Here is a 1095398-nt window from a genome sequence, read left to right as displayed (position 1 = left end):
GTGTGAAACTTCAGTGCAGCTATTGCTCTGTTTTTACAGCTGTTGATCTTTCACACCTCTCAAGCAGACCATGCTGTGCAGGAATTAGTACATAGAAAATAACGGGGCACAGTGATCGGGTATCACTAGCCTCGTAATTCTCCTGCAGGTTTTCAGGGTAGTGTTTACATTTTCTTTCTGCTTATTGTAAATTAGATACAAAAGGAAAGAAATTGGTTGGATTATTTCAGTTGAAAAGGGGTCTGAATGCCGGCTTTATATACAGTTTGGTGGTGTTTGGTTGTTTTTTTTTTTTCTTTCACATTTCACTTGTTATAATTCCAGTTGCGTAACTTTTATTTTAAGATGATGAAATTGCAGCAATGATCTGAGAATATTTTACTTCAAATCTTGATGAGGACACTTGAAAATTTCAGAAAAGACACCTCTCTGAAATAATTAATTCCCAATCTTTACATAGCCCTCATGAATAATGTGACAGTGCTAAGAATGAGATATTGGCAGCTCGGTTGTCTGATGGGTAGAGACTTTTCTGATTAAAATAGTTAATTACATGGTTTAGCAGTGGCATTAAGGCCAAATATAGAGTCTTCAAGACACCAAAGGACATTTTCAGCAGAAATAATAATGTCTGGTAAGTTAGAAGGGACTAGAAAGAACCAAGTGTGGCACTAGATCATTTTTATGTATGCTATTGCGTAGAAGGAAGCAATAGTGAGGAGCAGGGTTTCAGACCAGGCGGAAAGTGCAACTGAAGGAAACGGGGGATGGCACGGACGTGGTCGTGAATGTTACAGGTACTGTCATGTGTGATCTTCTGGGGAGAGCAGATCCAAGGCCACCCCAGACCCTGCGCGGCAGCTTCCATCACATGGTGCAGGAGCTGAGCTGAATCTGAGTCTGGGATTTAAAGCTGAAACTCCATTCTACTGGGTCTAGGCATACAAAAGTCATTGCAGAAATGAGGGAAAGTGTTTTTCGGTAATATATCGCTAATAATAAGCTACAGTTCATAAGAAAGCATAGTAACATCTCTGGTGTAAATGATTATCAGGCAACTGGGTGCATTCTAAAATTAGACCCTAACGCTGCCAGATCTGATCTCTCTCTCCAGTTTTGGGATGTTATAAACATAATTCATCGATGTTGTAATTTTCACAGAGGGAAATAGTATGCAGATGTGCATTATGACTCTGAACTATCCAGAAAATTTAAGCATCTAGATCCAGTTAAAAATACAGTTTTCAGTGAATCAGAAGGAAATTGTTCCCTGTATCTATCTTTCTCTTACAAAACTGAATCAAGTGAATAATTTATGTAATTCAATTTTTATGTTATTCCTTGTCTGTTTTATTTTAATACAAGAATTATTTTTTTCTTAGGATATACTTACACAAAAAAAAAAAAACAAAAACAACCCAAACAATTAACACAGAATGGATGGAATTTACCTACCATTTCCAGCAAAGAAAGAACTGGTTTTGATGCTTTTACTGTTATTCATGCCATAATAATGTATGTGGCTTTCTAAACTGTGCAGTCTTGCATACAGCAGCATCTTTACCCTAGAACTGGTGGGCTGGTAGCTGAGATTGAAGTAAAATTTAAATCTTTTTCTCTTTCCATAATGCACACTATTCATGCTTTATAGAACTGTGCTGTTTGACGCTTCTCCAGATAGATACAGCCTCCTGATGATGTGTCATGCTTCATTATGTTAGCAAGTTCTGTTCCTTAGGGTTAATCAAATGTCCGGTGGAGTTTTCTCACATCTTTTTTCATGTGTGCCTTACACAAGTTTCTTTGCTGAAGGAAGGCATTTTATATCCCTCTGAAATTGCTTTTAAAAGCAGTTCTATAAATGATGAAGAGCGTGTTAAGGTCAAAAGTGGGGGACGCACTAAGAAGGTGGCCTGGTCCTCCAGTTGTTTACACAGGTGCTCTGCTAGTGCAATTCTGTTGTCCTTGGGGAACTTGTGTCTGCCTTGGGACCAGGCTGATTTTCAGCTACACCACCAAACCAGAACTCCCCAACTAATCTCTGCAACTGTGGCCTATGTAGAATGATTTGTATGAACACAGTTCCAGAGCAGAAGTAGTAACATACTAGAAAAAAGGACAGAGAATAGGTAGAATTATGCATATATTGGTAAAGGAATTATATTTTATAGCTCTAGGGCTGCAGCAATGTAGTCAAACACTAACATGCATGTTATTTTGGTGCTTTAGAACATCACAAGTTCCCAATGAGAAAGTTAGGGTTATATGTGTCTCTGATGTTTGTGCATTACTTTCCTTATTCCACTCTGTACTTACAATGCTTGTTTTTCCTTGTGTTGATGCTGGAATCAAACCCTGGCTTTAATCAGACCTAAAATATCTACTAATGTATTTTTAGGTCCAGAAACTTAGCTTCTGTACTTCTGAAGGTTAGGGGGTTCTCCATTCAGAATAAGTCAAAGCCAAGTCATCTCAGAAGTCCCCATCTCTCTTCATTTTTTACTGAAAGGTGAATGTGACAACTTTTTCAGGAGTATTGAGATCACCCAGTACTCTGGCATCACTCCTTCCACCTTCCTCTTCCTGCAGGAACTGCTAGCAGAAGTGCCATTGCCAGGTGAAAGGAACCATCCCTCTATGTAGCACCTGTGGGTGCTCTGTAGGGCAGGAAAAACTTTGTTTGCACCAAAGCATGCCAGAATATCAACCTAAGTCAAACTCATTTGTGTTTTCCTGTAAACCAAATTAGTACAAATTTCCTTTCGTGAACACACTAGTTTATTTATGTTAAATCTCATTTCTTTCAAAAAAAAAAGAATATTAGGAATTATTTTGTATTTACATTCTCTGAGCATATGAGTTAAATCCTCAGTTCTACTTGGCAAATAAGCATAGCTGAGGTCTGATCAACTATTAGCTCATACTGAGACTGAAATTCATAATAGCAACAAGCACTTGGAGAGCTTTTGGCAGTTCCTGTGCAAGGCACTCGGTCTCACAGCCTCGCCCAGGAGGTGATGGTTGCAAGGTGCCTTGAGGTTCAGAAAACATTATAAACTATTTTTCCGTCATTCGCAAAAGGATAAATGGACTTTTCTTCTAAAAGGGAGCCGAACAGCTACATACAAAACCACACTGAAGGTCGAAGCTTGTTTCTGCTTCATCACCACTGACTGAGGTTAAACAGCAGAGCTTTGAGTTTGCCAGCTCCCCGCTGCTCCAGCACCAGCAGAGGGAGCACGGAACATTGTTTGTTTGTTTTCTTGTAATTTCTCGGTGATGGGGTGGATGACTTAAAAATGACAATCCCAAATCCCCGAGGTTGTTAGAACCCATAGGACATCATCAAGTTACATATTTTTCTAGCTGTCTGCTTGGAACTGTTACTGATCATATCCCTCATCTCCCCCCGAAACAGCACACACAACTTCCAGGTATGGCTTATTTTCTTCAGAAAAGCTGTCTAATCTGTTTGATGGGTTTGACTTTAAATTAAGTTTTCAGCTGAACTTCAGATGCCACACCTTTTGGTCACCTAAAGGTCCAAATAAGCGGTAAAATAGTTGGGAATATGTAAGATTTTCTACTTCAAAATAGAGTACCTTGGCTGATGTAATTCTGGAGCACGTTAGCATCATGATCTTGTCAATTCAGTTTTCATATCTTTTCAATGTTACACAGCTATGTGTGTGTTCTGCAGTTCTTGAAATATCTTCTTCCAGCTTCACTGCCTGAGGCCACAAGTGTGCAATGCAGTTTTGTCTCCTGAAGAATGTCAAACATAATGAAAAAATGAACTTGCAAAAGAGCTGAATTTTGTATGCCTTCCTGCTTGATTCTACTGCCTGCTCTTTTTGCTTTCTCCAGTTCTCCTAGGGTTTATTTTCTGCTTTTGGAACTGTATCCAAAGCTTCCTCAGAATGAATTGCTTTTAAAAAGCTTCCTCATAATGAGGCTTGTCACACAAATTAATGGAGCTTTGCTGAACTCTCACAATGTGGCACAGGCTGAGTCAACCTTTCGATGCTTGCGCTCAGAATTAACATTCTTGTCTGACAATAGGTTTTGCCCCTTCTCTTTCTGCTGCTGAAGCTTGTGACCCGATATATTCAAGAAACTGCACTCACAAAACCGAGTGAAAAGTATGAGGATTAAAGTGAAGGTTAACCTCACAGAATAGGAAAACTTTAGAGTTGGGTTGTCTTCCTTATCCGTCGGACCTAGGTATTGTAGTAGAAGCAGAAGAGCGAGTGATCTTGCATTCAGTGCCGAAGGTGAAGGCAGCTTTCTTCACAAGGGCAGAGCCTGCGTGCTTTAAGAGTAACTTCCATGAAACTGCTCTCAGGTCTGAGGCAAACAGGGTTGGGCCACAGACGCGTACTCTTCTGCTTTACCAAGAAGGACAGAAGTGCTCAACATCTTTTGAACACTTTGTTCTCCTTTAGACCTCTGAACAGCCTAAGCGTGAAGGAGAAAAGATGCAAGATACTTGTTTTGAACTGGTGGATGCTGGAAAAGTATAGGCTAGAAAGCCTTCCTGCCAAATTGTTGAAGACAGCAGCAGTAAATAGAAGAAGAGAGGGCAGCCCTGCTGCCTGGAGTCCTGAGAACTGAACAGCTCTCATCGGGATCAGTGGTGCTGAGCAGCCCTGGGGGCTGTGTCTGTCCCAGACCGCAGCTAACCTTACAAGTTCTAGAGAGTTACTGAGGACAGCCTTCTTCCCAAAGGGGATGTGGAGCAGAAGACAAAAGAGTGAGAGTTTCTTTGAAATCCTGAACTTCCATTCTGCATGTGATCTTAACCTTGTAAAGGAAGGAAAGAGAGACAAAGATAAGACAGAAGGGAGGAGAAAGGAAAAAAGCAAAAATACCAAGTCTCCAGCTCAGCATTTACTACTGAAACGTCCAGTGGAATGGAAACTCAATTTGTATTTTTTTTTTTAAAATAATCACAATAACTTCCTATTTCAACCTTTAGAAATGACGTGTTACTCCCGGTGCTGATCTGACAAACTTGCATTTAGGCTATCAGCCAGCTATTGTGAGTGCTGGGAAAGCCTGGTAGTCCCCAGCTCAACCCAAGAGTGTCTCTGATGTGCTATATGGTATGCATGGTACCCTCTACAATCAGGGTGTAAAAATCTGATGACTACAGAAGTTCTTTTCATGTCTTGGCTTTTTCTGCTTAATATTTTTTGCAAAAGAAAGCAGTTTGGAAGCATTGTGTAAAGTGGACAACATCACATTTCTTCCATGCAGTTTTAACCCCAGTTTGCACTGGTGACCTTGCACAATCTTTGAAAACCTCCATTGCTTCACTGATTAAGCTGATGGGCTGACAGTTTTCTGCTTTCTATGCAAAAGATGCATAACACCTTGCTTGATTACAGATACAATTGCACAGAATTATTAACATTATGCAGTAGAAATGATGAAAGTGCAATTTATGATCACCTGGCTCCCAGCCTACTGTACTTTATTAAAGCAAAAGTATATTTTGGGGAAAAGAGGAAGCCTGAGCAGGGTAGCTGATCATAACATATTCAATTCCACTTTAGGCAGAAAGGAAGCATGAAAAATTTAGGCCAGAATGATTAACGTACCTGGGGTTATAAACTATACTGAAAACCGAAAGCTATAAAGGAAATTATTAGACAACCTTAATTAAAACACTACCAGCTCTCTGCATAATAAACACTCAATTTGAGTGAAAGAAAATGCAGTTAATGGTGAATAAACATTTGAAATAAAAGGAAATTTTTACAACTTAGTTCTGGGGCGGGGGTGGGGGCATGGGCAGGGTCTTCTCCCTGCCATGGTCCCCGCAGCCCCACTTCAGCCAGTGGTGATGGATAACCATGAAGCTGCTGAATCTGGGGACGATGTACATACTCACCCCGTCACACAGAGGAAAGAGGAAAGCAGAACACCCATTACCTCTAAGTTAGTGCTAGATGAGGAAAGAGGGAGAGTGGCAGAGAGGCTGAAGGAGGCAGCTGAGAGGTCACGCAGGGAGGGGAGCTGACCTGACACCCCTCTTTGGGAGGGAGCCAAGGCTGGCTGCAGAGGTGAGCAGGACCCCAACAGGGAGCACCCGACAGGTACAGCCTTAGACAGGTCCAGGCTCACTAAAGCAGAGGTCAGGCTGAGCAAACCTGATTAACTTCTCCTTAGGAAGTGACAATGACAGCTGACAGGAGCGCTGCAGCAGACATAATCTCCTTGGACTTCAAGAAACCTTTTGCTGTAGTAGGGCTTTGAAGGCTGGTTTTTAAAACTGGTGTTGCTGGCAAGATTTTCTTAGTTAAATCAGCATCAGAGTGAAGGAGGCAGGTTAAAAGGTCGTTTGAGTTTGGTGCTAATCACCTTGGTGGTGACCCTTTAAAATAAAAAGCATTTTAAAAATAGACTATACTGCTTGCAGCTGTAAGCGCCGCCTATACTCACCCAAGCAGAGAAGGCTGACTTCAGTCAGAAAGATGAGCTTGATAGCTTTCTTTAATTAATTCTTAATAATAGAAAAATAAAGCAGATGAAAGAAGCCAGTTCAAGTACTTAGAAGAAGTAAGCCAAGAACTTCATACTTAAGGTCTGGATCTCGTAAGTACAAGCATCAGAGTAAATTTATTGCTATGTGTGAAAATCAATGGTGTTTGTCATTGTAATTAAAACCGTACTTAAAACGTATAACTATTTTCATTAGGAGATGTTTTGCCTGCTTGTTTCATTAAGAGTTATACTACTACTGGCAGACGGGGAAAGTCTCAGGCTGCACGTAAGTTATAAAGGCACAGCACCATTACTTCTTTCCTTGTTGAGGTATAAGCTGCCCGAGCACATCCTGCATCATGACACCATCCTGCAGCTCTTTTCGTAGAATCGTCAAACCACTGAAACGTAGGTGGGAAGTGACCACCGAAGGTCTTTTAGTCAAAACCCCAGCTCAAAGCAGAACTGTAGCTGCTGCTAGATCAGGTCAGCTCTGGCTTGGCCTAGCTGGGTAGTGAAAAACTGATCTGCAGGTTTGGCAGCCTCCCTGGGCAGCGAGTTCCACTGCTGCACTGCCCATCCAGCTTGCTGTTGTTGCTTTGTTTTGGGAGCTTTTTAAGTGCTTTACCTATAAGTGATTGATGAACAGGGATCCCTAAAGGCTAATTCGAAAGGGGACAACCTTTCTGAATAAACACACCCATCTTCTATTGTTTCCTACCTCAGGAATGTGATAAGGCACTGAGTACAGTTTGTTGACTTTTGTTGATTTTATCTAGTTTACTAATGTTTAAATATTTTTTTTATTTAATTATTGCAGTGCATTGTCTTGGGGCTGTTTGAGGCTGAAAACCAAGACTTTAATGATAAAATACAGAAACAAAGACAGCCTGCTCTTGTCAGTTTCAGCAAGTAAACAGCATTAATCTGTCTTCATTACTGCCTTGCAAGGTGTAACACAAGAGTCCACCAGGTGGGAAGAGGTGTAATGTCTTTTAACCCCTCTACGAATGCAAAGAATTAAGCTGAAACTTAAACTGAAAAATTTTCTTTGATCAGCGAAGAGTAGCGACAGCCATTTTGTCTTCAGAAGCTTTTTGACATCTTTCTGTTAGGATGCTGGGAGAGTGCAGAGTTGCCTGACCTGATCTGTCATCGCCAGTTCTCAATGGGAGGTGCCTCACTGCCATTTCGCCTTTGGAAACTGTCTTATCTGTGTGCTCTTGCGCGATGCTTATTCCAGCTGGAGTTGTATCTCTTTCCTGCTTTGTTATTTAAAAGTATGAAGTTTTAATTAGCATGTAGTTATGTTTTAGAGTGCTTTAGAATATGTCATATCCTTAAAGGCTTTCAGCAAACGCATGTTCGGTTCCCACCCCCCCACCCCCCTTCCCCATCTCGAAAATAAGTTATCCGAGCAATCTGTGCTAAACGTTTTTGAGAATGAGGGTTGGACACACACAACTAGATTATGTGGAGTGTAAATCAGAACTGCGCAATTCACCTCAGTGATTTACATTACCTGAAGACCTGGACTATTAATTATAGGAAGCCCACCTTCTAAAAAGCAAATTTTTAGTCACTTTGACCTCTAACCATCTGGCTTCAGTTTCCCTGGGTATGCACTTCCAGGCATGAACACTAGTAAGCTTTGTTTAAATATGCAGATTACCTAGGCAGCAGGCAGGAGCTGGTGAAAGATACAGCTTTGATTGCACAGTTTTATTTCTTTGCTGAGTTGTCTTGGTTAACCTTCTCATACCAGTCAGTAATGGATTTGATTTGCTGGTCTCTTTACTATGGCTTTGTACTGCTCTTCAAGAATTTAACTGATGGGATAAGAAAAAAAAAAAGAAAAAAAGCCCTGGATCATGTGAGCATCTGCCATCAGTAACCAGTCCCCCTCTGGTGAAAACCGGAGAGGTTTAGGGAGTGCCTGTGAGCCTGGCCACTTTCGGCAGTCTGTTCCTCTGGCACGTGTCTGTAAAACTTAAGTGTGATGTACTTTGGGAAGAATAGTGGCTACTGCAACATTATCCACACAAGTTTTATGTCGTGGCCTATTTGCAACTCTTTTGTTGGAGAGGCTTTTGTACTCATTTTTCATAGGTGTCTATGCCTTCCTACATGTGCATGTGCTGGGGTTGCCTCTCTCACCCTGACTGTGCTCACAGATCGCAGTGAATTCTCTTAGGAAGAGAACAGAATTTTTTTTTTTAACTTTTAATTTTTATGGGTTTGTGCTCTTTTTGTTGATGTGCATTTGTATTTGAATAATTTGCTACATTTGTAAAATGTAAGAGGTATATATAATATATGTATATTTCTAATGTAAAAAAAAACTGTATTTTTTTTTCAAGATTTTTTCTTAAAAAGAGGAGAGAAAAATATTTTTTCAGGAAAAATATGACCTCACACTGCTGGGTGTCTCATTGCCAGCCCAGAGGCTTAGCCCTCTTTGGCTGCCACTGCTCCATCTGACAAGGAGGCTGAGTGAGCATCCTCACCCTGCAGAGTTGATAGCCCGGACTATTATCATCAAGTCAAATGGGCAGAAGCTGCAGGCTGGGCTGTGAACCCACAGAGATTTAGGCTATCTCTAACAAAATGCTCGCCAGGAACTGCAGAGCTCCTCAGTCCCAGCTTGAGACTCATAGCACGCTCTTTCATATAGCTCCTACACATGGACTGTAATTTTCTTTACCGCCAGAGAACAGTCTCATCTATAAAGTAAGATCAAGTGTTTGAACACAGAGTTCTGTTCCCCCGAGGAATATGATTTTACCCAGCACAATATTTCTGGAGGCAGTAGAGTTATTGACTGCAATACTTTTATGTTGCTGCAGAATGGAAGCCTCTGTAAAATAGCCTTTAATTGTCAACCTGTTTTGTCATTTGTTTTATGTTCAGGTGTGGATTTAGAGGTGGGTGCAGGATACAGAAGAAACTCAAAGAGCTTTGGACCAGTTCACTACTTTTTCCTCCAGTTCTGCTGAGATTTTTCCGTTAATCAGATGTGGAGACAACCTGTGGTCCTGAGCAGGTGTATGTGCTCCTCCACCTTCACAGTCCCAAGCCAATGCCTCCTCCAGCCTCCCCCACCCCTGAAGCAGGAGAGGACTCTTGTCATCTGATATCCCTGTAAGAGAAAACGTTCTAATGTTTCTGTGCTATCCCAGCTGTGAGGATGCCACCACTCTTGTTGATAAAGTCTGAAAGTAACTTATTTAACTTGTTTAGAAGTTGGGGGGTGATTTGTATGTGCTGCTAACAGAAAAAAAAGTGTCTGCGAAGTTTTTTCAGTAACCTCAGTTTTGCAGCATTTTTGACATCTTGGTTATACTTAGCTGTTTAATCAAAGGTAATAGTATGTAAATGGTTAATTTTAAGTTCCATAAGACCTTTCTTAGCAAATGCATTTCCTATTGCCACTGTAATTTTTAGCTCGCTGCAGTTTAAAACAGCTGTTGGTTCTGGTTCAGCTAAGACTCTTACATATATGTTATTAATGCAGCAAGAAAGATACATGTTTGCATGAAGAAAAATAGCTTAGATGCCATTAAGACCCTCTTCACCCCAAAACATGTGACAGTGTTGAGAATCCTCTGGTCTTCACATGTGCAGCTGAATTTCCCAGCTTGATGTGTGGATCTAACAAAACCCATCATCAGCCAATTGGAAGTCTGATTTTCGAGGACCATTGAACACTGAACATTCCCAGTGAGCTGCAATTACAGAAACAATTGTGCTAAATAACTTTGGACTGATGGTGTGTGAACATCAGCCCTCCCAACTTCCCCTTGCTTTTTTCCAGTTGGAGTCTGACAGTGCACAGGGTTACAGTAGGAATATTTTAGGGAGTGACGATGTGCCTCAGAAATTCTGGCGTGGCGTTTCTTCACCTGCCAGTGAATTATGCCTGTGTTTTATGCCTCCATAGGCTGAATAGCCTCATATTTACAGTTGTGTTTGATGTTGAGAAGAAAAAGGGCAGGATATGCTTTACTGAAGATGAAGCATCTCAACTCCCCTCACATAATTCCAATTCCACTTCCAGTCATAGCAGCGTAAGTCAGGAGGCGCAGCATGTTTCACATGTTTCCATAGTGCTGGACATATGTCAAATGAATGAGACAGTACACCTAAGACAAATAATAGACTTTATCAGAAAATCTACCTTTGTTTAATAACCTTGTGATTTTTCTCATTTTGCATTTTTATTTGGCACAGCAGAAAGTGTTAATATACATATTACAGTCAGAGTGAAGGGTTCAGCCCCCCCTTAGGAGTCCTAAGGATGTGAAAAACATTAACTTTTTGGTCTGCGACCGGTAAATTGATAGCTGATGCCAATGCATGCATCATGCACTCATGCTTCATGCTGACCACCACCGTCAGCAGAGTGCTTGAGGTCACTGCGCCCCGTTGTTGGTGATCAATGGCTTGCCTCTATGGATTTTATACAGGTCTGGGTTTTTTCTCTGCTAGCTCTCTGGATCAAATGCCACACACTGATCATGACGTAAGTTTTCCATGTATGATGAGACTTTTCAAGTGCATGTGATATGTTCTAGTGGTTGCACTTAAATTCTTAATAACTTAATACTTAAATAACTTAAAAATAGGATGAGCCTATACACAGTATAGCCTGACTGTCGTTGCTGGCTGCACCTAAGTGAGACCAAAAAGCTGTGTAACTGGGCTAGGTGCTTGGCTGTCTTGCCACATGTACAACTAACCCATCTCAGGTTTGCTACCTGAGTGAAAATACGATGCAAACATCCCCTAACCTCTGCAGGCAGCCAAACGACCTGTTTTAGGACTGCAAACTTGTTACCTGCGGTGAGCACAGAACAGACTTAATATAATTGCTATGTAATATGAATATTAAATGTAATAAATAAAACCAGCTGCATAAACATGAGGTAATCCAGTAGCTTTAACAGGTACTTCTCCAATCCTACTCAAGCACAGGTGGAAATGCAGGCTAAATGGTGTAAATCAAACCTCCATGAAGCAACAGATAATTGGGGATGTATTGTGACAAGGTAGTTAACAAAGTGGAAGGAGGAACATCTGTCGCCTGCATATGGATTGGCAGGTACAGTTAGGACTTGAAGTACATGAGGACTTACAGAGAAACTTGTGGAATACTGCCTATGTAAAACCTCTCCCCAGTGCTGTTTCTAAACCTGGGCTTTTTCCACTTACTCTAAAAGGATGAACTGATTGAGGAGAAAAGGTAGTTTCTTTATACGCCTGTCTGGCAGTACAGGGTATTTATATTCCGATCACAGAATGGAAATAAGTATGATTTAAAGTTAAAATGTCTAGAAGTAAGGATTAGACAGCCCATAGGGAAAAGAGTGAAGGAATGTAAAAAGGGAAGCTGTCATTCTAGTAAGAAATATTTAGTTAATAAATAAATATATTACATTTGAATGTGTTGTACTGTCAATTATTAGAAGACTTAAAACTAATACGTGATAAAGAGGTGTTCTATGTTATTTGTTTTGCTTTGGTTTTCCACCTCTGATAATACAGAAACAAATGCTTATTTTTAAAAAGAAAGAGAGCGAGATTAAGAAATTGCTTTCAAATTAGTCTGGAATGATAACCAGACATTTCAGTAAAAAACAAAAAAAGAACATCTTCCTGCCTTTTAAACATTAATGTTAATATTAATTCTGCCTTTCATATGTGTGTACAGTAGGAGCAAGCTGCTGGCAAGTCAAGGATTACATTTACAATGAAGAGTAACATTTGTGAGGCCTCTGAGGGAAGAGACGGTAAATATAATAAAATGGTAATTTACTATGTTGGGCTGAATTTCTGTTCTCATGCTTTAATGTTATTGCATCCTTTGGAAAACTGACACAAAGTTTTGCAATTAGAGATCTAAACTCAGAACAAATAATTGAAGTAGTGTCCACAAGTACAATATGTTTCTCATTAGATAATAACTTTGCATCATTATTATAACTTATGCCACCCCTTTCTCTTAAGTTCTCAGGCACAACATGAGAGGTGAGGAGACATTCTTAGAAACATGAACACAGGAAAACTCTCTTTGGAAATAAGCTGCTCAGCACTTCTGCTTTGGTGCATCTTCAGTTCATGCCAGAACAACAGTAAGGTGAGCCTGGGGAAAAACTTTCTACTTCTGCTCACTATAAATAAGGTTTTAAAAGTTAATTGTTCATAAAGAGATGGGATGAGAGTATCTGAGTGACTATGGGACAAAAAAATCTAAAACTTTTCTAAATATGAGTAGCTTAGGCTATGAAATGGAACAGCCATTTAAAACCTTCCTTTCCTTTCCCTGTATATAGAATTAGAGCCACACATGGCCAAACAGAGCTGCATATGGCTGTGCGCAGGATTTCCACTGCTATGCTATAGGTCAAGCCATGGAGGATGGATATTGCTGTTTGGTAAAACCACTGGAATATTTCCAGAGTGGGGTTATCCCAGCAGCCTGATTCTGAGCCATAGCAGAATCTGCAAAGAACAATGGCTGTTTAAGCAGTGCAAACTTATTTGTTTTCAAGTGGGTCATAGATTTTTTTCTTCCTTTTTTTTTTCTTTTTTTTTTTTTTTTTATGGTAGAAGAACGCAGGAATATGGACCATCTAGGTACTAGTTGCTACGGTAACGATAAAATCACATCCTCCAAAACCTTTCTATTTAATTATATACATCACTGACTATTGAGTGGGGGAAATTTTATTTTTTCTTTGAAACTCCACATTGCAAAGGAAAAAAGGCATATCATTGCTGTTTTAATCTTTCCTTTGTCACTGATATTCTTAGGAAGAGCATTTTTTCCTTTTTACAGGCGAGTTTTGCTGATGTTCCACCCAGTTTTATTGACATAGTAAATTATTGTATTGGGCTGTAGTGGTACACAGTTAAGGGTTAGAGGTTTGTCATTGTTTCTGTGTATTTATAGCCTAATTCTCCAGACTTCTTGATATACATGATTTGTTCCCAACCTGCATGCTACCAGGGTTGTATTTCACCTTTGAAAATACCTGCATTGTGCTAAAATCCATGTCTACTTGAAAACTACATGAAAACACCACTTCTAGACAGAAGATTTTATACATTGAAAACAAAACAAAGATACTAAAATCAAAACTAAGATTGTGAAATGGCTCAGATGTACTTTCTGAACTGCTTTTGTGCACCAGGGTGATTTAGGTGAATGGGGACTAATAGCTGGACCAGTCTGTACCCAGATAATTCAAATAACTCTTCTGTTCCTAAGCTACCTTCTTTGTAAAATGGCATTAATTATAGCTAACTTTGATATCTAGGGAAAAAAATGCAAATTATTATTATAATTTATTTCCTTACTTTGATCGCTTTAATGACACATCATTTTTATTTTAGTAGAAGAGATACATATGTGACTGGCTTGGATACAAAAGTCTTAATTTTCTCACTTTTTTACAATATATGTTTTATGTAAACTTAATTTTTTCTTTGCCCTCTTTAAATATTTTTCTTTAAAATATGTTGATTTAAAAAAAAAAAGTAGTGAGAAGTCATCTCCATGTAGATATTATACATTCATGTTCAATTCATATAATTTTCTTCATTATTCTAATACTGCATTGTCACACCTTACCAAAATTAGTATTTTCATATAAAAAATAAACCTTTCATATTAAAAATAAAAATAAAAACCAGTTTGCACACAAAATTATTGTATGAAGTCGAACTGTAAATACTGTTGGAGGTTTTCCAAGCAAGAGTTCACATGCTAATAATTATGTTTATTAGCTACAGAGGTATTACCATTGCAATCAAAATTGCACATTGCAAATCGTTATTACTGTTTTGGAAAGTAAATAACAGAATTGAGAGATGTGTTAAGACAGTTCATAAAGTCAAGCTCGCTGAAATCAATATACAGAATCCCAAAACAGTAGGTACCTTTAGCCAGGTAATAAATACAGTGTTCAAGTTTTACAGAGTGACTTATACCTAACCTGAATAATATTTTTAAGCCTAATTCATAATAGCCTTTGTATTGGACAAAATAATTCAGTATAAATACAATGAAAATAAAAAGTCAGGTCAGGAAATTTAAAGCTATAGTGTTAGTAATGTTACAAGACAACTTTATCAAAATTAGAGCCAATGAGTTTCTTTTCACCAGAAATTAGTCTGTTGCTGTGATTTTGCTTCTAATGCAAAAGTAAGTTATATTAAAAAATAATGAGTCCTCTGAAATGTATGTTTGTACTATTTGGTAAGCATTTTAGATCCTAATAGTACTGAAAACCTAAAATTACTGTCATTGCTTTGAGTGTTAAGTACCAATCCTTTTCCTGTTAAAAAAGGAATTCCTCCAAGAGAGGGAAAACTCCTAGAAAAGCCCTACTGTCCGCCTGAGCAAACAGCCTCGCTGTCCTGAAGAAAACCAAAGTCCTGGCACACTGCCTAGAAGGGTGAATCTCGATCTGTGGTTCAGGTTGAATCAGTGACGGACAGACAGAGAGTTCTGAACAGTCCTCAGTCCAGCATCAAGCTTTGAGCTACAGACGCCGATGCTGGTAACTGTGAATTGTGAAAAACTGTGAAAAAAATGAGAAAAAAAATCTATGAAATTGGGGCGATTCTCAATTTTAATTTTCTTTAATATCTTATTTCTAGGCAAGGAGTTTCTTGGGTAATTTTGAAAGATGCTTCTCTGCATGTATAGACTCTATGTCATTGTTATCTCCTAAAACAGATCAACATGGTGGAGATGTATCTTCTTGCATTTTTGAAACACCAGAGAAATTCACTGGGGTATCATGCATCCTGCAAGTGTTGCCAGTTTGTTGCTGGATCCAGGTTGCAGAGCAAGTTGCATTTATTCCCACTTATTTGTTACACTCAACATCTTGTTACAGGGGAAATAAGTACATATCATACACAAACAGGAATTGTATTGTTACCTGAATTTAAGTCTTAACAGGTTGATCAAAGAATAGCTATTAGTCAACTTACAATTGTATGAACACTTACTATTCAAATTATATACAGTTAAGATTAGTAGAGACCAACAGTCTAGTATTTCCATGTTTCTCTGGTATTGCTGTCATCCTTCCGCTGTTTTTCTGTGTTGCAAGGTTCAGGCTTTGGTTCAGGGCAGAGAGAAGGATTACAGGCAGCCGTCAGCATCATGGGAGAACTGTGGTGTTGATGTACATTTCCTTCCTCCTCAATTTTGGGTCTGTCTGGAGTAATTTTATGTGGTTTATATTATCATCTCTGCCCTATTGCTTCTTCATTGCTTCACATTTCCACATTACTGTATACAGTACATTTAACTTACGTTAGATACCTGTCCATTGTTCTCTTTTTCATCCTTAAAGCTACTTCTACCCTGCTCACATGGTTGCATTCCTTTAATGTCCATTAACTGACCATTGTAACGTATTTATAGCCCTGGGGTCCCTGGGGTCATCCTGTGCCCATAGTTTCAACTCCCCTGCTATGACCCCATGCCAGTACTCCTCTTACTTTTCATTTTATTCAAAAGTCATAAATAGTTCATTCTGCACTGAAGAACTGCTTGCTATTGCTCCACACGGTTGTTCACAAGCTAAAACAAAGTAAAAGTCACCAGGTGATTAGGTAATTGTTGTTACAGCTAAACAAGACTAAATATGGCTCCAGCTAGGCCAAACCAAGTCCTGGCAGAACCTGATAGGTGTTGAGCTCTGTGCGACTAGCTTAATGCAAAGCCGGTTACAGAACAACGCTGTGCTTAGTGGGCGACAAGGCTACAAGCAAGGAGAATCTCAAAGCCCTCTTTGTAAGGATCCGTGCAAGTTTGAATGAAATACCTACTTGTTGGTTTGCAGCGAAACATCTGTAACACAGGATACAGAAACAAATACCCTGTTCACTTATAGTTTTGCAAGGGTGCAATATGGTTACAAACAGAATAACGAAAGATACTGCTATGACCATACTTAACAAGCATCATCCTAAGTACTTCCGTTTTTCATGCTGCTTCGTTAGTTTCTGAGAGCCATCCCCAGGCTGGCACACTAGAGAGAGCTCTTAGATCTGAATGTTTTCTACTTGAACTGTTAATGCTGGTTAGAGAAGCCATTTGGAACAGTTTCTTCTTTGGCCCACAATCAAAGGACCTGTTTTTTCTCTCTCTCACTTGTTTACCTACTCATCATTTTCCTATGTGAGAACACCGAGACACTGCACAGTGCCAAGAGGATTATGTAATCGCTTTCCCCCATCCTCCCTAAGTTTACTTGATTAACATTTTTATTGCATATCTTAATTAGTAGATTCCTAGCTTTAGGCTTCAGGCCACTTTCTCTTTCTTACAGCTTTCGTAGAAAACATTGGTTTCATTTTCAAAAATCTGTAACATGGGAAATTTTAATGGTTTAAAATATTTGCTTTGTTACAACTTTATATACAAAGTACCATAATAACACAGTAAAAATTACTTGAGAATTTTCTTCTGAGAAGGAACAGCTTCTTTCTTTACACTCCATTAAAGTTCAAGAAACTCATTTGTATTGGCAAAAATTTAAAAAAAAAAAATGGATGTCCTTAACGTGAAGAATTTAGAAACAGCTTTTGTCATTGGAAGAATATGGTGACGTATTCTTGCAAATATAAAAGAAAACAGAGGGCAGTATTGATCCTTTTCTAGTTCAACAGTTGGAAATGTATGTATTTCTTTGTGTGGGTCACCTGAGGAATTGATCCAGAAAGCAGTATCAAGCCAATTCCAAATCTGCAGAAAGCACAGCTGAAGAGAGTGTGCTGTATTCTTTTTTCTCTAATAGTTCAATGATTATAGAACTCGTCTGTAAAATTATATCTCTGTTACTTGAGAATGTTTCCTACACTGGATGGAGTTTGTTGGTCACCACATTGCAGCATATTCTGGTTTGGGGCTCTTGTGATGTGTCTTGCTGAATCCTTTGTGCTTTTTATAAAAAACTTACCTGTCATGGAGCAGAGACTTGAATCCTGACAACAGTGCTATCAGTATGTTAGTTGTCGTTCTTGCATCGTCTGTTTCTACTTCCCCGTATATTTCATGATCTGGAGGATAGGGGAACAGCTTCAAAATGATGCTTCTGGATACCTGAGGTGACTGGATTAGGTTGGCCCCTGGCACTTGGTGACCCCTGGATCCTCTGTCCTCGGTGAGATTCCTTGTGGTGGGGAGAGACCCTTCACGTGTAATATGTGGTTGCAAATGCCATCAAGTAGCAGAATGACTACAAAGATGTCCAGTACAATCCAGTTCACATGGATCAAGCCTAATGCTACCAGCAGCTTGTTAATGCAATGAACAGCTGTATTTCCTGGTTTGAGGGTGGGGGGCTGGTGCTTTTTTTCAATGTATGAAAAAACCACAAGACAGTTTGCACCTGTACTGTGTGGTATATCGAAAAGGTCTTTCCCATGCATTTTCCCTTTCTAGGTATAATTTATGATGCGTCATTTGCTTGCTATGGAGTTATGCAGCAAAATAATGTGCTGGGATCTGTAGGTGTACGTGAGAGAAACCCCTTGTGTCTCTTGTTTCTTTCTACACTACAAATCAGGCAGTAGCAAATATAACTTATTCCCAAATCACATTAAGAGTAACTTCTCATATCGTTATGCCTTTAAAGGAATTCTGGGGTTGGCACATATCTAGGGTTCTGCCTATCTCTTATCCTAGGAACAATTTCTCTTTTGCTAAACTTTCTGGCTTGTTTCACATTAAAATCATCTCATAGGATGGAATGAGGCCAAATATTGCATTGGCCAAAATACAAGGTGATGAGTATAATTGCATTTTTATTTATAATGTGGCTTGGCATTATGATATCTGAATTATCTACGCAGGCCTACACAAGCTATATAAGAAAATGAGCCTGCTAGCTGCATTTTGTGCCTGGGATTAATCATTCATATGTTGCTTCCTTTCTTCCTCCTCGTCTCTCCCTCTCCCTCTCCCGCTCTTTCCTGCAGGATCCCATTTGTGTGCTCTGTGCCAGGCCAGCTGAAGTAGCCAGGTACGTACGGATGTTTGTAGTTGAGTGGAGGGTAAAGCACGTGGGGCTGGAGGCATTATCCAGTCCATCCACTCCTTATCTTCTGTGCAAGGGAGCTTGTAACATGAGGTTATCTTTCCAGAGCCTAATTCCTATGTTATGCAGCAGAATTACACTGATATCCTTACCAAAAGAACACCTCCATTTTGCAGGCAAGGAATGGGCTTGCAATTCCCTGGAGGTTCCAATTTTTAATTTAATTTCTGCATCTATTTTAGCTAACTGTTAGCAGTCCTATTTTCCCCTTTGGGATATGCTAGTGGCAAGCCCAGTTGCCGACCAGATCAGTTAGTCTGTGTTTTTATTGTACTAGGATGTCAGAATTGGGATTTTGGTCCCACAGATCACACTGAATTGTACTCTTCCCATTTCTTTGAATTTATCCCTGCTGGCCTGTCTAGATACCTTCAATATGTGGCATAGGAAGTACCTTTAGATGCAAAACCAAGGGGAAGAATATAATGCTTACGAATCATTACAAAAGAAGTATTTCCATAAGTTACAAATTACTTTGTCAGCTAATTCCACAGATCATGAAAGTTTCAGGAGAGGAATTATTTCAAGTCTCTTGTCCATGGAAGCCTAGGAATCAAACACTTTGTAGTTAATGTTAAATTTAAATCATAAAAAGTGCAAAAATCCTTTGTGTATGTAGTTTTTTGCATGAATATAGAAACATTCAATAAATTCTGTAGAAATGTTATGGTGGGGAATAATATATTCACAGGATTAATAACACCAAATATTAGTTCTATATAAAAAACCTATGATATTTAATTATTCAATGAAACCTCTTTTTTTGGCATATAGTTTGTGAGAACACTCTGACTTGCAAAAACCATTTGGTTATTCAGAGTAAATCTGGCTCTTCAAAGTGCTTAAATATTCAGTATTCACAGTGTATCTGCTGCTTTTTCTGAATTCCACAATTTAACAGACATCATTTGTGAAACTGCTTTGTAAATAATAATATTGTACACGCCACAACTGACATACTGGGAAAAGTAGTGACACAGCTATAGTCCTATGAAAATGTATTGTACTAACAGGATTAATTCCTTTCTCTTGAGAGGAATATATTGCTGATCAACTAAGTATCAACTCAGTTGTAAGTGTAAAACACTTCTCTGTTTACATGACCTTACTGTCAGTACTCTGATGTGAATATCTGGGGTTTTTAAATGGTTCCAAATTCAAGAAATATAACTGCTCAATACAGTATGTAGCTGTTCTGAACTAGGAAATGGGAAAAGTGTTTCAATTAATATCCTTGCTCATGGTTTCCAGAGATGTTATTCCCAGAAAATGTGTTCATCACATCTTCTTATAAAGTAAGTACAAATGAGTGCAACCAAAATAAAGTAGCTTAGCATGTATTTCTTTTTTTTCTACCCTGATTTTTGTGTTGCTTTTAGCTGAGTCTTCTCAACTCCATTGGAAACATATGGCATTACTTAGAAGCCGGTGTGTTTCCCATTTTTTTTTTTTTTAACAATTTTTTCAGTGATTTAATGTAATTACAGAATTGTGCAATGAATAACCAGTGACTAAGACATTTTCCTAATAAGTAATGAAAATAGGAATGAAACAAGGAAAGAAAATTAAACTACTTTTAAAAGGTGTTAGTAAGGCTGTGGTCATAGTAATTACTGACTATGCAGCAATCTAGTACATTCCATGAAAATTTCCCACCTCTCTAAAAGAAATCTGTCATTCTTACAGTAACAGGGAAAGCAATATTATTTGTATTTATCAAACTTTCTGCTACTGAATGTCCTATCATCACTAGGTAATTGCTTTCCACTTAATAATGGTGTTGCCTTTAGGCTTTTGGCCTCACGTGGTTGTATTCAACAGTTATGGAACTGGAAGAAACAAATATGGGCTCTGACAATTGAACTAACAGTGAGGGCACACATATAGAGATATTTGTGCATTTGTAGATACATACACAAACATATATATTTTTATAACTTTTTTGCACATGGCTCATGAAGCTCCATTAAATGACCATTGGCTATATGGTATTTAGGTGGCTTCAGTATAAAATAACAGCTATCTGCAATGAAAACAAAGAATTCAGCACCATTCACCTGTTCTGTAGCATTTTATAGTGGGGCAGGGAGGGAAAACCAGGTTCTGTCGACATTATGCGCACTGAGAAACTTCTTCTCGTGGAGTCCCAGGGTTTCGTTACTGTTTCTCACAGTACAAGGCCATACTCAGTGGGAGTAAGTGTGGCAAAATTTGCCTTGAGGTAAACCAGAAACAGATGTCTAGTTGTTCCGTAGAGTTCCTCGTTGGCTTGAATGGGGAGCTCTAAAAAGGCCACCTATGGCCCTGCGCTATTTCTCATGGGCAGCGCAACTCACGGAACTTACAGAGCTCTGGATCTTTGCAAATATCCAGTCATCTGAAATGATTAAAGTCCAGCGTGGACATGTGTGCCTTATTACTAATCCGAGCAAGCTTTTTCTATTAATTCATGAAGTCCATATTAAATGTAATGGATCTCTAGGTTTATCAAATTAGAAAGGAAACCACTGGGAATCTAGCCCATAATGGCTTAAACACAGATTATACTGCAGCCTCTGCAGACACCCACAGCACTTCAGGCTGAGAGAAGTTTTCTGATGCACTGCATAATTTTAGTCCCAACAGACAGGCTAAAAATAGAACTGTTGAAATATCTTACTGCCTCCCACAGAGTGCTGCAGACATTTCAGTGATAGGGCTCGGGGTAGAGGCTCTCAGGCCTGATCCCTAACCCAGTGATGGCGATGAGATTTTGCATGCTACTTTGATTCTACTTCATGCTGAAAAGTATGTGGAAATACCAGTACAGTTCATCAGCATTTTTGATGGAAAAGGACAAGGAAGACAAAGAAGGAAGGGTAATAGGGAGGGAGAAGAATGACTGACTTTGAACAAAGAATTCTGAAGCTCTCTGTAAAAATCTTTACTGGAAGACCGAGTAAAATTAGGATTTTTAAAAGCAGAGGAAACAATGGCTGAATATCTTTTCTCTTATTTCAGAAAAAATAGAACACAAACAAGTCTATTTAAAGTCATGTGAAATTGAACCAACTGTGCCATTGTGCATTTTTTATTATTAAAAATACATGGAAATATCTACTGGTCAACAGTATCATGAACTCCAAGAAATAGGGATAAAGGATTTTGGGGAAAAGATCAGAGGGAAGATAGAGTGACTGAAAATTCATTTATCCTACAACAATGTATAGTACAATTATCTAGTAAAAGAACTCAGGATGGTTTGTACCTTGGTGGACAAAAAAGGGAGTGAAGGAGAAAAAGCTGAAGTCAATAGATCTTCCAGACTAATAAGATAATTATTTAGTGCACAAATTCATAAGGTGTACTGAGACTGAGGTCTGATCAGCTCATTGTTATTTGGTGAGAAAGAGATCCAAGAAAGAGCGTATGTACCTCAAAGTTTCTTCAGAAAGGGAGGAAGAATATTTCCTCATCTTTCTTTTAAATTTGTTCTTGCATAAGTGAAAAATGCTTTGGTTAAGAACCAGAGGAACCTTGTCTATTTAAATTAATAGCATTCATCAGGAAGAAGGGGGACGTTTTTCAGTTTTTATTTGTCTTTGATCCCCAGTGCCACCACAAGTCTATCTAAGAACACTTTGATGAACACATTCAGGCAGGTCTGGAAAATAAAATAAATAAGTACCTGGATTACAAATGCTGATAATTCTTGGCATTTTGAGAGGTACCTTTAAAGTAAATTGTCTTAACTATTATTTGGTAATAACAGTAGATTATTAGATGCTACTACATTTGACAAAAAACATCACAATATGTCTCCAGTCCTTAGTGAGGTCTATTAGAAAAATAGGCTTAGTAGTAACTTCAGAAATTAGGACATGTCTGTCCCTGCAGACATAATTTTCCTTAGGGCAGACTGGCAAACTTCTCTGAATTCATTGATCTTACCAGTTAAAAAATAATAGCAATAAGCTGAATGTCTGAATCTCACTTTTAAAACTTATTACTTAACTAAAACTTTTCCAAGCATTTTGCTCAGGTAACCCACTACTTTTTCCACTTTCAAACTTTAACCAAAAGAGAAAGCTCTCCACATAAATTACATCATCTGAAGATGTCTTCTACTATTCAGCCTTTGCTGCAATTCTTCCCTGAAAAGGGTTGTCACCTACACTGTAAATCCTTTTTACTCCAAATCATGAAGTTCACTGAATGCACATAACTCCAATTAACTGCAGTCTGCTGGCTCAAAAGCAATTTGGTCTTTCATTAATTACTCAGGTAAACATAGGAAAAGCTCTTTTAGTTTCCCTGAATTCACAGAACAAACAAACTCCCCTGTCTTTGATGATCCAAGACAATCTTGTCTTTTGATGCTTATCACTTAGTTGTTCAATAAAACGTAATTAAAACCAAAACCAACATCCCCCTATCACCAACCCTGAGTTACAACAGTTAATTGTCAGGCTTTCAAACTTACTCTCACAGTGCAAAGCTTATTGCACTTTAGGTCACAGGACTATTTGTTTAATCTCTTTCCTTGTGGATTGACTCTCCTGAGTCTCACAATGGGATTTCTGGAGGTGAAATTCACTTACAGCTGCTTGGAGGTTTTTCTCACACGTTTTTTATTGAATATATGCAAAATCAAAAAGATTATATGCATGTTTTTATTCAAAGGCATAAATCAGCTCTTCTAGAAATCCAGAACTATTTATGATGCTTGGCAAGCCATTTGATCAACTCATTCTGCCTTTCAACATGGGGGAAAAAAAAAAGAAAGCTGTTACTATTTATCTTAATTTAAGGTTAATTCAAATTTCACGTAGAATAAGAAGAGAGGTGGAGGCCATTAGAAAGTGTATAAATATAAAAATCCAAGTAAATCCAATCTTGTAAATGCAAACCCCGTCAACGGTAACTGAAGTATCCGGTATGATCATGCCAAGGAGCCAATGCGCAGCTACCAAGGGCTTCAGAAACTAAATTGAGCAGTGATATGGGCATGCAAGAAGTAATTATAAAAATTAATGGACTGTTATTCATCTAGTTTTTTCAGTGTTAATGAACAAATTAGTCTTGCATGTGAGTGTACCACATCTGTTTGTGCCTACATACACAGAGAAACACATCCACATGTCACGCAAGCTGGCTTGATTGCACTTTGCAGGACATATTTGTATACATTTTATCACCGTTTCTGTAAACAGCAGTTTCTTTCAGTATGTTCCATGCTCTCTGCCTGGGTCTTAATGGAAGTGTTAATTAGAAGCGCAGTAGGAAAACAATTTATGCTTCTAAACATGTCTTGTGTATGGAGTTTGAGTAATGAGAAAAAACAGGCCAGAACATTTATATGAACAGATACTAATTACTGTTTCTGAGTCTAATGTGCTCAGTGTTATTGCCAAGAGTACAGCACAGAACTATGAAAAAGACAGATGACACGAGATTTCAAGCGATCGGAACAAAAAGGGCTAAAGTCCCCAATTTCCATAAAGGTAATTTTACATGTTAAGCTGCAGGTAGAATTATGGTTTGCTTTCAAAAAACTTCATTCTGCAGTGTCTTTAATTTGCTTCATGTTCAGTGTCTGTTGAAGTCTCTGTACACTTAACATGATGAAATACTTACAGATCTGCGGAAGGATTTTACCTGATCCTAAGTATTCTGCCTTAAATATAGTTTGCATGTATCCCCATACGTGTATTCTTCCAGTGTCAAAATCAGGTTCATAAGCACTCGGGAAAAAATTCTGCTTTCTCCTATATTCCTGAAATTAACTGAGACTTTATCGGGAAAGAGAGTGTGATAACAATATAAACTTTTGTACGATTAGCTAGAGAACTTACATTGACATGCTTATAGTGATGGCTAATTAACTTTATAAACAAAAATGTGTTTAAATCTGATAGTAAATAAATGTCACTCATCATGGCAATATCAGAATCCCAGAAGGAGGAGGAAAAAAGGAACAATAAGGAAAATGTAAAAGGGAAATACTGAGAATACAAATGGCAAAAAATAAAGACCATTAGGAAATAAAAGGCCTAACACTGCATGGGGCTTCTTATTACTTGCAAAATGGTAGAATAAATACCACGGCTAATGAAGAGTATAGTTTAATCATTTACCACCTGGTTTCATTTTTTTTTACTTGGGTTCATTATACTTCATATATCACACACAGTTGGAGTGAAACAGTAAGTATATAATTTTCTGCTGCTTAAGTACAGTGCTCACTATAAATCGAAAACTTTCAGCTTGCTTTAACTTTCAGTGCATCCAGCCAAAGAGATCAGCAGCTCAGTTCAACCAGGAGTACAGTGGGTTCCTTTGAAACTGTATTTTCTAGTTGCCTGGTGCCTGTAAACTGCTCCTATGGAGTGGCTTGATACAGCTGTTGCTCTCTTTCCTCAGAAGTGTATGCCAATGCATGATTTTTTACAGCTAGGAGTGATACAGATTGCCCTTAATTTTTGTTGTGATCCTTACTGTATTTTTGTAGTGCATAGAAGGCATCATCAGAAAGCTCTAGCTAAAAATGAAATAAAATTTAAGAGATGGATGCAGTGTTTGTATATATATATATATGTGTGTGTGTAGGTATACATATGTAATGAAGAATGCATACTAAAGTATTGTTAATAACTCTACACATAACTCTTTTCTGCTTCAGTATAGGGCTTATATTTTTCAGATTTGCTCACTGTCCTGTTAACATGGAAATCAACAGTGAAACCACTGACCAGATTTGGACCAACTGAAATATGTTCTAAGGCCCCACTAAGGACTTTATTGTCCTGCTTGCAAGAAAATTGGATGAATATAAAACTCTGAATATTGCGTATGGAATTCATAGTAGTTCTTTGAAAGGTGAGACCAAAAAAACTGAGGTTAGGGTTCCTGGAATACTTGACTTCATAACAAAACGTCAAAAAGGAGGTCTAAATATAGACAAATACATTGAAAAATGGAGGGTAATGAAGGTGGCATTTCAGGGTTAAAGTTCTGAAAAAACAGAGCAATCGTCTCTTGGAGCCACATCTAATGTCATTTCCTGATGACAACGGTACAGTTTGCCAGTTTGGGAGAATTCCCATACTTTACTATGTGTAAGTGTTCATGGTTTTTGAAGTGTCCTCTTTTGTTTTCCAGTGGTGATGAAAGAGAGAAAGCAGATGACAGAAGCAGGTGGACACTGTCAACAGTAGCTTCTGAAAAAGAATTACCAAGCTGTGTAGTTTGAAGAAAGACAGAAGACAGGTGAAAAAAAAGAAGATGAGAGGGTTAAATGGAAAAAAAGGTGAGAAAAATGGTAACCAGAAGAATAACTAGGATGTGAAACACTGAATGCCAGAGTCACCAGCAAGAATTTATGTCCTGTCCATTGACCAGTCCTTCCAGTTTCTGGCCCCATGTTTTGGGTATTTCACATAAAACTGGTTTGCTGGGTTTGGTTTTGTTTTTGTTTTTGTTTTGGTTTTTTTAATTATTAAAATGGAGAAATCTATCTCACCCCACTGTTGATGTTGATAAGGTAGAATGCTACACCAGCACTAGTCACCTGTGTTTCCCCCAGTGAAGAGAAACGAGTATTTTTATGGCATGATTCATCTAACCTATTTTAGGCATCTACATTAGCACGATACAGATTGTGCCATGGAAGTGCTTGTTTTCCTCCATTGCCTGGACCTTTCTCACATTACTGTTTCACGTACAAGCAGCTACAATAGATCAGATTACTTAGCTCTTTTGTACCTTTGCATTTAAACAGCCTGGTGGCTTGTAATAGTTGACTGTGAGTAGCTGAGGGTTTTGGCTCACTGTCAACATTTTTTAAAATTGGTAGAGTCCCAAGCTATTTTTTTGTTCTTCCATTTTCTAGGCAAAATTAAGCACTGAAAATAAAGATATTTTTCAGGTTCATCAAAATATTTTACATATTCTAAAGCATATATTTTGGTTTTAACTTCGATCAACTCTTAAATATATTTTTATGGCACCTCTAAAATACAGAAAAAAATTAAATCTTTTAAAAATTGAAGTGACAGTCCATTGCCTTTTGAAATGTTATCTTTGTTCTTTGAAACTTTTTGCCAAATCTGACTTAATTTTGGCTGCAGTTAAAAAACATTTTTGGCTAGTAAAAGATTTTTTTTTAAAAAAAAAAAAAAAGAAAATCTTTGACCAGCTCTAATGGCCTGATTAGATGTGCTTTTTTTTCCAAGCTTGATCTTTTTTTGAAAAACTCTCAGTTGTATGTCTGTGAAATGATTGCTTGCCCTTGCTATGAGTCACGGCCAAGCGCTGTACACCAATTTGCCTGTTCAATAGCTGGCAGCCAGGCAGGCGGCTGCAGAATGTGCCTGTGTTCTGTATGAAGTCCAGAGGCCTGCTAGGCGGCTTGCTAATTGCACGTTGGCAGCCGTGGCAGAGGACAGGAGAACTGTGGAATGGGGTGTTGGATGTTTGGGAGAAGCTGTAAGATTCAGTGAGTTAAGCTGAAGTAGCCATGAACCTCTCCGGTCAACTGCCTTCTGTACCTTGAAGTATGGTTTGGATTGTTGCTGGGGTATGTGACACCTGGAGGTGATGCTAAGGAAGAGAGACAGCTGTTATAAATCCTTCCCTTAAACGAGAGCAAATGCTGTGTAAGCCGGGGCAGAAGTAGCGGGGCACTGGCAGCGGACTGGGGAGCAGGCAGGAGCCGTGGGGCTGCAGTGGGGACCCCCGGTTATGGTGCGAGTACACAGCCAGGAGGAAACATGTTCGATGCTAAACCAGGCAGAAAGAGGCACTAGTAAATAGCCATATGATGTAGTTTAGACAAAGATAAATACATACAGGTGACTTGTCCTCACTAGCAACTACCTCCTCCGAAAAAATAAGTGTCTCCATTTTCCACAAGCCAGTGTGCCAACATGTTTTTGTTAATTTTTTTTTCCCTAATCCTTATGTCCTTTCAAGAATCACTTCTGTTTCTACTCATACCTTTGGAAACAGGACTAGGAAGTCATATTTTTGCCTATAACTGTATCTACTAGGTAAACACCATAATGACTCATTCTTTGTGTTAAGACTTGGGCTTTCCCAGTGTTGCTGGCACTCAAGTGTTATTAGCATAATGTATTTTTAGTGAACTCTGTCAGCAGAGCACTGTATGGCTAATCAAGCACTCATTGGGGATAAATAGTAGACTTAATATTCTTATCAGGCTACTGGAGCTTAGAAGTTACCGACCCTTGTTCCACTTATATCAAAGCCACTTACAATGCTACTAGGTTGTAGCAAATTCATTTTCTGTTCATGTCTGATTGCCTGTGATGGTGCCTAGAAACAGAAAACAGAAAATGGGAAATGGGAAGGAACGAGGGCCCCTGTTGCCCGAGGCCTTAATGCGATTGCAAGATATTGATCACACTGGATGCTTCAACCTAATCCTCACAGTTTCACAGCTTTGCAAAAAATGTTTCTCATAAGCACATTTTCAATTATATCTGAACCTTAGTGATTCAGAAAAACCATTCTTTAAGAGGATCTATTTAATATCTTCTGGCAGCAGAAGTAGCTGCCAATTAAACTGGGGAATCTATTCATTTCCTCCAGTATTTAATCTTTTCTGCCATCCCTGTGAAATCTGGTCAGCCTAGGTCAAGGTAATGCCATGGGTCAAACCCAGGAGCTGCTTCCCTCTAGCACTCCACCTTTTCCCAAGGAAAGACCAGGACTGATTGTAGGGGCAGTGACATCTGCCCAAGCACCAAAACTCCTCCTGCAGTGTGCTACCACATTTTCCCATTGCTGCCAAAGTTTCCCCATTCTGGCCCAGCAGCGTGGAAGCAGGGCTCCTTCAGCCCCTCCATATCAGTGTCGCTGGCAGCATCACTTCACATTTATTGATTTATTTGTTGGACAGTAGATTTGACATGAGATTCAGTTTTCCACTGAGAGGAGAAGCCACAGCCAAAGGCAAAGCAAATAATTTTTTATGTTTTGGGGTTTTTTTATACTAAAAGGAAGAATGCTATAGGAAGGAATTGTGCAGGCTGATGCATACGCAGAGATCCTTAAAAACAATCTTTTGCGACAGCCATCAGTAACAGTATAGAAATGAGAAGAAAAGTGTCTCACTTGCTCTATAATTTTGATTTTGTATTTCTTGGGACAAAAGGAACCATAGTTTTCTGCTGTTCTGAGATTTTAGGCCAACTGGATGTTGTTCAGGATTCTTCTGTGGCAGGTCCAGAAAGTCTGCTGCCCTCCTGGACTGGATCTATGCATGAGAGTCTGCAGTTTTGGTCGTGCACATGTGTGCATGTGTGGACACGTGTGTGTGCCTACATACATGCCTATGTGCATTTATGGCTGTGTATGTCTGCACATGTATGTGCGTACATCTGTGTGTGTTTTTCAAAGCTTGGGCTCTGTCCCTGCAGCTGCACATGCTGGGTAACAGCCGCTTACTTTGAATTACTGATAACCTCTGCTAATGCCTTGTCACCAACCCTCCACACTATGATTTGTCTGTGTTTCAAAGTAATTCTCACAGTTTCTCTATGCTTCAGTGAGATTTAAGCATATACATTTTTTAGAGGAGAAGGTTTCAAATAGTTTCAAAATTTACCATGAAAAAGATTTTTTCATGAGACATTTCTGTCATCAGTTAATTGGTCACCAGGTGACTTAAGGTAGTTAACATGCTTCTCAAAGGCTAGAGGACACTACACACATTTCTGCTGCAGACTTCTGATGTTTCTGCTTTGCCCTAAGCAAATCTAATATTAAAAGACTGGCAAATTTTCAAATATTGATTGTGTTGCTACTGAATGTATGTTTCACTCTTCTACAGTAAAGTCATTGCCTTGAAAGATGGAACAAGCACAAGGGTTATTGTCCTTCTACCTTTTATCCAGCATTATTGGCTGCCGCTAGTAATTCAGTAATCAAATAATTGTTCTAGTGCTCTGTAGGTAAACCTGCTTTAGGAGAAGCCTTAAAGGTTTTTGAGATTAAATAAGAATTAAAAGGTAAGTCTTGGAGACAAAATGATCTAGTTGTAAAGTGTTTTGTCTCAGTTGTTAGTCCATCTGGTATTTGTCTCAGTTTAGGTAAGTGAAAGAATTTCTGCATAGTGTTAAACTTGGCCTTACCTTGGAAGTGAACTAAACTGAATGAAGCTCAGTCTAGCTTTAAATTAATTGTTAAAGTTTTCAATGAATACTTCAAGTTTAATGTGATTTAACAAAGCCACAATAAACGTATTTAATTTCTTTAGGTCAACCTTGTTGAGTGACCTTGACCAGACAAACTAGCAAATCTGTTCCAAAATAAACTACATTACAGGCATTGCCGCATGAACAAGTCACCGCAGGATAAGCAAGCTACACGTTGTTACTTTGAAATAACTGTGTGCATGCTACTATCCAAAGCAAGTAAGTAAGATAATTTGCTCCTCACATTTGCTGTAAGGTAAACACTTGCAAACTGAAAACTGGAGAAATTTCAATGCAGTAACTAACACACCAGTCTAACATTCTAGCTTAATGCACAGAAATTTTAATTTGCACTTTAAAAAGTAACTTTACACTGAGTCTGACACTTTAAGCGCCACTTAGGAGTCAATGAAGGTCATAAACCTCTCACTTCCCAGAAAACGTCTTTTTTTTTTTTTTTTCACCCTAATTGTTTTCCAAGTACTGAAGTCAGTGGAAAATGATGTTCTGATACAAGGAACAAATGAATCCTCTGTTCTGCTCTGCTTTTCTCTTCCCTTTGAATCTGTACAGCTGAGATATATCAGAAAAGTATATTCATAGTATAGGTTCAAAAATAATTGTCTCAAGAAGTTAAAAAATATTTAGGTAGGATGTTGTTTAGCTACTTTTTTTCATCAGCATTAATCTTTTAGTACCAGTAATATTTCTCACAGAAATATTTTTTCCTCTCATTGATTATGTGACATTAGATAATAATTTCTTACAGTTGTATCATGCCTTCCATCCAAATTATTCCCTAGCTTTTGACCAGTTATATACTGCACAGTGGTACGAACATCTACAAAAACAGTTGCCTAAGGTAAAGGGCAGAAATAAAATTGGAGATTTATGCCTCCTTTTCAAAAGACTGCAGTGTTGTATGTGTTGTGTAAGCATCTGTGGTCTTGTTGACTGAGATGGGAACAGCTGCCATCTTTGGCAAAGGAGTGGCGGCTTACATACATGTAAAAAAAAAAAAAATTACTCTCCAGTCCTGACTAAAATCCTTTGGCTGCTTGTAAGAGCCACAAAAGACTTGTTAAACATATTGAAAGAAAGAAGCTTAGTATGCTGGATTTTATAGTGCATTTGCCTAGAAGTGAGCATTGGCTGTGAGTCGCCCTTGCAGGAGTGGTACTGGTCTGTGCCTGTGGATGGAGGGGAATTCCTCCCCGGAGCCTGGTACCAGCAGGACCAGCCTCCACGCTCTCTGCACACTTTGGCAGGAGACACTATTCCCCCTCCACATCCTGGGCTGCAAGTCCCCCCCAGGGATGAACTGTACCTACAGCTATGTTGGGATTTCTTATCTTCAAAGCACTGCAACATCCTAAATTTATTTCCAGAGTCAAACCTGTTCACTCAGTCACATCTTCCCAAGCACATTTGCCAGAGGTATATTGTTCCATTTTATGGCAGCCGAAGCATTCAGAACTTAGCTGGAAGTAATTATCTTTCATCTTTAAAGCATCCATTATAAGTCTGTTTCTAAAGCTTTCTTACCTTTCTTCCTAAAAGTGTGTTGCATTACATTTTTTACCAAGTCTTTGCTTTCCCAGATGGTTAAAAACCAATCAAAAATAATTCTTGATATTTCAAATTTAACATACATAAAACAAAGTGACTGGCTTTAGTTTATAATTTTTTTGGTATGTCACAGCTTTTCTGTAAAGACTGCATATGGTGATTTAACAATTCAGTTGGCAGATTTGGTAACCAGCTGCTTGGGCTAAGGAGCCTTCCTTCATTTTCAAGAACTTCCATTTGTTTCTCATTAGCAGTACCACTGCTGTACAAATATTTAGGGGAAGATATCCTGTAACTCCCATGCAAGGAGAAATATGTTATTTCATCGTCAGTGTGTGAAACAGGACAACAAAGCCACCTGATCAGTCAAGTTTTTTCCCTGTTATCCTCTAACCAGAAGTTTTCTCCTCAGCAAAATGGTGTTGTTTTGTAGATCGTATACAGAGAAATATCTTTCAAAATGGTTGTCGCCTTCCATTGTCAACAGTGCAACTGAAGTTACCAACTTGCTGTCAGGAGGTTTAGGACATCCACTTCTGCTATTTTCCTTACATCACTGGGAGGTAGCCTTTGTGATTCTTTCCCGGAGGAGAGGTTATGCAGCCGCTTCTACTGTTTTGTGAATGGCTAGCTATTAAAAATGATGGCAAACCCCATTATTTCAATAAGGGTCACGCTTCAGGAAGATAAAAGAATTTGGACTGGAATAGTTTTGAGTGAGGTAACACAGGTACAGAAAGCAGAAGGAAGTTGTTTGGGCATATGTATGCTCATATATGCACATTTGTGCAGAGTGGAACATGGACAAAGCAACGGGAAGGTCAAAGCAAGTGTATGACCCAAGAATACAAGGCAAGATTTGGGAATGTACATTTGTCCATGCCCTCCATGGAAAAAAGGGATTTTTCATTTACCATTTTTATTAGGACCCCTTTAAGAAACTTAGCATATTATGCTTCTAATGCTAAATTTTATGCATAATAAAACAACATAAGCATTGCAAGCTCACTGTAATTTGACCTATGCCAAATCTTTGGTGTAGAGTATGTGATAATTTTTGTTTAAAGACTAGATTATAATTAACTCATTTACCTGTAAATCCTCAGAAAAATCATTCTTTGTTCCAAAGGAGTGGAAATTTGTTCGGAGAGAGTCTGAATATCTCGTGTGTGGTAAAGGGATTAAATTCCAACTTCAGCTTTTATATAAAGCTTCGACTGGCACTTCCACAATGCTTACCCTAAATTCTGTTTGATGTGTATATCGATGTCCTTCAAATAACACAAGCTAATAAAGCCACTGTAAACTGACAGTTTTTCAAATTATCTGATGCTGGCTCTCTGATTAAAGCAAACTTGTCTATATGCTGCTGTCTTTTATGGTATTTAAAACTTAGCCCCTTTTTCCCTCTCTACTTTCAATGCCATTATCCACCTACCCTGTTTGACTGGGAAAGGATCAGCATGAGAAATTCCTTTAATGGCAGATGGGTGGGTTTGTTTGGTTTTTTTTTTTTTTCAAATATTGCTATGAATATTGAGAAGATCTGGCAGTGGATTTTATTTGTGCTTCTAAGGATAATGGATATGGCTCTTTTGATACATTCAGTATATGTTAATTCTTGCTGTTTGTCAGACTTTATGTTCTGTAAATAGAACATTTCAATACCAACAAGGCATTTAAACAGAAAGCAAAGAATTGTAAAGAAGTGAGTTATCATCAGGTGGAATATTAGGCAGAATTTAAGACCACCATAACAGAATTCTTGCTTTGTGTCTCACCAAAAAGATAAAGCCTCCACCAGCATAATGTGTGGCTCCCAAACACCAGTCTGGTACATTATTTTAAGGGGTCAGTTAATGAAAATAATTCTACCTTCTGAATCTCAACAGTAGGGCTGGTCTAAGCTGGGAAGCTTTGATATGAGGTGGAAAATGTTCTTTTACATATTGAAAGAAAGGGTGTTAAATAAGCATTTAAATATTTATTTTCTATGCAGAAAAAAGGGTGATATTGCATAGGAACCTTTCTATTTATTAGGAAATTAGAGGTTTGGGCACTTTTCAGAATGTGGGAGGTTGAAATGTTTGCTTGTTGCAAATATTGCCCCCTTCTCAGATATCAGACTAGGCTTCAACTGCTGCCATGTCTTACATCTTCTAGACGCCATCCCTCCAAGTACAACCTCATTAAGTGAGTAAAATATGACACAAAGGCAGCCTGGTTAATACATTTGAAATATCATCACAGAGCAAAAGCTCAGTGGAAGTCTGTGGTCATGGTCTTTAAGGGTGAACCTCAGCAGACCAAGGGAGTTGTTCATTTTAGGTTTTAACAGCTGGTAGTTCTGGTTAAGATACTAAATACTCTTGTTTATCAAGTAACCAAAGTGAAAATATTCTTACACAAAATATCTGTTAGAGGTAAAGGGCAGGAGGTCCAATTCTTTAACAGCTGTTTAATCGTATTTGGAATATTTTGGTGAGCTCAAGTAACTGAATTCCTCAAGATTCAAGATTCACGTCTGGTATTTTACTGGTATTTTTAGACAAGAAAGAATTTACCCAGTATGTATTTACAGCTCCAATGTCTTGCAGCACCCATTACAAACAAGGTTGTACATACTTCCTCTTACCACAGATATATATATTTTTTTTAATTTCCTGAAGTCTTCATGAATAAGTCATTATTACATTATATTATATATTGACTCTTCATGAGCCAACCATACACCCTAGATATTTGGCTTTTAGAATAAATATGTCTTTTCTACCTTAATAACATAAAGAGTACTTGGACAAAGCTACACATCAAAACAAATTATGAAGATCGTTATGAAATAACAGTGGGCCTCCAAAGACTCATTGCTGTATGAAATTAATTACAACCTCCACAACAGCCCTTCACTGAAGAAGTTCATTTTAATCTTACCTTCTGTGAACTTTTTATGTACTCAAACAGATGACCTTCTGAAGGAAAAGGCGTGAGATGAGGTTAACAAGAAAGGGAATGAAAGTGGTCAGTGAATGGGTCTGTATGTTAGAAGGTTAGCCACAATACAGAAAATGTTAAAAAGCTGTCTGAAGTCCAAAGAAGTGTTTCTTTTGCTCTGTGCAACTGGTGAAAACCACACTAAAGCTGCAAACTTGATATGCAGCAACAGCAGAATGCATCTCTAAACATATGAAAGGCACTGGGCTGAAACTGGACAAAGCCTTTCACAAGTCTCACCTTTCAGTTTATTCTCAAGGGGATTGCTGTTTCAGAAACTGAAAGATACTTTTCCATACTAAAAAGGCCTTTTTTAACTAGTGCTTAGTTTATTGTTGACTCATTCAAGTGGCACCCAATAGAGCAACTGAATTTTATTTGGAAACCCACTTAGGGCTTAACCGTTTTGGCAGTATAACTTTCCCCTGGCTTTTGCAGATTTTCCTACAGCTTTTTACCATGTAAATGTGCCCACTGAGTGATTCAGTTAGAAATTTCCATGAGAATACACCCTGACAGCAAGAACCATAGCTATGCCCCAGCATACACTTTCACACAGGATGGGCTGAAAAGCTTTCTGGGAATCACTAAGCATGCAAACTGATTACTTAAATCCTTTCCTTTCTGCATTAAATTTCCGAGGTGAGCATGTGTTTCTAAGTATACCTTGCTGTTTTAGCTACCGGTGGTTTGAAGCCATTTTCCCACTGATATTATCTTGATTGATACACACTTAGAGCTTTTTCCACATAGAACTTTAATGACATTTTCTCTGCTGCTCATGCTTGTCATGCTTTGTTCTTAAACAGTAGGAAGTCTGTGGTTTTATCTCCTCCAAGATACCAACCTTTTTTAACATTTTGGTGTAGGACTGAAAATTTCTATTACACTGTGGTATTTTAATAGAGACCTATTTCTTCTAGTTGATTAACTGCCATGCTTTCAAGATGCTAAATTCTGTTCAGATCCCATGTAGATTGATGGAATATATATTTTTAAAGGTGGTTGCAGTTTCACTTGCTCCCTGGCATCTGATATCCTATCTTTATCTTCCTGTATAGAACTAAGATGAGTACAGTTTTCATAGATGAGAATTTTGGAGACTGGCTCCTTTGAGAACTGGCAGCTGTGAATATCGTTACGTGAGGAGGGATGGGGACTGGAAGAACTGCCCAAACATTTCAGTTGGGGTTGGAATGGATTGCCTGGAAAGGGTAGAGAAATTTTGTTTTGAAACCAACTGATGAAGAAAAGGAGAAGCAGTTTTGTTAAGGATACTTTGATTAGTAAATTTTGGGTTTGGGCAAGCAGAAGTTTTTGTGGGGGATAATGACAGCTTTAGCGTTTCATAATTCGGAGGAAATAAGTGACATTGACTGGGCAGCATTTTTTTGGCTATGGTATATAAACTTACAGAGAAACAAATTGTTTTTGGTTTTGCATGGGGATGATATGCTAACTGAAAGGAATCAGCATAAACTTGAGAGCCTGGTATTTCAGGTAGTCTTCAGGCAACTCTAATTAAGGCAAGTAAATATATCGGGTTTGCTGACTGCAAATTAGTTTGTTTTAGTATTTCTTTTTCTGGAAAGCTGTACTTTGTCTGCTACTTCTAACGGTTTTCCTGCTGTTTTATTTCCTGCCAACACTACTTAGCCAGTCTGTGTTAAGGAGTGGCCTTTATTGGAAGTAACTTGGCTACTTATGTAAATCTGTGCATTTATATGTCCTTAAAAATATATAAAAAGCTGCTGTCTAATAACTTAGGTGAGGCTGAGAGCTCATGGTAACAGCCCAGAATACCAAAGAACGCTCTGCAATATGAGAAGGAGCGGACCTGCTACAGTATATCCCTTCCAGTATCATTCTGTCTGTCTATTCTCAGATCAGCAATTGGTTAAGTCTGGTGTAAGTGTTTCTCTTCTCAACCATTTTTGCACATCATTGGTGGAGATCTTAAAATGTTTCCAGAAATGCATGTATATTCGATTTGTTACTGTTGCTGAAATTGCTGCAGCAATGTTCAACGAAGTAATGCTTTTCTGAACGTAACTTGAAGTATTTTGATTTAACCTTGTAGGACCCCTATTTTAAATCCTATATGCATGAATTTCAAATTTTAACTCCAAGGTCTGAGTATATTCAGTCTGAATTCTTCTTCAGTCCTTTACAGAAGTGAGATTAGTGTTTGGATCCAATTAAAGAAATTAAACTCCGTCTGCAGTTCAAATGTGTTCGCATCCTCTTTGGGGTTTTTTTGGTTAATGTCCACTTCTCACCACACTGAGTTCCAATTCCCATTTACTACCTAACTTGTCTTCAATAAATTGTTTCCACAGACATAATTAGTAGACAAGTGACACATTTATACTGATCAAGGTATTTGTTGATATGTGTTGTCATGGTGACAGTAAGGCCATGTGTGAGAAGGTTAGACATTGTATAGAGTTTTTGAGTGGCCACAGATGCATCCCATGGCATTGTATATTTGCTTTACTTTATTATATTTTTTTATGAGGGGGGAAAAAAACCCCCTGTACTTCCAGGCATAAACCATAGAACATAGATTGGAGGAAGTTTTGCCTAAGGCAAGTCATACTGTTGCTGAGCTCTTAGCCTCAGGAACTTGCCAATGCTGGAGAGGGGTTCCCTGGGACCCAATTCAAGAGAGACCACTGGTATGATGGTTAATTTGCTATTTTGAACATTAGTTGTACAGCTAAGGAGAAAGACCCTCATTTATATTTCCTTCTAAAACTAAAAAAATAAGAAAATATGTGACACTTTCTTTTGGAGAACTATTTTACAAAAGTTGCTGCCAAAACACACAACTAATAAATATGGAAACAAAACATCTTGCTAATGAAAAGCTAATATACAAAATGTCATCAAAATTCTACTTCAGCAATGATTAATTTTGTAGTTATATGTCCAAAGACATAAATTGTGCTTTCAACATCTACACATTATTTGGAAATTCTCATTTCCATTGTGAGCTTAGTATTCTGACTGCTGTCATCTCCATTTGATTGTTGTTGTTTTGTAAACAAACATAAAAAGTCTTTAAAGTGGGCTTTACTACTAAGTCTTCAAGAAAAGTATCAGCTAACTTGTGAAACATTCTTCTCTAATAAGCATACTGACAATGAGCTATTTTTTACTTTTTTAAATAACAGAAGCTAGATGTCTGTGCATTGATTCCAGTAGGATGTTGACAATATGGCTATGACAGAATAGATTCAAAAGAAATGAAAGAAAGTTTAAATGGAAAAGAATTTTACCATTTGACTTTGAAGTTTGGTGCTCCTACCCTTCATGGATTTTCCAGTTATTTTCTTTACAATACTTTTTTGTTTCATACTGTCCATAGTTAGTTAATCAGTTCTTCCCTCTACATTCCCTTCTAGTGAACATTTGGCTTCAAACCAAGCCTCATCTCCAGTAGTAAATAACCTAACTCTATGTAATTGCCTAGGGGTGCCCTATGGTTTCTCTCCTTTCTTTTCTGTCCAAAGTACCCTGAAGAAAACAGTTTAGTCCATCTTCTCAGTGATGCCTGTGGCAGCACATTCCTACCCCTATGATTTTCAATTCATGAAAAGAAGCCTGGTTTCATGCCAGTCTTCAGAACACCAAACTGTTTCATAGAAACTGATACTTTTGATTTTCTGTTGCTCCAAGCAGAGGTAGTTTGCATAATCACAATTTACTTTAAGTAGATCTTATATTAGAAGAACAAATTTAAAATGTCTTTTTTTCTACTTTCTAGTGGACCGTAATTTTTGAATATCACAGGTAAGTTTAAAAAGGAATAATGAACACTGAAAGAGATAATTTTGCTAATTACAATTAGATTCATAGTTACTTAGTAGTTTCTGAAAAAATATAGAACCATAGTAAATTCATCAAGCAGACCTACTAGGTTAATATCAGAAGCGTAGTGTCATTCTTAGCTATATATTTTAGTGTGCTGTTACAGTTATTCTCTATGAAAAATAAAATACTACAATTAAATAACACCTCTGTTGAGAATATGGTGTAAAACTGTTGTATGCTAAAGATTATTGTTTATTTTGCAGTTTGAGTACCATTTCCTGCATATGGTGGATCTGCCATGGGAAACACGAGAGGACTGTGGACGAGAAGGTACAGGTAGCTTGATATGTGCATGAAAGGAGGTGATTGCAAGATTGAGGTCAAAGACAGATTTATAATGGGAAAGAAAGGAAAGAGAACGTCTGGAAGAGAACAAAGTCGTATTCAGATCCCTCAGACCATATCCCTCTTTGGGGAGGTAGCAGGTGGACCTGCTTTTTGTATGCCTTTTCCAACCTTGATGTCATTTCTACTTCAGTAGTGTCTGGAAACCTTCCGATTAAACTGCAGCCTCATTTGGCTAGCTCCAGATGAGCTGCTGAACAGCTCTCCCTTTTAAATCCTGACCCTGCAAAGCAGAGTGTTTGCCCAGGCTGCTTAGGGACACAAACCCTGGTGATTTTAGTGGAGATGCTAGCCTAGTGAAACAGGTCTCAGGCACTGTACATGTGATCTAAAAAGGGGAGAGAAAGGACTGGGGATGAAGAACAGCAAAAGGGAGGCAAAATAGCTTGCATATATCATGCAGGCTATGTCTTCATTGCTATTTAAAAATAACAGTACAAGTAAATGCAAAAGTAAATACAACTCATACAGACATACCTGAACTATTTTCAAGCTACCAAGCTTGAACAGTGAAAACTTTGCCTCTGTTTCCCTCATATTCCTTTAAAATAAGAACAAGGCAACTCCTCCTGACTTTTCATGATAAGAAGTCTGGTACAATCTGATGACTATTACATGATTCAAATAATATTTATTTGACTGGGACAGCAATTATAAGAGATCATCATATCTTTGAGTATAACTTTATCTGACCTCAAGCAGCTTTCAGCAAAAACAGCAGAACCTGTAAAGACAGATTCCACACCAGAAAGAGTAAACAGGACAGTACCAAAACACAGCGGTTCATATAACCATGACATTTTACTGTATTTCCATCAAAACTAGAAAAGCTAAAAATGAAAAAAAGCCAAGAAAAGACAATTCTTATGGAAAATAATAGGAACAGTAAGAAAGCAGGCTGATAAGGTGAAGCATTCTTTAAAATAAACTACAACAGACATATATACAGAGGGCAGAAGAGACGTGACACACAGGCTTTTAAGAAACAGACAAGGAATTACAAATGTGCAGTGTTTTGCCCTGAACAAATTAATTTGTCAGGAGTTTGAAGAGTTCTTGGGTTTGGTGGTTGTGTGTTGAGTTTTGGGGTTTTTTTTTTTGGAAAGAAGGTTTTCACAGAATACACTATGTGTGCATAACAAGTCATCTAAATCAATGTTGTACATTGTCTTTAGGCAATTATTTTCTCTGCTATTTGTCAAAGGTAAGAAGTTTTGAACTGTTATTTCATTGTAATTATCCTTCCCTTTTAAAAAGATACTGTGATTTATGATGCAAAATGAGTGCTTCAGGGTTACTTTCTGGCATTCATTATGTCAAAGAGAGAAACAATTAAAAACCAGGTACATAAGAGACTGGTAGATGCAAGAGTGTGCAGTGCAGCCTGAAATTAATTTGAGCACTGAAGATTTATAAATGCATTTTGTGTACTTGATGGTGGTGTTAAATCTATTCACTGCCATCTGTGTACAATGTACGCCTATGCTAAAACCTAATTTTAACCTTTGCCAGTATTGTAAGAACAATCTTGTAACAGCTTGTGCCTGCCCATGTGTCTGTGTGTACATGCACACGCGTGTCTGCCCTGCACTCCGCCAGGGAGGAAGGGACCAAACGCGCAGGATATAAGAAGGTTAATGGTGTACTACAAAGTATGGCTCAGGGGCAACAACATCAATATCTTTGTCCAGGGATGTGAAAAAAATGCACAGCAATAAGAGATAGTTTAAAAATAGTAATTGAATCTGTTCTTAGGGTTGTGTTTTCTGAGTTTCTCTGGAAGGAACTAGCTGTGTGATTTCCATTAGTATCCTTCAAGTATTTTTACAGCTTCTGGATTACAGCTACCATAAATCCCACTGGAAATGCTGTAACCATTCCTGTCATCAAAATCCTAGCCTATAATATCCATACCAGCTTGCTTCTCCCACTTGACACACCTTCCCTGTCATTCCCGGTACATGTCACCACTGTTCAGGTGCAGTCTTACAAAAATGAGGGAGGCCATCGACTTCCTTTCATTGTCTTGACTTGAATGTTAGAAAATTCTCCGATTTGGAGTCTAGGGGCATGAAATTAACCATATGACAGTAATCTTTATAAAACCTTCATGCTTTGTTTCAGAAAGAGGAAAGCAAAACTATTTTATACAGAGGTAAGAACAATGATTAGTTTGGAAACTTTTTTTTTTTTTTTTTCCTGAAGTACTTGACAGGTTATGAATATAAGGGCATGTTCACAAAGATTAGTGACAGTCATTAAGAGGTTAAACTCTAATTTGCAAAAGACCTTCCAGGGTAAGGTCAGAATAAATAAAACCAAGCCCTACTTTGACTTAAAGGAGGATCCTCTCTCTCTTGCACTTTCACTCTCTTTTTCTTGGCATTGAATACAGAGCTATCTTAGGGTGTTCTTTTCTCTGAACCTGTAATTAATTAGTTGTTGAAGATGACCTTGCTTTAAGTGGTGGACTAGGACCCAGTGAATTCTGAATCTGAACCTGGCAACCTGAGCTATTCAATTATTCTGTTTGGATCTAACTTCACTGAGAGTATGGATTGTGATGTTCTTATTGGTGATACTCTCCCTTCTCTTAATAGGTACATTTTTGCATTATAGCTTAATACTTCTGCAATTTAGGAGATAAAAGTATTGTTTAAATATGCCAGTCAGAAATACAAATGTTTTCTGCTGGCAAGTATACTGAAGATATTTTGGATAAGCTAGAAAGCAGTCAAAAGAAACTACACGTGTATTTCAAACATCATCATGATTTCCTTCTTCATACAAGTCACGTCACTGAAATAATTTTGCACAGTTCCGTACACCTTATCATTAATTATTGATTTGCACAGTTGGTAGCCTGCACATTTCTGTACACTTAAATCCATTGCTAATTGGTTTACGTTCACTGATTATACAAGCTGGATTTTCATAAGCTTCAGGATAGCTTTGGGAGCTGATAACCCAGTAGTCCCTAAATGTTTTAAGTCATTTTGATGTCAGCTGTCCCACTTGTTTGATCAGAGTATTCTCTGCTGGTCTAAAGTGGACTCCTTTTTGCCCAAGTTTTAGTATTCTCTGATTTTCCTTATTTAGAAATGTATCAACAGTACAGTGATCCCAGAAGTCATACTGGTCCATAGCATGCTCTATGCTTCTAGCACAAAGAAGGATATTATTTTACTAATGTTAATAACATTTGGGCAGATTTTTATCTAGGCTTTCTAGCATGTTGGACACAAAAAAAGCCTGCTGAACCCAATTATATCAGTCTTGCACAATGATCAAACAGCATCTGCTGTTTAAAGAACGGAGGGCAGGCAAAATAGCTCACATTCTTCTCCTCACTTAATATTTGATTGATTGATTTCCTTAGTATGATCTTTGGTTAAGAGATCCTTTGGTTCATGTAGATGGACTTGCACTGTAAAGAGATTACTTGTTTTATAATTCAGGTCTGTAATGTGTTGGATTTTTTTTCTTCATATTGTGACCAAGAATTTGATGAAACTAGACTGCCATTCCTAAGGTAGCACAGCTTTTCTTTCTGTTGTTGGAACCTATCACATACAATTTATGTGTTTTGAATTAATGATTGTGCTAGACCTCAACTAGAAGGTATAGGCAGTATACAATAAAAGACAGTAACTCTTGACATTACATCAGTTCTAAAACCTTCTCTCTTCCTGTGTTATTTAATCATAAATGACCAGGCTCACTTTACAAATATTTTGTTGAGCACATTCCATATGGGATTATCAGCCATACAGCTAGATGACATACAGATGGCTAGTGAGCCCTATTACACTGAAACAGAACAAGGCCTTAAAATAAAAAGATTAGTCAGGATGAGTTTGGTGCAATGCTCTGGCTGATGCTCTGTTTCTGCTGAGAAAGGAATGCACTCTGAATAATTAGAAAACGTTCCACTGACTGTACTCTGAATAGTTAGAAAAGATAAGGTGGGCACCTGAAGGAGATAAGGAGACCATCAAGTCAGGAAATCATTGAACAAAGAAAATTGAAAGGTCTACTCCACCTAGATCCCACCTATTGTGAATGGAATGATTAGGTGTCAAAATCAAATGAATATGTATGTAAAGATGTTGTGTAACGTCTCATGGAAACTGTATAAAATACCTAACTTTTCACTGAAAACTTTGGAGCTGGTTTGTCCGGTGGGAATCCGCTAGCTCCCCAACGTTGCACAGAATAAATACCTTTGCTGCTTAAAGACAAAATTGGTCTCTGAGCAGTTACTCTGTGCCGCTTTAGCATCAATACTCATCATTGTCTCCTGTCCATCGAAACTGTAATTTTAAATATTTTTTTTTTGTTCTTTAAATGATCTTCCGATATTGTCAGTCCCTATGGAATGTGGCCGGATGGCTGTGTTAATTCTGTTTTTGTTCATATTCCTCTCTTGTGCAATGCCTTGCTTTGAGCAGCAGTTAATGGGTTTACAAATAAAGTCTTCATTCCAGGTACAATGTCTTGGTGTCTATTTTCTTTTCTGCACGACTTCATCCTTGTGCGTATCTGTTTGCAGCTCAGCCAACACTTCAGAAATCCTTTCTATTTCCATATTTTTTTCTTACTGAAGATAGGTTTTGCTTTATGCTGCTCCACCTTGCTCTTTTCATAGATGATTTCACTTAGACTTCAACTTGAGGCTTTGTCTTTCTCCTGAGATCTTGTCTTGTGCCATGGATCATAAATATCCATCTTGATGCGGACACTAGCTCCTGACTAAGAATGGCTTCCTACAGATTTTTATCTCTTTATCTAATGTACAGTTCAAGAAAACAAATTATAAAGAATTCTAAGAAGTAATCTTAATTTCATTTTCTTTGGTAAGAAAAGTATCTCTTCTTTCATGCACATAATTGAATTCCAAACTATACCATCTCACACCACTAGAAGAATTCTAAGGAAGGTAGTCCCTGGAGTCCCCTCCTAATAAAAATTTCTTTCAACTAAAGACCGATTAATCAAAGCTCAGAGTGTATGAAAATATGGAAGCCCCTAGCACTGAAAGACAGAGGTTGGCTTTAATTATTTGGAAATAATTTTATTTTTTTTCATGGGTGGAGATATAGATGATAATTCAAGTAGAAAATGAAAGCTGAAATTCAACCTTGTTTATGCAACAGTGAAAACTGACCTTGGGTGCTATTTTCTGAACCAGGAGTATATATATGTGCATGCTTGTCTACACAAATAGGATTTCCTTCCCAGTTTGTGTGTGCGTAAGTCCTGTATGCACATCTTTCCCTCAATTTTCTTAGCAGATAAGCCGTTCCAGTTTGGTCTGGTAATGTTTTATTGCATATCATAAATGAAAGCAAAAAAAAAAAAAAAAAAAGTGAATGTGCCATTCACTGAAATAATATTTATTTTGTCAGTTTGAATAACATCTGCACTCGCTGCTTCAATCTTTCTACCACTGTTTGACCTCCATTTTCTCTCCTATCTCTACTGATTATGACTTATTAAGCTTTAAACACAAAAGTCTATTATGGTTTTTGACCTTGGTCATTCATGTATCTTTTATATCAAGGTCTCACACTTACCTGTTCTCTCATAAATTAAACTGGATTTCATATTTATCAGAGAGTCAGAAATATAGCTACAGCACAACTGGCTCTTGACTTTTGGCATTAAATGTTAAATAAGCCACAAGGAAAAAGGCAAACTATTTACACAAAGGACAGTATAAAATATGGTTTTATTACAGAAGGTCTCCATTTTTCTGCCTTTACCTTTCAGATACCTTCCTACGATTCTGATGCAGATTCTCTTGTACCAAGAAAATGTGGCACTTCTACAGAAGCAACACGCTAGTAAAAAACATGCAACAGCTTGTGTAGGGGCCCTTTCTGAGAAAAGGCTTTGTTCACTGTCTGGGTGCCAGGTTGCAGGGTGAGTGCCTGAAAATGTAGTGAGGAAACAACTAACACTAAATCTGGCTCTCTGAGCTCACCTGCAAATCCATTCTGTGCACACCTGTCTGCAATGAGGGGCTGCCCAAAGCCTCCCACAGCTTAAGTATGGGTGGGGGAAGAAGGGACCTCCTGAGATGGGCATGGAGGGAGTAAACAGCTTGGTGGAGTGTGGACTGGCTGCAAAGGTAATTTGCTGCGCATAAACACATTCTGGGGCAGAACTTGCGTGGATAAGTGATTGTATATAAATGTTACTTATGTATACAGTAAAGGTTCTCACTTGGTGTCTGTGCCTTCATACACAACAAGCTAGGTAATCCTCAAAATTCAGGATAAGGCCTATGCTATTTGAAGTAAGTTTTCCTGCTGTTATTATTTCTAGACTTGGAAGTACATTTCTGAAGAGTAGACATCAACCTTGGAGTTATGTCAAAAATTGTAGCTGTTGTACCAACTGGAATAGTCTAGATTGTCATGAAGCTCTATGGCAGGAAGGCAAATGAAAAGACAGAAAAGGCCTGGGAAGTTTTCTAAAATTCTCTTTGAGGCTGAAATATATGGACACTTAGAAAGGGCTATACACTTCATCCATCAAAAAGAGGATGAAGTGGTCTTGAGAAAGATGGGGGAGATGGCTGCTTCTGTGCGAGGCCTTAGAAGAAAGACCAGGTCTACAGGGGAAACTTGGGGTGCATAAATCCAGAAATTTTGAAACAGGTCTGTACTGAATGTGTCTGCACGCTTCCCTCCAGTATCCAGTGGTTTGGATGTTAGGATACCAGCCTGGTCAGTGCTTTGAGCTTGCCCAGGCAGAGGACGTCAAGAGCCCAAGTCCTTTCCCATTCTGTCACAGGGTATGTGAGGGCCCCATGAACAAAACTCCTTCACCCCTCTCTCCTCCCTGCCTTCCAGCCCCTGAAGTGGGAGAGAAACGTCTAATTAATATTAAGTAATGAGATCTAGAAATTTGTTTTAGTTCCAAATAAATTATTTGTATCAGATTTATAGAAGTAGTTTCACTCGGTATATGAAGGGAGTTTGGGCAGTTGATGGTTTCTCAGGATAGCAGATAGCTGTTCTGCTCTAATTGCAATGTGCCAGTAATCTACTCATAAAGATTTATTTCTGAAAAATCAACCATCCTCTTTTTGAAGTTCCATAGAACAGGGTTGTAATGTTCATGTGAATGATTGAAAGCCATCTTTTGAGCATGCTAATGTGATTTCATACATTAAATTGTCTCTTAATAGCAGTAAAATTGTGTTTTCTGTCATCCAGGGTTTATACATTTGCTTTAATAATTATAAGAGCAGGCCATTTTCTAGATAATTGCAAACATTGGCAATTCACATTTAAGTTTATGCATAAGGATATTATAGGTACTGTAAATTTTATGCTTTATGAAAGATGCAGGATTAGTCTGATACATATCTTTTATGCACAACCATTGATTGATGTGCCAAAGTCTAATAAATTTTGTCAGAAGAGTTTCGCTGCAATCTGATTCCCATTCATTTGCATATGACTTCATTTTTCTGAGCAGTGTAAGGGTGTAACTATTTCTCTGGAGCATTAAACTGACCTAAATCTGATGTGGGGACATTAATTCTGGGAGGTGACAGACCAGAGATGCATAAATACCAGTGATGGTACTGAAAAGACTCAGGCATATCTGTGTGTGGTACAACTGATTTTGTAGATAATACAACACCCTCCAAAGAATAAGTCATAATTTGGGGATTTTAAAATTGGGGAATATTTTTAATCATCATCTTTGAATATCCATGGTTTTTTCCAGCTGTAAAGAGGTGTTACGGTATGGTTTATGACGTACTCAGATGGTATGGTAATGATCAAATCAGAAAAATCCACAGGGCAATCGATATATCTGATTTCAGAGGAGGATTGACCAGAGTGATGTAAATAAATCCTAGAGACACGTATTGGGCAATAATGATAAAAGAGATCTTGAATAGCTGCTCATTATGCAAGCACTATAGCAAACAACTCACAGGGAAAAAAGAAAAATGTGATCATGGAATTTAGACTATTACACATTTTTAGCCCAAAATACCTGAAATTTTCACCGAAGTTTTAATATTATTAAATATTAATTAATATTTAACCTTAATAATGGTTTTACATGTTTCTTATTGCAACTTTTCCATGGTTTATGGAAAAAAAACCCAGACATCTAGTTTTAGGTCAGTTTGACTAGGCTGTCTCCTGCGGTTAACAGAGGGAGAGAGGTAACAAATGAGAGAATCCTCCAGAAGACAATTCAGAGCACTTATACTAGGCCTAGGGTAATTTAGCAGATATGATCTTGTGCATCTCTACTGAGTGTGTTCAAACCATACATTTGGAAGGTTTATTCATTTTAGTAGGTTTTCTTTTAACTGGAAACAGGTCAGCAGTATCTGCTGTGGTCCAAAATATTTATTAATACACAGAATCTCCAGAGAGGATAGTAATAATAACAATATAATAACACATTATGTATTAACACAATAACATGTAGATTATTATCTGAATAATGAGAAAGAATGTTAAAAGTTGGTATAAAAGCAATGGAAACTAAACCACTTTAAAAACAAGAAAGTCTTTATAATTTACTAATAGCTCATGCTGCAAGTACTGCCTTTAATAAGAGTGACGTATTAATAAATTGTTATTTGAATACCAATATCCCTTAACGTAGGTCCATATGTTTTCAGAGAAGGTACTAAAACTAAAATCTGCTTTGTGAGAAGCCTTTGTAATGCTGTGTCTGGAGCGTCAGTGATTAACAGGCATACGAACCATGGTTATAAAGTCCACGTACAAAGCTATGGTGTACAGATTTTACATTAAAGAGTGTTCATTTAACTGAATGAAATGGCTGTATATCCTAAACCTCCAAATCTGGATCACATTTTCCAAGGTGAATATCCCGTCACACATTTCTGATGGTCACTATTGCAAAGGGGAATACAAGCTAACCCCATCCCCTTATTTCACTGCTGTGACTTTTCAAGCCATCTCGTTTAACCACTTTGGGTGGTTAAATGCACTTTGGGCCAGAGCCGCCTTTCTAACTTCTTAAATGTATTCCCTATTCCCCTACTTTCATTTGTTGAGGTTTTCTTTTTTTTTTCTTTCTTCGTATTCCCAACCTTTACATATAACATTCTTAAGACTGGATAATTCAGTTGTCAAATTTAAGTATGCAAGTCTAAAAATAAGGCCTCTGTTCATGCTTATTGAATGTTATCGGGCTACGTACGACTGGGCAGAGTTTGGGCAACTACTGTAATTTCAGCTCAAGGGTCAATTCACCTTTGTCCATTGTCATAATGACCAGGAAATCAGTTAATCTTAATGCAGTAGTTTTATGTAATGAAACTATCTTAAACCATCTGAAATAACTGTTCATGCTCACCCCACTGCAGTTTCATTTGTAACATCATTTGATTCTGTTCAGACAACTGCTGAATGTGTAGCTTATTCTCTTGGCTATTTTACACTGGCCATAACAAACAGTGACCCCTCACCCTGCTAGGCTGTGCACTGATTTACATATGTTCATGACTCTCCAATTCTGAATAAGAGATAACAGTGTTTACTAGCAAATACCATTTTCCCTGCTTTGTCCTTCCTAAAAACATTGTGGACAGTGATTTTTTTTTTTTTTTTCCACATTTTAACCAAACAACCCTTCTCACTGGCTTTCAGCATTGCAAGTTAGACCAGATTACCTCTTTATGAGGAGAATTTCCAGTTCTTCATGCTTGTTGCCTGGAAGTTTAGCACCAATGAATAAGCAGTTAATTTGCTTGTTCCTTTTCCACCTCTATACAAAGCAAATGTATCACCTTGCGTATGACACATATTTGTCTTCCCACCCACTGGCATTGTTCGCAGGTGATGTTTAAGAAGGAAAACAAGAACTGTAAGAGAGAAACCATCAAGTACAACTTGTACTTACAAAGCATAAATTATGGCAAGAATGGACCGTGTGATTACTGTAACAAATCTGAAGAACAAACCTATAAGAATAAATCCTGTTGCTGTGCTTTTTTCCAGGCCCCCATTCTCCTTGCAAGCTGAAGAACAGCAAAGAGATACGGTGGTTGTCTGTTTACCGGGTTCATGAGAGGAGCTATTACAGCCCAAGTTCCTTAGGTTCACAGTTGCCCTGAGTATCAGTGCTACATGGTTAGGGATCCTGTGGCCACTATAAATGTACTACACAGAGCCACTCATATAGTAAAATTTGGCCCTACGTTCAGGAACTACTGAATCCCTTTTTTTCTTGTTGTGGGAATATGTTACAGGCAGGATTGCATGCAATTTGTTTAGGCTCTGTCCCTGCTTGTTGCTCATAGTTTCCCTGCACCAGAAAGCAATCATGACTGCAGCAGAGGAATGGGCAAGGAGGCAGCACCTCCTCTAGTGCCAGGTGAGAAAGGACCTGAAGATGCAAGGAAATATCAGGAATATGGAAGAACTCAGAAAGCAAAAAACCCCAAAACAAAACAAAGAGTTGGTAAAATTTTCCAGACCCAAAAAATCTTCATTTAACATACTGCTTATAAACAGGACATTGCTTTATTACAGAAATACACGCTTGAAAGATGAGTAGGAAAGTGTTGTCTCCAATTTACGCCTAGGGCAGAGAAAGGTGACAACAGTTGTCCGAGATCACACAGTGTATGTGACAGAGGAGTCTTGCTTTTCCTTGATAGACTATCCTAAGCTATTAAGAAAAGTGAATCCCAGGAATTCAGTCTTTTGGTGGAAAAGTGTACCAGAAATCTTTACTTTAAGCTAGATAACACAACTCAAATGTCACACAACGCAGGCTCACAGTGAAGTGCTCTGAAATGAGATGCAGACCAGAAATGTTAATAGGAATTATTTAGCAAGTGTATTTATGAGAATCATAAATAACTCACAAACAGGGAGGAGGGAGTGAAATTAACCAAATCAGTAATTCATTATGAATTATTTGCTTGCTCTTAAAGGAGAATAACGAGGATCAGGGTCTCCTCCTGTCTCAACAGTAAGGTGAAGTGAGGTCAATCAGCACAGCCTGCCTGGGGGACAGGAGCTGGAACAAGAGGAGACCCCTGTCACAGAGCTATTCCAGCTATTCCAGCCTGGCTTCCTTGTGTGGGACATACAGAAATGCCCAGAAAAGTTGGGGAGGAGGGAAGCAAAATGGGAAAGGTGAAAACAAGCAAAAACCCCAAACAAACAACACTCAAACTCGGACTAAAACCCCTGGAATTATTTTCAAAGATTAAGGAGTTTGTTTTTAAGTATTTTTTTTCCCTGACTTTTAGCTCAGCGTTCTTTCACTTCATGAACTACAGAAGGAAATGCTCAGTCTGAATACCAAAAAGGCTCTTACTTTTTAGACAGCTGGAGTCAAATTCCTTAAAAATAAATGTTGGGAAAGGAGGTGATATTTGCTGTGTATCTTCTGGCAAGTCCTACAAATGTGATAGCAAACTTTTTCTACTATCCAACCTATGTCCATTATCTTTGCCTAACAGTTCTCAGCCTATCTGTACAAACCATTGTCTCTTACCCACTTTTTTCTGCAGAGCTAAGTTCACATGTCTAGCCAGTTGTATACCCTTTGCGTTATTCCCCTCACTGGAGACCTGTGATCATGAGGCTCCAGCAAGCTATTAGGTAACACAACAGTCTGTTATCTATGCCGTGCTGATTAAAAAAAATAAAAAAAAAATAAATTGGAAGTTGATGGGGACCACATTTTTTTCTCATTTTCCCCTTATATTAATATAATTAAAAATATTTTCTTCAGTTGCAGCCAGCTTCTGAAAAAACTCCAGTCTTGATCTGAAGTCAGCAAGAGGTAGAGAGTCCACCATTTCCCCTGATAATTTTCAACAATTTTTACCTTTCCAGGTAAAAACGTGTACTGTATTTTTAATTTTCAGTTTCAGCTTTTAGTCATCAATTCTTTCTATACTTTCTATACTTTCTTTTCCCCCCCTGTAGATTAAAGAATCCTTTGTTCCCTGGTGTTTTTTCCCTATGCACGTGGTTACAAACCATTATCAAATCACCTTTCAATCTTCCTTTTTATAAGCTTAACAAAATGAGTGTTTTAAATTTCTCACTGTAAGTCATTAAGTCACCAGCCATTAAATAATTTTTATGGCTCTTTTTAGCACCCTCACCAACATCCTTTAAAAATATGGAGACCAGAAGAGCACAAAGTATTGCAATAACAGTCTCACAGAGGTAAGCTTACCTCCCTCTCCTCCTGTGTTTATGTACCCATGGATGGCATTAACCCTTTTCCTGCAACACCACATCAAGGCTTTTTGAGTCGTATATCTACTGTGACCCCAAAATTCCTTTCAGAGTCACTGATTTCTGAGACAAACTACTCCATTCTTTAGGTTTAACTTGTATTTCTCAGTCTGTTGTGTGGCATTTGGTGAGACAGAATGAAACATGTTTTGATTGAAGGGTACCCATTTGCCAAGCAGGGTAGCCCCTGCAGTCATCTTTTTTTTTTTTTTTTCCATGGCATCTTTTTTTTTTTTTCTCCCCTCTTTTTTGCCTCTTCTGCAAGCTTATCAGAAGTAATTTTATATTCACTTCCATGTCATTGATGGAAATGTTTTCAAAGTTTGCTGCTAAGAGCTTTCTCAGATCCCAGGCAATACAAGCAGAGAGAAGCTGGCACCACAGGCTGGGAGTGGGCTTTGTTTCAGTCATATGCAAGGTACCTCCAAACACCACCACCACCCAAATATGTCTCTGCTTTCCACACAGCTAAATGGAGAAAGTCAAAACAATACTGCTGGAGGAAAAGAGGCACAGAGAAATCAGTGGGCTTGCTCACAGTTATGCTCAAAAGTGAGGAATGGAATTTCCATTTCTATATCTTATGGTTTGTACTCCTTGCCTAACAAGCTGTGGCCTGTCTAGATTTTTTTCCCTTTCTTCATGTATTTTCCCTTCTCCTCAGACACACACACACACACACAAAAAAAAAAAGGGTGGGGGTGTGGGGTGTGGAAATTCCATTATTTTGTTCATCTGGCTATCTTTCTAAAGGGTATATGCTACCTAAGTCAGAACTTACAGTCAGTAGGAATTTTCTGCTGAAATTCTGGAAGCTGCTTTAAGTAGACTATCTAAGTAACTGTAGTCTCCTTTTGCCTTTAAAATAATTTTATTTTTTTTTTTTTTGTGGTGTTGCCTTTAAGAAGAGTTTGGATGCATTTGCTAGTAGTCACTTGCTGATAGCTGTGGAGTTTTTCATGCACTCGAGTTCTATGTTTGACAGCAAAATGGATGGGTTTAAATATAAGGCTGTCAGGAGGTGGGTTCAAGTGTTGCCTGCACCAGTGTTAGTGGTGTCTTCACAAAGAGTACAAGGTTGTGAGATGAAAGAAATATCTGACTTGGAGCCAGATCTGCTGGGAGATTTATGGACAAAAAAGAGAAAAATTTGTGGGAAGGATGAATCATTCAAGGCCAGGAAAGAGGTAGGCTAACCTCTGAAGGGAGGTCCTTGGGAAAGAAAGGTGGATCTGTCTAAATGATGAGGCTGATATCCCAATAGGATTAGAGTGCCAGGCTCAGAAACAAAGGGGCTAAGATTAGAATCGCTGCTTATGGCTTCCTCCTCCAGTCTAGACTTCATTAAACTGCAGGAGCTGATTCAGTGTATGGAAGTTACGTGACCTTGAGGTCACACAATAAGCTTGTTTCATAAGACATATGTAGCTGCCATCTCTGCTTTTTCATTCTGTTTCTCTCTTGCTCTGCCTTCCCACACACACTTTATAGCCTCTAGTCCTAGACTTTTCCTTCAAGACCTTTATTACATCTCACTGTCCTCATCACTCAGATACTTGTCCCACCATCACTAACCTTACAGGTCCACGCTTTTCTACCATTACATTCTAAGAACGACAGTCCTTTCCACCTAAGGCTGTCTCTGTTTCTCCATGATTTACCCTGGGATCTTTCCTCGTCTACTGCTAGACTTTATCTCCAGTGTATTTACACCTGGGAAGTTTCTTTCTGGATCCCCCTCGAGTCCTTTCTAGGATGTGACTGAAAGCCTGAGAGTGAGATTCCCAGTTTCGGTGCAGTTGCTGCACCAGGCATAGCCTGAAGCATCTTAGAAGACAGTTGCAGGGAAATTCCTTCTCAGCCCTGGCTGGAGCATTGCCAGTGCAGATGATATCCTTTAGGAATATATTAGTGTTAAAAAATCTAACAAATTGCTACCAAGCACGTACAAATTGTGATTTCCCAAAGACGCCACAAGTTTGAGTAGAATTTTACAGGGATGGCAAAAAGCAGATAAATAGGGTGGGCTTTGTCAGAGTACTAACTTCAAATACTGGTTACAAATCATGAGAATGCTAGGGTTTTCCAAATAATATATTTTCTTTTATTAAAAAAAAAATATGGCTTTTGAAAATCTTTGCTTTGCCTTATGCAGAAAAGGTGAGAAAAAGTTTCTTAACAGAATGATGAAATCAACTTACCTAACTTGATCTGACTTTGCAGTAACAATTTTGAAACAAAGCAGAAAAAGCTATCATTTCAGGATAGAGTCACATGAATTTAAAAGTAAGTCACATAAATTTGAAGTAAATGAGTCACATCATTTGCTCTATATAGCCTTCAATATAACTAGCTATTTGAAATTATCCATGGAACCAGTATTAACACACTTGGCTGCTGAGGAAAAAAAAAACAAAAAAAAACACAAAACCAAAACACAAATGCACAAATGCATGATGTTTTCTATAAAGTCTCTGAATGCAGACAAATCATGGCTCCATGGCATCGTCCCTAATTCAGTGGTGCAAAGTTGTGTCAGTGCTAACTCAGAGGGTCCCTGTTTCAAACAGCTTCCTGCAGCAAACAGGCTTTTCTTAGAGCAGTTCTACTCTGGCATTGACAACTCCAGGGTCTGTTGAGTTTTTAAAACATGAATTTAAGTTCCAAGTATTTATTTATGTCATATAGCACTTCCCCATTTAATGGAGACTGGGTTTCATTCTCCTGGATTGACCATTGTTCTGTAACTATATTTTAACTGCATTTCTAATCCATTACTATATTGATCTAGAACTCAATTCCTCTTAGTTTGTGTTCTGATAGCATTGTATGAAAACTTTAACACATGCAGTTTAACATGTATTACTAAAAAAGGTGTGAGCTATCACTATCAAGACTGGTATTTATTTTGTTGAATAAGTAACTATTTTCTTCTCTTAAATTATCCTAACTGTAAAGAAAACCTGCATTGCAGTGTTAAAAAATTAGTTGTGGATACTATTCTTTCTGCAGTTAAGCCATTGTTTCCCTCTCAACCTATTCTGGTACAGTATTTACTGATAGCTTTCTTTTTAAATATTTGGAGGGTTGATTTACCTATTCTGATTTTTGCTCTTATGATGTGATGCCTAAATTTCATTGTATGGCAATGATACAATACATAAACTGTAAGAAACCCAAAACCTAGATCTTTGCATCAGGCTAGCCATGGAAAAAAAACCACAAAAAAACAAAAAACAACCAGTAAATCCAGAATAAATACATTGATTTCAAAGGGTGTATTCTGAACTGTTAGACTTACGTGAGAAAACAGTGTTTGGCCTATTGATTTGTACCAAGTATTTGTATTTGCCTGTGTGATCATTACACTTGTATGTTTGTAATGCTTGAAGTTTGAAATAAAGTTTCTCAAGGTTGACTCTACAGCAAATTCTAAATCATTAGAGTTTAGGAAGTCCCCCCAAGTACCACCATTTAAGAAATGCTAGACAGAGGAATGGGAGAAATCAGATGCATTTTCTAATTTAAAGTCCAGTTACATAACCAAACAGCCTGAGAGCAAGTGGAAAAATCAAGTGTAGCTTGGTCTATGGATCAAGTTCTCAGTATTCAGTTACAATTTGATTTTCCTTGGACTGTGGTATACATGCAATGTAAACCCCCATCATTTTATTTTGATGGGCACAAACCCAGTGATCATTTATATGGCCAGGAACATGTTTTGTGAATTGAAGTTTGGAAAGTAATAAAAAAGGACACTAAAAAAGGAATAACAGTGACTGTATCTTCTAATCGGACTCCATGCATCAGATTTTCGGAGGTTTATTCCAGTAAACCTGGAGCTTGCAGCAAGAGTTTCTAAAGATTGTTTCTCCTGAGATTTAGCTGCATCACATTTCCTCTATGGCAAGCGAAGGCTACTCTCCGAGTGCCTGAAGGCCAGCTGATTTTTCTTCACTGTTGCAATTTCCAGAAACTGAGGCCAACAAAGGTTGTGATTCAACACCTTCTATCAGTATTTCATGACATGTTCCAAGATGCACCTGGCTGCCCTTGGCTCAGGGGATCATTTCAGCTTTTAGGGATTATTGGAACAACAGAATTCCTTGGGCTCATACCATTTTCCTGGGTTTTTTCTTTTAAATATTAAGGGCCAGGGCTTTCACGATCTCTATGGTAAATAAGGATCCCCTATAGCAAAAATTGTCCCAGGTTTCCTGTCAAATTTGACTTCCCAGCAACTCTGTGCAGCTGGGGTGGTGAGAAATTGCCAGATTGCAGGAAATAATTACGGTAAAATTTCACAAAAATGCAAATATGCAAACCAAAGCTAATTAAAAAAAGAAAATGATCATAGTAATTGACCTTTACAGAACTCTTACAGTTATGGACTTCAAATGGCAAAATAAGTACAACCAGCTGAAGGTGATGAGACAGTATGTATAACTCCATGGCAATCCTCCCTTTTTATGCACGTCATTTTAATTCTGTTCAGACAAAGGGCGAATTTGTGCTTCAGGAGTCCCTATACAGAATTAAAGCCCAAGAACTTCATTCTAAATGTCCTAGGTTTTTTGTCATACTGGGTTTTTCTTGAGCAGATTGAGGAGAAAATAATACCTCGATTCTTTTGCAAACAGTTGTGAAAGATCCTGAGCCAATCTGAATTTTGTTTAGTGAGTTAAAGTGGCCCACAATGGTCCACAAGTGGCAGAAGTTAACTGGCAGGACTCCACAGCCTCCGGGGGTGGGGTGGGAAAGGACCTCTACCTTTTGGTGGCAGCAGACTATGAGATCACATCTGCTCAATCATGTGGGTTTGTCCAAAGAACACAGAGCCTTTTTGACAAACCGAGCGTAGAAAGAGCTCCACAGTGAGCACCTTAAAACTGTGTGTTTTTTTTAGCAAAAATACAACAGTGCTCCAGAAACATCTTCAGCCTAGCAATTAACTAACCAATTTTTGACCTCTGAAGATGACTATCTTTTATCTTTAACTGGGTCAGCTAAGAATCTGTAAGGCCTAACATCACATGAAGTGATCCTGCTTATCCTATACACAAGGACAGAAACCCAGTGTAACTAGTTAACAGCAAAATGTGAGTTACAAGATGCGACACTTCAACTCTAGCTTATTGTTTCCTCACATTTCTACATCTTAACGCATGACGATAGTGCAAACAGTATCCTATGAAGAAATTAATACTTCAGTAAAGAAGTGAAAGGTTTCAGTGAGATAAAATGCTGTCCTGAAAGAGCAATGCTTTAAACACCATACTAATGAGAGATGAAAATCACAGATTACATAATACAAACTTTAGCTAACAGTGTTATTTAATCGGGATTAAAAAGAAAATCTCAGAAGAGCAAAACCAAAGAAAAAATGTTATGATTTGACTGAAACAAATGTACTGAATGACATTTTTTCATTAGTTCATCTGTCTTTCAATATTATATTTGGTAGTTAAGTGAATAGTGAAAGAGCCAAGGTCTATGATGAAAGAGTTAGAAAATAATGAGAGGAGGGAAAAAGCTGCTAAAATTATGTGTAGCTGGTTACAGATAAAGATTTGTTTGCAGCAGCAGGGGTCTGCCCTGAGAAAAGCTTCCAAAATACGGCCAGAAAGTATGAAACCTTAAATGATCCAACAAGGGAGGAAGCAATATACCTTTCATTATTACATCAGTGTGTAGGAAATAAGTACATATATTTAAATGTTAGCATTGCATAGCTGAGTCCTTGCCAGAGATTTTGGAGCGACATGTATTGTAAAGATTGTGTGGATTAACACAATTCAGTAATCTTAAGGATCCTTTCTAAGATGCTGGCTGGATTTGCAGGTCTTTATTAAAAGTCATTTTCACATAATTTTCTTCTAAACAATCCTTTTACACATACAGTCTATGGTCTCCTGGCTTTTGTAGAAAAAAAAACCACCCCAGCATTTTTTAGAAGACACTCTTTTTTCCCCTTGATTAGACAATTAGACTTATAGAAAATTTATCTGATTTAAATCAACAGACTTCTGTGAACTATTTTTTTCTGAAGTCAGCAAGGCACTACAATAAGTTTGTGTGTCATGCAAATATGGGGGATTAATTTTTATTTAATTGCAGAAAAAAGAATGTTTTGGTATTTTTCTCTAGGAAAGCAAGCACCAATACAGAAATGCAACAGACTCTTAATTTGAGATGTCCAGTACAGCAGTTTTTTTATTTATTCTCATGGGACTGAGCTTTCCCAGATCTACCTTGTACCACAGAACTGCCTAATGTTCTTCATCAGCTTTTAAAAAAACAGAATTGTTACAAATGAGAACTTACAGTGGCAGCCCTGGTTTATTTTATGCAATGCTGCCACATAATAATTGTATAACAAAAGTTTGGCAGCATTTCACAGCTGCACTAAGTCATGCTAATGGGTGGTATCCAGTTGCTAATGTTGAAAACTGCTTCTACACAGAAGCTGATTGAATAGGTTTGCTCACTAGCAAAGGCTCATTTGTTTCTTTCATTTTTTAAAGAGAGGTCTCACATTATCCAATTTGTATGTCTGATGAAAAGTTTCAAAAAAAGGTGGATAAAATGGTATGGAATAAGATCTGAGTGCTCACAAAAAACCCCCAAATGAAATCCTCCATATATATCTATTTTTTCTAACCAAGAGACCAGAAAGAAGACATTCTTAAGTTACAAATTTAAAGTATTTTCAGGTTTTTTTGATACCTCTAAGACTGTACAAAATTTTCTTAACCTTACAAGTCTGTCTCCCATGCAGTTATGTAAAGCTTAGCTGAAGCCAGAGTGGTTAAACAGAGATTTAATAAAGAGTTCTGGCATATTGGGAAATAGAGATCACATAGTATGGTAACCAAGTAATAGGATCCAAGGTGAACCAACTTACAGATAGTACCAAGTAAGTTTGTGGAAGTCCTTCCTCCTGCTGACTCCAGAGCAGCTGCTGCCTCACATCCCCGTAGGTGCTTCTCCCCTCCATTCCTACAAGGACACCCCATGCACAGAAACAGAAGACACTTACCTGGCTGCACGGTGCAAACAGCTGCTCTTGGACACTTGCACACCTTCAGACATCTATCCAGGCAGGCAATCCACCTCCCTGCTCAGTGGCAGCAACCTGCTTCACACCTTTTTTCATCAGCAGCTACCTGTTTTGTTTGCCCTTGTGCCAGCAGATGCCTATGCTTCCCCGCTGCATGCAGCATGGAGTTTATCTGCATGTGGGGGGGGTGAGTGCAGGGGGAGCTCTGCACCTATTCCTGCCTCCAAGAAGGCAGTGGCCTGGTGGAGCAACTTGTGGACCACTTTTGACCTATGGGTGCCCCTCACTAACAGGTAAGTGGGTGACACCACCAGTTTCAAACTGTGTCTTAGTTGTAGCATGCTGAGCAGGCTCCAGATGTGAGCCCAGCATTGACTCCCTAGGAACCACGAATGGTAGTGCTCGATTCTGTCTCTGAAAGGAGATCTAGGCTCATCAGATAGTTCAAGTGAGTCAAAGCATTCTGCATTGGTGCATGAAGATGATAAAATCTCATACACTGAGGGAGTTTAAAGCTTATAACCACCACCATCTATGCATTTGGATGGCTCTGGAAGAAAGGAGCAGACAGAATTAAGCACTTGGATAAACATACTGTGTGTAAGTCTCATTGTAACGGTTCAGCTTGGTTTATGGGACCAGATTACTTGGTATTAATACAAGAAAAAATAACAGACCTGAGAAAATCTGAAATATTTTAAAATAATAATAATAAAATCACATCCAAGGTTATTAATCTATGATAAACCTAATAATGTAAGTGCTTGCTTTCTGTTTTCGTTTTTCCAAAGCTGTCCCATTTTTATGCTCAAAGTCAGGAAGCCTCTGTTGCCTTTCTGTTTCTGGAACAGACATGGCCGATACTTTTCAGAGCATCCTTCATGGCAGGCTACAGGCAAGTCTGACAGGGCCTAACTTGTCACACAGAAGCTATTCTGCCTTTCCTATCCAAGTACAGTAAGTGTTAAATGAAGCAGACAACACCTTACAGCTACACAGGAAAATGAAAAGGCAATATATATGACTATGATCAAAATATCATTCACTTGTAATTAGAAAGCAAAAAGAGTCAACAGTACTTCTTAGGCTATGGTCTACAGATCAGGACCAGGCTGAGAAGGTAAAGGTTATATGTCTAAGACTTTTAGCTAAATAATAAAGACTACACAAAATAGGAACTTTTTTAACACAACAGAATATTCTCAAGGCTGAATTAAAATATAGTTCACCTTTCAGCCTTGTACAAAAGACACTGTTAAAATAAATGGTGCTAATTTAGCATGAGGGTAAAATGGCCTGATTGACAGCTGTGGGAAATTTTATTCAGAAAACAGTGCTAGAGAGGCAAATTTCCCTACGTTGTCATCACCAATTTGCCTTACCTAGAAAGAGCTATCGTAGGGGTAATTACTGCATCAAACCTACTTGTATTTTTTATCTTTTTTTGGTCACGTGGCTTCTGTCTCACTAGGTTTTTGATTGATACTGTTGGGCTTACTCCATGTAGTCCAGCAAGCAGATACCATACCGCATAGGTGACAATACTTTGAGGCATGTGAGGGATCCTGGACCAAATATCAGCATTTGTCACTCTGCAAGTGCATCTGGGCACTAGTGAGACGTGGAGCACAGCAGGCAGAGGATCGGCTGGCGTTGACAGATGTGCTCATGCCCATGTATGCTGGTTCTCAGACCAGCTCAGCCCTACTCCAGAGCTGTGCCGGGGTTGGTGTGGGCTCAGGGTACCCTGGAGCATCCCTTGCAGGTGAGGCACCAGGGCAAAGAACCTCATTTGTGTACTCTGAGGTTGTGCCACTGTGTGAACCACGGCATGGTGAACTAGGGTGATCACTAAATTTGCTTCCAAAAAAGTGCACTCCTGTTTCAAGTTAGAAGGCCGACAGTAGCAGCTCCTCCAACCCACTTCAGTTACAGATTTTATTGGCTGAAAGTAATTCTATGTGCAAAAAAACCCAGAAGCCAATTTTTTTAAGAACTAGCCCAGAGGTAAACTTTAAGTATTTTGTTTGAATTTGTATTGACTGTAGCTGTCAAGGAGCGGCCCCTGTGGGGAGCGGCTGGGGCTGCCCTGTGCTGGGCACAGCCGGTTCCAACGGCCCCAGCGCAGGGCACAGCTGGGCCCCGCAGCCGCCATGGCCGTGCCATGGAGTAAATGTATATAAGAAGGGGCAGAAAGTGCCAGACTGAGACAGGACAAGGAGTGAAAAACAGTAACGGCAACGTCAGAGGAGGAGCAGAAGGTACTACCTGGCACCAGACCAGGCATCCACCACAGCCCGTGGCTATTCCCGAGGAGCTGCCACCATGGAGAGCCCACACAGGAGCAGGGAAGAGATGTGAGAAGGAGGGAGCAGCAGAGAGGAACTGCTGCGTGTTGCCTTGACCTTCACTGCTCAGGTGGTGGGGTCTGGGGAGAAGGGGTGAAGTCGACCCTGGGAACGGACACAAAGAGTTGTTTCAATGTTTATCTTTTTGTTTACCAGTACGTGCATCATGAGTTAAGTATTTATTTTAATTGGCAATAAAATAATTTAATTTTCCCCAGTTTGAATCTGTTTTCCCCACAAAGGAACTTGGTAAGCGATCTCCCTGTCCTTACCTCAGCGTGGGAGCTCTCTCTTTCTTCCCAGTTGCTCCCCTCATCCCACTGACAGAGTCGATTAAGAGAACAGCTGGGTGGGGTTTTGGCTATTATCCAAGGCTAACCCACCACAGTTTGGTTTTTTTTTTTTATACATGAAAATTATTTTTAAGTACCTATTTTTCTTTTTTGTTGCTGTTTTTGCTTTTGGGCATTTGTAAAAATTCAAGTAATTCCAGTTGCAAGAAGAGTACTCTTAGTTTGGGATATATTGCATTTGAATAAAAGTATTTCCCAAAAATTGAACCTGAAGGATAAAAGAGACGGTTCTTCAGAGACATCAAGTGAAATTAAGTCACTGAGAATGTTTCGCTAAGCTTTGGATGAGCCCCTTGGGGAAATATCTAAGCAGAGCCTGGGTTCCCTCCGTGTTGTCTACAGGTTAAAAGAAAATTTAGAATTGAAGTTAATACTCTTTGAACCTAAAATCAATACAAACTAGGAATAGCACAGCAGTGAAAAAGTGATTTTAATTCAAAACAGAAAGCAGAATGCATCCCTGGTCATTTTAGATTTAGAAAAAATAATTAACTTTGACACAACTACAAGTGAGCTGGCTCATTGCATGTCTTTCGAAGTCCAAGACAATCATCTTAGCTATCATGCTTAGTATAATTGGAGTAAATGAAGAAATAAATTTTAAAATGTCAGAATCACAATCGATATAATTGACCAGAAAGGGAGGGGAACAGCTTTGTTACTCCCTTATGCAACCAATGAAAGGCTCTATTTTCATGAGACTATCCCAGAGAGGTTTAAATTTAAAATTATAAAGAATATGTTCAGCAGGCTGCAGAAAATGAGATGGAATACCATTCAAATTCTAGAGTTCTCACTGCAGATAGAAGTTTTGATGATAAAATTTGAAAAAAAAATTGGGTTCTTGTCCCAGTGAGACATTAACTTTAAGGTAATTGAGATCAGTTAATCAGTGTTAAGGATGCTGAAAGTTAATAGTTTCTGATGGAGTACCATGGCTTACTTAGACTTCCCCACTACTTGAAAAAAGTGCTTTTTTAAGTTCTTTATCCTGAAGATTAATTTTATAAAAATTCATGCTAGGCTGAGGAATAGAAGTACAGGATGAAAATAAATGAAGAGCTTTGACAGTCATGTAATAAGTTTGAAGCTAGATTAGAAGAAAACTTTCAAAATTAAAATAAAACCCCATTTTTTTTCCTCAGCCCATCACTGAGCTTGTTTGGAGATCTTACTTGTTAACTTTTAAAAAAAATGATGGAAGTGTGATTTATATAGATCAGTTTTTGCTTTCATTTTGAATAGCTCACATTATTCACTTCTGTTTTAGGGACAATCCTTGTGCTCAAATTAAAATTACTGATGTTAACTCTTGAGCTGGACTCCATAATGTCGTTTTTGTTATCAAATGTATTGGTTTCTTTGACAAAATAAAAAAATCTATTTCTTTGACACTGAATGAGTCAAAAAACTCAAAATGAAAATCAAAAGTGGCCAGCAGCACAGAAACAAAAATTCTGTAATATGAACATCCTTTGGTTCTTTTCATATGAGCTCTTCACCAGTGTTTGGTGTCTTTCTACTTGCTGCTTCTGTTAGAAGGCAACATAAATTATTATAACCATGTTTCTTTGAAAGAAATCTCATTTTACAATAATGTACTCAAAAACAGTCTTTCTTGAACAAATCAGAAACCTCACAACAGTGGACTTGTTTTTTGGAGATTTTTTTTTTTTTTTTTTTTTTTTTTTTTAATAGAGGTAGGTTTTCACCAGCACAATATCCAGAAAGATCTGTTTTCCTGGGTTTATTTTGCAGGTGATCCTCTTGACTGTTTGCAGCTGTCTGCATTTGCCATGCTTCTGCTGTGTCTGTGCACACACAGATACCCATTGCCAAGAGAATTGCTTCTTACGTTTATAATGACTGAAGGGCAGCCCGTATGTCCACAAGCTCAATGAGATTTTATCTGTCAGACTAACAGAGAAAAGGGAGAACTGGAACAAAATTCAGTGCAGTTTAAAAATACACTGGGGTGGATGGACAGTGAATGCAGGCACGTGGTTACCCTGGGGAAGAGAGAAACCTGGTATTCTGTATATTGCTTTCTAGTGCATCCCAAAGGAAAACATGGGAAAGCCACACTTTGTCCATGGATTTCAGTGGGTATTTTGTCTCTGTGGAGAATATGAATGGGCACAAGCATAATTTTCCCAAAAAGCCTGGGCATTAATGAAATGAGGACAAAGTTTATGAACAAAGCCATTGAAATAGATATACTGATCAAAAGCCAAGGCATTTGAATCTTTTCTGTTGGTAATGGATATGGGGACAAACACTGAAGGCTTTATTCCATGCTTAACTGAACCAATGAAAGTCGAGAACTACTAGTACGGAAAGGAAGCAAAGCAAAAGCCTCTATAGAGGGATGTCACCTCCCACGAGTTTGCAGAGCTGTTAACCTTAGGTGCTCAGGTGTGCACAGATGCAAGAAGATGGGTTAGGTATAGAACAGCTTTGTGGGGAGCTTTACATGTTACCCTGACATTTCTTAGAGCTGAAAATCAAAAAACCTTAATTTGCTTTCCCCACACCCCCACCTCCCTGCCCCCTCTCATTAGGCCTCCACAGTTTTCTTCACGCCGAAAGATAACAGTGGAGAGGGGCCCATTACCCCCTTCCCTTTCTTTCCTCTCCCTTCCCTTTTTAAACCTTTCCAGAACTGTAAAATACTTTTAATTTCAACGTCATCTAGAACAGAATAAAATTCTTTGATCCCCAAGATCACTCTCGCTGTTTAATCCTTCTGCCCAAGCATGCAGCACTATCATAGACTTTCCTGAACTTCATACAAATTCAGAAACTCCTAAAAGACTAGGAAAAACTATAAAGGTATGGCTACAAAGAGCTAAAGCTCAAAATAAAATATCTGAAGTGGAGGTCTGTTAAATTAGTGGTCTTTCCCGAGTTATTAACCTGAGTCCAGGAAGAAAATTCATAAGGATTTGAAATACTGACTACAAAAGATGAATGCCTCAAATCTACACAGCTGCTGAAACTTTTCAAAGTATAATCCGCAGAGTAATTCAGTACACACCCAATGTCCCTAATGGTAGTGATGACATTTTAATCTTTGGCAAAATTCATGTAGTACACAGACAAACTCTTGTGGTATTTGACTGCCTGACAGCTATTAATCTAACATTTCACAATGTCAACTGAAATTGAATGAAGTAATGCTATAACTTTTTTTCCCCAGCAGAAGTTATAGAGACAGACCTTAAAAATAACAGCAAATGAAGCTTAATGTTTATATTGCAGAATCTTTACATACCGGCTGACATTCTGTAGAAAAGGTACCTTAACATCACTTCCCATCTGGTGAGTTTAGGTGGAGCCTCTTCATTGTAAGCCAGGAAGATCACTAAGGTGTGATTTCCTTCTTTAAATCTGTCCCCTTCACTGACCTTACCCCACAGCTGAACCTGCTAGAGGTTTCCATTCATGATCACTTACACTTTTTACCAGACTTTTTCCCACTGACTACAGGATATAAATCACTGTCTGCCTCCTGGTGCAGTCCAAGTATAATATCATGTGTGAACAGCGATGGTTAATGATGACCAGATGTCTGGTTCTCAAACTATGACATCTTTCTTAAGACAATGTTTGAATACCAACTGCCTCTAATATCATCCCTCTCTTTAACTTTGGGCTAGTCATTTGTTACAAAAAGAAAAAAAGGACCTCCCCCCCCCAAAAAAAAAAAAAAAAAACCAACCAAAAAAACCACAAAACCCACACCAAAAAACCAAACACAAAACACAAACCATGCATTAATTTTGTCTGTCCAGCTTAGGTTATCTAGAGTTTGAATTTTCAAAACTTAAGTCCTTGCAGAAGCTAAAGGGAAAAGTAAATCTTCAGTATGTTTTATAATCAGTTATAAATATTCAAAGTTGGTGGTGCACCATCTAGGGTTGTGGCATACGAAGGCACAGACCCCAAACGAGATCCTTCATTACATACATAAGTGCTGGTTATATACAACCACTTATCCATGCAAGTTCTGTGTTTATGCGCAGCAAATTACCTTTGCAGCCAGTCCACACTCCACCAAGCTGTTTACTCCCTCCATGCCCATCTCAGGAGGTCCCTTCTTCCCCCACCCATACTTAAGCTGTGGGAGGCTTTGGGCAGCCCCTCATTGCAGACAGGTGTGCACAGAATGGATTTGCAGGTGAGCTCAGAGAGCCAGATTTAGTGTTAGTTGTTTCCTCACTACATTTTCAGGCACTCACCCTGCAACCTGGCACCCAGACAGTGAACAAAGACTTTTCTCAGAAAGGGCCTTTACATTAGGTGTAAAAATGAATTGTTGAAGAGCAACACGGGAAGAAAGCCAGGTTATACACAAAGCATCTTCTGCTCAGGTGCCTAAACCTGATTCCAAGAAATAAGTGGCATCATTATGCATTCCATTTTATTAAGAAAGAGTAACCAAATCTAATACTGTCACTGGTAATAACTTTTGAGAACACTATTAACTGAAAACAATAGTTTGCCATTTATGCATAGTGAAGGACCACCAGTATTTCCTGCTGGTTTTGTTTTGATTTACACATATAAAATGTTTCTGTACCCCTTAATAAAAGTAATTATATCCTATTCAGGTATTTCTAATCATAGAACCAAAAGGTTGCCAGTTCAATTCCTGCTTAATGATTATATTAGATGCCATTTCGTAACTGGTCTGAGGTTTTTCTTTTGTTGTGAAATACTAATTTGAGTTTTCCTCAACATGTGTGTTGACAATATTATTTATAGTTAAATTAAAATTCCTAATAGTAGAAAGCCAGTGAGCATAGCAAAGCTTTCTGTTAATAGATACACAGCCTGCTAGAATGATGGTCTGCTATGTATGTTCATCATGCAATGGAAAAATGGCATCATTGGGAAGCTCTTTCCCAGAGAATCAATCAATTAATTAATTAATTAAGTACTATCAGATCATTGGTGAACACCTTTTATAGTGGCATGTGTAACAGGAACAGGCTATTATTAATATAATTTAAGTAAAAAGTAACTCTCACACTAAAACTAATTGTTTAAGAAGACTTAGTAAATAAAAGGTAATCCAGAAAGAATAAAAGTCCATTGAGAGTTACTCAGGTTTGGCTATTTTCCCCAACCACTGAGTTTCATTGAGAAGGACTTACGTATTTCTCTCCAGCCAGTGAAATCTAAAATAAAGAATGACAAATCAACAAGAATGCAAATGCTTACAAATAGATCATCCCATTTCCAGTCATAACAAGACTCAGAAAGCTGAGTTGTTGTCCTCTCAAGGGGCTGCAACATGGTGAGTATTTTTTACAAGGTGTTAAATGTCCTCTGTATTGAAAGCCAAAGGTTATAAAAGATGTTCATAACTGCAAGGAAGGGTACTTAGACCACCATTAGGAAAAAAGTTTTAGTTTGAAGGACAGGCAATTCCAGAATAACATCCATGGTTTCCTCTGCTGAAAGAAGCAATTTCTATTTGAAGAAAACCATAAATTTGTCATTCAGTTAAAGCAGTGTAGAAAGTACCAAAACCTATGATCAAACCGCTAAGAAGGGAGGTGGTCAGAATACGACCAACTCTGCCAGCTTCCAGTCTTGCACTTTTGTACCGCTTTTGATCCCACAAATATTACATATGCTTTGCAAATGACCATATCCTAACAGAAAGAGCATGACTTGCAGGTTACCATGGGCTTGAGGTCAGCCTGGCGGACAAGCTGTGCAACCAGCACTGGTGGCTGGGCTGACAGCGAACTCCTTGGCTTGGACATTCTGGTCAATAACAGGATAATAGATTTCTGTCCTGCCAGCGAGTTACTTTCAGATTATATGAACTTTCCATATGATTCTGATGTAATTTTTCTTCCATCTGATTTATGAGGTACTTCTGGATGAGACAAAGGTAAAACTGTGCTCTGTGGAGAAGGAATAAAGAACTGAATCATTGCTCACTATGACTTTTGCTATGCCGGTGGTTTTTCTTAAGCAGAAGGAGCTAACAGTAAGGTTATTCATACTGAGGTCCTATGCCTCCCATTTGAAATCTGTCTTGAAACAGGCCTTATAATAATAACTTACGGACAAAATAATCCCAATTTCATGGGAAACAACAATTGTAATCACTTAGGTTTTATAAAGAGCTTTTACTAATCAGCTGAGTGAAAAACATTTCAACAAATATTTGTATTTGTTGAAATATAAAGTATTTGTTGAAATAAAAGTATTTGCAAATGCATTTTCTCTTACAGATTAGGCAAATAATTTTTAGCTTATCAGCTATGTAGGAACTCTGCATAAAGCCACTGTTTTGTAAATGGCTCTATGCACAGAAATATACATGCAGCTGATCAGTTGTCACATGCACAAATTAATTTATTTGAACTACAGAACCGATGGAAAAAAGCTCTTAATTCTTATATCCTCACAGATGCTTCTTCTTTCACTATTTTTAAAGAGAAGTTGATATAGTTGTAAGAACTGTCTCCATGAAGCCAAATAAAAAGCTGCTCAGGAGTTCATCCAGTGTGGAGACTTCATGAACCCAAACACATTTAAAAAAGCACCAGTGGTTTTAAACATGTCAAGGAATTACTTGTTTTAGTTAAATTTTTACAGACTTTCTAAAAGATTTAGACTTGCTCTAGTGCCTGCTTTTTATTCCAGAGAAGAAATTTCCAACTAATTTCTTAATATAAAAACTATCTAGAAATTGCTTCATATCAGTTATGTTCCCCTTGTCTGTTAAGTGCAAACAAATACCCAGATCTGTTAGTCTCCTGTGATTTCAGTTGTGTTCTTTGAAATGATGTGCCAAAACTGTGAGTGACATATGCACCCTGTGGTAATTTGTCATTGATAGATTATTCTTTAATTAAAGTTTCAAGATGGATTTTCTTGTAGTCAGGAAACGCTGCCTTTACAATTTTTAGCTGGAGGCATAAGGTAACAGTGCAGATCTCTAAGTAGGTGTCATTTGTCATAAAGATAAATAAATATATATTTTTATATATTGCATTTATATAAACATTTGTAATATATTTATGTTATACACAGAGAGACATTTTAACCCCCAAATTTAAACACCTTTCTAGACTACAAATACTGATGTGAATCGATACACATTTCAGTAGACTTGTGTTGATGCATGTCTGTTCAACATACTGCTGTCTGATCCCATGGCTAGTAATGTTAATAACAAAATCAATCAAGTGCCACAAAAGTAAGTGGAAAGACTGCTATGGCCAAATATGAAAATAGAATTAAGAACCACAAAACTGATTAACACTGCATAACCTTGAGACCACTTGAACTCCACAATGGCTGTAGTTTTTTATTTAGCGAGAGAAGCATGGAAGTATTTTTGGAGTATGACAGGGTCAAGCTCATCACAAAATGAGATGGCAGGCACACTTGCTTAAAAGGTGGATGCAGTAGGAGATGGAAGACCATTATTTACATCTACCTAGCATACAGAAATTCAAACTCAACTGTCTCAAAATACTGCACTTACCACCAGGTATCAGCTATTTATATTTTCATTCGTGTATTTTCCAATCCTGCTACTGTGCAGGAAAGGATTCAAGACAAAGCCGTTCAGAAAGCAAACAAGAACAAGATATCACAAGTCTGTAGCTGCCAGTTTACCTCACTGAAAGGCCACACTGTAAATACATGCAGGGCTCTGTGCACAAGCCATGAAGTCTTTGAGTGCCTCTCCTAAGCTTAGCAAGTTCTACGTTAAAGGTCTTTAGGATCAATGGGAGCAAAAATCCTATAATTTTGATGGGATTAAGAAGCCTTTTGCTAGTCCCAGTGACTTCTGATTGTTCATGGAATACTGAGACACCATCCCCCTTTACTGAACCTAGCACTTCTTAATTCCAGCTGTGAGCAGGTCTGTCTCAAAAATAACCTCTTGGCTGGGGCACTTTCTGTTGTTGCTGACATGTGTTGCAATAAAGCCTTAGTCAATGTAAGACATCCAAACTGTATATACAATATTTTGTTACTGGATATAGAATTTGAATATACGACACTACTGATCTGATTGATGTACCTTTTTTTCCCCTATAAAACTAATCTTCAGCGAATGATTTCTAAAAGCAAACAAACCAAGCCCTCAATAAAATACCCCTCCCAAGCAAATAAACAAACAAAAATAAAACAAAGAGAAGTGAGACAGAATTTTTCCAAATCAGAGGCTAGGTGACTTAAAAACCAAGAAGATGTTGACTCTTCCAAGTTCTGTAGTTGCCTAGCCATCCCAGCCAAGCACTTCTTAACAAAGGAACATTTTTCCAGTGAATTCATTTCCAAGTAGCAGCCAGCTTGCTTTCTAGTTTTTATTTTTTTCCTTGCCTGTCGCAAGGTGAGGAGTTGGGAGGGAAAGAGCTGACAGATTTTCTCTTCACAGACAGGTGTGATTTAGGGGTATTATTTCTGCTTTTAGGATACTGTGAATCACAGATTTAAAGTGCAAGGACTGCACAACATGTAATGAGCCAAATCCTTAATAAATATTTACACCACTAGTGCAAACCCAAATAAACTATAGGTCCGGAGTACTGTAACCTGTCATAAAAAAAATGCAAACTAGCCCCCACAGGACATGTCAGCTTCTCATACATCATGTGAAATCCAACACAAACATTCAGGAGCAGTAGCATGCTTTGCAGCATTTATTAAACTTGCTCCTTTATCCTCCCTCCTTATGATTCTTCTAATAATGTATTATGTGGCAAAAGATTATTGGGTTTGTGTTGGCTTTTTTAATGAAAAAGTCACAAAATATGTGCTGTGGAGACATGAGAAAATTACAGTTATTAGGAGAGGGTTTGGAACCTATACTGCAACACAGCATAATTATTGTGCAAGTTACCTTCCCTTACTGATTTCTGTCAAAATCCTAAATCATATCTTGTTTCTTTCCAACTTCCTTCTGCAATTTTATATTGCATAGAAAAGGTTCCATTTGTTTATGGTTAATAAATAACTAGAGGCTAATAAATAACTGTAGCATGCTTGTAGTTATTAATAAGTGATTATTAACAGCTTATTGATGTTTAGATTACATAATAATGAACTATTTATTAAAACATATATTCATCTTTCCTTGACCTTTAAATTAAAGTGTGATTAATAAATGATCCCCAAGAAATGACCTATTCCCATTTATGAGGTAGTCTTAACTCTCTAAGGTATTTATGATTTCTAGAATGCTGCAACCACACTCACTCTATTTTGAATATCAGAAATACATTAAACCCATATTCTTTTGTATTTACTGCCTGGCTTCCTCTGGCTGCTCACACTTCTGTTTTTCACCATCCTTTTCTGAACATTCATTGTGCTTCACTTCAGCCAAGGACCCTGCTTTAATTTATACTGGTCACCTCATCCAGAAGTCATTCCATTCTGGTGAGACAATATGTCTTTGCTGGAGACTAAAAAAAGGAAAAAGAAAAAAAAAAAAAGAGAAAAGAAAAGAAGAAAATTTAAAATGTGGTTTAGATTATTGGGCTGTTGCCAGAAGCACAAAATAGCTTGTAACCTGGTCTGATAGCAGTCTGAAAACAGTAGGCTTCAAGCATAATTTTAACATAAGAAATCTGCATGAACACAAATTTATATTCATAAAACATACAGGATTGTGCTCAAGATGTTTTAAATCTTTTGCTTTAACCAGTGAACAGCAATGCCTAAGTTATCCTTTTCTTCATGAAATGTATAATGGTGCTCTTTTAAGGCATGCTGCATTGTAATTACTGCTTTGCTACTGCAGTGTACTTCAGGGAATTGTAACTCACTGAACAAAGGTATCTTGCTTTTAGTTGCTGAACAGGCAATTAGCTTGCCCCAAAATGGCATGTTCATATCCCAGCAGCCCCATGAAACAAGAAAAGAAGTCTATACATCATATCCTGAGCTCTCTCCTGTTTCATAGAGTCTGAAGTTCCTTTCACACATACTGCTGAACTGCGTTTGTCAGTGAAAAATCAGAATAACAAAGCAACATTCCAGTTCCTCTTGTCACTTGTCATATCTTTTCCACCAAAGGAAATTTGCATGGATCAGCTGTAGCAGTTTGGGAATATTCAACATAGAGACTGTGTCCTCTTTCCTGGCTTTTGCAAGGAAGGTACTGGGGTTGTGCATACCTGGGGAGAATTTATCCTGAGTCCTGGCATTTTGATCCTGTAGGTCCCCCAACATTCACATTTTCTGTGAGCAGTGCTCTTGTAAGGTTTTCCTGCAAAACATCACTTCAGTTGAATGTTATCCCCATGAAAAAAAAAAAAAAAAAAAAAAAAAAAAAGAAGAACATTGTAGATTTTTCACCCATGAATAAAATTGAAACTTAGTAATTAAAAAAAAGGGTTTTTTTATGGCAAAGGAAATGGTTAAATTTAGGGGGGAAATGTTGCAAAAATAAAATATAGTCCAAACCAACCCAGCCACCCCCCACCCAAACCCAGGCATCAATCACCTTTCCTTGCTGTCTCCTAAGATTTCTTGACAGTGTGTCTTAGGAGGGAAAAGAGTCCTCCATGCCTGACTCCTACCTTTTAAAACTGACTTCTAAAACTAATGTTGGAAGCTGGCAGCATAGCCGCCTTCACCCTGTCTGCATTGCCTCAGGGAGCATCTACATGTTCTTTTTCCTTTTGCCTATAGTAAAACTTCCCCTCCTATCTTCCTTTTCACCTCATCCTTTTTTTCACTTTTTCACTAATGCAGGTTTTAGTTTTACAGTTACTAATCATCCTTCCTCGTTCTTTCAGATTGGTATCCAAGACACATAATGCAGTTGCAGCGAATGGGATCCTTCATCTTTGTTTAGGGTTTACAGTCCCATAGAATTCCTCATTTTCACATTCTTTATAGTGTTTAAATGACCTTGTTACTGAGTTGAGTGTTTTCAGAACTCTTACTATGGAAGGAACAGGATAGTCCTTTATTTAAGAGGCCCTAGGATTGCCCTGACTTGCCCACACTGTGGACAAAGATTCCCATAAATTAGAGTCAACTTTTGCTTAAATAAGTATTCATCTTGATATAAGAAATAATTTTTTTACAGTGAGAATGATCAATCACTGAAACAACCTCCCCAAGCATGTGCTGGAGTACCCATCACTGGAGGTTTTAAAGATGCAATTGGACAAGGTGCTAGATAATCTCTTGTAGGCTCCCTTTCCCGTGAAAGGCTGGACCAGAGGATCTTTCAAGGTCTCTTCCAACCTGGGCTGTTCTGTGATTCTATGATTTGCAGGTGTCTGTGAGGCTGCAAAGAGCGGGGAGTTAATGGTTTTGTTTTGCCGTTTGAAACATCTACAGCTGTGCACTAGGAGATGACATATATAACAGCTATTACACACATTGGCCAAACAGAATATTAAAGTACTCATTCTCACAGAATAGTCATCTTGACCACATTTATTTTTTTAAAACAAATTGTTTAGTCCCCTCAGCTAACCTTTTTTCTTTCAAAAGGATAACAGTTATTCCCCTTTTATTGTGCTAATGCCATTTAACTATTTCATTTTTATTTCTTCCTCCTTTTGGTATTTAATATTCTCTCTGGGAAATTCTTGCACACATGCTTGCATTTTAAGTCCAGTTTTATCCATTGTGCCTCATATTTACTCAATTAGTCTAAAACACACTACATCAGAATACCTGTTATTCTCACTCCCCACAAAGCCAGGTGTGTATCATACATCATTCCCCATCAGTGACACGCGCCTAACTAAAGCAGTTTCCAGAATTGCCCTACATATTCAAAATGGCATAATTACTCAAAACAAACCAAACCAAAATGAAGGTTTTGAACTCAGCTTCCTGAATTAACAGAAGAGAAGGAGCTATTTTCTATCAGTAATTCAAGGGAATTTTTCAGGGGAAAATTGTGGTTCTTTCTAACAAAAATAATTGTGTCACATTGGCAGAAATTGACCATGTGTGGCTATTTCAGTGTTGCCACAGATTTCTAGGAGGCTGACATGGTAGCAGACAATTGCAACTGCCATCGAGAAAGCAGCAACTCCTTTTAGACTCTCTGCAAAGTGCTGATGTGTCCACCGATTCAGTGAACAAACAACTTGCTTTCTGTACAGCTGAAGCAAGCTGTGCCAACAAGGCAGAATTTGAATTATTACATGCTGCTGTTACATCTATAGAAGCAGAAGAAGGGAGTGCATGATTATGGCCTAGAGCTTGTGGTTAGGAAGGGAGTAATAGTAGCTCTACAGCGTTAGTTGTTGATGGAAAACATCTGCTTCCTTTCCCATCCCCATGAAACAGGCACTTGGGAAATGTCCCCTGATGGTATCTCTCTGAACTGGGTCATTCCTCTCCTTGGAATTCTTATGCAACATTTGGACCCACTGGGAAATCATTAAAAAATCAGAATGGAAAGCAGATAAGAAATCTGGGAAGCCTGCATTTCTGCATCACGTCTGAAATGTGGCATATGGCCTCTAAGTGTATGAAAAGTGATGCCAGCCCCTGTTGCTATAGCGGGGAGCACAACAGTCCGTTATTCTTCCCCGGGGCAGGAGAGGGGGAAATGCAGATTCCTGCACTCCTTACATCAGAACCCACCACAGCCCAAGTTGATCCTATTCATCTTCAGTTGCTGCACACAAAGCTCAGAGGTTAACCAACCCCACAGAACGAGTGGGAGGTGAACACTACACATGTCGGGGGGGAAATATATTTCCTACTGATTATAAATATCCTTTTTTTCCCCCCAGGCACATGCCTTCTTTTCAGGCCTAAAGTTCATTCATGCTTCTCAAGGTAAACCACAGATGTATCACTATGCAAAAAATGTACGGAATGTGATGCAAAGGAATGATGGTTTTGCTTAGCCACCATGTTTTCAAACTTTGTTACCAGCACATTTAATCTACCGTACAAAAAAATGATTCAGGTTGTGAAATGACGATTGAAAGAGAATAAGGGTATTAGAAGAGAGGCAATTTTATATTTTGAATCCAAATTTAGCCAAAAGGGTGTCAGGATTGATTTCATGGGCTTGTGAAGCAGCACTCATGACGGAAGAAATGTGGGTCTTCCATTTAAAGAATGTCTGATTTCAGAAAGCTTCAATACAGGAATGGTTTCCCAGCCTGTCTTCTAATCCTTCAGAGTCTGAAGGGAGATATATTTGTATATATAAACTATATATGAACATGTACGTAGAGAGAGAGTATATATTCTTACAAATAGGAGCATTACTGAGTCTTGCAGATAAGCATGCAGAAAGATAACAAGCCTTTCTTTTATGTTCCTTAATTATATACATACAGGAATCTTTTTTTTTTATTGTGTGAGTTTATGTGTAATTAGTAGATAAGTGAGGTGAGGGAGATAAGAGTTTTATTTCAAGGTGCCTTTATTTTATGTGTGTAGAATGTATCAGTGTTAAAATACCTGTATATAACAGCATTTCATTCACATTGTGTGTATGTCAGATTGGTTACTGTTAATTGTGTTCAAGTCTCAAAGCAACCTGGTTTAAAACCTTTAAGGACTGTAGTAAAATAAGGCAGGAAAGCAAGTCTTAAAGTTCCCCCACATAATGGTGGACAATGTGATAAAGCATCTCTTCACAGCTAGAGCATCCAGCCATTATGCTTCATAAATCCAAATCTGTATTACTTACATTTATTTACAATATTTTGGGAGAAATCTGGCAGCCGACCAGAAATACAGTTTAAAAAGCAATAAATGTCAGAGAAAAAAAATCCCTTCTGTCATCAAGTGATAAAAGAAGGAGTTTGCTAAATATGTGGTGATGAATTAAAATATTACAACTAAGACAGAGCCTATACATAATCCTGGAAGAGAAATTCTGGAGATTAAGAGATACTGGAGTACAAGCTAGCTATTTTGTAAATAACAAAATAACACACTACAATGAGCCATCTGCTTGCTCTTAACATAGATAATTGGAAATTCTCATACTGCAAGTATTTATTTACTTTAAAAATATGTGATTTCTTTCATTTATCTTTAAGCTTTTAGGAATATTAATTAAAATGTCTAAGGAAGGTACAAAAGGGGAATGGGTTTGAAGTAGCAGATTCTGATTCTTATTCTGTTCCTTGGCCTGTGACAAATCAATTTAAAGATACTATTCTTCCCTGTTACACAGAACGTGATAGCAAAGCCAAGAAATTATTCTCCTAAATGCAGACTCATCTCTCTTGATTCAGGGGGACTATTCTTCACTACTATTGTTCACTAAAGTCTAAATCCACAGTGGTGTTTTCCTGGGCAAAACCCCACAAAAACTGACCAAGATCAAAGCTGGCTTTCCAAAATTTCCTAATGCCTATTCCTGATGTATTCGTAGTCCAAAAGCGACTAAGTGCAAAACTACACAGGCTGGTCTTGTCCCAGCATAATGAGGTTTGGTGATGTGTGGTAGTGAATGCTGGAGCTGCCTTTCAGACTCACTTTCAAATGGGCTGCCACATACTGTCATCTCCTCTTAAGGTATTCTGTGTACCTATAAACTTTGGCTTAAGTAATCACCCAAATTTTAAAGCATTTGTCAGTGAAGGCCTTCCAGGATCCATAAATATGGAATTTCTCTGCCTGTGTTGCCTACGGGGACCAATTCAGTAAAACAATTCCTGCCTTCAAGATCAGACACCATACCAAAACTAGTTGTCCATCAGCATAACAACAGAACATTTATCCATTATCTAGGGGATTTGGATTAAGTTTTCTCCATCCAGCTATTCAAACACCTTTCTATCATTTGAATACATTTTCTACTCTTCCAGTCTAGAAAATAGAGGGAAGAGAATAGGAAAAAGCAGGAACTGATGGGTCTTCCAGTTGGGCTGAAAAAAAATCAGTTTGGTTTCTGTTCCTCATTGCCACAGATTCTAATTAAGGTTGGGGGTCTCTACTTAAGGTTGTGGCACAAAAGTGTCAGCACACCATTACTAGTTATTCCAACCAGGGCACACCAAACTATCCTTGCCATGGACCTGCTGGGGCAAGCATCTCTCCTGCCTGTGTTGCAAGAGGCGATGAGGATCCAAGCAATCACTGCTGCTTTTCAGTTATGTTCTTGGTAACCTACATATTACCACCCCACTCAAGTACTTACCCCTCCCTGCTTGGAGTTTGTGAGTTATATTCTTTACTGTGATTACGTTGACTGCATCCATAGGAACAGATGGTCTCTCATCCTTGGATAGATGAAGCTGAGGTAACATGACTAAATGATAGCGGAGCTTCCCTGGCTTGCTACAAGCATAGTATACTAACCCACCATGTCAGCCTACAGAAAACCCAGATGACGTGCCTTGTCTTTGCAAGCTAAGGGGAAAAAAACCAGAAAAATGTGGATAATATACACTCAGTAGCTGGTCTCAGGACTTCTTTCTGAACATGCTGGCAACCTCAAGCAATATGGCTATCAGGTTTTACAACTCCTGTTTTCTGATGCGGACTGGTTCAGGAGATTGCACGTGTGGCAGTTCCCCTAGCTGAAATTGCTTTAGTGTGCATGAAATAATGGAATCTTCACAGGACACAATAAGAGATCATTAGGAAAGTGTAGTGTAATGGTGAAGAAGTAGCCAAGATTGATATTCCAACGTGTACTAAAACAGTAGCAAACACCTAAAGGAATGCTTTATGGCCACATAGGTTAGAGACACATTTGAAGATGGTAAAACACGTCGTCCCATAATTTCTGCATTCAGAATTAATGCTTTTATTGTTAGACTGACAGGGAAAAAAGCATTCCTTCCCTCTGTATTTTATCAGGAATGGCTGGATTTAGACATCGTAGATGGATGACAAAGCAGAGTCCTGATCCTGAGATGAAGCTCCAAAAGAAAAGGAGTAAGTATAGAACATAACCTTCTCTGCTGCGCTTCCCATTTGCAAACTTATTAGAATGTCTGAGGCCAGTCACATGCTTTGATGCCTGATTTGCCACATGCATGTTTCAGGACTGCACAGGCAGCCTGGGACCAGAAGTCACAGCTGTGAATTCCCCTATATTAACAAAACGACTCAATACTGAAGCTGAATTGCTGAACATTTCAGTGCCTAAGCTTTTGTGTGGCTTCAGCTCTGTGCCACATACAAGGCAAATGACAGAACTATGCAGGACAAAAAAAAAATAATATTATATCGCTATGCTGTTATAAGATGGCAAGTGTACAAATACTTACAGGTGTATGCCTAATATTGTTGCATCCTACAAATAAGAGGACTTACCGCCCAAAGTATCTACAAAATCATGAATATTTTCTGATTGTTTTCTTATGTAAACAGTTTCTGCTGCTGTCACAAGGATATTATTGGTGGAAAAAGGGGAAAAAGTCTGTGTGGTAATGAAGGGAGACCTGGCATTCCTAAGCTCTCACACTCCATTAAGATGAAGGCTACACTGAAAAAAATACGCTTCCCCCCCCCCCCAATATAATATAAATGCCCATAGCCAACAGGATCAAAAATCTGACAGCTTTTACACTGCCATTTCTGATACCATAGACAATGCTGCTTTGACAGGCATTGTCAAAGCCCTGTCCCACAGTAAGGGCAATAGGACAAGGAACTGGTACTTTGAATGCTCAGCCATGAAAAAGCCATTTCATTTCCCTGGAGGTATTGCAGAAAGTCATTAAAGAACATTGGTTACTTGAGCACAATGGAGGCCTGGATGATACTCCAAAAAGCAGACATGGGTTTGGAAAAATAACCTAGCTCACATAATTCCTGCAAGGTACCAGTCAGAGAGTTACTTGAAAAGTCAAAATGGAAAATTATGGCTTTTACCTTATGAAGTGATTTAACATCTCTAGTGTTGATGGGAATAGGACTAGGTGGACAGAAAAAACTACAAAAGTCAAGACTAAAATATACATGTAAATCTTTACATAAGAAAAGATTATGCAAAAATGTGGGTGTAAAAATATTACTGTTATAGAATTGTTTCCAGTGCCTAAATGCCAAAAGAATGTAGCTTTAAAAAAAAAAATAAAGAAAGAAGTAACATTCAAATAGTAGAAAAAGATCTTTGGATTTATGACTGTCAGTGTTTATTCTTCTTTTCTTTTAACAGATCATTAACTTATAATACAACACATTTCTGAGTCTACCTTGGTCTGCACAGATATGAAGCCCATGGGAATATATGAAAACAGTTCTTTCAAACTGTGGCAGGCAAGTGTCTTTTCTTTCTTAATTTCCTTAAATCTACCAAAAACCTGTGGCAGATGCCATTATTCCCCCTCTTTTCCAACAAGTGTAATAGAAAGTCCATCCACAAGTGAACATGAGGGAAATGGCTAGTGGTACCAAGTTCGGTGAGTTGCTACACCTTCAAATGAAAGCATCACGCAGTTGGATATCAAAGCACACTAAATATTAAACTAGCACCACTGAAAGACAATTATGCGTTGCTAGGGATGCCTTTAAAGAGAAAAACTCTTTTCTGATCCTTCTTTATTCACCTGTATAGCAAAAGTTTCTTCCATCAGGAAAAAATCTATCATTCTATCAAATTAACCATGTAATATTCAAATATAAAGAGTTTTGATGGGGTTGTCAAGAATCTTCAGGATCTATTCAAAAGAAAAAGAGAAAAACCACTACGTATCTGTAAAAGTACATAAATATATATATACATATGGATACTTGTGTATACTGAAGGCTTTACAGTTACAGAAGTGTAGCCGAGATGATAATTTTTTTTAACTCCATTTATTTGGTATGTTATGTGTACTTTCAATGCTGTCTTAACAGAGGAAGATTTGGGTTTGTTTGCTGCTTTAAATTGAAAAATCCATTTCTATTTTCCTCCTGGGAAAGATGGCTGGAAAGCATTAATCTTTGAGCAGAGACAAATTATAGGAGAAGTAATAAAAACAAACAAAATAGTAAATAGTATAGAGTGCACATCAAATGCTTCTTTTCACCTTTTCTTCTTAGATGGAGAGAAGGGACAGCTAGTGAAAATGAAATTGAATGGAAAATAGTGAAATTATTGGCATGATTAGAAGAGACGACTGGACCTTTTCTAGACAGCTTCTTCTTGCAGGATTTCTTGCCTCGTTCCCTGAAGCAATTGGTTCTAGACACTGTTCCATACAGGACATCAGGCTCTGGATGATCTACACCACTTGCTTTTCTGTTGGTCTGCTCTAAACAAGTTAATGCAAGGTTTGTTTCTATGAAATTACACATTCAAAGTTTTCTCCTAAATATATCTTACTATTTCCTCTGCTTCCCTAAGTAGACCTACATTCTTTGAGGCGACTCCTATGGCACAGTTAATGTAATACATTAGTCTCAATACATTTTGTCATCTCTTTGGCAGAACTTGAAAAAAATATTAAATTACTATAAGAAAGCTTTTGCTTTATGTGGTCTGAAGATCGATGGCAAATAAAAAAAGACATAGAATATGCCTGTGCTGGAGTTGTAATTTAATGTATTGCTAACATCTGCTTGCTTTGTATGACTAGGCACACTCGCACTTTTGTTTGTTCTTTATTACCAAAATTTTCAGTCCTTTATATGAACTATGTGTTGCTGTCACATCTAATACAGAAATCCTGCATAAAACTGCTCTCACACATGTAAGTTTAATGCTCCCAGCTTCAATTCCTTTCTCTAAAGGGCTATGAACCCACTTCTCTCACCTTCCAGGTGAAGGTTTGAATTAGTGTACTACAGGCTTATGTGAGAGCAGATGCTCTCATGCCCTCCTATTGTGATTGTTCCACTTTAATATTAAATATAATATTTTCATTCCATGTTAAGTAGACCAGAAGGAGAGGGTGAACAAACAGAAAGATGACCATATAAGTTAGCCATAAGGGTACTTACCTAGAAAAAAAACTACTTTTGGTTACTCTCTCTGCTACAATGCATACTTAGATTTAGAATGCTTACATTTTTCTTGGCATTTGAAGAAGAATCTAGGCTTCTTAGGCAAACATCTTTAAGATAATGGGAAGTAAGCTTGCAGGCCACCTTCTCTGGTGCACACCATATGGAACTGTTTCAACAGGATGGATGAAGACTGAAGAGTATCATAAAGATCAGAGCTTAAAGTATTAAGTGGAGGAATTAATTAAAAATATCTGCAAGACCACCAAGAAGAAGGGAGAGATTCAAACCTCTTAATAGTGGAAGTGTATGCTAATAGCTAATCCACAGAGGAAGTGACAGTAAGAAAAGGAGAGTTTTTTTCTCCTGTTTTGCACAAACACAGTCCAGAGGCATCTTCTAAGGATGAGTCTCATCTCAACAGGTGAGAAAAGTGAGGACTGCTTAGTGTCTCAGTTTCAGCAGACTTTAAAGTAAGCTAAGCATGGTCTTACAAGAGTCAGGTAGTTGCAACTCTCAGGGTCTTTATTAGTAGAAATCCAAAACACTTGGTGATGATTAGAGGTTAAGGATTGCAGCTGAGGTTATTTGACTATCTAAACTCTACATTAGGGATAGCTAATGAAAGGTCTGAGCATTTAAGATGAGCAAGGGCATGCTGACAAAGACATATCATGCCATACCTTTGTCCCTATGTTTCAAGCTGGGCCAGCACGATGCTCCGGACCCCTAGATGCAGCACTGTCCCAGGCTCCCAGACCCACTGCCCAGAGGATGTGTTCATGCTCTCAGCTGGTATCAGCTCAAGCTCCATCACAGTGGACACCAAAAGGCGTGGAGAGGTTTTATGGATCTAGGCTAAGTGACAAGAACATAGATATTTCATTCTGAAACCGCAGGTGGGATAAAAAGCAACTCTGGTCACCTCTGCCATCCCAAAAGCTTAAAAGCAGCTGGAAATCTGAATAGAAACTTGAACTATGAGTTCAGATCACAAGAAATGACTGCATAAAATGAAGAAACCTTATGCTGTTTTCCAGTTACCTATTTGCTTCTCCACAAAGAGCCTTGTATTATTTCAGTCAACTTGTGACTAAGCTCTCCAGCATCAACCAAATGCAGGCTGTTTCTTTGATTTGAGTCAGTTAATGTGGAGGTAAAGATTAAGTCAACCATCACCTTTTCAAAAGCTTCTTCACTAACCTCCTTAGACTGTCTACAGCCTTAACTTCTGTACAAAATGAGTGATCAGCATAGCAACAAATTCCTAAAGTAATGAAGAAGTAGCACCTTACATTTAATACAGGTCTAGACAATAGCAACAGTGTTAGTTTCTCAATTACAGCATAACAAACAGGGGCATACACAGGTTAATTAGTAATAAAGTTGAACTATTAAAGTGGATCTCAGTTAATTCATAGGTTTTCAAAGTGTTTTAGGCTAGATGGATTCTAGCCAAGGCTCCAAGCTTATGAAACAGTGAATCATGGTTAATAAGGGCAAATGCCCTAGAGATATGAATATTTGTTGCCCCAACATGCTGACCTTTCCCCAAAGAGTCAGAAATTTAATTATCTCCTTTGAAAAGCACAGTTATAGAAAAAGTCAAAATCTGATTTATACTCAGTTCTGCATTTTTCACAGATAAATAAGTAGGGAGAAAGAGAAACTAAACGAAGGTTTCCAATAGACAAAACCAAAATTAGTATACGTGTGTGTGTATTTGGGGCGGCTGGAGAAGATCTCTTCTCCTGCTACTCATTTAAATTTTGCCAGCTCTTTCAGTTTTGGCTCACTGTAGCTCATAAGCCATATGAGCTTACACAACGCTTGCTTTACAGTGAAGTCAAAACTCAGAAAGCCACCTCATCTCTTTCTCACTCTTTGTTTCTCAGCACTGGTTGGCATTACTCTTTTCACTGGTAAGTAACTGGACAGAAGGGTCAGTGACATATCCCAAGTGACAGAGCCAAGCACGTAGCTGCCAGTCCTAGATTCAGCACATTGCCACACTGGCAGGTCTTGCAGGAGCTGTTGCTTTAAGTCTGAATGCAAATGGCAAACAATAAGTGATTGTGGTCAGGGATCAAAAAATTAATTTTTTTAAACTTTATTCAAAGGTATATTTTTCATCTGTTTATCTATGTGTGGAATTATCTGCATTAATTTTGTTTCTTATAGTAAGACTCCTCCAGCGGCTAAAATTATGACACTGTGTAAATGTGCTGATTAAGTCAGTAATTGTCCATGGTTAAAGAATCTGCATTAAAAACCTAATAAAAACCCCCTTCTTAATTATAAATGGAAAACAAGTTGAACGCAAATTAGCTGACACTTTCATCAAGTATACTTCTTTAAGAGGGATCTGAGCTCTGATCTGCTGTACTCACACAGGATCTCTTGGGAATGCATCTCCTGTAAGATCATATCTTAATTTGCTCGGGTAGTATTTTTAGCGATTTGATGTCTTCCTCCCCCCTTTCCCACCAATGAAACAAATCATATTGTGGTCATTAAGTAAACCCATTCATCCAGTTCCATTTGCTATAATTCTGCCTGCTACTGTGTAGCCTAGGGCTATTGATCAAGTATAGCGTTCCCATCCAAGAGTGTGTATGTGAGCATGTGTTTAATTAGAAACTTAATTTATCGTAATGACAGCATGGAAACTTTTAAACACAGGAATTTTTAGCCCCGTTTCCAGCTCTTAAAAACATAGATGCTTTCTTTGATTGCAGACATCTTATTTCATTTATTTAAAAATATTTCCATAATTAAAATTAATTATGAGAATTTTATATGAAAATTTTCATTTAGCTATTTTTCATAGATTTCCTCTAAGAGCTTATGAGTTTCCCAAAGGTAGGAACAAAAGTTATTTGAACCAGTGCAATGTCTCTGCAATCTTACAGAATCATAGGGTTTTTTTACTGGAATACTGAAATTACTGGAAGTCACCTTCAACCCCCTGCTCAGAGCAGGGTCACCTGCAAAAGGTTGCTCAGGACCGTGTCCAGTTGGCTTCTTATTATCTCCAATGATGGAGAGTCCACAGCCCCTATGGACAACCTGTGACAGAGCTTAACCACCCTCACAATAATAAAGTGTTTTCTTCGGGTTAAAAGGGATTTAACTGAGCACCACTGAGAAAAGTCTGACTGTCTTCTTTACTTCCCCAATCAGGTGTTTATATACATTGATAAATGTCAAAAGCCTTCCTGAAGTAAAGATAAACAACATCCACCGCTCCCCCTCGTTCACTGAGCCTATAATTTCATCATAAAAGGCTTTGAGGTCAGTCAGGCATGATTTCCCCTTTATAAATCGTTGCTGACTACTCCAAATCACCTTCTTCTACTCCATGTTTGGAAATGATTTTGCAGAGACCAATGTGAGGCTGAGTGGCTTGTAGTTCCCTGGATCCTCCTTGAAGATGGAGGTGACGTGACATTTGCTTTCTTCCAGTCCTCAGAAGCCTCCTTTGACCACCACAAGCTTTCACAAATAACGGAGAGAGGACTCACAGTGCCATGGGTCACTGTATCCTGACAGGTCCCAGGGACTTGTACATGTCCAGATGATTTAAATCTTTCCTCACCAGGTCCTCCTCCACCGAGGGTCAGTTTAGCTTGCTCAAGACTTCCCCTTGGGTCTCAGAGGCCTGGGACTCCCAAGGGCAAATCCTACCAGCAAAGGTGGAGGTGAAGAAAGCACTAAGTACCTCAGTGTTTTCTATGCCTCCTGTCAGCGGGTCCCCTGCTTCATTTTAGCAGCAGGTCTGCATTTTCCCTGGTCTTTCATTAGCTGTTGAAATGTCTGCAGACATCCTTTGTTTTGCCCTTCACATCCCTTGCCAGGTCCAGCTCCTGGTGGGCTTTGGCTTTCCTAACCTTGTCTCTCCACAGCTGGACAGTGTCTCTATATTCGTTGCAGGTTGCCTGCCCCTGCTTCTATGCCTTGTGCGCTTTTTTTTTATTTGAGTTTAATCAGGAGCTACTTGTTCACCCGTCCAGGACTCCTGCCACCTGCACAACCCATGAGGGGTCCAAAGGGATGGTGTGCCTAGCTGGTGTCATGATTTCAGAGCAGGAGCATGTTGCCATTTTCTACCTGAAGCACTGGAGGCTGTCACAATCATTTATTTTGGGCACTCCAAGCCATGTAACTATTGTTTTTCCCCACGGGAAACCACCTCCTAGAGACTGTGAAGCCCAACACTCAGCATGCCTCTTGCAGGGACCTCTCCTCTGAGAATACACGGCAGCAGGCTCCAGGGTTCTGATGGAGGTCACTGTCCCTCCCTCGCAGCCACGGCCTTGCTGGCCACAGGCTGAGCTGCAGGGAACAGCTGCTCTAGTGAGGGGTCCCCACCTCGCCTGCCTGCGTGGGAAGGAGATGGATCCAGGGCACGGCCTCGGGTCACTGCCTGCTGATCAGGTGCAGTGCAGATATGAGCTGAATGACAGTGAGCAAAAGCATCTGTGAAGCAAACAAATGCGATAAAAGATGCTGCAAGGGTGGCTTGAATAATTCTGTAACGAGCGCTGGTTTATCATTGGGGTACTAAAACCTTATAAAATTCACATTCACATAATGTGGAATTTTCCTCATTTCTTGGTCGTAACACAGCAATCCCAAGATGTATTGCACAGCTAAACCTTAAATTGCAAAAGACAAATTGAGTTGCCATAATTTTCATCTGGATTATCAGAATTAAACTGCATAATAAACGACCTTCCTTGCTCTCCTTCAGATAAGACCTTTCTCTGCCTCTGCCTCATTCACTTCAAATCATGCAGACATTACTTATTGGCTTTATTTCCTAGTTCTTTCCTCCTAAAACTACCATTTTTTTCCTGATAGTTGTGTACCGAGCATGACCATGCTAACTGCCAGAACAGAAACAACTCACTACTCTCTTAGAAGGCTTCAGCTGATGTGCTGCTTCTAAGGTTAAGGGAAAAACCACGGTAGGTATGCTTTGATCTGAGCATTATCGAGACGTATCTGTTAAGATGCTAGCACAACTATCCAATACAGTACACACTCCTCTAATTTATTATTCTATTTATTTATTTATTTATTTAATAATTTCCAATATAGACAGTATTGTTTTATCTAACACTTCATTTCCAGTAACCATAAGGTGCTGTCCAAGAAGTTGGCAAAGAAAAAAAGCACAGGTAACCTCAAGATTCATCCTCTTCCCAAGCAATACACCCCTGGCCACAGTAGCTAGAGAAGAGGGAGGAAGAGCTCGTGCTCCTGTCAGGAATATCCTTCAGCTTAATGGTTTTCCCTATATTGGAAATAATTAGGAATTGCACCGGTTCATCCACATCCTAAGCTTTGTCTCTGGACACTATCTTACACTGTGTGGTACTTCAAACAAGGAAAAAGAGAAGGCAGAAAGGAGATGGAGTTTTAAAAATTTTCTGCTGTGTGTCACTTTATGTCCAACATTAATAAACCAACTTAGATGTAGCCAAGAAATGAGAAGTACCTGTGTCCTCTACAATAATTTGACAACACCATCTATTGTCTCAGAACCCTGGAAAATCCACGTTACATAAGTGTTTAATTATCTTTTTTTTTTTTTTTTTTTGTCATCATAGGGCAAAAACCACTCATGCAAAACTTTGCCACCCAATGAAATGCGAAGATATCTTTCTTCAGACACAGAAAGACAGTTTTCTACTACTGAACAGTTTGTGACTGATATCCTGCCAGTAGTTTGATGTTCAATATTTCCCTAAATATATTGCAACTGCTGACTTGTTTGGTTTTTTTGGTTTTTTTTAAGAACATATTGGAAAATACATATACCTCTAATGTTTTTTCTCTTGTGCTTGTTACTGCCAACAACTGGATCAACTGCTCTTCCCTTTTTGGAGGAGAAAGCTATCTTTATCATATGAACCATTTTTTTGTGGTTTTCATCTCCATCTGTCTAAGAACCTCTGTTTAGTCGTGCATATTCCCTCACTGGGATAGACACAGCAGAGAGCCCAGGGTAGTTACACTTTTAAGAATCAGTCGTTCCATATGGTAGTTTGTGGTATTATAAGGAAGTGAAAAGCAATGTTGTAACAAAGGGGTTACCAGGAACAGGACTTTAGGTTCTTGAAAAGGAAAAGGTTAAATTTCTCTTGCGTTTGCTATTTTCTTACTCATTTTACTTATTTTTCTCGCCTCATCCTCCACTCACAGAGGGCAGCTCCATCACAGGGATATTTCCCCCTGAGTTGTCCCTCCAGGGCAGGCAACAGCCACTCATTTTTCCTATTTTATTCTTCAGATGCTCTTTTCTACATTTCCTCTGTTTCATCCAATGACATTGTATCTGTGCCAAAGTTTTCGACTCCATGCGTTTTTGGCTTCTCTGTTGTTACTTGCAATTAACTTAACAACTTATCACTCACCCACAGAGGCTTTAAATAATTTATATTTCATGTTTTACTTTGCAGTATATCCCCACAATCTTTTTGCAAATTATTCTTTTTTTTTGTCCTCAGAGTTCTTTGCTCATAAACACTGCCAATCTATTTTACTTCACACACTTCTGATTGTATTAAATTGGACCATTTACATGTTAATACACCTGTATTTGTATCCAAAATCCATCCCTAATGATCGTGGTACTTACCATATCCATTTTACTTAATAAAATTCAGTCTGAAGTTTTTCCTTGCTGAGTTGCCTGTAACACATACTGATATAAAAATGAGTTCTACATAAAGCTCAAGTTCTCCTTATTAATGACTGAATAAATTATACAAATTAAAATTCCCTAGATACCACTGCAGTCACTAATCTAATGCTCTCAGCTATCTCTGAGTGTGCTTCCCTACCCTGAACCACAGGTGGTAAACACTTTTTTTTCCCCCCTAAGCACTTCAATTTAAACTGCGTCCATATTTCCACATTCTCCTTCATTTTTAATAATTCTCATCACAAGTTCAAAAGAGTTATTAACTCTCAGTGCCACCTTCCCCTACTTCCCCTTACCAAATATTCTGATGCAGAGTGCCCTCAAGATTGCTAATCTAATCACAGACACCAAACACTATGTAGATAATAATTGACCCGGGTTTACCCAAAGTTTTGTAAATAATATTAAAAAAAAAAGAAAAAAGAAATTCTTATAACTGTCAACAGAAAGACTATTGAGACCTTGCGTTAACTTTATGTGCCAGTACGCTGTTATTTGCAGAGCCTAGGAGCCTCAGGAATCAACCTGCAGCCAACAGTATTAAGCACTTCAGAGGACATTTAACAAGCTCACCCAGCAACTCTGCAAGACTGCTGCAACAGCATTATTAACACTGTATTTCAAGATCTACTTTTTGTTTTCTGTGAAAAGCCATATATCTGCCTCACACCGTTCAACTGCCAGCCTAGATAAATGTTTAAATTAGAACTTTCATGAAAAAATGTGTTTACTCTGATTTCTATATAAAGGAAAAAGTATCCCCCCTATATCTATGAACTGATTTAAGATCAGCATTTAAAAGTTGTTGCTGTTTTAATAATAATATTAATTGTCAATAATTATCAATAACAGAATTACCAGCCTTGTCTTTCTCACAGAATATCATCAAACAGCCTTTTCAGAACCAACAGGGCAAAGATTTTGGGCTTCAGAAGGGGACTTTTCTTTCTTCTAGGATGCTATTTAAAAACCCCAGTTTGTGTAGCTAATTCATTGGTATATGCATAATAAAGGGAATATAAAACTGAATAAAAATATCAGCAAGCTGCAGCAGTGTTGGAGACTGATTTCCTTTAGTTTTGCATTCTGTCATCAAAATTATATTTGCTGCTTCCCCTCTGCCACATAGTGCATTGCCTCACAGCTTTTCCTTGTATCCTTGTCAGGATGGACCGGGTGAATGTGGTACAACCTGCTGCTGGGTACTTGTTCATATGTAGCTATGGAGGCACGGGCAAGTTATTCTGGCTTTTCATGAGCTAGAGTTACTGATTTGAGTATGTCTCCTTCAACAGTTGTCAGCTGTCATGAAACTTATACAATTGAAAAGATCTTGGAAAACCTCTGTCTTTCCATTCTGTTTAGTTAAAACTGATCCATGGATTCAAATGTTAATAGAAAACAGAAAGAGAGCAGACATGAGCGGCAGCATGCAAACACAAACTTCCTTTTTTAGGAGACCAGGTTAAAAAGTAGGAAAGTGATTATCCCTGTCCCATGGACACTGCATCGTGTGCCTCAGAGAGAACACCATGCCCATGAAGTCAACCTTTTACATTCCTTCTCTAAATGTATTAGTGTCAAAGGAAATCGTGGGTATGTTCTGATTACCTGCCTGCCAGTGAAAGTTTCCTTACTGCTTCCTGATATGCAATAGGCCAGAAATCTCTATTTTGTGGTACTAAAGGCTTAACTACATGACCAATACTCATGCACCTGACCAATGCTAATGCACTGTAAACTATGCATAATGAAAAATAATATAAAAATCCGGCCTTTCTTCTCCTCATTCACAGAAAATATGTTTCTTTCTGCCAAATACCAGAACAGTATTCTGGACCATGAACTTCAAAAAGAAACTAGATTTCTGCCTATCTGAGGATGACTTGAAACTTCAGGATGCACAAATAAAAAATGAGCACCTGGCAAAGAACACTTCTTAGGCTTATATCTGTACATGGTCTAGTTTGAAGTAACACAACCTGCCAGTTACACTACAGGACAATGCTAGAAGTACAGATGGCTATCCTGAAAATAATTATACAGATAAAAGCAAGTATAGAATAGCCCATAGTCTGTTATTGAGGTTGCTCCTGACCTCGACCTCGAGCTGTAATATAATATACTATAGTATACTATTTACAATCTATACATCAATGAAGTTTATCCAGTAGGTAAATGTGTCCAGCTATGCAACTCAGCAGCAGGCAATGAATCAAGAACACCAGATAAATTAATGTTAGAAAATGGTTTTTCTCATCTAATTTGCCAATCGTGTAGTATTCAGCAAGTCAGACGTTTGGACAGCTACAAAATAGTGTTTGCCTGAAAGTCAAGACTCCTTCTTCACACAGATTTCTCAGTCACCTCAACAGCTGCCCTTCCACACTATCCACTGAGCCACGTGAATGGTTTGCAGAGCAAGTGGTCTCATGGCATAGCTTGTTTGCCTTGATTTATCAGTGGGAGGCAGAAGAGCTGTGTAGCTTGCTTTAGGTGAATACGTTTCATATCAGTAAGACAGACATTTGAAAGCTGTTAAAGAAACCCAAGAAATTTGCCTCAGTCTAACATTGCACTGACTGGCATAAGAATGTGATTCTTCCTCTGAGCCTATCCTCTCATAAACTATTAAAGGGGAAAATGCACAGAGTAAAGATACCTTGCATTTCTTCCAGAACAATTTAAAAACATTTTTTTTTCCCTTTTTTTCTGTGGCAGAGTACATACTTGACAAAAAGCCTCTCAATTATAATTTCTTCCTTTCCCTCATACTGCTTCACCATTTCTTTCAAGGCTGTTTAGGAAGTTAGTAAATCTTTTTTTCTCTTTCTTTCTTTTTTTCTTAATGATAGTTAAGTCTAGAAATCTGATCAAAGTAATGGACCGGTACAAGAATACAAAAACACTTTCTGCACCCTATATTCATTATCAGTCCCTGGCTGCCACTAATTTTTTCTGTATCCTCACTTCTTTTTTAGAATTTGTTCTGATTTTTTTTCTTCTGGCTCTTCTTCTCCTCTTTCTACAGGCTTAAAATACACCAATGTTTTAAAATGATGAATCAAATCCCCTTTTATTCTCTTTTCCCCTCTAAAATTCATCCGACTGATGTACACTCATGACTTTATAATAATTTCTGAACTACATTTTCTTTATTCTGATCCATTTCAAAGCCAGAATGATCTTTTCTGAAGTGCTTTCTGCAGCCACAAGTCTTAAAATTTTTTTCTTCCTAAAATAAATGCTGAAATTTTATCACAGTCATAGGCCTTACACTCATTAGAACTTTAAGAGAAACAAAAGTGTTGCAAAACTCATGGTAAAATGGAGTGAGTAGCACAACTGTTTCCCCTCTCTGTCTTCAATGTGCTAAAAGGGACACAAGAAGGAAAAGGGAAACAACCACAACAGAAAAGCACAGCTTGAAGAAATGGGCCAAATAAATCTCATTCTCTTGTACTGATGTGTTAGAAGCATCCCTCCTGTGAAACAACTGTCTAACATGCAGATGGTCCTTGGCCGACAGCACATCTCCCTTCTAGAAGGCAATTGATTTGGATTAATATACTCATATATTTTGTGTTGGTGCTCAGAACAAATGTACACCCACATATTTATGTACTATCATTGTTTCACTGTGTGAAAAACATATTGTTTGAACTTGCTGGAACTACCAGTGTTAATAAATCATATAATGAAATACATTTGATACATCACTTCTGTCAGTAAGCCATGGGGGGAAAGGAAAAAAAAAAGTTCCTTCATGCGTATGTTTTAGGGACATTTTGTACTTGCCTCTCATTGTCTCACTTTTCCTGACTCCAGTCAGAAGCTCAGCAAATGAGGGCTGACTTGTTTAGCACCCTCCAAATGTGCTGAAATTAGTTTAGTCACAGCCCACACAGACTGCTATTTCTATTTACTGCAGTCCAAATCTGCTTTACAAGTGAGGATCACGGATCAAAGATCAGCCAGCAGGCAGCAGATATTTTATTTCCAAATCTTGCTTGTGGAAGAGGACAAAAAATTTGTCACTTAGCAGGCTTTACGTGAAATACATATAAGCATCATGCAAGTGGGTTTTACATGAAAAACATATAAGGGTCATAAAATGGGTTCAATCAAACAGCAAGATATATTAATCATAAAAGTTTGACAACAAATTTTGACAGCAGCGTGATTGTCCAGCTGTTACAAGCCTTTACTTTGTAGAACATTGTTTCAAGTCCACATTAACTGTTTGCTTTTAGATTATACTATTAAAAATACTATTTGCCTTAAACAGGCCATCCAAAATGCTTTTAAGACATGTTTATGGCATACCTGATGATATAATAAAGTTCTTCTAGTTCTTATAAATATTCTTAAAGGGGTGTTTTATGCAGGTTTTCCTTTTTCCACACCAGGTCACATACTGATATATGATGCCATTAGTAGGCCATCTTTAGCCCAGTTTCTTCACCAGATCCATATATTTTTAATGATTCTTTCCTTGTCAGAGTGAGTGAGATTTTACTGGTTGCTATACTGAAAGTGGCAGGTAGTTGATAAAATGCTCTATGGATCTCTCCTTCCATTCATCAATTTCTTGCAGGTGTACAGTTTTGTTTTTAAACACTATAATTCTATGTCAGATGAGATGTATATAGGCTTATGGGGCCTATTCAATAAACCACAAATTCTGCGGGTGGCTCTTGATATTACTATTGGGGTGCCTTTGCTCTTTTCAGCTCAGAACCCTGCTTTACTTTCTCCACATTCATCTAGAAGCTCATGGTCATAATTAGAAAAAAAAAGACAGAAGCAGAAAGGCAAGCTTTTTTTCTCTGCAAAAAAATGTGTATTCTTCTCTCCAATCCTACATATACACAGCGTGCAGCCCCTACTTGAGGTTGCAGCCATTGTGCCCCACTTGCTTTCTGTCTCTTTATCCTAATTGGGTCAGAGTAAATGTTATATTCCCCTGTGACTGCCAGGGAGGAAAGCATTTTTGAGGAAAGAAAAAAGGGAGACGGAAAGGGGAAATGCAGAAGGAGTAGAGACCAGATGGAGTTTTCCTGGATCCTAGGGAACCTGCCCGATTTGAGAACAGTCAGTTTAGCAACAACCTTAAAATTCTTAAAATAAGGTGCAAGCTCAACATCAAGTACTAGTTAAGATCTTCATGTAGTAGCCCCTATACTTATTCTTCTGTGTATCTCATTTTACAAAGATGTGATTAGCTGAAAGGTGCTATGGATTTTTATTTTGGAACAGCAAAAATTTACACACCCATTTAAATCTCAGCTCCCTGTCTTGACAGATGGCTTTATACATTTGCTCATCTCTTCTGTTTTCAGGCTCAAACATACGAATATGGCTCACAACTAATTGCATTAACAGGTTGGATCCATTTCTATACTGCCTAATATGCTTGTGAAACAAGCTGTCACAGAAGTACTATAGCTATGCTAATGCAGAGCTCTGCTAAGGTGGGTGTCTTTAAGCCAAATAGTTATTTTATTAGGGACTAACATGAAGACATCAGAAATGGAAAATTTGTCACTTATGCATGTGGTTTATTGTATTTGTTAATCGTCTTTGATTCAAAACTCTGTTCTTGTGTGAATTCATACAGCTATAGTTTGCACTTACTGGCTCTGTTTTTTCTCTATTATATCACAGAGCAGTTAGTACCTAGACATTTTTCCACTGGCAGAGATTATCAATATAATCAAAGTAATCTCTCAACCTGCTTTTCCACAAATTAAACAAGGTGTGCTCTATATGTCTCTCTTGAAATGCATGGCATTTTTTACTCAGTGCTTAGCTTTCTTTTCTCTCCTTTTCTGTATCTTCACTACCTTTTTAATATCTTGTTCTTGTTGGACCAAAGCTGTGATAGATAGCGTCAAGCTAATATCCTTCAGCTCTGGAGATGAAAACTCAGTCCTTTCCCACGCTTGTAGTTCTTTCCTTGTGCAGCAGATACCACCTTAACCACTTCTTGCCACTGCATAGCTCCACTGGAAACCCTGCCTTTTCTGAACTGCTGGCCACTGGTTCTGAAATACTTGCACACTCCAAGCCAGTATTTAAGCACCATCAAGCACCTCTCAAAGTTCTTTTAATTGAAATAAAAATCTCTTTTTGTTTGTTCTAACCCTCTGATTTATCTTATGCAAACAACCTATGTCAGTAAAACACATTCATACAAGTAATGGACATTTAAAGCAGCAAGACAATTTTTTTAAAAAAGAGAATGGACCAGATGCTCTGTACAGACTGAGTGACTTATACATCCAGATATTTTTTTTAGTAATTTCACTGCTAAAATGTTTTGAGGTTAAAATCGAATTATATTGTGTAAAACATTAATTTAATGAAAATTTCGTGTAGGACCTGGATTTTACACTAGGCCAGACTCAGGAAACTTATCTTCCAGTACCAGACTACAGTGCCTCAGCTAGGGGTGCCTTTGTTCTGTTCATGGAGAAACAGACTGCTCAGAAATTCACTCCACCTAAAATCTCCTGTGGTTAAATTTATATCACTGAAAGCATCTACTCCACTGCAGAAGTCTTGGTCCCCATGTGTAGAGACAGACCCATGCCTACCCCACGATGGACCATGTCTCTCTCAGGTAAAAGGTCCATGCCCACAGTGAATAGGATTATTATTCCTTGTAGGGTTTAAGCAAAAAGCTTTGGGTGCAGCATGAGGATACAGAGGAGTAGGTAAGAATGCAGACTGCAGGAATTGCGTTGGAGGTGTGCGGAGAGCTGAGGGAGTCCAACCTGCTGTAGTTGCGTCCATATGGTACAGGGGTGGTTCTAGGACCATTTCCCAGAGTTGCATCATGGTTTCCTCTCAAAAGGAATTAGCCGATTTGCTGTGAAAGACAGCTCAGGAGTGAACTGCCTTATATCATATATAATAAGGAGACAGGAGTCACGACCAAATCAGGTTCCAAGTTATCTGATGGTGTAGATTTAAAGGATTAATATTCTAGCCATTCTAGGCAACATCTACTATGCTTAAAAAAAAATTAAAAATACCAAAAAAGTATTAAAGCGCAAATCTGAACACTGGTCCCCTGATCTCTGAAGGAGATTAAATTCTTGAGGAATTTAAACTTTCATGTCTCTTGCTTTCAAAGGGATTGGTCTCTGGTCCTTTTAAAATTTAGTAAGGTAGTTATATCTCATTTAGTCAGGGTGAATTCAAGCCTATGGATTTTATAGTGATAATAAAATTGCTTCAGTTTTACAGTGATATTTACTATAGACCATTAGTACATGAAAAACCTTCTGTTTGCTTCTGTTGTACAGATTTTTGCAGTGAAGTAGCAATTAATGAAAAATCAATAATCTTGTTCTCTTAAATTATTTGATAAAGCAAATTATTGCATTTACAGTCACAGTATACAACTATATTATTTGTAAACTTTCCCTGTGGAGGTAATGTTTCAGAAGAAAGTGAAACTTTATGTTACAAGCCCATCATTAGATCATCACATGGGTAAAAGTATAAATACAATTTTTCTTTGGCATAATGAGTTAAAAAGGTCATCTTATTGTCAGCAAAGACCAGTTTATTGCAACATGTGGGTAAACATATTTTAATCAATTTTTTTCAGTAAAGATCCTGCTTTCTCTTAGCTAAGTCCTGATATGTCAGATGTCATACTGGAACACACAAACAAAATATAACCTGTGCATTTTTTATTATCTCCGCTTTCTTCTTCCCTTGGAAAAATTAGATAACCACAACTGGGTATGACAGAAATGTGACATCTGCATAGACTGGTCTTGCCATTATCTTTCAATAATCAATTAAATTAGAATAGTATGTAGTTAAACATAACTAAATGATTTTTTTAGACAGACAACTAAGTTCCAATGAAAGCCATTGAGGTTCAGGGTCTTAAGAGCCTAACTCACTTCCGAAAAATTACCTTAAGTTCTTAAAAATCCTCTAGGTGCTTTTGGAAATTCCAGCCAAAATAAGTATTTTCATGTTCTAGAATGACTCTTCATAAACTGCAGCAGAAAAAGTAGCATATTTTTGTATGTGTGTATATATATATATTTCAAAATAGGAATAGTTAGCAAAATAAAGAAACAAGCTATAGCCATATCTGTTGCAATGCACATAAAATATGAAACATGTATATAATATAGTGAGATGCTTGGACTATTTGCTTAGTTGTTTAACACAGAGATACATTACACCCATTAAATACAGAAATTGTGTAATAATAATCCAGTAGGGAGAGCTAGAGCGTAATACTTTTGCCAAGCACTTAATGGCAAAAATTCAGACTGCATAATCAATTAGAGAAGACATTGCTATTACGATATGCATTTCTGAAGGACCTCTCCAAAATGCCTAAGCCCTCCTATTTACATTTTGGCTTGCATTGGCTGCCTCAAGGAAAGAAAGCAATTGTTTCTCCCTTCAGTATGAATCTGCTAACTTGCAAGCCACTTACTTTGCAGCTGCCTTCAGAGACGCACACCCATGCCCTTTCACAGCTGCTCGTCCACCCTGAGCTGAAATCATCCTGCAGCACAATCCAAAGACTATGACACTCTAGAGTCAATACGGTCTCCAGAACAGTGACATCAAGCTGTCAGCTAAGTCAGTACCCCTTGGTACGTAGCACTGGTCCCATTTTTCTAACTTTGAACTTTGCAATAAGATTTGAATGTGGTCCAATCGCTGTGCACCCACTCCTTGGATGCAGCTGTAAATCAGTCTTAATCGTAATGTTCCTATAGGGTTTCATGTCAGCAGAGAGTATAGATTGGCAACTTCCAATAAATAGAATGTTATCTGAAATTTGATGAAACCAAGATACATTGTATAAAAATATTCTAGTTCATTATGGCCCTTATTTGGGTGGATTTTATGTCTTTCTGCATTTTACACAGCTATAACAATTACAACTCTACACAAGATAGATAGATGGAAAGATAGATACCTGTAGAATGGACAAGACTGTACAGGCCAGGATTCTCCAACCCAGGGAAGTGCCTGCAGGGGCTTGACACCGGTATTCCCCTTTCTGTTTTCCTCCCTCTCCATATGATTAAAAATCGTATGTCTGTAATGTGTTAACGGATCTTCCAAATCTTTTCAGCTCTGTTTGTATAGCCATCTAATAAATACAGTTCAGTCATAGCTATAAGACTTGCTTCATGAAAAAAATACACTTCCCTCGAGCTCTTGCAAGTGCCAGTTGGAAGCAGTTATGGTGTGGAGCAGAAATTCACGTGCAGAACTGTGTTACGGAGCACTGAGGGGCAGAACACAAACACTACACAAAGGAAATCTCTAACAAACGCCTTGGCTCCAAGTGATTGCTGAGCAGCCCACGCTAATAACAGCAGGGAAATTACTGAGTAGAGAATGAAGCAATTAAAAGCTGTACTGGGTTTGGCACATTCCTGAGACACAGAGGGCAACAGAATAAATTTAATAATGCTGCACTCTACATTTGTCAACACTAAAAATATCCACTCACAAAATTTATTTCTGTCTAATATTACCCAGTTCTAAGGCACCCAGATATTATCAAATTTTTGTGGATAAAATTGTAGCATAGACATATGGGCAGTAATGAATATCACATAATAGTTATCCAGAAGGTAGAGTAATGTTTGTCTAGAAAGTGTGTTTATCTAGGGAGTTGTCCAGAAGGTGAAGACAGAATACAGTGGTCTACTAACACTTGGAAAAAATGATCAGTGTTCAGAGATTCAATCTTGCAACACTGAGTTGTGTTTGAAAAGTGTTGTAATGTGATAGAGTAAAAATATTGAAATCTGAAAACTAAGGTTCTAATTAAACATACCTTCTACCTGAGATGTTTTGACAGTAATAGAAACTGCACTGTCCATGGGTACCACCGGTATTTCTACCACATTATTGTCTTCCTAGAAAAAAAATAGCCAAATCCTCTGCCAATAGATAATAATATTAAAAAAATGTTGTACACACCAAATAAAAACACAATTTCAAATAACATTTGCATTAAAGACGCCATTTTTTCAGGCAGAAATATATGCAATGTGCAGTGACATACAGATGTATCTGATCACTATTACTCCTGATGGGAGGGTGGGAATTGTGTTCAAGTAACAAAGCACTTGCTGAACAGGAACAAGAAAGTGGATACCAGTTCATATTTTTCACTATAAAATTACAAAATAGAACCAGTATAACAGGCGCTGTCCCCGGCAACCTTTCGTTCAGGAGAAAATGGAAAAAAACCCACGTCTGCACCATTAGAAACTGATGTCAGAGTCATTTGGGGCTAAATAACAACACAAGAGATGAAACACTCGCTGTAATTTGTGATTCCAAGAGCTGCTATTACTTTGGGAAGGCTGTGCTATCGTGTGTGCGATGGGGAGAGATGGCAACTGCAGCTGTGCTGTCATAACAAGGTTAACCCCGCAGTCACGGGAAGTTGTCAATCTAAATGGAGACGTATTGTGGAGGACCAGGCTTGGCTTTCCCTGCCTCCCTGGGGAGGGGAACCGAGGGAGCCAAGTCACGCCGATGGCCCAAGGAGGTCCCAGCAAGACGATTGCCATCACAGGCTGAGCCAGGCTGCGGAGCTTGTGGCCATTTAGTTTGATAAAATTGCAACTAATGGATTTGTTCTTTCACAGCAGCAGCACTGCTGAACTTTTAGAGGATAGCAACAGATTAACAGAAGAGGATTAAGCTTGTTAATTGATATTACTGGTACATTTCACGGAAAATGAAGGTGTCAGGATCTGGGTGTTGAGCTGGCTCTGTACAGAGACGGCTGGGACTAAGTGCTCGTTCTATAGCACAGCAGCTCATGGGTGAGAAGTTCCTCAGCACTGTGTAAACCAGACTACTTGGGACTGAAGAGCACCTAAACAGCCGAGGCTCCTTGTTTCATGAGCGACTGTGGCTCTGATGGGGCTTGGCAGGCCCCCTTCTGCCTTCTGCCCCTTCCTCCACACCTCCGGTCCTGTTGGTAACATCCACATGCAAGTGAAGGTGATGAACATTCTCTCTCTCCCTGGTATTTGCCTCAGCACCTTTCATCAAAAATAAAAGCTGTACCTTTGCTGATGTTTATTTGAAAATTAGCAGCTTCAAGAGATCGCATAGGAAATCAGACCGGCTTTAACTTGCAATGAAAACTGGTTAACATTTATGCTGTTCTTCATTTTTATTATTTATTACAGTCCCTGCCTGAGTATATTGATTTTGTGCCAACCTCTGTTCTTGTTACAGTTTTTGTCACACAAATGAGGTTCCAGAAATGTAATGCCTATATTTTATGAAATACAGTCCTATGGCATTTCAGGATGACCTTTTCAGTATTCTGTATTCTGATGGGTTGGCTGTTTCTGAGGTAGGGGCCTATTTCCATCGACACCTTGTCCCCTCAACAGTTATGTTTTAAAAGTAATTTAAACAGAGGTTGATATATCAATTTCTTCTGTTTATATTGGCATACAGAGTTTATAATCTCTGGAAAATCGGTGAACTCTGGACAGCTCACTCTTCACCGTACGTGCCTCCATGCAGCCTCTATGTAGGAATGAAGTTTTAATTACAGTATTAATTTCAGTATTAGAATGTGTTAAACTGAAGGGATTGTTTTGCTTTTGTTTCCAAGCAATTCCAAATGTAGGTTTAAAATAGCACTATGACACACACTGACGAAACAACAGTTTACTCAAATCCGTAGCCTCGGCTATAGGACTTTGAAGAGGAGTCTGCTCCGAGGCCACAATAACAGACGTACACGTACAGAGCCATCATAGTATCACCATAGGGTGGCTGAACATACGCAAGATGCAGAGAAGAACCTAGCTAACTAGGTCCTACTGTGGCTGGGTAAGTCTTTACAGTGTCTGCAAGTCAGGCATCTTCTGCAAGCAGTATCACAATTGCAGAATATGAATACCATAAATAGCAATTTCTGATAATTCCTTATTAACTTTTCCAGCAGTAGCATAAGAAAACTATGCAGCAGAACTTTCTTTAAAAAGCACACCTGATTCTCTGATTTTTTCCCTTTATGCTCAGCATGGTAAGAGTCCCTTGCAGGCTTTGTGAAGGCATCTGTTCCAGTTAATCACCCCCTATCACACCGAGCACAGGAGCTGCTGACTCTTGATTTCTTTTGTGATAACTTTAGTATGTGGCATTTCCCCCAGTACAGATTAATTTATTTTTTAACCAAATATTTTAGAATATACAACAAAAGACTGTGAAATTCTGTATCCTCATAAAATAATCCAATAGGTAGGATATTTAACCAGAATTCAGGAAGCTGATAATTTTGTAGGTCCCTGCTATGGCTTTGAAATCCTCTGAGCCCCTGAGCCCATGCTCTGTGCCTCTGCTCCCCTGGCAGCACTTTCTATCCATCTATTTAGACCAGTGGTTCCCAGAAGCTCCCCAGAGGGAGCTGACAGCTATCCAGATCTCAACACCACAGTGCATGTGTAGTGACTATGACTCATCTGTGACAGATCATCCATTTTTTGCGTGCACTGTGGAGATAATCTGTATATGCACAGTGAATCCGGTACACCCAGAATATATCTGACTTGCTACACATGCTTTTGTCACCTGTGTAGCTTGTCCAGAAGTTCTGACACATCACAACCACATCAGATTCATAGTGCATGCACACTTTTTGCGTGCATTTCTTTCTGCCTAGAAAATACATCATCTGTGAGAGACTCAAGGATGTGCAATGGAAAAGCAATCCTGACAGATTTTTAACAGCTGAAGTCCATCCAGCAAGCCCCTGCTATGTGTACACAGGGTAGGCAACTTAGACATAGTATTTATTGTTGTAAAACATAGGGACCCCTGAACTTATCAAAAGAAATATTTTACCAGGGGGCAAGGGCAGGGGAGAACAAAGCACTGGATTTTTCCTAGCCTCCTTCAGAAGGAAAGCTGAGCCGTGCAAACTAATAAAGAGCAAGTGGGGAGCTGCGTCATCCACCAGCCGCCCTCTGTGCGGCAACATGCCATGCATGCCACCACTGCTTTGTTATGAACATCAGCATCCTGCTGCTCCTTCTGGGGAGCCTCTGCCTCACACTCAGGTAGCATCAAGGCAAGCAGGAACCTCCCCCAGGAATCTTCCAGGCACTGCAAAGCAGGCCAGCGTGAGCTGATCTACACTATCCTGCTGGAACTGGAAGTTTCTGCTGAACCTAAAATCATCCCACTGTACCTTCCTTCTACAGCACAGGGTGTTACAGAATAGCCTATTCAATATTCACAGAAAATTTACTTTGGATAACATATTTTGGCGATAAAGTAGCAGACAGAACACACAAACCAAGGGGGCATTTACACCACACACATTCTCATGCTGAACTGCAGTTCAGCCAGCAAAAAGGCCTTCCTGCCCTACCTGAGCTGCTTCTTGGAAGAATTAATTAAGTCAGAGGGAAAAAAAAAGCACTCTCCTCCAGCAAACAAGCAAACTTTTAAATAACATGTACTTTAGTCCCTGAGTATGTAGTTAGACCTCTGAGCAGTTAGTTATCTTCACACATTTCGAAGCTATTACTGTCAAAAATGCAAGAAAACACGAGCAAAAAATGAAAGCGTAAATGCGTGTGAGGCAAAACCTTTCCTGCAGAGGAAAGGAACTCAGAAAAGCCACTAGATCAAACAGTTTAAGAAAATAACATTTCCATTTTGGATTCATAAGGTTTTCCTTAGGAGGATTAAACATCATCTTCTTTAGAAAGAGTTCATCTTAAAGGCTGTCACTTGTCATCCACAATGCCCTGGAGGTTTAGCAGAGGTCTAGACAACATTGCAAGTCAGAATTTTATTCAACATTTCCAAGTCAGTCTCATAAAATTCAGGCAAACCTAAATGAACGTTTGGGAAAGACAGATTTGTTGAAAAACATTACTGAGCTGTATAAACAACTACAGCCAAACAGCAGGAGTAGGGTGTGGGATGAGGAAAGGCTATAATAAATGCAAGCAAGAAACTTCGTGAGTAACAATGCAGGGTTATCCTGTTAGCACTAACATGGGTACTAGCAATAGCAAACATTTTCAGAATGGGATACGTTGTAGCTATGGTAAAGCTGTGACACTTCTGATGTAAAAAACAATGCTTTCCTGTCCCAGCTGAGTACCTGGCTCTCGAGCTCTCTTCAGATCTGCCACTGCACGGAAAATAACAACCAGACAGCGCTGGACATCGTACCAGTCAAAACCAAACAGTAATTACTATCTGTAAACTGCACAACATGTGCTAACTACACGAGCCAATATGAATACTTACACTTTCCCTGGAAGGACATCATGGGCTTGCAAGCCTAGAAATGCATGGCCTGAGCTCAGCTGCTAACAGCGTAGGGTCCCAGGGACACCGGCCAACACAGCCGAGTCCTGGTGACCTCTTCAGCCGTTACCATCCAGAGGGTGAGAGGGGCCAGGCCAGGTTGAGCTCACCAAAGCTATGAGGTGGGCGTGAAACAAAAGGTAGCACACAGCCAAGATTCCCAAACCCTGGCATGCAGTGAATTGGCTGATGGCACATTGTCTGATTTGTTGTTCTTATGCCCGGCTGCCAAATCACATTAAAAAGAACTAAAACATTAAACATCTCCTAATATGAAGCTGCCTTGAAACAATGGCTGGAGTTGTCCCAGAGATGCTATATGAGTATGGGAATTGTTCCATGTGATCCTGATGCCTCCACAAAACAATTTCCCTTTTAAACTGTTCCAGTCAGCTGTGTGAAAGGCAAAATAAGCAGATGCTTAGGCCAGTAAAACTAATCTTGAGAAGTGTAATGGGTGCTGCCCTACCACCTAGAGCCAGGCAGGCAGTGGCAGCTGAAGGACAGAGAATCCATGCTTGCAGGGAGGCAAGCCATGGAAGCATCTGGATCGCTGCCTCCAGGGTTCCTCCTTAGTCCCACACCAGTGATAGCAGTGGCAAGGCTCCGTCTCTGAGACCCCATCTTTCCTACATATTCCTCCCTTCATCCCAGATCAGCTTTTCTGTACTCTTCTCCAGCAGCCCACTGCCTATCTTTGACCTGTAAGAAAAATCAGTTTCTGTTCATTCTTGAGAATTGTTTTTGAACTTTAAACTAGTGCTGAAGTTGTGCTCTATATATTGAAGACACTTGCTGGGTGGAAAGAGGCAAAGACATGTCCCTGGTACCATGTTCTTAATTTGTTCTGTTTGTATTTAAGCTAAAATAATCTAAGCTGGGATTCTTCCCTCCAGGCAGTTCTTTTTTGTTCCTGGGAATCAAGGATATTAAAATCAAACCTCAGCTTCCCATATTTAAAATGGGAAAATAAGTGCCTTCCTTGCTGGGGGAAGAAGTGAAATGGAGCCATTTGAAGATGGAAGCATTAAAGATTATGAGGCACCAGGAGCTATATCAGTGGGGTTCCTGTAAATAGCAGAGATCAAAAGAAAGATTTGCATGCTCTATACACACCTATACATTTTTGCAGAAAAAATGGCGTAAAAAAATTTATTGTTATATTCTCCCTGTCTAGACATTAAATACAACAGAGAAGTACAATTTGACAAGACATTTACCTAAACACTTCCTCATAAAAAGTCCCACTCACTCACTTCTTCTAGCTGAACATTATCAGAGGGTGCTTTCCTACTCTGTATGGCTTTAAATGTTGATTTTATAGCTTAGATTCTTCAGAAAAGGGATGCAAACAAAAAGTTTCAGTCAATATGTAAACGCTTCTGTTACAAAGGAGCCTTGTCAGAATTTCATGTAAGTAAAATACGCAATTTTGAAACAGTGGCAGATTTAAAATAGAAACATAGAATGTTTTACACACTTTAAAAGATTTAGAGATATAAAGTGTTCCTCTTTTTTTATTTTCTTTTTTTTTTCACTCATTGGCAATATTGCCCCTTTACCTGGCATCCTGTTGGCCTAGATTTCAGACAAAAGATGTGAAGACAGCATAGAGTTACTCACGCTGTAAAAATCTCTTTTTAGATGTGAATAAAAACCCCTTATTTTCCTGAATGCTTCAGGAACTTCCAGCTGAGACAATAGAAATCCATGCAAAAGGGTCCCTCAAGTTCCTCGGTCCTCCTCTGTGCTTATACCCACACCCGTGATCAGAAGTGGCATAATAACCTGTTTGTTGCTGCTGGTGACAACTTCTACGGTTCAGCCGTTCATGGTGGAAAGAGACATGCAGCAGAAATGCCATATCTTAAAAAATTTAAGATATTTATAGCATTACATAGAAAGAGAATAAATATTAAACAGGTTTGAAGGGCTATTGAGCCAGAAACTAATCACCCCAAATTGTGGTTTGGGTTTAAAATCATCTTTTAAAAACTGAAAATGTTGAGTTCTAGCATTGGGAGCATAAAACTTCACAATTTTAAAGCTTTTTAGAACAACCCGGGAGAGCTGTAAAGGTGCTAAAAAAAGAAAAACAAGGGCTTTGGAGTGTTTCACACAATAACCTGACTCCAGGAGCTGAGATTTTAAGGGGAAAATGAGCATCACAGGGCAACTCATGATAAAGAACACAAGAACACAGAGAACAGAAATCAAGTCCAGAAAGAGCAATAAATATAAACAAGTATTGGGTATGGAACCAGAACATTGAGGTGACAATGATTAAAAGTGAGCGTGAAAACAAAGTAAAGTTAAATATCTCTTGTTTCTTCCAATCCTTTTGTTCTCCCAAGCAAAGGGATTTCCAGAATAAAAAGACTAACTGTGATGAAATTCCCTCTGTTTTGAAAGAGATTATCCTATAGGGATCAGTGTTTTACTCTTCCTTATATTTTTAAAACTTTTTCCTTCTGTACATGGGTTTCAAATGAAGCACATTAGAATTGCTAACGACATGCCTTACTTAGCTAAGAATATGTCAGGTCAGCTCAGCAACAGAACGAGCCCAAGAACAGCAGAGCTGGAACAGAAATAGATGTAATTATTCCATTTTCAGTACAAAGTATATTTGCAAGATACTGCAAAGAAATGAATATTCAAAACAAACACATTTTCAGGAAAAAACCCACAACACTCTTATTAGGCAAAGAAAGGAAATAGAGAGCCATAATCTCTGTAAAACAACAAACAATTTCTGACATCAAGGAACAGGGTGAGGAAATGGAAATATCTACCTTTGACAGCTGAAAGGGAAATGTGATGACTAGTGAATCCAATGAATGACATAAACTGTGTTTTATGGCAGCTTACATCACCCAAACCCAGTCCAGAAGAGCAGTAAAAAAAAAAAAAGTTCAGTGGGGTGTGTGAAATGGCTTTAGGGATTTCTGTTTGGAACTTACACCCATGAATTCATGTTTCCAAAAATAAGTTCTAAATAATTCAGTTGAGAGTAAATATTTTTGGCTCAAAGTCTTCTGATATAAATGAACTGATGGCTTATAGTTTGATCTATCATTTGCAGATGTATAATAAACACACATTGATGGCCACTGTGTGAAAGTCTTGGTCGTTTTACATTAGAATCCCACATGCACTTGCCATCTCTCTGACCACAGGCACCACACTGCATCTAGACTAGCACTTACACAAAGGGTGCCTCTCCTGTCTCATTTTACTAGCTTTTCTTTCATTAATAAGTAACAGACATAACATTCATCACAAAAGTTGATGTGCTTAGTTTTGTTAAATAAAACAACACTCTATTGTTACATACAGCTTTGGAGCGGTAAGTGTTAAGGCGGCACAAGGTCTTATTCTGTGAGTCTGAATATACCTATAGCATTCATCGGCTGGAGCAAATATGTCTGTGTCTCTCTATGATCTATCAACCAGAGTGAATTTGAGGAAAGGTGTAATATATCACAGCTGGTAAAAAGGGATTTACCCACCTAAAGGTTCTAGTCTCACAGTGGAATTTAAAAAAAAAAATTACACTGTACATGTAATTTTTACTCATACTCTAGGAAAAAAAGAAATGAATGTCAATTTCATGGTCCTGGTGCTTTGGTAAGCTGTAAGGACCCCCAGAGAACAACACATCCTTTGAGAAAGAAGAAAGTAAATGTTCAGGTAAATATGCTGGCACTTAGCAATTAGTGTTAACAAGATGCACAGGTGATCCCTTGCACCTTAAGCCAAAGCTTCAGTATGGAGGTGTGGTTGTCTTACTCATCCCACCAGGGCCCAGTTCCTCAGCTTCACCCCACAACAAAACAGACTTTAAGGATCAGAGGAGGTGATTTTTGGTCAAGCCTTTGCCAGGTGGATCTAGCTTAAATTAATTCTGATGGCAGGGCACCTCCTTGTAGTGACTCTCCCAAAAGGGGCAGCTGAAAGTTGATGATCTTACAATACGGTGCTGTGAGTGTATTTTGAAATTGATATTCCAAGTAAGTTTACCAAATGGAGAGCAAATTCATTCTACTTTGAAACACTAGAAAGGATATTTCATTGTTCTCTGATTCAATGGTGGCATTAAAACTTGTCAGTTAATTATCAAAGACATTATATGAGCATCTTTGTTTCGCTAACTATAAGGAAAAGGCTTGTTCAAATTTATTTTTACACACAATTTCCATGACAAGACTATGAAAAACAAGGCACTTCTGTCATTAAACTGCAGTTTTATTATTCCTTTGTTCAGCCATTTTGGATATGCCCTGAACATCAAGAGGCAATCTGAAGCATGACTTGGATATCAAGCCTGGTGTAACCTGCCTAGAAGTAAAAGTCTCCCTACCTTCATACCCAAATCTTTTCCCTCTTTGTAGTTTAGCTCTTGGATCCTCATAAGCAAGTTAATGACTGGAAAACAATATAATTGGAAAAATGCCTTTAAGGCCTTGAAAAATTTGGAAGGCTAAAAAGTATTTTTTAGGTCTACCATTGGAGGGATGCAAGGTGGGAAGGGGGCTGTGAAGCCTGGGAAGGTAGCACGAGGTGATGCTGTAGCTTAAGCCCTTATCTCAGCCTGCAGAATTAAATCAGGTTATGGGTTTGGCAGAAGACAGGAATATATTTAAGTACTTGATCTGCTCATTAAGCTGTTTGGGGTCAGCCTCAGGTAAAATGCTACTTGTAGCCCTTCCATACCCTACAAAAGGTGGCCAGAAGTTTAAAGTGAAAGACCAGAGACATCAGAAGACTCCAGAAGGAAGAGATGCTCAGCAGTACCAAGGAGTGAAAATTAGGTCTAATCATCTCCTTTGTTTTCAGTCATCCTAGTTGGACAGGATACACTGCTGAGATTTTGGGCTCTGCTTTAGTTTATAAGTTAGATTTAAGACTTGATTTTAGGTGCCAAGATATGACTTAGTTTGAGGGCAAAGTTTCAGGTTGTAATAATTTGTAGTGTTTAAAATTAAAAACAGAAGCCTCACTTGGATCTTATTTTATCTGAATAGGAAGAGGAGCTTGCCTGTAACAGTAAGTTGGACTCAGCACCTATACAGCATTATTTTATGATTTACTGGACATTTATTTTAGTGAAGTCTGCATCTGCATTAAATTTGAAAGGAAAGACACAAATGAAACTCAAATTCAGATCCAAGCAACAGTCGAATCAGCTATGGAGTTGCTAACTACATTTGTATTGATTAAATTTACATTCTGGAAATAATGAAACTACTTCTGCTGCATTTACCTTATCATGATCCTAAGAAAGTCAAAAATATTATGTGAAAGAAAACAGTAATGTAAGATAGCAGGTTGAGGGAGAGAGAAAACAAAACAAAACAACGCCAAAACATAACCTAAACACAAAAACCTCTCACTTTTTTCCTCTCCCGCCCCCCAAAGCTACGTAATTTACTCCCAGTCCATAAGGTCCTTAGTTCCAGTGATTGGGATGATGGATGGCTCTACTTCAGCTGCAGCAAGAGAAGATACAGCAATGTATCACTCTGCAGGAAAAAACAATAGAGCGAACGAAGCAGCAGGACAACGTGGAGGGCAGAAAAGCCAGGGGAATTCTCTGCTGGTGGAAAAATAGACAGTTCTTACTCTGGAGTTGTGTAAGATGCATCATGTTAGTTTTGCACTCATTGTGGCCATGCTTATGTGAAACCTGATAAACAGGAGGTGCCCAACAGAAGGGGAAAGATCTTTTCGGTTTGAGTACTGGTGGTTTTACCAGAGTAGAGTCTACAGTAGATGTGCCAAAGCCTTATTTCTGATGACACACCTAATTGTAAACATTTGGAAAGGGAGTTGGGTCAGTTCACAGTTAATGTCTGTGAAAGCCTGGTGACTCGGCCCTTTACCTGTGAAAACTACTATTGCTTAAATCATTCTACAGCAATCAATTAAAACATTTGTTTTATTGTAAGTCACTGTTCAAACTGAAATCCAATAAATCAACAATCGCTCTGCTAAAACTACACAGTTCCTCTCACAAAACTCAGCAACAAATGTAGTAAAAAAGGGAATACTAGTTGAATATGACACTCTCTTCCACAAGAAGCCAAAGCACTGTTCCTTGGCAAAGACAAGTGATGGCCTGAGGAAATTCTTAAGGCTTAGGTGAAATGCTTAAAACTAACAAGACACACCCAAATTATGTTAACTGTGTATGCTTTCAGCACATAATGTAGTAATAGTTTATTAATTACAGCCTGTAATTTAGATGATTTAGACAGACACAAGGAGAGAAATACAACCACAAACAAATAAATTTACATCATTCACATCAAAAAAGTTCAAGGACACTTTCTAATGCCTACAAGAAACAGAAAATTTTCAAGCTCTTTGTTTTAGATTAGATGCTGCAATAGGGCAGGTTTTCCACATTTTACAGGAAAATGGGTTTATCAGCCAGAAAAAATCATATGAATCTCTAATGATTTGTCATTGTTAAGCATGTTAATACTGCTTACTAGTCAAACTTTCCCTCACTTTCCATTGTAAAACCTATGTGAGTAGCATGTAATTTGCTGAACTTTAAACAATGAAGTTGAGAAGGTTTTTTCCATTTTAGTTCAATTCTTTTAGAAAACACCTCTACCATTTCTACAAGACCAAGGAAATAAACAGGTTATCTTTTACTCACCTGTAAAACTCAGTGACTGTTCTTTGAACAGCAATGACGCCTGCATTTTTTTAGAGCAGTTTTATGAAATCTGGAAGGAGAGGCCACTAAATATTGGATCTCTCTTTTGCTTTTCTTCTACAATTCAACAACAATTTACACAAATCCAAAACTTCTGTAAATGCAAACGTGATTACAGTTAATAAAATATCTGGAAAGTCGAGCCTTGCAGAGCAGGCTGTCTAGTCTGAGAGCCTCACCTGGTCTCACAATGCATCTAAAGTCTTTCTGTAAACCCTTTGCAGGGGAGACAACGGGAATCTTGCATTCAGGGTGGAGAGGAACACCATGTCCAGGATGTGGATGTCCTGCCTGTGCATGCCTCCCAGTTCCTGTGTGTGCTAGGCAAAGAGCTGACCGGGATTAGCAGGACGTTTCTTCCTGGAGGTGGGGCCGATTGACAAAATGGTTGAGCCCTACTGTTGCAACTGAGTTAATGTTTTTCTTGCTTTAACATCTGAAATAACAGTAAGTTCTCTGAAAAGCCAGCTGTAAATATTAAGTTAAGCCCCAAAGTGAGTGTACCCTTTAAACCCCTATCTCTGTGACCCAGGTCCCAACATTCCTCAGTCACTGCACGGGGAAGATACATTCATTAACGTCTCTAAAGCACTGAAGTAGTAAAATGGTGATATGAGAAAATGATAGAATCATTTAGGTTGGAAAAGACCTTTGAGATCATCAAGTCCAACTGTTTACCCAGGACTGCCAAGCCTATCACTAAACCATGTCACCAAGCACCATACATAACAATGTGCATACATTGAACTACCTCCAGGGATGGCAACTCAACCACTTCCATGGGCAGCCTCTTCTAATGCTTGACCACCTTTTCAGTGAAGATTTTCCTAATATCCAATCTAAACCTCCTCTGGGGCAGTTTCAGGCTGTTTCGTCTTGTCCTGTCACTTGTTATTTGAGAGTAGAGACCAACCCCCTCCTGCCTACAGCCCCTGTCAGGCAGTTGTAGAGAGCAATAAGGTCCCCCCTGAGCCTCCTCCTCTCCAGGCTGAACCACCCCAATTTTGTCAGCGGCTCCTCATAAGACTTGTGTTCTGGACCCTTCACCAACTTCATTGCCCATCTCTGGACACACTCCAGCACCTCAATGTCCCTCTTGTAGTGAGGGACCCACAACTGAACACAGTATTCAAGATGCAGCCCCAACAGTGCCAAGCAGGGGGGGACAATCACTGCCCTAGTCCTGCTGGCCACACAGTTTCTGGTAGAGGCCACAATGCTCTTGGCCTTCTTGGCCCCCTGGGCACACTGCTAGCTCATGCCCAGCTGACCGTCAACCAGCACCCCCAGGTCCTTTTCCTCCAGGCAGCTCTCCAGCCACTCTGCCCCAGCCTGTAGCACTGGTGGGATTGGTATGATCCAAGTGCAGGACCCGGCACTGAGCCTTGTTGAACCTCATACAATTGGCCTTGACCCATCAGTGCAGCCTGTCCAGATCCCTCTGCAAAGCCTCCTGCCCTCCAGCAGATCTACACTCTCACCCAACTTGGTGTCTGAGGATGCACTTGATCCCCTCGTCCAGATCATTATTAAAGATATTAAACAGAACTGGTCCAGCACTGAGCCCTGGGGAACACCACTTGTGACCGGCCACCAGCTGGATATCACTCCATTCACCACCACTCTTTGGATTAGCCAGCCAGCCAGCTTTTTACCCAGCACAGAGTACACCCATCCAAGCCATCAGCAGCCAGTTTCTCCAGGAGAATGCTGTGGGTAACTGTGTCAAAGGCTTTGCTAAGGTCCAGGCAGACAACATCCACAGCCTTTCCCTCATCCACTAGGCGGGTCATCTTGTCATAGAAGGAGACCAGGTTTGTCAAGCAGGACCTGCCTTTCATAAACCCATGCTGGCTGGGCCTGATCCCCCGATTGTCCTGCACATGCTGTGTGATGGTACTGAGGATGATCTGCTCCATAACTTTCCCTGGCACCGAGGTCAGGCTGACAGGCCTGTGGTTCCCTGGATCCTCCTTCCTGCCCTTCTTGTAGATGGGCATTACATTGGCTAACCTCTGATCTTCTGGGACCTCCCCAGCTAGCCAGGACTGTTGGTAAATTATTGGAGAGCAGTTTGGTGAGCTCCCTTGCCAGTTCCCTCTGTACCCTCGGGTGGATCCCATCCAGCACCATAGACCTGGGCATGTCCAAGTGGAGCAGCAGGTCACTGACTGTTTCCTCCTGGACTGTGGGGACTTCATTCTGCTCCTCATCCCTGTCTTCCAGCTCAGGGGGCTGAGTACCCAGGGGAAAACTGGTCTTTCTATTAGACTGAGGCAAAGAAAGCATTAAGTGCCTCAATCGTTTCCTCAGCCTTTGTGACAATGTTCCCCACTGCATCCAATAAAGGATGAAGATTATTCTTGGCCCTCTTTTTGTTTCTAATGTATTTGTAGAAACATTTTTTGTTATGCTTTATGGCAGTGGCCATCCTGAGCTCTAGCTGGGCTTTTGTCTTTCTAAACTTCACCATGCATAACTCTGTGACATCCTTACAGTCCTCCAGAGCTGCCTGCCCCTTCTTCCAAAGGTGGTAAATTCTTCGCATCCCTCCACCCCCCTTCCCGAGCTCCATCCAAAACTCTCAGCAAACCCATTTCTGAAAAGCCCATCAGGAATTTTGAACAGATTGCAGTTAAGTGAAGCCTATAACCTTGTATTGACCATAGAAGATGCAACAAAATATTACATCGGTAAAGGAGTACTATTAATTCTGTACACTGAATAAAGAAAGATTCCTATGGACATACTCTAGATGTTCTTGCAATTAAAGATTAGTGTATTACTAAATGCATAGCAGAGTGAACAAGACATAATCTTCATTTTTGTGTTTCCTGAATTCCAAATACTGGATTTTACAAGTTTAATAATATTCTTCTTTCTTATTCTTCTGTACGTGTTCAAGAGAAATGCTCATATTCAACATGAATATTCAGAATTACAGAGAAATTGATCTTCTGCAGAACTGAAATCTCTCTTCCAGTTGGAACCTACTCATCTCCCTTTTTTTTTTTTTTAACCCCCAAATCTGAATATTTGCTTTTGTTGAATTGGTATGAAATAGCACTTTTAAAATCTCATTATAAAACCTTTTATTATATGTCTCTTCTAGTGAATTGGCATGTTTCTTACAAAAAAGTAATGATCACGCCAGGTAAGTAATAAAATATATGTTATAAAAATATTAGTAAGGCTGTAAAATCAAGCGTTCAAAACAAAAATTTGAAGGATTTACCTTCAAATGATGCCTCATCCCCTCCCCCTACCGTTTATTTGCTGTACTCTAATTAGGAAAGCACTCTGAAAATTCATTCTCTGCAATGGATTGGACTCCCTGTAAGACTGCCTATCTTCCAGCAGAAACTATACCCATGTTTTGACTGCCATGTGCAATCCTGGTCATGCCATTTCAAAGTTTACATTTTAGTATGAGACAAGGTACAGGGAAGAGGCAGAAAGGATGATTATCATGCTTTCTTTTCTATGGGGAATTGAAACCAACTATAACTCCAAAGTTTAGAAATGAGGGAAATGTAAGAACATGCCTTATATAATAAAATTTAACGTGAACTAAAGTAAATAAAATACAATAATAAAATATAATCAAGTAATGGCTACAAAATCATGAATAGCATAGAGAAAGTAAAGAATAAAATGTTCACTGTTCATAATAGGAGACTGAGAGGGCACTCAGTAAAAGAAAGCAACTTGCACTGTAACTAAACAGCGGAACTCGTTGCAGTATTTTTTTACTCTGCTCAACGTATGAATGAGTAAGGAAGAGATGAGATAAAACCATGAAGGAAAGGTCTGTGGATATCTATGAACCATAGATATGTAATTGAAACTTCTGGTTCATCAGATCACAAACGACAGTTTACTTGCTGACTGATGATAGATTGCAGAATTTGGAGACTATATTGGAGAAAGATTACCCTACATCTGCCTGTTTCTTAAGCTCTTTCCAAAGCACTTGTAATTTGCCCCTGTCAGAGGCCAGGTACTGGGTTGGAGGTACCTTTGGTCTGCTCCTAACTGCTATGCTTATTATGTCATAATCCTGGAAAAAAGCTTTAATTTTAATATGCTATCGGCTGGGCTGGCTTCTGAATGAGACAAAGGATATATTCATTTGAAGGTTAAAAAAACATTTCTCCTAACTGAGAAAAAAATAACTGCTATATTCATGAACACATCGGGTTGGGGTGTTGGGGTTTTTTTTGCAATATGCAGTGTTTTCATTTCATACACAAAAGACTATAGATTTTTCTACCCTGCCAAAGATCTCACTTTCCATGTGATACTGAAAGGGTTAGCAACTACAGGGTTAAGGACTAAAACTTTTTGAACACAAGGCATGTATATTTTACTAGGTGATTGGAGAAGGTCATCTTGGCTCCAGCCTGTCTTCCTTTTATTTTCCAACTTATTTATGAGTTTTCATGAAACTGTTTTGATCAAATGTGTTGTGAAGCCAAGTGGGATCAGAGTCCTCTGAAGTGTCCTCAGAGTCAGAAGCCCTGACTCCTGCTCACATTGCTGTCAGGCACCTGCTGTACCTGCTGGCTGCATGCAGACACCTAGGTGGTAAAGCCCTTGGGAAGAAACTGGTTCTCACTCTCTTTTTTTCAGTAGGGTTTGGGTTTTTTTTAATTCCACCAAACAGTGAATGTAAGAGTTTAATTCAAAAAACTCCTAAAGAGCTTTGACATTGGGCAGTGCTCTACACGCGCTCGATCCCACATTAGGCTTAATGTGCTGTGAGAGGTCGCGTGCATCTGACATGACTCCAGAAGAAGAGAGGGGAAGAAAAGAGCTGATTGAAATCATTAGTGGGATTCTGAATCTAGCAGAAATGAAAGCCACACATTCCAACTGTTCTCTGCTGTCACCATGATTATTAATTTCATGATAACAATAAGGTTATAAGCAAATTTGTATCTCAGCTGGGGAAAAGATTGGAACAGGCTACAATTTTTTCTCTCTCAATAAACATTTCAAATACAACTGAGAGGAATTTTAATATTTAAAAAGAGAGGTCCAAAAGCTATTTACTTCTGAGCAGCTTATTCTAACACCACTTCAACTTATTTTTACTCTCATGCATATCTCGTAGGTAAATATATGCTCATGGTTAACACTAGAAATCTTTGCCATTTAATGACTATGGAATTAACTTAGGTCTTTAAACCATTTCCCCTTAAAGCTTCTCTCCTCTCCTCCACTCTGGCCTCCTTTTTCTTCTCCTTCCAGCATTGATAGGATAGACAGACAAGGTTCTTTACTGATATTCATTATTAAAATATAGGATTACCCCCGTTTTGGAAGACACATCACTACTTATTTGGCTGAAAACCATCACCAGGTGTCAGGCTATTCAACTCAAAAGAAACCTATTGTGGCTGAAGGTCACGCTGTTGTTTTACTATATGCCACCGTTGCTTAAGCTGTACCGCAGAAATCCTCCATTTTTCCAGCATGAGCAGGCAGTTTTATGAGCTGACAGAGGATAAGATGGTAACAAGCAGCGCTTCGAGAAGGGACCCGTTCCCTGGTCAGTGAAAGCATACTGGATGACTGATACCAGTGAGACTAAAAGCCTGATGCAAGCAAGAAGGAAGCTCAGAAGACCAGGGTGTGGAGACTTGTTAGGGCTAACAAAGCCACTCATTGTCTTGAGCCAACATATGTAGTGAAGTGGTGAAAAGAAATAAATATGTAACAACCACAAAATTATTAGTTCTAAATCTGTTGCTAATTTTCAACTGAACGGCTTTGTTTAACTAAGGAAATTATTTTATTTATTAAGGATAAAAGCACCTCCAGTAAAGCTCTCATTGAACTTACTAAGCATAATAAGAATAGTTTCTTTTATTTAGCTTCTTTCAAAAAAAATAACAAGTGAGGGAAGAGAAGAAATATTCCCGCTGCCTTTAGTAAGGCCAAGATTATATACAGAATAGTCCTTTAACCATCCTTAGATAATATGGTCACTGTTTCAAAATCCCATTCAATAGTTCAGAAAGAAATCTCTTTACAAGTACTAACTGAATGCTAGTAGTGGTTAAGGGTTACTAGAAGAGTATAACATCATTTTCAAACATATTTCTTCTTTGTATATCATACATATTTTCTCCAACATTTGGCTAGGCAGGTGGCCAGCAGGCACTGTCAAGATAATTTATGTCTCATGTTTATTTGAATAATTAAAACAACAACAACACTGGAACCCTGCAATTTTTGCACACCCCCAGCTTATACAACACTTTCCTGTTCCTTCTACTCTTGGACTCTTCTCCCACAGAAGAAATCTCATGCCTAAGGAGGAGGCTCCTTACGAATCACTAAGGGCCAAGGAAGCAGATCTTTGTAAAAGCAACAAATTTCTGTTCTTTTAACAAAAGAGAGAAGAAAATCCCTGTAGCAGCTTATGAACCTGCCTCCTGCCCTGTTTATCACGAGTGCTCACACTCACCTCGGCATTGCCTCCTTCTCCAGGGAGCTCAGCAGGCACCCAGCTTCACCCAGCTCTGCTATACACGTGCCGCCGGCAGCATTTGGAGACCCACTGCGACCGCACATGCAGCATGTGTAAACAGCTCCGATTCTCCTATTTCTGAAGGACATAAGGACTCAGCCCAAACCCTGTAATTCCAAATTTTAACCAAGGAAAGGAAAGCAATGAGATCTGAATCTCACTTCAACTCTCATCCTATCACAGCTTCTCTGTGGCTGCATTCACCCACATGTGATGCCTCTGATGTCTGTAAGATCCCACCTGAAAGAGAAGGGGCTAAACCATAGCAATTAAATTGTAGCAGCTGATTGTGATTCAGATTGATTCCTCTGACCAGTTAAATCCAAAGCATTCTATTTATTTTGGGCAAAATACTGTTGAGCTAAGCCACATAACATCGCTGACCATAGGACAGCCAGAGTAATTTACAACAGGCCTAGAGTCTTGACTTGCCTCTATGTATTTTCTTTGTCATTACCTTTCTTTTCTAGACAACCCCTATTTTCCCCACATTTCAGGAGATTTTTCTGAAATGCATGTGGTACATGGACATCTCCCTGCACTATAGCAATGCTGCTGGTCTTGAGACACAACACAGCTGCATTTTATGGGTGGTGGGTTGTTTTTTTTTTATATCTCTCCTGCACCTTTTAAAAAACTGTCAAGTGATTTTAAAAGATGAGAAAATAAAGTGATCTAACCTGAGGCTTTTTTTTTTTTTTTTTTTAAATGTCTGTAAAATAATTAGCAGCCCCAACTCCTGCGCTCACAAGACAGGGGCAAAGACTGAAGCTATATAAATTGCCTCGCTGATGAGCGCATTAGGTAAAAGAGGTCTGTTTTCCTGCTAGGCAGAATTACTTTGTGCCAGTATGGGGCAACCAAACCATTACCGTATTAATCCTTAACACTGGTGGGTGGCATATTAATCCTGGTATTATTGTCTATGTTCTCAGCTGAGTAATGTCCAAGACTCTGAGTTGTAAGGTAGCAAGTTACTTTAGTTAATAAAAGATTTTAAATTATCACATTCACAAAGTTTCTTCTGGTATGTCTTTTCCTCAGTATGCATATGTTACTATGAATCAATAGGTAGTAGTTAATGTGATACTTGTAACGTGCCAGCTTGTTCCCTTCCTCCCGCAGAAAATAAAGGATATCTAGAGTAGGGTAACAATTTATGGAGTATTACCAGCCACTCAATTTCAAGAGTCAGAATATTCTGCCTATGTTATCGGCTACTTCATCACATAACTGAATGTTTTCCTCTTATAAAAAGGCAATATTTTCAAACCATACATATATTTCTTTGCAAAAGTCCAGAGCAAAATCAGATGTCAGACATAAACAAATGAGATGCTAAAATATGGTAAGCATATCTGACAGTTCAAAATACATTATTTCTTTGTTGTCTGTCTTCGTGGACTTCTGAAAGAGAAAATAATATTACCTGCTTTATTGTAAATTGTGCTGTGAAACAGAAGGGTTTTGTTCTATAGCCCTAGTAATCTTCTTGTATTTCTACTACTAGAAACATTGTCTTTAGTCTGGGACATTTCTTGACTTGAATTCTACTTCTTTCAACATACCAATTCAGCAACAAAAAGCTTTTATTTTGGAGGCTTCTCTGTTTTCAGAATAGTGTGTGCCTTCATCCTGGAAACCCTGACATTATCTAAGTTTATAACTGAATATAACAGTCTTGATGCTAAACTGACCCTTGCTTCAAGAGTACATATTTATTAACTTCTTAGCTAGGTTTGTCTTCTGAAACAAAACAAAACAAACAACAACAAAAATAAAATAAAAAAAAACAAGGAAAGGAGGACTGAGAAGCACTCAGTTCAGACAACTGGAATGACATTTCTGTATGTATTTCTATTTTGGTATTCTGCCTATAGCTCTACAAAACCTATCCTTTTCAAAGCGCTGTTCATAATTAACTATTGCCACTGTTATTTTAAAACAATTACAAGCCCACTTATTCCCTTATAAAGCTGCTACAATTCAAAGTTATTGACATATATATGAATGTATGCATTCATATCTACTGATAAATATATATAAATTCCTGATGGGAAAATGCCTCCAGTTTCAGTAAAAATACACCTTAAGATGTGTAAAAGGAATTTACATACAATTACAAAAAAAAAAACAACAACCCACCTTAAAAATTAACATTTCAAGGAAATCAATGATTTTAAAACTGAGATGTTGCCACAGTAATCTCGTTGATTCAAATAAAGAATTTGTCACGTATTCAAGCAATCTGATAGTTTTGCTAGAAGCAGCATAGCCAGTCTTTGTCAGTCAGGATCCCATTTGGTTATTTCCTTTTATTAAGGCAACAATTACAAGGATTAGAGGCCAAGGCTCAGCTCACTCATTGGAGATGATAGGTATTCAGCCGGTTGGGTTCCCTGGCATTGCTTTAGGGCACGCAGACAGGTTCCCACAGGCCCCGAGCCACCGGCAGGCACCCAAGCAGGTACGTTTTGCTGATGCTGCAACTCCAGATGGGGCATACCACAGGTGATGCTCATTATGGAAGCTATATGGATATAAAGGAGAGCATGGGTTATTGCTGATGGTGCAGTGCCAAAGGTTAGTAAAAAGCTGGATTGTCTGCTGGACCAGGGTAGATAAGAACACAAAAGGGCACAGAAATGGATTTGAATACAACCACTTATCAGTGTGCCTTTTAAACTACATTATGCTGTGTATAATGGTGTGCTGTTAGCACTAACATGGGGAGTCTCCTTTTATGAGTGTACTAATTTATTAACATCAATTTGTGTCACCATTTTAGCAGCTCTGCTACTTGCCTGAGCCAAGGAGTAAGACACAACGTCAGCTAAATTCAGACTGAATCTGAGCGGCTCTAGTTCCTTTCAAACAACTACTGTAATCTGCTCGTGTATCTCTGTTGGCCACTGTATTGTTCTCTCCACAATAAAAGCAAAGAAGCACATATAAAACAAAGATGTTTATGATTTGGAATAAATTGTAGCTTTACTATTCTTTATTACTGGAAACCAGCCAATTACTATGCAAAAGAATAAAAAAGGATCATTTATATACCATACTGTTAAATTTTATATCAAGTGATATGATAAAATAGCCAACTGGGACAGTGGGTGGGGAATGGGAGGAATGCTAGATTTTATTTATGTCATGTTTATATTTAGCTATGTTTATCCCTTTTTGTCAGTTAAAGGAACATTAAATAGAATTATCTTGGATTTATGGGAAGTAATAAAGCAGATTTTTTTTTCCATGAATGCTCAATTAGATTAAAGTATACAGTCACAAGTGCAAACTATGCACCTATTTATGATTTCTTTCCTGAGGCCATCTTCATGTTCCTCTCCTGAGACTGCAAGAATTTGGAAGACTTTGGACAAAACAGTGCATGTGTTTACTGTAACACACGTGTGAGCATAATGCAAGACTGGGAGGACTGAAATATGGAGTTGGGGGATTGTTAAAGAGAATAGAAAGGTACAAAAAATGTTAACACCTAAAAAACCCCACAACACCCAGTGGGGATTTTTGACAAGAACTAATGTAAATAGATATTGCTTCGAAAGGGCACTAGTGCTGCATGGTATTTGTGGAGGAAGACTCAAACAGTCTTTGTTTAACCTTTGTGCTGCTGTGATTCACTTGTGCCTAAAAGAATGAGAAGCCTAAAAATCCTTGGTAGAATGCACCCAGTGTCTGGCTGTGTATCACTCTGGCACAGAGTGACATTTTACTCAGACAGGGATCTGTCATCTAAAGCCAGGAGACAAATGTATATGTTTTTCTTGGCATGAAATATACTTTAAAATTCTTTTAAGACGTGAAGATACCATTTCAAACCATATCTAGGGTCCTTTTTTCTTATTTTATGTTTGTGTCCTTTTTTAAGAGAACACCCTTGTGAAACAAGGAAAAGGTAAGCAGGATTAAGTTTTACGTTTTTCAACAAGGTTACACCTGCAGTTCAAGGTTTGGAAATGTAGTCCTTGCTATTGTGTGTGTTCATATACAAGATACAGGAAAAAAAACCCAAGCAATTTGAATAAAATTATCTCAAAGCATTCTGTAAGGCTTACACCCAAATACTGGCTCAGTCTGTTGGATGCCGTTTTTGGATTAGCTGACAAAATCTCTAGCCAGTGCTGTCACGAAAAAAGCAAAGACCCAGATTCATTGACATCATTTTGTGCTGCCTCTCATGCCGCCTTCAACATCATTTTAGACCGGGCTTGTTGCATGAGGACTTCCCCACACAGCAGGTTCCTTAGGTAGTACAGTGATTCTTCTCAGGTCCAGCACAGAGATGCTGCCTAAAAGGAGTTATAGCTGGGAAACTGCCAGACCTCCCAGGACATAAGCAAGACAGGTAATTGATGGTGCCAAGGCTGGGAATTCTGAAAACCTGCTGTTTCTCCTCATTTCTCTTTAATCCACAGATGAACATCATTCATGCTAAACTAATAGCAAGGATTATGTTATTACAAGCCATACTTCCAAACAGACTCTTCTTACTAACTAACAAGCGCAGACTTTGAGGCTTCTGCTTCGGTTTTATCCAGCAAATTGTAAAGACATGAACTTCTCTGCACTTTATTCCTGAATTTTCCATGCCTCTTTTGTCCTTCGTGTGTATCTTACAGGTAGATGCAATCAAGTAGCTATTGTTCAAAATTTTATCATTCATATCCTAAATAACTGAAACAGTAGGACAAGTTTTAAAAACCATCTTGCTTCACTTTGGGGAAACTTCTCTGAAAATCCCCATTGCTGCAGATTTTCTTAGTTAATATTTATTACAGAGAGTGAAACCTGTTCTTTTATTATGGCCTAGGATGTAAGTCATTGCAAAAAAATCATTACAGGTCGATTTTATTTACCTAGTAGAGAAAGGTAATATTTATCACGTACACAAGTGCTACACATTTGTATTATTGTTTAGCTATGAATTACTCACTGGCCTAACCCTATGTGCTTTGATTTTTTACCAGGGCAGAAATACCTTTGAAGCTTGTGAGGCAAGGAGAGTTTTGGTCTTCAAATATCCTTCAAAGCCGAGGAGACTGACAGAAGTCTGCATATGTACCAGCCAAGTACAAACTGCTCAGACACATCAGAAACCGCTCGGCATGTTACACAACAACTTGTTCCAACAGCTTTTGCAGCATCTTTCTCCAACTGGACATAAAACCTACGGAAAAATAAACAGAGACTCCCAGAGAAAATTAAAGCTATAACTGACTCATACCCACTTGTATCTGAAGTACCTACCTCTGCTCTGGGTGTTCTGGGAGCAAACAGCAGCAGGGCTGCCGGCACAGGCAGGTGCTTTAGTTCCGTCTCCCTCCCTGCCAGGATGCAGAGCAGTGCCGGTCAGGGGCAGAGAGGCTGATGCTGAAGCAGCCAGCTTTGTTACAGACCTTGTGCACGGTACAGTGCGTGCCTATTCAGTGTTTGCACGGTCCTTTGCTCTTCTCTGCTGCTCCTCAATACCAGCAGGTATGATGCTGGGGGATGATACTGGGGGTTACACCAGTGTCTTTTAGGCATCTGTATCATTTGGCTGAGACAAACACCTCTATATCAACTGTAAAGAAAACAGAGGAAATACATTAGAAACCTAGTTTCCTGACACTGGAGATTCCTGTGAATTGTATAAAGAGTGTGCCTCAGGTGGCTTAATACTCTTTGTGCAAAATGCACCCCTTTCCCAGAGCGGTAGTGCCTGCTGGCTTGCCAGGAGGTCTCAGTGGTTCTGCCATTGAAAGAAGAAAAACGTAGACTGTGGAAAAAAGGTGGGAAAGTTAGTCAGCCAGTGGCATAACGGCCAGTCAATAAACAAGCCCTCTCCTTCAGCAGTGATTAGACTGTCTGTTAGCAAAGACTTGCAGTAACGATGCATTTCCCAAAGAACAATAACCTGCAGTAAACTTACTTTTAGTAGCTCAGGCAGTTTAACTAGAAATCTAAGCCATCGGCAAATCCTCTTTTAAGTTTTAATTTAATTTAATCTTTTCCTCAGGGCATGGAGTATGCACAGGAAGAAATTGTTATTATATTTTTCACGAGAGAGAGAAAAAAAAAAGAAAACTTTTTGGTGAGACTGATGGGGACGTGGAGCAGTACAGAGGCGGGGGCTAGCAGGGAGCTCACTACTGCAGATGCCTTCAGGTGAACCCTTGAGAGAAAATGACTTTTCGGCTGATGACACCAGAGATTGTGGATGGATGAAGACAGATTATGAAAGCCAGATATCAAAAGAGAGATCACAGCAAGCTATTAAAATGTACATTTATATTGCTAAATATTTTTAGGGTTGCTGAATTGAGACAGCTAGCAAACAGCACATCATGAAGAACATTGATTGAAAAGCTCACTGGGTTGGGAAAGAATTTTTCATTTCATAAGTCATTTGCTGTAACCATTCCAAAAAGTCAGCAGATTTTTAAAATTAATGAGAGTCGTTCTGTGATGAAGTCTGGCTTGATGGCCACTTCCTTTCCTGGGTTTTCTCTGGAGAACTGAATCACATCTTTTTTGTACCGTTAGAATTCTTTCAGTCAGTAATGCTAATTCATTTGGCATGTTTACAGCATAAGAAATTATCTTATCCTGTTTATAAAATTCCGTACAGTTATAATGTTTTACAGAGATTCTAAGTCCAACTCCAAAGAGCTCTTTCTAAGGAGCTGATACTACATATTAAATAAACAGTAGAGCAGAAAGTTTGTCATTAGAAGAGGCTACAAACAGCAACAGCTTTATTTTTTCCACTTGTGGAGATCTAGATGTCTACTGTTGTGTGTGGTTTTTTTTTCTTATTAATAAAGTGTTATTTTTATTTATTTATTTATTTGCTGCTATCTATTTAAGTCTGCAAACAAAGGACAGGATTTCCTTGTCCATATTCCGTTTCTGGAGAGGAGAACAGGCACTGGACAAAAAAAAAAGTCAACATGTCTGTTACTCAAAATGGGCATTTTCATTGTTTTCCATTGGTCCTTTTCCAGTACCAGTTTCAATCTCACAGTAAGATACCTCAATCTATGTACAAGTCAAGCCAAAGGTACTTCAATAAAGACCTACCATGTCTTTGAACTAGTGCAGATATAAAACAAAATCTTCTTTTGTTGGTATACTGCCAAACATTAATTGATTTTAGCAAATTTTAGGAATCTAGACATGCTTTTTTATATACATAGGACGAACATTTGTTTCAAAGTGACACCTAACAGGACTTAATCTCAGCAGTGATTTATTCATTGCAGATAAGAAATGTTGCATAAGCATAGGCCTCCTGCTTGTTAAAAGTTTTTCTCGTAGTAAGATCCTGAAAACACTGCAGGACATAATATATGAAGGTGTGAAAGTCTAACAAATAATAATTAACACCTAATATTTGTCAGGTTGTTAGAAATCATATAGCTACTAATATTCTACTGAGAATAAGCAAGGGTTGTAAGATCCAACCTGCCATCTGCAACCTGAATTGTTGTCCTGCAAGAGCTATTTTCTCTCTGTTGTCTGCAAGAGAAGTCCAGATGACAACACAGTAGATAATGTAAGTCAGATGGAATAAATGTCGTCCCTATTCCCTTGTGCATCAGATGCAATCTCAGTTATGCTGCATTGTCACTGAAATTACTGTTGTCCATAGCCTCATGAGCGCTGAAAATTTCTTTTTCCTTGTGCTTAGTATTACATTACATTAACAATAATAATGTATATTCTGACATCCTGCTACTGTTGGTCTTGCCTTTTCCTTCTTAATGCACCAGGAAAAACAGTGTAGTGATTTGATCAACTAATTTGCATAGGCATTTTGCTTTGCAAATTATCTCACTATTCCAGAGCTTTAACCAGTCTGGACCACAATCCTATAACAGTCACAGCAACTGTTGTGTTTTGTCAAATGGATGAGCTTTTTTCAGTTTCTATTTTTGCTTCTTTTACCAAAACAAATGTAATTATGAAGAAACTGAATTTCCATGACAATCATTCAGAGTTGTAGTTAAATTCCTAATGGTTTAATATAAGTTTTAATTTCTAAAATTTATTTTGAATGAAATTTACATGTAAACAGAAATAGAAGTCTTAAAATAAGACAATTTAATTCACAAATGTTCCATTCACAAAAAATAATTCTTTCCAATCCTCTTTGTCGACAGTTTCTTTCACATTTAGACACTGCACAATCAGGAACTGAAATCTAAAAGGTTTTCTTTAGACAGAAAACTTACACGAGGATATACCTAAAGGCAAATGACCTTGGCCAAAATCAGCAAGCCTTCTCTGTGTATTTCTATGTTTCTATTTACTTCCACCTCATACGGTTGTCTTCTTGAAGAACCAGAAAAGAATGAATGCTGAGGAGAACCAGCAAAATATGATTATAGAAATCCAAGGTGAGAAAGATGACAGAAGGAGGATGGGATGGGGTACGGCTATCAGAAGAAAGCTGGTAAGCACAGAAATATAGACAGAACTTGCAGACCTTAGCCAAACAGGATCCTTAGGAGCTGTGCACAGAAACCAGTTGTATATGGCCTTTTGTAGGTTTCCTGGCCGCTGTACTTTTCTGGTTCATCTCATTGCAGTGTAGGTACTCTTCCTACCTTACTTCAGACTCCTCATTTATACTTTGTGTGCTGCCTGAGTGCCCAGGCTACTCTTATTACTTGGCAGTAAAAGAGATGGAGGACAGGCAATGCTGTAGGGAACAAAAACAACAGGGAAAAAAAAAAAAAAAAAAGAAAAAGAGGAGGATCGGAAAGGAATGTAGAACTCGAGGGCTGAGATAAGAACCATTTAATAGGTAAAGCAAAAGCCGCGCATGCAAGCACAGCAGAACAAGGGAACAAGGGATTCATTCCCCACTTCCCACGGGCAGGCAGGTGTCCAGCCATCCCCAGGAGAGCAGGAATCCAGCACGTGTAATGGCTACTTGGGAAGACAAATGCCACAAAGCTATATATCACCCCCCCTTCCTTCTTCTTCCCCCAGTTTATATACCCAGCATGATGTCCTATGGTATGGAATTTCCCTTTGGCCGGTTCAGGTCACTTGTCCTGGTTGTGTCCCCTCCCAATTCCCCGTGCCCCCCAGCCCTCTGGCTGGCATGGCCCGAGAACCAAAAAGTCCTTGATTTACTATAAACGTCACCCAGTAACAACTAAAAACATCAGTGTCCACTCAACATTGTTCTCACACCAAATCCAAAACAGAGCACTGCACCAGCTGCTAAGAAGAAAATTAACTCTGTCCCAGCTGAAACCAGGACACTCACTTTCGGTTGTTGTACCTTCCACTGATGTTCCAACACTTTGTGACTTTTACAGCCATCCTTAAATTTAAGGGGGAAATTTCCCCCTCCCCAGTGCTCACGCAAGTTCTGATTGCCACACATCCCACAACAAAATGGCTTGGGTGGGAACACATCATATTTCTGTAGGATTGCAAACACATGAGCTGTTCTGACCAAGATCTAGCTCCTCCTCATGTCAGGGGCCACCCCCAGTTTCCTCTTCCTCGTCTATCACACACGGTACCCTGAGTGCATACAACCTTCTTCTGATGCTTTCACACCAGGTGCTCTGGGAGTGACTGCTGTCTCTTCAGGCAGTGGGAACACACTCACCACGAACACCACCTCATGCTGAAACGTGCAGCACAAGGTACATCCATGCCGGTGCCCTGGCATTCCTCAGTCTTTCTCCTCGCCACCCTGTGCCAGCCTCTCCTCCCAGGCCGGGTACCCCTCCATCCCCTCCCAGGTGCAGGTCTCTGTGCCAGGCACCCTCCCCCTAGACCCCCCCATCCCCTCTCCTGGCTGTCTTTTATATGTAAAGCAGCTTTCCAGGCCGTGCCCTAAGTTACTGCTCTCATTCTTCCCCCCCTAACAGGCTGTCTCCACCCAGTCTCTCAGACAAAGTCTAATCCCTTACGCTTTGTCTGGGTATAGACTGTAAACTCTTCATATACCATGCTGTTGCTGTCACGTATTTGCTCAGTTCTATATGTCATTGCTTTATAAAGGACCAAAATCATTGCTTTGCCTTCAGAACTATTAGTCTATTCAGGTACCAATTCAGACGCTATTTAAATGACAATTGGGTTCACAGAATATGGCTTCCAAGTATTTTAATTTGATTAGGAATCAATCCTTCCTAATTACTTTACAAATAATTCCTATTTTCCAGCTGGAAATAGAGATAAGGTTGTGTGTATATATATTTTGCTCTGAGACTGAAAAAAAAGGTTTAATAATTGTGCATCTGATAAATCAGACAAGAGAAGACAACTTTTAAAGAATTTAAAAGCAGATCTGATTCTGGTAATAATCCCTATATAAAAGCCCTAATCACATTAGCAGAAAATAATCTATAACAAGTAAAGTGAATCAAGGGCATGTCAGAGCAAGGGAGAAGTTTTATGATTTGGGGGATAGATAAGTGATTCACCCAGTGAGATGACTGGGTTTAAAAAATCAGAAAAAGCTCTAAATTCACAGCAGGTGTCAAAACCCAAAGATGATCTTTTTTACTACTTCATAATAAAGATATACACATGGTTAGTTTAAAGGTATTGGTGAGATAGTCAATAATATGCTAAAACCAGGAAACTGAAATAAATTTTACTTTAAAATCTTTATGTCTATACTATTTAAAGCCAGTCATTTGAAAAATTACAAGAAACGTGAAAGTATTATAATGCATGTTCAAGTTCTTTTATGCTAGACACTCTCAAATGTGATATTAAATAACTCTGTGAAGGACCTATATAAAGAGTAACAGATACAAATGTATTATTACATTTTAACCACCTACAAAAGCTAAGCCAACTATTGCTGTTTTTTTCCAGGCCCGTGGTGGAAATTGTGGGAGCAGCCATGGTGTCACAGAGAACAGCTGTGGTGCATTGTAGCAGAAGAAGGAATGAGACAGGGCATGGCTGCAACCGTACGTATCACAGAAAAATGCTCTCTCTGGGTCCTACTGACTAAAAAAATGATTCTTTAAAGGAATAATAAGCTATCATCAATCTATATAAGACAGGTTTCTTTCGGGTTTTTTTCATTTTGAAATATAAACATAAAATCTTCTAGATGTGTGTAGGCACACGTAGAGAAACAAAAGCAACTTGTGCTCATTTCTTGCTTTTGATGAAAAAAATAATTGAAATTACTCCTGGAGTTACAGGAAAAAGGTTCCTGTGCATCACATACACCAATCTGCTATAGCCTGGAACAGAGATGATGCCCAGTGCTCGCCTGTCGCTGAGGTGGAGGTCCTTTTCCACAGCTGACAAAGCACACGAGTACATCACCTGCTTACAAAGCGATGTCCCTGTTGCAAGTCTGCTCAAATGCAGCATAAATACAGTTCCAAAAGGAGTCCCAGGCTATGGGCATGACCAGACTGCAGCAACAGTAAGGAGGAATGGCACATGCTCCATGGCTGTTTCAACACCTTCTACTCTCTACAAATCACTGCATTGCCAGTCTCTTCTCTGGTCCCCCAAAGGCAGTCTAATACAGTCCCAGTGCTTCACTGGCTAATATGGGGACAGAATTAAGTAAGCCATGTTTGTGGAGAAGAGAGAAGCAAGATGCCATTCCTATATTTGCACTGTGAGATGATCAAGCAAGTGGAGAGAATGCCACCACAAAGCTGCTCTGAACTGCAGATCCCTTCCAAAGTCAAGCTTTTGAGACCTTTTATGCTTCTCCTTTGCTTCTGCTGGGACTAGAAATTGACTCAGAGTAACTTTTACTACGATTTAAATTAAATGCATCTATTTCAAATTCAATGTCAAATGGGGCAGCTAAAATAAGTAAAATCAGAATAAATAGAAGTTAACATTTGTACTGCCAATGCAAATACACATTTTCTTTTTAACAGTTCAACCATACAAGCTATTCAGCAAAACACTCACTTCCTAAACCTTGTTGAAATGAACAGTATTTAAGTACATATGCCTAAAGTTAGGTATTTGTTGGCTAATATTTACCTAGGTTCAGGTAAGTATTGGGTTTTGCCCAATAGCTCAGCACGTAACATACACATGACATGAAATGAAACTTTAGTTCTCTAATAATTAAGCATCTAGTCCAGGTTATTTCATTTTGTAAAGCTGTGGGATCTTTCCAGATGCATACAGCAGCCATTTTCAGAGGCAGTCAGAACGAGATCCAGGTGCACATCAATACCCCTCTGCATACTAGTTTTGACTGGAGGTTAGTTATGCCCCCCGCAGAGAGCAGAAGACAATTTCTGCAGTCAGTACAGCAAAACGACAAGGCCCACCTCACAGCCCAGCACACCCAGCATCTGCCCCTCCAATTAGATTTGGCTGGAGACACCTATCGTACCTGCGTGCCCCTGTCTCTCTCCATTGTGGACAGATAACAACTCCAATCACAATGGTTATGTACGATGCTTCTCATTCACCGTGTGGGAGAACAGGATTTTAGTGCTGGTTTAAGGAATAAAAGATTTAGAAACCTTCTTCTACAGTTCAGAAAAAAGCTTATTTTAAAACAGGAAGCTATGTGTCGAACTACATCAACTGTGTTGTTGCTGTTTAGATGAAGGGACGCAGGAGCCAAATTTAGACTGGGTTTGGTGGTTTTTTGCTGAACAAGTCCTGACACTGTACAAAAATTGAAGTTAAGACAGATAACCACATATATACACTTACATTTACAACATGTTTGTATTTCATATATAAAGATATATCCAGACAGATTTGGATTTCAGTTTTGCTATATGATATGTTTACAGGTTCGGCACTATTCAGTACAGCAACAAAAGCAAAAATTAGAGTTCATCAAGTCAGTCACTGAATGAAAGTGTGAGCATATAATTTCATTTCTTCTCTTTTCTCTGGCTGGTTTCAGTACACTGAGACAGTTTCACATGTTCTTTGGCCTCCTAAAATGGCTTCGATATAACCTGACACAGACAATTTCAATCTAACAATAAAGAAAATCAAAATCCATAATATGCAGAATCATTCAGAGCTGCTGGGATTTAAAAATCCCATGCCCTTTAAGGAACTTTCAAAATAAATGAAATGCTTTATTAATTCTAACAGCTTAATGTACAGAGCTAATAGAGGTGTAGTCCATTCATCGTAAAAATCTTTGTCTTCCCCTATAATACATTAATTTCTTTATACAGACAGATCGTGTGGCTATGTTTGTATGACACTTTTTTTCCCCACTCAGATCAATCCTAAGACCTCTGAACTAAAGAAAATCATCTTTCTAAATGGAATACTAATTTTAGCTAAGCTGCTTTTGAAGACTATGCTCTTTCAAAAAAAGCCAAAGCTCCGTACAAAAGGTAGGGAGAAGAGGAAGAGTGTAGCTGATGAAATGCAAATGAGGCTTTTCTCAGACAGCTGGCTGCTTTGGGATGACATGTGTGATGAATGGCTCTTAAAACATGAGCAGGCATCAAGCTCCAATTCAGTGTCAGACTGGCAAAAACAGCAGCATTACTGGATGCTTCCTTTAATTAATGCAACACTTCTGCATTAGTCCGGACACTGCCGATAAATGGGAAAGAACTGATATCAGTGGTAATATCAGAAATCTTTCAACCTTGAAGCTGGGATGCATTAGCCAAAAGCTGCGGTATCGTAAAAGGTTTAATTGTATTTGTAATGTACCAGTGCACCATGACAAAAATAGGAGATAGTGTAGGCAGGACAGAGTAAGCCAGTGATAAATGAGTGTGAGTGAGTGATTATAAAGCAAGAAGGAGTGTGAAAACAGACAATAGACAGTGAAGGGGAAGGGGGCAGGGAATGGGGGGTTATGATAGCAACAGCTACTCTAACGTGAGAAGTAGGTAATGAGAGAAACCTGGTTATAGTTTTGAGCAGGGCTACAAGCACAAAGCAGTTTAACATAAATCTCTCCTCCTAAATAGGTTTCATTGACAAAAGTGAGATTTACCACTGCGTCTACTCATAGCAGGACTTCATGGGGAAGGCTTTTCTACCCAGTTATCTACTACAAAGCCTTACAACTCACTAAATCAAAGACACAGCACAAGGTTTTCTATTAATTGCATACCAAAGTAATAGGATACACACAGTGGTCGTCCATTGTGCTTAAAATTATGTTTTCTGCCACAACATACCATAAAACTCCCATGCAATTTTTATGCTGTCACATAGGCACCAAGTATCAGTATGTGGTAGTAATAACAGCTTTCTTGAGATTATTTGAAAATAAAGACTAACCTTTCACTGGAAGTATAAGGGCCTATCACACAGAAAGGCTATAAAGAATTCAGGTACAAAGTATTCATGTTTTGTGATTGCCATCAGTTGCAAACATTTCTAAAGAGTCCCTCTTCTTAGCATGTAGGCTAAGGCACATAATTAAGATTAACAAGTTCTGGTGAGGTTCTTGAAAATGGCCTGTGCTTAGTGTTTCTGAGAAAGGTGAAGTATTCCCGTAATGTACTCAAAGTGATTTGCTGTTCCTTGATGACACCTTTATTCATGTGGTGGCCTTTTGAAACCATTCCAGTTGTTCTCTCCCTTTCTCATGCACACACAAAACGTATTTACTGTGCACTGAGTATTGACTGTGTGGTTTCATAACTGGGTTTTTTTTCTCTTTTTAATTAAACTTTGTTCTATGAAGCTCCCCCAAAAATAAATCTGTTGCTTTTTAAGATGAACACCAAGATGAATTATTGTCAATGCATATCTACATACTTGCAGAAAGAGCAGGGGAAGAGAGAGGTATTGGAGAAGGCTAAAACATTTTCAGACATCAAAGTCAGATTCTGGAAATACATACTACAATATACAGAGGATTTTATTGACCACAGCACAGGAAAAAAATGTTATTTTTTAGTATTTGTGTGTATGCTTTTCTTATTGTATTAGAACACAGGTGACAGACAGTTTATTAGTTAGGAAAGTACCTGCAGTTAAGAGCAGATATATCTACATATATGTATCTGCTTCCCTGAACTGAGGCTAAAGACATTAGAAAATCCTTTCAAACTTTTTTTCCAACTGTAGCATGCTTTCTTAAACATAAAAGACTCTAGAAAAAAAAAATCAAAATATGGATACTTAAGTGATTCTTCTACTGCTTTCCTGAATCGTTTTCCTTGTTAAAATATTTCTGCATTAAAATTATTATGCACATACATATTTTGATACTAATGCAAATGTCTGAATAGAAGGAAAGCTGGCCAGGGTTACGGCCTAAAAGGTTTGCCCAGAAGAGAAGGGGGATAAGAAGTTAACATTTTTGTTTCTTGCTTGATACATCAGTTGTGCTAAATCTCTTAGGTCTGTTTTTAAATTCTGTGTCTTGTGGGTAAAAGAACAACTACCATGGTTCCAAAATACCAATGTATCTTCAGAAACTAAATTGGAAACCAGCTTGATATTGATTAGTAAAGCAGTCGAACAGGGAATAGGATCAAAAGGGTTGGGACCAAATCATTTTTTTGCTAAGACATCTCCAAATAAATAAATAAAAAAACAAAAAACCCCCACAAACACACAACCCCCCCCCCCAAAAAACCACAAAGCAAAATGACCAAAATGAACCAAACAAAAAAAACCCAAACCCACAGACTTCATAAATTAACAGATTTTACACAGATGCTCCTTAGTAGCTATATTTTCAGACTAATAACTTGACATAGAACTGACAACAGTGATGTTAATGTTTACCTCGTGCCTTTTTATTTCTAAGGCCCAGTAGCTGTCCCAGCAAAGTGTCTTTATCACATCAGAAACTTTCCCAGTGAGGTAGGCAAGGCATCAGTCTACTTAGCTTCACAATTTTGCAGGAGAAAACTCCATTATAATAGATTGAATTAATTCCAGTGTTTCTGGAATTTTGACAGTAGTGATGAAACAGGGGAAATATAAAGACAGTCTTGACCAAGCTTGTCTCAAAGTTAGCAAGCAGTACTTACTGTAATGCACACCTATTCAGATGGTCTGTTTTCATTCTTAACTCCCCATGCTCCTGTAATTTAGTTTATCTCCTATATTATTTACAAAGTGCTTTACCACAGGGTAAAGAGGCTATGATCCAACCATTCTCTTCAGCCTACAGTCAGGAAGACCATTTACTGCTCCTTTCTCTCCCTCACTTGTCTAATATTTACCGTTCAGGACAAAGCATTCATTTCCACTAAATGAGAGATGCCATCAGATGCGAAAGCTTCATGCTCAACCAGGATCAGATAATGATATGCTTACTCATGCTTACTACATTAAGAAGTTTTAATAGGACTACGTGAGGATCAGGTGCTAATGGCTGGAACAGTATCAGATTGCAGTCCATAATCTGGCTCACTCCCTCTGCAGAGCAGCTATTCAGTGCTGATGACAGAATCCTATCCATCTCTGAAAATTCAGGAAGGCAAAATAGCATAGGAACAGAATTTTACAGGTCCCTGACTGTATGGCTGCACAGCCAGGGGAAAGCTATCAGGTAATTGTCATCGCACTCTGTGGTGGCTGGGGCACTGGCTGTGCAGATAGCTCCTAACAGTCCCCCATTGTGCTCCGCCCTCATGGGATTTCACTTGGACAGCATTTTCCACTAATGGATGCTGGTCATGAACAAAGAGCTATAAATCACTTTGGCCAAGGTAACCCAAAGACATGTGCCAAATTCTAGTGTCAAACTGTCTAACACGCATTTCCTAATAAATAGAAATGGTTTTTAGCGGAAAACAACCAGCAACATCGGTTAGGATGAAATCATCCAACCGCAAAGACAAACCCAGATGGCTCTGGATTTTCTGGTAGAGTCCAGAGCTCCAGTGATCTGCTGCAGTAAGCCCAGATCCAAGGAGCACGGAGGGATACATGCCGTTCTGCTAGAAAAGCCACAGGAGTGTGATCAAGTACAAAAAACTCTGATGAAAGTGAAACATCCTAAAGATGAAGTGTTTATAGCAAAGATTTTGATGTAACAATTCCATGCAGAAACCATATATATATATATATATATATAATATATGTTTTAAGTAATAAGTAACTTTTAGACTTTGCTTTCATCATTGACCAATGTCCCTAGTTCCCTGAGATCTCATTGTAAGATGTAAAGATGATCTTTATAACCCAGGTATACGACCTATAATACTCAATACTGGCAAGAGGCCACGAGTCCAACTTAAGTAAGTTTCTAAGAATGTAGAATCTGATAATTGTGAGCTGAAATAATTTTGGGGCAGAAGTTTTGAAGAAAAGCTTCAGAGATTATTATGAAAGCAGATGCTTGAAAACAGACATTTTCCTGTCTTCCTAAGAATTATAAGCCAGGCACCGAATCAAGGAGCTGGCCCTGTTTTCCTTGTACCACTGACTAACACAAGATAAAAAGCAAAAGCAATGTGGTAGTTTTTTTAGTTCACAACAGTTTTGGGGTTTTGTATATTTTATATTTCAGACACAATCGATTTTGGAATCATTGCAAATGGAGCCTGCATTTGGATAGCTGATGACACAGCAAGCTACACTTCAGCTGGAGCTTTGTTATGAACATTTTTCATGGAGTAATGGACACACTAGAAACCTTTTTAGCAAAAAGGAGGCAGAGGGAAGTATAACTGAATGCCTAAAACTCCTTTAGCAGGAATATAGTAATTGATAAATCCTCTGGAGCAGATGGTCTTCTAGCTGATTTAAGAGATATGAGGTCCCTGGGAGCAATTGCTCCTGAAACATCAACAACTAATTCCCATTCTTCACATGTTCCAAACTCTGTATTCTCTGGAATGCTGCTAATTGTTTTACTTTGGCTCTGTCCTCAAGAGAAACCTAAATAATTTTATTTCACAACCAGTTTATTCATAATCACTGGAACAACTGAATTTTGTATCAGAAACTACATTTTCTATGTTCTACTTATTGACCATTTTACATGCTTGGGTAATCACATCGAAATTATTTTGAAGGAAATCAGAGAAATACGCCACGGTTGAATCACTTGTGTAATGCACAGATGATTTCACGCTCCCAGAAGAAATTAGTCAGGGCAGATATGAGGTGTGTACTGCAGAAGGTGATGTGAGTCAGAGGACAGAAATGGAAACCAGAAAGCCTGGTGCTTGGCCTATGGCTACTCAATTCACTTCTTTATAGACATTTTTATTTAGATCGTAAGCTCTATTTTGGACAATGTCTATTTCCTGCCATGTGTTCACTCAATGCTTTCCACAGTGCTGTCCTTAAATCAGATCTCTGGATCCCATTGAAATACAAATAAAAAAGATCATAAAACACAACATCGGTGACAATGTTACCACAATTTATTGTAATTTTCCCTTTCTGCGTGGCTTGAAAATGTCCTATATTAAGATTTGGGCATAAAACCTCCCCACACTTTTGTGAGAGGACAGCATGAAAGAATCAACCTTTTTTACTACAGTTATAGTTTAATCAAACCCAAAAAACTATGGAAATCAACATTCAATTAGATGGGGGTTTTTTTGTTATTTTTTTTTTAGCCATTACCCTAGTCCCTCCTGAGCAAATAAGAGACACAAACCAACAGGCAATCAAATACGATATGGGTAGTTTACTTGGTTTAGTTAACAAAATACCTTTAGCCTTCTAAGAGAATTCTTATCATCAAGATTGCTGCTGTTGTTATTTTTCTTTTACAAACTTATTTTGACATGACATTACCTAACAGGCAGCACTTGCAAAAAAAATTAAAAAAAAATATAAATCATCTTTAACATGATAGTTTCACACCCTGCTTAGCATAAAACCCACTGCGTTATCATAATACTACTCCATCCATTTTAGGACTAATCCATCTGCATTGTACATCACTGCATTATATGCATCATTACACTGTAACTGTAAAGGTGTGATAAGACCTAAACATCTTCATAACAATTTCAAGTTTCTGGATATGTAAGATGTAAGTGTCAATAACACCACATATTCAGTTTAAATAAAAGCCTGGTTTAGGAAAACAACAAACATTGATTGTGCCTACTTTCCAGTTTTTCTTTTGTTTTTGCCTCAGGTCTTGGCTAAGTCCTTATTCCAGTCACAGTTAATTGGAACTAAGTGGAAAAAAATCAGCATTTTTCTGCATTTTTTTCTCCCAGGATTTTTGGGATCCCAAAATTTAAAGGTCAAAGAAATGCGAAAGCTCAGAAGAGAAAATCATTGCTCAGTTGAGATGATCTGCCAATGCACAACGACTTATCTAAGAACAGAATATTTAAAAATTTGTCAGCTTTTAGCAAATGCCTTATTCATTGCAAGACTGAATTACATGGGGTTTTTTATCAATTAAGAGAGAAGCAGTACTCCAAAGAGAAATCCCATTTCCTTTGATTCGTTATCCAAATAATTAAAAATTCAGAAAGTCTGGCCTCTGATTATTTTCTATGGCATATCTGACAGCTGGCTTAGACTGAGAAAATCCTGGGGATGAAGCTTACTCAGTCTTGAGGAAATCTCTAAAGGCTCCAAAACATTCAGCAGCCCTCAACTGTTCTCTCCTTTCCCTTTGCTCAGGGGTGAAGCTGCAGTGGTTGGAGTAGATGCACTGCTGGGGTACATCTACCTCAATTAACTCCTTAGCTGTTATTCTGACCATCTAGCAAGATGGATGAACGTTATACATCACCTCACCACCATCAGTTGTTCACCCCATTAGAGCAGAGCAGACGAATATAGACAAATGATTTATTCATCAAAAAAGAACAGGTTCAGCTGACCCGAAAAATACTCGCAAAACTGGGTCAAATCCATCAAAGGTTTCTACTGGATTTCTCAGACACACACACACAAATTGCCTGTAAAAACTATAAGGCCTGGGACTCACCTTTTGTAAGTACTGCGGTTGGGGCAATCACGGAGGAAATGGGAGCCTTCAAAGGTCATTTTTTTCATCTGCTTGGACCCATATCTGCTGATCCTGGCAGGCCCAAGCCACCATGTTTCATGGTCTCTCACAACAATCCCCTTGCTACAGCTGTCCTACATGGCGTGAGGTAATAACATGTTTATTTGGGACAAGAGAAATGAAAATAACTCTCTCAGCAATGATGAGTGACCCCAGAGACAGACGTGCTGAAATGTCAGTGCCCCAAGACTGAAGTCAATGAACTGGTGTCTCCTACTTCTGAACTACCTCAGCTTCAGGCTGCAAAGCTTCCTACAGCTTTGTCAGAGCACCTACATACATGTCTTTACCACTGCTGGTTAGCATTAATTAAGGATTCCCTGTATAGGATCGAAATATTTGCTCTGAGTCAACAGAAAGGGTTTGATTGATCCAGGAAATGTTAAGGAAGAGAGCTGGAAGAGGAAAAGTTCACATCAGTGAGAAAAAAACCAACAACGTCTCTCTTCAAAATGTCCACATGGCAGGTCAGCGGGCAAAACAGTACATCATTAGTTCTCTCCTGTCCCTTACTGACTTGCTCTGGTGAAGGGCAGGTGCCCCCCTTGCACAACAACACCGAGAACACTTCCCATGCACCCTTATTCCCTTGAATGCCAGGTAGATTGGATTCTGATTCAAACTAATTTGTTCACTGGTAATGAGCTGTGATACCATCACCTAAATATAGAAATAAGTGTTCAGTGAAGATTTTAATAAATGCAGGAGTGGAAAAAAGTATCTCTTACCTAGCCATAGCCCTTGTGAAAAACTAGAGATCTAATAATGGAAGTTGTTTCTTCTAATGCTTCTAATGAGATCATATTAATAGCTTTCAATCAAATTAACTGCCTGATGCTGAATAGCCACTGACTCAGATCCCACGGTCATTTTTATTCTTTTTTATTCTTTTTCCAGTAGGACATCTGGTGCATTGACACTTTAAGGACTGCCTTCCTGAAATAAGGCTAGGCTAACAAATCCTATTTAGATTGCCATCACTAAAAAGCAGTAAATTCTCAAACGTTTTTCACAGGACAAGGACAACTTCAGTTCTTTTGACAAAGTGTTAGAAGTCTACAAAATGCTGTCCTATAGGAAGATCATAACAGGTTCTGCCAGTCATTCCCAAAAGTATGGAAATTGTTCTCTGTGCTATAAAAATAACTGAAAATGTTCACTGTCTTTCTGTGCCTATGAACTTTTTTGCAAAATGTTTCTAAGCTCCACAGTATCATTTGGAAGTAGTCACAAGTTTGGGCAAGTCCGCCTGCATAGGCCATAAAAGACTGGAAGTGAGACATGAAAAATTATGCCGGTGGTGCTAGACTGTCAATGATGAATGACAAAAATAAAGATAAATGATTCATGGTTCATAGCTTGTCTTTTTTCTTCAGCTGAGTCCCAAGTCGTACGTTCATCTGAAATCTGCATATCACTAAAGGCCAGTATTTGAAGTATACGGTGTTCACAGCATTATGAACATGACAAAAAAATTACCAGGTATTTATGTGCTTTTCTGAGTAAGAATGGGCACAAGCATGCAACCTACTGTTCACAAATACTTTGTGAACTTGTATAAAACTTTAAACTGACTTGTCATTCTGCTTCTTGCAGTTCTACAACTTAATATACAGACAAAACAGCTCATTTGTTTTCTTCATCCATCCAAAGAAGTCTGCCCTGTAATACCTTCTAACATTTTTTATTCACGCTTCCTCCCTTTCATTTTGATGTTGGTTAGGAACTTAACAAGAACCGTAAATCAAGTCATTTCTTACGTGTTTTTACTAGGAAGTTTTAAATCAAGATCAGTGTCTTATTATGATAGACAGTTGCAAAAGGAACTGTACGCCCAAAATGTCACTGATTTATGATACGTTTAAGAGAAATCAAGGAAAACAAAAGGAGTGCTGTAATAGCAATGTTAATTATGCAGTTGCCTCAGCCAGTCAGTTCCAATTTAGCCAGTTTGTTTTTCCCGCCTTGTTTTTCACCAGTTCCTATTCCCTCTCTCTCCAAATATTTCACCACATTTCCTTCTTGATCCCTGTTTTACAGAACAACAAACAAACAAACAAATAAACAAACAAAACCTCACCAAACACCTCTATAGTCTTCTGTAGAGATTTAAAAATTTAGGTAATTTCTAATTCCCTAATAAACCTGGGGAAACCATACTCAGGAGAATAATGGTTTCTTTAATCAAAACGAAAAGGTGGTAATAAAAAAGAAATATTATACACTGAAGTCCAGAATGTATAAATTTGAAAAGCAATAGTATTCTTTTTTGCATAAACCCCTCATATTTATAATCTCAAGATTATATTCTTTATAATTTTTATAGCCTTAATTTTGTAAGTCAGATTCTGACAGAATCGAGCTGATTTTGAGAAGAGAAAATTCCTCAGCAAGACTTCTTCTGTAACTTTTAGCTCACAAGATGACTTTTCTCTGGCTGAGGAGACTATATTGGAACAAAATCAAGCTTTTCAGAGTCTTCAAGGCGTATTCACAAAGACACCTAGACAGTGGCAGCTCCGTTCTGTTCCTGCACTCCCTGTTTATCAACAGACCCTGTTGTGTAATATTGTACAAGTTTGTATTTCCATATATATAGGCCCTGATTCTGCAATCAGATCCATTTGGACAAAAGCTCTTTGTCTGTGGAGAATACTCATGATTTCGAAGTATGGCCATCTGTTCTGAGACTTTAAAACTAAGGCTGCATGACAATAACTGGTTTTTTCTGACAACAGAAACGCTGCACAATGCTTATTACTTATTGTACATTGCTATTGTAGAAGTTGCGGCTGAGTTGCATTTTTATTTTGTACAAGAAGTACAGGGTGAGAGACTTGACAAAAAATGTTGCAGGTAGTTGAAGAGTGCAAATGCTCTATACCTAGAAACTACTGATCGCATCTGGTCGTATTGTAGTTACTATGCAGCAGAAGCAGACATAGATGTCAACAGGTTTATGTTATTTCTAGTTCAAACAGTATTCATTACTGCCCTCCTCCCTTCCATATACATATCCATATGCGCTGTTTCTGAGTTTGTGTTTCTTTTTTCTTTTTTTTTTTTTTTTTTTTTGGACAGCTGCATGGTGAATTAACACACATCTAGTGTATGGACATCATGCAGCTCTACTGTTGCATAATCTCCTTCTCCCAGGTGGTATTAATAATCATTAGTGTGTTGTATTGAATAACAAAAGAAAATCCATAAAGAAAATCTGAGAAATTAAGTTTGGGGTTGATTTCCAAGTAAATCATAATCTATACTGAAAATGCTTCATCCAAAAATAATTGGTAATTATTTTTTTTTTAAATTAAGGGAGAAACTGAATGACCACGAACAATAAAAATATTCTCAAGCTTCATCACAAATGGTTAATTTCTGGTCAAGATGAAGGCCTTTATCAGTCAAGCTCTCTGAAGCTCCTGTTTGCATCTGTGTAGCACTAAAAGGAAAGAAGCAGCTTGCACTTTTAAGTGTATTTCTCATTACCCTCCCAAGAGTGTTTTAGCTTTATTTTGTAGCTGTGCTAAATAAGCAAGGGCTGCAAAAGAAATGTAACTTATTGCTTAAAGCAAAAATATGACCAATTTTGCTTCTGCAAGCAACTCCTTTTTTATAACTAACCAAAATAAGGATGTAGCTCATCATTTGTAGAATCTACCACTATGGTCAGAGATTCAGACTTACTGTAAGCAAAAGAATGAGGTTTTTTCCACATTACTTTCAACTGACTGAGCAGCAGAGTCTCTTGGTTCAGCCATGTAGAGAGAAATCATTTTGAAACATAGCGTGGGAGTTTTCACAAATAATGTAAGTCACAGAGGCAAAAGTAAGAAGAATTATTTTGTTTCATTTTTCAAGTGTTGCCATTCAGCAGAAAAGATCTGAGCAAATTATTACCAAAATGATGGGATAACTGATGAATTATTTTTTTCAGATTTCAAAACCTATGTTGGAGAAGCAGGCTCTGATTCACAAGGTTGTGTCAGTAGCTTCAGGTTTTATCATCTGATTTGTTACACTCTCATCAGCAAAGCGCTTTAGCATATGGCTGATTTGAAGGCTTTGTTCAACTCGGCTAGAATCAACAGAACATACCTCATGCGTAAGGATATTAGTGAGGGGAGATGGACTTAAGCATGCACTTAAATGGCCTTACTGAATCAGGGTGTAGACAATTTAATCTGCGCAGGCAGGCCTCAGTAAGCATGAAACCTCCCTGATGTCAATAAGGTTTGCTATGAGCAGACCACAAAATGAGAGCTCCATTTAGCAGGTGGACAAAAGCTTTCAGATTTATGCAGCTTTTAGCTAACAAAGGAAAAAACAACAAAGCACAACAGACATAAAAAACTGTATCCTTTATGCAGTTATATATATATATTTAAATACTGTATATAAATGCAAGGAGTGTTACATCTGCTGGCAGAGATGTGACTATTAAAGCCACCCACTAAGAGAACTTAAGCAAAGTTAGGTGATGAATTGCAAGCAGCTGCATCTTTACTGCACAGTCAGGATTTTATAATAAACCTCTAGGTAATGTTTCTTTGCCTAATATTCTTAATCAGCTAAAAAAAAAAAAAAAAAAAAAAAGGTCTTCTTGGGAGAACCTCAAGAATATACACTAAAGACTAAGTCCTACAGGGAATTAAAGAAGATTTAGGCCTACTTTAGATCCTCTAAACCCATACCTAGCCCTAATAGCACTGCAAACCCATGCAACCCAAACTGTCCAATAGAAGAATCCCCTACGTGCCTTAATATGAGACGGCAGTCTGCCATCTTAACCAGTTGGCCTGATGGTCAGGACATGTACGCACGCTTAAACATAAATTCCGTAAACATAAAATCTGACAGACATCAGAGTAGCTCCAACAAAAGGTAATGGGCGTGTGAAGCCTCAGCCTAGGCTGGCTAGCCTGCAGAGTGCTAATTAGGGCACTCTCCTGGGAAGCCTGGGTTCAGATCCTCTCAGATAAAGGATGCTGAACAGTGTCCTGAGCCTCCTTATCAGCCAGTGCCTGTACAAAAAGCGCACCCATGCTTTTTGTCTTCCACAAAATAGTCTTAAACCCTTATTGGTTTTAAAAAGATGAGACTTTCACTATGGAAGGGATTTTTGAAGGGTATGAAGGAGAAGAAAAGGCTGTGTATTAATTATGTCCTATCCAAGAGCGGTATTTCCTATTAACTTCTGTAGGTGACTCACTCGCTGTCCTGCATTTTACAGCATCCAAAGCTTCTCATGAACAACTTATGAGGCCTATGCACTGTTTTCATATTCTGCAAGACTCTTCCATATTTAACTACCATAACACTCTAATCTTCTTTGTATAGCTGAATTTTTCCCAAAATATTTCTAAATTGTTCCTTTGGCCATATTTCAGGCAAACTGAATAAGTCCAGAGAGTCATCAAAGTATCACAGTCTTTCAGCCTGTTTAAATATTTTAAAATGTACATTACAAAATAACTGTTCAGGGCCATATTAGCACCTCAAATTATTGTATATATAGAGAGAGCTTTTATTTTCTAAGTGGTATTTATGTGAAAAATTTAAGTGGCAGAGAGAAAATAAAAAGCAGATAGACTCAAAAAGTGAAACATATTAAGATATTGCACTGTCCCAGGCACTCTTTTGGCAGGTCTATTTGTACAGCTCCAGGATAGGCACAAATATTCTCTGTCCACACTGTGCAGTAGGTGTTGCTCCATCTTAAACCCTGCAGTCCTCGTTCCTGGGTAAGGATCACCAGATCCTGGTTGCATGTCAGAAAGAAACCTGAAAGTGCAGCTTCCCCCTTCATGTCTGGATTTGTTTCAGAATGAAAGATTTGTTTGTTCCAATAGCTACATTGCCCATTTATCAGAGTGCCAGGATAAAGGCACAGATCAGATCTGTTCTTCTGGACATACAGCACCACTGAGTATCCTTTCATCATTCAGTTACTAATTTCATCGAGATTACATATCTATTTGGACATGTAGCTGTGCAGTCTCACCAAAATGGAGACTAGTTACAGAAAGACATTTTCTCCTGTAGCTATAGGGGAAAGTGTTGCTATGCAAGCAGCATCCAGAGTAGTCCATTTGTCTTCAAGGTACCTAAAACGCAATTAAGGGTACAATGGGAACAGGTAGTTAAGAAAGTGTTCCAGGAGGTTTCTACTTTATTACAATTGCTCTATATGTTGATGACAAAGTTTGCTTGCCTATGAATCCTAAATGCTATGACTATTCTTAAAATACTTGGAAAGGAACTGTTAGGTGGTTTTAAACTGGGCCTTGCTCACATGGTAAAGGATGCTGCTTTTGGGTTTGGACTTAAACTCTTTGGCTGGTAAAATAAAGAAGATAGGCAAGTATCACAGAAATAGATAGGAAAATTCATTACTGAGTTAATTGCTAAGTAGTCACAGAAACCTGACAGTATTTGAGCTCCTCTTTCTGAAAGTGACTCTGAAAAGAAAGTCTTTTAATCCATTTATCACTGTTTCAGACAGGTGCTGCATCCCACCACGCATCAGCAGAAGGGCTGGCTCTGCCCACCTCTCTGCACTGCTCCTGGCCAGGACTTTCCAGCAAGCCTGGAGGGGTTCATGCCCTCACAGGCATGAGACATTCTATGGGTGTTCTGCCCCAGCTGCCACTAGGCAACTCCTGCCTATTTCTTAAATATGAACCTCCCATGAAAATATCTTTGGGTCCCAGGAAGGACACTGCCCTTTTAAACTACTTCTGCAGCCAAATCTCTCTTGCCCAGTGACTGAAATCACTGCACCCCTTCCAGAAGGGACAGCAAGCACCGCAGAAGCTTCACACGTGCCTAGCCTGGAGGGACACCTCCTCCAGGCAGCCAGGCAGGCCTGCTTTGCTGCTGTGATGCTGAAGAAGGTGCCCAAGGAAACGTACCAGACCGTCTAGCAACAGCGTGTACTTGGTCTGACAATCAGCAATAGGTTTTCTCAGGAGGAATATCCTTTCGGCAGATACTGAGGTCCAAGTTTAATACCAGAAATAACTCACTCAAACTTCTGTTTTCCTAGAGTTGTTTGTTGATGTGAATAACACCAATCCCATCTCCCTTCTGCTACACTACTGCATTTTACCCTTGTGTGAACGGAGCTAAATATCATGTCCCTGACGCGGTAGGCACACCAGTTGCTACCAGCTTCATGTTTCAGTCCCTCCTCTCGCATATAGAAGCACAAGAACTCCACAGTGCAGCTACTATGAAGGAACATATGATGTATGCTACACCGTGAGTGTGGCTGGACTCTTGCATAGCTATTCACTGCACATATTAATCAAGCTGCATAAGGGGAAACTCTAGTTGCCAGTAAGTCAACAAAAGTTAGATCAGATTAAAAGGCCAGAAGAAATAAATTGCATATTTTCAGACTTTTAGGATAGTTGCATATTCTATTTTTTTTCACTTTTGTGTCATTCCTTATTTCTGCAGTCAAAGTAGAGAAGAGTATTTTGTTGACTAAATGATTTCAAAGTCTGTGCTAATAGCCTAAGCTCTTCTTTCCTTCTCTTCCAGGTGGTTGCTTTGGTTTCATGTGGTGCAGTGTGCTGCTGTTGTATTTGTCTAACAGGGCAGCTTCAAATGCCTAATGCTTCCAGTGTGTTAGTCAATTCTTTCTTTGTTTCACTATAACCACAGATACATTGCCAGGGAAATGGAAATTCAAACAAGTCACAGATTTTCTGAAATATAGATGACATAAAAGCAACTTGCTAAAGTAAATCATACCCTGGCAACTTAATGTCTTGCAGTAATGAGAAAATTCAAAGTTATTTCTAGTGACAATTGATCATTCTACTACAGTCTTTATAAGAAACACTAGACAAAATGGAGAAGTGTGTCACGTCCATCAGTAGAGAAAATACCTCTGAAATCAAATATAGCAGAAGATAGCCTAAATAAATTGACTTAACCTTTCAATGGTATAAACCGAGGTCAGATTTGATCCTAGAATTAGGTTATTTATGATACTTGGGGCTTCTGAAAACTTTTAGCTTAAACCCCAAAACATCCAATCTATTCCTCTCCTTTGTTTGCAGACTTGTTCTGCTTGGATATGCCAACATGAAAGAAAAATGGTGTAGAAGGCAGCCACAAACAAAAGAAAAACTTCATACTCTGCAGCATTCTCACTGCTGAAGACAAAAGAAAGGTGCCATGGATAAAGAAAGGAATCAGCAGCTGAATTATTTGCTGCATATAATTTTCAGGCAGCGTATGCTTTCACCTGAAAGCTCTATGGTGTCTTTAACAGTGGTGCTAACTTCATTCTTTTAAATAAGATTTTCAGACTCTCACTGCTCTTTCCTGAAGTGCAGCAACTGAGGAAGAAGAGCAGCACAAAAGGAAGCAAAACTGAACTGCTTTGGGTTTCCACTAATTCCTGCTACTGAAGAGAAACGAATGTAGAGACATAATGCCTGTTTGATGTCAAACAAGCTACCCTCTCCCTTGCTGAATGAGGTTGCTTACGGTTGGATCAAGTTTGCATCTAACTCCGCTGTACTGGCTGGATGTCAGAGCACCAAAGCAAGCAGGAACAGATTTGATCATGGTAATAGAGTAAGTGCACATAGTGAATGTAAACAGATTGTTCCGGTCCACCCTTCAAGTCCATGTCATGTAACCTACATCACATGTAGAGAACATTATTTAATGTTTACATCACTTTAAGGATAGGATAGGACAGGACAGGACACAAAAGTAAGTAGACAAAGCAATGGGCAGATATTTAAAAAACCCTCTCATCTATAGCTAAATCCCACCCTGACTATTTTGTGGAAATCAATGAATATTGTACTTGGTGTTGCAGGACAGGAGGAAGAAGACAAAACCCTGTGGGTCAGACAGTGTCTCAGAAATAGGTCTCCGGTCAGGAGTAACTGCAAGGAGGAGTAACTCAGCAGCAACCACACCCCACGGAGAGAGCACCACTGCCAACCACTTGTACCACTTCTCCCAGCTACATCCCACTGCCACTGCACTTCTCTGGCTATTGCAAAAATTAGTTTCTACTCCTCCTAGCAGCTCTAGCTTTTGCATTCCCATTGCAGTGCTACAGCAGGGATAAAGACTAACAAAAGGTTTCACAGGGGATCAAATGCATAAATGACAATTATTATTGTTATCATATTTTCGTATGGCAGTCACCAGTCAGGCTTTGGGGCCACTGTAGTATAATATGAATAGACGTAAAGGAAAAGTTGGCCAGGGGCCTTCTGTTGAAAATACAGTTTTGATTAAGACTATTTAATACTTAAAACTTATTTAGAGGCAGGAGAATTGAGTCTAAACCAGAAAGTCTTGCACATGCTCAAGTGAAGTTAAAAACAGAGTTCCCACTGCAAAACCAAAATCTCATGTGACATGTCACACCATGAGACAGCAGAGCAGGAAAACAGACATTTAAAATAATTTTGGGAAAATACATGTCTTTTCATGGAATAGATTATATAAAGAGCGAACCTGAAGACCTGTAATGATTTGTTTTATTTATAGGACTCTCAATGCGGAATCTTAGACCCCTTGATTCAGTAAATCATATCTATAAATTGAAAATCTTTCAGTGTTTTCCTGAATTTTGTTTACATTCACTACATATACGTGTTTTGTTCTTCATAATCTATAATCTCTCTTTTACTGAGATTACAGGAAAATGAAAATACAATCTTGTGCTTTGTGGCACTCACTCTGTTAAGTATAAAAATGTCTGTACTATAAGAAATGTATCTTCATTATGATTTCATCACGAGAGAAAGCATTATAGTGGGAAAGTCTTTCATCTAGAGCTGCCCTGAAACTGTGAAGTTTGTCTTACAATTTCAAACTGAAACCTAATTTCTGTACCTATTATGACTCACTAGATCAGACATCATTTCTAACATGTTATGATCTGGAAACAGTTCATGAGATGCAATAGTGGCAACCACGGACCACTCTTCGTGTGTGTGTGCGGTATGTACGTTGTGTGGTTTTGTGTGTAGTATTTGTGTGTAGGTCTGTGCAGTTGTGTGTATTTGCTGAATCACGGCAAGCCTCCTCTTTACTGAGCCGTGGTGTGTGCGTCACTCTGCAGGGTGACGTACCACACCGGGCAGGGCGATTATGCTTTTAGAGCAAAAGAAGCCAGGCTGCTCCTGTGGGCCTCAGCATGCAGTGTAAACATTCAGCAGGGTCATTTGGTCATGCTTGGATGGTTAGCCCATGCTGAAGGCCATCCTGTTGTTTTCATCTCCATTATAGCTGGCATGCCTGCCCTTCTGATTACAGACCTTACAGTAACTCTTCCATCTGGTAAGCCACGAAAATAGAATACGGTTTACCAAGCCCTTTCTCACTGGAGCAATTTGCACTCTTGCAGGTCTTCCCGCTGAAGCCGTCAGATCTACTTTCATGACTTAAGGTCACACTGAAAGACTGAGGCAACTGGAGTCTTAATATCTGGTGTTTTAGAAAGCACTCAGAACACTGCTTGATCACTGCTAAAATAATGTTTGCAAGGGAGCTGCAAGTAGCAGGGAGTAACAAAACCAGCGAAGGAGATAAACACACAGAAGGGAAGACAAAAGTACGTGCCTCCTAAGGCACAATTAGCACTACACAAAGGCAGACAGCAGTGCCTTGAACTTGCGTCCTTGCTAATCAAATGCATTCTATGTGATACAATTGGCTGGCTGCAAATCAGAACACAGTAGATGGTCGCTGCCAAGGTTTGTTGTTTTAATGGAAAAACATTGTAAAGAGATTTCAAATGGTGGCACACTGTACCGTCTCCTCTTGCTTCGTGAACATCTTGCAAAAGATAGCAACACATTTCAGCTTTGAGTCAGAACACTGGGAGAAATGCCAGGCTAGCCCAAACCAAGTTGGTTACCTACATCACTTCCAGCAGATGTCCTAAGAGTGTAGGTCCTGGTAAGATGTATATAAAGAATGGAACATGGTTAGAATACACCTTCGGGAACAGGAAAATGGCCCGTTCCATACATATACATACAAAACTACATTAAAAGAATTGTTCAATGGGCATTACTAGGATTGCTAACCGTATCACTAAACTGACAGCTCTCCTCTTTAAATGGAGTTCGGTGTTCCCTTTGAACATCTCTAGTTTTGTCTGGTCTATCTGCTTTGCCTCCCCCCTCTCCACTGTGGCTTCCAAAACCTAGAGCTGATTCCAGCATTCACTACCCACCACAGCTTCTGTAAGTCTTTTCTTCTGGTGCTTGCCCTGCTCTCCGCCTTCCTCCTCCCACCGCTCTGACAACTCATGGACATCTCAGCCCCAGGTTTCTTTCTTCTGCCCCAGTTCTCCACTGGTTCTTTTGGAAAGTACAGCACTCTACCCCTTCAGAAATCTGTTTAGCTTGTTCACCCTGGCAGTAGCTGAGGCAGCCAGCACACCTCATCGTCCAAGGAAGAGCAAGTGGGTCAGGCTGGTCCTTCTGCCCCTGCCAGCCACTGTGACAGGCAGTATCTAACCAGGTACAGCCTTTGTGATGTTCTCTTGAGGGGCCTAAGAGAAGATCAGGTGTGTCTACTGTGGGCAGTATTTTCAAATTTTTTATAAGACATATGCAGACAAACCTCTCAAGGGGAAATCTGGATGTTTTTTGAGCAGGCTGAAAAAAGAAGCATTGATGACAAAAATGTCACCCTCAGTGTCAAATAGATGAGGGCCCTCACACTGTTGCAGGCATAGGTGGCCAGATTTCATTTTTTGTAGTGGAGAGCAACCCTTTTTTCTACGCCCTCTTCTTTTTGAAATAGCATAACAATTTTGCGATACTCCCCATCGTCTATATCACTTGCATTGTACTATGAACTCACAGCACATATTAATATCACCTGCACTACAGGATCAAGTGCCTTAGCTGGCAAAGCAGCTGTTGTTCTGGCCCATAACAAAGGCATACATAAACGGTTAAGAGTAACTGTGAGGACCCAGATACAGTTAAATTCACCTGTAATTATTCCTCACCTCCAAAAGACTGTGGCACTTCTTTTGAGGAGGCTGTGGCAAAGGGCTGTGGGGAAGCTCTGCAGTGGGAAAGATGCTCTCTTTTCCCACTGCCCTTACGGTGACTTTGGTACCTCCCAGGGGTAAGTAAGGCTGCTGCAGGTCTCCTGGTGAGGGAGTGGGACTGGCTCTGTAGATGGCTTCTTCTCAGTTATTTGACAGGTTGCCAAAATTACCCTAAGGAATCCAAGCAAAATAAGTTGCAATGAAGTACTATAAATGTATAATGGCATAGAGTTTTATCAGGTAAAGACAGGCCATTTTGTATAGCCAAGGGGCTTTCTTCCTCCCAGATTTCAAAGGTCTCCTGTGAACAAAAGCAGTAGCAAGCTGCTTAAAGAAATGTTATACACATGTAAAATGTAAGCTTAGGAAACTTTGCTATAGGAGTCATTCCTGGCTGCCACTAAGATTCTAAATATACTATTCTTTGTGTGTGAATTTTACATACGTTTTAGTTAAAAGAAAGGTCACACTGTGAGTTTGCTGAATTTTTACATTTCTGGATGTAGTGGATTCCAGAGATGTAAATTCTTCTTTCAAAATACTGCCAACTATCACTTTTTTTTTTTTTTTTTGCCTGAAGGATCAGCATCCATGGCTGTTTCCAGCTGATAGCTACAGATCACTGCTGTTCGAACATCACTTGATCTACTGAAATGGTACTAAGTGAACACAGTTGATGGTTTTGTGGAGTTCTACTTGTCTGCTCCGGTTGAAAGCTAGTTGTCTGCTTCACTGGAGATATAAGCTGAAACAGCTGATCAAAAATGAGATCTTATTTGAATAGTTAAACACTGTCTTCATCTGAGCATTAACTAATTTGCATGGCAAAATTCCAATTTACCATCTATCACTTAAATGACAGCTTGTGAAACAGTAGTTCAGCATTCTTCATTTGCGGTGTTAGGTTTCTATTCAAATCAGGAGAGGAAACATATGTGGAGTGTGTGTGTTGGGGGCAGGCACTGTAAAACACACAGAATGCATACTTAGCACCAAAAGCATTAGATATAAAATACAGACTATAAACACAGAAATTATTCTGTTCCATTAAAAAATCCCAACCACCACCAAAACCCAACTGTTTGAACTGAACAAAAACAATAAGCACTGTGTTAAAATCTTATCTGAATCCATAGGATCTGAGGAAAATCCAAATTCGCTTCCTTGAGTGTAATGGCAGCATCCCACAGAGTTGTTCCTTAGAAACTACAAGTGTGCCACAGAGAAGAGATCTACCCATTTTCCTCGAATGCAAAAAGAATTTTGCTTGTTCCTTGGTTTGGGGTAGTTTAAGCACCAAGGAAGCTGCTCCTGGGTAAAACCCAGATTAAGAGCTAATCCATAATCTGTCATTATGCATTGGCCCATTGATGCTACCAGGTCTGTAGGGCCCAGACACTTGATGAGCTCTCCTATCTGAAAACGCTATCTTTGGGGAGTACGTGTATCCATTACAAAGTCAGCGAGTTTTAAATCTGTAAATTGATGGCTTAAAATAGGAGCAATTTCAGGAAGCGGGAGCACCAGTGGCTGAAGCACTGTTGCATTCAGGCTATTACGGCAGAGCTGCTGGACACCCCTTGGAGGGCTGCTCACAGCCAGGAGGTTAATGCAGCTTTCTGTCTGTCAACACAGGTTTAGAAAAAGACATATTTTGACTTCAGGGAGGTTTTAAATTGTTATTTTTGCTGTAGGGATAATCTAAATATATTGCTACTATGTTCCATTTCAAGGTTAAGCAATACAAACAAAACTCCCTCTGAAACATACCCTCATCACTGTTCCAAGCACTTCTGTTCCCTCCTACATCCCATGGCTCCCATGACGTACCTCAGTTTCACGCTAGAAAGACATTCATGGTATCTCACCGTTCTCATTTTATTTCAGACATTTTAAACTCAAGAAGAAACTTGCAGAAAATATTAAGGTTTCAGCACTGTGGGGATGCCATGGGAAGCCAAGCAGCTCTACAGGAGGCTGGTGCAGAGTGGCACAGACATAACTGCTCTGCATCACTTGATCCCAAGGACAGGGAATCACTGGTCTGCGATGCAGTTACCAGTGCCAATGGACCTAATCCAGATCCCTAGCACAAGCCACTTTGTACACCAAGGCAGCATATCCCCGCTTCTGTATGCAAGTCACAAGCAGAAGCCTCCCAAGAGCCTCTTTTTCCTTGTAGAAATAAATGCAGCCTTTCCCCAAACCAGATCCTAACCATTAAAGCCAGACCTCTTTGGTTACTCTTGTGGGTGATTCTTCAGCGCTAGCAGGTGCTCAGCATCCTGCGGGAGGTGGAAACAAAACCACTTTTTTTTTTTTTTTTTTTTTGGAAAAACCAAACAGTTTTGAAAACTTTGACTCGCATTTCCACATAAGAAACCAGACACGCCACTTCTGTATCCCAGCTCCTGCTCTGAGCAGAATGACAGATTTCCACCAATGTGCCCTGTGTGGCAGCCCATCATGTGCTGCTGTGGTTGGGGGGGTCCTTCCCCCAAGGACTCACTGCTGGCCTGAGCACAGCAACCCAGCAGTCCCTGCCCCCAGGGTGATGGTTTAGCCATGCAATGCTAAGCCAGCTTCTCCTGCCTTCCAGCCCTCAGAGACGATAAAGCAATCTCCTCCTGCTGCTGCTCCTAGCTCGGTCTGGCCCAATGGTCTAGCACGGCACGTTGCCCATGGCCACCAACAGTGTGTGTGCAGTGGGCTCCCTTGGGGCTTGTGGCCTGGGGTGGGCAATGGGAGCTACAGGGCCAGGTGGCTCCTTCCTCCGGTCTCCAGCTCCTGGAGGGAGTCTGGACTTGGTCTTTAAACTCTTAAATGTGTGTTTCTTTTAAACAACACCAGGTATAAATAGCAGAGGATGGGTGCAACCAATGTCTTTAATCACACAGGTTTTAAATGCCAGTGACACGTACTGGTGAAACTGGGCTGCCATATGGGAGCACTCCAGAAACTCGTTGCCATGTTCACACATGCTATGGTGTCACTGGTCTTTTAGAAGTGGGGATAAAATGGCCTTTTAGGCATTTTCATAACTAATTAAAGACATGATTTTACAAAACCCACCTCTGCACAAAAAACTAACTTAGAACTGGATGCAAATCACAATCCCAAGTTGAATTTTGTTGAACAACACAGGATGATCAACGTTTACCTATTTTGTACGTAAAATACTGAATTTGGCATTGTATTTATTTTGATGTGTCAACCTTCCCTACCTCATCCACACCAGCAGATCATTATGAGGAACATGCAAGTATCTTGTGCCAGCACTACTGCAGTAGGAAAATTCTGCTGCGTGTGCGTGCGTGCTGGAATGTGTCTGCTTCCAGTAAGACATATTAAAAAAATTAAAAACATGTGTGAGAAAAAAAATCAGTTCTTTAAGTCTGTGGTCACATTTTGGTCTTTTCGTTCTTGCGAGACACATTTGGAAAGGAAATTAAAAAAGCAAAGTCACATACACACAGATGAGGGAAAAATTAGTTTAGATGTAAACATATGACCCTCAAAGAGCAGATGGAAAAAAACATACTATCCTTGCATTCGCCTCTGTAAATTTAACCATTACTTACAATTAAACAAGTAATCACAAAAATACACAAAAAGCATGCTATGTTGAGACGCTCTTAATGCATCAGGAAGACACTTGTGTTCTGTAGGCTGTTTGCTTACAAAGAGAAACTGCCGGCTCTTCGGGCTTTTCCCAGAGGAGATGGGCATTTTGCCAGTGTTTCATTTTCAAGTGCCATTGTTCACCTAGGGCTTTAGCAAAAAAGCTTTTGCTTATTTATTACTAATCCTAGCCTAAGTAATGATAATTTTTAATCCTTTTACATTTTAAAACAAATTTATCAGACAATGACACCAAACACAATGTCCCCCAAAGCTCTGGCATTTATTTTTTCATTTAATAGGTAATTCTATAATTCACACATCCATGAATTGCTTTATTGGTTAACGAAACCTGCTTCTATGAACATTCCTTTGATAAATTATAAGTCTTAGTCAGGTTGTGAGGACTCTTTTCAACATGCTTTTGTTAGTTATAGTCTTGAGAACACAGTAACAAGAGAGGAAGAGTGTTTATTGCATACTTTACCCATCTGTCTGTGGATCTTTGTAAAATGCTGGTGTATTCATATATTATTCAGACTTGGTATGTATTAGACAGAATGAATATTTTTTAATAAGTAATACAACCATTTTAATAATGTAGAGTAATGCCACATTTTCCAGCTTGAGACCCAGTATAATCCTTGTTCTCAACACCAATGTCATTGGTCTAATTGTCTGTGCTTGGTCACAAAATGCTCAAAACCAAACAAGTATGGATGCCAGATGTCATTTTACACATTATAAAAACTCCTGATCCCTCCATTTTGATGATTAATGTTCTATTATCAGTAAGTGATGCTGTGAATATCAGCTGCCTACTTGTGTAACTTTGCTAGCCTTGCATACAAAGCTGCCAGTCTGTAATCTAGGCTATGAGACAAGTTACAAGCCATTTCACTAGTTTGTTGTCAATAGAAAACACTTGCCAAGCAATTTGGAATATACACGCATGAAGAGTTGTTTGGACTTCTCAGAAGGGTTAGAATGAGAGAATTGGTGTAACAACTAATACCAGCAACAAATTAATCTATTCTTCAACTTCAGCTAGTGCAACTCCCTAGAAAACAAACAGGAACAAAAATCCCTCTACCTACTTACATATAATATTTTGGCAGATTATTTAGACACTTCATAGAAATAGAGATTTCCTTGTGAAACCTCTAAATTCCTAGCTAGCGGTGTCAGAGAATAAGAGCACCCCAGAAACTGTCTGTGCAATTTTGTGGTTCCAGTCTATACAGAAACCATAAGCTTATGCTTGAAGATGGAAAATGAGAACATGGCAAGTCTATACCAAAACGTATTTTGTTATCTTTGCACCAGGAAGTAGGCTTACTTTTCAGCATCACAAGCAATGAAAATCAAAAGGTGAAACTTTTCCATAACTCACAGAAATTGAGACAAAAAAACCCATGGAATTAAGAAAAGGTGTCACTGGGGGTAAAAAAAATAATCTGGCATATGGGACAAAGAGAAGGAGATCCAAAGTTTCCTTTTTTCCAAGCCCCTGACAGCCTCTCGGACCCCCAAAAGCCAGTATCTTCTTCCCCTCCTTGTTCCACAGGCTTACCTTGGCTGCCTCTCTGCGAGCAACATGAAGGAAGGGAGAAGTTGCTTTGAGGTATTTCCACCATATCCAGCTTTACAGATACAGGCAAAACACACCAGAGACATTGATGGGGACCTGCAGAAGCTGCTTTTTTCCAGGCAAACCACAGCAGGGTGTAGAATTTAAACAAAACAAACCCAAACCCTAGCATTTACTGTCTCAGTGTCACACAGAACACAGGGAAGTTTGCATTCACTTCCCCCCTCCCCAAGAGGGGCAATCAAGCAGTCAATGTATAGGAGCACACCCAACATCCTGTAGGTTGTCCCCGTAACACCTCCACTCCCTGCATGGCCCTGCTCATAGTCATGGTGCTCTCAGAGACCCAGCTGTCATGTGGTCACCAGCCGAAATAAAAGCAGTGCCCCAAAATGGGGATAATTGGCCTGCTGATTCCGTCAGGAGATGAGAACAACACTTGCAGCTGCACTTGAAATCACCTGGATTAAAAAATGATCCTAATCTTCTCTCCTTTACAGTTAAACCAGTAGACTAAACCATACTGGTAAGGTATATTGTCTTTGCAAAAATTCACTTCCTTTCAATTACATTTAATTTCCACTTCATCCTTCCCTTATATTTATTCCACAAACAAGCCACTCTGTTATTAATGATTCCGAGTTCCCCAAATCCATAAGCTTTATGGATTTTATGTCAAAGTGGACTCATAATACTTTAATGTGGAAAAAGAACACTATTTTACTGTACTCACTTCTTACACTACCCAGCCAATAACACTGTAAGCAGTTCAAAATCTTTCTGTAACAGCACCATGGAGATTACAAAAAAGAAAGAGGCATTGCCAGCTTCCTCTGCCCCCCACCTCTCCAAAGGGTTGATGCTTTCCTGCAAGAACTTCTTAAGGAGCTAGCACGTTAGTAGCAAATTGCTAATTCCTCTCTGATGGTTATACACCTACATACAGGTGTAGAAAATCCTTTAACATTTTGTAACAAGCAGAAATCAGGTAGATGATAAAACAGGGCTATCAATCACTTTAGCAGTCAAGTGAATTTGATTCTCTTCATTTTCCTGTAGACACCTAGTTTGCCATGTGCATGCTCAGAGATTTAGCTATTCACGTATTAGAATGACATATTTAAAGTAGTGAAGTTGGCATTAGCAATGCAGATGGAGGAACAAATGATCTTGGAAAATTAGACAGTGGAAAGGCTGGTATTGGAGAGTAGCAGGAGAGTTGGGAATCCTAGACAAAGCAAAGAAAAAGGGTATTAGAGAGGAGGCAGAATGGGGAAAGCAGAAAGACATAAGTTAGAAAAAGAAGGAAAAACTGTGACAGAAAAGACTGGAAGATGGAGTAAAGAATCTAAGGAAAAGCTAAAGTGAAAAGACTAAGATTAGCAGCTAATAGAAACATTAAAATGTTCAGATAGCAGCATTTCATTGACGCTGATTCATAAGGAATGTGTTATTATGTACAAAGTTGATGCCGTTTTTTCACAGAATAACTTACTGGGGCCATTGTCCCCCCACTTCTCCAGCTGTGCCAGTCACTTGCTGGTAGATTAAGATACCTAAATGCCTGCTCATACCAATCAGTTTAAGCTCTATTATACCCACACAGGCACATGCACAGCAAAGTGCTTCAGTGACTGCCTATGAGATAAGGAAATTTTGTAAAGGAAAGAGTAAGACTGAGGAGGGGGAGAGGAGGGATACGGGGGAAATCTCTGAGAAAAAAGGAGACATATTCAAGAGACATCAGTCTCAAAATTAGAAGCTCATTAATTTTCAGCTTATTTTCAGTCTCTGTGGAGATTTACCATATGTGACAGCTACTCAGCCTTGGAGTCCGATTAGAACCGTTTTCCCGCTACTAGTCTACATTACTACTAGAAAGCCTCATCATTTTCAGCAAAGTTTGATGAACTGGTTACCCTTTAACAGTGATGTTTTGTGCACTAAATTGCAATTGGCCTGCTATTTTTCTCATATCACTGCTGACAGATGAGCCCGATTATCATCCCAGATCCACCTTGCTCATGCTCATTTGGACAACAAAGATAGCAACTGAACTGAAAGAAAATTCCAGGGAAAAGTAATTGAAGACAGATTAAAAATTTCAATAGATTTTCCTGGAAATTTGCCCACAAAGCATATTGTTTACATATCCACCTCTATCCAGAAGTTTGAAAGCATATCCCAGGATGCCTGCTGTTAATGGTTTAGCCCTACCCTGGCCAGGATTCTCACAGAACTCCCAGATGCTCTAGGCCAAGACCAATTTGTCAATGCCAGGTAGTATGATGATTTACGACTACAGCCGTGTGAGGATGCCGGCTCTGTTCTGTCTCTCCCTAACTAGCTGTGTTGAACCGAAGCCATTCCAAATCACTAGCTGGCTACGCAGAGACACATTCAGAGAGGGCTGAAGTTGTTTATGGAATTCCCAGGTACAACCAACATCAATGACTTTGTAGTTAAAGGACAATTTTGGAAGAGAAAATATGAAATTTTTAAAGCTGCATCACACTTCGGTGAATATAACACATCAACGAGGGAGCTAGGCTTGCCTAGGAGAAGTGAAAAAGCTTCTCAAAATTAAAATTTATTTGGTCAGGATTTTTCATGTCACACAAGGTACCAAAGGAAAGAACATCTGAACAGGACAAGATACACCTGTAAAAGAGGCAACAGCCATCTTAACGTGTACATAAAAGTGGGCAACTTATAAGTGATTCTGCTCGTTGCTCATGCAGGGTGAACATTCAGGCTCTGATTTCCTTTATCCAAAAAGCAAAGAAGTCATGTGCAAGCTGTAGGAGGGGCTGAGAGCATAAAATCATACCTTTAAGAAAAAAAAGAAGGAAAAAAAAAAAACCACCTGAGGCTGAAAATGTTAGGAATAATGAATCTAGTACTAAAATAGGGATACATTGCAAATGTTAAAAGGAAGGTCCAAGTAGTTTGTGTGAGCAGCACGGATAGATGTGCTCTGAGTAATACCACTTGTTTGGGACTGCTGTAGGTAAGATCGTGCTTAATGTATATGAAAGGATAAGGATCAGGTCCTGTCTGGCAGTGACTTAATGCCTGTATCAATCTGTTTCTCTGAAGGAAAGTTTAATTTGTTTTTCTGAATACAAAATTTCTTTTTGGAGAGCTGTGAAGATTGGCAAAAGTTCTATAAAAAGAAAAAGGAAATATAGCTTCTTTTAGCAGCATTGGCCAATTGTTTTTGTTGTTTTGTTTTGCTTCCCCCCGCCCCCAGTGCAGCCGTCCAGGAGTGCTTTATCAGCAGGGTTATGCTGATAATTGGCTACACCTCAAGTTAGATGAACCTAAGTCTATTGCAATGTGGGCTAGAAAGCAAAAAAAAAAAAAAAAAAAAAAAAAGAAGAGGGACGGGGACAAAAAATATGTTATTAGCATTTCTTCAATATCACAGAATCCACTAACAGGTCAAAGTTGTAATAATTGCATTTCAAAATAATAAAATCAATGCTGAAGAATGATGAAACAACAGCTACCACGGCTGCTTCAGGTGTTATGATACCATTATAGCACAATAGCCTTATTATTCACTGTAGTTCTTTCCTAGCATGTCTTGACCACCTGTGACAAGTATTTCTGAATCTGTGCACAGTCAAAACCTCAAATTAAACCTGACAAACACAGAAAGTGTTTTAAGCTAACTTGTCCTCCCTTTGCAGCTGCTCATTATAAAGCGACCTACTCTTTCCGTGTCCTACACGACTCACATCCCTGTAGATTGTGTTTATTGAAAGCTGATAGTTACAAGTGCTGACATTTGCCAGGTTTTATATACCAGGGAATAAAAATAAGAAGTATCTGACAAACAAAGACATTGTAAATAACATGAGAGACCCTTACTAAACCTGCACACTGTATGAATACAGAGAAAATTAAGTTACCTTACTTTCAGGCTCTTTGTGGTGCTCAGTTCCCATTGTATGAGTGCTATTAGAAGTGCAAGCACATAACTGCACATATAATGTCAAAGCCATCCACATTATAACAAGGTTTCATATGTTCCATAATGAAGACTTCATCAGAGAGTGAAAATTATTGGCTCCCCTGTTGATGACTTTTACAAAAATCTTAAAAGTAGAAGGTTTGCCAGCTGGATTAATCTTCCTGTGCACAGTCATTTATGAAGCTTTGAAATTTTAACCATTGGCAACAATGCTACAGTTGAAAAAACTCCAAGAATATCAGTTCAATGACAAACAATGGTCTGCTAAATAGAGACATGCTGTCCTGACAGCTCTGCTTCAGCTATATGGTATGATATGTGCCAGCAAAAGCAGAGAAGACATTTTGTAGCATCATAAAACTGCTTCCAAAAATGAGCACCCTGCAGCTATTAGAAACTGCGTGAGAATCACCAAATGTCAGCCTCATGCTCAACAACATTCAATTTAATAAATGGATTTAAGAAAGTGAACAGCATAAGATGCTTCAGAACACCCTTAAGACTACCATGATAATATTGAGTGTTTCAGAAAAAAAAGCAACTGTTCACTGAAAAAAAAACACCACCCCCCCCCAAAAAAAAAAAAAAAAAAGATGGCGAATTTTGTGTCTCATTTTTGTTCCCTGGGACCAATTAAAAGTATTCTCTCATTATTATTGAGAGCACTAGGAACAGTATACAATTGATAATCAATTGACTGACACATCCTAGTATTGATGGTCAAAGGCTTGCACTGAGGACAGTCCCACATCATTCTGGCAGTTAACATCAGTTTTTTCCTGAAATTTTATTTTCTGAGGCAGGTACTTACATTTATCCAAATCTAAAAAGATGGACCGTGGGCACAAGGAGTATTTCCGTATGCCAGATCCACAATGTGCTACAGAACTGGGTGGGAAAAAAAGTATTCTTTTTTGTCCTGAAAACTGTTGTTGAAACACTGTATGTCTTCTTATTCTCCCCTCCGTTTCCTTTTCTTCTCCTTGCCCTCCATTCCTGTGGCTGCTCCACCTCTGAGCGTGACCAGTGAGGCGAGATGAGCCGAGGACGTCAGCGGGCCCAGACATCCCTCCACCAAACATCTCCTGGCTTATGCCAAACAGAGACCAAAGCAGAGGAAGCCTCAAGTACTCACTGAGTTTACTTAGCTTTTACTAACTTTTTTCTTTTTCCAACACTGCTGCTACTGCTAGAAAGGCATGTAAGATTTACTTGTCCTACAAAAGTCCACATATTGGTCCAAGCAGGAGTTTCTGATCAGAGCAATTGAGTTTCAAAGAGAAGTTTCTTCGCTCAGACAGCTCTACCAGGAGTATTACAAAATGCTGTAATTCTACAATCCAATTAATTAAAGTAGCTGCAGAGGTACTGAAAGCTTTTGCCTTCACCTAAAGTACAAGGGTACTCACTGGATCTCAGAGGTCTAGTACTTCTATCGTTGGTTTCCAATGAAGTAATTGACATCAGTTTCTATGAAAATTAGGCCTCCTAAATCCCTCAATAACATCAGAAGTGTAACATGTGAGCAACCCAAAGCTGAAATGGGTACCTGTTCTCTTTCATGGGCCCGCATGAAAGCGTCAAGAATATGAAAATACGGGAAGGGTTGTTTTCTGAATATTCTTAGTCAGCAACAAGTGCTTGTGAAAACACTTGGGATCTGGGTAACTCCCAAAAGATCCCAAAGCTCATATGGACTATGATAGAAGGGGACTCAAAACCCCATGTTTGGAAACAGTTTTTTACACACACAAACATTCATGTACAGAAAATCAGAGTATGCTGGATGTCCTAGGGCTGTAAGGTACACAGAACAGAAAGGCAGTCCCTTTGATGGGCAAAAATCTGCTCCTACGCTAGACATTACCCTGGAAACTAATAGTTCATCTTGATTAAAGAAAAAGCTAAAATTTTACTGCAGATTTCACCAGACCCAAGATTTACTCACTGGTTGTCACTCTTCAGAGTTACTATTTCAGACGTTTTAAGATACAATCCTGTGCTGCTATTATTAATATGTGCACATTGACGCAGAGAATCACTTATGGCACAGCAGACATGGGTTGTGACCCACAACCCAAATCCTTCTGCAACTGTGATCCTTCACCCTGGGTTTCTCAGGCTCTGCATACAGGGCTGAAACACTGAAATCAAGGCTCATCCATGGCTCTCCCTTAATTTACAAATGCTCTAAAGGCACCCAATGACCTAGTTTAAACTTAAACCTCATAGTCCACATAGATCAAACATAAAAGTGAACTTGTATAAATCTCTAAGTGTGACATGTCTAAGACAGCTTTCTGGGCAAAGAAGGACAAAAATAGAAAAGCCTCATTATATGCCTAACAACAAGGTAGAAAATATGTAGATGAAGTTTATGCCTGATGGGGAAAAAAGAAGAGAAGGCAGAAGGGGGTGGGTAGGCTAAAGCTGGTTGAATCCTGCGACACGAGTAAATGGAAAAGGTTTGTTTATCAGAATCTGCCGTTCACTGGGAGATTTGGGGGACTGGGGAGGAAACAGCAGGGTGAGATTTATTTTAAGCACAAACCGGATTGGGTGCCTGTCATTTTAAGATTGGGAGGGAGGGACACAGGTCTGCAGTAGCTCAGGAGAAGAAAGTGTTTCAGGCAAGTGGTGATTAATTGTGCTCTGCTATGCCACATCTCTTTCTATTAAACCTTAGATAGCCAAATCTGTTTCCTAATTGTTTCTGTGTTTCAGAGTCTTCCTTTTGTCTGGCATTGGAGTAGGCAATTTCTATGCCATCAATACCTCATTAAGGGGCCTGGGATGTGAAATGACTTGTTTTGTTTTTAATTTTGTTTTCCAGGCCTTTTGCTACATTTTATGACATGGCATTTTTTGTTTGCTTGTTGCGCTCCATTTATTCTCTGGCATTCCCTTTCCCCAGGTTATAGCTTTATTTGTTTCTTTGCCCGTTGGCACTTGAGGTGTATGTAAATTATTGTTATATGCTTCACCATCACCACCTATTGCTCTTCATTTCCTCTAATGACATTCTCATCTGAATGCTGGTTGCCTGCTCAGGTTGTACATGTGTAGAAAACAACTTCAACTCATCCGTGTGGTCTTCTTTTTTTTTTTTTTTCCTCCCCCTCCCCCCCTTTCCCTATTGCAGTTTGCCTCAGACTTGCATTCCTGAGGCAAGGAATACAGCTGCGTACTTCCTGCCTAGGGCAAAATGCTGCTGCCACTAGTGCAAGTAGCAGCTTAGAGGAAAAAGGAAGGGCATTCACACAAATAGCTAATCAAAGGGGTTTTAATGACACTCATTAGGAAAGAAATTCATTAACAAGCCAGCACATGAACATTCCCTGAAGGGAGAGTGATGTTATTGGTCACATCAAAGTCCCCACCTGACTAACACCTTTATTGCTGTTCATAGTAAGGCCAAGTTAGCAGCAAAATCAGTCGCATTCAGTTCCTGCAAGGAAAAAGTCAGCAAACATGGTCATTGAAACTGGATCAATTCTGTTTTACCAGTAAGAATGGCTTTTCAGCTTTTCACAGGGATGTGTAGTTTAGCACCCACCACTGATGCTTTCGAATTTGTGCAATTTTACATTTCACAACTTTCATTCTCTCCCCTGCTCTTTCTCCTTTTATCTGGATACCTCTGTCCAAACTGGTACCCAAGGTAGTGCTGTAGTCCCACGAGACTGCAAACCTCAGATGGCTGGATGCCAGTCCCCCTTTTTGAAACAGAAGTCTGCAAGAGGCAACCTCATTACGAGGTGCAGTGGGGAGCCATGCTAAACTGTAGGCGGATCACTCACCCAGACAAGGCATCAACCCAGGCACACCAGGGCTTACACCCACTACTCGGGATAGACACAGCCTCTGAGCATCAGAGCCATTTCCAACTTGCAGGCATGTAACTGCCTTTTTCTTTTTCTTTCCTTTTTTTTTTTTTTTTATGCTCACACCATTACTTACCTACAAAAGGGACTCTGTATTTTTCTGCCAACTCATTCCTAGAGATTAGTATTGGTATCTTGGGATGCCCATTTGCTCTGTAAAAATTAGGTTTTTAAATAGACTCAACCAGAAATCTCACTTTTATTGCACTGCCCTGATACAGCAGAGCTCAGTTATTAGAACAAATTGGAGCAAGCCGCTTCCTGGTTGTTATACCCACATAATTACTACAGGCTGGTACCGAAAGCATGCTTCACTCTTATGCTTAGAGGCGACATCTCCATTCTGCAAGGACAGAGCAAGTTCTATTATGCATTTTACTGCCAAAGGAGGTCAATTAAGTTTAATTGGTTCTAATTAGCACTTGCTCAAGCTGTTATATTCTTTACCTGCATCCGAGTGGCTCTCCAAGTGCTGCACAATGGATTCCTGCTTTTGAACACAAAGGAGAATTACTAATGGCATCCTTGAAGGCAAAAGATGCACTGATCAGCATAAATGGGGAACAAATATCAGCACCAATAGTAGCAGGCCTTTGTAGAAAAGAAACAGAAACATTTCATCCCCACCTGGCTTTGATCAATTGAACTGAATGCAACTGTGCACCTTGTTGTTTAAAGTTATAACATGGGAAGTACACATGTAATTATTCTTTACCATAACTTCTTTACAGCTGAAAGATAAGTGCTGGAGAACAGTGCGGGGGGAGCATGGAGGGACAGTGTAGCAGCTCTGAAAAAATAAATTGATAATTTCAATGGTAGCTAACACAAAATACCAAGAAAAAGAAAAAAAAATCCTCAAACGTGCATCTGAAATGTTTTGTTTTCTATGATTGTGGCGGATTGTTATAAAAAGGTTTGTGTTTAAGTGACAAGTTTGCTTTTTTGGTGTTTTTTTGTTTGTTTGTTTTGGGGTTTTTTTTTTTTTCCATTCTGCTGCAGAGAGGAACAACCTCACTTGCCTAAATGTCAGCACAAGCCGTTTCAGTCCTCAGGATGTGGTGAAAAGCTGTCATCGAATTCAGGATGGTCTATGAGAGACTGAATGAGGATCACATACCAGAAGAGATGCAGTGCTGAGATGCGCTCTAGGAACTTGTTTTCTGCTGGGGTCTTCCTGGATGTAGCTACACAAATAAAGGCAGGCTAGAGAGCAACCTAGTCCTCACGCCAATGCTAGAGCTCAGAGCTAGCTCTCCCCAGATCCCGAAGTCCACATTCACAGCACGTAGGCATGGCCCTACATCTCCTCTTGGTCCCATGAGATGTCTTGAAGTCATACCTGTTATTTTGGGTAGAGGAGCAGCTGGCAGGGCAACAAGTCAGTCTGAAACAGGAGCAGGGAATGGACTAGAAACAGCAGAGCAGATGTTAGGGACCACTGCTCTGCTGTGTCCCCTGGTCTCCTCTTAACTGATAGGGCATGTATTCAGCCACTCAATGCATGCAGACCATTACGTGCCCCCCAACACCACTGCACCTCTTCTTTTCTCGCACCCTGCCATGCCAGGCACCCCAAATCCAGGGGACAGTAGCAGCACTGAGTGCACAGACCACAGCAGGACAGCACCGAGACAAGGACTGGGGAGGGTGGTCCCAAAATGTGACCTCTGCCTGCCTAAGTGGTCCCAATGTGAACCACCACAATGCCTAACTCATCAGAGACCTTTCCTGCCATGAAAAACTCCATCCTCAGTGAAGCACCCTGCTTCTACACATGCGATGCCCGACAAGGTGCCTAGCAGAGGGATCCACTGAAACCTGCTAAGCCTGACACCGCGTGAGCTTCCCAGCTGGAGACTGCCAGGGTGCGAGCAGCCAGGGCTGGGGGCTTGTGCACCCTGAGCACACTCTACTCTCACCAACTTGGATTAACCACACATTTAAAATAAACTACCAGATTTAGCATCCTGAGGATCTAAGCCTTCTGTGGGCTTTGGATAATTTGTTTTGGTCTGGAAACCAAAGCAATGAAGCTTACATGCATTATCAACCGTTCAGAATTACATGTGAAACTGTAGTGGACTTGGCTGATTCTAAGCAGTGGATGTGTTCCTTGTTTTAGTATTACTCTTTGCCATCTTTCCTGCTATCTGAATGTACCTCCTAAATGAATTGTCTGTTGCCCACATGACTTTCAAAAATAATTTATTGTTAGCTAATGTGTTCCAGACAGGTGGAACACAAAATGTGTTAAAAAAATAAAAACAAAATTAAAAAAGCCTCCCCTCAGAAAAAAAATGTCCCCCCCAGTCCTTACAAAAGAAGGCCAGATTTTTCCTTCTAGTGCCCCTGCTAAATTTCCACATGGCCATTAATCATAAAAACCCCAAACTGCATAAATCGTAGAAAAGCCAAAGGAGCTGCCTCTATTTTTATTGGGTTTTTTAAGTTCCTGCCAGAATCTCCTCAAACCCAATTACCTTTCCTCTGCCAGTTGTGAGGACTCTTTCTCAGCCTTAGTACACACCTCTTCTCCTGGCTGGCAACGTACAGGCTGAGGCAAGCAGAAACCAGTATATCATTATTTCAAACAGTCATGTCTTCCTTTCACACTGGTGCATAGTTACATCACTATACTTAAAACGCTCCTTGTTCCTTTTCTTTTGTACTTTTCCCAAGGAATGGTGTTTCTGTTGTATTTCAGGTGACAATCGAAAGTTATTCAAAAGGTTTACTGACTTGAATAAGGACTTGAGAAATAATAATTAACAAAAAAGAAATGGCTTTTGTTTGCATCACTGAAATGGCTGCCCATACAGCAATACACCACTGAAGCACATGTAACAATTTATTATTCGGTCCTTCAGCCCTCCCATATTTAAGATTGAGCTGATATTCAAGGCAAAGATTGAGGAAAACTGACCTAGCATCTACCTATCCATTTTCAGGATATTCTGTACTGGGTCGGCAGTAGCTCCACCAGTACAAAACCCCAAGTCCAAGGGTTCAGACCCAGTGAACACAGGTTTTACATGTCCAGTACTTTATGGGCTTGAAGCAAAAGTCAGCTGTGCACTTGCAGTTGTTACTGCACCTTGAGATAGCATGTCTACCAATGGAGGATGCATCACTAGAATAGCTGTAGCAGTGTAATTGCATTGGTACAACTATTCCCAGTAGAGGCAGGACCTTAAACTGAAATCCCTATGGACAGGCAATGTTTACCACTGGCCTATGTATAAGAGAACTCTTAGCTTACTTAAAAAAACAGCGTACAAAATGTTTCTTGTTACCTGTAAGTGGACAGTGATGATTATAGCGCAGTCTATGTTATTATTGCCTGATTTTCCCAGTCTGGGTTTTCACATATTGACTCCTTACTCAAGGTCTTTTAACATAGATTTGAAATGTGAATATGTTTTATTTTTTCCCCAGTAAATATACAATACACACTTCAACAGTACTATTAACCAACTTTTTATGCCAATTAAACTTTGCTGCACTAACAATACCAATGAAACACATTAAGAGGTCATACTTTTTCGTGAACAAACTGTAGCCAATAAACAGGTTTTTTTTAAAAAAACAAATTAAAAAACAATTCTAAGTGCTGCCACAACATCCCTTTTCTTTAAACACATTATTCACAATAAATGTTTCCATTTTTTTTAAAAAAAAGAAGAATACTTCTCTTAAAATAGTAAATTAAATGGCATTTTAAAAAATATGTACTGTGGTTCATTGGAAGTACACTGTATAGAAAAGAGAGAGAGAAAAAAAAAAAGAAGAGACATCACCTGTAAGATAATGGAGACACTTTGCGATACACAACAACACCTTATGTAATATTGTAAGCAAATTATTAATGAACAAAAATGTACAGAAGCAGATGGACAAGTTAGTGGCTATCATGGTACTGCACAGCTTTAATACTGACACACATTTACTTTCCAGTGGAAGAGATAAAACACATATTTGAAAGTAATTGAGATGGCTTTATCAATGTCTAATGATACTGAATTTTGAATAGAATATAGTGAGTAAGGTGTTCCACCAAAGCTCAGCACAAGCTTTCAAATTCAAAAGGGAAAAAAAAAAAATCTACCAGTGACTGAGTTAAACACTTTCCAGAGAATTAAATTTGAATTGTACACTGAATAGTCTTCTCTTCATATGATAATACCAAAATCAGAAACATATGTATGTAAATATGATGTCTTCTTTATCTTGCTTGAACATTTTTGCACATTTTTAAGTAATGGATTTAACTATAATAGTTTAACAAGCAGGAAAACTACATATATTTATTGGTCACATATAGAAATAAATGCACACATTTTTTTCCTCAACTTTTTTGGTTTGCAACCTGCTAAATAACAGTCTTGACCTTAAGGAAGTTAACTAGCATGTTTTTAATATTCAATAGTGCTGAGTTATAGTTGATGGGTGTAGTGTTTTATCTTATCATGGAACAGGTTAATGAAATGAAAAGCAACACATATTTAGCATTGTAATTTACTTTTCTGAAATTCTGCCGTTACTAAAAGTGTTCTTAAAACTGGTGAGCTCCAAGGCAATATATAAAACAACATAGACTGGTTATATGAAAAGGGTATTCAAATGGAAATTTGTGTTCATGGTCAGACAGCTAACAGAAATAAGCTGTAGGATGCAATATTTAAATTAAGCATCAAATGAGTGGGCTATCCACATACAATATTCTAGGAAAAGTTTGACAATTTACTCACTGAAATTTGAGAGGTACAGAAGATTTGGACAAAGTCATGAAAATTAATGAAGAGACAGGATGCTGTCATTAATGTCCACTTACAGAGTCTGGTTTATTCAAAAAGTGTATAAACATGCGTTATTTCCTCATCATATAGGGTTTGAAGCCACTCACTAAAACACAGGTCAAAGATTTTCTTTGCTTATATCCAACTTCTCGGATGTATTCTATTGCGAGAAATGTACTGAATGCAAGCCGAAAATAATTTGACCATTGCTTTCCTTCCAAACACTAAACATTTCACTACAAATTTAGTGGTTCCAACTTCAGCTCTCGTAGACTTCAGGTAACAGAACACAAAGGTTTGTTTAGACTGCATCAAAACAATTAATGTCATGAATTTCAGTGGTGCAGCTTTATCCTCTATTGTACTGTACATGTATTGGAAAGATGAAATAAAATACTCTGACATTTCAATTTTTTGGAAGCAGCCTGAATAGTTCTTAATAATAAATTGCATCCTTAACTAGTTACTAGATATTCCTTGAGTTTATATTGTTTGTTTCTCCTGGGAAATCTCTGTCTTATATTTTGGGTTGGAGAAATTAATGGTAATAAATCTTCTAAAACCGCAATACAAAAACAGCTTTAGTGAAACACCTTAAGTTCTTTTGTTTGTAGCAAGGTTTGTTTTTCTTCCTCTTTACTTAATGGCATGGGATGGCTAAAAACAGATACTAAGGGCATCATTCTAGTGAAAGGGTCTAGGCCATCTCATGCTACCTTTAATTTTCATATTCACTCTTAATCTCACACTTCTGACCCCTTCTTAAATAGGAAGAGCAACTCTGTTGCTTGCTTTTAAAAGATTTAACTCTGTCTCTAATGTCTTTACTGACATCAGTTTTGCCTGTCACTTTCTCATTTCTACACCCCAATGGAAAACCACCTAACATACTCCTTTACATCCAGCATTATCCAAAGTAGCTTACAGTATGTAAACCTTCTTCACACATTCGGTCTCTTTTTTCTTCATGTCATGAGGAGTAGAGTTTTGTGCTTATCACCAAATAAAATTGCAGTGCAAACTTTAAACATAAAAGTTACACAATTAAAAGTTAATATATGGCACCACAGCCTATTAATTCACATATAGTACAACAGACCAGTAAAAACAGACATGAATATGAACATAGCTAAAAAGAAGGTGAGCTTGCATAGCAATGCAACAAAAGAAATTATATACAGAAGGAAATCCTTTTCATCCTGGAGGGTGATTATTTTTTTTTCTTTCTTTTTTATATACTCCTGACAAGGAATAGTTTAAGGTGGATGGTGTATTAAAGAGAAGAACACAAGTAAAGTATCTGTGGGACATGTGTGGCTGTGTGTCTTTACATTGCATTTACAGTTCTTTTAATAGTACATAAATAAAGAAAATGTTCATTGCACTGTTTAGTGTCATCACTTCCATGAGTTCAGACCTGATGGTCCATCAGAGCAGCTTGCAATGTGTCTTCTCAACTACTCTATAGAGAGAAACAGAGAGAAAGAGGTTGTAATAAGGAGAAAAAAACCCACAAAACAAAGCCTATGGCAATATCACTGCATCACAGGATGAATATTCAATAGGTCGGGAGAAAAGAGTTAATTGCTTCTAAGATGAAAAGCAACGGATGCTAAAATTCAGCACTTACCAACACCATATCTAAGACAGCACATTTCCGGGTTAGGGGATCACCATTAGCTCTCTTACAAGCTACTGGGCAATAAGTGTCAGGAGGTACTGAGGCTTTGACTGCAGCAAACAGGAGGCAGACGTGCCAACAGCTACGTCGCTTTTACTAGTAAACATAGCAGCATGCCTAAGTTGGTTGGGATGTTGGTGTACTACATCAAACAATAGTCAAACCTTTGGCATCTGGTACCACCATCACGTACACAGCATTGAGATGGTTTTATACAAGGTTTAACAGATATTGAGTGATAGTAGAAAACAGTTTGGAAACCAATTCCCCTGGCCTGGAAAGCTGAGGAAAGAGTTGGGGTATACAACTGAAAAACTGGGCTACACAGTCAAAAACAGGAGCTTCAACTAAGGTCAAAAAGAACAGAATACTACTCATCAACAACAGAAACTTAAGGAGAAGGCATCACAACCTTGCCACCATGCCCAACAAATTCAGCACCTTTTTTATTCACTCCTCTGAGAAAACTGCCACTGGCATTTCCAAGACAAGCACACTACACTTTGCCAAGAAAATTCTAAATCACTAGAATTTCTTTTCAATTTTCCCAGTGTTTCACTAGCATTACAGACTGGAAGATGTACTATGCAGATAATGTTGGTATGGCTTACGCAGATTTGAACTGGTCCAAATCAAAGAACAGAAGAACTACATTTGTTTGTCGCCACAGGCAAAATACCTCAGAAGGCAAAAAAGATCTGGGTAAAATTTATTCTGACTATCACACTCAACTTTCTCCTCTCTTCACAACAGATTTATAATTTATCTCTTTTTGTCTACTTGAGAGTTTGAACTGTAGCTAGAGATAAACTTACATAATTCACCAGTAAACTGTCCTTGACTGTTTGATCCCACATAGCCTACATCAAGAAGGTCACTGGCATTGCGTTGGTGACCTACTCTCAAGACTTCACCTTTTCTAGGTCCGGTCGATCCTTTAGAAGAAGCTGTTCCTGAAGAGCTGTGGCCGCCAGGGGATGGGAAGTTGGGTTTACTATATGGTACGAGTGCCTCTTCTAGAAAAGCAAAACAAAACAAAATAAATACCAAATATATTCCTATAAATACAAATAAACAAGCTAAACTTATACGGACATCATATTCATTCCTGCCCTCAGATATCTGTCTTTTGTCTTGCTTTATAGCAAGGCAATTTTACTAAGAAAATACACAAGTCAGTGTATTTTGAGTTTAATCTTGCTTTCATGTAAACTCATAAATTAGTTTGTATTAATTATAAAAAGTCTAGATTCATTATGAATAGATCATGAATCATAGATACTTTAATAAGAATAGATGCACACACAATTTGCAAAACAATGCAGCTATGATTAGATTTTTGCTTCAAGCCTACATGAATGTGCTTTTTCCCTTTCTGTAACTTAAATTATGGTAACGTTACCTCAATCAATTTAGATAAAGAACTACAATATCAGCTAATTTAATTAGCTTCCAGCTGCTCAGTAATTTCTAACAATGCAAAGTACTCTGAAGATTCTTTTAACTTGTGAATTACATTGGAAAATATATTATACATAGTATTAGTAGTTGTAATATTTGGGGTGAGTAAATCTTCCTGCAGCTTATTTCATATTCCATTATGAGCAAAAGGCTTGCTTTTTTCTCACTTGGCTTCTTCCTCTGTGAAGACCTGTATTAATGAACTGCTTGCGAGAGCAGGATTAATACCAATAAAGCATAGGACCGTATGTCTTCATATAGCATGAAGTAAAACAAGATATCACATTTGATTAGAGTTGCCAGGAGATACTGTTGTAATAATCCTGACCTAAGAAGCAAAACAGCACCACTGATTTAACACTGAAATAGACGCACTATTTTATTTCTTTGCTGTGTATGATCCATTTTTTGTTGTCTCAGAAGCTGAAGAAAGAGACCTTGCTAAATATATTTTGAGTGAAGAAAGAATATGAGTATATATGCTCAACCTCAAACAGAGGAATTGCCCCTTCTGGAATCGGTGGGATATCTCCTGCTTGAATCTTACATTTTTTTTTTCTTTTTTTAAGTGAATCTGGGCTGAAAGGTGTTTCTTTATTTCGCTTTTCTCATTGTCTTCACTCTTAAATAACCTGATATGGAGAAGCAGACTTTGACAGAGGGCAGGAACACAGAAGGAAAAGTAGGTGGGGACGGTTGGAAAGAAGGAAGAGATAAAAATGCTTTAATTCTCAATATTGAAGCCTTTGCAAAGGCTGCTGCAGAGGCACAATTAACTTAGGAAGATGCTAAATGAGAACAACTTTGTGGAAGAAACCCAGGATTTCATTCTTTGTGCCTGCTGCCACAAGTGAGTAGGACGGGAATTCCTCGTGTGATCTGTTATGGAACAGAACCCGTTTGTAAGGTAAATCTGTTGCAGAAGGCGGTAGGCAGCTGACTTCTTTCTCTGCCAAAGTATCTCCCTCTGGCCCTGCCCAAGGGACCAGAATATTTGCGCTGCAGGACATAAGGGCATTATCAGTGTTTTGTGCTATGACCGTGTGTTGTCCTTGCTGAAATATAAAGAAATGCTTAAAAGACATGGTGAAACAGCATTTAACAGCCATAGCCTCCTAAATTATGTTACGTGTTCTTTATATATCAAGCCCTAACAACAGAATCAGATGCAAACCTGATTTCCAAAGGCTGGCTAAAATATGGAACAGCTTGCATTAAGGCAGCAATAAAGCAAGCAGCATAAATCAGTTTAGCAGAAAGCTGGATACATTTTTCAAGGATGGAAAGAAAAGTCACTAGCATTGCAAAAGAGTTTGAAGATGACATATATGGTCAATTGATTTGTTTTTCTTGTTTGTGGGCTCAGGATAAGGCCTCCTTCGGGTTCCATGAAATATTGAGAAAAAAAGACCATGAATAAATATAAAGTGCATTATCATTATAGAGCATATGGTGTATTAAATTATCTGTTGTGCCCTCAGAAATAAATACAATACATAAAATAAGCAATTGTGACATAAAATAAAGGCTAAGTTTTTCACAACATTCTAGCACATGAAAGGCAGTTTTCTCAAGTCCTTATAATGGGCTCACATACATTAAATACTCAAAAAAGCACCCCATGGCCCAGGCCTGCAAAGAATATGAGGAGGCTTTGCTGACACCTTTCTCTTTGAAATGCTGAGCCTTTAATTTGAAGATATAATTCTAGCCCCTCTGAAATCAGGATAAGTGTGTGTAATGATGTTTCTATACCCCATAAGATAACCGAACGGCTTTTCATATTTTCAAAACTATTGTAACTTGATCTAGAAATCATGCTTTTTAAAGAGGTAGCTGAGAATGTCATCTTTGATGCTCTGCAATTGTTGTTCCACAATTAAGCCATTGGCAGAAACTTGGTGATCGTGTTTATACTGAAAGCCACCAGTGGAAACAGAGTTCCAAGAATTAGGTATTTTTATTGTATTCAACTTCAAACCAAAGGTCTTGCTTTCAAAATTTCACTCACAGCTTGCTAATGTCTGAATGAAGCCATGTAAACTGCAAAATAGCTATTTTCTGGAAGCTGATAGCTAATAACTCCTTTTAGAAATCAATTGAAAACTGGGACAGGATAGATTTACAGATATCTTTGTCATTAATAAAGGAAAAGGGAAGAAGTTCAATTAATATTATTAACCCCCCAAAATTTAGTAACACAAAAAAGCATCGCACGCAAGAGTAGCTTTTTTTCAATACGCCAGAGAAAAGAATAGCAAGAAAAGCAAGAAAGCTGTAATGCAAGAAGCTGTAGTGCAAGAAAACAGACAGATACGAAGATGTGGCCCACCCTGTGCACAAACTTTATGAATCCCTCCCAGATTACCCACCAGGGTAAAACCATAATATCTCCTAGAAGAACCTTTTGTCATTCATAAAGGATATGCAATTGCTCTGGTCATCCTGAATTTGACAAGAAAGAGATAGCTGCAGTCACTTCAGCCCTAAACTCAATGCTTACGTAGGGCACTGGAAGTGTGAAGAACGAGTTCTTTTTATTTAAGGGCAGATAAATGCAAGTCCTGCAGGACAGGAGTTTTACTACTGCATACCCTCTCTATCACTGGGTGACTGACAACTTCTATTTGTACACTTACGAAGCAGAGGAAAAGGAAGGGAATTCTTGCTAACCAGGTCAGAGAAGCATCCTTAATAATAATAATAATAATAATCTTGAAAGAAATGAGATGTATAAAATATATTCAGGCTACTTTCTGTGTGTTTGTACATCTTGCACATTGTAATTAAAATTGCCATTTCACCAAGTGGCATGAATTTCACACACTATTTTTAAACTGCAACTTGACATCATCATTTCACAACACGAACAACCACTCACTTGTTTATACAGCTGAAAGATTTGTGGGGGGTAACAGTACTGTTATTGTTATATTTCAAAATATGGATTGTATTTAAAATACTTACATGTTAAATATGGGTACCAATATTTCCTAGGAGGACTTTATTCAGTAAATCCTGCCCCCATGATAGGCTTGCCTGCATACTACTACTTTCTTTTTTTAGAGTGCCATTGGTATTAGTGCTAGATTAACAAGGAGCATTAATAGTAGAACAGAATCAAGAAAGAGATGGATAATATGAATATCTAAGTGTTACTGTGGGAGCTACATACATACTTGAAGAAACAGTGTAGCCCTACAAAAAGCTCCACGTACCAAGTAATTTTTTTTTTTTTTTTAAATCTTCTTAATTGTCTTCCTGTATCACTCCAATCAGCACTGGGATAACGTGATTAGTGGGTTAAAGAAAATACCCTAGTATAAGGGTAAAAGCTGAAGCAGTAGCTTTTACTTCAGGTCAGGCTGAGAGAAGGAATCTCTGAATATTGTAGAACTACAGCTCCAGCTCTGCATCGCCTCCTGCACACATTTTTACAGACTTGAAATTCATTTAGGAGATAAAGTCAGCACTCAGCAGTGAACAGGTCCTATACAGAGGTGAAAACCTGTGCTGTCATGTTGCTGGGCCTCAGAGCTGAATGTTACTTTGTCATAGCCTTGAATAAGAAGAAGACAGTGTTTTTAAATACGCTGGAAGGAACATCAGTAACTCAGAAGGATCAGCCCTGTTGCAGGCATGCAAAAACAACCACTGCCAATTTAGAAGCAAGTTGAAAGAACTAGAAAATATGTCCCTATATGTATAAATAATTAAATCAAACTGAAAATACTCTAAAATCTTGTTTCTCCTCCCCTGTCTGCCTGAAACTGTTCGTTTTTTTTCCACCGCTATGCTTGACAACAATATTAATTGCCAAAACACTGTAATGAATGCACCGAGTCAGGTGCTAATGAGATTTCATTGTTGCAGGAGGGAAAACAGTTCGATCACAAGCTCTCGTTTCACTTTGCCTTTTCTTATTTTCCAGCCTGAGCCTCACCAGTGCCGGCACAGAGGGGCGTGAGGTGATCCTAGACTCTTGCCAGGTACAGAAACCCCTAGCTGAGAAGCGTCAAGAAGCCGTCTGCATTGCCTCGGCTGGTGCAGCGCACACACACCTGATCCGAAGGCTTGTTTGTGTTGGGCTTTCCTGAAATCCTCTTGGCGATCTGTAGAGCTTATCCACTCCTGGGTTTGCCGCTGCCACTCTAGTGATGTCCTAGCTTGCCGGTCCAGGGAACTCTTTGTTTCATCTACGTTCGGTGCATGCTGCCTCTCAAGAGAGCTTCCTTTCCTCTCTGCTGAGCCTCCGCGCTGGCCGGGGACTATTTGCTGCCTTAAACCCTGACCAGGGGGCGGGTCGGGTGGTGGTGGAAGATCTAAAAAACGTGAATAAGATTTAGATGAACTAATTTTTTAATTGAAACAGAAGGTCTATTTGATGCTGAAAAGAAAAGTCCCTTGCACATGGCATGAATCACTTCATTTGCTGATTTCAAAAGGAGGAAATTTGATGTTAATCAGAAATGTGTTTCTACCTTCGGCTAGTTTTTTATTCAGGTTATCGTGTTGCTAGCTCTTTTCAGCTGCCATAAAAATCAATAGACTCTGAGCCCTGACTTACATTTCAAAGCATGGGATTTATTTTCTGTGGGGTATACTACAGCTGGCTTGTTCAGTAAGGGCAAGCAATTAAGAAAGGCAATGAAAAACTGATCTGTGCTAGTTGACAGTTTCACCCCGTCATATTTGGCCTTGCTTCATCCTCCCCATTTTTTTGGCTTCACTTTTAGCTTGAGGTTTAAATTCAAATTCTAAATATTCAACTTATCAAAATGAATAAAATACCACAAAAAAGTTTGGGAAAAATTGTTCAGAAAACCTACTGTCATCGAAAAAGCATCAACACATCTGCGAAAAATGCATGTGTAAATGGAACCGCCAAACTATGGGTGAGCATTTTATTCAAATACTATTTGAAAGCTCAGCCAAGAGCTAGAGTCTTCGCAGACAAGAGGATGGCCACTCTTAAGTTTAGCAGTCTTGCAAATACAACCAACCAAAATACAATTTCAGCTGAATACTGAAAGATGCTTGCCTGGTCTCTAACAACTCCGTCCTTAACAAGCTTATCATGTCGATTACTAAGATGTTTGTAGAAGTCAAGATCAAGCTTCTAGTCACATTTGTGGAGACAAAAGTACATTTTGTTTATTAGCCCTTGACCCAAGGTATTTAGAAAATCTGGATAGCTATAATTCTAAATTTAAGATTTTAATGTAAACTATATGATGGACTTACAATAGTTCAGAAAAAAACTCAGATTATTAGAAAAAAACAACCACCAAACTTCAGGAAAGGGAAAAATCTTTACTATTTTAATGAAAACTTCCCCACATCGTATATGCACTTTATAGGTAGAACACCTGCTAGTATCTCTGGTTTTGGGCAATGCATAGCCCAAATAAACCTGTGCAGCCCAACCAACTTCACTAAACCTATGCTAGTTTACACTAAGTATGGGTCTGTCCTGCCTGTGTTTTGTATCTTACAGTGTTGTGAAGGTTTATCAAGGAACTGAACTTGGCTCAGTAACAGGCATGGAAAACCTCTGCTTTGCCTGCAGGGAAGTGTGATGTTTATAACTCTAGTGAAACTGAAATTCATTTTATAAATCAGTGAGGAGGCCTTTGGAGGGAATTTATTTTGAAGTCTGTAATTTGGCTTTATATATTGCTACACAGACTTTTTTTGTGTCCTTGCTGTTGGAGGTGATACTTACACCTCATATATAGGGCAGAAATGCTTCCAAAGTTGCTGCGATGTCATTCCAGTCAACATTACCTCTTACATATAAATGAGGATGTGTGGGTAATTTGTGTCTACAAGGGAAAGAAGTTACATCTGATGTTGCTGTTGTACCTTTGTTCACAGCTGAAGTGCCATACCCCAGATTAAGATATCTACCTTCTGGCTAGAACAGCCTTATAATAATCTGTCAGTGAGCCTGGTGCATGCTTTATGTTCAGCACTAATTTATTTGAGAAATTTTTAGTTATGAATATAGATGTGACCTTTCATGACAATGACTATACTTGAGTTACTGTAGGTGGAAGCGGGAGGGTATAGAGCTTGCCAGTGTTAAAATTGCTTTATAGTGTTGGCTTCCAAAATGGCATTTCTTATAATTGATTTTATTGCGATCATAACCAGTTAATGTACAGAACCACAACACTGGCATCTGCTTATGCAATCTGAAATAGAGATTACTGAAGCTGTGATTTATAAGCACTTGCTGGAGGTGCACTGAATCTAATAAACAGTCATAACATGACATCTGACAACACAATTTTGCAAGATAAAATATTTACCATTCAATATAAACAAAAAATTTAAGTAGTCGTGTAGAAAAAAAAAGTTTAAATTATTGCAGTATTAAACTTCTTAACATACAGTACCCTTCTTCAGCAATTGCCATCTAGTAGTTGTTATTAATAAGATACTGAGAAGGAAACAAAGTCTGTACTTAAATCATACTGTATGTTCTAGATTAGCTGCAACTCCTGGAACCACTGTAGACTTATGCTACTGATCTACTATTAACCTGATTCTTGCTCTTATCCATCTGCAAAATGGGTATAATGATTGCCTTATGCATAGTAGTGAAATGAAAAACCATGTTTGTAAAGTTCTTTGGGTGTTTTAGACCTGTGGATGAGCTGAAATGGATTAGGGCTCAGAATTGCTTGATCAGTCCCAGGTTCTCCTACTTGCTTTTTCTAACCACAGCGTAAGCATAATGGTATTGCCTCTCTTCATAAAGTTCATTGCAATATTTCACACCAAACATCCAGCTACCATTTTTAATTTCTGTATACCAGAGATTCCTAAATTCAGTTAGTTTACATACACACAGGTGACAGCAGCAATCTTTACCTTCCTTTATTGACAAATGTTGTTTTGCAAATTTAGCTATGGCTCAGACTTGCTGTTACACTTTAATGACTCACATTCAGTAAGCGTTGAAGTGGAAGAACTGTACAATTTGTGTTTGTTTGTCCCTGTGGTAAGACAGGATGGGAAAGGATCCTCTATTACTCCAGGACACTGTAGATTTTTGGAACATATAGTAAGCCCTTAAATTAGGTTTATAAGAGACAAATGTTAAGCTAACAGTGTCCAAAAGCTGTTGCAGTTACTGCCTGTGTCTGAGAGGTGGACTGTTGAAGGAAATTGTATATCACTGGTATTCTGACTCAAATATATGAAACCCCAATAAGGCTGGTATTTTATAAAGAATAAATAAAAGACAATAGGATATTCCTCTTTTTAAATAAATCTTAAAATCCGATCTCTTTCACTAATTTGAAACATCACCAGATTTTTACAGTGGAGTCACTCCCCAAGGAGTCACAATTCCCTCTGCCTCATGACCTGAACTGGATTGATATTAATTTTCTGGTACCCATATTATTGTTAAACATTTATATAGCAATAGTACTCAAAAGCAGAAGGATTAAGGTCCCACCATACTAGTGCACTATAAACTCCCATGTACACAGAATTTGTGGCCCACGAGGCTCATAGTTCAGGGTGACAGTATATGTCATGCAAAAGGGTTAAATTAACGTATGCACAGAAAGAGTATTGCCAGCACCGCAAGTGATACCCACAATTTCCAGTTACTATTTGCAAAGACACATCTATTTAATGGATCTGTGTAGCAGGGAGGCCTCCAGAAGAGGAGGGCATTAATGTTTAAACCTACTCAGATCTGTACGAGTAGAGTCTAACAAGTGGAGTCTAAGCTAATTTTAGCTGTTTCCCCAAATAGGGTAGTGAGGATGAGCCATAGAGTGTGAGATGTAACAACAACCCCTTTGGTGAAGACTTTCACTTCTGGAATCTGTTCTCAACCTTTGTGGTGTGACAAACATGTCAGAGCATACTGCAAAATTGTATCTGTACACATGATAACATGACTGAGAGGAGGCTCTGGTGGTTTTAGTGGCCACTGACCACCTTGCAAGCTCTAAATATATCTTACATACGTACAAAGAGTAATAAATAGCACATTATAAATAAATCAAACTAAATATACTAGCAAATCTATTATGTTACCTGTCCAAAGAAGATAATGAAGGGAGTTGGACTTGATGATCCTTATGGGTCCATTCCAACTCAGGATATTCTACAATTCTCAAGTAATTTTTACTGGAATAAGGAGGATATTTATACTAAAATCTTAAGGTTGTTTGGTTTTTTTTTTTTTTTCATTTTTACACTTTCCCCATATACTGGAAGATTTGTCAAGGTGTACTTAAGATGAGGAGATGACTCGCTAGCATCACACCCAGTCCCATGGCCCAGATAGTGTTAGAAGAGCCACTGAGAGAGGTGGGACAGTCTAGATCTCAGAATTGACCCGCATTGAACACTGAAAGAGAGTTCAGCATGGGGAAAGTGATCACATCTCCATCTGCATTTTATTATGGATATCCTTAGTGGTGTTTTTCCATGTAATTTCCACTATAATACTGTTTTTCCATTTGCCTGCTTCTCCCCTCTGATTATTTCAACACCTACAGGTGCCAGGGAGGAGATCAGAAGAAATGAGAGGGAGGTAGCCAGCCAGTCACCTTCCTACCCAGTCCTCCTCAAAAAGTAACAGGTAGCAATTGTGTGTTTTGCCAAACTCAAGAGGAGGCAGACAAAGATAATGGAAGACTGAGCTGATCTTAGGCGTCAGAAGAGCAGAACAGACATGCTTCAAATTTCCAGATGGGAAGCAGCGGCCAGAGAGAAGCAGAGATGTCAAAGAGGAAACAAAGTCACTGAGGTCAGTGGATGTCAGGAATGAAGCAGCACGGACAAGACGTGAGGCAGAATCATGAGAAAAGCGTGGCATGTGTTGCTGTAGCTGTTGGGTGGCTGTCAAAACCAGCACAAACCAAACAGAGCATTGTGAGACTGGCTCTACGCTTCTCCTTAGGAATCCATGCCACACTGCTACCGCTGGCAGCAGCCACTTTCATTAAACGTAAAATTACCCAGAGGCCATTTTTTTTTAATGTCAGCTCATGTGCAATGCAGTCATTTTTGGGTAAGATTTACACTGAGGTCTGAGGAAACCTGAGAGATACTAATACGTTTGGAGCTGAAACAAAGAAAGGGTCCTTGCAGGTTCACTTAGCTAAGCTCCACTGCTAGCATTGCAATACTGCTCACGTGGGGACCTGGGGACCTCACTTCACCAAACAAAGGATTCACCATAACGTGTGTTCTCCCACTCTGCACACCTGCTGGTTGCAGGTTACCACCAGGGAATTCACCACAACACTTACCATCTGTTATTCCCTCCCTACGATGAGGCAAGGAGGGTTGGTCCAACCGTCCTCCCTTGTGTTTTTTAGTGGGCCTCGGCCTCTGACTCTGATTGACAGCGGCACTGGTGTTGCTGTCAGTAGAAAAAGGACTGCTCGGCCGAGGTCTCTGAGAGGAAGGATACGCTTTGCCTAAAAAAAAGAAAGAGAAACCAGATGAAAAAATGTTATTGCCTTGAAATGGGCTGTTCTATCAATGTCTGTTCCAAAACATTAAATCTGGACTAATTCTCTGAGGCAAGCAAGTGTCCCCTTGAGGTACCCACTGATGACAACTGCTTTAAGACACGCCACAACAAGCGAAGTGGGAAACTTGGCATTCTTTTGCCTTTAACTTTTATAGTTAAAAACATTCCATCTGTTGTGATAAAACTACTGTATGCCATGTAACTCCTACCTGCTCTATGTGCTGAACAGATGTGTCATAACAACTCCTCAGCCTTGAGCAGGGAAGGAAAACAGTTCTGCAATCATATCAAATTTATCTCCTCCTGCCTTCCACCTTCATGTTTGCCAAGCCAGATTCTCATTTTAGGGGCTCCCATATGCACTTTATACCTGGAATAACTCCAGTGAGATAAACATAACTGATTTTGCAAGCTATGCAGCAGTATAGTTTTGTATACTTAAGGGCTCTTTTCTCAAGAAATAAAAATGGGGGTATATTTGAATGCTAAAGTTTTCCTGTTAATTTTCAGTATTTTTATATGTTAAAAAAGATGTATTCTGACTGAATTTATTCCTCAGATTATATACACACACACACACACTAATCAAGCTACACAATTACTCTTAAAAAAATGTCTTTGATGCTGTTCTGTGGAGCAAATCATTAAGAGCATCATGCAGGAACTGCAGGAGCACAGTCCATTTACTACATTCACTTCCTCTTATTTTGATATTTTTATTCAGTTAGCTTAACTAGGCTTAGTGTTTAATAAAAATGGATGAAAATTAAAGATCATGTTTTACGTTCTTTTTTTTCACCTGTATGTCATTCTTGCCAAGTATCTCGGGGATGTTAACATTTTAATTCATTTAGAACTGGTACTTAAAATTCTTACATGTTTTAATCCTATCTGCAGTAGAAAATGCATTAGCCAGTCAAAACTCCTGCTCTTTCAGTGCTGCTGTTGGCCCAGGTGGCGTAAGTGGATGGAGAGTGGCAAAATGGCTGCTTTTTATTTTTCTCAACTGACACCAAGCTGGTAAGAAGTTTTTCATCATCTGGTTAACTTAGACCAGGGTCTGCCCTGCTGTGAGTTATGTTTTCAAGTAAAACTTTTCAAAAGATGTGCTTAATTCCAGGATGCTGTCACATACGGCCCGATCTAGATAAACCTAAACATGAGTAATATGCTACCCACTGTATTATTTGAAATAGTCTCGGTTCAAAGAAGGCAAAGTGAAAAAAGTAGCCATAATCTCTCTAACAGGGTGTTTCACATTAATATATACATTTTAGAATAATGTCTCGGTATTTGACTTCAGAGATTTGCTGACTGTCTCAGGCCTGATCTTCTACCTTCTGACATGACGCTTAGGGACATCATTTAGTGGTAGACTTGGTAGAGTTAGGTTAACAGTTGAACAGGGTGACCTTAAGGGTCTTTTCCAACTCAAATGACTCTGATTCTATGACTGATGTGCACCCTGAGGAGGACACCACTGTAAGGCAGGCTTGTCTCCCAGCTGCATGTCACTGCCAGCTATTGGAGGTTACTGCATTTGAGCCTCTCATGGGGACATTCCCTAACTCTCCTCTATCAGTATAAACCTAATTGAACTTAAACAGTATGAAAAGTATGCCTTTGCTAGCCTGGCTCATTTTAACTGAAATGGGTTACAGAACGTGCACCCAAGCAGTTAATTCTGGAGCTGGGAGAAAGCAGTAATAAGCATTTGGGGGAAGGCTGGAAACATTAACCTCTATAGCTGGCACAGCTGCAGCCAAGGACAAGTGATCAAGCTCTTTTTTCATAGATAAGGATGAGACAGGAGATGAACACAAAAAAAAAAAATTAATTAAAATTTCATTTAGAAATCAGAAAGAAGACCAATAATGCAAAGAAATTCAGATATGAGCCTGAAATTCCATCCTAGCTCACAGCACATTGCACGGATGTTTTGCAAAAACAAACACAGAACATGCAAGTGCAAACAGCGGGTGCTGGATGAAGATTCTTCACACTTAATTCTCTTGACTAAAGAAATGTGATTATTCATTCAGAATGTTGGTTTGAAAAAGAAATAGACGCCAAACATTCTCTTTTAGCCCTCCATGAAAATGAGGGAAAATAAATAGCACTGACCTAAATCAGACATGGGGCAAGCACAAAAGATGTGCAGGCTCCGAAAACACATTTTTCTATGCACCTAATAACCGATTACAGCATCTTGTATTTGTATGCAGCCCTTCCAGTAAGAGCTGCTGAGCAGTGTCAGACTCTGTAGTAGATTTAGTGTGAGTAAACGGAGACAAGGATGAATCCACTAATTCTTGATTTAATTTCCCAAGGGTGTTAAAAAGGAAAACTGTCTGAACTTCATGGCAAATCACACGATGGTTTCTCAAAACTAGAATCAAAGTGTCTGGCAGGGGAGATTCCTTGCATCTGGCTTTACCAGCGCCTCTTATGCCTGGTAATCAAACATACCCACATGAGGCTATCAAGTTGGACTTTATATCGATGAGAATATTGAACGGGTGAAAATAACTGTCCAGACTGCAAAGGAGTAAAGAGTCAGGACCTTCAAACTCCCTCCAGAGGAATGAACAGAAATAATACTGCTGTTTCTCCACTACAAGACACCATTTTGCAGGATGCGAGGTTTGCTGCGGTGTAGCAGGTCCATGATAGGCATGTGTGACTGATCCACGCTACCCTGGGAGGTACCATAGCGTAATGAAACTGCAGTAAGCAATGGGGAGTTATTTACATTAACTGAGGTTTTTGTGGGGAAAAGAGGGGAGGGCTGTTTGCTGACATGTTGGGTTTATTTTCTTTCCATTTTGCCTGCTGGATCAAATAAGAGAGTAAGAAGGTAATAATAAAAAAAATGTCTACCACAACTGTTGGATACTTTGTTGTACCCCAAACTCTAATAGTCTGAGGAATTACATGCAAGTACTCAGTTTAAAAGCATTCGTGACCTAATTAAGCTAGGAAAATGTAACTGACGAGAAGGCTCTCATTCTTTCCTTCTACTTTCAGTTTACGTAGCTACACTGAGATTAAAAGTGTTGATGTGTTTGTGTGTCCATTTACTTTTGTATTGTGTGTGTTTGTGGGAAACTGTACTTCTCAACGGCTGATCTGCTGACATTAAGTCTGGGTGAATCTTCGCATTAGCTTGTACTGAGGTCAAGAACGACACCAAAAAAAAGTTGGGAAGGATTTGCACTCTTCATTCAAGACTGCTTAGAAGATTCTTCAAGCAAAACAGCAGATTTTAAATTACATTTTGACCAAATGCACCCATAGCAGTGAAGGTCGACATCAGGTTTTGGTTTGTTTTGCTTTGTTTTTTTCAAATGATGAGACAGATTTACTTAGCCAACTTTCCACTAGTGTAAGAAGAAAGTGAGGGTTATAACTACTTTTAATGGTGAAATAACTGTCTTTTAAGGATGATTATGTCTGACCAAAATCAATGGCAAAAGTCCCAGTGATATGAAAAAAGCTGTATCAGTTCACCCTGTAGTTTTTTGGCAACACAGGACTTTGCCATTGATTCTTTTCTTCATTCCTAACATTCCTAAAATGCAGTGTTTGCCATGAAGTCATTGCATGCAGAAAGCCTGAGGTTTTCAGCCCTAACATGTGGAGACATCTCTCATAAATGCACACATTTTACTGAAGGATAGACTTCATACCAGACTAACAGTAAAAAAACTGAAATTATAGGAACATTATGGGACCTGTGGGCAGGAATCAGCTGAAATACTATAACAAAAATATGACCCAAGGTCATACTTTGCTATTAGATTTGTGGATTTAAATAATTAATTATTTTTGCTATTTTAATAAGACTAAGCAAATGCAAATACTTTTAGTTTCCCCCCAGAATATTTAAAAATAATTTTTGCTTGTATTTTTGCTAGAAATAAAACATACGGAGCTTTAAAAAGTATGTTTACTAACTTGTATTTACTTTTCTGTTATTTAATTATGTTTACTTTTCATTAATTCATTTTAGTAGATTGGCTGTTTTCAAAAGCAAATAGTCATTTTACCTTTGTTAGATTTAACTTGGCACATTCAGCTGGCATAATTAAAATTAAATTTTACCAAAATATATTAACTTATTGGATTAAACATTTTTGTAAATCAGCTATTAATAAGGACTTTAAACAGTTTGTATTATTAACAATAAAAGCACACCAATTCACCCCATGCTTAGAAAACCTTCACAGAAAAATACACTTTTGCAAGAAGAGATGCAACAGAAGAGCAGGGATGGAGATAATAGTTCAAACATGATGTTCATCACTGCAAATGTGAAAGATTGTGAGGAGATTTTGCAAAAAATGAAATCATCAAAGACTGCATGGCAGAATTAGTGATCTCTTCACCGAAATATTAAACATAGCATATATAAATAAATCTATAGCAGAGCCAGCACAGAAGGAAACTGCAGCAGATTGAAGGTGCAGATTAAAAGCTTGTGCTATTCACTACTTCAAATCACTAAAAATGGAATGTAATCAAGGTTTCATTAAAATATATTGATAAAAATATCTCCATCCACCTTATTCCATGCATGTTAGACAAGTGTGAGACGCAGGTTCACTGAAAAGAAGAGAACAGGCAGAGACACCCTTCATGCAGAAAGCATCAACTTTGAGTCTACAAACCTGTTCTTGTCAGGCTGGTTCCATCCAGCCTAAAACCAGCTTTATCTGCTGCTGCAACCAGTGCTTGTGCAAAACTGCCGCTGGTAAAGATCGAGTCATCTGAGGAGCTACCTACACTAGATCTATGACTAGAAAAGTTACGGTCCTCATCAGACGCAGAACCCCATCCATTTACCATTGAACCTAAAAACAAATGTAGGGGTCTAGTGAGTTGTGCACATTTGATATTTTTTGATCATCTAAAGCTTAAAGACCCACTTAATACGTCCTTTCTCAACAGGAACCCCAAAATTCATTTGACAGAGCTTGGTACAAATGAGCAGTGTTAATCTAAAGCTTAAAGACCAATTTAACATGTCCTTTCACAACAGGAAACCCAAAGTTTATCTGACAAGCCTTGGTAGAAAAGAGCACTATCACAGCTAAGTGGGATCTCATTCATAGCTTACTCCATGTTGCTTTGATCCTGTAAACAAAATTATACATATTTGCTACAAATGTGAAGGTTCCATAATAGGTTCTTTTGAAAGTTAATAGATTTTCCTTGGGGTTGAAGTGGACGTGGTATTTTTTTTTTTTATTTGACTTCTAAATCAGTATCTAGTATGATATTTGCATAATGAAGTCTTAATTTAGCACAGCACAAGTGTAAGTCTCAGTAGATATGGCTGAAATCAGACATGGGCTTCAAGAGCTATCCTGAACAAGATTGGCATTATGTAATTTTCTCAATCAAAACCTTAAAACACATGAGCAATTTAAACAGCTGGAAGAAAGGTGACCTAAAGTAGTTCATTCTAGTGGATTAAAGTTACTTTCTTAAAGGTTAGAAATAATTAACATTCAAGAGCTGAGCAAATACATACTGAAATTCAATACTGAGTCAGTCACTAAGCCAATGCTGGCCTCATGGTACCTTCTAGCTATAGATTACCACCACTACAGCAGAGGAAAGTGATAATAACATCATAAAAATGCAGTCAGAAAACCAGATGCCAGAAAGAGCACATGAAAGAAATATAGAAATCTTGACATAACTAAAATGTAAAGAGCAAATTAGTGATGGAAGGGTTCATTTTATTTGCTTTTCATTTATATTTTATTTTTTTCCAATGCATGAAGCATCAACCAGCTACCCAGCCTGGCAAGTACAATATATTTTCAAAAGCTATAGCTCAGTTCAGATTTTTTTCAAAGTACTGAAGTTCTGTTTCTTTTGTGGCTTCAAATGGAATTGAAGGTGTTCTGTACTCCTAAAAATCATGGGTAAATGTCACAGGGTAATTCTAAACTCTGCAGTGGAGCCAGAAGCAAAGGAAACTTAGCTGGCACCAAGCACCTAGTTTTGCTCCAGGAACTTAGTAGCCATGCTAATTAGTTATCAAGTCCAGCTGAGGTGGAGAACTACCAGACTGCTTTTGGGAGCTACCCTGCTGCATGTGTTTGAGTAGTGTTGTGTAGACATAGTGTATTGTTCTGAAATAGCACAGGCACCTATCTTGAAATACTTGAAATCTTCTTTTAAAAAACAGTGGCATGCGTATGTTGAAAAAAAAGTCCAGCAAATGCATGAGAATCTGCAGAGAACTGGTTTTCAAAGACATGAAGACGTGGAGAAATACATCATGGCCCTGACATAACTATTCAGTTAGCACAGCTGAATTTATGTAAATGTACATACAATGTGTAGCAGTGTAAGTCAACTTCTTCAAAGCCTTTTTATAATCCATGTCCAAGAAAGTATTATTGTGTTAAAAATTGTTAACTAGTAAATCGATAATGGCCTGCATATAAGTCCATACTGATAGACTAATTACTAACAATGGTGTCAAATGTTAAATATATGCTGCAAAAAATAAGTCATGTGTACTATAAATGTATACTGGAATTTAGTCAGTAGCACACTGCACCACAAAGCCCAAGAACAATGGATTATTTTGTGATGCTGCAGTGACAAAACCTTTCAATGTCAGCAAACTGGCACACTATAATAACAAAAGTCCAAGCACTCCTAAGATACAAGAAAAGAAAATGAAGTGGTCTATGGAGGTCTGACAGGCAGAAAGTGTGTTAAGTGCAACAGAGAGTAACAGAGTTTGATTCTGCTTGCCAAGAGGACACATAAAATTGTTATTTTCCAAACAGACTCTCGACCTGATGCAGACAGATGTAAGGAAGCCTAGATAACAGCAAGGAAAGGCTAAAACTGAATTTCCTCTGAGAAGACAGTTTCTGAACTAACAATCAAAGTGCGATAGGACATCATAGAGAATGGAGAGTAAAAAGGCTTAGCAACAGTTATTGATGATGTATGAGAAGAGATACTACAGATAAAACACTTCATAAAGATGTGAGACAGTGAAATGATATAGCTGAGGACATTTTCAAACAATCACTTATCGACATATTCTGCAAAATATGTAAGCACAAGCTGAAACATAAAAATACAGCTAGACCCATGGATATCAAAGGACGATACTCAGGTGCTAAAAACTTAACTATGTATCTCGTTAGTTTCAGGGGCAGAGGGTTTTGTATGATACATTCTACTGTCTACATAGAGAAATAGAAACATATCCTGTCCAGAACAGGTATGGCTTCCAGTACCATACGCACAAGACTATGGATGTTTTAAAGGAACTTAGGTTTGAATTTCCATTTGTTCATATTGCTCTGTCCATTTGCTACCCAGTCACTCAGCTGTTACACAACATACAATACACGTGATTATTTTAATGGGACACTTTTAGGGTTTGTCTAGGAACAGCTGCAATTTTTCACCTATTCTTTGGTGGGCTGGACTGAAGTTCATCCAGTCCAAAAAAACCCACCATGTTTTAAGCATGAAATATAACCTACAAAAGCCTGTAATGCACTCTCCAGGATGTGTGTGCACATGTATCACTCTACACACCCATAGACATGCCAGGCTTTCCTAAAAATAGCTAAATTTTAATTATCAGTAGACTGCTGTTATCAGAATGCCAATTTTTCAGGCTAACCCTATAGGAGAGCCCTGCCTGTCTCTGAACCCCTCTGCATTCCCATGAACAGCAAGCACTAGCAAGGCTAGGAACCGTGCACTCTGCCCCTGGATTGCTTCCCTTTCCCCTCTCCTCCAGCAGCGGCGAGGAGGCACCGCCTGTCAGGCCTAAGGCGTAGCTCAGTTCTCGCAGGGACGTGAGCTTTACGGGGACATCCACACAGTTGACAACTAAAGCAAGTGATGACCCCACCTGCAGTACCGCATCCAGTTCTGGGGTGCTCAGCACAGGGCAGACATGGGCCTGTTAGAGTGGGCGCAGAGGAGGGCCATGAAAATGGTCAGAGGGATGGAACACTTCTGTGAAGAAGGGTTGGGACACTTGGGGTTGTTGAGGCTGGAGAAGGCTCCAGGGAGACCTAACTGCGGCCTTTCAATATATAAAGGGGCTTCTAAGAAAGATGGAGAAAGACTTTTTATCAAGGCCTGTAGAGACAGGACAAGGGGCAATGGTTTTAAACCGAAAGAGGATAGGTTTAGATTGGATACAAGGAAGAAATTTGAGGGTGATGGTGGTGAGGCACTGGAACAGGTTGCCCAGAGAAGTTGTGCATGCTCCATCATTGGAAATGTTCAAAGTGAGATTGGACAGGACTTTGAGCAACCTGGTCTCATGAAAAATGTCCCTGCCCACTGCAGGGGTGTTGGATTAGATGACCTTTAAAGGTCCTTTCCAACTCAAACCATTCTATGATTCAAGGATTCTATGATACTTCTGGTTGCTTGAAGCAGAGGCAAAACTTTTTTCTTACTGTTGAAGTCAGCAAGTGACCATGAGACACATACAGCACCCACCAGCGTATGTGACCAGATAACTAAAGGTGAAATCTCTACGTTATCTCTCCTGGTTCCTGAGGTATTCAGTTTTCCTGTCTAAACAATTTTTCCCCAGAAAAACTTGCAGCAGTAAAACCCTGGCTAGATTTGCTGCCCAGAGGTGCGGACACCACCCAGAAGGCATGAGAGTGCTGGAGCCCAGCCCGGGCACCTCAGGCCACCACACAGCTGCGTTAATGCAGCACACATGGTGTCTGCTTGTTTAAAGGCATCCACTGGCCTCTTGCTTTCCAAATCAGATGCACATTTGTTTTTCTCTGAATAAAAGCAGAATGAGAGATACTGACATCCCTTTCAGATCAGCTGAGTATTTTGAAATGGAATGAAACAGGCTTTTAGTGTCTCCTTTACATGCAGCTCACTATGTGTTTTCCAAAAGCACATTTGAGTTTTCACGCTTTCTGGCAACTGTAAATTTTACTCTTGCTGACAGCAGCAGTAAATGCTTTATGCAGAACAAAATCAACTCTGTGAAAAGTTGAACTCTGTTTTCTTGCTCCATAAAATATCTCTTGGTGTTAATGCAAACAGAAAGCTTTTTTGCTCTCAGGGAAAGGTGAGGGGAATAGAGGTGCTAGCTTCTTGCAGACAGCATTCTACTGCTTTTAGTGGCATTTTGCAGGCAATAAAAATAATATTTTTCTTTGTGAAGTGTACTCTTGATTTACTTTAAAAAAAATCTAATGCATTTGTGAAGTAAAAGCTGCTCACAACAAACCTAACGCTTTTGAAAAATTCCATTAGATACTTTCCTGTACATACCAAACTCTATGTGCTTGCCTAAAGTTAACAAATTATGTCTCTGGGACTTGTATGTGTGTGCTTATGTGCTTTCCTTCACAAGGCCATTAAGTACATGCTAATATTAAACCCCTGCTCCTCTGCAGGTTTTTTGGTGGAAAAGGGCTAGGCTGCTTAGGTTTTTTTTTAGGTGAAGTATGGATTAAGTCCTTGGGGACTGATGCTACTTCAGCTGAAAACATAGAATCATATAGCAGTTTGGTTGGGACGGGATCTTAAAGATCATCCTGTCCAACCCCCCTGCAATGAGCAGGGCCATCTTCAATTAGATCAAGCTGCCTAGAGCCCCATCCAACCTGACCTTGAATTGCTCCAGGAATGGGGCACCTTCCACCTCTCTGGGCAACCTGTTCCAGTGTTTCACCACCCTCATTGTAAAAAATGTCTTCCTTATATCTAGTCTAAATCCACCTCCCTTTACTTTAAAACCATTACCCCTTGTTCTATCACAATAGGCCATGCTAAAAAGTTTGTCCCCATCTTTCTTGTAGGCCCCCTGAAAGTACTGAAAGGCTGCAATAAGGTCTCCCCAGAGCCTTCTCTTCTCCAGGCTGAACAACCCCAACTCTCTCAGCCTTTCCACATAGCAGAGGTGCTCCACCTCTCTGATCAATTTTGTGGCCCTCCTCTGGACCCACTCCAACAGGCCCCTGTCTTTCCTGTGGTGAGGGCTCCAGAGCTGGAATCAGTTACAGAATTCCTTTAGCCTTTGTGCAGGAGAAAGACATTATCCTCTTTTGGATATGTTTGACTACTGTCATAATTACAAGGAAAGAATGTCCACTGAATTTGGTGGAAGTGATGGAACAAAAGGGGAAATAGTCATTGCACCATTAAAATAAGAAAGAGTAATAGAAGGGGCTGAATGCAGAATATAAATATGCTCACACTTCAAAAATTAGATCTGGTCTTCTACTTTATGTTATGCTTTGCCATAAAAGCCCAAATATTTAAATGTATACACCTGAAATAACCCCTTCAGTTTTAAAATTTGTATTATGGGGCAGGAAACACTAAACAAAAGGAGGTAAAAGTCATATACATACATATATGGCGCTTCTCAGGTCCAACCATAATTAATGTCCTTCAGAAAAATTTAATGAAAAATGAATCTATGTCACTTAGCCAAATTTATTTGTTTGCATTTTCAATCTTTCTAGATTTTTTGGTTTCCATATTGCTGAAAGGCACAAAAAATTCTCAAATTTATTCAAGCTGTTAGAAAAGAAATGCACACAGAACACTAAGGAGTTGCTCAAATGTTGCTGAGCAGTAAAATACTATGATAAAGTGGCATCTTGCTGTGTCTCTATTACTTCTTCAGCACTAAAATTAATTTATGATCAGTCATCAATTCATTTACATGTCGTTTTATGCTAAATCTATCGTTGCTGATGAATGCATATCCCTAGATCCATTAAGCTAGAGTAAAGTCTGTGCTTTATAATATGACCCTGCTAATTGTTGCATTACCATTTTTATGAGATACAAAAAGTAGCAGTTTCCTATTTTCTGAGCACACATTTAATCCATGAAACACATTCTTCCTATTAAATGCAATCTGTCTAACTGCTTATAAAATAGAATTTTTTGCAATAGGTATCCCTAAGCAAATCAATATAAATACTGAACTCTGCCACAGTAAATTACGGCTTGTGAAAATGATTTTGTGTAATTTCCAAGAATTATTCCGTTTGTGCTCAGACACAATGAATGAACAACTTTTACCATACAGACAGTGATCAGTGATTCTTTTAATCAAGACCAAAACATGCCAAATAAGGAATTTTCTTCCTCGCTGGGCTATACAGCCTAGGGAGATGTTTATAATTTCAGATCTATATAATTCTACTGGGGAAAAAAACCCTGTTATCCATTTGCAGTAGTACTGTTTACAAGAATACTTCTTTGCTTATATCAGTTTGTATCAGTTAGGTAGAAAAGGGCTTGTTCCAATTTACATCCTAGTTAATGGGTGTATCTCTTCCCTCAGTCAAAATGCACCAGGATGGAAGATGTACCAACTCTCACTGCTAGCTTCACTGGTGGTGCTGGGGGAGGGGAAGGTAAGGAGAGAGCAAAAAAAACCCCCAGACCATAATACTTTGATCTGACAAAGCCTAGTGTTGTTGCTAGTGATTTCAGTGAGAAGCAAATTAATTTCTTATATAGTCATCATATGCAATTAATTAAGTCTATTAAAGTAGAATAACATAACAGATTCTTTGTGACCATTCATGCCATAACTGCACAGCAATTCATTATACAGGCAAATATTGAACATAAGCAAAAAAAAAATCCCACCATATTTAAATGTGTGTCTGAAAGCAAAAATAACCCTAAATGTGAAATAAAAGTCACGTGAGAAGAATTTTTACAGTTGCTTTTCAGTTCTTACACCCACCCCCCCCCCCCCCAATCAGACTCAGTAACAAACCATGCTGCGAACAAATCAAAACTTTGGTTTTAATTTCATATTCTATCCCACAATCATTCAAATATAAAGCTCCCTCCTTGAGTTTTCTTTGCAATATCTGGAAAATGTTAAGAAATAGTTACTGTGCATTCCTCCTTTCTTTTCACTTTATTATACATGTCAACATTATGTCTCTGCCACCTGCAAAGAGAAAAGCTTAATAGCACAGATAAAATCCTTGTCTGAATCTTCAGTTAGCTGTAACTAAAAGTCGAGGGCCTGGAAGACAACCTGACTTTTAAAGGAGAAACACTGTAGTTTCACAGGAATTTAACGGTCTAAGCTCGGTTTGCACAGCACCAGTGTTTCCCCTCAGAGAATCCCGTATTTGGCATCAGATGAAAACCTTGGTCTCAGCTCAGCCAGAAAGGACAAAGTACCATTTCACTCCGAGAGTGGGTATCTTCAAGCCATCACTGAGGCACGCTAACAGCACAGGGTGAGGAAACTCGCCATGCTCACAGTACAGCAACTCTGAAGGAAGTCTGAACCCAGATTCCTCACAATTTAGATTTCTCACAAACACTGAATTCACAGGATGCACTTCAAAATGAACAGAAATATTGCTTTATCTGGGTTAGCTGTTCTCATTTGTCTCCATTTTTTAATAAAATGTTTAAAGAAGTGAAAGCATGGTATACAAATTCCTAGGGAAATGCTGGTTTAAGTCACCAAAAGCCCTATGAAAAGAAGTAGCCTGTATATTCAAAGTGCAAGAAAGGACAATTTAATTGTTCTACAGTATTCTAAAGACACTCGAATTAGAGAATGAGAAACATCTTAGAAACAATGAATGCAATTTGTTATACGCCCTCCTTAACACCAGTAAATGCAGCTTGGAAGAGTTAACAGAAACAGATACACAAAAATTAAAATTCTCTTTTGAAACAATTTGCACAAGCATAATAAGAAATTTCCTTTCACCTCTTGAAAAAAACAAACACAAAAGAAGTCCTCAGAAAATCGAGGTTTTACCCACATAGTAACTGAGGAAAACAGTAGTTTTGTTATTCAGATAGTTTGTCATTTCACAGACCAGTTAGACTAACATTCTGGATGTATTTTTGTAAGGCTCCACTGCTGTAATTGTTTTAAGTTAATCTAAGTGTTGGCTATACACAGTATAGGGTCAGTCTATCACTTTGCTTCCCTTCCAGCTGCACATTCCCTTCCTGCAGTGCCAGCAAACACCTTGCCATGCGGTGGACCAGAACAAGGAACAGATCCAACTAGTAATTAAACAAGACAAAGAAAAAGCAAAAGAAAACCCTAAATTTCCAGCTGGATGAGGACACATCAAGACAGTGGTGGTGATGAGTGGGAGTGCATTTGGATCACCTTAAGTACATTCCCAGTCTACCAGGTTCTGCCTAACTACTTCCAAGAAAATTTTAACACTAAAATAACTGAACATTTAATGCTCCAATACTTAAACAAGATTTAGAACTATTATAACAAACTTGAATGTTATGCATAAAAGGACAAATTGTAGTAAGCACAGAAGTCTGCAATTTGGAACGGAAATTCAGCTATTCCTTACTTTGCGCTAGGTACGGCAGTCCAAAATATTAGGTGAAGATGCAAATGTGAAAAATATTCATTTTCTGATTTACAGATATATCAACATTGGCATATTAATACATACCAAATGGAAAATATATAGCAACCTGATTCTTTCTTAATTTATTGCTGTATTACCAGTGCAAAACCCTTACTGCATTCCTAATGGAAAGGCTTCTGAGCCATTAGTGAGATATGTAAAAATATGCAGAATTATAGCCTGAAGGAGATTACACTAGAAATTCAAGCGAAGTGACTTAACATACTCATGCACTAATAAGTTAACCTTCTCAATTCAGGGATTTAAACTTTAACTCTACGGTCTTCAGTTGAATCTGGATTTCAAATCACAGCAGCAGAGATACAATTCTTAAATCTTAATTAGATTGGCAAGCAGTCTGGCCCTGGGGTGAAGGAAAACCTGGAAAGTGGGATTAAGCTACACACTATTTAATTCAACAAGGGAAAAGGAAGAAAATTATAGGTATTGATGTTCTACCACTGTCATATTCCTGCAGTGGTTTCAGAATAGCAATGTTTAAGTAAGGGTGGAAAATCCTTGGAATTTCAAAGGTCCAGAACAATGAGATGAAATTCAGAGGCACTATGGTAGTAAATTGTACTGAGCAAGTCTCCCTTAAGGTACAACCAACAATCAGCGTTCTTCAACTGAGGTCAAACACTGAAGAAGCACCTACTAGCTTTTATGAGCTACAGACACTATGTACATTTGGGTCTCCAGTACAGTTGTATGTTATGGATACAGTACGTTATACAGAGGCTCAACTTCAACCTAAAGGGACATATACTGATGCTTACAAAAAATACATTATGTCCATATAAAATCTGTATTTTTCAGAAAAATGTATTTCACTGCCTATGTTTTATCAACAGCAATTTTTTTCATTCTGATTCTGTGCATTAGTTTAGCGTGCCTTTCTAGGTCCCCTTCGATGATCCCTTGTTGTACCTTTCCAAGGCATGCAAAGTGTGAGGAGCAGTGAAGGAAAGAATGTCAGAATAATTAAGTATCTTCACTGAAAGGGAACAATTACTAAATTAAGCAATACAAAGTAGATTCAAAATACACATTTTCCTACATAAATGTTGTATTTACTCTACAAATAAATGCTGTACTGATATAACTACACTTATTCTGAAGTCTTTTAACTTCCCTGTGGTCATATGTGAAAGCATTTACCCAGCAAAATATCTAAAAGTGCTTTAAGATAACATTTTTATGCTGCTCCTGATTTATGAAATATATATTTCTAAGCCAAGGTCTTCCCCCTCCTTTTCATGTAACTGGCTTGCTTCTCCAGTAGAGTGAACTTCTCATGAAAGCTAGGATATAATTGAGTTTTCTTTCAAGTCTTTAAAGCTTTTTAAAATTCATGAATTTTCTTATCATTTTGCACCAAAGCAAAGTATTTTCAAATCCTTCTTTAACTTTAGCGTTTAATATTAACACATTTTAAATGTTACAGAAATAGAGTGGAATAAATTTTCACTTAGAAAGTGTTTGACTGATGATGTATTTTACTGTTAGGAACAAGTCAGCGTTACTGTTAACTGTGTTTGGTTACCTGTCACAGAGCTGTCTAGATTGTCCATACTGGAGCCTGGAGTATGCTCTAGACCTCTTAGTGGCCTACTGATTTCTACAGTTTCTTCTTCAATATCATCCTCATCATCGTCATCATCTGGAACATCTGTTTCCAAATCTGAAATAAGGTTTCCAGATACATATCCTAGGGGCGGAACTGGAGCCTGAGGAGGTTGTGTATTGGTTTGGATGTGCCTACACAAACAAACAGGAAAACATCATCAGAATTGTTGAGACATGGTACCCCATGGTCAACAGAAGATAGGCCTTTCAATAAGTCCTGAAGTAGATTTACAAAACGTGTTTGTTAGGTTAAACTCCAGAAAAGCCAGTTTAGTTATTCACCATAGCTTCAAATACCAGAGTACCTGCACACTTTTCAATTTTAAATATACTTCTCCTTCTGTAAGATAAGGAAGGTCAAAATTGTCCTTGTACAGATTAGGAATGATGTACACAGAGGCTACATAAATCAGGTAGGAAGTCCATGGAAAACCACAATTCAGAATCCCAACCTAGTATATAGGTGTCTCACCCAATGTTCCACCTTGCAAATCACAAGTTGAGCCAAAATAAAATTTCATTTGTGCTTAAACAGACTCAGTGCCCTTAAGCAGAAGTCACCCTAAAGATGAGGAAATGGCCAATAGGACAGAAGAAATCTTCAAGTCCAATGAACCCATCAGTGAAGCCTTTTTATTTTGCTTTATTCCAAGTAGTTTAATTGATTTAATTGCAGCAGTATTAGGCCATGCATGTGTGAAATTACTGTATGCAGCGATCACAATTAAAAGAAGAAAAACAAAGATAAAAAAAAAAAAAACACCCACAGGATAGCTAAATGGCCAAAGGCAAGCACGGAACTTGGAGTTTAATTTGTGTAGTCTCTGAGAGGATAGAGACAAAAGGAACAACCATCACCTTTTGATGCAGCATTCTCCACACCACTACAGGTACACAGCAAGCTGTGCCAGGAGACCCAGGCATGACTGGCCTTGGCATAAGAGCATGTACCATGCTTGAAATTGCTAACTTCAGCACGTGGGAATCCTTGGGTGGCTGTACAGGAGGTGCTGTGACCTGATTCAAATCGGCAGCACTCTGGACAGAAGCCAGGATTCTGCTGGTCTCTTGGTTGGACATCAGCATAATAGAAAAAATTATAACTGTCAGCTGTTTTTGTTTGGTTTCCTAGCTCTAACATATTTTCAATGACAACTTGGTGCTGTATTATTGCCTGAACTTGGTAAGTGCAGTAATTATTTTTATTCGAAGAGCTTTCTTTCTTCCCCCCCCCCCCCCCCCCCCAATATCAATCTATTGGATCTGAGAATAATTGGATTTGAGAATGTCAAGGTAAATGTTATGTACCACTGGAATCTCTCTCCATCTTGGTGTAGGTTTTAACTTCTTCCTTATTCTGAAGCTTATTTGCAGAGCAAATGCTTCCTTTCTGATACACGACCTCCTCCTGATAAGCAGTTCTTGAATACTTTTCTGTCTGGACACCAGGTTCTCAGCTATGCAGTGTTCAAAATACTGCGCTAAAGGGCACTACCCTCAATAACCCTCAATAACCAGTGTGATTAGCTCCCAATCAAGCAAAATACTTAAGTATACGCTTAATGTTAAGCATGTGGTAGAAGAATTGAAGTCAATTTTTCATGTACTTGTAGTTAAGCATATATTTAAGCGATTTGCTGGATCAAGGCCATAATGATTATGTTCTTTTCCAGTAATATCTAATGTGCTCTTTCTTAAATTTCTAGTTGGCTGGTCTCTGTATCTCACTTCTGTTACTCCTACAGTAACCTATCTGACAGGTGTCGTCTGGTTTTGTTTCCCCCCTCCACACTGGACAGGTAAACTTTGTGAAAAGAAAACTAAGTCTTCCTTCCCACTTAAGACAATGGAGGACTGACTGAACAGCATGATACATGTCCAGCCAAACAATATCAAAGTGTTAAATAACTCCATGTCACAGCTACTACAAAAATCACTTGTATTTGCAGCCGTCAGGTTTTACCCCAATATCTGTCATAAGATCCTATTATGAAAAAAAAAAATGTTCTCCCCTCAATATTTTTTTCAGAGTTTCAGGCTCAATTACTGTGACCTTGCATAAGAGCGACATTAAAATCTGTACAGGCTTAAACACATTAAGACAGTTCCCATTTTTCATTACTCTGAAAACAGAGCCAGACCTTTCCTGTCAGCTTCAAGAGGCTCTGCTGTAGACTCCCACTCCCAGACTGGCACCCATGGTTTGCAGGGCATAGAAAGGGAAACAGCTGCAAAATGCAGCAGCGATTGACTGCACAGACAGGGTATGCATCTGTGTGCTGGCTCAAAATTCAGCTGCCTTCTACCATCCAGGTCTAGCTGCTGCCTGGGATTTGGGTCTGTCCCACAGGCAGGCCGGGGCCTGCGCTTGGCAGCGTGGGGCACTGCAGTGGGACGCAAGTACCCTGTTGATTGAGTGCAGATTGCAGACAAGCCTCCAGGCTTTGACGGTGTCCAGGGAAAACAGCTGGCTTTGATTTGGCACCGCCTGCCTACCTGCCTGATTTATTTATGGTAGCTCAAGCTGAATAACTTTGTGGCTTTATTTAAAAGCGAAGAAAGGCTGCTCCTCTGCTGGCAGCGTGCCATTCGGTAACTAGCTCTGCTCCTCTCCTCCGAGATTCACGGGCTTTGTCTGGATAGAAAAGTTGTAAAAGGACAACTGCCGCTTAGGGAACATCCAGAAAGCAACTGACCTTCACCGTATCCCCAGCCTGGTACAGTTGACAAGTTCTTTTTCAGTCCCTGAAGAGTTTACTTCTGTTTGTTTTGCAGGGGAAATGTTACTGTGGTATTTGCTTGCTCTTCCTTTAAACAGGCATAAAGCACTCTAAAGCACTAGATTCATTTTGTAAATACTAACAACTTCCTTCCTGCTATTTCTGGGTGTTTCCATATGAATCAGAAATTTTCATGGTATTTCAAACTACAGCCAGAGATGCAAATGCTTCATTCTCATGTGACACAGAGTATAATCTGCTACACTGCTATTTCAAGTGACTGGCATTATTTTTAAATGAGAATTTAGCACCTCAATATTTTTGAAAATCCTTACAAATTCATATATTCCACTATACTGAAAAGAGAGTACTCTGAACTGTTTAAAAGTTGTCAGTAGGTGGGTGTCAACTACTTAGTTGAATATATAGAAAACCTCCAGAGGAATATTATTTTTACATGTTTTTATCCAAATTTTAATGTATTACCAAGCATTATTGTTTAAAAAGCACCTAGTAATATTTAAGGCCTCCACACTATAGGTACAGTTTCGCTATTTCTTCTTCTATTTCACTGCTTTGGAAATATTACTGAAACATTATTGAACACAGTTGATATCTATGCCATAAAGGAATAAATTATTATCATTATGCTTTCATTTCCCAGACTGCAGGTGCCCCTTCCAAACATTTACCATGTCTGCTTTGCTATATCAAACTGGTAAGCCCTAGTTAATTCATCAAGGTGGGCTTGAAGCATTGGCTGCATCTCCTCTCGTGGAGAAGGCGTGAGGGTTGCAGTTGACTGTTGCCCAAAGGAGATTGCAGGTGACGAAGCTACTCCTCGGACAGGAGGCGTGGGAACCCGATCATCGTCTTCTTCAAGCTCATCCTCCATGCCCTGATGTAGGTAGGTCTGAACTGGCAAAGGCGGACACCAACCATCACTGTCATATCTAAAATAAAAATCAAGTAAACTTAGCATATATCAAATCTCATCTCTGCTGTGCAGTAGAGGGTGTGTGTACAGGATTTTTGCTACAGTTTGAATGCTTACACACAGCTTGAGCTTTAAAATTTATTGAAAATAGGGTCATAATTGCTTAAATTCTCCTTACTGAGCCTGTTTAATTTCTCACACAACAGCTAAGCAACTTGAATAAGATGTGCCACAACAAAAAATACTGATCCATTATCACATTTGTTAATGGTGATTAGATAATGTTACCCCACAACCATCAACAAAAACTTACTTCCTGGATCATTAACCTTGGAAAATGCATGAAGATTGACCTAGAGATGAAAATAGCAGCATTTTTAAAAGGCAGAGCGAGCTTTACATAGTTGCACTTATGCACTTCCTGACTCCCATCCTCCCCTTTATTTGTCCATAAATCTACTATTTTATTTTGCAGCTTAAACAAAAAGCTACACTTCCCATATAAATTCTGGTCTTTTCATACTGCACATAGGTATCTGCTATGATGTGTAATACATTCCTGTCGCAGCAGCACTGACCCTAAGCATATGCTATGTCACAGCACCAGCTGATAAGATACATTAGCACACACGCTGACAGCTCTGCCAGCACCCCACCTCCTAACTAGTCTTTACTGGGACTTACTTAGACTGCTAAATTTCTAAGCACTTTGAAAAACACCTGCCCAAAGTAAATTAAAATATTAACAACTACCAATATTCTTCAATAGCAAGTTCATCAATCTTCACATATAAGAGGTGTTCTGATAGCTTTCTGTGGTCCAATTTTTAGTTTCATACCAAAGGTGTAAGAGGTGATGCTACATCTAATTGCAGCTAGAAACAGAAGCTTTATATTCTATTACTACTTCTTAAGCAAGTTTTGCCAGCAATTCAGTCCTTTTCTGTCTATGTCTTCATCACAGGACCCTTCAATTGTGTTGTATTACAGTATCATCCCAGGACCCTGTCCTTTAGAGACACCAGCATCACTCAAGACACATAGGCCATAGTTTATGTAGTCATCCCTTTGCATTATCTCCCCAGAGTAACTCCCTAATATGAACACAACGTCAATTGTGCCAACTTTGCTGATGATCACACCACTCAAATCTCAATACTGTCTACTCTTCCCTTCTTCAAAACATCCAGTCAGTCTGCAGTCCCTTGAGTATCTGCACATATTTCTTAACTCCCACTGTATTCCAAAATACCTGAGGATAGATAGCTCTCTTCAAAAGTCAACCAGACAACTAAAAGCTCTCACAGCTCCTTCACTGTCAAACCATCTCACACTTTAAAAGCCATTCCCCAAGCATCATCTAAGTCACTGTATCTTCTTTCCACCTTCAAGAACTGCTGACAAGGTAAAATCTTTTTTTCTGCAATGCAGGCAGGCAATGCATTGCATTATACAGTTAATTTCTCAAACCAGTTTAAAAATATTCCTTTAAAGCTTCTGATTTGGAAGGAAGGAATTACCAATTTCCCAGCGAAAAATGAATCACTGCCAATTTTCTGAAGTGTGAAGCTGGGTTACAAAAAGGCTGGGAACACTGAAACAGAGCAATCACAAAACCTGTATTATGAACAGAACATTTACATTAAGCAAAATCCAAAATTTTCTAAAATTAACTAAGCTACTTTTTTCTTATTCAAAAGTCTGTAGTCTGTACTTGCAACTACAGATTCAGGATGACTAAAACAACCTGACTTAATCATCCAAAAGTCTGTGGAAGACATACCTTGTAATTAAGACTGATATCACTTTAAATCCATACCTAGATATAACCATATATAGATACACAATCGTACGTACATGTACAGAGGTGCAAATAAATGCAGCATCTTAACACTTGGCATTTAGGAGCTTTTGAATGATTTATCATTACCATTTTCATAACACAGAGAACGAAGAAAATGTTATATGATATATATTCAATTCCTTAGGAGACAGATTAAGCTATGTCTAGCTCTAATTTGTCTTTCCTTGCAATACTCACACATGACATTGCCACCCAAGGTTGAAGAGACCATCCTAACTCATGCAGCTAAAAACGTACAGTGCAACAGCTCTGTCACTTGTACTCTTTCAAACTCATGCTTTGGTCTAATGGCTGCTTCTTTAAAAGGGACAAGGCAGAAAGATACTCCCTAGTGACTTTTCAATAATGCATAAATGTGCTTTGGATGTACTCGCCTTTTGACCCTACTTGCTTCAAATCCCCAAATGTTCAGCTTGATAGTAAAAAGATTTCTTAGTAAAAAGATCCTGCACAAGTACCATATCTTTACCCAGATTTTGTTTGAAATGGAAAGGACCCTAAGCCTGAAGTTCAGGCCATTGAGATTCAAGATTTCAGGTACAAGATACAAGAACCATTGTCTTCATAATGTAAGATGTCCAAAATAGCCACCTGTTCTAAACTGCATTAAAAAAAGAAAAAAAAAAACCCCAACAACCAAACAAAAAAACCCACAAAACCAAAAACCCTGCAAGAAAAAGCTAGCAAATCTAACAGGCTACATAGTAACTACACTTCATATAAAAGACACAGTTATTAAAACTTCTGGAAGGAGCATAGTGAATATTGGTCACATCCATGTTCTTTTTTAGTTTTCCAAGTAAATACAACTTGGTGAAAATGCAACCTTCCTCAAGTACTTCTTATTAACTTCTAAGCACCTTAACTTCACTAGGGACATCTGCTTATAATTTCATGATAATTAAGTCCCTAATAAGCTCTGGCTAACAAGCATGACTCTCTATGTTTCTAATAACTTTTATTCTATTCTCAGCACTTCTATTCTAAAGTATCTTTTGCTATGAAAGAGCTTGATTCATTACATTGGTAGATTATTTTTCTTCAAAATAAAAAAAGGGGCACATTCTGCAATTGTGTTTCATTACACACATTGTTGCAACTAAGAAAGCTTCCCTCTCTAGGCCTTGCCAGAAAGGATTTTTTGATGTAAAAGGTATTATCTTCTTTACTTTTACTGAAGACAGAAAATTACTATCAAATATATTGACATCCAGCAGCTAATATTCCATTTTAAGGTATATTCACTAGTATGAAATAAAGAAAATCCATGACAATATGGAGACTGCCTTTACCAGGTTTACCTCAAGATCATGCATATTATCTGTGAAAAGAGCATAAGTAAACGGTAATGAATAAGTAATAAGCGTTTCCTTACTGTCAAATTTACTAGATAAAACCAAGCCAAAGCAGCTTCTCTAAAAGGGGTGGGAAAGGGAACACACTTAATTGGGAGCTACTACAGGAAAAGAGAAACTTCAAAGAGTCTGCAGTATGTACAAGAGAAAATTAAGGAAGACAACAAGGAACAAGCACAGAATTTGTAGAAGACCACAAAAAAGGGGAAAGTTTCACAGGTAATACTTTGCCAGAAAAAAAACAGTATAAACAGACTTTCTGCACAGGATATATAGGAATTTAAGACATCCTAAAAGCTAGCACATGATATAAAATGGCTGCTTGGATTAGCATGTTCACCTCTCCTTATATGTGTTGCAGTTCGTGGAAAAATGAAGGTGAATGAAAACCTCAGTTCTTCTGGGTAGAAAATGGTAGAGAGAACTAAGAGTGTATTTTTTTTCCTTCCTTACCTATGACTGAGTTAGGCGACTTTTTTTTTTCCACTTGCTGCTATTGTGGATTCTCTTTTACATTTTATAAGCCAATAGGATACTAGTGTTCATTTCCAGTAAGCAAAATAAGGTGTCAAAATCTTTGGGACACTCATGCCAATGAAACTCACACTTGAATTCAAGATTTATAGGAAGACATGCACAGAAAAATAAGTTTCTCTTTGGATGCCAGCTTCCTGTTTTATTGCTTTAGATGTTCACCTATAACACATTGTGAGAACTTTAATAAAATCTTCAGATTTTCTTACTGGAAGTTCATTTTTCAATTGTAATTAATAATATAATTACATCTGCATGTAATTAATTCTAAAATTAAAGCACCTTAAACTTGTTACACATAGTACACATCAAAGCAAATTAAAGAAAACTAAACCAGTTTAAAAAAAAGTTTGCTCTTTTTTTTTTTTTTTTTTTACCCAATATATCAATATTAAAGGCAACATAAGGAATGCAGCCTATGAAATCAATCCATTTTAGCATGTTGAAAACCACAGAAACAAGATCAGCCCCTGAGTACAGAACACGCATTAGCATCAGATATGTCCTCAGGAAGTATGGGCATTGCAGATTCACTGGCTTCAGCAAAGTTGGTTGCAAATTACTGTAGCTCAAGACTGATATTTAAGTCTAATCTTCAAATTTTTTGTGTGCTTGGTAAAATGCACATGAGAAGGTCTTGTTATAACCACTATTCATAAGATATTACAAAATACAGAGAAGGATAATTCAAAAGATAATCAGAGGAAAAACTGAAGTCTGAATTGTTGGGACCTGGAAGGCCGATGATTATATATCCTTAAATAACGTTACAGTGTCGTCTCAGTGATCAACATCATTCCTTCCAGCTAAATAACAGATACTTTATGAAACTAAGGAGTCAAGGTCCATGTCACAAGGGATTTTCTAGAAGGTGTTTTCATCTACCTTTTATGCTATGTCATTGTCCTGAAAGAAAATCCCAGTTGTTTGTCTTCTATAGCGTAATTATTTTAGTGAAATGGCTGCACATATGTTGTAAGGATATAAAATGATAAAGACAAATATTATATGGTGAAACAATCTTAAATTTATTTTAGCTTTTTATAACAAAATACAGAACAAAATGATTATATGGACTTTTTGCCTTGAGATTTAAACACTTACAATCAGTAAGGTTACTAATTTTCCCTTATACTTTCTTTGAAATTCTAACTCTAATACAGCCTGAATGGACCTTCATTGTAAGATGAACTCTGCTGACTTACTGTTAGTTATTACTCATTTTAAGAGTTGAAGGACTTGGTATAAACTCAAATATTAATATTTAATTATTGTAATTGTCATTCAAAAATTAGTGATGGTCAATTCATGCTTGCAAAAGAGAAAACACTTGAAGTATTTTTTATTCAGTAAAGCTATTACAATTATTTTTAAAACGTATGTTAAATCCTTAGGAAATATTGATTAATCCACGTATTTAAACAGGCAGAAATTTGCTCCTGACAGAACAATAGTTCTCAAAGGCTCTAACAGAGCTGATCACAGTAAACTGTTTTTCCATATACTCTAATTTTCCTCTAGAGTTTGATAACCTGGTATTTCATATAATTTAACTTCATAAAAAGCATTCCATAATTGTTCTCTGTGCAGGAAATGTCTCTTTCCTCTCATTTAGTGCTTTATGTGTGATTTTGTGTCCTTGAGATAAAAGTTAAAGCTATCAAAAAATAAGTGCAAGTTTCCAGAAACTCAAGAGTTGTTTAATTCATTTTAAAAAGGCCTAAAAATAGCATGCCTGCCTCAGTTGTGATTTTTTTTTCTAAAAGATGATGAGAAGATTATAATTTACTGGTTGATCTTGTAAAATTAATCCAATTGTGTGTGGGGTTTTTTGTTCTGCTGGCTCTAATATTTTTAAATATCAAAGCAGTGAAAAAATACAAGCAGCCAGATTATGTCATCCTTACACACTCTGAGTCCCATCATCTGCAAGCAGTCCCAACAGAATTCAATTAAGCTACATGTGAAGCAAGATTCTTCTCAGCATGAGTAAGCAGAGAAGCCCTACATGATCATGAAGCAAGGTCACTTTTATTTCCATCTTCAGTCACTATCAAGAGAAGCTATTTAAACGTTCCTTGTTCACAACCTTGAATAAGTCTATTGGATAAGGCACTCCTCTTTTTGTTTGTTATTAAAACAAAACAGAATATTGCCACTTAGCAATATATATACACACATACATACATATATATATTAAAAAAAAGCCTCATCTCTGCAAACTACAGATTTTCCTTATAAAGAAAAAGAAAAACAGATTACCCTGCTTCTTGCTGATCCACTCCATAGTGCTCCAGCTCTGTGCCTGGAAGCGGCTGCACAGGAGGGGGTGGGAGGGGAACACTGGCCCAGTTAGAACCATTATTTTTCTGGGGCTTGGCAGTATTTTTGGTTTTCTTCTTTTTCCCTCCTTTTCCACCTGCAAATCCAAGAAGAAAAATAAAACGTTAGAGATACAATACGGGAATAAAAGCTAGCTATTTACATTTCTTTGAAAGAATTCTGATTCCAGATGGCATGCCCAAAAAAAGGAGATGTATTTATATCTCAGCAGAATCAGCATCAACGTGATAATGTTGTTACAAGGTTATAAATAATAGTAGAATGGAATGGAAAAATATTCTGAATAATATCTGAAAATTACTTCTTTTCAAAACTCCATACATTTGCACCACAGTAGTACACAACCAAGGAAAGACATGTTTTGTTGTATCAGAAATATATGTACTGATTTATTCATGTCTCCTTCTTGAATTCACTGTTAGATAAAAATATAATAGACCATAGCAAATTATTTTAACTGTCAGAATCCAACGTGCTTATAACACTGTTTTGCATAATCTCTTCCTGTGGAAAACACAGAGGTTAAGGACACAATCTAAAAAAATTGTCATTTGACTAAATATCTTTCAGCCAGAATGACAGGTGTAAGTTGTCAAAACAAAAAGAAACAGGGTTTTTCTGATAGGAATCTACTAATTTCCATTTAAAAAAAAACATCAGGAAGCCATCTGCAAGGTTTTAGGACTGCCTGTTTCACAGGATTCAAGTATCTTGTGCCACTACGGAGAAAAGTTTCTATTTCTGATGTACAACTCTAATGGAGGCAGCTAGTAGAATTGAAGCGAGCAATGCATTTTCCTTATGCCGCCTTCTCTTACCATGGTCATACCCACTTCTGCAGGTGAGACCCTTCCATTTGTGGGAAAGTGATCTTACAGAGAAAGCTCTCATCCCACTTGTTTCACTCCTTTTATTTTGCCCCGACTACTTTTTCTTGTCAGAAATTCATTAAGAGAAAGAATGACACAAGATGTTGAATCCCTTGAGTGCTTGGAGACCCATCCATTTATTACCATATTGTTGTGGCTTTCAAACTCTAGATGGTTGGGTGGAAGAATGGTTTGTCTTATGCTTTTTCCGTGGGCACCCAGCTGGCAGTCACTCATCCCTTGCCTGTTGCAGGAAGCACAGTCTAATCCATTTTACCCGGTGACATCTCTTGCTGATTTATAAGAATCAGCCAAAAAAATCTATGTAAAAAGCTCTCAACAGCAATGAATCAAAAAAGCCACAACTGACTTGTCAGGCAGGGCAGCACAGTGTGCACAGGCAGGCACCATGCTCTTGCCATGGCTGTAGCTTTAGGCACAGAGACATGCAGAAGGAGGTGCAATTGTAGCAACAGAGACAAGCGTCATGGGACTTTTCATCTGAGAGACAGTGACTTTCTTCTGTTAGCTCCAAATGCCAGCTGGGCCAAACCAGGAAAGAATAGAAAGGGGGAAAAAAAAAAAAAAAAAAGGTGATTCTGTGTTTCGGAAGTAGCCAAGACCTCTTTTCACCTCTTTGTTGTGGCTGCTAGAGACAAGCAACAAGTCTGGCAAGGTTTCTAATTAGCCTGGCTGGCAGCACATGGCAAACGAGACTTTGTTTCTGCTACTCAATTCCAGACCAGAGTTATTCCTTCCTTGTCTTGGAGTATTTATAGTAAGTCCAGCCAAGATCCTGCCATTCACTATGTGCGAACTGAGCTGATACTGCATCTATTAGGATGCAAGACAGGCTCTTCCCTCCTTTTGTAGCCTGGCAGAGAGGGAAGCTTTCTTGAAAAGGGAAAGAACATTTTGATCAACAGAAAAGAAGCCCCAGTGATGGTGACAATGGAGGAATAAATACATTAACCTTTTGGAGGCAAAAAAAAGGTTTCAAAGCACAGGTATCGTGGAAAGTGGAGCTAGAAATAGGACCACAGAACAGTAAAACGTACATACATTAATTTTGATTTGTGGAACATGGGGGAATTTTTTGAAAGTCAGCAGGAGTAGGAACCAACAAAAGCTAAGGCAGGAGGATCTGCTTTGGGAAGAAAGCACATGCACAGAAGTGAGCGTGTGTGTGTGTGTGTGTATGTTGCAGGGGGATTTACACTAGGAATACTCAGAGAAGAGAAAAGCAGAGAACTTTGTCAGCTTAGAAATTAGTTGAGGTGGAGAGGAAGATTTTAGAAGTGTAGCATCTTGGTAATCTTAGGAGACTTGTAAAATGGAGTTGGATGTGTGGGGTGCTAGTATGGAGTCACTTGGATCTGGGAGGTTTTGGAGCAAAAGGGCAAAGATAATGGAGCTATTAGAAAGAGTAAAGCAGAGAGCTGAGGAACTGTTTAAATGAAGAAATAAAAGAAAGGAACTCCAAGGTCATTACTGGTAGAGAAAGCATCCTACACTGTATCGCTGGGCAAGAAATTTCTCTTCTGTCCCCATGGGCATGGTTACTCCACTGTCAGACTAGTGGAACAGATAGCTAATACATAATGTCTGACGTGTGTTTGAAAACTGTTGCACTGAAGCCTTGTTTCCCCATAGCAATGATACTTGATGTTTCAGTGTCTCCTCAAACTGAAATTCAATTATATTGTTTAAATCTCTAGATGAATCAGGTCCTGGAAAAAGAATTTGCTAGTTGGTCTGATGATCATAGCACTGACATAAGCTGGGATCTGTGCAAAGTATAGCCACAGAGTTTCCTTGCCTCACAAAGCAGTTGAGTTTTTTAGCTATTTTCCATTCCACAGTGGGATAGGTTTTCTCATGATATTCATTTGAGAGAGACAGAAAGTTAGTCTGAATAATAAGTAGTACTTAAAATACTAACCAAGGAAGTGTGAGAACAGGTCCCTGCTCACCCTGATGGGGAGGACGTAATCAAAGCTGGTCTCTGACTCCAGTGATGCTCTAATTATCAGACTACTTGAAGGTCTCCCCCAGTTTCTCATGTATTACAGACATAATTAGCATGTATTAAAGACATAATTAGTGGCCAAGGCAGAGCAAAATACTGACTCTGCAGTCCAAAAGTCTGACACTCATCTGATCATTGGGGCATCCAGGTGTGAGCTGCTTTGATCATAACAGGAGTGTCCTGGCCATAGAAAGACCGTCAACCTGAAGTTTCCGTACATCATAAGAAAATTTACTTCAGAGAAACACTACACAAAATAGGTTTCACTTGAAATATTTGTTCAAAGTCCAGCTTTTGATCAACTGGCATTTTCCAACGAGACTTTGTATTTTCTGAGAAAATTCTTAGGCAGTTGTATCTGTCAACACATCTGAAGTGTGATACTGCCCTCTGATAACTGGCACACACGAACCGCAGCATATCAATTTCTGCATTTTCATGCAGCCAGAGGATCAAGCCGATTTCCCAAGCTACTTGCCAAAACATTTCACATACAAGGAACAAGAACCCTTCTTGAAGTATCGCATGAACTTAGCTCCCAGACACCTCTCTGTCAATGCCATAAGCCTATTTTTCAATCTCACTCAAACCAGCTAATACTCCCCAGGAGAACACAAGGCTTGCAAACACAGTTGGTTATTTGAGTTATGGGCCAATGATTATAGGCTTCTAATCTCAAAATTCAATTTGAATAGGTGTTTAAAATGACAGAAAGAAGCCATTTCTTGGGTTGATCTGTTTCTGTTACAATTGTTCCAACTTACAGTGGAAATTCAAAAGGCTACAGATAAAGTATGAATTTGACATTTGAATCCTTTCAGCTCTCTCATATTTTAGTTAAGTGAACTAGCAGACTTCCATTTTAATTGCCAGCTTTTTAATTTTTGTTTAAAAAAAAAATGTTATACATAAGCAACAAGTAAGCAAAATTAAAGAAATCAAGAAAAAGGTGTATTTAAATATAATACACAACCACATGTATTACAGTTATTTTCATCCAGTGAAAATGTGTCATGTTTCCAACAGAACATGCAGCGCACACATAAACTTTACATTCTGTTTGTACGTAGACTTGGCACCAATGTTGAAACCCCAGTCATCCTGCAGGGCCCTACGTTTGTTTCTGAGCTGCTTCACGAAAAACAGCATTTAGAAAGAGCTCGTGGGAGTGGGGAATCTGTTAACGACTCAACAAAAATATTAATCTCCTCATGAAGTTCATTGCAGGGAGACCTATAAACCGAGGATTGATGCAGAAATACATTTGCTCGGTGAATTGTGCTGTCAGGCAGAGGTTGCGACAAGGCAAGGTTTGCAGTTGCACTGACAAGCACTGATTAGGAGGATTCTCTAATTACCTCCGAAGGTTTTGCACAAGGTTTTTTTTTTTATTTATTTCTTTTTTTTCTCTCTCTTTTTTTTGTTTTTTGTTTAGCAGAGGCCAAGGTGACGCTGTTCACTAACATCCCAGTGGGCAGGCACCTATACACCAACCCGCAAAATGGACCTGGGAGTTTTTCCACCTCCTCAGCCAGCTGCTGACCAACACCCCTCCGTCCCTCACCCACCCACAGCGGTGGAACCAACCTGAGAGGCTGCCACTCCTTTCAGAGCTGTTGTGGGAGCTGGTGGTGCTGAAATCCTGTGACTGGTTGTGTGGCAATCTATTAGCCAGTCCCTCAGCCACGCGGTAGTCAGGGATGTAAAGCAAGGCTAAGGGTTAAAGGGCAAAGGTCACAGTGGCATCGTGTGATTAGTTGACAGCACAAGCACATGCAACGCATGCAGTTAGCAAGTCAGCGGCAGATGTGGTGGGGCAGCAAGTTTTAATTTATTAATTTATTTTTTAATGTATGCCTAGCCTAGCCTAAGGGAAGGCAGCGGGCTTGGTGAGTAGCACAGGACAAGGAGGATTAAAAGCACGGAACAGTATGTTTTGAGATTGTGTGAGGTTCAGCACACATGCAAGGTATGTAAGCATTAGTTACCGTAAATATGAACAGTGTCTCATGTACTAAAAGGATTTTTCTAATTCATGCATAGATGATATAGTACGAAGCCAAGGGCTCTGGAAAATAAGAGCCGTCATTACCATTGTTGCCTTTGCCTTGGTCTGGGAGAGAGTAACCAAATCCCATCAGGTCATTCTTTTGCTGAATTGAGCTTTTCCACTGAGGATCAGGTAGGTCGACGGCCAACTCATGGATGCTATTGGAATGCAGTATCTGGGTGGTGGCATATGGTGTAGCTTGCGTTATTTGGCTGGAACTGTTGTAACTAGTTTTTGTGGTGAAGTCAATGCTGCTGTAAATGGCTCCATCAGAAAGCATAGTAGCAGTTTTATCTCCTTGCCCTGGCACTGGTGGCAGCACATCTGTGGTGAACATAGGGGAATGAAACAAATCATTGATGCACAGGAAGCCTGAAAGTATCAAGATTTAAGATGAAAAATAAATGTGTCATTTTGCACGTTTGCATTTCAGCTGAGAGGTCCATGAGCCAATGAAGGGAAGATGATGTACAACCACGGCCAAGCTATCAGCATCTGTGACAGGCCTACCACTTGTCCTTCACGTCTCACTGCCTAAAACTATCTTTTTTTTTTTTTTTTTTTTTTGTATACCTTCAACTGTGAAAGTGAAGTTTGGAATATTTCTCTACTGAAGAATGTTTTCAATTGTTCACTCTATGTCAGAACCAATGAAACTGTCTGGGCTTCAGGGAAATGATGAAAGGAGTGAATCTACAAATTGCAGAGGAAACTTTCCTAGCAAATATGTAGCAAAACTCATAAATGGATGCCAAAGCTCTCAAAGTAATTTTTTTCAAGGGCATCACCTTGACTTCCTTGAAGTTTTATGCATTACCTTACCTAATTTCTTTTTGACATTAGCTAGTACATTTCTCCTTCTATACAAAAGAAAAACCTGACAAAACCAAGTTGTTCCTGATATGTAAAAGAAAATCTGTTATTCTGAAGGGATTAAAGTGATCAGTCTCTTAAGATGGCAAAACAGTGTCGATAATGGAGAACAACTTGTTCATATACTCCAGTACATTTGCCTGAAAAACAGTACAGCATATTTAACTAAATATCTGTTGACTTTTCTACATCTTTTGAATCCTATCACATACTACAATTTGTACCTTTAATCAGTTAGATTGGCAATCTCTCTCCTTACTAAACATTGTAGTGACCTTTGCTGGTGGAATACTAGATTTAGAAGCTGAGACTACTGAAGTGTAAAGAATCTAATGATGACTGGCATGATGTCCCAAGGAGAACTACAGCTCAGCAGATAACCCTCTTCCTGCTGTCTCAAAGGTCAATATATCAAATGGTACTATTTTTACAATTTATTTAGAATCTGAAAAGTTGAATCCATTTGGAATTTACTTGTTAGAAAAATGCATCATTTATATACCATTTGCTTTATATAGCCAGATGGCAGATATAGATTCCAACTGTTAGATGATGTTAGATGTACGTGAGATAATACATATTCCTATGGTGAGGATGTTCAGATCCCGTTCTAGGTATCAGACATTTTTATGTACATTAAACCACAGAGAGAAAAGATGATTTGTGCACCTAGACAATGGTTTAAGCTCAGTTCCAGGCTCAGATGTCAGATGTGGGTTTTGTGGAACCTCGGGGAATACAGTTGTTCTCTCACTGTCTCAAGACTTTCCCAGCAAGGAGATATGATACCATAGCCTCCTCCCACTGTTTGTTTGCTCATTTGTTTGTTTGATCGGTTTGGCTTTTTTCCCCCTGGGATGAACATTAAGACCAGAGAACTATATTCTACTGCATTCATGTGTGTAAAAGTGAACATTTTAATATGGACCCTAATAACATCTGCAGTCTCAGGGTAACAACGTAATACTAACAATAAGTATGGCAATAACAAGTGCTCAGTAGACAGACTGCAGAAACTGATTAAATTTGGGTCTATCAGAGCATGATCTGTTTTTGCAGACAACAACAACAGGGAAATGGACACAATCAAGTATTTAAAATGCCTTAATTGTATTAACTTATATCTGCAGATAAATGGTAAGTGCAAAAAAATTACAATTAATGCAAACTACAGGTCATATTTCAAAATCAGGTTATTACTATCTTTCTGCACACATCCAATGCGCTTTCTAGGGGAAATACGCAATCACAAAAGCATCTATGTGCAAATACAGGATGAGATTTGAGAGCCAAGTGCAGTCCTATCTTTCCTGTTTCATCCACAATATGCAGATTTTTCCTTTCAACAGTTGGTTTCATCAAAGTATAATGGATTGGAGTTTAGTAAATAAATTCTGTTGTTAATATATAAAATGAAGTAAGTCCAGCTCAACCTGTCTGCATTGGATTTGCAGACTCATAGAAGTAAAAGCTAGCAAAATGTTCATCTCTCAAGTACTCAGACATGCATCTATTAGAGCACGCTTCTGGTAACTGAAGAGGTATCATCGCTATACAGTCATTTTAAAATACAAACCCACATTTGCACTGGCCTGAAAGGGAAGTTGCATAGCTTCCCACTAGCCAAGAATTTTCAGTCATTCTTACTAATAAGCTGTGGTTCTCCAAACATTCTGGGAATTCTCAGTACAACCACAGACTACTTTTTTTACCTCAAAGAGCTATTAAAGTGCTATTTGACAAAGTGCCATAATCACCTAGTAAAAATCAAGTGCGATTTTCCCACCAAGTTGTTCTAGCAAAAAACCCACATTGTACATTTCAGACCAAAGATGAACACACATTTCCTACTGGATGCTTTCCCAAAAACTCTCCAAGATCTACATTGCTCTGTAACTCTTGAGATAAATGAAATGGTGCTGAAATACTTTCTTATGGAAGCTCTGCCTTGCTGCCTTGGGAGATGCAGTACCACTTTGTGGCCTTACAGGACTCACAACCTCACCTGTGCTTCCCACTCATAGCCTTGCTCCCAAATGCCCATCTAGGACACAATGTGGATTTCACTCTTAAAGACAATGTTAGACCTGCCTGCCTCAGCTTCTGAATTTCCAGAGTGATTGATTGCCACCTTACTGTTTTCAAAATTTTTACAAAGGTCTTATCACAGACCTTTTAACCAGTAAAAGAGGCTCAAGCTCTATCTATACAGTTAATTCATGTTAAAAGACATCTGACTTGTAATCCATCTTTAATGTAGAAGCATCCAAACTCAACTGCTGAAACAGAAAGGGATAAGTGGTCCCAAAACAGCCAGAAAAAAACGGTCAGCACAACTGTAAAGATCATGGGTGGAACCAAGCTGTTGAATTTCAAAATATAACTGTTGCATCTCTTGGACAAATTTGAACCTGTGCCTCATCCACATTGAAGCCAAAAGCTTTAAAACATGCTTCCAGTTTCAGTCATATAGAGCCAAATGCTAAAAGCAAATGGTAATTTTTCTGTATCATGTGAGCTTCTGAAAAGATGGAAAAGTACTGAAGGGTTTTGTTTTCAAGATATTAATGACAAAGCAGCTGGTATATATCCAGTTGCCTTCTAAATATTACCAAAAGTTTTGCTTATTTTATAATATTTTTGTAAAAAAAGACCTTTAGAATATTTTTATATGGAAAATAAATCTAGAGCGTTTTGTTATAATTTTAAGTCACAGTAGTAAAACTACAGGCAAGAAGTTCTGCATGGGAACATATAACCAGTGTACGGGGATGGTCTTCAGAAGCAGATTCTGCTATAGTTCACAACTGAATTCTTTCCACATTTATCAGTTTGATGGGTTTCTAGATGTTTTGCATTTTCATATATTTTTAATATATACAGTTGTCTTGATTTTTATTGGCTTATTTATGTTTTAAAAATATTTTTATACACATTTATATTAGGAAGTTTTGTTCTGAACACCACTATGCAGAACTGTTATAAAATCATAGAAACCAAGAAGTAACAGACAGATGTCAGTATTACTACGACTTCTAAAAATCCCAACCATGTATCTTGAAAGTCCCATTTGAGTAGAATGTTTGAAAGAAAATAACCCCTCTAGAGATTCATCACCATAATTATAAATCATTACCTCATATCCCCAAAGGGGCCCCCTCAACTCAAAATGGAAATAAAACCCTAAAAAACCTAAATAGTTTCCTTTTATGTATTCATTCTGCCAATAAGCACGAAAGTTGCGAGGCCTTCTTCGTGGATTGTGGCTGAGACCAAGAGCAGTCCCTCAGCAGGAAGGGGATGGGCAAGATGACAGCAACAGTATTCTTCCGTCCTTCTCCTGCTGAAGGAACATCCTTCCTGCATGCCCCGAGGAGTCCTCTGCTCTTATGACATCCTCTATCCCTGGCTACATTGCCCTGCACAGCAGATTGCTCATCGTCATACAAAAGGGAATAAGCCTGAGCAACAAATACATTTCTCTCGAGATGATAAGCAGATCCTGTCTCACCACTGTGGGGTACGTTACAAACTAGACCTACGTTTTGAAGAAGTAAAAAGAGACAAAGCAAAATGAACATTTTAAAGTCAATTTTAAACCAAAACTTAAGTCAAACATATAAAGAACTATAATGATAAAAATATTACAGTGTTTATCATAGATGTTAACTAACAGAAGCCTATTATATTTTATACACTGACTGAATAAAACGAAACCTACCTCCACGACCAAAATTGCCAAGATCATTGGGTCCACTAGTGCTGTTGTTTACTGGCAGACTTGTGGCAGGCCAAGAGTCTGCAAGCCAAGGATAACTGGGGTCACTTGCATTCAACAGACCTGGTCGGCTGAAGCAGAATAAGAAAAAAAGATATGCACACAAATACATATATATTTACAAAATTAAAATATCTTAGAGAACTAGTGATTGACCCTGTATCGCTGTTCTCCTAACACCATAGGTAACAAATATTTAGGAGACTTCAATTTATTTCAAATTAAAATTGTGTAGCCTTTGATGATTTAAAGACCTTGAGCAGTTAATTAAGGTTATATACAAATCAACTTTGTCAGTAGAACTGGGACTAGGCATCCGTCGTGATTCTGCCAGAATCCAAATGAACTCCGTTGTCTGTGTGAAACAGGGGTTAGGCAGCACCATCATGGGATCCTACACCAGGGCTGCATGATAAATTACCACCTCAAGGGAGCCATCACTCAAACTGATTGCTCCATATCAGCCATTTCCAGGACTTTGGGCTACTATTTCTTCCTTGCCTTGCATCCTAAATGCACGCCTGTCATCTACAGGCTGGTAACTCTTTCTCTGAGCGCTCTTGGATGGTTTAGAGGCAAACAGGTCTGAGTAGGATTAATGGAAAGTCCACAGCTATCTTTATCTGCCACTGCTGCGTGGCTTTTACGTCCCTGTAACTCCCAGCTTTGAGTGCGGTATTAAACAGCGAGTATGTTGAAAGAAGGTACACTCAGGCCAGAAGGCACCGCGTCTCTCTCACCCCAGCATACACAGCCAGAAATTTAGCAAGGCAGGTGGGTTGTTTGTGTTTGTATTTAACAGGAAAAACAAATCATTTCCTAAAGACACCCTTTTCCCCCAAACGAAAACTAAAACCTATCCACCGTTCTGCGGCTTTTCTAGGTTATTAATGTACTCATGAAGTTGGAGCAACATCTCCAATCATTGTATGTTATAGACCCCCGCCTGGTACAATCCCTAAGAGAAACATCGGTTTCTATGGAAACGACAATAAGAAGACCCAGCCGCTTTCTTGCCACATCTACTCGCTCTCATTAGGCTTAATCTCTTTTTGCTAAAATATTGATTAAATGGGAGATTGGAAGTTATTACCAGGGCCTAATTACAATCTCCATATTGGCAAAGAGAAAATAGATGAGGATATATGGGCCCGTTATCAGCTTTTATCAATTTCAATTGAGTAGCCAAAGTTGTGGAATCCAGTCCTATCAATCTACAGCCTATTCATCATCCATGAATCATTTATTTTGTGATCGATTAAGTGTAATTGTTCACTCACAGCAATTTAGGGGGAGCCAATAAGGAGTCTTAAACAACAGCAACTTCATTTGCTAATGTCTAATTAATGCAATAAACATCCTGGTAACAAATGAACACATTCCTTGTGATATTTACTACTCATTTCTTCCAGGGCATCTGGGAGATATGAAACATCTGGGCTTGATTCCTCCAAAGTGCACAACAGATAGGTCATTAAACCTTGTGGTAAGCTACTTAACTCCTCCTAGTGTTGTCAGTCTTCCCAATGATCAGTTATCACCCAAGTGCATTTTTCAGATCCCTAATTTTAGAAATAAATATGATGGAAAGACCTTTATGCAAAGAAACATACCTTCCATTGCTCATTAGTCCTCCATCTCCTCTTTGGAAAGTGACTGTGTTTTGGTTGGAAAAACAAAACAAACAAACATACACACACACACATATATGCACACACATATAAGACAGGGAAAAATCCATTAGTAATAATTAAAAGTAAAATTCAAACTGCTCAGTGTCTGACATTGGAGGCCCCTTGGCATCATCACATAATAAAGTACAGAAATTATAAGAAAAGGATAAAACACATTAGGGTTACAATTTGTTGAGGATTTCACTGCATGTTACTGATTAACATCAATTTGCTCTGTAGCTTGCAAGGCAAACCGGCTGGCCGCCTGGGCAAAAGGCCTGAATTTAGCACAGCCTTCTTCATATGACTTTGCGTTGCAAGCCTGAGCCATGTGATGAAATTGTTTTCTTGGCATGCTTTTGCTTCAGCACATAATGACATTGCACCAGTGAGTTAATAACATCATGTCGTAATGCAGTAATATAATGTCACCACACAAATATGCCATTTCCCAGGACAAATACAAAGAGGTGGCAGCTCTATTAAAGCTGAAGGGGTGAAAAAAAAAGCATACAGCTGTACCATTTCCATTAGAAGTACAGTATAAGAACGAGCACCCACACATAAATGCATACACGCCAGTATCACTGGGAAGAAAAAGCGTTTCCAGTCTTGCCATGGGGGATGCCAAGGACATATTCAGAGGCACACAATTGTTTTTATGGCTCTGTTCATGGGTGTTTGACAAAAACCAGCCTGTTTCTTATCTATCTTAATAACAGGATTACATTTCAGGGCAATATAGGTAAACCCACATTACTGGTGAGATGCTAATTGACAACATTTGATGCTCCTTTTTTAAGCACTGGCAAATATTTTGAATCAAGGCCAACAGACTACTCTGGTTCTCAGTGGCAATATCTCATTATTTATTGCCAGGCATAGATAAGGCAGACTATTAAATTGTATCAATGTCCTGGACACCTGCATCCTCACAGGCCCCTGACAAGATGAAGGTTTGGATTTCAGGGAGAAATGGAAGAGTCTGTGGCCAGTTTAATTTAAAATAGTCCTTGTTTTGGAAATAGTATTTACCTTTGTAAGACAGATATTCCCATCGTTAAATTATAGCTCCCAGAGTATCTGCATGATTTTCCAAATATTGGTCCAAACTACACTAATTCAAGATTAGGCTTCCTATTATACACCATTCTAATGAGACAAAATTACTACAAGCAATAGAAATGCTGTGATCATTAAAAAAAAAAAAAAAAAAAAAAAAAAAGCAATGACGTAAACTCACTGGGAAAATACTTCTGACAACTTATAGTATCCTTGTCACTTTATTAACTCCTAGGTAATTTCACAGTCTGCATTCAGCAAAGGGGAAAAACTGGCCCCTCTGGAAGCCCTGCTGGAAGAGTGCTTGGGTAGGGTGATTAATTATCCTTCACTGCAGAACAGACTAATATCAATATCAGAAAATCACTGCAGTCATATGTCAAATCAAAATGGTTAATAGCTGAATTTTGAAAGCATGTGATCAAAACAATTAATGAAAAGAAAATAAAAATGCAAGTATGGGAAGTATTAAATAAAAGTCTGTTTTGAGAAACAAGACATTGTAAAACATTGCAGCTAATTAATTTCAGAGCTGAACCTACTTTCATTCACATTGCTTCTAACAGGCTGTCAACTGACTATCACTCGTTACTTAAGAGTGAATAATCTGAAGTGCTGTGGATATCACGTGTGAATATGCAAAGAGGTGGGTACTGCCTGGCTGTGTTTCAAAGCTTGTTGGTCAAAAGTACATTAGATGCTATTTCCTTTCCCCTCCCCCCCTTCAAATTTAATACTCCATTTCTCCAACTTTCCACATGTGTCAAAGTGACAAGAAGTAAGGAAAATGGGAAACAAAGGCACATTCAGTAACAACCCTTATAAATAAAGTTTACAGATTTAAGGGAATTCCAGTAAAACATATTTTCTGAAAACTTCTTGGGATTAATGCTCTTGTTTAGACTATTGTAAAGTAATGTTGTCATCACTTGTACAGCACATACAGGTGTGTGAGATTTTAACTATGCATGTCATATGGGGAAAAAATCTATACCTGTGGTCTTCAAAATATTTATATCCCTTGTGTACCTTTATAAAACAAAGCTAAAATGGGGGAGCTAGTATGAGACTGCAGCAAGGTTTGCCAGGCACATTTTACTTGCTGTGCAGTGAGGTATGGAAGAAACTCCCAGGCATGCTGCGAGAAACATATCAAGACACGACATCAAACCCTCTTCACTAGAGCCATAATTGCTGCAGATTGGCTGTAGCATATACGCTTGTTGAGAAGAGACAGGTATCACAGCATTTACTTTTCTATCTGTGTATCCTGGTGGTAGCAACTGTTTCCTGATTTTTTTTCCCCATGTTAAATAATCTTACACCCTCCCAATACAAACATCGATTTTAGAAGAAAGGTTCAGAACTTGTCTTGCAGTGATGTTGTTTTTCCTGGGGAAGACTATGCCTGGCTTATGTGATGTGTACGCAACAGGGAAGGAATACAGGTTCTTTCATTCACCCTCCACCCTATATACCAGTGCACAGATGGTTATCATCTTCATGAGAAAACAAACAAGGAAGTATCTTAGTTACTGTTCTTGGTGGAAAAGGCTCTGGTGTAACAACTAAGCTTGCTAAAATTACTCTTGAAATGTGGACATGTCATCAGGATGTTACAGAAAAAAAAATCATATTCCTGATGGCACCCATAAATGGGCTACCTGAGGCTGGATAGAGAAGGTGCCTTTCTTTTAGCATCAATATTGTGAAAGGAAAGACAGCTAACAACAGAAGATATGGTCAGGCTGCCAACACAAGCACTATGTTTATCATTCCTGCCGTACGTTTTGTCAGCATTTTTGCCAGCAGTTTGATTTCTGCAATTACAAAACAAGTCTAAACGCCTGAATAGGAGCATACTTAATGCAATGCAGGCTTGTAGATGTCACTGTAAAAATAAAACACACAGACAGCTGGCTTTATTCATCCTGTCTCCACTTCAAAAAGAAGCAGAGCAATTTCAAGGGGTAACATAAGAGGAGGAAGGGAAGGATGTCCCTACCACTGACCCACCCATCTCCCTTGCTTTTTATCACTGAGGAAGCAAAAAAGCTCTTTCAGCACTCTTTGCATCTGATATATGTTCTTAAAAAGGCTGAAGACCTGCAGGGATGAGATTGGTTTTCAAAAGGAGATGAAAAAAATATTCTCTGCATAAAAAGCCTTTGAAGGAATCCCCACCAGCTTATACTTCAAGGACTATAAAAATGCAGAAATATAATCCAAAATGCATTTTAAATGCATAAATATTTAAGTAAATTACATTGTATATATTTGTATGAAAAACAGCATATGTTAAGGAGCTTTTCACATGCTTTTTGTTAAATATATAAGGAGGTACCCAAACCATTTACTAATATTGTCTGACAAGGTTAAACTTAATCTTCATGCCTGCTAGAACTGGAAAAATACGAATGTACAGTAAGTTGACATTCTGAGGCAAGAAAGCTTTAGAAAGCTTTCTTTATGACTATCTCTAGTAGGCCACATTTTCCTACTGCAAATGAAAACTTTAATGTTGCCAGTCAAGACTCATTCCTTTTCTGATAAGCTGTTCCTCAAATATGAATGCAGATTAATTCTCTTTTAATAAGCATTAACACAGAACAGATAATCAGAATATAAAAATTCCATCAAATCTTCTGTCTACCTTTGGATGATTCTGTCAAATAATTTATCCTCATTTAACAGTTTCAGGAGTTGCACATAAAATGTGTGGCATTCCATAATTCTCTATCTATTTTTCATTTGGTTTTGTTTACTCAGTTTCATGAAATCTTTAATCCCAAGGAGCACTAATCACTAAATAAGCTTACCTACTCATAAGTGAAAATACATATTTATTTTGATTGCATGACTGATGGTCTAGACACTTGAAAACACCTGAGTATTCAGGTGAGTGGGTACTGGCACAACAATGAGTTTGAGGGCACAGGAAAGATAAGCAGATAAATGAAGTTTCTCTTATTTCTACAAATGGGTTCCATGCCTTTGCTGTATAAGTCCTTATATCAATATATGAAAAGAGAATTGTAACTTCCAGTCCAAAATAAACAAATTCCGTTCTGTCACTGTAATATGGGAATGAAATAATTTATCTGTTATATGAGAAGTGGTCAGATATTTCTTCTGTGTGATCTATCTTTTCTTATACCATGTAGAAACTTACAGTGTGTGTTTATATCCAGGCAATCTGAGTAGAGGGTAAGCATAAAAAAAAATACCAAAACAATGCAGCAGTACTTTAGCTTTCACAGAAACTCACAGAAGTAAGACCAGTCCATCCTTTATTTCATAGAACAGATGACCGAAAAGGGGCAACATTTGTATTTAGTGCCTCTGTGCCAGATTTGCGTTTGCTGATAGTATGTCACGGTCTTGAAAAAGTATACTTCTTGTAGAGCTGCAGATGATGACACTACCACTTACCAGTAGTAATCTAACTAACATAGTTGAAAATCATATATTTCGTAGTACTGGTATTACTGCGAATCAGTGCCTGGGGAGTCATGATGGGGGAAAGGGAAATGGAGGAACAGGGGTGTACAGAATTGTGGCTCAGTAACTTCTGAAATCAGTTCAACTGATAGCAAGTAAAAAGATTTAGCTATGATTTTCAACGTCACTTTATTTGTGACCATCTGAGCAATTGATCAGTGCTTATGAAAATGTTCACAAAGACAGAAAGCTTAACGAATTTAACTCGATCAATTATTCTTCTCTGGTACAAATCTTTACCAATTGCGTGTCATTTGCTGTTTGCTCTTGTGCACAGAGTGCTACAGTAGTTTAGTCACACAGCAGAAATTATACCTCTTAGGTGCCTAATAAAAAAATACAAATAACAAATAGTTCCAGTGAATGACCCATAAGCTGAAAATTACCCAAAAAGAACATTTTTAGCAAGTAATTATATAACTGCAGAATCCAGACTTTTAGATTATTTTTAGTTTTTTAAGTTCTACACATATACAAGTACAACTGAAGAAAACCAAAACAAAACAAATTTAATCAGAAATAACTGAAAAAAATACGTTTTTGTTTTGTGTCTGAAATAGACTAAGTATATGAATGTTCCACTAATACATTCAATTCTCTTTCTACACAGTCAAATCTGCACATTCCGAAACTTTCTGAAGGAAGAATTTAAAGCAGGTATCTAAACAAAAAGTATGCACCTTCTAAAATCTGAGTATACTAGGAAAAATTCATCTTTAGTAAAACTTTATTGACAGCTGTATCTGATGGGATTCTGAAAGCTACATACCACTGTCTAAACATTTAGATCTGAAACGAAACTGTTTATGAATCACAACTTTAAAGGGAACAAACTCACATAACCGGAATGCTGCCGTGGATGGCTGTATGCTTTTTAGGAAAGACAGGCCACCAAGAAGAGGTGGTGGAGTTGTTCTTTATGCAAGGGAGCAACTGGAACGGATTGAGCTCTCCCTGGGGGTGGATGCAGAATGAGTTGAGAGCTTATGGGTAAAGATTAAGGGGCAGGCCAACATGGGGGACACTGTTGTGGGTGTCTGCTACAGGCCACCTGATCAGGGACAAGCCTTCTACAGACTTAAGGGCAAGTGTCAGGAGCATGGGGCCACGCTCTTGTCAGTGGCGCCCAGTGAAAGTACATGGGGCAATGGGTACAAGCTGCAACACAAGAAATTCCATCTGAATATGAGGAAAAATGTTTTTACTCTGAGGGTGACAAAGCCCTGGTACAGGCTGCCCAGGGAGGCTGTGGAGGGTCCTCTGGAGACATTCAGAACCTGCCTGGACGTGACTCTGTACAACCTGCTGTAGGTGACCTTGCTTCAGCAGGGGGTGGACTAGATGATCTCCAGAGGTCCCTTCCAACCCTGAATGTTCTGTGATTCTGTGAACATGTGGTTGTGAGTGTCACCAAACCTCCAAAAGCGTAGGTATGTTTGTCGAAGAGATGTTACCAATGGCAAACTCAAATATTAGAAAACTAACAATATTTCTTAGGGAACTCTGGGTATAAAGACAAAAAAGAACTTAAGAACCAAATTTTAAAAAAAACAAAACTAATTATGTATTTTTTGGATTTGACTACTGGATGCCTTAGGTTCTCAGTGCCTCCAGAAATTATTATAGGCCAGGAAACAGCAGTTATAGTTCTATAAAGTCCGTGAGGTGTCAAAACTATTTTTAAAAAAGTAAATTTTTGGCAGTGCCTCTGACATAGCCTAGTCGCCCAGCACATGTGGATCAACTGCACTGAATCATGCACAGTCACCGTGGCTCCAGCACAGCCCTGTGTCGTGCCAATGTACGCTACAAAGGCAATGGAAAAATTCACTACAGTTACAGACAGCTGACCGTGGCATAGGCATAGGAACCAAATGCAAAGACGCACTACTTCATTTTGGAAAAAAAAAAAAAAAAAAAAAAAAAAAAAAAGACCTGTTTTGCCTCAAAGAAAAGCAAGTAAAGCATTTAGGGTAGGATGTATTGTGCCACAACTGAGACAAACTGAACAAACCTGCCCAGAAGCCAGAAGAGCAATTTCTGAGCCCCCAGAGCTTCTTCATGAGGTGACTTCTCCCTCACAATGTCACAGGGCCCTGGGGCAGACACCACCTTCGCTCATCTGCTCTTTCCGGCTAAACTGAACACTCAAGCTGTGGCTGAAGGCAAGCAAGAGTGAGAAAGCACCAAGCGGAGCCTGAGGACCAGTTCAGCAGTAGGAAGACTGGCTCTATCACATGGGTGGCCAAGGGGACACGAGAAGAGCGAGCTTTGGTTAGTGCAACTGAGGGGCCAAGCTACACACAGAAAACTTCTCTGCTGGAAAATGCTGAGATTTATCAGCCTTTTACACTGTAACACTGAGGTATAATTAATTTTGAGGGTTTGAATTTCGAGCTTAGTTATGAGAGCAGAAGCTAATTATTTGTATTAATTATTACTATTAATTGTATACTCTATTTTTTTCTGGCTATCCATATGTTAACTAAGCTGTTTGCAACCTGCTGTTTCAGCCACAGTTCATTTATTCTTTACATATTTTTAATCATCCTTACGATAATGGTCTACCGTATGCTATGTTTATTAAAGATACAAAAACTAGGATACCAGCTTTGAATTGTGTAGGCAGAAAAAAAGCAAATTTTTGAACTTCAAAAACACTATAAAGGCAATGCATGCATAGGTTAATCACTGAATTGCTTGAAGATCTGAACACCTCATGGTAAGGCCAATGTATATACAACTAACAGCTAAAGTGGAAGAAAGTTGCATTTCTCCAGTTATATCTTAAAAAATGTTTGAGATACTTTTTTTGAGCTTTAAAATCAGAATTCAGTTACATAGGGACTAATGCTTGTTTATGTTAAGTTAGTTCAAGCATCTTGCCCTGCAAATTAGTTTCGTAACTGCATTATTTTGAGGAGTTAGATGAGTAAGAAGTATGCAGAATTATAATGACAGAGACATTAATGGAGATACATTTTCTGTTCCCATGGAATCACTAGGAGAATGAATGCTACGTTTTTATCGTAGATAGGCAACAGAGGTATTTCTCCTTATATTTTAATTCTGCATATCTCACATGTTCACAAACACTTATATAGCTAATGTTTGCAATGATGTGTTGGTGAGGTAAGAGACAGACTAATGGACAGTACCTGCAGGGGTGAAGGTGAAGGACTGAACTGCAAAACAAGAAAGCAAACACATTGTGAGTTACACACCCTGATAATAAGCACCGATTGCAGGGCACGAGTTTCCTCTGGAATTTACTCAGTTGTGGTTGAATATCATAAACAGGACATTAACAGTTGAGCTTAAAGCACTAACCAGCCAGCAGCCAATGAGAAATGATGGTTGGAAAGGTGAGCAGTGAATTTTGACAGTCACATTTGAAGTTTTTCTGTGTGGACATGCTGTTCTCTGATTTGTAAACAGGATGAAATCTGAAGCATGATCTGCTATCAACTTTCCTTGCTGAAAGCATACACTATTTCATAATTCTGATGATGGCAATTGTGTGTCATGATGCAATGTTCACATCACACTTAGATGCAGCAAACATCACGAGAAGGAATGAGTTGCAGGAGACACACTGTTTATAATGACTATTATAATTATTTACAGCTACGCATTTTAAAGTATAAAAGACTTTGCTCTTAATCTCTCCCTGCCCCACCCCCAACATGCAAACTCACATACAGGACTAATAATTCTGCTTCTTAAAAAAAGAGTAAACTTAGCTTGTGTCCAAAATTTTATGTATAAGACTGTTTCCTAAGAGGAATAACAGGAAAACAGCTGTCTCTTAATATGACAAATCTTGGGATCTAGACTGATATTTCATATAAACACATGTGTAGGTGTGTGTGATATATATGAGTTTCTCAATTAACACCACCCCACCCCTCAAAGAGTAGAAAGCCATTGCTGTTAAGGGAAAGAAAAAACACTTCTACAAAAAGCTTAACCTATGAATGATACAGGCCACGTGGTGATGCAAGGTGAGGTTCCACAGAAACCTGTCAGTCCAAGAGCCACTGAAAGGGTCTCTCCTCCCTCTGCTTCCACTGCTCATCTGATTTCTTCTTGGGCTGCTCAGTTTCACTAAGCCAGTGAAAAACTAATCCAGGAAGGATTGAAAAACAGCATAGAATAGTTTCCTTCTGGTTTGGTGAGCCCAGTCAGGACACTGAGGAGTCTGATGATGGCTAATGCCAAGAGAAGGGGGCACAGGACTCTTTGGCTATGAGCAGGGAATGAACGCTGAACGAATTTGGTTTTGGCAAGTTATTAGAGATGCTCAGCCACCTAGGGAACCTGTGTCCTTGGGTTCACACGTGATAACTTGTAAATAGAAGAGTGCTAAGTGTAAGTTTAGGGTGATATAATGTTTACGTTCAATATGCTGCGTCCACAACTGTGCAAATCTCACTCAAAAAAGAAATGTTTTCTCTTTTTAAATGTTAATAAGCTCTACAAGACAACCTGCCCCAATATTTGAAGAAAAGCTTTTCTATGTAAAATTAGGTTTCAGAGTGCCCCATTTTATGGTAATTCATCTGACTTCCTAAAAATCCATCAGAATCTTGAAGCACAGAATAATACACAGAACAAACAGGTTGAGGGAGGAAGAAAATATTTTCATTTGGCAACTGTATTTATTTTTGCAAATGTAGTTTTAAAAACCTAATTTGTAACTGGAGCAACACATTTAGTGAAAGAGGGATCACACTGTGAGGGAATTCCAAGGTGTTCTACCACCAAGATGGAATATTTTATGGCTTCTGCCACAGGTAAAATTTGACCACGCTTCTCTAATACATCACACGCTTCTCCAGCTGTAGATACAGATTCACTAATTAAGCACCTCTGTTCATTTCCCATGCACATGGCTTCGAAGACATGGAAATGCATGGGAATGAAGAAAATGACCAAATACTCTTTCTAACCTTCCTTGTAAGGGTCTAGACTAAATTCACATTTGAGCACATAAATGGAACTGGACCACTAACAGAGTGCCTTCTGAGCAAGGAGCAAGAGGTTATGGTTAATCCTCTTTGCACTTTTTAATGCTAGATGTGCTGGAGATGTGAAAACAAAGACTGTCTTATGATAATGATGAAATGTGGTACTGAGCAATGCATTTAAAGCTTCTCATACACCAGCATTTTCACAGCATACATTTAAAACAAGCATACAAAATTCACCCAGGCCACCTTTGCTGTTAAGTTCAACATGGGTTTTAAGTAGGTTTAACAGGACCTGTTCTCTTCATGATAGAAACTGATGAGATAGTAACAAATAGTTCCTGCTCTTACCAGCGTAATTGCTGAGTCCCTTCCTCTTCTTTCTGCGCCAGTACAGCCAGATGCTGAAACCCATCAGAATTACCCAACACGCACCACCAATGCCAGCTATAAAGGCAGGCTGTTTGACCACATCAGTGATTTGCTCAGTTATGCTGTTATTATTTTCAGTGATGACAACTTCGTTACGACCTCCTGCAGAAAAGAAATTTGAGTGAATGTTATTACAGATTCTGTAATACAAACAGGAACCAAGTACTGCAAATGAAAATAAAAAAAACCCCAAAAAACCACAAATGGTAATACACCTCAAAAGAATTATCTACAGTAGGAAAGCTGTAATGAGTACCAATGCACACCTGAAAACAAATGCTTCTAGAAAGTAAATCCATAATCCATTGTGATTTTGCAAACATATATTTGAAAAGATATCTCTTTAGCACTCTCCCAAGTAATCTAACTGATGATAGTCCAGAGCTTTTTTTTTAAACAATACACGTTTGTTGGTTTGTTTTTATATAAGTATAGACAGAACACAGTGATGAGAAAATGGATCCCAGGAAACCAATTAAGAAATAAATAAGTCAAGCAATCAATAAATAGCTTTTTCCAAATGAGAATTCCACATACAAAATATACCACAAATCAAAAGACAGTTCTTTCTCTCATTGTTGTCAGCATGCCAAAAATTCTTACTTAACTCATTTGTCTTTGGAGCATGCTAGAATTTCCAAACTTAAAGTAAAAAATAAAAATTAAAATATGTATCTTTTCAGATGTGGCAAAGATGCATTTTCCAGCTATTATTTCAAGGGGAAAACAATCCTCATTGCAACAGCTTTGACACAAAGCAGAAAATCATGTAATTAACTGTAAGTTCTAAACAATCACAGCAACAGATACTGCTTTTTTCACCTAGACTATGCATGAAAAATTCTTAACATCAACCTGTAAGCAATAATTATGAAGAGGAATACCAATTAAAGTGACATGAATCAAAAATTACTATATAGGATCTTAAATTGTATATATTACATTAGAAAATTGTAAATTTCAGTAGATGCTCCCATTGGATTTTCCCACTCTTTCTCTAAAAAGGAACTTTTCTAAAAGGAAAGCTTGATGGCTGGCTTGAAAATGAACATTCAAAAAAATGTGAATGGAAATTCAGGAAATGCTAAAGCATATAGCTCTAGGGCCAGCACTTTTCTACTTCAAACCTTCCCTTGTCAAAAATGGTTAGTTTTAAAATTAGAAAATGCCAAACTTTTTTTCTGCAAAAAAATATGAATAGTGATTATATGTACTTTTGATATAAACTGCCCACATCTGCAGTTTTGAAGTTGGTGAAGGAATTATCCATCATTTCTGGTGAAAGCATTTATGTAGCTCAATCCTGGAAATGTTTATGCAGTGTTATCAGATGCCTGTATGCATGCTGAAGAGCTGCAAGAGTAGTGAGACTCTACTGAGACAAAAAAAGATGCAAACACTCTGATTCTCAATTAGGAGAGTCTATCGCACACATATAAAGGTAGTAGAATATGGCAATAAAACACTGAAATGGTAATTCAGAGGAAATTATTAAAAATATTGTAGCATTATGCCTTGCTGTGAAAACGCACACATTCTTCTTCTAGAATTCAGCAACAGCTAAATTTACCACTGGCTTCCTTCAACAGAGCAGCCCCGGTGTCAGCACACTGGCTTCAGCCTAAAGCAAACAAACAAGGTCGTTGGCCAAAGCAGATGTGAGAAGCCTGACACCTCCGGTTCTATTTGCACGGACACCTCTTTGCAGGAGACCGAGAGTTGACACCAGTTGAGTTGCGAGTTGCGAGCGAGGATCCCTCCCAGAGGGCCCACTGGGCTGAGCGTGCCCTGCCTGCCCCAGCCTGCCCCACCACCAGTTCTGCCCCAGTTCTGCCCCAGTGCTGCCCAGTGCTGCCCCAGCCGAGACGCAGCTTCAGGCCCTCAGCTGGGCTCCGACCTGCACCGAGCTACTCAGGAAGAAATGCGATGCACTGCATCACATTGTTATCGCACTGTTAATGATCTTGGTGATTTTATTAAGCTTTCTCTCTTTCAGCACCATGTCAATATTTAGTAATGATGACTGTCTGCTTTTGCAAACAGACTTGTTGAGGCTGTGCTGGAGCTTGGCTTGCTTTCATTCGTTCTGTGCAAGATACAAAACAGGCCTCCCGCAAACAAAATAGGTCCCACAGAAGGAAGCTGACAGACTACAACTGCTAATATATAAAAAGGCAGTACACCAGTACCGGTATCATGTACCAGTCTACACTGGCCATGCTGGTAAGCTTTACTAACGTCGGAGCCTGGCAGCTGCAGCCATCCTTTCCTGTACTTTTCTATTTTGTGTTGCCACTGCCAAAGCCCAATGGTTTCCAGCCCTGATGCAGTAAGTGAGAATAAAACTCAGTGAGCACCTGTGACAAGAAAAAGAAGGGAGGCAGCGGTGGCTCTTTCATTGGATTTTCCCCTTTTTTTCTGCCCACGGAACCAATCCCAGTGCTGAAAGAGGAAGTGCTGAGAGTAAAATTAATAGAAAAAGGCACTCTATGGCATGCTTTTCCAGGAACACAATTGATTTTCCAGTAGAAATCAGCATGGGAGTTGATGTTGCTCTAATTGCCATTAACTTTCAGTTAATTTCTGTGCCCTTTGGAGGAGAGGTAAAAGCAGCGGTGTGGTGAGCAAACAGGTAACATCACTGCTGCCATGGAGAAAAGTGGGCATGGAAGTGCTTCAGAGACACCAGCTTCGGGAGCGGACACTCCTGGGCTCAAGAAAAGATCAACTGCTTCCTGCTAAGCATCCAAAAAGTCTGAAGATTGTATTTTCTTCTCTGAGGTCAGAAACCAGTCTCCAGAGAACGGAGGACGTGAGAGCAAACTGCAGAGCACCTGGGGAGAGCTTTCAGTGGATTTTATGCTCTCCCTCTGTTCTAGGGGAAGGTGCAATCTGTTTCCAAATTACCTTTTAAAGTTTGCAGCCTGGATGTTTGCCCTTACTCATCACTGCCCAACAATTACAACTGCAAAAGTAATAATTTCTTTAAATGTCAAAATAGCATATGCTTTTGAATTCGATGATTGAAAAAAAACTGGATACAGATGAATGTTAACTACTGACATTTAATAAAATTAATATAATCATTGGGGTCTGGGGAAACAAACAGCATTAGTTTTGTATTTCTTTATATAATATTTAAGCAGAAGTAATAAATATGTCATCCAAGGTACCAGTGTACTATTTCATATACTGCAGGTGTTTCTGTAACAATGCTGTCAGTTCAACTAATTAGAACATAGACAAGGGAAGCGTGCGACCTGTAACGGTCCATTGTTCCTGAAGACAAAAACATAATGAAATATAATGTCTTCCTCCCATTGGAGAGTAATGAAGAACAAAACTAATTTGTTGGACCAAAAATTAATTAGACACATCAGATTCGATTGTACCTATTACTGTGAAAGTTTGCAGCTGTTCCTCATATTATTATGCCAATGATGGAATGTAAGAGTGAACAGGCCAACTGATGAAGAGAAATAATAGCTATACCATTAACCAACATTGCTGTTATCTCCAATTTTATTTCTGGTTTTCCAGGTGAAATTTTTTAGCATATCAATAATGATCATAAAAATTTCATTCACAATTCTCTTTGAGTCTTCCATAATTTTTTTCAGTGTCCTGCCTGAAGTATGGGCACAGGATTCCTGTAACAGTGATACAATTTCTAACTGAAATCTTCCTCCTGCTCTACATTCTCCTGGTTTCACTTTCTGGATTGCCATGGGTCTGCTATCTAGAATTGGTGTGGGAAGTCAGCAGTTGATTATCCACCATGAAAATCAGTTATTTTCAGGAAAAAACCCCACCCTTCTTAACAGAAGAACACATCCTATATTTAGGAATAACAACTTTTATACTCTGGACTCTGTATTTCATGACAATGAAAGTCATACTGGTTAGCAACATGGCTTAACTCTTCTGCATCACTGATGTGCTCTCTCCACAATCCACAATTTCTGCAGTTGTTCATTCTGTTTGCAAGGTGTTAAATAGTATAGCTAAGCACCAGGCCATATAGGACTCCATTATAATAACATCACTCAATATTTTTTTCCCATTCATGACAATGTTTTGAGGTTTATTCATCAGTTCATTTTAATCCATGTAAGTACTTTTTTTAAATTTACCTAAAAATTGGTTTTCTTATGGTCTTGATTCTCAGTCAAACACCGAGTGGTACCAACTCAAATTTTCCTGAAATGGTATTAATTGAACACTGTTGCCTTTATGAAGAAAATTTATAGTCTGATAAATAACTGCCAGCAATTCATAAGCAATAGGAAAATGGGACCTAAAGAAAAGGGAGATTCAGACCATACAAGTAATAACCACATCCAGCTTTGGGCTTCCAAAAATGAAAACAGAAATGAGAACAGAAATGTAATCCAAACAGAAAAGACTCCTTCACTTTTCATGCAAAGGACTTAAATGTGCAAGGATGCCACCAGACAAACTTGTTGAAGCAGACATCCTGGGGTCATTTAAAGGAACAAATAAATATCACTGTAAGTCTAACAATGTAAAGCTAAGTCTCCAAATGCCAAATAACGTTTTTCTTTCTTTCCTACTTTATTTGCATCCTAACATCCTTCTCCTCCTTCCTGCAACAATACAGATCTTGCCACATTTAACTCTTGATTATACCAGTCACTTTTGTAAGACAAAAGTCAGGATGAAGGGCTGTACCTAGATGCAGAGCTGAGCGGTCTGGGAATCATCCAGAAAAGCACTTTGGCGCAAGTTTAACCCACAGCATGTTAAGTGACACAAGGCTACTCACGTGCTTAAAATGCAACACACTTAAGTGTTTTGCTGGAACAAGCCCAGTGGGTATACTGCCTAGCTAGATGGACTTCCTAGCAAAACAAGAAAAAGAAGTCCTGCTCAAAGCAAATACAAAGACAGACTAGTCTTACAACACCAGTTATTTATACAGAGGACCAAAATTCAGGCCTATTAGATGACAGCTTTCTTGCATCTTCAAAAATCAATTTTTTGCTTTTAGTTCTAGAAAACTTTTTTTCCCCCTCTTTGGTTTCTGTTGCTGCCTTTTTCAAAAACCAGTGCTACTTTCACCTCCACTCTTATATTTCTTTCTCCAGTGACAATATAGTCAAAGCTGACATGCCCCAATTTGTTTTGATGAATAGGGAACCTCAATATAATTAAATATTTAACCAATGTTTAGGAGATGGCCTTTTCTAAAGGTCTACACATAATAGAATGGTCTGTGTTTGGGTCATTGTGTTGACAACATTTTCTAGAAAGAAAACATTTAATAACATCAGAAGACCCACAAAAAAACAAAAGCCCATTTAAGCCATAACTAAATTAGGTCACACAGATGAATCAACAAAATTCCTGTATTACATACTCAAAAGAGCTGCTGCTCTGCACAGCTCATTTAAGTTTTGCTAAATATAGTTACTTCTCCTACTCTTACCCTTTCCATATTGTTCCAGGCTTTATAGTTTATACTTGAGAAGAATTTCAGAAGAAACATATTCTGTGTTTCCCTCAGGTCAGGAAATTAATTCAGCATGGAAACCACTACTAAGAAACAGTCATTTCAGAGACAGAGATGATAGTACTGCCTTTGCCCTCTATTTGGACTTAAGTCTTTGACAGATGAAGCTCGTTTGCTTGGGATACCTGAGAAACACTGACTTCTAATGTTCAGAAAACCAACTGTAAATAGTGCCTTAGGCACCAACGGTCTGAGTTAGGCAATATTACAGGAATCTGAACAGAAGGAAAAGGGAACTTGAGCTGTTAGTTCCATAAATCCATCAACCTCCACAAGTGGTAAATTATTTTTTTTTTTTAAATTAGTTTCACTAGCTAATCTGCATTTTCACAAATGTCTGTGGAACAGATTTCCCTCCATTGGCTGTGAGAAGTCTGCACAAAGAGAAGACCAGTCGTCAGCAGGCAGTGATATGTTAAAGGCTGACTAACGAGCTCTATTCAAACCCTGTCTTTTGCTCCATGGATTTTTATGCTTCCAGAAGTGATTTATGAAAGCATTTCTGCAAGTCAAAACAGGCAAAACAAAACAACAAAACAGACAATCACTTACCAATTATTATGGGTTGTGGCTCACTTTTTACTCCCACACCTGCACTGGTGCTTGCAGCAACTTCCACGCGGTACTGAATACCTGGATATAGGCCACCTATTACTACAGACCGAATGGCTGCATCTACTGTTTTGTTGATATGAAATCGAGTCTCATTACCTAGGCACCAGATCTGGGACAAAAGTTGATGTGTTAAAAAATATGAAATTCTTCATACACATAAACAATTGCACATAGATACGACATATCAAGGTATTGCATGACAATCACTTATTCTGGACCTCCTAACAAGGTTACTTTCCAGGAGTAGCTGGAATTGGGATGATTTAGCTCAGCAAGCTATCCCAGATCAGCACAGGACCAAGGCAGCTGCAAAAACTGCTTGCAAATACCTCTCTGGACCCTACCTCTCCACAAAGTGCAAACTCTCTGGTTACACTTCTTAGAAGCACAGAACAGAATCATCCAAGTGCTAAAGAGGTGTTACACATTAATTGAAATCTTGTTCAGTAATATGATTATCACAAAACCTTTCCTAAAAAAAACGACACTTTTTTTCCATTCTTAATTTCTCACAGAAGAGCAAAAGGACACCAAATAATATAAGCACCTCTTTAAAGTGCCAAAAAGAAACAATCTTCAAAATTATTTTCAACTTCCTTTTACTGCACAACAGGGATATGTGAAATTTCTGAAATGGAACAAGTACAAACTCACTCTTTACTGCTGCTTTTATGATTACTTACATTGTTCAGGAATCCAGATACTAGTTCCTGACTCATTTACTTTCTAATTAAACAGAAAAAACACTCTATAATATCAGTTGGCATTTTGTGATGAGAATGGTCTATAATTTCAGAGTGTTATATCTCTTGCTTGTACTCTCCCACAGGCTTTTCCCAAGAAGTTTCAAAACTAAGACCTTCAGTTAGTGTTATCTACATATACTGCTTCTGTATTATTAAAGAAAGCATTTACTACCATTCAGGAAAATCAATACGTAAAGATATCACATGTACACTACATAATCATAATAGTAGAATAAAGCACTGTTGGTGAAACCACTATCAGCAGCCAACTGACATGTCTAAGCAACAGCAATGTTCTCTTTACTCTTATTTTTGACCCTGCTCAATATTTTACCACACCTTATCTTTTTTTCTGTAAAACAATGAGAAAGACTGGGAAGACAAGAGAAACCCTTTTTCTCCTAAGCTTTAGTAGATCTTCTTTGCAGGCCAGAATCCATTAGGGTAAGAAACTATTGCATTCATTCTTTCACTCCTTGTCTGTCCTGGTCTTATGTTACAACAGCTATGAGATGCCCCTAATTAAAGTAATTTAATTCATAAACGAATTTACAGGCACTCTGATGCTTGAAGTAGAATCAATGGATCTACATTCAATTTGTTAGAAAATGTACTGTGAAACCTCAGCAGATATTTTATACTCAAGGAAGTATTAGACTTCACACTGCATTCACTGTAGCCAGCTCACTACTCAGCCAGCCACCTAATCTAACACAGAAGGGGTATAAATAGGTAGTGACTCCAGCTGTTTTTATAAACAGCCTAGAGGTCTGATCACTCACCTGGAACATGGCTTTTATCAGCCATCAGCCCACTTTATTTCTTATCTACATATTTTGTGGTTTAGGAGTGTGCTTTACTTATTTGCCTGTAAGCCCTTGATGGTTAATATTGACTTACACTGGAGTCAGTAGCAAGATTAATTAAGCCAAGAGATAATTATTAATTGATATGAAAATGAGATTAATAAAATATGGGATTAATAAATCTTGATACTGACTAAAAGCAAAACACAAGAAGTGCAATGCTAAGCATAAATATTTTGAGCATTTATGCATGCCTCTGACCAAGCGATAAGCTGGAAGAGGTTGAACCATTAGTTGATTTAAGAGTCAGGCACCTTTTCCCTTCTTGATTTGGTGTTCTCTCAAGATACAGCAAGGAAAAGAAAAGAAACTACGTCTTTGTGTGTGAAATAGGCTACATCCACCACTTCCACCTTTGGTGAGACTGTCAAGCAAGCTGCCGTGCTCTACTTCAATTAAACATTTCACGGTAGGTATGCAAGCCAGCCACTGCACAGTTATTTAACAAACAGGGTGTTCCATGGTCACAAGCCCGTGGCAACGGGGAACCTGGCCTGATCATTTCCTCCGTACTGCACTTTTTCCATGTTGTGAAAATAACTTGTGCAAAAGTGAGCTTAGAGGGCAATTATAGACAACAACAAAATTTAAGATGATATATAAAGCGTGGTTACTTTGAGTCACCATAGCAACAAAAAAGGAGAAAATACAATCGATGCAGGCGACTGTCATACAACTCTGGATACAGCAGTGGTGTTCACCCTGTTCCTTACAGCAAACAACCTAGCACTTTAAGTCGTGAATCTTGACAGAGATAGTACTCGGAAGAAGTCTTGTATTCTCCCACAGCCACAGTCCTTGACTTTGACCTTGAAGTGCTAGGATTAGCATTTTTGCGGGGGAAAGAAGAGGTATCTTTTCTGCCAAATTGAAGGCACTCTAAGACAGGGGCTTCACTGCCTGTCTTGAGAGTGCAGAAGCCCTCAACAAAAAAAAACACACCCTTTTTCTCATTCCACAGCAGGGAAAGGCAAGAAAGAGAAGCACTGTAAAGTAGCTGGCAATTACAGCACTCTTCCAGATCTTGCTCATGTTATTTTTGCTTTTAATATGAGTAGTACTGCTTTAAAAAAACCCCAAACACAGCCCCCCTCCCCCCCCCCATAAGCAGTCAGTGCTCTTTTTCCATATAATTATATGGGCAGCTATAAATGTGGTCAGAATCTAAATGCATAAACAGTGTTATTGTTCTGTAATTCAGGCAGGCTTTTCCCTCAAACACACAACCCTCCTATTAGACATCCTTTCTACCTTATACTCCTGGATGACTCCGTTTTGGTGATCTGGAGGGGGAGGATCCCAGGAGATGCTGATGCTTGTGCTGTTGTGGTTTCCAACTGTCAGGACAGTAACGGACTGAGGAGGAGCACTTGGAGCTACACCAATGAGAGGGAACAAACAGAAGCAAGATGTTAGTCCATTTGCTAGAGCACAGATTTTGCTGGAGCAGTGTGAGGGCAGGCAGACAGTGTACAAAGTTCACATTCCCTGCAGGCCCAGGTGTGCACATTTGGTTAGGCACTGACAATTTTGAAAAAGCTTTTCTCAAGAGAAGCACAGCACTGAATGACAATGTGGAGTTTGTGGCAATGGAGAATCAATACAAATCACTCCTCATATGTTCATATTTAGCATTTCTTAAGTTTGTATTGGAATTATTCTCACGTTTGCTTTTCTTTTCCATAATATGTTTGGATACCCATGGATATATCGACTAAGTCATAATGTCAGGCTGTTTCACCTGGCCTGAAAAGTGTTTTGATTCTTCTTTCCCCACATGGTCTAATAATAATGTGAGCAGCAGGCATTTAAGCATTTTGGTTTTTTCCTATTTGTTCTCCAGGAAGACATTAACTTTACAAGCTTAAATGTAAAACCTTGCAACTCCTAGGTAGAAAAGGGTTAAAGTGTTCAGGGCTTTACATCAAATGCCAGTGAACAGGGGAGGTGCTAAGTTAAGGTCTGAGATATACTTAATGTCCTCTTTTTCCTGAGGTAAATTGCTTTCTCTTCAGAAGAGTGCTGTGCAGTTCAACCATTCACAGCTGTTTGGCTGGCCACTGCGTATCAAGGCCAGATCTTTAAGCCAACTCCTTGCCAGCCCTGCTACGCAGGCTAGAAGTGTGGGGAAGGAAAAAAATAAAATAAAATTGTAGCTGCTAGTGATCAGAGCTATGCTGGCAAAGCCCCTCTTGCAGCTACGCCAGCAGCAGGGTGCTTTCCTTGGCTCAGGACATGTTTGGGAACTGGCACAGCAGCTCCACTACAGGGAAGTCCCCTCTGTGAGCATCTGCTGCATCCCCACGCGGGGGCCCTCCCACCATAGCTATCGCTGCCAGGGCACAGCACTGTGGCCTAGGGCTGCCTCAGTCACTTAAAATTTCTTGCAGCAGCCCCCTCTCCGCTCCCTTACTCCTAGGCAAGTGTTGAAACTCTACCGCAGTGGCTAGCTAAGTCACCAAAGTAGAGTGTATTATATTAAAGTGCAGTCCCTGTGGGAAAAAAAGAAAAAAAATATTGATAACAAGCTGCACTGAACTGGTCCTAGGATCCATCTAGTTCATTTATCCCAGTCCATCTATCCAGTCTTCAACAAAGCTAAGAGAAAGAGGCTCGGAAAGTGTGAACTAATAAAGTGAGCACATAGTGATACCTCTCTGTGACAATTTTCCAAATCAGCCTGTTGCTTAGACACTTTCTGTTCCAGGGTGATATCTTTGTGTTCAATAACTCATAACGGAATTTTTCTTCCACCTGTTGTCATCACCTTTGATGCAATCTTAAAACATTTAATGTGAAACATGGAAGATGATTTTGAAGACATAGAGTAGACCTTGTACCAGAACCCAAATATTTATCACTCACGTCTGCCCCAGCTTCAAATCTATACAGCCCTCTGGTTTTGGGCATCTCACGTCCTGTGTCATGGCTCTCTGACTCCTGTCCCCTGGTCTGGAGCATTCTGGTCCAGAAAGGACTCCACTGCTAAGCTCTATGGCCAAAGGACTTATCTCTAACAGATATTCCTGACTGCATAAACATCCTTGGACGATGTTTCTCTGCAAAGCGAAGAGTCACTGGCATCTTTGTATTAAAATCTGGCAGGTTTAAGACAACTAAACAGCCACAGCTATCAGGAGTAGTCAACTCCTGAGTCAATTCAGATTTCCCTTATTGTTCCCCGTGGCCTCTTTGAGACTGGCTATGTTCCCACTTCAGATGCTCCTCAGCACTTGACCTGGCACAGGCTCAAGGACCTGAGCTCAAATCCTTACCCCGATAACCCTGAGGAGTGGGAGTGGCCTGTTGCAGGATTCACACAACTTAAAACTACTTAAAACTAGGGTATCAGAGGTGGGAACAAGGGACTATACAAGGTTGCATCAGAAAAAAATATTTTAGAGGAAAAATGACACATGTATTACTGTCCTGTGAGGCTGCACAGTTTGCAACTACATTTTCAGTTCAGCTGCAAAGCAAACAGTACTTGGTAGAGTCCTTGTGACCTTGCAAGATGCAGAGAAACAGCACACGGGCAGGGAGAAATGCAGCTGTATTGTGGACAATTTGACTCTTAGCCAGCTCAAGTGAAGCACGGAAAGGTGGCCTTGGGCTACTCCTTGCAATTGTGCAAAGCATAAAATTGGGGAAGTTAATAGCTACATTGTGTATTTTATCGCAGTGAAACAATTTGCCACACAGCAAAAAAAAAACCCCAAAACCAACAAACCAACAAACCAACAAAAAAACAATGCATTTTAAGAGTCTTCAAGTTATTCAATAACAACAAAACCATGAATAAAAGTATGTGTGTGATAATAATTAGAAAAATATTTTACATGAAAATAATAATCATAAAATGGCAAAGCTTAACACTGTATAACTAATTTTTGGTTTTACGTAGAATGGAACAACTTGCTAAAATTTATTTACTTTCATCCTCAAACACAAAGAGCATTCAGAAATACAATTTCTTACATACACATACCTGAAAACAGGGAAAGAGAGAGAGAGAAAGGAGAGTAAACGCTAAAGAAATATAAAATTAATACCATTCTCTAATATTTTAATAAAAGGCATACTGTGTTCATTTGTCTTTGCATTTAAACTGCATAAATATTCTAGTTAATATTCTACCAGTGTGTGTTGGGGCAGGGGTTTAGAGGATATATGGTAAGTCTGAAGTAAAATTAAAATTGCAGCTGATGAACGCAGCTGAAAGTATCATTTTAAGAGCTGCACTAAGGCAAGAAGCAATTGACAGATCAGGGCTGATAAAAACTTACGAGACTTCCATTACCGACCCGTATTTTTTGGTGACAAACAATATAAGGAACAAATATTACTCCACAAAAGATTTAAAACAGTGGATGTAATTGAAAAAAAGATCATCTATCTTTCGAGCAAGTGTGAAAGAAATAGTGAAAATTATAAAATAAACTATTTTATTTGGCTCCTTTTTGTATGTGTATACACACACATGTGTATAACAGTTCTGCCTCCTCTTTCTGATAGAATCACACTGTAACCTGGCACCATGATATAAATTAAGCCACTAGTCTGACACTGCTGCAGTTATTAAATAGACTACACTGAAAAATAACATTTTTTAAACCATTTTCTCATTTCCCTTGCTGCTGGCTTATGGAGAACACCTTGCCTGCTTCTTGACAGGTCAATTATTCCAATGCTCAGCTTCTTACAGATATGAAAGAACCCAAATCGCTGCTCATCTTTTCCAGACACAGCCAAACAGAATTCCATTTGTTACCTTCACAAGGCCAAAGAGGCAGGAGATGGATGGATACTGAACTGTGACAAATGTCTGATCTAGAGGAAAAGTCTAACTGCAGCGAAATTGATTTTTGGAGGTAGACCTCAGCAGTAACATTGCATGTAAAATTCGATCCAGCAGAAAGCTGCCACTGACTTTTGGTTGTAGTTTGCCTTTATCAGGGTTATTTGTTTTGAAGTCACGAAAAACTCTCAACGTGCATATCACTCTTCTGAATTATCTTCTAGAAATAGTATAGCTGACATTTTCTAAAAGTCAAGTCTAAAAAAGATAATTTTCAAATTGGAATCACGAGTGACAAGGCAAGTGGGATACCTTTAAACAGACTGCCATCTTTCCTCACTGGGTGAAAAGCAAACCACTGTCATTAGACGTTTAGTTGATGTTACTTTTGAAATATATGAACACCAATATAATTACAAAGATAACGCGAGGAATTCAAGGGAATATTTCTAGAACTGCATCTACTGAGTGTCTTAATTTTCTCACGGAAGTACTTAACTATCAGCCAAGCAGTAGGAAGAATTATTTACAGGGGCTGATGTTTGCCTGCTGATACTACTACATGTTATAGGCTGATGGTTTTTTGAGAAATACTTGTAAACAGACTCTCTGAAGGTTATATTAACCTACAAAGCAGATCCTAGGCTGAGAGTTATACATATCTGTAGGAAAAATAAGGGGTTTTTTAAATCTTCACTATATGGAAAGTTATTCCACATGAATAAAGTGGCCTTTAAAGCAGGAAATTACCTGACAGGCTCTTCTGGGAGATGAGGTTTATAAAAGAAAATGTCATTCCTCAAGTATTTTATAGAAATAGACAGGAGGTACAAAACCTCCTCTTTTTCAGTGGTACTTAATTTACCTTTAGCAAGAGATAGTTAGATGAACTAAATAAACAACAAAAATCAATAAAAATTGGAGAAGGAAATCTGCTAGTGAGGGGATAAAATACTACGTTTTAACTCTAGAAATACAACTTCACCTGTAGAAAGATTTTTTTCAATTTTTTTTTCTTTAAAGCTTTTTTTCAGACTGATGCAAAGATATTTTTCACTGACTCATTTAAGCTTTACAGTCTGAACAAAGAAATGGGTACCATAAAGTCCCGAATTCTAAATCAGATTTGAACAATGCCTTCCTACATGCTCCTCTGCATGCTGCAGGACACCACATTTCCTCATCTATAATGTACAAATGGCAAGCAAGTTTTCTTACTTACTTGTTGGGCAATAGTCATAACAAATCAAAGAGAAAAGTGAGTAATAAGTGAGTCTGTTCTAGAATTAATAAGTACTTGGCAATCAGCACTAAATTAAACCTCAGGAGACCACTGATAAATGATTAAGATGCCTCTTCAATAGGAAGGAAAGAGTGCACTCAATACCCATGGAAATCATACGAGCATTTTGAAACTTCACCAGTATTTCTCTCCCCTGCTTTGAAAGAAATCAATGAAACAAAGATAAACCCTTATTGTTATGATCATCCTTCTACTTTTACAGGAGAGATTCTCCAGACAAAGGTTGCATTAGATAGGTAGAAAGACACGTTTCTTGTACATTTCTAAGAGAAGATTAAAAATTACTTACATCTCACCTCACTCCCTTTACTTTTCAATGAAAAAGCAGTCCTGGAATGCATATGTTTTAGCAAAACTATATACTGCATTACATGCTATAGATAAAAATGCTTGTGCATTTCAGTGGTGTGAACTTTTTAGTTTGTCTGTGCAAGTTTCACAGAGGCTTGAAAGTTACTTAAGGAATCCTGCCAAGGACTAAACAGGGCAGTTTCATGAGCAGTGTGCTAACAGAAGCAATAAAGCGGCATGCCCTTGAGACTGGAATTCCTTCACACTACTTAAATATCTGCTCTTCGCTAGTCCCCATTTCCCAACCAAACCGTTCATCTACATCGGTACCCATTCAGAAAGATGTGCTTAATACCAAACATTCACCTTTAAAAGGTTTCATTTATTGGTTTTATTTTCAAAGCGCAGACCGAAGTCTTTTATTGCAGCATCACTGCTTATAAAAGAACCGCTGAGTGCATACTTTTTGGAACAGCCAAAGCCACCCGTACATTAGAAAAACATAACAGCCAGAAGAATATAGGACTAGCCCAGTGCTTTCTCATGGAATACTTACAGCACAAAACTGAATATGATATTGAATTCTAATGCCAACCTTATATCTACCAAACAGAAATCATGTAGAAGAAATAGAGCTGAACAGACACATAATAACCAAAATGGTCACTCTTGATTTCACCTCCAGTGCTTGGTATGGAAGCCTGTTGCTTTTCTGACCATTTCACTAACCTTCCTCTGTGGTACGAGCAGACTTTGATTCACTGTCCATTCCTTGGAATTCATTGAAATAAGGGCGAACCTTAATTTCATAAGTGACCCCCTTTTTCAAGCTGACAAGGACAGCACTGCGCTCAGTTGGGACTTTGACTTCCAAATTCTGCCACACAGCTGGAGAAGGTAGGCCAGATGTTTGGCGATACATTACTCGGTAGCCCTGAATAAACTGGGATTGGCGGTCAACCTAGAAATGACAGTAAATAACATGTCAATAAACATATTAAAGTAATGAAACTGTATAAAAAGAAAACAAAACATTTCCCTGGAATACTTTTGTCCTCATGAAAAAGGGAAAAATAACAGCTGTTTAAAATGAATGTAAAAATCAAACTACCTGCTTGTAAGTCACGGTTGATTAACTGTCTACAGGTAACATTTTTCTCACATTACTTGTTATAGAACATTTCAGGCTATTTTACTTTTTTAGCATGACAAATACCACCTTAAATCATAAAACAAGGCCCCACCCTGCAACAGATCATGAAAAGAGAACTTTGGCATAATGCTTACTGCATGTAAACTTATTAAGCATGTCTTGGCTACTGATGTGCTGAAATGCAAGAAGGAAAGAAAAACATTTTTTTTTCCAGAAGTCTTTGAAGATACCCTACATGCTTTCAGTTAGTCCATTACTTGGCTCACAGCTCATCTTTTCATAAGATGCTCAGAAAAGTAAAATAAACATAGGACAGATGCAGAGGAAACAACTTCCAAGGAGATGTGCTGTTTCTTGCATTCACAGTCTAAGCCGTCTCATTGCATCCTGGGGTCATGATGCTCTCAGGCCATCAGATGGAGATGGAATGTTGTTTTTGGTTTATATGTTGCTAGGCAAGCACAATTCAAGATTGGACCATACATAGAAGCTTAATGATTCTAACTTATCATAGCTATAAATAGGATTTTTATTTGAAGGAAAAACTTAAAATGTGTTTTATCTTGGAGAGTTTGCATATATTTTGTCTCTTTGGGAGAAAAAAGGCACAAAACAATGATTCAAGCTATTATGATGTTTGCACAAATTTTGCCTGAAAAACAATCAAAACAATTTGATGGATAAAACCAAACCAAACCCAGCTGCTTCCGTAGCCATCAAATAAAGAGCCAAGGAAAGAGCAGCACAAATAACAAGATTACTCAACTAGCTGTTTGGTAAATCTCAGTGTTAAAACTAGGATTCAACAAGTAGAACTTCTTATCTGTTCTTGATAATTTGCTAGCTCAAAGATATTTCAGAATTAGAGATACATTTGTTTGATTTCTCTTAAAAATAAATGAATTTAAGGTTGAAAACAGAAACCAGGGTCTATTACGCTTCTCCTATAAACTTATTACAGTTTATTGAGGCATTCAGAGGGGACACAGATTCTTAGACATTAAAAGCAGGGCAAGCAAGAAGAAAGCTTTATTTATGAGAGCAAAGCAGAAATGTCTTTCATCAAAACTGTCACTGTTAAAAACCTTGCAACATATGTTACAACAACATTAAGCTTGCATTTTATAAACTTCTCTACATTCACTTTAAGTGAATTTATGCACTGAAAGAGGGATATAACTCACAATAATAGCTTGTTAATACCGAAAGAATCAAGCTGTGTTTTTAAGAAGAACATTAAGCAGCTGTTTCCAGATGAAGGGAGTCTGTAAATCAGAGTAAATTGTTTTTATCCATGTTTGACTTTGATTAACTAAATGTTTAACGGACATAAAGACTTTATGAACCTCATGTTTACTACAAAATTCAGCAAGAATAATGCTTTTGTGCACTTTGTAATACAGATTCCCAACCTAAATTACAATATAAGGCTATGATGTTTAATAATCACTGAGTTTGATTCCTGTCTAACTTCCAAGTTAGAAGCTATGCTGAAAGATGTCATAACTTTGGTAGAACTTTCCATTCTGTCTTTGCTGTAACTTTTAAGCTCTCCTGACTACTGCCTAGTGGAGAACATCTCAAAATTCAGAACTGACTACGCTGAACAGTAACACTGTGTTGCTACAAAACGGTATGGAAACTGTTTCCTCCATTTGTTATGTGGTAATTACGTGTCATGCCAACAGCAGGCCCCTAAAAATATGCTCGGCACTAAAGAACTGAATTCATCTGTGCTAAGTATCAAACAGCTCCGTAGGTCTAGTACACGTTCACACACAGGCAGAAACATGCACTGTGAATTGATTAAAGAATGTAATAATTTCTAGGTATTCTCCTCTCTCTCTCTTTTTTTTTTTTTTTTTTTTTTAAATGGTTGCCACTTCCTCATACAACGTACTTAGCATTATTACAGAGATCGCAGGAACTCTCTGTGCTGAACACTGGGATCAGAGATTATTCATAGTCTTCCTGTGACACTTAACTACTCTTGATTTTGCACAAGCAGCAGTGACACCCGCTCAACAGAGCTGCAACAGTTGTTGATCTAAAGATACTCTTTCTCTCTCAAAAGACAGAGGGCAGAATATGCAGATGTTCCTTTAAAAGACAGAAGAGAGCAATTACTGGGTAGGTTGTGCTCAGCACTGACCTAATGTTTTAAGGCTACCTGTGAGCATAATTGGTCCTGCATGCTCCTTCTCACCCTCTCTTATGATGAATACATCATGCGGGAGGTATCTGCAACACTGATGACAGCTCTCCATTTCTGCAGAGCAGGAAACTCATTTTCCCTGCATGTTCAAATCTGCATATACCACAGTTGAACATAAGACAGGTTCAATGGCTATTAGATCATTCAGTTAGGCTATTAGGTTGTTAAAAAGTCGTCAAGAAACTCATCATGCAGCTTATGTTGCAAATATAAACTTCTTTCAGGCTAATCTGCGCCCTAAAGACATTTTGCAATATGCTTTTGTAGTATGTAGTTTTCTAGCCCAAAATATCATCAGCAATACTCTACTCCCACATCAATACCCACTGCAATTCTCCATCTGGGCAGAATACCTTGCACACTCTGCTGATCCCACTAGTACAGACTAACAGTAATCTCTGGAAATTCTAACAGCACTAGCATTTATCTATCATACAGGAACAAGACAAAGGGTGACAATACAGTGAAAGAATGTCTAAAGGACTTGGCTATTGAAACTTCCAGTGAAGTACTTGAAATCAATGTCAAATTAAAAGACAGAGGTAAATAAATTATCCTTCCACCTGGTATCCTCCTAGAAAGTGGCCAGGATTTCAAAGCAACAATCGTTTTGCCATATTGAAGAACTGATTTTTATTCCTGCTTGTGCCATGGGGCTCCTTTATAATGCTGGGAAACTTTTTATGTTTGACCACTAACGAAACTCTCAGTTTAATGCCCAGTGAGGCTAGAAGTGCTGAAAAATAGTTCAGGTCAGCTAAAAAAGTGCTTGGAATTTACCATATGATGTTGCAATACAAAATATTTTGATAAAAGTAAAAATGAATCAGGCCCAGGGTTTAAAATGAACTATTTGATAACAGTGGGTATATCTGATTCCATAAGTCTCATCAGCAATAAAATCTCTGCACTCAGCTTTTTGTTTGTAAAGTTAGGGTAATGACAGATTTTTTATTATTGTGATGTTTAATTCAGTATTATTTGTGAAGCATCCAAATGTTATGGTTGAGACCATGACAGATAAGCAAGCACAAGACAAACTAATAATTTTTTATTCAATGCAAGTTTTCAATGGTATAATAAGACCTGGCAGCACACAGTGAATACAGAAGATTAAAAGAAATCTCTAAGAAGAAGAGATCTTATATGTGACCAGATAATTACAGCTACACTTTAACACCTGTGCAAAAGAAGAGTAGGTTTAGGTGACAGTGGAAACTGAACTTTTGACATTCCTCTTCTTTTTTTTTTTAACACTGACTTCGTAAGCCTGACCTTCCTTTAAAACAGACAAAATATGTGTGTGATTGTACACGTATTTTAAAATCACCACACAGTAGTGGAGAACTATTTCTGAAATTTTAAACTCAAATTTGAAACTAAAACAATCTAAGAAAGAAGGCAGACTGGTGTTAATTTGCTGGGAGTTAGGATGCCAGAAACTTGGTAATCAAGGACATTCATTGGCATTCACTCTTTGAATTGCAGAAAGTCAACAGAGTCTTAGAACTCTCATGGCACTTCTGTCCTTTTGTATGATAGTTATACTATCTAACCATTTTATATTAATAGTGTGGACTTTATTCTCTGGATAGAATGGCTTTTTTCCTAGAGACTATGGTTAATTAATTGGTTTTGTTCTGGTTGCTGGAAAGTTTCTAATTAGCTGTTTCAAAAGTCTTTTTTTGTGTGTCTTTCTTCCCTCGGGCAATTCTGTAATGTCCCTACAGAGGCCTGTATACTTGTCAGGTGGCATGGGGTCACTGCTTTGAGGGATCTTCCAAATAAACTGATGTGCATAGCATCCCTAACAATTTACCTTTACCTTACCATGCTCTGTTCACTCATTATCTGCTCTGTAGGGGCACCAAGAGACTCCTTCAGATAGATAAGATATGCGCACACCCATAGATAGGTATATATAAACACAGAAACATAAACAAATATATATATTTCCTTCCGATATAATGACATGGATTACACTGCATAAAACTGATTCTCTTTATACTGGGGCTTCCTTTTGCAGTATATGCTAAAGCAAGGGCAAGCCTATGAAACTGTATTTCTGAGAGCTGTCACACCCAAGAAAGGACTTGAAGGAGCATCACACAGGTGTGATCCAGGTTTATAATTACTGGCTGGTAACATCTGAAGTTTCTAAACTAACTGACCCATCTGCTTGGGCAAAAGGGTTTGCTGCAAAAGTTTGTCAGCCTCTCCTAGAGTTACGTAGCTGAAACAGACGGCAATTTTAGAAAGACAGTCATCTATGGCAAAATGCAATGACACATTTCCTAAATAATCTTCTAAGAAAGAGAAATTTATGTGTTCCCCTATTTATTCTAATCTGCCCCCCACCCATTGAAATCTGTCAGAACAAGGATGGTGCATAAGCCCCCGTAAATATGGCTGAGTTGTGCAAACCCAACAGTAATCCTTATAATACACAATTTATCACCACACTTATCTCCTGTTGTATAATCCCCTGTACACATTAACCTCTTAGCAATATTACATGTAGAAGAACCCCCCCTGAATATTGTGACTACCCCTTTAGCAGAATTCATCCTATATAATACAACTCTTTCAGTGATATGCAATGCAGTACTGTTTCTCTCACTCTTCCACCCATGGCTTTCCTTCCTCTGGGGCAGATGCTCCAAACTCTCTCCTCCTACTGTTACAAATCCTTTCCTTCAAGCCTCAGGAAGGGCAACATAGCATTTTGTAAGCCAAACACTATATCAGAAATTCCACCCAGTAGTTTGAGCCCTGAAATAGAAATGTTGTTAAGTACTGCCAAAAAGATTCTGGTCTTCTATAATGAAAGGATATCCACTGATTGTGGGTAAGGCTTATGCTAGAAAACCAGATGCTACAGAGTGGGTCAGGCATCAGGACCACATGCTTCTGACTTCACTACAAGTGCCCTGTAGGAAAGCTATTTTTGCATTTTAGAGTCACCAGATAATAGGGTACTGTCAGAGGTCCCTACGCTTTGGAGTGGGAAGTTCTTTTTTCATACAGAAATGTCATGTTGATATTTAACTTTGATTTTTTTTTTTTTACACGCACCATAATGAGTCCATAGATAAATTATCCTTTAGATTATGGTATTAGCCATATTCATTTTTACGATATTTTTCTAGTCAGACAGCTAGCTTGCTCTGAGCTGAACACTGAAGACTTTGAACCTGCCTGACTTGAAAAAGAAAATAAACCAGACCATTTCATTACCACATTTATATGTCTGTATAATGTTTATCAGAGCACTCACATGGGGGTCAAGGCCGGAGCTTTTCAGGGTAGTAAAAAACTGCAGTGATAAATAGGCAAAAATAAAGTACTGTTAAAGTCATAATAACAGAAGCCTTACTGTCCAGGTGACTTGAACTGTCGTGGGTGTCAGCACAACAGGGTTATGTAGTCGTACAATGACATCTCCCAGTTCTTTCTGGACTTGCCTGTGATCCACACCTTGTGCTGGTGGGCTGATATCTGCCAGACCGGGCACACACATAAAAGCGTTATTTTAATGAGAAGAGTAATATAAGGCATCAATAAGAATTACTGAATAGCTTAACAACCTTGTTTAATACCCTTTATAGTACTGTTTCTAAAAGAATACAATATTAAAGTTTAAATATGAGCTCCAAAGCATATCAAGTAACGCAAACAAACCATTCACCTTTAGCTGCTTAGGAAATAATGAAATATAAAAATGTAAAAATGAGTAGTCAGACTCGATAGCAAAGTTTTCTCAGATCTGGTAAGTGATGAGACATATGCAATATTCACTAGTTCAAAAATACTCAGATAATAATAATGTTGCCCAAATGTCTGAAACCAAATTGTTAGTGTAATTGAAGAAAATGAACAGGTGGGTTGCTTTTTTTCTTTTTTTCTTTTTCTTACAGCATCCATGACTTTAAGTCATTATATGTTTCCAAACTTTCACTAAGCTTCCCCTCCCCACATACCATGCACACAAGAAATAAAACACTAAAAATAGCATTTTCTTCTGAAAAGCAGATTTTACCTTTACAAATATAGGTGTTAAAGTCTAGTGCAAATATGAAAAAAAGAGTTAATTTATGAAGCCAAACTGATTCTGATCTAATAAAAGACCAACAAACCACTCTACCATAAACATTTTCTCTTCAAGATTATGTTGAAGATTCCTTCAAATTGTGTTGGGAGATTACTCCTTGCAGTCAAACCTGAAGGAATCTGATCATTTAATATGCATCTATGGAAAACTATGACTCCATCTCCAGCAGCCCATGTGGATCTAGTAACCAGCCCTTAGGGACCACGTTTGGGTTATGCCATTGTGTGAAACTGAATGAAGCTCTATTACCTTTGCTAAACCAGAACTGCAAATACAAAACAGATGTCAGAAAAAGGAGAAGGAGATGTGCAATGTGTCTTTTTCATGGTAGTTCCTGGAAATGATAATCTTCTGTTCCATTGTGCCAAAAGGAGAATGCTGGACTACAGCTGTCACCTAGCTAATATATCACTATAGCACATCCCTTCCCTCCAACTTGGAAATGCAGTTACTTTCCAGGGGCCAGTAAAGTTTGGGTCACTTCAATGGATCCTTCAAAAAGATCTAAGAATGCCAGCCATTATTGGTCAACAGTTACAGATGCCCTGACTATGTCAGTTGTCTATGTGGATTGTGTAATACCTTGTCTAGAAAATTATGCCTATTCAAAGTGACCAAGAAACAGAGACACAAAATAAAAGAAATTGTACAAAAGGAACTCAGACTGGTTTACAGGATGATAATTTATGCTGCTATCCACAAAAAGTTATGAACCTTGGTACACAATACCTACAGCTACCAATGGTGACATTTTAAGTCAAGTTATCCTATGGTATACAACCAACAGAGTACCTGTGTTCACTCAGTAGAAAAGACATTTCTTCATAGTGTGTTTGTACGAACTGCATGTCATCGTTTTAATGGGACATATATCCAGAAGTAAGGGAATAATATAGGCTAATAAATGGCAAGAAATGAGTATCGCAAAGTCCATGTGGAATGGTATTTTCTGGTATGTACACTTGGAAACATATGCATATGCGATGCTCACAGTATAGTGTCTTGTAATGTCATTTTCACATTACTGGGAGACATGGTGGAAAAGTAGCTGATCTATGTATAAGGATATTGTCAAGTACTGGAATAATAAAATCACTACTCAAGCAAAACTGGCTCAAGAAGCTATATTCTGATCACAATTAAGAGGTCTCAAAATTAAATTGCTTATATATTTTCTCTAACCTCTCTTTTAAAGCTTCCAGTGAACTTAGTGTTAGTCGCTAGTAATTTACATCCCAGGGATAGGATTACATACAGTTTCTTTAAAGTGTTTTATAATATATGGTTTGTTCTGTTAATAATCCAAACAAGAAATCAACTCCTTTCTTAAAGTAATTACAGATTTCTCTGTCCTTATTTGATGTAAGGCACATAAGGTAAATCTTTTGAAAGTACCTGGTTGTCTACTTATAGTCCACTTGTGAAAATATGCATAAAATCCTAGTACTTGTATTTGCTATACTTAATACCAGGAAATTAAATGTTTGGCTATTAAAGCCACCACAGACACCTGTTGCAAATTAGTATTATATACCAGTGTTTAGCCGCTTTTTCCTTCCTCCATGGCCACTGTGAATAGGCTTTCTACTGTGTGTCAGCTTCTGTAAGCCTGAATTGAATTCAGGCATAATTAGAAATCACATCAAGACATTATGTTAATTTTCAATTGATTTTATGATTTAATTCTATTAAACTGCAGGCTTGCAAAGAAGCTATAAATCCTGTACATGTCTCAGTGTGCTTGACTGCTAAACAGCTTCTGGAAATGGAAGCTGCAACACATGCTGCAGCTAATTAAAAGACATGTTTTTACTGCAATCAAATTGCTTGTCAGTATGTCAGATACAAAGTCTATACTTGACACTCAAATGCCAAACAAAGTTGTTTTTTTTAACTAGGTCATAAGTTATGCAGACTAACAGGCTGGTGCAACGAACAGCTTGAGTCACCCTGTAATAATGGGAGAGTAAGAAAGAGAAGAAAACTTGTGATACTCTGGATAGTCAAGCCATGAAATCCCTGCCCAACTCACTCCAGTTTTTCAAAAAGCAGCTCTGTTTCTCCTTTTACAGCAATGATTATGATTTTGAGGGGATCATTATTAGGGACACATTTATTCAGGAATAGATTGGGAAGAGAGAGAGGCTGGATGTGACGGTTATGTGATAAGGAAATATCACCTTACTCTTGTTTCTCTCTTTCCATCTAGGACCAGCAAAGGACCCAAACCAATGACACATGTTAAAGGCTGACACAGTATGCACTCTCCATGCACATTTTTATAACTGCCATAGACAGAGGATCTCATTCTAAATTAACTGTGAGAGGAACTATTACTTCGAAAAATATATTGTTTTTTTAAAAAAATTATTAATTCCTGTATTCCAACCTGTTTAACACAGAACTACAATCCTGAATGAAATATTCAAGCAATGGATTGTCAAAGGCAAAAAAAAATCCATGCTGTGAAGAGAAATTTGTTTGTGGCAGTTATATGTGGTTTGAGCTTGATGTAATGTCAACAGAATCCAATAGTGAATTCAAGAGCAACGGAGGATCACAGTTATCAATTATATCACCACACTGCAAATGAGGGATTTCACTTCAGCCTTCCCTCTTGGTTTATGTACTGCATTAATAAAAAGAATTCAGAAATCTAGGTATATAAATAGAAGACCCATAGTTTTCTCAGAATAACTTTAAAATATTCTTAGCATGCAGATGCCTTAATTTACATTAATTTTCGGTCTAAATGTTGGACCAGATTAATCAATACACTACAGATATTTTGTGCAATTCTTTTGATTAAAACTAATGCTGAACACTGTCTGTCTGTCATAAGCACTTGTCATTATAGTATATCACTATTATAACAATGGAGTAGAAGTAAGGACACAGAAAAGATACCGATGAGAGCATGGTATTCAGAGCACTTTTCAGAAACTTTCTAAATATTTCTAAATTTAGAAATCTTTAGGATCTTTCTAAAAAGAAAATTATGCAGAAATGGGTAACTCACATTTACATACAATAGAACCCAGGCATCAAGGAGCGCACCAAGTGTAAGTGAACTGCAAACCTAAAGTTCTACAACATACAAAGGACTACAGAGCTAACGTATCTTTCCTAAGCTCCAGACTAATACAGCAAACATTGGACTATTTTTTATCTTTATAGGTTAAGCTGAATTCATGATTCCTTCAGTCAGAGTGTTAAAGCCAAATGGCCAGACTGACCTACTGGTCAACTCTCAGTTTCTTCTTTCTATTTTAGCTCAAGCATGTAAGCTTTAATAATTACTATTACCTTGTGTTCGGACAGGATCTGACATAGGGCTGGGATCACTCAGACCTTGTGAATTGATAGCTCTCACCATAAACAGGTAGATTGTATTGGGGCGCAGTCCCCTCACAGTGTAGAGAGTGGTCTTCACATGGTTAGCCACCGTTTGCCAGCTATTGCTCACAGATTGACTGCAGTGAGAAGAAGATTAAAGATTATAGACCAATGCAAGAGAAAAAGAAGTTAAAAACCCTCTTCTTGTAACCTTACGTCAAGTCTAAGTATAGGAAAAAGTAGTAAAAGCAAGGTAAAAATAAAAATATTTGTTTCAGTTAACTCATCAAGACAGGATAAAAAACCCAACACAGCTGTCAAAAGTATTTCTCCTTTCAACAGAAGTAAGCTTTTGTTATCTATATAAAATAAGTACCTGCAAAAGGAAAGTGTGGGAAGCTGTAAAATTGAATTATATATAGGCCAATCCTGAACATAAACCTCAGAAAAGAAAATCCTGTTAAAAAAATAATTTTCTATACTGCTAAGTAAATTATGTCAATAAATTGTCATTGGAAGGAAGTATTGTCCTTGAACTAAATTCCTACTCAAAGTTACCAAAAATCCCTCTGAAAACATGTAAATGACAGAAGGCATATGAATAGTTTTTCTGTCACTAAATTTTGCACTGGACATCATTATAATTACATTACAATCCACCATATGAAGAGATATTGAGTGATTGTTAAAACAGCTTTTAATGAAAATACCTGGCTTTTGTTACAGATATTGATGGTACGCCATTAAAGCTTATCTAGGGTGAACTATCGTAAAAGTTTAAAGAGAAAATTTTATTGTGCTTTGTTGTATAGCATTGATTTAAAAAATCTTTAAAAATATTAAAAGAAAAAAGAAAATGGAAAGCTATGAGTTTCGTGTTGTTTCAATTGTTTAATTCATGTAATGCCTAAAGCGTAAGTTTCAGACCAAAACCAACAATCTGCACATACAGTAATGTTCTTTGCATATTAACATAGCAGAATGAATCATTATCATTATAACTTCTTAAATTTGCATGCATATGATTTTGACAAATTCTTGCACGAATTTTAATTAAAAGATTAATTAAATTATTTGTCATTTGTTGAGCATCTTGATAAGAAAGATATTTAAGTATTTGTTCATTTTTAAGCCAAACTGATACACGGAAATGGTATGGCCCTTGCTGATTTGGAGCCCAGGAGTTCTTTTGTACCATGTATTAAATGCTGCTGTGCGAAAGGTAGCAGTTGGATTTCTCTTCAGCCTCAGGTTGCAGGTGAAATCTGAAATTATCAACACTAGCCTTTTCAGTTAAAAGTTCTAATCTATCTAAACCAGTAAAAAATAGAAATTCTAAGTGCTTTGACTTCTTAATAGGTGCTGCTTTAACAAAAACCAGGAAATGAACTGCAGAGAGGCTTCAGGATTACCCATTTATTTTCAGATTATTTGTACTATGATAGTCAAACTAATACTGGCCCAAAGGATTTAATCTGCAACATTCCCACAGGAGACTCTCACTGATCACCAATGCTAAGGGAAAAGTAACAAATAATGACTGCATTGTCCTGTTATATTCCTGTTGACCTGAAGAAATAGTTAGATGCTTCTCTAATTAATCACTTAGAAAAAAGTGATAAATTAAAAAAAAAAAAATCAATATTAAAAATAAGAAGCAATGCCTGCCACAGCAGCTGAGTCTTTTAATGAACTTCTAATGATACATGTAGAGTCCAAAAGAACACTGCAACACCAGGAGAACAGCTGGTACCAAGGTTTAAGCAAAATTAGAAAAGAAGGAGATTGAACTGGAATAATTCACATACCTAAAAGCCTCAATGATATATGCACTAGCTGGTAGGCTTCCAGGGGTCCCTGGTTGCCAGGACAGGGTGACACTGTTCTTGGTAACATCAGTGACCTGAGGTTTGGATGGTGGCCCAGGAAGGTCATTTATATCGTAATTTTTACTGACTGTTGCTCCACCAGATTCTGCGAGAGGCAAATACAAAACAATTACTTTTTGTAATTTTTTGATTGTATAAATTTGAGCAAAGTAGATTAAAAGGATAAAAGTGCCAAAAATCTGCAAAATCAGCATAACCAAAGTTCTTAATCTGTAAAGAATAAATTGGATTACCACATATTTTGGGATGAAGAGCTGTCATTCTTTAGGTACATACTGAAAGAAAAAAACTGAAAAACTCAAAAGATTATATAGAAATACATTTTAAAAAATAAAAAAGAAAAGAAAGAGCATCAGAAAACCCCAGCTTTGCTGGAATGTACATAAAATACTAAAAATTCAGTTACTAGAAGGTTGAGAAAATTCCTATATCCAGATCAACTGCAGTACTCAGAGAGCACGCTGGGCTTTGATAGGTCTCTGTGTAGGCATCACAGTTTTCTTGCCTAAACCAGTTACTGGATGAATCTGCAGTTTATTACTATTCCTGTTTAGCAGAGTTACGGCATACCGCTGTCACTGGAGACAAATACAGACTGTTGCAACATCAATGGGCATTTGAAGATAGTAGCAATGAAATACAAGGTGTGTGAAGGACCCTCCCACCTAAAATTTCTCCATCTCAATCCCAGAATTCCTAGAACAGATTATTTGACTCAGACTCCTCTAATATAGTCTACATTTTCATTTTGTGCCAACTGAAACAGAGTCCCTGGACATTTCTTACCTGTCACCTCTAGCACAGCACTCCAAGATGTCTCCCCACTGGAACTTGTAGCAACGCACGTGTAAGTCCCAGTATCAGACAGCTAGACATAAAAAAAAAAAAAACAAAACCAAAAAACACAAAAAAACAAAACAAAAAAAAACCAAACCCAAAGACCAGTTAAGAGCCATTTTAACAACCTTTTAGAATCAACTGACTGAGTTTACCCTAATTTTATTTTTCTAAATGTTTCTTGGTAAAAAGGACTTAGCCCACATTTTATGCCAGACTAGAGGGCACCAGATGTTTTCAATCAATCATTTAATGGTGGCTTACTTTTAGAGAAGTATAATAAGATTACCTGCTTCTAATACTATTCTAATTCTAATTTTCATATTGTTATTGGTACCAGTACAGCATATAAGTGCTACAGAATGGATGTTTTAGACAGTGCCAATCTTTGTATTGGTTACAACAAATGCAGGTGAAATCATTAACTTCTCAGAGGATAAAAGCTCACGATTCATTATCTCATGATGATCTAGAGATACAGTTCCTAGTGCCACGAAGGCTGTTACATCTTAGACCCTTATGGCAGATGAATTAATTTCATTACAGGCCACTACACATACAAATATTGTTGCTGAGACTTTAACGGTGGTTCTCTCCACACATAAATTCCTCCAAGCAATTTGCAAAGGACAAAATTAAATTGGATCCTACACCATGCTTACCTTTCTTCTGTTTCACATGGGATTTTATTTCAGGCTTGCAAGGCACTTTGGTAGCAAAAAAAATTACGCATTGGTATAAAACTACTGTGATTCACTTGTCAGTTCATATATTTCAAATTTATTTGGGGAAACCATTTTGAATTATATTGTCAATATTAATCTCACTGCTGTATAAACTGTTCTACTGGAAAATTTGCCAAGGGTTTTGGTATTCCTTCCTTAAATTTAAAGTACAGATTTCTGAGACAGGAACTAGTGAGGACTACAGAGGGTAACTTTACAAAGCACAAAGTATATTGAGGAGCCCTTCTACCACTATGTATAAAGCAAGGTAATCTGGAAATGGAAGGAGAAGAGGGAGAGTGCTGACTCGAGTGATAGAGGAGAAGAATTATATTCACCATCAGATGACTTGATGGAAATAGAACTGCATCCAAGAAGCTTTATTGGACTTTAAGGAATTGTAATGGGTTTTCTGCTAAATGCAGATCGGCACTATAGCATATGTGCTTGTACCTCACTCTTCAAGAAGAACATGAAGGCAAATAAGTGAGATGCTCTTTAGATTACTTGTTGATATATTATTTAATTGATTTTCAACTTTGTCATGTTTGAATTTTGTTGGTATTTTCTTCCGATACACTGGGACTGCAGTGTACCATTCTTAGGGGCTGGAAGCAACTGATTAAAACCCCTTCAATTGTCTGAATGACCATAATTTGCATTTCAGGGGATGGTTTTTTCCATGAAACACAAGCAATAATTAAACCTCTCTGACAGTGGCTCAGAGACTCAAAATATCAAGGTACTGCTAATGAAATGAGAAAGACTCCTGAAAGGAGACAGATTTTCCAGAGGACAGAGCTTTATAGCATTCTGAAATAGTGTTTTATTTTTTCTTCTTCTGAGCTTTTATAAAATATACAATTCTTCATTATGTGATAATGGAGAATATTTCTCAAGGCTATGGTTCTCAACTTCATTTGCGTACTACTGTGACAGATGGTGTATGGCTTACTCAATGAAGTATGTGGTATACACAACAGAGTAACTTGCAGAAGGCAAACTCAACATACAAAGCAAGCTGGAGATATGCTGCCTCTTGCAAGTTATGGTGAATTATCTAACTTCCAGACTGTGGAGGGATTAGATACAGACATAGCGTATTGATAATTCAATTATTTATACATTTTTTGTGGTATGAAAAAAGCAATAGGGGAGGTGAATGGAAAATCTTTGCTATTCAGTAAAGGAAACAGTTTTCTTCCTTAGTTAATGCAGGTGTCTAAATCTGGTGGGGTACAATTCTATGGAGCAGAAGGCGGTTTTCTGTCAGTGTTGACCTGTCTGAAAGGGTACTAAGTGATGTATGTGAGTTTTCAGTTGCCTTCCTCAGAGCAACTGGGAAGATTGGCTCCTCAGAAAAATATCTAGGTTCATGTTTACGACTGTGGCCTGCCGTTCACTGTGACTGCTGCAGACTCCTGAATAATGTGATTTACACACACAAAGAGAATTACAGAGCAGAAGAGGGTGGTCTCAAAGGTTTAAAGAGTAATGGCTTCTCTTTCGCTGCATCTTGAGATCTTTAACGATTGTAACAGTGATTATTATTTGTGAAGGGAAGAAAAGGATGAGGACATGTGGGTGGTAAATATTATTTTGCTTTGAACTTTGGTTTGTAAGTGTACTTGGACATATTTCACGGCCATTTTTTACTTAGGCAGTTGCTAGTCTTTGCTCAGGTAGACTTGAGAGAAAAGTTAAACATTCCAGATTTAAATCCTTATTTGATTGATAAAAATTGCAAGGTACAGGAGAAATCTGGGTTTTATGGTTGTGGTTTTTATTCTTAAGTCTGAGTCAAACAGTGCACATTACTGTAATCAAGGGGTTTATAAAAAATGTCTTTCTAAGCCTTTAAGGAAAATTGGTTACTAGTGAATAAGCCACTTAAGGATCAATAAAAGCTTCATGTCTTTCAAAACCACACTCACTACTAATACTGTTTTCTTCTCCCCTTGCAAGCAATTTTTTTTCTTCCGTTTACAGACCTTGTGCCTCTAACAGCGAGATTAATGCGCTGACACGATTCAGAACCAATTTCATTGTTTGCATAGCTGCATGCAGACAGGTATCCCAGGAGCTTCTGCCTCATGGACACTCCACAGAAGCCCATCATCAATGCCTGAAAGTTTGTTTGAAATCACTAAGCTTCCACCTTTAATTGCTGCTTTCTAAAACTACTGGGGAATCTTGACTATTCAAGCGCACTCTTTAATCCAGCTCTACAGGAAAAATGCATTAACCTTCATGGCCTAAACCTGCCTTCAGCCCAGGGAGGAAGGATAAATTGTTTACTCGAGGAAAGCTAGCATAAATTTTTTAATAAATTCCATTTTGTTCTAAGGAAGTTAACTATTCATCTACGATCACTGATGAGATGGTATCGGGAAACAAAGCTGCTCTTTATGTATTGTCCTCGGTAGCTATGTTTATTGACTTCTTTTGGAAGGCAAAGCTCAGTGCAGAAAATTCTGCTAATGAAATTAGAAGGTTTCTGAAGTAGTCTTTAAGATCTTGACAAATAATTACATTTGCCTTACTATTTTTCCTTATACATGCTTGTCCACTCCACATACACACAAAAAATTATGCATTTTTATCTTTGACAGGGAAAAATTAAAAGGCCAAACAAAGATTGGTGATGCAATGTTTATCAACAAAATCTGACATTATGCTGTTTGGAATATTATAAGAGTTCATTGTACTTTTCAGATCTCACATGTCAAAATGTAAATATTATGAGAGGCATTTCGTTTTGAATAGCAATCCCTCTGCATATAACTGCATGTATGTTACAGTATTAGTTGTCTTCTGCCTGCAGCCTGATGGAACATCTATGGCAAGCGTAACAGTGGAATAAATCAGACAGCTTAAGACGGCCAAGACTCATTGATGAAGAAAGCACACAGCCAAACCCTGTTGAACTCCAGAATCAATTGCTAGCACAATAGCTCCTTGGAAAATTACGACCAGGTGTTGAAAATGAACTGCTCTGAATTCTAACAGAGACAACAGGCCAATGGCTTCATGGTAAGACTGACTGAAGAGATAAGGAAGGCCTGTCCTTTGACAGGTCTATCCATCCCCAACTTATGTTTTATTGCAACATACATAAGAGTTTAAATATCAATTCTCTTTTTAGGAAAGTCAAATAAAAATATCTGATGCTAATTTGGCTCTTCTCTACCCATTCCCCCCCCCTTCCCCCTTCTCTGCACAATCTCTTCTCAAAGAATGAAATAGGAGGTGACCTGGTGAGAATTTCACAGTAAAAGAGACAAGTTAATTTTGAAGACAACAGACATCAAGACAGCAAAGCTGCCTGAGGTGCACACCAACAGCTCCAAGATTAGCCGTGTACCACTTGTAGCACTTGTATTGTTAACTGCTACTCACCCGCAGAGTTTTAATCTGAAGTGTCCCCTGATCCTGTATGGATGTTCGAGGGTCTCTGCCCAGGAAGGTGAATCCTTCTTTTAACCAGCTGATGACAGGAAGGGGGTCACCGGTTGCCTTGCACTTCAGCAAAGCTGTCCCATCCACTGCCAGAGTCTGATTGACGGGCCCCTGGAGGATGATGGGTGGAGGCCTATCTGTCAAGACTAAACAGCAACACAGACATTGGCATCCACACTTCTCACCATCCTCTGCTGCAGCTAACCCTTTCTTTGTCATAGTACCAATTTTAAAAGTCTGGTTTAAGTTAGCCTTTAAAAGGCTAAAAACGTTATTTTTGGAAGACCCATAGATACAGGTTAACGATTAATTGGTATATTTGAAAAGCATTTTTGTAGGAATTTCATTTCACCACTGTGATATAACACTTAGATATAGAAACTTCTTTTAGCAAAGATCATCAGACACATATGATTAAGATAGGATGAAATTAAGACCTTGATCCAGAATAGAATTGAGGTACATCTCTTATTTTTTCTTATTTAGGAAAGCACGTTTAATGTCACGTTTAATCAAGATGTGCTTAATTACTTACCTGATTTGGGGCCTAAAAGAGAAAATCTTTTAAAGTTCAAAGTGAAGCACTGTAGCTATTCTAGCGCGGGTACCAACCACAGTCCCCATTCATGCTCAACTTAAAAGTTTTCATCAGTAAAAGCATCTAACAATGTTTTTTTTTCAGAATCTGAGTGATCTAAATAACTGTACCACTTCTTCCAGTGGAGAAAAGTTCAAATGCAATCAAGCTATTTAACAGCATACTTATCAAATAATTTCACCGTCTTTTAAAGCCATGATCTGTCTTAATTATTCTCCCCTAATAACTTACATTTCCATGCTTGAAATACTTCTTAAAGGACCCAGTAACCAGTGAGCAAGTACATGGCTGCATATAAACCTCATTCCATGACCAACGGGATATCTTAAAGATTTGGTAAAATGCTCATGTTTGCTTTTCTTGAAATACCAACTTTTTATAAATAATTCTGCTGTTGAACCTATTCTGTGAGCCATCTGTTAAGCAGCAAAATATAACTCTTTGTTTCTAAAGAATGCATTTATACAAGTGAATGTGAAATACTTGCATATAAACACAGCTATGACTCCTGCATAAAATCAGTATAACAGAACTGAGAGTTCTTTTTTATATGCTTACCTGCCACGCTGCCGCTGTTTTAAATCTTTGAACAATGGAAGAATTACATGACTGGTATTAAATAGTGTAACAGGCAGGATCAGCTCCTAAACCAGTGTAAATTAGCCTGCCTCCACTGATGTCAATTGAATTTGAATCATTTATTCTAGCTGAGAATCTGTTTCATTATAGTCCATACACAACACCTGACTAACAATGCAGGGAAAATAAATTATTGCAAAGCAATATGGTCTCTGTTATATTTGAGCTGTTTAAGATGCAAACTTCTGGACCCTTCAACAGATCCAACATGCTTTCATTATGCTATCTAATAAATAAAAATACTAGGGAGGTGTAAATAATAAAATAATTGTTTCTGAAATTTTAATGTTGCAAATATACCAACGACCTTCTCTTGTTAACAAGATACACAAAGGATAGACTCGTTAGTATTAGTAGCACCTTGGAGTGTGAGTTCATCACATTTATTGAAATTGAAACTGAAAATAGAAAGCAAATACAGATTATTTATTAACATCAGAATGTGAAAGCTGTTTTGGAAATTCTGAAATATCACCCACTGAACTCAGAGATTGGACAGAAACCACTATATTACATGAAAAGAGAAAATTGAATGCATTTTCACCTTGCTATGAAATTTTTTATCTTATTAAGGTTCTTTGTGACTACACAGTTCAGCCATTTGGTGAAATAAAAATTGATCTCAGCTCATACGTACTATCTGCATACCTGCAGCACAAGTATAGTCAAATGAAAACTTAGCTGTGCAAGTTTTCCTTTGGAGTCAATGTAAAACAGCAAATCTCAGTTTTCTAGGTAGCTAAAAATTAAGGAGAAATCATTACTTAAGTTGCTGACCCACTGCAGTTATTTGCTGCATCTAATTGCCTTTCATATGTGTAGCAATGTAGGTATTTTCAAAACCTACTGCATTACAGATATTGTTCTTTGGCATGTAATTAGTTTTTTTACAGCCCAAATGAGAGGCTCATAATCCTTTAAATAGCTCTGATCAATAGTGTAATTGAAAGTCTCCTGGCCAGAAGGAATCTTCATTTTCAAGGGTGTTATGGGTGAAAGACCACTACAGGTTTCCATGACACTGAGGCTAAAGGTTAAATGAACACTTAGGGTTTCCACTGATCTGTGAACGACTGTATTGTCTTCACAACTATGACTTGTAAATCTTCTCTAAAACGTGTATACCTACTACAGGGTTTCCTCATTACTAAGGATCCAAAATTCGGCTAGAAGTTTAAAAAGAGATATCATAAGCATTCTTGGAGGACAGAGAGATAATGAAAAATATCCATAAAAAGGTTGGGGGTTTTGTTATTTTATCTTACAACTTTTTATTTTTTAATCTAAATTTTACATTCTTTTCTCCTAGAAGGAAACATTCCACAGAAATATTTTGTGTGGCTAAAATATATTTGCATAGTAAAAGATAAATTGATTTAAAAATTAATTTAACTTAAAAAAAATGGGTTTTAAACTATTTACCAGGGACCATACATTCACATATTCTGGTAACTGAAAAATTATCAGATCCCTTTTGTGATAAAATGCAGCTTAAATTTTGAGCTGAGTACCAGAAAAGAACAAATTACTTTTGTTAATGAGCAGTTTATTCACTACAAATGCAATTTAGATCAACTGAAACGGTGTTTAAATTTTGGGTGGAATTTGGTCAACTTACAACAGGAAATTAAAATAAGAGAAAGATAACATGAAGCCTTTACTTTGGCACTTCCAAAATCAACGTTCCAGAAGATTTCTGATGAATTAATGGGGAAAATCTGACAGAAGTCACGAAAATCTTGTGATGAACACTAGTACGAGAGGGCAGGGTACTCTTCTGAGAGCTGGAAAAGCAGAGACCAATCCTTCCCCTGCCTTCTTTGTGAAAGCTTCACAGGAGGCTGTGACGTTGTTCTGAACATCCCCTGTTTGAAACTGCCACACTGGCTATAAAACTTGTAATACATATTTGGTAAGGGATAAGAATCATGGTGGCCAGATTTGCAGGTGAGTAAACTGTGATACTAACTTCTTTCAGGAGGATTTGAGAGAGACATACCCCAGAATATTCAACAAACCTATAGCAACAAAGCTACAGAGGAGTTTGGGAAAAATACCTCAAGTGCCTATTCCAAATCAGTGGAGAGGGAGATGCTGAGGTATGCTGCCAATTTGTTATCTCTCTTGTCTTTTTTTTTTTTTTTTTAATATAATCTCTTCTAAATTATTCTTATAGGTCCAGCCTTTTGTTTTCATTCAAAAGCTCAGAAACACGGTATTTTAAATTAATTTAATATCCTAAACCAGTTCATTCTTATGTTGCCAGAAAAATCCATGGCAGGAGTTTAAGCTTGTTCCTCCATCCCAATACTCACCCTAAACAGCAACCGGTGGATAAACTGGGCAAAGTAAACTGATCCTACCATTGAACATGCAGTGGTCAAAATTTTTGTTCATAAATATTAATAATGACTAGATAAGGAGAAATTGAGATCTTCTCCATAACATTCTGTGCATGATGGATATATTTATGGAACAAATTACTAATTGTAAACTATTATTTTTATCTTGAGCACAGACACAGTTAGATGGAAGCACTTGGTTTATTTGCATTATCTGTCATTTTAAGACTGTGAGCTGCATATTCACTTTTGAGTTTGAAAGGATCACTAGGATTGTCTCAATTTAAAAAATTATTTTGCTTTTCCAGATGTGCATTAGAGTGGATTATATGATAGCCTTTCAAGAAAATACAAGATTTGAATTTCAAATATACTGAAGGCTCTCAGCACAGTCCATAATCAGCAAAATTATCACTCAACTCAGCACATTTCATCACAGCTAGTAATCTCTTCTCATGTGAACACTTGAGTTAAAAATATTTCCAGTAAAGACTTGTAAGTGCAAAAATGTAACAACTGAAACACTGCTATATATGGTATAATTAAGCACTTGTTTTTCTGTACATGACATATGTTTTCATTCTGTATTGGAACTTCAATTGGATCTAAATTACTCTGGATCAAACAAAAATGTGTTCAAAATGAAAAAGATGGCTCGCCACTATTATTAAATCATTAACCAAACAGAAAAATTCTGGGCTAGGAAGTAAAACTGAAATCACCAGCCAAAAACTAGAACACTAATGCTTAAGTCTATAGCTAGCATGCACAGTGTTTATCTTTTATTATATTTTTAAAACCATTAGATTACATTCCCCTACTGATAAAAAACATTAGCTTCCGTAACTTCTGCTCAGCATCAACCAAAACAGCTTATTCAGACATTTATGGTTAACTTCCTAACTGAAAGCAATTAAAAAAATATCTGTGATCTAATGAGACATTTATTTTTATAATCTCAGTTCCACGATGTTGTTTTGGCACTTTTCTTCTGACCTCACCTGCCCTTTGACTTAAGGATGTAATGTTATTTCTATAAAGCAACCTTGTATTATTTCATAATGATCATGCTGACAGTGGGTTCTGGAAAGCATTTGAAGAACACAGGCCTGGCATCCCTTGAGCAGCCGAGCCATCAGATAACGCTACCTCTAGCAACATGGAATGCGCACCACCTTTAATCAGAATTAATTGTAGACGAGTTTGGGTTTTAGCAGGGACACTTGACTTGTTAAATAAACTAACAAAAATTCCAAAGAGGTCGACTAGGATTTTTTATTTTTTTTACCCACACAAGAAAGAGTTAAAGATGGACCACAGGCCTTGTCTGTCAAAAGGAAGAAATTCTCATCACTGCTATCCTTGAAACTGATTTGATCCACTCAGCCCCTGTTGCAGTAAATCTGTACAGCATCAGCAGGTGCAACCATTAACAGCTCAATGTCCTCTTAGCCAATGTTTGTGTGGGCTATTTATTCCAGTCACAGTCATGGCACTGAATCAGGCAGCACTATGGACAGATATTAAAAAATACTGCCTTTCCATTAATTTTAAATGACCTTTTAATCTACATTTAAATTTGAACTGAATGAAAATGCATCATTTTGTCATAGACCATGAGAGAAAGGACTTAAAAATATTGCAGAGCGAAGGTTAGCCTTTAGTCTCCAGAAACTACTTTACAGAAAAGCAATGTGCTTGTAAAGATGCAAGGATAAGGTAGAAATTATCTCCCCTTGTCATAAAAATATAGACAGCTTTTGGAAAACAAAGAAAAGGCATCAAATTAATGCTCAAACCTCTATAACATGAGCCTGAACCTCTCTACCTGTCACTTGTGATGAATATGCTCTTGTGAAAAACTGGATTATTCAGAATTAGACATCTTTTCAAACTTTCATGGTGCAGGCAGGTCTCTAAGGGAACAGTAAAAGTAGACCTTTGCATATAACAACAGTTTTAATGGCAAAAATTCATCAAAGTCTGTCAGGAGATATTTAGTGTGTCAGTTAAGATAAGGAATAATGATGCTCGGGAATGCCACAATCTCCTAGTATAAGAGGAATTCTGTTGTTTTCTTCACTGACATTAAAGGATGTAAACTGCCTTCTATCCACAATGGGATGAAGAAGGATATCAACAGGATTCCTGACATATGAAAAAGATTCATGTTTGTAGGTAGAGTAAGGTAAACTTCAAGACAGGGTAAATTTCAACCCCAAAATCTTGAAATGGAAAACATAAAGATAGATCATGTAGTGCTCTTCCTTTCCTGAAAACTCTTCTCTACCTACATATTTCCATGGCTCTTTTAACACCAAACCATACTGAGAAATTCTTGGAACATAGCTGCGAGAGGTAGGTGCCTTATTCACAAGAGTGAGTAAAAGGCTACATGTTGTAGCTGTTCTAAACTAACAGTACTCCAGTAAGTTCAAGGCAACTGGTTTGATTCAATTAAGCTAAGGACACATCTCCTAATTAGCTGCCTATGGCAATACTGAGGACTGGTGGGAACTAAGACGCATTTTTCTGCACCCCAGTTCACTGCTTTAATCACAAACCTACACTTTCTTCACAATGTTTTTTTTTGCAGTCCTGTCTTAGCTCTAGTGAACCAAGCAGCATCCTTTCCCACCAAGCCTATTCTAAGCTGGCTTGTCCCTTGCTTGCATTGTTAAGGATCTCCAGAGAGCAAGCAAAAGGCAAACTAGACTTCGATGCCTTTTTGGTACTATAAAGAATTGCACAGAGACCCTTATTCATTGTGTTTTCTGTAGAAACTTGTCCACTTACTTGTATGAATTATGTGACCTCCTATGCCTTTATTTACACTGCTTTTAAAATACTTTTGACAGGAAAAGACAATAGGAATTTCTATAGCTCACCATCAGTAACCTCCAGCTGAGCCTTTGCTAAAATGCTTCCAGCAACCGTCAGTGCTTGACAAATGTAGTAGCCTGCATCGGACCGCTGAATGTTGGTAATAGTGAGGTCTCCGGTTGGTGACACTGAATATCTGCTGTTGGGTTGGAGAGGCTGGTTTGGGAAGAGTAGATTCTGCAAAGACAATTAATCTCACATCAATTCAAACCACAAAAGCACCGCTTTTCCCTCAGCTAGAGACACAACGATTTTTCCTAAAAAGCACTACAAACTAGAAGAAAAAGTAAGTATGGTTATGACTTTATGAACGCATCGAGCTAGCTTTCCGTGCCTTGGGCAACTTGCAGTTTAAATTAGAAACAGCCCTTCGACAGCACACAGTGGTGTGTTCTGGCTGGGGGTAGAGGCGATGAAAATTTTTCCAACAATCACACTTGAGTAATTTATATTTGTGACACATTCATCTTCATTCTGAATGCAATTGTAATAATGTACTTAGTTGCCTATTAAATCAGGAGGACACATTACTACAGTAAACATTAGGAAACTAGCAGAAAGAATTGAAACCTGGAGACTTGAGGGAGCACAGCACTATTGTTTGGCTGGGAATATGTTCTGGGCAAAAGCAAAAGTAAGAGTGCAGCACTGAAGGAAAGCTGGGAGGAAGATACAAACAGGTCATAAAGTAGGAGAAGCTGGCATAGCATGAGAGCTTAAAGGAGAGGGAAAAGGAAATGAAAACAGATATACGAAATGAGGAAAGCAGCACGGAGCCTTGAGGGTGAAAAGAAAGGGTATAAATCTGATGTGGAAATCATCAGAGAGAAAAAATAATTTCATGTAGGATAAGACATCAGTTAGCACAAAACAAGGAGATTAGCTTTTGCCTTCAGGCTGGATTGGAGAAAATAGAGATGTCAATAAGAATAACTGGAATGGATGTAGTAGTCATTGCATATGATGGAGAACTGAATCAATCAATAACACAGAAAAGGACCAAAAAGGTTTTAGTGGTGAGGGCTGTGTTTTCAAGGAAAAACTTATACCATCTTACACAGCTCTTGATCTGAATAAAAAAGGAGCAGGAAAAGGGAGGCAATGTGAACAGAAAGGTCAGGAGCATTGCCCAATGAGACAGAAAGGGGAACAGATTAAACAATAATTAAACAACAGTAATTCCAGGGAAATAGGATCTGGCTTTTATGTCAACTCAACTGTCCTCTACAAAAAAACCAGTTGTTTGCATCAGGAATATCCCAAAACACTGTTACCACGCTGTGAAAAGCTTTCAGTCATTACTGCAGCTCTGTATAACTCTGGTGTTCTTTCTAATGAGAACTCCCTACTAACTTTTAGGCTTGTCTATATGGGCTGAAAATAAAATCTAAAAGTAGAGTAAGGTATTAAATGATTTTTTTGTAGATCTGTTTCTTTAGCAGTAGTCCTGAATGGTTTACAAAAAAATTATTTGGAACTGACAAGCAACAAACTTGGATTTTAAAAAATTCTGCTTTGAAGTGAAGCTCTCACCTTTCTCTGGTTTTGGCAACGCAAGGAGAGATATGCTTTAAATGAGATCTGACACTCCAAATATCCTTATAACTGTATTAACCTACTAGGCTACTTGTCACCCTAGGGTGAGTCTTTTCCCTTACCCCCTTTCAGTGTCAATGTTCAAGAAACTTTTCACAACATATTTTTCCTCAAAAATCAATATGCACCCAGTAAACATGTCAGATCCAGTAAGAAAAGGAGTGTGAAAATTATGAAGCAATTTCAGGCTACAGGGCTAAGTGGGTCTCAAGAAATTATCCTGTTTTCTGAATTGCTTGAAAACTTGCAGAATGACCTCTGCCTGGCACAGATACCTACTGATTCAGGGTATTACAAAGACTCCACTAAATTTTATGAGAAAGAGAATGCTGATATGTCTGAGCTTGACTCCATTTATCAGTAATTATACAAAGTGTAAAAAGAAACACAACATACAATACAGTGCAAGGATAAAGCTCCTAATTCTTAAGAGGGAAAAGATCCAGAATTCTCTTTATCACTGCATTGGAAAGGGGAGGCTACCCTTCTGATCTTCAGCATGAGCTTGTTTGTTCTGGAGAGGTACCACATCCCAGTGAATATTCCAAACATCAGGAGGAGTTCATCAGTCTCATTACTCCTCCCTTCAAAGACCAGATAAGTATGAATTATAACTTATCCTAAATTACCGTACAACCCCTTTTTAAATGTTTTTACAATTTCACTGGTTTAAATTAGCTGTCAGGTTGCTCATCTGGGTACAGTGGTGGCCTGCTGGGTTGCAAACAGGGGGACCAGAGTCATCCCTGATATCATACCACTTAATTTCTCCCAAGGAAGAATTCAATCCAGAGTCTAAAGGTTACACACACCCTACCCTGGTGCATTTCATTGGTGGGCGGCTGTTAGGCTCTGGGGAAAAGGCTACCGAGTACAAAGGACCAGCTGTTTATGCACAAGCTAGCACAAAAGATGACTCAGGAGGGAACAGGTCCTCTCCCTTCCAGCTGGTTGTGCTCAGAAACACAGGATTGGGAAATGGGTTCACAATGAAAAATGCCCTACAATTACTGGAGTGGGCTAACGTGACTACATAACCTTACTCTGAACACTAACAGTGGTGCTGCAAACCGTTTCTTGAGCAAAAGCAGAAGCAAGCCTTATAAAGCCAAGCAACAACTCATAGCCAGGCATGTAAAGGTGCAAAGTCACGTAATTTGGCCAAAATACCATGCAGTATGTATGTGGAAATTCACCTATTCCATGGCATCTCATGGCAAAACCTGGCAAGTTGTATACCAAGACAGCAACACTAACCTGTGCTACTTCACTGATGCTCAGTTAAGATTAACATGAGGGTGTAGTGAATCATGTTGAGCTATGTTTCCAGGTTTGATTATAAACCATGTAGGTATCAATTTTTATGTTGCATTTATTTGCCAAAAAAGACCATTCTAACCCTCAGGGATCTGGTTCTCAATATGGCAATTAATTTTCCAGGTTTGTAATTAAACAGCTTCAACATGGTACAATCAGTAGGTAATAACATTCAATTAAAGACACAAGATGCATTTTCACCTTAAAATGTTTTTACCCTTGAAGTGATACCAATGGAAGAGGATAAAATAGAGTATTAACACTTTTCAATTACGCTAAATGACTTTAATCCTGCAAATGATGTCCTACTTTAATTAGAAGCTCTTCTCTTTATTACAGCATGATGGATGTCCACTTTATTAGATTCAAGTGTGACACTATAAGCTCACTTTACATAAACATTACCATGTTATTAAAATGCTCTACAAGGAAGGGTTTTGAAATGTTTGCTAGCACATGAGTACTTCCTACTTTAATTTCAATATGCTATTCTACTTTCCCCGTGGAACAATTTTCACCTTAGTGAGACTCACAATACTGTGCTTTTCTAGGATGTGATCCATGGAGGCTAGATCTAAAGTTCTCCAAATAATTCACTGGAAGAAACAGACCAAAGATTAAGCTTACACTCATAAAGTAATAGTGCTGTGCCTTTGTAAACCACGAATGCAGCAGAGCAGAAAATGCTGTCAGCCTTGGTCCTGTTATTCTGGACCAGTTATCTGACCTCATGAGAAAGTGAAGCAGAAGCAGGTGGGGCAGAGCGAGAGATCGGCGGTTCACTTCTTATCTCACGTTTTAACTGAGCTGGTACATACAATGCGTCCAGATTAGACAAAAGGCACATCTGTGCTGCACAGCACAGTGTGGATATTTGATTTAACTGACAGATCACTGTATGGGAGAAAGTAGCACAGGTCTCTGAAAAGACTAATTTAGCCAATGGAGAAGAGTAGACAGTGCAGATACATAAACAGACGTAGACATGACAGGTTTCATCAGGGAGCTGCAGAAGGCACTGTCCTTGGGCATCCATTCACCCCTTTTAATCTTTTCTCAGGTGCAAAAGAGAATATGGCACACAGTTTACAGTGTTCAAATTTAAAATGCTAACGTGAACTGCATGTGGAAAGTGAGAAGGCCTGACTTCTGCTGTAACGTCATGCCAGTACAGCAACAGCAGCAAAAAAATGTTACAGCATGACATTCAGATATTAACCTATAGAATTTAGTATTGGCTGATGGCAACATTGATGCTACATCAGAAGTTTTGCTTTCAAAAAATGTCAGTAAGGATCAGGGAAATATTTGCAAAATGAGATTTGGAAACTTCCTGAGACAATTTTACTGAAGAAAGCATCTGCATGTTCAAAACCTGTATCTGTATGCACTATGAGAATATGCCGATGCAAATCAGCTTGCTAGATATATATCTGCTTGATCATGTCTAGACAGGTTGTGAACTGTAATTACTGACTCTGATTAGTTAAAAATTGAGTCATACCTTTTTTATCTACTATGTTTGTCTCATCCACCTGTTTGTTGGGGGCTTCAGAATGAAAAGTCTTTAAGATATATACTGTTGTTTTCTATACATTTATACAGTACCTAGCACAAGTTTCACCAGCTTAAATGGCCTCTGAGTTTTTCACCATTTTATATTAAAAAAAAACACAAACCAGCAACAAAAATGTCAATAGAGAATAGTGACAGTTTAAAAGACAAATTCCTGTGAAAGATTAAAAGAATTTGTGAAAGGTAATATAAATAATTCTCTTTAAAAATTAACAATATAACTATTTAGAAAGGCTTGAAAGACTTACAGGATGCTTACAACTTACCTGGCTTCCTTCTTTTTGCCAGAAAACAGCTGGCTGGGGATTTCCTTTAGTTTCACAAGGAAAAGTCACTGTTCGACCCTGGGCTACAATCTGGTCTCGTGGTCTCACCACAAACTGTGGGGGAGCTACAATGTAAGAAAAATCATGGTGTAAATTTAGGATATTTTTCAAGGGGGAGATGAGGAATATTGAAGGAAAAAGACAACATTATGGAGGTTTGTTTTATGCCAGAGGACATAACACCAGAAACATTAATTAGTAGAGACAGAACTAATAGATAAACAAAAACAACAACAGCAACAAAAAGAGCCGCAATATCGGTATGTGATATCCCCAGTTGTAAAAATAATAAAAAACAACAAAGGAAAGAAACATTACAATTATACATGCTAGAGTAAATTCTGATGACAATAAATGCTAAGGAGAAGCAGTCAGGTGTTTATGATGCCGGCTCTGGATGTATCCTACCTTTCTGGGCAGATAACAGCACTCTCACACCCTTTATGCTTCACAGAGCTTGTTGTGCTCTGCGTGTTGTGCTGGAGCTATCGTGCATTGCAAGGTGTGAATTAGGGTATACAGACTGCCTTTTTCAGTCTACCCCTCTAGACTTTTACAAATGATTGAGAAAGGAGAGGAAGGTCTGGATGGCAGAAGGACAGAATTTCAAGAGCTCCCGCACTTCTCTTTGGGGTAGTGTGGTCAAGAATGGAGTGGGAAGGAGAACTTGCTGTAAAAAGAATGGTTGGTAAAACAACACAAACTTGGGAGATCCAGATTTCAGCTTGTATAAAGACAAGAAAGAAGCAAGAGTTGAAGAGGTAGTGGGCAGCGGTGAGTGGTGAGTAAGAAGAAATAGGTATTCCAGGAGATCAGGAAGAGACAAGGAAAAGAAAAAAGAAGAAAGCTGAGTTAAACAAGAAAGAACCAGGACTGGCTATGTTTTCAAGTAGATGGCATTAACAGTGTTCAGACATAGGGGATCAGGATGCACAGTCAGATGGGAAAAAATTCTAAAAGAGAGGTGTAGTTTGACTTGTCTGGGGGTATTGATGGACAATAGAGTCAATGCTTGGTGGGAACAAGAAGGGAGATTAAAGGTGTCGATGTGCAGAAGGAAAGTGAGGAAGAAGCAGTGCTGGAAGATTTCAGAGAAAAAACTCGACAACAGCAACTATGTTGAGCATGATGTTATAAAGCAAATGACTTTTCTATGCATGACATGCAAACCCTCCAGTCTTGGTTCAATATTGAAATTCACTGGAACTGGATTTATACTATTTGGCATATCTTACAAATGTAAGCAGTATCTCCAAATATTGTCATCAAAAGACTAGCTAACTTTTGGGGCAGGCTGAAGAAGGGAGAAATAGTAAAAATATACCCTGACATTCATTTTTTTCTATTCCACTATCGGTTTGGTGGTTGTGGAGAGGGATGGTTTAGGAGCACTAAGCTTTTAGGTAAACAGAATTTAAGTGTTTTAGAAAACCACATTTTCACCATTATAATTACAAACTATTTAATTAGGCATGAAGAGCAATCAAGACCCAACTTCCGATTACACCTGCTGACAGCAGAGACGCAAATCTGCTAACTGTACAGAAATGTATGCAGATCTGTTTGTTGGTTTTTTTTTTTTTAATGTCTTTCTTTTGCAAAAAGAGACAAGGAAAAGAGGCAAGAAGTAAGGCTGTAGCTCAGTCTGGATAATCTAAATGGCATGAACTGACCCTGCTGCTCTGTTCTCTCCGTGCCCCACACCAAGTCCTCTCCAGCATTTGTCACGCTAGGTGAACAGAAGATCTGTGGCCTTATAGTTGCTAGTTTCGACTTTCAAAAGACTCCAGTTAAAAATGATGTATGGTTATGCAAGGATACCTTTTCTAGCTTTTCTCCACAGCCATAATTACTAGAAATTCACTATAAAAAGAAATAAATTAATTGGAGCTTTTATTTAAATATAATCTTTTGATCTCACAACCAGCTGGTTTTATTGGTCACTATGTTAATCAAAGCACAAACCCAAGTCCTTCAGCCAGCCTATTTAATATCATAATTTTAAAGAACATGAAAAAAATCACTTTTGAAAAATAAAACCTTGCATGTGTTTTTTTAAATTTATTCAAAGACAGGGTTCTGTAATGAAGGAAACCCCCATTTTTTCCCAGTTTGTTATCAGATTCAGCTATAGCTTTGCTTATGGACAACCTCTGATAAAAATGACATTGTTTACAGCATTCAAACAATGCTTTCACCATATCATTTTATCTGTCAACTTCTTGTTGAATAATGGAAATTGAAAACTGAAAGTAACAGTTAATAATTGCAGGGGTAACTCTTGGTCAAGTGTAAGCACCAGAGCAGAGCAGTAAGGCTGCCATTATCCCCAGAGAATGCAACGTGACCCTGCTCAGGGACAGCAAAGCTTCTTTGACAAAATAAGCACTTGGGCTTTTCAAATTTCCTAAAAAGAGAGCTCATTATCTTCATTTATAGATGCTGTGTATAAAGATAGATAAATATTATCACTCCCATTTTGCAGAAAGGTTAACTGAGATCATGACTTGCTCAAAGCCCAGCTTCAGTGGAATGTTGGACAAAAGCTAATATAAGCCAATATTGCTTCTCTCCAAGCAGGTGAATTTTTTAAACATTCTGAAAAGGTACAGTTAAAGGAATAACAGAAGGCTTAATATGCTTCGCTGTTAAAGTTATGTAGTTCTTTAATGCTTAATTCAAACTAAACATTAAGGTCATTAGAAGAATCCATTGAAAAAAGCTGTTATGATGCAGCAAACCGAGTGTTGTGCCTATCAGACTATTACCCTTTACTGTTTCAGATGTAACATTAACTGGATTGGAATAAACAGAGTGGAAAAACTCTTGCTTAATTGACATTTGAAAGTCAAAGACAATGGCTCTAAAAGGAAATATATTGCTTGGATTCCAGGGAACTAGGCAAAAATATGAAAAAAGAACAATTAAGGCCATAGGCCTAGTATACTTCTATAGAAACTTATTTTCTTTTTTCTTTTTCTTTTTTTTTTTTTTTTTTTAAGAAATTTAAATAGTACACAGTAAATTAGATTTGATTTCTGGCAAATTATGCTTTGATACTGCATTCAGCAAGCGCTGGCTTCAATCAATGTCACGCTAAAGCTCTGTTATGCTAATAGCCGCTTGTGAGGCTGAGCGGGATGATATGGAAATCAGATGGTTGAACATGAATAGAAAGCATAGGCCATGTACAAGGGGGCTTTAAGATGAGGGGATGGGGGGACCCTAAGGTTAATCACATCATGTTCAGAACTGGTTTTACAGCACAGAACAGTATTCTACTGCAAGAATTAAAATGGAGATAGAAAAGCATAAGCAGCAGTGAGCATTAGTTATGTTGTTCAAAAACAGAACGCATTCTGTTGCACTCTTTCTAGATGTTGTTTTATGCATGACTGAATGGATCCTCTATTCGATTAATAAATGTATATGAAGGTAGCCTCTGCTCAAGTGCTAAAGAGCTTTTGGTTTTTTTATTAAAAAAAAAAAAGCAGCAGCAGATACCGCAAATTATTTCAAAGGGATTTCTCAAATCTTCTCCAATCTTAATAATTAACAGACTCTCTAATCTGGCTGGATTGCATTCAGTTCTTTCCCTGTAGTGTCACTGAACATTAAAGGTTATGCTGAGTCACCAGGAGCTGATAAAGATGCTGATGTGGAGAAGCTTGACTGAGAAAGTGAGTTCATCCCCTCTAGGTGAACTCTGTCACCTGATAAGAAATGTGGCAGAAGACTCAGTAGGGGAAAATTACCACAGAAAAATGTGGATTTATAGCAAAAAGTAAACTGATCCCGTATCAAATACTAGCAACATTTTCTTCCAGTGACTCAGTTCTCTAAGCTGATCTTGTGAGTTGTGGTTCACATTGAATTCCATGATCCTAAGGGAATTTTATTATCTTGTTCACAGCACCTCCCCCAGCCCAGGGGCCCTGGGGTTCATACATTATATTGTTGTGATTTTAATTAAAAGTAGGTATTGTAGCAAGTTTTAGTTCAGTATTGCTACCACAAGCAGAAATGGAACTGTAAGCACAGCAACTAATATCAGTGGGATTTTTATTGGTGTTACTTGAGGTTTTTCTAAACATCTTCAATTACCTAAGGCAGCAACTATGAGACCAAACTCATTTTACATAATTAAAACAATTTTCAGATAATGAAAATTTTACTAATCTTTTAATTACATGCACTTAGATAAAATGTCCTCCTATACCATAGCATATGAGACTTTATTTAAAGCTCACTGAAGCTGGTAGAAATTCTGCTATTGGCTTATGTGGTCTTTGGATCAAAATAATATATTACAGGGAAAGAGTGACAGCAACAAATTTTAAAGGGCTTAAATTACAGATTTGACAACCTTTAATTACACCTAATTTCAGATGATAGTGAACTGCAAATGAAATTCATTGTGTAGATTACTTAGGCAAGCTAAAGTGATAAAGATTAGTGCTTCATTTTAAACTGGAATTGTTTATTATCCATGAACATATTTTTGTGACTTGTTCAAAGAGGGCAAGGGGAAAGATGCTGATTTGCAAATGTTCTTAGAAAACTCCGATAATGTTCACTGACAGGGGAAAAAGCTTTGAGGAACAAGTAGAAACACACTGGCTGGTAAAGCACCAAGATTCTGTAAGACTCTGTTCTGCTTCTAGCACAGAAGAAACAGTAAACCAAGCTAATATTCCCTCCTACAGTCTTTTTCAGCATTGTGCATTAGCAGTAATAAATTAATTTCATAATAATCCTTTGAACAATCAAAGTTACACCTGGTACAATACTCAGTAGCTTTGCCTGGAAGCAAGAGTCAGGGTGACTTCAAAGACTTGAAACTGGGTATCTCTATGCTCCTCTCAAACCCTTACTGCAGTGACAATATTTATGTGGCCATTTCAGCCCCACCTTTGTGTGCCACTGGTTAAATCAGCCTAGAAGTCCTGGTAGATACTGGACTTTTGGATGCTTTTGTGATACAAATGTAGAAAAAACCTGTAAGGCCCTACTTACATACCTTGCTGTAGCAACATTTGCCCTTTGCATGGCATGAGCTGCCAAAAAGTGCAGACATAAAAGTCTAGGCATTTTGAAAGATGTTTTACAAGGCTACTATTGCTGATGGAGCAGATAGAGGAAAACAGAAAATATGTCCAGCTCATACACTGGAAACCTGGGCTGAGTCAACAGTTCTTTCCTCAGAAGTTCAGATCTTCTTAATGGGGAGTGAAAGTGATGTGTGGTTCTTAGGACACAAAGTTATTAGTGCACTATTAACTATGACCAATGATAAATCAAGGGTGTAGCCTCTGACACAGGAGCCATTAGAGACGTCTGAGAGGATGACAGCTTAGGCCTATTATTAATTCAGATAATTCTTATCAGGAATAAACTAATGGAAGTTACAGATGGTCATTTTCTTTAAAGTGAAGACTTCTCAGTCTTACGGTATGGTCCAGTGATTAGGTGTATTCACAGACAGGGAAGGGAGTAACCTTTTAGCACATGAGCTACAACAGAGTTGCCTGGGAAATGAGTCTCCTTTTTGACTCTGCCATGAATATCAGGTTAGCACAGGATCCTGTAACTATTCCCTAATATGTACGAATGCAGTTGGACTTTGAAGCAAGTGCATAGATCTTATTTTGTGGACATTTTGTTTTTCCTTTAACAATGTTCTCTTCTTTGTTCATTTAGAGTGTTCTCTTCCTTCCATGATTTCTTCTTTACATGGAGGGTTCCGCCAATAAAAATGAGGGTAGGTTGTGGGGATCAGTGATTTATGAAGCCCTTCACTAGACCCATGATGTTATATGAAAATGACACAGGTGGAGGTGGCGAAGTAGGTACTTGGTTTGGATTCTTCTGAAAAGCAGCTTCCCATAGCCTAGGGGAATATCAGTAATCCATAGTTTGGATACCATCTTTAACATTGACACTGCTTCAAAATTCTTATACGTCCTGCACCAATAAATCGAATACACAAAATCAGAAGCACAAGAGGCAAGCAGGGAGAACTTTTAGCAGGGTGAATGAAAGGAAGCACTGGGGGAGAGAAGCCAGGCTACAATGGGGCTGAGATAGAGAGCAGGGGGAGGTGAGGTTTCAGCAGGTTTATTAGCAAGACCAGTTCTGCTGTAAATGTCCTTCAGGCTGCTCCCATATCATGGAAAGTGAGACATTCCTTTTGTTTTGTTTTGTTTTGTTTGCTGTTTTCAGATGAGCCATGTAAAAACACAACAGTGTGTAAAGATCACACTGCAACCATTTGAGAATGCTAAGTCTTCCTTCGTACCTAGACTAATTGTTCTAATCTTCAATTTAAATTCAGGTTCTGAATGTCACATATAACAACATTTTGTTCCTTCAGTTGTTCTGAAACACTGAAGCAGATAATCTCTGAAAGCATGGAAGCATAAGCATTTTTTTTCTTTCCTTGCAAGAGGTGAAAGAAATCTAAAGAATCAATAAATAAAAAACACTAACTGTCCTTTATATTTTGACACATAAAAATCTCTCTTTTATCCCTGGATGACCTAAAAGAAAGATGTGGTATAAATCTGCATGTGGAAAAAAGAGATGTGAGGTAAACAATAATGAAAAAGCAGGTTTGACTTATGTTAAAAGTTTGCAATTTCAATTAGCATAACTGCCAAATCTGCATTTATCATTTTTATAATAAAAGTTGAAGCACAAACAGAAGAAAAAAAATACTACCAATGATTTGATCTTCCTTCTTCCCTAGGACTAATGTCAATAAACAAAATCGTGAGAATAATTATAAAAGAATCCTGCACAGCAGAAAAGAATGGCATCTCTCCCCCATCCCCATTTCCAGTGCTCTGAGTTCAGCAGCAGCACTCTTCCTGCCCCCCTCCTCCTGTTTGGTTTACAATGCATTTAAATATTAATTTTAAATATCTGGTCTGAATTTCATCTCAGCACTAGACTGTAGCCTGCTCTTGTTTAATCATACATCTCTATGTTATTGTATCTTGTTCATTCACCTGTTTTAAGCGGCTCCTGCACCTTACTGATGTTCTTGGAAAATCCCTTCCAGAAAGTCCTTCACGTAGTTTTGGTGCATCTAAGAATAGGTAGCACTGATTTTGTCTGCCCAATAACTTATATTACTCAGGACTTTCTCTAACCTAGACAAAGGTTGTTGGGTTTTTTTCTTTTCTTTTTCCTCAAGTGTCCGAGATTTAGGGTCTAAGTTTTGCTCAGGCCAGATAGAAAAGATGTGCTTTCCTGAATTCTTAACACTTTAGCTCACTTGCTAATATAAACTGTATCATTAGGGGACGGCTTATGCTACTATGCCATCTTTAAGTTTAGCAAACAAAACAAATCATGCCAACAAAAAGACATGTAACTTGCCATGATTCCTTTTGTCATGGGAGATAGCAGGAGGGTTTGCTGGTAATGTGTTTAAAAGAGAGAAGCATACCCCTGGCTGATACAGTAAGATTTCATCAAAATAATAAGTGTAATCTGGCTATCTCCTTCAAAAAACCATGAATTCACATGCTGAAGAAAAGAGCTAAGGAGATGATGAGGAAAGAGCCTGGACAGGGTAATAGGCTACATCTACAGTGAGAAAGATGACAAGTTCTTGGTTTGTTTACCCTTGAGAATAAAAAAGGCTGAGAGAAGATAATGTGCTCAGTTTGAGCCACTGTTAAGTGAAGAGAGGAAAAGGAGTGAGAAAAAAAAAATATGCTGACTGACAATGCCAGCATTTAAGGAATGGGGCAGACAATAGTTTCGCTGTTAAATAATACTGAGATCATATCCAAACTGTAATGGGGGTAGCAGTAACTGTGCAAAGAAGGTGAAGGGAAAAGTAAATGGAATAATGTACTTATTTCCACGTTCCTCTTGAAGGAAATGTGATTTCTCCTTTTAGAAAAGGCCTTTCTCATACTGCAGTTTTCAAAGACTTATGGAGAGACTCAGAATCCACTCAAGTAAGAAAAAGTTCCCACTGATTTGAGCATGCTTCAGCAAAATTAAAAAAGTTTTATACATTGCATTTCTTAAAACTTTCCCAAGCTAGAGTTCAGCAATAATAAAAAAAAATATTAAAAAAACAAAGAGGCTTGATCACTTCCTGCACTTGCTATAGCTGGGTTTTCTCTAAGAGAAGCAGTGTGAGTACTGGCACACATACTGGGTGCCATAGTGGAATGAACCAGGATGTCACAGGATGACATACTAAAACTTCAAGTACATATACTGCCATCTTTCACACTTATCATTGAAAAAGAATCCCCTATCAGGTCTTCTGTGTTTCTGTTCTGATCACTATCTGGCATACCCAAGAAGATTTGAAGCAGCTGGAAAGGAAGCCCAGTTTTGTGGACCAGCACTTAAATGCTTGGTGGTTAATGTGCTCTGCGGCCACTTGCAGAGCCATTCTTGTTGGAAATGTTATATTCCTATGATATCTGAAGTCATAGTAGGATTCAAGCTTAAGTTCAGCTAGTGGACTTTCGCCAAAGTAGAAATGGTAAGGACCTGAGGATTTTTAGACTGGTCTTTAAAATACTAAGAAATGTCAGAGCAAGTCTGCTAAATTTTTTAATCTCTTAGTGGTGTAGAAAGAAATCTGAACTTCATTCAATGGCAAGTTTTTCTCTTTAATCTGAAGAAATTACCTATTTTTAAAAAAAGAATTTGCATTACTTGTTCACTCAAAGGAAGAAACAAATCCAAAAACCCTAACGTCCACTAGTGTCCTTACACTCGTCTGAAAAGTTCTGTAGGTGGTAGCAGCAAGCACAGACGACACACCATATTTTGATATAGATTTGAGATTTCTGCCACTGAAAGATGGCACCATAGAGCCAAGCATGACCTCATCTCTTCTGTCAAACACCAATTGCCATTACTGATATTTTATAAATCCTCAGTGTCTCAAGTGAAGGTGATATAGTCATGAATACACTAAAAATAAAAGCATTCACTCTATATAGATTTTCCTTGCAAGAGTCAGAGTGGAGAAAAATAAAGAGCTCTTTCTCACTTACCAATCTGAACCATCTGAACAGTATAATTTCTAGTCATAACACCTAATACAACTTTGTTTAAAATACAGCCCTTTCTATTTTATGTTTCATGCTGCACCACTGTTAATAGACCATTAAGTCATGCCAGGCTGATTTATGTCATGAAAACTTCCCAGAGCAGAGTGAAATGCATCATACAGTCACATTGCATTTAAATGTGAATAGATAATATTTAGTTAAGATGAAATTTTGAAAATTCGTGGCAGATGTCTTATCTGTTTCTCTCTTCTCTAACATGGTAGGGAAGTGAAGTTTTTGTAACTTGGTTGTTGTCCCTTTACTTCCTTAGTTAATTTCAAATACTTAATTTCTATACAGGTGGCAAAAGTATCTGTTATTTGCTGCATGTCACTTCTTTCTGGGAAGATGAGTCATAGCATATGACAATAAATTAAGTAAACTTGACTTACTGCAAGGCAACTGATGTGCAAAGAACTGTATTTTCACTTAAATTGAAACTGAGTACTCTGTCATCTGAATGACTTTTTGGATTATTAGTAAAAAAGTAACTGAAACATCAGACAAATCTTCATGGATCTTCTATTTCAACTTTACGTCCTCCATCTCAAAGCAGTACAGCAACTGCTTTTGAAGAGGGGCAGTGTTACTTTCAGTGGGACTATATGAAACTTTTGGGCTTCTCCCAGTTTTAATGCTTATTTTAGAAGCTATTCGCCTGCCCAACTGCCATAAGAAATACAGCAGAATGCAAAAGAGAGAAAATACTAACTTGCTCATCTGGAAAATCTAATGAGTGAAATAACGATAGAAATGGTCTAAATAGGTATAAACATCTTGTTTCCTAAACCCATCTATTGTAAATCCTGTCTGAAATCTTTTCAAAAGGTTATAAATAAGAGAACATCTATTTAGAAATGGGCAACACATTTATTCCTAGCAGCAAATCCAAACACGATGAGTAATCTGGCAAAGAGCTGTTAAATTCACCAGCTGCCATCCTCCTCGAGCGGAACGATACCTCATTTCGTCTATGTAGTATATAACATACGTTAATAACTGCTTGAACCATACATGGTCATTGGTAATCCCACTTTGGAATTTTCCACTCAAGCTGAAATTTAAAGAAAATTTTCACAACTAGCAGAATATAAATATTTGAAACAGGCAAAAACTGAATAGGGAATGAAAATGCGTCCATTTGCAAAAATAACTGAAATCCTTGAACATTAAAAATGCATTCCTCTATTCTTCAGTGAGAAGCCATTGAAAGAAAATGGTTTGGTCTTGTTTAAAACACAGTAAAGACAAAACATGCCTGCTTTGAATTGGAGTGACGAAAGGTAGAGGTATTTAGATAATTCTCAGATGTCACAAAAGAATATAAATTTTTAAAGTGTTTTCCTGAAGTTTAACATATACATAAATATATAAATATTCTTCTGTTAAAACGCCACCCTCCTAGAGAGCTGTGAGCTTAATAATATTAAGTAGCATTTGCTTTAGCTTCCTTTCTGTAAGGAGAGGTATTTTTGTTCTGCATTCCAGCTAAATTCCTGAACAAAAAAATGCTACAAGATTTGACTCACTATTCTTGTCAAATAACAATTTTAACAGAAGATCACTTGGACTTCTTGGAGAGGAACTGATTGTAGGGAATGAAGTTACTTTGTTTTGCCTTACCGGGCTTTAAATTTTCAAAGAACAGGAGAGGTAGCTGCCTGCTTTGCCTACTCTTGAATGAAACAGATATGAGCTGTAGAAATCCCTTTCATTTCAGGTCCTTAAGCAAAAAACAATAAATGTATACACTACCATAAGGACAGCATTGCCTTTTCTACGGGTACAGGATCAGATAAAAGTGATCTAAAGAAACTGATCTGCTTTACACAGCAATCACTACATATACACTTGTATGGGACTTCCGTATGTTAAATATCTTTGGGGTTGGGCAGATTTACTTAACAATCTTTTCACAATTCACAAAGATAATCACTAAAATAAATAATTTGATTATGCCCATATAATAATTATTTTAAGGTCAACCATTCTAATTTATGTTTCCTGAATAAATCATGTAAAGGAAGAATTTTCTTTGCACCAAATGTTCACTTGCAACAAAATAAAATACAGTAGGCAAGGAATACACCAATTCGACCACAGTGTGGTCACACAAGGGGATCATATACCTGGATTAAAAGTAACTTGAGACCAACAGCTTCTGTAGAAGCTTGGACATAGAATTATGGATGACTGAATGGCCTGAAAAGTCTTAAAACAGAATCAAGTGTTCTGAAATGAGACACCATCAGCACTGCTGAAACCTATAATTTTCCTGTGATTCTCCAGTCATGTATTTTATGTGGCTTTCACAGAACCTCAAACAGTCTCTACTTTGTGATTTTTTTCCCTTGCTTTTCTTATAAGAGTGAGCAAAGTGAGAAAAACATCTAGAAGCAAAATTCTTTTAATCTTGTAGCATTTTCTTAGTGAATGAAGAAGCAACCATAAACCTCCACTCTTTCTAACATGAGATTTACATTAGAAGCATACTAAATTCATCATGTATTTTCTAAGCAAAGGAAAAAATTTCTTACAAGTTTACTCCAGTTTACACTGTTACAACTCCTGGGAATTAATTTTGTGAGTACTAGCTTAATGCTAAAGTATTACAGTAGTGGCTGAGGTTGAAAGCTTGCTATCAAAATCCCAAATGGAGAACAGTGAATTTCATTCTGCACAGGGAATTCTCCAGGATAAGCCATGCCATGACTGTGGAGGTACTTGGCTTGGCTCTACACATGCTAGTTTAAGCAAGTTAATAGGCATGGGATCACCTTAGTTCTGGAAACAGATGTCTAACCTGGATTTTATCTTTAAATTATTCCAACCTTTCTTCCTCCAAACTCATAACAGTGAAAAGCTGAGACGTTTAAACTCACAGACTTTAGTCAAACACATACCTAAGAAAAGTTTTGACTAAATAAAGACCAAACCCCTCACCAATCTTCATAAACACCAGTACTTTTTCACACTAATCCAAAAAAAAAATCAGAGTAACTATATTATTATTCTAAAAGATACATCTAAACAGAAACTACCAAAATCAGAGGAGCAATGCAACTGGTTAAATTATTTAGAAAAACCATACAGGCACAGAGTAAACATCCGTGAAAGAAAATGAAATAATATGTTCAGGATACTTCTGAACACCAAAAGTGAATTTCAGCTGCTGACAGTTGCAAATTTTTCATTATGCTTTTTTTATATGCATTTTTATATGTTTGTTTATAAATTTTTAGAAGTAATTTCAAAGGCATAGGAAAAAAAATCAAATTTTCAGTGTGGGAATTAAAAATCCAGAGGTCACGTTCATCTGGACTTGTTACTCAAAACAGTCTGCATCCTATACAGTGCATTCCAAAACGCACTCCATGATGACCCAAGGGCAAAAATCCATGATGAAAACTTTCTTAAGAAGCACGGAAATCTACTCCATCCCCTCTTCAATTTCAGGACTACTTCATTTCAAAACTCTTTGAAAGGTACAAGAAAGACGGGACATGCAAAGCCTGTGCTTTTACTGCTATGCAACAAAAGCATAATGAGCTGATCATTTAGGGCCTGGTAGAAGCTCACCGAAGTCAATGCAATCCTTTCTGTTGATTTCAATGGCTTTTATACCGGGCCCTTAAATAGACTGTTAAAAACATCTGAATGAGTGATTTTGGCTCAGTATCATCACACCCACCCTGTTTTGCTGATTGGTGTTTGTTGGTGATTTGGCAAATGCATTTATACATGACACAGCAGAAAATACAAAGTTCAGAAATAGCACATTGTCAGTCAAAATCACTTGCCTGGTGTTAAACAGTTAAAACTATTAAGCACTGGCTGCTAATTTCAGCCAGTTAATGCTGTTGCAAATGAAAGATGAAGCATTGCATGAAGCCATGCTAAAATGGATAGAAGGATGGTTACTTACCAACAGGGCGAGCTGTTGACATTACAATGGTGTAGTGAGAACATAAAAAGAAATTAAAAAAAGAAAAGAATATCTGTCAGAATGCATGACGTGTAATGTTACCTTCCACTATGGATACTACCATGATTGCTAACCCCTCGAATGACAGCCTAAGTCAAATGTTTACGGTTATTGTTTAGTCATGTGCCACTATTATCACATTTACTTGAGCATAGCATCTGGACAAGCTGACTGGTACCATTCTCTGAAAAACATTTTTATTATCTTCACAAGCCATCATCAAGTATCATTGTTAATGCCTGACAAAAGAAAAATTGCATTGTATTAGCACAAACTTTTAGATCCCAAAGAACACATCAATTTAAGCCACAGACCACCAAATGTCATGCCAGTAGATGCAAGGTGTTTGCTTTCCAAGTCAAATACCAATTGAATTTTAAGCATGACCAGTCAATACAGCAGTATGGGCTACAGAAAGCCCAGGACAGTTTTTCTCATTCAATAACAGGCATGAAAGCTTACAGCACACTGGTTTTTTCCTCACTGACAGTGCTGATGAAAATATAACAAATAGGCTGAAATGGCCACAGGGATTTCAATCCAGAACCTCCCAAATCACTGCTTAGATAACTTCTACATCCTACAAAAAAATTGCTAGTAAATGATTGACAGGTTAACACTGTTTCAGGTTGATATCAAGACCAAAAGACTGCTGCAGCAACTGATTTCTTGATTATCGCAACAGTCCTTCATTATGCTTGTGCTGGCAAAGAGGGCTGACAGTCCTTCTGTTAATAAAATATAGACATCTCCTTTCAGAAGAGCTGAAAAGTTGGACATAAGATTGACTTCAGGTTGCATCTGTGTAGGCGAAACTTCCTTTATTTTATCAGCAGAAGTAGTTACACATTTCTGAGCAACAGCACTTTTTTTTTTTTCCTTTCTTTTTTTCTTTTTACGAAGTTAACCAGCTCTATATGTTCATGTGCAGGCTACGGTCACATGTAAGATATGCAGATTCAGAGGTAACACAGCATGCAAGGACCTTCTTCTATGGCTTTAATCTTAGTTTGGCATACCCACTTCATTTAACTATTTCAAGCCTGCTGCCCTTTCTCACCCACCATCTATTTGAAAACTTTCTGACTTGCAGTGTTATGGTCATATTCCATCTGCAGAGAGATGCCAAATAAGATTGAAATGCATCTTTCCAAGAAAAAGGATGAAAGCTGAGCCACAGAATTCAAATTCTGTTGCTTCTGACAGTGTAATGCAAACTTCCTCAGTACATCCTCCTCCCCTTCTTTGAGAAGCTGGAGCCATGAATGAGGGGGCTAAGGACTGTGCTGCTGTTGCCAGGTTTGCAGCTGTAACTACATGACACCTGCAAAGACCAAGGCATCCTCAAAGTAAATTTTGAAATGCTGTTTTGTTTTGGTTCTCTACATGACAAGTGGTAATAGTAAAACCAGTTTCAGACAAAACTGGCAAAAGTTTAAGAATTCCACATTAAGGCTTCCTTTAATTAGAAAGATTGTTGCTCATGGTCCCCTTAAATGTCAATGGGGGTTTGTCAGCTCCTTTGGATTCAGAAAATTCAGAGTAAAAACCTTCTCCATTGAATTTCTTGCCTTTTCTCAATTTCTCTCATGTCTTGAAAATTTAATATGCTCATAATATCATGGCTTCCTTTGTGTTGAATAAACACTATGTATTTGACTATAAGTGACAAACCCAGGGGAAAAAATACCCAAGATAATGAAAACCTGCTTTTACTGTAGAAAAATCAATTAAATTATATATTTCCTCTGGTTTTTTTCACCTTAATTTCATCAGGTTCAAGCTTCAGTGATTTCAAAAGATTTTTTGCTTGGTTCTAGCTATTGCTTATATCAGAAGTCTGGGTAGCAAATCCGAAAGACTTGCTCCCGTAATGTATACAGTGGACACAGTTCTAGGAATGTTTAAAGGCTATCAAATTGGCTCCCAGTTATTTGATAATGTGATTCTGCCTGTAACAAAGGAACAGAGTGAGCGCATTTCTGGGACTTCACTGTAGTGACTATTCTCATGTTAAAAAATAGAAGAGAAATCTCTTCCACAAGCATGTACCAGGTAAACCTATTTCTTCAGCTTAAAATGGGAAGACCTGCATTATCACTTTTTGTCTAAAGTGAACACTGAGGTAATATTTTAACGGATGTATTATCACAATACTCTCTTTTCTTTGTTATATACTAACATCTCCCCCCCACACACTACAAAGCCACTTGGTGCTTTTTTTCCCTTTGAATTCAGCAAATTAAACTGAACTGTGTCCATGCATTAAATGGATGGAAATGGAAGCTGGCCTCTTGGGTCAGTTGACCCCAGTTCTAATAAAGCAATCCATTGAGACTTTGAACATTTGATTTAATGTGTATGAAAAGAGGAGAACAGATAAAGCTAAAAATGTTTTTATTAACCTTTCACAGCTCTACTGAAAACCGTCAGCATGCACCACTAAACTGTGAAATAGTGTCTGCATGATATCCATTGAGCCAAATTGCTGCTTATCTTTTGGAATGAAGTAATAACTATTATATTCTATTTACTCATATGGAAATATTAGCCTGCAAACTTTTTCTCTCCCCATAATCTTTAGTATGTCTATATCTACTGTCACAAAAGACATTTTGGCAACTCATTATTCTACCGCTCTTAAAACCTCCTTACCACATCAAACAGCAGCCCATAAACAGAGTGGATGCTAGAGACCAGGAGTATTTTAGGAGAGAATATGTTAGTCTTTGCCTCGTAATACTTACAAAATCTAATTAGGATTTTCTTTTTCCTTTGGCTAGGGTTTATCTTTCAGATAAAGAGTAATGGTAGAGAGTTTAATTATGGCAGAGCTAATCACATAATAATACTACCTGCATTATGTTTAGCATTAACAAACATAGTCACTTACTATACTCATACTTATTAAAGAAAGGAAGGTGAATAAACAGCTTAAACTGATGGCTCACATATTAAAGTCTGTGCCCATGGCTAAGTAGTGCTTGCTTATGTATACATATGCATTAGTTCTTCAATAAAAAAAAAAAAAAAAGAATTACCAAAACATTGGAACAGCTCTTTAACTGCAGGGAGATCCTATCCTATTGATGTCAATTAAAATTTTGCCTGAGATATCAGCAGGACAGGGATTTCACTTCTGTGGTAAACCAGTGTAGCACCCGCAAGTGCAAAGGGTGTGTGAAACCCAAACAATGCCAGGTAAGGATGTGGCCCATTTTGTCAGAAAGCAATTTATCCATATAGGACACAGGCCCTCCCCTCCACGGGAACACTCACCTCGCACAGTGAGGGTAGCAGAAGCTTCCACTTTTCCAACTCGATTCTCAGCAATGCATGTGTAGGTTCCTTCATCTGTGCTCATGGCTTTCTTAATGCGCAAAGTGTAGTCATCTTTGATGTCATACCTGCATTACAGAAGAAGAATGAGAACTCTTTCTGTGGAGAATAGAAGTGAATGAAAACTCTCACTTGGAATGTGCCAGTCTGAATCTATCTTGGAGCCAACTCTGGAAGATAAATTATTATCTAGCATTAGATAATTCCACCAAGCATTAATCTTCATGACATTTTTATTGCACTCTGCATTAGTTAAAAACTTTACATAAAATTAGTATTGCTATGTTCACTCAGTATTAGGGCTTTATTAATAATATCATTCACTTTGTCCTTGATCTAGAGCAATAAGAGAAAATTAAGCTATCAGACATCAGTTATGAATACATGACAGCTCAGGTTTATCATGCCTTAACTATGGGAGCTACACATTTTACCTTTTGTTGATTTGGAAATTTCCCTTTATATATAGCTTTTCTCTACAGCAGCAACCCTTTAGGGAAGCTGTGAGCATGTTGGTAGGATCTGACATGACACAATTACAAACAATAAAAAATATATTTCAGCTCTGAAAAGTGACATTTATTGAAGAGACACGTTAAAGGAGATTTATCAATTTCACAGAAATACTACAAAATGATTCATTAACAGTGGACAATAACATTGCCTCTTCTTAAAATAAATTAGAAACTTTGATTACGCTTTGTTTGTTTGTTTGATTCTACAGTTGTGATAATTCTAAAACTATGGGGATGTATAAAACTTGAAATAATACAAAGTACTTCAGCATGCAGTGAACATGCATTCTCAAGGCATTTAGAGTGCTCACACTTAGAAAAATATTTTCAGTTTAATTGTTATTATCCTGCAGAAGTCATGCTTAACAAACTACTTTAGGCTCTGATCCAAAGCTCATTAAAGTCAACAGGAGGCTTTATTTTATATGTAATTTCTTTGGCTCCCAAATCAGGAAAACCCCAGTTTTCAGTGTGGATATTTTACACTTTTTAAAAATTATTTTCAGTACCATCTCTTCTAGATATAATAAGCTCATGATACCTTAAGTCACCTTGAATCTAAAGTTAGCTTCAGATTCTCATGTATCAAATAGTGAAACTGGAACATGAAATTAAAGAAAGATCGAGACTTCAGGAGATGTCAATACTCTTTGTCACTGTATACACGCTCATGGTGTAACTTCAGAAGAACTAATTTACCTTCTCTTTTTTATACAGTAAAGACTTTGTAGACTTGTTCAGCAAACAGATGGAAATCATATGGAAGAGCACCCTTAAATGTTTTGATGAATAAGACTGTAATGCAATTAATTAAAGGAATGTTGTGAGGCTCTATAAGCATTTTAAAATGCTTTGGGAATCTGAAACATTCATTTCTGTGTACATAATATGTATTGCTAGTGGTTTCTTTCTGTAAAGAGCACACTGTACTAACAGACTTTAAAGCATCTTAACTCAAAGGATCCTCCATGTTGAAACATTTAAAGTTCTGCTGTGTCTAATTAAAGCTTACAACATTAATTAGAGCATTACTGGCAATTCCAAGAATAAAGAGAAGTAAAGACGTCTTTTCACAGTCAGCACAACAAAGTACAGCTTCATTCTGACCAAACTGAGGTTAACTATTCTGTCAGAGATAAACATAAAAGCATATAATACCCTTTTTGTTAGGACTTACACTTAATGAGATATATATACAGTACCCCAACTTTAACTAACAAATGAGAGATATGCCAAGGGGAAGAATAAGATGCCATGGAAAACTTCAGAAACTTTTTGGGACATTTTTTTTGCTAGCATAGTACCGTGAGGAGGGAGGAAAAATACTATGATTCTAGAGAACTTAACATGCAGGTCCTGGAGCAGTACAGACCTATTGTAACTATATTCAAGAGCCCTATGCAGCTGAGGAACATTTCTTCTCAACTGCTCACAAATTATGTCATTTTACATGCTGTGCTGCACTGGTCAATGGCAAAGAGAAATCACTGCTTTCATAAGAGAGAAAAGGCAAAATGTCTCCCTTAAAAACTCAAGAATATGACAACAGTATCCCACAACGATGGAGCAGTTATTTGTCTTTGGTCACCACAGAGTTGCAGACGAGAGAAAATGCCTATTTTCTTGACATGAGGCCAGCTCTAGGGAACTAAAAATATAAAGCTGTATTCAGCTCCTGTAAGATGAGAAAACTAAGATCAGTTGTAATATATATATGAGTTGGATATCGGAATCACAGTTATAAAGCTGGACAACAATTAGCCATTTATTTCATTGCTTTTTCATATTTTTTTTTTAGGACAAAAAACGTCCCTGTGGTTTACTTACCACTGCCGAGACAAAACCAGACAGGCAGCAGGACTGCATGTGATTGAGTGTTTGCCTGAACTGGCATGCAGGCAGCCTGGGACAGGGCCCTTCAGTCCACCGTGGGCTGCAGCTGAGTCGCTCTTCTTCATCTCACCGATGCGCCCGTGCCGGCATGCCAACCAGCTGCCTTGGAGGCTTTATGTTTGCACCTGCCAATCATGCAAATTGTGCAAAGGCTGCAGGGTGAAGGAGCCAGCTGCATGGCATGCCAGGGCGCAGGGTAAGGGTACAGCCATCATCTCCCCCACTTGGGTCATGAAACGGAGGGTGGCGTAAACATGTCACTATCACGGTCCAGTTATCAATTACTTCACAGAGAGGTCCAGCTCTCCCAGTGTGCTTCTCCAACAAGGCCATACTGGTTTTTTGGACCACCCTGACAGTACGTGCCATCTAGCAATTAGTTTCATAAACAGATGGACCCATGGGACATCGTAACCACCTGCTGTCCTGAAGTATTGATACGCTGCCCCGCAGTCATCTGTTCCACCCACATTGTCCCCAGAAGTCACCATGGTTCAGTGAAGAGCTTTTACAAATGAAGCGGGCAGGAAGGAGAAAGGAAAAAAACCTGGCTTTTAGCCTGATCCACAGCAGCACAAGGAACTTGTGTCAGAAAGGGACCATGAAGTATCAAGGAGGGAAGCCTGAATATTCTTTCCGTTTGTCAAGGATCTACTTGAGCAGTCTTGAACAGCGTCTTGTCTCCTCTCCATCCCAAAGCATCATGTTCCTATAGCAAGATGTTACCACCTGAGTTTCTGGAGTTCACTCTCATCTGGGTTAGTGCTACCAAACACTTGGGAATTAGGATCAGGCCCTCTCCAGCTGCTAATACCAATTACAGAGAGAGGTTACCAGACTCCTGGATTGATGATGGAATGGTGGAAAACCAAAGCATATTGGTTAAGCTGGCCCGTAACATTGCCAGTGCACCGAGGCAATGCCTTCCATGTATGTGCAGTGTCAAGAAACACCTCCTGACATATTGCCCAAATATTGCTGACTCCTAGCCAATTAATGCCAACACTCAGCTAAAAACACAGGGCGTCAGACATCAGTGTCACATGTTTATGGGCATCTAATTGATTTTAAGTACTTCTCTCTGTTAAACATTTGGAGAAGCTTAACCTTTCGGTTCAGCTTAGGCTTCAGCCATCAGACTGAGCTGGGAGAGGTCTTCTAAACAGCTAGTCAGCCACTTTGGGCACCACATTACATAATTTCTGTTCTAGAAGTAATAGAGCAGGTCTGTCTTTAATTAACTGAGAAGCAAGGGGTGGGCAGCGGACTGGAAAGGAAGAAAGAAACCGAGAAACAACAAGCAGATGAGAAAACACTGCTGGTGAGGAAATTCTAATAGAAATTGGGTGATTTTGAGTGAAATCTGGCAGTCTCTGGCACATATGAATGCATTCATTGTTGCTAGTTTTGATTAATGACAGTTGTACAATAGTGTGCTGACAGTCACTGCCATACAGACACAGTTGGGTTGGGTTTTTTTTTGGTTGTTTTTTTTTTTTTTTTTTAATATGAAACACTGCTGAAAATGCAACCCAATCAGATTTGGCCCCTGAACAACATGTGCTATCATCACTGTACCGTGAATTGAGATTGATTGGTAACCAGCTGTGACAAAGTGGGAAAAAGAGCCTTGTCTTTTCCAAGAAAAGAAGAAAAATAAAAAACTGAATTGTGTCAAAACCATTACCATCTGCTCAACCAAATAAGAAATGAAACAAAACACTTTAACTGTTTTTAAGTATCACAAATTAATATACTGAGGTTGGATTCATGCATCGGCTTAAGCATCTAAGAGCAATCTTGAACTGAACTGGTTTTGTCACAGTTATCATTTTTTCACCCCCACATTCAAATATGTATCTGTCCATACTCAGCCACCCATTTTCATGGTTATCAAATTTAAAATAAAAAAGAGAAACCAAATGTACTGAATGTAGAGAGAGTTAGCAATATGCTTTTTTTGTGTTTTATATACATTTTACTGAGTGCTTCAAAGAATCCCTGTATGTCCAGATACTCAAAAATGTGCATGCAGCTATGCGTAAAAATATATGCACTTCTTTGTCTTTCACATGTACAGGTAGCAAAACTGTATCTGCAGCTGGAGTCATTATATTCCTAGATATCCAAGTAGGCCTATATGGTAATACAAGGATGCAGATGCTTCAGCAATGTATTTTAAAGTTGTGAGAATGCATTACTGAATTCAAATCAAAAAGTCATATTTCTTGCTAGAGGGAATTTGCAAACCAAATAGTCACATCTTAACTGTTGCAAACTGATGTCACTGGCCTCAAAACATTTACATCAATTTATACCAGGCACCTATTTTCTTCTAAAACATTACCGCAAATAAAAAAGAAATAATATAATAGAATCTTGTACGTAGAATTTGTAGGCTTTCTCTTCTTTCGGAGATGGCACAAAAATTACTTTGCTCTATTTTCTTTTGCCCCTTTGCCAGGCTATTTTGCAAACCATGCACAAAGCTTCAAGATTACTCACAACATCAATGATTAGGGAGGCCAAATAGAGAGATGCTACTAGCCAAAACCGTAGTAAACAGGAGGTAGTTAAGGAGGCTTAAGCTTCTGTCTCCACTTCTCTTTTGTGGTGCTGGCACTTCAGCTCCCAGCACAGTGCCACAGCTTTTCACTGGCTCCCAGACTCTCTGTGCCAGATGGAGGGAGACACAGAGAAGCTGCAGCGAGACACGAGCATGAGCTCATTACCTGCCTCAGCCTAGTGCGATCCAGAAGCAGAATGGAGAGCTCACATGCACATCGGCAATGCAGCCACCCCTATCGCCAGCTCCCTGACAAGAAACGTTGCCTTTTTTCCCCACTTTCATCCCATACATTGATAAGTGGAAGAAGAAAGGAACACAAGATAAAACGGTCTCTGGTTTACTGTCCCTAGCAAAACCTGAATCAGCAACAGAGAGAGCATGAATGTGTATATTTGTGTGCACTGGTCTCAAATCACTCCGTTGTACCCCTGAAATCAAGGCTGCCTGTTGCTGGGTGGCTCTGACACTGCTCACAGCTATAATGAATTGAGCTGCCATGGAGCTATCCCCAGAGTGCTGACAGGACGGCTGCTGTGCACATCTACATGTCCAAATTCCCCCTTATTCTTTGGCTACACCACTCACACCAGAGAAAGGTATAAGGCAATGTGACATTACCCCGAATTTCTTTGTGAGGCATATATGTAGTGGTCATATAAAATGGTTCACTAACCTTATTCTGACAAATCAGGAAAAGAGCTAAGTGATACAGGTTACTATTCACTATTCTGGTTTTCTTAAAATATGCTGGCAGCAGGTTCTGCTTTAGTCCAAAATCTCTTATGGGTTGTGATCAGCAGATTGTTGGTAATTTCTTATAGCAGACACTCTCAATTGCAATAATATAAACCACAAAGCCACACGGCACTGTGCCTTTAAACCAAGGTGTTCAATAAAACGGCCTATATGTCATAAAAGATGTATACAACAGTTACAGTCATTGGGCCAACACTGTGAAACCCTACCTATGTCCAAAGAAATCGTGTGTTCCAACTTCTCGGGAAGTATTACACTACGCTGTACTACTCTTACTTGCAAACATGCATATGTGACTGCAAGTAACTAGTGCCTCACAAAATCAGTACCCACGCACTCAGAAGAGAACCAGGAAAGAAAAACGAGACTGCTTTCTTATTCTCTTTGAAATAATTTGGAAACAAACAGAAGTTAAGAACAAAACATATGCTTGGGAATAAGTGACTTGGTAAACTCTATCTAAACTGATGCAGGCTTCATCTTTTACTTCCACATCTCTGCACAGAGAAGTACGCACAGGGAATTACCACATGATAATTACCCAAAATGGGTTCTGATTTGATTTTAGTTCCAGACAAAGCTCCACATTTCAAAAACTGGAATGTCAGTGGAAGTATGAGCTAAGAGACCATGTAATGACTTGGCATGAAGACCTATCCTCCTATCACCAGAAGTAGTCCTTTCCCTCACAGATGAGACACGTTTGTCAGGCACTTGGGGAGATTTGTATTATTAATGCCTATGTCATAAATTTATCCACCAGAAAAGCACTCTTGATTCTCAAGGTTATCTACTCAGCACATGCCACTGAAATTAATTTTAAGGAAAGGCAAAACACTGGTTTTGTCCATTTCTGATTTAAAAATTGAAATGATACTGCAAGGACTGGAACACGATAAGAAGATCTGAGCCCAGAATGGCATCTTGCACTCACTAAATATGGCTTGATGCATTTTCTTTAACATGAGCAAACAGATTATGAGCAGTTTGAAATAAACAGAATTTGTGTCAGCCTGTCTATTATTATTTGCCTTAAGCATGATGAATGATTATGGTAAACTTGTCAGAAAACTAACTGAAATATCTTCTGATCTATATTTCAAATCAGTCACCAACCTTGAAGTGGTAAATACAGATGAAATCACGTTAATGTTTTAATGAAAGTGCCTTCAACATTACAGATGAGCCAGAATTCATATTATTAAAAAGTACATTTTGTTACTGTTAAGTAATTTTCAACACAGGACTTACCAATAGGAACTGGATAGTAGTTCTTAGGGTTAAAACTTTAACCTTGCAGTGTTTTCACTGACAGTTTTTGTTTGTTTGTTTTTAACTGAGATGACAACTTTTGAATTCCATGCAGGGATGGAATGTGTTAAAGCAAAAGAAATCCCTGCAGGCCAGCTATTCCAGCAGCATCAATGATGCTGTGACCAGAGATCTTGAATCTTACTCCCATTTGAACATAACTACCAGCTTCCCTCTCCCTATTCTCCTGAGGCGTTTACAGAAAAACTGCATAGTTAACTATCTTTACTTTTTCACTCTATAATTTTAATAGGCAATAAACTGATAATAGTGAGCTTAAACTGTTTTATAGCCTCACTCTTTTCAAGAAAGCAAGCTACCTCAATATTCTGAAACTTATAAATACAATGCATAAACTATGCGATTACTAAGCTTCTACGTAGCATACTCTGCTTTTCTGATACTAAAGAAAGATTCAAGCACCAGAATGAGTATTTTGAGTGAAATTCTACAATAAGTTTTCTTGGGTCGTCTTCATGCAAGACAATTTCATTACTGTAGTCTTCTGTGAGTGGGAAATTCAGAGATATCCATGTTTGAGGCTGCTACTACTGGCATTAAATTTTGTTTCAGAACTCTGCTAGTGACTTCATTAATTCTCTGAAATGTAACAATTTTAGGATGTTAAATAAGAGAGAATAAAAAATCACACATTATCTTGTGACAGTCCTATCTCAAGTGCACTGCCAGTGATCGCTTCATAGATCACCAATGGTTCACATAGCATAAAGAGAAAACATGCAGGCAGGACTGCTACTTGACACAATTCCTTTATGGTTTCTGTCTGTGGAGTTGTAAAGCTATTTTCCCAACCTTGACCCTTATGTAAGCAACTGGAGGCTGTTTTCATGCATCTGCAAACAGACTGCCTGAAACAATAGCTCTTCTTCAGCTCTGTGGTGAGAACTGACACTTAACATGAAGCCAATTTAAATGTCAATGTTATTAACTGTTTCTCTGCTGATCAGTCTAGAAGAGCCACACAACTAACACTTCTGCTCACAGCATTTAATATTTCATACAAACTGAATGGCAGATAACTACTGGGTTAGACTATAGACCTCTGGGGTAACCATGGGATGATGCATTTACAGGACTTTATTCAATGCCATGCCTTGATGGATTTAAAATGTCAAAAAATACTCTAATTTACGCTTTCGCTTGGCCATGTATTCCTCATAAAACTGTAAGGAATATTTTTCCACTTACAAAACAGGAAGGGATTACTGACAGGCAAAATATCAACCATAGAAGAAGGATACTCAAGCTAAAGAACAATAGGAGTGGGTACTCCACCAGCACTGGGGTACACCATCCTGACGCTACATACACATGAAAATTAAGCACTCCCTACCTCCCTTTTACCCCCCATCATCTCTCTCTCTCTAAGTGGTATCTCTGGCTTTATACAGGAGAAGTTTCCTCAAATGATTCACCATAACTGCTGAAAAGATACTTACATTGCCCTTTGCTGAAATCTGCCTGTGGTGTTAGGTTATACGGACTCTCTGCAAGTCACACTGCAGTTTGCCCTGTGCCAGTCATGTGCTGCATTAAACCCAAGATAATGTCCCCAGCAAACTGCCTCCACTCCCTCCAGATGTACATAAGAATACAAATAGCGTATTAAACCTCTTTCTTTCACTGTCTCCTTTTGACAAGCTATTAAGAACGTCCAATCTTCTCCCCTATGCTCCTCATAAAGGGACTTAATCTATCCTTGATGCTTTAGCTTAGGAAACAAAAGATGGTCATGCAAATCATACTGGATCTAACTAGAAGTGATGAATAGTACATGCAATACAGCTAATATGAAAAACATCCTTTTCCCTGACCCTTTATTTAAAACCATTAATTGTTATTAATTGCAACAGAAATTTGCTGATGTAACCAAAGATTATATCCATTACACTACTAAAACACACTCTTTACTCTAATTAATTTTCAATACACATTAGACTGCATTTTGTTACAATCTGCACAGAGATTAACTCAACCAAAGCACACAGCGCCGTAGTGTTATTAACTCGTATTTCATTGAAAGGTCATTCTCCCCTTGGTTGTATCCAGAGGAGGCTGTAGTTAAATACCTCACTATCCCATCCACAGAATATAAATAGAATTATGTAGCACCATGTCTATTCTTAAAAATTACCGTCTCTCTGGCTTACAGGGCCTTACCCTGTGTTCATGGTTGTGTTGACCCTGGCTAGATGTCAGGTGAAAGAAACAACTCTGCAGACACCAAAGTCAGTGAATAAGGAGGGGGAGGAGGTACTTCAGGCACTGAGCGAGCAGAGATTGCCCTGCAGCCCATGGTGAATACCATGGTGAGGAAAACTGTCCCCTTCAGCCCATGGAGGCACACAGTGGAGCAGATATTCACCTGCAGCCTGTGGAGGACCTCGGGGCAGATGGGAAGGGTCCATCCATCCCCAGGATGGATGCCTGAAGGAGGCTGTGACCCTGTGGGAAGCCCTCACTGAAGAAGTGTGAGAAGGACTGCAGCCTGTGGGAAGGGTTGAAGTTTGCAGAGGACTGTCTCCTGTGGGAACCCCACACTGGAGTAGGGGCAGAGTGTGAGGAGCCTCCCCATGGGGGGCAGGGGCGGCAGGGACAGCTGTGAGGGACTGACCCCAGCCCCGGCCCGGCCCGGCGCTGCTGGGGGGGCAGGAGGTAGAGACACCGGGAGTGGAGCTGAGCCGGGGGGAAGGGACGGGCGGGGGGAAGGGGGTTTCAGATGTAGGTTTTATTTCTCATTATCCTACTCTGATCTGATTGGTACTAAATTAAATTATTTTTCCCCCAAGCTGAGTCTGTTTTGCCTGTGATGGTAATTGCTGAGTGATCTCCCTGTCCTTATCTTGACCCATGAGCCTTTCGTTATATTTTATCTGAGTAGGGGGAGTGGTAGAGTGGCTTTGGTGGGCACGTAGCATCCAGCCAGGGTCAACCCACCACAATACAGATTGTGGTGAAATACAAATGCAGAACATTGCCTCTATCAGGCCCTTCATTTCTGGATCTCTTCTTAAAAAATCTAACTTTTCTGAGTTTATGGGGGTAAGGTTTGCTGTCAGTTGCATTTAAATCCATTTCAAAGATTTGCATCTGGCAGAAAGCAAGACATTTTTTAAATGTTATCATTTACCCTTAGCACTGAGCTCACAAGAAGCCATGGAGGAAAGCACAGAAATTATAGTACTTACTGAGAATGTACACCTATCAGAAACATGACAGTGTTTCTGCCCAGGCTATGCATATGCAACCACTTTTCAGGCACAAAGGTGCCTGTTTTAAAAACATAACAAGTCTAACTTCTACACAGACTTTTGTTGTTAGAGCTAACACATATCTTAAAATAAGTTAAATCTATGACTTAAGAATGCATTTTCCCAAATAATTTTTAACAAATATTCCTAACCTTTAGTAAATAAGAAAGCTTACTCTGCTGTTTATGATTGTCACTGCTGTGTGTCACTGCTTTGCTTCATTTAATAACCTACAATCTCTTAACACTTAGCAATATTCTTTGTGTAAACTACACACCATTTTCGTTCTGAAGCAACACTCTTGGTTTTTCTGCCTGCACTCCCATTGCGTGGGTGGTGCATAAAACAAATACCTCTTCCTGCTGGTGCAGTTGCCACTTTTCATCTCTAGTACAATATTCATCTAATCAGACAGTGCCTGTAAATGCAACTTAGAAGAGCAGGTTGTAATTTCATTAAAGATGTATTTACTGAGCTAAACCAGCTGTTCTGGGCTGGAATGCAAAAGAAGGCCCATGTGATTGCTACTCAGTCATTTTTAAGGCAACTGAAAAATACATTTGCTGAGCTAACCTCACTCTCCCAAAGAGCTGGCACTGGTAGCTTCTTCTATGTAAAAGGTTTAAACAGTTATTATAATGTGTCATAAATTTTAACTTGTAATTGAAAATCTCTTCACTGCCTAAAAAAAAAATACACCCCCCTCCTGTATTACTTGCTATGTAATTACAGGCTATGCAGCTGCTTTCTTCGGCTTCACTTGAAAATTTTGAAGACATGAAACACTGTACAAACCTTATTCAAATTTTATTAAATTGCTAGTCATGGATATGCCACTCTTATACTGGAGGCTCCCAAATAATATAACTTTCTTGCTGTTACCAGGTCTAAAAAGCAGACGAATTAAAAGTTGATACAGGCCATATTGAGTTTCTCACCACACAGGAGATAATCAGCTCCTTAGCAGGAAATTATAATCTCTAATTTCTGCCAAGCAGACATCAAAGGGAAGGCTACCTGAACATGTGGCTGGAAAAAGACTTCGATGTATAAATACAATTTTTATTCAATTTTCAATAGGTCCTGATCATTATGTATGGTCACAATTGTCTGAGTTGCTTTAGTAAAACTTTTGTGCCATTTCCTTGTGTCACTTATAGTGAAATGAAACTCAACCACTGAAATAGTGAAACTAGGATTTCAGTCAAAGGCACAGGACTGGTGACCCCACAATATCCTGTTCACCTGCAGTAGTCTGATATGAGTCACACCTGATTAACTATTCCCTAGCCTTTTTATACTGTGGAAGCTATACCGTGATGCTAAATTTTTAGAGCAATTAAGATAAAGTGTACACCATGCACCTCCACCCTTGATTCACAATTCATTTCGGTCTTGGGTCACCGATTCAAAAATGACAACTTCTGGAAAACGCCTTTAAATACCCCAGAGTTCACATTGAACTTTGTTTCTCCCTGCTGGTGCAATATCAACCTTTTTAATAGCAAGTTATTAATTTGCTGGGATTGGTTTCAGCTTTAAAAAGAACTTTCAAGTCTAAAGAATTTAATTAGTTCATCCTTATAGCAACGTAACAGAACTATGAAAACAGTTAGCATACGTAAGTCACAACATTCTTTCTGCCTGGTCCTTATAGCTTTCTTAATTCCTGCCCAGCCGTACCCAGGAGAGCTCCACGATGCATACCACCATCTTGTTATCTCAAGTCAGGTCTACAGGACACTGGACAAGTAACTTCCTTTGACTGCTAGTGAGAGCTATTTTTCCTAGGTATTTTGAAAACTTCCACTATAAGAACCACTTTAAAGTTTTAAAATAAAAATATAGACTATTATAGCTGGTTTAGATGATCAATTCAAAATAGCTAAAATTTGGAATAAAGCTTTACACCTTCAGAATAAACTTATGTCCCTCTGTTCTCAGTTTTGAAGCATGGTTATTCATGAAGTTCTGGGTAATTACATAGACAATTCAAGAAAATGGCCAAATTAAATTTCTTTTACTCATATTTTCAAACATAATGATTTCTTCAGAAGTTGCCTTTTTGTTCTCATTCAATGCAAATGCAACTGGAGATGCTTACAGTTCACCAGGGACCTTTATAATTAAAACTGTAACAGCCTGAGATTATTTTCCAATTATTACTGAACACACTAATCGGTGCAGCAATGCTGTTTATATTTGTCACCAGAAATTACTGGGATTACTTTTCTCTTTCCTCTCACATGTGTCGCTAAAAAAACTAAAAGGAAGTAAGATGGAAAAACAGATTTCTGAAAGACTATGGATCCAGTATCACTGATTCTGGGATTCACCAGGAGCAAATAACAGAAACACAATGGATACAAAAATCCAGTTTATCCCACTTTGCTATCACTGAACTAGACACTTTTGAAGGCTGAATTAACAATAGACACATTTAAAAATTTGCAGTAATTGGTGAAACAGGTACCTATTATAATTGTCTTGTAATCTAGGGATGAAGCCAAAAAATAAATTATTGAAAGAACAAAAACAGGCAGATGTGCAAAGAACATGGTTAGCTGTAGAAACAGGAAATTGATATTGAAAGCTATAAGACAAATAGCTGCAGAGATCTGCTCAGAACAAGGATTTACACAGGTAGGAAGAATAACAAAGGGAATTCCTTGAGGGTTTCATATTTCATTGTAGATGTTAAAATGCTTAAAATACAGGAGCTCAGAACCTGAAATGTAATTTTGGTTTTACCTCAAAAAGGAAAGAAAAAAAAAATATCTCCCACTTCATCAAGGAGGAAAAACTTGGAAATTCTCTTCTTAATGTATAAGATTGTTATATTATTGTTTTCTTACCCATCCATTCATTAAGACTACACCTGGACAAATTTCTTTCCTTGCATTAAAAAAATCCAGAAAAAAACCAACAGCTTTTTTTTTAGATGTTTAGGTGTTAGATATTTATATTCCTTGATTAAGCATCATGGTTTGAAATTTTCCTCTTTAGGACAGTAAAGACACTGTTTACATATCTTGCTATACAAATGATACATTTTAGAAAAGAAAACATAGAGTCCCAATCATCAGAAGTGTTTGCTTTTGAAGTGTAGATGTTGGACTTGATTAGATGACCAGAGTCCATGTGGCTCAGGTGGTGGTAACCCGTTACATGGGCAGCGGAAGTCCTCTATTACCTGAGGTGGACTCCAGCATGAGATTCTGCAACCTTGCCCCTTCTTTACCCACCCCTCTGACGTTCTTGGAAGCAGACATAAATGAAGACATACCCCCATTTTCTGCTTAAAGATGTTAAAACACAGTTAATGAAATGTTAAACAGCAGTGTAAAAACACTGCAAAACATTGTGAGTAGTTTCTGAGCCTGAAGTTGATTATGATCAGAATGTATCTGATGAACCTTCTCTTCTTTTCCTTAAAAGCCCAGTGAAAACTTTTCCTATGCTTTGTGTTACATTTCTTCTTCCTTAGAAATAAATCATGAATTTACAGAAAAAATTATCAAGCACATAGTACTGTGTTTCTCACAGTAAAATATGAAAGGAACATATTCTTTAAAAAAAACACCTAATAAAAGTGCAACCTAATCAAAGGCACTGTTGGTTCATCTTCTATTACTTCTGCTTACAGAATGTAGATGTGATTTAAAACAACAGAAGTAGCACAACAATAGGAATAAATCACAGAAGCACAATGTATTTACTGTGGACTACTCTACAATGCAAAATAGCAAGCAAAGAGAAAAATTCATCTCACCATCCAAAAGTCTGCTCTTCAAAATACTATTTTATGTATTACATGCATACAATATCTATCAATATAATTAGCAAAACAGCTATGTAATTTTAAAATTTGCTTTAAATTGCAAGGAAATTAATTTTAAAATATAAGTATTTCTATATATATATACACACATATGTATCTGTACTTATTATCTAGAAATATTTTTCTAGATTATGTATCATTACATTAGTATATGTCACTGAGAAATTGTAAGACATCTTACAGTGTTGTGGATGTGGGAACTAAAACAGGTATTCTCCAATTTGAGTTTTGGGATTTCTTTAAAGATTTAGAAATTGAGAAACAAAAGATAATAGCCTAAGACACAAACATGACTAAGTGCTATATGACTGAGGAATTTTGCCACTGGTTTCCATGAAATTGTATGGGACATTAAACACTATATTTAGCAAGTGGATGAAGACCGCCAGATAACAGTCTTACCACATTCTTCACCTTGTTGGATTGAAGATGTAAACCAGGCTGTGATAAAGAAAGCCGGCAGCGACGTCTAACTCGTTTCAGTTAGGCCGACTTTAGTAGTGTGCTCACGGTGCACTTAATGCACGCTGACACAAACTAGCCACAAAACATCATTGCAGCTCTTCTTTTTTTAAGATCATGACTGGAAGAGCAGAAATAACATTGGTGGCCAGCCTACGTTAAGTCCAGTGTTTAAAGCATTTGTTTAAAGAACAGAACATTTAGATATATATATTATTTTTTTCCCCTTTCAACAAATTCCATTGGCAGCATCCCAGGAATAACCAGCACTGATAGAAAAGAACAATCAACTGTGGTGGTGGGGGAAAAATGGAAAAAAAGTTCATGTCTCCTGCTGAATTTAAAAGCACTGTGCAAAAACGAATCAGGACTCACAGGGCCAGAAGGATTCGTTGGGTTGTGGAGACCTAGGTTCTAAGTCCTGTTCCTAGACTTATTTCTGTGTTAAGATCTTTTAATCTAATTATGATTCAGCATCGAAACTAGAAAAAGTTCCAGAAAGTGGGGACCAAACTCTGTTCTGTTTGTTAGCTGAAAGGAACCAAGCTAATTTAATGCCCTTGTATAGGACAGGCTCTCATCCCCTGCTCACTCTGGAATCTTCTACGTTTGATCTGGTCTAAACAAATCTCTCTTGAACACAAGGGGCCTGTTCCAGATTTCAACCTTGTTTTCCAGTTCTGCTAGTTTGATTTTTTTGTTTCCTCAGGAGAAAGGTTTCTCTCCGGGTTTTAACAGGCATGAGCCAAGGAGCCAGCAAAACCCACCACAGCGCTCTGCTTCTAATTCATCCTGCTACTGCAACGGAGCAGCTTGGCAACTCTCCAGCCATGCTTTCTCCTTTCTGGTATCAGCACATTATTATCAAGGCTACTATCACTCATACATCTTTACTTTCTTCAGCAAATTCAGTGAATACTCATGTGCTCACAGCACCTACGCATCATTCTTCGTCTTTCCATGGGAATCCATGACCTGGACAATTCAACCCACAGCTGGCCCTGGAATGGGTGTTGTGGTGCCAAAGACCAGCAATATGGGAAATAAACCTTGGCCACAATGTCAAATAACAAACTGTAAGTAGTAGGGAGGGATTCCAGCATAACTCAACGATTGAAATTTGAAAGTGTGGGGAACATGAATGTTGCTCTCACCTCCCTCTCGGTAAGTCTGCATCATCTTTCTTCCACCGGACTGTGGGTGTGGGATCCCCCTGCACCTGGCATCGGAAATCCACCGCCTCCTCCTCCAGCACCACTTGGTTGATCGGTCGCCTGAGAAACGTGGGCCGTTCTTGAAAGAGACATTAAAATTCCTTAGTGAGTCAGAGGGTTGAAATGAACACTTTTGACTTTTCAGCATCTTTTTGTTTACCGATTCATGGAATGATGAAAGGAGGCTGAGCTCCACAAATTCAGACAAGTGGAACTGATGGTGTACATAAAAAGCCCGGAAGACGACTGCCAGGCTGGAGAGGCAGGGGCAGTTGCATCCAGCCCTCATGCCAGAGCTGAGTGCCACCAGAAGGATGCCTGTGCCAGCACTGGCTGCCCAGCTGCCACGCGAGCGGAGAGAGAGGTCTCCAAGGCTGTGCAAACGTTTTGGCTCAGCACCGCTGCATACACAGAGTGTGATCTAAAAGATGCCGCCTGCTCTATATTGAGCTGCCAGTGGAAGTAGCCTGCCTCTGGCCATAATCAATACCTTGATGCTTCAGAAGAAAATGTAAACTCTGTTCTGCATCTCGGCCGTTGCGGACTATTGTACAAAGGTCAGAGCTTCCCTGATCCTCATTTCTAACTTCACCACAGAAAACTAAATTAAGGTCTGAATAATAAGTCCTGTTTACCCTTGTTATGTTAGCCTGCACAGCTACAAATATTATTAATCATCTTAATGTTGTACAGGCCTGCTTAAACTCCAGATGCAGAGCCACAATCTGATCTCAGTTATACTGGTACAAACTCAAAGTACCGGTAATTTCATTTGAAAGGATGTCATTGGGGTTAGTTTCCAAGTTGCCTTTGGACTGCATAAATTTTGTTGTCCTCTCCTAGTCATAACACACTTTTATTGTCATAAATTATTTATTCTAGAGTCAAACCATTTATAAGACTGGGTTTATATGAAGCAGTATTTCCACTTGAGACAGGAATTTAATATAAAGACATTTAAAACTGGTTACATACTACGTTTCACGTTTCATTCTCAGCAAGTTGAAGGGTATGATGTCATTAAAAAATTATTCAAAATTCACACAGATGTAAGCAATAACAGATTCTGCCTCAGGCAGTTTGTCTTCATAACTATAGAGTTGAGTTTATGGATTGGCTATCCATGTTTATTATATACAAATAATAATAATAATAAAAAAACCACTGAAAGAACATTAATAAAGTTGCAAAATCAAGCATGCAGCACCTCAGTACCAGAACTAAGGCTGTCTGTGTGCCCTTTAATCACTCCCTATCTGTTTATGGCTTATGAGACTGGTTGCAATTATATGATCACATACTTTTTTACTTCCCCAAACATCTCCAGATTGTTGGTATTCATTTAATGAGCAGGTGTTTAATATTTTGCTTTAGTTGTACCATTTAGTGGGTGGCCTCCTGATATACTACTCAAACTTCTCTTCAAAGACAGAATTATTAATTTCCCCATGACCTCAATTACACCTTTATTAATGCTTCATAAACAATTGACTTATTTTCATAGCTCCTCTCTGAGATGTAATGGAGATTAAGAAAGTAAAGTAAAAAAAAAATCTGCTACATTTTTTGATGCTCAACCTGAGATACAAAACTGCCAATTATTTTTTTTTTTGAGAACTAGCATCAATTTTGTGTGTTCAGAGCTCAGCTTCCATTGAATTGTTGTAGCTGATAAAATGTTCACCACTTCTACAAATCAGAATATTAAGTCCGAAAATAAGGAACACAAAACCACCTGTTAATAATTATGTAAATGAGTGATAGCATCACATAGGAATTCCATGATACTAGCAGGGGGACCTATTGGCAGGGGAAAACCTATTTTGTCAGCGGAAGAATAGACATGCTCAAGAATCTATACCATTTTTCCAGATGCTAGAGATAAAAATGTCTAAGGGGCAGACATTCTTCTCCCCATTTTTCCCAGGCCATTGCTTTTGTCCGATTCCTGGTCTTACCCAGGACCTGCAGGTTGCAGCAGTGTTGTGGCAAGTAAATTCAGTTCTAGTCTCTCTCCACAGCTTGAAATCTCAGTCTTTACTCCCCGTTTCAAATCTGTGTACAAGCCATATATAACATTCACTACAGCTCTTTGTCCTGAGTGTGCTTAATCAGATTTTTCCTTCCCTGTGCATGTAGCCTCCTGACCCTTCCCAATCCCCAGCTAGGTTTGATCCTACCCTCACCTGTGTGTCTTTGTCAGCTTGTGACAGTGCCTCAACTCCCTCTGTGTTCCAGCCCCTGACTGTGCCAGCTCTTTCCAGCCGCCGACTGCTTCCTTAGCCAATTTGTCTCCTCCTAGCCCAGGATATTGCTTTACACAGCTGGAACCCAGCAAGTTCACAAGTCCGATCTTCCTTCCAACTATCCATGCCTCTCACTTCTTCATACCTCACAGCAAACTGACCCTTCTCCGCTGTGTGTTTGAACTACTCTTGAATTGGAGCTTCTTTTCTCTGAGGCACCCAGACACAGCCCATCCACGCTATTAACACAAGAAAAATTGGTTGAAGTAACCAATCATCATTCCAGGAGAGTGACAGCAGCAGGAGTGCATTGAAGTAGCAGGAAAATGCTGTTCAGACCTGCATTCTACCTGGTGTCTCTAGTGTACGAATTCATATATTTATTTCATTTTTTTTAGACAGGTGTATAATTGGCTAAATTTAATGAAAATTCTTTGGACAAGCAAAAAATTACATCTCCAGCATGGTGCAGCTATTTCACATCAAATTTTAAGTCCCTGTTATTCGGTATGAGGGACCTGCATTTCTTAGGACAAAAAGTTTCCTCCATTCCTCTCCTTCAAAACCTTTCCCGTTTCCCTCCACTTACCCCTTTCACATCGCAACTGATCAAAATTCAACATTCTTAGAGATGAATGAATTATTTTGGCAATTTAAAAAAAAAACCAAACAACCAAACAGTTTTCCAATCAGTTATGGAAAAATTTGGATAAAGCCTTTTAGTTTGACAAAACAATTAAAACTGGACAAAGTAACAAAAACATAACTTGTTATGTTTACTGCTAAGCAATGCACTTGGTTTGTCTGTACTTACGTGGATCTAGAAGGAAATAACTTAATGAAACTTTCTGTAAGTTTGCAATATTATCTTATTCAAAACTTCTCTCCTAAGAAGAGCTCAGACTGACCCTGCTCTGAGCTCATGCACAATACGCTCTACATTTTGGTATTTGGTTTTCAACAGATGATCCTAAACCAAGAAATGTAGATCCAGATCAGCACCTGCATAGGCGGTTTAGAGACACTGGTTCATCCACACTGAATTTAAATAACTCTGCATGTGCCTGTATGTTGGCTTGGTCTGCATATAGAAATTGGTTTAGACCATGTTTATAAAAGCTGCCTGTAAATAGTTAAGAAATGAACTTATGCATATTTATTAAATTGCTACTTGTGGCTTTAAATGCTTCTATACAGGAGATAAGAAAATAAATTTCTATCACATTTTGAGGAGAACCCAGCTGACCAGACAGTAAATGGCCCAAAGGTCATTAGGTAAATCACTTTATTCCACATCAAGTCAATTTAGGAGTACACATACATGTTTGTTTAAGATCAGCTTCTCAAACTGTGTATTTTCCAAAACAGTTAAGAAGTTGCTAGAAAATAAATAGCTATGTAAATACAGATTCCACGTAGCAAGGATGTGCAAATAGCAGTAACTGCTATCTCCATTTTTCCATCATCCCTGCATTTTGCTCGGTGTGAATCAGGAAAGAACAAGTTCTGTCTCATGTTGTTTCCTATACTTGTATCACTCAGACAACCCCTTGAATATGTCCAATAGCTAATTATGCAGCTATAAAGTGATCAGAGTGAATGCCATTGCCAATGCAATTAACATTCTTTATGTGAGATTAACTGGATTTGAGTCACCTGCATAACTTGCTTACAATGTTAATCTCTCAGGAGACAGAGAGCTGCCTGCCCAAGCATGCTAAATAAAGAAGGTTTCGTCAGGCAGCCAGGTCAAATTTAGTTTCAGAGCTAAATTTGAGAAAGAATCTTTTCATTTTTTTCCTTTTGAAATGGTTTGCTCATAAATAAAGCCTTGTGGTATAATTAAACATTGTTACTCTGTCAACAGCATTCAGAACACAATATATTTGAGAAACAACAAGAAAGGGTAATAAATTAAAATCATAGACATATATAAAATTTTTAATATAGCTTTTTTATAAGCTTTCACTGAGTAAATAAAGTACCCACTTCCCAGGCTTTCTCTGATGAATATTAAAAATCTTTGAAGAGAACTATAAAATAGGTCATGGTTATATGTCATGTCAACCAGTCGTGCTATTAGTAGGGTGACCTTTATAACTTCAGAACAAACTTTGCTTGCAGTTATAAAAGGAGATTGTTAATGCAGTCTGAACACACACCTACAATCTGTTGCAGTGCTTGAGGTATGTGCTGCAAGAAAACCTGCAGGATTGATCCTAACCAGAAACATAGGAAAATCCTTTTCTTGCTTTGGGTGCTGACACAAGTTAACCCCAGAACTCAATTATTCCACTATTTAACAATTGGTCTAGAGTATCACAGTCTATTAGAGAGACTGAGATGACCTTGAGATGTATTATTGCCCTTTCTCTGTTCCTCAAAAAGTTGAGACAGCCATACATGGGACCTCAATCTAATTAAAATGATCCTAACTACCTTAATATATTTTCTCTGCTGAGGCAACTGCTAGAGTGAAGGATTTGATGGTCCCCATAATGCAGAGGCTCAATCTGATTTAAAACTGTTTTCTCTGTCTTTGCTGGAGAGAAGGCATATTTTTTTTTAATGTTTTCATGTTCTAGAAAGAAGTATTAAAGCATGAATTAAAAGGCTTTGGGGAGGGGTTTAATAGCAAAAAGTTTAAAAGCTTTTTTCATGTTAACATTCTGATGTAAAGAAAAAAAAAAAGAAACATTAGGTGGTTGGAATTTTCACTTCAGAATGCTGTCAATAACACAGATATTTCATTAACTGCAACATGATCTGGATAAAGTAAAGCTCTCTGCCAAAAATGAAGATGTGGAAGAAGACAGGATATTAGGATCACACTAAATTTACCTATGCGGGCCACATAAATGAAAATACTACTGCGAAAGCAAATAGTTTGATTTTTAAAGACATTCTTCTACTGCCTCTTTTTAGGCATTTTTCCATTTTTCATTTGAGAAATAAGCACTTGTGTAGATATTGCAAACTTTTACACCCCAAGCAGTACCCCAGATGCAATAAGCTTGCACAGTCAAGGCACAGAGCACTGTTAAGAGGCACAGGCAAATAAAGTAGAATGATTTTTATCAGTTGCTAGTGGCTTTTTTTTCCTTTTATATACACCTACAATCATGTTAATTTCAGTTTTTACCGAGCATTACGTAAAGACTTGGGAGACCACATCAGACCCTTTTTCACAGCATTATCATTATCCTAACACAACTTGTCAGTATGTGTGGATAACAAATACTGCAAAGCCAAACTGGCTGTTTGACAACCGCAACAAGTACACCGCAAGCACCGAATACAAGGATTTGAAGAAAAACAAGAACAGCTTTGCTCTGAAGTTTATGATACACCCTGACAACTTCTCTGCCTTGAACTATGAATGTATACCCACTGTCTTGAACTGTGAATGTATACCTGGCTTTGGTAGATCTTCCATGTGGCTGGGAAAGATTCTGGGGCTAATTCCCAGGACACAATTGGGACAAGACTCTCTGCCAAAGCCTTCCATATAGTCAGAGCTCAGCAAAGTAAAATGAGGCACAACACCTTCATTATGGGATCTTCAGATTTTTTCCCTCTAACATCATGTCATCATAGCATACTTTTTCTGGAACTATGGTATCTCTTTCAGCCTGACAATGTCTAGAGAACATCAAACACAAATACTTCTTCAAGCATCAGACAAAAATACCTCTTCTTCCCACAGGACCTTATTAGCTGAAAAAAGGTTCAGGTACCAAAGCTAAAATCAAAGATTAATCCAAAACAATCTTTAATATGTCTGAATTGACATATCCTTTAAGACATTTTTGTACTCTTCTTAGTTATGCTTTATACTCTTTTGAGGCTTTTCTAAATATAACTTTTTCCACTGCTTGATGCCAGCCTCTTGAAGTTGATATACTAAGGCTTTCATTGATTTCACTGAGCTTCAGAATCAATATACAAGATATACCTTTGTACATTCTCTTCAAACATACCATTTTAAGTCCAAAGGAAAAAAAATAAAAGGAGTCTGAAATAGTTAAAACAACTTGAAAACTTATCAGAGAACAGTGCAGTTGTATGGCAAAATAGTAAAAGGTTAATTTCAAAACTAATTCTTACTTTATTTAATTACTGCTTCTGTATTATATATTTACAAACCAAGATTTCTTACAAATTGGAATGAAACTTTTTCTGGTTTGCATCTTTCTTTAATTCTGTTCATCCAAAGGCTATGAACCCAAACACAAGCAAAGCCTAATTTATACCACTTACACTTCTGATTTTGGCCTTTAGAATAGTCTGTCCATAATAATAAAGTACCGTGCTGCCTTTTTTTAAGAATGTTAGGATTGATGGATTAGTTATCAATTTCCTTTAAAAGCCAATTTAAGACTCTGTGAACAGACCTTGTCTTCTTGCTTTACTCCAAGATTACACCTTGGAGTTTCATAAAGGCAAAAACTAGCAGTACTGCTTGGAAGAGAAGGCTAAAAAACTGTAATGCATCATTGCCACTACTCAAAACACGAGAATAATGTTGGGAAGCACTGCTTATACGACCTATTTGCTTTACAATATCTTACTGTGAAAGTTTGGCAATTTTCTGCTAGTAGAAGAATCATGACTTGGGAACAAAAGAAATGCAATCTGCACCGACACTAACAGTACACTGTTAGCAGTGCTTAAATGTTGAAAACTAGGTTTCTGATGCAGAGTTGAAAAAAAATAATTACTTGTTTTGTGAAAGTTCTACATGTATTATCCATAACTATCTCTCAGCAAAGGTTATTGAATAGGTGCCCAGCCAAGTGGATACATTCTGCACATGGAAAATGTTAATTTTCTCCTCTTCTTCCCAAGGTTCTTATTGCTTATTTTATTTTATTGTTTTTGAACTCAGGAAAGGTGTAATCTTTTAGGCTAGATTTCCATGCTATTCCTCTAGGGCCACAAGTTACCACCACATTGACTCACTTTTTCCAGAGGCAATGCCTCAAGCCAAATTTACTGTACAGGGAGCCAGAGGTCTGTCATGAGTCAGTCACACACTGAAATTAACTTCAGGTATTACAAAAAAGAATTGCAAAGCCAAAAGTAACAAGTGGCTGATTCCTGGAAAGGTTTGAGAACTAGTATGAAACAGTTCCTTTTTCTATGGAGTAGCATGTTTACTAAGGCCCCCTTCATGCTATGGAAAAGGTTTGGGAGTTTGTTATTTGGAAAAGGAATAGAGACATTAATAATCAGATAATTAATACACAGTCTTCTCCAGAGTCAGCATCAGCTGTAGGCTTGCCAGCCACTTTATTAAATTCTCTAAGTCTCTTAGCTAAGATATCTTCATTTTAATTATAAAGTCCATTTTCAAATATGTTCAAAACAGTTCAAGTTGGGCCTATTAATAACATACACATATTTTGATATATTTAGCATATTTTCCTCAACATTTGCAGTACTCCCATGTTCCTCAAACCTGTGAGTCATATTAGAGGAAGGCTGTGGACTTATATGGTTTTGCCTGTGTTCAGTAAAGTCAACCTGAACATGCACAACCAATGTGATATTTCCCAGAGTTTCTGGACTTATTTGATTTACTGTGTATGCTTAGACTGATTGGACTGTCCAGGAGATCCATTGCTTCCTGGAAACATCATGGATAATGCTCTCCAGTGCATTGTGTGTTTGTGCCCTCCTGCACATGAGCTCCTGCTTGGAGTTCAGGAATGGAACACAACTAACTATTCTGCCGGTGAAAGGGTAAGCCAAGCCATCTCCTTTTGTATGGAGCAGAGACCTGGACACATCTGTACAGTGAGCCCAGTACACCAAACACAGAGCTTCAGGGCCAGGGGGCAGCCAGGAAGTGGGCACAGGATAGTTGAATCGTATTGTCAAACAGCAGACCATAACCTGAGCACCTGCTTCTGGCGTGTTATTCTTGTACCATGAAAAGGACAATAGGAAGGGAACATGTAGATAGAAGGGGAATTTTAGACAGCAAAATACCCAGATAGGAAAATAATTTTAAATACATTTTTCTTTAGTTAGTCTAACACAATTACGAAGAATTAAAATATCTGATTTCGTCTATTGCTGATTTTGTTCAGTATTCACAACATTGACTTAGATTATATTTTATGAGTTGATTGTTATGATTAAATCCTGGAAAAAAAACCAGAATATTGTAATTGGCTATGTATTATTTTACATATCAAGACAAACCTAATACGTTTCATAGCTCTGCAGGATATGAAATTACATGCATATTTCAGTTTTTATTCCTACAGTTCAATGCTTTTTAACAAATTATTTTCTTAAGGATTTCTTAAGGCTTTGTAGTTTAGAACTGCAATCTGCTTGCTATCCACAGGGAGTATTACCAGGGATTATCAGTACTTAAACTGATGAAGAAGATATGTCATGTCTCTTTTACATCTGTATAAAGGCACAACTTCAACAGATTGGCTGCAAAGGACATAATTTAATAGAGATCCTTTCTGCCATTTTTTTGCAAGGTGTACTTGTTCTGTCTTTAAAGGTCATATGCTTCCATGAATCTGCAACAAACTAAGTGGAGTGGAAGTCTTCACAGTCTCGTAATGCTGGAAAGCAGCAAATCCTTAGTCACTCATGGATCTCGTCTAGCAGAAACTTTTCTATGCCTTTTGTAAATCCCATAATATGCTTTTTGTCAAGTGGACATACATGCAAATACAGATAGTAATATGTGTGACTGGGTTTTCCAGTGCATCATATTAGACAGAAAGTGAAAAAATTAGGAGCATTTGCTTCAGAAAGGGTGTGAGGATTTCTATGAAAAGTCTTACTGGAACTACAAGCAGTTTTGTTCGGAATTTTGGTACTGTATCAAGGACATCAAAGAGGTGTAGCAGGAGGGAACATTTAACACTCTCTTTTTATATGCATATATGTTTTTTCTTTAGCAGTGAGGGTTTTTTTCCTTATTGATTTTCTTTTGTTTGCTCAAGATGTCTCAACTAATCCCTACTAAACCATAGCTAAATGGTAAATACAAATGTCATGGCTGCAGGATGTAGCACAGCAGGATTTTGCAGTTTTGCTTCTTATTCAGTTGTTAGTAGGATGGATCCAGCTCTAGGTTCAGTATTACTCTACTCTTGCTCTAGACCCTAACCATAGGGGAAATGTTCCTAACAACTTCTTGTCTTGCCTACCAGGTCTGGAAGCTGTTTCACACAGGAAACATTCATTTTTGACCCATTCAGCAGCATCAAGAACTTAAATGATGCCCTGGCTTACAGGATGAAAGACTGTTTCATGCCCTTTAAAAAAGAAGTGAAAAAAGTATCTCTATATATTTAAGAAGTTGATCTTGGGATTTTTTCCAATGACTTTTAACTGATGAATTGAGCTCTTTCGTGCTCTCCTACAAAGGTTTGATTTCACAACCCCACAGGAATAAGGAATTATCTAAATAGGCAAAGCTGGTCCAAATCTCTGTTAGGCAGTCATTGTCAACTGTATTAGAAGTAGCTTAATTACGTTTGGCAATTTGGTGAGGGAGAGCATTATATCTTGCATTACTGTCTATGATTGTATGCATACCACTAAGGACCTCCAATTAGACTGAAACTATGCACTTAGAAGGAAAATGTTGAGCCATCACAGCTCCATAATTATAAATTGCAGCCTTTGAAACCTGGTCGTCTTCAGAAACTGTGAACTGCATCTTAAGCAGTACTACGGTGTTTTGTTAACCTTGTTTTGTCTCATATTTTGACGAGTCACCCAGGTCAATTCAGTCTATTACATCTGTAGTGAAAAGCAAAAAAAGGTTGAGTTGCTTTACCAAAAACAGTCAGCTCTGCTGGATCGCTGTCTCGCTCCCCCACCATGTTTGTTCCAACACAAGTGTACATGCCCGCATCACTTTTTCTTGTGTTGGAGATCATCAGCTTCCCACCACGTATCTGTTTCAAAACAAAGAATAAATTTTTAACTTCAGATAAAAAACGATATCAGAAAAAGCTACCCTCTTCGGCAGCAAGTTCCACAACTAAGGCATTTAAAACTTTGTAAATATATGTATAGCTTCAAAATTATAATCCTATATATTTAAATATCTTTAAGCTGTTGTAGAAACACATTTTATCATACTTACCGATTTTAACTGTATTTAAGTTTTTTCTTTGGTTTTCATTAAACGCTTTACATTTCAGAGTTGACTTTTCTTTCTGCCTCTTTGGCAACACAGAGCGCTTCTATTTCTTGCATGATGACATATAAAGCACTCTTAACATCTCTCTCAAGAAAAAGACAATTTAACTTAGTTTTATTTAGTTTATTTTATTTTACTGGTGTCTGAACAGTTTCCTTGTTTACTGATTAAGACAGATTTTCTCTTTTCCTTGATGCAAACAGGCTGAATCTAGCCCAAACTGAGAATTCACCTGACTCCCTTAAGACTTAACATTTTCTTGGCTACAAAGGGTGCTTATTAGTGTGTAAGAGCAGGGCAGTTGAGAGAAATAAAGTAACAAATTTGCAGCTCATGAAGTTACAGACAGTGTCAAAAGTTAGACAATAGCGTGCTTCAGACTAAGCTAGGAATATAGCCAAAGAAAATTGAGAGTCAGGGAATGATAACCAGTTCCCTGGCATTTTTCCTTCTACTCAAGCAGAACCTAGCAGAGACAGCCTGGCCCACAAATAGCAACTACTTATAGTTTAGCTTGAAATACTTCCTTAGGCATCCGAAGCCACAAACAAGCTTCCTGATAGTACTTCCATACTGAATGTCAGCACTGAATGAGTCACATATCGTTACATACAACATAAAACTTAATTGAAGGAATATTAATAGTGAAAAGCTAGGCATTTAAAAATTAGGAATTAAATACATGTCTGCACCCATATTTATCCCATTTACTTGCAAATACTATGACATAGTTCTAATAACTTAGGTATTTCTGCTGAACCCTTTTTCCTTCAGTACAAGGAACGAACTGTCACAGAATTCAACCAGCATTACTCATTTACTCAAAATGTATTCCTACTCAGGAACAACCACTCTTTAGAACATAACTTCAGTCTTCATGTAGAACACACATCCCAATTACTACACTAAATACAACACTACAGTATCATCCTAAGCTGTTGGGTTTTTTTCACATGGAGTATTTGTGTACCTCATAGATATGACTGTATCTTAAAACACCTCTTTGATAAAAGGTCTGATATTCTCCCTTCACTGAACTGAGATCTCATTTCTGTGAACTGAGATCTAGAAAAGGTAAGGCCAAACCGGTCAAAGACATCCACTGAGTCCCCCATCTAACAGACCACCTTACACAACCAAATCTACAGCTCTAATGGGACCTCTGTTACACTGGTTATACAAACCAAGCCTCAGGAAGTTCAAGTTGGAGACCCAAACCAGAAGGAATAATCAACCTTCCCCCCTCATTTGGGAAAGGTCAGAAGGGCAAACTGCCAAGAGTAATGATGAGTCTCTGTGGGAAAGGCTATAAAGCTGTAAAGTTCTGCTGCACGCAGCTGTGGAGCTTCGATGCAGGCCCTATGTCTATAGGCAGCCATCTCGGTTGCACTCACACTGATCCGCTCTTCCTTGTCATCAATACGGACTTTATCTTTCTTCCAGTAGATGGTAGGCTCAGGGTGTCCACGAGGTGGCTGGCACTCCAATATGGCAGGCTCTCCAGCTGCCACCACAACATCTGTAGGGTTTTGGCGGAAGTCATCCCGTAGCACTATTGCAAAAAAATGAGGGAAAGAAGAAATAAATTACTAGAAGTGATCACATTGTAGGTGCGGGGGGAAAAATTACATGCAGATACATACAGTATTAAACAATCAAACAAAAATGTCTCAACCATTATTAGGTGATGACTTTGCCTCTTATATTTACTATGAAAGAACTCATAAAAGAAGTTGCCTAAGGCGTGACCTTTTGTTCAGTGGAGGCAGATTTCACATACATGTTTTTTTTCCCCTTGTTTTTTCTCAATAAGAACATGGCTCTGCATTTAAGTTAGAAAGACCTGTAGCACCCATTACACTTTTTAACCTTGACAAGGTTGCTTCCCATCCTTGCAAAAGTAACACTGCAGGTCTGATGTTGTGTTCATAACAAAAATCAACATGCTGAACATCTGGCTTGCCTGGATCTTCAACTTCAGCATAAGCTAGGTAAAGTGACACAACTGATACCGAATTGCAGTTGCAACTTGATTAAGGGTATTGTTATTATTACTGTTATTATTGTTATTACCAAGTATATGCCAAAGTGATCACCAGTTATGAAAGGTGTCAGAGAAATCAAACTGATTGTAGTGTGGTTCCAGCATGTTTATTTCTTCCTTTTATTTTCTTAGTTTTAATATTTCTGCAACTTTGACCAGTGCTGTCCCATGACATTGAAAGAGCATTTAAATCACCAAACTGAGAACTAAATTAGGCAACACAGGCCAGCTTCATATGTAAATCAAGCTTCTGTAAAGAAGGATTAAGTCCAACTAGCTGGCTTCAGTGTGTTAAAATGACATCCACTTCATCATTATTCTTCTATGTGTGTCCTAGTCTCTAGGTTAATTGACATTCTTATAAACATAAAATTGAAAATAGCTCTAGACGAGCTACTGAAATAGAATTTAGGGCATTTCCCCTCCTTGAATTTCAGCTACGTATGGCTTTCATTACAGCTTTAAAACAGTTCTCGCCCTTAATGGAACCAAGGCCCTCTGAGAAATTAGAAAACACTGTATCCTCATGAAGGGGCAAGTCAGGAAGAGTTCAGCAGAAATTGCTCAGTCTCATTTCATAAGCAGAGATAATTTACTGCTTTCAATGTTAATAAAATGTGCCCCGTTTTAACATTTGGAACTGAATATTTTTCTCTTCTGTAATAAGCCAGAAGAAAATATGATTAATACATACAAGAATTGGTTTCTGAACGGGCTGAGGTGAGTGGGCTGTATATATGTGGCACTCAGAATGACATATGAGGGAACTTTTGGTGTTCCCCAGTTTGGGATATACAGGTAGATCCCAGAGGAAGGAGGGAGTTAATTGGAAGTTAATTCCTTTTCTAACAAAAAAAAAAAAAAAAAAAAAAAAAGAAAAGAAAAAAAAAAGACTGATTATTTAGGTCTTGCTCTTGAAGAATAAAATAAAAGTGACAGGACACAGTTGGCAACAAAAGCAGCCCTGGCAAGAACCCATAGTCTTCTTAAGTGACACACCCAATTGACAACTCTTTTCTAAAAAATAACTTAACAAAAATCTCAGCCCCGAAGTATTTCTCATTAATACAAATCTCTCATATGCTTTTGATTCACAATAATCAAATTGACAGAAATGGAATTTTTAGATCTTCAAGATCAAATGGAAGAAATAAATTATGCAAAGCACAACATAGAAACAGTAAGCTGAAGATCATGGACTGCTGACTATTTGGCATTACAACATTTTGCAAAGCCAAGAAAGCTAATACCACAGCAATTTCAGGGAAAGACCAGAAAAAAAAGTCTTACAATATTACATATTTTGGGAAGCATCTTTATGTGTCTCTGTGATCGCTATGATACATAGGAAGAAAAAATACTTTCAGGCAATGTTATACCGTCTTTCATATAACTGGCAAATGGATAAATGTCAACTTTTTCCATTATTATTACACATAAAATAAATATTATTTTTTATTGTCTTGATCCTTTGTACAATTACAGATCTTCAGTGCAAATGCATTAGTGGAAAATCCCCAGAAAATCAGCAGATCCTACAACATAATGACTTTATACTCCTGACTCCTAACTCCTGACAGCAATATTAAGGAAAGCATTTTCCTTGAACGTTTCACAAGGCTATATGAAGCTGACAAATACAGTTTCTTGGGGTGATACGCAGTAAATTACATTAACTTTCTTTGAATCATCCCAGCAACTGTGTAAGGTTCAAATCAGCCTCAGAATATGAGGCTAAGAGGTGATTTGATTTTATCACATTCCTTTACCCAAGTCTTACTGCAAATCTGGCTTGAATGGAAGACAAAATTGATGCTACAGGGTTTACTTAATCTTGCTGTATACCTCAGCACATATGTGAATCTTGAATAGATATATCTAACCATTTCCATCTAAAGCATTCTGTTTTGGAGAAAAAAAAACAACCAACCATGGTTGGAGAAAAATGAAATAGGGAAAAAATAAAGCGTGGACAAAAAAAAAAAGATAAGAGAAAAATGTGTGGAATATAAATTAAAGACAGAAAACAACCCAGAGAAGGGGAGAAGTAGCACTGTAAATTTACGGAGAGAGAAAACAAAAACCAAGTACAGGAAAGAAAATTAGTAAGAATAAAAGCAAAGAGAAAAACAAGGTTAAGAGCAGAGACTGTCATTCCTGTGATTCAGCACTTTTAATGCAATATAACAACAATGACAAAGCAGAGATATTAATCTGATAGGTACAGCCACCCCAGCACATCCAAACATCACCCCCAGAGAGAAGCTGGGAAGAGGTAGGGCGCGTGTGGAGGAGACCAGGGCAGGAGCTGGCAAGCTCGTCTGTCCCACTCCAGTGGCACAGAAAGCCACAGAAGAAAGGAATGTCAACTGGAAGTTGAGTTCACACTTATTAGCACAGTAAATGGAAAAGTCGCAGCACAGCTTAGTGCATTCACCATATCTAATGGCACAATCATCTGTGAAAAGAGAAAAATGGTCAAGAGCTGCAGAATATTCCTCAGCCAATTATCCACAATTGCTGGGTACTTCCAAATAACTAACGGTGTGCCTGAGCAGATAGCTCTGTCCACACACTGGCAAGAGGCTTTTGTCCACTTGAGAAGCCAGCCCTCCTCAGGGCCCCTCTTGGCATGGCACAAATACTAGCAAAATTTAAAATATTCATCGCAAGTGGTGAAACATCAGGCTCCTCTTCCTCATCCCATGTTCTTACTTTGCCTTAGCTGCTCCGCTCTGCCAGCCCAACAGCAGAGCAAACATCCTCATGTTTCGAGAGGCAAAGCCTTGGAAGGGCAAAATCTTCCAGATGGTTAACCTTGCTGTCGATGTAGGTACCGGGGGACCAAGGATCTGAAAAGGACGGCTAAATCCTGCACACAGCCTACAACAGTGCTGCGGACAATTAAAGTTTGATCGGTCTCTTTGTCGCTCGAACAAGCTGATGCTGCTCAAACAAGATAGATGTCTGCGAGCTGCCACATCGGTCTTTAAGGCATGCAAAGTCCTGTACGGCCATTTACAGGTACCCGCGAGCGTAATCACGGAAAGCAAGCACATCCAGCCCCGGCAGCGCCGAGATAACCGCCGGCAGGCCTCGCACCTGCTGGAGCAGGGGAGGAAGCAGAAGAAAGGAGCCCTGCTACCAAGGCAACCGCTTCCCAGCACCTGCCAGCTTAGGCCCAAATCCAGGCCTCAGTCAGACTGGTGCTCATAAACTCAGGGAATTACATGGAAACCGAATTAATTTCCTCAACTGAGGCTCCAGCAATTTGTTTAAAGGAAGCAGAGATAAAGCCACGACGTTTACGGGGTAGGAGGGAAGGTGGTGGGGTTAAAATTATTCTAGGCTAGATATCCATGCCTTAATCCTTCTTTCCACTACAACAGCTTTCAAGCCCTTAGAAAGAAAACATTTTTATAGGATTTACATTTACATGATGATTACAAATAACCATCTGTCTGCTTCCACTTTTTCAATCTGGTCCATGTCCCATGAGCCCACAGCCTATGGTCAGAGCAGCTAAGCTGGAAGGAAGAAGTGGATGCCCGTCAGGAGGCTTTGGGATAATTGCATTCTTCTCCCACCAGCGCTCAGCTCTCCACCTCCTCCCCCCAGCACACACGGTGAACATCTGAGATTACTGGGAACGGAAGGGAGGGAAAGACTATCTTTTTTGCCTTTTTCAATGCATGATAATGTCTTAAAACACAGCTACATCTGTTGTGCTGACTAGAGGGTATAAAGGGATATTGAGTAAATATTAATGTGCTTCTGTAACTTGGGTCCTGGTAGTTTATGTTCCCCCTCCTATTTTGTATTGTGTTTATCTCAGGATAATATTATTATATAAAGATTTTATGCAGCCACATCGGTGGTAGGTTGGTGACCTGCCACGTGCAGGTAGGTCTCCCCTGGTCCAAAGCACTGCCCCACAGGCATTTTCCTAAATCCTCATCTCTCCACTACTGCTTTGGTGCTTCTCTCCTCTGATACATACTGATACACTCAATAAACATGAATTATTATGTCAAATAACTGCCCAGATGTCATGCAGTGGGCAGATTAAAGGATTATTATACTTTAGACAGCGTATGGTGCAGGGGGGTGTTTTAGAACTTGGCTAATGTGTATGATCTGCTGAAATGGTCCCTGAGCAAGCCAGCACTACCTGCTGAAACGGGGTCACTGAAAAATAACAAGGGGTCACAGACAAACTTCCTCATGAATAATAATGACAATACACTTTATCTGAGGAGGATGCCACCCTACCCCTTTGTTTCAGCAACTGCCTCTTTCACATTCTGTAAGGAAATTTTTTATTAAACCACAGCCTAGGCAATAGTTCTAGGCAAGGCTCCCAGGCAGTTTCTGAGCTCCTTTGGCATGTTTATTGCCTGGGAAAAGTTGCCATCTTGTTTAAAAAGAAGATGATAAGGAACTACAACTTTTTTTACTCCCATTCTTTTTCCCATCCTTCACCTATCTCCTGATACAGATATTGCCTAGGAGAGATGAATGCTAGCTGATTTACCATGACTCAAAATGTTCTGATTTTACCTTAAAATAAGGCCCCAAACCCACAAGATGCATTTTCAGAGGCGTTAGGATATTTTCAAAGAGTCCAGCAGCTGCAACAATGTTTGATTAGTAGGGTCCCTAGAAATCAAAGTGAGGAAGTGAGCAGCAGGGAGATAACTGCATCAAGAAACAAAAGAAAGAGTATCTTCTTCTTGCAGATTCAGCAACTTTCTTTGGATTCATCCCTTTTTCTCACTCAGTATTTCATGTGTTTCTGAACTCAGTAAGCTACTCAGTACTTACAGTTAAAGGTAGCTTGCTCTTTATTATCAGGCCTCGGCAAAGACCAAAATGTGAAAAACCACTCCATTCTGACACACTTTCTAAAACTTCTAACAGCTCATGTATAAGGATATAGACATTTACAGAATTTGGACTTTGTGATGAGCATTAATGTCTAAACATGAAAGTGGAGACCCTTGCTTCTAAACAACAGAATCTATTAAACCAGGTGAACAAACAATTTCGGTCTTAGAAATCAGGTGCATGAATTGACACTGACAAGTAAGTAGATTCCAAAAAGAGTCAGTTGGAGACAGATGGATTTTTTTCACACCTCTAAATTTCAGTCTGAGGTGTACCCCAGCTAGCTGGCTCCACTAAGGTCAGGAAAGAAGATAGGCTTTCTCCTTCCTTATTTACAGCGCACACTGCAAGATCAGACCTTGAAAACTTTCTTCGACAGTTAACCCAATTAAGGGCACTGTTGACCTATTTTCCCTTTTACACAATTACACAGGTACAAAAGTGAAAGTTAGTGCACACATGAGCTTATGATTTGTTTCTGATTTTTTAAAGGCTGCTATTTGTGCTGAATTAAACATACACACTACAGCCTGAATACACTTACTGAAAAATTTTATAATGTCCTTCCTTTCTTGTGATTTATTGTGATCACTTGAATGCAATCTGACATCTCTGTAATTTTTTATGAAAGATTTTATTTCACTACTAGATAGCATGAAGATTAGAGATTTTTCTAATTTGGAACATAACATATTTATGTTTAAGCTTCCTGATTGAAAATAAAGTTCTATCACCTGTCTTCATTGCAATGAAGCCTCAATAGCCTTCTCTCTTTTTTAAACTCCCGCCTCCTTCCACCAACAAATTCTGAATGTTGCAGCTAACAGTCAGCAATCTCATTACCCATCTGCTGTAAATCTTCAAAAGCATCACTGTGTTTTGACAGTTGAGAAAGGCAAAGGGAAGCAATAAGCATAACCAAGTATTCTTTATGACTGCAAATATCCTTAGGACCACATTTAAGTAATTTCAGAAATCTAAAGCTATACAACGTAATATGTTGAAAAATTTTCTCTAGGATATAGAGTAGATTTCTTTTTTCTCATACTTTAAAACATAATCACTCTTGATGAATGCACTGCACAGATTGCTAATGCTAACAAGAGACACATTACCAAGAGTTTTATTTCATTGAAACTAAAAGCCCTATTGCTTGCTTAAAAGTTCAGAGACTTTCTAGAAGAACTGGTGCCACAATTGCATACAACAAACTTTGAAAAATATGCATGATCTGTTGTAAGTCATACAATTTAACAAGGATCAGACATTTAGCGGTTTACAAGGGCAGTTATTTAATGACCCTTTAAATTCAAGTCTGACGTTAGCTTTTACGTGGTCTTCACATTTAATGGACTACATATTCAGAAAATCATGGGCAAGTAATTTATTTTTTTTCCCAACTAATGTGAATATCAGATATGGAACCAAGGACGACTTCAAAAATCACCATATCACAACTGAACTACTGCACTTCCACTGTTGCTTGTATGTCAGCGTGTCTTCTTTGCAGCAAGAATATGGGACTAGTTTCACCAAAAGCACTAGAGAAGTCTTCAAATCACACTGACTATGTTTCTCTCCCAACAATGCAGTACGGAGGACTGTGTTTGGTTAAAAAGGCAATAATACAGAATCCCTTGAAGGCTGCTATCAGAAAAAGGATAGACCAGGCTGGATAGACCTTTGCTCTCCTGCAGTACAGACACTCTTAGGTTTTAATAAGCAAAATTACACACACACACACATCCACACACACACCCCCCCCCCACAACAAACACCCAAACCAAACAAACAAAAGCCAAAAAAACCCCCCACCAAACCACCCCAAACTTAAAGGAATTAGAAATATATAACCAATTTTCAAAAGCAATGGCATCCAAAAAAACTCAAATGTTACCGTCAGAGATATATGAATGAAATTCAGGTGGGAGCTTTTTGAGTGCTTTGGAAGAGCACACAGAAACTCCAATGCACATGCAGAGTACAGCAGAGATTCCCCAGAAAGTACAGATTTAATTACTAAGTGCAGAAACCACAGTATAATAGCATGCAGGTTTACTGTTGTGAGTACAGAAGTAGCGCTACTAGGTACTTGCAGCACTGTGCTCAACCTAACGAATGCTACCTAGAGTCTGACACAGTGTTGAGCAATTGTATTTTTTCTGTTTTCAAACTAAAGCTGGTTCTCCAGCCACCACTTTAGCTGCTTCAGTCCCCTGGGCTTCCAGGTCAAGCCCAGCCAAAACACCTAAAATGTACATGTGCCCTCAGTAAAACAAAGGAGAAAGAACAGATGAGAATCATGAAAACGAATACAAATGAATGAATATTTCTTGTATGAGAAATATAGAATGTTATATGCTTCATTTAATCAATATAATACAGACTGCAATCTCTGAGCTCCACTGAAGTGTGAATAGCCTCTAATAAACTTCTTGTGTACACATGCACAACACATACACAACAGCTGGGATGCTTTCCCATCTTGGCAGGGGGTTACTGACACATTACTGCTATACTTTAGCCACATTAGGCAAAGCATCAAACAAAATAGGCTGTTGCCCAACATAGGAATTCTCTTCCTTCCACACCCCCCCCCCGCCCTCTGTTCCTAACCCTGGTCTCTATCAAGCTTTATCTGTTAATTATAAGATAAAACTCATCTATTCAGGTTTTTGTGAGCAGGATCATTTTTTTTGTCAGGGCTTTTGTATTTCTGCCTTCAGAAGTCAGGATTGAAAACAAGATATTTCAGCAGGCATAGCAAGGCACATATTTCTTGATAAGCTTTCATAACTCTATTGCAAGGGGACTGCGCAGCCACACTTCATCAGACATGAAGCCTGAGATGCATCCACAGCTGGTATGCAGAACCAGTGGGAGCCGCCTGCTGCTTCTTGAATACCTCACTTCCCATCCTGCAAACTGTCCTCGTGTCAATAGGCCGTTTTGGGGTGCTTGCCAGATGCCATTTAAACAGGCCTGCTCTACCAGCTTGGCTGGTCTCATGTCCTCTGTCCCATGAACAGGCACATCATTGCACCCAGGCTCGGCAGCATCATATCCTCCTGGACCCTGACCTCAGTGTGCCTTCTTTAATCGTTAACCTTCTGAAGGGCTTAACTGTTTCCATTTTTAGAATTTGTCCCAATAATTTGAGATTGGAAATGCATAAAACATGTTTGCGTGACTGTCACTGAGACATGCCCAGTCATTTGAAGCTAGTGAAAAATAAATGCCACGTGAAAGAAGAACTGTGTATCTAGGTAGTGGGATGGCAGAAGGCTACAAGTCACCAGGTATGTGTACTCACCATTCCAGCTATATTTGGAACCCCTCTCCAAGAATTTAAATCAAAACCCCACCCCCTACAACTCTACAACTCCTCCACCACTTACGATTTCATATCATCTTAATTCAATATTATGTTAATACTCTACAATAAATCAAAAAAGCAAAGACAGTCCAAAGACATTGCTGTTTAAAACTCCAATTTTACCATCTCTGAGGACGGTAAGAAATTTTTTTTTCTTGCAGTGTTCAAGTGTTGGGTTCTTATGAAGTTTCATCATCGGACATTTCCTACATAAAAAGCTCCATTCAGATTTAACAGCTATTAACAATCTAACAAGTGCTAGATGACATTTTTTTCTGGATTATCTTGAACACTACAAATAATTTATCTGTCACTTATCATCACATTATTGTGCATAATTAATTTAAGTTTCCAGAGCTTTAAAGAACTAAAGGAACAACATGATATGTAGACCTTGTATTAAATCTTCAGGACAGAGTCATTTGTGTTCCGTCAACATGCTACCAGCTAGGAAAAAATCCACAAACAACTGAATAAAAGAGTAGTTTTCTATAGTCTAAATATGAGAAGAAAGCCACAGATTTGTGACTTTATGCAAAACAAAGATGAAACTAGTGTAATTTGCAGGAATTCTTTTGTAGTTTTGATCTGCTCAAATAGCATAAGGAATTACTTCCATACAATATGAAATATAACTCTCACACTCATTTTCAAAAGAGAAGAATAATATAAGAATTCACATTGCTCTCATTATTATTCACTACATTGTGCAAGAGGAAAGAAAAAAATTAAAGAAGCAGGAGCAAAGACCAACCGTAACAGCCTGAAGCAACAATTTTGAAAGAGGAGCTTCAGCACCCAGAGGGAGACTCGAACCTGGAAGTCCAGCTCCACCCTCCAGTCACACTATGCTGTGCCTGAGACTCAAAATGACCTTCAGCTGAGTGGTTACACCAGCTCCCAGACATACTGTTGAAAATACACTAGCATAACATTTTGAATTGTGGTAAAGATGAAACAAACTATTTTTTCTAATACCACTTTCCCAAAGTGCTATTTCATGTACAACAAATTTTGCGTAATAGAAAAATGAACTGTACCATAAAACTAGAATAAAATAAATCCCCCACGTCACACATCCTTCTAAACCCTCGGTGCTGAATATTCCTCTGGCAGTTCAGTACAAGAGAAAACCAGGGTGAACTACGGATCTGCTGATGGCTTTAAAATAAGAGAAAACTGTCAAACAGAACAACTCAAATACTTGCTTATTCCAGACTATAGAGAAGAAACAATCTGAGACACGCCTGTAAAACAGCCTTTAACAGTGTGTTACTTAATAGCTGGAGCAGCCTTTTGGATGAAGGGGTCACGTTCCTTTTAAGTGTCTGAAAGACCTTTGTTATTCCCACAGTTAGAATATGAAATAATTTTTACAATCTTTCATCTTCCTTTTGTTTTTTGTATATAAACTACTAGTGTAAAAAAAAGAGTCCATTCCAGCTCAGGCATATTTAATAACTAAATATTGAAATAGATTTTATTTTAAACAGGAACCTCCTGGCACACGTAAGTAATTTGTTTCACTCCTTAGCACAGAGTTTAACTAACCACATAGTACCTGTATCTCTAGCTCCCACAAAAGATCTAATTCCTGTACATTTATATAGTTACTGTCATTCTTCAATTGCATTAGAAAACAAGGGGATGTACTGACAAGATAAAGTATTCAAGCACCATATGATAGACAAAGTATAATATTGAAACAGGCAGATTAGATTATTAGACTAGACAGGATTGGATGGAGGAAATTTTTAGCCTGCCACAGTATTCACCTGGGATAGATTTTAGGCCAAGTAGTACAAACATTTTCTTCCATTCCAATTAAGGGGGGTGGGGGGGTGGGGGAAGAAAGAAAAGAAAAAAAAATATCCTGCTTGGAGGATTTTTAACCCATATCACTCTACTGACCCAGTTCACAGCGTGGATCCACAAGCAACTGAGAGAATGACAAGCTATTACAAGTGAAGGAAGTAAGTGGCCAGGAGAGAATAGTACTACTTAAACCAGATTTTCCACCAAGGAAAATGTATTGTTAAACTATGCATTATACTTCCCTATATTTAGAATAAGGAATATATAAAATACAATAGCTCATATAACCAGTGCATGCTGTGGGATTTCTCTGAGACCAGGAGAACTGGAAACATTCTGTAGTTTGCTTGTGCAGCTTCAATTAAGGCAAATTGAATTAAACTCTCCCTTGAGGAGGACCTCTGTAGCTCTGCTCCTCCTTTTCTGAACAATTCCAGATGTAGGTGAGGAACATGTTCAGTTTCTCTCTGAAGACTTCCACATGCCTGGCTGTGCTGCCACATTCATACAAAGAGGTGAGCTTCTGGGGGAGAAAGCATGGGGCACTAAACAATGCTCAGCCAACAGTTGGTTCATGTTTGATTTTTACAATTTTATTCTGTTCATTGGGGCTTTCTTTCTTACTTAGCAACAGATGGACCTGCTAGAAACAACTCAGAAGAGATGGAAAAACTTCTGCTGCTGAACAAATGGAAGTTTAGTACAATGTGGCTCATAATCACACATTCGGTAGCACTTTGCTTTCTCCCTGTCTTATCCAGAATTTATTACCTGCTTAATAGCTGCTCTTTGCACTTCCTTTGAACACCTATTCAATCCAAGGTGCTAACTGGAACTCCTTTTTAAATGCCACCAGTGCCCCTTGACTTCTGTTGTAGGAATCAGTAAGGAATGTAGGCATCATCCTTCCAGTGTAGTTCTGCAGGTTCACCTTAGCATTTTGAGGCTCAGCAATCAGAATAGCCACTCTTGGGGCACACCTTTGGGTCTGGCATATGCAGGAGTGATGGACCTCCAGCAGGTCTTACTGCTGACCACAGCTCATGATTTTCCTTTCTCAGATGTTTGCTAGAATGCTTTCCTCCACAACAGCAGGGTACAGGAGATCAACTCCATTTTACTGAAACTCATGAAAGCTTTCAACCCCCCTGAGGCTTCCCTCACCCCACTGAAAGGCTGTGATACGTATTGGTGGTTCTTTGTTTTTTGTGTTTTATTTGGTTGTTTTTTTTTTTAATAGCAGGTCACAGGGCTATACTATAAACAAGACAGCACTATACTAGTTTAGCGCAACTAATATTTTGTTAAGATTTCAAAATTTTCTTCTTGTTCTTTTCTAAGCAGATATCTTAGGCCACTGAGCTAAGATTTTTCAATACTTTTTCAAAAAATTAAACAGAAATGTCAGCACTGGCAGATGCCAAGCAGTAAATCCAGTGTGTAACTGAATTTGCTGAGCATGAGCAGTTTAATCCTGCATTGTGCAGGGCCTGAACATCAGCATCCATCCCAATGTACAGTGCAGCCAGCACAGAGCTGTTGTCTGGGAATTTACCTGGGATTTCTGGGCATCCAGGAGCCTGGGCTGCAGACATTCAACAGATCACTCTCAGTGGACGTAAGTAGAGCTGGCAGTTTGGATTCAAATCTCTACCAGTCCTTTTTAAAATAATAAATCCAATATATTTATTCATAACTCACCTTCAGGTCCTACTGGCGATGGTAAATCCATTAAACTTTGCTTTCACTGTTCATATGATGTTTATAAAAATTGTAGGTGGAATTACAACCAGTAATACAAAGCTTGGTATTTTTTCGCCTCAGATGTAATAACGAGCTGGATAAGAACAAAGTTGACCCAGGGATTTCAGTACAGAAACTTTCATTGGAAACACGAGCAGTAGTGTGCAAACCCATGTTTTTATGTCAATATAATAACGGCATTTCTACACTTATTACTAAGTATAGATCTACTGCTGGATTCTTGGTTGATGGCACATTCATAAAATGAATTATATTTCTTCTTAAACTATATAATTAACTCTTAATGAACCCTTCCCTTCTCCCAGTAAATTCAATTTTATCTAATCCTTGGGTTTATGGTAATGTTCAGCTCATTAAAATGTTACTTAAAACTCATTAAAATGCACACTGAGAGGTAACAGCTTCATTACAGTAATATGTTGTAAAAGAAAAAAGAATGCTTTATTATCATTTGTTTCCAAAACTGAATACATTTGCATAGTGATGAGGTTCACAGGATATTTTCAGTAGTACTCAATAATTAAGCAGTTCAGTAATTAAAAATGCATTTTCTAAAAATAATTTTATGTTCTTGCTTACTCCCTGTTGTTTTTTTCAATTGGGAGAAGTGTTCATGTTGATACAGTTTACAGAGTCAAGCAACAGTGATACCTGCATTGACATGAAAGATATAGCAGTCTAAGCCCTTGGCAAATTTCTGTTTCAAAATAATGAGTTCAAATTGCTACCAACATATTTTACAGGTCAGACTTTCTACCAAAGTCATAAATATCCCTCCAATCACTTTTTTAACACCAGGGACAACCAGGAGTTATGCAAGGGCCTTTCAAGTGCAAAGCCTTACTATAATTTTCATCATTTATTGTTACTATACACTAGCACATGATAGAATACCTGAGCAGAGGTCAGCTGGGACCTAGACATGGCTTTAGAGGACATCAGAGTAACTGTGAATCTGCCCTAACTCATGTCGCACGGCAGAAACCCTCAAGCTGGGGTACTGACTGTACAGCAGTGTTGTAGTTTTATTCCTGCCTTTCAGCTTTTCCTCTTGCCAGGGGCTGCCCTAGCTCTAGGGCAAAAGGACTCCCCTTGCACAGCCCTGCTAGCCGCGTGCCATCTTCTTGCGTTCCACCGACAGCACAAGGTTGACAGTACCAATAATAAAATTCTGGCCAAATATGTGCATCAGGAGTAGGATTTGTCTGCACCATAAAGGTGGATATTATTATGGTTAGGTATGTGATTAATAGAATTATACTTAACATCCAAGCCTGATCACATTTACTTTAACAACTTCTATTGGAATAAATTGCTGTGCTGGTTTAGAGAAATTCAATGCAAAAGTTAAAAGGTCCAGGCTTGTTTTCAATATCTCTCTCCTCTGAGTAGTAAGTGAAAATGTATTACCAAACAGTCAAAAGCTAGAGATGAAAGTTACATCTTCCCAGTAACCTCAGCACTAAGAGTGTGTAGTGTCCAGTATTTGCCATATGCCATTAGTGCGGAAGTTATTTTGCTAACTTTCATTTTAAGAGCCCAAGAATGGTTACTGGAAAAACTATCATACCTTGCCAGGGTGTGGAGCCTAAAATCTTAGATGGGAGAAACACATCTATGAAGCCTTGAGTCATTCAAGGAACTGTCTAATTTAATACCATTTAAGAGCCCTTGAAGTATTAATTTAATACCAATCACTGCTCTTTTCTATTGCTTTCAAATATTATTTCTACTTCTATAAAATATACTCTTTTTTTGACATACATGCATCAGAATGCACCCAGTATGGATTCTTCCAGCTTGCGAAAGTTGACTAGCATGCTGAAGAGACCAACTTAAAATATGGATGCAGCAGGTTAGACATGTCAATGTAAAGGGAACAGAGAAAAGTGGTCAGCACTCTTTCAACTTCTGTACTATTAGTAGAGAGTAACAGACTAGAACAAAATGTACTAACAGATTCAGCATTTTCAGCAGCTTTGCCTTCCCAAACAAGCGGAAAAAAAAATCACTTATATGTAATAGGATAGCATTCTTGTGGTACCAGGCTGGTACCAAATAAAATCAAGTTATCTGGTTTACCATTGTTTTCCTGGGTGAGTCTGGATGATTAACTGATCTCGGTTCCCATATGTAAACGGATGATCAGACTTTTTTCACTCACTTTTTTTATTATTTATATAAATCAGTCTCACAGATTTTTACAATCTCTTCTATGTACTTTGTGTAGTTACTCAGACAGTAGTTCAAATGACAATTCTATAACACGTATCTTAACAAAATTTATAAAAATAAATCCAAGACACTTACTTAGTGAGACATCAGTGTGTAGGCTGAAAATTGTTGTTTAATACAATAAGTCAGGTCATATTGTTGAATTTTCTTTTGATATTCCTTTAATAAACCAAACCCTTCTGATGGAGATGCACATTACTGTTTCAACTCTAATTTACATGCTATGTTTTCAGCTGTTTCAAAAGAAAGCAATGTGCCTTTTTAGCAAAGTAAACAATCTCTCATTTTATCTTTATTGCACACACTAGCAGATAAGTAATTTCTCTCAAACACTCAGCAAGATGGCTGGAAATAAATAATTCTGAAAATAAGTAACTGCCATAATAAGTATTAATGTTGAAAACCCTCTCCATTGTACTTCCATTTATTGACTAAGTAAAATTAAATGAGATAGCATAAATATGAAATAGAAGATAGATGGTACACTATCTTCTTATAAAAGATTATATATAAAATTATATATATAAAAGATGTATAAAAGATAAACTATCTTCTTATAAAAGATTACCTTTTATATTTACTAGTTCTGCCGTACATAAACACTGTGTAAATTGAACAATCAGCAACAAAGTCTGTAAAAAAAGTTTAACAATATACTAAAGTCTCAGTTTTCAATTGCTGTATATGGGAGGGATGGCCAGTGTATTAAATCAAAAGTTTAGCAGAAATATGTAAGTGTGACTAATATTATTGCCAGATTTGTGAAGTCATGGCTATGCATATCTAAACCTCAAAAGAGGAAGCTCTTCTATTGTGTTAATTTTATGACCACATAAGCAAACAAAATTGATACCGTTTTAATTCAGAACTGATATAATAACTTTAAAAAGAGAAACATGGAGAAACAGTGCTTTCTCGCTGCCCAAGTCATTCTGTTCACTGCATCCCCCTGCTGATATGAGGAGAGAGAAGCCACAGTGAGACGAGATACGCTCACCAGCAGGATAGGACTGGAGCTTTAATGCAAGTGATGTGCTGCTGTGATCTGAAAATGCCTGAAGAATTTAAACTAACCATTTCAGATTATTTTTTAACTTGTAGGAAAATAACTGCCAGATACAAGTGGTGTTTTGTACTCTCTTGTAGCATGATACGATGGTCATTTCAAAATGCATCAAATCTTTTCCCGTTAAAATACTGTATAATGCATTCTCACATAGTGCCTCCCTGCTGAGGTTATATTACATGTTGCTGTTTCCAAACGGATGATGGCTTTTAGCTTAATGAATTTATTTCTCAAAAGGACACCTGAATACCTTGTGGGTCATGTAAGGAAAAAGGAAGACCTGAATAGAGGTTTTAAGGTTTTGTTTTCATTCCTATTTCATGTCAAAACTAAAGACACTTGAGTGCTAGAACCTCCACGACAGGGAAGAACATTTGTCCAAAAATATTGGAAGTCCTTCCACTGCCTGCTTGGAATTAATCTTATCCATAACAATAGTTCCTAGAGTGGAAATATATATCCTGACTCAGTTTAAGACACAGGCTTTCAGTCTTTACTCAAAGCAAAACCCTGGAAGAGGCAAGCTGAACTGTATGCTCCTATAGCCCACTGGAAAATCTGTAAAATAATAATGAAAAAAAAAAAAAATCACATACAGCAGAAAGAAAAAAAACAAACCCAGATCAAAACAAAAACCAAAACAGCAGAAAGAATCACAAACTGGATCTCTTGCTACGAAAAACTGAATTATTTTTACATTTCTGTTTTCCTAATATTTCTGTTCAATAGCTGTAATATAGGGTTCACTGGTGAGCGACAATACTCGCCCTCAGATTTTATTTCAAAACACATGCAAAAATACGAGCTGTGTTTCAAATCACACCTTATATGAACCTTATTCTATATTTTACATTTCTTTTATGAAACACTTATACTTACACCTTAGGAGTTAACTGCCGGTGGTATTTAGCATCACCACTGAAATCACACGCTCAAGGCCACACACCAGCTTCACTGGTGCACTCCCCAGCAATATACTCTTTCACAGCTGCCAGAAGCTTATACATGAACACAGGGACAATTACATCACATTCGACTTAATTCTTTAAATATCTTTATATTCCTGAATATTCATAAACTCTCAAGTTTCCCAAGCTGCACAGGACTAAAAATTTCTATAAAAGGGAGAGTGTCCTCAGCTCAGCCCAAATTATGGCAAGAGAGACTGTCCACGATCAGAGTATGTGCTGAGCAATTACTGCCCACGACTTCCTTCCACTTAGAAAACACTAATCTGATTTCTGTTGTCTTTACCATCTGTTCCGATTTCTTTTGTTGAGATTTATAGTTATTGCCTTTTTCAGACTTAGTAAAACGGCATATCTGTTGGAGATTTGTTCCAAAAACAGGGAAGGGAAGGAAAGAGAAAGGAATGAATGCCAAACAAAGGAGAAAGCTAGTCTGGGTAATTTTGCCGTTACTTATTTAAAATACTAAAAAATCACCTGTTCATGCTCCCCATCCTCCACCCCCTAATGAGAGTTGTTAGTAAAAAGAAGCAGTCCAGCCCACCCCCTGACGTCTTTAATTGACTTCATAGGGAGTGTTATCAAGAGCTACTCAAGCAGTGCTAATGGTGCCTGCAGATTGCTCACACATGGCATGGCTGGCATTCCTTGGACCTTAAAAGGCTAATAGGAGAGTGTAATCTCCACTCAGCATGGGAGCAAAGACCACGAGTGATCTGGAAAACGACAAGTAATTAGAAAGTATTCTTCCCCAGATAGAAGGGAGGTGAAGATAAAATGAAGATAATGCTAGTACTCAACCACGGAGTCTCCAAACTTTGCTGTTATGGGACTTCTAGCACAACAGAGTGATATTTCAAAGAGTGGAAAGGAGTAAGTCTTTCACCTAGAAATGTGGGCTTCTAATTTTTATCTGTCTCTGAATACTTCACAGATAGCTATATAAGGGGAGATATATAGAGAGGCAGTTTTTCATATATATATATATATATTACTCTCAGCATTTATCCAGTAACTTCAGTATGATACCTGAATATCATCATATTTTTGACCAACTTATTAGCGATGGTAAAATGAACTTTGGAAATCTAAAATATTTTCATATTTAAGACTCTGAAACACTTCACAAACTCTGAACAAGCCTCACTGATTCCCAGGAAGAAAAAGGAAATATGTAAGAGTTCCTTCACCCCTCCCTAACACAAAATGGTTCAAATTCTGTTTAAGGCACTCAGAAATAGCACTTGATAGTCTAGAATAAGAAATGCAATAATGCTAATATATGTTGCAATGGGAAATTTGATGGTTAGTGTTAAAAACTGCATAATTTGAAGCCTCATAGGGAAATAAAGATCAAGTTGGCAGAGACCCATGCAGTTGCCATGTGGGAGTGATGCAGCCCAAAGGTGCTGCAGCGTTATGCAACACAAAACCTGCCAGTAGCCCTGAGGAGTGCTAGTGCTACAAAGCAGCTGGGCGACATGTCCCTTCTCCTTTCCTGCTCTGGTAAATTCCACCCTCCCTACCATACTGTACCTACAGCAACAATGAAATAATGAAAGTATTTTTTAAAACACTTGAAAACTATTTTCAAAAAAGATTAGGAAAAACAGAGTCAGCTGTGATTTCAACTTGATTGCCCCACTATGAAGGTAGTAATTCATGAGTGTTAAAGACAGCATCAAAATAAAAAGACAGGACAGGTGCTGTCACAGTTACCTATATATTTATCTATACATTTAGGGGGAAAAAAAAAGCAAAAGAAAAAAAGCAAAACTGTGTTAACTTTTAAGAAAAAGAAACTAAAGACATTGTGGGCATGATGTCTCCATTTAGCTGTAGAGTAGCTTATAGCATACAATTAAGATCAGAACAATGAAGCATTTATATAATACACATTGATAAAGCTGGACCTCCCAGCATGGAAAATACTTCCTCTGCTTTATTTGAATAGTTGGACATTGTTAATGAAACGGGAAGGATGGGGGGAGAGTTGGTAGATATAACTTACTTGGTTTGACAAAAGCCTGTGATAAGATCCTTGACAAGAAACTATTAAGGAAAATAAATAACCATAGGGTAAGAGGTAAATTCTTGTTGTGGATTAAAAATTAGCTAAGTGATAGGAAACAAAGAGTAGTAATTAATGGCTGCTTCTCCAAGTAGAGAGAAGTTAAGAGTTGCGTACCTCAGGGATCTGAAACAGGACAGATGTTCAATACATATATTAATGAGTTCAAAGCTGAAATACACTGAAAGTAAAGGAAAATCAGTGAACAACACAAAACTGCTTTCCAAAGAAAAAATATGGCTGAGATATGCCACAAGGATCCATTCAAACTGGGATACTGATACTGAAACAGTAGACAACATTTAAATTCATATAAGGATGAAGGTATATACATTTGGGAGGATTATTAAAGGTCATCTCTGTCCTCCAAATAGTTCTGGAATAACAATCTAACTGGTGAGAAAGGGGTGAAAAAGTCAGGAAAGCTAAATGTAATGAGGTTCCAGAAATATGGCTATATGACTTGCAGTCAATTTAGGTTGTTTCTGAACTCCAAAATAGTATTTTAAAATTGACACCCAAACTTTCATTTGTTTTTTTTTCTATTCAAATACTCGTGCATAAGCAGAACTTTTTAAAGAATTTTTTTCATTACATACAGTTCAACCAGAGCTGTGTTCACCCCTTCCCCTAGCAATGCCAAAAGTACGATACAATTATCAACATCCATTACAAGTACTTTTCAAATTTGATTCCAAAAACATCTACTTCTGCCTTCTGCCCTGAATTAAAATATAAAAAGAATAAAGCACAGCAAAAAGAATCTATCATATACCAGCTGCAATTACAAGGCACAGCTACAGAGTTGCATTAAGAACTAAGGGTAACACATCCTGATGTATTTACCTAACCTCACCTAGCCTAACCTAGCTGGCCCAGTCAACTAGGCAGTCAAGATGAATGGCATACATTTTAGTGCTCTGTAGCAACTCTGGAGTATTTGCCAGGAATCCTGGGAGAGTTTACATCATGCTGCTACCATAGACTAAAGCTTTTGTCATAGAATCATAGAATCATTCTGGTTGGAAAAGACATTTAAGATCATCAAGTCCAACTGTTAACCCAGGACTGCCAAGTCCATCACTAAACCATGTCACCAAGCACCATACATACATGTTTTTTAAATACCTCCAGGGATGGTGATTCCACCACTTCCCTGGGCAGTTCCAATGTTTGACCACCTTTTCAGTGAATATTTTTTTTCCTAATATCCAGTCTAAACCTCCCCTGGTGTAACAGCTTGAGGCCATTTCCTTTTTTCCTGTCACTTTACATATCTGGGAGAAGAGACCAACACCCACCTGCCTACAGCCCCCTGTCAGGTAGGTGTAGAGAGCGATAAGATGGTCCCTCTGAGTCTCTTCCACACTAAGCCACCCCAGTTCCCTCAGCTGCTCCTTGTAAGACTCGTGCTCTGGACCCTTCCCCAGCTTCATTGCCCTTCTCTGGACACACTCCAGCACCTCAGGGTCTTTCCTGCAGTGAGGGACCCAAAACTGAACACAGGATTCGAGATGCAGCCTCACCAGTGCTGAGTACAGGGGGACGGTCACTTTCCCAGTCCTGCTGGCCACGCTATTTCAGATACCAGCCAGGCTGCTGTTGGCCTCCTTGGCCCCCTGGGCACACTGCTGGCTCATGCCCAGCCGGCTGTCAACCAGCACCCCCAGGCCCTTTCCCACCAGGCAGCTTCCCAGCCACTCTGCCCCAGCCTGTAGCGCTGCGTGGGGTGGTTGTGACCCCAGTGCAGGACCCGGCACTGAGCCTTGATGAACCTCATACAACTGGCCTCAGCCCATCAGTGCAGCCTGTCCAGATCCCTCTGCAGAGCCTCCCGCCCTCCGGCAGATCAACACTCCCACCCAACTTGGTGTTGTCTGCAAACAGACTGAGGGTGCCCTCAATCCCCTTGTCCAGATTTTGGTAAAGGTATTAAACAGAACTGGCCCCAATACCAAGCCCAGGGAGCACCACTTGTGACCGGTCACCAGCTAGGTGTAACTCCATTTACTGCCAGTTGTTGGGCTCAGCCAGCCAGCCAGCTTTTACCCCAGCACAGAGTACATCCATCCAAGCCATGAGCAGCCAGTTTCTCCATACCCAAAGAGGGTATCTGGACTGAGGCTGATTGTTTAAAAATTAGTGTAGACAGTTAATGTAGTTACAGTACCTAACGCACACAACACATCCAGCTAGCAATGTTAATAACTTGTTTGATTAACATTTCAATTGTATGGCTACTTGGAGTGATGACCAATGCTTAAACTGATCAGATTTTTATCTACCCTTCTCCCAAAATACGTTATTGTCTCCAAATTAAATAGCAAGTAATAAAAAAAAAAAGGTACTGCTATTCTTTAAACTATAATATATGAATAATTTCTTAACTACACCTCTTTACAGTCATATAAGTGATCTTGACAATACATCTACCCATTCAGTAATCTTAAAATAAGCATTTGAGAAAACTGAGAAGGGTGTAGAGCTAGGTTGGGTGCACTGATCAGATATGGTAATGCAAGATGGAAAGAAAACTGCTTGCCTAAAGGGCCTAAAGATGTTATCTAAAAAAAGCAGAGTTCTTCCTAAAGCAAGACTGCCAATGCCTTCCAGCTGCCTCCTTCACACAGAGTGCTATTAAAAAAGACTCTGTTTAAGCTATATGCAAAAAATGATTTCTTTTTAATTCATTCCCAAATTCCCATCCAGAAATTAAACACCCAGTTGTACATGTTTCAATGAAAAGAAAAATTCTGCACTTTTCTATCCATTTACGTCACCCTGAATTCCTCTGCTGTTCCTCTAGTAGCACAGTGCTTACACATGCTCTGCCTTCCCGCTGCCCAGTTTGCAAGTATGCCTGATGACATAAATCCACGGTCCAACTGGAACTGCAGTCTAACCCTACAACTCTTCTTCCATCTATAAAATCTGTGCACCCCAAAACCCAGATGAGTGGGCCCCAGTCTCACCCTACCATCAACTTGCATCCTAGGCCAGTAGCTGCTGGCCTGTAGCAAACTCATCGGCTTTCCGCAGGAGGTTAAACCGGCTGTGCTCTTGCTCTGCCATTTGCCTATGCAGGGGTGTGGACATGCCGAAGAAGAGGCAGCCACTGGGTAGAGATTCATGTTCGGGCTTTGATTCTTGTACTGCATCCCCAGGGGCTCAGAGTGGATGCTATACTGTTCATGTAGGCACCACAAAGAAGTAGGTAAGAAAGGAAAAGGAAAACAGAGAGAGACAAGGGTGAGAGGAGAAACAAAGCAGACAAAGGTAGACTCCTCAAAAGGATATGTTCAACCTTTTTTGAAAAGACTGACTCAATGAGCAAGTCATTATGTGAAAGTAGAGAAAACCAATCCTGGTTTTGTCTAGGTTCGTGTCTAAATATAGTGAATAGAATTTGCAGCACTGGGGTGATCCCATTACACAGGAATGAAGGATCAGCATGTGTGCTTTTACAGAATATTTTTATTTAGCTAAACACATCACCTTCTTAGTATAAATGTTTTTAAAAGTATTGTAATGAAATATTTTAATACCATTTTTTTCCTGTATGATTTAGCAAATGCTGTTTTTCTGGTTACCAATGGAGCTTGAAATTAATATTTTTTCTTTCTACTATTTAACTCCTTCAATCAAAAGAATGGCTCTGTGGATATTATTTGTTAATTCTTTATTATTCCTGGTCACTTTCAGGAACCACAGAATTGAATTGTTTGTTTTCTTTCAGTAGAAAATTATGAAAGAGTAACACACTTTAACTCAGTATTTAGAGACCAATAACCTGTATCTGTCATGGAAAAATGATGAGTATTCAAGAGTAAACCCTTACCATTTTGTGTCTTATTCTTATTTCACAAGGGCATTTGACCATAGATTACAGACTATCTCTTGTACTAAGTGAGACTTAGAATTTATCCATATTTAGTATAAACATTTAAATATCATAGTATCCATGTTGCCCTTGAAGAAATCTCCTTGGAAATAAATGAAAGGATAAAAAGCTGTCATAGATTTTTGGGGTTGGAAAGAGGTATTTTGACACTTACCAAAACTTGAAACAAAAAGCACAAATCCGCATCTTTTCTTTACATCAATATTTAGATTTTTTTTTTATCTACCTGATACGACTCATTTAATTAACCACTCTGCTGGAAACAAATAGGTTTTTGTACGATAAGCCAGTATTGTGAAATTCACTGTGAGAGGCATTCAGTCTGTACTTTTGAGAAGTCACAAACAGTAGAAAGGAGTTTGTTGAAAAAAAAAATAAAATAAAACTACGAACTGATTAATTTTAGCATTTCATCTTAAGCACCTTGTCATTACTTGAATGATCTTAAGCCTGCCCAAACAGGTAGTCTCAGATGCTTTGTATTAAGCAGCCGAGTCAGCAGTTGCCATGTTCACAAAATATGACAGTACAATTGATTACTGCCTTTTTTTCCCCCTGCTTCCTAGATAACTGTTTTCCTTTGAAGTCAGAGGCCAAGAGATAAAACATCTGTTATCCTCCAAAGCACTCTTTTTAACTGGGGGTGTTTCCCCATGGCCAAGGAAACAGTGGTGTAATTACTATTTTGTTCCTGATAATTATAAAATTGTTAAATAGTTGCTGTAAGTATAGCAAAGTTTTTTGGCACGTACAGATATGAGAATGTAATTGGATTTATTCACTCTTGTGCTCATTTTGTAGTAAAGTACACAAGCATTGAGCTAAAACCTAGCTGTGTTCACCCAACCAAACATAAACCAAAGTGTTGATGCCTATCATTGGAAGGAGCCATCCAGCTAACGAGTCACAGAATCATAGAATGGTTTGGGTTGGAAGAGACCTTAAAGATTACATGGTTCCAACCCCCCCACCAATGGGTAGGGACACTTTTCACTAGACCAGATTGCTCAAAGCCCCATCTGACCTGGCCTTGAACACTTCCAGGGGTGGGGCAGCTACAACTTCTCAGTTTCTCTGGGCATCCTGTTCCAGCATCTCACCACCCTCCCAGTAAAGAATTTCATTCTAATATCTAATCTAAATCCACTCCCTTTCAGTTTAAAGCCATTACCCCTTGTCCTATCACTACATGCACTTACATACTAAAGTCCCTCTCCAGCTTTCTTGTAGGCCCCCTTTAGGTACTAGAAGGCTGCTCTAAGGTCTCCCCTGGGAGCCTTTTCTTCTCCAGACTGAACAACCCCACCTCTCCTGTCTTCATAGGAGAGGTGCTCCAGCCCTCTCCTATTATTAAAGATGATGTAAAATAGACTGACAACATTTTATTTACTGGAAAAGGGACATAATTTTCCTCTTGCTAAAATGAAATACAGTAGTACTGTACTGAAATCAGAGGAGCAACTATTTGTAAAATGGATGCAGGTGCAAAGGAGAATGGGCCGCAGGAGCTTTGCATGTGTGCTTTGTTCTGTTATGTTGTACTACAATACGATTCTGAGAGGAATATTCTGCGTATTAGGCCACATGTGATATGAAGTTCTGTTGTTCATGGAAATAATGTGTAATCTCCACTGTGTAAGAGAACCTGAAAACCTGTCTTCTCTAGTCATCGGTGCACCCAAAAAGAGAACATTAGAGACACAAAACAAATACAAAGGAAAAAAAACCAACCCATTACTGGTTGACCGAACACATCCAGAGAAAAATTAAAAATTTATTCTTTGCCAAATGCCACCCCACTGAGGGATTTGAGATGCTTAAGTTTTCTCCATCTGTATAAAAGATGCTCCCCTGCTCCCACATCCTGATACACTGAGCCTGCAGTGTGTGTGTATGTGCATTTTGTATTCACACCTGCCTGCCTCTTGAAAGGAACTTGAGAAAATTATAAATATAGATTTTCCTTTTATTTTCTTTACTTCTTTCTCCCTTTTTCTCAGTGTTCAGTTCTTCCTACAGATCCTAGGTAGGGTGGAAGCATTGTGCAAACTGCTACTGTGCTCCCTTCAATTCATCACTTCACCTTCTAACTTGGAATTTGGTTGTATCTGGGGACACATAATCGGGGTAAGAAACACTCTGCACTTTGAAAACTATTTCAATCCCTTGTGATTTAGACAATAGAAGATCAAGACAATGCAGGAACAGAAAATGATCAAAAGTGGGAGTGAGGAAGGTGAAAGCTGAAAGAAGAGTAGGTAAGTCCAGTAGCTAAGCAAGTGCATGGCCTATATGTTTGACTTTTTAAATAGCAAAGCTGTGTATGTAGAAGGGGCAAACTACATGTGAATTACTTGATGTGGGATAAAAAGCATATCAAATGTACCTCAGAACCTCTACTACTGCTAGGCCAGACACCAGCCTTCTTATCCACAAAAATTATAATACCTGTAACTAAAGGCACTATCTTGCTAAGAAGAAAGCTATACCATCATTCTTTTCTTCCTCTAAGTAGTACATTTCCTGCTATTACAGTGATTTCAGTTTATTCACAGAATCTTAAGGTTGTGCTTTTTGAGTGTACTCACTAGCATACATCAGTAGACCTAAATTTACCATGTATAGATCCATGTATAGATCTTTATCTACTCTGGAAAATTCATAAAGACTTGAAACTAAAAAAAACCCACAAAACCCAATAACACTGGAAAAAAATATTTTAAGATCCTTTCAATAGTAAAGAACTGCCTTTCATCCAGTTATGTTTTTCTAAAGCTCATCAGTCTTTTTCACTTTTCAAGCACTTAAATCTTTTGCAAGATTATTTTCCTCCATGCCTCTTCCTCCTTCCTGGTTTTTATAATATATATATATTAAAAAAAATCACTGAAACTAGTATGCAAGTCAAGGTAATTAATTTTTAATCCTGTCATTGTGATGAAAAATAATTCCTTATTTCTAATCTTAGATTTGGTTCTTTTTCCTAGCTTGTGCTCCAGGACATTATTTTGTCTTTCACCCCAAGACTATATGCATATTTTAAAAACCTACCACAAAACTCAAATAAAAAATTTCGCCCTGAAACTCAACAGTAGATTAAAGAGGCAGTACCCTCCTCAAGAGAAGTCATGATTATCTGTCATTTACACATGCTTGTTTGGACATTATATTATCTTTCAGTTACTATTTAATTTACGTTCTTAGTACTGAATAAAGGACCATTCATCTCCAAGATTGTTCCAATAACAGTATTACTGACAGTCACAGCATGTCCCATTTTGTTATAAATACAATACCGGTTGTCCTAAAATGCTGCAGAGGCCTCACAGAATGTACCCCAGATATCCCAGGGTATGGCAGCACTTCAGGGAGGTCTGCTTTCCAAGTTCTGAAGCTCAGCCCTTTTTTTAAACTCATCTCTCATCTTAATATCCCTCTTGTAGCTTGCACCTGAAATCCATTCCTGGATGTAAACTAGATGTGCTGGCACATACATATGGTGAATCATTCAGAAATTATAAATACATAATAATTAGAAAGAAGTTATCTTCTAATAACTTTAATGAAAGTCATACTAGTCAACTTCCACCTAATATTTAAGTAATATAGGTAAGAAACAGATAAGGGTTTAATCCATATCTGAATCAGTAACATATCCAACATGGCAAGCATAAAATAACCGGGTTTGCTTCACTTTCATGACTACAAGGGGGAAAAAATCTGCGTATAAAATATTTTCCACTGAAGATAATCTCTTTAAAATAAGAACTCCACTGAGACTTGCTGTTAAGCTATCTATCGCACACCCACAATGAAGAGTTGCAAAGGGGAAACGAGAATTACAGCAAACTGCTAGCTAGGCAATAGCACTTCGGCAGAGAAGCCCCTCCAGATTTTGTGTTGCTCTAAGACGTGAACAGATTTAGCAAACACTGTAGTAGCTATCATTGGAAAGCATGATGTTAAAGAAGAATATACCCAAAGGAGCAGCAGAAAGCTTAACAAAGTATTGAAAATAATGAAAAAAGGAGTGATTTTTTTCAACTGGAAATAAAAAAAAACAAACCACCAACTCTAGTAGCAAAAACATCCAAGAAAATGACATTTAACGGCTTCAAAAACACTGATCAGAAGGGAAACAAGAAGACAGCAGTTATAGCAGTCTTTATGTAAGAAGTAGGGGGGGGCAAGACTGATTTTATGAAAATCACTGCATATATAAGAAAATAAGGGATGGGAAGAATGTAGATTTTTTGTTGTTGTTGTTCTGTTACTTGCAATTTCAAAGTAAATTGCAGTTTTCTTTGTTAAAATATATGCAGTGGAAGTACAAGAAGGAAAACTCTTCCTAGTCTTCCAGCTACAATAATTTATTTCATATATGGCTGTTTAAGTTATTAGAAATGCTGCCCCTAACTTCAGCAGGTACTAAATGCCTTGGTTTTTTAGAATTAGAAGTTTACAATCTAAGCCATCCTTAACTTGACCACTGAAGGCAAAGATGCAGCTACTGTAATAGTTAATGCCAATTGTTAGTGGGTGATGATGTGCCTCCTTCGTTCTAAAGTGTGAAGAAATTCACAATATATAGGCATAGATGAAACATTTAATCAGCATCATATTCAACAACATGTTATTAATTTCATATTTAAACTATGAAGTTAATACACATGCACACATTCAGGGCTGGCAGCCAAAAGAGCGCAGCCCCACACAGGCAAGGCGAGGCAGAAGTGCTCCTTGCCCCACCACATCCCGCGCTGTGTCAGCAGGAGCGCAGCCAGCCGGTGGAAGGCACCGATCCTTCCCCTCTGGCACTGGTGAGGCTGCAACTGGAGCACCGTGTCCAGTTCTGGGCCCCCCACTGCTCGCACAGGCAGGGATGTACTGCAATGAGTCCAGCAAAGGCCACCGACCCAGTGAGAGGACAGAGCCCAGGAGACAGGAGAGGCTGAGGGAGCTGGGCTTCTTCAGCCTGGAGAAGAGAAGGCTCAGGGGAGACCTCACTGCTGTCTATAACCAGGGGATGCAGAGAAGACAGAGCCAGGCTCTTCTAGGAGGTATACGGCAATAGAACGAGAGGCAACAGTTGCAAGGTAGAACGTGAGAAAATATAAGCTCTAAGGAAAAAATTCTGCCAGTGAGGATGGTCAAGCAGAAGTTGCTCAGAGTGTGTGTGATCTCCATCCTTGGAGGACTTCAAGGTTCAGCTACACATGTCCCTGAGCAACCTGACCTGTTGTGCAGGGGGCTGGACTAGAGAGCTCTGAAGGTCCCCTCTAGCTTCAGGTATGCTGTGCTTCTCCGTTGGAAGGAATACTTGTATGAAGACCAACAAATCAGAATAACCATGTATGATGGACTTCTAGGAGAACATATGTGATAGTAATCAACAGATACTTCAAAGGAATAAGCACCCAGAGTGCTTATATTATGCATCGTCATCCCACAGAGTGTTTAAGAAGAGAACAAATGTAGGAAAGATGGGTGTAGAAGAGCAAGGCCAGCCTAAACACTTTCATTCATTAACACAGTAGTGCCCTCACTGAACGTGGAAGGAATCCATCCTTCTGCTCTTTATTTTGGAAGTCTAAGCCAAGCACTGTATTTCACTTGCCTTAGTGCACCTCATAAACACATCAGGAATTCTTTCGTTTGAAAAGTTTTGACACAGCCAACTCTACAGCAGGTAAAATGAGGAGGAGGAGGAGAGGAAGGACTGATTAAAAAAAGAAGTTTCCTGTGCTTAACTGGGAAATCCGCCTAAACGGGATGTCTCCCAGGGAACTAATTTAAACCCGATGATACTTAATAGCTATGATTGGTGCTTAGTAAGTAGGGTAATTATGTTTAATGGGGATGCCTTAAGGCAATTGAGTGGCACTTAAGTCTTTTGTATGTCTCAATCTCATGGTACTTCTCTCCATTTTCTCCTCTAACAGCTTTCTGACCCTCTGTAACAGCTATAAATGTAGAAAATGTATACATCACCACCTGTTTCTATGAGTTTGTCCCTTCTGTGCTAAATGCAGGGTCACCATACGAGGCATGTATTTGTTGCCTCCTCTGCTCCTATCACCGCATGAGCCACAGTACCTAGCCAAAATATTGGCTTCTCGTATCATTATGGGCTTATCTAATAACATGAGGCTTCATACTGCCACACTGAAGCTAATGGAAGTTTTCCAGAAGCAGAATCAGATTCAAGCTGAGTTTTGCTCAACCCCTTGCAGCAGTGCTGTGTTCTGCAGTAGGACTTCCTTCCAGTGAAATGGAACTGGAATAGTCTACATTGCTGTTAAAAATCGTTCATAAATGTAATGAGGATGTGAAGTTTGTGGACAGCTTTCTCTGGGATTTAAATTAACTACAGCTCTTGCTTTATTGTATGAGGTGGTCTTTAAGATATAATTTGGAATGATGTGTTTGTTATACTACTAAATCTATATGTGTGACTGTAAAAAAAAATAGGGTAGAAAAAGCTATTTAAACTTGGACCTATATTAGGGAGGGGAAAAAAAAAAAAGTCATTAAGTTGGCCATAAATAAGTTTATGTTGGAGATTAGAAAGCCCCTAACTATTAGACCTATCAGATCCTGAAATTACTTTCTAACAAGCATAGTGGAGGAATAAAACAGATTTTCAGATGGGTCTCGCTCAATAACTTTGTGAAAGAGATGATATAATGTCATGTCCAGAACAGCTGGAGAATAGATTTATTGATCCAGAATGTGGGTCTCAATCCTATTTTCCTAAAATCATTTTCAATACAAGAGTGAAGCCATCAGAGAAAGCAAAATAACACATCTTTAGTTCAACTTACTGTTGCCACTGTCTCAAAGAACCTAACTGCATCTTTTTAATATTAAAAGAGATGGCTACGTTACCAGAAATCTTACTTTTCTGCTCTTAGTCTAGCTAGTCAGTGGTATACAAATATTCTCCACTTTTTTCACAGCAATAACTTTATATAAATAAATTGAAACGTTGCAAGCTAAGCACATGGATGCTGAATTAAACAACTGTAATCATAAGGTATAAGCATTTGAAATTTAAAACCACAAAAAATTTGCAAAGCTGCTAGTGTTAAATGGTACTAGCAAGGTGGTTTTATGAGGCTTCTCACTTCATGTGATAGACGTGATTAAACCACAATTTTAATAAAAGACGCAGGCCTACCGTTAAAGAGAAATTAAAAAAAAATACATACATATTTTATGACTTTCAATGTATCTTTGCCAGATGGCTAAAATACCCAATTCTCCACTCCAAACCTGAATTGTAGCAAGGTCAGTTCCCAGCTGGGAGTAAAAATACCTTTTATAAATCCATTTGCAGACCATACACTGAGCCTACATAGTCAAACTCCCTAGTCAATACATTCTTTTTGTTATTATACGTATTTTAGCCATTATAACATATGCATGTTCCTTATCACACTTGTGTCTCTAAAACACATATTAGTAAGAGCCTACAGACATAATTTGTTACTGTCTTCAGTTCTCATTGATTACAACACTCCTAAGGGTTGGATTTTATAAGGATCTCTCAGTTTCCCAGTGCCCCATGCTTCAGAATCAAATGTCCTTTTGGCAAAGTTTTTGTGCTTTTAAAGAATCATTAAAACCCAATAATTATGTTTTGGAATATTTTAAACCCCACAGTTACCAACTTTTACGACATTTAATATGAACAGGACATTAAAGTGTTATATTTCATCCTGAAACTTTAAAAGACTGTTTTAGCAGTAGTCTGTTCGCACAGCTCCTATGGAAATGAGTATAGGCTTGTGCAAATCACTCAGATGATGAGACTTCTTATATTAGATTGCTAGATTTGCCCTGAAGCAATATTGCAAAGTAAACTGATTAAATCAAAATGCAGTCCATTTTTGGACAGAGACTGGTAAAATGGTTACTATTGCTGTTGGCTAATAAAATTAGTAAGTTACATTAATGTTGATATCATTATGAGCATTGTTTTCACAGTGAAGCCCCACTATTTCAACCTTTTCACATCTCTGAGTTCACTCTTAAGACTACTTTTCTATGTAACAAAAGTAGGCTCACTGAAAGATTAACTCACTTGTTGATGGTTGCACAGCACAGGAGTGGCAGATCCATCCTCAGACCCTGAACCCCACCTTCTCATTCTACCAACTCTAATGTTTTCCTCTAGTATGCTTCAAATACACCAAGCAGTCAGAATTCTTGCTTTTCATCTTCAGAAATACTTTCCTTGCAAGCAGTACATTGATTTCAATGAAAATAATGAGTAACATACCATAACATAACATATCAAGCCCTAAGTTAAAATCAAAGTTTAGAATGCTAAAGAAACTATATACTTGAACATTCCTTACTAGAGGCAACCATACGATAATTTTATCCTTTTATTGTTATAACCTTTGCTTCTATGCTTTTAACTCTTCTGGGTCACAGTTTAGATTAAAAAAAATAATTAAAATGTGAATGATGGGAGATGATTTAGCTGAGCGGAAATATAACATAAATTTTAAGCATAAGACTGTTTCTGTGCCTGTGGTTTTGTGGGTTTTTTCTTTTTTTTTTTAAAGATTTTAAGTTTGGATGCACACATACAGTTCATTAGTAATGACTCTATAAGGAAACAAAAGCTGCAGTTACTTGAAGTGCATAATGTAGAGGAAAATGGTATCAGACAGAATTGGATTTGGATGCTGTTACTTGCATCCTCTGTTGTTAAAAAAAAGCTCTCCAGAAGAAATGAAAAAGCCCATCTAGAGCTTCTCAGAAGCATCTATGCATTTAAAAAATGGTGTGCTCTCAGCAAAGTTCAAAGCATGATGAAAACATTGATGACAACTACATGTGAGTATGTGAAATCACTGATATGAAGACACTTTCCTTAAAAACATAAAGTATTAGATATAACCTCGGGGATGAGTTATGTGAATAAGTACTGGCTGTTTCCTCCCTTAATGCACTAAATCATGTGCAAATGTGTGAGTGTGAAGGGATTAGAAAAGAAACACATTCACAAAAGTCAGTGCAACTCTTTTCTTCACTTAAGTCAGAGGTAAATCACGTTATACTGATTGACCCTCAAACCAAACTCCACTCTGAGCTAGGGGTACTCAACAACAGGCTAGTCACACGTTCTGCTGAGTGACAGTTTAATTCATTTTAGGAGCAAAGCAGTTTGTAACTGTCACAATACCTGACTCATTTCCTGGCCAATGCCTTGCCCCTCCCCCCCCCCCCCCCAAACAAACAAACAAACACAACAAAAACAACAAAACAACAAACAACAACAACCAACCAACGAAAAAACTACAATATGGGCACAAATGTACCGTAAGGAGAGAAAAATAGATCTACCATTGACTAAAGCTGTTTCCCTCACATCTCCTTCAAAAAAAAGCGTGCTACCACATAAGAAATCAATACTCTAAAGAGAAAGGTAGGTCCTCAATTGAGGCAAATAGCTAGAATTTACCAAAAATATTATGTGTGTTCCTATTCAGAATTTTTCTGGCACTTTCAGCTATGCAGAAGTCGAATGGCATATGAATAAAACTTACAAAAATGTCATTACTAAGCATCTAAAGGAGTGGGGAGAGAAAAAAAAAAAAAAAAGTGATGAGCTCCTGACATCCATGCAGTGAACTGGCGTATGATAACACAGAACAACAAATATTTTTAAAGCATCCATAAAGAGGCCCACACTAATAGCCTGGTCACTAGTGACAACAGTGAAGAACTTCACATACATGTTGGTTAAATGGGTGCACTGCTTATTGCTAATCAAACACAACTGAGAGAACCAGCTCCAAAACAGACAGGATTTAAACAGCCTTGTCCTTTAAGATGGAAAATCTACGTTCAGTGCAGTAAATGTAGATTTGTGCACAAAGACTTAATACAGCCAGACCTGAAAAAAATACCAAAGTGATCCAAGAAAGCAAATGACATCTGACTGGCTTGTTTACACATCCTCATTTCCCCAAACCATTTTGCTTCATTTACTACACTTTGTCACTATGTGAGTGTTTGGGGGATTTCAAATGGACTCATTCTGTTCTAGCAGATGTCAAAGAAGAGGTACATTGAGTTTAATGCGTATTTGGGGACATATGGGAATAGTTTTTTCCCTGTGTAAAAAGTCCACAGCAGTCATCCAGCAGGTTCTGCCTCCATTCTTTCCTATATTTCTGTCCTAAATTTCCTCAAAATTATTGAGTCACTGTGTTTACTAATGCACTGCTGCTCATGTATTATTTTCTGAAAGCACTTCAATTGTTGCAATACCAGTCAGATGACAAGAGAGAATCTGCCACAACCTTACAACCCCCACAACTCTGGACAGAGCGTGCCATTTGTCAGCAGCAACCACTTCTGCTTCTGAAGTAAAACAGACAAAACCCCCAAACTAAAACGTATAAACATATGTATGACTTTCCATGTGAAATGATGTTAAGAAACGCTCAGCTACAAATGGAGGTCATTACTATAATTGACCAAAAAGTTAAGACATTTTAAAAGTTGAAACTAATAGGGCATTTTAGGGACAAATTATTAATTGCATTAGTAAATAACATACCCCACTGTTACAGAAACACATTATACTTTGTGGACATCACATATTCTTAATAGGCTGTCACTTGCATTTTTTCCAAAAAAATGTAAAATTGGTTAAATTTCTAGGCCATAAGCTAAAATTTTCTTTAAATATAAGAATAAATACCACATTAAATGACATAAGCACATAAGACTGCATGGAAGAGATGAATTTGTTTTCAGCTTAGGCTATTACTGTGAGCTAGTATATATTATACTTCCTCCCTGACAAGCCTTCACCAGAGAAAGCATAAGCCATCAAAACATGCCGTCTGCCAGTTGTATGTCACCACATAATGTTTCTTTCTTTTTTGGGCTTTAGCCGCCACTTTTTTCTTGTCTTCCCAAGAGATTCCTCAGCGCTAAATGCTACTGAGAAATAGCTAGTGGTCTACTGCCAGACACACACAGAAGCAAAAAAATCAATATAATTTTTTTCTCACAATTAGCAAATAATTCAGTGATATTTTTTGGTCTTCAGAAAGAAAGGCTATGATATCTTTCAATTCAAGCAAAGAGCCTTTAGAACCACTTTAATAAAAACTTTGCTCACCAACTTGACTACTCAAGACACACCTGCAAAGATTGTGCCTTGGGGTAACTGAGTTACAGACCTGATTACTCAAAGTCGTACTCAGTAATTCTATAACCTATGTAGACGTTATACTTTTTGGATGGCATCCTCTCTTCTTTGTTATTCCAAAAATGTCCTGATTGTGCAGATTTTATCTGTTTATTGGCAGTGTAATATCAAGCAAGAATAAAAGAGTAGTGCCCAGTTACTTCAGCTCACAAATGAGAGGGAGAAGCTCAGCCTGTGGCCTTCAGCAAACCATTAATTGGAGCAGCATCTTCTGCTGTATTCACTAGGTCTTATTTGCACTCACCAAATCTTTCTGAGATTTCAGTGGCTGCATGCAGAAACTAAAAGGGGCAAGACTGGGTGTGGGCAATCATCTTAAACTGCTTGGCACGTAAGATTACCCAAAAAGCAAGTTATGTGAGGATGAAAGTACCAATTGCTTGCCAACATCCCTTGGCAAGAAGCATGATCATTCAGTTATTTAAGGTGATTAGGAATTCAGTATCCTGTAGAAGGGTACAGGACGCTGTGTTTCCTTAAAACCTTTTTTAACCTAGTTATAAAGTTCTAAACATCATTATGGAGCTGCGGTGGGGAGGAGGAGGAAGGTCAAACTGCAGGCCATACTTCTTTCTTTGTAACGTTGTCTGAAAATTATGGCACTGGCATAAAATGCTGCATTTCCTTTGAATGCTACCATTTCATCTTCAGAATTTGTTATGCAACTCATATTTGTAGTCTACTTCTCATTTCTTTTATAACAAATTATTCTGAGCCTTTTTATGATCTTGTAGGAAGTCAAGGTTGAATCAAAGCCATTGTGACTGCCAAAGTGCATGTATAAAATTATACCACTAAGCGTTAACCTTGCTTTGTAGGTTCACTTATACTTTTCAATTAAAAGCTATCTTTAGTATTGAAGCAAAGTGCTTTATAGTTTTTCAGTTAAAAGTCACCTTTAGTATTTAGGCAAAACCACTTTCATGGTAATTCACACTTGCATTCTCAAAAAATTGTTCTGCCTAAAATGGCTGTACAGTGACCTTGTTTCATCCAAAGTTTTAAAAGAACACAGAAGAATTAGTAAGTGACATTTTACTTGTATTTACTTAATCCATTTAGTAAATGTGGGAAAAGGTAAAAATCAATACGTTAAAAAAACCTCCCACCTCCCCAAGGAAATTATATAAACATTGTACGTGTGTGCATGCATGCCTGTGTGTGAATATATACCTGGGTGCATCTGTACATTTTTAAACCCAAATTCAGGAATTACATGGCATTATTTTTTTCTCTTAATATGACAGTTAACCCATCAGAAATGCCTATATTCCACATGAAGGCTAAAACCACATGTTAATTGTTACAGCTACATTTGCAAAATAAATATTCCCTTAACTACTTTCAAAAAACTGTTGAAGTTGGACACACAAATCACTGTGCAATCACACACAAATTTGTCCAGAAGCCTCAGATAATGAGGATAAATGAGCTTCTCCTGAACTTCTACACAATAAACCTTGAAGTATTCTGTCATAAACATGGAAAACTCTAAAGACCTGTATGCCCCAAAGATTTACGCACATTTAACTATACTTACTGTCAGTACTCCCACTGGAGTCAATAGGAATACTCACAGTGCATAAAGCCACATACATACATAAGACTTCAGCTTCAGGGGCTGATTTTTCAACAGTTACTTTGCTTGAGTAATACCCTGAGGATCTGGCTTTGTAAAGGCTGCCCAGTTCTTCCACTGGTTCTCAATGGCTTCTTTAGACAATAGTTACCAGTCACAGCTCTGCTCTGGGGGTCACCCACTGGCCTACCTCTCTTTTTTGCCTGTAATACTTTCACTGATGTAACACTCGTTTCAGTTAAATTAGCACCCAGAATCACTCCTTGAAACAGTTTACCAACAAGCCTTACTACACAGAAGCAAGTGATACTAGATGATGGAGAAGAGAAACAGTGAAAATTATTAGGCAGGAAAACAAGATACTGTGTGTCTAATACAATATGGGATTTTCATTTACAGAGTAATAGGGATGGTATTAAGACTAAATCACCGCAGTGTCAGAATGTGCATAGTGATGATAAAAAATTATATGCTTTATACATGACTGATGATGACACATTTAGAAAATATCTGCAAGTGAAAAGACAAAGTGATGTCTCATGCAACTCATGAAACTGCAACATTTGCAACATGTCACCCTCAAATTAGTGTACAACAGGAAAAAAATCACCCCTTCAGTATCAATGCCCCCAGCTCTTCTGTTACAATGGACTTGACAAGAAACCCATTTATTTTCTTCAGAGAAATTGTTCTGAGGTGGTTGTTAGGCACAGTGGAGGCTTGACTCCTTAGACCTGGGCTGGATTAGACCGCCCCAATAAGATAAAGCAGGGAACAATGTGGCATGTTTGTCTTATTCACACTCAGGAAGATTATGTCTCTTCTCTGGGAGAGGCATTCCTAATTTAATTTGCATTGTAGGGATTTTGAATCCCAAGACTGTGGCAGAAGTTAGAAATTATGCCAAGACTGATAACATTTTCTTAATACTGTAGTGGGAGTCTCTCACAGGAAGGGCAACCTAATTAAAGAAGTTACAACAAAACAAACATTTTAATACAAGTCACAGCATATAGTAGTTCTCCATGCACAAATAAGTTTAGCTGCCACGTGGTTTCCAGAAAACAGACTTCACATTTATCTTGGAAACCATAATTTGGAAAAGATTCCTCTACTGCTGTTTTTAAAGATCTTTTCTTTAAATAACTAAATAGAAGCATATATATACATATAAATTTTACATCACATGGATTCATTTCACTCACAACTCAGATATTAACTTACAACAGTAGCTTTTTTACAAGATAACTTTCTGCAAAAGGAGGCTTAGATTTTTGATCCATAAAATTACATAAGCCAGGAGTTCAGAGAACAGGACTCTAAACGTAACTGAGCAAATCCACACTCACAACACAATAAATGTTTGACACTTGTATTGCTGACTAGCAGTTTTTAAACTCACCACAACTAAAGGAGATGTTCGAGCTTACTTTTAGGTAACAAGCTGTGAAAACCTTTTATGAATAATGCTGTTTTCTCTTACGCAAGATATAATATAGTCCAGGTCTGTATGCAAAGGTGTCATACTACGTTTGCAGCCTGTCTGCTGCAGATGCTTTTTATACCCTGTCTGGGAGGACACTGTACTGGCCAAACACGTATTGATTGTATTGCTCATGCTGAAGCTGCACAAATTTATTTGTACCAACAGACTTGCATTTGAGAGAGAAGGCAGCAACAGTTCTAGAGGACCTCAGTAGCAAGTGAAAAGGCCAATTTGTGTATCCATCTCCTTTCCCAAGACACCTGGGACATATGAAAGCCCTTTATCACATGTTGCCATCTAAAGGAGTCAGCTGCTTTGGGAGGCAGATAAAGGTCCTTGGCAGTTACAGTGGTAAAAACAGTCCTGTCTGCTGAAACTCTAGAAAGAAAGTTAATTGCTTGTTAATGATTTGCAATATTTGCCTAATTTGTCATTATTAAAGTAAATGGTTCGCAGCCAGCTGTAAACAGTGTAAGGTATTCTTCTTCATTTGCACATAATGGCTGTATGGGATGATGTTCCTAAATGTCTTTTTCTACCCAAACCACTTGAGAACATTCTCAGAGGGAGTAATGACAACACCCAAAGTAATGCCTTGAGAATATTGGTCTTTTTTGGTAAAAAGTATCATATGCTCTGATAAATTTCATCAAGATAATATGAGGGCTTGGGAATTTGCTCATCAGTATCTTCCCCAGTTTCAGCAAGGCACTGTTTAGGATTAACTGTTCCTGCGCTGTCTGCTTCTGCAGATTTCTTTGCAGAGACTGGGCTCCTTCTCTCCGTCTTTAGAGGAGTGTAGCTTCTCAATCTGGACATCGACTCAAAAAGGAAAATTAATACTATGAATTTTTTTCTACCTCTGTCAAATTTAACTGAAATGATGAGGATCAGAAAGCAAAAAGGTCAGTAGGCAGACACACAGAGTGACTAACATTGATCACACAAGCCTCATTTCCATCAGAAACCAAGATCAAAACACTCACCTAATATTTTTTCTTATTTTTTTGAATACAGTGGCCTGTCATGAAAAGGTACTGAATACGCAAAAGAGACCAGCTTCATTAAGAACATTACCTCATTTTAGGTATAAAGGGACACATTTAGTAATCCTGAAGAGTATCAAGATGAATACATCTGTATTGTTAATATTTATTAATAAGAAAACCCTTCCAGTAAAGACTATGGAATTATTTGCAAAGTCGCTTTGTTTCCTGAAGCCAGGAAGAGTTGGCTTTAACCCACTTGTACTTTATATATGTAAGTAAATGCTTAGGGAAATTTGGTATTTTGAATTTGGATCCTCAAAAAAATCTCAGAAACCTTTTCTGTGGCACAGAAGTCTGAGACCTACACAAACATCAGTGCAGCATGAAGCTCAAAGCTGTATAGGAACATTTATGCCACCAGACTATGTTCATCCAACATAGCTACCAGACCATGTTCACAATGCAGACCTGTTAGTACCTCCACTGCGCATTCACAGTGAAGCCAAGCCCCTGTTTCCTTACTCTGACAGTCTTGGAAAATTGCTGTGAGAAACTGCAGAATAATTGCTTTCACCTCACAGGAAGAGACAGAAATATTATTTTAAATAGATATCTGTTATTTTGCACAGATCAGATTTCTTGAGTCCTCCATCAGAAAGCATATAAAAAAATGCAGTCCTATTTTTGTGCTATTTAGTCAACTTGCTCTTGATTTCAGTGGATTAAAACGTGGAAGTTACCAAGTCTTCCTGTGAAATGAGTAAAACCACTGACTCCTAAGAAAGGCAGTGATTTTTTGGAGGGTCAGCACCTTGTAAAATGGAATTTAGTTAATATTGTCATTTATGACTGCAACAAAATGAAAGAGGAAATTGCAAATGAAAACACAGAAGTTTTGACTGTGATGTTTTAAATCAAAATCTTCTTAATGGTGATGAAAACTTCCCAGTAACTTCACACACTGAACACTTAATGTGCCATAGTTTCATTAATCATTTAACTCAGTATGTATAAATCCAAACCCCTGGGGAGACAGATTTTGAAATGATCATTTCAGACAGTGTGTACCTCTAATGAATGCATTATTTGGGATATTTCCAACATGGTTAATAAGGTAACATTCATAAAAGAGACAAATGAATGGATATTTCTGGCCTACCTTATATGCTTTGACAAATTGTGATGAACACCATGCATACAAATGACAAAGGATTAATCATACAAAAAACCTGAAATTCACTGTTTATTCCAAAGGCAAATAGATGACATCAGTAAAACAAAGAATAGACACTATGTCTGACTTTGCGTAGGCAGTGAACTTCAAAATTGACCAAGAGTCAAAGCAGGGACTTTAGCATCTTTATCTCCTTTTTTGAAAACATCTGCAGGATTTTGAAAGAATGCAAATTGATTTTCCCATTATGACTAGGTGGAAAACTGCAAAACAGAACTAACAGCTCTTTTGGAGAACTCACCTATTGTTCCCGTATTATTTCTTTAAGACAGAGGTAGGATACATTTTAGGAACTGGAATTTTTTCCATAAATGCCTGTATTTTATTAAGTAATTTTTAATTCAGCTATATCGTCACTGTTGGTATCTAGCACTGTCCCAGAAAATATTTTTCATTAAAACTTAAATTTTCCCTTTACATTGTCTTGACAGATCACATCTGACCATCTTAAAGACCTGAAGTCCCTAAGGTATTCTATTGTGAATAATTCATATTATAACTGATTTTATTCTTAAAAACAGTTGTACTAAATGCTGATGTAGCACATCTTCCATAAAAAAGTATCTTGTCCCAGAAGACAAAAAAGGGGGATTGAGATAAAAGATGCAGACTGCTTGCTGCAAAGCCACTCTGAACCAAGCCAGCTCATATGCTTTAAAGAGATACAGTGACTATGCATCTATAACTCTAAACTGTGCTAAATCTGATTCCTTAGAGAGGCTAAAGTGGCAGTGTGATGAATTGTTCCTCTGTGATTATGTTAGAAGAACATGTACCCCCAACCCTTCATCACCCAGTGTTAGACACTTAACTACAAAATATGGTAAAACCTAAGGAAATCATAGCATTGATGTAAAAATGTGGATTAGAAAGCTCTGGAAGCAATTTTTTTGAACGACACCTATTCAGCCGCTCTTAAAACAAGGCAGCAGTGCAGATTAAACATTAATTTTGGGGATTAAGACCTAAATTATAATACTTGTGTGGAGCAGACATCCCCCTCATCATAAAAGTTAAATTTGTAAACCAGAATGAGGAAGGATTTAGAAGGCATGAAAGCTGTAAGGGGTTAATCATATTATAGTAGTGTTCCTCCTTATTTAAAATATAAAGCTCTTGCTCTCAGAGGACAACAAGGACACAAGAAATACAGGAATGAATAACACACTGTTGTACAAGTACACTTCAGTGCTGTTGTTGAATTAAACCAGCGCATATCTACTTTTTCAATGTGAAAAGTTGAAACGTAATAGAACTAGAACCTCTGTGCACTGCAAAACCAGCAATTATAACCATCAACCTAAGGGGCTGAAGTTTTTAAGGGATTAAGAATTTCTGAGTATTTGAATTTTAAAATGTTCTATTATGTTGAACAAGGACTAACATCTCTCAGAAGTGTTGCTTTTTACAGATACATAGTTTTTAATAATAAATAAGCAGTTTATTATTTCAGTCTTGTAAGACTCCTCAGAGCCAGCAAGTTACTGAGCAGATATTGAATCCTCCTTAACTCTCTTAAACAAATAGCAGCTAAAGCTAATTGTAAAATAGAATATATTCTTCCAATCTTACATGATAAAACCTGTTACTGGTGGATTCCTTCACAAATACCAATCAGGTCTACTTTATGATATGTTCATTTCATTGTCTCTAATAATCTGGGACACCCTGTTCTTTTACTGACCTTTGGTGACCCTGTCTCATTCTTCTGGTCTATACCGCACATCTACATTGATCTCTGGACAAAGCACTGTCAGATGGAATCAATACATCATTCCTTCAGCAACAAGGCTGGATTTTGCTTAGTTTACTTTCATTTTTTTAACAGATCAATAGCACTAAACTGATGTATTGTAAATTGGGGTGTAATTAGTACCTGTCTGCAGGCCTGTTAGCAAGCTGCTAAAATACTGTGCAGACTTTTTTGTTAAACAGAAGATTTCAAACTTTCTTCAGCTGTGAGTAGGTGGCTATTTTATATAAATTCAGGGGACAACACACTCTCACGCCCCCAATGGTTATGTAGAAAGTTTTCACTTTGTCTTGGTAATGAAAAGACACAGTGATTAAAATGAAACATAAAATTAAATCATCAATCCTGAATGTCACCAAGGAATACAGCTAAACCCCTCCTCTCCTTCAACATAGGTTAAGATCATGATTTTGAGAAATACTTTATTTCTTGCTAAGATTTCATATATGGTTAAGACCATACAATAACTTAAGTTTCTGAAGGCATCACCACTTAGCTATCTTTAATCAGATATGTTTAATACCATCCAGTGCAAAATTTTAATTGCAATAAGGTAATTATAACTTGGTCAAAATGAAATTAAGATGACCTACCAATACAGTAATTTATAGCAAAGTAGATCTGCTAATACCTATCAGCATCACTATGTCATGGACAGAGAAGTTGCTGAGAAGCAGTATTTTTGCATTTTTAAAAAAGAACAGCAGAAAAGCAACAAAACCTATGTTTTCTTTCTGGAGTATTACTTTTTCAGATCAAGTTCCTCATTGAAACAGCAGAGAATCAGCACAACCGTAAGCCCTTCGCCACTCATCGTGCACAACAGCTCTCTGTTACGAGCATCATGTCCAAAACCTTTAGGCCTGTTGTGGGTTAATGCAGGTTATTGTTACAAAATTTTATTCAGGCAAAACCTGCTCTGAGTTCAATGAGACAGACTTCTGTTTGGGCATGGCATTATTCTCCGGTTCTTCCTCCCCCCTACCCTGGCTTTGCTTCGTTTTGTATTTCCCCCTCTCACTTGGTTGAAGCTGTTCTGCTGACTGCTTCCCTGGTGTCCTGCTCCTATATGTACCCAGGAGCAAACCTTAAATATCACCTGAAACCTCTGATTTCCTTACCCATTACTATGTCGTTCCTTCACGCTGTTCTTTCCCAGGTTCCTTTTCATAAGCCCATGGCCTGGCTCTCCAGAAACTCTTGGTTTGAGGAGCCCAGCTTGAGACAGTTTATGGAGAGAGGCCAGGCTCAGCAGCTCAAACACACATTGGGTCTCCAGAAGAAATGCACCCCATCACCGTTCACTATTGAAATTCACAAGCAAACTTATTTTCTAGTTCAGTATGAGTGCACAGCTGACCCAAGAGATGTCTTAAATGGATTGTCTTTGTCCTTTCCTACCACCCATCATTATGAACTCATCTTTTTTAGTATCGCATTAATTCAGGTCCCAAGCCCACAATGTTTACTCAAGTCTGAGAAAGGCTGCATAAGAGGCATAGGGAATATACTAAAATGCTAATCCGTGAGTCATGTAATTACATCAGACTCTCCACTCACATTGAAAGGCATAACTCTTTAATAACTGTTGAGGAAGGAACTAAAACATAAGCTTCATGTTATTAAAAAGAAGTGCCTGCTTGAGTCTGAAGACAACCTGAATAAAGAGGAGATAAAAGTCCTGGAGAAAAGGAAAAAAAAAAACCACCCACAGATAGAACAGTGATTCCACTTTTTTTTTCTTTTCTTCCCTTTTAATAAAACATTACAAGTTGAAGGGAAGACTTAAAAAAAGAAAAGTGCCTCTTTCCATCAGTTAAAGGGTATGTGTAAGAGAGGTAGTTGCACACTGATTTTTCATCTAGATTCAATCTCACAAACTCCGAGTGAATGGCATCTTACTTCATGAGTATTCCTACTAGCTTTGAGAGAAACCAGCCGTGTGGCAAGGCTGTCTGTGGTGGAACAAGGATATCCAGCTCCTGGGTAGGAAGTAACAGATGTCTGGAGGTGAGCAGTCAGCAGCGGCACGGCTGCAGGTCCCGCTGTGCTGCATGCTGCTCTGGATAGCATATGCTGCTCTCATGCAGATGGCGAGGGCCAGTAGCCTCGGGAGCAGCCGAGCTGCAAATCACCGTCCCTCCATGGGGCCTCGGGGCCTACGACGGGGTCCACACCTGGACGTTTGCAGAAGTTAGCTCCCGTACCAGAAACAGTCCAACTGCATTGGCCCTTAGAGGCAGCTGATCAGCCCAAGGAGTCAGAACATCACTCCTTACCACCACAGCTATGCCAGTTTTGAAATTTCAAGCAGCTTGTTCAAGTCTACCTATGCTTCTTTATCAAGATCGGTTCTTGCCCAGACCTCCCAATGCTCTTTCATCGAGGCCCTTGGAGACTTCATTCATTGGGGTGGGAAAACGTCCAAGCTCCATTACTCTGTAAGATTTTGGTTTGAGGCTGTTCTTTTCTGAGAGAGTTTGTGGGGGACAAGAGCATGCACACCTACTGTAATTTCAAGTAATCTTGTCTGTGCAAGCTCCAGGGGGAGACAGTGAAAGCAAGAGGATACTTAGGGAGAGTAAAAGAGAGATCAGCAGAACAAACGAAAGCACATTTTAGTTGAGTAATAAACAATCTAAAAAATGTAAGTATCCTACCAAGCCTTTTCCACTCTGGAAACTTATAAAAATGAGTTTACCTTTATAGTTTCAATGTATTTCCACGGCTTTAAAATTATTAATTAAAAAAATCTCCTCTACAGCATGATATGGATTTTACAAATCCTTAGTTTTCACAGCATTAGCCCAAAATGACAGATTTCTCAGTATTATTCTTCCCTCTCCCTTTGGTTACAGACAGTCCATGCACTGCAACAATAGATCAAATATAGACAACCTGCCTTTTATCATTCAGTGTTATGCTTTGAAAGTTCCATGCATCAGTAGAAATGACCCCATTGATTTTAGCTCTAATGTTTTTTTGGGGGGAGGGGAAAAAAACCCACCAAACCCCCAAAAAGATAAGACTCTAAAACTGTATGCAATTGTGGATCAAAAAAATGTACCTGGACCTTGAAAGATAAACTGAATTTTTTATTTTGTATCTCTGTCCAGAAGCACTCTTATCGCCTTGTACAATAATCTGAAACATATTTTGTTTTTCTACTAATAACTTCCTATCAGAAACTGCAAAGGATGATTTTATATTTTCAGTTTTACTTCAATGTAGATTTGGAAATAATAGACATGAAATATGATCCTTAAACATGCCACATGTGAAATACTCTTGGTTTCTTTTAAACCTACTTGGGTGCTACTTTTCATGCTGCCAGAGAACTTGAAAGACACCAAACTAGACACCTTTGGAAGTGGTTCATTTTTAATTCTCCCCTGAGAAAATGATAGTCTGTAGGAGCATGTACCCACACGTATGTGTGAGGTCCTATATTTAACAAAAGGCAGGCAGCACACTACAGCAATTCTTTCATTTCATTCTAAATTCAAAAAGTATGACTCTGCGAATGTAAGAATATTTATTTCCTGTATAATCCCATCTTTTCTCATCCTCTCTCTGTGTCTAATCAACATTCAGCTTCACTCATCAACATCCAGGACTGTAACATCAGCTCCAAAGCTTCTAGCTACAGAGAAAGAAAATCTGAACTGCATATGCTACTTCACGTTACATATATGCACATCTACAGCACAGTTCTCCTGTGAAGCATTCTTAACCCTAATCTAGTCAAATGCACCACGTATTTTTAGGGAAATAAAAAAAACAAGCCTCCATCAGTGCCTGCTGTTCCCTGATACTGATCGCATCCTTCTCTACCTTCAGCAGTCACCCTGCTCACTTGGGAGGGACCATGGTCTGAGGCAAGGGCAGCTCCAACCAACACCCTCCCTCACGTCAGTGTTCGGTGGCTAGTGTGCACAGCAGTACACATCTGAGCAACTAACATGCTCTTTCCACTCTCCCTCTCCTCTCTTTGCATTTCCTCCCCTGTATTTAATGCCATTTAGTCCTGAATAGTTGGGTGCAGTTGTGGCACAGAGCTGCCTAAATAATCACAAGGTGATTTTGGCCAACCACAGTCAGTAAAATGGCACAGCACAATAGTCCAGTTTGCCATATGGTGTATTTGAGGGCAGATTCTGTACCTTCTCCGTCCTCAACAGGGATGAGCATATAGGCATTGTCTTTGGTTCGGTAAAAGCAATGGGTAACGGAGTACATGTATGCATGCAATTTTGTCTTCACTAGTCCTCCTCTTATTACGTTTATTCCCCCTGGAGTGACCTCTAATATTACCAGATTCTGAAAAGATTCAAGCCTTTGCCCATTAAAAGCAAATGTAAAAACAAATTTAAAAAAAAATATCAAAAGAAAAAGCCGATAACCGTTTCCTTCTTAAACCTTTTGCATTATTTTCCTCCTTTATGTTTTAGTCTCTGTTACACAAGAAGACAATACGGATATGGATCTTCTGATGTTATGAGACTATTCAGTGCAGCTATGGATAATAATCATCCTTGAGACATATAAAGCATAAACAGCAAAGAGAATAGCTTAAGCAACTTCTTTTTTTTTCTTTTTTAATATTTAAAAAAACTACCTAAAGGAGTTAAAGGTGCTAAGACCTTCTGCCGTCTGACAAAACCGCTGATGACCAACAAATAGATAAAATCTGGATTTAACATCTTTATGTTTGTTAAATAGAGAAAGCAAAGTAATTTATTTTGCCTATTAAAACTATGGATTTGGTGCAGAACACGGATTCGGGAAAAGGATTTCACATTATGTGTTAAAACTGAAAACTTAAAACAGACACAAGCTGGCTGGTTGATTCAGGTGAAATGAGTCAAGAGAACACCAGATGCAGAGACTACAAGTGTGACAGTTGGGAAGCAAATGTTTTATGGATCCAAAAACCTGCTGTGCTTTTTTGTGTATTCTTCTTTTTGCCAGTACTTGCCATCCAGCTTTTATCTGCAGGAAATGTCCACAGTCTCAGCCTTGGGTAGCTCCTTTCCCTCACGTGCAGCCAGCCGTCAACAAGCAACATTTCCTCCAGCTGGGAGGATGCTACATGCAACATATTTCATGACTGTCAGCACTGGGGTTTCATTAATCAGCCTGTAGGAGGTGCTGAGATAGGCACAAACAGGCAGAAAGGAGAATAGCAGAAGCCTGAGTTGAACATTTAGAGTAATCCAAGGGTCTCTCACCAGAAAGTAATCTCAGTAGTTTTGGGTTAACGTATCAGCTAAAGCTGAAATACCTTGGTGTTATTTCCAGGCTTAGACTTCAAAAGAACTTTATGACAACATTGCTGACCTGTGCCGTGCTTCCAAAAATGCTTTCTCCCCTAAAATGAATTCTGGATGTTCGGAAAAGGCTATTTGGAACCAGAGGCAATCCCAAAGAAATACTCCAAAAGTATTATTATGAAATTAATAAATATGAATTACTGCCAAAAGGCTTAACTGCTTAGTTACTAAAAAGGATGTACCTACAGGTATTGCAAAAATGTTAAGTGTTCTGCAGTATGGTTGAGACATACTGGTTGAAATATTAACCTGTTTTAGTACTACTCCATGATGACTGTTACCATGCAGGATAGGCAGGATTTGAAAAGGCCGAGCTACCTCCATGTACGTATGTTAGCAGTATAGCTTAATCATTTCACTTCTACCACATTTTGCTTGGGTTGGTGCACTGAAGTCAGAGCAGAACTTTGTTCCAGCATTCAAGAACACTCTGGGCTTGTTTCAGCTACATAATCCCCAAAGCAACCTTCCTCCAGCACAGTGACACTGACAGCTTCTGCCTGTGTTACTAAATTAACCAGGCCCAAGGAATATTGCTAAGCACTGGCAACCAACAGTCTATACTGCTACGTTTTTTGAACGGTTCACAAACTTCTGCCTTCTAGTTTTCACAGTAGCTCAACTCAGATTTCTAATTCTTTAAGGCATCTTGGTTTTATTTGAATAAAATGGAACAGGCTTGCTCAAATCTAAAGTTTTCTGAGAAAACTACTGTTTAAAAATCTCTAAATTCATGCATTCATTCACTTCTCAAATTTTTGACTCTGGTGTATTCAAAGTCAATCATGCCGATTATTTTTTAAAGCACCACTGATACATCCACTTCACCAAATTAACATTCCCATCCTCACCGAAGGATTAAAAAGCAAAAATAAATATAATAAAACTACTTTCTTTTTTTCTTCTATTTTTAAAGTTAAGGAACAGGTGATTTATTCCATACATTACCAGAAATTATGAGTGACAGCAAAGTCAAAACCTTAATTAGAGATAATATAAACATAAGATTCTGTTATTAGCCACAACTCAGCACAGCTTCATTATGCTCCTTTTTTATATACATTTTTTTTCATCAGGTATTAATAAAAGCTCTGTCATAGTGCAGATACATATATGGCCCTACAAATTAAAGCTTCAGATAATCAAGATTGTAAAAGACTGAAAAAGAAACAAGAAGATAAGCTGCAGCAGATGTTACCGTTGTCTCATTTAGTTTACTAATAGACACGAAGGAAATACTACAACAGGCTGCATCTGGAAAAACAGCTTCAGAGTCCACCCAGACTCACATACTGGCACGGGCATTTTTTCAGGAGCACTGTGAGACATTTGTGCGTTAACGATGCCAAAGAACTTTGAGATCCTCCAATACCTGGTGAAGTATAAAATATTCTTCATATATTTTACCTTTTTGTACATAGCAGGAGGAAATGGGTAGGCTGTGAATGAGGAGCTGTGGACGTTAGCTTGTTTCTCACCTGCATACTGGGCACTGGAGATATTTATTTACCGGTGCTTCAGATTTCCTATTACTATAATAGAAAAAAGAGACTAACTTCTTGAAAACTGGAGTGTCACTGTTTGGAAACAATTACATTCTCATACAGCACTTTCATAATACAAATGGAAGGAATACCTTGTTAAAGAAATACACAGACTTTGGTCACAATTTAATCTGCATAGTAACCAGCTGTTACTTTTATTTTGAAAATTTAACATTCTTGTTTAAAGACAGATTAAAATACTCTCAAACAGAGTTCCTAATGTACAAGGCAGCTGGCTGGCTCGAAACAGATCACATTTTCTCTGTATAACAATTGCTAATAATGAATAATCCTCTCCTCTGCTTCCCGCAGCTCATCTTACTAGGGGGTTTGTTTTGCTGAAGGCTGGTGGTGAGAAAGAGGTGGAGCAGTCACGGCGTGGAATAATAAAGGCAACACGCTGCAAATTTCTGACTAATTAAGTGATATCTCCACAGGAGCATTCGCTATACAAGAGGAATACTTTAACAGAAGAACGAACAAGATACATTTGCCTTCAAATTCACAATAATAAAAATATCTCTTTACTATCACTTCGTTGCCAGACATAATTTCATTTTACCCATGTTCTTTGTGAAACTGTTATTTCTGAGACTAAAGGGCAACCTAAAGTGGCCATAAAAAGCAGAAAGAAAAGCTGGTTTGCCTGCAATAAGGAAGCACGTTACCTGTTCATGAAAAACCATCCACAGTAGTAATATTAACACCTACAAGTCACTCAGATAACGTGACCTCTCCAAGGATCACATGGGGGCTCTGACTTGGATAATCAATTCTAGAAAAGAGTCTATCTCCCTGTCTTTTCTTATTTATGCTACAGCACCTCCTGGGATCATCACAAAGGTGGTGACTGCATCAGTGTCTTCAGAAAAAAGTTTGGGCGTACTTGTATTCCAGTAACAAGATAGATCCTACTTGTTGAAGGCTTCGTTTTCTAATGACCTTGATGCTGAACCGAATTTAAGCAGATAACCTTAGACAGAAGTTAAAGACTACTAGAGTAACCTGTTTTCTCCTTACTTTGCTTTTGATATTCCAAATAATTTTTATTATAAATAGTACAGCCAAGCTTGGGAGCAACTCTACTTAAGAAAAAACCTGTGATTCACCTTATGTATCCCTCTCTAGCATTTGTTCTCATGGCTACTAATTTCTGTCTTACTCCATGCATATTCAGTGATAATGACGAAAAGGAATGTGAATTTAGATTCATTCTTTTATTCTGGAAGCATTGCAGGTACCTCCTATTTAAATATGTATGCTCATGGTGAGGCAAATATAGGATTTCCCACAGAAATAGATGCCCTTTTTATTTTGTTATTAGTTATGTTACAGAGTATCCATTCACACTTTTACACAGGCTTCTATAAAGCCTTTTTGTACTCAATATCTCAATTTTTAATATTAAAGTACCCCAGAGTTTTGCTCTAGTATCAGAGAACCTAGAGATTATACAAAATAGGAAACAGTATTACAGCTCTATGCCAGCAAGCTAAGTAGTTGGCACCTCTAAACACATTGTGTAAAGTACATTTGCTCTGGAGTTCCTATTTTTCGGGAATGAATAGCTACTCCAAGCAGACATAGCCTAGGCTGTACAAAATAAAATAATGTACACTGTTCTTTGTGTACCTAGAGGCCTAGCACAAACAGTAGCTTACTGGTGTCAGGCATACAGAATAAATAAATAACTGTCCCAAAATACTGTGGCATTACCAGCAAACAAAAATAACAGATATCACCCTTAGGTTAAAAAAAATAAAATAAAAAATTAATGCCATCATGCTAATATGAATGCCTCCCTGATGAACAAATCTCGCTGTAAGTGTAAAGACTCAAAGCCAGTATATTCACACATACATCACACGCACAGAGGACTCAAAGTAAAAACAGAGACACTTTTAGGCTTCACATTTTCTTAACCTGAGCATTAAAACTCAGCATTTTTTTTCATGGATTATTATTAAAAACACAACTACCGTAGTGGTGAATTCCTGCACCAAAGCATGAGCCTTACTTATGGGATGCTTCAGCTGATTAACTGACTATAATAACAGGATGTAAAGAATAAAATGTTGTAAGAACAACTTAAAGAATTAGAATATAATCAATTGGCTTTGAAGATGACCAAGAACACAAGTTAAAAATGTTTAAACCTAGAAAAGTTTTACTGGGTCTTTATGGCTTGGGTCACTGTTTTATATTTAACCAGGAAAGTACCTTCAGCTGCATCAGTGTGTCACTGTGTCAGTGAAATACTACAAAATTATTTTCAGGCTACCAGGTGGAAGTGCTACGTACTGAAGTTGAGTCTTTTTCTGCTTAAACTTGACTTGATGCAATTAATCTGAATTATGATTTATTCTTCTAACACTTTCCCACACCCCACTAATGAAATGCATCCCAAGCCTCACTTATGTAATATTAACAAAACACTAAAACATTTGGAGCTGTAAAGTGGGAAACAGCCTGGATCAATGCAAGTGCATGAACATTTTCAGATGCCACTTGAAAGTATTAACAATGCACAGTCATTTACTGACGATACGTCGATTCCTTCTCCAACGAAAATTACAGGCCATAAATCAGGCAAACATTTACAGGAATCTGCAAATGAAACAGCTAAATCCATGATGACAGGGAGCCTCATAAAAGCAGCCCATTTATTCCCTTGGAGCACTCATCCCCACCAGAGGGATCAATAGCAAACCTCATACAATATACTTCTAAATGTCATGCTGCAAATCCTCTTTGCATTTATGCAGAAGGAAAAGACCCTCCTCCAGTTTTAGAAGCTGAAAACAAGTAAAAAGCATATTAAATATCTAAAACACAATAAATCTAAGAAAGAACCTTTTATTCTTAGGCCTGTAATTTTAATATCTATTGTTCTATACTGTAAGGATTATGACAGTCAGAAAAATAAAGATTCCAACTAGAAAAACAAAATGGATGACAAGGAATTGAAGACACTTATCCATCCACTCTCTGGCACTTGTGAGAAAACAGTGGTCAGGGAAGTGACACCGAACTGAAGACTGACAGTCTCAGTTTCCACTACTTCTGAAAAGTGAGGCAGGCAGTATTAAAGAGCCAACTAACCAAGTTGTTAATACAGTGTCAAAGAGGGCAGCTCTCCAACTCATTAAAGGGACTATCAGACACTTGAAACTGTATGGCAGAGCTGAGCAATATACTACTCTTGGCAAAACTGGGATGAATGACCAAAGTGTAATCATCGCCTATGTCAGCTTTAGAAATGGGTAGACAAATACATGTCAACTGAGAGCAAAAATACCCGTCCATAACTTTTGAATGTTATGTTTTGAATAAGTCCCCCAATTTTTTCCTATTCTTCCCTTTTTGGGGGGTTTGGTTTGGTTTTTTTTTTTTTTTGGGGGGGGGAGTGGTTTGGGGGGAGGTTTGCATGGAACCAAGCTTATTGAACATGACTCCAGTACAGGAGTACAGGGACCTCAACTCTTCCCTGTTCCCAGGGAACTCAGGAACACTGGGTCAGCTTACTGCACTCAGGGCGTTCAAAAGAAACAAGGGTCATCGACTGACAGTATATCCATAATAACTTGCAGCTAATTAGAAAAGCGCCATTTTGTCTGATGTGTGACTCAAGATCATACAGCTAAGCTAAAAATTTAAAAGCCTAATAAAATGCCTTCTGGGATGAATACTTTATTATTGGTTTAAAATAAATCTGTTGTATCTTCTATTAAAAGAGTGAGCCTTTCTGTGTAGTTAGACATACCTAATGAGGAGTTAAACCCATTCTTTCAATAATAAAATAGTCTCTAGCATTTGAAATATTCCTCATGCAAATGGAATATGTATCCTGAAGGTCAGGGATCAGACATAACTCTGCAGGGCCTCTCCACTGCTTCATGAAGGCCAAACTGTTCTTAAGAAAAAACTCCCCTATGTCGTTCTGAGGCAGCTTTTCCAGGTACTATCATACATCTTTTATTTTATAACACACTGCCACATCTGTGCACAAACTCATCTTCTAGGAGTGCACATCCCTTTCCGATGTTGACAAATGTAAAGCATTACAAAAAAAAAAAAAAAAAGCTTCACATAAGCAGTTGGAAACAAGTGCAGAGTACAAATTTAATCCCCCTAATCCCTTGTCAATTACAAGCAATGTTCTAGCGTAAAGTTGTATCAACAGTGCAGTTTTCAAACCCATAGAAAAACAAATGAAGCCATCGTTTCCCTCTTTCCACTTGGAATGTATTCACTGTAGCTCCCTTAAAGGATTAGGAACACTGTCTGTAATAAACATAGGCATCAATTTTTAAAATCTGCTCTGAAAATGGCAACATTTCACAAGCTGTGAAAATGCTTTGGTTTAGGGCATGGCCTGAGAGGCAATAGGCCAGCAGGATAGCACTGGGATTAGCCCTAATTACCTCATGTTTCACCTTAATTAACTACTGATACAGAAGGTAAACTCTGCAGGATCTGTGGCGAGACCTTAGGCCAGTAGGCAAGATATCTAAGCCATCATTGTTTACACACGATAATCTCTCTTTCGAATTTGCTTTAATTGCTCAAAAAGATTAGCTGAAGGATATGCATTACATATTGATTAGCAATGCTAACTAGATACTATATAATTTTCATGTGTGCTCCACACATGCAGTCTAACAGTTTTAGAGGCACATTTTTCATTAGCCAGTTGTCAAAGGATCAACATTTAACTTTGGTTATGGCAACTTCAATCATGAAGAAGAAAAAAAAAAAAAAACAAACACAACCAACCCAAAATGCCAGCCTTTGGTAACATGAATGGAGGGGGACAAATACAAAAAAGGATCTTCACTCTATTCTAGCAGACACCATTGTGCTCCTCCATTGTGAGAGGTAATCCCCTCCTGCATGTGTCCCTGATCAGACCACAGGCAAATTGGGAGCAGCAATAAAGCAGACAGAATATAATATATATTTTAAAAATAGATCACAAGGTTGTCTTATTTCTTGTCCCATACACTCTTCATTATTCAGACTCTGTTTTCTTTTTCTTTTATCAGTTCTCATCTGCTTTTGGCAGGCCTTGAAGATTACCGGATCATCAGATATTGTACAAATGTAAGCGCAAGCTGATTACAGAATCTGTAGAAAATATAATAGTCAAACCAATGAAAAAAGTTCTTTGCCATGTGCTACTGCTCTGCTAGCAGAGAAACCAATTAAATATACACCTTTTCAGTTGTTCTGTGCTTTATTACTAAAAGCAAAACAAAATATGATCTTTCAAAGCTTCTCTGACCTGAAACACATTTGAAAAATTACGAATATATTTCCTTAGGTAGGTAACCTTGATTTAATGTAATGCATAAACTGGTGAAAACAAAAACTTAGCAACAAATTATAGTGCAGCACAAAGGATTAGCAAATATTTATGGCAAAACCCTGGAATCTTAAATCAAATGCATCCACTGAGGTCTTAACCCAGCTTTAAAGTTCAAGACCTGAGATTTTATTTGTACTGCAAGTGTCAATTAAATGTATGAAATAAAGTTGTTAGTGTAAGAGTTTTATTGTAACCTTAAGGACGGAAGGGTATATAGTAAAAAATAAAGTTTCTGTGGAACTGCTTTTGTCATGGACTTTTTTCTACACAGCATTTTACAATACTTGCATCCCTAAGTAACATCCAGGGTTGCCCTACCTTCTTGAGAGACATCCCAGAGAGTTTTCGTAATTCTTAACGCTTTTTTTAAACTTACTTATTTATTTATTTATTTGCTGCTTCATTTAAGGTTAACAATGGCAAGGAAGTGCACACTGCGTTTTGAAAAGGCTCACAGACCACTTGCTGCTCATCGGAGGTGGCTGAAGAAGTGAGAACTTTCCCTGCAATCTCACTTTTTGCACGGATGAAAAAGCTGCCATTCAGGGCAGGGCAGTGCAGCTTCACTGGTGACTGGTGCCTATTCCAGATCACTGCTTTATTTCACCTGTAGTGTCATCTTATGCTCTAAGCAAACATTTGTAACTGCTTAGTTGATTGATAAGGTTTTGGAAAGCATTTACATAAAAAAAGTGAATAAATAATGGAAGTTGGTCAAAGGCTGTTTGACAAACCCCTCCTATTTGCAGAAGGCTAATGTTGAGATAAAGGTTGCAAATGGTTGTTTTTCTGTCGTTGTTTTAAAAATATATTTAAGCTGTAATTGCTCTGAGGGACTTTCAGGACTCTGGACATATTTGTGATTGCTGGTCAGAGACAGCAGTGGAAGAAAAAAAAAGAAGTTGCATCTATTCACATAGGGTGTGCTCCTGTAATCGATTTTATAATCAAACCATGAAGTCTGAGTCTCAAAAAAATAGTATTGCAAGGCATGCAGTGAAAGGAAAACAAGTCATACTTTTTTACTGTAAATGAACACTGTGGAAGATTTTGCTTTCCTCAAATGACAACCTCAAGGAGTTTTCAATCTATATGTTAAAATTTCATGCATATCTCTATAAAATACTGCATTTTTCCTACGTTATTTGGTTTGTTTGTTCACGTGTTAAAAAATGCGAAGTATTCTGTTTATCTGAATGCAGGTATCATATTTTGTATAAAAGGGCAGAAAGGCGGTAGTTTTATTATATATATTTATGCACAGCCTAATCAGGCCTTTATGATGGACTGCTCTTTGAATATTTATTACTAGACTAATTATTGAGCTTAATTATAACTCTGCATGCTTTTAACACATTAAAATCCTGTTTGAAAATGTTAAAGCAAAGTTTCATCAGCTAGTAGGGAAAAGTAAGTGTGTTTTCAAATAAAACAACCTTCTTTTGTAAATACATCTTGACAGTGAACTGATTGCTTACATACCTATAAGGTGAAACCTTGCCTTCATTGGATTTAGAGAAGTCAGGCTTTCTTCCAGCGACCTATATAGCTGGGTTATTTATCTTCTTACAGAATATTTGGCCTGCAGTTATCTGATATCAAGCTGTGATCTCATCAGCTCTCACACACTCAGCAGGGAGGGGCTAAGAAAATACTTCAATGTGAAATCTCTCAAAGCACCCTCAGGGCACCACAGCTATGGAAAGCGGTGTTTTAGCTGCTGAATATTTTCCTTTGGCAGTGATACCGACCCAGTGCCCCACAATGATGCCCATATGCCACTGGAGGGTCATCTGTACAAATGAAAGATAAACTAATGATCTCACTATGTGGATCTGGAGAAATTAAGTATTTCCTACATTGAATGTCCTTTCATTTTTTGTGTTCTTGCAGAGATTTGAGGTAACCGCTTTGTCAGAAATCTCTGCAGTTCTAATCTTTTCTGAGACAAGCAGAGCTGTATATTTTGTGGGTCAACTACTATTTGCAAAAGGTGATATGTGTAATAAAATAAAACACTTGATAATTCAGCATATGCATATACCAAGTCAAAGGACACACCTTAGAAACAGAATTGTGTTTTCTGATAGACCACAGAGTTCGTGTATCATTATTTTTCGTTCTTTTCCCCAACACACCACTTTGCTATTTAAGTGAAAATATTTTAACAAAGGGGAAGAAAAAGACCCCAACAAAACAAAACAATCCACATATATTTAAAATGCTGCTTTACTAAAAGGTGCCTGCTGACTGTTCTGCCTAAAGCCGACTGATAAGCTGCCTGCCTAGGTTTCTCAGTCACCTGGAAACAAGTGCAACATTTATAAAATATCTAGCAGTTCTCAATGGAACATTTTTAATGAATCCAGGATCTTCACATAGCACAATGACATTTGGAAAGGATCAGCTCAGAGTTAAAAAACAAAATAAGGAAATTCACAAAGGAAAAAAGTTATTTTCATTAACCAAAGGATAGAAATTCACCTTTAAGTGTGAAACTAAGAATGCCTTTCACACAATGAATTATATTCTCTACACTGTACAGTTAGTGACACAGATGTGTACATTAGTAGGCCCCAGAAAATAACACCTGACTTTTACCAGTACACTTGTGAAGAAATGGTCAGAACCAAAAAAAACCACAAAAAAACCCAACCAAATAGCACTACCAAAATTGAATCAAGCTATTTAAAATCTAAGGCTTTTATAATCCTCTAGTGAATTCAAATTAAGGTTTTATGGTCTTTTTTACTCCTACTGAAGTCAATGGCAAAACCCTACAAGGAACCTTTATTGTGCCTTTCAGCTTTTGGTATTCTGGTCTCACTTTGAGTGATGCCACTTTGCTGTTACTGACAGAAAACTAGGGGAAAATAAACAAGAGGGATGAAATAGCAGTAAGACATAGGTTTCCTTCCAGATGCTATATTGGAGATTTTTCCTAAAATGAGCTGGTTTTGTACAAATAATGTTTTCTGGAGGACCCGCATGAAAACACTGGCAAGATGGGACAGATACTGGGTATTTTGTTACTTTCTGTTCAATCTTTGCAAGTGTTTTTCTTTGCTAGTAACTTGGCTTGTAAGGAAAGCAGAATTTGTATCTCAGTTCAAAACACAAATTAGTCCTCTATGCACAATTAGGCTTGTTCCTCCATCAGATTAAGTTTACATGGTGCACCACTGAAAATACATTTTCCTCCTGTCTAAGGCATCCAAGCACGGAGTTTTCATCACCTCATTGGCCATACGCGTGCCCACAGGGCTCTCCTCTCCTACAGCAATAGCTAGCTAAAGAAGAAGTGTAAATAGGTTCAAGGAAATATTTAGATGGTGGGAAAATACTAACCATAGAGGAATATAACCAGCCTCAATTATTTTTGCCAGTTCTTCCTTCTTGACATGAAATTAGGCTTAGGAAAGTAAAATCTTGGATTTCCGCTTGCGTGGCTAGGAGATGTAATATTTAAGTATGTCTCATCTCCACAAACAACTTCATGCTTATTGAAATTTTGCTTTGCTGGCTATTAACTGATGCAAAACCTGCAGTGCTGAGATTGTCAGCATCTTGAATGTGTATGCAGCAGTGGATATTTGGAAATAGGACAGGATTTGCAGCACGCAATATCCAGCCAATATTCAAATCTTGTTGTTATGTGCATCAGATAAGCAAAAAGAAGATGTATGACTTCAGTTTCTGGAGTAGAAATCCCCTAATATTACCAACAGGGTAATATTACTACCACTATACATATTCAAATGGATGAAGCAAGAGAAATCATGGAAATCAAGTTCTGTTGCTCAATTTCAAATCACAGTACACAAAACTTGAAGTAACAGCTAAACTCACACTGTGACTTTCTTAAGGACCAAAAAAAGAGTAAATAGGATTTCTCTTATATTGATAAATAAAAGGGCTTGCTTACTGATAACCTCAGTTTGGTGACTGGGTTAAGAATTAATACAACCACTTTGCTGTTACTTCAATTGCTGGAAATGCTTTATAAAACACACTCTTTCTAGTGCCTGCATTATTACATAAGTGATTTTAAATGCCCTTCCATTAAAAAAAATACTTAATTCAACAATAAGATTCTTAATTTTTCCCAATTCCTTTAACAGCAAAGAAAGGGAAGCACAGAAATAATAAACTCTTTGGAAGCTTGGCTTCGTCACTTAGGATAGAAGAAATAGTACCACCAATAAATATTTCCTAGAAATGCAAGAAAAAAACCCACTCAGTTTTAATATTGAACAACATACTGCAGTGGAAATAATCTAAAATAAGTAGGCATAAGGGGATGAAAAATCATCAAAACTACATGAATACAGAAAAAATAGCTGTACATTTGAAGAAATGTCCACAGGAAGTCTAATACAGTTTATGTTACACTAAGACCTGCCAAATGACAAAACTAGATTGTTACAAATCCTCTCCATACTGCTGCGTGCTGGGGCAACACTAAAAAATCTACCTTATTTTCTGAGCAATTTGTAGCAAAAAACCATACTGATAAACTTGGTAACTAAGACAAAGATTGGTTGGGGCCTGTAAACGTTTTAAAAATATTTCTTAAATCCTGATTTAGAAGCTGCAAATACAAATGAAACTCTTAAAGATACGCTATAAATAGAAAAGCTCATCTGTTCATTATAAAATGTGTTCAAATAGTAATTACCTTTATTATAACATAACCAAATGTAACAGGGAAACAAAAAGGAAGGAAAAAAAAAAAAAAAAGTCTTAAGAAGAAAGAAGACCGATCAAAATTCCTGACAGGAAGATACATTAGACCAGTCTCTCCAGGGATCCAGTAGAAACTCAGGCCCTGCAACTTTTAAGAGCAGAACAGACAAACCACTAGAAAATATACAATAGGGAACAATCCTTCACAGGTAATGAGATGGGGAGCAAACCAACGGAGGTTTTTTTCTTCTGCCCTTACTTCCTATCATTGATTCCATACCACTTAGTGTTGTCCCCAGAAATTGATCTAAATCACTGCTTAGTTAGGAATGCTGGAGAGGGTAGGGGGAGATATCAGAAAGATTACAGTTATGTGGAAGTGCTTACCTGCACAGGGATTAGATGGGGTTTGCATCTGTGGCAAGATTTTACTTGCACATCTCTCCACAGAGACAACATTTTTATCTTTGGTCAATGATCTCTTTCTAAAGATCAATACAGGTCAGATGCCTGTGAGTTTATGAGAGCGATCAGTTTCTGATGCAGATACTCATGAGCTATTGCTGACTCACGTGGGAGAGAAGGGGCAGTTTCAGCCGTGAAATAGCTTCTCCGCTCTCTACTCTGCTCTACTCTAGTCCCTCTCACAGGGCCTCTTGATACAGCATCCCAACAGACCCATCCAGGTTTAAAGGAGACAGCTAAGGGTGAGAAGAGTGCAGTTTAACAACACATTAAACTTACAGATAACAAGTCCACCTTCCTTTTTGGCAGCTCCGATATATAGAGAGTCCTCTAAATCCATAGTAAGTGGCAAATCAAAGACTTCACGCTACATAGAAATGTAACTCCAGAGTCCAGAATTGCCTCAAGAGGGTATTGGCAGACTTTACCAGTAATTAGCTAAGAAACACATGTGAATGGAACAAATTTGAAGCCCAGAAAACAGAGAACAGATGTTGTTTGATAATGGTAGCAGGAAACTTAGGCTTGCTGTAGTTTAAAATGCTATCTTCATCTGCTCTTTGCAAAGAAACTTTAGCTTTCCTTCCGTGATAGTTTAATCAACGCAAATTCAAATTTCTGTCACCTCAAATACTCTTTGCTGCAGTGCAGTCTTTTCAAAATCGCTCTTAAATTTCATTCAGAAGCTTCAGATCATGAACAAGACTGTGGACAAAAACTGCTAAAAACTGGTGAGGGCCTATTGCATCCACAGGTGAGCTGCTTTTTTTTTTGAATCTGTCTTCAAACAAGCATCTCATTTGCTTCTGGGATGGATGCCAAAATAATTATAAAACAATTTAAGGCCAGCATAATTTATAGATTTTTTCCATAGATATTTTCACTGGGGAACTAGACAACTCTTTTGTCTGAAGAGTTAAACACGATATTTTTTCCAAAACATCTAAAAAAATCAGCCTGCAGAAAGTATACACAAATGCTTTCTTAGCTACCTATGGCTAAGTATACCAACCCAGAAATGACCAAGTTCAAATCTCTATGTTGCTGAACAGGATATAATCCATGTACCAGTGAACAAAATACAATCTATGTGATTAACACCAATGTTATGAAAAAAGTAGAACACACAAACCCCAGGGAGCCTTTCTCAAACTATGCAAATAACACCGAGTTATGATTTTTCCTGTTTACCATTTCTAGAATGCATTTAGGTGAAAACGATTGACCTACAAACTTGTTTCTTGTTTTTGTCACTTTAAAGCTTGATGACTGAGATCTGCCATCATTATGCTGAACTAATTATCACTCATAGACCAGAGAAGAAAATCTACATCCTTTAGCTCCCACAGCATTCTAACATGGCTTTGACCAGAGAAGTGCTTCCATTTGCCTTGGTTGCCTCACAACATAAAATTAAGTTGGCAAGATGAAGACAAATGGCACAATAGCTTACTGCTGATTGGCTAAAGTATTTTGTATATGTTGGAAAACGCAGGACATCCATCCTAATTGGCGGCGGACAGAACACTTTAGCAACTGTGACTGTGCAAGACAGCAATCTATCCATTGTGGGGTCAAAGGGTGAGGTCAACAGGATGGGATAGTGATGTTATTATCTGACATATGGGTTATCTTCTATACACTCTGTCTATAAGACATATGACATGTGGTGAGCTCTGAGACAGATATTAAAATCCAGAACTCAACATGCTGAGTGGGTTGAACAAGCGAGCAAAGTTACTTACAGCGTAATTAAATGCCTGTGTAGTAAAATAATTGATGTGAACATAGTAATAGAGAGGGAATTAGTAACACCAGAATCAAGGTTTGATATCAAAGTATATATAGATAGCAGGCAACAGATAAAAAAAGGAAAAAAAAATATCAGAACTTTTAATGTCTATGTGAACTTCCCTTTTAATAAAAAGTCCATTAAAATCACACTACAGACACACAGACATTTTGGCATCCTTTGGAATTTCTAAATTACATTGTCTTAAACATCCTTTAAATTGCACTACACTTAAAGAATTGCTGGTATAAATCTAAAAGCAGTAATTCACACTTGTTGCTTCTAAGCTCCTCAGTTATGTACCGCTGAGAAAAGGTACAGTGATGTTAAAAATGTTTAAGGAAGGTTGAATCATTTCAGGAACCATTCAACATGGGAGCATAACTACACAGCAATGAGGAAATACATGTAATTATCTACAAACACACAGAGAGGAAAAACAAATGTATGTATAGGAACAGAATATGTTTTGTCACTTTGTGTGAAAGATTCCTTATATTAATCAAATCATTGTGCATAGCCAAGAATGATTTACAGCTATTGCAGTGAAAATTCAGTTGAAGAAGTATTACTAAAATAATTTTGAACATTCTGGTTATTTGAGTTAGGCAAGCAAGCCCTCTCTAGTAACCAGCACTTCACCGCCAACGTCAGCATTCCGAAATCATGAAACTCATGCCAAAAATCACAGAATTTGCTTGTAAACTGTGAAATTAGACGCTATATATAAAAGTGGCATACATGAAACAGATAAGAATTAATAAAGCATTGTATTTATTAAGCTTCTGAGTTCACATTTTCAAGCTTTTCTTCCCAGTTATGGGTGTTTGGAATTTTGCTTGTTTCTTTTTTTTTTTTTTTTTTTAAGACTCAGCATTAAACAATAAAAGGAGGTCATACTGCTTTAAAGGCGCTAAATTCATTACTCCAGGAGCTGTCCTAATAGACAAACAGAAAAATACGGTTTCTAGCTAGCTAGTAGAGAGACGAAAAAGGTATTTAAATAAAGGCAAAGGTTATCATAAATACCTTTTCTTCAAAGATCTGAGGAAGTAATCAGAAAAAATAATCTCTTCGTAATAGCAATACATTTCAGCGTGTTTCTGGAATGCTGTTAATAAATAGATTATAGATATTGGGCTAACTTGCCACCATGCTATTTGTGGCATTCAAAATGAGTGTGAGATATCTGCAGATGCAGAAAAATATAATTTGAAAACTTGGACAAAATTTGCTGGAACAAACCTGGAATTGCAGTAACTTTGCTCTCAGCAGACTGCTCCTGAATGTAGAAGCTATCTTTAGCTTCTCATTTTTTCCAGCTGCTGAACAGCTTCTTCACCTTTCCCTGATCTTACTTCTAACGTTTCACAGAGCAGGCAGAGGTTCATACTTGCTTCCTGTATATAAAGTGAACAGCTCTATATTTAACTAATGAAACAAAAATATTTAATTTTCCTGCCATGTTAACACCACCTCTACTATAAAAATGCTGCTCCTTTGCTTGCAAAGGTATGAAATATATAATGAACAAATTTTTAATCCTAATACTGCACGGAGCAACACACATTTTCAGTTCAAAGGCTTCGCAAGGAAGTTTTTACCATCCATCCAAAGTACCATTGTAGTTATTTCCCACAAGTCACATCTCAAATGCCAAAAGAAGATAATTGATGGCAAGAGGCCTATAGTGAATTTTCCCTTACTGGCGACAAAGGCTAAGGGTAGGGCTGTCACAGCCTGATTTCTTATTGTAAGATCTGGAGAAGGATGCCTGTTCCCCCAACCCTCCTGTCTCTGACAACTCGTCACACACAGCCGGTTCCCCCGGGGCTACGGCAGCATCTGGCACTTCTGCTCTCTGGTGGCAGCTGCAATCATTTTCAGGATAATCTCCTAAAGGCGGCGTCTTTATTCAGATACAGATGTCTTCATCTTAGGTCCTGTTGGATTCCTCAGGCCTAACGTTGCCTCTGCATTGTGGTTTTACCCCTTTGGGTTGGTTTTTCAGTCATACCCTTATCTGAAAGGTACTGACAAGCATTCAAAGGATGCTGGGGAAGAATTTTTCTTACGGACACTCATCTGTTGGTTTCCAGTTTTGTTTCAACACTACAAATAAAACCTTGAAAAATGACCTAAAGATCCAATGTTTAAGTGGATTTCTAAGCACAAAGCAATAGCAGAGTTTTTCTGTTTTAGAGAGTGCTCTCTTGTTTGTTTTCTACTTGCCACAACAATCTAATTGGTTTCTCGGGCTTCTTTCTTGATACAGTTATTACTTTGTTCTGCACAGACTCAGACAGATTATTTATGAGGAACCCCAGTGGCAGGAAAGGAGAATATTCATATTTCATGTAGTTATAAATGGCTTAACATAAATCACTTTTTCAAAAGTTACTTATTTCTGATCTCTTCCACGTGCACTGCTGTAGATCCAGTCTTGCATATTTAGAGGTGATTGGGGAGGAAATCATACATCAAAACTAGCTTTCTCAGGAACATGAATATAAGTAATTTCATAATCCAGAAAATGCTGGTACCTGCATGAAGGCCTGCTGTACTATTGAAAAAACAAACAAACAAACAAACAAAAAACCAACAACAAAAAAGGCTTTCTAGATCTTTAATATCTTAAAAGAAAACAGATACTACCCGACTGAAACTGGCTGCCTTACAATGGAGTTACCCTATTGCAAAACACCGAAAGTACTGTATTTGGCACAGGAATCCACTCATCAAGATGGAAAAATAACAGGTATTTTGTTTTGGATAAGGAACAGCATTATGGCTGAAAGTTCGGGTTTTTTTCTTTTGTCTTAGATATCAGATAAAAAGGATCTGTTAGAGGTATGTATTCTGAATTATTTTGCTGATGGTTTCCCTACCATAAAACTGCTTTTTATACCACCTTGTTCTCTGATAGCTTAAGCATACGCTCTTCATAAGCACTCCTCCTCCTCCTCCCTCCTTTGTTGGTAACAGGCAGTGGAAAACCAGTCAATTTTTTTCCAAACAATGTATATTTTATTTTCATTAAATTGATTTCCTTGTGTTAAAAGAAAATTTGGGCTTAATTTAAAAGTCTATGAGGAGTGACATTCAGTAACTAATACTTTTTGTTATTAAAAGCAAGTATTATTTCTACAAGTATTGTTTTTTTCATTAACATCATTCTGATGTTATCCTGATGCTGTCTTTGTCATAAATAGACACGCCTTTTGAAGATTTTTGTTTATCATTATTATTATTATTTTTGGCTAGGACCTCCATCCGTCACCCTTCTTTAACTGACATTTTTACCCTGTTATTATCCCTAATATATTCCACTGAGGGTTTTCTCTCGCTGCAAAGAGGGGGAGGAAATCAGCCAAAGGCATACCCCCAACAACTACTGCCTTCTAAGCCTGCTCACTACTCAGAAGTGGGTCAAATGGTCCTCACATGAAAGCATCTAACAAGGTCCCAAAGGAGGCTTCCCTTTAGTGGCAGCAGGGAAAAACACTATTTCTTTTCAGAGAAGATGGATACCATCTTCCTGCGCACAACTGAGGTACTGATACTTGCTACTTTGAACTTGTTATATTCATAGATGCTTTCTGAAATGCTTATAGCATTTGGGGAATTAAGTCACGGACACCGGGGACTCCGAGCAGTTGAAAAGGATCTCTTCAGAAACTAAAAATTCTGAAAACAATGGAGTGAAGCTCAGAAGTTTGGCACTGATTTCCAGAAAAGCATCAAGGACAGCTTCAAATTACACATATTAAAATTAATAAATCATGCAGGTTTTTAACCACATTCTGTGTTTGCTGGATTTTATATCCATCCCCATCCCCTTCTTTTAAAGCTACTTTAGTTTGGATTCAGATGTCAGAAGAGACTTTTTATAGTAATAAAACATGAGGGAGTCTGAGGTGAAGCAAAACTAAACTGATAAAAGATAAAGGAGTGAAACAAATTATTTGACTCCTGTAGGGTGGATGGATGACAGGTTTTAGTAATTAGGGTCACATGTTTTCATGGTTTAACCCCAGCCAGCAAATAAGCACAACCCACCCACACCCACCCCACCCCCCGGGTGGGATGGGGGAGCGAATTGGACCAGTGAGAAACCTCGTGGGTTGAGATAAAGACAGTTTAATAAGTAAAGCAAAAGCCACGCAAAGCAAAGCAAAACAAGGGATTCATGGCAGTACTTCCCATCGGCAGGCTGCTGTTCAGCCACCGCCAGGAAAGCAGGCCTCCAGCACGCCTAACGCTCACTTGGGAAGACAAAATGCCCTGAATCTGAATGTCCCTGCTTCCTCCTTCCTCCCAGCTTTGTATGCTGAGCATGACACTATACAGTGTGGGACATCCCTTTGGTCAGCTGGGGGCAGCTGTCCCGGCTGTGTCCCCCTCCCTTTCCTGTGCACCCCCAGCCCGGCTGGCGGGGCCGGGTGAGGGGCAGGAGCCCCTGGGGCTGTGCGAGCCCCGCTCCGCAACAGCTGAAACGTCCCCGTGTTATCAACAGCGTTTTCAGCACACATCCAAAACACAGCACCGTACTGGCTACTATGAAGAAAACTAACTTTATCCCTGAGAAAAATAGCACATATGTAAAGAACGAGGAGGATCAGATCAATTAAAGAAATAAACTGTGACAAAATTGCATCAAACCACCAATCCGCAGCTGAACCAGAGGCTTCAGTGAACAGAGCCCTTCACACAAAAGGGAAAATCTGACACTAATCATGGGATAAACTTCACACACACATGTGCGTTAACACAGCACACAAGTCCTGCATTAGCTTATGCACTTTTATTCGCTACAACACTCACAGGTTCACTTATTAGCTATACGACTTAGGCTCAGTAGTAAAGCTTTCTGCACCACAGGTCGACTTTCATCAGTGGTGCAGACAGTCACATAAATAAGGTAGACTTAAGTAAGCAATAGCCTTGCTTTTGAACAATTTTTTTCAAATTACTCTGTTTTCGTTTATTTTTGTCATCACAAAATCGTAGCATTCAAATATATGTTTGCATATAAGAAAATAGAAAAATCTGAAAGAAAAGGTCACAGGAAAAAAAAAAAAGAGAGAGATGCCTCCTCCTCCTCCACACACACACACTTTAAATCCCATGAAATGAATGTTTAGCTCAAGGATTTGCTGTTCATCTCAGTGCCCCTCAAGCCTGAGGCAGGATTAGGCCAGACTCATGTTTGAACAACTGGAGAAAATCAATGGATTGCATCTTATTAATAATTAAAAGACTAATTCTGACTTTCAAGTGATTAAAACTGTGTACAGAATGTATGAATTATTGTAACTGGAAATGCACATGTGCCAAAGGTGCTCTGAAACAAGCAACATACTAAAGGAAAAGAATAATTTTCAGGGTATACTGCAGTAGTTAGAAGAGAAATAAACCATTTAGCATAGTGCTAATTAGGTATTTACATGTAGCTAAACAAATACTTTACATGAACTTTAATGGAAACCTTAACTAATTCCTAGGTGATGTTACAACATGCAGGGTAATTGAAAGTTGAATCACATTCTCTCAACAGCCTATCTATTAATAGCCTCTTCTATCATTAAACAGACCAAAGAAAGCATAGGAGAGGAAAATTACAATTTGCTGGACTAACGAAAATCTTTTAATTGTAGTTAGCCATTGGATAAGTCTTAAGGTAACTACTGTATTCCTTCTTCTCCCCCTACGCACAGGAGCAGCAATAGCCAAAGCTTTTGCACGGTAAGAATCTTGCCTATTCAGACACTATTAGAACATAGCAGGATGCACTATGACATCTGAAAACTATGTCGAAACTTTGAGAAAGCCATTCAGTTTTTTCACTGAAATAAATAGCTGCCCTACTTGCGGTCTCAATAAGAAAGCTATGGAACTACAACTTTGAAAGTTCAAATATCCTGGTTTGATTTAATTTTTATTTCATTTATACTTTGCCAGTATCATCTTTATGTGACTATGAAAAGGACTTCTGCTATGCCATTTAGTTTGGCCTTCTTTATATTGCAGGACAAGGAAAAAAACTCCTATATGCAGAGACTTACAAATGTTACCTAAAATATTTCAGCCATTGAAGCATTTTAAGTGTGTATTACAGACAGACAGCAGAAGGATAGAGTACATGGGTACTTGAAAAGCCAGTAAACTTACTAGTTGAAATGTACCTTGACGAGCCCATGAAAGCAAGCTGATGTTCACACTGTCAGGGGAAACAGAAACTTGCCTTTTGTTGTAGGAAAAATTCCTTTCAAACTCCAAGCATGAGAACAAGACAGAAAGTCAGCACTGAGAGGTTTCATTGTACCCTTTCAGTATAAATTTTCATTGTGCATCATGCACACAACTGTAATAAAACATGTGGAAGGAACAGCAGACTGAAAGTGAGAAGTATGGGCTTCATATATATATATCTATATATACACTACAAATATATATATACAAACACACACATTTATGTAAGTAAATCTATGAACTACAAAAGCTGGAAGTGTTAACACAATTTACCGTACAAATTGTACGCTTGCTCTGCAAGATCAAATGATGCTCGCTCACAAAGTTTCCATTCGGTCAAGCTTTGTGCCATAGATCTAGCCCATATAATTCACCATGATATATGAAGTCAAACGATCCTATCAAGCAAGCTGCCAAAAGGAGGACAAACGTTTCATGGAGCAGGAAGCGCTGTTCCAAGTTTTGCACTCAAGCCCTCTGCCTGTGATAGCTGAACCGGCAGTTTGTCTGCCTGTATCTCATTAGACGAGGATGTTTGAGCAGCTGCTTGAAAAGTTTGTAGAAACATGGTTTTGGCTTGATAAAATCCAAATCTACTTCCCCTGTCAGCGTCCCACATTGCTCTGAACGGAATCTATACTCACTACATTGAGGTCAGGCTTAGCCCTTCTGCTCTTTTTCACCAGAAAGCCACGCTTGTCAGTCGTCTTTCTGGCAAGAGTTAACGAGCCACTCCTGCCATAATGAATCAGCAGGAATCAGTAAGCATCTCCACAGAGAAGTATAACACTTGCTAACAAGACAGATCTACAGAAGAAACCTTTGCCCTGCTATACAGTGGATTTTTTATTTATTATTCCAATTTAATTTGGAGTGCACAGCTGACAAGAATCTAAGAAAATGGGAAGACTTAAGAGTCTTCATATCCCTCAGGAAAAGCTAGACCTCCTTATTTTCTTCCTCTCATACACATCACTGGTGTATTTTTAGCTGTACTATATCACGTTAAAAAAACAACACATAAGGATTCACGTATTTGAATTAAAGCGAAATTAAAGGCATAGCAGCTTCCTCTCACATTTCCTCTCTCCATTTCCCTGCCAATCCCAACAGCATTTTCCAAATCCTTTCTCACTATGCATATTACCTGTTTCTCCTGCCTCCCCCAAAGTATTACCATCTAGCCCATAGTTACTCATCTGGAAGTATAAAAACAATTGTGTTGTAGGGAAAATTCTATCAGACAGCCAAGTGAAATCAAAGTCGGCAATTTACAGTATACATGTAGAAATTACATCTGAGATGCTTCAAAACTGCTCACTTGACAAAAAGAAGGAAAACTGGAAAATCAGTATGAAAGAAATGAAATGAGTCACTGAGGGGATTTGACAGTGAGAAAGCCCAAGTTAATGACAAACGCAGACGAGATCATCGGGTAGTGGACTAAATAGCGCAAGGCATAATTCTGCCAATAGCCAAAACTTCGGCAGCTTTTGAAATATGGCAGTACCAAACAACATGCAATTCTGTCATTTTAATGCTGACCTAAAACTGCTAAACCCCCCTTCCATTCAAGAATTACTTTTCATGAAGATTTTTAGTTTCCATTTGGTATACTGGGAGAGGTATTTTCTGTTTTACAGTCACTATAATGTAAAAGGCTGGCTGTAAAAAGACAGAAACTGAAGAGTTGTGATAACATCCCAGCTCAAACTGGTATTTAGCATTTATCCTCAGCACAGTAAGAAAAATGTTATCCCTAGACATGTATCTTCCACAAAACTGAAAGAAAACCAGCTTTCCTCCTGCGGTTTTGCAAAACTGCCCTAATTTTTCCTTATAAAATATAAAGCATAGGGAAAACCTGTGCGGGAGACAGTTACCTTGTTGCTTTGAATTGGTTTATCCTATTGCTGTCTTCACTGGCTGGCTACCAGAAAATAATATAATTTAGGAAATAAAATGAATCTTCAGTACATACAAAGAGCTGCAGAATGATTACACTTGATCTTCACAAGTATTAAAATATTTAAGTAGTGGAAGCTTATTTTTGTACCGAAAGGGAGTCTAAACATACCGTAGGTCATTAGAAACAGTAGAAACCTGACTCTACTGAATTACATACCTGAACTTCCACTGACTCCAGCAGAGTTGGATTTAATCCACCTTAAGTGAACAGTATTTCTTATTCCTTTAACCTTCCATGTTTAAAAGGGCTCTACCTACCTGTGAAGCCTATTGTAGCGTAAGACAATTAAACAGAAAGACATAAATATTTAACAGTGTTTTGACACTATTTAATTATGATTATACTATTCCTGTTCTGTGTCTTCCTTACTGTTTTTCAAGTTATGGTTTTACCTGAACAGCCAGCCCTGGCCTTAATTTTGCTTCGGCTTTGATTTCATTTGCTACAGTGCAAATCAGGATTGATTCTAGCGAAGAACAGGATAACTCTTTTTCATAAATGGTAGGCATGTGAAAAACAGTTACTGCTTGAACAGTATTTAGTGCAAAAGGACATCACTTAGCAGCAAAACCTCTCACCTGACAAAATCTGTGACTGCTACTCAGCACATTTCCCGAAGCACAGCAGCAAACTGTTGCATGAACTTCAGAGGCTTCCTGCCAAATATTGGGTCCTACTCAGTGCCGTGATGCCTTGTTTTTAACAGCAAGTACAGTGTTATCTCGGTGAAGTGTTAGCAGCAAGGCTCAGATGAAGAAGTTAACTAACAGTTCTTAGAAACAATGGGAATCAATTCAGGGAATATAGGGAGAACTTAACAACACAGTTGTTTTCTGTCCCAAAAACTTTCAGAAAGGGAGCTGAGCAGGGGAAAAAAAAAGTTAAAAACTTCATATATAGATACGATCAGATTTCAGATCACTTCCATACCATATGGACGCAGCATGCTACACAGGCAGCAAGAGAAGTGTCCAAAACACATCAAGAAGAAGCTGTCAGGGGCTGACGGCACAGCCGGCCCCCACCCCAGCGGCCAGGGCTGCAGGTGCCAGCCCCTGTGAGCTGCAGCAGCCCTGACCCTGCTGCCCACCAGGACCAGCCCCGGGCGCGGGCCCTGGCACAGCAGAAGGAAAGAGGCAAGCGGGTGGGAGCAGAAGATGGAAGAAGTGGGAATCTGAAGTTTTCTCTTTGCAGGTCTGTGCTCGCACATACAACCAGATCTCACGCCAAAAGGCAGTGAACAGTGAGCCTGGCAATCTGCTGCACCTGAAGCTTACAAGGATTTTGGACATACTGTAGAATACGCAATTCTAACTGCTGAAGGCCATCCTGACACCAAAGTACCAAACATCCTCATTTCAGTCTAACAGCAACAGAGCCTGTGCAACAACTGCTGCTTCCCTCTCATTCCCGCTCTCATCTTGCTACCACAGTTGTGCCAGCGCAGCAGTTTGTGGGACCACACCACGACGCAGCACAGGCAACCTAATCTGCCAAATCTCCTCTTGTGTCCTTCCTAAAAAATGTGCTGAGTGACTGCTCACTGGAACCGAACCATGGTTCACAGTGTGGGGCCATGAACACGTCTGCCAGCACACCTGAGGGAGCTGGTGTGCCATAGCCTGGCAAGAAACGATGGCTGCAGCAATATTTTCAGAGGGTACTGCTGCCAAACATGGAAACTTGCTTATAATTACAGGCTGTCTAGCATAGCTTTTCCATATTTCATGACAAACCGCCTTTGTCATAGCTCTTTCTCTAGTACCACTGACCCCAACCGTAATTTGCCTCCTCTTTCAGAAGTCAAATCTCCATTCTCTGGTTCTACAGCCAGAGAATCTAATCGTCTCTTTACTACACTGCAGTTTCCTGCATTATTTTATTTGCTATGTTTTATCCTTCTTTTAAATTTTAAACAAACATTTTAAATGAAATAAACAGAACAATTACATTAGCGCACAGAAACTATATCATGCTTCAGCACTGCATAACAATCAAGCAACTTTCTGGTTGCTCAACTTACAGCTCATGAGGGAATGCCTGAAATATATATGCTACAGAAAAGGATTCTTAAAATGAAAACCTTTCAGTGATTACATTCAAAGGTGGCAAGTAAAAAAAAAAAAAAAAAAAAAAAGGCATCAGCATTACAGTAAAGGTCTGAAGTTCGCTATATTCTCTTGGCCCAGGAGGTTTATCCTATTAAGCTGTGCTGCTTTGTTACGCCAAACTAGTCAGCCATGGTTTCTGACTTGTCTGCCCTCAGGTCTGAACCCTGGTTCCACCAAAGAAAATAGCCCAAGTGCTGCCTTAAAAATGACCATGTTCTGCCTTCATGCATGGCAAGAGAGCAGAGCTGTCAGGTGCACCCATCAGCAGTCCCATCAGCCAGTTGAGAAAAATGTTAAGACAGGTGGGCTTAAAAGAAGCTGTGTAAAACAAAAATGGGGAAATGGGACTGTCAGAAAGACAGTCTTTATGTAAAGTGGTTATACAGCTGCCTTCCTTCTGATGCTATCTCAGCACACTAACTACAAGAACACTTTCTTCAGGTTTTTTTCTTTAAAAAGACTTTGCTTTAAGTAGTGACAGGTCCAAGCTTGTGATTATCTAGCTGTGGGTGTTGTATAGGCTGTAGTACTTGCCTCAAGGGAATGACAAATGTCAGTAAGATCCATAAATAGACCCAGTGTGAAATCAAAGGAATACGGGAAGTTTAGAAGGCATCATTTAAGAGCTCCTCATGCAGAGTTGCTCAACCTAAAACAGCTATGCAATATACCTCAGAAGATCTAAGCGAGACACAAGAGACTGAAAATCTGATAATGGCTTGAAGGGCTAGCAGGGCACCCTGGGATACTTTAAACCTCCTATAGATTCCACGGAAACAGGAAATGTAAGGACACGGTCTTAAGTATTTTAAGAGTCTGATTTATGAAGAATTCAGGAGAAAACACGGGTGTCTTGTTAGGGAAAAAAATTACCCTGTGCTCTTTGAGTCGAATAGAAAAAAGGGGCATCAAAAGACCAGGGTTTATCACACTTGCCATTTGGGACTGTGCTAATCAGCAGAGGGAAACAGAAGCACATTCATCTTTGCACAGACTCGCCACTGAAATAATCTCTGCAACACCCACTGCTCTGATAAAAAGGACACTTTAGCCTAACACAGCTTTAAGGCCAAGCAGTACAAGAAAACAAAGCACGGTTATTTCTGTTACTTCTTTGGTTCCCTCAAAATCCCCATCTGCTGGTTTTCTTTATCATTTTTTTTCTTTCAACTCTTGTCTCCTTTGTGTTCCTTTATTTTTCAGTTCCTCAATTTTATGCATTACTGAAACCATTTTCCTTTGCTTTTCTCTTTACTTCTGCAGCTCTGATCACCAAAACGATACTTCTTCCTCCTCTAAAAGAATCCAAATCCAAACATCTCAGTGCAATGACATACATAATTAACTTTTTTCCTGCTAGAATGAAACAGTCAAGAAAACTTCAAGGACACAGATTCAAATCAGGACTTCGGCAGTTCATGCCCACTGGAAAACTAACCTCAGAAATTTTTTTAGGGGCATGAATATCATGATAAAATGATAACAGACCTGGAAAAGACTCCTAAAAAAAGGGAAAAAAAGTCCAAGCTTGTTAAGAAAACTTTTCATAACGGAAATGCAAAGAAAAGAATATATGTATTTTGTCTTAGTTAGACAACAAGGCCTACTATCATTTACTTTGGCATTACCAAAATGCAAACTTTCCCATACACTTCTGTCCTACCGTGACCCACTCAATTTACATCCATGTATATAATAAACCAGAACTCTTTTTTTTTTTTTATCCATTTAATTTCTGTCCACAATCCCAGAAGATAAGCACAGATATCATTATTATTTCAAACAATATCAAGAAGTTCAACATAAATGTTGATTTTTGCATATTAGTAACACAAAAGTTCAGCAAAACTTTAAAGTAAATTGGCAAAAAAAATCATTGAGAAGCTTCATGAAAAATGAAACCTCACAGTTGTTCTATCTATTAACATGGCTTTTCCAGTTTTGAAATACAAAATACTGCCTCTCAATTGCTTCAGAAAACATTTAACCACTTTCATTGCTTCAGCCTATAAGAGTAACATAAATGAAGAGATTATTTTTGCCTAAATCTTTGGGTATGGAAAAATTAGTAAGAGGCTCTTGTGCAAACTCATGACATCCTTATTTTGAATATTTTTTTTTTTTTTTTTTTGTATACAGAAAGCAAAATGGTACCCATTTTACTCAAACTGGACACCTGACTCCCATGAGTAGTGCAGTATGGCTGACAACCTAACTTCTCCACATCAATTCCCCTCCCCTAGTTTGTCACCATGCAATCCCACCTGAAATAAAACGTGAAAACTGTGTCAAACTGGTTTTCGTTATGCTTTCTGTCATATTTTCTAGACTCAAAGGTCAGCAACAACATTTTTTTGGAACCAAAGCCTCCTGCTAACCAGGAAGCTAAGGTGAACTATAAAATCCTACGTTAAATGCTGCGAAGTTTTGACGAAATGCAAAATATGCTGTTATTTCATCAGAACTGTTATATTAAGTCAAGTCAACTTTACAGTTATCCAGGAGTTTCAAATTATTCAGATTTCTTTTTTTTTTTTTTTTTTTGTGAGGGGTGGATGGGTCGGGTTGGATGGAGAGGTGTTCTAGACAAAGTACTGGAAATGGTATCACACAAACCTAAGATGACCACACAATTCAAAGTAGTAAAACTGAACGTAGCATAGCTACAAATGAACTGAAGAGACTGTACACGTTACAATTTAATATGCTCCTGTGGTCCATGGCCATGTCACTATCTATCCCTGTCCAGGACCTATTCATGTACGAGACGTACTGGCACCTACCTGCATGATTCTCTGATCACACAAAGGGATTCAAGGCAAGGGTCACAGTTATTTCTGCACGTGTACCCCGTGAGCGGGGAAAGGCCACAGAGCAGACAGAACATGTCATGCTATTACAGTCTGTCCTTTTATCCAGAGATACTTATGTTGAATTCATGTCAGCTGCCACTCCTGAAAATTAATCTGGAACTGAAAATGAAGCATACACTAAAGTTTCTTTTCACCTGAGTTTTCTTCGAGAAAAAAATAATCTCCATCCTAAAGTTAATTACCCATACACCCACTTCACTATATCTGAATGGCCTTAACAAGCATTCTCAGCTAGGATGGCTGAATCGGGAATATCTGGTTAGCATTTCTGTAGAAAACTTCATCAGGTCCTAAGGAGCTTGTTAACACCATGCAACGAACAGTTGCAGCAAGCAGAGCTGGCGGGTGGCAGCAGCCAGGTGAAGTATTAGCTCGAAGGGAGCTGACACAGATGGGAGCACATGCTGCCCTGTTTACGGCTGCAGTCAGTGGTGGTCAGTGGCACACTGACAAAACTGGGTTAAACAGGGCACTGATCTGATCTGTTCTGACAGTGACTGCAGCCTTAAGATAAAGCGTTAAAGGGACAGCCTCAAATCAAAATTGGTCCCAAATACATCTTTTGAAAAGGCAAAATCTTTGCAAAAGCAATAGGAGGAATTCTCCAAAAACACCCCTCAACTCTACACGCATCTAAATTCATCAGCACCAAAACGAGCATAACTGCCTAAAATAAAAAAAATTATTTAAAATTATTATTGCTTTGTAAACACAATTTTATTATCTTTTATTCAAAATAATTTTTTATTTGATAGTGGCAGAATTTGAACAACAGAGAATTTTTTATTTGATAGTGGCAGAATTTGAACAACAGAGAGTATCACTCTACAACTTCAAAAATGCTGCTGCAGTTTTAGGTCCTACCTAGTTTGGTTTAGTTCCTGACAGCATGCTCTGCTACCCGTCTGACTAAATAATTGAATAAATACTTGATGCTTGTATTTTTGTTGCCAAATTATGGCAATGTGAATGGGAAAAGGCTAGTGAGAGAAGCATGACGTGTTAAAAGTGAAATCTCTTTGTTTCTGTTTTGAAGAAGGATATGCAAACATGAATCATACATCTTGCTTCTGCTACAGTAACTCAATATCCTCTGCTTGGTTAAATAACAGACACTTGGCACGTACAAAATTGACATTCTTGCCAAGAACTGAAATTCGCAGCAACTCTGAGCTCTGTTGAAACCCCACTGTTGATACTTAAATTGTACACAGCACTCCACCAGGATCAGCTGTAACATGTTAAATGAGTATTCAGCATCAGAATGACTATTTAAATCTCTCTCCATCTCTGAAACAGTCATACTAAAGCTGAATGAAGGCTTTTGAAAAGATCTTCAGGAGAACAGAAGGTTCTTTATGCATTGTACTGCATTAAAAAACACCATGAAGGTATAAAGAAATACCAGAACCCATGCAAGTTCAGATAATTTGTCTAATAGTTGCATCAACACAAAATCAATCCTCACGTGGTGCTCCAGAAAAAGGTGAAAAGTCAGAGGCGCTACAAGTAAGTTTTAAAAGAAAAATAAACAAAAGGTTTGTCTTGTTTGTCTTGTACTTTTTAATCAACCTAGCTCGATGAAAGCAAAATATATGAAGAACGTCTAGACATCTAACCCTGTCTCTGTCAAGTTGTTACAGGAGTCCAGAGAGTTGGCAGCAGTTTCTTTCTGAGTGCTACCAGAATCTGATTTCCAAATTCGTATTACCCATTGAGGAGGGGGAAAACAAGCCTTCATGTCACTCATTCAGCGCTCATATACTTCCTTGTTCTTGTTTAGCTCCAACAGAGCTGACGGAAATGACTTTAAGACCCCTTTTTACCTGTCTATTCACTGTGCATAAATACATTTGTAGCCTCATTTGAACATAGTGTGAGATTAAAGCTTCATCCTCCCCGCAGAATTAAGTCCCTGCATATATAGGGCAATTCACGATGTTTCCATACATGTGCAAACATTTGCCTGATTCTTTACTGGGAGGGTGGTGAGACACTGGAAGAGGTTGCCTAGATGAGTTGTAGATGCCTCATTCCTGGCAGTGTTCAAGGCCAGGCTGGATGGGGCTTTAAGCAACCTGGTCTAGTGGAAGATGTCCCTGCCCATGCCAGGGGGTTGGAACTAGATGAGCTTTAAGGTCCCTTCCAGCCCAAACCATTAGATGCTTCTGTGATTCTATGATTTGTATTTCTTTATAGCTATGAACTGCACGTATGTACTGGCCAGGGCTGCATGTAATAGTGACATACTGACTATTGCCCGTTTTGAGGCAGAACCAGCATTGCCTCTACTTTGAAATATGGAACCATCCACATGAAGACAAAAGCAGGAGCAGCATACCGTTTGAGACAGCCACCACTTGGAGAGGGAAATCTACTATAATTTTTCCTGTTGTCCTGATTGTAACATTTTATGATTTAACCTAGGATTAGGTGTCTTTGTTTGAGATGTCTTTGTTTGAGAAAATATGATTACAACCTTCTCATTGCTGATTTAAGAATGTTGGAGGACAATCCAGGTAGCCAATGCTGCGCTGGTTTCTCAGCCGCTTGTTCTCTAACCAATTAATCTGCATTAAGATTAATAACCAATAATAAATCTGCAGATTAAGAAACGTGCCTTGGAGCACCTCGAGATAAAAGAGTTAATATTTCCTACGATATATTTTCTTTATTAATCTGGACTACTTTAGTAACAATACATTAGTGTTCCTTCAAATGCATGTACCTACAACTTAACTTATCTGTCTTATATGTATGGACGTTAGCTTTTACTCTGCTACTACTTCTTTGCAACTACTGGTAAAAGAATAAGGCTGGTGTACGATTCCCTACAATATGGGTGCCTAGCACCATTTTAAACGCCTGTGGGTATCTAAGACATCTGCATAAGGCCGGCAGATATAATTTGATGGAAACCCACTCCTGGGTAGGTGGAAGTTGTGGAAGAGGTGAATATGCAATAGGTTCTAAAATAGAACTACTAATAAATAATAGCCTATGCTAAGGCAACTGAATTCTGCTGTTAAAAGTCAGCTGATGGGATTCAGCGCAAAATGTAAGACAGCTGAAGGCTGAGCTCAGCGCCTAAGCTCCCATGACAATTAACTGAGATCTAGTCCATATAGTTAAAGCAGACCAGAAAGATTCAGTAAGCCAGCCTGAAGATGTCTGCTTTAAGATGTTTTCTTGGCTCCATTGGCTTTACTGACTGTAAAGGAAATTTAGATACGTGGCTCACCTTAGTCAGAGCTTCCCCCAACTGCCTCTCTGCACAGAGACCATGCAAGTGCATGAGAAAGCATAACCAAGCCTTTGACTTGATTAAATGTACACTTTCCCTCCTCGCTGTAAAACCCATAAGGACATTCTCATTACACAGGCAGAAGGTAATAGCAATGGCAATACCCGTGGCTGTTCTAGAGCTGCTCCCTGCCCTGGCTGCTGAGGCTCCATCTGGTACGCGCTGGCCCCTTCTGGAGACTGGCCTCGCTGGTGCCCTGAAGAATGAGTTCCCCTGGCTATAGGAGAATCAGGTCACCTGGGCTTCCTCCCTGGCTGCCAGTTTTTACCTGCAGTGACACTGCTCAAAGCTAGAATTTCCACAGCTTACAGCATCAAAATACACATCCCTCAGCTACTCCCTTCCTCCAGGTGCAGCTGAACAGGAAAGATATAATCCATTTGCTAAATACCCTTTGTAATTCCCTGCAATTTTGCTCTTAAAGCTGTCAATAAATTAACTGTCGCTGCTTAATATCTATTAAACTATAGCTCTAATCAAGAATTCTGTAACTGAATTATAAAGTTCCATAATGATGATGTCCCACACTATTATTATTTCTGTTGCAAGAGAAGCAATTTCTAGAACGGAAAAGTGTAAAATGAAGGGTTAAAAAAATAAGTCAGTAGTTTGTGAATTTAAAAAAAAACTAAAACAAACCCCAAACTGGTAAAAGACCATTGGAAAGGTCTAATTAAGAGTTTGTGTTCAGTTCTTTCTTCTTATAATTAAGAAAAACTGTGGATTATTTTTTTTCCACTGAAAAAGTTCTAGGCTTATTACACATTGCAATTTAATTATGCACTTACTGCAGTGAAATGCCACATCTGACTTACAGTTAAGAAAATGTACAATAAATATATAGAATTACTGCAGAAAAATCTCCATCAAAGCTAAAGATCATGGAGGTGTAACAAAGTCTTTCTTAATTCAGTCAGTTTCTAAATATATGTGGTATTTATTAAAGACACTAAAGTGAACTTACAGAGCTTTCACCCCTTTTGAAATAAATTTCTTTGTCAGTTGAACTATGGAAAATCTAGTGAGACACCTTGCCTTACTTTTAATCTTTGATGAAAAATACACCCAGGCCTTCCTCGCCATCATTTCTTCCCCTTCTTTTCTCAGAATACTACCACAAATTAGAAACTCCTACAAGAGGTTGGGGCTCTGTTATTTGGGTTGGGTTTTTTTTGTTTTGTTTTTTTTTTTTTGAAGGGATCTTTCCTTCATGGGACAAAAAGTACAAAAAATATTCACTTAGCTGGCTACAGGAAAAGAAAAATGTAGCTGAAGACTCCTTAAAGCAAAGTCCTCAACTCCAGGACAGAAGGAAGCAGCAAAATTACAAACTGCTTTTACATTTGGAAATTTTAAATTAATCTACAAAAAATACTCTTCTGCATTTAGGATTATTGACTAAATGTTGTGCCTTGTCTTTCTCATCTCTAAACCCCAAGGCAGGCAGGATCAGTAACAAAGGCTGGTCACATACCCTATCTGGGGTTGAAAAATCAGTAGTTAAGGAGGGCATAATTCTTTATTGCCATTGTGATGTTAACAAGCATTTTCAACTGTGAAAAGTGACTGTGAAATTGTTATAGGGTGACATTGTCTTTTTCTTATGCATTTCATGGAGGAGAATCTGAAGCAGAAGAGAATCCAAACACAAACAAAGAATTTAATTAATTTAGAGCAGTACTTCCAGCAATGGAATCAAATACCCCAAAGGAAGGAAAATTATTGCTACTGTCCTTACAATAATGAGTAAACCAGACCAGGAACTGGTTAAAGTCTTTGCTTTAAAGACTCCACTGCTACTTTTCTTTCTATCTCCCTATGTCTGCTGCAGTTTCTGTTCTTAACTTACTCATAACCAATTTAAGTAAAAAGCCTTCACTAAAGGAACAACAAAATCAGAATCACTTAACTGAGGAGACCATGATTTTGCAATTCTCACAAGTGTGTCCTTAGGTAAGATTGCCTCAAGCAACCAGCCTCAGGGAAACTGACCTACAAGCATACATTTTAGTTGAGTTTAATGAGATTTGGATGAGGCTCTAAAAATAAGGAGTGTAATTCAGATGTATTTGTAATCCTTGAGAGCTGGCAATAATACATTTCTGTAATTTCACAGCCAATACACCTTCCAAAATGTTTACAGAGGAAAGTGCTCCAATCATAAAATATTGTCCTAGTAACTTCACCTTAAAAATGCGTGATGCTAAAAACTGCAAGTTCTTTCTAACCACATTTCAGGAAAGAAAGAGAATTGGAAAGGAAACATACAGAAGTAATAGGGAAAGAGTGCAGGACACAAAGTAGCATGAGTTGAGGACATATGTAATACATTTGTCTCAAAATTAAACAATTTTTTCATATTTTAGATAAGTCACTACTGGAATATGTCCTTTGCAAGACATATCACACAAAGCAGGCAAAGCCACTAAGAAGATATGCCTAGTAAATAGATCACCGCCTTAATGCCCTTTCTATGTTCTTGATGTCACCCCTGCAGGATTCCTGCTTTTCTTTCAACATGGGAGGTTAAAATTTGTGTGTTACTATTAGAAATAGTTTGGGTAGAGAAAGAAGAATCACAGCTGGAGTATTATTATATGAAATTCATATGAACCTTTAACATGTGTACACACAAGTAGTATACTACTCATTAATGATTTAATAGTCTCTTTAACAAAATGTTGGGGAGGAGAACGATTAACACATACAAGAAGGCTTTTCTGCGTTGCAAGTTCTTCATTACATTACCATTCAACTTTACAGATATGAAGCATTTCTCCCTCTCCATACCTGCTCTCAGAAAAATCCTGCAGAGATACATATATACACAGAAATACAGAGATGATACATCACAAATAACTGTCAAGCACTGGTGAACTCTGGTACTCCGATGGTTAACTGGAACATAGCATTCCTTTGAGAGGATAAAAGGAATAAAGTTCTGGAAGCCAGAGGTAATATTTCAGCCTCAGATTTTATTAGACACAGTTTCGTTCCTAAGCATAGTATGTCCCATAGAGCTAGAGAAATTACTATCTCTGGTTCTCAAAGACTGGAATCCTTCATCTCTCTCATAATCCCTCAGTAAGAAACAGAAAATCACTTTCAACATCTCCATAACACCTTTAATTTTTCATGTTGAATGTTCTTTTTATTGCTCATCTAAGACAGGTGCCAAAGTCTCAGTTATTACTTATTAGTCCATACCAGTTTATTACTTCTTTTAACATATGGCACTTCAATTCTCCAACTATTTGCTTTACACACTGCTATATATATCAGCCCATCACTCTTTTCTTTCAAAAAAGGTTCAGAGAAGGAGCTGAAAGAGGCTTGTGCCACAGGATACCATCAATCCGAGAGCCTATATATGTACCTAATTTGGTGTGATTGAATGGAATGCAAATGTCAAGTCCCCCTTCTAAAAAAACAGTGAGATGAAAACATGCACTTAAAAGACTAATTACATTCTTAGTAACTCCCATAGATGGCAAAAGATATTATTAATATTAAAAGAAATTATTAATAGGAAAAATATTGAGGGAAAATGGAAGGAAGATGTTAATATGAGTGTTCAATTCCCACAGAGTGAGAAAAACCCCTAAAAGCTAATCATTTTACTTACAGAAAAATAACAACTATAAAATATATTATTTTATGGAATAATGTATTCCATAGAATCCCCCGGAGTGCTAGGGCTACCAGATCCCTGTATCCACATCAAGAAGTTCAGAAGCCCAGACTTCCCCACATTTTAAATGGTTCAGGGCAGGTCAAGAAAAATAACTAATTTAGCTGCAAGATGATACGTAGCAGACACAAGTAAGGCAGAACTGTTGTTCTGCCATGCTACAGCATCTATTGATGAGCACTGTTATGCCTAGAAGTATTATCTTGGTATGCTTACGCATGCTGTATGAAACCAGTGGTTCCTCTCCTTACCAACCTCCCTTTCACCAAAGAAATCAAATGGCTTATTCTTCAGCTGTCTACAAAGTGTCTATAAAAACAGTACATGCACATTTTCTACAGAGAAAAAAAAAATTCAACGCAAAGATCATCTTCTAAAGCACTTACCACCAGTACAATGTGTATGCAGTCCATGCTGCAATGGTCTCATACTGTACATTTCCAGAGCACTTCCAATGGTGTCTTTGAAAAGTATACATTTTTTATTAGGATGCAAGTACAAACTCATTTCCTGCTATTTCTGTTTTTTGGCTTTATGAAAGTCTTTGTCCTCTAAAGTTCTCTATGCCCTTCTTTGACCACAATAAAATAGTTCTCAAAAAAGTGACATGCAGATGCATTTCTCCTTCAAATTCACATTTTGAGTCAGTCAAAACTTTCCAGATTTTGTTGTCGTTGTTGTTGTTCTCTATTATTTTCTTTGAACAGAATGGAAATTTCAAACAAAGAAATGACTAAAATTAATTCTGTTTATATATTTTCATAAAAAAGAATCACAGAATTATTTAGGTCAGAAAAGACCTTTGAGATTATCAAGTCCAACCCTTAACCCAGGATTGCCAAGTCCATCACTAAACCATGTCTCTAAGCACCGCATCTACATGCTTTTGAAACACCTCCAGGAATGGTGAATCTACCACCTCCCTGGGCAGCCTGGTCCAATGCTTGACCACCCTTTCAGTGAATTTTTTCTTAATATCCAGTCTAAACCTCCCCTGGCATAACTTGAGTCCGTTTCCTCTTGTGCTGTCTCTTGTTATCTGGGAGAAGAGACCCCACGTGCCTACAGCCTCCTTTCAGGTAGCTGTAGAGAGCAATAAGGTCCCCCTTTAACCTCCTTTTCTACAAACTAAACCACCCCAGTTCCCCATAAGACTTTTGCTCCAGACCCTTCCCCAGTTACGTTGTCCTTCTCTGGACACGCTGCAGCACCTCAGCATCCTTCCTGTAGTCAGGAGACTGAACACAGGATTCCAGGTGCAGCCTCAAAAGTGCCAAGTACAGGGGGACAATCCCTTCCCCAGTCCTGCTGGCCACACTGTTTTGGATACCAGCCAGGCTGCTGTTGGCCTCCTTGGCCCCCTGGGCACACTGCTGGCTCATGCCCAGCCGGCTGTCAACCAGCACCCCCAGGCCCTTTCCCACCAGGCAGCTTCCCAGCCACTCTGCCCCAGCCTGTAGCGCTGCGTGGGGTGGTTGTGACCCCAGTGCAGGACCCGGCACTGAGCCTTGATGAACCTCATACAACTGGCCTCAGCCCATCAGTGCAGCCTGTCCAGATCCCTCTGCAGAGCCTCCTGCCCTCCGGCAGATCAACACTCCCCAACAACTTGGTGTCATCTGCAAACTGACTGAGGGTGCACTTGATCCCCTTGTCCAGATTGTCAATAAAAGATATTTAGCAGAACTGGCCCTAGCACTGAGCCCTGGGGAACACCACTTCTGACCAGCCACCAGCTGGATATCACTCCATTCCCCACCACTCTTTGGGCTCAACCATCCAGCCAGCTTTTTACCCAGCACAGAGTACACCCATCCAAGCCATCAGCAGCCAGTTTCTCCAGGAGAATGCTGTGGGAAACTGTGTCAAAGGCTTTGCTAAGGTCCAGGCAGACAACATCCACAGCCTTTCCCTCATCCACTAGGGGGGTCATCTTGTCATAGAAGGAGACCAGGTTTGTCAAGCAGGACCTGCCTTTCATAAACCCATGCTGGCTGGGCCTGATCCCCCGATTGTCCTGCACATGCTGTATGATGGCACTCAGGATGATCTGCTCCATAATCTTTCCCAGCACCGAGGTCAGGCTGACAGGCCTGTGGTTCCCTGGATCCTCCTTCCTGCCCTTCTTGTAGATGGGCATCACATTGGCTAACGTCCAATCTTCTGAGACTTCCCCAGTTAACCAGGACTGTTGATAAATGATGGGGAGTGGCTTGGTGAGCTCCTCTACCAGCTCCCTCAGTACCCTCGTGTGGATCCCATCTGGCCCCGTAGACTTGTGTGTGTCCAAGTGGAGCAGCAGGTCACTGACTGTTTCCTCCTGGACTGTGCGGACTTCATTCTGCTCCTCATCCCTGTCTTCCAGCTCAGGTGGTGGACTACCGTGAAGGTAACTGGACTTACTACTAAAGACTGTGTTAAAAAAAAGCATTAGGTACACCTCAGCCTTTCCTCATCGTTTGTGGCAATGTCTGTCCCCCCAATAAGGGATGGAGATTACCCTTGGCCCTACTTATGTTCCTTATGTATTTGTGAAAACATCTTTTGTTATCTTTTACAGCAGTGGCCAGCATGAGCTCTAGCTGGGCTTTTTTCTCTCTAATCTTCACCCTGCGTAACCTCACAACATCCTTACAGTCCTCCAGAGCTGCCTGCCCCTTCTTCCAAAGGCAGTAAATTCTCCTTTTTTCCCTGAGTTCCAGCCAAATCTCTCTGTTCAGCCAGGCCAGCCTTCTCCCCCGCTGGCTTGCCTTTGAGCACATGGGGACGGCCTGCTCCTGCACCTTTAAGACTTCCTTCTTGATGAATGCCCAGCTTTGCTTGGACCCCTTGGCCCTTCAGGACTGCCTCCCAAGGGACCCTCTCAGCCAGCTCTTGAACAGGTCAAAGTCAGCCCTCCAGAAGTCCAAGGTAGCAGTTCTGCTGACCACCCCCCCCCTCCCCCCCTCCTTGCTCCTCCAGGAAGTGAGAACTCTATCATCTTGTGATCACTCTGCCCAATACGTCCTCCGACCACCACATCACCCACCAGTCCTTCCCTGTTTGTACACAGCAGGTCCAGCAGGGCTTATTCCTTGGCTGGCTCACCGACCAGCTGTGTCAAGAACTTTTGAGACACCCTAGTTTTGCTTGTAATTTCTTATTATTTTACTGTGTAGATGCTTCAATATTTTCCTAAATTTCACCTCACCTAATACTAAGAAAATAATTTCATTTAATTTTAAAGGAAGTATTTCAGAAAAGTCAGTTTTGCATATGACAATTTTAACCAGACATTTAAGTCCAGTGTAAAAGCTTATGTTTGATAAACTCCCTGAGCTCTAATTAATTTGCTTTTAAAAATACACACTGTTCAAAAGAAACAGAATTAAGTGCAATACAAAGAGGGTAAAACAACAGCAACATCATCTGCATCTTCAATTCTATTTTAGACCAACATAAGTTAGTAGCTTAGTTTTAATGGCACTGAGCTGCTTTACATTGATGGCCTGCTGTTACTGATCCTGAAGGCATAATGAAGAGCATTAAGTGTTTAAATATAGATGTCAATAAGATGCACAACAAATAATGGCAGATAGTGAGAGTTCGCAGAGATCTACTATGCTGATATAGGTTGTAATAGACCATTAATGAGAAACAGACCAGAGAAAACCCTGATAGGAGACATTGATCAAAATAATTCATAAAGGCCCTCCATTTCTGATAAAGGTCATTTGTAAATGAAGGCTCTACAGCCCAGAAGGCTTGTCTGTGAATTTACAACACAGTAGCGACTCCACACTGATTCCATTTGCTGCACATGCTACACTCAGGCCGGTGAAAACAAGTAAGCTTCCTCAGGCCTTGTGTCATGTGTTGAGGGTCACGGGTAGATATTTCTGTGGATTAGGTGGAATGCTAGAAATGCTAGTTCAGCTAATTGAAAACCAATATCTCCTTAATTAGAAATTGAAGTCTTTACAGCACTTGTGGTAGCTTTTCCTATGATCAATAGAAATGTGCCTACAGACATGATAGGAGGGAAATGGTTGGAAAGTATCTTTATGTAGAATGCACACATATATCAAAACCTGAAGACTAATCCATTATTTACCATTTCTCCTGTTCCTCTAACTTTCCAGATAAAACTGATGTATATAAATTGCTGATCTAAGTGAAACCCCTCATATTGAACACAGTGTCAGTATCGTGACTTCTCTGGGGGCAGGAAATGTTCTTTACAGTCTTCACAAGATACAACATTGCCCAAACTTTTTCAGACCTGACGTTTATCATTCAAGTGGATTATGACATGTTCCCCACTAAATGTTCATGGTGTTAATCATGTGTGGCTCTGGAAAGAAATGGTATTTGAGACCACTGCAGGAAGCCAATGGGTTTCAATGCTCTTACTTTTAACTATTTTATAATTTATCTCATATATTATTTATTAAAACTACACTACCAAGCAGCAGGCAGAGAGTCTGCTAGGTAGTAACCTACCTAAAACACTATTTGGAAGACAAAGTAAAATGATGTGTGCAGGAAGAAAAAGAAAGAGGGGGTAAGAACGACAGGTGATTGCTCGGTATTCAATGTTACATGATTCTTAATGTTTCAGTGTCTCTCTCCAACACATCTCTGACATAAAGTATAATATATTTTGCAACTAAAGCAAACATATATATGTGCACACACACATCTATACACATATATAAATACAAGTAATGAATTACAGAAATTCCAATGTGTAAAACCGCATCCCGTAGAACTTCAAGCCACAGGAAAGCTGAGGAATAACCAGAAAGAAATGGTATCTCATCTGATGTTTAATGACCCAGGAATCCAAAAGCAGCACATGACTACCAAGTTCTGCTCCAGCTACAAAGTTGTTATGCGATTGAATTACTGGGCCTTGACACTAGCTAAAATGCACTATGAGGAGAAATACATTCTTGGACTGCTCTTACTTGTATTAGTAGTAGTAATAATAACAATAAATTGTTTAATTTGTGTTGTATACTAAATGGAAGGAAACAGGAAGAATACAGAAGTTAGAAATGTTTGCTTGAAAAGATTTGTGTCAATAAACATCAATATTTTGAACACTTCCCCAGCTTACTTCAGTAAAAGCTTCAACTGCCTCCACAAACTCTACATGAGATCAATCTTAACATCACTTCTGACTTGCTGTCTGACTGTTCAACCAATTTTCCAAAACAAATGGTCCTTTTGTGACATTCGAAAGATAAATAACCTATGAAGACCTTGACTAATTTATGAATTCTACATTTTTTCCCCAATTTTCCTGTTCTCTCCTATTCTTACTTTCTCAGAATGATGGCTCTGATCTCCACAATGAACCAATAATGGTTCTTTTTGCAAGTAACCGTTCCACTGCAAATTCCCTTTTGAGCAAATTACTTCTTTCAACACCTTTTTATGCAGTCTTCTAAAGCTAACCCTCAATTTTCTTTGCCTAACCGGTCTTCACAATCCCACATTTTCTGCAAAAAGCATCCCAGATCTTAAATATGATTCTAAAATAGATAACACTTTCCTATTCTTGCCAACAGTTTCTGTAGTTGCGTGGCTAATTTGTTCTGTTGATAGGAACTGTATACAATTTGGAAGCTACCTTATTTAACATACTCTCACTGAACATTTTGAACACTGATGGAAGTCACTGATTTCTCCTGAAATACTCACATTACCATGTACCTGTTTTCAATCTTGACATAGCAATATGTGTATCTTGCACAAAACCCACAGTTAGTCTGACTGCTTTCTACTTTGTAATGTGTAGTCTTTCAGAACTACTAGACTCAAAAGAGGATCGCATCAATTCTCTCTCTCTTTTTATTAACGCACCTACCCCAGCAAACCTCGTGGTGATGGTGGAACTGTGCAACTTGAGACCTGTAATGTGCATTGCAGTCTAGAAGATGTGAAAATGCAAAAATGCAAACCAACAAACCCAGGCACATCTCTCTTTTAGCTCCTTAGTTCAAAGCACATATTTTTTCTGATTCAATTTTTTTGTTACTATTAATTCAGTGCATAGAAGAGAAGATATTCAGATGTACATACAAAAGATTTTTTCCACAATTGCCTACTTTCCTTTTTCAGTGCCCTCCAGAAGTACAACAATACCCAAGACAATAGTACTGAACATAGTTTAAATAGAAAGATACTAGAAACTTCATGCAAAAAATCTGAAGTGCGGAAAACAGTCTGTTTTTGTTTGCTAAGTAGCCTCACACTTAGTTTTTGATACAGGTATTGTGGGAATGGAACTGACACATACTACACTTCCAAGATTTTAATGATGCCCAGAGCTTTCATTTTCTTTTACACTCTGACAATGGGAAACATGGCCTCCTTATGTACGACATAAAATCTAATAAAGAAGCCAGCTGTTCTTTCCCTGGTGAACCCTGCAACTCCAGTATGAGGTAGAGTAGTGTCAAGTTTTCCAAGTAAAAAACATGGAGTAATTGTACTGTAACTGGGGAAGTACAATACACTCAACTCTTCTTTCTTACTGAGTACATATATCAAATAAACAAAAAAGAAGTTGCACATCTGACTGGTACAAACCAGCAAAATAATCTATCTGCTTAACAGCTAACAGGTTTTACACAGTTTCTTGGTTTTCCCTGTCACAGTATTCTAAAGCATATCCTTTCCTTTCCCACATTTCTCATACAAGTCTACTGTAATAATAACATATCTGTTCTACCAAATACTGGCTGCCTAGTGAAAACAGGCGAAGCAAATACGCATTAAGTGTGCTAATTGAGAGACCCTGGCAATATCGCAGGCCAGAGTTTGCTCTTGGTAACAACAACACTGATATTGTTGAGACCACAGTCTCAACAAGACAGATCATTGCTCAGTTTTCCCACCTTTGTCCTTGCTGTAGTCTAAAAATTTCAAAAGATTGTTAAAATATCTTTATCACACAGCATTACATTGCAGCTGATTGTGTTGCTCTGCCATCAGGGGGACACATCTATGCTCCATGTCTGGAGAATATAAAATGAGGGAACCTGCAGAGCTATCGCTCCTGTATTTGAATTCCAATCCCTCATCTCACCTATGAAGTGGCAGTAACAGCAAAGAAGTGTTAAAAAAACACAATTTTAACTATTCATTTAACTCAGTTGTAACTAAACATGCACATGCTCTTCTTGCAGGTCACCCTTCCAGTGCCTGCCAGGATCCTCTCCTGATCCTTCCTGCCAGGTCACTCAGGTTCTACATGGCAAGGCTCGGACGTAGCCTGGGCCTGAGGGTGAGGATGTCAGTGCGAATTCAGGTTCAAATGCCAACTTAAATCTACAAATAGCCCCAGCACTCTTTCCCTTCATCTCTAAGAGGCAAAATAAAACTACACAAATACACAGAGAGTCCGTATTTACAAAACCAAAACAAACAAAAAAACCCCAAACAACTTTTCCAGATTGATAGGAGATATAACACTAAATAACCATAGTTTAAAATCTTTCATTGGTTGGTTGTGGTATGAAGTACAGCATTTATTATTTTTTTTTAAATATATATATTCTCATAATTCTGTTATACATGCAGGAAAGACTACTTCAGGAATTGTCTGAACATGGAGTAATCTTAGCAAGTGTCTACATCCTCAGGAAGATCATTTTTCTATTACCTATATTGTGTATTTACTACTATAAGGTAGTGCTCTGTAGACATTGTACCTATGGTATCCAACAGACACTTACCCACCAGATAGAGTGATTTCAGAAAAGAGTTTTTAACATTCATGCTAATGTTATTAGCATTGCTTTTCTGCCCTTCCTCAATTATTTTCAGTATTAAGAGCTTCCTGGCTCAATATACGTAAACACCATTGATAGCACAAAACCCCATCAGTTTAGTGGCTGAAGAGAGTTTCTTTTCTTACCCTTTTTCTTCCCATTCCTTGAGTATGGAATATACTCTCAAAGACAAAGAATTCCTTTTCCATTGTAACTCTTTCTTAAGCTTTAACCATGAAGATTAAATAAATGCTACAATGCAATAGGTGAGGAGGTGCTAAATTTATCCTGACACTGAGGCAAAAATATGGCAAGATACATTTTCCCTAGGAAAAGGAAGAATTAGGCTGATTCCACATCCACCAACCCAGTCTGCTGTTTGCTGGACTTAATATGAAACATGTCACTGCTGTTTTTCAAATTAATTTAACTTCTTTTACATTCTAAATTTCAAATAAATACGTTGCAGCAAAAGTGCTGCAGTAATTTGGTATTATTCACTTACCTATTGAAGTTATATCAAAGCCAAGACATTTGCACAGCAGTTCAGATACCCACATTAGGAATCCATCACCACGTTGAAAGGACATGAAAGAAAAGAAAGAAAAAAGAAAACAGTAAGCCATCTTGCTTGCTTCCTCAAATAAAAAGAAAGCATTAAAACAAACCTATAAATAACAATCAATGTTGTGTTCTGCCATGAACATGGCATATATTTGTTTCAGCAGGTAACTTCTAATGCTCTTTTTCTTTTTTTCCTGTTACCATTCATTATAGTGAGATGGTTGTTAAAGCAGCTGTTAAAAGAAAATGGTGAATAGTGTTTACATTACACATAAATAAAAATCGAATAATCCTGTTATGTTTGATAGTGGGCTACATTCAAACAGTTTCACAGCATTTTTGTAAATGACTTGAATGCACTCTTTATCTGAATATCAGCAGGCAGAAAGCCAAGATGGAAATTATGCAATGAGAAGGAAATTGAACAATTCAGATATGTTTATGGAAAGCTCACAAATCAGGGCATCTCATTTGGCACCAAATAAAGCTGTTATTCATGATGTGCAGCTACAAAAAGGTAAGCTGTTCTCTGCTATAAAGTGTAACCACAGTAGTATGAGCTAAAAGAAATTGTTTCTTAATGGAAGAAGTAAAGGGTGACACTGACATCAAAAGATCACTCTGTTATCATGTATACTCACACTAGGTCATGTATACTCAGATGAAATCAAAACAACAAGAACCTATACTGGCACACCTTTTCCTTTAACACCATCTCTTAGATATGGCATAATGATCCTAAGCAACAAACTTCATCTCTAAATCATCCTTTTCTATGCCTACATAAATATTTTAGTTCCACATCGAATTTGGAAATTATACAAGTTTGGAATGAGCATCTCTTCAGAAGATTTTCTCAAGTCATTTGCTGGGCTGCTAGAAAGCTATAGTGACTACACCAGTTCCCGTACCTGGATTCTGATCTGTTCCAAGATGTGGCCTGCTCTGTAGATTTGTCAAATTAGATTTTCTGTCCTAAACAAACATGCTAAAAAGCCATTTTATGTGGTAGAGCTGTTAAAAAAGAACCCAAATCTTGAATCAGCTTTGGCATTTATCAAATAGCTGACTTTGCCAGAATCATGTCAAGCCTATATACGAAAGAGAAAGCACCTGCTTTGTTGTCTTTCTGCCTATAGTAAGTGATTTTTAAAAGACGGCAAAATCACCATTAAATAAACTTTTATTATTCATTTGCACAAGTCAAAATTTATTCATAAAACTGAGGGAATATATAAATCCTCAAATACTGGAAAGTGAGATGAACACACTATCTGAGTTTATTCTGCATGTAAATACGGTCCTTAAAACAGCACCTGTGATAAGAACTTACTTCACTTCTCAAAGGTGCTTTTTGCATGACAGCATTTTAACTCCTTTGCAGCTTATGTATTTCAGACACTTGGCCTACCCAGAGGCCTTGAAAGCCTAGACGTGTGGCAATCTTTTTAGGTGTGTCACACAGATATAGGCCACTTCAATTCTTTTAATTGGGAAAATCAAGGGAGAGCACTTGTATTGATATCGTTGCACTGTTTGTGTTCAGCTCAGTCTTTACTAACATGGCCAATACAAACAGAAGGCGTTACTAAGTGAAACGTGGTTTGCACTTCCATGCCTATTAATGTGCTAAATATGAGCACACAATCTTGAAGCTGAGGGGTCAACATTATCTGGAAGGGCCAGGGAAAGAGAATTTCCTTTGCTAATCTCATAATTCAGGGATGGTACTAAAGCAGAGATGGGGAAATGCTATATTCTATTTGTTTTATCAATTGTGGGTTTTACTGTCCCGTTCTAATCTATGCATGCCATGATTCATCAATGCATATACTCAGGTCCTTTACAAAAAGTGAAGAACTGCTACGCTAACATGCTGATGCTCGAAAAATAGCTTTAATAAACTCCCTTTTTAAAAAAAGAAAATAAACAGGCCAACAAAACATGCTTTCATAACCTTCTACTTCTCCAAAAAATAGAAAAAACCTTTACTAACACCACCTCTATTTACAATGACATAAACAGGAAAGCACTATCATTACATAACAATCTCCCCCCCCCCCTCCCCCCCCCAAAAAAAAATATTAAAAAAGAATAAGAAAACCCTTACCTCCCACAAAAAGTATTAACACTTATTGTTCCCTATCTCCCATGGTTTAAGTGATATTTCTGGTTATTCTTTCTATGAAGTCCTGTGCCACTCTAAATAAGTAAATAAATGTACCTTTTCCCTAAAATCCTTTGGCAGTATTTTTTCCTCTCTCTTCCCACAATGTTCACAAGTAGCTTAAAACCCACCATATTTTGTGCACTTTTGATTTTCTTGGCAGTCACAGGCCAGTTCCTCGATTTGTGTAAAAAGATACACCTCAGCTGAAGTCAGCGGTGAGGCTTCAGCCTCCCTCGAGTCATGTACCTGATACTGGAACTGTTTTTTATGGAAGTTATTCTTCCTATCACAGCCCAGATATTCATAAAACTGTGGGTGCTTTACCGAGGACTGGAAGATATATGAAACTGCCAGCTTGCTGGCTATTGTGTGCGCATTTAAAGTACATAAAGGGCATTCACTGCCAAAGAACACTGTATTTGTACATCCATTTCTCTGATAACCTGTATTATAACTCAGTGAGGATTAGGTAGCACGGAGAGATGCGCAGAGAAACCAACGGTGCTGTCATTTTTTTTTGCAGGCAGAAATTACCTTATCTTTTTTTAATTTTTGGACAGACAATTACTGTCTTTAATATCTTTGCAAGTTTATCTGCTTTAAAGGGGGTCATTCAGAGGTCTCTGCTGTTCTCATGACAGTTGACTGAACCCTTGATCTTTGACCTGGGTAGAAATTAACCCTCCACAGTCCACCATCTAAGCTGAGACAATATTCCTAATAATGAGGAGTTATCAAAATCTTAAAAGTTCAGTGGAGCATTTCAAGGACAGTGGTATTAGACTTCAGCAAATACCTACAGATTTATTGCATAATGCAAATCATTTGATTTGTTGGGATGTACGCTCCAAGGCTAGGGCTCAGCCAGCCTTTGCTGGCAGGGAAACAGCCACTTGACTAATTTAACTTGATTTGTGCTACAAGAGAGGGAGAAATCCTTGTTTTGGTTATGGGCAGCTATAAATTAAACCTTTTACCTCTTTCCACCCTTGCCCTTAACTTTGCAGTGGAAGGAATATTATTTGTTAAACAAATTTAAAATCTTTAGAGAGAATGACAGCTTATCAATCAGTGCATCACACTGTCACTGATGTATTACACACAGGAACTGAGCTGCTACTGGGGCCAAAATTATCGAGCATGACAGTGATACAGCTGCACTGGGAACTGATAGCTGTGGTGCCCCAAGTGCTATGCCAGGTACAGGAGTATATGGAAGGAAGGAGCTAATTCACTAGATTCATCTCAAAGCCATTGCATCGCTTTTTGTGCCTTATTAATTTAAGCTTTTAGTTCTGGCCAGCATTTCTATTCCACTCAACTGTAATTCCCAGGCAGGTCAATATCTACCTATATATTTACCATGCAGTACCATACTGATTAAAGTTATTCCATTGATAGGGCAGCATCAGCACTTGAGATTTCCACCAGGAAAGGTTATCTGCTTCTGTCTGACCTCACCAGACTCAGTAAGGTTTGGGATTAAAAAGATTATTAGGAACAAAAGGAATTACAGAAAGAGAACAAGTTGGGTCCTGGGTGAAAAGGAAATGAAAGTAAACTAAAACTAAACCAAAAATTATCGTGCAGGGAGAAAAGGTAGAAAAGTGTGGAAATTGCAGGATCCTCTAGAATGTGAGGCTATGAGACCAGAGGGACTGGCAAATCTGCTTGTGGAGGGAACCAGCAAAACGTACTGCAATTATTATTTTGAGGTCCTGCAATCTTAAACAAAATCGGAGCAATAATCTATAAAAAACCACACCAAATTACCACTTCTGATTAACACTTACTGAAAAGGGGTTTGATGAAGTACCCCATCTTCCAATCAGAAAATTCATACTTTTACAGAGCTCGGAGATCTGGAAATGCAGCTGATGCAATACATGGCGTTTATGAGTGCTGCTGTTTTTATTAGCTGCTTCATTTGTGTGAAGGTGCTGGCAAAATTCATTGGCAGGTTCCCTTCAAAATATGTTAGTATCAGATAAATGATATCGCATCCCAGTGCAACATAAAGAGAAATATAAACATTTTGATTCTTTCCTTCCTTTCTTTCTTATATATTTATGGAATTCATAGGCAAATTACAATATGTACCTCTTTCTTTTAAACCTATTACTCTACATTCAGTTATGATATGAAGGCTATACTAAACCTCCTCATAACAGCTCCTCATTAATGCAGTTCTGATATCATATATTTATGATGTACTTTTACATTCTGTATCTAACTGAAACCCCAGCTCCCCACCTCACCACCATAGGCTGCTGATCTGCAACACAGCTGTTTCCAAAATATCAGACTTAATGAAAGAGAGAAACTCTCAGAATGGAAATGGGGCCAGTATATCCGCCAATAGTCTCTATAACTTTGGCAAGATTTTCTGGTTTAATGACTGCACTAAGCTGAAAGAAGAAAGTAATGCCTCCTCTGCACTGGGTGCTGCTATTTTTCTTCCAGTGGCACCAGGGCACCGTCTTGCAAAGAGCAGCTCCTGAAGAAGAGCACAAACCCCGTGGCAGCTGCCAGCTACTGAAACCCTGTTGTGACACTGAACATTACCGGGGGGTTGCAGGCACATGTGCAGAATACACAAGACAAAATATTAACAAATACTGTAGGGCTAATTAAACAAAATTTGCAATGCAACACTCAGTTTGTCCTGTCAATCCTAACTAATTCATCATCTGTTAAGTTGGAAAAACAAGGGTGGAAGTGTACCAGGATTTGTGAAACCGTTACAGAGAACATCATTCCAGCAGTCAGCTTCCTGTGTACAGCGATTGACTCAGTCAGCCACGGGCTTTGGCTAAGGTACATTAGCAAATTTCTGAAAGAAACCATTGTTACTAGTATGAGTACACTTTTTTTTCTTTAAATCACTTTATAATTTAATGGGGGATTTTATTTTTATTTTATTTAATTTTTTTCAGACCAGACATTCGTGGTTTGGGCAGCAGAATATTTACACCTGTCTGATCAATAACAACACATACCTAGGAACTGTGAAAGTTAACAGAGGTACATTTTGATATCTATTTGTAACCTTTATCAACGGAAATAGATTTTGGCCAAGTATTCAATGACTGTATTGAATGGATTCTACATTAATCTCATTTCTGGTGATTAAGCGTCACTGCTGTGACCGTGTCAGACAAAGCTGGAAAGTGTCCTTCACTAGTTGCCTATTGCCACCATCAATTCTTGATCACACCAAGACCAGAAGGACAATTTAGGTTTCATTCTCCTTTTCTACCCATCACAAAGAAAAAAATATTCTTTGGAATAGATACTGGTAAGCCTGCTGTAATAGAAGCGCAAGTGGGAGGCAGCTCTGAAGTTGTATGTAAAGTAACACAATACAAAAAAGTCTTAAATGATCAGGACTGTCCAAATAGTCTTTGAACATATCACACAATGTAGCAGGTGTGATATGACTCAAATGAGATTACAGAGCTCATTTATGCACTATCTGTCAGAATGTTTGCTGTACTTCAGTTAAAACTGTATCTACAGATAATTTAGTATAAATATATTACGCTGTGAAGATTCACGTATAGAAAATTATGTCGATTTGCGTACACACACATACTTGCACAGGTATTTCAGCTGTATTCCTGGTTCTTCTTTGCAGAGATAAAGCATTCCTTTTCAAAGACCAAGACACACAAATGACATTACTGAGAACCAAGTCCTGAGGAAACCCAGACTAGCTGAGAATACCAGAGCACCCCTCCAAAGCAGCTGGGATTCTTGCTCCTTAAATAAGCAAACAAGCCAAGTTCAAGAGCTTTGCCTGTACTCTCCAGGCATTCACTGACCTGAGGGTTGAGTGCATTTAGGATTACTTGGAGCTCCACGTTAGGACCACTGCACACGTGACACTATGATTTTCTAATACATAAGTAAAAGTACATATATATGTGTATATACAAATAATATAAAGGTAATTTAGGAACATTCATATGTCTTAAAGATCAGAAGAAATTAAGTAAGGGATATAAATAGGGATAAAATAAAATCATAAAATAAAAATTAATATCAATATTATCAATAATAAAATATTATTTTATTTATTAAAATGAACTTCTTCCATTAGGTTACTACCAGTTTGCTGTCACATAACTAACGCTATTCTCCTTAAGAAAAGCGAGGGGTTTTCTTACCTTCAGGGAGAATAATGTACAGTAGCCTGCTGAAACAGGCTTACAACTTGGAGGGCACATAAACCACATCCAGAAAAATACCCTAGTTTTATTGTTCTTTGTTCTACGAACAGTGTGTGTCCTCAAAATGTCATCTGCGATAAACTGTAAAAGGCATCACACCAAGTCATTAAAAGACACTCCCTAAGGCAAAAGACCACAAACTGAAATTGCCTACTATCTTATTTACACATTTGGCCCACCTAGGTATGGTAGCTTCACAGTCTCTTTATTAAAGATATATTTCCATACAAGTGTATTTAATTACTAGCCAGTCGAGAACAACGGGGGGAAATGATGTTTATTTAATCATTGAGTTAGTTTTCTCAGTGCTGAGCGAGCACCCTTGGCACACTGATTGGCGGGCTGCTCCTGCTGAAGCCCCCAGGGCCCTTCACCTGTCACTTCTGCCGGCAAGGGCTGCTGTGATGGCCCACGCCACTCACGTTTGACAATGAGCGACAGTGACCCAGTCTCAGAGCATACCTGACATGGTCATTGCTCCTTTCTTTCAAAGAGATGGCGTGCTATCTACTGGAACCTCTAGGCTGCGCAAAACAGTTAAGAAAGCAAAATCGTTACCTAACTACAAACCACTAGGCAAACAAAGGACAGCTTCTAAACAATAACCTAAAATCTGCTCCTGCTTTCTCTGGGGTAAATGAGAATAAGAGCCATCAGAAATAACAGAGCTACAGCAAGCTGCCAAAAAGATGTTGAGAAGGAAAAAAAATTACAATTTTTGAAAGGAAACAATGGCATCACAAGTCTTTTTTTATTTTTTTTTAAATAAAAATTCTCATTTTAGAAGTGTCTAATAGTTCCATTGGTTTTAGGGTTTTTTTTAGAATATGTTTATATCTCAAAAATAAACAGAAGCAACTGTAAATAGAAACTTCAGGTTACCTAGTGAATTGAGAAGTGATCATGGAGTAGATTTAGCTGTCAATGTTAAGCCAATTCGCTGCACCAAGTCAACAAGGTAGCCTTCTAGGTATGGGAATATCATATTGCACTGTTACCTCCTAATACAACCCTATAAATAAAAGCCAGTGCCGTCCCAGGCCTTACCACAGCCTCTGATCCAAAGCAAGTAATATCTCTGATTTTGACACTTCAAACGCACCTGTGAATGTTCCACGGGAGGATGTACTTGCCACTGGAAATGCCATCAATCTGAGATCTGATGTTACTTGATGAAGCACTGGTTGTTTTATAATTGTATATATATAACAGATCTATTACCTATATATTTATATTTTCATATAATAGATTTATATATTACATATATATTTATATTACATTTATATGACTATATTTATTTTTGTGAAGCCTTTGGACACCATCACCAAGTTATCACATGTTGTGAACTGCAATGCTGAAAATTATTTCTATGCTTCCAAAGGGAGCACATCTTAGTGTATACTACCTTTATTTCATTGCTGTTCTTTGTTAATGCACATGCTTAACTAGTCCATTTCATGTATATGTTTAACTAGTCCACTATAACTTGGCCAAAAATCCAGAAAGGTAGATTAAATATAGATCACAAGACACAAGATCAACATTTGGAAGGTGATCTTTGCAAAGATTTCAAAATCTGTGCAAAATCATCAGCCACTGTAAATTCTCTTTCCTGCAGTCAATACAAGTAAACCTGATGATGTACATCAGTTGATGTCCTAACCCAAGAAACACTACATCTTGAGTCCAATGAGGGGAGAAAAAGGAAGACTGTCTTTAACTGATTCTTTACAAAAGCAGTATCTTTCTCCTTTCTTTCTCTCTAACATCTTTTTCTCAGAAGTTCCCAAGCACAGGTTTGGGATAATGTTACCAACCTATAAATCCATCAAAACCAGAGAAATTGTCACAGAGTTCTGGTTTTGTTTAAAAATGTTCTTCAAGTCAAACAGATAAATGGAATGGGATAGACAACAACAGCACAAAGTAAAATATTCAGTAAGAAGAGCATTTCCAATTAATTCAGTCCCATTTCATTTGTGTGAGTTATCTATTAATCAAAGAACGTAGGTAGGCACCGTAACCCTAGGGCTGGGCAACTGCCTAATCCTTGTTTAGAAAACAGTTCTCTGATCTAAAAAACATGATTATTGCCATTTTACAAGGACGGCAAGATATAAAAGAAACACAACACTCACAGCTTAACGATGGATCATCCTTTCTCAACATTCCTTTCTTTGAAATTAATGTTTAGATCATGCCTGTGTGAATATGTGTAAGTTACACAGATTTTTCAAATTGACTATATCTCTGGCAGTTTTTTTCAACCTTTTTAATTCACTGCTTGTGGTATGTATTTATATATACAAGTCACACAGTATATTTTAGGGTCTCTACTTGAAGGAGTTTCAAATCCATAAGGCTTCCTATATGAATGTTTCCATTTTGAACAGCTATGCAAATATACACATGCATGTGTGTTTCCAACATTTTTTTCTTTCCATTGATATTTTGTGACTATTCTTTTTTCATCATTACATGGAAGTTAAAAGAAGAAGGGCAAAGTGTCTTTCAAGACTTCCACCTCGCAAACCACCCACAGAGCCACCTCTTATCCCGGCTACCAGCCAGAAACAGTAAGGTATCTGCAGCTTCCAGAGAAAGTTTAGGTTTAGAAATTCTGGAGAGATCTGTCAGGTCCTGTTTTGTTGGAGGATGATTATTAAGTGAAACCATCAGAGATAACCTGCTTTAGGGGATAAAATTCCCCGTTTCCTACCAGCCGCAAAAGCAAACGATAAAGATTTTGTTGACTTCAGTGGACTCGAGGTTTGAGAATATGAAGTGACTCCTGCAAGCGACTTTCAAGTCATTTCATCTAAAATGAGAGAAGGGAGGTAACAGTGCAAGGCATCCCACATCAGCTCTTCAATAATACAAAAGCCAAAGCATGGCACGCCCAGCACGAACAGGGAGCAGAACAGTGAAGTCTCCTCATGATCATCATTACAGAAATTGAAATCCAGCATGCCAATGTGACATTGCAGAAAACACTATTTATGCCTAAAGCAAAAGAAAAATTATTGAAGAACATTTTATGCAGGTGAAAATATGGTTTATGTAATCCTGCCAAGGTCACTAATGCACAGGCTGTTCTGTTGCTGAACTGCTGCCACGAAAGTTACAGCTGCCCAAGGGCTTCAGCTACTTATGCAGTTATTAAAAGATTTCAAAGAAAAGTGAAGAAAAACATCAGCACTGTATGACAGTCTGCACTGTTCACTGCTCCTCTTCTACAGATTTCTCCTTCCCCCTTTAGGATATGCACAGCATGTGGTATTGTCCCCAACACGTTTCCGTGAATGTACCCTAATATCCTGGAGGGAAATGAAAGAGCCCTATCATGCTGCTTTTTCATTTAAATTAGAGAAACTTCTGTATACTGAGTGATCAGAATATTATCCTTAATATGTAGAGCAATGAACTGGCTGCCAGTAAAGGCAAGATTCCTGATTTCATGGACCAATGGTCTAATCTACTAAGGCAAATTCTTCTTCCTACATATGACAACTGTGAGCTTTAGCCATAACATTCAAAACAAAACAATAAGATCATGAAAATTCATTTTTTGAGAGACAGATGGATGATATCCATTATTAATGGAACTCCGAACAGAACCTTTCCCTAAACAATGCACGTAAAGCCTTTATCAAGATCTGTCAGACAAGAAACTTGACACAATAAAAATTATAATCAAAAAGTTCAGGTTTACAAGGGTAGATATTACAGGTGAATGCATGTAATATTACAGTCCACTTATTAGCAAAAATTCAATGAGCAGTTGCCTAATGGTATTCAATACATTCAACTAATTAAACTCTCACAGCTATAATTCTCTTTTCATGTATCACATTAAAAAAACTGTGGTGATGGAAGAGAGGGGTCCCTTCCTTTCTGTTTCATAAATACGCCCATCAAAACAAAATGCCAACTAAGAAAACTAAGGAGATGATATAACCGCATCTCAGTACAGACATCTAAACAAAATTATTGTCTTCCAGAAGCCCTATTTCAATCAGTCTAAAAAGAGAGGCGCTGGGAGAGGCTGATTCAGAGCAGCTCCCCATCACCTGTGTTCTAAAATATTCTGGGAAAATATGTTGAAAGCCTAAAGTTGGCTAATTTCAACCTACGGTACTTCATCACAGAGCAGATGTGTGAACTCTTAAAAACAAAAGAAACCCAACCACTCTGCCTGCCCCCCTCAATCAAACTGACTTTGTTCAGGTATCCCATGGGACTAAGAACAGTACCAGATTCCTCCTCCACAGTCAAGGGCTCTTAGCTTGGAGATAGCAGTGTAAATTTCCTAGGTGCATCATGTGAAAATTAGTGACTTCTCATCTCTCTCTCATCTTCCTGTAGTCTTAAAATGATAAAAACAACTGGACAGGAAATTTATTACTTCAGTCCCCAAGCTGAGACAAATGAGAAGGATTCCATCTCTCAAGAAAAACCCACAATCAGTATTCTTGGTTTTCTAACTTTTTAGACAATCTGGATTTGCATGAAGAGAGAACATATTGGCAAGAAAAAGAAACTTTTGTAAGGTAACCTTATTTTCCCTTAGACTTTGGAAGTGTTCTTGGTTGTTGAAGATGAATGGTCCATGTGTATGGAATTAATTCCTTGCCCATTCAAACAGGCTCTGAAATCAGCATGGTTAGGCCAAGAATAGAAAATTTTTAGGCAGCCTGGCAGACTGATTACAAAAAAAAAAAAAAAAAAAAAAAAAAAAAAAGCACAAGTACATTAGTATTTTGGTATTAAAACAAGTATGACACTTTTCAAAGCCCAAGGATAGAAATGAAACTGTCATACACGGAGTTACATGTGTTACTGTTTCATGCCGAGACAAGTGCTGTCCTTCTCTTTTGTCTGTCCATTCCCTTCAGTCCCACCAGTATCTCCTCTCCTGCTCCATGCACCTATTCACCTGGCCTGTGATAATCTCGCTGTCAAATTCCAATGTGTGTTAATTTACTGTCCCTTTGAAACAGTGACCATCATCAGTCAAACTTGGAAAGTCCTGGTTAATTCCAACTGAAAAGTAATTCCATTCTGTAATGGCCCTACAATACACCAAAGACAAAGACAGGGAATTGGTACTGCTTTTTAAGTGAAAAAGATGGAAATGGTTTAAAGCAGCCATCCCCTCATTCCTTTCTCACAGCTAGTTCAGCCATTTAATGGGAATGTGGTTACATGATAAGTGCTACAGCAAAGGTACTTCTGCCTTTCAAAGGATCATTTTCCTTCCTTTATTAGTTTTTCCTCTCACTTTTTTTTTTGCAAAACCAAGAAGTACAGAAATTTGTACTGAGTCAGAGCTGACTTCAAGTTCAGAAAAAATTGGCAGGAATAACAAATGTTTCCTATGTCTGAATCTTGAAGAGCCAAGTTGGCTAAAGTGGCTACAACTGCTCTGCTGCTTCTAGCTTCCCATGTCACTGGAAGAAAAAAAAAAAAAATTTGGTCTCAGATCTGATTCTTCCGTTTCCTATTGCAAAAGGAGATTGGTATCGGTTACATCTCAACATCTCCTTCCTGCTTGGCAAAATTTCATTTTCCATAAGTGACAGCAGATTGGAGCCATCTTTGTTCTAGGGTATACTCTCCAGGAAAATAGATCCAGTAGATCAGCCCCAGTTCAAAATCGAGTGTCACTGATATATTTAGTTACAACTGCAGGTGGTATGAATTGGCAAGTTATGCTTCAGATGAACAGTGCACTTAACACATGACTGGAACCCCTTCAATTAGTATAGCAGATTGCTTTTACTCAGGCACATCAAAGTCTGTTCACTTTCAGTTAATGCAATTTTTAAAGCTAATCCCTTATTTTTCCACTGTTGGTGAGCAACAGCAAACTGTAGCAGAATTCGCCTTTCCACTAATGCGTTAGTTTTTCTTCTGTATAAAGACTGAGGTGGGTGGCACTCGGCCAAGCTATTTACAATCTCCCACATGTGCAAGTTGTCCCAGAGTCGGCAACCAGCTCTCTGCTGTAAGGCTGGGGACTGGGCTGAACTAACACAACGTATGAACACGTGCCAACTGGGCATGTGCCAAGCATCTCTTCAAACTTCAGCTTGCAATTTCTCTCCAATCCAAATTTAGCATGGCAAAGGAGTTCCTGTTACACACGATGCAGAGATCAAGATCCATTGCAAGTATTTTTGCCATAGCAAATTATTGTAAAATATATAAAAGTATTTATCACAACGGTTGTTTTTTAGTCAAAAACCTGGGTATGTTGAAAAAACGTTAATATTGTCACCTTGTTTCCCCTTTCACAGTTACATGCCCCCCTAGTCTAAGTCATGCCCCTGTTAGTAAGAACTGTAGTATTATCAGGAGTAAATCTGTAGAGTAAAAGGCTTGGCACCAAGAATGCAATATCCACACCGTAAATGATTTTGGTAGAGCCATTTTAAACTAGACCTAGTCCGCTACCATACTTTAAGTGTCCACAGGCTGCCGAAACACATTAGAGTTTTTCCTAAAACACACATTTTGACTTAATTCCTTCTGAACGGAGCATAGCTCCCGTGCCCCAACATCCCTCTGTAACAGGAGCCAAACAACAGCAACGGGGATAATCACCAGATCCACTTTTGAAGAGCAGCACACTCCTGATCTACACTGACACGCTGAAGTAGAGGGATCCTTTCATTCCTCCTCAGTTTTCGCCTCCAATGACAGACTGACTTTCTGCACCTGCCTCAGAATAAAAACCTGCCAGGTAAGATATCCAAAGACCAGCTTTCCTTGTTTCTACCAGTGTTTACATGGCAAGACTGCAATCAAATGAAAGTAAAAGCAAAGAAATCAGTGCACATGGGTCTTAAAAAAAAAAAAAAAAGGTGTGAAATCAAATAATCAAAAATAAAAATTAATCATGATCTTATAAGAAATTTTGAGAAGACCAGAAGGAAGCAACTACTTCATTGCTTTTTAGGACTGTGCTCCACTGACCACAGCATTCAGCAAAGACTGAATTTGGTTCACGTACATCGTATCTCATATTCCCAAACGTTTTAACCCTGAGCCTGTCCTCCACAGCGAACAGCAGAGGACAGCAATGGCATCACTTTCTACTGCAGCCTCATGGCTAACACGTGACCGGCATAATCAGTTGTGGATCCTGGAGAGTTGTGGCAAAAAAACCTCAACCAACCAAAACCCTTCCAATAATCGAAAGATGAAATGAAAAATTTCAGATAGCTTAATATCCACAGAGGTTATAGAATTTAAGGTTTAGGCCCCCTTATATAATGGTTAAAACACATTTGAGGAAAGGAATTTCCATATAAATAAATAACGACTTCTACAATCTCAACTGAAAATACTTTACTGGAAAAAGCTGTCAACATTACGACATTCTTAACTCCAGCTGCACTTACAAGGCCTCAGATTCAAAATCTTGGCTACCATTCTAATGTCACTTGGAAAAAGTGCGAAGTATGAAACATGAGGCCAGGCAGTGGGGCTTGGAGAGCATGCACTGTCTAACCAAACCATTCCGTTGCTGAAAGTGAAGCATAGGATTGCCCGTGCTTTGCATATCATCAACCTTCCTCCGCAGGTCATAACTCGATGCATCACTGCTTCCATCAGAAGCATCTTTGCTCTGATTTCTAACACAGAAATATTCAATTTATTGCAGAGTTTAAAGAATTCTACACTGTACAATTCTATGCTTTAAGACTGCTAAAACTTACTTAAAATTCAGTTCTTAAACAAAAAAAATTCTAATGAGATCTGGTAAACAATGTATGCGGTGTGCCTAATGCATCACATGGGAGATGCTGCAGGAATTAGCTTGTGTTGAGTTAGTTCATGTCCCCAAAGAGCTGTGTTTGAGCTTTTTGAAGCTGCTCACTCAGAGGGATTATCTCATTCAATCTGCTTTAATCACAACTAAATACTTTCAATTGGTATATACTGGGACAGAATTAGAGAATCAGAAGCTCCCTAAATCCATGTGATGGGCTTAGGGCGGCAGGATAGAAAACAAAAAAAGAAACACTGCAGAAGTAACAACAACAAAAAAAATCTCTTCATAGTCCACAAGTGAAGCTTACAAGTTTGATTCACTGTATGGTAATGGAGTTACACCAGAATAAATCTGAAAAAAATGAACGGGGACATGGGTAAAGCAAATGATACAGCTTTTGGGGCCGGAATGCAGTATGCTTCATAAATATTCAGTGAGCCTAACAGCCCACTATTATCTTCCTCCTTCAAGATCCTTTCCTCAAGACAAAATTTTCAAGAAGAGTGTTAGTGAAGACAGATGTAAATGCAATTCTATGTACAATGTAAGAGGAGAATGTTACCATTACCAAATTTTCCAAATAAAAGTTCAGTGGGAACACTATGGAAATTGCAATGGAGTATTCACCTAGAAAACCTGCTAAGCAGTAACAGCAGCACTTATAGTAGGATATTAAAAGATAGAATCATACACATGGGTTTCAGAGCGAAAACACAGGGTGGGCTACGGTTACATGTTCTACCCATGACAGGCATGTGCACGCACACCGTTCAGTTGTCAATTTTCTCCCAATTGAGGGGTTCAACAACTTGATTTCTAGCTTATTGCTGTCAATAGATTCATACTTTACTCATGATTTAGAGCTATCAAATAATTTTATGCTGACATCAGTTGCCTCCCTGACAGCTCGAAAATATGAAATAACAAGCAGTTGGTGTCAGCACTCTTAAATCAAGCCCAAGGGCCCCCATGGCGCCATACTATGGCAGCTTGTTACCGTTAAGGAAATGTCAGTCCAGTCAATGTGTGTAGGAGGTTGTCAACTCCCTGGTTGCATCTGTCCTAATAACTAGTCCCCTGTAAGGTGAAATTCATAAAGCTACCATCCTATTGCCTGAAACCTAAGGTGACAGAGGCTAGAACGGATAACATTGCTTTCCAAGTTCAAGGAATGGTTGCCAGTCTGAGAAACCAGGCTCTATAGCTCTGCCTTAGCAAGGTTATGATTCTTCTGCTGTTTTTGCTAGGAAGCACAGAGAATACACAGCTATTAATATGCAGAGATATGTTATTTTTTAATCCTAAATTTTCTGTATTCCTGTGTTAACAGCATGCTACTTTTAACAGTGCAATCTAGCCAGGGGCGTAGTTAGGAATTTGGAAAGTATACACACACATTGGCCTCCCTGTTGGTCCCCTGCTCTCACCATACCCATGGTCTCCCAAGGTAGACATACCATTATACGTATCCCCATCACTAGCACAGCAGGTGCAATTAAGGCAGGGGATCTAGCAGCATGTTCATAAAAGGCCTGGCAAAGAACAAAAAAACCATTGCCCCCCATGAAATTAAAATTGTATGCTGTGGTGTATGCAGCACATGCCTGCTTCCACTTGAATAACTTTTGAAACATCTTGCAACACAAAACAAATCAGAAAATCTATCACAGAAAAAAGGAGACAGACTTGAGTTTGGTCATGCCACAGCAAAATTTTGTTTTCCAGTCTTTCTAGTACACAAAACAAGACTTTAAGACCCTAAGAATTACAATGGATGTTTCTTTTTATTTAGTTTGAATAAAGGGGTATATCCGCAGCAGAAGGCAGGATTTTCTTTATATTTAAGTATATGAAAATAGATATCACAATCTTATTTTGCATACACTCAGTAACACTTTAAATTCCAAGGTTATACAAAGCAAGAAGATGACAGAGAGCACTGTATTTTCTGGTAGATACCTACAATTTAGTATTTGTAATTTACCTTCTATCATATAGGTTTTTTACATGAAATAATCACTATAATGAATTTGTGATTATCCACCGTAGTAGTGTATACTGATCAAAATAGTTTTGGTTCAGGATATTGCCTCCTAAAAATGAAGGAGACCGCAAAAGCAGGCTTTATTTCCCAACTTAAAAAAAGAGAACACCAAAACAGGCAGAGTGCTGACCCTGAAACCACAGAAAGATTCCCATTTTTCCAAGATCTCCTCCAGAATACAGGCAGCTCACGATTACAGTTAATCCAATAATATTCCGTGAGCAATGGAGAATGTGCAAGCTGTACCCTTTCACACAGTGAATTTCACAAATACACAGGGAAATCTAGTTTAGGCTCTCCCTTGCATGACTGCAGCGATGACAGACAGCTAAGGAGAAGGATCAAAGGCAGAATTCTTTGAAGGCAAAATGCACATGGGTTTGAAGAGGCAATTAATCTTTGCAAAGACACAGAGAAGAGGAGCAAGATGCCTGTCACCTCGACAAGACTGGAGACAATACAGTACTCTCTGCATTACATTTTTATTTTTAAAACAGAAAAGGAAATCTGGCCTTTCGTACTAGGTAGGCTAGAAAGACAGACATGTGTTTAGGTTTAAAATTATGAATGGCACAAACACTTGTGACATTGTACTGTAAGGTTTTCTGCACTATATTCCTGATATGTCCAAGTGGTTTTTCCAACATGTATTTGAATTTACATAAATATTAGCGGGTGCCATTCCCATGCTAAGTCTTGGGATTCTGTTCTCTTTACAATGTTTTGAGAGAATCTCACACATCATGACTGGCTGAAAACCTCAAGTTTTACCTTACTCATCAGGAGAAAGAAAAGGGTCATAAATAATAAACCTGAACATTTCTTCTATTTCTTACTTGCTCGCCACCATCTTGACATTTTTTTTCCTCTTTCTTCCTTTTTTCCCAGCTGAACATTTCGCTGAGTTTTGCTTTTCTTCTTCAAGGCAAAACACTATTTTTCTGCAGCTTAGATGATAGTGCCATGCCTTTCTCCCAATATGGAGAATATATTGATCATACAAATTGGGAGAATATTGCTGTAAGTAATCTTGGCTCTTTAGAGGCCAGAATTAGAACCACTTTTCTCCATCAGAGAGCGTCTAATTACAAATAACTCCAGAAAAGCAGCTGAAGAATGCCTGGGCTCAACTGTAATGTGCTTTTGTACAAAGATTGGTCTTTAGACTCCAAAACTCTCCATGCATTACCCCTTACAAGAAGAAAAAGAGAAATTCAATTGTAAAAAAAAAAAAAATAAAAACATAATTGATTTCTATTTGACAAAGAGAAGCATGAGAGTTTATTCTTACAAGTACTCTGTGAAGTGCTGCATAAGTAACTACTGCAATTTGTGTCTCTCCAGGGGCAAATGCATGGGAATCCAACATCAGCACTGAAATAAGAGGAAAGAAGGCAAGCGAGAGACAGAGACAGAGCGAGAAGCAGCATCCCAGAGCAATTCTGTTCCTCTACCATCTGTCACAATCACTGCCATTCCCAAAAGACCTAGTTTAGAAAGGCCACTACAACTAATGAGCACTGGAGAAAGGTGGAATCCTGAATCAAGCTACATATAAACATCAAAAAGCCAAATAAAATGGGCAAAGCTCTTAATAAACCCTCAATACAGCAGGACAAAGGTCCAAAACTATTGGTCCCAGTGGTAGCTTGTTGGAGCTCATACTAAATCCTTAAGAGATGCACATATAGTTAAGAAGAAAGGCCATCATACTGGGGTTTGATTAATCTTAATATTTTTTTTTTACACTTTCTTTTGGGTTTTGCTGAGTAAAGTATGTTATACCCTGTAGCACTGAAAAAAATAAGCCACAGCATAGCAACAGAAATATAATACTTTTAGTCCTGCAACATCAATTTATTTAGTTTTAGTTACTTATTTATACTTATTTAGTTACTTATTTATTTAGTTACTTAAAATATCAGTATTTTAAGATTACTTTTTTTTTTTTTAATAGAAATTTCAGCATTCCCAAGTTCGGAACATAAACTTATGGATTTCTTTTGTCCCTGCTTGTAAGAGGAAAATCAGCAAATATGAGGCAGTTGGTTTGCTCTGTTTGAGCAAAAATGAAATGCTATTTTAGGACCAGTACCAAAAGGTTATGAAAATTAGCATTATAATCAAAATAGAACATGATGCTTGAATCTTAATATAGGGAGATTTAGTTCAGCTGTAAATCTTGAAGAGGAATCTTGCCAGAGAGCTCTCTCTTATCTTTCAAGAACTGAATGACTTTCTGCAATCACGAATATCTGTAACTATGAAAACCTGATCTAAAGTTCACTAAATGTGAGAGAAAGACCCAGACTGACTTTGTCTCATCCATGGACCTTATCCTGGATTCCTAGGTTGAAAGGAACTTCAAGCGAACATGATATTTTTAATCTCAAGCACTATAACTCAGGCTCATTTTCCTAGTGTACTTGTCCATGACATTGAGATTAAATTAGTCCAGCGAACTCCTGAGAAAACTCATTAACCTCACGCAGACCTTCCTACCAAAGAGAGGCTCTCAAAAATCTGCCACAACTCGCAGCCAACAAAGCCCTAAGAAGGAAGCTGCAGCTGCCTGAAAACAAAGTGTCATCCAAGAAAAGCTCTGAATTCCAATAAGAGCAAGTCTTTGGATACAAGCAGATGCCTTGGGACTTCTCTGCTGGTATCAACTGCACATGAAAAGTCATTAAGATACTATTGTGGTGGACCGCAGTTTGAAATCAACAGACGGTCAGCAGAAAATTAAAGATTCGAAAGAAATGGCAAGGAGAAAGGAAAGCTTACATTTTAAATGCTGACAGAAGGCTCAAGCCAACTTCATTTCAGAGCTGTATCTTTCTTGCTTATAGTTCCATATGGCTGTATAACGTCTAATTAGAGTATATGGCAGTGTCTCTCCTGTAAAGAATTCGTCCCCTGAATCCTCCTCCTCCTCAAGTGGCTCCTATCTTATTCCAAGCCAGCAACTCACGCTCAGCAATGCTGTTCTGAGCAGCATAAACATAAGCTCAGGGTCAAAAAAGACACATGCTTCATGGGTCTTGGGGAAAGCGTGCAGAAATGCCACAAGTCAGCAAGCTTCTGACAGCTGAACAAGTGAGAAACTCCACAGGAACAGTGTGTATGAGCCCCAGGGACAGGGACAGGAGGAGACGGGAGGCTGGCTGTACAGCAATGGCCACCACCTCTCCCCCGTCCCATGCTTCCCAGGGTCTGTAAAACCCCGAGCGAATATATCTATGAAAGGTTGGCTTGGCAAACTGAAGTTGTAACTTCGGTAATGCACTGCTTTCCACAACAATTTTAGTTGGAAACCAGCAGAACAGTGAATACCGCACACAGCAAACAACTAGATTTATAAATACCCTATATATCACATATATGTGTATGCATATGTACATGCTTACATATATGTGTATATGTACACATAAAACCACCTCTAAACACACACATTATTATCATCATTATTGTTATTATTGATATTATTATTATTATATTTAGAATAATAATAGATACTGAAACAACTTTAAGGACCTGAAAAATTTTGTAATCTGAAAAATGGCTCCATGCACAATATATTGATTAAGAGTATTTTACTATTTTTTTTAAAAAATCACCTTTTACTCTAAGTAATCTGCACTATCTCCTTTGGTTAGATGAGCATAGGCATTTCATGAAACATGTCAGCTTAAAGCACCACTCTATTTCTATTCTTTACATTTTTCAACTTAATTTTAATGCCTGAAGGAGAAACTGAGAATTTTACCCTAACAAACATAGGGTAGGTCATGGACAGCCACAGAGCAGCTTCTCCCTTCTATCTGTCCCAGTTTTCTATCCCCAAAAAAGGTAACTGCTTCAATGTCATAACCCTAATGACTATTGTGAGATGAAATGCTCTGTATCCTCTGTCAGATTTGTATGTCTGGAGAGGCCTCAGATAAACATGTAGAGTTTAAATCAGAATTAAGTTCTGACATGGTTACAAATGAATACAGGCAGTGGGAGACAAACTCATGCCTTAACTCCTGATAAAAGACATAAACATAAGTGCCTATATCCCTTCTAATATATCTTCAAAGAGTGTTGGGTTCCAAATATGATATATAAAATAAGCATAAAAGTAGATTCAGACCTGTATGTTGTCCAATAAAAGTTCATTAAACTCACTCAAAAAAATTCCTTGGCAACATGAATGCACCCTAGGGAATACACTCAACAAACAGTCTAACCTATCATGTGACCATTCTACTGTAAAAATGTGCAATTTCTTTACATGAACACTTGTTTTTGCATTTCTGTAATGACTCAGCTCATGATGCTTGGCCTCTGCAATTTGCTTAGAAAGAGACCAATTGGTATGTCAATACGTTTTGGTACCCAAATAAAACTGGCCATCTCAGACCGCTACCACGATGCCACGTTCCAAAAGTATTTCAGCAGAAACGACACCTACCATACACTTGCATATGTCCAAAAATTTAAAATCACTTATTTGTTAAATATACTCCTTCTTAGAATTTCATTTTATGATTATTATTATTAATAATAATAATTATCTGATACTACTATTTCAGTCATAAAGATCTGTTTAAATATATTAATAATAACAAGAATTTGAACACTGATATTGCTTACAAGTAAAATTCTTTGTCCCCAAGAGACATAATACACGTGGCAATTGTGCTGTCCTTCCCTGACTTGGAAAAATCACTTTGTTGTTATCTTTAGAAGTGGCTTAACATACATAGTGGTTGCTTCCTTAACACTACATTCTTCTCTTTTGAAGTTCAGCAAGCATTTTGGCCAGCTAACACACATAAAATTCACAGTACCATTTAAGGAAACCTCATATCCTTCCACTGAAGCTCTATACATAGAAATTGCAGATGGTTATTTAAATGAAAAAGTACTTCCCAGTGGACTGAGTAAAAGATCTGCTTTTGTCCAGTAATAAGTAGTTACGGACTTCAGGTATTATGATCCTACAATAGTCACTTTTTCAAGTTAAAAAATTTTCCACCTCACTCTTCTGCTTCAGTAAATAGGATTATCATCTAAACAGAAGAAATGTTCTTTCTTTCCTTTTGGTTTGATGAGTAAAGGGTAGGATGTGCTGCTTGTGAAAAAAAAAAAAAATATTACAGCAAATCTGAGGTAGTGTCAAACCACCAGTCACAAACAAACACCGTCTTAGGGCAGTATTTTGCGTACCTTCTGATCAAGGAAAAGCATTTCCATACAGTCTGACTCCCTCCCGATCAGTCTGTTCCAACACAGACATGCTCATGCATAAACCAAGCATAGATGTTGATCTTTACAATTCTTCCTTAGTTCAATAGTCCCCTTAGTTCTCAACTGTCCACAACAAACCGTGACACACAGATCAGGGCGTCAGTTAATCCTGTCTCGCTGCTCTCCTTTGTCAACATCTATGAAAACCACACATAAAACGTGACTTATTCTATATTTGTAATAAGTCTTGCTAGGCTAGAATAGTTATGTTCAAAAGAGGAAGCCAGTGCAACACTTTCTAACAAGGGAAATAATTATTTTATGTACAACTGAGATCTGGGTATTATTCTTTGATTCCTAGTGTGGAATTAAAATTTGCAGGTCTTTCTACTTTCTCCATGATGATTTATTAACAAACAATGCTCCACTTTCTATTCCTGCTCCAGCTGCCTTAGACCCACCACTTAGCACCTTAATGACCAATTGCACTTCTTCCTTTACAACTCATCTGTCAACACCACCTCAGAGATGTCACATATATTATGACTTCCGAAATTCTGGCTTGGATGAGCTCTCCTATCAAGCCGGCCTGTGCCGCTGCTTTTTTTCTGGCAACCTGCTGAGACACGGGCAAGCACTCCATCATTATAAACAGTGAAGTATTTCACTACTGCTTTCCTATCCAGCGGGCAGAAAAGCTAGGAGGGGGACACAGAGAGGAGCCTGCAGTGCGGTGCAGACCTAGAATCTTCCTAACTGTTCTCTTTACCCTTCAGCTGACACTATTTACAACTGGTTGATGAAGTTTCACAAGCTAAAGCTTGGTTGACTTTATCTTTCACTGGATATAGTTTAAAGGCATATTTTGAAAGTTCAGCATCTAAAAGAAGCTTGTAAAATATAAAAAGGCACTTGTTTAATTTTTGTCCAAAGCTGAAATTTCATCTAAAAGAGTTTATGCAGTAAGACTGCCTAATTCTGCCCTTACAATACACACCACCTGCACATACAGTGAGAAACCATGACCATTTTCCACACAGTTTAGGTGGTCAAGTATCATAGCTCAGCTCTCTATGAATTTTATCTTCTTTGAGCTAAAGGAAACCATAGGTTTTTTACAGCTTTCCTTCACCCTGCTGTTTCTCTTTGCCAGTAAGGCCTATTTAAAAACCCCCTTGTTGCAAATAACAGAAGGAACAGAACCTGTTGTTAGGCTGTGCCAAAAGCTGGATTTTTTTTCTTCCATTTTCTTTGTCAATTCAAGCACGTACTGTACTTTATAAAAGTGTTTCCTTGGGCCCATTATGGACAAATTTGGTATTTTGCTATCTTGCCCTACTCATGACTTGAGAAAAGAGTTAAAACAAAATATTTCATAACAGTTTGAAAACTTTCAAATACACACACAAATAATCTGTAATTAGAGCATATTTATATATTTACTGGTTTAGGTACTGATGTATTAAAATATGTTTAAGATAGGTATGAATGCCATTAGGTTGCATCATGGGGCCTGATTTCTTTAGCTGGAAAACATGAGGTGATAACATCAATGCACTGACTACAAACAGAAAATGAGGTAATTACGAGAGCTTGCTGGAACTTTCCAAATGTAACTCAGCCAAGATTGCCAAAAGATTTGAAGCCCCGTGCATGTGTTCAGCAAATCTAGGGCAGAAAAAGAGACCACATGGGGAGCTATGTAAGGCGACTGAAATCTTATGGGTTTAGCAGCTGTGCAACTCAGATTCTACTGTTATTTGCTTGGTTCCAGAGATGAGTTTACTGCTATGCAGAAAAAAACTTAACCCTTCTTAGGATCTTATACTACTCTGAGTGGTGTAAAAAATTACTAAATGAACCAAACAGACCGTGTTTGTCATTCTGATTTTGGTAATTTTTGATAATTTTGGTAATTTTGGCATATTTCACACTCTCTGCCTCCTAATGCAGCACTACCACTCCTGCATTCCTCTGAATTTATTGTCTTCGTAAAGCCCTGCGTGCTGGAGTTCAGCATTTAGGGAAAAATGTTTAGTGCAGGTAACAGGTGAATCACAGCAAGTTAACAAATTACTGTTGATCTGCTGACAGTTTTAAACTGTGTCCCCTGTCATTCCGCCACATGCACAACACAAAACATGCTACCCTCTGACCTCTTCCAACCTTTCAGGCATTTTTTGTGAGCTCTAATTTGATACTGATACATAAAAAAACATCATGGAAAGAGGTACAGAGGCAGGAAAAGGAAAAAGCGACAAGTGAGGCATTGAAGTTTATAGAAGTGGAGGAACAGATAAATAAGAAGGGGTATAAAAGCTAAAGGTATCATTTTCTAAGTAACTTTGGCACCCATTCCTTCCTATTAAAAGGTCTTTACGAACTAAAGTCCAAGCGGTCAGATGTTCAAGGTCAGGATCTAGGCTAGAGATGCACAAGTACTGAATGTAAAACTGGGAAGATTGAAGTGTTTCATATTAGGGGTGACAGAAAGTCAGTGAATGTACTATAAAAGAAAGCGAACATGGGAAAATGGCAGTCATCTTTTCTGGCAGCCTGGATGTGAAAAGATGAGCTTTAAGTAGGGGAGGGGAACATTAAAGAAATCAGGACATAAGAAGCGTATGATTTAACTTGTCCATTTATTCTCTATTCTTGTAGGTATTTTACTTCCAGTTCCTCCAGGCTAATTACTCTCTCCTTTTTGGCATCATACACTGTTAATAAAGACAACTATGAGATCCCTCTTAGTTATCACTTCATCAAGCTCTGTATATTTAACACATTCTTAGCAAATTAGACCCTTTAGCCCTCTCATCTGTGCTATTCTTAGCTGAACTCTCTCTAATACGTTGGCAATGTTATGGAATTACATGGAGTTTTCCATCAATAGTCGCTGCAAAGCCAAAATATTTTCTCTGGACCATTGTGAAATATTTCCTGTACATATCTAACTGTACAAACCATCAGGCTTCCACTATAACATCAATATGCACACCCTGTAATCCTTTTATCATGTTTACAATTCCAAACAAACTCTAAAACCTAAGCTGAACTAAAGGCTGCATACAAACATGCCAGCACAAATTCCATATTAGTATTTACCTCTCTGCCTGACAGTCTCAGTTCAGAAGACAGTGCATTGACTCCTAATGAATATTTCTTCAAATTCCTGTCGAGGTCTGAAAGTCATCCTTGTAGTTTTCATTTTCTTATATCACCACTCATACAACAAACATTCAAGGTGTCCTAAAACTGTTGAGATTCCCTGGTACAGCTGTGTGATTTCCTTTCTGCCCAAAGGGATGGCAATAAAGTAATTAATGGCGTTCAGCTTCCCATTATGGACACCTAAAGATAGGCGTGGTGCTTAAATGCAGGCAGCAACATGTGAGATAGGTGCCTAAGCTCTAATTACAAGGCACTGAAGAAATGGATAATAAAATCTGTTAAATTAATTAATTTAATTTATAATTATATTAATTTTAAATCCTGATAAAAATTCATCAGGAGAATGACAGGACAGGTGTAGTAATTTCCAAGTCCATTAACCACGTTGACCAGGTCTTCATTGTTTAACATGGGCACTCAGACACCTAGCTACCCATTGCCACCTGCAGTCAGGCACCAAAACATATGGGTCCAAAACCTCGAGTTTCGCCCTAAACCAATGGTGGGACTCAGTTTCCTGGTTCTCTGAGGCATTTCTAGATGACAGGGCTGGCTGAAAAGAAGAGGATTTGCAACAGACACCGGTGCTGCTACATCAGCAACTGGAAAATATCATCTTGGGATGTCTAGTTGCCTCCATTTAGGTAACTGAACCCCACTCTATGTGTCTTTTTAGAGATGAAGAAATGCACTAAGGTATAATGTAGCCCTACAGTAGGAAGCTAGGGAAATACCCACAAAACTCATTACACGGTCATCTCCTACATAGATGCCTAATCCTATTTAAATAACAGAGACGTTAGGCATCTAAAACTCTCAAAAGTCTAACCTCTCCTCATCTGTCCTGCTGCTTACAAGGATTCTTGAAATACAACAATTGCTTTTTTGTTTTAAAGGCAACTTATAAACATTTTAATGAACTGGTTTACTGCACTGACCATTAAACAAATGCTGTGGTACTACAGAAACCAGGGACCTGGGTTCATGGGGCAAAAAGTCTCCGTAACCATCCTCACCACAGAAGCTGGCATGGTGGAGATTCATGATGAGGAGTAAAACACGAAGCTCAGCTGGAGCTGGTGGGAGTTCTGTGATTTATTTCAGTGGAATCAAGGTCTGTTCACAGGTTTTTCTTAAAAATACTCATAACAGGACACATTACTGATGTAAAAATAAATAAACAAAAACCCCAGTGAGTCAGCACAGATCAATAACTATAAGCAAACATGAAACTGGATTTATAAAAGAATATTAACTGATCGCAAGTAACTGCTGTCTTATAAGTAATAGTTCAAAGCAGCCCTGCAAGGAAGGACATTCCCCAGCTATAACTTACCACCTTCCCAGTTGCTTCCACTGACTTCACAGTCTCCTTCCCCCTAACATAAGAAAATTCCTGATGACAAACTAATTTGGAGAAACAGAGTTGTAAATGTATGGGAAGCAGTAAACAGAATATACAGATACCATAATATTTTTGTTCTTTGACTTTATACAAACAAATTGCTAGAACCAGAACACACAAACAGTAAAGTTTGGTTTTATTTGCCGAAGTGTATGCTAAAGCAAAAATGCCAAGTAATGAATGTTACTAGTCTTCCTTGAAGAATCTATCCCTTGAAGCTATTGACCATACAGAATCCCCTAACTACACCATTTCTGAAGTCTATTCCAGCTAAAAGGGGTTGACAGATCCAATTAAAAACAAAGGGAAACCTGACAAACAAATTCCTCGTTACCATTTCTGTTACAGCAGTACCCAAGGGTTTCAACAGGGATCAGACTCCAGCATCATGCAACAAACTGCTACAATCCAGTCACATTAAGCATTCATATAAAAGGACAGGCTGCAGAAAACAGAAACCAAACATTTTTCAAAAAATGTAGCAAATTAATTCTGTCTGTTGGATCCTTTTCCATATCGCAGAGCTTGTACCAGACTGTTGTCTCACTACTGCTCTACTCTCCTTTGCATTATCACCACTTCATAGAAAAATTCACAAGGTTCCTTCTTCCTCCCAAACACCAAATACATAGTAGAAACCTATCAGATAGCCGCCAATTCAGTGAAACCATCTGAAATGCGACAAGTTCCATCATGCCATATGCTTGTTCTTAATTTTGTTATTTCTCCTTTCAGAGGAATCGCACACAAAGGTTATCCCGAGAGGGCTCGGGGAGCCGCTGCACAGTCTGCATCACTACCACTGAGACAACCCTAGTGCTCACTCCCTTAGTCTGGGAGAATGATTTGGTATTTCTCCCAAGCTTCTCTGGGAATACGAAGGAAGTACAAATTAACATATAATTTTTTTTTTTTTTTGACTCAGGTTGAATAAATTATTTCATTTTTTTCTATCAACAAGCAAGTTCTCATTAAACATAGTTGCCCTGTTAAAAAATTAAAATTTTTCCTCACTTCAAACCAGTATGAACTAATTTTATAAGCCAGGTGGTTTTTTCTGTGTTCTTTTCCCAGAGAAAAATTCGCAAGAGATCTTTTGGCCATCTGAGAATATTTAAATTGTTTAATTTAGTGTTTTTGCTTGAAACAACAAGATGATAAACAACAGTGTGAGAAATACATCCACTTATAAGTTGGCAAACCTAAACAATACTAGAAGTCAATTTTTCTGAAAAATGCTTTCCTTTATGCTTAGACGTAATGCCTACCTTGGAGTCACGTAGGGGCCCTATGTTGTTAAAAGACAGTTATAACCTAAATAATTTCTAATGTTTCAGCAGGATGCTGAGGATCAGGATTCCCGGGTTCTTTCTTAGTTTCTGCCACAAAACACAATTGGCGCTTTCCTCCTTTGTCTTGCCATCGCAGTTCCTAAAGCTGAGATCTTACAAGCTGATAAAGTTCATGTGACTATGTTTACAATGTGCTTTGAAATACTTACACAAAAAAGTGATATACAAGTGCAAACCTATCATTATTATTCAACTACTTATGTCTTCCACACCTGAGCAAAATGAAGCAGGCAATTTATATATTGCAAGCAATCTTTTAAATAGGTTTCCATGTTTATGCTACTTGAATTCAATATCAATGGAGCAGGATAAAATAGAGCACTTAGCTCATTCCTGTGGTCCTAATTTATTTTCATCTAGCTGGTTGGGTTTTTTTTTTGTTTTCTTATCAAGTTCTAACAAGAATGAAGTACATGCATTTTTCCAGCTGATTGACACTATAATGTAAAACATTTTGTTGATAGAGAAAACATACTTATCTCCAGAGGTCTGAAATAATAATTTAAAAATTTCAAACAGAGTTTTTATAACTGTTGTAGGAAAATGGTGATAGGAAAGATCAATTGTTACTTTTTCTTAAGCTACTTCTATGGGTAATTTGGTGATTTTTCTTATTTCTTTCAAGATTGCTTCCTTTGTAACTTAGGCATTTTGCCTGCTGAAACATGAAGATTCTCAAACTTCCAGTGACAGATGAAGATAACAGACATACTGATTTTGGAACAATTTAGTGCTGCTTTTAATTCTGAGTTTCAACAGTAAGCTTTTTCCAACAGTTTTAATTTTAACTTGACAGATACCTACCTCTGTGAATTCAGAATATTAAATTTAATGCTTTAGGACTACGACAAAAGGAAAAGACGACCTATATTTTCTGAATATTAAAGAGTAAAACCTACTACCCCAAACTCCAGCAAATGCCATCATTCTTTACAAGCTCCAATATACTGCTGTACTTAGAATCAGCCAAAGATTAGAAGTTAGCAATATTAGATTTTACAGATTTATACAGATAAATACAAACTCCCATTCACTATGGAATGGGGGTGATTTGTACATGTGGAAAGCAAGTCTGGAAAAATCATTACAATTTTAGAGAAGCTGAAATAAGATGCCTCATAAGGAGAAAGGAGAAAACGGTTTCCTTTTAGATATCTACATGACACAAATCAGCTTTTGATCCATATTGCAATGGATTCTAGGTGGGTAAAAAATTGAAGTAAGGATGCATTGCATTGTGTAATTTAGCAACTCTGCTGGAAGCCATAGAATAACTAGGTACAAAACAGCCAGTACTTAATAAGTTTCAATTTTAATTCTGATTGGGTAGCAAAGTATGATACTAGGGTACCTAGTACTAAAGCAGCTGCTTAAAATTGATGTCTTGCTATAAAATACAATTAAACACACACCCCAACAGAGGTCTCTGTTAAGCTAGAAAAAAATAACCCAGGGGTATAAAATGAAAAAAATCTATTTCTTCCTCTCAGGTTTGTTTTAAAGATCAGTTACAATAAATTCTTCATGTAATTTACTAAACTAAAGACAAAGGTATTTAAGTTTCTGTATTTAAAGAGCCATACTGCTTTACAGTATATTGTGAAAGCAAATGTTGCTTTTAAAACTTTTAAGACTTGAAACTCTGGTTTCACAGTAATTATCGATATGGGCCCTTTTTGACATATTACAGAAATACAACCAATCTCAAAGACAAGTCTTCAAATTCTCAATACCTGACTTACATGCAATATTTATCATACTGTTATGTGATGAGAGGAGATAAATTTTCTAATATAAATAAAGTGAAAAAGGTTGGGGTTTTTTCCATCTTGAGGACCTTAAAACACTTACTAAAAATAAAAACAGGTATTTGGCTATATTGGACTTTGCAAGATGCAGTATGTGCAACAGAATGAAATAGAAATTTCAGTGATAGAAAATCATCCTCTTTCTCTGTTGATAGTATAATAACCTTTTAAATCATGTTTGACATTTGTAAGTTGAGTGAGCTGGCAGCCCTGTAAAATCTATGTGGTAATATATGTAGTAAACCCTTTCTGGAGCAGTAATCTCATTGCTTTGTCTAATGGCTCTCACTTCATGTGGCCTACTTGTCCCCAAGAGACTTATTTGACTCTGCCTTTCCTGAGCCACTGGTTGCTAAGGTTCCTTATTACCAAGAAAGCAGGAAAGTGCCCGAAGGCAATGACTACTCTGCTAGTGGTACAACCACCAGCAACCTTCTGCTGAGGCCTTTTTTCCTCCCGTTCTTCCTAAAAAAAAAAAATCACCATAAAATATGCACATGTGTTATAAAGGGATTGCTTTGTGTCTCAAGGAAAAAAAAAGGGAAAGGAAAAGGAAAACAACCCAATATGACAGTGCTCTTTACGCTGCTCCGATTGCTAATCTGACAAGCTCCATCTGGTAGGCAGACCTTTTATCTTCTCATCACCCTAAATCTCTGAAGGAAAGTGGACACTAGTGGCATATGTGCATTGTTGGTTCCTATGCTTAATGAGGTACACAATTCATAGGTCTAACTAGGGAAACATTATTTAAACTTGGATAAGGAAGGAGTATGAGTGCATAATGCAGGCACTGTATATTTTTCCCCCTCTTTCAGCAATCACTCAGCTGGACAAATACTGTATCGTAAGGAAGACCAAACTGTATTATACATACATCTATACCTGACTTAGATAAGGAGATTAAAGCAGATTTATCAAAATGTTTTCTTGGCAGTGACCCAACTATCTGCCTTAACTAGCTGACCATTTCATACATTTATTAATCGTTCTGTGCAGTGAACTATGGAGGCTTTTTTTTTTTTTTTTTAACTTTAAGCTTGAGGTCTAAAGATACAAACTATTTTAAGCTTGAGGTCTAAAGATACAAACTATTTCCCACATTGAATAACATCACAAGAAGGCTGTAAGATACACTACTGTAAACTTTGTCGTGTACTTAAGGTTAGATGTTTATATTACTACATATCAAGAGATAGCATTTAAATTCAATTCAAATAAGGTTTCCTTCATTTGGGGCAAAAGCCTATCAGGTAGGAGTTAAATACATGTGCTCCCAGTTGTCTCATATTTTGCAGATACTGTGTGACATCTTTCAGATTTGGTCTTTGATACCTAAAAGAAATTTCTTTCTGATCATCAATATTATTTTTTTTAATGTACTACTACGTATCTAACTGAAATGATAAAGTCAATTTTCTATATAAAATTGTTATCAGAACTGGTTGACCATTCCCTGTATGCTTAGTCTTATGCTTCACAGATGCTTGAGTTAAAGCACACCTGAATATTTTTGACTATCCACACTTATTCCCCCAAAATTTAATATATTTGAAGAGCTAAAATTATGTTTCTGAAGCTCCTCCTTTTTAACTGGTATAAAATTCAGTTATCAAAGCACACGGTTTCAAAACACCACACACCCTAATGTCCAGCAAGTGCAAATTATTGTTTACCTCATAACACAGAAGGATATTTCAGTTTTTAAAAAAGTGTTTGCAGCTACCCAATGCTAGGATCTTGCTCCAGTCTACTATGTCAGGTGCATGTGGCAAGGAGGAGCTGGGCACACCAGGTCTCCAAAAAACCTGGAAAGGAGACTGCCTTGCAGTTCTAATAAACTGATGAAGTTTCAACTTCAAGAATATTTCTCATTACAGTAATACTAATTGCATAGCTTCTGTCCTTCCATGACACCTCCCCTATATCCCTCCTATGATGTCTGTTACATTCATCGTCACTTTTAGCCAATGAATATCATAAAATTATTATTCTAAATTGCAAACTATTATTTAAGCATTTTCTCCACTACTAAGCAGCAATGCCCTCTGCACAAAGACCTGAGGGGAATCCAGCCGGATCCTAAGCCCTGTGAAATCAGCAGATGGATTACACTGGATTGCTCTCTAAAGATATAAAAATCATACTGCAAATCAGTTCCTACAGTTCTTGCAGCAGCAAAGTCCTCCGCAGCCTCCCAAGGCCCCCAGTGAGCCCTCTCCTCCCAGAGGTCACAGGCTTCCTGCCTCCGCATCCTGCTTCACCAAAGCCTGTGGAAATCTCCCCTCTTTGCAGTCACAGACCAAAAGAAAAAAAAAAGTAAAAAAAAAAAAGAGGCTTTAATTACTCATTAAAGACAGAAGGAATAGGCTTCTTAGTACACTTGTAATTTCCCTTAATATTCCCCCCCTTGCTTTTTTGTTTCATTTCCTCCTTCTTTATATTCTCTCCTACACTACATTTAGCTCTCTACTGCTCTTTGTTTTTTTTTCTTGCTCTCTGAGTTTCCTCTGCTTATCCTTTCCTTAACCTCTATCTTCTACCTTGCAGTCTCCTTTATGCTTACTCTCTCCTTCCTCTGCTGTCTCCCGTGCCAGAACAGCATAGGCTATTCCAGAATTCTCTGCACCATTGTAGTTTCTCATCCGTGTCATTCTTTTAAATCTTCTCTCTGCTGTCACTTGTGTTGTTTTCCTCTCAAACACTTGGTATTTTTCACTTTCTTATATTTCGTTTCCTCTGCAGATAGCCCTATGCAATTCCCAAATTATCTAATGTTGATAATTTTTCATACAAAGCACCTAATACCAGTGTCCCAGAAAAAAGGGGTTGGACAGTGATGCCAAGGCACTTCCAGGGTAGGGAAACAACTAACAGTTAGCAGCCATTGCTCACGTTCATTTCCCCCAGAAATTGTGAAGAATCTGGAAAGATCATCCAAAAGCATGAAGGATATTTCTCAAAGTGCCTCAAGGGTCACAAGAAGACCACAAAATCCAGTAACACAGCTAGCACAGCACAAACATAAAATGCAAGGCAGAGGTCATCTTCTTTCTCTAGAAGTTTTAACATTTTAATGTACTATTGGTATTAAATCAAAATATTTTGTTTTTCCAAAAGGAAGCTGGTGATGTTTCTGCTCCCAGAGACTCGGGGAACGCATTCCCATTGCTCTCTCCACCTCCAAACGTCAGCCCACCAGGTCAAGACTCCAGAAACACAGACTGCACCCAGTTCAAGCCTGGATTTTGAAAAGTGTGAGCTCTCTGCTGCAAACTGTGAGCCTCCATAGTGCCTGTCACAAGGCCCTCAAGGCTTCCAGGCCTTGTGACAGCCATAGAAGATGCTGACTTGTTGATATGCAAGCAAGCAGTGCAGCAGATACCTCGGGGCCACGGACACGGTGATTTTGGTACCCCAGCAGCCCCCAGGCAAAGAGGCACAGAACTAGGACAGACTCTCACTGAAGTAAGAGTTTCTTGAAATCAAAGAAAAACTTCTGCCAGAATATTCCCAACTAACTCTACTTCCAATTTAAGAAGTCAGAGGGAAGGTGGCAGAGGAAAAAAGTGTCGTCACATTTTACATAGTCCCTGCTTTCTGCATTACTTTGCCAGGATAGCAAATGCATTAAAGAATTCCTTCTCCTCCCTAATTACACACCCAATAAACTACTTCAGATTTCACATGCCAAAGATACTGCACTCTGGATGATCCATGACTCTTCCCACTAAAGCTGTTTCAAAGGATAACATCCTCATACTCAGGTTGTTTCTCATACGCTATTCATAATACCGTCCTTTGGCAGAGATCTGGCACTTAGCAACTGAACAAAATGTAAAATAAAGATAGGTAACTTCCACCTCAACATATTTGTCTCTAATGCAAACATGAATAATGAAGAAAGGCAATATATGAGGCAAATAAGATCCTAATATAATGGGTCTTTTGTTCTCTGTCAGAACCATTCAATACCTTTTGCCTTTGCAGGAACACAAATGAAAATGTGTTTTCAAGACCTAATGTATTCAATTTGATACTGGCTATAAAACTGCCAAACGATCTGTCATGACCAACAGGCTGTGCGTTACCCTGCCTGGGAAATGCCTCACATATCCGAGAGCTTCTGCCCCTGGCCATCAGCACAATGAGGTAATTGTCCACCATCTGACTGTATCCTGACTGAGCCATGCCACCTGTCCCTTCCTTGGTCTCTGGCCGCAGTAAACACTGCATTCCACCAAACTCCTGGAGGAAAAAACCCAAATTCAACTTGAATTTTTTTTTTTTTTTTTTTACCAAAACCCAGCCCTATTTCATTAAATGTATAAAAACGTAACACCTGAGAATAAACTATTCAAACTTTGTCCATCTACCTGCTCTGTTCGTTCATCTCGGTTTTGTCTCTGAAGCCTCGTACACTGTCTTCTTCCAGACCTTTACAAGATGCCAAAGCGTTATGTTGCCAAGGGTTTGTTAGAGAAGAGCTGAGGCACAGTCTGAGCATAGTCACAGTGCTTGTGGGACACTTAAGACTTTCAAGGTCCCCATTCTTAACTGGAAGCAACAAATCCCAAAACAGGAGGGGCAGCTGCTTTTTGGTTTATTTGAGGCCAAGCATTTAATTTAACAGCACTTTTCTTCTGGTCTGAAGAGGAAACTGGAGAGTCTGTGACTCTGCAAGCTTGCTTAGCGCACCAAGCCATAAACAACTCTGGTTTACAGCCTGATCGCTATAACTTGCCTTTGTAGGCAGAAATGCAGCAAATTTTATGGGCATGAACAAGTTCAAGATCATTCTCTTCTAGTCCTCCTACGTATTTACTATTTTTCTTTCACAGGAACTTCTATGGAAGTTCAGTCTTGCTTACACTGTCTGCAAGAAGATAGGATCACATCTGTTTGAATGCATTTTGTAGAAATTCTACCGCAGCTAGCAATTCCTCCGCTGATTATTCACAGAGGCCATCAGGCCTGTGGCTGTCACACGGTCAAACATGGAAAACAACGCAACAGAAACGTTAATTAGTATAGGATAAGCACCGTCATAATGAACTCTAATTGCTTGTCAGTGGCAGTTGCCATAAGGTGCAAGATCTACACCAGTCCTTGCACCTGTGGCTGTGGCTACAGGTATTGCCAAAGCTAAATATGGGCACCGATTAGACAGTGTTTATTAATATTATCAGTTTATCAAGCAAGCATAGCCTAAATTTGGATGTGTTATCTTTGTGGTTTAATGCTCTTACATTTCTGAGCATCACTTAAAAAAAAAAATCTTGACAGTTCTCCTAATTTTGCTGTCATTTGAACCATCTCCTGCAATGCTGAGAAACAATTTCGTGCTTGGCCAGTTTTTTAGTCACATATTTGATCTCAATATTATAAAGGGAAAAAAAATCAGCACGAGAAACAAACTAAAAGGGGTTTTATGCATTAAAACATAAATGAATTCAACAGAATGTAATGGTTTGTCACAAAATGTAGCCACCAACCCCCAAAATATTAATAGTACTTTTAATCTCATTCTGATAAACTGTTGAAATGACAATACCTTCCCCAAAAACCTAACATTCTTGCAAGAAAGACTTTGAAATAAATGCAAAATAAAAAGATCACACGTTACTTAAACAGATTCCATTACATTTATGATATCACCCAGACTCTTCTAAACAGTGAATATAAATTATGCTGATTAACATCACAGTCTGAGGTGATCTGAGGAGGAAAATGGATTATGATCTGCAAGGGATGAACAGAGACATCAAAGCACTTAGTTACCACATCTGAACTGCAGTTGTCTTTTAGAATGACACTCCAAAGTACTGACAGGATAGTGAAATCTGGGCAAGTTGCTATTTGAACGACTGCAAATCCCTCTTTCTCAAGAGGAAAATAACACACTTCCCCTGTATTTTTTCCCTTCTGACCTCTCCAATCATATCTACGTTCACAAAGGGACTGTGTCGTTGTTTAGAATCTTAAATTTCCTCCAGTTGCATAGAGGCATTTTTTAATTTGTATTGTTACTTCAGACGCTAAGAATCAGGGGAAAACAGAAGTGTTACCCTATTTAGAGATGGGTATTTCACCAAATTCTGTGTATGCCCGGCATTTAAAAGACACACACCCTCTTAGCATCTACTTTGACATACACTGGATAACACTAATGAAACCTAGCCAAATGCAAATGACAAATTTTACCCATTATAAAAACAATCAGCTACCCAGTAATTACATCTCAATCACTTTTCATATAAAGGAAGATGGAAAGGCAGTAATACTTCACTAAAGATTATTTTATCTTGTCCTTAGGCGAAGGAGGAAAAACAGAATGGGAGATTGTAGCTTATAGAAAGCTCTAAATTGTAAAATGGCAAATATTTCCCATTAAAGTAGAAACACAAACTTTTACTACAGTTAGCACTCCACCTAGTATCCTAGAAGGTACGAGTAGTTCATACAAGCAAAAAGGCATCACTTCTGAGGGTACAGTTATGTCACAGGCTGCTGTAGCCAGGGTGTGCCTAAACACCAGGTACAAGCACTGTGTTGTAAATCCATAGTGTAACCGTCCCACCAGTCTCTCAAGGACAAGGATGCCTCTGAACAGTGATGTCTTACAAACAGCGCTGTGTTTAATGAAGGGAATGGGTTTTGATCTTTCTGATTTGTATATGCCTTCATTTTCTTTTCCAGTGAAGGTGGAAATCCCTGCGTAGGTAATGTTACCCTAATGAAACTAGTGTGCTTTTTTCTGTGTTTAAAGATCTCTTTAAGCTATTAAAGTTTTCTTCCTTATTTAATTTTCCCCCTCTCCCCTTTCAAATACAGTGATAAAATGTACAACAACAAAAAAAAAACCCAAACAATTAAAAACAAAGAACATTTTATGTAACACTTCCTACACTGTTAAGTATTTCATATACACTGTCAGTATTTAGTGCACTATTTCTTCTTTTTTGGTATTCCTATTCTTTGGTATTGCAAGAAAAAAAAAAGCAGCATTGTTCAAATACTCATCATTGAAGACTTCAGTAAATATTTAGTCTATTATACTGAGAGTTCCACGTACGAAGGTCAAATGAAACCACTTGGAAGGACACAGTGAAATCATACATTTTAAACTTTGGAGCACTCAAATCTGACACAGCACAGCTGTATTTCCATTTTCCTCATCTTCTTTGAATCTTTGTCTTTCATTTTTCTCTTTTTTCCTAAAGCAAGAAAGTGACTCAGTCTGTAGACTAAATTGCTCTGCTATCCACAGACATGTCAATCCTTTCACATCTTAATGTTCTTTACCAAAGTGGAGATCTAGATGAGCATACCACTACCTGATTGCAAAAAAGAAAGACCGATTGATGTTCTTAATGCATCTCACACTAAATATTAAAAAAGATTTAAATTTCAGAGCTGGGTTTTTCATGCCCCTTCTCCACTGTTTTCTTTTGATTTCCACTTTCAAATGTTCCAAGCATTTGCACAGAAAATGTTTTAAATAAAAATGATGAGAATTAGGGTCTTGCCTAATTTCCTTTTCAATTTTTTGTTCTTTCTAGTAGATACAGATAATCTTCACTGTTTTTTTTACATTCTGATATATTTCACAATGAAGAAATAAGCGTACCTCTACTTTCTTTTAACTGAAGTTGAGATATTCATTCACTCTCCCTCTATAAGGAAAGGACTTTGTGAAGCAATCAACATCTAATCAAGCTGCAGAATTAGAAATTATTTTTTGAAAGTAAGAATGTGCATCTCAGTTCTTCTCTTAGAACTCATCTAGCAGGCACCATAACATGGTACTAAAATAGATTAAAAAATTAGCAGTTTTTCTGTTTATAATGGTTTTAGGAAATGAAGATGATGAAAGTGAAATTTACACTGAAAGTCGGTCCAGAAGTAACTTAATAGCAAGTTTCTGCTATAACCCCTGTTTAACCATGGAAGGAAGTTTTGATGAGTCAATCTGCTCTAAAGAGGGGAAACTATTTCTGTTTGTTCAACTCATCAGATTCATCAGAGACAAAAAGAGGGCTACTATTTCTCCTCTGCTACCTCCCCAATATCTGATACTTAGTTCTGAACAAAAACATCTCCCCCACCCCATAAAAATAGTAATACTTTTTATTGGAATGACTGGACTTTGGATGTCAATCATAACTCTGCAATAAGGTTACTTTAGTTCAAGACTTCAGTTTCCTGGGCCCTCCGATGAACAAGACCATACTAACCATAAAGCCACTTAATGCAGCATAGATTTTCATCCTTTCTGTTGAATAGTGAATAAAATTAAGATTTTTGTAAAATTGTCAGTGTAGATTATTATTACATTAGCTATGCTCATACAGCATCTTGCCACACTACTCAGTCTAGTCAAGAGGACTAATTCAGCACCTCCATGAGCTCCAGGCCCACAGAGTGAAATTAAAAAAACACTAACACTCCACTCCTGCCCTCGGTTATTAGACATGCATGAAACATAAGGCATTGTAAATCTTCTGATGACATGAAGATTGTTTCAAATGTACTGCAGTCACTGCTTATGAAAACGTCATCTCTGAATCCTGCTCCCAAAGACAAGGATATGTTTTTAAAAGTATGCAGGATACAAGAAAAAAAGAGCAGTGACATTTTTGTAAATTGTATGCTTTGATTGTCAATGACTTAGAAAGCAGTTTATTTTTAAAACAAACATTCTCAAAACCTTTGATGGCATATTCATCAATCCATCTGCTTCACTGTAAATTCTTTGAAATGCAGGTGGCTTGTAACGTCATGTTACAGCAATTAATGAAGTTTTTGAATCTCTCTTGCTCTTTCATTCTCTGCTGAATGGTGAAAAGGGGTTATCATCTTTAATTTTCCATCCAAACAGTATACACAATTAGATATTTTCATACATTTTCATATTTCTTTCAATAAATACATGCATTACGGATTTTAATATAAAGCTACTGAATGCAATCCAACTATATCTTGGAATGATCGGGGTGACGATTCAAAAGAAATATAAGATCAAAATGTAGATGCTGCTGTGCTCCAGAAATAAAAAAAATGACTAAACAAATAAGAAAAAACCCATGACCCTAACTATATAACAGATAAACCACAAAACTCAGTAAGTTCCTGAAATAAGCCTTATGTTTCACACTGTTCTATAATAAGCTGGCTATTGGATATGTGTTTGACTCCTCTCCCAGCTGGAATTAGACCTGCCTGACTCTTTCTCACAGGTTTTACGCAACTAATCAAGATTTTCCAACATCTCAGATAACAGTTATTTTTTGAAGAGCAGGTTCAGAGCTCTGTCTGATGCAGCGATGGTCCTAGAACACGGCATCCCCAAAAGTGTGAAACATTTGTGACTGTACATACGTTGCATGAGTAACTCTATACCTTCATCCTGACAGTATTTGATCAGCAGGTTAGGATTTTTGTAAAATATGTGCTGGGGCATCTTACCACAATCAAAATTAAATTTTATAACTCAAAGGAGAGGCCAAGAATAAGTGACAAAGTTTTAGAAAGTTCTGAATGCCTGCATTTGTGCTCTGTGCAGATTTAAGACAACTGAATGAGTAGTCCACAGTGAAACTATTGTCTTTGATTTGGTGGTGGGGAGGGGAAGGGTGAAGAGGCTGAGAAGAATAGCATCTCTGAATTCTTCTCACTGCCAATTCCATAGCAACTCCTCTTTAAAAATAACTGGAAATCCCAGGGTGGTCTAGTGGAAAGCAAGCAAATGGGAACATGCTCTTTAGTGTGACAGTTGTGCAAACCAAATTCTAGACAGATGGACTTTAAGTCTCTAATTTACAAAGAATAAACCTGCTGTTCATAGTTGCCTTGTAATGCTGGTACATTTTAAGTTTTAAAATATGATTTCACTGCTTTAGTCTCTTGGTTCTTGTGTCTTCCTTAACCTCTACTATTTTTCAGCTATGACTGGATATAGAAGACAACTTCAATGCGCAAAAGTACACTGTCTAAACACACCCTTAATCCAAACCAGTATAATATAAATGACCAATACAGGACACTAAAATGAATAAAGATATTCTTAAATGTGTTATTATTTGTTCTGTGAGAGGGCTTTGAATATTCCGCCATCCTCTGTTACACATTCACGGATGAAACTGTGAAACAGCTACTCATTTTGCTAAGTGCTAGGAAATTAAAGCTAACCTGAAAGTGGCCGTGCTCCTCCCGTCCCAGATTTAACTTCCCTACATCAGGAGAGGATGACTAGCAGTCATGCCTCAACACCCACATCACTCTACCTTGTGTGCAAGATTCCCTCAACAGAACCTGTTACTCTGCTTACACTTGCCCAGGTACGCTGGAAGCTTATTTTGTGGTTCTGGGTTTTTTTTTCCCCCCCAGTTAACTGCGGGAATACAACTGCTATACCTTCAGGCCAGTCTGTGGTAAGACACTGAAAGACGATCAGTTCTCCAGCAATGTCTGCTGCTTCACTGCCTTCATACGCTGGATTAAACCAGAACCCAGGCAAACTTAATATCTGCAGTTTACTCAGCAAATGCAGGCTCCTCACTACCTTTAAGACCTTGCCAGGAAACTCTCCTGTCTAGATGGAGACTGGAGCTACTGCATTCCCACCAGCTCTGGCAAGCTTCAGGACTCCTGCCCTCGTGGAGACCACGCAATCGACCACAATCCATACCCTCGACTCTTCCTGGATTCTCAAGGCTCCTTGGTTCATGCACTCCCTAGTGAAGAAACTAGCCAGGGCACTGACTGCCCTCACCAAATTTGGGGTTCTTTTGTGGAAGACAGCAGTCAAAAACTGAACCTTTCCTCCATTAATACAGCTCCTCTGTAATGTGCTCAGGTGCAGTCAGACTCCATAGGAAATAAGATAACAAAGCCCTCAAAGATTCCCTATTATTCTTACATCGGGAATTATATGGCCAGAAGATACATAACTATTTCCAAACAGAGGGAACTCAGGAAAGTCTCACTGGATCATAGCATATCACATGGGGTTAAAGCCATTTGCCAAAGGTGATCATGGACATCTCTTTGTAAAATCAACCTCTTTGCTCAAGGGTGGAAGGTAAGTAAATTCCACCCACATCATCAAAGGTTCAAAGTAGGACATCAATGCCAGGAGAAGATGGGAATGAGGAATACAATGAAGACTGGAAACCAGGGTTTACATGGCAATACTTCTAAACCATGTACTGATACTGATTAGTTAAATTTACAGGCATTTAAGGAGGTTTTAGGCAGTTGGGTTGAATACATACTTTTTACATTCTACAGTCTTTTCCCATAACACAACACTCACCTTTTACCAGATTCAAAGTCTACAACCAGTGAGAAAGTGGCAGGCAAAGACAATAGAATTTTGCAGCTCGGAAAACTGTATTTTTATCCAAATAGAAAATTTAATTTACAGAATTGAATCCTTGTATTAATCTCTTCCACAGTCATAACAATCTCTTCCTCATGCTTGTGGAATCTGATTTACAACTTACGCAAGAACCAAATACCAGTTTTGTCAGCATCAGAGTGTTTGAATTATTGGATTAAGAATGAGTAAAGTAATTTAATCATAGTGCATCTTGATTTACAAGAATTGTTGGCATACATGGTGTGGTTCAACCAGAGAACAGAGCCAAGTGTTACCTTTCCTATACATATATGGCTTGTAAGAATATGGTGTATTGAATATTAAATCTGGTTACATGTAGTGATTGTATGTATGAATTATCTGTTTTATAAACTTACACTTAATCATGCATATCCTGTTTGGACTCCAGTTTTCTTAAAAAGGTCATTAAAAATGGTAATGCAGAAAAAATTGAAAGTAAAGCAAAGAAAACAAGCCCCAGGAAGCCACCAGTATGATAATCCCAGGGAGAGCAAGAAGGGGGTGGGGTGGGGGGTCAGGAAACAAGAAAAAAAAACCAAAAAACACCAGAAAAGAAGCACTGTACACTGCCAACAATAATAAAATATTTTCTTTTCACAGGCAATGAATATTTTGTACACTCTTTATTTGACTTACCCAATATTTTTTTTCCAGTTTTTTTTTTTTTTCCAAAAATATTTTGTGGTTTTGTCTTGCAGTGGACTGCGTATTAACTTTCAAATAAGTTTTTGTTTGTTTGTTTGCTTTTTAAACAGAAGAAGATACTGTCTTTTGTGTACTCAGAAAATGGAAAGCTTAAGTATGTTTAGTATGGACCAGTTGGTGGATGTCATTCTTCCTGGTTGAGCATTGTCTCCTTTCCCAACCCAGTATTATTGTATATTAAACTTCCTAGTTCGTTCTTTTTGTTTTACAGTTCCAGAATAAAATCCCACTCTACCAAAACAGGTTTTTTCCCTTTCATTTCCTTCAGCTATCCTTGAGGTTACTCTCACAGCAAGATCCTTACCCCTCTGATTTCAGGCAGGCTCAGAACTATAAAGCGAGTTTTCAAATCAGGAACAGTGTATAACATACAGAGTGACATTGCTGATCAGTACTACTGCAAAAAATTACAGCATAACACATCCGGACACAGAAACCACTTCTGCTAACCCACCACACAACTCAACAGATACCATTTCTGTATATTTCCCTCAGAGCCCAAACCAAAATCAGTGTTTCTCTAAAGCCTCTTGGTAGCTCTCCAAGCAGTCTCAAAGGATCTAACTTCATTTTTATCAGCCTATATAGCTGTGTGGATGGGTCTCCTTTTTTCTATTCAATTTTATCTCCTTTTTTGCAATTGCAGGGCTTTATTGTGTGTTTTAGCTTGTTCAGCTACCCATGTTTTTCTTCACTAAGCAATTGCAAAAGATATTCTAAGACACACTATGAGAAACAAGTACACATTAAAATGGCTGCTCTAAACAAATAAAAAAATCACAAAATATCTGGAAAAGCAATTGAATTATTTTTTGCAACATTTTAACCAACATTGCAGAGTACTATTTATTTGGTTTTCAAACAATTTAAATTAAAACATGTAATTACTATGAAATCTTAGAACAATATTTGATCTGTATGTTAAAACTCAAAAGAAGAAGAGAAGCAAGCTTCCATTTCTTCAAAAAATAAGATGAAAAATATTTCCAAGATATTTATTTATTTTTATTTTTTTTTACTTTTGAAATTCCATACCTCAGAAGTTCGTCCACATACAGGTAAAATCTGTGGTTTGATACATACTCTTTAAACCGTCCAACATGAGGATAGAATTTACTAAACGTGGGCAGAACTGGCCACTTTGTTTGGCACCACCCAGCTAGAAGTTAAAATAATAATAAAAAAAAAATGTTGTTACGTCTTTTATCTTAAGAGAACAAAATACTTGACAAGATGCCAAAAGTGGATGAAAGCTAAACTTAACTTTTTTCATTCGGTGTTATGTATATTTTGGTATACTCTAAGCTCTTTGCACTACGTATGCAAGGCCTTAACTCCAAAGAAATATTTTGCAAATGAACTTGATAGCAGTTTGCACCTGATCAGTTATATTAGAAATGGAAAAAGATCTCAAGTTTTTATGTATCAAACAATAGACTTCCTAAGGCAGTCACAATCGCTTTCACACCGAACACATCAACTCTATTTCATTTAGGTGCTCTACCTACCATTAACTCTGCTCAACATCTTAAGTGAAAGAAAGCAAGAATCTCAGCCATCAGTCACGACACACATTTCTAATAGTTATAGTAAGACAGCTGACGCATCTTTCTTCTTTGGCTGATTTGTCCATGTTTCTGCACCTTCATTAACAGAAGCCTGCACTGGAAGTCAGAAGAACCAACTCTGCAGCTAACTGCTGTTAGGAGGTTGTATGAGATGTATATGACTTTGGTTTTTTGCAAAATGATGCAACAAAATGTGTTCCACATTTTAGCCATTTGTCCTGTAATCCGACTGTTTCCCTTACGTGCTGGTATGCTCAGGATTAGGAATTGATTATATGTCTGCAGCAGGAATTGTCAGACTTTCACAGGCTACAGGTCAACACAACTCTGCAACCATGAAAAGTGCCACAGTTGTGATGGCTTTGCACTAAGTAGTCCGCATACACCCCCATAAAATAATCCAAATAGACCGCAAAACAAGGTGTATTTCTTCCTAGAAGTCAATAAAAGAGCATGCTCCATCATGAACGTGCAGAAACATTTTCAGGAGCAACAGAAAGTAGGCACTGCACTCTGTGTGATCTTCTTTCCCAAAGAGGTCTATTTACTTCCAGGACTGGACTTTATTCACCAGGTCGCTCACCCTAACAGTTCATCTTTTCAGGGGCCATGAATCACACTGCCTGATTCACCCTCAACACACCGTACCCATGATCTCTCCATTGCCCTGGCTTCCTATCAGGAACTGTCACACTTACCACCAGATCTGTTAAGCCCAAAAATCTTGGTGAAGAGCACTTGGCAGCGATAAAACACATTACCTTTTATTCAGAGGGTTGCATATTCCTGTGTGTCTAGAAAAGGGAATAAGTGGACTGCTATTACATGGCTTTTGACTGATGGTTATTATTCACAAAATGAAAGCTTCACTGATTCGCTCTCCCCTGAAATCTCGCAACTTAACCAGGTAAGTTTTGCCAGTTATTCCTTACTACATTTTAGGAAGTTTAAAATATATTCTTACTCTATGGGCTTGACAACATCTTTTAAAACACAAAATTCAATCAGTTAAATCAACAAGGTAAGCAAAACAATTATGTAGCCTTACTAAGTTTACATTATCCATAAAATGGCTGTGTAGCTAAAGTTCAATAGTTTGCATAGTTTGCCTAGCTTAGCATAAAAATGTTTTTATCTCTTCATTATAAACACTTTATAGTATGCATATGCTAAAGTCTGGAAAATACAGACAGATGCTTTGAAATTAATTACTGTCTCCAAAATAAAATACCCTACTGGCAAAAGTAAAGTATTTTCAGGCTAAATAACTAAAATGTAGCTTCTCAAAGAATCCTAAGGCATACATTCATTCTGTATGAAATTGCACTTTTGCCATCTTCACTGCAGGAGCTGTTATCACACTCATACTCATGAAATAGAAGACACAATTTATTTGGAAAGAGGGAAGAGATTTTACAGTTATATGCACTGTAAAATTGGCTCACATTAAGGCATAATGTGGCTTCCATTAAAAATTTGCCATTTACAAAGTGTTATGACATAATTGATATTCATGATACCATGGTATTTCTCTTTTTTTAGGATACTGGATGAAATATTTGATATATATTTGATATAATTGGGCAGTATTGTTACTGAAGAGCAACCACTGTAAACTGCTTTACTTAGAGTAAGGAACTACTTGCCATTTTCAGAGAAGACATGACAAATTGGGTCCATAGCATTGGGAACCTGTTATTAAACAGCACATTCAGCAATAGAGTGTTGTAATCTGGAAAGAGTCATAAAGGAATATGCAGAATTGCAATGCCACAATAGGCATGTAATTTGATTTTCAATTCATGTGACTGATGAAAAATTCAGAATCAATGCTCTTCTTGGACTCAGATGCCCTCCTGCTTTCCCTAATGGTACTTTCGTCTCTCACTCCTTTCCAGGAAGCCTGCTTTAATTTAGCTCCTTTGATCCAGGCCTGCAATGGAATCTTCATGAGCCTCTTGAATGGACTGATTCTGGGATGGTTAGTGAATCAATCGCCCTTTTCTGATTCTGCTTTCTCAGCTGAACCGCCATCTGAAGCAGCTGTTTGTCACCATCTTTTTCCTCTGTTGCTGTTTTAGCTTCCTTATGAGATGCTAAAGTGTATCTCATTTCCACTGGTTCAGTACAATCTCAGACACAGTCTCACTCTTTTCTTTGTTCACCAAAGACTAGTTAGATGGCTGAGGTACAAGAATTAACAGACTTGCAAGAATGAACCATTCACATAATTTACACTTTTGGTTAATTATGAAGTATAAAGTCTTAAACATCAAGTGGCAGTGAGGTGCTTACAACATCAATGGCACATAGACAGAATTGAGGGAGCACCTCCTGGGCTACAACGGAGACAGGAGGCTGAGCTGCTCAGTTTTGAAATTATGAGGGACAACTTAGCAGGGGTTGTTTTCTGGCCAAGTACTCTGGAAAATACTTTTTTTTTTTTTTCTTTGTGAGGAAGGCCAATTTTTTGCTTTCACTATTAATCCTGTTGGTTAGTAAGACCATTTGTACTCCATTAATATCAACACAAAAATAACGTACTGTTCCCTATGGCTTATCCTAAATATAAACAATATTTTTTTGCAGCTCCACAGAAGATGAAAGAATTCCGGTTTTAGTGCCCATTTAGAAATAAATGTCTTCAGCTAAAATAAAAGCTTTAAGGCTATACTAACATGGCAATTATAAAATTCTGTTTTAACGTCTCAACAACTCCCACATAAAATCCGGTTGAGACAGGGAGAAAAGAGTGATTCTACGCAGCACGATAGTCAGCTCATTTTGAATGTAAATGAAATCAGAAATACCCACAGAGAAGTTTATTATTCTGAGATTTCCAACTTAATCTCAAAACTAAACAGTTTTGCATATGTGCTTAGGTAAGCAAACAGACTTGGAAACTGATGAATGAGTACTTTGGAACTTTTTTCATTTTGGTAAACTAAAAACGGTTGCTTTAAGTACAGCAAGTGAACAGTCACCAATGAAACAACTTCTCTGAATCACTTTACTATACACAATCTGCATGGTCAGTCTTAATATTCAGATTGATAAAGCTTTAATTTTTCATTCAATGTGGCCTATCCAATGGCTTACACAGAAAAGGCAGAGGATGAAGATTCCCCATTCCTAATTATTTTTTAAGGGTTACCCCCTGCCTTGAAAAACAAGCAGGTGAATTTCTTTGTGCATCAGTTTACCCATATGTAGAAAGGGAATTTATTAAAATCTGGAAATGTGTTCCTTTGTTATTTCAAGAGAGAGAAGACACACAAACTCAGCATCACTTCAGCACCTTAGAGCATAACTTTCATAGCTTCCTCAAGGTCACTTAAAGCATGATATCCAGAATGGACCCATCCTCTATCAGCCAAGCCATCAGGCAAACAACAGCACTGGCAAGGGAATGTTCTTTTTCATTTTATCGTGAGGTCGTATGTTGCCTCTAGCTACGACTTTCAAATGGTTTTACAGGTCACTCTTTTGAGGTGTTGAAAACACAGCAAAATAAAAATAATTGCAGAATCACAACTGAAACCTTCACATCTTTTCTCAAAGCACAGATTATCTGGATACCAACCCAAGAGAAACATTAAGCAGTTTTCCTACTTTTCCTTTCATCATTTCTACACATTAGAAGAGACAATGCACCCTGTTCTTTATCCTAACACTTTATTCCTCTGAAGAAAATTTCTCAATATTGCAGAGGAGGGGAAAAAAAGAGAAATAATCTTTCATCAACAGTTGTCCTTCCTTTCCTGCCCCCAGCCTAAAGAGTTATTTAAAAGTGTTTAGATGATAGCGTAACTTGATAGTGCAGGAAGAGTTTGCAGAAATGGAACATTTTTCACTCAGAGTGAAATCATAGTCACCTCTTCCTTCTCCTATATCGGTGTTATTATTAACCACATAAATGCTAAAAGTTAAATACTCCCTTGAGCTATCTGCAGGGAAAAGTATGAGTTTACTAAATGAGAAAAAAAAAAATCCAACAAACCGAACTAAAACACAAAACTACAGACTAAGGAAGGTCATAGAAAATAACACTGCAATGTTGCATTATGTTACCTCATAAAGGCATTCAAAAGGCAAAAAATGTCCCCCCAAACCTGGGTAGAAGATTGCATGAATATATTCATTCTATGAAGAAACAATGAGAAATTGTACTGGGAAAGTAATGGAGAAACAACATTTTTGCTATGACATTATCCTGTATTCCTGAGCTTCCACTACTTGACATAGAAACTGCCCAAGTCCATGAAACAGCTTTTGACATATAGATAATGAATTCTCGATTCTGCTTTTCAGTTGTGTTGGTTTCCACTATTTATTAAAGTCGTCCGATTTTCACATGAACACTAAAATCAGACTAACACAAAAATTACAAAGATAATGGGTAGATTTCTGTGGCAAAAAACCTGTCTAAGAATAGCACATCAAGCAGCTTTAATCATACAGCATACCTTTGTTTGCTTTACACAGCTCTGCTGTTCCCTTAATTCTTCAGCTGCTTCTTATAAATACTTTTCTGGGTAATGCCTGACACATTAATTTCTATCAAGGGATAAGGCTCTGTTTTGAAACCAGCACACAAACAAACATACGTAGGACCCTTCTTTTATATTTCACCCAAGAAAAATATACTGGGAGCTGACTTAATCAGGAAGGAAAACAATTTTCTCCTTATTTATACTGACAAGCATTGCAGTACTGATGAGTATAGCAGTAGGTGGTTTATGTGCTTTCAGTATTTAAACCAAAAAGCTAGCTGTATCACAGGTTAAAGTATATGCAGCTATAACAACTTTGCAGAATCTGCTCAGTCCCCCTGAGCTTCCCTGATTCCACTGAGACTGCTCTGACTGTTGTGAATAAAATTGCAGATTAAAATCTCTGCTCTAATCAACAATAAAGGAACTCTGAAATCAGAGAAAGAGATGATGATGGGTCTCAGTCATATTCCTCTCGAAATAACGGCAAGCAGGATCAGGCTGTGTGTACTGAATTAAAATAAAGCCTGTACACAAAAGGACTAACAACTGCCCTGCCCCCACCCCAGCTAATGCCCTCACCGTGGTCATGTTGCCGCCTCCCTGACATCCACCCCATTAAGTGCACTTAATAGCTCATGAGTCAGCAAATACAACACACAGGTGATGGCACTGGTAATTTGTCTATATATGTGAAGATGACTTTTTCAGAAAGAAATCACGTACTATCATTGCTGGAGTTAGAATAACCTCAAACAATCCTTATCATCTCTTTAGTAAATGAAGTACTAGGTTTTCTTAGCTCTCATTAGCAATACACAAGTCTTATTCTCATTACGTGTATCTCCAGTGAACTAAATTGCGTGTCCAAAATTTCCTGGAGCAAGAGAAAACACAATACGATAAAGTGCTTCAGGTTATAATGGTAAAAGACTCTGATTTATTTGGTATTACTTAGCTATTCTGCCTGTATCATAAACAAAGATTATGGTGTAATAAATTAATCTGGAAGGAAGTAGATGAAATTTACTATTTGTGTCTTTGGAGCCTTTGGTCACAGTGAAAATGCATCTGAAATATATTGAGACATAAGCTGTCCTTTTTATTATTTATGTGTGTCAACTTTCTCCTCAACACTAATTCAATTACTGTTTCTTCAGAAGAAAAGCTTGCTGTGAATAAACTATAATGGGAGATGAAGAAGAACAAAAATAAATCATAGTTCTGTAAGACAGATCTTTCTGCTATTCTGGCTGTACCACTTTTACTAAAAAACATTTTCATACAAAAATTTTCTGCTCAGACTGAAAAAGTCCATTAAACAAAAGGGCCTGGTGCAGCCTTTGATTTTATGATGTTTTCTAGAGCTCCAAAGTCTGTTCACAAGGTCCTTTTCCCTTAAAACTCATAAAATTTGATGATAGCTACTTCAGCTTTTAGAAGGCACAACTCCAAGGGCATCAATGAAATTAAAAGTAAAATGGCATAACTGAAACCTCTCTAATTTGGCAGAAAGTTTTTTTGTGTTTTTTTTTTTTTTTTAATTTCTTTTTTTTTATTGTTCAGCTGATCTGACTGTAAAAGCGGTTCAGGCTGTGGGACAGAACCGTTTGAGCTAATCTCCTTACCTTTCCCAAAGACAAAAAAACTCAAAACCTCTCAAAACTTTTAAGTTAAACTTTATCAGGTAACAAAAAAAAAATTACCTGCATCAGATTTATGATGTTTCAAGATATTCCCAGCAATAAACTCAATTTCTAGACTTACACTTTACTGTTTTGAAATTACATGGTGACTTTCTGTTCACTTCTATATCTGGTTAAGAGATGGGAGGCAGGTAACAGACTCCAATAAACTATGATATTAAAAATTTCAGACATGCCCAAGAGCAGCTAATTCTCGCAATTATATAGCATACTGTGGCACAAGTAGGAAGAGAATTCAGAATTCCCAGCACCTGATTTATCTCCCTGAGATCAGTGAGTGGCACAATTTCAGACTGTGGCTCAAACCACTGGTGTGTATCAAATCAAACGCTGCATACAACACCTCATCTGGAAAAGCTGCGCAGTAGCCATCGCAAGCTGCACTGCCTTGAACTAGAATTCATTTCAGCTTCTTCATTCTCTTAATTTCCACTCACCTGGGAAAAGCATGCAATAAAACCAGCTATCTTAAATCAAACTTCTAAATTAAAAAAAAAAAATAATAATTAGTAAACCCACAGTAATTTTCAGCCAGTATTTCTAATGCCTAACCTGAGAAACCTCAGAAAACCAAACAGCAGTTGATAGAAATGCGGCTGACACAAAAGATAATCTGCAGTTGCCTCTCAAAACCCCAAACTCATCAAGGACAGTGTATTTCGCTACATGTAGCCTGGCAGTGATAATATACTGACACCTGGAACCCAAGAGGGTAATAACTTTCAGCACTGTGCCCACTCACTCACACAGTTTCTTCCAGGCAGATTTCTACAACTTCTTTTACGATCAGTGGGAACAAATGTCCGGCTCTGCCTTCTGATATTTCACATCAGCCTGTTCCAGACTTATTGTTGACACTGGCATTTTTCAGAAATGCCACTGTGATGCGATAGAGGATCTATCTGCATGATACTGGAAAACTTCCCTCTGGTTTTTTTCCAGTTTGTTTTAGCTGGGAAACACTTAATAAGGTCCTTATATTGTTCCACCCTGCTCGCGTGTTTTGAAGGGTACTCAATGATTTCAGTGGCTAATGCTAAGGAAATAAACCCTATTCGGTCTGAACAAAGGTGGTCACTGCAGAAACATAACTAGATGCAGTGTGCAATTGCACCTGGGATACTTGAGCTGAAATGCAGGTCAAATTCTGACCAAAGATATACAACATGCACATTAAATTATAAACCAGCCCAAGTCATTCAGAACACATAGTGAAACCCATATACAGAGCTTCTATAGGAACTAATGCATGTAGGAAATCTGAAAACTGATGTTTTCAGCTGCTTCTGGTGTTCTAGACAACATTAAAGACCTCTGCCCTTGTAAATCCCACTGCCATCGATGTTTTCGATATCATCACTTTAATTGTGGAATAATAGCCTCAGAAGGGAACACTTACCAGTGGCTTCTGGTTACATGGAATACTTCAAGCCTGAAGACTTGTGATAAAATAATGGCGCAGAGTGTGCAGAAGAAGGATCCATATGAATAAAACCACCAAACCTACAGGACTTAATACAGATGACTGAAAATAAAATGTACATGATTAATGCCAATGATTTGTGCTGGAATAACCTCGCTTTCTGACTACATCACAAACTGCTAAAGAAGCAGTTTTAAGAGAGGAAGTTATGAATTTATTAATTTGCTTCAAGCTCACCATGAGCTCACTTTTTTTCATACCATAATAACTGGTTCAGATTCACTGAAGAACTCCAGATTGCTGGGGTTTTTTTTATTTATTTTCTACCTCCGAAGAATCATGCACAAAAGAAAAGCATCACCTGTACACAGACTTTACACTACAGAACGATGACTACCTAAGTGAATTAAAGTTTTCATACCTTTTCTTAGCATAAAAATATATACAAACTTAATTGAGCACTGCCATAGTGCTTATTCATACAAAATCCCATTATTAATTGCTCTTTTCCCAGAATAAACTTGGGAGAATTAGAAAAAGCTTCTCACATGAAACTACTGCACAAGGCTTCACCAGTGTAAAAAAAAGTGTCCCTTTACCTACAAATGCCTCAGCTCTCTCTAGGTAAAGTCATGACCTTGCAGTCAGTGCTAAAACTCCCACTGACTTCCACCCAGCTAAACTGTCACCTCGCACTACTTTGTGGAGGAAGAGGAATAGTCATTATCTACCTGGATATTTTTTTTCCTCCACGTTTTGAACTTCCTGAAAAATTTCAGCCTCTCTAGTTTCAAGTCAACGTCTTAAATGTTGAATCCCTGTAACAACGTTAGCTAGGTGTATGGGGTTACTCCTTAATATTTAAAAGAGCTATATCAGTACTAACCTCATATAGACTTTGCTACCATGTCTTGCTTTTTGTAGCTTGTTCGGCTTCTTACATAAAAATCGCTTAACAGCAACAAACAACTTTCTTACAGGAAGGCGTTGCCATATAGCAGCCTACAGCTCCTGCTGCAGACAGCAATGCAGAACCCCACTTACCTATCTTGCTGAGGAGCAACTTGCAGCATGGTACAGTTTAAGGACAGTACATGAAATAAATTGCAGCTGTGATGTTACTGCACATGAATACAGTAACTATTCTTAAGGAAACTGTATGAGATAAAAACATTGATACGTTTAATAGATTATAGGAAGACTGTCTACTGGGATAGCTGTCTGTCAAATCTCTATGTAACTGAAGATGTATGCCTAGGTCATGAAGAACTTAATATTAACCCTATTAGAATATAAAACGAGTAGCAGACAAAATAAGACGGTAAATCACAAACATTATGTACTCCGCTATATTTCACTAGTGTTATTTCAAAAATGCAACTGAACAGTAACGTAGAACCAAGTGTGCATGTAGGACACAGATCTCAACACCACCACATACACGTTAAAGTCTGAGAATGCTCCAAGTGAATTTGGTTTATGCAGACAATGACAAGCCTGCAGGTGGTCATATTTTACGACATCTTGGCCCTTGATAACTTGCTAGGTCATGTAATATTTATTTCAATTTGTGTGAAAAATTCAATTCAAAATTATGTGCTCTTTTGTATGTAAAGAGTTAAGTTATAGCCTTTGTGAGCTATTAGTTGGAGATTTATTGGGGGAGTTAGTAAGTCTATAGTTCAATATGTGGTGATTGAACAAGGACCATAGGTGCAGAGACAGAGAGAGGAAGAGAACTCAGTCAAATGATGCCTCTGGGGCTTTGCAACATATGGCCCATCAGTCAAGGGTCAAGCCCCCTCACAAATTGCATGCACTTTACATAGCCATCTGCATCAATAAATTACTAGTCTTCTGTAGCGCAAGCCCTAATGCATGAGCTGAAGGGACCACCCCACTTACAAAGAAACAGCTGTATTATTATTATTATTATTATTATTATTATTATTATTATTATTTTCTTCCACGCACACTGACCCAGTCCTTCCCACAATGAGATTTTGTTGCAGACAAATGTACTAACAAGCACACCTCAGCTTGTTCTGCCTGCCCTATTTCCTTCCTAAGCGAATACAATCTCCTACCAGGTACAAAGGATGAGATGTATCAAGACAGAAGTTGAAAACATGTGAATTTCAGAACTGGGCTTTAATACTCTTATTTTTCATTTCTGCATTTTTACACATGCCCAGTGCATCATCCTGTATTATCAGCTAGCAATGTTGCAACTACTGTCTGCAGAAGGTATGTTTTGCTGAAGAGCAGACTTTGACAATTTTAACTTTCACACTTCCACTTACATCACAGCCCAACTTTGTTTATGCTGGATGACAACACCTGTAGACTCTGACAACATCAGTAGACTTTTCGGTGTCACCAGCTGTCCAGAAGATCTTATGTTGAATCATCACAATTATCCCTTTTCTGCTGTTACGCCACTTTCTCAACTACCTATAGGTCAAAGACAGTTAAAAGTACCTAACAGGCATAGTGTAACCGTTACTCTTAAGCCAGACTATAGATAATGCTTAAAATAAATGTTGTGCCTCTTCAGATTTACTAATTTGCTTCAGCTTTTTTGAGCCATATTGGATCAAAATGTAGCACGTATTTGTGATTTCATATTTTTAGATAATTTGATTTCATATTAGCACAAAGAGAGATGGGTTGCAGCACTGAACATAGAGGTATTAACTTTTACATCTTTGTATCTAACTGCATTATATAAGCAAAGCTTTTAATAACTCCTGCTTGGTGAACTATATGATGTAAGTCACTATTTTAAGTCAGATTCTCAGTAAGCAGCTTTCTACAGGACAAAAGTATCCCCAAGATACCTAGTATTAATTACACACTATACCAAGAAGAATACTAAAGAATGAACGAACCCACAAAATAACCTTGGGGGCAGTTTGAGACTATACTAAACCAACACCAAGAATTAGCAAAATACTTAACTTCCCTATAGTAAAACCTTAATCAGAAAGAAAATGAAATTACTTCAACCGTTTACTAAATAAAGTAGAAATTAAAATACTTTACAATAGGCCTACTCAAAGGCTGCACTTTTAGGTCCTCTCGCTGCAAGCATTTTTTCTGTCTTTCCTTTGCTCCAGTTCCTGCCCCAAACGCAGAAGACAGTGGAAAAGTAGGTGTGCTATCCTAACACAGTGGTTTCCAGCATTCATTTATTGTCATCTAACTTTTCCCTCTGAAACAGGAAGACCCATTGCAGACTGCTCCTTAGCAAATATACACCTATCGACAACAGACTGCACCTTCTTAGTTTCCTTAAAACAGTCACGTGAACACTGTTTAAACATTGCTGCTATGCTATATACAGTCTTCAAAGAACAAGCATTATAATTTGCACCTTAACTGCAGAGGTGTGACAGTGCACCACATAATAAAAAAATGGGAAGTCACTTACTCTTCTGTAGTTAAGACAGCAAATATGTGTATGTGAATTGAAAGATGTGAGTGAAAACTGACAGATGTGAAGAAAAAAAAAAAAAAGACAATCAAGTGCTATCATCAATTCAAGTATTATTTTTTTCCTGCCAAATATTTGTCTGCTGGGATAGGCAATATTTCTAAAACAGAGATGAACTTCAGCTCCACCAGTGAAGTGACAACGAGGAGCTGGGAAGTAGACCTTTGAGCTATTACTACCTTCACCCCTCCAGGTGACAGGTTCATTTTTCTTGGTGGAAGACTCACCACGTTATACAAGTTGCTAGCATCTTGCAAGGTCCAGTCATAAACCCATACAGAACTGGGGCCAATGACTTCAAAATACCACCAGGATGAAGAAGACAAGAGAAGAGAGGTGATGAGCAGTTATATGGTACAGGCCTGGACATGAAGAAGAGCATTTTGTGGAAGCACAGTGCAGGGAACACTTGTGTATCCCAGTGAATACAAGAGGGAAGCAAATTATGCGGCAGCCAGTCACACGCCGACCATTTGAAGCATCTGGATTTGTGACTCTCTTTTTATTAGGATTAAGGATGTAAATTCCAATATCCTAATGCCCCTATCTATAGATGGAAACATATACATGCGCATAAACAGAGAATGCTTTCTGGATGTTAGTACATCCTCCACAGGATGTTCCCTTTGAGTCCTCAACACAGGTACTATGAAAGGCTGGAGCAGTCATGGAAAGGTAATCTGTTTGCTGTGACTCTTACCAGTGAAAGATTTCTTCGCATGACAGAGGTCCTGGATGCTTTACAAAAGTTAGTGAACATAACCGTAACACTTTTTCAAGATCCATACTTTTCCAGCTACAGGCAGACCGTACGAAACTGAAGCAGTGCAAAGTACTGCACCGGCAGCCTCAAGGCATTACATTTCAGAGGGGCCGAGATGAAGCCAGTCAGAGAAATGGTATTTTACCGAATAACAGTAAACTCTTTGCAAATCTTACTCATATACAAGATGAAGTCTGAAATGTGTTCTTTGGCATCAGAACAACTTAAAGGAGCAGCTACGGTTTATGGGGTTTCCCATAGATGAGGTAATATGTACTTATTACTTTTTTTCTGTGTGGTTGCCAAGTTCCAAGAAAAACTGTGTTTTCACTGTTTCTACTTAATCTACGTTGCTGTAGAGGCTAAAAGAAGTCTGATGATCCAGTTCCTTTTACTCATTATTTGAGAAAATAGGCAGCTTTGTGATGACGTACTTCTTTCTTCTGTCAAGGATCCTTTTGAAAAAAGAACACCTTCAGAATGTTTCAAAGATTTCACAAAATGTTTTGAAATCTGAAATGCAAAGATTTCAGGAAAAAAAATCTTTCTCATCAGGACTCGGGCACCTTTTTATACATCAGACTTTCCATTTCTTCGGACAGGAAATGATAAAGTAATTCCAGCTTTGAGAAGGGAGACAGTAAAGAAGCCCCTCCACAGCAGCCTCCTAAACATAAGCCAGCCAGGCTTTGTCTAAGGGCAGGAGAGTGGTTCATCTTACAGCCTTTGCCCTCTCTTCTGAGTGTGAAGATAGTTTCAGATATTTTAATTGTACTTTCGATCCGTCAGTAGGATCTGAACTGAATTAACAGGCTCAGCTCGTACTTCAAAAAATATGTTCAAAAGTTTTTAACTAAAGTGTTTCCTCATGCTTTACTGGGGCTCTTACAGGATTCCCAGTTTCTTCCTTAATCTAGCCCATTGTCACATCATCAGATAATGAGCATGCCCTGGCTAGACCAGACCTTGAGCACTATGCTGATGTACATCACATAGATATAATGCTAATAAGCAGAGAAATGTAAAGAAAAATATGTACCAACATGTGACAGGGAAAATGGAAAAAAAAATAAAACTAATCACCCAGAAAGAAAAAAAGTTGCTGCCCTCCTTTTTAATTTTTTGTTTCCATGTGGAAGGAGAGGGTTGTCTGGGTTCAGCTCCTAGCAGCCAGCTGTTCACATCCCAAACCCTACCAATACAGCTGCCACTAATTGGCACCCTCAGCAGTCACAGCACAGGAGTTGTGGACTGAATGGCTTGTTGAGTTTGCAAAATGAACTGACCTCTTTTTCACCCCAAGGAAGTGTCCTGCGGGTCAGAGTGGAAGCAGGGTGTGGAGAGGCTTGCTCAGCTGCTCTCTCTGTCAGTACAAAGCACAGTTGCCTTCATCCCCACCCCTGCAAAATGTGGCTTCTGCCTTTCTATCCCTGGGATTCAGTGCAGGGTCCGAGCAAGACCCGTGTTGCTACTCACTTCAGCTTTGGCATTTTTTTATAGTGCAGTATTAAGTTTATACGAGGGCCTTGATCTGGGTAGCTCACCGATACATAACTTTGTATTACCTTACATTATACAGGCAGTTTTCCAGTACTTTAAAACAGAGCTCTCCTCTGAGAAAAGTTCTCAATCACTTTTAATTGTCAATTTGGTCCAACACTCCCAATTACGTCTTGTCTTGACAGAGAACACTTGCACTGGTGTGGTTTTGGATATTTTACAATTCCATGTCATAGAAGCCTATTTAATTTTGAAGTGATCTATTTGCATTGCAACTACATTCGCCAACATAGTGGGGGAAAACAGAAAGCAATTAAACCCACAGAAAAACCTTATTTACCTCTGTTGGTTTTGGTGGGGGTTTTTTTGGTTTGTTTTGGTTTTGTTGTTTGGTTTTTTTTTTAAACCATATCAATGAGCAAACTGATGAGTATTTCTTTTTATTATGTTAGAAGACCATTTTTAAACGCTACTTTTCATTAACAATCCAATAGACCTTTATTTTTTTGATCAAACACTACCACCTGCTCTGGGAAAAGCTTCAGAGATACTATCAAATCATAAAGAGATAAAATAATACAATTATGTGAAGTGCTTTGAGAAAAGAGGATAGCGATTTTATTTCTGACCTATAAATGTTCTTCAGAGCAAAAAACCTACAGCTGATCATGTTTATGTAATATTTAACACACCCAGTGGCCTTCCCGAATTTCAAGACCAACTGTTCTGTTTCTTTCCAATGATGCATAAATGGAGTTTGAATCACTCTTAATTGAAAGCGATTCAATGCAAATGGCATCAAGGATGACAAGGGACTATCATAAATGGTTTGACCCAGCAAACATCCCACGGGCTGTTTCACTGTCCAGCAAAGCCGGAAGTGAAGATAGCTAAGACACAATAAATGAAAATGTACAAAGACCCAGATGGCACAGCTGTACAAACACATTCCCAACACCAGCACCTGGATTTTGCAGCCACCAGCTGCCACCCCCCATGTGGCTGTAAGTGCTGGCTCTGGAATGGTCAGAGGCAGAGGTCAAACAGGAGTCCCTTTGCCACTCAAAAGAGTGATGCGAAAGTTAAGCGCAGAGTAACAGATTTCCTGAAGACAGTGCTGTCCAATTTATTAACATTGGATATATAAATTCACCTGCTCACACACCCAAGATCATATTTTTGCAAAGTAAGTACCATTACAAAAAAAACCAACAAAAAAAAAAAAAAAAGAAAAAAAAAACCAACAAACCAACAACCAAATTACACTTAATGTTTTGCATGTGCATTCAAAGCAGAAAGTCCCATCCCCTAGCTTCTTAAAGAAATTACAGTATTTTACTGCTTTGGCCTGTCAATATCCATGCATGTACGAGCAAGTGGGCCAGTGATTCCTTCTTGATCTGAAAAATACACCTTACCCCAAGTCTTGTGGCTTTCATCTAAGTCACAGAGGAAAATGTACAGAAAGAGGGAAAGATCACACACGACACGACTGAACAGGTGACAAGCCACACCAGAGTGCTGTTCAACAGCACAACTGCGGTAGGCAAAGCCAAAGAGGAGGAAACCAAAGATTTAGTCTTTTTGGCATGAAACTTCATGGTTTTTGATATGTAAAACCACACGCACAATCCATATATCTAGGTGTACGTTTCTATTTGCTATGCATAAAGGACAGCAGCGAGTTTATCAGACAAAAGAGTTGCAAAACTTAGAAGCTGTAAATCAGGTTCCTTCTTTTTAAAGAAGGGAAATACTGGGACATCTCCAACTTTCTCTAAGTTCAGAATATTTCCAGTTTTACCTCAACATCTCCACTTTTCCTCTCAGTTACAGTCCAGAATTTACTGGCACCTGTCCTTGTGTATGAAAAGTGGAAAGGTAACAGAAAACAGAAGGAAAATACATAGATGTTTATAATTTGATAGATATAACAAATAGCTATTTCAAAATCGTTTACAGAAAAATAGAAAAAATGCTAATTCATTCATTAGATCATGTTCAGTATTTGAAATTACACTAGTACTGCAAGATTAAATGACTGTAAATTGAATTTAACTTCAATTTGACACTTTGCTTTATTATAGTGTTCCTCCAGAGTAATTCTGCCTCAAAAAATAAAACAAAAAAACCCCAAAACCCCAAAAAAATCACAGAACAGAAAGTTCAGTAGGGGCCACAGCTGCCTCTGGGGAAGTTCAGGCTCCTGGAGATTTCAGTCTACTCTCACTACAATACTACATTTGTTTGTGATTGAAGCTATGTCTACTGAAACTGCATCCCATTTAAAAATCAAACTAAAAGAAAATTTGAAGACCATGTCAACTGGAGTCAACTGATAGACTTCAAAAGGCTGGAATCATGTTGTGCAGACTGAAATATCTGCAGCTTCCAGCAGATCCTCCCATTCCAGTACAGTCACATATACAATGCTCAGGAAATTGGAGGAATGCTTTAGTGGATCTTATCTTCTCAGTCAACTACATTTACGCCTTCTGGCAATATATGCATTATTACTCTCCTGCTCTGAGAAATTATGGGATAAATTTAATCTGTTGACAATCCAGTGTGACCTTTAAGGAGAAGAAGAATAAGACACTCAAGGCAGGTATGCATCCTGAAACTGGGCAAATGAGAAAGGCAAGCAATCCTTCTCGTACAGAATAAAAGACCTCTCACTTATTACTTTAGGTAATTTATTATGCCTTTTAGTCTGAAATTCTAAGTTTAATAAAAACTCAGCTTAGGAAGCTTATTTCCTATGGGAGTCAAGACTCCCTAGTTGATTGGTATATTTATTAGTTGCTTATGAATTTTAGTAAGATCAGGATGCTATTACATAAGTGCCCTCACATTAAATATATTAAACTTTGTGAATTTTTTTAATTGATGTAGGTAAATCATTGTCATGCCAGAAAATTGCCAGTTGAAAACTGGCTTAACAATTGGAAACAGCTCCTTATTAGGAGTTGCAGAAAATCGTACTTTAAAAAGGGCAGAATATTTTTTTAATTCTACTCAGGATTGTAACAATCAATAATCATGGGGCAGGAATTCTACACAGGACAGTGTTTTCATATGGCATATAGTACAAAAGAGACAATAAAACATTTACAAGATTGTATACATTTGTGCCTTATAGTTGCTCATCCTGATGCATTTATAAGAGTATAACGTAAACCCGGCATAACTAAGGTGGTTCCTTCTTCCAATTTAATTGGTAAGGCAGCAAAAGACATTAACATTTGAGGTGTTATGAAAACCTTTGATTTTTTTTATCCCCTAACTTTAGTTCTAATGTAGAAAACACTCCCGAAAGTTGTTACATTGACACACATTCATGGCAAAAAAGGTCATGAACTCATCAGAGGTGCTGTCCCTTATATCATTCAGGTCTCTCAGTCCACAGAGTCTAACTGGGAAGGTTTCCTGTGTAGAGAAGGGAATGTTGAGGGGCCAGTGTAACTTCGGCTCCTTTGCTGCCAATGCCAAGAAGATGCTACTTATGTCAACATGTTCTCTGTTCATGCTGTTAGGAGACAGCTGTGACCTAACAACTTCTTTCATACTAAAACGCAATTGGGTTATCTTCTCAAATATTTGCCTGTTCAGACCCTTTCCCTTTATTTCCTATCCCTTTATTGAAAGGGAAAGGATGTGGTTCGATTTGTGGATCAATAAAGTTACACAACCAGAATTAAGAAGCAACAGCAGTAAATGAAACTGGGGGGGAAGGAGAAAAGGATACATGTCACTAGAATCGCTGTCCCTCAAGAATTAGAACTTTCAGCACCCAGAGAAAAGAAAACAAGCAAATTATTGGCCAGCAGCATCTGATAAGCGCAGCTGGTTAGTCCGCCTGCTTCACCTAGAGAGAAGCCTCATTTCAGCAGGGAAATTACAATTTTTTATACAGCTTTCTTAGCATCTAACCCAGTCTTTATTTATTCAGTGCACTGTTTCCAGTACTACTATAGATTTACTATGTGGCTTAGTAATTCCTGCTAGTAAACAACTATTCTTTTGCATCCTACGAGAAAGAAGGAGGGAATCAGAAAGTACTTAGTCATTGAAGTCAAACACTGTTGCTTTTTGAGTAATACACACAAGACAGTTCTTTCTACAGTGTCCATGCACGAACTATTTATATAGATGCTTCCAACTCCATATATTCTGGATGCTTTGTCCCACAAATTGTAGGAGCAACCATGGCAAGCTTTAAAGCCTGCATCATGTCCTTGCCATGCTAATAAAATCTTTATTCTTGTGCAATTCCTCTACTTCAGGCAAGTTGTTTCCACTATGAAGCAGACAGCTTCAATTCTTCTGGAACGTCCTGCTCCACAAGCATTTAAGGGCACTCTTCCCCTTCTCCTGTAATCCCTTTACAATGACATACTTAGCTTTGGAAGGAAGCAGGACATTTTTCTGCTTTGCACCCTATGTTATCGTTAGAATGGCCTAACAAGTAGAGGATACAAAACCTGAGCAGCAGAGCTAATGGTTTGTTGATTTTGTGTTGCACTAGTTTTAAGGTTCTCACAAGATTTCTTTAGAAGTTCAAGATCATAAGAGAAAGATGGTTGGAAGGGGAAGGAAGCATTCTTCACTTCAACAGCTGAAAATGCTGGAAACATAGACACGCACAAACACATAGTCCTGACCTGATGAAAATAATTCTAAAACCTCTTATTTTATTTCATATGCTTATTCTATGACTGTAACACCACTGCTTCAACAATTAAAATCGTAAAATCCTTAATTCTTGCATTAGCTTGCTGATGTCCATAGCAGACTTTCTGCAACCTCAGGTATGCTCTCTTCTGATCAAAGGGAAATGTATTTCCACTTTTATTTCTCTGGCCCTTTCTTCTCCTCAGAATCCCTGTTCTTTTGAACATCTGACCTCAGCCAGCTGCTGGTGCTGTATACTCACAGAGAAAATAAGGAGAGGAAAAAAGAGGGAATGGGGGGAGAGGAAGTGGAAGGCATCCCCTTTACACTTTTTCCCTTCAGGAAAGTAATTTTCCTCTTGCCCCTGATTCCAATTGCAGACCACTAGGGATGCACCTAATCTACCTTTCTGTTGCTACAAGTACGAAATGATTACAGAAGTGTGGCTGAAATGAACAGCAATGAATTACCATTTTGTCAAAAAGGCTTCTTAGGATGTCCAGAACCAACTACTTCTTTCACAAGGAAGGAGAATAAAAGGACAGAAATAATTCCATCAGCAGAGGTGGGGGTTTATTCCTTCCCTTTAAATGAAAGACCCAGGCAAACAAGACATATTCTGTGTCATGGTTTGTCACTCATGACCAGCAGCTGGTGATTAAAAAAACCTTATGGCTTTAAACCTGCTTCTCTGTAAAGCATGATGACATTCACCGCAATGTGCTGCAAACCTGAAACAATCAGACAGAACCTTGAGAGGTGGGCGAGTAAATGGATGTGCAATAGCTGAAAATAAACATTTGGGGAAAAAAAAGAAATCTCAGGTTTTCTTAGACTTTATACTAATATTTAAATTAAGGTCCCTGCTGTGATGGTCATCTATTGTTTTGCTGTTTTTCATGCTGCTTCTGGCAGACTCATGTTTAGGCCCCACAGATCTCTCCTTATGTGGGAAAACAAGCAAGAAACAAAAAGCAAGCAACAAAAACATTTCCACGACTCTCCAGCCACAGGGTAATTTGTGCTTAGAAGAGAAAGAGACTGTCTCCCAAGGCTGAGCAGCACAACCATCTGCTCAGGTTGTGAGTGATGAGCTAACTGAGCTCAGCAGCAGGCAGCCATACGGTTATTTAACTTTGTCTTGACCACCAGCAGGAGGTCCAGCACACTACAGAGGGTCAGAGGTGACAGGAGGACTAACACCTGGACAAGGCAGTCAGCTGGAAACACTTCCACTTGAGAAGGGCAGAAAAAGGAGGGTTTAGAAATCAGATCCCTCTGAAGGAGGAAACTGAGCGAGCCCCTTCCGCCTTTCTGCGTTTTCCCTTAGGCTGGCACTCACTTTAGAGGGAGGGGCTCATGCCACAGACGGGAGAGGGAGATCGTACAGCAGCCAGGGGCATATCAAGCGGATGCTTACCAGGGGTCCCCAGTTAGAAAAGCTGCTTGAAGACCTGACCCAGATGACCTCTGTAGGGTAGGTCAGCAGGCAGGTACACATTAAGGTGATGGACGCTCATGGTACTCGCCTGCTATGACAATGCTCCCTAAACAGACCTTTCTCAAAAGGTCACAACCTTTCTTTTTCCATGATTCCCATTAAGTGAGTATCATTTTTCCATCTCTTACTAGTGTATTACTCCCAAGCCAGGTGTAGCCTATCACCAGTTCTACAGCAAATCATTTGCTGAGTCAAATATACTTGTAAGTATTCATGTTACTAAACCAGACAATGAAGAAATATTCCTGTGTCACAGAAGGAAGGAGAAACACTGCAGAATGTCAGAGAATTAATCCACTTTCCCCTCAAAAGGTCAACAAACCTGTCTGAAAACTACTTTTAATTTTTTTGTAAAAATGCTAAGAATATTTATAGTTTGTTTTTAAATAATAATCCTCTCTGACAATGACAAAACCCAAGAGACGAGTTAAAAAAAAAAAAAAGGTCATAATACTTTAAACAGAATGTTTGTCATCCAAAATTATCTGACTAGGTGGCTAATCAAATCATCTCCAGAGACATTAACGGGTAATTCACCTGGTTTATGTTAAGCTGTTCTGAAGTGTTTTGATGATCAGCAGCTAGCACTATGCAATCTGCCCAATGTATTTTCTCAATCCACAAAAAAATGCAGTTGTTCCTTCAGCTGCCTTGTTTAGATATTATATTCCAAATTGTTTGAGGTGATATTGTCATATTCCATGATACAGTAAACCTGGCCTTAGTAGGTTTCATGCTGGAGGAAGCATCATCTTTTCTAGTTAGCTGCATAAACTTGGCACAAACCCCTTATCATGTGCTAAAATAAATTCAGTCAAATTTATACTCAGCCTTGATTCAAACCAAATAGGCACCACAAAATAATTTCGCTTACAGAGAGGAGTATCAATGAACACTGAACCATAACCCCACTGACTATGTTTTATTAAGCCTTTACTCTTTCTACCAAGACTGTCAGTGGAACTGCCACCACCTTCCAGGGTGCTCTTGTAGAGGCGTGCAAAGCTTCGGTAAGACTGCTTGTTCCTTCCAGGTCACCTGAAAGCCGTTATGGAGTGGAGAAGGATACATGCAGATCTAACATGTTGAAGAACATGAAAAGATACTAGATTAAATGCCAGACTTAATTAAGGGATGCTGCTTCTTAAGGAATTTGCATTCATTTCTTAGACAAGATTATTTTTTTTTCCCTGATGGTAAGCTAATGAGAAATAAAGTTAACCAAGATGAATGAATGTTACAACAAATACTGCAAAAGAAGACTTTTAATTTATATCAATATCAGGCATCCACAGAGTCCCCAGTTCAGGCAATGCCCAGACCTCAAAATCCCGCCTTGCTGAATAGAAATCTTTTTTCTACCATCGGACTGAAGAGGTTGACGGAATATTTGACTAGATCTCCCTTTGGGAGGTTTGGGGTTTTTTTTAATGTTTGCCTAAGCTGTAGCAGTTCCACTACTACTGTATATTACTCACTGTTCTGGTGAAAATCCAGGGAATGCCACCATCAGACTGCACTACACAAAGGCTGCTGATCCCACGGCCGTCCAACCACCGAGCCACTGAGATGAGTTTGCTTATTACTTGGAAGAGCTACTAATCATCGCATAGACATAGATCTTCAGAGATTTAAGCTAAGTGAGTCAGTGTGTTAATTGTATGCTAAGGGAGAACACACAAGAAATGGAAAGTAGTAGTTTATTGCTTTCCCAAGTTTCTCAGGTAATTAGAGCAGCTTCTGGAGATACATGGCACTGTACCAGAATCTATCATCACAATGGGCTTCACTATAAAATGCACAGAATTAATTTTTTAATGAAAACCCTCTACTGAGTGTCAGAGCCAAATTCACCTGATAAATGTCACTGAGCAACGTCATTACTGGCTCATCAACACAGGGTGTTTAAAGCAGATGGTAGAGCAATGCATCTTCAGCACTACAGCCTGTTAATATCAACCACCTCCCATAAAAAAATTAAAATTGGCCCCCTGTCAGTCAAACATGACAGTACTTTGGATTTCTCCCTCATGATATTCTTTAGCCTTGAGGCAGATATGACAGGCGCCTTATTAAATTCCAAAAATAAAATGTAGCACAAGAAGGCAGTGCATTCCAATGAGACAGCAGACTTGTTAAAATGCAACATGCATAAAACTTACTTCATTTCATTTTAGCTATCATCAGTTTCATCTTTTAAAAAACCCAAATAGCAACTTCAGAAATGTGGTGTTTGTTGTATATAAATTAAAACAATGTGTCATGCTTTATATTTCAAAGTTGTTAAAAGTCTTTATAGGGGTTGCACAGATATTTTTTGTTATTTTTATGAAAATAAAAGCTGGGGTTTCTATTAACTGTTCTATGTTCAGTGCCTGTGTTGCATCATTATTGATCTCAATCTGCACAGAAGTCACGGAAGCTAACTATCCTGTTACACAGGAGCATCACTAAGTCAGGAAGATTTTTGTTCAAGTGTGGGAACTGGTCCATACCTACAAAGTTCTCCTACTATACAAAAGGGGGGTGGGTGGGTGGGTGCGGGGACACGGACACGGGGACACGGACAGGAAGCTAATCTCATTTAAAAATCTTCCTAATTGAATGGAAAGACTGTTGAGAAAACACAGTTAAAGAACTCACCAGTAAAGACTACACTTAACATAATACTTTCAAATTTAACTGCCACTCATAATAACACACATTCCAATACGGGTTAGGATTATCAAGGCGTATTAGGGCAGCTGCCACTGAACCATACTAAAATTCAGACCTGTAAATCACAGAGGTTGTTCTGAAATTCCCTAACATAAGTTGGAATCCAGAGTTGCCATAAAATCAATCAGATTTTGCCCCCAAGGTCAACAAAACCAGCATTTGCCTTATAGTCTTACATATGCTTCTTAAATAACATGAGAGTATAAGGACCGCTCCTACCATCTCAGGTACAATGTATACTGCCTGAATGCTCATCATAAACACACGAGCAGTGGGACAATTCCACTAGAAATTTACCACACTTTCAAGTAGCTCAAGCCATGCATTTTTTGAAATGCTGGTAGGATTCAGGCTGAAGCTGTATATAGCTGGGCCATCCTCACCTGGGAGATTTTGTTTCCTTCCCAGGGCTCATTAAAGGTTACCACATTCCTCTGCAAATATCCAGAGAAAGCTCATACATGCCTAACTAAACGTCCCGTACCATCATTTTCTGTATCTCAATATCCCACATCCTTCAAATTCAAAAAAAGGCTCGATATTCACACCAATGTCACATCTTGCCTCCTTCTTCAAAACTGTGTACAAATAAGATACCTGTAGTGAACAGTCCTAGTTTGTGCCACACTTGATTTTTAAAGTCAAGTGAGGTTTAGATGGTCATGAACTTAGTGACAAAAGACTCTATTCATTCTCAGGCCTTTGCATGTACTGTACAAACAGCTTCCTCATGTCTGCAACACAATTTACCCCCCTTTCTCTGCTGCTTTGCCTCCTAGACATTAACTCCTATGGCTTTGCAAAATACATGCCAAAATCTTCTTTCACTTTTGAAATAAAACGGGACTGATTTAAAACAAATGCTTTCATTTTGACAACACATTTGCACAAACAAACTGTGTCAATGTTGATGTGGCAATAACAGAGCAAGACAACTGAGTTCTGCACTTTTCAGGAACTGCCCTCAAAATGTCAGTGATCACAACTCTTGCCAACACACTCTGCAAATGAAACGGCATTGGGTTCATCTTTTTCAGCACAAGTCTTTTATGCCTGCCTTCCATGTACAGCGGTTGGTTTCAAATGCTGAGTGTACCCTCATCTGAATCCTATTTCAGGAACTGTAACCGAAGTGTTACATGATGCATAGAATGACATTTTCTATTGCCAAAAGCATGCTCTAGAAGCAAAACAGAGCAGGAGGAGGGGTAAAGGGAATCTATTCCCACAAGGCCTAAATGTTGTTATCTCTGACTGCCAAATACATGACATCTTGCTGCCACTTCAAAGCATTTCTTTAGTCCCTTGTCTGATGTTTATTTTTTCCTGAAGCAAACGCCACTTCTTCCAAATTCTACTTAACCTGTGTATGTTTAACATCCTGAGAGGCTGTGCCAAAAGCAAACCATAATGCTATACATGCTCCATCACTAAAATATATATACACACACATATATATACATCTCCTAGAATCACAGACACATTTCTGGAGATGAGCTGGTGAGACCCTCTTCTCAAAGCAGGGGTAACTTCAAAGCAGGAGACATTTTGCTCATGACCTTTTCCAGATGGGTTTTGACTACCCCGGGAATGGAGATTCCACCACCCCTCTGGGCATCAGTGCCCATGCCACAAATCACCATTCTCACTGTGAACGATTTTTTACCTTATCTAGTTGAAACGTTCTTTGCTGCAACCTGTGGCCATTACCTCCAGCCCTTTTGCTGCACACCTCAAAGGAGAGCTGGACTGTATTCTCTGCAGCCATCCACCAGCCAGTCAAAGACAATAATTAGATTCCCCCTTAGTCTTCTGCTCTCAAGGATGATCAGGATTGGGTAATAATCGTCTCCCTCAGCTTTTTCACTATACTCTTGCTCTGAAGCCTAGCATGTGCTTAAGCTTCACTGAAACTTAAGGAGCCCAGCATGTGTACACACACACTCATAAAGCAAAAGTGTTGAAAGGATCAATAAAAAACTTAAATGAAAAGGCTTATGTTTAAAACATTAAGTAAAACAACTCTACAAATTACTCCACAGTATATGACACGGTTTTGTAAAATATCTATGTTTATCATAAGATCTCCTGGTAGTAAAAGAAGGTAGCTTAGCAGTATGTGAAGGCTTTAGATTAATAGAACCATACTTAAAAACATATTGTTACAATCTGCATTCACATCAAAGCAAATAAGCAATCTAAATGTACGGTATCTTCCCAATAGTACTTTTGCTTGACTATCATATCAACATATGTATTAGGGCCAAAGGAACCTTTAAATATAAATTAGATATCGCCATCCATATGCAAACATGAAAGATACTACAGTCATGCAATGAGGCTAAACAGTAGTTTGAAGGACATAGCCAGCTGCTTAGGTTGAAAGATCATCTGCAAAGGAATTTGGGTATCTGACTGATTTAAAATACTCCCTTCTGTTGGTATCTAGTACTGTAAGCTGAAAAGTCACCTATAGTCGCTTTGTGACTATAGCAGATCTCCCAGCACCAAGGCAACAATGGCTTGTCATCTGGGAACCATAATAATACAGCTTTCCTCCAGGAAATCATTCATATTCCTTTGTATTCCATAAATCTTTTGAGCTGTCCATTGAACAAGCCTTCAGCAATTCTGTTTTGCCTTCACTACACTTTGGTTTTCAGTAACTTTAAAGATTTTTGTTTGTTTCTCAGTATTAAAGTACCTGTTTTTAATTAGCTGTCACACCAGCATTGTCTTTGCATCCTTTTATGCACCCACATCACAATAAAAAAAAAAATAAATCCTATATAATGTAGATAATGATAAGTGGGATGGATTTGCCTAATGGGGAAAAAAGAAAGGCACAAATCTGACATAAATTGTCACAGAAATCATTTTCCATTCACCCTTTTCAGAGGAAAACGATAAAACCTAATATCATTAGTCTCCTGTATGTGCGGGTACAAGCAAAGAACATTTTAAATGTAAAGATATGCTGCTACTCAGGGAGTGAAATACTAATGAGATGCTGTAACTTAAGTGTGAAACTATCAGTACCCAAAAGCTGTTAAACCTCTGACTGGACTCAAAACTACAATTACCACCATCCTGAACAGACAGATACGTGAGCTGAGAGATGAAGCTGGGAAGTTTCTTATTTCCTTTCTCTCTTCAATTGGCTAAACTAGTTTAAAATAGCAGACAAGCTGCATGTAATCTTTGCTTGCTTCATCTTTCTAGAACATAAGGAAAATCCTATTGTAGAACCTGAAGTCTACGTGGATGGGGACCATATGGTTTATACCAATGTTCATGCCCACCAGGTAGAGAAGGCAGAAATCCCCTCTTCATAAACAGAGGTGCAGAGAAGGGGACTTACCCCTAGTTCATGTCAAAACTAAGAATTAAAATTAGACCTCTTGAAAATACCCCAGTATCTTAACTTCAAGATTCTTTTTCTTCTCTAAACAAATTCTCAGGCTACTAAACATTCCAGCAGCTAACTGGATTACCACATCAGCAATCAATCACATTTATAAGGTATTAAAATCACCTGGAAACTTGATGGCTGACTTCAGTCTAGAGGGACAAGGATCAAATTAAAATTCCTACTACATTGTGTGGAGCATTGTATTTTGTTTTTTGTAGCAAATTGCATTTGATTTCTTGTTTTGACATGTTACTTGGCGTATTAGTAAAATAGAAACATTATGCTGTTTAAAGTCATGATCTCATTTTCCCCAAGTTTGTCTTGAAACACTTTTTGAGAAGAAAATAAGGTATTCTTGTCCACTTACTGATTTTGATACTTGGTTATTTCCTATTTGAGTGGAATTTACTGCAATAAGTCACCAGACAAAAAACACAACAGTTTGCATTCCTATCTCTTATTTCAGTTTGTAATCTCAAATGCCACCACGGGTTAATACCGCAGTTCCGTTTCAGAACTGACAAGGGTTACATGCAATTAACCACAAGCTTGTTTAAGATAAGGAGGCCAACATTTCAATTGCACATCAAAACTAAATATGAATAAGTAATGAGAAATTAAGCAGAGGGGTATATTGGGGAGCCACCACCAGAAAACCAGGCATTTGAATTGAACAACCTGATGTTTGATAGCTTAGTAGAAGTCCAACAGCTAGTAAGACCAAGTCCTGTGACCACAGAGTTTCTAGCATTGAAGGTGAGAGCTGCCCTGACCTCCAGAAAAACTGCTGCAGTAGATTCAGCACACCACTGGGAACATCCCTTCCAACCCTCCACTAGCATCTACCCAGATTTCTGAGTCTCTGTGAAAAGGTTATGCCCTTACAAAAGGCTCTTCAGCCAGGTGATTTTGGACCTTGGGCCTGTTTCCACTGAATGTATCACTCCATGTCAACTGTCAGTGCTAATCACCAGTTACTGAAGACATTACAAAAGGTTATCTGAAACCAGCAGGATTTAGGTACCTAAGCAGCTTGCACTAGCGATACTGAGTTTTAGTACACCATAAAATGATTTTCACTGAAGGACAAAACAAAGATTTCACCTTCTAGAGCAATTGCTGTGGGTGTTTCTGAATTAATTAACTTTTTTCTTGTTGCTGTTAAAGATGCATCATACAAAACAGATAAAATTTTCAACCATGGGAAAAATATGTGATGTCTAAGAAGTTTAAATCTTCAAACAGGTCATTACACCTGTCCTGAAACGAAAAGGGTAGGGCAATAAGAGTAGATGGACGATGCACAAGTGAATGCCCACAGAGCCTTGTTCCTGAAATGGTCAAAAACCTCTGGGGACACAAGCTGAAGAACCTGTGAGACTAAGAGAAGCTGTAGCCTATGCTTCTAGTCTCCAGTTTTTGCTGGTGAGCACAGAAGCCAGCAGGGCCCTTGGCTGCACTCTGGTTACTCCCAAAGGGCACAACTCAGTCTTGTGGCACAACTTCCACACTCGGCCCTTGTGGTACCTCTACCACCACAGTCTTCCATTGTACTGAAAATATTAAAGGGAAGAAAATCTTCTTGCAACTTTCAGCTACTGTTTCCAGCCCTGGATAAGGACACACTACAGCCCTTCCTCTCTTATTTCCAGTAAAGAATAAGGCAAACCCTTCAAAAGAAATATTATCCTTCCACTATTAAACACTGACATAATTTTACAGGAAACACATCCCAGTAAACTAGTGAAACAAACACAGAAAAAGAAGGTTTCTAACAATGTAGATGTGTATAATACATGAATATAACAGGAAACCCAAACAACCTAACAGCTTTAAAATATTCCCACCCTCTTAAACAACATTATCACTCATCACACAGTAACTCAGGGGTACCTGAACTTATCTGAAACCACAGACACGCACAGCGTCCACATGCAATCACACAACATTATCTCCTTGTTTCCTACGACTGCCTTATATCATATAAAGTACTTGTTAAAACCTCATTATGAGCTTTGAGAAAATGCTATCATTGTATCCATGCGTACTCCTTTAGTGCTACAGGAAAAGTGTTCTTTCATATTTGCTTTATGCAATGCAGAAGCTGATGCCTTCACCTATCTTAGTTTCACCAATTAAGTTCAATCAATAACATCATTCTTATAGAACAAAACTGTAAGAAGCGTTTTGCTTTGTTGCTGGTGGTTGGGTTTTTTTGTCCTTTAATTCCAAAACAAATGTTCACATACTTATTGAATGAATACAATCGCATTTTTCAACTACCAAACCAAGAAAAAGTTAAAAAACCAGGTATTTTATTTAACCACTTACAACAAGATCTCATAAAATGTATGCATCTGTCTCCAAAGATATGTAACCTGTACCGTTAAAATCACTGAACAAGACTTTAACAAGACAAAACAGCTAAAAACTGGGATGACTGTGGTGTTTATATCAATGCTGATATTACACAACTAAACATTTGGATAGCCTGTTCAAACTGTTCTCAATTTAAAGCCCTACAGTTTACAAGGTATGCTCAGTGTTGACATGGATTGAATCTTAACCAGGTTATGTGCAAGTTGTCCACCGGCTATGCATCTTTTGAAATAAATTCACTATATTTAATCCCAGGAAGGATACTTTATGGGCAAAATAGTCAGGTAGGTCACCATAAAAGTTAGAGAAAGATAAAAAGATAGCAAAAAATCTAATTTAAAACATAATATTAAAACCACACACATCCTGTCTGTTCCCATGTCACAACACCTCATATTCTTCCAGGAAGAAACACAACGTTAATTGGCAAGATAAACACTATGAATTTGCATTGTTCATTTCAAGCAAAGCTTTTAAGAAAAATGCTTCCTATATATTTAGTCCAACCGACTCGCCTACTATATGCGTTTTAATCTTATACACATTATGTTATGCTGCAGTAATTTGCGCAAGAAGGATCTCACCACCAGCAAACGAATATAAGGCATGCTTTTCTACATTACTACTTAGGATATCAGACTGCTTTCTACCAGGGTGCTAATTTCACCTCATTTTATCATGACCAACCCCAGGGGGTCCTGAGATGGTAACACTAACAGAGCCCCTGAGGGCAGAAAGGGAATGAGAGGGTCAGGTTTGATTTCAGCTGGCGACATTAGATGTTGCTTCCCAATGAATCCTGACATGGTACCCAAATGAAGGATGAATGCTCCTCAAAGTAAGCACAGACAAAGCAATATTAAATATTTAATTTCCAGAGGCAGAGGGTGAAGTCCCAGAGCTCCAGGGAAGCTAATGGACCTCAAGCTAGATAAGCTGATTTTAAGTAGCAAATACCCACGCAGAATCTACAGCAAACTCAAAGGTTTTATTGGGGGGTGTGGGGAAGATACTTTGCCATGCAATTCTATCCATGTACAGATATTCAAGATTATATGAAATTAAGAAATATGAAAATCAGTCCTAATTCTCCACTGACACAGTCCTTTAGTCTCTCAAATCAGGGTGGATTAACAGTTAGCACTAAGCTTACAGGAGTAATTTCAGTACACTCTGGAGTATTATGCTATTTCCATTCATTTCAAATAGGAGCAAAGATTTTACATTTATTTCACAATTTTAAGAAAACCAGAGATAGCCTGATAGCTTTATTCAAAACCATCCACAGGAAAAGTAAAAGAAGAACTGAAGTTCTTTATCCTATCTTTATCAGTGAATTTCCCTCAGGTTTGGTGGCAGTTCACCTGTTTTTCTCCCGTTTAACACACACAGATCTTAATTTTCTCCTTTTTGTTAACAAATGAATAGCCATAAGGATTAATATTTTGGGGTATTGCTGGGGTAGTGGTGGCACCATCATCTGTCAGGGATTCAGTTCAACAGAAACACGTAACGTGCATTGCACAGTGACTAACACCCACCAACAGCTTAGGAGTTTTGAGTCAGATTTGGGCAGTTTGGTCAGGTCATATCTCTGAATGAAACCGGAGGTTCAGAGTATCTGTATGGGTGACCCAACGGTGAACGGGAAGCAAGCTCTGCAATTCAAGAGGGCTAGCAGAAACTCTGCCTTAAGATGTACAGTAGAAATTCTGAGAAGAATAAAACAAGTTTGTTTAGATGCACTTTCTACAAACAAAACTGTAAGAGCAAGCTGAATACTTTCAACCAATGCTACATTTTCACCTCACCCCTATCCCTATTTCCCACTTTTACTTAAATAACATCTGCATGAAAGCTCTGATTCAGAGACAGAGCTCATGGATAAAGAGACGGCTTCAGGCTCTTCTTGCCTCCACTGCTTCATGGGACTGGCTGCCTGGCCAGGCTTGCCCAGTGGAGACAGCACAGCTGAGAAAGTGCCGCGCTGTCTCCAGATTAATCATGTGTGATATTCAGAAAGTGAAGGCAGATGCTACTTTTATCCAGCTGAGGATTGCTGAGGTAACCATTATCTATCATGTTTTGATATTTATACTTTATCCAATAATTATTTTCCTGTTATGACAGGAGCTAACTTATCATTTTCCATATGGCCAGAAAGGTGTAAGACCTTCGCTAATTATAGTTAAAGCTATATTAATGGCTGCTAAGCAACAATATCATCTGTGATGCTGAACAGCAGCCTATAAGCCATGAAGTCTTCCTTCCCATAGCAGGTGGATAAATAGAAGCTTTCAATAAACAAGTCCCTGTGCGCTAGAATACTGAAATTTGTTGAGAGAGTGAGAATGCTCTTGTTCCTGGTTCACAGAGCTGATATTACATGTTTATTTTATGCCTATAAAGCTTGTATGTTTGTCCCAGTCATATTAGGTAGTCACTTTACAAAACTTTCTTCTATCCTACACCATCACAGCTAAAACAGCACTTCTGCACATTCTTGTAGCAATAAAGACGATGTTACAGCTGGCCTGCAACATTAATGCCTGATCACCATTTGCATCAGAAGAAATACTGAAGCATAAATATTAAGATGACCTTTTCATACATACACAAAAAGGACACACAGCTGCTGAGAGAGGAAGTCTGTTTGCATTTTTGCATAAGCCTTAACAAGAGCGCTTTTCCAGGCCTTTTCCATCTTCCTCTCCATTTCTTCCTTACAGGCTCCGTCCTGTGATCACAGCCCTTACTGTCAGAGCCCAGAAAAGTATTTCTCCAAAGCTCACTAATTCTCCTCCTTAGCAGGACTGAAGACCCAACATTGCATGAGATGAGACCCCCACCTTCTCCAGGAACCCCAGGCACCAACAACCGCTGTGCTCACCCTGCTCGCCTGGCCACTGGAACTGAGGGGACATGCCACATGATGGGAACCACTGAGAGCTACAGGCTTTGCTTTAAATCATCCTCGGACAACAGCTGCCTAGTAGAGTAGCAATTGACGGCATTGCTAATAGGATGATCCAGTTTCTGAAAGTAACTGGTTTGCCAGATAACTGGCAAAACACAATGTAACTAGCACACTCTTATACTGATGCCCACTCTGCCAGACACAGTAGCTACCACTAAGGTCTTCAGTCAAATAAAAAGGAGAATGGCATTAAAAGAAAAGAGTTTTCACTACTTATTCTTCGTGCTGCAGGCTGCTCCCACCAAACACTGCTCAGTTCCTCTGTGTGCGGCAAGGGCTGTGGCACCAGCTAACAACTGAAAATTCTGAACTCTGTTACATTCTGGGAATTGATCCAGAATTTCCTCAACGTTTACCTTGCCAAAAGATTTAAAATGTTGTCCATACTGAGATTTGGGAAGTTATTATTTCTGGATGTTTACCTTGACCTGCACAACAGACTTCAAGATTTTCTTCACATCAACAGTAACTCGGGCAAACAGACCTCTGCGTTGGGTGTCACATGAGTGCTAAGTGGCCGTGCCTTCTTCCATGTGCCTGGATCAATGCACCAGAGAGAGGGAGCTCTGAGTAGTTGGGCTCCCTTTCACTCAGTGGGTAGATGCACGTATAGTAGTGGGAGATAGGGAGAGACACAGCTTTTCTCTAAATTGGACTTGTCTTATGCATCACCAGCCGATCAGCAGAGGAGCCAGGTCAGCTCTTCTGACACAGAGGCAGAAACCATCAATGCAAAAATTATTTCCCCAAAGCCTAATTATTTCCCAAATGTTTAATCTCAACTGCCATTTCTAGGCCTGGTTTTATTGTCTGTAAAGCAGTGGTATCATCTGAATGGCTCTTTTGTCTTCACTCACCTCTGACTTACAATCATTAGCCCTAAAGAAGCTACACTGGCTCCCATGCAGTCACATCAGTGCATGATTTTTTTCTTACTTAGAGCAGTATGAAATTAGTCTTCTCTTCCAAAAATTGAGAATGAACAGGGGTTCCAGAAGTACTAAATATTTTTCATTATTAAATTCTCTAGCTGTTATCTTTGAGCTCAAATATAATACCAAATTTACAGAAAGTATCAATTTTATATGGTATACTGCAGAAACAACTGTTCCTCTTGCTATCAAAACATTTTCCATTATAGTTTCAAAGTAAATGTTTTTATTGATATTTTCTATTCAGAATTATTTTAATGAAACTTTTTTTTTTTTTAATGGTACTCACGCACAGTGTAACGAGGTGTAGATTTTTGGGCACCTTTATGTAACAGGAACCCCACAGTTCTATAGCACTCAAAGCTCCTGTAGTAAAATGAAGCACCAAATATTCACCGCTAATAGATCAGATGCAAGATGCAATGCAACTGAGCTCAAGTTGCATCATTGCAAATGAATGAGATGTTCATAAAATAGATACTGATGTGCTCACTGCTTCCCACCAGTACTCTATCCTAACGTCCCTCCAGATGTGTACATTTATTCCACTGCAGCCGCAAATATACATCCAGATTGCACCCCATTTAGCTGTAATGAAAGCAGCAGCTTCCCTGCTGAATACAATGGTTTTCTAGGCATGAAGTGCATTTCAACGTTTACATACATAATTTTGATGTATGTACAATAATAAAGAAAAATCCAGCTGTGCCTTTGGGCATTCCTGGTTGGTCCATGTTAAAAACTACAGGTCACTTCAGGAAAGTGAGTTTCTCATTGCACCAAAACTCCTGCTTCTTTCCATTTTGTTCACTGGACATGCATAGTTGGCCAGCCACAGTCCTGCTCATGTATTAACCTAAAACAATACATAAAAATGTATAAGCCTGCTCTATGTTGACATTTACGCTTTTCTTTTTCCGTGATCAGTTCTTCCTCTTCTGACTATAACTCTATTGTTCTAACCCAAAAACCCATTAGCTCAAATTTCTATCAGGTAGGGAAAAGAAGTAGTATTCAAGTATTTAAAAGTCTGTTAGGATTTGCCTCAAGGAGTCTCAGAGAAACGTAAACTAATATAAAATTCATACACCCCGATCTGCACCTTTCAGCTTTGTACAGTCCCATGCACCCAATTCTATCTCTAATATCCTTTTAATATCATTTCCCTCTCTGCCTTTGGCAAGCCCTATAGCATTCACCTTTGTCCTCAGAGAAATCTAGGTTAACATTACATTTGTGTAGCAGGTTCTACATTTTTTATTTTATTGGAAAAGCAGTCTAGCATGAAAGAATGAAGGCACAACCTTAGAATTACCTGAATCAGTGGAGAGAGATACTTCCAATCACCAGGGGAAAAATCACTTAATACAGTTCAGTCCTCTTATGAGACAATCTCTTTGCCAGACAAAGCAATTATTTCATTTGGATAGCCTCTGTGTTGCACTATAAAGCTACAGGCTGCAGCGAGGTTAAACATTCACACATTTTTTTTTTAGTTGGGTAGTTGGTAGTTGGGTAGTAACAAACCTACTGAAATCTGTCATAACTTTTCTTATAGGGAAAAAACCCCAATGTATAAATGACTAACATACAAAACTTAAATTATTTTTTAAAAAGGTCCTGTAAATTTATAAAAAGATTAAACCATGTCACACTTATCATAAAATGGCAGAAAACCAACCTGAAACATTAACATACTTTTCCACAGTACGAAGCTTTTGCTAGACTTATATTCCTCTTTACATAAATTTCTTCCAATCCTAAGAAAATATAGCAAAACCCATTTACCTCCAGATGCACATCCAGTGTCAATCTATATTTCAAATGGAGCATCAGCCGTAATGGTACTTGTAGAATGGAATTTTTCTTTAAAAGCAGAACATCTAAAGCCATATATGTTTCTCTTTGGTTTAGAAATTAACACTAATGAATTTATGCTTCAACTGACTGTTTCAGAGAACTGAAGGGCTAAGTTTCTTCAGAGATGAGAAATAAATCAGTCTTCATGACAGCTCATGCCTATGTCCCTCACGGGTGTAACAAAAGTGCTTAGGTAATTCTCACAGGTTTTTCCAAACATCTTACATAACCCGAATTACACACACACTTTCAAAACAATAAATTCAGGCAGACTCTAAAGGCTGAAAGAATTGTTCATGTACATCTGGATACCCTAGTGTGAACACTAGACACCATAAAACTTTACGCAAGATGCTCCCTACCTGCTTTCCAAGTCACAAAAGATTATCATCTATTGCTTGTGCATCTTCGCCTAATATTTTATAAATGTACAAGCTCAGTTCTTGCACTGGCAGTGACCACAGACCAGTGTCGACAAGAAAAGCTGCACTGTTTTAAACCAATCTGCTTCAGATACAAACAGCTGCCTGTTATAGGTTTATACACTTAAGTACACGTGTGTGCGCGTGCACATGTGCAGAGAGGTGTTCATTTAAAGAACCAAGTTAATACACAAAGGAAGCAAATACAGTTCATAAAGATGACAAAAGGACTCAACACCAGCCCCCAATATCTATACTCCATGAAAGAAAACAGAATATAACTTTTTAAAAACTCTCAAACTCTGCAGATTACATTGTTTGGTATGTTTCCTGTAGAACTTCTCATTTCATCTTGGTATATTGGAAACACAGAAGCAAGTGCAAGTGTAAGTAAAACTGAAACAAAAGCTATAGTTTCAGTTCCTTTTCAATCTATCCCATAAAAATTAATTAGCTGAATTTGAAGTAAGCAAATTCCACTAAAGACAGTATTAGTCCCAGCAGAGCAATGCTCTAGAGGAACAGAACTCCACTGCATCCCTTGTCTCAGTGCTACCATGGCAGTACCAGAATGCAAGTCTGCTGCTTGTGAATTCAGTACATTGATGCATCCAGCTCACCTAACACCATGGCAATTCTTTGCAGGCAGCCCCTAGCAAGAACTGAGAGCTTGTGCAATACCTGGGGGAAAGGAAGAAAGCCACTCTCAGACAACAAGGTCTGTGCCAAGCTGCAAAAATGGGCGCAGCCTTTCTTTCCAGCTCAGCAAAACCAGACAGCAGGTTTAATTGCACCCTGCCTCTCCTCCTCCTCAAGGAAAAGGGGGGTAAGAGGCTCTGCGTGGGGGAGGAACTTAAGATGTGCCCCAGTACAATCTCAGCGTACAGCTGGGAGGCAGGAAGGTTTTGACCCTGAGGATAAGGACTGTGGATATTCTGCCACAAGGGCTAGCAGATGTTTTACAGGACCAACCAATGCACTCAGACTGAAACACTTTCTCTAAGCGGGTTTTGTAAAAAATTAGCAATAAATATTATATGTTTTGTATATGCATGTGTGTATACATGCACAAATACATGTACATACAGAAACTAATTTTCAGTTTAAAGTGAACTTCACTTTTACAGTCCAATGGTACTACTTTCTTCTTGTAATTATGAGCTTATAAATATAAGTGCTGACCCAATCTTACCTTTAGTATGGTGAACATCCTGCTATGATAATGAAACGAGCACAACATAAAGACTTATCTGGATATTACAATTCTAGGTGTACACACTTAGCCTGCAACGAGGGATTGAATTTAAATGTTTATAGCTTTCCAAACACTATTATGCGCTTGCAAATGTTAATTCAGTTTCAATGAAGGAGTCAATTTTTTTTAACAATATAGAATGCATTTTAATACACTGTTACACACAATAGGCTGACAGTGAATGGACTCATAATTGATTTAGAAGCACGTTCTACCATCCTGCTACCTCTATCTCTTTAGTAAATCATTTTTTAATCGGGCTAGTCTAAGATGACCCATACAGAGCTTTATTTAATTTATTACGGAATTTATATGTAAGGTTGACTAGTAATGCATGGCTACAGCAGCATTAAACAAATTGTACGGTGAATAACAACGAGGAAAAAGAGAACAAGAATTCAAATAGCCTAAGTATATTGCTAAGGTTAAGACAGGTTCCAAATGAGCAATGTTATTCAAGTGTTTCAGAATGGGAAAGAGGAAACGGCCTCTGACACCATTACAGTTTGTTCAAAAAAAAAAAAAAAAAAAAAAAAAAGAAAAAGAAAAAAGGGCCAAGTTTGAGTCAATTACTAAAGGAAAGATAAGGCACAGAAAACTCTCACAAAATGCATTAGTTGGCTCTTATTCCTACTAAGGTAAAGGAGGATAATAATACTACTAAAATACTACAAGAGAGGCTGAATAATCACTCCAAAGTTCTCTTTTCCTGTGTGCCTATGAAACTCACTGAAAATATTAACAAGGACGAGGGACTGAATCAATGCTATGAGACTTTCTCTGTCATCTAATAGTTGTAGGATAAAGCCTAGCAAAAACTCAGAATAGGGACTACCAATCTACAGTGAGCATTTCATAAACTGTTTGCAGAATATTTTAACTCAAGATGTCTAAATATGTGTATCTATTTAGAACACACATACACGCACACATACATACAGATGCATATCAACATACATATATTATTTTCCCCAGTTTAAAAAGGAAAAATTATAAAGATCTGCCATCTTTTCCTTGGAGGAGATGGAGAGTATCTGCTTGGGTGTCATTCAGTTTGTACACAACCTGCTACTGACCATTGCCACACGCACAAGGACAGGGGAAAGTGCACCCACAGACGCTCACTGTTTGCATGCAGTTCAGCAAGAAAACAAACAGGCTGGTGCAACTGCCACAGCTAAATACAGTTCTCTTCCTGTGATTTTTGTACAGGCATGCTAAATGTGCAGACTCCTGATGTAAACACAACCCCTACAGGTTTTAGTCTCTTTTTTTTTTTTTTTTTTATGATATGTAAAATCATTGCTTTGAAGACCTTATGAAAATGAACACAGAATATGGACGAAAGAAAGTACCCCCTAACAATGAAGAGCACCTGCTCTGCAAGCTAGGCGGCTCAAAAGATCTGTAATAGGATGGGAGCCCTTCCCCAGTGACCACTGGCTTGAAACCACCTCAGGTCATTATTGAGTTGCCATCACTCACAACTGGTTTGGTAGTCAACTTGAAATGAGCTGGTACTCTCAGCCCAAGGTCCGCATCATAAATTGGCAACACTGATAAGAGTCTTGGCAGCGAGGTCAAGGATTGAATGGGCACGGAGACGAATCTCTAAAGGTGATCTCTCTAGGTCAGGGTTCAGACGTATTTGTAAGAGAAGCATGCCCTGCCACTGTCTCCTGCTGCAGAAAAATAAAAGAATTCATCTTCAACTGCTGTCACAATCCAGCACCTTTCACAAGGATTAAGTGCCTATTAAAAAAATACATTCATCAGCAGGAAGACAAGCCTGTACCTTTTAAATCACACCTGTCATTATAGCAACTCTTCCCACTGTAAAGTTAAGAACAAACAAAAAAACACCACAATGAGTATAGTCAATCTTATTTCAGCCTTAGAAAACCAAACTGCAGAGCTTATACAAAATTCTAGTTTTACGGATTCTGCAAGGGGTCTCCCTCCCATAATTATGGCAGAGAAATCCATAAACATACCAAGACCAGGTAAGGCCAATTCTACTAACACAAAATAACTGCAGAGATGGCAAATGATTGATTTCAGAAGACCCTTTAGAAACCACTTTCCACTTTAGTTTGTCCGCAAGAAACAAAATGGATCAAATCAAAAGACATTATTAATTTTATTTGACACAGGCTGTAATTTCCACTGAAAGCGATATGTTAACATGGCAGGTAAGCTGCCACAGCTTGACTGAAACCCAGAGCCTTTTTTGCATGAAATACAAATTGTGTGCAATGCTATTCTGTTCCAAGAGAGTCCAGCAGCAACTCAATCACTGAAGTACTTTAGCTGGCTGACAGAGGATTATCTCAGAGCATGGCACAGCTGGCAGCGCTAGCCCCTTGCCACGTGCTTGCAGGCCCTCTTGGCTGAGAAAGTATGTGAGTGAAGTGCTGCTCTGACTACCGCTGTCAAAATGATCTCAAGGTGCCTCTGAAGGCATGGTGATGCTAAGCCTGCTTCCTCCAACAATGGATGCCAAACTACATCTACAGAGACTTCAGGTTCTTGCAGCCCTCCAGGCTGAGGTTCAGGAAGGGGTGCAGGCCCTTCCCTCATGGTGTGCCTTGCACAAGCTGCACCGTAAGGCTTGTGGCTTGCCAAGTTACCTCATTACATTCTCTTATCCCTAAGCCCAAGATTGTGCCATACAAGATTAATGTCATATCCTGCTTAGGGCCAAATAAATAAAATGTATGAATAAATGAAGCTACCTAATACAAATATTACAGCCTTATAATCTTCACACTTCCAAAGACTTGAATATATAAAAAGTGCAACACAATCAATGTAGTTGCAAGTATAAGTAGACTTCTCTGATAATCTGCAATATGCAAAAAAGGTCAGCAATATATTACACTTGATGTTATTATGATAGGGTGGATTACCTAAACAACAGTTCATGCATATTTAAACAGAAATAACAGAATTGTCTGGGATCTGTAGCTTCAAGTGGCCAAAATGCCAGGTGTCTGCCGTGCAACGGACCTTCCTATTCAGAAAAAGAAAATAAATTGGGACCCAAACGACTTATCGATGAGATCAGTGCCAATTCTACAACAGATTAAGTTTTGATTGTACTACATTGAGTTCTGCAATACCCAACTACATAAAGAATGAAAAGGAAAAAAAAAAAAAAAAAAAAAGAAAATCTTGACAATAAAAAGATAATACTGATGAACTATGTTACAGAAATAGATGAAAAATCCATACTACCTTTTTCTTTAACAAAACTTTTCCAAACCACACGAACAAACCCTGAGCCACATAAAATTGGTGTGCAGAAAGAGAACAGTCTGAGACCAAGGACCTCAGCAAAAGGGGCAAAATACAGACAACCAACTACATAATCCAAATCATGTGAATCCCTTCACACCTAATCCAATACCCTGTGTAACCCCCCAGATCCCTTGTCACCAAGAATATTAGAAGAGAAAAGCCGATCCAGGCAGGCCCTGCTAGCTTTCCCCAGCTCACAGAGAAATTCAATGAATGTTTCTACAGAATCTGCAGGAAGAACTTACTACTACTGTGGCAACAGCTTGGAGGCATCCATCAAGGATCAAGATCCCTCATGCAAGTGACTACACACATGCATAAAACATAAAGCTCACTCTGGCTCCAATCTCTTTACATTTACTCAGCTATGACATCTTGAAGATACATGAATATCTCTGAAGAGTGTAATCCCTTAACAGCATCCCTGGTAGCAAAATGACGGTAGAAAGTGTGCTATTTAGAAGCCAGAGATAGGAAAAGGTCCAAAGTGAAGAGGCCTTTGACAAACACATTTCATTTTGGGTGTAGCAGTTCAGCATTTTATGACAGGGCAGCAGCAGATACAAAACTAGATAAAAACCAGGAGAAGTGAGTGAAACTCGTCAAAGGATAACTTAAAAGTATTTGTCCTTGCTCCCTTTCCGGCGAGCCAGAAGCAGAGGTAGTCTGTTGCTCTGAATGTGACTCGAGACATTCATTAATCAAAATATGTTAAGAACTTCCTCATCATTCGAAATATGTTAAGAACCTCCTCATCACTCAAGCTGCAGAGTTATTTATACTTCAACCAGATTATACCTTTTAGCCATTTAAAATAAAAATGCTGGTGTTTAAACAAGTATTCTCATTATAGATATAATAAAATTCTGGAGCATTATTGAAAGTTATGCAATAATTTGTCTCTTCGGAAAGATGAATGGCTAAGTTGGGTGCCCAGGACTTAAAATTCATTAATATCTTAATAGTCAAACAGATATTAATCTCTCTTCATTAGCTCACCAAAATTAGCCAAGGCAAGTTCAAAAATGTTCTGAGACATTAGTTGATTTCACATGAATATGCCTGAAGTATAACTCTTCCAAAAACCTATTATAAACAACAGGGAAAGGGGAAAACAATTTGAAAAATTACTTTGACATCATCCTTTAATCATGTATCGTATCCAGGAAAAATTATTCTAATGCACCCCGTACATGAATAAGTGGTTGCAGTATATAAATAGCATACACTCCAGAATACTATGCAGAATATCTGATGATACAATGCATTATACAATAACTGAATTATATATGTAAAAGACAAGATGATGGAGTGAGATGCTTTTAAAAAACAATATATTTAAAGAAAACCCCCCATAGGATTAGAATATTCTCTATAGCAAGTTAAAATACTATCCCATTTAGAGAATGGTTATGTTAAAAAGATCTCTAAACTATCATTTTATTATTGTTTACTAATTCAAATGGTTTTTTTCTACTTATTCAGCTTTTACTGTGATGTCTGAAGGGAACAGAAATGAACATTTTAGTCCTTTGTCAGAATTATAAACACCTCCTGAAAAAAACCTGCAGAATTTTAAGAAGTTTGAAGATGTACTCAAATTATCAAACACCCTAAGCACAACGAATTACAATTATTACAATAAATTCTATTTTTGTATGTAATAAAAGAATACAGAATAAAAGAATTCTTCTACATTAAGACAAATCTGGGATTTCATGGCCACTAAAAAATCCTCATTCTTTCCTTCTATTAGACTGCATGGGATTGAAAAACAGTTTATGTTCTCTAGTGCTTGGATTGCGAAAGCGCTGCATGATGGGAATTTCAGGCAGTGGAGAGTCTACTTCCATTGGCATTTATAAGCTGAGGAAATCTAATTTCTCTTCTTCGTATGAAATGTAAAAATAATGATTAGAACTCAATGGTGTGCACACCAGATATTGCTTACACAATTGTTATCAGTTAGGAATTGGTTGTGACATTCCGGTCATGACATTGACCAGAATGACAAAATAGCATAATTTATTTATTTTCTTGACTCACTGCTGCATGGCTTCTCAGTTCTCCTGTTCTCATTCAAAACTAAATATTTTATTATTAAGCCACTGTATCAGGCACTAACCACAAGACTTCAGGTCTGAAGAGGGTCTCAAGTGACTCTCTCAAATGAAAAGATGAAGACAACCGCTACAAGATGGCCCCACCACCTCAAGGTATTGCATCTTGACAACTTTGTTGTCAAACTTTAGAAGTGTGAGATTTGGAAAAATTGATTTGCTTTTTGACCCTGCTGTACAAGTATAGCTGGTATTTCTTTTCAATGCTGTTATGAACTTCTACATAGTGCTAAAATTATGTGCAGGCAAACATGGCAGGTGTTTATTATTTTTAAGTATAACAATAACTCCAGATGACTGAAGATACTGACATAGGGCAGGGAACAAAGCAGTGAGGCCTTCACCATTCACAAGCAAATGTAAGATTGATTGCCCATTTAAACCTGAATTATAAGTAGCTTCAGTCCATTAATATTAATTAGGTCAAGACTAATAGGCTCTCATGAGTGGACTGTTTAGCAGGTCAGAGGCAATGAAAAGGTGGTAAACAATTCACCGTATATTGAAGTTTGCAGGCACATGGCACATGTCTCTACCACTAGTAACCATGCACCTCACTCAAAGTCAGATTGCTAAAAAGTGATCAGACTATATTATTCAGATAATATGTGAGAAACCAAAATAACTATTTAAATAAAATAGTTTTAATTAAAAAGCTTCAAATGCTGTCCAGAGAGGAGTTTCAGTGCCTGTGAGAAGGTCAGGCTGGGTGCATTGGGGCAGGAGAAGCTGGGGAGTGTAGGTGTGACCTTGCAGGTCCCTGCAGCCCGTTCAGGCAGAACGCTCCAGCTTGCCCTGCTAAGTGCCTCCTCAGGGGAAGGACACTCACAGCTCACTCTTCACATGGATTCATTCATTGCTTGGCCTGTCGTCTGTTACCACGCTAGATGTTCCTAGGGCAGTACAGCTTGGAAGGTGGACATGTTTCCAATTAAGGACAACAGTTATTGCACAAAGATCAAGTTCATTTTTTTTTCTAATTTAATGACACATTCTGATCAAGAGAAAACAGGTATTTTTTTTGCTGTAAATTTAAAGAGCAGTCATGCAAAGAGTGTGGAGTTCATTTGTAAGCAAATATCTTGACACAAGATTGCAATAATGTTGGTGTGCATTAAAAATCATGTTATTACTGCTTTGCTTTATTCTCATAAGTGGAGAGAATTTAAACCTCCCATTTAATCACTTTCATCACTGGGCATTTGCACATGTCTGAACATGACAGTATTTGGAAGAGCACTCTGCATTCATATTTCTTTTCTTATTTGTATTGCTCACAAAAGACAACACAGGCTCCTTCCATGGACTAAATATCTATTATTGTGCTATGTCATGAAACTCTTCCTGTTGCTACTATTCAACTCAAAACTGCAGAGAAGAACTGCTCAATGCATCCCTGCCACTTAAGTTCCACTTGAAATCTCAAAATAGCATTCAAGTGGAAGGAAAGTACAACAAAGGCCAAGGGTGGGCTTTTTACAGAGGGATCAACTTCAACTGTTAGCAAGAATAACAGGATTTCATCTGTAAGAGTATTGTTCATATTGGGAATCTTTTTTTATTTTTAATTTACCTGTGATTTTGATTGGTTTTACTTCAGGATTCCCAACCTGCTATTCTCCCCTTTTTCTCTAGGGGGATAATTTTCCAGAAGTACTGTTCATCTCCCTGTTGCAAACCAAATACTTAAGAGATGCCTCAATCCAGAGATGCAAAAATTTAGGTTCCTCTAAAAGATCAGACAATTCTTAAAACTTTGCCTGCATGGTTTTACTTCAAGCTGTTTGTGGTTTTTTGGTTGGGTTTTTTTTCTCTCATAATGTGTTAATTCAGCCTGGAGACTTAATGTAAAGGTAGCTGCAAAATAAGGATACTTCCTCTTTAAAAAAAAAAAGAAAAAAAAAAAAAAGAAAGAAAATAAAAACAAATTGTCTGGTCTGAGACAGAACAGTCATTATGCTAGTAACACAGAAAAGAGGGGAAAACCCCTTTTATTTAAAGTATGTACAGAGCTGGTGAAGGAAACATTTTCTTATTGTCTACACAGAACTGGCTAAATTCTACCTTCCACCCTGCACCATGGCTTGCCTGCCTTCAAGCTACCTATCAACGCTTGGCACAGGTCAAGACCAGAAAGGATGTGCAGGTGAAGGTGCAGGTGTTGGTCCTCAGGCTCACGTGCATGAAACGAGTTCATCCCTGGAACACGGTACATTTAAGCCAGCTGAACAATGCAGAGGCAGAAAAATCGAAAAATCTAATCTCTACCCAGAGGTGAGGGGCAAGGCAACACAAAGACTAAAGATGTAGATCTTGCAAGACACTGAGGCACTATATTTCCTTAGGCCTTCCAAGTAAGCATGGTCATAAATCAAAACCACAGTGTAAGAACAATCACTCAAAAAGGGCAGCTTGTGTGGCGCACAACTTTCTGCAGTCCTGGTGTGTTCCTGCTCAATACCAAAACTGAACAGACAGCACAGGGAAGTCTTCTAGCAAGCTGGTGGGAAGCTGTACCACCCTTCCACCTCACAGGTTTGCATGCTGAGGGCAGCAGGACTCCGCAGTTCTACACCTGCAAAATGCACTGTTTGTCACACAGCCTGAACGTACCACTGCCCCACGCATTTTCTTTCTCAGCATGACCATCTTAAAAAAATTTTCTTCTGTAGCACTGACAATTTGGTTCCAGCAGCCACACTGTATGCGTACTGAAAAGCTGTGTGTATTGACCTTTCATTCTTCACAGCCATGTCAAGACACACGTAAACTTTACAAGATGCATGGCCTTGGGCCTACATCCAGCTACTGAGTGCTATGGTCATGTAAAGGCACAGCTTGAAAGATGGCGGCTTTAACACAACCGATATCTACCTACTGAACATCTAAAAACATAATTAAAACATCTGTTATGACACAATGTTTGCTGACACAATGGAAAATTACTATACCCTATCACTCACTGTGCTAGAAATCGCTGCATTCCATTACCAGCTTCTGTTGTTCTACTGCAAACACACCAGAATAGATTAAAAAACAAATTTGCATGACATATTAACGTGTTATGCACAAATGGGACTCCACAAAATCCAGACATCAGCATGTTGATGATACAGGGGACAAAAGGTAATTATTTTCTTCTGTTTCTTTGGTATTAAATTGCCTAAGTCACTGAAAAGCAACTTTTTGAGGAAATCTATCTGTTCCAAATATCATATATTATGATGTATGTGTACAGCCAGAAAGAAATCTGACAATTCCTCTAGTGTCACTGTCTCTAATACAGCCACAGAGCATCTCTCTGTCTACACCCCACAGACAGGAGAAGTGCTTCCTCTAATCATGCAGATTATGAAGCTGGTTTAAGACCACATGAGGCAACAACTGCTGGCATGAGGTCCTGGCACATCCCCACCTTCATGCCCATTGCTCTGAGTAATTAGGCTACCTAGATGTTACATTTTCTCTTCTGGGAAGGTGGTTTCAACTGAATGCTGTGGCTGATGATGTCCTCAGCACTTTGCAACACTCACGATTAGGCTGAAGTGCTGCTTATGCAAAGGAAAGAAAGTTATGGATCCAGCAGGCAAAAAAAAATCCCACACATAACAAGAGCTACATCCTTGCTATACTATAGGAAAAAGGTTATTCTTTTCACCACAAAATAGCTGTTTTAGAAGAAAAGAATGCAAAAAAAAGTTCTCTCTGTGTCCAGCACTTCCAATGTGCTGAACAGCATTTACGGATGACTTCAGGGGTTGTGTGGCATTCTTTCCTGACAACGGCTCTGTCGGCCAAAACACACAGTTGTGATGAGCTAGCACCTCACGGTACAGCTCCGATATTCTGATTATAGCAGTACAGACTGTGTCATGGTTCCATACGAGATTTCAGTCAAGTCAGCCTAGCAAAGACTAAACTGTTCAAGATAAGGCAGCTCATTTTGCCTCCAACAGGTTCGCACATGGTCACAGAATCAGTTCCACCAGGAGATCCAAGCTAATGGAGGAGGTACCGTGGAGCACTTGGGGCAATCTGTGCTGCCCCCCCCCCAGCCCCCCAGCAGCAAGGAGTGTGCAGGCGAAGCCCCAGAACCTGCCTCAGCCTCTAAGCATCACTGGGGGACTGGAAAATCACACCTCACTCCTCAAGAAAAGAACGGTCAACCAGCGTCACAGAACCAGACAAAACTGCTTTATACAAGCACACAAGAGTATCAAGGTGTTTGCACAACCTCTCTTTAACCATGCAAAAAAAAACAACAAAAAACCAAACAAACGAGTGCAGAACACTACAGAGGGCCGAGGGCCAAGGGGGGACCCGCTGTCTGTTGTAGAACTGGAAAGGAGGCACAGAAAGCTAAGGCTTGCTTAAAGAGGTTATAATACATCAAATCAAATATCATTTAACCCAACTAACCTTATAAATTTGATCTTAACATGCTCCAAAACAAACACTGTAGTCATCAGTTCTTTACTGTTTCAAGCAGCAACACATACAAAGCAACTCAATGCAGGCTCCATACCAGCAAAATATTTCAGCACATACTTAATTTAAAATGTATCGCAGTACAATTTGACCTTGTATTTTCTCTGCTCGCAGTGCCAGACCCCAAAGTTCCCAGTTTCACCTTCTGCCAGCAATGCCCTCCTGCCACCCACGCTGCAGTTTCCTGGCTTCCCCAGTTTCACCAGTGGAACTGTTTGGGGACACGATGAAGCAGTGCTCTGAACTGCCAAAATAATCCAGCAGAAAAGTAATAACCAGCCAATCAACCAAGACCCATGTTACACTCTTAGCCGTCAGCAACGGGGTCTTTTTAAAGCAGCTTTACCACTAAAGAAACAGTGCAGTCTCTATATGCAATCAATGCAGCTTCCAGCCTACGAAATGTTAACCTCCTCTTGACGGAAGCATTGTGGGTTTTTTTCTTAAGGGCCATGCTAGACTGAGACCACAGCACAAGATCTCACCCATTTTATTATAAACATGCCACTCTCACTCTAAAATTAACCTTGAAGTATTTGTTGTCACAGGGTCACAGATATTTTGATAAACTTTCCTTTCATCATATACATAGTCATTCACCCTTCGCATATGTAATATAGGGCAGCCAAAAACTGCCACAAGCATGATGACAGATCAGTCTTCAGGCTCCCTTATTTATAACTTCCTAAAGCCCAACTCCTTTAAGACAGGCTTAGCTCTGCTTATCTGATCAACTAGCAGGAGTGCAGAATTTGTTAGATGACTGAGCTCATTCCTTCCCAACCAGCAACTGAAGTCAAGGTTTAACACATGCAGTTTGCTTCTGAACACTCAACAAAAGATCATTTCATTTCATTACACAGTACCGTAAGTGCAAAAGAATTATTACACATCAGTTATTTTGTAGTCCCTATCTGTATTAAAACACTATGAAGAAAGGCTATTTCCACTTTTAGAAGGGAAATCTTTCCTCAGAGTACTTCTCTTCAGGACATTAAGGACAAATGCACATTAACAAGGCTTTTCCCCTTACCTGCCCCATACAACCTCTTCTGAAGGTTCACAAGAAATGTGTTATAAACTGACCAGTACACTACTTCTGCTCTAGTAAGATGGACACATAATCAACAGAAGCAAATTGGTGTAAACTACTATGAGGTAGAAGTGCTGTATACTGCAGAAAATGCATTTATTCCAGTTCACTATATGCAGTCAAAACTAGAGGGAAAATCCAGATGATCAGTAATTTCACAGCTGGCTGACTTCTTTCCTTTTTGATATTATTTGTAAAATCTTTTCTTAGCCTCTGGATGTGTGAGCAAAGTAGTATTTCATTCATTTACTTGTGGGTAGGAGAAATTAAAACAGCTCATTTTATTGAAGATGCTGAATAGACAAGAAATATACATAATATTCTCTGAAGTGAATTACCAAAATGTCATAAAGTATGTTAAAAAGTATTCACCCATCTACAATGCCAGAACAATATAAACGAGGAGTAACCCCTAAAAGAGTGGTTTAATAAACCCAACAGTGTAGAACATGAATAGTCTTTTATCTGAGCTAGCAATATCTGGATTTGACAGAGGAAAATGAAATAAAATCCTGGAAAAAAACTCTCTATATAGTTTATATATATGAGAAATTCTATATATAGTTTATCAGGATACCTGTTATGCAAACAACAATAATTTCCATAAAAGGTATTTCTGGGATTCTGAAAAAAAATTGTAGTGGTTTAACCCCAGCCAGCAACTAAGTACCACGCAGCTGCCCACTCACTCCCCACCCGCCTCCCCAGACTGGGGAGCAGCATCGGTAAAAAAGTAAAACTAGTAGGCTGAGATAAGAATAATGTAATAATTGAAATAGAATATAATAATAGTAACAACAACAATTGCGATGAAAAGGAGAGGAAAAGAGGAATAAATTCCAAAAGGAAAAAACCCCAAACAAGCGATGCACAACACAATTGCTCACCACCTGCTGACCCTTCGAAGCCCTGCTAGTCCCCGAGCAGTGATCGGCAGGCCCCAGCCAACGCACCTCGCCCCCTGCCCCCCCCCCCCCCCCCCCCCCCCCCCCAGTTTATATACTCAGCATGACGTCATATGGTATGGAATATCCTTCCGGCCAGTTTGGTCAGCCGTCCTGGCTGTGTCCCCTCCCTGTTTCTTTTGCCCCTCCAGCCGTCTCGCTGGCAGGGCCCGAGATACTGAAAAGTCCTTGGCTTAGTATATAAACATTACTTGGCAACGACTAAAAATGTCACTGTGTTGTCAACATTATTGTCATTGTACCAGCTGCTAAAAATAAAATTAAACTCCATTCCAGCCCAAACGAGGACAGAAATGCGTTGCTTACGTTGATACCTAACAGCCAAGTATTCTTACCTTCTTTATACTAATGCAGGGTTCCCTGAATGGTCATGACACAAAGCTAAACAATCCAAAGTACAGAAGAATGTACTTTCACTTTTAGAAATGTGAATAGTCCCATATGTAACTGAATTATGGTTCTCCTGGGCAAAATCCACAATTGTAGTAAAGCCTTCATGGAGGGCTTTTCATCCTATACAGCTTCAGATCTGTGGAGACAGTTGCCACAGTGGCAACACAGGTAAACGCACTGAAACTTACGGGTTAGCAGAAAAAGTTTGCAGCCTGAATGAGTTCAGCAGAAGCTGATTATCCAAGTCCATCTTATCCTTACAAAAATCTGACCGTTAGGTTGCATCTATATTCATGTTTTCCCTTAGAGCAGTAGGGCACTTGTGAAGCAAATTCCCTGACGGTTCCTCTCCAGCATGCACTAATGCTGGTCACAGAGGTGGTTTGGTGCTCCTCAATTAGCTTGTTTTCGGCTAAGAAAGTGCAGCAGGGAATTGCTTCTCACCCCTCAATTCCAATCAACAGCTGTCCCAGCTTTTGAGGAAACCAGCCTTGTGTTTTGTTTTGTTTTGGTTTGTGTTGGTGGTTTTTTGGGGGGCTCTTTTTTTGTTTGGGTGCTTTCTAGTGAACCACTTCATTGCATTATGCCTAAATGAATGGCCAAGACTGGCACTCTCAGCACTTCTTCCCAATAGAAAGTGGTTACTCCTGTAGCGTAAACAGCTTTCTAAGAAAACATGACCTGGAAGTTGAACTTGCTTACAACAGGACTAAATCAACGCTCAAAAAGAGCAATAGCTTCATGTTCTGAAAAGTTGCCACTAGGCTTCATTTGCACATCTTGTAATAAAAACAAAGTAGAACACTGCCTGATGTATTTACGAACCTTTTATTGGGGGCAAGGCATTTAACAATGAGAGCACTTTATGAGCTGCCAATTAAACATACTGACTTGCTCCAACACAAACTCTTGAGTAGAAGAACCCCAGAAAACAATCCCAGGAGGGATGGGCGCCCACCCCCCCACACCCCCCACCCCCCCCAGCAGTGTGCAGACATTTGGAAAGCTTCCTGCCAACAATGGATACAGTCTTGAAAAGGGCTCTTTTCCAGCAGTGTTAAATTCCTCCAAGAACCTACAGTGATGTGATCTTTTAGAACAGGGATATGCTCAGTGAGGTCAAGAAGAAAAACCGTGGGGGGGGAAAACCTCAGTGCTTTGCAGTAGGGACAAGTTGCTTACAAACACACTAACTCTGTAATTTCTATAATGTCTGTAAAATCTATAATTTCACTTAAGGCTATGATTTACACAGATCATCAGCCTTTACTTCTCAGCTGGACTTATTCCGTACATACAAACTATAACTATTCAAAGACAAAGATTGAATAAGGCATCAAGCTGGGCCTATGTCTTAATTTTAAACAAAAGAAATGAAGCCTTCCGCTAAACAGATAAATAAGTAGCTAAATAAAAAGAAAGGCAGGCAGATGATTTCAATAGGCAGACAAAGATCTCCGCAGAGGGAATTATTTTCTCCTTGTAGCACGATCATTTAGCCTGATCTTGACTTTACAGGATGGGTGTTACATTATGGCTCCAAATTCACCCCTCTTTTTGCCTTTTTTTTATTGCAAAACAACCAGGGGGAAAAAATTGCAAAAAGAGACAAGAATTTCTCATAACAGCGTTTGACTCAATAATAGCTGTAATAACATGCCATGCTGTCAAAGGAAACCATCGCATTCCTATACAAAGCCACGCAGTGCCTGAAGGGATCTGCCCACGTGTCTGCTGCTTTCCTATTAGTGCCCTAGAGCAATCCAAGCAAGCTGCCAGCAAAGGCTCTAACTGTATTTGATTAGTTTCAGGCCTTCATTTTTAGCGAGTCATCACCCTCTTAACGGCAGATGATGCCCTCTAGTTGGAATCAATGTGAGTGACCAGCTCACAATAGGCCGGATTAATGATGAAAAATGTGTAGTCAGCCTGGAGGGCTTTGGACATTTATCACCCACTGGGTCTGCCAAGCGGTGGGCTGCCCCTGACTCATCAGGACAACACCCACCCTGCCTTAAAGAGTGGGCACTAGCGCTGCAGTCCTGGCTTAGTGAGCCTTGGGTGAGAGATGAAGCTGGAGCACCTTTCCATCAGGCAGTTAAATGCAGTCTGAAATGTCTTTCCTTCTTGCCATCTATCTTGCAGACAGTGTACAGCAACTACGGTGAATCTTCCCAACAACAAAGTATTCCTACATAAAGTCTCAGTTGGAAAGTGGAAAATTTCTTATTCAGATAGAAACCATAGATAATAAACTGTGTTCAAAACTGCTGCAAATTTTCTCTTTGCTAATTCATCCAAAGGAAGCAACTTTTTGACACGTGAGTGAAAACTTGTTGCAATTTCATCAACATAATGAAAGGTGGGCAAGTAGATTTTTGTGTCTGGTTCATAAATATTCACGTAAATTTTATATACCAGAGGAGTAACGCCTCACTAAAACAACAGAATCTGCATCACAGCTTATAAATATCCTTCTCTAAATTTCTGATGTTATGAAGGGCTGTTTAACTCAGATTAAAATAGAAATGTGCGCTGAAGCTCCAGTCACCAGGTGAATGCTGCCCCAAAAGTTATCCTTTCAGTTGTCATACAAAGGGTGGCGAGATTTATGAGCACAGTAGGCAGAAACCATAGAGGTGCTGGCAAAACACGTGCATTTTCAGAAACATAGCATCACAGGGAAATGAAACACTGCCAAAATATATACATCAGAAGCTTCAGCTAGAGACCCAATTAGGAAGAATAACCATATGCTGAACTTTAAAAGATTAAATCATAGACCTGAAATAAAGCAGGAGGTGGATGAGATATGTTCTAGCATGTAAAAACAGACTTAATCATATGGTTAAAAGCTTTACAGTCGAGGCCTGATACCTCTCTATCTATTCTGCATTGATATATTTTCACAATCTTCAGAGAATACTCTGTCAACAAAAAAAAAGAAAAAAGAAAAGACTTAACAAAATGGACTTGTTAGCACAACTAACAGGCTTGCTCAGGGCTCATCTCATTTTTACAAGGAAGTAATGGCTCCATCCTCCATTACGAAAATTTAAGTACAACCATAAGGAGTTTCTTTGAAAATTCATAACTTTAAGGGAGCACACAGCCTCGGGAAAACAAAGCAAGTTTTCATTGTAAGGAATTTACCATCCATTCAGTTTTCAGTGCTTGACAGGAAAACAAATTATTATCTCAATTGACTTTTTAATAAAAAAGGTATATTTAAAAATGATACAAAAGCCTGCACATTAAATATGAAATGTCTGTAATCTTGCTTTCCATAGCAATCAGATCTGATGAAGTGCTTTGGTTTGGCAAATGTCCTAAAGACCCTAGAAACATAGTCATTATGTTTTGAACATTTCAAGAAGATCTCTTCATATTTAATTATTTTCTCTGCTACTATGAGAGATACAGTAAATTCCTAAATCATAAATTAAGGATCAAATCGCTAATCGTGCTTATTTAAAAAAAAGTGACCTGCAAGATTAGTAACATTATCACATTACAAAAGAGCTCGTTCAACCTAACAACATAAAAATCTTTAATAGCTACCTTACACCTCCTCTACTATTCACAGCAGTCTTTCTCATGACAGCCATTCTAAATGCAAAAATGAGAGGCATGCCCATTGTTTGGGTTTAAATTGCAGCCTTACCTCATGCCAAACAAGGAGCAAATCCCCCCACGCTGCAATGGGATCAGACCTGGGATCAGATCAGGCTCTTTCAACAATCGCTCTCTGTTGGCCTCCCCTTCCCGGGCAGCCACACATTGACATGCAAATACAGGAAGGGTCGTGTGGTACAGAAAACACATGCTGTGTGAAAACACTTCGGTAAGATTCGATGTATTAGAGTATAATCCTTTACAAACTGTTACATCATCTCCAATCCAGTGGTCCTAGTAAATCATCCTTTTTTGTTTTGCTCACTGCACATTTTAAAATGAAGAATAATCATCTTCAAAATTAGTGCAGCCATCAATTCCACATGGAACCTATAAGCTAAAATATTTTTAAATTACTTCCTAAAAGAGGGAAAAAGAAAAAAAAATGCTGGAAAATAAAACGGATCATTTACAATTTTCTCTCCTCTGACCATTTCTGATTGAGTTTAGTGTTCATTTTGTACTATTTGGTCTCAAATAAATGTTACATAATTCAGTTTGCTAACTTTGCTAAACCATCTTGTCATCTGTGAAAATTCCTCTTTTTATCTTTTTTTTTTTTTTTTCAATTCACTGCTAAGTTCATTAGCATCACCTCCATTTAAGCACAGATCTCTGTCGCTTCCATGCCTTTGCTTTGAATCATCAGGTCATCATCTTTCAAAAAGTGAAATCTCATTTGAAACTTCTACTGTCTCTGCTTAGCACATTTTACCAGTCACTTTTATTGATACCACGCTGCAAGACATTTCAAAATCCATTATAATTGCTATTATCAGGAACAAGGATTCTTTAAAACCATGTTTTCTTTTTGTTTCAAAACTTAGTATTAAACCCTCATAGACGGAATTTTTGGGTTTTATCAGGTGTTTTCTTTTTGTTTGTTAAATGTAAAAGTAACTGGTCATTGTCTGGATCTCCTGAGATTCATCTGAGTACATGGAATTGTCAGAAACATGCAAAAGTCACGTGTTTCTGCAACAAAGCTTTATAAATTCTCTTTATTCCCTGTTTTAGCTTTTTTGGTCCACATTTTCTTGTTACTCTGTATTTAGACACATCTAATATTAAAAGACACAAAGCTCTGATAATCCTGGATTTTACTGAGGACAAGATCATGACGGGGAGATGGTCGTAGTAAGGCTGCGTATTAGCCTTTCATCTCTGGAGGCCAATGTTCATGTCTGTCTGAGGTCATGAGTTAAGAGATTTGTGATCTTGCCTTAATCCCTAGTGGACATTTAGCCACATCATGAACCAACTACACAATTAGCAATTTCCACCAAAGTTGAGAGGAAGGACTGAAATGTGGTAGTTTACAAGTCAGCGTTAAGGTGCATGAGCTGAGGCATTTTTCAGTAGTTTAGTGCTCTTCCATCATGTAAATTTTTTAGGCTTGTTGCATGCATGTGTAAAGGAAAGAAGTAAACAATGTGCTTCCTTAACAAAAACCTCTTCCAAAGGTGTGAAACTGTATTACACCTCTATTTCTTATCTAGAAATCAACATGGTAAAGTTGCATTACAAAGGCTCTCATTTTCTGGAACGCCTTCTTTTTTTTTTTTTTTTTCTTTCCCAAGCACTGTTGGTTAAAATTCTGGCCCTACTGAAATTAGTAAACGTTACATCTTCATTCAGCATACACTTTACAGTAAAAGAAAAAAGAATTTATTATTATTTTTTTTTAATAGCAAAATATGAAGTGGCATGCACAATGCTGAAGATGGGGCATTTTCACCTGAAAAGCACAATTTAGCTTTATGACAAAGTACAATGGTTCTGATCAAAAAAACTGTTTTTCAATCTTAGCTGTTACAATTCACAGTGATTAAGTTTATTCCACTGTAAACTTGCTTACCTCTTCCCAGCAAAAAAATGCTTTTGTCAGCATTCTCATCCTCTGTCAAATGGCAATATATCCGGGTATTACCTTTTTTTTCTCCAGTAAAACTCCATGTATATTAGGGGTTAGTAGCACTATGTATTAGTAGCACTATGTAAAGGACACCCTTATTTAACATTATGACTCCAGAAAGAGTGTTAAGCGAAGTCTTGAATCTAAAACGAAACGTATCATGGCTTTGGATTTACCAGCTCTGGTGAAAGAACGTAGCAAGAGTCCTGGGAAAGCACCAACTTGGTTATGTAGTTTTTCTTCACAAACGGACCTCTTAGCTCTCTGTCGTGGTTTAACCCCGGCCGGCAACCCAGCCCCACGCAGCAGCTGGCTCACTCCCCCTCACCCAGAGGGATGGGGAGGAGAATCGGAAAGGGATGTAAAACTCGAGGGTTGAGATAAGAGCAATTTAATAGGTAAAGCAAAAGCTGTGCATGCAAACAAAGCAAAGCAAGGGATTCATTCACCCCTTCCCACGGGCAGGCAGGTGCCCAGCCATCCCCAGGAATGCTGGGCTTTGTCACATGTAACGGTCACTCAGGAAGACAAACGCCATAATGCCAAATGTCCCCCCCCCCCTTCTTCTTCCCTCAATTTATATACTCAGCATGACATCCCACGGTATGGAGTATCCCTTTGGCCAGTTGGGGTCAGCTGTCCTGGCTGTGTCCCCTCCCAATTCCCTGTGACCACCCAGCCCTCTCGCTGGCAGGGCCCAAGAAACCGAAAAGTCCTTGATTTAGTGTAAATATCAACGCACTGGTTTTAGTTGTTGCTGGGTATCAACATTGTTCTCACATCAGAGCCAATCCAGCACTGACTAACTACTAAGAAGAAAATTAACTCTATCCCAGCTGAAACCAGGGCACACTCCAGCAGAGCCTCAGCCTGCAACAAGACTGGACTCAACGAACTAGAAGATGCATGATGGCCAGATGGGGCAGAACCTGAGTGTACAAGTCAGTTCCGTCAAGGGACTTGAAAATGAGTTGTGGCCACAGAAATAAAGAGGAGATGCTGAGAGAGCAAAGGAGCAATAAAGGAAAGCCTATGCTCTTTCAAGGATGAAGGATATTGTTTCCTCTGATACTAGAAAGAAAAAAAAAGTCTTATCTGGTTTAGTACATGGGATCGTGAATCCAGATATGTCCCACACTATTGCTTTTGTTCTAATTCTTTCTTTTCCTTTGTTTTTTCTTCATAAATATTCAAATTATTAAGGTTACAACGTTATGAACAGTGTCAAGCTGACATGCACAAAAAAGAACACCATGCTTCCTAGAAAGGAACGCTGAAGGTTAACTAATGCTTGTAACTCCGCACCTAACCTATACTTGTTCCAAACACAAAAATGAAATATATTCCTCATCTCACCCACACCTGCCAATGAGGTAAGGGACAAGCACTGCAGTTACCTCTATAAAGAATATATCCTTAGATTCCAACTTTAAACAGAATCTTTATTCAGAATTCCTTTTTTTCTTTTTCTTTCTTCTCTTACTGCCCTTCAAAAAGGGACTGAAACGTTTCTATAATTAACTTTACCCTGGAGCAGGCAAAAAGGACAGCTATCTTTTCCAGGATATCAATATATCTGAGGAACAAAGCGTTACTTTTTTTTTTTTTTTTTTTTTTTAATAATAAATACCATACCCCTCTAGGCAGGACCACCTTACAGCTTTCAAATCCTTTGCAGAAGGACAGGTATTCCAGGAACGGTGGCAAAATAAAATCATTTGCTTCTTGTCAGTTCTGTCTTACCCCTCCTCAACTTACCCCTGCAGCACAGTGCCTACATAATGGCTGAAACCAGACATCACCATTTCTGTCTCTCTTTTCCATGACTCCTTCCAATAGGTTTCAGGCAGGTCAAAGACCAAAGCAGGTTTGACAATAATGCTCTTTCTTTCTATTCAGATTTGTGCCCTTTGTGGATGGCCTTGTGTGCTATAGCAAGCAGAGCCGTGTATACCTGCTGCACTCTGAGTAGAAAATATGACAGTCTGAGAAGCAGATAGAATTCTCCCCCCCCGCCCCCCCCCCGCCCCCCGTCCACTCCCACATGAATTGTGAGATAAAAGCTTAAAGAAAAAAAGAGGCTAGTAGGTCAGGTTTTGTGTACTTTGCTTTCAGAATGATTATCCTTGTCTTAAGAAATTTCTGGTTGAATAAGCTACAAATCACAGCTCTTTAAGGGAAGCATTGTATGGCTGGATAGTCACGCTCCTTAGTATGGAACTTCACCTGCTGCAAATGAAACATAAAAGTAGCTTTCAGAGCTGTACAACGACATACTTCTCCAGTTTCTAGGATACTTCATCTCATTTAAAGTTTATCGTAAAAGTGCATCCGTGTTAAGTTACTAAACTTTTGCATTTATACTACTTCTCTAGAAATGTGTAAAGTGTTTTCTGTAATATAAATGAAAGATAACAGCTTGGAGCTCCTTTAAGCAAGCTTTGTATTACATGGTCTGATTTTGTTTCAGAACCATTGTGGAAAGATTGTGAGGAACAGTCAGCAAACTGGACAAGTCAATTATAACTTCAAACCTGCGTTATTACATTCAAAATACTAGGAGTCACCGGTCCTTGAAAACATGTCATGCTAACATGGAAAACATATTTGAACTATTATTTTCAGCTATTTTACTACAAAGTAGTAAATCAATCAAGAAATGGAGAAGCAAAAGCCTGAAAAATTCACACTGCACAGATGAATTCTGCACTTGCTTATGACAGTTATTGGCGTTCTGAAACAATTTGCACATCCAGGAAGAAATAATAGTGACAAGCAGCCCTGAAGCCTTGCAGTAAGAGAAGGAAGCAGCCTGTGAGCAACCTTTTTCTGTGTATAAGGTCACTTGCTGATCTAATAGCAAAGACCACGGAATTACTTGCAGCAACAGTAATATTGGTACCTCTTTTTGCTGCTGGTCTACAGGATCTAAAATAATATTTTGTTACAAGGAAGAGAGGAAAATGCCTATAGCTAAGATGGATTTCTAAAGACATGGAAAGTACAAAACCCAAAGCCTAAGGCTTGCAATACAGCCACACCTCCCTTTTCACAGCTCCTCAAAAAAAAAAAGTAACATGAATTGTGTGTGCACGATTATTTTATTATTTCTTTAATATACTCTTAATAAGATCAATTATGTGAAAAGCTCTCTTGCAACGGGGCACTGTGCCTGCCAGGACTCTGAAGACCTGCCTGTATTTATATTTTTTTCTGACAGAAAATTCCATGAAAACGCCAAGTGGGCTTGTAAAACCAAAATCCAAGTTTCATTGGATTTGCTACCACAACAGGTAATTTTAAAAAACAAACAGAAACTTGATGATAAAGTAAGCAGGCTAGACATAAAATGAGGCTTCAAACAGTGTCCCCTATCAAAAATGTCATTTTTGTTTAGCATTGCCCTGCGTGATCCACAGCTCAATGACTGCCTCAGTTCCAGCAAAGCCTACACCTAGCAGTAGGGCAAACCCTTTTTAGATAGCCTTTAGCTGTTCGTGACTCCTGAGCTCTGGCCTTAGGCCAGCTCCCAGAGTGAGCTCCTGCGCTTTCATTCAGTGCCAACCAGGCACTCGGCATCCTTCTCCCCGTCTGCCCTCAGACCTCCTGCAGCAAAAGGAGCAACAACCCCTTTATCTAGGAAGCTGCCACACAGGCAAAGGCATAACAGCCAGGACAAAGCAAATGAAGAAGCTTCCTCCACACCACTCACTCACCAACTATTAAAACTCATCGTATCTGCTACAGCTTTGTTCAGAAGGCTTTAGATTTTCATGGGGACACTGGCCAAAGTACATTATGACACTGATCACCCCAATCAAGAGCCCCCATGGAGGGACTGCACATGGAGTTTGAGCACAAGGTCACACTCTGTGAGGACAGCAGCTCCCAACCAGATGCTTGAGTGCCCACGAGGGTGGCAGTGCTGGCAAGAGAGGTGTCCTGGCAGGTCAGTGTTGGTGATGCAGGTGCTGCCAGCTGTATCATTTTCAGTCAGTTGTCTCTATCTGCACAGCTTTAGCCTGGGGAAAACAAAAGTAAGGGCACTTGTGGCTAAATTGTCTTTTCAGAAGACTAAGTGTCCTGAATAGGAAAGGTGAAAGATCTTTTTCACCAAAGGAAGAAACCTTGTCACATCAGGTGCAAGGGCCCAACAACAGAACGTGAAACCCAAGCTCTGCTGAAATCACTGGCAACAAATCCTACATACCTCAGTTGAGCCAAGATTTTGCCTAGAGACAAAAATTAGTAATAGTAAAACCGATGATGATGATGATGATAATAATAGATGTTAACAATAAATTTTTCATGGTCAAAGATAAAAACAACCAGCAGTGTTCAAATACTGCAGAGCAAGAGACGTTCATTACTGCCACCCAATTGGAGATGTTTAAAATCCAGACTGTTAAACTTTATCTTTTCTTTTTTCTTCTTAATTTTCTTTCCTTTTTCAACTGAAGTATCCACAGGTATGATAATTAGGCTCAGTTAAAAGCTCGTGTGGAGACACTTAAATTACTTTGAACAAAGTTTATTTGGACTTGACAGAAGTGATTACACATAAATTAATCTAAATCTTCACATGAGAACTGTGCCTCCAAAGGATCCACATTTGAGATGCACCAGTTTGAATTAAAATCACTGAAAAATGTTGTGAGCAGACAAGGTTATATGGCTCGGACACAAAAGAATTTGATAAATTTATATGTTATATTACTTTAGCAAGCGTTCTTAAGCCATTAATTATGATTTTAAACTTTTGCAACAGTGAAGTAATTTACATTCTTTTAACTTCAGATAACCTGATATCTTCTTATACTGAAAATTCTTTAAAATATCTACAGTGTCTTCTTGTCACCTATGACAAGAGTAATCTCATAGCTGAGCTCGAGGGGGGAATGAAAATTGGGTAAAATTTTGACAATCTTCAGTTGGCTTTTGGTCTTCCCAGTAAACTGTAAAATAATACAATTTCAATTTTAGTCCTTTGTGTAGTCATTACAGCTAGAAACAAATGCCATGCCAGAGGCTTTCTTATTTGAAGTACATATTTATTTGTTAATTAAAGAAAACACTATTAAAATTGTAAATACAAAGTCACTCCATCTGCAGGCTCACTTCATAATGATAAGAGACTGCTGTACAGGGACTTTCAGGTGCACTTTTTTCCAGGTGAACCATCTAGCTCAGTACTAAACACACATTGCAAAAAATTATAGAACTCTTAATTTATAGATCGTATTCTCAAATGGATTTTAAGGAGTTAATGTGCTCCTAATTTTGTATTCATAATAATATGTGATACTACTTTTCTGCACCAAAAAACCCCCAAATCATTATATAAACTTCTTTATTAAAACAGGTCCCTGGCAGCATTAAGAAAAAGAGAACTCTTAGAAATATTGTATAACTATGATTTAGTACTGTAACCAATATTATAAGCATTTCTGATGCTTATATATTTGTATGTATATATTTATGTATATATGATATTTTTGTCCTCTTCCACATTAGAATTCCCACAATATATTCATACTGGAGATGGCAATGACACAAGTCACTTTACCCCTATCTGTATCAAAAGGCTTCACTGGTGAAGAAAATACAACATTTCAGCATTTATTGACAAGACATTTCAAATTAATACAGTGTAAAATCCAATGGATATTGAAAAAAATCTGCCATCTGGTATGAACTATGCAAAGTCATCACCAAAAAAATACTATAGGGTGGATCCAGGACAAGAACAAACTAGTATCCCCAGCAAAATTCTACACTTAAGCAGCATTAGAGTGCACACTGAGGGATGTGGTTTTGTTTTTTGGGTTTGGGTTTGGGGTTTTTTTGTTTGTTTGTTTGTTTTTAGGGGGGAGCAGGGGGAGAGGGGTTAGATCTTTAAGGAAAGTAAAAATAAAATCTTCACAGTTTCCAGCCTACAAACCACTGAAAGAAAGCTAAATTGCTTGCTTATTTTAGATTTTGCAAAGTAGGGCGATGTAAGCTGTGCAGGGTGAAAGAAATACACACTTTACAATTAATGCCATTGCCTCTTGAGATGCAAGTGTGTTGTCCAGCAACATTGTTGCCTCTAGAGTAATTATTCTTTACACCAGTCTTAACAAACAGGATCCTAATTACCTATAGGCATTCTGGGCACAGGGTTGTTTACAAAGATTTAATACAGATCACGATTAAAAGGTCAGAAAAAGTAGCCCTGTAGAACTGCAGTTATCTTTGTATCATGAGTAAAGCCACAGCCATAAGAGATTAAAAGAAAACTGACAGCACCTTCACTACAGATTGATATTCAGCAGCCACCTTTATGGTAATTAGATTTCAAAGTTTGGCTTATATGAATCAGAAAATTTATCAAGGTTTCTTACCCTGCAATTACTTGTAGAAGTTAACTAATCCTACTAATGTTTATTTACGCGAGATAGCACAAAAAAAATCTCCAGTGCTTCACAGGTACCAATTTACAGGGGAAGGTAAAGGGAGGGAAGTACAAAGGTTGCACTTTCTGGTACCACTGTCAATCGCGTCCAGTCTGCAAGCTTCTAGTTTTGCAACCCAAGGGGCATGAACACAGTTGTGCATCCTTTCCCCTAACCACAGTGCAGCTGCACCCAACCCAGTATCACTCAAGTTCTTTCCTCGTCTGTGGTTTTCTTCACAGCCATCAACTCTGGAGGACTGATGAATTTTCCCACAGGAAATCCCACTGCACAGCCATTGCATTGTGGCCAGTTCTGTTCAGCTCCTGCTGCTGGAGCCGTTCTGCCCTGGGCTTTGATCTTCTCAGATCTCACAGGTTTGAGCAAGAACGTGCCTCCTTGGTTTGGATGGGAGTCCTCCAAGGAAAACACAGGTGCACCAGGAAGTGGTTTGATGATTCAAAGCTGACAATTCCCTCCCAGGGACAGATCCAAAGCTCGTTAAACAAGGGGATTTCTTTCCCCCATGAACTTCAATAGAGACTGAATTGGAGACAATGTGGTATTCAATCTACACCTCAGGGCTGAAGCTGAGGCAGCGCTGCATTTCTAGGAGACGTAATTTTTTTTTTTTTTTTTTTTAAGTCCTCTTGTTATTTAATACCTTGTAGCATTTATTCTCAGGATCCAGACCAAATTCCAATTTACCTAATTACATTCTGCCCACCTAAAAAATCTCCTATAGCTTCATTTTATTAAGTATACATATTTACTTCCTGTACAGGTGCAATTACAGAGTTGTCTTTCACCTTGAAGACAGCTGTATGTCAGTGCCAAGTGAATTTTAGTGACTAGTAAGAGTATTTCATAAAGTAAATGTTGTGGAAAATGTAAAAAAAAAAAAGGCATATGATCTAATAACAAAGCTGTCTAGTTATACATTTCTTGCCTGGTATACACGTTATTTACCGACCACACCTTCAGATGAACTAGCAGGTTTTATTTAGTGTGCACATCCCTTGATAAGTAAGTATTCGTTGAAACACAAGCAGGCATACAACTTAAATGTAAAACACAGTTGAAGTTTCTTCCAGAAAAAAGCAGGATACTAACCAGAGCACACTATGGCAATATGGTGAGGGTACCTACTTTTAATCAAAAAGCATGCACGATTTCTTCCAACTTCCCAGGAAAATCATTAAAAATCAAGAAACACAAAACAGCAAAAGTAGAATGTGTCAGAAGCAGCATAAGGACACTGAGTTCAAAATGTTTGTGGCAAACCCTGAACTGCAATCCATTATGAGAAAAATAAGGTTTTCTTCAGTACTTGAACTCTTTTCTTGCCTATAGGCCCTAACAAGACAGAGTTGATCAACTGTGCATGTAATTTATGATTAGCCATTCAATGAAGTCTTATTAGAAGCATCAACTGCTGTGAAGTACACAAAAATGACCCATTTGATAACATGAAAAATCTTATACCAGCAAAGTAAAGCAAGCCAGAAGAAATATCTTCATCTAAACTGATGTTTCAGTCTGTGACTTTGGAGTCTCAAGAAAATACAATGGTCCGTCATACATCACTCATGCTGGCAGTGGCCTGAAAAGGTTAACAAAGACCAGTCATCCCTGCCCACCCTCAGTGGCACTTTATCAGGTGACATTGCCATCCTTAGCTCTGAGTGTACTACAGCAAATGTTCCCTTACTTTTCCTCAGACCGCAGACAGAGGCTTCTGGATAAAACTTTATGTATCATTTTCTCACAAGAAAACTCAGCCTGGGCAGGCTATCCACCCCCCCGTGTGGTGCCACATGTCTTCATGTACACTCCGATATTATCATTCATTACAGCAATCTTGGCCTAGAAGCCTGCCTCTAAATTCAGTACCCTATTACATGCACCCAGCAGCCAATTCAGTGAACTCCACCTCAGCCACTTCAGGACTTTTGTACAGTGCCCAGATTTGCACGGAGGATGATCACAGCAGGACAAAATTTCCCGCATGCAAGACAAAATCTGGGGAGACATACTGTTTTGATTCTTCCTTTAAACCTACTTTGATAAATTATTCAGTGCTCAAGTACTGTTCTGGCTTAATTCATTTAATTAAATCATTACACTGAGCATCTATAAAATCTTGAATACATCTGCATGACTTTAATATTCCCCACACTAGCTTGGGGATATTCTGTTTTGAGCAAAACATTACCCTCCAGCAAAATGGAGAACAGTATCACTGTTAACCTCACCAGCAGCATAGCAGTGCTGTTTTAGTCCATGGTTTCTCTGGCGTATCGCTGTGCATAGGCCCTCTCTTAATTAGAGTTAGCCATCAACAGAAATAATCTCATTCAAACCACCCACCAAGTTACCAGAACAGTAGTGATGATATCCAAATTTAGATGAGCTTCTACATTAAATGGTGAAATTAAACACACTTTTTCTCAGAAGTCATCTCTGGATGGGCTTTGTAAGGGCCAGTTTGTACCTTACAGCAGACTCAGAGATACAGATAATGTAAACCCCCCTATAGTTCTTGCCTTTACATAAGGAAATATGCCCAGAAGACGACAAAATAAGACTTGTATATATTTCCTTAAATTAACTTCCTTTCTTGTTCCCATGAAACATTCTTTTTCCTACATCAGTGTCTCCAGAATAATCCAACATCTTTGTTCTCAAGTTTCTGGATTTAAAAATCTGTCCTTTCCAGTTCTCCACCTCTGATTAGCGTTCCTAGGTTTACAACCTAAACAAGCCTTTGACATCATGTCATTTTGATCTTGATATTCTGCTCCACTCAGAGCTTCTGGGAGCCTCTCCTGGTTTACACGTCTTCCAAAGCAATTCTGGAAAGCCCATGTTAGTAACAATTCACCAAAAACATAAACATCATGCTTCACGAAACATGACTATCACTGTGTTTGACTGGTTTCAGCATACACACAAATTACAAACTAAAGGCTCACATTACACAAGCTTTCTCTTTTTTCAAGTTTTAGATAAATACAGGAACTGTCATTAAGAAGTTATCCTGGTGAACTAGACAGAGGATAACTTTTCCTATGCTGAAAGGGCTTGCCACATTTTTAAAGGCAGGCAGAGGCTATCAGTAGACTTATAGGAGGTCTAAGAAAACCGATCTCCTCATGAACAACGTCAATTAGTGGATAGGGTAGTTTAAGCCTAAACAGAAACCCTAAAGTGGCTATATAATGTTACAAATATTTGGAAATCCAGATTGCCTTTAGCTAAAGCAGTATCAAACACAAGGTTTTCCTTAAGGGTGAAGCCCAAACGCAAAACTTGGCCAACCTTCTGACACCTTGCTGCCAAGGGTGACAGAAATCTCTGTCACAAAAGTCATCTAAACTATATATTAATTATTCTCATCTCTAAACCCAGTCATGTGTCAGTAAGTGTCAGTAATATTTGGATTATACAAAATAATTCCTTTTCCTTTTTTTGGAGAGGTCAGTGATAACACACAACAAAGGTGTCCATAAGGCTCGAGACTGTTCCTAGAATTTGAATCCTGCATTCAAGTGTACCCAAGACTTCCAGTAAAATTTATGGAGAAGGTGCAAGCAAGAGCTATTTTTATTATCACTTGTGTCAGTTCTTTTGGCATGCATCAAGCCTACGGAGAATGTTTGAACTTCAAGGACTCCCGACAAAACTCCAATAATCTCTTTTCTAACAGCTTAGTCTGTCTTTCAAAACTTTTTATTGCACCAAATTCTCTTCCTACACATATTGTTCTCCCGAACTTCATCTAATTGACTGCCCCAAGCTGGTTTCACTCTAATACACCAGTCTTGAACTGAAACAACTGATAAGCGTGCTAGTTCTCCCACCATTGTCAGCAGTGCAAGATATACAACCACAAAGCAGCCTGACCAAATCACATAGCACTAATGAATCTGTGCGGTTAATCAGAATTCACAGGTTGTACAGATTCCTCAACTTTCCCATGGAACAAGAGTAGAAATGATTCATTTGTATGCAACAGAAATTACAGTATGGGAAAAAGCACTTCCTTATATGCCTAAACCTAAATAACTTAAGGGAGGCAGGTGAACTGTAATGAAAATGACCTCTTCTGAAGCATTTAAACCACATTAGGGTTAGTGATGATTTGGGGGACAAATGTTTGCTTTGTCTGTGGTATTGCTCTTTCCTACTGTAATTACTTACAGTTTGAATATTTCCTTGCACAGAAGATCCAAATCACCACTGGACATAAAAAAAAATAAAATAGTATTTACATGAACGCATGAAAGGCCAATAAATATAAAACTTTATATCCCCTACCTTTTAAGCTAACCTAATGTTTGTAACAAATCTCTTCTATGTATTTAGTTCCACTGGCCATAGAATAGGATGGGATTTCTTTTTTAGGCACTTGAACTTTCTTTCATATTTGCTGGTTTACACTTGAAGCTGTATTTGAGCTAAACGTTGTTAGCCTGTAGTCCTGATATAAGGCAAATCATATAGCAACACGAATGCGCCCAATAAGTTTCTAGGAGAAAAAAAAAAAAAAAAGTATTTCTTCAAATTAAATCACTGCATGAATGAATCTAAAAACCAAACAGCATTGATAAAGCACCGTCGATAAGAAATCTGTCAAAACAAAGAGAAGGATGCTGGCAGAAGAGCTCTGGTCCTGCAAACTACTTGCCATCGGCACACAACTGTAGCCATGTGGACTTCCAGCAGTGAGACTATACAAGCAAATAGGTGTCCCTGTTCATCTAGAGCACTTTGAAGAACTGAGATGTTGCTGTAATTTGGAAAAGTAATATCATTTTTTAGTCACAAGGTAAACATTATATATACCTTTAAAAACAAAAAAGAAGGTGACCCATCAAAGGTTTAAGAGATTGCCTTGAACTACAGCTTACACAATGAATAATCTTTATCAAGTTGTAGCTTTGAACTGGGTTACAGCTAAAACAAAGCTTTACTGCTGGAAAACCATCAAAGAGTTATGCTTTTGTGGTGCTGCATCCTCCTTACAAGTGGTTTGCTAGTAAACATAAGATTAAATGTTCGCTCTAGATCTCATCAACACTAAACACAAGGCTGAAATGTCTGTGGCTCATTTCCAGGTGGCAAATTAGAGAGTAATCTGCAGTGTTACTCCAAACAAGGCCTGATGCTTTTATCGACTGCATCACCATCTCATGCAAAACCTAATGTTCGGTCAATAGCTCTCCTTGGAGGGGAGCCACTAACTCACTGTTCCTGTCAGTATTCCTTATCTAATTACAAATGGACTGCAGCTAGAGCAAGTCCATCTCCTTAGCATGGTCAGCCTCAGCTGCAACTTTTACCACAGTGACCCACACATACTGCTGTTATGCAGCTTTCAGGGCCTGCTCCTTCTAAAAATTCCCTTCTACTACACTTTTGGCAATCTCTGATTATGTGCAAAATATACAGTAATTCAAGCCCACAACTTCAGTAACAGCAAGGGAAAAAAAATGGTTTCAGAACCTCTGGAAACACCCCACATATGGGCAGTCCATACAAATTATAAGGAAAGGAGATACCATTCTGGTTTACAGAAGTTGAAATAGGGCAAACTAGAGAGGTATATATTTTGGTCTACTTTACAAATACTCTACGGTATGGATAAAGCCAGCAGGCAGAATTACCTTATATAAAATGACGTATTTTTAGCTGCCTTCCAGTCAAGGAAGCATGTCTCAAATTCTATAGCCTAAATCCAATTTCAAATAAGGCTGAAATTAGAAGACGGAAAGATGTATCACAGCACTGAGCGCTCCTTTGACTAAGGTTTGAAAAACTGATCCCCCTCTCCAGGTAGAAGCTATTGCCCTGCTTAGGGGAAAGTCTGCCTTCAGACTAAGTGAAGACAAACAAGAATCAGAATGGATGGGAGAAAGCCTCTATAAGCCCAAAGCTGTTTAAAACAACCTTTTGTCCACTCTCCACGTAACTTTTTTGGGTTGTTGTTCTTTTTGTTTTACCACTACTGGGATCTATTTCCCTCCACTCAGGAGACAACACACTGAACTCCCTTCACAAAGGCAGGCACTTCAAATCTTGTCTTTCAACAAATAAACAGGAGTTGCAAATTCCTTTCAAAACACAACCAGCAAGAGAAACAAACATGTTTACAAAAGTGAGATGAGTAACTCAACCCAGCTTAAGCCAAGCAAGCTCTGTGTCTGGAGTTTTCACAGGGGAGACAAGACTCAATCTGTTTGCAGTGCCCCTGATGAGACATTTCAAACCTACAGCAGAGCTGCAGTGGGAATGTAAGAACTCGCCTCACTGCTCACCAGCTAGGTCAGACCCTCACCTAGCACAGCGGATAGATCTTCGTTCTTGTGGTGGTTGACCTCGTCTGGATGCCAAGTACCCACCAAAGCTGCTCTGTTACTCTCCTCCTCAGCTGGGCAGGGGAGAGAAGATACAACAAAAGGCTCCTGGGTCAAGATAAGGGCAGGGGGAGATCACAGGCAAGAGAGCCTCGACTTGGGGAAAACTAATTAGATTTATCAAATCAGAGTAGGATAATGAGAAATAAAACCTACATCTGAAACCCCCTTCCCCCCGCCCGTCCCTTCCCCCCTCCCGGGCTCAGCTCCACTCCCGGTGTCTCTACCTCCGGCCCCCCCAGCAGCGCCGGGCCGGGCCGGGGCTGGGGTCAGTCCCTCACAGCTGTCCCTGCCGCCCCTGCCCCCCATGGGGAGGCTCCTCGCCCCCTGCCCCTGCCCCAGCCCGGGGCCCTGCCAGGGCGCAGCCCCCCAGGCCCAGCCGGCCCCAGGGGGGTCCCCGCGGGGTCCCCAGCCCGGGCTCCTCTCCCCGCGGGGCCACGGGCCCTGCCAGGAGCTGCCCCAGCGCCGCTGCCCGCGGGTCACAGCCCCCTGCGGGCACCCCCTGCCCCGGGGGGGTCCTGCCCGGGCTGCGGGGGGGAGCTGCTCCCCCGGGGGCTCCATGGGCTGGGGGCACGGCCCGCCTGGCCGGGGGCTTCTCCAGGGGCTGCCGGGGGGTCTCTGCTGCGGCGCCTGGAGCCCCCCGGCCTCCTCCTGCCCCGGCCTGGGGGGCTGCGGGGCTGGGGCTCTCGCACGCTCTCAGGCCTCTCTGGCTGCTCTCGCTCTGGGTTTTGGGGTCCCCCCCCCTTAAACCCCCCCCGAGGCGCTGCCCCCGCGGCTGCCGGGCTCGGCCTCGGCCAGCGGCGGGTCCGTCCCAGAGCCGCTGCCACGGGCCCTGTGGGACATGGGGGCAGCTGCTGGCAGCTTCTCACAGGGGCCGCCCCTGCAGCCCCGCACCAGCACCTTGCCACCCAAACCCAGTACCACTCCAGTTCCTTATTTTTCCCTTCAACACACCACAGTCTTTGGATGAGTCCTTAATGTAAAGGGGAAAGACCAAAAAATAGCGATAAAGCTAAAGAATTTTTCCATAGCAAATCCAAGGGTGGTTAAAAGGCTAAACATTTCAAAAGCGTTAAAGATGTCTGGAGAGTTTTAATTGAAATGTGTAATCAAACAACACTGAGAATTAAAATGTAATTCAGCAACTAACAAGCTTTACTGACCTTTTTCTACATGCAATAGTGACAAGTACAAAGGAAAATGCTCATACTGGATCACCCGAGTGAAAAAGCAGACACAAGAGAGATAAAACAAAAGCAGAAAAAGAGGAATCTCTTCCAATCGATACATATGTTTTCTACTAATCTTACTGGGGTTTATGAAAACTCACTGCTGGGAAAGTGAATTTGCGGTGAATCATCAGAGAATCTTAAATGCCACTGAGTCGTACAGAGCCCTTGTTAGCAACACGTACCATTATACCATGTTACTGGCTCATCAAGAAAAAAGCAAGCCAAAAAAAAAAAATTTAAAAAAGCCATCTGAGTTAGTGTGGAAAGTTCTATACTATCTTTTGTCTACATTTTTAAACACTACTAAAACTTACAGATTAGGTGATCAAAAGGCAAAATAGAAATGACTGCCTAAATATTATAAGCCAGTGTTTTAACAAACTAAAAAAAGAAAGCAGTATCGGCTGTGGAGGTTTCCTAATAAAATAAGTAAACCTGGGAAGTGAAGTTCATTTTCTGAATTATGATGTCAACAAATTCAGGCTACCATAACTTTGACCTTTCTTCTCTTAAAGCTGACCGGAAATAAAAAAAGGCAGAACACCACCGACATTGATCAATTAATACAGAAAGCACAGTAGCCTCAACTTCTGCCTTTCTCCAATGTTACTGTGCTGTCAGGTCAGCTTTCTAGGTAAATGTAATAACCCCAAAAGATGCGTTCTGTGCCACTATACTAGCAACTTGAATAAGAAAAAAGGAAGATAAACTTAGCAGACGTTCAACTCACCAGGATATTTATTTAGGAAAAAAAAAAAAAAAAAAAGAAAAAAGTTTAGAGCAGAGACAAAATCAAAGGTAAATCACAGATGGCAAAAGAAGGTACAGATTCTAAGCTTCCAGAAATGCAATACATCCACAGGTAGGCTGAACAGACTTTACAAGGTACTGTCAGTCTCACACAGAGATCAATATGGGAAAGAAGATAGTACCCGTTTACACCATGGTATTAAAAATTTTGTGATACTGATAGCAAAGTAACTATAATTTACCTGCCTACATTTATACTATTGTTTTCTACTTTAACAGCTAGTACATCACATCAGATCAGTGTCAGCCCAGTTCCCCTGCTGCTTGGACAACCAAGACTTAATAAAAGTATATTCTTCATTATTATATTTCTCCCCTATTTACCAGCAAAATTGTTGACAGAATACAAAATGAGAGAGATGTTTTCTTCTTTCTCACCTTATTTCAGAGCACCATGCATACTAACATAGTCCCTTTCCTCTACTCATTAGATAGGGGAAGATTATAATCATTTATTTTTTTATTATAATTGTTTACCATTATGGACTCAGAATATAAGCCTGGCAAAGTCAAAGCCCAAGAATTACCAAATGGTCTGAAAGAAATTATAAAGAACTGAAATTCAAACTATCTGAAATGCATAAGCTAGTGATCCTGACACACTAAGACCGGTGCAAGTTATCTTGAAAGCAAGAAAGACTCATGTATCCTTGAGAACCTAAGAAAAACATTTCCTCCAAGACTTTTATTGAAAATACACAAACTAAGGCTAAACCTATTTTACTGCATTATGTACATACTGGTTTTGTCATACTGTTATAGTATCAAAAATCTTGCTTTTCCATTTAGTGACAAAATCTGTGATCTGCAAAGCCTTAAAAGATCTTTCTATAAAGGACAAGACTAAGTGCAATCAAGACTTCTCTGACATAAACCTCTATTAAACTTTGCTTATCAACTGAACAATGGAAAAGCTAAAGGACATTTTTAGAAACCTACCCAAGTCAGTCACAAATACATGGCAAGTTATCTGTGTATGAATACACTTCACTGTTCTGTTGAGTATATGGGTTTGCAGAAAGCTAAGCACAAGGCTGCTGCAGTTAATTTAAGAAGGATTTCAAAATTCAGCTTCACGTTCTGAAGCTTTGTTATGAATATGGCCAGCCCATAGAAAATTGAAATCTGAAGGGTCACCATTGATTTTGGAATCATACAGCTGACAAAGAATTAACAGTGTGTTATTATATTATAAATTACTGTTGAGATTTGCTGTGATCACAAGAGATAAGAGAAAACATCTACATTTGAGAACAATTCCTCTCCCTTTCTCTGTGGATTTTTTTTCTATATAGAGGCAGATAAAAAAGAAAAAAACACCAAACAAACAAACCAACCAAAAAACAAAGAGAAAGATCTTCTGTGACCTACAAAAACCAACAAGAGAACTCAAGGCATGTACATTATTAAAAAAACAGTTAACTAAAAATAACATAAAAAAGCACCTTCTATAACTATCCCAGATGATATGGGTGGAAAAACTTTTTTATTGAATTTTTGTTCCCTTGGTTTTCTTCTATCTAAACCCCTCAAATTTACTTTTACTGTATATGCACAGGTTAGCAACCTTTCTTGCTCAGAGAGTTCTTTCTCATAAAGTCTCTATTTCCAATTTTCAAGAGAATTGGAACTGTAGGAATAAAAATCTTTCTCCTGCTGAGACATTCACCTGCAGCACAATTTCCAGCAGCAGTAAAATGACGCTCCCTAATACACTAGACAGGTTACAAAATAAGCCTTTGAGAGACAAAGATGATCTTGGGCTGTTAACGCAATTGAGGAAGATACCTTTCTACAGGGTTGGAGGTTTTTGTTGTTTTTTTTAAAGTATCTCATTACTTTTCAAACCAAATAAAATCATGCAGATTTTTTTTGCAGTCTGCTACATGACTGCCAGGAAAAAAAAAAGAAGAAAAGGAAATGCTGTCTCAAACAGGAATAATGAAAACAAGGTACACTTCTTAACCAAAGCCTCCTCAGGTAACCTGCATGGGCAATGAATAAGCAACAAACAAGCAATCATGTAATCATTTACTTTCAAATTATTGTTTTTATGAGAAAGCAACTACTCTTGTACCAGTAGCTTTACCATTTCTCTTAAAGTACCTGAGTCCTGCTAACTGAACAAGTGTTAATTCAAAATTAATGATTTAAGAATTTCAAGAGCCAAGGCGAGCATTGAGATGAAAAATTCACAGCTGATCTTAGAAACCAAAGATGTTCCTTTGAGAGCCTGGAAATTTGTTTCTAGGAGCGATACTGTTCTTGAATGAGTGGAGATGAAAATGAAAGATCTTGAATGTTCTGATTACTTTAAAAACTTGCAACTGTACTTTTAATCTATCTCAGAAAAAAATGCATTCAAGAAAAAAAGGTGCAGATCAGTGTTTCAAACGAACTGTGTTTTGTGACAACTGAAGGCTAAAAGCATGTCCAATGTGGAGATCATACCATGTGACTAAACATGTGATGTACAATTTGTAAGGATAGAAATTCTGCCTGTCAGTTAAGAACAAAAATATTACAAGCCTCATTTCAGTTTGGGAAATCTTACAGAACGCCTACATATTTTACTTTTCAAATTTATTTATAAGCTTTGCTTACACCATATGAAGAAAACCTAATTTGGACTAAATCAGTCTGAGACACCCGTTGGCCAATTGTCTGTAGTTTGACCATCTGAAGTTCCCTAGACTATTTAGTAATTGTAGAATGATGCTCAAATTAAGCACCCACAAATGGCAATTACAAAACTCTGCCATTATTTTCAGTTCTGTTTTTAAGTATGGTCATTAAAGCCTGCCCAATGTTTAATAAAATTGCCTGGAAAAAAACAGAGTGGAGTTTCCCCACTGTTTTCCCAATATATTTTGGGAAAAATATTTATTTACACTGTAAATGCTGTAAAAAAAGTCTACTTAATGTAACAGAAATTAATATTTAAGAAACACTGTCAATCAGAAATCTGAACTTTCACCTGAAGATGTATTGAGATCATTAAATCTGAACAAACGTATGCCTTGAATAATTTGGTAATAATAGGTCATTCCATACTGTTTCTTCTAAATTATCTTTTTTCTGTATCACATGTTGCCATGCACTGGAATAGTGCCACAGATCTAATGGAGGTGAAAGACTGCATAATACTACAATTTTGGAAACTAGTAACTGCTGGTTGCCTCATATCTTCAGTCTTGTTTTACTTTAACCTTGAAAGTCTCCTGAAAACGCAGCACAAAAGCTTTGAAAACTGCTAACAGCCATTTCCACATGGCTCAGTCCACAATGTCAGTTTACTCTGTCTCTCTACCTGACATCTTCACTCTATTCAGGGTTCATCAAACACAGCTACTCTCCTGATTAATGGCTAATTTATTATTTGCCTTGCAAATGTTTATCTGCTGGGAGATGAGGTAAATATACTTCAGCTCTGACAAGCACCATGACCACTCTCCCCCTGCCTGATGGAATGGTCAGTTGATGGTGTCCCAGAGGAGTTGTGCCCTGCCTTAGGTTTCCCAGACAGCCCTCTGAAAAACAAGGTATATATTTTTAATGAGCACATTGCAAAATCAATTAGCTGGTGGCTTAGAAAAAGAAATTAATAATCACATTTATTTGGCATTTTCATGAGACACATAAAAAATAACCTTCCATATTAATCACATGCATTGGTATTTTTCTGCAGTCTGAAGAACCACTTTTTTTTTTTTTAAATAAAAGTAGAAAAAAATCCCTATATTGCGATATCATAGTCTTTCATATCACCAATCTGAAAAATACTATAACGTAGCCAAAAAAAAAAGCACTCAAGGAAAATACAATTTCAGAAAGAACAGAAAAAGACAAGATAAGTGTCTGATGTAATTCTCTAATGCCATTCAGCTGGGAGACAGCCAACTTCATATGTCATATTGATACTGGAGGAATTTTACCAGTATGATTAACTGTAAGTGTTGCAACTGTGTAACCATGACATGGTGGAGTTGCACAGCAGTGTATTAAGTAGTTTAGCTACTAGTATAATGCTGCATTGTATAGTTTAGCTACTAAGTAGATAAGAATGGGTCGGAAACCAAGACATGAGCCAAGAATGCTGAAAGAGGGCCAGAAGAAAAGGTCATGAAAAGGGCGAGAAGAGGAGGAGGATGATGAAGAAGAGGACGAAGAAAGGATGAAGATGTCCCGAATGACCACCAGAGGACCCCGACCCATCAGGCCACACGTGTAGTAGGAGCGTAGATAGAATAAGTTATGCCACTGTAATGAATATGCTAATAGTTTCTCAGAAATGTCATCAATATGTATAGATGGGCCATATAAAAATAAACAGTGAACAAAGTCGGTAGGCACATTGGACCGAACTGACGCCCCCTGCGTCCGGCACCGAAAATAAAGAATGTTTGCTTTCTGAAATTCCCAAATCAAGTATTAGAGTTTTGTCTCCAATTTTTCAGTATCAATGTTATTATCTCTTTACTGCAGCAGGCAATTCTTTCCAAAGTGCAATTTGTTATGAAATTTTCCTTGTACCTGCAAACTAATAGGTCTAATGAATATTCTCCTAAGCCAACCAGTACAACCTTATCTTGGTGGGAGGAACACTAGATATTCAAGAACCAAGAAAATATGAGAAACCTGAACTTCCACAAACAGGAGTGTCATTAGATACACTAAAGTAACAACAGCCGGCAAGAAAAGTTCAGGTAGCAAGCAAATTAAGTTTAATATAAACTCATTGTATCAGAAAGGTGAAAACTACATCTCCTTTAATATGCCAGAGAGCAGCCGTGCTGGGTTGATTATTTGACCTCACAATGTTGCCACTATACCTGTGGGCTGTCAGTGGAGGGCAGCTTTAAAATCTTACTGTAACAGTCCCCATGGCTCAACAGTCTCAATCACGAGCTGTCAGCAGCAGAAACAAAATCCTCTGTTGGGAATTGTTCCACTGAGATCCAGAATGCACACCAGAAACAGTCATGCTCCGTACCAGCATCTCCTAACCGCTGTTTGGCCTGCTTACATTAGGGGCCTAGAACGTAAGGGATGAAACATGCCTGACAGGACAAGCAAAATCATTTTGCTAAAGTTTGCACTCTGTTGTTTGAGAGATTTAATTGCATAAGGGATTCTTAAGCATACATAAAATCTCTAATTTTCACTGTACAGTGAAAACTAGGAAGAACATGCAGGTATATAAAATACGTAGGAAGAAAGTGAAAATGCAGATGTGGAAGAACAGAAAAGAGAAAGGAACTAACATACTAAAGCAAGTTTGTTAACACACAAAAAGAGATTACACGAAAAGGTAAAACAAGGAGAAAAGGGAACTAAACTCAGGAAAATGAACATGTGTGGCCTTCATACCATAGACTACTCACAACATAAAAGTATGTTGTACAAGATAGAGACAATAACCAGCACTTAGCATCTCAGTAGATGTGGAAGCTATCCAAATGCTACTGCAATGGATTTCATGCAGCTGTCCCACTTAGCCTGAAAAGCATTCAGACTATCAATTCCTCATTGCAAACGCTCTACCATTTTTCCACTGATGATAGGTCTGAAATGCAACATTCACATTCCGTTAGTGTATTTATATATTTGTCTTTGGAGAGGCACAGTTTTGTTGAACCACTGACCACTACTTCATTTTTTTCTCAATCCATTATAAGCAGGATCAAAGATACAGGCCTGTGGTAAAGAACATGATCATTCCTAAAACCACTGCCTCCGTTATCTCTCCATGCTTCAGAGTAAGCGGCATGCAGAAAGCAGAGTGCTCTGCCCTCTCCTGTGCTTGCTGCAGGAGATCTTGAGAAGCAAACCCAAGAGAAGTCTCAGCAGGATGTATATTTCAGATAAAAGTTTGAAATAAATGTAAGTGGACTGTCAAAACAGTAATTGACGTTTTAAGAGAGGCATATCTGAAATACCCTTCGAAAATTTCTGCTCAATCTAGAGCTTCTGGGATGAGCGGCAAGAAAAGCAGCAAAAAGGAGAATACAGTTGATTGGAGATAAGCCAGAGGTATTTTGCACCATAAATCTAACACTTATGTCTGTGTCTAAGTCATTCTTTGGGTCTCTTTTTTTTTTTTTTTTTTTTCTTATATCTTCATTGTCATCTCAGCTTCCACAAGCAAGAGGAAGTGACAGCTGTTAGTGTAATGCACATCTGGATTCATTGGTCCTCATTAAGCACCACTGAAATCAAAGAAGTTTTACCTGTGATTTCACAGAAGCAGGACAAAGTCTTTTGCATAACAACCTGTAATTATTACAAGATACTAATTCATGAGAAATACATATGTACACCTAGTATATATTTATGCAGTGGAAAATAAGGCTTTCAAGATGCAGAGTTTAGCCTGGACTGGCAGGTTAAATACCTAACACAAACACAACGTACACACCCACAGTTTGCCGTCTGATTAACTGTTGGGGTAGCATTCAAAAGAAATTCTAACAGAGGACTCCTGAAGAAGATAGGCACACACTTCAACTGACTTTTTAGCTTATAAATTTGGCATGTAACTCCACTGTTCTGAAGTTCTGCAGAAAAGCTCTCATTTTAAGGGAAAGCCACATGAAAACGCAGTCCCTTGAAGCTTAATTCCCAGTTAGATTACCAGTGACTTCTAGCAACAGTCAATGACTTTCCCAGGGTTAATTTTTATGTGGGTTGAAGGAATACACAGTACAGTATATGTCAGTGTCTGAGACAGGACACCCTGGCCTTGTTATTCAGACATCATATATGTAACTAGTCCTGACAACTGCTGATTATATCTTTTTTAAAGCGTTGCTGCCTTTTTTTGTTTGCCAGTTATCCTCTGGTGTATATGCCAATGCAGACAATGTCCCATCACTGTAATTGTCACTCAGCTGTCTGTCAGTGATGAGAAGAAAAGGGTGACAGCCTTGACATCCCACCAATCATCCCTCTGGAAAATTGATATCGTCCTACCCAGTAAACAACAGCTAAAGAATCGACCAGCCTTGCTAGTACGTCCCTGAACAATCAGCTTCCATTAAGGGTAGGAGCCACACATTTATCCCACTGTACTCCAATCAATAGGACGCTGACTTGTTCTGCGTTCAAGCCTGCTGCTGCTCAAGGCCTGCGTTTAGCACACGCTACCTTTCAAACACTTTCCAGGTCTTTCAGACTTAAATGTAGGAAGCAGCTTTTGGGATCTCTGTAAACTCCTCTATTTTCATATAAAAATATCTTACCTCCATCAATTTGACATATTTATTTTGGTTCACAGGAGGTTCAGCAGATTTATTTTCTTGATTAAACGTTACTTTCTTTAACAGTGAAATTAAGTCATAGTATGTAAAAAATATCACTACTTTTCTTACTCCGTATCCCTTGTAGACTTGCATTTACACATAACCGTGCTTTAGAGGAAATTTATGCATATTGTTTTAAAATGGGCCTTATTTAAAACAAACTACAATGTGTTTACATACTTAAAATGCTGTCCAGTGATCAGAACAGTTTGTTAAACACAAAGTCCACAACCATTTATACATCAGCCAGTAACCTAAAATTGTAGACAATTAGCTTGGTAAAACAGTAAAATGCTTGCAAGCTGGCACTTAGAATTTTTCAAGATAAGAAAACTTGTTATTCACAACTCATGGGACATGAACCTTCTGAGACAAAATTCTTCAACACAGGAGAAAGAAAGTACTGGTCAGGAGGCTCACTTCACAAGCTGCAAAAAAATTGCAAATCTGCAACTGCAGTTGCAGGTTAGTACTTCACTCTATTACTTGGCATGAGGTGCTAAGTCAGCAGCTGTTACTGTCACATTCATAAACATCTCGTATATACACAAGTAATCTAGAAATAAGTTAGGGCTATTACAGTACTAAAACTCTTACACAGACTGCAGGAGGTGTGACTATGCTGCCCACTAAAGTCAGAGGCCCTCCGTTTCTAATTTTGTAGCTCGGCTCTCACTTGTAACCTCGTGTCTTTTCATCAGCACACACCCCGAGGACACTGCGGTAGTGCTTTTCCTACCATCCCAAGTATACTCTTTCTCCTCGCAGCCTTGTGCTGGCAGATTCTGACCGCTATCATAATTTCTTGTGGCTGACAGGGATGCTTCAGTCACTCTCTGCCTCTTGATTTTTAGCCTGCAAGTCCAGCAGAAGGCACCTTCCCCACTCCCCTCAAGTCTTTTACCTTAGAGTTTTAGCACACCACCACAGACAGCATACCAGAGATGAGTCACAGATCCAGTGCACAGGTTCCCATCACATTTGTGCATGCAAAGCTTAGCCACCAACCAACGTGCAAGACCTGCCCCTGATATATATGCTCTTACCACCACTACCAGTATCATAAGTGGGAATACCCACTGGGGAATTTGAACAGGTGCCCACATATTTTCTGTGAGAAAAGTGCTTGCGGAAACCACCTGGTGCATGGCAGAGGACACTTGTCCAAGGACACACTTCTCTTCTCAGGCAGCCACTAGGAACAGGTCTCCCCTTCTCCCTATCTGTCCCTCTTTTTTACTCCTTGGTTTGTTTTTGGTTGGTTTTTTTGTTTGTTTGTTTTTTTGTTTTGTTTTGTTTTGTTGTGTATATTTGTTTGTTTTCCCCTTAAGATAACTTTGAAGTTGATGAATGTCATCAGCTACAGACCTCACTAATAAAGCTTTGTGCATATAAGCATTCCTGAACATCCTTTGTGCACCATCACTAGCTACTGACAGCAGATAAAACAACAATTGTTGCTAACCAATGCAGAAATAACATTTTCTGAAAGTACAAGAAACAGAATTTGAATTTCCAAATTATCATCATGATCACAACATTATGTCTCCAGATAAACCTGTTACTATGAAACTACAGCAATCATTTATCTGATGGGAGACCTTCGTTATTATTTGTATTGCTGAGACCATCCACCATTATTTGAACTTGGGAATGTTACATTCTGCATAAATATAGATAAACACAAAAGGCTGCTTATTCTGTCTGCAAGAGCTTTTGGCTTTCTAAAGAAGCAGATTAGCACTAATAGCTACATTCTTAAATTCATTTTTCTTAAGGAAATTTAAGGCTTATCATAATAGGTTTCATTTGTTTGGGGGTCTAGACACTACTGGTGTAATGTGTAAACCATTAGGGAGTTCACTGTCCCCTTCACTTTGCTAAATGGACACAATCAATACCTTAATGGGAATGTTTGGAAGCATCTATAGGCAAACCAAATTGGCACATTACAACACTTTTTCCAGCCTGTGCATTAAGTTCATTAACTTTTCTCATTTGAATTACAAATTTCATTTCTCTGATCAAGATGAAGACATGGCTCTCATTTACAAGCTCAGTTTTTTGCTGTGTTAATGTTTTACAGGGAACGATAAAGTTAATGCAGCGGAGAGACATCATGTCACCCCTATTGGTAGACAATTATAGATAAGGTTCCAAATTCCAATAATCCTGATGGGATGCACACAGGAACTTCCACAGAAGAATGACAAAAATATTAAGCAGAGAGGCCAAAAGGCTAATCAACCCTCTTAGAAACATATTCACGCTTGTCACAACAAGAGCACACTCTACAAAACCAAAATGTATTATTTAATTTCATTTAATGAGCAAACACAACCCCATTCTCCTTCACATTGGTCATTAAATTGCTAATTAAAACCTTTTAGAAAGGTTTAAAGTTTAAGCAAAACACTTCTCTAATTTTATGTTATTGTACTTAGGAAAGTTTAATAAAGCTTTGGAAGAGAATTGTGTCTTACCAAAAGGTCCTTCTAACTTCATCAGTTCAGATAAAGCATAGGGTTATACACTAAGGCACAGTACACCTCTTCCAAGAAAGTTTAAAACAGTCTTTTGAGAATGTATTAACATTTTTCAGTTAAGAAATATTAACAAATTTTAGTTAAGAACCAACCTGGGTATTTTTCACCTTGAATTCACTTATTCGAGAAATTAAACTGGGCAAACTCCATGCTTTTTTATGAATTTAGGAGTTACTAAAAGAAGAACAGGTACAAAAATCTTACTCAGTTTGTCAGTGAAATAGAAGTAATGACAGAAGCGATATCCGGCCACTTGACTTGGAGGTAACTCTTACGTTTTGTGTTTTCCTTCAGAAACAGTAAATCCAAAATGCTGTTAAATTCCAGCGTTCATTTCTCATTTCTGTAAGCATACACTTCTTCAAGGCCATGCCATAACGAGATGACATTCAGTTATGTTAAACTCATGGCAGCTGCAACAATACCTCCCCAAATACCTCAGTAATTTGCTAGCTCCTTCAGTACTGCCACTGAGACTACAATTCTGTAACCGCTACTAGCAGGTGCACGTTTCTGCTCACAGTACGCATTTGCTCCAGACCAACACGGACAGAGACAGATTACTAACTCCACTACAGCTCATAAACTGAAGTCTGTGCCTGCCATGAGCTTTCATGCCAGCGGTGGGAAGGCTGAAAAAATGGCATAATGCCTGCTGCTGTCACGTTTACCTATAAAAAATGTTTGGATCAATCTAAATTAGCAGCATAACCTTATACTTGAGCTACACTGTTCTGTCATGTGGCACCAGAGTTTTTTAACTAGTAAGAGGGACCCTCTTACAATTGAACTCATCGCTTGCTCTTGGTGCCTCGTACATCCAAAGAGCCTATGCAAAACCCCTTTCCCAAACACCGATGGAGAATCTGCTAGTGTCTTCTCCTGAGGTTTAACACTGGGACCTTCAGTCAGCCTGTGCGGAGGGCTGACAGGAAACGGATCCTTTTCACATATGTCCACGTGCATCAAAAATCTGTCACAACCTAGTCTGGTGTGAGTAACTACCAAACACTGCATATAGCAGTTTCAAAGAAGGTTAATTTGTTCAGAAAAATCACACTTGGCTGGTCTCTCACACTCTTTTTCAAAATCAAGGGTACTAATTTTGAATTTAATTTTAACTTCAAAGTTGTTAGACTGGCCCATTTAAATTCGAAGCAAGAGGTATTTAAGATCATCTCCTACTGTGACTAATAAACTTTGGCTCCCTTAACACAGATGCATGGAGGCATAGGGGAAGAGACAAATGTCAGTGGAAATTAATGTGCATGGGACTGCATACTGTTCAAAATCAGAATTTCAGTAAGATTAAATGACCTCTGTTAATTGATTATAGATTTTTTTTAAATATATGGCATTATAAAATGCAGAGCATAGAGCATGATGTTGCCCTCCACTCCACTGTTATACTTTCTGTCTATTTTAAGTTGGTGGACTAATAATCCTCTGCCCCAGACCCCGGATGATTTTATTATGTTATCTGACTAGTGAGAATGGTCAATTCTCACGCATATAATATTCATGGGTGCTTGATTTTTAATGGGGAGTTACATTTGCAGGCTTTTGTGCAGGTTCATTCCCAGAGAATAGGTTTGAAGACAGAGAAAATGGCTCGATACCTTTAAAACAACTAAGGTAAAGCTAACATATATGACACAAAGGGAATGGGGAGGTGAAGAATTAAAAGGATATTCACTGTAAGCTTGAGTAGTTACTTACCTATAACATTACCTAATGATCTCTTAACCATACATAGCTACGCATATGCATTTAAGCAGGACTGGTTAGGGGAGCGGCTTTCTTTTCAAATGGAAGAATACAAAATACCAGAGACACACTCGCATCAAAATTATAATTAGCAAGATGTGGAAGTAGTATTTCCACTTTGCCTTTGCAAAGCTTCCTCCTCCTTTCCATTAGATGCACTAAAAATTATCACCTTCACTAAACAAAGTCTAAATTAATACAATTACTAATGGAAATGTTTACAGCTACAGCATCATATGAAGGATTTGTTTGACCAAAATAAATCACTGAAAGTCCTTCATGATAAAGAACATGCATCAAACTTTCTTTCTCTTTTATTTTTTTTTTTCCCCCAACACATTCAGAAAAGATTTAAGTCTCAAGAGAAAAACTATAGGAACTGACCTAGGGGTTTTGTTGTGTTCTCTATCTAGAATCCATCAGAAAAATAATCTACAACAAAACCAACATGAGCAAAATATTGTATGAAGATGCATTCAGGATAAATTTCAGAAATAAGGGAGTACTTCCCTGTTTTGAAGGTATTGTATTTTTTTCTTTACACAACACTACCCCACACCAGAAACAATACTTTTGAATTGCTTGTGACTTTTTTGTGAAATACACATAAACTTTTTACACTGTTGCTCCCAGTTCCTTTTGAAAAGGCCAAAGCCTTCAGCAATAAATCTCTTTAGTAATTATCAGTTAAGTTAGAAACATTATGAAGGAAAAAAAATCATGTTAGCATGTAACCTATTCAACAAGTGGTTCCAACAAAGGTGTATGATCCTCATTTTACTGCCCGATATACTGAGGTGTGCAGTAGCAATTGGAGTTACATGGCAAAACACATAGGCTTTTTTTTTTTTTGGCCCCCTTGATGCTTTAAAACATAGTTCAGGGCCAGGACTGGACATGATCCCAGATATCTTCTTGCACTCAACTTCCTCTGGAGAAAAGAGGAAAATACTGGTCTTAAAACATCCCAAAATGATCAGATATTTGTGTTATGTCCGTTGAGATCAGAGGAGGTAAACTATGAATTTTCTATGTAAGACTGCATTCATAAGCTTAACTTATTTGATAAATTAACTATAATAGCATTCCCTGTCAATTGTGTGTCTATATTTAAGTAGTTTTACATTGCTCCATTAGCAAATGAAACACAAAATTATACTGGCTTTCCACTTTCATGCAAGGAACAACTCTGTGACACAGGTACAAAAATCCCATTCAAAATACATAATTATTATGACCCTCATATATTGTGGTTTGGTGCTTTTTTTTTTTTTTTTTTTTCCTCAGATCCTAAATAAACAGCTCAAAGCCTCTGGGACTTGCATACCCTGGACAGTCATACTTCACTGGCCTTCTGAAGCCAACCTCTTTCAAAGACCACGTTACAATGCTACCTGAAGTAGACTTGTAATTACCAGACTCCCCCAGTCCAGAGTACTCTTTTACTCATGTAATCATGCTTTAATACTATTTTTTAATAATATTTTTCATAGCTATCATTTTTTAAGAAACTGAGAAACCCATACATTTCATCATCTTCCGAGAAAACAAAGTATGCACTGTAGTGATTTCAGCCCAGGGTTATGTCTAACTTGCACATTTTAGTTAGCCATTGCTAACATGTTACTGCTGTGCCACCACATGATAAATATCTGTGAAGGGTATTCATTTCACGTTTCTGAAAGTGTGTTATTCTCTATGCATTCATTTCTTAGAATTTCTGCCCTTGATTCCCCTTGAATGGGAATACTGGAAATCATGGGGTTTTTTCAAAGTCTCACATGGAAATTCTCATGAATTTATGTTGAGTACGCACAACATGCAACTATCTACAACCCAGAGTTGTAGTTTGAAAGACAAAGGATCCCACGTTTAATTTTCAATATACACCTGCTAGTCTCTAACCAGAAAGCCACTTTCTCTGCATCCTGTGATTGCCCACCTAGCAGCCCCAACCTTCCTCCGTATTACCTGTTTCTCTCAGTATTGGGAAAATTACTAAAGCATTGACTTTGACCCTTTTTCTACTAAAGACAATGATAAAGATGCCTGATGAGATCAGCAATGCAAGAGTAAACCCTCTTTAAATATACTGGAGTTTAGTTTCTCATGCTCACAGACACATCCATTAATTCTGTTCATGAACTGATAAATCATTATCTTAAATGTAGTGACATTTTCTGGCCCACTACTCTTATTAGAAGGACGCTCCAGAGCAGAACACTGCTGGGGATTATGATAAAACCATGACAAAATATAACAGAAAACTATCAGGAAGTTTTTCATGAAAGCAGTTACTAAAGCCACATTGAAAAGCATATCAGAATTCCCGGCATTTCTCCAACTGATATGTAAATGAGCTCTTAGGTGGAAAAGAATGGAAAAACTCCTGACCACACTTAACCAGACACATGAAAAATTACCCTGCTGTGACAATGTATGAGTAATGTATACTCAGGGGGTGGGGTGGGGGTGCATGTCTACACGTGTTGGTACATACAAATGTAACATATGCATGTAAATCATGATTACACACATGTATGTGTGTATAATTGTTTTAAAAACTAATTAATAATGGTCTTGTGTTGGTTATACTCATACTAATTTATACAGCTCTAGAGAGAGTCCTGATGAATACCATCATCTTTGTCACACAAGATTTCAATCACTGAGCAGGTTTTTTTTGATGTTTCTCCTGTGATTTGGCTGAAGAAAGTAGCAGGACGTTGTGGAAAACTGTCATCCAAATAATCTTTAGTCAGGTGGACTGAAGGACTGGAATATGAAGAACAAAACAGTCATCATTATGCCAATTAAATTCTATTAAACTGTACTTTACAGGCTTTTTATCCTTGAAGATCATGTAAGGACTGCTCCCTAGAACAACATCAGAGAGGGCTAGCTACTGTGGACTACAAGGGATCCAAAAGGAATTCCTTTTTTGCCTATCCTTCCTGGACCCTGAGAAATACATTTCATGCTGAAGAACTTGCCAGAATCTCTTGAATTCACAGTGCGAAACAGAATTTTAATGGAAAATTAAACTTCACCCCAAATAGTGAGCTACAAATTTATATTTTCTATTGTTCAAAAACTCACACACAAAGCCAGGGTTTAAAATTTGCATGTAAACTACAATATTACCCTTTCCTCTTTAGGCAGATTTTAGGGGAACCTAAAACTGATTATATAGTCTCCTGGTGTTAGCCTATTCATTCAGGCCCCCAAAGTCAGACAGTGTGAACCCTTCACAATATTTCCCATTAGAAAATCGGCCCAACTCCCATAACCCTGGTCAACATCTACTTTTCAAGAGAGAAGTCTGTGATGGGCCAGGCTTTTTACTTGGCTTTCCTTATGCCTGCCTTCCCTCTCCCCCCTCCCTTTTCTACTCATTTCACCTCAAATCCTAAACTGTCAAAGACACACAATACTTAAAGCTAATCCTTCACAGATATTTTAAAACAGCCAAACACCACTGTCCCAAGGTGGGAGCTAAAACACATACAAGATCTGGATTTCCACCCAGGTCATATTACGACAGCTGGAAATGCACAGAACTTCTTGAGTACTCATGTTTTGTTAGTGCCAATACCCTTTGGAACAAGAAACATTTATTTTATTACCATATCATTTACATGCTATAGGTGATAGGTGCTATGTGAGCGAATTAGATTTGGATTACTTTTGAACTTTGAGTTATCAAAGACTTACTAAACTGATCTTCACCACATCCCACCCCCCTTAGAATGAATGCAATTTGTTAAAAATGCAGAATTTAAAACTAAGAGAAAAGGCTGCATCGATGGCACTTCAGGGTTGGGTGGGGTGGTGGTGGAAAACTCCCATAGCAGGAAGAATGTGAATGCATAGTTCTCTTTTCTGAATCATTAACTCATTAATATTTCTATTTTGTAAGTCCTGCACCTGCAAAGCAGTCACGCGACTTGCAAAATACTGAACACATACTTGGATGAACATACCCCAAAATCTCTGACACCTTGAGTAGCTTCAGAGTAGGTTGGAGATTAAGAAAACTGTTCAGTGCATTGCTGCAAGTTATTTATTCCCATTCTGATACTGCATGCATGAACTGCCACTGTTTGATGAATCACTGAGGAAAATGGGACCTGACAAGCAGCTCCTCTTTCAGCAGCTGTGTACTATGACAGCATCAATAGAAAAACACATCATTGGTTCTAAAATGCCACATTTTTACCATTTACATTGAATAAGACATGAAACTCTTTAAGGGAAGTGGCACTATGTTATCATTAAGGCCTGTTGACACTATGGAGGGTGTGCTTTGAACTCTATTCTGTCATCACTCTTAATCTGCAACTAATCGCATTCCACTCTAAATAGAGGGAAAGGCCTTCTGCATGTTGACAACAGTGCCAGTGATGAAGTATTACACCCTTTAAAATCTCATTTACAGATTGGTTTCATTACCACCCTCAACTGGCTTGGATCTGTGAGGGAACACACCTGCTCTCATTAGGACCACGTGATGTCTGCTGTTAACAGTATTTCCATGCAAATAGGGCAACACAAAGATGAAAGCACTGCACACTATCTTTATCTATCTCCTGATTGGCTTTTCTACTTTCATTTTGGGAGGTAACACATACACAATCTGTTGATTATTCTTATACAAACTATCAGTAAAGCTTATCAGCTATGGACTTTACTGTATGCCTTGGCTTCCCTCTTCCATTATGCAGAATTTCCAATCTTCTAATGGACAAATCTTTATTCTTTTCTACTGCAGGCCAGTCCCTTATGCTAGGCACTCTTCAAAAACTACTGGCTTAAAAACTCAATCCCAAACTCAGAGTATTTAGATTTATAGAGAACAATTCTTTTCCCTATGGAATTGTTAGCATTTAGCATTATGGAACCATAATATCAAAACAGGGATTTTTTTTTTTTCTATACATCTATAGCAGTCAGAACATGTGTTGAAGGCCCATTAATAATAGTAAATAAATTCAGCACACTTAACAGGTTTACTGACATTACACGCATTCAGATACCGAGGGTCAAACCATGGCTGGCCTTACAGAGTAGCTACCATAACCTACTGTTTAGGTAGAAGATGGATGGAGTATAAAATATCCTGAATTTCATGTTCCAGGGGAATTAAAATAACTATGTGATCATAGCAAAACCCAGGGTCTGGAGTGTTTATTCAAGCATTGGTTAGAGAGACCTTCACTTGATTGCAGCTTGACGAGTGGTAATACTTAGCAGTAAGAAAAAAAAATGTTATCAAAACCCATTATTTTCCACTCTGAGAACCACCATTACACAGCAAGCAAATATAGAGCAGTAAGTTTGGTCATAATTTGAGGGAATTATTACAAATTCATGTAAAAAGTACAATTAAGATAGGAAATTCAATATCCTTTACCTCAGAGCAACCCAGATATAGCTTTACTAATCATCTCCCAGAACCCTTCTTTTATAACATTTATCATCCATCTTGTAAAGGGATATCAAAACTATAACGTGTCCTGGTTTCAGCTGAGATAGAGTTAATTTTCTTCTCAGTAGCTGGTAAAGTGCTGTGTTTCAGATTTGGTATGAGAATACTGTTGATAACACACTGATGCTTTAGTTATTGCTGCATAGTGCTTACCCTAAATCAAGGAAACTTTTCAGTTTCCCGTGCTCTGGCCAGTGAGCAGGTGCACAAGAAGCTGGGAGGGGACACAGCCAGGACAGGTGACCCCAGCCAGCCACAGGGATATTCCATAGCATAGAACATCATGCTTAGTATGTAAACAGGGGGGAGCTGGCCAGGAACCACCGATGCTGTTCGGGGACTGGCTGGGCATCGGTCAGTGGGTAGTGAGCAAGTCTATTGTGCATCACTATGTTGGGTTTGTTTTTTTTTTTCCCTTAGGTTTTATTCTTCTCTCTCTTCCCTTTTCATTACAATTGTTATTATGGTAATATTTTCTTTCAATATCTCAACCCACAAGTGTTACCTTTTCTCCAGTTCTCCTCCCCATCCCTCTAGGGGGGTGGGAATAAGCATGTGAGTGAGCAGCTGCGTGGTATTTAGTTACCAGCTGGGGTTAAACCATGACACACACTATATGAAATACCATTTCATCAGTAAAATATACCAGGGATGCAAATAAAAACATATACAAATGGAGGTGCTTCCAGCCTAGAGACTCCATAACCAAAGTCTCTCCAATTGTAAGACCATAGCATGCTGTTCTAATTATAGACTCAGCTTTCCACTTTGAATTCATATAAAAACCTATGTACATAACAGCACAAATATAAATACCGAATTCCACCTTATAAAGGAAACCTGCACATCATCATTTGCAAACTGGATTTGTATTTCAGCTTATGTATTTATGTGTTTGCATGTATGTGCATGTGAGCACCTAGTTTAAAGCTGGTTTCCTGTGTAATACTTAACCCTCTTTGGCAAAATCAAGAATAGCATAAATGTTAAGATTTATGTATTTGAAGTGGTGGCACTCCTTTTTTCCCTGAAATAACATGGTGCCCTTTTTGTATTACTTCAACACATGAAAGAACACATTTGTCATTTCAGTTAAAGGGGCTTAGTGTGGGTTTTTTTAGTCTACTAGACATCAAGATTAAAAAAAAAAAATAATTCTTAAATCTAAACAGGAATATCTCTTTAGCTTAAATTACTTTTAAAACTGCTTTAAGTTGAATCAATAAAACTTAGCTACATATGCAAGACCTATATGAGTGCATATAAATCAATATCTGTAATAGGAAAAAGAGGTAAAGGGTAAGACATAATAGAAAAGAGTCAACATTAAGAAAGTCAACTTCTCTGGCACTTTGAGTTTAATATTCTACAAGTGTTAGTTAATCCTTGAAAAGGTTTATGCTCATTGTCTAGTTGAATTAACTGAGATTTTTTTTTTACAAAAAAAATCTGCTTTTCTTTAGATTTGTTTATTAAACAAATAAAAAGCTGAAAATCATATCCCTACCCTATTGGAACTCCCACAGATTTCCTAAAAAACTTCACCCAGGTTTCCACCCAGTCAGCTGTGCTAAAATCCAATCAAGAAAGTTACTTTGCGTATTAAACCACTGTAACATTCCCTTTGAATAGATTGAGGTAAAGACAACCCAGGAATAAAAATAATAATAAAAAAATAATCCACCTCCTCCCTCCAACTCCAATCTTTCAGAAGTAAACTTGCAGCTGTACCATGAAATGACAGAATTTTAGAAATTCTGAGCGGATATGCAAGTTTCTCCGCTTTAACCAGCTCAGCCCTTGGGTATGATGATGCATTTTACTGGACTCTAATACGGCTTGCAGTGAAACAGCAAAAGGATTAAGAGCAAGCTAACACATTATCTATGGTACAGTGCTGTAGAGAACCACGGCTCAGGAAGAGGTGTTGCTAAACAGACAAAGGTATGGCATCTGTCTCCATCATCTGTTCTCTTAACAATACCCTTGGCTTATGCATAAACTCTTCTAAAACCATACCATTAAAAAAGTCACATGACCTTTAAACGATGATCAACTTTTTCAAAAGTTAAATTTTCACGCAGGAAACATTCCTGATCCTTAATTAGTTCTTAGCCAAGATAGGCAACACTGATATCATGGCCAGAATCTCCCTTTCATTGCAGGCAATGAAGTGGAACATTCTAAGTGTAGATAAGTTACAGCAATACCATCCTACTTTATCAATCCTTATGAGAAGGGTCATTTTTAAAGCATATTTCTGCCACGGCATTTAAACACTGACACTGAATAAATAAATAGAATATTGTTATTAATAACAATAATACAGCAGACAGTTTTATGGGAAATCATAGACATTTTTATCTAACTATATGTAATTCAAAGATGATTTTATTGGTTTGTTCTGTGAAGTTTTGTCTAAGAGAATGTAAAAAACTTATTCTCCCACCAAAACAGATAAAAGAAGTCTATAAAACCATCAGAATATAAGCTGATGCAATAGAGTTGGATAAACTTTAGTGTTAGTAGTATGTGTGGAGCTTCTGGGGTTTATTTTTGTAGTAAAATGATTCCTCAGATACAGAAAAAGTAACTTCATTTGGTTTTGTCAGAAACATGCACACATAAGTATGTGACTCAAAAAAAAAAAAAAAAAAGAAAAGAATAGGTAAAGTAGGGCTCTCTACTTCAAGAGGTTGATGCTTGTCACTCAGAAGAACCAGAAAACACATATACTTCCCAACTAATCAACTCTAGAAGGTACCCAAGTCTCCAGATTCGCATCTCCCCCCTCCCCTGCTGCCACTCACACCTTGGCTCCCATGCAGTAGGAAAGACAAGTCAGTATCCACTCCATACTGGATGGCACCAAGTAAAAATCAGCTCACTGCAAAACTTGTTTTAAACCAACATTGAAAAACAAGAGCTTAGAAGGAAGAAAATGCTGCATGCATTTTTTGCCTCTTTTTCAGGTATGTTTCTGTTACATGAGGAAGACCCTTAGACATATTGAGTAAGAGTACTGCTAAATTACGTGCAAAACCTTCCATAAGTACTTGTTTACACAGCGATACTCAGTCAGACCTGCTGCACACATCACGCGATTTGTCAGAGCAAATCCTTTGCTTTTTTGACAGAGTACCATGTTGCGCTGTATGTAACCACAAGGTGCAAAGCATCATAGAACATCATAGACCAAGCATAAATCAGAATAAAGTTAATGTCCCTGCCCAGATTTACAAAAACCATCAGTCTGACCCTATCATTTATTCGGTTCTTTAAGTAGCTGAGTTTCTGTAGCCACTTGCTGCAAAGACACAGCAAGCACTTAGTACCTACAAGAGCATTCTCAATGCAACCTAGTGTGGCTAAGAAATGGGTCACATACAGGCCTCTTCTGCTGATGAACAATTATGAAATGGCAGGTTTAGATATATTCTTGTTCCTTCCCTAGCTCCTTTGGTGGACCTTATGCAGTCCCAATACGGTGGATTACAGAGCACCTTTTCTTTCTGCATCCCCCTTCTTTCCATATGAGGAAAACAAGACTCTTCAGCCCTCTGTGTTTAAAACTAGATATTTCTAAGACCTCAAAAGCCTTAGCACCCAACTTCCATTTTGCAATGAAGATCCCCCCTATTTCCCCTAAGCTGCTCTAAAAATCCCACTTCTGGAATGTGTGTGTGTGCGCGCGTGTGTTAATTCTAATTAATTTTTTGGCAGCAGATGAAACAGTTCTAGGCATAGGGTTATAAAATGCAGCTCTCTTTCCAAGAGAAGTAAAACAGACAGTCTCATTCACACTTTTGCCCTTTGCAAGTCACACAACTTTCAATCATTTATACGTCTTTCGCTCACCGCTTCTGTGAAATATAAACAGATGGGTTCTAAATGATTTTTCACAGAAATGGAACTTCCATTTTCAGAGCTGACTACCTGCAATATATCCTTTAGAATGCTGCTTCTGAGAGCTTAAAAGAAAAGGAGCTTGTTATATTCCCCAGTTCATTTCTGCCCAACCACTTGCTTTTTCTTATTCAAATCCTCCCTTAAAATCATCTGCTTTCATTAGTTCTACATTAGGCCCTCTCCAGTGATATCTAAAACAGTCCTTTTCTGTAATGAGCTTTTTAAATTATATAAATATCGTAAATTATATTGTATTATATATTGCATAATACAATAATTTACTGCAAAATATCATATGAGCCTTTTTATGTTTTGTTCAGCATTATTTATATTTATAATGCTATCGATTTTTAACAGCACCTGTAATACAGCCAATGTGTGGATGTTTTGAAGGGAATAATTATTGTAAGATTCAAAAGAAATGAGGAATACTGTAATATTAGGGACTCGAGTGCACATTTTGTGTAGTGCTCTCTGTTGGAACAGTACACAGGAGGTTATGTTCTTGGAGGTATTGTAGACCCATAGCTGTTACTACAACATAAAACAAAGATGAAGAATAACATTAAAAGGTAGATTTATTACATATCAACACAAACATTATTGCAGAACATATTCCTGCAAGTGCTAAGAACAGCAGTCTCAAGAAAAACTGGCATAATTATTCTGTACGATCTCACTTGACATCAGGATACCTTATTTTGGTATCTAAGCAACTACATCTATAAATTCCTGCTTACCAATATGTGACTTCATCACCAACGGACAGGCTAAGACTTCAGTGTCAGCAGTTGGAAGAATGCCCCCCCCCCCCCCCCCCCATCTGCCAACAGCCCAGGTGATGACAGGGCTGACCAGCACTTCCACAATACAGTCATTATAGCAATAGTGACTACTAAGAGCAATTAATAGCAAAAGTATCAGGAAGCAGAAGGAAATTCAAACAGATGAAAGAAAACATAAAGATGAGTGGGAAGGAAAGAAGAAAGGGCTTTCCTAACCAAAGCCCCGTGTAATACCTACTGCCATTCTCTGGCATTTAAAAGGCTTAACAGGGAAGTTGATGAATTCTTGACATTTATAGAACCCGACAAAAGGTAAGCTGTGAATAAGCAGCAGGTGGAAAACAGTGATGAACCAGCACTAAACCTTTGATAAGGTATATAAATAATTTGTAATGTATTTCAGAAGGTCATTCTTCCCCCTCCCAAACATACAGTTCATCCATAACAAACTAATTACTTTATCTTCTTTTATTATATTGAATATTGTATTTAGCATTACAACATCCTTTGTGTGTTCATCTCTTAGGAAAAACTGGACACCTTTTTATGCTAAGAAATGCCTTTCTGAGTTCCTTTGCACATATCTGCCTACAGGCAGGTTTTTATCAACATCCGAGTTGAATTTACGGCCAAATGCAAGTCTTGTTCACCTCAGTTCTAGCCGAGTTTCTCTGCCCCACATAATTCCCTCTCTTGGACCAACACAAGCGCTTCTGTGATCTGTTCAGAACCAACCTGGAAAGTAATCCAGTTTAAAAGTGATCTGGCCAAACTTCTAAATTCGGCTAAAAGCACATACGCACTCACCAGCTAAAGAGGTTTCTTTAACCTAGATGAGTTCCCCAGTCTGGAGTAACTCTCTTGCTCTGCAGTTGTTGTGACATTAGAGGGGATCAGTGTAGGTCTTGGGTGATATGACAGGGAATGAGGTGGAGACAATGGGACACCTCTGGCTGTTTATGTTTGTTGGAAAAAATAAGGCTTAAATCTCTACACCAAAATAGTTTGGAAGGTATCAAGTGTTACGTACCAATAAGAGTTTCAAAATTAGCACAGTTATACCAGTGAGGCCCATCCCAGTGACTACAAGATTTCAGTTTCCACCTTCCTCATAATTTCCACAAATCCTCCCTTTGGGAACCAGTCTGGCTTGTTATTATAATCTTAATCAGTATGTTGAGATTTTTACAGCAAGTTCCAGTAGCAGCTCCATAATAGGAGTACATTTGGGCACAAAATCATGAAGCAAGACATAGATAACAGTTACCCAACATTAGTGCTGAACCAGTAACAACTTATTAAATTGATACCATCTGCCTCCCCCAAAACAGCACAGAGCTCTCATCTTATACTCTGAATACAGATCCAGTAATAATAAATGCAAACCCATGGCCTCAAGGCATCTCATCTACAAACGCTCAGGAATAATACACTAAGTGCATCATCCTTCTGGAAAATACCTCAAAGGCCTGGGAGAATTTTCCCCATGAGGTGGAAAACCAGCCTCCCTTAACTCATTCTGCAGTGTGGAACCTCCTAGTATAGCGTTGTGCCAAAATTACAGCAGGAGAGGGGAAAACAGACTGTGGAATTAAAAAAATGCACGGAAGAGTTATTTCAGGTTCCTGGATGGGTTCAATGAAAGCAGCTACAAGTTCCACAAACTACAGTGTAACATTATTAGGGACTCCACTGTGATCTGTGGGGTACATGCTCCATGCCCAGCTCCTCCAAGACCTTTAAAACATGGAACTCAGAATCAAGGCATTAGCATTTATTTTCTGACAAAGCAGTAACTGCTGAAAAAATTAATAAAAATAAGAGCAAATTACTATTAGTATTTGTAACAGAGTACATCTTCACCAGTTTGAAAAATCATGTTGTTCCACCAACTGTATATAGTTAATTTGCATATAGACCTGACAGAGGATGGTTACAAAGCAGGAGAGGGATGTGTGTGTAAGAAAGGGCAAAAAATGCTGCCTAGCAGTGAGGAGTAAAGTGTGTGGAACAGCCCTGCCAGCACAGAGGTAAGAGGAAGAGGAGGGGGAGAAGGTGCTTCAGGAGCTGAAGCAAAGACTCCCCTGCAGCCCATGGAGGGGTTCATGGTAAAGCAGGTGGCTATGCCCTGAGCTACCTGCAGCTGGTGGAGAGCCCACGCAGGAGCAGGTTGATCCCGAAGGACCGCAGCCCATGGGAAGGACCCACGCTGGAGCAGAGGGGGAAGCAGCAGCAGAGAGGAGTGCTTGTGGACTGACCACAGCTCCCCATCCCCCATATCCCCTGCACTGCAGAAGGGGGAAGGTAGAGGAGCTGGGAATGGAACAAGGTTGAACGTGGAAAGGGAGGTTGGGGAAGGTGATATTTTAATGTTTTGCCTCTTTTTCTCAGTACCTAAATCAGTTTTAATTGGCATAAATTAAATTTTCCTCAGGCTGAGTCTGGTCTGCCCATGATATCAATCGGTAAGCAGTCTTCTAGTCTTTGTCTTGATCCTTGAGTTTTTCCATACTATTTGTCTCTCCCTGTCCTGGAGGGGATTGACAGGGAGATTGAGAGAGGGGCTGGGTGGGCATCTGGCCCTTTAGCTAAGGTTAACCCACCACAGTGGGTCTTTTACAGAGATCTAAATAACCAATGACAACGTATGACATAACTGCTATACACCTTCTGTGGCAGTAAGACACAGATGATGAACTTCTATAGGATGAATTAAGCCACTACCTCTACAGCTATACATTACAAAGAAAGAACTTACGGAAGCAAGAGGAACTATCACAGGCCGCTAGCTTCAGTAGGAGAGATTTTTTGAACCTAACAGAATGACTGCAAAGGGAACACAATCTGTTTGATCAATAATCCACAACTAAAAATGTTAAGTGATTTTGAATTAATAATACATATTTTTGTATGTCCTTAAAGTCACTGTGATATAATCCAGGTTTGTTGGTTTTTTTCTTCTCAGTTTGCTTCAAGACTGACAAAACATTTGACTCTCTGGAAAAACAGAAGAAATTTGCTGCAAACATCTATAGGAATAAGATTCAGCTTTTATATAAGAGTGTATAAATAAGCATATTGTCTTTCTTTCGGAGTGGTAATGGGCCATCATCATAAGGAGAAAATGAAGAGGAGCATGGGAGAGAATTTACCATTTCATGAAGCCACTTTGGGCTCATCTCTCTGCACACTACTCAATAACTTAATATGAAGCCATAAAAAAATTAAACACAAAACCCACTCACTGCTATCAATGATGTTTTTCTTAAAACTAACAGAAACAGGAATAAATTTATTTAGATTATTGGAATACTGATGTTAGGGGCTCAGAATCTGTTTTGGAACTGAATAAATACAATGAACTGATTTAAGGCTACAAAAGTACAGCTGTCACACATCAAGTTTCTGCTAATTTGCCTTCTCCCAGCAGTGTATTAGTAAGTATAGCATGCTATTGTGTATATCCTCCCTCGCAGCCAGACAGGTCAGTCAAATATTTGTTTAACACTGGTACTTCTATGTCATCAAATTGATCTTCCACTAACGCTTTTCCAGCATATGCCAGTACTAACAACAATCTGGACAGTTAGTACAAGTGCTATTTATCCCCAAATATTTTTTTTATAACAATAACTTATTTTTTTTAACTTCTTAACACTTAAACAATTGAAGTTTAATCTCCATAAACCAGAATTATCACAAAGGCTATTCCTTTTGAAAGGAAAAATAGCCACCAGACACATTTGTGCCAAGTAAGATTTTAGTAAAGTGTTAAAGCACTGTTTGGTGGTGTTTACAGGTAATGGGAGTTCATTAAAACACACACATTGTATCAATGTCAAACAACCTTGGAAACACAAATTTCATTCTTTTCAATTTCTTTAATTGTCTTTAAATGAAATTCTCCTTACACTGACAAACAAGCAGCCAGTATCTTAAAGCTGTCAGGAGATGGTATCAACAAATACATTCAGAACTCCATAACAAAAAGCAGAAATTGTCACAGAGCACAAAAACTCTCAGCACTAAACACAAGCTCCACTTTCCCTAATGAGTGCCAATATTTCAACATCCAGAACATTCTAATAGAAGAAGTTCTTATTTGTATCTATAATAATCCAACAGTCAACTGCAAAGATTAATGGCATCTGCTTACATGGCTTACTGGTGGGTTGCATCCCAGTTAAGAGGGTAACAGTTAAATACCAGAGAAGAACCTGCCTATCTCCCAAATTGTGAAGTTGAGATTCAGTTCAAGACTGTCAGTGAGGCTTACGGCATGACAAAGTTTACAGTAGGAACAAGCCAGGAACTGCTCCAAGTTACATGAAGAGCTGAATGTCAGAATCCAAAAGCCATAACAAATATGATTTCTAAAAGCATCTGCTCTGCCTTTCATGCTGCGCCACACATTAATATTGCCTCTATTCTTGTTTTGTAAGCAGCTGGATGATGATTAAGTCCCTGTACTTCAGTTCTCTATTAATAAAATCGAGCACAACTAAAAAGCACAACTGCAAGTTACCCTCAGATAACTGAAAACTTAACAAATGTTATAAAATAAGTTTATGCAAATGTCCCAACTCAACAGGACACATAAAAAGGAAATCATGAGAGTGAATATAATGTATTCACTCCTATGATCATAATAATATTAATGTTCTGTGAATGGTGCTTGATAAAATTATAGGTTTATGTCACATGTAACTTCAGAACTTTTTGCCCTTATATTTTATTTCCATTTTTAGTAAAGAAGTATAAGGCTAGCAGTTGAAGGCTCACTACACTTTGCAACTGAAATCTATTACTTTGAACCCCCCCAAAACCAAGAAACATAAGACCAAAATTTACTTTGTCAAATTTTTCACCTTATGGGACAAGTGAAATATTGGAATATAACAAAAAACATAATCAAAATTTTAAACCTTCTATAATGAAGGATGAATACCTGACAACTCATTCAATGACTATAAAGCCATCTGTGCCTCTGTACTACAATTAAAGTATTTTATTGCCCAAAACTAAAAGCTTGAATAAACTTTGCAAGTATTTCATTCATGGGATTACTCACTTGATAAATATTCAATAATACACAGAATTTTGTTTGCAGTCTCTCACAAATACCTTCACAACTAATGCTTTTGGCAAATTAAATGCCAAAGAAAATAAATGGAAAAGTCACTCTAGATTTTTCCAAAATTACATCCAGGCTTCCACAGTTTCTCACTGTGACATGACAATCATTTCAGTTACCAAAATTGAAATCAGAGGTGTTGTACCCCACAAACAGAAGAATCAAATTTATAGGTGTCTTTAAACCAGAAGATTTAGTGAAGATTTTTTTTTGTTTAAAAAAAAAAAGTATATATCTTGAACAGTTATCTTTTGATCTGTTGTTTGTTTGGTAGTTTTGTTTGCCAAAATAAACATTCTTCTGATAAGCACAAGTCTTTCTTGCAGGGCAGCCATCACTGAATCCATTTCTTTCCATGGGATCTTTTGACACCACCCTCAATTCACATTTCACACCTTCACATGGAATGGATAAGGATCAGTGTCTGGGTTAAAAAAACCTTGTAAGTCCATAGTAATATAAAATGTAACTTAGAAATACCTTGGGCTGCAAAACAAAGTTGCTAAATAATTAAAGATTAGCCTGCTGTCATTGAGATGAAAAGAAAGACTTATTAACTTCCAAACCAGAGTAAATAGACTAGGTGAGTGATCTAGAACATCCATCTCTTCCTTAACTTTCTGATTTTTTACAAGATTAATCCAGTGAAAAGGGAAATAGCAGCAGCATGACACTTGTAACAAAATAATCTGTCACCTGAGAAACAAACAAAAAATAGATCTAAAAGCATTACGTGCAGAAGGATGTTTCATATTTTCCTTGTTATCACCAAGCCAAATAGCAAATTCACTCTCAAGTTAACTGTTAAAAATTCCAAGAAATTCTTCATACCTGAAATGACTTTGATAAAGGAACACTGAATTATAGGCACTTCATCATTTCACTTTACTGTCTTCTACTTATCATAATTTCAACACATTTCTAGCTGAGATGTGCATGTAGGCCAACGTTACAGATCATAATGTTTCCCATGGTCTCCAGTAAGTTAAAAATAGAGTTACTGTGGAGAAAATAGTATATATGCTTCCTGATAGGTTATTGTGCAGATTTGTATTGGGGGGGGGGTGTGCATGCGTGTGTGCGTGAGGAAATCAAGACTGGTATGAATGAAATGTTAAATGAAATTCTTTGTGTGTTAGCACCAAAATAAAAGCAGAAAAAATATTTAAAAGAATCCTATATTGATAGTGAAGGACGTTATTCCCAGGACACTGCTCCCAGGAATAAGGTTGGAGAATGTGATGTTTATGTTAAGATCAAAGATCTGTCCACAGAGTAGTTTGTTGTTGTCAGTCAGAAGGAACTGGCATCCTTTGTCTCATGTGTCACACACAAGTGATCACCATCAGACTACAATAGTCACGTCTTGGTTCATTTGAGTATGTAGCTTTGAAGTGTGAGTACATACAAACAGCTTGCTTAGAGATTTGGTAAATAAATAATCACCCTCCCCTTACATAACATCTTGTACTGAGTTTAACCATGTTATTTTTTCTACATTATCTTGATATGTATTTTACAAGTACATTTGAAGCCACGTGTGAAAGTAAAAGGATCTCCACAACACCCCAAATCCAGCCCCTAAAGGTAAGTGACTTTGGTAATTAAGCTACAAGTTAAAATAAAATAGATTAAAGGCCTGTATTGTTTTAGTTGGTTTAGACTCCAGCCAATCACTAAGGGGAAACAGAATTGTGAAAATTCCTAATTCAGCCTGATACAGCATTGACACTGTCCACACTCACCTCCTGAGGAGCTGGCTCACCTTCATCTTCTACTAGCCATGACTTCTTTTTCATGTAGGCAGTTGTCTCTGAAAATAGTCATCTTCATGCAGGCCCGGTGACCTATATGTGTTCAAACGTGCTACAGAGATCTTAAAAGCACTGCATTTTAATTTCTTTTCAATACCCTAACCTTACAAATCTGTTAGACCTATACATAATGAAGTAACAGAAAGTATGTAATAAGGTAGAGCTTGCTACAAAACCCTAGAATGAGGCTGGGGGAGGGTGAGGTTTTACTTAGACCAAATAAAAGTTTAAACGATTGACATGAATTCTGTATTTCAGAATCATGTTGTATTTTAGTACTCAGTCACAAATAAAAGGAGATCTGTCTACAGGGAATAAAACCATATGAATGGTTAAGAACAACTTCTCTTCCCCCACCCCGCCTCAAGTCATCCTAGCTTAGAGGTTTTTAAATGATGACTTTGTTAGAACCAGGCAAAGAAATTATTACCTCTATATACTTCTATATAGAAGTTAATTCTGTATGTTAGTATACCTTCCAGGCTCCATCGTATCAGACAAGCACAATACAGGCTGGTCAGCCTGAACTAGGAGTCCCACAAGAACAAGTGGAAAAGATTCAGCATCCCAAAGGAAGTCACCTGTTGCTAACCAGCAAATTCACTACATTCCAGCAAACGCCTCAGCCTTCCTGAAGCCACCAGAACCGTGACAAGCACCCTGTATTCCTTTTTAGAATAGTTGTGTTGCCTCTCTTTTTTTTTTGTCTAATTTTTTGTTTTAATTTGTTTACAGAAGATACCATGGCAGGACCTGTTGCATTTTTTTTGGAGGTGGAATCCAAGTACAAGTGCATGTAACAGCTGAAGCAGCATTGTTGTCTTCAACAGGTATATGTGTCTTTGTAAGAGTCTGTCTAAAGAGAACGATATTGTCTCAACATTGCTAACAGAGACCTGGAGATGGAATGTGGTCCTCATGGACACCGAGACGCAGAGACCCTGGGAAGGAGAACTGCAAGACACGAGAAGCACTATGCCGCTCCCTGATACCCGGCGCTGGAAGGAACAACTACGATAAGGCCTCATAACAGCTGTCCAGAAGATGGATCACAACTGTGGTCATAACAACGAACCAGAAAACATAAACTTCAGGTGAACTTTCTTGATTATAATGTCATTATAATATAAAAACCACACCTCCTGGTCTGAAGCTACCGGCCTCTAAGGCAAAGCACGCCTTGGGGACTCCTCTTTGGACACATGTGATAACCTGGCTTGAGAAGGCGGTGACTGGCAACAATCCATGGACCAGAGAAGGAGCAAGGTGTGTTGCTTGGCATAAAAGATGGGTCCTTAACAACCAGACTTTGGAGATCTTCCCCACCAAGGATCACGACGATCGGAAGGACCGGCGGGATGCTGCCTGGACCTGGGACCATAGGGACACCTTGGACCTGTGGCAGTAGCTATAATCCTCTTTCCTTTTCTTTTTACTTTATCTTTGCTTCACTTTCTGTCCTTCTACCTATCACACAACGCTTTATGGGCAAACAATAAAATTGTGCTGCTTGATTGAAGCATAACCCCTTGGCGTGGTCGCCTTGATTTTTGTGCTTCGAGATCATAGTAAACGAACCATCATGAGTCCACTGAGTGGACCTTGACAGTCTTAAAGGTCTTTAAATGGTAATTTTGATCTTGATAAAGACTAACTCACTTGAAAGTATCATCATTTGGATTTTAAATATATCAAATAATCATACAAAATAATTGTTAGTGTTTTAAATAACCCTATCCTGGGGAGAGAGAAATATACTAGTTACTCCTTAACCAGACACAGTTTGGAAAGCCACACAAACAGATATCTCCTCTGTGGGCAATACCCATTCTCCTCAAATATGAATATATTCCCTAGCAAGGTAACATGATAAACACAGTAAGTAAGAATGACTTTACGTAACGAAGCAATCAAACTCTTTTAAGTAGAGATATTTTATGCATACAAGACTTATTCTGGTGTAATTTACTCCATATATTTTATTTCATACTCTTTCTTCACTATTTCGATTACTGAGACAGGAACATGAAGCTGTGAGATAATTGTAGATACCTTTCCTGGATTCCAGACCTCAGTTATCTCAAGATATAAAACAGAAAACTCTGAGCTCTCAGACACAAACCTATAGAAATCACCTTTGTTTTTTTCTCCAGAAAGGCTGTGTACTGTCCATAAAGCTGTACATTAACTGTATTCATATTATAACTCAAAAAAGCAGTTAATATTTAGTGTCTATGCGATGCTGGGAAAAGTTAATGTCTTCATCTTACAGATTGGTTACTGAAGAACAAAAAGGCTACAGAAGCCTTGCTGAAGGTCAGGGAGACAGCTGACAGCACAGAACTGACATTACATCCATTTGCAAACTAGTATCTACCCAAATTGGGACATGACAGACTTTCATGAAGACACTGAGAAAACGTGAAAATGTTTAGCTTTAGAAAAGGAGTTGATGTACACTTTGATACATGCCTGCACTGGATATCACAATAAAGAAAAACCCAATAGCCTATAAAATGTTTGCTTGTTTTAAATTAAAATAAATGAAGCAAATCATCTTTTTACTAAGTCTCTCTAGAAAACAGCTTCTACTTGCTCAGATCAACTTTTTAAACATTATAAACATTAATTTCAAAGAAAACACTAAGAAGAGGTATAAAAAAACCTGCCGAGCAAACATATACAGACACATCACTGTAATAAGGTTTTTGTGCTATTAGCTACCCTTGTTAAAATGTTAATGAGTAGCTTGCCATAGGCTTGCTGAATTGCAGTTTTATTTCTGAACAGGTCAGCATTTTGCAGTCCCTACTCCTCTGACCCTGTTTTAGAGTACTTTGTTCAATAGTTGAAACTCTTTTAATGAATACTGCTTCTTTTAAGTGAAATACTATATTGAAGCATGCTGCACAAGGACGTATTTTAAAGTGTCACAACTGGAAACAAAAACCCCATTTTTTTAGACTGGGTATTGAAATTATGATGTTGAGGATTAATTTACACACATTCTCACGTAGAAAGATACCAAAAGTAGCCAGCCCAGATGCCCAATTAGTTATGAAATTTCAGCCATTAACCTTTTGGTAGAATTCCCTCTGTAACAGCGGTTGGGAGTACGTCTTATTTTGCAACCAAGTGTTACCAGAAAGATATTCCAGTGCCCATACTCCTACCCTCCCACAGCATTAAGAACAGTAAGTTCCAGATGCGGCCTTGAACGTCATTGAGATACACAGTAAGATGTGCATCCGAATAACAAAATTATGATGATACAATTTGATTATAGTGAGGAAAAATAAGAATAATACTGAAGTACAATTACCTGGGCAGCTCTAACTGGGAGCTACTATGACTGGGTAGCGTATGCTCCTAAATAATAAATTTTAAAAAAACAACAACCAACTGTGGTAAACTGACCAAGATTTCTTGAAGCATTTTCTTTGCAGGTAATTTCTTTTCTTAAAGGTCCATTCCTGTTGCTATTTATTTCTATTGCAGTGTTTCACAATGGACTGCATCCTTGTATGATCCTCGAATAAATTCCACTCACATTAGATCTGTACATCTGCTCAGTCTGACAACACACCAAAGAAGCCAAAAATGTCTTTCAAAAGACAAAGACTTCTAAAATGCAGTGTTTGTACATTTATAACACACACCTCTGCTTTTATTGTCAATTATGCACAGAAAAAAAGGAAACACTAGGTTTCATGGATACAATTCAAACAAGTCTACAGTTGTTTTTGAATTCTTCTTTAAAAAGAAAACTCAAAAATCTTCATCAAATTACTCCCCATCACCCACAAGGTCTTTTAAGCTACCTTTTTCATACATACATGTGTATATATATATACAGGTTTACACATAGAGGTTGTTAATTTATTTTTTTCTTCTTTTCTATATTGTAATTTCTAAATTTTCTTTTGTTCTCAATGCAAATGGTCATTGGTTCATCTTCTCTTACCCAGGACAGTTATGTCACATCACTTGACTAATATGCATGCATTTGCCACTAAAAGACATTTTAACTGAGAGCTGTCACATCCGTCATCTCCACTCAGGCTGGTTAAAATTTTTATCTGCCTTCTTGAATTAATTTCAGCTTGCATGAGCCCAGCAGGGGACTTTAGAGTGGTTTAGTTAAATTCTTCATTTTGAAAAAGCATTTAGAGTCCTTCTATTTAGATTTTTCTCTTGCATCTAATTTTTGTTTCACATTACTGAAACAATGAGGTAATTATACACCCAGTGAAGGGGGGGGGGAGCAGACAAGAGTGAGAGAAAAGAAATTATCCAATTTTGACATTTTCCTGGGAAAGCATTTTCCCCTTGCTTTCCTGCTTTTTATGTGGTTCCCTGTTATTTTACAAATTATCTATAACCATAGTTAGATGTGATTAAGCCAAAAAGAAAATATGCAGAATGTAAAGAAAAAAATTATAAAAGAGAACACTAATTGGCTGGCCAAACAAGAAAAAGGAAGAGATAAACTAGAAATGAATGATTCTGTCACCAAAATATCTTATAGAGTTCATGTCTGTGACAAAGCTGAATGTAACCAAGCCAATAATTTATTTTTAAAGCACTCCAACAGTTTGCTGTTTAGGCAGCAAGCACATGTATTGGTAGATGAGGAAGTTCCAACTTAATTGAGTGGGAGGGATGCTGGAGGCTGAGCAATGGTACTAGAGGACCTAAATCCATTGAAAGGTGTATAAAACAAGAGCGACCTGTGACCAGTACTGGACTCTTGATAAATGCATTGTCTTACACTGGGGATCATCAGTGCATCTGTGTGTATTCTAAACATGTTAATAGACACTACAAAAGCTCACAGGAAAGGCAATCCACAAAGACGCTACAGCAACCCTACAACAAATACTACTATCTACACAAAAATGAGCAGATAGGACAGGGATATAATGACTCTTCCCCAAACGTGAAGCTTACTGATCTCTGTTCAGACTAGTGGAGCCTCATTGATACCTTCATAGATGAACTGTCTGCAAAAGGTCCCCCAGTCCGTGCAGCACTGTAATAGGGTAGGGGTGCCACAGAGGACAAACACATGGCCCTCTGAGGCATATTGCCTACATTTGAAAAAGTTGTAAAGATGGCAAAAGTTAGCTCTGGAAATTTTAAAGGCTGCCAGGATTTAAATGCTTCATGAAATCCCACAGGGAAGTAACTGGTTTTGTATATAGCGGTTCCACTGGGAAAGGGTCATAATAGGGATATATCCCCGCTGAATTCTAAGAGAGTTCTACATCCATGCCTTTGCGTTGAGTTGTTGTATTGCTGCTCCTCAAGTATACAGTCAATCTGATCAAAATACCTGTTAAAAAAAAAATACCACAACAAAACCAAAAAAAAACCCCAACGAAAACTCAAAAAAAATCACTATCCTACTAAAAGACAACTATTACAGTAAATGGGTTAGTATGAGGAAACGAAAAAAAACAAACCTGTGGTAAATACTGATTGGAAAAAAATATCTAAATGTGTTCATGCCAAGGAAGACAGGCAAATAAGAAAATCTATGTATTTTTAAGCTTAAAGGCCTTAAAACTTACAGACCTAACCATCTGGCAACTTTACAGATATTATTATAAATTCTTATTTAAATGGCAGTAAAATCCACTGCTGACATGAAATTAGTCATGCAAGGGCCTGCAGATGTACTACCTTCTGCCCAGGCACTGCAACTCTGTATGCAAAATTTGACTGTGTTCATTTGTTCAGACTGGGGAGGGTACAGAAAGACAACAGCTCTAAGACTTTGTTGGGCAACAAAAGAGGTGGAGTCTTCCTGGAATTCATTATATATATATTCAATTGCAAATGCTATTCTACTTACTACAGGACTGACCACATTTTTTTCTACCATATGTGAATGTGCAAAATAGACCACAGGAATGTGTCCTGTTCTTTCTTTTTATTTCTGCTTTTGTCAGATACAGCTACGAGGCAAAGGACTAGAGGTGAAACACACTGGAAGAAGTTTATTAGAAAAACCGGCTCATTCTAACTAGAAAAAAGCACAGGAACTTCTCTGGTGCAATAATGAATTACATAAGATAAATCCACTTTAATATGCTGAAGTACTTGCTGAAATCACATTTTATAGCATGAAAATCTTACCTTATGAAAAGGTTTTACAGGAATACTTGCAGTAACGATATGAGTTTATTAACAGGAGTTCATTTTGGAAGTCACATTTAAGGACCCTTCTCCATATAAAAGAAGCAAACATTCCTATTTCATAGGAACATAAAACTTCCCATCATCTTAAATTTGTGTTCATTCTCATCAAGATACAAAGATAGCACTAAAAAAAGAATGGGGGGGAGAATGGAGTGATCAGTGTAGTGCTTGAAATTAGATACATATTTAGTAGAAAATTCCACTGACAAGGCAAATAAGATTTATAGCAGCTTTAAGTTCAAGGAATTTGGCAACTTTCAATTTCACCTATATTCTTCTAGTTCTGTGTATCTAAGAGTCCTTTGAGCAATATTGCAAGAGTATCCCTGGATCCCAAAACTCACTTTCAAAGGAAACAATCATGTAGGGCCTATGTTCTCAAAGCTATTTAGATGTCTATCTGTCTCTGAGGGACTGCACGTGAAAGACCCAAGCTTTAGGAATTCTAGTTGGCATTAACAAAGTCTATATATGCATAGGAAATGCATCACCTGGGAACCAAAATTGTTCAGGCATTTTCTGAATTACAGCAAAGATTACTTGACATATCCACTGTACAAGGCCATGTATTAGCTAATATAGCTAATAAGTAGTTGTTAAAGAGCCTTATTCCACAGCACTGATTTAACTCTAGAATGGGGATTACGTTCCTATCACTTGCAGAGAATCACCCCCACCTCACTAAAGCTGTATCATGAGCAACAGTAGCCAAATTACACATCACCTACACACAGTGCTTTGAGACAAAGCATGATTTTTAAAACGCAGCTGGAAGCAAGGAGGGAAGAAATGTGTGGAAGAAGCACCAACAATGTTGCACGTGACAGAAGGTATTTGACGTCTGTGCTTAGGGGAGCACAGTCTGTTCTCTCAGAGCAGCTACAAATGAGAAAGCAAGAACATAGCCCTGCACCTACTCTTACTGAGCTGAACTGGAATAAGCTTTTCCTGTACTTTTCTCAGGACACTGAAACAAGAAATATACAGTAGCATGTGGAATCTGTTTTCTTGTGCTTCTGCTCCCACACATTCATATAAGAGATTCTGTATGAGAAACACGTAACAAAAAAATTAAAAAGCATGTGGTGAACAAGGTTAAATGTGACTCCTACTCATAACAGGGAAAAAACAAGAGGACCTTCCTCTGTAACAATTGCAAACATATGCCAGCAAGACCCAGCAGACTGGATAGATTAGATCTGTTAGCAGATAACAGGCTGGATTCTGTCATCCTTATTCATGCTGAATAGCACTTTTATCAACTTATAAGGTTCTGTTTGAGAAAAGTACAGATTGTCCCACCATCCACAAAATACACAATCTTTTCTTGTCAGAGATCAAAGCTGAGAATTAAAGCAAGTAGAAAAATCAGATGCCTTGCCTCAGATATTTTAGTTACTGACGTGCCACGATCATCTGTCTACATCTATTAAAACTCCCAGTTTTATAGTACACTGGTGGACTCCGCCAACGCTGCTTTTGCCTGCACAGCATCATTGTGCCTTGGCTCCTCCAAGCAGCGTAATGAAAAGTGCCTGACTGAGACTTCCCTCCCTCCCTCCCCCCCTTTGCTTTCCCTCTCCGTCAGCTATTTGGATTCAAACATGCACAGCTCATGCATAAGCAAACAGGTGCAAGGGACCGGGGTCTGCCAAACCCCAAGCAAGCACGAGGTACACATGTAGCTTGCTGATTGTGGCATGCTACTGATAGAAGGCGACAAGGCCAGACAATAGGTAGGGTCAGTAGGTGGCTCTTTGATTTTCCTGGCTCTCTACAGAACAGCAGCATGGGAGTTTGCCTATGGGGGACAAGCGCTGCCTTGCCACGCAGAACATGAAAGCACTGGGGCTAGAAAACCAACCAGCATCTGGAACACCGACTCTGGACTCTGTTTCTTATCAGGAAAATTGCTAATGCAAATCAGGACGTATTCACCCACAAGCCTTGTTGTTGCTTACAAAAAGATGATTAACTGTGAAAACTTTGTAATAAAAAAAAATAGATCTGTGTGTATTATTAGTTTTCCACATAAAATGAGATCCTCCAGGAACAAAATATCTGATGGAGAAGAGCTGGTTTATAAAGAGATTTTAACTACAATCTTCCCTTATCGCCACATGCTGTTACTCCTTTTCAAAAGCTTATTTTTTTAATTTTTGCTTTTCCGCATCCTACTAGACTTGTAGTTAAGACATTTCAAAACACGTCAACAAACATTTGGGGTTCTGCTCTCTCAGAGGCCCCGATTACATGTAGATGCTGCTGGTCAGTGAGCCAGCATTATCTCCATCTCAAAGCACACGCCCACTTTCAGATTTGGGATGTAGTAAGATGGCAATTTCCTTCAGACTTCAGAAAAACCACCAAAACCAAAACCACCAAAACAATTGGTGTGGTAACAAGGAAAAATAGCTAAAACGCCTGAATTAAAGTCTCTACAGAAACTGCACCAAGCTCACCAGTTTCGGTGCAACAGTATCAGTTTACAACAGAGAGGAGTTTTACTTTGTTTCGTTTCATTTTGCACATCTGTTTGTTTTTCACCTAATCTGTTTTGTTTGGGTTTTGGGGTTTGGTTGTTGAGGTTTTTTTATCCACATATTCAGGAGGTAACCACCACTGTTAACTCATTGTTCTGAATTACTTTGAAATATTTACCAAAGTTTAAATGGTATCATATCACATATTCCAGTTATATTTGGAAACATCAGTTTAAAAAAGAACAGCAGAGATGCAGTGTTGACCTAACTAGGCAGAGAAGGACATTCCGTGACCACTACACTCAATGAGTTCAAACTGTCCAGTCTCAGAAACGGTAAAAACCAGGACCACTTCATTCAAATATTTAAAACACAAAATAAACATGTGTACCTCACATGACAAAAAGCCTGAATGTTTGGTACATATCACGATGCAAAAGCACTCAGATTGCTCAAGGCTCAGAATTAGTGATTTTAGCAGCAAAGAATTTCTGAAAATCAAGTAGATCAGACCTTGATGTTTAAATGCTGAACCTTATTTAAGTGACTGTATTTGACAATTCTGCCTTTAGAAGGCAGAACACTTCTTCACATGTTGAAGAGTTCTCACCACACCTGTAACGTGAACCTTAAATTACCTGCTGTATGGCCTGAAACAGCAAGGAAACATGATTAAAAAGTGCATCCAGTGGGGTTGATGTTGATTCTAGGAACATTTTTAGCCCTGTCTCTCACATGCAGTTTGCCTCTCTGTTGAATTCCTAAGTGCAAAGAGTCAAATGCTGATCGATTCAAGGACATTTGTGCTGACAAGTTACACAAACAGTAGAAAACTCCTCCCTTTTGAACCTTTCTCTAAAACACTTCTACTAGATTAACCAAATGTGGCATTTCACTTTGAAAACTTACCTGCCAAATTTAATTTGTCAAATTATTAAAGCAAAGAATATTTCATTTTCTATCTGCTTTTAAGTATCTTCATTAGGCAGACTATTAAGATTTAAATGACAACTATGCACTATAACCTCTGACAGTTTCTTACCATGACCCATTTTCTACATGTTTCAAGACAGATTAAGGTAAAACAAAAAAAAACTATCAGAGGTAATGACAGCTCATTTCTATCAGCATGCTCCAATAAACCAAGGCATTAATAAATAATTACATCCCCCTCTCAGAAATACTGCTAGTACTAAGGGATCTGATTTAAACATGTCTGTCACAAGATTAAGCATCAAACTTCAAACCAGGTTTTTTATCCTATATGGTTAAATTTATAAACAAATAAAACTACACATCCTTGTTACAACTCCAGTAACCTCTATGATACTCACATAGTTACCTGGAACCCTATTTACACCCATAACTTCTTTCCCCCTTCACCTCCATTTTACTCCAAAAGATAAATGTAATGACCATTTCAATTCTCCACCATGCAGTCTGGAGGCTTCAGAGCGCTTAGCTTACAAAGTTTTAAAAACCAGGTTATTCATTGTCAGCTTTACTGACAGTGACAAATATTTCTCCCTTCAGTTTGATGATCTCAGATGTCATACAGAAAAGCAAGCATTTCTTATAAGGCAAAAAGTGACTTCAAACTCTTAAATGTTTTTATCACAGTGCAAAAACTGTTACTAAGAACAATATTAAAAACAGCCCTTAAGCGCTGTATGTATAAAACCTGAAAAATCCATGGAACTTGAGAAACAAAGGTTTCCATTGCTTTCTGCCACTGCCCTATATTGTCAAAATTTGTCCACAAATATTATGTAAATATAATAACACAGATATAAAAAGACAACTAAAATATACCACAAATTTAATCCAGAAACAAAAGGTGTCTTACAATACAGGAAGCATCTGGTGACTCTTCTGGATAATTGTCAAGTTAACCAAACTATCAAATTTTTATTTTATTTTATTATATTTTATTGAACCTTTGATATAAATTTGCGACTTTTTTTAGAAGTTTTCATTTCTAGTGCATTCCTACATTACCTTAGGCTTCTAAGCATGCACACAGAACAAAGTCTGTAACTCAACTTCATAGTTGTCTTATTTTCAAAGGGAAAAACAAAAAAAAAAAAAAAAAAGGATGTATGCAGAGTCAAGCTGATCAATTTTAGTTTCAGTTTGTAAGATATTTTATCAGACACTGGATGAAGCTGATCACTTTTCAAGAAGTAGTTCAATTAGAGCAGAAAGCCATCAGAAGGAGCAAGCAGAAGCAGGCTATTACCAAGTAGCTGAATGAAGACAACAAATACGTGACTCTCCTGGCACATGAAAGGACGGTATCATTCAGATGTGTAACGCTCAGCAGGAATTCCTGAGTGTCTTCTGAAACTTTCCTAGCTGTATGATTTTGTAGCATGCATAATCAGTAAACACTGAATTTGGAACACAGGGAAAACATGGTGCCATTGGCGCTACTCATGGGATTTTACCCAAGGATGCAGCAGAAATGAGCAATCATTCAGCAAGCCTGCTTGGCCTACCTCTAATTTATCACGGCTTACATCTCATGCCTGCCAGCAGAGCTGAATTCATATGTTATTGTCCCAAACCTGTCACTTTCTGGACTGCTTTTTAATCTTCCTCCTAGAATTGCATTCAGAAAGGTCACTGCTATCCAATTAGAACCTTATCAAAGATGCACATGCAGGCTGGATTCACGCTTATCGAGAATGGGTCATAAATCCAGAAATTGCACATCACAAAGTACCATTACCATAATGAATAACTCACAAGGAAAAAAGTGTCAAAAAATACCTGTGTATTGCCAGGCAAGTGCTCAACTGTATTTCTCCATATATTACAGCAGGTGAATGACTGAAAGGGTTATTTATAATTACAAGAATGATGGAAATCTAAGACCACCTAATCCAATAACGCCTTGTAATTTATACAAAACCTGATATCATACACATTTCTACAAACAGAGGCTTCCCTGCTTTTTTTCCCCTTAAGTCTCCAAACGTGTATCTCCAAAATGATCTGTGAGGATTGCTATCATTAATATACCGACATCTACTGCCTGATCTTCTATTTCAGTGTCTTTGAAACTTACTGAGAATTACACATGTTGTCTTTTATCAATTCTCAGAACTTGAAAGAAAGAGGAATTTGTTTTCAGCCTTCTGATTCAGGTGCATCAACCCATAGGTACAACCCATACACACATCCATACATTTCCAATACTAAACTCTGTAAAAGAAGGTTTTTTTCCATATGTCACTGATAACTTGAAAAATACCATAGTGTATGATCCAGCTGAAAGGCAACTGATTTAGTAAATACAGCCTAGGAACATTAAGACTGAAAGGCATTCAATACAGACCACATCTTTACATTGTTTGTGCTTCTAAGATTTCATTCAGTTCCCTATTTTGACAGAGTCCATTTTCAGCGTTGCCCGCTCCAGATTCGGAAAGCAGCACATCTTTGTTACTAAAGCCTCTACTTATTAAATAATCACCTAGAAACACCAAGCATTCCAAGTCCCTTGAGAGTTTTGCACAGGGACCACACTGATTTACATACAGGACCAAAGCAGTGCTCTCTAGAGGATAAGCAGAGGAGAGGACTGAGTATGTTTAAGAATTCCTGTACAAACCCTCCACTCCTCCTCCCACCACACTGCCAGCTTCGTTGGTCAACATCTGAGAGGGATCCAAGCAGAAGAAGAGGACTACGGAGCTAAGTCTCAAGTCTCCACAAAGCAATGCGAAGTCTTACTGTTTTGCTGCCTTCCAGAATATCTATATTACAGCTTCAACATTTAACCAGAAGTGAAAACTTAAACTTACAATCACTTAGGCTTTTTCCTCTTTTTCCCACTCATCAATTTATTCTTTCTCTCCTTCATTTGGTTGAGGTTTTTTTCTCTAAGTTATTATGCAACTATTCAGGATTCCAGATGATCAAATCAATGTATCAATGAAAGCAAAGTTTTAATCTAGTGAATCTGGAGAAAAGCCACCAAAGCAAGGTTAGAGATACACTGACAGACTTAGTCCAGACAAGCTGCTTTTCCAATATGACATCCACCACAGTATTTCAAAATTAGTAACAGCCATAACTGTCTTTTCACAGCAATCCTAATTAATCCCATTTTTTCACTACAGAACATATATTGCCTAGAGTTATTGAGCAAGCCCATTCAGTAGATAGCATGGATATTTTTGCACAATAGTGCATCACATAAAGACCTCAATATTCTTCAACGTGGATTTATTGCTGGCTCAAGATGTGTATCAGTAGCTCATAAAGAAAAATAGACATGGTATTTAACAGCAAAACAGCAGACTTAAATAAAACTGTAGCCTCTTAGCTTTTTTAAAAATAAATACTGCATGTTTTGAGGTCTGATATTATATTTATACAGCAACAACACAACAGTACTTATTCCTCACTTACAATGAAAACTATGAAGCAGATAACTACCATTAGTGATTTTTCCCTATGTCTTCCAAATTGTTTTATATGTTGGTTTTGGGGTTTTTTGTTTGGGTTTGTTTGTGTTTTAGGTTTTTTTTGTTGTTGTTGTTGTTTGGGGTTTTTATTTTGTTTTTGTTTTTTTTTTTTTTAAATCAAAACTAGCTTCTGAATTAGGTATACATTTTATTTAACAACATTCAAGCAAAGACCTCTACAAGGACTTGTTTTAACCGGGGCACTTGCACTCTTCTAGAACACAAAATGTACTGAAAGTGCATGTTTAATAGCCTGGATATCACTGTTCATTCCTGGAACTTAACCTGAGAAATATTTCACACCATAATACATATGTTGCTGACAAAGGCAATGTATTGGAACCAATCCTGCCTTCCCAATTGTTTCTGTTTGGTTTGGACTTCCATGTGGTCACAAGTAAAGATGTACTCTGGATTTTTATTTTTGTTTTTTCAGTGTTGACAAGCATATCAACTGTAGCTTTATTCATTGACATAAGAAGCTATCAAATCTGTCTTGACTGGAAAGTAATCGAACTATGTTCATAGTTCTAAAAAAGCAGGGGAAGAAAAGTGACTTGAGAAAGGCTGCTGCTATCAAACTTCATGATGAAGTAAGAAAACTGCAAAAATTTTTTAAACTCACAAGAGCAAGAAGAATGCCTAAGAATGCTTTGCCCTGTGGTTGCACATGGAGACTATTCAGCTACAGATTTTTGTATTTACATTATATTAGTGACTTGACGTGCAGTAATAATTTAAACTGAAATGCGATTAAAACCTACTTTAAAAAGGGGGGGGGGGGGGGGGGGGGGGGGGAAATCATAAAACCTAACCATGGCATCCAAGTGTTATTAGCAAACCATTCAACCCACGATAACCTGAGTGCCTAACGAGGAAGTCTGATTGACAGTCACCTGTAAAGTGCCAGTGTCCACAGCACAAGAGTTCAAATCTAAGTTCTGAGGCAGAGATGGTCTTTTTGCTGTGCCTTTGCATTGTTTACAACATTGGGAAGCCATTTCTCTAGGCCTTAGTATAATCTAAATTATAGTTAATAAAATCAAACTTTCAGCAGAGAGTAATGGACATCCTCATCGGTAATCATACAGAAAGGTCAGGAATTACAGGGTATGGAGCAAGAATTACCCAATCATACCCAGAGATGTCTCCTCCGGGTCAAGGTTAGGGTGCACTGGAACCACTGCAGCATTTATTTTTTTCTGTCAGCAATGTCCTGCTCCTGTGATAAATTAAGGACTCAAGGCTCCAGGTCACTTTTTGAACCCTTCATCAGTTACAAATTCTCCTTAATAATAAGCAGAACTCTGTTAGCAAACATAATGGTCTACAGTAATGAGGATGCTTGAACCATTTTTCCAGAATATACTGTCAGTTTATTTTATAATAGCTAGTATTTACAGAGCACTTTACTGACATAAACTAATTAATTATGTCCTCAACTGTTTCTAGTCAAAATTCTAATGATGTAGTAGTATCCAAAACAATCATCAAACATCCACTGAGACTTCTAAGCTTGACTTACAATATCAGATGAGCTCATAGAAAGCAGCCAGCAAACATAGCAGTCCAAAAAGATCTTTGTTGATTTCTACCATCTAGTTATGTTCTTCAACCATTCCTTCAAATCCTTTTTTATTCTGTTAAGCATGTGACTTACGTTAACAGTAATATTTTTTACAGTAGACTGGAGAGTACATTACCACTCTGAACTCATTGTTCAAGGGTTTGTAACTGAGCCACAGTGTTTTGCTTAGGACTATCAAGTGGCAAAGAAATTCTCAACCTTGATACACAGTAGACTCAAGGAAAAAAAGAAGATAACAAAACAGGAAAAAATCCCAGACACAGAAAAACCCAAAGAGTCAAGGATATGCTAGAGCTACTGCTTATTGTAATCTATACTGATTATAATTTTTAGCATTCATATGTGTGAAATTGTTTTCCAAAATAAATACAGCTTTCAACAAAGGAATTTTTGCATGTGTACCATAAATGGAGGCATTCACTATTCTTCAGCATACCCTAGAGCTCTAGGGGGTTAGGGCATTCTCTTGCTAAAAGCAAAATCAGTGCCTCCCAGCTATGTCTCCTGTGATGCTTACAGACACTGTTGTCCTCCTAGTGAAAATTCCAAGAGGAGGGGGAGGAATATTAACTGTTGATGCTCATTCCAGTTGGCTACTGGATTTCTGAACTAAGGATGGGGGGAATTACCAGTGAACCATTAGACACTATAAGACCTACAATATAAAACCAGAACCAAGTATTAAGACAGAAACTGAAGACCAATACTACCAAAACACATTATAATTTTCACTTTGAGATGAGGCTTACATTTTTAGGTAACATTTTCAGAAAAAAAAAGTGTTATTTAAGTAAGGTAATGCAATCATCTCTATACCATCAAGTGCTTTTAGCCATTCATTATTTCAGAAATTCTAGCAAGTAAACCATATGCTAATTCTCTTTATATCAGAAAACATTAAGATTCCAGTGATGATAAGACGAGAAATATACTGCATGAAGACTGTAATATATAAAAAGTAGGTGACAATTGAGGTCATACACTGTTATAGGCAGATTTCCTAGATGGAAAATAGTTTGGCCCAGGGACATTCCGTTTCCTCTAAGTACTCTTCAGAGAGACAGTCAACCTAGGACAGAACAAGAGCCCTCTCTATGTTACTCTATGAGTAGGTTCCCAAGGGCCCTAACCACATTCTAACACCTCCAAATTGCCTGAGCCAAAACAACGTACAGAGAACCTGAACAAGATCATTTTATAGGTCTTACAGAGAAAGGAGCCATCCATAAGAAGGTTTTGTTTAAGTAGGTAATTTTAGGGTCAAAATAGTAATTGAAATATAAAATCTTTATTTCCAGCTACTATTGCAACTAAAGTAACACAACAAATCAATCTGATAAAGCCACAAGAAAGGAAGTTTCTGAATAATTTCATTTTTTTTTTAAATTGGGAAATCTCTTAGCCTCATAGGTGATTATCCCACTTTCTAGTCCACAATAACCAGGTTTTCCATGCAGTTAAGCCAGCCTTATAACACAAACGGCATGGGTAAACTTCAGCAAATCGCCTTGCTTCTCTCACAGCATAAGCAGCACCGCACACCCCAAAGCAACACCAACAGGGAGCACCTTTCAAGCCAAAGTTGCACTACACAGCCAAGACTGCTTCTACAAAAAAGAAACCAAATCGTCCAATAATCCAGAATAAAAACTTTGAACCTGCTGTTCAGGAGGCTGATGACTATATCACATCTCACTATTTTATGATCAACATGCTTTCATAAAAAAGAGGTTACATAGGCAGTGAAACATCTGACCACACCATATTTGCATAAGAAATTAGCACCATACAAATTAAACCTGGCACATACTAAGTGGATTTGAAACTGGTAATTGATAAATCCAGAAAAAGAGATATCACTGGGGAATCATTGATGAAAAAGCAAGTTCCTAGTGGAGTCATGCTGACATTGGTTCACACCCTCAAAACAATTCAATATCTGTCAGTAATCGAGAAGAAAATATAAGGTCACTACTAATCCAATTTTCAGACAGCACACATTACTGGATAATGAAGTGGTAAGCAATCTATACAAATAAACATTGCTTGGTAAACCAGGCACAGTTCGAGATTTATGGTAAGATCATATTTCAAATCAAACAAAAAACCCCACAACGACAGAATGGAAGATTATATTCTAGAGGAAAAGGGAAATAACCAAGGAAACATAAGTTGCTGATTTAACAACACAGCTAAAACTTACTAAGATGATCTCTGGATGGAAGGAAATAGCAGCAAAGATGTTCATCCAGTGTGTAACTGCCAATGATTAGGCTATTCCTGTGATATTCTGCCCAATATTGCTGTCCACTTCTGACGTGCACTAAGAAATCTGACAGTTTTCACAAAAGGGACGCAAGAATAATTTGAAGATCACAATTTAGAATGTGGTGATAAAAACTTAAAAACTTCAAGGTGGTAAGACAAGGCATAGGTAGTAAGTAGTTAAGCAAATTGCAAGTTGTCAAGGACTTTTTCTTAGGGTGATGTTCCCACTATAGGATTTCAGTACTTCATGGCTAGAAGTTGTATCTAGGAAAATTCAAATTGCAAATAAAGCTAATGCAGGGAATAAACTACTGAAATGGAAGTAACTGGCACTTTTATTTTTTTCCATGTACGTTAAGGAAGTAGAGTTTCTCAAAATATTCTGAAACCTGAAAAAATTTAATCTATCTTGCTTCCCTCAAAACTGTCTCTGGATTTCAGGCGGTAGATTTCAGGCACTCCAAAACCATCAAACTGCAATCTAACAGTGCTTGAAAGCTGTGCTTACGCAGGATGAGATAGCACCTGGTGATTTGAATCCCATTTTCCCACCATTCCACATAGCTACACAGGGAAAGTAAAATGCCAACTGTATGAAACAGCTGCAATATTTAAAAGACATATGTCTCTGAAATACTGCATGGTGCAGGCATCAAACTTTTTTCCTTTGCAGAATACTCTCTTTGTATAAATTTAAAAAGAAACATGAACTGAAACCTAACCAGAACAGAACAAATAAAATTCATGAAGTAGTACTTTTACCTTTGAGTCATGTCAATATTAAAACAGCTTAGAGGGGATACAATTTCACTCACTTGAAATCCTTTTAACTCTTCACAGGGATTTGACTTTTATTCAGAATAACATGGAACAACTTCAGCCCCTAAAACAAGAGCATCTGTCTTTCCAGCCACAAATTATTGATCCTGCTACAGAAGTTGTGGCTTGGGTTATGCGCCGATGTCAAACTACATGATCATACCGATTTTGAAAACTTTGTCTAATTTACTCAGATTATATAATTCAACACTGAAATGATCACTTAGTTATCCTTGCTCAACAACAAGGTAATTAATTTTGAAAATAAAGCTTCTTGGGTAGATGCCCAGATATAGGTTAAGCAATACTTCTGGGGAAAAAAAACCAAAACAAACAAAAAAAAAACAAAACAAAAAAAACCCCCACAACACACCAAACACCAAAAACAACAGAAAAAAGTCTGCCATGTTTTTACTTAATTTTTACTGCTATATTAACAGATAAAAATAAACAGGGAAGAGCTGAACCATGCAACTGTCTCACTTCTTCCCAAAATTCACCTGTACCTGCTATGTCATCTACAGTTTCAGAGCATCAGAAGAAAAGCTGTCTGGGTATATGCTGATCTTCCCATGATGGAGAAAGAAAACTTTCCAGACAGATTTTTTTTTTTTGCTCTTTGACTGTGCTCATGATAGCCCAGACAGTCAAGCATGTATAAATGGACATTTATGTACCTTTATGTGACCATTCCCAAAACTATCTTGAACAGCACTGACATTTACCTAATTCTCCTCTCTACCCCTTACATCTCCCTCCCCAAAAGTTACATTAATTCAAGTAAATTATTTTTTTTAGTGCCAATAAGCTTAGAAAAAGCAAACAAATAGGTAACCTTGTTCAAGAAACGTTTCCAAATAATTCAAGAGGTCAACATTGCTTTACTTTTGAAACATGGCAGCTTGACAGCTCTTCTTTCCCCTTCTCCCATCTGCTTTAATGTTGTCTAACCTCTAAACTGTAGCCCTTGTACTGCCACCACACCACCACCGACTGCAAGTTGCTCTCCTAGTTGCAATTACAAATTACTGTCCCATCATTTTCCTGCATTTAAGGCTGTCAGTAGAGTTGTCACAAGTATGTAATTGCTGTACGAGACCCTCACAACTGGCTTCTGCTCTGATCTATGGAACCACTCAATTCCACAGCTGTCAGAGTGCTGACACCAACTGCAGTTAATGACACCGCATCATCTCTCTGCCTCGTTTACCTGCCGACCCCGCAAACAAATGGACGCTAGCAGGGAAGATAGGGAAGCGAGCAGCAGCTCCGAATTTGTCATAATCACTATGATCCACTGAAGAAGAAAATCAATTCCTCTTAATCGAATAGAGTGACTTATTAAGGGTTATAAGTCCTGCCTGGAGAGCTGTACTGATTTGATTATGCAGGGAGAGAAATTAGCAAAGAGCTCTTGAACTGTTTTTCCTTTTGTCTTCTGGCTCAGAGTTGCTGTGAAATGACTATCTTATGAAAATCTGAGTAAGCAAGTCATTCTTTGATCAGTGAGACCAGTAGGAAAAAGGGTATCAAAAAGGTTCCTGAAGTGTTAACAGGCAGGGATGTGAACAAACACAATATGTGCATCACAGCATTTCTGATTCTTGATTGAAGCAGCACAGCCATGGCACGTACCCAAGACAAACACCTGAGACTTTCCAGAACAGCCACCTTCAGCTCAGCAGCACCACAGCCACTGGGCAGGGTGACAAGGAATGGCTTGGATTGGGACATAATGCAACTACAATTGAAAACTGACCCAACATCCAGCCTGCGACTACAACCCGTCTTCACTTAAGAAATGTTTTCTAGAGTTTAGAATCAGTGATTCCAACATGAACCTTCACAAACACTACTCAAGAGATTAGAAAGCAAGGGAGTAGAATAAAGATAGAGATGGAAAAAACATTTAAGATGAGAACTGGCAAAACAGAGTTTCTCTCTTCAGTTAAAACAGCACATAGCAATCGTGCATTTAGAGTGTACCACTGGCTTTTAAGCATTAGATTCAGAATAAGATTTAACCAACCCTAACAGGGAACCTGAGACGGGGTTTTTTGTGTGTTCAAACTGGAGAAAAACATGCATAGAATAGATGTTTGGTTTGACCTTTCAAAGCAAGAATCACTGTAATTAATGGAAGTTCTGTACCAGCATGTTCCAGGACCACCTTGACTTCTACAGATGCAATAAAGCTGTGCCATAGCTTTTATTGGCAACAGTAGGCTGGGCCGTCCGAGATGGAGGCATACAGGCAAAATTTAAGTGAAGTAAATGTTAGAGTTCACACATATCAGCTAAATGACCTTGTTCACTAATCTTAAAACTATTTCAACAGCCTTCTCAACACACCAAGACCAAAGAATTTTAAAGACTAGGTATTTATTCCATATTATCATAATTCTGTTCTTCACTACAAATTCCAAAGTGAAGCAGCCTTGGAAAATATCAAATTTAATTATTACAGTTCTTAATACAGTCTATGTGGAGTTCTAAGTTTTGTGCAAGGATCATATTCAAGCTGAATAAAAGTTAACTGGGTCTTCTTTTGTTCCCATACCACAATATTTTGTGGTTAACACTGGTATTGCTAGGTAGTAGAAAATCAGTTCTAATATTTTACACAAAGCTGTACTCATAGTTTTAATCACGATGATTTTGCTACTTACAATTAAAGTAGTATTTAAAAATAAGGACTCGCAGATTAAAATAGAGATTCTGTCAGTTTCTAAAATATGCTTATGCTAGTCCCCTAGAAACCCCAGAGACACAGCAGTAATATCCGTGTGATGAATTACATTTATCATGCGCCTTTGACCACCTCAACTGCTCTTTGCATGCTAATTCATCACTTTGGGAATTATTCAACCATTCCAGGCCCTTGAGCTTCAATTGCACACCATTAGAAGTTACAGAAATTACAGCTGCTGGGTATATCTTGTTCACCTGGGTTTGAACACACATAATGCTGATGAAATCTTCAGGATTAGGAAATCTAACTGCTTAGGATCTCAGAATCTGTTAATTCACACCTGTAAACAGTGATTTCCTGAGTGGATATTGATGGCAAAGTGAAAGGGAAGTTTCTGATATATAGGTCCCTGGTCTTAAGTATCTGGATTCCATAACCTGTTCCAAAATCCTTCCAGAGTTGAGGAAGGATATTGGCAGGAAGCATTCAGAGGATCTTGGTTCATAAAACCCTGAAGTTTAGGAAGGGTCCTATTTCTTTCCTTTGCTTTCCCCATCACAGCACTCTCAAGAGGTCATCCTGAAGGCAGAGTCAAATATGGCCTCTTCAAATGAAATGATCGCAACGCGGTAAGGTGATAAGCAAAAGAAAGTAGCCTTGGGAAAAACAGCAGACAACCTTAAGATGACACTAATAATCTGGAATATAATAAATATGTACCCACACAAACCTACACATTTTTACAGAAATATATTAATACAGACAAGCATTTCACAATTCTTGTTCGGTATTTCCTACTATTTTAATACACTTACTAGTCAATACTAACAGGAAATTAATCAGTACTGCAAGTTGCCAAGTAAATCTCCCTACTCTACATAAACACTGAATTTAATAATCCATTCATTGATCAGATTTACAGTTCACACTGTTTTCGGATGTTCTGGTAAATTAGTATTTCCTCCTATAAGCATTAGAGAAAGAGTTTACTAAAGAAATGCCAGCAAGTATATACTATGCTATATGGTTAGACCTATAAGCATCATTTAATTCTCAATACAAAAGCAGCTCTACCAAAATAGTCCCCTTTGACAGCTTTAACTACAACATCTATTTTTATTATGATTTTGAATATAATAAAAATGGACACATTACAGGAAAGGACCTGTATTAATCAGAAAGCCCAATACCAGCACTTGCCAATAACCTGAACTTGGATCACTGTATTGCTTTATTGTGCCAAAACATTCAAGTGCACTGAAGTTAGGACTAGGAACTGCTTTGCAATACATATTACTACAGCATTATTCTAAAACTTGATATATTCTTTTCCCGATTGTACAAAACTGTATCATTTCACCAATTAATCCTGTTTATGATAAACAGGTCAAACAAATCAAATACAAAACAATTAATTCTCACTTTTCGAATGATTTGAAAGGTGTTGCTACAAGAATATATATAGCTTTAAAAAAATATGAGAATGACGACGATTTTTTAGGTATTAAAACTAGGAACATGTACCAGAGAACAGCTAGCTTCCTTTTTGCAGCATACATGAAACTTATTTGGTTCCAATAAAACTAAGCTCCTCCAACCACAGTTATACAGCTATATGTGAATAACAGCACTGCTTTTAAATTTTTTAAGGGTATGTCCATATAGGTAGGATATTTTCATAAAGTTTATTCATCAAACCCAAAGGAATAAACTCTTTAATGGCATTTCTGTTATTAAATGACTTTTAAGACTATTTTTCCTATCATGAGATATTAAATATAAAATGAATGGAAAAAATTACTTTATATTAATTTTTTTTTTTAATAGAATGTATTCTAAATCCATCTGCAAAGTTGAGCTACAAATTAAAACTTCGGTAAAGAAAGATCCGCCAGTCATTTTAGCACTTTCTTTGGGCCAACCTATCTGAGGCGGCTGCAAACCTACATTTAAAGGTCATATATTTTCTTTTAAACCAGCTTCCAAATGCATCTCAGAGAATGGGCTATGAGACTGGTTTAAAGCTTTATTCCCCTCTGCAGTTACAAGTCATCACGATGCTGACTCTAATCAGGTTACTCTGCATCTGTCCATCACAAATAACCTAGTAACAACTAAATGGATTGCCATAAATCTTTCAATTAGAATTTATAACTTTATTAGCACAATATTTTTTGAACTGATTGCATTACTTTGAAGAGCAGCTTTCATTTATTTTGTCATTTGGGGGTCAAATGTGTACAATGGCTGGAAGCTGCACATACAATAGGAAGCCTTACATCAACTTCATGGCGGTCTCCAGAATTTCTCTTCTTCAGAGACTGTAGCCAAACTTTTAAAGGAATACATTGCTTGCTGTGTTGAGGTTGAAATAATGGTATGCCACTTGGCTAAATGTGACCAAGTTTCTTCATGACACACAAGGGTCATACTGCCACTTTTATGGCCCTGATAAAGCTTCATAAAAGAGTAATTTGTCATTAGGCAAGTTTTTCAAAGGGTTTTATGTCCTTTTTTGGTTTTGCTTTAGGGCAGCTGAAATGCATGCCAAGGATCAAATCTCTACACAGGGGATGAGTATCAAGTGATATTCAGTGATCTTAACAAATGTGGCTTCATACATCTGTATCTTGATCCATCAGGCAGGAAAAAGCTTTATTTTCCTAAAAACTATGAAGTATTTGTTTCGTTATTACACAAGTACTGTGCATGTTCTTTACTGAATTGTAACAATTCAAAACACACACATTATGGTTAAGAAAAGGAAATAACCCGAGCAGCTGATTTAGATGAATATACTTCAGCATTTTAAATTAAATACACTGGAATACAAACATAAATGCATTCCTGTTAAATACACTGGCGCGCACACACTTACACCCCCAGAATCAAGGGAGTTTTTGTTTTAAGGAACTAAATTTTCCAACATTTTAAACATAAAATGTGAAATGGGGGAAAAAGGTTAAAGATAAAATTCAACAACAGCAGCTATTTTAAAGAAGCTGAAACTAAAGCCACTTTCTTATCTGAAGACTGGAAAAGTTTAGTTCAAGTGAAAACAGGAACCTTCACAAGATGAAGGCTCAGGAATATCTATGCATTCATTTTGTGTTTCGCTTATTATTAAATGGGAGTTCCCAAAGTTCTGCAAGGCTGTTAACAGACATTAGAATCTCTGGTGAGGTCTACGGATAACTTACCAGCATCACTGGGGGCGTGTGTGTGAATGTAAACTGAGATACAAATAACAATTTACTACTGTTTGCACTTAAAGAGGTAGGTGAAAGGTGCATAACAGGTGAAAAGTACATGTACAAGGAGACCATGGTCTAACAAAGTACTTGAGCCTCATACTTACATGCTATAGAAAAAAAAAAAAAAAAATTAACCTTCTTGCTAAAAAGCTATGGAGTCACTAGTTTTGATTTTTGTTTCTTCCTTAAAAACACCTAAGATTTTGCTCAAAAAGAGAAAGAAACCTTGCTAAGTAAATTATAGAAAGCAACTGGTTTTTTACTGCTTGTATTATTTTTTCATATAATTTTACCACAACACAACCTCACCCAGTGGTGACCATCTACTTATTTCCTACAGGGCCTTCAGCCTTCTAGAATCTGTTGCAAAGGCCCTTTCAAATGAATGAAATTTAATGACCTGTCCCTCTGGTCCAGGCCACTACTCAGAGAATTTGACAGTCAGAGCTGTGACAGAACTCGTTAGCTCTTCAAATACTACTATTCCCCTTCTTCAGTCTTAGATCGATACATTAGATGATCACAACATCACGCCACACTTCCTCTGTTTCCTGGACAAGCCACAAGTCACATGAGAGTCAGGGAAGGACGAATACTTCTGTAGTCTGAAAGACCCAAGCTCTACGTTTGCCGTGGCCTATTTGGCCAGGACTGTTGAAGTCACAAACTAGATCTGTCTTTGTTCTCTGTGTGCAAAATATGTCTAGCGCTACTTCTAGTACTCAAGCACTACAAACTTTAAAAAGGAAAAAATACCACCCCGCTTCATTCAAAACTTCAGCAATACACAGCAACTGAAGTATGAGCAAAACTTTGAACAAGCAAGGTACAAAAAATAACTAAGCATCATCCATTTGGGGCACTGACTCAGACTGCGGTCCACCAGAAAATGGTGTATGTGGTCAGGTAATTACACACCACTCCAATAAAGCAGAATTAATGTTTGACAGGACACCTTTTATCTACATATAATTCTCATTTTATATGTAAAGTTAAATATAAAACACATGCCACCACCCCGACATAACTGTGCTTTACTTTGTATTGTCCAAAATAAATGCATTACACAGGCAAACGTGCCGCTGCCATACCTGAATTCAGAAAAGAACAGGTCTACGTTGTTACATAACAAATCTGCCCTGCTTCTAATTGTGCTAACCTAGGCCATTTGAATAGTGGCTTGCAACCTAATATTCGGCACCCAAGCATACTTAAGCACCCCAGCAAACAAGTCAGGACTTGATATTTCTATGCACAGCCTAGGTCTGGCACGACAGGAACCATGAGTGCCTCTCAAGCACACATGCTAACTAAGAGTCAGAAACACCCAGAAACAGAAAATCAGAAGCACAAATCACCCTCCTTCCTGCTTTCATGCACTTCTAAAGTTTTCTTTAACTGAACTTTTACTTGAAAGTAAATTTGTTAGATAGTCCAAGATTCCTAGGCTAGTTCATTTCGAAGATGCTATGGGAAGAAGCGTCAGCTGTTAGAAATCACACTGTATTAGTTTTTAAACATACATTCCCCAAATGAGGCAAAATAACTTCTGGTTTATCTTTACACACCTGCCTCTTACTGTAATGAAGTTTTAGGAAAGAGTCCTTAAAAATGTTAAATAGCTTACAATAAACCAACAGTGTATTATTCCATAATAAATAAAAATGCAATAATTTAAGCAGCAATATGATTATCTTCTATACTAGAACCCTATTAAAGCTCTAAAGAAAACAGGAAAGAAATATTAGGAAAATATAATTAATACTCATGTATTGTCTAAAACCTACAATTTCTTCTGTGCAAAAGCATCTTCACAGAGACTCATAAGGAAGTAGAACGGTTACGTTGCAAAGATAGGCCAGTTTATTCACTGTTCATAGTTTATGTTTAGGAGACAGGGTTTGAATCTCTGTTGCTGATTCCCCTTCAAATTTAATTATATTACAAAAATCACACCATTTTTGAGTACAGTTTCCTGTGGCTCCTGACTGGCAACGACCACAAGGTCCACATTTGTCTGTGGTGCTCATACAGAACACAAGCAATGCAAGCTTATACCAGCCTGAGGACCAGTAAGATGGTGAAGAAATACAAAAAAGGAAATACAAGCCATCCATATCAAACTTTAAATCCATCAGACATGTTGGTCACATTATTCACCAGATTGTTGTGCTGTCAGGATGAGAGATCACAAGATTATATATATATATATATATATACACACATTAATGCTTGTAATATTAGTAAAACACACTATACTGAAAAAAGCCTTGTGTTAGACTATAATATAAAAAAAATTCACAGTCCTGGCATAAATTTGAGAAGGCTTTGTTTTTGCAGCTCTGAATCTAATAATCTAAGCACTGCACTCATTTTTAGGAAGCTTTCTTATTTTTTCTCTCAGCATTTAGGTGACAAAATACATTAATATATCTAGATATTAGAGCAAAAAGCATCATCTACCCCAACATCTGCTAAAAATGGTTCTCTTTTGTAACAACAGTTTTCATTCTTAAGCCTATCTAAGGCCACCTAAAAACTTGGTCATAACAAACTCTATAAATTTATAAAGATGTAAACACTATTTCTCAATACAAAGATAGCATGTTCAGTTTTAACAAAATCAGACAAAACTTCTGTACTTAATTTCCTTCCTGATTAAATTCCCCTTTAATTTAAAACTACAAGTTTTTATCAGTTATGACTATATGTTTTAAGAAGCTTATTTTTAACTCAAGACCATACAGCTGTAAAAGCAAGAAGTACTTAGTGTACTTAAAACCTCATTAGATTGATCTGTATTATACTTAACCACTGAAATGGAAAACTAAGAATATTAATATGGCAGCTTTGACATTACAACAATTGATGCAAATTCTAGGGTCTAACCTGATAATTCCTGCATGCTTCCCCCAGTGAAAGAGCAAACTATTGTCATATTATAAGCATATATGCAGTTTAACCTTACTTCATTTTTGTAACAGGGAATTGTGACAAAGAACCGGAATTCATTTTCTAAAATAATACATCTTATGTGTCAATAAAAAGAAACAAGAGAAGTCGCAAGAATTAATGAGGTTGATTATAAGTCAGAGACCTCAAAAGGATATTATCAACTCTAAAGCAAGTCAAATGTCAAACTTAGGTTAAAAGTCACTTCAAGTACTGCATTATTCTTCCACACTTTGGGACAAGCCCCTCCAGATTCATGCCTTCTTATAATTTTTCCCATCTCGATATATTCAAAACACTTATCAAAAGAAAAATCAAGTAGGCAGCTGAAAAGGCACCTTTGCAGACACATAATAAACACCTATATGCATGTGAAGTCTCTCTGGGCTAAAAGAACAACTTGTGTACAAAGCTGCCCATGTGGTTAAACCCTGATCATATCCACTGAGTAAACAGTGCTCTTGTATCAACAGGAACAGAATGTCTCACAGCTACCTGCCATACAAGCATTATTTTAGCATTTCACATCAGCAATATACTTAGCCTCAAACACTCTTGAGATAAAGTAGTATTGATTAATATTTTTTAAAATAGGGGTGGTAATACCTAAAAGTCTGTAGCAGAAGAAAGTGAAACCGTAGTGCTTTCTTATCCGTTCTAATCAAAATCTAGAAGGAATAGGGAATATTAGCTAAAAGGAGGAAATCAAAATCTATACTAGCAAACACTGTATACAATGGACATTATAAACTGAATAAAAAGGAAGACATTTTCTTTCTTCAATCTGTTTCTACAAAAATTTAACCCACCATTACTTTCATAGTGAACCCGTGAAAATCGTTTTGAACCCATGAAAGAACTTAAGAGCTTGAACAAGATCCATTCATTCGCTAACTGATGCAAGCACTGACTGTAAGGTTTGCTTCCGACTTATTTTAGTACTAGTAATAAAAACTGTACTTTAATCTTCTGGGGGGTGGGAGTGGGGGGGTGAAGAAAAGAAGAAAACTCAATCATTTTACCTCCTCTCAAAGCATTTTTCCCCTTTGGCTGCACATGACAATAAAGGTTTCAAATGTCGTACTTGTAAACTAACCGGAATTAAAAGATGTCTCTGTGGAACTGCTATATTAAATGGATACTAAAGTTGCTCCTGATTTAAAAGAAAGATATGAATTAGGTACTTGAAAGACCTGAAAAAGTGGAAAATAAATAGGCTCTTAAGCCTCCCAGAAATAAACCCCTCTAGATTAAGGGCTCGAAGAACTAAGCATTACAACTCTAACATTAAACATGACTATTAGCCCACTACAGTAAGTAAAACAATTTTGCTTCTATAAAGATATTTGTTACCAGCTGGTATAATGCCCACATAGAAGCTTTATTGCACTTTAAATGATGCAAGTAATCGTTCTCTAAAAACTCCCTCCTTGTCTTTTATGAAGTCCAGTGGGTTACAGATTAAAACTCATATTTACTCAAAGGCACATACGATGAAACCCCATTCTGCTTGTGTTGTCTGGAGCCCTTTGCAAGATGAAGAATAATGACAAGAAACAAACTTGAAATTTCTCCACCAATGCTAGATTTCACTTCACTGCTACACACATCATTACACTCAATTCCATCTTTGAGGTCAATACGTCAAAAAAGTATTAGATAAGTTTATTTGCTTCAGAAGTTACTTACAACACAGGAAACAGGAGTGCCATGGGGGAAAACACCCTAAAAAAACCCAAACACACTGAAAGCCCCCACTATTTGACACTTGTTCTTTGGTCATTTATTTTTTTCCCCTGTTAATTTTCACAGTTTTCCTGAAGATCCAGCCATCTAGAACTAACATTTGTCTGACTTTTTTCTGAAGCAATTATGTCCATTATTCCCTTTATACTTGTTTAGAGTACATGATGTGTATGTGATATTTGAGCTAAGAAGCAGGTGTTATTTCTATTATTTATAAATATTATTTTATTTCCTTTAATAAAGTTTTTACTGAAATTAGACTGAAGTCACTTGCACATTTTCACCTGCTTTACATCTGCCTGATGGAGTGGGCTTTGTCTGTCACTTTCTGACACCAAGATTATTCTTCGTAGGTACACACAGCTTTATGAAAATAAAAGCCTTAGGAGCACCAACAACTCATCAACCTATAAATAAGTGGACTTAAGGTGCAATACGAACTTTTCAGATGTTTTAATGATGTTTCTCTGCAAGTCACCTATGGCATGTCAAATATGCCATTTGGAAGTATATCTCCCCCAAATGCTGTATTTGAGATTGCAACAGTAGGATAGCACACTCATATTACACCCCTTTGTTCAGCTGTTAGATACCTGCTGTGTCACTGTTTTCCACTTCAGGAGCAGTAACTTTAGCCCAAGCTTATGTCCAGTTCCACCGCGGAGATCACTGCACATCTCAACATATTCTGAAAAGCTGTATTTCTTATCCTTTCATTATCAAGATTACAAAATGTGCCTTAAGGAAGGGATAACTATTCAAACCCTGTAAGTGACATTTAAGCATCTCTTAATGTTCATGAAGTATATAGTATCAGGGTAAGCTAGTAAACTCGGAGTTAAAGGATAGCAGCATTCTTAAATTAAGGTAAATAAACGCAACTACATTGCAAGTGCCTCTCCAGTGAACTATGATACATAACAAATAAGAAGAACATAGCATATGTTCTATAAATGCTATCTTCCAATATAGCTCCACACATTAAGCTATTAAAATAATGGGAGGGTATCTCCCCTTCATGCAGGGCCTCTAAGCTTGTTCTGTATCTTCAGTGTTTACTGAAAACAAGGATATGCCATCAGGAGAAAATAACTAAAGTTGTGTTTATCTCTAAAAGTATATAAAAAAAAAAACCCCAACCAATCATAAGATGTTCCAATAAAGCTAGAAAAAGAAGAATCTTACCATAGGGCCTTGACTGCTGAAGGACAAAACATTTTTCTTGAAAAATCTTTTCCCTTTCTTTTTCATTCCAGTCATTTACCATTCTCTCTCCCCTCATCTTCCTCCTCGCTTATTACTTTTATACAACATTTGCACATCTAGTAGAAAAATCACTCCCTTTGTGAGGTGTGTAACTCAAATGAGAAACACAAGAATTACTCAGTAACATCACAGGCTGAAGTGCAGGGAGCTGTTTTACTATCCATTCCCACATTGTAGCAAAATTTTGCTGTGGAAGAATTAACAGATAAAAGAACTGTTGGCTATCTGGTAATTGAATATACATGCAATCTCAAACTATGTTTATGTTTAACACCCTATGCTCCACGCTTGAAAAGGATTTGTAGAAATATGGTGGGAAGATGCTGTGGGGATAGACAATGCTACAAGAAAGCGTGGCTAAGTAAGTAGAAGAAATAGCAATTCATATTCTGAAGATCAGAATGCAGAAGGAATGAGTGCTCCCTGAACCTCTTTGAAGACAATGGTGTTTGAGCAATCTTCTGCTCAGTGATCCAGTAGACAAACCAGCAGAGTAATAGTCCCATAAAAGGAGGAGTGGAAATCTCTATATTTTAGTGATAAATAAAAATTACAAGAACAACAACAGAAACAACTGAGGAGATGATCTCTAATATTAGAGGAATTTCTTGAGGAATAACTTCCCCACCATGACAGCCACTGTTCCTTTGGTAACTTTGACAATGCTCAGGTGTCTAAACTGGTCCTTCCTCATCATTCACTAGATCTCTTGAGCATCCTTCTGTTTTGTCACAAGTTTAAATGTAAGTCGTCTCTGATTTTTATAACCTAGAAGTACAGTACTGTGCCATCTCCAACTGGGCTTACTGACTATAATTTCATGATTGGACTCTAGAAAAAAATCCTAACCTTAGATAGGCTGCCAGTCAGCAATAATAAGATTCACTGTGTAACAGGAACAAAATGAAGAAGTCTCTAAAAAGATACTTGTTTCAGTGTGAATTTACTAGTTTTAGACTTCAAAAAACATTACATAAGCATCCAGTTACTCAAAGCCAAAGCCCCTTCAATTATTTAAAGTAGCTTTATTTCCTGAAACACTCCAGGAAAAGACAAATACTGGTGAATTACAGCTTTGTAACTTACTAAGCTTGCTACTGACCCTAGCACACACTTAAGCAGTTGGTACTAATGAGCGGTTTTATCACCAGAAAAGACTATGCCCTTCCAATTCCTGTGGCATCTGTCCTATCAATTCTGAAACCAACATTCCCAGTACCTAGATCCACAATCACACAGGTAGCTGTGCGTGTTATTGCTCAGGCAAATGCGTTATGAATGCTCAGATGATGAACTATGCTAAAGCCAGGTGTCAGAGGTGATGAAACTGATAATCCATCAGTAATTTTCTACCTACCATAACAGCTCTGACCCATTGAACTAAATGAATGTATTTAATCACCGACTAGTCAACAGATCAGAAAATGCCACAGGGTAAAGAGTGTGTCTTGACAAAGAGGAGACAGCCACTACCTAAACCACTGTCACAAACAGAAAAGTGTATCTTATCTCAGCATCTCACCCACAGAGACAGATTCAACCTGAAACCATATTATACAGCAAAAAGAGTTTATGACAAAGTACAAAACTCCTCTTGTAAGATTTTCTTTAAGAGAATAATTTTGGTAATACAGCTCAGACTGTTTTTCCTTGTAAACAGATTAGGTTAAAACCACAAAAACCCCCTCCTCCAATCACTTCTGATGAAACATAGCCCAAATAACACGAGACAAGCAAAGGTTGCTGCGTTTATAGCAGGTTTTTCAGCACTTTCTCAATGATACGTTCTAGCTCTGGTCTGACTGCTGCCAGATTCATGACTAAGAAGAATGGCAGGCCAAATCTTGCACCCTTCACAGAACTCAAACTTTTCCTGGCATGTAAAAAGCTGATGACATAGAAAGTGGTACTTTCCCCAGGTGTTCCTATGGCAAAACAACATGCCTCCCCAGCACTGGGTTATTAATGTCTCATTTTCCTGATGTTCTGTGTTGGCAGCCATGACAGAAAGCTTTGAACTTCTTTATTCACACTTGTTTAATCCTGTCTCCACACAGCACATCACAGCCTGTGGGGCTAGGAAGATGGATGAGTGCAACCAAGGCCACGAGGGGGTCAGGGTCATGGTGTCACTGGATCTCAATAACTCCATCACTCACTGTAGCAGGCACTTCAGAGGTCACCTCAACTGATGAGTTTGAGATAGGCAAAGGAAAAACGGCTGGCACAAGTGTACACATATTCCCAGCAGCTGACGCTACATATGGAAACAAGAACAGATCCTTATGTACACTGCCCCTTGAGTTCCTAGGGTTGTTTTCAGTCTAATTAGGAGGGGGGGGGGAAAGGGGTTTCTTTACAAATATCTGATTGGCATCATGGCTGAAGCACAGAGGCTAAAGAGAGGACCACTAAAAGTCAGAAAAAAATTATTTCTTCTGTAACAATTTGAATATGTATTGGACTAATGGAAAGGGAGCAAAAAGTACACAATGTCATAGACTGGCTCTATTATACAGTGAGAGTGGACGGAAATACACACGTTTCCTACCACAGCTGTATTGTGCACACTATGCGCCTAACAAAGAAGTTTCTTTGAAGCACAGACAGCAACAAACTCCTACACTATCCATTACTTACGAATTTTAATATGCATCAATGATAGAGCCTACTTCTTAAAAGATAAGTATTTACCATATATATGTATTTCACACAAACACATAGATAATATATATAAAATTATATGGTAGTTAAATAGCTGTATCTGTACAGTTCCTAAAGAATATTGCCAATATTTCATTATAATTTAAGAGTTCATATTTATTGATACATTGCACACTGTATCCTGTTTGTTCACCAGTTCTGCATGTCACTGATAGGAACCTTGATGACATGCTGATACAATATGGTTCCTTTCTCATAGCTTTTAACTTCTACATTTTACATCCATTCCTCATAATAAACCATTCTGCAAAAGTTAAATTATTTCCAAGAGAGCTGAAAATTAGCATTGTTAAACTATCTTTAAGCACATCTGTAGCACTGGAATAAAACAACTGTGAGAGGGGCTTGGTACAACAGAAAACAAGTTCTCATTTGTTCAGTGTGCAGGTGTATAATGAGAAAAGTGACATATAAATCTAGATCTGCACACATGCACAGTGTATTTATGATAACCAGTCAAAATATTTTGATGAATGACAAAATTAGCAAGCAAATTACATAAAGAATAGTAAAAGACAAGCTTTTTATTCTAGTAAATGAAAACAAGTCCTTACAATCTGACCAAGTTATTTGATAAGAAAATCCAGATTTAAAAAATCCTGGGCTCTGTCCCAAACTCCCCATTTCCAATTTCACAACAAATTTAAAATCATAGATTTCAGCGGAAATACTGTTTAGACTATCGACACTGGTAGGGAAAGAAGCAATTCTAAACAATTTGCAAATCAAATTGTACCACCACCTTCTGCTTTTTTGGGGGGTTTGCTTTTTGCTAGGGGGAGGTGGGGTTGGGGGTGGTGGTGGTGGTTTGGGTTTCTTTTGTTTGGTCAATTTTCTTTGGGGTTTTTGTTTGGTTTTGGTTTTGTTTTTTGGTTTTTTGTTTGGGTTGTTTTTTTTTTTTTTCAAAATATCAATTTCTTAGAGACAAAGGAAAGCTTTTTGTTTTAATTTCTGCAATTTCTCTCCTTATGGCCCACCTTCTGAAAAGTTTCTTTATATTAAGTGCTGCCAGGACTTGGGGTGTTTCCACATCTTTCAATAGACAGATAGAATCAAGGTTTACATAATGCATATAAGATCTATTAAGTCCCAAATTTACAGGAACTAATACTTTCAGAATCAGATGTTGCTCAAATGGGAACGTAATCTGAACAAAAGCATGAAGAAAGTCACCTGGTTTCTATAGTAGGCACAGAGAGGCAAACAAAATAAAGAATAGCCTTCATATTCTTAAGATATACTACCAATCAAAATCTTTGGCTTCTGCTCTTGGTTCTGCAATCAACATGACACATGACTTTGAACAGATGGCTCTGAATCTACAGAAAACATGACTGATGTACACTATTGCCACCGCTGACTTTTAGCCATGATATCCAAGAGTGGACTTTACAGGGTTGCGTCAGGTAATTTAATTGCTTCTACAGTACAATAAGAATTGTATATATGCTAATTAAATGAACAGGGGCTCCAACATATGTGTCTTTAGCACTTAGAATGGCTTAAATCGTGTTTCCCAGATGAATGTCCAAACTGCAGGCTACTTATCTCCCCTTCAACAATCCAAAGAGCGAACATAATTTAATCAACCCATGAATTAGACTGCTTGAGGAAGACAGGATTTCTACTTGCAGGTCCTAAACTTGAAATATAAAAGAAATGCATAAAAATGAGAAGACAGTTAGAGTTAGAGTTAGAGTTAGAAACAACATAGATGGAACACAAAATCGAATTCATTAAAAAAAAAAGTTAAATTTTATTGCCATTTCCTCTTTAGTAATGAAGATGCTTTTCTAGAAAAGTTCATTTAACCTTCCAGTTTGCATCAGTAGCTTCTAATTTTTACCCAAACCGTGCTCTCATACGGGCTTTGTTATCAATTTAAAACCATTATACATCAAGAAAAAAGCAAGGTGCAGAGAAAGAAAGAAAACTCCTCTTATGTACACATCTTTACTGCAAGATTGTCCGTACAAAAGATAAGAAATACCTCGGTGACTAAGGTGACAGTGTTTCACCCATACCAGAAACTTTCAAATACTACGGGCTTTCCACTGCCTGTGCCTTTTTCAGATTCTAACCAAGGAAAACAATTGTACTTCCCCAGAATCCATGAGGAAAATGAGCCACTTAAAGTGTTCAAGCTGACGTGTTCTCCTAAACATTGTCTGTCTCTCTCACTAGCCAAGACAGACCGCTGTGCCTGACGAACCGACTGGTGTAACCTAGCAGGGCGTTATGCCACTACCTCCCACGTAAAAAAGGAAAGTTATCCTGGAAACTGAGGTCACAGTCCCAGCTTTCAAACCCAAGAAATAATAAAAGTGTTTCACTCAAAATCACTGTGTAACCATATTCCAACAAAAATGTCTCCTCATACTAACAGCTGATAATCTGCATATTCCAAGGGCTATATGTGCATGTAAAACCTATGAAGAATTTCTCTTCAGGACAGTAATTTCTTTCGTCATCATCAATTTCTTTCTTCCTTATAAAATAAAAACTAAGAAATTTTATATAAACTATCTCAAAAGTTTATATAAACTCAAAAGTGCTCTTCTGGACAAAACATAGGAATTCTTACATTCTAACCACACCTAATGTTCCATTTAATATCTGTCTGCTAATATACAAAGTGATCATGCTATTGTCTGCAAGGTTTAGGAGTTTACAATACTGTCAGTCACCAAGTGCAGTACATATAGCACTGAATAATTAATTTAAAAGGTTGAAGTCAGAGAGTTGCAATGAATTCTTTTGTTGTTTTTCCACACCTACGTTCTCCTAAATTATACTAGAGTGTGTGCCCATACACAGCAGATGGGGAACTTTTAGCATACATTATGATCTAAAAAATAATTCAAAGGATTAGCCAATGTAAATTTTTCTGCAAGATTGCTGCTGATCTTAACTGCCTAAATAGGGGATATTTTTCCTCAGATTCCCTTGTAGGGGTCGGTGGGTTTAGATTGTAACCCAAGCAGAGTGAGAGCCAGTGAAACTGTTTCCTTCCCACAAGCAACCTTCACAAGGCTCAGCCTTGCTGGGCTGGTATGCTGCTCATAGGCTGACAGAAACCTGTTTCTGTCCCATTCATTTCCTCAAATGATATTGCATAAGGGGTGGGCAAGAGGCAGGCTGAAGTCCAATTAGTAGAAGCAAAGTCCTCCAGCAAGATGCAGGTGGATTAAGAAACTGCCAATTTTGAAAGCCAAGGCCACCTTCTACTTCTGTATACCAGATTAGGCAACAAGCCCAGCAGGGCCCAACAGGAGGATCACATTAAACAGGAAGAACTGGATGACATTGAAAAATAGTGTAGGTGATACTAGATGAAGTGGAATAACAGAAAGTGCAAGGTCATATGTTTACAAACTGATCACAGGGAACTTTACTGTAAAGTAGAAGCTTGTCTGTTACGAATTAGAGAGGAAGAGAAAGATCTGTATCTGATAACTATAGAATGACTGAGCTACCAAATGCTTAAAAAACAGCGAAACAGATCAAAGGACTGATAGATAAGAGAACAGTGAAGGTGGTTATTAACATTAGTTCATCACGCACAGCATGCAACTCTTGAAATACTACACGCAATCTACCCACCCATGACTAGAACAGGTGAAGAATGACTACTAGGATCAAGCAAATATTTTCCAAGACAACACGAGCTTTTCTTGTTTAATTTAGCAACAGCAGAAAGGAGGAGTGATACCACTGTGGTACATAAATACAAAAGAAAAAAAAAAAACACACAACTGAACTAAAGGAAAATCAGATCACAAGAACAATCATAAATAAAGCATGTTTATGTTTTCATTGGAAACATCAGAACTATTTTTCTTACCATTCGAAGACCTAAGTTCCAAGACAGGCTTTCAACAGAAATAGGGAGTGGAGTGAGCTCAGGCATGAAGGGGAAAGCAATCAAACTGCTTTTGAAAGCGCAGTTTGAAGTGTTTCTGAACAGAATGACAAAATATAGCTGTGCAGAATGCAGGGGACTCTGTGAGCCAGGGCTCCCAGTTCTCTACATCTCTATATCCCCTTTGTACAGTGGCAGAGAGTTCTACAAGACAGCAAAAAGTGACTGTGTATGCCTCCCTCTTCTAACATAATAATTTCCAAAGTATCAATATACATTCACATCATTGCCACTTGAAAAAATTCATTCAAGAGGAGTGGAACCATACCACCACTTAATTTCCTACATAATTTCCAAATAGGAGAAACTTACTCAAAATCTAACAACAGTGGGAGCACTGAAATGAAAGTACCACCAAAGCCATGATTAAATTTTAGTCCTCTAAAAACAGGAACAGGGGGAATAACCTCTCTGAACAAGGACAATGAATTTAAAAAAAAAAACAAAACACACAAAAAACCCCAACAAAACCCACCAAAAAAGAAGGATAAGGTTCTTACACACATATATGTATGTCTATAGGGTTTTTATTATGATTTTGTCTGTTTGTATATATAAAGCACCCACCAATCACCCCAATAATTACTGTTAATTACCACAGTAATGAACTTCATTAGAATTGAGATCATGCAACATTTGCAAAGAATGGTCTGAAGTACCACTTCAAATGAGCACATTTTTTTTTAAGCCTGACATCACTGAATAGTACATGTCTGAAACTTATGCCAACAATAGCTAATATTTCAATTAACATTCAAATAATGCTTATAGGCTCCTGAGCAAAGGGAACAGAGTTGTAAAAATGTAGTGTTATCTTGTTCTCCTTCATTTCCCAGAAGGACTAAAAATCAGAGAAATTTCAACCAGAAGAAAAAAAAAAATAAAAAAATTGGTACACGATGATGCACACGCTAACAGATCAGCTGATAGCTGATCTCTTTCAAGGTTCCTGTGAAGTCATCAGTAGTTCCTTAGCTGTCAACATTTTATCAGGTCAAGCATTCAAAGATACATAAACAGCAGGATTTAATTTAAAAATATAAAATAAAAATCAAAGGCAAGGGGAAAAAAGGAAGCTGATAAAAATCAAATGAGAAAACATGCAAGTATTTTTTAGAAGCAGAATCAGATCGAGCACACTGCAAATAGCTTCTAAAAATGTAATAATAAAACTTCTTTTTTAGGTGGGTAAAGAAGCAGGAAGAATTCAGGGAATAAATCAGAGATCCTACAAAAAGCTTCTCAAACCATTTCTGGATGTGAGAAACTATTTCTCCTACCAGAACACTGATGATCCTAGACTGCAATGCAGCACATTGCAAAGACATACTCACTTGTTCTGAAGGAATTAATTCACATTAATTCACATAGAGAACCAACTTTCAGCTGTTAAGGAAAATTTTCGCTGGGCTGGTGTACCCTTCTCAGCATACATAACCAGCTGAGCTTAAGCGCTCACAACCAATGCTCTTCTGGCACCCAAGTCTGCTTGTTTTGTGCAAACCTGCCTATCTCTCTTTAGAGAGGTTTAGAGGCGCTGTGAACACCTACCAAACCAAAAACCAAACAAAAGAAATCTTGTAAGATTACCACAGTATGAAAAAGAGTGAGAAAAAGAAAATCGAGTAAGAACAAGGTCTGGAGAAACCTACAGGAACTGTACAGCTTGATATTATGACTGAAATCATGTAAAATACCTTTGGATCTACCCTCAGTATGATAGTTCTTAAATGTGAGGAGTCATTAGCATTTTTAGCCTTGAACTGAATGTTTAAATATGCATGTCCAGGTGGAGATCAAAGGATTGAAATGAAGATGTGATAATGCAGTCACCTGTCTAAATCCTAGTGGGTGACGATGGGAAGTAATGGTTCTATCCATGTTGAAGGCATCAATGCTGAAGCACAGTCTTAAAGAGTTTGTGAGAAATGTATTAATGACAGGAGATACAGTTTAGTTTATCCTGATAAAGAGCATCTCAATCATAAAAATTCTAGTTCATTCTGGCTAGTGGTACAAAAATCACACCCTCTCAAATATCAAAATTCCAAGTGATTCCAGAAGCAGTAGAAACACATACTCAGCTAAAAGCTCTAAAAGCTAAACCAATAAAGTAAATAATCAGAACTACTTTTTTGGCTCAAAAATAAATTTTGCAATGAGACATCAGTCAGGTCTTGATTCATCTGATACGGGTTCACTCATTGGTATTTATTAACCTCTAATTTCTAATAGTGACTGTAAGAATTAAATTATGTCCTATACAGAAACGTGGTATATTAGGTAATTGTTTTTAACAATAGTATTCCCAATGGCTTCATTCCAATCCACACAAATAGCTTATTGCAAGCTTCAGAAGTACAAAGTTTGAAGCGTTCGCCCTTACCTTAGGAAATCTCCCTCTTCCTTAATTATATAATCAGATATATTTTTATTTATTTTCTTCTACAAGGGGAACTTTATTTTCATTGTGTGTTGTGATAATAGCTGCAGTTCATTATATTTCTTCATAGAGAAACAGAGTAAGAAAAAGTATGATGCTTTTAAATGTCCTGATATGGCTCATCCACATGACTACAGTCTCCCGCATTTCAATTTCTACAGTAATTACATCTGTCTTGATGAAAGCAAAAGACTGCCAGCTCAGACAGGAAGCTTTTCACACTCTGTTTAGAAGGATGAGGGTGAGAGGGGTGGAAGTAAATGAACAGGATGTACTCTCTACATGTGAAAGAAACCCCAAAGCAAATCAGACTTTCAAATTACCAGAAACAGAATTTATAACAATTTTTATATTTAAGTCATATGTTGAACTGAAACTAGATGAAAAAAATCATCCACCCATTTTACAGTCACATACTTTGTGGTTTTTTAATCCTATTTTACAGGAGGTCTTTAACCCCAAATATCTCAAGTGATATTGTTAATTCCAGTATTATGAACACATTGCAGCCTTTTGCACATGCTCCAGCAAGTAGTCATTAGTATTATGATACAGAGATGAATGCATAGCATATAGTTTATATCTCTCAGCCTTTATTCACTGGATATTAAAACATACGCGTTTTATTCCTCAAATTACTGTTTCTCATGTTTAAAGTCTGGCTTATGCTTGCTTTGGAATACACCTATGACTCTTCACATTAAACTCTGTGTACTACTATAACCTCTCTTGTTACAGATAAAAACATAATTCAGTTTTGGATCTAACATAAACAGAATCATTATGTTTGGAGAGTGTTCCAAAGCCTGCTATTCAAGCAATCTGTGACATATAAATAATGCAAGACCTCTTCTTTCTCCAAATGACTTCAGTTCAAGCACAGACTCAGAAAGATGGAAGCCCAAATTTATACTGCCATTACAAAATTCAATCTATTTTTGGTTCTCCAATTGAATTATGACTCAGTCTTCCACTGTTTTCTATTAGCACCAACCCACATACTCCTACCCTTTGCCAATCCATGCAGAAAAGAATCTTATTTGTGAATATTCCTCTGCTTTATTCTTATACTAAAATGGCAGCAAATGCCAGCTAATCTGAAAAGCCTCAGGTTTTCTTTTAAAGGAAAGTAAGGTAGAAAATTGGTCTTTTTTTCCCCTCCCTTGACCTCTGACCTTTGAACCACAATCTTCTTGCCACTAAAGCATTCAACACCTCATTTAATCTCTCCTCGCTGCACTGGCACAGCACTGGAAAAGGAAAAGGGAAAAAAATAATCTGGAGACTTCATCAATTTTTCATGAATTTTCATTTAGGCCAAAGCCCCCTCTTACAGTGGTCGATAGATCAAGCTGCTGTCACATATTTAACACCTGGGGCTACAGCTGCTATCTCCAGGGGCTGCCGCTGACTCCAGCTAGATCAGAGGCAGCCCGAGTCCGTGCAGGGACCATCATGCTCTCTCTCTTGCTTACATGTGGCACCCCAGTGCTTGCCACTGAAATCCGAGCTACAGTCGCTACTGCAAATGTGTCTCCTGATATTCCCAAGGGAAAACTCCGCCACATAGGTTCAATCGTGTCATTTCATACGTTGTGAAAAAAACCCGTGGTTTTATTCTAAAACTTCTGGCTTTCAAATATGAAAGGAGTTTCATGAAAGACCAAACTATTTTGAGCCTACTTCCCTTTCTAAAATCCTCCGAAGAAAACCTGAGCATCAACATATTTCTAATAATGCCAACCCTTGTTCAGTTTCAATAAAAGAATTCTAATGCACAAGATCAAAAGAAAGACATTTCACTCTTTTGAATACAATTCTTTGTAGTTGTGTTATGACTAGAACATTTGCTTGTAATGATTTAACCTTATAATGTATAAAAACTCCATCAGAATTTGCCACATATGCAGTGGAAGAATGTTTTTGCTGCTAGAATTACCATTGTTTTTTCCTTCTGAGGAAACTCTTGCTGGAAAAAATAAGCCAGACAAAGCACACCACGCATTAATGCATTAAAAAAGGATGGAACAGAATAGGTCATATCAATCCTAAACTGTGCCTTCAAATACAAACTCCTATTTCTTCCTAAAAGTCTTACGGAATAAAGATTTTCTAAATTAAAGGCAAAAAAAATTTCTAAAAGCTCATTCTTTATGTTAATGATGTTTTTAAAGTAACTTGCCATATCACAGTTCTTTGCAGTTTCACTGGCACAGAGAAGTTTTTCTGAAGACATCAGCACAGAAGTAACTGCCCTTGATTGTATGCATGTCTGAATAGGCATGGATTTAAAAGGGTATTTAAATGCTTTGGATGGGCTGGCGCCTAAATTCAGCATGTTTGGGAAAGGTGTCAAGTGCTACTCCATCAAAAAGAGCTTAGGGCCCTCAGCAACTTGCAAAAAATCACTCCAAAAAACCAAGGGGTAAAACAATAGCATTCAAGATGGGCCACACTATGCTCTGTGTCACTGTATGCCCCAACTGAATCTCACTTAAGAGTGTTTCTTCTATTTTTACACATAAATGTGGATACATCAGAAGATTTTCAATCCCACTGCTTTTGTGGCAGGTGCCATGGAGGAGTGGAAATTAAAAAAAAAGGAAATGGAAGAGGACGAACCGCAATTAACACTGCTTATCATCCAAATGCATAAGCATGAACACTCTTAACTACATAAAACTAATAAATATTTCTTCATAAATCATTCAAGAGTTGCAAGTACATATTATTGGTGACTGACAATTTAATAAGCAAAGCAAAACAATTTCTGATTCTTCCACTAAAACAGCAGACTCAAGCATTTTAAGCCTGTAAAAAGCAGCAGTCTGCCTAATGGCACAATTTGAGGCCACCTACAGTCAGATCACAATCCAGACCCCTGTTGTCAGCAAAGGACAACCGTCCTCTTTCTGGTGATGAAAACAGCTTGGTTTAGTGTGGAAAGAGCAGTTTTCAACACCATTACAGCGAGCACAAGTAAGACGCGATGGCATGCAGCTGGTCCTTGTAGCCCCTGGACAGGGCTGCAGTATCAGGCAACAACCGTTTTCAGCAGCAGTTGAGAACAGGTGAATGAGGATGTGGTGCTGACAACAGCCTGTCAGCAGCAACTCATTTCCCCAGTGTGCAAGTGGGCTGCTACAGACCTGCCAGTCTCCTTCAGCCCAGAAATGCTGACATTCGAAAAACAGTTAAAAGTCTTTAAATAATTCTCTGAAAGTCACTTGAAAACTTGATTTAGAAGCAAAAGTCCTATTTTAAAGGGTATCAAAGCCAAGGGAAACCAGGTAGTTTTGCTCTCATCCTCCAAAGGATGCCTTTTGATACATGCCAAGCACTGCCATGTGCTTTTAAAGCCAGTAAACATAAACCCAGTAGAATCTCCAAAATTAAATAAACAAGCAACATACATTTTTTTTCTTTGATGAAGATCATCCTGTAATCACAGCCATGGTATGGCTTAAAGAAAGACAACACACTGCTGAAGTGGAACAGGAGTGCCTGCTTTAGGCTGCTAAACCATTTAACTGGGGAATTCAGTCAGTCAAATTTCAAAGCCATGAAAACAGTTAAATAATCTGGTGTCAGGTGCACGTTGCTATTCCAAAAACTATGGCTACGGTTTCAGATGTCCATTTAGCATTCTATGATCATGCTCTAAAATACCTCTGACTATGAAACGCAGGTTTATTATTTTTAAAGTCTTGTACTATCTCACATACGGTTCATGCGTGACCTGCCACCAGCTACAGTGGTTAAAACAGTAACTCCAGAGATGGGGATACTGTAGCAAGAGTCTCTCAACAGTCAATGAAGTAGAGATCAGTGAAAACCGACAAAATCTAGAGCCCTTTTAAACTTCAAAATAATCAGTCACTTTAATTTGATGACTCAAGGTATAACTTGAACACTCTTCTGAACTTCCACAGCAGATGTCTGAATCTCAACAGGATTGAAATAAAGACTTCAAAGTGTTTATGCCTCTCTTTTAGGATTTCTCAACAGACAGTATTAAAACCACATATACAGAAATAATCCAGTAAATTTGTCTAGTCATACTCACCCAGATTTCAGCCTTCCTTAAACTGATGGTCTTCTTAATTCCTAAATACCTACCAAAACTGAATAACATTCTGCAATGCCTTTATTGGCAAATAAACATTCAAGGCAGGGATAAGTGTGTATCAAAACTGTTCTTTTTTTTTTTTTTTTTTAAAACAGTTCTGAATCTAGTTATGACAAGTGAAAGGTAGTGAACAAGCCTGTGCTACTTGGCTTACACCATCACCTACGTATTTAAAACATGGCATTTTCTGCAGTTTCTGAAAAGGCTGGAGCCTCAAGATCACCCTACATTAGCTACAGAAGTCTGCAGACTGCATCAGAAACAAAAATTTCTCTCTTTTCCCCTCTCTTTCAAACGAACATACCTTCTAAAGTGTACTTAAATCCATTCTTTATCAACTAAGCAATACAAGTTTGTGCTAAAATTCTACTTCAGTCAAACACATTTTAGTGCAACTACCACCAGATGAAGCACTGGGATGGAAAAATTGAAGTCTAGCAAGGAGAGATTGTTCATAAATCTGCTAGAGCGCACCTGTGTGTAAAGACACACAGCTATCCTTGGCTGATATTCTGAATAAAAGGATTAGTGTTTGTTCAACCCATATAACCAAACAGCAAAAGGTAATATGCAATGCATTGTATTTTATGTATGATGAGCTTGTTTGCTATGTGAATAATGAATGTCTCTGCTTACTCTACTGGAAGCAGATCATGCATGCCAGGTGGTCTCTGAAAGAGCAATGACGACTGCTCTGTTAAGACAAAGAGAATCGATAAAGAATAAGACTGCTCAGGATGATATGAGAAATGGCCAACAATTTCACTTGCCATTCACATAATGAATGAGGCCTGCATCAAACTTATGATAGAGGGAGCATATATTGAAGTTTCCAGCACTATGGAACATGAGTCACCGAGAAGCTGTCTGCTTCTGTTGAGGTAACAGATGACTAGATAGAGAGAAACAGACAGTATGCGTTACATTAAATGAGGGGTAATTTTCCACATTAGTTCAGGAGAACCAACTTTAGTCATAATTTAAAAATCAGATTATTCTTCAGAGGAAGGTTAGCCCTTGTCCATGTTTATGCCAATCATGATTATACACTGGCTAGAACCTTGCTACCGTATAAATCATGTATTCTGTATGGTCACTGCTACTGTATAAACGCATGTAAAAATGCCTTGAATACGAGCTATAGCTAATGACAAAGCCCCATACTTACCTACATTTGTTATCTCCCAGACTGCTAAGCGTGTGCAAGTGCTGGATGACAGCACAGAAACTACTACAAAGTTTTACACAGTGCTAATCATACAAAACTACTCACATGCCACTTCCAGAGATGCATTGCGACTCACAGCTTCTCCAAGATAGTTCCTTGCTACGCAAACATAACTTCCTTCATCAGGTTTACTCCTGCGTCCATGCACAATACGTAAGAAAAATAAAGATCCGCTGGGCAGCAGCATGCGGTGAGAACGCGGATCATCCTTGTCCGTTTCCACTCGCTCTCCATCCTTGTACCACTCAATAGTGGGAGTTGGCCGTCCTTCAGCTTTACAGTTCAGAGTGGTTGGCTCTCCTTTAGAGACTATCACATCTGAAGGATGCTCAACAATCCGTGGTGGAAAGTCCTCCTGGCGGAGACGGGATCCTAAAGAAAAAGGAGAAGATTAAAAAAGGATTTTTTTTTTTACTTCAGGCTTCACACAAAATACTCTTTTAATGCCACAAAAATTAAAAAAAAAAAAAAAGAAAGAAAATGCAAAAACCTGCACACATCTGGTATTTTGTCAGGTATCAAGAGACAGTATCAGACATTTTCTAAGCTAAAAACCTGAGTTGGACTACAGATACACACCTCTAAGGTATTATCAAATTCCTACCACATGCAGGCTTAAAGGAAAATATCTAACAGAGACATGCATGATGATCTTCTTGTTCCGATAGTTTTTCTGTTTACATTTGCTGCTAGATCCTTATGTGCTTTTGGATCCCACTGATAGCTACTGCTCTCCCACTCTTATCTTCCAGAGTCAATAGATGGACATCCAAAAACACTAAAAACACTGTTTTACCACCCATTGGTTAACAGTTCTTTGTAGTTTTGTATCCCTTTTCCACAAACAGCCCAAGTATGGAAGCAGAAGAAAAATCTACAAACGCTCCCCAAACAAACAAAAACACACAAGTGAAATTCCTTTCTTCATAAACTTCTAGTATAACAACTGGCAACTTTATCTATGCAAAGTGTCCAAAACATTCATGAGCTTTACTATAATTTGGAAATCTCAGATGTGAACTGCACTTTAGAAATTTTCAATGGATTGCATGCATATACATACAAACGTAACACAGACATACATGTGCCTCTAAGTGCATTGAAAACACCAGTGTCTTGGAAATAATTTATACTGATTATAAGGGTCCGTTACCCTTTTTCTTCTCTACACATTCATTCTTTCCTTCACTTTGCTTTTCAGTGTTCATCATCTTTTATCTGCAAATGTACTAACACATTTGCAGTATCCCTAAATTACTACCAACACTGCATCACAACCCTGGTTACATGGTTACTGAGAGTTGAACACGTCCAGCATTTCTGAATCTGGAACCCTGGATTATCCTGGAGTGTGCTCCAGGGGCTCAGTCTGAGTGCAGCATACCTTGGAAAGCATGGTTATACTTTTTCCACTTCCCCGCCCCGCCCCCCCTCTCCCTCAGTACTAAGGATTATGTAAAGAAATTAATCTCTATATCACTGGAAAGTAATACAACCCCAAACACTTTCTTCTTTCAACTGGCCACCAGAATACTATTTTTCCCTTTATAATACTGATGATGAATATGCCATCATTAAGCCTTCTCAGCTATTAGGACTACTAGGTATTGATACTACCAAGGTACTACAGTACTAATTTTGTGCCCTCTACCACATCAACTTTCTGCCTTGCCCTGTACTTCTCTGTGCAGCCACGTCAACCCTCTGCTCTTCTGCCTTTATGTATTTCCTTTACATTCAGTTGCCTTCCCACTGCCTGGGGCAGGGTAGCAGCAGAGCTTGAAAGTTTTGCTCCACCTTCTCCAACAGAGCCTTACCCTGTCACTCAAACCTGGAATAAGGAAGAGAGGTGCTGGCAGAGGGGAAACCCTATAGAAGTAAGGTATGTAGAAGAGATTTGTGCTGCGTTCGCTGCCCTGGAGAAAGTTCCAGTGCCACTCTTCCATTACAGCCTTTACCATGTAGTGCAATTTCACTAAGAAAAGTCACAGCACCCCAAATCTCCACTGAACTCTTGTCAAAAATAATTCAATGGTATCACAGCACTAGCCAAATTTTGCAAGACCCTTCTTCTGAAAAAAATAATAATACTTTCACAATTCTTATGCTCCTCATTATTGCTATTAACAAATTGCAGAGATGAGTAAATCATAGAATCGTTTAGGCTGGAAAAGACCTTTGAGATCATCAAGTTCAACCTTTAACCCAGGTTAACTGCCAAGTCCATCACTAAACCATGTCCACCACATCTATATGATTCTTAAAAAATTCCAGGGATAGTGATTCTACCACCTCCCTGGGCAGCCTGGTCCAATGCTCGACTACCCTTTCAGAAGATGTTCTTCCTAATATCCAATCTAAAACTCCTTTGGCACAACTTCAGGCTGTTTCCTCTTGTCCTGTCACTTGTTATCTGGGAGAAGAGACCAACCCCACCTGCCTACAGCCTCCTTTCAGGCAGCTGTAGAGAGCAATAAGGTCCCCCCCTTGAGCCTCCTCCTCTCCAGGCTGTACAACCCCAGTTCCCTCAGCTGCTCTTCATAAGACTTGTGCTCCAGACCCTTCCCCAGCTTCGTTGCCCTTCTCTGGACACGCTCCAGCACCTCGCTGTCCCTCTTGTAGTCAGTGGCCCAAAACTCAACACAGTAGTTGAGGTGCAGCCTCACCAGTGCTGAGTACAGGGGGACTATCACTGCTTTAGTCCTGCTGGCCACATTGTTCCAGATACCAGCCAGGCTGCTGCTGGCCTCCTTGGCCCCCTGGGCACACTGCTGGCTCATGCCCAGCCGGCTGTCAACCAGCACCCCCAGCTCCTTTTACTCCGGGCAGCTTCCCAGCCACTCTGCCCCAGCCTGTAGCGTTGGGGGTGGGGGGGGGTGGGGGTTGTGACCCAAGTGCAGGACTCAGCACTTCTTGTTGAACCAAAATGAAATGCAAGAACAGTGTCACCCAACAGAAAAATCAAAGCCCAGAACTCCTAATTTCAGCATCAATCATTCAGGTATTCTTCATTACTGAATATTTAATGAATTTATATTACCCTGACAGTTTTTCTGCAATGTCACAGTAGCTCGTGTCTCTACAGTGCTTCTCATAAAAATAAAGTCAGCTCTCCTAATTGCTAGAGAAATCATCTTCTCTAGCATGGATCCTAAAAATCCTTTGAGTGGAGTTGCCATGCTAGCACAATTGCACTGCACTTCTTAAATACAAGGTGTATCAGCTTCTGTAGGTTAGTGAAACATTTGTCTCAATTTTCTGATCAGCAGTTTTGCTGAGTCATAGAAAAGTGATTTAACATCAGTATCAGGCACTACATATTTCAAAATACCATCAGTGCTTCATTCACTCCAAAAGGTATGAGGAAAGGAATAAGGATCCATTCTACAGAGTGAATCCACCTTCGGACTTCTGTTATACTAACACTCAGGTTATTTGTACACAATTCCATAGCAATGAAGTGTTACATTACTGCACAAATGGACTTTTCCAGTGGCTATCAGATTCTATTACCAGTACAGCAAAGGTATCCATAATCTGTACTGCCAGCACACAAAAAAACACCCCACAATTTACACTTAAGCACAGATAAACTTAGAGAACATTTATAAAAGAAAGATGTGTTTTATTCTCCCTTCTGTTGACTAAAGACTTTTAAAAGGTAACAGGAGAATTTGTAGTTAAGTATCTCTAGACCATGACCCCATACACAACATCGAAAAAGACTGAAATCACCATTAAAGTAAAAGATTAAAAATTTCACAGTACTTGGGACTAAAAAGCAAACTTCATACATTAGCTAGAGACATATAAATATATGCCCCACACAAGTTTACCAACTTTGTTGCTCATTCTCAAAAGAAACAAACAAAAGCTCACTAGTTGCGTAGAGTAATTTGTACTAACAGTATCAGGAAGAACAAAAAAAAAAAAGCTAAGATGTTTCTGAAACTTTAGAGGGACTTACGTCGGAGAAGAAAACAGATGCAACTAAATTTTGATAAGTAGTTAGCAGGGTCTAACAACGTTAGTAGCAAACAATTTAAATGCAAACCCAAAATATCAGTTCTCTTACACACAAAGGCTTCTTGACAATGTTCAAAGCTCAGAGTAGTGCATACTACAGAGAATTACAGTCCACACTGAATCCTTTGAAAAGCGCTTGCTCCTTAAAGAGTTAAACCTTCCACCTCGCACAGCTCAATGCAAAACCCCTCCTCAGGTCATAACAGGACTGATTCTTCTTCCTTCAGTACTGATGTTAATCACAAAACTGATGTCTTCCTCACTCTATCCTAATTAAGCAATTTGTACACAAGGGAGGGTTGATACTGGTCAGCAGAGACCATGCCAATCAGACAGGAGAAAGGCTTAGGTGATGCTCTGAGGGGGGGGTGGGGTGGTGTCACACCATGCATTCTTGTGGTGGCTGGGTCGTGCCTTCAGCTATCTAGTGCTGCAAGTTATTTCCTGCAACATGCACCTACAGAGGAGGGAAGAAACACACAAGAAATCAGAGCGCACAGCAGACTCCCTCCTTCAAAACCAAACTGAGCACAAACAGCTATACGAAAAGAATGCCCTGATTTGGAAAGGAGGAAAACCAAAAATTTGATTCCATTGCCTCTCTTGCGGACACAGATGCCGCCCATGTGCCAGAAAGTGACACCCCTAAATGGCGTTTTCCTAGTTGAGTTTTGATTCTTCCGCTGTGGCTTCCCCCTAACACACAGACCTCCCAGTACTCTTGCAAATGTAACTTGCTTTAGAAAGAACAGAAGAATTAGTAACCCCCTGAACTAACTGGGCAGAAGATTATACTTTTCCTTTTAGTGGAGGATGAGATGGAACCATGATCTACTCGAGATGATAGGCAGTTGCACTGGAACAGGCAGCTGATGTTGTATTCTGAACTACCCGTGCAGCTTCCTTCTCTGTTCTTCCCTCAAGGATTTCCAGTTACAGGAATACCTCATGCATGTATAGAGCATGTGAGTAACCCCTGAGTTTAAGAGCCCCTAAGTAGTCGTTACTATGATGGACAGCAATGACTTGAAATGAGCTGTTAGATGGTGTCGAGCAAAAGCGCGCCTTTGGAAAAAATACCCTGCAGTATCATGAGTAACTGAAAGCTGCCATGAAGCTGCATCTATGAAAAGGAGAGCATTAACCCTTACCTGAATGCATACTTGGAGTACTCTAATACTTACTGTACATTAAAGTTCACATGTAATAACCAGTCATCTGCAATAGCTATATCTTGAAGATCAGTTTCATATATACCACACCAACTAAGTCACAGAGTTTTAGGCTCATCTTTTTGCTTATTACTTCACAGAATAATTAAAATCACTGTTCAAAACTAAAAAATACCCCAAAACATACATAAAAAGAGGTAATGTCCAAGTCCATTATAGCATGCTACCCTTGATACTAATGTTTCCTTGTTCATACTGCAGCATTAAACAAAAAGTTACTTAGGTTATGTTTCAAAGAACGTCTTCAGAATTTCTTAGTGATTAAGTATTCTTTATTGTCGGCGCCGGGTGTACGGGGGATCCTTCCACCAATCGTACACACCCAGAGGGGCAGATTATCTTATATTTATATAATGAAACAATGAATATTCCATTAACGCCTATACATATTCATCACCTGAACCCGCCTACCCTCGCTTCATATGCTAATTAGCTTATCAGTCCTTCACGCTTGCGCAGATTCTCCCAAAAATTGTGGGCCGGGGTCTTTAGAATGTGGGCAGTGGTCTATGGGAGGAAGGCCGTAGGTCTTCCTCATGGTGTACTTTTCACCTTAGGTCTCAAAAGTGATGAGTTGGCAGACTTGTAGAAATCTTTCCCAGGGTTTTTACAATACTCCTTGTTAATTTTACTCAAGGCCATCCTGCTGTCCCGTTATCTCCTTGGTAGGGCAGCTTGCTTTGCAGATAAGGAGGACAGCTCCCCTTTCAGAGATTTGCAACTTTCTTGCCAGAACAGTCTATATATGATCTTTCAGACATTTTAACCCCTTTGTCGCTATACAATTACAAGCTTATTTATGCATTAAAATGAATATTGGTTTATGAATACAAACTTGACCATATTATTTACAGCTTATTCACATCATTCCCCCCTTTTCTCGATACAAGCAAATTCCTTTGCTATTTTATCTTTCAAAAGTACAATAGAACAAGCATTTGAATAGAATACACACAAGTATTATTAAAACAATCAACACAACTGTGGCAGCTAACACCTGTTTTAACCATTGTACATTAGGTAACCAGGAAGTTAGAGTTGTCCAAAGATTTCCAAAATCCCAAGACACATCATCCTCACTTACTTCATGTAATACCTTAGTATCTCCTCTAAGTCAGTGGAAACTCTTCCACTTTGGTCCACGTATCCGCAACAACTAGTATTTATAACTGTACACACTCCCCCTCAATCAGCTAACAGCAAATCCAAAGTCACTCTATTTTGTAATACCACTTATGAGAGGCTAGATATTTCCTCTTGTTGGGCTTTCAATGCATCAATTGTTCTGTTTTCTAATTTCTCTATTATGGTTTTTTTCTAATTCACTCACTCCTAACCAAGGGACAAACCATCGAGCAAAACTATGGAATGCAGTAGGCCTCCCTATTATAGGATTTGTGTTTTCCCGTCTAATCCTTTTAATATGATTTCTTAAGTATCCTTGTGAGAACGAATCATGTACTGTCATATTAGGCACTACTGCTCCCAAGGTGCAGGTTCCCTTCCAATTTTTAGGTAAAACCTTTCGAACTGTATCATTGCACAGCCAGTACCATAGCACAGTGAAGTACCGATGTCTAATGTGTTATTACAAAAGGACTGAGTTCCTACATACATTACGGGATTACAATCCACAATTCCCATTCCTTTAGGTGGATTACATCTCTGAACACACATATAGTATGACTCTGGCACCTTAGGACTATTTATCTCTAATTTCAAAATTTCATCATTTTCAATACTCCAAGAGGTATTTTCCTACAGTCTTTCCTAAGATTTATTCCTAGGTAATGGAAATCCAATCAATGATATACCCTTTCCTCCATATTCAGGCATACGTGTACATATCCAACAATCAGTTTTATTCAGAGCCTGAGATATGCCTTGTACCAGGGATAAATGTACATTCTTATTCCACAGAGTTAAGTACAAATTTGGCAAAAATCCGACTATAATTATGACCTGAAGAATTGTAGTCCTGTGGATCCTGCTGGAGTGACGGCCCATAATTTCTCAGGAGTTTTCTTTACTCTTGAATAGTGGATACAAGCGGCTCGTAAGAGAAATACTGGATTCACGAGTGAAGAAGTCTGTTTTCACGTTACATGAGACTTTTACTGATTGTCAAATGGTTTACTTTGCATTAACCTACAAAAACAAAACCTTAAATGAACTAAAAACACTGTATGTTCTTAACACATTCCCCTTTTTTTTTTTTTTACATGCGTCATTATCATGGCTAGACTATAGGGATTTCGCATGCGCGGTCTTTCCAGATTTTTCCAACACATTCTGTGGGGCTTTAAAATCGCGCATGCGCATGTTCAAAGATATACGTGGATCATTTGTGTGATAAACAATGGCTACTGCGTGCCCAGATGAAGTCCCAAACCCATTTCCCGAGCTTACTACTCCGGTAAGTCTGCCGATGGTAACATTTATGGCACTATGGCCAAATGACAGGTCCCTGTTTTCAACGTAATGTTTTCTTACCACCAGACCACCACGTCACCTGCCAGGGAAGAAGGGTCCAGAGTGTACATTTCCCCCTCTGAACGTTCTGCAAGGTGAGCGTTCTCAAAACGTTTAACCTATATGGTTCATTAGAAAGAAGATCAAAACTTTTTCTTCCTGTTGCTGTTTTAGGCAGAGGGTGCGTTTTTCTGTTGTCTCACGTCAAGAACTTATGGCGGAGGTGGAAAAGTATAAAAGGCGTTACCATATCCTCATCTATGCGTTCCTGGCGGTTGTTTTTGCTGCTATTCTATTTTTATTCTTACTCAGCCTACATTGTTATCTGAATTGTTAAGGATCAATTGTTTCCAAATTCTTGTTGGCTCGCATTTGTTTTAAGAATCAATTGTTTCCAAATTCTTGTTGGCTATTAAAATGTTATTTTGTGTGTACTTTTTGTCATACTGCTGGCATTTGTTTAACGCCATCAGGTGAAACCATAATTGAATTAATCCTATAAAACATGGAACAGCACATGGCAAAAACAATAAGGTGGCTAATCCACATAACAAATAAAATAGGATTCGTTTTACCCAGGGGCTCCCGAGAAGCCAGGAAAACAAGTCAATATTCGTCTTTCCAAGTTCGGACCGGAACATGGGCTAACTTCCCTATCTCTGATGTGATCTGTTTAACTACCTCACCATTGTCATTAATTTTCAAACAACAATTGGAAACATTTACTTTACCACAAACACCTCCTTCTTCGGCTAGCAGGTAATCGAGAACCATCCTGTGTTGATAAATTGCATTTCACATCAAAAGCTTTAGCTGTTTGACTAGTAATAATTTCCAAGACAGCCTGTAGACGAATGATACGATTCAGATTGTAGATAGGTTCTCGAGCACCGTTAATGAGTTCATTAGGATTCCAAGTTGCAGGTCCATAATACTGTATGATACATTGGGGTGTCCATCCATTTAATAAATATCAGTACCCCCAGTTCTTGGGAGTCTGGAAAAATCAACTTGCCACTGTTGCCCTGGCTAATTTTCAAACACATTTCACATTGCTGAGTCACCTGTTTTATTACAGTATACAAGTTCTGCCCTATCAATTTCTGATTTAGACTTTTATATAAATTATCAGTTCTCCAATGCATCTTATTATGTTCTGTTAGGGCTGTGGTCCATATTAAATTGGATGGTACCACTATACGACCATCCCTCAAATAAATCCACTTATTTATTTTATCATTCATGTCCTGAATTACCTTTAAGTTTTCTTTAGAATAATTTGGCTCCTGATCTGTACTTACAGTTTGGATTCTACCGTCTGGTATTAAGGATAATTCCTCCTTTCCTACCTCCTCTGCTACTTGTCTGGACTCATGGTCGGCCAGGCGGTTTCCAATTTCCAAATCAGTGCCTCAATGGGCCATCTTATGTTCTTCCTTCCTGGACGACCCTCTTATAACAGAGGGGGCCATTCCTCACATCAAGGTCTGGCATGGCATATGTTCCCACCGCTCAACGCCTACTGGGTTGCAGCCAGCAGCAGAGCTCAAGATCCTTCTTGGTGGCAAACACCGAGGCCAACCCAGTCTTGCCCTTGATTGTGATAGGAGGCACTTGACCAACCTTATTCCTTGTACTTTGTTGTCAATGCAGAGTTTCATCTGCACATCCCATAACAAGTCACTGTCATGGTAAAACACAGATTTACATTAGTAGAACTACTACAGAGTGTATTTTATTTTAGTTTTTATGCAATATCCCTCACAGCCTTGCTGACCAAGGGATATTGTTTTACCTGAACTAGGCAGGCCTCCCGTTTATCATTTTTACTGTAACAGGGAAAGCATTTTTCCCCTTACCTGGAATTTACTTCCAGATATACCTGGTTAAAGATTTCTTTTACTTCAGGGAGGTCCTCTCTTCCACTTTTCTGTTGAATTAAAGATAAGCTCAACATTTTAATTAATTGATCATTTTTAACTTTTGGTTTCATTTCCCCTTCTTTAAACGTCTAGATGTTCTAATAGATCTCTTCCCAACAAAGATTTTGGTGAATTTGGCATTCAATTGTTTTCTTAGTTTGTACTTTAAAGGTTTCAGGATATTTTCCTGGTGGCCAGCAGCTCCCACAACTGTAACAAACTCTTTTCACTGAAGTTTAACACCAAATAAGTTGGTTTTATATTCACCAACTTTTCTACATCACAATTACCTAGTAACAAACAACTCGAACCTTTATCCAGTCCTATTCACAACCAACTTTCAAACATCTAAATTTCTCCATCAAAGATTCACCTTTACTCTCCTCAGACCCGCTGCTTGCCCTAAAGGGGCCGTTACCGGTCCTGTTGTGCTGCAAATGCTGCAGCAATTGGGGTGACATTATCAGGTCCTTCTGCTCAATCGTCAGCAACAGCAACCCCCTCCTCCTCACCAGCAGAAGGGTTCGGGGCAGGAGATGCTCTTCCTGCTCTGCAGGTTACACAAGCCTGCCTCTGCAGCAGCACTTCTGTTTTAACTCTTTCTTACCCTGAATGCAAATCTGCTCCTTGTTGCTTTAAGTCTGCGTTCTTACATACCATGCCTTCGCAGGCAAACAGCAAACACCCTGCCATGCGTCCCGCAGGACTCAGCCGCACCTTCGAGGGGGTACGGGGGTTTGTACAAACTCACCCCAATACTTTAACACTTTCACAGGGTCTTTGACTCTCCACCCCCCTGGCTTCAGATCTTACATACATTAGCACAAGTTTTTATCTTACAATGTGTTTCATTCTGGTTGCTGCACAGAAAGAACCACAACCTGAGCTCTCTCTATTTTTATTTTTTTTTTTTACACAAATATTTCAACAAGAACATCCTTTTAGTTTAAGTCTCAGGTTCTTGGTTTTTTGTTTGTTTGTTTGTTTTTTCCTATCCTTTTCTAGATCCATAATCAAAGATCAGGTGGTGTTAATCCCACACTCCTTCTGTCACACAAACATATCAGCACACATTACTTCATCCCATTTTCCTTCTCTCCGTACTGCAGCAAAGTATTATAATTTATAGTTCCATTACAAGGCCACTTTTCCCCACCTTCCAGCTTATAAAGTGGCCACCATTGATTGCAGTACTTTATCAATGTTTTCTTATTCACACTTCCACCAGCAGACCCTCCAATAACCCTCCAGTGACTCAGAACACATCCTAACGGGCTTTTCTTTAAAATCCCACCACTCTGCTTTCCTCCCATTTTTCCAGCTTACATTCACAGAACACACTTATCACTTACAGAATTACTACTTACAAAATGCAACACGCAGGTATCTTTCTACAGCAACACCAAGAGCTCACTATTATTATCAAAAATATAGCCGAAATCACAGTAACAATTATCAAAGTCAAATTCCACATTCCATAAATCCGGTAACCAAAATAAGCAACACTGCAGCAAATAAGCTTTATAAGCAAACTTGCCAGATTCCAGATGGCAATTAAATGTTGATAAAACCCAAACAAAACCAGAAGTATACTTAGGGTGCCAGCCACAGAAGTATACCTGGGTTTTCCAGACCAGATGTATACCCGAGAAACTAGTTCCCAAGCATACCCAGATGTATACCTGAGAAACTAGTTCCCAAGCATACCCAGATGTATACCTGAGAAACTAGTTCCCAAGCATACCCAGATGTATACCTGAGAAACTAGTTCCCAAGCATACCCAGAAGTTACCCTGCGGAAATCAATTTTCTCGTCTTACGGGTAACCCCAGATTACCGGTAATACCAGAATACAGCAATAAAGAATATTATCACTTACAGAAGATGGGATTCTTGTCTGCCTCCGCAGTGATCCGATGAGTTGGGGAGTCCCTCCGGGAAAATCCCGGGGGTACCCAAGGGAGTCCACTTCCCAGCGGGTCCTACGGTCAGGCAGAGAGCTGTCCCATCTGGGGTGCCAGATTGTTTCAAAGAACGTCTTCAGAATTTCTTAGTGATTAAGTATTCTTTATTGTCGGCGCCGGGTGTACGGGGGATCCTTCCACCAATCGTACACACCCAGAGGGGCAGATTATCTTATATTTATATAATGAAACAATGAATATTCCATTAACGCCTATACATATTCATCACCTGAACCCGCCTACCCTCGCTTCATATGCTAATTAGCTTATCAGTCCTTCACGCTTGCGCAGATTCTCCCAAAAATTGTGGGCCGGGGTCTTTAGAATGTGGGCAGTGGTCTATGGGAGGAAGGCCGTAGGTCTTCCTCATGGTGTACTTTTCACCTTAGGTCTCAAAAGTGATGAGTTGGCAGACTTGTAGAAATCTTTCCCAGGGTTTTTACAATACTCCTTGTTAATTTTACTCAAGGCCATCCTGCTGTCCCGTTATCTCCTTGGTAGGGCAGCTTGCTTTGCAGATAAGGAGGACAGCTCCCCTTTCAGAGATTTGCAACTTTCTTGCCAGAACAGTCTATATATGATCTTTCAGACATTTTAACCCCTTTGTCGCTATACAATTACAAGCTTATTTATGCATTAAAATGAATATTGGTTTATGAATACAAACTTGACCATATTATTTACAGCTTATTCACATCAGTTACTCCAACGAAATTCAAGACATAAGCCATCACTGATCAGCTTACCTCTCTATATTTTTATCTTTGTGTATCTTTAAAACCTTGTCTTGTGTTTCACAAATATTCCTGCCACAGTGTAATTCACAATTTCAATTCATTACTGAACATAATTCAGCAGTAAAAAAGATTATGTCATACAAAATCAAAAAAAAGAGCAGTGATTCTATCACACTTCTAATATCTGCCACAACATGATATACTCCTACATTAGTACTAATACAAAAACAAGGGAGAAAAAACCAGGTGAAATTATAAAAGGATTAGGTATGATGACATTCTATCTTGATGCTATCAGGCAAAGCATAAAAAGCACAGAAAATAAGTACAGCATTCAACATAACCTCAGTGTCACCCAGAACACAGCTCATCACAGATCACAGCCATATGCGTGTGATTGTTAGTTTTGTGTGTGAGAATCTAAGCTAGAAAAAGATGGATGGGGATGGTTTTCACGATGTGGGGGAGGTATATAAAAAAAAATTTATACTCTTTGGGTTTCAATATGGGGGGTGGGGTGGCGCGGGGGGACAGGTCCAAATACATCAAAACTTAAAAAGTAATTCTGCCTTAATGCTGTTAAATTTCCAAATAAAGTTTTCCTAAGACCATGCTATAGCCAAAACCACCACATCTGTCTACTACACAGCTCAGTGTTCTCTCCTTCAAACAGGTTGTTGTTTGTTTTTGTTTTGTCTTGTTTTTTAATGGGGATAAGGCAAAGAAGGAACAACGCAGCATCTGCAAGGCAGCATCTGATATCTACTGATTAGAAAACTATTAGAAATAGTCTTAGACTATTAAAATAATAGTAAGTAATAGAAATAGTAAACTTAAAACTATTAGAAATAATTCAGACTCTTCCAGAAAATATGGCTTTGGAACAGATGTGAACTGATGTAAATGTCACAGTACAGCGGATGGTAACAGAGCTAGAACACCTAACATGGGTGAGGTGCTCAGACAGTATTTCGTTAGTAACATAAGTTACTATGTTTCATAGTCCTCAGTGGGTAAACCAGAACTACTGCCAAGTAGCAGGAGACAACTGATGGAATTGTATTAATGCACCACTTAATCCCACATCTTAATTTTTCATTTTAACAGATTAAACTGTTTTCACTACTTTTTTTCCCCAGGTAAACAGCAAAGTAAGACTATACTGCTAATTGTTTGCCATTGTTCACCTTCATCCTGTTTTCTATTGTTCAAATTCACAAGCCAGCACTGAGTTAAGAGAAAAAGATTTGAAAACTAAATATTAAAAAGTCATATTCAAAAGCTACTTAGCTAATAGCAACATTTAATTCAGTGAAAAGCTCCATGAAATTTTCCAGTCACTGTATGGAGTAAATAAACAGTAGAACACTGAATCAGCTAAGTCTAGCTTTTACATTATTTCATTTTTGCTTCTACTGGTAGATACTAGTACTTCTACTGAAATGTAGAATTGTTCCATATTTCATCAAGAATATATCCGAAATTCCTATGGTAAAATATAAGTTACAGTCTACAGTTAATGAAAACTAAAACGTGGGTCATGAAATCCTGTATTAAGTTGTTCATTAAGTGTTAATGCTATTCTGTTGCATGTTTACTTGTGAATAAAGTCATCATTTTAAAGTGTATATCAAATTATCAGCTTTCATTGTCTAAGATACTGTAAGACAATGCCCTGTCACTCTAAGACACAAAGCTTTCATTTTCAGATACCAAAGCATGGTAACTACTGATAATTGCCGACTTGATAAACGTTGACTAATGGGAAATGCTGTAGTTCTTGTAACAATAATAGGTGACTTCACAGATTTGTGATAAACTGTCACTTCACAGGTAACTAACACTTTTGCATTCTTATCTACCTTTATGTGAATCATTTCTGCATCAGTCATTGTTAGTGGCTGTAGATCTCAGGACACTGAACATGTGGAGACCAGCCTCATACCAGACCCAAGCAAGTGGAAGCTGCTGGAGGAAACACTTTGCCACAAAAAGGCAAGAGGAAGCTCCAGTTATTTAGATGTCCAGATGCAGTACATGCATTGAAATATACTTGCCACCTGTTCCTATACTGCCCTGTCTCATGAATTTGTGTACTTACATACTTCCTCAAAGTAGTGAAAGAAAGTAAAAAGTCAGCAAAATTGACAGAAGTAGAAAAAACTTCTTGACTGCATATTGTACTCCAGGTGTCCAAAGACACTTGCTCTTCCACTTCCCCTGTTACAATTCAAATCAGATGCGTTGGACAAGATATTCCCCGAGAATCACCTTCAAGATGGAAAGTGTGAAAGATGACCGTCAATGATTCATTTGGACCAGCCCAGGACCATCAGTGTTCTAAGTCAGACTGTTCTCATGATTACCAACAAGCCTCATGGATTTGCTGTAATATGCTCAGACTTCCTCATAAGTTTCCTCAGGGATCCAAGGTACCACATAGTTACAGTTACACTGATAGCACATAAACGCAATAGCTATTAGTTTCAATTTAGCCTGGTTGATCCTATAGCCAAATAACCCTTAAAAATATTAATTGGATACAAGATTTTTTTATTGATCAAAAAACCAGATTTGCTATAGAGACATAGCAGCAAGAAGAAATGGGAAGTAAAACAAAGAGTCAATATTCTATCCTTATTCACTAAATTTCCACAAAGCCACTACGCAATCCCTACCCTACCAGTAATGCGTTCTGTACATGTGTGTAATATATACACATATCTTCACAGACAAAGCCATGTGGCAATTCACTTCTACTCCTGCTAGGCCACCATCTTCCAAATTTCAAGGAACAGACTTCCTCCTCCTTCATGCTCCTCTAATTTTACTTTATTAGCTTCATATCAAGAACAAAAGTTGATTTCATCAATTAAGTCTACTCTTTATAAAAGCAGCTACAAAGTCAATGGTCATTCATACAAGAAAAGCAACTGTACAGACTAAATTCATAGCCATTTCATTCTTTTCTGAAGGCACCAAAATGTTCATGGCTATGGGGCTAGTGGTAGTCAATAAAAGATTAGTGATTTTATTATAAGTACTGAGCAATTTAAAAGAAAAAAAACACAATATTGTATCAGTTTAAATGTCAATACTGTGATATGTTATTTCATAATACAGACCTTGGAATTGCCTTCAAGGAACCTCCTCAACACTCTCTTCTGACCTTATATCCACCTGTCACCACTTGCTACCAGTGATTCAGCTGTCTGACATCCCATTTATTTGCATCTCTTTACCTCTTCTCCAGATTTTTTCTACCTGATTTTCTACACGCAGAAAAGTTCTTCCTGAATTGATCTCTGAGACTATCAACTCCTTCTACATCCTTTCTAAAGGCTCACATTTTGATTTCTTCATCATTTCAAAGACATAGCTTTAATATACTTGGATTAAAAAAACCCCACACAACTGGGACTTGATTTTCAGTAAAAGAGCTAACAGCCATTTAACACTATGCATACCAGACATCAATCCTACTACAGAGCTGCCACTTGCTATTCTATCCTACTATTCTCATTTTATTGCTATAAAAGGGAAGTTTAAAATACAATGCAATGTATTCCACTGTGTCATACATGTGAAACATTTTCAGTTCAATAGTTCTGACAGGTCATGCTTAACAGGTGTGTTATATATTTAGTTCAGAAAAAAGTAATGCCTGAAAGATAACCAAACTTGAAAGAAAAGTTCATAATATAAGCTTTACTATAAAACAGTAGAATAAAGAAACATCAACCTTAAAAAACTTATACTGACATTTCAAAGCTTATGCATGCTACAAGTGAAAGCAATCAATATCGTGTCTGAGAGATTAGCTTGTTCTGTTCATTTGGTAGGGTTTTGAATGCATTCCTTGTAAGAGTTTTCCCAACACCACATGTTCTCTTTCAAAAGGCCTGTTTATCAGGAAAAGAAATAGCAAAACTGTAATAGGAAAAAAAATATATCCTCCAACAGAAAATAATAGATGCTGGAAAGAAAAGGCCTGAATGTATTTGATTTTACTTAGAAGACATCTCCAAAGATATATTTTAAGGCCAAAGAACCTTCTTTCACACTACAATCCTGCCTATTTTCACTGCACAAAATAAGAAAAACAATTCTGAAATTAAGGCTTTAAAATCACAACTAAAAGAACAATGTGCTTTAAGGACAGGATGGTTAGCTACACAAGGCTCCGCAGAATCTTTTCTGCTATGTAGGATCTGTCACATGGCCAGGCTTGGGTTCTTTTTCCCCCTTATGTAGATGCTAACACTTCTGAATGAGATAACATTAAGCTTGAAAAAAAAGGCACTCTAGCTACTTAGTTAAATCTACTGAAATACAGTCACAGCTACTGTTCATTTTCCTGCTTCTTCATATGCCTTGTTCCACTTAGGAAGTACTTATCAGAAACACTTATTACACATATCTGTTAGATATAATGAATAAGTGTGTTGCTTTCACTATCCTTTTAACCAAGGAATTGACTGAAAGCAAGCAGAGATCTCAAATAGAGATCCAGTCAGTCACATCCTAGTTTGAACAAAAGATAATGTACAAAAAATTCAAGATAATGAGAAAACTCAACTGGAGTACAGGCTGATGTACTGGCATCAGGCTGATTATACTAGACGCATTCCTCTAGGCAAAGTGACATGGCAAAGATTACATTTCAAAAATTTATACTTTACATTGTCTCCTCCTCCCATGAGATTCGGCAGATGGGAACAGACTCCAGTAATATAACTGTTGCCAAGGTAAGGTTTTTATTCAAAGCTACATCAGCTATGACAAGGTCCTCTGAAAGCTTTTCCTTGAGCAAAATTAATCCATTAAGCAACACATCCTAACTTCCCCAGGACGTGTATCTGCAGATAAGCCACCTTTCCCATAGTGCACGTCTGCCAAGAAGGGATAGCAGGCAACACTGACAAGAAAGATCAATAACTGTCGTTAAAAACATTTGACCAAATCTTATTGGAAAGTTGATTCTATTAAGTTTCACTTGTATAAAACTGTGACTTTGCTAAGCAAGGTGTAATCAACTTTAATCATAAACGCTGCAAAGTTCTGATTTTTTCTTTTAGTATGTGGACAATAATCCAGTGCCACAGCATAAACACCATATCCCTTGTATGACATTATTTCAGGGGAAGCATTTCAAAATTGCCATAAAGACTTAATGGGGATTTATTGTAATTCACTTCATTATTTTCTCTTTTCCTCATACACCAACATACAAGTGTCACACTTCAGTTTGGGCATAGGGGTGGGGAGCAGAATAAAAAAAAAAAAAAAAACAAAACCAAACTGCATTACAGACCAAAGATCAGACTATTCAGCACAGAGCAGAACTGTTCTGTGCTGGTTTTAATAGTGTAAATTGCATCTTGATTAAGAAGTTTGCTAATGGATCATTTCTCACATAACATGAAACAACAAAATCTACTTCCCTTCCTTTTTGTAACACACTTCTTAGAAGTTCATTAGGACCATCCATATTGCAAATAGGTTAGCTGCATTCTTTCACCTCACATCTCAATGCTTGTGCTCTCTTTGCTTTGTCACATTTTTTTTTTTTTTTTGCAGTCTTACCACTCCTCAAAAATTGTTGCATTCCAGCATACTGCTTTGGGCAGAACAGAACATATTAGGGATGTATTTGAGAGGAGTGAGTAGCAGCACGATAACCCTGAAAACTGGTATATAGATTCACAAGCAAATTATTTTTTCTCAGGTGAAAAGTGATGTTGTATTATACAAGTCACTTCAGTGAGAAAGTTACATTGATTTGTTTGTTGCAGAGCAGTATGGTTTAGAGTTCAGTCAAGTAGTAAAATATCTACCATAGGTATGCTCCCTGGAAGCAGGTAGCAGACAACTATTTACTTAATAACACACCAACACTTAATAATACACCACCACCCCACCCCCACACAAAACACCAAAACCCAAAAAACGCAAGCCACCCTTACTCAGAGCTTTTCTTTATCAAAAAAGCTCTGGCTTTTGACATTAAAAATGCTGTTCTAATTCAAGTGTGGGATTCATTAATGTTCATTGACTTTAAACAACGAGATGATAAAAATCACCTAAGAAACAAAAATAATAGGGAGAGAAGAGGATCACTTTCAGCTATGAAAAGCAGAACAAATTAAAAGGTTTATGTATGTATACGCCTTTGTATTTATATGCTGTGTGTAGACACATACCACATCTATCCTTTATATAAAACATACACACATACAATGTATACACATACACATGTGCCAGATGACCTCCAGAGGTCCTTTCTAATCAAAATTGTTCTATGATACATACACAGCATGTAACAAAAGCATCAAAGAGAGAGCAGGAAGGTTTTTTTCTCTCTTTTCATCCAATAGAGCTCAAGCACAACAGGTCTTCTCTTGGGAGCCTTTCAAAAGCACTCTGGAATTTAGCAAAGAGAAGCGTAAATGTATGCCTGGCTCTACCAAACGTCTTTCAGCCCTTTTTTCAGGTCAAGGATGGAAGGAAAAACAGACCTTGTTTAGAGGCAGGACAATAACTTATCATACAACCAGCATATTATCATCATAGCACTGGGGAACTAATGACAGCTTTTCAGCCAGTAAAGGGTAGCTTTTCACCTTCCCACATACCACACTGTAAAAACCAGTAGCTAATTAGAAGCAAGTAAATTTTATACTTTTACATGGAAGGGTTGAAAACCACAGACTCTTCAGTCTAAAACTTCCTATTGATAGATGATAATGACCATCCAAGACCTTGTTAAAAAATAAATTATTTAAAAGCTTTAAAAATGACTACACATGAAAATACGTTGATTTTAACGGTATTAAACCGATACAACAGCTATAAAAAAAGCTTTCAAATGACAATCTGGTCTAGATCCCTTCAAGAACCACACATCGAATAGCTATCAGATTAGCATAAAATTGTCACAATCTGTGAGATCAGACTAATTTTGTAAATGAAGTATTATATAAACTCCACAAAATCAAAGAAGCTGATTCTCCAATTAAGAACTTTCAACCTGTACTCAAAAAGCCTTTTCAAATAATCTTAAAATTATCTGGCCTTTAACTTCCATATAAATGTTTTGATATAAAAATATTCAGTGTTGTGCCATTAGAAACAATTATGAATCTTGTCTACATTTTAGTTCTGATTAATAATTTAATTTTTACACCACAACATAACTGTAGTATAAATCTTGACAATATTTTGAGGTAAGCTTGGCAGTTCTGACACCCTAACTTTTACAGAAGACCATACATACAGCTACCTCAGCCAAGGAAATTTCTTATCTCTTCCTTTGTCTTCACACTCAGGAAAATCTCTCCGGTGTCACTAACAATCCAATATCCTAAAACCTGAAAACACAAAGTCTGATATCTCACAGCAGACAAAAACATTGACATGGCAAATATACAGACATACCTCAAGGCAGTTTAGGTAATAACAAGTTTTGCAAATCAGAAGCAGTACAATTTGGTCTGCTCAGATTTCAACAACACTAGGATAGTGTTGTTGAAATGTCATCATACACTACCCTAGTGTATGACTAGTGCAACCTAGAAAAATTCTAGTCATTAGTAGGTGTGAGCAATTACACGTTTTGTATGCCATGGGAATCAGGTCTATGATTCTTGGCATTACAAAAAGAACATTAGGCAGTGACAGAAACTAATATAATTTCACCCATTTGAAGCAGACTTGAAATAATATTTTGAGGGAGGTGGGGGATTCCTACTGTAAGCACAGCAGGCTTTTAACTTTGGTGTTCTAAATTACACCCTGCAGCCACTGTGTTCGCTGCTGACACTGGTAACAGACTCCCACCCCGCTCCTCTGAACCACCCCACTTGTGAATGTCTAGGGAATCCCAAGCAGACATATTAATGCTTTATATAAAATTTGACCCAAACATCCCAAAATAAACTCCTCTGAAGTTCTAAGTAACTATTAGCCAGTCAATTCAGCAGCAAAGCCCAAAATAAAGTTGAAAGTAATACGGCTAAAATCAAAAGCTCATTGTAATCTCTTGGTTTAGAAATCTGTAGATTACACCTTGGCCATTTGTCAAATAGTTTCCCTTTGGATGTTTCAAGTAGTTATAGAAAAATTTTCCAAAAAAATCCAAGAAGGAAAACACAGCTCAACTCTATGAAGAAAGCTTTTAATCCTACTTTTTCTAATGCCATATTGAGTAAATACACCTTCATATGCTCAAAAGTAGAAGACTTGGAAGCAGTATAAACTCTCACAACTGTATCTCCGCTACATGCATCAGTACGTACATACAACAATCAGGTGAGTAAGTGCAAGCAATACAAGATTTACGGGGACATTTGCAAATGCCCTTTCATTTCACCTTTTGCTAGCTTGCATTTTAAAAACCTCATTCAGGCACCCAATTTTGAAAACAAACAACTTTCAAAGAAAATTCAGCCACATGCTATTTCTGCCTATGTAAGTGTAAGTCATGTTTATAAAACACCTTATATTCCAAATACAAAAGATCACAACAATTTTTATACTGGTGCTTTGTGGCATACATTTGTCCCTATATGTATTTAAAGGCTTTGTGTTTGGGGGTGTTTTGTTTGGTTTTGGGGTTTTTTTTTCTTCAAGTTTTAAAAATAAATATTTTACTGCAAATAATGCATCTTTTTTGTTTATTACATGGTTTGATCACCAAAATGGTACAAGTGTCTCAATGGTTAGTACACTGATATCCAAGGTCGTAATATCGACGTTCTTCATAGCTGTAAGGAACTTTCCACCACTAATAATTAGAAACTTGACATATCATTTATCTTTGTATGCAAATATCTATTGTCTTAACTCTAGTTTCTCTTGATGCATTTTAGCACAATCTATCAGTATCTTTTGTTAAAAGAATATTAGTTCCTCTGCCCACAACATCCTCTTCCATGTCTGTTCTCTGCCCCCCAAAGAAACAAGCCACCATTAATTTCCTTGTGACCTTTCCTTTTTGTTCTCTGTGCATGTTTCACAAATGCCTTCTATACCTCATTGTGCACATTTTAATTGGTCACCTTTCTACTTTGCTACTATTATACCTACAGCTAATAAAATTATTTTTCTTTATTCAAAACAGTCCATCAACTATTTATAAACTGAATAAGAGAAGGAAAAGCAATTCATAAGTCATCTAGTTATCTGTCCCATTAGCTTATAAAATACAGTTCTGCAACTTCCACAGCCAAAACTGGACTTGATGTTCTTGGGCCCAGTGACAGAGCACAAATGTTCACAGTAACCCTGCCAACTCTTGGATACTTTTTTAAGCAGCCCTCACCGATTTTTGTCTCACCACTTCTGTCTCATGTATTTACACCCAAAACTGGCACACAGCAAAAGAAGTCTCTCTCTTCGTACTTCAGATGAAGACATCAGTCCAGTGAGAAGCTTTCTTGGACCAATTTCTAACCAAGCCATACACAGACAATTCTGCTGTTGCTAGTAGCAATCCCAGCTAGGAAGAAGCTTGCTTTCCAAGGGATACATATTTCACAGTATCTTTCTGCAGCATTATTCTACCCTTTATATATTAAAGAGAGGGAGATTTTCTGAAACAGTAAAGATGAAGACACCGACTCAGAAATCTTTGTTGTCCACCCTATCTTTATAGGGATCTCTGTTGATGAATGAATCTCTAACGAAGCACTTCTAAGAGATGTGGAAAGGCAAGCTTACTGCTGTGACGAAACCTTCTAAAAGCTGCTTTCTAATGTACAATTCGTTTAGTCCATGTTGTTCTAGAGCAAACAGCACTGTGCAAAGGCACAGAACTAAGACTCTCTGATACCACAAGAGATGAAACACAAAAGAAACTTGTAGGCAGTTCTCAAAGTGTTTACTGTAAGCAAGTAAATCCGTGAAAATAGTAGCAGGGGAAGTTAATAGATAATATAGAGGAAGTAGATTACACCATCTCATGTTGTAAACTTTAATTTTTAAATCACTATCTTAAGTAAATATAATGAATGCCATCTAGACAAACTAACAAAATTCCATCTTTTAACAGTTGTGTGTTGACCCCGTCAATAGCCAAACACCCACCCAGCTGCTCATTCATCACCCTCTCCCATGGGATGGGGAGAAAGTAGAAGGAAGGCAAGACACTCATGGATTGAGATAATGCAGCTAAGAGGGAAAGAAAAAGCTGCACGTATAAGCAAGTGGAGGAAATAGAGCAAACAAGAAAAATTCGTTCACTACTTCCCATAAGCAAGCAATGTCCAGCCACTTCCTGGCAAGCAGCAGACCACAGCATGCTTAACTGTTGCTTGAGAACACAAGTGCCATAACCATGAATGTCCCCCCCTTTCTCTTCTTTCTATGAGTTTTCATTGCTGACCATGATGTTATATGGCACAAAATATCCTTTGATCAATCTGAGTCAGCTGTCCCAGCTATGTTCCCTCCCAACCTCTTGCATGCCCACGCCCACTCCATTCTTTGTTTAGAGCTAAAAATCATATTTTTTTCAGGAGGCAGGTTTTTTTATGACTGTTTTTCAACAGATAAAAAAATCCCTCAAAATCCTTCAAAAGAATCTTTTCTTCTGCACAGCTATTTTGCAATGAACCTGCTTCCTCCAGAACAGATGGGTATAACGTGAGACACTCTTGTAGATATCTATGACATTTTAGGTTCCATCATTAAAGCAGCAACATACTTTTATACCTAATACTTTTCTGATTAATAACTATAGGACTGCAGCTGTATTAGCTTTTGATGTGAAGTGGAATCAAAGCTTCCTTGCCATCTAGGAAAACAAAACAAATATTTATAGAAAAATATAAAGAAAAGTTTAAGATTGACAACACAACAATGCTCGCATGAAGACTGACATTTGCCAATGTTTCCACTCCATGTGAATATCTTAATACATTCTTACTGCACCATGCCTATGTGTGTACTTGGGGGAGGAAAGAGAAAAGTCAGTTCTACCTTTTTTTATTTTTACTAAGCATGCTTCTGATTTATCATCTCACTTTCGTTTCCAGAAGACTGTGGCTAGAAAAAGAATTAAACTCAGTGCCTTCACAGTCTGGTTTATATGGTAACTTTTTTTTTTCCTTTTGTGATTTTCCCCATCTAATGAGAAAACTCCAATTATGATGTCATGTCACTTACAGAGTTTAAACCCCCCCCAAAAATTTATCTTCTAGTGTACAGCATATGTAAGAAACACACTTAGAAGCCAACAGTTCTGTCATCAGCCAGTTTTGCAGACCTGAGGACAAGCCCCACATCAAGTGTTTCAGGTACAGCACTTTTCTTCCACACTTTTTCTAGCAGAGGTCTTACACATGCACATACATTGCAAACTTTCTTTGTTTTCTCCCAAAGACGACCTGCCTCTCACTATTAACATCACAGCTATATCTTGGTCATAAAAAGAAATGCTATGCAGCTACATAAAACGGAATATATAGTACCTTATTAAAACTGTGAGAAGGAGGCTTATTACTGGTAGCTTGGGATTGGTGTGCTGTAGGGATCAAGACAGGACTTCAAAAAACTGCTGCTGGATTTATGAAGATAAGTTTATTGCAAAACAAAGCCCAATAAATTTAATTTACACCAAAAGCAGCAGCAAGCTTGAGGAAAATGACACAGGTCTTGTGTAACAGTCAACTGTAACTAGCTCAGCTAAAGGGAGATTTCCATTTCTTGGCACCGCAACAAATCCTCAAGCAGAGAGGGGCTAGGGGTGAGATTTTTTCCTCTGTAAGTAACTTAATGAATGAAGTACTAATTAACATTATGGCATTGATAAATGGAGAGAGAGATTAGGGATGTACTCGATATTCAGGCCTTCCCAGATGGACGTCAAAGCCACATTAATTCCTATCTCATTGGAGCATCTGCTTCTCCCATAATCCATTGCCCCTTGGTACAAACAACACAAACTGTTGTGACTCAATTCGATTTATATCAATCTAATTTCTTTTAATCCAATTTGTATTCCAATCTACTACCTTCTAATCACTTAAATCTTCAGCCTCCATCTGGTAAATTTTCTCTCAAAATTAACCAAGCAGATGCCTCTGCAATTGTCTTCCACAGTCAGGCTAATCATGCCCTCGCGGTGGCCTACCGAGCACGCTGAATGGGTACGTGACTTACAGCATTGCCCTTCTTATTACAAACATGGCGATGCAGGAAGGCCATTTTGTCTGTCATTAATTGGTTGATTTGCATAACACTGCCAGGGAAAGATACCTAGGAAACAAAAGCCAAGAGCAGAAAGCTTCAAGAAGGCAGCACGATGTGCTCATCATTTGTCACATGGCCATTACACTTTGAACTATCTATTGTTTGAGGTACCAAATACAGAACTGGATTACAGCTAAATGCATAACAAGCATCTATGTACGTTACCGCATTGCTGCCACTGAGCTTGCAGAGAGCAAGGGGGCCACCCAAACAAAATTCCGAGAAAAGTACATAATAAGACATTGTTTAGCCAGACCCCAAACCTACAAACCCTCTCTCAAGTAAATTAACTTTTACACAGCTACAACTGCAGATTGAGCCAGGCTGTGACTACCAAAAGCTAGAATCCCCCAGGTTTCCCCCAAACAGTACCCTAGACAGTAAGCTCCACAGGCTATCCAATACATCATTAGCAGGATGAGGAAAAAGAAAGAAAAAAAAAAAAAAAAATGAAACTGACCTTCACAGCCAAGAACACTTAAAAATTCTGAACCTAAAGTAAAGACAGAAGGAGTAGGGCCACTCCTTTGAAACTGGTTGCCTCATTAAGAATACAATGATGATCTTTCCCACTGATCAATGCTACACTATCTCCAGAAAGCTGAAGGCAGGCTCAGCATAAAGTATGTATCATTATTCAAGTGTTTACATATCATGGACTGCCAAAGGTGTAGACAAAGTTTTTTCAAACCTGTTATTTATTTCTGTCCTCCCAGGACTATAGAAGTATTAAATGTGCCGCTTATGTTTCCCAAGCAATGTTACCTGAAAAGAAATGATAAAACCAAGTACTTAGGAAATACTAAAGAAAGTACAAGCAAAAACAGGCTGGCCCAGCGGAGGAGGCAGAAGAGCAGCCTCTCTATCATAAGCAGGAAAGAAAATTTCTACTTGACCCTCAGTGCCTTGCACCGTGAGCTACATTCTTGTTGGCTCACAACCACTTACGGAAGATCAGCTATTAAACAACGGTCTAGGATGAGAAGGAAGCATAGTGACCTTTTGCTATTACAGCTTCTATATAAAATACACAGTTCCATCTTTGCCAAAAGAATACAAATGAGACTAACATGGAAAGGTCAGCCTCCAATCTTAACTTAAAAATAAAAATAAAAAAATACTCGTGTCATCCAAATTTTCAGTAGCTGGAAGATGAGCTTACCAGGATGATTTGCCTTGAGTTTGCTACCGCTTCCTCCCCTCCTCTCAGTCTTTCACATCTACCCCTGATTAAGAGGTTTCGCTTTTCAGCTAATAGGTACCTAGTAAATTTTTCATGACCTGAGGATCGCAAACAGTATAAATACAATGGATCCAAGCCAGAGGATGTTGGAGAAATACAGGGAGGGTGTGCTTGGTTAAGGAGGGGGTGGAGTGGGCACTCTTTCTTCCCCTCCCACAAGCTGTCAAGGCCTTCTGTGCACACCCCCTCCCTCATCCCTGCTAAAAACCTTCTTCTCTGTGCCTGCCATGACAGGTGGTCCAGATTTTCACTTAGAAAATCTGGCCACCCTATGTTTGCAACACCTCCCCGCTTAGTATCATCTGTGAATTTAATTAGCAAGCAGTTTACCCACTCGTTCAGATTATTAACGAAGATGTTAAACAAGACACAACCCAAATAAAAAAAAAAAAAAAAAAGATCCCTGTGGCAAACCAATTGATGCCTTTCTTTAAATCAGTTTATTGCTATCTGTTGTAACCCTTTCTTTGCAGATGTCAACAAATGGTTCATCTACATGACAGCATGGATATGCAAGCAAATTTGCTTCCCGCCCCCCACCCCCAGCTAGAAGGTTGTGATATACCATATACAGTAGAATTACACTAGACTGTCCCCATCTCCAAAGTCCTAGGTCTCATCTATTGCACGTGTTGTTTCATCACATTAGAATACCTAGCCTCTTGTTTCTCCTGTTTCACCTGCTTCTCATCAGTAACATACACAGAATCATTGTTATATGCTGGTCAGGAAAAAAAAACAAAACAAAACAAAAAAACAAAAACCACACACACCATTTGTGAATCTTTCTACCGTCATAACCTAAAACCAGTCCATAAAAATATGGCAGAGGGAAACAAGGTCATTAGAAAAAGCAAGACTGAGATAGATTTAATGTATTTAACAGTTTTATAAATTGGGTTTGAAATGAGGGATTAGTAGCAGTGGGAACTAGGCAAGGAATATGTAGGAGGGAAAAAACATTTAATTTTTATTCATTAAAAGTAATGAGAGCACTAATGCTCTGAATTAGTAACTTCAGTAAGGGCATTGTAGTTTTAATCATCAAATAAGCAAAATTACAATGCAGTGCCTGTGTATTGATCTTTAGGTTTTGAAATAAAATTATTTTTATATTAATATTTATTTTTACTAAACTTTAAATTTAAAAAATTATTAAATTCAATAAATTAAAATTAATAATTGATTAATGCAGTTTCATCAATAAAGCATATCATGTTTGGGGAAAAGACAAACAAGAATGCTATAAGAGAACCCTCTATACAGAGAAGACTTACAATCTGAGCAAATGTTAGTGAACTTATCACAATATTTTCACACAGATATAAATGTATATATTTATATATAATACAGACATATATGCCCACACCTCTTTATTCATAAACTAAATACAACTTGTAGCTCAAAATGTAAAGCTGAGTCCCGTTCCCTTTGCAAAAGTACCGTAATATAAGAAACACATGAACATTTGAACGTCCAAAGCCAAATGCAAATCCTGTCTAAAACAGGTGGTGACACATATCACATTAGCAAAAGCTTTCTCTGAGCTTATCTATGGAGTGTTTATTTTTCTTCTAGTCCTTTCTTTAGAAAACTGCTGAGTAGTTGCAAAAAATTATCTCAAAACAGATCCAGTGAACTTAATGAACACTTCAGAGCCTCCCTATGACTGTTTCAAACAACAAACAGGACAGCTCTGGACCTCCCATTCTGACCTCACTGTAGTACGCAGCAAGACATCCTGATCTTCCCAGGTAATGCCACAATACGAGTGAAGGAAATCATAAAAGCAGCACAACAGATTTCTCCCCGTAATCAAAGGCATATTCTGACAGAGTGAAAAAAGCCTAAGCAGGGCATAGACTAAAGTAAACGTAAGTCTTTAAATTTACACTGAAGTAAAACTGAAACTCAGCTCTTAAGCAGAAGTATGCAACCACCTCTTCCTGCCCAGTGGCACTCTCCCCCCACTTCTTCACAGCTCTTAAACATAACACTCCATACCATGCTATCATACTATATGCTTTTACAGACAGATGAACAGGAACATCATTTACTTGAAAGACATTTTCAAGTGATATAGTAGTAAACAGATACCTAGGAGAGGTGAAAGTAAATAACACTGACAACGCTTAGGAAAATAATGGAAAAAGTAGTTCCTCCATGCAAATATAATTCTCAAATCCATTTGTTTACGGATAGATCTACACTAAATACCATTGCTTCTCTATATAATTGTAAAACTTCCATTTAGATTTTATAAAGCAAAGTTCAATTTCATAATAAAAGGCACCTGTAAACTCTTGGCTGAACAAAACAGTATTTTTTTCCTTTACCCACTTAGAAAGCACAAGACCACATATTTACACTCAAGACCTGCATTATCAGCAATAAGTGAACACAAGAATGAGTTTAATAGTATCCTGCCTGACTCAAGATTTGGTAGAAAAAAAATATATATGTATTTTATTCTTCTCCTGAACAGCTTTTTCTCAAAAACCCTTTACTTCTGAAATGAGGTCTTAAACAAAGGTCTCAGTTCAGCTCTTTACCGTACACATACAGGCTTGTTTGATAGCAAATGGAGAAAGAATTCAGCTCCAGAGATTCATACCATCCTAACATAGTTTTTAAGGTAGCAGGAATAGGATGAATCGTTAGCAAAAGCCTGTTCGATGACTACAGAAGGAACCCAACTGACAACCTTAGATTAGACACCTAATTTTACATGGCCTGTCTCAGGGGGATTGAATCCACTCTACAATCAGTAAGGTTCAAGCAGAAATTTTAATTCTTTCAGATTCCTCAAACAATGCAAAACTGTCACTTATTTTCAGAACTCAAGTGCACATGATCTATTTGAAAACTGAAACAAGCATATATAACTTCCACCAAGTGAAACTTAGCATATTTTTAAGCAGTTTGTGTTTTACAATAAACATGGGAAAAAACCAACAGCCAGATGCCAGTGACTCTGCCACACTAAGAGACTTCTACTCTCCAGAACAGGCATCTCTACACAGTAGCTAACCCAGATCAATCTGGAGATATTGCAAATATTCACAAAAAGAAGAGGGGTGGTATATCTAACCATTAGCAGGAGTCTAAGAACCCACAAAGCACCAATGCCGCATCTGCTAGCTCCTCTACACGAAAGAAACAGTTGGTGTTAACGCACGATTAAGAGCTGAGAGGAATGCAACAAAAGTGCATGCAGGTGGCAGAGGTCACTGCAGGATATCATAAAGGAAAGAGAGGGTCAAATTATTATCTGGAATGCATCCACAGGGCACAGCCATCTTTTAAATCAGTTTTTATAATAGCCATGCCTGTATTGATTTAATAATACCTTTACGTTACAGATTTACTCAGCACACCAAGAACTACATCAAAGACAGTTGTGAAACCAGGCCTTGTGTCTTTTCCTTACACAAGGTAAGGAAAGACTGAAGGCTTTCAAGATAGAACATTAAGTGCTTTATTAGTCTTGTTTCATATGAAAAGGCAAACATCTGCCTCCCAAATATCGAGTCCTTCAGTTACAAGTCTTTGGGTAAAATAACATGGACATCATAAAAATGAAACTCAACTTAAATCAAAGTGAGTAATATGCCTCTGCATACATGACAACTAACATACTAGGTCTTCTACCTTTAAGCCTAGATTAGCATATACGTAAAGCTGAAATGGAATGGAGAGAGATTATCCATGTTAAAGCATGATTACACCACACTGGGCAGTACAATAGAGTATTGGGCATCTAAAGACAGTTTTCAAGAGTATTTATTGTAAGTCACAGAAGCAGGACAAATGAAATATTGATAGGCACTCTTGTAAACATACTGAGAAAAACAGCCAAGGCTGAATTAACACCCTTAACTTCACTGAGGCTAATGTCTTACTTGAAGGCGAGATCAGGATCACACTGCCCATAGGCAACTGTTCCCAAGTCCAGCCTCTTTGCCACTTGCAAAGCAGTTGACAAAAACCTGTTCCTGGTATATCAGCACTTGCCACTAACTGCTTGTTCCACCATTTGCCTCCCTCCTCCAGAATGATAAGAGTAAGAACTATAGTTCAAAGGGGCAGAAACGAACAATAAGGGTCATTTTAAGTGCTAAGGTCACACTGTATGTTTCAGGAGAGGAGAGCCTGAAGTAAAACAGTTACAAGTTCCCAGTGACCCTGGGAAGGAAGTTACTGAATATTCATGTTGACAGAAAAGAAGAGAGGATTAATCATGTGGAATTAGCATTTTCATTGAGGAGCTTGGCTGAGTCTTGTGTTCTACTTTGAGAGAAAGATGGCTGCTTCACACTAGCATTTTATATCTCTCATTTATCGAAACATTGCAGCTTGCTCCTAACTGTCATTAACTGATGAATAATGAAAGACTTCTTTACTTTTACCTCAGATTAATCATGCAGCTCCCTTGGTCTTTCCATGTCTGAATGTGTGTTCTGAACCTTTTCTTTTCTTTTTTTTTTTTTTTTTTTTTTTTAAACTCACACGGGATAAAGAAATCTGTTTAATTAGATTTCAATTCTACTGGGGGAAAATGGTCTCTATTGAAAGGGCATTACCTAGTATTTTCACCTCAGCTACAGTGTTGCAGTGCCTTAAATTGTGCCACATGTATGTTAATTTCAATCCAGCTCTTATGTTACACAAATTAATAGTTAAAAAAAAAATAAATCACCACTCCAGTTTCCAAGCACAGAGAAAAAGGGTGTAAAAATAGAAACAATTACAATATGCAGATTTTATAATTACTATCATAAAGTAAAAATACAAATCATTGTGTACTAGTAATATATTACCGCCTTGATGCACTTTCAGAATCATTTGCAGATTTTTTATAAAAGCCCTTATTTTACCCTGACTCTTCCCTTTCTGTGCCCTCCTCCAAACTTCTTCTTCCATACATTATGAAGTACTAGCATTGCCTTTTAAATTACAGATATAAAACAAATAATATAAAAAAAGCTGTTTTCCACCATAGTGAGTGACACATTAAATAGTACAACATATAGAACCACTTAACGGAGTCAGATAATTTCAAATTTTTAGCCCTGTAAAACTTGCCTCGCCACATCAGACCCTAAATACATCACCTACTTTATGATCATGCTTGAAGAGAGTGGAACAAACCAAACCTGCTGCAGTTGTACAAAGCTGAAGGTGAGCAAAAAACTTCCCTCAAAAACAGCTGCAGGTGATCAGGTTACACCTTGAAGTACACACTTTAAGCATTCCACATTTTCTTTGTGTAGCTACAGCTGGTCTTTATGGTTAGAAAATCACCCAGTCTTATTGCGGGGGAGAGAAGGGAGGAAAAAACCAAACAAAATAACCCCACTCCCTTCCCTCTTCTCTCTCAAAATAATCAGAGCCAACCTAACTGATGCTTTGCAAACCTCTTCCTCTTTCTCGTGCCTTGAGCAGCCCTTTTCATGATCTGCATCTTGCTTAGTCTATCAGCCTAATAATTATTACAGTACACCACGATGTTGTTCTCTGCATTTAAATGCCTAAAACATCATGAATAAAATATTTTAAGATACTGTGGATTTGTCTGTATATAACCATTTGAGGATGATTACAAACCCCAGCATGTTTTCTTTTACTATCTATTAAGCATTTTCATTCAACAGCTATAGAGTGATCTACAGATTTTTGGTCCACTTTAAAATTACTTAAATGGCAGGTACTTTTCCATTATCTTACCAGAAAGAGGGTTCCACACCAAATACAAGAGTAAAATGTCATGTGCATAACACCAGTGCGTTATACCCAGTTGAGCCCCATTCTGTTATGCTTTTGAGACTTCTAATCTTTATAGCTCCCCATTTTAACATTTAACTATGCATTTCCATGCCTATGTTGACTCCAGTTTTAAATTTCAGGGTTGAGTTATATTAGTTGCAACACTACATCATCTCTTTGTATGACACATAGTTTAAATTTTAACTCTCACCTTAAGTATTTTGTCTGAGAAGATGATGAAACATGTAAAAGATGAGGAAAGAACCATATACAATTTCACAACAGTAACAGTCCACCTAATTCATATTTTATATCCTTCGGCATATTCCCTTTCACTTGCTCATAAAACTTCTTCCAAGTCCTCACTAATCTCTTGTCATCACCTTTGAGTTTTCTCTAGTTGCCAACATGTTTTTAAATTGAGAGACTTAGAACCACATTTTAGAAAGCTAAATTCCCCCATCCGCAGAAGGCTGGTATGAAGTTAATATTCAACTGAAGTTTCAGCTTCACTGTTCCTTGCAAAGCTGATGTAATAGCTTGTTATTCCTGCAAATGCTCTGTGAAGCCACACCACCAATCTCTCATGTTGTGAGTATTCTGTCTCGCAGTGGCTTACTTAACATACGTATCCTAAAATGATGTAGGGTGCACTGTATTAAAGGTGAGTATGAAAATGCCTTTCAGAGCTGTCTGGCAACCATCCTATTCCTTGATGCATATGATTTCATTATTGAATTTTTCTGGATTACAACCCATTTTCTTTCTTAACCATATTAAAAACTTCCTGAGGTCACTTTGTAGTAACAACTGTGCAACTTCATTCACTTCAGATATGAAAGCTTAAATCATTATTTTCTTCTCTATTTTAGTATAAAATTCTCCATTTAAGATTATCTTTAACAAGAACATTTTCATCTGGACTAAATTCACACATACCTAACATTAGTCTTTACTTCTTCCTGCTGCTGCTATCTAAAGAAAGTGGTATTATCACAGCCTGCAGAATGTGCTCTTTCAAAGCAAAACTGATAACTCTGATTTTCAAAGGCACCATTAAAATGTAACAGAACAGGTAAAATCATGGCCTAAAAATGCACATGTGATTCTTTCCCTAACAAAAAAAAACCCCCACCAACCACCCAAAAGCAACAACAACAACAACAAGCAGCAGCAGTTTGAGGAACAAACTGGATCTTCATTTTTCAGCTGTTATAGAAAGTATTACTTCCTTGAACATCATATATACATTATTTTGCTTTCAAGCTCTCCCCAGAAGTATTTTCAGACTTAAAGTGGCATTGGATAACGTTTTCATTGATTTTATTTTTGTTCAAGTAAGCTTGACCTTTCCTCACAAAAAGCGTTGAAATGGAATAGCACCAAATGTTGATGTTTGTTACATAGCACCATATATGCAGATTTGTGATCCATTGGCTCAAAGAAACAAGAAATTCTGTCACTTGGAGACAGAGTATCATATATAAGGACAGCTAAATACAGTGGGATCTACAAAAGAGCGTTCTCCATTTCTGTCACCCCTTTGTCCTCCCTGCGGATGGCACGACGTTTATTTGCTTGGATTCTATGCTAGTCAAATACTTTCCAAGCAAAATTAATTTTGTCAGGGTACATATGCCACTCCAGCACCCACGTACAGTCATGTGTGCTCCTGAACACACGAGTTCAACTCCAAACTCTATTATCAGTATGTTACATGGCAATTATTTCACTCATCCTTTACCCCAATTTTCTATTTTTAAAGCGTAGATGCTGGCACAACTTCTTCGTGAAACGTTTTGAGATTGACTGATGAAAAACCCATGTAACAAATAGTATTGTCAGCTTACTAAGGTGTCTTCCTGACATACAGCCTGCATGCACAGATGGCTTACAATAACATGTGGCCGACACCACTTTTCTCCTGCTATGTCACTGTGGAGTCATAAGTAAAACTTACCTGCGAGTTCTTGATCTGCTGTGTTTGAGCTTTACCCTCTGTCCTTTTGGAACACCTAAAAACTCCAGGTTTCTAGAGTCATTAAGAGGCAATTTTGCTTTGCCAGGCTTTACATTTCTAATGTTACGTTAGTCACAAAATGAAACTTTCATAATTTCAAACTAATTTTCCATGCATTACATGAAAATTCCCAGAGTAGTAGTTTTTATTGCTACAATACCTTAACCAATTTATACCTCTGGAGATGCAAAAAGTCCATATAAGAACTATATCTATTCATTATTTTTATTTTCTGTATTATATATACACATATAAACCCACACAAATTTCCTTACTGGATTAGCAGGATTTTCTGTTTTCTAAAATGCCAAAAGAAAAACAGTTTATTTTCTTTAAAAGAATTCATTATTGCATAATAAGTCTGGAAGAATATTGTCTTCTGCATCAATATTAACAAAGGCATGTAGGCTGATAATCAGAAATTAAGATCCCTGATGTTCAAAGCAGAGTTTATACCCCAAATCAATTTAGTGTTCCATCAGGATTTGTGTATTATACATCCATACCCCCCCCAGTCTATAGGGATAACTCAACAATCTTTGTTACTTAGAATAACCAAGACACTGACAGCATCACTAGTTATTTTATTTACCGATACAGTTACTCTGGACAGACTTGCCCTGTTCTTGAATCAATTTATAGGTTTTACAACCCATTTCAGTAGGACAGCATTACTATACAATGTTACTTCACTTTGGTAATTTTTTACCAGGCTACAACACAGTCTAAGATGCTTTCCACACTTTGTCAGAGAAGGCTTAACTTCAGACAAGACCTCCGCTGTGTGTTGTAAACACACTTGTAGTGTCCCACACCACATTATTTCAGACTGTAGGAAGTACTAAGAACGATCAACAGCACTACTGATAATTGATGTATTTATGGAAACTGTAATTTATATTTACTTTGAAGACTACACATTGTGTTCCTATCATCTTTTTATGAAAAGCTGAATGTTCCTTTACTGCCTGCATGCTATTTCTCATATATATATATATATATATATAAGTCTTCTAACTAAATTTCAAGCCCCCTTGACATTAAACAAGTTGATTAAAAAAAGACAAATAGAACCTGCTGTCATCAGAAATGACCCTTTAAAGGCAAATAAAGCCTAGCAAATACCATGCACTGAAAGACTGCTTTCCCAACCAGTGTTTTTCCAGCACTCTTCCTAACAGAGTGCAAGTCCTAGTACAAAGTCTCCCAGGCACTTGGTAACTCTAACCCTCAAGAGTATAAATAACTAATTTTTCCCCATCTCTGTACTTTTTTTCTGGTTTTAGCCCTTCTCTTATAACTTCTGTATTATTCTACTACACCCCACAGAAGTTTAAGGAAAGCACTGCTTACTTGATGAAGCCCTTCTTAATAACACAGTGAAGATAACCATTTGGCAGAATGTTATAGACAACAGAAAGCTGGGATAGTAGCTCAAACGCATTGGAAGTAAGACCTATTTTTCACCAAAACTCAGGATTAGATTTTTGAAAAAAAATGAACTGTCACCAACTCTAAGACTAGATAATAAAGTCAATGATGGAAGAAGGCTCACACCCACAGTCATATCAAGCTCTGCATTTAACACATTACAAACTAGTGTCTCATCCCGCACTCCCTCCCTCCCCCCCACCACAGACCTTCTGTGCTCCTCAGCAGTTCTACAGCTCCCAGTCTGTTCCCCCACATCAGCATCAAGCTTTTCTTTGACGCCTGCTCAACAGGCAAGATGTCTTGACTACAAAAGCATAGGGTGATTTTTCTAACTTCCATACAAATTACCTACTGCCTTAATAGCTTTTGTGCATCTGAGATGCGACCTCATTAGTAGGCAGAAGTAGTACGTAAAGCCTGTCCTGAACCCCACTCCATTAGTATTAATCAATATTAATTTATAATTGGATAAAGGTGGCTTTTCAACTAGAAATTATTTCAACCCCTTCCCACTCACCGCCCCCTCCCCCCCCCAAAAAAAAACCCACCACAAACCCAAACACCAACCACAAAAAAACCCCAAAACACAACAGCTTTCATTATATTTGAGATATCAGGACACAGTGTCTCTATACAAAAGTAATCTGCAAATTATCTTCACAGCCAGAATGACTTACCAAGTAGAAGTGATCCTACAGAGAACAGCCTGGTAAATCCAGGGTTTGGCTTCTTGCCTCAGAAGCGTTAAGTGAGAAATATATCTAAGCATGAGGAATAAACTGCTTTTGAGAATCAACAAACAAGGACTAGAAAAAAGCGATTGTTGTAATAATGGTCAGGTGGGAACAATTAGCTTGCAGTTAAGTGTGAGTTTCAACCAGTTTCATTCACTGATTGCCTCAAGGAACTTCAGCTGCTGCTGCACCTACAAGATCAATGCTGCTAATTGTGAGGAAAATTATTCAGGACAGCACAGAGCCCCGTATTAATGATGCCTGCCAGAAGAAAGTCAGTTTATCAGCTGTCCTAAAGGTTAACATCAATATCAGATGCGACAACTTCAAATTATTATATCACTAACCTTGCAGGCAAAATCACTACAGTGGTGCAGAAAACTTCAGAATTGCCTGCATTTTAAAGCTTATTTTGGTTCTCTGCTCAACAGGTGCCAAGCTTATATTTGTTATTTAATATTCTATCATTTGACTGTACCAAGAAAAAAAACCACCTATAACAATTCTTTCAGTTCTATCAATACTGACTAAGAGAACTCATCTATGGATAGATATCAGCTAATACTAGAGGAAATGGTTTGCTGGAATGATTTTGTTATGTCTACTCAGAAAGACCTCAAAAAGAAAAAGAGAAAATAAGTGTTGGATTAAAAAAATAAACAATCACACCACAGAAACAGCCAGCTGGCTAAATTCACAGAAGTTTACCACAAAGTCAGCACCCCAGAAGTCAATAAGCCTCAAACGCTTCGAAGCCGAGAGTGATTCACAAAGTGCTTGCCCCATTTTTTCATTTCCAAAAATGTATTGTTTATCTACATGAGACAAAAGACAAGGTGATAGCTTGGTGTGACCCAGCCACACCTTGAAGTTTTTTAAAAAAATAATTATATATAGTAATGGATAAGAACTTTCATTAATTTGAAGTAATAGCAATAATATAGAAGAAAAATATTTTATAGTAATAATCTATAAAAGAAATGCATGTGACATACTTTTCTATATATGTTGTATAAGAACATAATACAGTGCATATACTGGAAAGCTAGAATAAGCTTTCTTTTTCGTGACATACACTCTTACTAGTTCCTAGTAGCTTACACAGTATCAAAGGTCATACTCTTGCCAGAGCAATAGCTTTACTGTTCCTTATTTGAAAACTATTTCTTAAATGACACTTCACTTTTCTGTTGGATCCAGTTAAAACAGCATTCTTTGTTGCAAACACCTTTATAGTTCCATATGAGTAAAATAGAACGCCTATATTAAAACGCCTCATTTAATAGTTACAATTATACATGTAGATGTGCATACGTATAAACATGTATTAAAACAAGTATCAACAGCTCTATATTTTAAAGAGCACAAAAAGTTACCTCTTACTCTGTTAGCCAAAACCTGGACTGCTCCGCTTGGGATGGCATGTCTAAAATACCTTTAAATCTGCTTCAACCCTTTGTGGCAAAGATGCACGTGAAATACAGATCAAGGTGGTCTGCCTCACTACGGAACCTGCAGTTGATGTGATAAGAAGGCAAGGGAAGGAATCTGAGGCAAGAGGGCTGTTTCTTAACTTTTTGATACCTGTATGATCTCTGCCTAGAAAGTTAATGTGTTCTGACAAGATCACAAATTTTCAGAGAGAAACCCCATTTTAAAGCGGGTTACCCAGCCATGTGCACCTCCTCCTGCTCTTCCCAGCTAATAATTACATGTCAGCATTCACAGACTGACCATGAAGCCAGCTGTCACCATGTCTTCCTATGTTTCAGTGGAGAAACTTCTTTTTCTTACTTGGGTTTTGGTTTTTCTTCACTTTTTAAACCCTGTTGTTGCTCACCTGGCCTTCAGCTATGAAGCTAACTGGTTGCTTACAGAACAGAAGCCAAAGGAGGTGAGTATTCAATGAAAAAGAAAAGAATTGGTTTTGCTTGTTTATGTTTTGTTTTTTTAAACAAATCCCAGAGAATATGCATCATCCCTCCAACAAACAGTTACTTATTGGCTCAAGTAGCAGGATCTACCCTTAAGCAAATGAAAATGAAGTATCAGACTACACAGGTTGCCATCACAGCCTACAGTTTTGACTGTCATGTCTATCTGTCAATAGATTGTATCTTACTCTGACTGCCAGTTACTGTGAAATTACTATAAAAGCATGAAGATAAAATATGAGAATACTATCTAATTACATTTAAAAAACATGCTACATTTATAAGTTGCATAAAAAAAAAAAGGAAAACTTTTAGGATAACTAGATAGAATGATTTCTTGATCAACAATTCACTTTCCTTGTGTGTGTCTAAGTGCAATGTCTTCATTACTAAATCTTCTGTGTAAAGTTAATCCCTTTTAGCTACTTAAGGTTTAGAACAGCTCACATCTCACATTCCTGCCAGTAAATTCTGCTCACAATACAGCAAAAGACTACATGAGATGTGTATTTTATTAAAACTACTCATCTAAAAGTTTACCAAAAAAATCATACCCATCTACTATCACTAGACATCACAGTAACTAGCTAGCATGAATCGTATAACATAGTTTGTTCCATGGTGTTTTGGAGAGTATGATAATCGAAGATAAGGGGTTTTTCTTCCAGCTCCTCTCTCCTCCCCTCCCATTCACCCAGATGTGTTATTGAAACAAAAGGTACACACTTTCAAACATATAATTAAATTTGACCTAATATATAGCCCAGTCATTACTCAGATTTAATACATAGATGTCATAAAATTCTGCTGTGGACAGGTATGAGGCAGTTTCTCCGATTCCTTTATAAATGCATGTCTGTACACTTTAGAAAAATGAGCTAAACACTGCTATGTAAAGTACTGTTCAATGTCTTCATATAACACTATATCTGATAAACTAGAGATTTTTTTTTAGAGATTGTTTTCCAAAACCTATTATTTTTTATAAACAAAACAAGTAAGATTTGTGTTCTGCTTTCAAACAGGAACATAAGCAAATCAGCATGAAAAAAATGCTGTAATTCCTCTGATTTTAAGAAAATTGTTCCCTAATTAGCTAAAAGATGTGCATAAATATATGCTATTTGACAGTATTCCATTTTGAAGTTGCTTCTCTTCCTGATACCAGAAGAGAACAAACAGAACTCAATCATTATGATGCACTGTCTTCCTGGACATTTTTCCCCAATTTCTGTTCTACATAAATACTTGTCTAAACCTAAAGATTTTGGGAAAGCGTGTCCTCCACCTGTGCTAAGACAGCATTTGCAGACTAAGCCCTCACCCAGAACACTGCGTTGAATAATACCAAACAGAATATGTTGGTCAAAATGCAGACAGAGCTTCCTTCATGGCCTCCCAGCTCTTCAGTTCATGTTAGGGGCTAAAGCCGAAGCACTGGTTAAAAGCTGTGTATTCAGTCCTTCACTCCTCCAGAGCTTCTGCTAGCTAAAAAAAGCTCCAAAACTTCAGTCCTAACACCTAACATTAAGAGCAGGAAGACAAACAAACAAACAAAAACTCTCCAGCCAACAGCAGTACGATACATATTGCTGTTCCCTTGAAGGAAGGGTAGAATCACAGAATCATTTAGGTAGGAAAAGACCTTTAAGATCATTGAGTCTAACTGTAAACCTAAGAACGCCGAGTCTACCACTAAACCACATCCCTAAGCGTGACATCTATGTGTCACAGGATTACAGAGCAGTTTGACTTGAAGGGAATTTAAAGATCATCTAGTTCCACCCGACCCCCCACCCCCAACATGGCCAGACGGTTTCCACAAGATCAAGTTGCTCAGAACCTTGTCTAACCCGGCCTTGATCACTTTCAGGGATGGGGCAGCCACAGCTTCTCTGGGCAACCTGTTCCTGTGTGTCATCACCTTCACAATAAAAGAGAAGGAATTGCAGTTCCTGGAGATCCTCCAGGGAAGGTGAAGAAGGAAAGCCACATCCTTTCCTTCACTCAAGTTCAACCTTAGTAAATAATAACGTATTCTACAATAACTTAAATTTCTTTCCACTTGTTCATCCTTCATAAAGTTCAAAAGACCATCACTGAAGTGTTAGGCTGTCATGAGTAAATGACAAGTTAGGCAGTTTGAACACCTGAGCATTTGAATTCCTACCAGATGTAAGAAAATAAGGACCCTGTCTCATACTGATTTACATTCTTTACTCTGAAATTGGAGTTTGTGGGGTTTTGGGGGGGTATTTTGGGGGTTTGTTTTTATTTACTTAGAAGAACAGCTATGGCACTTAAAACATTTTTGGCAAATCTTTTAGCTATGGATTATTAGCAGAGGCAGGAGCAGATTTCCTTCACAGACCCAACAATGACATTTACCCTGACCTAGAGGGAACACCTTCCTAAGCAATAAGAAATAGCTCACTTTCAATGCCAATTCAGTCCTAAGAGAATGCCAATTATGCCAAGTTTGCAAAAACAGATGTATGGTGATTTTGTAATACAGACTAGTTTACACCAGGGACAAAGCTAAAACCATTTATCTCAATTAACTAAGGATCTAGGGATTAATTTAAACTGTTGCCTTGGAGGTGAAAGGTCACCACTTCATCCAACAATCCACCCACACCTCTTATTTACAATAAATATAAACCTCCCTCTCATGGTTCAATTATATCTTTTGGAGTACATTTCTACCTCCAGAACTGTATGCCTTCCATGTCGTGTATTAAAAAAAAATAAGAAAAGGTTAGTGCCATTTTATCAGTAGCTATGTTTCAACAGTCCTATTTACAGTTTCAAAAGATGGCCAATTGTCCTAAAATAACAAAACCTAATCAATAGAAGGCATGATGATAATTGACTGAAAACCCTCAAATTAGGAGATCACTTCTAACTTACAAATAACACTAATAAACGACACCAGATTTCCAATTGCTCAAGTGCTGCTTGAATTGAAAGGCATTTTGAAACATACACATTAGAGTAAAATAATAAACAAAGGAACGCAGGCTGGTGAACGAAGGAGTTACAATAATTCCTCAAAAGAATATTCCAACAGACTTATCTGTAACTTAAAGGTTCAAAAATCTCCCTACATTTATGAAACCAGCATTTGTGCTGTCACAACCCCACCAACGTCTCATTCTGCCTTCAGGCAAACACCATGCCCAGTATGCCTGTTTAGAGCCCAGAGCATTCCTCATGGCTTTGACCATGCGCTACTAATTAACAAGAATGCAAGAGGGGCCAAAGTCTGACACATCATGTGTCATGCAGCAGTTAAACTTATTTTGATGCAAAGTGGACAATTGCCGCCTTCATGTATGGCATCCTCTCAAGATACAAGAGCTGGTGTAATTCACTGTCTATCAATCTTTGTACAAAGCAAATTAATGTGACAGGTTACGTCTAGAGCAGTACTGGCCTATTAAATCTCAAGCTATGTCATCAATGTATGGACCATAACAAACCAACTTAAGTAGACTTACCAGTATTTCATCACAACTGGAAACCTAACACTTTATGGAGAATACAGATTAATGTCATCTAGTAGTCACCTATACCTTTATCCTCAAAGGCCTTTCAATGAATTGAGTGCAAGCAGAGTCAAGGTTTATCTTCTTTTATTTGATTATTTTCAGTGCTGGTTTTGAGATATAACACTGATTCTTTTTTGGTTTTAACATTACTGTATATTGGCACCCGGCAAGTGAACAGGCTACATTCATGTGCCTAGGCACATCAGCCTACTTTTGCTACAAAATGTCAAGTCTTGCACCCTCTAGTATTCTCTTAAAAAAAAAGAAAAAGGTTGGGAATTTTCATTTTTGTGTTGTTCAAGTGCCTAGTTGATTTTGGCCCCCGAAAATCTTTGTCTTGTGGCTATGTAATAGCTCTCAATTGCAGTTAAGATTTATTATACATAAAATCCATTCCATTCACTAAGTTTTTTAACAAAATCAGAGATCCATTACTTGTAAATATCAAATGCTCACAATATCTTTTTAAAGGGATTTTGAAATCTCTTCTCTGTCTAAGGAGGTTTATTTGTTTTGCTTGTATCCTTATTTGGATTTTAAGTATGAAGTTGCACCTTAAACTGTAAAATCTGTGTTGGAAATAAATAGCTTCTTTGCTTGAAAGTAGAAGCTTGATATACCAAGTTGTACCCAGGCTGAAATGAAACTTAGCAGAATGATTTTTTCATTAATCCTTCCTACTATCTAGTTTGCTAGTATTCTGCAGCTACTATTGCAAGGCTAGTCCAACTGCTCCAAACACTTGAAAGACTAAAAATAAATATTGATTTTAAGGTACACTATGAGTCTCTTCGCTTATGCAACCAAAAGTTAAAACTATAGCACAAGAAATCAGCAACTCTTCTGCCCTCCCCTTACTGCTTTCATTAACTAAATAAAGAAATCTCACCAAGCCTCAATATTCTGAATTCTGTCATACTGAACTTCTTAAGAAGCTCTTCTCACTTACCTCCAAAGCATCCCACTGAAGTGAACAAGAAGTGCCAGATGGCAGGAATATTATGTTTTAACAATATTTCTCTAAAAGTTCCAAATATTTAGTTTATCAAAGAAACAGGCATGCTGCCAGACAGTTAGCCAGATCCATCATCATTGTCTATCTCATTTTGTCAAAGGAAGTATTCTGAAGCATATGTATTGATTTTCCCCCATGAGGAGGAAGGGGAACAGGAGCCAGTGATATTTACATTACGTTAGGTATATATTCCATGAACTGATCTCGTATCCTATTTTTGCCATATTTACTGGCAGTGAGCAAAGCCTGCAAAAATCCTTACAAAGCAAAAGCTCTTCCATTACTGGAAAAGAAAAACAAAGCCAGCAAGACCTACTTTTAAAGAAGATGTTACTGAAACTACAGCAATATTTTTGCTGATTTTGACGTATTTAGAAAGGAGCAACAGAAGGTAATGATATATCTGTGTGATGGGGATTTATTTTTCTACTTTGTTTCTTTTACTTCTTCAGGTTGGTTTAGTTCAATCAATACTTACCAAAACTGCTATTCTGGGGTTTGGGGTTTGTTTTTGTTCTTTTTCCTCTTTCCCCCTCTTGGATCCATCTTTTTTCCATAAAAAGGTTACTCACAGTAAAGGAGAAGTGCTTATAAACCCCCTACATAATTTCTTTCTTAAAGACATGACAGAAAAAATTGTCAGTACAAATGACTAAATGTTATCTATTTGTTCCAACATTCAGACACTATTAACAATTATTTTAACAAGGACGTTCGTTCTTTTCCTCAGAATAATCTAAGTAAATATCCTCCAAGTGATTTTAAGGTCTGTTAACAATAGTTTTATTTGCCATTTAAAGCAAAAGTAAATGCAAGCAAAAAGTAATATCTATTTATAGCTCTCCAAGACAGTTGTACCAAGAATATATGCAATAGAATCATTGGCTGATAGATTTCTTTGGCTTACAACATCCAGTTCTGTTTTATTTGTATCACATGCATATGCAACCAATTCATACCAAGTTATAAAAAAGCTTTAATATATGCAAGCAAACTACAGTCTGAAAAGCCTTCTGAACATTCAGCACAGAATATTAAGGTGTCTATTTCTTCACCAGGCACTCAGTGTACAGGCTGAACATTTTCACCCTTGCATAGTACTATTCTATATTTCAATTTCTCCACTGAAGTCTCTATTCCAAAGAAACTTGTTCAAAATGCTCCATCTTGGCTAGTCCAACTCGAAACCAATCTTCTTTCTAAAGTAGGTGTAAGAATTATGACCCAGTGAGGCTCATAAGTGAAGGAAGCTGGACAAGAATCATATTTGGACAGGAGACCACTAGCATTCATAACACTGCAGGATGTGGTATTAGTGATTCATTAGGTAGCATGCCTCCAGCCAAGTCCATATTAAAACTAACCTACTCTACATTTTCTCTCCCCAGCTTAATATATCACACTTACTAGATGTGAGAATGCTGCCTGTCTCCTCAAAGTGTTAAACAAAATTCTGGAGCACTAGGAAATTAATTTCCAGAGGCACTGGGGGAAATATATATCTTTTGCATCTATGACTGCAGGGATATCTGTCTTCAGAAGTTTCAAACTCTCAGGAATCCATCTTCCTCTAAAAATGACCTTAGCATTCTTCCCCGCAACACCCCAAATCCTGAATTGGCATAAGAGTATTCTGGACACCTGGAAAAACCAACATGCTTTATTCTAGTTGTTGCCAAAATATTCCCCATCTACAGTTTCTGCAGTAGCAAATGTTTCACAGTGCAACTAATACACAAGAAGCATACTAAGCCATGGCTCCAACTTTGCTTCTCAATACTCCACCCTTTTCCCTCTATATGCTTACCCGGGCATGATAGCAAAACATCTCGGATGGCCAGAAATTATTCCTTCACTACAAATAGAAGACAAGCCCAAGAGGCACTGCCCCATTTTCAGGAAGCTTACTTGGTGATTTCCCATAGGACAAACATATCTGCATACTGCATCAACAGGAATACCATGGGATTAACATGATGTAGCCTTTAACAAAACCTGGCCTAGACTTTGATGATAACATATATGGCAAAATGCAGATTTAGGCCTTTAAAGTACATGCTGACACCATCTCAAAAGATGCCAAAAGTACCACTGCAGATAGCAGCGACCAAGCCTTGCATACAGTTATTCTCCATCCCCTTCAAATGACTCAAAACTCTTGTATCATTCTTCATCCAAAGAGTGCCAGAATTTATTTCATCCTCATCACTGCTCTGGAAATATCAACCAGCTCAGTTAGACACCTGGGCACAAATGCTAAGAGGTATGGAAGAAATTTGTTGCCAAATAATGTATCTGCTTTTCTACTTTGCAAATTTATTACAAATTGGTTTAAAATAGATTTGTGGCTTCCCTAATAGTGAAAGTTCTAGTTCTCAGGGCTGATACAGCCAAAGGTGCACCCCTAAGTCAACAGTCAGCATTCAATTAAAGATGAAATAACGTAGTTCTCATGGTGTTACAGACTTCTTTCTCAAGCTGCTGACGATACTGCTTACTACTGGATGTGTTGTGCCTCATTATCATGGCTTCCCACTAGTTGTCAAACTGAGAACAGGTGAAGCTTCTTGCATCTGTTAACCTCTTGATTACAGCTTTAAGTCAATCTCTAAGTTTTGTGTAATTGGGAGGGAAAAAACCCACATTTTTTCCTCCTACCTTTATTTTTTTTTTTTTTACTTTACCTTTCCTACCTACCTAAAATCCCAAATCTCTGCATTAGCCTCCCATTTTGCCAATACTCCAAAACCACAACTGTGGCCCCATTGATACTGATGAAAAAATTCCCAGCATCTTCTGCTGAATCAGCATTTATAATATAAATTACAAGTCATACCCACTACAAAAATATAACATTTCTTTTTCAATACTACAAAGATCAACTGTGAATTAGAAAAAAACCAAACCAAAAATAACTTAAACTTCCACCAGAAAGTTTTTCAGCCAGCTTAGCTAGAAAGAGTTCTCTTACAAAATATATTGTATAGGGTATACCATATTATGTATATTGTATACATATAACATGTATAAATTAAATACACATAACAAATTAAGTCCTTAAGTAATATCAATTATTTAAACAGTAATATCAGCACAAGAATTTCCTTGAATAATGTTACTTTCAGTTTATGCCTATATAGTATCTTTTGCCTTTTAATGTTAACTGTTTACAACTTTGTAGAACACTAAAAAAAAAATCAGCTTAGATATTAAAAGTCAATTGCCCACCTATAGTTTATAAACTGATAAAGTTCAATGATTTTTTTAGAATAGGAAACCTAACAAATCAGTTATAAACAGAGTTATGCTCTTTCTAGACTGAAGGAGAAGATTCTCCATAACAGACTGAAGACTTATGTGCTTTTAAAACTGAAAGGTAGTCTTGAGACACAGTTAAGTGTTCAGAAAGGTACCTCTTTCCAACTTCACACAAAATTTGGCTTATACCTGTAAACTTTTTTTTTTAATTTACTCAAATTTGTTATGGCGGACAGAATCTTCTGCCCCCACAGAACATTAACTATGCACACAGAATTCACCAAGTAATCCTGCCAAGGAACCAAATTTCATATGATCATTCCTCCATCACCAACACTGCCTTCCCCACCAACTTTTCCTATTATTTCAGTCCTTTCATTCTTCACATTCAAGCAACATGGTTAGAAAAGAGCAAGCTAAACCAAACAGAGAAGAATGAGAATAACAGGAAAAAGCTGGAAAGGAAACTAAATCAATTGACAAGAAAACAAGACGAAAGTCTTCAACTATGAAATATAAGGAGGCAAACTACACGAATGAAACATGGACAGAAGTAGCAGACAAACAGCACAGGGAATGAAAACCTGTAAACACCAGAGCATATTTTTCTCCCTGTCCTAGAATAAATATAGAAGCTTCAACTCCAGTGATTTCTGTGTGGTAAGCTAAGGCATTTCTCATTTTCTGGCCTATGCAGAGGAAAACATTCTAGAATTACAAACGCAAAGCATCAACAGTGAGATTTCGTATTTGAAACTTGCCAAGCAAGCTACACATATCTTTCATTCTAGCAAAAATCCAGGAAACAGATTTAACAGGAGGGGAGAAAAAAAGAATAAGAAACGGTGATAGATTTGTTCTGTATCACATGACCAGAAAAGTGTACATATACCTGCCTTCATTCCTTACCGCTCCACCTCAATATTGTACTTATTACTTATTGTCCTTACTTAACATACTACTTAATCCTAAAGAAGTCTATTCTACAAATGAATCAGGTTCCGAGGGACAGATGAGTTTTCTGAAGACATGATGCTTCATTTTGCATGTGTAGTTGAATGAAGGGGGGAAATGCAAGAACAAGAAGGACAGCTGAATGTCACCATGCAACAATACGTTTCCTCCAATTTCACACAGGTTCAGGTCCAGAGCTACCACTTCTTTCCTGACTCCTTCCTTAGCATATTTAGACTCCCAAAAACACATAGCTGAGGACAGAGGGAAAAGATGAGGACGGACAGGCATAGCTCAGTGTTTCACTGCATCAGTATCTGCTCCCCGCTAGCTCCTGTCCCAAATCTGGCAGTGCTGAATCACCCTCTACCTCTTTTCTCTTTCATAATGCTGTGTGGTGGGTCTATCAAGTAACAGGAAGGAAAACTGTTTTTCCAGATTCACAATCCACAATTCTACCTATCTCACTCCTGGATATCAAAAGTCACTTTGCTTTAAATGCCAGGTAAAGAGATGCAGCAGCAAAATCAGTTCAAGGTAGCCCTTCCTTCACCATTAACACTAGCACACCTCTCCTACCATCTGCTGTGGTCTTAGAGACCAGATCTCATCCTCCCTTCTACCGCGGAGTTCCTGAGTAGTACTGGGCACATCTTTCATATTAAGATATTGTTTTTCTGATTTTGCTAACCAATATCCACATGCAGTGACAAAAACTTGTCTGTTTTCCCATTCAGTTCTCAGCCTTAAGAAGGACAACAGCACTTCTAGGCTAACTCTGGAGAACGAATGAGGAAACATCTGCTGTAATATATGAGGGAAAATCCTTGGTCTCAGCAGTTGCAACTTCTGTGGAAGTAACTGAAAACTTGCTTGTGCTTTAGATAGTATTTAAATTACTCAAAAATTCTGTATGGATCGGGAAGAAAAAAAAAAAAAAAGCGCCACACACAAAAGACCCACACGCACACTCCCACCCCCATCAGCAGGCTGTAAGATAGAGCCAGCTCCCTATAATTTAGCTTACAGCAATTCCATCTTGATCTTTCCCCGGGGGCAAATTCAGCTCTGACCTAAACAGATACAAATTCCATTAAATTACACTGGGACTGAATCCAGTACCGCCAGGTCACCCAATACCCTCAGAAATATGGGTGAAACCTATTTAGTTCAAATGGGAATAACAAATTGGTACAAGTTGTTGCACTGTTTCTCCAAGTACATCATCATTGAATTTCTCCATTATCTGCATGTCGCTAAATTGAGTCAACAAGATATTCCAAATGGGTAATGAGACCCTTAACCATTCACCACTTATTCCTGTTAAGGAATGATACAGAGCCCTGTTCTGTTCGCAGGCAGTCATCTGCTTCTGCAGCAAAGATCGCAGCTCTCTTCAGTCACATGTGCTATGTCCTCATTCATAGGACTCATACACATGATCCCTTCAGCAATTTTTCTTGGGAGATGTAACCATATTTTAAGACTGCTCTTAAGCCCAGGTTTCATTAAGCACATAAGGAAAAAAATATATTGTCTATACATTCATCCTGCAATCAATTTCAAGTGAAATCTGCCATAACTCTTACGATTTTGATAGTCTACTAATATAGACAATACTGTCTAATCACTTAAACATGTATAATACCTAACTACATAAAACCGTTTTAACTGCGAAGGTTTAAAAGTAGCCAATTACATTTGTTCAAGTACACTTTTAGATCTTTATAGGAGGTGACGGTCAAGTCATCCCTGCCACAGTATACAGTTAATTCAAAAAGCATGATTTAGGTAGTGAATGAAGTGTTTCACAAACTAGTGCAAAAGTACCATGATTATTAACAACTCTTTCCAGTTTTAACAAATGTGTGCACATAACTATTTGAATTCTGCATATACTGAAGTCTGAAGATAGTTTGTAAACAACTTCAATATCTTCCATTAAAACTGGCAGGACCACTATGAAGACTTTCCATGTACTTTCTAGCCTAGCAGAAAACAGAAGGTATCAATCACCCAGTTTAACAGCAGCTGACTAGAACTATTCATCGAGTTGCACATTGCTACCACTGTGGCCCCACGAATGCCTTAAAGTCTCCCTCTCCTTTTTTTGTTCCTCTGAGTAGACTCTTAACAGCACAATTATTTTTTTTCCACTCTGAATGGCTTTGAGAGACCAGCTGAGAAGAAACACCATTAGTAAAAACAAAAGTTTTCAAAGAAAAAAGGGGAACAAAGTGGACGTATTAGAGACAACTTGTGAATCATGGCCTATACCGTGCTTTGCCCCTCTCTTTACCTCAATACACTCTTGGTTTCACGGCTGGTTGAGAGCAGGGCAGACTACTGCACTTCTCCTAGCAACCAAAAATCACTTAGGGAAAAAAGGCATGTTGTCTGCTGAAAGGCAGAACAGAGAAATTTGGGGTCATACAAAGCCAGACATATGTTCTTTTGCATTTCATCCTAAATTGAGCAGTTCTCAAAAAGGATTCAGTAAATAATAATAAACAGTTTTGTTTTACATTGATTCATATTTAATTAAATATCTGTTTGTCTACTTGTCAAACATTTAATTTTCTTTTATTTCTGTGTTCTAACAGTTCCTACTACTGTTTACAGTTTTGCCTTCAGGGACAGAAATTCTATTCCTCACTTTTTCTGAAGTTATTTTCTTTGAAGTGCGTATAGATATAATTAGATATCCACATAGATAAAACCTTTTTTTTTTTTTATCTAGATTTAGACACACAGAGAACTATTTTTAGAGGTTTAAAGACAACAGTACTAAGAAACAATTTTATCACAGGATCCCTCTATTCCAAATGCTGGGATTTTACCCCACAGGACTTAATCTTACAGAACAAACTGTCTGGTCTCATTAGGTAGACACCACATTGCACAGTTTAAGACAACAAATCAAATGCATGCAAAAGCAAAAAAACCCCACAAACCCCAGAAGTTTATAATTCAGACATACATCTGAATAGATACATCACATTGATTGGCTTAAAATCAAAGCATATTTTAAAATCCAGTTTGGTAACAGAACAGATGTAATAGATCAAGGGTAAAATGCAGCCTGCGGTATTTCTGATAGTTAATTTTTTCCACTGGAAGTCCTTTGTTTAATAGCTGTTGCCTTGACGTAAACCAACTATTTTAGTTAGGCCACTGAATTTCCCTTACAGATCATAAAAATATATACACACAAAAACAAAACCACCTCAGCCAATCTATCACAGCACTTCTGCAGTGCATCAAGTTAAAGTCAGCAAAGACCTTAGTTCACTGCATCAAATTACAACAGCATTTTCTTGCAGCCACTCCAAACAAATCTGAACTCAAACAATTTAACAGAAAGGCTTATTCACTTCATAGATAAGTGATGCACAAATGACATAGCAATGATAAAAAGCTTAAATATATGGTGTATAAAACAACCCCGAAGTTATTAGGCATCAGCACTGTCATGTCAAGCTTGACAGTAGTGTTTTGCTCCCCTTTTCACTCCCTGTGCTGCCTAACCCAGCCACATGCTCTGTAGCCCAGCTCCTCTGCTAGTCTCTCTCCCCTCATTTTCTGCTTCAAAATGGGGTAGGTCCTTTAATCCATCAAGCCACAGACCTGGAATCAGGCTACTATCCCACTCCTCGTCCCAGCTTACAATGTCATTTCTCTCTCCAGAAAACTGTCAGAGCAGGATAGTGGTACTATACATGCAGGACCAATAAGCATTTCCAGGTCTCGAAGGTCACATAATGCATTGAGCAAAAGTTTTCATCTCTGAAAAGTGAGAAGGATGAGCCCACAGCCCATTTATCTGCAGCCTTCAATATGGTGTGACAATCCCAAAGAGAACATCAAGTTTACTAGGGAAAAGAAATCCAGGTGAAAAAAACCAGGCTTTTCCCAACTAGCTCTTGGTCCAACAGCATTGCTATGCCATTTGAATTTTTTATAATATTGACACAAAAGAAATATCATCCATCCTTTAGTTACAGAGTTCTCTTTAGGCTACAAAACAAACTGTTAAAATTGACCACTCCTTTTGTCAGGATGAAGTCATCTCAGCTGCAGGACATGTGGACTTTGAAAACTGCACAGAATGACAGCTTCAGAACCCACAATTATAGGGCTCATGCAGTATTAAAATACTTCTCATAACAGATTCTTAACCCTTGACATTTTCACAGCAGTAAAAAAGTACCCCTGGTACCCTGGCATGAACAGTTCCTCCATCATTCACTATGGATAAAAACCAAGCTGACTGGTTTTAGTTACCTGACATTTTGGTTTTAAAAGGTTAAATTTTTTCCACTCAGTTTCCTTGCAATCAATGGCAAGTGATTAATAGAAGTGAACTACGGTTTACTGTGTTTTACAGCTTGCTACTGGCCATTTCTTCTTTACGTTTTTGTCCAATCTGCATTTATGACAGACATATTAAAGATACACTCTTCTCTCTTTGGCATACAACACTATGTAGGCAATGCATAAATACAACCTAAAAGACCATATGCTGCAACGGACATTGTGGCATAATTATCTAGGTAAATGGTAATGAGTAAGATCACACTTTAACTCCTGGCATCCCTATTCATCCTACCAATTCATTTCCATATATCAGACCAAATAAACTGTTCTCCCAATTAATCTAAGAAAACGTGATGAGAGAAAATAAAAGTAAATTACAACAAAGCATGAAATCATACAATGGCAGGCCACTGTCCAACACTGTAGTCAGACTGATGAATTCTGCTGGAACTGAAGGAGTACAATGAAGACTCACTGACAAGAAAGGGTAGTTCTGCAAGCAGATACCACATAAAGTTAAAGTTGCTCCAAATCAAACTTAGAATGGTGTCTTATGATATGAGCACCTGAAAATTACGAGGAATGCATTTGAAAACGCTTTATGTTCTTCCAGTTATTATTCACATAGGTAGGTAGAGCTGAATAAGTATCTCCACAAGCAGGACAAACAGCGTAAAAAGTTCACAATAGAACCTGGGCACGCACAGTCTCAATGGGTTCCAAAATACACACTGGAATCACTAGAAGATCAGTAGCCTTCAGTTATCAGCAAGCCAAAGATGCATTGTTTCCTAGTATCAAGACAAATAAGGAATTTTATAATTAAGCCAAGTGAAGTTGTGTGGTTTCTACTGACATGGTTTTACAGTGCAGCTAAGCTCAAAGAGAAATTACACACAGGAAAGGATGTTTGCAAATCTGTCTAGAACATATCCAGAAAGCTCAAAGCTCAGTTAAATGGATGTGTTACCTCAGAGATGTGCAGATAATAATCATTATTTAGTGAGTTTACTAACAATTCGCTTAGCCAAAAAAAATAGTAGCTGGGGGACAGTGGTAAATACTGCAAGTTCAATGCATGCTACTTCTGCCAGAACGTTGTTGAAATTAATATCTTCACATCGCATTTGTCTGTAATATGAAGATGAATCTCAATTAGGCTTGGCCACTAGAGCACAGCGGCTCAATATAGGTATCAGCAGGTTATTACATGGCTACTACTGGTTAGTCTGTCTACTGTTGCTCATGTATTTATTGATGAAGGTTATTATTTTAATAAAATTAAGAGCACATCTTGGATCTCTTCCATGGCAGCAATGCCAAGAGAAGCTGCAGAGATGGAATTAAAAAGCTATTTCTTACTTCATGAACTTTTGGCTTGAAAAAAAAGTAGTAAGAATGTATATCATTGCATCCACAATGCAGCACAAGTAGTTTTCTGATTACAAAAGGATACTCTGCACTAGTAAAGAGAGCACAGTAGGGATGAGTAAGGAGTGAGCAGAAATGAAGCATCAGCATGCACTTGTACCCTCTAGTACTTGGAAGCTCTCTCTATGGAAAAATGTAGCAACAAGCCAACTTCATTTTGTAAGAGGATTACATTACATGAATTAAGATGCAAGCCTTACAGTAAGTCAAGATGCCATCACCTGGTTTCAAGGTCTTTTGCACAAAGGACTCAGTAGTAAAATTGTTACAGATTTCAGTGGCGCAGATGCAGTTCCTAAATTAATGGGGCCTTGTTTAATTATCCAAAATAGCAAAAACATACACTATTAAACACAGGTGATTAACAGTTACTTTGTTAAGGAGAGGGTTTGAGGTGTGAACAACACTGACAATCTTATTTCTAGAGACATCACTTCAAGGGCAGAGAGTCCACAGTTTGCATTGTACAGTACAAGCTAGGTGTGACATTAAAGATAGTGAAAGTATAATCTACATCCAGAAATCTTTATTTTGGTTCAATTATTTTTCATTCAAAGATCTCATAACTACCTGTCCACATGACTACTTCTGCATAAAAGGTATCCTCAAGTTTCTGTCTGAAATAGTGATTTAAGAACAGATTCTGTACCCTTACATATACCAAATTTTAAAGGTATTTTTTAGAATTTACAGGGCACGCGTACTATAAAAATATCAGTGTGAGAAAGCTTGGATAACCATAAATTTTCTGTAACAATTCAGTAGTTACATGTAAAAATTGTCTGTTCAGTCAGAACCAAAAAAACCCATCACATTTATTTGGCAAGAGTGGATACTTGCTTTCTTCTGCACACAAAGAGATTTCTATAGAAATGTAGAAAAGAGCACCCGAAACCTAGCCTCTTGGCAAGAAACAGCAGCAATCTGATTACTAAGTATCCTCCACAAGGTTGGTATGAGAGGTTGTGAGCCAGATGGCAGCCACAGGAAGAGCAACCTCTGCCATGCCAGCTGAGATAACAGATAAAACCTGACAGCAGTGTTCCTCTTCGGTGGCTGAAACAGAATGTACAGAACCTGTTAGCAATCTATTTAGCCGGGATCAATATTTGAATAGCGATTCAAGGGTAGCAAATGGCTAAAAAGCCATCGCATACTCTTCAGTAATTTCCACTAAATGGTTCAGCAGCGGACAGAGCATGTATTGAATTTAGTGCTATGAGCCTACATTGCTATACAAAAGCAAATCCTGGAAACTGAGCTGACTGGACAGACTAGCCAAAGCCTCCATTTCCTCTCACTGAATTTTTTGGCGCATCTCCTTGATGATGCACTTAAATCCTTTTGTCTACCTTTAAGGCTACGTATCTTTAGCCTGCATTGCTTATATTTATTTTCCTTGAGCAACATCAATCTCAATTTCAGAAAGTTCCTAATGGAAGGACTGTTACAGTAAGCGTAACTCACAGAAAAGATTAAAAAAGCCTATCCTAACTTTCCTGAACAAATTGTGGGGTATCAGACCTTTTGCAGCATAACAAATAAGCAAAGGCACAAAACAAAGTATTCTTTTCAAACATATCCATCCCTGGAAGTGGAACAACAGAATTTCCTCATTGCCTATCATATCGCAACAACATATATTTATGTGCAAAACAACTTACCAAACAGGAAATAAAGCAAAATATTAAGACTCGTTCAGCAAAACATCTCATTGTGGGCATAAATTCATCCCTACTCAGCAAAGTTTGAAAGCATATGATTAACTTGGAACACATGTTTAAATTCTTAACTTCAGTGAGATTCTGGATAAGAGATGGAAGCATGCACTTAAATGCTCTGCAGAATTGGGTCCTGTGGAAGAACAAGCTAAAGGAAACAAAACTGCAAACTCTCCACTTCAGGATCTTACTCTTAATGCATTAAAATGCACACATTCCACAGAAGCAAAGGTTATCCATCAACAGCAAAACTCACATGAGAGATCAAGACCCTGTCAGCTTAAATACGCACTGGAAGAATATACTCTAGCTTTATATGTAAGCCATGTTCTCCGATAGGCAACAGAGACCTGCACAAGGCCACAGACGTGTAGCTCGCTGGTGTGAAGAAATAAAATGAATTAAAAAAAAATAAGGAAAAGAAACAAAGAACACTTGAGCCACCCACTATTTCAGATACATGCATTTCATTAAGAAAATAAGTGCCTTTGAAATATATGGAGATAAAATGCTGCTTTTACAGAATTGTTCTCATATATCTTTAATGCCATCACACCCTCAAGAGCATCAAACTTGCAGTTTTCAAGGGACAATGGCTAAAAGCCAGCCCTGACATAAAAGGTTGTCATTTTCATTGAAAGCACAAGTTCTAGCAGGGCAGAGTTGGCCCACTAAAATTAGCATCTGTGGTAATATCCACATACCTGTGTCCACACCATCTGTGAACTTTTCTGTTAGTATCTGTTCTTTCAAGCTTTAGTAATGATTGGAAAAAAGATAACAAAAAGCACATAACAATGAAAGAAAAATCAATTGAACACTATAAAAAAACCCAACACACATAATCAGCTGTTTTAACTCCAATAGCTACTGTTTTATTTAATGGTACAGACTCTGCCTAGTGTAGTGTTTTGTTGTCAGAGTATAGGGGGAAGGTGTTTGATTTTTTTTTTGATTGTTCATTTTTTCAAGAACAGTAACCAAAACTGATAGCTAAAGAAAAAGAGTATTGCAGTTGTTCCCTGAACAGACTGTAAGAATATGGACAGAGCTACAGGAAAATCATAAGCACAATAATAAAAAAATAAAAATAAAATATTCATATGTATGTATCACATGCTTCCTGCCATTTTCATTGTTTTGCAATTCTCAGGTGTCATAAAAGTATGAATAGAGAAAATAACTTTAGATGAAAAATTTATCATTTTGATCTACACCATTATGCACTGTGTAATACCACTTTCAAATCACTAAACAAAAATAATGTCACAAGGAAAAGGACAGCTAATATGTCTCAAATGTTGCAATGCCTCTCTCTGGACCTGATGCCATGAGAACAAAAAAATCCCACCCCAAACCCAACAAAAAAAACCCCCCTCAAGAACAGAAACACACTAAGAGGTAACTCTCATAAAGAAAACAAATCAAGGACCTATTAAACAAGTAGTCTATTGAGTTTTGCCTTTTTTCTTAAAGCATTACAAATAGTGCAAATGTTGATATATATATTTTCAAAGCAACTGGTGGTATGTGTCACCTCAAGGTGTAATCATAATTGCTGTGCTTCTAAAGAGACTTAAGTACCCCGTGCCAAGCTTGCATGCCAATATTTCTTCAAAGCTACTTGTTAGTCATTTTGACAATAACAGCTTATCTCTACTTCGTCATGATGTGCTATCCACAAGGCCTTTTATTTATTTATTTAAGAGAGTTGTTAATGTAGGCAAGCTTGACAGTCTGCAATATCTTCCCACAAAAGGGGAGGATCACATCTATTCTGGGCAGTTTCTTGGATTTTTTTTTCTAATGGTCCAGCTCTAAATTAGCTACGTGCTTCACCTGCACCCCCTACCCCCATCTTATAAAGCTAAACCAGAACAAAGGTTCTACTTGTGCTCCTCGTGACAAAACTAGAATAAATTATGTCTTGCCTCTGTCGTACCAGCAAGCTGGTTAATTGCATTTGTTTCATATATCTCAAACAGCCTGGTACGTTAATTACATTCTGTAACACCAAGCTCCTCTGATTCACTCTGTCACTTCCACTGAGCACTTTAATTGTATTCCTTCTAGCTACATACGATTTTAAACACTTACTAATAATTACATTTCTACAGCCTGATGTTTTCAGTTTGTATACAAAGGTATCTCCAGTACTGGTGGTCTGAAAGTTAAGGATCAGAATGTGTTACTGTAGGAAAAAATAAAGCAAACAGAAAACAAAATCCCTGCAAAACTATGACCACGCTGACAATAGACACCAATGTTCTATTAAATCTTTTCACAATTTCAGCTTCTTACTGTTCATCATGTACATGTATCATGCAGAAATTTTCTTATCGGTAGATCAGACAGAATATTAAACTGCATAGGATATTATGCAACCGATGCAAAACTGTGCTTGAATGTCTCCCTCTTCTCATCTTTTTCGCTTCCTTTCTTGCTAGGGGGTGGGGGCTGATGAGAGGAGGGGGAAGAAATGCTCAAAGCAGCCTGTGACTGCAAACAATAAACCTGGAGTCCTTGCTTCAGAACTAACAGTAAATGCAGTAAGCATCTTCCTGGAGCAAAGTTTGCTGTAACAGACAAGCAAAACCAGCCAGGGTCCCAGATATTAAATTCACCTCAAGTCTAAAAGACTGTTTAGAGATCCAAATACCCAGTACTAGGAGGACTGCCGCGCATCTGGTCCCAGCACACACTTGTGCAGGACTGTGTGCTTTACGGATGCCCGCTTCCTAGCTGTATGCTTGAAGTACTGTAAGGCATCTAGCGTCTGTACTGCAGCACAGCGCCAGCCCCTACTTTGAAAGACAATTTACCCTTGCACTGAAGTTCTCGCCCTGCTAAAGCGTACTTCCCCGAGATGCTAATTTATAGTTCCCCATCCATTACTTAACATTACTTAAACTTGAAAACAGCAAGAAGTGCTGTGGAGCAGACCCAGAGGGGGAAGCAGACCCGGGGGAGACGCGGGGCGCGGGGGGAAATCCGCCCTTTCCCCCAAACGTTGCTTAGCTTCGTGACAACACTCCCTCGAAAAGCCCGTAATGAGGGGGTGGGGGTGCCAGCAAGCCCCCGCCGCCAGCACCTGCCTGGCCCCGCGGCGGGGGCGGAGGTGAGGGGGGGCTGGAGCCGCGCACCCCCCGCCCGCCAGCGCCAAGGGAGGCGTCCGGGGACTCTGGAAATTCGCCAGCTCGCCTCACCTGGAGCCCAGCAGAGCGAACCGATTTATTTCATCAGCTGCCTCTCCCGGTGGAAAGTTTAACAATAGAAGGAGGCAAAGTACTATCAGCTACAACAGCTTTCTGCCTTGCCTTCCTCCTTTCCCCCCGCCCCCCCCCCCCCCCCCCCCCCAATAAAAAATTTAGCACGGTAATTTTTACTCTTTCCTCGCTAACGTTCTTCCATTCATAAGCTGCTTTTCCATTAAATTAGCAGACGGGAAGGACTGCTTATTGGAAACATATATACTTCCCCCCAACCCCCGCCCCCCAAATACCATTTATATACCAGAAAAACTTAAGGCTCTGTAACGTTAAAGCTTATAATGCCGTCCATGTGCTGTCCCAAACCAGATTCAGATGAAGGGGATTTCTGCACAGAAATGGCATATCTAAAATAAGCGAACTTACCATAGACTTGAAAAAATGAAAATCCAAAGAGCAGGAGTGGCGTCAGCAGACCCATTTTGACATATTAAATGCAATCCCGATCACTTGCGAGCCCAATTCCACAGAGATCCAAAAAAAAAAAAAAAAAAAAAAAAAGTATCCAAAGCCAGTAAGAGGTAGGTCCAAAAGTTTTCAGTTTCCTAGCAGCTACTTAAAGTGGAAGAGGAAATCTTGAAATCAAAAGCTGCAGATGGAAAGGTCTTGAATGTGACACTTTTAGATCCATACAGATTAGAGCAGCGAGCGAGCTCCGGAGGCTTCTGTGTTGCACACACGCTCCTTTCTAAATTCCCACCAATCCAGCCCAAGCAGAGGAATTATTCAAGTGTGCCTAAGACTCTCTTTAGGATCCATGGCAATCCAACCCAAACTCTTTCTTCGGAAGACAAGGAGAGACTCTGAGAAAGGACGCGAGTCCTAGAAAGTGCTCCACAAACTTCCCGGCACTTTGCAGGCAAATCATTGGGTTGGTTTGGCTATCTGGCTCTCCTCTCGCCCTCCCCCTACCCCCTTCGTTCTCTACCAAATCAGTTCAAGCTGCAGAGTTTCTCACTTAACTTCCATAATAGGAACGCCCAGGCAACGTGCTACAGGAGGGCAGCAGCTCTCTCGGCATCCCCTCGGAATAAAACCCTGTCCCCTGCACCGCCCTCCCGACGGAAACCCGGGCGGCGCTGCCGGCGGGCAGTAACTCCGGCGCGGAGCCGCGGCGGGCGGGAGCGGCGGGCTGCGTGCGACAGGGGGTGCGGGGACCTCCCGCCGCCGCCCCTCTCCCGGGCGGCCCCGGCGTCCGCCGCCCCGCGCCGCGCCGCTCCGCTCCGCTCGCCTCCTCTCCCCTCCCGCCGCCTCCGCCTCCCGCCGCCGCGGACACACCGGCTGGCAGGGAGAAGGAGAGGGAGGAGAATGAGCGCGGCTCCCGCGGCTGCCTGGGGAAGGGAGGCTGCGGGGTGTGGACTAAACCACTGCGCTCCACACCCACGCGTCCCTCTCCGCCCGGGGTAGGGAGATGGGGACGGCGATATAAGGCAGCCGCGGGGCTGCGAACGGGGCTTGTTGCGGGCGGGGCCCCCGCCTCCCCGCTACAGTTGGCTATAGGTAGGATGTGCGTGACTGCTCCACACCGCTTCCCGTTTCACGGGCGGCTAATTTTTCGGTAAGTGATTTCGTGGAACTGTGCGTTCCCCCTCTCGCCCATACACAGACCCCCGCAAGGCGCTTCCCCAGGGATCTCCCCGGCTGACCCGCGCCGTGCCAAAGGAAGGAAAGGTGGCAAATACAATAAAATGAAACGGATCGATCACACGTGACCTGCCGGGTCCGCCAGGCGGGCTCGCCCGGCCGAGGCCCGGGAGCGAGTAGCCCACCGCCCCGCGCCCTTCCGCGCCCGCAGCCCCGCTCCCCTCAGCGGCAAAGTTTTGCGGAACCGGCCGCGGCCCCCGGAGGCTGGCGGCGGGGAAGGGAGACGAGAGAAGGGGCCGCCTCGCCCGCAGGGAACGAGGGAGAGCAGCCCCTCTCCCCTGAACGCGCGACAGGGGCTGTCAAGCGGCGGCATAAACCCCACACACCGCAGAGAAAAAGAGCCGGGAAACCGGATGAAGGAGCAGCGCGGGCGAAGCCGGAACGTAGAAGCGCCCGGTGTCGGAACAGGGCAGGGGGTGCCCAGGCAGCGGCGCACGGAGCGCGGGGCGGGCGGCGGCCGCCCCGAGGTGCCAGTCAGGCCGCCCGCTGCAGCCGGGCCCGCGGCAGCGCCGCACGGTGAAGCCCGAGCGCCCCCTACTGGCCGGCGGCGGGAAGCGGCCGCCACCTGGTGCCCGGCGCTGCCTTTTGTTGCGGCGGAGGGCGGGAGGGGCGCGCGGTGGCGGGAAGCCTCCCGCAGGGCCGCCCGGCCCGGGCGCGCGGGGCTGTGACAGGAACGGCCCAAGTGAAGGAGCTGCCGAAGGGCCCGGGGCTGTTTCCGTGCACGACGGGTCTTTTCCCCCCCAGAGAACCCGAAACGAGCAGTGTTGTACAGAACTTTTCCGGGGAAACCTGTTTGCACGCGTTGGTCGCACATTTCAGCTAGCTCCTGTTGCCGGTGGTTAGAGGGACGTGGAGGGCGAGGGTCGTTTTAACACAGCGCTGCCAGATAAAAATTAACTGGTGTATAAAAACGTTTTGATGGACTGGGATGTGCAGGGCCATTTAAACAGAAAGGACTTACCTTCCCGTGTGTTAACCACCTAGTCCCAAGTATTTTTCTCTCATCAAGTTTCTGTATTATTATTATTATTACTATTATTATTACTGTCATCATTATAATAATTATTATTAAATTTTATTTTTCATACACTAGAGTTTTATTCCTTTAATAAGTTCTTCACATAAAGGATCTGAACCTTATTTCTGCACAATGTACACTCCCCACAGGCACTCACATATATGTTCTGCAAGTTATTTCTTGCCTGATTCTCGTGTGTAATTAGTGACACATGCTTTACCATCACCAAACGTAACAGTGTGAGGTGTTTGTAGGTTTTTTAAGTGTCTGAGATTATTGCTGTTGCATACAAAGCCAGATGACAACTGCAAAGCCTCTTTATGCAAATCAGAGAACAATGTCTTGCTATACTCACAATATGCCCTGCAGATAAATATATATTAATACATCTAAAGACTACCTTGTGAAGAAGGCTATAATTAAGGCTAATTAGGGTAAGGTGATCAAAATGGTATTCTTTGTCAGTGTACCTGTGAATTGGCAAAACAAGAAAAACATAAATCACGTAACTGACAGCAGTATTTGTAACATACATGAAATATTAAAGAATATTTCCCTGTGTTGTGGACATTTCAAGGACACCGTGCTGGTGAAAATGCTGACTTGTTTATTACAAAGTTTTAAATTGGAAATAGCTATACACTGTACGGTTCTTTTTCTACTTCTCAACTAAATTTAAGATAAATGTAATAATTGCTGATGTAGACCCATAACTTTTTAAGATATATACAGTCTTCAAAACCCTTAAGTATAGAGGTACCTTTAATTGGGTATAACGACTCATGAACATTCTTAGTGAAATCAGTGGGTTATTCATTATAGCTGCTACTGTTTTATTCATTCACTTCCACAAAATACTGCTTTTGAACTAATAAACACTTTGCAAGACTTTGAAAAGTTTCAGCCAAATTTAATCAAGCATTTTCAAGTGCAAGTTTTTCCCATATGTATTTCAGTGATTTTTTTTTTTTTTTCTTTGAGAAGAGTTGAACAGGCCTCCAAGATGGCTAGCAGAGTTGGGAGTGTTGGGAAACTGGCTTGTGTATTGGTGCTGTTTGCCCGAATTCGGAAAAGTCGGTTAAGTTTGGCTAGTATATAAACATACAAAGAAGAAAAAAAAAAAAGGTCAACCCCCCAAAAAATAATAGAAGGTCATCTAGAGATCTGCTGGGGCATGACAGTTAGATGTTCACATGTGTTACGGCTCACAAGCGCAGGACATGTCACAGAGCAGAGTCACTGAACTACGAGCACAGTTTGCCTGGAACAGTGTTTGCTTCCATTACAAGATGCGGTCCAGGTACTTGAATTAAAGAATTAATGCTTGCCTCTCCAGTCTTTCAGTAACATCGTATGAACATGGCCAACAAGGCAGATGTTATCTGCCTGAACAGTAAAGTCTATGCAGAGGAACCAAATGTGCCAACTCTTTGGGTATGAGCAATATGCCACCTGAGGAAATAACGTGTGTGAGCAGGATGAGGAAAAGACATGTCGGTATCAGTACACATAAAGCTTCAGTTCAAAGGGTACTGCTGAGACAGGACTTAGAACAGGGAAACGGCACAGTAAGATTGCCCTGACTCATACTAAGGTCAGTCATCAAATGAGGCAGGACTAATCTGGTAAAACAGCAGTGAGATCAGATGTATGTCAGCGGTACAAGTAAAGGTTTCATTGCTTCCCCAGTGTGGCGTTTCATGTCTTTGATTCCTAGACTTCTATATCTGCATTACAATACCTATTTAGTATCTAGCAGGTCAGATCCAGTGTTTAAGGTACAAGTGTCCTAAGAGTAGCCTTCTTTTCAGATGAGCTCTACCATTCACAAAGTTTTTCTTCTAAACCAGCATTACCGTTTATGGTGTTACAAACATATATAATAGAGTATATTTCCTGATTGCCATAAAAACCTGTTGTCTTCTTGAAGAGGAGAGGTTGAATTGAGGTGGATCATATAGAATTTATTCTGGATACGAGAGCTAATCATCCAGGGAATTGCTGACAGCAACTAAAGATCTTCAATATCAAAAAATATATACGTGATGTGATGGCGATACAATTTAATGTAGGCAGCTAGTTTAAGTATTTAAGTTAGGAAGCTGGTCTTTCTAGGCTCTGGAGTAGAGCAAAAGGCAGATCCAGAGGATAGTTCAGGGCACGTAATGTCAGGCAGCTTCAGAAACACAAAAAGAAAATGGAAATAAAAGCTCCAGTGAGCATGGACATCCCCATGGAGCATACTCTTGTCTTCCTCTGCGCTATTCAGTTCCAGGTCATTGGGTTCTGATGTCATCTGACTATTGAATACATGATGAGAGAACACAATTTATAGGTTTTAATCCTTATAAATGCTGAAGCATGATTACTATTCCTGCTGCAATCAATAGGGAAGATTGCACACTGAGAGGTAACTGAGGAACTCAGCCCAGGAAAAGAAGACGTTGCTAGAAACAGTGTAAGAGGGTAAGCACCGTGGCTGGATCTGTCATGAAGGCCACTGAAAATAAGTTTTTCTGCTGTCTGCAAATCAATTTTGACGAAGCTTCTTTCCTAGAACACTCTTGTGGATTAAAAAAAAAAAAAAAAAAAAAAAGTCGAGTGCCAGAAGCATGTGTTTCTTTGTTTCACAGGTGTCTCTTACTTGCATCACAGAGTGACCTTCTATTTTATCATTAAAGATTTCTGAGTTCTGGCATCTGACTTCAGAGTATTCCTATGAAAATACCAGCCAAGCAACACAAAGAACCCTAGTTTGAAATGTCCTTACATTGCTAGATTGTGTTACTATGTCTGCACTATTTTTAATTACTAGTACAGCTACAGCGCTTGCTACTGTTATACAAGAATTAACTATACTTTTGGTAAGATAAATATTTGGTAAACTGAACTATTGCAAGTTTTTTGATATACATCATATGCTCAATTTAGGTTTTGCATCCACAGCTCATTAAATGTGCTAAAACTGGTAACAGAAAGAAGAATTTCTTGACAATTTTTAAAACAGCCTCACCTAAAATAAATTTCACTGGTTTTATTTTTAAGTGAGGTTCAAAATAGGCAATAAGCACAAATGTTTATATGATAGATATGTTACCATGTAAAGATTTTGTAGAACCTACTTTCCATTTATTCTATGGATGTACTTCTACCCCTCATAAAAAAAAAAAAAAAGATACAGTGTCTTTCACACCTTGCAGCCTAGTCAAAAATTCAAGAAAGAAATTATTCTTAATTAAAAATTAGTTTGAAAATAGATTATACATGAAACCTGGGTCAGATTTCGCATTTCTGGGGCAAAAGGGGGAGGTGAAAGGAAGCTTCTAGTTGTAGCATTCACAAAAGAATTGGTAAGTTTACTGCTCTGTGAAACACAGGTCTGTGTTTTCATACTAAATAAAAGACGGCAGCACACCATCTTTTGAGTTACCTGAAGCTGGCATTGTAGAAAGCGACAGCATCTTTATACTAAAGGGATAAGAATAGCACATACTAGAAATACATCTGTGACTTACTGTAGTAGTGGCTGTAACTCTAAATCCGCAGCGTCAAAAGTACAGTGCCTGTCACAACCGTAAGCACTAAAGTTGTTCCGGAATCTCTGGGCTTTGTGTAGACTTGTATAGGCTTGCACAGAGCAGGTAGAACAGGACTCTTTGCAGAGGTGCACATGGATGGACAATATCCTAGACATTGAAGGTGAACCTGCTTTGAGCTGGACGAGATGATCTCCAGAGGTCTCTTCTGACCATCATTTTTCTAAAGTTCCATGATTCTATGGCTGCAATACCGGCAAAGTTCTGAGCCTACGTTTGCCTTGTTTGACACTGTTTCTTAGTAGAGAATGATGTACTAAAGCATTCAGTACTACTCACTTTGTTATAAAATTGCATAAAACTGTACACACAAGCTATAAATAAAAGAACTGCTTGATTTTCCTCAAATTTAAGCCATTCCTATTACAGTATCAGGAGCCTTTGTTCAGTGAGTCCTATGTGGAGGGAGCAGTGAACGTTACAGGAATAGAAGAGCATTCCTTGCTCTCTTGTGATTGGAAATGCTTTCCTTTGCAACTGCAATATTTAAAATTAATAGCCTTTCTTCCAAGTGCAGTAAGTAGCACATCTAGTTTATGGCTGTCTCCACATTGTACACTGTAACATGAGTTCATTATCTGCAACAGGACACACTGCATCCCTTTCAGTCTTTCCACAGACTGAGTCTGGCTAGCCTTCTCCATGTCAGGAACTTCCTCTTACGCACATTTTCATCATATCATTATGTCCATACATCTCCTGGTTGTAAGAGTATTCCTGTCTGCTACATCAGGAACTTCTATTCCATCTCTTATATCCAGGACTCTGTGTAAGTTATGCATTTCTTTGTCTAATGAAGGAAAAACCAATTTGCTTTATAAAATGAAGGCACAAATCATGGGACAAAGTGCTAATCTACATAAATAAGGACATCGGAGACATACTCTGTCAACTACAGATAAAGTAAGAGTCCAAGAGTAATTAAGCTTATTCCTTTGGTAATGTAGGCCTCTGTCCAAACATTCATTTTTATTAAAAAAATAACAAAAATGCACTCTGTCTTAATTTACATACAAAAATTAAAACCATCCCTTAAGTGACAAGCTTAATTTCAAAAGGCAGTTTAGGTTTCCAGAGGGCATAAGAGAGTCATTGTATCAATCAAAAAAGAACAAGCATTCAAAATGAGGAACTGGAAGAGGATAAACTCTTACCTTGCTTACATGAGGGATGCAAAGGTGAAAGCCTCACCAGAAAAGTGTATTTCACCATAGTGCAATCAGACTGATTCATATCAAAATAACTGGCTACTGCACCCTGAATTCCAGGGATCAGAAAATCAAGCTATACAGCAACAGAACATTTATAACTGTACATGATACACAAATAAGTCTTAAGCCGAGCACCATATTCCTACATAATTATATTATAAATAACATGTTATGCTCTCTTATTAAATGACATATGTCACATTTTCCATAACAAGTGCATATTGACAGCCAACTACATTAGCCAACAATATTTACACTTTAATTACAGCTTTTAAAATGGAAATATGTAACTATAAATGTACATAAGTTGTTAATGGGGCAGAAATTCTTACAAAGAGATCCATATGTAAATGTCCATTACATGGAAACCCATTTTTAGGTGGACAAATATTCTTTACAATAGGGAGTGTTTAATTTAATAATGTAGGAAACAGATTTATTATGTCATTAACAAGCCAGTTCGCTTGAAAATTCTTATAAACACATACAGTATTGTTTATCAAGTCCAAATGGCTTTTTAATTTAACTGGATTTTATAGTTACTGTTTTGTAGAAGAGACAGATGTACTGAGCTTCCTTTGTTATCTCTGGCCTCCAAAGTGTCAATGGCATGGATAGGTTATTTCTTAGCATGATTTCTGCTGTACCGCAGTCCTCAGTTGTAGTTACATATTAGTCAAAAGAAGAACTTGTTGTGGTACCAGAGAGCTGCTGATTTATGAATATGTCAGCTCCTGAGAATCTGGTCCATCACTATGGTGGCAACCCTAACAGCATTAGAGGCTCTTGCATGTTTCTACCAGTGGGCTGTAATGTTCCCATCAGGCTATGATTCTTTTTTGCAATATGGTGCTGTCAACACTGTTCTCATCAGTTATACATATCAGTGGATTATTAACAATATTTGTCAGACTTCTATATTAGTTTTGTCCCAGAACAGCCTTGCCTCACTTCAGCAATAGAATTACATTTTGCATTGTCTCAATAAATGCTTTTAAATTAGAATTGATGTTTCAGTCATATGATTTTTCACTGCTGATGTAATTTAGTTTTCTATCTAAATTTTTATATGACTGTATGACTTATTTTTTTAAAAGTGTGATCCTAGTAAAGGCAGCTGAAGCACAGAGAATTCTCACAGCAGAATTTGGGCTAATACCTCTCCCATGCATGGCAGACTAAAAGAGTGTTCAAGACTGACATAAATTTCAAAAGTAAATTGAAAAGAAACATAAAGGAGGAGAAAACTGAAACCTCATCGCAGGACTTCCCCTAAAAAAGTATGCATTTAATCAAAAGCCAATAAGTACAAATGTAAACAGTAAGTATCCTGCATAATCACTAGAGGAACTATTAATTTTTTTATGGTTTGCATTTAAAGTTACTATAGAATTTAATTGCTTAAATTGTATGCAAAATCACCAAACTTTTAGCGGGAAAATACGTCAGAACATTTTTCCTCTATGCTGCATATCCTCTTACGTAGGGAGCAGCTGTGCCAGTACACAGTCCCTTTAAAACCAATGAAACTGTATGTACAAAGGGGGCAGCTCAGAACACAGAAACAGAAGCCAATGACTAATTTAACGTCTGTCTCTGAACTGAAATACAAAATAGCAATTACCTCAAAGCTGCTTACTGCCACAGCTAGGAAGACTCTTTCACATTTAAAGCACACTACCCACACAACAGAAATTCTCTGTTTTTTGCTTTTCATCGTACAGCTTGCAATACTGTGGCTGATGGTGAAATTTAACATGTTTCAATCTAAGTCATCAGTTCAAATCTTGCTCATGCTGATTGTGGCCAAAAGTTATCACTTGATTCCCCGCTTAAATTATTTTAGTCAGCTTTTTGCAGACAAAAGAAACACATTGTAAGCTTTTCTTACCCAGTCAGCAATAGTTCAGCCTTCTAGGACAGCCTTGAGTAGAATAGCGTGTTTTGCACTGCCATGGCCCAGAAGGTACTTGAGAATGAAGAAAGAATTGGGTTTCAACAGCATCTACCACAACGAGATCCTGTACCCAGGGCTGTGTATCTATGGACTTCAGTAATATAAATAATTAAATCCCACTGCCACATTACCTGCTGAAAGATTTTCTGAAGAAAATGTGTCATCCATGAGTCTGGCAAAAAGTTATGTAAAAAAATAACTTTTTTTATCACTTCCCTAGGAATAAAAAAATATATACTAGCTTCTTTAATCGGTAAGTGGCATGTCTATTAAAATGTCAGATTTAAAGTACATGAGCTAATATATGGAGCAAAGCCACAGGATAATTTTAAAATAAAAAAGGGTAAATACCCCTATGCATGAAATTCAAAATACTGTAGTAATGCTTATAGATGTGTAAGTGGCATGAAATAGTGAAGTTGTGTGCTGCATTTATGATTTTGTTGATATTTAAAAAGAAACAACAGTCCATTCTGAAGAATAGAAGAAAAGAGGTATTCTTATCTCAATTTGCATGGAATTTACTTGAGAAATTTCCACAAGTGCTTACAGGACTTGAATCGTCACCTAACAAAAAGACACTAGAAGTCTCTTCCAGTATCCTTTGGAAGAATAATACAGCAGGCCACCTGGGAAATCTTTCGGCTGGGAGTCATAGAAATCCTTTCAAATGATCTATGTTTTGAAGAAAGTTGGCTTAAATTCTGATGGACTTTATTGTCATCCACCACTGTTCCTTAGTGGTTTTGCAGGGACATAGGTTAATGCTGATCATTTAATCATAGCAGTCCTGATACCGAATTCCGAGTACAAATCTTTTTTTTTTCCTTCTTTATATTTTTTTTTTCCCCTGTAAACCCATTTAATTTTCCCTGTCACATGACCTGGAAGTTGTTAGTTATTCAACATATGCTCAGATAGAAAAAATTTGAATCTGTTAATTTTCAAATGGCCATAAACCTACATTTCTCGAATGAAATGTGCAACAACATCTGAGTCAAGAAGGAGTTTGTTTTTTAGACATCAACAATTCACAGTGTCTACACTTAAACTTCTTAACATAAAACCACCAAGGATTATATTTCTAAAATCTTGTGGATGCCTGAATGTATCAGTGATCAGCACATTTTCAGAAAAGTGCTTTTTTGGACCCTGCACATAAGCTTACAGTTGCTTGAGTCACGTCTTTGACAAGCAATATGTAGAAAAACCGATACAGCCTTCTCTGACACCAACACGACAAAAAGAAGGAAACAGTGACTCTGGAGCTGAATGTCTAATAGACACAGAGATGTCTCTTCTGCCAGAAATAAGAGTATGGATGCAAGGGTGGCACAGGAAGGTTAGGGCATCTGAACTGCTAAATCCTGGAATTTTAAGCAGTGACTTAATCAGAAGAATGCTGGGTCATATCACAATGGTGGGTCACACAACTCAGGAAAGTATTCCTCAAAAGAGTGCCAAGATGAGTAAAAGAAAGAAGTGAGGGCTGAGTGACAGCAAGTAAATGTGAAGAACCTCTGGATTCTTATAAGGACATCTTGAAGCATCTTAAAATACAGTGGAAATTTTGGATTTTAATTCTTTTAGTCTCCAGAAATCAATACTATGGTAATTAATACCCACATTAAATAATCTAGGCAAACAGCAGATGATAGATAGAAGATTTTTATATAGGAAAATTGTCCTTTATTACATTTTCCAAACTCTTGCTTACCATTAACATTTTAGATCTACATCATATTTGAGATACTTAAAACAAACTGCTTAATATTCTGGACTGACAGGCTCATTAAGCTGAACAGTAGGCTTGCTGTAATATGCACTTCAGGCACTTACAGTAGAAATTTAAATTCCAAATGTTTAATGAGAAATCTTTATCGTTAAAATTGTAACTACATTTCTTTCCTTTGAGAGGCATTACTATATGTTTGACATCTCAACTCTGATGATATTTTGGTTGTCTCTTACATTCTAAACTAAGCAAAAGAGTAGAATGTTGTGTGCAACAGCTTGGTATAGTGGTTACCCATTTTTTAATCAGTACATGATCTCTTTTAATTTATGCCATCAATATTAAAGAATCATCTACTGTAGCTGTAGGTGTTTGGACTGATGGTACTGTATACTAACTCCCATTTGGTCTATATTATTTTAATACATCAATAAATACCTACCAACTTTTTGTTCAATTTAAAAGCAAAAAAAATTTGCATAAAAATGTTTCTCCAAGGCCAGGTTTATCACAATGAGAGATGCTTCACAGTGCTGATAGTATCTGTGTGGAAGCCACACCAGTGTTGCAAGTCAGTGCGAGTTAAGTTTCTAGCAATTAGTTTCTTTTGAAGGTTCTTAAAAGGTACCTGTCTAAATATTTTTATTCTGGCAGTGTATGAAAACTTCAAACATGCAGTCTTTGACCTGGAGATTTAGAAAATAAATTACAGACCGTTTAAAGGGAGTTTAAACTGCTAAGTGCTCTCCTTTCAGACCAAATAAAAGCGCAATTACAACTCTTTCAGTAGTAAGATAACTGGTATTAATAGGAATTACCCCAGGATTCATCAAGCAGCATGACTAGGCTTGGTCAGAAGCTATGTCATGTGCGCTGAAGTAATTGCTGATGGAGAAAGCCAAGACAAAGGCCAGAAGACAGTGAATTGTACTGAATAGGAACGGCCATAAATAGGAGCAGAAAGGCATTTCCAGGGGAAAAGTAGGAACACAAAGTTAGCAGACATCTGAGGAAAGAAACTACTCCTAATGTTATTTTTGTTGTTTTCACAGAAAAGGAATTGCATATAATCTTCGAAGAAGTCAGGAAGGCTTGAACCTGTTTCAGTGTCACCCCCTAAAGAAAAAGGCCACAAAATGTAAGTCATGAATTACAACTATTGGCCACATGTTATTCTTCTGTATTTGTAATAACGCAAGAAAAGAATAGGGATTTTAGTAAATATTTTATCAGAATATCGGATCTCTACAGTAAAATCTAGTTTTAGGTTAGAGTAGCAGCTAAAACCATCCTGGTTTTCCTTTTTTTCCTGAGAAAGTATCATTCTAAAGTCTGTTCAAAGAGTCTATTTGTAGATCACCACCTTCACCTTTATTTTTTCCTAAACTTTTTACAGAAGTTGAAATTGTAATATAAATAGTAATTAGATCTCTCTGCCATATTAAATTCCACTGCCACAACAACATGCTGTTTTTCCAACAGTTGGGCTGTTTTGGGGGTTTTTTTCCACCTCTTTCTCCCTTTCTGTCTCTGTTGAGATGCAGCTAAGTAGAGTTTAGCTGAATCACTGATTGCTTTGGAGGCTGACCATATGGTTACTTGAGACTACTATGGGACTTCAAGATAAAACATCCTACTGTTGTTCTATTCTTGTCAAGCCTCGTTTCCTTGAATATTGCATATATAAAGGGTTACGATGCCATTTTTATTTATACAAGCTTGCACAATTGTATGTTTGCATTCTTGTGAATGATATAGGGGTTTGGACATGGTGCTGCCATTTCTTTTTGAACAGGTTTCTGAACTGAGACTCATGATTTATGTGGGTCCATACAACTTTTTTGCAATAAAAATAATATAGAATTCCTCTATCTGGTGATCTAGATTTGTTTTTTAAAAGAGGGAGAGACTGTAAAAAAAAAAGTTATGTTAAAAAATTCATTGACAAATCTCAATAATATTGTTCTGTCTACTTATTTTGGCTTTTTTCCCTCAGTGTAAGGTTGCATACTGAAGGCATTTCCTCTGAAAGTTAAAGAGTGAGGTCACTGAAACAACTGTGATAAGATATTCTTTCTGTAGCTTCTGAAATGAGATATGTCTAACTTATCACCATGTTTGATTAATTCCACTACAGTAGAGTCATCTCTTGTTTTCATACAAGGTCTTCTGAGCTTTCACTTAACTCTTTGCTTTTTGGTTTCCAAAAATTATACATCTTTTGAAAGAACAATCCACAGAAAGCAAGAATCCAAGGAGGGCATTTACATACTAGGAGATACATTTCCAAATTTGCTGTTGAAGAGGGGCAGCTAACTGATAGATCACATTCTAATTTTCATCCCTGATCTGCTGAAGGTGAGCATTGCTGACTTAGGAAAAGGTCTATGTAATTAGATAAGGTGACTGAAAGAAGTAAACCATTTAGTTTTAACAAATATAAACTCTAGCACAGCCAGATATGACTCACGTTCTCTAACAAGAAGCAACTGCCTCAAGACAATGAAGTAAAATAAGTCTTGGCTAGGATTGTCTGTATAAAGCAAAGCACTCAATGACTATTAAAAAAATACTTTAAAATATGAAACATTTAATAGTTCACACATAGCCTTAGAAGCCACATGACATTACTTGGAAAACTTGCCCTGAAGTGTATCTCAAAACTGTGGTAACCCCCATTTAATATAAAAGGATGATATACTGTTGCTAATTAGGCCTTGAGATATATCTCACTGAAAACAGTAGTAAAGTCCAAACATTGCCTGTAATATGAATTAAAATACAGTCATCATGGCAGTAAGATTTTAATATAAATCCTTTTATTTTTCCCACTACAAGTTGAATTGAAATGATACCAAGTCATACTTTTGAAGAAAAATTAAAACCTAGTTGAAAATTTGTAACTTTGTCTGGCATGTGAGACAAGCCTGTGATTTAGTCTATTTAGTAAGAAGGAAAAGTTATGAGGAAATTGTGACTTGGGATTCAAAGGTTTGAGCACTGTCCTCTAACGTAAGTGTGCTTTGTTCTCTAGTGCCTAGACACGGAATATCCAGCTAAAAATAGGTCTTATTTCATAAATATATTGCCATGTGACTGTGGGAAAAAACACAGACCTAAAACCCAAAATTTGCATAGTCTGGCTTTGAGTCACAGAGAGAAGGAAAACTTTAATATTGCATGATCCTACAGTAACCTTTGAGACGTTCCAAGGAGACTGTGAATGAAAATGGAGTGTACTGTTAATATATCACTCACAGACAATGGGGAGATATAGTCTCTAATACACTGTAGTCTTCTGTGTGTGCATCTCATAAATTTGAGACATACAAAAGTCCCTACATTACAAATTAGTTACACTCTATTACTGGTGGTGTTATCCCTCACTCTTTGTGTATATATGTATGTATACACTTAAAAACCTCACCTAAATAGAATTAACCATGGCTAAACTAAAAAAAAAAACCACCACCACATGGCTATGGTAAAATAATAGCCACACCTTTTAAATTGATTTTGTATTTCCAGATTAATTTATTTTGAAAATTATTTCCTCAGAATCTTCATGTTCAGCTGAACTGGAAAAAAAAAAACCCAAACGAAAAAAAAAACAAACAAGCAAGCATATGCCTTGGCTAATTTTTTCTGTGGTGTACCTAAAAAACTCATTCTTTTCGCTTGTATACTCTTATGAACAATTTTTAAAATATATAGCCTGCTTAAAATGCAGTAGAATTAAAATACTTAATTCCCATTGAAAGCAAAAGTAATTTTTTACTGGCATATTTTGAACTACCAACAGTCCTCGCTCTGTCTTTAGCTGCCCCAGAATGTCTGACATCTAGCTTATACAGAATGAAGAAATTATCAGTGAAAATGATGTTTTTTATAAAGCTATGGTGATATTGATAGATTTCATTAGAGGTGCAACTAATAATTTTTTCTACTGTTTGTTCTTAGTGTTTTCGGAGAACCCTGCAAGAAAACGTCATGCATGATCTAAAAAATAAGCTGTAATGTATAACAAATACATAAAAACTCATAGATGTTGTTCCAAAGGATTATTGCTGTAACATCATGTAGTAGAATCGTGTCTTCATCCCAGATACTGTTTTAAAATTATTTTATTTTATTTTATATCTGCGGGATAATTAATTCCTGTTCCAGGATGGTTCTCAGAGCCTACGCCACACAACTTTCCCCATTCTCTAAGTGGAGTTAGGAGACTGTAAAGGAATGTTCTTCACAGCAAGTAGTTATTCTGTCACCCTAGAATGAGTTTTCCTTCTGTATGAAGATGGCTGCTCTAAAGATCACCATAACTTTTTTTTTTTTTTTTTTTTCCTTTTCTAAATAGCCATACATAATTTCTTCAGGGCAAAACACTTCCTTAGTATGTAGAAATTGCTTTGTGTCTACTAGGAATCAGTGTGGTGCAGTCTCTGCTTGGAGTGATAAATGAATGGAGACAACAACTAAGTCACTTCTTTGTTGAAAGTGAATGCTAATGACATTTATCCTGTGCTTCATGATAAACTCATTTAAAAGACTAAAGTGCTGGGGGGAAAAAATCCAGCATTTTAGGAAATATGCATAAAATGTCCTTTACTTGCTCAGTTACAAACTGCTGAGTAGCATCAATATATATATAAATTATTTTTTAAATCCTTGTGTATGTCTGTTATATGTCTAAAAAGGTTTTCCATTGAAGTGTCCCAGTTTGCATTTTAAAACTGAAGAACAGCTAACTTTTCATGCTATAGGAATAGCCGGTTTTACAAAAAATATATATGAGAATATATATATTAAAGCACAATGCAATGGTCACATGCTTAGGGTTATTCAACTAAGAATCTGTCGCCACTATTTATTTGGAATTCATTTGTCACTTTGAGGGTGATGTTACATGTTATGATTGAGCTGATCTGCAACCTTATCACTACTGCAAGTGAAGGATCCCCCTCTTCTTTCCCACTCCTTTGTCTTTTGTCAGCATGATCCTGACCATGCAGTTCCTGGCTTTCCTTACCTAGCTCCAAGGCACTATTTTTAGTCTGGATTATTGTTTTGCCAATTTAGTGACAGGAACCAATTCTGTACAAGTCCAGTAAGTGCCAACAACAAAACAGAAGGGAGAGCGGGGGATTATGTGAGCAGGGAGAGTTTATCTCCTTTCCATGATAAGAAACTCTTACATTAGCTCATGTCACATCACCTTGTCCACCTTGAACCTACCATCCACAGGATACAGAGCTGATAAAACATCTTGTTACTACAAAAAGAAGTCTAGCAACCTTCTTTCTCCGTCCCACTACGTAACTCATCATTTCTCCCTTTCCTCCTTCTAGCTACGCAGCCTTGCTTCTTCCCCTTCACTGAACAAATCTAACTTTTATGTTAAACCTCCCTAAAGGACTAATTTCTGAAAGGTAGTATTTACATGAGAAACTACTTTAAATATACCAATGAGTGAATTAGCAAAATTTTCAAATACTGGTCTTATTTATTTTAAGGGTGGGAACTGCAAGAAACAAGACACCAATCGAAAGGTGTACTTATAAAATATGTCCGGGTTAGTTGTCTCCCCTTTCTTATCCCCCTTTCCTTTGAACAAACTGACCCTCTCCCACAAGTCATTTTCCCAGCTCTTGACTGATAGAATATATTTCCTTACAAGTCTTGCAAGCTGAAAGAACAGGCAGTCCTTTTCACTGCACAAATCACACAAAACCAAAGAAACTAAGGAAATTTGAGATCATATTCCTGTATAAAGGCTGGGTTTATACTGCTTAAACAAGAATATCAATCCTTTACTGCCTATAAATTAAAAATAAGCTTGTTAGATGTAGATAACAGGCAAGTCTTTGTTGGCTATGCATGTACCCTATTACATGAGATAAGAGATTTGTTGACCATTTGAAAAATTATGTGGGGTACAAACAGCAAATAGTAATGGTCTGTGTCTTGCATTTGTTTGGATTACTTCACAGGCATATTTTCAGAAGTGCCACAGAACCTCCTATTCCAGGTTTACCCACTGTAATGGGAGCAGACACTGTGTCCCTGGATGCTGGCAATTGCTGGCTGCCGAACAGTCTCTTGCCCCCCACAGAGAATATCTGTGGGTCAGTCATGCTTCTTTAATGGGAATTAATAAATTCCCAGAATTGGCTCAGCACAACTATCGAACTAGAAGTGAAAAAGAGAACTTTAAAGAAGTTAGTTCTAGATGTCTGCCAAGAGAATAGAAACTACAATTGCACTTTGTTTTTAAATATATGATCTCATCAACTTTTTCTATTGTTATTTTTTCAGCTATGTGTTTATAGATATATTTCACTAAAGGTTGTCTTTTTAGTATTGCTGCTATGAATTACAGTAGTTTATAGTAAAAAGTTGGTATATGTAGTATGGCAAGTTAGAGCAAACTCTTTGCATCTGATGCAAAATAAATATTTACTTATTTATTTAGAAACCAGTACTAGGTATAGACTGTTCAGATACTCCTGGTTGTACCATGAATGGTATTAATATGGTATTAAAATAATCTAAAACAAATAAAGGATACCTTTCCATTTTTTACAGTACTAAAAAAGAAAAGTCAAAGCAAAGACATAAGATTGCTTTTTCTGGTTTCTAGAAGAGTTTTTGTTTTATCACAAAACTGAGTACAGCTTTTTGAAATAAAAGAGCTGTAGGTTTTGAGTAATAGCACTACATATGGTTGACACCAGACAGTGCCTATGTAAGGCTGGAAGCTGCAAGCTGAGATGTGAAAGTAAAGTGGGAGGAAAACGAATGAGATGTCAGCTACATGCTCAGTAGCTTTTCAGGCAGTATGTTTGAATGAACATAACAGTATTACCATATACTGAGTTATTATTTGTTGTATGATGCCAAGGCAAGGATTCATGCAATTGTTTATTATTACAATCTGTCCTATGTAAAACACTTTCAGAAGAGGAGCTATCACTGATTTGTGGCAATAAATTTGAAGGATGTTGTAAATACCCTTGATTTAATTTGTTAGGCTCTGTTACATACCTAGTGTGTAAGACTGCCTATTGTTGACCAGTACCAGTAGCACTGACAAGGCTTACTCTGCATCTGTGTTTTCAAACACTCCCTTTAATTGAACTTGCTGGGATCAATGCCAATTATTAGATTTTAATAAGATTTATTTCACCATCAAGATGCCGTCAGATACGCTAGTAGCTTTGATCATTTCAGGTCTTAGTAAAAGCCATATTCTCAGTACTACTATACTGTAATCAAACAGATCTAAACACTGTGAACTAAATAATTAAAATGTTTCTACGCATCCAATTATGTGTTAGACCATTCTCATTTTAATTATCTAGTTATATAAAGCTTAATTATATACCACCTAATATCTTAATACCTCACATATATGCCTTAAAGGTCGAGGCAGGAAATTACAGAGGGTTTGGGTTTTTTTTTAATATGTTGTCTAAGAATCACAAGATCACTCATAAAGATCACAGATGCCTGTAAAGATACAGAATCAAGGATGAGGGCACTGTTTCATCTGGTGTCAGACAGTATCGTACTGCGTCAAGTTTTACTGCACTCCTAACTAGAAGGGATTCAGAGGAGACTTGCCAGATATTTTGAAGCTAAGGTAACAGGTCTTTGGGGAATAATTTAGAAAACTTCAATATAAAGATTTTAACAAAAATGTAAACATAAGTATTCATTTATACATTTTTGAACAGAGGAGCTGAAGAAAAGTTGTGGTACGCTTCTACTACATTTGGTCAAAAGTCAGTATCAAACATTCAGTTATTACCCAACAATGTAGGTTATTCCCCATTATTTAGAACTGAAATTGAATGTCCTTCTATGGGATGTCTCATCAGATCAGAAAAAAATCATAGAAACTGACTGCAGGGATTGCTGGAAGACACATAATACCTTGTTCATTACGAAAGGTCAGAATAGGCAACAATATTTGGGCTTCAATTCTTTGAGTTTATGAAAGTTTCCTATTAGTTGAAAGGGAATTTGGACTGTGTTGTTCCATCTTACACACTAAGTGTTAATTAGATGTATCAGCTGCTTAGAATATATTTATCTTGATTGCAAATATGTGTAATCTTGTATTTAGTATGCTGTATCCCATGAAAACTCTTGAGCAAAAGTGACAAGTGTGCTGTGGAACAAATCTCAATAAACGTGATCTTGCTCCTTTCATTGCTTGCATATGCTTTCAGTTCCTCAAAGCCTGCAGAATAGCTAGCTGAATGGAGATGCATAAGGACAAGATGGAAGATGCATATTTACATAGCCAACTCCTGCTTTAGTCCAGGCTGGAAAAAAAAAATTATTTTTCTGTGGCCTTTTTGGTGATAGTTTTGCTACTTGTATGTCTTAGGTGGACTTCTAAAAGTAGAAAAAAATATGTTATTTTGTATAAAGTTATTTACTGAATGGCAGCAAAAATTGTAGTACCTTTTATCACATGCAGTCAACAAGGTAGGATCTCTTTCTCCCTATCACATGCACTGTGTTCTACAAATGCAGGTATTTGTAGTTAATTGGCCAATGAACAATACAAGTTTACACAGAAAAATAATGATTTTATGACTTGCAGGGGGAAAAATCTGCTTAGTTTCTATGAAAGTAGGTGTTTATTACTACCGCAGGACAACTGGTTTGATAATTTAGTACCATGTCTGCACAGAAAAGGTATGACTTCTGCCTTTTTAACCTGATCAGGTCAGATCAGACTTAAACCGGACAGCCAAAATAAATACTTCCAACTGAGGAAACAACACATATTTTTATATGTAAGAGTCTACTTTTAGCTACATTTGATGCTATTTTAAAATTGTTGAAGACCCTACCAGCCAAACAGGGCTGCAAAAGGGACTTACACAGTTGAAGCAAAACATGTTCACAAGAAATGGGCAAAAAAAGGAGATTCTCTTTTTCTGTGGCCAACAATTTCCATACCACATTTCTTATGAAAAGGCAAGGTAAAAGTTCTTGTTATGGAGTATATCTGCTTCTTGTGTTACTTGTTGAGCTGTTTTCATATATTGCACTGGAATTTTTACATATGAATATATAGAAAGAACAGAAATATCACAAAAATTAGTTGTCCATTAACTCCTTTGTCAATATGTACTTATGACAGACTTTTAAAACTTGTGCATCAAATCCTAATTCCCTTACTTAAAGTAAATACCACTTTTCAAGATGAGTAAAATTACAAGAATCTGGCAGGAACAGATATACCAGATGCTATTTAATACTAGATAAAGTGGTGTTTATGTCTTAATTTTGTACTGAAAAGATCTATAATCATCACGTTGGTTTATCTGAATTCTGGGAATACCCTTTCACTGGTTCCATTTCTGATACACTATAGTGAGCAACAATATGTTTAATTTACACCTCTTGAATTATGTTTATTATCAAAAATTGCCTTTAGATTCTGGAAAAAAATGTTCTTGAAGGCTTTCAGTCAGTTGCATGCTGAATTCTTTCAGTGAGTTCAATAGGTCATGAATCATGTGAACTTGTCTGATAAAATTTGCAATTCTTTTAAGATCAGAATTCCACTGTGGTTTGAAACACATTCATTGTAATGATCAAAAAAACTATTTTTAATATGTATGGAATGGTACTGCAGATCCCACTGTAAATTCAGAACATATGTTTACCAGTGACAAGAAACAGAGGAATGAGCTAAATTTTATGAACTGTTAATGAGTCAATAAATTGACTGTTTTGCAGCCAGAACTCTGTTACTACTGGCATTGTCCAACATTCCAATGTAGATTTCTTATGAAGAAAGAAGTTATATTCCAAATTTTAACTCTCATTCCTTACTTTTCTTCACACTAGGGTCTTGTGTCTAAAGAAATATGCAATTGAATGAGAATCACAAAGTACATTTCTCACTATTTTCAAGGTAGGAAGTTATCAGAATATAGGTATCTTCAGCATCACTGATTTAATATCACGTAATCCCTTTAATAAACTTTCCAAGCTCTATTTTAGATGTCGTTGGACTACAAGACAGTCCACAGTATTTCAGTGCTCTAATATTTAGAGATGTTCCACATTTTTATCCCTGTGTTCTGCCAATGTTTAAAGAGCTTAAACAGCTCTTTACTCTTTTTGACTTTTACCCCTTAAAAGTATTTATAGGTAGGGATGACAGTTCCTCTCAGGCTTTGCTTTGGCAAACTGAACAAGCCCTGCGTGGCTGTACATGTGCCAGTGCACCCTTCCTGGACATGGGCAACCAGAACTGTGCATCCTATTCTGCTGAGGCCTGATGATAGTGCTAATGGTTTTGTATTTCTGCTAAAAATATTTTCCTGGATGTATTCTTGGATCACTTTCATTTTATTCATGACTGAGCCCACTGACAGACAAGGGTCTGCTATATCCCAAGATCAGTTACTGGACTCCTTTTCTTTTGATCTTTAGGTATTTCAGGATAACAAGTTTCATGTTCCAGACATAAACTCTTGTCTTTTGCATTACTGAATTTTATATCATTTCAGTTACATCCAGATCTTCTTATATGATATCTCAGTTCTCTTCTGTATTAATAAGACAATCTAAACCATTTATCATTGGCAAATCTTGTTGAAATGGTTCAATTTTTAACATTCTCAAGACTAATCATGTCAGAAATTAATAGTTAAGGTCCCATTTGTCTGATACTTTCTCCATACTTCTCACTGCTGTTTTCTGTTTATCCCGTTCCTCACATATCTACATGTTTTTTGCTATGGTCTGACCTCCATTTTAAGTAGTATTTGTCCATATAGTGGTATTAGAATGTTTTACCATGATCTACCTAAGGTCTGGAACATTTGTCCAGAAATAAAACTTCCTGTATAGTGTGGCATGGTTTACCTTTACATTTTATCTAAATTACCTGTACTACCATGTCTGTTCAAAATTTTGCATACTGCTGCAGTCAGATTGCTAGGCCTATAGTTACATACTATTTCCATTCTTTTCTTTAAATCTAAAAAATACCCAGGCTATTCTCATTTGACATGGTGAAATCTTAGTTGATGCTTTTTTTTTTGAAGATGCTCGTCATGTGACTTACAGCTCAGGTTTGTCATAATTCTGAGATGAAGACTTTCCTGCTCATTTGGTAAAGAGCAATCGGTACTTCTAAACTATTTTCCATTTCAACTATGGAAATTTCTCTTGCCCTCACAGTCCACCCTACCATTATCCCATGGTGAAAAGTCATCTTCTTGTTTAAAAACTCAGGCAAAGTGGTTATTTAGTTTTGAAGTGTACTGACTTACCAGTGCACAGTGACTTTTTCACTTTCTCCTTTTACTTATATGACTGAAGTAATTTTTCTGTTTGTTTTTAAATTATTTGCAAGACATTTTCCAGCTTGACTCGGCAATTGTCTCCATCCCTGAACCCTGAATCCTTTGCTGACATGTCCTTTTCCCCATTCATTTGTACTGTATCAGCATTTTTAACGTGACTATATATCCTGAAAGGTATGTTGCCCTTCTCCTTGTTTGATTCACAGATTCATGATAGCTATAAACATTTTTAATCTGAAGTTCATTAACCCCACGATAACCAGATTCCTATCTCCTCAGTTAAAGCTATGGTTCTTTTAGGTATCAATGTGATGAGCACAGCTAGTGGGCCATGAAAGTCTGGTAATAAAGACATCTACAAATAGACCACATGGGATGACGGAACTGTATGAGGAAATATGAAAAGAGGAAATGGTCTCAAGTTATGTCAGGGTACGTTTAGATTGGATATTAGGAAAAAATTCTTCACTGAAAGGGTGGTCAAGCATTGGATCAGGCTGCCCAGGGAGGTGGTGGAATCACCATCTCTGGAAGTGTTTAAAAAACACATAGGTGTGGTGCTTAGGGACATGGTTTGGTGGTGGACTTGGCAGTCTTGGGTATAATGTTTGGACTTGATGATCTTAGAAGTCTTTTCCAAACGAAATGGTTCTATGAGTCTATGAAATGGCAAAACCACAGTGCTGCTGCAGTGTTCTGTTTTACAATGCTTTCCTTAATTGCTATAAACAGAGTAACATGGGCTTTAATTCCATTTTCACAATTCAACTAGTTAAAGGATATCTGAACTATGCTGTCTGAACTAAACCATCAGTAGAACCGCCTATTCTTCATGCATCACAAGTCAAATGGAAAAGCTAATACATCGTTTTTATCTGTATTTCCTTGTGCTGTTTCTCTCAGGCCTCAATTTCCTGCAGCCCAACCACTGTAATTTTTAAATGCACCTCAAGGATTATTCTAGCACTACCAGCCTGAATAAGCATGCTTGTCAGAGTATTTAATACTGTCCCATTGCAACATTTGTCATTAAGTTAAGATGCTTGACCAAGGAGCTAATCTTTTCATTGCCATTTAAATCTACCAGTCACAAAGATATTTCCAATATGTTCCTAATTAGTTGCATCATATACTTTTATGTTTGCTGCACAATAAAGTCATGTTAGCCAGCATATTTCTTATGATCCAGTTGTGTGACTTACAGTCAAGCAAATGCATTCTCTTATGTCACTGAATACAAAGACATAGATTATAGCGTAGCTGAATTATGATTATATCAACATGTAGAATAAGCATGGTGCAAACACACAAGAAAATATGACCTTCTTCCCTGTCTAAAAATAATAATCCACTCTAAGAAAGTACCACCAGAAGAATAAAAGGTAAGATACAACCATATGTTTTCTGGAAAAGTATACCTCATAGTACAAAACATGAAGTCTTACCTGTCTAGACAAACAAACCTGTATATATTGCCTTTGCTATAGTAATAAGTTACTACTAACTTTTTTCCTCCTACTTTATAGTATGATTCCCAGCTTGTAGACAAATAAAAATATTACAACCTGCCTAAATGTATTGGGTAGAGAGTGTTTGGAAATTATTTTGACCTGCCATTCTATGAAACCACAGAGGCCCAGATTAAGTAAAATAAACATTATTTCAGTATGAAGCAGGAAGTTTAAACATTTTATTGGCTTTGGGTCAGAGAGATAAAAGAGAATATTACCAACCAAAAAACTGTGATGACCAAAGCTGACAGAAGTATGTCAGATGAGGTGGTGAAACAGTATGTGACCTTCTGGGGCAGAAGTTAACTGTTGAAACAATCTGCAGCTGATAAACAAGCAGCACCTCACAGAATAATCTTGCCAGTAGTTCACATTTTTCTACTGGCATTTACTTTTGTATAAACTGAACAATTAAATGCCAACAGCTTGGAATGATACGATTCAATGAGAAATGATTTACATCACTTTCATAATCATATGCCAGGGCCATCTGCATATCCAGGCTGTCCACAAAACTGCCTGAGTTAAAGTTATGACTCATATCACTAAATCTACTGGACAACTGATTGTCTTTTCATCAGTAGAAAAGAGGAAAGTTGTCTCTTCACCCCTAAGGGCTTTGGTAAAATTTAAGACTACAAAGTACAGACTAAAACAAGTGGAGTAGGCAATACCACTAATCGTATTTTATTTATCTACTATTTTATAGAGGCTTTTTTTCATTCTTATTCTAGTCAGAGAAGGGCACCTGTACCCATACTTATGTGTTACATTCATCAACATCTCCATAGCGACTACAAGCCAACATGAGCAACTTGATCTAGTGAATGATTTCCCTGTCCGTGGCAGAGGGGTTGGACTAGATGATCTTTGAAGATGCCTTCCAAACCAAACCGTTCTATGATTCTGTGATATTTTAAAAGTACCTGGGCAGAGATGTACTTTCCAAGACAAGAAAAATTGTAGATGGACAGAACGTATTATGCACATTTCTGTTACATTTATATGACAGCCTTTTATTTTTTGCTTACACAGTGGCTTGCAACTAAAAGCAGTTAAATAGGTAGCTTTTCAAGTTACTATTCACTAAGTGTTGCAGCTGTATTCCTTTGTGAAAACTCCACTAGAAGCCTGATGGCAACAGTTGTTAATGTACCATTGCTAGAGTTTCAGTATCTCTCACTCTAGAGAGAAAAGCCTAATTTTAGGCTGCAGCAAATGGCCGTGCACCAGCCACTATTCAAGTCTGCCAAGAGTTAAACATCTAAATTCCTACATATTAAGATGTGATATTAAAGCTACATTTGTACTTCAAACCAGTGTTGTTGGTTATAAGTGTAACACTTCTCAAATAAAAACGACAGTTATTTGGTGGTCATGCCAATTTGGTTTTTTCTTGAATAGGTGATAAATCTACTTACAATTCCAGCAGTTGTGATATCTTATTGTGAAACTTATCTTATAAAAATGCTCAGTGTCTTAAAAAAACTGGCCACCTAACAAATAAGTCTTCTACTAAATGTACAGAAGACAGAAAAATGACAGACTTCAGGATTTCTCAGCTAGATTTTGTGTCTTTGCAGTCAGAATTGGCAGAAAAATGTGCTGCTGTCTTGGAGAGCAGACAGCGTATAACAAATACTGAAAAGCTCTGCTTTGAGGACACTGGTGAATACATTTCTCCAGAGAGTTAAAATTAGCATCCATGGTAGCAAACACCAGGATGCAGTCCTGTCCCCACTGACATTAAAGGAAGCTTTTCTCTTAATTTCAGTGGAACCAGAATTTCTTCTGAGGAGCCCTGCAGCCATGGCAGGAGAGTATTTCCTACTAAGCTAATAAGACAATAATTTCAGCAGTAAAATGGATTTGGACTCATTGTATTTATCTCCTCCTTACTGCTTTTAAATTCATTGGAAGGGCTTAAGCCAGCACTTTACCCTGCTAAACTTTAAAAAAAAATTGTGAATGATGGTAATGGAAAAGTAATGTTTTTGTAGATTTCTATTGCAATGATAGCTTCAGTAAAAATTCCACAGATACCATTCCATATACATCCTGTCCATCTCTTCTTAACATACAAATGAAAAGATTATGTAAGAGCTTCTGTTTAATCTCCTCCACTGCCTGTTAAACACTCCAGAAAAAGAAGCCATTTTTCTTGAAACAAGGAGGTTATTGACCCAGATGGCATAAACCTCACATCTACAATGTCAACAGAAAAAATTACTGCTGAAGGCTTGGAAGTACTATTTGCCCATGTAAATTCAAAGGCATGGCCCCTTTTTATCTGTATGTTTTTCATGTTCACTGTTATGTGAAAGTCCGATTAAAAGCTTTTCAAAATAACCTGAGTGTGTAATTAGGGGGCACACAACTCCCATCCTGAGGTTAATATCCTCACAAACATGCAAAGTACAAATTTAGCAGAGAACCAAGCTGCTTCATAATTCAGTTCCAGTGTCTCTCCCCTGCACTTAAAGGCTTACAGAATGATACATTCATTGTTGGTTTATCAACTAAGAGAATGAGTAGTTGTTGAGATATTCATGCTATACATACTAATAGCTTAGTATTAATATTAATAAGTTGCCATGTTCATTTTTATCTGGATTTGAAGACTAATATTTCACCCACAACTGAATTGTTGTTTTTTTATTCCCTTACTTTACATTGCTGCATTGAAAAATGCATTGAGATAAAATAGTGTAAAGAATGTCCTGTGCCATGATGTAAAAATCAGGTTTTATACAGTGTGTTTTAGTAAGTCCAAAAGTAAATGCTAGTTCTAAAAAAATTAACAGACATTGGTTTGAAATGCTGGTTTGAATTCTGTGGAAGCAGTTTGAGGGAAAAGGCTACTACTGAAAAGCCTCACTACTCACAGTGAGGCACAATACCAAAAAATGATAGGAATGGAATAACCTATGCATTTCTCCAGGAATGGAATAACCTATGCATTTCTCTATTATATTCAGAATAAAGCCAGTATTTGAGGAAGCAGTTCTTTATTACTTTTTTTACTGAAAAATAAAGATGAAAAACCCCATTAGAATAAGTCTGCAGTCCTGAAATGGCAACATTAAATAGACCTAAGTTCTGGTTGAAAGGAATAGATACATAGCTTTGATACTCATATTTACGTCCATAAGGTATAGGAACTTAAACCTCTCCTCAGGGTGTAGTCATGAATACTCATTTTACAAATCCAGACAAAGGGTAGTGTGAAGAATAAAATTCACCCAATGACCTGTACTGAACCATGAAAGATAGGACTGTGGCTTTAGATCATTTAACTGTCATTTAGCTGCCTCTGCATTTTTCTGTATTTCCTTTTCTATCAGCCTGATGACCACAAAATTTTTGTGTGTATAGAAGGTTTCTTCAGTATAATTTACCCTCATTATCTCTCACAATTTATTCTCTGCTTAGGACATCAAAGTTTTTGAAAGATGACGAACTTCCGTTCACACTAAAATAACATTAAAGCATATTCCACAGAGGAAGATGTAGCAATAGGTAAAGGTCAACCTGTGAAATAATATTTTTAAAGTTCTTTAAGTAAGTTTAGATCTAGATTTCAATTTAAAAAATAGAAAGGTAAAAGGGAAGGAGAAATTCTGAGCTTGTTCCATAGAAGCAAGATTGTCTTCATGCATGTATTTTCTATACTGTTATTTCTCCCCAATACCATTCCATATAAAGTAGTGTATGTTAGGTCTCCTCTTTCCATTTTTTTTTTTCGTGGGGGAGAGGGTGGGGGGGCTGCGGCGGGGGGGAGGTGTGGAGAGGATTTATGTCTTTGTCATTTATTTTAACATAAGTGACATGCATTTTTGAGAAAGGGAAAGAAATTATAGTAGGTGGTACACATCCTGAATTAAAAGGTGCTGAGTTCAGTTGGCAAGAATAAATAACATGCCATTTCAGTAAGAAGATATAGCAGAGCAGGCAAAGAATTCTGCCAGAGAGATCAAAACCCCTCCATCATGTTTCTTTTGTTTTGTCTTTCCTGAACAGAGTTATTAGGTTTTACATTACACTGATATAGTAGGAGAGATTCTATTAAAAATAGATTTTCTGGAAGTGCATCCAATACTTGAAAGTGAGCCAGTGGATCAGAGAGAGCTCCCTGAGCTGTGTGGTAGGTGAGCTGATGGAGCTGACAGCATGGTTCCTACCTTACCAGCCACAGGTTGGAGTGGAGCAACAGCTTAGTAGTACAGCCAGCGCTTTATTAAAAGCTCTGTCTCAAGAAAAGGGACCAATCAAGAAAATGTACATTTGATGATGGGATTCAGGACCAGCTTTGGGATACTTCCTGCAAGAGACAGGTGTAAAAGCCGCTCTTCTCTGCCTTTACTGGTACAAAATATTCTTCCCAATCCCTTTCAGCAGTGATAAGATACTGGTAGGGAAGTGTCAATGCAGTCAAACGAATGAAGACTTTGTTGTGCCACTCAATGATAAGGAGACGAATGGCAAGGAGAAAGTAAAGATCTGCCTGAAGGCAAGAAAGCCATATCAAAAATAATGAATGATTTCAATCAAGAGGAAAAGGCAGACAAAACTTGGCTTCTTTCCTATCCTTTGTCCTGGTGCTCTGGGCACGGGAGCAATGTTTATCAAAATGAATAGTATAAATAATTCTATAAACACATGCTCTTCATAAGTGGCAAAGATCTCTAGAGGACAGTGCATTAAATTGTGGATATTATCTATCCAAACCAAAAATCAGAAAAGCATGAAATTAGTAATTGACTCAATTTACCTCATTTATTAGCGGCCTAGACCTCTGTTTGAATTAATATTGCCCAATGGAATTTCAAGTGGTAGTGACATGGCGTAGCATGACACAAATTAATGCCTGTTCCCCCTACTGTACTGCAAACCACCCATATCTCCAATTAGGTTAGTTCTAATCTAATATGCATGCTTTCACGACTTCTATTGACAATAAAATATGACCGTTTCCCCCTTCCTTTTCTGATGTCAGACTTGTTTTACCAAGTAGCTGATTTTCTTAATAGCATGCTAGTATTTGCATGTAGGGTACTGATTGCGTTCTCTTTCTAGCCATACTTCATTGCTGTTTGCTATACTGCAGATCACATCCAGTCACAATTAAATGTATCATTTTGCACACAAGGTACAGTAATGGCCTGAACAGGCATTTGACTATAACATATTGCTTATCATTTTACAATATAAATGATACAATTTAACACTTCTTACTTATCTACCGTTTTTCCAACCAATATTGGGGTTGGCTATTTTTCTTCCTAACTAACGTAAAACGAAAGTTATTCTGTTTCTTTGGTGTGAATTAACCTTGACAATGTACTAGATACTCAGAAAGTATTTTGATTGCTGCCTGTAAACAGACAAGTAGGGCCTGATCCACAGACTATCAGAAAAAAATAGGAGGCTTTCTGCTGGTATCGAAAGGTTTTGTGTTAGATCTTAGAAATGTCCAAACAGCAATGGCAATGAATTAATTATACATACATTATTTTAAAATGAATTATTGAAAAGGATGAAATACAATGAAGCAAGCTTTTTATTTTTTTACTTAGAAAAAAATGGATTGTAATAGCAATTGTGACCTTGGCATTGGGAATTTCCTGGGGATTTAATAACCAGCCAGGGGGTAATGGCCCTTGGCTTTGCCTCAGGCCATCAGCTCTCCCAGCTGGTTATTAATCCCTAGGAAATGCCCTGTACATCAATTATTAATGTCTAAATTCTGTGTAGGCAAATTCTTGCCTTATTCAACAATTTTTCAGGAAATATAAGTATAGATTCAAAATGTAAAGTGCCATGTTAAAAAAAAATAGTGGCAATTTATATTTTTATATTGCTAAATAAACATGATATTTTAATTTTGAACTGAACTAACTCATGGTAGTTCTAATTATTCCAGTCAGCTTTTGATTAGGCCCAATAAATACTTCTATGGCTACACATTTTATTATGCCAAAATTGAAATTTCTTGCATACAGATTTCCTACAAAGGCAGAAGAGATTATCAGTTCATGTGTTTCCTTCAGGATTCAGTTCTTTTATTTCCCCAGCACTGAATTTGGAAAATATTCTTGTAGAGGAAAGAAGCTGGGTTAATTATCATTGATAACATACAGCTGTGGGCTGGCTTCAGGGGTGGTGGGTTGGTCGATGTAGACAAGGTGCAGCTGTGGCTGGTGGTTGGGCGGCCAGTGAAGAGAGAGGAGGAAGAAGCAGAGAGAGAGAATGTGCCCTGGATGAGGAGAGACTAGGAGAAGGCAGCAGAGGGGTTGGCATGAAGAGTACGCTGGTATGTGATGGTAAAAGACCTTGTTGCAGCCGGCTAGTTTGGAGAGTGCTGCAACATGTTCTTATCCTCAGAATGAAAAAAGCCAGCAAACAAGACTATCCTATCTATGGGTACATAAACCTTTTTTATTTTTCTTTAAGCAAGTTACTTTGAATTTCAGTTCTGTGCATGTCAGAAAAAGCTTAGAAGGAAATAGAAGTGAATTTAATGTACTCGGTCTGAATCAGATTTAAGTTTTACTATAAGAAGAAAAAAAATCTTTGAGGAAGACCACAAGTTATTGATTGAACTGCTTTACATTAATATGAAAAGTTTCCAGAAACAGAGGAAGAAAGTAGTAAAAAGAGAGATAAGGTGTATTTTTATGTGTTATAATGATATTTCCATCTTCTGTATCCAAAATAAGTAGATCTATGATTAGAATTGCTTCTTTGCTTACTTTGTTATAAAATTGAGGATGATGTGGCAAAATGAAGAGTTGTAATTTAAACTTTATGTTATAATGTAATCCTTGAGGGTTTTATTGTATCGGTTCCATGAGCTTCCATTTTCTACCTACAGAATATTTACTGTGTACATTTTATAATTAAGCAAAGAGATGAGCATTACACTTCTGTAAGATTATGACATGCCTCTAGCGGTGTTATATGGGACAAGGTCATATCTAGAATTACTTCAATCACCCAAGTATAATAATTGCTTGGAAATATACTCCCTGCAGTGTCTTACTGCTAATAGAATTATAGTTGAGTCACACAATACAAGCTATAGTTAAGCCTACATAAGTACTTAAAATATAAAGACCCTTTCTTCCATCTGCTTGTAACATTGGTCTTTTAGACTTATAACTGGTAGAAGCTCTGCATTGTTTAAGTGTTAAAAACTACCTTATACCACTCAATTTTATTGATAACTATGCCCATTAATTTGAAAAGAAAGATAAGAATTAATCAAAATGCTGTTCTTTGCAGGAACATTTGTGAAGCCTTAATAGGGAAACAAAAGGTAAAATACTAAACCTAACCCATCCGATCCCAAAGCTAAGCAGCATTTGTGGGTGTCACAAAGACATCCAAACTTCTCTTTCATTTGTTTACAGACTAAGTCACCCTACTACCGACATCTAGTCAAAAGTGCATTTTCTTGCTGCAGTCTGGCCAACTTAAACCAAGTATAAGTTAAACTCAGCTACTATAAAGGTGACAGCCAAGGAGAAAGGACTAGAGAGGTAAAGGCACTAGTGTTGTGAAAACTTTGCTGATGTTTCAAAAAAAAAAATAGTATCGGGTACATCTGCTTATTAATGGACACAGCTTCTTACAAGCCAAGAGAATTAGCTTTTCAGATTGGGATAGCACAAGTCTGAAGACTGTTGCTGTGATTTTAAACTACATCTGAAACTGAAATGAAAACCCACACACAGGTTTGAGACAATGATTCTGGTTTTTAGCCCAAGACAATAACTACTCGGAAGAGTTGTGACAGTTCTAGTCATAAAGAACCAGAGTAGGTTAAGCAAAGTGACCAAGACAGAGGATAACAATTAAAATCCCATGTTAAAGAAAGGAAAAAATATAAAAATCTAATCTGGCCATCCATGGAAAAAAAACCACCACCACAAAAGCCACTCTTTTTCTATGTGGTAAACAGGTGTTATAATTAAACCTATATTGTCTGATTAATATAAAACCAGTTATGTGAGACTTATCAGTTATGATTGTAGCAGAGGAACCACCTTCTGTCTTTCCAGGTGTGCTATACATCTGCAAGAAAAACCATGATATTTTTATTTCATCTAAATCGTAGCCTACTCATCTTTATTAATTTTTCCTTAAACTTGTGTTTTGTAAAAAATAATAAGATCACAGACTATGAGATGGTCAAAAAATGGCCTAGTAACAAATACTCAGCTGCAAGTCCAGTGCCAGAAGTGCTGTGTGGCCCAGAGATATGCTTAAGGGAAAGTGTGGAGCACCCTTGAAATCCTTGGGAGGAATAAACATCATCCTCTGGGGATTATGTGAACAATGAATAAAGTTATCTCTGCCTTTTTAAACCAAAAGCTCTTCACAACAAAACTTTAAGTTTATAACTTCATTATCTATTAATTCCTTTTTGAAGAAGCTCCTATGAGATAAGAAAGAGGCCAGTATTGTATTTTATTTTCTAGCTCATACTCCTGTCATAATCTTAATGCTCGAGTTCTTCTCAAGTGGAATTATTTCTCCTGTTTTAACCTCGAAGTGTTGTTTGTGGGTTGTGGGGGCCTTTTTTTTTTTTTTTTTTGTTGGTTTTTTTTGTGCATATATTCAATATCCTCTGAGCAAGGAAGAACTATTATTCCCATTTTGCAGGTACAGATATGGAAGAGTTTATGAGCTGATCAACAACAAGTAATCAAATTCGGGCCTCCTAATTCCCAACAGCTATTCTTTTTCACACTCATTCAGGTTCATTTAACATTGCTTAAAGGTTTGTCATGGATACAAAAAAGATGTGAAGATGGAGGATAGAAAAGAAAATACATCTGGAAACTTTTTGAAATTAGGCGTTTAGGTATAGATCATGAAATAGAGAAGAATGATCGGATTGATCGTGAATCTAGAAGACATGTCAAGACTGAAAATGTGTGAGATTGTTTACTGCTGAGAAAGAGGAGTAATGGCTGTCACAGTAAGTGTGTACTAAATAAAGATGACAAAGTTTCTTACATGATAGCATGAGAATAAAATAAAAAAAATTAAGAAAATAATTTTTTTTTTTTGTAAAGACGCATTATCTGACTGAAGGACCTACTGCTACTGACATAAGTAATACAAGATTCAGAGACATCTATAAAGAAAATAATATTTACTTATGGTAAATAATAGTAATAAAAACATGGAAATGAATTATACTTCTGGGTTTAAAACAACCTTTAAGTATAAGCTATCAGTGTCAGATTATCCTACACAAGCCATCTGTTAGGTTATTATAATCTTACTTTAAATTATTTTACATAGGCTATTGCCAAAAGAGAAGGAACGTGGATCTGAGCCAGTATTACTATTCCTATACTCTTGTACAGAACTATTAGAAGTGAAGTCATCGCTTCTTATCACGCAGCCTGAAAGAACACAACCACTCATTTTGGGGAGAAACGCAATTCCTGGAAAGATATTGTGATTTTAAAATAATAACAGAATGTAGAAGCCCCATTTGTAAAAGTAAATAAACCCATCTATAAGGGTGGATCTATAAGGATCACATTAGTAAAGGTCATTATTTGAACAATACAAACTCCTTTTAAAGAGCATGGATAAACAGAAGAAATATGATTTATCACACCTGAAAATAAAATGCATCCACTCCAGGTTCTTTTTTCTTATACCTTAGCACAGCAAAGATACACTCTTATTTCTGCTAGCCAAAGACCTAGAAACACCATACCAAACTTTTCACAGAATCTTCCCAAGAATTAAACAAACAGAATGTTGCTGAAGTCTGTGTAAGTACAGCAGTCTTGGGCAGCAAGGATTTTTGCTTCTTATAGGTTTAAAATTATTTAAGTAAACAAATAAAAGTGAGAAAGAGGCAGTGGGGTGAAGCCTAAGCTTGAGATATTAGCAAACAATTGTGGTGTTAATATTTCTGATATAGGTAAAAAATAACATTCAAATGTTACTATCACTGTACTCTAAGCATGTATCACCGTATGTTTTCTACCATAGCCTCACGTAAGTATGACCACACTCAGGTACGATCACACACCTTTATGGGGTCGCAAAGGGATGATCATAAACAGAAATAATCCTTGGGAGTGGCAAATCATAAACAGCACTGCTCAGTGAGCTGTGGGATATACTGCTGTTTTAAGATCATGCATTATAGGTTTGATTCTCTGGTTTTCTAGGTAGCGGTTTCTTTCATGCCATGTTTTCAAGCTGAAAAAAACCCACTTAAAATTTAATTCTGTAAAGCCCCTATTCCCACAATAAATAACTCAGAATTACACTTTTCTTAAACACAGACAAGAAAATGCAGAGTGCTAATGAGCTTTGGAAGAGGTAATTTAAGATGACTGCTTCAGAAAAAAGTGTTCAAGTTTAATAGCCATCACCTTCTCCTTGTTGTGGTTATCTGTCTCATTCATTTCATTCCATATGCTTTATTCCATTCCATTCATGTACCATGAGAAAATAACTAGCGGAAATATGCCAAAGTATGCAGATGACACAAAATTATTCATCAGGGTGAAAGTTGAAATTATATACGAAAAACTGAAGAAGAATCCAAAAAGATCAAATGGATTTAGCTAGTGATAGCTAACACAGCAATTACAATGCACTATCAATAAATATGAATTAAGGCTAATAAAAACCCCAAAACATATAAATTGCTGGATTGGATTTAGCTGCTACCAGTAGCAGTCAGGATGGCAAACGGATTGTTGGGAGGTACTGGGAGTATTTGGAAAGGAGTCTGGGTATAAACAAAGATCTATTAAACTGCTTGTAGATCTTTGGTGTGCCCACACTGTAGTTACTGTATGCAGTTCTGGCTATGATGTGTGAAAAAATTTTATAGTACAAGTAATAAAAACAGAAGGCTGACAAGTGTGAGCAGGGGGTACAGAATAAGCTGTACAAAGAAAAGAGACTAGATTGTCTCCAATTAATAGGCAACTAGAAGGGTACTTGAAATTAAGAAAAAGGAAATCATAAATGGTGTGAGGACCCATTATGCACAATATGATAATTAAGAGACCAAGGTAAGAACCGGGATAATAGTTTTAAAAGCAAATAAAAGGAAACTTTTTTTTTTTCATAGCAATGTGAAACTGATGGCCATATGATGTTGAAATGCAAAAAACACCAACACACTTAGATAAATTAATGAAGAGTTGCTATGCTGATGGCAGTTAAACATGACCATCTAGATTACGATCCAGAGTAGGAATTTCTGATGCTGCTGACTGTTGGAGGGGTTTGCTGGCAACAGATCTAAGTATGACTTGATTTTAAACTGTTTCTGGAAGTAGCCTGATCAGTTACTGCCAGAGACAGGACACCAGGCTGACTCAGAAAATTAGTTGGACCTAATGCCCCACTCCTATTTTAACATTCCACACCTGAACAAACACAGTTTTAAGTTAATATTGTAGTAATATTTTAATTATTATTTACTTTATTATCCTCGTACATTGTTATTAAAAAGATGAATTTTCTGTGTTTGTAAGTGGGCTGGATGTAATTCAAGGTAGCACCCAAACCCTGTGTCTATGTACCCCAAATTGCTCATAGGCTAAAATTGTTCTGCCATCTGAAATTTATGGGGTCTTCACACCACATTATTTGAGGGATGAAGCATTCTTCCAAGTCTGGGTATCTTTTCTGGCTTTTAACTTGGCTTTTATTCAGCCTTGCTTCTATCTAGGGCTGTTCCCAGCTTGTCTTCCTAAAAGCTTTCACAGAATTGTTTCCAGTGAAAATCTTTCCCCTGCTGCAGGACTTGCTATCCCACACTGTAGTTATATATAGCATGCACAAGGTTGTCAGGGTAATGGAGGTTGAACTGACATGCCTAGAGTTGGCAGATATATTTTAGGCATCCCTACACTGTTCTGCCACTTAATTTAAACTGTGTTCAAAGCAGGCATAACCCCTGTAGCACAATCAAAGTGTGTTATATTCCATGGTAATTTAGTTCCCTGCCTAAGCACTACCAAATCCAGCTCGTGAGTTTTATGTACAGCAAATGCTGACCAAACTTCAGAAAATTGTGTCAATGTCCTTGGACAGATGTCTTTTCCTTTATATAGTTAGTGTTTAATTATAGTTAACTTTGAGTGGGGAGGAACAGGCACAAGGAGACACACGCACATATCAGAGTGTATTCCCATGGGATTTTTCAACAGGAAGCAGGCAACAATTTCAGAGTCAGCATGTTGAAAACTAGCCTAAATATTAAGACCATTCAAATATTTTGAGCTGAAGAATAGAAATCTCAATTATTTCTTAACTTTTGTTTGCCACATATTTCTTGGAAACATTTAGGGCGATTCAAAGGACACTTAAAACCACAAAACCATTTGATACTAGAGAAATCAAGCTTATAGAACATGAACTGCCAGAAAGCAGCATATTAATGTTACTCTTTTATAAATGTTCTATAAAAAGTGGAAAGTTTGTAAGTTAGAGGAAAATTATGGTGGACTGAGAATACCTACAACCAAATAATTATGAACTGCGCTGAATATTATTCCATTGACAACCAATTAGCTACCAATTTCTGGTAGTAGAAATGTCTCTTTTTGTATTGATTTCCATCGACTCTCATATACTTGCCTGCCATGTAAGCTATTTAAGTAAATGATTTTTTTCCCAGGATCTGCTTTTGAACATATTGGAGTGTTAAAACATAGCAGCATTGTCCATTAAACCAAAATACCCCATTAATAATATTGAGTACCACACCTCTACATAAAACAGAAAAAAATGTGTGTGTTTTCATGTGATTCTACACACATTATTTTTCCTGAGTGTAGATGAACAGCTCTCTACCATCCACCTGGGAAATAGTATTATACAGTAATTACAACCAGGAAAAAAAGATCTCAGCTGCAAACATGCCTATATATTCAAATACAGCAAGGAGAAGAAATAACCCCACCTGTATTATTAAGGCATTTGTAAAAACAAAAAGCGAGAGTGAAGAAACTGACTTCTAAATGAGAAAATTATACAGAGAAAACCTGACTTTCTTTCCCATAGTGAAGTTTCTGAAGAAAATTCGCTGAACTTTCACCCTGTAAAGCTTATCTATAAGGCGTCCAGACACCAACTCCTTTTCCCTCCCGTCTTCAAACAGGCAACATCTCTTTGTAACCCTTCAAATTACCCACTGGCCGCATTTGCGGCTGATTTTCCATCCCCTTGTCTCTTTAATTAAAACCTCAGCACGGCAGTCACAACTGTTAGCAAAGGGATGGTTTGGAGGGTGCGGGTGGCTGCTGTAGCCTAAGCACATCGCTGCTGCTCCTGGAACCAAGGGGAGCTCTGCCAGGCGGCTGGCACGCCAGCTCCCTTCCGTGGCTAGTGGCTGGCACCCCAGCTCCCTGCCATGGCTACCCCAGCTCCTTGACGTGGCCAGCTGCTTTGAGACCTACCGCCAGAGCTGGAGAGCACAATAGAAAACTGTTGTGATTAGTGACCCTTGTAAATAGAACTAGATATCGAACACATGGTCTTTAAAGGGGAGCAGGGAAACATTTATTTTTCGCTAAGAGAGAAGGCTTTTTCAAAGAGCTTTTTTATCTTTGTTTTGTTACCAAGAGCAGCTGCTAAAGCAAAGGCGAGCTTTGAAGAATATTGCATATATTTTAAAGATTATGATATCATAAAGGGAAAGAGTTTTAACATTGGTGAAAAGAGATGACAGAATTTTAATCCATATTGCCCCAAATCTTTTCTGTTTAAATTTTTAACTCAGTCTCTTGGCATATACTTAGAAGAGAGATCTGTGGGCTTGTTGCCAGAGCTTTTATATGCAGAATGAAGGTCTCTTGGATTTTCAAAAGAGGACGAAAAAGCTAGACTGTTCCTGTTAGCTTCAAAATACATACAATGCACCAAGCCGACAAGTGCTTTTACTTCAGCTGGGTTTGCAGTGACAACATTTAGAGAAAACAGCAAAACAGTCTGATTCCACATCCATTGAGCTAATTGAGAGTAGCCTTTTGAGAGAGAAAATCCTACGGTGCCTTACAAGAGAAGATAAAAGAGCTCTCTGAATATCAGTTTCCTGGGATAATAAAGAACATTCAGTGGTAAGCTAACCCAAATACAAGGGCACAGATGAAAGAACCTGAGTACATTAGAGCTGCCAGCATTTGGCTAAACGATACATCTCCAATAAAGGCACCAGTTCAGCCGGGCAAGAAAACATTCATAGGGGAAGCAACTTGTGAACATCGGTGCTGCTGACTGGCTTCTGAGATAGATGCAGTCATGTCACACCTACTGCAAAATGAAACTTTTCATATGAAAGGAGAGAAAGGAAGAGAAATTCAAATCATTTAGCCATAGGTATCCCAGCTGTTTGGTAACTGTTGTGACTATGCTTCCCCCTTACTGGGCCTTCTCCATGTGCTTTTGGAACTTACAGGGCAAAATTTCACTGATACTTCAGATTTTCCCTAATGACCTCAACTGATTAATCATTTTCTAGAACTGACAAACTTGTCTTCTTTCACAAGGAATGTCTGCTGAGAAAGGTGTTACCCTACCAAGTGGTAAATAACAGAAAGATGTGAGAGGGTTAGATATCCTTTTACCCTAAGCTCCTATTTATCTGAGTGAATGTTCAGTCTCTGCTTAACAAAGCAGGCACTGTTCCTTAAATGACTGTAGAAACTGTTCATATACATCGGTTCATTCATTTCCAGTATTTTTCAGACTGTGATTGATTTCAGAAGTGAAAATGCAGATGTTTGCCTAGCCAAATATTTGTGTGCACTTCACATTATATTGCTTCACATTACATAGAGACCCTCACCCTAATTAAACTGAGGTATGACCAATGTCTGAGTTAACTTGAAGGAAGGGTATAAGGTTAGTTTACACAACTGCTGAGTAATCCAGTTTATGTGGAACAAGATACTCCATTCTGCTACAAAAGATCTGAGTGGAACTGCTAAGGTATTTTTGAGCACCCATCTTGCATTCTGTTTTTCCTTGATCTCTTTTGTGTTTTCTTTGTTGCTTGTAAGCATGGGAGGAGGGTGATATAAAGCCCTGGAGAAATTCACTCCCTAAAACATCCTAGGGAAAAAAAAAAAAAAAAAAAAAAGATTGACTTTACAAAGTGAGAGGAATCCTAGTGGACTCAATTTGAATGAAATCACAAAAGCTTGCTGATTAATATGCTTAATGGCATTTATAAAACATTATAAGTCTGCTGAATATCTTCAATGTGTAGATTATAAATATATTAGTTCAAGAAGCTACCACAAGAGGATTTCTGAAGTTAGAAAGCTGTGCTTTTCTGAATTGCAGAATTTTTATATTTATTCACAAAGCTTTAACCTTTTATGCTGATAAAGTGTTGTCCAAAAATATTCAAAATCACAGCAATTGTCTGCCTTGTTAAAAAAAAGTACAGGATAAATCTTTCTTTGCAAAGTGCAAAAAGAAAAGCTAAAAAATATGTGCAGTTTTCATTTTTATATAAAGAAAATTTAAGAACCATATTTATTGCATTAGCTACACATCTGCTGCACATGGACGAAATATCGACTTGCTTCCTAGGAGGAAGAGTGACTGCCAGTTTGCATTTAGTTCTTCTAGTTTGATCAAGTGGATTTAAGTGAGCTAAAATGACAACTGAACATTTAGCTATCCCACACAGTTGTCATATTTTGTAAAAGAATAGGAAAGAGCTGGTGGCGGCTGCAGTTTTCCTGATCATATTTGCATTCAGTAAATGTTATCATCTACCTTTCAGTTATTTGTAGTGCATCAATAGCTCCATATCTTTTAATGTGATTTTCCTCTAGTTTTTAAGATTTCTGTCAGATCAGGGAATTCTGGGTGGGCAATGAGTTCTGGGCAACGATTTTTCCCAGCATCGTATACCACCAATGCAAATCACAAAAAGGTTTTTTGTTTACTCTAGTGCACATACTGATAGCAGAGAACATGGTGAATTTCCAAGACTGCCAAAACCAAACTTGTATTTCTATAACCTCATGAAATTATATTACGTAAATTCTACTTAACAAACCAAAGGGTAGATATGGTCAAATCTGGATGTTTTTCTAAGAACTCTATTTTCATAGAGTAATATAGTGATAAAAAATGGAGATAGAAAACATAGATCTCCTTAGCTGCCATGGACTGTCATAAAGGGAACAAATTTAACATGTAAAAGGTGAAATTTTAAGAGCATCCTGAATCAGTTTAAACAGATATACAGACTAGCAGAAGCCCTGTGAAATCGTCTTCAGCACAAGGAGGGGGCAAAGTTTTAATGTAGAATACTTATTCTAAACAATTCTGAAACATCAGATTTTCTGCTTACATATTATAAGACCCAGCCAGCAATAAACACCAGTTGTGGAGAAGCGGAGAACTACAAAAGAGGAGTTACATAAACACTGAACTGGCTGAGAACACAGAGAAGAATGAAGAAATGATCTTGTGGAAGACTTACAGATAAACAGATTAAAAAATCAGAAAATCCAATCTGAAACACAATGTTAACACCCAAACAGTCATCAAATTACTTATACATGTTATTTGCACTAATTTTAAAATGTGGAGGAAACAACGGCAAAAATACTGATTGTGCTGTGCATCTCTAGGGAATTTTTACGCTTGGCTTTTTAAGGTGCATGGACAATAATGGGCTGTGGCTCAAATGGGTATTCAACATTTAAATGTGGTTACATTTCAGGCTTAAATTGGTGAAATTGTGTTCTGTTGTCTTTCATAAAAGTGCAATTAGTTATGCTATTTGACCCTTTCCTGTGCCTGAAATTCTAGCTGATCTGGCATCCCATGGCACTGATGTTCTAAGGGAGAGGTGGGGCCAAAGTTTTGCATAACTGCAGTAAGAGATCACTTCAAAAATAAAGAAGTATGTGTTTGTACTATGAATTGTTCAAAAAGTGTGGGATGGATTCAATTTTTATTTAAGTGCAGACCAGAGTGAAACAGGATTGAGTCTAGACCTAGATTCTAATTTTTCCTAAAGATTGATGGCTGAGTATATGTTCGCAGTTTTCTTCAGCTATGCTTGTGAGCTTACTCAAGTGTAATCTGTAGGAAGAGCACCAATTATAGGCAAATATATCCAGAACTCGCTGGCCTGCTTTTCTTACCCTTCTGAAGAGGAGGGGTTTTTGGGTTTGTGGTGGTCAAGACACCTGATGACAGCCCAGGGAAGCACATTGTGTCCAGGTGCCGGAGGCATATTTGAACAAGGGGGTCTGACAATTAGTGGCTCTCAGAAGGTAGTGAAAAGTTCTGTGCTACCAGGTCTGAAGGTGCGCTATGCATCACAGCCCTGTATCATTCAAGTAGCAAGCACATACAGAGGTCCCATCTGTGGGCCCTCATTTCCACACCAGGAAGGTCAGGATACATGGACTGGATGAAACCAGCAGAGCGATCAGGGAACTAGGACCTGGCAGAGCCAAATCCTGACTTGTGGTTTTACACTGCCCATATTCGCTGCAATTATAATGCTAACTCTAAGGTAAGGATGCAGCTCGGGTAACACTGCACAGAGTATGCAAAAAACTAAACAAAAGTATTCACTTTATTTGCCCAGATTTGATTGAGTATGTATTTCCACAGAAATTTTTTTGTTCTGTCTTACTTACAGTTCATGGAATCATAGAGACATTGAATCATTTAGGTTGGAAAAGATCCTCAAGATCATTGAGTCCAAGCATTAACCTAACACTGCCAAATCCACCACTAAACCGTGTCCTTAAGTGCACATCCACATCTATGTCTTTTAAATAACTCCAGGAATGGTGACTCAACCACCTCCCCGGGCAGCCTGTTCCAACGCTTGACCACCCTTTCTGTGAAGATGTTTTTCCTAATATCCAATGTAAACATCCCCTGGCACAACTTGAGGCCATTTCCTCTCATCCTATCACTTGTTACTTGGGAAGAAGACGGAGACCCATCTCGCTACAACCTCCTTTCGGGTAGTTGTAGAGAGCAATAAGGTCCCCCTGCGCCTCCTTTTCTTCAGAGTAAACAACCCCAGTTCCCTCAGCTGCTTCTCATAGGACTTGCTCTCTAAACCCTCCCCCAGCTGAGGGTCCCCAAGCTGAACACAGGAGTTGAGGTGCTGAGTACAAGGGGACGATCACTTTCCTAATCCTGCTGGCCACACTATTTCTGAAACTTAAGTATTGCTAGAATATTTCTAGATATGCGTAAAATGCTTTTATTTATCTATCAAGAAATATTTGTCAGACTAAAGAGTCTAATTTCAAATAGCAAACAACAAACGTCAGTAAAATCTCTTAAGAGAAAGTACTGATTAAGTAAATTGTGTTGCTTTTCAGTTCTTCTAAGAAAAAGAAGCCATAAAGCATTCAAACTCTGTCAACAATATTTGAATTAGTCTTCAGGAGGGTTTTTTTTGAGATCAATTGGTTTTATTATTGTTTTTAATTAAATATTGATGATCTATATAAGTTTTAGTGATACCCTTAGTGGCAGCATGGATAGCTTCTCTGTAGAAATACTTCTGTGCTCAGTAATCTACCATATGTTCTGTGTCAGCTCTTTATAGCGTAAGACACATCAAATGATTAGCAGAGGCAAAAATATGAAGATTTGAGACAGTCAGATTGAACTATGACATCAAGATTAAAAGGGAGAAGAACAGACATTGTGAGAAAGAACAAGATGAGACCAGAAATTAAGTTATTTACAGATGGTAAGAAAGACTTATTTTGTACTTAGCTTACAAGGTAGCAGTTGCCCATCCATACACACACACACAGATTAGTACGTGTATGCACACATATATAATATATACCCATGTATATGTATGTATGTGTATATGTGTGTATGTTTACACACATGGGGTTTTTACCCCAAGGGAAAGCTCGGACTCAAACACTGTGGTACTGCCAATTTGCCTTCCCTAAAACTGAGTTAGTGTTGGCAGAGCTCACTGGAACCCGAGAGCCCCATCTTTCTGATACTCCCCATCAGCATTTTTGCTCTTTTTCTAACACACTGTGGTGACGACCACTGCTACTTGTACAAGTAATACAAAACAATACAGATTAGTATTTCCATTCTTTAGCAACATCTAGACAAAAGTCTCCTTTGGCAAAAGCCTGGCCCCCCTCAAAGCACAGGTGTAGAAACTGTGGTTGCAAAGAAAAGGTAGAGATCAGCTCTACAAACCTTACAAAACTTTTGAACTCTTCAAGAGAAACCTGAAATAAATTATTTCTTAGCTGAATAAAATACTTAGATGATAATTATTTTGGTTTTGACAGGCATTTAAAATCAGTCGCAAGCTAAAGTTTTAAAAGCTAACCAAGACGATAATTGCTTAACTTTTTATTTTTCCACACAGAAACCTGAAAGGTCCATTGTAGTGGGAATTTTAAACGGAAAATGTTACTGCTTTTAGTATGGTCATGTATGAACCATCCTTCAGTTTCAAACAGCAAGCTGTTATCTCCTATAAAATGAATAGTAACCTCGTGTCTTAAGCTAAATAATGTAGCTTAGGAAGTTTGAACAACTCACAGCACTGAGCCCCTTCCAGATTTTCATAATGTAGTTTTCTGAAGCAGAAATCATCTGTTCCTTAAAGTTTGGCTGTGACGACAGGATATGTTGTGAGGCATATAAACATTTCAGTCAGATATGTGTTGAGGCAGCCTTGGTCTTAATCCTAAACTCCTTGTGCATGCCAATGCTCCACAATGCTAAAAATAAGGAGGAAAATGTCCAGAAAATAGAAGCCTGAGCTGTGAAGCTCTGGTCATGCAAGATGAAGCAAGAAGGCAGGTGCCTCCAGCTACCCTTTGCCGCCTTATGTGGCATGACTCCAGGGACCCTTTCATTCCAGGAAAGAGACCCTCATTGTTGTTAACCTATTAGTGATACCAAATCAGGTACAATATCTATTTTCATATTGGTATGCTATTTATTTTCCTTTTGAAGTCATTAGACTCGCCAGTTGATTCATCTGTCCTTTCAAAACGTGCTGGAGATGAAACAGCAAGATACAAATCTCACTGATCACCATTTACCACGAGAGGCATCTGATGTGATACATACTCTCCTAGCTTTATTGTGTATTTCCTTAGTCAAAAAAGACAACATGTTTTAGGGCCAGGCCTAGCTAACTGAAAAAGAGCCTCACAACAATCTCATATCTGTATTAGATAATCAAGCCGTGTTATCTTTCCTATTAAAGCACATTATTATTATTGCAGTAATATAAAAATATTGAAGTTACATGTAGTTGAACAGCCAAGGTATGATGTAGCCAATTTAAGAATTTACAGGGAAATATATTAAACAGCTTACATGAAGACTGTTTGTACATTTTCAGTTAAGGTTCTGAAATATCACTCAGTAGCTTCAGTATTACAAACATAGTTCTGTATCCATGCTGATGGCAAAATAAGAAGAGAGGTAATCTGCACAGCTAAGTCAGACACTGCAGGGTATAGGGAACAAGCAAACAGTGCATTTGGAGGGCGGTGAACTGCCAAGCATCACACCGGGAGTCATGACATGCTCAACAGGGTGCAAAATAATTCGTGATAATCTCCCTAGGAAGGATATTATCTATATTATGTATCATTATTTATTGTCCTCTGGTCAGCAGTGTTGGACTCAAGGCCTTCAGAGCATTTGGCTGAGACCTATGAAGCAAAAATTTAAAATAAAACTGGCACAAAAAGCCAGCAGTCAGATTAAATTTAAGAACACTCTCCACAAAAGTGATTCTTCCAGGTAGCCTGAAATAAAACCTTAGCTTCGGAAATTTCATCAGATTTATTCTTCACTTTATTTCTTCTACCTCTGTCAGACTAAATCAAAGGTTGTAAAGCTGACATTTTTAGACCACAACACCTTAGGTATGGCCATAAATCTACATTTAGTTACTTAGTGAAAAATAACTCAATTGTGAATGGTGTTATACCCATTCAAAACTCCTGTTTGCTTCCACTTCTTCCATTAAAGAAGTTGACTTCCTTATTTTCATGATGAAATCTTGATACTCAATTATGCCTCATTTCTTTGGGTCAAAGTCACCACTGACAGACACAGGAACAACTCTGTTCACAGAATAAAGCTGGATCTGCCAGTGGCCATAGAGAATTTATCTAACTTTGGAAACATGAAGGCTCACGTTCTTTTTCTCAAATACGGCTTAAGCCAAATCTAGTCTTTTTGCAGGTTTTTAGTTCAAACTTGCAATGTCTTCTGGGTTTTGTTTTTTATGGTTTTTTATTTGATTTGATTTTTTTGTTTTGGTTTGGGTTTTTCTTTTCGAATTCCTGCATTCTTCACAGCCCCTAGAGTTTTGGATTCATAAAAGATAAGACCACAAAAGTTTGTCAGGGACCCATGGACTCTAAAGGAAAGGGAACATTCTGGTAAATGAAAAAAGAGGTGAACTAGAAACATATTTCTTGTATGTGTCAGGATGTAGCCAGCATTTATGTACAGTTTAAAGTCCATATGCTTGCTTATGCCAGCATCAAAAGGGCCATTTCAGACTCAAAGAACTCTGAGGTAAATTCTAAAGAACAAAGTTTCCAAGCTCTTAGCTCCTGCTCTGCATAGACAAGAGAAAAAAAAAAAAAAAAAAAAAAAAAGAAAAGGGGGGGGGATGTAAAGAAAAAATACAGATAAAGTATTCTTAATGCATCCAGGGTCAAAAGGAAGTACTTATTCACATAACACATAATTAAATTGTGGAACTCATGGCCACAGGATGTTGTGAAGGCCAAAAGGATAAATGAGTTAAGAAAATAATTAGGCAAATGATTAGGGAAAAAAAAATCCATTAAGGGCCATTAAACACAAAGATGTGTGTGCAGCCTCTGACTGAGAAAATCTTGATGCTACAGATTGTCTGAAAATGAGAGAATATACTAAGAAAAGGTTCTGTAGGTAGCCCTTTATGGAACTCTTTTCCTAAGCGCTTTTAGTGACTACTCTCCAAGGAAGATAGTGACCATATAGCTTAACTAGTACATCTGTTTTTCTATCATTATGCACTAGCTTGATATATATACAGTCTAAATAATTCAACTGGAAAAAAAATCTCTTACATGCTAAAATTTTAGTACCATAATTATATTAATTTTCTCATTATTTTACAGGGAGAGAGTTGTGACTTATTTTCAAGGAGATTACCTTGAAATTTGCATATAAGAATATTTAAAAAGAAGATGGTTCTTATAGGGAGGGAGGAAGTTATTTGGACTAAGATACAGCTGTTGCTATAAAATTAGATCTTCTACACTCAATATAAGTTATAATTTCTGCCGGAATGACGGTAAGAAGTCAGTGTGACAGATTTCTGCTATAGTTGTACACTCTTTACACATATATGTGTGAGTGCATGTGCAGAGACAGAAAGAGGGATTTATAGGTATATAAGTACATAAGTCTTGACAATAACGTACTAAAACAGCTCCTCCTCCTCCTACTGTTTAGAATGGTAGTTTTTTTAATCATCATATCATCACAGGAATCATACTGCATATTAATTGAAGTATGGAAATGTCAGTGGCCAGATTGTGGAGGTATTTAGATTACAGTTAATTCCGTATCATCCATTTCTACTTTAAAAAGCCAAATCCATAGTTTTTCTTATGCTCTTTTTGGTTTTGCACCAGGAAAGGATTCTGGGTACACGTCTTATTAAGCTTTCTTCTCAGCATCTTCCACTGGGTACTTTAAAAGGCAGAATACTGACTGTATAATCTAACCTGGTATTACTGTCTTTATGCTTTCCATTCAGGGAAGATTTACATATGTTATTGCTTACCACATATCTACATTAATGCAACCATTCCTCCTTGCTCATAGTCCTCCTGATTACAGAGGTTCCATTTGCTCTTCTATTATTAAAATTTTAGTCTGTGGTTCAGTGGCTATTCAGGTTGGAGCCCCATTTTGCAATGCACTGTAAAATCATGGCTGCTCCCTGAGAGCACTCACATTTGACAAAACGTGACAGATGGATCAGGCAGGCATATGGGATGCGAAGTTGGTAGTGAAAAAGGCTAATGGAGTGTCTGCAGTTGTTAAATGAACCAAATACTGTGCTTTGAACTTCAATGGCAGTGTATAAGCAAACCTGAATATTTTAAATAGGAAGAATCTAGTCACGTGCTGCATGATATCAACCTGCTTAACACTATTTGGATTTCTTTATTTCAGTAGTGCTTGGGATTGACTTAAGCTGGGTTGCACATTTTAAGACCTTCACTTTCTACTGGAAGAAAATCTACATAAAAGAAAACAGCACTATGCCAAAGATGTAACAGTATTTCTACCTCGATCAGCCATAAAAGCTTTGGTGCCATCGTGCTTGGATCAAGTTTAAGAAAGGCTAAATCCCTTCTGGACTGAAAAGATACATCACAAATTTAAAATACAAAGCTGTTGTTTGTACTGAATGCCATTGCCACTCCTGCATACGGATAGCATGTGCATTGCTAAACATCTTCAAACGGACCCAAAATGCAGTTGCCTTGTATTTCACAGGTGATAAATTCATTTATATTAGATACTGAATCTATAGTAATGTGTTTAGCTTTATTAGCAGCTACTGATTTAGAATGAAAAAAAAAACCACCAACAATGCAAACCACTCAAATTCACAGGGACTTGTTCTTCTCCTAACTTAGATTTTATATCTGTAACTTATGTTGCTATTGAATGATGAATGTATTCTGGGTGTGGGTATCATATAAATTAGTATATTCAATTAATCTTAATTTGTGGCACCAGAGAGAAAGATGGAAATTATATTAAACCATTTACTGTTGCTTTTCTCTCTCTCTCTCTTTCTTTTTTTTTTTTTCCTCCCCAATCCAGTAACACCAGAGATGGAGATGTAGTCACAGCTGGTGGCCTATTTAGTAATCACCTCAGAGGGGGGGTGCAGATGCGCTAACTTTGCTCGCTTCTTTTAAGATTGTGTTAATCTGGGAATGCTCAGTGCCTCTCAGCAGATCCCTTTTAGTAGCATTGCTCTTGGTAAGAAGGTAGGTATGTATTTTGTAGGACAAACGTTACTGGAATGCTATTATTATGTACTCATATAATATGAACTCTACTGTCCAGAAATGTGTTTTCATCAGCTGTCAGCAGTATGACAGCTTCTGCTACATACACTATGGAGGACCTCTTTTTCCTTCATCCAGCTGCAGAGTGGTTTTTGTTAGACTATTCTGCATAGCTAGTTAATTTGGGAAATATTTTTCTGTCTGGGTAAACTAATAAGAAAGCAGTTACTTCATTTAGAAAAGGATCCGTGTTTGGCTACACATATCTATGCTGTTCTTGGTGCAAATTAGTGTAAGGTTACCTAAGTGTTAGTGGTGTCCGAAAGGGGGGATCCCTCCTGACTTCCCTCCACCGCTCCCCAGCTGCATGCTCACCTGTCCCAGGCACAGAAGAAAGGTCCCCAGATCAACTGGCTGCCCTCCTCAGAAGAAAGGTCCCCAGATCAACTGGCTGCCCTCCTCAGTTACAGCTGCCTATAAAACTGGCCTGGCCCCATCACGTGAAAGCTGACCCTCCGATGGCAGCTTCCACAGTTTTTGGCATGTGTGGGAGGCACTACTGAGATGGCCTTACCTGTGGCAATATCTGTAATTGCTACATGTAGATGGCTGACCAACTGCCTCCTCTGGTGAGGGAGCACAAGCAGCCCCACGAAGTATTGAACTTGCTGGTTTACACTCGGCCTCATCTATTGCAGCCCAAAGTGCCAAGGTACAGAGACCTGGCCACCCCCTTGCTCTGACTCCCTGTTGGACACACAGTGTAGGAACACAGCTGGGCTGACGTCCAGGGAGACTTTGGTATGTGGTGTTCTATTTTTGCTCTGGAAATTGCCCCATATCCAACAGACTTGAGAAGGTAAGATCCTCATGCTTCCAAACTCTGACTCAGATCCTTGTCTTGTGTACAGAAAGAAGGTCCATTTATTTCTTCCACAGGTAATATCTAGGGAGCTGAAGTACGGGTCTATTTCAATGTATCTGGTTAGCTGACATTATCAAGAAAACAGCTTTGAAAAACAATAACATTCCAGGTGAGCCACACCATCTTAAAATTCCTTTGATGAACGTCTACGGAGGAAAGATCTACCTTATTCTTTTTTAATTATCTTACTGAATATGAAGAAATAATTCACAGATACATAATTTCCAGCCTTTGAGGCATTCGATTGAAATAAAACTTTTTGCAAAGATAACATATATATTCATGGAATAAAAAGTCGTCTGTTAAAAATTTTCATAGCATTATTCAAGGTTCAATAATCTTAAATAACTGAACCAGCAATCTCTTATTCCATTAACAGATATTAACTGTTTTTCAAGAGGATTTGCATATGAGATAACCAAAACAGCAAACAAACTTTCTACCATGAAAACGTAAAACCCTACAAAATTGACATAATTTTCATAAGAAAAAAAATATTTTAAAGATACTAAAACATTTTCCATTAGCATAAACCCACACAAAGTTGCTCAAAAAATCTTGGAAGAAAATCAATTCCAAAAAGAATCCGAAGTAAATACAAATCTAAAGCTTACTCCATTTTAGAGTACTGTTGTATAGTGTAACAACATCTCAGTGACACAAGTAGTTCTCTTTCGATCTCCATTTCAAAAATTTCATTAATTGCACCTCAGTACCAGCATCCAATATGCTAATAGTATACCTTGACTTCTGAGTTTTTCAGAACTTGATCTTTATCTTCTTTTTCTTAATTAAGGCTCCTTAAAATACAGCTTAAATTCCATATGACTGTTTCTTTGAAAAATGTGTCTTGCATACAAACCTTTACATTTGCTATTTATTTATCTATCTATCTATCTATCTATCTATCTATCTATCTATCTATCTATCTATCTATCTATCTATCTATCTATCTATTTATTTATTTGTTCAGTCCTATCTTTGAGTGCATCAAAACATTTTTAAGCATATTGCACTTCAGTGCAGTTTTCATCTAATAAAAATTTTGGAAAAAAGATGCTTGTGTTACCTCTGTCAATGGAGACACTAGTGGATCCAATCACTCTAGCTCTGAAAGCAAAGAAATTGCAGACAGACAGGGGATGCCCAAATAAAAAAGTAATATAGTTTTTAATTTCATTAATTCCCTTAAGGATAGAGCATTTCAATGACCTGGATAGGCTATTAAATGGAGGTCTGAAATATTTTATTGATTTACTTCGATCAATTGTATACAAAGTTCTTTGTCCACCGACTGTTTCACTGAAACAACTAAATGTTGGGTTTTTTAGACTTTGGTGCCCATCTTCAAATAAAATTGATTGCATATTAAATTCATATGTATCTCTTAAAATACTTTTTTGCTTTGTAGATGAAATTGGATTTAAAACATGGAGCAGACCTAAAGAAAAACTTTATGAAAATTGCTTATGGCATTAGCAGTCACTAAGGAGATCTACTGAAATCATATCAATCAAATGAAAGACCAAGTTCTGTACTGCCTTTCTTTCTACAGAATTTCTAAAAAAAAATAAAAGAACGGGTCCAATTCCTTAGTATTATATCAGAGCACAATTTCATCAAAATTAATAGATACACTACCTTACTCCAGATATTATTTTCTGTGAGAAAACAATTCTACAACTCTAATAAACTGAGGAAAGAAGAGGACTATATTTACAGAAATAAGAAGTGGCATTCTGACATATATAGTTTCTACTCTTTAGTAGTATACCAGGTAAAAATAGAGAATATATTAACTATTGCTAAAGAAGACCAAAGCGAAATCCAGATCTAATTCTGAAACATTTCAGATATGGTAATGCAGGAAAGTAGGTGACTGAGGAGTGGTGAGGCTGTTCTAATGCGCTGGCTTCATCCAAGAACTGTGGAAAACAAGTAGCACATTTCAAATGCATCGCAGCGCAACAGAAACTAATTGTGAAATACTCAGCAAAGAAGGTAACTCTACTGTCTCATCATTTCTTTTCTAAAATTCAATCCCGATGATACTTAGAATTCGTACTGTTTGTGTAATCCAGCTCTTATTGAGTTTTACAGAAATTTTAAGCATACAGGAATGCAGAGTCAAACTTTCAACTTAAAATGAACCTTGTCATAAAAGTCTTAGTAATTTCCAATTTGCATCAATACAAATCAAACACTTTTGGTTTGGACTTTTGTGTGTGTATCATTGAAATAATGAGCATAATCACAGACCACCAACTATCCTTCAGTGCTCCAGCTTTTCTGTATGTCAAAAATAAACCATACCATGAAAATCTCAAACCTCAAGCAAAGTTAAGGACCTGGTTTGTGTTTTTCTCATGAATCAGAAAGAGAGTCCAGGTTCATAAATCTTCTGGGAAATTTGAGCCAAGTTTGAGAAAATTTTGGAAAATTATAGCTTTTAATGAAAACTGTGCAAATAATGGTTTTGAAATTCTAACTTTGAACACATTTTAAACACTAACCTTGAAATAAAATTCAAGGGGGTCATAATAAAGTAAAAGACTTACTGAACATATTAAATTAATTTTCAAATACATACTTATACACACACACACTTGGCAGATAGTCTATGCTGTATACTCTATACTCTTTCAGTACAAAGTCTGAGAATAATGTTTGAGAAAGAGAAAAAAACATTTCTAACATTTACTTCTTTCATAAATAATTAAACTTTGCAGTGGAATGGGAATAGACTTACTAAAAATATTTTGGACATATTCAATATTTTAAATATGCTTCTATGGAGTAAGATTTTTCCTAAAGGGATGAGGACATGAATTCTTGCAGCTAAACCTATGTAGGCGTCTCTTTTCTCAGAAAAAGAATTGGGTGTTCAAACTTTTATAGGTCTACCTGGGGATGAAATGTAGAAACATGCAACCTAGCGTTAATGTACTTGTTAATTCAGGTAGAGAAACAACTTGGGCGCGGGCTTTTCACCTCCAAGATAATGTTGGGTTATTGACTATATCTTTCTCTCTCGATGTCTTACAGGGACTCTTTCCTAAATAAAATTTCTTGCATCTCATAAGTTCCCATTACAACCAAAGGAGTGACAATGTAATCACTGAAAATATTTAATGCAACTTGATAGAGCTAGTCACTAAAACATAATCCCAACATCAAGTACTTATTATTTGCAATTCTTTCTGCCTTAATCTAATACGTTTGCAACTTAAAACCTCAAGAATGGTCTATCTTAAAAAATAAGCTCACTTCCTACTTAAAAAAAACCCCACAACAAAATCAAACAAACCCAAAACCCTTCCAGTTAAGTAACAGTAACGTTTTCCAGCAGTAGCTCTGATACATGTGTTCTCTCTTGCACAAACACTCCACAGTAAATAGTAAGAATTATATCTGTACCTTCAGAGAGAAATAGTTTTGGATTTCTTTAGGTCATCTTTCTCATAAAAAAGCTATTTCACTTGCCAATGTATTTATACTTGTCTTGTATCTCCTTATATTAGATGATTATGTATGTATGTGGCCCTGAATATCTTGTTTGTTTTCACTTCTATGCAGCTCACACAAAGAGTGGCACTGTTGATACTCAATGAACCAGCCACTAAATTTGTCCTCCACAATGAGCCTGAGATCAATAACTAATTTTGAAAACTGATTAGTTTGCAGCAGGGAAGTAGACACAGTCTGAATCTTGCCAGAGGATATAATCAGCCAGTAAATAGCAATATTAGTGTTGTAGGTAATAGGCTGGGAATGGCAGAGGAATGGACTATGGCCCAACTCCCTAAATTAAAGGCCCTGACACGAAGGCCAATTCAAATTCTCTCTTTTTCCTTTTAAGCCATGTGACTTGTAAACTGAACTTTGTATTTTAGTTTTTTGTGTTGGAATAAAGCTTATTTTTATCACATTCCCTGCTTGGTGACTAAGGAGTGTTTGTAAATGCATCCTAATAAAGCTTGCAAGTGCAGCCTTGGGTGATTATTAAAGAACTACAGACATTTTTACAGATCTTTTCTGGTTGTGAACTCCAGATGTTTCCAACATGAAAAATGTTATGTTCTAACAGTTAATGTTGTATCACCAGCCATTCAGAAGATGTATCTTCTTATTATAGCTGGAATGTTGCTATGGTGATAATTGTAAAACTGTGACCTAGAAGAAAGAAAGCAAATGTATTTGGCACAAAAGAGGGTAGGCACTGTATCCGTTAAGTCAATGAATGGGAAGATAACAAAAAGGTAATAGTAAATCAAAAAATTACACACTAATCTTGGATACCATATGATATACCGTAATTAATGCTTCCTTTTATTTTCACATGGAATGTGTCCTCAGTTTTATGGACAGGCAGCACCCTGTCTACAGGCAGGTAGGTGTCAGTACTGTCCAAAATTACAATGCTTTTCCTTTTCCACAAAGCCCATATGTAAAAAGCATCCCTACCCAAGACTTGCTCACGTATTTATATTCCCCTTTTAAAGAACCTATGTGTTTGCATGGTTAACGTTTTGCATTTTGTGTTTTGGTACTGAAGACTGAAGTTGACTGTGAAAGCAGGCACAATTAACTATAGGTTTTGATCTATCAAGCCCTAATGAACTTAAAGGATCAGAATAGAAATAGACTTCATGCAAGTCTAGTCGCAGGTTCTTTGGGGAACAACCTGTTCTTGGGATCATCGTGATTCTGGATTTCTGACGAGTCTAGCAGTGCTAAATCATCCCAGGCTTTTCAGACGGGGAGTTGCTGGGACTTTGGGGCTCAAACCGCAGAAGGACCCAAGTCCTCTGCCACCTCTGCTGGCAGTCTGCTCGTCACCTTGAGCTAGTTTTTCTCTCTGTCTGCTCATCCATTTCATCATTTGTTCGATGGGAATAACAGCGCTGACCCTTTTTACAAAGAGCTTTTTCAGATCGATGGATGAAGCATGCTGTTATTTTCTAAGCTCGTAAGCAGCCGTATATGTGGGAAAACAGCGACTCCCATTATGAGGGTAATGATCAAATATCCCATCTTAACTCAACTACTACTGCTGCTGCAAACTGCAAATGGGTTTCCAGCTCGAAAGCAAAGAAAATTTCTGGTATGTGCTGAAGACATCACCATTATCATTCATCCCAATCAGCTTGATTAGACTAGAAATAAACAACAGGAAATCATCTATCTGTATGCACATCAGCCCCGTTCCAGGAGTCCTTGCCACTGGAAAAGAGAGCGAAGCCCTGTCACTTGTCCTTAAATGTATATTTTCCGTAGTTTTTTCCTACATATCAGGAAAGGAAGGAAACAGGGCGGATTATGTTTCTTATTAAATTTATGTGTTACAACAGCGTGCAATGTGCTTGGACATAAATCACACTACAAAGGATGAAATTACGGAAAGAGCTGGTGCACTGTAAATCTCTTGATGTTTTCAGATAGAAACTGAACGTCTTTCTGCAAGTTATGCATTAGTTAAAACACTACTGAGATAAAGGCTTTCAAGTGATATTTTCAAGCCATATTAGTCGTCCTGTAGCTTCGCACTTCACTCAGACTGGAAGGTAGCCAACAAGCACGGCTTGAAATCTGTTAGCTTATGTCTTGAGGGATTTTTTCCAGCTGTATTAAAGAATTAAGACTGAGCTCCCCAACTCTCTGAGCACTGCCTGCATGCTGATCCGCGGCAGGAAAGGAAACAGAGGCATGGTGAGGTAAAGGGATTAATCCAAGGTCAGATAGAAAGTTAAATGTAGGATTTAGACATAGATGCTCACTGCTTGATTATGTTGAAGACAGACAAAACAGTGAAGCCCTTTTAGTTTAACTTCAAAGAAATACAACTGTTTTGCACATGGAAGTGCAACAGCATGCTATTGTGGAAGGTTTTACAGCAAGGCAAACCACAACTATGACTCAGACTGAAAAATCTCACATCAAACTTGTCCTAAGCTTTGTTTCTCCACAGATATACACCTGGTTAAATAGACTTAGATGGAAGAATAAAAAAATCTAGGAAAGAAATAGAAAACACCATTTGAAAAGGCAAAAAATAAACAGCAAACAAGCAAGCATAGCTGGAACAAACATCTCCAGAGGCTTACATTGCCTAACAATTTGAATCAGATTGTGGTTTTTCCTTTTTATCGGTTTTTTTCTCCTTCTTGCTAGCTGAGCCAGTGCTAGTGACAGGCGTGAAAAGAAACTTTATGAGGGAGACAAAGGTCAAGATAATGGTATTACTGTGCCAGTGCAAAGAACGCTTGACTAGATGGCAAAAACTAAAGGTCATTTAATAAATGTGTTTCATTTTCTCAATGGAAAAGCTAAAGAAATCTAAAGAATCTGCTGATAATATAAGCCAAGATTAGTTTGATTTTTTTTCCATTATAATGAGGAAGAACTACCCAAGAATATTCTGTTTTGGCTATATTAGGCCAAACATTCTAGTGTTTATAAAAACCCCAGCTACACCCTGGAACATTTATATTTGAGCAGTCCCTACTAGAATAAAGACAGACCTACTCAATATATATTCAAAGCCAGTTGCCTTGCTCCTCTAGATGTCTGATTCTGATGCCTCTCCTCTTCACCCCCAACAGCTGCTAGTGAAGATACCTTGCACAGTCTTTGCACCGGCACCCAGTGATCAGCCCTTTCTTTCTGCACCTGGGTCTGCTGAGAGGGTAGGGGTGAAACACCCTGTATGTGTGTGCCTAGCAAGAGACTAAAACTCACAGATTACACAAGTCAGCAGATAAATTACAAGAAATTAAACTGAATAAAAACCTGCCAGTAAAGTTCCAGTGGACACGTGATTCCTGATGGCTAGAATATTCCAGCACACAATGGATGCTTCCTTTAGGTACTGTTCTTTGGGTGAAAATGCAATGACATACCACCATTTTCAGATTTTATTCCATGACAAATCCTTAATATTGACATCTTTGAATTCCATTCAGGCCATTAGGTATGCCTTTCATAGATACATCAGTTATAGCTTTTATAGACCCACGGGGGGGGGGGGGGGGGGGAAAGTCCCAAAACAGTCTCTGGGGTTTGTGGAGGGCAGTGGTAGCGAGGACTTGTAAACTTTTATGTTAACGTTATTTGGTTTTGTGATGTCCCAGGACAGCAGTCACTTTGGGCTCTCTGAGCAGAAATGAGTGGTCTGACAGCTAAAAGAGCAAAGAATAAAATGAAAGAGACTAGACAATTAAGACAGAGGATAAAGCACTCTTTCAAATAGACTACCCTAATTTCCCTGTAGAATTTTTTGTTATTTGCTATATCATGGAAAATGCAAATGTACTACTGTGATGCTATAGCCAGACACGCTGGGATGCGTATGTATTACTTTACATTGTCTGCATTGAGGAAGTACACTATCATACAAGAAAGCTTTACTACCTTAAAATAATTTCTAGAGTAGTGATGTAAGCATTCAGACTGAATGACTTCACTACCATAAAGTTTTGGTCCTTTGGCACCCTTCTAAGAAGTTACCCTTCTAAGGTAACTCAGCCCCTCAGCCTGCTCATCCCTTTTCTGCTCTGGCAACTCCCTTTCTTTTCCTTCCAGTGACTCTAGATATTTACTATATACGACAAAATGACAGTCCAGTCAATAGCTGGGTCACAAATTTGCTTCTCAGTCCCCTTCAAAGCCATAGCTATGACTCAGCAATAGGTTTTTTTTTGTTTTGTTCTTTTTTTGGTTTGGTTTTTTTTTGGTTTTTTTTTTTTGGTTGGTTTTTTTTTTTTTTTTTAGTAAAACAAAGTTCCTTGGGAGACTGCAGACCAGAATCGTAGGCAGAACTGTGGTGGCAGCTGTCCTTTTTTGTAACCCTGAGCTTCTCAGGGTGGGTTTGTCTTCAACAGATCCTGAAACATTTGCACACAGGAGGCAGAAGTACTTGAGAATAAGGAGTGTGTACCCACGCATCCTACAGGGACTGATGCTCCACAGAGCATGTACACAGTGAGCAGCAAAAATGTACCTCAGTGTGTTGAATATTCAGTGAGACTCTAAGATAAAAGTTATTTATGTCATGAATATGGTGAAACAGAGCAGGAAGAAAGACAGAGAAGTAGAATAAAAGAAGCAAGAAAGGGAGAACAAAGGCAGAGAGAGACAAAACCAGGAGAAGACAAATGGGGCACAAAAAAACTGTCAGGTATACAAACTAGCTGTGTGTAAATGGAAGAATGAGAAAACCTTGTCGTGATGGCTAAAACAAAAAATAAGAGGGATGTGATGCCTAAACATGCAGTAATCACCTTTTATTCAGTGTATAGGAAACAGTCAGCCAATTAAAGTACAAAAGTAGCCTTGAAATAGTTTACCTGTTTAACACTGGAGAAAGCAGAAACAATGGGCTCATATAACTTTTCCAGGTCACATATTAAGTCAGCAGTGAGCCAGACGTGGCTTTCTGACCTACCTCCATGCAATACTTCTCCAGGGGATGTAAAAGATATTTTCCCTCCAACTTTTTCACTACATGCAGCACTTAGGGTCCCATAAGGAACCATAAATCTTGGCAGTTCCTCGTTTAAAGTTTGTGTGCAAGTAGATTTAAACAGTTTACAAATAAAGCAATTGCCCTCAGTTTCACAGTCAGGAAAGCCCCACCACATCTCACTTTTTCTGTGGCTTGACATCCAACGCATGCTGCTTCAGGTCTGGCATTACAGAACTAGTGCAAGGGGTAAAGCTAACAAATTTCTTAGTGTTACCTTTGAAACAAGCTGTGTGCAGCACAAAACTTTTATAATTTCAAGAGGCCAACATAGAATCAAATTCCCAATAAACACAGAAATTAGCTTCCTCTCAAGGTTCATCCACTCATTCTTTGATTTTTATCAGTTAATTAAATGGCTTGTCAGAAGAATGTAACATTGTCAATCCACATATGTGCTATGTGTTATGTACTGTCAGAAATTACTGATGCATGGTCTTGGCAGGGATGACAGTTATTATTAAATATCAGCTGACAGAGGCAAATTGCACCAGTTTTAGTCAACTAGTAATGACCTGTAAAATTGGTAAAAACTGTAGGAGGAAAACAATCTGCCACCACACAAATTAAAATAGCGAGTTACAACCCAATGGAATACTGCATTCTATTTGCTGAAAAGCTCAAGAGGGAAACAGAACCTGTGATCACTGACAGAGAAGGCATCTGTACATAGGAGGTAGATGATATATGGTGTATATATATCCTTACTACTTAGGAAGTGAGGGCAAACTTTGCAACTAGGCTTGGAAATGGGCTAAATGTCAGTACAAGTGAGTTCTTTAAGATGTCACATTACATACTTTACACAGAACAAAATTACTACAACAAAAAGCAGCAATCCCATATTTGACGTTCTAGCCCCCAAATGCCAATGCCTTACAGAAAACTTACATCCCATCTGACAGAACTGGGTGACCTTAATCCAGAGGAGTAAGAGATAGAGGATTAGCTAGGCATATCAGTACAGACTTTCTGCTTTCTTTGAGAGCTTACAAATGACTGAAGGATAAAATAAGTAGTTTTCTGAAGTTGCACAACCAGATTCTCTACCTTGTTAAGGCTGCTTTGCGCTAATGTTAGTGAGCAGCACACCCTGTGCAAAAGGATTTTGTGGTTCCCTTAACTTTTCTGTAATGGCTTTGCCTGCCAGTGAAACCAGATCCTGCAGTGTTTGACCTTGAGTGAATTATTTGACCATGATTCGTGTGCAAGACAAACACAGACTAAGAACTACACATAACATTGAAAATATGGATGACCCAGGCATTTAGTCAGTGGACTAGGCTTACATGATATTTTGGCACGCAGAAGAAATGCACATGTGCTGTTGATGGGCATCGCAAGGTATGAATAAATTTGACTTTCGTAAAGGTGTACATTATAACTGTGTGTGTTCCAACCCCCAGCCAAAAGTTGAGCCAAATATCTCAAAAATACCAGCACAGTTTATAACTGTATCCTACCTAAGATTTTCTAAAGTAATAAGAGACTTAACAAAAAACTATGAACAGCTTGGTAGATTCCTTTTATGAACTAGTTTTTGGGTTTTTTTTAAATAAAAGAGCTACATCCTGCACTGTTATAGATTATTCCTTGCTCCTTTTTTTCAGAGTATGTCATTTATTTGGTAAAGCCAGGAAGCTTGCTCTTCACTGAGAGGAAAGGCAGTAAGTAATAGTGAGAATGCAGGACAAAGTGATTGACGGTTCTAACTGTAAACATAGTTTTTTTCCAACTAGAAAGTGGTGCTTCTTGCTGGAGATGCTGATAAAGCTTCTGCCACAGATAGTGATGAGTGGTGTGCAATGTCAGCTTGAGATAAGGAGGTTAGAACACTGTGCAAAGGAATCCCCTCAACATGGACCCCATGGCACCAAAACAACACTTAACAGTACAGACCTTCCTGGCTTCCTGGGGAATTTCTTAATAGATAGCTGGGAAGCACATGAACAAATTATTGGCAGATTAAAAAAAAAAAACCAACACAAAAAAACCAACAAACAAACCACAAGCAAACAACAATAAAAACCCCCAAACAAAAATCAACCCTGAAAGCCTAAAGCCAGGCTTGCTGTTTACATGTTAATTTCTACCTCTGTTGGGTATAGTTTGGTTACAGGATTTGCTCTTTAGTGTAGACTAGCAGTGGAAAAAGTATTTATTACTCTATTACTCTTGTCTTCTGGTCTTTGTAGAATAAGAAGAATTAAATAAAAAAGTTTCTGCCAAATCTTCAATCCCATCAGTGCACCAGAACCAACTTAATCTATGGGAGAAACTGCTATTTTCCACCCTTTTTTTTGTGCACCAGTCAATACATAGCTGGGATACATCTTCATGTCTTCATGACTTCAGTCACCGTTGTATGTATGTATAACCATAGCTATTTTAAAGCAGTAACTAAGCAATGGAACTTTGGCAGCATGGAATTGGGCACGGGCTGTGGAGCTCCCTCAAGGAACAAGATCATGCACTTTTGTAGTGACTCAGCTTCCATGTGTGCTGGTATGTTGAACTTTGTTGAACACTCTTAAAGACACATTAGTTTTCAAACCAATTTATGCTCTTCTTTCATATTGTCTGTGGCTCCTGTTTTGGTGGTGCACTGCTGCATGTTCGTCCTGCTCCATAACCTGATATGCCAAAACTAAGTCACCACCTCCTCTTGTAATTGTAAGGCACAGTCATAGCGGGGAGGAAAGCATGACCTCTGCTAGGGCCATAAACTAAAAGGGGCCCTTAGCCGAGATCCCTGCTACCATCAACTCACAGCTGGGGCCTCCTTCCTTCGTATACTCCAATGAATCAATCATGAGAGTCTGCATGGATGACCAGCAGCCACACAAAATTAAGTCTTGTGTATCAAGGACCAAGGAAGTCAAGACAACTGGCCACAGCCACCACTGTGGAATCTACTTTGCACCTGGAAAAAGACACTTTTCATGAGGGCTTAACCTGTGTACAGCACGGGTCACACTTTCATATACTGCACCTGAAACTATGTGTTTGTAGCTGTATGACAAAATTGGGATCAACAAGTTGCTCCCTGGACTGAAATTATTATATGACTGGAGGCAAATAACAACTTCCTGAAGAAAAAACCAGATACTTTTAAAGTATGGCATAGGTGAAGGCCTTAGTAAGTGGCATAGACTGCAGAAATTTCATTAAAGTTAATTCCCGTATATTCTTAAAGTTGAAAATTTACCATGGTTCTTTATGATGTAAACTGCCATTTGCTCTTTTAGCCAAAATTTTCATGTTTGTAATGATTATTTCAGCAATTTACATGTGAAGTAAAGATAGACTATGTGATAGACCCACAATTATGCAAGTGGACTGTGGAGTTATACAGATAAGTTGAAAATCAACATTCATTAAGGATCACTCATGGTTTCACTCTAAATGTTTTCTTTACAGTGGGAATCCTTTTTTTTTTTTTTTTTTTTTTAAGAAAACAACGTACTTTCCTCTGATTTCACCTTGGCTTTAGGCATCAGCTTACCTAAATTACAGAGCCTCTGGTCTTGGCTCTATTAATTCATGAATAGCATGGCCTTGTTTTACTTGTGAGGGTTTGAGTAAAAATGTACCCTGTTATAGGCAGACCTTGTATAAGATTTGCCTGGAAGTACGTAGGACTAGAAAAGACAAGATTTCTGCTCCCTTGTTCTTTTGTTCACCTTACCATCTGTTTGAATTGCATCAGTGTCAGCAAGAGCACATTTTTGCTCTTATGCCTCTGTTTGTAATACTTATGCGGTTCCTTCCTGTTCAGGATTTGATGGCTGGTATGAAAAAAACCCCAATTTTAGCAGTCAGATCTTCAGAGGAATTTCAAGGCCTAATGTCTATTGCAAACAGCAGTTAACTGCCTAACCACCTAGGTCAATTGTTTTTTGAAAACATAGAAATTAAATGCATTTATCCAGAAAAATACCTGCTTTGTGTCAATTTAACCTCAAAATGCTGTCCTCCTTGTTTCTAGTTTCACTTCTTGCATTCCTTACGTGGTCTAAATCAGCTGTAAGCCTCATTATAACCAAGAAACTTCTACAGTGAAAATTCATAGAATCTTGGTGACATGCAGAAACGTTGGCTTGCTGAAAAAGACCTACATTAACTTATCTCTTTCTCTTGAAAAGAATTTCAGTTCTCACGTCTTAATAAAAGAGCACGTGGGGGTAAGTGGTGAAGAGTGGAGGGGGGCTATGTATCCTATTGTATGAGAGTCTGACAATAACTCACATTTTACCGGGGCAGGATGAGAGGTAGAAATTGTTTAATTTTCTGAACCTCCTTTCTATTCCTTGCTTGTGTGCAGGAGTATTTCTGTGTCTGTCACTGGTTAACATTAAGAGCAAAGAGATGCAGTAGTGGGGAGAAAGTCTGAGACTCTGCATCACCTGTGCAGGAGGCTTCCAGCTTGGGCGAGAGTGCAGAATGGGCTGGCATTAGCATTCTCGCTTTTTGTTCAGTGTCTTTCACCATGTAGCCCCAAGCCAGCTCCCTCTGAGTATGCTGATTTGGTGATAATAAGGCTCCTTCTAGCTGTTTATTTTGAGTTTTATTTTTAAAGTGCTAAGGTACCTAAATATCAGGTAAGCAGAAGGTACACCTCTGTAGATCTGAAGACAAACCAGACCATATTTCTGTCAGCACCCTTGGTGCATTCTGAGGGCAGGTACCTATGAGTAGCACAGGGCTTCAATATTAGGTGGCTAAGTATTTGTTGCATCTGACTTTAACATCTTTTGTGTATCTATCATCACAACAGCTCTACGAGGTAGGTGAGTGCCCTAACAGCTGGATGGCCTTACCACTTCCTTATCCAGCTAATGCCATTTCTACATTTTTCAATAGGCTTCATAATATAAATAACAGACCTTAACAGTAACACAGAAATTTAACCATCAAAACCCACACCATGGCTGCTTCTGTATGAATCTGCATGTAGCATTTGCTCAGCCTGCCAGTAAGAGAGTAAGTGTGATTTGAGCAAAGGATATATTTTTTTTTGTCTGGGGTTATGTAGGAAGTTACAATTTACAAAGACGAAATATTAATTTTCAATCACCAGCTCAATTGATGACTTTATCAACAAAATACTAACAAAAAAAATATGCCAGTGACTCTTATCTTAATTGACCTTTTTTGGGTAAAAAATTATTTCCTGAGCATTGCCATAACCATCAGGTACCATCGTGCGCACATGCCCTTTTTTACCTGGTGGAGGTAGAAAGCAACGTCCTTTTGAGTAAAGAACTTAATCACTAATGAAACTGCAAATGGAAGGATTAGGAGTAGTGAAGAATCCGATATGTAGGCATGTCATCCTTTCATTTTGCTTGCAACAAGCAAAATTTCACATCTAATCAATTTTGCTTTCCAGTTATCTTTTCCAGTGTAAATTTTGGGAGTAGTCCCAGTCATGAAAGTTAGCCATATTCAACTTAAAGTATACCTGCAAACCTGCAGAAATGAGGATTTATTGGTCTGGTTCAAGCTCATTTTTAAATCTAAGTGCATGCTGAAGTAACTTTAGATATTACAATATTTTACAGATTCTTATAACAGATATGACCAAATTACTTATTTTCAAAGCTGGCCTGAAGCAAATGAGCTCCTTTCAGTCCTACACTCATCTGAGGATCAGGCTCAGATCAACAATTTCACCCTGACTTCCACTGACTTAAACCAACATGTTCTTATTGTGTATTGGAGACAAAATGCTTCAAGCCAAAATTTACTACCCTGTATTCCTCTCCCTTTCACTTCGAGATATTTTCTATCATGCTGCTTCTTGAGTATGTTTCTAAGGTTAGGTTAGAAACCTGTGAAAATAAATATTTTCAGTACAAATATTATTCTAATCTCAAATATAGTGCTGCAATTGGAACTGCTGTAAAACAATAATATTTTTGTGATAATACTAGCTTGTAGATCTATGTAACTCTGACGCTTAATGATTTCTGGTCTGGAAGGTATTAGACTGTGGTTGTAATAATGTCTATAATTGTAACAGTTCATGCTAGCTAGACTGCACATCTATTCTTCATCTGTCCTTAAACTAATTTGTTCTACATATGAATATATCACACTCATCAATTTAAAGTGCCATCCTTTGGCTATGCAGGTCATTAAGGAGTATACATTATGTATGAGTCAAACACACCAAACTTGCACAAGTGATTTTTAGCAATGTGCAGAATAGCTGCTTTCTGTTAGGGTTTTTAAGTTATTATTCTAATCGAAATCCAAGTCACAGCCACAACTAACAAGCAGTCAATTACTTTTCTCCATATGTAATGCCTTGGATGATGAGAGTTATACTGTGGCTTTGTGCTGAATTCTAAAAATATCAATGCACATTTAAAAAACCAAAAACCTTGAAAATCAGGGGATAATAAGTTTTCCTGCTCATTGCTGCCCATAAAGTTTTCTTTGCAATTAGTCCAGTGCTGGGCTCTTACAGTTCTTCTTTTCCTGGGAAGGAAATTCCACTCAGTAATGTAGCTATATACGCAGAAAGCATCTATTACAACAAGATCCCACTGTACAATACATCTCTGGACATAGGTCTGGTAATGAAATAAACTCTAAAGTTAACGATTCCTTGCAGGACATGAGATCTATCTGAAGTCTCAGGGCTGTACTTGGCAAAAACTGTCCATAAAGAGGCTGAGGGCTCTGGAGCAGACCAAGTAGCACTGCACAGAGGGCTCATAGTGTGAATCTGCACCAAGAGGGTGGCTCAGATAGCAGCAACATTTGATCACTATCTGATTGATATTTTGTAGCTGACAGGAAATCAAATCCCTGCCTCAGTTATTTTCCCAGCAGATGGATGGTCAACGCCAAAGTAACACACAAACAACAGAAATGTCAGTCCTCTGGGGAGCCTCAGAGTCTAATGGGAATGTAAAATGAACCCCTTTATTTTCAGAAACTATGCTCAGGGGCTCTGGAAAAATTTACGCACAGTTTTCCCCAAGTTTCCTTTGGTCCGGATCAGATTTATGTTCACTTGTAAGATACCCTCCTCCTTCCAGACTGAATATGGAGATGAGCAACCAGAACTATCTATGAAAAGTTTATCCCATGAAACAGAGAAATGAAACTTTACTTTCCTTACCATCTGTTTGAGCTATGCATGCTCAAAGGTACCGAGGAGGAGGATGCACACAGAAGATAAAGTAAACCATTCCCTGCCAGTACAAGAGCAGTGTCTCTTTGGGGACAACATCTCCAGGAGTGATTAAGTGCCGATCACTTCACTCCCACAGATAGGTACAAAGAGCAAAACCTAGACCTCAGCAAATTCAAAAGGTTGACAGCACAGAATTAATTTTGCATGTACAAGCTGTTAAGAGAAAGAAATAAAAGATGTGTGTGTATGTGTATGCATTTACATGTGAGAGGGGAGGTATTGCATGGGATGAGACAAGCATACCACTTACCCTTTTAGGCAAGTAGTAGGTGGTTTATTTTTTCAATGTTTTACCATCACACTAGACCAATACTTGAGGAAAGCCATTAATAATGCTCTATCAATGTGACTAAGTTTAAAAAAAACAACCAGACACTACTACAAAATCCCTTTACAAATTGTGTAAAAGTATAAAGTATATACTTTTAATATATATATAAAAGTATATACTTTTATATATATATACTTTATATATAAAGTATATATACTTTGTATTTTTCTCAGCAAAGGTATGTTTTGCCATTGTATATACCTCTGAGTAGGATATGAAGGCAATGAGTCATATAGATATTGTATATGCTTGCCATCATAGATAGTCTTCATTTCTTTGAGTGCTACCTTTATACTGCCTTTTCTCTTTACCGCAGAGAACAGAAAGAAAAAAAACAAAAATAATTGTTTTTAACGAATTATTAACTAGTGATCAGACTGTTTTCATTTATCACATCATGATCATCACTGAAAAGTTAGTCCTTGAGCCTCTAATTCAATGGGATGATCACTACACTTCCCAATCAAACACATGAGAAGAGCTATGGAGAACCAGGGGTCTGGGAAAGCATGTGGAAACATAACCTTTTCACTTTCTTTCTTTTCCTCATATGCCAGGTTATGCCTAAAGATTAAGAAACAGCTAAGAAATTAGTATTCATCCTCCTAGTAATGAAGTTATTTGAAAAGTTAAGGAGACCTTTTAAGTTAAAAGTGCAAGATTCTGAGGCTTTACTTAACTGCATTGTTTTGTACAAACTTTGATAGTAACAACTACAGAACGTGCCCAAGTATTTCTGTTAGATAAAAGGAGGTGGTAAGTTTTTGATGACAAGCTCTGTTGGCAATGCAAGATAAATTTGGGTATTTGTGGCTGCTGTTTTCTTTCTGAGGAGATGCCTGATTTTTTCCTTAGAAAAACAATTGGATTAGGTCCCCTGGCTCAGATTTCTTAGGATTCGTTTTGCTTTTACAAAGGTGGTATCACCTCTGATTTAATACAGCATGAGAGAACATACTAAAACTACATTCAGATTATTTCCTTCAGCCTTCCCTGTCTCAGCCAATTTCATGTTCACTTGCTAATTTGGAAACGGAGACTGCATATCAAAGGAAGGCTAGAGGCAATGATGAAGGCTGCAAATACTTGCTGTTTCATTAGTTACTGTTTTGATTTCTGAAATAGAGGGAAACTGTTGCTTTTAACAAATAGTGGAAGGAATTATATGAATTAAGGGAAAAGAAAGAGAAACAGAACAAGGCTCATTCTTTGAAAGGCAGGTACAGGTGTGCAGGCTAAGTAGAAAAACTTTCCCAATATGAAGTGAAGCATGTGGCAAATCTGACATCAGAATCAGATGCCCGACTTTGATTCTTGAGAAATGATGTTTATTACCGAGTATTTGTGATACAGTCAAAATGTAGCTAGTGCAATACTTTTTTCACCATATGATCTGATTAAGAGAATGATACGTTCTGAAATACAGGAAAGCCAAACCATCCATTGCTTTCTTAATCTTCCTGTTCTTCACAGTGATATCAAATAGCAACAAGTGGTAGCAAATTAACTTCAGAATGGATGTTCTTTTCGTCAATATCTGATTAAATAACCCAATGCATTCCACCACAGAAAAAACCAAAAACAAAACCCCCAAACACATTTTTAAGCTGAGGAGCTACACAAAGCTTAAATGAAACTTCAGGTATTTCCAAACCGTTAAATGTCATCCCAGGTCTGAGCAAAGACTGATTTGAGCAAACACTTAAAGATTGAAAATGGCCTGTATTAGTCCACTACAGAATAGACTGTTATGATTTGTTTTCAGTGTTCATGTGGTATGCATCTGGTTTGGAAAAATGTCTCTCAAGTTGAAAGATATTTTTCCTGATGTCATGATACTGTTAATGTGCCATAAAAATGATTTAGCAGTTGGGTTCAATGTGCTGCACTCTAACGAGACAATAAAATAGCCTCTGTGGTATCCCATCCATATTATAGGGTCCTATTAAGAAAATGGGGGAAAAAATTATTCACATATAAACTATTTTTAACAGGCTAGTACATTTTAACAGACTAGAAAATACCAAGATGGTGCTACAACACTAGTGGATTTGAGTTGGCTAGACGTTAGTACAGTGTTCTTACAGTGTACATGAATACTGTATATGAATATATGAAGCATGATTATCTGGGTGCCAGAGTAGATTAGATTTTTATCTGCAGAAAAGTTAAAAAACTAAAGGAAACAAAAAGTGTACACATACACAAGGCAAGAGTTATCTACTGAGCAAAAGGGAGAATTTCAGAATATTTAAGAGTAAAATTAGTAACTCTAACAGTATAGATTCATAAGAAATAATTCAAACCCTCCAGTGAAGCGTTATTATATTAAATCAGCATTAATACCTTTTCTGCAGACTGATATTTGTAAGATATTTTCAAATATTTGTTTTATTAAAGGGAACACTTAACCTCTTTTTGTTCAGTAATAGTCCTGCTCTGCCCGCACATGTAACAAGACTTGAGTATCATACATTTCAGAAGCTCATTTCTCCTCTCCAAAGAAATAAGGAGCTTATTTGAGACGCTAGAGTACCTTAAGATATCAGATATGGTCTCAGGTTTCCAGAACCTTGTTTCTGCACAATCAGGTGAAGCTGGGATGTAATGCCTCTGCTTTGTCTTTGCCATTATTTAAGCCCCTTATTGACCAGATAAGTGGCAAAATAAAACTCAGGTGTGAATTCAGTCACATATTTGTGGGTGCTAATCATGGGCCTCCCTGGACAGTCTACTATTTCTGTATTGCATATAGGTTTTGAGATTTGGTTTAGAAGCAAAATTAGCAGAGAAAGTTAAATGAAGCAATTCTCTGTGTGTCTAACAGTCTCAGATATATACACTTAGCCAATGTAGAACAATATATGCTCTCATACCCCAAATATCTGGGAAATGTTTTCCAGGAACCTCATTTTCACTAAAGAAGTACCTGTTAACCTGAGCAATTGGCAGTTCCTTGGAAACTGGCTGGAGCAGTCTGTGCCTGAAGGAGAGTGCACCTGTGGGAGGGCCCCGGGCTGGGGCAGGGGCAGGGGGCGAGGAGCCTCCCCATGGGGGGCAGGGGCGGCAGGGACAGCTGTGAGGGACTGACCCCAGCCCCGGCCCGGCCCGGCGCTGCTGGGGGGGCCGGAGGTAGAGACACCGGGAGTGGAGCTGAGCCGGGGAGAAGGGACGGGCGGGGGGAAGGGGGTTTCAGATGTAGGTTTTATTTCTCATTATCCTACTCTGACCTGAATGGTAATAAATTAAATTAATTTTCCCCAAGTTGAGTCTGTTTCGCCTGTGATGGTGACTGCTAAGTGCTCTCCCTGCCCTTATCTTGACCCATGAGCCTTTCCTTACATTTGCTCTCTGCTGTCCTGCTGAGGAGGGGAGCGATGGAGCGGCTTTGGTGGGCACCAGGCCTCCAGCCAGGGTCAACTCACCACAAAATGTTTAGTGTAATCTTTGATCTCATTTTTAATGTACAGTAGTTTAATTTTCTAACAAAATAGTGTTTCTAATATGGTTTCTAAAGGTGTCTACAGGACATTTAACTTTATTAACTATAACTTTAAATGTGTACATGCACGGACTCTGTTTTGGAAACAAATACAAGGCTTTCATATGACCATTCATCTTTCCATGTATATGAAAAATTTTAGGCTGACAACTAGGAAAAGATCACATTGATTATAAACCCCAACTGTTTCCCCAGTCAAAATTCAGTGACTCCTCATGTCATATTTAATGCAGAAAACTACGCTTATTTCTAAGAAAAGCATGGTTGAAACAAGTAACATACCATTTTACTTAGAGTTCCTAATCAAATATCTGTGACAAATATATGGGCAACTTTCAAAGGAATTAGATTATTGCTATTCACATTTACATATGGTTTCCTCACACTTTTCCATTCGAAATACATATGATGATATGTTTTTACCGGTACAGTAATTTTACCACTAAAGTAGTTTTTTATCCCCTTTTTTTTCCTCTGTCTGATAATTTTCAGTCTCATTAGGGGTGCTGGTCAGTCACCACCGCCATTCAGGCCCAACCAGACCAACTGAAACTGAGTTTTACATTTCTGGGAGTTAATGTTTAATGGTAGGTATACAACTCATTCTCCAGAAATTATATGCCAGAATTGTTGGGAGTGCACACCTGTTCATTTTGCCACGGGCAGCTCTCCAGCCAGACCGGTGCAGGGTGTAAATGGGTAGGTTCAGTAGCAGCAACAGTGCACAGGGCGCTGGAGGGTCTGTGTCAAGTGTGGAAGAATGGTGGCCCTCCAGCAAACTTCTCATTGAGACAGGGACAGCAGGCTGCCTGTGCCTCCAAATTAATGCCACCCATAGGAGATAATACAGGGCTGAAGCCCTGATCAGGCTGTTGGGAGTAATGAGCAATGCACGGGGAACATGACCAACGCGCGGAACAAACCGGGTAGCCTCTCTGGTCTGTCTGTCCCTGAGTACTTGAAGAGGGGCTTGGGCAGTGCCTCAGGCCTTTTTGGCGTTCAAACAAACATGGAGGGGAGTGGAAAAAAATCAGCTCTGTTGGTGCCTGTCCAAAATATATCCATTATCAGTTATTATAGTTGGTCCACATTATGTAAGGAAATGTATACATTACACACTGTTCTTCCCTGACAACTTACTTTACCAAAGACTTTTTTCAGCCTCTTTCAACTCAACACACAAGTGAATATTTACTGCCCGTGAGGAGTCACCAGCCTCCCCCGATCCCTTTTTAAAATGAAAATCAAAACCTATTGGAAATTAAATCAAATTTTAAGAAACCTGGATACCTAGGAAGCTTCCATTAGTTTCTTCAAATTGCTCCCGCATTACCACAGCACAGAACGGAAACATGGAAAAGTCATTGCCGTTGCACTCTGAAGAGCTCCTATTTCTTTGGCTCCCACAAGATTACTTATAGAAAGAATATACCAGAACCGTAATACAATAAGCTATAATGTGAAACAACTGTAAGCACTTGGAGACTTCTAATACAGATGACACACTGGTCTTTTAAAGAATTAAACCGTAATTTATAGAAGAAACTGTCAGATACACAGGACCTAAATGGCATTTGAGCACACAGCTTGCTTGCTTACTTGTAGGGATATCAATCAATTTATTAAGAATTAATCTGCACCCCAGTGTTCTCCTAAAACTGCCTAATGTTTTGGCAAGCTACTTGAAAGGGTTCAGTAAGAATTTATAAGGGAAGCTTGGAAACAGGTTTTTTTTTTTTTCCTGTCTCAACAAAGGGGATACTGTTTCCCCTCTGAACGTATCTCTGTTATAGTTTAACACAGTAATGGATAGGTTTGCCAAAAATCACAGTTTTTAATGGCCTTCAGCGAAACAGTAGATTTGTCTTTGCCTTCATACTGTGTCCTGCATTTATGCTGTTAGAGTTGCTCTTAATCTGCCTGGAAGTATCAAATGCTTTTGGCCTTGAGAACACAAACTTGTGCACACACTAAAAAGTACAGTTTGTGGAGTAACCACATTTTTCCATGCATGCAGAAGAGTAAGCAGGACTGAAACTAAAGGATCTAATTTCAAGTATTTTCCAGCTCTTGACATAAAAATGGCAAGAAGGTCTGGGCAAATTTAAAATGCGGTATTCATATTGCCTCCATAAAATGTGCTAAAATTTCTTGAATGATGTCACTTGAGCAACACATCCAAGCTACAGATATTTTTGAACTCTGAGAACACTTAACACGTGGCACTGACCGCAGATACGTAGAGTGTACAAGGCTGCACACGTAAAATCAGCTTATAACTATCTCAAACCATTAGTAAACAATGCATGTCTTTGACTACAAACAGCAGAAAGTGGTATCACACATGTTATATAAAGTTATTACAACTTTCTGGTTTTTGGTTTTCAAACATCTCGCTTTGACAAAAGCAATCAATAAAACATCAAAGCGGTATTTGGAAAACATGAACCCTTGCTTGTTTGGCATGAAGTTCAAGGAAAAATTAAGCAGATAATGGTTATCAATGGTCTATCAGTTTCCAGGATTCCACCCCCCCACCCCCCCCCACCCCCCCCCCCGCCCCGAGTTAATGTATGTGCATGCACAAATACACAGACGCACACATACCCATTCTAAAGTACTACAGGAACTGACTTATTAGAAACAGCTTATTTTGGACTCCACTCATGAGAAAGCCGTTTGGTATGGAACATGAATTTTGTCTCCATTTCTCCATTTTGTGAAAAATCTCAGGGGCAAAGAAGCTTGGCCATTTGCTCAGCTAGCTTCACTGGTTTTTGCTCCAGTGACAATGTCCTCTAACACATCAAATGGAAATGGAGGACTTCAATTTCTAAAAAAAAACCAGAAAAATTTGCAACAGTTGGAAGTCGTTCTTCCTTTCACCTTCTGCTAAATCAGTGGCATTCTTCCACTGATTCAACTATGGGAATTATAGTTTACTAAAACAGTTTTTGCAAGGTTTTTTTTTGTTACTATTTTTTAAAAATTTGTATTTAAAAAAAAAGCTTTTCCTGTTTCCCTCTCTTCCCTCTTAGAATCCATCACCTAAGTAGCTAGTTCAATGCCTCCAGATGGACTGTTTGCAAGGTTGGGGACTTATACTTTGCAGCAGGATTTTTACGGGCATGCCAAAACTTCTGAAGAGAAAGGTTGTTTTATATCCATGAATATCTTCAACAGTGAAACACCTTTTACCTTATCCATTTAAACCATACAGTTGTCATTTTACTTAATTAATATTACATTCAATGTGTCTTAATGCTCAACAAATAAAACGCACTTCAAAACTACTGATATTTATAGGAGAAAACAAATTGACTGCTTAGTTGCATAACGCTTACACAAATAATATTGACCTACTGTAAAACAAATCTGTCACTATTTCTAACTAAAGAAATCTAAGGCCACAACAACTGTGAATTCCTACCTAACAACAGTTTTATTCTAATGTCAATAAAATCAGATTTGCTTCTTTTTGACAGTGTGTTCCAACCAACGTGTTTTTGTGAAACAGTTCTTGTAGATTCTTCTAAATTCAAGAGCAAGCAAAGGAATTTAAAGGTAAAACTGTGCCCTTGAAGAGAAGTGCATGCTATTCCCTATTTCTTCTACCTTATTAATTCAGAACATTGCTTAAAAAAAGTGGCAGTAATTAGCCTTGACATGGACCAGCGCCAGGCTTTTCTATCAAGTTTCTTTCCTGTTTATGTTTGAATTACTCAGGGGCTGCCTCTGTGCGCCTTTGGGTCTCAACAAATGTGTTTTTTTCCCTTACTCTCATGGCACAAAGAATGTAATCTTAGTTGACTGGAGTCTGCTGAACATCATATGATTTCCTTGACTCAGCTGAAGATTCACAAGCTGGAGTGGGGAAAAATGCTTCTGCTGAATATAGGCTGCAACATTAAGAGGATTTGCTCTTCAGAGAAGTGTTGCTTTGCCTGAAAGCCTTTTGCTCTGCATTGTTCTAAAGTTCTGTCTAAAAGAATCAGTATGGGTAGAAGTTGGAAGATGAGGCTTCCAGTTAGCAGTTCTTTCGCTCTGCAAATTTGGCACATAAAGGATGGCTAATCCTGGGGGAGAACCACACTCCACCTAGTCAACTGCCTTGTTTAAACCTCCTACCAGATGCCTATGCCCAGACATGTGAGAGTTTTATCTTTTTTACTATAACCAAAAGCTCTGCTATAAGTACACATCTCATTAAAAAACAACAGAATGTGTGCAGAACATTTAATTCAGGAAGAATACAGTGTTATTTTAGTAAAGCAACTTACTAACTTTTGTATCTGTGACTACTCAGTGCCCATTCGAGTTGTTACTGGTTGACCAAAATTTATGATCATAATATAAAGGAAATATAAAGGAAAAGACAAGAAAATCAAACCCTCTGTAGGCATTATTTTAAGTCATAGAACCTGCAGGTGAATTACTTTTCCTAAGCAGCTATCACAATGTGCTTCAAGGTAAGTGGTCACACACAAAGGTTACAAGGCACCCTTCCCTAGAAAATTAATTCATCCATAGGGATTGTGATGGTAGTAACTGGAAACACTTTAGGAAACAAAATGTCTCATTTTGTAGCTTATTTCTAGACAAAAAGAGAATCCTAAAACCCAAGCTCTCCCTTCTTCACTTTTGCACTGACAAAAGCAAAGTGATTTGCTTTTCCAAAAACCTGGACCTGCCAGGTTACTCATTCATGCATGTAATGGATAAAAAATTACTTGTTCAAATATTGGATTTTTCACAAGTCAGTATTCAATTAAGATTTTAGAAGTGTTTCTGAACTGCCTAAAGATAGTTAGTTATCCTGAAATGTTTTTAATGTCACAAAACCCTCTCAATCTCCTTGAAATGTCATTGAGAACGATTAATTCTTGTTTTTCAGGATTTGGCTTGCCCAGGTCATGATGTCCAACACTGGAAGCTCTTCCCTAAAATATTTTTTAAATTGGGGCCTTGCCTAAAAAAATCAACAAAAAGTTAAGCCATGGAGAATTATGGAGCACTATTTCAACTACTCTTTATAGTCATTGAGTTGTAAATACATCTATATCTCAACAAAGGCTCCTATAACATGACATCCATATGAATGTATATTTATACCTAAGTGATGGTTTTAGTGCAACTGCAATCTGTTGGGGTAGCAATGGTCTCATCTGTTTTGTTTGTTCATGATGTACTTGACTGAGATTTAGTCATGGGATACAGAAAGAGCAGTAGTTGAGACATCCTGCAATGTGTCTGCTAGATATATCCCTAAATACGTTTTGATTGGATGACCTAATTGAGGATTGAACTAAAGTCCCCTGGCTTCTGTCTCAGTGCTATCATAGGTGACTTAATGGGTCAACAACATGGTCTGAATTGTCTTTTCCCTGAACAGACACAATTTTTCTCTGTCTAATTCCTCTGGCCTCCAGCTATTTACATAGGACCCTATAGATTTTTTGTGTGTGAACTCTAAAACTATCCCTCAGCTATCATTCTATTTGCAAGGTTCACTGATCTCAAAGCTATTCGGTATGAGGGCTCTTCTGGAGAGCATATTGTGTGGAGTTTTCTATACATACAATTGCATGCAATGCACAGACACATTCAGCATCAGGAAAAGCATATTTCTATATTTTTCCAGCCATATGGGAAACCATTTTGCATTTCAGAGAACTGGTTATGGCTAACTGAACTCTAAGCATGAATTTCAATTTACAAATTGTGAAAGTTAAAATAATAATATTAATAATAATAAACTCTAATAAATTATCTTTCCAAGCTGAAACGTCCAGAGGCTAGGTATTCCTATTAGTAGGATACAATTGTCAGACTTCATAACAACAGATTCAAGACAGAATGAGCTTAATGATTACACATTAGTTATTATTATTATTCTCTATTATTATTTTAAACATTATATTGTATTGTGGTAATAATGGAAGATAATGTGCCTTGGGAATGGAGCATCCCTGAATCTCATTAGAAATTAAATATATAGAATGAGAATATGAAAGATGAAATTGCTTTTCTACCTGCCAGTATATATGGAATGGTGTATGACAGGGATGGAATAATGGGATGCTCTCAGCCCAGTGGTCTGTGTATGAATGTCTCCACTATCTGCAATGGAAATAAAGTTTAACCTCGTACACAGGCACACAGTCACACCGAGAAAGGAAATGCAATGCTGAGGAAGGAGAGTTGACTAGAATTAAAATTTTCCCTTGGAAAAGATGGTAAATCTCTGTACTAGTTTTTTACCTTTGGGATCTTGGCACAAATCCAATCAGAGGTTCTAATTAAAATGAGTTTGATGGTCTCAGCTTAGTTCCTAATTGATGACAGTTCACACTACAAAACACATAAGAATTCATTACAGTCCTGCTCAGCTGGCAATTTCTGGCTCAGAGGGAGCAAGAGGAGGTAACTAATGTGGATTCAAGCAACTGTCTTGCATTTTAGGCAGGGTGGTCCTTCCTGGGCGGTTGAAAGGGGGTCATCAATAGAGTATTAGGGATCAAAAATCAAAGCCCTGTTCTAGAATTAACTCAAAGGTAGAATAGCAAATGTACTTACTAGCCATTTCTTTTAAGATTCATAGCACGGATATGGAAATTATTACATGTTTCAATGAGAAATCTGCACAGTATTTCTTGGTCTTACAGTGTACATCCTGTTCTCAAAATAAAACTTTAAACAATTTTCTGCTTATACATGTCTAAAAAACCCTTTTACTCAGAATGACAAGAAATATAATTGTTTTTTCTTCCAAAAACACCATTTGGTCCTTTGTGTCAAGATGGTCACAGTTCTTGTATAGCTAATAAATAGTAAAATATTCACGTCATATTAAATATGTTGATGAGAAAAAGTAATTGGAAGTTCTAGTGCCAGCCAATAGAAAGACCTTGTAACTAGCAGTGTATAGTGAAATCCACAATTCGCCACTTGGTAAAAAACAAACCAATCTTTATGGTTGGATTTGTTTTCCTTACCTAATCAGCTTCTTTTCTAAGCTTGCTGATGTCAGGTTTCCCAGAATAAAAAGGCTCAAATTATCCGCTATGTATTGAAACTTCAGGGTGTTTGTGCAAAGTGATATGCTGCTTCTTCAAAGAATTTTTATCACTGCTGATAACATATATACTCTCTTAATACTAATGATATTCGATAGCACAAAACAGAACTGCTACCTATACACGGCGCGTTTTGCTTTGCCTTATCTTCACCAGACCCACAGAGCTCCTTTGCTTTCCTTTTGGGGGAGTCCTAATCTTCCTGGAGAAGCAAGAATAGCCTCATTGCCCTCAGTGGCTTCAAAACAAGAGACTAGAAATCCAAGGCTGAAGTGTAGTTTCCAGTTTAGATGCAGATTACATACAGGTCTCAGCTCCTGTGGCTCAGCGTCTTTTTTTGGTTTTGGGGTTTTTTTTTCCCCTCCATTTTTTTCTCCATTTTTTTCTTACAGAAGTAACGAGACTTGCCTATAAAGGAACACATATTCCAGAGAGGTGCACCAGGGAAACTACCCAACAAATACAACAAAATAATCTGAATGTGAGTAATTCTGACAACACAGAAGCAAGATACCAAGGGTGAGGAGAAGAATCTTGAGCGTAACACAAGGTCACTACCCACGCACAATAATGACAAATTACAGACAATAACTTTGTCTGAGATAATTATAAATTTGTAACATGTCTCTGACATTTTATCGTAACACTACAGTGATATGACCTCATGTCATGTTTGTGAAGAACTAGAAGGCCCTCAAATAGGTTTTGGAGGTATCTGCATACCTTGCTCCTCTTGATTGCCAACCGACTGCTAGAACTCCCATGCTGAAACCCCTACAAAAATCAAGGATATTCATTCAAACACTTCATTTGCCCAAAAGAAAAGAAGCCATTACTTTGTGCCAGGCTCACTATTTCTGCTTGGTGAGTGGTGTTACCTGCAGGATATAACATTTTTCCAGAAATGGCACTCATTTCCTAGTCACTTCTGGACACACTTCAAGCTGTTGACATGGTCTCCGTATAGCTCTGGTCATGAGTCTTGGCAGAAGGAAAACTAAAGGGGAACATTCCTGATGCTAAAATTATTTTCCCTTTGCAGTCTAATTAATTCTATGACTTCAGAGCTTTAAAAAGTACTTTCCCAAGACTCTTTCTTACATTAAAAAGAACGAATATGCAATCATCAGCAAAGTAGGCTTTTGTGGGAAAATGATGCTTTTTGTGTTTTCAGCGTTTTTTTTCCTCAGTTTTAACTAAGAAATATTTTTGTTACTTGAGGGTCATTCACCTCAGAGTGGTGAAGTACACATTATTCTTTACTTAGACAACAAATTCTTTACATTGTTTTCAAGCTGTTATTCTAAAACGTTAAATGTGAAGCAAACATAAATCCCTTATTGTACAGATACTGCATTGTATAAAAGGATAAATAAGCTTCATTTGGTCTTTAAAGAAAACCTGATTGGCCTCTTGATACGTATATATGAATCAGATCCGTATCTGCAAATTGCATTCGTTTTGAGAGATAAATTGTTTCCATACAGTATGTGCCATTTTAAACTATCTTGGCATTTTCAAAACATTATTTTGTCTAACATTTCTGTTAACAAAAATAATATCTCAGTGCACTTGAATCATAGGCTATCTATCCAGAATGTCATCTAGAGGGAAATAATGAAACTAAAAATGAAGCAACATTTCTTGTTGCATTATCCCAGTGCCCTGGAGCGATGCATGGTCTCTCTCTCACTATCTCCCAACCTCGAACTGCTCCATTTTATTACAACATTAGCTTTCTCACTTATATTTCTTTTTAGTTGCTCATATTTTTTCAAAACACTCATTCTTTACTTGCTAATCACCACTGAATACTTTTGCCTCAGCTTTTACCTACATATCACTCCTCAATCCAATTTATTCCACAGACAGCAAGTATTTCTATGCCTGGAATGTAATTTTTGTTTGCCACACAAGTTTAACTTCAACCCCGAGGCTGTTCAGAGACCTATACTGAACAAATTAATATTATCCACTGTTTTTTTCAGACAATGGTTGAGTGCTATCTTCAGTCCGTTAACAGAGAGAAAACCTAGTAGGGCTCATGCTGTTCCACATACATGAAGCCATCGATTTCCTATTTCCCATCATGCGTTTTGTATTCATTGTGGAAGTCTTGTAATAATATTGGACTACCTCACAGCACAACAGGATTTTTGCTTCTGCAGATGAAGAAGAAAGGCACACGGTAAGACTGAATGACTTTAGTAGAGTTGCACAATAATATTAAAGTGTAGCTGGACTGGCAGACAGAGATTCTGGGTTCCAGCTTAGTGACTTACTTAAAGTCAATTGTTCTTAAATGTAATTTTTTTAAAAGGAATCAAAGCATTTAACTGATTTTTAATAACTTGAAACTTCAAAGTAGTTTGGAAGTCGCTTGAAATGCATTTTTAAAAAAATGAAAGAGCCTTTTCCTTTTCATTTGAGTACAGTTGAACTCTTTAGTCATAAAATTCTGAATTAAACATGATTTTTTCTCTTTTCAACTGTTTCCATTTTGAGCAAAGTTGAAATTAAGATTTGCTTTTTTTCGTGCTGAGCTAAAATATCCAGTAACACCTCCCAATGTAAAGAATATCTAATACTGAAATTTGAGCCACAATCCAATCTTCACTAGTCACATGCAGAGCATGAGCTGTTAAAATTGTTGTGTACACATCTAACCATCACACACAGCCTAAATTTCTCATGCAAACCTATGAGTTTTTATTCCATGTTCAAAATTAAAACAATCCCTTATCTGCAACCGTCAGCTGAATAAAAGCATTAATCTAAGAGGTGTGGGTGTAAAAGCTAAAAAAAAAACGTCCCAGCTTTAGTCCCAGGGCTATACTTCTATGTCTGCAAGGAGGCGGAGAAAGCCAAGGGGGTTTGGTTTGGGTGGGTTATTTTTTCCTGTTGGGGATAGGAAGACCATTTGTAGCATATGTCCTACATCTGGCAGTAGCACACTGATAAACATGTGTAGCAGCAGGAACCCAATTATCCCTGTTGCCCTTTTTAGAATTACTATGAGTTGTGTTCTTCTAGGCAGCGGAAATAACACATGAAAGCAAAAGGCGCTGTTCTAAAGTTTCCACAGTTCCTTGCACAAATCCACAAGTTACATGCAATAACAGTCTCCGAATAATCTTGTGCTACTTAAAGCGTCATAGGTCCTGCATCATCTTTCAGCTGTATACGTTACAAACACTGCATATAATGGTCAGTGCAGAGAAAAAAAACCACTAACATGTAAAGAAAGTAATTATGACTATTTCAAACCAAACTTTTAATCAACTGCAAAAGCCTTTTTTATTCTGAAAAGGGGTCTTTCCCATGATTTTTTTTTTTCATTTTAGCTGCTTTTCATTTTTAGATCCTAGATGCCTCCTTCCCTCCCATCCCTGATCTTGGGCTGCTTATAAACCACTGAGACCACATCGCTGTAAATTGCAGATGAGCCACATCAACACGCTCAGAAATTCAGAGCAGGGGACAGGAAACACTAGGGACTTTGTCTTTCCTCCTTTTGTGTCCATATGTGTAGGGCAGTATAGACAATACCCCGTGAGTATTACAGGGACCGTTTCTGTGACAGGTAATTTGAAAAAATTTCACCTAAAGACAGAGAAATACAAAATTGTACTATTTTGATAAAATTCAGTTCCTGAATGAATTGTACTTCTGCACATTCTCATCTAAAATTTTTTTGAAGTCTCCTCCCATTCAAAGTGATTAATTTATTGAGGTTAATTTCCAGGTATCTTGGCAGGCTCATATATAATTATATTACTAAACATAATTCAAAATAATAAAACTCCATATTCCAGACAGTTACTGTATAACTAACAACTGGCTTTTCAGTTTAAGAAATGTTGTTTTTATCTGTGTCGTTGCCCTCTGTTTTGGTTTGAGCCATGATAAGCCAGCACTATGTTGCTATATAGAAAGGAGACATACACTCTAATGAGTTCCTCATTATGAAACAGCTAGATTATTTTTATAAAGTGCATGTCTATATTTACTGTTTACCTTCCTGCTCAGAAAACTGAATCATGTGAGCAGCATTAAAACTTTCCTCATAAATAAACTCACATAAGTCTAAACTTAAGACATTGACCTCATTTTCAGTTTAGCGGATTTTCTGCAGCGCAAAAAGAAAACGAGTAGGTGACCCGTTATAACAGCTTTTTACTGGCTGCTTCTATGGGACCTGTAGAAAAACTGGGGAGGCTGAGAATGGTTTTGAGCTTTGGAGAAAAAATATATTGATTGCCTTCATCTTTGCTCTGGTCATGTTCCCATATCTCTCAACCCTGCATTGGAAGTCCATTTATGTTCACCAGCTGGAGCATTTGGGAAGTGGTTCTCCACAAAAGGCTGGGAGGGAATGATCCAGGCATTCTAGCTATGTGGTTTGAAAAGACAAAGCATCTTGGTATTTTCCCTGTTTAGCCTAAAGGAATAATTCTCAAATGATATATGCATGTGTATTTTACTGTCACGGCTCAAAAAGTCCCAACTGCAACCACAGTTGAAAACCATTGTTCCTGGACATAGGAAGACTTGCACGTACTGGGTTTCATACCAGAGTTCCATACCTGAGTCATTTCCTAATTTAAAATGAGGTGAAAACAGTTTTAGTTCAGTGAACGGGCGTCACTGAATTCACACAGAAATAACAGTAATGCTATGGGCAGTTAGTACCAGGCTGTATAGCATTTTTCATGAAGGCAGGCAAGTGTTACCACATATATTTTAAAAGTGGTAAACCCAAGGGTAGGTACCTAAAAAACCCATCCAGTGACATTGCCAAACACCGCCCTCGCCCAGCCCTGTCGCTCAACGTCTGCAGTGCAGCTGCAGCTTCCCGTGTTTGATCTCGGAGTCTAAAAACATGCTGATGGTGGAAGTGTTCATCCACTGGAGCTTAAACTGACTGTTACTCTCCAGGGGAATATGACAAAACCTACACGTCAGTGGAAACACAGCACACTACATTTTCTCCCCTACCTCCCAACCTGTATGGACCCCTGCCTGGCAAACCCTGCCACTGGGCACCCTCCCCACTTGTCTGGTGGGATGTGGCAAAAATTCCACATTTCATAATGATGTTAATTCCTGTCAGCTAGTTGGGACATAGCCTGAATGTTAGGATTTTTTTCCGAAGAAATGTTAATGAACAGTTCTGTCCTGCTGCCACTGTCCATGAGGATGGTACTACTTCCAGGAGGCCATATAGGTAGCTGATACTCCTTCAAATGTGATCAGAGTTCTTTATGACTGATTTTTGTTCTTTTATGTAACAGTTCAACTGGATGCAAAGAACCTACCAAAGGAGACAGAATTTTCTTAATTCCTTTAAATGCACTGTATTTAAATATTCTGTATACTTACAAAGGTTTAGACTACCATCACCAAGCATGAAAGCACCAGTTAAATACAGCAACTACACTGGATGGGTGCCATTAGGGAAAGAAATAATATTTAAATGAAATTAGACAAGAGATCTCAGGTAGACAGAACATAAATATTTAATTTGGAATTTCACCAAGACACTAGGGCTAATGCCTTTAACTTGGCACATGCAAGATTTTTAAACGACCACAAATTTTATGACGACCTCAGATTTCACCTCTCCTTTAAAGATTTGGTTCCCCAGTGGAAAAATACAGTGAAAAGGTTGTTTCTTTATTAGTTCAGGTGGGAATTTGACCTTTGGTTTTTATTTCATTAACTTAAGTGAATCACAACACTCATGAATAGAAATTGGTGGTAAACAAAATTTGTTCCTGAAGGTTTTACTGGGAATTCACTGCAAGAACCAGTTAGGCTGAACATGTCTTACCAATGATGTGAATTCATAAAGAAATGATATAAATCTCACAGAGGTTGGTTAAGTTTTGTTGGAAAATGAAAAATATTTTGCTCCTTTAAACTCTCCTCCAGAACTTAATAAATAAATAAATCACAAATAAATTCAAAGGGAAGAGAGTGAATAAATATTTTGAATACAGTAAGCATCCTGCATAAAAACTTTGCTTAGTAATTAGAGTTTATTTATAGTAAATGTTTTTGTAGGGAGAGGTGGTTTCTCTTCTATTTTTTAGTGGGAATTACTATTGTGTTATATATGGTTATATCATACATTATATAATGTTCTAATATAATATATTATTATTTAAAATTATTGTTATTAATTATTCAATTAGCATAAGTCAGAATAAAACCAGGAAGTGATACAAATTCTCTCAGATACAGAGATCCTTAGCACTGCGGCACCCTATCAATTTAAGCACAGCACGTTTTAGACACATAATTTGCAAAACTTGGCTAACCAACTTCAGAGCTGCTGCAAAGAAGACTAAGAGACATTGTTTTGAAACAAGTAGTGCAACCTCTGTCAAAGAAATCTTTGCAGGCACTACTACAAGATTTTTATATGCATTCAGTATCTCATTTGTATAGCGAAATAAGGCAAGAAGTATAATGTACACAATTTTATAGCGTATGGTCTGCAAGTGGTTTTAGGAGGAAGTTTACACTTTTCTCATTAAAGCTGGTTAGGAGTATACCTTCCAATTAATGTGATTTTTTTGGGGCATTGTCAGAAGCTGAACATTGGAAAAAATGAGCTTGAAAGGTTTCAACAATCAGCAATGGCAAGGTTTTCAACATGACACATGTGCATGTGTGAACATCTACACTAGACAATTAACTAATAAATCAGCATCATCCTCTATTTATGGCACTGATTAAAACTTGGAGCCAAGTTTTTTCCCAGCAATGTGAGATAAAGTAATTTTTCTAGGGGGCGCGTCCAGATCGTAATTTATAAACTACAAAGAGCATGATGTCATGTGGAAAAGTCAACCACATCCCAGCTAACGCAACTGTTCTGGTATGCAACAATAACTGCAAGCACGAGTTCTCGTTCAACTTAACACGTAAATTTGTTATATGATTATGCAACTGAGATGACATAGGAAGTAATGATCTGAATCTCATTTGCATATATTCCTAATTCCCCCAGCAGCAGCAGTTGTGTACCATGATGTCAGAACAGCATAACAGATTGAGATCCTGACCAAGCATATCTGGACTGGCCCACTGCCAGCTTCAGGAGGAGGAGAAGTTGCCCATGGCTGCACCAGACTTGCACATTACTGAAAAGAGGCCAGAGAGTTGCTTTTCTCACTTCAGTTTCTTCTTTTTGTATCCCACATACCTCCAAACATCATCTGATCTGCTTCATTTGTCTCTACACCTGAACTCAGAAAATGGGTTTTGGAAGTTGTCAAAGGCAATTACCAGTTATTGGGTTAAAGCACCAATAAAGAACTCCACAACAAGCATGTGTATTTCAACACAATGTTTCTTTGTTCAATAATAATATTATGAATAATTTAATATTTAATTGTCTTTTAATATACTGTATGAGCAGATCATTGAGAAGAGGTGTACAAGACCAGCCAGAAAGACAGATAGATGATGTATTTTCTAATAGCTTGGCAAAGTTGTAAGAATATTCTGTTGACTTCTTTTTTTCTCTCAAAGTGGTGACAAGAGTCTGGTGAACATGAAAATATACTAGATCTTATTTGAGAATGTGAGGGTTAAAAAATACCACAGCAGCAAACAAATTCAAATAGCCCAATTTGTAAAGTGTTGCATATTTAATGGTTACATGTACATTATCATTAGAGTATAATGACTAGCTTCCCTGGCATAGAAATCTGACTAAATTACCACAGCGAGTGAAACTCGGTGGCAAACATCACTAACTGATGTGGGACAAGAGTTGCATTCTGTATGTGCAGAACAAGTTGCCTCTTTCTCTAATCCTCCTTAAAACATGATACTGAGTAAGCAGATATTTTCTTATTTCAGTGTAGCATACCTGGATCCTAAAATGAGACTAGCTCTTGGGAAAGTTGATGGCATGTAATTTCCTCTCATTTAGACAGATTGCTTGGAGAAGCATGCTAGCAATAAAGATAAGCTTTATTTATCATAATTATAGTGACTTGTTCTTTTAATTAATTTTCCAATCCATGCTAATGTTTATATATTAAACAATTTACATTATTGCTTAGTGGAAGTAATATTGATATTACTCTTATTTAAAAAAATATCTCCATTTATGGTATAAACATACACAATTGTGTAATACAATTTAAGAAATCTGCTTTTTGTAGCATAGAAGAAATTAGCTCATCAAATGTGTTGTATTTGGTAGAGACTAAAGGCTATTAGAAGCATCATGTCTCTTTCTCGTCAGTTTATCAGACTGTTGCCTGACTGGCATTTCCTCATTACATACTATCTTCTTTATACATTTTCTTACACTTCAGTACCCGGCTCTGTCAGAAAATGACGGCATCTTTAAATTAACATCCATCCATCTATAAATTACTTCCATTCATAACTGCTCTGAGCCACAGCCAAATTAAATTCCAAGGAGCCTAGAAGGGGAAGAGCTTATGAAGCAAGTGAGGATTAATGTGGTTTAAATGCACATTTCCTTAATATCTCGAAGTTCCCGTGCCAATCTTGCTTAGATGTTTACTGTTGTTCTGCCAAGTTGCTGACAATCGTGACTTTTAAATTGACTTCATTGTTATAACAGTCAGATGGATGAAAATTAAATTTAGTTACTAGATAATCAGCACCACTATCAGAAATAAGGGTGTCTCCCTCAGTATATACTTCGTACCATGCCTCAAGTTTATGGTATTTGATGCCGGGATTGGAATTTAAATCAGTCCATTCAGAAAGCAACACAGCGTTTAGCACTGGATGACAGGAAGGGGTTGAGATGTTTGTAAAAATCCAGTCTTTATGGAGCAGTGGGTTCAATGCCTTGCTCCCAGAGGGAAAGATTCTGGGAAACTACCATGCAAGTGCTGGGGAGCAGCCATGGGGCTTGCAAGGAGAGCCATGGGCAAGGCAGGCAGGGCCATGGAAAAGGCAGGAGCTTGCCCTTCACTAGACACCCCAGCCTCTTTTTTTGTGTGCTTTTTTGATGTTATTTTTGGTGAGTTGGCTGTCTCTTCTCCCTCCAAAATGTGGGCTGACAGTGCACTGCTGACTACCCTAAACACCCAGCAATAAATGGAGAACAAACTTGTGAGTGAATCATGGTTCATACGTGTATCTTTTGCTCTTGCTGTGGAGTGAATGCAAACATGTACAGCTTACTTTTACAAATAATTTTCTACTGTTCACAGGCACCTTCCAAGTAACATCCTTTTGACTCTATGAAATTTACTAACCATGCCAAAATTCACTTTGAGATATTTATCACTTCCTCTGGTTTTGATACTTTACCTTCTCTCAATTTCTGAGTGATAGGAGTCTCGACAATATAACCTACCCTGAAAAACTAAGTAGACTTCACAGCTATGGTGCTCTTGCCCAGCCTCTCTTACTCCATGCTCTTGCAAGATATATTTACACTTGCTGCCCTACCTTTCTGTGAACTAATATTGCTCCTTCTGATTATTTTTTTTTTCTTAAAGGATGAAATCCAGTTCTCACAAAAAAGTTGACATCAAGATCAGTGAGGCTAAGATCTCATCAAAAGCTGTTTTTTAGCATTAGAATCTGAGTGGTGGTAAGGACAACTGTCTTGAATAAACCCAGCTCAACAGGGTTGAATCTTCATGCCTTTCAAGTCCTCTCCTTAAGTTTTTTACTTGACTCACCAAGTGTGTGTGTGTGTGCGTGTATATCTATATCTATCTCTCAAAACATATCTATGTGTATCTGTATTTGAGGTGTGCCATACTCATAATCACTTTCAAAACAGAACAGGACAACCTTATAAACTCTGTAACTCTGTTCAGTAGTGTGCAGCCTATAAAAGAAAAGTAGCACGGCAGCAACCTGACTGAATACAGACAGACAAGATGTGTATGTAATCATAAATAACATTGACTGTATTTTTTTTACACTTCTGTTTTTCACTAACCATGTTTCTATTTTAGTGTAGGATAGGAGCACACTCTTTGGAGTAAGTCAGGGTTGACAGAACGGGTTTCTCAGGGAATTTGCACTGCATTGTCCCCTTTGCAAGGATCCAGCCATCTCAGATTCAAACATTACTCAGAAAATGGTGCTTCGGACCTAGAAATAAGACAACTATTTTCTCCAGGTCTGCCCTCTCCAATTAACTGTACATCCAGTCTGGTCTCTGTTTTCTCTTTTCTCTGAGAAACTGCATCGTGCTTTTAATTGCACACCCCAAATCAAATGACTTCCACTGTCTCCTCAATTTCTTCCCCTATGCAAAACAGAATATTTCAAGAACAGATATTACTCAGTTTCTGCTGGCAAACTGCAAACAAGAAATAGTGCTCCAAAGAGGCTTTTCATGTTGTTTAAAGACTAACATTATTCAGCTTTTAATTTTCTCTATTTCAACAGAATATCAGGGCCCACAAAAGCACTCACTCAAAACCACAGAACATTAATTCTGTCACATGTCAAAAAGCTAGCAACAGCAAGCCGCTGTTTTCCTATATCATACCTCAAAGGTAGAAGGAATAAGTATTCCTTCTCTTAGAAGTAAGGGCAAATTTCATATTTTGAAAAATGTATTTTCATTTCAAACCTTTGATAGTTTTGGTGGTTTTTTTTTTTTCCTGTCACTTACAGCACTTTAAAAATGTGATAATAATCACATACTGCTTGCAGAGTACAGAAAACATTGGGAATATTTCCAGTAGGTGAAAAGAACATGTTTTATTCAACCACTTTGAGGCCCTTGGGGTGGCATGCACAAAAATTTTTGCTCCCTGTTAACACCTGAGTAAGAGGAAGAACAAAGTGTAATGAAGTATTAGATTAAACATCGTTTAATCAATTTTCCATCAGTATGCCTCTTGTTTAAAAGTAATAATACTGGCGTCTCATGCTATTCAGGACTTACAGAAAGAATATATATTTGATTGCAGTGTGCCATCTTCATTATCAATGATGGCTAGCTTTTATTTAAACAGTGCTCACTCACTTCTGAAACATCTTAGGCGGTCAAAATACCATTCTCTAAAACACAATCAAAGCTTCTGCTTTTCAGGAAGGATAACCAGAAGAATAACCAGACCCATTCCTTTGTTCCTAACCAGCCTTGGTTGCTAATAATTTTCTGTCGTCCTCCAAATCTGTAATTATGGTGTCGCTTTCAGACTGCAATAGAATACCAGGTTTACACAGCACAGGGAGAGATAAACAAGTACTCAGTGCAATTTGAAAGGTTTTGACCTTTAAAAGCTGTTAATCTACATGTGAATTATAATTAATCAATTAAAAGAGATTCAGTCTAGTACCAACATAATTAGATACAATTTTACTGCTGAGTAAGCCATGATAACCCCATACAAATAAAGACAGAGGCCACTGATTCCTTATATTTTCAAATATCCCAGCTCTGCAGTTTTCACAAAAGTATATATGTTTCCCAAGTGGAATTTTTAATGGCTTTGAGTAGCAGAAGCGTCAGATGGCTAAACTGCATTCCAAGTTGAATTCTGTGGAACAGTGTTTGGAAAAGTCTTCTTGTTTTAGCCTACATACTGTCTTTAAATATTTCCCTGAGAAAGAAGGGAAGTAGGAAAATGTGATCCAAGGCACTCCAGTTAATGAAAAGAAGTGATTGCTGATGACTGTTTTCTGGAGTCTTTGAAGCCAAATTCAGGGACAGAACAGTAAGCAAAACCCACATAATGTGTGTTGTATTTAACCACCAGAGCTAATAGCCCTCAACCTAAACCCAATGGGAATATGCAGTGATTAGAGACACCTGCAGGTTAATAATTGGAGGCATCTAAGCACAGAGGCAATTAATATAGGAGAATTCTCCTGAGGCTGGAAAGGCAGCACTGTTTAAATAAATAAAAAAAATGCATATGTATGCATACATAAAAGGCAATACTTCCAATTCCTCTGAATAGTCCAGCTTTCTAGAGGGACCAGGGAAGTCATCACTGAGGCATCCTGCAATGTCAATATGAGTCTTGTCCCAGAAAAATGGCTGGAATAAAGATTTTGATCTGTTTTCAAAACTTCACTTGTCTGAAAAGTTAAAGTGTTTGATTTGGAATCACATTTGGGGATGGTTTGAAATTTGGTTTTGGAACGTACTATCATGGACCCCTGACTTTGAAGATTCTGTGTGGAAACTTCACGTTACTTTTAGAGGAATTTTTATGCCTTGTTACATAGTATAAGAAATATGTCCAAAAGTCAGACATGGGAGAGACTGCTGAAGAATGGTTTTACAAGCCTGAATCCACAGAAATATGAAGGCTCTGTGACGTGTTGCTTACTGGAAAGCTTAAACACTGGTGAAGCTTTATAGAACAGGAAGGAGCTTGAAGGGTCCTATTTGGTGGCCACTGTAATGCTGTGCTGTCCCAGTATATTCTCAAATCTGTAAATCCTTTTCTTGCAGCTTGAACACAAACACTAATATTTAAAACCAAACCAAACCAAACCAAACCAAACCAAAACAAGAAGAGCTCATATTCTGATATTTGAATCTTTAGAAAAAGCCTGAACTTTAGTTTTAATATATAAAGTTAACATAGTTGGCATTTTAAAAAATTACATGTAAGCCAGAAGGGACTTTTTTTTTCCCCTGGACATTTCCAATCTCTCAGGAAAAATTCCTCCCCCATCTATGCCTGATGCAACTAATGTTTCACTATTCATTTTCTCTCCAAAGCCTGCTGTTAAAGTAGATGTTTCAAGGATAAGTAGCAAAGGCTAATGTATTCCTCAGCAAAATGGAAAAATTATAAAGTGAAAAAATACATTAAAGGACATTAAAGGAAAACTCTGACCATGTGACCTGGTCATAAAAAAACATTTTCAGAGAAAGAAATAAAAACCATAGAAATAGAAGGTCATGAATTATTTATAGGCATAAGGTTCCCTGGGAAACATACAAAACTTGCTCTGAAATGGTTCAGTTTAAGAACTATTCTTGTTGCTTTTCCTTACTTCTAATGAATAAAAAACTTGCTTCGATCTTCTTATATATTCCCATCCCTCAGCTGATTTTCACCTAAAAACAGGCATCCAAGTTATCTAATACTTCTCCAATTTTCTGGTCAGAAGACTTTCCAGAGTGCAAAAGTATTTGGGGCTGAAGAGGGTCTGAATTCATGAATGAACCATATTAAGGTTAAAAAAAAAAAAAAAAGAAGCCTCACAACTGATCCCAAAGAAAACACAACACAACACAGCGTAGTCATCGATTCCTCCTACCCACCTGGGGCACTTTTCCCACCCCCTCTTGTTAATGGAAAGGGGTAAGGAAACCTCATCTTTCCCCTTCCACGTGCAGACTTAGGGTGACAAGACTACAGTCTCAGGCCCACCTGCTCCCCTGCCCACACACTAGGTAGTACTTCAGCTCTAAAATAAGTCAGAAAAAAGGCATGGACTAGATGCCTGTGCAAAGAATACACTTTTCCAGAGCAGTAAGAAGACCTGCCAGGTATGTGTCCCTCAACTGCCACACCATGTACAGCCATATACGTTTTTCTTGCCTTTTACAAAATACGCCACACCAGCCTGCATTCTCACAACTCAACGTATATTTTCTTGATCAAGATTAAAATGAATCCAATTAGAAACACATTCTAAAATACTGAAAACAAGGGAGGAGACTTGCTTCTAACTTTCAGTTTAATCCTGTTAATTGACAGCAAATCTATCCCAGCTTTCTTGAACTAAATTTCCAGAACATTTTAGCTAAAACTTTCTGATATGATGACATGTTCAAATGCATTCAGGACATGACAGAAAGGTCTCTCTGAGAAGAAAAGCAAGTAGGTTTTTTCATATAATTTGCTCATTTTTGTTCTTTACATTGTCAGATTAAGTGGACCACACTGAATGTAATGGAGAAGATAAGCTTTTACTACATTGTGTTCCAAAATCTTCAGAAAAATACCAGAGATAATTGCCTTTAAAATTAATTTAATCAGTAACATTCTTGTATACAATGTATCTGCATTGTCTATTCAGGAGTATTCCTACCAATTCTAGGAGTAATTTTTGTGTTTATAGAAAGCCAAAATATAACCAGCATAATTTATATGTAAATGACCCCTAGTGTAAGCATTTTCCATGTAAAACTAAGTTATAAACAAAAAGAACATACGAACTCACACAGAGACATGCAAGATGTGTAACAGAAATGGCAGTTAAGGCCTGTCTGTATTCTTCCTTAAACATCCCCTTCCCAATATAATTTTTCTCCATAAATTTCTTCACAGTGCTTATTATTAAACAATATCACTCTTATTTACAATGATGTACAATCTAAATCATGTAGAATCAGAAGAGCTTCAAGACGTCCTAATAGGTGTTTAGCAGAAAGTGAAGCAATAGCTTTGTAAAAAAAGAAGAAAAAAAAAAAAAAAAAGAAAAAGAAAAAGTCACAGTTTGTTTGTTACCTAGTCTATAAGCTTTTAGAGTTTATACAGGTAAATGTAATCCTCACTGAAATGTAGATGTTACTGAGGAAGTCACACTAAAAAAACACTACAGATTTATGCCTACCTAATAAAACTGTATGAATAATATGACACAGAAGGTAGGAATAATGGTCTCCTAAATCCAAAAATCTGACTTGTATTAGGGTTGTGAAGTTGGGGCAAGTTAACCAAGGCCAGTGGCCCGCTTAAGTGCTTTCGTGTGCCCCCCACCTTGCTGAAGGGATTGAGGGATAGGAAATGATGTGGTGACATTCGTGGGGGTGCAAATTGTTCTCCTACTTCTCTCAGGGATGATGGATGATTACGGTCCTCAGCAGAGATTTTTTCCCCTGAGCTGAGCTCTACCATTTGGCTTTGTTTAAAAATACAAAGGCGCTACATGGTACAAATCACTCTGTGCAGTGGTGGAGCTGTGAAGTTTTCCAGCAAATGCTTTTATATGTTTATTTTCCTGAAAACTTGAGTACCTGTTCTTTATTTCAAAGCCTCTTACAATCCTAACCTGATGAGAAGTTAAGTTACAGGTGACAAGTGGAGACTAACTGGTTTGTCCAGGACCACACACGCAGAGTGAGATTTGAAAGGGGTATTAGTCCTCACCCCAAGGTAGCAATGTAATGCTAAGGTTTTCCTCTAATTTGGAGATAAATGTAACACAAAAATATTAAAAACATAAGAGGCACCTGAATGCTTTCTCAGAGGAAACCTCAAAGAAGTTCCTCATCTAAGTGCTTGGACTGGGGATTGCTCACGCTCCGCAAGACCTCTCTCTTTTTGTTTGTTTGTTTTCATATTATCAACGGAATATTTTTTCATACAGTATATAGTTTGGGAATTATATGAATGCTGGTGGGGTATTTTATGGGACCCGAGAAATTTAAAGATGACTGCTTTTTCCAGAATTCTTGCTGTCATTTCCAACAGCATTCACTGCATTACACGTACATTTCTGAGGCCACTGTCCTCAGGACCTGTTGCTCAATCTGAACCATAAAGTTCTCAATGAAAAGAATAGAAATGGTGTAGAGCCCCTACCCTGTGAATGGGGATAAAAACCCAGGAGAAATCTGCCTCTCCCTTACAAGCCTCCTGCCTGCACAATTGGTAAAATAGGACGTAAGCACGCTGGGTGAGCTTTCAGACAAGAGGCAGCATAGTGGTCCACAAACAGAGAAAAACTGTATTTTGAAAGCTACACATGACTAGCCAAAACTTAATTAAACAGCAGGTGCTAGGCAAATGCGATCTCTGCCTAAATATGGTACATATACCACTTTACTCTGGTTCTACCCTGATTATTTTTCACTACCGTACTATACACATCAATAGAAGAAAGAGTAAACCAAAGCTCTCCCACTCTCTACAAGGCATATACAGACACCTGCCTTAGTGTTTTAACATGGCTTTGTTTCGCTGTCCTACACCAAGTTCAACTTCAACAAACAAACAAAAATAACAAATTTGGAAAGTGATCTTACCATTACTGGATATTTAACAAAGTAATATCAATCACTAACCAATTTTGGCCAAGAATGAGCAATCTGCAAAGGGATTATAAACCAGACATCTTAAACTTGAAAGAATAGACTACTTATTCCTAACAACAGTATCTGGGGTTAGAGCTTTAAAAATGAAAGTTTATAGAGCCCTAGGAACTGACATTGGCAAGAATAATAACTTATACAAATATGTTTGGATAACCTATAAATTTCTCAATAAGCCAGTATCATAGTTCTCTAGAGAATGGATCCAGATTATAAAGTAAACATGATTACACCCTTTCTCTTACAGGAAGGTTTAGTAAAGTAAATACGCAACTATTTCTCGAAGACCAACTGCATCCTTTTGGTTTAAACGTAAACATGTTGTAGCTTGGAGTAATTCTTTAAGGAAAGTGAAATATTTATAAAGTATTTTTCATTGTCCTGGGAGACACAAACAGTCTCAGCAGAGGCTTAACATTTATTAAGTGACCCATCACCAATGGATATTAATTAGCCTTTGCAACGTTTCATGTGGACACAGGATATCTTTGTCTAATACTGTACTCCTGTAAGCATTTCCTGGATGTTTGGGATGCTTCTGTGGCTTATCAGGCCTATACTACTGAAGGATGGCAATGGCACGATAATATTAATATAATATGCATAATGATGTGCACAATTGTGCTTCTCAAATTAGTATTAAAGGGAACACACTTCTGAAGCTGCAAAGATCCAAACCTCATTTATCTAATGTAATTACTGTAAGGTATGGAGATGGTACCCTTTGGTAAACAGTCAAGAAAGGAAAGTAAGCAGAAGAAATGAGGAAAGACAAATTTAATATACTATTAAAATAACTAATATTTTCTGAAACTTTCATGATTCAGAATTTTGAATGTCATTAACTTTTTGTAGCCAACAAATGTATGCTGAATAGTAGAAGCAAAAACCAGATTAGAGCTATAAAATGAATGGGTAGATCTATGACATGAGGTTATTCTAGAGTATTATTTACATGGGGTTCTCTGAGCAGAAGCGTTGGTCATTTATACACTCATGAAACAACCTGGGTGCTAATTTTGTAAGTGACCTGTTAATCTGCACTTGCAATCTGCTGAAAAAAAAAAAAAAAAAAAAGCTTTTTTTGCTTTGCGGGATGCTGATAGGGATACAATACCTATGATAAAAATATAAAACTACTGCTGCAATCCTGTTATCTTGAGTGAAAGATTGAAACTCAGTTATTACACAATTAACTTTAAAACGTGTGATATATGGCTGGGGTTTGGACTTTTATTTTCATCATGCTTATCTTTTGTATACAGTTCTAATTGCGATAATAACAATTTAGTTCTTAGATTTAAAATTAAGGTAATTTTAAACATTTTCTTTTTAACTTGTGATCATTTCGAAAATCAATGAATATATCTTAAATACAAAACTGGTATACTGTAATATTGGAATTTACCTTCCATGTACCTCTCATACCTCACCAGGAAGTTGAACTTCATGTCCAACTTTGTAATAAGAACAAATGTCTTCTCTGTATCCATTTTTCTTTAATAAATATGCCCAGGATGAGGTTCCAATAGTCCAATACCCGGCTTCCCTTTTGTCACACTGATCACTTAAGATTTAATGTCTCAAAATTCTTTCCTCTCTGTTTCCAAACTCCAAGCTATTGTCAAATTATATTCTTTAGATATGGAACATCTGTAAAATCAACTTGTGTTTTCTTTTTGTTCAGATTATTTGTCAAATGAAAAGAAAATATTGTTGAGAGAGATTTTTTTTTTTTTTTTTAATGATGTATGTATTAGTCCTGGGAGTCACTCTGTGTTTCAGAGGAGTATTGAGCACTCCTGTCAAAATGCACGTACATGTCAGACTTTATTACTAATTGGTTTTGTGGAAAACATGCAGCTGAGCTCTACTTTCACATGTTACGATGGAAAATGACTGTCAGGTACTTTACGTCACAAACATTTTCACTGGAAGAGATTATCGCTCTTGGTATAACAAACGAAATTCCAAGTAATATACCTGACTAAACACAATTAAGTAAAGAGTTAAGAACCAAATGTTTATTGAAAACTATGATCAGTCTATATAGATAATTATAATAATATAATCCTCATATAATGAATGGAATTCAATAAAATGAAAACTAAATGTATTCTGTGAGGTAATACTAAGATCAAATTGATCTTAGTAAAAATGTGAATCTTTTATCAAGATTTGTTCTATAAATTATGCATTGCAATACCTTAAAAAAAAAATCTCTTGCAGGCTTCTACTACGTAGTCTCTCTTTCAGGTTTTCAGTGCTGGAAATATTTGCTGTTAGCTGACACTTTGCCCATACTACTTCTCTTCTAATCCTGTCTCCAGTTACAAGTGTTTCTCACGACCATGTTCTATGTCCAGTCCTCTGGACCTGCATCCCTCTATTGCTGTTTTCTAAAGATTTTTTTGCTGTTCTTGTCTGCATTGACCTAACAATCCAAAATTATAATCTCTTACACATACCTAATGGAAACTTCTATGAGACTAAAGGGGTGATAGCCTTAAAAAGAGAAGGAGAGGACAGGTAGCAAGCTTAAAGTTGAATATGTAAAGAAGCCTTTATAGACACACACTGTTTCTGCAGAACACAAGAACCCTTTGGCCAGGAGATCAAAACAAAGTAGTCAAAGAAAGTACCATGAGGACTTAAAAGCTGCTGACTTGTCACTGGCTTGGGTAATCAGTTACACAAACCAGCTGAAACTGAAAAGTAATTTTTTCAGGTAATCAAATGCATAATGATTATAAAAGACTGTGTAGTTTGATGAAATAATGTTATAATATTAGCTTATGGAACACCCCACCTGTCGCAGACCCTAACTCGAATTACAATATAAGCTTTTTGAATATGCAGTAATTTATTAGTAGTGTAGGTCAGAATATTTAAATGGGACGTTGGGATCTAAGACCGGGAGGAGCAGCAGCCCTGCACAGCCTGAGTGGTTGCTGGCTGAGTCCCCGTAGTGATGGTGACAGTACTTGCTTAAATCACTGCACAGCTGCAGGGCTGGACAGTTAAATGATTTCACAGTTTATTTACAATTTGTGGTATAAAACATATTTGCTAATTCTCTGGTCCAAAATGTTTTCCAGGTCTGTAGACTTAGCCTATTAGAAATAGTCTTACTGGAAATCTATGAACAAAAGTTCACAGAAACTACCAAAGACCATGCTGACCTTACTGATCTTTAGATTGGACTATGAGAATATATCTGCTTTCATTTAACATGAGAGGTGTGATAGAGAGAGAGATAGATATTGCTTTTGCTTTTCACAATCATTTTTTTGAAATCCAATATTACCTTGGGTTTTTTTTTTTTTTTGTTCCTTTTAACCTTTAAATCTTTTTGTAAATCGTTATTTTAGTAAAGTCAGGCTGCTGTAACACATATCCAGATGATGAAACTATTGGAAAACAGAGGTCAGGAAAGGTGTCCTGCATACCATCAGAAAAAAATCAATGTTGTATTTATTTCAGTGTTCGTATTTTGGGAGGGGTAGGGGGGGAGGAGCAAATTACTTAGTCTATTGTGCCAAAAAAAGATTCCAGTAGCCTTTTAGGTTAAGCCAGGCAGCCTGCAAAGAATGAATACTGAAGCTCATTACCTCTCAGACTTTTAACATGTAAGTCACTACGAGCATCTAGGAATAAAAAAACCAAACCTGGTCTGAAGCTTAGAAGAGGGCCTCCATGAGCTATTTAAACCTGAACATTGGGCTCAGAGCTTTAACATCTGCTTACATACCTTATGGGAGTATCTTATCACATATAAATGTCTCGCAAATACATAACACAGTGTTCAAGTATGTAAATGGATATGTACCGGCTCAAGAGGAATAGAGCTGAGCATACATGAGACTAGAAAAACAAGTGCAGATTTTATCTGAATTCCATGCCTGGATTAAAGACTGCCTTGTGCCTACACATTACATGGCACCATAGCTGCACCTTAGGGAGAGTCAGCTAAGATGAAGTATGAGATAGTGAGGCACAGGTATATCTTTTTCTAAATACATAATTTTATTCAAACATATTCTTTTATGGTTGTTCAGCAGCAGTTTTTAATTTTGAGAGAATTCAGAGTGTTGAAGTGATGAATTAAAAGGAAGCAAAGGGAACACAGTTCACAAAGATACAAGCTGTTAATGAGATGTTGCTCTAGCTACATAGTTGAGGTCAGTTAAATCATCCTCTCTTGTAAAACCAGTAGGAATGGCTGAGTGATTAACTCATTTGCTAAATGACTGAACTAGATCTTGAGAAATTCATGGAATGAAGAGTAGTTGTTCAGATGTGCAGGTGCTACTACTCAGTTTCTGGAAATTATCCTCTTCTGGCAGCTATTTAATTCAATCTAATTACATATGCAAAATTCAGTTACTTTTCTTATGCATGACTCTTTTTCCAAAGTATACTTTTGTATGGGTTATACTGCATGTATGCCCTAAATACCTGTTGAATAGAAATACATTAAACCTATAACAGAAATGTAGCATACAGCTCAAAATAACTATATCAAAGATGCACTTCTGCAAATATTCAAAGCAAAAAGAAAAAGTGAAAAGAAACCTCAGCAGTTATTTCAAATTGATTTGATTGTAAGCCTGTTTACGTTTACAACATTGTATTAATATTTCCTTGACTTCTCTGATAAAAATATATTGAATATTTATTTTCTTAAAAGCTATTGGTCAATTTGGATATTATGCAGTTTAAGCAGCTAAAAAGTAATGAATGATGCAGTAACTGTAAAAGGCCAATTGAATGTACGGAAAGATGAAGAGCAGTAGACATAATTTTGGGGAATTAGAGATATATTAGATCATCCAGGTCATCTTTCTGACAAAGCAGGGTTGTTTCCTGGAGTTTAATTTCTCATGATTTGTTCAGTTATTTAAAGGACTCATGAAGGAATGTATCTGAACATCCATTTTATTTTAGAATTTAAAAACAATATCGTGGGCTGAACATTACAGTGGATAGTTAGAGTTTGAAATATTTTTATAGCTTGAAAATCACCATAGCTCCTTACCACTGAAAACTCAACAACTACAGTTAAAAATTTCATAGAAGGTTGGAATAAAACAGAGGGAAGCCCATTTTCTACATTCTGTTTTCTTACATTTTTCTTTATCTTAAGGTGCTTCTCATTCAAGAAAGTGATATTGCGTTAAAAAGGCCTCTCTTCTTTCAGATTCAAATTCAAATATGACTGTTCCTGGAGTTGCCACAGTTGTTACAGCTTTCCCAAGCATGATTTCTAAAGATATGCCTAGACACTAGAGGAAAGAGGGTAATTACTACTACTTCCACTGCTATTGTGAAACAATGTTCCATGGTAAAACGTTCAAGTTGGATTTTTCTGGATTGAAAATCAGAAATGACTGTCTCAAATTAACAGCATCAGGAAGAAAGCACATCATGAATACATCTTCCACACACTGAAGTCCCTTTGTTCACTAGGAAAAAATTGTGCATAAAATCAGGATGTAATTAAAATCAAATCTGTTTGAACTTATATTTATATGAACCTTGTTAAACATTTACAAAGTGTAATAGTGAACTATCTGTGACAAATTTATAACCATGCTACTTTGGAAAAAATCATTCACTATTAAAACAGAAGAGAGTGTGGTGACTAATGGGGTTCATACTAAATCTGTGCTGCTTGTTCTGGATGGTTGAAATCAAAAGAACACTTTTCACCGCTTGGAGTCTGGATGTGCTTTGAAAACCCTAGACTTCCCTCCCTTTGATCCAATGAAATGAAGTGAAACATGTAGCCTCTAGGCAGTTTTTAGGTACTGAAAGATCAAATAGATGCTATTACAGCGCAATTTGCTTGGTGAAGTCGAACAGAACGGATCTGCTCAAAAGTTACTGTGTATTTTGCAGACCACATAGAAGAGAACAAAGTAACAAAACGGAAATTATTGTACATTTGTAGCGTTGACTCAAATGTTGTTACTGAAAAAATAGATTCTTTACTAACATTGGTAAGGTTGAAGATCTGTACATTTGGCTAAGAAACTAGGGATTAGATCTAGCCTTGCATTATGTATTACACTACCTTGGGTCTGACTCAAAATGTTTGGGGGGGGGGTTGGTTGATTTTTGTTTGGTTGGTTGGGTTTTTTTTTTTTTGTTTTTGTTTTTTTAAAGGACTAAGTCTGTTTAAATTGTTTTTCAGAATAGAATTATATGTTCAGTCTATACCTTGTTTTGGTTAATAAACAAGTCCTGGCTTCTGTGTCTGTATTCCTTATGAATTAAGTATTTTCATGACTTTGATATCTCTCCTCTAATTTCATTTTTGTCTCATCTCTAATTTTTTATAGTTTTGCTGCTGTAGATGGATAATCACTCAATAAGCTTTTAGGATTCTCAAACATTTTCTTCAATGCAATGGCAGAGTTCCAAATAGCTACAGAAGAGAAAATCCCTAGAAACTTATTCATACAAACACTCCCTCTTCATACTTTGTGTTTGCAATGCTCTGATTATTTTCGTACAGAAAAATAGACTTAATATAAGGCTAGTAATTATCCAATCAAGAGTGGCATCCCAACTTTTCATATAAGAATTTGAAACATGACAAAAGAGCTCCATTTGGAATTCACTGGAATTTAGCACCCTGTACAAGTTTGAACTGGAAGTTCTGGTATTTTCCCCTGCTTTCCCTTTTTTCTTTTGATCTACTCAACTAATTTGAACAGCTCTAAGAAATCCTGCTTTACTAAATATGGTTAGCACTGTCTTTCTTGGCCTGTGCCTCTTTAAATGCACAGCCCATCCCTACTCTGCAGTAGGACAACACGTGTGGTTGTTACAAGTCAGGACACCTCTCTAAGGTTTACAGCGATGCAATTAACTCCTCTCAGACTATTCCCTGCCTTTCCTTTAGACCCGAGTACAAATAAAAAACCAATGAGTATAGTGCAGGGAAATTTAATAACATCATAAATATTATTTTCATGCTAAGAACTGTATTTTATAAAGGACAACGTTTTATAAAGGCCTCAAAATAACTTTTATGTTGTGATATAGAAAGTATTAATTTGGTCCATTGCTCCTGAAAAGCTAATGACTCATCGACTTATCAGTACAGTTTTGCTTTCACAAGGTTAATGTGACAGTCAATAAAACATGCATTAATTCTATAGAAAATACTAATAAATGAGGAGGTATTCCATGAGTCTCAGGAGATAACTTCTGACTGGGTCTACTAGAGAGAAGGATGTAAAGAACCAGATCTGAGTTTCTAAAAGGCTACTTGAAAAAATAGTTAACTGCCAACACACCTTGACCCAAACCCTTCTCTGAGCAAAACTGTCATTCCTTTTGTTCAAGACTATTTAAAAATAAAATTCCATCCTGCTGATGGAAAAAACCCTGATTTTTTTAAAAAAAGTAGTCTTATTTTGCTAGTGATAACACATACCTCTAATTCTGTTCCTCATCTGTGGAAATAAAAAAAAGATCATATCCCTCATAAAATATCACCTTCCACCACAATCTAGTCACACACCTCAGAAAAATCATTCTGCAGAGTGTAACTTTGCCACCAGCATACAGTGCCCGGTTGGGATCAAACTAAAATTATTTGTAAGTGTACCTTAGAACCTTGAAGTCTATGTCATTCAGATAAACTATTCCTAAACATCTTGACTTTTCCTATGATTCTGGGCATTAGTATGTAAGTAGCAGCACTGGATACCTGACTGGTCAAAGAAGATGAAAGAAATCAGATGCTGGTGTCAGATAGTTTTCACTAATCCTGTGTTTCTGTGTAAACTAAATATTCCCCATGTTATGCATAAGCAGAACTACACAGTTTAGATTAATTCATAGACCTGTTTCTAGAAAACACATTGTTACTCATGATTGAAACCCAAAATATAATGCAAACACAGACACATGCATGTTCACTGTCAAGTTATGCAAAACTGCTATTAAGCGTTAATGCAACATCAACTGAATCAATTTGCCTCTTTCTGGCACTGGAAGATTTCAAATCCCATTTTCTTGTTTCATATATATAGCTTTTATTTTACAGTTCTAATTTTAAATCTAATTTTCAGTGGTGCCTAAGTGACCCAGCAGCTCTAATCCTGTTTTTAAAACTGACTTAGCCTTCCAAACAGCTAATGAATAATATTAGTTTCATTCACAAGCTGCCACGTTCTTCAAGTTGATGAGGAACTGCCAGTGATCCAGAAAAAAAAAAATTAATTTCAAGCTTATTTAAAGCTAAATGTTCTTTTATCTTACTCATATTGAGTTAAAGACAAACGATTCATAATATCTAAATTGCCTGTGACCGGTAAATTCTGAGATTTGGCTGGTGATTCTTGAACATTCAAGGTGTAAGTCATGTCACACCTCTTTTACTAGGGCTAGCACATCCTGTGACACAGCTGGAAGACTTCGTTGAAAGATACAATTGTTACTTGGACTACATCAACTTCAGAGACAAACGTATTTCATGGTTTTGCAATAACAACTCACAACTGAAGATCTCACTAGATGGCCAGCCACTTCTACTGTGGAAGGTACTGTGACTATTTAAAGACTAATTTGTACCCTTCCTTTTCATCAATGATGGACTACACAATGTTTTCTCTGTGAGGAACTCAAACCACACACAGACTTACTTAATTGCTTACAAACTTCATCTTTCATGGATGTGTGTTGAAGCGTTCATTTTGATCTTATCTCTTCATAGCTTAATGGCAGGACATATTTTTATGTCTGTTTTACATGATTGCTTGAAGGAAAACAGCACTAGAATATTTTTCTTGCCTACCTTTACAGTAACTTTGTTTTTCTTGCTAATTAAGAGAAAGTATGGAAGCATAGATTTCCAAAGACACCTACTAGAAGGTAGGTGTTCAAATATGATCGATTTTCATGGGATCTGTGTATGCAACTTCCCTAAGATTCTCCCTCGACTCCTGTCTTAAAGTCTGATTAGGAAAAAAAGTGGAAATGGCATTAATGTGTAAACTAACCAGAGAGAAAAGGCTGAAAAATTGATTCTTGCCTTGTCCTAAGTACGAAGGGGGGGTGGGGAGTGGGGAGGGAGGGAATAATAATATTGCACACTCTTTTCATGTCTTACGTGACTGAGCTCATAGAAAGAAGAACATTAGCTACAGAAAACAAAACCAACATACTAGGTCAGTGACACAATAAATTTTAAGGACAAAAGAGCTACTTCCGAAGCACAAAAGCCAAAACAGTGCTTGATAAGGAGCTACTACAAACCCTCACTTTTCTTCTGTAGAGAATAAAACCCTCTGAAACAGAAGTATTTGACTGCATCTATTCTTCCCCCTTCTATGTGACAGATAAACAGTCAAATAATTAGGTAAGCATTGTGACTGAACAGTAGGAGATTTCAGGCTTCAAATGACCCTATCTATTTTTCAAATTTAGAAATAATTTGTCAGTTTGTAGCTCGCCTTTGTCATGTAGTCAGGCATTTTATTTTATTTTATTTTTAAACTGTTTCATGTATGCTTATATTCCAAATTAGTAGTTTGATGTCAGCAATTACATTAACTTGCTCAACAGTACAATGCTGAGGTATCAATTAGAATACATTAGGAAATAAGAAACATGTCTAAGTTTGCTCTCCTGCTAGAATCAAATAAAAATGTCAAAGTACTGCAATCAGACAGATCAGATATGAATATTCATTGGCAACTGTTTGTGACAGATTTATGAATGCTTTCACCTGCTGGTGGAAAAACATTAAGTTGCAAAATAAAGCTATTGAAGTAAGTGAAAAGAAAAAAAGTAGGATATACACAGATGGATGATGATCTTGGAATTATGCAATCTTGTGCGAGAAGAATGGTTTTATTTTTCATATTATGAAAACATTTGTTTTGTATATGCAGATTGTCAAGGTCTTGGCATTTAACTCACTATCATCACACAATGTTCACCAAACAGTATTCCCAGTTTATGTGAAGTGATGTGCGCAGCTATCTAATCACCACCTTGTGGCAGAAACACATGCAATGGTAATTCTTTGAGGATTTTGACTGCTATGCTGACTGCTGCTTTCCTAAACTGTTTTAACAAAAGAGGAAATCTCCATTAAAAGAAGAGCATTTTGTCACCCAGATAAAGGGTTTGATTATAAATATTCTAATAATAAAAATGCATAGCACTGCTAGAGTGCTTTCAGCCTGAGGATCTGAAATTGCTTTTTAATGTATTAAGTCTCCAGATTTTTAAGAGGAAAGCATTAGTCCCACTTTATAGATGGGGAAACTGATGAATGCAGGGGATAACTGATTGGTTCAATTTAAAAACAAAACATAACACACAGGTTAGAGGCAAATAAACTAATTAAGTATTTTATTGATGGATTAAACAATTTCTGTGAGTTAAAGCACTATTTTAATGATTTATGGTGGAGAAGCATCATGATATGAAGGCTGTTAAAAGGTATGTCAAAAAATTATGGGCTTAGTTTGCCATTCGTATCACAGAAAAATTATTTCTGCATTTTTTGCATTGCTCTTCTAAATTTTGCATATTTCACTCCACAGCCCTCATTTCAATTGCTGGTTGCAAACATAAGTGAAATATGCCAAAATTCAGATTATTTTAATAAACTGACGCAGGCAGTTAAACATGTATTTGTAAGAGTAGCTATAAATACTGTATTCACCTCAGTGGATTTGTGTGATACTATCTGACATAGCTTCATAAAGATAAAATCAGAAGGAAACAAAGTAGAAGAGATAAGGGATCATAACAACAGTTCTTCATGAACCAACAAAGGGGAAGCTACTAATCAGGGAATAACCCAGCCTTGCTGCAGTGGTAAGACTTATCTGTCCCTCAAGTAGAGGTAAATGTAATACTAAAAAATAAAATAATTTAAGCAAGAAGGAAGTTTGCAGGGGTATCTTAACAGGAATTGTATTTGAAAAAAAAAGACCCATACAAACAGGGACCAAATAGCAGAGCAAGGATGAAAAGAATGCAAGATTCACAGAGGAAGGTTCTATCTTTCCTGAAAAAAATTTCAGAAAAGTTTTTTCTTGCTTCAAATATTTATCCATATCTGTGGGTGAAAGGAAAGACTGTACCTATCTTGAAGAAGCTAATTTCATTAAGATTTTTTTATTAGCTTGCTTGTCTTTTGTGCTCTGCGAGAAAAAAAAGAGGAGAAAAAAAAAGAAGAAACAGGAAGAAAAAAGAAAAGAAAAAAGAAAAAGAGATAAAAAAAGAAGAAAGAAAAAAAAAAGACAAAAAAGGGGGTGGGGTGTGAGGGGCTGGGGAAAGCCGTCAAAGACAGTCAGGCCAGACAAGTTAACCTGCATGGTGAACAGACAAAGGATGGTGAAATACTACACTTCCTCTTCCCCTGAATGATCTATTTACTCATTGAAAGAAAAAGGAGACATTTGCTGGAAAGATGTACTCAGAGGAACCAAAAGGGGACCAAAATGTGCTGCCCTAGACTGTGGAAACTATGTGTGATCTTGAGTAGTGTTCACACAAGGCAAATGCGGTGTGATGTTAAAGTACTCTGTGTTTTTTGGCAACTAGAAATTTGAGCTGCGTCCTAAGGCTGTATCTTCCGTGAGGGGTTTTTTACCTAATTCCTTTTATGCATTCATCATCAGCAACATCCTCCAGCAACAATTTACATAATTTAAGTAACAGAAGTAAGAAAAGAACGTCCTTTTCTTTTGAATATGCTATTTGGTAATTTAACCAGGTGGCTGCAAGATGTTATGAGCAAGATCAACTTATTATTCTGTACCTTTTCCCTACTGCCCTTTCAAGCAGCTTGCTAGGAGGAGCCCTTACTCTGAGGTGGCTTCCCACTGAGAGGCTTAGTATCATCGCATCAGTCCAGTAACATACAGTAGTTTACAAGATGTGTAAACTACAGAAAATACAAGCTTTCTTGTAAAGCTACATTTTCAGTCTAAAGAAGCCAGAAAGAATATCTCTGATTATATTTTTCAGCCTCAGAATTAGAAAATAGTGAACAACCTGGATAACACATACCCGAACTTTGTCAAAGAATGGCAAAGAACTGGAAGTCTGGATGAGAATTCTTATTTCATTTGTCATTTCTTAATTTTATATAAAAATTTAAATAATTATTACTGCAATTTTATGAGAAAGTCACTGAATTTGCATTCCAAAGGGAAACCAAGATGAAAACAAACAAGTCATAAAATCTATCCCCTTAAGCAGATATGAATTGGGAGAGGAAAATTTATTTGTGTTTGTTCGGTGTTTTTTTTCTGTTTGGTTTTTTTTTTTTTTTTTTTTTTGTGGTTTTGGGTGTTGGTTTTTTTGGGGGGATTTTGTTTGGTTTTGGGGGGTTTGGGTTTTTTTTCTTTGTTTGGGTTTTTTTTGTAGGCATAACAACAAATCACTGTGGTGGAATTCTAGTTTATCCGTCTTCTCCATTCTTGTTTCCTGCAGGCAACATATACATTGGGTTTTAAAAAGAGTTACAGAAATAAAAACCCAGTTGCCTTCTTTCTCGTTAGACATTAATGCAGGTATTACTTCATACCAAAAAGGTAAGGAAACCCAATGGTAACTTGAAAAGAAAACATTCAGGGTATATAAAATAAACCTAAACATTCTTAGAAGTATACCATTATTAAAAATTCTTCAGAGACTGCATGACTACTTTTTAAAAAAAATGGTTTATTAACTATTGCCTTGCCATATGCTATGCTTTTCAGATTGAGATTACTCTTTTTCACTCATTTATGCTGTTGTGAAACCTGTGTTCCATTTTATTGAATTCAGTTTGACTGTATACTCCAATCCACTACAAATTAGAACGTTTTGTCCCAGATGACATTTTTTTCCACTTCAACAAAAAGCAGCTGTGGCAAAAGCATTCATGATCATATTTCGTTTTTCCAGACTAACAATGATGATTTTTTCTATCTCCTTCCACATTAATTTGAAGAAGGACAGAGGGATAATATTTAATCTGGATCATGATCTCAATTTTTATCTTTGGAATTTTATTCAAGAAAACACTGTAGAGGGCTAATATTTTCTTGGTTTCATACATACAGTAATTTTAAGTAGTGAGTATGGAAAAGAGAGACGAATCTTTTATATTACTTGAGGATGCTAAAGGAATATCAGCTCTGAAGAAAGAAGAAAAAAATTTTCCTTGCCTTTGATGACCAACATTTAAATGCAAAGGTCTGTACTGCATGCACACTGTGGTTTTGCAGTAGTCAGTGAGTTTCTTTTGTTACTATGTTTTGACTCTGAATGAACACATGAATTTTCAACAATTTTTAAATTATGTTTTGAGGAAAACAACAGAGATTACCACCATTTCATTCACAGAAAAAATTTTGGTAAGCAAATCTGGTCACTGAATCTCTCAGTCATAACTAGGTACCTTTTACATATTTCCTTAGCTATAACATGACCCACATTATTTTTACTGTAATGTTTTCATTCTTAGGACTCCCATGTGAGACTGGTAAGCACTATTATATCTTTATTTTGTGAAAGGGAAACAGACCTAATCCTGATCCCATTATAATCACTGGCAATGTTTTCATTGACTTTAGGTTCTTGTTCTAATTATCTTTCCCATTATTATTCAAGACTGTCAAAAAGTCAAAAATTAAACTCAGTTCTCACACATCCCAGCCTATCCACAACGCTCTTTAATAAAAATAATTAAATAAAAACCTCATATAATGATCTGCAGAATAATTTGTCTCTCACTGTACAACATTTATTAAGAAAGCAGAGTTTATTAAAATAGCTGATAGCTTTTAGTATGAAATGTGCTCTGTTTAAGTCATAGTGTTGAAGTTTGCATGTTTAGGCCTTTTTGTTTAATAGAGCTAAATGAATTTTAAAAAAATCTCATTAAGACTTCTTTTCTTTAAGCTTTCCTACCCTCACTCAGAATACACCAAACACTCACTTGACAGATTCAGAAAAGAAACAGAATACCATTCCTGGACCTTTTTTTCACAGCCAAAACACCATCACGCGGAGACATGTGGATAAAGTATTACTATTGAACAATATGGTGTGTAATTGTATGTAGGCTGAATGTGCTCATTTTCTAAACAAGCTATGTGATAACAGCTCTGACGCGTCTCATTAAAGGTCTGTTTTCCATACCATTCACAGTCCTGATGATTTTCAGATATATTATATTATAGATGGATATGTAAATTAAAGAAATGTGCTTGAAATGGTGTTGATTCAAGATATGATAAATCACTCACCTCTCCCAAATATGTTAGCTGTCTAGTGATGAACAGTGTTACAAACAAACAAAATCATATTTATTTCTATTAGAACTGTTCTGGTATGACAACTGTAACAACTCGGGAATTTCAAAGATGATATTCTCACCATTTTCTACAGCCGTTCTGAAAAGAAATTGTTTTGATACTTCAGTGAGCCATGATCTCTATCATTTGTTTTCTTCAGGTTCCCTCTTCCTTTTCGTCATGATACGTGATAAAAATAGCCCCCAGTAACAGTCAGTCTGACTGCTTTGGCCTTACACACACATACACGTAAACACACAGTAAGGAGTACACAACCCATAAACTGTACACAGTGCACACCAAAATTCAGCCTACTTAACTCGTACGTTACACCCTGTTCCTGCATTGGAGCAGCTGAGGGGAAACAGGGAGGGGGAGGCATGCTGCTCTTTTTTTTCATAAGAATACAGCCACTTTACACAAAAAAATACCCCAAAAAACCCAAAACCAAAACCGGTGGAAAACAGATGAAAAGGACATCACCCAATCTTCAATACTTAGTGTTGGAGAAGTGATTGCCAAACAGGGAGAAGGCAATGGGTTTGGATGAAAGCTTGTTAGATATTTCAGCAAACAAATCAAATTGTGAATTGGCCTTTTTAAAGGAAAATTAATATTGACACAAGCTGTTTAAAGTGCTGTTGAAAATGAGCAAGATGATTTGCATTGAATTAAGTCTGAGGAAAAACTGTAAACAAAACAGAATCTGTAGCAACTTCAGCACAGATAACAGAAAAACTATTGGATTTGAGCTTAAAGTGCTGCTGGATCGAGGCCCACAGAACCCAGGTGAGCTGCTGCTGCACCAGGTTCTACAGCCACCATAACCCCCTGCTACTGAGTAGTTACTGTTTATTTATATATACTGTGAAATATATATCACTCTTAGGAAGTTTTCAAACCACAAATTTATTTTCCACTTTTCTATTCATTTAGTTGGAAAAATATTTTATCGTTCTCTTACTTCATGCCATTTTTTCAAACCACAAATGACAACTGGGAGCTTAAAAGAAAAATAATTCTTAAGTAAATATCTTACCAATTCCATCACAAAAAGTCTAGACAAACTTGCCCTCATCCTTTTATTGACAGTAATAATTTTATCTCATGCATTATCGGTTCCTCTATCACGCATATCCATAAGGATATAGAGATCAAAGGAGAGATCAAGCATCTTTTTCTTGACTGATCAAGGGGGATCAGTTCTAAAACGGGAGGTCAAACTTGAGACTATTCAGAAGTTTTATTTTGAGGACTGTAGGGGAAATCAAATGATGTAATTGTATTTCCATAGCCCCTTTGGAGAGGCAAGTAGCAATAGCTTTTTGTTGCTATATTTCAGTTAACGCTCACATGCATGTAACAGAAATTACAACAGAGCTACTGTGTCAGCTCCCGCTTCGTATCTTGAAACTGAGTCTTAGTTGACTTATATAAGGACAGTCCCAGGCTCGCAGAATATGAGGGAAGCTTTGCATTTAAAGCCAGACTTAATGAGAAATCCCAAGTGAATCTAGAGTTGCCAAAAGGAACTTGATGGTTGACTGTGAGAACTGATGTCTTCTAGCCAGAAAACAGATGCTATATAGATAGCTTCCTCATGCTGCTCTGCTTATGTGTTAGCTCTGATCTGGAGGAACAATTACAGAGAAAGCAAAGATCAATTATTATAGTCATTTACAGTCCTGACCTTCTAGTTTGAACTTCTGTTTTTACAATGGCTATTTGGAAACTGAAAATTCCTGCTCAGGTGAACATTAAAACTGAACCGAAGGCATTTTATCTCACTTTCCCTCCTCCAGGTTATGATCCAACTCCAGTTCATCTCAACAGGACATGCGGATGGTCCAGGTTGCAGGGCTTTCTGTAAAAGTACAGCCGTAATTTCTGCCTGAACTGCCTGATTTAACAAAAAGAAGATACCATTTAATGGGCAACTGTCTTATAGTTCAACAGACTTGACCTTAAAAGTAGCCCTTGATTCCAAGAATACCGTACTCCAGGTGTTTTTTCTGTTTTGCATACACAACCTAGGGACGCTCACCCTTCTCAACCTTTTGATAACCTTCCCAAATACCGTTATAGAGTTTTTATCCCCAAATCTCCATTCATAAACATTTTGAAACATAATATTGGTAAAAGCACAATAGTCAGACAAATATTTGATATCTCTGAGATTTAGAAGTTGTCTCTTATCCTAAGACCATTGCAGTGACAGTCATTATAGACAGAGTAAGTATGCTATTTAAAACTGAAACCACAAGTCAATCTGAACATGGTATAAAAATGAAATAACCAAGCTGGTTTTTTAGTTGGCTGAAACTTTTCCCTTTTACCCTTTCCATTCTGGACACTTCTGAGTTTTCTTTCATCCAGACTGCACCAACCCATTGCACACTGTGCTTGGAAGACAGGGCTTAAAAACAGCTGGACTTTACCTCCTTAAGGAAAACATTGCTGCTGCTAGGCATGGATGTTTTTTTTTTTCTATCACGTCAAATATTTATATTGGTTCAGCATAGCTGGACATCTCAGAAGAATGATGTTGCCTGACTATTTCATATTTGCCACTCATATTGCTTTGACATATCTTGACTTTTTGGCCTAATTTCATCGATGTTACTATTCTTCATTTATTGTCTATGTATATCAAAAACTAAGTCTGAAGCATCTTGAGGTCATTAAAGAGTGTAAATCACAATGACAAATTTACATAATGTGTCAGTACGTATCTGGCATGCCCTCATGGGAAAAGCCTTGCTAGAAAGCTCTAACACTACCCACACTTTCTACAAGTTTGCTTTAAAAAGTCAAAGCGCATCAAATTCTTACAGGTTCCTGTGGTGGTACAGCTTTCAGAAAGTTTGCAATGTATTTTATTAGCAATAAAATGGATCCGTACATACACAATCAAATTTATATCCAGTCTGTTTTAGGATTTTAACATTATGAAATGATGTCACACCAGTACATGAAAAATGAATAAGCTTGTATCTTAGCTCAATAAAATAAGGATGTTAAAGAACCACTTGCTCACAGACTACATTATGGTTAAAGAAAAATAGTAAAGTGGAACCGTCACTGAATAATGAGAACAGACTGACTACATTCTTTCTACCTAGCTATAGCAGTTGATTCCAATTTGCTTTGTTTCCATGAGAAACGTAGGTGAAAATTTGTCTTCATGTTTTCGGAAAGCAAAAGGAAACTTATCGTTCCTCCCCCCTCTGCCCCCAATTTTCATTTATTCACAAAAAGAGTGCCTTAGCATCCTGTCTTTACAGGCTTTTCCTTACTGTATACATAAAAAAAAAAATCTAGTGATTTCTTTTCCCCACAAGAAATCTACATTTTAAATAGTTTGTTTAGAAAAGTAGACATTTCCTTGCAATTTCAGAGCAACTTGAAAATAATTAAGACAGGAAAAATGAAGAATTATTTGCACTAAATGATGACTTCATTACAGAAAAGAAGAAAGATTACAGTGAAGGCAAGAATGCATGCAGAGATATGTTGGTCATCAAGGAAAGTATTTGCAGATGGAGGTAAAGTTGGGGAATATAAAGCATAGAGAAAAAGGCCCCAGGGAAATTGTTCTAAAGGAACATGTTCAGTGTCACTGTTATTTCTATAGCAGCTAATCAGTGAACAATAAATATATAAACAGTGGAGAGTATTATGCTCTTCCCAAGGGTAGTGAAAATGTCCAAATATGATGCTATATATGCCTAGAAATTCCCAAGGTAGCTACAAGACAAGAAGAAACTGTCCTCTTGTGTCTCCTCCACAATGCAGCTAAATAAGTCTGATATTAATGTTTTGGATTTTTTATTGTAAAAGTATAGTTAGTTCTAGTCTATTTCAGGTGAATATTCAATTATATAAGGGGGGAGAAATAAAATAAATATTTTTATTAGTTTTTAAATTTAATTCCCTCGCACTTTCTTCACTGCCTATAACTTCTATGTCAGAGGTAAAAGAATTGTAATCATGTAGCCAAATGCCACCCTTTCACAATATCAGTATACCTTCTTTCTAGATTGTAATCAGTCCAAATACTTACCTGTCAATTAATGACCACATGACTTTTAACTCGGAAGTGCCACACAGACATGTTTCACTACACATTAATGATCACGAGGGAGAATGTTAAAATGTATATTCAGTCAAGTATAATGTATCATGAGCAACCAAGAGGGTGTGAATACTTGCAGAGACGAGAATAATGAACATACTGCTATTGAAGCAGGATAGGATGTTGGCTGACACTCAAAAGGCCCATGGTCTGCTCTTGCCTTTGATACTTTTTTTTTTTTTTAATTATTTTATGGCTTCTATTCTGTGAAATGGAGAATGCTGCAGAAATCCCATATCCAGGAGAGGTCTAGCAGAGCATCATTTACATCTATGCGGAATATTAGTCCCATTACTTTTGAAATTCTAATACATTTCACTGAGATATACTTTAAAGACCTCTCTCACTGTTAAATATATAGGTCAAAACCAACAACAATCGATCATCATGGAGTCATAATGACTTAACACAACAGTACAGTTTAAACACATCTCCGTTCCATTCCCATTCAGCTCTTAAGTAATAAACTCAAATATGTTTTATAACAAGTTCTTCTAAAGAGGATACTAGCCTACTTTTAGAAAACATGTAAAGTCTTTGTAATGGCATATATTCAGAATAACATCTTTTCTTTAATGTGAAATCATTACATGTTTTCAAATGTATGTATATCTTGCCTCCAACTGTGAAGTAATAAGATAAATAATATTCTTATAGCAATAACAAAAGATTAGAGAATGGCCATTACCCTAATACAAAGACATACGGGAGAGCTTCTGTAAAGAGCTATGGGACTGATTTGACTCGCTAGTTCTAAGTGGTACGGATCCTGCACAGACTGTAATGTTTGAGAGGGATGTGGCTAGCCATAGCGATGACACATTTGGAAAAGTCAAGGGTCACACAAGCAAGCTGTTTGGAGTGGTAGCAATCTTGATGCACTATGGTTCTCTCAGCTGTTGCCATAGGATTAATTTGGAGGATTCGAGAGAGTATCCACCTACAGGAGCAGAATTGATATCTGTAGTCCAAGAATAACATTAATATATACATAAATACTTGCAGTGTAACTGAGCTTTCTGCCTAAGGGAGCATGTTGCTATAAGGGTGATGAATTTGAACTGCTGCTTTGTTACCTTAGCGTGCCAAATACACAGCTTCGTATTTCTCAACTAAAAATCATTTTGGTTTGTCAAACAGTGTTCTGCCTATATTAGTTATGTCAACTTTTGGCATGCATTAGCTATGCCTAAGGTAGTACAGGTGACACCACAGCATGACTAACTACCTGGCTGCAGGTATCGATCAGGAAAAGACCTTCAAATTCCTGCGTGCACACATCATGTTTGCTTGCGTCTAATCCTGTCTTTAACATTTACTGCAGTAATCCTAGAGCTAGTGGCACAATTTACATGAGCAAAAATCATGAGGCTATTTCCCTCCTACAGGCTGGATCCTAACTGCTGTTACTAGTAAGTGCAGAAACACAACAGACAACAGGGATAAAAATCTAAGATGTAAGGGAGAGGGGCAAGGGCTGTTTTCATTTGTTCAGAGCATGGGCTGGAGGTACCTGAAGCTACAGCTGGCAGGAGCTTGTAACACTGTTGGGTTTTTTAATAAAATTTCTTAGAGAATAGGGGCAGCATGTACCCGCAGTCCACTTGAAAACCTAAGGCTGCCTTTTTCTGATGAATAGTTCCTTTCAAAGTTATATCCTACCCCTATATTTTTAAGTGTTCTATAGAAGAAATATATTTCTGTACCTAAAGTGCCTCTTGAGGGGGACAATGGATGGTGCTCAGGACTCCACGCAGCTGGACAAGGGCTATTCAGACCCAATGAGACCTTCCCTGCACTGCAAATAGCTCCTTGAATTTACATTTCGCTCTTGGCTAATCCTCACCCCCCGGGCCAGTTGGGCATGGCAGGGCCCCAGCACTTCTCCTGCATCATCACATCTAGACTAAGCACTGCTGCTGGTACTTTGTTCATGAGCCATTCAAACCTCTGAGTGGTGCAGCTTGGCAGGAGGTCTTGGGCAGGGTGACGATGCACCATCGCAAATAGTCTGCAGGTGATACTTCTGGACATCCATTTTCACAAGTTGTGGTGGCAAATGTTGGCATCATTACCTACTTCTGGTAGTGGGTAAAGTGAAAAATCAAATTTGAAAACACTGGCCATTTCCAGAGGGCTCCCAGTAGGGTCAATCTAAATTGCATGAATAAATATCCACGACAATCTCTAAAAACACACTTTTCCCTGGGTGGTAAAAAGCAATATTTAGCATTGCAAAAGGTAAAGGCTGTGGCAAGGAATGTCTGAATAAATGCCATTTTCAACTGCAACTATCATATGGAAATATCACTCTGAAGCTTGCAAAACAAAAGCAGCAGCTGTGGACACAGATTTGCATTTAGCATTTACACCCTACTGTGGATGTGCCAAAATAACAAACTAGAATTGTTTAGGAAGCACAAACAATCCCCTGAGAACCACAGTTTCCTACAAGAGTCTTTTTCTGTGCCTTCTTTCCCCCAGCTCTACCTTGGCTGTGTGATGGGTCACATCACCTCAGTGTGATGAGGCTGAAGGCTGGTAGGGAAAGCCACTGCTGCTGCCATTGCTGCTGCTGCTGCTAATTGCCATGTGTAGGGAACATGCAGCAATTAGCAGCTCCGCTTTGGCTGTGCTTTGATGTCGTGCCTGTTTTGATCTTCTTACCCATCCTCTGTGTTTTATATCACATGTTGGAGCTGTATACCTCTGAGCTGTGCAGGATACCACTGGGTCAAAAGTGCTCAATTTGTTTTGTTTTCTTTTTTTGTTTGTTTTTCCCTCCTGTGTGATGTCTCCATGAACCAGCTTTGCCAACATCCTTTTCATTTATGCAAAGATACATGCACAACAAATATGTTGATTAGATTGGAACATTAATTTTATACTGTTACATTGTTAAAGCCTTTTCACACCTAGTAAAAAAAACCTAAATTTGTACAAAAAGGAAGATTATTAGAAATGGACATTGACTACAACTCATTGTTATCTGCTGGTCTTAAATGTGTGCAGTTTTGAATGAAAAAAAACACCTAGCACCACTTCAAAATTTTGTCTCAGCTTTCATGGATCATCAGATGATCAGAGTCGTTAAGCATTATTTTTTGCCTTTCAATGACTGGAGATGCTTCACAATAGTGACACTAATGTTAAGGGGGAAGGAGTTAGATGCAGTGAAAATTCATGGCATGTAACCTACAAGAAGTCAACGGTAGCTATCAATGGGAGAAACAACTTTATTGCTAATAACATTTAAAAAAACATGTATGATCTTATTCTTAAGGGAGAAAGAACTGAATTTAAAACTATGCAGGGCACAGACTTGTCAGTCATACCTTATATAGTAGTTATATTTAAAAATTGTACTTCCGTTGGTACAATGGCAACAGCTTTTTCTGAGCTCAAGACATTATAAGAATAGATAACATTTGGATTAAAGGAAAAGCTTTGCCTAGAAACAGAAAAGGTACTCCTAGGCACTGGAATTTAAACCTGAGTATGGATGAAACAAAAATAGTTAATTCTTGTTTTAGATAGACAATGCAGTCATTCACCCTTTCTCAAATATATTTTGTTGTGACTGAAATGTGTAAATAGGATACCATCTGCATAAATTCTGTCTCTATGCCATGAATAGAACCTTCAAGTAATAACAAACTTTTCTTCACGTTTTTATATTATGCTTCTAGTTTTATGCTAAGACATGAGAACCGTCTATCTCATTCTCAAATGCAATCATTTTCATTTCAGGCAGGTAATCAGTTTGATTAGTTGAATGAAAAAATTAGAGGCAGTTCCTATGAAATCCAAGCTAAGCACAGCACAGCAAGCTAAGCACAGTCCTGGAGATCCAGATATCACAGATGAAGGACAAGATGCGATTTTCTGAATGGGAGCAATACAGATCAAATGATATGTGTCCCATGTATGTAAAGTACATACTTCTCAACTGTACTTTGAAATCTTATAAAAAAGAAACATAGAAATTTTAAATCAATTCATAACAATAAAATAATAATTTTATAAAATTAAAAAACCCCAATATTAGAGCATCTCAAATCATGGTGCCTGTATCTTGTATGGGAAAAGCATAATTGTCTTAACAGCAGATTCAGTTAATGGCTGTTGGACAAAAATCTTTCAGAGACATCGTTAAAGCTTCTGACAGAGAAAAAATTGAGGGAAAAAGGATTTTTGAGGGAATTTAGGAACACTGAAATACTTGCACTAATAGATGAGAATTCAAGAAACATTCTTGGGACTTTATAACCTTACACAGTTGAAAGATGCCACTTACATTTAAACAGATGCCACTTACATTTAAACTATGCTAGCATTTTCAACATGATCATTATAATCCACCACTTCCTTTTTCTCCTTTGTAGTCTTGAAACAAGACTCTCAGTCTAGAGAAGAAATATACTACCTTATTAAGTGGCTAAAGTTTGATGGTTTATAAGTACAAGACCCTTAAAAGTATTCCATACAAAAAAAATAATGTAACAAATTATTGCAATTTAAACGGTATTTCCATTTTTCTCTCTAGGATAAAATCCAGATGATTTACATTTTGTATATCACAAAGGAAACTGAAAAGTATATTTTAGGCTCAAAATAGAATTGATCTGATAGCATTATCTCGTTTGTTCCTGTTGGACAGTATTTTGGAGCAGGGGTAGTAGCTTTATACACTTCCTTAATCAACCAATACTATTTTAAATGCAACTCTTCTGAAGAGAGTAGATCAAACTGGTGTTAACCGGTTTTAATCATACACCTCAGCTGTTTTTCTGGTTTAAGCATGAGTTTCCTTCAACGGGAGGAGTGATCAAAAATCTTTAGTTAATGTTTTTTTCCAACTATTTTTGTGAGAGTAATTCTTACAATACTGCTTTTTACCACATATATAGATTTCGTATTAGCAGGTCAGAGAAGAAAAATGCCACCTGTATTTGATAATGTCTTTAATAAATAAAATAATCTAATTCCTAAGGTTCATAATACAGCTAGTCTTTAATGTACAGGAACAGAACATTTATAAGAGTAAGATGAAATGAACACTAGATTACCAATATGCATTGTGTAACCACTGAGAAACCATTTATTCTGAGGTGACAGGACTCCCTTTCTACCACTAACCCTAACCCTGTTTCACAACCATTTTACACAGATCCAGATAATCATTTGCAATTATCTGTGAAAAGAAGGTATAGATGTGAAAATCCCTTTTTGTGTATTTTCAGAATTTAAGTCTGTAAACACGCAAACACATTTTACAGTGTGCTTTATCCAAGGCTACACTATCATGATATGCACCTTGCATATCACTACCATGATATCTGTTATTGCATGACATACACTTTAATGCTTATGTATTCTGATTGCCCCAAGCATGAATCTGACTATAAAAGAACCTAAAAATATATATTTAAAAGCCCAATATATATATTTTAAAAGTCTTTAAAGCTTTTTAAAATAGCTTATCTTCTCCACAGCATATGTAGCCTGGCCTCCCAGGCTAATGCCAAGTACCGCAGAAAGAATATAGAAAGGATTTGTGTGTTCTGGGGAACATGATTTCTTTATCCTGCAGTTCTACGCATGAAACGGAAATCCATTTCAAAAGAAGAACAAAGGTTTTTTGTCCAATTTATGCAGAAGTAATCTAATTGCTGCCTACAGGTTCCACTTAGCTCCAGCAAACTGCTTAAATACAAATGAATTCAGCAATTTTGATTTCACGTATGTATTATAGTCTTCACATACTAGCATGAATAGGATTTATTACATTTATATCCTTTTCTGAACTTCCAGATTCAGCTTCAATCATTGCAAGCCCATATAAAGGTTTTGATAGAAATCCGCCAAAATACACAAAGCCAGCTTTACGTCAGACTGTACATCTACATCATTAGGGGCTCACTGTAAGTGTGTTTTAGCTGAACACTAACTATATCCTAAACTATTTTGCTGTTTGCATTAGTTTTTGAGGCTCAGGGCACTGACGTTTCAGGGTTCTTTATGTTAGATCAAATTTGACATGTTGCATTTTCCTCCTGAGTTCTTTAAAGGGCTGAAGCAATCCCCATAGTATTAAAGAATTTGCCAAGTTCACCAGAAGTCATTTTCACCTGGTTTTACAGCTTGAAGACCACATTGAGCAAAGAAATCTAGCTCAGGGAAAAATAAGAAAATCTTTTGTTCATAGGTTGTGTGCCTAGTTGACTCTGCTAGGAAATTATTTACTGTATTTATCTAGCTGAATAGCTGAGGCACAGTCTTTGTCTCTGCTTCATCTGACGCAGGTTTCTCCCAGTTTCATAAGATGACTTCATCCATTTCAGTAAGAATGCATTTCCTTGTGTTCCGTCAAGTGTGTTATTCTGGCAAAGAAGTCTTAGGCATCATTAAAACTTTCTAAAATCCTCTCATTTACTCCCCAGGAAATTGCTTTATGTGCTTCCTGGTACACTGCAACCTGCACTTTTAGTTATTCTCCCCTTCTGCATCCCAACCCCTAGTTACCACTTGTGGGTAAGTTCTTAATAAATACAAGAGTATAATGAAGTAACCCTGTCTAGCTACCCACAATTATGATAAATTAGATAAAAGGAAATTAAAGTATTTAGCTCTGGAATTTGCTAGGTGTATTACAAACATTGATAAACGCAACCGTAACAAGTACTTAACAAAAGTTCACTTCAGCTTGAAACACTCTGAGCTGAGATTTAGCTGCTGCTCCGCAGGCTGCTGTTGGAGATGATGTGAAACTACCCACAGGTGGAAAGTGGTCACTCCAATAAAATCAATTATTGCAACAACTCTGCTGTATATATATCACAGCTGGATTTTCTTTTTTATCATATTTTTTTTTAGGAAACCAGGAAGGAAAGTCAAACAATACTGATCTTAATATAACCCCCTTTTCAGGGTAACGATTAATTTGCAAAGGTGAACATGAAAATATTTTCAGTTAATGATTATGCACACAAACACATACACAACCTACACATGAAAAAAATGCAGTATGCAGTAATTTTGAGGATAATCGCAGTAATCTCAGGGATGCGATAGGGATACTGATTTAAAAACATGTCAGAAATCTCCAGAATGTAAAAACACACACAAAATAAATAATTTGAGACTAGAGGGGGAGAACTATAGCATTCTTGCAACGAGTGATGATAAAGATAATTAACTATTAAACAAGAAAGATGTTTGATGATTTTTATGCCTCATTATACAAGACAGACAGCAAGAGAATGAAAAGTAGATGCAATTTTAAATGTTATTTTCCTTACACTTATGAATATCTAAATAGTAGGAAAAAAAAAAAAAAAGAAACACAACACAGATTAAGCTCATACTTCAGGCATGGCAGGAAGAATGTGGCAGTAGTCTATACAGGGTCCAAAACAAAAATAATTTAGGAAGTGTACTTTCTCTTAGCTATTCTCTCAACTTGCCTGTTTTCCTTGCTACCTTACACAAAAACAGTTGATATTACCTCAATTTCTTATTAACCCAGTGAGGATAATAATTACCACCCCTCAAGAAGAGATGAGATGCATAAACAATTATGAGCTGAGCTGCCCCTGTGAGCTGGAAGAGACAATTGAAGCTATGAAGGCCTTGAAAGGACTGAAAACTGGTTGCAAATGGGTCCAAGGTTTTCTGCAGCTTCAGCTGCCATCAGACGGGCCCAGCAGCAGAGAGCAATGAACAGAGAGAAACAGACCGAGACGTGTGGGGGGTCAAAGGTGCTTTTTGACAAACTTTGGTTATACAATGATAGGGAGTGTAAAAAGATATCCAAGAAATCTTGTTTGCAAACTAGTCACAGGCAATGGTGGGTTCAAGCCTTTGATGTTTTTTCTAGACCCTTAACATAGGTACCTCACTCGTTAAAAGTTAAATTCCATAAATCACGATGGAAGAAAAAAGAAAAATTACCTATTGTAATTTAGCTTGGCAAACAAACTTGTGATTGGTATTGTTCCCATTATCTGGGAAAGGTCTGATGCCAGAAAATGAGCGTTGTTCCAGAGAGGTTACATTTCGAGTATGTCAAAAATCAAACATCACGCACTGCAGGTCTGAAACATTCCTCTTACAAAGGATGTCTTTGACCTCTGCATGAGCCAGTATCTCTTGAGGAAGGGAAGTTCTGCAACTAAGTCAAACTAAGCTTAAAAGAAATACTGGGTAGCACAGGGATGGGAAAGATATGAGATGTTAGTATCGATCCACAAACACCTTTAGAGAGGTCTTTCAAGCCCTTTCATTAGGTGTGTTTGCTTCCCAGGCTTCAAAGAGGCACCTGTCACAGCTGCCACCACTCCTGCATGCAGTTGCAATGAGGCTGGAACCTGAACACAGACAAAAATAATAATTATAAGGAGAGAAGGGGAAGGAAAAGGTTCCCTCATGATTAAGTGAACAAAGCCTGAAAATTTAAGTTGCGTAGCTGGAGAAAGGAGGAGGAAGGGGATTGTCGTTAAGATAATATTCAGCAGCAGAAAATCTGGCTCTTTGACATTCTTAGGCAAAGAACCTCACTGTATAACAAAACATTTTAGTTTTCAGGGTAAAATTTATATGACACACCAGATAAATACAAAGAAAGTGGTGTGCAGACATAAGGGACAAGTGAACATGACCACAGACTGGCCAGAAGCCTAAGGAGGGACAAAAACCTCTCCCATGTTACTTCCATAAATAATTCTTGACATTCTTTCTAAAAAGCAAATGGTAAGTAAAAGCTGTATTTTTAACAGCAAGCTTAACATTCTTCTGGGAAAAAATCTTTTAGAAATAACAATAAAATGCCTCTCTTTTTGGCCTATTTGAATTTATATATTTTTAAATACTTACAAATGGCAATACTTTATGCCAGTACAAAAGGCTATTTCTTAAACAGTGGACTTTAAATATTAGAAGACGATAAAAACTTGAAAAAGCTTTGAAGGCATAATTTGAAGACTAGCTACTGGTCTATGTACATATTCTTGAGCATAAACGATGACATGAACAAATAGGGGGAGAATGTGAATCCCCGTGTATTTCTTTCCTCCTGTAACAACAGCAACAATAAAATACATATATCACAGCTACTGTTATATAGTACACAGCAGTTTCTACATTAAAGAAAGGCCCAAAAGATCTAGTCAGTAACTGCAACTGATCTTGTGGTAAGAAAACTCTGATAGGAATATAAGTAAAAAATCTCAGTGTACAGCATTTTAGCCTAAAGCAACTGAGTGGAAAAGCCCAGTCGTATCAGCTTCAGATTTATACTTGGTGAGTCTCAGGTAAAATATCCCTGTAATAAACCAAATACAGACTACATCGCCGTTTATGATAAAACACATGCTACAATGGTGTTTGCAAAGTTGTCACTGTAATTCCCTCATGAGTGTCACATCGCTTAGCACTTGCTGTGACTGCAAGGACATCAGACATGGTCGTGCAGAGAAGCTCTGAGAAGCAGGACGCAGAGGAGGAGCTGCAGCAGTTTCCATGGCTGGCTGCCTACCTGCTGCGTCCTTCCTGCTGGTGTTGGAGCTGTTTCCTCAAACCTCATCTCCAGATTTGACAGACGTTTCAGGGCACAAGAGATCGGATGAAGGACAGCTACTTAGGGATGCATGGGTTGAAGTTGGAGGGGTTAGGGAGCAAGTTCAGAAGAAATGGTGTTGTCTCAGAACAATTTGCTTGTTACTGATACAGTTACTCTATGTGCATCTATTATTCATAGTCAGAGAGGAGTCAAAGTGAAAATAGCATCAATTGAACAGCATAAAAGCTATTCTCATTTGAGAAAGAATAACCAGATCAATGTTTAAGATGATTGTGGATGAGGATATCCCACTGTAGCACATTGAAGGCACTGGGATTGGGTATGGTAAGAGAAAAGTAGGGAGAATGAAAAGGAACATTCTCATTTTTCAGTGCTAACTGCTTTCATTCCTTCCCTTGTGCAAGTGGCTTAAGATATGTTTACACAGTTCAGTAATAAAACTCTTGAGCTAGTTTGTATCTTATCTGAAAACATGCAGTTTCACACACAAATTCACTTCCAGTGTGAATGCCTAAGATGACTCACCACTTGATTCCAGCAATGATGCTTTCCTTATCTCTGACTGATGCCTAGTAAAAGTTCATGTCCACTTTCATGTTCTCTTTGAGCTTTGAGTCCCTGTTGACTCTTATGAATATTTTTTGCATGCTAGATTTTGACCTTATATAACAAAATGACTGACATTTGCAGGGAAAGTCGGGGAGGCAGCAGTTTAGGTTTGTCAATACCAAATTGAGTAGGTGGACAGTTGTAATGCCGTTTACTCGTAAGAGAGAGAAGATTGCTGCTGGATTTCCCCAATGCTCAGTTATGCCAGTAACAGAAATAAAGCATTTCTTTGACCAGAACAAAAACGATCACTCAAAGGTGAAAAGGTTTTTTGCATAATATCAACTACAACATCAGCAGAACAACACAGAAGTATGGATTACCTCTCGGAGGCGAGTGAAAGAATGAAATGATGGCACCAGTTGCACATACTAATGTAAGAGCTAGGGTGTCATTCTTCTTGCTCATGCTGAATTTCCCAAGTATACTGGGCCACTATTTCTCCAATACATAAACAACAGAATAGATTCAGACCTCAGCTGTCTTTGCACAGTTTTTTGATTTATATACAGATCCATGTCTTATGGCTGAGGCCTGCCTGTTTATGAGTCATATCTAAAACATTACAAAGAGATTCTTCACAGAAGGTGGTATTGCAATAAAACAGGCTATCCAAATAAAATATTCCAAACATTCCTGATTAAAAAAAAAAAAAACAAAAAAAACCCAAACCCCAAAAAAACCAAACAAAAAAACCACCACAAACAACCAAAAAACTTTTCTGGAGGTTACAAGCTCTACAGCATGATGCTGTCATTCATTAACTGGTATCATAACAGTTTTCAAATCTATGAGAAGGAGAGATAAAAGCTGTTGACCAAGAAAGATGGGAGCCTCAGGCACTCACTATTCTTCTGTTTAGAACTAGAAAAGAAATATTTATGGAAAGAAGTTACATTCATGACAAACAGATCTTTGGATCAAAAAGTCTTACTCAAAATAGGCCATATCCTTTTATTTAATAAGTATTCAAGTACCAAAAAACATCCACAAAAATCACCACAAAAAAGGAAGATTATCTCCCACAGAAACCATGGGTTTGTGTTTTTCATTCATCCCTTCTCATGGCTTGCAACCTATCAGATGTAGGTAATATTTCCAGAAAACATCAGCAAAGAAAAATGAATCAGCTGCTATGAAAAATACACCAGAGGATTGGCCCAAATCAGCCCAGAATCAAGGATTCTGTGGAGAGCTCTGTGCAGAGGAGAAAATAAATAACTAAAGAGGGACAGATTCCCAGTGGACTTAAATTAAACGAAGCCTGTGTTTAAAACAATTCCAGGAGATGGCCAATATAAACACCCCCTGCCTGAACACAGCATACCCAGGATGGAAGCTGCAAGTCCAAATGCACAACGTCTGGCTCATTGAGTGGAAAGGGCTCAACGTTAGCGTTAACTATCCTTTTCAAACTGCATACTGAGTTTGCCTAAAACTTGGGGAATGCAATTGTTTTGTATAAGTTGTTCCCGTGGCTGAATGTGAAACCATCTTTGGAAGAATAACATAAAATATTATTTATATCTATTCACATAACTAGAGAAAGAAATTGCCCGCACTAGTAAAAAACCAATTTCTTAATTTGCAGAACAAGTGAACAACAGCTAACAGGTATTTGTCAAGAATAAGTCTTGTCAAAGACAATCCCATTTAAGATACAATAATATGATTTCCTTGGGGAAGAAGCAGTAAATGCCATATGCCTTAATTGTAGTAAAGCAATATCTTACATGTCATAAACAAGCTACAGAACTTGGTCTAGATGAAATCATTAAGAAACAGTTGCATAACGTAGAAAACCCTACAGAAAATGGGGACTAGAATACCTTCCTGGCAAAGATCTACTCAAAGAAACTGCATGAAAGCTGGGCTTTGTTGGAGTCCATCCCAAACTTGTGCTGCTTGATATGTCACAGAAGACCAGATGATAGAAGAGAAAACCGGTTTAAATTTGCATCAGGCTGCAAGGGGTTAATAAGCTTTCCGAAAAACAGGCTTAAAATTCAGGAGGATGTTTATGCTGCTTTTAAGATTTATAGCAGACAATATAAGCAATAGAATTAAATTGAAGTGGGGTAAATTTAAGGTAGAAAAACATTTAAGGTAAAAAAACCTTTCTAGTTGAAAGAACAGTTAAGCACTGGAATAAATTTGCCAGATAAGTTTTTAAGAATGGATTTGACAAATAGTCGTGACTGTTTTCAGACAGGGGAAGTACTAGCAACCTCCTTTCTCCTGAGGTCCTATTTCCTATGTATCCTCAATCTAAAAAAAAATATATATATATATTTCAAAATAGCTTTTGCATTGTAGTGATAGAAATGGTCCAAGAACAAGAAATGGAAATGCTTCCTACATCACGATAAATTGTAGTTTGATTCAAATAAGGGGGAAAGAAGTATGCCACTATCTTTTATTGCACTGTTTCTGCTCAGAAAACTGCATTCTTTTGAAGACAATCTGCGAGGATACATGGTTATTAACAAACATATGTCATCTGCTCATAATAGTGTTTTTGACTGAAGTTTCTTCCTCTGTTATGCCAAGAATCATTTCATCCGCACATTGCAAAAACAACAATAAACTTGGACTAAAGTCTCCTGCACATCCTGCATTTGGTTGTCAAACAATTCACTTCGCTGACAAGATGTTTGTGGAGTTCAGTGCAGAGAGAAATTATATTCTGCTTGTAGACATTAGACAGCATATACTATCACCTGGAAACAAAAAAGGTTTCTAGGCCGGAAGATCAATATTTGATTCACATGTAATAATCAGTGCACTCCTTTGGTTTTTAATGTATCCATCATTCAACTTGCTTAGCAGCACACATTACAGTTCTTTTCATTATGTTACTCCTGTTAGGAAATGTGTATTTGCTTTGTCTACTATTGATATGAATCAACATAGACTTAAAGCAATTAATGGATTTTTTTTTTAAATCCCTTTTACCAAAACTTCACCAGAGGAACCAGTGAATATTCAACTCCATTTAAAAACTGATAAAAGAATATTTGTGTTCCTTCTCAGCCTGCAGACATATTACGCAAAATATTTGAGGCAAGATGTAAACATTTAAAAAAACAGTGCTTGGATACCAAGTGTCCAGTCTATAGTAGTATCACATTACAAGTGCGGAGTTTAAATAAAATTAGATGCTCTAGGTCTTAAGCCAGCTTCTAACAGATACAGAAAAAGACCAAACATGTCTCACACCTGCTTGCTGTGAAGATCTCACACGTTTCTCTGAACTGTCTATTACTGGCCTCTGACACACCCAGGATGCTAGAGGGAGTGGGCGGCAGAGTGACCTAGAGCAGCGCTCCCAGTGCCGGCACACGGCTGGCAGGGATGCGGCCACTGCCAGCTCTGCCCTTGGCCGGAGTTCCTGAGTGGAACCACTGGTCCAAGAGCAGGTGATGACTGTATATGATAAAAGTACAGCAAAACACAAGAGCAAAGGGAAAAATTTACTCGAGCCAAAATCCTCGATCTTGGAAGTCTAAACCAAACCACCAATAGTAAATAATGCAAGTTTAAACCACTAGGCTCTTAATTTTATTTTTTTTAATTGTAACTGTTTATTTGTTTTCTTAATCTCTCTCTGCTTTAATTAAAGGTATGTTATCTGTAAAAGAAAGGTAAACACCTAATTAGCTCATAGCAGGTTTATAAAACATGATCATGCTTCGAAAGGCTGACTAAAAACCCATAGTAAAACCAGGAAAAGTATCTTCTTAGTAAACATTTGGTTTCTTATTCCCCACCCCACCCCCCCATGACAAAAACAAAACTCTGACAGAAACATTCACTCTCGAACTCTGTTGCTATCTTCATCCATTTATTTGAATTCCAAAGAAACATCCCATTTGGGTGCAGGTCGGTGTCCTGTCCTTGTGGTCATTTCAACACCCCTTTCATACAACCTTACAGGCAAATAAGAAAATCCGAAGCGAGTGGAACATATTTCGATGTATCTTGTTCCTTTTTCAGCATCATGAGTACTGTAACTCAAGAGAATTGTGACAGGGTAAATCAATAATTCATCAACAGCTGAAAGTGGCACATAGTGAAAAGGGCATGAGTACATAAAAGTGGAAATCAGTGTGGTTCTAAAGAAAGTCTGAAAGGTAGATGGGTTGACTGCAGATAAAGCTATTTTAGTAACAGCAAATGAAACTGTTGCTCTTTGATATCTGCTCTGTTGCAATGACCTTTTATTCTGATTAATTTATTGCTTTTTTTCCCCACCCATGAATAAAAAGTCAGCATGTAGATTAATACGGATATTCAGGTCCTTTACAGAAAGATCTATATGTGACAATTAAGGTTGATCTTGAGAGAATTAAAAACCTACAAAACAGGGTAGCAAAAGCAAAGCTTTGTGTTGTTAGAAACTAAGACTTCACAGCGAACAGAAGAGGAATTATTTTAGTATTCAAGGAGACATGACTCTAGACAAATTCACACTCCTAAAAATTCAACAAGATATTTCACAATCATCCATATGGTCTTTGTGCTAATGTCACTTCACAAGCTGGCTTATAGATCTCTTATGATTATTAAAATGTGTTACTAAGTTCCTGAAATTGTGAAGACAAAAAGATCAGTTACTGAACTCAGTGCACTATGAAGGCACATAATTTTAATTCCTTTACCCTAACTTTCTTATTCTTGACTTTGTCATGTAACTTAAGCAAGCAAAAGATGCTACATTCCAATTTGAAAAAATAAGCTTGTGCCACATGGGAAGAGCTTTGTGGGGTCTCCTTCAATAAGGAAAACAGCCTTTTAAGTGTTCACTGGGCCGGGAAGTGACAGGAATAAGAGGGGCTGAATCAAAACCAATGGAAAAACTGTTAAAAATGGGAAAGTAACGGAGCACTTTCAACTAGGAATGAAATGGAGGTTATGGCATGGCCATTCCAGTGATTGAAAACATCAGGAGGTAAAACACAAACTGGCCACAGTCCTAATGGGGTCTGTGAATTTATACACTCTGAAACAACAGCTCCACTCCTCCATCACAGGAATCCCATCTCACAGATAAGAGGTAAAGTGTGCGCACAAGCACAGCTCTAGGGACTAACGCAGCAACTGCAAGGTTCAAGGTGACGTGACATGTCTCTACCACTTACCTTGCAGTAGCTCAAGTTGCCACCAACACCAATATATAGACTTTCCGTGCTGTTAAATCCTTACAAGGATCACAAGGTTCTATTAAATTTGCTGCATACTCCCTAGTAATTAGTGCACTGGGATACTTTAGACTGTAACAGGGCAGAGAAAATCAGAAAGGCATAGCTTAAGTTATGTTACTTCTGAGCAGAACTTAGAAATGCTGCTTGAAGATGGAATAAGATTGATTTCTTTAAGTACATTTACTGATAACTGACTCCAAAGCAGGACTCAGATGGTCAAACTGCCATGCATCACGGTATAAGTGCCATTCATTCATACACTGGCTTTCTCCAACTTGGGGCCATGTTTTAAACACTAACCTCTTGAACCATGCCTAACAAACTAATTAATATAGGACCAAGTATTCTGTATGTCCTGTAAGATTTTTTTTTTTTGTACTGTACAATAGATCCTCACAATTGTGATGTTAATCAAAAACAGGCCCACACAATGGAATTCAGTCTCCTAAGAAGATGTGTGCAAATAGGCAGCAATAGGGAGGTCAGAAGTGGAAGAGGCAACAAAACAGTATCAACATCAGGCATAAGCATCCTGAAGAATATTTCCATCATCCACCAAGCCAGCTTTGTCCTTTTACTGGAGCTGTAGCTTGGTGGTCATAGTCCAGAGGGACCTAAGAAAACTAGGAGAAAGCATTCCTAGCTAGAGAAAATTAATACTGCAGCTACTCGACAGATGCTTTCATCAAGAGTCATTCCTTGTTTTCTGGGATACATGTTCGTTCTCTCAATTAGAATCACTAGCTATTGTCTTAGTGATGTTTTATAGTGCAATACTGTACTATATTGACAGTCTGATTGCACTGTTCTTACACCCTGAGTGACAGAGATGGAGGAAAGATGTAGTTAAAAATGTGGCCACACACCTATCCACCATTTTATGGTTTTCAAAACCCTTATTTCTATTTGTGCCAAACAGAAATCAACAAGACAAAGAAATTGAGACAATTCAAGTAAGACACAAAGAATTTGAGAGGGAGGCGAGAAGGTTTCAAAGGATTTTAGACACAAGTGTTGTACAGATGTTTAGTAAATGAAACCACAAAGTCTAATCAAACAAACATTTTCAGGCAGTTTATAGTCATGGGAAGAAAGTGGAAGGAGATGAGAATTCTAGCTTTGATCATGGGGTTAGTATCAAGGAAACAGCTATTTTCAATTTCACTGGCTATTTGGAAAGTGCTGTTTAATATATATACCACCACCCTTCACTCCTTCCACCCTTTGGGCAAAAGCAGGCTGTGGTGCACTCAGAGGCCATCAGGCTTCACAAGGCTTTGGGTCTCAAGAATAAATGCTTACTTGACATTTGTTCCAATATTATCCTAAAAGTAGGTCTGAAGGTCTGTCAAACCTTCCAAAAAACCCTACAGGATCTCATACTGACCTCCCCTCCAACTTCACAAACAAACAAAAAATTCAAACAGAAAACTAAAAAAAAAACCCCAACTGTTTCACTTTATTCTCTTTTTATCTTAGCTAAAATGTATACACAAAATGATCAGCTGCAGCATTGACAGCATCATCCAATCACTCCTCTTTAGAAGCTTTGCTTTTAGCATCACAGAGTATTTATACTTAATTTCTTTACATAATTTTCATCACTTACATTTGATTTTCTTTTTCCTGACAACCCTGATTTTTTTTTTTTTTTTTTTTTTGGAATTAAATGACAAAAATTACAGGAAGAAGTTGCAAAAGCTCCTGTACATAGCTTTGATCAGAAGGATTCTACTGTGAAGATTTGTTTACATGCATTTCATGTTGGGTTCTACCATGCATTTGTGTCTTTCATTATTACTTTTTCTATTTTTTTTTAACTTACTGATCAACACGTGCTACAGGTTTTTAGAAGGGCAGATTCACATGCTATATGTCGTTTACCTTCATCTTTTTGAGCAGCCTAGCCATACCAGTTTCATTGGAGACCTTACTCTTTGTATGGATCCCAGGATGCAGGCACCATATTTATAAGAAAAACAGGAAAAAAAAGCTATAGAGAAAACCAGATGGGTATTGTGAATGAATATGTGACACATGAATCCTGACAGAGAGACAGTATTTAACATCCAAGCTGGAGATGAAAACCTTAAAGAAGCAGCTTCAGCACCCTTTGAAACCTTTAACTGCATCACACAGCACAGCACAACTCTTTCTGGTATTTCAATCACAGGTAAAAATTCATGAACATTTTACTTTTAAAAAAAATGTACCTATACCTGTATACACATTGTCCCAGACCTGCCTCCCTACAGCACCGGTTCCTAAGGTAGACTGAGCAAAGCTTCACAGTGGCCAAGAGGAAAGACCACTTTACTGAGATGCTCCAAGCCTTGGCTGCAGCAAATTTGCGCTTCTGTCATGCACTGTCGCAGCAGAGTGGTATCTCTGCAGAGCAGAAGATCAACCTCCCAACTGGACTTCCAAGAGCTGCATTTAAACTGTGGAGGATGCTAGGACAGTTTTCCATGGCTTCCCTGCCCACCTACATATCATGGGAAATAGGTGGTAACACAGCAAGCTTGTAAATGACAGTCTCCATCATTTATCAGAATTTAATTCTGCACAAATAGAATTTCAGAAACTTTAAAAAAATACATGTTTAAAATGCCCCTTGAGCATAAAGTTAAAGCTAAAGACAGAATTCCAGAAATTTACAAATTATATTAAGTTTGATTTTTTGGAGTGGTTTCTGAACCTTATGATCTAAAGACAACATAGCTGTAGATAACACATTGTTTTGGATCAAAGCTAAACACATACTGCATATCAGACTTCAGAGATTAAGTAAATGTCCGAATAATAACACTTTTCTGCTACAATAAAACTAATGTTTACTCAAAATTCTGGAGGTTTTGGCTTATTTGCCTCATCTCCACTCCAAATGACCCTCTTTTAAATATCTTCCACAGCAATTGATACATATTCTTGTCAGTTACTGGCAAAAACTGAAATACAATTAATCATTCAAAATGGATTAAAATGTTATTTAGCATCTTCTGATTTTCAGTCTACTGGGAATAGAATGATGTGCAAGCTTAAGAAGATACAAGACTGTCCCACATCAGCAAGGCTATTATCCCCCCCCAATTATGTGCAAGATTGGAGAACTAAAAAAAAGCAGCATGTGTGAGTCCTTAGGTGATGAATGTCAAGGTACCATAGATGAAGACATTAAATAAAATGTTCCTTTGCAATCAGAAGCACCTTAGGGTGACCAAAAGTCCAACAGTCTCAGCACCACTGTGGGAAAACCAAAGCTCATGACCAGGAAAGTCTTTAAACAGTTACCAAGAGGAGTGCCATCATATGTTTCAGATTTTTTTCCTTTCAAAAGCCTTACACAGAGAAACAAATTTTTACAGACACATACAAAAGTGTTTCATTCCATCAAATCAACATTTTTCAGATTGTAAGCATCTGTTCTGAAGACTCCTAACCAGCCTTAAATGATAAAAACACGCTTTCCCAGTATAAGGAAATTGAAATTGTAAGTGGAATATTACACTCTTTCACATTGCATGTACGAGCTTTAAGTGTATATTTACATAGCACTCTTATAAAAAAAAATATTAATTTCATTTGACTTTCTAAATCCAAGTTGATTCACAAGGCATTCTGAGTCACCATACCTAAGCAAACCAAAATAACAATGTAGTTCAAGTCCTTGAGCTAAACATCTAAACCATCTCTAAAATACTGAGTATTGTACTTCTGTTACCACAAAATTCTTACATCTAAGTGATGCTTTTAGTTTCTAAATGCATTTGTTTTGAAATGAAAAGGCTGCTTACATACTTATTTTAAGATTGCACATAAATTGGTGCTGAGCTGGAGCCCCACAACAGGACTGAAGACACTAGTGCCACTTGCGCTCTACAGTAACAAGAACCTCCTGTCCCTTCCTCACAGAGACCCTAAGCAGGTCTGCAATGCCAGGTGTATCGTTCACTATCCTAAAAGTGGGGAAAAAGATATTCGTTTTGTTAACGCAATTAGTTGTGGATGACGGGTAGCTAAGCAGTCTATAAACCATTTGTGTATTCAGAAGTAGCCATGTAATAATGCCTTCTGCTGCTTTTCAGTAAATAACAGGCATTTTCAAACTGTCTTCTAAGAAGATGGTACGAATTCTTTATTCTGCTGATGCTATCAAGTGCAAAAACTGAGTTTCCTTTCACTTGAGATGTAATGACATTCATTTTTATTTCCTTATTCATGATACTCAGAAAGGTAATCCCAAGTATGAGCAAATGATATTCAAATTACATTTTTTGCTAAAGAATATAGGCTGGAAAGTTCTACAGCAAAATTACACTAGCTCTTACAGGACAGAAAAGTAATGGGGATTGATTTAAGTATTTATTTTATAAGTTTTTGAGATTTTTTTTTCTGCTTAGAGCAAAGCCAAATTTAGTGCTGGCTTAGGAAATCTTCTATGCATATGAGTCATAACTATGCAACTGATCAGTAAGAGAATCCCAAATGGAAGGTGAGCAAGAGTTCACACATCAGTTTTTTTTGCACACTATGCAGAAATAATTTCAGAAGAATAATATCTCTGAGTGAGGTTGTTTGCATCCCTTCTCTACCACTTTTCTTCTTAACGCCACACATGTGCAGACTTAGGATTAGAATCAGCTCTGGGACTCTAAATTGCTACTTCAAATGCTGGAAAATACTGAAAGAAGTCAGTGACTGCTTAAGCCTAAAGGGGTATTTTACTTTTCCTTGTCTAATCAACTTTTCTGGCTTCTTAGTACACACAAGTTGCTTTTTAATTCTGATGGTTTGCAAGAATATTAACAAAAGGACAGGAATGTATGGCAGAAGCTCTTTGTAAGACTAGAAGAAATAAATTATCTTAACTTGCATAGTTTGAGGAACACACGGTTGAAATGCAGCCCATATGCATGGTGAATATTTATAGGCATACAAATTATATTCAAAAAAGAGCCAGATGGCTTTAGCAACACATCTGCTGTCTTCAAGGCAGAACTTCTGAAGCAAACTTGGGACATCAATTCCTATTATAGAGCAGTCAAGAACCAGTAGGACTACATTTGCTTTGTAGTCTGCAAGAGTTGTAGCTTCCCACACAGAAGTTGATTTTAATCTGAAGTCAGCATCAAAGACAGGCTGCAATATTTTGCGTTTTAACAGGGTTATCATGCTGTTACTAACTAAACGCAAGGCTAGGAAGGGTAGGTCACTACCAAGGCAAAAGCTAAACAAAGCCAAACCTCACACATGCTAAGATAAGTAGTGGTTACATAAATCTTTGTGCCAGCTAGCAGTTCTGTGTGTTTTGTGCTACTTTGCACTAATTTGCAGAAAAGCCACACTAAAAAATCACAAGGTTTTACACTACACGTTATTTATTTTTTTCCTTAGGAGAAGGTTCTCATTTAGCAGATAATACTGAGAGGCAATTGGAAGACATCTTAGACATGGACATCAGACCTGTGTGACATGTTTTACAAAATGTTGATTTATACTACTGGGAGCGGGGTGGGAAAGAAGTCAGGCATCTATTAACTGCATACAAAATATGCATTTCAAAATGAGAAGACAAATTGGGAAGCAGCATTGGCAGAATTGCCTGTGCTGCCGTGGTTCCTAATCTCCACATGGACAGGCATAAGTTGTGAAAAGTACTGGAGTTTGCTGTCTGGCTGCTGCACCTCCTGCCTCCTGTATTACTGTCTGTTACTCTGAGTAGTACTGTTGCTTGTTTTTATTTATATTCAGCTTTTCAGAAACTTCTGCAAGAGCAGTACTCCTCTCCTTGCCTCCTTATTTTCCTCGTTACAAAAAGCAGCTTTAACATAAACAAACAGAACATCGTAATCGCAAAAAGTTGAATTTGCCTTTCCTGCTAGAACAGACACGGTCATCGGAATGCAGCTTTGCCCACTTTAAGATGACACTTTGGGATTCCCTCTATTTTTCAGACGGAGACCATAAACCTGGAAGCTGGTTCTAGTGCGCCGTGTAGAAGTCCCAATACAGTTGGTTTCAAGCCTATGTCTTGCTAGGAGGAGGAGGGCAAACCTCACTGTGCTCTGGCACTACTTGTATTCCCAGCTGGGAGTTAGAGGGAGGGCAGATGAGTGCAGTGGGAGTCGTGCATCACTGGTCAGCATGCACTAGGTGAGATTCAACTGCATCTGCATCTCTCTCCTGGCACAGCTAACTACAGCAGCACGCTGTTTTACTGACCTCTTGGCCATCCTACAACCCTGACACTCCCGTATTAGCAGGGCGGCCAAAGGCCGCAAAGGTCTTCGGGCTGGAATATACAGCAGGAGTGTGCTGTTCCTTTGTGCAGGGCTTGCCAAACCTCTGGAAAGCATGGCAGTTCTTCAGGTAAACTCTTGCAACACCATTTTCCCCATGTCTTAAAAAATAAGGTCAGGAATAATCACAGTTAAACAAGACTGAAAAGTTTGTCTCCCAGACATCTCTAAACATGGCATATTTGAAACAGAGAAAGTTCCATTTTTGCAAACTTAATTCTCCTGCAAGAAATAAATGCACTGGAAATGAAATTCTAATTTCCAATCAGAAGCATAAAAATTAAAGCATATGCAGATATTTTTCCAGGTTTAAAAGTTGTCCTAAAACCTGAAAATTCTAGATATTAACGCATTTGCTTACCTCCAATAAGTAAGGTACCACTACTGATGTATTAATGAATACTCTGTTCCCCAAATTTTCAAAACTTTCTGGAATGATTTTCAGGAAAGCTTTTTGTACTGTATCAAATTAAAACATTAGTGTCTTTTTCCTTATGTGTGTCCCTTAATTTTGTTAAGCTATCTAATTTCATCCAGGCTCCCAATCATCCCAAATAAGCTAATAAGAACTTGCTGTGAGAGGGCGTGAATCTGACCCCTTTGAAATGTTAATTGAGTTCCTTATCTGCAAAACCAATATTTGTGTTGTACAGCTCAATGATGGAGAAAAAAAAAAAATCCATAATCCTGATGAAATGATAAAATGCATTTGTTTAACTAAGTCATTAAAATTAAACAGTGCTTTTTCTAGGTTCTTATTTCAATACATATGAGATAGGGAAAAAAAACCCCACATCAAAAAACACATTACAAAACAAATGCTAAAGATCACTGGTCCCTACAGAAACTCCAGAGCAATGCCTTTTCTGTTTAACAAAATCAGCCCAAAACTTAGGTGTGCAACTTTTATATGCATGTTATTCTCAACAGCAATATTACCAGTGTGACTCAGATTCGTCAAGTGAGTTAACCTGGCAGAACTTCACCCTTTAAATAGTGTTTTCTATTAGATTTACCATAAAAATGCTCTATCACACACCCACCAAGTAAGTTGTGATTCTTCCTGCTGCTGTTGGAAAGGAGAACGATGTTTTCGTATCACCGATAATAGCACTTTGAAAGTATACAGAAGTTTCAGAACTGCTGAGGCTTCCATTTAAAGGATGCCAAGCCTCTTTCTCTATAGATTGGAGGAAGGGAACTGCTCTGCTGTTATTTGCTGTTCGCTGCAGCTTCAGCTGCACAATGGTAATTGAGGAACAGATTAACTTTGGTTAAACATTTGACTGCATTTCCTTTGGGAGACTACAGAAACATGCCAGAAACAGTGATTCTTCAGAGTAACACTTCAGCTAATCTCTAGACCTGCTTCCATCAACTGCATGTGCCAAGCCTCTTCAGTCCTCTGGGAGAAGAGTTTCCATGCGGCCGATGCCTCTCTTTTAACGTGTAAGATTGGGTCTTAATGATGTTGGCTTCTTCCACTACCCATAAAAGTAAAGATGAGAACCCTGATGTTAGTTTGTCTTAAATCAATGAAAGCACATGCCAGAACTGCAGCTTTATAAAGCCGTTAGCAGGAGTCAGCAGTGCGTACTCTGTGCTTCTTAATAGAACCACTATTACAAATCGCGTGTGCTCAGTCATTCCCTCACCTCTGCACAACTATAGGTGGAAGGAGAAAAACTGGCATTAGAGCAGGTTCATCCTCAGTGAATGCTGCCCCTCTGAAACGGTCTGCTGTTCGCAGACAGTCTGGTTAGACTAAACCACTGCTCTATGCAATTCAGGTGACAATATATAAACCGATTTCTGTTTTACATGCCCATGGTAACCTCCCAATGAAGTAATTAAAAAGTAAAAGCAATATGTTTATTAAGGTGAGAACTACAAAAAAGGTTATTTCCTCAGAAAATTACTAAGTGTTATATTTGGATGACATAATATGTATTTGGGGAAGAAATGAAGATGACTTGGATACTTACTAGGTTTCCTATTCAAGAAATACCTAATAAATAATGCAAGGGATTATTTTCCTGTGAAGATATTATATTAAATAGAAGTCAGTGGAAAATCTTGCCGTTAAAACCATCTGTTTCACTCCCTCATGCTCACAGAAACTGTACATGCATGTGCATGCATGAAAAGAAGAGAATGGATTAGATACAGATAAGTATTCTGAACTAGAGGATTGATTGAGTTGAAATTAATTTTAGATGCAGTGAGATGGTGTCAGCCACGACCAGATCTTTGCAAGTCTCACAGTGAACAGCAGCATATATGGGAGGATGTAACTACATTTTCCTCCTGACCTTCGGCTGAGGTTAGTAAACGCCTGAACAATGATCTAAATCCCTTAAAAGATTTTTAACTGATGTAAATTCTAAATATGCAGGCAAATCTTGTGAAGTCATTAATTATCACTGCCAAGCAAGCAAGCATATAGACCAGCAAAATCCATACTTCAGAATCTCTGTATTAATTGCAAAAGTGACTTATAAAAGTAATTGCAGTAGGCCATATTTAAGACCATTTTAAAACTTACAAGGTCTTAGGGCAGAAATATAGTCTCACCTGGATCTATGCAAAGCATTCAAATACAGATGAGTAAAGACAGAACTGTAGCCATGATTATAAAAAACATTAAATGATGGGACTTTCAACACAAGTTTAAATTTATTGCATGGCAATAAGTCAGGAACTGCACTATCTTATGGGGGGTTTCTGGACACAAATGTAACAATTCCCTGGAAAAAATAATTATATAAACATTTAATTAATAAGGTGGAGTAGAAATGGGGGGAAAAAATGTGCTGTTTCTCATTGCTCATGTCCAATTATTATGAAAACTGAAAATTTTTAGCCTAAAGCTGTCTTGAAGTAAACATTGATTTATTTTTTTTTAACTACTTAAATTATCTTGAAATCTTGTGCTGTAGATAGTCAGTCTGAGCATAGAAGAATGAACAGATATATATAAATAGTCACATTAAAATCCATGATAAACTCAGGATATTTCCATTTTGAATAAAAACACCTAACCAATAGTTATTGCTGAGAAGGCCCATGGGCAAAGGGAGCCTCCTTACATTTTAGAGCAAGTGTTTGCTGAGAGTTTCTGAGCTTCAGAAATTTCTCTAGCTCAGAGGAAGGTTCTGAACTGAATGTGCACATTTGACTCAAGACTCCAGGTGAAAATTTAGGTGTTACAAATGCATTTATTCCCAAAGTACTCAAAGAATTAGCATGAATCCCTGCTAGGTAAAACCACAGATTTGTAACCCCACTTGACTTCAAGTGAAGTCAAACAAGGTCAAGTGCAATATTTTGGATGTTGGTGTAATTTGAATAAGATGGGTTACAGATGTGAGAGAGTTGGTGGTGAAGAGAGAGGAGGAGGCTGAAGCAGGAGCTCTTTGGTTCCCCCCAGAGATGATACTGGATGCCCAAGGGAGTACTCCTGGCTGCTGTTGAACACCTACCAGTCTGCTCCTACCCTATAAAAACTGGAAGAATATCTCTGTAGACATGGACAAATATAATTTTCACCTATTAGTTTCATAGTGTCTAGTTTCCAGAATAGGCTTCATATTTCACAGTCCCTTATTATTACATATGTTTCTATTATCTATTGTTGTGAAATTGGTTGTGTGTTTTAAGGCATTAAAGATTACAAAATGTAGCATATTTTGCCCAGAAAAATCTAATTAATAAAACCCCCACTAGGTTAAAAAAGATATCACACAATTGTTACTGTCCTGAAATCTAACTTCTAGTTTTGTTTAACTTGTACAGTACTACTCAAGCTTCACAATCATATAAAATCCAATTAAATCATTCCAGAAGGGATAATATTACATGCAAAGAACTCAAGCTGGGGACCATGAAAAATAATACCAAGCATGGTTTGCTATTCCCAAAGACAGAGTAAAGACCAATAGTAAGTGTTCGGTGGTAACAAACTATAGTTGAACTAATTTACAATACAGATCTCCACTAAATAAAAGCTATCATCCATAGTAAGTTTAGTGTCCCTTCATAAATATGTAATGCTGATATCATGTTTTGACAGATTTTAACTTTGAGTTCTCTTTAAAATTAATTCATTTAATAGCAGTCATAAAAAAAATATCTATTGGTTTTAATAAGTTTTGGAGAAGGTCCAAGGTAAGTGAAAGAAAAAGTAATGCTGAGGTTCTTCTTGGGGAAGAAATCAGGGAATTAAATAAACCAGGTAAGAAACTGGCCTCAAACAAAGTCAAAAGGCAAAATTCAGCTGACACTTGAAACTAATACTGAAACAAAACAAACCCCCTTGAGAGCATTGCAACATGTATACACACTGGAAGGCTGGTGGAATAGAAAATTTGAATCTCTCTACAAACTTATAAACACACCCAATTATTTCTGCTACAAGTCCATAACCTCTGGATTTCCACAGAAATTATTTTATCCATCCTTTAACATCAGAAAGTGTCAGAAAGATGGACTTGGTTTGCTCTTGTCAGTCACGGAGCCAAGTTTAAAGTCTCAGATCTCATTGCCTTCCAGTTGTGAAAGCTAACCATTAATACCACAGCATTGTTATGACTTCCTTCTTTTCTTTACAATGAATACAGGATTAACCTCTATAAGTGGTTTTATAACCTCCAACAACAAATCTGAAGCTAATAATTTACAGTATTTTACCGAAACATTTCTATTAACAAGCAGACCACAAGACATATTTCTCATATGCAGCTCTCCTCAAGAAGTTTTTAATTCAACAAAAGTCCCATGAGAGAAAAGTTATGGAGAAAACAACTGCTTAGGAACTCTCCAGGGCATAGTCACAGTTTGATATAAGCCAGTCTCCAGGCACTTCAGGTTGCCTTCTCCCGAATATATTTTCAAGGCAGAGTACTTTTGTCTTTTTTCTCTTGCTGCTTAAATGTAGCTGAACAAACCTGGTAAAATATAATATAGTCCAGGTGCATTACTTTTGTTTGCTGAGAAACCGCACTGATGTTATATAGCGTCCTTCACCCTTAAGGTTTTATGTTGTTCTGACCTCATCCATCTCACTTTGTGAGGAGGCAGCTACTGGGTAGAAAAAGAATAACAACAACAACAACAACAACAACAAAAATAATAAAAACGACCACAAACTTTGGAGGTTCTCTACCTGACCGGAAGGTTTTTGAACTTCCATGATTACATATATACACAAAAGTGACACACAGAGAAACAGCAGCTCCCTCAGTACATATCTGCAAAACATACCACATGTCATTGGAGCCTATCTTCCGCATTTCCTAAAAGGAGAAAGAGAAGGAATGTATAGACAGGACTTAGGATTTGTCAATTAGAAATGCAAAGGCAGAACCCTGAGTTCCTGCAGGCTGATGACTCCCATAAAACAGGCACAGAAAAGCTCTTACAAAGCATAAAGGCATCCTCCCTGCTCGTGTGATAGCAAGACATAACAGTAGATTGATGAGATTTTACTAAAGACTTATTTTTCCCCCCACAAACTCACTGGATTCATTCAGTTAACTAAATAGCTGCTGTGTACCAGGATCCTGTTTCTCTTTCAGTTTGAGGAAGATTTTGATTCAAAGATACCAAAGCTGAAATACTATTTCCAAATATCTTTATTATTAAACATCAGCCCTTTGTCCATATTTCACCATCATGAAAAGAAAAGGCAATTGCCCATCTGCAGCATGACTCCACTTTCAAAAGGATGGTGTCTCTCAAAATTTGTAAAGTTGGCAGGCAGGCCAAGCCCTGGAGTTCATCCTTGGATAATCTTGCTTCCAAGGAATCCCTGTGAGGTCAAAGGGAAGGGCTTGGGGCAGGCAGAAAGGAAAAAGAAAAGGGACTAGTTTACACCAGAACACAGCACAGCACCAGGGCTTATTTAAAGCTGTCTCAGCTGATTTTTAATAGCTCCTAGCTCCTTCATGCCTTTCCATTGCCCTCAGATTGTGAGAGATACAATAGACTGAACTATTTTCAATTCAGCATAAGTGAACATTGCATATTTTTTCCCTTCTAAGATGGGCTGAACATCTTCTAACCGTTGTAGAGGATCTTAAGAAGGAATTATTAACTTCACAAAACACTGCCAGAAGCCAACAGAGATCTGTACCTTGATTCCAAAGGGGTAAAAGAAATATATCTCTACTTCCATGGAGGAAAGGAGACATTATATCTGTATTCCTTTTAAATCAAAGCTGACATTTTCAGAGCAGTGATTGTACAAAGAACCATCAGAGGGTGGGAGGGGGGAGTAATCATAGTCCTTCTTCAAAAAAAACAAAAGAAAAAAATAATTATTTTTGTAGTCTCAGTCACTAAGAAAACTCATTGACTTATATAATTTAATTGTACCCAGCTGAACTGGTAAATATCATGATAGATTTTTTTTTTTTCTTATGGGTCATTACCTGTGTGGTTAAGTGATTACAAAAAGAGATATGAAGCCTGTGGTGGTATTTAGCTTTTAAATATTGACTTTCTTTGTACCTCTAATGCAAAGTGGAAAAAGCTGATGCAGATTGGTTTTTTGGCTTGCAATACAACACAGTTAAAGTAACACTTGCAGATCTTTCCCAGACACAGTTCTGTAACATGAGTATCTAATAAATATGTTTTCCTGGAGGATTTATTACCCATTGAGCATCATTTTTTCTCTTCTAGTTTTGCTCAACAGATTGTAAAACTCTTCTGCAAGACGAGCAGTAGGTTATTTTGACAAGAAAGGACAAAAATATAATGTTGGATATGAAGGAGGACAAGATAAAAAAGGAGATATTGCTGATATTAGTAGATCTTTTGCTTTCCACGCTCACTGATTTAATTGAAGTCTTATCAATATCAAACTATACTAATACTCAAACAGCCTTTATTAATCTTTTAAGGATACACATTCCTAAAATAGACACAGCTATATAAGAGAGAAAACATAGAAATTCAAACTAGTAATAATAATAATAATAATAGTAATAATTAGAAAGTCTACCTATTATTTCCTTCCATTCCTTATTTAACAGGCAAACTGATAGTGGAGGTGAACGAGTCTTCCTGGAAAATCACACATGTCTTTCGATCAGAAAGTTGCCTTATCCTCACGCTATCTTCAATAGCAAAATATCCTCAATAGCTGCTCCTACAGCAGCTGCTGGGGCTGACATCGTTCTCAACACCAGTTTTAGTGGAGACACAGAGTATCTGCCCTCTGAGACACAATGCTGCTAAGAAGCATGATGAGGGTATTCCATGTACATTATAGTAGCAGCTACAACAGAGAGAATGCAGTCCTGGTCATGCTGCAATAAAGGCTCACCGTGAAGCGTACTACTCAGGAAAATCCATTTTCATATAGAGAAAACAGTGTCATTGTACAGAAAATTGTGGGGTTTTAGTGTTAAACCAAACGTTGAAGTGGTAACACTGAAAAATTAATAAACCTGACTTATATATGGTCTGCTTTTTTTTTGGTTTTTTTTTTTTCTTTTTTGAGTTGTTATGGTGTATTAGGGACCAAACTTCTGTGGGAGAAAGGTGCCAGAAATCAGCTAAACTGTAACTCCCATCATTTGCCAAAGAGCTAACTTCAATTTAGGTTTTTTTGAAGTGTTTTAATTTTATTTTCAGTTCTACGTGTTCGGTTTCTCAAAACACTGTGTAGGAGATGAATCCTAGAAGAATATCAGTGTGATTAAAACAAACAAAAAAGCCCCCATAAAAATCAAAACTTGTCTTCTAAATGACAGTCCCTAACAAAAAAAATTTTGACCTACTTCTAACACCTCAGCAAGAACTGCAAGAGTGTACTAATAGTATACTGTACAATTTGCATGAATTCCTCAGCACTGCAAGAATTTCTGCTTACAAAGAAACATAATTCACATCCCCCTCCTTTTCTCCTTTTTTTTTCTTTGCGAGCAGCTAGCATCAATTTGTGAAACAAAAGATGAAAACTTATCTCCCATAAGAAATTAGACAAGAACATCAGAGTTACTTTGTGATGAGTATCATCCACAGTGATTTGTTTAGGCAGACACTTCCAACTGCCAGACAAAGTTAATGATAACTCAGCAGTTTTTTTTCTGATGCAATTACCTGCTATATTTGCAGCACTACAGTGAGAGACTCCTAGGAACATGTCCTTCATGACTTTTTATTCCCAGCTTCTTTTCCTAGTGTGATTTGGAAGAGTCTTATGGATACTCAACAGTGCCCATAAAGCACTTGGCATACTGAGTCCAGTGGAAGGCTATGCCTGTCAACCTGGTCCCTTCTTAAATCATCGGTAGAATCTAAATATTCTCATTCTCTTTTCCTTATTCTGATGTTTTATTTTCTTAGACTCTGGTATGCTATTTTCCTTTATTTTCTTCTGTTTCTCTGTAACCTCCTCCTTCACAGAAGTACTTTAGCAATTTATCACCTTTGTGGGCTTGTTCATTTTTTTTTATTGTGAGAGTTGGGGGGGTGGGTGGGTGGTGTTGTTTGTTGTTTTTTTTACACTGCTTCAAAGATATTTCCCATTCTTTCAATAACAGCTATTCCCACACATGAATAAACATATTTCCTTGTTTCAGAAAACTTAGCATAGTCTTAATTTATTATGGACTTTTTAAAAAAGCTTACAAGTTGCTAATTATATTGTACCCAGTTGAAGCAAAAGAACTGAGTTAAAGCAAAAGCTATTCTCTTGCTGTTGTATCACATTTCCACCATCAAGAGAATATGCAGTGGTTTATGTTCCCTGATCTTGTCAATGCTCTTGCGTTGAGATGTAAGGTTAAAGGGAGGTGACAAGGTTAAATGACTTGACTAACACCCAAAACAAGGCTCAGGATCATTATAATCCTGCCTCAGCTCTCTAATAACATATGTAATGGGGGAGAATTGGAAGCTTCCCACACCAACAGCTCATGCAGAAGTGATTTGTTTCTCTCTATACCCTTGCCACAGTAGGCATCCATATATTTCTTTTAAGAATATTGTCATGGCCCACTAAATTACCCCCGGGCAGCACTATCAGTGGTGTTCCACTTTGCCCCTTTATTTCTTTCTGTGACATTACTCTGCACAAGGGTTACTAGAAAGACAGATGAAGTAGGAGTAGATGGCTCTCTAAGGAGTGATATATAGTAGGTACATAATAGAAAAAAGCGAGGATGGTGTTGTAACAGGAATTTTCATTTCTTTCTCCTCATTTCCAGAAGAAATTTTAGACATTGGAAATTTATTGTGCCATGGTTATCAGGTTTATTTTTCCTTAGACTCCAACTTCTTTTCAGGGAACTTGACTCCTAACGGCCCTATACTTTTTCCTCCTGTATTTTATTTTCTCTTTCACAATATCAAATCAAAGTTTTCAGTGGATTAGAGAACTCCTGATGAATTCTTTTGTCATCCTACCAGACAACATTTTTACTGAAATCAAAGTCAAACAATGAAGAATACGTCAAAAATTGAGCAAGAGTATAATTTATGAATGTTGCAGTTTGACTAGCAACAAAAGCAAGTTTCCTAGCAGCTAGGATGTTGGAGGAATGACTGACAGTTTTTAATGTAGGTGTAAAAGTTGTCACGTGAAGTTGCTTTTGACCTGATGGATTTAATAGTTCCTCAGAGCCATTATGGTCTATCACCTCTATGAGTATTAAGGGACTCCTAAATCCATGGATAGATAATTTGGCTGCCACTCTTGCACAGTAAATCCACATCCTTAAAGCCTTCATTAAATTTGCACAGTCCATTTCTTAAGTGCAATTAACTGTGCATTTCTTAAGAAAAGCAGTTGATTTGTTGCCATCTCCCATAGAACCCATTACTTCCCATCGTCCTTGTGGAAATGGGGATATATCTCCTGAAACTTGTTTAAAAGCATATCCAGTTGCTGGGAATTGGAAATTGTTTATAACTTTTGTACTCCATCTGTATTACTATGGAGCACCAAATAAAGAAATTTTCTATAGCTGGATGCAGCTCCTAGTTTGGCCTCGCTGATGCATAGCAAGCTTTATGAAACAGTTGTCAGACACATCAGTTTGTGGACAGACTGATTTATTAAATCTTGCACCAGATTCATTTGTTTCAACTGGACAGCTTAATCCATTTCATTCACTATTATTGCTGGGCAGTCAAAAAATTTATAAAAACCTACTAAAAATTATGGAGATTTGTGCATTTCAATTCACCACACTGTATAGTCACCAAAGGTAAGCAGACCATTCAAAAAATATTATTTCTAGAAGTTACTGATAATCACTTGAGAAATATTACTAAGTTTCTACTTTGGCAATAAAATTTCTGAAGTAAAACTGCTCTGTCAGTTAATACCCAACGATACATCTATTCAACTTGGTTAAATCTATACACAGCATCAATTCATGATTAGAACAGCAGTAACAAAATATTCATTGCTTTATAACATAAACCAGTGTTTTCAAGAAAACATTATTTGCACAAATACTTTTCATTAAAGTGGTATAAGCTTGCATAACTTGCAATATCTAATGAAATGAACTTAGCTACTCTAAATTCTCACTGCTTAGGAAAGACTGTGCACATTCCAGAATCAAGTACTGACACAGCATGTACAACTATTTCATGTTGGTTTTGTGGGAGGAAGTTAATTTGACTGCATGAATAAAATAACTTACTTTCTTAATTAGACATTTTAATCAGAGATCCATTAGCTAATCAGAGCTAATCAGTGTTTCATCAAGACTGTAAATAGGCAACTTGGGATAAGATGGTCAGGACTTAGGGGCTTGCATGCATAATCGGAAGCTGTGGATATTCTTTTTGAAGTTTTATCATTGAGAAAGGCCCTGAAAGATTATAATCATTTTGATACATAGAAAAATCAAGAACAAGAGAAGTTATTCATTCTCACCAGCAGCTCAGTACAGTAACTTTTGAAATGGGTATGTGAAAGATAAAATTGGCATTTTTTTCATAGAAACACCTGGCCACCTAAAAGTGAGCTTTAAAATTCAAACTAATCTAGTGTTAGGAGGTCAGTCACCAACATTACATTGGCATTTATATTTAATCTTGGATTTTTAAACTTTCAACTCTAACTGAATGCAAATGCAAGCACAGCGGTCACAGTATGCTTTTCAAGGTTGGGCATCCCAACTGGCTCCTCAGATTTCTTATGTAGGTGATTGCTAATACTTTTGAAAAATTAGTAAAGTCAAAAGAAAAGAAAAGCTAGGCTAATAATAAGAAAATATACTAGTTTGCTTTATGGATTGCCAGATGAAATATCTACAATCAATTAAGTACCAAACAGTATCATAATGTCCAACAAACTATGACCGCACAGTTTTGAGTGGGAAACACCACCCCCTTAAGAGAACTACTGATAAGAAAAATTAGTACAATTACTTGTAGTCATATGGTGCTGAAATAATTCTGCACAGATTTACTCCACATAGTAGGTTTTCTATTTTTTTCAGGATTACCATAAATAACTGTGGCAATAACTGTGTAGTTGGCTGGCAAAGACAGTTCTCCCTTCGTCTGATACTTTACGTTATCCAGGACCAGGGGAAAAAAGATTGCATAAAAATTAGCTGATCAACCATATGTATGAAAAGACCCACTGTGACTGTTTCATACTCAACTACCACTTACAAACTGGCCTAAAAATCAGGATTTCATAATTTTAGGATTTTTTTCTTACTTATTTTTAAAATATCAGTTAAAATCCATGCCAGTCCAAATCTAATAGAAAACCCTATATACACATATATAAATTTCCTGGAATTTCTTTTGAAGGAAAGAGGGAAGGGAAAACTAGAAGAATATACTCCCCATCATGGGACAAACTAAGCAAAGCTAAGATTTTATTAATCTTCCAGGGCATTGAGGATCAAAAGGACACCTATAATGCAGGGTGAAATTTATTTTTTTTACTCATCATCAAAGTACAGTTGTGTTAGAAAAAATACTGGCATTTAATCCTCAAGTCAGTATTTGCAAACTAAACCAAATTAAGTTATTTCAACAAGTGCCATGCGGTCTATGCATTTGTACTGTGTCAGGTTGGAAGAGGTTTATTTTTATTTCAATGGATGCCAAAAAACTAGACTAAGTAGCTCAACAACTGTGTTGTTAAAATCCTTCACTGGCGTGGAAGCTCTGAATCAGAAGTTCTGATTCACCAGACTAATAGAAAACAAAGGAAATTATACAGAAGTAAAAAGGAAGGGGCAATGGTCATAGCAGATAAACCTCATCAGTTCGAACTCTGACACTGAAAGAAAACGGTCCTGTCAGAATCTGGCTCGGAGTTGTCACTGAGCACCACAGAAAGTGGTACAAAGCAATAGGCCATAGCTTCCTCAGTACTCATCTCAGGTAAGTTCATTCTTCTACTACAGCATTTTGCTCACCCTGAAATTGATGGATACAGGCAACCGCTGTGTGACACTGATTCCAAGCAGATACTGCGCCTCTTTACTGTTTGGGATGGTGGAAGCAATGCCTGTTTCCTACATTACATAGCACCGATATGCTCTAAAACCCAAAATAATAAAAACCCCAAACCCACACCCCCAAAACCAAACCCAAACAACCAAGCACAAACTGCATATTCTTCATCCCTGATTATCAGTAATTTCACCTTTAAAATTAGTATGATAATTCCCGAGAATCTTCATAATCTTTCAATCTTTTTTTTTCTTTTTATTAAGTTTTCTCTAACATTCTTACCTGGGTGTTACTGAAAGGTAAAGCAGAATATGGTCACAAAGCATTGCAAAACAACAGCTTTATTGTGTACTGTTCTGGAAGACAGAGAGGATACCAGAAAAACGACCCAAAGAGCAATGAGGAGGCTGAGAGAAAGAGGGAATGACAGGAAACATTGAGGTCTGAGTTTAAAGACTCATTGAATTTTCCTCAGCAAACGAAATTAAATGGAGGTAGTTTTTTGGTCATATGAAAAAAACATATTTTGTTTTTCCAGTAGGAACCATATAGGCCACTACTGCATTTAATCTAACACAGCCAAGAAGAACTTTCAGAGGACAACATGAATCAGATTTGAACTAAAGACCTAGATAAATCCTACTAAACACTGGAGGAACCTAGTTTCAGCAGTCTCACTGAGAAGCTGCTGCTTGTCGTCTTGTCTGAGAATCTTCCTGGACAGATGGAAATCATCAAGCTTTATATGCAAGTTTCCAAAAAAATAAAAATAATAAAAAAAGCCCTGCATAGTCGTATTTAAAGAACATCAATGTTGCTGTGAATCACACTTTGTAGCCTTGCTTTGTGAAGAAATCCCAGAAACTGCTCTTAGTCTCCTTTCCTGTCATATGAGAAATGTTTACTTTCTTAAAGATAAGGTGGAAAAAGATATAATGCAAAGAATGGGGGAAAAGTACCTTTTTCTACCTATTCAGATAGACTTCACTAATTCACCTGGAGAGTGCCACAGACGTAATATAGATTTGACAGGTTTCCATAACCAAAACACATGAAACAAAAGCACACAGAGGAGAAAAGTCAAATTAACCACAAGAAATAAAATTCTTCCTCCAGCACTCCCTTGCAATGGAGATAGATCAGTGTCTTCATCTATGAAATTCTCTTTTCTCTCCCAGCTCAGATACCAGCAGTACATCTTCCTTTTAATCTTTCAGCTTTCTTAGCAAACGGGGAAATGCAGTACCCACACGTGGAGAACCCCTTTGATCCTAAAAGGTGATCAAATATAGATCGGGCTAAGAGGATTTTTAAGATGGACACCACTAAATACTGCATACCTATTATCTATTGTTCTTCCACCTGCTAATGGCCAAGGGAATATACACTTCTCTAATGACTGTGGACCCAGTCAATCTAATCCATGTACTTATCCTCTCTGTACTTGAGTACTGGATTATAACACACATGAGAAGATGAAAGGAGGCTTAGAAAGAGCTTGAGTTTGTTACAGCTCATTACTTAGAAGCATGCAGCCTTTCTATCTCATCACCTGATGACAGCGGACGCTATATTGCCTCGCCAATAAGCACAAAATCAATAGAGGCTCACTGAAGCTGGCCTGTTCTACCTTAAAGTTCATCTCCGACTGAGATCCATGCTTCCTAAGATGTCCCCAGAAATAAAATATCAATAAATAACCCGAGAAGTAGGAACAAGATGCAGGAATTCCTTGGCAGCAGAGACTGCTGTGAGCTTTGCTGGTATTTATGATTCCAAACCCACAAAAGCCTGGGCATATTCCAACATTCCTGCTCCAGTAGGACTCCCCTACGCTCAGGGGGAATGCCATTATGCAATCAATTTCATGGCTGGAATCTCAATACATATAATTTAAACAAAATAAAATTAAATTGATGGGTCACCAGGTCATTTGGAAAGAACGCTTTTCTGACAATCAGTCCAGCCTGCTCGCTCTTTGCTACTATAATCTCCACCCTATAAAGCAAAGGAGTTAAAGCCATTATCTGTGTTTGTATTTTATTATGTACGGTCCCAAGTTAACAGTGAATTCTCTTCATGGGTTATCATAATAAAATATTACAGTAGTGTCTGGTTGTGCTGCTACAGTAGTCTTATCACTTTCATTCCCAGTCCCTGATTTCATGGGTTTATAAGCTAAAAATAAAAATGAGGTCTAGGTCAGAAGTCAGCAAACCAAACCTGAGCCTAGAAGCAATATTTTATTTTAAATGAAGTCAGTAAAATATGATTTCCCCCTTTACATCTCCAGCCATTTTGTGTATGCATATATAGATATGCAGATGAAATGGACCTTTTTTCCCCCAGATTCTTTTCATCTTATTATCTTTAGAAGACTGGTTTGCTTTTAGAAAACAAACTGGAAGTGAGATTAATTTAAATTATGATAGCTAGTTTCAAAACTAAAAATAAACTAAAGGCAGACAGAGGAGATATCAAAGATGTTTTAACAAAGTATTCTCAACGTATTCTATCCAACATGCCCATTTATCCAAATTTGTGGCACTCAGACTCCATATAAAGCTTAATGATTAAAGATCTTTATACCAAAGCCTTTCAAAACCCTGTTCAAAGAAGAAAAAGATTATTTCAAATAAAAGTGTGAGAATACACAACACTGCCAAGTTCTTTGTATGTTATTATGCAGTACTTAATATTCATGTCATTGTTTTCTAAATAATAGAAGCCACCTTCTTGTGTTCCACACTAGCTTAATCTCACATATTGTATGATATTTTAGTGGTAATTTATTCAAAGCTTGCTTCTCTCACCTTTCAGAGAAATACTGTCAGAGGATGTTTCGAAGAATCTATTTTAAGAAAATATGTTGAGATTAAGCCAAACATCTCCCATGCATTGTACAATTGAGATTAGAATTTCACATAAAAGAAGACAAATAATACATATGTGTTGGCAATAGGTACATATTTTTATAGATCTGGTAAGTAGAGATCAGGTAGTAAACAAATGTCATTAACTCTTTTTGGTGCGTTACTAATACATATTTCTCCTGTTGTAGAGCAGTTGTTCCAAACCATAATGACAAAGTTTAATATTAATTTCCAACAGCAATTTAAATTTCTTGCCACCTGTAATCTAAGGAGATAAATGTAAATTTTTCATATTTCTCTGACTGACAGTAAAATGTCTGAACACTCTGAAGCCCAGATTCAACATATGCCCAAGTAAAGACCCAGCGGCCTATCATTCAGAGCCCCTTTGGACCCAAAAGCTGCCTGAGGGCGAGTTCAGTTCTCTTCCACAGGAGCAGAGATCAATGAAACGCCAAATGTTCTTGGCAATGCAGCCTAACCAGTAATCCGAATCTGAGAAATATATAAACTAAGAAACATTCCAGATAAGCCAATATTGTTACCTAGAATCTAAACTGAATGTCTTGCCAAGCTTAGTTTCATTTTTATTAGTGACCAAGACTTCAGTGCTGTTGTCTTGGTGCTCGTGCAGCGGAGAGAAAATATTTGGTCTGAGCTGAGAAGAAATTCATACAACGTCAAGCTGATTGCGTAGTGAACATTTTCTAGGTTTTTCTGAATTGCTGAATCCTGAATTAATTATATACTGAACTAACAGCTAGTATGAGACTATTTGCAGAAGGCTAAGTGTTCAGGATTCAAGCAGTGGCCTGTCCAAGTAGACTTAGATGAAGTAGTAGACGTACAATAATCACTAAAAGCAGCAGCAAAATCAGTATCAGCAGCAAATAAGAGAACAGCTTTAAAATACACTTTTTATAACCTTTTGTAATCTATTTTAATTATTTAATAAGAATTCAAAGTGGGAGGTTAATAAGATTTATCAGTAGGTGTTCTTATCAATGAGCAGAGCTGTGAGACCTGCGTGATGGTCTAGCAATAAACAAGAGGGTTGAATTTTTTCATTAAATTGAAAGAAGAAATGTGTGTATTTCAATCCAAAATACTTATATACAGTAGACTGATTTCAAGGGCAAACACATTTCAGCCCCCCACAGTTGGGGCTGGAAATATTACAAGTGAGAACTAATTTCCAGCAGAAGCCTGTGGTGCAAAGACAACCAAAAGTAGAAGTCAATCCATTTTCATAGCAGATAAAAAATATCTTCCCAGTTTTCACTGGAGAAATGAGCTAGATTACTTGGAAAAACTGGTTTTATTAGCCAAACTGCATACCTCCCAAATGAAGGAAATTCATTTTGCAATACATTTTACTTTCACTTACTTCTACATGCTTACATATTTGTCACTCTGATAAGAGTTTTTGCAATATGATACAAATGTACATTCAAGCTAGTAGAGAAGTGTATTTTAACACACTGTATTCAGTGACCAAATGCATTTCAGAATAAATGCAAGATGCTCATTAAGTTAGATGTATTGCCTCATGCAAGAGTGAATGTACTTTATTTTTTCATTTGTATCTGATTGTCTTATTGTTTACTTATGGCAAATAATTGTATTTATCACTTTACAAGTGTGATTGCCACATTACATAGAAAGTTCATTCAATATTATGATTTTTAAAAATATTTTTTGGTAGTTTTGATTTGGAAATAAGCTCAAATGCACAATTTAAATGTTTGGAGTCAGGGTAGATGAAAACAGTGAAATAAAGGTGCATATGCTTTTAGCCTTTAGACCTTTTACATTACATTAATAATTCTCCATTTCTAAAACATGATTTGAAGAGATGTTAAACGGTTGTGGGAAACTAAAAAAGACAATTTACTTTGTTCTCAGGACTCAAATACACTACTAAACAATGCACTGAGAGTTCTCATTTATTCCTGAAAATGAGAATAGGAGAGAAACTAACTGAAAACACACAAGAAAGCAAGTTGAAATGAGTGACATCAGAAAGAATGTAAATGTTCTTTATTGTTTTCTCACTGTTTTGGTTTTTTTTAGACCTGTTCTTGCTTGCGCCTGCACCTAAGAGTTAACACATATACCATGAGGGAGCTATATCAAAATATTGCATTAGGATGACATTTCAGATTGCTGTACAGCTCTTCTAAAATGATTAAAGCTAATTCTAAGAAATCAGAGTAATAGCTGCTATTAAAAACCAAACTCAACTCCTGGGCTTCCTGGAAAGTTTGACATGACAGATATCTACAAGGCATTAATAATACAGAAGAGAAATTAAGAGATCTTGGATCTGTTCCTGGCTGTGCTACAAATTATTTGCATTCTCTTGAGAGTGGGTTTAAACCTCTGTGTATTTGGGTCAGACCCACACTGAAGGACACAGACTTCTATGAAAGTCTGTAGCACGGGCAAGGCAAATGTCTAACCATCTCATCTTCTAAGGTAGGTGTACGCTAGTGTCTCACCTGTAAAAATGAGACAAAGCACTTGCTTCCTGTGAAAGCTCCAAAACCCATATGCTCATGCATACATTCAGGCTCTTGAGTATATGTACTCCTGTGAATACTGTGGCAAGGTTTTCCTTTAAAGAACTTACTGCACCAGTCTGGGAAAGCAGCCAGATCTGGTGTAAATCTGCACAGTTCAGTGCTGAAATGCAGCTCATGAGAGAAGTGGAGGAGTGGCTGCCTGCAGCCATCCTTGCAGATCAACTTTGTCCACAGCTGAAAAGTTGTTAATTGGCCTTCACAGATATCACTAAGAGCACAGGTGCAAAACAGGGAAGTTTCCAAAATAACAAACGGATGCATGCATTTTTGTCCTCTGCTGAAATGATTATTGCTTGCAAATTACATTCATTCTATTTTTCCTTATTCAGGAATATTTATATAGGAGGTAAAATCCCAGAGTGCTAATTTTAAGGAAACCCTTCCTCATAAAATGTAACAAAGTTTTGACAAAATTGCTCAAAAAAACCCCCGACAACTATCACCTGCTGAAACGATTTTCTTTGCTTTCACATAAATGTTGTCCTAAAATTAACAGCATCTTAACAGATGCATTGACATTGGATTATGGCGGGATCTCCTCCCATCTTCTGATAATGTTACTACTTATTTTGAGAGAGTGATTTTTGCAGACTTCTGAGCTAAGGCGTGGTATAACAACAGAGAAACGTCTTTAAAATTGGGTGTTATTAGAATAGTGGTTGCAGTGCAAGTTCTCGGTTCCATTATGAATGTGTCCTGATTTGGGGGAACTACTTGTTTTACCTTCAGAGAAGATAGAAACATCAGTAATTCTTGCACCATTACTGTTCTCTGGTTGCTGTGGTATTAAGTGGCTACAATAGAGCCCCAGACAAGTTTTATTCCAATTTTCAGGCAGGATATTTCTCCATCATCTATATATTGGAAAATGGTAATGAATTTTGAGTCATTAACACACACTCTCAAATCTTCTTACACCATCTACCTACCCTTTCTGTATGCTACTTTTTACAATGAGCATCCATGCAGTGAATCTATGAAAGTATTATAAGCACACCAGTAAAAAGATGCATATCATCCATGCCTTGACAGAGAATAAAATGCACACCACAGTTTACCAAAACACTCATTCTTATTAAGCAGTCCTTCCTGATCTCCCATGCTGCTCACCAGTGGAACAGATTCAATCCCTAAATCCTGATTCATTCTTTCCCTGTTATCACTGGTGGGTAGAGAGAATTACAGGCTTTCTGATAGCGCAAAGGTTTTCAATCTGAAATACAAAGTTAGCAGAGATCCAACGGCTGCAAGCTGAAAAATTAGATAAGCTCAGTTTCTAAAACAGTTAAAATCACAGTAAACAATTTCCTAGAGGGATGACAGCAACGCAAATCCCCAGAGTCATTATCTTCTTATGGATATACTTGGACTACACAGGAAGTTACTGGCCTGATGAAAAAAATTCCTCTGTGAAATTATATAGCCTCTGCATTGCAGGAAGTTGTCAACATTATCAAATTGCTCACTCTAACATGAATAATAAATGTATGATTCCACAATTCAGTGGATTCAGTGAAGTCACTTATATTTTTCTGAGTTTTACGAGGAACAAATTTTCTCTTACTTAGTGCTGTGGTGTAAAATACTCCATTTAAAAGTTCTGCTACAACAAACCCAAGAGTTTTCATTACCATGTCGAAAGTTGTACTGTAAGCAAGGAAATCAGCCAACAGACAGATTGCACAATTATTTCCTCTGAACACAGGGAACGTTATCCCTGTTACTGCCATCATTTTGGGATAAGGACTTTATATAAGCAGCAATGTGTTTCAAGGCGGGGCCACCCACAACTCTTCCTTTCATGGGATTTCAATCTTTCTCATGACAAAGGATCTGTGGGAATCCAGCATTCCACCCATTTAAAGCAAAATTCATACTGAGTTTTGGGAGCTGTACTGAACAGGATAATTTTAGTCTATTATTCACATAATTCACATTCACTTCTATAAAGTTTGTCAAGAAAGGAAACAGATTGCAAATATGAAAATTAAATCTACCAACTTTCGTGAAGAGCGGAGGGAGACAAGCAGTTCTATGGTCCTGCCTATTTTCTTTTTTGAAAAATCTGAAGTTAACCATATGAATTTGTAAAATAATCATGGTAAGAATTATTCTGTATTTGAAAGTTCCACCAAATGGGAGAAACACTGAGAAGAAATTAGGTAGTAGGAATTATTTATTTTGCATATCTACTTGCAATATTTTTTTAAAAAAAATAAAAATCCCTTTTTACTATCCCATTTTTGCATAGATATGCTCCCTGAAAATTTAGGATTTACAAACCATTACACCAGTAAGATGGTTTTCTGAGATTAAAAGATGAGCAGCTTTCAGGTTTCTCCTGAAAAAAGATCAGGTCTAAAAAACACATTGACAACAGATCAGACATTTCCCATGAATCAAGAATCTTGACTCATAGGTATTATGGTAAATAAGACAGGTAAGGCAGTGGGGAGGTGGTGGTTGCATTTAAGTATAATTTCCATGGTTGGGCTGGGTGGGAGGGCTTAAAAAAGCACCTTTACCTATACTGCCTTCTATACACTTGAATTCAAGTATCACCTAAAATGAAATCGTTGGTGGCCTTTTATATTATTATTTTTACATCCTTTATTTACATCCCGTAAATCTATTGCCAGCTTCTGACTCTCTTCCAAATACTAATTTATTTTAGAATGTCAGTCTCATTCAGAAAGTGATGTTTCATTTTAACAGCTCCACATGTGTGGAAGATCACATAAACTTAGTGGATGCAGTTTCAAATTCATTTTTCAAAGTGAAGAAAAATGGAGCATGTCTGGTTCATATGGAAAGTGGCTGAAAGGTTTTAGGACATTAACTTCTCAAAATTTGCTAAGAGAGGTAACATTTTCTGAAGACTGTTGCAAGAATTCCAGAGTTGCATGACGTGATACCCCTTTATCTCTCCTATTAATCATGATTAGCATCCAATACAATTTTTTTTTTACAGTTATTTTGAAATACAGGTTGCTCCTGAGCCATGTTTTCCTCTTTTCTCAATCATAAATTCTCTTAAATTCTTATGAATTTAGCATTTTGTTTAGAAAAACAGCAAAGGAGCTTTCGTATCAGCCTAGTTTTGTCAGACTTAGTGTACTAATTACAATATCTGTATTACATATGTAAAACAACCGGAGTAAATCTCACATTACAAGGGAAAAAGAAAAGCAGATAGCATGCTTTTGGCATGCTACGCCCTGTATATAAAGAGGTCTCCTTGTACTGGGCTGTTCACTTCTGTAGAGAGCACATTACCATGAACTAATACTGGAATGGCCTGCGTCCTTTGTGCTAGATATGATGCCATTTTTTGTACAATTACATCACTTCGTTTTAACTCCTGACAGGCATTGACTTCTTAGTCTTGGTAAATATTTCATATGAGTTAAATATATAAATTTGTAGTTTTAGCTGAGCTGGACCTCCTTTTTAACATCTGAAGAGTAATTTGAGTATCATTAAGGTACTAAATATTGGGCCCTTCTAAAAGATGCAGATTCATCAGCAAAAGGGGAGACGTAATTTTAAAAATTGTTTAACATCAGAAATCATCTATGGAAATTAGTGAACGAAGCATTTTGCTACCTTCTAAGGCAAATTGCCTTTCTGTGCTTTAACACCCCTTTCAGAAAAGAAAAAAACAAATATTTTGAGCAGAAATACAGTTGGCCAAAAACATCAGGAAAACTTTTTAGGGCGTGGGGTGGTGGTGTGTGCGAGTACCATAGTAATTTTGGAAGGTTTATGTTCTTTCCGTAACCTATGGCCCATCTGTAAAAAAATATCAAAGAACAGGCCAGACAAAGAAACTGAGCAACTTGGTTTTATCTAAAGAGTCTGGTTAGTCTTTGATTTAGCAGTCAACTTTATCTGCTAATTCTGCTCCTTAATCAAAAAGCTGCCTCAGAGGCAGGCATTATCATATTTCATAAGTTTGTCAGTTGGGAAACAAAATAGTAAACCTTGGTTGTCTCATATCACCAATGTAACCTAAGCGTATAAATCAGAAAAGATCTAGTAACGTTCAGGAATATAAGAGGGGGAAAAAACCCCAAACATGTAGAACAGTTCAAATAACTGAATTTTAGCAGTCGCATGAGAAGTAACTATTCTGTTCAAAGCAATGTTTTTGTTGTTCATTTTTAAAAATCATAGCAAATTTTGAAAGGAGTTATTCAGAGGTTTGAAATATATCATAAGGTTCATTTTATCTGAAAAATATCGTGATTAGCTCTGCTTTTTTTAGTACCCATGGTGAGGAACTGGGTGGAACTAATCTTTATTTGCCAAACTGCTCAACTTTCAACAAAAAGAGGCACCGAGTTCTACTACTGACCTATTTTTGTTACTTAAAAAAGAACAACAACAACAGCTAGTAGTATCTCTGTTCATCACAGTTTCAGGTTAGATTCAGGCACTGTGAGATGGCCTCTTTGGATCCTCTGCATTATTTATCTTGAAGCCAAGAACAAATCACTCATCTAGCCAAGAGCAGATAATAGAGAGCAATAATGTGTTACTAGATATCCATCATGCTTTAGCACTGCTTTTAGTACCTTAGACACTGACACTCGTTGGCCCATCTTCAATATTTTAATCTAAATGTGAACATACTGGAAAATGAAAGAAACCAAAATGGGCTCTTTTGTTATTACATTGTCACTAAGAACGTTTGATTAACAGCTGGCCATCTTTAGGTGAGGGTCTGTTCTGACATGGTCCTGTGAAGGCAGCTGTAGGTTTCTTTCAGGAGCTCAACCAGCCAGTGTTATCACACCACCTTCTACATGATTTTTGTGTTCTGAAAGACTTAAATAAAACCCCCTAACTTTAACAGAGAAGTTGCTATTGATAAAAAACCACTTTCTTTCTTCAAATATATCATACAACTCTAGTTAATCCTCAGAACTTGAGAAATGTGAAGATGCTTAAAGCGAGCCACTTCTCTATCTGAACATCTACTTCAAGAAATGGAAATCAACTCAAGCATTTCTGCCTCCATGTTGTTTTTTAAAGGCTGAATCAAATACAGAGAGGTATTTGTAAGATGTAACTGTCATCAACTGGGAAAACAAGAGGATCTTCCCAGGACTAATTCAGATTAGCTTCCTGGAACTGATTATAGCTATTGGGAATACCTATCAGAATATCCTTAATGTCAAGAAAACTAATGGTCACAGAGTTCAACTCTGACTTTCTTTACAGCACCTACTCTTAAGAGTAAGATGTCACGCACAGTACCTTCCTCCACACTCAAATATGTATTTGAAATTTACATAGCAGTTTTGTTCAAGGTATACTAAAAAGCTCATGAAAGCTCAGGTTCATTTTCAGCTTCAAAACCCGAATTGTTGCTTCTGATAACCTCATCAGAAAGTACCTGCATGGAGATCAGTATTTTAAAATTAATCCAGCTCATACAGGGATTCGGGATTAGAGCTATTACTTATCTCAAAAATATTTCTAATAGCCCTGGTTAGCAATTATTGCATTCTGTAAGATCCCCTAAGAAGCCAGCAGTCTTTTATAGCAGATGGCAAGTTGCATAAAGAATCTGAAGAAAGTTTTCAGTTTCTGCATATAGTAAAAGCTATGGCCTTTATTAAGAGTTAGTTCATACTCGTTGAAACTAACAGCCAGCAGTTAAACACACATTAGAATTCTGTTCACATTGCTCAGTCAATGTAGTTTTGTTATCTTATGCTAAAACTGCCATAAATTTTCATTAGAAGTCCCAATGCCACACTAACTTATCTTGCATTTACTTAAAAAAAAAAATAAAATTACAATACATCATTCCAGTTAAAGCATTTTTTGTAACACTAAAGATGCTTAATTACAACAGAAAAGCTGAGGGGCTAACACACTTCAAATAAGGCAAGGAACTTTTCAAATTAACCAGTTCTTTAAACTTTAGCAGCCAATAGCTGATTATCAGTTGCGAACACACTATCCAGCTAAACACATCCACAGTTTTAAGAACAGATTTGTTTTGGTTAGGTAACGGGGAGAAAATTCTAATGGTACCAGATTATAAACCTAGCATTCTGACAGACACATACTTAATATACTTTTCCTTTCTCTTTATGCATTTTTTTTTTATGCAGGCACCCTTGTAAGAGTTTTGACTTCAAATTTAAGAAAAATAAATTGAAAAAACAACACTCCTCAATGCCTACATAAACAGCTGATTAGAAGCTGTGTTTATACTATACAGCCATTCCTTCTCAAATACTTCCTAGCTTCTGTACAGAGTGACTTTAAACAAAAGCCTTAACCTGTAATTACTCCTTTATTTGCAATGCTTCCTAAAACTTCCACATATGAAACAGGAAATCCATGCATAATACAAAAAGTATGTTTAAATTTAACAAATTACATTTCAAAGTTATGCTTTCATCCTTCTAGTACATCACAAACAACCTTTCCTGTAATAAAAATAAAAGAATTTGAAGTAATCACACTTGCCTTCTAACAATGGAAGTTTATTTCATTTTTTTCTGGCCTATCCCACTATAAGAAAGTAAAAAATGAATACCAGCATTGAGCAATAGGTATTGTTATGTCATGACAATATGTACTCTATTTGACTAAAGGATTATCAATAACTGAGTTTCTGAAGAAATGAGGCCTTCAGCAAGGCTCCCAGATTTTTAAATATCCCTGTTGCATCAGAAATCCTATATTAATATTTTTTGCTCTATCTGCTTTGTGATAGAAGTCTTAAAGCTACATGGCTCTTAATCTGTAACCTTAAAAAAGTTCACTATATTCCTTTAATAGAAGTATTAAAGATATGCAGCTATAAAGATCCCAGAGATATTTGTCAAAAGTCAGAAAATATAAAGCAAATATTTAGTGGGCTGTACAGGACCCTTAAGGCACGAATAACATGCTAATTACCACAGCATGAATGTTGCTATTTCCAGTTTACCCACCTAACAATATTATTGTATCCCTCTGGGGCACTGTGCAGTGTTGCACACCTCTAGAAGTGAGATTTTGACTTTGAGCTTGTGTGTTTGTATAAAGTTATGTATTCATGAAACATATAAATATATGCATACTTGCAAATGTAACTTCCCCGGTGCCAGCCTGTGGGCAGCAAGGAGGACAGGAAGAGAACTGTCTTATCAGGTAGGAATAGGAAGGATCAGTCTTTGCAATCCAGAAGGAACTACTGAAGGCTGGAAAAGAGGTCAGCTGTGGAATGTCCATCCTTCAGGTCTGGGACCCAGAGCCCAGGCAGCCTGTGGGGAGGCAGCCAGGAGAAGGGTGCTCCTCTTCTCCAGACCCCTCGGGCTGGGCTGCTTCAGAGCGGGGAGGCAGGGGGATCCTGTTCACCTCTCCCTCCCTTCCTCCCACCGAAACACTGCCAATGCTGCAGAGTGGACACTGCAGTGGAGGAAATTGATTTAGGCTGGGAAGGACAGAGAAGGGGGAGGAGAATCATGCTTCCTGTGCTGCCATTTCCAAAATCGCAGGAAGACAGGTGTTGTACAAAGGTAAAAACCTTAGCTACCAAGACAACTTCCAATGTGGAGCCTGGTTAACACTACCTTTTTGTGCCCTCTACAGCAAGATTGTTGTAGAAAAGAGGTGCAGCTCCTGAGGAGGTTGGCAGCCTGCTTACTGAAGGGCAGTGCTTCAAAATTTGTTCCTGGATCTGAGTTTTGTTGCCCGACGTCACAATCAACAATTATTTGGGTTTGGCTGTGTTGAGCGCATAGATGATAGCAAACTATTGCTGTGACTAACGTAGGACTAAACATTTGTAATTCTTCAGCACAACTGATACAATGGCTTCTGCAAAAGGGATCAATAACTTCCATCAATATTATTTCTGCAAAATGTTAATGATATGAATGACATTAAAGCAAATTGATCCAAACAAAAATAAACACTTGATATTAATATATGGACTATATTCAGTCCATGCTGTTGCTATAGTAAAGGAAAAAGATCAATTCAAGCATTGCCAAATAATAAGCTACTAACAATCAACTAAACAAAAGACAGAAATTTTTATGACGCCCTTCATCAGCTGTTTTGCTTTAGTGAAATACCATAAGAAATATGTGAGGTTTTTCCCAAAATTTACGAAAAAGGTAGGTGATACAGTGTAGGAAGAAAAATAATAGGAAAAAAAAAAAACCACAAACAAACTAAAAAAAACAACATAGGAACAGGGGGATAAGGTTTCACCTGTCCTGCTTTAGAAGTTTTGTGCGTTACTTCTCCCAGTCCAGTTTCAGCACAGACGTGACTGCTGTTATATCACAACATTTAAAGGTTCCTGAAAGATCTTGTCTCAATCTATTTCTTTAAAACCAATGTCTAAGATGTTCTAGAGATACGGTAAATTTTCAATATCAAGGAACAACCTTTTCCATTAGGCTTATTCACTCTGCAGTGCTTCCTGGTTGGCTGCATTTACTCATCACCCAGACTTTTAGAAAGCTTACAGATGGTTGGAAAGGAATGTGATATGCAGCCTTGCATCTCCTGCACACTCCAAAATCTGAGCTGGTAGTCCCACAAAGATCCACAGTAAGATGGTCTTGGGACCAAAAGTAGGAGTCCAGAGAACTTTGTGCTGGTTTTGCCAAAACCAAACCTTGAGTTACAATGATGTCTCTCAATTGCTTTCTCCATGAACTTATAAAGTGACAGACTATCTGCTTACTATTCAAAATGAACTTCAGCAAGGTGTTACAAAATCATAATTTTTACTGTCATAAAACAAAATCTCAATAATGAAAAGTAAAGATCTCACCTTATTATGCTAAAGTAAACATTGCAACAAAGTAAATGACAACTAGCATGCAATAGTACATAATTTATTCACAATTATTTAAATTGGGGTCATTATTACATTACCCAAGAGTCTGAACAAGCATTTCCTATACACATATGACATCCACTTTAATCCAGTCCTAATTTTATTTTGGGGGGGGGGGCAATTCTTTTTAGAATGCAAAAATATTCCTAGAAAACATTGTGCTCTCATGTACATATGTTTTCCTAGGTTTATGTCTAGATTTTTAACATTAAATACTTAAGCTGCAGAGGAAAGGTTCCAACATTACATTAGTAAAACCAACCTCAAGCTAAAACAACCCCCCCCCCCCCCCCCCCCAAAAAAAAACAACCCCCCAACCCCAGAACTATTTAAACAAAACAAAACAAAACAAAAAAAAAAAAGAGAGAGAAAATAAAAAGGGAAGGAAAGCTTACCACAAAGAAAGAATAAAAAGGAGAAGACATATTACTATGGTCTGAATAATGTCACATTCCATTATTGATTAAAATGATTTTACCATGACATTTCATTCATCAGATTCCATTTCTCATTACACACAAACCCTGAATATTTATCAAGCTTACATGAGGCTTTTCTTCTCATCAAGGAATGCATTTCCTCTCTCCCTTTTAAAGCTAGGTTATATTATGTTGAAGGGTCTACACTGTCTTTGAACTCTCTCCTTCTCACACTTGACCTCACAACCATCACTTTTTATCTCATTATAATGGATGCTATTAAGTATTTATATCTAACAAGGTGATTTCAATGGTTCATCCTTTTTAAACAATCCTGTGATCATTTTCGGTTAGCAGGAAATAAAGACATTTTATTAAATCAAGATCTATCTGCTACTACTCAATATTAATATTCTTTCTAGTCAGGACATTTAAGACCTTCACCATATACAATTACAATACATTTTTGATGGTTAGGGATTGAATTCTCCAATCCTCAGACATCTGGTATTCACATTAATTTCAAATAGTGATTTTAGATTTGTACAGAATATAGGCTCAACACCTTCATTAAAGAAACAGGTTAAACCTGGAATGTATTATACTGTTATTATAGATGCCTAGGGAAAGCCAAAGGAAACTGCAGGTATGTAAGAAGTCTGCTCCAGATTAAATAAGTCTTTTTAACCACCCTTTGAAAATATATTACAGCAAGGTATACTGTATATTAATGCTTATTATTTCTGAAAAAACATGTGAAACTAATTAAAAAAAAAAAAGAGATTAACATGGCAAGAAGCAGTGGCATGTAAAAAGTTATTCTGCATTCTGTATTAGTAAACCTTACTCAAAAACTCATGCAGTAAGAGTATGCACAATACAATTAAAAACATGTAAAAGCTCATCTCTGATATATAGCTGCTCATGAAAAAGCTTCTATTTATTAAAATAGTTTATGACCAAATTTCGTAGGATTAGCAACAAAACCATTTCACCTTGTGGTGGTTACCTAGAAGACAAAGTGCTACCTACTCGTAATGCTAAGCACAATGCTGCTTTATCTCCACATTATTATACACCAGACTTTATCACTACAAACCAGTTGCATTTGCAGAACTCCATCGAAACCCCTTCACTTTTTCTTTTCCTAAACAGACTGACATGTTTGTGATTGATCCTCTCAATTTTGATCCTTAAAGAAATTCACAGTTCAGAAATACTCCATTCAAACACAATATGCTGACTGGAAGAAAATCTCTTAACCAAAAAACCCCAAAATAATTAAAAAAACAACAACAAAGATTGATCTATATTCATGCAATGGGTAGCAACTTGAACTGCCACAAACACCTTTTTCTTTCATAAATAACGTTTTCTGTTTCAGAATTTAAAAATACCAAATGAAAAAATGTTTTTTTTTCTAATATTTGTTCAGCTTCAGTAAAGAATAAAACCAAATATTTTTTTAAATTGCATTTCAAAAAATTATGAACTTATATATTTTACTGTGTCTGAATTTGAAAAGTAAATTAACATTTGACCAATATCAGAAACTATCATTAGAACAACTAATTTTAGAGTTTGACCTCAGAAAAATAAGACAGTTAATATGTCTTAATCATTTTCCATATAGACTGAACCTTAAACTTTTGAGCTTCAGTGCAGCCAGCCGGTTTCTAAGGTTTCCCAACACAAAAAAAAAAAAAAAAAAAAAAAAAAATCATAGCTGGAGTGTGATGAAGTATAATACAACACACAGAAAGCACATGGCATGTAAGCACATGTAAAAGACACTGCACAAGAATTTGACACTAACAGCTACATTACTTCCACTCCCAAGGACTAAAACAATCAGTTGTAGGAAACTGGCCATAGTAAAGCAGTGGTCGATAAAAACAATCATGCCAGCTAAATTGTAGCTGAAGTCAGTGGCACAGTTATTTTTATTTTTAAAGCAGTGACATACCAGTGAAAACATTCCACTGAAGATGAAGAGTCAGGGAAGTATCTACAAAGCAGATCCATCTGGAAGAGCAGCTGAAATAGTGAACAGAATGATTTTCCCACTTTTAGGTGTCTTGCATAATTTCTTAACCCTTGCCCTTAGATTTCAACAGATCTCTTCAGTCTAAGGCTCTCACTATTTAACTAGCAGCCCTAGACAAATACCTTGAAAAAGGGGGCCCAGTTGTCTGAGCCTCCTTAGCATTAGACCTTTCTTAGATAAATAAAACCGAGCCATTTTCCCCACATACAGTACTTCTGTTCTGCTTAATCTTTACCTTTCTCTTTGGCTGTCTTTTGGATTTCATCTGTTGATATTGCACTTTCTGTCTTCAAAATAGAAATTATTTGTGTGTTGGTGCATATTTATGAGAAACAGCAATGTGTAAGAACTCAAGCTGTGAGGAAGTCTTTACCCTGAGATCCCTGTGGTCTCTCAGAACTCTCCTCAGCTGTTGCAAACCCACAGGAGACCTATTTGTTTATGGAAGTATGCCAGGTGTTTCTCTTTCATAAATATTTAATTAATCAATCTTGTGAGGAAAAAAATGCAGCCTGCACAACACTCACCGTAATGAATATGTGTTGCTGTCTCAATTTTTTCCCCTCAGAATCTGATTAGTTATGTCATTTGTAAAAGAAAGGGGATCTATTGTACTGCTAACAGCGAAACAGAGCACAGTGGGTTTGGGGGAGAAGTTTGCATCAAATAAGACACAGAAAAAAAGGATTAGTCAAAATGATAGCTGTTCTGTTAACAGAAAGGGGATGCCATAGGCCTGTGGGTTTGAGAATAAATACTTTTTTTTTTCATTTATCATGAAGAAGTGTCAGTTTGAAGGGCTGCATTTGCACAAAATCTGGTTGTCTGGATATCAGGTCACCTCACTGAGTCCTTGTGGCCAGCTAGTCCCTTCTGAGATCTGAAACCCTTTTTCCTCCTTTCTCCCATGAGAACCTACGATCACATCTCATTAGGTGTAAGCAGCAGTAAATATGAACTCATTTGTAAAGAGGAAAAAAAAAAACAACCAACACATATCTGAGGGAATACTGGACATGCTGTTCTTGTAGTTAAATGTACATAAGTATAGATAGTCAAAGATTTTTAGTTGCTGTACATTTCCTACATATGCAATTCCAAGTGTCCGGTTAGGAATATAATATTGTGATGTAGAGAGTGGGAAGACAAAGCTACCACCAGAACACGACTTCGAGGACCTAAGTTGTATGCCTAACTCTACATGGTAAAAATCTACTTAAATGGCAACAAAGAGCTCACTCTGTCACTGATCTAACATGCTCAGGGTTTGCCTGGGGTTGTGGAAGATTAAATTGCAAAGCTGAGTAAATGTACTGAAGCTCTAATGTCCATCCAGGATTTGAAATTGCCAAAAAAATTAAAAGGAACTTTAAAGTCTGACCAATGTTAAACAATATATTAAAAATAATCCAACCTTAAAACACAGTGACTATTAAAAGCAAAAGAAATCTTAAATGGTCTTTGACTTTGTGTTTTACACTCATCTTCAGGCTTATTTTCCTCCTGGGTAACACACAATGGCTTTTTTGTCTTTAGATATGGTTACCATATGCCAGAAAAAAACAAGCCTCAAAGTGTATAATTTTTCTTTAAAGGAAGGTATGTACTAGGCCTATACCAATATTACTTCTTGCCTACATACAAGGCTATTTCAAGACTATATGCTACAACATTTCTTCCTGATCTAAGTCACCTAAATAGGCATCTAATTCACATGGAAAATTCAGTCATCCCATAGTCAAAAGAACAATTGTGCAGAAATACCATCACATTTAAGTGATTACAAATGTTCCAGTGCATGTTGGTACAACATCCAAAGCACAGAGCACAGCAGGTGAAATTTTGCATGCTGTCTACAATGTGAAATAAAAGGGGTCTGGGGGGTGAGGTCAAGGTCAGATGTCCTGGTTATTCACATTTGTTAAGTTACTTTTTAGCTCTTTTTGGGTCACTTAAGGTTTTTCTGCCCCAATGAAATATTTTTTGGGGGAAGGCATTTTAACAGGGACTTAGTCTTCAGCAGTGTGAATACAAACCAGCCAGTATGGTCAGCACTGGGATCACGGATTTGTTCCTTGTCTTCTTATTTAGCAATATACATAGCCACAGTGCCTTGCATCAGGTTTAAAACACAAAAATAACAGCTAAAACTATAGTCCTTTTTTTTTTTTTTTAGAAAAAAAATCTCAACTTCACAGGGGCCAGGCTTTCACTTCTATAAATTGCTATTTAGGAATTAGTTAAAAAAAAACCACCAAAAAACCAACAACACACAAAACCAAACCAAACACCAATAAACAATTTACTTTGGTTTTAGCAATAAACAATTTATTTTGTATTTAGCAAAAGGCAGTATTTTAGCTCAGTTAAAAGGAAAGAGAGAAGGTGGAAAAATCAGCTTGAGCAACAGATTCAGCGTGATTTTTATCCCTCCTGTGCAAATCAAATTAAACCTTAAATCTCTGACAAAGATCTTTATTTTAGAAGTTTCAGTTTCTCACTATGATTTCAGTTTAAAAGTGTAACATTCCAACACACGATATATTATTGTATTAGAATTAAATGAATATGCTACATATGCATTCATCATGCTCACTTTGTATACAATATGTCACACCAGGCTTCCTTCCTGCCCTCTGCTCTTCTGTTCTTTGAATATCACAAACCAGCATTTTCTTTTACGTAAAGCTATAAATCCTTGGTCATCACAGGTGTGTTAAGCATCTCTTCTTTAGCTATTTACTGTGATCTCCTATGAAACTTCAGAGAGGATCTCCTGATATGAATTATGATCCAGATAGCTACGTAACTGTAGAGCTCTAAAGCACATGTGGGAGGTGACAGCAGTGCAGGGATGGAGAAGTTTCCCAGGGACCTTCGGAGCACATTTGCTGCTCCTGCAGGCCACTTTGGTACCATTCCCCTTGCTACCCTTCCACCTATTTAATTTTTGTACCTATTTCTGTTTTCTGTCCACTGTCAAACACAGTCCCAACTAGAGAAGATTTACTATTTCATTCAATTATTGTGATGTTTTTCTAGTTTTTAAGTGTTATTGTTAAAAGTCTAGAATAGTTAATACCACAAAACAAGTTATAATAGGAATATTATTTCTGTCTAAAATAACTAAGCTTTCACCACTTGAAAGAGCATTTTCTCATAATTCTTGTTGATTTTGATAGGTCATCATATAGAAACTGGGAGAGGCATGCAAAATTGTATTTACCATCACTAATAAGGCAGTATTTTTATACCAATTCTCAGAGTTAAGTAAAGATAATAGTGACAACATAGCTTTAAGCTAAGGAACTTTTAAGTACTGTATTTAGATAGACATTTACTCATAAGCAGAAGGTTTGTGCAGATGATGGTATATACTATTTAACTATGGTTAATATTATTTTAAGATCCATGTTGGGGATAGAACTAGTTCTGTCTGATGATAACGTATTCCAGCTTTGCTGTACATTTTGCAGAAATGGCTTAACACACCATATTAATCTGGCTCATGCTTAGGCTATTCAGCTTGTAAAAACTTGAATCTGAGAACTTCTTGGTTTGCTTCCTTGCACACAATGTACATCAATTCAGACTGAGATTTGTCTTCACCTTTCAGTTACATGAGAAGAGTAAAATTTTCTATTTTAATTTAAATATGCCAAGGAACTCTATGTCGCTTAAGAGTTCAACACTCATCCTTACAATAGCAGAAGTTTAAAAAATCAAGATTTACCTATCTGTAATAACCTGAGATTCACAAATGTGCTTGTCTTGCAATTTTTACTCAAGTGCCATTCTTCCTTTTCTGGATTCTTTGTTTTTATACTTATCAGTCTTTTCCCCATCTTTGTATTCTTGGCATATATCGCTTTATAAATTGTAAATGCATACATATTTCTTCTCCATTCAGAGCCCATAAGAAGTAGCAGAGCCAAATTTTCAAACTTGAAAAAACAATGTCGGTCCTTTAAAATATGACTCATTTTAAACAAGAAAGTACAACAATAAATCCACTATTCTATAATTCCTTTCCGCTTTATAAAAATTCAGTGTACAGTACAAAACTCTGCACTATATAACACAGATACCTATTAAAAAGACACCCTTGGCACTTTAAAGCATACTGTTCGTTAGCTGATTTCAGTGTTCCCTCAAGTGATTTTTGAAAGGATCATAAGATAAAAAATGATGGTGGCATAATAATATGAAGTAGGATGAAATGCTTATGTTGCTTCAACTGGTGACACGTTTAACTTGAAACACGTAACACTTTTCACATAAACGTTCCTTGCATCTACATGACACAAATATAAAAGTAAAATGAAAAACATAAAAATATTTTAGGAATTATCTTTACAAGCCCTTTTTTATTTAAAAGTCTATGATTCACATCTACACCCCCATGCTTTGTGCAAAATATAAACAAATTCAATTCATGGAGACAAACTATTACAAAAATTGAAGGAGAAATCATAACTGAGACATTATCTTAAAAAAAAAGAAACAACCCAAACCTAAAATGACAATATGTAGAGCTGTATGGCATTAATATTATCTAAACTGAAGGGTTCTCTTGAGGTTATCATGTTTCTAAGGTTTTGTGAGAGATATTGGTTGAGATATTTGTCAAGAACTTCATCAAAGACCTGAAACTTCCTTAGTGTTTATGTATCCATGCTGCAAATCACCATCCTTCACCCCATTCCCCACCCCTGCACCTTATCCCAAATATATCTGGAGTAGAATTCAGGCTAAACAAAAAGGCTGACAGGCTTTTTCAATGGCAGACAAAGCACTATGTAGTACTGACTGAGTTCACAGACAAAAAGTGTAACTGTAGTGTTACAAACCTTACTAGAAGTTGTCAGTCTTGGTAGAAAAGCATGGGCATGTTTATGTTCACATCTGACCATGTTAATTTAAAGGACTCACATATAAATAGGACAGGTTATTTAGTGACGTACGGGATCAGTTTCCTCAATTGTTATTCCCTCTGACTTTATGCTGCTTACCTTTTTCAGCTACCCCAAGAAGAAACCACTGTGATCTCAAAGAAACATTTAGGCATTGGTATAGTTCCTCTGTAGCTCAAGTACACAAGGATTCAGTTACCATATTCACGTAGTTGAGGTTTCTTAAGGGAACTTTTGTTGCTGAATATAACTTCTGTAGAAATTTGTGTAAATTTAATATTGTTAAGTGAAATATAGCCTGGGAACACTATTTTAAAATATCAGTTCCTTCTCGGAAAGGTCAATAATATCAGGTTACTTAACATAAATGTTCACAAATATCTGTCCAACATTGTTTCAGCAATAATTATCACCTAAGGGTGCTGCATTTAGCTGCCCAGTGGATAAATTACAAGGCAAGTTTTGGTGAGAAAATGTATCTGCTATTTAAAAATAACACAGCACTAGTCTTGATGCAGTGTAACTAGCATTCTTATGCAATTGTGGTTTTCTTTCAATTTTTATCATTTTGGATAAAAAAATACCATCACTACCAGCAATGACACACAAGAAAAAAATAAATGGAAAACAACACAACAGATTGGGAGGGAGTAAGATTATCAATAATAGTGATATATACAGCAACAGATCCTGAATTCTGCTTAGGCTTACTTATCCTACACAAACAAAACAAACAAAAAAAATATTTTCCTTTTTATTACAGTAGATATATAATGGAGTATAATGCACATGTCTCATATTGCCTATCAGCTCACACAGTCAGCAGCACCATAGCTCCAGAAAGGCATGTAGCACCAGCCACAAAAGCATTAGCAAACCTGCTTTTCATTAGCAACAACAAAACAGCAGTTCTGGTGAGTCAGTGAGTCAGTCCTCGTGGTTTACCCACTTTGGCCAAGAGCCTGAGGTGGTCACTTCAGCTCCCTGCTTGTCCTGCCATCATTCACTCTTATGTCCCAGTGGAGCTCACTGGGACCTCTGGGCTCCTTCAGCCCTGTAGCTGTTGATCTCATGGAAAGGTAGAAACAATTTAATGATCGGTGAAAACACTGGAGGAACCTGAAGTGGGACAACTGGAGAAGAATGATTTGCTGATAATAATGGTTTGTAATAAGACTCACAAACGCGTGACAGAATGAGTACTCCAAGGATGGGTGTCCCCCCCCCAGGCAGGGCACTCCTGATCCCTTTTTTCCCCAGGTGGCCAATGAACTAATGCTCCCGCTACTGTCCCTCTTCGCTGGGATCTGCATTCTGCTCAGAGGCTTGCTTTCAGAAATGCATTTTTTTGAGATATATTTTTGACCACACTGATAAGTAAGAACACAATGAATTTAAAAACACGTATATCTTAAAGATTTTTCTTTCTCTGTCTAATTGGACAAACTCCAAATGCATAAGGCCTGGGCAGGGTTAGAGAGGAGGGAGTGCAATTTGACAGACAGGTCGAGTAAGACTCTTTCCTTGGGAAACAGGCTTGACAGTGTTAATAGAAAGGACAGGGAGGGTGACACACAGTTTGAGACAAACAAGCATCCAGAAGGGGCAATGGTTTCTTGGTGGAAAGTCAATGCCAGCCAGAATGGAGTAGAGAAAACAGAAAAAGCCTCATCTTTACTGAAATCATAAGAGAGAGAAACTGGTCCACTGATTCATATATAAGTCTATATATTTATATATCATCTATCATTAGAAAGTTAGCTTAGGCATCTGTAAGCAGACTAGTGTTAATAATATGTCACTATGGCAGGCTGCTTCTTAAGGCAAATTTTGCAACTGGTGCTGTGCATAATGCAATATAATACAACGGGACTCACTTTAAATCTGTTTCTATGATTGTCAATATTGCATTTCCTGCAACATCATGTAAGAGTCATCTCATTCATAGATTGCAAAGAAACAAACCCTTGGTGATCAAGATATCTACACTAATGGACCTTAGGTGCATGGTTCTGATTCATATCAACCCATTCTTTTATAGTCACCCTAGGCTCAACCTAACAAAGAATAAATTTCTCCACAGTGGGGAAGCACAGAAAGAAGTAAAATGTCACACACACACACACAAAGAACTTGGCTATAAAAGCTGGGAAGCTTACACACACCTTCTCTGTATACCACACAACTTCTTGCTTCTCAAGGTGTTTACTCCTAAGTACAGTTTTAATTTAAAGAAGACTAGTTCTACTCAGTCTTGAAACAATCAAGGACAGAGAAATATGATTTGAAGATCCGAGAGTCTTATGTTCTTCAGACTGTTGCCTACATTCTATGTCTGCAATGATAAATATTAAGAAAAAGGATACTTCCTATTTTGTTTATAGTCTTAGATGTGACACATTATTCAGTGGAAAAAATAGGCAAACCTGATCAGCTGTGCTCATGAACTTGTTTCTGGAGGTTAGCAGCAAGATTTTGGAGTGTATTCCATTGGAGAACAGTTTTAGCAGAGAAAATATAACCATATTATAGCCATATACACCGTTATAACCATATAAATTACTCTAGAGAACATCCATACTTCTTGTACAACATTAAAGAAGTATTCAAGAAGTATTTTTCTGTTGTGCAATTCATAAGAAGTATTAACTCTTTCAGTTACTGTAGTTGTTATTTAACATCAGTGATAGAATTATTTGCTCCTTTATGCCAAAATGTAATGTAATAAAAGTAATACAAACTATCTTGGTGTATGTCTTTTTGGAATTACGAGTAACTAGGGTCAGACTGAGGATGTAACTCAAGCTACCTTATTCTTCCTCCAAGCATAGCAAACTCTACTAAAAAGCCCTGTCATATATGAATAATTCAGCAAAAAAGAACATTAATGAACTGAATACTGTAGTCTGTATTGTCATTACTCTTAACTATCAAATAAACAATAATATCTTCCCAAAACATTGACTTCAGAGTCAATTCTACCTATTCTCAAGTGAGATTTTCTTTTCTTTGTAACTGGAACATTAAAAACTTTGATTTTTTAATAGGAAAGTTGAATTACTTGGTTTTTTTCCAGAATGTGATCATATCATCAGTGGTTCACTTTCCTGGCACAGTAGGAACATTAAAACAAAGCTGTAGTAAGAAAGCTAAAACAATGTAGTGATAGAATGGATATTTTTTGAATCTATGTGAAAGATTAATGATAGTTATAAAAAGCAAAGCCTACTGATCTGTTATATGACAGACAGCAGCAAATAAAAAAGCAGATTCAAGACTATTAACATGTATAATTATATTCATTCATTCCTTTTAAAATTGCTTAAAGCTCAGCTGGATTTATTATTTCCTTCAATCAACAACATGCAGGATGTGCTGAAGAATAAATTATGATTAAAATACAGACAATATGAAGCAAAGAGATGTAGACCATTAATTTAATTCATGACATTTTCAACACTACTTTTATGAAAGTCGTGGATTTTATTCAAATGGACTTTGTAGAGCTTTTGAAGTAAGCAGTCTTTGAAGTTCCTTCCTTATTTGTTGTTACACTTATCATGAAATGTCAAAGAAAAATGGTTTATTACTATCAGAGGTGCTTTATTACTCATTTTAGGGGGATTATCAAAATGAGAATCTGCATCCAAGGACAGATTTATCAGGTCATAAATTTTGCACATTATTTTGATAATAAAAATTGGCATTGTAATTATCCATTTTCCCCAGATACTTCCTCTGGAGGAATAAAAGCTGACAAAAACTCTATCTTCTTATGAAAGTTTGACTCAGCCTACACTCATTTTTCCTGCATGATGAGGCATATAAATTGTAAAAAATAAACCAAATAAAAAAACCTTGATATTCACATGTTCATTACCTATGAACTAGTCTCTGTTATGACAGGAGCTTGAATAAATTTACAGAAACATTCTGAATTTAAAAGAATTTAAAAGAATAAGGGCTTTTCATGCTTACTATCACTATTAAGAGGGGTTTGAATCGTTTTCATAATATGAAAATTAAGAGTCAATGAGTGTTGATCATAAAAATAAACACCCAAAATCTAGGTTATTATTTGTTCAGGAAAAATGATCCATTTCTAAATGATTTAGTAGAGGAAGTATTGCAATAAAAGAAGATACCACTATACTTGAAAGGGTATTTCATATCTCGCTTTTGTTTCATTGAAAAATGAGAGATGTAGGATTCTATCATTTTCTGTCCAAGATTGATACATCGTTATAAGGACAGAAAACTAATCTGCATGGCATTCTTATTTGGGGTTAAAAATTGAACTGTGAATCACATTTTACTGGCTCCCTTATAGCAAAGATATAATAATGATGTAGTCATCACCAAACTTCATTTTTGGCTTTGGACACATACATATGGTTTATATACATGCCTAATCACAGAAGACAGTTCATATGTATTTTAGATGTACTCATAGAAAATTATACAGCTATTATTGCCAGTCCAATACAGTGTAGACTCTCACAGCACTAAAGGGGGGGTGGAGCGGGGGTGGGGGTAGTGGTGGGGGAAGCCCTTAATAACTTACAAATGTATCTTCTGAGTTGAATGCTGCTTCTGCACAAAAATGGTAGTTAATTAAGAATTCTGAACTTTACTCAACCTGTGCACAACTATATTCTGCTGAAAAGTATCATTAAAGAAAGCATTTTGCAACACTGAAAGTACCAATGTCATAGTCATGCTATTGTTTGCTGGTTAACAGAATACTTACCGCTCTCTTCCAAAATGAGTATTTTTGTCTTTGTTTTCTTTAGGAAAAGGATAGAATGTCTACGGAGTGTGCATTTTATGCATATGTTTCTATGCTCTCAATTTACTGGAACTTCTTAGATTCAAGCAGAAAAATGAGATTAACTTCCTGTTCGCTTTTTCCATGAGTTGATGCACATCAGGATCAGAAGGCAATGTCTGAAGGCACATACTGAAAAAGTTGTCATACATTTAAATGTTTAAGAATAATAAGAGGATTAGATGTTTCCATTAAATGAAAGATCTGTTAAGTGTAGGAGTACTTTAATGGATCTCCTTTCACATCACAACAAAAATGATGATAGAAGTTGTGCAAAATCTTTCAAGGACTCCTAATTAAAAAAAAAAAAAAAAGCGGGGGGGTGGGGGGCGGGAAGGGGAATGCTGCTTTCCAGGTGTAACCCTGCTTTCCAGTCTCTTCTCAAAATCAAGTATCCTGGGGATGGCCCCAGAAAGCTCTTCAGTCTTTTGCCCTTCTTATGTGAGAATGCGGGTAGGAAAGTTTCAGAAGTGAGAAGTGAGTGCAGAACTTAACATTTCTTGAAGTAAAGCTTTTAGACATGGAAACTTGAAACGTTCAGAAATACAGGCTTCTTAAAGCCTAGCAAAACCTTGAGTCTCAATCCTTAGAAAAATTTGTAGGCAATAAGAAAAAATATTGTGGTCTCCCCAGCCTTTGGCCATTCAAGATTTTTGAATAGCTGAAGAATGTAAAGATAGACTCCCAGATTACACATAGAATATGTCTGACTGTTACAGAGAACACTTCATAAATGATTGTTTGGTGCCTCAGTGAGATCAGAACAGGAATGTGATCATGATGAGCAGAGAAACACTTGATTTCAGAACACCTCTCTGTGATGCTGGCTGTATAAAACACTGGGCTTGGGGGCACCTGAACTGGTGCTTGCCAGCTACAGCTCTCGTTTGAGGACAAAGGCCCTCCAATGTCCTCTTTCCAAAAGCTCAGCAAAATTCAGTATGTTACCAAAATTTCTTTTACCTTTTTTTTAATTTTAATTTTTTAGTAATAAAAAAAGAGCAGGTCTGGTCAGTCTTGATTCTCATGAGAAGACTACACGATATCAAAGTCTTTGTTTTGGATCCTATGGGCTCAGGGGGTGAACGACAGCATCTGCAGTGCAGCAGGAATACGTGGTCCCCTTTTCAGTCAAAGGGGGCTCAGTCCCAGCTCTCATTGAAAATCTGGGAGTTTAGTGCTTACATCAGCCAGATACTTTATAAATATTTACCACTGATTTCAGTTATTAAAATAAATACTACATTGAATAAACCAGATTCAGAAAGTAGATAATCCATCCTCCTATGCCAAATGGATGTCAGTCATTATGAACAATAGATCAATGGCCTCTTTTGGCTCTAAATAAAAGAAACATTCTGGAGTTGTTTCTAATTAGGACACCATAAGTTAAAAGCACTGCTGACAGTCAGTCTTGTGGATTTACATACTGACAGTGATGATGAAGGTACAGAAAAGTGTGTGTTACATTAATGACAGTCAATAGTGCTTTTTAAATGGCAAGAAACAACACCGTTTTGTAGGAAAATATTCTGTCTCAGCTTACCATTGGCTTGCAAAAGTCCCAGTGAAATCAACAGAAATATTTGTGCTTCAGGGTTCTGCAAACAAAAAAACCCTCCAGGTTGCCTTAATTAGACGTATGAAAAACAAACACATGGATGTGGTGAGTGAGTGTATATATATTTTGTGTTGTAAAACTCAGATCTTGATTTGGAAGGTTTTGATCTCTGAAGTTTCAGATGGCTCATTACAAAGTCATAGCAAAATTTGAACAGAGATTTTCCAAGTGAGACAAGGTATGCAATTTGGGTCCAGATCTACACTTCCCATTATATTTAGTGCTGATCTCCAGACAAACAATTCTCTATCTTCCCATCACTGCCTGAAATTTCACTGAGGACAGGGAATATGGAAGAAAGCAAACATTCCACATGTTAAGTCACCAAGCACCCAGGAGACTTCCAGTTGAAACTTTAGCATATATGTTGTTTGCAAACATTTACTTTAGCAATATGCAAAAATAATAGGTTTTGATATATGAATTCTGAAACTAAAACTTGACTTGAAAAGTGAGTAAATGGAATTTTAGATCATGTTTGTTATCCACTAAATAATTCATTGTTCCATTTTATACATGCAGCCTTTAATTAACTTACTGACTCAGAGGCATGATACTACTAATCCATTCATTTCCCCAAGCCCACAGAAAAGTATAAAACATGTGTGGGCACAAGCAAAAGACTGGGAGATTATTAAGAAGGAATTTTTAATCAGAAACCTTCAGACAGCTGGATCCCCTTCTCCCAGCTATGAAGACCAGATTGAAGAGTGATTGATAACACCTGTTAACTACTGGCTTTTTCCTGAAGCTGTTGAGTCATAAGCCTGTACAACTATTTTTTTTTCTAAATACTAGACACAACAGCACCAACCAGATAATAATAATTCTAAGTAAAAAGTTTTTTTTTAATTAGCTGTATGTATCAAATAATTTCTGCTTGACTGGAAAATACATTTAGTAAAATATCCTTTAACATGAGAAGTAGAACTTGGATGATTTGTTCTAAAATACATATATTTGTGTGTATATATGTATATATACACACATCTGAAAAGGATGTATCCTTGTTACAAACTTACTGTTTTTCCATGTCTGTAAAAATATACAACCACTTCTCTTAGACCAACTTAATCTATTTACCTACTTATGTGCTGTTTTGTTTTACAGATGTCTTTGTGCCTTCTTTTTCAGGAGAAGGACAGCTTTTTTTCACCAATGATATACAGGACAAAAGGAAAATTAGCCATTTGAAACCTCACCGGCTTCCAATAGCATCCAAATATAAGACAACAGCACAGTGGGTCCTGTACTTGGGTCACAACAAGCCCCCCACGACCCTACAGTCTTGGGGAGGAGTGGCTGGGAAGCTGCCTGAAGGAAAAGGAGCTGGGGGTGCTGGTTGACAGCCGGCTGGGCATGAGCCAGCAGTGTGCCCAGGGGGCCAAGGAGGCCAACAGCAGCCTGGCCTGTATCTGAAACAGTGTGGCCAGCAGGACTGGGGAAGTGATTGTCCCCCTGTACTCAGCACTGGTGAGGCTGAATCTCAAGTCCTATGTTCAGTTTTGGGCCCCTCACTTCAGGAGGCACATTGAGGTGCTGGAGCGTGTCCAGAGAAGGGCAATGAAGCTGGGGAAGGGTCTGGAGCAAATGTCTTACGAGGAGCAGCTGAGGGAACTGGGGTGGTTTAGTCTGGAGAGGAGGAGGCTTAAGGGGGACCTTATTGCTCTCTACAGCTGCCTGAAAGGAGGCTGTAGGCAGGTGGGGGTCTGTCTCTTCTCCCAGATAACAAGTGACAGGACAAGAAGAAACAGCCTCAAGTTGCACCAGAGGAGGTTTAGATTGGCTATTAGGAGGAATGTCTTCACTGAAAGGGTGGTCAAGCATTGGACCAGGCTGCCCAGGGAGGTGATGGGGTCATTGTCCATGGAAGTGTTCAAAGAACATGTAGAAGTTTTGCTTAGGAACATGGTTTAGTGATGGACTTGGCAGTCCTGGGTTAACAGTTGGACTTGATCTGAACGGTCTTTTCCAACCTAAATGGTTCTATGATAAAAATATACACTAAGTGAAGTATTGGGAATTAAAAAGGATCTATTACAATGCCATTCCAGTAGCTAATAATTTTCCTTTTCTCAGTTTCAGATAGGGTAGTTCATTTTGCTTGAAGATCTCTTTTCACCATACATAGACCTACACTTCACTCATTCCTATATTGCCATCTTTCATCAAAGTAAGGCTTTTAATGGAAATTTATCAATAACTGTTTTCTGTGAACATATGCTATAGGAGTTAGACAGATGCAATTCCTTCATTTTCTCCCTTGATCCTAGTCTACATAATTAAGTATCAGACTAGATAATCCCTTAGGTCCGTTCATTATTCCAGTCTATTTAATACCAGCATATCACTCTGGGACAGGTTACTGTGCTCTTTACAGGCTTTAAAATGTGTAGGTTAAAAGATTTAGAAGGTAACTGAAGTTGTGACCTCCTTCTTGGGGGAAGGCAAGGGGCGTGAAAGAAAGGATAATTCAGAGAAATGTGGCTTAAATGCAGCACTAGAGCAATAACCCCTGAAGTTATTTAAGCCTTTGTCTTTTACCAGCTTCCACATAGTCCCTGCTGGGTGAAATCTCCAGTTGGCCTAAAAGACTTAATCACCTCTGGCTGGATGAGTATTAGCAGTTAATTTGCATAAGTACTTGTCATTATCATTAACTGTGTTTGCTTTCAGATATATTTAAGTCCACATTAACTCCTTCTTGCCTGCTATTAAGAGCCCTCAAATTGGCAGTGGCTGCATTGTATTTCCTCTGAACCAGTCTCCTACTTAAGGCATATCTAGGACAGCTGGGTTCTTTAAACGGTAACCAAAGGGAAACGATTCCATCTACTGCATGAAAAATTTAAGACACGTAATTTCTGTATAAAGTCAAGATGTGGTCACACAGAAATGAAAATACAGATCTAAAGCATAATACAGTAATAGTAAATAAGGTAGAGTAACCTACTTGCCAGAACACCTCTCTAGGTCTCAGATGACTACTTGTAATCCTAGCTCTACACAATGTTGATGGCTGCTTTTAAATTAATGAAGATTTAGCTAGCTGCAGCAAACAAAATTTTAAGTGCCTGCAACTTAATGTAAAGCCAAATCCTACAGTTAGGATCCAGACACTGTATATGAGGCACAGATTTACCAGGAAAACTCAGGAGGCTGTAAGTTTGGTGCATTGCATGGGCTTACGTTCCCCTATCATACAGTATAGCTGAACTGCTGAGTGCACTTGCTTCTCTCCTTCATTGTGGTTGGCTTCGTGTACTCCATCAAGGATGCTGTGGGGAGGTGTCATCTCAGGATGAAGAAACAAAGAGCTACCAGCAGAACTGCAGCACTAGTGTTTAAGGCTGGCAATCCACAAATTCCCCAAAGTTTGAGCAACACTGTGGTAATCCTGAGTGTGGACCTTATCAAGCGCCTCCCTCTTTTTGTCCCAGAACATCAAAGATTTGGGCTTTCTGGAAACAAAAGCAACTGCCTTTGTGAGGCTAGCCCTCTGGAGCCTCAGGGATGGAAGATGCTCCATAGTACAGGGAGAGACATTATTTACCTGCTGGTTACAGTAAATAAACAGAAGAGACCTGCCTCTAAGGCTCACTTTCTGGACTTCTATACATTTTAAATTGGTGAAAACAGAAGTAATCTTGAGACCTAGAACTGAAATCCAGAACCTCTCATGAACATGAAATACCTGTTAAGCTATTCACTTACACTTTCACTTGGTGTCCTTCAGGACATGTAATTCCTGAGAACCCTTCTTTCTACCTTACCTTGAAAAGCTTATTACTCTGGACAGAGCCTATTTTCAGAAGCTGTACACAAGGGTTTTAACTGAAAGAAAAAGCAAACCTTGGTGTTCCACTTCCTAGTAAAGCAGCCTAACATTAAACTACTGATACAGAACTCAAGGGCTATTAACAGTGACTTTACTTGAAAAACATTTAAACATAATTTTAAACCGAAACACCTAATCTGTACTTGAAATAAATATTTTATAAGCATTCCCTAGAAACCATTTTGACCTGACATCTTCCAGAAATATTCAGAATTTACGTATCTGATGGGTATTTAGGTATGGATTTGTGCTGTTTCTGACTTAGTTTTGCAGAAACAGACACAAGATCAGTTCTAAGCTTGTCACATAACTAACTTCTTAACTGAAAAGGACTTAAAAGAAACTTAAAAGAGACTTCTTATAAGATTAAACATCTCTAAACATTTCATCTCAACATCTGAGCAGGTTTTTTGGACCAAAATTTTCACTTCAGATGTCATATCCCCAGTTCAGGTTTCCAAATATGTTTCCTTGCTCCCCTCTGACAATGAACTGAGTGGTGCAGAATCTGTTCCCATAATCTACACAAAGCAATGCTTCAGAATATTTCCTCATACCTCTTTAAGGCAATGGTGAAATTATTCCTTACTAATTCCTGAGAACCTGGGTTACAAAAACCTGCTATGATTGTTAATTCAGGGAGTTTTCCTTTCTGTTGCAGTGACAAACCATGTGGTAATGACAGCCTTGGGCTCCCCTGCATAAAAGTTAGGCAACAAACATCTTGAAAACCTTTCTTGCATTTTCATAGCATGAGACTTTAGGCAAAAAGACTAATATCATCTGTCATTATATCAAACTAGCATGTTATATATTCAGGTCACATTAATAATTAATATCCTACATATGGTATAAAATAACCAATTTTGCATCTATTATTTTTCTTGAGAATAACATATGTGAACTGTAGTTTGCATGCAGCTTTATTTATATTTTTTGTAAACTACATAACACATGTTTATACACTGGGACTAGATGTTTTTAATAAAAATTAGTCACATTCAGGATTCTTAACTCATTGTTTTCTACAGTCTCATTTTTAGAACTGTTCTAGAACAAGAGAAATCGTGACCCTTAATAATATATCCTTTTTTTTTTTAATATCCTTTCCTGCTGCAATATTAATCACAGAAACTAAAGTTAGAGGGCAAAGGAAAACGGACTTGTTTAGAAATCTTAAATGGGTAGAGTAAACAAAGTCAATATCATTTTGTAGAAACCTATGAAGTAGAATTATAATCTTTGGAGGAGTTTTATCAGTGTCTGAGCTGGGTGTAATACTGATTGGCAAGTTTTTGCATACTTATTTCCAAAATGGAAGAGTAAAGTCCTCACCTCTTGCAATATTTTCCTACAAGCAGAAAGTCTGAATTACTGCTTACGTTAATGTGCACTAGGTCATGCATGCTTTCAACAATTCATATTAAATCCAAGTTATCTCTGCATGTACTTGTGATAAGCTTGTAAACCTGTAAACAACATTCATAAGCATATTCACAGCTGAAATTCATTTTGCACCTTTTCCAGTAACCCTCTGTTTCAAAGGTCTTATAGGAACAATTTCCTGATAATGTACAAATGTCAGTCATATTTCCCAAATTTTAATGTCAGGCATAGTCACCTCACTTTCTGAAAATATCACAAAATACATTTTTAAAGCAAACAGGATTTTACATTTACAAATCTGAAATAAATGTAGTGAAAAATAACACCAGACCAGATAAATTGCCAGCACTAACCAGCTTTGGTAATTGAGGTAGCATGAAAATTTCTATTTCCATCATTGTTCCCAATACAGACAGACCCCTGAACTGAAGCCTGTGCAATACTAATAGTAAGGCTTCCTGAAGCATTTCGTACTTAGGGACTGAAGATAATTTTTCAGTTAAACTTCTGTTTCTTAAGCTCTATCTGAGGATGAACAGGGTACAACAGTGTTTCAGGTCTGCCATTCTTGATATAACCTAAACTAGTCAAATGCATGAAATATAACTGTGAATGTGTGATTTAGAAAAGATTTCTTATTCAAAGAGGTTATTTTTATTTTAAATTATAAGAGGAAAAATTTCCATTTTTCTTCAGTAAATATGAAAAGCATGATTGCTGAATACAAGTGTATTTGAAAGACAGAAGTGTATTTGAAGTCATGATCCTTAGAATACAAAGCAGGTTATTCTATTTTATTTATAGGTGAGAGATTTGGCCACATCACTAGCACAAAAACTCCCATTTGGGAGCCAGACACTTTGTTTGCTGGAGATAACTCTTATTCTATTTCCTGCAGATGGGATTGATAAAAGACAGTGTTAACACTAAAAAATATACATTGCCATACATATATATTTGCCTGGGACACAATGTCACCTAAACCTACAGCTCGCTATACACAGGTAAACAGCCTAAAACACAAAACAGAAAACAGTGGAAAACTACAGTACATTTTTTTCCTGAGCCCTATAGTCATTAGACTAAGTGTCTTGGAAAGGAAAATTCTAAGCTATGAAGTATATTAATCACCAATAGGTTTCTCGCCAGAATGCTTATGCACTTCAGTCTCTATACATGTTAAGACTTCAGGATAATAATTAAAAAAGCTATTTTCTAGACAACAATACTAAAATAAAAATAAAAATAAAGTACCATTAAGTAAATGGCTTTTTACCTAATGGCAGTTAACTCCAGTCATGAGGTAAACTACATTAATGCACATTACTCCTTATGTCAATAATTTAATATTCCCCAAAATAATTTACACAAGCACAGATAAGGATTTAAGAAAATAGAAAGAGGAATTAATCTAATGCTCCTTGAGTCAATAAAGGACTCCTGTGAAAGCAGTTCCAGTTGTTACTTACAAACACAACAGAGATATGGGCTAGGGTAGTCACGCATGGATTTCCAGAGGGAGAAGGGAGCTTTAGGTCTCCATAATTGGCATCACCAAGTGCCACAAATCATAGTGACAACTGCCAAGTTTATGAATTAGGAGCTGGAATTAAGTCCCCCAAATATGGACCTTGCTGCCATTAAATATCAAATTTAGACCTCTAAGTACTGATGAAATGTGCCATTAGATATCAAGTTTAGATTCATAAATGATAATGACATACATGGAATAATTAATACCAGTGAAAGACCAGGTCTGTAGACCTTTCCATGCTGTCTACATAAATCCTCAGAATAAATGAAAATTAATACTACGTTCTCCATTTCTGACACATAGTATGGTATGATAATGGCTTTTATTTTGTCTATAAAAAATCTGCATGGCAACTGAGGATGGAGTGATCCTGCAGCTCTAAATTACCATACTTACTGTCTTTCTAAGTGAAAGTGATAGCTGTATTACAATATATTTTTAAAACTATGATATATTTATCATGAGAACAATTAAGAGAGACGCTATAATTGCAGCAAATGCAGAATTGGATAATCTCTAAGGGAAGATACAAATCTTACACTTCCTCTAAAGGCCTCTTTCTTCTCTTTAATATATTTCAGATTGTTAGAGCTTAAACTGAATCTTGAGGGGGGTCTAATAAGGGCTCCATGAGAAAAAGGTATGCAATGACCAATAATCTCAGTTTGAAAATTCTGACCTTCTCATTCTGAATCATGCCAAAATGCTGCAAATGAACAAGCCAGGAAAACTACTGCAAAGCTGTACTGCTTCTCTCCACCTGAAAACTTTTGCAAAGGTGTGCACTTCCTTCAGTTACTTTAATTAAAAGGCTCTATAAATCATACTAACACTATAAACCTCACTTTGCCAGACTCCTGAGTTTTAACAATTAGGTTTAATTGTTTTTCAACTATGTCCTCTTTAGTATGTATTAGGTACAAACACATTTTCTTACACAGTGGGAACTTTTTCATTGCAATGGCATTTTTTTAAAATTATTCTTTTAAGGTAATTTAATAGCCAGTGTAAATAAAAGGCCACTCTCCCTCCATTTATTTGATATTTCTGCATTATTTATTAGTATACAATACAGAATTAGTATATCATGGCCCACACATCATCTTGGGCCATTATAATTTCTTTAAAACAACTTTCATTTCTTTGTCTTCCATCCTTAAACAAGTCTCAACGCATGTCTTGGTAACCTCTCAAGTTCCCTATCCAGTAATTAAAGTTGTTTTTTTTTAAAGTAACTGAATGCTCTCTGCAGAGTTGACAGAGTGCAACAGACAGCTTTTAGCACAAAAGGGAGTGGCACCATATTGATCATAAAAGGTGGTTCTCTCACTCCTTTTTACTGGCGAAAAAACCCGACACATTATGTTCTCTTCTAACATACTTTTGACTTTTCCTGTGAAACTTGTAAATGAAAGACGACTTAATTTTTCTGATGCAAAACAGGTACTGTGATGTTTGAATCAGAGGGACTGGAGGAATAAATACAGGTGTGTATTAAAATTCAGAGAAACGTTCTTGTCTGGGAGTCTGTATCTTCCACTTTCTTAGTGATACATCTTGCATTCAGATCTGAATGTCAGATTTTCCACAGCACAATGACACTTCAAAGCAGCACTTGTCTCTGCTCAAGTAATGTGATGGCAGAATTAAAGGGATGATCCACAATCTGGTGTAAACTAGAGCTCATTAAGAAGAAGAACATTTTCCATAAATTTAAGGTGAAAAGATATCTTTTATCAGGCTTTAAAATTTGCATTAGTTTTACAGGAAGGCAGCATCTGAGCTGTTAAGTAAGAGGGCAGCTGTTTGGACATACATGATAACACTCTCTGACCCTGCTTCTACTAACACATGTGGGACCATGTGTATGACCGTGCCTCAGTCTTATGGCAATATTAAGAAAATCACCCTACATAAAATTTCACAATAAGGTGATGATATAGAACCTAAAATTTTGTCCAAGGTGATTTCTTCTAAGAGTAACTGGTCAGAGAAACCACAAGGGAAAAAGCAAATCTTCATGTAGTTCTGAGCAAAGCACAGTGTCTCTGGTTCAAGATGAAGTTATTGAAGAAATACTCCGAAATACCCTAGCTACTGTCGTCTTCAAACCAGCAAGCAAGCAAAAAAATCACAATAGTATTTTAAAACTGAAAGAATGGAAGAACATGAGAATAAGGAATCTTATTAAAAGTAAACTGAAAAAAACACAATTAGATGAGACCAATGTAAAGGGCATGGAGTCTACCTGGAAACATCACATTATAGGTTCAGGGTATACCATGTATTAACCACAACAATCAGTCCTCAAAAACCCATCACAAAAAATCAAAACCCAAAAGCCAGCCTAAGGAAAACCTAGAATAATAAACACATACTTAGTAAAAGTAAAAAGACATCCTTCTGAATTCAGAGTAGGGAAATCAAAAGTAAGGAAAACAGAGAATATATAGTATGTAACAAGTTAGATTTTAAACCATGGGCAGATCAAAAAGGTTCTGAGAAATAATTTGCTAAGCTATTAAAAATGCCTATAAAAGCCTGTTCTAATATGTTAGAAGCAGGAATCATACAAAGGCCTGTAAGTTGCAACTTTATAAAGGAAAAAAATGAAGAAATGGTCTTAAATGGAAGTGTCGATAGAAGTGGTTTTAGATGAAGTGTAAAAAAACCTTGTAACTAGTTGTATAGATTCAATAGTACTCATTAAGCATTTCTAAGGGAACTTTAAAATATGATTTTAAAACTACTGTGTGCTGTATTTCATCTCTTTTTAAATCACAGACTCACACAGAATGGCTGAGGCAGGAAGGCATCCCTGGAGATCATCTAGCCCAGCCCCTTGCTCAGAGCAGGGACAGCCAGAGCAGGTTGCTCAAGGCTATGTCCAGTTGGGTTTTTAGTATCTCCAGGATAGAGACTACACAACTGCTCTGGGCAACCACTTCCAGTGTTTAACCACTGTCACAGGAAGAAAGTGTTTCCTTATATTTAAATGGAATTTTCTGCATTACAAGCTGTGCCCATTTCTTCTTGTCCTGTGAAAAAGAGCCAGGTTACATCTTCTTTACTCCCCCCATCAGTTACTCATACACATGAACCAGACCCCTCTGAACCTGTTCCTGCTCCAGGCTGAACATTGTCAACTCTCTCAACCTCTCCTCATATGACAGGTGCTCAGGTTGGTCCCTTAGTCATCTTTGTATCCCTTCCCTGAGAGGCTCTCCCTTGTACTGGGGAGCCCAGCACCATTCCCAGCACTCCAGATGTGTCTCATCAGTGCTGAGCAGACAGGAAAGGTCACCTCCTTCAACCTGCTGGCAACACTGCCTAATGCAGCCCAGGAGGCTGTTGGCATTTTTTGCTACCAGGGAGCTTTGCTGGCTCATGTTCAACTTGGGTGTCCATGAGGATTACCCTGCCCCCTTTCCAGGGCCTTCTCTTCCAGGCCTGTATGGGTGTCTGGGGTTATTTTTGCGCAGCTGCAGGATTTTGTACTTCCCCTTGTTGAATTTCGTGAAGTCCATGTCAGCCCAATTCTCCAGCCTCTTGAGGTGTCTTTGAATCACAGCACAACCCTCTGATCTATCAACAGTTCCTCCCAGTTGCATCAACTGCAAACTTGGTGAGGCCATGCTCTATCCTATCATATAGGTCATTAATGAAGAAGTCAAATAGTATTGGCCTAGATCAACCCCCTGGTGTGCACCACTAGGTACCAGTGTCCACAAGGACTTTGAGCCACTGATCACAATCCTTTGAGCATGATAGTTCAGCCAGTTTTCAGTCCACCTCACTGGCCAGTTATCTAGCCCATATTTCACCAGTTTGTGTATAAGGATATTACAGGACACTGTCAAAAGCCCTAAGTCAGTTACCCCACTGTAGAAAGCCATCAGATTATTGAGGCATGTTTTCCCCTTCATAAACTCACACTGGTGGCCCCCAGTCCTTAAGCCTTAAAGAGGGTCCTATGGTCATGAAAGCAAAGTCCCTGCTGTAAAGATCAGCTGTCCATTAGGTGTTGATCTGCGGGGTCCATCCACTCCTCCTCAAGCTGTCCCCCTCGCTGGTAGTATTGAGGAGACAACAACTTGCTCCTTTGCCTCAGACCCTCCCCCCCAAAACCGTGCAGACACAGTTGATATACCTCAGGTCTTCTCTGGCCATATTGCTGGTATCCACACGGAGCAGCAGCAGGGGAACCATCCGAGAGCTGGACAAGCCTCAGCCTTCCCTTCATGGTGTCCAGGCTCTGAGCTCCCAGCAAGTAGCAGACCTCCTTGGGCACCATGTTAGGTTGGCAGGTGGGGGCCTCCATCCTTTGCCTCAAGGAGTCTCCCACCACGATGCTTCATCCCTTCTCCCAACCCTGCTGTGTGGCTCAGGCCGTTGGCTGGACACAGATCCTGGCACCTCCTCTGCAGCTCTGATGCTGACCAGAGCCATTCTTCTCAGGCCAGAGCCGTCCAGCCTTCACTGTCAGGGGATCCCTACTTTGCAAGGCCATAAGCACAAATCCTGCCTGTTCTCCCTTGGGTACACCTGGGGACTGAGGCTCCCCTTCTGTCTGTGGTCTTAGGAGCTAAGAACCAGTCTATCTCCTTCCTGGCACCTGTGGTCCTGTGCCCTTCTTCCACAGCACCTCTGCTTAGCCTCTGTATCTGAGTCAAGAAGAATGAGGAAGTGACAGCAGATCTTGAAGAGGGCTTCAGCAATGCCTGTGGAAGTACATGTCCTACTTCCATGCCAGGGAAATCAATAAAAAACATTATAAAAGATTAGAGCTACTGGATGAAAAGACAAATTTAATATATTAGGGAAGTAATAACTACCAGCTTTTATGGAAGGAAATAAATCTTGAAAATCTACTAGAATTCTCTGGGGAAAGTAACTATGGATAGATGAGTGTGATGAGGGAAATACAGAGCACATGGCTTTCCACATCATTTTTGACAAAGTCCCTCACTAAAAAATTTCTGTAGAAAATAAGCTTCCAAAGAGATGAGCTATGCCCAGGTCATGACTTGATAGAAGTTTAAACAAAAGAAACAAAACAGTCAGTATTTACTGTGAGGAGAAGTTTACTACTGTAAGAGCCCTGCAGAGCTCATGTGTAAAGTCATCTGAATCTTCAGAACATCTGTAAAAGATCTGGAAAGGAGAGTGGATAGGAAGATGAACAAACTGGTACTTATTAATGGTCAGTCAAAACTAAAGTGGACTATCAAAAGTCACAAAATATTCTCATGATACCTGATGCCTAGGTAATAAAATGGTAAATGTAATAGAAATATGCAGGAAAGCCACCGCAGTCTCTGTCTCAGAAAAGAGGTTTTGAAGATCTTGTGGATATTTGTCCATACTTATCAGTTTAATATTCAGCTGTTTTCTGAAGGAGAATATAATATTAGGAAAGGAATAGAGAACAAATAAAAAACTAACAAAAAGTTCATACCAATGGACAAATCTTTTTAATATATGAATTGTGAATGCTGCATATTGTTCTGGTAACCCAATTAAAAAAAACCCAACAAAATTACTTAGAAGTAGTACAAGAAATGGAAAGAAGTTCTAAATAAAAGAATCACAAATGTAAGTCTTTTTGACTTTTTGGGAAAAGAGCAAGAGATGTCTGAATGTAATAGTATAAATTCAAAGAAACTGATATAATGTATATGGTGAGTGAATATGAAGAATTTTTTCTTCCTCAGAATACAACAACTAGGGCCATCAAATTAAGTTATCAGAGCTGTTTGAAAAGAGAAAGGACAGTACTTTTTCCACAGGATAGATAATTAAGCTGTAGAACCTTTTACCACAGGATGTACGGGATGTCAGAAACCTAATGTGTTCAAAAGCAGTTAAAGGAATTCACAGAAAGGTTTGTGAATAGTACAAAGCACAAATATGGATACCTCCACTTCAAATATGAACCTCTGCTTCAAAAAACACTATAACTACAAAAGTCAGAAGGTTATAGCACAGGAAATATTACTCTTTTTTATACTCTTTCCCTAACCATCTCCTAATGACCACATGCAAAACATAAGGCCAATCTAACTGGACTTTCAGCTGTAGCCAGTACAGCTGTTCATATATTCTTTAAAATTAGAAATGAACCATTTCCCTAAAGTTCAAAAATCTGTAACATCCCAAAGTTCTCATTAAGACAGTTCATTATAAATTAGCTTGAAGACTGAAGACAATAAAGAATAATAACAAATCTGCGGTAACAAGCATACTTTATATATTTCCAAAGAAGAAAACAAAACCTTCAATTAGTAGCAGCAGGGGATGTTAGATGTAAATTGCAGTCTTTTTTTTTTTTTCCTGAAGAACAAGTGGGAACTTAAAAAGCCAAACAACTGATTAATTCCAACCTATACTTCTATTTGAAAACTATGAAACTCTTCTGGCAGCTTTCCATCCATCATTGCATTCCTAATTATCAAGGTGAACATGCTAAATTTGCTTTATCTACTTTTTACCTTTAAAACAGCATTTTCTCACTGGATTTCAGCTAAACACAGCTGGAAACTCTAGATAAACGCAGACATTTCTGATGGAGACCAAAGTGTCTCTCAGATGTTCCCTCCAATGTGTTAAAAAAGCTACAAACTGAGTCACTTCCACAGTAATGGGATTAGAAATAGCCTGCAGGGAAGCATGTGCCAAATAGCAAGGATTATAACAAAAAACTGTGACATTATAAAAATACCTCAGAGTGAGGCTCTGGGTGGTGGAATTGCGACTTGCCAGCTCAAAAGAATGTGCCTCATTAAAATGACAGGAGTATGCCTAAGCAGTGATTTGTGCAGAAATATGATCCTCCTGATAGCTGAGTAGCTAAGCTTTTTCAGAAACCTTGTCAGTTGACCATCAAGTTCATAAATGTCAATTAAGGCTGAAAGGGGGGGAAATAAAAAGATGGTGAGAGGGAACGGCTGGAAAGAGAAGGAAGGGAGGGAAAGGGAAGGAGGGATCAAGCTTTAAAAGTTTAGCTTTTAAAAAAACTTAAGACATAAGGAAAAATATTGCACTCAATATACAGCAAACAAGGACAAGCATGATTTTCAACTTTGTAGTCTATTATGGAAAACATTTGGAGACATCCAAATTAGCTGTTAGGTATCCAGGGAATTTCAAAGGAGCTGTAAGCCCCTGTCTGATGGGGACTGTCATAAGCACTGTGGGTACTCGGCATTTCTGATTTATTTGTTTTGCACGTAAAGCCAGAGAGCATCACTTAGGGCATTGTTGCCCTAAACCACCTTACCTATGAATTAAAGCTTTGTGTGAGTTTGACTACCTCTTCAGACAGATTTGCATCCTGTAAGACACCATTATTCTTGCAACTCAAACCAAATGCATTGAGATTTTGTGAAAACTGTGCATCTGTTACTGTCTGGTAGAGTAGTGACACAATCCTCAGCTGAAGCAGCTACTCTCTTTCCACATGGAAAAAGGCAGACTGGGTACTAATAAGAAGAGGCTTTCACTTCGCAGACACAGGTCTACATGGAGACACACAGCTCTAAAATATGTGGGTTCTGTGTCCTCCCCATCTTTGGACAAGAGAAAGGCTGAAGGAGAGAAATGGTTTGGTTTCAGCACATTCCCTGCCTAGAAAGAGAGGGGTTGTATCCTGCCATCTAGTCCGACTGCCTTGCTCAAGCAAGGTCACCCAGAGCCAGTTGCCCAGGACCATGTCCAGATGGCTTTTGATTATCTCCAAGGATGGAGACACCACAACCTCTCTGGACAACCTGTGCCACTGCTCTGTCAACCTCACAAGGAAGCAGTGGTTTCTGATGTTCAGAGGGAACCTCCCGTGTTAGTGTTACAGTTTGTGCCCATTGCCTCTGGTCCTGTCATTGGGCACCACTGCAAAGAGCCTGGCTCCATCCTCTTTGCTCTCTCACTTCAGGTATTTATATACATTAATAGAGACACACACCCCACACCCCCGAACTTCCTCTGCTCCAGGCTGAACAGTCCCAGCTCTCTCAGCCTTTCCTCATAGAGATGTTCCAGTCCCCAGATCCTCTTAGCCACCTTTCATTGGGCTCTCTCTAGTATGTCCATGTCACCCTTGTACCGGGGAGCCCAGAACTGGACACAGCACTCCAGGTGTGGCCTCACCAGTGCTGAGTAGAGGGGAAGGATCACCTCCCTTGACTTGCTGGCCATATTTGCCTGATGCAGCCCGGCACACCATTAGTCGCCTTTGTGGCGAGGGCACATGGCTGGCTCACATTCGACTTGGTGTCCGCCAGGACCCCCAGGGCCTTTTCTGCAAAGCTGCTTTCCAGCCGGTCGGCCCCCAGCATTTACCGGCACACGGGGTTGTTCCTGCCCAGGTGCAGGAATTGGCACTTCCCTTTGTTGGACTTCACGTGGTGCCTGCCTGCCCATTTCTCCAGCCTGCCGAGGTCCCTCTGGATGGCAGCACGAGCCTCCGGCATATCAGACACTCCTCCCAGGCTTGTCATCAGCAAATCTGCTGAGGGTACACTCTGCCCCATCATCCAGATCATTAATGAAGATGTCAAACAGGACTGGACCCAATACTGGCCCCTGGGGTACAACGCTAGTTACCGGCCTCCAGCTGCACTGTGACACTCATGACCGTCCTCTGGGCCAGGCTGTTCAGCCAGTTCTCAGTCCACCTCACTGTCTGCTCATCCATCCCATACATCAATAGCTTGTCTAATCTACCAGTCAGTCATTTAATCATAAAAGTTTATCAAGTTGGTCAAGCATAAAATTTTAAGGTAAACCAAAACTTGTACATGAAAAAAGAAAGGGGTTTTGTTCATGAAGTGCTTGTGAAAAATCTCCATTTAATACACTTAAGTCAGTAAAGAATATACTTACATATTTTCATTAGAGCTTCTTTTCTATCCCTTAGAAACACACTGACATAACACTATTCAAACCAGAGCCAAATAAGAGCCTTGAATTCTCCATGGTAGATGAAATCATAAATGAGTATAATCTAAGGTCTGACAATATTTCAACATGAGTTATTTGGACTTAAAATATATTCCTAGCATTTTGCACTTTCTTTCTTTAACAGGTCAGAAAGAAATGATAATTCTTTGTTGTATATACACTGTTTTTATCTGAGTATCAGAAATCCCTTTACTGAGATATTTAAGGCTCACTTTTCATTTAGGGTAACAAAATATCAGAATAAGGTTAAATCAAAACAAAACCTACATTTAGAAGAAATTCAATGCAATCTGATTTGAGCTAGAAATACTGAGCTCCTCTGAGTACTTAAACCACTGAAAAAAAAACACGAATAAAAAATCCCTGAAGAAAACAAGCAGTCAAATTCAAACCAAGAAAAGAAAGAAACTAAAAAACCCTACATAGTGAAATGTGGCAAACTAGAGTGCAGATCACATGTTCCAAGTCTGCATCACAATTAAAATAAAAAAGATTAGCATGGACAGGACTTCAGTTTTGCACCTGAAACAGCCAACAGAACTAAATTCTGCTTGTGAATCATAGAATACTACTGAGTGAAAAATGATATATAGATTAGATTGTTTCCCAAAAGAGGACAAGACCACTTTGTTGCATGCTTTATTCAGTAATAGGTCCTTTGAGTTTTAAAATACATGCTGTACTTGACCCTAATCTCACACCTTTTTTTGGATTGTGCCACCGTTTCTTTTCGTCCATTTCTCTTCAAATCAAGGTCTGGCTGAAACGTCAAAAAAACGGTGTTTTGGCTCAAACTAATTTAGTTTATTAAATATTTTGTGGTTTTCTCTTTTCACCTTGGTAAACAGATTCACTGGCATTGTCTATATCCATGCTGGCACTCCCCATATCCATGTCGTTTTTTCTTTGTTTTGTTTTGATTTTTTTAACCTTGTCTGTTCCTATCCTGTTTTGTTATTAGCATCAGTAACAATATCAGGCGGTTCTGAGTATTGAAATATTTTTTGTCATGGATTCAAATCAAAATTAAAACATGAGTGAATAAATCCAGAGAGCCAAAAGGTAAACTGAGCTTACGCTTCAGATCTTGATAAGCAAACAACAATGTAGAACCCCAGCTGAGGTCAACAGGCAGCTAAGTATAAAGTCATATAATTAATTTAGCATTCCTAGGATATACTTAGGACCTGAAATTCCTTTTGTTTTTGTTTTTAAATCTTGAAATTCTTGTTAATGTATGCTGCAGCATTAGCTAGTTGCGATTCCTCTAAGCTTCTGGATTTTCTTTTCCTTTAGTTAATCCTACCAGAAAAGTCAAGTTCAATTAGTAGCTCTGGGAATTCAAGGGAAATATTGAGGTGCATTAATTTGTCAAAATGGTATACATGTTGCCATACAGACCATTCACTATACATTTTTTAAAAAGCTAAACAATACTCCCTTTTTATAAAAGCTGCTCGGGTTTTTTTCTGCTTATTTACTTGAAAGTTTTAACTCAGTATATATAATATGGAATACAATATATTCCATTTGCCAGTATTTAGGTGACCTATCATTAAAATTTGATCCTCTTCCTTTATCTGCAGAAACATATGTGATGCTCTATATGCAACCAAACTCCATTGCACTGCAGTTTCTTCTGAGAATATTCTCAGTGAACGTACTGTGTTAAAGGCAGTCAACTGCACTAGTGCACTGGTCCCATTCATTTCAAAGTCATCTGTTCTTTAATGTACTTTGTCTAAATATTTTATGAAATAGATGTCAGGCATCTTAACCGGCTTTTACTCTCCCTGTTGTTCTATGATTAAATACTTCCTCAGTAAACTCCAAGGGGAAATAAGCCTTTAAATTTATGTTTGAGATAAAGAAATAAACTTTGAGTGTGAGTCACTTGCCACTCTTCCATTCAGGTGCTTCAAGGCATATCCTGTGCACTGTTAGGTAGCAAATTCAGGGCACTGACTGACTTCACCAGAGCTATATATAGCAGTTTATATCAGCCTCCCAGGAAGGATGGTAACTAGCCATTTCACAAGGACCTTTATTTTGAGATATTAATGATTTTTAGTTAAGGCTATCTAGGTTTTTTTCATTCTTAAGCTGTAAAGCATCTAAAATGGACTGAAAAAATCTGTATCTTATTTTTATGTAAACAACTTATAGAAGTAGTTTTGTACTAAAAGTGGAACATTTTCTTTAATTTCACTGGTGTAAAAGAGGTAAGAACCCATTTAAATGCTGTGATAGGGTCTGTAGATTCAGCATGCACAGGGTGGGGAATGGATGATAGGAAGCACCCTACACCAATACCCACTTTCTTTTATTTGCTAATATTTCAGGTCAGCTATTTTTCCACATCAGAATATTAATATCCCAAAATTATTCCTTAGTTCCACCTAAGCCCTAGTCTTTCTGACCTTCAAGTCACCAAATCAGTTATACTGCGATGGATCCTTTCCAAGTTCAGGAGTAAACAAGAGGAAAAGCGTTTAAAGATCAGATGTGTCCTGTAAGCGTACATTTAATATCCCCAGTTCAAGGTCTGAAGCTTTTCTTATCCAGCCACTCTTGCTTAAGTGTCTGTACAGCCCCAAACAAAGCTCATCATAACTCTTGACTGGCTTCTTGCCCATTCCGATACAGCCAGCACACTAAACTTTGCCATGTGAGTGACATTTTGAAAATAATTTACAGTGACCTTTTAAAAAACTTCTCAACCCCCCCTGATCTGGCAGACAGCACCAACAACATTACAATACAGAAGTCCTCTGAAGGCATGCATTTTAACATTTTTACATCTTAAAAGGTAAACTGTTTCAACTAAGTATGCAAGAAGGTATTTCTCTGCTGCAAAACAGCAGGGCAACTTTTCTGTGTTTTGGGTCAAGCTCCAGTGAAAACCAACAATAGAGTTTAAGTTTTACTATTTCCAATTCTTATTAGATCTATGAAAATGGATTAATACTGTGCTATACCCTGTATTTGTTACAGCTATGAGGGTAATGAAAACTCAAGCGTTAATTCAAGAAGTGCCAGTGCAGTATGGTAGACGATGTTACATATGCTGTAGTCTGAACATGCTGTGGCTTGAGGGTCTAGCCCCCTTCTCTGCTATCAGGCAGGTTGCTGAACTCCTGAAAGAAGATGAGTGCTCAGGAAATTATATTACCAAAGTGCTATAAAGGTCAAGGTAATGTTATATTCCATTTTTCTCTTCTCCATGCTGAATGATGGATTAAGAACTTCATTCCCTTTATAAGTTACAGGAAAAGAAAGAATGTATGCTAGGCCAGATACTCTTTGATTTAAAAATGGCACTGCTTCAGTTGCCTGCCATGAAGCTAGAACACTATATTTCAGCTGATGAGACAGTCCTACATATCTGTTATTAGGAAGGAAGAAAAAAATTGTGCAACAACTGAAATGCTGATCCTTTGACATGGAATTTTTTAGCATTAGTATTTATAATCCCAATTCAGTTTATAAAATCGGGTCACACATATTCCACATATAAAATGTGAATAGTAGTTTTAATTAGGACTGTATGAAATCTTGATATATGGCTATTTATCAGATAAATGGTTGAACTAGTATTCCTCAGCAACATTCAGAATCCCACTCATATCCAGCAAGTTGGTACATACAGGTCTAGGAAGGCACATAAAGCAAGGATGTAGTGAGCTGTAACTGTGAAATATTACTGCTTGTTTCTGCCTCACAGATTTTAGATTAGCCTTTACTGTCCAGAAGCACTGTTGAATAATATGCGACTGTGAAGTACTACGGATTGAATTCTTATTCTACAAATTTGTCCTGTATGGTAAATAATACACCATCTCATCTCTCTACTCTCCTTCTCTCTTTAATCTTTCCGGTATTACTTCATCTCTGCTTGCATATATATATATAAAAATATATTCAGATTCATAAATTAATTGAAGATGCAATCACTATAACATGGAATGAATAAAAATATCTCTATGACTTTCAGGTTCTATGAACACAATAGTTCCTCTGGTACAACTAATTTCTGCAGATAAGATGAAGAAGAAGGAAAAAAAAGAAAAAGATTGAAAACTGTTTCTATGATTGATTGGTCAGAAATGTTCTTAGACACAGCCCAAGCCCTGAGGTTTGGGAAAGCTGGAACCTCAGCTGGGTTTTACAAATTAACATTCTATGAATATAAGACACACGTCTATCTCCTGTAAAACAACACTGGCTTCTTAAATACCCTTCTTGCCATACTTCTTGACTTCAGTTTGAAGAAGACCCCCTCCTGCCCTCCCTGACTAACCCTGTGGTGGTAACAATACAGTCACAGTCAGGCACTAGCATCATTACCAGTACAACCTCTGCCCAAAGTCCAAGTGCCTTTTTTCTGCTGTAAACACCTTTTAGATAGGGAGTCAGGCCAGAGATCAGAGAATCTCCTTGGGGAAAACAAACATGTATCATCTTGTCCCCAGTAAAGTGAGAAGGTTATTCAGCTGTTATTATAGTCCTGGATCTGCTAAACAGCTCTTGGCGTATGGAAGCACATTAAGTTCATTCAGTCTGAAAGATTTCACAGATAACAGAGAGATCAACTCAACTTTAAAAAGGGGAAACTAACCATATTTGAAACTAAGAAATGAACATATCTCAACAGTAATCAGTGGATACAAACATACTGGTTTTTCTCCCTCACAGACCAGGGACTTTCTACTTTAAGAAAATGCATAAATTTAAAACAACCTCAGTGTAAAAATATTTTCATGTCTAGCTTAAACTGTTTATCAGAACTGTCAAAAGCTCCTATCATGAGTAACCAGTCCAAGTATAAAGCTGGTGAAACCCACGCTTTTTTTTTGTTTTTTTTCTTTCCTTCTTGTGGATACAACAGTAAGGGAAAAATGTAGAAGTATTCTAGATTTCATGGTTTCATTTTAAATTTACTGTAGCTAATTAGCAAGCAGAATTCCAGTACCAAGCAAGAATTATAACTGTATATGAACGTGATTATAACTGTACAACAAAAGAAGTGGGTGTTCATGCCTCTTTGGTATAGTCTGTATTTCATAACCTATTGCATTACTTTGCAGAGTCCCTTCATGTCCCTCCACGTAATGCCTTGCCTTCGCCCCAGATAAGAGTAAGGCTTCTCTGAGCAAAGCGAGCAGAAGGAGAACTGGAAAGTAGACCTGTATCCTGCCATTCCTCCCTGTCTGCTCTCTCTCTGTACCTATGTGAGCATGACTGTGGGAGCTTAGGGGTCCTACAGGGGCAGGGGAGACAGAAGGAGTACCCCAACTCTTGTCTACTTTGCACAACACCTCCTGTCCTGAGGGCAAAGTTTCACACCCTGGACAAGAGGAGCATGGCAGAGATGTGATGTGAGGTCCTGGAGGCACTGCCATTCACAGCCTCTCCACTGACCCCTGACAAATTTGCCCACAAAGTCCAGAATAAATACACTTTTTCATATTATGTTAAGAAGGCTCCAGATATTTTTGCCTTCATAGTCCTGACCACGTAAATAAACTTCCTAAGACAATTCTTGTGTATACACACATAAACAGCCCTACTGGTTTTGCATGCTATGTCTGTGCAAATTGAAGATTTACCTGGTAAATACTGTAATCTAGATACTGGAACAAGTTCCTTTGCATTTGGGAACTCATACGTTTTTGCTTTCAGGATGAAGTTACACAAAAGTCTCTCAAACATCAAGTTCTCTCCTGCCCCTCCCCTTCCCCAATAAATGAAAAAAACCCTTGGGATTTCAAAAGTCTTAGGAGTCAGATTTTGGTGCAAGGACAATCTCTCATGTGCAGAAAACAAACCAATAAAGCATATATTCTTGCAGGTCAGAGGGAAACATATTCTTTACCTAGTCATTTATACTGATTAACTCTGTAATAGTCATAAAGCATCTCAGGAAATCATGTGAAAAAGAAATATCATGCAAACACCTTGTGAGATATTTATATTCACTCCACAAGAAAAAAATACTATGTACTTACTTAATGTAAAACAATCCATATCAAGACTAAATAAAATACAGCAACAATTTTTTATGGGTGAAACTTCATTTTCGCAGTCCTGTCAATGCCTGGACACTACATAATCAACAGAGATCTGTGCTAAGGAATTGTAGTTTCTCCTTTTCTGTCACACATTTATAGCATATAACCTGTTATTTTTCAGCCTGGTTATACTGGATTGTGTAAAAGTAATGCAATGGCTTCCTCTAAGTGAAAACATCACTAGACTACATAGGTGTGCTTGTTTACTTTAAAATTAACATCATAGTCTTCTTTCTAATGAAAGCACTTTTTTAAGGAAAAAACAAACCAAACTAAAAGCAAGAGATATGACATTTTTAGAAAAGACAAGATACAACTTTTTCATGTTTAAAAAAACCCAACAACACAAATAACAAACTGCTTTGGTTTTTTTTCCTGTTTTCATCAAGCTCTGTCTTATAAAAGGAAGGCAAAACTACATACCCCCACCGTTCCTGGTACTTTTACTTATCCTTTTACTATCCTTGCTCATTTTCTCTGTGGGACTTTGACACTGCATGCATTCATGTGAGATTTTCCGTTTCAATAAACTAAAACAAAATTTTAAACATGGTAGGTCTGCATTATGAAACTTCTAACATTACATGCAGCCATGCTGCTGTTGAATTGCAACAAAAGTCTTGTCCAGAAGTCATTAAAAGCACTGCCCATACACTACAAATAACACTAAAGAACTCCTGGTCTAGTTTCAGCACAAACATGTACTTCTAGCCTCTTAAACTGTCACTTGACAACTAATCATATTGTGACCCGAGGACTGTATTTAATTAGAGGACAGCAACACAAGAGCATTTGCAATATATGCATCTAGGCATTGTGTCAGTAGCCATTTTTCCTGTGTTACAATGTTCACAACCCTGACAACATCACTTCCTAATGTGCTAATTAGAGCAGTGTGACTAAGAAAAATTATTTGTCTAGTCTTGTGTAAAAAATAATTTATGAAACTCATCAAACAGTCAATATATTTTTGAAAAATAAACTACTACAATGAAGCTGTGTGTATAGCAGAACATAATGGAAAACATGTCAAACAATTTATTTAAAAATATAAATAAAGTGAAAATTATCCAGCTAGATGGTCTGATTATATGGTCTGAATATATTTCTGCACATTTCTTAATTTACAAAAAAACCCCCAATAATAATTGCAGAGTATTCAAGACAGATATAAAACTGAATGTTTCTGGTCTTTCTGAATTTTACATTATTTGGGTCAATAATCTGTGGAACCAATGGATCTATTTACATCAGCTGAGAATATGTTCCATAAGATAAAAATTTGCATCTAGGGATTTGTCTGGCATGATGAATTATCTGACAATATCTGTTCAGCATTTGTACCTTCCTAAATTGAACTGTATACATATATATATGAATTTATTTGCAGTATAGAGTTAACAGAGCAGCTCAGAGTTCCTGAAATATTATGGAATACCAGATTTAACTTCATATCTATCATCCTGATTCAATGACTATTTAATTCTAATAAAGTTCAATGTATCTCCGTATTAAGTGCCAGCCCTGCCAGAGATACTCAGAAGTCATTGGGAATCCTCGATAATGAATACAAGGATCCTTTTGCAAAGAGCCCCAATGTTTTATAATTTCAATTTTGCTGTGATAAGCAGCAATGGATACCCTGCTCAGCTAAATGGTTTTACTGAAATACTTTACCATCATTGAAATACTGTGGCCAACATAAGACAGCTCACTGTTTCCAACAGGAAACTTCAAAGCTTAACTTGCCACTATAATGTGGACATCTAATAATAGTCTTTATTTTTAGGCAGCTGACTTTTAGGGTACAAATATGAGTGAGGGGAGGAGAAAACAGTTTCTGGTGAAAAGGGCAGCGTGATCACTACTCTGGCTAAGCAGCAAGCTGTATTTGCTTTTATATTCCCAAGGGAGCTACTGAAGTTATGATTGCTCTAGCTTTCATTCATCTTTGTTAGGAGCTTGTATTTCCTTTTCTCGATCCCAGGCAGGCTCTTTTCGGGGTGTTGCTGTTTGGAGTGTGAGGACAGGGTGTATCTCCTCCAGCATGGCTGGTCATGGGCAGCAGTGGCCAGGAACGGTGCGGCACCTGCTGCCTGGCTTATTGCTGCTTCACTGGCTGTCCATACTGGAGTGGGCTCATAAACCAGAGCCCTTACTTACAACCTCACTTGAAATATGTAACAAAAATAAACCTTAAGCTCACAAGAGAGAGGTTTTGCTCAGCTTACTTCATAATCTCTTGATTTTATTTCTGATTAAGTCTTAATTGTTGGTAGGTATTATTAAACTTAATCCGCTCAATTTGCCTTAAGTACAAAAAAGCCATGGCTTCCTTGAATGGTAATTTGCAGCATTTTACTTCAGCTAGTAGAAGCCCCAGAAAGAAATTCATCTTCTTTTTACTGCATGCATAAATATGAATTTCAAAGGAGATGACTTTGGTATTCAATTTAAATTTCTACATAAACTAAAAATTGCTGTTTCTAGGGACTGTCTGTTGAAGAAATAGCTCTTCCACATGCCTTTTTAAAAGGCAAAACAGTACCGAACATTTTTTTGCATAAAGCACCTTCAAAGGTATACTCAAAAAATGCTTGTTCCAAATAAATCCCCCTAGAAGGATAAAAGGCAAATCCTGCTGGGTTGCTGAGAGATAGAAATGAACATTAGCACCCATTTTTCACTCTTCGTGTCATTGATCTTGTTCTTAAATGCAGGCAGAGAATAAAGGAAAACCCAAACCAATCAAAAAAACCCCAAACAGTTGCACATTCTAAATTTTAACTAAAGTTTTTGAAAACAAGATTCATAACTTATAACTCATAACTTACTCTACGAAACAGTACCCTCAGAGATTTGCTTCAAACTACTGAAGACAGAAGTCAGCAAAACAGCAAGTACTGTGCTAATCAAATGAAAAGGGTATTTAACAATAAATAATGGAGAAGAGATTTAATCAGATGCAGAAAGGTTGAACGTTTAAAAGACAGTTCAGTGCACATGAATGTATTATTGTAACTCCATTGAGTTGGTAACACACAGCTCTATGTATCGTAAAATATAAGAAATATAAAAAAACAAGGAAATCAATATTTGCCTGTGTGCCTCACTTATGATTACTAATGAGCACCAAGATGAAAGACAAATTGAGATATATTTGATTATTTTTTTCTTCTGTGTCTATGTATTTTATGGAATATTAGGAATGAGAAAACGCTGCCAAAGGGTCAAAAGAGAAAATGATGAGGAAGTATCTTACGGAATCTAAAGAAAACTTTCTTTTAGGAAAACACCTTAATCATTAGGGGACTGAAAGAACAAAGAAATGAAGAAATGAACCAGGATCCTGTACTGAGAAAACACAAAATGAATTCTGAAAATTAAACTTTAGAGCTGTGTTTCAGATATGTCTGCTACTTGTTCTGGGTCTCATAAGCAGCATTCTGAAGTGGAAAGTAAGCCAAACCTTCAAAATAGAAAATAAGCACTGAGTTTTACAAACCATAAAGTCTGCAGAGTAATGTTGTCACAAAAAATCCTAATGCAATCAAAAAACTTCATGCAGGTGCAAGAAGCCAGTCACATACTCCAGAGCTGAGGGTCTCAATCTCAGAGTTTTAAATTTGTCTTCATAGAATATGTTTTCATGTCTGCATTCATATACACATTGAAGCAAAGACAGCTTCTCTGAAGTTAGGAAATGTTTTAGTCAACGTCTGTATACACATAGCTTTTATTTTACAATCAAGTACTATATTTTCATGTCACTGGAGAGGATGGATTCCCTGAACATAAATTTGGAATATGTAGCTGTTGCACTGCTCAGCTGGTCTTACACAGTAACTCTTGGAAAAGTTGAGAGATGTCTTAATACATGAAGATGAGGTCTGTGTTGGAAACACAAACATGAACTTTCTGTACAGAATAGGAAAACACCTGTAATTTTCCCCATCTGGAATTGTGAAAATAGATGACTCAATCTGAGTGGCATAGGTAAACTTTTTTTTTGTTTTCCTCAAAACGTAAAAAATAGGTAAGATTTATGCAACCTTATACTTTGAAAAAAAAGTTACATAAAAATAAAGCTGAAATTTTGGAAGGAAACTGGTGTGACAGTGATGCTTTTTTTTTTTTATATTCCTCCCATGATGCCCAGAGCAACCCAGCATGGAGGACCAGGATGTAACATCGCAATTTTAAGGAGAAGAAAGCAACTCTTGGCAAGGCAGGCTTGCCTCTATCTCTGTCCAAGTGAATGGATGAAGAAGGAAGAGAATGGGTGAATAAAAGAATTTTTAGCAGCCAGCTTGAGCATTTTTTACATCAGAAATTTTGTCCAGAAAAGAGATCCATTTCCTGAGTCCTCTGAATATTGCACTCCTTTGAAGACACATGGAAGAGTGGCCAAAGGCCACAGAAGTACAGCCAGGTATTTGTCATGTTCTGATATGAACTGTGGATTCTAGCACAAGGTTTCTGATGAAAAACAAATGGATGTATTTGTAGTTTGTAGGGGAAAACCTATAACTTTGCTAAAGTAGGTATGAGCATTAGTTTTTATAAAAGAAAATGATCAGACAGAAATCTGCTCTGGTTTCACTCCTTCAGGATGAAGAGAAGAAAAGTTACAATTTTCAAAATTACCAAGAAAAACTTGTATCAAAGAAATAAAGACAGTAACCAAAGGTTTTTCAGATGACATTTCAAATAAAAACCGGATTGACAAAACTGATATGATAATTATAGGAGCTAGGGTTGAAGACATGATGTGGAGGGATATTTACCTCAAGGAGGACATTCCTTATTGTGACATAATGACAAATTACACAGAAACTATGAAAACTACAAGAAGGGTCATCTTGGCTAGGCAGAAGGATCAAGGTCATCTCCCTCAGGCTGCTGCTTCCTCCTCCTCCAGATTTTCTGAATGACGGTATGGAAGGGACAGCAGAAATATTCTCCTTAGGTTATTTGCACATGTGCCACCTCAGTCTACAGCACCAGCTTCCAAGAGTGCTCCAGACAACTTGCCCAAGCCTTTGGCCCAGAGGACATTCAGCAGAAGAGTATCTATTAACTGCATGTAACTTTATTCAGCACATCTGCTAAACTTTAGCCTCAATGAGCCTCTGCTGATCAAATTGACATTGTTCAAGCTTTAGCTTATCAAAGGCTGCTGTTATTTTCCCCATGGCACAAGCCGGGATAACACAACAGTGATGTATTTGCAATCAGAGCTAGCCCTTAGTCTGAAGTAACAGACTTCAGCCACTCGTGTTACAGCATGTTTCACAGTTGCATCATTGCATAGCATTTGTGAAATTTTAGTTTTCTGATTATTGAAGTATGTTTGATTGAATTCTACCAAACAAATTGCCAAAGGCAGATACTTTAGGAAAGCTTAGCCTGGACATTTAAGCCTTAGTTATGTAAATGTAATTAAAAACATGAGGGGAGACTGTCTCCATTAGTGGCATTCCACAGGATGAACAGAAGTAAAAGATTGATCCCTGTACCCCAGCTGAGAATCACTATCATACTGAAGTAACTGTCACATTTTTTGTACTGTAACAGGCAGATTTTAAAATCACAGACTCACACAGCCTGGCTGAGGCTAAAGGCACCTCTGGAGACCAGCTACAGCAGGTTGCTCAGGGCCATGTCTCCTTGGGTTTCGAGTGTTCCCAAAGAATGGAGACTCCACAGCCTCTGTGGGCCACATATTCCAGTATTAAATCACACTCACAGTAAAAAAGTATTTTCTTAAATTTTAATGGCATTACCTGTATTTCAGTTTGCCCCTGTTGCCTCTTGGCCTGCCAACAGACACCAGGAGGAGGAGCCTGGCTCTGTCTTCTCTGTGCCCTGCCATCAGGGAGCCATCTGTACGCATGGAGCCGCTGCACGCAGCGACAGAGCCAGCGGCAGAGGGCTCAAGTTCAATCAAAGGACATTCTGATCAGATATTATAGATAAGAAATATTCATAATGAGAGTAGAAGATGCTGGGACCAGTATCCAGAGCAGCTGCAGAGTCTCCGTTTACATTTACTTATGAAACCAGTGGAGAAGGCCTTGAGCAAACCTGGCCTTGGCCTGCTTCAAGCAGGGTTCGGACCAGGTGACCTCCAGAGGCCCTGTCCATCCTCATTTATTATGTGATTCTCAATCTATTTTAAGCATAGAAAGTATGAATTTAGAACATATGTCTGAAATATGACAAGTGGAGAAGAACAAAGTGACATTTATTTTCTAATATTTCATTTAAGCATAATCCTGTTTCTGGATTATCATGTTAAGATTTGGATTACACTCTTTTGTCAAAATGTTCTAGCTGTCCAGATTTTTTCCTTCTAGAGGACTACTGTAAAAGCCACATGAACTACTAGTTTAGCTAATGTTTCCTTCTTAGTTTTTCTTTCACCCACACACCCTTTTATCTCTCTCTTTTTTTTTTTTTTTTTTTTTTTTTTTTAAGTAATGATGGCAATGCTTTTGATGATACAATCCTAAAGATACATTGATTCCCTGGGTGGTCATTTCAGCCATGCAAAGAATTTTAACTAGACTAATTTATCACAGGATAACATGATCTCTTATCCTTTGTTCCTCATTGTGTGTGACTGGGCCTCTCTTCAAAAATTGTTTATCAGGCACAAAGTAGATAATTGTTCCAGTGAATCAGAACTGTCTGTATTTTGATGTTTTGACAAGCTGTTTTAATGTTACTGTCATACATGTCTTGTATAATTACAAGATCTTTTCAAAGCAAGGATATTTATGTATTGATTATTTCACTCTTGTGTGCCACTGTCAATTTCTGTAATTTATTGTGGCATATGTGTTTCTGTTACTCACTTACATGGACCTCAAAATATCTGGGGGCAGGCAAAACATGGAAACATTTCTGTGAAAATAATATTCTGGTTTTATTCTAACTCACTCCTATTTCATACAACTTCACAATGGTACAATACTTTCTTTCAGTGCTTAAGGAAAATTTCCAAGAATGACTCATTGACTAAAATGCCACAGCAAAGAACCCTAGTCATCAAATCTGAATATAAAATATTAACTTCTGTGTCCCCAAGGCAAAAAATTTAAAAATGATCCTGAAAAGCAGAACTCTGTACTACATACAGCCACAAATCAACACAGACCATTACTGTGTCTGAATTCTCTTCATCATTTTACCCACTTGTGGCATTTAATCTATCCAGTCCTGGTTAGGAGGAAATGCAGCGAGCTCTGCAATTCCATGAAGAACAGGGAAGACATGGCAGCTGCATGAGGAATCTTCATTCCTGTCTCGCAAGTCTGCAAATGTTTTTATATTTTACTAGCCATTAATTAGGACAAGCCTTCACTTCAGATGAGTCCAATAGCCTGACTTTGCATGTGGTAAAGAAATGGGACAGAAGTGTCCCTTGTGATTACTTCTTGCTCTCCAAGCTGCCAACAGAAACAGACCATGGGGCAGTGAGCATGGCTAGTTACTTGAAAAATAACAGTAAAGAGAGTTAGTGAGCAACTGCACACTTTTGTATTCACCTGGCTAAGTAAACCAGTATTAACTTTTATTGTTTACTAAGTATTTTTGTCTGGTTTCCTATAAGCAAACAAGATGCACGTATCTCCACTGCATCTCAAAATCACCTGTCCATCTGACTCAGCAAAATTTGAGAAAGGAATAGGAAGTTCAGAAGACAGCCACTAAAATTAGCAGCTGGTTAGAGGCACTATCAAAGGCAAGGAGACTTCAGTCCTCGTGTATTTCCTTTGGTTTTGAAAAAGACATTTCATATTATTGAAAAAATAACCACGGCAGCGCCCATAGACAGTAGGGCAGTATTTATATTTCATAATGGGGTGAGAATGCTAAATAATATTAGTAACCTGTAATACTCACCATTCATGATGAGAAGCCTGTGGCTAAGTATATCTGATTTTGACTAAAGTGAACAAGGGATAGAGAATGTTTCATGTCTAAGTCATCGTCCATGTTTAGAAAAGAACATTCTCAACTTATTCTCCCATTAATACGCAAATTCCCCAGAATTTGCATATTAATGGAGAGAGACATTATTCTGGTGACTGTATGGTAAATAATAACATGCATTTTATAACACATCTATCTCTGAGGATCCTAAAGCAATTTAAAAGCATCTTCAGACTCAACTTATTGCTATGCAAAAAGAACAAAAAATTATGTTGACCCATGGACATCCTCCTGCTCTCAGTTTCTTAGTCCTGTTTTTCCTCATAGTAGCATTATACTTTATCCAGTGTACTTCAGTGTTTTATTCCTTAAAATTATATAAGACCCTACTCAGCTTAGTAATACTGAGTCTGAGCTTTATAAATTAGGAAATAAGTTGCTCAGATCTGATTGAAGATCAGCAGGCTTCTGTGGGATTTACTAAACTGGGAATCGGTACTGGAAGAAACTGATCAGAGAGGAATGTGGGTGAGCCTCCAGGTAGACACTGAGCATGGCGGCAGGGAAAGCTGGTAGAATAAATTCAGAAACAATCAAACAACTATTTGGAAACAAACAGGATGAAGAATGCTAGGACCACATGTGTATCTGCCAAAGATGGAGGGGAAGTGGTGGTGAATGGGATCAGGACACTTGAAAAAGCGATGTTCTGAAAAAAGCCAAGACAAATAACTTTCTCAGCTCTGCGTGTGTGTGTAAGAGTCAAAGTGGTTGCAGCTAATTCTGAAGACCCGTACTGGAAAAAAAGAAAATTAATGCAAATATCTAAAATCTGGTCTGTGTCTGTAAGCCTGAGCTTGAGAACGGCATGAGTCTAAATTTGTAACTTTATTATGAATAGAAGATAGAAGGACAAAATTGGATTACTCTTTTAAAGTATATTGAAGTACAAGGAATTACATCTCGTACATTCTGAGAGACACTCTTCAGTTACCTCATTTATTCATTCTTGCTAGTTCATGACATCCCCCTTCCTGCTTGGCTATCTGGGGACCTGTTCAGATTTCACATTGAAGGATCAATTCACACAGCAATGAAATACCACTGCCTCTTGGGGGGAGGACAACATCTGTTAATAAGCACCCAGAAACACTACACAACAGTTTATAGCATCAAATGCAGAACAATTATGAATTTAATTAGAATCAGAGTGGGATTTTAATGAGAAAGAATGCAATTATGCATGATGAAAATGTAGGGCTAGATTCCTTTATATTCACTCTGAGTTCCCTTACTACCTAAGTATTTCCAAGAATTTTACTACCAGCAAGGGGGTATAACCTGTCCCTGAACAGTTAAGGACCCAGCTCTCCTTTACCAGTAAAGAACTGTGTCCTCAGCTTCTTTGTGCTACCAGCATGTTACAGAGGTAGTTCATTAAGCAGCTGCAAAATCAAACACCATCAGCTGAACTGATCTTTCACATTTGTTTTCATCTAATCTTGAAAATACCTATTCTTCACATGTTCAGTTGAATAGGCTACATCTCATCAGCAAAATGGTACATGGGTTTGGATCCAAAATAATACATGGCTTTGGCCTGGAACCTAACTAACAGTCTGAACTGACATAGATTGGCAAGACCTTGAAGCGCTTATGTCACAGGTCTACAGAAGAGAGAGGTTTAATGCCTGTACACAAAGTAATAATAACTGGCTGGAAGAGAGGGGGATAAATAAATTGTTGTTTTCTTCTACAGTAATGTTCTACAGTTCTTCTACAGTTCTTCAATAGCCTGCTTAACCGCTTGTGAATAATTATCAACCACTGTAATATGACAATTATTTTTAAAGTTGATAAAAGAGAAATTATAGTATTGTTGTATTGATATATATTTTTTTTTTTTTTCATTGCAAGTTGGCATTAAAGTCTAATTGGAAATGTGTGACTGAGATATTTTTATATCAGCCACTGTACAAGGACATAAAAGAGAAAAAGTCTATGATACTTTAATGGCATTTTCCCACAGGGAGGTCTCTGTCCTACCAGATGCTAAATCTTGGGGAACCTGAGTTACTTTCCTCCTTCAGAAATGCACCTTCAATGTATAGGATCTACTTGTTAGAATAAACCTCCCAGCATGAGGAAGAGTAGTAGGAAAATATAATATATTGAACTTGAAAAAAACCTGTAAAGTTAATTATTGTTTTTTAAAAAATTATTAAAGGCAAAGCTAAGTAACAAGGCTAATAAAATTATATTGCATCACAGTGGCCGTTTTCTCTCCTTAATGTTTTTTGAGGCACAAACTTACAATAACCAATATGTTTCCATGTAGGACAAAAAAAGGCTGTTAAATGTTTGAAACAGTGTATTGGCATACATATCCCAGAAGCTGAGAGGCAACTGCATAACCGTTGCCTCTAGCTGCAGGAACGTATGCCAATTACAAAAGAGAATTGATGATTACTACTTCTCCTCCCCCTTGGAAAAAAGGATGAACTAGCCAAAGGGCAACAATAGGAATATTTTAAAGCAACACTTTCCTCTCACACCGGTAATTTAATCTGTACTACTCCAACACACCAATGTAACACTAAAATATAATTTTGTGGCAGTGGAAATGGCTAAATGCACTTTAATGCACATTTTTTCATAGTTGTCATAGATTCTATGTTAAAATTCATACTGGGTATTTGGAAAAAATCATAAACTGTAAAAAAATGAGCACAGACAACTGTTCATCACTATAATATTTGCCTGTCACTGAGCAAAAGTGAAATTTGCATAATGGTATCCACAGTTTTCTCTATGATGTTAAGCTTTTCAGTTTTTCTTTCCCAGGCTATAAGAAGCTTTGCCTGGAATGAGATTTTCCTTGTTTTTTCTTAAATTCATTCTGGCTATGGTCAAGGGGCAAATTCAATATTATCACTGTCTCATACACAATTGCTGTAAGAGTTCATGTAAAAAACGTTAAACAATAAAAAAAGACAATAAAGACTGTCAGCCTTTTCAACTACTGGGTGTTTTGATCCTTATTGTGATAACAAATATATATAAACAAATGTAGATTGTCTTTTCACATTTTCACAAATGGTTGCAGAGTTATTTCATCATGTCCCAGAAATCTGATCATGTTTGGCTGAGTCCTCTGGAGTTAAGTCAAATTTTCTATTTAGTATCATATAAAAATAGACATATGTCCAAGCAATCTGATGATAAGATATATGTTTGATAAAAAAGTGAATAAAATGTGCGAGGAAGTCTCTTCTAGCTCTTAGGTAAAGCTGGACTGTACAGTGTGATTTTTGTTGCTTTGCTGGTATACCTGTCAAACTAAATTTTGTTTCTATCTGATGTTTCCCAAAATCTCTCACAGCATATTGATCTAGCTGCTTCTCCTCTACCTAAAAGATATAGAATACTCATACTAACTTACACAAAAGCTAGTAATGCCTTGACCCTATCCAGCGTAAGCAGAAATATGAGATATTCATTTGTGATGTTGAGAAATATAGACCTTACCTAGCTGCTGTGCTTTTTCTTTTTTTTTAACACTCACTGATAAAGATACAGATACATTCTTACTGAGTAATTAATACTTTTTTTTAGATCACTAAATGTAATATTGCAAAACAAAACCCACAAACCTACATGGGGTTTTTTCTGAAGGAAAAAACCAACAAAACCACATTCTAAAGAATTTAGCATCAAGTAGTTTCTGGCAAAAGATGAATTAATGTTAGACCAATTTGGCAGACTGCAGACATTAATTTTCTGTGTTAGCTTATCCACATGGCTTCAATTTTTGTCCTGTCTACATGTAAGCTGGGATGGATAAAATAAGATCATTCACCTCATTCAAATCAGTTCTCACTTTATACATGTGAGAAAGCCAATGATTATAGCTTTTGTTGAGATTCAATCTAAATTCTCCTAGTCCTACACTGTTCCTTTGAATTTTAGGGTAGTCATCAAGGTCTGGAAGACACAATGCAGGATCTCCTCTTCTTCCTTCCTAAGTGGGGCTAGGAAAAGCAGCTCCAGAATGCTCATACCTAAATGTCGCCTCCTGAGATTTCCAGGACAATTTTACAGATTCAGTAAATTGAGGAAATTGACTGATGACCTTAGGTATACACAAGCTTTCAGACTTTCAAGATTTTTTCATCACAGGTCTCAAAGGATCCTTGCCTGGAGAGAGCACAGGCAGGGTAGTCAACCTTAAAAAGTAAGGGGAGAGCAAGGGAGAATTATTTGCGATGCTGAAGAAATACTCTTTGGAATGCTAGGGAAGGCTACTGAAACCTCCAGTATATTATTACAGTAAGATGAGGGTGATGAAAGAGAGGGATAAAATGTCTTTAGAATAGAAAATAACTACAGTGATTTCAAACATGTAAAATACTACTTTTGGTGGTAAGGAAAAAATAACAAAAGAACCTGTACACTGTACATTGGCAAGCTCCCTAAAGTCACTTGCTTCTGAACATTCAAACACTATGCTTATTCACAATACCAGATAGCAATCATCAAAAAATAAAGACTAAGGAAAAACAAAAGGAAAGAATGTTGGCACTAAGATGCTCTCCAAGTGTGAGAGCTGCAGCTAATAAAATGGAGCACTTGGATTAAGTTTTTTTATTAAGGCCTCTGTTGCTGCTTTTGAAAATGAAGTGAAATCAAAGCCAGAAGATTTGTTATGGGTCAGCAAGAAGGAAGGAAAGGAGGTGGGAGTAGGGCTAAGTGCCAAGAACATCTTTAAATGCACGATTCTCTTTCTAAGAACATGGGATATTAACACAAGAGAAAGAAAGCATGGCTTAAACAACATAACATTCTTAGAGGAAATCCTACAAACACATATAATTATATATTTGATTTAGTTCTCCAAGCTGCAATTTTAGTAGTTTTATTATTGTAAAGCACAATACATCATCAGATACTTTCCACGTTATAGTCATGTAATGTCTCCAAATTATAGTCTGCAAGCCAGAACTGGGGATTTGGTCTAAGTAACAGAGTGGTAACGGCAGGAAGTGTTGTGATGGATGTCAAGTGTTACAAGGTTCATTTTGCTGAACTAGACAGCATAAAGAGAAATGTTGTTACAGTTCTAAAACTTTCATCTGTCTACCTCCTACTGTTTGGATGTGAACAACCCTTTGAATTTTATGATAATAATAGGATCTAAATTTTTTCTTTCTTCCTTTGCTTTCCTCCCTTCCTCTCCCCCCTCTCTATTTTTTTCTTTAATTGTAACAAAGCCTGGGTACCAGCTGGCTGGCAGGTTGCCTTTCTAAGAAATGAGGAAAAGTTGGCCAAAGATTCAAAAGACCTGGTGGGATGCTTTAATAAGCTGAGCTTGGGTCTCCAGTTACCTTTCAGACTCCTTAGGCTCAAAAATGACTAGACATGGAAGATAAGGAAGTGCTCTTGATGTTGCCAGTGAAGCCATGGCAAGTACCTAGGTCTTTGCCAGTGAACAAAGAGGTTCTAAAATTGAAAGGGTCAAATCCTTACTAGATTTGTTCTGCAAGTCAGAGGAGTTATCTGGGAGAAAAATTAGCTCCAGATGGTTTTCTTTATTAAAGAAAAAAGTCCTCAGCTGCACTGGATACTCAAGCAAATGTAAGGCTCAGAAGTTATAGGATGCCAAGTAAAACCAAAGAAAAACAAAATGCTTGTTTAAGAGAGGAGATAATATTTCTAATTGTTATTATAGCTCTGTGTCTTTTATTAGTAGTTTCTGACTATGTCATACTACTCTTAAAGTTAGTATTTGGCTGCAGGCTGATTCAAGAACACACCTCAGTCTCCCTAAATAACGTACAAACCATGTATTAATAACTCTGAAATGTAACCATGTTTATAAGAGGAGAGCAGGAGACACAGGATTACTTGACTGAGAACAAGTTGCCTTTGATAATGGCCAAGGACAGAGATATAAGCTACCACATGCTCACCCAGGAAGTCATGAGACCTTTAGAGAAAAGGTAATGAGCTAGTGTCATTTCTCTCACGTCACAGAGATCTCTTACGCAGAAGTAGTAAATGAGCACAAATATATAAGAAAAAGCTTCTCTTCAAAATCATATCATGGCTTCTGAGGACAAAAGTAATGTAGGAAGGAGAAGCTTGCTTTGGCCAGAAGCAGGAGGCTGCAACTACGGATGAGATTTCTACTAACCCATTTAGATGTTGTGTTTCCCTTCTCCCTCTTTCATAAAAATTAGGTACCAATCTAAAATGTTTCCGACTCAAATGCAGAAACAGAATTCTTCCATACCCACTCACCCTCCACACCCCCCAAACTGCTGAATCCAGCAAAGTGGCAGCTGAAGAAAGATATTGAATGAGACACCTGGAAAAGAAAGATGAAGAAAACTGCCCTGGAAATAGAAAGAATCCCAGTTTTAACATATTAAGTAAAGACAAACAACTTGAGTCCTTTCTGCTCACTGCAGCAGGAATATCACACCAGGCACTAATGATTGCGTTGCAGTGTAAGGGAATGTCTCTGGGATCTGGCGTTTCAAGTGTCAGCTACGGCACCACAGACATTTGGGCTTTGACCTCAAAACATAAAATTAGTAGTACAAGTGCTGTATTTGAAATGTTCCCTGTGAAACAAAGCAAAAGGCAAACATTTATATACATGACTTTTCACCAGTTAATATCCCATCATATAATTTCCTTTCTCAACATTGGCCTGAAAAGGTATGAACTAACTTCGATATGTTACCAGTGGAAGGTTGAGAGTAAGATCAGCGACGAGTTCAGAACCTCTAGGCGCATCAGGCTAGGAAGGATGAGGAATATACATTCTGTAGCAGCTTCTCACAAGTGAAATATGTTGGGTGCAGCTGTGAGGTTTTGGCAGCAGGGAGGTTGCAGGGGTGACCTCTGTGGGAAGGGGTGAGGGATTGCCCAGTGCCAGACACAGATGGTTCCAGCCAGCTCTGCAACAGGCTCACAGGACACAGCTGAGATCATCAGCAGTGCTGCTGGCACCTCCAGGAAAAAGTATTTAAGAAAGGGTGGCAAAAGTAGAGGAGGAAACAGAGGGACTAGCCAGGTAGAGGGTTAGGAGGTGTCCCCTATCCCTGAAGGCTGGCAAATAAGCCATACTGAAGCAGGTAGTTCCCTGTAGGAACTGTGACTTTTGGATGAGAGCATGCTAGAGCAGGCATACCCCATAGGGACTGCAGCCCGCCAAGGGCCCATACCAGGTCACAGGAAAAGAGTGAGAAATGAGGAGTGGTGGAGGGGAAATCCTTGCATGCTGATCTGGATCTCCTGGACTGCTTGTAACCCCACTGGAGCGGCTGAGAGTGATCAGTGGTGTTAAGGAGGTGAAGCAGACAGAGGTGCCTGGAGTGAAGTGGAGATGGGAAAGGAATTTAGAGTGAAGTTGAGCCTGTGGAAGTGGGAGAAAGGTGTTTGTTGGTTTTGTTTCCCAATACCTGAATCAGTAAGTAAATACTTATGGCAAAAAAATTTAAGTTAAGCTCCCCAAGTGAAGTCAGTTTTGCCTGCTGCAGTACTTCATAGATGATTTCCCAGCCTTTATTTTGACCCATGAGTTTTCTTGCTCTCATTTCTCCTATTTTTTCCCATCTCCCACTGGGAAGGGAGGGACTGGTTGTGTGGGTGCTTAGCTGCTAGCTGGGGCATGCCCACACACCCAAAATAACTGATGTAGTTGTGCTGCAGGCCAAAATATCAGCTGATTGACTCATCCGTAAGTTGAATTGAACTGACTTAATTTTTCTTGTAAGAAGGCATCTTAACTGCTCTAGCAACTTGCCCTTACAGGAGGAGAAAGCAGAAATGTATTTAATAGTAAGGGAGTTTTTCACGTAGTTACATTAAGTCTTTGCTGTCACCTATTAATTCAGTGCCATTATTTTCAAAAATCTTCTTATACTACTCCACACAGAAATCCCAGCTAGCTTGCTTTATCCTTTTGCTGTCATTGTGAGAGACTGAGTTTGAATAATATGGCTTTTTCATTACAATCAAGCATTTCATTTGGTTTCATCCTGCTGAAAAGCTAAACACCTGTGTTTCTGGCCATTAAAATGACTGCCACAGATTCAGCACTTCAAAACTGCGAAGTGGAATTCAAGCAGAGATAAAGAGGAAGACAAGGAATAAGCACTGTTCAAACCACAGTCATCTTCAAAAGCTTGCAAGTATGGGGGGAAAAAACATGTCAGTAACTTCAAACCTAGCTTGACAGTCTGTAAATTTTAGAAAGGAGTATGTAAAAAGGAAAGAGCCATGGGTAAAGTGTGAACTGAACAAAGCAATTGAAGTGGCAATAACTGATTTTAGTCTTGGGGGTGGGTATCACTAAATGGGTCTTTCAGATTCTTTGCCAGTCTACAAACTCCCAAGGAAGTCAATCTCCTGGCAAAAAGCGTCTTCAAATCTTCTTCTTGTATCGCTGGGTGGAAATCTGGGTAAACATACTCATTTTTTAAAAGCAGTACTTTGTTCAATGAGAACAAGAGAAATGAAAACAGCTGTTTTGAGAATATCTGCCACGTTCTGATGGATTAAGCTATGCAGGAAAATATTATGATCTGCTTAAATGTTTTCTGGAATTTCTGACCTCGTTACAGACAGCAAACTCGCCAATCACACTGAAAATTTTCTGTGTTGAATTTACAGTCTTTTGATTTTAGTACATATTGTTGTAGCCTATGCGGTTTGAATAATATTTTACATTCTTCCTATTTGGTGCTCTATCACAAGTTCTGCTCTTAGGACACCAACTAATCTTATTATGCACAGTTTGTTGACATCAAATGGAGTCAGTTTCACTGGGTTCCCAGACAGCAGTAATTCAATGAAAATACATGACGCCTCTTCAAATTACAAATCCAACCCCAGAGTGTTCAGAACAAAGAAGATAAATAATGAGGATCCAAACAGCTTATGATTGTCCATTTCAAATTGTTATTCACGAGTAGGAGAGATTAGAAGACAGTCTGCCTATATATGGGGAAAACCAGGAGAATGCCAGGTAGATGCCAGAAGCGTGGAGGCTTCCCGTCCTGTGCTGCACTCGGGGATTCTGGATACCTCTGTGTGTAGTTGATGGTCAGTAGCCTCACTGCTGAGGGTGAGGGTTGTTCGTGGGTCACAAATTATGTAAGAAAAAAGAAATCTGAGTACCTTTGACCAAAAAAGGACTATAAAAAGAGCTGACAGAGGGAACTGCAAAAAAGAGAGAAAAGTCAACAGGGGCCTGGAATGTGATGCAATATTCTTACTTAAATTAGCGGTTTGTGGTCCAGTGTCCCAACAGAACTACATCCACCAAACCAATCCTTTTATTTGCCATGTTTGCTTGTTTGAGAAAGAGATACAAATACCTATCCCTCAACACTCAGCCCCCTATGCGCCACATAGCAGAATCAAATGAAAATTTCAAGAAAGAAAGAAAAAGGGCAGGGCTGGCTCAGATCATTTACACCACACTGCTGGAGAAGAATGCCTAAAATTTTGGAGGACTGCGTGGGAAGCTGCTTTTAAAACCAGCTCAAGAATGTCCAAGTTCCCAAGAAGTAAATTTCTTTTGCAGCTTTAGCACAGTTAAGTGTTTGTCACTACGTGTTTGGGTGAGATCTGAATTGTCCAACCTAAAAGTTAAAAGATCTATATCCCAACACTAATATCATGGGCTTTGCAGACTAAGAGCTCAATCTGTTTGACATAGCAGTGAAAATATTCATCAAACTAGCTCAGATTACAGTCTGTCAAGTTTTCTAAACCAAGAAACTGCATTTGTGCTCCATTACTAAACACATCTATTTTTATTAAACCTGAAATCCTGTAGGCACTGGCAGCAGTGGTATATGAAGTTTTAAAAGCAGCTCAGAGATTATGTCTTATCAGGGAAGCAACACTCAAAAACCCAGGGAATTTTAACTTAGAATGCCACAATTTTATTCTAACAACACAGCTGAGACACCAAACCTTCATTTTATATACAAAAAATCATGTTACTAAGTTCCATATTTTTCATTTTCAAGGATAAATTATAAAAATATATGAATTTAGAACCAAAACCATATTTTGAGAAGATTTTCCATTATTTTATTGGAAAACAAAGGAAATTCAACTGAGACTCCACAAATATCTGTCCAGCTTTATTCTATCTTTTCCTTTACTGTTGAGAGATTTGTGATTATCCCTAGGTCACAAGCACTCTGGATAACTGAAATCAATAAAGTGGAATTCAGTAATAGCAAATGAACCAAATACTACTTTTAGGAAAGACAAAGTTAAATGCACAAATGCAAAGGATGTTGAATGGGAGCAGAGAGCATTTTTGCAGAAAAAAAGTCTGGACAAATAGCAGATCTACTAGGAATCCACAATGTAATGTTTTTGGGGAAAAAAATACAGATCTTGTGTCAGGACATATTGATAGGAATGGTTTTGGGAAGAGGCACAGGTAGTGATTCCATTGGTGAGACCTCAGTAAGAGAACTGTGTTCAGTTTCCACAGTTACCCTAGGCAAACTGGGCGTAGTCCAGAGAACAGCAATAAAAATGATAAAATGTTTCAAAAACATGACGTACAAAGAAGCTGAAAGATTCGATTTTATTACTCTAGGAAACAGTATATTTTGAGGGAAAATATAACAGTCTTGAATCCACTAAGATTATTCTCCATATTCACCAGGGTATTGGAAGCAATTGGCTTGATCTACAGCACAAGTAAGAAAATTTCTTAGCTGTAAAAGACAATTATGTCCATGAAAGGTGTGTCAAGGAAGGGTGTCAGGTGTCTTTGAAGAGGTTGGGAACAAAAGTCAGTGTCAATGTGAACATATGAGACATCAGCACTGCTACTGACTGGCCTAACTGATGGCTGAATCGTTGATTGTTGAATAACTAGTTTTGCTTTCCTTAGATTCTCTAATGGATAGATGGTTTGGGGGGGGGGGGGGGAGTTGTTTGTTTGGGTTTTTGTTTTTGTGTTGGGTGTTGGGGTTTCGGGGGTTTTTTTTTGTTGTTGTTGTTTTTGCTTTTTTTTCCCACTGGTCTCATCAATTTTTTTGCTGAGCGGGTAGAAAGGATGATGAGATTACCTGATGCTGGGCCTCTGAGGCTGCGTTGTGCTTGGAGAGGATGCAGCTGCTGCTTCAAGTGTCCAGCCCTGAGCTTTGTTACAGCACAAATGCAAAGCAATTCCACTCTACTGCTCACAGCTGCAAGCTGACCAAAACTCAACTCTTGTAATACTAAGTAATTGGCTGTGAACTCAGATGAGGAAGTGGCTTGTTCACAAGGTGTTTGATCTGGCAAAACCACCTTCCTGCTTCTCCAGATTTTCTTTTTTATTTTTTTCTGGGGGAAATTCATTAAAACCGCTGAAATATTTAAAAGCCTCCTGGAAATGTTTAACTAAAAATCAAAACCCTTAAAGTAAAAAAATGAATCAACCCAACAAAATATGAAGCATGTGTTGGGATTCAGGTGTGATTTCCTTTCTTTAGAAACGTTAAAAATGTTGTTGGCATGCACACTAACAAATCACAAGTAAATTGCTGTTAATAACGAAATGCTCTGCAAAAGTACGATGGTCCCAGTAAGTGTCGGAACACATCTGCTCTATTTAAAAATTAACCATATCATTAAAGTTATATTACTAGTTAATTTCTGAAAATGTTTAGTTATTAGAGAGATATCTTTCCAGCTTCCTTATTAGAGAGATATTTTTCCAGCTTCCAGGGAAGAATTAGAAATAGGGTGCTTCTGTGTTTTAAATCTTGCTCTGCCAAGCAATTTAAAGTTTTAAGAAGCATGTATTTTAGTTATTTGGGAGATATAATAGCTTTGATTATAACACTATAAAGTCAATGAACCTTGTGTCATGGCAGGTTTTACCCAATCTTGTGAAGTGTCTTGAAACAGAATTCTCCCCCTGCCTCCCCCTGCCCCCCCCCCCCCCCCCCCCCCCCCCCACTTTCTAAGGGAGCTGAGAGTAAGGAAAGCTGCCACTTGTGACAGCAGCAAATCTGGCCCAGAGTGTTTCTTGAGAAGAGTCTTGCATTTGGTTTCACCCTCCTCCACATCATGTGTCTCTCTAGCTCTGGCACTAGCGGAGTGTAACAAGCAGTTTTTAAGTTAGAAATTATTAACACAGGCAGAATAACCTGACTTTAGCCTTATTACCTGTTCTTAAATGCTTGCAGACTTAAGTTACATGAGGTTTCAGTTTGTTATAGCTGCCTGTAGTTTAATTTGAGTGATTCTCAAATCTGTAATGACAGAAGCCAGAAGCATTAGAGGCAAGCACTTACGGGGGTTTCTATGAGCTTTGCTTTATGATTGCCTATAAACATTCCTCTAATAGCTCTCCAATCAACAACACTTTTTTTTTTTTTTCCAAGGGACTTGCATATCAGCAGATGCAGGATGATAGTTATATAGAGTCAGAGCAGCCTTAATTCAAGTAAATCAAGCCCTTTCAGAGTCAGCCAGGTATTGCAGTAAAATTTTACTTGGCTATCTGTACAAATACATTCAAACAGTTAATTGTTTAATTTAATGCACATAGTAAACAGACATTACTTGCAACTGACAGCACCAGGTGGACTGAACATTTCTCATTCAAACCAGACATACAGCATGAAACTGAAATGCAGAAATAAATGTAAGGGAAGAGATAGTGTGCACTAAAAAAAAAAAAGTTTCTTAATTATGCGATGTCCACTTTCTGTAACAGATTGTCCTCCTAATTCATCCTAGCTTAATCAACCTGCCAGCTTGCTTTGGAAACAAACCAGCAGCTGCACACCCAGAGTTCTGCTTATCTGGCATACAGGTGCCCTTGTCTGCATATTTTAGTTATCCTGTGGTTCATTCGGGTGTCAGAGGGTGCGCACTGGAGGAATATAAAAAAATCCTCATTGCAGAGAAAGAAAATATTCTTTCTGTTGTCAAGAATGACTGCAGCTTCAGGTCAAATGAGTAGGGGTTGTTTTAAACTATTCACCTTTGTGAATAATGAAGTGACCCTCGTGACAAGCTCCTGAAAGCATCCAACCCCATCATGCAGCAGGTACTACACTGGCTGGGATGTTGCATTTTGAGGTACAGTGAAAGAAGAAAACCAGGTGCTGTGGCTGTGTTTGAAGGAGGAGGCAACAGCCCCTTCGAAGCATCACCAAAATGAATAGGGAGACTGAGACACGCATGTTAGTATGGATGATCCATAAACTAGTAACCACAAGAAAACCATGGGTTAGATAATAAGGATAATTCCTAGCTAAGCAGAAGAGCAGTAACTATTTACCATAAATGCTATAGAAACTAATCCTACCTGGAAACAGCTAAATTTTCATGAGATGAAACATTTTTAATTACTCAGAACCTCATTTGACCACAATGGCGCATTAGCCCAATGCGCAGAAACAGATCAGCAGATGTTTAATTTCCAGGATGCAGTTGCATTACAGATGTAAATCTCATATATCCATAAGAGAAGAAAAGAAATGGTTGACTTATTTGAGATAATAATCTTAGATTCACATGATCTCACCTAGAAACCAAAATTATCTCTAAATTAGAGACTTAAACAGGTCATCTTTCGAGATACAGCTGGAAAACAAATTTTAATTTTGTCTTGCTAAAAGTGACTAGCATGTGTTGTAAGAGTTCCTACGAAGATGTTTTGGTTTAGCATATATTAGAGGTGGTTTAATGAAATCTACTCTCCTTTATTTGTCCTAGTTGTGTTTTGAAAGACATGGTTATCTTTCTTTTCAGTCCAATAAAATTATAAGTACTTGAAGAACAAAAAAATAATTTAAAAATAATTATCATAAAATAAAAGGTTCTTATTAAAAATCAATGATCAAATATTCCTTGAAGTATGATAATCAGTTAAATTCATAGATTTCAAAAGCATAAAATTAAACTATAATTTGATAGTCATTCACACGTTTGACAAAAATTTCTAGTTCAATTCAGATAAATATAAATTTAGAAGGGAGTATTTTACATTTTCAAGTTCCTAATAAATAGAACTTCTAATGGAAGATATCTGATACTTGGATCTACCTTTTCAGAACTTAATTGAGTGCTTTGCTGCAGCAAATGCAATTTGCATTGGCTGAACAGGTTGTTAAACCCACAGCCAACTAACCGCTTGTTAACATGTCACCAGCCTCCCATACTCATCACTGTGCTTCCAGCCTTCTCCAGGAGTTTCCGAGCACAGGCAGAGGCTGCTTTGCTCCTTCCCAGCCACGCTCTCATCATGAGCAGCAGCTGCCTACACCAGGAGGGGTATTAAGATGCATGGGCACTTTCTGGACAGTCTTGAGTAGGAACCACAGGTGACACAGGGAGGAAAACTTTTGTGTTCAGTTCAAAATCTTTCCATACTTTCTTGCAACAGAGCATTGCCATTAGAAAACAGACAACTGGGGGCAGAATTTGAATTTGAGGATTTTGAATGATAAAGATTATTCTTTTTTTATGTGTTTGCTTGAATGAGCTCTTCCAAGTAGGAGTGGGACTCTCACTAGGACCTCTCTACACTTCTACAATACAGATAAAATAATAACACAGACACTATGAAAATGACGAAAATCAATAATTCAACTTCTTGAACTTTTCAGGTGGCTCAGATGGTTGCTCTTATTCCTGGGTTCAGACAGCCGATATTTTGCCCAGAAATTCTCTACATACCTGTTGCCTGTCCATGTCCCATGGTCCCCAGACTGGGAGACATCTCCTACCGTAGCACACTGTATAAATAAGCAAAGAGCTACTGCCCTGTGTGAGAGCTTCCCTTACTCCTGAAAGAAGTCCCTGAGGACTGAATTAAAAAGCTTTAGTAAAGATTTACTTAGATGAGATGGATTAGCTATGCAACATAAACTGAGGGAGTAGAAATGGGTATAGCAAAGAATACTGCTTGGTGAACAACGTCCTTTCAAGAAGTAGCATATCTCTAAAACAGCAAAAAAGCAGAAATGAATTGCAATAGGAAATTGAAGGAAAGCAAAGGGAAAAAAGAAGGGCAGGACATCAATTTTGAATGGATTTTTCAACTATTTGGAGACTAATAGAGAAAAATATCAAAACAGCTTGAATCATACAAAGCTGATGTCCTGGAAAGATGTCCATCTAGATGAGGACTTCTGCTATAAAGTCAGAATATTTAACTTTGAACAGCATAGTAGAGAATGAGGTCAACTTGGCATGTCCAGTAGCAATCTGTCTTGTATGCAGAGACTGCAGTTTGGAAGAAGCTACTCTGAACACACTTCAGTTTAGGACTCATCTCTAACCCACTTGTTTCTAATACAAGACCCAAACTGCCTTATTTCATTTTTAATCCAAACCAGAGAGCTGTTCAACCAGTACAAGGAGAGCTAGGAAAAAGTCTGATTTATATTCCGGTTTTCCTGCATACCTGCCAATGTGGTTATAAAATATTCACATGCGCATACACACAAGTACAGATATCTACTGTTTATACACAGACATATGGTCTCTGTGTCTGTGCAGCTGTGCACACATATACACATCTCTCAGGAATACTGTATGTGTCTAACAATGGCTGTGCAGTTTTAGTTTCTTAGTTACATTGAAAGCTATTTCTTACTTATTTAAAATTGAGACTGTAACTATGGAGAAAGAGTAGGTTTACTGCATATGCAATTTAATTGTAAGCAATATAGAGGGAATGCAGAAAACTGCTTTGATTTTTATTTCTTTTAGGGTTTTGGGTAATGGGGCAAAATGCTATTTAAACAGAACCAATACGCTAAAGATGGCTTCTGCCCCTTCAGAGTGCACAACCATGCCCACAGATCTTACCCTCTCACATGGTGGGATAAACTTAAGAGAAAATGTAAGTTCCTTTCTAGTTAAAACCAATCTCTCCTCTGTAAATATAGATTTGTTTTAACAAAGGCTTCTTTCAATAATACAAATAATGATAAAAATAATGGAGTTGCCAATGTTGACTTAGTTCAATATCTAGGACAAGTATCCCCTCAGGTAAAGCCGGTGAGCATCCTGAAGTCAGCTACTACATTATTAATTTCATCACTCAGAATGCTTTATTCCATTTATTACCCATGTCAGCATGCAGCCCACCTTCGCACCTCAAAGTGGTGATCTAGTATCAAGTATTCTCTGATAGTGTTTAAGTGCAAGGGATTTAGTTTGCTTTACTTAGCCTGTCAGAGTCTCCTACATGATTTCCCATCCTCAGCTGCGTACATGGAATGAAAACCCTTCCATATGGCTTGGAGAATAAACTGTTATCTTGTAATTTCCCAATATGCTGCTTGAGAATATCTTGTTTTAAAGTTGTAGTTTCTAAAGAAGTTTTTAAAAAGAAAACTGACATAGAAGGGCTCTCATTTTCTGGGGCAACATCCTTCCTTGCTGTGCTGAGGATATAGCATCAAACTGAAACTGAACATGGCCTGAGAAGGGGTGATCTGTTTCTTAAGTTTCTATCTAGTTAGCTTTTTCTGATACAGACCTAGAGACGTTTCTTATCTGAACCTTAAGGAAGGCACATGTTTTGCATTGGTCATGAGTTCCAGTAGGGCTGTGTGAATCTTTATAGTTATCCATTAACAGAAATAAATCCATCCTTTAGGGGAAGATTTAGTAGATGAGCCACCCTACACAGCATTTGCTCCCAGTCTCATGCCAGAAGACATGTTGCTCAATTCCCCTCCGTGCAGCTCTGTTCCTGAGAGACAGGGCAAGTGCATCAGGCTAGCAAGATTATTGGCAATCTCCTTCCTTGTGATAACATTGATGAATCACCATCCAACAGTTTTGGTGGCATTTATAAAAGAGTTTTAATGACAGGGAATCACTAGCAGCAGAAACAGCCACTAGTGCATCCGTTCTCTTCCTTTGTTCTGCTTGACTCCAGGCTTTCCACATGACATATTTTAGAAACAGCACTTCAGTGGGAAGCACAAAGGGGTGGCAACTGACAGTGATTATTTTGTGGTACTCATTAAATTCATAGCCATAAAGGAAGTGGTGATACATTGAGATGTTTTCAAAGAAAGTATGTGGACACAGAGTCCTGCAAAACACACAGAAAGAAATGATTGGCCAAAGAAGAGTGAATTTGGTTTAGTAAATTCATATACAACTTGCAGGCAAAGCTTTTGCTCCCTAAATCTTCAAGAACAAAATTTCTGGACATTATCCTGCTTCAACAAATGAAAGGTTTAAGAAAATCCCAGCAGGGAATGTGCTTATCTTGGTCTTTTTTTTGCAGAAAGTTAGTATACCTAATATGCATCCTGTGCAGGCTTAAAGTTGGTAATTTTATTTTATTTTTTAAAATGAGAGTTTGTCAAATCTGTGATAGTGGTAAAGACAATGAAATTAAAATAGGTTTGCAAGTATTTCATTCAACACTCAAAGCAGAATATTTTATTACAATTTTGATTATGTTTCAAGGTTTAAAAGACTGTTAAAATATGCTAATTGAGACATTCAGAATGACAAAAGTTTCAAATGGGAAATCTCCTCTTTCTCTGAAAACTACTTAGAGTAAAGCACTATTTGGTTTCTCCTGATGTGGGTTTAGTTAGTTAATATCAAATGCCAAATTAAATGTCAATAATCCTTAAGGAGCCTATCTTAGTCACACTTTTTTAATCAAGGTTTTCCATATGATCTTAAGGTCCATTTGTTCCCAGAATATAATGAGAATTGTACAAATCTCATGCATTTCCAGGCAGAGTTCATTATAGGGGTTTCATTTATGCTTATTTAAGCTACATTTTAATTGCTTCATATGAAGATTTTGGTTCCAAGAAAGTGTATAGAAGAAATAAAGGACTGTATAAGTTAAAGGATGTTCAGTTGTAGCTTTCAGAAAAACAAACAAAACCCTAATAACACCCACACTACCACCACCCCAAAAAAATCCCAATCAACAATACCTATTTGAAAATATTTTCTAGAAAAATGGCAGAAAGGCAATTGCAGGTTTTATTGTGTAAAATGTGAATCAATTAATGATCAATGTTTGAAGCAGAATATCCCTATTGGATGATGATTCATTAGTGTTATCTCAGGAAAAGAGGTTATTGATAATTTGATACTGCGTATCCACTATTGTAATCATTATTGTCAGAAAGTCTATTAAAGGTCATGGATCTAAAATTAAGTATGCCATAAAAAACCCCCCCCCCCAAAAAAAAACCAAACAAAAAAACCCCAAAATTGAGCCAGGGACAAGAACAGGCATTCTTGCACTTAAGAATCACACTAAAATGCATTCTATCAATTAATTTTGATAAGATATTATTTGATAAAATAAAGATACAGTCTTTAGTGAATCGTTTCTCATTTAAAATAAACTGGAGGTGGAAGTCTGAATATTAAAACCCCCACAACTGACTGGGTTTTTGTCCTGCTGTACATGAATGTGCCCTCAAAATTTTTTTCTCCTACAGATTATGCTGGAGTACTCAACAAGGTAATACACTAGGATTTTTTTCTCTTTTAGTTTTGAAGCACTCCAGTTTTTTGATAGCTCCAGTTATTTTTCTCAATATTTTGCTCATAAGAACTGCATGGGTAAATGGCATCTCAGAGCCAGCACCGTGAAAAGAGATGCTGTTGTCAGTACAGGGGAAGGGTCTGTACACCACATTCCAGGCCGCATGAAGGAGAATTTCACCCTAAGGACCAGCTAGCTGTACCAGATTTGAGCCTGGCTGCTACAAGTGCATGCCAAATCACACTGTAACTTTATGCAGTAACCTTAGCCTGGGCCAGCAGGCTATTAGCAGGAATGCAACACTCCCAGAAGCATGTTGGCAGGTACTAATTCAAAAACCCTACTGATACGGGGCACATGTACCACATACATGTCTGTCTTGTAACTTTTAAAACTGGACTATATAACTGAATAGAAATATGCCATTTGCTTTTGGATAATCTCAGGGAAAGTATTGAGATGTTGGGCATTGCTCAAATGCTCCCATAAATTATTTTGTAAGGGTCACAGTTCCCATATACCTTGTTTAATCTAAAACACTTGCACTGAACTTCAACTAGGTTGAAGGCAAAACCAAAAAGAAGGTATTATAACGTTCTTCTAAACAAAATAAAACACAGAAACAATGCAATTATGATGCTCTTTCAGTGTCTATCAAGACAGAGATGACAAAGGAAAGAAAACCATGTTTAATTCCAGCCTAAAACCCAGAAGGTCACCCTTTTCATCTTTATATTCCAGCCATTAGCCCATATAACTTATTTAACCTATATAGTTTGTGACTCAAACTCATAGCATACTCTTTCCCCCAAGCTGAACTCACAGAGGGCAACATTTTCTACCAAAACTGCTACAACAGGTTTTATGCACCCTTCCTTCATGGGATTCCCCATGGTTTCCTCTCAGGTCTGAATCTTGCATTCTCCTCTCCACTATTCCCCTGTTTCCTGATCTCTCTCTTTTAACATTCAGGAAGAGGTCTGAGCTCTCTCACCTCGCTCTTTCGGAAAAGTGTGGATGACCAGAGAGAAGGAGGAACCGTACACTGAGCCAGGCTTGGCCAGGCTGTGACCTGCTTGCCAGTTCTGAGGCTGAGGGACCGGCTGAAGAGGTGACACAGTGCTGACGTTTCCAAACCAGGCATTTTCACATCACAGCCCTAAGCTTCTACATAAGCATATAAAAATTACAGATGTTACACAGTCATGTGGCTGGCGTCAAAGACGGCAGCTGTTGTCTGAGTGCAGACGAGGTGGTAAGCAAGTCACTTAGGGCGTTAATGTGTTTGTGCATAAACTAATTCAGTCTTTGAAGGGAACCGTGACAAGTTTTAACCATAGAAGAGGCTTAAACACAAAAATTCAAACAAGATCTAGTGTATTTCATCACACAATGCTGTCAAAAGTATTACAGCACCCTGGCCATCTTCTGTTTGGGGAGATAAAGTACCTGAAGTACTCGGCAAAAGCCAGTAGCAAAGGTAATGGGATTTGTTGGTACAGGGACAGAAGAAACGCAGGGAGATTCAAGCACATGCTGAAGGAAGAGCTGTAGATGTAGAATGGGGAAAACAGTATTTTTCCTCTTAGTAGCAGCAATCTATGACATCAAGTCCAGGTGACTGCAATCACGTCTTAGGAGCTGACAGGGCATTACTAGCTTGTATGACTGTACTGCAGTCATCAGATGTTACTGTTTGGGCAACTGTTATTAACATCCATTTGTCTAAGGAGCTACAGGTTATGACATTATTAGGAATTTTCCATTTAAACCCTACAGAGTCAGTTTTGCAGAGTTCTATTGTGCTACTAGGTGATGGTGACAGGAGCCAAGCTGAGCCCCACAGACACTGTGGATCTCGGGGGAGTTGCAAACGCACAGAGCATCATGTTCAGCTGAGGCTGGACCTAAATGTGTAAATCATGTAATGTTCAAAAGGTTTTTTCTCCTACTAATGTGTTTTAGAAGCACTTTGGAAACTAGGTTACCTACTCTGCTGCTGTTTTCTCCCACTTCAGTGGCACAAAGGTTATTGTTCTTCAACAGGATGGCTGCCTCCAGTGCTGACTTGGGAATGCCAACTGTAATTAAAGACTTGGAAAAACCAATGCCTTTAATAGCTTATTCAGGCTGACAAGTGTTGTTTTACCTTGGGAATGTCTATGAGCCTAATAGGTGTAGTTTTCTGTTTGGCTTTCCCTTGCTGTATCATTTTATATTAGCTTTCTTATTGCAGGTTTTTGAGACCAACGTTTAAGATATGCACTTGGTAATCTTGTGTTGAAATCATAATAAAATGTCACACTAATTTATTCACTGGGAACATTTTGCTAGCTTCTTGTATTAATTCCCTTCAAAGCTAATTTAGATGCTTGTTGTCTGTATATTCCACATCTGTCTGTATTAATAATTGTGCAAGTGTCTGAACAAATTAAGACATCTTACAGCATTTAAACATACCAAAGATCTTACATTTTCCATGAAAGTGGAGAGGTTGTACAATAATTTATGAACGTTTTCCCATTAATCTCTGAATTGTTTTGGCAGCTGATGCCTAAAAGCAGCAGCTACCTGGCAAGGACATAATATCTGTCAGACCATGAAGGGTGCCTGCAGTTGTTAGAGAGATAAATGGGAATGCTGAAATAGAGTTAAGCCCAGAGAAGGAAGCTCATCTTCAGGCAGACTTGCCAAGCCTGTTTCATTATAGCTTATAGCTTTCATTGTCGCTTAGTGAATGCCGTTAAGTATTCTGTCAAAATAAACTTACTTTTCCAGATGAGTAGCACTGCAAAAGCCTAAGGTGTCACTGCTAATACTTGAACTTGTTTACTGTTTCTTTGCATAAAAAATACAGGTGCTATAATAAAAAGTCTGTCTTCTTAAAATGTATTTTCTGATCTAAAACATCTAGGGGCTTTTTTTAAGTTGTACCTTTTCTGTCCAACCATCATGAAAAGCCATATTATTTCTTAAGGTGTGTCATATATAAAGCATCATCTTTTTCATGTATTTTGATGGCAGAAAAGTATGGGTCTTTTAAGTTCCTATGGTTCTGAAAATGTTACTTTACGGAATCATAATTCATACACATCACTGGGAACACATAACCTGGAATGTCTTTCTGCAACTTGAATTTTTATATACCTAGAAAAAATAATTATAGTGTCTACATTTCTTTGAGAAGAAAAGCTGAAAATTAAAATCAGAAGACTGTCTTCAAAATATAATTTCAAATTTTTGTACCTACTTTTAAAAAATGCATTATTTTTTGTTTTCTATATGTTTACTTAAAGTATGTGCTATTGTCAAGCCAGAAGACCAATGCAAGTTTATAGCATAATTAGAAAAAAAGTCTTTGGTTGAAATAAATAATATTAAAACTTAAAGGATTTTTTAAAAAATACTTTCTTACAAAGAAAGAGGAAAAATTGAAACCGAAATCATGACAGTTTAAAATTGTGGGTTTCGGGGGGTTTTTTTTGCCTTTTTAACAAATTATTAAAATTTGACATTAATAAAGGAAAAGTTCCATAGCTGTGTATTGCACTTGTGATGAGAACTGACTTGAAGACCTTCAGTTCTAATTCTACAGAAGACAACATAGCACCTCCAAAGCTTCAAAACATTTGCATGCAAGATTTTGTATCCTGCTGGATAGATTTACTTTGCCTGAACTTTATTCAGGCCTAATTGGAACTAAGGAAGTATGTTTTCTGCTTCCAGTGTTATTTTTCTCTGATCATATCATAATGATTTATATTCAAGGGAAAATAAGACCACAACTTCTACTCACATGAATCTTTGCATATGCCACTGTGCACATTTAAAACCATGTTTTTCCAATCATAGCTAACTGAGCTTTAGTTTTAATATAATACACTGAGAACAGCTGCCTTAAAAGATTCCCTTCCTATACTCACATATTTACAATCCATACGCTTAATTGGATTTCACTTAATAGTATTAATGGACTTAGTTACTAAACATTTGTGGATCATGTAACTGTTATTTCATTATATACTAAACAAGCTTAGTTGTAAACCTCAGATATTTAATCCAAGATCAACACTTCCAGCTCCACAGAGGTGTTATTTGCATAACTTTCTGGTAGGATCAACCTGAGAGCTGACTACAGACCTAACCGTCCTTTGCCTTTAATTATTCTCCTTCCTCACTTCCAAGGGACTTCAGAGTCTGCACAAGTCTGCAAACATCTAATTGCTCGCTGCACATTCACCAGCAAAATCTAATAGGCAAGTCCAGTATTGCCTTTTCTCTAATACATATTTGCAACAGTAATGTGGCCTTTCGAACTGACAAATAGGCATAATAAAATCACCAGCAGAGAATGAACTAGTTGACCTAAGAGATCTTTCTCATCTCTAATTTCTATGGGAAAAAAATACAAAAAGTATATTAACCTCATCTACAATGTTCTTTGTCAAATAATGATCCTGTTATAAGGTCATTACAGAAAATATTGTGATACATTGCAATACAGCTTACGAAATTATACAATAAGCTCTTTGTATTTGCAAGTTATATTGAACAGTACACTGTATGGAAGTATTTGTATTTAAACAGTTCACTCAGGAAGGCTCTGTGAACATACTAAGTGCTTTGAAAGCCATTAAAAAAATCACTCCCATTATATACCATGTAGTAACTTCAGACCTATCAAAATCAAGCACAGGCTTTTTCCCAAAGTGATTGTAAACAAAAGTACAGAATACTACTGAAGCTTATTTTAGTCAATGTTTTTGGGATTAAAAAAAAAGAACCCTAAATGGATCAAACAATGGTCCTTAAAAGAAAAATTAAAAAAAAGCAATCATTGAATTGAGAGGAAATTGGGCCAAAATTGATCTGGATAGCCAAATTTATTATTACATGCAGTGAATGCACAATGAAATGTGATTAGAGCAAGTGTGCCGTCGGTCCCTTTTGCAAGATCAAGCACAGAACAGTGCAGCTTTGATGAAAGGAATCGATAACATTGAAAGCAAAATTGGAGGGCTGTCAAATCATCTTAATTCCTATTTTCTGAATGAGTGGAGTGAGATCGCTTGATGCACATGCTAATAATGAAATTAGTGTGCTTTTGACTCCATACAGAGTCAAGCTTCTATAAAACAAATAATATTGCTAAAAAGAACAGAAACCCAACCCACACAAAGCAGAGGTACCAAAAAACACCTATGTTTCACTTTGAGTTCTGTAATTTACAGAGATGTATTTCTCTTAATACATTAGTGTAGGCATTAGGATATGTAAGCTACAATTTCACATCTCTTAATAGACATGCTGACTAGCAATCTTTGTTTTCCCCTGACTGGAAAGAATCCACTGAACAGGCACACATACATACATGCACAACACACAGAGCAAGTATCCATGTTCGAGTCTCTTTGAAATCCATAACTCAGAAGTGAATAGTAGGGATTTCCTTCGAGATATTTCTCTCAAAATTTCCTCAGAAAGGGTTAAGATTGGATTCATCATCAACTTAAGCCAACCTAAAACTGAATTGCCCTCAACTCTTGCCTCTCTGCCTCCCTCTCATGTTTCTCCTCAACCTCCTTCATGCGCAGCAAGTCAGCTGTCCATGTCACCAAAAACTGTGGAGGCGAGGCAACGGGAAGTAAAAGTAATATAGCAATGTGTCGCCTACCACACCTAAAGAAAAACTCAAGACACACTCATAAATCTACAAAGTATTCAGTAGAAACCTGAGTTCTGTTTTGATTGTATTGTTTTAGTAGCTTTTTGGTGCCTCTCCTAGCAGATGTTTGGCTTCATATCATGTACGTGCAGGACCCTCCTGAAGATCAGTGTGGGGAAGCTCAGAGCATTGGAATGTCTCAGCAGCTACAGGCTAATGAAGTTCAAACTTCCCTCTGACACTGTTAGAGGCATATCTGAAATAACATGCTTCCCTTTCCAGCTTTGACTAGTGCTATATTTTCACTAGTATAAACTTCAAGAAATGTATTCTTTAAGTATAAGAAATCAGCTGTGGTTGCACCACAGAAACTGTCAGGGCAAAACCAAAGACAGAGCATCTCATCAGGGGGTCTCTGCTTCTCGATTTGCCTCAGAACAGGAGCACCAGAACTGCCACCCAGCACTAACACAGCATTATCACGCACCCTGAAACAAGCAAACAAACAAATCACAGTGTTACAAGGGCACAGCAGTAAAGGATGTTTTGTAGGTACTCTATACAAAAAGGCAGTAAGTAAACTAATGGTTCAGAACAGTTAAATAATACTAAAGCACTTTTGTAACAGCTGGGTACAGGAGTATGATGGATCCAGCAATGTCATGCTCTATTCTCAAGCCACATGTTGAAGAATGTGAGGCCAAAAGTAATTATTACTCTATCACAGCTGACTAATCTAGAAGAAAACTCATACTGCCCTTGGTAAGCAGGTTCAAAACAGGAGGCTTTTTTAAATAGTTCATAAGATAGCAAAAGGATCTTTTATGTACAACTGCAGAAGCCAATATGGACTTTGAATTCTCCTTTTTGAAAAACTACAGGTTTTGTTTTCTCCTTTACAAGTGAGTTGCTTTCAAATCTAAGATCTTTGTTAACTTTACTTGTTTTATATTTTTGCTATTTCTTTTACTGCTCGTTATGTGAGCTTGTGGGGAACATAGTGCTTAACTTACACAAAATTTCTCTTCATCAGGAAACTGACTTTTGTAGATTTAAAAAAAAAAAAATCCTAAATAATCTTTCTACCCATATGATAGTGGAAGTAAGGTATCAGAGCACTAAGCATAATAACAGTCCATCACAGGTGGACAAGGCTGTCAATGTTAAGTTTTTCTCATATTGAATCCAGTAAATGGACAAACAGTATTGCAATTTATGAGACAACGTTGCTGTACTGCAAATCTGGAAAGTTATAAAAAACATATGGAGCACCTTCAGCTTTAAAATTCAGTCTTGGCCACCAGCATGATGTCCTTGATGTTTACAGTGATCCAGGCACTTGCTTTTAATTTGTGGTTCCTCTGTAATGACTGCTGGGTATAGTTAATAATATACGGCATTAGCCTAAAAGTCTGTTAGCTGACTGAACATGTGTTTGGATTTTTAGGCTGTCAGGAAGCAAAGTGATTTACTTATTTATTTGGTTTTAAACAAGAGAGAGAATCAAGTGGCCTCACATTTGTTGCATTTAAAGTACAGCAATGCATTTGTGACCTGTCCACCTGCTTCCACGTGGGCATCTAGTGAGAATACTGACTTGTCAACTACCACGCTTCCAGGACACACTTTGTATTTATTTTCATACATAAAAGATATTATTCTGTATAGTATTAGGCATTTGCATTCCCACTCATCCAAGCCCTTCCATAATAGTGTTATCAAATAGTGATGACACATATATAAACCTGTACCAAAAGGTTCTCCATTCCACTTGTGGTTTGTACAGAAGCATTTTTTTTTTTTCTCTCTCTCTTTTCAGTAGGTGTGCTTGATGACAATACAGTGCAAATTGTTTCTCCAAAGATTTGGGGTGATAGGGCTTCAAGCCTGAGCTATTAATAATCATCATTGATAACACAGGGTCCATGAGTATATGTGAAACCCCCAACCAGCTTCCAAACTACCAGCATCTGGGTTTTTTTAGCCTCTTCATGAATGAAGTCATTCAATCCAGATGTTATACAGGTCTTGCTTAGCTAGGAAAACATTTCCTGCGCCATGATGGGTAAAAAACCCCTACGTAATCCTAACAATACCTTGGGTAAAGAGTTTTGGTAATTGAATCTACCCAATGGATCAGACCTTAAACCTGCTAGAAAGCTCACACAATGAGAAAATAACATCCTTCCTGCTTTCTGCTGGCCATATCAAATATACCTGGTGAGCTATCTAAAACACAACAGCACTGTTTGGATAACCTCTGGTTGCTGAAGAACTATGCACACTGCTCTTGCAAATCAACAAATGGGTGTGACTCCCTATAGCACAATGTGTAAGAATTTATCATGATCATTAACTAAGATCTGTTAGGCTACTGTGTCCCTTATTAATACCACTTTTAATTTATGTGTCTATTATCAGTAGCAAAAGCTTTTTTTTACCATAAGGTTCTACAAACACTTAGACATGTGAGGAGACAGGTTTTAACTGCCACGATGTTCTTCTGCTCCCTTCAGTTAAAAATTACTTTTGTCAGTATTGTCATTACTTGCATTAGACCCATGAAATCCTTCAGTGTCTTCACTAATGAAATTATAAAGTACTTCTCTAAACTCTAGTTTTAAAGTGTTTCACAGTGAAAGTGATGGGTGGAATAATTTCTGTTGTATGAAGTCAAATTTTAATCTTGTGGTCAAACCTTTTTAGAGTCAAATTGCATCTCTCGCAACAGCAGAAGTGAACAGTTGCCTTTTATTAACCACCGACAGTATGGAAGTAGTACATCCTTTAAGGATTGGCACGTTTACTGCAACAGAGTGATACTGATGCCTGTAGAAGCAGTGATAGTCAAAATACAGATCTCAACACACATGCAAGATAATCATATTAATGCTTACATATCGGCAATGAGAAATGCAAACATTTCCTCTAACTAGCTCATTAGATGTAGCTTGGGCTTAGTAAAAGGGAAATCTGTAAAAGTGTGAAAATCAAAAGATCCAGGTAACATAGAAGTTGTAGAACCATCCAATTTAACAGTATTTGGCTGTTCTGCTGATGTATCAGAAATAGAATAGTATAAATTTTTGTGAGCTCACTGTATTCTCATCCTGCAGAACAAGCAGCTCTGGGAAAGTAACCTCAGGTTCCGATTGTTTACATGGAGCATTGTTAGAGCCCTGGGGAAAATGTTCATTTTCCTCAGCTAGCTTGCAAAAGGATCTCAGTGAAGTCTGCAGTAATTTGCATCATCCCATGCTCTCTGATGGCAGAGTTTCAGTCTGACCTCATAGCCTTTACAATATCATAATTTTTCATGGTTTGAACCATGTGCTTACATGGCTTCAGCAACGCCCAAAATACTCTGATTGATCTTTTTTTTTATTTTTTCCCTGCCTTGCTGATTCAGCCGAGTCTGACTAGCTGTGAGGATAACCGTCTGCAATACCATGCCTGACTGAAGGAGTAAACCCTCTCCAAAGATTGAAGAAACTGTTTCATCTGAGTTCTGATACCTAATAAATTCTTCTGCTGTATTTTCAAACTTATATGTGACAACTGATTCTTTTAAAGCAGCTACTTATTATTTTGTTAATTCGCAGGTTTTTTAGTCATTTCACCAGTTTGCCATACAGGTGAAACTGGTGCCATTCAGTTACGTTTACCTTAATCCCCCTGCTGTGGTTTAACCCCGGCTGGTAATAAAGTACCGCGCAGCCGCTTGCTCACTTCCCCCTCACCCAGAGGGACAGGGAGGAGAGCTGCAAAGGAATGTAAACCTCAAGGGTTGAGATAAGAATGATTTAATAATTGAAACAGAATAAAAAGGAAAGAACAACAATAACAATTATGACAAATCAGTTATAATGAAAAGGGGAAGGGAAAGAGGAACATCCAGAGGGAAAGGAAGAAAGGAACACGCGGTGCACAATGCAGCTGCTCACCGCCCACCGACCGATGCCCAGCCAGTCCCCGGGCAATGACCTGCCCGCCCTGGCCAACCCCCCCGGCTGACATACCAGGCATGATGGCCCATGGTACGGAATGCCTCTTTGGCCAGTTCGGGCCAGCTGCCCTGGCAGCGTCCCCTCCCAATTCCTTGTGCCCCTCCAGCCTTTTCGCTAGCAAGGCCTGAGGAACTGAAAGGTCTCACATCAAAGCCCAAACACAGCACTGCACTAGCTCCTAAGAAGGTAATTAAGTCTAGCCTAGCTGAAACCACGACACCCCCAAAAGTTCTACTGAACTGGGAACAAACCATCATTGCATACCAGCATGGGGAATGATACCAAACTCATGCTAGTGTTCAGTTGCAGGAAGTCTTTCCTCCCCTCGTAAAACTCATTAATTATGAACACAGACTTTTGAAAAATATTTATTCCCAAAGTTAAAAGAGAAACCTTAGGCTCATTCAAGGTTTGCAAAATGATGCAGGTGAGTCCAATCTTGGAAGAAACACTCTAATTGCCAGTCAAGTGCACACAGATAGGAAATTAATGCTCGGAGGGCCCAGGGACAGAGGAGTAGGAAGGGCAGAGTACGGCAGCAGCTGCGGGCACAACAAAACCAACTCCTAGTTTCTAATTCCCTCTTTCTTTCAGAGCATCTGAACAACACTTTCAGCTATCCAATGCCAGTAACAGACCATAGTGTGTGGTGTGTTAAGAAATTGATGAAGTTTGCAGTCCTGAGGGATATGGGTCAGATGAAGAGTAAATAAAGTCAGGGTCCTGAATTTTAGGAAAGCAAACTTCCAGCTGTTCAAGAAGTTTGTCAACAGGACCCCCTGGGGAACTGCCCTCAGGAACAAGGGAACAGAACCGAGCTGGCAGATCTTTAAAGACGCTTTCCATAGAGCACAAGATCTGTCAATCTCCCTGTGTAAAAAATCGGGAAAGGGAGGCAAGAGAACGGCATAGATAGGTCAAGACCTGCTGGTTAAACTAATGAGTAAGAAGGAAATGCACAGGTAGTGGAAGCAGGGACAGCTATCCCGGGAAGACTATAAGGATGTTGCTTGGATGTGTAGGGATGGGGTCAGGAAGGACAAGGCATGGATGAAGCTAAACTTGCAACAGGTGCAAAGAATAACGAAGGCTTCTACAAGCGTGTCATCCAGAAAAGGCAGGTCAAAAAAAGATACCTACCCCACCCCCTCCCCAATAAGCAAGACTGGAAAACTGGTAACAACAGATGAGAAGAAGGTTGAAGTACTCAACAACCTTTTTGTCTCAGTCTTGCAATGTCTGGCAATCTCTCCTCCCACACCTCTCAAGTGAATGGACCACAAAACAGGGACTGGAGAGGCAAAGTCCTTCCTACTGTAAGAAAAGATCAGGTCTGTGACCACCTGAGGCACTTAAGCATACATAAGTCTATGAGATCTGACAAGACGCATCCCAGAGTCATGAGGGAATTTGCTGATGTAGTTGTGAAGCCATTCTCCATGATATTTGAAAAGTCATGACAGTCAGACAAAGTCCTTGGTGACTGGAAAAATGAAAACATTGCATGCAGTTTAAAAGAGGTTAGAAAGGAGGATACTGGGAACTCTGGACCTGTCAGCCTCACCTCTGTGCCTGGGAAGATCAGGCAAAAGATCCCCTCCTAGAAGCTATGCTAAGGCACATGGAGTATGGGAAGGTGATTCAAGACAGCCAACACAGCTTCACCAAGAGCAGGTTCTGTCTGACCAATCTAGTGGCCTTCTGTGATGGAGTGACTACATCAGTGGACAAGGGAAGAGCTACAGTCATCTATCTGGACTTCTGTAAGGCCTTTGACACAGTCCCCTACAACATCTTTCTCTCTAAATTGGAGAGAGATTGATTTGGTGGGTGGACTGTTTGATGTGTGAGGAAATGGTTGGATGGTCACATCCAGATGGTAGTGGTCAATGGCTCAATGTCCAGATAGAGATTAGTGGCAAGTGGTGTCCCTCAGGGGTCCATGTTGGGACCAGTACTGTTTAATATCTTCATCAATGACATAGACAGTGAGATTGAGTGCACCCTCAGCAAGTTTGCAGACCACACCAAGCTCAGTGGTGTGGTTGACACACCTGAGAGATGGGATGCCATCCTGAGGGACCTGGACAAGCCTAAGAAATGGGCCCATGTGAACCTCATGAGGTTCAAGGACAAGTGCAAGGTCCTGCACCTGGGTCGGGGCAAACTCTGGTATCAATACAGGCTGGGGGATGAAGGGATTGAGAGCAGCCCTGCCAAGAAGGACTTAAAGGTACTGGTGGATGAAAAGCTGTACATGACCCAGCAACGCGCACTCACAGCCCAGAAATCCAGCTGTACCCTGGGCTGCATCAAAAGAAATGTGGCCAGCAGGTCAAGGGAGGTGCTTCTGTCCCTCTACTTTGGTCTGATCTGGAGCCCTTGGCATAGGAAAGGCATGGGCCTGTTGGAGTGGGTCCAGAGGAGGGGCACAAAACTGATTAGAGGGATTGAACATCTCTCCATGTGGAAAGGCTGAGACAGTTGGGGTTGTTCAGCCTGGAGAAGAGAAGGCTCTGGGGAGACCTTATTGCAGCCTTTTGGTACTTTAAGGGGGCCTATAAGAAAGATGGGAGCAAACTTTTTAGCAGGGCTGGTTGCAATTGAAAAAGGGACAATGGTTTTAAAGTGAAAGAGGGTAGATTTATATTAGATATAAGGAAGAAATTTCTTACAAAGAGGGTGGTGAAACACTAGAAGAGGTTGCCCAGAGAGGTGTGAGGTGCCCCATCCTTGGAAACATTCAAGGTCAGGTTGGACGGGGCTCTGAGCAACCTGATTTAGTGGAAGATGTCCCTGCTCACTGCAGGAGGGTGGCACTACATGACCTTTGAAGGCCCCTTCCAATTCAAACTATTCTACAATTCTAAAAAAACCTATAGCAGGCCTTTTAAATATCTCCACTAACTTGGACACATTTTGCATAAGCCATTATACCAATCCTTTGCCTTGGTTCTTATGTACAGCTGGTAAACACAGTTTTTAAGGTATCATTATCCCACATGGCATATAAGAAAAGTAATGCATAGCTTGTCATGCAAGCTTGTCAAGTGACTTGTTGGGAAACAGCTAGTGGCAAACTGAGAATGTTCTTTATTCACATCTTCATCACCTTAGTTCTCAATTCAGTAATTCACTCATTAAAACAGCTTCATTAACTGAAAACATTGCCTTCTTAATGTCTCCTGTCATGACTTGTGCTCTGAGAGTCCAGGAACAGGCTGCTTTGTCCCATCTGCATTGCTGTAAAACCTAAGGAGTATTCAGAAATTGATGCAACGTATCCAAACTAACACTTTGGCTGAAACATGAGCATGCTAAAAGCAGTTGCAATAACCATAAACTGGAATATTGGTATGGAATAAATCACAGTGGTTTCATTTAAGGTTTTAGCATTTCAAAAGGGGGAGCTGATAATCAAACTCACACAAATCCAAGTATTTATGCAAAAAAATACAGAAATGCAGAATTTTGAAAGATCTATGGGTCAGAGGTTTTTGCTATTTTATTTCCTATTTCCTTTCACTGGAATAAGCACACATTACCAAAAACCAGCTTACCCTGGTAAAATTGTAATTTTACCTAATCTAAATGATCCATGGAACTCTCAACAAGAAGAAAGAAAAATCTCAAATGCATACACATTTCGCATTCCTTTAGTCAATATTCTGAATTGCTTTGATTACCACACCTGTCTGATGTCTCGCCAAGCTTTGCTCCATTGCTGAAGTTTATTGTTACACAGATTTTATGTAGGTGTAACAGTGACAACATCAAAAGTTAAAATGGCCACTTACACTGTCATCCTAAGAGACAGCTAATATTATGGTTTTCTGATAACAATGGCTGTGTGTGGTTAAAAGGCCCTTACCCAAAATAAACTGAAACGATTCTGACTTTCTTTTATAGTCATTCTTCAGTAGCATGCTCCTGAAAGAATATAACTCTTTAAATGAGATCATTGGTAATGCATACAACTGCAAATATTATTCTATGAGTTTCCTTTGCTTCATCTATAGGACAAAGATCTAGGATCTGTCTGATTGGACTTCCTTGGTAATTTTATGAAAGATTTGAATTACGTGAAGTACAGTGGCAGAAGAAAACTAATTTGAAGCAACTGAAGAAACGGACTTGGCATTCATTGTCAAGTAAAGATCTAACTTCATGAAATGAGAGTACTAAAAATATGCTGTGGTTTTCATTCTTGCACTCATTTAAGGCAGATATTATGGAAATCTTGACAGCCATTGTAATTTCATTACCTACAGTTTCATGTGTGTGAGCCAGCTGCCTTGCTATTTAGGTTAAGCTTTCACAACTGAAAAAGCAGCTATTCACATATAATAATATTTATTTTCAATGTTCTTTTTCCTTTGTTTATCATCATTTTTCTTTCCTGCCTGCTCTTAGCCTCACTGGTTGCACTTGGGATTAGAAAGTTAGGGATGTCTTAGGATAGAGATTGTATTTATATCTAGTGAGTTTGGGCAATAATAAATCTGACAGCTTAATGATGCTGTGATGCAGTTTCAGTAGACCTATTCTTTGGTTTTCCGGTATTAGCCAAGTCAAGCTAATAAATGTTCTTCACAAAACCAAGAGCTCTTTGTCTGCACTAGCACCCTCACCTAAAGTAGTTTATAACTTAATGCTATTGTTAATTGGTGAATTCTAAAATATGTTAGGACAAGTTTAAATAGGAGGCATTAATCGGGATTTGTCCCATATGGGAGTTGTCTTGGGACCGCATGAACAGACAGACAAATGTAAGGGCTTCTCTCCCATTCAAAACGTGACCTCTCTGGGCTTATTTGGGCTCTTGATATAACAGGCACTGAACTAGCTAATTAGCTTGGCACTGTTTCAGACAGCTGGATTAGAGTCAGTGAAAAAGTGCAGCAGAAGGCACCTCTTGGCATAGGTCCCTGTAACTCATCCCACCAGCTTGGAAATCCAGTGGAGGAGAGGGGTCCACCAGGCTGGGGCTGGAGGCTCCTTCTGAGTCTGGAGAAACCAGGCCATTTGTCAAAGCCATGTTTAACTATACTTGCTTATACAGCAAGCACAGAGCAATATATCTAACATAAATAAGTCACAGGACCAGGCCAAGCTACTGTGTTATTCCCCTGTGTGCAAATACTATATCACTCTTTGCAGAAAAGAAGAAATTTCACAAACCAAAAGCTACATTACATACAATCCATGGACAGAGTTGCAACTCATACCCTTTTAACTAGGACTCTCAGCAGCTATACTAGCTCTATACCGCCAAGCATGAATTCTGTATGGATGTGCTTTAAATTACCTGCAAGATATGCCTAACTGCTCATGCTCCTGAAGTGATCCAGGAGCCATCGTTACAGGGGAATGTTTCAAGACATGGGGAATACAGTACTCGGTAACGCACCCACATGAGGTGTCTCTACATCAGATAAGAACAAATAAGAACAATGTCCACAAAATGGTTTGGTGATTAAAAGAAATACAATTTTCAGCCACCATAGTCCCTTGGCTGACTTCATTGTTTTGTGTTACCTCACAGGGACAAAATTTGAGAAAGTACCTTTTAAACAATGGTGTAAATTTAATTTCAGCTACCCCTTCAGTTAAGCAGCAGTTACATGCAGTATCCTTGTGTGGTTTACAAGATTTTTATTCACTTAAAGCATTCGTGAATGGTATTGGAGAAGTATAATACATATCAACAGAGCAGGAAGGAGGTTGTTTAGCTATTTCATATGACTTGATCTACTTTAACATGCTCATGTTCGTATATTCTTTCTAATAAACCCTGAGCAGCTTTCTGTTTCCTTTTTCTCTTTCACACTCCTCCCACTCTATACACGCTCCTTTGAAAAATGATATTAGTATGGGAGAATGTATTTGCAGATTTTGTGGATACAATGGCAAAAACACTGAATACTGCATTCCTACATTGATGAACATGGGTTTTAGCCTAACTTTGCTATCATATGGTCTCTGAAATACATCAAGAGATTTAAAACATTCATCCTGGACTACAACCAGGCAGGCTTGCATTGCTCCCTATCCACATTACATTCTGTATGATGTGAAGGCATTTACAGAGCTTTCTTTTCTGCTCTCATTACAGTCTTTGCCACTAAGAATGAAGTATCCAAATTTTAATGCCTCATATATTTTGTCAGCTGTAGTGGTGTGCTATACTATTTTGACCTTTTTGATTGGCTTGCCATTTCAGTTCTTCCTATTTACAGCTTCATTAACCTGTGGGGGAGAGGTGGGCCAGTCACCCTATCAACGGATGGTGTATGGAAAAGGTCAGCGTAGTCCAGTGTATTTACAATCCCTTCACAACCACATACAAGTTGAAGATGTAGAGTTTCCCATTTGGGACAGCAAAGTTGCAGCCATAGGAAAAATGAAGTGACATGAATTCAGTCAAAATTCCAGACATTAGGAAAATGAAAGGAAACAGAAAAAAAACTTTCTGACTCAATTTCAAAGAAATACTACATTTGTCAACTTGCAGTTCTTGGCAGAAAACATTTGATCTCATCTAGGTGACACTATCCAGATCAGTGAAATCTACAATTATTACTATTTTGAATTAGTCTTGAAGTCAAGTTTAAAGAACAGTTCATTGCCTGTTTAATATAATCCTGGGAAGAAAGAATGGAAACTGAACGACCTCTTTTGTACAGAGAGCTTTTTTAAACAGGAAATACCGCAAGTCTGGCAACATTCTTTTCTATAGACTTCACTAAACATCATCTTCCATACGAGAAAACATCAGTAATAGTTATGTAATTAGTGCCATTTTAAGATAAATAATTCAAAACTGGTTCATAAAACAAAATTCTGTTTAGACCAAAGAGAGATAGGATAAAATTTAGACTAAACATGGAGTCTGATAGCAGAGGGCCACTGTGCTATAGGAGGCTCTATCTTTCAGATAAGAAGAAAAACGAAACTAATGGCCACATATGATCACTGAGGTTGTTTAGGCATGTTAATCTGAGTGACCTGGCCAGATTCCAGCTTCTGTAATTACAGGTCTCTTTGTGTACCTAATTTTCCCTAAACCTAATCGTTCTGGGGGGTGGGGGGGGTGTGTGGGGGGGTGTGGGGACAGGGGGAAGCATAGCCTCCTTTACTAAGTACCTGGACATTCCTACATGAAGCCGAACAGCATTTTTGTGGTGTAAAGACTGGGAAATAATTTTACATGCAGAGATTTCATCACCAGTTATGAAACTACTTGAGAAAGTAACTTACAGTGCAGAAATTTTAAAAAGTAAGACTCCTCCATGTTCATATCAATGAATAAATAATACCAGCTCCAATTAGTATTTAGTCTGTCTTTCTTGCAGAGATTACTTCTCTGTCCAGAATTAAATATAACAAAAATAATTGATTCATTAAAGAAATGGATGAAACAAGAAATAATTCATTCAGCTCTTCAGGTTTATAAGGTCGACATTGTGTATGGTTTTATTTCTCCTATCCATTTTAACCCTTTTGGCACACCTTCTTCATTCTTCTTAGCTTCCCACAATCACCACGGGTACATGTCCAACGGCTGTTGCCATTTATTTATCTTTTATTTTTTATTCAAATTATAGTAGTATTTAGGAAACTAATTTCCAGCCATGTTATACATGCATATAATGTAAGACTGTAAGATCTAAGGAGCAGAGATATAAACACAGACATTTTAATCGCCAAAGCAAATAGACTAAAATACCTCCTTAGAGTTACACAGAATGCTTGTGGCAAAGGCGGAAAATAGTGCGGGTCTCCTGAACGCCCATGCAGAATGAATAAAACAGCAGTACCAGTCATAACAGCCCTGCTAATGCTTCAATGTCTAATCAAGAGACAATTTTAAGCTCAAAAATAAAAGCATAATAATTGAAATGGTTAAAAAATGGCAGAGTGGTAAGTACAGATAAAGCATGAATTAAGTCAGACAATTATTGCAACTTGAAATGTTCTACACCTGTTCCACTGCCCTTAGTAGCTACATTCAGAGCATATACATGTGATTTCATGCACCTTAAAAACTCAGTGAGAGAATTAAAATGCTTCTATTTCTTTTCCTGTTAAACATATTAAGACTATTAAGGTCCCACCCATTTTGATGTTGTTTAATACACTTCTAAGATGTTGATTATCTCCTCCTTTTCTCAGAAAAAACAATCTACACTTCCATGAAGAAGTTTCATTTATGTTGACTGCAAAAGACCATGCATGTGAAGAAGTAGAGCACAATAAAAATTGACTGATCTTAGGAGAGTGAGATTATCAATGCACAGCATAAATAAACAAAATCTTAGAATGTATTGGCATATCCTTTATATATACATATATACACACACACCAGGATTTGGCATATCCCTCACATATATGTATACACACCAGGATGTGAATAAAAATCTTGTCATTGCATCCTTTCAATGTGTTAGTCACGCAAAATGGTTTTAAGAAGTGTAATACTAAGTGGACATTCTCACTTTATTTACCACAAAATTAAATCACAAAGTTAATTAGCTCCTATTGCTAATCAGAGGGATCTGCTCCAAAGAAATACTCTGACATATTGGTAACTTGGTAATGTGTTAAATTTCTGTAGGCCAGTAATTTTTCTTGGCTTCCTTTACATAAACATCCAATAGTAAAAAAAGTAAATCAACACAGTTTTATTGAAGTCTGTGTTGATTTAAACCATCTGAAATTCTGGCTCAGTACTGAGAAGAGATTATTTGTTATTGCAAGCAAAGCATACATAAAATCTAGGATATTTTATCTTTAGAGGCTTGGCTGGAAATGTTGTTCTTGGGTACATGAAGAAAACTGAAGACAAACAGTTTGAACATGGCAAAAAATTTCCTCAGATTTTATGACCTCTGAAGAAAAAAGGCTGATTGATTTACATAACTTAATTCTACACCCATGGTTTTATTTGTGTTGTTGCTTATTGTTGCTTATCAAGCATGATCTCTTCCATTATATACTAAGCCAAATCCTTCCTCAATCAATTTCTTTAATGTATTAGCAGATGCAATCATAATTAAGATTTCTTTGATTCCCTTGATCATTATCTTCATTGAGTCCTAGAAATGTCTTGGATAGATTGGAGACTTCTGAACCTACCCAGCTGTCTGGACTCCAAATAGTAGTCAGTAACAGTGGACTTACAGGAAAAGCCAAGAAAAAAATTAATCAAAACAAATCAAACCAACAGGAATTCTAATTGTTAATAAAAACAAAGATTTGCTCTGCTCAGAATAAAAGGAGGTAGCCAATTGCAGAGGACACCACAGGGTTCGTAGAATCATAGAATTGTTTAGGCTGGAAGAGATGTCTGAGATCGTCAAGTCCAACCATTAACCCAGGACTGCCAAGTCCATCACGAAACCATGTCCCTGAGCACCACATCTATGTATTTTTTAAACACCTCCAGGGATGGTGATTCTACCACCTTTCTGGGCAGCCTGGTCCAGTGCTTGACCGCCCTTTCAGTGAAGACGTTCTTCCTAATATCCAATCTAAACATCCTTGACGCAACATCAGGCTGTTTCTTCTTGTCCTGTCACTTGTTATCTGGGAGAAGAGACTGACACCCACCTGCCTACAGCCTCCTTTCAGGCAGCTGTAGAGAGCAATAAAGTTCCCCTTTGAGTCTCTTCCTCTCCAGACTAAACAACCCCAGTTCTCTCAGCTGCTCCTCATAAGAATTTTGCTCCAGACCCTTCCCCAGCTTCATTGCCCTTCTCTGGACACGCTACAGCACCTCTATGTCCCTCTTGAAGTAGGGGGCCCAAAACTGAGCACAGGATTTGAGGTGCAGCCTCACCAGAGCTGAGTACAGGGGGACGACCACTTCCCTAGTCCTGCTGGCCACATTGTTTTGGATACAATCCAGGCTGCTGTTGGCCTCCTTGGCCCCCTGGGCACACTGCTCATGTTCAGCCGGCTGCCAACCAGCACCCCCAGGCCCTTTCCCACCAAGCAGCTTTCCAGCCTGTCCAGATCCCTCTTCAGATCCTTCCTACCCTCCAGCAGATCAACACTCCCGCCCAGCTCGGTGTCATCTGCGAACTTACTAAGGGTGCACTCAATCCACTTGTCCAGATCGTTGATAAAGATATTAAATGTAACTGGCCCCAGTACTGAGCCCTGAGGAACACCACTTATGACTGGTTGCCAGTTGGGTGTAACTCCATTTACAATTCTGAACACTTTGACTAGCTGTACATGTTATTCGTTATTTTTTGTAGGGTAAAGATCAAGTTTAAAAAAAAAAAAAAACAAAACAAAAAGTGCAAACCCAAAATATTTCCAGGAGAATAAAATGAATGAGTACTGGAAAATAGCATGTGTTTCCACTTCTGGGCTCCTCAGTTCAGGAGAGACAGAGAACTAATAAAGAGGATCCAGTGGAGGGCTACAAAGATGATGAGGGGACCGGAGCATCTCCCTGGTGAGAAAAGGCTGAGAGAGCTGGGACTGTTCAGCCTGGAGAAAGATGGAGAGGGGATCTTAGCAATGTCTACAAATACCTTAAGGGTAAGTGTTAAGAGAATGGGGCCAGACTCTTCTTAGCAATGCCCAGATACAAGACAAGGGGCAATGGGCACTAACTGCAAGACAGGAAGTTCCATCTGCACATGAGGAAGAACGTCTTTACTCTGAGGGTGACAGAGCCCTGGCACAGGCTGCCCAGAGAGGCTGTGGAGTCTCCTTCTCTGGAGACATTCAAAACCCACCTGGACGTGATACTGTGCAACCTGCTTTAGGTAACCCTGCTTTAGTAGGGGGTTGGACTAGATGGTCTCCAAAGGTCCCTTCCAACCCTGACTGTTCTGTGATTCTGTGAGGTAGGAATACAGTTCCATCCTGGTACCTTTTACCCATTTGATACAAGAACAGATTTTACAAAGATGAAAAGTGAGTCTTCTTATTTTTATGTAGCATACATACAAGAAAAGGGACGCAAATATTTTTCCACACATTATTTTTATAAGAATAAAGATAGTTGAACTGGGTCTTGATTTAAATTAATATTGCAATAGCTACTGTTGGCAAAATCCCTGTTCTGACTACATCAACAAAGACCTTGCTACCTGACAGCAGCACTTCCATATCTTTATGCCCATAGTAACTTGTTGAGTCTGAGGAACCATGTGCCACAAAGCAAAATTCTGTTGAGATTCTTTGGTCACAGTTTGGGTTGAAAGGGGGACACATTCCTATCCACATACTCTCATCCATCGGCCAGTGAAGGGTAAGTGCTTTAGCATCATGGGACTCAATGTTTTCTTAGAACTCACTTGTTGACACTTATATTACAAGGAAAATGGGCTGGAAATGATACTTCCAGACAGATACGTGTATAGTTATTATACAGTTAGTTACATATTTTATATTTGTATATAGTTAATTATAGATATGTGTATAAATAAATATATGTATATACAGATACACATTTTATCTTCAGTTACTCTGAAAGAGTTAGAGACTCCTAAGTGAAACACCTAGATAGAATTATTTCACTTAATTGAATGTAACATTTTTTCAGGAAGTTCCAGTTTAGAAGGTAGGATTTTCAGGTCTAAGAAATCCTTTAGAATAAAAGCGAACAAAAATACTGCCACTGCTCTTCCTCCTTCCTTTCCCGTTCCACAGTTCCAAAATTATCCAGTAAGACCTGAGATCTATAATGTAAGTCAAACAATTTAAAATATGCACTTGACAAGCCACAGGTATAGGAAACCAAAGCTTAAGCTCCTCTGCTCCCTTTTTCTTCATGGTATGTCACTCCATCACATATGTATGGACTAGAGTCAATAAGTTTATTCCACTTTGCCATCTACCAGAAAAGGCACAATGTAGCCTACAGGCTGCTGGTGATAGATCCCACCAATCTGAAATACAGAAGACGAGGTTCACATTCATACTTCAAGTTAGTTTCTTCACCTGAATGTGACTTACCGAACGCAGTATTCTCCATTGCCTTCTTCCCTACACCATCCCTTGGAGTTGCTGAGACGCAAATAAATGCTAAATACTGCTGTGTATCTAAATGCTTTAGTAAGACTAAAACTTTTATAAAATGGTTTGCGATGTAGGCAAATCACAGCTGCTGAGGGGAGGGATGTTTGGCACAACTTGCAGTGCTTCTGAGGACATCAGGGAGTGTATGAGGTACTTGGGTACCTTCAACAGACAATTTTTGCTGTTACTTGTTCATTCTGATGAAAGACTACTTCTACCAAAAGACAGTTTATGATATTTATGAATAAATAAAATATTCCATAAATAGCCAGTTACTTACTAAGGATAAAAAGATTTCTTCCTGGCCCATGCAGGTAACTGAATGAAGTCATGAAGCATGGGTTCCATTAAATGATTATATCAGTTTAAAATGAATCTTCCTTCACTTTTTATGAGCACCCCAGAAGCAAGGGCAGGAACACTGTTCACTTAGTGGGCCATGAATAATGCAAATGAACATGGGCCTTCAGATGTCAAAGTTGTGAAGAACAGCGTACAGAAACCATTACCACATAAATGGACTTTTTTACTATACATACATGGACATGAGAGATAATTAAAAAATACACTATTAAAGCTGACTTGGTAAGAAGCAGTCATTTGACCATTTGAATCAGGCCAGATCTTAAAACCCATTTCACCTGCTTAATTATAAAGTTGTCCATCCCTGATATGTTTTTAATAAAAGGTAAACTATACAAGTATTTTTCCAGAATGATAGGCTGCATTCTGTTTGCAAATGCCTATAGTTAGTTGATGTCACTATTGTGACATCAGCATGATTTTTTTTCCTGTTCAGATGAATAGTTTGGTTTACTAAAGTAATCAACTGCATATCAGACAAAAAAGAACTTTCAAAGTAAAAAATCTATTTAAGTTCAGTCAAAAAAAAGCCCACCTTACTTATTAAAAGAGCAAAGGTTTCCTTTAAGTACAGCTATATATTGCTAGGGCAATGTTAATATTTGCTAAAATAACAATTTCTTTCATAGAGAAGCACCAGAAACTAACTGTATTTACCACTTCATTCTCTCCCATTGCCAACTGTGCTATCTCTCATATTCTGCACTCTATATTTCGCCAGAGTTTTTCTATCCAGGAGCTAAAGTAAGGAATACAAACACAAGCAGTAAAATGGTGAGAGATTTAGTCTTTGATACAGATCGGTAAGCACTGTCACGGAGCAACCATTTCCCTAGAAATGTGTAAGTAGACAGGTATCTGCAGTCTTTTCCCCTCCTTTCCTCTTAAGAAGTGCAGATGTGAATTGAGATTTTGAAAAATGCCAACGGAAAGAGTACATTGCACCTATGAACTGGGAAAGACAACATCTATGTATGTTTACCCACTGGTGAGACTGCCCACATGTCCATGGGCTTATGCATCTATGCATGTACACACAGATGTTACAAAGTAGCTACAGAATAACTTAACAAAAAGAAGGTAAACCTAAACCCTCTAAAAATTATGTATGCAAGGTACACGGAGCAACTGAGGAGATGAAGACTGTGATAGACATAAGGCTTGCCTACAGCAGCAAGCAGGGTGGCCAGTAGAGAGGTTTTATGTCACACAGCAGTTGTTGCTAATATAGACACCATAGGCATTTCAGGGCATTTTTGCTAAGATGAACTCTAGTCTGGTCCTGTGGACCTTTTGGGACTCCTGAAAGGAGCCCAGTCCAGGTGCTCCAAGCCTGCTTTGCCAAGCAAGCTGAGAGACAGTAATCGAGGCAATGGGGAGATTTTTTTCCAATGGAAGCCTCTGCTGTGAGCTAACACACTCCTGCATTTGCACAGCATTGTGTTGGGGGTTGTGCATCAAAGAGAAATAATAGCAAATGCTCTTCTCTTTTCCACAGTGATGATGGAATTAGTTTACAGGTTTCTCAAACAGTCATTGCCCCATTCTTTCAATTTCAATCACATATATTTAGTTGAAATAATGCCTACAAAATACAATTTACACCTACCACACCGTAGAGCACTGAAGTAACGCTTTTTCCTTTGATGAAGAGTTGAGTGCAACCTGAGTGCAGTGGTTCAGTAGGTGAGCTTTTGGAGAGGCAACAGAAGTAGAACACATTAGTATCACTTAGAAAAACATTAGATGTTTTAGGGCCATTTTTTCATACAATCCACAGCAAACTACAATACTGTGGGAGTTTTTAGCTGAAACATTTCACTAGTTCATTTCTTGGAAAGGGATTTTATTTGAAGGAATGAAACATAACCATGGCTTAAACTGTTTGTCTCTAGGCCAAGGAATGATCTCTGTGCTGAATGGGCACAGCACTTTACATAGTCGATGATTAAATGAAAATGGCAGCATTTCAACAAAAGCAACATTAACTGCTTATAGCAAAAGCAGAAGTCATGTGAGGGAAGTGCAGATCATGCCGGATCATGGTAGGGATTCCCAGAAGATGAAAAGCATTTTGCTCATGCTTCCTCTCTATCACAGAGATGAAGTGAGAGATCATTTAGCCTCTGTGTTTTCCCACTTTCATATTAGTTTTGGTCTGCATCTCTTATTGATTTTGTTGTTTCTTGCTTTCTCTTTTTATACACATCTCCTGGAAACGGCAGATGTTATTTGGGATTTGGTAAAACATAGCTGTTCCCAGCATTAATAATAGCACGCCTGAAGCAGCCAAGTTATTGTTAGATAGTATTTTTATATCAAAATATTATAAAAAGTGCACCTCTGCAGGATTTCACTGGGAGATCACACGATAGTCGTGGTTTCCATTGTATTTCACTGTACATTTGTATGTCCATTTGAACCTGAAAATCAAATCAAGTTTTAGAGAAACAAGAGAGTAAATATCTGCATGAAACTGCAAAAGCTGCACATGAAAGGCAGCATGAATTTGTATCACTTGTATTCACAAGTACATTCATGTGAATTCTGTGTCACACAGAGGACAGAATGGTGGCATAACACCCAAAATCATAGGAAAAACATTGTGTCATAACTTTGAAACAAAAAGTGCATTTCATTTCATTTTAGAACTTTTTTGGGCTTAAAACAGAGTATTTTTCTGGATAATGCTCCACAGATAAATTTTCAAGCTGAAGTTATCCATCAAATAATTGAGATTTACCAAAAAAATTTGGAAAGACAGCAGCAAAGAGTGTGGAAAAACCTCTCCACAGTTCTATCGTTCTCCAAGGAAAGAAAGTCTAATTGTGAGACATTCGCCACCACTTCCCTCACAGTCAGCAAAACTTGTCTCTCAAGCAAAGCAGCAAATCTGGGAGTCAGCAGCAGAACTCACTTTCGTATTCATATTAATGTTGTCTTGGAATAAATTCAATTGCAACATCAAATTTCTCTACTCTTTGATAGCTGAATGAAAACATGCTGAGATCTAGGCTTCATACAAAACTTTATGAAAGGCAAAGAAATAAAGATAATCATCTGAGAATTAATAGACGTCCCCAATGATGCTTTACAAAGGCAAATAATGACTAAACCACTTATTTATGTGCAGTTTGTGATTTTACAATGGAAACAAATGTGAACTTATAGAAAAAAAGATTATGATGGAGCAATAAACTGACAGGGAGATTTTTTTCAGTGTAATCATGCTGTACACAATGGGGAGATATTATACGCCCAGATTACATAGTTATTTCTAGTGCCTCCTGCCCCACCAAGTGGACTAATAGTGTTATATTTTATCATAAATTTGTATATTCTTTTTCTTTCAGGACTAAATGAAGTGTATGTTCCCATAGCAACAAAAGCTAATTCTTTCCAAATTTAGGTCTGAGCCTTTAGCACTGAATTCCATGGAAGCTTACTTTCATATGAATCTTTGAAATGTGCTATTATACAGGCAGTTTTTATCTGCAAAGCTCAAAGATGGAGAGGGGGAAAATCACTAATCTACACATGGAAAAATATGCACATCCACAAATGTACCATAAACTTCAATTTCTTAATCCTTTACATCCTCTGAAAAAATCTGTTTAACATGTCTTCTCCTGCTTTTTGCAAAATTTTTGTTCTAGAACATAACAAGGGTTCTTAGACAGTTTACAGTTTTCTAACAGAGAGTCTTGCAAAATGTCATATATGGTGAGGTCTAGCCTAACAATAAGAACAGATATTAGGAATACTTTATTTAGACAAGCAATTAAATACTGTTTCATCACATTAAATTCATAGGACCAGAGAAAGCTTCCAAGGACAAGAGCAACAGGACTAAAAGAAATGCCAAATCACACTCAAAAACCAAGGAAAAACTTACTATAATAAGCCTAGGATGGGGAATGTTCCAGGTATAGAAAAACTATCATCAATTGAATTCATTAAGAACTTTAACCATTAATTCATGTCTCCTTTTTAAAAAGGTACAGCCCACATCACCTCCACCCCCCCCCAAAGTGAGTCGGATTTCTTTCCCTTTTAGGCAAAGTTGATCCTTCACTCTTCTCATAAGAATGCCATCTCATGGTTTCTCCTTTCCTACCCAAGTTTTTGTTCCATTTTTTCAGACTAAATTGCCTCTTTATTACAAATTACTGAATGCTTCGCCGCATTTATATTGTTCTATTATAAAATTTTAAAATAGCTCAGAAAAAGGATAAAGCATATGCTTAAAAGTAACCTTAATTTAGAACTACACAAACAATGTATGTAGTGAACAATTTATCTTTGTAGAAGTTGAAAGGAAGGTTAAACCATACTAAGTCCCAGTTTTTTGGCTATAGGGGGTCTCATTAATTTTCCATCACCAAGCAATTTTCACTGCATACATAAGAGATAAAGTCTTATCATCTCACTCTTGTATTAGAGTGAGTTTTATGATACATCAATATAACAGAGCATTTATATTAAAGTATGATTTCCCAGAAAAAGCATCTCCTATATACCATTTAGATTGTAATGGAAGTCCTCCCCAGGGACACCCAAAATCACTGAATTTCTATCTAATGACCTCTGTTCATTGATATTTGAAATGTTATTGACACTGGAAAGCATCAAAGTATTTTTCAAATTATACATTCAAATATGTATTCAAATAGAAGATGAAAGTATCTGCTAAATATTCTGGTGTCAGTGCAATTGTCCACATTAACAGAGTGGACATTAACACATGAATGACCAGTAACTTGGAAATTGCTTTAGTTTACTTTTATTGAGATTTTACTCTGGTTTTGCTTAGTTTGGCCCAACTGAGGAAGCAACAGGTCTGGTAAGAACACAAAAACTGCAGAACAGCAGCAGATACAGTGACATACATAGCTTCATGCAACCAGGAAAAGACAAAATAGCACAGTCCACCAGAGAAAACCACTAACAGCAGGTTGCTTCGCATAATTCTCTGAAATCACAAATTTATTTTTTCTTCCTTTTTAGGAGGAAGAGTAGGAGCATAGCCTAGTCAGCATGAAATATGGAGCAGGATTCCCATGTCGATGTACTTTGTCTACAAAGATGGTATTTCTTCAACAAGGCGTAAGATCTGAGCATATTTACTGAACTGCAGTCCAAATGGCCAGTGTCCTGAGACTTTCCACAGCCACAAGAAAAGTGTGTAATGCAAACTGTTTATTGCAGTTCTGTAGAAGCAAAACTTACTCCTTTAAGATGTTTGTATATTACGTACCTCATACCCTAAAAAGAACATACTGACTGAAGGCTCACCCTGTTAAAAATAGAGGTGTTTAGAAACACAGCTTTAGATTACAAAAATACGAATTTAATTTTTCTTTTACTCTTTCCTGCTCTTTCTCAAGATATGAAAGTTTTCATCTTCCTCATTATAAGAGTACTGCATTCAACTGACAGCTGCTAAAAATGTACATCATTCATGCCCTCACAGTCTGAAAAATTAGTACTGATAGGCCCAGTCCTGGTCTCAAACATCTAGATAAATCCCACCATTAATCACATAGCAAGGCCTCAGTGGTTTTTTACAAGGTATTCCTCAATATATGCTTGCATTTCACAGACCGGTATGTGTATATATGCAACATAAACCTGGAAGACATCCAGGATGTTTTCCAGGGTTATTTGATTTTTTAAGTCAGGCTCCCAGAATTATGCAATAACACCAGGAATGGCCATTGCAAAGCATCAGCTGCTTTGGCTCATGCTACTATAATCTTTCTTACACACCACAAGGCAGAAAATCCTGAAATAGGGGCTGTTATATACTGGAAGTATTTTGAAGAGTTTGCAATTTTTTAAGACCTTAAAATCGGTATAATCCAAACTATTTCCCTGGTTATATTTCAGCTCCTCTGTGCTGATTAAACCTTCCAGACAAACCATATAGTATTGCAGAGATATACTGCTGAAGCCTTTCAGATTTTTACTCCCTTTTCAACATTCAGTCCTGAATTATGCATTTAATGCGAACTCAGAAACTCTTTAAATATCTCATCATCTTTTATTTAGAGATAGCTTAACGTGAAAAGTCCTGTTAGGAGGATTTGTTTTACATTTTTAAAAAGCAATATTTCCTTTACAGCCAAGCCTTAAGTGGTCTTACTTAAAAGTAGTCTTAGCTTCTTTCAGGAAATTTTATTGAATTTGCACTTGTAGTGGTAAAAGCTATTTCTAAATGTCTAAATCAGTAGCAAAACATTTTGTTCATCTGTGTTTGCTCCAATGTCAATAATTCTTCAAGCTCAAAAACAGAAAATATCCCACCCAAACCCCAACAATGCACATAAACATTTATTTCTATGGATTTCTCTTCCTTTCTATATACAATGTTTCCAGAGATGATCAATATGGCAATTTCCTGCCAACCCAGAAGGCTAATTACCACTCATTTTCAGAGACTGTCAAGGCAGAAGTATTAAAGTGTTCTGAAAATAAGTCACAGACACTCATTAAAGAGCCCTGGAATATGTTTCTCTGCCTTTTTCTTTGGAAAATAGGCACATTATTACAGTTTATATGAAAAAGTCAGGTGGTAGCACCAGTGAAATTCAAGTCACTGTGATGCAAAGGCAGTGACTCAGTATTTGGCTGAAAGGGGATGTCATATCAACTTGAATATTTGTCTCTGTGTGTGTGTGTGTATTTGTAACTAACTTCCCTTAGCTTGAAGTGAGTAGTTTTGCAGTGGATTTCTGTGGCAGGGCAGATGTCCCTCCAACGCATATGTCCAGGCTATCCCTTCCCACACTACTTGTTAGGAGCTTGCATTTACCTATGCAACTATTGCACAGTGTCTCATCAGAATGAATAAAAATAAAACTGTTCATCATTTCTGCAGTAAAATCATTCTGAATGCATGTTCATCACATCATCCTCTCAAATAAAATGGTCTGTGCTAATCTGTGGATTTTTAAAAGAAATCTCTGCCACCTGTACAAGCCTGCATGTGCTAGAAACACTTCATGGCTGGAGTAACATCCAAGACCAGATTTTTCTGGCCTTCATTGTTGCAGCATCCTTAAGAGAAGGGGTTGTCCCCTAACAGCAACTGCTTAGCATTTAGCTAAATATGTGTTGTTTACGCCGTCCTTGAAAGAAAAAGGTAGGTTGTCCCATGGAAGAAAGAATGTGCTTTACAGAAAGGATTTGGCAAGGAACAGGCAAGGAGGAGGCTGGCATGGCAAAGGAAGGGGAAAAAAAAGTAAAACAACCTTTGTGGAGGAAAGAAGTAAAAGATTTTAATATGTCATTATAAAAAAATAAAAATAAAAATAAAACCAAAAAAAACCCCCAAACAATAAAAAAAACCACCACAACAAACCCTGTATCACAGAATCCATGATTTTTTGGCATTGTGTTGTAAACTCACAAGGAAGAAGTTTTTTAGCTTTTCCTTGAGGATCACACATGAAAGATGAAAGATGATTTAGCAGACACATTACCAGCAGCTAAGAACTTTAGTGAATCTTAGATTCTTATAGAGCTTCTTGTGGCACACAAGTTTGCTTTGTGTTATGTATGCCATCACGGAGGCCTATGATCTGCTGGGTTAAGTGTATTACAGGCTTTCACAGCACACCCACAGATGCCGATTGCGCTGTTATAGGAGATACTTGCTGCAGTGCTGCTGGAGAGATGTCAGCAGGTTTAGACAGTGCTCAGGCACAGTCTATGTCCACTGGGCATATTTTAGGGAGCAAAACAGAAATTACATTTCCAGAAAAAAGTATAACATCCAACATCAGAAATATACGTAGCTTTCCTACAGGACTCCCTTATATTGCTCAGATGTGTTGCCCATTGCAAGACAACAAAATGAAAGGCAAGGTTTGCTGAGATAAGCGAGGTGAGAGATTTCTGGCTTGAGAGTAGAACTTTGGGTCTTTCAGAGAAAATATTTGACAAATTTGCAGGATAAAAGTTTGAAGGAAAGCTCATGAGGGCCAATGGGGAAGAACACCATTACAGATTTTCTCCCAAGAGTGTTAAATTAAATTTTCCACTTCCATCTTGGTTTAATCCAGCATAGATCCTTGTTCTATGCAACATTTCGGAGGCTTCTCAACGTAGTGGGAACAGCCACACAAATAAGATGGAAGTTTCATGTAACATTAACTATTTAAGACAGTATTATTGCTGTCAAAACATGTATTTATTAGAAATGGATAAGTGGAAATGAAATCCTCCCATTCTTCTCATTTTATCCATTTCATAATTTCTAATTAAATGGAGCCTGTATCTCCATTGCTCTGGCTTTTGGAATTAAAGAACTGCAGCTCCTATGATAAGCTCTCCCCTCATCTCAAAATCCAAACCATTTAAATTGCTTAATATACTTAAGTTATAATGCTTAAAATTGTAATTTAAAAATAGTAACAGAGCCTTTTTTTTGTAATAATGTGATCTGAAAATAAGCATACAACATGTTAGTGATTTTTTTCTGAACTGCTTGAAACTTAATCAGTCTTGTATATAATTTCAAGAGTCCATGAAGGTGTATAGCAAAAGCGGTGAGATTTATTGTGTATTTTTTAAATCATAGGGTAGATTTTACTAAGAAATAAAGTCTGCTCTTTGAATAACACTATATGCTAAATACATAGAGACAGCTGAGGGGAACATGAGAGATCAGCAGGTACTACAGAGAAATTCTTCTGACCCTATATCAAAGCAGTGCCATGCTCCACATCTTCACATCAAGAAGGTTAAAAAGCAAATATCTGAAAATAGCTCCAGCCTCAACAAGTGACCCCAAATCACCTTCAAAGAGAATTTTTTGTAAGACTACCATAAGAAGCAGTTCCTGGAGAGCCTTTAAAAATATGGTCTCATCAACTTCAACATCTTCCTTTGAAAGACCAGTCTATGTACAACACTTAATTTCAAAGGATTTGCAGTTAGATTGAAATTTAGTAGGGTTCAATAGAGTATGCCTAGTCCAACATATAACAGGATTTTACTTCATTGTTTCTACTGAAAAAAAAAAATACAAAAAAGAGTTGCTATTGCTACGAAATTTTAAGAATTCCAAGCATGCTAATATCTTTGAAAGCAAAACAAGAATATTTTCTATAGTGAGATTTTAAAAATCACCATATAAATGTGAACTAATCATATGATAATGGAACAAGATGAAATACTGAATATTCTGAGTGACAGTGTTCTTATTAAGTAGGAAATATGACACGTCCATTAAATACCAAAATATCATACTGAGTATCCAGTACTTAAAGGAACTTTAAGGGTTTCTAAAGCATACACCAGGTGACTGCTTGTCCAAACAAAAAAGAAAATATATATAAACTTGAACTATCATTTTTTTTAGAATAATGTTCATCTGCTGTAAAATAATATGCTAATTTTTGAGCAACAGTTGCTTTTTCTAGAAAAGGGCTGAATTTAAATTAAAATTCTTAAATCCTATTAAAAAAAAAATCATATGAGGGTCCCAGCACAAATAAAATTCTGGTTTAATACTTCCAGTTAGAAGTTTTACAGATTTAGGGTTTTTCATTGAGGCACGCTAAACCTGTTCACAGCAAAGGCCTTCCTATGGAGCTCCATCACGAAGAGCTTCAGTCCCTGCATACGTCCAAGCAATCACTGCTTCACTATCTTTCACAGTTTTAGGGTCACAGTTTAGTGAGTATTTGGCAGTTGCTTAGCGTGTACTTTTATGTGTTGAAATAAATCTAAAGTTCCAAAATGTGCCAGCAATACCAGTCACTTCCACAAAGATGAATATAAGACAAGCTAAACTGATCTTTGTATCAAACCACCTTGCACATCCATTTGCAGCCAGATAAAAAGTACAGAGCGGAGGAAGAATTACTGCGACACACCACACTCGTGATAGTGGCATAGGTGACGACACCTCAGACCTTCAATCCCAACACAGCACTGTACAGTTTGAGGTGTAGGGTCGATGGCAGTAGGACCTGCAAATTCTTACGGTAATAATCCTTTTTTTTTTTTTTTTGGTATTTTTGTGAGTGAAAGTAGGTTCAGTATACATCATTGGCCCCAGCTAGTCTCCTGAGTTTGGATACAGTGAACCACTTCTCAGTGTTACCAAATACATTGTCAGAACTTTAAAATACCCTTCTAAATCCACTGCCTTTCAGGTAAAGAGAGAAATGGAGAATATGACTAGAGCAGAGATCTACTGAATCCTGGTGAACTTGTTATGTTGTACTTGCTGGAAAACAAATTGTCCCAAAGATGAAACCATGTTCAACTGAATTGAGAAACATTTTTGAAAAAGACGGGGAAAGGAATTCTTAAAAAAAGAGCAATCCATGGCATAATTCTCCAGTAATTCAGAATATATATATATATTCCTATGTACACATAAGTGAGTATAAACTATAAAAATATAAGCCAATGATATCTATGGAAAGGTAAAGTTTAGCACCAGTCCTAACTCTCACAACATTTTTTTGCAATTAGAAGTTGCTATTCAGAAGTTATCTAGCCTAACCCAAGCCAAAAAAGGTCAGGATGGCAGGATTTTTGTCTAAAGTTACTCATGGTTTGCACCTGATCATCTGCTGTGGACAAGGTGATCCTATGAGTGGCTGCTGGAGAGAGTCCACACATCATTGCACCTCAGAGCACCAGCTAAGGATGCGACTGCCGGCCCCATAGAGCCAGTGTTGCCTGTTCATCACAGTGACCCCGGGTAAGCAGCAAGGCTCTCCAGATGCCCAGTTAATAAGGTTTATGTAAAATACAAATAATATAAAAATAAGGTTTATGTAATCCTGAAATACAAAACCACTGTGGATGAATCAATTATCAAACTAAATTTGATAGCTTTAAACACTTTATTACACTTTCCTTGTTTTCTTCTGCAGTAAGGGAAGAGGGAAAAAAAAACCCCAAAACCAAGAAAAAGAGATAACAAGACAGTGTGTTAAACATTCGGTACATTATCCATTTTTTTGTGTGTAAGAAGGTTCCCAAAAGCAAGGCTATGAAATAGGAAATATTTCTTGGCTGTTTTCTCCATGCTGAAAAATATTGAGTTTAGATTCAAAATACAACAGTTAAATTTGAAGTAAATTGATTTTTTTTGTGTGCTGTGCAGTAAAATTTGCCATTTGCCATAGAGTATAATAAAGACTTTTTTTCCTTCAGATTACAGTAAAAAGAAAAAAAGAAATCAGTAAAATATTTATTGTCAGTAAAAGTCTAGTGACAAATTAGTGTTATCAGCTTATCCTTGTTAATTTAGCACAATAAAAACCCCTTTGCTTTAGTAGCAATACTTATTCCCAGTAAAAAATGGCATTATTTTAAACCATACATTTAAAATGTGTAACACACTTCTGGCAAACATATGGGCTCTGATTGTCAAACATATGCCATAAATTCATAGGCAGAGTCAGGGCAAATCATTTGACCTTCTTGTGGCTCAGACAATCCAGCTGTAAAATTAGATGAAAGCAGAACTGAAAAACAGATGCTGCTGCATCCAATTTGATCTTTCTTGAACAAACAACATCTTAAGAAAGCAGAATTAATGTCTTGTATGAACTGCAGTATTTTCTTTGATGCTTATTGGCATAATCTGTAAATTAAAATCCAAACCTGAAATTTTTTTCAGGCCTGCTGCAGGTATTATATCCCATTTCCTAATTTATGAATTCCTTACATGTTTCCAAAGACAGGAAGCAGCTACCTGGAGAATGGAGCCTACTGGCCTTTGGCAGGGAAGGTTTGCCTTGAGTGAGTTGGGTACCACTGTCTAAACCATCTGTCATATCCACTCTGGACTAGCAAGAGCTTAGAGGGACAGCCGGAGAGAAGGCCAGGCCAAAGCACATGACATATGCGCTGATTTAGTTTGTTTTCTAGGCAGTCAGCCACTTAGAAGCAAAAAGTAGGTTTCTCTACGCCTTGATGAGAGGAAAGAGGAATGAGGAATTTCTATCTGGATTGCCAGTTTCTGCTGGGCTGCAGCATGCTGGCAGCTGGTAATAGTGATGTACTGCAGTGTCCGATCCAGCAGGCTCTGCCTTCCCTCCTAGGAGGAATCAGTCACACCTCTGCTACCACGGGTGTGCATCACATGTGCTGCATCGTGCAATAGCAGGCGGAGGAGCCCTTAAAAACCGTAAAACCAGGATTTGCTCTCAGGCAGGCAGGCAGAACGTGAGCAGCAGCAGTTGCAGACACCTGTGTGAGAACACAAGTTTCCGCCTTGCTGGTTTTGGGCTTGCTAGGAAGTTTATATTGGGAAAGTATTTAAAAGTCCTGAAGGCAACTTCAAAAAGAAAGAAAACCCACCAGAATGCACACCCACAACTCAGGTCTGCTCACTTCTGCTTGAAGTTGGCAATATATGCTACCTCTATCAGCACAGCACTTAAGATTTCATTTCAAAGGTGAATGAGGCAAACATGTCTGAATTTGCACCTTTTCTGTTGACCTCACTTTTTGGAGACAGGGAAATTGTATGTTATTTTCAAGACCATGATTTGGAACAAGCAAATAAACAACCCCTCCTGAAAAGTTTCTTCTAAGGAAGAGTGAAATTAAAATGTGTTGCATGGGTTTTTTTCTATCCTGTACCATCTATCGACTACACAAAGTACTCAATGAATTCAGCCAGAGCTGGAAGCCGTATTTGCCTCATTCACTTTTCCAAACCAGAAACTATTGCCCATTTAGTAAATTAATTGCCTTCCCCTACCCCAGAGGTGGAGGGTGCTTGCTTTAGCCAAGCAAACATAAAACAGGTTCTGATATAGATATCTACAGGTTGCTGTAGATATTTCAGAGCACTAAGTGCAGCAGTATGGTGTCCTCACTGATGACGCCAGGTCTAGGACGTATTAAACACAACTGAACCAGAACACTAAAACATACTTCGATTTTTTTTTACAATGCTATTTGACTGTGCCAACAGGTGCAGCTCTTGTTAAAATTAATAAGACAATAATAGTTAGTGTACTATATATTTAGTGGCAGCAAAGAAAATATTTTCTTCCTAAATACATTAACCCTGTTTTAACCCTACAGGACTAAAGCTGATAGAAATACATTTCTCCTAGAAACACCTCCTCATACCTTTGGATCTGTTTATAAGAAAGAAGTTATTATATTAATTATCCTGTCATTCTAAAATTTAATTCATGTAGCAATATCCCATATCATGTCCTAAGGGCACATTATATTTTCAGATAAAGATATTTTATTATTATTTCAAAAAAGGCCCTTTATTTTAAAAAAAATTTGCACGAGTTCTTGTCTTTTTATCTGATTAGGTACTTTCATAGAACTAATCCATCACTTGATTATTAAGATAGCTTTTGCAATTGAACACTGCTTTGCCACGGAAGGTATGCATATTTTATATCTCTTGAAAACAGAGGTTAAAGAATAGTGTGAATTCCCTGGAAAGTCAGCTGCAAAGAGATGAAGCCAAATTCTTTGTTAATAAATGTCGCAGACTGATTAAAAAATAAAATAAAGGGAGATAAATCGCGAGTTATGCAACAGTAACCATTTCCTCTAGAAGGGCAAAGAAGACGTTACATTTCACTGATAAGACTAAATACTATGCGTTTGTTCTTGCCTGTTTGGATTATACAAACACTCACAAATCAACTTTATCCACATCGGCATATGATGTTACAAAATCAGTTTTGATAAAACATGATCTTACACTAGATGTACAAAGATACTTCTTAGAGAATGAACAAACAAAAGCACGGCATTACTTGTTTTGCAAAGAAATAAGGCTGCCGGAGGTTCAAATAGGATTAAACCCAGCCTTAATTCCCTAACATTTTGACCATTGTGGACAGTTAATATTTGGATGTGTCCAGCTATCTGTGAATTTTAATTAAACATTAATCTTTCTGCTAAATGGAGTGGAACTTGATTTGATATTCCAACACAATCTTAAACTCTTAAACATCAGGTTAAATGTCTTCAGTAGTTCGAGGATTTCTCTAAGTAGAGAACAATAGAATTTCATTTCTTTGTAGCAATATTTTAGTATCAGGGACAGCTCATTCAAATGAGAGACTAGAGCAATGAAATTCTACTTCACATGATAGATATGGAGCTACCTCTTTTGTGCTGGATTCTTGGATTCCCAGTTCCAGCTCAGCCATTTCATTCTTGGTATCTTAGTTCAAACATTTATGTGGACACAGCTTGTTTGTGTCAGAGTCATTTCTGAGACACTATTTAAAGCCCTTTTCCAAAAGCATTACCGTTCTCATGTAAATGGTTTAAGGTCCAAAAAAGATCACCCAGTTAAGTTGTCTTTGGAGGGCCAAGAAACAGCTTGTAAGTTGACAAGCTGCCTAGAAAGAGGTCTGCCATGGCAAAACATGGACAAGCTTCACAGAGTATGTGGCCATACGGAACCAAGTGGAGCATTTGCCTACACATTTCTCCCCACGAGACATTACAAAACAGCTTCTGTGCAAGGCAGGGAATGCACCTTGCACTTGGGTCTTCTGGGGTAGGGTAGAAGACAGGCTAAAACCAGATGAAATTAATAAAGAGCAACATCCTTTCAAAAGTTTTAGCCTTTTTCTTCCTTCCTCCATGGTTAAGATCTGTTTTGTACCTGAGGCCTTACTCATAGCTCAATGACTGAATGTCTGAGAAGTTATTGTAGAGCAGCCCAGGGCCATCAGCTTCAGCTGCATCTCTGCTGTTGCTTTATCCACAAAAGCAGCAAAATCCATACAGAAAAAAACCTTGTGAAAACAGAAATCAAACTAAGGCTGCCGCGCTGAATGGAGTTCTGGATAATGTTTATTAGGAAGTGGTGGTCATCTGTAAAGCATGTCCAGCTACATCGCACTTCCATACTGGCAAAGGAGTGGGTTTGCAGCAAGGTGGGTGCAAGGAGCAGAACCAGGAAAATTCTGTCAGCACTAGTTCAGTGTAAAACACTAAGTGATTGTAGTTAATGCATTTCTTATTCCTGAAGAAGTTAACCAGTAAGCACACACAATAAAAATAAAAGTCCCCCAAATGAGGAATATGTTCAAGAATGTAAATGGCTTGAGAGTGCAAGCAAGTTACTGATTTCATAGTCTAAGGCAGGGAGCTTCAGCAGGCCTTGGGCATCCATATGGGAGAGAAGAACATACAGGAAAATGTACAGAGTAAGAAAACCATCAAAAGAATAATTTTTGATATTATGTGCAAGGTTCCTTTAGGGGCCTCTGGAAAACATCGGGCTGAGGAACAGAGAAAATTCAAACTCTTTACTTTCACATAACAAAACTGTGTTTTTACACATCCCTAGCTCTTTAGTCTCCCTGATAGTAATTTACAAGTTCCTAAAAAGCTATTACTTAGGAAAGTTATTCTCTGAATATGTTACCGTACAATATTAAAATCATTTTTCCAGAATACGTTAGTGTACAATATTACAATCATTTTTCAGCCACCAAATCGAAAGGCAAAAAAAGCTGCAGACTGACTTTAATAGCTAACAGTTCATATCATTTTTGTTCACCTTTTACACAAAATTGAAGATGTGGCAAAAATAAATGCATACAAAGTTCAAAAATCTTTAATTCAAACTTATGGTTGATTTCAAATTATATGAATAATGAATAAAATACTAAAAAATGGTATCACTTCATAAAGTAAATGCAGATCAAAGCCATCCTACATTAATAAAATATTGAGCTACATAATACCCCTGAACTGAGCAGTCTTTTGTCGGGAAGATAAGTTAATTGGTATTCTGACCTTCCACTTTAAGCACTGACCTGAGGCTAACAGGAAGGAGGGTTGCTCTGGAAGTAAGTGTGCGACAAGATCTTAAAATTTTTATTGTCTCAAACAGTCATCTCCATTCTCAGTCAAATAGCCTGCAACAAAATCAAGCCTGTCCGCAGCTATCTAGTGCACCAAGTCAATGTCAAGGGCTTCTTTTATTATTTATATTTTATTGTTCTGTTTGGCTGATGTTTGTTTTGCTGAGACCTGGCTGATCTCACTGGAAGATGTTCCATTTATCCAGACATGACAAAGTTCAAAGACTGCACCCTCGTGAGGGATGGCAATTAGTCAGTGGAGGAGAGTTTTCTGCCCCATCTATACCTCGGCCCATTCCAGTATGAACCTACAAGCATCATCTCCCCTTCCTCCATCCCCCATTAAATGTACTTGCGAAATGACACATACTGTGCACTCCAGAGATGGAAATGTTATCACAGCACAGGTCAGTAAACTATTGATGGGACTAAGCTATGTCTACTGATGTTCAGGGAAAGATGCACAGCACTTTCATCTGGCAAGGGGGTTATTTTGTATGCCAAACACAACTGTCTTCTCTGTGTTGTCTTTTTGGTTCACTTTACAATGCTTCAATGTCAAAGCTTCAGCAAACATGGGATCATACTGTACAGATATCTGAAGCACATGGGTTTTTTTAAGAAAAAAAAAAGAGAAGGGTTTTTTGTATGTTGCAATATTCTAAAAAAAGAACTTCTAGTTTGTCACTCCTTAAAGTGTCAGAGCCTTCATACTCCCATAAGTTCATCACTTATGCAAACGATGACTTGCAATGACCAGAGAGCCAAGTTTACTAATGTTCTAATTATGTCATTGCAAATTAAATGTACAGTAATTTAAAATGCTTTGATAATGCCTGTAGGGTGACTGTTAGCAATGAGAGCAGTATCAGGTCAGACATTTGGGTCATGGTGTGTCAACCTTTCCTAACAAAGCTGGACTTCTTTCATCTGATTTTAGCCTTGTCATAACAGAAGTTTTAGATAACAAGTTCAATTTATTTGGGAGAGGAAAAAAAAAATAATCAAAACCATTGAGAGCACCCATTGATTCTGTTTGAATATGTTCAGTGTACTGATCAACTATGGATAGAAACCACTTGAAACTCCAGACTTACAGAGTCCACCCCACTACTGCAACATAAGACAGGCTTGCAAGGAGATCCCCTCACATCTTTATGGATGGACCAAAGGCCAGTTAAAATGGAAGCTCATATTCTTGCTAAAGTTGCTTTGACAGAGAAAGCAAAAATCACTCTGGCGTATTTCTGAGAAATGGGTCAACCCTGAATAACTCCTGCACACCAATGAATAATGCAATATGGGTAGTCATGGGACAACCTACATTATCCTTGTAGATATTTCAAAGCCCACCCACCATATGCCACAAGGAATTCTGTTCCTTACACAACCTTCTTTTCAGGGCAAACTGATTTTACCACCCGCCTCATCAACCGACTTTTCTGCAAATGGTACAGTCTGGACTTCTAAAATATGTACTATCTACAGCAGACATATCTTACATTTGTACACACGTGTTTGTAGGCATGTGTGCATGCATATGCATATAAATGTAGACACACTGCATGCAAGCATTTTCTTACTATATACTTGTGATAAAAGCTAAAGAAAAAAATCATTTTATCACTTTATGACATATTTCCACTGATTAACGAAACTCAGCCTCTGAGGTTCCTTCACCTGTGTTGGCATCAAATTGATCAGGCACTCCAAAAAGAGGTTTTTGGGGTGAGGATTTTGCTCTGTGTAAAACTACGCATGGCTAGTGTTACTAGCTCTGCTAATGAAGAGATAGCAGCAGATGGTATTCTCCAGGCAGATGCAAGAGAGCTATGCCTCCTCAGCTAATAGAACATAAGCCAACTTCAGACCAGAAGTCCTGTGAAAATATAAGTGCAATTCTGAGCTTGAAATAATAAGCCTTCTGGATATTCAGAATTTTGGCTACACCAGGATTGCCACAGAACTTTTATAATGTACTGCCACTTCATCTGTGGCTAGAGCTGAGGTGGTGTCTACTTGCAGTCCCCCACATGGATATACATCATAAAGCTACAACCATGACAGCAAACAAAACAGTCCAGCACTAGAATGCAATGACAGACATTGCTGGCAATTCTCTTGACACAGGTTTGGCCTGTACCAACTAGTTTCATCCAGAAAATACTCAGGGATAATTCTGGGGACTATCATGGGTTAAGAACTGCTCTCACAGCAGGGAGAGTAGACTAAGCCATTCTGGGAGGATGGGGACAAGAGAGGAAAAGGAGAGAAATTAACTGTACAGAAAGAGCTGTTCTGTGCCTTTTATCTGCAGGGAGAAATGACAGGATTTTCTCCATCTACTTGCTGTAATAGACATAGCCTCTGAGGTCTACCTTCCCGAGTGACAAAGCACTTCAATGAAAGTATGAAGAATATGGAGATTCAGAACTATGACAATTTGCTTCCTTATAAAGGCAACATTTGAAACAGTTGAGCAAATACTTATATAACTATACCAAAAGAAATACATTTTCCCAATATCACTTGTCAATATCATTACCATTTTATCAATATCATATTTTAGCAATATAATTTTCATTTATCAACTGACCTGGCAAATGGGGGAGGTCTCAGAAGAGCGGAGCTCTACATCTACAATAAGGATCTGGAAAACTACAGGCTTGTCAGCCTGACCTTGGTGCTGGGAAAGTTTATGGAGCAGATCATCCTGAGTGCCATCTCGTGGCACGTGCAGGACAACTGGGGGATCAGGCACAACCAGCATGCGTTCATGAAAGGCAGGAGATGCCTAGCAGGTGAAGGAAAGGCTGTGGATGTTTTCTGCCTGGAACTTAGGAAAGCCTTTGTCACCATCTCCCATAGCATTCCCCTGGAGAAATTTGCTACTCATGGCTTGGATGGGTGTACTCTTCGCTGCGTAAAACCTTGGCTAGACAGCCAAGCCCAAAGAGTGATGCTGAATGGAATTACATCCAGTTGGTAGCCGGTCACAACTGGCGTTCCTTAGGGCTCAGTACTGGGGCCAGTTACATTTGATATCTATCAATGATCTGGATGAGAGGGTTGAGTGCATCCTTAGTAAGTTTGCAGATGACACCAAGTTGTTGGGGAGTGTTGATCTGCTGGAGGGCAGGAGGCTCTGCAGAGGGATCTGGACAGGCTGGATCAAAGGGCTGAGGCCAGGTGTATGAGGTTCAACAAGGCTCAGTGCCAGGTCCCACACTGGGGTCACAGCAACCCCACGCAGGGCTACAGGCTTGGGGAGGAGTGGCTGGAAAGCCGCCTGGAGGAAAAGGACCTTGGGGTGCTGGTTGACAGCCGGCTGGGCATGAGCCAGCAGTGTGCCCAGGGGGCCAAGGAGGCCAACAGCAGCCTGGCTGGTATCCAAAACAGTGTGGCCAGCAGGACTAGGGAAGTGGTCGTCCCCCTGTACTCAGCTCTGGTGAGGCTGCACCTCAAATCCTGTGCTCAGTTTTGGGCCCCTCACTGCAGGAAAGACCCTGAGGTGCTGTAGCATGTCCAGAGAAGGGCAATGAAGCTGGGGAAGGGTCTGGAGCAAAATTCTTATGAGGAACAGCTGAGGGAACTGGGGTTGTTTAGTCTGGAGAGGAAGAGACTCAAAGGGGAACCTTATTGCTCTCTACAGCCACCTGAAAGGAGGTTGTAGGCAGGTGGGTGTCAGTCTCTTCTCCCAGATAAGAAGTGACAGGACAAGAAGAAACAGCCTGATGTTGCGTCAAGGATGTTTAGCTTGGATATTAGGAAGAACGTCTTCACTGAAAGGGTGGTCAGGTGGTCAAATCATTGTCCATGGAAGTGTTCAAAGAACATGTAGAAGTTTTGCTTAGGGACATGGTTTAGTGATGGACTTGGCAGTCCTGGGTTATGAGTTGGACTTGATGATCTGAAAAGGTCTTTTCCAACCTAAATGATTCTATGATTCTAAACAAGAAGCAGATACATGAGAAAATTATAGGGTCTAGCTATTATTTTGCTCCTGGATCCCAAATATACCTCATTTTGATGCTCTGTTTCTGAACCTCACATCTTGGCTACTATCCTGTATAAGATGAGGCTTATAAAATGACCCTTATGGCTTACAAAAGCAATCAAGTTGGTTTATTGACTTTGAACAGATGGTTAAAAAAGACATCATGAAGACATTTAAATGCCCCAAAGGATATTGATTAAATGTAAACCAGATACTTTTGAAGTGTTCTGATAGCCCAGACTCCTTTTTTAGGGAACAGAGAGAAAATAAATTTCATCAGAGTATATCTCTCCTGGAAAGAGTGGGAAACATTCAACTCATTTCAAGTATAAGTAGGCAGTAATAATAACTTACATGATATGGGAAATTTGCTGACTTTATGAAATTTAATAATAGTAAATTTTCGTACTGCCAGATACCACCCTCTGAAATCTTGTGCTCCTATTCAGAACATAAATTCTTCTGCATGTGTAGTCAAAAAGACGACTAGATAGTGCAAAGAAAATTGTACAGATGAACTTTTGCAAAGAAAAGCTGATGAATATGTTGGAAGGCAGAGAAGCAGGTATTTTTCTTGTTTCAAAAGGGTTTTTCACAATTATGTTCTGTCTGTTCTCAACTTTTTTTAGCCTCATCTACTTCATTGGACTGTCTAAATCTCTTTTTCTAAGTAAATGTTTCTTATATATGGCTAACTTACATTTTAGAATAGGTATGTGTCTTTCCCTCAGAGTAACCGCAAATTCTTCCTCAAATTTATTATTTCTTTAATTTCATTAAAAAATTAAGAAAGAACATGTTATCAAAGTAATGCTAAGCACAAAGAGAGAGTTTTGTTCAGACACACTGACTGATATAAGGAATACATCACCTTTTGATGAAGAAGAGGGAGTTAAATGTGGTTTACAAAGGACTTCCCCCCCCCCCCCCCAAAAAAAAACCCCAACAACAACAAAAAAAACAACAAACCCAAACCCAACAAAACAAAAAAGCCCCCAGAACAACAACAACAATATTGCAAAATCTCCCAAGGGGTGGGGCAGAAAGTTTCTGTATTCAGTCCTGGACCACAAATAATCTGAAGACTGCTTTGAAATGAACTATGCTCGATTTGCATCTTGGAATCATCTCCTATCCAACAACTGTAGGGTGTGTTATACATAGGGGAATCCCTATGATAAACAAGGTAATTTATCATGCTTTGTCTTCAAGCTACGTCTTTGATACACTTCCTCAAATAACTGCAAAGTAGACAGAGGCAATGAAGATACTGCTTGCACAGGTGAATTCCTTACAGGCTTGCAGGAAAGGGCCTTGGAGGCAGAGGGAAAGAATCACAACAATAAGTTACAGCTGTGTAACCAATATGCTGAAAGGAGTTTTGAACTTGCCGTAATTGTCCATAACTTGGTGTAATGTAATTATGATTGCTAAGAAAATTTCACTGACTTTTTTTTTTTTGGTCCGAGTACTGTAAAATTGCATCTTGCATAGGGATCACCTCAAAATAATTTCAATGAATATTTGCTACCACACTGCCCTGTGCTTCTTGTTTCATATCAGTGTCCTGCACAGGGCTGCAAAAATGAGAATACAATTTATACACTTGCCATCTGTGCAGGGTATGACTATCATAAAAAATGCACAAACACCTTCTGGGGTGAGATCTCTTGGCAGTTATTACATAAGAGATACACATTTAAATGCACACTTTAATCTATATGGTTCTAATCCAGAACTGCTGGAAGTCAGTTACGGAAGTAATCATGTATTTTGCCAGGCCCTTGTGTTTAGCTAAACTTTTGCCCTATCCAGTGATTTTGAGACTTTACTTCCACCCAGGCCATTCTGCTCACTCCCTATCTTTCATCAGTAATTATCAGGGCAAGGTGTTTAAAAAAAAAATAAGAAAACAAAACAGAACCCTCTGTAAATACGAGCCCCCAAAATGCCACCAACCACCACCACCCCCAAAACCCCACAACCCCCCACATCCTAATAATAAGCAACAGAATACAAATACATATCAGCAATGATTACATTAATATTGAACATATTACATATCAGGGGGGAAGGGAGAAGAAGTCACTGTGCTGACTATCTGGTAAGCATAAAGTGGAGCTAACCAGAATTTATTTTTTTGTTTTTAAAGAGGACACCAAAATGCTGAGAATTTCCATACGTCACAGGGTGAAGATTTGCACTTTGGGGGGTAGATGTGAAGGGATGTGGTGAGGCAGCATACCTTGTACAACCTCCCAAACAAGGATCCTACAGCAAAGTATTTACTGTCCAGCCAGAGCACTGCTGCCTGACTGCGGTGGGGCTGCTCCAGTGTCAGAAAGTGGAGCGCCTTCTATAATTAACAGATAACTTTTCCTTGATAACATGCCAAGAAAATAATAACTTTGCTACAGCAAAATGTAAAAATCTGACAAAGGGAGGCATCTATCTGTTTCCACAAGTCCCATGGTGATTAGTTTGGCCCTAATTAACAGTAGCTTTCTAAAGTGAGAGATAATTGCTGGCACACATGATGTAGATTTCAATAGCTAAAATGAGCAATAACGAATATTCACTTTGAAGCTTGCCTGACAGAGTGCTTAGACTACAAAAAGTTAAAGTAGTACCTTGAATATAGCTGATAAATGAGATTCCTTTACTGTCCTCCACTTTCCATCAGTATTTAAGCACTATCACTTTTAATGCTTCAGGTCTGGAGCTTTGTCTCTTAAAGTCAGAGATTTATGGCGAGTGAGAAATGTCCATATTAAAAAGGTAAAAGGAGATCCAGATTATATCCTTTTCTGACCATTATAATTAATAGCTGGATCTTCAGTTGTAACTAATTGAACGGAGGTCAGTGCGTTGCCATGGTAATGTCCTAGCCAAGCAATTTTACCCATTTTCCAGTCTACTGCCCCTTTGCATAACTGCAAGTTATAAAATGTTTTAATTGCAAGATTTGCAAATGATGCAACATCTGGGCTACAGATTTACATAGAAAGGAAGAAGATTAATGGGATTATTAACATATCTGTGCAAACCCTTGAAGTGCTGAATATAATTACTGAACACCAGCATTTTCACTGATCATCTGTGTGACGTGTTGGAAATCCATACAACTGAGGAAGAAAGTTGCAGATGTGTATTTTTCCTCTTCTATGCCACTAGTAATTAGAAGTGTCATTCTACAGCTGCCTTGGAACAGTAGAGTAATATCGTTAGTCACTTCGCCAAACCAGCAATATAACTTTTTTACTTGTAGTACTGTTTTATTTCATAAAGTTAGAAAACAAGTCATGTTAGTGAACTCTTAAAATTCTGGTTACCAATGTTGACCTCATTATTCTGAAAACAGACATGAACAAATAGCAAGCAACCTGTCCTGCCCGGGCTGCGGGGGGGAGCTGCTCCCCCGGGGGCTCCATGGGCTGGGGGCACAGCCCGCCTGGCCGGGGGCTTCTCCAGGGGCTGCCGGGGGGTCTCGGCTGCGGCGCCTGGAGCCCCCCGGCCTCCTCCTGCCCCGGCCTGGGGGGCTGCGGGGCTGGGGCTCTCGCACGCTCTCAGGCCTCTCTGGCTGCTCTCGCTCTGGGTTTTGGGGTCCCCCCCCCTTAAACCCCCCCCGAGGCGCTGCCCCCGCGGCTGCCGGGCTCGGCCTCGGCCAGCGGCGGGTCCGTCCCAGAGCCGCTGCCACGGGCCCTGTGGGACATGGGGGCAGCTGCTGGCAGCTTCTCACAGGGGGCCGCCCCTGCAGCCCCGCACCAACACCTTGCCACCCAAACCCAGTACACAATATATTGGTACTATACTTGCTTTAATTAAACCCATACAGTGCATTCTGCACCCCTCCCCCCACCCCCCACCCCCACCCCCAAGACCTTGGTAACACAGCCAAACTATAATATTCAAAAAACCATCGCTGTTTATGTGAACAAGTACAATGTTCAGGAAGAGAAATTAGATGAAAATCAGATGAAACAAAATAATTTTATACAAATTAACTAATAAAGATGAATGCAAATTATAAGAGTAACTGTAAAAATAGCAATTAAAAAATTGCCAAAATATCCAGGGGCTCATTACTGTGATGCAAAGAATCCTGTGCATATGTAGCTGTGCTCAAATAATGATGGGCTGTGCAGTCATTAGAAGACCCATGATGGAAGAAATGTATGCCTTGTGAATAGACTCCACATAACCTGTCCTTTTTTTCAAGCTAAATTCTTTTATGTCCCCAATTAGTTGTGTAATTCAACACAAAGTCTAAATGCTGCTGCTGCAAGTAGATTATACAAGTCTTATTTATAATTTATATCAATGAAATAAGTGTTAATTTATATAAGAAAATATATATCTATCCCAAAAAACACAAATCCCAGTTTGAGTATCACCAGATAAGACACATCATCTTCCACCTCAAAAAAGCCAGCCAGGATACGTCCCAGCAGACGGGACAAACCAGGCACATGAGGGACAAAAACCCAAATCCCAACAACAACAACAAAACAGAAGAAACCCAACTCCAAGACAGTTTTTCACATTGCATCTCTGACGGTGGTACAGGAATGTGTTGCTTCTTACACAGAACCCAAAGCAAAACAGACCATAATTATATTGATGATTTATTATTTCACTAGACTTTGAAATCAACAACTAAAATCCTACTCAGAAGGCAAAAGTCCAGATCCTACCCTGATGTGTCCATTGCAAAATCAGAATCTCCTCACTGAGAAAGCAATGGACTGAGTACCTTCTACCTACCTCCGCCTCAGTGTGAGGATTTTTGCAGGTTCTCTATCCTATCTATCAAGTCAGACATTATTATGGGATCTAATAAATTGTATATAACCAAAAAGTTCCAATTTGAACTAAAAGTATAAGAAAGGGAAGGAAAGCAGAGAAATAATAATAATAATAAAAAAACCCTGCAGTATACAGAATATAGTCCTACAATCCTGTATTTTAAGTTTCTAATGCTTATTGAGACATCTAAAATTCATGCTTGTGGTAACTGAAGCTTGGCATCTAATAATTGGAGCACCAAAAGTTTCTTCCAGAAACTCTGGCAGAAGTGTGGTTTAAATACCTTTATCCAGTAGTCGTGTCCCCCAAAAAAAACTTTCTCTTCTCACCAAAACTGAAGTTTGCTCGTTATCCTTAGTTGAATTCAGTGTAGGTTGCTTTACCACTTTCAGTTAAATGAAAGAACTAACATGGGGATGGGGGTGGCGGAAATTATGTGTGCATGACACTGATGCTATTTAAATGGTACTTAAGTACTCAAGCATTTAGGTTTCTTATGATACTTTTGAAACTGTTTTAAAATTACATATAATAAATTAATCCTAATCTTATTTACCTAAGATTTTCTGGACAATATTATCTTTCACAGATGATTTTTTCATGTTCTCTTACACTGCTTTATTACAGGAATAATTACAAAAAAAAGGATGATTAATAAAATATCGCTATTCTCCCACTGGCATTTCTGGCCTCATCAAAAGTGTAATTTTTTTTTTTTTTTGCATAATAGATTGACTCACACTTCAAGTGTGAAGCAACGCTTGAAATTACCCATGCACATACTGATACATGTCCATATGTTTTTCCATCATTTCTCAAACAATAAGCCAAGGGCAAAAAATTTGTATTCTAGGAAACCTTCTATAGTTATTCTTACATGTGTATCTTCTAACAAATGTTTGTTCCACATCATTTAATATCACTAGGTAATAAGCAGCATATAAAAATAATCTCCAAAACCATACTTAGCAGCATACCATAACATTTTTTAAAAAAAATGTATGAACTGTAGCAAAAGATGCAAGAAAGTTAATCTTTTTGTTCCCTGTGCAATGTAGACTTTGGATTCTTTCTGATGTATTAAGAATTGGTGGTTATGTACTTCATGCTACTTAACATCAACTGAAAGTGACAGGATAAAGGAATCCAACAGAAGAAAAGGATAAAAATATCTATGCCATCACCTACTACAGTCACTTCAGTGCAGCAATAGATGCAGACTGGCTTTAGACTCTAATGGGAATGGAAAACCATCTTGTCTATTTACATTTATCTAGTACCATGCTTGCCAGGTATCTAATAGTCAAGGTGTGATATTTAATGATGTAGCAGTAAATATTTCAAAAAGTCAATTCTAACATTCATTTACCAAAGGAACAGCTGGCAGTACAATATAATGAAAAATATACTCAAAATGCATTTTATTTTAAGCAGGCTATTTCAACAGAACAGAAACAAATAGTAAATTAAAAGTTGAGAACGCTGTCCATACATCAGTGCCCTGTGTATTAATTGGGAAAATTCATTTACTCTTAAGAGGCCCCACAACAGATTACAATGCTGCTTTAGCTCCATTTCTTATGTTCTCTGGAAGAGCATTTGCTAATTATGGTTCACAGTTCAACAGCTTGGCTGCTTTGCCATGGGACTGCGAGTGCTGGTTTTCACAGGCGTGGCAAGGAACCCCTCAGTGAGCAGCCCGAGGCACACACTGCCATTCTGGGCCAGCTGGAGGAAAGCCGTGCTCTGGCCACACCGGGGTTTGAAGGCAGCAGGGCTGCCCCAATGCCTTGCCCTCAGCATCCCCTTCTTCCCTTCCAATGTCTGCAGCAGGCCAAGCAGCTCCCCTTAAGGCTGTGGCACCAAGACAAGGAAGAGGTGACCCCTCAGTAAGTTTTTAAGTTCCTCCTGCAGCCTTTTCCATACTGCCTTAATTAAGCTTCTGGTTGTGCTCTACCTCCTCCTCTTCTGACTTCATTCTCTAGGGCACTCATCCCAGAAAATTCAAATTTCACCTGGCATATAAATCTCATAAAGCATGCACTTTATATTCTGCATAACTGTATATTGTGTAGGAGAAAAGCTGATGCAGGGGCAAGAAATCCTTTTGTAAAAGTGGGAGGCACCACACAATTAGAAAAAACATCCGGTAGTGTTTTGAGAGTAGCATAGACTAGGTCAGAGGCTAGAGGGACTTGAGGTGAGAAGGAATCACAGTGTTTGAAGACTAGAAATGGAAATAGATGGGGGAAAAAAATCCAAAAAGATCGTTTAAAGTAAGAATGATGATTGAGAAGAATTTTTTCTTTATTTCTTCCAACAGTTTGTCCATTCTTCTTCAGTTGTTTCCCAAGGAAAGAACCAGCTACCACCAAAGATATAGGTGACAAGGTTCGTTTCTAGCAGTTAAAAAAAATTCACCAGCATTTTCACATACGGGAATCTGCTTTGGTGTGTCATTGTGAATGTTAACTGAAAGGAAGAAAAAAAAAGGAGAATGAACAAAATACACATAAGACTTTTGTAATCACAGCAGGATGGGCAGCAGCAATATCTTCTGAATCGCTGGCTGAAAAGAAAGAGAACTATGAAATCTTTCTGAAAAATGTTAGCTCTTTATATTGAAGACTGACTATATCTCATCTGAATAGTCATTTACTGGAAAACTGTCAGCCTTGATTCAGGATTTTCCAGAAGCTTACTGAGAATAGGTCATGTAGAATACAAGCATTGATGCATTAAAAAAAAAAAAAAAAAAGAACACAAAGAAAATTGGAAAACAGATGTCCTGTTCCAGGTGTCCTGCTACTCAATAAGGCCACTTGAAGTATTTCGTTGAGGAATATGTAAGAGCAAAGTACAGTTATAAATAGGAGAATATTTAGGGGTTTGAGGTTTTGTTTCTGTGCATCACAAGAGTACAATGAGTATTATCCTTACGCTTTGAAGCTGGCCTGTATATAGCAGTCACTATCTTATAGTACACTATAAAACACACTCGGCAAAACAGATCAAGAAAGATGACACAGATCTCACTGCTACAGCTAAGAAAAGCCTTGCAAATTAACTTCGGTGACAAAATATTGTCCTTTCCATGACCACAGTCATACACCCCTACAAAAGCACATGATTTCTATTCTGGGGACAATTGCTATTTTTATAACCCTTTTGGGAGAATCATGCAAGTCATGAAAAACCTGTCCTGGATTTTCAGAGAAAAAAAGAACCAAAACAACCAAACACCAAACGCCACACACACCAGCATTTACATAGTCTAGTAATTCCTTATATTTTAAGCTTGGGAATTTATATTTGTCATTTATCAAACTGTTAGATTTTTCACCAAAGTAGTGTGAGACAGATTATATCCTTACCCTCGTTGTCATGTCTGCTTCAGTCTCCTAAAATCAGGTTTATTTTGGCTAAGATGGCAGACCTACAATGAAACCATAGAGCATGTGTATTTGATCTAGGATGTGGCATATGAAGGCACAGACCCCAAACAAGATCCTTTATTACATACATAAGTGCTGGCTATATATAAAATTGCTTATCCATGCAAGTTCTGCCCCAGAAAGTGTTTATGTGCAGCAAATTACCTTTGCAGCCAGTCCACACTCCACCAAGCTGTTTACTCCCTCCATGCCCATCTCAGGAGGTCCCTTCTTCCCCCACCCATACTTAAGCTGTGGGAGGCTTTGGGCAGCCCCTCATTGCAGACAGGTGTGCACAGAATGGATTTGCAGGTGAGCTCAGAGAGCCAGATTTAGTGTTAGTTGTTTCCTCACTACATTTTCAGGCACTCACCCTGCAACCTGGCACCCAGACAGTGAACAAAGCCTTTTCTCAGAAAGGGCCCCTACACTAGGGCAATGCTGTTATTTCATTTTTCATTGGGCGTACCAGTACGCACATGCTCATAGTTGCATGTATGCCAAGTGAAGGATCATCTCTATGCAACCATTCTGCTAGGTATGTAAAGCAATGATTTGTGTATGTTGTACTGTCCAGCATTTAACAAGAAACGTACAGGTACATCTATAACATTGGTGTAACAACTGCCTCACTGGGTCGGCACAGCATGTTGTGTCCCACAACGGACTATATGGATGGTATAGAGGCAACTGTGATCCATTATTACAAAATGCTTTTGTGTACATAATAGTCTAGACTTCTTTTAAAATCAATGAAGCCATTTAAAATGGGGCAAGTAGATTGATCTTGTGCCTCTGGAATGGCCTATTTATCCCTGTTGACTAGAAGCGAATTTTAGGGAACTAGCTCAGACATAGACATGCAGGTTGTAGACTTGTAAAACTAGGTAAGAGGAATCACACCCAAGACACTTAGATATAGTGAGTTTAACATATACATTTTCTACTCCACACTATATATTAAAGTTTGGTCATGATCCTTTCCCTAAAGGTAAAGTGCAAAATTAGTTTGTTTTAAATCCCTAGTGAGACTCCAGTTACAAGTAATTAAAGTTCACGTTACAGTCTCATAAATGATAATGAACTTTGAAGGCAGAAGAAAATTAAGCAATATTGTGAATGCAATAATCAGGCTGCTTGTAAAATTTATGACATGGAAAAGAAAAAAAACAGGCCATAGCATGGCATCAGGAGTTCAAAAAATTGAAACATCCCAGATTATTTTTTGGGGAGGAAGAGAGAAGCAAGCTCTATTTTTAATTCTTACATCATGCTACTCTGAAAAAGCAGCAGACAGAAATATGGCCTCAACATAATGACTACACCTGGACTGTACAGTGCAGTACTCCCTCACAATGGATAATTTCTTTATTATTACAAAATATCTAGGGTGGGAGTTCTTATTAAAAAATGTCTAGAGTGGGTTTCTTTTTTTTTTTCTGGTTTTGGTGTTGCTTCGTTTTGGGTTTTTTTTTCATGATTACTCAGAAGCACTAATGGAGAGTCAGCAATACTGCCAGATGGGAGATCACTAGGGTTACTTTTAGTTGAAGATAATTCTGCACTCAAGTGCAGTAATGTATTATACTTCGTATCTGCAAAGAACATATTCCCAAAACATTCTGTTCAGTTAGAGCTTCTTTAGCCTTTTTTTTTTTAATAAGGACTCATTCTTGAAAGGGGTCTTAGTGCTTTTCATTGGATGCAATTACATTTGATATCTGATCAAGTTCCTCTTCTCTTTCTCAAATGCAATTTCTAGTTACTGTTACTTCACAATTTATCTACATATTTCTCTTCCAGTGTGGATTAAAACATTTCAATTTTAATATATTTTAAATTCCATTAAGAGATCTGTTTGAATGATGGTGAACATTGCTGTCTTCCTCTTCACCTAGTACTATTCAAATACTGTACTATGAGAGAGATTTCTTTTCAGTTCTTTTCTTGCTCTTACAGGCTGAGAATTTAGCCACACCCAGACTTCAATAAATTTCTCTTCAAAATAAGAGCTCAGACCTGACTCTAACCACTTTATTACAGTTCAGCAGACTTGCTCATTTCAAACATGGAGACAACTGATGGAATAACTGTCTCCATGGCAAAAAAAAAGCTCCATTAGCTATTACAATTAGAGTTTACCAAGCAGACTTAGGATGACCAAGAAGAATTAACTTCCAAACTGAAAATAAGTAAATTTACAAGCCTCATAGTTTTGCTTGACATCTATTTTCTAACCTTAGAAAACACATACTGCAACTTCCATGATAAGGTTGAAGAACAGCTACTGTTGACTTTAATGGAAAAGAACACTGGAAATGTGTTCTAAGCCAAAGGAAAAGTGAACTGTGTCATATGTAGGTTTTAATATTTAATGAATCTATATGGCTGCAATCCATTATGTGACAATTTAATTATATGACAAAAAAGTTTGATAAATAATATTGTGGTAGGACATCTGATTCATTATTTAACAAAAAAATCAATACATTCATAAATCATATTTCTACACACATATTCACATACAGACAAGCTTTTTCAAGTAGGCAAAAATCCAGACTCCACAGGCCATTTATTTTCTGGCCAGGACAAGTTCAAATTGAAGTTTAATCAGGCCTCGATGGGAATAAATTTTATTTACTTTTTTTAAAGTGGTAGATCAGAAATGGTTGCTGCTAGATATTTTTCCTCTGATAGCTTCCTGAGAGTGTTGTACAACTAGGAGGACTATCTTTTGTATTTAACAGACAAAGATGAAATACCAAATTCCACTATTCTTAATCATACAAAACTGCTGCTTGAGTCAATGAGATCACTGAGGCGAATAGCCAGGCAGGCAAATAAGTGTTTTCAGGATTAGTGCTCAAGTTTAGACACAACATTGCAATCAATAAAAGGCGACAAAGGAACACCCTTTGAGGGAAGAGCCATGGTAATGATTTACAGCCCTTCCTAGAGGAAGGTAAAAGCACTGTCAGGCGAGTCATCTCTGTGGCATATCAAAATTTTGACATGCAAAACCAAAGAAAGCAAGGAAGTCAGCCAGGAGGAGAAGAAATGGGAGACCAGGCACACGGCATAGGAGAAGTAGATGTGCAGTGAAGTCTAAAGTCCTGCATTCAGGAATGAAGAGTAGGTGGAAATGAGTGAAGGGAGCACTTGAAAGGAAACCAGCAATGAGGCACGTGAAGAAGGATTGGCAGTTAGCAGCTTTCTGAGATTGCTTTCTCTTGTTCACATAATCAATCTATTAAGACTGTGAAGTGTAAGAGTTCTTCCCCAGCCATTCAAATTCTGCCCACACTTCCATATATCTAACATTGGTATCTATTGCTTTGTCATCCCATTTCTGATATTTTGCAACTCCAGCCCATGCACCATGACTCAAGGCCCCAGTGTTTCCAGGTTATGCAAAATAGTCTTAATTCAATTTGGCAAAATGGTGACCTTAATATTTAGGCCCAATTCTGCTAGGTAGCTCTACTTGCAGGGCATCTTTGAACTGGGATACTGACAATTCACACTTTGGTGTTTTCAGAAAATTTGTTTCTTCAACAAACGTTTTTAAAAGATTACAATTTTCATAGAACTGTCCAGTCTACTATTTATGTCAAGTATATTTATCGTACAGTTTAGGGCTGCCTAGTTTGATGCTAATGTACTGATATTTTTGTTTCATTTTGACAGCATTATTGCTTTAACAGCTGTTTGTTGCAGTGATTTTGTTGCCTTTTTTATTTTTCTGGGGAAATGTACTTCTTATCTGGCATTTGGTCTAGGGAGTTCATCCTCCCCTTGCGAACTTATGCAATTATGTTTTCATTATGTTGCATCTTTGCTTTGGCTGCCTGGGATTGCAGAATGCTGCTCAGTGTTAAGTTTTTTTAATGGGAGTTCCAGGAATTTGTGTGGGCCCAAGTAAAAACAAACTGAGGAGCAAATCTCTCCTCCCCTGGTTTTTTTTTTGGTTTTTTTTTTTAAGAAGCTATCGATGCTATAAATATAAATATCTATATATATATATGCACACATATATCTAAAAAGTCAAGTTCTAAATACCAGAAAAGAAAAATATAACATTTGTTATTCCTTGGTGCATGAATTGCAAATTTGATGTCACTAGCAATACTTTTCTGAAAACTGGAAACTGGAAAGAGAATTTTGTTTTTGAAAGCAAAATTCTTCTCACTCACCAATGTATAGCCTGATAAGTCTTTTCCCTGCTATCCTAAATCATCCATAAAGATATTTGCATTTTGAATTATTAAGTTCCTTTTGTAGGATAGCACATCACATTAGCCTTAAAAGTAGTCCAAGTGGAATGCTAACTTAGGACTGCGAGGATTTTGAATTATTCCAGCAGGGGTTACTGCTGCATTGATAAGAATATTGATCTGGCTGAGTGGCTGCGGTTTATTGCAGGCCCGTTTGGTTTAACTGCAGACCAAAATGCTGCAGCAATGCCTGCTTCCGGTCAGGACTGCTGCTTTATCCCGTTGTAGCCATACCTCCCTGTGCTGGGAACAACAAAGGAGGTGTGGAATACCATGGAATGGAATAACTCTCCCCTAGTTTGTGGTGGTCACTTTAAAAACAATACAGTGTTTAAAAGCTCAAATGAAAGAATCTGATAAAATGTTCTTTTTTCCCTTTTTGTAGGTGATTACAAATAGAAGAGGTAAACACTTTCTTGCATATACTTAGGTTGCTCAGCTTTTGTGGTTTCAATTCAGACATTTATATTTGGAAATACCAAAACACTTCAGGTTTATATAATTTTAATTTCCTGAATATATTTTTCTAAAATATTTTCAGTATCTTTAGGACTACAGTTTTTGGTTTAGCCTTTTTGCCTATTTTTAATTGGGTAATACATGTTTTCAGTTTTCTCTTGAATTCTCCCTAATAACCTAGAATGTTTTAAATAACAGCATAAAGAAATCATTGCAAATTTACTCCACTGACACATTTACTTCACTATGTATACTTTTGACTTTTCATAATCACTGTTTTTCTTCTGTTTGTAAACAGTTTGCTTTGATTATTTCTTTGTTTATTCATTACCTAATCTTGATCAGCTAAATTGCATGGTTCTTAGTATCTGTCTGCATCTCTATAGTTTAATTAGAAAAACAAAAATTATCCAGAGAGAAAGGCGGTACGAGAGTTTGCCATTGAAACTTTATCTGCTGTCCATAATTGAAAAGTTTTAATCTCTTTTCCATTAAAATAAAAGGCATAGGAGCAAATCATCCTATGTGAGTGGTATGCCAAAATGAGTATAGTTCTGCTTGTCCTCCAATCTTATGAACAATGTAAGAAGCTGTGCACATCAGCAAAATATTAAAGTTCATGAAAGTCTAAAACTTAAAAAAACTAAAGCATGGGTTAGCTGTACTGGTGTAGCTTTGGAAAGGATTATTTTGAATCTCATCTTGGGGAGAGTATTGTATGAAGTCACACAACACATTTGTAACATCCCTACAGGTGTATTATGTCATGTACATAACTGGATATGCTTTAATCACATTTCACATTGGTAGAAGCCATTTACTTTTGCACCTTATCTTGCTCAAAGCAATTAGCAACAAACACCCCAACACTCTTCCACATATGTACTATGACATTAAAAACTAAATTAATTAGCATCTGGATCACTATGATGAATACCCAGCTTAGAACAACGGCACAGCTGTACTGCATTCTTTAAGAAAGACCGAAGTGGTTTTCCTGCAATCCGAGTGTTAGTGGTTGGTGAAGTAAGAGGGAGGATAACGATTGTCATCAAGCTACTTGTTTGAATAGTGAGTGGCATTACTAAAGGCACCAGAATTTTTTGTTAGGCTGGGAGTGAAAGCATTTTGAACGCTACATCACCTGAAAGGAAAAGACAAGGCCAATAGGCATGTTTTTTCATGCACCTCCAGTGCTAGTCACATACGTTACACATCAGAGAGAATAAATTAGTAAGTGACCCTGGCAGCGTGGATTTTGTAAGGAAAAGAACAAAAGAAAAAGGACGAAACATTAAACATACTGATGGATCTTTCAGAAACTGAAAAGGCAAATTCAGATTCTGAAATCTCTTTCCCAGGGAAGAAATTGATCTGACCACATAAGCTTCATCAGTCAATCAATATTCTCAATACCAAAAACATTTACTGAATTGAGCACACTGAGGTAGTGGAGCTTTGTACTTACTTCTGGAGGTGACTTGAGACTGGCACAAGTTCCGATCCCACTGACATACATAAAGACCTAAGGCACAAAGGTCTAAATATGATTTCTATGAAAATCACAGGTGATGTTCACCAACAGGGTGTGCCCAGATCTCTGTTAAGTGAACGCTAATTCTCCCCTGAGTAGTATACAACCCATCCTAACAGGATGGACGATCTGTGAAGAAAAGTGCTACTTTAAGAATTGTAACATGAGGATTATCTGTTGCTCCTAATCAGGAACGTTTACTTTGCTGGGCTTGGCTCTTGGACTTGCTGATTTTCTCTGAGTACGTGTCCACCAGTGTAGCTGGGTATAAGTAAACAAGGTTTGCCTTCCCTCTCTCTATAGGGGATATGATTCAGGCCCTACCCTTACCTCCTATTTCAATAATCTGAAAGTAATTTTGCATTACATCAAATACAGACAGATCCAGAGGTCATTAGTGTCTGATTAAGATGGGTATTAAAAGCACATTGGCTAAAATGGCAACTAGAAATAAAATGTCAAAGCCCCTCCAGTGTATTTGAATGCTGCACCACTAATCCTCATGTAGAACAACTTCAGAAATGATCTACTGACTTCAAACATCCCCAGCACCTGTGTGCCTGTGGGATGTTCCTTAAAACACTGATGTCTTTCAAAAGAGACAACTCTCTGAGAGAGAGAATCTGGGTATACAGCACGAGAGAAGTCAATGTATCCCTGGCAGTGGAAGGCAATCAAGTCCAATCTCAGGTTTATTCCTGTCAAGTGTTGAACATGCCTTTCTCTACCTGTGATAACATGGGTGATTGTAGTATACGACAAATCTTTTTAACCACTCTTTCTGGATGTTGCATTTCTAGACGACTTAATCCCATTACCACAGTTTTTACTTCTTTCCATAAAATATACATTTTCATTCTTAAAACTGATTTTTGCATTGTAATGTTTTGCTTCTTATTTATGATGTTTGAAAATCTTTCCTTTGCTAGTTAAAACCACCAAAACCCTTGGCACCCTGCTTCTACACAGAAACTTTAACATGAAGCAGCTGATCGATTGCAGACCAACTATTGCAGGTACTCCATCAGACCTATAACTGGTTCAGGAAAAAGTTTTGTGGAAACCATTCAATTTGTCTGCTTAGCATGTGAATATACATTTATGTTCTGAACGGTCAGTCTGGGTGCATTTCATTATTTCCTAGGTTAAATATTTATTGTGCTTTGTTTGGCTAAGAGGCATATTTGAAAAATTCTGTTAATATTTATTACCTTTTGAAAACAATCTGTGGTCATAAATACACTGCAAAATTAGCAAGACAAAAACTGTTGGTTTTACTTAGTTCTGTATGTCAGATGGGACTAAGGTGCATTATCCCTCCCCCCGTCAAAAAAAAAAAAGAGAGAATATGCTTTAAAGACAAGCATTGTAAAGATGGAGCTGTATTTAAGTGTCTTGGTGTGTCTATCCTCAGATGCTGTGGTAGTGACGAACATATCAGTACCCAACAAGAAAATAAAAACAACAGTTACATGTTTATACTGTTCAAAGGCAGTAGTAACTCAAAACTGTGGGTGATGTTTGATGCTTCATTTAGGACTGGTCCTCAGCAATTCCATATCATAGACACAGTAATAAAATGGTATTGAACTTGTTTCTGTTTCTTTTTTAAGGAATGAGAATATAGATCTACTTTCCACCAGTTAATGCTTTATTATCTCATCTATCACTTATTCCTTATTGCCTTGCTCTTAATTCTTCAGCTTGCTTTGCCATAAGGAATAGATGAGAAATAGCATATGGAAACATTATTTGTGTCACAAAAATTTAGTAGTAGTGAAATAGAATATAAAACTAATTAAAATTTTGCTTATGATGATCAGACATCTCATTTTTGTATTTCCTTTTAGCCTGTTAAGGCAGGATTAGAAATGGTGAAAGCAACAGTGCTTCAATTAACTTCACTGAGATTGCAAAGGACACTAGATATTTAATTTGGGATTTAAGTCTTCTATGTGCAGCTGACAAGCTGACCAATATGAAGGCCTTTCATTAAAATTACTGTATGTATCAAAGTGTTAAATTATTCATATGAAGAAATGAAATGATCAACAAAACCACTGGATAATTAATGAAGTTGTCATCTTGACAAGACTAATAATAAGCTTCTCCTTGATAAATCATCAGTGATTCCTCTGCCATAATCACAAAAGCAATTCTACTGTATGTTTACAAGCTAGTGGAGTAGAAATATAAAAACTTAAAAGCAGTTGGTTGAGTTTTGTTGATTGTTCCATGATTTTACATGATTTCACATATTTTTTGTCAGTACTCAGTAGGTAGCTCCTACGGATGTGAATTTAGCAAACAAAAACTTTCACAGTGCAATGTACTTGGAAAATATTTTTTTTTTCTGATAACAGTTTTTAGGAAAAATACTATGAGGCAGCAGCAGCAGCAACAATAATAAGATACTTATACCTACTAAATCTAGCACCTCTGTAATGGGCTAAATGATCTGTGGGTTGCCTATTCTTTAATTAAAGTTTCTGTTGGTTTAACCATACAGCGTCACAGCAGTAATGCTGTACGGGATAGAGGAAGACAAAGGACATTGGCATAAGGCTATGGGAAGTCAGATGCTGCAACACAGCTCTGGCAGATCTTATCTATATCACTTTTTCTGAGCCTCCCACATCCACCATCACTAATTCTGATGGTGATGTCTTGAAGTTCCTTCAAATCTTTTGCAGAATATGCCATGAAAAAGAGTTTGATCCTCTAGGAGTCTTGACAGACATGGATAGCTGAGACTTTGTGTAAAAATTCCATCTTCTTATCAGCACCTGGAATGAGCAGAAATGGCTGAAAACCAACAAAATACTGTTGGATCACTCTCCAGATGCATGAATGCTGGTGATGGAAAAGACTTATGTTTTCTTTCCTGTCTTAGTGTAAGAACTGCCAGTTCAATGAAGGAAGGTGATTTCTCTGTAATATTAAAGACATCCATGTAAAAAGTTATTGTAAAAAACAGAGGCTGTCACAGGGATAGAGCAGATCAATGGAAGACAGAAACCTGCTGGAAAATTAGTCAAGAAATCATCATAGGATTGGATTGTTTTGTGCATGTTAACAAAAGCTGTATACATTTACTTTGCAAAAGTCTTGTATCCGTATTTCCTCAGAGCTCCTGGAATAAACATCTGTTGACAATCCAAATTTCTCTCAAAACAAAGATGTACAACACCCTATCATTCAGACTTTGCCTCCTCTAGTGTTTTTGTCTCATATACATAGAGGAATATCATGGTATCATTTGTGGTTCTGCTTCCTAATAGTCTACACAGCATGTATAGCTGGATAATTTTAACTCCTTGCATTACAGTAAGAACCATCGCACTGAAAAAGTTAGACTACCACCTCATTCTGTCAAAATACTGAAACAATAGACCTCAAAACTGTTTACTATATCATTCCAATCTGTAAATTGTGAGTAGGACTGGGCAATATTGGTAGGATATCTGGAATATCCTATACTGTTCTTCTTGCTCGTTTCTTAGTAAACTGCTCTTGTTCCCACACAAACAATGTTGGGAGTTTTCCATATGTACAGGGAGCAGCATAAATTTCTTAATCACGTACTTTGTTACTGGTTCTGCAGGGTAATTAAGCATGCTGGCATAGGTGCCTGCCCTTCCGTAACTTCAGACCACCTGGCTGAGGCTGATGGGGCACCTCATCCTTGCAGGAACAGGAGGCAGCCTGAGCCCCTTCACAAGAAGTGGCCATAATTTAGTGGAGAAAACCTGTCTCTGAAGGGCTGCCCTCCAGGTCAGCAGCATCCTGCTGGGCACAGCACACCCTTTTGTTCCCGCCTGCTGGCACAACGGATCCCAGCGGTGGCACCTTGCTTTGTTAAGAGGTTGGTATGGTGGGAAGTGGGCACTGGCTGCCTCCTTCTCGTGCTGCTTTCACTCATCCTTCCCTGTGCCTCTTGGCACTTGTCATGGGGAACTGAAATACAGCCACAGCTGAGGCAATTCTGACATCGGAGGGCAAAGTAATGCCCATGTCAGGTGCACAGGGCTGACCCATGCTGGTGGAAACCCACGTGTCACTTTTGGATTTCAGCAGAGTGACAATACACAGGATGGAAACAATGCCACGGTGGATCAAGCTCTGTGGCTTTAAACAGTAAAAGAAGAGAAATAAGAAATGGTCCCAATAGTCTATTAGTTGACTGTGAACACATCTTTTCACACAAAATCTGAAAACCATAAACCCTCTGGGCATTGGTATTTCCATTTTGGTAATGGAGGCATTTGTTGTTTTGGATAGGAGCATTTGGAGAGGAAAAGCAGCATATTCCAAACATCTCCCAAGACAAAAAAAACCCTAGAACTTTGCAACCTTTTGTTTAAAGATGGCTTGTTAAAAATGCAGTTTTATGTCTTTCTCATTGATGAAAGTGGTGCCAAGATTTTAACTTCTTACACTAAACCACCTAAGATGAAGTCAGAACTACAGAACCTATACTACTGTCACTGCAGGCACTCCAGACGCACTCTGTGCTGTCCCAGGAACATCTGCTACTTTCTTCTGGGTAAAAATATGTTGTTTGTAACTTGTCTTCTGTCTACCCAGAGGCAGTGATGGTTTTCCATTCCTTTTTAACTCTTACATGGCCTTTTCTAGTCCACACCGGTAGCCACACTGTAGTGCACTACCACGTATCACTAATGATGTGAGCAGTTGCAGACCTCCGGTGATCTAAGCAAAGGTTATTGATGCTTTGTGTAGCAGAACACTAGGCAGACTTTTTCAAGATTCTCAAAAAGAATTCATAGCTTGTAACAGCAAGGGAAATCCCAAACCCTTTCTGGGTGCTCTTGGAGGCTGAAGGAAAATCAGCTTCCAACCAAGAGTAGCTCTAGGGAAAGGAAAGATAGGAAGGCTGCCGCACACACATACCAGGATCTCTGCACCAAGCCCCTAGAAATGCTTTGGGAATAGGGGTGGGAGCACGGATGCAATTAGCTTCCTACCTGGGAAGCTGCCACGTACAGATTAAGAGCTTTGATCCCATCGTACTGAAAAGAAGTAATGTGGGGAAAATTTGTGGCTGCTTTATGGAGAAGATCCTGTTCCCCAGGTTATCGCCTTAGCTTCTATTCTGGCTACTGGATCTGAGCTTGGGGCTTTGAAATGAGCCTATTATCAGATTCTAAAGCAACACAGATTTGTTTGGGTTTTTTTTACGAAAATACTGTTGGGTATATGCAGTTATGATGCCCATTCTTCCGAAATTTAAAAATGCAAATACACTATAATGCATTTAGAGGGAGGTAAAAGAATTTTAGCAACGTCAGTGTGCCAGTCCTCCTTTGTGGTATCAGGCTATCCAGTTGCAATTGAGAAACGGTTAAAGCACCTTTGGCTTGGGTGTTTCTTTAAGTTTATTTGTGAAAACATATTCTAAGCATGTACATTAAATGTGATAACTTGGCATTGCACTGGCAAATCTGGTTCAATATCATTTGGATCCCAGATTTCACAACATCTTACACTCCACTCTTACGAAAAGCCAAAGGCAGTGTTTTTGTCAAGTGAGAAGAAATGATATGCTGGAAGACAGACGGCAGAGAATGCATAGCTGGCTGTGGGTTTTTTTTAATTTTTTTTTTTAAGGTAGATTGCAGGGATTAGGGTGTGGGGTTTGTTTTTTACAAAGTGCAGAGGGCTAACAGAACCCACCATTTCAAGTTTTCTTTATTTCTTGTACAAAATAATAGTTTCCTGATTGCCATGAGACAGCACACTAAAGTGTGAAAATACTGTAGCAGCTGTGGTGGCAACACATGTCATTTCTGTGCATACACTGAGATTTTTCTCATGAGACTCTTAAACATATGCAATGAAGCATTCAATACACACAGTTAATATCTATCAGTAATTCCTGCAAGTGTTTGTGTACTATACTGACAATGTCTGGAATGATTGCCAGCTTTTACAAATAAAATACAGGTATGACAACATCCTACTAGGATTGCTATATCCCAATCAAAATAGAGGGACTTGTTTTGTTGTTATAGTCATTCTTTGGCATTCCTTATGGAGGAAGTAATTAATACAACCAGGCAACCAGGAGGAGGACTGTGGGATACACAATCCTTTTGTAACTTGGTTCAATTATATTTTTGGTAGCTATAATTCTTCAGTAAATGCTCCACCTCCTCTTCCTTGTTTTTTTTTTTTACCAACTAAAAAAAAAAAAAGAAAAAAAATAGAGATACACAAAAGAATGAAGTAGAATGACAGTGACCAGTGACATTGTCAGTCGAATTGTAAACTTTGTGTTGAAAATTTGTTCTTCTGCACTTTAACTCAATTCCTGCTGGAAAAGGGCTGCCAATCCTAGACATTATTCAGCAAGCTCCATTTGTATGTTACTGGAACACATGCTAGTGAGATGGCTGATTAAAATCCTATAAACCCTAGTACTCTCCTTAGACTGAAACTCTGCTTTAATTCCTCAGCTTTCAAAGTGCTTCAGAACAAAATAAAACAGCTGTGGCAGAAGGAAATGAAAACCAAACCGTGTGCTGAGTGCCGCCCTCGCTTAAACAGGTGAAAGGTAGGATGTGGGGTAACCACATGGGCCGCAGCTCAAAGTAGGGCACACCTAAGTGTTCAAGGAGTAACCACGTCACTGAACTCGGGATTTGGCTCTAGCGTCACAGGCTTTTAATCACCTTTTAGAAATCTAATGGTAACCTCTGCTCTGTGCCAAAGCAATTTCTGATAAAAAAAACATCAGATCCAGCATTTAAGGTGGAAAACAATTCAGACCTGTATCCCCTATATTTACTCTGTCTTTACTCACAGATTTGGCTGTTTATAACCATATTCTCATGCCTGCAACTTTGTTGGTCCCACTGCATCCAGAGTTAAACCTGAGCTTGTAATCTATTTAACTTCAGATGATTTTAAAACAGGTAGAAAATGATCACTGGCTTAAGTTCATATATGTCACCATCTATTTTAATCAGTTTTGCAGCTAAGAGTAACTCTGTTTCATTGACTTAAATAATTCAATACTATTCTTTTGTGTTTTGTTGGTTGTTGGTGTTTGTTTTGGTTTGTTTTTTGTTTGTTTTTTTTAAAGAGAACAAAAAGCAGGTATTCAAACTTAGAAATTACAAAAAAACTCCTAAAATACTTGTCCTGTACCAAAAGGCAGGCAAGTAACTGCTGAATCTAAAAATAATGTACTGTAATGGGACTGAGCTGTCATTTTTTTTATTTAACTGTATAAAAATCTACATGAACTATAAATGCTTATAATGTTGAATTGGTGCCAGTCCATTGACACCACAAAGGGTATAGACACATTGATCATACTTCTGGTACCCTCTATAGATATGTGTATTTCTTATGAATTAAAAAATCAGATTTTGATATTAAGTAAACAACCAAGTGTGGATGGTCATGATCCAGAAAATGTTAGTTAAGTGTTTTAATAAGCTGTTTTAACATTTGGCATTAATCTTGCAACTAGGCCAACACAACAGAATCTTGTGTATCTGTTTTCAGAACCACCAAAATCAGGAGGGATCTGAGCAAAGTGATGTGCAAGGGTGTTCATTGCTGGCTGGTTCAGGCTGTAACACTTCAGCATTTGGTGGTAAAATCACAGTGAATACTATTATTATAGCCACACTTGTTTAATAAAAAATACACTTTTATTACCTAGCATGTCTGCCAACCATCTGTGAATTGATGGGGGCTACTGAAAAAACGAGAGGCAAAACTGAGCTGACTATGAAAGCCCATTTTAAAAAGGCATAAAAACAATAGACCACATTTTGGTTTTGTCTGATTCTTGGAGTTTAAGCCCCCTTGGTTTCAGTGGAGATACACTGATTTTCATCAGCTACGTATCCATTTCACCACATATCACACCTCTGTTACCCGCCTGCATTTCTGTCTTTTAAAGCTGAAACAGTTAAAAAAAAAAACAAACTAAAACAAAAACAAACCACAACAAAATCCAAACCAAAGACATCCTGGTGAAACTACTGAAAGTGCAATTATTGCTTTACCTTAATTCTGTTTGCCTTTAAAAATATAAATGCTATTATTAAATTTTACAATAAGGTAAGATTTGTATAACCATACACCTGCCTAGAAAGATGTTTTAATCTATTTTTTTATTAACTGTAGATGAGTCATAGGTAGAAAATTTACTCATGCATTTTTGGGAGTTTAGTGGACAGCTACAGAATAAAATAATATTCTTTTTTGGCACTTCAGTCTTGAAAGAACATAAAACATTTCAGCATGAGGACGCCAAAAAAAAAAATCATAACCAAAACTGAAAGTGGTTTTCAATCATTCTGTGTATTTTATTGGCATGCTCCATTTCTAAGGGGTCTGTGAGGAATGCAACTCAATGACAAACTGAGGTCTGTCTATGAAAAATCAATTGTTTTGATTGAATTTTTAAAAGACATTTCAAGATAGTACCATTGCACATCACTTATGAGGCTTGAAATGCACCAGAGCACAGCATTTCCCATTTAGCAAGCCAAGAATATATCTTACGGACTGTAGAAAAGTATTTCACTGCATATGCAACTGCAGTTTTCAGCTGGGAGAAAGAGGATCATTGATCTGAGCCACAGCCGTCTCCTTGGAATCACTCTATCCTCATGAAAGCTTCTTCCCCAAGACTGCACATCACCTAGAGCTCACATGAGCTCCCAAATCAGGGTCATAATTCTGTGTACACATGCATAAGTGCTAGTTTTCCTGTCAGCAACCCTATCAAAATGTTTGGTTATTAATAGACAGATTTTCCACTGGCATACGCTAGACATGACCCATGTAAGTTTTTTGCAGGAAGAAGATCAAGGTGTAGATAGTGTGCAGAGGGATACATTTCCTTTTTGACAGGGATTTAAAAATTAAGGATAAGCTGAGTCCACATTAAAAATAGGAGAGGGCTAATGAAGGTCAAGCTTTGAAATACCCAGCCTGAAGTATATATAGGAACTGCAATAAGAAGATGTCATAGCCAGTATTTGATAGTCAATAAAGGATTAGCATTCAGATTCTGCAATTCACTGTCTCCAGCTCCTAGATATTAGTGCAATAAATCTTGCAAGTATTAAAATATATGTAAATGTGGCCTTATTTTCTTCATAGGTATTGCACCCTTGAAGTTCATATCTTCAAGTTCATTGGAATCATTAGAAGTGGGTAGTTACTGAAATAATAGATTTTCACATTGCTGCAAGCCCTTAGAGATTTGTGGAAAATACCAGGTTATGCAAGACTCATGACGGAACCACTGGAACCTAGCTTGTGAAGGAAACTTGCGGAATAAAGCCCAATCTCCTGTCATTTCAGGTGGCCATATCATAGAATCTGTTCAAAAATAGGATTAATCTCCATTTTAAAACTAATTAACTTTTTGCCCCCATGACTCCCAGTGGGAGACTCTATCTTCCAGCATCTCATGACTGCCACTTAAATACTTCTTCATTTTCAACGTACTTTTATCTGCAGGCATTTTGTACCTAACAAGTGATTATTCTCCCTTAGCTCTTTTCCCATTTTATTTTTCCTGTTGTGGCAGTTTACACCGCTATACTAAAGCCTCACTTTCTTTCCGTTTTGCCTAAGACAATATCCTTCATTTTACTCTCTCATAATATTTGTTATCCCTAGTCACTCTAGTAGCTTTACTCTGCATCTCTCCTAGCCTGAGGTTCCTTTTTCCTTTCACTTGGTGAAGAGGACTGTACATCGTGTTCCAGTGAGAGCCTACCAGTACCCTGTACAATGGCAGAGTTACCTGTCGCCACTCATATGATACTTAGTCCCACCCTAGGATCGCAGTTCTCATTCTCAGGGCTACATCACGTTGGTAGCTCAAATATGCCGGTGTTGCTCAGAGGAACAGAGACTTCTCTTCCTCAGCTATTTCCTTCTTATCACAGACCATGCAGGTCTTTCCATGTAATAACTTTGTCAATAGAAAATTCTGGCAGTACATTCTTACATTTAATACTGAAAATATTAAAATACTAAATAATGCTGATCCTAATTCCTGAAGAACTCCGATAATGAACGTTTGATTCTTCTAATTTACCCGTTAATATTTGCCTTTCATTCAGTTTCTAGCTATTTTATGACTTCTCTACTAAATCCCTGTCTTCTCATGCTTCGCTAGTTACATCATATCAAATGCTCAGTATTGAAATAAAGGATGCAAGCATGCAATAGAACTCCATTTATAAAATCATTACATGCAATACATTCACATAACTTTTATCATCTTTTCCCCTGAATGTTTTGTATTTCATATTTTTTAATCTGTATTTGTTCCAGAACCTTAACTATATTGAGATGCAACCAGCAGGCCTGTTTACTTTCATGTGTCTCCTATTGAGGTCTTGGTTCTTCACAGTTCATCTGCTCGCAGAAGATAATTTCCTTAATTTTTCAAATTTTGTCTCTCTGAAAATATTTATCCTTCTATGTAATTTTTGCTGAATGAATTAATGACTGCTCAATTAGATACTACCATGGCAACAGTCATAGAAAATAGAATATTTAAAAAACTAAAACCTATAGAACTGATTGACAATTTAGTGAAGAAATCTGTTTCCTGCCACTTGCAAGAATAATTGGGTTTCCATTACATTTAGTAGTAGCAGGATACAACGTATTTCAGAAAAGTCAAGATATTTCTCTGACATATTGGAATAAAAGAGTTCCTAATATTTATCTTACTAATAACAGTACAGACGATTCATGTCTGTATTCAGATCTGTACTGTAAAAAACACCAAAAAATTTCCTCTTACTATGCTTCCCCAAAGCAAACTTGACGTTAAATTGTTTTATTCATCCTTCCCACTACTCCACAGTCAGTAATATGCAATTTTTTACTCCATGATATTTCTTTATTTCTGTCTTCCTTAACAGCACATCGTATACCATATCTTTTTTTTTTCCCTAAAGATATCCCTACCATACAGAACAACTGGGGCAGATCTGACTTCTTTTGGCCTTCAGAGCTGAAACCTCTTCTTGGGTCACTTAAACTCAGCTAGACCACAACTCATGGCCTTTTTTTTTATCAAAATAAAAAAGTCACCCACTGAGCAGCAGAATTCATGAAGCCCCATTACCTAAGGACTGTTTCCTTTTACTTTGCCCACCTTCCCTTACTGCCTTCTATCTGAGGACTGGACACCAGCTAAAAAAGTACTGGATCCAGAAGGGCACAGGTAAATGTGCAAGACAACCTCCCACACTGAGCACGTCCCTTTTGCTAGTTACTCAGAATATGGACATACCAGTCCCTCAGCACCAAGTTGACCTCGCCCTTCTGATCCCATCTGAAACCCTGAACCTTAAATTCAAGTTCTGGCCTTTTGGTGTTCAGTCTTTGATCAGAACACGCTTCTGGAAAGTTTTTCAGACTCAGTTTTCTTGAGGAAATAGGCAGAGCGCTTCAACTCTCTGTTTTATTTATCCAGCTACTGATCTAGTGAATTTAGCACTTTCTTTTTATCTCTTACACTCATTTTCTCTTCTTGCATCCTAAACTAGATGCAGAGATTATGCAGTCACTGCTGAATTTCTCCTCTCATTCCTTAAATTAAAGCTGTTCTTATCAACAGTAATGGCAGTAATGCTAAATCTTTAGACATCCATCAGAAATTATCAGTTTAATCAGAGATTAGATAACTATCTTGTAAGAGGATATAGCGCCATGGGGATTTACCAGCGAGAATTAATTATATTACAAATTGTGTTAAATGACATTGGGAGTCCTAAACTTTGTATTTCTACATTGAAAAAACAGTTACACCAAAAGACTATGTTTTTTTTTAAAACTCTCAAGTGAGTAAGAAGAAATAGAAAGCTCAGAAATATGTTAGAAGTATATCTTCAGGAGAAAACATGTTAGAAATGACCATCTCTGAAAGGTACTTTCTGAATGACCTCTGGAGCACGTTTGGTTCTCAAAGTGGTGTTAAGTAAATGTCACCTAGAAAATGGAGCCATTACAGAGAGACTTTACACATACAGTGAGACAGATGCATATTTAGTCCCTAATACTACACACCTGTTTATTGCTTCAGACGTGAGATCTCCCATGCAGAGTAAATGTGCCTCAACTTTGCTGCAAGGACCTCTTATTTGTTGTATGGATGTGGGAATGGCTTCCATAAAGACAGCCTCACTGCTTGCACCAGCTTTTCAGTGACCTTCTCAGGAGTTCCTCAACAGCACTAGTCTGCATGGCAGAAATATATTCTGCTAGGTATCTTTTGAGGAAGAAAAAAGTAATCCGTTTAAGGAATGTCCCATTTAAAGACGTTTAATTTTCCAGACCCCAGGATCTGTGCAGGGAACTCAGGGTGACCCACGATGCTGTGCAGCTAATATGACCTTATTTTAATCTGCCGTGGAAGAGGAATACGTAAGAATTCTTGAAGTATGTTACTGCCTTGGAAGACACAGAGTAAGACAAGTATTAAATATTCTTTGTAATTATGCAAAATGTAAAAAGCATGGTAGAAAATAATAGAAAGGATATCTGGAATTTGTTGCAGAAACACGTTTGCTTGATATATTTTAAAAATGAACAGTGGCTCCATAGACCACAGTGCTCCCCAGAGGTAAAATTGTAATCAGGAATAAATTGTATATGTGAAGAGATTTGTCTCTCAGTAGGCTTGCCATCACATGTTCTCTGTTCACTGCAGTATTTGAGGTTGGTATGAAGATCATGTGGGTTGTACGGTTTCAGAGACTCTTACATATCCAAATATATGTTGCAACATACCTACCACATCCCAATTGTGAATTGTTTCTCAATTTTGACACTCTAAAGGGGAGGGAAAATGTCACCTTATATGTAAAACTGACTGAGACATTTGTTTTGATCCGCACACCAACTGCTGCCAAGTGATTCTTGTTAAAAAGGGAAGGCATTTATTTAGTGCCATTCACTACTTATATATACGGCAAAGTTGCTGAAGTAATGCTGTTATGGATGTCATGCTTGAGTATTCAGGCCATGTTGTAGGTGGAAGCCATTTTACGTCACTGAGTGCAAAAAGAATAAAAGAGGATCAGAAAATATCTCGCTAGGTGTTTTATTATTATGGAAGTAAGATGGAGTGTTTAAAAAGGGATGGCCTGATCATCTTATGGATAGATTTTGCTCTGCTTTCCTGAAAGCTAATTCTAAAATAATATAATTATGACAGACTAGTTTTATTTACATACTTAATTAGGATTCCAATCAAAGTGTGCTGTGGAAAACACTATGGAAAATGCACCCTCTACTGGTTCTCAAAAACATGTTATAGAACAGAAACGTGGAACCTTTCTAAATTTTCTTCTCTGAAAATATGCTTATTTCATTCTTAAAGTCTTTTAATTGCTTATCCAGAAAGAAGGCAGAAAATTAATGACTTCACTTATAAAAATATGTTTTCTTGTAAAAGAGTAGTTAAAGATGTTTTACTTATAAGAATATTTGAAAGGAAACAGAACAAGAACATATTTTAAGGGTATAAAGTACATTGTTTTAAAGAAGAACAACATATTGGCACAAAATAATACCTAACACGTATATTGGCATGAATATAGCATAATGACAATGGTTATGAATAGAGATTGATAAGAGAAATGCTTCTTGTATCTACACGGGCAACAAACTTAGCTTGATTTGGTATACCTAAAGAGAGGAGGACAGGATTAACAGTCAAAAGAGAAAACTAAGTGTGTTTGGAGCATCTAAATTTGATTCCTGTAGTACAGGTGTGACCTTTATACACTGTCTTATTTCACCATGACTACACAATTTGTACAGATAGTATAGGCCCGCTTTTCTCCCCAGCCTATTGTAAGTCTGGATAACTGAGCTACTTTCATTATTACATAAATAAGACAGCCAAGTATATCTATTGCACTGAGTAACAAATTTGCTTTGTAGTTGTAGATTCATATGTTCAGTGCCTGCCTGGTTTCCATCATAGCACATGCCCCTTGTGAAGTCCTTATGTGCAGACACCTGAGGTATTTCCCTTTCCAGCTGGTCACCTTGGCACAGAGGTGACAGGTCTGAACCCTTTGCGACCAAGCAGTGATTCTGCTGAAAGAAGTACTCCAACTCCAGTGGAAATTTTCTTTTTTAAAGAGCCCTGGGGCTTATCCTAGAGCAACTCCTCCTATTTAACAACTGGTAACTAAGAAAGGATGCCAAGAGGAAACACTGAGACATACGTAACCCCTGCTGAAATAAATGGTCAGACTGACTTATGTCACTCTAGAGAGCTGTCATGTTATGGCTGTACCCTCCTCAACGGGCTCTGCAGCTAAAGATACTGTCTAATGATGTGTTACCACATAACGATAATGGTCTTCATGGAGTTTCTCTTTAATGATGTGTGTTACTTTATAATGATAATGGTCTTCTTGGAGATAGACTATGACTTTAATATCACAACCCCACCGAGGAGGCTATACTCAAAACATTACAACTCTTGTCCATGACCTCTGTTAGCAGCCCATTAGTCAGCGGGTAGTCATCAGAAGGCAGAAAGAGCCTTCAAACAGAAAAATAAAATTCAAGTGAGAGAACATAAGCTTTCCAAGATGATAGGGAAAATATTCTGCAGAAGATGATACATATGTATATATATAGCATAACTCTTTTCTTCCCCATGTTTGCTTGTTCTTCAAAAGGTAGTTAAGGAAAGTAGTTAAGGAATCTGAACTTTTTGTTGCAACAGCGATACATTAGAGTTTGTAGCTGGGAGGAGAGTGCAAATTGATATGAGCCTCACAGGAAACTTGACCTTTTGTTTGTTGGAAAATCATAAAGTGATACAAGAGAACTGTGCTGATTTCTCTCCTCCCTCACTTAGTGAACATTTTGGCCATGTGTGGAGTGAGGATCAATAGTTCTTAGTACAGTTTGTAGATTCCTAGCCTCAAAATGCACAAAATAATTGTAATTAGGAGAACTCTTAGCCAGTATGGTAAGATAGTAAGTAAGTAGTGGTAAACTTTTGCATAGTACAGATCAGGGTTTTGGTCCACAGATATTCCCAACCTAGTTAATTTCTTCTCAGGTCTCAGGCAGCATCAGCATTTTTTACCTCCACATGTACCTTCCTCAGTTAGGTATTGCAGCCCCACTTCCACTATTAACACCCTCCTTAGAGTGCCCATCCTCCTCAGAGTGACTAAAAATCATTATTTAGTTCCAGACAGGCTTTTGCTTTGTTTGTTTACCCTCATGTTTGATTGGATCCCATTAAAAGTTGAGAGGAAACAATACATTTTGTCACATGACTCTCCATTGGGATCAAACATCACTACACAAACATGGAAAGAAACTACCTACTCCCAAATACAAGAACTGACCCTTGCCTCATGGTGACTAAAAAAATGCTTTTCCTCTTTCCTCTGCTATATGTGCTATAATTTTATTCTTGATATTTTGTTTCACACCATGTGACTGACAGAGAGGAATAAAACATATGCAACTTGCCAGAAATCAACACAAATACAGTAACATAAAATTGGCATAGAGCACTGAGAAATCAAATCCCATGAACAGGCAAGAGTTGCCATATGATAGACTAGAAACAGGTTCCAAACTAAATCAACAGCTTCCAGCTACGTCCGAATATTGCAGCCTTTCAGGGTTAAGGAAGGGCAGAGCTAGAATTAATTTTGTTACAGCCCCTTTACATTACATGTACAGCAATTTACTGCAATCTCTACAAAAGACTAACATGCATCTTAAAACTCTGGCTGCCAGAACAGTTGTGAAAGGTGATCTAAATGAACTTGCTTTCCTCCAGTTTCCCCTCAATAAAAGCCATAATGAATAAGATAACTAAACCATAATAAAGACAGGATTACAGAGAAGTTACTGCATTTGCACATGTTCCCTATAATTTAATAATAATAATAATAATAATAATAATAATAATAATAATAATAATAATAATAATGGAGACACTATATTTTGTGGCAAATACAATGTAATTTCTATGAACTTTTAACTTTTTGGAAAGATAAACTCTGCAATAGCTACTATATAGGCATCATATTCAGTATCTTCAAGGTAACACCTGTGAACGGAGCAGGAGTAACATTTGAAACCCTATGTTTACTGTCACACAGTGTTACCAGCACTGCTGCCCTAGACTGAGGTCTTTGGTGAGCCATAGGCAATTTTAGATAGACAAATACATGTTAAAAAAGTGCAGGACAGAAACTTATTGCTAAGAAAATTAGCAACAATTTTCTTTAAAACCACCTGAGAAAAATTTAAAATTTTAATCTAAAATTTGCAGTTCCACAAACACAGACGAAGACTTTTTCCCTCAGAGATGGAAAGAATTAAACCAAGGAAATCAAACTAAGCCAACAATTAAAACAGCGTTAGCAGTAAATTAACAGTTTGTTCAGTAATGAAAACCATCAATTGCCAACTGTAATGAAATGCATTATTAAAAACATAACGAGGGTGTAAATACACAATGCTGCATAAAGATATAATCTGAAGGAGTTTACCCAGAACGAAAAATAATTAACCTAGAGTAACAGCAGCAATACAAGCGAGACCTACCATGGGCTTAGACCAGAAGAAAAGGGAGCATGTGTTGACTGCTTTTCTATATACTGTCCCTGTGAATGCAGGAGGATGTGTGGGTTTGGGCTAGCTTGCACGGAAGCGGGCAATCTAGCCACTACAGGCAGCGAGTGAACAATAATGACTAAATTTTTGCACCCATAGTTCAAATTACTGAGGTAGGACTGAGAAGCAAACTTTTCCCCAGTGGTCCTGTGTGCTGTAGACCATGGTGTCTTCTAGTCTAGCAAAGTCCCCAAAATCTGTAATTACTGTTTTGGCTCAAAGGACTAATATTTTCCCCACTTAGAAGATACTAGATAGAGAGTAGATGTGCCCTCTTTCTATTAATCAGAGCTCTTTAAAATAAACGTTCCCTTCTTCTCCCATCCTCCAGATTCCAACTAAATCACTGAAACAAAAAGCTATCAAATTAAAGTGGATCATTGAGCAGAGCTATGTAAAATGCCATTCTGGCCATGTTGCTGTGATCATGATTATGCTAAGGCCTTTGGCCTTTGCACAGGAGTGGATGTTGAAAGCAGATACAGGGAAGGAAGTGGTGTAGGAGGTAGCACGATGGTCTCATTTGGATGGAATACCCGAACCAGGTAGCAGTGTTAATAGGCTACAGAGCAAACACAGGAGAGTCAGTTTGCAGTTAAAAGGAGGATTAGAAGACAGGACAGAAATATGAGACAAAATGTCTGAAGCGGATGAAGAACAGTAGGTAGGGGAAACAAAAGAATCTGAAAGAGAGACATACTGAATTTAACATAGCAAAAGTGGTAAACCCAAACAATGAAGACTTTAAAAACCTTTGGCTAGATTCCATATATACGCAAATTGAGACCATTACATATTGGGTAACAAAGACATCGTTAAGAACAGAGCTCTGTTGAGACGCACATGTTTTCATTAGTGAGGATAAGTCACAGCCTGGTTATACTGATCTGTCATCCTAAGAATGGTCTAGTAAGGCCAAATTTGAAAGGCAACACTTGAAACTGAGCACAGTGAGGTGTCACACTGAACCCAGGTGAGCAGTTTCCCACTGTACACCAAAGGGTAATGGCAGAGCCTACAGATAAGTTCAGCCTGAAGGCAGCTGAGAAATACTAGAAGGGGGTGGGGAACGGAATTTTAACAACTATGCTACCTGAAATAGGAGCAGGTGAACAGTTTTATGAACAGACTGCATCACCTAAATATTAACATTTTCTCAGAGATGGGAAGAAAATGAGTCGACATGTGGCTCACCACTACCAGTATCCCAAGTATACAGTCTTTCTTAAACACCTATTATTAAAGGCATCTAATTAAATAGTGTAGTAGAGTCCAAGTAACCTTTGGTAAAGCAGTAAAGCAAGGTATTAACTGCTAGTCACAGAGGGAATAGTAAGGCAGGTGTTAACTGTAAATTAAGCTTGCTGATGCAATCCTGATTAGCACCCAGCCCCAGAAACTGTGTGGAAGAACAGATCGTGTGATCCCATGCTGGGTGCTCTGCAGCATGAGGGAGGCAGTCCAGAGACACAGGCAAGTTCAAAGTCATTACTACCCTGCAAGCAAGCATACAGTCTACATAAATTCAGATTTGCATCTTTACAAATGTGCTGCTTTACCAATTCTCTTACTACACAGAACCACCTCAGCCTCAGTAATTTTCATCCCAAGAGACAAGGCAAAGGTTCAGTGTATGAAGGTATGTTCTAATTCATGTTTAAGAAGCATTGGCAACTTGCCCACCACAGAGGGGATATTAATAATCTATGAAAATAGAGGGGTAATATTGTGTAGTTTCAAAGGGGCATATTTCAAAAATTCTCCATGTTATTTATGCACAGATACAAACAAGCCACTAGTTAGTACAGTTAATAAAGCATGACAACATTGCTTTAAATGAGTGGGATATCTAAATCCAACATTATTTATTAGCCAATATGATTTTTTCTAGGCATTTATCCATCAAACATGGCACCCTTATTGCACGTGCATTATGCAAACTGTCAAATTAAACTATTGCTTATAAAAATAAACATTAGTTACTGAAATGATCCAAATGCTTGATTAGAATGTTATTTAAGGTAGCTAATAAATATCTTTAAGAAACCTTTTGCATAAAGAAAGTGGGAAACCATGTAAGAAAAATTATCGGTGTCTCACCTCCTTGCTAGTCCTTTCTTCAAGTAAACAATGAGATAGAGAAGTAACATGTAAAAAAAAAAAAAAAAAAAAAAAAAAAAGTCTCATGGGAGCTTGTAAACCAAAGACTACATTAGCTACTATGGCATCTGTCTGACAATGGGGAAGAAGAATGTAGTAACAAGCAAAATGACCTCTGCAGCAATTAGAGTGCAGAAAATTGTGAATGGAGAATGGAGTATCTCTTTGGTTTCATTCCACACCACCGTCTGACTTGAATTTTGCCACTGTTTTCAGCCAGAGCAGGCTCAGTCTCTGTAAATGCCCACTCATTAAGAACTGAGACCTGCAAAATGCTGAGAATGATTCATCCCCACAGGATTCAGCCAGAAATGAAGACATTCAGTGACCTCATGACTTTTCAGAGAGAGATCAGGATCGTCTTTGAAATGGGATTAGGGGAGAGGCAAACTACTGTATATTCATAGCAGCAAATTTATCTTCCTACAAGCTAGGCACTGTGTTATGTGTGTTATTTTGGCTTTTGTGGCCAGAGAAGACTCTACAAATACAAAGTTAGGTATGGAAATTCTTTAAACACTACAAATTGACTTAATCATCTCAGACAGGGTGATCAAACACTGCTTACATTCAGCAGGGGAAAAGAAGAAAAGAAAAGAAGAGGCCGAAGCATGGAGCACTGAATGTAATGGAAGCCCCCCTGCTTCCCTGATGGCGTGGTGCTACCCTGTAGTGTCTGACAGCCCTGGGGCTGCCACAGCTGCTCGGGAAACGTTAGTTTCGAGTCAGTTTGCTTTTATCATCCTGAAGGGATTAAATTCCACACCTACTGCCTTTGATCCTAACCCACCAGCCTACCTGATGTTCTAGGTCTGGATACCCATCACGTTTCATGTTGAGGCTGGACAACTCTGCAGAAAAAGATAACGGAACTTCTGGTTCAGCTGTGGCCAGATAGGGAAGTCAAGCCTGATTTTGTGGTATTATGGGCATTAAAAATAAAGGGGCCTCCAAAATTAATAACCTGTTCTCAAAATCTTGGGTGTATTTTCACACTGGGACAAGGAGAAGGAATTTCTCATATCACATTAAGCTTACAAAGGATATTAAATTGAAGTATAGCAAATGAACAAAAATGAAACAGGTAACTGCAGGCATAAGCTAAGGAATGTACACGGTGAGTTTATTGCATAGAAACCATTTGTTACTGTGATTATTAAATATATCTAGTACTATTAAAAACAAACAAAAGTACTTATGCTGGGAAATTTTACAGGGTCTGAGCCAGGAAAAAAATTGCTTTATTTGAAGACATATCAGTTATAGAAACAGTACACAGTTACTTTACTCAATAAAATTATATGGCAATGGGAGATTTTTGTTCACTAAGTTCAATTTTTTTTTTGAAAGAAATAATAATAGTATGAACGAACAGGCAAGGACTTTTACAACAGAAGAAAAAGGAATAGTCCCTTGCCAGAAGGGTTATAAATATGCTCCTTTAAAAAAACAAAGTAATAGACCAAGTACAATACGGGGTAGTGCACCAGTATAGCCAGCTAAACATACAAAGCTTCAACAGTAGGAACCGTAATTTTGTGACTGTTTTGAAGACAGCTGTCAAACTGCTGACTAGCAGAATGTGATCCAATATTGCATCTAGACTGAAAATGTGTTGGCTTAAATTTTTAGTATTTGCACAACTGTATTTTCAGTTTCTGCTTTTAGTTGTTTTATGTGCAACCACATTAACTGAAAAGGCAAATAAATATCCCTTCTTCACATGCAGATTTTTGCAAACCTCTGAAATGGCTTAAAGGATATAGTAGTAGACAGTATATTTGTTTGGATACAAGCTAAAGAAGAGGTATAATAAGTATTTCTGGTCCAGTATCTCAAATTCCAGAACAACATCTGGTCTATATAAGATTACCTGGTAGACTGTTTATTGTACTGGTCTTTAGATTAAGCAATTGGTTCTTAGACTGAAAACAGAAATAACCTTTGATTTTCTGGCATTTATCCTGCTTTAAACATAATCGTAGAGTAGTTAATGAAGATACACATTTCATATTGATAGAAAGCCATATCAAACAAATCCAGAACACATTGGAAGACTTAATAGATATGCATATTTGAAACAGAACACATTGATTTAGCCACAGTTCTCATTAAAATTAGCTGCAGGCAAGCTCCTAAAAATCATTGCATACTATAGGAAAATCACTGAAAATCACTCAGGCACAGCAAGGTCCTAGAGTCAAATAGGTATTCCCAGGATTACTAAGGAAAACTAAATACTATTTTGAAAATTTGAAAAAGGGTAGCTCCATTGACAATGTATCTCTATTGATTTTAGTGAAACAATTTGAACTTAAACCATTTGAACATCTTTGCCACAATGACGAGCTGCTTTTCCAAGGAATACATGTGAGCAAGTGTGTGAGGTTATGAATATATTATTAATATGCAAGTCAAATTAAATTTGATGAAGGTTACTGAAAGGAATATTCTTTATACAAATGAAAATGACTGAAAGCCCTGCCTTACTATCGCTATTCCTCAAGTGAGAACAGGATTTCTGTGTTAAATATTTCTCAGGGATTATCTGAAATCCCTCTTTTCTTGCATATAGCTGCCATGAAATCTGTGCTCCACCATTCTACCCTTATTTATTAAATCTGATGCAATGCAGAACACTACTATAGAAGCAGAATTCGTATTTTGGAAAGCTATGGGCAGTTCAGCAGACAATGTACACTCTATGAGAATGCATATACCACAAAGAGCAGACAGAAAAGGGCAGAAATTACTTCCATCCTACCTCACAGGTTTATTACTTTAAAAAAATACTCTGTAAAGAAAATATTTCAAAATTTCCACCAATAGTAGCATGATTTTATGTTGTGTTCTTGGGTTGTTTTGTTTTGTTTTGTTTTTCTTTTTCTGTAAAGTTTTAAAGACTATTAAAAAGGAAGATAATTTTTCACAGGGGTTGAAAAACATACTGGAGAGTTCTAGTACCACAATATACCGGGAACAAAGTTAATAATTTAGAAGTTTTGTTTGATACCTTTATCGATGATTTTCTCAACCCAAGTTAATTTTACTTGAAGATCGATTTTCTATGCACAATACCACAAAATAAGTATTTGTTTCTTAAAGTTAAAAAAGTAATAGAAATAAATAGCCTATAGTTCCACAGTAAAGGGAAAAAAAAGGGTCAGCAATATTAACTAATAATAAATAGTTTCCAAATAGCAAATAATGAATAACAGCAAGTATTTACTAATAGCAGATTTGTGAAACCCAAAAAATATCCTTATATCCCGACAGTAGTCATACATAATCCCTTATCTGCGGTAATTTCCCTACAAATTGCTCCTTTTCTCATTACAGAGTCCTTTCAGACAGTATACACAGACTTTTTCAAAACAAATTAAAATGCAAATATAATATTTTCCCTCTCCATGTGCATAGCAGCTGCAACTAAAGATTGCCCTTTAAACCACTGGCCCAAAATGACACTCGGCTGTTTGGAGTGAGTACGGCACAGGGCTGTCTGGGAGAACATTAATGAACTGCACATGGCTTCATTTCAAATATGATTTTAAACACTTTCTTTACAGACAGAAAATTGGGGCCTGACAGTTTCATATACTGAAGGTACATAGATAGGTGTGAAAACGTCTGGCATCCTCAAAAACTGCGTTCAGCATGGGAGAAAAATGTTAGCTCTACTACTCTGGTGGTCAGCTTGACAGATATAAGAGAAGTTCAGTGCAGATAAGTCTAGCTCTGACAAGGCCTTGGCTGCTATAAGCTTACTTTCCTCATAGAAAAAAATAATTCTTCCCTCATCTATCAATCCATTGACCTAAGCGGCACTTGTTCAGTCTTCCACAAAGCAGTACCTGAGGAGGATCTGACCCTTTGGACCTGATCTTTCCTGGCATTGTGGTGGTTTTATAATAGTCTGGCAGCACATGTTTATTTTAAGTCCATTTTAACTCACTGTGAAAACTTCCTCTTCAGAGAAATCCTCAGACGACTTCAAACTACTCTTCTAGTCATGTCCAGCATACCAACATCATGCCCATACTATGATATCTAAATCATGTTACTTTCTAAATCTCTAAATAATACCAATCCCAACTGATAAAATACCAGCGGATCCTGGTGCTAATTGTGTCCCGCATTGGTGACACGAGTCTTGTTCACTGCTCTGCCTGGCCTAGCCACAGACCAAATCATCTTTCTCTCCTACTACTCATTCCCCAGCAAATATGCCCTCCTCACATTTTGGGCCATGTTACGGCCATGGCAGAAGGCATGCTTTGCTCTTTCCCTGCCCCTTCTCCCTCCCAGCGTGATGCCAGGAGCAGAGGTTTGCTTACATATGAATCTCCTAAAGGGTGGTGGCTCCTGGAAGGTCTTTCTAGTCTGTATTAGGACTAACAGGGGAATATGCTGGAGGAAGTGTGTTGGAGAAGTTTGAAAATTAGTGCAGCTTTACTGCTAAAGATCATTTCAGTGGCAGCAGAACGGTGCAAGCAAGATCTTTTTTACCTTTGTTTTTTAAATTCTCTGGTTATGTCTTACAGAATTTGAATTTCACCCAGCAAGCAAGCCAAATAACTCTTACTTTTATCACAAGAATTCTGCTTTGTATTTTATCCTAGATATGTAAACAGGACTTGGAAGTATTACCAGTTGTCTTCCAGTCTTGCTATACTATTTTTTTTATTATATTTATATTTTACAGAACCCAGCATTCCAAAAAAATTTGAGATAGTCTCCAATTTCTTCTGCTCAGATGACTCGGTTCACATTCAAGGTTACATCCATGGTTTACGAATGAAATTATTTTCCTGGAAAATGTGGGTTTATCTTTCCGGCAGGTGATTTGAACTCAGAACAACTTTATTCTGACTTTAAAACTGAAATACCAAAAATCTATCTTTGAGAATAATAATATTATTATAATAAATAAAATAACAAAATAATAAAATAAGAGTTTGCAGTGCCTAATATGTTACAGAAATGCAGGAAAGCCTTGCAGGCCTACCTGTCTCACTGTGAATCGTTATTGATACATTAAAAATGCAGCAGTCAGATTTCAGGGTCCCAGAATATTTTTACTTCAACCTCATATGCTAACCTCTGTTCTACTAATCCATTTTGACTTTCACCTCCTGCATTTGCTTGTTGTAACGTAGTGTTGGATTTTTGAAGATCTAAAACTGCATATAGGCATTCATAAAAAAAAACAAACCAAAACAAAACAAAACCATTGGGGTGCGGCTATGGAGAATACCACCCATCTTTTCCTTTTTGTTTTAAACACCTTTGATGTACCTCAAGATCAGAAGTTTAAAACTATATCAGGTTTCTAACACTACCAAATCTGTGTACTATTTTTTTTTTATTATTACTCATTATGATGGTAAACCTGGCCAGACTACACCAGTACTCTTTACCATGCTGATACGAGGTATTCAGACTTCATGCCTCAGTGCTGGCTATGGCCTAAAACACCTTTACAAAAATAACTCTGGGAAGCCCTGCTAAGGTATATGAAAGCTGCCTTCCATCTCACCTTCAACCTTTAGAGGGCAGTGCTCCCTTTGGTTACTTTAGTGATATTCTAGAAGGACTTTACGCTTCCATCACCTGAAAGAGGTAAAAGTTAGAAGTAACAAGAGACATTTCAAAGGACAAGAAAAATTCTTGCTTTGCTGACATGGGAAAGGGAACCCATGCGTCATGTGCCACACATTGGATGAACTCTTAACATTTTGAAGGGCAACAGGGACCAGAGGTCTTGTCAGCATGGCTTTGACACTGACACTCCAGTGGCTGCTAAGAGGAGGATACCTACAACTGAAAGGGCAGAGGAAAGTAGTCATAAAAATGAAATGTATTATACTCCTACTCCAGTTCAGCCTCATTTTTATGCAGACATTAAAACCCTATCAAGGCCAGCATAGCTTCTATCAGAGGTATCAGCGTATCTTGGAGAATCAATACTGTCTACAGTTACAGCTGTTTTTCTGTAAGGAGGTACAGATTTTCCAAAGTCTGCTCAGAGTGCTATGGAGGGCAACAGTGTGGGATAAGAAGTGGAAGAAAGGCCAGGAATTAATCTGGTGGAAGACCTGTGTTCTTTTCTTTTATGTATTTTACTTTCCAATACTAGCAGTAAATATTATGAATAACTTTTCAGCCATGATCAAATTTATTATTTAAAATAAAAGCAACCAAAAACAAGGGCCAAAAAGCTGAGCAGAAAACTGTACTGAGACAATTAGATACTCTGGTGTCCTGAGAAGCAAATATGCTCTCAAAAAGATTAGAAATACAACCTAAAAACATGATCTCTCCTCCTCCTGGCTGGTGAAGAACTGCACTTGCACGTTCTGCATGTTTTCTGTTGCATATTATTTTGCTTAAAAGAGCTGATGTAGTCAGGCAGTCTTATATATGCCAGGGAATTTCCATTAGTAGAGCCACTCTATCCAAAACAGGCCTCTTTGAAGAAAATTTCCGTTTACGCCTCCACGTAGCTTCTTTTCTCAGGTGAAACCATGAGACTTCGCTATGCGTGGCTTGAACTATAATACTGAGACTACACCTAGAGTGCTGTGTCCAGCGCTGGGCCCCTCAGCACAAGACAGACCATGACATACTGACACTCTGCCCAGCACTGGGTCCCAAGAAACCAGACACCACCCCAGACCCCAACTTCATCACCATCTCATCCCATCCCAGGGGCTGACTTTCCAGCAAGACCCATGGCCTGTGGCAGTGCCTGGGGATGGCCGGGCTGTGGCCGACCCCGGACATCATTCCTGTCCCATCCCAGCTCACCTCACTGGGGGCTACAGGACAAGGCTGCTCAGGGAGGGAGGGCAGTGCACTGCACCCTGGCACCTGAAGTACTCTCTGACCAAAAGTCTTCCTCATTTTTGTATCTTTGAACAAAGTTTTATACCCTGTTCATGTTACTCTTAGAAGTACTTTAAGTGTATCTTTAGATACAATGGATAAGTGTCACAAAGTTGATGCTTTGTCCTTATGCTTTTTCCGGCTGACAGCAGGCACGCGCTCAATCCTAGTTTTGTAATAGGTTCATCTGAAGGGTCATCACATGTAGAATCTGGTTGATATCTTTGGATTTGACAGCCACTGCATCGCACGGCCTATGTTGCAGAGTTTTAGTTTTACTTATAAATGACATAGCCGGACACTGGAGTAACTTTAAATATGATCTTCAACAGGATTCAGATAAAACCATGGCCTTTCTCTTACTAGTAGCTAAGTAGCACACAAATCTGCCCCTTTTCCTGTCACTCATACAAACTATATGAAATATCTTAGAGACACAACAAGAAGCCACAGATTTTGCTGCTAAAAAGTTATTTTGACTTCACTGGTCTCTTTTCCCAGAGGCATCATGGTTGTGTGCATGATGTTTTGTGCCTTGTGTTCCAGGCTGAGGGGGGTCCACGGCATTGACATCTGAGATTGTCATCTAAACCTAATTCAGTGGAGAGAAACAGGCAGGTCTGGAGTATCTGTTCCAGGAGAGGTTAAACTACATCAGCAGGTGGTCAGGTACTTCATGCAATGAAAGTGACTGTTCCCCTCTTCTGACTATAAAACCAGCAGAGGATGGTTCAGGTATAAAAAACTACATTCCTGAGTTCTTAAGTCAGATAGGATGAAACTCAACAGAAAGCATATACAGTACTGTACCCGGAATTTATAACTGGGGGACATGACAAAGTTTACTCAGGATTATGTATAAAGATATGAGTAATACTCTTCTCTCTAATTTCTTTAACATTTTATATCTGCATTTTTTTTCAGTACTGACGAGCATCATCTCTAGAAGATTAAGCATTATTTAAGTACAATCCTCTTCCCTTTCTTTCTTTTTTTTTTTTTTTTTTTTGACATCTGATATGGCCCGGTAAATTAAATTTTATCAGTAAGAATGGCAAGACTTAGGAAACTAGACTTAGTAAGCATCTGAAAAACATTCAGGATGTGCTAGTCATTAGCTATTGTCACTCATAACCTGTGAACTGCATTTATGCTTTTCAAGGTTAGGATCATAGGATAACTCAGAGTGGAAGGGACTTGAGGAAATCTTGTAGTCCGAACTCCAAAGCAAGAGGCTGGCACTGACATGAAATGCAATGCTTTATCTGGATTACTTAGTAGGTAAGCATTGTCCTCACAGTCTTTACCGGATGTGCTATCAGAACATTGCTCCTAAATGCATTTGTACCATGATTGCTTTCACATTTGGACTCATGTCTTTACTTTTTAGACATCTTTTGAACGTCCTTCCTCAGGTTAACAGCCATTCTGAGTCATTTCTCAATGATTTAAATCAACAGTCATCAAAGGAAAGCTATTTTGCTGGCATAACTTGCGGCCAAAATGCTATTTTAAAGTAATGAAAAAGTTCTACTAATGTTTAACTTGATAAGTAACCACTAGCTATGACCTAGTGTTCAGTGTACTTACAACTGAGTAAGTACAATTAGATCCTTGGTTTCTATGAGAAGCATGAATTTTAGCATCTATGGGAATATGAGTATTAAATCTTATATTTTTTTAATTCTTTAGAAGATTTGTGGTTGTCATTTGTTCTAATAGACTTGTTTCAAAAAGAGAAATTAAGGCAGTATGTTTCAGCTCACAGTACTTTTTAACTCACTGTAGTCATTGACAGAACATTGAAAACAATCCATTTATTCATTAGAGAGTGCCAAAAATAACTCAGCAGTTTCTCTTTTACTTCTATTCATAGTTTTCCTCATTTTGTGTTAAGCACTTCTTTAAGCACTTGACACCTTGCAAAAGAAACTTAGAGGATCTAGAGCTATTAGTTGTTTATTGCATTCTCAAAATACAAATGAAAACATAATAATAATATCACTGTGCACTAAGTCCTGTGTAATGATATTGGGGCATTTGAAACATCTGTAATGTACACTGCCATTATGATTAATATCATGAATGTTAAAGTAATTTCCAAAACATGCACACAGATGTATATTCAGATGTGTGAAGACAAGGGTTATTTTAAGCATGTCTTGTTTAAACATAGAGTTGGAAAGTCTTAATTATTATTCTGAATTAGCATGATAATAGTTGAATTTGGTTTGCTTAGTGTATCTCTTGATTGAGTCTCAAAGGTGTATCCATTTGTAAATTTTTAGGATTCCATTTCATTATTAAATGATTGACATTTCAATAAGAGACTGAAATTAAGCCATAGCAAAAATTGAAACAAAAATGGGAACATTGACTTCCAGAATAAATCCTGTCCCCAGGGTCTTTTTGATGAGCATTATAGTTGTTTCCTGAATTGTTTATTGAAGAGGTTTTATAGTAATGCAACAAATGAAATCCCATAGACAGCATCCTATTTCACACAAATAATGAAGAAATGATACGAAAATTTCCAGTGCCATAGCTTATGGTGATCTTGTCCTGAATAAACTCATAAACACTTTATTCTGTCATTCAGTTTATATGTTGCTGTCTCACATTTGGATTGATGGTTGACAGCAACGATGTATAAATTATGCATGCCAATTTACTGAACACCATTAAACCAAAAGAGTATGGGTAATTTCAATAATTATACATATAAATAGTATTATTAGCTCTGTCAAACTCAGTACCTGGATAGCATGTCAGTATATAATATCCACCAGGGATTCAAAAGGTTCAGGGTTTTGCATGAGTTTGGTGGCTGGAGATGTTCCAGCTACCATTTCTACACGGCTAGTATCTATAATCTGCAACCAGACATCATGCTGAAGATTCAGAAAAGCTTTGATGTTGGCTGATCTGTCCAGATCCATGCTATATTTTTAGAGAGGAGAAGGTAGCAACTGAAAAAATAATTACTTCTAGTAAATACTGCACCATAGCATTTATCCTACAATCATCAAAAAAGATGAGAGCCATGTTCTCTGTTTTATTGCAACTTTATTTCAGGTACTACTTATCTAACAAAGCTCCTCTGAGTGATATGCCTGGAAAGGGATCTTTCCACCTAGGGAGGAAAACCTCCACTGTATCACTGTTTACCAGCTTTACTTCAGTGCTGTCTAAAGGCCTCAGTGTGGTAGATGATGTACAAACACATAGTAAGTGACAGACATGGAAAACTACTTTAAATTGGACAAAGGATTGGACAAACATCTGCCAACATTTTTTTCATCGATTAGCTCATTACCTGGTAGGCTTTAGATGCTGTACAACTAAAGCAGAGTCAGCCTACGCATGTGCTGTTCAACATTTGTCAGGAATTTCCAGGTGAATATCTGATAGATGCTGCTACTAAACAACTGGACATCTACTTTCAAAAGCAGTAGGCTGCATTAAAAGTGGTAGCAGCAGCAGGTATAACAACTTACTGTTTTAATTTTGAAACTCAACAACTCAAACACAGAGAGATTAAGTGATTAATTTTTCACTCTGAATGAATCAGCCTGACCACTGGAAATAATGGTACACAACAGATTTAATGTAAGCAATATTGTGGTTATTAATCTCAGAGTTTAAAAATATATATCCTCTGCAGTCATAATGCTTGAGCAGTGTTCAGTGTATCCTAATTGCATATTTACATGAAATACCCAGACAGCATTCTGATTTTGCCTTGCAATAACCTTTAGAATTCCATCAAAACAATTTTTTACATTATTCACTACAAAATCAACATGCTTTGGCCTTTATTTTTGCCATTGCTATAAATGCCCTAGTTTCATCTTCACCCATTTTAAGACAACTTGTAGGTAACAAGAATAATTCAAATTAAGGAGTATAAAGTATTAAGCATGGAAAATGAAGGAAATTTTACAGCATGGAAAGCAATATAAAACATAGCCTGCAAAGGAAGGTAAAGTTTTAAAACTTAGTGGCCACCACATACACTGTTACAAACAGCAACCAAGTGGGAAGAAATTTTTCATAACTTGCAGACTATCAGCAACTCTCACTCTAGTAGGAAAGTACCAGGGAAGCACAGGATGCTTTCTTTTTGTCCCTTTGGTTTATAAAAGACCCTTTTAGAAAAACAGATAGAATGGTGTACTTTGCATGACCCTGAGGGGAAAGCATGGTAGTTGATGAAACGAGTTCACTTCCTTTTCCTTCCTGCCAGCAGTCCTCTGAAGTGCCTTTGCTGAATTGTCTAAATTGTTCTTCAGTTGGGAAGAACATTGGGAAACTGGAAAGCACGGAGCTGCTCAAATTACCTGTATTTGATCCCTCTCTACTGCTGCTTAAGCAGACAATATCTCACCCACACTGTTTTCTCTTCCCTTTTTTGTCTTTACCTTATTAATTCCTTGCCTAGGTTACTCTGTCAGATGGGATATGTTAATGATTTAAAACAAATCCAATGTTACCACAAATAGTCATCTGATAGCAATCACTTATAATTACTAGACCAAATGCCTTCATGCCCTTGCACCAAGCATATACCATACACAGCTGAACTAAATCAGCTAAGCCCTGCAGCCAAAAAAACTATACTGAATTACACTAGCTCCAGGATTTGGCCCTGCTTTCTGGATTTTGGCCTGTGTGTCACATCATGTGTTCTGACCAGGATGATTACACGTGCAGAGCCATTTGCGAGATCTCCTTTAGAAGGACAGAAGTAATTTAAGATAAAGTTCCTCTGCATCTAAAGGCTCTCTGTGCCCCATGCCAAAGCACTAAGTTTGAAGCAGTCCATCACGGCCATCCTCACAAAGCTGTGCCCTCCCTATCCTGCCCGAGGATACCTTCAAACACTGCATTAACCACAAACAAGCTTTAAAAGGCAGTGCTGTAACCCAGAAACTCTGCACAAGCTTTATTGTACAGAGATTATTATTTAGAACTGCCAAACTTGAAAACAGACCGGCTGTAAATGCCACCTAAAAGGGTTCTTGATGGGCTGGTCATGCTCCTCAACCAGAGAGACACAAACCACGGCAACATGCAAGGAAGTGAAGAATCACACCCAGGCTTTCTGTAAATCACACAAAAGATTCAAGCAACTAGTCAAGACTGCAGCTTGTCCAGCCACTATTGAAAGCCACAGAACAGTGACTGTTATTATTTGCCTACTTTTTTCCAGCTGTATAAAATTAGGTTTTACTTGAGTACTCCTATAGTCACTGGTAGTAAAATCAGATTACAGTAACAGTCTTCTCACTGATTGTACGACAGGAATATATTTTCTATCAGTTTTCATAGCTTTCCTTAAGATTTCTCTTCTCCATAGGAATAATAATCATACTATTTGCCTGTATGCCTGATTTATTTTGCAGAAACTTCACCACTAGCAACAGAGTCAGAAGTAAGAGCTGAACACATACAGCTGACAGACTGCTCCCCACCTCCCTAGAACGATTTCTAGCATGATTGTGGTTTGCTGCCCAATCTGTCCCTTCACAGCTGGAAGATTTCTAAATGCTCTTTTCTACTGAAAAGATAGTACAATAATTCCACGTGTAAGTGTCTGCCTGCAAATTCTCCTGCTCATAAGCATAATCACTGTTATATTAAAGCAGAGCCAGCCAAGGCTGGGGCCAAAAAAAATGAGGAAGAATCATCACAGAGTTGCAAAATATTTATTGTATTATACAATCAGCCTGGAGAGAGAGCAGGAGATCAAGCAGAGAGAGCAGTGTAGTATTTTTTTCCATGTTTGTTCTTCACTGGTTTGCAATTCTGGATTATTATTTTATATTGTTTTGTAACTGTCATTCTTTAGAAAAGTCCTTTCTGAAACTGAAAACTTAGAAGAAAAAGTTGAAGCATGCGTACACAAAGTGCCAATTTTTCAGGTTACTCTAGAAATAGTTCCACAAAAATAACCCACCAAAATATTTGTGATCATTTGGAGCCAGTCAAGATGAAAAATTTCTGGACTGTTTTTCTGAAATTTTCTGTCTTCAGTGATTCCCACTGTTGCTTGTTCTTCCTCTTGTGCAATGGGCACTTTGGAACAAACCCCCATTGACTATTGAAGTCTACTGGACTATTTTAGCTCTTTGAGATAAAAGCCACAAGAGACAATCCTAAAAGAACAGTTTGGGAGGACAGGGAATAATGCTAGCTCTGAGCTCCTAGTTTTTCAGGGAGGTGAAGTCCTACTCCATTTTATAACTCATTGGTTATCTATGGGCTTTTAGCATTGCCAAAAGCTGAGATATGAATCCCCTGTGCCTTGTGTGCCCCAAGCAGCATGTCTGGGACACAAAGGAGGGCAGGTATGATTGGGACACAAAGGAGGGCAGCAGAAAGTCACACATTGTGTTCCCAGGCTGACGCTGCAGCAGGGGATGAAGCCCTCTCCAGTGTCACCAGCCACAGAGGTTCAAACAGAGCATGAAACCTGTGCATATCACTTATTTGTCAAGTGCTTGACACACTTACAGAGCACTTTGACCAGATGTTTATGTATATAATACTATTGCATATACGTGTGTATATATATATATATATGTATACAAAGAAGGCAAATAACTTTGGCTAAGTGAAATTTCTTTAAATAAATGAAAATCAGTATGTGCAGATACAGCCACTAAACTCAAACTCTACCCAGCAGAGAAAAGAAATGTTTAAATGAATTAGTTTTTAACTTCTGAGTACTTTTTAATTCTTGTATGTATCAGGAAGAATTTGGTATGGAAAGACCACAAACCTGACTATTATTCCCAGTTATCAGTTGTGGAGGCATGTGGACAAAAAGAGAAAGGCAGGAAAAATCCCATTTATAAAGACAGAGGAAACTTTAAAAAGTCAATGACTTGGTAAATAGAAAGGGAAAAGATGTGGAAAGAAGTATCTGTGAACTTTTAAGAGAGTAAAAACCAAATTTAAACCTATAAAAAATCACTTGATATTGTGATGTTAACAATCAACATGAAATATTGCAGGAGGTCATTTCAGGCAGGTATTAAATACGGTTAATTTAATAGGAAGTGAAGAGACAGAATCCAATTCCAATCCAAGAGAGCCAGTCAGCAGTAACCCTGAGTAAGCAATGAATAGAGATTAGGTGCCTTTATTAAAAAACATACATACTTCACTTGACTTGAAAGGGTTTCCCTTGCCTAGTAGCTCTCAAGAACATGAAGGCCTAAAGAAAACTTGGTATTCGAGTTCCACTTCATTTGTGAAAGCAAATTGAAATTTACATTATTGATGAGAATCACTTCCTCATTTATGTCCTAAATTAAAATCCAGTAGAGTAAAAATGGTATTTTCCTTCCTGTGGCAATTTTTCACTACTCCTTACAAATCATGGGTTAGAATCTACTTTTAACTAAGTCAGCTGAGCCCCACTGGCACCAGAGCCACTCTGAACTAAATCAGTTCTAGATTTGGCCTTGTTTCTTGAATTTTGTCTTCTAATGAGCAATTGGGCAGAGGAATAAAATTATGATTTGCTTCCTGTCTTATTAGCAATTAATCGACAATCTATATGTGGATCCACAGGACAGTGGAAGGAGAGAACCTAGGCCCAAGGGAAACAGCAATACAATGTGTTGCCTTGGTAAAGTGTCTACTAAAATTATAATTGCCCCAGAAGGGAATAAAAGGAATTTCTCTCACTGAAAATCCAAGATGCTTTTCTAGCACAGCATGAACTAATTCAAAATTAGTGATGAAAGAATCCCTACATGTTTTGAGGTTGGGTCTGGATCTGGGTCTATACCAGAGGTCATTCTGAGACTTCTGCTTGGATTGGACCTGAACTGCAATAAATTGGAAAGTGTTTCAGACTAAGCGCTGTCTTTGGGTCTGGATAAGTGTTGTTCTAACTTTGAGGGCTGGATGTGAACTGGAATTCTTCCAGCACAGGAAGTGCTCTAAGCCAAGAGATTTATTTAGGATCCAGTTCAATTACATCTCATCTAAAATCAGAGGAGTGATCAAAACTGAAGCAGTAAACACATGGGAAAGCTTCTAACAAACCAGTTCCACAGACAGCCACAAACAAGCATCCTATATAGTGTGTCATAAATGATCTGTGAATGATTGAACGAGCTGTCCTGGTTACAAAACTAAGAGCAAAGACTTGAATGATGCCTTAGCTTAATAAACAGAAAGTTATCGAATGCTCACGTATAGTCATTGCTGCAGGACATCAACTCTATAATCCTCTCATCTTCCACTCTTTGATAACACACAGCCACTCCATTACTTCTATTTTACTTGCCTCCCGGACCTATTCAGGTACTATCCTATACCAAATCCTAAGTGCAGGATTAACCCTGGGTTAACACAGAGCACAGCTAATTGGTAATTTTCTGCAGCAGGCAGCCTGTCTAACAGCCACACCACTCCTTGCACATCAGGTTGCCTCACAACTTGTGTTCACTTTATTCCATTACATTTGTTTTCTGTTACCAGCGTTACCCCCTACAGGGTCTATCAACCTGTTACCTCCTTGCACAACCTTGCTATGCCTTCTTTTATGATACAGACTTCAAATGTATTACCATCTGCCTGAGCTCATTTCCCATTCATCTAAAAGACATTTCTAAAAATGCTCCATTTCTTGGAGTCCTAAACTTAGTCTTCCTTTGTCCTTGGAGAAACAGGTGGTATCTGTATCTTCCTGAACATATGGAAGTACCTAGCACTGCATGAACATGCCATGAACAGGTGAGTGAATCATCACAACAGCCATCATGATGTCAAGGTGCTCTTTCCTGTTCCACACTTTACTTAGCATTTTGACACAACAGATTATAGCCAAATTGACATAAATTCTTCTCTGATTTCACATCAATGTTTGTTTTACTTTGTCCCCTGTTCATAACTCCTACAGGCTGTAGGCTTCTGTATGTTAACAACTATGCCCCTGTTTTAACATTTTTGTTCCCAGATACACACAAAAAACCACCAACAAAAAAACCTCAAACCCAAACCCAAACCCTGTTAAATCTGTTTGCACAACTGTTTTGAAATAAAAGCAGTGACTGGAGTGGAAGAGGAATCTAAACAGGGCTGGAACCCTAGTGGTATATGAAAATACAAAAACTGTCTAACTACACACCCAAACCAACTTCTTGTGGAATTACCTGATGGAATAAAACCTGACCCACATCCCTGAAGAAAATTTAATAGGATTTTACATGGACTCATGCTTCATGCGCCAAGGAAAGCGTGCTAGCGGGAAAAACAAGAAGCCAACTCAACAGTCTTAAAGTGGATGAGTCCTATGCAGCTGCAGGTAAGTCAGGGGTTATAGCTGTCTGCAATAGCCAGAGGCTCCACAGCTGCTGAGAGTATCTAATTGCCAGGATCTTGTCTCACATCCAGATTTATCAAGAGCAGAGTGAATGCATCTTTTTCCTCTGGGGAAAAAATCATGCACATCTTGTGCTTATGTATAGGTACACATATAGACATACACAAGCACATGCAGGAGGTAGCCTTGAGTGTGAAGCAGAAAGACAGTTTTACGTTCTTAATGGATCTGTGTCTGGGTTGTGTTTTTGCACTGGTTTCTTTCATTTTTACAACCAGGATAATATTTGTCAGCCAGCCTATCTCAAAAGACTGTTTTGTTGACAGTTACTTACTCTGCACAGAAATGTGAAAGAATAACTACACTTGTCACTAAATGGACTGGGCTAGATTTACCATTTTCTTGTTTATTTATTTCTCTGAATGTTGTTCCCAAAGGGATTTGTAAACACTTCTGACTAGGATATTTGCATACTCAAATTACTTTATAAAAGGATAATATGGTTTTTGGTACACACTCACGAGAAAGCAGTTAAACAAAATACATTAGAAGCAATATAACAGCATCAATGACCTCAGCTATCTTCCAGCCTTGGGAAAAGCAATAAAAGAATCTGCCATTGCAGCTGCAAAGTATATTTAAGAAAGTGGCAGGGCCATGGAAAGGTCCTACTACAGATTCCTCATGTGACCTCTGCAGATTTACATTTACACCTTGGAGCTCTTTTTACTGGGCCCTCTGTTATCTTTTGCATGGACTAGTGAAAGGGAAAAAACCAAAATGTGCCCTTTTTATTTTTAAACTGAATTCAAAGTAGTTCCATTTTCTCCCTATGATTTTTAACTGTCACTACTCAAATGGTGTTTGCACTTCAAGATCAGTGGGGGGTGGGGAAGCTCACAAAAAGATAGTTAAGAAGCAAATATCCTCAGAAACAGGAAAGACTAATAGAAACACCTGTTAAAAATTTGCAATTGGGACCAAAATTGACCTCAGAGAATACTTTTAGACTTAATCTGAACTGTTGTAGAACAGTTCACTTGATTTAGAAAAGAAATGTAATCCCAGATGACACCAAACCTGCTATAAATGTTTATATCCTGAAAAAGGGAAAACTTTTTCCTGCAGGGCTTGAATCAATGTTGCCGATTCCCTTCCTTTCATACATCCAGCTGGCATAGCAAGCAGCAGGTAGCGGTTTTGTCTCCTCAGAAAAAACCCTTCCAAGAAAAACTGGAGTTTAGATTTAGTCCATGCAAGAAAGAGCCTTTCACCTTCAGGAAAACAAGGTTTGCTACTGTTTCCTTTAGGAACACCAAGGCTTTCAGTTTAGCTGGAAAAGGAAGGAAAAGCTTGGAAAGAGTGCTTAATATGTATGAAATTACAGAAGGAAAATACTTATATGATCATTTAGCTCACTCATTTTCCAGTGCAGGATTGTTCTCTCTGGTAACATAACAGCAATTCTGCTGAAGTTACATACTTAGTCTCACAACCCAGACTTTATCATTCCAGGGAGTGTTAGCACTGGCAGGAAAAATTGTTCCCTCAGTCATATTTATCATCTGCTTTCCAGAGCAGACACGGATAAGGGTCAGACCATTGTAGTATTACACAGTGGTGCTAGAAAAACAAGGAAGATGGTATTGCTTTTTGACTTGTGTTTTTAACATGATGCAAAAAAACCTCCACAGACTATGCTAAATGCAGGTACAAGGTGTCTGCGTTAACATATGGTGTGCTGTAGCCAGTGGGTTAAATTGCACATTCTGCAGATTAACTGAAACTGTAAAAGGAGGGGAGGGGGGGAAGGAACAAAAAAAAAAAGATTAAGGAAATAATTTTTGAGTTCACTTTGCAGGGCTCTTTCATTGTCCGTGGGAGAAGCTCCCCATAAACCTCTTGATTGCTTCATTAAAATTCCCCCTTATAACTCCTTCTTGCCATGAAAACAGCATGGCCACTGATACAACTGCCTATCATCTTGACTAATATTATTTAATTGTTTCCCTTGGTTCCCTCTTTGATTACTTCCTTTATTTATTGTCTTACCTTTTCTTTCAACCCTGCTAAGGATACAAAACACCTTTTGATTCTGTGTTTGTGCAGATCCCTGAAAAATAATGTTCTAGTTATTGACTACAGTGTCTAAAATGTACAGCAATAAAATATTACCTTCCAATAATATATAATACTCCTCCAAAAGCACTACTAGTTTCCCAGTTTTCCCCAACATGATGGGGGGACATTTCAAAACTATAAGCATTATGGATTTAGATTGGTTTTAAAAATTTTTTCATCAGAAGGGGAGACTTTCAGTTGTACACACCAAGTGAATAGTAGCTTTTCTCAGAGTAGAGCTCCATCCTCATCAAGAATTGATTTCACATTTCCAGTGGGTTTCAAAGGGTGCTATCAAACCTTCAACTTGAGCTGGCTACCTAAGCCTACTCCATTTAAAACGGTTTTCCAAAATAATTATTTTTTCATTACCCTTGTCAGTTAAGTTTTAACGCAAATTTACCCCTTTACATAGTTGTGTTATTACAGAGAAACAAACAAAAAAAAGGTGGATCTGGGAAGATCAATAATTTTCATTATAGAAGTCCTGCAAGCAAAAGCTGACATTGAAAACAGTCAGAGTGACCCTGTTACGGAGAAGCTAGTTCTCAAACACTTTAGGACAAGACTGAAGAATTTTACAGCCAATTAAGTGAGCACCACTCCAGACCCTAGAAAACAGCCTTTCGTTTGCACTGTTGGGGCTATTACAAGGAGATGTTACCGGCCTGTCCCCATGGGCCCTTCTGTCAGCTGAGCATTCAGCTGCTGGTGCCTGGCCAGCTCTGCTCTCCAGAAAGAGCATGCGGTGTAGTGATACTTGCTTAATTTTGAGACTATATGTCTGGAAAGGACTCTTTGCCCTCCCCCTGCCCCAGACTAGACAAAGAGTTTTCTTGAACGCATAGAAGTTGCATATATCTCAGGCAAAACAATGTGTCGAATGCTACTTTTCATGACTGAGTACAGATGTAATCTCACAATAAATCTACAATAGATTAGGAACGTTGTTCTAAATCGTGTGGCTTACTTCTAAGTTTAAAGTATTAATTGCTTTTCTTTCTTCTGGTTATTTCATAAGTGTATTGTTATGAGATTTAAATCAATCCACATATTTTTTTCCACTTAGAATGGACCTAGTTCACTTCGTAGATCAGATACAACAACTGAATTTCATAAGGGGAGAAGCCTGTACAACATCTATCTCAATAACAAAACCAAGCACAAATGAGAAACATCTCATCACTTTGCTGTTAATGATAAAACCTCCTCTCTCCTAATCTTCAGTAAAAACCTGAACAACATAAAATCTGCCTCAGGATTTTATGAGACTCATGGCAGAGCACCACATGGCACCATAGTAAAACTGATTCATCTGGACTTCTCCTTTCACGACTACATATGAAAATACATTCTAATAAACTCCAGCACATACCCATATTTATACTGTATGCTTTCTGAAGCAATATGCAGAGATGCTTCAGATAACTGCTAAAGTGAGATCAAAACTGTTATTTCAATTATATTTCAGGACTATATGTGATCACATTCTTGAATCTTTTGGCTTTTATCTTGCATTAACAGACGTATAGCACTGATAAATTATTTTTTCACTCAAATACTATTTTCTGTACATTAAATGTGAAACATGATCACTGTACTTTTTGTATAGCCTTGTAAGAGAAGAGCAAGTATCATGTGTTGTCAGTATCAGTACAAAGTAGTTAATGAACACGTATCTCCCTACCCTTCGTATACAACTCTGATCAATCTATATTCCTCCTGATAATAGAGGTTTTATTTGGTTCTCATTTTGGGTTCATTCTCAAGGCACAATGACAAGTAGCAATTCTGTGATCTGGTATATATCCATGGTCCTTATCTTGGCCTCAGGCTCCAGCTCCTTCATATAAGTGCTCCTTTGCTCCAGTTAAAAAACAAAACAAAACAAAACAAAACAAAACAAAAAGACTAGAAATAGTGAATCGTTCTTACAGAACTAAATAAACTGTGAGTGCAGACATTTACCATTGCCCCCAGCAAAAGCCCAAAACATTCAGTGTCGCCCCATGCTTCTTTTTCACCTTCTTGCAGCTAGTGAGCTGCTTGGCTGCTGCATACACAGCCTGCAGGCACTGAGCAAACAGATTTTCAACAGATCTAGAGGCTTCATCTCTTCTCCTGCAGCAGCCCTAAAGGAATACTATAGACTCTCCTTTGCTCAAGACAGACTAACATGAAGAGCATCATTACAGAAGTGGGGGCAGGAGAGGCTACAAGCATGAAATTACTCCACCGAGTAGAAAGTACATGAATAGCAAGGAAACAAAACTGTAATATAATAACTGACTATCAAAATATCAAAGTAGTAGGGCTCAGATGACCTTATATCAGATTATGTAGGAAACTTGGCAACCTAGAAATACCTAGAAAGCCCAAAGGGAATGGGAGTACTATAAACTCTATAAATTGGCACATAGTCTCAAGATACACTCACAGCTCCTTTTACATAGAGAGAAGCTCTCTGAGATAACTGCAAGCACCACCTTGTCTGCTTGCTTCTTGCTCTGTATTAGATAGAAAGGCAGAATTTCAGAAGTCTAAGTGTTCATATCAAATATCTCACATAACTTCTTTCTTTGAAGTCTTACTGCTCCTGCACTTGAAGCCAAAGACAACTGAGGTTTTATCTCCTGAATCATGTTTTCCACAGAGACTGACTCAGAGTTAATCCATCTTTTCGAAATATATCTGCATACATCAAGAAAAATAGCACATACATTAATTTCCTACCATCAGAACCATAGCTAGGTTACTATCATCCAATAATCCTCTTTTAGTGGTTTTTCATGGATTCAGGAAAGCCTATAAATCAAATATTTTAAACATACAACGGGCTCCATATTAGATTTGCCTATGCATCATTAGCTCTTCCACCCTTGCCGTCATACCAGTGACCTAGGAAAGACCAAGTGAGAAAATCACAGGAGAAATAAAGTGAGGTGTGGTGGGAGAAAGAAAAAAAGTTTGCAATTTATAGTAAAAGAAAGGTCTTGAAAGCATGTGTGCCTTCTTGCCCTTAAAAGTGTAAGGAAGAAGGTCAACATGAAAAAAAAATAAAAGTCCCTAACAACATTTGTTAAACAATAGCAAGAAGAGACAAGATGGATGTTTCCAAGTCAGATTTAACTAGTAACTTCTCCTCAGTGTTTTTATCCTAGTAAAATCTATGCATGCACTTCACACAGTGAGCACTGATTTGGAAGTATTTGTAGTATCAGGTCCTTATCGTGTCCTGCCTTTAAATGATCTGCAGTTACTTTCTGACATGTAACATGAAATTAGTACAACCCAGAATTGCTCTAGTTTTTAAAAAATACAAGATGAAGACCACAAAGTTGATAAGTATTCTGTACAATAACATGAACAGCTCTTCCACCATGATTGCAAAATATACTGCCATGAAAACAGAGCAAGGGGACCAAGCAGTGCTCCTTCTGCCAAAGTCATGCCTAACAGAAAGGGCTTCCTTGGAAAGGGAGAAAAGAAAGATTTTCATCATGTTTAAAGAATTAGGTTCTTCCTCATCTGTTCAGCAATTGCCAGCAGACGTTTTCTGAACATTTTAAGAACATCTACATAAAGGGAAAGAAGGAACAGGCCTGCTTTCCAGCTCCTCAAATGCAAAACCACTGGTCCTACCCATCATTCCTTTTATGTCCCTCCCCATGGCTGATTGGGCCAGCATCAAGCTGGACCTGTGAAAGCTGTTTAATCTTTTATCCCCCTCTGCAGCAAAATATTAGTGGGTGACAGCTTTGGGGGAGCAGATTCCCGTTTGCACACATTAAGAATGACATGGGGTGGGATGCTGTAATTCTCCCAGCATAATGCATTTCATAAATTCCACCTTCTAATTATCTAAAACTATTGAATTATAGAGCAACTACATTAGGGACACAAACTGTCCGTTATGCAGTTTAGCCTTGCAAGCTTAAAGGGCTAGAAAGATATATAAATTTTAGTAGAAAAAAATAGATTATGTGTGGGACTATGACACCACTTTATAAGCTATGCTATTTGGACCTGAAGTGATAAAATACATCAATGTCATGTATTGCATTTCCATTGTGTAGCAATTTTTTTGTCTCCCTTTGCCTTATATCCTTACTCTCTAATCTGTACAAATCCTATTGAATTCTATCAATGTCATTTGGATTGTTTGATCTTTAAATTCATTTTATGACACAAGAAAATTTATATTCTGCTCTTTATCCTATCTTTATAAGAAATGATCGTGGCCCTAAAACTAATCCCTGTGGTGCAGTCACTGTTTTTTTCTTATTTGAAAATGTTTCATTAATTGTAACATTCTGTCTCCTTTTTGCCAAGGACCTTTTTCACTTTTATTTTGCTTTAATCCTAAAATGGCTTACCAGCATCTTTACTTCCTTAAGTACCACTGAAGATTCCTTGGAAAGACTCAAATATTGTCATCTGCAAATTCTGAAATACGATGGAAATTAGAAAAAGTTTTTCTGGGTGCGAAGACTGACAGTCTCCCCTTTTACATCTTTTCCATCGCAAATAATTTTCTTTTTTTCAACACTGAACCCAATTAAAACAGCCAACATATTCCTTTTTCATCACATCTCTTATCCAAAAGACCAGAAATTATCCTTATTTAATTGTTTGTTATATACATCCTCAGTCTCTTAGCAGGGAATTCCTTTCTTGAAAAATGTTAGAAAGCATTTGTAGCAGTAAGAAAAAAGGGCTTGCTTATTTGTTTGTTTATTTATTTATCTGGTAGCTTTTAGCTCTAATTCTGAAATGTTTATGTCTGTATCTAAAACCTCTGAAGTTAGCAGTACTGCATGTGGCTACAAGTATTCTGTCATATGGAGGCAATTTATATTGGCTTCCTTTAGAAGAACAACAGATGTGTGCGAGAACAATTATTTGGAAATTAATTAATAACAATCTGCAACTTTGCCCATTCTCCATGGGCGCTGACCTTCCAAAAAGAGAGTTCAATGTTGCTCTTTCAACATGGTACCATGAAAGAGTTTCCAGAGGTGTGTTAAAAATATATTATGGCCAATTCAAAGCTCATAGCTAATACAAAATTGCATATCAAGGAAAAAAAAAAAAATCATTGCACCTCCCTTAGGTAGTCTTGAGGCTTTACCATCAGCTCGTTCTTTCTGAACTTATGGCAAATGGACATTTCCAAGGTTAGTATTTTAGAAGGAAGATGATATAGACTTCTCACATTTTATACTGAACCTTTATATTGAAACTTTCTTTGCTGACCACAAGTATCCCCCAGATTTATCCATTTCAGTGTACTAGACTGATAGCAGTAAAAGTAGTATTTGAACACTCTTGAAGACGAGAGGAGCCTGGGAAAGCTGGACCAGGTCCCATGCTGGATTCTAGGAAGGAGGGAAAGTTATCGAAGATGGAAAAGGTAGAGTATTTATAACTATCCACAGTTAATCTTCACACATGAAACTGACTGGTCATTCCACATTTTAAAGCACCACAACATAAAAACCCAAACTCTCTTCCTTGGACATCAGGGAGTGCTCACACAAACACACATCTCCTCCTGTCAGTCCATATGGCCCAAATAATATTAAAAACGGCCTTCTCAGTGAAGCTTCTGTCCAGGCTTATTCCTCTCAATTCCCCTGGGTTTTCATGTTAGTTTTCTCCTTCCCCAAACAAGCCTAAATGTGCTATCAGCAGTCAATGTCACCACGCCTATTCAGATGCTTGCTCTTCACCAGTGATCCTACAGCAACATTGTTAGCATCCTCTGCCAGTTGTCTTCCTGTGAAAGAGGAATACGTACTTCCATAGCTGTATGTACATGTGCATGCATCTTGCCCATGTTACACCTTTAATTTTGCATCAACCTCTGACAACTGATGACATTTTAGCAAGAATTGCTTTAATGAAGTTAGTAAATCAGTAGGTATGTACTACTGGGCACAAAAGGAACATCTGAATTAAATGGAAATGGATGAAATCAGTATTTTTACAGAGAAAAAAAAATTGGTGAAATTCACATTTAACTTTTCTATATCCTGTTTAGGGCAGTTAAATATCTCTGCTCACAGACATATTCACAAATATTTTAAACATTTTAAAGAACGTTCTGTTAGTAGTGGTGCATATCTGCCATTCCCTTTCTTTTTTATCTTTCAAAGAGAAAAATTTTCCAGAAACAAGAAATTGACGGGCTGCTCTGTGTGTACACCACCCTCTGCTGAAGGGCACTAACTTGCCAGACCATTTGGGCATGCTCTAGCAGACACATCAGAGGCTCAAACCCTTTCTAAAAACAGTTGGGTTATCACCCAAAAAGGAACAATATCACTCTCAGGGTCCTGGAGAACAGTGTTTCCGATATAGCTGATTTTTCCCTGTCTTACAGCTTCGTGGAAATCAACAGTGTTGCACCAAACAGAAGTTACAGAGACATTTGTCATGGATTTTAAAAATTATTTTTAACGTCTGTAAAGCTATCTTGGCAGGCCACCTTTTTAGCTTCTTTTAATGCACACAAAGAAAAGTTTTGTAAGACAATGCTAATAATGAGGTGAGATTGCCATATCTGAATGAACATCAGCATGTAGTTACAAAAGTGCACCTATTTTGACCACAGCTGTCATGTTGCACATGGTACTTTTTATGATGAACTGCCTTCAGTCTTAGGTTTTATTTTTTTCTCCTTCTGTTTCTTTTCTTTCCTGCTGTGGAGTGTTTTTTATTCATTACTGGTGGCAGGTTTGTCCTCATTTTATTTTTTTCCTCCTGCTGAGGTGCAGTAAAATAAATTAGTTTAATACATTTTATAAAGGTAGTTGATTTAATTTTCCCTTTGGTATGTCTGAAGATACAACTGCTTTAATAAATTGGTGTTAAGATAGTTGGGTTTAAATGTTTCATGATTTTCTACCTGCTGTGGAAGACACCAAGTACTTTAGTGTATTTTTAGAAGTGCTGGAATCAATTTTTTTCCTCATATTGCTGCCCTGAAGATACATATTTGGCACACTAAGGATTTATTTCTTGATAATATGAGGAAACAGTATAGCCTGGTTGGTTTGATTGCTTTGATTCTAAGCTGTTCAGAGCTTAGAAATAAATTTCAACTGGGGAATATAGTCATTCTCTCAGAAATAAAGCTTTTCACATCAGAATATCTATATCTATGTCTCGTTATTATTTTAGTAAGGGGTTTTGCTGTTTTTACCTATAGGACTGTTATGTACATCTAGATTAATAAACGCCTGACTCAAAGTATACAGAAATCTAAGTCCTGTTTCAATGGGAATTTACATGCTTAGAGTAGAAAAGCAAGCAATTCAGGTCTTAAAGCTTTTTAGTCGTCCAGGCAAAATCTCTTAGTCAACCAGCTTGATGTAGCAGATGCTCAATCACCACTCAGAAATACCCAGAGCACACAATGTTTTCAATGACAACAGCGCTATGAACAAAATAGATATAAGAAGTCAAATACCCATCTAGGATAAATAATCATAGCCTCTTGACTTCCATGTGTCTATGAACAATTAGTTTCCGTGAGTGTTTGTCCTGGAGAGAGAAGGAATGGTGTCACAAGTATTCTGTACAGAAATGAATGACTTCTGTAAGATGGCACAAGAGAAGTGTTTCTAAATTATTATAAGAAAAGCAGAGAAAAAGAAAAAGGTATGGTCTTCTGGAATATTTTTATCTAAAGTTCACAGATTTCTGTACATCCAGAATAAAATACACGTCAGCACAGAGAACTATATGCTTCCTTTTGACTAAACAGGAGTATGTTCTGTGTCACATAATGGCCTCATTACAGTTCTTTCTGTGGTGAAAATAAAGCCATTCATGTGGAAAAACATACTATGAGAGCTTAGGTATATAATATTTATGTTCAAGCTGATCTACAGACAACATAGTCTAGCGATGAGCTAACTGATGTTGGCAGTCTGCACCCCTGTTCCACCAGCATTTAAAAATTGAAATCTGTAACACAAGAGTCTATGAAGAACTATAATCAAGCAGAGAAAAAGAAGGGGGGGGGGGGGGGGGTGGGGTGGGAAGGAAAGAAAAACACTTCAGTACTGTCATGATTTTTTTTTAGTATCTAAGATAATGTAAAATATCAGAGGAGACTATGAACCAAAAGCCTGACAGAAGAATCCTAGAATGGAAATTTTCCTAAAAAATAGGGAAAAGTCTACTCACACATGGCTTAGCATCCAAAATCAATTGTTGTTTATTTGGATCCACTTCCAACAGTCAAATCTAAGACACTTGAATGTATTTACAGCTGGATGATGGCTACCTAGAAATCCAAGCTATAAATCAATTGGGATGCAGTCTGAGGTACAAGGTCTATCAGCAATTAACTGCATCACCAGAGTTCAGTTGTCATGCTTCTGTCGATGTCACTTTTCTTGGTAATGGATGCAATTATTAAAAACACAAAATCATGATGAAATACTCAAGACCAGACAGTGATAAATATTATTCATACATAGGCATGCAAACATTATGGAATGATTCTAAGCACAGTCTAAACTCTGTATTTAATGATTTTATGAGAAACATGTTTGTTTATATCAAATAAATAATTCTAGATATGTGTGTGCAACCATACAAAAGTCATATTCTTACATACTTGTTTTAAATTCTATTGGAAAAAGACACCCTTTGCCAAATGATTTAGCAGAGCATAATGACTTAGCAGTTTTTTCAGTTTCTTTTGGAGAAATAGAAGATATTTTTTTTCCTGAATGTGATTCCTTTTCCTCACTACCAATCTCCTGAGACGTTTCTCTGCTGCCAGTACCAAAAAGTCATGAATTGAAAAGTACACTCCAGATTTTTCTACGTCATCTGTCACATGGATACTTTTCTTGACCTTTCCTGTATGTCATGACAAATGTATTACACTGATGTTTAAAAAAAATCCCTGAACATGTATGTTGTGTTGTCACTGTGTTTAGCCTCCTTAGCTTTTCAAGGGTGAGTATTTGGCCCATCATTGCTGTCAAATTCACTCAGGATATCCCTGAAGACTTCCACAATGGGATCCTCCTGTGATGTGCAGGCCCTGCCTCCCAGCAGGAAGAGGTCCTGTCTCTTGTGGGAAGATCTGGCATGGACTGCTGTGGCTTTAAAACTCTATGGTATTTATGTACAGAGAGTTTTGAAAACTGTTAACATAAGCAGAGGATAAACACCATAATACTTAATTAAAAACAGATAAATATCATTTACCATCATTAAGTTTAACCCTAACTGTCTAACAAAAACAAAGCAGATGAGAATTTTTAGCAGCAATTCTTGATATCGCCAGCTCCAAGTGCATCTCCCATGTTTCAGCTCTTCATCTTTTCCCCATTTCATTCTCCCTTCTACCTTCTGTCATACAATAAGGTAAAAGAAATTGCTTTCTGGCTTCTAGAGGTGACCAAAAGAAGCCCCTGAGGCATGTAATTAACACAATCTATTAATGGCACAAAAAGTGCACTGCAGATGAGGTCTAGCTTCCCCCAAAGCAGTCAGATTGCCATTACTTCCTAACAAGGCAATGCAAAAGTAAAAATCCCATGCAGAAAACTCCATCCAGCCTCATCATGAACTCAGCCTTTTCCACCAATGAAACAAATAGACCTCAGCCAGAAATTTAGCATTTGTGATGATAATTGCATTGAAAGGATAGCTATGATAATGTCCAGATGGTAAGGAAAGATTAAAAAAAAAAATAATCTCAGTGTATAATATTATTTATTTTCTCAAAACATTATTTTACAAGGTATTTTTCAGCTGTTTTTTTGGTAACAGCAATTTTGTCACTCTGAATTAGCAGTTTGTCCCTGGGCTATAACTGTGGCTTGGTGGCTGGACTGAAGTTTAGTTTTAAAATATATAAGCAGCGTAAATAATAAGGAAAAAAAAGGTCTTCTGGGAAACTGACATCCAAGGAACACTTCACTAAAGATCAGATAGTTAAGTTTTCTTTTTGTGAATCCAAGAAAAAGGGCTGATTATGTTTTTCTAATCTGTTCTTTTCTCTAAAGACAGTCAAGGTCTTTTTAGATAAGTGTTTTAACATGGAACAAAATTACCTTAGGTGAACAACAAAAAATATGCAAATTAGTTCAGTATTAGCAGAGCTTTTGACACAAAAGTAATTAAATGCTTGTTTTTTAATGTACAAGTGCAAAGCCAAATCTAAAGTAGTCTTATTTGTTCCAGGTTTTAAAATAAAGGTACTCTAAGTGGTACGTATGACTGTTTGCTCTGTAATTCACTGGTCACTTTTCATTCTCTATTATGCCATTCCTGCTAACATAGGGAGGAAAGAGTGTGAGTTTGAAATGAATAATAGTTTTGGATAACTCAAAATGCAATTTAGCTCAGTTTTTATCTTTAGTATGGTTGAACCAGGAAAGTAGAAAAGAATCTAAACTGCAAAATTTATCACTGGTTCTTTTTGTTCAAGGGAAGGCTCAGAGCTCATAATTAGTTTATGACAACCAGAGAAAGAGAAGCACATTATAAAATTCAGAGACAAACCCAGTTTAAAATATACATCGTATTGTGTCATCCCTTTGTGTAACTATACATAAAATGCTTTGAGATCCCTAGGAGAACATTAGGAAGTCTTTCTTCTGGCTTTTGTGCACACTTCTGGAGTATTATGAGCACAGATCAGTGACCATTTACGTAAGTGCCATTTGAGGAGGACACTCAAAGTTAGCATCTAAACCAACAACTGTATGAACGTTCATAAAGTTGATAGATAAACAAACAATGAAATATAATTGAAGGCAAGACAACGTGTTATTTCTTATTAGTATCTATCTTTGTTATCCATTACACCAATGTATTTGGTTTTTTATTTTTTCACCCCTCTTTTCCTTGTACAATAACAGTTCAGCAACAAGAAGCTCATCAAGAGTACCATAGGATGGCTGACAGACAATATAAGACATGGTCAGACCCGTTACATAGTCTTCATGCAACACAGTGACATCATCTTGCCTGGTTTTCACTGTTCTGTTACAGGAAATATTTAGTCACATAGGGTTTGATACTCCATAGGCAGTAAAAACGCTCACAAAAAGTTACTGGTTTTCCCAGCACAGTAATTCTACAATAGAAATGTTCATCTTTTATTCATTAGGTTTTAAACAACCTCATCTACAACCCCCCAATTTCTCTACCTGGGTGTTTTCTACCTACCTAGGCACTTGCATTTTTTCTGTGGATTATAACAGAAGTAAACCCCTTGACTTTGTCAGGGTTGCATGGGTTGTAAACCAGAGGCCGGTGTAATCTGTGGATTTACTCCCTTCCAGAGCAGCTCAGGCTGCCTAACCCAGGCAGGCACTGGCCTCCATTTCCCTTCTTTCAGCCTCCCCCTGCCCCAGGCAGAAACACGAAGAAGATGAATTCCCTGTTTAACATACAGAGATAGGGAAATTTGCTGCTAATTACAGTGGTTAGAATTCCTAATGGGTAGGGAGAGGGTCTCCCGAGCCCACCTCATTCCACAGGCAATTCTCTTAAGTTGTTAAGTTTTCCTGCTCTTTTTCAGAAAATTTTTTAACAAAATTACTAGCAGCCTTTATCAAGCTGATATTGTAATTACTTTTGGGAAACGAATGGTATCTGAGGAAAAAGAAAATCACACTTCCATGCTTAATTTAGTAATGGGAAATTTAGAGAGAGAGCGCTCTTAATAAATTCTCATCTCTCTCACAAGTGGGATGAAATAGGCCACTAAAAGCTTCATTTGGGAGGTTAATATTAACAAGCAGAACTGTGACCTTAAATACTAACGCCCTTATTCTTACGGGTCTTGAAGAAGTTTGAACACTCACAGAAACATGTGGTAGAGTATAGGTGCTCAGCTTTCCTCTTCTGCCATTCCACTGCACCACTGTCCTCTCCCTCCCTTTGCAGAAGTAAATTACTTCTCTTTTCATGTAGAAGCTCCCATTATGGCTGAAAAGCTGTTACAGATAATGAATAAAAAGAATAGTCCAAACTCCTGTCCTAACCTTGCCATCTCTTCTCATGCAAACTGCAGCGCCTGTGAGGAATTAATTCTTTGTTTTCTCACCATCTTGGACAACACTTAAAGAGGAAAACTGTGAAGTTAGTTTGAGAAACAGGCCTATAAGCAAGAGAGCTAGGAACCTGCTACTAAGTAAAACAGAAGAATTCTGCCTGACCAGGCATCCTTGGAGCAGAAAATCTATAAATCTTTCCTTCCCTTCCTTCAGCTTTGAAAATCTACATATCCTGTGATAGACAAAATTCGTAATAATTTCAATAACCTCCACCCCTCAATACTTCTTAATGTAGAAGCAATCAGAGGCTTGTACCCTTGGGATTTTTTTATTGTTCCAGTTTAAACTTCAAACTCCTGAGTAGTTAATGCACATCACAATAACATATGAAGTATAAGAAAATTCAGACTTCCTATGAGGAGGTGCTGGATTTTATTAAGTTTAATGACTGGCAATTATATGTTTAGAGTGAGTCTGAGCAGAGCCTTAAGTCTCCTCCCACTGACGTTAACACTGTGGTTCCCATTTCTTTAATACCAACACAGTCCAACACTGAGTGTTTTTACAAAATCCATTCACAAATTAATTCTGGATGCTTCAACATAATAATTTCATGAAGCTGTATTCTATCAGGATACAATCATATCACTCACGCGAACTTAGCTACATTAACATGAACTGAAGCTGTAAGCCCTCTCATTTGAGAAAAATGATGCTAAATATGTGCCAAATACCAGTTCCCAGTCCTTTCTGGCATATATTTAAAATTCTGACCTCATCAGAGCTATGCTGATTCACAACAGCTGGGGGACTGCCATTTTCTGGTTTTAAGAGTTACACAGGGAGATCTCTGGTAACGACAACTGCATCTCACTGGTAGTGCTAAAATTAAAGTGGGACCACATGTGAGCTCTGGGAAAGTATTGACCTTACATTTGCAAGTTCAGAATCCTATAAAAATGCTTTAAAATGTGCCAGAGTATGACATTTCAGTATTATCATATTTTCCAAAGATCCTTATTAATGGAGCTAGGATGCAATTAAACTATTAAAAACAACAACAGAAATCATTACTAATAAACCACCCAATTTTAAGGGACCTCATATTTAGTGCAAAATGTTCCTTTTTTTTATAAACCAACCATTAATCTTTAAACACGTTGATTTTTTTAACAGGGGGGTATAACTAGTCTTAGTTTAGCAGGTTGTTATGTAATTGTAACACAAAACAAACAAACAAACAAAGTCAAAGCATTTGCATAGAATGTCTGGGGAAAAAAACCCTATACTTACATACCTATACTGCAAAATAAAAAAAATAAAAAAAAAAGCACACGTTCATAGACACAAAATGTATGTAGAACAGCAAAGTGGAGCAAATTGAACTGCAAGAGAGTGAGTGATTTTAAGGGCTATTGTCAACATATACTGCAGCTCACTGAATAGTTAGAATATACAGTAAATCTCAAAGCTCAGTCAAAGATCATAACACATCTCCTGACGTCTTTTGTCAGCTCCAGCAGCTGAAATTCTTATGCAATTTCCTCTTCTGCTTAATCTGGAGAGTGTGAGATGATTCAGGAGCAGTCTCCTTAACCATTAAATTTTATAACATATATATTCTCTCTGTAGCTAGAAGTAGAGAAACATTCAAAATAGACAAAAAAATAGTATTTCTCTAAATTCACAAATTTGGGCTCATGTTTTTATTTACTAAGCATTTTGATGATAAAACTGTTAATGCCTTTGAATAATAAACAACATCTTTGAACCTCTTCAAATTTCTTCTTTAGGAATTTTCTGAAATGCCTTTGGTATAACTGAAAATCAGCACCTTAAGTGTCTATCCTTGCCTAAAGGGATGAGATTATCTTTTTAAAATAATTACGAATTTTCAATCATAAATATTTAGGGTGTGATCTGTCATTTTAGTAATCATAGTTTTACAGCACTAGATCATCATAGCTGTTGAAAATGATCAGAGTAACATCACTGCAAACCATTCTGAAAGTGTTTTCCATTATAAATATCAGGATTATTGTTAATAGTGCTTTAAAATACTGCCTTATATTCTATATTATAAGAAGATTATTGTTAGAATAAACAACTTGGAAATAAAGGCGTCTCTGTTTTATTTACTTCTAACATAGTGGTACTAACACACTAATACCTACCACCACGTAGGGAATACAATGCTGAAGAATGCTATACATCAAGGACTTGCCAAACTTTTGAGGGGAAATAAGGAGATGAACTGGATTTCCATCTCCACTGTAGCATTCAGCCACATAAAATGGCTCCTATGCACTAGCATTTCTTGATTGTTTCCAGCTGCTTCAGATACTACAGCAATGTTTACTATTGGAAAGACTGGATCCACATCCTTGCACTTGTCTGCAGAGGAGCAGGATTTTATACAGACAAGTGGATAGAGGCCCAAAATCATTCCTCTGTTTCGCAAGCAGAGTAGCAGTTGTTTCAGATTCCAGTCTAGAACAACTGTTTTCCTTGAGTACAATTACAGTCACAACTTCCTTATCTCTTAAGATCACTGTACAGTGTATTCACTTACACTTAAAAAACTAGTAATAATGTCAATACGAGTGAAGAACTGGGTATTAAGTCTCCTTGCATGATGTGAGTGAATAAAGGGCCAGAACTGTGAAGAAACTCATCAATTTGTCTATCTTTCTTTTTATAGTGTACTTACTCTCTGTGTAGCCAAGCATTGCGTAGCTTGTTCAACAGGAAACTGAACCGCTCAGCAGACACACTTTTGAAGTGATATGAGCTTTTTAAATCCATTGCTTCCCACTGAAATATTCTATTCCCTTCTATTTTCTGATGGTGGCTCCGAGTACTGAGCTGCTGATGTTTCTGCCCTTCCAGTGATCACAAAACCAAATCCTTGTCCCTCCCAGATGACTATTCTTTGAAAATCAAAGATCAGGATCTCTCTTGTGAACAGAGAGCAGTAATACCATAGAATTTCAGCTAATATGACAAACAAATCCAATTCTATGACCCAGCACTACTGTTAACTTGGGCTTAAAGAACCACCAATGTCATGGTTACCTATCACCCATCATCAGAGTATAATAACAATCTCTAATTACTTCTTGCCGCTCTCTGGGGGATGAAAAGTGTTATCCAAAGCACAAATTTATTTCACCTTAAAAGTAGAAATGAGAGTTTTGTAAGTCAATGTTCAAGCAAATGAAGTATGAGCTTAAGATATTTTGTTATTCTCCCTATGTTCAAAAATCCTCTTGTTCCTTTTTCTTATTAATTTTCATTATAACACCATACTGTATAGAATACCATTAGCATGCTTAAAACCAAATCACATAACAATGACATAAAATTATCTAGAATGTAAAGCCAGGATTCAGAGTAGTTTCCCAATTAACTGCTTCTACTTTATTGGAAATAAGAAAATTGTAGATATAAAATCCAAACATTAGTCACAGCAATAATCACAAGAGAGAAAAGTGGATGAAAGGTTAATAAGCTGTATCTGAAGTTACTTTGGAGTATGTTCTAGATGTAATTTAAAAGACCAAATTTAAGCACTTTTGTTGCCTAAGCAGTCACTAGTAAAGTGCCTCCAAGAGGCATTGCAGAGCACCCAGTAGACTCTAAAGTATCCTCCCGTGGATGACAAAGACATCAAGTTTCACCAAATTGATATTGCTAAGGACTCCATTTAATCATAGTCTTTTGTCCACAATTACGAGAGTAAGGTGTTACTAAGAAATGCATAAAAAGTAATATTGTAAATACGCCACATTTGTAGATGCTAATCATTGTCCTTATTGAGTCCCTAGAAAATCTTTTTCTCTTTCTTCCTACTGCAATAGTATATAGTAAAATACTCCTGTGACTGAATTGAAAGAGGAGAACTCAAAGGCGTCTACTGAAGCAAGTAAGGTTCTTCTCACTGACTTTAATGGCATTGGGATCATACATCAATACATGACTTTGCACGCATTCGGTATAGGGATTTATTATAAAATGTGATCTAATTTTATTAATACTAGGATTTTATTCCAAGTTATAAAAAATGCTTGTAATTATGGTAAAATGTAATTAAAAGGCTTTTTTTCATTTTCAAATAGGTGTATATTTCAGTCAGTAGTGGTAAATTTTACCAGACCAAGAGTCAGATACCAGCAGCAGTAAACCAAAGACATCTGTTTTATGTGCTCTTTGGGCATTTTTAACACTGAGAAATGGAGAAAAGGTGATTGATTTCCAGAATATGAAATGCTATTAAGGAGATTCTGATCTTCATCATGTGACTTATTTCGCATGACATTAAAACAAATAATCCAATCATTCTGGAGCTGTAACAGCAATCATGTGATGTCCATCATAGTAGATGTGAGGTTCCTATCCCCATAGCAACATCTGTAGCGCTTATGCTAATCACTTTAAATTAACCTTGATATGAAAAAATGCCCTAGGGATAATGCTGTTGTTGTGGCAGTTCAGATGAGTAGCATGATTTTCTAATAAAACTTCACAGCAAAAATAAGGGTGATAATGAGATGTCCTGTTAGGACATTTTTTTTAATATGCTTTGGTTAAACCGAGACATTAGTATTAGTATCAGGATAATTATAAATATCATAGATAATGAGCTGTCTTATTGATTACTGCTCTTTCATAACACTGTGGTTAATTTAAAGTGTGTACACAAATTGAACAATTTAAAAGGTAGGAAGCTTACATGATATCTAAAAACATACTTTATATTTTAATAGTTCATCTCTTCTTAAATGACAGTAAAATAAGGCCAAAAGGGTCTACTAGTTTCCTTTGGTAAGATCCATGCATTGCAAGTGCTAAGGTACAGCCCTGTGGGACTTCAGTCCAGCACAAGAAGTCTTCAGATTTTGAGCTGAACTTCTATGGCGAGAAGTGACCAGTTTAGAAGAGCAGAGTGTGAACCCTTTGTTGCATAAGGGCCTTGTTACTCCTTGAGTTAAAGGCTTTTGAGCTCTACTGATTTTTGTATAATGCAAAGTCTTTGCACAGATGAATCTATCTTTACATGAGGAAGAAGTATCTGAAGAGTCGTCTGGAAGATGCAGGCTTGCATATATGGCAAGCGTATCAATAGTAAAAATACAAGAAAGACTCCTGGAGCCCAAATTCAGAAAGGTTTCAAATACTGAAATCCAAGGTACACAGGTAGGCACAAGGTAATAAAAGATTATCTGGAATTAAACCCAAATTGTCCATGTGTCCTTTAATCACCTTAAATTGATCTAGTGTTTTGGGTTTTTGAGGGGGGGGTGGTTTTTTTTTGTCAGGTCCCACAGCATGCTGGCTGCTCTCTGGTAAGGGTGGTGGTGAGGAAAGGACCACCAGAAGGACCTCAGCCAGCCCTAGATCTCCTGGAGAAAACACTGGAAGGAGCCTGCATGGAGGCATCCCTGATAAAAACCATGGCTGGAGTAACCCCAGCTCGGGGAGGCTGTTAGGGCCCGGTCCAAGTCCTGGCTGCGGCTGAGCTGGGCTCTAACTCCAGCCCAGCCTCTGGGCTGCCTTCCTTGTGTTTTGGTTTTTGGTTTTTTTCCCCTGCCTTAGCTATATTTTAGTGCTTATTTTATATGCATTTATTGTTTCTACATAAAGTTTACAGGCTTGTATTTCACAGTAGCTTTTAAAAGATGGTGCTGTGGTACCCTACTGCCTTCTTTTATAGCGACTAGTTTTAATTAGAGAAGGAAAGTAGCAGCATCATTTGTCTACCAGAGTAATAGTTACATTCCTTTCCATGAGAAAATATACTTACAAATACCAGCTGGCTATTAGGTTAACAACAGAATCCAATATAGGGTAGGCAAGTATAACAATTACAGCATTCCAAAGTTATTTTTTTTCTTTTCAGTTCTTCCATATCACTGGCCTTGGAGCAAGCAAGGTTATTTAATGACTTCTGTTTCTACCCCAATAGTTCTATCCTGTGGAATTAAAATTGATTTTCTTTTAGCTCATGAAGATCCAGTGTTGGCTCTCTTTTCTTTGATGTAAAGCCAAGCGAACGCTGTGAAGCCTCTCCATAAACTTTAGTGGACATTTAGTCAACACCTAAATATGCACCAGTGACAATGACAGAAAATGGGGACAGCAGCATTTTGACTGTCAGTAGGGAATCTCAGTATAAGAAAGCAGTGCCAAAGTCTCGTTATAGTCTAGCTATTGAGAAAGCAAGGGGCACGCTGTGAGTTGGAGTTGTTTGTTGTTAACGAACCATCTCTGTAGCTTAAACCACAAACTTCAGTAGTAAAATTACACAATTAGCAGCAATGGCCTGGAGCTGCTGCCTGAATAAACTTCAACTGTCAGCCAAAGCCCCTGTTGTGCTTTCCTCCTGCTGTGCCGACAGACTCTTCTAACTGAAGCCCATGCTGCCCCACAGCAGGGCCATGCCATATTCAAAACTTCACATTTTCTCTGTGTCCAGTCTTTCTGGGTCATGCAAGGAGTCTCAACAAGCCAAGTTCTCCACCATTAACTAAGTGACACCAAAGCACAAGGGGTTTCTCATTCATATGTATCTCAGCTAGGAGTGTTATGTGCATCAAAGTGGTTGTGTGGTGCGACTTTGTACCACCATAAAAAAATTAACCAGTCTTCCACATTTTCTTCACCGTATTTTCTTCACATGTGCATGGAACACCTCAAGTGCCTTGACAGTGATCACATATAGAGCTGATAACAACTGCAGATGTGGATTTTTCAATTAAAAGGACAATACCTGGTTTATTTCCTAAAAATGTCTAAAGTATCTGGACTGAAATTTAGATAAGTTTTCACTGTTTTCATGTACTGAAAAAATAATAAATCACAGGCTTTAACTTAGATTCCATTCCCTGGGTATGAAAATGAAAAATGAAAAAAAAAACCCCAACTTTTGGCTTTATCTGCCTTATCTTCCATTTCCTAGGGAAAAAAACAAACAAACAAACAAAAAAACCCACAAACAAAACCCAAACATTTTTTTGATAGCTACTAGAATAATCATCTTAAAAAGAAAATTTCAGAAGTTGAGTTCTGATTCTTAATACATACAAATAAAAGATCATATATTTGATATATAAAGCCAAGCTCTAAGATTTAAACTGTAAGCTCCTTGGATCCAAGAATTGATCACATTTATCTCTAAAGCACCAGACGTACTTCCCATGTTCTATAAACACCAAAGTAGCAATGGAAACTTTTGGAGGACTTACAAGAACGGTTTTGTTTCGTTAGGTTTTTTTCCCTATCAGCTTAAGACAAATGAAAGCTGTAATAGAAACTGAATTGCTTCCAGATAACAAAGTGCATGTTCTCACGACAAAACATACACCTTTGAATAAAACCAAAAGGTTTTTGGGTTTTTTTTGTGTGTTTTTTTTTTTTTTTTAATAAAATGCTTCCAATGATTTGAAATCCTTCTGCCTGCATTTGAGGACAAATTCCAGTCCCACAGAAGACAGTGGCAAAATGGCCTGTAACTATGAATGGGGCCTGGATCAAAATAAGATAAAGAATAACTATCTTATTTGGAAAGATTAGAATTGTGTGGATGTTGATACGTTTTGTAAAATGTAAATAAATCAAATTCTTGTTCTTCAGGTATATCAGCTTTTTTTTGTAGCATTTTTACTTCTCTGATCATACAAAACAGCCCTTTCCCTCCTTGTTCATTACCTACAACATGCATTCTTTGATAGATGACCTTTTAAAAATATTGATAATGCCACCATGCCTACTGTGACCTGCCAGAGGGACTGTCTAATTTGACAGGAATGAGAGATTTTCCATGACTGACAGAGTAAATAAATTTTGTAAGAAGGTGAATGTATGTTTACTTTGGCTTCAGGCAGACTCTTGCATTTCAAGTCAATGCTATATGAAGCAGTACTCAGAACTTTCAGTGGAGTTTTTATTGTCAAGTCCTTCCTGAGACTACTGTGTCCTGGAATACATACCTGTGCCCCCCAAAAAATGCTACTGACAAGGCACAAATTATTAAGCAAAAATAAATTTTGGAAAAGCTATCTCTAACTTGTGTGTATATTCTAAGTGAGTCTGATACTGGAACTGTTGTTTTTCACTGGGTTGTCAGCGAACTGCTGACAGGTCATACACTTAAGAAGCATTAGTGTTTGCAAAAGGTGGTGACTAGAAGAAAACATCACTATGCATTATTGGCAGTAGAGTGAGAGAAAAGTACATGTAGGTAAAAAAGTAGGACAGGAGTAAATGTAGGTGAAAAAATAGGACAGAAAAGCATAGACAGCAATTTTGCACCAATATAACTGATGATGAAAATTAACCAGTCAGGTTTCCTTTTATGTTTTTCTTACTGCCATGAAAGTAACATGGGCTGGTAAATTGTTGATCCTGATACGGATGAAATGGGTGGTAAAAAAGTCTGTCAAGAGTATCCAGTGACCGAAGCAGATAATTTGTCAAGACAGCTAGTATAATTTTAAATAAATACATACAACAGAAGATAAAACCGCAGAACCTCCTATATACAGGGAATTATTTCAATTTAAGTGCATCTTACAAACCCTTTCCTGAAAGAGAAATAATTCATACTGAGAGAGTAGAAGTTTCAGATCATTACCGTAAGAGAGATGAAATATAAAGGAATAACCTCAATCTCACTTTAAGTCCATCTTTACAAATACTAGCCAAATCACTTACTTCTGCATGCCGCTGTTTCCTGCAGTAACCTTTACTGTATCAGCTTGCACCACCCCAGGCTAATCTTTTGGACAGATGAGGCTTTTTTAGTTAGTATGTACTAATAAAGTCATTCAAAGTCACACTCAGACACTAGAAAATCTGGTGAAGATTTTATTCCTAGATCAAACAAATTCATATTGCATGGCAATTATTTATGCTTTGTTCTGAACTCTACATGATGCATGATAATCACATATGCTCTTGCTCAGTATCTTGTCACTTGAGTTAGTCAGCAAAAGGATGGGTCAGAAATAGTACAGCTAGAGCTGGAAATACGTTTGTCTGTGTCACCTTCACACCATATGTATAATTTTATTATTATTTATTCCACTTTTCTAGTTCTTATTAAACTCCATTCTGCAGATGTTAAAATAGCTGTCAGAAGAACAGCACAGCACAAGATCCTTATGCTCTCCAGCCTCTCCCACTATCAACAAATGACAGCAGTTACTAAATACATGCCGGAATGTTAATTTTACCCCTAATGGGAGCCCCAACACATGTGTTTCTTTATCTTCATTTTTCTACAGATGCGGTGATCAAAAGAGAATCACAATTTCTAAGACTAACTTCCTTTCTTAAAGAAAATGAATCGGGAAGGCAGATGATGAGATTATCAAAGGAACAAATAACTAGGTCTCCAAAATGCTTGAATGTTTTCCTTTGATATGCCAGTGTGGACAAAACAAAGGCCTTATGAGGTGGTTCAACAATTTACAGGCCATTTGTAGGGCAAGAATAAAATTTTACTTTTAAACTGTTATTCATTGAGAAAAAATGATTATTTTACATGTCAAATCCTTTTTTATCTTTCTTGACAGCCAACTGTCAAAAACCTTTTCTATGATTTTGTTGTAGGTTGACCCTGGTTGGACACCAGGTGCCCACCAAGCCGCTTTCTCTCTCCCTGCCTCAGGAGGATAGGGAGGAGCAAATAAGATGGAAATAAAGCCTAAAACTCATGGGCCAAGACAGAGGCAGTTTAATAAAGCAAAAGCAAAGGAAGCCAAAACATTTTATTATCTACTAACCATGAACAGGTGATGTCCAGCCACTTCCCAAGAAGCAGTTTCCATAGATAATGAATGCTCCCTCATATCTCCTCCCCCCCCCCCCCCCCCCCCCCCCCCCCCCCCCGCCTTTTCTCTTAGTTTTTATTTCTGAGCAGACACTATATGCTATGGAATATCCCTTTGGTCACTTTGGGTCACCTCTGCTGGCTATGTCCCCTTCCAAGATCTTGCCCATCTGCAGCCTACTGGTGAGGGGGAGAAAGTCAAAGATTGCTTGACCCTTGAGTGTGCAAGCACTGCTCAGCAACAGCCAAAACAGTGGTGTGCTATCAACACCTTTCTAGCTACAGATAAAAAGCACAGCACTATGAGGGCTGCTACAGGGAAAATTAACTCCATCTGAGCCAGACCAAATACAGTTTTTTCATTAAAAACTAGCAATGAAGAAGAAAATAAATTTTCAAACATAATCAAACAAGACATGTGAAACCAGTATCCTATATCCCTTCCTTGATTTTGAGTACTTAATGGCAATTTATTTACTCATAGTATGTATGATCTACATATTTTTATAACCACATGTTCTCTCTGTGGATTTTTTAAAGAGTTGCGCAACCGAAGAATTATCTGTGAACTCTTTCCTACATTCTTTTGAGATTATTAGAAAAAACACAGTACAGCTCAAAGACCTCATGGATTCCACTCACCCATAAACAACACCTACTAAATTCATACATATATATACATACAGAGTTAAAAGCAAAAACCAAAGGGTCAATATGTTTTCCTTCAGGATCTTTGAAGTAATGAAAATGATTCAGCCTTAGAATTGGAGGAACCAGATTTTTAATTTTCCAGCAATATTAACATTCAGCCATTGTAAGAAAATTTGAGATAATGGAAAACACAGTTCTCATTAGAATTCTATTTCATACAGTAATAGAAAAATGAAAAATAACTAATATATTCTTTGGACAGCACTTTCAAAAGGATTCAGCAGTGGCCTAACAAACTAGGTGACTTTATGAGCCGATTGTTAAGTCAAACCTTTGAAAAATATGCTACTTACACCACCGTTTTTATCATAGCAATGTACAGGGAATGAAATCCTTGCTCTGTGTAACGCTACAGGAACTTTGCTACTGACTTCAGCAGAGATAAAATGGGTTCTATCATAGCCCACTTAACGTCGAGGGAAATAATGAGACAAATAGGAGGAAACTCCAGTCATCCTACTTATTCATAATTTTCTTTAAAAGAGACTGAGAATATCAGGGCAAAAAGTATTAGAGACTGGAGATTTTACTGATTGAATTTGTTTAAGAAAGCAGAAGTGTTACCTTTCTTCCTACTTATATTTTGTTGGTTGTTTTTTGGGTTTGGTTCCCTCCCCCCCCCCCAAGAAACACAAAATAAGAGGAGAAATATTTGAACGGTTGATTTAGAGCAGGGGTCCTCAGACTACAGCCCGCAGGCCAGATATGGCCCCCCAGGGTCCTCAATCCAGCCCCCAGTATTTACAGACCCCCCCCGCCCCACCCCCCCCTCCAGGGGCTGGAGGGGGAGGGGTGGAAACCAAGCAGCTGCAGATGACTGCCTGCAACTTCATCCACACACCGGCCCCCTGTTTAAAAAGTTTGAGGACCCCTGATTTAGAGTCTGTTTTACCTCTGGTCTCTCAACAGACAGGGACTGCAGGTAGGCTCAGGCTGTCTGAATAAAACTGTCATAACATGGGATGTGATGAGAAGAATAATGAAGACCACTTCAGGAATATTTCACCACTGGCTGTTTGCAAAAAAACCTCTTGCTGCACTCTGCCAGAAAAGGACTGATAAAACTGCTAAGTAGCAGAGAAGAAAGCACTGCTGAAAAGGAGGATTACACCTGGAACTATCTGGAAAGCAATTTTTTTGGAAAAAAGAAATCCAAGCTTGGGGAAAAACTTCCTAACTCACATTTAAAATTCAAAGATGTTCCTCAAGGGGAAGATGCTCCTTAAGGGGGAAAACAGAAATTGGTCTGCCCCACTGAGAGTTGGCCTTTGATTTTCCCTGTTACCCAGGTTCATGTATGACAGAGCCACCTGTCCAGGAGCAGGTATCCCGGGGCAGCTGGGAATGGGGGGATTCCCGCGGGCCAGGACTCATGGACAACTTCACTAACACAGGCTGGTGATCTCTAGGAAGCTCAGAAATGAAGCCCTATGGAGGTCACCGGGCAGGAACAGGTGTGAGGTGGGATTATCACGTTTACCAGAGGGCTTGTTCACACTGTCAATAGCTGTTCACTGATTGAAAAGAGAATTGTTTGCATATAGTAGTTTTTTTACTAGCATACTATGAAATGGGCAGAATTCCGTTTTATAAGGGCTTGAGGGAGATCTAAAAAACTATGAAATCTTCTAGAAATAACCAGTTCCCAAAGGAAGGCAGCACTCATACTGCAGCAAAGCCAGCTCTGCTCACTGCTCACTCCTTGGCAGACAGGGCTGAGTAGTGATCAAGTAGATCCCTTACTACTCCATGTCTGCAATGGAGATGTAAGGAGAAGGAAACTGAATGAGGGCAAGTCTGTATATGAAATCCTCTATTACTTGATAGTATGCAGACTGTTAATCAACTGATAAGAAATGTGAACACTTTTTTTGGAGTACAAAGTAATCAATAGAAGCAGCTCCTAGTATCTTAAACTCATTTCAGATTGGGTGAAGCCTAATACTCTTTCCCAAACAAAATGGGTAGAGTTGGATTAAGTAATTTTTTACATGTTATATACCTACAATATGACCCATTATGAATTTAAAGAAAACTCTAAATGCACAAATATTTTGGTTGCATAGATGCTTACTGCAATATTGTGTGAACTTTTTATGCAGTAATGCAGTATCAAAATGTCAAAAATAGTAACAAAAAAAATTTGTTAACTGAACAGTGTCGTGTAGCCTCACTTTCATGCTCTGTCTCAGAAATAATGGGACTGTTATGGATTTATTTTAAAGAAGAACTGGCCAAGGTTAGGAATTTATCTCTTACACTCCTAATTTGGGACAAAAAGTCCCAATAGAAAAGCTTCTTAAAAAATTAAAAGTTCAGAAAACTTATTTGCCTCAATACTTTGTTCTGAATCAGTTTAGTACCACTTACTGAACATCAAGAGTTTGGTGCTCATATGTTTCTTCATATGGTAGGTTCTTTGATCAAATGACATCTCCTGTGCTGCTTCATTTTATGGCAGATTAATTTCCCTCAGCCAGAGGACAGATGTGGCATAGCCAGAAACCTTATGCAGATCCATATGGACATGAGGCTCCTAAATCGCAGCTCACTGAAGACACTGGCAGCTCCAACCAGTAGGAATTGCAAGTGAAACCAACTCAGATAGAACTTTCCACTTCAGTTCACACACAAAACACCAAAACAATATCAAAATGGATAATTTTCTATACAAAGTATCAATTTTAAAACCAAATCATATATCCACAATAGAAAAATGGAAGTTCTGATTAGCTTTACTAATGATATAATAAATAAAACTGTAAAATATTATGTCTCATTTCTGGTATTCCTATTTCTCCTCTTCTTTGAGGAAGGATAACTTCATGTGGCTGTGATTAGAAATGACCAATTAGCTTTTTTGTTTACTGGTTGCTAACTTATGTTTGAGAAATCACCAGGGAATACCCAAACAAAACTATCAAAAAGGAATTACTACCTACACTAGTACCATGGCTACTTTCAGATTTGTAACATATTAATTACAAATCTCTTTAAGACTGTAAAAGTATTAAAGTATCAAACCAATCATAGTGATTTGTTTAGTTAATTTAGGACCTGAACTCTGTAAATGCCATGGGAACACGATCCTTGATTTATCTATCAAAAGACATTACCTCTGGGGACATACCTTGCTGGACTAACTCCAGTTGAAAATTACAGGATATATTTTAGCAGACAGACTCCCTCAAGGTCTGGAAACAAATTGTTTCCTTATTTTTCTATTTTTTTGTTTGCTTGTTTTCTGTAACACTATGTGTCTATTACCTATCCCCTTAATAGGATTATACCATTTTCTCATTAATATTATACCATGTTTTTTATCTTCCCTAACTTCAGAGTACCAACTCCACATTTCCCTTCTGGCCCTGACCTTAAACATCCATTTCAGATCCTGGAATCTCTGTAATACACCACCACTCTGGATCTGCCTCCTTTTGTCCTTTTATCCAAGGACCTGCATAAGGAATTATCAGAAAGTAAGTTAAACTAATCTTTAGGCTATCTTAAGACACCACAGACCTGATTAAACAGTAGGAACAAGTGTTGGGCAATATGTTTTATAGATAAATATATATAAAACTGGTAGAGGGGATTTGCATATACTTAGTCGGTACCGTGGTCAAAAAAGATGAGGCGAGGCAATCATACTTTTCCCTCCCTCTTTCCAAGGGCATCACAACAGAAGGGCAAGCACATGATTTTTCTGAACTCTGAGCATCCCAAGCAAGAATTTCCAGTGAAAAGAAAGACAAACTGTTCATTCTTCTCCCATGTGTGGCAGAGGGAAACCTCTGGTAAAGTCAGCAGGGGGCTGTCCATGGCCTCAGTAGACAACAGATGCAAGATGGTCACACAGAGACATTTTTTGTAAATTTGTTACTGTAGTAACAGTTTATTTTTTTTTGGTGTGTGTATATACATATAGGTAGGGGAGGAAGAAGAGAGACATTCAAAATTGTGAAGTAAAGCCAATGATTTTGGATGCTACTGATATCTGACTTTGCTTTAATATAAATTTAAATTTAATCTCAGAAATGAATTAAACAGAAAAAAAAGTTTTGATCTTAAAACACGCTAGATACCCCACAGCTTTTACTGATTCTTGAACTTTTTTTCCTATTTTATGTATTCTTTAAGTTACATGAATGTAACTTAAGGGTATAAAACTAGACTTACCATTTTGAAAAAAATGCATCAAAATCATATTTCAACTTCTAAAGTTTGTTGCCCTGACTTTCAAAAATATTAAAAACATATTTATTCACCTTGGAACCAGAAGGCAAAGTCAGAATCAGCTGCGGAATAACAAGCATTTATGAAGAACAGACCACTTATTTATGTGCCTAGAAATAGATGGCAATTTAAATTAAATGCAGGTACCAACATTTGGAAATATTGGCCTTGGATTACAAGCATGAAAAAGACTATAGGGGTGCCATTAACTGAATTGACCTCTTGTGTGCATAATTGGCATTAAGGCCAAAAAAAGCTAACAACTGTACCTCTGGAAATTTAATTTAGTAAAGACAATATATGGTGGTTTTGTTATGAACCTCTGCTTATTGTGAAAACACTGATTGCATGGCCTGTTTCCTTAGAAACTAACTAAAGGGTGACACATTCTGTTGACTTTCTATTATACATTCATAACATCATCTTTCAATTCGATGTCATAAAGAATTTATGTAGGGCATTAATCATGCAGGACCATTAAATTGTTATCTCATTTCAGTGATAATTGTTTACTGGTATAAATGGTTCATGTTTTGTTCCAACAGTTGGACTGTGACTAAAATGTATCCTCAGAGCAATGTTGGCAAAGAAGATTAACTTCTTCAGAAAGAAGGAACTATGAAAGTAGGGGAGTGTCTTATTACTGCATATGAGAAAATGTGTGTTAAAAATCTGTGTAATTCAATCACCAAGTGGACCAAATGAAGCAGTGGCAATAAGAAACCTAACCACCTCACAGCTATGTGTGTCTGATCAAGAGTGCTAGGCAAAAAAAACCTTTGCAAAATCTTCGTTAATAATGGACCTGGCCCCTTTCCCAAAATATAATGAAGATGGTATAAAACATTTTCCTTTTTGTAATTGCTTAAAACAATGTAGAATGTAAGCTGAAATATAATAAAAATAAACTATGAAATATACATGCAATTACGAGGAAAATACAGATGGGGGGGGGGGGGGGGAGGTCAAGCATTTACAGAAAGGATTGTTTATAAAAACCAGCAAACCTGCCCCCCAGCATAACTCAGCTAATCAGAGTTATGCTGTGAAATTAATGATTTGTCACCTGCTTTTAGATTTCCCTATTGACTCCTGTGTGGAATAAGAATGGGATCAATTTAAAGCAGTCCTTTAATCCCAAGGGTGCCATCACTAATGTTGCTGTCTGTTACTGCTTTCTAAATGGAACCCAACTATATATTTTTCTGTAGCAATGTGTCTACTTTATGAGCATAATAAATAGCAATGGCCCTTTAATGACAACTTTAGCTTTGGCCATTATGGTACATTTTAAGTGCTTAAAAACACTAATGGGAGCTATACAGTGTTAATTATACTTGAGATATGAGTGCTGTACACAAGAACTACTGCAACATTAAGTAAAACACTTCTGCTAATCCTAATTATAGCCTGTATAGAAGAGATAAGAGAAATCAAGTGCTCCTTTACAGCAAGTTCTTAAAATAGCAGAGTCAGGAAGGACAAATTGGCTGGAAAAACACTGGAAGCACCTTCTAGCATAGGACTTGGTCCTTATTTACATCATTTATATAAGCAGCTACTACATGAGTTCTGCTGTGCAGAAGCAGATCTTTGTATACGTATATCCTGCCCCTGTAATCAGCCCTGTACAGGGCTAAGCTGTGCCCTGTCACAGCCAGCTGGGCTCTGTATAAACATGAATCAACACACAGACATTAATCTGACAGAGCAAGCTGGAGAGTTTAAGGATAGAGGGATGAAGGGTAGGCTGAGCAGGAAAGTGGAAGAAGCCTAAGTGACTACACTCCACTTTAGGCAAACGCAATAAAATGCCTAAAACTAGGTAAGGGATTAATTTGGCCTGATTGCTTGCAATAGCCGTCCAGGGATATATAAACAAATGATATAGCTGTACGGAGAAAATTATAAAACAATCCTCTTCCAGAAGGTCATGAGCATCTAGCATAAATAATTGAAAAGCACAGCAAAGGAACATGTTCAATGAAAGCACAGTTTATTGGGGTTTTTTTCTTCTCCATGATGCAGTCTGATGGCTTACCGTTCAAGGCACTTATTTCCAGCCTGTTGAGGACTGAGTTGACATTAGAAAGAACACAAACCTAGAGATTTCCTATTCTTAAAGTACTCTGAGCCTTCAGCCACTTTCTTAGTTTGCAAATTAACCAGGCAAGGAAATGACAAGAGACTCCACCATATTGCAGAAGTACTGACTGGATCACTAGCAAAGCCCAACCTGACTCCTCTCTTTATCATTCAAATACATCTTTTGTAAGCTCCATTTCTGTTCAGACTTTTGGTAACAACTGTATCTTGTTTATTGTGTCTATTCTCAAACTTGAAGTGCTGTTTTCAGGGTAATAGTCTCTCTTAGTATCCTCCTTTTACAGAAGGTTCCCTGAAGTTACAAGCGTCTCAGTTGTCAGGATGAACTGAGGCTTTGGTTCCAAAATGGAAGACAGAAAAATGTAATCTTCTGAAAGCAACCATGTTGCTTGAAGCTAGGTCAGTCAGGTTTTCATGGTTACAGCTAAATGTTTTATCTACAAGTCTGCCAGCACTTTCTTGAAGGTAAATTACTGAAGAATTCTTAGATTTAATCATTGCTGAAATTAAAACTAGTGCAATAAACTTCAGATATGCATGCATGGGGGCAAAAAAAAAAAAAAAAAGCAAAATGTGTCTGCAACTGATGGTATCTAATTACTGTGGAAATAGGTTGTGGTTTCCTGTTTTGTAGGGGTTTTTTTTATCCTACTGCTCCCGCTTTGCCATTTCAGAGCTATGTGAATGTCTGCAACATGATGCACTGTAAGGAAAATCACAGCCTAAGAGAACCATGGTCATATGCTGAGGTAACACCTGACAGGTTCAAGGCTCCCAGGCACCAATGCAGCCCCCACATCCCAAGAGTCATTACCTAACAGTGCAACAGCATGCAACCAGGGGAGAATCATAAAAGTAGCAGTTCTGAGGAGCAGAAAGAGACAATAAAGATGGACGCATATTTTTGTTCTCCGTCTTGGTGATCATGATAGTGGTCTCTTGGCTAAAGCACAGAAAGTCTTACAGAAGTTGTGTTACAATTATTAATTAAGGCTTTCAGAACATTTTGAATACAAAGCCTTTGGAAGACAGAAAGTGCTAAAACATGTTATTATTCTAAATAATAATAAAAAATGTTCCAATATCCTGCAGAGATTGTATTGTATCAGCCTTGATTTAACACTAAGTAACAATGCATCTGTTTAGCATCTGAAAGATTTATTCACATATTCAAGTGTTCTTTGAAGAATCCTTATCATCTCAAAATGAGTCTTTTATAAACTGCAAAACTGCAAATGCTGTTGTTCCTTTGCCATCTTTATAGATCTGTTTTTCAAATATACTTTCTTCCTCTTCAGATAGCAACAGATTTTCTTTTTGTGCTTGAGCTACAGCACAGAAGAAGGTGCAAATGTTTTGACCATTGCAAATTGATATTCCACACTGCCTTGATAAGATGTCAGAAATCATTCTCATAATTTGTAATCCATCTAGGACTATTTTTGTAAAACCTTTTTGACACATAGTTTGTTACTGGTCTAGTACTTCCTTTGGTACTATTTCTACAAGACTGTCAATATTTATTTCGCCGCGGTTAGGTAACTCTTCTTATAAATATGGAGAATATGTGCCCATTCCCTAAATTGACATTGACAATCCATAATATTTAAATAGAATTAGCATCACCAATTTTCATTGCAGAGTATATTCAGTGGGCCTGCTGTAGAATCCACTGAATTCAGAATAATTAGCATATAAAGCTACTCTTGCCATTTTGCTTCTCTGTTTATATTAGAACTCATTACTGTGCCATCATATTTCAGAAGTAGCGATGCAGAATTTGGATTTGACAATGATTCAGGAATGAGCCAGTCAGAAAATTATTTGCAGAGAGTCACAGACCTTTCTATAATACCTGCCCACCTGGGCATCACTCCAAGTAACTGCATTTTCATGTCACTCAAGAGTGCTGCCTGCAAGATGGGGTGCCAGTTGATCTGTATTGCAAATGATACAAATTGTTTCATTCATAGAAGAAAGAGTTCATCCTGATAAAATCAAAGTCACCAAGGGAGCAGGGGTGGTCCAGTCTCCACTGACAGCCCTGGACCACCTCAGTGGGGTTAGGGAAGAAGATAGAGGCTGGGCTTGCTGAACTCTGCCTGCAGGGCTCTGGGACTTAGCCCCTTCTATATGGGTGCTGGTAGATGCAAACAATGCTGGTAAATCAAGGTAACAGACCAGACTGTGGTTCTTCATCAGAAGTCTTAGATATAAGGAAGAAATTATTTATGATGAAGGTTGTGAGACTCTGGAACAGGTTGCTCAGAGAAGTGGTGGATGCCCCATCCCTGGAAGTGTTCAAGGTCAGGTTGTACCGGGCTTTGAGCAACCTGATCTAATGGAAGATGTCCCTGCCCATGGAAGGGGGTTGGACTAAATGAGCTTTGAAGATCCCTTCCAACCCAAACCATTCTATGACACTAAAGTACACTCACTGATCTGCAGGGTCAGCAGGTTACTGGGCACACTGCGGATGTGTGAGGGTACAGGTACGCCATCTGCTTCTGAAGGCAATCCCAATTTAAGAAGCTGCTGCTGTGCATGTTTTTCAGAGCCTTCTTGTTTTACCCTCAGTCTAGGGTTATATTTCATTGTCCTTTCAGTTGTGTCTAACCATTTGCATTCCTGAACAGTAAACTGAACAACAAATATCTATCCTTTAACTGGCATATATATATATACACATACACACACACACATATATATATGTACACACATACGTATTCTGGAGGATTATTTCCATATAGATCATTTCAGATTGTGAACTGCTGCAACTAAAGGAGTGGTGAGCTGCCTAGTCTAAAGGTGCATCCAGGGAGACAGGATGCTGGTTTATGTTGGCTTTCCACCTAGAGAAAATGCCTTCATAGTAGAATGCTAAGAAAGTAAGAGGCAGAAGCTAGAAGCAGCTTACAGGAAGAAGAGATAAAGCTGCTTACAACACCAGAATTTCTGGAGAAGGTAGACTTGAAGTTTCTGAAAAAGGAGATTTTTGTCTACTGCTTGCTTAGACTAAGATCATAGAAACAGGTCTCATTTGTGCACATTCCTTGTAAATAAAGAGGTGCCCCAAATATTCTTAACTCCTGTTTTCAGTTTCCTTTGTTTGATAGCACAGCTGAGAATTAATAAACAGGTAAGAGCTTTTTTAATCAGAACTCCATGAAACAGGTAGGGATATAATAATTATCTCCACCTGATCTACACGACTGCAATGTTTTTTGGTGTCAACATCTTGAGGTGGGGGGAGTGTGGGGGTAGGGGTGGGGGGAATCGTCTCTCTTTTCTTTGTCCTAGCTCATATACTTACTATACTGTAACATCGCAGGCTTGGTAAGACTTGGTCCCAATGCACGGTAGCACGAAAAGTCCTACTACTAAAACCTTTTCAACATACCCTTCCTGGAGAAGCCATTTCCTTTGAAATATATAAGATGGGCTTTCAAATTGTACATCAGCAGTTCAATTACTCTGGCCGATTTCAGGCAGAGCATAGAGATTCATCTCTCTCTTTTCTACATTAATTCCTCTGTGTTGAAATGCTGGCACATTTATAGCTTTGGATAGAAGTGCTGATATGATCCACCTATACTGCGGGTAAATAGAGGACTTCACTTGTCAGTGCTATCAATCTCACAAGGACTGTATTTACTTTATAGTTTCATGAAAATAAAAATAATAGACTTAGACCTCTTTTCTCTGGTAAAATTTCTGTGAAAAGGGCATAATAAACTGGGAGGTATTATGTGCTTTCAGTGTGTTCATTTGACCAAGTCAATTGGAATTTCTGGCATCCAGCACTACACAAGAATTTCACGATAACTTAAAGCATTAATTCTGCACAGACAAACATCAGGCTAAAGTCTTCCCCAAACAGACAGAGCACCACTTATAGCCCTCATCTTCTCCTCACCAGTGGCACTCTTGTGTTCAGTATGTGCTAGCTGAAAAAATTATAGAAGTCACTTTGAGGATTTTCAAATGATTATTGAATGAGACTTCTAGAAGGAATTAAATTGTGGCAGGCAAATAGCCACTGGACTGACCATTTCACTCTCTAATAAACAACACTTCTCTGAAGGAGTCATCCTAGAGCATATCTTTTAAAAATCTTCTTTTTATTCGAGACTGGTGTTCATCATTACAGATTTTATCTAGCAGCTATCAAAAAAACGTCTCAGAATCTCTTATTCTGGAACATGGTGCTAAGACAAAAGTGTCAAGTCCAGACTTTCGTTTTATACCTTTCCAGCCAATAGGCTTCTCTACAAGATTCATCTTTTGTGTTTACAAGTAACTGGTGCAGCAGTTTTGGCATTTCTGAGTATTAACGGCACTATTTTCTTACTTTTGTGGCCTAACCTTGAACACCTTTGAGGTACTATATATCAAGATACTGCTTTGTCGTCACTAAATTTGGCTCCGTAAGTACAGTACATGAAGACAGAATTCTGGACCCCAGACCCAAAATGTGATAACCCTTAATGCTCACATTTAAAAATTATTTATAAAGCATTAAAAAATCACTCATACATGTAATAAGAATGGTACAGACATGAGTGATGTGTTACAGATTAATACAATATATTATTAATAAAGTGTGATTAGCTAGAACTCTTTACAACATGAATATTTGAGTAATAGTTTATAAACCATACATTCAGATTTTTACTAAACCTTTAAAAAGATTTATTAATTTACCTTTGAAATATAATACATTCAAAATTTCAAAACTGTTAAGTATAGAATTGGGACCACAAATTAAATTCACCCAAAAAAATAAATCAATGAGAAATGTTCTCATGGATCTGAAATCAATCAAAATGTCCACCTTTTCAATGTTGTAGAGGGAAAAAAGGAGGATTGATTTATGACTGCAACTTTTGCAACTGTGAATCAGGAGCACAGAATGGCTGATGTTGGAATGGACCTCTGGAGGTCATCTTGTCCAACCCCCTATTCTCAAGCAGGGCCACCTCCAGTAAATTGCCCAGGACCATGTCCAGATGGCTTTTGATTATCTCCAAGGATGGAGACACCACAACCTCTCTGGACAACCTGTGCCACTGCTCTGTTAACCTCACAAGGAAGCAGTGGTTTCTGATGTTCAGAGGGAACCTCCCGTGTTAGTGTTACAGTTTGTGCCCATTGCCTCTGGTCCTGTCATTGGGCACCACTGCAAAGAGCCTGGCTCCATCCTCTTTGCTCTCTCACTTCAGGTATTTATATACATTAATAGAGACACACACCCCACACCCCCGAACTTCCTCTGCTCCAGGCTGAACAGTCCCTGCTCTCTCAGCCTTTCCTCATAGAGATGTTCCAGTCCCCAGATCCTCTTAGCCACCTTTCATTGGGCTCTCTCTAGTATGTCCATGTCACCCTTGTACTGGGGAGCCTAGAACTGGACACAGCACTCCAGGTGTGGCCTCACCAGTGCTGAGTAGAGGGGAAGGATCACCTCCCTTGACTTGCTGGCCATACTTTGCCTGATGCAGCCCGGCACACCATTAGTCGCCTTTGTGGCGAGGGCACATGGCTGGCTCACATTCAACTTGGTGTCCACCAGGACCCCCAGGGCCTTTTCTGCAAAGCTGCTTTCCAGCCGGTCGGCCCCCAGCATTTACCGGCACACGGGGTTGTTCCTGCCCAGGTGCAGGAATTGGCACTTCCCTTTGTTGGACTTCACGTGGTGCCTGCCTGCCCATTTCTCCAGCCTGCCGAGGTCCCTCTGGATGGCAGCACGAGCCTCCGGCATATCAGACACTCCTCCCAGGCTTGTCATCAGCAAATCTGCTGAGGGTACACTCTGCCCCATCATCCAGATCATTAATGAAGATGTTAAACAGGACTGGACCCAATACTGGCCCCTGAGGTACAAAGCTAGTTACCGGCCTCCAGCTGCACTGTGACACTCATGACCGTCCTCTGGGCCAGGCTGTTCAGCCAGTTCTCAGTCCACCTCACTGTCTGCTCATCCATCCCATACATCAATAGCTTGTCTATGAGGATCTTATGCAACACAGTGTCAAAGGCCTTATTGAAGTCCAGGTAAACAATATCCACAGCTTAATCAATATATTTCTGCTAGCAAATGTGCTACTGAAGTCGATCATAGACTATTCCCTGTCCAGATGCCCAGGGAAAACACGATATTCTATTGAAATTTCATTCTGGATCACAAGGAATTGGCTGATTGACCAAATTTGTTTACTAGAATTAAGCTGCAATAAAGTTATTTTTTACAAACTAGTTGGACTTGCTCCTTTTCACTCAAAAAGGCAATTAGAAGGCCTGGTAATTAATTGTTACTTCTAGTCATACAAATGAAAATTACTAGGGTTTTTTTTCTTTCTTTTTTTTTTTTTTTTTTTTCAGTTTTAGGAGTGGAATGCAGACAGCTTTGTGTCTGAGGAAGAACAGATGCATATGCTTGCCAGAGCTCTCATCCTGTATTATATATTATCTGTTTTCCAGCTAAGCTGATTGCATTCTTCTCTGTTGGCATTGGTTTACATTTCATTTTCTCCATCATGTTAGGATACACCATTGAGTCCAAAGAGCAACACAAGCTTCCAAAGATTTGTTCAGTTACCCTTTCAACTGTCTCAAATGTCTGATACCTGTAGCTTAAAACAAAGATCACAGATGACAAGCTTGTACTATTATCTTGTTTACTCATTCACAGCCATATAGCCAATTAATTTCCTCCTTTGTCTAGTCCCATCATACGTCTTACAAGGGAACTGTTTTTTCCATAGTAGGCAATTATTTGCTGCTTGCTATATGTTTGTTGTGGTATTGCTTTTTTCTTTTTTTTCTCTTCCATTCTGTACCATGGTGGCATGTCTCATTGGAAATCCTGATGATACCCTGAGCTGAAAGTGATGGAGCCACTGAAAGCCCCAATATTAAAGTTGGGAAATGGATATATCACAAAACCAGGCTACTCTGAATCTTCGTTATCTCACTTGGAAGAGATGATATTGGTCCTAATTAAATGTTCATAAATACCATTAAATACAGATAGCCCTTTTAAGAAAGCTAAAATAAGCATAGGATTTTTGATGTCTTCTTCCTTATCAAAACACATCTGTACCTTTTCTTTTTTATATTTCAACATACATTTTCCCTCCTTTTTGTCTGTTTTAACATATCTGAATATATTGCCATGAAAAACAATGCTTTAAAGGGTTTTTTTTCCAAGGTTACAGTGAAATAGCCACACTGGTAAATTAAATAGATTCAAGGTATTTCTGGAATAGGAAGGCTATATAACACAGTAAGGCTTTTTCTTGTTTTATAGCTTTAACAGGCTCTGGCTCACCAAAGCAGAGAGAGTTAAAATGAGGAGGCTGTATTGCCACTGGGCAGCGTGTGGAGGCTCTGAAACACTAGGAGGGTACAGATCACCCCAGCAGTCTGCATTCTGGGACATCCCTTCCAAAGCTCCAAAGGTAGGTCATGTTGCCCAAAGTGGTGTTGAAGTGCTTAAGGTCCCAAGTGCTCACTCACTTTAAAAATTTAATGGGATGTTTGCTTCTAACTGATTAAGAAACATTTGTAAAGGGAATGGGAACCCCACAGCTTTTTTATAATTTGTACGCTGGTACCTTGCATTTCATACAGTGGATGCATACTTCCCTTTAATGTTAATTGCATGCATGTGCTAGAAGAAAAACTTTTTTTTTTTTTTTTTTTTTTTTTTTGGCTTCCTATTGCAGGTCACCTCTGGACAGTATGGCTATTGGAAAATTTACCCACTATTGAAGTAAGCTAGATGTCTGTATATACTTTATTTATATGCATCAGACACAACTACAACACCAATTGCATATGTTCATACAGTCAAACTGTCTTTAGTCTATGCAGGGAATGAAGTTTTGCCAAAGGCATTTTTTTCAAAATAACCATTGTAAAGCTTATCTACATGGGCACAGAACCAAGACAGAAACACACACTGTATCTGCCAGACCATGCAAAAAGCACTATCGTAATTCTTACATTGCAACAGTTTTGTTTACTCTGTGAACTCTGCTAAATAATTACAAATGGTTATGGTAAAGGATGGATGGATGATAAGTCTATAGATGGACAGCTAGTGGATAATGGAGAATACTCATCTGTAATGAAGCTTAGACAGCATTTTAATAAATCTGCAGTATGCAGAACCTGTACGTTTCTGAAGAAAGAGAAGAAAACAATCAGCTGGCATATTGTCATAAGTCTGTTGAGGTGGAACTGAATGGAATGGTATAACCGTCATGCACTGGGCATATGGTGACAGGTATAGACAGTTGATAAAATGAAATTTTAAATAAAGGAGCAACCTTGTTCTAGTGTATCCTGCAATTAAAGCCATTAGGCAAAGGAAAAACCATTCTGATTTCCACCTTTATGATTCTGGAACGTACCTTTTCATTGTGCTGATAAAATCTAATGTGTTATATATTTCACCATGACAAAATATAATTGATGTCATGAAGAGTTTTAAATTATTGCTTGTAAAATGTATGCTTTTAGCGGAACTGTATTTATTATCTTAAGATTTCTGAAACTTGTTCTAAATTACCATGAAATGCACCAGAGTGGAAGAAAAAGACTTGTCAATGACAGGACCAGGTATGTGAAAGACTTTAACTTTCAAGTCAGTTTCCCAATACTTTCATCTCATATCTTTTTTTCTTTTTAGGGGGAAGGGAGACAAAAGGAATAAGGGAAGAGAAATACCCACTATATTTATGAAACTAGATAAAAGGAGCAATAAGCAGAATGTTTAAAGCCATAGCAATACAAAATTAGATGCATGTAATTTCATGAAAACTATATTGTTAAAAAAGTGTAAGAGGTATAAAAGATTTTCATCACCAATATCAACATAAAAAAATCAAGCCACTACAAAACTAATTAGACAACACTATCTTCTACATTCATAGATGTGCCTAGCAATGAAGCATTATCATGCTTAAGCACTGGACCATTAACCGTGCAGAAATGTTACATGCATTTGTGTATACAAGATTAAATGCTATACATTCTTGCAACGTTCCATATTTGCTTATATTATTCTAGCTACTTTTCTCTATATATATCACTTTCAATGAACCGTAAATTTCACAGCATGTTTACAGAGATTTTTCTTCCACTGACTAAACTATCAAAAGCCTTTATGATGATTATAACATCTCCTTGGCCCCTTAGGATTAGAATCTACAACATATAATGCCCTAAAATGCATTTGTATGGAATACGTACTCAAATTTTTTTGCACAGTTCTTTGATCTCCCTTAGAAAGGCATGCCCATACCTCTCAGACTGATCGCTCTTGACAATAATGAAGAAAATAAGCCAGAAGTTCATCAAAAGTCACTCCAACATGGAACAGTATTTCAGAGCAGGCTGGATTACAAAAGCAAATGAGGAGAAAGAGGTAAAAAAGAGATAATGACAAAATTTTTTCCCCAGATCCTCTAAATACACTAAGACGTGAAGTGGGCATTTTAGAGATGAATGCCTGCATATTACATCCAGAGGATGAGGTCTAGTGTCATAATAGCTGCAATAGTACTACACAATCATAGAATTATTTAGGTTGGAAAAGACCTTTAAGACCATGGAGTCCGACTGTTAACCTAGCACTGCCAAGTCCACCACTAAACCATGTCCCTAAGTGCCACAGCTACATGTCTTCTAAATACCACCAGGGATGGTGACTCCACCACTTCCCTGGGCAGCCTGTTCCAATGGTTGACAACGCTTTCAGTGGAGAATTTTTTCCTAATATATGATCTAAACAATATTGGTTTCCAGTTTAACGGGAGAAAAGGATCATAGACTATGCCATAATCTACACAACCAAATGAAAAATATTTACAAAATGCATGAATTGAAGTCTGTTTTACTGGCTCCTGAGCAACTCAGAAATGCAAAACAACACAGAACAGCTACACAGCGAGCAACTCACCCACTGGATACTGGCCAGGAGATTGAGAGTGTTCTGTTACCAACACACCTTTCCTGGGCTTCTTCACTTTGCCCCAGGATATTCTGTGGAGACAATCCTAAACAGATCTGGGTTCACACTTCAATGCCTCTGCAGTAATGCCAAATGAAGAATAAGATTATTATCCCAGGTCTCAGGAAAGCAACTGCCTAGCCCAGCCAAAACAATTAGACTCTTGAGAGTGTGGATCGCCATTTACAGACACTGCTGTGTGAAACAAAGTACTTTTCCTGCACAGATCACCTCTCTCCTCATTAGTGACTGATTACAGGACCAACCACAGCAATTCATTATCTGGAAAACAGATAACGGAAGGTATTTAAGCTACTTTAAGTTTCTTTTTAATCAAATTTAAAGCTGGAAATTAAAGAATGAGAATTATATCACCAAGCAGAGTCACAGACCACCAGAGAAGTCTCCAGAGATCACATGAATCGCACTTGTTCTGGCAAAAAGCAAGAAAAAAGAGAGTTTAGTGAACACTGGAAAGATTTAAGGGCTGAATTTAGCCTACCATATACATTGCAGATTAATGAGAAACCTGTAAAACACTAGGGAGAACAGCAGGAAATCGTATCTGTCCAGTACAGGTTCAGCAAGTTAATAATAGGACAGGTACCCTTTACTGGGAAAATGTTTACATTTTAATATTTTCATATGTGACAATATATAAGGCTGTTTAATCATATTTAGATTGGCTACAGAAAAGAAGCTGGTTGCTACCTGCACATACAACGAACTTCCATGCTATCCTCACCTTCTCCTTCAGTGAATAAAATGCAATATAATAGTACGTGTGTACGCATTTAAGATGTATTTTTAACTTAGTCTTTCTCAACAAAAAATCCTGTTGACTCCTTTGAAACATGTTGTAAGAAGTTTTTAATTTTGAAAGACAATTGTTAGCATTATTGAATCACTGACTATTTATTAAATCAGTAAATTTTATGGGTTAACATCAGCTTCATGCCCTAAGAAGACTACAAGTTAGGTTACAGGTCTTCACTAACAGAGACATTTATGTTCCATGTGAACAAATCAAGGAGTTCTAGAGAAATGCTGAGGAAAAAAAATATTTCATCAATCACTCTAAAACAGGCTAAGCTGAATGTTTTGACTTATAACTTACTGTAGTTATGCAGAAAAGAAATAATAGAAAATAACAAAATACAAGTTAACAAAGCTTATCCCACCAAATAGTGGTTTCCCACATATAGCCAGATCTTACTTTCACTGGATGACCTGATTCAGATGTTGCTGTGCTTTAAAAATGAAAAGGTGTTAAAAGGAATTATAGACTCAACAGATACATGGAATGAAACTAATTAAAATACTGACATTAAAAAATGCAGTGTAAAAGTACATTATATTTTCAAAACTTGTGTCCTGGTTTCAGCTGGGACAGAGTTAATTTTCTTCTCAGTAGCCGGTGCAGGGCTGTGTTTTGGATGTGGTGTGAGAGCAATGCTGATGGCACACGGATGGGGTTGGTTGGTGCTGGGTGATGTTCATACTGAGTTAAGGACTTCTCAGGTTCTCGGGTCCTGCCAGGGACAGGGCTGGGGGGAGCACGGGGAACTGGGAGGGGACACAGCCAGGACAGGTGACCCGAACCAGTCAAAGGGATATTCCATATCACATGGCATCATGCTGAGTATATAAGCTGAAGAAAGAAGGACGAAAGAGGGGATGTTCAGAGTGATGGTGTTTGTCTTCCCAAATAACCGTTACATGTGATGGAGCCCTGCTTCTCAGGAGGTGGCTGAACACCTGCCTGCTGATGGAAAGTAACAAATGAATTCCTTGGTTTGCTTTGCTTGTGTGCATGGCTTTTGCTTCACCTGTTAAGCTGTCTGGATGTCAATCTCAACCCATGAGTTTCTAGCTTTTACTCTTCCAGTCGTCAACCCCATACCTCTGTGGGGGCAGTGAGTGAGCAGCTGTGTGGGACTTAGTCACCGACTGGGGTTAAAACACGACACTTGTGTTTTGAAAATGTGTATATTTAAATTCATCTTTCTGTGCATATCTCAGAAGACCCCAGATCCCTACAGCTTCAATCAAATTTGCATTGCACTGAGTAATGGCCTTAGTATTTGATTCACTCAATAGCAAAGTTAAAGTTCCACCTAGGATGTATCTTGACATGTTTAGCTTCAGGAATTCTTTTCCTGATTCCCCATGAACAGATACTATGTCCACCCATTCCATTTCCAAGGTTGTCCTAAATTCCTTGTCATTGTGATCAGCTCCTCAGTATTAATAAGTTCTGCATGTTCTTGGTGATACAGTCAATCTATCCAATTTGCCAAGATTACTTTGTCCCTAGCAAAATCCATATCCTCTGGTATCATGCTGTTCTGTGGACATAGTAACATACAGAACTGTTTGAAAAAGTGAAAGAAGCAATACCACTGTGTTGCAAACAAATAGGTCAGGAAAAATAAATAAATAAAAATAATAAAAAAAATCTGAGGAGGTAAGATTACCTTGCCTGTAATGAAAAACTGAAGCAAATAAGTACACTCCCTTGTCATACAAACAGAACACTTGAATGAGTATGAGGGTGAAAATACTTTTGTGGAGATTCTTTAGCAGAACATGCTAAATTTTGGTCAGAAATTTAAAACAGAAAAAAGGACTTTGATTTTAACTTTGAAAATGTTTTTTATTTTCTAAGTTTTAAAAAAAAAATGTTATGGGGGAGGAATTGGTGTTTTTTGGGGGGAGGTCTGATGCTAATGAACAGCTCCAGTATTGTTCCCAGGCTAGGTCCATATTAGGAGACTGGCAGTGAGCTGTGTAATTCTGGAGAAGTCAGAAACTCCAGCTGCTGGAAAAGCCAGCCAGATGGCTACTGCCTGTTTGGGCAGGGCAGGGAGCCCTGCTAGCCAACATCAAGTCCATTCCCCTTGGGCTGCCCATAACGTCCTCACTGTGTCTGGAGGGTCACAGTCAAATGAAGATTTTGACATGTACCTAGTAGCTTCAGGTAACTGAGCATTTAGATGAGGTTAACATCCCCAGAAAATCAATGCAAGTGAAAAACATACTAGTATTGTATCTAACCTGACGTAGACCAGATTTTCAAAACGTTGGACAATTCAGTGGGACTATTTTCAGCATCCATAAACATTTTCAAGATGCCAAACTGAAGAAAAACAGCTGCTCATTTTTATTTATTTATTTTTTTTATCCCTATGGACCAGGTAATTCAGAAGGTTTTGAGTATTAAATTATGAAAAGATTTATAAACAATTCAGGGAGTTCTAAAAATCTCATTATCAGTTCTTTGCTGATGAGGAAATTTAGTTTTTATCCCCTTAGACTCATGATCCAGCGTCAATGAGAAAAAAATATTTGTGAATGTAATGGATATATCTTCTGTCTCACATTAAGTATTTCAAAATATGAGTTACCAGTGAAAGACAAGGTAAGTTTATTTTGTATCACTGCATTTCTCTATAATTATGAGAATATATGTTCTCTCTCCCAGTCATGGAGAAATTATGAAGGGGAAAAAAAAAGAAAATATATTTACGGTAAGCTGTGATGAAAAACTAGTATAAGGAGACTTTGGTAAAAGCAGCAGCATTTCCGTGGGTGGCAGAATCAAGGCATTGCAGTGGGGTGGATGGCTGCAGATTACCTGGTAGAAAACTGAGTGGGAAGCGGGAGATATCTCGATTTTCTAACTGCATCACTGCGCAGCTGTACAGGGCAGGGGTGGAGGGTCTGTCATGGACCAGGGGCAGCCCCTGTGGGGAGCGGCCAGGGCTGCCCCATGCTGGGCACAGCCAGTTCCAGCCGGTTCCAGCCAGCTCCAATGGCCCCAGCACAGGGCACAGCCGGGCCCCGCAGCCGCCATGGCCGCCATGGCTGTGGGAAAATGTATGTGAGGAGGGGCAGAAAACATTGGACAGAGAGGAACAGCACACAGAACACCGAGATCAGAGGAGGCCCATTTCCCATCCATTTCCTCCACAGTGGAAGTGCAGACAGTCTTAGGAGAAACACAGGGTTTCTGCTTGCTTAATTCTTTTTAAAGTTGACAAATAAGGACTAAACCTAGAGCCTTTCACCAATTCCATAAGTAACACTGATGAGAAACATGCAACCTAGTCTAGTTTTCTGTGATGTAGTTACACTAATGGCTAACACGAAAGTTTCTTACAGACCTCTTACTACCTGGTGCTTAATACGCAAGACTTCAGGAATTGTGTCATCCGATGGAAGCAGGTCTCTGCCATGGTGTGCCGTGGTACCTGCATCCCTCGTGCACAAAGGATGGCTGTGTTTCTGCACCTGGAGTTGCTTTTTCCAACTGTGTTCCCCTGAATGAGAAACCCTGGATGAAGCACATTCTGGCTGAAGCACTGCGCAGCCTGACGATGCCTCAGTCCATGGGTCTTCATGCCAGACACTGATTGATGGTGGACAGGCCTTAGGTAGCGCTGGCATCTGCCACTGGGGAATTGATCACACAAGAGGAGAGAGACCTGGCACTGAGACCACAGCAGGTGCCAGCAGCAGGCAGACACAGAGCGAAGTGAGGTCAGGAGAGCAAGTCTCACACAGACACCGGTTTGAGCAAAAATTGTTCAAATCCTTTAACCGATCCTGAGGTGAATTCTTCAAAGATAGACATGTCTTTGCTGCCAAAGTTTTGCCGTGCTGGATCTGAACCAATAGCACATACAAGTGAAATATATCAGACATGATTGTTCTGTGTATTGATCCATTTTTTTCACCCTGCCACATGGAAAGTCTTGGAAATATTTCTCTCAGTGTAATACACTATATCTTTTGAAAAGCATAGCTGATTTTCCATTGCCTTCTATTTCCTATGATTAAGTATGTTTAAAATAGCCTCAAATCAAGCATTTTACAGATAGAAAAGTCTTAAAAGCTTAAAAGACTATGAAACCTGGGAAATTATAGAAAAATCAATCCAAATGATGAAGAATTCATGGCTTGAGAACATAAACTTTAAAGAAATCAACTGAAAGGAGAGGTGTGCTTATATGTCCAAAGCAGAAGGCCAGGCAGCTGTGCGACAGCAAGCCTGTTTCTGTACTCCAAAGGGAACTTGAGTGAAAGTAAAGTTTGGAGTGCATCAATTTTCAGCATAAATGCTACAGAACTGAGGACTCAAAAGTAAATGTTCTGTCTAGATTTATCCAAGTAAATAGGTTTATGGATTTCTCACTACATTCATAATTCATTGGGATTTTAGCATTTTCAGCAGTTCATTTTAAATGCTTTTGCCTTCTTTGAAGGACCAGCCAGAGAAAATCCTCTCAAATAAGAAGACAGCTGCTGTTTAATATAGTTTCTAAAACTGCTAAGTGAAACTATCTTTTCTTCCTGAATTAGCTATAACATAACAACTTTCCTCAATTTACTCTAGGGCTTTGGGGTTGGGAAATTTTCTAATTTTTAAGCAGGTCTTAAGTATAGGAAAGATTTTCCAAGTCCACAGATTTGACATACTGCTGTTCTTTGCAAAAGAATTGATGCTATTTCTGATAGATACACTTGACAAGGCTGCACATTTCACAGACTTTGTAGGTTCAACTTTTAGCCCTAAATATTTCCAGGAGTCACACTAGCCTTAGACCTAGGTGGGGACACAGTACCTCTGGTTTCTGCTGTCATAAAGTGCTGAGTAATCTTTATCTCTCTGTATATTTTCTGATGTATATATTCACAATATTGCATGTAAATGTATATTGATTAAAAACATGAGCCTAACACAGAAGCCAGGCTGTTCTGATTTCTACCAGGCACAGAGCTCTTCCTTCACAGGCTATAATACACTGCAGTAATAAGATATAATCCTGAATAGCAATGAAATGGTAAAAGGCAAGAAGGGAAGTTTGCAGACACTGGCACTTTATACCTTTATTTCTATACAACAATCAAATTATTAGTTTCTCAAAAGGAAAATAGGCATGAAAATTTTTAAATACTTTTTAAAGAAATGACAGGAACCAATGGTCCACCTAGTGTAACTTCTTTTCTAAAGCAACAGCCACTCAAGTCGTTAAAGAAAAATATACGTGATATGGGGCAATTTCAAGTTGATATCTGTACAAATCAAAGCAGTTAGTGTTTAAAGGACATGATCACTAGAAATTGCACCTTCATATTACCTTTAAGACCCACGCTAAGACCTAACCAAGTGTGGGTTTCTTAGCTCAGTGAGGGGTACCTAGAGGTTTACCTTTCTCATACATAAGCTTCGACCTTGACTTAAGTCTTTGTCTCTCAGCAGCTAGGTTGGGGAGCATGAGAGAGGTGCCCTCAGTGAACAGTCATACCTAAAGCCAAGTTTTGCTTGCACTGACCTATAAAACAATTTAAATAATTTCTTATTTTATCTACCCATAACAGAGAAGTTAAGTTAAATTCCTTCTGGATGGCAACTATTTAAAACTGGTAAAGAAAGAAGGTCCTTCAGCCTTTATTTAACTGGAATACAGCAACTTTTCTTTGTGTGTGGAGCAAATAAAGAAGAATTTGAACCTTTCATCTTTTATCCAATATGTGTATTTTTAGTGCTATTATCACTGTGGTATCTATGCAGATTTTAAAATACATTTCATCATGTACATTCCCCACAGCAAATATTAACACTGAAGGACATTGCATGGCTTTGAAACAATGCCTGAATGATTTAGTTCTAGATATAACCTTACTTACAATACTTCCTTCTCCTTAGAAGCAACTGTAACTGTTTATTTGAGATTTTCACAAATGATTTCCAAAAGAAGACTCCTAGTTAATTAGAATTAAACTCAAGTATTCAGGCCTGATTCTCAATTTCACTTCAGGTGGATGATTTAAACTAACACTGCTTTGTGCTGCTGAAGCAGCTTAAGTGGGCTTCTGTGTAAATGAGAATCAGCATTGTATTTTGTCTAATGATGATTTATTACACATTATATTCTGGTATTTTAGACTTCTATACTGAACAAAGAGGCTTCCTTCTCTGCTTTTAATCCAGTATGTGAATCAGTATGTGAAAACATGAAAACTGTTTATGAAAAATTAAAAAATTGCAGTTTTTATGACAAACAATATGTTAAAGTGGAAAAGCAGGTACGTGGCACGACTTTTACTTTAGCGACATGCATTTTCAGTGCCATATGCTACAAGACTGTTGCAAAACATACTGCTTTCTTTCAGGACATTACCTTGTTTTGACAGCAAACATGACTTGACAGATGCCTCAGCAGAGGAATTGCATGATATCTGACCTTTTTGTGATATGTCATTTCTAGAAAGCCTTGGTGCAGGTACTCCATCATGGGACACGTAACAGGGATACACACCAGAGACTGACATGATTCAAAACCTTTTACCTGGTTTTTGACTTTTCTGCATTATATGTGTTTTAGATCATGTCATCTATTGGCCTTTGTAAAACGAGATGCCAAATCTCAAGATATAAGGTTTAGGACTGCATTATCCTAAAGATTTGTATCTATGCTAAAGATTTGTATCTATTCTACTCCAGGGAATAATCTCTTAGGTTTGTTTTAATTACCTAATGATTTAATTCAGGCAAAGCTGGGTTTAAGTCCCAATTGCTGCGCTTCAGACAGAGATGGATAACTTCAAGCACCTTCAAAGGTCACTTCATCTTGGAGCTGTTCAAGGCCCTATCTACCAGCTGTAAACAAATGCAGTGCAAAAGCATTTCACATCTCCGAAAGCCGCAGTATGTGGGGAGCAGTACTGTAGTGCACTATGACCCTGCATCTCCACACACCTTAACCCAATCCCAGGTTAAGCAGCAGAGATCAGGACAATTAAAGACACACTTTAAATTACACCTTCACTATTCACATCCCCCAAAGTAGATCATCTCTTTTCTAGGTGACATCTCTAGCTCTCCTGAAATTAAATTATATTGCTATGAAGAAGTTCTGGCCTAAAAGAATAAAGCCCACTCTTCCCGTTTGCCCAGTACATATTGGCCTAAATTCTGTTCATACCATGTATAAAATTAAGGTGTTGAAGAGAGCATAATTACATCGTTTTGTTTTACCATGGAAAATAGATAATTATGGGTAATTCGTGGCTCAATTAAGTTGCAGGATAAATAGTACTCAGAGTGAGAAACGCTGCCTGGAGATTATGGGATAATCTGAAAGGAAGCCATGCTATTTATTCTAGAGCCCTCTACTTACTGGCTATTTGTTATACATATGCCTTGAAAAATATTCATAACAGTGTGGCACACCTTTATTACTACTTAGAAATAAAGATAAAGAAAAATAATCCACGAGATAACATGATCTGAGAGAACTCTCAGATCCTAATCTTTTTTTCTTTCTATAATAGTGTTAGATTAATTATGCCACCCTTACTGTAAAAATGTTCCTGACAATGTATATAGAAAAAAATTGCTGACTCACAGCTGGCTTTCTAAAACTTCCAGGTTTAGGAAGTGCACCCACCACTGTCTCTAGAGCGTGGATGCATGTGCTTTGTAACGTGGTCTACCATCTCAACTCACACAAGAAGAACACAAGGCAGAATGTACTGTGGAAATCAAGCTGTGGATTCGTAGGTGGCACGTACCTGAAATGTTCAACAGGGCTTCCAGAGCTGATACTACAGATAGAAGACAGATGTTTAAGGGCTGGAGCAGAAAGATCACAGAAGAAGAATCGCTAGAAAGCGCACAGAGATTTAGCCTACAAAAGAATATCTATATGAACACTTAAATATGAGTCATAAAAAAAGGAGCATCAGTCAAGCCCATCTTGAAGGATTAGCCTATATTATGTCTCTAAGAAATGTCTCTTACATTAACAAAACAGATTGTAGGAAAAACAATTATTTCCCCGGCCTTTGAAAATATGAGATAAGGAACTGGGGGAGGGGGAAAGCAAAAAGCAGAAACTCCAACGGCTTTGCTGAAAACAATGTGCTAATTCTAAGCAGTCAGTGGAGTATACAGAATATACATATGCAAATAAAAACAATAGGGTTTTATCTGACCATAGTCTCATTTGTGTAAATCAAATCCTATAAGTATGGCCTATATTCTCTCCTTTTGATGATGTACTTCAATTTTACACAACAAAGTTGAAGGAAAAGCTATCAAGCTTCTTGCTAAAGGGTTGTTTATTATAGAGCCTTTTAAAGTGCTGAGTTTTATTGTTACTTAGCTATAAAAATATTTAAAATGCACGTCCATCATAGTGGAGTTATTATTACTGATACTTTTTTTTTTTTTTTTTTTTTTTTAACAAACGTTAGATCTGTGTTCATTTCATGCTATATTGTCCAGTTGAACACACATTCATCTGTCTACAGAACACAGAAGGTACTCTGTCAGGCTGACTCCCATTGCTCACCCTTGGCAAAACGGCTTGGACAACAGTTGCTAAGAAAGGCATGACACAGTATGCAGAATGAGTGAACTGCATACCCAGAACCACCTAAAAGGATGTCTGTAGACAATGCTGAAAGGAAAGCCAATATCAGCTGGAATAAGCAGTAACTGGGATATTAAAAACAGTCTCTTGAAACAGAGGAAAAGTAGTACCAACAGCTTGAAAAGAAGGACAAAGGAGGCGTGAAAATTTGCTGAGGACAGATCTGGGAGTGGAGACAGCAGAGTCAAGCCTGAGCTTGGTACTGCCGGAAGTCACCCCCTGACCTCCTCCATGACCTTGGGGACCTCTGACTTGGCCAGACTTCATTCGCTCTTCATTGGGCCCTGAATACAGCCACTGCACTGCAGCTGGGGGACTGATCATCTAGGGGACACCGGCAGGATCCACACCTCAGGTGTGCACATGCAAACCTCAGGGGTGCTTTCTCACCAGCCTGTGCATCACTGGGTTGCAGGAAGCAGCACAACTATGAACGGAGTTGAAACGCTTACAGCTGCTCCACGTGTGTGCAGCGAGGGGAGCCTGTAACTTGGTGTGGGTGTGATGACAGCTTTTGGGGATTAGCTATACAAGGGGCACCTAGAAATCTGTAAGTGTTAATTCACGTTGTGCCATTTGGAGTGATGGCATTTGCCTTCACAAGTAACCGTTACGCGTGGTGGAGACCTGCTTTCCTGGGTATGGCTGAACACCTGCCTACTGATGGGTATTAGTGACTTAATTCCTTGTTTTTCTTTTCTTGCATGTGCAGCTTTTGCTTTACCTAATAAACTGTCTTTACTCAACCCATGAGTTTTCTCACTTTTCCAATTCTCTACCCCATCCCGATGTGGGTGGAGTGAGCAAGCGGATGGGTGGTGTTTAGTTGCTAGCTGGGATTAAACCATGACATAGTCTCCCAACTGTTCTTGTGTACAAGTCAGGAGTTAAGAGGGGTCAGGTACAGCTCAATACACAGTCTGCATGCAGCCGGTCTCCTGTGGAAGCTATAGAGACTTAAACCAGGGAAGGATATGGGATATGGACTGTTCCTCATCAGTTGACCTCAGGAACTGGGCCATCATGTTTGCAGCCATGTTTAACTTACCAATATAAACACAGCCCCACTTTTTAGAGAGAGAAACTTTCACAGCATTAAGACAGACTGTTAGATCAAAAATTTTGTCCCTAAACCTTGTAGGCAATCAATACCTAAATGTAATTTTCACCTCTCTGGCAGGGAATTACAAATCTCTCCAGGTGCAGAAAACCATATCACATGGGGCTGCTCTTGGTCTCCCACACAGACGGGAAACCCCAAAGGATCTGGTGAAAGAACAGCCTGCAGACTGTGGAGCCAATCCCAGAAGCGAACTTGTTATATTTAATTAGCCTCATGGTCGTATTGAGATAGTTAACAGTATTTTAATAAATTGCCATTGTACTCATGCTGTTTTAAAATTATAGTGTATAGCACCCTAAGTTATACCTGAGAAGAGACCCTCGACAGAGTCAACTCATTAACAGCACTGTCATAGAGTGAAGAACAGCGGCCTTTAATTATATAACCACATGTAGTCTTCTGACAGTTTGTTACACACATGATAAACCGAAGACTTACATTTTTCTTTTTTAAACCCAAATTTCAAGGCAATTTTTAATGGCCCACTGTTAAGTACACTGTGTATTCAGAAACTGTTAACGTGTCTCCATTAAAATGACAATATCCATCGCATGCAATGTCTTGGTCCCTAGGGTACCCAGTTGGCTCATTTCAATTCCCTCGATGTATGAAAATTAAAAGTTGATAAAAGAAGGTTTGCACATTTCCACAAAGATGAAAGGAACCTATGCAGAGAACACTATGATTAATAATAGAAGACCCTCATATTATAACTCTGGAACTCAAAAAAATAAATGGTTATTGCTTCAGTGTAGCAAATGGCACTGTTATGGAGTATTTATGCAGTTTCCTGCAACACACAGAATTTCTAGAAAGAAATTAACTTCACAAACTGATCTATGTTGCTCATACATTATTGCAGGATCGCAAAGGAAGCAATATTTTATGAGTCAGTATGGTACTAATAAATTGTTTCTTTCTATCCCTTCTTACTGCTTTTTTTCTATACAAAACAAGAAGAAACAGAACTGCCTGAAATAGCCTAAAAGCATCATCCAGGAGATATAAAAGACAGTTTTGTGACAGCTGTGTGACGAAGCGGCTTGTACATCATCGGGCCAGAAGTGTGTTGTTGACAGTGCCAGCACCTCCGCAACGGTACTTGTGTGAGTAATGTTTGCAGATATCCCATTTGTGGCCTATGTGAGGAATAAAAATGTGGTCTTTGGGGACAGCACATTTTTAATAAGCTGTGGCAAATAATGTCCCCCAAAACAGCTGCATCATCCAGACACTCACGTATAGCAGTGATATTTTAGTGACAGCCAAATGTTCTGTGTGATTGTGCACATGTATGATGAGCAGAGACAACCATTTGTATTTCTGTTTGTCAATAATCTCTTTTTTCTCATCCCCAACACCATTCAGTAAGGTATGCACTGCCAAGCCAAATTCAGCCATGATTGCTTAGACTTCTGAAAAGCATGGCTGGTTAAATATGGAAGAGAAAAAAAAGGGACCACTGAGTAGTGTTCAACAGTTTCATGTGTATTTAACACAGCTGGGCTGCATTTGCCTGTCCTGATCTAATTGCAACTGGAAATGATAAAATCTCCTTCCCACTACCACCGAGGTGATGACCCTTCACAGCAGCAGGATGCCAACTGGTGCAGTTTCCTTCTAGTCCGGGTCAGTTAAAGTGATCCTGGCTGGCTCGCCTATTACGAATAGTTAAAACTTCTGAATGCAAATAATTCTCTTCACTTTGTATTAAACTAGATTAAATAGTCAAGCACCTAAACCCCTGTGCCAGGATGGCAGGATGCATTTGGTAGCAGGGAGAAGAGACTGCCTCAGCATCTGTCATAGGTACCGCCCAGAGCAGCACGCACCCACAGCCTCCTACCGATGAACACAGACTCCCTGTGGATCCCACCAGCTCAGGGAGTTTATTCACCCAGATGGCGACACCTCCCAAAGCAGCTTCTGAACCTATCTGCACCATTAAGGCCTGACACCAAAACCCAGTATCAGCTATGGTTACGCAAGGCTTCAGCTGCGTGTCTCTCAAATGGGCAGAATCAATCAAATTCATCAACCCCCATCAATCCTATCAGTTTACTTTGCTTGTTTATTTTTTCTGTTAAAATATCTGAGTTGAACTTCAAGCTTTCTACTCCCTTCCTTCAAATCATTACTAATTATCATCTACTATGACCTTATCATTATGAAATGAACCAAAGACCTGAGGGAGAATTTATAAAAAAATATCTTTTGGCAAATATATATTTTCCATGCAACAACCTCATTTCACTTTGAAAAAGATTGTTGTCTCCAGGCTTCCAAAGAGAGACTCCAGCCACCATCGGAGTGTGCTGAGGCCAGGGCATAGGACATACCATTAAAAATAGAAATCAGAGACAGATAAACAAAATTGTTCAATGCAAAGAACAATTTCTTTTTCTCTCGGTGAGCTGGTTGGCAAAAAAATTACATGCATAGTACTTTCCTGTCCATCTGTGAGACAGGTAACAGCAGAAATGCGATATCTCTGACAGAGTAACTATTGAAAAAGATCTTAAATGACCTGATGACAGTTCATGCTGGCCTTCAGGTATCTCCTAAGGTAGGCATGAATGATCTTTGTTTTCTTCTTCAGCTAACTTTCCGCATAAAGTCGTCACTCTTGGAGCCTTATGATATTTAACAGCTTGCAAATTAGCTCAGTGCTTGAGAATTTGTATTTCAAGTTGCACATGTGCTTTTTCAGCACTTGTAAAAGCAATGGCCTATCACACACATCACATCAGGGAAATCAGGAAAGAGCTCGTGCTTTGCCCAGGAGGAAGATGGCTAAATTCCTCACTCATATAGTCCCTTACACTTGACCACAGCCAAGAGTTTTGATCTGTGGTACTTAGTAATGCCTGGACATTGGGAAGGGGGAGGGCAGGCAGGGGAGTGGAGAGCCCAGAGCTTGTGGTCAGCTGGGGGGCACTGCCTCTCATAAGCCACCTTCCCAGGAATATCACATTAAGGTTGTCTTGGACCCTAGTTTTCAAGTTTCCAAAAAGCATATATTATTTATTAAACACCTTTGTCTTTACCAAAAAAAAACACCTGGGAAAAAAATGCAGCGCTTGGCTTTCCGTGGCTCATGATTGCAGATACATTGACGGTAGAGATGTTCCTTTTTATAGAGACTAATATTTTCATCATTTTTAAGTGTCTTCAAATTGAGGAAACAAGAAGGCTCAAGCCTTCGACAGCAGTTACTGGATTATTCTGCTGGTGTCATTCAAAAAAAATGAATGGCAGATTTTTCTGCCACAGGTTTTGTAATATTCAAACCCCAGAAATTCCTAAAAGTAAATAGAGTATAGAGCTTTTTTGCCATTAAAAGGTATTCAATTTTAACATAATTTCTATCATGTTGACTTCTGATGGGTTATTTTTGTTTTCATTACACCATTAGTAAAAAGTGATACCTCTTTAGCTCTAATTAGACCACTATCGTAGAGTCCATTAATAATTCAATAAGCCCTTTATCTATTTTCTTCCCCTTCAGAGCTCTTCAATCAGGGCTTATGCAGCAGGTTGCACTTGCTTTGAAAATCCATTAGCCTTCCGCCTCACTTGTGGGCTTTCCAAGGGACACAAATGGATAGATATGTAATTTTATTTATTTATTTGTTGTGCCTTTGCTTTTAGGCTAGATGTAAAACGATGGTGGCAGTGGTGGGGGGTGGGGGGAAGTGGCACATAATAATCTCTGGTGTCACAGCCTTACAGTTTAATTTGTCATCTTATTTTTCACATGCAAGATTCTGACAGCATTGATCACCTGAATCTGTTAAACAATTTTTTCATGAGGCTGACACACTGCCCCAGTGCTTGCATCTATCAACATCTGCCTGATTTATTGGCTTAATAACGGGAAATCATTTGGTAGCTGGGTTCTATTTTGCCTGAACACTGACCTGTGACCTTAATTTGCTGCCTTTTCAGGTTCTTTGTTCTCCTATAACAGGTAGCTCACTAATCAGCAGAAGCAGCTTTATCAACTTAGATAAATATTTAACCAAGATCTAGGAATATGAATGTTTAAATCAGTTCTTGTTGGAAAAGTATAAATAACCCAAACTAAACAGAACTACAGAAATCAGATGCATGCTTGCAGAAAGGATGAGATTTGGCACATCTTTAATATTTCATGTCTTTCTCTGTTCCTATTTCAAAATATTGACAAACAGCTGTTAGGGATTTCTGAAAGAAAAGAAAGACCTCCCTCACTGCTAGACTTTAAAACAAAATCTAGAAAGCAAACCCAGCCATTTTCTCTACGAGACTAATTGGAATAAGGTGCTGCCATTAGCTCAGAGGCAGTGATCTTAAATTACGGTAAAAGTTTGGTACTTTAGAAGAACAGAAACCTAATTTAAAGCATATCCTTATGTTTTATTTAAACAATGAAAATCATTAAAATTACTTTGCTGTAAGATCATTTTCAGCCTTAGCCCTTCACCCACTGACCACCAATGCATGCAAAAATGCAAACATTTTAAAGAAACCAATTGCTCTAGGACTTGCTGTGAAATGTTATATAAGCACAAAACACATTCAGGTATTTTTCTTACCAAACAATAAATTGTCATTCAGTATCAGACATGCCCAGTAAACTGTTTTATATACTATGCAATGTGACTTTCCAGTTAGAAATTATACTGACTTTGTGAAAAGAAAACCACTTGTCTTCAACCATTTGGAAAATAAATACTAGTGTTTGGTAGTCCTCAAGAAATCGCTCTGTTGAGAATGGCTTGAGAAGGTGATTTATGGAGTGGAGGTAAATGGTTAGAATGAATACTCTGTACCTGCTCCTGGTGAGAGTGCTTCATTTCAGATCTGGCTTCTTCCCATCTCCTACTTCCCTGCCCCCTAAGCTCCATTCAAAGGCAGCACAGCATGAAACAACCTGGGTTAAAGCAGGAAGGCAACACCGTTCACTGGCAGGAGGAAAGGGGCAGAGAAAAAGAAGTGTTTTCCCCACACAAATTTTGAAGAACAGAAGAACCCCTCCCTTAGTGAAAGAAGACCTCAGAGCACTTGCAGAAATCCACGGGAGATGAGTATTTGTAGGAAGGCCATTTTGTTGGGGATGGAAAGACAGAAAATTAGTTTAAAAGATAATACCTTGTTCACAATATCGGTGCAGGAGAATAAGGAGTAATTCTCCTATAGGACCATAAAGACTGTGTGGCAGATTTAGCCTTCTAACAGGTAGGTAATGTGTGAAATATCTGGAGAACTAAGAGAAAAAGTAATCCTTCACTTCGATATGAGATTAAATTCTTGTAAGTCACCCAGGAAAAAAGTATTTAGTTCTTACATGTGTTTTATTTTCAATAATGCAGACTTTCTTTAACAACTGCAGAGATCTTAATTCACACAAAACAATTCACTCAAATCTTTCAACAGAAGGGGATTTATATGACCTCTATCTTAAGACAAAGAATACCTACATATACTTTAATAGTTTGATGAGCTTGGTAACATTAGCTATTTTCAATATATTGAATATTTTTTCCAGTGCTGATTATGTATTTAGTGCTTTAATTTTTATTTAATTTAGATTATAAAAAGTACGAGAGGGAAATAACAAAGCCTAGCTAGCTTGTAGAGTTTATCAAGGCAAACAATCTTCTTGGATATGGATGTACTGCAGTGACCTGAACATACTTTTCCTCCTGCTGGAAGACTGGCTGGCATACAGGTCAGTGCTCAAGTCTGGGCATTCATTTATTATGGTACTTAAAGAGGAAAAACCCCTACACTTCTAACAATGACATCTTCAAAATACTTCTTACAGTCTATTTCTGTAATATACCAGTATCATGTTTGTGGTCTGTTGTCAGTCAAATTAAGAGCACATTATTTAACGTGTGTCCTCTAGACAGCAAAAATAAGTGCAAACATCTTGATTTGCTTCTTTTAGTGTATGTCAATTGTGTGCATAATATTTGAAGGTTAATAGTGTGACAGTGATGTGCCCAACCATGCAAACAATATCTTTCTAACAATGGACAATTTCCCTGTGAAATGGATTGGAAAGAATGTGATAGCATACAGAAGACTATATTAAAATGATGGCCCTTCAATCTGATGAACAGTGGAAATGTTACTTGCTCAAAGGCACCATTAAAATTAGAAACATCTATCCATACATTGTCTCGATAACCACTATACACGTCTGCACACACGCTTACATTTATATTATTCTGTTTGCAAACTTGACTATAGCTTACTTATAGGATCTGCCTAGATAAGAACTCATAATAAGAAAATATTGAATTCTTGCATCAAGAATGCTGCAGTTATTCAGGTGCAGCTTGTAAACCAGAAAGCCTATGTTAAATAAGGTGGCCTGTAAGATTGTCATTCTCAGTAAAAATACTATTAGCAAATGAAACTTTCAATACTTAAATGATAAAATATTGCTGCAAGATAGTCTTAATTGAGATACCAACCTCTGCATAGTCTTTCTGTATTTAATGGAATCAGAAATATTTTAAGATCAACTAGCAATTATAAGAATTATCTTTTGCTCCCCTAAGAATAATATTTTGTACTTTTAAAAAAGCCCAAGTATTTTTGAGGAGCTTCAAGGAGCCTTAGTGTTCTGCTGTTGAGAGAAAACTTTACTTGTGATTTTGTTTACTCCAATGCATGCTCTGAAGACTCTTGCTCATCATATTATGGAAATAGAGGTGAAAGTCCAAAGTTGAATGTATAAATCAAACAAGATTTAAATTTTTTTACTACGAAAATCAAGATTTGGCTATCAACTTAATGCCAAGACAAACTATTATTGTTATTTACAAAGAAGTGCATTAGCTGGTGGTCTTAGGAGAAAAGAAATCCATGTTATTCAAAATAGCTCTCTAAAATATTCCACTGCAGAGGTAAACATTTTTAAACATCGATATTTCTGGGCAGCTGGAAAGAAAAACATTGCTGCTGCCGAATACAATAGCAGGAGTGAGTTCCAACCAGACATTTGTGGCAGGGTGCTACAATTCTAGCTGAATGTCGCCCAAGACATTCACATTATTAATTGTCTGGAAGTGGCCCAAAGGAGAGTTCAGTGATAATGTTGACTAAGAAATCATCTGAGGAAACATTCAGATGAATATTAGATTTTAAAATGAAATGCAATTAAGAAAAATAATCACCTATACAAAGCTGTAACACAAACGTAAAAACTTTACATGGTGTTTCCCAAAGGAAGATAGCCCATATGTTGTAAAAACAGTATTAACAATTAGGTAGAAGCAGCTTGCTTTTTTTTTTTTTTTTTTTTTTCCCCCTTCTGGGCCACCAGCTGAAATTGAAGCAGACTGTAACATTAAAAGTTCAAAGGAATACAAACACAAGGCACAGAGCTCACAGTCCCATCAGCTGCATTCCCCTGAAGGCACCTACCATGGAGAGATGACAGAAGTGCTTTTGTCATCAGGTGCTATAGGGAACCAGAGTAAAATCTCCATCTTACGTTGTAAATGGGTTCTCCAAGGGGTGCCTATACTTGCAGCCTTTGCCAAACATACAGATTGTTAAAAGTGCTTCCAAAGAGGACGGATGTGCTTAGCAAGGCTAACAGAGACAAGAAGATTTCAAGCACTAAGGGGAAAGGAGGAGGGGAGAGAAGCGAGCAGTGCAGAGAGGATTAGCCAGGCAGCAGTTTAGAAAAAATGTATAAAGCGTAACAAGAAACTTGAACTGTATGTGAAAGAGGAAAACTTGCTCAATAATTTAAGGAGGAGGAAACTGTGGTCAGAGCAATGTAGTTGAAAATTATGTCAACATTTTTGATGTGTAGGAAGGGACAACATTTGAAGTGGTGAAGATGAAATTAAAATCTACTGTAAAAAATGCTGAGATTTTAGCAGCAGAGATATAAAAGAATAAGGGTATTTGTGGACGAAAGAGGAGAAATGACAGGAGTCTGTGATAAAGCAAGCAAAAAACCTTCTTAGTTCTTAGCTGAGGCTCCTAGCGAATAACAGTCATAAGACTGCTTAGCTTTAGTTCATTAGTAATTTTGCACCCAGAAAGGACAAATTTTTACTTTAAAATTGTACATCTTCCAGTGTAAGAAAGAGCCATGAAGTATCCATGGCTAATTTTCAGAGACCGGAAGGAAAAGAAAGGGAATTGATCTTTTGAGCCCACCTGAGGGCTGGATCACTCACAGATGACAGTGATCCTAGGCTGATGCATATTATGATTTGTTTCTCTTGCTCTCCCCGAGTGAATCCTAACTTTTAGTGTGCTTTAGCCCCCATCTGATGGTGATAACAGAAAGCCTTTCTAAAGCACTGCATTAAGTAAGACCAAGGGTCATTGCATAAAAGATCTGATGTTCCCAAAGTACTGAACGTGCTTGGGGTGTTTACAAAGAACAAGACTTCATACTGCAAAACAGCACAACGCGAGTGACACAGAATAAGTGTGTGCTGTACCCTCAGCTCTGAACCAGTTCGGATTACCATTTCCCTTCTTCATTTCTGACCACCACTGGGAGTAAAATGAGAAGCAGTAAAAGCAAAGCCATTTCTGAGCTGCTACAGACTGACACGTATAGTTATTTCCTATACATTTCTTTTCTAATGTATGAAATTAAATATATTTTATAAATCCTCTTTCCCCCCCCAAGCTGTGACAATTCACATACCTTACCAGTATGTATATCTACATTTCGTTGCATGTGCATTGTCTTACTGAGAGACGGGCAACTGGTCATCTTTTTCTTTTCCTGCTCTAGCATATTGGACCATGTAATTCCCTTTACACGCTGCCTAGGAAAATTGTTCCTTCTGAGAAGTTACTGACCATCTGTGTCCATGGGAATGGAAACTAGACATGTTCAGAGACAAGGAAGACTTTTGAGGGATTTAGAAGAGACCACATAGGCTTTTTGGGTTGCAATCCGCGCCCCCCCCCCCCCCCCCCCCCAACTTTTGCACTAAAAGTTACAGGACTAAAAGTAAAGCTGAAGGAAAAGATTTTCCCTGAAAGGAAACAGCAAGCAGGAAGAGATCTGTTTGCTAAAAGTTCTGATTTTAATTTATCCTGTTTCACCCAGATATGGATTTCTCTGAAAAATTAATTCACAGGTTTATTTTGTGTTGAAGTAAAATTTTAACATAATGTTCAAAAGCCCTTTTAATGTTTTTGGAATGCTTCTGTTAGGAAAAATGTGTGGGTGTATCAACCTTACAGACTTGTCAGAGCAGCACAGGCTATGTCAACATTAGCAAGCGACGCAAGGCAACAGGAGCAGATTTGCAGAGCAGTGCTGACAACTGGGCATGGTAAGACCAGCTCTAGCCAGGTCACACAAACTGAGTGCCCCCTAGGTGCTCCAGGAGTGCAGTGTCAAGTTCATTTTCATCCAAAAGGAATCTAGTTTACCTGCCCTAAACACAACTACACAATACAAAGCAAAAACTGTCAAGTGAGAGATCAGAAAAAAACTGATTCAAAAGCAAACTCGTAGTTCAAACAGAGATGCTAATGTAGCTGCATGCATCAATGCAATCTAGAACTCTTTTAGCAGGAGTTTCTGCTGTGCTGCAGCAGGAGCTGATGTCCCAGGAAGAAATTAACATTAGCTATGCCTCAATGCAAGGATGTATAAATCTGTCAATGAAAAAAAAAAAAAAAGAAAATTCCAACTGCAACTATGAATTCCATCAAAGTGCTTTAGATTTGTAGTTACTAAGATAATAAAGGAAATTCCTAAAAATACCCCCACTAAATAACATTTGGTTTTGAATGCACTTTTATCATTGCACATCTTGGAAATAAGAAAGTTAACATTTCCCTCACCAATACCTATTAGCAGATGGAACCCCTAAATCCTATTTTTATCAAGAGAAAGAACAATGTGAAACCTTAATTAGAAACATTAGTTTGTGCATTAGTGCTAATTAATGCACCATTCACATGTGATGGAAAAACAAGGCAAATATCCAGAATGGTCGTTAATCAGCACTGCTGCAAAGTCTGTCCTGTCTCATTGCTTAAACAGTTCATTTTCAGCCCTCAAAATGAGGTGAAGTGACAAACTAAACCAGTTTCTTGCCATGCTTCATTTAGTGCATCACAGAGTTTCAACAATTGTACTAGCCCTCAAATCTGCCACAGAAAAAAAGCACCTTTAACTCCCTGCCCTGCAATACTCCCTGAGAAGTCTCACGTTGAATGCAAACAGGTTACAGAGTAAATTAAAACCTTAGGAGAGTCAAACTTGTTTTATTTACTACGCAATGCTTGTAAAATGGGAAGGTAGTTTATGGGATACAGCAGCTGAGATTACCAATGAAATGCTAGATAAAGTTGGACTGATTAGCTAGATAAATGGCTGACCTCTGAGTATTCCTTGTCTGGTGTAAAAAAGACACAAACTTTGAAGCACATTAGCTTTCCTCTGATCTGAGGAGACAGACCAGAGAGGCAAAGGAACATCGTGCCTTCCAACATCTAGCAAACCACACACAGCCCACAACTAGGAGCAGTCCTAATACAGATTAAAGTCAATTCAGTTTGTAAGGAGATAATATTACAGCAAGCCAAGTATCAGAGACTTGTTAACTAACTTACAGTCCCTTATATAGAAATTTGCCATTAAAAGAAAGCTCGAATCACAACGCACTACACCTATTTCTGTGATTATTGAAAGCTCTTCTCTGAACATTGTATTTTCCCCAAGTAATGTAACTTTATGCCAACGTATGGCATCACAAAACTGGGACCTGCATTTTCCTGTACAGCTTGAAAGGAATCAGCACTAGGCTTCTTTTTGTTCTCCGTTCACATGGTTTCACATGACCTTGCATGAGCTGGAACAGTAAATAAAACGCGGTATGTAAGTTATAGCACAACATCAGAAATCCTTCAGTTCTGACTCAGTTCTGACTTCTCTGCTCTCTCTTTGGTTCAGTTAGTACTACCTGAAGACCTTAAATTTTAAATATTTTCATTGGAAAGATAGTGGTTGAGTTGCATCAATAGAAGCAATTGCTTCTATTTTGAAACTTACTTTTACGTAATTGTGTTTAATGTAATCTGTGCAATAGATTGTGTATCTATATTGGAGACAAGTTAACCAGTTTTGAGTTTACCCGTGAAATATTTTGGCTTGCCAGAAGTTATAATTTAACTTCATTTTGTGCTATTGAAGTTTAAAACACTGTTCATCAACTATGTAATGGTCATGGAGAAGCAGCAGCTATCGTGCATGCTCAGTTTATTCTGACTGTTGCGGCCTGGAATGCAGTCCTACACATCTTTACTATAGCAGAATAAAAAAATAAAAATAATAAAATTAAAAAAAAACAACCACCAAACAACCCAAAACAAAAGAAAATTCTAGCAGTTACTGAGGATACATTTGAACTGACAAGAAGTCACATTTGTGGTTTAGTGTGCCTTTTTTAAACCCACTAAGGGATCTGTACCTCCCCACTGGTACTGTCACACTCAAGGTCAGGTAACTGATTCAGATTAATTTTGCTCTTACACTAACACTGTAGTGGTAGTAACATTGTACTTGAGATCCTGCAGAAACAAGACATCTCGGAGCTCTGAAGCACATACCTTATTTCAGACCTCCAAATTATCTAAAACTACATACTGTGTCTACCAAAATATTAAGCTATATGTCACTATTTTGTATTTTGGAAGTTTTCGATATTGATTTTATTTCAATTACTTATCTTTGACCTGATCTTTGATTGACCAAAAAATGTGGTTAATTGTGCATCCTCTGCTACAGTAATTTCTTTTGTTTTTTGTAAACTGACTAATTTATTATAATAAACTGTACTTCCAACAAGAAACATTCAGCTTTCCTAGTTTAAACTGAAACAAATATCTAGTTTACACTCATTTTTGAGAAAAGCTTACCTCAAAGTTTATGCATCTGTTCCCAAATAATTTAAAATTGGCATGACGTACATAGTGAGAGGGATTTTTCCTCTTCAGTATGTGGGCAAAGATCACGGAAGAACATGGTTTTGTTCTGCTCAGAGAAGGTTTCTAGTGTATGAAAATGCATTTTAATATGTGGATACACAATATCTCTTCATTAGAAAGATGAGTTTAAACCCAACCTTTAATTGCAAAATTCAACAACTACCTTTAACATCTGAGAGCAAAATTAAATTTTGTTCGCTGTTGTTATCTTCTCATGGGTGAGCACTTCACTGCTGACATAAAAAATGAAATGCAGTTGAAAGCTTCCACAAAAAAGCCCCAACCACTCAATCCACAACTGGGCACCATCAAGAGTAGCTGCTGGTGAAGCCAGAAAAGATAAGAAATTTGAACCTCTGAATGAAATCAGAATGCTGTGAGTCCACATGCACCCTAATCCTGACGGCTGCAAAACTTGAAGCCCATGAACCTCTGTCCCCTCTCTGGTCCCCTTTCCATTGTCTGTGCTCTCCCCCCGGACAACATCCTGGAGCGTGGAGGAGTAACTGCTCTTCTGAGCTTGTGCAAGTGACTTATGTAAGGGTCTGATTTTCCTTGAAGCTAAGTAAATAATAATACACTCTAACACTGAATAGCAGACCGGAGACTGCTGTAACTCCTCATCAGCCACTTTCATCCATAAATCCACTGGGGTACAACATCTCCCAGTAAAACTATATATGCTGTATGGACAGGGCTGTTTAATTGAGCTATTGAATCCAAGTTCACCACCAACCTAGAAAAACCCAATAGACGTGAGGGTAAACACTCTGCAGCTGTGGAATTCAGAAAGATAATACTGGATCACACTCCCACAAACACTTGTGAAATCTAATGGGGAAATGTCAGATACCAGTAATCTGAGGTTTTGTAGTCCTAGCTACAACTCTACAACTCTAGTGCTTTGTACCATAAACAGATCTACAAAACTTGTAGTGATCGTTCCAAACAAGGCTTTGTAAAATTTGTTGTATTAATAAAGTCTGCCTAGCAAGCTCGTCCATAATGTGCATAACAAACAATAACATCAGTCACCCATCAGCCCATATAACCGTTGCCATGGTGTGCAATGTACTTCACATGCCTGCTATATTAAAGCACAGAAAGACAAATACACCTCAATTTACAATTTACAAAGGCACGCAGCTGAACTTTGAAATTGCCTCCCTGTTCTTCCTCCTCATATACAACACCCATGGTATTTTTAATGCATTTGTTTAAGAAATTACATAGGCTAAAGTTGTTCCTTGTGTATCTGTGAGAAACATCACAGAAGCACAGGCTCCCTGGTGCTGGAGTTGGAGGGCAGAAAGTAGGTCATCCTGATCACCTCCCGGCCAGCAAAAGGGTTCCTACAGCCACCGGACTCTGGCACCGCCTGATTTCGGATGCCAAGCTTGCAGCACCATCTGCACTCCCATTCAGAGGGAGCGCCACACATCACTAAACCTAATTATCTAAAGGTATTTATCAAGATTCAGGTGGTAGGTATAATTTCTAGATTTCATGACTTTATTACTATTAACTCGTCTCTATAAAATGAAATTTCTCTCTTTTCTTGTGTTTGCACTCTTCAGGCGGCTGCACACTGTTATCAAGCCTTGGCCAAATCGTGTCTTTAGGCTCTTTGAACCTTTGTCTTTAAAAGGAATCCCATTGGCTCTGTCATCAGTCACACTGCTGTGATCTTTCAGTTTGTCAATATCTTTTTGATAACAAGCTTTAGTTGATAAGACATTTGAACTTGGATGCTGCACAAAACCTTTTCGATACAGGAAAAAGCCTGCAGGATGCAGCAGGATTGCTTCTTACCGTCCAAGCAGCTAACATCGTTCATTAGAGGGGAAGGCTGCCGGGATATTTATTTAACCAATAGGTGAAAGAGAACAAGAAAGACACTTCAGGGATTAGGAAGTCTTTGCATAAGAAAAAGCCAATATTTCAGAGCCGTTTGGAAGTTATTTCCAAAAGGGGACCTAGTCTAAGGTTTCTTTTTCAAGTCAAACTGCAGGACATAACAGCATATGTTACTATAATGTCGCATATTCTTGTATTTTTAAATTCACTAAAAGCATTGCTGGAATGTTCCTACTTTCTTTTAAATTTATTTGATATTTTAATAAGGCAAATTTAACAACCTATCTACATATTGAAGCAACGTAATATCATCTGAAATCCCTTTTGTATTTTTTTCTTTCATTTGTAATTATGATTTCAGTTTTGCAACAGAAAAAACTTTTTCACTGTGACTTATTTCTTCCACAGAGGTAATAAATCTTTAAGAAAAATGATGAAGACGAAGACTCTGGATGCTGGAAAGCCAATACCAGGCTAGGGAATTCTAAGGCACAGTAACTTTTTTCCGGTCAGGTATAAGGGTTAGTTTGGAAACCAGCAGCTCTGAATGCCAGCATAGAGAGGGGTTGCCTAAACTTGTGCTAATCAGAAAGCAGACAGTGGCAGACCTGCCCATCTGGCCTGAATGGCATGTCCCAGTACATTTGGGTGATTGTTTTCTGCAATTTATCAGCTTCTCACTCCCACAACAAAAAGCTCTGAATTGCTGTTGGTCTGTAGGTACCTGCTCACTGTATTTTGGAAATATTTTGTTTCTCAGACACACAACTCAAGCACAGCTGTTTGGAAAAGGCGTAACATGATAGCAGAAATATAGATTACTTAAGTAGTATGACAGATATTTCTTACATGCTCTTTGAAATTTGCATCCCTCTTCCCCCTCATCCTCCTAAGAACCTCATCTCCCATTTGAGCTGTGAATGGACCAGGTTCTCTGAGAGGCCACTGAGAATGGGACACAAGTTGACCAGGGCTTTGAGAGGTGTCTGTTTTTCAGCTAAACACACTCAAAGGCTATAAGAGCACATGCAAGGATTTACTTGAACATAAACTGCAACAGGGAGCTTTCTAAAATAGAGAGAATTCAGAAATTTATTTCTTTAAGAAATACGTATGTTCCATACCCATCACAATCATGCAGGACAGATTATTTCAGCTAGACGACTTCTTAGTCCAGCAAGTCAACAAATGCCTACTTTGCAACTGCTCATCTAGATTTCTTTGCCCTGTTGCCTCTGAGGGGTGTGGGTCTGGGCACTACTTTGTGAGTTGTCACAGCCTCAGCCTTTGCTGCCCTGCGCTCTGGAACACTCTCCTGTGCCTTGGGGCTCCAAGGACTGGGGGAAAGTCCCTTTCCCTGCATATGATTCACCTGATGTAGCACAGAGCAGCCAGGACCAGGGAAGCAACCTGCTTTCCTCCTGGCTGTGCAGCCAGCCACCCTTAATGAAACAAAACCACCATACCCTGCACACAAACACAGAAAACAGGTGTCATCTACTACACACATTGTAAATCTTCCTTGGATTGCTAGAACCACTTAAGATAATTAATGAAAAACCAGTCAGAATAATTATTTTTAAATCAATTATTTCTAAATAATTATTTTAAAATCCCTATTATTTAACAAATTCCCACTTAAAGTAGACATAAAGTTTTGGAATCTGTGAATACATTTAAATGTTTTTATTCCAACCGGTTACCTTTCTGGGGTTTTATTACGTAAGAGATGTTTCATCTGAAGGAACTGTTTGTTAATCATTAGCAACCTCTTTTCTCTCCCTAAATGGAAACTGATCATTGTTCATTCATTAGAATAATTTATTTTATTTCAAAGTGAATACAACTTAACCTGCCAGAGAGGTAGATCTACTCTATCCATGCAGCAAAATCTAAGGCATATGCATGGCTTCAGAAACTCAGTGCAAGCCTTTGACAATTCCCTGCCCTCCCCCGAACGTGAGGAATTAATGATGGGCCAAGGAGTCCACTTGGTTAATTGATACAGATATATTTGTGTTTCCTTTACAAAGGATGATGCATGAGCTGCAAAAGTCACCCAGCATGAAGCACAGCACACTTGAAGTAACATTTCCCAGCACATTTCTGGAAAAGAAGCTTTGGACTTCAGTCTCTTGAATACCAAATGATGGTGAAATTAAGGAAAGAATCTCCAAAACAGTGACAAATACTGTCTTTATTTCCAAATGGAATGGCTATTGCTATGGATGCAATCCCTACCTCCACCCCACCTTCTCTATAGCAGTCATCCATTAACCCATATTCTCAAGTCCAAGACATGCTCACTATCTTGTGTTTCATGTTGTGTTTATCTTTTCTAGCAATATTCCAGGTGCACCCATCACTAAGACAGAGAAAACCCCATTATTTTACAGCTTTCCAAAAGCATATTAATAAGCACATTGAGTTAAACACATCCCATTCATTAAAAAACATCACTTTTGTCATCTTTGTTACAACATTTCAAAAGTTACACGGAATAACATCCTTTTAAGATAGTGTAGCAAGTACACAAAACAGGTTTATGTTCAATACTCTTACTTTTTTCCTGAACTTTATTTGAAACACAAAAGTTAAATATCCTAGTACCATGCTTTTACCTAAATGTATGTGGACATATCATGTTGGCTAATTAATACTCCTAGTAAGTGCCACATATGAGCTTCTTAAAAAAAAAGAAAAAAAAAAATTAAACCACACTTTCAACAATTATTACTGGTCAATAGTATAATTATCAGATATATGATTTATCAAAGTTCTTTTTATACTATTTCTCTTCTGTATTAAAAATGGTCTGGAAGACTGCAGACTAACTTTTTAGATGAGAGAAATATTTTTTATAAACTCAAAACATATCCTTCTTAGACATAGCATCTGACTTAAGGGTCTCCAATTTTCTTTGGTGGAGTTGGCTGTGTTTAATATGGTGCCTTAAGAGAAAACACTACACATAGCATTAAGTAGGGAAAACCACTTGAATGGTGCCTGTGATCTCATCTCAGCCTTGCTAGCTTGTTCTGTTACACATCATTGGAAATACTGCTACAATAAACATCCTTTACACACACAAAACTTTTTGAGGAGAGATGTTGTTCAGTGTTTTATTTTTCACAACATTAGAGCGGTCTATGTGCACAATTAATAAAATAATTGCATTTTGCAATTTTGAAATATATTTGTTATATTGAAAACAACTGCTATAAAATAAAGGGAATAAATGATTTAAAGTTAAATTTGTCCTTCCTTGTCAAATATTAGAAGTTTGTTCTTAGGATTTACTGATTAAAAAGTTATGCATCATTTACAATTTCTTGCTTTTTATGATTCCAGAGGTAGACCAGCACCATGCTCATACCGTGAGCTTTTCTGTCCATTAAAAAATCCTTTCACCCCTTAAGTGGTTTCACACTGTGTCCCAAAGGTTTTTAGAAGCTAAAAAAATGATTTGCTGGAGGAAAATCTGAAAAGAAAGGAAACTGGACATGCCCAAAAGGGAAATGGCACAGCTGTAACCTGTGGCCTTGCCAGTTAAGTTATTTCATATGAGTGCCAACCAAACTCAATAATATTCAATAATAACTGTATGTGTAACGAGAGATTGCATACAGTCATTTACATGATGACATCAAAATGTAAAAGTTCATAATGAAAGAGGAGATGTATGTTACTATTCAGGATTAGTCAAACTCTGTAGCTGTCCAGAAGGTTTTCACTGAGGCATATATCAGTTTTTTATTAAAAAATAAACTTTAATATATTTGATCTAAAATATTTATTTTTTTAAAGTTTGATCTAAAGCAAATAGGTCCCAAATATACACATATTAATATTAATATAGAGACTGAAATGCTGCATGTGTAATTTGGAGCTACCACCTAAGCTGCTAAATAAATTGAAGTGATAATTTTTTTGATCTGAAGAAGTAATATCCATGTGCATAAGAGAGGCTATAAGCAAAAGTACCTTTGTAAAAAGCATATATAGTTTATGTTATTTCCTATTTGTTTAGCAAGTTCCTAGAGCTTAGGTTCCCACAGTTATGGGCACAGATACTGATATGAAACTGCAAGTAGACTTTACATGCACACCCAAACCAACACACTGCATGAAAATCAGAATGTTCACTACAGAATATATTTAAAATGAGCCCTGAAAAAGGCATTTCAAAGTAATGCTCAGCTAGGCATCCTTCTTTTGGCTTATTCAAACATGGGATACTACACCAGTGCACCACAAGCTTGGGATATATCCTCAGACTATATAAAACAGTAAGCCAGGAAACAGTGACCAGGAAAACTAAGTAGTGCTCTTCTGAAAAACCAAAGAAAGAAGTTCCACAAGAGATAAAGTTTCATTTACAAGTAATTCAGCTATTGCATATTCTAAAAAAAATGTTCCCTGAACAAGGTATTTTTGTTCTTTAAGAAGGATTTCACTTGCAATGCACTTGGTCTCTCATCCTCAGAAACGAGGAAGGAAATCTGCCAGTTTGGAAAAAGATAAATGCACTTATCCAAACCTTTGGCAGCCGTCTCATCTAACACCCTGACCTCTGAAGGAAGGTGATTAAAAACCCCAACATATTAGTGATAGGTAGGTGGCTTAATGGGACTCTCCTCTGTGTTTTTCATTCCTGGGGAACTTTGGGTTTAGGGATCTGCAGAAATAACTAAGAAAAGCGTCTATTACCATGAGAACAAATGAGCTACCAAGAAATCAACTTTTAAAAAATCCATAAAATGAAACAATATCGGAAAACTTTGCTCTAGGTAAAATTACTTCCTTAAGAAAAAAGGTTTAAGTACATTTTAGAGTTGTTTACAATCAACATGAACTACTATATTATGGTTTACTTTACAGTTTGTTCAGAAAGTAGTTGACAAGGTTTGAGTTGAGCTAGATTATGTGTTTCTGCTGCAAGCACTGGCCTAAAATAAACATATGCAATAGCTTGAAAGAATCCAGATTTAACAGGTTATATATAGAAAACCCCAGTATTTACAGACAAGAGAAATATCTGACAGCAGTTAAAGTAATTTTACTAGGAAGATTACATTCATGTGTGGAAATGTTAACTTCTCATTTATCAAACAGCAGGAAAGACATGGTACTTTATTTGATTTCTACTCCTGTTTCCAATCCATGTGATGGTTTAATTTCTTTTCCTCATAACTGTAAATTCTTATTTATGGTACAGCATGAACCAGTGTTAATATTCAGAAAGATTCTTTATATTTTGTGCATATTCTACACTATCTGGAACCCCAATCTTAATCATAGTAGAAATTGAGCACTGCTTTGGTTTATATGTCATGCCATTAAAATATCAGTGATAAAATTAACATGTTAAAATGCTCTTTAGAAATGTTTCCTAAGAACTATGGCTAGTAGTGGTCTCTATCCACTGATAATTTGTAAAAGGAGAAAGTTCCCTGTGTCTTCCAGCGAAGACCCACCCCACACGGGCCAGAAGCAAGCTGCCACAGCAACTTGGTAAGTGTCCATGGTCTCTCAAGTTCATCCCAGTAGGATTGCAAAGAATGACCACAGCACAGAAAGGCTATAGAAAAATCATAGATGCAAATTCTAAAATTCTGAAAACCATACATATAAACTACAGTTTAGTTGAACTTGCTTTAAGACATTACAGTTGCTTACACACCCCAGATTCACATCAATGAAGCAATGCCTTTGAAGCATGGAATAACTTCTATAGAAAGGTCACTCCTAGACATATATGCACACCGTTGATTTAAGCTGCAGAAGCTTCATTTGAAAAAAATGGGTTTGGTTTTTTTTTTGGGGGGGGGGATGTTTTAGGTATTTGCTAACCAGTTTTAGGGTTTCTTTTTAACCCTTCAACCAGGCTGGACTATTGAATTTAACTGGGGAATGCAGAAGGGAGGTCAGAGTGATGGTGGTCCTTCAGCCAGGTGTTCCCCCTAAACTTGGGGGTCCTACTGGAGTTACCAAGCAGTCAGTAAAGAGTAGCTGCATCAAGAGCAGCTCTTGCAGTAAAGATCAGGGCAGCTCAAGATATATAGAAACTTCTCTTAATGACAGTGAGTCATGGTTAATCTTAGCTGTGGTAACCTGGATTGCTTGGTCTCTTTCAGTGTATGCAATGAATGATTATCATCCTCAGAAGAAAGTTTGACTTTGTTGGCACTCTGAGGATTTGTAAATGGGGAGATAGTGAAGAATGGGTCACTTCTGGAGAGGAATAGTTGGAAAATGAAATGAGGAGTGTGTAAACAGAAGCTAATTTAATCTCTGAACAGGAGATGAGAATAAAAGAGGAGGCAGCAGGCAAAGGTTAGGGTGGCAGGATGGAAGGGAAAGTCAGACAAGGAAAGAACAGAAGAGCCTGAAATCAAATCAGAAAAGGGAATTTCAAAATTACAGAATTGTGGGGGACAGTGCATGAAAAATGAAAATACAATTCGTATACATTTTCCAGGATTTTACTCTATCTCCTGGGAAAATATGCCTGATCAGTGGATTTGAAGGATAGTAACAGTTTTACCAGTGTTCCTAAGGTTTTCTGCAACTCTCCAAATGAATTATTTGCTCCTTCATAAAAAACATCTGAGACCTCCTCTTGTTCTGAAGGCCTTTTTTAAGCCAGATTTTTAAATTTTCAGTTCGCTTACAGTCTATTGTAACATAAGCTGATATCTTAGCACTCAACAGTGCCTAAGTTTGAAAGGCTGCTTTGTATGCCCTTCAAATAAAAAGTTTTATTAAACATATGTATTACAGTTTATGCTCTGAATAGGTCCTTTCTTCCACAATTCAGTGATAGAAATTCTTAAGTAAAATACCTGGGGAATTAATAATTCAGATAGCTCTGTTTCCTCTAAGATTGTCATATTTAATTGCAGTTACAAAATAATGTAAAAGTAGAATCTGTGATTTGAAAGCATTAACAAATCTGTATGTTCGTCCTTAAGATTAGTCACAAGGTCCTTTTAGAGTTTACATAAGCTCAGGAGAGTTTTGGCAGCCTCATTAGAAACAGAATAGGTTACCTAAGCTTTGTGTTTATCTATAAACCTTGAATGTTCTTTAGTTTGATGATGGGATTCTGGAATATGTTTGAAAAACAGTACTAATAAACCACTTTACAGCACTTAAAGCACTATGCAAATAAAACAGTTTTATTCAAATTGCGAATGCAATACCACAAATACCAATACACATTAAAAATACAAAGTGTAACTAAGATGACTAGGAAAATTAGTGGGTTTAGGTACACTTCCATTTGTGTGTGCTACAGAAACCAGTACTTACAACTCATTTGCCTGAAGTGTCTCAGAAATTACAGGGAATTACTGTTTTGGATAAATGTGTTTATGCTCCTTACTATAGTACCCAAAAACCTTATGATGGCAATTAAAGCAACACTTGTAAACAACCGTTTTGAATAGTTGTAGATTTTTTTACCCTCTCCACGTAGAAGAAAATATTTTTTCATTGTTTACATATCTGTTGGACACGGGCAGCTTACATGTTTTCAGTTTATCTGCCACACTAAAGAATACAGACTCTGTGCCCACATTATTTCATTCTTATCATGGACAATGTCTGGCACAACAGAAACGTGGGTTGGTGTTTACCCTGGAGCTTCAGAAGACATTTAATGTGGCCCCAGCACATTGAGTATGCTGCCCTGATTTGATATTCAGTGTGAAGTCTATGTGGGAGAATCTGCATATGAAGTTCTCATGGTACTTAAATAACATTCATTTGGAGTGTACAATTTTCCCAAGTTTTAATGATAAGTTTTCTATGCAGCTGGACACTGCCATAGTTCAGCTGATCTCTGTAATGAAAGTATGCACATGGATATAAGCTATTATCTTTCAGGGCAGGGCAGTCTCTTAACTAACTCAGGGGAGTGTTTTGGGGAAAAAAAAAAAAAAAAAAGATGTGTCATTACAGCATCTGGATTACTAAGCTTCAGTAGCATCACTAAGCATTACAAATAGATCTACAACCAAAGTACATCCAGAAGCTAGCTTATTTCAAGTGCATCCTCTGTGGATGTTTGTAGGACAGGGCCTACATTTGTACTTTATAGTGAATATTAAAATTACTTAAAACATTGCCTTGACTGAGAGCTTTGAGAGTCAGATCCAGGGTATGAGTTTTGCAGTGTTTGGATCCAACTTGGCTGTCACAATCCACATCCTACAGAGCTCCAGCCTGTGCTTGCAGTGTGCTGACTTCTACCAGCCATTCCCTTTATACTGCTTTCAGCCTGCCTTTTTATTCTACAAAGATTACTCCTCATCAAAGTAGTACTCCTTTCCTTTCCAAGGGTAGTGATTTATTTATAGTAATATACAATGGCATTAAACCTCAATATCTCCACTGAAACAGAAGTAACATGTCTTTAAGGAAATAAAGAAGATGGGGAAAAAACCTACAGTGACTGTCTCAGTACATACAAATAATTAAAACATTCAAGTTATGGTAAACAATGAGTGTTTAAAATCTAACGCTTATGAACTTTATAAGATCACAGTTATCCAGTGTCTGAATTATCTCATGTAAATTTTCAGCATGCTGTTATTGAGAGATTGATTACACATTATTAGTTTGACTATGATTTTTAATGGTATAAATTCTTAATATTATTAAATTTAAATTAATATCAATTTAATCAGTACTGATTTTCTGGAAAAATTGTGGTTTCAGAATTCTGACTAAAATAAATGTCGGTATAATTCAATCTATAACCAACTTTTTTCTGAGTCATCCAGTTCAGTTATGTGAAGGCCTAAACAGAGGAACTAGAAAAACTAAGAAAACAGCCTGTTTTTCTAGTTAATTGCCACTGGGTACACTGACATCTGGCATCTTGAAATACTACCTTTCAGATAAGATTGAAAACAAAATGAAAAATGAACAATAAAGATTGTGCAGTACTTCTAAAGATAAAGCCAACAAATAACAAGTAAAAGGATAATCCTGCCCCCTGCTAAGCCCCAGGGAACACTCACGCTCATGTCTTAAAGGATATCAAGGCATGCAAACTACTGCCACGTAGATACTGTCAATTTAACATATATATTGCCTTACAAAATGACAAAGAAAACCCTACAGTAAAAATGTAAACAAAAGCTATTTTATAATGTTGCAAGGGCTTAGTAATTTTCTAGCAATTACCATACAACAGCGTGAGACTTTGGTTTATTCCATTACATTGGTGATAAAGTACACTAAAGTCAAAATGCTTGCAGTCTTCATCTACACTTTTACTTGTAGGTTAATTCCCATGCAATTGTGATGAGTAAGGTTGAGTAAAAACCACAAAAAATGTTTGCAATGTTAAATATGCCATATAGAGTTTTTTTAAAAAAATATTCTATATGAAGCTTCATATGTAATAATGGTCCGTTAATACTGTACAGGAAAAAAAAAAATGCATTGGAATTCTGTATGGATACAGTAACCTTTAAAATGTTCAGATAGTTATCTAAACCTTGACAGACTCTTTAATACCCACTGACATCTAGGTTTGAGCCCATGAAATCCTAATGGCAAAAGATTTGCAACATTCGAGGTCAAAGTTAAACCTCTTTATGCTACTTGGTGACTGAAACATGGAATGGTAGAACTTTCAAAATATTTCCTGTTCATACAAGAGAAATTGCTGCTGCTGAAAGCCAGCCAATCTTCTTTTGTTTTGTTTTATTCTTATGGTCCTACTCCCTCAACTAAAAATATTTAGCAGCATTGTACAGATAAATCCTCTGAGGTTCAATCTGGTTTACCAAAATAGGGTGGTAATATTTTAAAATGGTTATTCTACATACATATTAGCTTAGCATATCAGGTTCAGATGGTTTTTTAAAAGTAACTGCTTAAGCACCCTTGACTCCAGCAAGGACATTGTCAATATCAACCCTGGAAATACTTGTGTTTAAAACATATTGATCAATTCATAAACTAATATATTTAGAAAAATAGTTTATGTTATCTAAACAAAACCTTGATTTAAAGAGGACCCTGAACTACTCAGAAGAAACTGAGAAGGATGTACACCCTTCCTATCGCATCTTTCTGCCCAGTCTTGGAAGAGAAGGCAGCTGCCCTTCAACAGGGAAGGCTGCTGATGAAAAAATGCTTAACCACATGCTGGCCACAGTGGAAAGAGCTTCTAAGTGGCCCTGAGTTTTCTTCGGATCAATCTGAAGACACTTTATATAACCTTAAGAGATATCCCTCTCCACTCATAAATTTGGCAAATCCTTCCTGGATGCACAATCCCTAAGATATTTACAGTATATGAAATGAAATTGATTAAATTTTTGTCACTGAAATAGTGACTGTAATATTTTTATCTGTAATGAGATTCCATACAAAATGACCAATTATTTTTCTAGCAATAGTTAACAACTCTTCTTGGGACAGATCTTGAGATTTTCTTTCCAAATAATTCTTTAGTAAATGTATTTTTTCTGTTAGTTGTCTATGACATATTTCAACATTCTGGACTTCATGAAATCATTACTGTTATGTTAATGAAAGAGGGAATGTCTCTGCTGGAGTATACAATGTACTTTAGATAAATGGTCTAATTTAGAAATTTTAATGAGCAGTTTGGGCAGGATGCCTGCGTATTCCAATATGGAAACTTTTGTGCTCACTTTCTAAAGCCTATCAATGCACAACGTACAATGCACACCAGTAACACACTCTTTTTTACTATTCCTTTGGACATTACAAAGACCACATACTCAAATGATGTAAAATCATTATGTAACTATTTACTTCAAAAGGACCATTCTGAAAGATATTCAGTAATGATCTGTCTTGATTTTGCAAAACCAGTTTTAGCAAGTGCCAGCAATACAGAATTACAAAAGAAATTCTATGTAAACATATGTCATAATCCACTGATTTTCATAACTCCATATTCTACCCATAGATTGAAAATGTCATTGCAATCTGACAAACTATTTCTTAGAGAAAGCCACGCACTTTGACATTATTTGAATTTATTTTTTAAAATTGTGTCAGAAAAACTCAAAGTTGTTAATAGTTTGCTAAATATTGCTGCTTATAGTTTTCTCTTGGTTATCAGAGTTATATCACTATAATAGCAATATTGCAAGTGAAAGCAGAATATGGAGGGCCATGTCATTAAAAACATAGGAAAATCTAATGTGAAATTATTCTCTAACAGCTTACATGGCATATTTATGTTCTATAGCAATCATTAAATTATTGTTTTGCTTATTCCAGAAAGAGCCAACATTTACAAAAACAATTTATTATTGCTACAGTTAATTTATTTTCTATCTTGCATAGTTCTATGAGAACTTCTTGCAGCAGAAACAGAAAGATACCTCTTACTTGGAGCGTAGGTTAGTAACTTTCACTGTTGCCAAGACAGCAAAACATATATATACTCACAGTCATTTGGATGAAGACAACTTCTATTTGCTCTGTACCTCAAAATAATAAAAACTTATTTGAAAAAATTCTCTCTCGTGGCCATCCCCGAACCATTAAAATAAACTGGACTGAGAGTTATTGTTTTACAAACTGAAAATTATTTTCTAGCTGTACTACAGTCCATTTAGGAAATCTTTTTTCACACAGCAGGTATCTGAAGTACTCATTCACCCACATCTACAGCTTTCTACCTGCTTCCTAAATCTGGTCCTTCTTCTTCATTAGTTACACTAATGGCAGACCAATCGTCAGATCACAGTACATCTCATGTTTCTCTTTTATCTAGTTGTTGCATCTCAAGTTGTCATTTTTCAATTCACGGTCTTCTCAGTCCATGAACTTTATCACTTTATTATGATTACAGTTACTTGCATAACAGTCACTAGTGTGACATTTTATTGACGAGTAAATATGGTTTTCATTTTAAATACTGACAATCCCAGTGGACAGAATATAAACCAAAACAAGAGAACAGTGAATCTCAAGAAGCTATTTTCTCTAATCTCAGTATTCTTTTGCAGGATTATTTTTTTTTTTTTCTATAAATGTAGTTGGAAGGGGAGGAACAAATTGCTGACATTACTTTATGCCTGCAACTGCATGCTGTGCAAGCATATGAAAAATACCAAGTTGTCTTTGGACCACCAGATGTATTTGAAAAGACCTGTTCACGGCTCAGGCAAGTTCCCATTCCAGCTGTGCATTAAGTGAAATCGGGGGGTTGGCAGTTTGGAATGCCTACCTGAGTCACCTCCACAAAAATGACCTTTGAAAATTTACCTGCAGTACTCATTTCCCAAAAGAAAAACTCTCCCTGTGCTCTCGAGGAGAATTATTTCTTGCCATTACCATAAGCATTATTTACTGCCTTCATATATACAATGGTCATGGATGAATACACGCTCCTGCAAAATGGCAAAAGGGAGCTAACAGGGATTTCAGAACCTTGTTCTGGGAAACCTCTTTTGAAGGGTGGGCATAATTAATGATTCACTTATAAATATATACATATACCAAGTATTTCTATTTAAGGAACATAAATTGTATAGTTTGTAGTTTATGTGAAATATATTTCCAAAAGCTGCTCCAAGCACAGCTACAGCTATTTTAAAAAGCCACAGTACAGCATCAGCTGATTTATATGCTCTGTACATTGTTTATGTATCTTTAGGAAACAGAAAGCCATTTTTATGTGTGTGTTTACATACAGAGTATATATGTGCATAAAAATATGTATAAACATGTATTATATTTTATATATATAAATCTATATAAAACATAAATATACACAATACTGTGATGCTGGTAAACATTTATCAGTTACATCTATAATAAATATATAGTATCTGCACGTGTCTGCCAAGGTTCTTACCAGGTATAAATTAAATATTGAGCTTTGCCACAGTTTGTGCAGTCTTCTGCAAATAGCTACAGCAACCAGCCAGCTTTAAAGGGCCTTTCCATTATATACTATTGAACTGACTTATCGTTGCGTTGTTATTAATAACTGCAAATGAGAATCCCTGTGTGCAAATGCTATACCTCTGGCAAATTGGTATGGGAATGGCAGATAGAAAGAATGAGTTTGGAGCTGGAAAAAAGCAAGAGCAAGCATGAGTAGCGGGAAGACTGATGGCAGGTGGAATGGACATGCAGCTTTAACATGGGAACAAAGCACTAGGATCTGCAGGGGACAGAAGACTCTACAAGGAAGTCACAGTCCCAGGACACTTCTCTTAGCTTCTCCAGTTAGCAGCTTTCTTATCTCATGCATAAACTTTTACTCTAGCCAGTCCCAAAAATAGACCCATCTCCTTACTAGTCCAGCATGTGCACCAGCCACTCCTTGGTCTGCAGCCACTCCCATGAAATATTTTAAAGTTAAGTCCATCCTTTCAGTCCCTGTTGTTTGACACTATTCTTGGTAACATTTACTTGAGAGTGGACATGAAAACGAAAAGGCTGCAACTTGCAACACAGCCAGGAGTTTGTCCTAACCAATTCCTCTGACAGTCCCTTTGTGACATGCAACCAGTGTAAAGAGAATTCCACTGACACAAAGGGATTTGCAGCTCCTCCCTCAGCTTCCAAGGCATCTTTGCCTCTAATTAAAAATATCTGTTAGTGATCTCAAGGAAGGCTCCATAAGTCATCAGTCAAATTTGATCCTCTGGAATAAACAAGCAAATTATGCCACTAAGACATTCATTGAATTCATGAGAAAACCTGCTCTTTGGCTGAGTGTCATCTCCCTGTCAGTCCATTCCTGCTTGGGCTGTTCAGCTCTCCTTGTCCTTGCAGAGCACTCAGGCACTTGTGGAACATCCAGGTTACTGCCCACACTTGACATGCACAGCACACATCCCGCAATTATTCCTGTATATGTTACTTTTCTGTAGAGGGCATTACTGTCCCTCTCGGCACTTCTTTATTCAAGTGCAAGTTCAGCACTGTGACGAAGAGACCTCATGTGAGCCATATGCAAGTTACCTGCTCAGCTGTCACCTTTCTTAATTTGATATGAGAGCTTCGGAAATTGTTTCACGTGAAATCATGCAGTTTACTACCAAATGTGGAGCCAGTGACTTGGAGAATGTAGGAACGTGTTTTGAATAGAGAACAAAACAGGTCATTCAGCTTTCACAGGCATTACAACATCAGGAATTTGAATTAGGAGGCTACAAGCAATGCTTGGGGGCTCAGCAAAATAGCATGCATATTCATGATTGTCATCCCCAAGATTAAGAAATGTGGGAACTTCTACAAGAAAAAGTTCACCCACCATTTTTTTTTCAGATACATTTGATGGGCACAGTACCTGGGACTCATCCTATTGTGGCCAGGTAAAAGATGAGCCAAGCTTTATGTTTAAACTCTGAAAACACCAGCTGAATGGTCAGTACCATCGAACACATGAAATTCTTGGTTATCCAAAGGTGTCTGGAAAGTGGATGCTCAGAAAAGATTTTGGGAAATGGGAGAAAGGCTAAGACTGAACTATCCATTATACTCCCATTGAAAGCACATAGCAATGGTGTTTTAGAAGAGTAAATGTGTGGGAAGGGAAAAAGGAAAAAAAAAAAACCCAAAACAAAACAAGAAAAAATAGCTGTATTTTTTCAGGATTCCTTTAGAAAGCCGTTTGATATTTGTACATGGCAGAAAATGAAACAATATTTCCTAGAGTGGGCAAAATGCCACTCTAACAGATGGCACAAGTGCAGGCATGCAAGAGAACAAGTTTATGAATTGATGCATGGGCATGTTTTCTGTCCAGGAATGTTGAAACAGCAGCTTTTGGAGAATTATTTCAACTCCTGCATTTACAGAACTATGGCATTACCAACCCAGCTTCAAGTTTGCTTAAAATGGGTATGGATTTTACTTCTTGAAAGACATTTTCATTTTTAGCTATTTTGATAGCCACTTAGATTTCACATACTACTATTTATTTGAATGTAAGAGAAGTTATACTTTGTATATTACTATTATATTATTTATTTATGATTTTAAGGTATTTATGCTTAAACTCCATTCATTAGGTTTCTACCTGTATACAGGGCTGTTTTACATGTGAAACAATTAATTTGAACTCATTTCTATGGCATTTAAGAGATGAGAATTATTTAAAAAACACCATATTTGCTGGGTTAAAAAATATTGCTGTATACTCCTGGAACACATAAGGGACAAACCAAGACATGACTTTACTGTCTCTCACCCAGCACACCTGCATTAAGGTAGCCACTTCATCAGTTCACTTTTTACCACAGTATAAAGAAAATTATACTTTGTTTTAATATTTAAGGTATGAATTGCCTTTGGCAATCTTCTTCAGCCCACTGCTTTGCTGTTCTGCAGCCTTAAAACCCTGCTAGAGGAATGCTTTATTGCTCTGATATTAAAGTATTTCTGCTCAAAGAGGGAGAAAAGAAAACACCTAAGTGTCTCTGAAATGGACTGAGAATATGATTTTTGACCATATCAAAACTGGTTTAATTACTCATTATCTTTGGTCAGAAAAGGAGAATTCGCTAAAAGGAAGAATACTTGCTGCAACACAAGATCTGAGGGCTGAAGAATCAGAAGCGTATTCAGAGAAGAAAGAATTATAAAGATACCTGTGCATGTTTCCTTGAAGAACCCTTTCAGCATCTCAGCTGCGGGGTGTGTTTGAGTTCAACTAATCAGGCACACTTTCTTGTGAACTTTGCTTAACTTACTGAAGATCCACTGCACATGAAGATCAACATTCTTGTTTTAACAATATTCTACATTCTTAAATGATACAAATTACAAAAGCTGAAGATATGCCTTAACATTAGGATGAACAGTATGTATGTGAAGACAAGGTGATCATACAACTCCATAGGCAGAAATATGAACTTTGGAGCTTCAGTGTAGAGAAAATGGAGTTCAGTTGTCTCAATAATTGGAGGTGACTAATAAGTCCTGACTGATTAATGTTTTAGGGAGAACACAAGAGAAAGAATACTGTAGAAAGGAACGTTGCTTTCTTCTGATCGAAAAATGAAATAAAGTAACATTTTCCCTCTAAGGATTACGTAGTAAAATGCCACCCACATGCCAGTTCCAAACTCAATTCTAATTTCTCCTGCTTGAGAAGTAAGTACACACATGGAGGAAAAAAATAAAAGTATTTATGGAAGAAACAAACACAAAATGTCAGTACAATCCCTGGTGTATACAGTTTCAGTGAAAGAGGAAAATAAGTCAGATGCTCAGCTCCTAGCTAGATGTAGCACAAAAATCTTTAAGTAACATTCCAACAACCCACCACAATGACTAAAGAAGGCAATAGTAACTGTATGTCTAAAAGGACTGCTAAAAAAAGCACATCAAATAGGAACTTCTCACTTGACTCCTAAAGGGCAGGAAAAAAATCATGTATTTTTAACAAGTTCTGGTTGCTTCCAATACAATTAATAAATAAATAAATAATCATCTAGAAAGAAAAAAAAATGTGGAGGTGAGCTATTAATAAGCAAATTACAGTTTTAGATAGTTAACCAACACCACGGAAATTGTTGTTAAACCCTTTTTAGAGTTCTTGCTACATCAGAGAAAAACATGAGGGGTAAAACTGTGACCTTTTAGCCACTCACCTGAATACCCAAATCTGCCTTTCTGCCCTCTGGCAAAGGAAGGAGCCATCATACACCTGGGGAGCCTAAAGGGAGAGGTCTAGAAAGCAGGTATTGACTTACTGCATTCTGCAAGTCTTTTGGAAGTACTTTAACAGTTATACCAGGAGGTAACATGGTTGAACACTTCTTCATGCATCTTGAAGGTGATACGGAAAGGCAAGAATAATCATAAAGCTAAGTAGAGTGAAGATACTTGAAAACCAGATTAAATTAGTGATTGGGATACAAGAAAATAATCTGGAATACATAGGTAGAGCTTTCAGTTAGCAATGGCCCTTTGGGTTAAACAGAAAGTTACTTTGCAAGGATCACTTTCTGTCCTCAAAGGCCCTTTTAGGTCTCCTAGTCTAGTTGCCTCCAGCTGGTGGGCTTTCATGTAACCAAAGCTCTTGCTTGATCTTCAAACTGGTAATGATGATGGGGAGCAATCTGTGTCGATTTATGATGGTAATATTTGGCCCTGGAGAATTTAGGCTCCTGATACATCTTCAGTATCTTCTCCTAGCAATTTCAAATTGTTTTTCTCTTTAGGCTTATTGAAAAGTTAACCACTGATATCCTTTAACCTCTTCTCTAGTAATACTGCCTGCACGGCTGGTAAGATTTGATCTCAAGATACCTCAACATTTCCTCTGCAAAAGGAATCTTCCTGCTTGCTTTGCAACAGGTCTTTCAACACTGTGCCATAGCCACATTAATAATGAATGAATCCATTATGATCAGTGGCTCAACAATGAATATCAAATGACTTCTCCATTATTAAGATCATTACAGGACACTAGAGGTAACTGCTCGGTGCCATTTACAGGGGTTTAGCTGTATGATGACTTTCTCTCTTAATAGGATTTCTATGACTAAAACACCCCAAATCACGTTGAATATTTAACCTGAGGTTCAGTGATTTTACAGTTTATACTATAAAACATCTCATGAATCAATAGGGCAATAGTGTGTATCACTCTCTTTGAGTGATTTAATATAATCTTGCTGTGTACACAGGGCCTATCAGCACCACGAGTGTGCTCTGAAGATCTGTGAGGCAGATATTAATTGCCCTAAAGCCAACAAACAGAACTAGCAACTGAACAGAACCACTCCACTGTCGCCTTTATAAACCTGATCCTTTTAACTCTGCTTTTATTTATTTGCAACCACTTTTGCAATAAATAATGCAACTGATTAACCAATGTGCATAGAACATTAATTCACGTTGCTTAACTAGGTATTTCCTAAAGGTCACCCCACTTTGAAACCTGGAGCTTTCCTACGTGCTGCCCGCATGCCCTTGATTCATGCTGCATTTCCCTGCTCTGCCCACTCACCCTTGGAGCCCCATTCTGCACTTCTCCCTCGCTCCTGGCTCTCACGCGAGTGGCAAGCCTGTCAAAGCAACATGAAAAATGACTGTGTAACCTTTGCTGACGTTCAGCAGTTCCCAGTCTTTCAGTTTTCACTGTGCACCACTCTGCAAGAAGTCTGCTTTAGGTTTACAGTTTCCCAGGCAGAATTTTGCAGTGACAGAAGAGAAATGATTGCTCTAGATTATATTGCCAACAGAGCTCTGACAAATGTTACAGAGCTAACAGATCTTGCCCAAGATAAATAGGTATCAGTGGATACTGTGGCTAGTTCTCACTCATGCAATCTCAATTTTAAATCTGTGCTGGAGAGTCAGCTCTAGTAACAGCACAGCAGTAGAATATATTGAGGGAAGAGGGATTTGATGGTGAAGCATGGTAGAAGACCTGATGATAGCAAAGTTGAGAACAACCCTGTGTCTGGATTTGAATCCTAAGTGCTATGGGTTAAATGCTGTTCCTGAACAGATTGCCCTGTGCAGAATGGGGCAGGCTACTGTAGCCCAGACCCCCGGGTCTCTATCTATCCATGCATCTGAAATGCACCTGTGAAATAGGTACATCAAAAAAGGGAAATGGTTTTGTTTCACCATTAATAGATTTGGTGGATTGATAAACACAAAAATCCCACATCTCAAAGTCATATTGGTTTATATCTCATTACACCCTAAAATTATTTTGCAATTCAGAATATCCACTAAGAGAGATCGCAACAAGTTGGGCAAGGGAAGGTACTAGTTCTCCCCCTCAGACACTGGCTTACAGGAAACTACCATTAAAAATTGTGATGCACCTTTGTTTCTACAGGAAACAAGTCACTCATGATTATTGAAAAAATGTCTTTTTCCCCTCGACCTTGGTGATCATTCTTGTAAAGAGGAAAACATCAACATAGAAAGTTATTATGATTCCATCCAACCATGCAGAAAGCATATGGCAAACCCAGTAATGCAGCCTGGAATGATCATGTGCTCAGGCACACGGTGATGGTTAGTTACATGCAATACAGCTCTTTTGATGCAATTAATTAATTTACTAAAGTAGAGATGATGCCATTAGTAATAATTTCTCTGTCAACCTTTGATGCTGAGTAAGGATCATGCAGGATAAGTTCCCTACCTGTCTTCCTACTCCTTCCCAAGAAAAACACCTTTTTCTCAAACCCGTATCATCTATCTCTACATTTGTATGTCGAAAAACGTAAGCATGATTCCTAGAATTCAAGTAGATTTTTCTCCAGCTGCTCTAAAAAAAATTATGATTCTCAGAGGGGAGGAAACCAATCAACCACGTAACAAAACTCTAGGTAAGTATAGTGATGTGTGTCTGGCAACATCATAGCTCCTGGTTGACAAAATATCTCACTGGTGTAAAGCAAATACCTTAATGAGGTCAAGAGCAGCGGTTTTAAAGGAGAAGGGAAAAAAATGGGGAATTATTGGAATTTTGTTTATGTTGAGAAGTACTTAAGTAGAGAGTACCTTTGCTTCAATTCCTTCATTGTTTTCACCTCTTATAATGTATGGCATGTGAGCACACCCCTCTGTCTGTGGGTAGCTTGACAGACCTTATCTGAATTTTCTACTGGTGCAAAGATGTCTCCAAGGATATGGAGCGATAGCTTACTACACCTACAATCTCAGCTACACAATTATAGAGCAGTGTAGAAAAGGAGAATTAAGGCCCCTACTTCATACAAGGTATAAAGTGAGAATCATTTAGAAAAATTAGGAACAACTACTACCGTACGTGTAGGCCCTAATCTTGAGTTGCTTAACATGAATCTACACACACAGTACAGGTTGAACCTTAACAATCACTCTACATTTTAATTCCCCAGCCAGTTTAAAGGGTTCTGTACACAGGAGGTGATCATGGCATCTGTTTTTAAAAAATACACCTTACAGAACTGGCCAGGAGTAATATAAAGATCATTTAGGCAACCTCACAGGTGCTTCCCATCTCATTTCTACAGGCCAAATCCTAAGAAATACTGAATGCTTTGGAGCACTTAGATATTATGGGTGGTTGGCATTGCTAGTGCCCTTACCTGCATTCATCTACAAAAACTCAAAATAAATCATGTCGAAAAGGACAATGCAGAGGACTACACTGAGAGTACTTCATGGTGGGATACTCCAAAGTCATACAGATTTTACTGAGGTTAGTACCTGGACTAGCATCAATTTATCTTTCAATAAAACTGACCATATTTAGAACATCTGTGAAAAATCTTTAATCCTAATTGTAGCTAGGTGTTAGAAACAACCAACCAAACAACCCTCCTAAACACAAAGTAACCTTTTTGGACATATTTTTACAGACATAAAAATTCTGAATTTTTGAAATTCTGTTCAACTAAAACACTCTAAGGTTCCAAGGTTTAACATAAATATTTATAAATGAAATGCTCCAAAAAAATTCTTAAGCTTTTCAAAAGACATTAGAACTTCTATTTCAGCACTGTAAATGCCTTCCAGAAATTATGACATTAGCTATGGAACAAGTGGGTTTTTTTCATAGCATTGAAGAAGTGAAATATGGGAAAACTGTGAATATACAATGATTAATTTAAAATGTGTGCTAATACACAAGATAGTTATGCTATATGTATATGGCAATTTAAATCCAGACATCGTTTTTGCCACCAAAAGTAAAATATATTTTTAGGAAAAAATGTTCTAGCATATTAAAATAAAAATATTTTGTTTCCTAAAAAAGATTTCATGGATCAACTCTTGCATGCTGTTTATATGCAAGTTTCCTACATTTTGCATTGCTGAATAATTGAGAACATTAGCTCCCAAACCATGAAAAATTCATTTTAACATGATGTATTATTAATCAATTTAATTTACAGTGATCTGAAAAGTCCCACTTTCAGTTATGGTGCTTGAAGATACATTTAAACAGTGGTTTGGTCTGTATTATAGCACTTTATGTAACTCTTTCCCATCTGATAAACTTCTCAAAGTGGGTCATACATACTGCATACACATGGTAATGGGTAAAATAGATAAAAGAAAATCAGTTGGTATAATGTATTTGGCCTTCCAAATCCTTTTGACAAAGCTTCACACAGAAAATAATTGAAAATGTAAGTAGCTATAGAATAGAGCAAATTATTTGAAACTATCAAAAGCTGCTTAGGACATGGAAATGAAAACAAAATTTTAAAATATATTATTTTATACTATATAAAGATATTTTACTTTTACTGTTTAAAGCAAAAACTTTTTAACTTTTCCTATTTAAAGATATTTTTATTTTTACTATATAAAGATACACATATTAATACATTTCACAAAATTTCAGCTAATCTTTCAGTTTATGTTTACTAATAATTCACAATAAAATAATCACCAAAAAATCAGTTGGAAAACAGGAACTACTATTCTGATTTAGGATTTCTTTATCAAGGAGTAAAAGAATGTCTTCATTCACTATGGCTTCATGGTCATTTCTCTCCATTTTAATGCAAATTGAAAAGGGAGATTTGAGTGATGTGGAAACTCTCATGACTCAGGCTTCTTCCTCAGTATTTTGTGAAAAGTCTGGTTACCGAAGTCTCTGTTTACTATGTCAGACATGGTAATTATGTCATCTGGCCACTAATGTAAATCATTAAAATATAAGCTAATAATCAAGAACTGCTGATGAACAGTGGAAATATTAGAGACTACAAAGCTGTGCAGTTTTACCAGGATGAAAGATTATTGCAATCAGGCAAACCTCAGATGTAAAACAAGTCATACAGGGAAAGCAGTCTCTATTTGGAGGTAGAAGCCTAAAACCCTCATTCATCTTAAAAGAATTTAACTTAGCTGGGAAGGGAAAGGAAGTTCGCTGGATCAGCGAACTGGACAAGGTCTGCTAAATATGAAGCTGGAAAACCTTGCATAAAAGTCCCTGTGGTGAATACCAAAGATAATAATGCAAAGATGCTATAAGCCAGTGAAGTCCCACTGGAGCAAAGCATGACCCCCACCACACCTGACTCGGAGAAAGGCTGAGAGGAGGCAATACAAATAGTCCAGGGCATGTATGAACTCTCCTACAAGGAACAGATGACAAAGCGGGATAGTTTTGCTTAGAAAAGAGTTCTATTTGGTGTGCAGAGGCACAATAAAAAGAGATTAAATTATAAATGGTGAAGAAAGAACATGGATTGCTGGCATCATGAATTTGTGGCACTTAATTTTTTTCTTTTTATAGGAAATTTTAACATTGGATATACAAGACAACAAAACCCTTAAATTAACCTATGTAATTTGTAGATGAATGATATAACACATCCCTCTGCCTCTGGAAGTAACTCAGGCAAGATCAAACAGTGCACAGTGTTAAAATATTTATACAAATAGGCTGGGACAAATTTCATCAAAAAACAACAGTTAACTAAAATAACTACATGAATGAAATTGGTAAAGTATTTCAGAAAGAAGCATCTGCAAGGCTACTGAGCAATGCTGACAGGCTGCAGGGAGAGGTGTGCCTGTGCTGGCCAGAAGCCCTGCCACCAGAGCCAGCGCCACAGCCTGGTGGCTGGGCCGGCTTCAGGATGAACGAAAAGCACTGGTAAGTGATCAGGGAGGGGAAAATGACTTTGAGGAAATTTTGTCTGAAACCCAGGAGGGCTACGAGCCAGAAAGCTGCCCTTCAAGGCAGTCCCTCCTCCATTCAAAGACTGATTCCTCGTGAATTTGTACCTTCTTAAAAATAAACATGCTGGCATCAAAGACACCCGACTTGTCACATCTTCCCTCATAACAGAAATAACTACAGACCTCAAGCTTTCACTAGCTGCTTGTATTAAAAGAAGAAGAACATATGGATATAAAGTATGTGCTATAGATGGGAAAACGGCAGTAGGCTAAGTGACTTGTCAAAGCAAAATATCAGCACACCCTGATTATTCCCAGGGGATGGTCCTAAGTTTTGTCTCTATTTCCACGCACGGTGGGACCTCAGACTCCACAAGGGATGATCATCATTCTCACATGCTCACAAAGACACAAAACACACCAGTGTAGTGCTTTAATGAAACTAGCAGGCATTAGCCTTACAGTGAAACATCAAAGAATTGTGGTTATAAAATAAAATACAAAACAAATATGCTTTCCATGATGTGTACGTTCATAGCACTGTATCCTCTGATGAAAAGAAATTGGTTGAATGGCAGCTTGATGTAAGGGAGGCTAAATCTCATTGCCTGTTTTGAATCTTCTTGTACATGCTTGTTCACCTTTGGTAGCAGTAAACCATTTTAAAATAAATCCTGCTGTAAAAATACAGAGAGCTCAGTGTCAAATTATTTCCACAAGCACCTTAGGTATACAAGCCCATCTCTGGAAAAGTATTACGTGACATACGCTGGAGTTCTTTGCAAAGATACATCACTTCCCTAGATTAGATGTAATTGAAACTTGTGTTGCTTCAAGTCACAATATTCAAATCTATCGCAATAACCTACTTTCTGTCTCTTCTTATGTTGTCATACAATTAGGGAATCATTTAGGTTGGAAAAGACCTTTGAGATCAAGTCCAATCATTAGCCCAGGACTGCCAAGTCCATCACTAAACCATGTCACCAAGCACCACTTCTACATGATTTTTAAAAACTTCCAGGGATGGTGATTCCACCACCTCCCTGGGCAGCCTGGTCCAATGCTTGACCACCTTTTCAATGAAGAAACTTTTCTTAATATCCAATCTAAACCTCCCCTGATACAATCTGAAGCCATTTCTTCTGGTCCATTGTTTGTTATCTGGAAGGAGACTGACACCCACCTGCCTACAGCCTCCTTTCAGGTGGCTGTAGAGAGCAATAAGGTCTCCCCTGAGTCTGTTCCTCTCCAGACTAAACCACCCCAGTTCCCTCAGCTGCTCCTCATAAGAATTTTGCTCCAGACCCTTCCCCAGCTTCATTGCCCTTCTCTGGACATGCTACAGCACCTCAGGGTCTTTCCTGCAGTGAGGGGCCCAAAACTGAGCACAGGATTTGAGGTGCAGCCTCAGCAGAGCTGAGTACAGGGGGACGGTCACTTCCCTAGTCCTGCTGGCCACATTGTTTTGGATACCAGCCAGGCTGCTGTTGGCCTCCTTGGCCCCCTGGGCACACTGCTGGCTCATGCCCAGCCGGCTGTCAACCAGCACCCCCAGGCCCTTTCCCACCAGGCAGCTTCCCAGCCACTCTGCCCCCAGCCTGTAGCGCTGCGTGGGGTGGTTGTGACCCCAGTGCAGGACCCGGCACTGAGCCTTGATGAACCTCATACAACTGGCCTCAGCCCATCAGTGCAGCCTGTCCAGACCCCTCTGCAGAGCCTCCTGCCCTCTGGCAGATCAACACTCCCCAACAACTTGGTGTCATTTGCAGACTTACTGAGGGTGCACTCAACCCCCTCATCCAGACCATCAATAGAGATATTAAACAGAATGACAGGACTGGACCCAGTATTGAGCCCTGGGGAACACCACTTGTGACTGTGTGCCAGCTGGATGTAACTCCATTCCCCACCACTCTTTGGGCTCAGCCATCCACCCAGCTTTTCACCTAGCAAAGAGTGTGCTCTGCCAAGCCATGAGCAGCCAGTCTGTCCAGGAGACGGTGACAAAGACTTTACTAAGGTCCAGGCAGACAACATCCACAGCCTTTCCCTCATCCACTAGGCAGGTCATCTTGTCATAGAAGGAACCAGGTCTGTCAAGCAGGACCTGCCTTTCACAAACCCATGCTGGCTGGGCCTGATCCCCCGATTGTCCTGCACATGCTGTGTGATGGCACTCAGGATGATCTGCTCCATAACCTTTCCCAGTACCAAGGTCAGGCTGACAGGCCTATAGTTCCCTGGATCCCCGTTTTGGCCTTTCTTGTAGATGGGCATCACATTGGCTAACCTCCAGTCTGCTGGGATCTCCCCACTTTTCCAGGACTGTTTATAAATGATGGAGAATGTTTTGGTGAGCTACTCTACCAGCTCCCTCAGTACCCTCGGGTGGATCCCATCTGGCCCCACAGACTTGTGCATTTCTAAGTAGAGCAGCATGTCATGGACCATTTCCTCCTGGACTTTCCCCCATTGTGGGTACTTCATACTGCTCCTCATCCCTGTCTTTCAGCTCAGGGGGCTGAGTGCCCTCAGTGTAACTGGTCTTGCTATTAAAGACTGAGGCAAAGAAACTATTAAGTATCTCATCCTTTGTGGCAATGTATCCCCCACTTGCATCCAATAAAGGATGGAGATCATCCTTGGCCATTTCTTTGTTTCTAAAGTATTTATAAAAACATTTTTTGTTATCTTTTATGGCAGTGGCCAGCTTGAGTTTTAGCTGGGTTTTCGTTTTTCTGATTTTCCTTCTGCATAAACTTGCAACACCCTTATAGTTCTCCTGGGTTGACTGCCTCTTCTTCCAAAGGTGATGAACTCTCCTTTTTGCCCCTGAGTTCCAGCTAAAGTTCTGTGTTCAGCCAGGCTGGTCTTCGTCACTGGTTCATCTTTCAGCACATGGGGATGGCCTGCTCCTATGCCTTTAAGACTTCCTTTTTGAAGAATGTCCATCTTTTCTTGACCCCTTTGCCCATCAGGACTGCCTCCCAAGGGACTCTGTCAACCAGTCTCCTAAACAGGTAAAGTCTACCCCCTGGAAGCCCCAAGGTATCTGCTGACCCCTATCCTTACTACTCCAAGAATCGAATCCTATCATCTCATGATCACTACGCCCAAGATGGCCTCTGACCACCACATCACTCACCAGTCCTTCTCTCTTTGTAAAGAGGTCCAGAGGGGCATCTCCCCTGACTGGCTCACTGACCAGCTATGTTGGGAAGCTATCTTCCACACACTCTAGGAACCTCCTAGGCTTTTTCCTCTCCACTGTGTTGTTTTTCCAGAGGACATCTGCTAAGTTGAAGTCCCCCATGAGAACAAGGGCTAGCAACCATGAGACTTCTCCCAGCTGCCTGTAGAATGTTCGGTCTGCCTTTTCATTCTGGTTGGGTGGTCTGTAATAGACTCCCACCAGTATATCTGCCCTGTTGATAACAATGTAGCATACAACACAATATATATATGATTTAAAAGTTGCTTCTTGTAACAGTAAGCAAATGTTACCTATTATGAAAATACTACAAAATCCTTTCTACCAAGAATAATGATGATGTATAATGATGCATATTAAGCCTCTGCTGCCCAGGGTTCCCATAACTTACACATTGCCAAATTATGCAAAAAACCACTGCAGCATTTCAATTATACTGCTGTAATTCCTACCACAATACACAGTAACAACACGAACACAGATATATACCTTTTCAGAGAAATTAAGCATCCCTTCCTCCAAAAAAAATCCTAAATTTAATTGTGAGAGGAGAAAACAAATTATCCCCTTATAATTGCCAGGAAACAGTAAGATTATATCATTGTATCCATTTTATATTCTTACTTCAGTATGTTGTGAAATAAGCATAATTTCTTTCTGTAGTTCATTTACTAGTAGACATGCACACTGGGGAATGCTTGCTGTTCATGACTATCCATAGATGACCTTGCAAGTTTCTACATCAAAAAAATTGTGCTAACACAACAGGATGGGATTTATTTTCAGCAATACCACAGCATAGCCACTATTTAGTGGGGGTTCTGAGATCACAAGACAAAAAAACCCCACAACACTGCCAGAGTTGAAGGCACTACCCAAAACAGAAATTTTTACAATTCTGTTAAATATTTCCCTTTTGAAGACAAAACTGTCCAGCTCTTGGTGGAATGTTCCAGTCTGAAAGAAGCCTCTGTTGAACTTACACTGCTTTGAAAGGATGCTCTACCTTAACTGTCACTGTCTAAAACACTGCAGGACAGCAACTCAGAGCAGGAAACAAATGAAGCATTGCTCTGAGAAGTAATTCCCACACAGATCTTGACCCCTTCTGCTGCCTCACCTCCTCTTCCTTTGGTATATAGAAATGTCTCCAAGGCCTGCAGCACTGTTCATAGTGTACCCTGGTCATGACCCAGAGACTTGAGATACAGGACAGGCTGGACAGTTTTGGAAGTCCTTAGGTATTTAGCAAACATGCATGTCAGAACTGAGCCAGAGCTTGCCATTCTTGCTCCTCAGTTAGGAACTTCAAGCAGTAAGAGTTGTGATGTGTTATTCCTTTACCTAAAACCACAAAAATGCATAAATTTCCAATGTTATGCCATCCCAGTAAAGGATTCAACCTTTTTTACCTCCTTCTCATCAAGAACTGCTCCTACACTCTACCATAAAAATAGAATATAAAAATAGGCTGTAGTGGCTCAAGACAAAGACCTCTGCAGCCTAGCATCTTCTGTTGGGAAAGCAGCCTGTAATAAATGCCCACAAGAAAAGACCACAGCCATTAATACCCTCCAGAGCACCCTCGCTCAACTACAGTCCTCCGAGGCTTCGCCAGGACAATGCAGGGACAGCTGATGCAACAGCTAATGCTCGAAGGAAGGAAGGAAGGAAGGGACACTACCGTCATCAACACCTACCGTCACAGCTACTGTACACTATCTCGTATGGTCCCCAAATAATTTCTCAATACATATTCCCATCTTCAGTCCAGGAAAAACTAAAAATATGTGAACCATAGAAAAAAATGGTCTTAATAGGTAGGAGGGATGGAGAGAATGAAGACAAGTCTATTAGCTGACAGGGGCTTGGTGTTAAATGCATTTCATAGCATGTGCCATGCAAGACTTGCCTACTGCAGTCTCAGTACCCCAACATTTGCATCAGGTTTCCTAAATAAGAGTTGTTTTGTTTCTCTACAAAGAGGCTTTGTGCCAGGTATAGAAGTTATTTTTCCTACTACATTCTGAGCACCATTATTACCTGCATCGTTTTCCATGTTTCCACTTTTAGCAGGCAAATGTGAAAGTGGAGATTTTTTTTTTTTTTTTAAAGATCACCCTTCCCCTCCACCACCCAGATGGGAAATCTACACATATCACATAACATATGGGGGTATGACACGTGTCATACACCTCACTGAACAGTGCTGTTGCACTTTTATGTAATTCTTAATATAACATGAAAGAAATCCAAATGGTGATCTGCAGATCTAATATACCCCACAAATTTACAATAGCTCTGGCTATGTTATTATATTACTAGCTGCAAACTGTCCAAATACAAGGTGAATGCTGAAAGTACCCCAAGCCCTCTCCTCTCCTGGGGAATCTACCTGGTGCCAGTCACTCACCAGAGATGCAGTTAGAGTGACTCATAAAAGCTCCCAATAAGATATTCTTCCTATGTGCCACACTATCATCTATCATTGTCAACTATGCATAGCACATAGAGCTATATTTTTTATTCTTCAACTTACTTAAAAAAAAAAAAAAAGCATACTGATTCACAGGCTTTCAGCTGTACAGGATTCTCAGAAAGTGATGAAGCATCTTAAAAAATAATCTCACTAGCATGTTTCAAAAATATATATAAAAAAGCAATAACACAGTGTTAATCTTAGGCTGGTATCAACCATCATCTAGTCTTGAAAGTCAGATGACTTAGATTAGGCATCCTTAGACATTATCACAGTTATAAGAAAATATTTTTCAAATTCTGAGAAATTCACCATTCTCACTAATCAAACTTTTTAAGAACATACAAGAATGAATACATTTATTCTTGCCATTTTTATGTACCTAAAGCAAAGTGATTTAGAACACAATCTGAGCTATCAGCAGGTGGTTCTATTTGAAATCAAAGTGGGAGAGGAGATGCTATTATTTCATGCAGACATTTGCATTACCATGTTTCCTCCCATCTTCCCATCACGGTATTTTATTTTGTTTTCCTGCACAGAGGAACACAAACTACCTCTATTACCTTACAACACAACAGGAGTGTGATGCAGGCCTCCCCAAGACGGAGAAGGAAAACAGACCCTCTTCTGGGCAGCCACCCCTTGATAAGCTGTGAATTGCTAAAATAACTGTTGGGGAAGACTGAACATTTTTTATATCAAACTAAACTTCTTTCTCAGGCATAAATAGCTTTTACAAAAAGAATTTAAGGGAAGAAAGATACCCTCTGTAATGGAACCAGCTTAAAACTATCTGAGGCAGAGAAGAAAAAAAATGGTGCATTTTGGAAGATAATCGCTGGGGATAAGGAAGAGGATCCCTTCAAGTGTCTCCCAAATAGACTCCACAGCTGAACACGTAGGGAAATGTTTACATCAGGCATACTAGGCAGCATCAAGTGGAGCACAGCATTGGTGGGTTATTCCTTTACCTAAACCCTAGGTATTACAACCTAAAATCTTTACCTAAAACTCATCAGCTCAAGACAATCACCTGAGACATGCTAAGCTGAGTAAGAAAGGGGGTTGGTTTGATTTTCTCCAAGACACTACATCAGTTTTTTTTCTGATCTCCCCTACTTCACATCATTCAGAACAGAGTCCAGAAACCTTGAAGCTGGAAGCCCTCTATCACAACAGCGCTATGATTTCTGTCAGCTACCTCAGTCCTTCCCAGCAGCAAAGATAAAATGTGGTAGAATTACTTTTTCAATCTTTGAACATAGTTATTTACTGTAAGATGAAAGAAAAATAAATGGCAAGCCAGACTCTGGCCAAATTTAGCTTTGCAAGAACCGGGTACAAACCTAATTGAAATCACTGGGCTATCCATATTTTAAGCCTGTGGAGAAGAAAATGTAACACATTAACCACAGGATTCTTAATTTATTACAGAGAGCTTATCACTTCCAAGTGAGGGCTATATACAGAATTTTTTATTGACCACAGTACATTCTACTTGAAGACAACATTGCAATTGTTTTAATATTTAAGGTTTAGCCTGATGCAATAAGCTTGGGTTTGGGTTTGTTTTGGGGTTTTTTTGAAGGGTGTCTTCGCAGTTTTCAGTAGGAAAACATTTTATGGAGACAACTGTAAGACTAATAATTTTCAGGGTGTGTCCATTTTTAATGACTTTTTATCTACAACCTTGCACACACACCGACAAAGTTTTATGTACAAATGATGTGATCATTTAAGACTACTGGTGGCATGAACTGGCTGATGCAGTTTTAGCCAGGCAGAGATGTGTAAGATTTGATGTACGGGTATTGTTTCATATTACATATTGCCTCTAAACCAAGGCCAAGCTATTCTGGTTTAGCAGAGATTATCCTAAAAAGCAGAAGGAGCTCTAGGGGAACTATTACACACTATTTCATCTATCTATACCTAAGTAAAAGAATAAGGTCTGGTGCAGAGCTGGGTGGCAAGGGTAGCTGTTGAGAAAAAAACACGAAAAAGCTATTGCTAGCATGGCCATCTGGAAGACATTAAAAAACCCTCAAACCAGCTCTTCCCAGTTCTCTCAAATTGCAAATGTAGGTGCATACAACTACCAGAGGCATAATGCAAGGAGTGAAGCTCTGTGCATATTGCTATTGAGCAATTAATTTATCTATACCTCCTCAGGCTATCAGGATGCCCATTGGGACATTATATATTTTCACTTATTATAGAAAAGCTAACCGTAGTTCCAGGACTTTGACCTTAAAGTGATTTCTGTAGGTAACTGTCTGCCTTCAGGTCTTCTCCAGAGAGAGATATTAATCTATATAAAAGTTGAATTATAGTGTTTGGATGAAATCTATTTTCCTAAAAGAAGGAGGACAAAAAAAAGTAGAAAATTACCATTTTCTTCCAGATGATCTAAAGGCATGGATTTAAAACCAAAGTCCTTCCTCAAGAGAATCTCAGCTGAAAATGTACTGTGTCAAACTGCAAATGGCAGTTCTGAGCTGCTGAGGCCCTGACACATCTGTTACAGACATCCCTCCACAAAGCCAAAACTCTCAATAGAATTTGCTTAAGCACTTTTTTGACTCTTGCTCAGCACTGCAGGTTGCTGAGCTTATTCGGGTACCACGTTTGGGAGAGGCTGGCTGCTCGTTCTGCAGTTCCTGCAGGGCATGAAAAGGAGAGTCCGCTGATTTCCAGAGGGGGATGAAAGCAGTGGGCTGGGACAAATGGGTTTGCTCCACGGCTGGCAGCCTGGGTAGAGCCAGCTATGGGGCTTGGCTCAAACAGAAATGGAAGGAATTTCACCAAAGTACTTCGCACTTCCATAAAGCCACATTTCATGTCATACTTTCTCATTTGATAGTCCACATTTTCCAAAGTCATCTACTAGAGCTGGATGCAAATTTCCATAAATGGGAAGTGAATGACAAAATCTCATCAATCTATGCACAATATACCTAATATATTAAAAATTGAAGGTTTAAGATATTTCCAAGCTCCGAAACTATTGGATCTCCCCAGTGTATAGTGATTTCCAGTTTACCATCAAATCTTTTAACCTAATCTGTTTGTTTTCTAAAGTAGCAAATTCAAAAATTTAAAAATCTTTAAATCTGAATGATACGGGTTTGATCAGCAAACAGAACAGATACTCCAGGAAAGAGTGTTTCCCGTTGCTTTGTGAGGATACTTCTGCCTATCCAGTGGTACCCATCTACTCATCTAAACGTGCATTTCCATCATTAATAACAGACACACAACACAGGTTAAGATGTGCAAACTAAACATACATCGGACTTTCCTCCCACCATTTCTAATCAGCTATTGAAGGAACTATGCATATTTGTCAGCATTTATTTATGTATTAACTTCTGGCCATTTTAAGTTAGTGTCTTTCCCATATGTTAAGCCAAAGAAAAAGTTCTGAGGCCTGATCGTGATATGACTAAAACTCAGAAAAACTCAGCCAAGGACATTGAAACAGACTATGCCTGTGTAAGTCCACATTCAAGCTTTCAAAAGCTGTATCTTTCTACATTGTCTTCTAGGAAGTTGGGACATAATTTTATTTAGAGCAGTTTAGTCATCCAGTCACATCACTTCTTGCTATTAGTTCCCTGACTATAACAGCGTTAAACAGCTTTTTACCACATAATTTTCTTTTATTACCTTGACAAAAATAAAGTCTGCCATAATATACTCTTGCGCTCTGAAAATCTATAGCATTATAAGAAAAAATAAAAGCCCTATAAACACAGCACAGCGAAGCAGAAGCTTAAGGTCATTAATAGTGAATGACATTCGTAGGTCTACCTTAAAAAAATTAGAATTTTTATTGCTGAGCAATACTTTGCACTCTTCTAAACTTTTTATGTTTTAAAATATTACAAAGGAATTAAACTGAATTAGGTTAAATCAATATTCTCCTAATAAGAATTCTTTGTAGTTTTAAATTTCTAAGCTTTACATATTTCAGTAGTTCATGTTAAATGGAGATCTGACATTTTGCCAGCAAAAGTTTCATTAAATCACTAGTAGAAAAAACATAATTATCTCATGTTACCTCACTGCAGTGATATAATGTGCTTTAAAAGATGAGACAGACAAACGGGAGAAAAGTTTGCACCACACCAAATGTCAACTGCAGATATTTATGGCTTCTTTAAAAAGGAATTTCTCAAACACAGATTGTTTATTTCTACTTTCTTTTCCTTCACTAGTAGATCATTACCATAATTTTTACATTTGCACAGAGTTTTTGACCTGGCTCAGTATTGTATTAATACTCTGTTGCCAGTAAAGTGAACTTTGAAGGTCAGCACAGAAACCTCTTTTCAAAAGCCCCATTTAAATTGTTAGCAAAAGCTTATTCTGTCACCTAAAGCTCGTCACCTTCCCCTTGGTTTTGCTATTAGAGACACAGGGCAGTGTACGGCCAACCACCTTGTCTTTGAGCCTCAACATTTGTATGCACAGGGAGGTGTTGCTACCAAGACTCCTGCTTTCCTCCAAGCAAGTTCCTCCTGTGCTAATCCCAAGAGCAGCTGCAGTAGTGGGGATGGAAGCTGAGGAGGGGGAAGACTAAAGCAGGTGTCCTTCCAGTATGACCCCAAGCCAATATTCTGCCTCCCCGCCCCAGCATGTTAAAACATTACAACCACTGACAACTTGGAAGAGCTGTTGTGAGGATAAATATAGTGAGAGTGTACAAGGCATAATAAATTTAGACAAAGCTAGCTGCAGTTCCTCTGAGCATGTGCAGAGAAGATAAGTAAGAAAAATAGATTCTTGAACACCACACTGCACGTCCCTTTGAAAAGTGTAGCAAATTACTGTATTCTTCTGGATTCTCATAATGAACAGATAACATCTATGTATTCCTTTGGAGGTAGTTGTGAAAGAAAGACTGAGTAATTATTATTAGAAAATGTATATGGTGAGAGTATTCACATGAAAATTAACATTACATGAATTTGTAGATGTTAAAAGAAAATGAACTGTAAACGTCAACAAATTTGTCTCCATGGAGAAACCAACATTCTTAGAATTATTTACATATAATCAGGACATAATGAATACCCTACATTCCATCAGAAATTAATTATATTCTGAAATGTAAATCTCAAAATCATGAATAATTGGGCTGCAAAAATGCACTACAACATTTTTTATTTACAATTAGTTTTGACATGACATTTTGAATCATGAATGAGATAAATGATAAGCTGTTTCTTGGTTTTCTGCAAGCAGAAAGGACTGGAGTGAACACGAAGTGAACTATGCAATCAACTGTGCAAGAGTAAATCCGTAGAGCTGGTAGAAACATGGTCTGTGTGTTCTGCAAGAAGTTCAGATTTGCTTTCATTCCAGCCTTTGGGGATACTATGGGGTATTTTCTGACAGCAAGTATTTTCCCAAGTCAATCAGAAATTTTTCAAAAAGCTCACATACATCCACAACCCAAAGAGGTCCATTTTCAGTCTGCATTGTAATATTTCCAACTGTATACTCACAACATCACTAAATGCCACTTTTTAAACCACAAACTGGGTGAAATCCTGCTAATGGGCATGGATTGTAATGATATTCCAAATAGAAATAAAAACATTTAAAATCACTTTATAGTGTCATATTCACTTAGGAATAATGAAATTAGGAGAATACATCAGCTTCTAAGAACAAAAAGATTGAAGGCTGGTAGGCCCAGTGACTCAAAACCAAGTATAAGCTTTATTTTCAAAAAGTTTTATCCTTCCACTTTCACTATAAAGTATTTTTAGACTAATAACAGAAGCTCCAAGATACCACAATATTAGACACCTTAAAAATAGCCATTAATAATGTCAGATTATAGTTTATTTCTAATACTTCTTACATATTTTTATAATTTTGAGTAGAGAATGACATAAGAAAATTCAGAGAAAAAAAAATCCTAAACATACCAGCAAGGTTCTCATGATTCTTATGCTCAGTTAATTCATACACAAGACATGTTTCTTATACTTCTAATGAGAAGAGTGAGACTGAAATGATCGTCAAAGTACAATAGTTAAGAAATATATTTCCAGCCTTATTAATACACATAAGCCCAATCACTCTTCCAAACAATAAGATTTGTACAGGTTGTCTAAACAGGATTACTAATAAACCAGTCAAGATTATTATTCACCCTTGCTGTGCAAAAAAATGAGTTTGTAAGCCGCATGGCTGCAAAAAATTTGACACAACACAAAACTTGAGATCCTCAGGGACTGTTATCCAAATAATCTTACTCTGGAGAAAGCCGGTGCCTTAATGTAGCTTGGAGGGGTAACATCAATTTTCTAACAAGTAATTAAGATTTGCATTATTAATGCAATGGATATTCTTGCAAATTTCGTTTAATTATATGCAAGTTTTTAAAAAAACACAATAACATTTAATGACAAGGCTGTAATTTTAAAGTCTTTCTAATAAAACTATAGATAAGAGCAATGCTGAGTTGACCAGCTCAGTAAATTTTAACTGTTAGAACTTTGAAACTGACCAGATTCCTGGATGCAGCTGCAGACTGTTATGTAGAGCTGGGAAAATTAATTTCCACCCTATGGTTGATACTAAGTATCTTTCAAATGAAGTAAAATCTAGTCCATTAAAAAACCCAAATCTCTTCTAGAACATAACCTACTTCACCATGTTACTGATCTAAGCAAATTAGGAATGGTTCATGTCTTCTCAGTCAAGACAATGCAAGCAGAGTTTACCTACCTTTGACTCAGTCTAGCATTTACCCACTTTGAGCTACTTCAGCTAAACACCAGCTTGCTGAGTTTAAACACAAGCTTTTAAATCTACCAGTAACACCACTGTTTCCGTAGTACTGAAAGGGGTTGAACTGTAAGAAACTTTAACCTTGTTTTTGGTAAAAGGAAAGCTTTTACACACTTGGAAATTGTAGATTCCTTGCCCCCGCCCCCAGCAATTTCTCATGCTTCTCATGAAATCTTTCAAAGGATGTGCACAGGCACGTAGGCAGGGAGCAGTCGGTTTGCTGCCCACTAGAAGGTTAAATGAAAGCAGCCTAAATGAGCAGCACCTCAACAAAACCCCCTATATGCTCTATCCTTCAAAACTGAGTAAGAAAAAAGTGAACAAAGAAGTGCAAGGTTGTGAGTAACTATTTCAGTATACACAAGATTTTAAAATTTATGCACATTTTTGTATCCAATTGATAGAATAAATGCCCTGGAAAGCCTACTTAAAAAAACATAGACAGAAATATTCATAGAATTTTTTGCCTGTCTAAATCAGGCCTGGTTTAACCAGTTCTGGAGTTTGAGACAGAAATCACAAGGCAAATTACATGGCCAGATGTATAGATGTATAGATAGATGTATAGATAGATAGATAGATACACAGTATCTGTGTATGCAGAGATGTGGATGGGTAGTTCAGTTTTTTGTTAATCAAACCAAATATGACAGCCCATTTTAGCCACTTCCTCGACTGAAGCACAAAGCAATCAAAGTGGGCATCCAGAAAGTCACAGTACTTAGCCCTTCGGTACCTTCATGCTCATCATTAGAGGCTAGAGCAGAAGATAAGAGTTGGGTTCATACTCTCCTCCCTTCTCAGCAGGCTCAGAGAATCGTCTCCAGCCTGGTAAGGCACTGCTCTACCTCCCAGGTGCTGGGCAGCACTGAAAATTCACTGTCCACCCTTTCTAAAATTGTGCCACAATAGAGCATAATATGCAAGTTAACTTGGGCCACAAGGAGAGACAGAGTATGATTGTTTTGCATACTGGTCTGGCACACTATAGCGAGGGCTACTGGCCAGTCCTTCCTCCAGAGAGGCAAGCTCTTCCCTGTGACAGAAGGATCCAAAAGAAGCAGGTGGCATTTGCAGGAAGCAGCCTTTTGTGCAATGAAATATTTTTTCTATAAACTAAGAGAAGCACCACAAAAACTCCAGCCTCACCAGGCATCATTTAGACAAAGTACGTTTTGAAGCATAGTGGACATTTTCCTTTAACCTTTAAACCTATGCGAAATGAAAGTAGATCTTGCATGCAGTTTCTTACTCTCCTGATACAGTCCAAGTACATCTATTTTAATACAAATATGTAGTGACAGAGATGAAAGGAAAAAGAGATTAATGACCAGGCTTCTCTCTGAAAGAATGCTCTAACATGTCTATTTGTACATGTCTTCAGAGCCTTCAAACCAGAAAGTACCCCTGACTTAAAAAATAATATATTATTTTGGTAAATAAGATGAATACAAAGAAAAACAAAGTGATATTGGCTTATATTTTATCTACAGTAACATAAAATGAAGCAGCAAAAGCAACTACACTGGATATATGGCGTAGATAGTAAGAAACATCATGGTAAAAAAATCTTAATAAATGAGTAAGTATTGCCTGTGATACAATCTTTCTGCAGTTATATTAATATCCACATCTAAGCACAAAAATATATCCCATTTTATCACTGTTGGAAGAAAATGTCATTGGAAAGCAGCACTATTTGATACGTGCCCAAGTTAATCATTGTGTTTGCTAGCTGAACGAACCCTGGAAAAACACACTGGAAATACCTTGCTTGAAAAAACAAACTTTTCCTCTCCACCAGAACAAACATCTTTAACTTAAAGCTAGTAAGCATTTACATACTTTATTATAAAGCCTTTATCAGGTCACAGTACTGCCACTTTCTACAGAAGACAGCAAAGCTTCCTTCTCACCAACATGACTAGTTGAAGCCCCAAAGGATCATGATCCTTTAATTTGGAAATTCCAGTCTTAACTACTGTGCACGGATATTGTGCTATTGCCCCGCAACAGTAATGAACAAAGTCATTGTGGCCACTTGTGTACTTTTTATCCATCGTAATACTCAGGTTGCATTAACTAACTTCACCCCACATACTTCAGTGCTGTTTTTGCAGAAGCAAAGACCTTTTCACTTTGATGATTAAAAATTAAAGTTAAGCAGTCTATAGAAAAAAATAATGTGTTTCAGTATATAAAATATATGTGATGAAATAATAGGTTTCATGATACAATGAGAAAAAACAGAGAAGCTTTCGTGTTTACATAGACCTTCTTCCAACGAGAAACAAATACAGCAAACTTGAAGCTAAATACTCATTAGGAATAATTGTTTTGGTAATCAATTTGACAGAGAGGCATGCTTAGCACGTCAATTAACCACTGCTTTTGCCAGATCACGGGGACAGGTGTGGGTACCAAGTTAGCCCTGCAATATGCCACTAGTATCACAAGGTAAAATAAAGAAGAAATGGTAAGGAACTCTGCCCCAGACCCAGGCAGTGCTGAGATACAGACATCACACACTTCCTTTCCAGGGTCAAGGCTTCAAATTCCCCACTGTTTCCCCCCAAAATTCAGTAACCACCACTTTCACTAAATTGTCTTTGGAAAAGCACTGCATTGACATGAGTTAACTCAATCCCCATGTTCATTGCAAAAATCGCACATTACTGAGTTCCATTATGCAACTCATCTACATCCAGCAACATGCTCCAAATACATGAGGAGTTTATATTACAAAACAGGCTCAGATACCGCTGCTTTTACTGTTGGAAGGAGTGGTAAGCACCTTCTCCACCAGAAATCAGTCTAAAGACTTTTATCTAGTGAGGACACCCAATGAAGGAATAGTTTCCTCTTGGGCAGAATGACTTCAATGTCACGAATAAACACAACACGATATAAAAAGAGGGTTTTGCTGGCCATATGCCACTGGCAGTCACGCCACGTGCATAATGAAACCTATGCAGAAAGTAACTAAATAAATGCAGTCTCTCTGGAAAGATCACACTTTACGAGAAATGTTCCAGCCTTCCAACCACCTCCCAAACTGCAGCAGACTTTGTATCAGAGTAAGAAATACAAAACCTGACTGTTCTGTTTTTCCAGCTCACTTGATGCCTCCCTCCTCCTCCCCACCGAGCTGAGCCACCGAAACCCAGGGATCCTGCGGAGGGTGAGCTGCCAGCCTGCAAGAGCACCACTGAACACATCATTTCAAATGTTGTTATGTACAGGCAAAATTTAAAAAAATCCCACACTTCTTTGTACTAGATATGAGCTAAAAATCCAAGGGTAGATTGAGTCGGCTAAACATAGGCATCCAGAGCCATTTGGACATCTTGCACGTTGCACCTGTGCAATCCCACACTCATTTACAGCAGCACATTCTTTAAAAAAGCACTCTCTGACCTTTCAGCTCTGGTCCCACAGGAAAGTCTGCAAATGCATAACTCTTCTGTAAACTGAATTCAAGAAGGATGATGGTACATTGCAATTTTCGTCACAAGCTACTCCCAACAAATTCCAAAACACCTCAAGGGGAAAAAAACTTATCTTGCATTGCACTGTGAAAGTTTACAAATTTTGCACATATTCTGCAGCTAACATCCTTCTCTGTTCTGCATCTTGTAACCTTCCTTTCTTTTAAGATTTTCCAAGTAATTTAAAAATGGGATAATTGTTCCTAATCTTTTAGGAGCTTGTTTATTTTTCAAAGGGAATAAAGATAACCAAGCCAGAAACCTGGTCTGCTCTTTTTTTAAAAAAAATAATTAAAAAATTCTAACATTCAAATCAATTTCTTGATTTTAGGGAAAAAAAATAAAAATAATAATTTATGCTTACTGCCTTAGACTGAAGAACAAATATTGGTCTGCTGAGTGGAGTGCATGTATCTTTAATTCCGATGTGTGCGCACCCTTGACTACTTTATTATGATTGAATGAAACTGTTACATTTAGAGATTTCTTCTTCATCAATTATACATCATACACTTCATATTTGCTTGCCTTTTCAGTGTTTTCCATCTGGAAGCATGTTCTGCCATCGTGATGCTCCCTGAGGATTTGCACATGCAGTTTCCCTGGGCTGCACAAGGTCTAACGTGCTCCCTGTAAACCAGTGAGCAGATACGATTTTTCTGAGTAGCAAACAAAGCACTGTGCACAGATCAGGCAGCTTTCCAGAAAGCAAAATAAAGAGGTATCTGCTGAACCATGGAGGGTCTTTATTTTGTCCTTTTTTTTATTTATTTATTTTTTTTAACCCTGTACTGTATTTTGCTAGGTATTAACAGTCTTGATCAGGAAAACTGAAAGCCTTTTTTACTTTGAATGCATTTCTCTTGAGTGCAGCTGAATGCAAGGCAGCATGCACTAAATAGAGAAAATCTGTGCATGGATTAGATTAATGAAAGATTCGGTTCTAAGACAGACAAATTGCTACTGTTCTGTGTCTTACAGCTGATGCTCACCTGCCTTTCAGCCTGGCCTGGCTCATCAAGTCTTTGGATCTGCCAGATCTGCTGGATCAATACCAACACGAAGCCTGAGTTTAAATCCCTGTCTTTTCTGGGAATAGCCCAGAAGAAATTCCTTCATGCTCTGAGAACTCATATTCTCCAGTAAAAATGTAAACAGAAAAAGTTTACAAAGTACACAAAGAAAGTACACAAAGCATAGTTTGGGGGTAAATTATTCTCTTTTATGGCATAAGTTTCTCTCTTAATTTAGTAATGTTTCTATAAGCTGGGTAACTTGGCTTCCTGGTGATGACTGTCCTGAAGGATGCTTTCAGTAAACACAGCTAACTCAGGTTGTAACAATGGCACTCAGTTAAGTTCCACCCTTAATTTCCTCCACCAACAGCCCAGATTTTAATAACTGTGCTTTTCAGGAGTGAACATACTAGCAAATGACCTAAACATCTTTCACTCAGCAGCTACCTGGACTCACAGACATACACAAAACTATAAACAAAACTACAAAACTAATTTTGTGACATCATGGTTCAATTTAAATCCCACTTAGTGCATGTGCCAAAATAATTTACACGTGGTGATTTGTATTTTCAATGATATTATATACTTTAGGTGCTATGAGACGTACAAAATCAGAAAAGCAATATGCTACAAGTGGCTTTGTATAATGTCTCCATAAAAGTGCTCCCTTAGCCGTGGTAAGTTGCAGAGTGTGAGGGTCTGAAAACCACAGCACAGAGGAAGGAGAGCTTATAGAGTGACTTTTCCATTGCTAAAAAAGGATTTTCTTTGTCAAAACCGAAGAAAGGAATGGTGTAGGGCTACTAAAATGAGTATCAGAAAGTTAAGCAATGATGCACAAAATGTCAGCAATACATAATTACTTGGTATGTTTAAAAAGAAACGAGAATGACCAAGATAAAAAGGCCTTGGAGAAAACTGGTTCTCAAAATTCTGTTTTCAGTATCTCTTATATTAGGCATTGGAGTTTAATTCACTTCCAAAGCAAAATGTTTACCTTTTCAATGTTTTTAAGGGAAATGCAATTTTACCTTTTTTTAAATGAGGATGGGTTTTGAAGTTGGAAAAAACATTTTAACCATCAAAGGTTAAAAATCACATAAAGTTGCTGCAGGATTTAACAGTCTCCTGCACTTGACGTGGACTGTATTTCTCTCCCAGGAGGAAAGATGCAGCAACAACAGTTCCCGTTGCATGGTTCCAACAACAGGTCCACAAGAGCCTGTGGACTCGCCCATAGCCACGGGGTTACTGGTGGTCACCTTCTGCTATATGGAGTTCAATAAAGACACTGGGAACAGCCCTTTAGTATGTGCATCAGCTGCAAGACAGTGGCCAAGGCTACATAAACCATCTCTGTTCAGGTAAATAAAATAATTACTAAAAGTACTGGACTTTAAAACTGTGGGACAATTTATGCTGTGAATGTACTCACAGAAAGAGGGGTAGACCCAAAGAAATTATTTGTGGTGGTTAATTGGAGTTGAACCCATGCTTTCAGGGGTTGGTGGGTGGGAAGGAAGGGGTAGTTCTGATTTATTTATTGCACTATTGAGAGAAAGAAAATGCATCCAGCACGGATCTGGGAGACCGCACAGAGAATTCCCATGTAGCTTTGACCAAATCACTTAGGGGCAAATTATCAAAACTAGTTTTTTGCTTGCTAGGGGATCAGAGGGCTGTCAACATTGGACCTTCAGCTCCCATCCCTCAGATCCTCATCTGTAAAGCAGCACAGGTTACATCTGTGTCGGTAAATTGCAGACAGTAGGAGCTGACCTGCAGATCAACGTCATCCATGTTAAGGCTTCTATGTCCACAGTATACCCATTTGTGTTTTTTTTACCCAGAGTAGCTCTAGTTTACTAGAAGCCTAGAGAAGAAGATCACCTATGCTCCCGTAATATGCATTCTTGTTTAGTTTTATTAAAAAGGTATCCAGTTCAAGTGAATTTATACTATTTGCCTGGGTTCAGTTTTACTGCCTGGTGCAGGGATACATATCTACATCGTGCCTCAACCTGTGGTGAAGTCTGCACTGATGGCTGAGCTGCACAGTATGCACATGTTGACCACTAGCTGCTGAAGGATCTTGCACCTGAGGGTGCAAGAACATATTCCCAGTTCCAAGTAAAGTAATGCCACAGAGCCATCCTAATATCTTTGTCTGGTTGACAAAGAGGAAAAACCTTATTACACATAAGTGTTTTTTTAAAAAAAACAGAAAGGTATACAAATATATACACACACACACACCCCTATATAGACCTTGATATGAAAAGTTGTTGAGCCAAGGTACTTCAAGACAGTGAATCCCAATGCTAAACACTTCACACCATTGCTGTTACTCACTGCTAGACTTACATCTGGCGCTGTAGTGGTTTCTTAGAACAAATGCCCAGAACACTCTTATGAGAGGTTGGTGATGGCATGATCTGCTCATGCAGTAAGGTGGGAAGATTTGAATTCTGAAGGTGCAGGACCAGAACTTGGGAACTCAGGTAGGTTCAGCAAGAAACAATATGCACGGCTTTTATCACAAGGATAAATGATCAGTATCATTTATGTGCATAAGATATATATATATAAATTACTTGAGTTTTGGGGCTTTATAAACATCATAAGGAGATTTTTCTCAGTCAAAATATCTCTATACACAAAGTCAACTACCTAAAGTTAGGTAGCTAGATACATATTTTTAGCCATCAAAATACAAGTAAGCTGATTTTCAGACAGAAAAATCAATTTCAACCGCAGACAACAGCAGCTGCAATTGCTTAGGTGTTCAGAAATATAATCCACCCACATATGCCTGAACAAGGATTTAAGTGCCTAACTTCAAGCACCTCAAAATTTAAAATGTTCACTTAAAGCTTGAAAGGAAATAAACGCAAAATAACATAAGCAAAGTTGTAGACATATGTAGATAAGAAAGCACTCACATCTTACCTAGAAGACTCATTTACTGATCAAAGCAGAGCTCCAAACAGAAATATTGGTCGAGCACAGGTATTTTAAGGCCTCACCCTATGAACTATTCTGTGCCAATGCTTTGCTTTAACTTTACTGTGTACAGAACAACTGAATAATGACAGAAGGCACTCGGCAAGCTGATAAGTTTATAAAATTAAAATCAGTAGTAGACTTTTCTTCTGGGAACACTAGATTGAACTGAGGTAAAAGATAATATCTTATGTTTAACAGCTAAAAAGAAAATATATTGAGATTTGAATTTATATGATGCTGTGCTACGCTGATAAGCCTTCAAGAATTAGCATGAATCAAATATGGGCAGAAATGTTATTCAACTCTCCACGGAACTATTGATGTAGGATTACTGAAGATATACAAGAATACTTGTTATTCATCTTTAATGAAAAATGGCAAACATGAGTAAACTTCTTATATAAACAGAGCTTTTGCACATGACTCTTCAGAGTCACTAATGACCAAGACTCCTCAAGAACTCTTCCCAGCTTGAAACAACTGGTCTTTCAAGGAGCAGTAACCAATAATCTGTGCTACTGTAAAAACCACAATGACGGACTAAGGTGGAATAATTTAGCTTGGGAACTTTTGGTGTGGTGCAACATATACTACAGAGTTATAAATAGTCATATTTTCATCTCCTAAAATCTTCTACAATCACAGTAAAGAAAGAAAAGATATGTCTGTCACTGATGTGTAGAACAGGTTTTCAAAAGTAATGATGAGATTTGTTCAGTGAAAAATCAAGATTTCCCCTAAATCCTGATTTCATTAAGTCATCAGTTGCGGGGAACTTAATCATATCTACTTCATTTTCCATGAAAAGCTTTAAGGATTTTCATTAAAACTGGAACTTTCTGACTTGTTAGAGCTAAAGTAATTGTCAACATTGAAGAAAAAATCTTCATATAACGACATTTTTCATAATGTCAAAATGTCACAATGACATTTTTTTCTAAAAACATTTTGTGATGTTCTTTTTTTACTTGAGTGATTTTAGAGCAGGTTTCATAGGACATAACTCTTACTTAGCATTACGTACCTAAATTTTAGAGTTATCTACGTTTCTATGTTTCTGAGTTATTGGCATAATTGAAAAAAAAAAAACAACTTTACATATGAGGTGAACTATTAACCCAAAATCTCCACAGTTTTCAAAATCCTGAAGCATTAAAAAAAAAAAGGTTTCTAAAAATGAAGATAGTAATTACAAGATAATTTCATTTACACCCTCAGTTTTCTGCTGCAGACATAAATATCAGTCTAATGTTTTTTCTTTTGTTTGGAAGGCTGTTGTGAATTACATGTGCCTAATGTGTACTCTTACATGTAACATTTCACCCATTTGATTTTATAATCAAATAAATACTTTCTGTTTGGAATTTTCACAAGATTGCATTAGAAAGCCATTTAACAGTCCATTAATTTTTAATATGCAGCTCACTTGCAAAACGCAACATAGAAAGACAAAAAAAAAGGATGCACGTCCTAAACTACACTATGGACCATCCTCTAGAAGCCACATCACAGCCCAGTGCTCACAAAGTGCCATACAGTGGTGACTGAGTAGGTCACATGATCAGCTATATACTACCACTAAACATGGGGACTCAACTATCTTTAGATTAAGATTATATAAAAGTTTGTATGAAAAATGAAGGGAAATTTCTTAACATGGTAATATGATTTTATTTTTTATAGCTGGGACTCTGTATTCATGTCAATAAGAAATAAAGTAGATATATTAAACTATTCATGTACAGAATTTAGTTTACGTATCTCTCTCTAGTGCATGTTCCCTCCATCTTCCACGAATGACTTTGGTTGCTCTGTCACTTGTCTGGTGTCATTTGTGCCAGGCTTATTGTTCCAACTCTGCCTTTTTTCTAGCTCTAACATAAATAAAATCAAAAGCAGCTTGTAATTAATATCTACTCAATTCAGACATGGAGACTTCCAGAAACCTATTAGCAGGTGGATCCTGAAACATGTGCAGGTAACAATTACCAGTGGTGTATCAGTACATTTTGACATCTTCAGAAATGTGTGCACATGCATAACCATCCTCAAAGCTGATATATTAGTAAATTACAGACATGCTGAGTATCATCATTTAAGCTTTGATAGATGCTTGTGCATCCTGGTTGGTGGGAGTCTTTAATAACAATTAACATTGATCCTGACTCAAATCCCGCTAAAATCAACAGACAGTTTTGACTTTGTTCAACTGTTCACTGCTATGGTCCAGTAGAACAAACTCTAGTCCAAAAATAAAATAAAAAGAACTTCAAAAAAATGCTAGGGAAGAAACAAGATGAGAAGAAAGGGGATTACGAACAAAAATAACATGAGTTAACATCGCTTCAGTTCATTATCCCTCTTGGATTGTGCCGAATTTCCCAAGGTAGCATTCAATAATTATTGGCTACATTTGATGCTTCACTTTCCTTATGTCTGCAGCACTCCAGCTCTGAGAGTGATACTTGTCTGAAAAAAAGCCTCAGTTGTCACAGCACCAGTATTAACAGTAAAAGGAAAAAAAATGCTTCAAGGAAGGAAACTTACGCACTTGAAACCACTCGTGTGGTTGTTTGATTAACAACAGGAAGTTACTGAGGATCGCTGTGAACAGATTCCCTTCCGTACGTTCCTTATCTGTTTCAAGGAGCATTCGCTGGAATAAAGAAATGCATAGCAACAAGCCTTAAAGATTTTTCTCTTTTATAGAGCAGCTTTAGAACAACGATAAGCGTTTGCCTGTTGTCTTGCAAGAAATGGAAAGACAGCGATTTGGTGTTCACAACTGCATCGTTTACCTAATGTCCAAAACCCCGCTAGAAATTGCTGTGCCCCTGCGTTGAGTTCTCCATTTAATGGAACACTGTGCCAGACTTGCTCCAGCAAACACGTACCTCTGGAAACAGCTCTAGAGAGCTCACAAAGACTTTCCACGGTAACTCCTGATTTGAAAACATAGACACATGTAAACACTCCATATATCCCTACAACACTTCTTATTCAAGAGCGGATTCCTTTATCTGCAGTGCTGCACCCACAATTATACATTAGAGATACTGATTTTTAGGAAATACAACTGTTCTGAGGGCAGAAGTACAGCTGAATTTAAATTAAATTTCAACAATTTCACAAACAACCGTTACATATTCCCTTCTTTTTTCTGCCAGGCAGCACGTTATCTCTAATCACCCAAATATGAACACATTTTTCTTCAGATTGTTTAAATTTTATCACTTGCATTTCCCTTCTTTTGCAGCCTTGCCCGCATTTGGGATTTATATATTCATAGAGATAACCAAGCACCTTTCTTATTGTTGCACACATCGTAGACAGCAGACTGAAATTTGCAAAGAAAAAAAAAAGAGATGGATGAAAATAGAAGGAACACATATAACTACTGCTTTCAGATCTGATAGGACTTGGAATAGCTTACGTTTCAAAAATTTTCAGAACAAGCATAAGATACTGTATTTCCAAGCTGCAACCAACATTTCCAGAGTTAGAGCAAGCCTTTGGCTAGAGACAGTCTTTTCCATACTACTGAGCTCCAGTAAAGTCTACAATACAAAAAAATAAATAAAATACACTGGAAATGAGATCTCCCTACAGCACACACACTCCACAGGTGAAGGCTGGTCCGTGACGGAGGGTGAACACGGGGCAGCCCCCTCCGCTGCTGCCTTGCCTGCACTAACCCACTGCAGTGATGCCATCCCATAACACTTTTGTAAGTGTCTTTGATAATTCTGCTTTCTCTGAACCAGAACTGGCAGCTTTCAGATAAACTAAAACCATGTAAAATAGTAAGCAGGTCACAAACATGCTTTAGCATTAGGTTTTTTGCAACAAATAATGCTTGGAATGGCTTCATCTGCTGTTGTCTTTAAATAATACCTGCACTGTATGTCAGCGACTCCATCTAAGGATAGAAAAAAAACCAAATGGCGCTCACAAGCTGTGAAATGAACGATGATGAAAAACAATGATGAACAAACCTGTCAGACTACAGCTACAACATACCCATCATATGTTCACACGTTAAAGCATAATAAAGCACGCGGTTTCTCTGATGAGAGAAATAAGAATATATAGACTCTTTCAATACCCAAGTCCATAGGCTTCTTTTTTTATATATATAAATTTCCTTTATCATTACTTATTTTCTAGGTCCTTCTGTTTTTTAAAAGCCTCATTTATCATGACTTACTTTGTAGGTCTGTCTGGCATTTTTCATGTTAGTCTATGCCTTTACTTAGTCCCCCTGCAAATTTAATTCTATACTTTGAAGTTGAAATATGAAGTTAGTAATTGGATTCAATTTTTCCCTTTCCAGAAATTTAGGAACACAGTATTTGATAGTCTCCAAAGCTGCAATATCAACTCACATTTTTAAACTACAAATTTTATGAGATTTCTGTCTGCCTCCTCCATGTTCTGTAGATGTGTATGCGCATCTGCATTGCTGCAATTTATATGTGTATCTGTGTTGCTGCAGCTTATATAAATACACTTCAGCAATCTACCACGTGGTGTTCTTATGGCACACACAGGTCAACAACATTGCAGATACAAGGAAAGGCTTTAAAATTCAGGGGAGCAAACCCCATGATGTTTCCAAGCAGTAGAAAGGCCTGTAATTTAGCAGCTATTACTTCCTATATAAACGTAGTTCTGAAATACGTAAGGTTGCGAGGTAGCGTTTAGCACCACTACAACAGTCTAGAAAGATTAGACATACATGAATTCTAAAAGGTCAAAAACTAATCAGAAAGCAAACATCATCAGAAAATTGGGTATTTCTCTTTTGTGTCCGACAGCTTATGCAACAAATGAAAGAATCTATAAGCAATTAAGACAGATGTAGTAGGCATTTTTCATTTTCACACAGAAAACTGAAATGCAAATACATCAAACCACATTATTTCATTTTGTTGCTTCCATATTTTGCATATTTCTGACTTTCATAAACAAAACACTACAAACATCTATTTGTTTGTGTTATTCAAAAAGGAAGTGGAAGGAATTTTCTATTTTGCAGTGAATTATTTGTTTTTTTAAATACTGATACACCAATTCTCTTGTAGAAGCAGGTATGTCTGGTCTGTTACTGCTTCTACAGTATGTGAACGCTTTCAGTGCCATAGAGTTGTTACAGCATGTGAAACTCACAGAAATATAAGTAGCAAAATATCCCAGGAGAAGGATTGCTGCCATGAAAAGGATATTTATATGTAAAATACTAAGTGATAAATGTAAGCCTTTCCTTCAAATTTTAACCTATTGTTTCATTGACAAATTTAGATTTTGGGAGCTGAGATTCAAATATCAGATTTTGCTACTGTATTTGTACTCTTCTTGCTTCATTCATATAAACAATGGTTTTATATCACATGTGGAGACCCTGTGAAAATATCTAATTTAGATATTATGCCAAGAACTATGGGCTCATTCAGAAAAAAGATGTGAAGTTATTATTGACGCATTTCATTTCAGCCACTTAAAGATTGGATTGTACTATTCAACATGACAAAATAAAGATTAAAAATGTACTCCACAGTGACACTGTTGGGGACTACCTAGAAGGCTGAAGTGTGTGGTACATGGCTTGGGAGCCTCCTGCCTCCTCCTTAGCCTCTCCCCAGTCTCCACCACAGCACAAGGAGCACATTTCACGAGGACATTTTTCCTTGGATGACTACAAATGTCCTCCTCAGTAAGCCACATTTTCCCATACCTTTTTTCTACAGCCTTGTGGCATGTGCTAACAAAGAGAGATGAAAGGCACTGCTGCTTCCCTACTGCACAGCACGGTACCTCACAAAGCCAGGAGATGTCCTTGTGAATTCCCACTTGATGCACGTAGCAACCGAAACAGCGGGCTTCCAGAGGAAACATGGCGATGATATAATTAGTGTGGCCCATAGATAATTCATTTGTTCGTGTTAGGATTACCTCGCCCAGCATATGCCTGCAGTAGGAATCTCCCTCTTCTTGGTTATTCCAGTGCTTTACCCTTCCTGCAATCTATCATTCGCTAACTGAACCGTTCACTGAATGCAGTGGCCTCTGGTTAAGAATATAGTGATGGGTCAGCTGGAGGTTGTATCAAAGCATGTTTACAAGAGGGAGTGCCAGATCCTTTAGGTGCTCAGCAAGCAGGCATAAAGCAGGCATACCTGAAACCCTGATGCTATTCTAATACAATATTTTGCTTTTACAAATGAAGCGTCAGAAAGTTTTGAGTTGAGCGATCATAGAAAGCTTAGTTTCGTTTCTGACCACATTTATAGTCTTATTTCTCTGGGGAGAGAGGATAATGTTCTCTTTGTTTCTATTCCCATAATTCTCCCTAAGACTCCAATTAAAGTTTGTGTGTATTTACATGCATGCATATCAAGTTTAGCTGTACATCTAGAGAAGGGAACAACAGTATAATAGCGTTGTACGTCAGAATTACAGATAGGGTAGGAGGTTGTAAAGGAAGTTCCTGCAGACAAAGTGAGAAAGGAGTTTAGGAGGTATAAAAGAGTCATTTGTCTTTCCAGAGTCTGGATTGATGGCTACAGATACATGAAGATAATTTGACATTGAAGAGATTCCAGGAGATGCCCTGGACGAGGGAGATAACCTACAGCTGGTGGTGGAAGCTGAGCTACAGTGTATCCAAGATGACTGTGGTTGAGGAATACCAGTGATGCTCTCCTGTGGAAACCACAATAAAATCTCAACAGAAGACGAGGAAAAGCTTCCACTGGTAACGCTGAAAGAGTGAGTAGAGAACTAGGAGGAGAAGCAGAGCAAAGAGCAAATTTACTTTGGAAAACTTAAGTAATACTTCAAACTTTGTCAAACCTAGAGGTCAATTTTGTGATTTGTTATTAAACTTGTTATTCTTAAGATATTTTAAAATGAAGCTTTCATGTGCAGCAGGTATTAAAAAACCTGCCAGCATTACTAAAGGACATTATTAGACCCTCACAACCAAAGCACTTGAAGAAAATCTATACTTCATGGTGGGGAAACATTTTAAAATGTAAAACCTTTGTCTTTCTTTTGTAGCTTCATATGATCAAAATGTTGCAAGAGGTTGGAACAGCAAACAGAGCAAGAGAACAGCAAAAATTATCTGACTGAAGAGCTACATCTGACAGGACTAGTAAATATGGGCAGACAGAAATACTTTTGTAAGAATTGAATGAGGGAGAAGAGAACTTTTTATCTCTTGTCAGGAATAATGATAGCAGTCTCCATGCCTCCATAAATTCATTTATTAGTGTCAACTGGCTGTATCTCATTTCATTCCTAATTTACAAAGCAGACTAGTAGCTTTGTGCAGAAAGGAGAGGAAGAAGAGGATGGATACAAGTCACAGGGGTTTTTGGAGAAACCCAAAAGAAAGAAGCAAGTTCTGAGATTTGATCTTGTCAGTGGGTCTATAATTAACACTTGCCCGAATGTAAGATCAGTGTGCATTGTCATCTCTTTGCAAAGCATGCAAACCACTTCATATGAAGCTGTTTGGGCGATTCCATTATTTTCTGATCATGTCCTTAAAATAACACCTTTTCCTTTCATTGCATTTCCTCTCTCTTCATCTTACAGCAGCTGTGTACAGCCAAATAATGCCTGACACAGTTGAAAAGCTGGGGGTGGATTGTTGGGTTTTTTTGAACATCTAAATTCTTGTTTTTCTGACAAGGCTGCTAATCCTGAGTGCTGTTTTTAGATACCCAAATTATATGTTAAAGAACAGATTCAGGATTTCCTTTTCAAACCCCCATAGGGAGAAGATTGCATACCAAAAGAGAAAGAAGGGAGTGTGTGTGTGGGGGTGTGTGCGGGTGGTGGTGGGGGTGTAGATAATTTCCCTGCTACTTAGTGATACTTCATACAGTACATGCATTTCAAGGATGAGAAAAATTGTAAGGCCTTCTGGTAATAACTTCATCTGCTGCATCAGCCAAGTAGTGTGCAGGTACTGCACTGATACTGGGGTTCAGATGCGTGCATAGCTTGTTAAGGTATATATCGGTTTCTGCACTTGAGAGGGAGTCAGACGCATGGGTGGGCACTGGCTAGGTGTTTTCCTTGGGGGGGCGGGGGGCGGGGGGTGGTGTCTGCCCACTCCCCAGAGCAGCAGGAGGACCTAAAACACATCCCCTCACGCTGCCTTGTTTTACTTTTTTTTTCCTGTCACCTGCACCTTGTGGAAAGCGGCTGGCAGGGCCACAGAAGGCCATCAGTCTGGTGAGCGCAAAACACAGCCAGACTCAGTAAAGTTCACCTGTTCTGAGATCAGATGAAATGTCACTCAGCTGAAGGGAGGCCTGTGCTACGAGCATCTGCTTACACACAAGATTCCATCAAATTTAAGAGAAAGCCTTCATTATCAATGCTGGACTCGTCTTCGCACAAAAGGTTGAGATGACAGTGGATTAGGAAGTAAGAGCAGGTGCAATAAAGAATTACAAGATACTGTGCCAGTTTATCTTTCTAGCCATTATTTTCTGTATTCCAAACATTTACGTAAACAGCACTACAAGGAAAATAAAGGAAAATGTTTTCACGTAAAATAAAAGGTCTTGATAGTATTAGAAAGGTAACAAAACAATGTTGATTCTATGTTTCTGTGTTAGCAACTCTTATTACAAAGGTTTTTGAGCGCTGTGATGTGGCCCCAGACCCAAGACATGAAGGAACAAACTGACATTTACAAAATCCTGGGGAAACAAAACTGAAGAAGGATTTATTCTCTATCTTCCACCTCATGAGATTGCCATCACATTGTTCCTGAACTTCCTAAAGTCCAATGTCCAAATCTGCAAATTCTTATCCCGAGTCTCATGCTCAACCTGAATATTCAGGTTGATTTCAAATAATAGTAATACTTGTCCATACTAATGAGTGTATTAAGGATTTTTAAAATGGCAGTGGAGATTTATTTTACTTAGCTATAAACTACGTTCATCAGAGGGGAACAGGCATTTCTAGGGTGCAACTAATCCACCTGTTTTGTCAAATGTGTTAAAAATGCCCTGTGCTTCCCACTGACTCAGAAGGGAATCCAGGGCCATGAGTTCAGCTGTAGGCACCTCTGCTGTAGGTACTAGAAGCAGAAAGGATAAATCCTACGCCACATGTCTGAAGTTAGGTGTTTGAATTTGTATTTACAAATAGAATAAAGAGGATGGATAGCAGTATGAAACAGGTTAAGTGATGTGCCTTTTAGTAACAGCTGTAGCATTTTTCTCTCTTAGAGAAGAAACAATGAAGAGACAATGCCTTTTATTAGCATTTCTAAATTGCATTCAGCAATTGCGATCTTCTTAGTAAATATGAACTGAAACGCACTCTTCTATTTCACCAACACTTGCACCTAATATATTTGATACTACATACACCAGAAAACAATGCAGCTGAAAAATCTATGCAGACTGAAACAACCAATATGTTTGGTGACAGAATGAGGATTATTAAATTATTAAACCTGGCAGGAAACCATTCTCAAAGCTTTTAGAAATCTTTCAGGCTATGCAGCATCTTGCAGTGGCTAGCCGAGTCAAGTATTAGATATGCCTATGTAATGGTATTGCAAAAACCGTTTATACAGATATTACAATTTTAAGGAATTTTATACAAACACAGTCTACACATGGTTTAGAATAAGGACATTAGCAGTCCTCAAACTAGAAAGTAATAGCAGAAATTTAAGAGATAACCACAGACAATAATGGAAAGTCTAATCTTTGCCAAATTCTGAAGCTAGCAAAAACTCTCTATATATTCATCTTGAAATGTCATTTGAAATGACCTTGTTTGGAAATCTGTATTTCTTGGAGAAGTACATTGTAGAAATGAGTCATAAAGTTATTGCCTTAAGTTTATCCTTAACAAACAACCTGTCTCCTCATTGGAATTAGAGATTTAATTTGACCCATAAACTTGTAAGTACCCATCTCTGGAATTGCTCTTGCAGATAACACTCATAAAAGCAAACTACTTGCAACTTATAGCAAGTTATAAAACTGCCTGCAAACTAGATACCTTTATACCTGAAAAACGAGGCCAGCTGCTCAGAGCAAACTGATCCATCAGTCACAACCTAAGCCTAGATTTCTGTATGAAGTATGAAATGTTCCAGTGAAAACTTGAAAAAAAACTAGACCAGTGACCTGCCTAGTCATTTCCTGAAACCCTCTATAAAAGCATGCCCTATTAATATGAAAATCCTTCAAAATTTGAAACTATATGGTTTATGAGATACATATTGACTTCAGTTTCTCCCAAGCAACTTTTCTTTTTCTTTTTTAATAATAAATGAGGTTTTTCTTTTGGGGAAGGATTAGGTGATGTGAGGTGGATAAGAAGAATCAGAATTCCATGTTCAGAACTCGTATCACAAAACATAGGAGCAAGCCCAAATACCCACAAATAGCTATGCAAGTTTAAAGGTTCTCCAAGTCTTGGTGTGTTATTTCTTTCTAAATAACACTGATTTTCTTCAACTTCTTTTCTCAGTGTCTGCTGTACCATCTCTACTGCAAGACATTTTAACAACCTGTATTAGAATGAACACCATACTAAACAATTATGTGGAGGATTAAACTGAAGAGGAAAGGTCACTGTAAATGATGGTTATAAATGCAATCCTAAAAGTATTAAAGGGGGGAAAAGTTATGGTGACAGAAAATGTAAAAAGATACAAAAAAACCCAAAAAAAAACAAAAAAAAAAGAGCAAAAAAAATGCTGAAAAGGACATAGATTTGAAAAAAAAAAGTGTAGCTGTTACAAAGAATGAACTCTAAAGCACCTTAGAAAATAGGAAATGTAAAAAAAAAAAAAAAAAAAGCAAGAAAGGAGAGATGAAGAGCAAGAAAGGAGAGATGAAGTTATAATTTTTTTTAAAAAAGTGTTTACCTTTGTGTTCTGTTTCTCACATGAGAATACTTGGCATTGTTATTCACAGAAACACCTTCTATAGACTTCCAATTGCATAAACATATGGGGTTTTTTATTTACAGTGAAACACACTTCTCAAGTTGTTCCATGCTTTTTCCAGTATGTAAGCTTTCCTTCTGGCCAGTCTTGATTAAAAGTAAATAGAACTGATTACCAAAATTGTACTACAGAGCTTTGTAAATTCAACAGTAATTCAACTGCAGAGCACACCTCAGTGCATTTCCAACAGAAAATGTTGTTGCAATATCAAGCTGGAACACTTTAGCTCATGAAGGATGAGATTCCATTATCTCCTTTTATGTTGAGTAGCACCTTCATGAAGGAAATACTCCTATTGATCCCAGTGGGATTCACAGCTGTGTTTAAGGTGCAGAAGGGAATTTGAATCTGGTCCAGTGACTAACATGGTATCGAGAGACCTGGACCTTAAAGACAGCATAGAAATATCTGAGCATTCAATGGGACATGGCTGAGCTGCATGACCTGCAAGGCTGACCGTTGCTCTGGATGCAAATGGCCAAAGGCTGAGACAATGCTCAACTCCCTGCTCTCAGTTCAGTGGGGTTTTGCGCAGGCTGAACACCAGTTACAAAACTGCTTTCAGTCTGCCAGTAGAAAACCTTGGAGTTTTACACAGGTAATTACAACAGATAATCCCTCTTCTCGATTTTCTGTGCTCATAGCTTCAGCTATGTGCTATTTGTGCAGTTTTCTCTGCAGCACCATGCAATTGGGCTTTAGATGAGCCAGCTGAGATAAAAAAAAAGTAGCAGAAATTCAGGAGTGCATCGCTTACCCACCTGAAAACCCAGGCTAGCTCTACAGAAACCACCTCAGATACATCAATCACAGACAGCCGAACTGAAATCACATGAACAGCTTTCTAAAATCTGCAGAAAGATGCTATAAGATTAACTTTTTCAGCTTTTTGGACTTGTTTTTACCTATATGAACACTAGCACAAGAAACCTGAAACACTACTGTTTAGGTAACAAGTTACAATTATTTTTTACAAATGCATATGTATTTTCTACCAGTATTAGTTATCCCACTATCAACCTACCTAAAATGCAAAACATTCCATGGGAAATTTAAGGCATGTGTGCATATAAATCTATTCAGTCTTGTATATACAACAATTTTCTAAAAGTAAATCAACATAAACCAAAACATAAACTCCCTTTATGTAGTAAATAATTGCTATCTATGTCTCTAGAAGACTTTATTTCTATATAAGTTATGATTTGTACAAAGTAATAAAATGTTGATCCTGTAAAAAAGTGTATTTATTAAAGATTTAAACTGTGTGTAGTTGAATTTTTCAAGATGCTGTGGATAGAAAAATCCACCTTGTTCTTTAACTTGTTATTGATACTGCATGTTGAAGGAGTTAATCAGATTTTACACAAGCCACAAACTTAATAATAGAACCAGAAATTTAAAGCACATCATAAATCATGCAGAGCTAGATCTACTAAATCATTTTCTGCGTACATGAGAGAGACCGAACAGGCAATAGTTTGTTTTATTATTTCATGTTATTCAGAAGAAATTGGTTTCCATATTATACAGACTACTACTGCACACAACTGAAAGAACACAAGACATGACCTGTGGTGAGTGTGCCAACATCTCACTTTTTCTGCTCTGTCAAGGTGACAGTCTATTCTTCTCCTTGGGAGTTTAACCCACAGGAGAGACTCTTACTGTCATGAATACCTTCTAACTGTGAAATGCAATAATCAAGCCATCCTTTTTCGGGTGGGGGCGGGGGGGGGGAGGAACTGAAGGACTCTGATGAGTGGGAAACTTAGGATAAGAGAACGAGCTCAAGCAAAAGTTCTGGGGTGATGCCACACTAAAATTGGGAATGAATGACCCAAGAGCAGTTCCCAGTAAGCTTTTTGGAAAGTATATTTGCTTTTGCTGTCACTCAACCTTTTGGAGGTAGGGATGCTACAGGCTTCTTTATTATTAAGTTACAAGTAGCAGGCACAGATCGTAAAGGTTGTAAGGGTGTTGATATTTTAACTTTTCACTTGAGGAGCTTCCATCTCGAACCAAACGTAATTGAGATATATATTATTTAAATTGCAAAGTGCAGAAAGGAAAAAAAATACGTTTTAAACCTGCCCAACTTCTGCACTCTTGCAGGAGGAAGTGTTGCCTCTGCCCCATACACATGCATACTGAAAGGCAGACAGAATCGCAGGTGCCAGCACCTACACTACTTAGCCGCCCTTCTGAGCAAAGGCTGGCTGCATTCCATGCACACAGCAACTCTTAATTCCAGCCTTGTCCTGGAGCTTCAGAGGAGGCAATACCGATACACAATACCACTGACTTTACAATTTTGCCATCTAATGCTCTTACCTCAGAAATACATACTTGAAAAGTGCTGGTAACAGAGAGAACTGTAGCCTTTTCTTATTCTGTTTTTTTTTCATAGAATAATATTTGCCTTTTATTCCCATCAAGTTTCGTATTATTTGTAGCCCCACAGTTTTTTTATTAACATCTTACACTTCCCATTATTACTGTGTTTTGCAAAACTGAAGCTGAAACCAATAAAGCTTTAACTTCATCATCGTCTTTGATGCCAGCCTTCTACTCTTGCAGCAACAAGACAAAACACAGTAAGCAACATCCATTTACAGAGCTGTAGAATAACTGCATCGATTTACTACTAAAAAATCCTGCTACTAGGGACTAAGTCAATCCCCCTGCAGGAAAAACTTACACAGAGATACCCAGAGATACCATAAATTTACAACCTTGTTTAAAATGATGGAACCTATAATAGCTTTGCCATTTATTTAGTGAGAGGACTTTTAAGAAAAATGCTCAGATGGATTGCTTTTCCATTACTGAAACACAAACATCAACTGTGAAAACAAATATACCTTATATTAACCACAAAAATATATAGATCTAAAATAATCAGGCAGATTGCAAATTGTACACTAGACTATTAATATGAAAAGGTATCTCAAATTTGCATACTTACTTGGACCAATGTGTCCTCTTTTAAAGCCCAGAATCGTGTAGAAACCTAGAAAGTTTCCTGTTGAATATTTCTTAAATTAAGGAAGTAAGATCTATGTACGGAGCACACTGACAAAATCTTGTTATTTAAGGCATGAAAATCCTCTGGGGCTTGTTCCAGATCTGGGTAATGTCCTTGACTGTATTGTGTATGGTGGAAACAAGTAAGGTATATAATATATATACATAAGACATTTAATGAAGGAATATGTTATCCCATAGGAAAACAATGTAAATGCAAGCTATGCTACTTGGAGAAAACAAATTGTACTCCAGTTTTTCAGACTGATTAATTAAAGGTTGGGTTTGCTTTGAAACCTCATGCTTAAGTTGACATAACCTCTCCAGTTCAGTGATGTATAGGTCGTACAGTAAAATAGAAGTCAGACTGCCACCTGTTTTTAGAGGACTAAATGGAGGGCAAGAAAGATTTTTATTATTGTTTAAAGTATAACACATGTACATGATGTTATTTTATTTTTATTGAGCATTCTTACATTATTCAAACCTCAGTTTAAAATAAGCATCATCAGTAGACTCACTGTGTTTAACTAGCCTGAGAAAAGTTTCAAAATACAAAGCTGTTAGGATCGAGCTTTTTAATATAGATGGCATATACACAAAAAATATAGCATATGCTTTGCAGAAACTGAAACATGAATAGCTAATTTAGATCAATAAGCCTTAGCACGAGAAGTTAGGTAAGTTGGACCAATTCCAAATAATACATTGAATATACTGAATTTTTTACTGTCCCATTAACTTCAGGAGCATAGTTGCACTTTGGAAAGTTAAGAAATGACACAAGCCTTCACTAAGCTATAGGACATATTCACATATAAATGAATCTAGTAGCATAAATATAGAAAGAGATTTAAAAATTTGATTACCAAATCCTATCATATCTGTAAACACAGACTGAAGTACCTGGCATTTCATAAAATAATTACATGCAATTTGTAAGCACTGGTAAATATTTGCAAAAAAATTATGCTGAAATGGTAGCATGGTTTTATACCATTTAATTTTTATCTAAAGTAACAAAGAAATACTGAACTGATATTATAGCTGGCTTGCAGGCAGGAAATCTTTCGCTTAAGTAAGTGAACACAGAAGCATTTTACTTCACTTTAAGGTCATCCACTCTATAATAAAAGGACAGTCCCATTTCTTCTTTCATTAGAAATACATTCAGCTTATCCTACAGCTTGAATTTCCAATAATTATGTTTCCTTACTTGCTGAAAGAGGTAACTGCTATGTATAAACATTCCTTTACAGTGTAAAAGTATATTAAGACCTATTATCTCTTCAGGAACCATGCCAAAATATGAGTCTCTGGACTCTAGAAGTTTTGATGCTATGCCAAAAATAGTTTAAAGTGTTGTTCAATAATTACTACTAAAAAAGCAAAAGGCTGTGGGGTCAGGACACACAGGCCAAGGGAAGACGTGGAAAGGGATTTAAAACCCAGAGTGGGTCTAGCTCGTCCAGTTAGCAGACATCCAATTGGACCCAGGCTAGTAACCTCCTAGTTCACAAGGAGTATTTCAAATTAAATAGTGTTTGGTCTAACTGCAGGGCTCATTTCTGAATATGACTGATGCTCCCTGCCATGGGGAAGAGGGTCACAGGGCACCTCAGCCTTCAAGGACCCCAGGTCTGCGTCCTCCTCCACCTATTCACCAGCGGAGAACCTGCCCTCCACAGCTTCTTTCTACTCTTTCTTTCTTTCTCTCACACATGGGCAAGACTTCAAAAAAGATAGAAAACCCTCTGGATCCAGGGCTACTTTAGAAGCAGATTGGACCACATCAGTAGAACTGATGATGAGAAATCACAGCTCCTCTCTAGTTTGTCTGACAACACCTGCCCAAGAGCAGCTCTGCTCCCTCACCCATCTCCCTCAGCTTCCTGCTCCTTCCCTCCTCCAAAATCCTGAAACACGCTGAAACCCCAGTCTGTATCACCTTCCCACCCTCACAAATGTTTTGGTGAAATACTCCTGATTTGGACCACACAAGATGACCTGACAACTAATCCACCAGGCAGCACCTTTGCGACTCAGCTTGATGGCTCCCAGCTGGGGAGGGAGGAGCAGAAATGAAACAAGATGGTGCCTGGGGGCCACTCGTGCTTCCTTCAACCCCCACAGCCTGTAACTCAGTTCTCTGTTTCTCCTGTGGCCAAAACACGCTAGGAAATTTAAAATTCCAAACCAAATGGGATGGTGTGAAAATAGCATTCCCCTCTCCAGAAGAAAAACATGTCTCCCAAACAAGCACTTCATTTAGTAACTAATTCAACCCTCTTATGTGCTTCTATATTTTATAGATCACAATTTTTCTGAGACACAAGAGCCCTGTTATAAATGATAGACTGGGGGAAATCCTCAGTCCACTCATTTTTCTTGAATTCTTTTGAAAGGCTATGAATTATAAATTTCTTATTCTTCTCTAATTACATGCATTAAGACTTCAGTAACATACATTGTCACTGAAAACCTTTTGAGGGTCAGGCATCTTTTATCTTTGTTATTCTGTGAATAAATCTTTTCAAAAATAAAGAGCTATGCACAGTTACTAAAGCAACAGTCTATGGCCCTTTTTATTTATTTGAGAACTAAATACTCTCTGTCTATCCAAAGTACTTTTTCCCCCCATTGTTTGGTATCAATCCCTAGCACAGTTGATACTCGAGGCAGAGATTTTCAAAACGCTGCCTAAGGGATTTAAATGAGGATTATATTTTTAAGTCTTGATTTTCTTCTTTCAGTGAGCACCCTCAGCCTCTACCCCATCTATTTTCCATTTCACATTAACAGATTATATTTCAATTTCCCTCTGGGTTCAAGACAAAAAGATGCTACATCTCAATTCACAATGTCAAAGTTTTAAAACTGGAAGTCAGGAGGAAGCAATGCAACCGCTAGCTAGCAATGATGCCTACCCCTGCCACATACTTAGCATGAGGAGGACCCTCACATACTTAAGTTACGTTTATTGAGAAAAGCACACAGGCATATGCTTATTTTTAAACACGTGCTTACAGTTCGACAGGAGTTTAAATAAACAAAGATGGTTTCTTGATTTGGTGCCCAAAGGAAATATTTGCAATATACAGACACCTAAAGATGCAGATGAGTGCAAAGTGGGATTTCTTAGGTGAACCTGCTCATTTCTCTGTGATTCAGATCAATGAGAATTATTCATCTATATACTTTTGAAAATTGCACCCATTTGCCACTTTGGGCACTTAAATAACTTAAGGGAAATGGACACTTTCCAGTAATTTCAGTCATTGAGAGTACTCAGCATTAAAAGGCATTCTTTGACTGTTATAATTCTTCCAAATGCCCTGCTAATGGTTTTGGTTGTGAATGTAGTCCTTGCCCGGAGAAGAATCAGGGAGGCTGCAGCTCGGGTACCTTAGGAAGGTAATCTTCCAACCTATTTTCACTTGTATATTTAAAACAGCCACCAAAAATATCTTTATTTTTATTTATTTAATAGCTCTGATGTAGCAGCTTATTTTCTACCATTACTAAACTATTTAGGTACTTCTCAGTGTCTACCACGCAACACTGCTACTTTTTAGGCAGAGACTGACTTTGTGGCAGGTGAGGGTGACGCACTGCGTAGGCATGGAGAGGACTTTGTACACTGCTGAGGATCTGAGGCGTTCCTTAAAACAGCCAAAATGCTGACATTTCCCACGGATAAGAAAAAAATCCTGTTGTGGGAATGAGAAGATTCCTGATAGAAAAACAAGCGTGACTGCTAGAAGTTGCCATTTTCAGTGGCATCTCAAGGGTGATATTGCCTTTCTTTCAGATATGGTTTGAGAGGAAATCAGTTTGTTAATCAGCTTGGGTTTTTATTTGTAATCACTGATGCAAGCCACTTTTTGTCACTTTTCCATGGCTTGCTATATGATTTAACGTGATTTACAGTCTGCTATACTGATAACTGTACAACAGGTTTTATTTTCAAAGTTTGCAGAGAAAACGTGGTGAATCTTGTTCTGCTATGGGTAAAATGTATTTTCTAAAGGGAATTATGTAAAACAAACAATGTGATTTCAAAGTAAGTGGATTTATTTTATTTTTGCATGTCTCTGATTCATAACTCTCATATTACAGAAGGTTGTAGATTAATTATAGAAGCCACTAATTTGATCAATTAAGTGAAAAGGGAAAAAAAAAAATTGAGAAAAGGGTCCAGAGATTTGAGAAAGAGCTTTCTTCCATGATCATGGTACCTTGGAAGAAAAGAGGAAAAAGATATGACCCATGGGAGAGAAAAATCACAGCAGGTTGTAATGTATACTGTTATTAGTATGACATTTACTGGCATTTCACTCATATTTGAATTTTTCACCATTTGCCCTTGCCCTCTTTTATAAGAATGACTGCCAGTCCTACTATTACAATTTTCTAGCTCTGGAATGTGCAATTATATTTTGACACACATCCCTGATCCTTTTAATTATTATTATTTTTTCTAATTGGATGAATTCCTAATATAACCTAAACCTAATGGTTTATAACTGCGCATAGTTTGTAGCTGATAGGATAGCATAGGTGATCAATAATTTTAATAATCTTGGCTTCATTCGCATGCCACTATTTTATACAATTAAATATAAAATGAAAGAAATGAAACCCACAAATCTCAGTCAATTACTGAAGCTGATTATCTGTTTTCAAAGAGAATGGGCCAGATGCTCAGCTAATTTAAATCAACCCAGCTCACTGATATTTACATCAAGTCAAGAGTCTGCCTCAGTATTTTAAATCTCTTTATCTCCAGCATATAAAATACATAAAGGGGGCTTTGTGGGACATAACCTGGTCTTAGATGATTGCTAATTATACCAAAGGTTGCAGTACGGAGCACAGTATACACCACTATATCAGGAAAAAAAACCCCGATCTCCTTATTTTTATCATTTACATAGTGAAAAAAATATTTTCATACATACATTATGAACACTCATTTTAGGACCATTTGTCACCGGGGTGCAAAGTACAAGTTTACCATCAATTACTAGTTTTTCAAACATGTTTTCTGAAACGTGTACTTGTGTAAGACAAAGCATTAAGGAAAATATTAAAACCTTCATGGGAATGTTTAAGAGGTCTCCTTAAAAGCCTAATTGCTCCCTTCAGAGACATTATAATCTATTGAGTAAATACTTATTTATAGACTTTTTAATTGGTGGATTACATTAACAGATATTAGAATATATTTTGAAGACAAACGTATTGACCTTGCAGAGTCCAATGTCTCCATATTTAGCATATTTACTGGCAGAAAATTCTATAATTCTAATTACTAGTGAAATTGATTTTTACAACTTCTGCAAGATTGAGTTCGCGTACATTTAAAGAAAATACTGGCAAACCATGTCTTTTCCCTAATAAACCGTTGGGGACAGTAGCTTTTCAGTCCTATTTTCAGCAGTCCCTAAGCATTCAGAAGCTCAGCTCTTTATTTAATCCTTAATCTCTGAATTAAAGCACAATAATAATAAAAATCTATATTAGCAAGCAAATTCAGCCCTTTGGAGTAAGTTGAGAAGGGAGACCTGTCATTTTAAAAGAGGCCGGCGGGAGCATGGGGTAACACTTCAGACGCACATAGTACAACGTGCAGGCATCTCCTTCACCATTTTTAACCTGCTCACAAATGAAGAACAGATAACAACAGTAGTCGAAGTGTCAAGGAAGACAGAGACAAGCTAAGTAGTGGGGAGGGTGGGGATGGCACCCAACAACCCAAACACCAAAAATCTCGGAATGCAAATCAGAGGAACAAAGGGCGTAGCCTGGGGTGGGAAATATGTGTTTTCCCCCTTGTAGTGTGTTTCCAAGGGTTTACGTTCTACTGCTTTGTTTTTTTATATCTCCATCAACAGTTTTCTGTATGGGAAGCCCCTTTAGTAATTAATTGTACTTTGGTGAAGAACAACTAGGGAATTGGCAATGAAGAGCCATTATAGGAGAAATCTTTTTATTATTGTGCTGTAAGAGATGAAAGCAGTACAATTTGGCAGATCATCTAATATCTGCATTTCTCCGATCTCTATGTGGTTACTAGATAAAAATCTCCCCTGGCAAGAAGGCTGTGAGGTTAAATTTACTTTTGTAGAGGAGTGGGGGGAGGGGGGAAGGATTGTATTGATAGCTGCTGGGAAGGGCAGACCCACCCCACCCTGCCCCATGAGTAGGACAAGTGAAAAATACCACATATGAGTCTGAAAAGTAAGTTCCATCCAAGCTGGCAGTAAAGTTTGCAGATCAGTATTTTTTGTTGCCTTTCAACAAAGCTAAATTTATAAAAGGCATGGTCAAACAGCAAGTGGGAGTTAAAAATTAAAGCCCTGATCCCCAGTTTAGCGTTTCCTCTGTAGTAGGTAAGCACAAGCAGCAGAGGTTATTGAACTGGATAAAAAGACAAATGTGTTGCTTCCTCCCAGCCATAGTGAGTATTATGCATCATTGTCAAAAAGCCTGAATAAAAGACCTTGTCTCGGTAGTATAAATCCCCCGTGTCTGTACCGGTCTCATGACATTCTTCAGTGCAAAACTTGTGTGGAAAGTTACGATCTAAAAGAAAGATTGTCGGTTGCGCAGCAACACCAGCTATTGCCAGCAACCTTGAAAATCAGACGGGCTTGCCAATGGGGGTAGCAGCTGCACTCTGTGATACTTACTGTAACTGAGAAATAGTGGAAACAGTAGGTAAGGAAGAAGCAGGGTGACAAGGTGCAATAACTAAGGCACCGCTTACTCATACAGCTACCAGTGAAGGCAGGAGTCTTGAGCCTGCCATGCTTGCTCCTGATCTGACAGCTGCAATGCTCACAGCCAAACCATGTGCCTCCACTTTCCTTCTTTTCCTTTCTCTCTTCTCATTCTAAGCACAAAGTAAAGAGCAAAACCAAAACTCATGAAGACAACTTGGGGTCTGCATCCTGCCTTCCTCTTAGACCATTACTACTTTCTGAAAGGAAGAAAACAGGAATGGAAACCTCTTACCACCAGATTTCACAGCTGCTGGCATCTGGAGCCAGGAATAGCAGCTACAGCTAACATTGCTGAATTCTGAGCAATGATTTCATCACATGATACAAATGCCTCCCTGTCTGGTGGTTTGTTTGTTTGTTGTTTGTTGGGTGTTTTTTTTTCGTAGAGGTGAGCACTTGTCATTCCTTGAGTTACAAAACATACACATAAAATCATTTAGAACCTTAGATCTTGTATATATATATCATACATGCCACATATATGTCAGACATAAGCATACACTATCTTTCCATATACCAAAGCAAGAAACAAGTACGTAATCTGTAAAATCCATGTTTTACCCATGGATGTGTAGAGTTTCTATGAACTCATGGGTTAATCAGTTTTATAAAGAAACATAGCCAGCAAGGCCGCATCTTCCACCAACCATATATAAGAAACTTTAGAGAATTCAACAACCAGTAGCTTATGAGGTGATAAAGAAAAGATATCCACAGAGGAGAAAGAAATGTGAATATGCAGAGGCAAAATTTACAATTAAAATGGCAGAAGGTTAGAGGTAGATAAGATAGATCTTAAAGTGAAGATTTATTTTCCATCTATCGCCACATAATATTTGTTCATCAGCCTTAGTAAGCAGCAAATGTTGAACTGATTAGTCTTACGAATTGCTGTTGCTACAAATTTCTATATTTGATCTTGTTTTTTTCCTCAGGGACTAGTTATAAAACTTTTCACGTTTTGATAAACACTTCTGAATATACTGCTTACAAGATGTTACTAACATGCTAAGAACTTCTGGAAAGACAGCATTCACAGTGCACATATATACAAATAAATAGGATTGATCCACAGCTAAAAATGGATATATGTTAAAAAGATAAAATAAAAAAAAAGCTTGATGAACTTTAGACACGCATGGATATGCACCACTGGGGGAATGATGAGACAACCTTATGCCACGCAGTTGCCTTCTGCTGTCTGATGTTGCTGCAGCTGTACAGCCTCAACCCATCAATACAGCAACTTTTAACTCTGTGAGACTGTGGTTTTTTTGTTCTTTCTGAAAATCATGAAAAAGCATCCACATGCTTCTTTCCAAATGCAGCATATGATTTGTGTGTTTATTGCTGTATTGCATACAAAATATATATATAAAAAAAATAAATAATGCATTGACGATCAGAAGCTAATGATATTTTCCTGGCATCAAAACTGGACTGCCTAGGCAAGTCATTTTACTTTGTTTCCCTTTCCATTCTTTGCCAAACTTATTTCTCTATTTTACAAACTGTTTGATACCAAAGTCTGTTTCTTTTAATGTTAATCAGTGACCAAGGACACCGGAGAAATTATCTCACCTAGAGTTCCACATATTTGTTATGATTCAAATATGATTGTTAATAGCCAAAATAATTTAAAAAATCATATCTTGTTTTCTCAGTCTACATTCTAGTGTACATTGTTATATTAAATGAAAAAAAATTGCCTTTAAAGAATAGTCAAAATCCAACAGCACACAAATTTTAAATTAATAGGTACTCAGATTTTTGTTCTGTTAAGAATTCAAAAGTACTTTAAACATCTCTGGTTTACTTTGCTTACATCTTTCTATACTTCTTGCTTGCTAGTGGCTTTTGAAAGATAATAAATAAACTCTCCTCCTTTCAGCTGCCACATAGATATGAAAATCAGTGTTTATGCAATAAAAAGTAGTACTTCTACACTGATCACTCAGAAATACTAGTTCCTTATGCTTTCTCCTCTTTCACTTGAATTTTGGAGGAAGGACACAGACAAGACCATGGGGGAAAAAGCAGCCGGTCTTCTTCCAATCAAAAAGAAACAAAGTTTGCTGTTTGTTTAAGGGTGGTACATTCTGCACTTTCAGGAAGGAAAATCCCCTGTGGGTAGTACATACATTTTTTATAGTTTTCTGATGAACTAGTGATACTCTGGTATAAAACATCAGCAAAAATTCCCACCCACTGACATGTTGCAGTTGTCACACAAATGTTGCCTCCTTGTCCATTAGTGCCTATTTCTGATATTGTTTGCAAAACCAAAAAAAGAGGGACAAAACCAAACAGAAGCACTAGATTGGAAAAGACATCATACTTTAAAAAGTAATATTTAACGTAACACTGCTTGCTTGCTTATGTTTCTGTACTGCTTCCAGTAAGCAGTGCTGAAAAGGTCAGTGCACATAGGCATTGCAGTTGCCCCATCAGAGGTGATAGAGCTGCTTCAACATGATAAATTCTTTCGAAGGCAAGCAAAAACAACCTTTGATTCATATACACTGAAACTTGTTATAAGTAATGAATGATTTAGATGGAACACATTTAGCACTGTCTCGCAACGAACATTTATTACAAACATACCACAACAGCTGAAGCGGTGGCAGATAGCACGCCATCAATCAGAGCAGACCACCAAAACAAATTGTGCCTCATAAGCTACTTTAATATGTCACGGAGCTTCCAAATATACATCACTGATCCATTTGTTACAAAGCCTAGGCTACTTTTTCACTGACAAGTCAATGACACTTGGTATTTTCATTTGTGTGTGATATCACAATGAATCTAAGGACTCTATTCACCCAGGATTAGGTTCCTGTGAGTGCTGGCCTTCTTTTAGTGCTCCTTAGGCGTACACATGGATCGTGGTAATGATGCCTATCTACAAAGACCCGTTTTCCAATGTACTTTGTATACTTTAGCAGCATCTTGCTAACTATTTCAAGTACTCAAGCTGCAGTTCCCTCTATACCCATTCAAAATTTATGGCCCATACTGATAAGGGAAGGCAGCAGAACAGTAGCAGTTTTAAAGGGCATATGTTACATGCTGGAGAACAGATTTTTCAAGTAATTTTGAAGAAGTGATTGAGGAAGGTGCTTCAACCTCTTCTCTTTCAATATCAGCAGAAATGCTTATAAAATAGTTCTGCAACAGAACAGCAAAAAATTAACTCTTTACGTATTTGGTCTGACAGCCTGCACAGGCTTAAAATTTCTGCATTTCTTTCTAAGGTCTGTACTAAAGCATAGCTTATACCCCAAAAAAGTTCCTTTTCCAGTCTGAGGGTTAATCAAACATGAATTTTGGTGGTTTGCATGAACGCTTCACTCTCCAGCTCAATGCCCTTCTAGAGGTACAAATGATGCAGAAATCACAGAATAACTATAAGAAAAATGTCTGAAAGCTGCAGATACAACTAAGTTCAGAACGTTCATGGATTTCAACCAGTAGTTAAGAAACCTGCATCAGGACAAATTTTGGCCAAGAGGGGGATAAAGAAATTAGAGTATCATTGTTAAACAGACATGAAAAAAATCTATAATACATTTCCTAGTCAAACATCTCTTCTTGTCCCTCAAAAAGGACTGGAAAGCATATGGTTCACATGACGTGTAATGTAAAGAGTCTTAAGGGGATTTCCAGCTGCGTTCCATAACTTCAGGACACTACGATAGTGAGCTATATGGCCTGATTTCTCCCCCGTATACACTAAATACTCTTTTGCCACTCTTCAGACTGCTACTGTACCAGGAAAGAACACTGACACAGAACACATCGAAGCCAAGACAACTGTAAGAGAAGGTGTCGGCAGGTATCTGTGCTGAATTCAGGTAAGGCACTGGCACAGGCTGCTGTAGGCTACGAAACGACATGCAAAAGTTTGCTAAGTCAGTACTAGTGCTATTGTGCAACAAATACATATTACAAATAACATTCTACTCAGATGTTTTCCTACAAATTCTCCTTTTGCACTTTAAACACAATTCTTCACACATTCCTTACCAGTTGTTTCTCATGAACAGTCTTGGAACTATCTGAAATTTTAAGGAAGTTTGGGGTTTTATCAGATTTTTTCAGTCCTGCTTGAAACTTAGTGATACTCCTAGCCAATTCAGTTTTAAATATCAAATGTTACCATTTAAACACTATAATGTGTCATTGATCTGCATGTTAAGTGTCCATTGAAATTGATGGCCTGTTCAATGTAAAAATCAATAGTAGGGTATAATCCTAAATAAGTATTCTACACACAAAACTCTGCAACGTCTTCTTGATTTCAGTCTTTCATATGTGGCTACTCAAGACAGAATATTTATTAATATAATACTAGTACAAAGAAGACAAGCAAACTGATAAAATTAATGGCAAGTGCAGTGGCATTGGTGGTGAATAGTGTAATCAATTAATCAAAACACTTCTAACACTTTTAGAGATTATTATAGGAATAAATAAAAAAGACAAGCTATTATGATTTTCCTAAGTATGTGGTAATAGTTCTGTATATCCTAGATTTATGCCAAAGCCACCATAGAAGTAATAACTAGCTGACAACTATTATGACGACTGAATAATTCTGTATCATATTAAGATCCAATAAAACACTTCTGTGCAATATGACAAGCCATCGTGAAATTTGGGGTTATAAGGTCTGAAAGAACCATAGATGGACAAACAGGCAAAGAATCTGTCTGTCTAGATAGCATTTCAAGCTCATTGCCAGCTATGTGGACATTTACTGAAAGCACGCCCAGTGGGTAGCCCTAGCAATTCTGCTTTAACAATGGGTTTCGTGGTCAACTCGGAGCTGCACAGCAAACCGCTCCACAGACAGAGGGAATGCACTCAGTCCTGGTTCAAAAAGGAACATAGTGTGTCATGACTTAATAGTGTTTGATTTCTCCCTAGTGTTTTTTAAAGCTAGAGAGTTGACCTCCTTCCTCCCTTGGTACTTGACTGTTGACATCTCAATGTTCTTTCTTGATTAACCAAACCTCATCCTCCACTTTATTCCTCAAACTAGGTTTTTCAAAGAGCGCTATTGTTGCTTAGAAAAAAAAAAAAAAAAAAAAAAAAAAAAAAAAAAAAAAAAAAAAAAAAAAAAAGGAAGAAAGAATTGGACAAGACAGCTACATAGAACATTTAGTGAGATAGGGGGCTAAAATCCCACACCAGGCATGGCAGCTGTGATAATGATGTATAATTTAATTGAAGCTATACTGTGATCCTCAAAAGGACTTCAGACCTTTTCCCATGTTTATGTATTATTCAGGCTAATGGCAACCCTGAAATAGAAAAAGCTTCTTATCTCTTAAAACTTTTATTGCAGTGAGTTCAAAATGCACAAAGCTGAGTGCTGGTCTGTGTGCTTTAATGCAAAGTGAAAGGATGCCGTTTTCACCTCCTTTTAGCGTGGCTGTCTTGGCAAACAGACAGAGACGACTGGATGCCTTAGAAGCCAGGGATGCAATGGCATGCATGAGAAATCTAAATTTTGGAGTTCTTTTTGAACTTAGAATGTCTTAGCTCTGTCTAGCCATTATTTGTTTTCACTTTTTTCAATACAAGTTCATAGAAAAAATATAAATCTCATTAGACAAGAAAAAAATCTATAGCAATCAATACAAATGGCATCTCTTTTGCATTTTGAGCAAGTTAACTGACAGTTCTTGCTGCACATTTAGCACTGTCTTAAAAGCCTATATCTACAGGGTTTTTGAAAACAAACAGGATAGTTTACTAAAGGATGACAAGCTGCTTATTAGAAGTTGTGTGGATTGGTGCAAATTCATCCTGCAGACCAATCTTCAGGTTGGTCAGTAGTCTACGCACAACCTACATGTGGAGCTGAATAGAGGAATTAATTCAGGAATGTTCATAGCAAGTCTTTTGCTTCCAGCCATTGTTTATTCCATAATGCAAAATTAGAATCCAACATAACATGATAAGCGTGCCCGTGCCCACAGAAAAAATAATATAAAGATAATCAAGCAACATAACTCCAAATTACAACATCTGTGGAAGATGGTGATCACAGAATGTCAGTAAAGAATTCTTCAAATTATTTTTCTTTCTAAATGCACAGTGAGATTTCACCCTGTGGTGACTGTCTACAGCTTTTCCGGTGATCGATGAATCATATAGATAGATCATCCTGTGATCTTTCCCAATACGCAAAGACAATGTAAGTGCCACGAAACATATCAGTCACTGCTGTGTTTCTGCTGAAGAGATTATGAACAGATACATTTAGAGCTAGCAATTGCCCTTGCCATGAATCAAAAATGTGTATTGCTAAACTGATTTAGGGCCTCAAACTACATTATCTGTAAAATGATATTACCATGTTCATTGTTTGGAAAGGGAATTGAAAAGACCAATACAGATCAAGTAAATTTGCATGCATAATACATTATATTATCCTGCGTTCTCAACACGTCACTTTCTCTGTCCGAGCTGTACTTTTTTAGAGCACATGCAAGCTATTGTAGCATAGCTTTTGTTTAAAATAGGTTTTAAGGAAGTTTATGAAGTCGCTATAAACACCAGAGAATACATAAAAGACAATGCATCTTTTGTAATTTGAAGAGTACAAAAACTCTTACCAATTACTGTGTTCCTTTCAGATTAAAAAGCAATAATATACCATCAAAGGGCAGCAGAGAGGAAATTAGTCAAGATGCTGAGCCATATTTTCCAAAGAATATAAATTAAGGAAAGCGTGTTGCCAGGAACAAAAATGTGTCTACAAATTCCTCATGGTCTGCAGTATTGTACCTGCCTATCTCTGTGGGAAAATTTCAAGGTAAAATTTCTTAATAGTAATATATTTCTATTTAAATACAGTGAAAAGCTATTAAAGCTGATTGAAATAAATTAAGAACTCTCTGATATATAACCTCTGTAGACAACCATTTCTAAAAGATCTTTCAAAAATGAGAAGACAGAAGAAACTGCACACTGAACACAAAGATCAAAGGAGATGAGAGACAGCATAACCAACATGCACATATAAAAATGTCGGTCACTGGTGCCCAGGAGCTGTAATGCAGAACAGGCTCTTAAGACAGATCAAGGAGTGAGATGCCATTAATCTGGATTTTGAAATATAACCTGTGTCAGCCTGCTGTAGAAAGAGTAAAGAAAGCCCATGTCAAGTAGAGAATTTCTCCTCCTTGCAATAATAAAACCTCTGCATTAACAAATTAATTTTAAAAAGTTTGGAAGTAGAGCCGGTAGATGTTCCTCCTAAAACACAGAGAGGCTGAAATTAAGTTCTATGTAAATATTATTTGAAAGGCTTTTTTCTCAGAGTACAAGAAAACTCTGATATACTGTGGTGTCTCTCTCTGCACACACTGTACCAGGAGACTCCACCAGCAACTTTAGAGAAGTTGCTTCCTTAAATCTACTTCAACTCCATTCTTCAACTCCCACAACCCTCCCCTTTCAAAGATATTTTTCGTTCAAAACACACAATTCAACAGCATGAAGGAATTAATTAAGTGAGGTTGGTTTCTTTATTTATCCTCCTATTTCCCTTCTGCTGCTTTTCAACATTCAAAAGTTGAAGAAGTTTCCAATCAAAAAAAAGGAAAAAAAAATTTCTGCAAAGCACAGTCAGTCTTCATTTTTTCCCACAGTGTCTACCAACAGCAAACACATTACTCAAATTTCAAGACTGCCACTTTTTTAAAGCAGATGCCAAACAGTCTGTCATTGAAGAAAATAAAAATTGAAAATGTGAAAACTGACCGTTGTCCAGATTTTTTAATGAACTCCTTACCCTTCAGCATGCTCTGTAACCTTCAATTATTTTAAGTATGCATTCGTTCTTTTTTTATTAAACATGTATTACTAATCTAAGTTTTATGATTTCTCTGGAATCACACATAAATTAAAAACTATTGAATTAAGTGATTCTTGACACCAGAACAGACAGTAATTCTTTAAAACATGTTCTTTCCTAGCGTATGAATCCATTTCAAATCCATGAATAATCAAGGGGATGGATAACAATAGCTCATTTAGAGCCATCACAGAGTAACGGATGACAAATAAGGACTGCACACAAATTCTCAAGCTTTACCAGAATCACTAGCAGTATGAAACCAACTTAACTACTGGGAAATACTCTGCAACAGTGGGAACTGCATCAGTGTCAAAATTTTTCCTCTGTCTTCATCAGCCTCAGGAGTTTTCCATGCTTTCATAGTCAGATTAGTCCTCCCCAGCTGCCTAGGTCTGTTAAACAAGCATTACCTGGTGAGAACCACCACGATTGATTATCAAATAGATGATATTACAGCTAAGACTCAAAAGTAGACTCTCACTGAAAGTGGAGTAATTCCATAAACTTCAGCAGAATTACTCCTGCCTATAACAAGTATAAGAAAGATGCTGAGTATGCTCCAGTTACTACTGTATGTACAGTTACTACACGCCAATATAGAGCACAATGCAGCAGTTCTTCTCAAGCAAGTACAAGAAATAACACATAATCTCATATTTGCAGAACACTCTTAGCAGGGCCGTTCCCCAGAGGCTATATTCTACATAACATGATAATTTTTAATCCAGAAACAGCAGATTTGATACCCCAGTTGCTTTCTAGAAGGCATGCTGAATGCTATGAGTGAAGAACAGACTCTCCCTGCAACCTTAGATTATTTCAGGATACAAAAGGAATTCAGAACAGTATCTGCGGTTTCTCAAAGCACTAATTAAGTATGACAATGGAATGCAAATTTCCAACATATCAGTAAGATTTTAAAATGTAATTGAAGAATGCTTCTGAAATACTCAGTCTAAGACTTGTGCATTGCCTTTATTTGGATGTGTCTTAAACAGGCTTTCACTCATCCATTCCTGCAATACCTTTCTCTAATTGTTTTAAAGACCCTTTACCTTCACGGCAGAAGAAATTTAGTGACACATTTAAATTGCTTGAAAGCCCTCTCTCAAATTTTCCATAATTCAACAGGTTAAATTCCTTCAATCTCTCTCAAAAAAACACTTTATCTAGTCTTCAGAATAATTTTGCGCTTTTTCCTCATTTTCTCCGATTTTTCTATATCAAATATTACACATTCTTCCATTTCTTCTCTCCATTAGGCAGTATGCAGGAAACAAGCCATTTGCTCCTTTACTCAGGATCCCTTTTGTCTGTTTCTCCACTGTCAGTACAATGGACCTATAGCTAGGTTAAATTACCAAGCCAGAGGCAGCAATCTCGGAGTGTGTGGTAAACCTGTGGTTCTCTCTCTTTGAACTTTAAACGATGGTCAAATAACTTTTAAAGAACACACAAAATCCAGCTGGAGGAAACTTAATTGTTTACTAAAGCAACAGGTGGTGTTAATGTCATCTGTCCTTATCCAGCATCCTCCATGGGAAAGAGTGAAGAACGAGAGTTTGCTGCTCCTCTGCACCACTGTAGCCATGCCCGTGCTTGGAAATGTAGCAGGAATTGTACTGGTGAAATCTCATGTCAAATTACATGAGCACAGAAACCACATGCATGCCCATGCCTGAACAGAAACCATGAGGCTGCGAAGACAGTTGGTATTCAGAGGAGCTATACACTTAGTCATAGCAAAACCTTGATTTTTGCGAAGACCGAGAATCCTTATCTCTGGCAGCTTCTGCTGAGTGATCAGCATCTCTGAAAACAAAACTGGATTTTGCCTCTCTTGATTTTTCCGTTATTTGATTGAAGTTTCCTTATGCAAGGAGAGAGAGTAATGAAAAACACTGGTTTTGAGGGAAAACCTTAGAGAAGAGAAAAACTTTTTGATGTTTCTGAGTTACTGTGATTCACTTCTCTGTGCAATACACATACGTAACTGCGAATGTTTTACTATTCACCTAGCATAAGAGGATGAAGCTTCAAAACTAGTGGGAAAAAAATCTGTGTTAGGATGAGAGCTAACATGACACAATTTAGCTGAGAACAGGATTTTATGATTCAGATATAAATGACTGACAAAGTCATTTCTATTGGAAGTGTTGTCATTATTAAACAGCAGCTCTAAAACACCAAAAGCTTTCCATTGCTGGCAGTTCAAGTATCATTCACCAAAACTAAATGATCTTTAAAAACATCATATATTTGCCTCCCCTGCCTCCAATTTTGAATGTACTAAACCAAGAACTTTTCATGGACGTATTTAGTAATGGCTCTTGAAAGAAGTAATGTACTCTAAGTACTCTTTAGATCATGCTTTGAAGTAAAAAATCAATAGTGTTTAACTGATGAACATCATTGTCTTTGAAAATTGCTAGAAAGGGAAAGCCAAAACAACTTTTTCTTACGCTCTGATATGTGTTTAAGCCTGTTCATCATTTTGAAAGAGCACATCTGATCTGTGCTCTTTCAACACCTAACAGGCAATTTACACAAGTTCATTTTATTTGTGGACCAAAGTAAGAGGGCTTGCTTGTGCTTCCTAGTTTTCTGATGTCAATGATGCTTTATGGTGGTTCCAAAATCTGTTTTACAAAAAAAAAAATAATAAAAATAATAAAAGCAAATAACCAAAGGAGAGGGATGTGTATGTGTGCGGGGGGTGAAGAGTATTTAAATATTCCTTCTGTTTTATAACTATTTGATCAACATATTTTTTAATATGATAGCAAACATTTCAAGCAAGGCTCCAAGTACAGGATGTGGACATAGGATTCAAAGGTAGGTGTCAACTTATTAAATATTTTTTTTCCCTTTTTTTTGCTTTTTCTTCTGGATAATCCAGAGCTGCAGGCCGAAGTTATGTATCAGCTTGAACTAGTCTAAATCGAGCCATGACTGCAAACTCTTCTCTCTCCTTGTGGCCATAGCCCTCTCACATACTAGGTTCTCCCCATGACCTGAGAGTGTGCAGCTGAAGGGATTCTATCGGCTAGATGAATTCTGTCCTTTCTTTTATATGGCTAATTGCTAGGTGGATCAGCTCCCTGAATAGGGGTGCCAGCAGATGTGCACAACCAGGAGAGACCCTGCAGCTGGGACGGGTGGAGGCTGAAGGAGACTGTGGAAACCTGGCTCAGGCTGACTTCATCTGCCAAAGGATGGCAGCCCCTTCTCGATGATGGTTGGAAACACTCTTCTAGCTTCAAGCCTACATTTATTCTTCACTGTTTGGTTGCCAACACTGGTCTGCTCTTAAGTAGATGTTACATCTTCCCCACGTTTGCTCCCTCATGACTGGAATAACTCCATCATTTTCTCCCCCTTCCAGCTGGGAGGAAAACTCATCCAGACTTGGTTTTCCATTGCCCTTCTCTTTGTCACCTCTGCCTGTATGAGTTTGAATACAGGTTACCAAACTTCTATACAGTATTTCAGATGTCTAAAAAAGCAATGAAAAATAGACAAGTAAAGGCCATATGCTCCAACAAAACACGTACGGGAAGCTTCACACATCAGCAAAATCCTTTTGAATTCAGATTTCATTCTGAAGAAGGTGGTGTAAAAGAAAGTGCAAAAATGTGCTTGTTATCATAGGATAGGGGCTAAATCTAGACATTAAAGAAAACAGAAGACTGACTAAAAACCAGTTAACTTCACAGTCACTCAGTGTCTAAATAAATACTCTCTTCCATTTTAAGTATATTCAAAGCAGAACTATTAGAACATCTTCAGTACATCAAGTCACATACTGTGTGTAGTCACACACTTTATATACTTACAGTCAAGCTAAAACTGCAGATCCACACTTACAGTCTTCGGTTTCTAAAATTATGGTTTTAGATCCTTATCTATGCACAACCCACCTCCTCAAATATATTGAGCTTCCTCTGAAGTTATAAAAAATTCTGAATTTTTTACTACTCATAATCAGGTTGCTTCTATGACAGGCAGGGAAATAATTTTAGGACCCAGAGTCTGAAACTTTTGGTCTGCATTTCATAAGCTTTTCCAATGCACAAGTCCATAGCAGTATATTGAATATCTCATGATTTAAGAAATTATGTTAATTATACCTGACAATGTGTTCAAAACCAGTGCATGCAGTTTACCCTTGAATTTACATAAAATAAATTACTTAAATTATATAAATGGCAAACTGTATAAAGTGTTACCACCAAAATCACACAAACTACACAGTGAATCATAACCAACACACCTGGCTGTGCCTTCCAAGTGTCGCAACTCAGCCACCATTTCAAAAGCTCCACCTCATCATGTCTGACCAGACGCCTCATGCCTCACAATGATTCACACTGAAGGTGCCCACGTAAATGCCTCCTGTCTACTTTTCCTTCTTCAAAGGTCCCAGCTTCCCCCCCTTTATCGTCACCACCTCACAGGTGTAAGGCAAATGAGAACAAGTTCTTCCTGGTGAAAAAGAAGCTTTGTGAGTTTCCCCACGGGAGGAAGTGAATAGTATTGTTGAGCAGCTGTCAAGAAGACATCTAAACATCTATAACAATTCATGCTGCTCCTGATGTGTGGACTTTGTGACCGTGCAGAGATGTTTCATTACAAGTGCAGAAGATCTCAAGGCCCTATTTTCACCCAACAGTACATATGCATTGCAAAGCAGTTCTGCATGCAAACGTCCATGTACCTGAGATGTCTGAGTGTCCAGAGTTACCAGGCACCTAGCAGAAGTCCAGTAACATACCTCCAACTCTAATACTCCAGCCATTACTCTAATAATCTAATACTTTAGCTCCAAATTTGCAAGGTCTGAGGGGTAGCTGCTCTCTGTATGGAAAGAAGTTTATAGAAATTTCTGAGCTAATCTTCAAATTACACTTAAAACAAAAAAAAAACCAAACTGGTGTTGATGCATTACATGCATCCTAAATAATATGTGTGCTGATCAATCTGTAGAGAGACTGCATCTCACACACACGATTCTGTATCGCCTTTACCAGTAATACCCAGCCAGTAACACTTAAGATTTCTCACACTGGTACCTTTTGCTATAAAAATGATTAAACTGCCATAGAGCTGAAATTAGAACTGAAATATAAGGCTGGATCACTTGCATAATAAACTTTGATTTATTCATTAAAGAGATTATTGCTTCACTTCAATGTAGACAGAAAGGACAGGCACCACCCTTATCTAGTTGGGTGGGGTGTTGAACTGTGGCTACATTTTATTTTTATTTCTCCAATTTGATCATAAGTAAATCCAATCACACTTTTAGTTCTGAAAATGGAAATTCTTCCCGTGGACCACAAAGGAGACACGAAAGATCAACCCTCTGGGGAAAAGGCATGCTTAATTTGCATTTCCAGCCCCAGGTCTGGTCCCTTCTCTCCGAGTTTCACCTTAAATTCTTCTCCCCAACCACAAAGGCTTTTTCTTCCCTTTGGAGGTGTTGCTGGCACCCTGGGGCACATGCAGGCTCCCTCTGTGCTCCTCCATCAAGGTTCACCTCAGCCCTGAGGACCATCCTGCAGCAGCTCAGCCTGCAGCCTTTCAAAAGCCAGGGTGGGTGCTGGCCCGTCAGATGGACCAGGTCGTGTTACAGAGGCCACCATGTAAAGGGTCAGGCGCTTCAGAGGTGCCTGACAACCCGGGAGGGCACAGCTATCCCCCAGACCAAACATGAGCTGTTTCCAATATGAGCAAAGAGTTAATGTCCACTGAGTGGTGATTGTCCTAATGGTCTTGCTCATTTCCTCTGAACCCTTTCTGTCCTACAGCCTTCACATGGAGCTGTAAAATACACTGATATCTACCAGAAGACCAACATTGTGTGTGATTTTCTTCTCCCTCCACTTCTTGCCATTTGCTAGCTGAGGTAAACCCCAGGAACTACATGTGGCAGTTTCTGCGTGCAGGCACTGACTTGCCTTTTCCAGCTGCTCAACAAGGCTGAGGTGCCACCAGCAACAGGCCCTTTGGCAATAGCCTAGACGACCACGCTCCTCAGTCCCACTCACACTGGCCCATGGTGCTTTTGCAGTGTGACCCACTACACATGGGTGCAGGGGACAGCTGATGTTGCCAGGAGATCTGTGAATGGGGATTACTGACCCAATTTTCCTTGGTCAGGATTTACTATTACTATGCTATGAGTGAAATCTTGGGAAGGTTCCCAAGCATGACACAAAAGGACAACTTACTTCCCCATCTCCAAATTCTCCCAGATGCCGCTGGACAGACACAAAACACAGCACATCCACGTGTATATGAATGGATACACTCAAAATTTAATTCCCCCCCCGCCCCCGCTTATGATATATGACAGAGCAAAAACACCGTAGAAACAAATTCAGGAGGGGATAGGCATTAGCAACGCTTGAAATCTGCTTTCCGATTTAAGGTAAACTCAAAAGAGTACTTAATCTTCTTTTCTCAGTTTTTTGTTCTCCATATTATAAATCCTTCTTAAAATCTCCAACCATGGTGTGTTATTTTGGCTCAAAAGGAAAAAGAAAATCCAGTTGATTTGTACTTTCAGG

The 1095398-nt window shown here is 38.0% G+C and overlaps 1 protein-coding gene and 1 long non-coding RNA gene across 12 annotated transcripts; both read right to left on the bottom strand.

Annotated features, from left to right (window-relative positions):
* Positions 1–158304: 158304 nt before the first annotated feature.
* Positions 158305–641011, bottom strand: ROBO2 (roundabout guidance receptor 2). 11 transcript variants are annotated; one of them, XM_056328404.1, is made up of 30 exons: positions 640168–641009; positions 582595–582921; positions 309653–309810; positions 307890–308010; positions 297765–297903; positions 281932–282059; positions 278593–278604; positions 265516–265640; positions 260767–260938; positions 254240–254445; positions 250065–250146; positions 249198–249363; positions 247360–247526; positions 243319–243440; positions 237304–237535; positions 231434–231558; positions 228508–228679; positions 222342–222524; positions 212398–212440; positions 210728–210855; positions 206176–206457; positions 205671–205796; positions 201105–201261; positions 194845–195105; positions 191350–191564; positions 181047–181229; positions 176150–176320; positions 170924–171184; positions 166217–166417; positions 158305–165182 (listed from the first exon to the last, which is right to left on the bottom strand). In XM_056328404.1, coding segments are annotated over exons 1-30 (4722 nt in total). In that variant the 5' UTR covers positions 640223–641009; the 3' UTR covers positions 158305–165180. The 11 variants fall into 11 exon arrangements, with proteins under 11 accessions (XP_056184379.1, XP_056184381.1, XP_056184380.1 ...); XM_056328406.1 differs by having other exon boundaries at positions 166316–166417; positions 640168–641007; XM_056328405.1 differs by lacking the exon at positions 278593–278604 and having other exon boundaries at positions 281920–282059; positions 640168–641008.
* Positions 591356–593111, bottom strand: LOC130144540 (uncharacterized). The gene is made up of 2 exons (XR_008820157.1): positions 591978–593111; positions 591356–591616 (listed from the first exon to the last, which is right to left on the bottom strand). It is a non-coding gene; the product is annotated as an uncharacterized LOC130144540 (long non-coding RNA).
* Positions 641012–1095398: the final 454387 nt, after the last annotated feature.

The sequence above is a fragment of the Falco biarmicus genome, chromosome 2 (assembly GCF_023638135.1).
Source record: "Falco biarmicus isolate bFalBia1 chromosome 2, bFalBia1.pri, whole genome shotgun sequence".
NCBI classification, from domain to species: domain Eukaryota; kingdom Metazoa; phylum Chordata; class Aves; order Falconiformes; family Falconidae; genus Falco; species Falco biarmicus.
Note: the sequence above shows the minus strand (reverse complement) of the source record. Positions and strands in the feature narration are given on the sequence as shown.

Bases quoted from the DNA above. Each gene is read 5' to 3' on its own strand.
- ROBO2 (XM_056328404.1), bottom strand. From the start codon at position 640,222: ATGGGTCTGCTGACGCCACTCCTGCTCTTTGGATTTTCATTTTTTCAA. The intron at 228,680-231,433 runs GTAGAAAGGATG...CTTTTGTCCCAG, and splicing joins GAGTCATCCAGGAGTATAAG to ATCTGGTGCCTAGGTAATGA. The intron at 181,230-191,349 runs GTAACCAAACAC...ATTTGTTTTTAG, and splicing joins TCTAGACAGCTCTGTGACAG to GTTCAATGGTAAATGGATGG.